The sequence below is a fragment of the Erinaceus europaeus genome, chromosome 9 (assembly GCF_950295315.1).
Source record: "Erinaceus europaeus chromosome 9, mEriEur2.1, whole genome shotgun sequence".
Lineage (NCBI taxonomy): Eukaryota > Metazoa > Chordata > Mammalia > Eulipotyphla > Erinaceidae > Erinaceus > Erinaceus europaeus.
Window position 1 is genome coordinate 33,091,119 of NC_080170.1, and position 963,449 is coordinate 34,054,567.

Below are 963,449 nucleotides of genomic sequence, written 5' to 3' on the forward strand. Positions count from 1 at the left end.
ATACCACTATTCCTGTGGGTGGGCACAGGGCCTTGGGTGTCGATTTGCGTCTCAATGTGTAGACAGTGACACTTTTCTTGACTTTTCCCTGCCTTGCCCCCCTTCAGTGGATCCCTGACATCTCCCAAGGATAATTGCAGATCTGAGCATCTTTATCTCCCCACTGACTTGTCAACCATAGTATAGTATGGCTGAACCTTTCAAAAATTTCACTTTTCTGCTGCTGTGACTCTCGTAGAGAAAAATCCACGTTTCCTTCCTGTTTTGGGCAAAGCCCATGACACATCTGATTTGTACAGAGTACAAGGTAGTACTGTGAGCTTCAGCATTCTACCTTAAATTTCAAAAGGAATTTTTCTTCTCAAAATCCATTTTTCTTAGACTTTTCCAGACAAACCATTTTTATTCATTGAACGTAGATCAGCCATGAATCGCAACTCCAAGTTGAAGTCAGTTGGCTACATTTTCCATATATGGTGAAGTCAAGAAGCCACAATTGAATGTTGAACTAATTTGAAAAATAGTTGAATTACAGATTTCAAGTGCCTTCTGTAATTGTATATAACTGTGATAAGTTTCTTTTTAAAATATTTTATCTATTTATTAATAAGAGGGATAGGAGGAGAGAAAGAACCAGACATCACTCTGGCACATGTGCTGCCGGAGATTGAACTTGGGACCTCATGCTTGAAAGTCCAACACTTTATCCACTGCACCACCTCCTGGACCACGTGTGATAAGTTTCTATTCTGAGAAATAAAGGTAGTTTGTCTAGTTATATGGTGATGCCTATGTATAATGAATATCTGCTTGCAGGACATTTGTTAACCAGTTAGAGGCAAGCAATTTTTTTTCCAAAAAGCCAAATAACTCAGTGATCCTGAATGTATTTGAGAACTAGTCCTAACATGCAAGTACTGTTAATTTTATTTTAAAAAATAATCTGAGACTCACTTGGTTAAGTGCACACATTACTATGTGCCTCAACCTGGGCTGAAGCCCCCAGCCCTCACCTTCAAGGGAGAAGCTTCACGAGCAATGAAACAGTATTGCAGGTGTGTCTCTCCCTCTCTATCTTCTCCTCCCCTCTCAATTCTCTCTGTGCTATCAAATAAAAGAAAGAAATAAGATGGGGCAGAGGAGGAGGAGATTAATATATATTAATGAGAGGAAGAACCAGAGCATCACTTTGACATATGATGCCAGGGATCCAATTCAGGACCTCATTCTTAAGAGTTCACTATGGCTCCTCCTGGACCATATAAGTGCCATGTTTAAGGAAGGAAGAAGGATCTCCCTGGCTTAGCTAGATGGGTGTGGAAAGTTTTCAGAGGAGAGCGAATGGATTGAGTCTTAGATGTAGAAAGATTTGAAAGGACAAGAAGAAAAAGGCATTGTGATCGCCCAGGGCACTGTCATTCCATGAATGGTGTTATCAGAGGTTCTTAACTAGCAGGCCTGTGAGTTAGTTTTCAGCTGCTGGGTGACTCCGTTTCCCTCGGACTGCTGTCAGATCGCCACAGACTTGCAGGTTTGAGAGAACAAATGTGTTCTCTCACAGTTCTGGAGCCTTGAGCCTAGGCCTGAGCGGTTAGCAGGGTGGTGCTCACTTGGAGGGCGTTGTGGAAGCATTCTCTCTGGCTTCTAACTTTTGGTGTCTCCCAGCTGTTGATGAAGTACTATTTTGCTACACTTGGCTTTCTTTCTTTTTCTTTTTTTCTTTCTTTTTTTTTTTTTAGAGGGGAGAGCGCGAACACAGTCCCCCACTACCACAAATTATGCAGTCGAGTTTCCCACATTTGGGGAAATTGCAGGGGTCAGCACATCCGGAGTGCAATGGATAAGCCTCGCCCTGGGAAAACCACCTTCGTGATCATGGTATCTCCCCTGCCAGGTAAGTATTGGCTTGCTTTCTATGTTATATGCAGATAGATTTTCTTTTTGCTCCCTTTCAAGCCAGCTCAGTTATTTCACTCCTAAATGCCTTAGCATGTATCACCAAAGATCTAGGCCATTAGCCTTCCTTAGTCACAATGCAACTGGAAATGTGACATTGATACACAGTGCAAATTCAAACTTCCTGGATTGTTGTAATTACGTCCTTTGTAACTGGGCTGCTTGTCTGGTTAGGATTCCACATTATAGGGTGGAGATCCACTTGGTCAAATGCAAGGACTTGGGTTCAAACCTTGGTCCCCACATGCAGGGGAAAAGCTTCACGAGTGGTGAAGTGATGTTGCTGGTGTCTCTCTGTCTTCCCCCTTCTCTCTTGATTTCTCTCTGTTTCTCTCCAATAAATAAATAAATGTATTTATTTATTTTGATATTATTTTATTTATTCCCTTGTGTTACCCTTGTTTTTTTATTGTTGGTATTATTATTGTTGTTATTGATGTCATCATTGTTAGATAGGACAGAGAGAAATGGAGAGAGGAGGGGAAGACAGGGGGAGAGAAAGACAGATACCTGCAGACCTGCTTCACCGCCTGTGAAGCGACCCCCTGGAGGTGGGGAGCTGGGGGCTCAAACTGAGATCCTTAGGCTGGTCCTTGCACTTTGTACCACCTGTGCTTAACCCGCTGTGCTACCGCCTGCCTCCCATAAGTTTATTTTTTAAAAAAGAATCCACATTAAATAAAAATTGCCACTTTGCATCTGGAGAATTTTGTTTACCAGTCAGAGCATTAGACTCATACCTGAGGTTCCTAGTTTGAACCCTCTCTTTCTTCCTTCCTTTATTTCTCTTTCTCTTTTTCTCTCTCTCTTTCTTTCTTTCCTTCTTTCTTTCTTCCTATATTTATTAATGAGAGGGATAGGAGGAGAGAGAAAAAGAACCAGAAGTCACTCCAGTACATGCTGGGGATTGAACTCAGGACCTCATGCATGAGAGTCCAACACTTTATCCACTGTGCCACCTCCTGGACCATTCCTTCTCTCTCTCTCTCTCTCATCTCTGCCTCATGTGAAACTCGCGTGCAATAAAATAAAACCTACATTATATTTAGTTGAAATACAATGCATATAAATGAAATATAATGAATGTAATTGACCGTCAGTTTAGCAAATAATCAGATTCATGCTCACTGTTGGAAGGTGCCCTGCACAGATGGTGCGCGCCAGCCTCCTGGCATGTCCCTAAGAGGGCACACGCCAATTGATCCCATTACCAGTGATGTTAAGCTGGATTATTTGATACAGATGGCTAGATAAAAGATGTTATATGATATATACTCCACTGAATAGTACTCTGCAATAAAAAAGATGATATGTCCTTTGGGACAAAATGGATGGAACTAGAAGTGATTATGTTTATCAAAATAAGAGATGAAAAATAACTACTGGATGGGTTCACTCATATGTGAAATCTAATCTTAGAGAATTGACATATATGAACTTGAAAAAAAAAATGGGCCAGGTGGTGGCACACCAGGTTGAACTCCAGGAACTGGGTTCGAGCCTCCCGTCCTGCCTGCAGGGGGAGAACTTTGCAAGTGGTGAAGCAGGGTTTCAGGTGTCTCTCTGTCTCTCCCTCTGTCTCTGCCATCCCTCTCGATTTCTGGCTGTCACTATCTAGTAAATAAATAAAGATAATAAAATTAAATAAAAAAAAACGGGGGTTGGGCGGTAGCGCAGCGGGTAAAGCGCACTTGGCGCGAAGTGCAAGGACTGGCATAAGGATCCCGGTTCCAGCCCTGGCTCCGCATCTGAAGGGGAGTCACTTCACAGGCAGTGAAGCAAGTCTGCAGGTGTCTCTTTTCCTTTTCTCCTCTCTGCCTTCTTCTCCTCTCTCCATTTCTCTCTGTCCTATCCAACAATGATGACATCAACAATAACAACAACAATAAAACAAGGGCAACAGGGAGTTGGGCAGTAGCACAGCAGGGTAAGCGCATGTGGCGCAAAGCGCAAGGACCAGCGTAAGGAACCCGGTTGGAGCCCTTGGCTCCCCACCTATGGGGGGGGGGTCACTTTGCAAGCGGTGAAGCAGGTCTGCAGGTGTCTATCTTTCTCTCCCCCTCTGTCTTCCCCTCCTCTCTCCATTTCTCTGTCCTATCCAACAGCGACATCAATAACAACAATAATAATAACTACAGCAATAAAACAAGGGTAACAAAAGGGAATAAAAAAAAAGGGCAGCAGAAAGGGAAAAAAAAAAAAACCCAGAAGGAAACAAACTGTTTCTAAGAATTTGTGAGAACTGTGGTGGTTATTCTTGGAGGTAGAAGGGTGAGGACACAGAACTTAGGTGGAGGGTGTGGTGTGGAGCTGTACGCTGTGATCTTACAATCCTGTAACCCACCATCAATCACAAATCCAAAACAGACAACTTTGATGATTTGATAAGGTGATTTCTGCACCAAAAGTCCCAAGTCCAGGTTCAGTCGCAGGCATTACCAAAGCAAATTTGTGGAGAAAGAAAAAAATATATATATATAGTATGTGTACATGTAAAATGAAATTAGTTTATTGAGCAAGAGAGCAGACCACTGTTCTCTTCCATATATGATTCAAATCCTCATCCTGCCTCCCTGGTGACACTTGACTCTTTCTTGACCATTCTTACCAGTGGTTTAAGCATTCATTCATGGTCATTTTTTTTTTCCTATTTTTTTTTTCATGATTTAAAAATTTTACTTATAGGGCTGAGGAGACAGCATAACAGCTATGCAAAAAGACTTTAGTGCCTGAGGCACCAAAGGGCCTGGGTTCAATCCTTATCACCACCATAAACCAGACATGAGTAGTGCTCTGGTAAAACAAACAAGTGGGAATAAATAAATAAATATAAAATAAAATTAAAAATTAAAAAACATTAAAAAAACAAACAAGTAATTTTATTTATTTATTATTGGATAGAGACAGAGAAATTGAGAGGGCTGGGGGAGATAGAGATGGAGAGAGACAGCTCTACTTCACCACTCATGAAGCTTTCTCCCCGAAGGTGTGGACTAGGGGCTTGAACCCTGGTCCTTGCACACTGTAATGTGCACACTTAACCAGGTGCACCACCCCCTGGCTCCATTCAAAGTCATTTCTTTTTCTTTTCTTTCCTTTTCTCTTTTCTTTTCTTTTCTTTTTCCCTCCAGGGTTATCACTGGGGCTCGGTACCTGCACCAGGAATCCACTGTTCCTGGAGGCCTCTCCCCCCCTTTTGTTGCCCTTGTTGCTGTGGCTGTTATTGTTGTTGTTATTGTTGTTGTTGTTGGATAGGACAGAGAGGAGGGGAAGACAGAGGAGGGAGAAAGACACCTCAGACCTGCTTCACCTCTTGTGAAGCAACATCCCTTCAGGTGGGGAGCCTGGGGCTCAAACTGGGATCCTCATGCCCATTCTTGCGCTTTGCTCCACCTGTACTTAACCCACTGTGCTACTGCCTGACTCCCCTTTTTCCATCTCTTTTATATTTAACTAGATCTATGGATGCACACATCTAAAAGAAGTTTTATGCCCTCTAATTCATTTCTTTTGGTCTAGGACAGTTTCACCTTTTTTTAAAAAAAAAATTAATGATTTAGTAATGATTAACAAGCTTGTAAAATAACAGGGGTACAATTCCATACAATTCCCACCACCAGAGTTCTGTTTCCCTTTCCTTCCATTGGAAGCTTCCCTATTATTTTTTTAATTAAAAATTATTATCTTTATTTATTGGATAGAGACAGCCAGAAATTGAGAGAGAAGAAGGAGATAGAGAGAGAAGGAGAGGGGGCCCGGGCGGTAGCACAGTGGATTAATTAAGTGCACATGGAGCGAAGCTCGGGGACTGGCCTAAGGATCCTGGCTTGAACCCCTGGCTCCCCACAATTGATGAAGCGGGTCTGCAGGTGTCTATCTTTCTTTCCACCTCTCTGTCTTCCACTCCTCTCTCGATTGCTCTCTGTCTTATCCAACAACAACAGCAATAACAACAATAATAACAATGATAAAATGACAAGGGCAACAAAAGGAAAAAGAAATAGCCTTCAGGAAGAGTGGATTTGTACTGCAGGCACTGAGCCCCAGCAATAACCCTGGAGGCAGAGAGAGAGAGAGAGAGAGAGAGACTTGCAGCACTGCTCCACCACTCAAGTTTTCCCTCTACAGGAAGAGGCCTGAATCCAGGTCCTTGCACACTGTAACATATGCGCTTAACCAAGTGTGCCTGGAAGCTTCCCTATTCTTGATCTTTCTGGGAGTATGGACCAAAACTTTATGGGGTGCAGAAGGCGGGAGGTCTGGCTTCTGTAAAATTGCTTCTCCACTGGACATGGGCGTTGGCAGGTCGATCCATATCCCCAGCCTGTTTCTGTCTTTCCCTAGGGGGTTAAGGATCTCAAGAGGTGAGGTTCTGGGCATAGTGAGGTCGTCTGCTAGGACAGCTTCTTGAATGCTCTGTTCTGTTCTGGAGCAACTTGTTCTTATAAAGAGCCTTTTACAATAGTTGGTAGAAGAGGTAGTAATAAATATTTCTGCCACTAGAGGTCACTGTTCGACTACTTGTGAGGGTAGAGCGCCATCTCATCAGCTGAAGGTGATCTTGGTCTGAACACAATGAAAATGTGTGTTTCCAGAGGAACCCTCTGTCCACATATACCCCTAGGCCCTCACCCAGACTCCCACTTTTATTACAACTCTAAATTCATGTGCGCAGTTCTGCATGTGGAAAAATAAAGGCGACAGCATTCCCACGCAGAGAAGCTCTGTGTTCTGGATGCCTGTTTCACATCCAGGAATCCATGAAGATTTAATTTTTTTTTTATTATCTTTATTTATTTATTGGATAGAGACAGTCATAAATTGACTGGGGGCCCTGGGTGCTGGCACACCTGGTTAAGCACACGTTACAATGCTCAAGGACCCAGGTTCAATCAAGCCCCCAGTCCCTACCTGTAGGGGGAAAGCTTCACAGTGGTGAAGCAGGGCTGCAGGTGTCTGTCTCTCTCCCTCTATATCTCCCCTTCCTCTCAATTTCTGGCTGTCTCTATCCAATAAGTAAAGATAATAAAATATATAGAAAAGAACAATAAATTGAGAGGGTAAGGGAGATAGAGAGGGAGACAGGTACCTGCAACACTGCTTTATCTTTTGCAAAGCTCTCCCTCTGTAGGTGGAGATGGGGCAGGGGGCTTGAACCTGGGTCTTTGCACACAATACCTAGTGTGTTCAACCAGGTGTACCATCACACCAGCCCCACCCGTGAACATTCTTTTTTCTTACCAAAATTTTCCCTGGGGCTCAGAGTCTATACCAACACTCCCTGTGGATTTATGTATTTATTATTATTATTACTATTTGCTTTGGTAGAGGTTGAAAGAGAGGGAGAAAGGGAAGAAACATCACACACAGTTCCACCTTGTAAAGTTTCCCCCGTGCAGGCCTTGCCATGTGGTAACAGGGCCTTGAGCATGGCAAAGATCATCCTCACCTTCACATGAACACCTCTCACAAGTCCTGTGGTAGATTTGTAATGGAAAAAAATGGTCTCCAGGAGCAGTGGATTTGTAGTGCAGGCACCGAGCCCCAGTAATACCTCTGGAGGCAAAAAACAAACAAACAAATTAAATTTGTGGGGCCAGGTGGTAGCACACCTGGTTAAGTACACATATTACAGATGCAAGGACCTGGGTTTAAGTCCTCGGTCCCCACCTGCAGAGGGAAATCTTCACAAGTGAAGTAGGGCTGCAGGTATGTCTCTGTCTCTTCCCCTCTCTATCTCCTCCCTTCTCAGCTTTTCTCTGTCTCTATCAAATAAATGAATAAATAAATATTTTAAAAATTATATTTGATAGGACTGAAAGGAACTGAGAGGAAAAGTGAAAAAGAGAGAGAGATACCCACGATGCTGCTTCACCATTCATGCAGCCCTTTAACCCGTTCCGTGTTCCCCCTCTCTCCCTGAAGGTGGGTCAGGGGGCTTGAACCTGGGCCATTGTGTGTGGCAACATGTGTGTTCAACCAGGTATGCCACTGCCCAGCCTTAAAGGCTCAGTCAGTTCTCCCCAGTCACAGAAGCAGAAGCAGACCTTGTGGCCGCGTCCTGGGTTCCTTGCACCTCCCAGCTTGTTCTTGAGCTGTGAAGAGTCTTCACTCTGCTGACAGGTGTCGTCTCTGCCACCCTAATTCTCACCCAGACTCCAGGAAGAGCTGGGAGGGGGCCTGGTATGTCTCTGTACCCCTGGTCTTACTCAGGGTCCCCAACAGACAATGCTCCCCGAGTGACCACTGCAGTCCAGTCATAGTGTTTATGACATTTTACTGGGTGGACCAGGCTTTGAGAGGTTTCTTCAAAGGCCTGAAGCTGGGGCTGGGTGCCGGTTTATCAGATTCACGGCACATAGTATGAAGTGCAAGGATCCTGGTTCGAGCCCCTGGCTCCCGACCTGCAGGGGATTGCTTCACAAATGATGAAGCAGATCTGCAGGTGTTTCTCTCTCCTTGCCTTTCTTTCTTTCTTTCTTTCTTTCTTTCTTTCTTTCTTTCTTTCTTTCTTTCTTTCTTTAAATTTTTTTATTTTATTTTATTCTCTTTTGTGGCCCTTGTTGTTTTATTGTTGTACTTATTATTGATGTTGTCGTTGTTGGATAGAACAGAGAGAAATGGAGAGAGGAGGGGAAGACTAGAGGGGGAGAGAAAGACAGACACCTGCAGACCTGCCTCACCACCTGTGAAGCGACTCCCCTGCAGGTGGGGAGCCGGGGTTCGAACCGGAATTCTTACACTGTTCCTGGCGCTTTGCGCCACGTGCACTTAACCCACTGCGCTACCTCCCAACTCCCTCTCTCTCTCTCCCTCTCTCTCTCTCTCTTTCTTTCTTTCCTTCTCTTTTTTTCTTCCAGGGTTATCACTGGGGCTACGTGCCTACACCATGAACCCACTGTTCCTGGTGACCCCATTTTTTCTTTCTATTTTTGTTGTTGTAGTTGGATAGGACAGACATCAATTGAAAGGGGAGGGGAAGACAGAGAGGGGGAGAGAAAGATAGACACCTGGTTGTGCAGTGACTTCCCTGCAGGTAGGGAGTTAAAGGCTTGCACCAGGACCCTTGCAGTTTATACTATGTGAGCTACTTCCTGGACCCCTCTCTCTCCCTCCCCCTCCTCTCAGTTTCTCTCTATCTTTTATTTTTTAATTTATTTTTTATTTAAGAAAGGATAAATTAACAAAACCATAAGGTAGAAGGGGTACAGCGCCACACAATTCCCACCACCCAATCTCCATATCCCACCCCCTCCGCTGATAGCTTTCCCATTCTCTATCCCACTGGGAGCATGGACCCAGGGTTGTTGTGGGTTGCAGAGGTGGAAGGTCTGGCTTCTGTAATTGCTTCCCCGCTGAACATGGACGTTGACTGGTCGGTCCATACTCCCAGTCTGCCTCTCTCTTTCCCTAGTAGGGTGGGTCTCTGGGGAAGCTGAGCTCCAGGACACATTGGTGGGGTCTTTAGTCCAGGGAAGCCTGGCTGGCATCCTGATGGCATCTGGAACCTGGTGGCTGAAAAGAGAGTTAACATACAAAGCCAAACAAATTGTTGAGCAGTCATGGACCCAAAGGTTGGAATAGTGGAGAGGAAGTGTTGGGGGGGGGGGTATTCACTGCAAACTCTAGTGTACTTCTGCTTTCAGGTATATATTTTGCACTTGTTTATGGATATGTGTGAATATATGCTCTCTCTCACAGAACCTGGTGTATATCTAGGGTTTGGGACTTTGTTAGAAAGTAATCCACCTGGGATGGAATTAGAGAATGCTATGAAAGGAAAGGTCTCACCCGAGTAATGAAGCTGAAGAATTGTCATTCCACACCTGAAGTCTCTGGACACAGTCTGAGCTGAAGCATGTTCAGGTGGCAATCGTTGCATTAATTAGGTTGCGATAGGCTGATGCAATATTATTTGATAAGGATTGGGAGAGGCATGTGGGAAAGTGGGCCCTATCCTAAGGCTCCAGGATTGGGAGAAATATAGGCTCTATAGTGGAGATGTGAGGTTCCTGTCTTAGGGTTCAAAAAGACAATGGATAGTTAATGTTATCATCACATTATTTGGTAATTGGGTTAACTTTGAAAAGTCCTTTTGTTGGGATTTGCTGTATAGTACCCAGTATCTTGTAAATAGCTGTGCCACTGGTTGCCTCTGATCTACTTGGTCTAGGCTTTTGAGAGAGTCCTCATATCAAATACACAACCTATATATTAAGAAGACTCAGTCTGTGTTTTAAAAACTTTGAGACATACAATTAATTTTTCCCCTCTCATTTAATTAACTATTGATTTATATGACTACACTTTACTAGGAGTGTACATAAACACTATTCCCACCACCAAATATCCCATCCACCCACCCCCACCCCCCACTGGCCCAGGAAGCTGCATGTCTACCCCTCACCACAGGGTTTTTACTTTGGTGTCCTACTTTCAATTTGGTCAGGTCCTGCTTTTAGTTTCCCTTTCAGATCTTCTTCCTCAACTTCTGTTGATGAGTGGATCATCCCATACTCATCTTTATCTTTCTGACTTAGCTCACTTAACATAATTCCTTCTAGCTCTGTCCAAGATGGGTCAGAGAAGGTGGGTTCATTGTTCTTGATAGTTGTATAGTAAGTTTCTCTCCATCTTATATAATACAATGGAAAAAATGGCCTCCAGGAGCAGTGGACTCATAGTGCAGTACTGAGCCTCAGCAATGACCCTGGAGGCAAATAAATAAATAAATAAATGGTGATAATAATAATAATAATAGTGAAGAAGAAGAAGAAAAAGAAGAAGAAGAAGAAGAAGAAGAAGAAGAAGAAGAAGCCTAAAGCTGTCTGTGCTCTGAGATCTGGAAGCACCTGGTTCACCTGAGCTAAAACAGGAGACAAAAGCCAAATCCCCACAGCCCAGAGCTAGAGCATCCTGGATGCACATGATAGAAAGGGTTCCTGGGAGGCCGGGGCCATTCCTAGCTCAGCTGTCACATTCCCCAAGGAGATCATCATGCTTTCCTCCCAGAGGGGCGGGGCCAGGAGACAAGAGGTGGCTGGCAGGGACTCAGTTGGTGACATCCCTGTGACTCACCCCGAGTTCAGTGGCTGCATGATCTGGTCTTGGGAGGAGTGCATGAGAGGAGGCCGGGAGAAATAGAAACGAAACCATGTGTTGAATCTGCATGTGGCCACAACCCTGAGTTTAACCCAGGTCTGACCGACTCTGATAAAGAAATCAACCACATGAGTGGATTCCGAAAACCACTTCTGTCTGGAAACACAGGTGATAACTGAAATGCTGTATCTTAGCAAAACACCTGCTCTTTGCCTTGCAGTCGTCACTCCCCCTTCACCCCCACAAAGAGATAAAAGGCTTTCTACTGACTAAGGCACCCCTCCCCCACCCCAGAACCAAGAAATTCTCTCTAGTTCAAAACTGCCCAGCTACTCCCAGACCTTCCAACACTTTCCAGGGGTTGAGGCAGAACCCAATTTTCCTTTGTGAATCTGGACCAGGTAGGCTCCAGTTCTGCCAGTGATGTAGAACAAAAGAGAACAGAGATGGGGGTACACACCCACGCCCCTCTCCAACTCCCAGACCAAGAAGCAAACCTGAGCAGCAGGCAGGGTTTCTAAGTAAGCACTCCCCCAAGTAACCCAGCAGCTGAGGTGCAGGAACTCCACAGTGTGTGTGTGTGGGGGGGTGTTGGGGGGCAGTTACAGGGTGTGACTCAGCCCTGCTGACAAGGCTGTGCCCATAAACACGGCTGAGGTCAGGGTGGGAGGGGTGCTTCCTGGTGGCCCAGCCATGCGGGTTTTGATGTGTCACAGGAGGGACATGCAGAGAGAACATGGGGAAACCAGAGCCCTGGGAGACTGCCCGGTCAAGGTCTGCTTGCTTTGGCCCAGTGCTCCTGGTAAACAGAAATGCAGGCACTGTGACGACCAGGCCATAAACTACCCCATGGCTTGGACACCTGCCACCCAGGGCAGCTCCATTGGCCCTACAGTCTTGTTGGGCTCCCAGAACCGTCTCCACTTGCCCAAGGTGGACTCAGGCCAGAGAGAGCTGACACCCTGTGTCTTTCCTCCCAGCCCCACCCCACTCATCCCCACACAATGACCTCTCAGCTCTTTCAGTGCCCTCTCCCGCCCTCTGGCTTCCCAGGCCTCTCAGTCCCACCCTGCCTCCTGGGGAACAAGGGACCCATGGCATTGATGGCTGGGACCCAAGGGCAGGACCCCAAAATCAGAGTGCACAGTTTTACCCTCTCTCCCCCACACACCTCCCCCCCCCCCCCGGCACTCTCTCTGCCACTCTCCTCACACCCCAGCCCCCACCAGACACCTATCAGGTGGGCACAGCTTTGGAGGCTGTGCCCCCATATCTATGCAGCCAAGGAGACTGGTGGAGTCTTGCTTTGTGGCTCTTGTTTCAGACTCCTGAATTCAGCCTGTCGGCCCAGGCTGGGGGTCAGAGTCTACCTGGGGCCCATCTGGGACCCTAGGCAGGTGGGCTGACCTGCTTGTCCACCACTCTGGGGACAAGAGTGTTCAGTGAGCTAACAGCGTGGCTAGAGCAGCTCCACAGGCTTGTCTGATATATTCACTGCTCTCTGTGAGAGGGAAGGTATTGCTCGGCCAGCTCCTGGATTCTAGTGGGTTCCATGGCCAAAGGTCTCCCTATTTCCATGCTGCCACAGCATCATGAGCACCCCTAGCCCAAATATAGTTTTTTTACTAGAGCACTGCTCAGCTCTGGTTTATAGTGGTGCAGGGGATTGAACCTAAGACTTGGGAGTCTCAGAAATGAGAGCTTCTTTGCATAACCATTATGCTATCCCCCCTTGCCCCTCCCTCCATATAATTCATCCTATCTATCTAGCACTAAGAATCCACTGCTCCTGGAGGCCATTTTCTCCCTTTTGTTGTCCTTGTTGTTTATCCTTGTTGTTATTATTGTTGTTGTTGTTGGATAGGACAGAGAGAAATGGGGAGAGGAGGGGGAGATAGAGAGGGGGAGAGAAAGATACCTGCAGACCTGCTTCACCCCTTGTGAAGCAACCGCCTGCAGGTGGGGAGCCAGGGCCTTGAATTGGGATCCTTAGGCTAGTCCTTGGGCTTCACACCATGTGTGCTTAATCCGCTGCGCTACCGCCCAGCCCCCCCCTGGTGTTATATCTCTGGGGCTCAGTTGCCTGCATGATGAATTCATTGCTCCTGATGGTCATCCCCCCCTTTTAAAAAACTTGGATATGTCAGGGAGAAATTGAGAGGGAAGGAGAGCAGAAGAGAGAGAGAGAGATACTTGCAGCACTGCTTCACGTCTCCTAAAGCGCCCCCTACAGGTGGGAAATAGGGTCTTAGACCTGGGTCCTTGCGTGTGGTAATGTGTGCACTCTAATGGCCTTTTATTTTTATTTTTTTTTTAAGCAAGAGCACTTCTCTCCTCTGACTTAAGGTGGTTCCTCAGTTTGAATCTGGAACCTTGGAGCCTTGAGCATGAGATTCTTTTGCATAATGATCAGACTGTCTACCTGGCCCCACAGTGCCACATTTGGCTCACAATCAGAGCCTAACGAGCGAGGGGAACAAGAAACCACTGAGTCCTGTTTGGACCTCAGCCATTGTGTCTGCAGCAGGGGATGGGGGGTGGGGGGGGCCTGTGGTCTTTGAGTGGGTGGCCCCAACAGAACCAGGTTGGACCCCCAGACTTCTCATTTGGGCCTAACCCAACCCCATGCTGGAATCAGGGTCACATTTCCTGAAAATGTGGCCATGGTTGGAATTACAGCCCAAGTCTGCCTGGCCCCACAACCTGGGCCTTCTCCATCCTGATCCGGGTCAGACCAGCCAGAGGCCACATGGCGGAGAGGGCATAGGAAGCAGGAGCAAAGGGACTTGTCCTGAGTGAGTCACCTGATTATTCTGGGTAGATCTCATTCTGGTCAATCTCATTCTGGGTAGATCCCTCTGTAGAGGGGCTAAGAGTGCCTTCAGGGAGAGCAGCCAGAGAGCAGGGAGCACCTGGTGATGTGATTAATGTCTCTACCTCAGCTGAGTGTAGTTTCGGGTTACAGCAGGTTCTGGACTGTAAGCGGGCCCTGGATCAGTTTCTCCTCTTGGCTTCTCTGAACCCCCCACTGACTAACAGGGTGGGGAGCCCTTGCAGCCTAGGCTTTTTCCAGTGGTTGGGTAGGGTGACTGCAGGCAGGTCAGCCTGCCACATGGTGGTAATGATAGCGATGCCTCCCTCATTGGTGCTGGACCTGGGTGTGATGTCAGAGCAGCACCTAGAGGCAGGGCACCAGCCTCCTGGTTCCTGCTGATGGAGAGGGCTCGTGTCACCCCAAAGAGTTCTGGGTGTCACAGTCCTTTTCAGGATTCAGGGCCTGGAAGCAGCTGCTCTGGTGGGAAACTAACAGTTGCCTTCCTGGCCTGGGGGATGTGTGTGCCCTACTTCTGTGTGACTCACCATGTCAGACCTCACACATTCCTCAGAACTTTGCCCTTTGGTCTAAAGTCAAGGTGACTCTTGACACTGAGTAGACGGCTGGGGAGGGCAAACAGTGTCCGGTAGACGGGCACAGACAGAAGCTTTCCGGAAACCAGCAGTGTTTCTTCCTGGTCACAGTGCCAGGAAGGGCCTTAGAGACCTGGGAGGGGCCTGTCAGGAGTCGAGAGCTTCGAACAGAGGAGAGGGCAGGGAGGGCCTGTATTTCCAGGACTTCCTGGGGACTGGAGGGTGCTAGGGGGTATGTCCTGATCCCCCAGGTGCTGGAGGGCAGGGTGCAGCGTTTTCCTTTCTCTCATATGTGGTCTTTACTCTTTCAGAGGATGGGACATCAACTCCAATTTGCCCCCCCCAACTCCCACTCCACATGCAAGGAAAGGTGTGAGGGGTTTGAAGTCAGGACACCAGCATTCAAACTGTTTCATCTGAAAGTCAGAGCAGCTGCTGCCTGATTGTGGTAAACACCCATGAGAAAGATGGCTGTCTACACAAGTCTTTGCCATTGGTGGGAGGGTCAATGGGGTTTTGATTTTATTTGATAGGACAGAAAGAATTTGAGAGGGAAGGGAGAGATAGATAGATATATAGATAGATAGACATCTATAGCACTGCTTCACCACTTGTGAAGCTTTCCCCCCCTGCAGATGGGGACCAGGGCCTTGAACCCAGATCCTTGCATATTGTGACATGTGCACTCACCTGGACGCACCACTGCCTGGTCCCACTGTGCTGTTTTTTAAAAATTATTATTTAAAAATATTTATTTATTTACTTATTCCCTTTTGTTGCCCTTTTTTTTATTGTTGTAGTTACTATTGTTGTCGTCGGTTGTGTTGGATAGGACAGAAAGAAATGGGGAGAAGAGGGGAAGACAGAGAGGGGGAGAGAAAGACACCTTCAGACCTGCTTCACCGCTTGTGAAGCGACTCCCCTACAGATGGGGAGCTGGGGGACTCGTTATACCGGTCCTGGTCCTTGTGCTTTGCGCCACCTGCACTTAACCCATTGTGCTACCGCCCGACTCCCCACTGTGCTGGCTTTAAAGGCTGAAGAAAAGCAGCCAAGTGTTTTGCTTCCTGTCTGTTCATTCTTTCTCCACATTGCACATTATTGGGGGACTATGTGGTCCTTTTCGCGGGGTGAGGGAAACAAGACTGAGTTAGTGCCTCCTAGCTAGGCTTCTCACAGGGGAGGCAGGAGGGGGGATCAGACAGGTCCTTCTTATAGGGAGGATCACCTTTCTTTGGGACAGACTCTCTCTCCCTGGACCCAGGACCACATTAAGCCCTTTTATCTTCAAGGATCACTTCCTTATCTAAAATTATATTTTCTGACTACATTGATACGAAATGAATATACTATAGGCTTGGCTTATTATTACATATTTATCATGCTTAATGTTTCCAAGTAGTTAAATATTATTAGCTTAGATAGAAATGAATCACAAACAGACTGGCCGCTTGGGGGCAGAATGAATCCACAAGAGACTTCTGGGAAATGGGTGGTGGGTGGAGTGGCTGGGGTCCCACCTGACAGAGTCAGCTCTCCTGTGCCATCCTCTGTGCATTGTATCGGTGACTAACATCATCACCCCAAGAACTAGGAGCAGGGAATTGGGTGGTGGTAGTGGTGGGGAGCTCTTGTCCAAGCTCCTTGGGAAGTATGGGTCAGTGGGTCACCCTGGTGTCCCCCAAATCTTCTGGGCCTTTTTGTTCTCTCCCTAACCCGTAGCCAACCAGACACTCCCAAGAGACAGGGCAGGGCCCTGGTGACAAGCTTGCCCTGGGTGAGGTCACTTAACCCCATGTGCCTCAAACATTGGGGAACAGCCCCTCTCACCTTTGGGCAGAGGGCACCCTAGCCTCCTCAGGGCCAAGCAAGCATATGTTCGCTTGCCCCACTGTGGCGGAAAGACATCCCTTTCTCTGGAGAACAGGTAGTGCCACCAGGGGCACAAGAAAGGCACTCAGGGGTAGCAGGCACAGGAAGAACCACGCTACAGGGCACTGAGCCCCAGGAGCAAAGCAAACCCAAGATGAGCCTCCTTGCTCACGTGGAGGTGCATCTCCTCTCCCAGGGAATACCCAAGGGGAGTGTGTGTCAGTGGAACAAGGAGCTTTCTGTCACTGGTGGGGACATGCCCAGTAGGAAGGGAACCTTCTCAGGGATGCCTGTCTGCTGGGGTTGGAGGGTGGGGAGGACTGATTCAAACATAGACTATCTGTACCATTTCCTCCCGCAAAGGCAGGACGGGTGGGGGCTGGTACAAAACCCTGGAAACAGGAGAGTTTCCTTGCTGGGTAACAGACTTTTTTTTTTTTAATTATGTTTATCTGTTATTGGATAGAGACAGAGAGGAACTGAGAGGGGAAGAGAAAATAGAGCGACAGAGAGACACCTGCAACCCTGCCTCACTACTTGTGAAGCTTTCTCCCCTGCAGTTGGAGACCAGGGACTTGAACCTGGGTTCTTGTACTGTGTAATGTGAGTGCCTAACCAGGGGCACCACTACCTGGATCCAAGACTGTTTGTTTTTAAGGAAAATCCAAAGTGCCAGCTGACCAAGTAGATGTGTGAAGCCGGGGCACTGCATGCTCCCTCAAGGGGTGCCTTTGTGACTCAGTGAGAGCCGGAAGGTTCTGCAACAAGTTATCCTTGTCAGAGGAGGGCCAGGCCTGAGGTGGAGAGGTAGTATCACACAGAAAATCTTCTCCAGGGGCAGAGGCCACATGCATGTATGTCTTTAGCAGTGTCAGGCCCGGGGCTACCAGATTCTTGAGCATTCCCCTCACTCCTCCATCCCCAGATAGCCATGACCACAGCTGGTCTGTGGAGAGAGGCTTATTCTTGGGAAGCAGGAATGACAGGCATGATACACAGATGAAATTAAGTCAGGACCAAGTATTCACAACCCTGACCCCTCCTCAGCCCCGGGCACTGTGAGTAGACGTGACAGTCCAGTCTCGGATAGGAGGAAGGGATTGGAAAAGGGCTCAGGGACGAGGGTGCCCTCATGCTGGCTTTCTGGATACTGAGGGCCTTGGGGAGTCAGATTTGGTGGCAACCAGCCTGGAGTCCTCCACCTGCAGATTTCTCAGTGCTGCTCTGGCGATGGAGCAAATACTGCTGTTTGCAGGAGGACAAGGTTCAGTCTGTACAGCAGTGAGAACAGGACCCAGATTCACAGCCTGGCCAGGGAGAGCTGACCTGCACTGATAGGTGACCCTCACCAAGTGCCAGGCCCAGCCCTGTACTGTGAGCACCCAGGGGCCTGGCAGACAGCGTGGGAGAGATCCAGGTCTCAGTCACTTGCTGTCTTCCTGACATCCGGGAAACTCCTCCCTCCTCCTGTGATCCATTCTCTTCTTCTGGGAAATATGCCCAACAGGGCTGAGGAGAGAGCTCCACTAGCTTGTGTGACTGAGGCCCTGGATTTTCTTTCAAGTACCACTTTAAGTTAGAACTGAGTGGTGTCCTGGTTCTCTCTTTCTCTCTCTCTTTCAATAAGCACAATAAATAAATAAATCTTAAAAGGAAGAAAGGAAGGAAGAAACCCAACACCCACACTAAGCATCTCACCCAGTTAGAGGCAACAAGGATCCTCCAAACAATGAGAATGAAATAGCTCACTTGGACAGCATGCTGCTTTGTCATGTGCGTGGACCCAGGTTCAAGTTGGGTCCCGCTGCACGGAAGGAAATTTTGGTGCTGTGGTCTCTTTCATTGTCTTTCTTCCTCTCTGTATTAAATAGAGAAAAAGAATTAAAGAAGAAAGAAAAGTATAAAGAGAGAAAAAAAGAAAAGTATAAAGAGAGAAAGAAATAAGAAATAAAGAAATAAAGGGGGAAGGAAGGAAGAAGGAAAGAAAAACAGAAAACAAAATATACTGAAAACAGCAACCCTGGTGGATGGGGGTAGATAGCACAATAATACTTATGCAAAAAGACTGTCATGCCCGAGGCTCTGATGTCCCAGGTTCAGTGCCCTGCACCACCATAAAGCAGAACTGAGTAGTGCTCTGGTAAAAACAAACAAACAAACAAACAAAATAGCAACCTTGACTGTCATCCATGAATTCACTCTCCAGATGGGAATTGCACTTGGCCATGGAGGCTTCCTCATTATCCTTCTCCTACAGTGACAATCACTCAGGTCTGTCTTTGCCTCCCATCCCCTAAGAGAAGTATTTGACTTGTGCTTTCTGTTTCTGCTTTGCTATTTACAAGCCCAGTGTGTGGTGAAGCCTCATGGTGAGAGGTGTGATATCAGACATGAGATGCGAGAGGTGAGGATGGAGGGCAGTGGGGCAGAAGGTAGTTCTCATGTGCACACAGACATTCGTACACATGACAGACCCCTCAGAGGAACCAGGCCTGCATCTCCCAGGGAAGGGGCCTCCCATGGGGGACTGCCCATGGGGGTTTGTCGGGGTGAGGAAACATAACCCTACACCTCCACTTCCAGTTTCCTTCAGTGGGCTCCTCCTTCCCTGCAGCCTCTCTAAACTTTAGGGGAGGACCATTCTTTTCTGTTTTGGAAGATTCTTGGGTATGACACACCATGAGGCCACAATTCATAACCATTCTTTGTGGCTGTTTATGAATAAACCCACTTTTCTAGTGAAATAACATGCTATTTGTTTACTGGCTTGAGGTCAGCAGTGTGTACAGAGGCCCAGGACTAGAGAGAAATATCTGCCCAGGTGGGGCCAGTCTCAGAACATCCTTTCTATTCTGGTGTGTGTGTGTGTGTGTGTGTGTGTGTGTGTGTGTGTGTGTGTGTGGACACTGACAACTGGGCAGATGGTGAAAGCACTTCCAAGCATTTTAAACTTGGATTGATATTACATTTCTTTTTAAAAAAATTATATATTTTTTATTTTAATATATTTATTTATTCCCTTTTATTGTCCTTGTTGTTTTATTGTTGTAGTTATTATTGTTGTTGTCGTTGTTGTTGGATAGGACAGAGAGGAATCAAGAGAAGAGGGGAAGACAGAGTGGGGAGAGAAAGATAAGACACCTGCAGACCTGCTTCACTGATTGTGAAGCGACTCCCCTGCAGGTGGGGAGTCGGGGGCTCGAACCGGGATCCTTATGCCGGTCCTTGGGCTTTGCACCATGTGTACTTAACCCGCTGCACCACCATCCGACTCCTGATATTACATTTCTATAGAAATACAGACATAGTTGAGATTCCCCAACTCTTGGTGATTTAACTCTACGTATTTTAATTTATAGGCCAATTCTATGCCATTTCACACTCCATATTTATTTTGTATTCAGCATTATAACTCAGTGCTAATATTTTTCCATATCATTTGAAATCATATCTAGATATATCTTCTGTCATAGCTTTATCTCCATTTCACAGACTGCACCATGTTTAACTAAATCATTTCCCTAACTGTAGCCAGCTGAGTGGCTTTCCACCCATATTTTCCACTTACATAAATAAAACTGTAATGAACATCTTTCTACACAAAGATTTTGTTTAGTTCCCTAGAATAGATTTAAAAATATACTTTATTTATTTATGTCAGAGACAGAGAAATTGAGAAATTGAGAGGTAGAGACAGAGGAAATAGTAGAAGTGACATATCAGCACTGCTTCACTACCAGTGAAGCTTCCCCCTCTGAATATGGGATCTGGGGCCTTGAACCCAGGTCCTTGAGCATTGTAACATGTGTTCTTACTGGGTGGACTACTGCCTGGCCCTTCCTCCACTAGATTTTATAAGTGGTATCCAGATCAAGAATTAATGAACATTTTCAAAAGAATTTTCTGTTGATAAGATATTGAAAGATAGCATTAAAATAGTTATAGAACAAAAAGGATTTCACCATATAATTATGGTTGATAGCTAGAAAGAAAGGTAAAAGAGAAGGAAGGCACAGGGAAAGTTTTTTTTTTTTTTTAGAGCTCTAGGGCTTTGTTTCATGTGTGTATGTATATCATATCATATATATTACTTATTATATACCTATGAGAATCTGTATCTGCTTATTATATAAAGTTTATTGGCATAAACAATTAAGAAACAGTCATCAAGGGGGGCATAGCTCAGGGGTAAAGTATTTCACTGCAGTTCAAGAAACAGTCACCAAAGGGTGGGGGGGTAGATAGCATAATGGTTATGCAACGAGATTCTCAGGCCTGAGGCTCTGAAGCCCCAGATTCATTCCCCTGCACCATCATAAACCGGAGTTGAGCAATGCTCTGGTAAAACAGAAAACAAAATTAAAAAAAAAAAAGAAATAGTCACCAAGAGAAGAGAAGGGTGGACAATAAAAAGGACCCATCTGATTCAAAGGCGAGATGGTAAAGAGAGAGCCAACGCCTCGCCTCTTTGTATCTACTTATTTATATTTCATCAGTGTATAAAACTTAAATTCTTTAGTTCTCAAACAGCTTCACTTAGCGGCTTCATTGAGGTGGAATATTAGGAGACAAGATGCCCAGAGGCCATCCCAAGTGATGACTAGTCACAGGTAATTTACAGCCACTGACCTGGCATTAACATAAACTTTAGAGATGTCCTTGTAACCCTCTGTGGGAGGAGGTGAGGCTCCAAGAACCCAGCAGCGTGGTTCTCAGTTCTGACCACATATCACAGACACCAGGAAGAGAACCAAAAATCTGGGACATAGGGAAGAGGATGCCACACCATAAGTGAAATCCGGGTTTGATTTCTTCCCCCACTGCATTGGAGGATGCTTTGGTGCTATGAACTATTTCCCTCTCACTTTATCTGAAAAAGTCAGTCCAGAGCAATGAAGACATAGCATTATCTCTCTCTCTCTCTCTCACACACACACACACACACACACACACACACACACACACACACACACACACATACACACACACACACTTTAAGAGAACCACCACCCACAGTTAGTCTAGCGACTTTGGTCTGAAATGGACCAGGCATCAGCTTTTTGTAGAAGTTCTGTAGTGACACCAATACCACTCCAGATGGAGAAACTATGGCACAACAGGGACAGTGCAGGCACCAGAGTGACAGACATTTGGCAGTAACCCTATGGTCCCTGGTCATAATGCTGTGGATCTGAACTGATCAGTGACCACTCTCTCCCTTAGAATTATAAGCCTGTCATTCAAGGGTCAGACCAGAGGACATAAAAAGTCTGTTTCAAGCATCTCCATGCACAGCTAGCATCAAAACCTGACAAGTATATGAATCGAAGCTGGTTAATGGCAAAACCATGTCAGCTGGGACCATGTCATGCACACAGTAGGCACTCATTGGGTACTCACTGTGGTCCTTTGGCAGCACAGTCTTTGAGCATGAGCACACAGTTTTACTGGGAAAATTCATATTCCACATCAGAGAGGATTTTAGTCAGAATAATAGACTGTACCGCACAGCAATTTATCTGATTATGAAGCACTGATTTGCATTGCTTTCTGTCTTCAGTTAACAAGGAACTTATTTTTATTCTGATAAAACAGTTATTATGGTTGAACTCCAGCTTGGAAAAATGTTAGACTTTTATGATTACATAAATGTATGAAACTATTTGTGTAACTAGTGCACTAAGCTAAGAACATGTCAATTGAGATGCCCTTTTAAAAAACTGATGAGTGAGAGAGAGAGCAAGAAAGAGAGAGCACAATGGTTTCCACAACAGATTTTCATGCCTGAGTCTTGGACTTCCTGGGATCATCAGTTCCTGGCACCACCATAGGCCAGAACTGTGCAAGGTTTGGGTAAAACAAACAGCAGCCAAAGCAGATGTGAAAACTGTAGACCCCCTCAAGCAATAAAAAGAATTATTTCAATTTCATTGAACTTTTCTGCCTTCATGCAGTTAGACAATAGATGAGAGATGGTGACTGATAGGTAACAGATTGGTAGACAGACAGACAGACAGATAATAGAGCTGAATCTAGTTTCAGGGAACCTGGGATGGAGGCTGTCTCCCTCATTGTGTAGAACCCTTGGGAGATCATTTTTCTTTGCTCCTTTTTGCCTTCCCCTGAGTAGAATGAGGCCCTGCATGGGTTGATCCAACTGTAGAATAGATAGAGTCTGAGTCTAACTCTAGTAGTTATTCAAATAATTATTAAGCCCCTGCTGTGTGCCCACACTCTGACCTTGTAAGAATTACAAAGCCCTGGGTCAGTGGCCCAGGAGGTGAATAAGGCACTGGACCCTTAAGCATGAGTTCTTGAGTTCGATCTCATGTTCAATGTGCCATGTGCGCTTAACCCACTTTGCTACCGCCCAACTCCCTTCATGTTCAATGTGATGCTCTGGTTGTTTCTCCCATAAACCAGCAAACAATTAGTTTTTTAAAAAAGGCCTTAGAGGGACAGGCAGTGGTGTATCTGGTAGAGCACACATGTTACAATGTTCAAGGACCTGGGCTCAAGCTCTCCCCCACCATCCCCACCTGCAGGGAGGAAGCTTCATGAGTGGTGAAGCAATTCTGCAGGTGTCTCTTCTCTCTCCCTATCTCCCCCTTACCAGCTTCTGTCTCTATTAAATCAATCAATCAATCAAGCAAGCAAGCAAGCAAGCTGGGGCCAGGTGGTGGAGCACTTGGTTGAGTGTAGAGGTTACAATCCCCAAGGACCTAGGTTCAAAGTCCGTAGTCCCCACTGCAATGGGAAAGCTTCACAAATGGTGAAGCAGTGCAGCAGGCCTCTCTTTCTCCTTATCTATCTCCCGCTCCCTTCTCAGTTTTTCTCTTCCTCTAGCCAATAAATATAAATAAATATATTACAACTTTAAGATAAAGTAAAAAATTAAATAATAAAAGCTTAAAAAGAAGAAGGAGAAGAAGAAGAAGCCTCAGAGTCTAGCTTGGGGAGATTTCGTCCCTGCTCTGCTCCCCATCCTTTCTTCGGTAGGGATCAGAGTCCACCTAGTTGTTGAGAGAAGTCCAGTCAGGTGGTTCATGCCAGAGACAAGTGGGAAACACTCAAGAGATGACAATCATGGAGAAAGAGCAGGAAGGGAGGTGGCTGCGAGTTAAGCCTTGCCTCCACGTGCCCTATCCTCTCTATCTCTGACTCTGGGTCAGACAGCAATAACCCAAGCGAGACAAGACTGCTGGAGGTGAGACAGAGCCTGGCATTTCTCTAACAGCACCACCCAGCCTGTGTGCATGTTCTGTTCCCCCCACAGCTCTGCCTGGCTTCCAGAAGCCCCCTACTTGCTCAGATGCCTCCCCTAGCCCTGGACAGAGCCCTGCCAGTGAGGAAGCACTGGGGAGGCACAGGGCATGGGTCCTGGCATCTCACAGATGGCTGCGGGGACAAGTCTGTAGCCGGGAGTCACCACCCTTGGCAGGGCAGCAGCTGCCCAGTCAGGAGGGCATCTTAGCCTGACTGCCATGGCCTTCAACTGCCTGTTTGCAATAGGGCCTTCTAGGGGCGACCCCAGACAGACCTCAAAAGAGCAGTGTCTGGATTAGGAAGCCCAAGCAGGAAGCCAGAGAGACACAGGAGAGTGTTGCACAAGGGTTGCCTGTGAGAGAGCTGACTGGAAACCGGGAGCCTGGGGAAGGTTTCCCTTCACCACAGGACAACTGGACACCATTCATTTCTCAGAGGAGAACAGAAATGAGACTCTGCCTAAGCCCTGGGGTATGAACCCCTGCCCCCACCAGGACTCCATGCCTGTTGCTGTGAGAATGACTTTCTGGGATTCAGTTTATGCATCTGAAAAGATAGGTTGATCCAGAGAAATGGGAAGGTTCTTCTTGGCAGGGACACCTTGATCCTAAGCAGCCATCCGGAGGCCGGGAAAATCATGCAGGGAGCTCTGACTGCGTGATGATGACTAAGCAAAGCCAGGGACTCTCTGACTCAGCGGGCCAGGCACCTCTGCTGCTGAGCCAAGCAGGTGCCAGCAAGGCCTCAGGGAAGAGAGAGCTATTTTTGGGACAGGGCTGATCACAGATAAGGTGTCTCCTTTCTTCACAGCCCTTGCTCATCCCAAGTTCTTGGGCATGGAGTTTAACTCTTGATGGATACAAAGGAACCTTTTACCTGCCTCCAGGCGTTCATGGCCCTGGCTCCTCAGTCCAGGTTTCTCAGGTCAGTGCAACTCAGAGAGCAGTCCTCTCTTGCACCTTCTCAGGAATCACAGGATTTTGGAGTGAGCTAAAGGCAACCATCTCCACACTCCCCTTAACAGCCTAAAAAGCCAGAGGTGGGCAGTGGTGTACTTGATAAAGTGCATACATTACCATGCACAAGGACCTGGGTTCCAGCCCCCACTCCCCACCTGCAAGGAGAAAGCTTCATGAGTGCTGAAGCAATGCTGCAGGTGTCTCTCACTTCCTCTCTATCTCCCTCTCCCTTCTTAATTTCTCTCTGTGCTATCAAATATAGGAAGAAGGAAAAGGAAAGAGAAGAAAGAAAGAAAGAAAGAAAGAAAGAAAGAAAGAAAGAAAGAAAGAAAGAGAGGAAAATGGCTACCAGGAGTGGTAGATTCATCATGCAGGTACCCAGCCTCAGTGATTACAAAAGTAAAGAAAAAACATCCAAGAAATCCTTCTACATCTGTTCACTAGGAGGATGGATATGTCACAAGATTCTGGAAAGAAGCATAAGGCAGACAGTTTTGTGTGGAAGAATCTAGAACACAAATGGCATGGAGACTGTGGCAGTTCAGGGATACACCCCATAGGCAGGGACAGGATTTCTGTCGCTTGCCCCTCCCCTCCCCTTTCCTGCAGCTGTACGTCCCCTATGTCCATGCTGTTCTCCTCTGTTGCAGGCACACAAGCTGCAGTTTGAGGTGTGAGCTCAAGGAATTTTGCCCTGTTCCCTGGCCCCCGACTCCTCCCCCAGGACTAGGCCTCTAACCATCACCCTTCCCAGGACAAGGCTGAGTGGTGGTTTGTAACCCCCTACCCCCATATGGGTACAGCCTCCTCCTCTATTCCTTCCAAGCCCTAGATGTGTGCGTGTGCGTGTGCGTGTGCGTGTGCGTGTGTGTGTGAGAGAGAGAGAGAGAGAGAGAACTTCTGGAAGCTCCCAGCTGTGATCCGAAGCCAGAGACTAGGCTTCAGCCGTTGACACATTTAATACGTTAGTGACGCCAGAGTCTGCAAACAAGAGGATAGAGGGAGAGGTCAGCACACAGGGGCCTGCGGAATGAGTTCATCAGCCCCCTCCCCCCACCTCACTCAGGCCCTTCACCCCAGTAGTACTGAGCCCACAGACCTACCAGCACTGAGCTGCCACAGGAACACTGTGTCCTGTTAGTCAGGAGCAGATGTGACCGACGAAGCTGGGGCCAGTCTGAGGAGCCAGGAGCAGGGGGCCATGCCCCCTCTTGGGTTTCCACCATCCCCTCCACTTCTATTTAAGTCACCCTGGCACCCAGTTCTCAGCACGTGAGGCTTTGCTGGCTCTTGTTGCTCCCTGAAGGAAAACACTTCATGAGAAGGCCCTGCTTATGCTGTCTGTTTCTGGAGGGTGGGGGGTGGTGGGGGCAGTTTAAAAAAAATTTTTTTTTTTGTCTTTCACATGAGGTTTCACCGGAACTTTGAATCTGCATGATTCTATTGCTCCCAGTGCCCTTCCCCCTTTCTTTCAGATGGGGGGAGAGAGAGAGAGAGGCAGAGAAAGGAGAGACACCACAGTAACCTTCTACCACTCGTGAGCTTCCTCTGTGAGAGATATTCTCATATGCTTCTAGGGGCTCAAACCCCCAGCTTTCTTCTATCGGGGGAGGGGGGGATATGGAGATGGGGCGGTGGGAATTGTGTGGAGTTGTACCCCTCCTACCCTATGGTTTTGTTCATTAATCCTTTCTTAAATTAAAAAATAAAAATATAAAAAAATTAATTTATTTATTTTAAATTTATTTTTATATATATAGAGAAAGATACAGTGAAAGAAAGACCAGAGCACTGCTCTGCTCTGGCTTACGGTAGAGCTGGGGATTGAACCTGGGACCTCAGAGCTTCAGGCATGAAAATTTTTTGCATAACCACTATGTTGTCTCCCCAGCCCAACTTTCTTCCTTTCTTCCTTTCTTCCTTCCTTCCTTCCTTCCTTCCTTCCTTCCTTCCTTTCTTTCTCACTCTTTTTTTTTTTTTTTTATGGAGACAGAAACAGAGAGAGTGAAAGAGACCATGGCACCAAAGTTTCCTTCAGTGCGGTGGGAGCAGGGTGTGCACTCTCCCAGCTGAGCTGTCTCCTGACCCCTTACCCAGGCCTGTCTCTGTCCCTTATCAGCACTCATACACACACCCTTCCTCCACATTCAGGGTCTTATGATAGTGCTTATAGACCCCGACTGACATGGCTGGTGACCCATGTCAGTCAGTCCCCCAGAGGCCGAGGCCTCCGTAGGCTGGAGGAACAACCCAGGCTCCAGAGTTGGGGATGGGGGTGGGGGGCTGCTGTCCACACCCGATAAGACTGACGCCACTGAGGAGAGGTCAGGGCTGTGAGGAGTGCCAGGCCTGGGGACAGATAACGTGACAGATACTGGCGGGTCTGGGGAAAGGGAAGACCTGACGAGAAAAACAGCAAATTTGGGGGCTGGGAGGATTATGGACACAATACAGCCTTGGGGAGGGTCCCTCACCCACCCCATCCCCAGCCGCAAGCACCTCGGGACCATCCCTGTCACCCTCGTATCTTGGGTGCTTGAGCTCCTCTGCTGCACAGGCCAGAGGATTTGTTTGCTCCCTGTCCAGGCCCTGAGCTCCCAGAAGCTGTGGGTCAGGCTTCCCTTACTCTCCTGGATTCAGACAGATTTATTTTTGTTGTTGTTATTATTATTATGTTGTCACTAAGGTTATCCATGGGGCTTGGTGCCAGCATGACAAATCCCACTGCTCTCAAAGGCTATTTTTTTTTAAAAAAAAATTGATAGAGATTGAGGGCCCAGGTAGTGGCACACCTGGTTAAGCGCACACATTACAATGTGCAAGGACCCAGGTTCAAGCCCCTGGTCCCCACCTGCAGGGGTGAAATGGTGAAACAGGGCTGCAAGTATCTCTCTCCCTCTCTGTCTACTCCTCTCTTCTCAATTTCTCTTAGTCTCTATCCAATAATATAAATGAATAAATAAATAAATAAAAATATTAAAGAGAGAGATTGAGAGACAAGGGTGAGAAAGAGACACTTGCAGACCTGTTCCACCGTTCATGAAGCCACACCCCTCCCCCACACACAGATGGGGACCAGGGACTTGAGCCCTGCTCCTCAGACATGACAATGTGCACTCTATTGGGTGTGTTACCACCCAGCCCCTTCATCTAGATCTTTTTTTTTGGTTAAATATTTTATTTATTTATTTTCCTTTTTTTGTTGCCCTTGTTTTTATCATTGTTGCGGTTATTATTATTGTTGTTATTGATGTCGTTGTTGTTGGATAGGACAGAGAGAAACTGAGAAAGGAGGGGACGACAGAGATGGGGAGAGAAAGATAGACACCTGCAGACCTGCTTCACCACTTGCAAAGCGACTCCCCTGCAGGTGGGGAGCTGGGGGCTTGAACTGGGATCCTTACACCGGTTTTTGTGCCAAGTGCACTTAACCCGCTGTGCCTGACCCCCTTGTCTAGATCTTGAATAATAAACTCTTGCTAGTTTTTGTCCATAGAAGGGCACCTCTCCTTGGATGCACTTTTGTTTGGACAGTAACAGATGGCTGCTATTGCTGGAGAGGTTCCTGTGCCCTGAAATTGCCCCCATGGTACCCCCTTGCAGCGGAGCACAAACCCAGGCTGGAGGGTGCTGTGTGAGCTCAGTGGGGGAGAAGGGAGGAGGCCTTCCTATGGCTGCAGTCTCAGGACCATCTGGATGTGCCAGGGGTGCAGGGAGCAGGCTACCACACAGTGCCATGAATAATAGGGGGCTGGCGGGCATTTGGTTCTGTGCACACCAGCCCCTCGCTGGGCTGAAACCTATGATTCTTCTGGGTTAGTGAGAGGGAGGCACTCATGAGCACAAAACAATGACAAAGGCCGTCATCTGTTGTCTTGTTCACTGCCGTCATGGGTCGTATGCAAACATACACCCAGGCAGGGCCTGTCCTAGTGGGCTCTGCCCTGTGGCTGGCTCCCACCTGCAGGAAGCTAAAGTCTGACTTTGTAAAGAAATAGATCTACAAACAGATGGACAATCTGGCCAGGAAGGATCTGACTCCCTCCCAAATTGGTGTGATCCTGAGAGACTCACAGGGCCTCGCTCAAGTATGTTTTATGCCTTGCAATCACATCTTGAGGCTTTTTAAGTCCAAAGAACTTAGCACCTGATTTTCCCGATACTCTCTACCTTTGGATTAAGAAAGCTGTTGCTGTGAGGAAGCATCTTGAGAGGCACACAAAAAAGTTACAGATTCTAATTTTCATTGATTCTGACTGAAAGCTGCATTTACTCATTGACTCACTGTGATAAGGCCCAAGGAGGCCAGGAGAGATAGCACAATGGTTATGCAAAGAGACTCTCATGCCTGGGGCTCCAAAACCCCGGGTTCAAGCCCTCAACACCATCATAAACTGAAGCTAGGCAGTGCTCCGGTAAACAAAATAAAATAGAACAAAATAAAACAAAACCCGAGGAGTCTTTCCCCTCAAGTGGAAATAGAAGCTATCCACAGCTTCTGTATTGGTTACATAGGTAGGTCTGTATACTCATGCAATAGAAATAATCATTGTTTAACTAGATTGTATTTTTATTTGATAAGACAGAAAGAAATTGAGAGGAGAGGGAGAGAGAAATAGAGACACATGCAGATTTGTTTTACTGCTTGTGAACTATCCTCCCCCCCCCCCATAGAAGGGAATCTGGGGCTCAAACCCTAGTCCTTAATCATATGCACCCATCCCACCCACCACCCACCCCCTCTATGTAATGAATATGTAAATCTTAAAAAAAAGAAGAATAGAGTTAAACATAAGGGCCTGCCCCATAAAGGGCATTAGCCCCTTTTCACTGCAGGGAGATTCACGTTAAGAGGGCCTGTGATTCACTGTGGGACCTTTGGTGGTCTGTGGGCTTGGAACTAAAAACAAAGATCTGCAAATTTGCTGGCTTTGCCCCACCCCTTCCAAGACAGGATGTGCACTCATGCTGCTGTCAAGACAGAAATTGGTGATCATCTTCAAGTCGGTGCAGGGCAAATCCGTGCTGCCCAACTCAGATTTCTTGGAAGCCACTGATGAGAGGCTCCGAATCAGCTGGGTTGCTTACTGAGCCTCAGATATCCACATGTGGCAATGCTGTTGTGGCTGTTTCCATGGTTCTCTTGCCCCTGAGGCGGTGGTGATACTTCTAGTCATACCACTTCAGTTTCTGTCACTGCACGAATCATCTCTGTCTCCAGATGGCCATCGGCTGTGTGTGACACACTTCCTGCCAGCATGCACTGAAGTGCAGTGCTGTAGGGTGATGCCCTTGTCTCCCCAACCCCCAGGCCAGCACTAACACATTACTTTTTTTGGCTCCTGTGTTGGGGTGACTTTGGAACAAGAGAACATCCTTCTGCATCAGGCCTCTCTAAAACCTGTTTATTCCTTTGTTCACCCACCACTTAACTTGTTTATTAAGTTTTGTGGGTGTATTTTTTAAATTTCTTTATTGGGGAATTAATGTTTTACATCAGACAGTAAATACAATTATTTATTTATTTATTTAAAAAGGGAGACATTAACAAAACCATAGGATAGGAGGGGTACAACTCCACACAATTCCCATCACCAGATCTCTATATCCCATCCCCTTCCCTGATAGCTTTCCTATTCTTTATCCCTCTGGGAGTATGGACCCAAGGTCATTGTGGGTAGCAGAAGGTGGAAGGTCTGGCTTCTGTAATTGTTTCCCTGCTGAATATGGGCGTTGACTGGTCGTTCCATACTCCCAGTCTGCCTCTTGATTTCCCTAGTAGGGTGGGTCTCTGGGGAAGCAAATACAATAGTTTCTACATGCATAACATTTGCCAGTTTTCCAGGCTGTGTTTTTTTTAATATGTATATTTATTTATTCCTTTTTGTTGCCCTTACTGTTTTATTGTTGTTGCCATTGTTGGATAGGACAGAGAGAAACGGAGAGAGGAGGGGAAGACAGAGAGGGGGAGAGAAAGATAGACACCTGCAGACCTGTTTCACTACCTGTGAAGTGACTCCCCTGCAGGTGGGGAGCCGGGGGCTTGAACCTGGATTCTTACATCGGTCCTTGCTCTTTGGGCCACGTGCGCTTAACCCACTGCACTACCGCCCGACTCCCTGTTTACTTAAGTTTTATTATTTATCTGAGATTGGGGGAGAGAAAACCAAAGTGTCACTCTGACATATTCGTTGCTGGGCGGGGGGTCATGGGATGTATCAAGCTCAGGACTTTATGCCTGAGAGTACAACGTCTTACATCACCACTTCCCAGGTTACACTACTTATCTAAATCACGCACTTAACACTGAGTACCTGTTAAACTGGGACCTTGAGGTGACTGTGGGGGTGCAGGGAAGAGGGGGGTGCTTCAACTTGGCTTTGAAATGCCAAATGAAGCTGAGACAAAGAAAAGAAAGAAAGAAAGAAAGAAAGAAAGAAAGAAAGAAAGAAAGAAAGAAAGGCCCAAAGGTAAAGGGTCTAAACTCTCCCAAATATACGGAGTGAGGCTCTTGAGCAACAGATTCAAGAGTGGTTTACTTCCTTCTCGGTGGGGGCTTATGGTTCTTACTTTTCCTTCAACAAGTATCTGTCAGTATCTGTGTAATAAGAGTTGTAATAATATCCATGTAATAAGAGTCCTTACCAGGTGGAGAACAGGTGCTAAGTGTTGGATGGAAACCCCAGGGGTAGCGAGCAGAGCAGGGAAGGACTATTTTCATCCAGCCTGATAGGAGAAGGTCATGGCTGAGGCAAACATCTGGGAGATGGCCAGCCTGTGCTTCTCTTGTCTCTCCGAAAATCTCCACTCCCTGACGCCCTTGACTTCATGCCCCTTTGCCTCATTGCCCAGTGGTAATCACCCGCCCCTGCCTGGCATCTGGAAAACTGAGGATGGTAGAAAGTGGCAGTGTCCCTGGATGTGCAAAGAATCTGCACTAGGGACCTGAACTTGTGTGCAGGGCACGGAGGGGTGTGCAGCTGGGTGGGAGCGAGCCCCTGACTCCATTTGCTCTCAAGGCTCAGCTGTGCTTCTCCCTTCCTGTCACATTCAGGAGTTCCTTCCGTGGCCAAGTGCAGGGCAGCCAGGTAACACCGCCTCTGATGCTCTGTGGTTCTCTTTCCTGTCACACATGCACTTAGTCCACTGTGTCTAGGGCTCACTGAAGCAGCATCTAGGCTTTGCCAGCCAGACCCAGCTCTGGTTCCCAGTACTGGGTACCTGAATCCAAAAGTACAGCTCTGGACACTTCCCAAGGCCTCTTCAGGTCTCTGTTTCCTTACTTGTCAAATGGTATTTCTACAGGCAAGAAGCAGATCCACTAGGGGTGCCTGTGGACTTGGTATCCTGTGGCTCTTTTTATTTTTATGTATTTATTTATTTATTTTTTAAGATTTTATTTATTTATTCATGAGAAGATAGGAGGAGAGAGAAAGAACCAGATATCAATCTGGCACATGTTCTGCTGGGGATCGAATTCAGGACCTCATGCTTGAGAGTCCAAAGCCTTATCACTGCGCCACCTCCCGGACCACTATTTATTTTTTTTATTGTTACCAGGGTTAGGGCTGGGGGGGCTCTGTGCCAGAACGATGAATCCACTGCTCTTGGCAGCCAGTTGTTCCTTTTCCACCCACCCCCTTACTGGATAGGAGAAGTTGAGAAGGAAGAGCGTAATAGGGCTAGAGAAAGATAGACACCTGCAGACCTGCTTCATCACTTATGAAGCATCCTCTCTGCAGGTGGGGAGCAGGGGCTCAAACTTGGGTCCTTGTGCATAAAAACACGTTTGCTCAACTGGGTGTACCACCGCCCGGTCCCACCCTGTAGCTCTTTTCCAGCAGTGTGACATCCCCAGTGTTCCACCAGGAAAGAGACTCAGACAAAGGCAGTCGCTTCTCCACAATACCCCCACAACCTCCCCCCCCCCCCGCAGGGCCACCTCAGGCCCCCTCTCCAGAGCATAGGTCACCCCTCTCTGAGCTGTACACCAGGTGCCCAGTTTCTGCATTCAGTGCCCTCCCTCCCCTGCGGTGTGGGTGTGGGTGCTCCTGGCAGGGCTCCGGTGAACTTGCAGGGATGAACTGGCCTCTAGACCATAGGTAGGAAAGACATCTGTCCCCCAGTGAGTCCCAGCACCCTGCCCCCCTCCTGCATATGCTCCTGGTCTATGGCTGCCCTGCTGCTGGAGCAGCAGCCAGGTGGCCAGGAAGGGCTTTCCGGTCCAAACCCACAGTGCTGATTAAAAGAAGGCTTCAGAGGTCGCTGAGGACAACAGCCGGGTAGGGTGGGAGCTGGGAGGCATGGGGCGGCACCCCATAATATCTGCTTCTAGAATAGAAGGCAGGGACACTACAGGGAGGCCCTCCCTTCTGTGCTGCTTTGGCTGAGTCACAGATAAAAACCTGGGCAGATATTTTTAACATGGTAGTATGTGTGCGTGTGTGCGTGTGTGTGTGCGCGTGTATGCGTGTGTGTGTGTGTGTGTGCATGTGTGTGTGTGTGTGTGTGTGTGTATACAGTGCCAGAGGAGTCAAAGAGGACCAGGGCTAGAACATACGTGCATCCTCTTCCCAGCTCATCCCATTCTGTGATCTCATTCCTTTTCCCCTCTACAGAATGGAATTTATTTTAGGCGGTCAGGGAAAGAACAAGGATGTCAAATCCACATGGTGGAAGTGAGATAGCAGCATCTCAACCTGTCCCTGTTGACCACCACCTTCCTCTCTTTGTCTCTCCCCCTCCCCCACATTATTTCCCTAAATAGATACAGAGAAGGAGAGTAGAGAGGGAGGCCACAGCATCAAAGCTCGTTCAATGTGATGGGAGTCAGACTGGAACCTGGTTCTTGCCGGTGGCAGAGCAGCACCCTTTGTGAGTGGGCTGTTTCACTGGCCCGTTTGCCTGGTTTGAACTGTCAGAGCTGGGGGTGTTCTTGACCCAGGAGCCCCCTCACCAAGAGTCAAAAAGAATGTCCTTTTCTAAATGGGCTTTCCAATATATAGTCCATAGCGAGTACTGGGAAGACAGAAAGTTGCCCACAGGTTGTACTGTTACGTGGAAAACTGAGAAATGTTATGCATGTACAAACTATTGTATTTACTGTCGACTGTAAAGTATTAATCCCCCAATAAAAAAATCTAAAAAATTTAAAAAAGAAATTAAAAAAAAGAAAGATGCCCACAAAGAGGGGCTGCTTTGAACCCTCAGCTGCAGGGTCCGAGCCCCACCTGTGTCTTCCTCTGCTGGCATCAGTTCCTACTGGACTGCCCCAGAGGTGATCGGTGAAGGCTGCCTGGGGATTTTTGCTACTACCAATTCATGTTACGGCTTCACTTAGTGCTCATGGAACTTCATTTCATTCTCTTCCCAGCCCCCCACCCCAAGTTGGGAAATTGAGACATTGAAGCTAATTTTGAAAGCTCAACAGGAAACAAAATCACCCCACAATTTTGTCTGAGGTTGGAGAGATTCAACGTTGAGTGTCAACGGCAGTGATCTGTTTGTTAGCAGTTTCCTTTTGAAGCTTACAGAGACAGAAAGGAAACTTCACTTAGAAGCAAGGGTGCCTGGGAAGTTCTTTCTGTAACTTGTCAACTTCTGAGACTCACCAGACTGGAGTCAGGATCTTGGATGGCAGTGTGAAGGGTGTGAGGGGGCCGGAGTGAGCTTCAATGAGTTTCATCTGTGAGGAATGTCTGTGGCAAAGGGAGCGAAGTATCAATAGCTTGACTCTGCAGAGAAAAGCCGGAAGTCCAAGTTGTCCTTCCCATTGGTCCCAGCCCAGCTGGACTCTTAGATGGTTAATCATGTCTTTCTTAGGCATGGAAGTGGCAGTATACTGAGGCAATGACACAACTCAGGGGTTCCTCTCTCTTAGCAGAAAGCCCTCAAATACAGCCTTTTTAATCCAAGTTTGAGAAGTGACCTCCAAATTATCATCGCTACTACTTGGTTTATTCAGGTTTGTTATTTGTCAGTTTTATTTATTTATTTGACCAGAGCATTGCTCAGCTTTGGCTTATGATGGCACTGGGAACTGAATGTGGGACCTTGGAGTATCAAGAATGAGAATCATTTAAAAATATTTTTTATATTATCTTTATTTATTGGATAGAGACAGCCAGAAACCAAGAGGGTGATAGAGAGGGAGAGAGACAGAGAGACACCTGCAGCACTGCTTCACTACTCGTGAAGCTTCCCCCCAAAGGTGGGGACTGGGGGCTTGAACCTGGGTCCTTGTACACTGTAACATGTGCACTCAACCAGGTCCACCACCACCCGGCCCCTACAGATACACCCTTTTTTATCCAAGTTTGAGAAGTGACCTCCAAATTATCGTTGTTACTACTTGGTTTATTCAGGTTTGTTGTTTGTCGGTTTTAATTATTTATTTGACAAGACCACCGCTCAGCTTTGGCTTATGATGGTGCTGGGAACTGAACCTGGGACCTCGGAACCTCAAGAATGAGAGTCTTTTTTTAAAAAAATATTTTTTATATTATCTTTATTGGATAGAGACAACCAGAAACCAAGAGGGTGACAGAGATGGAGGGTGACAGATACGGAGAGAGACAGAGACACCTACAGCACTGCTTCACAGCTCGCAAAGCTTCCCCCCTGCAGGTGGGAACTGGGGGCTCAAACCCGGGTCCTTGTGCATTGTAATACGTGAGCTCAACCAGGTGCACCGCCACCCAGCCCCGGGAGTCTTTTTTCATAACCGTTATGCTGTCTCCCCAGCAACCCCCAACACTCCCTTTTCCCCTTCGTTTTCCTTTTTAAAACTTAGAGGAAGTGCTCTGTCCATAGGAGGCTGACCTGAGGACTTCCAGACCACCAGGAAGTGGGAACTAAGCCACCTTAGTTCCTAAGAGGGGGCCAGATCATGCCAGAGTCTGCTCCTGCGTCCCTACAGGCTGAAAGAGAGAACACACGGGGTTGGGTTTGAACATCTGAAAACTAGGCCCCTAGAGAAGTGAGCTCTCATAAAAGTTTAGTATCAAGGGAGTGGGGTGGTAGCGCAGCCGGTAAGTGCAGGTGGTGTAAAGCACAAGGACTGGCATAAGGATCCCAGTTCAATCCTCCGGCTCCCCACCAGCAGGGGAGTCACTTCACAGGCGGTGAAGCAGGTCTGCAGGTGTCTATCTTTCTCTCCTCCTCTCTGTCTTCCCCTCCTCTCTCCATTTCTCTCTGTCCTATCCAACAACGATGACAACAATAAAACAACAAGGGCAACAAAAGGGAATAAATAAATATTAAAAAAAGTTTAGTATAAGTGATCTACCTTTGTGGTTGTTATTATTACATATAATTAATTAATTTTTAATTAATTTTCTTTTTTTTTTGCCTCTAGAGTTATTGCTGGGACTTAGTGCCTGCACTAGGAATCCACTGCTCCTGGAGGCCATTTTTTCCCTTTTGTTGCTTTTTTTGTTTTATCATTGTTGTTGTTATTGCTGTTACTATTGTAGGGTAGGACAGAGAGAAATCATGAGAGGAGAGAGAGACACCTGCAGACCTACTTCACCACTTGTGAAGGGACCCCCTGCAGGTGGGGAAACAGGGACTCGAGCCAGAATCCTTAACGTTGGCCCTTGCGCTTGGTGCCATGTGCGTTTAACCCACTGCGTTACCGCCCGACCCCAATTTATTTTAATTTAAAATATTTGTTTATTATTGGATAGAGACAGAGAGAAATTGAGAAGGGGCAAGATAGAGTGGGAAAGAGATAGACACCTGTAGTCCTTACTTTACCACTGGTGAAGCTTTCCTCCTGGAGGTGGGGACCAGGGGCTTGAACCCGGGTTTTTGCACAATGTAATGTGTGTGATTAACCAACCAGCTGTGTCGCCGCCTGGCCTCTTCATTAATTAATTATACCGGAGCACTGCTCAGCTCTGGCTGATGGTGGTGCTAGGGACTGAATCTGGGACATGCAGGGCCTCAGGCACGAAACATCTGTTATGGTATCACTGGCACTCATTTCCCAGTCTCTTGCAAACATTCCATCAGATACCACACTGATTAAAAAATGTACTTTATTTTTATTTTATTGATGTATTTATTTTTTGCCTCCAGGGTTATCACTGCGGCTCAGTGCCTGCACTATGAATCCACGGCTCCTGAAGGCCATTTTGTCCATTTTGTTGTTGTTGTTTTATGGTTACTGCTGTTGTTGCAGGGTAGGACAGAGAAATCGAGAGAGGAGGGGAAGACAGAGAAAGATAGACACCTGCAGACCTGCTTCACCTCTTGTGAGGCGACCCCCCTGCGGATGGGGAGTCAGGGGCTGGAACCGGGATCCTTACACTGGTCCTTGCGCTTTGTGCCACCTGCACTTACCCGCTGCGCCACCGCCTGGCTCCCTTAATTTTATTTTTAATAAAAGACCAGAGAACTGCTCCGGCATAGGTCTCCAGCTAGAGATCAAAGCCAGGACCTCGGACATACAGGTCCTCTGCCCTCTACCTGCTGAACTCCCTCCCCAGCTGCTACCACACTGATTTATTTATTTATTTATATTTATTTTTAAGAAGAGAGACAAAAACCAAGCCGTGAGAGCAGGAAACTCATTTTTGGTAGTACAGGGGGAAGGGTTCCGGAAGCGGCAAGCGAATCCATACCCAGCTTCAGCGCGCTAATTGCAGCTTGCAGCAGCTTGAATGAGCAGCGAGGGCCACTCCCCCGGGATGAACGCGGCTCTATTTTCGGCTGCGTGGGAAAGCCCAGGGTGCCGCCAAACTGCGTGGAGCTGGCATCGAGGGTGTGAGCTGTCAACCAGCGTTCTCCGTGCCACTTGGATCCCGTTCTAACGTTCTGCTGGTGTGCGACCTTTTTTCCTTATTCACCCCGGGGTCGTGCTCATTTCCTTTCTCTGCTTCCCTGTCTTCCCACCTGGCTCTACCCACACCATCAGCTTCGGCTCCATCCATCTAATAATAGCTGTAAGTGTGAGTGCCAAGTGAGGTGGAGGAGATCCTTGGGGAGGGCTGGGAAATGGAGCACACTGTTCTTCAGCCTGCGCCCACAGAAAGCAAGGAGTGTGCTGGGAAGTCAGTGGGCTTGCTCGCTGTGTGATTATGCAGAGAAGACAGTACTAAGACTGTGCCTTAAATAGCTCTGATTTACGTGGCATGTGGGCTCTGAAGTAGCCCTTTGGGTCACCACCTGCTGGTGTACACTCTGCTCAGCTCCCCGCAATGGGGGCTGTTCCTGAGGAATTTAACTTAATTTAATTTAATTTAATTTTTAGCCAGAGCACTGCTCAGTTCTGGCTTATGATGGTGCTGGGGACGGAACCTGGGAACTCAAATCCTCAAGTAAGAGAGTCTTTTGCATAACCATTATGCTGTCTCCCCAGCCCTGGGAACTCTCTTTAAACAAACAAACTGCAACTGGGTAGCTCCAGGAGGTGGTTCAGTGGATTCTCAAGCATGAGGTCCTGAGTTCAAGCCCCAACAGCACATGTATCAGACTAATGTCTGGTTCTTTCTCTGTCTCCTCCTATCTTTCTCATTAATAAATAATTTTTTTTTTAGAAATTTACTTCTTTTTATTTTATTTTATTTATTCCCTTTTGTTGCCCTTGTTGTTTTATTGTTGTAGTTATTATTGTTGTTGTCGTGGTTGTTGGATAGGACAGAGAGAAATGGAGAGAGGAGGGGAAGACAGGGAGGAGGAGAGAAAGATAGACACCTGCAGACCTGCTTCACCGCCTGTGAAGTGACTCCCCTGCAGGTGGGGAGCCGGGGCTCGAACCGGGATCCTTATGCCGGTCCTTGTGCTTTGCGCCACCTGCGCTTAACCCGCTGCGCTACAGCCCGACTCCCTAATAAATAATTTTTTAAAAAAGAAAGAAAGAAAAAAAGAAAGAAACTACAACAGACAAGGGAATGTTACACATTTTAGCAGCCCCTCTCCTATCTCCTTTCTTCCCCCCTCCATTTCTCTCTCTTCTCCTCCTTCTTTGTCTTCTTCCCTCTCCTCCTCCTTTCTCCCTTTGCCCTCACTGCACCTCCATGTTGGGACCTGCCCTGTGGTGAGTCCCATGGGGCCAGGAAGCAGTGAAGACCCAGGACCAGCCAGCCAGCTCCCTGAGAGAGAGCCTGGAGAGGGGTCCTTCCTCCATGGCACCTGGTGGGGACCACATCCCGGTGACACCGTGATGGTATTCCCAGTGTGCCTGGACTCCTGGCCCAAAGAACCCGTGAAGGATGCCTGTGTTTGGGGTTAAGCGCTGCACTGTGGGGATCACTTGTCATGCAGCAATAGAGGAAACTAACATTCAGACTAATCTTCCCCTGTCTCTAGTCTCATCTCCTGCTGCAGTCTCCCATTCCCCTACTCCCCTACTCCTCACCCCTCACCCCATCACCAGCACCCCCCCACCCCCGGTATTTGGCCACATCTCACTCTTAGATGCCTTTGTGTCACCATAGGAACATTTCCACCACTGGGAATGGGCAGCCCCTTCTTCTCCAGGTGAATCCTTGCCTTTCTCACAAGACACACCCCCCCCAACACACATGTGGATAGGACTTCCAGAAAAATTCCCAAGCTTGACCACCATGTGGAGTCCCCTGTTGGGGTCTCCATAGCCCCAGGCCTTTGTCCAAGTTGAAGGTCTGATTTTGGGACCAGTGGATGTGGATGGAGAGCAGGAATCTTAGCTCACTATCCTGTTCCCAGCATCTAGTGCAGCTAGGAAACCCTCCTGAGCAGGTCAGTGACTGTCCGGCAGCAGCAAGAGGGACATCTGCTAGCTAGCTCCATCCCTAGACGATAAGAACTCATTTGCTCAGTACCTTCAAAGCCTACAGCAGAGGGGCACCTCAGCACTGGGGGAGCTCCAGGGCTGTCTTCTCTCTCACTCTCTCTCAATGAAGAAGTTAACTGACCCAGGAACAGTGAAATCACATGTGCGCAAGGTCCTGGTACTGAATGCAAATCCAGTTCAATCCGGTCCAATCCAATCCAGTCCAGTCCAGTCCAATCCAATCCAATCCAATCCAACCCAACCCAGTCCAGTCCAGTCCAGTCCAGTCCAGTCCAATCTAATCCAATCTAGTCCAGTCCAGTCCAGTCCTGTCCAGTCCAATCCAGCCTAGTCCAGTCCAATCCAATCCAATCCATTGTAGGGGGTGGAGATTACACATAGAACTTTCCTGAAAACTGGGACTAGAGGAGGTGAGAATGGCCAAGATTCTGGGAAAATGACACAGTTCATGGTGGTGTTCATCCTACAGAGATCCCAGAACACCCTCCACAGAGCCCTGATTCTTAGGAAGTTGTGGGGACAACAGATACCTCTCCTTGGGGAGCCAGCCACACTATCCCCAGACTGTCCACAAGGGGGCAGGCAGAGGCAGGCCAGTGCTCAACACTCACACCAGGCACCAGAGTGAGATCCTAGCACAAAGCAGGGCCTCGCTGCCTGCCATGTTGGCCTCTGTGACATCAGATACCACAGGACCAAGGTACCAGAGTACACGTACTGGCGCTAATAAGCTTTGTGCTTTATTTCTCTCCAGGCTTCCCGTATCCTTGATTAGGCTTGAGTGATCAAGCTAGATCTGAGTCCAGTGACTCTTCTTAAAGGAAAGGATAAATGGGGGAAATATGCCTTGGTTGGTTCCTCTGACTTAGAAAATAGTGACTGGTTTCCTCATGAGTGAATTTCCACGTCTTCCTGATACCTGCCTCATGTGCCTCTGTACCATTTCACAGGAAAGGGCTTTTCTTGTTGATTCCCACACGCCTTGAAAAGTCATTTCCTGTGGTCCGGAAGGTAGCACGGTGGATAAAGCCATTGGATTCTCTACCATGAGGTCCTGAGTTCAGTCCTCAGCAACACATGTACCAAAGTGATGTCTGGTTCTTTCTCTCTCTCTCTCTCCTGTCTTTCTCATAAATAATATTTTTTTTTCCTCCAGGGTTATTGCTGGGACTCGGTGCCAGCACTACATATCCGCTGCTCCTGGAGTCTATTTTTTTCCCTTTTGTTGTCCTTATTATCAGTGTTGTTGTTATTGTTGTTGATATTGCTGTTGTTGTTGGATAGGACAGAGAGAAATGGAGAGAGGACGGGAAGACGGGGAGGGGGGAGAAAGATAGACACCTGCAGACCTGCTTCACCGCCTGTGAAGTGACTCCCCTGCAGGTGGGGAGCTGGGGGCTTGAACTGGGATCCTTATGCTGGTCCTTGTGCTTTGTGCCATGTGCCCCAATAAATTCTTTAAAAAAAGAAAGGAAGGAAGAAAGAAAAGTTATTTCCTCAGGGATGGGTGTTGGTAAACTTAGTTGAGCACACACATCACCATGCGCAAGGATGGGTTTAAGCCCTTGGTCCCCACCTACAGAGGGCAAACTTCACGTGTGGTGAAGCAGTGCTCTGGGTCCTGCCCTATTGATTTCTCTGTTTCTCTCCACTAAACTGTTGGTATGCTTCTAAAAACCCCTTCTGTTTCATTAGTTTAATTCCCCCTGCTTAACACTATTCTATTTACATAACCACTTCATTCTATTTACATAACCTCTGTTAACAAGCACCACCCTCCCTCCAGGGCATTGGTGGTTCAGTGATAGAATTCTTGCCTGCTCCGCCCCCCCTCCTTGTCACACTCTGATTTTCACCAGTCACTTTTCTCTCCACCCTCTCTGCGTCGCATCCTGTTCCCACCCTACTGGGCTAGTATATTTATAAGGACAAGATTGTAGTTTTTAGTTTAGTTTAGCTTAGCTTGGTATAGATTGCGCTGCGTCCTGCATGAATAAAGAGATACTGCGTACAACCCAACCATGAGTCCCTGGTCGTCTGTTACCCACCCGTGAAGCCAGACCGGTGAAAACAACACTAAACAATAAATGAAATATAAAAACAATAATGAAAAGGAAAGCCATTTCCTCTGGCTCACTTGGTTAGTGCACTGCTTTGCCGTGTACATGACTTAAGTTCGAGCCCAGCCACCACCTTATTGAAGGGAAGCTTCAGTGCTGTGGTTTCTTTCATTCTCTCTCTGCCTCTCTGTCTTTGCCTTAAAAAATGAAAAGTCATTTATTCTTAAGAAACTTGGAAGTTACACCAAAGTAAAAGACTCTGGTGTGTGTGTGTGTGTGTGTGTGTGTGTGTAAATACAGGTCCAGGAAGGATGACAGAGGACCTAGTGGGGGTTGTATTGTTATATGGAAAACTGAGAAATGTTCTGTATGTACAAACTACTGTATTTACTGTAGAATGTAAGACATTAATTCCCCAATAAAGAAATTAAAAATTAAAAAAAGAAACTTGGAAGAATGCTCCCTTAATTTTTTTTTTTTTGAGAATTGAATAAAACAACAATGAATACCTTCTAATCCAAATTCTTGCTCCATAAACCCTCGATCGACTGAGCCTACTGGAGCAAGCACCTCACTAGATCAAGTGGCTGAGAAACACTTTGTGTAGAAAGAAGATAACCTCACACAAAACCACTGGGTTTGAAAGTACAGTTCTTCTTGCTCGGGAGAATGCCTTTCTAGAAACCTTATCAACGCTTAATGCCATTACCAGAAAGCTTTATCTTAATGAATTTAAAGACTCTTTAATGAATTGTATGTTTAACTGGAGGTAGAACAAACCAGCCATACTACATAAGCCAGCAGGGATTGAGAAAACCATCCTAAAAGAAATGGTTTACCGGTGGAATTAGAATTCTTGTGCAAACCTTTTTCATGCTATAGACTTTCTGAATGCTATCCCTGATTTCATCCCAATGGTAATCACGGCAAAGAAATGCCTTTGAAAACTACCACGTGGTGTCAAGCCACTCTAGTGGCTTGTAGAATGCTCTCAGAAATACATAAAAATATGCATTTTCTAGGATGCTATAGATTAGTTCTTCTAAAATTATTTGATTTTCAATTAAGAAGATAATCAGGCTAGGATATATTTGGACACAGATGTTGCTGGCATTTCCAGATTTCATTGTTTCAAAGCACCCCATAAATAGGACAAAAAGAGTCCTGAGGAGGCATTCGTCTGATTGGGTATTCAGGCTCACAAAGAATGTAATTACAGGGCCAGAGATGTGTCAGCCCGATTCATCTGAATTCCCTTCCACATATCAACAGAGCTTGACCTTGATTTTTTAGATGCAAGGGAAGGACATTGATGTAATTTGAATCAACCAGTTTTCAAATACCCTGCGGAGTCCAGAACGGCGGGAAATGACAGGCTTGATTGCCACAGGCTGAAAGGAGTAACCAGCTCTGAAGTGACTACAGCGGTTTTCAGAACAGTGTCTCTCAGACACTGCTCATTGGCCCCATTTGTGTGGGCTTTCTCAGAAACACGTGTTTGCTGAGTCCTTTGGGAAATGGCAAGCTCCCCCTAGAGGCAGGCATTGCCCCACCCCCACCATTCTCTCTCGCTGCCCTTTGGATCTGAGTCTACCTGCTGCTCAGGCCCTGGGATCCTCTGTGTTGGCCTGTTTGACCAGCAAAACTCTCGGTCCTCTCGGATGCTCAAGTGACCTCCAGCCCTTCTGGCCTTTCTCTTGAGGGCAGGAGCCTGGCTGCTCTCCTGACAGAGTGCTTTCCGCCTCTTGGGTTTCTCCACGGTGGATTAACCCATATGTGCTGATTCAGGACCCTTCTCTCTGTGCCCGGCAGCTGACCTTGTATGGCTCATGGAGGAGGAGAAAGTGGCTCTTCTGAGGATTTGGCCCTGGAAAATGTTGAGGTCATTGGACTGCAAGAACATCTTTGAAGCACATGATGGACCTGCTGGGTCCTAGGACCCTGTGGGAGGTGGGACCTGAGATCAGGCAACTCAGGGCAGCCTGTGAGTCAGTCGGCTTGTGGCTGGCACCCCTAGAAAGTGGGGGGGGGGGGCTTAGGAAATGTGGAGAGCTGTCTTTCCTTCCTTGTTTCCATTTTCTTTTTATTTGATAAGACAGAGAGAAATTGAGAGAGAAGGGGATGTTAGAGAGGGAGAGAGAAAGAGAGGCACTTGCCACATGGTTTCACCACTCATGAAGCTTCTCCCCTGCAGGTGGAGATTGGGGGTTAGAACCCCTGGTGCATGGTCATGTGTGCACTCAACTAAGTGCACCACTGCCCCCCACTTCTTTCTTCTTGGCAAAGTGCCGGAGAGGCACAGACAATTTTGGACACCCAGGACAACTCTGCCAGGCCTGAATGTCCTTCACAGAGAGTTTGGTCAGCCCGACAGCCACCCTGCTATGGCCCTGGTCTGGAGTCAGAGGTACTCGACCAGTTTGTCTCAACCTTCATTCAGATGTACCCACAGGCACTCAGGCTGGGACATTGCCTGCTGTGTGTTCACTGGCCTGGGGCTTGCCGTGACATCTCTGAGAGGGTCTGAATAGAGGGGGCAAGGCAGGTGACCCTAGCTGTCTCTTCCCTTCCTTCAGTGCCACCTGGCTTGCCTGAGGGACAGTCTTCCAGTCATTTCACAGAACAGGCCCAGCTCCAGGCTTGCACACGGGCATGGCCTTCTCATTGTTTTTTGTGTCACTGTCATCTCCCAGGGGTCTGGAGAGAGAAGACCCTGTCACCTCTCATTGAGAGACCCAGCACACTGAGGGGCTGGACCTGTTCATAACCAGGGAAGTGGGTGTTTGAATGGGTTATACATTCATATCTTCTTCATCTAGGAATCTGTGATGCTCATCACAAATGTCCCCATGCACAGCATGACGGCATCTGGGTGAGCCAGTGAGGTGCCAGTAAGTGTCCTGCACCATCCCCCCCCCCCCCAAGGCCAAACTCTGCACGATGAAGCCTGGGTGGACATGTAGGCCTGGTCAATTCTGACTTGGGGGTGGTGTGTGCCTTGTAGGGTGAGAACTCCATCATCTCTGCCTTACAGGGTGGCACTCCCAGTCCCAGCAAGACAAAAATGTCTCTAAATGTGGCTGAGTATCCTTGTGGGACTGGAGGATTTCTGAGATCCAGGCCTGAGGCAATGAACCTGCGACCTTATTCCTATCTTCTCTCGGTGATCTGTTGTTTTGTCCTCAAAGCAAAACAGCATGGTGTTCTGTCCTCCTGGTTGGGGACAGTCCACTCCATCCTGCCCCCTCCACTCTACCCCACACTTTGCCTTCCCTGTTGGTTGGGCTCTTCTTCCTGTGGCCTTATCCCAGCCCATTTGGGAAGACCCCGTGAGATAACTCTGAGGGGTACACCCTGGGCTTGGACACTCCTCTCCAGGACCCTGGGCCTGAGAATCTGCACCCATCCATTTGGTCTTCCAGGAATTGGACTTTCATTTCTTTCCTGGGAATCCAGGGCCTGCTGGGAACAATCACTCACACCAGCTGAAGGCCTGGGGGCAGCAGGAGTCAGCTCCTGGGCCTCTGATGGGCTTGGATGAAGTGCTGTGGAATGTACCCAAAGGGCAGGAGGGCCAGGCCACAGGCTCTGGCTGTCCTATCCTTCTCGGCTATTCAGGGCCTGTCCCTGTGGACTGCAGGGCTAAGGAAGCTGGGAGTCGGAAGATGAGTATGGTCTGGAGAAATCACTCCCTATTTTTGCTTTTATTGTAATTGCCTGTCCCAAGGCCAGGTACCAGCTCAACTGCTGAGCGGACACCTGTCCAAGTAGCCTCCTTTTATCAGGATGGCTGGGACACTGCAGTTGCTGTGGGCAGTGTGGCACCAGGACAGAGGGAGCTGGGACAGTCTCCTGGGACATTCATTCCCCCTCTGGAAGAGTCTGACAAAATAGTCTTGCTATAGGGGCTGGGTGGTGGCACATCTGGTTAAATGCACAAGGACTGTTAGCTGCACAAGGACCTGGGTTTCCACCTCCCTGCAGGGGAGGAAGCTTCACGAGGGGTAAAACAATGCTGCAGGTATCTCTCTGTCCCTCTCCCTCTCTACCTCTCCTTCCCCTCTCAATTTCTCTGCCTCTATACAAAATAAAATAAAATAAAAATAAATAAAAAATTAGAAATAGCCCTGTTCTCTCAAGATGGGATAGTCACTGCCTCCAACACAGCCACTGGGCCTGAAGGGACCCCCTGGAAACCTCTTGATTTTGGGATTCCTTTGCTCTCTTTCTTCTCTGGCAATACTTGTTTCATTCTGGGCTGATCACGCTGCTTGCTAACCCTTAGTCTCCTGCAGGAGTGACCTTTGGTATTCTGTGTGCTTACTGAGCACAGCATTTATTTATTTATTAGACATATATACAGAAAGACACACACATACATACGAGCACTATTTGTCTCTGGCTTATGGTGGTGCTGGAGATTGAACCTGAGGCCTCAGAACCTCAGGCATGAAAGTCTTTTGCCGAATAATTATTAAGCAAGGCTTCTAGAAGCTGGTGGTGAGCAGGGGTCCCTGAGCAGTTTACCGTGCACTTAACTTTGGGCTGGTCACTTGGTCCTACCTTTGTGTCCTCCCCTTTGGACAGGTGTCTCTTGGGTTGTCATCAAACTTGGACAGACATGTCTATTAATGTGATGCACTTGTCAAGTTCATAGCCCTTCTCCTCCTCCTCCTCCTTATTCACCATTTTTTTTTTTTTTTGGGTGACTGGCAGTGGTTTACATGATTGTAAAATTACACCCACCTCCAAAGTTCTGTGCCCCCCACCCTCCCAGTGATAACCATTATAATTCTCACAAAGTTTTAAGAGATCATTTGTCGGCTTCTAGTACTTACTAATTTATAGAAATGTTTTTATTTACTGTAAGTTTATATGTCTCAGTTCTCTAGATTCCACATATGAGCAAAACCATCTGGCAGTTGTCTTCCATCTTTATTTCCTTAAGCAGAATCACTTCCAGTTCCACCCATTTTGTCACAAAGGACACAATATCATCTTTTTGATTGCAGAGTAGAATTCCATGGTGTATATTTTCCATAATTTTCTCTCCCTCTCTCCCTCCCTCCCCTTCCTCCCTTCCTCCCTTCCTTCCTCCCTTCCTTTCTCCCTTCCTTCCTTCTCCTTTCTTTTCCTGCTGCCAGGGTTATCACTGGGTCTAGGCACCTGTAGGATGAATCCATCACTCCCCAAAGGTTGTTTTTTCCACTTTATTTTATAGAACACAGAGAAATTGAGAGGTGAGAGGGAGATAGAAATGGAAAGAGGGAGAGAGAGAGAGAGAGAGAGAGGAAGAGGTGAGAGAGAGAGATATATATGTAGCATTGCTTCACTATTGTGAGGCTTCCCCACTGCGGGTGGAGAGCAGGGGCTTGAACCCAGGTCCTTGTGCACTGTATTGTGTGTGCTCAGCCAGGTGCACCACCACCTGGATCTTATCCCATAATTTCTTTACCCAGTCACCTGCTTATACTCTGACTATTGTGAATAGTGCAGCTACGAACATAGGGGTGCATCTGTCCCTTCAAATTAATGTTTGTATATCTTTTGGCCTACCACCTCTTTTCTGATGAAAAGGCAGGAAAAGAAGGGACGTTGTGGTCCTTGTGTCCAGTGAAGGGAAGCAGAAAGTTGGTGTCTTTTGAGACCCCTTCTTTGGAGGCCTACCCTGGGTTCAGGGGTCCTCAGGGAGCCATAGTGGATCTCAAGTGTGGAGATGCTACCTGGTCCTGCTCTCCTGCCCAGGCGACATGGAAGCACAAAACCTCTCTCGTCCCTGTTGCTGGGCTTTTGTCAGAGTCTTTTGTCACTTTTGAAACTGTTATTTCTCAGGAACTAGTGGTGAGTGTCGCTGGCTTGCTCTATTCTTCGAAGGCACATTTACCGTAATAGAAAAATACGAACCTGGTCCATGTGCGATGAAGCCATTACCCCCACAACTGTTGTCTTTGTTCCCAAACACCATGATTCTTGTACTTCAAAAGCAGGTTCTCTCAAAGCCTTTGTGCTGGGGAAAAGGCTGAGATCTGCTTGTGGGACTCTGACTTTCTATGGGGAGGAAAGAGAAGAGAAGGAAAGGGACCACCACCCGGTCACACCTTCCCCCCCTCCCATTTTTTTTTTTTTTGCCTTCAGGGTTATCAATGGGCCTTGGTGCTGGCACTATGAATCCACTGCTCCTGGTGACCACTTTTTCCCATTTTATTAGGACAGAGAGAAGTTAAGAAAGGAGAGGGAGATAGAGAGGGAGAGAGAAAGACACCTGCAGACCTGCTTCTGGCTTGTGAAGTTTCCCCACTGCAGATGGAGAGCTAGGAGGTTGAACCCAGATCCTTGCACTTCATACTATGTGTATTTAACAGGGTGGCTACTGCCCAGCCCCCAGTCTCCACATCCATTTTCTAGAAATTTATTATGATTTTTGAGAATATGAGCCCATTCTAGTAAAAAGTATGTTTCATGAAAAAAAAAAAAAGGACTAGAATTCCACACTGTTTGAGACTTTAAAAATATTTTTTAAATTTATCTGATAGAGAAAGAGAGAAACTGAGAGGGAAGGGGAAGATAGGGAGAGAGAGAAAGAGAGACGCCCGCAGCCCTGCTCTACCACTTGCAATGCTTCCTCCCCGCAGATGGGGGCTGGAGGCTTGAACCTGGCTCCTTGTGCATTGTAACAGGTGTGCTCAACCAGGTGTGCCACCACCCAATACCCTTAACCTACTTTTTAAAAAGGTGCATTTATTTACTTTGTGTGAGAGGGAAAGAACCACTTTGGCATATGGGGCGCTGAGGACCAAACCTATAGCCTCATGCTTTCAAGTCCTGTGCTCTGTCCCTTTAGCCACCTCCTAGCTGCTGACATTTGAGTCATTTTTTTTTTGCCTCCAGGGTTGTCACTTGGGCTCAGTGCTGGTACTATGAATCCACTGCTTCTGGAGGCCATCCCCCCCCCCATTTTTTTGGATAGGACAGAAATAAATTGAGGAAGGAAGGAGAGAGAGAGAGATCTGCAAACCTGCTTCACCACTTATGAAGCATCCCCCTGCAGGTGGAGAGCTGTGGCTTGAACCCAAATCCTTTGCACAAGACCATTTGCTTCGTACTATGTGTGCTTAACCACCAGGGCCACCACCTGGCCCCTGACATATGTCTTTTTTTTTTTTTTTTTTGACATTTGAGTCTTTATAGCTAGCCGAAAGCCAAGGCTAGAGGTTACAAACCAGTCCACAAATGTGTTATTTTTCCTGCAGTATGCTAGACAAGTACTTTTTAAAAAATTTATTTATTTATTTATTTATTTATTTATTTATTGGATAGAGATTGAGAGAAACTGAGAGTGGAGGGGGATAGGGAGAAACAAAGAGACACACTGTAGCTCTGCTTTACCACTTGTGAAGTACCCCCTCCCCCCTCCCCCCCCACCTTCCCTGCAGGTGGTGACGGGGCTTGGATCTGGGGCCTCATGCATGGTAACTTTGTACGATGAACTGGGTGTGACACCGGTGACTCGGGCCTCATAGTCGAGGTTTTTCTATGTGTATCTCATACATGTTCCTACCAGTCTGTGCTGGTGAATAAGAAGCTTCAATGTCAGAGGAAGAATCGATTTACCTTAAGTCAGCTTAGGTGCCCCACTGCCCCACCCCAGACATGTTTTGTTTTGAAATTAATTGCCAATCACTTAAAACCAGAAACTTTCCTACTGCAAAACTTAGATTTCTTGGAGGAAATAACCAGAGTGACAGCTTTCCCAGCTCTTGAGGAAACAGGAACAGACTTGCAGGCATTAATAGGTTGGTGTTTCCTTTGTGCCCCACTCTTGGTGATTTGCCAACCCAGGTCAGCACATCACGTGAACCCTCAGTCCTTGCTGCCATGTTCCCACTGGGAGGCCAGAGACAGAAATAGTAACTTCCCTGAAAACTCAGGCCTGTAAAGAGACAGCGAACGCTGGATGGAGGCTCAGGCCTGAGTGAGTCATTCGAAGGACTAAAAGATAAGACTTGCCAGCCAGAATACTCTATCCTGTGAAACTATCCTTCAGGTGTAAAGAAGAAATAAAGATGTTTTCTTTTTATTTTTTAAAATATTTTATTTGTTTATTCATGAAGAATGATAGGCAAAGAGAGAGAAAGAACTAAATACCACTCTCATATATATGCTGCTGGGGATTGAACTCAGGACCTCACACTTGAGAGTCCAATGCTTTATCCACTGTGCTGCCTCCTGGACCACAAAAAGATGTTTTCAAACCCAGAGAAACTAGAGGGATTTGCCACCACCAGAAATGGCCTTGCCCTAGTGGGGGTTGTATTGTTATATGGAAAACTGAGAAATGTTATGCATCTACAAACTATTGTATTTACTGTGGAATGTAAAACATTATTCCCCAATAAAGAAAGAAAAAAAAAAAGAATGGCCTTGCAAGAAGTATTGAAAAGGGTCCCACTCAAGAAATGCAACTAGACCACCACTTAGCACCATACAACAAGATAAGCTAAAAAATGGATCAAAAACATGCGTACTTGGGAGTCAGGTGGTAGCAAGTAGTGCAAAGCATAAGGACCGGCATGAGGATCCCGGCTCAAATCCCCGGCTCCTCACTTGCAGGGGAGTCGCTTCACAGGCGGTGAAGCAGGTCTGCAGGTGTCTGTCTTTCTCTCCCCTTCTCTGTCTTTCCCTCCTCTCTCCATTTCTCTCTGTCCTATCCAATAATGACGACATCAACAATAATAATAACTACAACAACAATAAAAACAAGGGCAACAAAAAGGAAATAAATAGATAAATATTAAAAAAATGTGTACTAGACCTAAAACTATAAAACACATAAAAATATTACTAAAACACACCAGGAACTTAATCCTACAGATATATTTGGAGACACAACCCCATGAGCAAAAAAAAAAAACCCTGAAACACAACTCAATAGATGAGACTATATCAAACTGAAAAGCTTCTACACACCTGGCCTCATGTCCTTGGCTGGGTGTGTCCTGAGCCGCTCTTGGCAGGTGCAGATGAACATGGCCAGGTGCACAGGGCTTCTTTCTTGCCAAGGTGCACAAGATACACTCTGAGATGAAGGAAAATGACATATGTCATCCCCACCATAGGAATCACACTTAGTAGCTGGTAGCTCCGAGCCAGGCTGGCATAGGCCACTCCAGGCATCCAGACATTTTTTCCCATTTAATGTCTGTTTTATCTCCTATCTATCTACCTATCTATCTATCTATCTATCTATCTATCTACCTACCTACCTATCTATCTATCTATCTATCTATCTTTATTTCTTTCTTCTACCTATAGGAGAGAGAGAGAGAGAGAGAGAGAGAGAGAGAGAGAGAGAGAGAGAGAGGGAGAGAGAGAGAGAGAACCATTCTGGCACATGTAATACTGAGAGTCACAGGAGACCTCACACTCATTAAGTCCGTAACTCCAGCCATCTCTCAGGCTGTGCCTCACAGAGATCCTGGGAGCTGCTGTGCAGTTCTGACTGTGGAGAATAATAGTTGAGCACCCCAGGGAATCTGCTGAGAGAGAATGGGGCTCTCAAGACTACAGCTTCTGAGGACAGCAGCCTCTGCAGAAACAGACCCTTAGCAAGACATGGAGGAGTCTTGTGTGATTGGCAAGTCACTTTCGTGTCACCAAAGTGATGTGGAAATGTGACGGCAATGTCTATCTCCATGTTCATGTGGCTGTACTGCCTGCCTACACCTGCTGCAGAGAGGCACGGACCTGCCCAGTGTGTCTGTGGAACCCCAACCCACTTCCTGTAGGACCTGGGTCTGGCTACCTGCAGGGTGGCCTGCCATCCTGGAGGTGGGGCCCACCAGCACCGATCACCTTCTTGGCTTTATCTGGAAGGATCTCTCAGATCTGTAACAGACACACCCAGGAGTCTTTCCCTGGCCCAGCACACCTCCCAAGCTTGTCCTGTAGGAGTGGCCTTTCCCACAAGGCTCTGCTCTGCCCCATGAAAAGGGCCTGGCTTGGGCACACTGGTCTTTATTTATTTCAGTGCTGGTCTTTCATTCAGTGCAGGAAGAAAGAAGGCTGCCCAAGTCACTGCTGATGCCAGGGGCCAGTAGCCTTGGACTGGGAGCTTCCCTGCCCTGTCTCCTCCTCCACCCATGATCCACAAAACAAGTGCAACTGTGTTTGGAAATGTCCCACTTGTTACAAACTGAGGAGGTCCTGAGAAGAGGTCCTGTCTTTCCTGGGTGCCCTCCCTTGAAGGGGGCTCATGTGGCCATGCTTCAGACCCCCTTGGGGATGCAGGAGTGCAAAGGGGCATGTGGCTGAAGGGGAGAAGTGAGAGCAGCTAGCTTCCAGCTGTGGCCAGGGCAGGTGTCTGCACGAGAGGAGGAAGATTCAAGGGAATCTGTCTGCAGGACGTCTAGGCTCATCCTGGAACCTGGCAGCTCTATTGAAAGTCCAAATTTCCTCACTGACTACAGTCTCTGAGGTTCTGTGGATTCTTCCAGACAGGCTGTAGCTCCTGGCTGCCCCATATCTGCTTCTAGCTTACTGGTCCCTCAATCAGCACAGATGAACCAGCAACTCTTGGATGCTACCCTACTACTCCTTAGTCCTGTATCACGGCCTCCGTGCCCCCCACCCCCCGCCCAACATGTGGCCCATCAATCCTGAGTGATGATTACTCTCTCATCTTCCTCCCCCCAAATCTAGAGACCTGAACTCAGCAAATGCAATGACACTCCCCCAGCCCTTCTCAGTTGGGGAGGGGGAGTTTCTACTCAACTAGATGCTACCAGCCAGCATCCCTTCTCCCAAATTGTGACAGACCCCAAATAACTCCAGACATTGTCAACATCCCCTGGGGGCAGAACTGGAGGCTGGGAAGGATGGAAGTGGTTGCAAAAAGACCCTCTCTAGACCTGTCCCACCTCTTGCCCCCTGAAGCCCAAGCACCCACAGACCTGCTTCAAACTGTAAATAGTCACTCACACTTGACCAGCCCATCATGGCGCCTGCTAATAAGTCCAGCTCCAGAAAATTCTGAAGTGGGTGGTGGAAGAGCACTGGGGAAGCTCCCCTACACCCAATGTTCTAGTGCTGAGGAGACAACACAACAGCTGCTGGAGGGCACCTGGGGCCAGGCCAGGAGACCACGGGGCAGAAAGGAACACTCACTACCAGGGCTGGAAAGAAAGGTGTGCTGTTCTTTGCAGGCCATGGGGGACCTTGACTGCTTAATGAAGCCTCCTGCAAACACAGGCAGAGCCTCACCTGCTTGCCACCAGCTCTGAGTGATTTGGAAATTATTGGTGTGTGAGGTGCTTAGCTCTGACCCACTGTTCAGTCCTCTAGGTGATGTGATGATGGGAATCTGCTCAGACGAGACACAGGGAGTTGGATGGCCCTGAATCCTTGTTTCTTTTTTTTAAATTTATTTTTTATTTTATTTATTTATATATATATTTTTTCTTTTTTTAATTTTTAAATTTTTTATTGGGGAATTAATGTTTTACATTCAACAGTAAGTACAATAGTTTGTACATGCATAATATTCCCCAGTTTCCCGTATAACAATACAACCTCCACTAGGTCCTCTGAATCCTTCTTGGACCTGTATTCTCCCCCCCCACTCACCCACCCCAGAGTCTTTTACTTTGGTGCAATACGCCAATTCCATTTCAGGTTCTACATGTGTTTTCTTTTCTGATCTTGTTTTTCAACTTCTGTCTGAGAGTGAGATCATCCCATATTCATCCTTCTGTTTCTGACTTATTTCACTCAACATGATTTTTTCAAGGTCCATCCAAGATCGGCTGAAAACGGTGAAGTCACCATTTTTAATAGCTGAGTAGTATTTCATTGTGTATATATACCACAGCTTGCTCAGCCACTCATCTGTTGTTGGACACCTGGGTTGTTTCCAGGTTTTGGCTATTACAAATTGTGCTGCCAAGAACATATGTGTACACAGATCTTTTTGGATGGATGTGTTGGGTTCCTTAGGATATATCCCCAGGAGAGGAATTGCAGGATCATAGGGTAGGTCCATTTCTAGCCTTCTGAGAGTTCTCCAGACTGTTCTCCACAGAGGGTGGACCAATTTACATTCCCACCAGCAGTGTAGGAGGGTTCCTTTAACCCCACACCCTCTCCAGCATTTGCTGCTGTTACCTTTTCTGATGTATGACATTTTCACAGGAGTGAAGTGGTATCTCGTTGTCTTTATTTGAATTTCTCTGACAATCAGAGACTTGGAGCATTTTTTCATGTGTTTCTCAGCCTTTTGGGTCTCTTGTGTGGTGAATATTCTGTCCATGTCTTCCCCCCATTTTTGGATGGGGTTATTTGTTGTCTTGTTGAGTTTGGCAAGCTCTTTACATATGTTGGTTATTAAACTCTTGTCTGATGTATGGCTTGTAAAGATCTTCTCCCATTCTGTGAGGGGTCTCTTGGTTTGGATAGTGGTTTCTTTTGCTGTAGAATCCTTGTTTCTTTGGAGTTCTTGCACTCTGTTGTGGGGGAAGCTGCGACCCAGTGTTGTCCAAAGGGTTGTCATGGACTCACTTCCGGGTCAGTGGGCTTCAGGCAGTTTCCCACTTAGGCTGCATAGGGGCATGTGTAGGCAGGGTCATGGCAGGCCACCTTAATGCCATGCAGAATGCTCACTTTAGGACAGACACAGGCTGCAGGCCCTTCTAGCACACGGTGCACGTGCCCACGGGAGGCCTGCAGACAGGTGTCCCAGAGTGGAGGCCTGTGGTGTGGTGCAGTACATCTCAGCCTGAGGGACAAGGACTGACATGACGTCCAGACACCACTCCTGCTCCTGCAGGGATGGAGGCTTGTCTGCAAGTGAATGACCCCACTGTCCCCACAGGTGGTCTTTGGTTGAGGGTCATTCTGGGGCCTTGGATGAGGAAATCAGAGATCTCAGGTTATAAGCAGGTTGTTGATGTCTCCTCTGTCACCAAAAGACAAAGTCACTGACACCCTGGCAGTGAAGCAGCTGGGCTTTGTATGGGAGGGCACCACCAGACATCAGATGTCTTTTTTTCCCCCTAAATTCTATTAGTGATAATATTGATTTATAAAATTATAAGATAACAGGGGTATAATTCCACACCTTTCCCGCTACCAAAATTCTGTGTTCTCATTCCCTCCACTGGAAACTGCAGAAGCTCTCCCAAGATCACAGACTCTGGTTAACTCTTACTTCTATAACTATCTATCTGTATATATCTTTTTTTCCTATGGTCTTGTCTTCTCTTCCTTTCTAAGGCACACCTACTACTTCTGTGTTTCTTTTATTCTTCCTCCCCCCACTTCTTCTTTCTCTGGATCCTGATGGAACTGGAGTTCAGAGATCTCTGTCATCTTCCCTAACATTTGCCCCTCTGGGAGTCTGGACCAAAATTCCTTATGGGGAGCAGAAGGATAGAGGTCTGGCTTCTGTGATTGCTACTCAGGTGGACATGGGCTTTGGCAAGTTGATCCATACCCTCAGCCTGTTTCCATCTTTCCCTAGAGGGGTTCAGCTCTGGAGAGGTGAGGTTCTGGGACACATTGGTGGGGTTGTCTGCCCAGGGAGTTCAGGATGAAATCATAGTAGCATCTGCAACTTGGTGGTATAACTTGGTGATTTTCTGAAGAAATCTTGAGTTGTATTTTGTTGAATTTTTGGGTGATCTTTCATTTTTTTTTCCTAGTTTATCAGAAGCATGATCTGAAATGGTTTCTACTCTACAGTCATGCCTCCGGAAGTTCTATACCATTGTTCTGTAGTAGCAAACACTTAACGCATGACCGTGGGTCGGGTAGTGGCAAACCAGCTAAGTGTATACATTGCCATGCATAAGGAACCAAGTTCAAGCTCTCACTTCTCCAGCTGCAAAGGGGGATGCTCTATGAGTGTTGGAACAGGTTTGCCGGTGTCTGTATTTATCTCCCTCTCTACCTACACATCCCCTCTCACTTTTTCTGTCCTATGAAAAGCAAACTAGGAAAAAAAAAAAAAAAAGGAAAAAATGGCCGCCAGTACTGGCACCGGGACTCAGTGATAACTCTGGTGGCAAAAAAAAAAAAAAAGCATAACCTAGGGGAGCCATAGATGTTTCACCTGGTAGAGCCCATGTGTCACCATGCATGAGGACCTGGGCTCAAGTCCTGGCTTATCACATGGAAGTACCTCCAGGGGTGATGTCTTGTTTTGTTTTTTAATTTCTCTATTGGGGGATTGATGTTTTATAGTCAGCAGTAAATACAATAGTTTGTACATGATAACATTTCTCAGTTTTCTACATAACAATACAACCCCCACTAGGTCCTCTGTCATCCTTTTAGGGGGAATGTTTTGTAACCATTGAAGCAGTGCTGTGCAGGTATCTCTCCTTTTCTGTGCATGTCTTTCCTTCTCTGTCTCTATCATCTTTTATCTAGAGGAAAGGGGGGGAAAAACTGGCCCAACAGTATTGTATTTCTTTGAGTGCACAAATCACTATGCTTGAAGACCCAGGTTCTAGCCCCTGGTTCTAGCCATCTACAGAGGTAAGCTTCATGAACAATGAAGCAGTGCTGCAGGTATATATCTCTCTCTCCCTCTCTCCCTCTCCCTTCTCAACTTCTCTCTGTCCTATCAAATGTAAGGAAAAAGAAAAAAAAAAGAAAACAAAAAGGAATAAGGCTGCTGGGAGTGGTAGAGTGGTGCAGGCACTGATCTCCAAGAACAACCCTAGTGGGAGTCGGGCAGCAGCGCAGCAGGTTAAGCGTACGTGGCGCAAAGCAAAAGGACTGGCTAAGGTTCCCGGTTCAAGGCCCCAGCTCCCACCTGCAGGGGGGTTGCTTCACAGGCAGTGAAGCAGGTCTGCAGGTATATAACTTTCTCTCCCCCTCTCTGTCTTCCCCTCCTCTCTCCATTTCTCTCTGTCCTATCCAACAACAATGACATCAATAACAACAAGAATAACAACTACAACAACAATGAAAAGCAACAAAAGGGGAGATAAATAATAACAATAATAATAAAGAACAAACCTAGTAACAAAAACAAAAGAAACCCTCGCTCTAAACAACAACACAACCAACTTAGGTGTCCAGCAACAGTGTAAATAAACAAGGGTCTGTTCCCAGGATACTGGGGATGCACACACTGAAAACTCTTGTTGTCTAGGCTATTTAATACCAAGAGGGAAACTCCCACTGCTTGTGTGCCCAGGCAACAAACAAGAGGAGCAGAGCTGTCTGGGTGAGGTCGTCTCCGTTTGTCTGGTGCAGGCTGGCAGCAGGAGGCCTCCTGGTGGATGAGCACAGTTGGGCCACTAGCAGCTTTGAGCCCTGGAGGGCGGGTGTTAAGTCCTCCTCGCGGGTGGAGCTGCCATCCTTGCCCAGACCCAGACATATAATGAATGGATTTCTTTGGAGTTTTCTTTTAAATAATGACTGTGTATTTCATGTCAATGCAGAACAGATATTTTCGGCACAGCAGTTCCCGGGCCTGAGGTCCTCCGAGACCCCGTGGATTCTTCAACGTGCTTGTTTTCAACCACAGCAACACCCACATGGGGCTCTGTCCCCAGAGAAGTGCTCTGTACCCCTCCACCAAGGACACAGTGCCAAGATGCCACAGGGTTTCTGAGGCCAGGCCACCAAAGGCTGTGGTTTCATCCTGCTTGCTGGCAGAGTTGGCACTGCAGCCCTGGATCTGAGTGGACAGGTCTGGCAACCCCAGGCAGTGGTGCTGAGAGGCCATCTGGGGGCATCAGGTGGGCACCCAGCCAAGCCTGCTTCACCCAGGGCCTGGCTCAGGGCGGGCTGCTTTCAGGAAGTGGCTGCTTCCAGCCCTGCATGCCAACCACTCCAGCCACCAGGCCCAGAGAACAGGGAGCAGAGACAAGCCGTCCTGTGTCCCACTCTGACTCCTGACCCACAAGCTCCCTGGCCCCTGTGAAAAGCGGCTGAGTTTGGAGCAGCCTATCTCAGTCCCCTCTCTGCTTGCAAAACCTGTCTGAGTCCTTCCTCTGCTTTCTACCATCCCAAGCCCCCAACCAAAACAACCCATTCATTTTCTTCTAAGAGTCATTATTATTTTTTTCCTTTCTTTTATTTGACAAAACAGAGAGAAACTGAGAGGGGCAAGGGAGATAGAGAGCCAGAGAAACAGAGAGACACCTACAGACCTGCTTTACCACTTGTGAAGTGTCACCTCTATAGGTGGGGAACGGGGCCTTGAACCCATGGCAACATGTACTCTCAACCAGGTGCACCACTGCCAGGCCTCCTTTAAGAATTAATTTTACTTATTTACTTTAATGATATATATATATATATATATATATATATATATATATATATATATATGTAGAGAGAGAGAGAGAGAGAGAAATGCAGAGAGAGAGTGAGTGAGAGAAAGAGAGAGAGTAAAACACTGCTTAGCTCAGGCTTATGGTGGTGCTAGGGATTAAACCTGGAGCCTCAGGCATAAAAGTCTTTTTGCATAACCATTATGCTGTCTCCTCAGCCCTTAAGAGTTATTTTATTTTATTTTATTTTATTTTATTTTATTTTATTTTATTTTATTTTTTGCCTCTAGAGTTACTGTTGGGGCTTGGTGCCTGCACCATGAATCCACTGCTCCTGGAGGCTATTTACTTTCCCTTTTGTTACCCTTGTTTTTTTTTTATCGTTGTTGTGATTATTATTATTGTTATTGATGTCATTGTTGTTAGATAGGCAGAGAGAAATGGAGAGAGGAGGGGAAGACAGAGAGAGGGAAAGAAGGATAGACATCTGCAGATCTGCTTCACCATACGTGAAGCCACCACCCTGCAGGTGGGGAGCTGGGGGCTCTAACTGGGATCCTTACTCCGGTCCTTGAGCTTTGAGCCATGTGTGCTTAACCTGCTACGCTATTGCCCGACCCCCTAAGAGTTATTTTATTTTATCTGAGATAGAGAAACTTCCATAAGAAAGAAAGAGACCAGAGCACTATTCCAGCACATTTGGCACTGGGGATTGAACTGGGAGGCTGAGGCACGCAAGTCCTGTACTCTGCCAGCTGAGCTACTACTTCCCAAGCCACTCTAAAGCAGCAGTGTCTCCAAAGCCCTTCTCTGCACCTGTGCACACTGGCCCATGTTGTCCTCCAGGAGATGGTGTGTCCCTCCAGAGAAGCCACTCTGTGATTGCCGCTGCTTCTTCAGGCAGCAAGCATGGTGTCCCGTACGTGGTACATACTTCTTCTGTTCCCTTTGCTATGAGCACTGTATCCAAGAAAGAGGGCATAGACAGAGATGCCCAGTTCCAGGTGGAGCTCTGTTTTTTTGTGGGATTCCAGCACTCTTCATATTCTGGGCTGGAATTTGCTATCATGGAATTTTCCTTCTGAACCACCCCAACACCTCCTTGTGCTTGGGCTATGATAACAAAAAGCCACAGTCTGGGCAGCTTAGACAACAGACATGCATCTCCTCATAGTTCTTTTTTTTTTTCTTTTTCTTTTTACTATCTTTATTTATTGGATAGAAACAGCCAGGAATCAAGAGGGAAGGAGATAGACAGAAAGACACCTGCAGCCCTGCTTTATCGCTTGCAAAGCTTTCCCCTTGCAGGTGGGGGCCAGGGACTCGAACCTGGGTCCTTTTGCACTGTAACATTTCACTCAACCAGGTGCGCCACCACCCAGCCCCTCCTCATAGTTCTTGTAAGACTCAGATCTATCTAGCAGGATCTTTCTCTCTCTCTCTCTTCTTTCTCCCCTTCTCCCTTCTCCTCCACTTCTTCCTCCTCCTTTTCTCCCTCCTCCTCCTCTCTCTTTTCTGCCTCTTCCTCCTCCTTCATCTATCTCTATCACTCTAAAATTTAACAAATGATTTAATAAGTTTACAAAGTAACAAGGTTACAGGGTTATAACAGGGATGTAATTCCACACTGCACTCACCACCACAGTTCTGTGCCCCGCCCAGTTCCCCTCTGCCCAGGATAACCAACATAGTGTTTACAAAGTCTAATGGACAGTTTGGCTGCATATTTTTAAAAATAAGTTAGTGTGTTTCATTTCTTTATTTTTAAAAAGATTTTATTTATTAATGAAAAAGGTAAAGATAGGAGGAGAGAACCAGACATCACTGCGGTACATGTGCTGTTGGGGATTGAGCTCAGGACCTCACGCTTGAGAGTTCAATGCTTTATCCATTGTGCCACCACCTGGATCACATTTTTTTTTTTTAACCTCCAGGTTTATCGATGGGGCTTGGTGACAGCACTATGAATCCACTGCTCCTTAAGGCATTTTTTTTTTTTGTTCATTTTCATTGTATAGGACAGAGAGAAATTGAGAGAGGAGAGGGAGACAGAGAGGGAAAGAGACAGAGAGACATTTGCAGACCTACTTCACAGCTTGTGAAGTGCCTCGCCTGCAGGTGTGGAACTGGGGGCTCAAACTGGCGAGATCCTTGTGTGGGTCCTTTCACTTCATACTCTGTGCGCTTAACCTGGTGTGCCATCGCCCGATCCCCAGTTCTTTATATTACACATATAAGTGAAACCATCCAGTAGCTGTCTTTCAGAGAAAGACAGGTCATTTGATAACAGATAGAAAATGTAGTGACCAGAGGGGCCAGTGGTGGCTTACCTGGTTGAGTGCGCGTTATCCTGTGCAAGGACCCAGGTAGGAGGGTACTTAAGGAATTTTCTTCATGATGATCATTACTCACAGCGATGGACATGTCCCCACATACAATGCACTGTTCTCCCACAGCCTACCAGCTTCTTGAAGCTGAATGAAGAGCGTCATTGATCAAGGGGCTTGGGAAAGAAGCTGCCAGAAGCCATCGGAGGATTAGTTAAGGCTAAAGAGGAGGCAGAGCAACTGCTTACTGCTCTTTAGAATTGTTCGTTTCAAAATAATTCTTTGTGATTTCCTTTCTTGTCAGTCTTGGGCCTTATTACTGATCTTATTTTATTTTGCTTATTTTGAATAGAGACAGAGAAGTCTCTGAATTCAATAGAATTGAGAAGGGAGGGAAAGACAAAAAAGGGAGGGAGAGATGGCGAAAGTGGGAGAGACCTTTAGCACCACTTCACTGCTCATGATAGCTAATCCCTTGCTGATGGCGACTGGGACCTTGAACCCAGGTTTTGTGCATAGTAGCACGTGCACTCAACTGGGTACACCATCACATGGCTCCCTTGGCTTAATTGCTTTATATAACATTCTCCAAAAGTATGTGCATGTGTGTGGGGGGGGGGGGAGGAGGGAGAAAGAGGGAGGGAGGGAGAGAGAGCTGTCAACTGAGCTGAATTGAATTTGGCATTTGTGAGCTGTGGTGCCGAATAAGGCTAGGAATCAAGGGCTACACACTCACCCTTTGCAAGTCAAACAAAATTGCTCCCACTGGGAAAATTGGGCAAATTTGGCTTGTCACACCTCTTCATTGGTACCCAGTCCTCCACCTGTTATTTTCACAACTTCAGGAATGAGAAATGACTATATAAAAATAAATTTAAATTTTTTTATCTTTAGTTTTTTGATAGAGCCAGTCAGAAATTGAAAGGGAAGGGAGTGGTAGAGAGGGAGAGAGACAGAGACACCTGCAGCCCTGCTTTACCACTTGTGAAGCTTTCTCCCTGCAGGTGGGGCCTGGGAGCTCGAACTTGGGTCCTTATGCACTGTAACGTGCACTCAACCACGTGTGCCACCACCTGGCCCCCCCAATTTTTTTAGAGATTGATTTATTTCATAAGCAAGAGCGAGTGATCAGAGTACCATTCCAATCTGGGGTTTATGGTGCTGGACTTTAACCTGGGGCCCTGTGCATGCACGTCAGGTACTCTACCCATTGAACCACATTCCTGGCCATAAGAAGACTCCCATGTGCTTCCCAAATCCCCGGGGCCAGCTCCACGGGCCTCGGGCAGCTCTTGTTTTCCCTCTGTGTCGTGTTTGCTCATCAACCCTGCACAGGGTATTAGGTCAGATCTGGCAGTCTCAAGTTCTTAGGTGAAAAGCCATTCTGAAATCTACTTTATCTGCCAGTTGAAGCTGGCAGGAACTTTGTTCTAATCTGTACGAAGGCTTTTTCCTGCTCTCCATCAACAAGCCCCACAGATGCTATCTTTCTTGAGTTGTGTGAAGGTAGGGAGATTTACTGAGTGTCCTTGTTTTTGACACAGAAAGAGCTGCTCCTAGTTCTTTGCTTTCATGAAGCAGTGACTCCTCTCGGCACCACAAATTCCCCAGGTACAGACAGCATGCCTCAGTCTCACACTTCTTGTTAATTTCAGTATGTTCTCTTTTTGTTACTTAGCTTCTTAAAAAGGGTCTGATTATTGCCTCTATGAGTCAGACTTCCAGCACCTGCTGGAAAAGTTAAAATCCTACATCAAAAGACCATTGTTCTTAGGCACTTACTAATGTGCTAGAGTGGTGAAATGGCGGGGTTTAAAAACCAACAGTGATAGTGAAAATTAAAGGGGTTAGGGAAGATAGAATAATAGTTGTGCAAAAGATATTCATGCCTGAGGCTCTGAGGTCACAGGTTCAATACCTGACACCACCAGAAGTCATAGCTGAGCATTAGTTTGGTAAAAAGGAAATTAAAAAATGTAATATATATATATATTAATTAAAGAATATCTGGAAACATCTCCAAATGCCAATATGTCAAGATATTAACCTAAATTTGGTGCAGCCTGATCTTCATTTTTTCTATTCTTTTAAAAATTTATTTATATATTTATTATTTATTGGATAGAGATAGAGAGAAGTTGAGAGAGAAAGGGGAGATAGAGAGGGAGACAGAGATATACCTGAAGCCCTACTTCACCATTTGTGCAACTTCCTCACAGCATGTGGGGACCAGGGTCTTGAACCTGGATTTTTACGTATTGTAACATGTGTGCTCAACCAGGTGTACCATCACCTGGGCCCATTCTTTCTATTTAAAGTATTTTACTTTATTAATCTTGGTTACAGACAGAGAGAAATTGAGAGGGAAGGGGAGATAGAGAAGTAGAGAAAAGGAGAAACACCTGCAGGACTGCTTTACCACTTTACCATTTTACCACTGTATCACTGTATCCCTGAATCCTTGTGTTTGGTGACATGAGCCCTCTACATCATGCACCACCACCCATCCCTTCACTCTTTCTAAATGGTTTGCAGATTAATAAAGGCAGGTGGGTTGGACCTGGTGTCTGAATTAAACCTGGGCAGTCCTTGAGCCTCCCGGGCAGAGCTCAGTGATATGAGCGAGGAAGGAAACTGAGTATGTTAGCACATGTCATTGACAGAGAGAATTGAATGGTTATCAGTGAAACTGACGTCCTGACACAAAACCTATCTGGAAAAAGCATGGATGGAGTGATCAAAAACAAAACAAAACAAAAGAAAACAAAACACTTTACAGTCAGTTTCTTGTCTAAACAATGGATAAAGAGATAAAGGTCAAATACTATTGTTTTGCTTCTTCTTCTTCTAGCGTTTGCCCTTCTTCCGTAGCCAGTCAACAGCGTCAGGTCGAGCCTGATGTAAAGTTTCGAGACCTCCTTTGAATCTGGAGAGGTGGCAGTCGTTGACTATGTGGGTCATAGTCTGTCTGGAGCCGCAGGGGCAGTTCGGGTCGTCTCTGGCTCCCCAGCGATGGAACATAGCTGCGCACTGGCCATGGCCTGTTCGATAGCGATTGAGGAGGGCCCAATCATAACGTGCTAGGTCAAAGCCGGGTTGACGCTTGCAGGGGTCTGTGATGAGGTGTTTGTTCTTTACCTTAGCTGACTGCCAGCTCTGTTTCCAAGAGTCTGGAACAGAGAAGTTCAGTGTAGGCGTAGGGGACCAGATTGGGTGACGAGATGTCAAGCGTTGGACAGGGTGGGCAAAGATATCCGTGTATATTGGCAGGTCCGGTCGAGCGTAGACGTGGGAAATGACCTTAGATGATGCTGCATCCCGACAAATATCTGGCGGGGCGATGTTGCTAAGAACTGGCAGTCATGGAACCGGGGTGGAACGGATGGCTCCAGAAATTATCCTCATGGAGGAATATAATTTGGAATCGACCAAGTGGACATGGGGGCTACGGAACCATACTGGGGCACAGTATTCTGCAGTGGAATAGCATAATGCCAGAGGTGATGATCGTAGTGTGGAAGCGCTCGCGCCCCTGGATGCAGCATGCCAAGCCTGCTGGCAACAACTCACTGAAAGTCTGAACTTCACCCACTCAAGTAGGAAGGCCTGGAAGCTTCTTCACAGACTGGGTGCCGGTAGCCAACCCCCTCCTGTCTCCCATCCTCCCGTATCTCCAAACTCAGTGGCCAGTCACCTAACTCAAGTTGGACGTGCTAAGATCGACCCAGTCTGGAAAAGAGAAATTTCCCATGAGTGGTCATCCCACTTCCGGTTATCTTGTCCATCTCCAAAACTCTCTCCCTTTACACTGTCTGAACTGGAAGACGCTTTGAAGAGGGTTAAACCAGGAACAGCTGCTGGCTATGATAACATCACCCCAGAACCCATTCTTAACCTGGGTCCCGCGGCAAAGAAGTGGCTCGCTTCATTCCTGTCCCACATCTTGGAATCTGAGTCTATGCCCAAAGTTTGGCGTCGTGCGAAGATTATAGCGGTTTTGAAACCAAAGAAAGACCCATTGGCCGCCAGCTATAGACCAATTTCTCTCCTCTCTGTGTGTTACAAACTCCTTGAGAGGCTGCTTCTGTCACGTATTTCTCCTCTTAACAGAGAAATTCCTATCACCCGCCCAAGCTGGTTTCCGCCCAGGAAGATCTACCTGCGAACAAGCCCTGGCCCTCTCAACTTACATTGAAAATGGATTCCAGAAGAATTTAAAGACGGGTGCTGTCTTTGTTGATCTCACAGCAGCAGCCTATGACACGGTCTGGCACCGTGGTCTCCTAGTCAAGATCTCAAGATGCCTGCCTCCATGGGTGGCCAACACTATATCGTTTCTTCTCCAAAACAGAAGATTCTGGGTGCATCTGGGTGACAAGTCTAGCAGATGGAGACTTGTCTCAAGTGGCCTCCCCCAGGGCTCTGTTCTGGCTCCTACGCTATTTAATATTTACATCAATGACCTCCCAGAAACTTCTTCAAGGAAGTTCATCTACGCCGATGACATCTACTGTGCAACTCAGGCATCCAAGTTCGACATCCTTGAGGAAACACTCACGAAAGACATGTCTCTGATATCTGATTACTGTAAAAAATGGCACTAATCCCTAGCACTGCAAAAATGGTATCATCTGTTTTCCATCTACACCATGCCTTGGCCTCGCGTGAGCTTAATGTGCAGCTTGGAGATATGAGAATCCGCATGAAGCCCAGCCAGTCTATCTTGGCGTTACTCTCGATCGCACTCTGTCATTTCACGAACATCTCATAAAAACTGCAGCAAAGGTGGGCGCGAGGAATAACATCATTGCAAGACTGGCCAGCTCCTCATTGTTTTGCTGATGACAGATGACAGCGTTTGATCCTAGTGCCAAACAAAAGCCAGTGCTAGAACTGTCCCTGTGACTTCTAAGAGTGTGTCTGGACAAGAGTCACAGAAATGTACTTTGGATGAGAAGCACCCCCTGCACAGCCACACAGCAGGGTGCATGTGCTGACATGAGCACCAACCCTGTACAGGTGACAGCTCACATTGCCAGGCCTTTGCCATGAGCCAAAGGACAACAGCAGAGAGCAGACTGTGCTTCTCTTGGTGTTGGTGGTTGGTGTGTGTGTGTGTGTGTGTGTGTGTGTGTGTGTGTGTATGTGTGTGTGGTGGTGGTGGTGGTGGTGGTGGTGGTGGTCAGTGACTCACAAGGATGCTTGTAAAGGCAGGGTGGTGGGGGGTGAAAGGGGCGGGCACTGAGACCAGTCTATCCTTAAATTTTATTGCTGGGGCTAGGTGCCTGCACTATAAATCCACTGCTTCTGGAGGCTATGTTTTCCCTTTTGTTGTCCTTGCTGTTTATCCTTGTTGTTATTATTGTCGTTGTTGTTGGATAGGACAGAGAGAAATTGAGAGAGTTGGGAAGACAGAAAGGGAGAGAGAAAGATACACCTGCAGACCTGCTTCATCGCTTGTGAAGTGACCACTCCCTGCAGGTGGGGAACCGGGGGCTCAAATCAGGATCCTTATGCTGGTCTTTGGGCTTTGCACCATGTGTGCTTAATTAACCCTGTGTGCCACCTCCGGCCCCCTATTTTACTTATATTTTATTTACCAGAGTACTGCTTAACTCTCGCTTGTGGTACTGCTGAGAATTGAACCTGGAAGCTTTGCTGCCTCAGGCACACAGACTGGGAACTTTCAGGGTGTTCCTTTTATTATTATTATTTTTAATTTCTTTATTGGGGAATTAATGTTTTACATTCAACAGTAAGTATAATAGTTTGTGCTGGATGTTCCTTCTAATACTAGGCAAGGAACACAGAAACTGCTGGCAGAAGAGGGCAAGTCAAGTCAGGGGCAGCTGGATTTGTGTACCAGGCAAAACCTATAGGGAGCCTCACTTGTGAATTTATTAAAGTGGAGTATTGAAATCCCCCCTCTTGCAAATCATTTAAGTATAAGAAATGTATTATTATTATGTTCTTAATTTTTTTGTATTTATAAAATGGAGGTATTGACAAGACCATAGGATAAGAGAGGTACAATTCCACACAATTCCCACCACCAGAACTTCATATCCCATCCTATCCCTTGATAGCTTTCCTATTCTTTATCCTTCTAGGAGTATGGACCCAGGGTCATTATGAAGTGCAGAAGGTGGAAGGTCTGGCTTCTGTAATTGCTTCCCCACTAAACATAGGTGTTGGCGGGTCAATCCACACTCCCAGCCTGTCTCTCTCTTTCCCTAGAGGGGCAGGGCTCTCGGGAGGTAGGGTTCCAGAACACATTGGTGGGGTCATCTGCCCAGGGAAGTCAGGTTGACATCATGGCAGCATCTGGAACCTGGTGGCTGAAAAAGAGTTAAGATATAAAGCAGAACAAATTGTTGACTAATCATGAACCTAAAGGAAAGAATATTACAGATGAAGATTTGGAGTCTCCATTTTGGAAAAAGCTGGTAGGTCTATTTTAGGTATATTCCAAGGGGCCCATGCCTTTACTTTTGCCTGAGTCTGACAGCTAACATGCAGGTGGATCCAAGGTATTGTCTGGGGAGATGGTATCATAGATTGAAAAAGGACTAGACAGCTGTATCAGGGAAGAGAGTAGCTCCCAAATAAGGGAAAAGTGTATAAATATTGTTAACTGTAAACCTCATTGATTTGAACTGGGGCCCATATTCAGCACAGGAACCTATGTGACCTCTGCATCCCTGTAGGTCTGAGCTTGCATTCTGTGGTCACGGCTAGGAACATTCTAGGATATACTAATTTCAGGACCCATCTTCATGGAGTGGTAGAATATGTTGCCCAATCTCCCTTTGGAGAATGGAACAGTCCCTACCATTGTTGAGGGGTCCACAAAGGGGCCCATTATGTTGTTCCTGATTGAAATGACCAGTGACTGTGGAGACCTGCTAGAGGTCTAGGCCCAGAGGATGATGTTCTTGATATTGATCCCTAGGACACATCATTAGCTGGGAAGAAAAGAAAATTTAAGTAGTCAGAGCAGTGTAGGTTAGTGCCACTTGTTCTCTCAAGTGTAATACTTACATTATACTTAAACATTACTTGTTGCCAGGTGTATGAATTAACATCATGAGGAACCAAAAAACCTGCAAGAGAAGAACTGGAGTTAAGGTGCTCCCAGATGCTAGTGTATTTGGAAGATGGAAAGAACACAAATCCTGCTGGAAGACTCTCTTAACCCAGGTCTTTCAGAATTCTTTCTGCTGAAGTTCTAAGGAGCACACAGAAATCTGTTTCCCTAGGGAGTCAGGCAGTAGTGTAGCAGGTTAAGCACATGTGCTGTGAAGCCCAAGGACCGGCGTATGGATCCAGGTTCGAGCCCCCGGCTCCACCTGCAGGGGAGTCGCTTCACAGGCAGTGAAGCAGGTCTGCAGGTGTCTATCTTTCTCTGCCCCTCCCTGTCTTCCCCTCCTCTCTCCATTTCTCTCTTTCCTATCTAACAAAGATGACATCATCAACAACAACAACAACAATAACTACAACAACAATAAAAAAAAACAAGGGCAACAAAAGGGAAAATACATAAATAAATAAATAAATAAATATAAAAATTTTAAAAAAGAAGTAAGTCCCCCTAGTGAAAACCCAGCTAGAGTACTGGTAGCACAATCAGACTCAGAAGAATAATCAGACACAGAATGCGAGTAGGTCTAATATGTTTAAAGGAAAGTTTGTGAGCAAGAAATGGGATGGACTTAAAAACATAGACAAATGATACATTTGAAAAAAGGAAACAGGCATCAGATACTCTGCTTCCCCAATAGGGTGCTACATGGTTTCCCAGAGATCTCATACAATTCTACAGTAAAGTTTCCTATATGTCTGTTTTTCCTTCATGCTACTTTCTTTCCTTTCTTTTAAATGCTTTCGCCTCCCCCTCCTCCACCTCTTCCTTCTTGCCATCTCATCCTCAGAAGAAGCTAGATCTTTACATCAGGAGACATAGTACAAGGTATCTCTCTAGTTGGCTTTGGGCAGAGGGTCACACCCCTTCTCAAAGACATTACTAGAGAGCACTGTGATCTGTCTCCTCCTCGGTCCACTTCACAGTTAACTTACTAGGCCTATTGGCTGATTCAGGCCTGTGTGATTTTGGGTGAGTAGCTACCTTCTCTGTGCATTCCCTCACTGGTAACAGGAAGCGAATATCTGGACCTCATAGGACTCTTAAGAGCACCAATTGAAATTCTTTTAAGATGCTTAGCACTGTGCATTGCCCATCATGGAAAAACACCAGCTATTACTATGATTGTTTTTATTACTGTCACTACTACTATCATTACTACTGTTACTAGTTAGTTGTTGCTACTTCTGCTGCTGGGTGTTATTAACCATGAAGAGTATACCTGTGAAGTTAGAACCAGGAACATTTAGGATATCAAGAAATAAATTATTGATAAGAGCAGCATTGTAGATTCCACAATTATGTGCTCTCTAATCCATCGTGACCATTTAAGACATGAAAATACAGTTTGCTTTATTACATAAGCAAAGAAAACTCAAATACTGATTGTCATGGATTAGATCTGGGTCATGGATTCCAATGTCAAAAACATGGGAAAATAGCTCTTTTTTATCAAGTAGTGCCATGTCTCCCTGCCTATGTCTTCTATTCAGGGCACACATGGAAAAACAAATATAATTCCCTTTGCCCCAAGTTAATGAGTCATGTGGAGATCAAGAATTTGATGACATGAACACAGATTGAATTGGAGTCCCAAATATGTCAGTTACAAAGCCTTTAAGCCTTCCCTGACCCCAAACCTGATCTTTCTGGCTCACATTCCCCTCCACTGCTACTTCCAGAGCTGGGACAGAAGATCTTTCTTCTTGGGGGTCGATTATCTTCTTCTATAGCCTGGGGAAGTGGGGGGAAGGTCAAAGGATGCATTTGAGGACAGTGTCAGGAAAGCAAGAAAAAGTGACATTAGTAAGAAGTGTAGATTATTGAAATGCTCCCTCTTGCAGTACATTTATTATTATCATGGTTATTATAGTAACTATTATTACTTGGTTATTCTTGATATTTACCCCTAGGACACATCATTAGCTGGAAAGAAAATTTAAACAGTCAAAGCAATGTAGATTAGTGTTATCTATTCTCTTAAGTATAATATTAAAAATAACTTCTTAGACTACTGAAGATTTCCAGCTACACTAGGTTTCCAGTTGGTGATCATTCAATGAAATAGTTAAAACAATTTACCAGACACTTTAAAATTTTATTACAATGCAGTAAGTTCTCATCTTCACTATACATCATTTAATATTTCCTAATTTTTATGAATTGTAAAAAAAAAAAGATCGTAGGGACCAGTGATGGTGTAACACGTTAGTTGAACACAGATATTACTATGCACAAGGACCCAGGTTCAAGCCCCTGGTCCCCATCTGCAGGGCGCAAGCTTCATGAGTGGTAAAGCTGTGCTGCAGGTCTCTCTCTCTCCCTCTTTATTTTCCTTTTCCCTCTTGATTTCTCTCTGTTTGTATCCAACAAATAAATCAATAAATAAAATATAAGAAAATAGTTGCATGTTTAGTTTATTTAGAAAATAAGAACTTGGAGGGTTCAGGTCCTGGAACATGATGGCAGAGGACTGTTGGGGTTTATATTGTTATGTGGAAAACTGGGAAATGTTATGCATGTACAAACTACTGTACTTACTGCTGACTGTAAAACATTAATCCCCTAATAAAGAAAAAAAAAGAACCTATGAATAGGCAAATTATTTTTTACTGCATCTACCTTTTTTTACATTAAATGTAAAAGGACACATTGGATATTGATTCATTTCATCAAGAAATGCATTGTCCAAAATTTACCTTTTATTCTTAATAGTTTACTAAAATTTGCACCATTTTAATGTTGTTTTTAATAGTACATTAATAATAGCTATTAAACAACTCAATCCAGAAAATTTTATAGTTATATATATTCAAATTTTGTAGTACTTTAATGTGATATATTAATGAAAGGTGTACAATCACAAAAATACATTAAGGTAACAATTGAGTACATTAGCAAAAACACTGACTCACAATTTTGGAGAGAAAATGTGGATTAAGTCCTTATCTATCACTGCTATTAAATAGTGTAGAGGATTACTTTCACCCTAACCTTAAGTTTTCTATAACTTGAGTGCTATACTAAGTCTTATGTGTCCATAGGAAAAAGAAAGGTTCTACTTTTGCATTCTTATGAGATCCCAGATTAAATCTCAACCATTTAAAAAAAAAATCTAGTGTCAGAGAAGGGACACCCAGTTGTCTGGGGCTATATGGGAAGAATCTGCTTTAAATCAGTGAAAAGCAGCAGTCACTTCAATCTTGCTAGTAACCTGAATTCCCAAGCAATGCAGGATTCTAGGTAGAAGGTCACAGCTGTAGAACTCATTGGCTGTAAGAAAATCGGTGACGACTCTATATTATATGGAGTTTGACTTTAAATTTTCGACTCTTTCTGGGGGAAAGGTGGTACACCTGGCAATAGTGCACCATATGAAGCCAGATGTTCATTCTTTAAAAGAAAACACGTTTATTTCTGGTGAGATAAGAAAACCTCTAGTAAAAATACTTCATGGTCACACATCCATTTGTGCAGAGGACAAGATTCCCATGCAACTGTTAGAGCTCCGATCAGCAGCTGACTAAGTGAACAGGGGCACAGCCTGTGAAGCCTCCACCTAGACCAAAGAGATAACAGAGAACTTGGTGAGGGCGCCAGTTCCTACCCAATGGAGGCATCTCACTGAAAAGCTCCTCCTCATTTCTTTGTGGGAGCTTCTCTTCTCCTTCCCTTGTAGCTTTTGCCTCTGAGAGAGTTACTCTGCTCCTCATACACTTGCCCTGTAAAACCCAAAATAACAACAACAGAAACCCTCTGATATTCAAAATTATTCTTGTCTAATTCTTGACCTCCCATGGGCTAATATGAGGATTATAAATAGTAATAGCCACAGGTGCTAAATACCACCAGTATGTCAATAAAATGCATCCCAGAACTTCCTAATGGCAAGTGAAACCACTCCCTTTCATTATTTTCTGGATTCAAAAACTTTTGAAAAATATGGCTACCCTCAGGCATAATGAGATGAAATGGCTTAATAATGCTCACAGGCAAGCGAGCAAATGTTTGTGTTAAATTCAAATTTTGAACTTGAAGATCTAAAGCAAATTCTCGTTCCACAGCTGCTAGTTCAACATTAAAAAGAAACTAATCTGGGTACATTGTGAGTTATAGTTTTTATGTTTAACTGATTCAGAGGGAGAGTATTTTGAGGGAGGAATAATGATATTTTAATATTTCTCTTATGATTTAAATACATTACCTGAGGATTCTAAGTCTTTAATTTTTTTTTTTATTTACTTATTATTGGATAGAGACAGAGAGGGGAGGAGGCGATAGAGATGGAGAGAGACACCTGCACCTGCAGCCTTGCTTCACCACTTGTGAAGCTTTCCCTCTGCAGGTGGGGACCAAGGGCTTGAACCTGGGTCCTTGCGCACTATAGTGTGTGCACTTAACCAGGCGTGCCACCTCTTGGCCCTTGGATTCTAAGTCTTATGAAGCTCAAATGACAATCAGTATTACCTGACCTGTTATTTTATTCTGTAAGATGACTCATCTGGACTAGGTCATGTGCCAGGTTTCTTCCAAACTATATCATTTATTTTTCATAAATAATAACCATTATTTTTCATTTTGGCTGCTGTCTTCTTCTATATTTTCTTTTTCGTTTTTTTTTTTTTTTTTCATTTTTTGCCTCCAAGGCTATTGCTGGAACTCAGTGCCTGCACTATGAATCCATTTTATTTTTTAACTGGATAAGACAGAGAGAAATTGAGAGGGAAGGGGGAAATAGAGGGGAGAGAAAGATACATGCAGACCTGCTTCACTGCTTGTGAAGCAGCCACCCTACAGATGAGGAGCTAGGGTCTCGAACCAGTATCCTTGTACGGGTCCTTCTACTTAGGACTATGTGCGCTTAATCTGGTACACCACTGCCCGGGCCCTCTTCCATATTTTCCCTCAGAAGCAGTCAGCAAAACCAGAAAGTTCTATTGCACTGCATTCTTTCTGGAGGTCATCACTGAGCTGTGTTCTTCAAACAAAGAGGACACTTTTTTTTTTTAATGCTATTTCCTCATTATTTTACAGTCATTCTCTCTTGGGTGAAATTTCCTTTTTTTTTTTTTTTTTCATCAATTTAAGCTTTTAAAAGGTGAGTGCATTTAAATAAAGTACTAGATAAATGAAGTATAACTGTCATGATGGAGACTTGGGAAACTGCAGGGAGCACAAAGTGTGGTTATATTGGAGTCAGGTGACAGTGGCTCTGCTTCTAGCTCTGTCACTAACGAGCTGTGCCACCTTTGCCAGGTCAGCCTCTCTTCCCAATTAAGGCCTCAAGTCGTCATTTGTAAAGGGACTACTGAAATGATGACCAAGGGTCAACTGGCATTCCATTCTGTGACTTGTCCAATGCCATCGCCAATAACACCAACTCTGGAGGAGTCAGCAAGCCCTACTTGAACACAGGTGTGCTCACTCACTCTGCCGCGGAAACCTGCTGGTGAGAGGGGGGATTTAACACTGAATGATTGGAGAGGCGCCTGGCTTTTGTTTTAGCAATTTAATTTCTATTTTGCATATGAGAAGGGTGTTACCTTTAGAGTCACTGTTGCCAGGTGCTCAGGGGTACTTCCTTCCTTCTCTTTTTTTTTATCTTTCTTTTTCTTTTCTTCTTCTTCTTTTTAAATGTTTTATTGTCACCAGGGTTATTGTTGGGGCTTGGTGGCAGCACTACAAATCCACTGCTCCTGGTGGCCATTTTTCCTCTTCTTTTCTTTTCTTTTCCTTCTTTTCTTCCTTCTTTCTTTCTTTTCTCTCTCTCTTTCTTCCTTTTATATTATTGGATAGGACAGAGATAAATTGGGGTGGAGGAAGAGAAGGAGAGGGAGAGGAAGACCTGGGGAGCCACCTCACCACTCATGAAGCATCCTACCTGTAGGTGGGGAGCAGGGCCTCCAATTCAGGTCCTTGTGCATGGTCACCTGTGCACTTAACTGGCTGTGCTGCCACCTGGGCCCTGTAGCTAAGGTTTCTCTATGCGCCTCTCATGCCTATCCCTACCTGTCTAAGCTGTGGCTAAGAAGCTTGACTGTCAGAGGAAGAATTGATTTACGTCAAGCCAGCTTCAGAAGAAAAACAAAACCCCAAAAAACCTTTTTATTAGATGGAAGAGAAAAAAAAAAGATGAACACTGACAAGAGGTAAAGAGTTGTACTAAGACAAACAAACAAACAAAAAAACAAAAAAACAAGACAGAAGCAAACAAACTTGTCTCTAAGATGATGAGAACTCTGGTTGTTATCATTGGGAGGGTCAGGCCACAGAACTGTGGTGGTGCAGTATGGAATTATACCCTGTAATCTTACAATCTTGTAACCAACTATCAATCACAAATTAAAAAATAGTTGAAAAAAAAGGAGAGCTGTACTAGAGAAAACAAGAGGAGATTGATACTTTGAGATAGCTTAAAATAATTGCTCTGGTTTCTGGATTTACTTTTGTACTCCCAAAGCAGAAAACGTGCTAACCAGCTGCCTATTTTCGGCACTCATCAGTCATGATCCCTAAATTAATACCGCGTGGCTCTGCTTGGCTATCTTGACTTAGTTCTCCTCCTGATGTTCAAAGAATAGAAGTTCAAAGCTAACCCCACACTGAGCACCAAAAAGGACTCCATGTAGGGTACCTCTCCCAGGAGCATTTTCATGACCAGCCTTTGTCCCCTAAAGCAACCTCAGAAGACATCCAGAAATCACTCCATTCACTGTTGCAGCAAAATCAATAAAGCAACAGCACCAGTGTGAAAGGAAACTACGCTTTCCCTGAGTTGCACGGATGGCCTTCTCTTCTAGGCCCCAGCCTCACAAGGAAAGCGTCTTCCTGCAGTTTCTTCTCCTGCTTCTGATGGAGCCCAGACACATTCAGAGGGAACCACAAGGCCATGAGGTGAAAAGGAAGGGGTGGGGGATGGTGCGTCTGGTTGTGCGCACACAGTACAGTACTCAAGTCCCTGGTCCCCACTTGCAAGGGAGGCCGCTTCAGTAAATGTGAGGCAGGACTTCAGGTGTTTTTCTCCCTCTTCCCTCTTCCCTCTCAAATTCCCTCTGTCTCTTTCTGAACCGAATAAATTAAAATGAGGTGAAAAGGGACAGTTTTTAATGATGGTGGTAAACTCTGTGAATATCTGTGTGAAGCATTTTGGAAGAATGAAGGACAAGAGCATTTTCTCCTCCTATTTGAGCTATTAATAACATTTATTTCACCTGTTCAGCAGAATGAACAAATGGACCAATACCAAAAAGAGAATAGAATCTACTTTTGGTGGACAGTTACCTGTTTGAAATGGTGCAAAAACACGGAAATCCTGTATAGGTGGAAAATTCTACCAATGAACTCCTAGGAGGCATGTTCACGAGCACATAAAAGCATAACTACACATAGGGCTACAGGAAGTGGCTCTCTGGAGTCCACCAATCGTGCCATTGGCTGCAATTCAAATCCGGACAAAATTCAAATCTTGGCAAAGCGATTTCGCGGTCTCCTGACTTTTGAAACTCTGGTTAAAACTGTCCCTAGCCATGTGTTCTTGCTCTTTGCCCTCCTGGGTGGCAGTGACAGCCAGTCCTTGGCACTTGGGGTGGAGCTGTTGGCACGCAGCCCTGTCTTCAGCGCTGGTTCAGCCTGGCCCGCAGAATGGCTGCCAGCCTCTGCCTGGTCTCCAGCACTGAGGTTGTGCGGCCCCGGGGAGGGCGTGGCTGGGGCAGCCCGGGCAGTCTGGAGCTGCCCACTTTGGGGGATACATGTTGGCAGGAGGCTGGGGCTCCTTTGGCAGAGTTCAGACCTATCGGGCCTTTCTCTACCTGACAATGGCTGGGTGTGGCTTCAGGGGATGGCAGGCTGCCTTTGCCCAGGGGGGTTGGTGACAGGTGCAGACTGCCCCCCAGCCTGTGCAGCTCCAGCAGCTGCTCTCGAGCCTGGCTCAGGGCCTCTGTCAGTTCAAAGCGTTCCTCACACTCTCTGCGCACCGTCTCCTGAAGAAGAGAGTTCTGCAAGCAGAAAGAGGCAGAGAGCACCCTAGTTTGAAGATTGAAAAGTAGACACACAATTACAGAAGCCAGACCTCCCACCTTCTGCACCCCATAACGATCCTGGGTCCATACTCCCAGAGAGATAAAGAATGGCAAAAGCTATCAAGGGAGGGGATGGGATACAGAGTTCTGGTGGTGGGAATTGTGTGGAGTTGTACCCCTCTTATCCTATGAACCTGTCTATATTTCCATATTTCTTTTTCTTTTTTTTTTCATTTGCTTCCAGGGTTACTGCTGGGGCTTGGTGCCTGCACTACAAATCCACTGCTCCTGGAGGCTATTTTTTCCCTTTTGTTGCCCTTGTTGTTTATCGTTGTTGTCGTTATTATATTGTTGTTATTGCTGCCGTTGTTGGTGGATAGGACAGAGAGAAATTGAGACAGGAGATGAAGACAGAGAGGGAAAGAGAAAGATAGACACCTGCAGACCTGCTTCACCCCTTGTGAAGCGACTCCCCTGCAGGTGGGGAGCCGGGGCTCGAACCAGGATTCTTAAGCCGGTCCTTGCACGTTGCACCATGTGCACTTAACCCGCTGCGCCACTGCCTGGGCCCCCAGTGTTTCCATTTTATAAATAAAAATTTAAAAGAAAATGAAAAGTAGACACGTCCGAAAATGCACCTGAATAAGCAAATGGAACCCAAATGATTATGCTCTAGGGCTCGTCCAGGCTGTTCTGTGAAAAGCAGCCCAGCTTCCTGAAGATCAAGGCCAGGGAAGGTGACATTTCCCAGATGTGAGGTTCTTCTAACTAGAGTTGGAACCCAATTCCATCCCACACTTCTTGGTCACCAACTAGCAGAATAGGGAGCAAGTCTAGGTGGGTAGTGACACAGTGATTCTTTTTTGTAAAATCCGTTGCATGTCTGATTTTGGTCTTGTATTTACATTCATTTTCAGCACACACATAGTTAATAAATCACATAGTCGCCTTACTCAGGGGAGTTAGTTACTTGCTTTCAGTTACTCTGGGGGAGTGGTGAGTGGGAGGAGAGAGGAGACCAAGGCTGGGAACTGTGTCATCATCACTTGCTTCTCATGAGACACTTGTTGACAAGACAGCAGAGGGGTCAGTTGAGCACACACTTTAACATGTGCAAAGACCCAGGTGCAAATCCCCAACCCCCACCTGCAAGGTGTGAGAGGGGGAAGTTTCATATGCAGTGAAGCGGGTCTGCAGTTGTTTCTCTCCTTCTCTATCCCCCCTGCCCTCTCTCAATTTCTCCATCCTATCACATAAAATAAACACATATATCTTTTTTAAAAGACAGGGAGGATGAGGAGAGGAACAAGGTGCCATACAGGTGCAGCTCACTCTTGCTCTCAACAAGTATACCTGACACCAAAGAAAGATACCGAAGCTCAGACTGGCTATGTCACGGCTGGGAGGGACCTGGTTCTAATGTAACCCCCCCCCCCCCACATACACACACATGTCCCTACCCTCCTTCCTTCAGTCTCCAGAGACCAGCCTCATGCTGCCCCAAACAAGTTCATAATCTAATTAATCATGTCAAGCACACGGGGCCCATTTTGTTCCAGAACACCAAAGGAGGAAGGAAAAAGTTAGACATTTCATCTGGTTCTGCCCAAGTTTTCTAGACTTTCTTTTAAAAGGAAAGGAGAGAGAGAGAGAGAAAGAGAGAGAGAAAGAAAGCTATGCATATGTTTCTCATCTACAAGTAAAGTAGACTAAGTTGGCAAAATGTGTTGAAGTGATTACATTTAGGCTTTCGATAATTTAGTATAGAATGTGCCTTTTTTAGGGAAGCCAGGAGAAAGTTAAGTTTGTTTGACTACATAAAAGAGAAAAATGGATGAGAGTTAGCAACGAGGTCAGCAAACTGTTGGCACGAATAATCAGTGCACCAAGGAGAGGTTAAGAGACTGGGTGATGGGCTGGCAAGAGCTCTCATTAAAAGAAAAACATCATTCAGTCCATTTACTAAAATTAGATCCAAGGCTCAGAGGAACAGGGCTCCACAGAAAACACCCTCAAAGCATATCACTTAAAGCTGTGCCAGTAGCAGTGCTCCACAAAGGGGGGGACTAAAAGGTGTCCCCGCAACAGCATGGCTCCAGCTTTAGGGAAACCCCCCTTGGCCAATAGCGCTTGGGAGTCTTGGGTGAGTCACCCCAATCTGCATGTCCTCTGAAACCATTTCTGCCGTCTGTAGAGTTAGAATTATAACCCAGTTTTGTACAACAGGCAGATCAGATGTGTGTGTGTGTGTTTTAACTTTAATTTTTTTGTTTAAATCTATTTTTGTTTGACAGAGAAAGAGAAAGGGGACTAGAGAGGGAGAGAGATGGAAAGATACTCACAGCACTGCTTCACCACTTGTGAAGTATCCTCCCTGCATGCAGGCGGGGACCAGGGACTTGAACCTAGGTCCCTGCACATGGTAACAACCAGGTGTGCCACCATCCAGCCCCTTTCTTTTTTGTTTTAATTGTCACCAGGGTTCTCACTGAGGCTTTGGTGCCTGTACAATGACTATACTACTCCTGGTACCCCTTTCACTCCCTTCCCTCCCATTTTCTTTTTTTCTCTCTTTCTTAGAGACACAGAGAGAAATAGAGGGAGAGAAAGAGAGAGACACCTGCAACTCTGTTCCACTGCTGGTGAAACTTCTCCATCTGCAGTTGGGGGGACCAGAGGCTTGAACCTGGGTCCCCGTGCATGGTCGGCAACCTGTGTGCTCTAGACTTATTTTTTTAAGTCTCAGGCAAAGAGATGGGGAAGTACATATCCAGTTCAGGGGCTGCTGCTGGAAGATGGAGCGTGTGACAGCTGATTTGTGGCTGTGGCAATCTGGTGGGATGGACACCTGGGTGGGAGACTCCATCCTATGCAGACAAGTAATCCACATGTGGTCAGACAATTTTTAGTTACCTAAACAAAATGTTTTTGTCTGTGGAAGGCTGGGCTATTGTGGATTTTTTTCTTTTTAATTTAACACCAATATCACTTTGCTGATTTTCAAGATTGTTGTTATCACAGGTTACATTTCTTTATTTCATTTTATTTATTTATTTATAAAATGGAAATATTGACAAGACCATAGGATAAGAGGGGTACAATTCCACACAATTCCCACCATCCAGTCTCCATATCCCATCCCCTCCCCTGATAGCTTTCCTATTCTCTATCCCTCTGGGAGTATGGACCCAGGGTCATTATGGGGTGCAGAAGGTGAAAGGTCTGGCTTCTGTAATTGCTTCCCTGCTAAACATGGGTGTCGACAGGTTGATCCATACTCCAGCCTCTCTCTCTCTCTTTCCCTAGTGGGGCAAGGGTCTGAGGAGGTGTGGCTCCAGGACACATTGGTGGGGTTGTCTGCCCAGGGAAGTCAGGTTGGCATCATGTTAGCATCTGGAACCTGGTGGCTGAAAAAAAAGTTAAAGTATAAAGCAGAACAAATTGTTGACTAATCATGAACCTAGAGGCAAGAATATTGCAGATGAAGATTTGGAGTCTCCATTTTGGAAAAAGCTGATAGGTCTATTTTAGGTATATTCCAAGGGGTCTATGCCTTTACTAGTTTTTGCCTGAGCCTGACAGCTAACATGCAAGCGGACCCAAGGTATTGTGTGGGGAGATGGTGTCAGAGTTGCAAAAAGACAGGGTACATTTCTACCCCTCCCCAAAGCATCAGTGCATTTCACCTTCAGCCAAACCATCATTTTGTTCCACCACAGGGACTTAGGTCCCCAACCTCCTCTTCATGATCCTTCCTTCCCCATTCTGAGTTTCTGAATCTTCTGCGACGTATGTATGTCACGGAACTTTAGTATGTACTTTCGGTGAACGTGAGAGAAAGTACGTCAGATGGAATGCATTCAGTGAGACTGAAAACCGAGGGCACACACGAGAATGATGTTGGTACTGGCGGGCCCAGCTTAGGCTTGTGCACCTGACACAAAGCTGAAACCAAACACAGCGCTGCACTGGTGCTTGGAGAGAAGGGGCGAGGTTTATTTAGAACGGGCCAAGGCACTGAAGATTAGAACAAGGTCTCTCAAATCTGGGCTCTTGGGGAGAACAAAACCAAGGTATTTTCTAGAATCAGGAAGTGAGGAGGAAAAGTTTCAAGTCGGAAGAAAGAGAAATCTACACTTGTTTGCTGAATCGGATTTCTTATTTATTTATTTAAATGATTTAAAGATTTATTGACAGGGTCAGGCAGTGACGTACTTGGTTAAACGCACACATTATCATGTGCAAGGACCCAGGCTTGAGCCTCCTGCAGCGGGGAAGCTTCACAAGTGGTGAAGCAGGTCTTCAGGTATATATACCTTTGCATTATCTAACTCCCCCTCCCTTCTCAGTTTCTTTCTGTCCTAGCTAATAAATAATAATAGAAGAAGAAAAAGATTTATTTTACTCATTTATTAGTATGAGAGAGGGGGGGAGAATGAAGCAGAACATGACTTTGGCACATGAAATACCAGAGATCAAACTTAGGACCCCATGACCTGAAACCCAACACTCTAGCCACTATGTGTAGCCACTACCTAATCAGACTTCTTGGTGTCAGCTGGAGCTTGAACTGAGTTTAGGCAGTCTGAGCGGGAAAATTAGTAAAAACTAATCGCTCTGGTTCTATCTAGCTATAAGGAAAGGGCCTATCGGGGCTGGAGGACAGCTTACCTGGTAGATCAAATGCTTTGCCATACACAGGGACCAGAGTTCAGCCCCCCCACCCTCTGAGAAGTTTTATGAGTATCAGAGCTCTGCTGTGGAGTTTCTCTATTGCTCTCTGCCTGCCTTTCTCTCTCTCTTTCTGTATCTGTGTGACAGGAGTGGTGAAATCACAAATGCCTGAGCCACTCTATTGAAAAAAGCAGGGAGTGCGAAAATTTCAAGGACTTGCTAAAAAGCCCCAACATTCTAAACATTTCTGATAAAACAATCTTTGACCTATTTTATGGTGAGGAGTAGCATGACTGGCTGCCATTAAACTGTGAGTCAAAACCCAGAGGATGCTGGGCAGGTGAAGAAGGGGTGGGGACGTTCTCAGGCAGAATGGGGTTGGGGGGTGCACATCTGGGCAGACATCAGGCTTGGTGGGGGATTCACATCTAGGGCTAATAACTGGCTTGGGGATGGTGGTAAGGAGGCAGGACTGAGGCGGGAGCAGCTGACTTTGATAACCTGATAACACTAGAGTCCTGACTTCCCTGAGGGTCAAGTGTGGTCAGTGAAAGGTGTGTTTCAAGCAGGGGACTGGCATGGTCAAGTGTGCATGGAAGGCGGACCCTCGTGTGGAAAATGCTGTGGAAAGTGGGGTGTGATGGGAGGTGGGAGGGGGACAGTAGAGGCTGCATTTACCATGGAAGTGGCCCCTCCCTGAGAGCTGTTTGGGTTGGGTGGTCTGTGACCTTCCGCTGTGAGATGTGGGAGAGCTATGTGTAGGTAACCTCGAGTTTTGTCAGGCGGGCCTCTTGAATGGGCCCTAAATATGGCTTCGTTGCCATCCCACTGGGTATGTAAATGCCAACACAGAAATAGAAATCGGCTCACCATCTGTTTGAAACTTCCAATATTAAAAAAACGGCCAGTTTCCCCCAGTTTTTGCAGTGTAAGAGTGAACTATTTTTATGTTTGTTTTCATTTTTATCCTGAGAGACAGCAGGGTTTCTTTCAGCTCCAAAAACAGTGGGCTGGGGGAACATGGTGGTTCCAAAGGTGAGAGCTTCATCTTCAGTGGCAGTCAGCGGCAGGGGGCATGATGGTGTGTGTGTACGTGTCCATTCTTCAGTAACGTCTTTGCTCATGCTTGAGACCCAGTGAGCTCCGAGCCAGGCATGGGTCTATCCAGTGAACAGCTAGGAGCTGTCTTTGGAATTTAGGGACTGCCGCATTCTATACACTCTTTTCACACAGATGCTCTCCATTTCAGGGCACCCCATAATCTTAAATACTGGATTTCCAGCCCCACAAAACTGTGGTTCTAATGAAAACAAACACCTCTGCTCTATGTTAGCCACAAAAGGCTCTGAGAAGAAAGACTTTTGTAATTCTTCACATCTGGTTTTAAATGATGATGGGACTGATAGGAAGTTACTTCCCATCTCTACTGATCCCACTCGGTGGGTCCACTCCTCAAGGTCACCACATAAATGGGATGTCATGGGATGGGAGGGGCTTCCTGAGACCTCTGAGGGTACATGTGCTGCACTTTCTTTTGTAAATTATTTTTCTTCAGTCAACAATATTTATACACCTTTCCCATATTTGGGAGCTACTCTCTTCCCTGATCCAGCTTTCTGGTCTTTTTTGCAGCCATGACATCTATTCCCCAGACAATAACTTGGGCCCATCTGCATATCAGATGTCAGACTCAGAAAAAAACAAAAAACAAGAAACATGAGTATAGTCATGGGCCCTTTGGAATATAAATAAAATAGGCCTACTAACTATCTACAAAACAGAGACCCCCCAAATCTTCATCTGCATTAATCTAGCCTTTAGGTTCATGATTAGTCAACAATTTGTTTGACTTTATATGTTAACTCTTCTTCCAGCCACCAGGTTCCAGATGCTACCGTGATCCAACCAGACTTCCCAGGGCAGAGGACCCCACCAATTGTTGGTATGCATGAGACCCCTTCTGTTTCATTTGGTTTAAATCCCCCCTGCTTAACACTATTCTATTTACATAACCACTTCATTCTATTTACATAACCACTGTTAACAAGTTCCACCCTCCCTCCAAGGCATTTGTGGTTCAGTGATAGGATTCTCACCTAATCTGCCCCTTCTTTGTCACACCCTGATTTTCACCAGTCACTTTTCTCTCCACCCTCTCTATGTCACATCCTGTTTCCACCCTACTTGGGAAGTATATATAAAGACAGCATTGTGAGTTTTAGAGTACTGTACTGTACTTTGAGTTTAACTTAGCTCGTCTTAGATTGTGCTGCGTCCTGCATGAATAAAGAGATACTGCCTACAGCTCAACCATGAGTCCCTGGTCGTCTGTTACCCGCCCATGAAGCCAGCCCGGCGAAAACAACATAACCCATCGAAAACAACAACCAATGTGTCCTAGAGCCCTGCTTCCTCAGAGCCCTGACTCACTAGGGAGAGAGAGAGAGAGGCTGGGAGTATGGATCGACCTGTCAACACCCATGTTCAGCAGGGAAGCAATTACAAGCCAGACCTTCACCTTCTGCATCCCACAATGATCTTGGGTCCATACTCCCAGAGGGCTAAAGAATAGGAAAGCTATCAGGGGAGAGGATGGGATATGGAGTTCTGGTGGTGGGAATTATGTGGAGTTGTACCCCTCTTATCCTATGGTTTCTGTTAGTGTTTCCTTTTTATAAAAAATATTTTTTATTTGTTATTAATGAGTTAATAGTGATTTATAAGATTATAAGATAATAAGAGTATATAATTCCATACAACTCCCACCACCAAAGTTCTATGCCTCCATTGCCCCCTCCAGTGTCACAGTTCTCCCAAGATGACATATATATATATATATATATATACATATATATATATATATATATATATATATATATTCCATTCACTTCTACAGCCCTGTCTTTACTTCTTTCTAAGCTACATTTATACTTATAACTACATCTGGGTGCCTGTCTTTTTTCCACTTCTGTCTCAGTTAAGAGAAACAGCACCTGACTTCCTGAGGTGTTCTCCAAATTATTTTCCCTCTCAGTGGTGGTATTAAAAAAAAGACTTGGGGGTCAGGCTTTAGCATAGCAGGTTAAGTGCACAAGGCATGAAACTTGAGGACCAGAGTAAGGATCCCGGTTCGAGCCCCTGGCTTCCCACCTGCAGGGAGGTCGCTTCATAAGCGGTGAAGCAGGTCTGCAGGTGTCTATCTCTCTCTCCCCCTTTCTGTCTTCCCCTCCTTTCTCCATTTCTCTCTGTCCTATCTGGCAACACCACCACCAATAACAATAATAATAACCACAACAATGACAAAAACAACAAGGGCAACAAAAAGGAAAATAAATTAAAAAATATTTTTAAAAAAGGCTCCTGGTCACAAACATTCTGGGTCCCAGTGGAACTGAGGTTCAGAAACCTCTGGTCATTATCCCATAACATTTCTTCTCTCTGGAAGTATGGGCCAAAAATTTGGAGGTGGGGGGCAACCATACTAACTTTCTTGTTATTTATTTATTTTCCTCCAGGGTTATCTATGGGGCTCGGTGCCAGCACTACAATTCCACTGCTCCTGGAGGCCATTTTTTTTTCTCCATTTTATTGTATAGGACAGAGAGAAATTGAGAGAGGAGGGGGAGATAGAGAGGGAGAGATACCTACAGACCTGCTTCACTGCTTGTGAAGTGTTCCCATGCAGGTAGTGAGCAGGGGCTTGAACCTGGATCTGGATCCTTGTGCTTTGTACTATGTGTGCTTAATTGCGTGTGCCACCTCCCGGCCCACGCTAACTTTCTAAAATTCAAAATGACTTAACAGGTGTGAGGCTCAGGCTGAAGTCCAGCCCCCATTGCACTGGAGGAAACTTCAGTGCTATGGCATCCTTCTCTCTCTCTCCCTCTGTCTCCCAGTCTCTGTCTCTATCTCCTTCTCTCTAAAAAAGAATCCACATAAAACCAAATGGATCTGTGGGTCTGGGTAAGCTATATGATCCTGTCTGTCTGTCTGTCTGTCTGAATGTACGCATTTCCGTTTGAGAAAGAGACAGAAATACCGACACAGAGACAGAAGCACAGCATCAGCCTGGCATTTATGATGGTGGGAACTGAAGCAGGAGCCTTCTGCATGCAAGGCCTTCACTCCAGGACTGGGCACAGGCTCTCTGCTTTCCATGCTTCCCTCCCTAGAGTCCTTGCCGGCTGTCTTCTCCAACCTCACGGCATGTTCCTTCTCTGCCTCTATAGCTGGGTTATTAACCCCCCCCCCCCAAGCCCCTCACCCTGTTTCCAAGCTTCAACTGTCTGGTCTGCCCCCACCCCACCCCACCCCACTTCTCTCTTATCACATTACCTGAGGCCACAGTCACTTTGGTATCTATATTCTCAAACAGCTTCCTGGAAAAGCCTGCAGGGCTGTATCGTTTCTGAGAACGTTAGTGTCTAAGAGTATCCACGTTGCTTTTCATGCACCAAAACTTGGTAGCTGACTTTTCTACCTAGTCACCAAGTGTCAATCCTTCTCTTGTTGACTTTTCCACTTTCTATTAATTTACTGTCATTCTTTTTTTTTTTTATTTCTTTATTGGGGAATTAATGTTTTACATTCGGCAGTAAATACAATAGTTTGTACATGCATAACATTTCCCAGTTTTCCATATAACAATACAACCCCCCCACTAGGTCCTCTGTCATCCTTTTTGGACCTGTATTCTCCCCACCCACCCACCCCAGAGTCTTTTACTTTGGTGCAATACGCCAATTCCAATTCAGGTTCTACTTGTGTTTTCTCTTCTGATCTTGTTGTTCAACTTCTGCCTGAGAGTGAGATCACCCCATATTCATCCTCCTGTTTCTGAATTTACTGTCATTCTTGTTAGTGGGATGAAGCAGAGATAAACATTAAGTGCTAAAGTTGCTAACAGCATCCCTTTCTATTTCTGAATTCCAGAATAGCCAGTATATGCCTTTAGGAACAGGTAGAAAGATTCCTACACTTATGTTTTCTTATTCATAGTTTTTTTTTTTTTTTATTGGGGAGGGGAATTAATGGTTTACAGCCAACAGTGAATACAGTTGTTGGTACATGTGTAAAATTTCTCAGTTTTCTGCAAAACACTCTTAACCCCCCACCTGGGTCTTCCTCCACCATCATGCACCAGAGCCCCAAAGCTTCTCCCACCCCCACCCCCACCCCCACTCCCCCAGAGTCTTTTACTTTGGTGCAATTCACCAAACCCAATTCAAGTTCTGCTTTGTGTTTTCCCTTCTGTTCTTATTTCTCGACTTCTGTCCATGAGTGAGATTATCCCATATTCATCCTCTTCTTTCTGGCTCATCTCATTTAACATGAGTCCTTCAAGCTCCATCTAAGACACTGTGAAGAAGGTGGACTCACCAGTTTAATAGCTGAGCAGTATATTAAACTCCCAGGACTTGTTTTCCCTGGTGGCTGTTCCTAAACTGTTGTTTTGAATTTGACGTGTCTTCTTTTGGCCCCAAGGCCCATGGCTGGGGCCTTGCTGTCTATATTCACATGGATGGAGAAGGAAGGAGCAAGGTGGTAGGGAACTTGTGCTTGATGATACCTGGGTTTAGATGATCATGTTCTATTATTTTCTTCTTCTTCTTCTTCTTCTTATTTTTAAAATTAATTAATTTTCCCCTTTGTTGCCCTTGTTTGTTTTTTTTTTTGTAGTTATTGTTGTTGCTATTGATGTCATTGTTCTTAGATAGGACAGAGAGAAATGGAGAGAGAAGGGGAAGACAGAGAGGGGGAGAAAAAGACACCTGCAGACCTGCTTCACTTCCTGTGAAGCAACTCCCCTGCAGGTGAGAAATCGGAGGCTCAAACCAGGATCCTTACGCCGGTCCTTGTGCTTTACGCCGTGTGTGCTTAATGGGCTGTGCTACCGCCTGACTCCCTATTATTTATTTATCATTGGATGGAGACAGATGAATTGAGAGGTGAAGGGGAGACAGAGAGGGAAAGAGACTGAGAGACACCTGTAGCTCTACTTCACCACTCTTTCCCCCTGCAGGTGGGGACCAGGAGCTTGAACCTGGGTCCTTGTGCATTGTATTGTGTGCATTTAACATGATGTGCTACCGCCTAGCCCCTCCTAGGCTCTAACACATTTTGTTTGGTTTTTTTTTTTTTTTGGTGACCTTCCTTTTCTTTCCTTTTCTCTTCTTTCTTTTCTTTCATTTCCTCTTCTCTTTGTCCCCTTCCCTTCCCTTCCCTTCCCTTCCCTTCCCTTCCCTTCCCTTCCCTTCCCTTCCCTTCCCTCCCCTTTCCCTTTCCCTTTCCCTTTCTTGTGTTCCATTTTGCATCATCTTTATGAAGAATTTTCAGGGTCCCCTTTCCCATGATTTTGTTCCCCAGTTCTCTTCAGTTAGTTGGCCCTGCTTCTTGTTGCTGTGCTTTCTTACACATGCAGTGTCTGCAGACATTCCCACAATCCCATTCTGTACTTGGAGACCCTGTTTCCCCGAGTCCAGGTTGTGTTTGTCTCCCACCCTTGAGAACTTTACCTCCTACAGTGAAAAACAAAGTCCACCATTCTGTGGCCACTTGAAAGGGAACAAACTTTCCTGCCCTTAATTGGCTTCCTTATTAGACCATTAATTTATCTTCCTTTGAGTGGGAATTTGTTCTCTACTATAAGTGCAACCTTTTTTTTTACTCCAGAACCTTAGAAATTTCAAGAGTTTGGTAGGTATTATCCAAAGACTGGTGCTTTTCATTTTTCAGGCTATGGCCTTTATTCTTTCTGGCTCATAACTCCTACTGCTTTTATTGGCTCATTTCTCATTTTTATAAGAATACTCTGGACCTTGCATGCTTAGCCACAAAAAGTAGCTTTAAGTATTTATCCTAAGAGTTCAACTGAAATTATTAAACTTTTAATTAAAAAGAAAATTCTAGTCCCCCCCTCCACATTTCCCACACCAGCTGCAGGAAGTCTCTCCCAGATATCTATAGGCCCCTCAACTTTTCGGCTCCCCAGTCATGACTCCTGATCATTTACATACTAGTCCAATGTCATGTATCTTCCAAAAGTGCACATTAAAAAAAAAAACCTTCATTATTATATGTCTTCTTCTTTTTTTTTTTCACAGCTAAAGAGCTGCAAACGCAGCGCCTTTTGTCTGAACAAGATCTTTAATTGTTCAGAAGCAATGTTACTCCCAGTATTTTCCTTTCATTCCTTTAAGATCCAAATAAAACCAACAAAGGTTTTCTTTGTCATAAGTGTTCAGAATGTGACTCCGTTTGCTTTTACTAGCTCTACTGTCACATAAAAGAGATCAAATACTCAAGCAGAACATATCCTTGGTGCACAGAGAAGGGGTAACTGCTTTACCATCTTACTCATTTCAGGCTTTGAGGGCAAAATTCTAGACTGGGTGACCAAATAACAAGCACTGACTCTCAGTCTTCTAGAGCCTGGGAGTTTAAGATGAAGGTGGTGGCAGATATGGTGTCTAGTGAGGCCCCTTCATGGTTCACAGATTACTATTCTGTTGCTCTGTTCTGTTTTTATTTCCCCCACCCCTCCAGGGTTATTGCTGGGCTCGGTGCCTGAACCATGAATCCACCGCTCCTGGAGGCCATTTTTTTTCCCTTTTGTTGCCCTTGTTGTAGCTTCGTTGTGGTTATTATTATTGCCCTTGTTGACGCAATTCGTTGTTGGATAGGACAGAGAGAAATGGAGAGAGGAGGGGAAGACAGAGAAGGGGAGAAAGACAGACACCTGCAGACCTGCTTCACCGCCTGTGAAGCGACTCCCCTGTAGGTGGGGAGCCGGGGGCTCAAACCGGGATCCTTATGCTGGTCCCTGCGCTTTGTGCCACATGCGCTCAACCCACTGCGCCACCGCCCGACCCCCTCTGTTGCTCTGTTCTGACATGGAGAAGTGGCTACTGCCCTGCCACTCAAGGAAGACTGGCCCTGAAATGGTTTCAGGTTTCTTTTCAGTCATATATGCTCTAGCTCAACATACTTCCCCTGCACTTCTGAGGTCCCTCTACAGCCAGGGAGTTGGCTCAGTGGGCAGAGTGCAGAACTTGCATGGATAAGGCCGACAGGTTTAGTACCCAGCACAGTACCTGCTGGAGTAGTGCTCAGGACTCTCCTCTTTCTCTCTCTCTCTCTGTCCTTCTCTCTCTCTCTCTCTCTCATACACACAATAAGTAAATACATAAACACACAAATAAATAAAAGGTAAAAAACATTAAAAAATTAAAGGCACTTAGTCCATTCATTTTCTATTATTTTATTATTTTTTTATTTTTTGCCTTCAGGGTTACTGCTGGAGTTCCGTGCCTGCACTATGAATCCACCACTCCTGGAGATTATTTTTCCTTTTTGTTGCCCTTGTTATTTATCATGGCTGTTATTGTTATTGTTGTTGTTGCTGTCATTGGATAGGACAGAGAGAAATGGAGAGAGGAGGGGAAGACAGAGAGGAGGAGAGAAAGATAGATACCTGCAGACCTGCTTCACCACCTGTGAAGGGAACCCCCCTGCAGGTGGGGAGCCTGGAGCTTGAACCGGGATCCTTATGCTGGTCTTTGCACTTTGCACCACGTGTGCTTAACCCACTGTGCTACCATCCAGCCCTTGAACTTAATCCATTTATGAGGGCTCTACTTTCAGGACTGAATTCCTTCCCAAAGGCCCTATCTCCTGAAATCATCACCTGAGGGCTAGTTTTCAACATACAAATCCTGAGGAATACATACTTTCTACAGAGCCATCATCTAGAAACTGCTTAGCACTCAGCAGTAAGATTTTGTTAGGAAAAGAAAAAAGCTTTCAAATCAAAACAAGTCTACTCCATTTTAAATAAAAATATCAGTGAGGTAGGCACGCATATATTTGAGGATCAACATGTATGAATGACCTTACTAGAGAAAGATTAAATCCTGAAGAAAAGTTTCATTTATAATATATCACCCAAAGATAAGCTACAAGTACATGACCAGAGCACTGTTCAACTCTAGGTTAGGATTATGCTGGGGGGACTGAACCTAGGATTTCGGAGCCTCAGGCATGAGAGTATTTTTGCATAACCATTATGCTATCTACCCCCACTACAAGTGCACTGAAAGTTGTTGTTTTTTTTTTTTTGCCTCCAGTGTTATTACTGGGGCTCGGTGCTTGCATTACAAATCCACTGCTCCTGGAGGTAATTTTTTTCCCCTTTGTTGTCCTTGTTGTTTTATTGTTGTTGTGGTTATGATTATTGCTGTCACTGATATCACTGTTGTTGGATAGGACAGAGAGAAATGGAGAGAGGAGGGGAATACAGAAAGGGGGAGAGAAAGACAGACACTTGCAGACCTACTTCACCGCCTGTGAATCGCCCCCCTGCAGGTGGGAAGCTAGGGGCTCGAAAGATATTTTTCTTTTCTTTTTCTTTATTTATTATTGGATATAGACAGAGAAACATTGGGGGGGAGAGACAAAGAGACACCTACAGCCTTGCTCCACCACTCATTTAAACACTCCCCCGTCGGTGGGGACCAGGGCCTTGAACCCAGGTCCTTGTACACTGTAATGTGTGTACTTAACCAGGTGTGTCACTACCTGGCCCCCATCCTAAAAGCTTCTTCAGCAAAGGTTTAACATCAAAACAATAGAACAATATATATAGGTTCCTAGTTCAGAGGTTTTAAATGGTCACTTGCAACTAAGTAAGTGGGTACCACGGACCTTAAAGATGAGTACATTTGCTTCACAGAAAAGGCAACCAGGTTCCGAGAGGTATAGTGACTCCCGGTTAAGGGCAGAGCCAGACTGGGATCCCAGCTGTACCCAGGACTATGTATGACACCAGCTGCCCTCTGTGTTGGTGTTTGTTTTGGAAGAACACACACTAATAGAGATGGTACCATGATGTCCCCTACCTCTTCCCGGTACTAGGGGCCATGGGCTAATAGTCATGGTACCATCACATTTCCTATCTTTGTCTGGGACTGGAGACCATGGACTAATAGTCATGAGACAATTATGTCTCCTATCTTCTCCTTGGACTGCAGACCATGGGCTAGTAGTCACAGTATCCCCACATCTCTTACCTTCTCCAGGAACTGGAGAATATGGGCTAACAGTCCCCATACCAGCATGTCTCCTACCTCTTCCTGGGACTGGTTAAACTGCTGTAGCAGCTGAGTCTGTGCCTGCATCACTCTTTCCAGCTCCTCTGACTTGTGCTTCATTTCCTTCCGCAGGTCCTCTGATACGGAATCATTACCGTCCATTTCCTTCTTTAGGCGAGATTGACATTCTGCAATCACATTCTTCAGACTTTCAATTTCTTTCTCCTTTGACTGGGACCTCTCGGTGTAGTGGATTTGAGATTCCTGGAGTTTTCCCTCAAGAGACGCCACTTGCAGCCGTAGATCTTGAGTAGCCACTGTGATGAGATCGCCTATCTGTAAGACAAACCTAGTGTGTGAGTCTGTTGTTATCTTGGTAACCTCAGAGTTTCAGTGGTTTTCAGGGAGTTCTTCCAAATAATCTGAGCCAATGAAAACAAACCCTGTAGCACAGATCTTCAAAATATATATTTTTTCTCCAAGTAAAAATGAAAACCTATTTTTATCACCTTTAGTGAAATCACATGGTCCACATGAACACTCTTGGGCCTACACACATTTATTTTTATTTATTTATTTATCCCCTTTTATTGCCCTTGTTGTTTCATTGTTGTAGTTATTGTTATTGTTGTTATTGATGTCATCGTTGTTGAATAGGACAAATAATGGAGAGAAAAGGGAAAGACAGAGAGGAGGAGAGAAAGAGACACCTGCAGACCTGTTGCACCACTTGTGAAGCGACTCCCCTGCAGGTGGGGAGACGGGGGCTTTAACTGGGATCCTTATGCCAGTCCTTGCACTTTGCGCCACCTGCACTAACCTGCTACACTACAGCCCGACTCCCAGGCCTACACACATTTCAAAGACTCAAGTCTTAACCAGGTGGCTGTCCGGATCCCCTGCATCATAGCTTTGGAACCTAGCAACAACTCATGTCTCGGGGTACACCAGAGAGGGGTGTAATCTGTTTATACTGTACCAAAAAGATCTCCTTGACATCAGTTTCCCCTGTTCTTGTATGTGATAACAAGAGCTATCCAGGCACCACATCTGAGTTGTTTCAATCAGCAGGACAGACTGACTTTACTTCTCTCTCTCTCTTTCTCCCTCACACCCCCACCCACTTCTCACTTTCTCCTTTCTTTCTCCTTTCTTTCTTTCTTTCTTTCTTTCTTTCTTTCTTTCTTTCTTTCTTTCTTTCTTTTTTCTCAATTGCTATTGGGGTTAGCACTGGGGCTTGGTGCCTATATGCAATTCACCACTCCTAGTGGCCATTTTTCATCATCATTATTATTATTTTCCATAGGACAGAGAGAAATCGAGAGGGGAAGGGGAGATAGACACAGACAGAGAGACACCTACAGACCTGCTTCACCACTTATGAAGCTTCCCCTGTGCAGATGGAAAGTGGGAGCTCAAGCCCAGGTCCTTGCATATGGAAATATGTGCACTTAGCTAGGTGTGCCACCACCCAGTCCCAGGACTTTCCGTGACAGGAACAACAGTTTAGGTTGACCAACACCAACACAGTAGCCACCACCCACATGTGGCTATCTGATAATGGACTCTCATGCACAAAATCAGACTTGTGATTCATTTTGTGGTGTAGACCCTCACACCAGTGCCTATTCCAAGCTACTGTGGAGACATGGCTGAGAACCTGCTCAAGGGGCTCTCACTTGTGGTGCCTGACTCTTGGGAGTGAGAATGAGAATTGAATTTTTACATTTTATTTCATTTTAATGAACTGAATTTTAAGTAGCTGCATGTGGCTACTGTAATTAGCCATATAGTTCTATAGGGTACCAGAATTATCTGGAAACACACCATCTCCAGGCAGTGCTTAAGAAGAATTGCTATGAGAAGAACTGGAGAGGCTTTCCCTCACAGTCACAAAGGTCTTCAGATGGGAAAAGACTGCTTGTTTTTTTTTCTCTCCAACAAACAGATCAAAGAAAACAAACTGGAGAGCAGAGCTGCGTCTGATGAAGCAAATGCCCCCATTATTTATGCTACAGATGTTGCCATGTCATCAATATTACATCAGAAACCAGTCCACTAAGAAACAGGGCACGTTCACAGATCAAAGTTACAAGGATCTGGTGAACTATTATATGAGAGTTATTTATGTGATTTAAATGTGTGTCAAGCACTAAATTGACAGGAAGAATAATGTTTCCAGGAAATCTGTTCATCGTACCTAAGAGTTTTATATGAGTAGGCTTACAGGTCATACAAAACATGTAACAAATATGCCACCCTCTCCAGTTCATCTGGCAGGGGAGAGGTTCCCATTTCACTTCACCCCCAGAGGAAGGTGGACTCTGACCTAAAGCTGTTCTTGGAGAAAGGGTACACAGAGCCACAAACATGTTAAAGAGTCAAAATTTAAAAATCAAGAGAATTCACTTACAAAACCTGGACTTACGACTTCTACAAAACTAGCTCCTCCAAGCTGAAACTACCTTTTGGCATTCCCCATGTGGATGGGACCCGGCCCTGAGGGACTGCAGCAGCCGGCAAGATGGGGAGCAAAATGGGAAAAAGACTATTTGATTTCATTCTCCTTAACAAACAGAATAAAGACAGAAAGCAAGTCTGGAAGAGCAAAGCTGCTTCTGATGAAAAACATGCCCTCATTATTGATGACTTCTCTCATAAACAGATGCCAGGAGGTGGTCTAGGCAGGTGGCACCCAGGGGAGCTGGGCGCCAAGCTCCCAGAAGGACTCACAAAATACAGATGCTGAAAAAAACTTGCTCAGAAGCAAGGCAGCATCGGCAGAGTGCCATATTTGGATCAGGAGGCCCTTCTGATATGGCCTGTGACACCATACCTGGCAGGCACCCATGGCAGCCTGGTCTCGTCACAGAGCTAGAAGAGACTGAGTCACCACTGCTGCACAACAGGATCTCATCTGGTGCTTCATTTACAGATACTGAATATACTCAGTCAAGTATGGTTTTCCTTTGGGTCCTGGTCATGCAACACACACATGAAGACATACATATACAAACTATATACAATATTCAAGTCTTACAACAACAGGGGAGCCTTAACACATTATTTTTTTTCATTTTTTATTTGTGATTAATAGTAGGTTACAACATTGTAAGATTATAGTGTATAGTTCCACATCACATCCACCACCACCAAGGTTGTGTCCCCACAACCCAACTCCCAAAGATAACCACCACAGTTCTCCGAAGTCTTAGGAACAGTTTGAAGCCCGACACTGTTTAGGACATACTGCTTAGGAAATTGGGGAGACCTGATTATATTTAAAAATATTTCGCAGGGCCGGGAGGTAGAGCAGCAGGTTAAGTATACATGGCACGAAGCGCAAGGAATGACATGAGGATCCCAGTTCAAGCCCTTTATTCCCCACCTGCAAGGGGGGAGTCACTTCACAATTGATGAAGAAGGTCTGCAGGTGTCTATTTTTCTCTCCCCCTCTCTGTCTTCCCCATCTCTCTCGATTTCTCTCTGTCCTTTCCAACAACAGCAATAACAACAATAATATCAACAACAATAAACAACAGGGCAACAAAAGGTAAAAATAGCCTCCAGGAGCAGTGGATTTGTAGTGCAGGCTCCAAGCCCTAGCAATAATCTTGGAGGCAAAAAAAAAAAATTCCCTTCATTCAAAAATATTAGAATTAAAAATATTTGCAGCTAAAGGAAATAGGCTCTAGTGGTTGGGAAGAGTTTTAACTATGTGCAAGACTTCATTAGTTTTTTGACTTTGGGTTTTTGAGGTGCTAGGATAGCTAATCATGGTAGCTATTACTTGTATAACTTAACGCTATCTTAAAAATAAGTTGTATAGGAAAAAATTCCATACATAGCTAAATGAGAGGCATGTGCAATTATTTTCATTCTTCACTCTGGGGATGAACCAGGCCTTTTTTTTTTCCTTGTTAACTTTTTTTTATTAGTGATTTAATATTGATTTACAAAATTGTAAGATTTTGGTGGTGGCACACCTGATTGAACACACATGTTACAATGTGAAAGGGCCCAGGTTCAAGCCCCCAGTTCCCTACTGCAGGGGGAAAGCTTTGCAAGTGGTAAAGCAGTGCTGTCTGTCTGTCTGTCTGTCTCCCTCTTCCATCTTGAGTTCTAGCTGCCTCTATCTAAATAAATAAATGAAGATAATAAAAATAATTTAAAAAGCAAAGCAAAACAAAGAAAAAAAAAACCTTTAAAAATTATAAAACAATAGGGATATAATTCCATATAGTTCCCACCACCAGAATTCTGTGTCCCATCCCTTCTACTGGAAACTTCAGTAGTTCTCCTAAGATTTCCGATATGGGCTGATTCTCTCTCTGTGTATATGTATATGTATATGTATATGTATATGTATATGTATATGTATATGTATATGTATATGTATATGTATATGTATATGTATATGTATATGTATATGTATATGTATATGTATATGTATATGTATATGTATATGTATATGTATATTATATATATGTTTCCCCCATTTTAAAATTTTTTCAAATATTAATTTTCCCTTTTGTTGCCCTTGTTTTTTAAATTATTGTTGTAGTTATTATTGTTGTTGTTGGACAGGACAGAGAGAAATGGAGAGAGGAGGGGAAGATGGGGGGAGAGAAAGAAAGACACCTGCAGACCTGCTTCACCGCCTGTGAAGAGACTCCCCTGCAGGTGGGGAGCCGGGGGCTCGAACGGGGATCCTTAAGCCCGTCCTTGTGCTTTGCGCCATGTGTGCTTAATCCCACTGTGCTACCACCCGACTCCTGTTTCCCCCATTTTTTAATGGTCCTGCCTTCACGTCTTTTCTATTTTACCCCTATACCTGTTACTACTTCCAAGTGTCTTTCCTTTTTTCTTCTTCTCTATCAGACAAGTGAAACCATACCTGGCTTCCTCTTGTATTTCCCAGTGAACCAGACCTTTCTACTAAGAGGCTGCACCCAAGCCTGGGAAGAATCACCAACACTCAATAATCATTCAACCCATAACAACACACCTTCCGTTGCAGTTCCTCTTGTTCTTTCTTATACTTCTGGATTATTTCTTGGTGTTTTTCCTTTTCAATATCGAGCTCCAGCTTAGCCTCTTCCTTAAAGAGCAGTGCTTGTTCCTCAAACTCTACTAAATGCCGGGCCCTTTCCTTGCTGAGTTCGGCTTCAATCTAGAAGATAGCATTAAACATACATTGGGAGCCATTTGTCACCAAGTTGGCACACAAAGCTTATTTTCAGGTGCGAATATTTTTAAACTTTCTAATATTCATTAAAAAACAATAAATGGAAAAGTAGGGGGGCAGGCAGTAGCACAGAGGGTTAAGCACACATGGCATGAAGCGCACCAGTATAAGGACCCTGGCTCCAGCCCCCGGTTCTCCACTTGCAGGGGTTTGCTTCACAAGCCGTGAAGCAGGTCTGCAGTTCTCTCTCTCTCTCTCTAAAAAAAACCACATCATTTTATAACATTTCAAAAAAAAAATCGGACTCAGAACTTAGGCCAGAAAAAACTGACCTTGGGCTACATATTTCAAGACATCTAAGAACTTTAAAATGAACAAATGAATCAGGACAATACATTCGTTTTTCCTCGCATTATTTTTAATTAGTGATTTAATAATACAAGATTATAAGAGTATACAGGGGTACAGTTCTTTGTTGCATCCACCACCAACGTACTGTGCCCCTCACCCCACTGATAAATAGAACAATCCATTCTAATCATTTCTAGAAGTCCTAAGAGCTAAGTCTCCTGCATTTATACTGTAAGCCCAGTCCTTGACAGCAACTATGTATGACAGCAGATTTTGACTTCCAGTGGCAGAAACAGAGGAAGTAGCAGGCATACTCATTTGTCCAGCTGTGAAGGTGATAAGAAAAAAACAAGGGGCCAGGTGGTGGTGCAGCTGGTTGAGTGCACATGTTACAATGCGCAAGGGTCCAGGTTTAAGCCCCTGGTCCTCACCTGCAGGGGGAAAGCTTTGTGAGTGGTGAAGCAGAGCTGCGTCTCTCTGTCTCTCTCCCTCTCCCTCTCTGTCTTCCCCTTCCCTCTTGATTTCTGGCACTTAATACCTGGTTGTGTGCACTTAATACCATGTGCAAGTATCCAGGTTCAAGTCCCCGGTCTCCACCTGCAGTGTGGGAAGCTTCACAAACTGCTGCATGCTTCTCTCTCTCTCTGTCCTTCTGTCTCACTGTTCTCTCTTAATTTCTCTCTGTCCTATTAAGTTAAATAAATGATAAAAATAAATAAATAAGAAATGAAAAACATCTGCAAAAGTTTCAATGTCAACTTGAAGCATTAATAGGATAAGATATGGAAGCAACCTAAATACCCCTTGACAGATGACTGGATAACAAAGTTATGGGACATATACTCAATGGAGTATGTGAAACTGAATAGTTTCAGTAGTTTTAAAAGATGCTATTATGTCCATTGGTACAAAATGGATGAAACTGGAGGTGACTGTGCTTAGTGAAGTAAGGAAGGAAGGAAGTAGAGGACAACTACCAGACGATTTCACTCATATCTGGAATATAGAGAATTGAAACATATGAAAAAATTCAGTCCATATCTAGGACCTTGGGAGAACTATGATGGTTGTATTTGGGGGGTAGAAGCCCAGAACTTTGGTTCTGGTAGTGGTGTGGAACTATATCTCTATTATCTTTTCATAAGAGACTAATAAGAAAACCAATAGTTAATAGGCTACTAGATACTTGATAATATTAATTTTTGTGAAGCTTGAGAAAAAAATGTGTTGAGATAGTAAAATACCAATGTTAAAACAAAATCCCTTGTGCAATTAACTGGTAAAGCCAAATAGTCATTTTAGAATAGTAAGGCATATTTAAAAATATGAACTGCTTGCTCAGATTAGGAAAAGAACTGTACAGCAGGCAGGTGGAACAGGTCAAGTTGTAAGCCAGATGACAGAGGATTTAGAAGGACTTAAAAAGGGCAGGGGTTGATAGCATAATGGTTATGCAAAGACTCTCATGTCTGAGGCTCCAGGGTCCCCAGCACCACCATAAACCAGAGCTGAGCAGTGCTCTGGTAAAAAAAAAAAAAAACTTGAGAGAGATTGAGAGAGAGCTCTTTAAATTTATTGTGGAGAAGCAAAGAGCTCCTGCCTCTGGACTATTCCCTGAGAGGTACTGTTGAAAGTAAAGACAGAAAAGGAAGAAAGGACCAGACAGATTTTAGCAAAATAAAAGCATTCTGGATAAAGAGAGAAGAGTATCTGATTGTTCCCAATTTAATTTGTAATTTGCACAGCCTGAGAAAGAAGAGCAATGTGATATGCTTTGCATGGGGTGGATGAACTATGTATGAGTACCTGCCAAGAGTCATGTATGTCAACTGCTGATACCACAGCAGAGAAGGATGACATTAGTGGCTTCTTTATGGTCTGAACAAATTGTGATGAACTCATAAACACAATGATTTAAGCCAGTGTTTTATTTACTATTGAAAAGATGGGTTCATGACAGACTGTCATGTGTATATTGTTTTTTATATGCTGATATGAGCTATTACAGCTTTCTGGTTGACATTATCATTTAAGTACCCATAGAGCCAAACAAAATGTTATGACATAATCAGATTACTTGGTGATCCTTTTAAAACCAAGGAAAATGTTAGATGCCAAAGTGGAACTCAGATCATTTGTTTAGATTTTTTGTGACTGAGGGACTCATTTTTTGAATACATACCTAAAAAAAATAAGTGATTATATTGTGGCCAAATAGATGGCTTAGTGGTAGAACACAGGGCTTGTGTGTATCCTGAGTTCAGTACCCAGCAACCCAATACTGGAATGATGGATGAACTTCTCACTATCTTCACTAAATTCAATTGATATTTCATAAATCACTTTATCCCCATGTTTGTATTTTACAAGTTAGTCTTGGCTATTTCACAAAGAGTACATTAAAGTACAATAGAGACAATTAGGATGTTGGCTCTTCCACCTTGAAGAAGAATTTAAGAACTGCTTTGCCTCCTTCCAATGCTGAAATTGACTATTTGTCCAGTCTGGAGACTCAGCCACAAAGCAAAGGTTTGGAAAGTCGAATACCAGTTTTTAAAAGTATGTTGTACAATTAAACAAGACCTAGGCTCTTTATTTTATAAGAGGTAAAGAGAAAGAGAGAGAGAAAGAGAAGCCAGATCACCACTCCTGTACATGTGGCATCAGGGATTGAACCAGGGACCTCCAGTGTGCAAGTATGAAGCCATCTTGCTGGTCAATCTATATACTAATTTAAATTACATTAATAGTAAAATTTAAAAAGTGTTCCCAAATATAATACTGTGGTAATAATCTAGGAAAATATTTGATTGGTAATTATTTATGGCACTGAGAGTGATAGTCACTTAGTGACTATCACTAACTGGAAGCAGTCTGGCTTTAGGAGGCTTTTCTAACAACACAATTTTAACTGAGTTGTAGTAACACTGTGCATTTGGAGTCAGTTTTATTTTATTTTATTTCATTTTTTTAATTATCTTTATTTATTTATTGGATAGAGACAGCCAGAAACCAAGAGGGAAAGGGGGGATAGAGAGGAAGAGAGACAGAGAGACACCTGCAGCACTGCTTCACTACTCGTGAAGTTTCCCCCGGCAGATGGGGACCGGGGACTCGAACCTGGGTCTTTGCAGATTGTAACATGTGCGCTCAACCAGGTGCGCCACCACCCGACCCCTCAATTTTAGTTTATTTTTATTTTTTATTTATTTTTCTGACCTGTCTACCTAGTATGAACTTTCCATTGATTTATTTAGTCCTCATTTCCTTTTAAAATTTTTTAATTGGGGGAATTAATGTTGTACAGTAATTACAATAGTTTGTACATGCATAGCATTTCCCAGCTTTCCACATAACAATACAACCCCCACTAGGTTCTCCTCTGCCATTGGAGTCAATTTTAAATGTTCAGCATGCACATTAATTTACTTTCTTCGCTTGAAAGCAATACTTGAAATAAACAAAACCCCATGAAAATTAGTAACTGCACAGTTATTTTATTTTGAAATATGCCATGCTTGTTGCATAGCAACTATTGATTCTGTTATGTGCTTTCTATATACTTTAAAATAATTAAGTGCAGGCACAAATTGCTGTCTACTATTTTGAATCTTAAAGCATTAAGTTATGAAGTTTATTCCAATATGTGTGTTACATATTTGTAAAGGGAACGCTTCAGTCCCACGCAAAGGCACAATGACCCAAGAAAGAAATGACAATGTCATATTAGTGATTTTCCTTTCTTGTCAGAGTATATATAAAGAAGTTTTTATTCATAGGCTCAATAGTTAACACAACCAAGATGTAATTATCATTCTTTGGCTCTATTGGTCTGGATATTGACTTACTGTTAAGCTAATTAACAGCATTTATCAACATGTCATGTCCTCTTAATAAAATGAAGTGTCCATTTATATGACAGAAAATTCTACATGCCAAAATACATTTGCAATACAATTAACTTACTACAAAATTATCACGGCCTTAGGGAGAACTTAGAGAATCTTACAGAACTGTTTTCTTTTGTGTGTGTGTGTTTTTTTTAACCACCAACTGGACTTTCTAGCATAAAACAAGAGCCTAATGCTGGATCTGCTTGCATGCAGAGTTAGTCCTTGGGATAGGGAGCTCAGAGCAGCACAGGTGAGGCAGTGGGTTTTGAACAGAGCTGTCTTTAGGGGATTGTCTCAGAAACCTCTGGCGATGATGAGCTTCTACACAAAAGACTGGGAAATTCTCGATCATTCTGAAAGGAGTTCAGGAGTTTGAGGGGTGGGAAGAATCTGTGAATCACTACCCACATAAATTCCATGAGTGAGATTCTGAGTCAACGGTGGGGTGTCTACAATATCCCTTCAAACATTACCACACTTATCTCTGAAAGGCTGCTGTTACAGGCAGTAAGTATGACAGACTATGTCCTCAGATTTTCACAAAGTATGAAAAACACTTTCTCAGTTGGAGGGATATAAAAATAATCTCTCACTATGTTTTATTATGCCTCCAGGGTTATCCTGGGGCTCAGTGCTGGCACTAAGTATCCCCTGCTCCTGGCAGCCATTTTTTTTTTTCCATTTTATTGGCTAGGATAGAGAGAAACTGAGAAGGGAGAGGAGATAGAGGGGAAGAGAGAAAGATGGACACTTTCAGACCTGCTTCACCGCTTATGAAGTGTCCCCCCCACAGATGGGGAACAGAGGCTAGAACCCACATCCTTGTGTGGGAGTCCTTGTGTATTTACCCCCCCCCCAAGATTCATTTATTAACAAGAGACAGAAGAGAACCAGAGCACCACTCAATCAAATGAGGTTCTGCAGGCTGAACATGGGATCCCACTCTTGCAAGTCCCGTGCTGTACTGCTGTGCCACCTCCCTGGCTTCTTTTTGTATTTAATATTTTTAAAGATGAATTAGTAAGAATGAGGGAAGTGATAAGACTAGCCAATTAAGTACAAAAGACGCTAATAAAAATTAGTAATAAGTGAAGAAGTATGGACTTTAGGGAAGGAAAAGAGAAAGTCAGTGCTGAGGGCCAGTTGGTGGTGCACCTGATTGAGCATACATGTTGCTATGTGCAAGGACCCAGGTTCAAACCTCTGATCCCCACCTGTATGAGGAAGCTTCATAAGGGGTGAAGCAGTGCTGCAAGGTGTCTCTTTTTCTCCTTTCCCATCTCCATCTCTATTTTCCCTTTCCTCAATTTCTCCCTGTCTCTATCCAAAATAAGAAAATTTAAAAAGAAAGAAAAAGTTAATGCTGTAAAATTAGATTGAGATACATATATTAATTTAGTCCATATCCTCACATATCGGTGGTTCCCCATTTGGGACTGTTGCCATAGTCACCATTCTCGTTACAGCCTGAACGTGTTTGTCTCTAATGGACAAAGGAAGGGGACTGGTTTCGAGACCAGTCCTGGGTGAAGATAGTCAGTGAACAGAGACTGGAAATGAAAGGGATAGATTTAGAATTGACCTGAGTCATCCTAAAGGGTTTCCAGCCATGGATGATGAGTAGAGTCAGGAGACTCTAAGTAGAGATATTAGTCTGAAGGTGCTTATGGTCACAAGTTCCAGGGGAAGAGTCAAATGATATTAAGCAGTTCGTCAGTAATGGAATCTAGCAACCTCAAAGCCCACTGTCAGAGTCAGCTCCAGTGCTAGATTCAAAGTAAAGAGAGAATGCAGTGAGCCTTAGATACAAACTGAATACAGAAGAAGGAACCCAAGACAGAGACTTGTACTAAGAAGAGGACTAGCTGGGGACAGGAGAGGTTGGAAGGCTCCAGCCCCTGCAGGACAAGGCCAGGAGACAGGGAAGATTGGGAAATTTCTCACAGGGGGATGGCAACTGTCGTTTGAATGACAAGGGCTGGGAATGGCCTTATTTTAAGCTATTCCTTGTAGTCCCTAAAATCATAGAGATAATACATATTCATTGTTGCAATTCTAGAAAATATAGAAAGGTCTGAGAGAAAAGTCAATCCAACTCCCCCCCCCAGCTATTATTTTCTTTGTAAATAACAGCATGCTAGATGCATATTCATTTCACTTTGCTTCAGTGAATATGGCAAAGGCACAGTGTTCTAAAAAGTGGAGAAATTTTAAGAATTAATTAACATTCCCCTGCTTTTAAGAATGCAGTTTAATGCAAACTCTTGTCACTTAATGGGGGGGGGGGGAGTAGATGTTTAAAAAATCTGTGCTTTCGCAGGACAGCTAAGAGCTATCTAAAATTTTACAAGATTTCAAAATGCTGCTACTACTATCTTATCTTCCCATTATATTGTCTAATATTTTGGAAGAGACACACATCATAAAAAAACATTCAGCATAGAAAATTCCAGGAGGAAACAAGTTTGCAGAGAAGCCAAGCAGTTTTCTGGGACGGTCTTCTGGCACATGGGCAGAATTGTTCAAAAGCAAATTAGACACATGCTGAAGAAAGTCACATTATCATTACCTTCTCCCTCCAGTGCTCATCGCTCAGCACCTTCTGTCTAAGGGTTTCCTGCAGCTGCTCAATGCTTTTCTGATGTGAAATTAGCAGCAATTCCCTGAAAATCATAAACCCAACAAATGAGAAAAGTCTCACCCCCAAACTCCTCTCCCTAAACTGCAGTTTCTGGTTTGGAGAATGTTGTGTCGTTACTTAGGCTGCTTAGTCTCTTTAGCAATGTATATGTACACACACACACACACACATACATACACACATGCATACAAACACATATACACACACACCACACACACATACACACACACACACACATATACACACATACACACACCACACATACACACACACACACACACTCACAACACACTCACACACACATACACACAAACACACACATACACACACAAACACAGATACACACACACATACACACACACTCACACATATACACACATACACACACTCACACACACATACACTCACACACACATAAACACAAACACACACACATACACACATACAACACATACACACAAATAAACATACACACATACATACACATACGTACACTCAAACACACGCATACACACAAACACACACACATACACACACACACACATATGTATTTTGCTCTTGGATCCTATTTTAATCCCTAATAGTAATTTATAAACACTGCAGACAAAGTAGCTGTTTTCTTAGGCTGCATTAACAAATAATGCCATTATTTTTGCATGAAATAGTAACAAATAAAACATTATGCATTGTGATTCAAATGTTTGTGACTAAAACCTAACACTAGGCATATTGTGTTTTTTAAACAAGGGAAGTATATTGGGAAATTCTATAAAATTGACATGTTTGTAGTTCCTGCTTGATAGATTCATTTTTTTTAATTCCACTTGTCTCAAATACTGCTAAGAATGAATGGAATTATTTAGAGGGTCATGTTAGGAATATGGTATAATATAAAATACGCTAGAAGATCAAAACACAGGGAGCATTTTAATCCAAGTTAAGTGGATCTTACAGCCTAGCACCCTGGGTAGAAAGAGTGCAGGGGCTTTGAGGAAGGACAAACAGAGGCACTGAGACATGTCTGGGTACCATGTGCTTGCTGATCAGAGCTCCTCTCTTCTCCAACCTATGTGATGCAATTCTTGTCCACTGCTTACTCGTTTCTTTGATCTCTCTGCTCTTCTGCTGTAACCCTCTTTCTTTCAGTTCTTTCCCCTTTTCTCAAACTTGTAACTTCCATTATAACTGCCTGTTGGAAAATTTTACCCTACTGATCATTCCACAATGAAGATCCCGCACATCCAATACTAAATTCATCCTCATCTCCTGCAATCTTGTTTTTTCTGTTCGATTTCATGAACTCTTCAACCTCAGCATCTTTTGTTTGAAATCCCCAAGCTATCTTGAGCTTCTGCTTCTTGTGCTACAAGACATTGAACAATATGTTTTACATATTCCACTTCTTTAATGTACCTCCTTTTCTTCCCTTCTCTGCCCACTAGCAGCAGTCTATTTAAGGTTCTTGAGTTAGCTCCATCTAGAGTATCATAAAGAACTATTCCTCTATGTCTTAACCTCTTTTCTAGGTTGACACGTAATACTATCAAGCTTTTTTCTTTTATTACACTACTGTGTGGGTAATGGTTTATAGTACAGTTGTTGACATATGGATGTAATTTTTCTTCTCCCCATGATAAGTGTCTGCAGAGTATTCTCATTTCCAACTTAGGTAGGTCCTTTTCCACCATCATGGACTCTGATTTTTTTTTTTTTTTTTTTTGCCTCCAAGGTTATTGCTGGGGCTTGGTGCCTGCATCACAAATCCACTGCTCCTGCAGGCTATTATTTCCCCTTTTGTTGCCCTTGTTGTTTTATTGTTGTTGTGGTTATTATTATTGTTGTTATTGATGTCATTGTTGTTGGATAGGACAGAGAGAAATGGAGAGAGGAGGGGAAGACAGAGAGGGGGAGAGAAAGAGAGACATTTGCAGACCTGCTTAACCGCTTGTGAAGTGACTCCCCTGCAGGTGGCGAGCCAGGGTCTCGAACCAGGATCCTTAAACCAGTCCTTGCGCTTTGTACTATGTGCGCTTAACCTGCTGTGCTACTGCCTGACCCCCTTGTTTTTGTTTTTTAACCACAAAATAGTGCAGACATTCCAAGGCCAAAAAATTTTTAGGATCAGAAACATGGTAATTGATTTTTTAACTTTTTTATATTTTTAATTTATTGGATAGAGACAGAGAAAAATCAGGAAGAAAGGGGGATATAGAGGGAGATAGATACCTGCAGCCTTGCTTCACCATTTGTAAAGCTTTCCCCCTGCAGGTGGGAACCAGGGGCTTGAACCCAGGTCCTTGTGTATTATTGCATGTATACTCAGCAAGGTGTGTCACCACCCAGGCCCATATTTGATTTGTTAACCAAGATTAAAATATCACTTGAGTGGGTGGTGGGAATTGTGTGGAATTGTACCCCTCCTACCCTATGGTTTTGTTAATTAATCCTTTCTTAAATAAAAAAAATAAAAATAAAAAATACTAAGCAGAAAAAATAAAATAAAATATCACTTGAGGAAAACTGATGGGGGGGATAATTCTGCAGACTTCCTTTTCAGAGATATGTCTAACTTGACAACTTTCCTACTGAAAATAAGTAAATTACAATGCAAAATGTAATTTGGAGTTTCATCAGTAATTCAGTAAAGAAGTTTATCACCAGGGTTCACAAGGTTAGACTGAACTCCCAGCTCTGGTTTTAGGCAAGTTCACTGTGCCTGAGAGCATACTGGAAGCTTCTGAGTTTGAATTCCCAAGATCAGTGCTTTGGTTGGGATTAAATTCATCCCCCTCCATCCTGCAAATATATATTGAGTCCTGCTATGTATCAGACATAGCGTTATCCTCTAGAGATGCTGTGGTTCTTTCTTTGCCCTCCCTTGAGAACAAGTTAATGCAATTCCTCATGTTCTGTAGAAATGAAGATCTTGAGTGGTAAATGACTAAGGGGCCCTGATTCAGAGGACACACAGCTGACTGGCCCTCCCAGCCCAGGACTTCAGTAACACATGCTAATGCCTGACTCTTTCAGTGGTGACAGAAGCAAGGCCACTGGGAGTAGTTACCCTGCACTTCTTCCACGCTTGATAAATAATGTTTGTGGAGACAGCACCATAAGCAAGTTAGGGTCTACTCACAGTTCAGAGCATTGAACTTAGTGACCCAGAAAGTAGTTAGCTCAGAAGCAGAGTGTAGACATTAGAAGTGTAAGGTTCCAAGTTTGAGTCCTTGTACTAAGCATAAGGACCTGCACAAGGATCCAAGTTCAAGCCCCCACTCCCTACCTGCAGGGGGGTTGCTTCACAAGTGGTGAAGGAGGTCTGCAGGTGTTTATCTTTCTCTCTCCCTCTTCTTTCTCCCCCTCCTCTCTCAGTTTATCTCTGTCCTAGCCAATAAAGTGAGGGAAAAAAAGGCCACCAGCAAAAGTGGATTTGTAGTGCCAATGATAACTCTGGAAGAGAAAAAAATCCAAGTTCTTAGACCAAAAGAAAAATGATAATCTACTGTTTGCCATGAATGCCCCACCCAGTAGATTTTTCTTCATTGTAGTTGAAAACATAACTGCAAACAAATGTCAAGCCATGATGCCAAATGACAGCTTCCAATTCTGTCTCATGCGTTATTCTTTTAGAAATGTCTTCACATGGTCATTCAAGAATGTTTTGGGTTTGCCACAACTCCTGCCTCCTCTAATGGCAGAGAGTCTGTGGAATAAGGAGCTGGCTGCCTCTATTTTGCGATGGACAAGAAGTCATCAGGGAATGAGGGGAGGCTGCATCCTTTCACAGCCCGAACTGTGAAAGCCTAATAGACTGGGGAGTCGAGCAGTAGCACAGCAGGCTAAGTGCAGGTGGTGCAAAGCGCAAGGACCAGCATAAGGATCCCGGTTCGTGCCCCCAGGCTCTCCACCTGCAGGGGGGAGGGGGTCACTTCACAAGTGGTGAAGCAGGTCTGCAGGTGTCTGCCTTTCTCTCCCCCTCTCTGTCTTCCCCTCCTCTCTCCATTTCTCTCTGTCCTATCCAATAACAATGATATCAGTAACAACAACAATAAAACAACAAGGGCAACAAAAGGGAATAAATAAATAAATAAAAAGATAGCAGACTAAAGTTCAAATAATGAACAAAGAAATGACTGTTCAACTAAATTTTCAAAGAATTATGATGTTCCTTATGACATTTCCACAGAGCATAGGTATTTTGAATAAACTGTTAAAGAAAGTAAGAACTTAGGGGATGGGCAGTGGTGCACCCAATTAAGCGCACATAATACCAAACTCAAGGACCGGGGTATGAGCCCTGCTCCCACTCTGCATGGGGTTCACTTCACAAGCAGTGAAGCAGGTCTACAGGTATCTTTCTCTCTTCCTCTCTATCTCTCCTTCCTCTCTCAATTTCTCTCTGTCTTATCTATTAAAAAATTAGAAAGAAAAAAAGGGGGGAATGGTCACCATAAGTGGTGGATTTGTAGTGCTGGCACCAAACCCCAACAATAACCCTGGTGGATATAAACAAAATATATATATATAAAGAGGGCCAGGTATAGCGCACCAGGTTGAGCGCACGTAGTGAGAAGCATTAGGACCTGGGTAAGGGTCCCAGTTCGAACCCTCAGCTCCCCAGGTCTGCAGGTATCTATCTTTCTCTCCCCCTCTCTGTCTTCCCCTCCTCTCCTGACTTCTCTCTATCCTATCCAACAACACTAACAACAATATACAACAACAAGGGCAACAAAAATGGGAGAGGTGGCCTCCAGGAGCAGTGGATTCATAGTGTAGGCACTGAGCCCCAGTGATAAATCTGAAGGCAAAAATATAATTAAATAAAAATAAATTAAAAAGAGAGAAAAAAGTAAGAGTGTGAGTCTTCAGTAATATCTTTGATGCCCATTGTGGCTACAAGTATGAGAAAGATGGATCAGAGAGTTCTTTGGGCTGGGCTCCTGTATTATCATATATGGAAGGTACTATGGCCTGGATTACTTAAACACACACACAGAAAGGCACACACATGAAAAAAAAAAATAAAAGAAGATGAGAAGAGTTTTTATATCTCTGACACCTGGCGAGCCTCACTGCTGAAACTGCTGAGTGTCATTATTTGAGTATTTGTTGTTGTTTGACCAGCAGGCAAGACGGCTTGGCACTGCCTAGTCCTGCTGAGCCAGCTTCTGGGAAACAGAGCAGGGAGTGCTGGTGGTGATGAAGCATCTCTATTGCAAGGGTTTTCAGAGTCCAGCTGCTTTCCTGGAAGGACTTTCACATCCCTAAGTGTGTAGGGACACCCAATGCTGCTCCACGTGAAAGCTGGCGGAGCAGACTTGTTCAGGAAAGAGTGGAGGAAGGAGGTCAGGTTCATGCAGGAAGCCCAAAGACTGTGCGGGCAGTGAACTCAGGAGCCCAGGGTCAGGGACACCTGAGTCTGTTGAAACATCATCTTAGGCAAGTTTGGACAGTGACACCAGTGCTGGGTGATTCTGCAATGAGCTTTTATGTTCCCCCTTTGGCTCAATGAGGAGGAAGCCACTGGTACTTGCAGCTGGGGGTTGGGGGCAGAGGGCTCTCCAGGCCCAAGTTTCTTAGGCTTGACTCTACAAATCCTTTGATTAACACTGAAAAACAGTGAATGACTGAGGTCTCCTACTCTCCCCTCATCCACTGACAGGAGCTGGGACCACCGCCTAAGTGCCACCCCTCTGTCCTCTCACTCCCATGAAATCTCTATTCATCTCACTGAAACAACTCCCAAAGTCAAGGCCTCTGTGGTCTGCTGATCCAGCCCGTCTGCCGCACCCCTCCCTGCCTTCCTGGTACAAGTGGTTCCAGAAGGCCCAAGCCTGGGTTGGGAAGATCCTCCCTGTTCATGTCCAGGAGCCTCACCATTGCCACCATGGGTCATCTCAGAGGTCACTGCTAACACTACTGTCCCTCTAGCCATCTACAGTGCTTCACCTACAGCACAGCCTTAGATTTTCTGGTTCGTTCTCTGCATGTGTTCACTGCCCCTGGGTCCAGGCAGAATATAAACCAGAAAGGGCAGGGAGCTGCAAGCTCACTGCTGACCCCCCCTCCACCCCCCAGAGTTAAGAGACTGTGCTAAGCAAATTACTGTTTTGATGCCATTCATTTCCTCACTCATTCATTCACTGAGGGTCTGACTCTGAGGGTACAGCAGAGGACAAGGCAGACAGGCTCTGAGTGGGGCCCACACACACAGGAGGACATTCCAAGGTAACATGATAACCTATTGGTCTACAAGCACAATTTAGCATTATCATATGAAGACATTAGGGCAGTAAACTAAGTTATAGTAGGCCTGCTCTTGAACTGAAGCATAGAGAACAGAAGGCATGGGGCCAAACAGTGGCAAAATTGGTCAACAGCATATGTGCAAGGACCTGGGTTCAAGCCCCAGGTCCCCACTGCAGAAGGAAAGCTTCACAAGTGGTGAAGCAGCGCTGCAGCTCTTTTTCTCCTTCTCCTTCTCTCCTCCTCTCCCTCCCTCCCTCCTTCTTTCTTTCCCTTTTTCCTTCCTTTCCTCCCTCCCTATCTCTTCCTCCCTTCCTTCTTGATGTCTCTCAGTCTCTATCCAATAAATAATAAATACACAAAAGTTTTTTAAAAGAGAGAACAGAAGGCCAAGGAAAGGAGGAGGAGGAAATGTGGGGGTGCAAAGGGGAGGTGGTTGAGAGAGTTGCAGTTCCCTGAAAGCTTAAACAAATTACCCTTATTCAACACTTAGAATAAATGGTGAGATTAAGATACTGAAGTGTTTTTTTTTTCCAAATGGCAAAACACATACTAAAAGAGTATGTTGTTTCAAAGCAATTTCCCCAAGACAGCTCCATATTTATTATAATAATGTTATTAATCTTCAAAAATATTCACAAAATTGCCATCTTTAAATCATAGCTAGAGATGATGTGCTAAGCAGAAAGGGGGGAGAGAGAGAGAGAGAGAGAGAGAGAGAGAATCTTACTTTGCTTTTAGTCCAGGCTGCTTTCTCATCATTTCACTGGACTTGCTTTCCCTGGACCAATTTGAAATTGTTTTAAAAGTCAAGTTCCTTTCTAAAGGATAAAGATTTGTTATACTGAACAGATTCTAAAATGTGCTCTTAAGCCAGTCCTCAGAGAAGAGTTCTGGAAAGACTGAGAGAGGCTCTTTCCAACAATTCAGTGAAGGATAGTGTGCATTTGGATTTAATCAGCTCCATCTGATTAAGTTGACAGCTTTGGGGATGGGTCCTCCAGGTAACAGAGGAATATAAGGATGGTGCTCAGTCAGTTGGCCAAGTTCTTAACCAAAGACTAACATCTGCATGCACTCATGGTGTCATTTCTCCCGTCTAATTACCAGGCCTGATCCTTTTCAGTTTCTGGGATGAGATTAGATCTGGTATGTTCAGGTGGTATGGCTAGTAGACCCTAATAATTTCTTTTCTTTTTTTAAAATTTATTTTATTTTATTTATCTTTTTATTTTTTGCCTCCAGGGTTATTGCTGGGGCTCAGTGCCTGCACCACGAATCCACTGCTCCTGGAGGCTGTTTTTTTCCCTTTTGTTACCCTTGTTGTTTTATCGCTGCTGTGGTTACTATTATTGTTGTTATTGATTGTTGGTATGCATGAGACCCCTTCTGTTTCATTTGGTTTAAATCCCCCCTGCTTAACACTATTCTGTTTACATAACCACTTCATTCTATTTACATAACCACTGTTAACAAGTTCCACCCTCCCTCCAGGGCATTTGTGGTTCAGTGATAGGATTCTCGCCTAATCTGCCCCCTCTTTGTCACACTCTGATTTTCACCAGTCACTTTTCTCTCCACCCTCTCTATGTCACATCCTGTTTCCACCCTACTTGGGAAGTATATATAAAGACAGCATTGTGAGTTTTAGAGTACTTTGAGTTTTGCTTAGCCCGTCTTAGATTGTGCTGCATCCTGCATGAATAAAGAGATACTGCCTACAGCTCAACCATGAGTCCCTGGTCACCTGTTACCCGCCTGTGAAGCCAGCCCAGCGAAAACAACATAACCCGTCGAAAACAACAATTGATGTCATTGTTGTTGGATAGGACAGAGAGAAATGGAGAGAGGAGGGGAAAACAGAGAGGGGGAGAAAGACAGACACCTGCAGACATGCTTCACTGCTCACGATCCCCCTGCAGGTGGGGAGCCGGGGGCTAGAACCGGGATCCTTATGCTGGTGTTTGTGCTTTGCACCATGTGCACTTAACCCACTGCGTTACTGCCTGACCCCATAGTGTCATTTCTGTGCTGTGTGATTCTGCACTTTTAATATGACCCATGAAGCTGACTGTCATCTTTCTCTATAGGGTCAGTATTATGATCATCAGTGATTACCTATGTTATAAATCAGGGGCTCTTGGGTTACTGGTAGGTGAGGGTTATTTGTTTTGATTGTGAATTGAGCCAGATTACAATGGTTTTCAACTTTTTGTTTGCAGTTATAGTTTCTCTCTTTACTTCATAGTTTTTTTCTCTACAGTCAATGTGTCATTCATTCCTTTTTGTTATTGGGAAGTCTGACCCTTGATATTACTTCCAGTTGATAAACTTGATGCTTCTAGTATAGTGTGGGCTGAGCCACCACAATATTGTGAAATGGCAGCAGCTAGCTAGAGAAGCTAGAGAAGCCAGGAGGTGGCACACTCGGGTTAAGTGCAAATATTACCAAGCATAGGGACCCAAGTTCAAGGCACTGCTCCCTACCTGCAAGGGGTCCACTTCATGAACAGTGAAGTAGGTCTGCAGGTGTCTATTTTTTCCCCTCACTATCTCCCCATCCCCTCTCAATTTCTCTCTGTCCTATCTAATAAAAATTAGAAAAAGGAAAAAAAAATGGCCATGGGGGGTGGGTGGGCGAGCGCAGTGGATTCATAGTGCCACTGAGCTCCAGCTAATAACACTGGTGGCCAAAAAAAAGTCAAGCTAGTAGCAGGCTATTGGTGTGGAAATGGTGGGTGACAGTCAGCTTGGCAGTGTCCATTTTACTCAAAGAGAAGTGTTTACCACTGGCAGGTGGAGACACAGACAAGCTTTGTTTCCCAGTGAACTAGACAGATCTAGTGACTGGGTACAGACAATTCTGACATAGGTTGTATATAACCTAAATTTCATAGTAGTTATATACTTGTAAGATGGATTAAATGAACTAAAAATAAGCTAAAAGAAAAAAGTGACAGAAGAGTGCAAAACAAGTCCATCATTGCCTTCTATACACAGGGAACAAGACAAGACTAACACCCCTGTCCTTTTGGAGCCTGTGCTCTAAACTGATAATCACAACAGTAAATGTAAATGGCACAACTTCTCCTACTGAAGATTCTCGGATTTAATAAAAACTAATCAAACAAACCTGACATGTGTGCTATGAACATACATTTCAAATAAAACGACTGAGAAAAAAAATGAGGAAAGTCATGCCAGGCAAATTGAAAGGAGGCACGCAAACTGGGCTAAGATATGGCAAAGATAAAGACAAATTAACTGAGCAAACTTAGCTGGAAGAGCATGCATCTTATTAGCCTGATATATCTCACTGTCACAGGGACAGAGGGATCTTTGTAATGGGGAACCCTTAGCAAGAGGTGTTGAGCAAATGCCAAACGAGAGAAAACCAGAACCAATCAAAGAAGAAAGGGAAACACTCTCTCTCTCTCTCTCTCTTTCTTCTATTGGAAAGTCATAAAATCCATCATTCACTATCCAAGACCTAGGTGAAAACCTAGTGTTCTAATTCCTTAGTATTTTCCTTCTTAAAAAGAAAAGGGGGGGGGGGTCAGGCGGTAGCGTAGCGTGTGGCGCTAAGCACAAGGACAGGCCTAAGGATCCCAGTTCGAGCCCCCGGCTCCCCACCCGAAGGGGAGTCACTTCACAAGTGGTGAAGCAGGTCTGCAGGTGTCTATCTTTCTCTCCCCCTCTCTGTCTTCCCCTCCTCTCTCCATTTCTCTCTGTCCTATCCAACAACAATGGCATCAATAACAACAATGATAATAGCCACAACAATGATAAAGAAACAACAAGGGCAACAAAAGGAGGGAAAAAAACAGCCTCTATGAGCAATGGATTTGTGGTACAGGTACCCAGCCCCAGCAATAACCCTGGAGACAAAAAAAAAAAAAAAAGAAACCTAGTCTTTTTAATTATTTCCATGAAAATCAAACACCAAACCCAATGTGGGTTCCATCTCTAGCCTTACTAGTGGTTTGAGCATTAAGCAAGTCACCAGTCAGAACTTCAGCTGTGGTCACCTGCAACATGAGGTGAAGGGACACAGGCAATGACCTACCAGGTGAAATATTTATTTGTTTGTTTATTTCCCCTTTTGTTGCCACCCCCTTTTTATTGTTGCTGTTATTGATGTCGTCGTCGTTAGGACAGAGAGAAATGGAGAGAGGAGAGGACACTTCCAGACCTGCTTCACCGCCTGTGAAGCGACTTCCCTACAGGTGGGGAGCAGAGGGCTCGAACCGGCATCCTTACGCTGGTCCTTGCACTTTGTGCCACGTGCACTACCGCCTGACCCCCGAAATATATCTTTGATCCTGAAGACTTACAGTTGCTAGAGGTAGGACATTACTATTTCCAATGAATATATAATACAGGCTTAAACTATTTTTGGAAGGAATTATTCTTAACTGTACCTTTCATTTTTCAAGGTCACAACCTCCTCCTTTGTCTGGTTAAGAAGAGTTCTGCTTATTTCTAGCTCACTCTCTGCAAGGCTCGTTCGTCTTTTTAAGTCTTCTTCTGCCCTATCTTTTGCAGCCAGTTCTTCTTGTAAAGTTTTATATATTTGCTGACAAGTCATTAAGGAGTCTTCTTTTTCTTTAAGCAATCTTGTGTACCTACAATAGAAAAGGAAAACATCACTAACATTCATGAAACACTAGACTATTATGGTGTCAAAAAAAATGAAAATTCCATATGAAACAAAAGATTATAAATTTAACTTTAAAAATTCAGAATGCTAAGGAAATAAATAGTTTGTTCAATGATATTAAGGAAAAGTCAGTGAACAGCCTTAAAGGATTATAAACTTTAGTTACATATGTAAACAATATAAGGAAAGTAAATTTCAGATAAAATGTTTATTTAAATATGGTCTCTCTAACAGATCCCTCTCTCCACTATCACTGGTCACGTCCACCAGGAACAACATAGTAGACCCACTTGTGGGCCTCTATAGGACCTTGCCCTCAGTGTAGAACGAAAGCAGCATAAATTGCCCCACTCTCCAAAGGGAGGCTGGGTCAACATACTCTGTCACTCGAGGAAGACTGATCCTGCAATGAGTGCACCTAGAGTGTTCCTAGCTATGACCATGGAATGCAAGATCAGTCCCGGGCATAGAGGTTACACAGGCTCCTGTGCCAAATATGGGTCCCAGATCAGATGGATGGGGTTTACAATTAACAATATTTATATACGTTTCCCATATTTGGGAGCTATTCTCTTCCCTGATCAAGCTTTCTAGTCATATTCCTAACTCTGACACCATCTCCCCAGACAATACCTTTAGCCCATGTGCATGTTAGCTGTCAGGCTCAGGCAAAAGTTAGTAATGTCATGGGCTTCTTGGAATATACCTAAATTAGACTTCCTAGCTTTCTCCAAAATGGAGAGCCCCAAACCTCATCTGCTCCATTCTTACCTTTAGGTGTTTTATTATTAAACAATTTGTTCTGTTATCTATCTTGGTGCTTTTCAACCACCAAATTGCAAATGCTACCATGACATCAACCTGACTTCCCGGGACAGACAACCTCATTACTGTGTCCTGGAACCCCACCTCTCCAGAGTCCTGCCCCACTAGGGAAAGACAGAAACAGGCTGGGAGTATGGATTGACCGGCCATGTCCAGTGGAGAAGCAATTAAATAAGCCAGACCTCCCACCTTCTGCTCCCCATAATGATCCTGGGTCCATGCTCCCAGAGGGATAAAGAACAGGAGAGCTTCTGATGGAGGGGATGGGATGTGGAACTCTGGTGGTAGGAATTGTATGGAATTGTACTCTTATTTTACGGTATGTCCATTATTATTAAATCAACAAAAAATGAAGGAACAATAAATAAATATGTTTTAAAAAATGGTCTCAAATTTAATGACTAGAAATATTAAGAAATTGTGAGGTATACCGTGAGTCAGAAATAATGGACTCAAACTTCAGTTTCCTAAGTTCTCTTTGACAGTTGTCAGCTTCATTACATTTATTTCTGAAATGATACAAAAGTAGTTCAAATATTTTATTAAAATAAATTAAGATATAAATATTTTACTTTTTTAAAAAGCATATTTTCTTTACTGCTTTTCTTATGTTTATATCCTGTTTGCACTTATGTATAGAAGTACATAGTCAAAGTCATTTTCCTTGCCCTCCTCCTAAAAATCCAATCTGTTACCTAATATATTTTTCTATATCATTTTAATCATCCACAGGAAATCTTAGTATCTTCATATTACTGTATTGAAAAAAACTTTCAGAGGGCTGAGTGGTGACCTATCTGGTAAAAACACCCATATTATAATGTGCAAGGACCAGGGGTCAAGCTCCAATCACTATCTACAGGGGGGAATCTTCAGGAGCAGTGAAACAGTGCAACAGGTCTCTCTCTGTCTCTGTCTCTCTCTCTCTAAATCCTCTACCCCTCCCCTTCTCAATCAATTTCTCCGTTTCTATACCAAAAAAAAAATCTTAAAAAAAAATTCACTTCATCCTTTAATGTTCAAAAATACAAAACAAAACTTTCAAACTAAGTCTAGACTGGGGAAAACATTACCTTTGTATACTGTCAGTCTCCACTTTATTTTTTTATTTTTTTTCCAGGAGTATTTTTTTATTTTATTGATGAACAGGACACACAAAACCAGGCAGAGAAGTCCCCAAGGAAATGGTGATTATATTTCACTGCTGCTTGCCCTTTGGTCCATCATCTTCTAAGCACTTATCACATTCTCTTTTACAGATTTCAGACATTTATTTTGATCATAAATGCAGTTCAAGTGTGAATAAATAAATGTATTATCTTTTAACAGCCCCTCCCCTCGAGTTTCTTTAAAGAGAAAAAAAGTGCTAAATGTCTCTTCATAGCCCATTTGGCCATAGTTGTCACTCCTATGGTTGTAAAAACAAGACTAACTTGATCTTCTGCAATCCCTTCTTCAACTATAGCACATTCTGTTTAAGAAATCCTGGGAAAGAAATCCTATTGATATTGTCGATATTCTCCAATAGGTGATGGTGGCAACTGAGTTGAAGGCAACTGGGAGGGGTCTTCAGTGAACTGAGGACCATTGGGGAATTGTGTTGAGGCAAATCTTGTCAATAAGATACCAGCTCCTTCAATTAAAGCGAGGAGAATGCCGCCCATTGCAGCTGACCCGCGACCACAGCCACCGGTCCATTTCTTGCTGCCAGGATAGCTCCGGTTAAGGCACCACTTGTGATGGAGTTCCAGGGGTCTTCTTTCCCTCTGACTTGAACCATACTGCAGTCAGGCATGGAAAACAACCCCCCCCTCCCCCCCCCCCCCCCCCCCGCCCCGCAAACTGCAAAGCTTCCTCCCAACTGTGGAGCCCTGGTTTTGATAGTTGTCAAACTCCCCTGTAGTCTGTGGTTTACTCCCACTGGGGAATTCCAAAAACCTCTGATTGCTTGAAAGATGCCACCGCCTATCGTACCCATGGTAAAGGCCCCATCGCAGTCATCCACAATCTGCCAGAGGCAAGGCTCTCGCGCGTATTCCTCCATCTTGACTCCGGCGCCCAAAGAGCCAGTCTCCACTTTATTAACAAATGCATGCCAACATTTCCTAGTGATTCATTTGGAGTTCAACCTTAATTTCTCATAAAGGCATGGTCAAGTCACAAACCTAGTTTTAACCTAGGAACATAATAATACATATAAGCCACTGGGAACTTCTTGGTTTGAGCACCCCATGTAGTCTCTTCCTGGAGCTGAAGGTGGGTGGGTGGTACAGGGTTAAGACAGGCAGAGGGACAAAGGTCCCAGGAGTTGCGGTTGTTTAAGCAACTCTCATTTTCTACAGTGGATATTCTGTCAGTTTCCTGATTTTTAAGCAGTTCTTACATGGACAGAAAACCCCACTTTATAAACAAATACCAGACCCTCTGTCAGCATTTCTGCAGCTGTATCCTGATTTCCTCAGGTAGGTAATTCTTTGATGGACTTCAGTAAGTCGGAGTATTTCTCCCTCCAACCTCCAGTCTACTCTGACACTTATCATCTCTTAGCACACCTGCTACAGGTCACATTAAAACAGAATTATCAAATATATTGCACTACGAATCACGTGTTAACATTAAATGGATAGGCTCCTTGTAAATAGAATTCTGGGCAAACTTACTCAGTGAAAACAGATTCATGTCACACCCAATGACTTTTGTTCTTCCTCAACTCCTCCACCCCTGGGCGGGGGAGCTTTCCTGCTATCATATCAAGTCAGGCCCCATTCTCCATACTGATTGACAGTGTGTCCAAGATCCCTTTGCTTTAGCTGGGTGCCCCCTACCCCAAGTTCCCATTCCAAGTCCCTGTCCTCTTCCTTTCTGGAGCTCTAAGCAGACACAGCCACCCAGTGGTTGTGGTTTTCCCAACTGCCCTCCTCATCAGATATATCATAGCATCGAAGCCTTCCCTTGTGGTACTAGACAAGAAAACAAAGAATTTTTTTTTTCCTCCTCCAGGGTTATTGCTGGGCTTGGTGCCTGCACCATGAATCCACCGCTCCTGGAGGCCATTTTTTCCCCCTTTTGTTGCCCTTGTTGTAGCTTCGTTGTGGTTATTATTATTGCCCTTGTTGACGCAATTCGTTGTTGGATAGGACAGAGAGAAATGGAGAGAGGAGGGGAAGACAGAGAAGGGGAGAGAAAGATAGACACCTGCAGACCTGCTTCACCGCCTATGAAGCGACTCCCCTGCAGGTGGGGAGCCGGGGGCTCGAACCGGGATCCTTACGCCGGTCCCTGCGCTTTGTGCCACATGCGCTTAACCCACTGCGCCACCGCCCGACCCCCAGAATTTTTTTTTTCTGGTAATCACCACTTGGGCTTTTTTCATGATTCTTCCCCACCCCCTTATGCCCAGAAAATTATTTCCTGGGCCCACCCAGTAAGTCATCCAGGATCCCCACCTCCACCAATCCCACCCTACCCACCCACCCCTCCCTCCACTCCCTACTGATTTAGCCCCAGTGGTCACACACAGACAGCCAGGCTGTGGGCTTACTCTGGAACCAAGCGTAGTGTTATAGATCAGGGATATTTGGTTTTTCTTGTTTTTAAAATTAAATTACTTCGCTATAAATAATTCAAATGTACATTAGTTTGACAATACTTTTTTTTTCTGGTTCTCCCTTGTGTTGTTAAGAATTTTGTAAAATTGCTCTTCGTGCATGGTGAGCACAACATTTAGTTGCTAAGCATTCTAAATATTTATATTGCTTATGAGTTTCATCCTCCCAAAATATAGAACTGAAAACCAGAGCTACCAGATTAGATACCATGAAGTAAAAGAATCTACTTCCTTTTCAATGATTCTATGAACTCTATTTATGTTATAATTATAGATGTACTATATTTATACCATAAGACAATTTAAGACTTTTCTGAAATGGATTCTTTTTATTTTTGTTTATTTTTTTAAATTCTTTTTTATTTGTTTATATTTATTCCCGTTTGTTGCCCTTGTTGTTTTATTGTTGTAGTTATTATTGTTGTTATTGATGTCATTATTGTTGGATAGGACAGAGAAATGGAGAAAGGAGGGGAAGACGGAGAGGGGAAGAGAAAGATGTGAAGCGCATGTGAAGCGACTCCCCTGCAGGTGGGGACCTGGGGGCTGGAACCGGGGTCCTTCTGCCGGTCTTTGCGCTTTGCGCCATGTGCACTTAACCTGCTGCGCTACCGCCCGACTCCCCATGGATTCATTTTATAACAATGCAATTGACACTTTTTTTAAACAAGGGCATTTTTTTGGTATCATTTGCTATTCAAGTATTTTCTCTTTCATGTTTATATAGCATAAATACTCCAGAATATTTTTTAAAGTCAAAGTGTGTGTGTCTGTGTATCTGTATTAGTGGAGTTGTGATCTTGTTTGTGAAATGTAGCCTCTTAGCTGTTTGAGAGGATGTCACCATTCCCAGGCCTTTTTTTTTCACTTACTCCTTGGGATGGGGGAGGGAGGGGAGAAAGCAGGGGGAGGGGGAGGGGGCACCTTAGTACTGGGTATCCCCACCCCCCACCCTTCATCCCTGCCTCATGGTAGTTCCATATGGTGCTGGGGCTCATACCTGGGCTGCTCAAATGGCAAGACAGCTGCCCTACCAAATGAAATATTTCTCCACCACCTCAAGTCCTCAAACTGGCCATTTTAAGAAGCAGCTCCCATGTTGTTTTTATGAACAGATAATAGAGACAGTGATAAAAGAAACATAACCCAGAGAATATTTCAGATGAAGCCACTACCTTGGGTTGACTTTACTACACGGACATGTAAGTGTCTTATTGAAGGGAACAAACACTTTGCATATTTTAAAATGCTTACAAGGTTCTTCAATACACAATCTAGGCTTGAAAAGCAGGATACTGTCCCACGCACTGGGATCCAGACAAGTGACAGAAACACAGTGTCTTGTTGCTTTGCTCCCCAGCCAGTGACAAATCTACAGGGCACCAAGGCCTCACAGCCCGTTTGAGGTTCATGTCTTACGTGAGCATTTCTTTACAGTTGTCTGTCTCTGCCACTGCCCTTTGAAGCCTTAGTTCAAGCGCCTCTACTTGACACTGTAAATCTGAAACGACAACATGTTCATCTGATTAGTACATTTTAAGGGTCCAGATATTTTCAGCCATCCAAGCAGATGCTTAGCGTTGCAAGACACTGTGTTGCTGTGTCCTCCCCATCCCTGCTCTGCAGCCTCACAGGAGAAACGGCTTTCCACAGACCAAACTTGCTGGCCTCTTTCTGCACTCCCAACATCATACTCATTGTCAACCAGCTAAGAGGCTACACTTCACAAACGGTTTCAAAGGGAGCTGTGTGGCCAGAGCACTTAGCAATTCTGATCACGTAGCTCACTTCTGAAACACAGGCCTCTAGCTCCCGCAGCTGAGAAACAGAGCTGGCCCCCTCTGCAAAGCTGACACACAAAAACCACACTCCTGACCCAGGTGAAAAAAAAAAAAACAGTTGGAAGCACCCAGTAGGCATTTTAATGACCTTCAAGGACAAGAAAATACCAGCAAGAAAATGAGTTCCCTGAAGCTTTGAATTAGAAAATTCAAGCAGAATTTGCTGGATTATTCTAGGAGGTGTCTGACCAATGGGGGCAGAACCAAAACCAAAGAAGGGACTAGTGACCTGAATGTCCCCTGCCCCACCAAGGGCTTGGGGTTTTTTTTTTGGGGGGGAGAGATGTGGTGGGAAACCACACTCACACAGATGGATAGATTGGTTTCTATAGATAAAACAATTTAAAGCTCTGAAATTATTATAAAAGTTCATCTCAGACAGAGGACCTAGTGGAGGTTGTATTATTATATGGGAAATGTTATGTATGTACAAACTATTGTATTTACTGTTGAATATAAAACATTAATTCCCCAATAAAGAAATTTTAAAAAGTTCATCTCAGTTGTTTTAACTATATTCTAGCAGTAAGCTTTAAAATATGCACCATACAAATATGTAGAATTTCCCCCCCAACAAAAAAAATAGATTTTCAGTTTGCCTTCTTAACTTTGAAGAGTCAATTCCTTTAACCAGAAAATAAAGTCACTTTAAATATGTGTTGATAAGAATATACCAGATACTAGCTTAAAGCTTTGTCCAGTACTTCCACAAACACTACTTGGGTTGTTTGTTTGTTTATTTGTTTTGCCTCTAGGGTTACTGCTGGGGCTCGGTGCCTGCACCACGAATCCACTGCTCCTGGAGGCTTATTTTTCCCCTTTTATTGCCCTTGTTATGGTTATTATTATTGTTGTTATTGATTTCACTGTTGTTGGATAGGACAGAGAGAAATGGAGAGAGGAGGGGAAAACAGAGGGTAAGAGAAAGATAGACACCTGCAGACCTGCTTCACCACTCATGAAGTGACCCCCCTGCAGGTGGGGAGCCGGGGACTCAAACTGGGATCCTTGCACCCGTCCTTGCACTTCTTAAAATACCACATAAATGCTAATGGTCCCATCTTCCAGATGAGGAAGAAGGAGAAGGAGAGGGGGAGAGAGAGAGAAAGAGAGAGAGAGAGAGAGACCTGTTTTGTGATTCTCTGCCTGGTATATGTCACTATCAGCAAATGCATCAGCCAATAGTCAAAATGATTGACAAGTTAAAATGGGGTAGAAGTAACGGATTTGAGAGTGGCTCCTTGACATAAGACTCAAAACAGACTTACTGGGTAGATAATTTGTGTCGGTGGGAGGGGTGTGTTGGTATTATTTCCATTTATTAAGAATATATTACATAGAAGAAAAGACGACACAGAGAACTGATTTTATAGTAGCACCCTTTGAGGAAAGCCAAGTGCTTCAGAACAGTACGTTGCTCTGCTTCGTGCTCTGTGTTAGTGAGATGATGTGGGCTTGGGGAAGTTTTCTGGGAGTCAGGGCTAGGTAGTGGCTCATCTGGTTGAGCACACATGGTATAATGCACAAGGACCCAAGTTTGAGCCCTGGTCCCCACCCGTAGGGGGAAAGCTTCACAAGTGGGGAAACAGGGCTGCAGGTGTCTCTCTATCTCCCCCTTCTATCTCCCACTTCTCTCTCAATTTCTGACTGTCTCTATCCAATAAATAAAGATAATTTTTAAAAATTTAAAAAGAAGCTATAAAAAAGTTTTTCAGGAGTCCTCTGAAGGCAGGGAGGAGAGCTGGGGTTCATGGTAGAATTCTCTGCTCCACTACTGTCCTGACTGATTTCTCCTGAGTCATCCCATTAATTTCACACTACCTTGAAATAAATACAAGCTACAAAACAAAAAGACAGTTTATTTTGACCAGTGGAGACAGTGAGGATTCAGAGTTATTAGTTATAAGTGACTCTGTGCTTAGCATTTGAGTTGGCCTTTCACCCAAGTCTTTATCTTTTTAATGCTCTTACACTGGTTCTCAAAACATGAAGTTATTGAGTAACATGATACTTATCTACTAAGTGTCCACGAAAGCTCTAGAACTGTTCATCATAACCCAAAATACATAATGGCAAAATTAAAACCAGGAAAGTACTATCTTACATAAATATGTCATAAATTAGAAGAATTATTGAAAGTAATGGAGTTTAGATTTTAATATATGAAAGTTAGAAATTAATATCATGTTTTGAATAGTAAGAGATAGAGTATTTTTTCCAAGCCATTAAAAAATGTGTTATTTAGTGGCTTACAAGACTTAAAGATTGCAGATGGTAGTTCCACACTGCACCCAGCAATCACGTTCTGTGTCCCCATCCCACCACAGTTCTCACAAAGTTTTAGAGACAATTTGTAAACTTCTGTTTTGGTGTTATTGTTGTATGTTGCAAATTCATGTGTTTCAGTTCTCTAGATTCCATCTATGATTCCATCTAGATTCCATTCTGGTAGATGTCTTTTGCCTCTTTACTTTTGCCACTGAGCATAATCTTCTCCAATTCCATCCATTTTTGTCCCAAAGGACACGGCATCATCTTTGGATAGATGCAGTACTGTTGTGACGATTTCATGAGGCTGACATCAGAGAGTACGTCCCTTGGCACTTTGTCAGAATATAGTCTTTTTTAAAAATTATCTTTATTTATTTATTGGATAGAGACAGCCAGAAATCAAGTGGGATTGGAGAGAGAGAGAGAGAGAAAGAGAGAGAGAGAGAGAGAAACCTGCAACACTGCTTCATCACTCGTAAAGCTTTCTCCCTGCAAGTGGGGACCAGGGGTTCGAACCCAAGCCCTTGCACACAGTTATGTGTGTGCTCAATCAGGTGTGCCACCACCTGGCCCCTCAGAATATAATATTTATCTTATTTTATTTACTTTTAATTAATTGACACCAGAGTTACTGCTGGGACTTGGTGCTAGCACTATGAGTCTACCACTCCCGGCAGCCTTTTTTTTCCTGCCCCCGCTGAATATAATCTCGGCACTCAGAACATGCAATCTCCCCGAATATAATCTTAAAGTAGGTGAAGCAAGGCTCAGAAACCACATGATAAATTGTATGTTGATATTTTAAATGTAGCAGTGTTAAAAGGAAAAAATGATTAGCTTTAAAAATACTCTAAAGAATTGGTACTGAGTATGTGAATTGTAAGCAATTACTACTCAATTACCTGATAGGGTAGTAAGACAGTAGGATATAGGACAGTATAAATGGTGGCTAGTTTTATTGCTTCAGAAAGTATTTTTAGGCTCACATATACATACACATATACTTGTACATCATGGTTCATAAGTTTACTAGGTTTAAAGGAAAATAAACTACACAGGGAAGTCCCAACTTAAGAAAGAAGAAGCGACTATAAGTTCCAGTATCATTTCTCTACATACCCTTTCCCCTGATTTCAAGCAAGCATAAATTACTTGAGCTTTCATTCACAGTAGCCTCTGAACAGAGAAGCCACTCCCTTTAGATTATTGGTTCTGTATTTACAGCATCTTCTAAGTAAAAATGGAAAACAAATGAAGGTTTAGGAAATAAGCACAAACAGGAAATATAAGTAATGGCAGCAAGAAATCCTTTTGTATAAACAGAAAAGATATACATAAAATCAAGATGAGAGAGTTCATCATGAATAATTCCTAATGTATATGTCCCATTGTATAATTAGAAATTGATTAATGTTTTCTTGTGGCTTTTTAACTTTTGATTATATTTCTCTACGAAAGAAGTGTGAGAAGTATTTCTTAAAGCATGGGACATATCTGCACTGCTCTGAATGAGGCATCACATCCTCTTGGTTTATTACTGGTTCTGGTGGACTAGGAGGCTCTTTTGTTTTGGGAAGCAAAGTGCCAGTTCCTGTCCTTAGTAAATAAAGGAACTCAGTTAGGAGAAGCAGCAGAGAGAGAGCAAGCCACCTGCACAAGACAGCTCCTTCAGTTCCAAGCAAGGAGTTCTTAAATAAGTGTATTGTTCTGTGCAGTCCTTTTCTATAGTTAAATCAATTCAACTTCAATTTTCTGTCATTCAGCATGACATTGGATTATAAGGCAATAGGCCCTGAATGCCTACAAAAAGAAAGGAAGCATTGGCTTTAAACACCATGCAGATGGAAGGCGGAACCCATGGAGACAATCCAAAATTCACAACAGCAAATTCAACTAGGATGGGACTGCCTTCTCTGCAGATATTAAATAAGAAGTAAATGATTTCAAATGAACAAGACAAAAAAGAGCTCTTAGGCTCTCTTCATACGAAGCCAGCTGCTTGCTGGATAGCATTACACAGGCAACAGATTTGGGGTAATTAGAGAATCCTGTTATTCTGAAAGGTTTCTAGAAATGACAAATACAAAAGGTATTCATAGTTAGATATTTTATAGAAAGACATAAAACTTCACAGTCCCTCAGAGGGTTTGTATAGTAGTATGTTTGAGAAAAAATAAAACAAGCCTTTACAGTGGACATATAACAAGCTCAAAACTTTCTGGATTAAACACACACACACACACACACACACACACACACACACACACACACTAAAAGTGCTATTGGAGAAACATGATTCAGGAGTCAGGTAGCAGAATGGGAGAACCAGAAGGCTGAAAAATTGGCACCCAAATATCTAGCCTGAGAGAATTTTTTTTAGATTTTTTTTAAATGAAAAAATTGCAGCCTGTTCTTCTGTTTTTATGGTAGAGATCACTGAAGAAAAGGAAAACCAGGAGCTCACTCGTAACATGGGGTGACACAGAGGTGTGGTGTAGGCTCTCAAGTCACAGGATGGCTCTGCTCCTGGCTGGTGGTGTGATTGGGGTCACTTGGGTTTCCTTCTTTGAAAAATGTTACTACAGCATAGTATTTTTCAAAGAGCTAAGTGACTATGTGAAGAGGACAGTGCCAGGTACACAGTCACATTTTAGTACTGCTAGCTGAAATCATAGGTGGTGATAACACCCTTACCATCTGCTCTGAATTTTGTCACTTAACACTTGGGAGACCATGAGACGTGGGTCTCCATTGGTTATCCTTGTACAAGGAAACAGTGAAAATGAGAGTTTAAACTATGCATTTCCTTCTTACTAGCCTACAGAGAAACTATGGCAAAATTCTTATTAAATACAGGTGATAGGTTTACACACATTGGTTACCTTGTTCTCAATATTTCCTCACTTGACATATTCTATAGAAATAGTCCTTAGAAAAGGGCTTGACTTGCACAGGACAAGGTGTTGTAAGATTGAGTGAAATTTCTATTTCATGTGTACGTTAAAAATAAGATTAAATGTTTAAAAATATACCCTTGAGCTTAAAACACACGTGCAGTTGTCTTTGAGAGTGTACCTTGGTAGTAAAGCGCAAATTCCCTTTTTTGCACGCATGTGCATACGTGTGTGTGTGTATTTGCCACCAGGATTATTGTTGGGGCTTGCCTACTTGACTCCACCACTCTTAATGGACTTTTCTCCCGCTTTCTCTAGGGAGACAGAGATATCACAGCACCATCCCACTACCTATAAAGTTTCCCCCCCATAGGTGCTCCCATGTGGTAGTGGCTTGGGACTTGAACTTGGGTCCTTGTGCTTGGTAACTTGTGCACTATACCACGTGAGTCACTTTTTATGAATAAATACATTATTCCCTTTCAATAGACAAATTATCAAGTACTTACACAGTTTGCTGGCAGGTACCATGCCAGCTAGATTCAGTGTACAAGTAGCAAATAAGATATTTTCTCTTGTCCTTAGGGAAATTATAATCATGTGTGTGATTTATGTTCATGAATGACAAATTATGCTTAAGATAACAAATCAATAAACCTTATGTGTGTTTTATTTTCCTTCCGTTTCAATAATTTTTACTTATTTAGATGATTAGGTAATTATGTGGCTGAAACTGGGATTTCTGACCAACTATAGCTGCGGTGAATGTACATAATCAGCCAGTTGCTTTTAGATATTATTTGTACGTAGATATTATGGAGTCACAGTAGGCTGAGTCTAGCCCTTTATAAAAGTTAGACCTCACTTAAGTTTTTGAAATAAGCATTGACAGAGGAAACCTTCACAGATGTAATATAGCAATAACAGAAGAAAGTTCTTTAATGAGTATTCAACTCTATCAATTGCAAATTAACATGTTTTGACTTTAGCAAACATTTTACAAAGCTCAGATGGTGATACAGCCACTTGGAAACTTCATTTCATTTTAGGGTTTGTAATTCAGAGGTTTGATTCGCATCTTTTTTGAAACAAGTATACTTGAAGTAAATTGACATATTTTTTTTGCATTATTCAAGAATGGAGGGAAATAACATTTGGAGAGTTTTATAAATCTGATGTTAGAACAGGTGTGGATATGTGGCTTAAAAGTTGCTATTCAGTCCAGATGTAGTTTTATTAAAAACAGGGATGATATAACTGGGTGTGCTGGGGGGAAGGGGGTGGGGAGGGTACAGGGGTGGTGGTAGTGGTGATTAAATGATTAAATCAGGCTAAGGAGATACCCAGATACGTAAAATTTGGAAATCATTCATATTATAATATAAATATCAAGTCTTTTGCTTCATAATTATTCATGAAAAAATCTTTCTAAGCTCCCACTGTCTATTGTTTTCATTCTGAACACTGAACTGACCAAATATATACACGCAAATAACTACAACTAAGAGGCCCTTAAAAAATATTACACGTTAGCTGGATAAGGCTGGAGGAATATTAAGTTAAATTTTTATCCATGTTAAATCATTTAACCACCTTTTCTCAGCTTGTAAAATAAGAAAGTACTTTGACAGGTTTAGAAATTCTGGATTAATTTAGAACTATACCGTGTTTTCTGACAAATCTAGATAAATGAACCTCTACAAACACATGCATAAATGTGCAAATAAAAATTTCAGACTGGGGAGTCGGGCGGTAGCACAGTGGGTTAGGCGCACGTGGCGCGAAGCGCAAGGACCGACATAAGGACCCCGGTTGGAGCCCCTGGCTCCCCACCTGTAGTGGCGTCGCTTCACAGGAGGTGAAGCAGGTCTGCAGGTATCTATCTTTCTCTCTCCCTTACTTTCTTACCTTCCTCTCTCCATTTCTCTCTGTCTTATCCAACAATAACGACATTAATAACAACAACAAAAATTACAACAATAAAACAAGGGCAACAAAAGGGAATAAATAAAAGTTTTTTAAAAATTAAAAAAAATTTCAGACTGGAACAGTCGAGAGTGAACTAAGCAGGGAGAGATGGGACTTAAACTTTTATTATTACTTTTTAAATTTTATTTATTTTTCCCTTTTGTTGCTCTTGTTGTCTTTTTATTGTTGTTGTAGTTATTATTGTTGTTCTTGATGTTGTCGTTAGATAGGATAGAGAGAAATGGAGAGAGGAGGGGAAGACAGAGAAGGTGAAAGAAAGACACCTGCGGGGGTCGGGCGGTGGCGCAGTGGGTTAAGCGCATGTGGCACAAAGCGCAGGGACCGGCGTAAGGATCCCGGTTCGAGCCCCCGGCTCCCTACCTGCAGAGGAGTCGCTTCACAGGCGGTGAAGCAGGTCTGCAGGTGTCTATCTTTCTCTCCCCTTCTCTGTCTTCCCCTCCTCTCTCCATTTCTCTCTGTCCTATCCAACAACGAATTGCGTCAACAAGGGCAATAATAATAACCACAACGAAGCTACAGCAAGGGCAACAAAAGGGGGAAAAAATGGCCTCCAGGAGCGGTGGATTCATGGTGCAGGCACTGAGCCCAGCAATAACCCTGGAGGAGGAAAAAAAAAAAAAGAAAGAAAGACACCTGCATATCTGCTTCACCACCTGTGAAGCCACTCCCCTGTGGATGGGGAGCCAGGGGCTCAAACCTTGATCCTTACGCTGGTTCTTGCTGCTTTGCGCCACGTGCACTTGACGCGCTGTGCTACCGCCCGACTCTCGGGACTTAAACTTTTAAATTAACGTATTATTAGTATTATATAAATATTATTATTATTAGATTACTAGCTGGAGCATTTATAGGATAAAAAAAGAAAAAGACTTAAGGTTAGTAATAAAGTAAGTTCAGGCAGTGGCACATCTGGTAGAGTGTACATATTACAATGTGCAAGGACCTAGGTTCAAGCCCCCAGTCCCCACCTGCAAGGTGGGAGCTTCATGAGCAGTGAAGCAGGGCTGCAGGTAGCTCTCTTTCTCTTTCTCTCTCTATCCCCCTTTCCCTTTCAGCTTCTCTGTATCTATCAAATAAGTAGATAAACAAATGAACAAATGGAATATCAAGAAGTAGAGACCTAAAAATGTTTTAGATATCTTCAGTCACACAAACACCAAGTCTCTGTAACTGTTTGTCTACAAAGTGTGTTCTTTTTTTTTTTTTTTTCCTGTATGACTTCCTTCTAGTTCTAGCAACTTAGAAAAAGTTGGAGTTGTTTATTACTAGACAAGATCAACTTTCTCAGGCAGAAACAGAGAAGTGGAGGAAGAGGAGGAAATACATCACTGTCTGCTGCTTTCTGCATCCAGGATTGATTCTGTGGACACCATTACAGAAGTGAGTGGTTTTATGCCCAGAGAAGAATGACTCTCCTTTTTACATCTCTTTTCCTTGCTATGCAGGACCAGAGTGAAACAGGAAAACGAAACAATTTCTTAAGAGTGCTTTCATTTAAAAAAAAAAAAAGTCTGGGACAGCAGCTGTAGGCATGCAAATTACATGAAGGAGACTCTATCACACAACTTTAAAATCAAGTGCACCAGAGAGATAACTCAGTGGATAGAGTGCCTGCACTGCCATGCATACAGCCCAGGCTTGAACCTGGCACTGCATGGGAGGTGCTATATTGCCAGAGGAAGCTCTGGTGCTGTGGGAGTTCTCTGCCTTTATCTCTCTTTTTCTGTCTACTTGCTTCTCCATCTGAATAAAAAAAAGCACCCCAGGGTTAGCGAGATAGCATAGTGGTTATGCAAAAAAGATGTTCATGCCAGAGTTCCCAGATCCAATTCCCAGCATAAGCCAGAGCTGAATAGTGCTCTGGTGTAATAAATAAATAAATAAATAGATAGACAGATACACTTTCAAATGAACAGGGTGATGAAATCATGCATGAGTAACGCTCTGGTTCTGAAAAATAAAATAGTGCCAAGCCAAAAAAAAAAAAAACCCAAAAACCAGAAAAGCATATATTTTAATAAATCACAGGCTGAGGAGATCCACAGGCAATACTCCCCACTCACAGATGTGTGAAAAGATCTAGAATGAGGATGCTTAATATAATATCACTGTAAAGGAAAAAATAAGTATGAAAACCATCTCAAAATAGGATACAACTAAATAATGATTCATCACCAAAAAAAATAATCCAGTACTTTTGACATAGAAAGATTTCATAATTGAGGAATGAGGAGGGGGTGATTATAAAACTCAAATTACTCCATTCTAAGGAAATATATATTCTTTCCCAAAAAAAGGAAGTCCAAGAGGACACACATCAGATCATTATAATATCTGCCTATGTGAGCCCTGGAGTTTCCTGATCAATAATGAACAAGGTTTATTGAGATACAGGGCACAAGAATCATACTCGGGTCACTCGCACTGAACTGTGGCACATTCACACCCACACCCGTGCAGCTTGCCCTGTGTGTGTGCCCAGGCCCATGTGTTCTTCACCAGGGTCAGAACCTGAGTTCACTGCCAGTCCTGGAAGTAGCCAGGGTGGCAGCACCCTGAACTGTGACCTAGTGATTCTGACCCTGATGCTCTGACACAGACAACCAATGGAGTTCAGAGGTCAGGGGCTCAAGTTTTTGGCAGCAAGGTGGGCTTGGGATTCAGTTCTGGCAACCAGTAGCTATGGAGCCTTAGGCAAGTCTGTATTCCTCTGGGACTTTGTAGAAATCTTTGTCAACAAGATTGAAAAAAAAGGGGGGTGGGTAGGATGACCAGGTGGTAGTGCATCTGATTGAGCACACATATTACAATGTGCAAGGAGCAGGGTTCAAGTCCCCAGTCCCCAACTAACAGGAAGAAAGCTTCATGAGTGATGAAGCAGTGCTGCAGGTGTTTCTCTGTCTCTATCTCCTCCTTCTTCTTGGTTTCTGGTTGTCCCTATTTAATAAATAAATAAATAAAGATTATATATATATATATATATATATATATATATATATATATATATATATATATATATATTCACCTGCTCACTTGGGGCCAGGGGTGGGAAGTGGCCACCCAAGACTGCACTATGCCCACTATTTAAATTGCAGTCACAGAACTGCAATCTTCTGATATCAGGACTGTGTTCATGGGCTGACTGGAGGGAGACAGAGGCTGGAAAGAGACAGGCGTGACCTGTGGGTGAGTGCCATTTCCTTCTCTGAGCAATGCCACAGACCCACAAGCTGTGTGTGTCATGGACACAGGCAAATCCAGTGTAGACAGGTGACCATCTGTGCACAGAGGCAGGCGATGTGTCTGCGTGGTGTTGGGGACAAGACAGATGAAGCCCCTCTGTTCACTGCTGCCCAGGGATAAGCATGCTAGTGCAGCCGCCAAGTGTGACACAGCAGCCATCATGTGATGCCTACTGCTGAGAGCCCAGATTAGCTGGTTTTCAGAAGCGCTTTGTGACAGAGAAGTTACAGCTGTGGGTGAGCATACACCTAATCTCCTACAGAGCAAATTTACCATCACATTCCTCTTAAATCACAGCTCCTTACACTAAGCATCTACTACAAAACAGGCACATGTGTTCACAGTGTCACTAAATACCACAACAACCCCGGCAAGAAGGCTTGGTTATTCCCACTTTTCAAATTAAGAAGTTGACTCAGAGGTGGAGAACAGGACTTGCAATCCTTGGGCCTACTACTTCCTTCCCTGACACTACACACCAGATTAGTTAGTGACAATTGTCTGACTAGGCAGGAAAGCAGACTACAAGTTTAGAATCAGAGGGACAAGTTCCAAGGGCTGGGTGCAGAGAAAATGGCAGGACTAAGCTCTAGCCTTAAAGGAAATACATTGGAGAGCGGGAAAGAGAGAAAAGCACAGGCTGCAGGGCGTTGGGTTAAGACTAATCAGAAAAGCACAGTTATTTCAAAGCTGAGGAAGGAGTCTCTAAGGAGAGATAGCCATCTCAAGAAGCAAATACCTAAAAGGTCACTAGAAAATGCCTCTAAAACCCAAACATTTGCAAAATGGAGATAAGAGAACCAGAGATTGCCTTTCAGTTGGGAGCAAATGAATAAGGAAACGTAACTAATCTTCATTGTTTTGCTTGTTTTTTTTGGATGGAGGCAAGAAAGAGAGAGAGACCCTATAGCACTAAAGTTTCCGTCAATGCAGCGGGGGGTTGGGTCCAAATCTGGGTTGGCACATGGCAAAGCAGCACACTATCCAAGTTACTTTGACGGTCCAGTATTAATCTTCTAAAACTTGGTGATCAGAGGCCAGGTGGCAGAGGCCCTAGTCAGGGAATCCTTGGATCCCCCCACATATTCAATGGGCCTAGACCTCTAATAGATTCCTCTCTCCACCATCACTGGTCACTTCCATCTAGAATGCCATTGTAAGCCCTCTTGTGGCCTTCTTTAGGACCGTGCCCTCAATATTAACTAGCAGTGGTAGGGACTGCTCCATTCTCCAAAGGGAGGCTGGGTCACTCTACTCTGTCTGCCACTTGAGGAAAACTGGTCTTAAAATGAGAGCAGCCTAGAATGTTCCCAGCTGTAACCATGGACTATGAGCTCAGACTGGCAGAGACTTGGGGGTTATGCAGGCTCCTGTGCTAAATATGAATAGATATGGGCCCCTGGTCAGATTGACATAGTAAATAGTTAATTGGATTTATACATTTTCTTCACATTTGAGAGCTACTCTCTGTCCTGATCCAACTTTCTAGTCAGTCCTATTCTCAACTCTGACACCATCTACCTAGACAATATTTTTAGTCCATCTGCAGGTTAGCTATCAAGCTCCAGCAAAAAATACCAGTCATGAGCCCTTAGGAACATACCTAAAATAGACCTGCTAGCTTCTATCCACCTTAAAGTCCCTAGTCCCATCTGCTCTATTCCTATGTTATGTTTCCTGTTCATTAAAAATTTTGTCCTGCTTTATAGCTTACTGCATTTCAGCCACCAATTTACAGATGTCATTATGATTCCATCTTGAATTCCCTGGGCAGAAGATCTCACCATGTGCTCTAGAACCTCACCTCTCCAGAGCCCTACTCCACAAGGGAAAGATAGAAACAGGCTAAAGGTATGGATTGACCTACCGATGCCCATGTCCAGTGGAGAAGCAATTACAGAAGCCAGACTGTCCACCTTGTACACCCCATAAAGAATTTTGGTCCATACTCCCAGAGGGGTAAGTGTTAAGGAAGGAAGAGAAAGCACAATCATAGAAAAAATGGGCAAATATATACTAAGTATGCATAGGTAGTTATAGAAATAATAGTTAACCTGTATCTGTGATCTTGAGAGAACTAATGCAGTTTCCAATAGAGGGAATAGGGACAGAACTCTTGTGGTGGGAAAAGTATGGAATTATACCCCTATTATCTTGTAATTTTGTAAATCAATATTAAATCACATACAAAGTGGCTTCTGCAGTAAAGTCCTTTATTGGACTCTCCATATGAGCAGTGATGGGATATATGAAAGGACTCCCTGGGATCCAGTTAGGAATATCTGGCTTGCAGCTGTCCACAGGTCCCAGGAAAGCTGTGTATTTCCCATGTCCCCTTGCTCTGGGTCTCGGAGCTGCCTGCAGTGCCCCAACACTAAGAGGGTCTTTTCTCAAGGATATTGAATATTGTATATGTAGGTGTTCCTATACATCTCCTGGGTTTTCTCTTTGTAAAATCAATATCTCTCCCCATTTTACTGGAAGCCAAGGTCACACTATGCTACTGGAATTCCAGGCCTCGGAGGGAATCACAAAGGCTGGGAGAGTCTTTGCAGTGAGCTCCCTGGGAAGATCAAACCTGGCAGGTAAAGTCAGTGCGGAGGGTGGTTCAGAGACCCCCTCCATATGCTGTACAGCCATTGTCTTGAGAATTCATAGCAGCTTCTACAACTCCAACAACCTCTCCTAGGACAGGTGTGGCTGTTAACAATTAAGCATGCAGGCCAGAAGATGCACTGGCACACACAAGCAGATCTTTAGGAAAACAAGCACTGCAGTGTCTAATTTTCCTCTGTGTTAAAGGGAATTTGAAAGCAGATACCAGTCCTTTTATCCTTTATATAATCATTTGACTTAATATTACATCAGGAGACCAACCACTTTATTTTTTATATATTTTATCTTAATGAGAGGGATACAAAGAGAACAGTACAAAGAGAGAAACCAGAGCACTGTTCAGCTCTGGCTTATGGTGTGCTAAGAATTGAACCTGGGGCCTCAGAGTCTCAGGCATGAAAGCCTTTTGCATAACCATTATGCTATCTCCCCAACCCAGAAAAACCACTTTAAAACGCAGCTTAATAGTCTTCGTCTGTATAGTTCTGGTGGGGGGAAGGGAGGTGTACATTTTATTTTGTTAATACTAAACCTCTAAGGGAAGGAAGAAAAACTATCACATTTCCACCTTACCTACAAGACAACTAATTCAACGAAATCAGTAACTTATACAAAAAGAGACATTTGCATTGCCTTGTGCTACGAGCTTGGTTCCTGAGTCATCTCCCTTACTCCCTGAGTAAGTAGCAGCCCAGGCTGGCTCTGGTTGAATTCTCTCCAACCCAGAGAGTACGCGCCCCGGAAGAGGTACCCCCACGATAGCCCGGCACTGGTCCCCAGCTGCAAGGGGAAAACTTTGCAAGTGATGAAGCAGGTCTGCAGGTGTCTCTGTTTCTCTCTCTCCTTATCTCCCCCTACCCTCTCAATTTCTGGCTGTCTCTATCCAATAAATAAAGATAATTAAAAAAAAAAACACTAAAGAAAGGGGGTCGGAAGGTAGTGCAGCGAGTTAAGAGCACACAGTGTGAAGCACAAGGATCAGTGTAAGGATCCCAGTTTGAGCCCCAGGTTCCCCACATGCAAGGGGGTCGGTCACTTCGCAAGCGGTGAAGCAGGTTTACAGGTGTCTATCTTTCTCTCCCCCTCTCTGTCTTCCCCTCCTCTCTCAATTTCTCTAGGTCCTATCCAACAACAACAACAGTAAGAACAACAACAATAGCAACAAAATGGGAAAAACGGCCTCCAGGAACAGTGGATTCTTAGTGCAGGCACCAAGCCCCAGCGATAACCCTGGAGGCAAAAAAAAAAAAAAAAATACAGGGAGAAGGTCATTTACAAACCAAAGACAGAGACCTCAGAAGAAAATAATTCTATTCATCTTATGCTCTTATTTCTAGCCCCCAGAATTGTGAGAAATAAATTTCTGTTGTTTAAGTAAAATAAATAACTTATCCACAAAAAGGCTCCCAAAGGCAGCAAATAGAATTCTTCACTTGTCAGTATTTTGATTCCCCACCCCTCCACTTTTATAAGGAAGCTACTAATTAAGGAATGATACACAGACACACACACGTTATGGCATAGATGAAATTCAGAAACATGCTTAATCAAAAAAGTCAGGCATGAAAGACCATAAACTTGTATTGCTCCATTTATAGGAAACATCCATAACAGGTATCACAGAGACAGAAATAGATTGGTGATTGATAGGTGAGGGGCAGAGCATAAGAAAAATGACTGTCAATGATTGTGAAATTTCTTGGGGGGGGGAGGGTGACAGAAATGCTCTAAAATTAGATCACAGTCATGGTCATGTAGTTCTGTAAAACCACTGTACACTTAAAACTGGCACCGCATTATAACATTTAAATTCTTTCTTAATACATCAGCTTCTCAGAAATCCAACCAGATGTTAGCATATGTACAAAATAATTTAGCTGAAACATTTGTGTACTTTTTATTAGAGCAAAGAACTTACCATAAGGGGGAATAATGCAAAAGGTCTCCGCTTGGAATAAATTTGAAAAGTGGCCAAATACATTTTTGAGAGGACAGTAATGTGCAAGTGATTTATCTGAACTCTGTCTTCCAATATTTGTGGCTGCTCACAAAAAGGAGAGGACACTTTATCCTCCCAGGTGGAAGGAAAATCATTTAAGTGGACTGATTTGCAGGTCGCAGTGACCTCTGAGAAGAGCATCACCAATCGAAGTAAATTGTTTGGCTCTGAAGTGTGAGCTAAACATAAAATTACAAAACTTATGTAAACACATTTTTAAAGGGGAACTAGATCTCTAGGCTTCACAATCTTATTTCATATATTCAACTGGATTTTTCTACGAAAAAGACCACTTGTTGGCATTAAGAATTTAGGATTCCTCTGACAACCTGTGATTTATCCTTCAGTCACTACTAAACCACATGGGCTGTATTCTTACATGTATTTATATCTTCAAGAGCCTATAATTTCAAAAGATCAATACAGAAGAAATATGGGGCAGAGTTAAAGATTTGACTTTTGCCTTTGCTTTTCGTAGCAGAGATGGAATCCAGGGCCTCACTGGTGTGAAGCATGTGCTTTGCTGCTAAGTAGATACTGGCCCCATAGTTAAGAGTTTTGGATCTTTTAAAAATTTTTTATTTATTTATTTATTCCCTTTTGCTGCCCTTGTTGTTTTATTGTTGTAGTTATTACTGTTGTTGTCATTGTTGGATAGGGCAGAGAGAAATGGAGAAAGGAGGGGAAGATAGAGAGGTGGAGAGAAAGATAGCAGACCTGCTTCTCCACCTGTGATGTGAGTCCCCTGCAGGTGGGGAGCCGGGGGCTTGAACGGGGATCCTTATGTTGGTCCTTGCACTTTGCGCCACCTGTGCTTAACCTGCTGCGCTACTACCCGGCTCCCTTAAAAAATATTTTTATCTATTTTGGGTAGAGACAGAGAGAAATTGAGAGGGAAGGCTGAGATAGAGAGAAAAGGGACAGAGAGAGAAAGAGAGAGAGAGAGACATCTGCAGTACTGCTTCACCACTTTTGAAGCTTCCCCTCTGCAAATAGGAGCTGGGCACTAGAGCCTGGGTCTTTGTTCACTGTAATGTGTTCACTCAACCAGGTGCACCACCCCCTGCCCCAGTTAAGCGCTTTTATGTAGCAAAGCAGTGGTCAAAAAGACTACATATTTGAATCAAGATTGAAATTATTCAATGGAGACTTAAAAGAGAGAAGTGTCTAAGTGTTAAATTAAGGGGGAAAAGCATTTTTAAAACTTTAGAAACAAGTAATTGGCATCAGAGTTAGAATTAGAACTATGGTGTGTGACAGATGAAAGAGACTTAAGGTCTTGGACCAATCTACTGGTGCCTGGGTATGGGAGCTGCTCACAGTCATTCCTAAGTGTGGATGCACACTCACAGGGCAAGGGCCTGGACAGTCACCTAGCCAGGTGACTTTATCATCATATGGTCAAGAAGAGCCATCATCTTCTGACCTTTGGTCTATCATGCTTTCTTTCTTTTATTTTTATACATTTATTTATTTACTTACTGGAGCACTGCTCAGCTCTGGCTCACGGTGGTGCAGGGAATTGAACCTGGGACTTTGGAGCCTCAGGCGTGAGAGTCTCTTTGCATAAACATTATGCTGTCTACCCCCCATCCAGTCTATCATGCTTTCAATGAACATCACATTAATGGGGAATGTGAGGAGGTATAAAGACTGAATGCCACAACAGATAGATTTTATATGTGCTTGTGTGTGTGTGTGTGTGTGTGTGTAATAGTTACATGTATATAAGTTTAGTATATATATATATATGTATATGTATATATATATAATGTGGAATACATACATACACACACACACACACATATACATATATATATATATATATATATATATATATATATATATATATATATATATTAACAGTAATAGTCCTAAACAGAGACTAGGTTTATTTAAAAAATGAATTCCAAAAGAAAAGACACAGGAATGCAAAATACCAGGCCAACTTAAAATGAATTTATAAGGAATGGCAATGATTATATAGTTCTTGGCACGGGTTTGAAATTTAGGAGGATAAGGAGATGCATTTCATGTTACTAAAAAAAAAAAATTTTAAGATCAGCTCAGGTATTAAGAGAGAGAACCTGAGAGAGAATACTAAAGGGGAAGGGCTGGCAAGATAGCTTACCTGGACAGTGCACCTGCTTTGCCTTTTACGTGACAGGTTCGAGCCTGGCCCTCACTGCCCTAGAGAAAGCTTTGGTGCTGTGGTGTCTTTCCCTCCCTCCCTCTGTCTCTTTGCCTCTTTCTATCTGAAATAATTTGCCCCCGAGCCAATATTTTCTTTATTTCAGAGACAAAGACAGAAAGAGCAGGGAAGAGAGATACCATAGCACCAAAGACCCCACCCCATGCTGTGGCACTCTCATGTGGCAAGGTACATTCCTTATCAGATGAGCTATCCTTCGACTCCTGCATTTATGATGACTCAGCAACTCACAAAGCTTATATCAAAATGAATTTAAGGGGGCCGGGTGGTCTAGCAGTGGGTTAAGCACACCTGCCACAAAGCGCAAGGACCAGCATGAGGATCCCTGTTGTAGCCCCCACCCGGCTCCCCAGCTGCAGGGGGTTGCTTCACAAGCGGTGAAGCAGATCTTCAGGTGTCTATCTTTCTCTCCCCTTCTCTGTCCTCCTCTCCTCTCTCCATTTCTCTCTGTCCTACCCAACAGCAACGACAACAAGGGCAACAAAAAAATGGGGGAAATGCCTTCCAGGGGCAGTGGATTCACAGTGCAGGCACTGAGACCCAGTAATAGCCCTGGCGGCAAAAAAAAATTTAATACTTTCTATCTTTTGACAAAATACTTATGTTTCTTAAGTCACAGGAGGCTGGGTGGTGGCACACCTGGTTAAGTGCACATATCACTATGCTCAAGGACCCAGGTTTGAGCCTCTAGTCCTTACCTGCAAGGGGGATGCTTAATGAGTGGTGAAGTAGGTCTACAGGTGTCAATCTTTTTCTCTAAATATTTCCCCTCCTCTCTCAATTTCACTCTGTCCCATCAATAAATAAATAAATAAACAAACAAATAAATAATAAAAATGGCTGCCAGGAGTATTGGATTCATAGTGCCAGCACCTACCCACAGCAATAACCCTGGTGGCAATAGAGAGGAAAAAAAAGTGAGAAAAATGTGATATATCAGTTTGTCTTTAAAATAAATTTGTCCAAAGAGAACCTAAAATGTTATACACCCATTATGATATTTGGTGCTTAACTGGGATGTTTAATTTTTCTCAGCTGGTTAACACAATTTCTGAAGATATCAATAAATTGGAAATACTGAAGAAAATGATAAGATAATAAGTCACACAGGTAGAACTGGCCAGCCATAGAAAACATGGTGTGACAGGGCTGGGGAGACAGCACAATGGCTATGCAAAAAGGTCCCAAATTCAATCTCCAGCTCCCCTATAAAATAGAGCTTAGCAGTGCTCCAGTAAAAAGAAGAAAGGGAGAAAAGAAGAAAGAAAGGGAGAAAAGAAGGAAGGGAGGAAGGAAGGAAGGAAGGGAGGGAGGGAGGAGAGAGGAGGGAGGGAGGGAGGAAGGGCAAAGAAATAAGATTGTTGAAGTTCATGAAAAATTGGAAGGCAATGTCAAGAGGTGGAAGAGAAGGCAACAAATTGAGTGACAACAAAACTGGAGATAGATTTATAGAACATTATTAAGGTAGAGGATTTTAAAAAACCTGCAAAAACTGCTAAAGTGAAGACAAATGAGTGATTACCAGAAGGGAAGGAATAAGTAGATGTAAGAAGCATATGGTGATTTTCAGTGATGCACACCTGAAACTTGTGTGATGCCAGGATGCAAAGTTACTTTAACAAATGCAAACAATGGCTAAAGTGCACCCCACTTGTACCCAATGTAAACTAGAAGTCCTTTGAGACTTGCTTACTGAAAGGGGGCCGGGTGGTCTAGCAGTGGGTTAACCTGGAGGAAGTAGCTCTCTAGAAACCAACGATGCCCCATATAGTTACTGAAGGAATGAATTAATTTTAAGACGCACTAGCCCAGGGCCAACAGACGAAACACGTAAGTTATGAAAGGATAGTGGGTCAACATATGGTGGGGGAAGACAGAATCTGATTACCAGTGGAATGGGGAGGACTGAGAGGAGAGGTGTGGTGACAGGCTTGAACCCCTGCAGGTGGGCACACCCGGGAGATGGCTCTATGGGTCCTCCAGGAGAATAAAGTACACCAGCTTGGGGAGATGACACTGCTGAGCTTCCTTTCTACAGCTTTCCTGAACCACTGTTGTCACTTTTGTCAACCAGAAAGAATCAAGTTATTGGTGTGATTAGTCTCTCCCGAAAGGGGATCTGTAGATAAAGCAAGCGCCACAGTAGGGGCATTTTTAGGAATGCTGTGACAATTTCCATACCAAGGCCCTGAGATGGGAATAAGATTGCGGGGGGGGGGGGGGGGGGGAGTGGGGGGAGGAATACAACAAACAAGCAAACAAAGCAAGTCTAGGGTCCTTCAGGATAGGTTCCTAGGGGATGGTATCTTTCATTGCAGCTGAGAATGACTTTAACTATCCTGTTCATTCTGAGTTGCCAGGTTTCAATGGTTTCAACCCAGAGAGATTTAACAGGGCCTTTTGTGACAATTTCTCTATTTCATAGTTGGGTTGTTTATTACCAAGGAGGGAAATTCAGTCAGCCAGCAACAAAAATAAAACCCTAATTTGGTCTTGAAATTATGTGCTATGTTGTTGTACAATCATAGGGCCCTTCAATGACGCTGTATTATCCCCACAAGTACACAACCTCAATATAAACTTCAGAACAGAGCTGTGTCTCAGGCTGCATTTTTAGCTTGAACATAGGCTGCACTTAATAAAGGTGAGTTTTAGTATATAAACTGTGGCTTATGAATTAGCACTACATTGTTTGTTTGGAAGGGTTTCTTTATTATTGAGGTGGTACAACATGTGAAATAGTGAATGATGTGGAAAGCTTTTCTTTTCAAAGAGTTGACCTTTAAGAAGAAAGAAATTTTAAAAGAAAAAAAAATTAGAGAGAAGAAAACATCACTCCATTATATCTTCATCACCCTAAAATTAATTTTCATATCTTCATATTTCTTTCTGGTTTCTGCTCACAGATTTGCCTGTTTTGACAAGTGTATATAATTTCCTGGGTTTTCTAAGTACCATAGAAATGATAAACATTTTCCTGTGCTGATGCCCAATGTTCCCGCTGTCATTTGAAAGTCTGCAAAATGCCCCAAGTGATGGTGTATGCTCAGTTATTACTCATTTATTGATAGCTAGTTTGGGGGACAAATTATTCCTAATCAGTCATTCCTAAAAATGTGGTTTTTGTACATAAAAATGTCCTTCATTTCCTTCATCATAAGCATCTTAATGGGTTAAAATGTGGTTTGTTATTATTTGGTGTTGAGGATCAAACCTAGAACCTCACATGTACAAAGCATGTGAACTATGTCCATAGCTAATTCCTATCAACTGAGGGAAAATTCATCATTAAAATCCCTGTCCTAATTCAGAAAGAGTTAAATGTTTTGGTTATTCGTAATTCAATGCTCTGCTCCTATATGTCCTTTCTTCATTCTATTTCTGCTTTTCAACCATTTGCCTTCCTGGGGTTTGGGTTTTTTTTTTTTTTTCTTTCCACATAGCTGAATAAAACCCTTATGTGTTTTGGAGAGTAATAACACTCTGTATATCATTTAGGATACAAGTACTTTCTACTTTTAGAAATCTAGTAGATTTTAAAGTCAGAAATTTTGTGTTTCTTATAGGCAAAATCCAAGACCTTACTCTGCCATTTTTTAAAAAAAATGAAATGCTCTCTAAGCCTTTGCCATTTTTAAAGTGCTGTTATATCCCTCATAGAATATGGTCTTTATTTTTTCTTTCTTTCTGTTTTTGGCATTAGTTTTTCTTGCTGCATTTTTCTTACTTAATTTATTTTTGGTGTGTATGGTTTTTTTTGTTTGTTTGTTTTAGTTATTCCTATGTCACTTATTTCATCATCTTGTAATTCCCCCATTTGTTAATGATCCTCCTATCAAGCAATCTGATTCTACTTCTGGATCTGCCATTCTGTTCTAAATATACCCATTGCCATTTTTATAGCTGTACTACATGCCCATAATAACATATTCTAAATATGCTTTGGCTAGATGGCCACATGCAGTTCTTACTTCCCAGACTATTTCCAAAACAGATTTTCCTAAGATCTGACCTGAGAACAAACTGACACCCAGAGGGAGAAACAATAGAGTACTCATTCCAGCATTAACCAGTATTTAGGAGCAGAGTCTGGGGTGGGGGTGTTCAGGCTGGGTGTCTACTTCAGGGCAGACAGCAGTTGTGCCTCCTCCAGATGTTGTGGAGCACAGTTTTGACTGTGATGCTGACAGTCTGGCTTCTTGCCTTCCCAGTCATTTTCTAAATCTGATTCTTCCATCTTCTCAGAGAACTTGAGTGCCTACAGAGTATTCTTTCAATAAATTCCTTTGCTGTTTTAGAGTCAGGCTCTGCTGCTGGCAACTAAGAAGCCTCACGGATGTGCTCCTTTTTGAACACGTAAGCTATTTCCATAAAAATAATTTAAAAAACTGTAAACTACCATGTGAACACTTTTTAAAAAAATTTTTTATATTTATTCCCTTTTGTTGTCCTTGTTTTATTGTAGTTATTACTGATGTTGTTGTTGTTGGATAGGACAGAGAGAAATGGAGAGCAGAGGCGAAGACAGAGAGGAGGAGATAAGGATAGACACCTGCAGACCTGCCTCACTGCCTGTGAAGGGACGCCCCTGCAGGTGGGGAGCCGGGGGCTTGAACCGGGATCCTTACCCCCATCCTTGCGTTTTGCGCTACGTGCGCTTAACCCGCTGCGCTACCGCCCGACTCCCTCCATGTGAACATTCTTTTTCCTACTTTGTTATTTTTCAAGCTAGTACAAATTTCTGTTTTTATAAGGATCACCAGAAAACTCAATAAAAACAGAAAGTCTTGCAGAGACACTGACTTAGTCAACCGATGGGCAACAACATGCATTTTCAACAGCCTCTCCCAGCCCTGCTGCCCCCTCCACCCCCAAAATCTCAACAGCCTCAGGTGGGCTGGTTCAGACAACTTTGGCAAACACTACCTGAGCCTAAATTCCTATAAGACTCATTGAGTAAGTGGTATATATATATATATATATATATATATATATATATATATATATATATATATATATATATGTATTTTTTTATGGGGATAAAATCTTCTGTTCCATGGGGGCTGGGCGGTGGCTCACCGATCACAAGAACCAGCCCAAGGATCAGATTTCCAGCCCGTGCTCCTCACCTGCAGCCAGGACCCTCCGAAAAACTTGCAGCAGGTCTGCAGGTGTCTATCTTTTGCTCTCTCTGTCTATCTCCCTCTCTTCTCTCAAATTTTCTCTGTCCTAAAGGAGAAAGAAAAAAAAAAAGGAAAAAAATGGCCGCTGGGAGCAGCGGATTGGTACGTAGTGTAGGCACTAAGCCCCCACGATAATAACCCTAGTGGCAAAACAAACAAACAAACAAACAAAACCCTCTGTTCCTCAAAGAAAAGGAGTTCAACATTTTCATGTACCTTCTGGAACTCCCTGAAATAATTTATAATATAGACTTTGGCCTGAGAATGACCTGCATTTGAATCTGCAGAGGTAATAAGGCTTCCACATTCAGATTATCATGAGGACCAGATAAGAATAAATGGCAAAGCTTAGTGCTCAAAAATGATTGGTGCAAAAAGGGATCCTCCTGGCCAACTGTCTTCTTTTCTCCTGTTTTTATTCCCACAAATCACTTGTTTTTCTCCTCCTTCCTCCTCCTCCTCCTCCTCCCCCCTCCTCCCCCTCCCCCCCCCTCCTCCTCCTCCTCCTTCTTCTTCTTTTGCCTCCAGGGTTATTGCTGGGGCTTGGTGCCTGCACCACAAATCCAGTGCTACTGGAGGCTATTTTTTCCCTTTTGTTGCCCTTGTTATTATTATTGTTGTTGTTGTTGTTCGATAGGATAGAGAGAAATTGAGAGAGGAAGGGAAGATAGAGAGGAGGAGAGAAACATAGACACCTGCAGACCTGCTTCACCACTTTTGAAGTGACCCCCACTGCAGGTAGGGAGCCAGGGGTTCCAACCAGAATCCTGTGCTGGTCCTTGTGTTTTGTGCCATGTGCACTTAACCCATTGTGCTACCGCCCGGCCCTCATGACTTCATTGTTTAAAATTACTATTTTTTATTATTTTTATTGCTACCAGGGTTATCACTGGGGCTTGGTGCCAGTGGCACTACAAATTCACCTTTCCCACTGGCCATTTTTGTTCTTTTATTTTCTTTCTTCCTTTCTTCGTGTTTTATTGGATATGACAGACAGAAATTGAGAGAGAAGGGGGAGATAGAGATAAGAGAAAAAGATAGACAACTGCAGATGTGCTTCACTGCTTGTGAACTGTCTCACCTGCAGATGGAGAGCGGGTGTTTGAATCTAAGTCCTTGCACATGGTACTATGCGTGCTTAACCAGGTCCATCACTGCCTGAACCCCTATCACTTCTTCTTCTTTTCAAATACAGAATGGTTAGTACTTAACCATTCTACTTGTTATGTGCAATATAAGCTATCATATTGTCTACCTAATGTTTTCCTTCAAGAAACTACAAAAGAGCATGAAATAAAAGAGAGATGAGATTTTTTTTTTCCATTTGGGGGAAGAACTATCTTTGGGGGAAAACTTATTATGTAAGAAATCTGTATTTTAGCAAATCAGTGCTAAATTTGTCCTGTGCTCTTAAATCTAAAATAAGCAACATGGCATACACAGGCTTTTATTTATAAATTTACTTGATTTTATAAATAGCTAGTATATTTAAGTAGCTCAATTTTTTAAATTTTAATGTCAACTATATAGTAAAAAGTACCCCCCCCCCTTGAGAAGGCTAGACCAATCCCAGGTTCTAACAGATTGAAGCTGGAGATATCAGTAAGAATTCCTGCTTCTCTCTGCTCCACCTCCAGGAATCTATTATCTATATCTATCTATATCTATATATCTATACCTATATATCTATACATATATTTGCTCTGTCAACTGAGAGATCTAGAATTAACTACATCCTTGTAGCTACAAAAATACTCAACATCCAGATATCATTTCCAATAAAAGGAATCAGAGCTCCTTGGAGAAATGACTAGGACCAGAACAGAAAATATACTAGACAAACCTTTCTTATAATCCCATAAAGTAAGGAAGTGCTAAAAACAAAACAAATCAAAACCAGTACTGATAGGAGCGCATTAAAAGGATGTAAGTCAAATGAAAGAACATCCAAAGATCAAATCTAGAAAAATCTGAATAATAATAACAAGTGAAGTAGTATTGTTATAGCTTTGGTATAAAATAAATATCCAAGAGTTTATACTAATACAAAGAAATGATTGAATAAGTTAGTAAATCAGAGAGAAGAGAAAAATTTCTCATGCAAAAGAATCTTAAATTAAGATTACAGTGGCTCCTCCCTAAGCGAGGGAGAACACTCACCCCACTCCTTAACTATGGGCTGCATAGAGTGAGTTTCTTCAAAGAGCACAGTGTAGCAAAAGAGGAGTAGGGGGCCGGGCGGTGGTGCACCTGTGAGCACACATAGTACTAAGTGAAAGGACCTGTGCAAGAATCCCCCACCTGCAGAGGGGATGTTTCACAAGGAGTGAAGCAGATCTACAAGTGTCTTTTTCTCTCCACCACCCCTCAGTTTCTCTGTGTACTATCCAATAAAATGGAAAACATGGCCGGCTGGAGCATTGCATTTGTAGTACCAGCACTGAACCCCAACTAATAACTCTGGAGGCAAAAAAAAAAAAGGAAGAGGAGGGGAGTAGAAGTATTTTCCAGCAGAGAAACTTGACATACACTGTCTCAGCCAGGTGATCAAGGTCATTGTGGTTAGTCACAACACATGCTGACAACTGGATGCCATGTGATGCTTTGCTTCAGTGATTCTCCTCCCAAACAACTACCACCCCTATCTAATCATGAGGAAAGGTCGGACAGATTCTGCCTGAGCAACATCCTACAACAACTTGGCCAGAACACCTTGAAACTGTCAAAGACACCAAAAACACATTTGAGAAATTGCTAGTCAGGAGTTATTTAAGAAGCCATCATGATTGCTGCTGTGGCTTTTCTTCAATGATAAATAAACTACTTACAGAAAAAGAAAAAAAGAGACACAATGATAAATAGAATATGGTGTCTTTAATGGGCTTCAGGAATCAAAAAAAAAAAAAAAAGGACATTAGTCAAAAACCAAGGAATTCTGAATAAACTGTAGGTTTTTGTTAATAACAATGTGATGGTACTGGTTCATTATTTGCAATCAACATATAACATTAATTTTAAGAACGGGAAGTGTGTGTGTGTGTGTGTGTATGTTTGTGTGTGTTTGTGTGTGTTTGTGTGTATGTGTGTGGTGTAGTAGTTGGAAACTACTACCCTCTGTAAATTTAAAATTGCCCTAAAAAATAGTTTATTTAAAAAGAAGATTCCCCTTTCTTAGCTTTCATTAACCTAACTCTTATTACTCACAAATAGATAAACAGCTATTATTTTTGAAAATCCTACAGTAATGTGCTCATCAAGAGAAGGAAGGTGCCACAGCAGTCAGAGAAGGATCCCAAAATATGGTAGGAGAACTTGTAATGGTAGACTGTCAAACAGCAAAGATAGACGTATGCATCTCTCTCTCTCTCTCTCCCTCTCCCTCTTCCTCTCCCTCTCCCTCTCTCCCTCTCGCAAATTGTACCACAATACCTAACCAATGTCAAGCCTTATTTCTCTCATGTAATAATGTATCAATAGTTTGAATGTCTCTCCACAAAGATCTGTTTTTCTTTCTTTCCTTTTCATACTTGTATAGATTCCACTGTTGGAAGCACACAGTTTATTTAACCAGTTATCTACTATGATCTTGTGAGATGCTTGTGATCTTTCGCTATTACTGTGCTTCAATGAAGTTTGCATACCTGCTATTTCATTTATAAGGAAGAATGTCTATGTGTTAATTTCCAGAAACGGCCCTGCAGGGTCAAAGGAAGGGGTTATTTGTATTTCAGACAAATATTGACAAAACTGTAGTAGCTGCACTCATACTCCCAGCAGCACACGAGACAATCTCACCAATCCTCTTTGCAATTCCGCTTTTGTGTTACTAACCTAATACGTAAAATTAGCATCTCAGTAGTTTTGATTTTATTAATCTTATAAATATACATAATATTCAGCTTTGAGGGGGGAAAAAAAGCCAAAACAAAACTCCAAAACATTTACAAATTCCATGAGGGTCTTTAACTTCCTTAAGAAATGAAAGAATTTAGGGGACGGAGAAGTGGTACACCCAGTTAAGCACACACATTACCAAGCTCAAGGACCTGGATTTGATTCCCTGCTCCCCACCTACAGTGGGGAAACTTCATGAGAGGCTACACAGGTCTGCAGTTCTTTCTCTTCCTTTCTCCCTCTCTATCTACCCCTCCCCTCTCAAATTCTATCTGTCCTATCAAAATTAATGAGTTAATTTAAAAAAAAAATGGCCACCAGAGTGGTGGATTTGTAGTGTAGGCACTGAGCTCCAGAGATAACCCTGATGGCAAAGAAAGAAAAAAAGGAAGAAAGAGAAAGGAAGACAATTTCACATTTATTTAAAATTCCAGCATTTCAGGGGGTTGGGCGGTAGTGCAGTGGGTTAAGCGCAGGTGGCGCAAAGCACAAGGATTGGTTTGGTAAGGATCCTGGTTCCAGCCCCCGGCTCCCCACCTGCAGGGGGTTCCCTTCACAGGTGGTGAAGCAGGTCTGCAGGTGTCTATCTTTCTCTCCCCTTTTCTGTCTTCCCCATCTCTCTCCACTTCTCTCTGTCCTATCCAACAACGATGACATAAATAACAACAATAACTACAATAACAATAAAAAACAAAGGCAACAAAAGGGAAATAAATAATAAATAAATAAAATAAATAAATATAAAATTCCAGTATCTCTTCCCTGACCAACAGAGAATCCAAAATATGAAAATGAAAATTTCAATTTTCTAAGGAATGCAACCGTGAGTCCACAGATAGAGCTTGCCACACAATTCTTGGCTTTCTCTAGTTCACAAAACCAAATTCCACATAGCAAGTTGACATAATTCAGGTCCCAAGTATAGAATTCATTTGAATATAGCTTTTGTAACTCACAACTAGGGAACTGATTTTATTTCTTATACCAGTTGCAAAAGTACTGGAAACATAAAAAAAAATCCTAGAATTTCAGTCTGCTCAGTCAAATTTCCCACTGAATCTAGAGAACCTTCTCCCTGAAAGATGGCCAGGTAAATTCGGTTCTCTTCTTTATACACTGTAAATACGTGTATCTATCCAAAATAAATAAATAAAAGTATTTAAAAAAATAAAGTACAGAACCAACTGATTTCCAGTCCTTTATAAGATATATATATCCTATTAATACATTCACGTCATCTAAGATTTCAAAGTTTTTGATCTGTTATTAACAGCATCTATTATTTTTTACTCTTTATTTGCAGTGATTGGCTTCTTTCCCTTGTGCCTTCTCTCTTCTGATCTTGTCTGCCAGAGGTTTGATTATTTTCTTTGTTAAAAAAACAATTAATGACAGGGCCAGGTGGTGGCACACCTGGTTTAGTGTACACATTACAGTGCTCAAGGACCCAGGTTCAAGCCCCTGGTCCCCACCTGCAGGGGGAAAGCTTCATAAGTGGTGAAGCAGAGCTGCAGGTGTCTCTCTGTTTCTCCTCCTCTCTACTTTCCCCTCTCCTCTCAATTTCCCTCTGTCTCTATCCAATAATAAATAAATTAAATTAAATAAAAAGATTTAATATATATTATCAATGACTTATTTTGTTGACCTTTATTGCATCTGTGTTTTTTTGTTTACTTAATGCTAATATTGTTGTTGCATGCTTTTATTACATTTTCTTAGGTTTATTATTTTTTCTAAAGTATTTAAGGTTAGCACATTTCTCAAAGCACTATTTACCTATACCCCATAATTTTGATTGTGTTTTAGTATCATTTAATTCTAGATATTTTATATTCACTATAATTTCTGATTAAATCCAAAAGATATTTAGCAGTGCATACCTATAAAATTGTGAAAGAAATGAAGAAAGGAAGAAAAGAAGAAAGAAAAACAGAAAGAAAGGAATGAAAAAAGGGATATAGTTACACCATTTGCTGGTTACCAATTTTCAATCTTCAGGTACAAATTCCATAGCTTTCCTGGTAACAGACTCACTTTTTCAACATAGAGAGAGATTTAAAACTCTTGCTCAAGCTGCCCCACCACAACTTATTTTATCTCTTTCATTTGGAAAATGAAAGAATTCCTGGAAATGGGGATCCGCCTTATGTAACAGCATAAGCTGTATTTTTCTCTCAGAATGTAAGCCACCAATCCACTGGGTGTGTGTGTGTGTGGGGGGGGTCCTGACATAAAATAAACACCACTCTTTTATCCCCAAACTTTGTACTTGAAACATTTTTAACCTGCCCACTGAGACCTTTCCTTTCTAAGTGGCTGAGTAGGAAGGGATGATAGCAAACACAGGGACTGATAACAGCTAGTAAGTAGGCAGGCATTGTCTGTAATACCAAATAATTAAAAGATTCTGCTGAGGTACTGAATAGTTCTACACGCTAGTCCTTTAAACAAAGAAATAAAAAATTATTGTGCTGAGGTTATGAGAAATAAAACTGTGCTATTCCTTTATGATGACCAGTTGCTAACAAAGAGCAAAAAGCTATCCTCTTACCTAGTGCTTCCTTTTGCAGGTCATGGCACCTGGCCTGTAGGTTGACTTCCTGCTGCTTAGCGGTCTGGATCTGCTGAGACCTCAGAATGGCCGCATCTGACAGCAGCTTCAGGCTTTTCATCTCTTCTTCTAGGCACACCTTGCTTCTCTGGGACACTGTCAAACTTTTATTTAGTGTGTCTATTTCTGAAAGGGAGACACAAAGTTCACAATTGAGTCATAACATGCTTAAAAAAAGTGAACAATTTGTTTTAGAAAATTAATAGTTGGAAGCCAAAATGGCTTTCCTGAGCGTATAACGACACCTAACTGAAAGGTTAAATTTAAATTCAATAGTTATTCTGGGAAAGAAATGAGAAAAAGGATTGTATTGCTAAATGACGCATGAAACCTTTCAGTAGTTTCTTTTTTAGCCTTTAAATTGTATTAAATGGCAATTTGGCCTACATTTTAAACAGTCACATAAATGAATAGCATAATATCTGTGCAATGTTCTGAGTTTTATTGAAATTAAATTGTTTTCCTAGCAACATGATTCAGAAAAGTTAATTTAAATGTGCTAGCATGAGCTGGTTAGGCAGCACTGCTAGAAGAGGAGCTAGGATACAGGTTACACAAAATACAAATAAAGGTGGAGGGGAAGGTAGGATAAAAGGATGCAGTATCTTACACAAATGAATGTATTTGGCAGGAAATACCAGTTAAAATATCTTAGTGATTCTTATAGTGCTCTGTACCCTCAAACCTAGACTAGAAGTCAGCATAGCAGTCATTTGTCATTCTATGTACTTAGACTGCTTAATAAAGATATGCCCTCTGCCCCCAAAGTCCCAGGTTTAATCCCCTGCACCATCATAAACCAGAGCTGAACAGTGCTCTGGAATAAATATAATAATAATAAATCTTCTTCTAGCGTTTGCCATAATAATAAATAATAATAAAAGATAAAATGTGCCATGACAAATCTACAAACATTCCAAGTAAGTCACAGGTTGCAAGGTAATTATTTTCAACAATTTCACATTAAAAGCTTCCACTATCTTTAGAATGGGAATTATCCAATTGTCACCAGCCTCAACCACAGATATAAAAGACACATATGCAGGTTCAAGCCCCTAGTGCCCACCTGCAGGGGGGAAGCTCCATGAGGGATGAAGCAAGGTTACAGGCATCTCTCTGTCTCTCTCACTTTCTATCTTCCCCCCCTCAGTTTCTCGTGGTCTCTATCCATGAATAAGTAAATAAAAATTTTTTAAAAATAGGGGGCTGGGAGGTGGCTCAGCGCATTAAGCGCACATGGCGCAAAGTGTAAGGACCAGCTCGATGATTCTGGTTGGAGCCCCCAGCTCCCCACCTGCAGGGGAGACGGTCACTTCACAAGCAGTGAAGTAGGTCTGCAGGTATCTATCTTTCTCTCCCCCTCTTTGTTTTCCCCTTCTCTATCCTATCCAACAACAACATCATCATCAAGGGCAACAAAAATGGGAAAAAATGGCCTCCAAGAGCAGTGGATTCATGGTGCAGCACTGAGCCCCAGTGATAACCCTGGAGGGAAAGAAAGAAAGAAAGAAAGAAAGAAAGAAAGAAAGAAAGAAAGAAAGAAAGAAAGAAAGAAAGAAAGAAAGAGAAAGAGAGAAAGAAAAAAGAAAGACATATGCACACAATACTGAGAAGATACTACAAAAGTTATACAGTGACAACTAATCAATGGACAAAGGGGGTTGACATGAAGATACAGATAGTCTGCTTTACAGAAAGCTCACTCAGAATTCCCTTTCTAGGTTAGCTCACGCTGGGTTGTGTGTTGGCTTTAGGTGTGACCAAGGGGTCAGAGGAGGCCTATTTACTAGGTTCGGAACCAGTGAGGTAGAAACAACTGCCTGGGACACTGAGGACTAGGACTGATCACAGACATGACAGTTAGCATGCCAGTGTATGCCGTGCAGTAATAGCTCAGAGCAAAGCACCAGCCCCCAAGGATGCTGATGACTGATGTCAGGAACCAGCGTCAAAGAGAAAAGAGCAAAATTCTTTTCTGTGGGCAGAAGGCGTGTGTGAAAGAAAAAGCAGCAGTTCAGACAAATCTTCACTTTTAGTTCCTGCTCCAAATAGAAAATCTGGAGAAATAAAAAGGATATGAATCCAAAGGCGGGGGTTTCCACAGCCCAATAACGGCTTTCTGTCACAGTCTTTTTCCTAAGAGTGCCTGTATACCTCCACAAATGCGTGGCTACGTGGTCATTTGTATGAGGAAGACACACTTGGACATGAAGTTGTCAAGAGAATAGAGTTAAAAAATAAAAGACAGTTGCATTTTTTTTTCTAGACCTACAAAGTCTTTCTGGGTATGTCAGTAGCTGTCAAAGCAGCTGAATAAACTGTGCTGGACCCTGACCGTGTCTGCCTGTGCTCAAGTCAGAGTGACACTGTGAAGGCGCCCGCACAGTAGCCTAGTCATCATTCCAGAAAGATACTGCCTGGGTTAGCAGGATGACTCTGTGTGTGTGCCGCTATTCTGTCTCTAAATAACTACTTGTGTCAACGTGACTTTGCATCTGACATTAAAAGAATAAGAAATTGCAATATGAATTCGTTTGTGAAATATATTCTAACACATGGAAAAGTACAACCAGATTTTCAAAAGAACAAAACAAACATAAGCTGCAAGCCTTCTAACATGGAATCAGGAGTGAATGCAGTCATCCTCAGCAGTCTGCCATCCTCCATGCCTATGGTGATCCTGGTGTCAGATACCAAGGCATTCTATTACCATTGATGCAGTTTCATTTTTGTCAATCTTATGTCCCAACTCAAGGTTCAGCAATTCTGATCATTCTAGTCCGGATACTGTGCCTCTTCCCCTCCTTGAACCTGCCTTTAATCACTTCACAAAGACATCCTCTTAGCTTCATATGCTAGGCCAACCATAATTCAGAAGCCCTTTCTACCCGGAGATATTTGCTGGTCATTTCTGGAAATAATCTTGGCTTTCCTGGAACTTAACAATTTACACCGTTTCTACTTCCCTGTTAAGATGTATATGTGGAAGGAACAATTGGACACTCCCAAGTTATTTCAGGCTACAGGTGGTATCTTATTCCCATCATGATTTCTACCACAATGTCTCAGAATTATCAGGAGTTGTATAAATGCTACTAAATGAGCATAGAACCTTAGTGGTGGATGTAATGTGGAACTACACTCCTGTAAATCTCATTTAAATTACATTAACTTAAAAACAAATATAGTTACAGTCAGAGTAACTGGGGGGTCAGGACCTCAACATATCAGTCATATAGGGACATAATTCTGTCAATCGCCCAATATTTTAGAATATTTTAAATATTTATTTATTTTTAAATTTTTAATATTTATTTATTTTCCCTTTTGTTGCCCTTGTTGTTTTATTGTTGTTGTAGTTATTATTGTTGTTGTTATTGATGTCGTCATTGTTGGACAGGACAGAGAGAAATGGAGAGAGGAGGGGAAGACAGAGAGGGGGAGAGAAAGATAGACACCTGCAGACCTGCTTCACCCCCTGTGCGGCGACTCCCCTACAGGTAGGGAGCCAGGGGCTCGAACCAGGATCCTTACGTTGGTCCTTGTGCTTTACACCATGTGCACTTAACCCGTTGCGCTACCACCCGGCTCCCTATTTTAGAATATTTGTTGGCAACTGCACAGTGATTATAAATACATATAAATAGATGAGCATATGAAAAACGAGACAAAATAGAGAATGAAAACTTATAATGGCTATATGTGGGGAAGCACTTCTAATATGAGCTACTTATTAATAAAATAAACATTTTCAAAATACAAATTAATACATTTATCAGGAATAACCAGACTTCCGACCAGAGCTCAAGATAAATATATAATACCTTCTTTCAGAGCGGCCTACAGTAAATTTTAGGGTTAGAATAGGTCAGAATGGCCACCTAGCCTGGGAATAGCAAGTTTAAAAGTCCCAATACCATCACATAAAATTATCATTACTTGATTTCTTAAGATGCAACATTTATAACCCCACCCCCCAAAAAAGGATTATGTTCTAAGTATAAGTAACAAACCTTTCAAGGCTGTTTCACTTATGGATTTAATCTGCAGAAAAACTTCTTCTTTCAGTGAAGTCCAGTTTTGAAAATTATCATACACTTCATGTTTAATACTTGTTAGCTCTCTTTTCATAAAAGTAAGCAATGAAAGAGTCTTGTTCCAGAAATATTTGTACTCTGCCAATCTTTGACTGTAAAGTAATGAGGGAAAAATATTATTTTTAAAAATAGCAAGCCTCATAACTAATGTTTCTTTAAAAAAATGGTTTTCTTTGAAAAATTGGTTGAGTTAGCATATAACCTCTAACTAAATGAGGGCAATTAGAAAGTGACAGGGGCTCTATTGTTGTCATGCTGAGATGACAGCTACTAACTGGGATGATCCCAGAAGACTGAACCATATGACTACCCCAATTCATTTCCACTGGATTTGTGATTTAATTATAGTGGGAGATAGTTGGTACTTCCATACACATTTGTCCCAGGAATCTTTTCAAATTAACAGCAAACATTAGTGAAGCAAACTAGGTCAAAAGTGAAGTAGCCACTCAGCCTTATTGGGACTCAGATTTTAGGGTTGGGTGAGTCAAAGAGGAGAGAGATCAGAGCACCACTCAGCTCTGGTTTGGTGGTGCTAGGAGTTAAACCTGGAACATCTGAGGCTTCAGGTAAAAAGAATAATTTATAAAAGAAAACAATGGCATTTTGTATTTCATAAAAGAATGACAACATTGGCTCTTCAAGACACCATCAACAAAATGAACATGTAAGTGACTGGAAGAAAATATTTGCAAATCATACTTTTACTTCAAGTAAAAGGCTAGTACCCAAAACATATAAAACACTTTTACAATCCTATATAAGAAGATGTCATAAAGGCATGTATTTAAATGATTATAGCAACATTATTATCAAGTGCCAATAAGCATCAACCAATGCTTATCAACTGGTGAATGGGTAAATAAAATATACTATAGCTAGCTATATACAAGAATATTGTTTAGCAGTAAAAAGAACAAAATACTAATTTATAAATACTACATGAATGACGCCTTTCTTTTTCTTTTTTCTTTTCTTTCTTTCTTTTTTTTTTTTGCCTCCAGGCTTATTGCAGGGGCTTGATGCTAGCACTACGAATCCACTCCTCCTGGAGGTCTTTTTTTTTTTTCTCCTCTTGGATAGGACAGAAAGAAATTGAGAGAGGAGGAGAAGATAGAAAGAGGGAGAGGGGTCAGGGGTAGTGCAGCAGGTTAAGCGCATATGGCACAAAGCACAAGGAGGCACAAGGATTCCAGTAGGAGCCCCTGGCTCCCCACCTGCAGGTGTGGGGGGGGGGTCACTTCACAGGTGATGAAGCAGGTCCACAGGTGTCTATCTTTCTCTCCCCCTCTCTGTCTCCCCTCCTCTCTCTATTTCTCTGCTTTAGCCAACAACAACAGCAGCAATGACAGCAACAATAATAATGACAACAACAAGGGTAACAAGGACAACAAAAGGGAGGAAAATGGCCTCCAGGAACAGTGGATTCGTAGTGCAGGCACCGAGGCCCAGCAATAACCCTGGAGGCGAAAGAAAAAGAAAAAGTAAAAAAGAGGGAGAGATAGACACCTGCAAGACCTGCTTTACCGCTTGTGGAGCGACCCCCCTGCAGGTGGGGAGCCAGGAGCTTGAACCAGGATCTTTGTGCAGGTGCTTGCGCTTAGTACTTTGTGTGCTTAACCGGATGAGCCACTGCCCAGCCCACATGAATGACTCTCGAAAGCATAACTGGAAGAAACTAAATGTAAAAGCCAACATATAATTCTGAAGTATCTAGAAAAATGAAAATCTATAGAAACATAAAGGTTAATAGTTGCCTCCAATTGGTGGTGAGACCAGAGATTGACTGCAAGTTCTCAAATGTTCTACTAGTGGATATGGCTAAAAAAAAAAAAAAAGAGTTGGGGGAGTCGGGTGGTAGCGCAGTAGGTTAAGCGCACGTGGCATGAAGCACAAGGACCAGCATAAGGATCCTGGTTCAAGCCTCCGGGCTCCCCAGCTGCAGGGGAGTCACTTCACAGGCGGTGAAGCAGGTTTGCAGGTGTCTTGTCTTTCTCTCTTCCTCTCTGTCTTCCCCTCCTCTCTCCATTTCTCTCTGTCCTATCTAACAATGATGTCATCATCAACAACAACAATAATAACTACAATAACAATAAAAAGCAACAAGGGCAACAAAAGGGAAATAAATAAGTAAATATTAAGAAATCAAAAAAAGAGTGGGGCCAGGTGGTAGCACAGCAGGTTAAGTGAACATGGTGCGAAAGGTTTAAGCGCCCAGCTCCCCACCTTCAGGGGGGGTCGCTTTCACAAGCAGTGAAGCAGGTCTGCAGGTGTCTTTCTCTCCCCCTCTGTTTTCCCCTCCTCTCTCCATTTCTCTCCTATCCAGCAACAGTGACAATAACAATAACAACAAAGCAAAAAAAAAAAAGGAAAAAAATAGCCTCCAGGAGCAGTGGGTTCATAGTGGAGGCACTGAGCCCCAGAGATAACCCTGGAAGCCAAAAAAAAAAAATTACTCCAGCTGCCTAATTCTAAATATAATTTTTCACTATATAAAAAAAGTTACACAGTTCAGTAGACTTACTAAAAATATCCATCATTGCATAATGGTTATGCAAAAAGACTCTCATGCCTGAGGATCCAAAGTCTCAGGTTCAATTTCCTGCATCACCATAAACCAGAGCTGAGCAATGCTCTAAATCAATCAATAAATATCCATCATTATGCTGTTCTTTTAAAGTGGGAACATTCCATGGTGTTAGCTGTATCTCAACAAAGTTGTGTTTGAAAAAAAGATACAATAAACTATGGAATGAAGACTAGGAAACAAAGTAAAGTCTGAAAATAGGAAAATCAGAAAGATACTGGAAGCCTTAATGAGGCTGGAAAGTTGAAGTGAAAGAACAGATTAGAGGTTTGGCTTCAAAAAGAGGTTTACAAGTAAGAAAAATAAAAAAATAAATAATTAAATTTTTTTATTATTTTAATTTATTTACTGGGTAGAGATGGTCAGAAATCAAGAGAGAAGGTATAGGTAGAGAGAGAAACAGTGGACCAGGCAGTAGTGCCTGCTTAATCAGGTTAAGCACATCAAGCCCCTAGTTGCCCACCTGTAGGCAGGTCTGCAGGTATCTATCTTTCTCTCCCCCTTGCCATCTTCCCCTCCTCTATTAATTTCTCTATGTCCTGTCCGATTGAAAAAATGGGGGGAAATGGCCTCCAGGAGCAGTAGATTCGTTGTACTAGCACTAAACCCCAGTGATAAGCCTGGAGGCAGCAGGGGGTGAGAGGTAGAGAGAAACAGAGACACCTGCTGCCCTGCTTCACCACTTGCAAAGCTTTCCCCCTACAGATGGACTGGTGGCTTCAAGAACCCAGGTCCCTGAGCTTTGTAACATGCGCTCAACCAGGTGTGCCACCACCTGGCCCCAGATAAGTAATTTTTAAAAAATATTTATTTATTTATTTATTTATTTTATTTTATTTTACCAGAGCACTGCTCAGCTCTGGCTTATGGTGGTGCAAGGGACTGAACCTGGGGCTTTGGAGCCTCAGGTATGAGAGTTTCTTTGCATAACCATTATGCTATCTACCCCTGCCCAATAATTTTTATTTTAAGTAAATTATGAAAGACACTAGAAATTCTTCAAAAGTAAAAACCATTAAAATATTTAAAATAAAAATTGACTTGAAATATTAGATTTACACACAGCTTTATATGAAGCATGTCTACATTCCATACTGATTTTTAGTATATACTTTACAGGTTTTATAAAGTGAATTACCAATTTCTTCTTTTTTCTGATGATTTTATTTTATTTTATCTGCTATTAACATATTTACATCTTAAGACTTCTATATGTTCAGATTTTTTTCTCACTTACCTTTATATAGTGATTTTTTAAATATTTTTATATATTATTGGATAGAGGCAGAGAGAAATTGTGAGAGGAGGGGTAGATAGCAAGGGAGAGAGACAGAGAGACACCTGCTGCCCTGCTTCACCACTTGTGAAGCTTTCCCTCTGCAGCTGGGGACCAGGGGCTTGAACCTGGGTCCTGGCACAGTGTAATGTGAGTGCTTAACCAGGTGTACCACTGCTTGGCTCCAATTTTTGTTAAACTTTTTTTTCTAACTTTTTAAAACTACCTTTATTTATTTATTGGATATAGATAGCTAGAAATCAAGAGGGAAGTGGTGATAGAGAGGAAGAGAGACAGACAGACACCTGCAGTACTGCTTCACCGCTTGCAAAGCTTTCCTCCTTGCAGATGGGGACCAGGGGCTTGAACCTGGGTCCTTATGCTTTGTAACATGTGCACTCAACCAGGTACACCACTACTCAGTCCTGGTAATTTGTAAGCATTTATTATTTTATTATTTATTATTTTAAGTATCATTGTCTTTTCTCCTTTTTTTTCTTTTTAATTGTCATCATGGTTATTACTAGGGTTCAGTGCCTCCATAACTCCACCATTCTTGGCAGCCTTTTTTTTTTTTAGAGAGAGACATCTGCAGTGCTACCCTACTTTTTGTAAGCCTTCCCCCCTGCACCAACCCACCCTGCACCAACCCACCCTGTAAGTGGGGACCAAGGGCTTGAAACTAGATCCTAGTGTGTTAGGTAATCTCTATGGGGTGTCCCTCCCACTTTCTGCCCAACACCCTTAAATTATCATTGATTCATTAGGCAGCAGTCACCTGTAAGACATTTACAAAGGCCATCTAGGTGACCAGTAGATAATCATCAGACAGAACACAAAAAATGGTGGCTAGCCTGGGAATTTTTTTTTTAACAGAACAATAGTTCTGGTAATGAATAAATTGAAGGGGAGGGGGAGAATCTACCATTTAAAACATTGACTTAACCAGCATAAAATTTTAGCTACCCTGGACCTATGTCTATAGTTAGTGAGCTCATTTCATGTCCTAAGAACTGAAAATATTCGATTCAAAAAGGACTTGTTCTGGCTGTTCTGACAGTTCCAATATATCTAAGTCGATCTTTAGAAAAGAAACTATACTTCTTGGTTTCTTTAAAACATTAGGTTTTATGTTTAGGGATTATAACTCCTCCAAACATTACATAAAAGCACAACAAACACCATTCAAATTGGGATATTTAAAAAATATAGGAGACCTATTATTATCATTTAGAAAATCCCCCTGGGAGCGGTTGAACTGTACAGGCAGTGAGCCCCAGGGATAAGCCCGTTGGTAAAATAAAACAAAATGAAAACTAGAGCCTACAGTGACTTCTTTTTTCCATTTCTATTGCATTTAGGTCAGTGTCAAACACTGAAAAATTAATGTTCCACCATGTTCTTAATCTGAAATACACTAAGAAATAGGAATCAAGAAGAAAAGTTACTTCTGCTTTCATTCTAAATCACACTAAAAAAAGAAAAAGGAAAGAAAAAGATGATTGAATAATTTAAATTTTATTAGAAAAACCATTTAGCTGAGGTAATAATAAAGTGAAGTTATTTCCACTTGTTCCACCACATCATATATATGAGCTGGATTACAAAATGTCTGAATGTCTGTACAGTATTACATGGACTCTTTGATCTTAATAACTTCAAATCTTTAAAAATGACCTTACCTGTATATTTGTGATTGTCTACACTTAATTTCTAACTCTTCTTTCAGGTACCCCAATTCTTTCTGAATTGTCTGAAATTCATGTTGTTGATTTTTTAATTGCATGTTTGCATCATGAATTCTGAAAAACACAAACAACATTCATTATAAGGTTAAATGTTTCTCTCATGAGTCCTTTTACAAATCAGAACTTAAATACGTGTGTGTGTGTGTGTGTGTGTGTGTGTAATAAATGTTAAATGAAGGATTCTATTTTAAGAGGGACTTAGGAGGTGACAAAGAAGTGTCATTGTTCTATAAGTCAACTTTCACATAATCTCTCTGTTTCATAACACTCTGTTGAGACCAGAGAGGACATAAACACCATCTGCAGAGTGTGGGGAATGTAACATGTGTCTTGGGGAAGGCAGGGTGGGAGAGAGTTTCTGAAGGCCTCTTTTAAATATTTTAAATGAATTTTGTACTTTCTGTCCCACTCTGTACCTTGGCACTTTTGTTAGCATCATAAGAGAGAAAAAAATCAGTCAAATATTGTTTTCAAAAGTTACATTTTTGAAAATTGATAGAAGTAGGAGAAAAGATGAGGAAAATATATATGAAACAGAGTTTTTGAGAAATGGAAAAAGATGTACATTGATATTAAAGCAAGAGCATTAAGTGGAATAAAGACTCACTCTGATTTTTAAAAGGCTTATTATTCTACAAAGAAAAAAAAAGTTATTACAAACTTTTATATATTCAAAGCAAGATTCAAAATATATAAAGAAAAATGTGTTATAACTCAAATGAGAACAAACTAAAAATCATAATGGAGAATGTTTACACATTTTTTACAGAAATGGAGAGGTCAGAATGACATGAAAAACAGGTAAAAAATATTGAGAATTTGAATAACATAATTAACAAGCTTGGTGGGTGCATATATTTGGAATTACATCCAATAAACATTTTTCTAAACACACAGTATAATCACAAAAATTGACCAGATAATCAGCTACAATTGAAATTTTAATCTATTCTTTTTTTAAAAAGCATACTCACATTCATTGTCCACAATAAAATTGCATAAAAACATAACAAAAAATGACAGTTAAAAATCTGCAGATATGGAAACATAAACGTGCATCTAATAAACCTTAGGCTAAAAAGGAAATAAATCTATAATTAATTAATTAATTAATTAATTAATTAATTAATTATTGCCTCTAGGGTTATCGTTGGGGATTGGTGCCAGCACTATGAATCCACTGATCCTGGCAGCCATTTTCCATGTTATTGGATAAGATGAAGAGAAATCGAGAGAGGAGGGGTAGATAGTGGGGGAGACAGAAAGACACTTGCAGATCTGCTTTGCTCCTTGTAAAGTGTTCCCCCTGCAGGTGGGGAGCAGAGAGCTTGAACCCAGATCCTTGCTTGGGTCCTAACACTTTGCACTGTGTGTGCTTAACTGGGTACAACACTGCCCGGACTCTAAAAGTAAAAATTATAAACTACCTAGAAGATAAATAATAATAGAAACAGTATAAGATGAAAACTCAGAATAAAGTTAAATGCATTATTTTAAAAAATGTGGGAGCTGGGTAGACTGCATAACAGTTATACAAAAAGACTTTTATGGGGTCTGATAGTGAAGAACTTAGTTGAGCACACATGTTATAGTGCACAAGGACCTGGGTTCAAGCCCCCAGTCCCCACCTGTGTTGGGCCTTAAAGCCAGCCCCCCTGCTCTGCTTACATAATCATTGTTTTGTCTGAAAGATCCCCACCACCACACTATCCCCTCAGGGTATTGCTAATTCAGTTAAAACCATTGCAACAGTTGTTAAGGACGCTGCACCTTCCCAACATGCCTTTTGCCTCTCTGCACCCCCTTTCCTAGCCAATCCCGTCCTGACTTGCCACTTCTGGAATTCTCCCATAAATGCCTCTCCTGCTTCTGCTTTCACTCTCTTTGCTCTTTTCTCTTCCGCTAGGAGAAGGGCTGGTGGGCATAGTGGGAGGTAGCCATTTTGCTAGCTCCATGTGGCCTGAACCGCTGTGCTCACACCAAATTCTGGGATGTCCGCATGAATAAAGATTTGCGTTCTGCTGCCACGAGTTCCTGGTCTCTTCTCTCTCCCCTGCGATGCAACCCGACACACCTGCTGGGGAACAGCTTTGCAAGTGGTGGAGCAGGGCTGCAGATGTGTGTGTGTGTCTCTCTTTCCTTCTCTCTCCCTTCCCTCTCAGCTTCTTTCTGTCCCTATCAAACAAATAAAACAATTTCTTTAAAGACTGAGTTTAAAATTTAAAAATTAAAAAGGCTTCCATGTCTGAGGCTCTAAAGTCCTAGACTGAAATCACTAGCACCACCATATGCTAGAACTGAGCAGTGCTCTGGTTAAAAAAAAAAAAAAGGCAAGGGGGTGGGGGAGAGGGGGAGGGAGACCCAGGAGGTGGGGCATGTGATAGAGCACACATGTTACCATGCTCAAGGACCCTGGTTCAAACCACCAGACCCCATCTGCAGGTAGGAAACTTCACAAGTGGTGAAGCAGTGCTGCAGACGGGGTCTCTTTCTCTCCCATTCTCCTTCTTCCTGAAATTCTTTCCATCTCTATCCAAAATAAATAAATTAAATTTAAAATGAAAAAAATTTTAAAACAGGGTAGTCTGAATGTTACGGTAGGTAAAACAATGAATGGTATGGTAAAAAGAAGAAAAAAAAAAAAAACAATGAATGCACAGAAGCAAAACTACCCCAGTGTAGCACCCAATGTCCCAATCTTGGCTTCTCACACCATTCTAACACACCTGTTCGTTTAGTGTTCGGGCAGGGAAACCTTAAAGTAAGCACAAAACAGAAATTGTTGGCAGAAAGTTGGAAGAAGCTCAAAATGTTAATTTCTTAGTTCTCTATACTATATAGCATAGTTAAAGTAAAGTAGTCACATAGAAGAAGCTCTTGATACAATGGGAACTCTATTATTTTAGCAACTTTTTCTAAGTCTAAAATTATTATTTTTTTTAAAGTGAAACCAAAATCACTAGTATATATTCCATCAATAGCTTATACTGTATATCAAATGTGTAATATAAATTATGGTGTAAAGGGGTGAGTGTATTTTAAATTTTTGAAAGTCATTTAACTCATTAATTTATCTATTTATTTTTGGCAGTGTCAGGGCCTCATTTGTGCACACTCAACACTCCTAGATCAATTTCTAATTTTTAAAGAATTTTATTTATTTATTTATTTATTTATTTATTTTGGGTAGAGAGAGAGAAATAGAGAGGGAAGAGGGAAACAGAGAGGGAGGGGGAAACAGAGATACCTGCAGCACTGTTTCACCACGTGTAAAGCTTTCCCCCTGCAAGTGGGGACTGGGGGCTTGAACCCGGGTCCTTTGCACTATAATGTGTGCACTCAACCAGGTATGCCACCATCTGACCCCAACTTGTAATTTTTTTTAATTCAGAGACAGAGAAAGAAAGAAAGAGAAAGAAAGAGAGAAAAAAAGAAAGAAAGAGAAAGACAATCCCAGAGCCTCTCTCCTCCCCCACTTATGCTGTGGAACTCCCATGCTGTGCCAGGATTCAAACCTGGGCTGGGTGTATGTTAAGGTCTATGCCCTACCTGGTAAGCTATTTTCCCTGATGCATTATCTTTAATAGCAAGAATAAAAGAAAACAACCTTTATGGTCAGTATTAGAGGAGTAAACAATTTAATGGTCCTAAATGTCAAAAGAATGAAGAAGATCTCTATGTCCCAGCATAGAAAGAATACCAGAACTTGTAATTTACGCATCAGCAAGAGCTTCTAAATATTCCCTGTGGGCATACAAACTAGCACAACTACAGTAAAACAGTAGGACCTACTAAAACTGATATATATCTGTAACCCAGAATTTCTACACGCAGTACATAACTCAACAGAAACATGCTCACAGGGCAACAAAAGGGGAAAAAGAATAGCCTCTAGGAGCAGTGGATTCATGGTACAGGCACTGAGCCCCAGCAATAACCCTGAAGGCAAAAAAAAAAAAAAAAGAAGCATGCTCACAGGTTTATCAAATGACACACACAAGAACATTCATGGTGGCACTAATTATAATAGCCCCAAACTGGAATCAGCCCAAATGTCTACCCACTATAGTACAGATGATTTCACTGTGGCACATCCATGCCATGGAAACTAGAGAGCAGTAAGAAGGAACAAACAGCCCTATCCTCACAAGTGTGATGCTGAGGGCAGGAAACCTGAGGAACAAATCTGCACCATGTGATTCCATTTCCCCAAAGTTCCCCAAAACAGACCAAGTTCCGTTGGGGAGTCAGGAGCCAAGGTAACAGTTCCCTTCAGTGAGGCAGGAGCTGGGGATGTCAATGATAGGCATCACCACCTGGGCGCAGACTACATGAGACTTTCACTTTGGGAAATTCAGTTTAGCCATGTGCATATTCTTTATACATGTATATTTTAACAACGTTTTATAGAATAAAAGGATAAATTATGTGGTCTGGGAGATGGTGTAGTAGATAAAGCCTTAGACTCTCAAGCAAGAGGCCTCAAATTCAATCCCCATCATCATATATGCCAAAGTGATACTTTGACTCATTCTCTCTCTCTCTCTGTCTCTCTCTCTCCCTTCCTCCCTCCCTCCCTCCTAATAGGTAAATAAATAAACAAACCTTTTAAAAAATGCAAATAAAAATTTTGAAAAGAAGATAAGATAAGCAGGCCAGGTAGCATAGTGCACATGGTGCAAAGTGCAAGGACCAGCAATAAGGATCCCGGTTTGAGCCCCCAGCTCCCCATCTGCAGGGGTGAATGATTTGCAAGTGGTGAAGCAGGTCTGCAGGTGACTATCTTTCTCTCCTACTCTCTGTCTCCCCCTCCTCTCTTGATTTCTCTCTGTCCTAGCCAACAACAACAACATCTATAACAATAATAACAACTACAACAAGGGCAACAAAATGGGAAAACTAGCCTCCAGGAGCAGTGGATCTGTAGTGCTGGCACTGAGCCCCAGTGATAACCCTGGAGGCAAAAAAAAAAAAAGATAAAATAAGAATTAAAAAAAATATAACCAACAGGTAGAGTGTAGGAGTTGCATAAGTAGGAAGTCAGGGATGACCCCCCACCACCACCACACTCACAGGAGAGGTGCTCTGGCTTCTCTGACCCTCTTTTTCTTATGAAATAAGTTATTTAAAAATCATCTAGACAGTGTCATTATGTGTATATAAGCACTTCAAGGTTGGTAAACAGGAGAAAATCCAGACGTAGCAGGAGGAAAGTTAAGTTTACAGATTATATTACCCTAGTTTAAAGGAAAGTTGTATTAAGTATCTTAATAAAAGTCCACTCCAACTATAAGATTCACCCAGAAAAGAACTTGAAAACCTGTATTTTTAGAAAAGTTTCCTTTTTGTATTTTTTTAAATGTGTAATCTAGTATTTTCCAAGGACACTTCTTTTAACACACTCCACAAATGAACGCTACATACAAATAGCATCTCAACCCCTCTAAGGACATTTCCTGAGAAGTTAGGTCACATAGGTGCACATTGTTCTGGCTATGCTGAGTCTATTTTGCTTCGTTCAAATCAAGCTGGGGTGGTTAAAGTGCCTGGAAAGGAACTCTGGTTCACTTTTCCTGTATATATCATGCCACTCTGTGAAGGAAACAATTCACCAAGTAGTGAGATACAGTACGTTCTGTGCAAGCACATGGTTTTCCTTAACAGTCACATCTCTGCACAGAACGTAAAGCTAGCAATGTGAGGACGTGCTGCTGTCTAGTCAGAGGGCGTTCCCAAGAACAGTGCAGCTTACAGCCTGTTCCAGTGGAGAGTTCTGTACTAGGAGTGAGAGAACTTGTGTTCCTTGCCAAAGCAACTACGGGAATACACTTCCTACCTTTAGTTCCCATTTTCTCCCTCGCCAACTTGACTATAATGGATTGTGTGAGAACCACAGAGTTGTAAAACAAATTTAAGGAAGGTACTATAGTCTCTTTTTAATTACTGTATTTTCATTTGGACTTTCTACCTATATTACACATCACAAAAATATTCAAAATGAACACAGATTAAAATTCCTCTTTTAGCTTCCCTCCACTCTATCTATAATCAAACACCTTTTAAAAATACAAGAAAGCTGATCACATCCCGGGGGATTCTACAACCTGAAACATACTTTTTTCTTTTTCTTTTTGGTAAGCTTATAGTTCTAGGGATTTAACCATTTTTGGTTTTTCCTTAAACTGGTTTTGCACCAATCTCAGATGATAGGTGGGCAAGTTCAGAGTCTGATAAGAAACACACTGAGGGATTTCAGGATAACATTTTACTAACATTTAATAAACAAAAGCATCTAAATACCAGGGGAAAGAAGCCAATCAAAACGAAAGCATACTTCAAGTATTCTAGGGAAATGGGTTTCAGAAACTGGCATTCAGTAGTTTCTGTAACTTTGGAACTAACTACTATCTGAATTAAATTACATTTCAGAAAAACAAAATGGGGAAGTATATACATGCATAAATCATGAAAGCGTTGGCAAAGCCGAATGAACTCTTATTTGAAGAAAGGAGTCATAAATACTTTATAAAACCCCAGAGTCAGAAACCAAACTTTTCTATTATCAACAACTTCAAGAATGTCAACAGTCAAAAGCACAGGACCAGAAATGTCACTAACATACCAATACATGAGTGTACAACACAGCAGCAACATTTACAAGATGATTTGAAAATACAAACACTTCAATTCCCCTTGAATGTAATTTCTCACTGAAGATGGGGAAATAGACCAGTGACGGGTGGTTGGGGATGGGAGTGTGAAGGACAAGAGGTACAGAACAAAAGGTACAGATATCGAGGAAGAAGCAGCTGAGAGGGAGCCAGCCGCCCTTTCTCTGACTAGAGAAATCTGATTACACTACAAATGCCTTTGAAAGTAGGGGTGGCTGGTAAGAACAGAAGAGGATGAGGGAAGAAAAGAAAATTTGTTAGATTTTTATTTTCTTCTCAAAATATATTAACTGTCAAAGGAAAAATGTGAGTTACTATGGCTACTTCCAAATAACAGAGTTGTTTTTTGTTTGTTTTTGTTTTAATGAGTTACATTAAAAGTACCACTCAAGCACACCCAGAACAGAACTTGGGCCTCAAGCAAGCAAGTCCTGTGCTCTATCCACTGTGTCAACCCCCCACCCCGTCACACCCACAGGACTTTGCTAATATGGTGGAGACATTTTTAAGTGCCCAACAAGACAGGACACGCTTTTTGTTTTTATTTTTTTATTTTTTTCATTTTTTTTAATATTTATTTTATTTATTTATTCCCTTTTGTTGCCCTTGTTGTTTTATTGTTGTAGTTATTATTGTTGTTGTCGTTGTTGGATAGGACAGAGAGAAATGGAGAGAGGAGGGGAAGACAGACAGGAGGAGAGAAAGATAGACACCTGCAGACCTGCTTCACCGCCTGTGAAGCAACTCCCCTGCAGGTGGGGAACCGGGGTTCGTACCGGGATTCTTATGCCGGTCCTTGTGCTTTGCGCCACCTGCGCTTAACCCGCTGCGCTACAGCCCGACTCCCTATTTTTATTTTTTTAACCATTCACAGCAGAGAGGGAAAAGAAAGTAATAGTACTCATTCAAAATTCAACTTACATCCAAATACTGAGGAAATAGTTATCAAATAATACATATATATGTATATGTATATATATCAAAATAATTTCTGTGATTTAATAGTGGGGATTATTAAATCACAATGGAAATTATTAAATCACCTAAAATGTAATAGTTAAAATACTCTTGTAATCAAGAAATCTAAATTTCTGGTCAGTTTTTTCTGCTATCATTATTTTATTAAATATTTTCTAAACGCTTCCTCTAACCATTGCATTAATGCAGCGCTGCTAGGAAAAGTAATGCGTTTTTTTTTAATACTTATTTATTCCCAATTAGATCAAAGTCAGACTGCACGCAGTGGGCCTGGTGGTCTTCCTGGCAGCTCAGCTCTGTTTCTGATCACCACAAAGCCGCTCACCCAGACCTGGCATGAGGAGGCTCCTAGCCAATCAGAACTGACCTATTTCCTGTGGGCCTTACAAGCATTCGAGTAGACTGTACCTTATTAGATGATTTAAAAAACTGCATTACCGGGAGTCGGGCGGTAGTGCATCGGGTTAAGTAAGCTCAAGTGGTGTAAAGCGCAAGGACGGGGGGCGTAAGGATCCCGGTTGTCTGCAGGTGTCTTTCTCTCCCCCTCTCTGTCTTCCCCTCCTCTCTCCATTTCTCTCTGTCCTAACCGACAACAGTAATAACTACTACAATAAAAAAAAAAAAAAAACAGGGGCAACAAAAGGGAAAAAACAGTAGAAGGGTTTTGTGGTGACCAGAACCAGAGCTGAGCTACCAGGAATGCCACCAGGCCCCACTGTGTGCAGTCTGACCTTGGTCTAATTGAGGAGTCACAATCCAGCCCTGAATATGTTGGGTTTTTTTTTTTAATTTCTTTATGGGGGAATTAATGTTTTATACTTGACAGTAAATACAATATTTTTGTACATGCATAACATTTTCCAGTTTTCCACATAACAATACAACCCCCCACTAGGTCCTCTGTCACCCTTTTCCAGGACCTGTATTCTCCCTCCCACTCACCCCAGTCTTTTACTTTGGTGCAATACACCAATTTCTGAATATGTTTTATCTGACTTGCAGAGTGTTGTTTTAAGTGAGTGTCAATATTTAAACTTTGAGTGACTTTACATAAAGATCTAGACTTCTAACTTTTCTTTTAAAAAATCAAGGGGTGAGGACTACACCCCTAAGCACCACCTACTACTAAAACTCTATGGCTGGTTTGTAGGTCCTTTTATCGATCATTTACAAACCAAGTGATGGAAAAACATTTTCAACATTTTTTTCTAGATTTTTTTCCCCTTAAAAACACCTTTTTTTTCTCTGAAAATTGTAAAGGGTGGCTGCCTTTTACCAAGAAATTCTTTAGGATATATAGATCCCATCTTTACCTTGTGTAATAAAATATACATCCTACATACATATTTGTGTATATAAGCATTTATTATGTCTCCTTGCATAGACATCCTATATCTATACATCTACAATATATAAGGTTGATGTGACGTATACTATACTCACTATACAATCTATGTAATCTATATAATAAATGTATACACAAGAGAGGGGTGAAATCGAGAAGAAAATTCTGAAGACATACTGTCAGCCACCCAGGTACCATGGTTTGGAAGCAAGGAGAAACTGTAACTGTCTTCTCTAAAGGCAGGAGCTCCTAGAGGCTGGGTGCACTAGCTTGAGCACACACATTACTACCTGCAAGGATCTTGGTTCAAGCCCCTGGTCCCTACCTATATAGATGGGAAGCTCCACAAGCAGTGAAGCAGTGCTATAAGGAGTCTTTCTCTGGCAGGCTGGGAGTGTGGATCAAACAGTCAATGCCCATGTTCAGCGGGGAAGCAATTACAGAAGTCAGACCTTCCACCTTCTGCATCCCACAATGACCTTGGGTCCATACTCCCACAGGGGGTGGGATACGGAGATCTGGTGATGGGAATTGTGTGGAGTTATACCCCTCTTATCCTATGGTTTTGTTAATGTCTCCTTTTTTAAGTAAATTTTTAAAAAGGAGTCTCTCTTTCTCTCTCCGTCTATCTTCCCCTTCCCTCTCAGTTTCTCGCTGTTTAATCAATCAATCAATAAATGAATAGAAATAAGGTTGCTGGGAGCAGTGTATCTGTTGTGCAGGCACCAAGACCCAGTGATAACCCTGGTGGTAAATAAATAAATAAATAAATGCAGAGGTTCTTTCCTTGAAGGATCAGCTGATGTCCATCCCACTGATGGCAACTTTTCACACAGCTGTCAATAGGTGAATGTTTTCACAATAGCAGCAACAAGTGAGGAGGCACTGACTATGCAACAGTGCGATATGCCTGACAGGTGCTTTTTCATGAAAACCTTTGAGGACTCCTGGCTGTAGAGTCTCGTTTTCTCTTGGTTGTCACTGAAGGATTTTCAATTGACTTTTTTAGAAGCATCTTCAGACATCTGCTAAAGAGCCCACAGTGTGAACTTCAAGAATCATGGATCAAAGCAATAGCCAAGGAGAGTCTCCATCAAGGTTTCAAAGACAGAAAACTGTATTATTTCTTTAGGTGTTGCCATTCTCCAAAATATAAAACCTGGAAAACCACCCTGACAGCAAAGGCATAATTAGAATTCCATCAGTTACAGAGCTTCTCCTATAGAGTCCAAACTCATAAGGCTCCAAGATCCACAAAGGCCTCTACTGAGAAACAGAAGCCAAACAAGAGCGGCCTATGAAAGTTTTAGGATGGCTCCTTCAGTGCACATAGGAAGCTATCATTAACAAGCTTGAACTAATTCAAACAGGCCATCAAACTGGGCAAGTTCTGAACAATCCTTCCCTACACTCAGTGTCATCTGAACCATGCAGCTAGACATTCATCAAAGAGCTTCAGTCAATGTGGAAGACTGCTTGGTCGGTCAAGCAGCACCCAAGCCAAATACTGTGCCAACAGGCATGCATAGAGTGTTATGTGAGAAGAGGACTCAGCAGAGAAGCTGAATGGATGAGGTAGCATCAATGTAAAGCAGAGGAAGGTAGAACAAGAAATTCCAGAAGGGTATGGGTCAAAACACAAGAGTATGAGAAAAGAGGGTAAAGTCTAAAGCATTGTTGGTTCACACCATGCAGGACATAAACCAAAGCTCACGACAGATGATGAGAGCCATCTTAAAGAATCTGCACTTTCCCTGAAATGTGATGGGGCTTCTGGAGGGATCAAAGTAAGAAGATTTGCATTTTCGGGGGGCAGGCAGTAGTGCACCAGGTTAAGTGCACATAGTGCGAAGTGCCAGGACAGGCACAAGGACCTGATTTGAGTCCCTCCTCCCCACCTGCAGGGGGGCCACTTCACCAGCTGTGAAGAAGGTCTGCAGGTCTCTATCTTTCTCTCTCCTTCTCTATCTCACCCTCACCTCTCAATTTCTTTTTTTTTTTTTAATTTTTTATTTAAGAAAGGATTAATGAACAAAAACATAAGGTAGGAGGGGTACAACTCCACACAATTCCCACCACCCAATCCCCATAACCCCCCCACCCCATGATAGCTTTCCCATTCTCTAGCCCTCTGGGAGCATGGACCCAGGGTCGTTGAGGGTTGCAGAAGGTAGAAGGTCTGGCTTCTGTAATTGCTTCCCCGCTGAACATGGGCGTTGACTGGTCGGTCCATACTCCCAGTCTGCCTCTCTCTTTCCCTAGTAAGGTGTGTCTCTGGGGAAGCTGAGCTCCAGGACACATTGGTGGGGTCTTCAATCCAGGGAAGCCTAGCCAGCATCCTGGTGGCATCTGGAACCTGGTGATTGAAAAGAGAGTTAACATATGAAGCCAAACAATTTGTTGAGCAACCTCTCAATTTCTATCCAACAACAGCTGCAGCAACAACAGCAACAACCATGGGGAAAAATGGCCACCAGGAGCAGTGGATTTGTAGAGCTGGCACTGAGCCCCAGTGATAATCCTGGAGGCAAAAAAAAAAAAAAAAAGATTTGCATTTTAGAAAAGCTATTCTACCAGATATTACTTAAGAGACTTTCACTGAGACATGGGCCCAGAAATATTTAGGTCGCTGAGAGCTTCCCTTCCCACAGTGTCGGCTCCTTCAGAGTTTAATTTGACCCTCTAAAGTGCAACTGAGAGGGAGCATGAATAACTAATTGTTAGGATGGTGACACTTGTTCTCCCTGAAGTGAAGGCTAGATGAGGCCCCCACTCAGTGACTTCCCCTTCTGCACTCTGCTTTCTCCTTCTCACCTCTCTTCCCTGCTGTTGGGGCCAATTTTGACTTTAGGTCTGAGTTCAGCTGCCCCTGTGCAACTCTCTGAACCAATTCACTCTTGTTGCCTTTTTTTTTACCTGCCTTTAATAAACTGGTTTATTGCTAGATTTCCTCTAGTCTTATGTTCTAACGGTAACCTCATCTATGACTGAATACTTAATACTGTCTGTGTAGTCTGGGACCACAATTTTACAATCCAGCTTTTCTGTCACTGATGGACCATACTGTTAAAAATCTCTCAGTTTGGGGACCAGGTGATGGCACACCTGGTTAAGCGCATATGTTACAGTTAAGAATGACCTGGGTTCAAGCCCCCAATCCCCACCTGCAGAGGGAAAGCTTTGCAAGTGGTGAAGCAGTGTTGTAGGTCTTGGGGTCGGTCTCTCTCTCTCTCTCTCTTTCTCTCTCTCTCACTCTCGATTTCTGGCTGTCTCTATCAAATAAATATTTTTTTTAAAGTCAAGAAATTAAAGCCCAAAGGCCTGGGCTTTACACTAGTCATGTGCCTAAATAAATGAAATAATAAATGAATATAAAAAATCTCTGTTTGGGTGCTGGGTGATGGCAAAACTGGTTGAGTGTATATGTTATCATATGCAAGTACCCAGGTTCAAGCCCCCAGTCTTCACTGCAGGGGGCAAGTTTTATGAGCAGTGTTGTGGTGCTGCAGGTCTCTCTCTCCCTTTAATTTCTCTCTGTACTATCAAATATAATAAAAATAAAATAAGCCAAAAAGAAAAGAAAAGAAAAAGACAGGAAGGAAGGAAGGAAGGAAGGAAGGAAGGAAGGAAGGAAGGAAGGAAGGAAGGAAGGGAGGGAGGGAAACCTATTTGCTGGAGGCAAGTTAATAAATAGCTCTTTGCCTTGAACTTGTTGACCACTTACGCAGACGCATCAAACCTTGTGGATGTGTTGGAGTGTCAGGGTGGTTGAGAGAAGACCACACTTATGTAAAGCATGCGGCTGACCTACCTGTTTTAGCAATGGGTGGGTGTAATTCCAAGTCCCAGCCTCTGTTAGTAAGTATAATTGTAATAAGAACTCAAGTCATACCAGGGTGAATTTGGGGAGGTAACAAGCACACCTATGCTGACAGCCTCAGGTGATAACTAGACTCTTCACACTCATGATACTCAGTCTTATGCTGAAAGCCATAAACAATCACCACAGGCTTCCCCCTCACTATTCCTTTAAGCTTTTCTTCACTCTTCCAGTTAAAAAGACCTGTGAACCTTTCCTTCCATGTGTCCACTTTTAGAAACTAGAAAGAGTTAGGGTTGGACCCTGGTATTAATGGTGTATGAAGTATGGAATATTAGCATTCTCAAAGGCAAATGTATATACTTTTTCTCACCCTTGACTAATCTTATATTGTGTTTCTCAAAATTAGAATTCTCCTAGACTATAACTGTGTAAACAAACACAAAGATGTGACTCTAGTTTCCCATGAATACTTCAGTCCCCTTTCTTAAAAAGAAGGCTGAGTTTTAGAAAACAAATGTCCCTGTCCTCATCCCCATTACTGTCAAAGTGATGCCACTAGAGCATTACTTTGGGGTGGGCTGGTCATGTCGACCTCAATTAACAACACAGAGAAGCTTCAGAGCCGCCTGGCAATTGAATGCTACATTACAATATGATTGATTTTCAAATAGACTACAGGGAATTTCTGAGAGCTGGGACAAAAGGCTGGGCTGAAGTTTGTTTACATGAATTATAATGGGAATATTACTAATACCTGCTTCTAAGCTTCAGGAAAATACTCAACATGTACTGTCAGAATATTAAAATTAATTAATTAAAATACTTTAGATGAATATTCATATTTAGAAATAATTAAACATTGTAACAGAAAGTTTGGGGATTTATTAGAGCAAATTCATGAAGCATTAAGTCACATTCAATGTTTTGTTGCCCTGGCTTTGGAAATTATTTGTACTTAAGATGAACTAAAGCTGACCATTTGTTTGGTTTTTTTTTAATGGTCTATGACTTATATCTTTACTAATTTAAAATATTCTTGCTCAGGGGAGTCGGGCGGCAGCGCAGTGGGTTAAGCGCACGTGGTGCAAAAACTGGCATAAGGATCCCAGTTCAAGCTTCACGGAGTCGCTTCAGGTGGTGAAGCAGGTCTTTCTCTCCCCGTTTGTGTCTTCCCCTCCTCTCTTCATTTCTCTCTCTCTTATCCAACAACAATGACATTAGTAACAACAACAATAATAACTACAACAATAAAACTGTAACAAGAGCAACAAAAAGGGAATAAATAAATATTTAAAAAATACTCTTGCTCTTGGCAAACAAGGATTGTGAGGTCAGACAGCATGTTTTGGGTCATTATATTGTAACTTCTCAGATTTTTCTTCATTTTGGTATTGAAATAAATGATTTAGTTTGGCATACTTCTTTTTATGTTGGCATTTATTGAATACATTTCTCAAAACCCTATTTCCCCATAGTTAAGAAAATTTTGATAACAATAACAAGATGGTCAAAAAGAGAGCTCAGAAGGTAGCATGCAGGAGTTAACGCATGAGGTCCTGGGTTCAATCTCTGGCACTGCATATGTTGGAGTGGTGCCTTGGTCCATTTCTTATAAAATGAATAAATAAATCTGTGGGTGGAGGGACAATGGTAGTTGACATGAGCTGTCCTACAAAAATATCAGTGTTTCTATGTGGTGGCACTTCATATGCTTCCAAAGTAAACTGCTTTCATCTGATTTTAGATTTGGGCAGAACAGAGGAAAGTACAGCAGAAAAGAGGTACAGAGGCTGTGGTGATGGTGATGATGATGATGATGATGATGATGATGATGATGATGTGTGTATGTGTGTGTGTGTGTGTGTGTGTGTTTTCTACTGCAATAAAATACATTTTAATTGTGTGAAATCTATTTTAGTAGAATTCATGCTAGGAGCCTTAGAAAAGCTTTGTAGTATGATTTTTTCCCTTCCACAATGTCACAAAGTACCAGACCAAGATTACAGAGTAAAAGTCAGGCTTTAACTGACTGGCTTCTAACTCACTGTCAATTTTGAGTTTGACTTCAAAAGACAGTTTTTCCCCTTTAAATGATAATAGAAAATGGAGAAAAATCATCATAACCTATTCTTCTACATATAAAGATATGAGTGAATAGGATATATAACTAAAGAAAATGAGATTAGTGAACAGGTTTATGAGTATTCATTGATAAGGCAACACACTTTTTTTTTTTTTTTTTTAGGAATGAGCTATAAAATAGGCTTTGCTAATTTGACATTTTCAAGGGCATAACCATAACATAACAGGCCCCACTTTTCAGCTCCTATTCTAATTATTTCTTTCATTAAGTTAAGCAAAGACAGGCTTGTGTTTGGAATGTGGTGCCTGTAAGAAAGACCCAAGAACATGAGACAAAGTCAGACACAGAACAACAATGGGGCAAACATTCCAAGAAAAAGTTGTTCTCTAAAGGCACGACTTAAAAAACAAAGGCAGGATGAAAGAAAACACTTAGCGAAAGGGAAAAAAATCAACTTAAGCAAAAGCAAAAGAGCAGTGGGACAATAACATGTTTAATTAGTGAGCCCTTTCCTGAGATCAGCACCCTCCCCCAAGCTTGCTACACATTCTTGGCAGAGATGGTTAAGCCTTTCACTTTTTATTTTTCCCTTTATACCATACCAAATCCCTGGTTTACTTGTAGAATAAAAGCCACTAATTTCACATCACAAAATTATTTTTCAACAGTTATTAACAAAAGGGTGGGGACCTATATCATGACCTTATGTTGTGAATTCAGTGTTGGTTCTCTTGCTGGGTAATATTCAGCTTCCTGTCTAAGCCTGAATCTGAAATATAGTCTGCTGTTAAGAGAAACCACACATACTATACTAATGTGTCTGGCAACTGTGCTTTGTTTGTTTAACAAAAGTATGGATCAATATTTTGTTACATTTTTGTCCCTTCCCTGTAACTTTTACTTTTTATCTTTTGGTGACATCACATTCCATTACATTTCAGGTGTGCATTGTTGAAAAGTCAATATATGTGAAACTACACAAAGCTTATCACTGAAAGATCAAGCCCATTTTGTCTTCTTGACCATCACTTATACAATCACATTCAACGAAGGCATTTTGTTATACATAATAAAAAGCAACGTGAACAGAGGTCATATACTGGATAGAATTACATAGTCCCTTGATTATGTCACATTTGCTGTTACTACAGTTTTATTTGCACATTTAAGGAAAGAATAACTTGCTTGGGTTTGTCAAAATGAAAACACGATGGCATAAAATACTTTAGATGAATATTTAAATGTTTCTGCAAGATAGACCATCTGTAGAAAGTTAGAAGATGATGTCATTCATGAATAAATGAATGTATTAACTATCCTGAATACTTATTGATGAATTTTTTTCATCTGGGGGGGGGAGGAAAACAGGGAATTGCCCTAGTTCCAGCACCTCTACCTAATAATTATGCCTCATTTAAACTTCTAAAAATTCCCAACAGAATAAAATAAGCAACAGAATTAAAACTTAAATAATTTCTTGTTTTTTGGTTGCTTTTCTGACAGCAACCGCCAAGGTAAGCAATAAACCAATAAAGAAAAATGAATTCATCAATCATTCCAATATTCTCCTGAAGATAATTCATTAAAATTCAAAGTTACCATTCTAAACCCCACACAAAAGACCTTTAAAAGAATCCAAAGCATATGAGCAATGGCTCACCTGGGGGGGTACCTGATTTGCCATATGCCTGGCCCCTAGCCCACTGGGGCGAAGCTTCAATGCTCTTTCCTTCTCACTGTTTCTGTCTCTATCTCTATCTGGAGAAGTTGGCCTAGAGCTTTAAAACCTGGCAATAGGGGGAAATCCACAATATACATGCGCACATTTCTAAATCAGAAGTCTCATTCCCCATTTTTATTTAAAAAAAAAACTATTATATTACAAATACAGAAAGTTGTGGGGAAAAATGTTCTCTTTGAAAATAAAATGATTTTCTTTTACTTTTGTCTCATGTACAACATGTATCTTTTGGACACAAAGGATCCTGAAGAGGAAAAAGCTTTTAAAAATATTTCTTAAGCTCATCTACATAATTATTGACATAACACAAAAATGAACAATTATTACAAAGTGACATTTTATTCCCTTCCTCTCAAGTCTGATTACTAAAAGCTAAAACCATGTTTAAATATGCATTTTCTCCTCCGCTGCTTTCTTACCACACTGCACCCCCACTATCCACTGTTCTGTTTCTCTACTCCCTGTCTGCTTTCAGGTATGAACACTGCACAAGTGCCTGGTGGTGGAGGCAGCTGAGACACAGCCCTTCTCAAGTTTCAGACAATGACACAATCCAGGAGCAAACATATACAGGTGACAAAACTCAACAGAGAAATAAACACTCATCTTCAATAGCAGAAAATTCTATGTAAATTCTGGGGAACTAATACAACCCACTATTTTAAATTAGATCTGAAAGATGCACTTCCCATTGTGTCATTGATAATCATCTGAAACAATGTGGAATCGAAGCAGGAATACCTTTCACAGCTCTCTAAGCATTTATCTGGGTACAAATATTAGAGGATTCAGCATGAGTGAGGTTGCCTGCTGTGAACAGAAAACTGAAATGCCAGAAGGCATATTAAAAGCCAATGTAAATGTTGCAATTCATGGCAGAGAGCTGTCTATTCTCCATGCATTGACTGTTAATAGAAATCAGAGTAGGAGGCAAGAGACATATTGTTCCATGTCTCCTTTCCTGACATGGATATCGTCTATGATAGAGGACAATGCAGAAACCTGAGTACTTTGCAGGAGGCTTGTAAATGTTCCTCTGTTATGTACAGTGGTAAAAAACAAAAACAAAACAAAAAACTAAGTGAAACATCATATGAAAACCTTGACTGTATGAGTCAACTCATGTTTCAATCACTTAGCAAATTAGCAAACACCTACCATGCACCCACTGTGTGTTGAGTCCTGTGGGCGACACAAGGAAAGAAGAAGACAGGTGCTGTGTACAAATACTCTGACATATTAATAAGGCAAGGCTTAGGAATGAACATCAACAACAAGGAAAACAAGACAATGTGTGTTCGACTGCTAAGCGGTTTGTTTACAGAACGACTGCTACTCATCATCAAAAAGAGATCGTTGCAGGCTGGGGTAACTTGGAGATGACATCATACAAAGAAACCTGATGGAAGTCCGACGGTGGCGCAGTAGGTTAAGCGCACATGGCGCAAAGTGCAAGGACTGGCTTAAGGATCCGGGTTCGAGCCTTCGGCTCCCCACCTGCAAGGGAGTTGCTTCACAAGCGGTGAAGCAGATCTGCAGGTGTCTGTCTTTCTCTCCCCGTCTCTGTCTTCCCCTCCTCTCTCTATTTCTCTCTGTCCTATCCAACAACAACAACGACATCAATAACCACAACAATGTTAAACAGCAAGGGCAACAAAAGGGAAAAATAAATAAATATAAAAAAATTTTTAAAAACCCGACGTCAAGATAGTCCAACTACAAAGAAAAAAAAATTGAGATGAGATATTTTGGCTCAAAATTTTTTTTCCTAACACACTAAAATGAAATGGTTTTGGAGAGGGATATACTAGTTCCAGCTATATCTAAATTATAGAGCGATTTTCCTTAATTAGTTCTACAGTAGTTGCAGTTTAAGCTTATTGTTGAAGAATAATATTGTTGTATTGGTAGCTCACAGGACTTTCATGTCAGAGGTCCTAGGTTCAATCCCAGGCACCACCAATAGCCTGAGGGAATGATGCTCTGATAAGGCAAGGAAGGAGGGAAATGGAAGAGGAAGAGGAGGAGGAGGAGAATAGTTGTGCGTATAGAAAACTGAACTGCAATGAGGTTCACCGAAAAACACCTCTGAGTGACAAAAACTCCAGGGTTCTGTTATTGCAGGATCTCCGCAATATTGTGAGATTTACTTTCAGCAACCTGATTATGTGATCATAGTGAATACTGATGAAAAATCCCCCTTGAGATTCCATCAGAGGAAAGAAAAGCTTAATGTATCAGAGCTTTCTGCTCTTTTTAATGAGATCTATCCTCAGGAGAAAATAGTTAACCAAAATCTAACCATAGATACTAACAGAATCTAAATGGCCTGGAAAAGGGAATTATCAAACTATATCCACTCTAGCCATCTTCTCCCACCAAAATATACTTGTGAGGCTCACAGTCCACAGACACAAGCTGACTAAGAGAGTGAAATCTAATCACAGAACCAGATTGCCCCACATGCACCATGCATCCTCGCCACATCAAGATCTAGTGATAGCAGTTCCTTTACCATATACATGAAGCATGGCTAGCAACAAAACTACCAGATGCCACAGACAAAAAAACACAATGTGGAGTCCAGGCAGTGCTGTACCCAGTTGAGCACACACATTAACATGCACAAGGACCCAGGTTCTAATCCCTGGTCCCTCCCTTCAGAAGAAGTGAAGCAATGATGCAGGTGTCTCTCTTTCTCGCCCCCTCTCTATTTTTCCCTCCGCTCTCACTTTCTCTCAGTCCTAACAAATGAAAAAGAAAAGGAAAAGGGGGGAGTCGGGTGGTAGCGCAACAGGTTAAGCGCACGTGGTGCAAAGTGCAAGGACCGGAGTAAGAATTCCAGTTCGAGCCCCCGGCTCCCCTTCTGCAGGGGTGTTGCTTCACAGGCGGTGAAGCAGGTCTGCAGATGTCTATCTTTCTCTCTCCCTCCTCTCTCCATTTCTCTCATCCTATCCAACAATGATGACAACAATAACTACAACAATAAATGAGCAAGGGCAACCAAAAATGGGAATAAATAAATAAATAATTTTTTAAAAAATCTTAAAAAGAAAAGGAAAAATAAAGGAAAAAAATGGCTGTGGGGGTAGATAGCATAATGGTTGTGCAAAGAGACTCTCATGCCTGAGGCTCCGAAGTCCCAGGTTCAATCCCCCCACCACCAGAAGCCAGAGCTGTGCAGTGCTTTGGTGTTTCTCTCTGTGTGTCTCTCTGCATCTCTCTCAAAAATAAAATAAATAAAGTACTTAAAAAAAAAGAAAAGAAAGAAATGGCTGCCAGAAGTGGTGGATTCCTCATGTAGGCACTGGCTCGAGCCCCCAGTGATAACCCGGGTGGCAAATAAGGAAAAAGAAAAAAGGGGGAAGAAAAAAAAAAAGGCAGAGCAAGTGTCAAAACCAGATTCAGATAGGATGAGAGTGTTCGAATTATCAGACCCGGGCCAGGCAGTGGCAAACCTGATTGACTGAACACTTTACAATGTGCAAGGACCCAGGTTCAAGCTCCCACCAGCAAGAGGGAAGCTTCAGGAGTGGTGAAGCAAGTCTTTGGGTTTCTCTCTTTATCTCTTGCTCTCTATCTTCCCCTTTCCTCTTGATTTCTCTCTGCTTCTACTCAATAAATAAAGTGAAATAAGATAAAATGAAATAAAGAATTATTAAACTTTCAATTAACAACAATTATAGTTAATATGTCAAGGATGCTGAGGGATAAAGAAGGCAGCATGCAAGAACAGATGGACAATATAAGCAGAAAAAAAAACACCCTGGAAATCCCAAGAAATGACAAAAAAGAAATAGGAGATATATAAAAAACATTAATAAAAATGAAGAACACCTTTGATGGACTGACTAAACTGAACACAGCCAAAGAAGGAATCTCTCAGCTAGAGAATATGAATATAATTCTTGAAACTTAAAAAAAAAAATCATAGAGAACAAAGAAAAAGAAGAACATGCTATCCAAGTTTTATGGGACAAAAGGTCTAACACACATGTACTGGAAATTTCAGAAGAAGGAGGAGAGAAAGGGACAGGTGGAATCATTCATTAATAACAGAGAGTTTACCCAACCTAATGTCAAATACCAAAGAACAGACTGGGGAAACTCAGAGATCACAGGGTAAAACAAGAATGCAAAAACAAAACAAAAATCCCACTTTGGGGCATATCTTCCCCAAATTACAGAAACTCAAAGATAAATTCATGAAAGAAGTCAGAGGGAAAACAACTTATCTGTAAGAAAACAAAGGTAAGAATTACAGTGGTTACCTGTGAATCAATACTTCCTCAATAAAGTGATAGAGAGAAACAGAGAGAGAGAGATTAACTGAGAATTTCCTGGGAGCCCTGCACACAAGAACAAACAAAATGAAATATTCCAAGTGTTGAGAGGGGATGTGAGAGGAAATCTGACTGTAACATCTGTGTCTCCTCCTGGCCTCCACCCCCAAATCACATGGGGTGATTTCACAGATCTGGCTAGTTAGTCCCTTTCTTCCTCACCACTCCATGTGTGTCACTTAACCAAAGAGTACCTTATGCAAAAAGAACATCATTCTTCATCCAAGGGTATACAAGTAGGGCTGGTCCCCTGCTACAACCTTCAAAAAAACTCTGAAAGTATTGGGAGGGGGGGGATCCAGACTTTTTTTACTTTGTAAAATTATCCTTAAAAAGAGAAGGAGAAATAAAGACATCTTTAAAAACCAAAGTTGAGGATATTTATTACTAGTAGAACTACCTTGGAGAAAGATTAAGAGAAGTTTATGTTAGAAAGAGGAAAATAGTATAAGTCATAAACTACATAACAGCTTATCAGAAGGGGTGGATGGTGGCAGACTCGGTTGAGCACACACGTTATAGTGCATAAGGACCCCAGTTTAAACCCCTGGTCCCCAACTGCAGTGAAGAAGCTTCATGAGTGATTAAGCAGTGCAGGTATCTCTCTCTCTATCTCCCCTTCTCACTCTCTGTCTTTCTGTCTCTCTCTCCCTCCCTCTCTTTCTCTCTCTTTCTATTGGGTAGGACAGAGAGAAACTGAGAGGGGAAGGAGAGATAGAGAAAGAGAGATACCTGCAGACCTGCTTCACCACTTGTGAAGTGTCCCTCATGCAGGTGGGGAGCAGGGACTTGAACACAGGTCCCTGCACATGGTAACTGTACACTTTACAGGGTGTGTCACTGCCTGGCCCCTTTCTCTCCCTCTCTCCTTCCCCCTCCCCTTTCCTCTCTAGCTCTGAAAAAAAAAAAAAGTACCATGGAGCTGCATCCATGGTCCAATTAAAAAAAACAAAGAAACATGTCAGAGAAAAAAAAAAGATGACATTAAAAAAAAAAACATTTTAACAAGGTAAAAAAAAAACAATTTTTGTATTTTTCTTTTTTTTTCCTCTATTGGGGGATTAATGTTTTACATTTACCAGTAAATACAATAGTTTATATGCATAACATTTCTCAGTTTTCCACATAACAATACAACCCCCACTAGGTCCTCTGTCACCCTTTTCCAGGACCTGTATTCTCCCCCCCCCACTCTAGAATTTTTTACTTTGGTGCAATACGCCAACTCCAGTTTTGTATTTTTCATATTCTCAATTGATTAACAAGTGACATTTGAAACAATAACAATATAATATACCATGGGTGTTTATGTATATTATGACTATACATGTGTTGTAATACATATATATTAATGAAATCAATGACAGCAGTGATACAAAGATTATTTTGTTGTTATACTTGCACAACCTATAAAGTGGCACAGTGCTAGCTGAAAGTAAACTTGAATTAGTTTAAATGTGCAGTACCAACTCTCGGGAAATCACTAAAGATTTTTAAGTTAAAAAAAAAGAAGTGTAGGATTTTAAACCCTGTTCACATGTAATTTTGTAAAATAAAAAAAGCAGAGACCCATTAGAAATGAAACAATAAAAAAGCGTAACTGATATTAATAAAAAAGTATCATAAAAATGTTCAAATACACACACACCAAACTCAAAGAGTATAAGATAGAAATAGGAAGTCATAACAAACAGAAAGCAGTATCAATATGGTATATAATTTTTATATCAGTGGTCACCCTGAATGCCAAAGATCTAAAAGCAGTGGTTAAAAAGACAGATTATCGGGAGTCGGGCTGCAGCGCAGCGGGTTAAGCGCAGGTGGCGCAAAGCACAAGGACCGGCATAAGGATCCCGGTTCGAACCCCGGCTCCCCACCTGCAGGGGAGTCGCTTCACAGGCGGTGAAGCAGGTCTGCAGGTGTCTGTCTTTCTCTCCTCCTCTCTGTCTTCCCCTCCTCTCTCCATTTCTCTCTATCCTATCCAACAACGACGACTACAACAATAAAACAACAAGGGCAACAAAAGGGAATAAATAAAATAAATATTAAAAAAAAAGACAGATTATCAGAGTGAACCAAAAAACATGAGCCAATTATGTATGGTCTATAATAAATCTATTAATATACAAAGATATACCAATTAGATAAAAATGGATGGGGGGGCCAGGTGGTACCACATTTAGTTAAGTGTATACATTACAGTGGACAAGGACCCAGGTTCAAGCCCCTGCAGGGGGAAAGCTTCATGGGTGGTGAAGCAAGGCTGCAGGTCTCTCGGTCTCTTTTCATCTCTCGCTCTCTCTCTCCTCCTCCTCTCTCAATTTCTCTCTGTCTCTATCCAAAAATAAATAAGTAATTTTTTAAAGTTATCATATAAAAAGTGGATGAGGGAAAATACACCATGCTGATCAGTTAACGCTAATGAAAAGAAAGCAGTAGTCATATTAATTTCAAATAAAGCAAACTTCACAGCAAGAAAAGTTATCAGGTCCAAGAAAGGGATGACACAAAAACAAAGGCACCATATTTCTAAGATAATACTTCTTAACATGTATGTGACCAGGAGGAAATATACAAGGAAAAGATACAGCCACTAAGAGATTTCAACATCCCTCTATTAGAAATGAACAGATTCCATGGGCAGACAATCATTCAGGAAATAGCAGTAAATCAACAGTACCATCAATCAGCTGACATCTACAGACAACTTCATCCAACAACAGCAAAGTACACAGTCTTCTCTAGCTCACAGGGGACATTAACTAAGTTAGAGCACATTCTGGACTATCAAAGTAATATAAAAGAATATAAATTATACAGTGTCTGCTCTTGGGCTACAATGGAATTACACTAGAAATGAATAACAGAAAGTCAACTGAAAACTCCCCCCAGATGAAGAGTTTAAATAACACGTTTCTAGGTAATACATAGGTCAAAGAATAAAACACAAAAGAAATTAGGAATTTTAGAACAATATGAAAATATGTAAGATTTACATTGTCAAATTTATATGATGCAACAAATGCAGTGCTTAGGAGGAAATTTATAGCATTAAATACATATATTAAAAAAGATACATGGGGAGCCGGGCGGTGGTGCAGCAGGTTAAGCATACATGGGAGAAAACGCAGGACCTGCATAGGATCCCAGTTCAACCCCCCGACTCCCCACCTGCAAGGGAACTGCTTCACAGGCAGTGAAGCAGGTCTACAAGTGTCTATCTTTCTCTCCTTCTCTCTGTCTTCCCCTCCTCTCTTGATTTCTCTCTGTCCTATCCAACAATAATGACAGCAATAAAAACAACGACAATAAACAATAAGGGCAACAAAAAGGAAAAAAAATTTAAAATAAAGTTAAAAAAGACAAATGACCAAAAATCAATATATTTTTAAGTTTCCACCTTTCGAAACTAGGGGCAAAGAGCAAATTGAACTTAATATAAAAGAAGTAACAATCATTTGAGCAGAAATCAATGCAATAAAAAATAATAAATCAATTGAAAAATTTTAACAAAACCAAAAACTGGTTCTTTGAAGATCCTCTCCACAAAAATAAGCCTCTCCACTAAAAGAATAGACACTAGTTACTAATAGCAGAAATGAAAAGAGGATGTATCACTATAGACCACATGCATCTACAGTAAGCAACCTATGGTCACAAATTTGAAAATTTAGATGAAATAGATCAATTCCTATAAAGAATCGTCACATGGGATAGGGCAGTAGGGCAGTGGGTTAAGCACACATGGTGCCAAACACAGTGACTGGCACAAGAATTCCTGTTCGTGCTCCCGGCTCCCCACCTGTAGGGGGGTTGCTTCACAAGCGGTGAAGCAGGTGTGCAGGTGTCTATCTTTCTCTCCCCCTCCTTGTCTTCCCCTCCCCTCTTGATTTCCCATATTTCTCTCTGTCCTACCCAACAACAACAAAAAGGGCAACAAAGTGGGGAAGAGCCCCAGCCATAACCCTGGAGGCAAAAAAAAAATCAACATGCTTTCTACTGCACCACCTCCCAGACCACCATTACACCAATTCTCTACAAGCTCTTTCAGAGGACAGAAGCAGAAATAACACACTATACATATTCCATGAGGCCATCATTGCCTTACAAAGCCTAACAAAAGCATTACAGGAAAACTGTAAAAAAAGATCTGTATCTTTCATATAGGTATCAAAAATCATTAACAAAATACTGATAAGTCAAACCCAAGAAAGTTTGACAAGCTTTATACACTAGGACCAATCAAATGTATCCATGCTTGAAGACTGGATTAATACTTTTTAAAAAATTAATGTGATTGTACAATGTATACACAAATCACCACTATACCAACAAATTCAAAAAGAATAAACCATATAAACAGATGAAGGAACAGATTTTATATGTGATAAAATCTAATGGCAAAAAAAAAAAAAAAAAAAAAAAAATCTAATGGCACGCTTGGGTTTCTTCAGTCCATCAAAACAATGCTCAAGATTTGATATGCCGTGTCCTTTTAACATAGGATGCCAACGACAGTGTCTTCACTCCAAAGGTTGCCACAGACTATTTTTTTTCTAATACAAAAGATTTTATCTTTTTAGAAAAAGAATTTAACTCACTGTGTGTGTGTTGCTATTTAATCTCCTGGTTTGATGAGTCACTTATAAAATGGATGACAAAGGAATTGCTCATCATACTATATTCAATAAGTTAATTCATATTCCTCTAGCTGTTCTCATTTAGAAATATGACAATATCATTCCCCTGCAGCACCATAAGCCAGAGCTGAGCAGTGCTCTGGTTAAATTTTTAAAAAATAAAGAAAGAAAGAAATATGACAATAATACATAACAGATCTGAGAGGATTGGTGTATTGCCCAAAGTAAAGGACTCTGAGCCAGGGGGAGTGTTTGGGTCCTGGAACATGATGTCAGAGGAAGACCTGGGTGGTGGTGGTGGGGGTTGGTTAGTGTCAAGCAGAAAACTGAGAAATGTTACACATGTACCAACTACTGTATTTTACTGTTGACTGTAAACCACTAATCCCAATAAAAAATAAAGAATAATCTGAGAAGAAACAAAATTGTATATTTTTTTGAAGATGCATTAATTCAAACCTGCAACAAATTTTTAAAAAGCTTCTAGTCCCAAGTTAAAAATAACATGATGTAACTTGTTTGTTCAGCCGGATGGTATGAGAAGCAGTCCGAAGGTGGGTAGAGATGAGGAGAGAGAAAGCAAACAGAAAGGAAGGGTCAGGGGCCAAAGGGGCAGTTTGCCTGGTGGGGCATGTGCCTTGCCATACACACAACCCAGAAACCCAGCACCACATGGGAGTGCTGTAGCATCAGGAGCAACTCTGGTACTGTCTGTTTGTCTTTCTCTCTTTCTCTGATAAAAAAGAATGAAGGGGTCAGGTCTGGAGCAGTGAGGCGCCAGCAATTAAAGGAGAAAAGGAAAGAAAGGCAGGTCAGAGCTGTGTTCTTTTAGACTCCTTGCTGCCTCCTCAGTGAAGAGCAGCACTGGAGGGGCGGCCAGCCCTTACCATCAGGACTGGCTGCACACAGGTCCCACAGAGCCTCCCTGCACACTGCACAGGCTACAGCTTGTGGCTTTCTCTCCTTGCTAAACCAGCTTCACCTAAATAAGCAAGCAAAACAAACAGGACTTGCCTCCCTAACCCCAATCTACTCACCCCTGCTCCTACAAAGGCACAGAAAGCCTGAAGCTCCAGGGAAGGATTTGCAGGAAAGTTGTATTTACCTGTTGGCGCTCAGGGTTGGCATATTTGATTTCTAGGTTGTTAGTTTTAGCAGGTCCTTGTAAAATACCTTTGTTTGTTTGTTTTCAGAGAGAAGAGGGTGTAATCTATAAAAGTCATAATTAAGTTCTAAAGTTCTGCTTTCTACAAAAACTTCTATTCCACCGAGCTGAAACCCAGCTGTAGACATAATAAAGTTGGGTGAGGCATCTAAAACCCCAATTAAGGAGGGATCAATGGTGGTGGCGCTGAGATCATGCAGCTTTCTAGATGCAAAAACTTCCCTTGTCTTGTGAGATTAGACAACGGTTAGATACCACAGTGCATGTGATGATATAAAAGCTATGTTATCAACCCTAACCAGCAAATGTGGAAAGGAAAAAAGGAAGGCAAGGAAAGGGAAGTGAAACATGGCTGACTCCTGCCAGGCACAGGGGTGTAGCACTAGTTTCTATGACCACATTACAGATAAAGAAACAAAGGTACAAAAAGACAGCAAGGCCAGGTCAGGGGCCAGCCAATATCAGAGCCTCTGCTGTTCAAACTGTATTGTGCACTGCTTCCTTTCATTTGTTATCCTTCCCTTTAGGATTTAATCCAATCAAAATTGTATTGCATGTTAAGGTGGTTGGTAAATAATTTTTAAGTAAGAGGAAATTCAAGGTGAAAAGATAAATAGAAATAATAATAGAAACAATCACAAATATCTGGGACACTCATTCTGCAGCTGATTTAAAAGCTTATGTTGAGAGTGTGTGTGTGGTGGGTGGGGGGAAGACCTTTTAAAAAGACAAAGCAGGAAAATGTATCTTATTTTGGTAACTGTGTTGCCATAGCAACAACATAATGATACACAGGACTTTCAAAGTTATACTGGTAATAAAAGCTACACATGCATAGATGGGTCTATCAGTGTTGTTGAGTAAATACCAATCTCCATAACCTTGCAGATTGAGTGGCAGGAACACACATGTAAACATTATTTATTCCATTATTTATTCCAATAAAAACACCTGTCAACTACTATTTACTGTTTGCAAGTGCCCACCGAGAGGGGATGAAGGAAAGTGTGCTTTATACCTAAGGACTTCAGCTGAAACCAGATCTGTGCTGGAAGGGGAAGAAATGAAAGGTTTAAGCCATCTGTGGTCCAAATACCAGCATAATAAACTCCTACCTGCATGAAAACCTAGATTAAGAAAAACATGGTATGAACAGGTTTCAACTGTTCAGTATCAACCCTGCTGTTACTGTTGTCTATTGGGGCCAATTTTCAGTGGCCTGAAAAAGAAGGTATCCTTTTTCTCATAGCCTCTCTGCCTGTCCCTAAGAACACTGCACCTGCCATAGTTCCTCTTTCCCTGTGGGCCCCACTTTGCCAGCAAGTGACCACTCAACATCTTAAGAGGCATGGCTCCAGGGGCCCCCATGGAGATCTGAAATAACTCTGCAGGAAGTGGACCCCTCCCCAGAAAAACTTCTTTGTCCTAGGGAGTCCTGGCTAATCAGAAACCCATCGTCCAGAACATCTTTAGCACATTCACTGCCATCATAAACCCAGCAGCTATTGGAAATACAGAAAAAGCAGAGCCTGGACAGAACACAGACTGTGGAAAAGGGAGTTCTTGGCATGTCTTGTTTTATTTTCTTAAGGCAGCACCAGGAAATGAACCTAAGATCTTGGCATGTGTGATATCATCGGGTTGGCCATCTTTTTTTTTTTTTTTTTAAGAGAGAGAGAAGCCACAGCAATGCATCATTATTCATGAAGCCCACACCCTGTGCCATCCATGATGCTCCCATGTAGTACCAGGGCTCAAATCCAGGGCCTTGCACACTCTACTAGGTGAGCTGTCTCCCAAGCCCCTGAAGTGATTATCTTGAGTTATATATGAGCTTTCTTCAAGGAACTAAGCACACATGCTAATTTCTGGTGGAAAATTATGGCCAAGTGAGACGGGGCCCCAGTATCATCTTCCTCACAGCAGAATCTGATATTATTTCCAGAAGTAATGAGCATCCACCCACCCCCCATTCCCAGACTCCCCTACACTTGTGGGAAGTTATCAGGCCTTAAGCCAGCCCCCCCACCCACAGCTCTGCTCCATCCTCCATTGCTGATACTGTGGTCTATTTACACAATCATTGTTTTGCCTGAAAGATCCCCACCTTTGATCTATCTTCTTTCTACCTTGAGACCCGCCCTGCCTGCAGGGTATTAATTAATCACACCGGTTAAAACCTTTGCAACAGTTGCTAAGGAGTTTCTACCTTAGCCGCTCTTTCCTTTTCTCCGTCCCCTTTCCTAGCCATTTCCTTTTCCGACTTGCCACTTCCAGTTCTAACAGATGAAAATGTTGTCTCTGATCAATAAAGACACATTGCTTTCCTGCTCCACTACGAGTTCCTGGTCTCTCTCCCGTGATGCTGAGTAAGCAGCAGCCCAGGTTGGCTCCAGTCGAGTTCTCTCCAACCCAGAGAGTAAGTGCCCAGGAAGAAACACCCTCACACTAGCCCGGCAGGAAGGCTACTGATTTCCCAAGCCAGGTGTTTCCCCAGCTGCTTCTCCTTCCACTTCCCACCTGGAAAGTGCAGAATTCACTCATGAGCTAAGGCCCCACTCATGAGCAAGACAGAGTGTCAGAGAGAAGGGTCTGCTTCTGGTGCCTTGTGGAGCTATTATTTATCCTTTATATAATCCTTCATTCAAGAAACACATAAGAGTAAATAAGGTGGAAAAGGTAGTATAAGACTCCACTACTAAACTAAAACAGGGGGCCAGGCAGTGGTGCGCCCACTTAAGTGCACATAGTACTAAGTGCTAGGACCTGTGCAAGGATCCTGGCTCCCCACCTGCAGAGGGGATGCTTCACAAGCAGCAAAGCATGTCTGCAGGTGTCTATTTTTCTCCCTTTCTCTCTATCTGCCCCTCCTCTCTCAATTTCTCTCTGTCCTCTCCAATTAAAAAAAACAAGAAATGAAAAGTGGGAGTCGGGCTATAGCGCAGCGGGTTAAGCGCAGGTGGCACAAAGCACAAGGACCAGCATAAGGATCCCGGTTCGAACCCCAGCTCCCCACCTGCAGGGGAGTCGCTTCACAGGCGGTGAAGCAGGTCTGCAGGTGTCTATCTTTCTCTCCTCCTCTCTGTCTTCCCCTCCTCTCTCCATTTCTCTCTGTCCTATCCAACAATGACGACAACAACAATAACTACAACAATAAAAAACAACAAGGGCAACAAAAGGGAATAAATAAATAAAATAAATATTTAAAAAAAAGAAAAGAAAAGAAAAAAGGAAAAAAACAGCCCATTGGGAGCAGAGAATTCATAGTGCCAGCACCAAGCCCCAGCAATAACCCTAGAGGCAATAAATAAATAAACCAAAACAATACTATGAATATCTTAAGCTTGATTTTTTCAAGTTGCCTGAATCTAGGTTAGTGGTAGTCAAATTAAATTATTGTTGTTTGTAATCAAGAGAATTTAGTGCAGAACACTGACTACTAGCATTTGACACAGGATATATGTATATATATATATATATATATATTTATTTATTTATTCCATTTTTGTTGCCTTTGTTGTTTTATTGTTGTAGTTATTATCGTTGTTGTTATTGATGTCATCGTTGTTGGATAGGACAGAAAGAAATGGAGAGAGGAGGGGAAGACAGAGAGGGGGAGAGAAAGAAAGACACCTGCGCAGACCTGCTTCACTGCCTGTGAAGCGACTCCCCTTCAGGTGGGGAGCCAGGGGCTCGAACTGGGATCCTTACGCCAGTCTTTGCGCTTTGTACCACGTGTGCTTAACCCATTGTGCTACCATCCGACTCCCTAACATAGGATATTTTAAGACATCAATTCAGGGGAATATATAAGAGTTGAAAAGTCAAGTCATCATGAGACACTCTTAGCAACATGAAAAAGCATGATGTTCACATTATATTTAAAGTTCCCATAGATAAACAAGAACAACCAAGTAACTCGACATGAAACATTATACCTGGTATTAATGCCAGAAAACATTCAGTCTATTTTCTGTGCTTTTCTTTTGGACGAAATAAATGACAGAAAAGAATGAGAAATTCCAACCTTTCTGTTTTGGATTCATTGTCAATTTTGTACTGTTCAAAAGCTTGGCTGAGAGACTGTAGCTTTTCTTGAAGTCTCTTTTCACGCTCCACACTTCCTTGATAAAATTGCATCTCTTTTTCCATAGCTTTCACCTTCTCTTCCATGGATTTAAACTCATGGAGAATTAGATAGCTGACTCCACAATATTTACAAACTTTTTCTTCAGGGGGCATCTAGAAAACAGAACATATATTCACTGCAGTAATATTTTGAAATTCTGAAAATGCAAACTCAGCTGAAGATGACACCGTCCCCATGAGGGTCAAGCGAAGCATTGGTATACAGTGCTTTGCCACAGAGTCACAATCAAGATGCTACCCACATTTGGGTAAACTTTGGAAATCTGACTCATATGGAGTCTAACACAAAATTCTGAAATTAGAAATGGGTCCTCTAGAGTGATTATTCTCCAAGATGTCTCTAAAACTTACTTGAACTATTTCCAACAAAACCGAAAATGATAAAAACATGCTTAAAATTCATTTCCATAAGGTGGAAAGAAGCCATTGGCTTCTCACTGACAACTGTCTAGTGATCCTGGAGATGCCACTTGGACTTTTTAGATCTTATTATCCTCCATTATACAGTTATGACCTATTTTACACATTGAAATAGGTAACAATTATGATGGCTTTGGTATCGTCTTACTCCTCAGGTCCTCAAAAATCACAAGTGAAAAAAAGAAAAAAATCCGGCGGTAGCGCAGCAGGTTAAGCACAGGTGGCGTGAAGTGCAAGGACCAGAATAAGGATCCTGTTCAAGCCCCCGGCTCCCCACCTGAAGGGGAGTCACTTCACAGGCAGTGAAGCAGGTCTGCAGATGTCTATCTTTCTCTCCCCCTCTCTGTCTTCCCCTCCTCTCTCCATTTCTCTCTGTCCTATCCAACAACAACAACATCAATAGCAACAATGATAATAACTACAACAATAAAAAAAATCACCAAGTGTGGCTGAAATCTCTTCTAAAGAACAACGCACAAGCTCAAGGGGCCTGAACCAGTTCAAAGCAGATGGGCATTTTACTACAAACTCTTTTGTTAATTCCTGAGTTCTAGTTCCTTCTCCTTAATGTGGAAATTATATTTCTTATTCTAAGGCACTTTCATCCTTAAATTTTGCTTGTTTACCAAAGTCCTTGTCCTCTTCCTGGTGAAGCACCCTAGCTTTATCCTCAAGAAAACACAGGCTGGTAGAGCTTACTTGCACCAAAACAAAAATTATATGGCTTCATAGGTATGGAAACTCTAATTACTATAGAGGGGCAAAAGTAAAATAAGTGAAGCAATGGATTTTATAAGACAGGTCCCCTAAAACTTTAGTAAAGAAAGTTTGAAGTGACGTTAACTGTAACCTAGGAAATAGGACAATCAAATTATAAAATAAGGGTCCAGGAGATGGCTCAATGGGTAAAGTGCATGCCTTACCATGATGAGACCTTGGGTTCAATCCACAGAACTATTTTGTACCATGAAGAGCACTTAGCAAACTCCATGGATGGTGGAGTGATGCTTTGATGTCTCTCCTCTCTCTCTAAAAATATAGAATAAAAATTGGACCAAAGAGACAAATGAGTAGTAGCACACATGCATATAGTTCTGGGTTTATTCCCCAATAGTAAATTTAAAAAAAATTACAATAGGTCCATTAGAATAGTCTACAGATCTTACCTAGTACAATCTGAATGACTGAAAGAGATCTATGTTAAGTAAGTATAGTACACGACAGTCTTGAATGCTATTAAACTGTAAATAAATTTCTATAAGTAAAACTGCAGTGAAAAAAAATATCAATCTTTTTAAGTCCTTAGTATCTGTATGGGCTAATTATGTAGGGCAGACATTTCTATGAAACTTAAGAGGATATAAAATGCTATAATTATGTTCCTAAATGAAGTAAGAAAAAGTCATCTTTTTTTTTGTAAAATATAATTTTGTTTAATTCTTAGAACTTGGTGTTATATCATCTCGTTTTGTAAGTAAAATAATGACATGCTGTCATTCTCAGCAAAAGCACTATCATTAGCAGGATGTTTTTGCTTTCTACAAGATACACTTTGGAGGAGGCATTAGCAAATGCAGTATATTAAGTGCTGAAGTATATAAAAATAAATTATAAAATACACTTCTCAAATGCAGTGCATTCTGTTAAAATTATAGTTATTTAATGTAAAAATATGCATTTTAAAAAAATGCCAAGTTAGGCTTCATCTCTTTTTCAAAGCTTCTATCTGTGTTCTAACTGGGGAAAAAAAAAAAAAAAAGCACTCAGTATCCTGCACTAGTTGAGGAGTTCTCTGCTCCCCAACCTGCTCTTCCTCTCTTCCCTCACCCAAACCATGCTTTGGTACTTACAGAAGATGAAACAGGTAAGCTCTTCCACAAAGATAAGAGTAATGGAAGTATAAAATGTTAACCCTTTCCAGACATTTGCTTAAAACAGATATCTTTACTCAAAATAATGAGTCTATCTACTTTGTGGTTTTTATTCAGATTAGAAGGTACTTTGAGATAAGGTGGCGGTTTTTAAATTATTTATCACACAGATCATCTAGCCATTTCACAAGGCTATCAGGACTCTCCCTCACTAATAAATCAACTTGCTATACCACAATTTAAAAAACAAATTTTTAGTCACTGATGAAAAGCCCCTACGCGCGTTAAACTTCATGGGGTGCTTCCCTTTCTAAGATCAGAAACAAAGGCAAAGGTGTCCGCTCTCTAGGTCCCTATGCAACAAACAGTGGAAGTACTAGCATTAAGACCAGAAGAAATAAGCAGTAGACATCAGAGAGAAAGAAGCAAAACTGCCCCTATTTAAGATAACATGATTTTCTACATAGACTATCACAATAAAATTCCCAGAACCAATAAATTCAGCAAAGTTTCAGAGTTCAAGATACATACATATACAAAAACCCAATTATATTTCTACAAATTGCTACAGAACACATGGATAGCAACTGAAACATAATAGCAACTGCAATTGCTCAAACATAGGGAAACAGTTATAAACTTTACAAAACACATGTAGGGTTTATATTCTGAAAACTACAAAATGTTAACAAAAGACAGCAAATGAATATCTTAATAAAATGGAGAGAAGATTCAACTTCTGGAGGCGGAGCTATGAGCAGCAGATTGCTTTCTCTCCTCTCCTCTCTTCTCTCCTCTCCTCTCCTCTCCTCTTCTCTCCCGGATCAACTAGGAATACCAAAGGAGACCACCCGGGACCGAAACAAGACAGGACTAGAATGACCACAGGAACCCAGTAAATCACCGGTGAGTACAAACACGTGTGGCTGGTGACAGAGAGGAGAGAGGGGCCTAAGGAGAGATTAAGTGGCTGCTAACAGTTCAGCAGTTTATCAGTTGAGACACCACGTCCAGTCTGCTCCACCAACAAGGGGACAGCTGAAGGGAGGAGAAGACTCCCCAGAGACTCACCAAGTGCAACTCTGAGTCTTCATTGCTACTATCCTCAGAATCTGGAGCAGTGACAGAAAGGGACACCAGGGGACAGAGATCTAACCAGGAAACTCAGAAGACCTATACCTCGGTGGGATAGCTGAGGGGCTGTGAAAGTCTCTTTGCATAACCACTGGATTATCTCTGCCACACCCTGCTTTATCTCCTGGTCAGGAGTCAGTGATTAAGCTAAGAAGCCTATTGACAGTTTAAAAGCCCTCAGGCTTCCATAGCCTACAGGGAAGGAAAAAAACAAAGAAAGAGGCTTTTAAACCACTGAGCTCCAACTCAGGGATTGAAATAACTGTTAACTTCCACCACTGTGAACCCTTTAATTAACTTACTTAGACACAAGTCAATCCAGGCAATAGTGACCAATAATTTGAAAAGTACTGATAAAGGGAACTCATTACATAATATATAAAATGGTTAAAACAACAAGAAAAAATATTGGAGAATCGAACCAGGACAAGAGTCCAGCTAAAAGTCCTCCAGAGGGTGAAGCACAAAATAATGAGTTCAACATCCAAACATTAGCTAAGGAAATAATAACAGGAGTGAGTAAATGGAGAGAAATACTGTGTTTATAGGCTAGAAGACTCAAAATATTAAAGTGATCTCTTTTATTGGAAACTTTGGACTATGTGTTACATTATCTGCAGATAGTGATAGTTTGACTTCTTCCTTTCTAGTTTGCATACCTTTTATATCCTTTCCTTATCTCCTTATCTAATTGTTCTGTCTAGGATGTTCAACTCTATACTAGAAGTAGTGGTGAGAACCGATACCCTTGTCCTATTCCTGATCTAAGAGGAAAAATTTTCCATTTTTGACCAGTGAGTATGATAATGGCTGTGGGTATCTCATATATGGCCTTTATCATGTTGTGATAACTCCTTCTACACCCATTCTAGAAATTATTTTTTAATCATAAGCGGATGTTGAACCTTGTTAAATGCTTTCTCTGTCTACTGATATGATCAGAAGGTTTTGATCCTTTTTTGCTTTTGTTGTTGACATGGTGTATCACAATTATTGATTTTCCTGTATTAAATGGCCCATGCATTCTGATCATACTGTGTGGTTTTAAAATATTGTTAAATCTGGTTTGCTGGGATTTTGCTGAGAATTTTACGCTCACATTTATCAAGATATTCCTCTAAAGTTGCTTGTGATGTCTTTCTCTGGTTTCAGAATTAGGATAATACTGATGTCACAGAACATGTATGAAAGTTGTCCCTCCTTTTCAACATTACAGAAGACTTCGAGAAATATAGGTATTAATTCTCCTTTGAAATATTAGTAAGATTCACTATCGAAGCCACCATCTAGTCCTGGACTTTCATTTGCCAGGTTTTTTTTTTTTTATTTCTTACTGTTGGTTTCTTTTCCTCCTTCCTTTTTTCCTTCCCTTCTTCCTTCTTTCCTTCCTCCCTTCCTTTCTCCCCCTATTTTGTTAATTTATCATCTTTATTTATTGGATAGAGACAGCCAGAACTTGGGAGTAAGGGGGACGACAGAGAGGGAGAGAAACAGAGAGACACCTGCAGCACTGCTTTACCACTCATAAAGATTCACCCTCAGGTGGGGGCTAGGGGTTTGAACCCAGTTCCTTACGCATAGTAACATGTGCGTTCAACCAGGCGTGCCACCATCCAGACCCCCCCCTCTTTTCCAAATCATCTTATTGAACAATGGTTTACATGTTGTCACATGAGTGCAATTTCTCATTTCCTTCATGGAAGATATCAGCACACCACTCTCAGCTTAAGTCCTCCTTCGCTATTGTACACTGGACACCCTATGCCATCTTCGGTTATTATTTCAATTTCACTATTCCTGATAGGTCTGCTCGGATTTTTTGTTACTTTCCAATTCCATCTTGAAATATTGATGTTTCCAAGAATTAGTTCATTTTTTCTAGGCTGCTCAACTTGTTGAGATTCAATTGCTCATATATAGAAGCATATCTGTACAATACTCCAAGCTGATTTTTGGCACAGTGAAAGAAAGTCAATGAAGGAAAGATGGCCTTTTCAACAAATGATGCTTGAACAACTGGAAATCCATCAGAAAATGAAGACCTCAAACCCTATAAAAATGGACTATGCCCCACCTGCAGGGTGAAGCAGGTCTGCAGGTGTCTCCCCCTCTGTCTTCCCCTCCTCTCTCCATTTCTCTTTGTCCTATCCAACAACAACGACATCAATAACAACAACAATAATAATTACAACAATAAAAAACAACAAGGGCAACAAAAAAGAATAAATAAATATTTAAAAAATGGACTATGGACTTAAATGTAAAACATAAAAATATGGTTTTATATGAAAAGAGAATCCATAAGAGGAGGCCAGATGGTAGCACACCTAATTACGTGCACACATTACCATGCACAGGGACCCAGGCTTGAGCCCCACTCCCCATTCCCCACACTGCAGGGGGAAAGGTGTCTCTCTCTATCCCTCCTTCCATCTCAATTTCTCTTTATCCTATCAAATAAAATAGAAAGAAAAAAATGGCTGTCAAGAGCAGTGGCTTTGTTGCAGGCAGAGCTCCAGCAACAACCCTGGTAGCAATAAAAAAAAAAAAAAAAAAGAATCCAGGAGGAAATCTTCAGAATCTAAGCAGTTTATTTATTTATTTATTTCATGTGATACCAAAAGCACAATACACTCTTGGGGGAAACAACAACAACAAACTAATAACCTGGACTTCATCAAAATTAGAAATGTTTACTCCACTAAAGAATACCTCTGAAGTACAGCTACAGATTGGGGGAAATATATGAGAACCACATATATCTGATAGGTACCTATATTCCTTCCTTCCTTCCTTCCTTCTTTCTTTTTTTTTAAAATTTTTTAAATATTTATTTATTCCCTTCTGTTGTCCCTGTTGTTCTACTATTGTTGTTATTGATGTTGCTGTTGTTAGATAGGACAGAGAGAAATGGAGAGAGGAGGAGAAGACAGAGAGGAGGAGAGAAAGAGAGACACCTGCAGACCTGCTTCACCGCCTGTGAAGTGACTCCCCTGCAGGTGGGGAGCCAGGGGCTCAAACTGGAATCCCCCTTTCTTTTCTTTCATCATTCTTCATTTTCGTTTAATACTGTGGTGGACTGAACCTGTGACTTTAGAACCCCAGGCCTGAAAGTCTTTTGCATAAACTACTGTGCTATCTCCCAGGCCCTAGATTAATTAAAAGAAAAAACCAAAACAAAAACCTCTCAAAACTCAATAGTGAAAAAATATATAGTCCTGCTGGGAAAGCAGCATAATGGTTATGCAAAAAGTTTTCAGGCCTGAGGCTCTGAGGCTTCAGGCTCAGTCTCCAGCATCACAATAAACCAGAGCTTAGCTGTGCTCTGGTTTCTCTTTCTCAGTGGTTTTTTTTTTTTGGTCTGTGGGTCTCTTTCATGAAATAAATAAATAAATAAATTTTTTTTTTAAAGTGCCTAGGGGCCAGTTAAACGCACATGCTCAAGGACCAGGTTTCAAGCTCCCACTCCCCACCTGCAAGGTGGAGGGACACTTCACAAGTGGTGAAGCAGGGCTGCAGGTGTCTCTCTCCTCTGTCTCCCCCCTCCTCAATTTCTCTCTGTCCTATCCAATAAAAAAAAATAGAATAAAAAAACTTCCAATAGAAAATGGACAGGAGACATGAAGGGACATTTCAAGTAGGAGGAGATACAGATGACACATAAGCAAATGAGAAAATATTCAATGTCAATAGCCAGTAGGGAGACACAAATTAGAGTGCCCGTGAGCTATCATGTGCACCTATAGGAATGGCTAAAGTCAAAACAAAAGACAGCATCAAATGCTGGTAAGACACAGAGAAACTGGATCCCTTACAAATTGTTGGTGAGGATATAAAATGGGACAGCCACTCTGGAAAACAGTTTGGCAGCATCTTATAAAACCAAGCATGTGACTACTGTTCAACCCAGCAACTGCACTCTGGGCACTTGTCCCGGGAAAATGAAAACATATGTTCACATTAAAAAAAAAAAAACCTATATGTGAATATTTATAACTGCTTTATATGCAATAGTCAAAAGCTGGAAAAAAAAAAAAAAACCCAGATGTTCTTCAACAGATTAAACAAATTGTAGGGAGTCGGGCTGTAGCGCAGCGGGTTAAGCGCAGGTGGCGCAAAGCACAAGGACCGGCACAAGGACCAGCATAAGGATCCCGGTTCGAACCCCGGCTCCCCACCTGCAGGGGAGTCGCTTCACAGGCGGTGAAGCAGGTCTGCAGGTGTCTCTCTTTCTCTCCCCCTCTCTGTCTTCCCCTCCTCTCTCCATGTCTCTCTGTCCTATCCAACAACGACGACAACAACAATAATAACTACAACAATAAAACAACAAGGGCAACAAAAGGGAATAAATAAATAAAATAAAATAATTTTTTAAAAAAATTGTAATACATTCATACCATGAGATACTACTATTCAGCAATAAAAAGAAACTATTGATGCATCAAGCAACAACCTGAAGAGAGATGAGATCTGGGAAATTACATTGAGTGGGGAAAACTTACCCTGCAAAGTGCCATACTGTGTTGCATTTACTTAACATCCCTGGCATGACAAAAAATATTAAGAGACTAAAATAACAGTTGGCGGGGGTCATGAACTGGAGGTAGGGTAGAGCCATGTGCGGCGGGGGGTGCTGAGGTGAATGGAGCTATATCAAAAGGCTACATGAAGAATTCTTGTTGTAATGGAATGCTCTGTATCAGTGACTCAGTGGCTCAATGTCTTTATCACGGTTGTGATACACCGCAGTTTTGCAACAAGTCATCCTTCGGGGGAGGTGGGGAAAGGGGGGGCCCTTTTAGTATGGCTTCTTATAAATGGGTGCAAATCCACAATGTCCTTAAAATAAGGACATTCACTTAAAACTAATAAAACTAAAAATAAGTTAACTGGGGGCTAACTTACCAGAGATAAACCATAAGGATATTTTATTGAGCAATTGCAGGAAATGCTGGCTTCATACTAAATCACGCATGATACATGTGTCTATCCAAATATGCTTCCAAACTAGATTTTCTCCAGCACCTATTTTCCCACTGGAAACATTTTTAAAGATTATTTATGTATTGGAAAATAGAGAAAGAAAAATTGAGGGGAGGGGGAGAGAGAAAAATTAAGAGAGAAAAACCTGCAGCACTGCTTCACCATTTGTGAAGCTCTCTTGCTCTCCTGCAGGTGAGCCAACCCTGGCTGCTCCCTTAGTAAATTTAATGGCTCACTCTGGGTACAAAAGTACTGTGGACTCAGCATAAGGATCCCGGTTCGAGCCCCCGGCTCCCCACCTGCAGGGGTGTCACTTCACAAGCAGTGAAGCAGGTCTGCAGGTGTCTATCTTTCTCTCCTCCTCTCTGTCTTCCCCTCCTCTCTCCATTTCTCTCTGTCCTATCCAACAACAACGAAAACAATAAAACAACAAGGGCAACAAAAGGGAATAAATAATAAATAAATATTTTTAAAAAGTATTGTGGACTACAAATTGACAAGTACAGATTTTTTAAAAATCACAGTTTTTTGCTTTTTGGTTTCCTCACTTTTTTGGGGTCATCATATTAAATGAAAAGTCTCTCCAAAACTGTACTTCTATCATTAGATTTGAAAACTACAATTGCTTGAAAACACAACACACAACGTGTGTGTGTGTGTGTGTGTGTGTGTGTATACACACTTTTCCAGGATATAATATTTCTAAAGCCATTCTCTCTTGCTTTTTCCTCTACTTTAACTTGATACAAAATTTGACCCTAGCCACAGTGGCCCAAAATGACATGGAAAATTAAGTTTGTTTTTTCTGGCAATGACAATCTGTGCTTGGAAATATAAAACTGTTATTCTGAATAAATTTCAAAGTTCCAAAGCACTAGAATTACTTTACTGAAACAGGACAAAATGAGCTGTTACTGTTAGGGAAGGGGATTGTTATCCCCGAAAGAACAGTGTGCTCTCTAGGTCTTGTACTGCCACTTCTATTTTGCAAAATAAACAACTCAGATCTCTTTATTTTACTCTGTGTCCCATGGTAATAAATATCTCCTGAAGCTAAAAAAACCCTTTCACAAGTGTTGGTTTTGTCACCATTACAAAAAAAAAAAAAAAAACAGTTTCACTTTTGCAAAATAACTGATTTTTTCCACTCAGCTTGTTGCAGTTGTGTTGACTTCTGCACATGTCCCTGAGCAAAAATGGTAAAAAGGAAATAGTATTCATTGCTTTTTTTTTTTTTGTCTCTCTCTCTCTAAAAAGGAGTCTTTATGTCTTAAAAATGAATGGCTCTTCAGGGGAGGAAAAGATACAGAGCTATGATTTTATTGATTTTTTTTAAGTGTTGGTTTAGTTTTAAATTATACTAAAGTATCTTACTGTGGCTGAGGAAAGAGTTCACCTGGCAGAGCACTGGACTTGCATGCCTGTTGCATGCACCATCAGTGAAAGGTAAAAAAAAATCTAGAAAGGGGAATTAACAGATTATTCTTTGCTAAGTAAGACCCTCCCCTAAGACTCTCTATGACCCCTGGATAGAGGTGAGACCAGATGACCTGACAGCCTTCACCTCTGACCAGGCAGTAGTTGCTCCAATGACAGCTTACTGTCAGCCTTTATCCTAAGCTTTCCCATCTCTCCAGCACCTTTCATTTTTCTCGAAACTCTTTTCCTACTTCTACTCATTTTGCAATTCATAATACAGTGCATTACAGCCTTTCTCACACTCATAATTAATCATCCCATTTCTCTCTCTCTCTCTCTCTCTCTCTCACACACACACACACACACACACACACACACACACACACACACACACACACACACACACACAAATGTGTAAAGTGAGGGCTGGGGAGGTAGTTAACTACAATGGTAGTTCACATGACATACATCTAAGAGGTCCAGGCAATACCAATAACTAGAGCTGAGCAGTGCTCTGGGAAAAAAAAAAATGTGGAGAATCTTCCTTTGCCTTCCTTCTCAGATTCTACACTAGCCTTCATTGCCCATACACGGAAAATAAAAAGTGAGACTACAGCAAGCAGCAACTTTCTAGAAAGAGAACCCAACATAAAACCAAGGTGAAAAAGTAATAAAATAACTAGAAAAACAAATTTTAAGGCTTTTAAAAGACTTCTTTGTCACTGTATGCTAAGTCTCTTTTTTTAAAAAGATTTTTTATTTATTAATGAGAGACATAGGTGGAGAGAGAAGGAGCCAGACATCACTCTGGTACATGTGTTGCCAGGGATTGAACTCAAGAACTCATGGTTGAGAATCCAATGCTTTATCCACTTGGCCACTTCCCGAATCACTATGCTGAGTCTCTGAGCTGCCTATATCAGGCCCTTTTCTGTCCATTAAATAGTACAGGGGTTGGTGATAACAGTTTATTGACAGATCACATATTTCATTCGTATGAGACCTTGGGTCCCATCTCTGGTACAAACCCTTCCCACTTCACCCCCAAAAGGAAACTGAGCACTATATATATATTTTTAAGATGTCTTTTATATCTTAATAATACAGTGGTGCTTGGGCAGGGAAATATCCCAGAAGCAGAGCACAGGACTTACATGTGTGGGATTCCAGGTTTGATTCCCAGCACTTTATATTCCAGAGGAGTGTTTTTGTCTCTGTCACTCACATATGAAGATAGCTAGGTAGCTAGTTAGAAAAGTAGATGGGGGGGATGGTGGGAGTGGGTGAGAGGGATGGGTCACAGTCTTTTGGTGGTGGGAATGGTGTTTATGTACACTCCTAGTAAAATGTAGTCATATAAATCACTAGTTAATTAATACGAGAGGGGGAAAATTAATTGTATGTCTCGAAGTTTTTCAAAACACAAACTGAATCTTTTAAATATATTGGCTGTGTAATTGATATGCAGACTCTCTCAAAATCCTAGACCAAGTAGATCAGAAGCAACCAATAGCACAGCTATATACAAGATACTGGGTACTGTACAGCAAACGCTAACAAAAGGACTTTTCAAAGTTAACCCAATTACCAAACAATGTGATGATAACATTAACTATCCATTGTCTTTTTGAACCCTAAGACAGCAGGAACCTCACATCTCCACTATAGAGCCTCTACTTCCCCCAGTCCTGGAACCCTTGGATAGGGCCCACTTTCCCGTATGCCTCTGCCAATCCATATCAAATAATATTGCATCTGCCGATCACAACCTAAACAACACAACGATTGCCATCTCAACATGCTTCACTTCAGACTGTGTCCAGAGACTTCACGTGTGGAATGACAACCCTTTAGCTTCATTACTTGGGTGAGACCTTTCTTTTCATAGTATACTCTAATTCCATCTCAGGTGGTTCACTTTCTAACAAAGTCCCAAAACCTAGATATAAACCAGGTTCTGTGAGAGAGAGTATATGTTCACACATATCCGTAAACTACTGCAAAATATATACCTGAAAGTAGAAGTACACTAGAGTTTGCAGTGAGCAACCCCCTAACACTTCCTCTCCACTATTCCAAGCTTTGGGTCCATGATTGCTCAACAATTTGTTTGGCTTTGTATGTTAACTCTCTTTTCAGCCACCAGGTTCCAGATGCCATCAGGATGCCAGCCAGGCTTCCCTGGACTGAAGACCCCACCAATGTGTCCTGGAGCTCCGCCTCCCCAGAGACCCACCCTACTAGGGAAAGAGAGAGGCAGACTGGGAGTATGGACCGACCAGTCAACGCCCATGTTCAGCGGGGAAGCAATTACAGAAGCCAGACCTTCTACCTTCTGCAACCCACAATGACCCTGGGTCCATGCTCCCAGAGGGATAGAGAATGGGAAAGCTATCAGGGGAGGGGGTGGGATATGGAGATTGGGTGGTGGGAATTGTGTGGAATTGTACCCCTTCTACCCTATGGTTTTGTTAAGTAATACTTTCTTAAATAAAAAAAGAAAAATAAAAGCAGACAGGCACATATCTGCAGCTTTTACTACTATGATAACAAGTATTTACTTAGCATGATCCTGGATAGAATGACAGATGAAAGTTGACTAAATAGATATACTGCATGACCACAAGATAATTAAAGAAGTGACATTACAGAGGACCGACTTGACTTAGACACAGGTAAGAAGTCCTGGGAAACAAATCTATGGGAGTTCTTGAAGTGGTAGGATGCATGTACACATTTTGTAGCTTTATAATCAGGCCCCAGCCTAGCCCATAACAGACACTGAATTTATAACAGTACCCAACTTAGGTCTGAGAAGCAGGAAACATGAAAACACCAGCAGGAAGAGGTCACAACCAGCATGCTGGTGAGAACCTCAGGCAGCCCCACTTCTCTGCACTGTATGGACAGCTGCCTGCCTTTCCCACTTGGAGAATAAAGCTGTTGATTAATGAAATACTTGGATTTAGAATTTTTAAAATAATTTACTTAGAAAGTATCTTAAACATGGGATAAAAAAAACATTCTACAACATTTATAAAATGCCTGTCAAAACAAACAATACATATTCTTTCATGTATTCAGCATATTTAAGTTGTTACACATTCTCCAATCTGGCCAGCTTTTTCTCACCAGGAAGCTTCCATCCCCTTGGCCTGAGATGTTTTGCTCCCTGTCTGTCTCTAGACATACTTGGCCTCCCAGGAACAATTCCAGTTCTGTCTCCTGCAGAGCTCATCCCCTGACCATCCCAATACTGAGGGACTATGGTTCCACCTTCTCCATCCTCAGACAATACTCTCTAATAAAATACTGATAGCATGAGCTTGCTGTGTTTTCTAGTTTGGGTTCTTTCTTCCTTTCTTTCTTCCTTTCTTTCTTTCTTTCTTTCCATACCATGACCTGGCCTTCTTCTAACAGAGGACTGGATCTAGGGTAGAGGAGTTGTTTCCCGAAGATCTCATTTGGTTTCATTTCATCTTCAACACTGACATATGGAAGCACTGGAGCACAAGAAAGGTGGAAGGGCATGCCACATGTTCAAAGCCAGAGAAGCACCATTTCCCAAAGCAGCACATTATAGCTGAGCACTCTGTGCTTACGATCTTCACCTCCAGACTGACAAGGGAGACCCAGCTATAGGCAGTGATGAGGTCTTTTCTGGCACCTGGCCTTCCCTTCCAGCTCCTGCTAGGTTATGGCTCACATATGTCTTGATAACATGAGAAAACAGTGAGCAGCAACTTAAATCAATAGCATAATTAGTGCGAACAGCAGCCCAAAGCAACATGCTAGCACGACAGCTAACAGTGGATCTGAGATGCCTGCAATTTGTAAATATAGCCAACCGTGCACTCATGTGAAAACTACTTATAAATCATTATTTCCCTAATAAAATGACTAACAAAAAATAGAATGAGTTAAGTCAACTAAATTAACAATGAAGAACTGACTGAAGAGGCCAGGTGGTGGCATACCTGGTTAAGTGCATGTATTACCAAGCACAAGGATCAGGGTTCAACTCTCCGGTCCCCACCTACAGCTGGAAAGTGTCACAAGTAGTAAAGCAGTGCTGCAAAATATCTCTCTCTCTCTCTCTCTTTTTCTCCTTATCTATCCCTTCCATCTCTGTCTCTATCAAATAAAGTTTAAAAACTTTTTTTTTAAGAATTGGCTGTAGAATTAAAAAAAAAAAGACTGAGTGATTATTGGTAATTATGGCTTGAGGTTTTATTTCAGAATTTGTGAATCAGTTTCAATGAGAATTTTTTAAATTATTTTATTTGTTATTAGAGACAGAAAGAATTTAAGAGGTAAAGGGGAGGTAGAGAGGGAGAGAGAGAGACACACCTGCAGACCTGCTTCACCACTCATGAAGCTCCCCCGCTTCCTGCACCTGCAGGTGGGGGACTCGGGGCCTGAACCCAGATCTTTGTGCATGGTAATATGTGTGCTCAACCCAGGAGCATCACCACCTGGCCCCACAAAGAGAACTTTCTTACCTGATCTTATTAATATGTGCACTGTCAAGCTAAATACGGGAGAAATGTTTTTGTCTGAGGACATTTGAGAACTGACTGGAGAACAGCAGTATAGGAACTATAAATTTGTTGTTAACCAGATTAAGTGAGACCATACAGTTGATAAGGTTACAAACTATGCTTAGTTCACAGTATGAATTAAGGTGCAACTGAAACAGAACCTTGTATTGATTGCCAGGGTCCTCTTTTCATAAATGCTGCATAAGCACCAGGACAAATACTGTGTGGGATTTTAAATCTGCCTTTTCCCAAAGTAACAAACATTCTTTGCACTGAATTCTACCCTTCTTCCCATTATGATTATGACCTCTCCACACCACCAGGTTACTACAGATCCCATAACCAAAATAAATATAAAGCCTGTGAATTTACTCTCTCAGGTTTCCAGACTGTTACAGTCTATCACTAAGCAGTAATAATGCAATATAATATCATACCTTTTTAATTTCTTCAGGTAACTCATGCATAGGAATGTGACGATCCATAATTTCCCAACATATATAGAGCTCTGATGCAAAACAATCTGAAAGTATTGATGGAAAAAATCAGGCTTGAAATTACATGAAGAACATTCAAATGAAAAGGTGTAAGTCTCTGGGAGTGGTTATGGAAGAATGAATGTAACTCTTTTTTCTTTTTGCCTCCAGGGTTATTGCTGGGGCTCAGTGCCTGCACCATGAATCCACTGCTCCTGGAGGCCATTTTTTCCCCTTTTGTTGCCCTTGTTGTTGTAGCCTTGTTGTGGTCATTATTGTTGTTATTGATGTCCTTCGTTGTTGGATAGGACAGAGAGAAATGGAGAGAGGAGAAGACAGAGAGGGGGAAAGAAAGACAAGACACCTGCAGACCTGCTTACCGCCTATAAAGCGACTCCCCTGCAGGTGGGGAGCCGTGGACTGGAACCCGGATTCTTACTGCCAGTCCTTGCGCTTTACACCACGTGCGCTTAACCCGCTGTGTTACCGTCCAACCCCCAAAGGTAACTATTTCAACTGGTGTGCACCTCGTTAATCCAGTAATGAAAACCCCCACTGGGGTTCTCTGGGTTAGCTGTCAGGCTAACTGAACAGAAAAGGTCTGTGGAGACTACTGAATATTTGTTCTCTTTGGAGCTATAGCACACTTGTAATTTCTGTGGTGGTCTACTACCAGTAGTCTGTTTTGCCAATACAGAAAAAAGATTAATTAAACCTTTGAATAGTACCATTTATTTGTCGTGTGTGTGTGTGTGTGTGTGTGTGTGTATAAAACTGCTGGAAAAATATTAAGTATAGTATTTTATTTCAACAGATTAAGAAAAGCAATTGACACAAATGCTACTTTATATGAAAAAGTACATTTAGAGTGAGTCAATGGGATATGTAGACTTTGAACAACGGTCAAAACTCACACAAAAAATCAAGTACCAGTGTTACCTAGAGTGAGTACAGTTTCACTATAGTTTATAACGCTGTTATGCTTTTAACAGATTTTCATTGTCTAATGAAACCATATGATCTCAATTTTGCACATTGCTTTCATATAACCATACGAGTAGAATGGAGGAGCACTTGGGATTTCTTTGCTATAACCTCTCCTGAATGTGGAGAAAAACTATCCATCCATGTTCCTGAGTGAGAAATTTACACTTAACCAGGGAGTGGGGGGCAGGAGAGCAGGATGCCAGCATGGTTTCATAGCCAGGAAGAAGATCAGAAGTTAGAGACCTGAAGCAATCTCTGGGAGTTCAGGGGAGAAAGCCCCACCTTCCTGCTAGAAGTGGGGGAAATAATGAAGGTTTTCTGGCTTATATTTGGCCAGGGCAAGATTTTTAAACCAAGACAGACAGACTGGAGAGCCATGGAACTCCATCACAGACAACAACCCTAGCCCCACAGGGTGGCAAGAAAATTGTAGCTGATAGACATGCTGGTAGTATTTTTGTAAATTGTGCAACTGTGGGTGAAAGAGAGATGCTCCCCCTCCCTCCAATGGGAGCACAAAGCCCCTTGTTTTAATGAGCTACTGTTTCAATCACATAAACATGTCTTCACATATAAACATGACGTGTGTGTATTTGGTAAAACTAACTAGAGTTGACTTTATGGCTAAAGTCAGCTGGCATAGTTAACACAGGCCCGAACAGTCAAGTACATAATAATCTGACGTTTGGCAGACTGTTGCCGAGACATGGCAAGAGCTCATTATTCACAGAAGGCTCATTATTCTCATTTCTGCCATTTTACAATGGAGCTGCAATCAGTAACATGCAATGGCATCATCTTCATTAAACTCTACTGATAGCAGAATTTTTCCTTAAACAAGTGACTAAACCTTTTAGGTTTTCATCCATAATATTTATGAGGGCAGGGATCCGAGTGACAGTACAGACAGGGGAATATAAATTTTTTTTTGGGGGGGGGAAGAGGTAGCACTGTCCTTGTTTGTAAATCTGCTCTGACATTGTGGCCTCAGCATACCAATCTTGGAGGAAGGATTAAATGTTAAATATCCTGCCAACCCAGAAAATCTCTCCATAGTCCCAAAGAACACTTTTATTATAACTTAATAGCATTTAACCAGACTGTGATGCAGCTCACAGCCAATCCACATATGAGATTGCAAAAAAAAAAAACAGAACCAAATCTCCAATTTCTTTATGGGACCAAGTAGATACAATTCATTAGGTACCCGGTCCAAACTGACCTCTACAGAATTTGCTATGTTCTTACAGTTGGTCTTCACTTCACCTGGTAACTGAAGTAGCCTTTGCCATGCTCTAAGGCAAAGCAAGCACTCAGGCTAACCACCAAGTAGGGCTGGGGCTTCAAAGAAAAGGCCTTTGGTCTTTAAAAGATTTGTCTGCAGACTCAAGAAAAACATTCAGAAGCCAGAGGTTTCTCTAGAAAAGGAGGTGAAAGGTCTCTCTTTCTCTTGGCGGCAGGGAAAACTTTTCACTTTTAGCTTCATTTCTTCTTAAAGATGTGTTTATTTATGAGAAAGAGCAGAGCGAGAGAACCAACAACATCACTCCAGCACAGCACATACAATGCTGGGGGCCACTGGAACTGGGGGCCTCAGCCTAGAGACTCGTCCCCCCCCCCTTCTTGCGCCCCTGCCCCTCTCCATCGGCAGCGTGGACGGTCCCCTGGGAGGCTGCACCCAGCCCTTCTGAGTCACCGCACCCCGCAGGTCAGGGGGCAGGTGGGTTCACGCCCCACCTTGCCCGCAGCGGGGTTTTCCCAGGCCAGTGAAGACACAGGGTTTTGAAATCTGTCCCAGTCTGACCTGGAGGTGTGTGTGTGTGGGGGGGGGGGGGGGTCCTCCACATGGGACGCGGAGGGGGCGCGGGAGGCCCTGGGGAGGGTGCAGACCCTTCAGGAGAGCGGGCCAGGGTCACGGAGAGGTCCAGGGTCCTAGGGAGGCGGGGCAGAGACCAGGCTGGGACCCCCGGGCGGAAGTCGGGGTCAGAAGGGCAAAGGTCAGGCCGGAGGAGGGGGTACAGTGGGGGAGGGGGAGGTCGCCGAAGCCGGCGGGGTCGCTGGGCTGCGGGGGGATGGTGACACCGGGCCACGGGACTGGGGGGGCTGGAAGTGACGCAAGAGGACACTAAGCAGGTGCGGGCGAGGCCGCCTGTGAGGATCGCGAGGGTGACGTAGCGCGGGGCTGCGAGGGCGGGCCGGGAGGCGAATGTGAGCGCGCGGCCCAGACTCCGGCGCCCCCTATTTCCGTCTTCGGCGCCCCCTCCCTCCTGCCCCGCTCCGGAACTACGTCCGCGGGGACGGATCTGCGGGGCACAGGAAGCTCCATCGCCTCTCACCTCCACTGGGGCTCTGCAGGGCGCGCCGCGGCTTCCCCGGTCTCCCGGGCGACCGTGCGCACGTCGGCCTGACGTCAGGGCGCGTGACGTCACGGCCTACGCCACCGCCGACGCGGAAGCGAGGAAGAACGGCGGCGGGTGGTGGAGGGGACGGGTGGTCGTGGGGACACCGAGTTGGAAAGGAAGACCAGACCGCCGCTGGATTGGGCTGGGCTGGCAATGACGAAGTGGAGGGGGCGCCCAGCCTGCTAGCTCGGGGAAGACTGCCCGGAGACAGCTATGCACCTGTTCCCAGACCTGACCCGGGTGGGAAACCCCGGGCTACAGTCATGGTTCTCTAGCTAAAAGAAGGTGCTCAGTGTGGCCCGGGGTAAAGGCTTGCAGTGGCCCCCGCCGCAGGGTCACTAGGAAGGCATCGGTAAAATCCCACCTAGTCCAGTAGTCCAGAAGTATCTTTTTTTTTTTTTTTTTTTTGAGAAACTTACTTTACATGTTGAGTGTACCATTTAGGATCCTCACACCAGCAGTGCGTTGGGGATCCATATTCTTCACATCTTCACAACACTTGCTCTTTCATTGAGAATAGCCTAATAGGTGTGAAGTGATCGCTGATCATACTTTTTTGATTTGCATTTTCTGGAGAAATGACATTTTCTTTCTTTCTTTTCTTGCCTCTAGGGTTATTGCTATGACTTGATGCCTGCACCATGAATCCACTGCTCCTGGAGGCTATTTTCCCCCTTTTTGTTGCCCTTGTTGTTTTATTGTTGTGGTGGTTATTGCTATTGATGTCGTTGTTGTTGGATAGAACAGAGAGAAATGGAGAGAGGAGGGGAAGATGGGGAAAGGAAGACACCTGCAGACCTGCTTCACCGCCCTGCAGGTGGGGAGCCGGGGGCTTGAACCGGGATCCTTCTGCCGGTCCTTGCTTTGTGATGTGTGCTTAACCCGCTGCGCTATCACCCGACACCCCAGAAGTGTCTTGAGAACCCCAATCCCAGGGGCCGGATGGTGGTTTACCTGGTTGAGAGCACATGTTAATGTGCGAGGACCAGGGTTCAAGCCCTTCGTGCCCACCTGCAGGGGAAAAGCTTTGCGAATGGTAAAGCAGTGCTACTAGTGTCTGTCTCTCTTCCTCTATCATTGTTCCTTTCTGACTATCTCTATCCAATAAAGATAATTAAAAAAAAAAAAACCTCTAGTCCACAATTTGTTCGTGGAAATAAAGCTGCCTCCTTTTGCAGTCATCAGCGTTTCTTCCTGCGTAAAACGTATTCACTGAGGATAGACTGTCCCCAAGCCTTCGCACCAAGACACTAGCTCTGTGATGACCTAACAGTGATCGCAGGTGACACTTGAAGTGATAGAACATTCCCGGCTGATAAGCAGGGGAAGAGGTTTATTACTGTTAAATGAAGTAAATGCAAAGAAAAGTCTTTAATAAAGTCCGAAAGTTTAGAGAAGCAATCTAGTGGGGCTGTGCTGGAACAGTAGCGAGACCGCTGGTTGATCTTTGTTTATGAAAATGACAGCATGCAGTGCTGAGCACTGGAAAATGCTTAGAGATAACCAAAGCACGAAAAGTCTTTGAATAGATGTGCTCTGTACACTTAAAAGTTAAGCAAATAATTAAGAGGGTTGAAGAAGGGATAAGAGGCACAGAGGCCAGCCAGAGAAATGGTCTAGTACAGCATGCTCTTAAAGAACGCCAAGAACTTGCAGAACTCTTCCCCCTCAGACTGTTTCCTTGAGGGACGGTGAAGTTGAGACTGTTCTTGTTTCTCATTTTGTAACAACAGGGGCATTTAGATGGGGAAGGGGAGAGTGATCTATCTAGATCCATTGAGTTCTTATCAGAAATAGGAATTGTACACCTAAAGCAGTGTCACACTGTTTGGAGACTAATTTGACTAAGCAGTATGATTATTAGGAATGTTTACTGAGGAAACACTGTGGGGATGAAAGATCCAGTTGAAAAGTTATACTGCATTCTGAACTTGATTGTCCCTGTACTTACTCATCCCTGCATTAGCCTTAAGAACATTTTTTTCCTTCTGCTATTAATGTCACTTGCACCCTCACTGTCCAGGAAGATCACCATGTTACCACTGAGTTAAATAGAGATTTTAAAAGTCCACTTCTTTACTGCACGAAGTTCATTGCTAATGCTCAATAATTAGATTTTGCTATCACATAAGACAACACATATGTAGAATGTTTTCACCATGAAACTTCTGATAAACAGTGGTAGGTCCAGTGAGAATTTCAAGAATAAAGAGAATTAGGGTGGGGGGGGACAGCATGATTACACAAAAAACTTTCCATGCCTGAGTCTCCAAGGTCCCAGGTTTAATCCCCTACACCACTATAAATCAAAGCTGAGCAGCGCTCTGGTAAAGGGGGCAGAAGAGGGGAAGAGAATGGAGGAAATGTTGCCAAAAAAGCCTCTTTGTTAAGGGTACCAGAGAAAAGTGTTATTTCTGAAGATTCACAGCACAAGTGAAGGCTGCGGCCTGTTATTAATTATAATGGAGCTGAAGTAAAATTTAAAATATTACCATCATTGGAAGTCTTCAGAAAAAGTTGTGTGTTGTTCTGTTCTGCATTTTCAAATCAGTTTCACTTCGTACTTTAGTGACTTTAGCAAATAATCCAATAATGACGAAAATTAAATTTCTTTTGCCCTCTTCTGTGAGCCTTTACTATTCATCCTACTTACCCTCCTCACCCCTTGCAGGCCTTTTTCCTTGCAAGAGAAAAAAGATGCTGTCTATTTGGGGGAGTTGAATGTGTACAGTGATTAGGAACATACATCATCTATACATGATCTAAGGGCCACTGTATTGTAGTACTCACATTTATGAGAACACAGTGTCCATTCTCTTATTTGTCTTATGAATTCACCTAAAGTATTTATCCAGCTGGGCAGTGTCATACATCCCGTTCATTCTGGTAAAGAGCATCCTGCCATTCCACACTTCCCATGAGAAACATGTGGGAAAGTAAGTGCTTTGTCTGCAAGCCTGATTTAAAATATGTATATATTTCCAAGATTATTAAATTCAAAGTGAAGTTAGAACCATATATGGCAAAATTACAGTCAGCCCAGCTTGATTTTTATCCTGTGACCCAGAACATAGCATGACACTCTCCCCTCAAAAGTTTGAGCCAAGTTGTTGCAGACAACCCTCCCAGATTGGAGGCAGCTACAGTTCTCATTGTTTCTGGGTTCCATCCAATTCAAGTGCTGGGTTTTCAAAAAGCTGACATTCATTGGGTCTTTTCCTTTTTGCCAGACACTTCCTACACAACATCTCATTTACTAAGAACCCCTCCAAACATAACTCAGTTCCACCTTATGGTTTATTTTAAATCCTTGATGCAAGTCTTCCATTCATGATAGAAGAGGCCGACGGCGTGGCCCCACATGCAAAGCCTGAAGTAGACTTGCACATGAAGATAACTTGCCTTTAAGTGGAAGCACTGGGCAGTGTCCCTGACTCAGCCAACCAGCCTGCTGGTTGTTCCACAGGACAGCAGCCTGCTATAGATTAGTAATATATGTAAACACCCAGAAAGTAACTCTGGAAACTGTATCCAAGACAACTTTCTTCATGACTTTTTCTCTACAGCTTCTACCATTCAAAAGAAGAAGGAGGAGGAGGAGGAGGGGGAGGGGAGGCGGGGATGGGGAGGAGGAGGAGGAGAAGAAGAAGAAGAAAAAAAAAAAAAGGTCACAGGGGAGGGGGTAGTATCACACTGGGTTAAGGGCACATAACACAAAGCACAAGGATCCTGGTTTAAGCCCCCCAGCTCCCCACCTGCCGGAGGTGGGGGTGGGGGGTGCTTGGCAAGCAGTGAAGCAGGTCTACAGGTTTGTCTATCTTTCTATCTCCTCTCCCCTTTCAATTTCTGTCTGTCCTATCCAATAACAACAATGGAAAAAATGGCTGCCAGGAGTAGTGGATTCATAGTGCAGGCACCTAGCCCCAGCAATAACCCTGGAGGCCAAAAAAAAAAAAGTGGTCACTACAAATGCTTGGCTATTTGCTTTTTGACACCCTAATCTGTTTCTCCCTATAAGATATGAACTGGAATTTCTAATGTTTTTTAAAGGGCTATCAACACTTGTAGTTTTATACTCCTTTGTGAGCCTGCTTTGCAGATTTTGAATCTGATCTGGAGGTGGTTTTAGCCACAGAATACTACTTGTGGATTTATGCTCTCTATATACTTTCTTTCTCTCTCTTTTTTTCAATTTTTATTAGTGATTGAATTTTGATTTATAAAATTATAAGATAACAGGGGTATAATTCCACACCTTTCCCACCACCAGAGTTCTGTGTCCCCATTCCCTCCATTGGAAATTGCATTAGTTCTTTCATGAGAGAACCTGCAAACCTGCTTTACCACCTGTGAAGTGACTTCCCTGCAGGTGGGGAGTCGGGGCTCAAACCAGGATCCTTATGCCAGTCCTTGCATTTTGTACCACCTGTGCTTAACCCACTATGCTACCGCCCGACCCCCTAAATTTCTAATAAATAAATATTACAAAAAAAGAAATTTTACAACAGTAAAAACAAGGGCAACAAAAGGGAAAATAAATATTAAAAAACAAACTTATCTGCAATGCAAGCCACCCAAATTTCTTTCTATTAAAGGCTTACTATCCAATATATAGGAGATACTTAAACGTTCATGAGTTTAAGAACAGATTAAGAAAAAAAAAAGAACAGATTTTTCATTTAAAAACCATATTTCATAGCATATTCATAGCTTGTTGAGTGAAACTGCTTCTTTATTTCTGAGATTCCCATAGGAATATAATGAAGTATCTAAAAGAGTCCAATTCTTTTTTTTTTTCCCACCAAGGTTATCACTGGAGCTTGGTGTCTGAAAGACAAATTTACCACTCCCATTGGACTGTTTTTATTTGGCTTTGATTTTTTTTCTTTTTTTGATAGGAAAGTAAGTGGAGTGGTGGTAGGGGAGATAGCATAATGGCTATGCACTAAGACTTTAATGCTCAAGGTTCAGAGCTCTCAGGTTCAATCCCCCATAGCACCATAAACCAAAGCCGAGCAGTGATCTGGTAAACAAAAAAAAAAAACAAAAACAACCACACCAGAAGCACTGTATCACTTCTTGTAAAGCTTATCTCATGCAGGTGAGAACCCGGCACTTGTACTCAAGTCCTTGTGCATAGTAACATGTACACTCAACTGAGTGCACTTCTGCCTAGCCCCTGAACTCACATTTGTTTTGATAAGTGATTGGCAGAATGGTTTCATTCTATATTTATACAGATGAAGTTCCTGTTGATACACCTATAATTTTAGGTAGCTGTGAAATTTATAGGAAACAAGTTATTGCAATTTTCTTGTCATTTGTTCTTTTAATATATGAGTTGTTGGAAAAGTCATGACACTTTTTCTATGCATCACGACTTTTCTGACAACCTAATGGAATGTTTTAGTGCCATTAAATAAGGAGTTGTAGGGGTCAAGCATTGGTGTACCTGGTTAAGCACACACATTAAAGTGCGCAAGGACCCACGTTCAATACCCTGCAGGGGGGGAATCTTCACAAGTGGTGAAGTAGGGCTGCAGATGTCTGTCTCTCTTCCTCTCTATCTTCAATACCCTCTCAATTTATCTCTCTCTCTATCCAATAACAAATAAACAAATAAATAATATTTTTTTAAAAGTCCCTGACTCTAGAGAGAGATCAAAAATAAATTGTTTAGGGTAGGGGAGATAGCATAATGGTTTATGCAAAATGGATCTGGGTATGACCCCCCATACCACCCTAAACCAGAGCTCAGCAGTGTTCTGGTTAAAATTAATTAATTAATAACAGTAATGACAATGGGTTATAAGTCACCTTGAAGATATATTTGCATGATAAACTGATAAAGAAAATCACATTATTATCCAATCTGTCAAACAGGAGTAAAAGATTAAAGCTATAGCAGCCTCTGACTTATATGAGTATTGAGCAGAAGTGGGGAACATCCAGGCCCTGTTAAGGTAACCACAGGTGGGATTCAAAAGTCAGCATGCTCATTTTTTAGTTGATGGCTTTGTATTTTTGAGTTGATAATTTTTGTATGGCCTGAGAATGATGTTATAGATAGCCAAACAGTCTGTGTCAGAAAAAAAAAAAAATCCCCAGCCCTAGTATGGAGTAACTAGCATTCTTAGACATTGCTTTTAGAGTCAAACTGATGTTGTAAACACGTTGGAATGTTCACAGCTACTGTAGTGAATCCTGGTGTGTGTGTGTGTGTGTGTGTGTGTGTGTGTGTGTGTGTCTGTCTGTCTTCACATCAATGGAATCTTTGTGGAATTCAATGAATCTTGATCAAACAGTATTATTAGAGATACTCATAAAATACTTTATTAAATCTTATGACACCAAAACTGATTTTTCATGAGCTTTACATAGAGCTATAGTCAACAGCTCACACTCCCATGCTGGCTAGCAATTTATTTAATTAATTTAGTTATTTTACCAGAATACTGGTATGCTCTGGTTTATGGTGGTGTGGGGGCTTGAACTTGGGACTTCTGTGCCTCAGGCATCATGCTATCTCCCCCAACTGTAGTGGATCCTGTGTACCCAATCTTCCCTCCTTTGTTTAAGAATCCAAACCTTTTCACCGTCCCTTCCCTCTATCCCCCAAGTGGCATGCGAATCGGTCCAGTTCCAGGAATGGGGTCAGCTTAGGTCAGTTTGGCTAGCCCCTTCCCTCTCCCTTTCCCAGTCATTGAAGTCAGAAATGGGCCTATGACCCAGTTTTGACCAGGCTCCAAAGAAATTTTTTGGAAGCATTTGGGAAAGTTCAGTCTTATACACACATGTATTTTAGTGTTTATCATAGTCTTCTTTATAATGTTTACAAACTGGAAGTGCCAGGATATAAAGTAAATCGATTTCTCAAACAACAAAACTGTGCAGTTATTAGAATTGAGGAGGATGTCCTTTGATGGCTATCCCCATAGATTGCTCTGGGAAAGGGAGAAAAAAAGCAAGCTAACAATAGTATTACAAAAATATTTTTCAAGTATTTTTCAATACACATCTTGTTAATAATTTCCAAGTGTATATCTTACTAGAATGTCTGAGTCATTCTACAGACAACAGAAATAACCAAATTTAAAAAAAAAAATAGCAAACAAAAGGATTTCTTTAGAATTTCAGATTTGGATTCTGACACTCTAAGAAGTTATCAGGAGTCTCAGCCATTTGGATCTAGCCGATGAGGAAAGCTGTCTCCATCTCTTTCAGTCTCAGCCCCTGGCAGGGCAGTGGTGGCTGGGAGTTCAGTTTTAGTACCAGAGAAAGAAGGGTGGGGCTTCTAGTCTCAACCTCCATTTAGAAAAATGCCAGGATGTGTCTGTTGGACATCTTGATGTAAATACATACCATTCCACCAAAGCCAGGAGGCAGTACATGCCTCCTGACCAACCTCAGGGACCAGGTCAGCAAGGCCACACAGGATGATGACACCTCCCTTTCTAATTACAGGCCTAAAAGAGCAGAGGCAGAACAGAGGCCAAGCAGGAGGGACCTTTCCATCCCCCAGGAGAAAGGGAGGAGTACTCTGCTGACAAAATAAACATTCCTGCAGGCGGGACCGGAAGACTCAACAATCTGGAAGAACACTGAATAATGAATCAATGAGGGCCCAAAAGATTGTTCACCTGGGTTGTGCTCCTGCTCTGTCATCCTCAACACTCAGGCTCATCCCCAGCCCCATGTACTAAAGGAAGCTTCAGTGCTGTAGTGTCCATCTTTCTCTCCCTTTTCTGCCTCTGCATATCTGAAAATAGGCCAGGAGCCATGAAGCCCCTATAACAATGACAGAAAGGAATCAGCAAATCCTGCTCTCTTTCCACAAGTGGCAAAGTGAGAGATGAACATGTATTTTGGAAAAGCTACATGGGTAGTTCTGGTAGATACTGAAACCCCAGGGAATCTCTCGCTTATGGAACTGTGTTAGGGACCAGGTGGTGGCACATCTGGTTAAGTGCATACATTACAGTGCACAAGGACCCAGGTTCAAGCTTCTGGTCCCCACTGTAGACGAACACTTCACTAGTGGGGAAGCAGGGCTGCAGGTGTCTCTGTCTCTTTCCCTATCTCCCCCTCCACTCAATTTCTCTCTATATCCAACAATAAAAAATAATAATAAATAAATCATGTGCTTCAGGTCTATGGGTGATGATAACAGGAAACTAAATAAGAGCATGCAGCCACCACATTAAAGGTTAAAGAAATAGAAATAAACTCATGAGGTTGGGGAAATAGCATAACTGTTATGCAAAAGACTTTCATGCCTGAGGCTCTGAGGCTCAGAGGCCCACAGTTCAGACCTCCCACACCACAGTGAGCCAGAGCTGAGCAATTCTCCAGCCTTTTACTGTCTTTAAAAAAAAAAACACAAAAAAAAACCCTCTCATTAAAATTATATAAATATTAGAAAATATAAAGTAAAATTTAAAAATAAAAAAGATACTCATGTAGAGCTGAGCTGTTAGTTGCTTTCAGTGGTTTTGTGTTAAATTGTCCTGCCCTCAAAATGTCAATTATATGCAAGTTTATAAACAACCTAAAGTATCTAGACATCTAAAAAGAAAAGAACGCTTTGTTTGCATGATCTTGCTTTTTTGTTGAACCAGAGCACTGCTCAGTTCTGGTTTATAGTGGTGCTGGGGATTGAACCTGGGACTGCAGGAGTGAGAGTCTCTTTGCATATTTATTAAGCTGTTCCCCCCCCCCACCCTTTCCACATGATCTTAAACTGCTCTTCATGACGTAGGTGATGAATTCTTAAATTATCACCATTTTAAAAATGTCTTTGGGGGAGTCGGGCGGTACCGCAGCGGGTCAAGCACATGGGGCACAAAGCTCAAGGACCAGCTGAAGGCAGCCTGTTTGAGCCCCCGGCTCCCCACCTGCAGGGGAGTCACTTCACGCGCGGTGAAGCAGGTCTGCAGCTGTCTGTCTTCTCTCCCCCTCTCTGTCTTCCCCTCCTCTATTTCTCTCTGTCCTATCCAACAATGACGACATCAACAACAATAATAATTACAAGGGCAACAAAAGAGAATAAATAAATAAACATAAAAAATGCCTTTGGGGAGTGGCCATTTCAAGAGGTAGGTGTCTGCAGTTAGTATGCACCAGGCACCTATGATTTTTAAGATTTAAGCTCTAGAGGAAGGCTCGGTGGCATGCCAGCATGTATAAAACCATGATAGTGATTAGTCTCTGTGCAGAGTGGCCGCAATGTGGTCCCCAAATCGCGTTCTTGCTCAGGTTCCTTTCCTGTCACAGAAGCCGCACCTGTAATTTAGAGCCTTCTTTGGAAAGTCTCCCGGCACGACAGGGTATTGACTAAGCAGCTCTGGCACTACAGGGTATTGACTAAGCAGCTCTGTTCATTCCATCCTGTCGCAGTGCCTTTGATGACCCAGGGTGACCACGTGCTGATAACGCAGAGAAGTCATGTCCTCCCAGCTGAGCTCACACCCTGTCCCACAAGTATAGCGTGATTGTCCTCCAGGCCATTGGAAAGTGGAAACAAACCCCGGTGTATTTCACCAAAGCAAAGGACTCTGTGGAGGGAAGTGGGGGGAGGAGAGGAAAAAAAAACGTTGGGGGCCTGGTACAAAATGAAATTTTTTTAAACTAATTTATAAAATGGAAACACTGACAAGTATAACTATACGCATATGTCAAGGGCTGCAGTGTAAAGCATTAATTCCTCCCATAATAAACAAACAAACAAAAACAGGCGCACCCCGGAGCACCCGCAGCAAGGCGTGCAAGGGCGATGGGGGGCACCCAGGTCACTGGTGTTAGCATCCACCGAGGACTGGCGTCCCCCACACACGCCCTGGGGCTAGGGGGGTAAGGACCACCCAGGATGCAAAGTGCCCGGGAAGAAGGGACAAGGAGACAGCCACCTGGGACCGACTGCGTGTGACGGAGGAGGAAGAAAGGGCCACCCAGGCACGAAGTGCGTGCCACCACCGGGGAGTGCGTGCGGCCGACCTGGGCTGGGAGCGCCGCCCTCCAGCACCTGCTTCCTCGCCGCACGAAGTGCGTGCAGTCAGGGCAGCAGTGGAACCGGACTCAAACCGCGGGTCACGCATCCCACGGCCCCGCCCTTGCCCCGCCCCCGCCGAGCTTCCAGGCTGCTCGAGCCCGCCCCGCGCCCCCTGGCGACGACCGGGGGGAGGAGGGACCAAATGCCAGCGGGTTTCCAGGTCCCCGAGCCAATGGGAATCTGGCGGCGGGGCTGGAGGGTGGGGCGCTGCGCAGGGATCTGGAAGCTGGGGGGGCCGGGGGTGGTGTGGGGGGAGGTGCGCGCTGTGCCGCCGCTTCCCGGGGATCCAGGGGTTGAGAGTTGGCTGGGGGTGGGGGGCCTTGCACGCCGGGCTGAACCGGGCCGAACCAGGCCAGACCCGGCCATGCCCTGGAGGTCTGGCGCTGTTGACGCTGAGGCCTTGTTTTTGTAAACTGAGAGCTGACTTTTCCACCAGTGAGCTCAGCTTGCTGCAGCGCGGGGCGGGCGCACGGAAATGGGGGCGCTATACGCGGGTAGGGGGGCTCAGCAGGAGACTCTCGGAGTATGTTTGCGGGGACCGAGGTGTTTGCGTCCTGGCTGTACCCCCGGAGTGTGCGCTGAAGCCCGGGGCGGGGAGCTCGGCACCCTGGCCCTTCCCGGGCTGCAGAGAGCAAACGTGCAGCGGCCTTGAGACCAGAGGGAGCTGCTGGCCGGCCGGGACAGCCCGTCGGGGCGGCCTGTGCCAGCGGCCCTGCCCCAGAGACCCGGGAGGGCTACAGGGAAAGAGACTCCTTCCAGAGGGGTAGGGGCGGAGAAGCTGGAGGAGAGTCGTGCGGATTGCAACAGTTAGGGACCTGAGTCCCCGCACAGACCCGTGATCGGGCACACACAAAATCACCCGGGTGTGTCAGTGCCGTGCACACGCTGGAGGCAGCAAGGATTGTCTAAAATACCGCTGTGACGGGCTGGAGAGACAACATAATGGTTATGCAAAAAAGTTTGAGGCCCGATGCTCTGAAGTCCCAGGTTCAGTTCTCAGTATGGTCTTTCTCGTTCTCTCAACCTCTCAATCTCTCTCTCTCGTTAAATGAATAGGAAATAAAAACCACTGTGACGTGGAGCACAACCCTCCTTTCATTGGTCTCTGTGACGTCAGCCTATACTGTTTGCATATGGGCGCATGAAATTTAATTTACACACTCAAGTTCAGAGGCATGGCTTGGCAAGAGGGATTAATTGTGAATTCACTAAAAGTCAGGCTACAAACAGTAAGAGCCCTTGAATGGACAAGCCAACTGAAAAAAAAATCAATGCATGACACGAGGACGCCATTATAGCATCTTTTCACGGTCTTGAACATCTTGTACCAACTTGACTACAATGCGCGGCGGAAATTTCTAATTAGACACAGAAAATACAAGTATTTAGCCGTACCAGCAAACATAAAAAAGAAGACACTACAGCCTGCTATAGACACATGAGTAACATCCATAACATGTAAGAGAATGTACCTTTCGATGTGTGTTCCTCAATTTACATGCCGGCTCCCTGGCGGGCCTGTCACCATGAAGCCATGAGGGCTGATTATCATGTGCAGATGAGTCTCTGCTCTGAATATTAAATCTTGATTATAATAAGTTCTTAATACTGTAATGTTTATAGGATGTGTGTTCAGTAAGGAAACAGGGACTTGAGCCCAAGTGCCCTGCCAATTGTTTGCCTGGATGTTTTGAATAAGGGAAGGAGCTTGCTGTCAGTACTCTTAGATGGGGAGAGCCCTGACCCCTAAGTGCTGGAATGAGAAAGCCACTCCCTCCTCCACATGACCCTGCTCTTCTGAAAATAAGACTGATTAATTAAAGCTTCCTAGTGTGTGTGTGTGTGTGTGTGTGTGTGTGTGTGTGTGTGTGTGTGTGTGTAAGAGACAGAGAGAGGCTTTTCCTCATTCATCAAAGGTGCATATAGATCTGGAATGCACTGCTGTTGACATTCATATATAAAATGGCAGCAGTATAAAAGAACAAACAGGGCAGGGGTAGATTGCATAATGGCTATGCAAAGGGACTTTCATGCCTGGGGCTCCAAAGTCCCCAAAGTTCAGTACCTGGCTCCACCATAAGCCAGAGCTGAGTAGTGTTCTGGTAAAAATAATAATAATTTAATAAATAGACTGGAGAAGCGGCACAGCAGTAGAGTACAGAACTTAGATTCACATGTTGCCAACTTCAACCCTGAGCCCCACTGAAATGAAAAATCTCTAGGCTCCTGGTAGACACCCACTTCTCCATTCTAGCATCTGAGTGGTGGGCTCTGATGGTATAGTTAACCTGCTCTCACCTTTATTGTCAGCACCTTGATGGACATTGTTTCTAACCAATCAGCATGTGCCAAGCCCAGTTTGAAACTGATAAAAGTTGGGTGCTGTGGGACAGGCGTGTGCAGGTCCCATAGGAATGGGCCTATTGCCAGTTAACTTGAAGTATCTCCCTGCCCTCCTCCTGGTCTCGGCCTCAGACTCATCCTTTGGATCTGCTGCACCTTGGAGATATAATACTCAGAGCTGTAAACACTCGGAGCTGTGCCGTGGATATTTCCGTAACACCATGTGTACTGAATGATGCTCTGATGCTCTCACTTAATAAATCAACAAATAGGGAGTTGGGCGGTAGCACAGTAGGTTAAGTGCACGTGGCACAAAGCACATGGACCTGCATCAGGATCCTGGTTCGACCCCCCGGCTTCCCACCTGTAGGGGAGTCACTTCACAGGCGGTGAAGCAGGTCTGCAGGTGTCTTTCTCTACCCCTCTCTGTCTTCCCTTCCTCTCTCCGTTTCTCTCTGTCCTATCCGACAAGGACAACATCAATAACAATAACAATAATAACTACAACAAGGGCAACAAAAGGAAATAAATAATAAATAAATAAATAAATAAAATAAATAAATATGAATGAAATAATGTCTAAATTCAACGGTGCCAGAATTTTTCATTCTTTTTTTTTTAGGATTTTTTTTAAGACTTATTTATTCATTTCCTTTTTGTTGCCCTTGTTTCCATTGTTGTAGTTATTGTTGTTGATGAGGTTGTTGTTCTTGTTGGATAGGACAGAGAGAAATGGAGAGAGGAGGGGAAGACAGAGAGGGGGAGAGAAAGATAGACACCTGCAGACCTGTTTCACTGCCTGTGAAGCGACTCCCCTGCAGGTGGGGAGCCGGGAGCTGGAACCAGGATCCTTATGCTGGTCCTTATGCTTTGCGCCACATGCGCTTAACCCACTGTGCTACCGCCCGGCTCCCCATTCATTTTTTTTTTAAGATTTATTTATTCACTTAGAAGAGAAAGAACCAAAGCACTACCCTGGCACAAGCATTGCCAGGAATAAAACTTGGGATCTCATGCTTTGAGAGTCCAGTACTTTATCTACTGCACCATCTCCCAAATTACACGTTATCGGTTTATTTCATTTGTACTTAGTCTCTTAGGCACTGATGTACATCCTGGGTGGCTATATCCGCACTGTATCTTATGAACGTTTCTTATCAATTGACAAACATTTCATGATATGCAATGGGGGTTGACATATCATATTTGAATAGGATTTGTGGTGACGTGTCTTATAACAGAGCTGAGTCCTCTGGCCTTTGAAGTGCCTAAGAGCAAACTCATTTTGATAACTCCTAATTTGAGCTGTGAGACTGTGAAGGTCTAAGACATTCTTGGTATATCTATCTGCTGCCCAGTGACTAGAAATCTAAGATTTGAGATATATTTATTCAACATATTAAGGAGCCTACTGTGAGCCCAGCTTTGTTCTAGGTGTTGGAGACAGCGAACAGACAAAAGTATAACTCTTTAGTGCTGAAATGGTTCTGGCCTCTATTGAAACGTAGGTCACTTTAGGAATTGTAATGTGTTATGTACAACTGTGTGTACATGTGTAATCTCTTCCTGGCCACATTTTTGAAAAGGCATCCCTTGAGAGGCAAGGGACAAGCCACCACAGGGTAGTAAAAAGTTGTACCTTGAACCAGAGGCAAGTACCAGCCTCAATCAGTCTCTCCTATTTAGTACATCAGAAGATAAAACCACACCATCAGGGAGCTGAGTTAAGCGCACATGGCACAAAGCAAAAGGACCCCGGTTCGAGCCCCCAATTCCCCATTTGCAGGAGGTTGCTTCACAGGCGGTGAAGCAGGTCTCAGGTGTCTATCTTTCTCTCCCCCTCGTCTCTACATTTCTCTCTGTCCTATCCCACCACAATGGTAGCATTAACAGCAACGATAATGACAACAACAATAATGATAAACAACAAGTGCAACAAAAGGGAAAAGAAAAACAACACCATACCATCAGAGTCACTGTCATCTTTCCTAAGGCTCTCAGCCCTCATGTGAAGGCTCCTTGTGCCCTTTTAGCCAGGGTGCCTTGCACGTACGTGTGTGTGTGTGTGTGTGTGTGTGTGTGTGTTGGTGTCCATGGTGGTGGTGGTGGTGTGTTGGCTGCATCCAGGTACCTGGCAGAGGAGCTGGGGAGGCGTCAAATTCTAGCCTCAAGTTTCACTCATCAAGGCCTGTGCTGTTTGCCATCCTGGTGAGGCATCTTTTTCTGAGTTAGCACCAGCGGTTGACATGGGTGTCTGTGTTCTTCATCCCTGACCATTAGCTTGCATCCACCCACTAGTACATTTCTTTCTTTCTATTTCTTAATGTTTAATTTATTGATTGGGTAGAGTCAGAGAGAAATTGAGGAAGAGGGATCTAGGAAGAGAGACACCAGCAGCGCTGCTTCACTACTTTTCTCTCTCTTTATTTTATGGGTAGAGACAAAGAGATATTGAGAGGGAAAGGGGAGATCTAGAGGGAGAGAGAAAGAAAGAGAGAGGGAGAGATCTGCAGCACTCTTTCACTGCTCATGAAGCTTTCTCCCTGCAGGTGGAGTCCCAGAGATTGAATTTAGGTCTTTGCACATTGCAACATGTGCACACTACCAGGTGCCCCCAGCACATCTATGTTGTATTTCATAGCATTGCTCTGTCATGTATCACCGGATAGGGAGCCCTGAAGAAGTGAAGACGGGCAGGGAGCCACATCTCAAAGAACCAGTCCTTGTCACCAGGTAAGGAAGCCATGTTGAAGCACCGGTTGGTCTTTTCCACTTCAGCAATCCGGAAGAACCCTTGACTCACTGCAGGTGGCCTCAGCCTTGCAGATGGAGAACATGACACAGATGGCATGGCTCAGCTTTTGGCTGAGCTCCTTTGTAAGATTTGATATCTGATGATCTGATCAAGGGATCTGTCTTGCTGAAGCCTGGGGCATTGAGGTGTTTTCCTTTGCCATTGCTAACTTCTCTGTGGTCTGTTGACATTGCATCACGCTGCAAACAGTGAGTGGTGAGACTCCAGGTCAGAATGTAGTGACCAGGAGTAATCCTGACTCCTGCAAGGGAGATGTGCAAATAGATGAGCCCCAGCTCGACCTGAACCACCATGTGGTTTGGCAACCCTGGGTGGATGGGCCACGCCCGAAATACACCTGAAAACTGCTGCTTTGAAGGCCTCCTCGTTGCTCAACAATTCCTGGGGCAGCGTTACTGTGATCAGCTTGTGCTCCACGTATAGTAAAATGAGAGTCAGAATGAGCTTGTTAAAATGGGTGCGTGATAGTAATACAAAAGCAGCTCAGAATTAATATATGACTAATGCACCTTGTGATCAGACATGTACCCAGGAGGGAAAGTTGAAGGCTGTTTAAATCCCAAGCATTGCAGTGAGTGGGACCTAAGAATTGGAGGTGCCTATACCTTCATGGAGACTTGCAACCCACCTGTCTTTCTGCCTTTGAAGAAGTCAGTGAAGGGAGCAGCACAGCTTTTTCTCCGTAAGAGATCAGAAGAAGCACTTGCTATCAAGGCCAGGGTGGTAGCTCAGTGCAGCAGCATTGAGTTAACAAGCCTGAAGCCCTAGGATCAAATCCTCTCCATTCCTCTGTGGTTCACACCTGGGGCCTTGCCTGCCAGGAGAATGGAGAGGACAGTTACAAGGTAGGAGAACAAAGAGATTGAGTGAAATATTCATAAACTTTGCCTCCTCCAAGATAAGAGAGCTCAAGTCATTGTGGTGCTTCCTTCATAGAAGACAGTGCGATAGGGTTCACAATTCTAACCTGGTGAAGCTAACTTCCGTCTTTGAGCCAATAAACGTAGCCCATGGATAGATAGTTCCCTGTCCAAAGGCTGAGACTGCTGTCAGCTGGCTTTCCCACTGTTGGCCTCACCCAGTAAACAATGATGGCAGAATGAATCAATCAATGGGTGCGCAGGAGAGAAAAATCCCTCACAACGAACCTCCGCTCTAATCCCTGCCCTTCCCATTCTCTTTTGCTGGGTGTCTCCCAGAATTATTGATGCCTTACATGAGCAGTCAGGAAAGAGGAAGCAATCCAGATGGGAGGCCAGCTGTGGTCAGATACCTCTGAAATGAAAAAAGCAATTGCAGATGTTTCAACAAGTGGAGGGGCTGGGCCGAACAGAGACCACAGGAAGCAACCTCCACACCTCGCCTCCGGCTACTGCCATCAAGGGTTTATCATCACTCAGGGCACAGGGTCCCTGGGGAAACTTGAAAAGGCACCCCAGGCTGGAATGCTGCATGAATCCAGACTTGTCAGGAATGCCTCCACAATCAGAACTCAAGAAACTAAATGTGATTTGTAAATGGAGCGGTTATCACTGGTTATCTGGGAATCCAATCTTTTCATCGCTTTAGACAGAACTAATGAAACCAGAAGAAACCAGCATTGATTCTGAGAGTCTCCCTCTAAATTAGTTGGCCTTTGGCTCTGGGGGAGCAAAGTTCAAATTCCAGTTCCTGTCTGACAGGGAAATAAGTCAGACACAAAGTGGGTGATAGCCTTTGAGACTTGAAACTGCAGCAGCAGGATACCAGGGAGAACAGTCTGGAGGTAGCTTTGTTTTACAGTTGCTGAATATATTCATCAAATCGGTTGATTTTCACTGGGCCTCCGGTGGCTGTTCACTTTAGATTTATGGTATTTTCCTTTATTAGTAAGTATCTTCAAATGTAAATAAGAAAAAAAAATTTCTAGTCTATGTATATGCTTTGTTCTAGAAATGTTCATTGCCCAATTGTTTACCCAGGGCCTAATAAGATAAGTATATAACAATAAATAAAATAAGATAATACATAGATAACAACAAATAGATTAAGATAGTAAAAAGCTGGCAAGTGATGAAAACTAGGCTCAGCCAACTAGCAGTTCTGTGCCCTGGCTATCCCACCATCTGACCTTATTTCCTCCCCTCTGGTAAAGCGACAGTTAAAGAATGGCTTTGTTGTTGACTCAAGAAGAGATTTTGTAAGGCAGCTATCAGAACATTTGGCAACATTAATTTGTCCTAGACTTTTAAAGTGAAAAGAAGTTACAGGAGTATAGCTGGCGTATTTGACTAAGAAAGATGAGCTTTTTAACTTACTGCAAAATGAACGTTCTTTTTATTTATTATTTACTGTCTTTTTTTTTTTTAACCAAAGCATTGCACAGCTCTGATTTATGGTGGTGTGGGGGATTGAACTTGGGACTTCAGAGTCTCAGACATGATAGTCTTTTGCATAATCACTATGCTATCTTCACTCACTCTAAGTCATTATTATTATTATTATTAATGGAAGAAAATTCTGGGAACCATTACTAAAATTGATTGGGATGTTTGGGAGGTAAAGAAAACAATTATTAACTCCACCATTATCAGAGAATTAACATACGTTTACTGGTCTCACTGACTTGGCCTTTCTGAATATTGGAATTCAGTAGACAAAGAATAAATACTAAAGCTGGCAGCAAACCCCTGTGTTTTCTTTTGGAACAAAATGATAATAACAGCCCATAGAAGTATAAGCAAACTTGCTGACTCTCCTTAACTTTTAAGTATGAAATCATCATGAGAGATCATAAGGAAGAAACTTAAATGTCATCAAGTTCAAATACCTCATTTTATGAATCCTGCAGAGAGGATAATAGATCTATTTGAAAACATTTTTTTGCCATGATTGTCGCTACTCTTAATGGTTTTTGCAGTTGCTATTTTAGGGCACCAGTGCCCATTGTGGGGACCCAGAAGTGAACGAGACAATTATGGTCTCTTGCCCTGAACACACAGTCATTGGAGGAGCTAGAACCAGAGATGAATGTAATTTTTTTAAATTAATGAGAGATACAGAAAAAGACACAGAGTGAGAAACCAGATCACTACTCAGCTCAGGCTCATGGTGGTATTGGGGATTGAACCTGGGCCTCCGAGACTCAGAGATGAAAGTCAACTGCATAACCATAATGCTATCTTTCCAGCTCAAGTGTTGATTTCTTGTGGAAAAAAAAAAAAAATCTCGTATGAGTCAAGTATTGGGACAGGGCACTGGTGTAGAGGGTTAAGCTCACATAGCGCAAAGCCCAAGGACCAGAGTACCATCCCGGTCCGAGCCCCTGGCTCCCCCCCACCTGTGGTGAAACAGGTCTGCAGGTGTCTATCTTTCTCTCTCCCTCTCTATCTTCCCCTTGTCTCTCCATTTCTCTCTATCCTGCCCAACAATAACAACAATAATGGAAAGAAATGGCTGCCAGGAGCAATGGATTCTTAGTGCCCCAATGATAATGCTAGAGGCAAAAAAAAATTGTTTTTAACTAAAAATTAAAATTAAAATAAAATTTCTCTCCCTCTCTCTCTCAGTGTGTGTGTGTATAAGAGGGAAGCTTTTCATAAGAACATTAAAACATGCCCCATATACAATGTGGGCAAGGATGGTGCCCTATCATGTAAGCTATCTCCCTGGGCTCCATCCTTGCCATGTGTGAGACCTAGGTTTAAGCCTCAGCACCACATAGGATGGGTTATGACACAGGAGGAAACTTCAGTGTTGTGGTGTCTTCCCCCCCACCTCTGTTTCTCTATCTGAATGAAAAGGCAGCCCAGAACAGTGTATCTGTGCATGTGAAAGACTCTAGCTATGAAGATACATGCATGCATGCACGCACACATATATGTGTATACATACCACATACCTGGGCCCAGGGAGGTGCCCCAGAGGTAGAGCGCCTACCTATCTTGTATGACTGAGGCCCTGGGTTCAATCTCAAACACCCTATGAGAAAGCAATTAAAAAAAAATGAAACTCTGTGGATGGTGCTTTGTGCATTCTCCTTCTGTCTCTGTCCTACCTTGTCATTAAAGAAAAAACTAAAAGTAGGTCAACAAGGTAGGTCAATGGTAGAATGTATGTATGTGAGACCTCTAATTCTTACCCCAGCACTGCACATAGAAATTAAAAAGAAACAGAAAGGAAGGAAGGAAGACATTCAGTGTGTGTGCCATGCCCATCAGCCAAGTCGTTACTAGGGTGCTTACTTGCACCTCATGTCCTACCCCACCCGCCACAGCAGCCAGGGAACATGTCTGCAAATGACATCACAGACGACTGGAATGGCGTGCCTGAGCAGCAGAGTGACTCCCACAGCAACCAGCCTAAACAGGTAACAGATGCCAGGGAAATCATCCAGCTGGCCTTCTAAACAGATTTGATCCAGTCTTTCCCCACCTACCTCCCCCACCCCATTTCTAAACGTATGACAATTAGCTGTTGAATTTTGGGGAGAGGTAAAAACAGAAGATGGGATTTCTAGAATTAGAAGTCCAGTTCTAAACTCACTTTTTCTCTAAACTCAGCCTCTTTCACTGGAAACTTGTCTTTCCTCTTAATAACGTACAAGGCTGTTTGAAGACCAGAGAGGAGAGAGGCTACCAAGTGCTCTGTAAACTGTAAAGAGCTCTAACAAAATTGAACTGTTTTGGGGGTCGGGCGGTGGCGCAGTGGGTTAAGCGCACGTGGCGCAAAGCGCAGGGACCGTCGTAAGGATCCCTGTTCGAGCCCCCGGCTCCCCACCTGCAGGGGAGTCGCTTCACAGGCAGTGAAGCAGGTCTGCAGGTGTCTATCTTTCTCTTCCCCTCCTCTCTCCATTTCTCTCTGTCCTATCCAACAACAAAGCAACATCAACAATGGCAATAATAACCGCAACGAGGCTGCAACAACTAGGGCAACAAAAAGGGGGGAAAATGGCCTCCAGGAGCAGTGGATTCATGGTGCAGGCACCGAGCCCAGCAATAACCCTGGAGGAGGAAAAAAAAAAATTGAACTGCTTTGTAGGCTTAACGGGCAGTCCTTTAAATAACAGTTCTATTGATTTTTTTTTTTTTACAATAGGTTTGAAGTTTGACTTTTTGCCAAGGTAGACTGATAGTAGACTGAATCTGGATTATTATCTAATGACTGAGAACCATTCTACCAGCTAGCCACCAAGTCCACATTACATGAAAAATGAAAAGTTCTCAGGGGCTGAGCAGTAGCGCAGCAGGTTAAGTGCACATGGCGCAAAGCACAAGGACCAGGGTAAGGATCCTGGTTTAAGCCCCCGGCTCCCCACCTGCAGGGGGGTTGCTTCACAAGCGGTGAAGTAGGTCTGCAGGTGTCTTTCTCTCCCCCTCTCTGTCTTCCCCTCCTCTCTCCATTTCTCTCTGTCCTATCCAACAACAATGACAGCAACAACAACAACAACGATGATAAACAACAAAGGCAACAAAAAGGGGAAAAAATGGCCTCCAGGAGCAGAGGATTTGTGGTGCACGCACCAAGCCCCAGCAATAACCCCGAAGGTAAAAAAAAAAACAACAAAAGCATATATATATATTAGACAGTTCTCTTCTACTTGTGCCTACACTTTTTTGCCATTGGTTGTTTGCATTTAGCATTGCCTTGCTCACTGATGTCCCTTGAATTTGGAGCAGATTTGTAAAATATTTTTCCATGAAGCAGCAGCAACCACACACATTACAAGTGAGTAGAGTTGAGGAAGAAGAAAAGAATGAATGAAGGTGGGAGTCTGGTGGTAGCTCAGTGGGTTAAGCACAGGTGGCAAAAAACGCAAGGACCAGCGTAAGGATCCCGGTTTGAGCCCCTAGCTCCCCACCTGCAGGAGAGTCACTTCACAAGTAGTGAACCAGGTCTACAGATGTCTATCTTTCTCTCCCCCTCTCTGTCTTTCCCTCCTCTCTCCATTTCTCTCTGTCCTATCCAATAACAACAACAATAAAACGACAAGGGCAACAAAAGGGAATAAATAAATAAAATTTTTTAAAAATAAAGAATGAAGGCAGGCTGAGGCTCAGGAGAATCTGGACTAAAAGTACCAGTAAAGAAACAGAAAGCTACATAGCATAATGGTTATGCAAAGAGACTCTCATACCTGAGACTCTAAAATTCAATACCCCATACCACCATAAAATAAAAAATAGATAATCAGTGCTCTGGTAAAAAGAAGAGGAAAAAGAAGGAGAAAAAGAAAAAAAGAAGAAGAAAGAGGAGGAGGAGAAGAAGAAGAAAAGAAAGAAACAGCTACCATAAAGCAATGATGGTAGGGATAGCCCCAGTCTCCTGCCCTGCCACTTGAAAAAGACTGGTCCTGAAATGAGTGCAGCCTGCAATGTTCCTCAGATGTGACCTTGAGCTATAAGCTCAGACCAATAGGAACTTAGAGGTTACACAGGCTCTGGTGCTAAATATAAATATGCATTTACATATGGGCCCTGGAGCAGGTGGATGGAGGTAAATAGTTAGTTTTAGGCACAGATTTCTTTTTTATATAAGAATGGGAGCTACTGTGGTCCGGGAGGTGGCACAGTGGATAAAGCATTGGACTCTCAAGCATGAGGTCTTGAGTTCAATCCCCGGCAGCACATGTACCAGAGTGATGTCTGGTTCTTTCTCTCTCTCCTCCTTTCTCATTAATAAATAAAATATTTAAAAAAAAAAGAATGGGAGCTACTGCCTACCCTAATCCAACTTTCTAGCCCTTCACTCTGACACCATTTTCTCAGACAATATTCGTATCCAGTCTCACACTAGCTACAAAACTCAAGCAAAACTACTATAGTTGTATGCCCCCCAGGAACATGCCTAAAATGGTTCTCTTAGCTTTCTTCTACCCTAAAATACCTAATCTCATCTGCTCTGATCCTACTTTCTGGTTCTTGTTCATTAACCATCTTGTCTCAACTTAGGTCATGCCACCTTCCAGACACCAAGTTACAGATACTACCATGACTCCATCCCAACTTCCTTTGGCAGATGCCCTCACCAATGTGTCCTTGATCCTCTCATCTCCACAGCTCTGGTCCACTAGGGGAAGACTGGAAAAGGCTAGGGGTATGGATTGACCTGCCAACGCCCATACTCAGTGGAGAAGCAGCTATAGAAGCCCTAACTCCTACCTTCTGCTCCCCATAAACAACCTTGATCCATAGTCCTGGGGTGGGGGGGGGGGAAGTGATAGGATGAAGATAAGGGGACTCTGCACTCCAGCTCCATCAGCACTCAAGAGAGAGAGAAGGAAAAGGAGAGGGACATATGGAGGTAGCATCATAACATATGATGTTATGAGTGTCTTAGAGAGGAAGAGAGGATTTAATCAGAAAAAGAAGGGGCAGCTATGTATAAATGTGGACAGACAGTTGTAGAGAAGATGGTTGGCCCATGTCTACAACTTCAGGGGAACTGGGGTGGATTGCAGTGGGGAGAGTGAAGATTCAGAACTCTGGTGGTGTGAATGGTGTGGATTCAAACCCCTGTCAATATTTCTGTAATATAAAAGTATAAAAAGAAAAAAAGAAACAGAGGGACCTTGTTTCAAAGGGGCAACTTTGCCACAAATTGTTTCATACTTGCTTCCACTGATCAATCTAATAGATCTCAAGTGAAGTATCAGAAGAAATAGAACCCAGTCCCCTTCCCCCAAGCAGCTATGTGACCTTGGCTCAGTCACCTCTCCTCCCTGAATGACATTTACATTCTCTGCAAAGTGAAAGCTTTGGAGAAATATCCTCTGAAGGCGTTTCCACAACAAACAAACTGAAATTCTAACAAAGAGACCATAAATGCCCTCCTCTTAAATTTTCTCTCTTCCTCCTTACCCCACTCCCCACAAGAGAAAAATTACCTCAGAAATTTCCTAAGAAGGAGAGAGAGAGAGAGAAACTGTGTGTAATGTGTACATCAATGATGAAATTATATTAGATATTCATTATAAAGCAGAAACATTTCATAAACATTTAAAACAAAGAGTAAGCAATCAAAGCTATCGCATTTGGATCTGTTCTCTTTCAAGCAAAGAAGCACCCTAAGAAGTTGTCCCAATTATAGCTGCACTCAAACATGTCCACAGTTCGATTTCAAAAACTGTTGTGTCTTACAAGTCATACTTGAAATATCAAAGCATGCATCTCAGCATTTAAAACAGGCCACCAGCTTAAAAGCTTACAGCCTCCTAGACAATTGCTTTAAGTTAATAGGAGACCAAATAAGTAAAATATGTGCAAGAGTTGTTTAATCCTCAAAGCTATACGTTTTTTCCCCGAGTGTGGAAAATAGACTCTCCATGTTTTTCTGTATGGTGATGTGACTACAGAAGTAGGTTTAAGCCAAAGGAATAACAGAAAGAGGTCAGCTGCATGACCTGGGGCATTAGAAACAGAACGAGGTTAGGCTGGGGATTCACTGATTCTGTATTAATCATTACTGGAGCCCTCAGGAATCAAAGGCATTCTTGTGTCTTTCATGTACTTTAATAAGCTATTAAAAACTGTGGCATCTATTAAATAGAATTCCACTCTGCAAACCAACAAAGAAGGAGTAGTAGTGTCATTTCCTTTTATTTACATAAATGACCTGGCCCAGTTGCTCTTTTCTGTTGAGAATAAATGACTACAGCTTCCAGGATTGAATATTGCAATTACCACTGCAGTCATACAACTAGAGACTGAAGACCAGAAAAAAAAATCCAAGGAGCTTTGGAGGGAATCTAGTCTTTGAATTTGGATTTGGACTCCTGTCCTAGTCCCATTGAGTATAGACACTGAAGCTCTCTGGCTTGATTTTTTTTTTTTTTTTTTAATCTGTAAGACATCTGCCTTGCAGTTGTAAAAATTGATTAAACTACTTGTGAAGCGTCGTCAGGCACTCCATACACAAGCAGATGTTGTTATTATTTATTTTTCCATGCTATCTCAGGGGGTAACTTAACACTTGTTCTCCTTGCTTACAATTTAAATTGATACTCTTTCTAGGTCTTAAATCTCTGAAACATTGCTGTTTCAGAAAAAGTAAATAACATTTTAAGAAACCTGGACAAGAATGGTGATCATTTCAATAGAATCTAATGCTATCTTCTGGTAGTAAGAAAAAGAAGAGGTAGAGGAGAAGGTGGGAGGAAAAGGATTTAAGAAATGTAACAAGTCAAAAAGGAAGAAAGAAACAAAGAAAGAGGAGACCTGGACCTTGGCAGTGGCACACAGTCACAAGAGAGAATCACTTCATTCCTCTGTGTTGTTAAAATTCGGCGGGCTCTGGCTGGACGGGCTAGCTTCACAGGCGGGTAACAGAGACGCGGAGACAACGGCTGGGCAGGGAAGCTGTATTTCTTTATTCAGGAACAACGATTCATAAACTAAGACAAACTAATCACCAAACAGAACTCTGCTGTCTCTTTGCAGCGGCGCAAGCACTCTCTCTTACTTTCGAACTCAGGAACTCTCTCTTACTCTGGAACTCTGGAACTCTCCTACTGGGGAACCCTCTGAAACTCTGGCACTCTCAAACTCAGGAACCCTCTCCCGGCGTTCCTTGGGGCGGGGCCAAGCGGGCTGCGAAATTAACTGGGCTGATCCAATTCTCTTGGCGGGGGAGGGCTAGAACAAACCAATGTAAAGCATACGACACCTCTGAGTGGTTTTCATGAGAATTCCAAGTTATCTTTCTCTTTCTTATCTTACCCAGTTGTTACAGTCCTTTGAATTCAAAGGACCTTCCCCTGTACTTTACCCAGACTGTAAAGTTCTCATTCTTCCAGGATTTTACTGAATCTCTCTAAAGATCAACATCTATAAAGCATTCACTGTGTGTCCTGCATCTTGCTAGGCATTTTCCTTGAGTTATTTCATTCACACAGAAGTAGTCCTAAAGGCAGACAGCATCAATCCTTTGTACACCAAGACAAGAAGGACTCATGCACTTATCCAGGCAAGAAACCAACCAGTCTAGATCTCAGAACTGTAGGATCCCAGGACCCATCCTCGCCTCTCCATCAATATTTGCCTCATCCCATTATCATGACAACTATTTCACTTCATTTTTGTATTTCATTCTTTTCACTCTTTCTTCTGTCAGTTTCTTTTCATTTATCAAACTGCATTGTTGAACCATGGGAATTTACAACCTATACAGAAAATAAGCAAACAAATTTAAGATGTCTGGGGTATATGATAGCTTTTAGGTAGAAGATATTGGGTTGAGTGCACTCGTTACAATGCACAAGGATCCAGGTCACCACCTTCAGGGGGAAAGCTTTGCAAGTGGTGAAACAATGCTACAGGTGTCTCTGTCTCTCTTTCTAGCTCCCCCTTCCCTCTCATTTCTGGCTGTCTCTATCCAATGAAAACCTAAATATAAAAAACAATTTTTAAAAACATTTAAAAATTTTTTTAATTGAAAAAATGTAGCTGACTTGGAGCCTACATGTAATCCAGTAGTTGGCCCATAGACAATACTCAGTATGAAAGACTTTGGCATAAGGATTCCCAGAACTAGCCCCCCAGCCATCCAGTTTCTCTCCCTGGAAGCAATCTTTACTATTCTTATCATATTATGTATATATGAATAAAACCACACACTCACAATCTTCTGCCTCATGGTGTAATCTTGTATACAAACTATAGATGCAATGTATATTCTTCCTTGCTTTTTTTTGCTTGCTGTGTATTGATATATTAATACATTGCTTACTACCACTAAAATTCCCTTTCTACGTTCTTATTTTTATACTTTAGGCATATATATGTGTATATATATATATATATATATATATATTATATGCCTTTTTTTTTTTAACAGTGTACTGCTCAGGTCTGGCTTATGGTAAAGCAGGGGATTGAACCTGGGACCTCATAACTTCACGCAAGAGAGTCTTTTTGCATAACCATATGCTATCTCCCCTGCCTCATATATAATTTATTAATAAACTCCCTAGTGGTCAACATTGAGGATTTTTTTTTTTGGCCAATCTTTTTTAAGTGGAACCCAAATTCACTGAAAATCCCTACATATGTAGTTTTGCAAATATCTAAGTACAACTGGTGGATACATTTACAGACTTGGAATTACTAGATCAGAGAGCGCTCCTCTGTGGTTTTAGCAGACTCAGGCTGGAGAATCCTCTGTGCTGTTTCTCCTCCCTAGCCATTGAGAATTGCTATAGTTTATTGACAAACCCACAAAGGCAAGGTGTGGTCCCTGTCATGAGGGTACAGGCTGGAAGAAAAAAAAAGTGACCCCTGCTCCCCACCCCCAGTCTCCAGTCATAATTTCTGACACTGACCAGACTTATCACACACAGCCTCTTCTGGGTTTACAACTTGAATTAGACAAGTAACAGATGATGAGTCACCTGACACCAGTGACCTGTGATCCTTGGGGGGTGGGGGACTCTCCAGCAGTATCTGTGCGCAGAATAGGGATGGGGTGTGGAGGGGAGGTGCCTGTAGAAAGGGCATTGGGCAGGCAAATACAAAGTTTCAGACATCTACAGGGGGAACAGCCCCAGCGTTCCAGGACAGTCCCAAGTTATAGCTATTGTCTGTCTGACATAATCACTTATAGTGTTCCCTTCCATGTGCAGGCATGTCCCAGTTGGGGTATAACTTACATTGTGTGAAGAGCTTGCTCTTCAGGTTAGGGGATAAGGAGCCCAGGACTGATAAAGTTTTGGGACTGGGACCTTGCGCATAGTACTATATGTACTTAATTGGGTGCACTACTGCCCAGCCCCTTGTACGGAAACTTGATTGATTGATTGATTGATTGAGACAGAATTTGAGAGGGAAAGAAGAGATAAAGAAAGAGACACAACTTTGCTTCACTACTTACGAAGCTTCCCCCCGAGGGTGGGGACCCAGGTCTTTGTGTATGGTAATGTGTGCACTCTACAAGGTGTGCCATAGCTTGCACCCCACCCCTACCCCGACATCTTATTTAAATGAAATCAGGAGGCTGAAATGTGTGCATGCACAAATCAGGCAACTGCAGGACCTAGCAAGTCTGTATCTCCCACTGGAGATCATGCTGTTTCTCCCCTATAGACTGGGGGGGAGGGGCATCTAAAATGATTTATGGGGCTGTTGTCTTTGGGTTCTGCAAAATGCACATGGATCTTTCCATAAACACACTCTCCAGTCAGTTCTCTCTCCTGTTGTTTGCTCCCCAATAAACTCTATTTGTTTTTGGCATAACTGAGAGGAACGGTGTGGTGTCGGTGTCAGTGTGTGGGAAGAATAATTTTCTCGTAGTTCAATCTCTCCTACAATATAATCTTCCCTGTTGGGAAGAGCTGGCAGGGAGGAGGAGGGCCTGTTTTTGCCTCTTACAAACTGATACAAATTGAATTCTAATCCCAATTGTTTTTTTTTTCTGCAGCTTCCCCTTTCCACTGGCTACTCCATCCACATCCTGCTAGCATTCTAGCCCATAAGCAATTTGTTTGGGCTCCACAGAGGTTTGTTTTTAATTAAAAAAAAATTAATGTAGTGTAGGGAAATCATACCCATGACCTCACATGTGCAGGATGTGCATACTACTGCCAACAGATGTTCTCAGCTTTTCCAAAAATCTTAGACCACCTTTGGTTGAGAGAATGAGAAAGGAGAGAAAGTAAAACAGAGAAAAAGAAGTTACAATAAGCACCAGCAGCTTGAGAACTTAAAAGCATGTGGTCCTCAGTTTGCATGTGCTGGAGCGATGATTTGCGTCTCTCTCTCTCTCTTCATCCCTCCCTCCCTTCAATCCTGTTCTCTCATGTTAATAAACAAACTTTTTTTGTACTGACCCAGGAAGGGATGCAGCAAATAGAGCACTAGACATGTACTCATGTTGCATCTAGAGAAATGAACTTGAATTAATAAGCAAGCAATCTGTTTCTAAGACTTGTGAGGGCTATCGTGGTTATCTTTGGGAGGTGGGAAGATGGGGATACAGAACTCTGGTAGTGGGTGTGATGTGGAGCTGTAATCTTAAAACCTTGAAACCTATTATTAATCACAATTTTTTAATTGAAGAAGAAGAACTTTCTGGGTTGGGTGTAAGTAACATAATGGTTATGCAAAAAGAGTCATGTCTGTGGCTCCAAAGTCCCAGGTTCAATCCCCTGTACAACCACAAACCAGAGCAGAGCAGTGCTCTGGTTGGGAAAAAAAAAAAGAATTTTCAAATAAATAAATTTTTTAAAAAAAGAATTTTCATAGGTTTGAACAAAATTGCTCCCAAAGACCAAGTTCATCTATCCTGCTCAGCAGAGATAGTTGACATAAACTGTGTGTGAGACCATTTCCAGTCCCTGCCCATGTTTGCTGTGATGGTGCACAGATTTGGGGGTTGACTTCTTTGGATCCAGAGAGTACCCAGAGGGGATTCAGGGTTGTTGGGTAAGAACACACACAGTTATGATTATGGTTATGAGGGAGTCGGGTGTTAGCGCAGCTGGTTAAGCGCAGGTTGCACTAAGCTCAAGGACCGGCAGGCATAAGGATCCCATTTCAAGCACCCGGCTCCCAACCTGCAGGGGAGTCACTTCACAAGCGGTGAAGCAGGTCTGCAGGTGTCTGTCTTTCTCTCCCCCTCTCTGTCTTCCCTTCCTCTCTCCATTTCTCTCTGTCCTATCCAACAACAACAACAACATCAATAATAACTACAACAATAAAACAACAAGGGCAACAAAAGGAAATAAAGAAAAAATCCAATAAATAAATAAATAAAATGATTATGGTTATGGTCATGGTTATGGTTATGATGGAGACCCGAATGGGGAGAATAGACATTTTTTTTGTTTTTGCTACGAGGGTTATCAGTCAGGGGCTTCCTACTTTCACAACTTCACCATTCCCAGCAGTGTGTTTGGTTTTTATTTTTTATTAAAAAGGATGAGAGACAGAGATATAGAGGGAGGGAGACATAGAGTGCTACAGGAGAGACACCTGTAGCACTGCTCTACCACTCTGAAGCTTCCCCCTGCAGGTGGGGACAGGAGGGGTTGAACCCCGGTCCTCGAGCATTTATTTACCAGGTGTGTGCCATCACCAACCCTGAGCATAGACATGGTAAACCAGGAGAAAATGGGCAGAGTTGCATGTGCTTCTATAAGGAATGAGTGGTTTCACCAAAGGAGATGTTCTGAAGGACAAAGAGAATCAGCAGCAATTGAAAAGCTGGGTCTTTGCCATCAGAAGCAATCAACCTGCAGAGAGCAAAGTGATTAAGGAAATGGAAAGCCCAGCCCATGGAGTTACATGATGGGACTCAACACTGTTCTGCCAGAACAACACTCATTCAGGAGTAGGTCAAGAATCTATTTGAAAGCATACAGGCGAGCTTTGTTTGCAAGAGACCAAGGTTAGGCCTATCTGCAAACCAAGGTCACTCCTACCCCTACCCTGTGCACAGGTGCCAATAAGAGAGCTACCCCAGCTGGGCTCCACTAGCTTTGCAGGGCCTGGAACCCAGAGAACAGCTTGCATGCAGCAGCTGGCTCAGAATGCACACCTTGGCCTTCTGTGGTAACATGTGTTGTTTCTGGCTGCCAAAGTGGCTGAGGTAGATGAGATAGAGAGCCCATTCTCCCCGGCTCCTCTGGCCTCCCTGACAGACGCCTCAGCTCTGCTGACTGCCAAGACTGCCAGATTTATTTATTTGTTCATTTGTTGGAGCCAGGGTCACTGGGCTGCTTTTTTTTTAAATTAGTGATCTAATATTAATTTACAAAATTGTAAGATAATAGGGATATAATTCTATACCTTTCCCACCACCAGACCTGGCTGCTTTTCTATTCACAGGAGATGCTAAGGCAACAAAGGATGCTTCAGTGTGTGCAGGGCAGAAGAAAGCTGCCATAGAATTCACCCTACTCTTCATGATTATCTTCAAGGGTATTTCTGGGCTTCTTGCTCCAAAAAGTCAAGTTCAACCGACACTTGTCACAGGTGATGGCCTCACCTCAAGGACATCAAGTATTTCTGACAAGACCAACAGAAGTCCCCAGAGAACTGCAGGGCAAGAAGGGAACAAGAAAGGATACTAGCAATGACTGAAAAAATGCAGAGACAGAACTACTATAATTACTTTAATTTGAACCTGAAAATGGCCATGGCTGTCAGTGACACTCCTCCTCTTGTTGGAGAAAAAGGTGCTCCAGGGTCATTTTAATGACCACCAGGGTTTCTATTGTGCTTTGAAGCTGACAGATGCTACTTCAAGAACTACTGAACTCAGGCGCAAGATTTGGTGTTCCCTCCTTCTACCTCTGTCTATTCATCCTTTGTTGCCTTAGCATCTCCTGTGTGATGCTGGGCTGGAACCTGGTTTGTGCACATGGCAATACAGGCAACTTAGCTGGTGAAATTCCTCTCATGGCCCAGATCCCTGAGTTTATGGTCTTTGCAAAACAAAGGCCAAGTGCACAGTATCTGCCTAGCTGAGGCCTCTCCTTTCACACCCATGCTGCTCCAGATATATATTAAGCAGTGTCTCTGAACTGAGCTCAGAATGTCATTCTTTTTTTCTTTTGAAGATGTATTTATTTATTTAGTTACTTATTTATTTACTTATTCATTCATTCATTCATTTGAGAGAGAAAAGAGCCAGAGCATTACAGAGCCCAAGGACCCTCTTCCCACCTGCAGTGGGTATGCTTCATAAGTGTTGAAGTAGTTCTACAGGTGTCAGTCTTTTTCTCTCCCTCTCTAACTACCCTCCCCCTCTCAGTTTTTTTTTCTCCTGTCAAATAATATGGGAAAAAAAGAAAGGGAAAAATGAAAATGGCCAGCAGGAGCCATGGATTCATAGTGCCAGCACTGAGTCCCAGCGATAACCCTAGAGGCAATAATAATAATGTGTCTGTACCTTGATGTTCACAGAGATATTAGGTCTGATTTTATGACTTGCTCTAATACAGATGTGAGTAGAAGGGACTTATGACACATTCAGCAGGAAATTGAAAAGCCATAGCCTGGTGCTGCCTTTGCTAGTCTCTCTGCTATTAAAGAATCAGCCTGCCACCAGAAGGGGTGACTCCAAATTCGAAAGTAAAGATGACATGAAACAGAACCGAAACTGACCTGATACTTGCACGAGTGAGAAATTATCATAAATGGGAAGCAACTTTGGTTGCTGTTCACATTACTATATCAGTGTCATTCAGTGCAGCCCAGTCAGTAATTCCGGAAGGTAGAGGAGAACTCCTAAACTCTAAGGGATGTTTGGAAGGAGGGAAATCAAGGAGATGGTGGGATGATAAGTCAAGGAATTTAGGTGCCCATCAGAGCCCAGAAAATCCTTCAAAAGGATAGTAACTTGGGGTCTGATCCAACATCTAGGATCTGAGGAATAAAATAAAATGGATCAAACTATTCAATAAGTTTCCTTCAGGACATTTGGGGGCTGCTCTATTTAACTTCCTTGTGTTTGAACATAGACCCCAGTAAAATCCTTGTCTGGAAACAGTGATCTTGTGCCACTTGCTGTCACCATAGAATCACAAGGTGTACAATAGACACAGCACAGGTGTGGTCTGCATTTAGGCCTATAGCTTGCCTGGGCCCTCTTTCTATAGTCAGAAGCAATCTATGATGGATTCAGGGTCCAGCTGGGGCAGGGAAGGGGGGGAGGAGAAGCAGGCCTGCATCAGTTTGCAGCTCAAAGGGAGGTGCAGCTTAAGTCAGCTTGCTGTTTTTCTAGACCCTTCTTTTTATCTGTGTTTCAATACAACTGATGTGGAGAGCCAGGACTATCATTTTCCCTCTGGCATCTAGAGTGGTTATATCCAGGGATGAAGTTTCTCTATAGGGAGACAGTGTTGTGTCCGTTGCTCACAGGACTGTCAAGAAGGGGACCTCCTACCTGTGCTGAGCAGCCCATGGCGAGAGGCCATGGTCACACACACACACACACACACACACACACACACACACACAGGCACACACACGTACACACACACACACTACCCAGGTCTCTGGCACACACAGGGCAGTGGTTCCTTGAACACCAGCCTCACCTAGAAGCTTTATTAGGGTACACATTCTTGGCCCTCTTCCAACACCTACTAAATCTGAAATTCTGGGAGTGGGGCCCAGTCTCCCCACGCCTTAACAATCCCCCCTCCCCTGGGGATTATGACACTTGCTGGCATGGCATCACAAAGTCTGAATAACAAACATGTGTCTGTCTCTGATGGCAAGTCTTCACAGCCTCAGGCTATGAAAGATTCAGATCAGCAACACACCCTGCCCTGGGCTTATTAACTCTCCCCCACTCCCTCTGCCAGTGGGTGCTATCTTCAGAGAGCATCTCCAGTTGGGGGGGGCAGCACTCCTGCACTGAGTGCCTCAGTACCTTGCAGGTTGGAGCGGCTCCAGTTCTGCCTAGGAATGTTGACAAAGGTCCCTTCACTGCCCATAGCCTCCCTTCCCAGCAGTCTCCCAGGAGACTAATGAGTTCACCAATGAAATCTACCTGTGAGGCCCATATTCTTTCCATTTTACACGCACTGACAGCCCCATATGGGAATTTCAAGAACCTGCCACCATCGCAGAGCTCGTGAGGGATATTAGACACAGAATCTGCTGTGATATCTTTTGGCACATTCCTGGATGCACACTTGGAGAACCCCGTTTTGAAAAAACTACCAAACAAAAATACTACCTGTGGATCTGAACACAAATGTCAAAAGTCTCTCAAGTTGCAACCCACTGCCATCAATCATTTTGCTGAACCAAAGGCTTCTTTTGACACAAATGCAAATAAAGGAAGATGTAAGCCTAATCTCAAAACCGATATATTGTTATTTCCCAAAACTTCCTTAAATTCTAGGGGCATGAGAAGCCGAGCTCCTAAACCCAATCTCTGCTCATCTCCATGGGATATCTATGACATGTCTCTTATCTCTTGGCATGTGTATAAGCAACCTCCCGCCCCCACCTCTGCTTGCTCCTACTGGGCTTCCCTGTCCCAGCAAGGAACCTCCAGCCATCCCACCAAAATCCTGAGAGACATCTTCCCTACTCTCTGCTGGGCTAGCTTCATGGGTGGGAGAGAGACAACCAGGGACACATGGCTGAGCTGGGAACGCAGTTCAATCTTTATTGACGAGCAGGGATGCAGTTCAGCAATCTAATCTCTATTCATTAGAAAATACTATCCTTTATATCTCCTGAGGTGGAAGTGTCAGGAAGAGGAAGTACGTAGGATAGGGGGTGGGGAGAAGGAAAAAGCACGCAAACCAGTGAGGATTAAACCAGTGCGAACAAAACAATGATTATGTAAATAGACCACAGCATTAAGCAATACAAGCGAACCTAATGTGATGATCAAAACAGAAGGTCTTATAAGCAGAATTTAGAAGCATACAAACATTCCCCCCCTTTAACTTTTTAACTAATGGCCATAGTATCAGGAGTGTGGGGTGAACAAAAACCTATATCGTACAGGCATTTTCAAAAGAACTGGCACAAGACCAGGAGGAACAAGTAGGAGAGCAGCAAGAACAAGTGTGATGCAAGGGGAGGCCTGATGGGGCGTTTCCTGCCTCAAAGAGCATTTCCTGCCTCTGTGGGCATCTCTTGCCTCTGGGGGCAGGACCTAGTAAGGAGAGGGGGTTCCTACCTATGGGGCAGAGCCTGCAGGAGAGAGAGCATTGCCTATAGAGTCCCAAGTCAGCTGGCTGCAAAGTCCATGGACTGCTGCGTTCAGTCTTTGAGAAACCCAGCAGCGTAAAGGGAAGCTGCTGTAAAGTTGTGTGAAGTGTCCAAGAGGTGTGCCAGTAAGTCCGACAGAAGTGTCAGTCCAAAGCAGATGACCACAGAAGAAATGCCAGGGGATGAAATGCTGCACGTCTGTCTCGATGGGGAAGGTCAGCCACCAGAATTCCACTTTTCTGTAAAGAGTGAGCTTTGGAGTCTGTGAATCTGTTTCTTCAGGTTGTGCCAGGTCACATCATTGGTTTCGGGGGGGGGGGAATGCTGTAGTTGTGCCATCTTGTGGGCGATGTCAGAGAACAGGTGTCCAAATGGAATTCTGGGGATTTCATTTGAGCAGATGTGTTTTCACGTGAAGACTTGACAGCTGTAATTCACTTACTTGTCAAACAAAACTTGTAGCAGATTAGAAGTTTACTATAATTGATGACTCCATTATAATTGGAAGTCCTTTGTAGTATGATTTTAAGGTTGTTTAAACAGTTTTAACTCAATAAAATGTGGAAAGGTAAACAGAAGAACCATGGTTAGAAGCCTCAGGCATGAGAATCATTAGCATAACCATTGCACTTTCTACCCCACCCATACACATACAGTTTTCAGGATTAAATGTTTCACATTAATACCAAGATGTAAAAAAAAAAAAAATCAAAAGAGGAAAAAGCAATTTTTTGGATTGTTTCTGGATGTCTCTAGAAATCATGGCTCCGTCCAGCATTTTTTTTTTGTAAAGTCAATGTCATACAAAAATTCAGTCATTCAAATCACTCTTTTATGAAACGCAACTGAAAACAGACAGCAAACTTAAGATATTCAGAGAGAACAACGAGGGGAAATCGAGAGAAAAGCGGTAGGCAGTTTTTGCTTCTTTCACCTTGAACCACATTATCCAGATCTCACCATGTAGCATCATGAGTCCCTGGAGGGCGTCCTAGTCCAAAAAGCTTCTCGAAATTCCATTTAGGGTGCTTCTGACGGTTCCTGCTGGATTGCTGCAGGCACCCATTTTTAAAAACATCTTCCCATCAAAGAAAGAATCGAATCAGGAGGGTAGAACTAACCACGTGTCTCCATTCTTGGGGACTGCCAGGGTACTGGAGAATGCTCTTCAAGTTAGGGTAGTCCTTCTCCTCAGGAAACATGGGAGAGGGAGTCCAGAACCAAAGTTCGCAGTCATAAGGAACCAAAGTTCCCGTTCAGGGAACCTAAGTGTGGCCCAGAGCAAAATGTTCCAGAGACAGAGAAACTGTCTCATGAAGAAAGAGTAGAGGCTTTGGGAAACCTCTTCATAAGTAGAAAGGCAGGCCATGACAGATGGGTAGCCAAGCGGCTTTACTTATCTGGTCTTCTTAGGTCTGCTGCTTGTGTGTGGAGCCGAGGTTCATGTCCCACATTGGTGCACCATAAGCCGGTCCCTGTTCAGGTGCCAGATGCTGGGCTAGCTTTGCAGGTGGGAGAGAGACGACCAGGGACTCATGGCTGAGCTGGGAACGCAGTTCAATCTTATTGACGAGCAGGGATGCAGTTCAGCAATCTAATCTCTATTCATTAGAAAATACTATCCTTTATATCTCCTGAGGTGGAAGTGTCAGGAAGAGGAAGTACGTAGGATAGGGGGTGGGGAGAAGGAAAAAGCATGCAAACCAGTGGGGATTAAACCAGTGCAAACAAAACAATGATTATGTAAATAGACCACAGCATTAAGCAATACAAGCAAACCTAATGTGATGATCAAAACAGAAGGTCTTATAAGCAGAATTTAGAAGCATACCAACAACTCTCCTCATGTCTCCCTTACCTAGTTACTTCATCAGTGAGTCTTGGGGTCCCTGCTTCCAAAATGAACATGCTTCATGGCATTGGTGGTTCAGTGGTATAATTCTTGCCTGCCAAAATGAACATGTTTTTTTCCATCTTTTCTAACTTCTCCCTAGCCTATAAACTTTTCCATCTCTGTTACTACCACTCAGTTCCTGCCACCATCCCCTCTCACCTGGGCCTCTGTATTCTCCTCACAGTCAGATTTACCCTCCCAACTCCTAAAAGCCCTTTAACAGGCATATTCTAAGTCAGCTTTTACTTTTTTTAATTTTAATTTTTTTATTATATTTATTTATTTATTGGATAGCTACCACCAAAAATTGAGAGGGAAGGGGAGATAGAGGGACAGAGAGACATCTGCAACCCTGCTTCACCACTTATGAAGCTTTCCCCCTGTAGGTGGAGACCAGAAGCTCAAACCTGGGTCCTTGTGGCCTGTAACATGTGTGCTCAACCAGGTTTGTCACTACCCAGCCCCCTGATTCAGCTTTTACAAAACATACCAGCAGCTGGAAAGATGGCTCAGGGGGAAAAGTGCATACCTTGCATGCATGAAGTACCAAATTCCATCTCTGGTATCACATAAGTTTGAGTGGGCTTCTGCTTTCTCTCTCTCTCTCTCTCTCTCTCTCTCTCTCTCTCTCTCTCGTTCTCATGAAATAAACAAGTCAATCTTTCTAAAAATCACACCAAGTTCCTGGAAGAGAAGGGGGGCAGGAGCAGAGTGAAGAGGTCTAGTGGGCTGTGGTGGGTGGTTATGAGTGCTTTGGTGGTGGGTGTAGTGTGACTGCATACAGTGGAAGAGGTGTGAGGGAGCCTCAACTCCTAAAACACAGACAGTGGTATAAGCCTGTGGTATCTTTAAGAGAAAAATATACCATCATAATTTTGTCACTCTTCTGGTTAAGTTCTTACCACTGGAGTTGGGGGGCTCGAGTTCCCCAACACCAAGCTGAACTGAAAAATACATCTTACAATCCTTATTCTCTACCACTGTCCCCTCTTATCTTCTCCCTAACCACTTTGTCCCAGTTTACAACCCTCATAAGCCCAAATCCCTGTCCTTCATCTACATATGTCTCCACAACTAACTGCCTTTTGTTGAAACAGTGACCAAGCTGCCAAGTCTACCTCTCTGTCATTTCCACCTGTTTCCCATGAACCTTCATGGGTGTAAACATATGCATGCCCAAATAAAGGTACGTGGTTTTCTCCTCCTCAGTAGATGCATCTCAGCTTACTTTGCAGATCTTGTTCTATTTTAACTCCCCAAACACTAAATACAGAAGTGGGGAGGGCATTTGCCAAATTGTCAGGATAATAGTCCTTCAAGAAAACTTGAGCAGTGCAGGCTCCTCAGAGCCTCAACTACCTCACAACAGCCTCCTTAGGGCTCCCTGTGCTGCCTGGCCTTCCTGGGAAAAACTTGGTGGGTGGGGTTTGTGTGCTGCTCCAGGGGTGCAAAATAAATGGGGTTTAGAAAGGACACCCCTAGTCAGAACAGGCCTGTAATAAAAAAGGGCAAAAATTTGAGGGGATTTTCCATTGAATCTTCTCTGGAGCCCCCTTTGCATGTCAGTTGATTGCACTAATGTTATGATCACCAAAGCAGATGAGACACATTTGCTCAACTCAAACAGCCTTGGATTCAAATTCCAGTTCTTACTAGATGGTCTTGCTCATATGTAGGGTATAGATCACTGAAATATGAAGTTGCAAGGTGGGGGAGGGGGGTGAGGAGAAAAAAAGGAAGGAAGATAAGAAGGAAGGAAAGAAACATGAGGAAGAGGTGGAAGAGGAGAACAAGAACAAGAAGAAATAATAAAAAAATAAGTAAATAAATAAATACATAAATAAAACATTTTGGTGGTATGAAGACCCCTAATTTCATCTGCTCTATTCCTACCTTTGGATTCCTGTTTATTAAACAATTTGTCCTACTTTGTATCTTGTCGGGTTGCATTGCGGGGGAGAGAGAAGAGACCAGGAACTCATGGTGGAGCGGGAACGCAAATCTTTATTCACGAGGAAACTCCAGAATTGGATGTGAGCACAGCAGTTTAGGCCACGTGGAGCTAGCAAAATGGCCGCCTCCACTATGCCCACCAGCCCTTCTCCAGGTCGGGTTGTGGAAGAGAAAAGAGATCGAAAGCAGAAGCAGGAGAGGCTTTTATGGGAGAATTCCAGAAGTGGCAAGTCGGTATGGGATTGGCTAGGAAAGGGGGTGGAGAGAGGCAAAAGGCATGTTGGGAAGGTGGAAGCATCTTTAGCAACTGTTGCAATGGTTTTAACTGAGTTAGCAATATCCTGAGGGTATAAGGTGGTGGAGATCTGTAAATAACACTTGCATGGAAATATAGTGGTTTGTGGGCCCTGCCAAGGTCCGACCACTTTTGTACAATTTCCCAACAATATCTTACCTATCCTTTCAGCCACCAAGTTGCAGATGTTACTATGATTCCATCCTGGAATCATAACTTCCCTGGGCAGATGACCTCACCAGTGTGTCCTGTATCCTCACTTCCCCAGAGCCCTACCCCACTAGGGAAAGATAGAAACAGGCTGGGGGTATGGATTCACCTGCCAATGCCCATGTCCATCGGAAAAACAGTTATAGAAGCCAGGCCTTCTACCATCTGCACCCCACAAAGGATTTTGGTCCATACTCCTAGAAGGATAAAGAATAGGGAGTTTTCCAGTGGAGAGGATGAGACACAGAATTCTAGTGAGAACTGTATGGAATTGTACCCCTGTTATGTTACAACCTTGTTAATCATTATTAAATAACTAATAATTTTTTTTTAAAGAACTATGGTGCTATAGGGAGGAGCACAGAACTTTGGTGGTAGGTACAGTGTGGAACTATACTCTTTTACTCCAATGGTCTTGTAAAACATTATTAAATCACTAATAAAGATTATTTTAAATTCAAAAAATTCTAGTGCTACATGAATTACTTCACCTCCTTGTGCCAGTCTTTTCTCATCTATAAAATGAGGACACTGGGATTTTCGTAAGGACTGAATAAGACAATGTACTGGTGCAATGTCATGAGTAATGGAGTCCAGGTGACTAGTGTTCATTAAATTCATCAACTAATATCTCTCTAGTGTCTTTGGTATGGGAGACACTGTTCCTGGTGCCAAGGACAAGCAATTGGGCTGCCTTGTGTGATTTTGCAGGTCGTGCACGGAGCAAATCCATAAGCTGTCATTCACATCCTCACCTGAAGCTCTAAGGGACACAGTCTGGGAACCACATTTTGTTCCTCAATAAAATGAATGAAGTTTCCTCTCTAATGAAAAGAACAGTATTTGTTGTTATGACTTCACACTTCATAAAAAGGCCATCCTTCAACATAAGAATAATTAGTTGGCAAACCAATCAGTACTGTTTCAGCATTTACAACACAGTTAGTACTACTCTCTGAGAATGTGGGCAGCACAGAAGGAGTAGTGAGTCTGCCTTGTGTCTGTAATTAAGCAGCTTGAAATCCAGTTGAGCAGTCAAGATACCCCAAGTGGTACAGAGTGTATTCATGGTGCTAATTTGCACAATGTGATTAGAATGGGCTTGAAAGTGTAGGACTCCCGTGCAAGTGAACTCAATAACAAAGAAGACAAATTATGATTATTCTAAGACTATTAGATTTAATGTGGAAACATGAACAATTCTCTTAAAGCTAGTTGTAAATGTATAGAGAAATGGGACAAAGTAGTAAAAGTTAGCCCTTGGTAAGATAGCACAATCTCAAATATTAATGACACAGGGGTGGGGGGAGTGTGTGAAATATTTTATTCCTCCTCCTCCTCCTTCTTCTATAGGAGAAAGCACAAATACAGTTCCCCACTACCTCCAATTATGCCACTGAGGTGACCACATTTGGGGAAATCTTGGGGTCAGCACATCCAGAGTGCATTGGACAAGCCTCTCACCATGGGAAACCACCTTCAGGATCATGGTATCACTTCTGCCATGTAAGTATGTTTTTTCTTATTTTTTACATATTTTATTTATTCATTCATTCATTTTTGATAGAGACAGAAATTGAGAGGGGGAAGCTAGAGAAGGAGAGAGAGGACCCACACAAGGATCCCAGTTCAGGCCCCTGGCTCCCCACCTGCAGGAGGAGTCACTTCACAAGCAGTGACACAGGTCTGCAGGTCTCTCTCTCCCTCTCTATCTGTCCCTCCCCTCTCAATTTCTCTCTGTCCTATTCAAAAAAATTGGGGGGAAAAAAAGGCCACAGGAGCAGTGAATTCATAGCACAGGCACCAAGCTCCATCCATAAGCCTGGAAGCATAAATAAATAAATAAATAAATTTTTTAAAGAGAGATAGAGGCACCTGTAGACCACTGCTTAAGAAGCTTCCCCCAGGGAGTCGGACGGTATGTGCACGTGTTGCAAAGCACAAGGACCCGCTTAAGGATTCTGGTTCAAGCCCCTCGGCTCCCCACCTTCAGGGAAGTCGCTTCATAAACGGTGAGGCAGGTGTCTGTCTTTTTCTCCCTCTCTCTGTCTTCCCCTCCTCTCTCCATTTCTCTCTGTCCTATCCAACAATGATGACATCAATAACAACAATAATAATAATTACAACAATAAAACAACAAGGGCAACAAAAGGAAATAAATAATTTTTTTAAAGAAGCTTCCCCCACTGCAGATGGGGACCAGAGGCTTGAACCTGGTCCCTAAGCATTTGTAATGTGTGCACTTAACCGTCTAGCCCCTTTCTTCTTACTATAATGTGTCCAGCGAATTTTGAGTAGCTTGTCTTCCCATCATGTAACTTACTATGCACCTTTCTTCTTTTTTAATTAATTAAATTATTTTCCCTTTTGTTGCCCTTGTTGTTTTTTATTGCTGTTGTAATTATTATTGTTGTTGTTATTGATGTCGTCGTTGATAGATAGGACAGAGAGAAATAGAAAGAGGAGGGGAAGACAGAGGGGGAGAGAAAGATAAACACTTGCAGACCTGCTTCACCACCTGTGAAGCGACTCCCGGGCAAGTGGGGAGCTGGGGGCTCGAGGGATCCTTAAGCCAGTCCTTGCACTTTGCACCACGTGAACTTAACCCCCTGTGCTACTGTCCGACTCCCTGGGGGAGTCCCTGTGCTTAATGCGCTGCCCAGTTCCCACTATGCACATTACTATGCTTTGACAAAATTGTTGAATCCTTTTCCAAGTTTGTGTCTGCTTCTAACATCATCTCTTGCATTTTCAATGTCATGCAAAATCACCTAAGCTTTCTTTATTGTGAAGACTTGACCTGGAGTCACTTCCATCCTTTTCATCACAACCACTTTGCTCATGAATGTCCATGAGTCACCTTCAGCACGTGCCTCGGGCTGTACATCTGGAAGGGTTTGCCTCACAGCAGTACCAACTTCACCCTGGCCAGCCAACTGTTTCACCTAGAACTTCATTTGCAGCAGATTTGATTTCACTTCCTTTTTACCGTTTTGTTGCACTTTTTGCCTTCCTTGTTGGTCAATTCACTTTTGATCATTCCTTTTGGGCAGTGTCACAGAGGCTTCTCATTGGGAGACCAGGAGGTGAGACACCACACGCTGTGCTGCTATCTGTGGGTGAGCTCAATAGCAGATGCAAAGTGACTGGGCATAGGCTGGAGGAAGTCATGTGACTGGTCACGGATCGCGGTGCACATCTGTTATTTACATAGTGTTGAAGTGCTGGGAGCAAAGTTTGTACTTCATGCAATTATGCACAGTTAATATGCCATATACCATGCTGACTACGATTCAAACTGTGTTATTGGGGACTGGTGTTTGTGAATTGAAATGTGGTCACTGATTCACACATCTTAGTACCTGTCTTCTATGTTCTTATCTGAGATCAATGAAAAATATGTTCTCAAAAATAGGAGAAAAGACAATTTCATATGTTCTAATTGAATTTGGATTAAACGTGGAAGGTTGAGTAGTCTATCAAAATGAGTTGTTAACACCTTGACATACTGTACCAAAATTAAGCTAATCAGCATAGATCAATATATGGTACATTGCAGAAATTTACATTTAGAATTTTTTCTGAAATTATATTCTGAAAATTACAAGACTGAAAATGCCAGAACTGAGTGGAGCTACAGGTGTCTCAGAGTTCAGTAGTATGGTCCCAGATGCCAAAGTACAGACTTTTAGGGTCTTCTGACATTTTATTGCCTTTTCACTGCCCCTTCCATTGTTTACTGTTTCTTCATACTGAAATTCAGATACAAGTAGCTAGGATGCATTTTACTTAAAATAGTGACACAAAAATATTTTTTTATTGTTGTCACTGGCTGCCACTCGAGGGGGGGGGCAGTGCACCAAAGTTGTGCCTCTTATTCTTTTTTTTCTCTGTGTGTAATTTCACTCATTGTTCACTGAATTTCTGCAGGTGTATGAAGAGTGGAATGTGCTCTGGAAATGGAAAGACATTGTTATTCATCCTCCAAGTGACAATCAAGTGTTCAGCAGCTGGGACTTGCTGAGACACAGCACCAATAGCTACTTTTGTTGCATTCCCACAAAATATTTGGTATGGCTCATAATCACCATATTTAATCAATAAAATTGTGGTAGTTGCAATAATTTCTTAACTTTTTATTTATTTATAAAAAGGAGACATTAACAAAACCATAGGATAAGAGGGGTACAACTCTATACAATTCCCACCACCAGATCTCTGTATCCCATCCCCTCCCCGATAGCTTTCCTATTCTTTATCCCTCTGGGAGTATGGACCCAAGGTCATTGTGGGATGCAAAAGTTGGAAGGTCTGGCATCTGTAAATGCTTCCCACTGAACCTGGGCATTGGTAGCCCATGTTTCCAGCCTGCCTCTCTCTTTCCCTAGTAGGGTGGGGCTCTGGAGAAGCAGAGCTTCAGGACACATTGGTGGGGTCATCTGTCCAGGGAAGTCTGGTCTACATCATGCTAGCATCTGGAACCTGGTGGCTGAAAAAAAGAGTTAACATAAAAAGTCAAACAAACTGTTGACCAATCATGGACCTAAAGGCTGGAATAGTGCAGATGAAGAGTTGGGGGGCGGGGTCTTCCATTTTGTAGATAGCTAGTAGGCATATTTTAGTTATATTCCAATGGGCCTGTAGCTATACTAGTTTTTTTTTCTTTTTTCTTTTTTCTTTTTTCTTTTTTCTTTTTCTTTTTCCTTTTTCCCCTGAGCCTGAAATCTGATATGCAGGTAGATCCAAGTTATGGTCTGGGGAGATGATGTCATGGTTGGAAAAAGGACCAGAAAGCTGGATCAGGGAAGAGAGCAGTAGCTCCCTAATATGGGAAAGGGGTATAAATATTGTTGACTGTAAACCCCATCGATTTGATTTGGTCTGGGTCCCATATTCAGCTTAGGAGCCTATGTGACCTCTGCATCCCTGTAGATCTGAGCTCACATTCTGTGGTCATGAGTAGGGACATTCCAAGCTGCCCCAATATTGACCCATCTTCCTCAGGTGTAGCATAGAGTATGTTGTCCAGCCTCCCTTCAGAGGATGGAACATTCTCTACTGTTGATGATCCAAGTTGAGGGCAAGGTCCTATGGGGGCCCCACAAAGGGGTCTATTTTGTTCTTCCTGATAGAGATGACCGGTAACAATGGAGAGAGGGATTTATTTGAGGTCTAGGCCCATCATGTCTGTTTGAGAATCTCAGGATTCCCAGAACAGGGCCCCAGCTGATGGGGTGGCCTGATAGTGACTACAGAGTTATCATTAAAGTATGCCAGTCTCTTGCTTTTGCAGTTCTTGCTTTGCTAAGGTTAGTTTTGGAGTGAGTGAGAAAACTGTAATAGGAAGTAGGTGAGGAGGGCATCTAAGTCTAATTAGATAATATTTCATTAGAACTTGATACTGACTCACTGCAGACTATTGTATACTTTTGCTTTCAGGTATATATTTTGCCTTAGTTTATGGATACATGTGAACATATGCTCTATCTCACGGGACCTGGTCTATATCTAGGTTTTGGGACTTTGTTAGGAAGTGAACCTCCTGGAATGGAATTAGAGAATCCTATGAAAGGAAAGGTCTCACCCGAGTAATGGGGCTAAAGGGTTGACATTCCATGCCTGACGTCTCTGGGCACAGTCTGAAGTGAAGCATGCTAAGGTGGTACTCTTTGCGTTGATTAGGTTGAGATTGGTGGACGCAATATTATTTGGTAAGAATTGAGAGAAGTATGCAGAAAAGTGCGCCCCACCCTAAGGTTCCAGGACTGGGGAAGTATAGGCTCTATAGAGGAAATGTGAGGTTCCTGCTGTCTTAGGGTTCAAGAAGACAACAGATAGTTATTGTTATAATCACATTATTTGGTAATTAGGTTAACTTTGAAAAAGCCCTTTGTTAGGATTTGCTATATCATACCCAACATCACCATAATTTATGTCCTTTGACATTATTTGTATATAGCTGTGTCACCAGTTGTTTCTGTTCTCCCTGGTCTAGGCTTTTGAGAGAGTCAACATATCAAATCAAAGATGCAGCCTATGTATTAAAAAGACTCAGTTTGTGCTTTAAAAAATTTCAGATATACAATCAATTTTCCCCCCTCATATTAATTAATTTTTGTATATTTATTTTATTTATTTATTCCCTTTTGTTGCCCTTGTTGTTTTATTGTTGTAGTTATTATTGTTGTTGTCGTTGTTGGATAGGACAGAGAGAAATGGAGAGAGGAAGGGAAGACAGAGAGGAGGAGAGAAAGACAGACACCTGCAGACCTGCTTCACCGCCTGTGAAGCGACTCCCCTGCAGGTGGGGAGCCGGGGCTCGAACCGGGATCCTTATGCCGGTCCTTGTGCTTTGCGCCACCTGCACTTAACCTGCTGCGCTACAGCCCGACTGCCCTCCCTCATATTAATTAAATAGTAATTTATATGACTACAAATTAACCCTAAGCCTTAACTTTTAAAATGAACTCCATCTCACTAAAATGTTTTTTATGCATGGGGGTCATTGGTGGTGCATCTGGTAGAGAGTATAAGGACCTGGGTTCAAGATCCTGGTCCCCAACTGCAAGAGAGAAATTTCATGAGTTCTGGAACAGTGCTGTAGGTGTCTCTCCTTCTCTTTCTCCCTCTCTATTTCACTCTGTCTCACCCTCTATCAAAAAGAATAAAGAATTCCATGGATTAACAGCAGTAGCTAAAACATGTCATACCCTAGTTATATCACAAATGTTACTTGAACAGAAATGGGCAAAAGTCACTGGTCTATAAATGAGAGCAGAGTTAGCACCAGTGTTGTGAAAAGCTATCTAGATGGGGAAGATAACATAATGGTATGCAGACTGTTATGGTGAGGCTTCAGGTCCTAGGTTCAATCCCCTGTACTACCATATACCAGAACTGAACAGTGTTCTGGGGGTGTGTGTGGGGGGTTATAGTCTGAACACTTTCTTCTCTATTTTATTATTGTCTAATTTGAAGACTAATCATAAACAGCATAAACACTTCATTTGAGAAAAGATTGAATTTCTCGAAAACTGTCTAGACTGTCAAAGGAGATAGCAGATATAATATTTCATCCATGTTAAATACAGAACAAATATTTAAAATGAAGGTTACATAACAATAATGTTTGAAAAAAATCTTAGAAATTTATATTTATTTAGAACTTTTTTATTGATTTTTTATTTAATACTTTATTTAATTTATTTATTCCTTTTTTGTTGCCTTTGTTGTTTTTTATTGTTATAGTTATTACTGTTGTCTTTGTTGGATAGGACAGAGAGAAATGGAGAGAGGAGGGGAAGACAGAGAAGGGGAGAGAGAGATAGACACCTGCAGACCTGCTTCACCACCTGTGAAGCGACTCCCCTGTAGGTGGGGAGCTAGGGCTGAAAATGCCAAAACCTAGTAGAATTCTGGTCTCATAAAAATAGGGCTTGGCCTGCCAATACCTATGTTCAGTGGAGAAGCAATTACAGAAGCACCCCATAACGATCCAGGTTCCATGCACCTAGAGGGATAAAGAATAGGAAAGCTTCCAATGGAGGAGATGGACTATGGAACTCTGGTGGTAGGAATTGTACCCCTTTTATCCTACAGTCTTGTCGATCATTATTAAATCAATAAAATAAATAAGTAAATAAGGCCTGATTAAGTGCACACACTACACGTATAAGGGCCCAAGTTCAAGCCCCTGGTCTCCACCTTCAGGAGGAAAGCTTCACACGTGGTGGAGTAGAGTTGTAAGTGTCTGTCTGTCTCTCTCCCTCTCTATCTCCCTATCCCCTCTCAATTTCTCTCTGGTTCTATCCAATAAAAAATAAATTTAATTAAATAAAAAAAAATTTTTTAAATAAGGACTGTAAGGTAACAAAGTGGTAATACACCAAATTTTCATATGAAAGGTCCCAGTTTCAACCCCCCAGCCTACCAGTACTGTAGCCAGAGATGAGTGGTACTCTGTTAAAGAAATAATAAATCAAGGGCGGGGGGACGGGGAATACAGGTCCGAAAAGGATGACAGAGGACCTAGTAGGGGTTGTATTTTATATGGAAAACTGAGAAATGTTATACATGTACAAACTATTTATTGTCAAATGTAAAACATTAATTCCCCAATAAAGAAATTAAAAAAAAGAAATAATAAATCAAGTAAAATCTTTTTTTTGGGGGGAGAGAAATTAGTTAAGTGTACTTAAAAATTGATATTAAGTGGAACATACTTTTAGTTTATATTTCAAAATTTTAGTTATTTTTATTATGAAAGAGAGCAGCTAGAACACTCCTTAGCTCTGGCTTGTGGTGGTGTAAAGAATTGAGCCTGGGATCTCTGGGGTCTAGGAATGCCAACACTGTGCTCTGACACACTGAGTTGTCTCCCAGGCCCTAAATTGAATATACTTAATCTCTCTCTTTTTATCACATGTACAGTAACAGAGCTGAAGTACATGTTTGTACTCTCTATGAGAAAATGGAGAGTAAATAAATAGTATAAATATTATTTGCAAGGAAGTACTGGGTTACCAAATGTTACCAATCATGGGTTACCAATAACTGGGTTACTAATGTTTTCGACACTTGAGGTTTTTTTTTAAAAATTTATAAAACACTCTATTGAAAGTGTAGGCAAGACCAGAGTTTCCTACATATGCTAATCATCTTTATCTTTACTAAATCTGGAGCTGAACTTTTCTTTTTCTGATAACTATACATACTTAAAAGGGGGAAAAATATCATTGTCTTTAAACTGACTTTGTATCTGATTAGTAATTTTTTTATATATGTTTTTATATTTGAGGTTGGATCATTTACATCTTCCATTATTGTCTAAATTATTACAAATCACACGGTTTACATATATATATAGATCTAGTTGCACCCAGCAGTGAAAAGTATGGTGGAAGAGAGCTTTCTGGAAGATTGCGTGGGCTTAACCTTGTTAATTTCCTCATTTGTGAAATAAGGATGATAATCATACTTATTTCCTAGAGATGGAGAAATCAGCAGAACTGAGGTACTTGGTCTCTTAGTGAGCAATGCCCACATTGTAGGCTTCATTACTATTCTGCATTACAGAGCCCGTGTAAGGCATTATGCACTTTTTTTCATTATGCACTTTCTAATGGACATTCCATTATCTCATTTTGCAGATGAAGTCACAGGTATTCAGAGAATGAAGGAACTTACAGATGACACATATTAAAGAACTGTCCTATGGACTATTCTGCTTATAAACAGGCAGTGAACAGGGCACTGTTGCCAGAGTCTGGCCCTGGCTCCCAGAGGGGGCCGAAGGGCCAGTTCCCAAGGTTTGGTCTATTCATGAATATAGCTTTAGGAGAATCATCAAAGACTCCATGGAGCAGGCATGCAAACTTTACTTCAAAGATGACGTAGACTGTACGCAGACACAGATTTAGTGAAGAGCAGATAGCTCATGTACAGACACACAAGAGTCACAGAAGAATGACCTCCTCCTTCAATTCTATTTATCCCTAGTTTTAATCCCACTTGGAATCAACTTTTCAATGATCTGTTGAAATTAGCAATTACCTGCCTTCTTTTTTCTTTCTTTTTTTTTTTTTTCCTTTGCATCTGTTTCCTAATGTGGCTGCCTTTCTAAAGCCCATCCTACATCTATCCCATAATAATTACTTCTACTGCTCTCCAATTCCATTCCGCCTCTGTGGGGGAAACAGTGGAACAAAATGGCCCTAGTATCTAGTAGTCCCAGTGGAACTGGGGTTCAGGACATCCTGGTCTTAACTTCCCTCTGATAGTGCTACTCAGTTATAAGCAATCTTAGAAATCAATAATCAAGGGGGGGGAAGGAATACATAACCAGCCCAAGTCCAATGCTGTCTAGGATAATGATTGCAGTCTTGAGTCTGTTTTTCATATATGCTTTGGAGGATGGATCGCACACTATTTTGAGGTTGTACCCTGTGCAGTGAGCATGAGTCATCGCCCCCTCCACTCCTCCACACTCCGAGGCTCTCCGCAATGAATTAATCCTGAGCATTCCTGTCTCATGACTCCCCAAGGGTTTTCAGCCACAGTCATCTCTGACTTGGATTTTCATCCTCCTAGTTAATTGCTTTCTGAGAGTCTTCTATTAGGCGAGCAAACGTCTGCCTCAGCAAATAACTTTGCGTCATGGTGGAGGCGCAAGAAATTGTTTGGCTTGCGGGCTGGTTTATAAATGCTGTACTTTCCAGGCTGTGCCACTCCGTGACCCAGTAACCTGTGGGAGGATGGGGCCCTGAGTGCAGAGGAAATGCTCCATCAAACATTGTTTCCCGAGGTCCTGTCCTCAGCAACCAGAAAGAGGCTTAATGGAAAGAGAAACATGTTGGTGGTGATGGCGGTAAGGGTGATGGTGGTATGGTGGCGATGGTGCTGGCGGTGCTGGGGATGATGAAGAGATTCTGTTCAACCTTGTGGGCACCTGAGTCAGCAAATATTTATATGGGTGTAGGATTTCATTTGACTCTGACACTCTGAACTTATCTTGCCAACGTGCATAACTTATCAGGAGCTTTTGCAGTGAGAACTGAGGGTTCCCACATAAACAATGTCTCTGCTTTTCCTCTGGTAATGTAGATCCCCATATGAGTTAAAGAGTTTTGCCCCTGAAAATTTAAAACATCTATCATTTACCTCAACTAAATGCTTCTAGTTTTAAGCCAAGAATAAAGTAAAACCATGTTCCACAGATTCAGACAACTTCAGGAGACTGCTAGGTGTGATATGGCAGCCAGATGGTAAATTCCCAATGAATTACAGGTGTCTATGGGGAAAGACAAGGCTAGACTTGGCATGCTGAGTCACTGAACAGTGTCAATGAAGAAATGCAGTTCTCAGAGATGCTTTGCATCATGATGCTTCTAGATTGCAAAGGTGCAGGGCTAGGGGAGGAGGTGCAGTAAGTGTATTCAATCTTCTGCCTTGGCAGGAGCTGGCCAGAGAGAAGTTGGGACTGTACCCTGTAGAACAGTCTGGTACAAGACCAGGAGTAAAGATTAGGCAGGGAGCAGAGCACCTCCTGGTCCTTCAGCAGCTTAGTTTGTGTCTGCAGTCTATTACCTTAGGCTCTGCAGTCTCACCTTGTGTCTATTTAAAAAAAAAAGTGGTGGGGGAGAAGAAAAGGAATGCAACCCTGGTTTCTACTCTGCCTCTTTGACCCAAAGGCCAAGGAGACTGACTGAACCGTGCACCATAAAATCGGAGCCTTTGCTCTAGGTGTGGTTAAAAGAACGAAATGATTATAATTATAATTATGAGGTGTGACTTGACTCACTCTGCATCATGGCTTCCCCTGAATGTGCCCCCTGGATCTGCATTTCTATTACCCAGAAGAGCCGGCTGCCCGGAAGAGGCAAGGACTCCTGCTGAAACACGCCATTGCACATTGTGTTCTAGAGCCTGTGTTAATCATCACCTGCCGAGCTGCCATTTGGGCGATGAGAGCTGGTGACCCAACATCACGTGGCAGTATCTTGGGCTGTCAAATTGTCTCTCCCCACATGCCCAGACCTGCCACATTCACCTTATTTTTCTTTTGCCTTTCACTATCACTGTCCCTTCTATTTCAGCTGTCCAGTGCACCAGCGGGGACAGCAGCCACAGGCAAGAATGTCCCCAGAGCAGAAGCCAGATGCAAGTGCGTACATAAAATACACCCAGTGACTCTGATGGAAAAATAAAAGAGAGAGAAAATGAGAGAGAGAGAGTGAGAGAGAGAGAGAGGTTGAGAGAGAGGTTGAGAGAGAGAGAGAGAGAGAGAAAGGAGAATCTAACAGACCTCCTTGACCATTCTTTGTGTTGTTTAGAGATTAAGATGATAATATTTTAGACAAGTCTCGTTTTGCTATTCTTGAGTGTGGCTACTAAGAAAGTGAAAATGACTAAAGTGGGGCCTGGCAGTGGCGCACCCTGTAGAGTGCACATATTACAGTGTGCAAGGACCTGGGTTCAAGCTCCCAGTCTGTCCTCAGCTGCAGGGTGAGAAGTTTCACAAGTGATGAAGCAGTGTTCTAGGTATCTCTCTCTGTCACTCTCTGTCTTCCCTTTCCTTCTCAATTTCTCTCTGTCTCTATCCAAAAAATAAATAAAATATTTTTTAAAAAGAAAATGACAGAAGTGACTTGCATTTTTAGCTCAAGTTCTGTCTCCACTCTGCACAATAATATCTCACGTCCACTCATTTTTTTTTAATATTTTATTTATTTCCTTTTGTTGCCCTTGTTTTATTATTGTAGTTATTATTGTTGTTGTTATTGATGTCGTCGTTGTTGGATAGGTCAGAGAGAAATGGAGAGAGGAGTGTAAGACAGAGAAGGAGAAAGATAGACACCTGCAGACCAGCTTCACCTCCCGTGAAGTGATGCCCCTGCAGGTGGGGAGCCGGGGGCTCAAACCAGTATCCTTACACTGGTCCTTGTACTTTGCACCACCTGTGCTTAACCCACTGTGCTACCGCCCGACTCCCCCAGTCATCCTTTTTAAGAGAAAGAGAGAAGAAAATCCCTCAGGCAATAGCATCTAAATATGTTGAATCTTTGGACATGAGATAGTCAATAGTTGCAGTGAGTTGCCAACTAAATTTTGCATTTTTCACTTCTTCAGAAGAATGAAATTTTGTATGCAAAGCAAAGCCAGTTGGACAGGAAATTCAAATCTATTAAACCACAGCACAGAGTGTAGTAGGACCATACTGTTCATGGCACATATATTTATTATGGGTCTAATGTGTTCAAGATTATACCAGGCTCTGGAAATTCAGCTAGAGAATCTCATGAGTTTTATACTCCCTTTGGAGGGTACAGTGAGGTTGGGGTGGAGGAAACACACACACACACACACACACAAACACACACACACAAATACAAATACACATTTATAGTCACTATAGACTCTTGAGAATCTTCTGACATCCACCCATGAGTCTCGGATGAACAGTTTCTGGGTATGAGAAAAGAACATGAGCTTCAGGGCCAGATAGAATCAGGTTTGAATCTGGTTCCACTAGATATTGGGACAAGCTGGGTTATAATGCCTCAGTTTTCTCATCTGTGAAGTGGGAAAATGAGAAGCACAGAGTGGGATGCAGCAAGCTTAGCATCAAGATATGTAAGGTCTTCTTTGCATGTAGTAGGTTCTTAATAGAAAAGATTACTCATCTCACTATCTGCGAGGAAAGGACTTTTAGGGGTAAATGAGAGGGCAGATTCTTTCTGTCTGTGTTTTCCTTTATGGGTCAAGGTCTTAAATTACATAGTAACTTTAGAGGTGAAACACAGAAGCACAAATAAGAATTTGGTTCTCCAATCAAGTCATCCCAAGAGAAGCTCTGTGTGCAGGTTGAGTCTATGTCTCTGTGGTCTGACAACAGATTTGTATCTGCAGTATTTTCCGATCTGGTTTCTGTTTGGGGGAGGTTCTCTGTTGCTGCTTTGTAGAACTCAGCCCTGCATGTGCCTGACGGTTACAAGCTGTCTGAAGGCAAACGCTTAGCAGCACAAACAAACTTCAGGATGGAAGCAACTGAAGTAGGTTAAGTAGTCAAACCCCAGGCTGCTTCTTCCCTGTCTATCCATTCAGAAGTCAAACTCTGAAATGACCCGTCCTCCAGACCCTTCCATTAAAGGTGGTCACTCACAACAACCAGGAGGTGAGGGTGAGCCAGCCTGTTGATAATACCACAGACTCCTCTTCCCACTCCTGAAGACAAGCTATGTGTGGTATTTATGTGACTTTGTGTGGCTGAGCATTTTCCAAATGCCTTCTTAGAGAATATTAAACAGGAAATTGATGCCACAGGGCAAATATTCCTTCTTCTTATTCTCTCTGAAAAAACAAATACAGATTGGCTGTGGCTAGACTGGCTTCCTGCAGCGAGCTGTTGCTTATTCGATTTTACACCAGGAGGGGAAAAAAAGGCGTTCTCTGTTTCAATTTAGAGCATGCTGAAAATGACTAAAAAGCATAAACAAAAGGCAATAAGCAAAAGGCTCTTTCCTTGCGAGAGCACTGAAGTATACAGACTTCACTGCTTTATGAAATTACAAAATTCAAAGGTTAATGATTGTTTTTCATGCCTATTGATGAAAGTCAATTTGTATCACACTAGATGCATCAAATTCAACTTAAACAGCATGTACTTCCCTCCTCAAATGGAAAACTTTGTTATTAGTCACCATTGGTTTTCACACAAGAACAACAGGTCTTTCTGACCTGTTACAGTGGTCTTTGGTCAGTGGCCTCCTCAGCTGCTTCTGCCCAGGTACTTCCTTCCTAGTCCTCCAAACTGCTTTGGGATTCATGAAGTTCTGAGGACAATCTCTTTTGGGGCTGGGCAGTGGTGTACTTGACTGAGTCCACATATACCATGCACAAGGACCTGGGTTCAAGCCCCTGGCCCCCACTTGGGGGGTGGGGGAAGCTTCACAAGTGGTGGAACAGTGCTGTAGGTGTCTCTTCTTTCTCTTTCTCTCTCTCTCTCTCTCTCTGCCTTCCCTCTCAATTTCTCTCTATATAAAATAATAAAAACAGAATTAAAGAAGAGCAAAACTGGGCAGGGGTAGATAGCATAGGACAGAGGTAAATAGCATAATGGCTATACAAAGACTCTCACGCCTTCCAAAGTCCCAGATTCAATCCCCCATACCACCATAAGCTGAGCAGTGCTCTGGAAAGAAATAAAACTTAATCTTTTTCTATCCCCAGAAGAGAGAATGCAATTCAGGCTAAATGATTCCATGCACCATCTCCCTGACTTCTGAATTTTGGTCAAAGGGGACATATGTGAACTCTGTTCATTTCATCAAAGTGAATCTTGAGGCTTCTTTTTTTTATAATGAAAAGTGATTCTCTCCCCTGGTGGACAAGGAATCGGAAGCAGGTGACAGTCTCAGGATCAGGTTGGGAATAAGTCTAAAACACAGCAAAAACAAAAACAAAAACAAAAAAACTAGAGAGGGCAGAAGAGAAAAAGCTCAGATGTTAACATTTTGCTGCTGGCTTGGGTTTGGCCTAGAGATCTGTCTGGGCCATTGAGTAATAGACTCCATTAAATCCCCTAGATGGTTTCAACTTGCTGGATTCAAGCTTTCAGTGATATGTTGGCAAACCTTTAGAACAGGAAGGGAAGAAGACAAGGATGAAAGCTAATTGGCTACATTTGGGGAGCAGTTTTATAAGTAAATATAGAAGAGGAAGGTCCATAAGGAATAAGGGAACGGGACAAAGAACAGATGTCTCTGAGTGATGGGTAACTGTCACAGTCATGCAGAACAGGGAAAGATGTCAGTTTCTGCACTTCTCCCTGGGCCTGAGCAGAGCATGTGAGTGTGTGTATGTGTGTGGTGAGGAGTACAAGGGGGGAGCAGAAGAAGATCCCAATGTCAAGCAAGGAGAGTGTTTTTTTTTTTGTTTTTTTCTTTTTTTATTTTTATTTTATTTATTTATTCCCTTTTGTTGCCCTTGTTGTTTTATTGTTGTAGTTATTATTGTTGTTGTCGTTGTTGGATAGGACAGAGAGAAATGGAGAGAGTAGGGGAAGACAGAGAGGAGGAGAGAAAGATAGACACCTGCAGACCTGCTTCACCGCCTGTGAAGGGACTCCCCTGCAGGTGGGGAGCCGGGGTTCGAACCGGGATCCTTATGCCGATCCTTGTGCTTTGCGCCACCTGCGCTTAACCCGCTGCGCTACAGCCCGACTCCCAGGAGAGTGTTTTTATCTGTTCTCTGGGCTGGCCTACCAAGAACACGTGCAGTTCACAATGATGAAAGCCATTGATTTGCTTTTCTCTCTCTCTCTCTCTCTTCCTTCCTTCCTTCTTTTTTTCCTTCCTTTCTTTCTTTAATATTTTTTATTATCTTTATTTATTTATTTGGATAGAAACAGCCAGAAATTGAGAGGGAAGGGGGTGAGAGAGAGGGAGAAAGACAAAGAGACTCCTGTAACACTGCTTTACCACTTGCAAAGCTTTCCCCATGTAGGTGGGGACTGGAGGCTCAAACCCAGGCCCTTGCAAATTGTAACATGTGCATTCAACCACCAGGCCAGCCCTGACTTTCTTTTTCTCCATTGGTCTTTTTTTTTACTTTTTTAAAAAAATATTTATGTATTTATTCCCTTATGTTGCCCTTGTTGTTTTATTGACATCGTTGTTATTGGATAGGAAAGAGAGAAATGGAGAGAGGAGGGGAAGACAGAGAGGGGGAGAGAAAGACAGACACCTGCAGACCTGCTTCACCGCTTGTGAAGCGACTCTGCTGCAGGTGGGGAGCCGGGGGCTAGAACCGGGATCCTTGTGCCGGTCCTTGCGCTTTGAGCCACCTGCACTTAACCCGCTGTGCTACAGCCTAACTCTCTTTCCATTGGTCTTTAGCAGCTATTTCTAAAGAACTGAATATGATGGTCCATTTTGTAGATGGGAAAACTGAATCCTGAAGACCCCAAATTATACCTATAGTAAGTAAGCAGCAGAGAAAAGACTCAGAGATCACATACCTACCATCCTGAAACTGTTTTTGGTCCTGCCCTTAGAAACTAGTCTTCACTAGGACAAGGCTGGAGCTATCTGTCATGGCTTCCCTCATCCCTACTGTTTCCTGCTCTTGTCCCTTCTCTCTGAGAGGCCAGTTTCCTCATCCACACAGTCACCTCATTTCCTTTGGCAGGCTCTGTACTCTGGGAGCCCCTCCTCACTACACCCATGACACTATCAAAGCCCTCATTTCCTCAGATCCTGAGGACAGCCAGCCACTAGGCTCAGGAGGATGTGTAATTCGGACAACAACTCTGACCACAAGTACTTTGTAAGTGGGTATTTGGGAATGGTTCCTTTCTTGGAAGAATTTAATCTCTGTGTCTGAAGCCCAGACCATGAGGCAAATTGGAGGCATAAATGTTTGGGACAGGGCCTTCCTGGCAACTTTGCTCCATAAACCACTTCTGCTTGCAAGGCCTCACTCTGCCCCAGCCCACAGCTTTCCAGAGAGCCTTGATCCTTGGCCAGACTACCCTTTGACCAGCATAACATGAACTCAGTCCTTCCCTAAACTCCACACATCACATAGCTTCATCCAGTGAACATGACTGAGCACTGGCTATCCATAATATCCCAACAGCCTAAGTTGTACATGGTCTTTGTTTTTTTCCTTTTAAGGGTGAGTCTCAAGCGTACTAACTTCTTTTCTTTTTAAGTTGTATTTATAACCTTTTTTTGTTTTGTTTTATATTTATTTATTTATTGGATAGACAGCCACAAATTGAGAAGGAAAGGGGTGATAAGGAAAGAGACAGAGGGACACCTGCAACACAGCTTTACCACCTGCAAAGCTTTCTCCCTACAGGAGGGGGCTGGGGGCTCAAAACCAGGTCCTTGCACATTGTAACATATGTGCTCAACCAGGTGCACCACCACCCAGCTCCTAAGTTGTATTTATTAGTGAAAGAGAACCAGGACAGCACTCTGGTATGTGTGGTGCCAGAGTTTAGGCACTCAGGCTTGCTAATCCAATGCTCTACCATTGAGCCACCAACTCATACTTTGAGAGCTCTTTAAAAAGGCATCCTTGGGAGACTTCAGGAGATAAATATTACCAGAAAGGGGGCTTGGTCGAGCCTGCATCTTATAATGACAGGGACTCAGGTTCAAGCTCCCAGTCCCCACCTGCAGGGGGAAATTTTCATGAGTGGTGAAGCAATGCTGCAGGTCTAACTCTGTCTCTCTCCTTCTCTATATAATATTCCCTCTTGATTTCTTTCTGTCTCTATCAAATAAATAAACATAAGCAAAATATCAAAATTTACTAGAAAGATAGATGAGAAGCTGCGGAGGTATAAGAAACACTTCTAGCGAATTGTGTCTTGCAGACAACTAGATGCAGGAAAGGTTTTTGATGCCCTTGGGGTACAGGTCCTGGGTGCCTGGGCATTGCTCCAGGCATGTTTATGTATCTTTGCTCCAGTGAGCCCATTAGTATGGTGACTCTCCAGCATGTTTATGTATCTTTGCTCCAGTGAGCCCATTAGTATGGTGACTCACCACCATCCATCTTCGTTGCTCTTCTCTGCTTCATGACTAACTTTCCCTGCTTCCTGGCTCTTTTCTCCTCATCACTGCTGCTTAAAGCCTTTGAATGACCTTGCCTCTGCACCCCTCTGCCTCTAACCCACTTTTGGTGACTCTATTCAGGGCTTCCAGAGAGAGGGTTTGCTTTAGATTGTTGGTCAGTATCTAGTCCCTACTGGAAGCTAACTGCTATAACCAGGCCCCTGTGAGCTTCCTGCATATCAAGCCCTAAACCTTGGCTTGACCAGTCAAATGGCCCCAGAAATGGCCACCCATGGCAGGTCCCTGGGATTCTGGTATCCTTCTGGGTAATGTCCTGTTTCACCTTCTGCATCCCACAATGACCCTGGGTCCATACTCCCAGAGGGTTAAAGAATAGGAAAGCTATCAAGGGAGGGGATGGGATACGGAGTTCTGGTGGTGGGAATTGTGTGGAGTTGTACCCCTCTTATCCTATGGTTTTGTCATTGTTCCCTTTTTATAAATAAACAATAATAATAATAATGTCCTGTTCCACTCCTGTTAGCAACAGTCCTTTCCCAAAACAAACCAATAAGACTAGCCTAACTAGGGCAGGGTGACAGGTCTCTGTATATTAGTGGCAATTTGAAAGAAAGAAGCAAAACTTCAGAGTTAGGTTATTAAGTACTGAAAACAACAGGTGGCCAATAAGGCAGCAAAAATGACTATTCCTAAGAAGCATGGTCTCTTTTAGTCATTTAGTCTTTTAGACCTGAAGGACTGGTTATAGGCTCTATATGCACCTAGAGGACAAGACCACTGGGAATCACAGTGAGAGTTCACAGACTGCAGAACACAAGAGATGAAAAGGACGATGCAGGTTGCCTCCAGCCCTCTCATTTCATCCTTAGGGAAAACCCACAGAAGTTACTTGGCCAGTTCATTGACTCATACAATTAGTGGTGGAACTTAGATTCTTTAAGCAGTGACTAAGAAACTACCAGCCTAGATTTCTGAGTGAAGAGCAGGCTCCCCTTCCTAAATATGGAGTGATTCATACGCAGCTCAGCCTCTGTTTATCATTCTCAAGAACTGGAACCAGGGCAAATAACCAAGGTGCTAGCTTAGAGTAATCACACCAGATAAAGTATGTTTTCTACAACTGTGGATGGAATGAGATGTAACCGAAAACAAGCAACAAAGTAAGAGTTTGGAATCTTCCCTGTAAGTGTTATCCCTGTTTTTAACTAGCTGTGCTGATTTGAACACTCTGACCATCAGCAACTTCGCCTGTCCAGAAAAATTAAAGCCAAAGGACCATACAGATTCTGTATACCCATGGACCCTCTAACTTTGCCCATTGTGGAAATAATAGTACCTACTCTTTAGTGTTCAATGAGCCCAAGAGTACCAAACCAGGTGATTTCCAGTCACTTGAACTCAAAATGTTATAGAATATTTTCTAAATGGGGGGTTGGGCGGTAGCACAGCAAGTTAAGCGCACATGGCGCAAAGCACAAAGACTGGCGTAAGGATCCCGGTTTGAGGCCCCAGCTCCCCATCTGCAGGGCAGTCGCTTCACAGGTTGTGAAGCAGGTCTGCAGGTGTCTCTCTTTCTCTCCTCCTCTCTGTTTTCCCCTTCTCTCTCTATTTCTCTCTGTCCTATCCAACAACAAACAAGATCAACAACAACAATAATAACCACAACATGGCTACAACAACAAGGGCAACAAAGGGGGGGGGGGAATGGCCTCCAGAAGCAGTGGATTCATGGTGCAGGCACTGAGCCCCAGCAATAACCCTGGAGGCAAAAAAAAAAAAAAAAGAGAATATTCTCTAAATGATCTAAAGGCAAGTGAACTGAAGGAAGAGGATTTGATCTTCCATGAAATTGTGCCTTAGATTTGGTGCCATCTCCAAAAATACCCCAAAATGCATTTAAATCACAACACTTGATGGAATTTTTTTTAGTGTCTCTATAGTCTGTTATATATGGAGACATTTAAGAGTTTTCTTTTTTCTTTTCAGTGAGCTTAAAATGGAAGAGACATGACAACTACCCAGTATATAAAAGGGTAAATTTAATATGCCTTCTCTTTCCTTCCCCCCCCCCCCACCAGGATTATCACTGATGCTCAGAGCCTGCAGGATGAATCCACCACTCCCAGTGGCCAGTTTTTAAACCTTTATCTGATAGGACAGAGAGAAATCGAGGGAGGCTGGGGAAGCAGAGAGGCAGAAAGAGAGACGCCTGAAGCAATGCTTCACACTAGTGAAATGTCCCACCTATAGGCTTAAACTCCAGTCCCTTTAACATGTGTGCTCTACCTGGTACACCACCACCCAGGTCCTAACACACTTTCCTTGGAATAGTTTTTGGTATGTATAAAACTAAAAATGAACTCTGTTGAGGAAAAGGTGTCCTAGATAGGAACTATGCTCTGAGACAGCCGATAAGTCTTGAGATCACTCCCAAGGCCACTGCAGAGGGTTAGACTTTAACCAACTCTAAGAGGTCCCATTCACATGGAGTCTATCTACACTGCCACACAGGTTGTGACATTGGTCCATAGTGTTCCTGCCCAGGCCAATGTTCAAGATAGCCTTCAGCAAACCATGTGGGCTAAGTGGTACTTCAGTAGTCAGCTTATGGTACTAGCTGTTCTCATGATATTTCAGACCATGCAGCTATCCAAAATAGCAAGCCTATGAGAAAATTCTTTCAGTTGGACAGAGAAAATATTTTCATTTGCTTAAGCAGCTTCTCATCACTGCCCATCCAGATGTAGTGAGACTGTCAGCAAGAACTATCCGGATTTGCATCTCAGCGTCAGCATCCGTTATTAACTGGGTGACACTTGGGGATGCCACTGAACTTCATAAAGTGAATTGCTTAAGAACTGCATTCTTTGCAATAAAGTATTATTTAAAGGGGTTGGGCAGTGGCACACATGGTTGAATGCACATGTTACAGTGATCAAGGACCCAGGTTCGAGTCCCCAGTCCCCATCTGCAAGGGGGAGGCTTTGCGTGTGGTGAAACAGTGCTGCAGGTGTCTCTCAGTCTCTCTGTGGATTAATTTCCTCCTGTATAAAGTGAGGACAAAAACGGTACCTAGATTATAAGGTTTCTATAAGAATTTAAGTAATAAGTAATTTATTTAAGTAATAAGTAATTTAAGCAAATTCTATAAGAATTTAAGTAATTCCTATTATAGAATATTTATAGCCGTGTTTGACACTTAGTAAGTACCATGTATTTATTGACTCATGAAAGAAATAAATGAAAAATACAAGTTTGTTTTATTATCTTCCATGGATTATCTCAACACATTCAATTTGTTAAATTAAATATCATATGAGTGGTAGTATAGTTCCATCTATAAATGTCAGGCCACGCAGCAGAGGAGAAATAGAGGAGATCCGGAGCAAAGAGGGAACACAAATCTTTATTCCCACATACACCTCAGAGTTGGGTGAGAGCACAGCAGTTCGGGCCATGTGGAGCTAGCAAAAATGGCCGCCTCCTGCTATGGGCAGCCTCCTTCTCTTGCATCTAGTCACCGAGGTGAATGAAAAGCAGGCAAGAGAGCCAGGGGCAGAAGAAGAAGGACTTTTATGGGAGGCTAGGAAACAAGGCACTCGGGGATAGGATAACGGGAAGGGGGAGGAGTAAACAAAGCACTCCAGGATAGGATAATAGCTCTCCCAGGGATGGGATGGGGGAGAAGTAAACAAAGCACTCCAACTATCTCGGGGAATTGACAATGCCCTGAGGGCACAACATGGAGGAACAGGTGCTCGGAGAATGTCCCAACTCTGGAGGGAGCTAGCAATAGCCTGAGGGGACAACATGGCAGATGTGACTGCATCTGCACAATTTCCCAGCATATAAAGCAAACTAAGGGACTGGGTGGTGGGACACCTAGTTGAGTGCACATGTTACAATGTGCAAGGACCTGGGTTCAAGCCCTCAGTCCCCACCTGCAGGAGGAAAGCTTTGCAAGTGGGGAAGCAGAGTTGCAGGTGTCTCTCTCCCTCTCTACCACCCCCTTCCTCTCAATTTCTGGTAGTCTTTACCCAATAAATAAATAAAGATAACAAAAATGTTTAAAAATAAATAGAGCTGGGCGGTAGTGCAGCGGGTTAAGCACATGTAGCACAAAGCACAAGGACTGGCATAAGGATCCCGGTTCCAGCCCCCGACTCCTTACCTGCAGGGGAGTTGCTTCACAGCTGGTGAAGTAGGTTTGTAGGTGTCTATCTTTCTCTCCTCCTGTCTTCCCCTCCTCTCTCCATTTCTCTCTGTCCTATCCAATAACAATGACAACAATAGTAACTATAACAATAAAACAACAAGGGAAACAAGAAGGAATAAATAAATAAATGAGTAAAGCCAACTAAAATAGTAGTAAGATAATAACAACTAGAGAGAAAAAATACCACATTGAGTATTGTTTAAACTTTTCCTTCTCTAAAGCATGTTAGTCATAAAGTGAATTGCTAAAGAACTGTGTTCTTAGCAATAAAATATTATTTAAAGGGGTTGGGCAGTGGCACACATGGTTGAATGCACATGTTACAGTGATCAAGGACCCATTTTCGAGTCCCTAGTCCCCACCTGCAAGGGGGAAGCTTTGTGTGTGGTGAAACAGTGCTGCAGGTATGTCTCTGTCTCTCTTCCTCTCTAGCACCCCCTTCCCTTTCGACTTCGGGCTGTCTCTATTCAGTAACTAAATAAAGATAACTAAAAAAAAATTAAGTGTTATTTAAAATTTAACAAAGAAATGTGTGAGTTCAGTATTTGGAGCAGAAATTTGATTGTCAAAGTGAAAAGGAACACTCAGATGAACACTTTCTCATAGATTTCACTTGTTTCCAAATCATAAATATCAGCTGTTTTCATAAACTGAACAGGGCCCTTTTCACTATAATATATGAACTCAAAAAGGAGTTCTCTGCCCAGCTGAATTTATTAGAGGCATAGTGTAACAATAAGAGAAGGAAGGAAATGTCGTTAACACTCCACTCCCAAATACCAGTAGTTTTCGTTTTCTTTTGCTCCTTTCTATTCCAAGTCCATTTGCCTGCCCTTTTTAGATTGGTGATTTAAAACACAAGACAAAAAAAAAAAAAATCACTGATGCTCTTATCGGCCTAAGGTGTTTTTGTCACTTCATACACTTCCTTTAGGAGATCATGTATTCATTCAACGTGTATTGAATATTTCCCGTGTATCAAGCAAAAGGCTTGGAGGATATAGCTATGAACAAGTCAGGCCAGGCTCCAGAACTCACAAAACTTAATTCCAGTTGAAAATAAACCCATAAACAATAAATAAACAAATAGTTTTTGATGCCTGGAGGTCAGAGAAGGCTTCTCTGAGAATGTCTGAGCTGATAGAGGAATGATGAAGTAGTAAAAGCCGTGCTGTGAGCCAAAGGCATCAGGAACAGCACAAGCTAATGCCCGGATGTGAGGCAGAACTTTATATATCCGGGGGAGTAAAAGGAGGCCTCTGGGGATGGAATTTGTGAGCAAGGAACTACTAGAGGTGATTAGAGCCTAATAAGTCAGGGTGAGGAGTGTGTGAATTTTATCCTATGTGTAATAACTTTGAAAGATTTTAAAGTAGAAGCAGCATGTGTTCTGTCCTAGTTCTTGGTAGATCTGGTTTGCTTAGAGGAGGGTGAATGATAGAGAAACAAGGATTAAAGGTGAGACATTTACTATTATGTTATGAAGGAAGAGGGAATAGTGGCTTAGGGTGATTATCAGTGGTGGTGGAGTAAAAGAGATTCAGGAGATGATGGATATCCGAGGTATGAACAGCTATTTGGAGGACAGTGAGTATAAACCTCTTGCTGAAGAGATGATGCAGAAGAGAGAAGCAGCTCTAATTATTGTGATTCCAGTTTGGGAGGCTAAGTGAAGGGGTGTGCTTACTTGAACTGGGAGAGAACCACATTTAGGACAGAAGTCGAGAGTTCTTTTTTGCTTACCTTTAGCTTTTTTCCCCCCAATTAAAATTAACTGCAAGTGTTAGGTATGAAATTGAGTACTTGAGTCTGAAGCTCTGATTGTCTATACATCTCAGACTCATCAGTAGTTGTAACATTTTAAAGCCCTGGAACAAGAAGAGAACTAAGTATAGAACTGGAAAGTTGACCCGTGACACCCTGTCTTTCAGATGTCAAGCAAAGATAGAAAAGGTCAATATGATGTTCAAAACCCCAATGAATAAACCGAGACGAAAAGGAGAGCACTGTCACCTGTGTCAAAGGCTTTTAAGAAATCAAGTAAAGTATGAACAAAGGAAAAGCCATTGCATTTGGCAGCATAGAGCTCTTGAGTGATATTGACTAAATCAATGTTAATGGATTCTGAGGGTTGAAGTCATACTGGACTGACTTGAGAGTAAATGGATTTCATCTGATTCCAGTTAAAATCTGAAAAATGGCCAACGGATTCTGAAATGCCTATGAAAACAAAAGGTCAATAATAGTCAAATAAACTATAAAGGACAATTGGGGATTACTTGTATCTGAATCAAAACTTGCTAAAATCTAAATTAGTTATGGAACACTGATATATGGACGTGGATGGAAAATTATTCAATGATAATCTACATGGAAAGAGAAAAATTGGGGAGTTGGGCGGTAGCGTAGCGGGTTAAGCACATGTGGCTCAAAACACAAGTACCTGAGTAGGAATCCAGTTCGAACCCCCGGCTCCCCAACTGCCGGGAAGTCGCTTCACAGGCGGTGAAGCAGGTCTGCAGGTGTCTCTCTTTCTCTCCCCCTCTCTGTCTTCCCCTCCTCTCTCCATTTCTCTCCGTCCTAACAACGACGACAACAATAATAATAACTACAACAATAAAACAACAAGGGCAACAAAAGGGAGTAAATAAAGATTGCATAATTAAGAAAGCCAAAACTTAAAAAAAAAAAAAAGTGGAGACTCAAGCCACAAAATCGAAAATGAGATGCCTCTAAGGACTACAGCCAATAAAATATTAGAATTCAGAATCTCTAAGGATCTACCAATTAACAACAAAGGACAAATGACACAACAATAAAAAAACAAGGACAGTCAGAAACAGAAGGATGAATATGGGATGATCTCACTCTCAGGCAGAAGTTGAAAAACAAGATCAGAAGAGAAAACACAAGTAGAATCTGAACTGGAGTTGGAATATTGCACCAAAGTAAAAGACTCTGGGGTGGGTGGGGGTGGCGGGGAGAATGCAGGTCCAAGAAGGTTGACAGAGGACCTAGTGGGGGTTGTATTGTTATAAGGAAGACTGAGAAATGTTATGCATGTACAAGCTATTGTATTTACTGTCGAATGTAAAACATTAATTCCTCAATAAAGAAATTAAAAAAACAAACAAACAAGGACAACGCACAGATTTCATGGAAGAGAAAAGCTTAATTACAAAGAGATATTAGAAAGAGATTCAAACCCCTCCTACCCTATGGTTTTGTTAATTAATACTTTCTTAAATAAAAAAAAAATTTAAAAAAAACAAGATACTGGGTACTATACAGCAAACCCTAACAAAAGGGTTTTTCAAAGTTAACCCAATTACCAAATAATGTGATGATAACATTAACTATCCATTGTCTTTTTGAACCCTAAGACAGCAGGAACCTCACATCTCCACTACAGAGCCTATATTTCCCCCAGTCCTGGAACCTTAGGATAAGGCCCACTTTCCCACATGCCTCTTCCAATCCATATCAAATAATATTGCATCTGCCGATCGCAACCTAATCAACACAGTGATTGCCACCTCAACATGCTTCAGCTCAGACTGTGTCCAGAGACTTCAGGTGTGGAATGACAACACTTCAGCTTCATTACACAGGTGAGACCTTTCCTTTCATAGTATTCTCTAATTCTATCCCAGGTGGATCACTTTCTAACAAAGTCCCAAAACCTAGATATAAACCAGGTTCTGTGAGAGAGAGCATATGTTCACACATATCCATAAACTAGTGCAAAACATATACCTGAAAGCAGAAGTGCACTAGAGTTTGCAGTGAGTAACCCCTAACACTTCCTCTCCACTATTCCAAGCTTTGGGTCCATGATTGCTCAACAATTTGTTTGGCTTTGTATGTTAACTCTCTTTTCAGCCACCAGGTTCCAGATGCCATCAGGATGCCAGCCAGGCTTCCCTGGACTGAAGACCCCACCAATGTGTCCTGGAGCTCTGCTTCCCCAGAGACCCACCCTACTAGGGAAAGAGAGAGGCAGACTGGGAGTATGGATTGACAAGTCAATTGGGCCCTCCTCAATCGCTATCGAACAGGCCATGGCCGGTGCGCCGCTATGTTCCATCGCTGGGGAGCCAGAGACGACCCGAACTGCCCCTGCGGCTACAGACAGACTATGACCCACATAGTCAACGACTGCCACCTCTCCAGATTCAAAGGAGGTCGCAAAACTTTACATCAGGCTCAACCTGACGCTGTTGACTGGCTACGGAAGAAGGGCAAACGCTAGAAGAAGAAGCGGGGAAGCAATTACAGAAGCCAGACCTTCCACCTTCTGCAACCCACAACAACCCTGGGTCCATGCTCCCAAAGGGATAGAGAATGGGAAAGCTATCAGGGGAGGGGATGGGATATGGAGATTGGGTGGTGGGAATTGTGTGGAGTTGTACCCCTCCTACCTTATGGTTTTGTTAATTTATCCTTTCTTAAATAAAAAATAAATTTAAAAAAATAAAAAAATTAAAAAAAAGAAAGATTCAAAGTTTTTAAGAATAGAAGTTCATGATAAGAGGATAGCATTTTACATGCATTAGACAAAATTCACAAGTCAATTAGGAATACTAGCTATTAGAAAGCAAACAGTTAACAGGAACTAAAATAATGCTGAGTGCATGCCTAAGGGCCATGGGTCAGTCCCTGGATCCATTATGGATTCTTTTGTTTCCTTCTTATTTCATAAACATAAATAGGCAAACCTTTAAGATTAATTTAAACCAATGCTGAGAGTTTAAATTGATGTCACCACCCGGAAAACTATTGGCATTATAAAATTGATCAACCACATGCTTAGTGATCTAAGTAAAGAGATGAAAGGCAACTGCTGGATGGTTTCATTCATGTGTAGAATCTAGAGATTTGATATACGTGAACTTAAAAAAATAAAACAGAAGCAAGCAAACAGTTTCTAAGACTTGTAAAAACTTTGGTGGTTATCATTAAGAGGTGGGAGAGTGGCGAAACAGAACTGTGGTGGTGAGTGTGATGTGGAACTATACATGGTAATCTTATAATCTTGTTACATACTAACAAATAAAAATAATTTAAAAATAAATAAATAAAAGTGATCAGTCTCATGGTCTACCTCAGCCCTTTAACTCCATATTAACTCAATGAAATCTGTGTCAAGATCATAGCTTCATGGAGCTGGGTGGTGGCACACCTGGTTGAGCACACATGTTACAATGAGCAAGGACCCAGGTTTGAGTCCCTGGTCCCCCCACCTGCAGGGGGAAAGCTTCATGAGTGGTGAAGCAGTGCTGCAGGTGTCTCTCTGTTTCTCTTCCTCTTTATCCCCCCCATTCCCTCTTGATTTCTGGCTATCTCTATCCAATAAATAAAGATATTTTTTTTAAAAAATCATAGCTTCACTATTCACAGCAAGACAAATATCCATTGACCAGAAAATGGATTAATTATAGGATATTCACACAGTACATGAATTATATCACAAGAGTATAAATGAATGAGTCACAGCTACAGGAAACATTATGGAAATAAAACCCCATGTATACATGATGGTATCATTTTTGTTAAGCCCCGAAACAAGAAAAAAACACTTATTACATTGTTTGGGAACACACTATCCTAGGTCATGGGAAGGTACCACTATGACCCAATGTCAACACAGGGCTTCTTTGAGAACCTGGCAGTTTGTACAGGCTGCAGCTGGGGAAGAGAGGAATAAACTTTCTGTTCTGGAATGCCTTAGGAAGTACACACACACACACACACACACACACACACACACACACACACACACACACACACACACACACCAGGAATCTGACTTTGCTCTTAGTTCTCCCTCTGTGCTGCTGAAGGCTCTTCCACCACCCCCATGGAACAGGAATGTAGCATTTATCCTCGCCTAGGTATTCATACTCTCCAATTCCACTCAGTCCAACAGACCAAGGTTTCTTGGCTCTTGATAAAGCTTTTAAAGTGATGAGTCAGTCATTTTTGTCTCAAAAAAGCCAGACTTTTGCAAATCAAAACAGTTTGCTCTCAGGGTATTTTGTTTCCCTGGGGACTTCAATATCTATTTTGAAATTCAAAAATCTAAGCAAGGACCTCTTTGTTCTGTACCCAATCAACTAACCCCTCTTTCCTTAAGACAAGAAACCTTAGACTCAAGGTCTCTTCTTTGATGACTATGAGGCTGAATAACACCTGCATTACAGAAAGAGGAAAATACAGGAAGAGATATTCAAAACTATAATCCTGTTCTGTTCTTTAGCATAAGATCCCTGCCCCTCAGGTCACTTGGGGCCTTTCTATCACTCAGATTGCACTTCACATTATGTTCCTAAATGTGTTATGTATTCCAGTTACAACTGATTTCAATCTTTGTAGTTCCCAAGAGCACCAAACACTTGATGGTATTATGCCTTTGACAAGAATTTCTTTCTGCCTGTAATGCCCTCCCTTTAAGCCTGCCCCCTCACTTTAGATGAGGCAGACCTATTTTAAAAAATGTATTTATTTACTTGAGAGAATCAGAGCAATATTCTTGGCTGGGGTTTGAACCTGGGGCTTCCCATATGCAAACCTTCCTCACAACCCACTGAATTACGTTCCTGACCTCAAAAAGACTGAAATTTTTTGAAACCAGAGACTAAGCTATTTCCTGTCAGTTCGACTTTTTTTTTCCTCTGGAGTTGGAATGCTGCAAATCACCTCTTTAGGATTAGGATTAGCAGAATTCCTTTTCTTTTTAAAATAAATTTACTTTTATAAAGATATATTTGATGTTACTGAGAAAGTTTTATCTGACAAAGAGAAACCGGAGCACTACTCCAGTGTAAGCAGTACAACGGATTGAACCAGCAGTGTCAGGCATGAAAGTCCTGCACTCTAACAACTGAGCAATTTCTCTGGACCAAGAATTTCTTTTACATTCTACTCATAGGGGGTAGTATAGAAAGGCCAGAGGCATGAGGAAGTTAAAGGGACTTGTTCCTTTTTATTTGTTTGCTATTTCTGTAATCTCATCCAGGAATGACCCTTCATCCTGACAGCAACTATTGCTCCCAGTCTGGTTCTTCTGGAACCAGCCCCCACTAACCTTCCTTGGTCACCAGCACCAGCCAGACAGTATCTTCTTTGGAGGTTCAGGTCCCATCTCCAGCCTCCTAAACTGCTCACTTAGACTTAGGTAGCAGTTGCTCCCTGAACTTATGATCCCTGGGAAACCTCAGTTTCCTGCTTGCAGGTTCATTCTCCAAGACCTGGTTAACAAATCCTCTACATTAAATTTCTTCTATTAGAACTCATAATGTGTCTTTTGTCCAACTGACCAATGTCCATCCTCTGATACTCAAATGGTGACAGAACATGTCATCCCCAAATATGCCAGTTTAACAGAAGAATTATTTTCATCTGAAGACAATTAAGAAACACTTAACAAGAAAAACTCAGCTTACCTGCATGTTAGCCATCAGGCTCAAGCAAAAATCAACAGTCATAGGCCCCTTGGGATACACCTAAAATAGGCTTCCTAACTTCCTCCAACATGAAGACCCCAAATCTCATCTGCTATATTCTTACTGTTAGGTTCCTAATTACTAACCTATCTGTTCTGCTTTTTATCTAAATGCTTTTCAGCCACCAAGTTGCAGGTGCTACCATGACACCAACCTGACTTCCCTGGGCAGATAACCTCACCCATGAGGCCTGGAGCCTCACCTCCCCAGAGCCCTACCCCACTAAGGGAAGATAGAAACAGGCTGGGGGTATGGATTGACCTGACACCACCCATGTCCAGTGGAGAAGCAGTTATAGAAGCCAGACCTCCCACTTTCTGCACCCCATAAAGATCTTTGGTCCATATTCCCAGAAGGATAAGGAATAGGGAAGCTTCCAGTGGAGGGGATGGGACATGGAACACTAGTGGTGGGAACTGTGTGGAACTGTACCCCGCTTATCCCACAATCTTGTTGATCATTCTTAAGTCACTAATAAAAAATGTTACTAGAGACAAATATTTAGAAAAACAAAGAAAGGTAGGAAGGAAGAAAGAAAAGAAGAGAAAAGAAAAGAAAAGAAAAGAAAAGAAAAGAAGAAAAAAAAGCTTTCTGCTCTTCCCCCCCTACCTGGAAGTAGGACATCCATTTTTTAAGGTACCCACCACCTTTCTGCATCAGGAAGGGCTGAAGTCCTCACCCCATAGAAATCTACATGACCGACTTTTCTAGCTCACCCTTATCTTCCTTTAGTTCCTCATATAGTCCCCTTTTCACAACTGGCTGCCCTAGAAACGCAAAGTCCTTTGCCTTTGTCTTGTCACTTCTCTAAAAATGCATTGTGCTTTTCTTAGGACTCTGTGAAGCCCAAGTTCTAAGCACCACTCTGAGTTACTCATCACTGAGTGTTCTGGCCCATGTGTAATGCCGTGTTCTGCTTTGGTTAGTTTTCTTCTTTGTGAGTTCTGTCTTTTGTCAATCTGATTTGCAGACTCCCTGTTGGTTTTCCCTCTCCCACATGGGAAATGTCTGGATCATTTCATCCACTCCCTCCCCATGGAGACACCTGCTGTATTCTTTGCAGCACCTTGTGGATAGCGCCTCCTCTGAAGTGCTTATCAAAGTGTGTTACACTTATCTTCCTCTATGACATGACCTACCGTGAGTGCAGAGCTTCTCAGAGGTACAGATCTCGTTTATCCGTTCTGCAGCATCTGTGCCTGCTGTCATGAACCCACACTCTACATCTGGCTCTTGAGTAAAGAATCAAAAATCAAATGAATGAATGCATGACTGTAATCACACATGTAATCCTGTTTAAACTTACAATGACATGCCTATTTATGTGAGAATCAGTCCCGAGGTCCTGTCATCTGTCCTGACTGCCTCTTTTCCATTCCTACCTCCTGTATTTAAGAACTTTGGACATCTAGGACATAATTCTAGGCCTTTGTTCTCACTGTTCTTTCTTCCTGAAATCCTTGTTCATAGCTGATTTCTCTACTACAAGCTATTTGGGGTGCATCTTTTTCCCCCGTCCAGGAAATCTCAGAATACAGCAGCTACTCAGTACACATTTACTAAACAAGTTGTAGTTTCTATGATCGTTATATTTGATCCTTGCACAATGTTCTGTTCAGGGTTTATGGTTTACTTAACCAGGACTGTGTTATTGGCTATCAAGATGGTTCGCAATGTTCACTGTAATAGTGCAGTAAAATGCTTTTTGTGGTGCGAATTGTCTTCTCATAAAAGAAGTTATTGTTTCTTTTTCTTGTCATCACTGGGATAGCACTACTCTAGGTCAACTTTTTCAGCCAGAGTGAGACAGAGACAGAGATGGAGAGACACCACAGCATCAGAGATTTCCCCAGTGTGATGGAGACTAGGTCTTCGAACCTTGGCCCACATGCATGGCAAAGCAAGCGTGGTCCCAGGTGACTTATCTCACTGACTCATTATTTCCTTTTCTCAAAAGAAGGGTAGGTAGTGTAGGAGATGGTGCAGTGCATAAAGCATTGGACTCTCAAGAAGGAGGTCTCGAGTTCAATCCTCAGCAGTACATGTACCAAAGTGATATCTGTTTCTTTCTTTCTCTTCTCCTATCTTTCTCATTAATGAATAAAATAAAATCTTAAAAGAGAGAGAGAGAGAGAAGGGTAGAGTATAAGTTACTAAATAACAATGACAACAATAATAATAGTTTCTGTTTCTCTCAATTGGTGTTCATGATGGCAGGCCCAAGGATATTTCTGGGTCATCATATTTTAAGGTCAGTGATTTTAATACTCACAATCATTTGAAATATTTCCCCAATTAGTTGCAAAACAAGACAGGACAACCCAAATACCCCAGGCCCAGTATATCTACATGTTTGAAGTGAGCTTCTTTTGAGTTTATGGAGGCAGAAAGCAAACTGTAGGACTTGAGGGAGGGGTAGTGAAGTTTGAGGAAGAGAATAACTATTATTAACTTGTCATTAGAAATTAAAATTTACTGAAACATCAAGTCACAAAGTTCTTTTTCAACATATATTCATTTGATAACCTCCAAAACAACAACAACAGCAAAAAAACAACCTTGATTACCCAAATCCTTTGTTTCATGGAAGGTAGCTAAGTAGAAATCCCATATATGGAATTTTGTTTTCATCTCATAAACAGATCTATGTTTCCAACTGTAACACTAAAGTACAGTACAGCATCCTTTCTTTTTTTTTATGTATTTATTTTCCCTTTTGTTGCCCTTGTTGTTTTTTATTGTTGTTGTAGTTACTGTTGTTGATGTCATCATTGTTGGATAGGACAGAGAGAAATGGAGATGTGAGGGGAAGACAGTGGGGGGAGAAAGATAGACACCTGCAGACCTGCTTCACCGCTTGTGAAGTGACTCTCCTACGGGTGAGGAGCTGGGGACTCGAACCGGGATCCTTACACCGGTCCTTGCTCTTTGTGCCATGTGCACTTAACCCGCTGCGCTACCGCCCAATTCCCCCCAGCATCCTTTCTAAAGCTGCTACTATTTCATATAGGCTTAGAATTTCTCAGCTAAAGGAGAGAGAGAGAGAGAGAGAGAGAGAGAGAGAGAGGAGAGTCAGAAGCAAATGGTGAGGACCAAAATGGATTTGACTTTCCAGTTTGGGGACAGAAATCTTTCTGAACCAGTGTCCTCAACTGTGAAGCTCCCAAAGCCCTCTTTAATTCAAAATTTCTATGACCTTCTCTGCTTCCTTTAGTCCTGAGCTGTGCAGAAATCTTAATTACATTCAAGTGAGCTGGAGCTTCCTGAGTCTCAGGAATAAGGAGCACAGCCTAACCTCCCCTCCCCACAGGTGGAAGTCATCCTACACCCCACTTTCCAGATTAAAGAAAACAAATAGCCCAAAGGATTGAACTGCTGTAAGTTCTCCTCAGGAAACTCACCTTCAGTCACAATGATTTGTATGTTCCCCCTGCCTCCAAATCTATGTGCAATCTGCCATGAACTCACTTTGCACTCTTCGTTGACATGGAATCCTGAAATAAATCTTACAACCTGCAGAAGACCGCTTTGCCCAAACCTAGCGGGTTCACAGACTCCAGCCAGGAAAGAACAAATGGAAACGAATACCTTCTCATTGCACCTCATCAAGACCAGTCTTGATTTTAAAACTGTGGCTGCTGCTGTTTAACCTAAAGTTCAAGAATAACCACTCAGTTTGGAGGCATCTCTCTGGGTCACACCACCTGCCCTGGACTGAGTTTGAGACTAATAAAGGAAGCCTGCTCCTGCAAGTTCACCCACAGTTTATCAGAAGAAAGGCCATTCAGACAGTCCCATGTTTCATTTTTTTCCCCTCAGCCAGCCAGTTCCTCCAATTTCCTCTCCAAAAGAACATGCAGCTGTTTATAAAATGCCTCTATTTAGAAGTCCTTCTTAGGAGGCAAAAGGAAACCCCAGGCTTCTATCGTGTTTTGGCATTCTGCATCTTTGCTTTCAGACAAGGTTTTTTGAGTGCTGGTGAGCATAAATAATATCTTACTGTTTGGAAGGGCAGTGAGTAGGAGCAAAACGGATGCCATAGCCCTTACCAAGAGGAATCGAGACCTCACTACAGATGCTGCTGGGGGGGGGGGGATTGGGCAGTGTTCTAAGGCAACCAGCCTTGGGCGCTATTGGCTCCTTGGCTGGAAGCCAGGGCTGCCATGATCAGTGGACAGTGAATGGATCAGGAGAGACTGTCCTCAAGAAGAGGTGGAGGGTGTTCGTCAAGGCAGCCCATATTCGACCATCTCAGCATTTTCAAGTGATGTTAGACATGTAGAGTGATGAAACTCAGGCAGGCAGGAATGTTCAGTATGGGCAGCAGGGGGCTATCAGGAAAGAAGCCCCTCCCACTCCTAGGCCTCATTGCAGAATTCAAGCGACCATGATTTTGCAATGCCCAGCTCCCAGCCAGAAGTTCTCATTTTAATTACTTCACTGTTTAAAGTGAGTCCAGGGTTCTTTTTATCACAATTACAACCTCAGGTTAGTGAAGGGGAGCCTTTCAGTTTTTTGTAATTATTACCAAACAGTCGTGAATTCAATAGCACACTTTCAGTTGTTTCTTTTTTTAATGTTTTTTTTTAATCTTTTCAGTCAGAGCAGAGCTGGGGCTTTGTGCCTGCTCTAAAGAGTCATAGTTAAAGTATGCCAATCTCTTGCCCTTATTCAGCTTTTGCAGTCCTTGCTTTGATAAGGTTAGCTTTCGAGTGAGTAAGGGAAGTGTAATAGGAAGTAGGTGAGGAGGGTATCTAAGTCTAAGTAGACACTATTTCATTAGGAACTTGATACTGACTCACTGCAGACTATTGTGTACTTTTGCTTTCAGGTATATATTTTGCCCTAGTTTATGGATACATGTGAACATATGCTCTATCTCACGGGACCTGGTCTATATCTAGGTTTTGGGGCTTTGTTAGGATTGAACCACCTGAAATGGAATTAGAGAATCCTATGAAAAGAAAGGTCTCACCCGAGTAATGAGGCTGACTTCTCTGGACACAGTCTGAAGTGAAGCATGCTGATGTGTACTCATGTTGACTAGGTTGGGATGGGCGATGCAATATCATTTGGTATGAATTGAGAAAAGCAGGCAGGAAAGTGTGCCCCACCCCTAGAGGTTCCAAGTCTGAGGGACATATAAGCTCTATAGAGGAAGCAGGAGGATCCTGCTGTCTTAGAGTTTAAAAAGGCAACAGATAGTTATTGCTATAATCACATTATTTGGCAATTGGACTAACTTTGAAATATCCCTTGGTTAGGATTTGCTCTGAATCTCAATTCCACTGGAAACCGAAGCATTTGTCAATTCAGAGAAGAGAATCTGGAAAAACACCAAAACAGCCAGGCACTATTTCTCTTATGAAAGAGAGAGAGGGAGAGGACATTTAGAAGTAGTAATAGGTCTAGGTATGACTTTGAAAGGAAGTGAGGCAGTACTGGGTAAAAATAGATATAGATATAGAAATAAATATATAGGGAGTTGGGCAGTAGCGCAGCGGGATAAGCACAGGTGGCACAAAGTACAAGGACTGGAGTAAGGATCCCAGTTCGAGTCCCCGGCTCCCCACCTGCAGGGGAGTCGCTTTACAGGCGGTGAAGCAGGTCTGCAAGGTGTCTGTCTTTCTCTCCCCCTCTCTGTCTTCCCCTCCTCTATCCATTTCTCTTTGTCTTATCCAACAACAATGGCAACTATTATATTAATAACTATTATACTATACTGTCCTATTATACTATATATTATACTATACTGTCCTATCCAACAACAACGGCAACAATAATAACTATTAGTTATTATAACAATAATAACTAATAACAATAACTAGCAACAATTAAGAAAGACAAGGGCAAAAAAAGGGAAAATAAATAAAAAATGAAATAATAAAAATTAAAAATAAAAAAGAAAGAAATATATAGTTATAGACATAAAGTCAGCCCCTATCTTGACCTAGGGAGAACTACTGCAGTTTTCAATGGAGGGGAAGAGGACACAGAACTCTGGTGGTGGGAACATTATGGAATTATACCCCTAATATCTTATAATTTTGTAGATCAATATTAAATCACTAAAAAAAAAGAAAATTGAAAAAAAAAAGTTAAACTTTTAGTTCTTATCCTGAGTTGGTGATCTATCCTCTCTGCGAGCTGCTCCTTTTGAGAGATGAGAGAGTCTCAGTAGTGGGGAGACAGCTCTGAACAAGCAAAAGTGATCCCACTCATAAGAGGTGTCCTCAAAACCTTGCCCCTCCTGTTGAGGGCAGAGCAGGCAATGAACAGGTAAATACTTAGGTGAGAAAATGAGTTGAGGGCTGGGTGGTGGCACACCTAGTTAAGCACATGTTACCATACACAAGGACCCGGGTTTCAGCCCCCACTCCCCACCTATGTGGGGTGGGCTCGGAACTTCATAAGAAGTAAAGCAGGTCTGCTGCTGTTTGTCTCTCTTTCTATCTCTCTATCTCCTGCTTCACTTTCAACTTCTCTCTGTCCTATCAAAATTAAAAAAAAAAATGATTTTAGAGAATGCTCAGTGAAGCAAGTAAGGAGATGAAGGACAACTACAGAATGGTTTCACTTATATGGGGAATATAGAGAACTGAACACAAGAAAAAAATAAGTCAACCTATATCTAAGGCTGTGGGAGAATGTAGTAATTATCTATGGGGGTGGGGATGGGGACACAGACCTTTGGTGACGGGACTAGTGAAAAAATAAATAAAAATGAAATATGGGCCAGGTGGTGTGCACCTGGTTAAGCACACAGATTACAGTGCACAAGGACCTGGAAAGCCATCTGCAAGGGAAAAGCTTTAAGAGTGGTGAAACAGGGCTGCAGGTGTCTGTCTCTCTCCCTCTCTATCTCCCCCTTCCCTCTCAATTTCTCTCTCTCTATCCAACAATCAATCAATAAAAAGATTTTAAAAACATAAAAAAGAGACTATGCTATAAACCATTATTATATAAAATTCTAAAGTTTAAAAAAAAATTAAAAAGAGAGTGAATGATAAGAGCCATGAAAAACTAAAATGGGATGTTGTAATAGAGACCAATGGACAAGTCAGGGGAAAACTGCTCTGAGGTTATTGTAGGAAAAGAATTGAGAAGGTAACATGTGAACTTGGACTGGGATAGTAAGGAAGGCCTGTCCTGGAAAATCTGGCGAAAGAACCTGGGGAGAGGGGGCTGGGCATCCAGGGAAGTCTTGTGGATGAGCTCAGGAAATTCTCCAGCAACAGGAAGAAGGGCAAGGTGACCACAGGGCCTTAAAAGCACTACTGACAGGTCAATGAGAGAGGCAGGGATAATATAGTGCAAGTCCCTTTGGTTATAGGCTAGTACTAGAAAACATTGAAAACTTTCACACAAAAGGCCACTACTATTTGTGTTTTCAAATTATTATTCTGGTTGCTCTATGGGAGACAGATGGAAGGAGGAAGACAAGATCAGAGCAGTGAAGGCAAGAGTTTGGTAGCATGGTTTTGGCAGATATGAACAAATAGGGATGAATTGGGGATTTCTTTTTTTTCTTTTTGAGAAAGAAGCTCCAACTGTGCTAAAGATTAGGGGTGAGGGGGAGTCAGGCGGTAGTGCAGTGGGTTAAGCGCAGGTGGCGCAAAGCGCAAGGACCAGCATATGGATCCCAGTTCAAGCCCCCAGCTCCCCACCTGCAGGGGAGTCTCTCCCCTCTCTGTCTTCCCCTCCTTTCTCCATTTCTCTCTGTCCTAACCAACAACAACGACATCAATAACAACAACAATAATTACAACAACTGTAAAAAGACAGCAAGGGTAACAAAAGGGAAAATAAATAAATTAAATTTTAAAAAATTTAAAAAAAAAGATTAGGGGTGAGGGAGAGGTGCTCAGTCAGGAAGACTGAGTTTAGGACAACAGAGTAAATGATGGTATCTTTACTTCAGTGGAAAACTGAACCCAGGGTACCGGTGAGGAACTAGTTTGAGATGAAGCTAAGAAACAAGAATTCTTTGCAGTGCTGTTATTTGGCAGGTTTCTAGCAGACATCTGAATAGAGATGTGAAAGCAGGATAAATAAAAACAAAAGACACTATAGGGGGAAAAAAGGAGGCCAGAGACAGGACCAGGAGACACCGTAACACAGAGTGGGACTTTGTGTTCAGGAAATGGGCACAATACCTCACACACTCTCACGGAAGTCAAACCCCAGGGCATGGATTTGTCCAAGAAGGAGACAGAAGTGACACCAGCTGCCTGAAAACTGCCACATTCTGGAACTCTGAGGTTTCTGCTGTGGTGAAAATGAAGATAAAACCCCTTTCTTCTGAGCTAGCAGATATGATGGAAAAGTAACTGAAGACTTAATTCCATGAGGGTATTTATAACAAGTGGCTGTTTCTCCACCACTCACACCCTCATAAGCAGCTCTTCGGTGGGCTGGGATTTGTCTCAGCATGGGGGTGTTCTGCACCTGGGGCAGGCTCAGAGGCACCTAGAGCACACCTGTGTTTATGTAAGAGTTGGAGCACCCTGCTGGGTAATTCTGAGTCATTTTCACCTAACTTCTAGAAGGAAAGGTGAGGTGAGGATGTGAAGTAGACATGGAGGCTCTGTCAGTCAGATGTGTTTGAATGAGCTCCCCAGGTGGGATGGTCCTACCCAGTCTGGTTCTCTTAGCCAGGCCCCTGGGAGTCTCCACAGTATTGTGCTCAGATGATAGGCGGTGTGGAGCTTGCCGACACCACCCGAAGTAGAGGCCTATAGGCCCATCTGGTTCTAATCCGAGCCCTGCCACTTTCTGCCTGTGTGTCCTGAGACAAGTTACCCAAGTTCTCCACGTCCCAGTTCCTCCTCTCTAAAATGATGACAGCATGTCACAAGCTCGTTGTGAGACTTAACAAGGCACCATGTGCTGAGTGACTAAGCCTGGGCCTCAGGAGAACTCAGGAGGTGCTCAGAGTCCCAGCACTTCTCTCTCCCTTCCTCTCTCTTTCTCTCTCTCTCTCTATCTCTCTATCTCTCTTTTTGTGGTAACATGCTCTTACCCACTAAATTCCCACCACTGGCCCCACTCACTACTCTCAGTGCAAAAAGGAAGATACAGTGTGATACTTTGGGGTCATTTCTGAGTCAATGACCCCCTCTGAGTTGGCTGGGAGGAAACTGCCAGGCAGTGGGTACTGCAATTTCAGCATGAGAAAACTTCTCAGTCCTGTTCACCTTCACATGCCTTGGGTGCTAGTAACTTCCTACTTGATTACTAGAATCTGAACTCTAGTAAGAGCTGAGACACTTCCTATCAGCTGCTTGCCAGACTTCCCTGCCCTCCCCGGTATGATAGCTTGCCACAGAACCCCACTGTTATTTTTCATAAATTGAATGTACGAAATCAGCCAACACAGATGGAGACCCCATTAAATGCCCACCATGGTACAGAAACTCAAGTGACTGAAAGTTAAAGGGACAGTTTCTGAGCTGGCCTACAGACAGGCCAAGATGAACCAGCACAGTCCACTGGCCCAGCAGCAGCTTTCCTCTTCTGCTCCATTCCCAAGGGTTCCTAGACTTAGACAGCAACTTGTTTAAGATTCCTGGAATTGCTCAGAAATATCAGCTAAGGGTTGCTACCATCTTTTCCCAGACAGTGCTCTTCGCTAATTGAGGACTAGGAGCTGATTCCTTTGTGTGTGTTGGCAATTATAAAAATAACACAGGCTTGAAGCAGGTCTGCAGGTAGACACAAAGGCCATCAACAACAACAATAATAATAACCACAACAAGGCTACAACAACAAGGGCAACAAAAGGGGGAAAAAATGGCCTCCTGGAGCAGTGGATTCATGGTGAAGGCACTGAGCCCCATCAATAACCCTGAAAGCAAAAATCAATCAATAAAAATAACACAGGCTTGCTTTTAAATATGGTTATCTCCCCCCTGAAATGGCAAGATTCTCCTCACTAGAGGAGCAACTACTGACTACTAGCTCTGAGAGACTTTACTTCTTTTTTTATTTTTTTTTAATTTTTATTATTTATTCCCTTTGGTTGCCCTTCTTGTTTTATTATTGTAGTTATTATTGATGTCGTTGTTGTTGGGTAGGACAGAGAGAAATGGAGAGAGGAGGGGAAGACAGAGAAGGGGAGAGAAAGACAGACACCTGCAGACCTGCTTCACTGCCTTTGAAGCGACTTCCCTGCAGGTGGGGAGCCGGGGGCTCAAACTGGGATCCTTACGCAGGTCCTTGCACTTTGAGCCACCTGTGCTTAACCTGCTGTGCTACCACCCGACTCCCGAGACTTTACTTCTAGACTTTTTCTCCAAGCAGCTATACATATTCATCTACGCACTTCCCCACACAGTGTTTTGCTGGTTGTGCTTTCACAAAGATAAGATATTTACATAATGTTCTGTGACTGGTTTTTTTTTTTACCAGAGTACTACTCAAATCTGGCTTATAGTGGCACTGGAGACTGAATCTGTAACTTCAAAGTCCCAGGCATGAAAGTATATTGTGTAAACTACTGTGCTGTTTCCCTGACTCCACTTTTCTACAGCTTGTTCATGTCTAATATGCTGGACATGGAAAACTCATGTTAAAATCATGGCATATTATTATTTTTGTAGATTACATGCCTACCTTTTTTCAATGGGCTATGTAATAATCATGGAGTAAATAAATCTTATTTTTTTTTACTACTCTTCTATCATCAGATGTTAGGTTGTTTCCAGTTTATTGTCCTTAGAGAAAATCATTTAACATATTTCCCTATCAATATATGTTCACATCTGTGAGCTTATCAATAGTACAGAATTCTGGAAGTAGGACAACTTGGTCAAGGGGTGGGACCTTTTAAACTTTGATAATGTGAAACTACCCTCAAGAAAGATGATAGCCAGTGAGGTTCCTGTCAATATCATGTGAGAACGATCACTTCCCCCTCTCTCTCTCAAACTGAACATTCTCATTCTCAAATCTGCCAATCTGACAAGGCAGAAAAAAAAAAAAAAGATTTCAGTTTAGTTTTGCAGACTTCTGATTTCCTCTCCTACATTAGCATTCCCCTTTTTGCAACAAGACAAAGCTGGGCCAACTGGAGATCAACTTTTCAGGGGTTCATCAGGAAAATACAGGTTCCAGGAAGACCATACAGTCAAATCTGGGGTGAAAAACTGAAGATTCCAGAAGTTCCCATGAACTTTATTAGTAATTATGACCAAGAGCTGAGGCTGAGTATGTATGTGAGTGAGAAACACTAGGGCCCTAATAACATGACCACCCCCCCACCCGCCAACACACACACACACACACACACACACACACACACACACACACAGAGAGAGAGAGAGAAAGAGTGAGAGAGAGAGAGAGAGAGGTTTTTTTGTTTTGTTTTGTTTTTCCTCCAGGGTTATTGCTGGGGTTCAGTGCCTGCACCATGAATCCACTGCTCCTGGAGACCACCTTTCTTTCCCCTTTTGTTGCCCTTGTTGTTGTAGCCTTGTTGTGGTTATTATTATTGTTGTTGATGATGTCCTTTGTTGTTGGATAGGACAGAGAGAAATGAAATGTAGAGAGGAGGGGAAGACAAAGAGGGGGAGAGAAAGATAGACATCTGCAGACCTGCTTCACCACCTGTGAAGCGACTCCCTGCAGGTGGGGAGCCGGGGATTCGAACCTGGATCCTTATGCCTCCTTGCGCTTAATTTGCTGCACTACCGCCCAACCCCCTACAGAGAATTTTGAGGTGTTGCTGCCCCTCCAGGTTCTCAAAGTGAGGTAAGCTCAGTGTGATTCTCCTGGATCCTTCAGCTAAAAGGTCTCTCAGGAGTAATCCTGCTGGAAACTCATCTTCAAAAACAAAGTCTTTTGGGTAAGGGGGGCTCCAGGACACATTGGTGGGGTCCTCTTCCCAGGGAAGTCCAGTTGGTATCATGTTAGCATCTGGAAGCTGGTGGCTAAAAAGAGTCAGCATATAAAGCCAAACAAATTGTTGACTAATCATGAACTTAAAGGCTGGATATAACTCTTGTGTGATTTTAGTGAGACATTTTCGTGATATTTAGTGAAATGATTTATTTGGTAAATAATCTAAAGCCTCTCCATCTTTTTTGATACTACTGAAATACCATGGGAATTATAGGGACTGGGTGGTGGCGCACCTGGTTGAGTGCACATGTTACAGTGCACAAGGGCCCAGGTTCAAGCCCCCAGTCCCCACCTGCTGGGGGAAAGCTTTGTGAGTGGTGAAGCAGGGCTGCAGGTGTCTCACTCTCTTTCCTTCTCCGTCTCTCCCTAGCCTCTCAATTTCTGGGTGTCTCTGTCCAATAAATAAAGATTTAAAAAATGTATTTAAATAAATAATAATAATATGGGAATTATCTGTATTTTATAGGCTTATTAGAACTTATCAATAAGTCACTCACCCTAGGGACCATTTCACCTGTGATTTTATCTCCCTATGTGCTGCTTCCTGAACTTAAAAGAATCAATGTATATATTGGCCTTAGACTTCACCTTTGGATGTTGCCTCTCAAGAGGATTTTCTTGGTTTCCCATGTGCTCATGTGGTACTCTGGTGAAAGAGCTTGCTTAGGTCTCTTTGTATAGGCTGGCAGTGATTTATGTCTGGTTTTAGCAGGCCCATGTGTCCGGAGTGTTTTCCTAAATTGTGTTATTTTTTTGGCTCTAGGGCACATTTTTATCCAATATAGACACATTAAGAAGGTCCTGTGTTTTTAGTAACTGTATTTCCCATACCAAAAGTTGACATTTAAAAGCTGACAACAGAGTTATTTGAAAAAAACAACAAAAAACTGTGTGTGTGTGTGTGTGTGTGTGTGTATGTGTGTATGTGTGTGTGTGTGTGTGTGTGTTAGAACAGATTACCTGACATGTAAGCTCCAATGTTAGGCCACTGGGGAGGTGGCTTAGCCAGTAGAGTTCATGCTTTGCGTGTGTGAGGTCCCAGGTTTGATCCCCAATGCTACATCTGATCTCTCTGCCTCATAAAATAAATAAATGTAAATCTTTTTTTAACATCTAAATAAGTAAGAAGGAGCTTGGCTTATCTGTTGATCAGGTTCTGTGTAGCCTCACCACTGTGCACTTGGCTAGCTGTTCTTCCCTTAGAACAGAAAACAGCCTGTGCAAGAGTTGATGAATTAATTCAACTCAACAATGAGTAATCCCTTCAGTACTTGTGGGATTGAGAGTAAAAGATATAGAAAACAGCTATAATTTAAGAATAAATCCACCTACAGAAACCAGGCGTGTAATATGGAATTTTTTTTTTTTACTCCAAGATTTACTTTATACTGCAAATTCCTACATGGCCTCATTAAATGGATGTAGATTTATCACAGGGAGACAATATGACTATAAAGACAATGATGACAGCTCCGTCTGATGTGGGGGTGGGTCATGAAAATATGAGTAAGACGAACTCGGTAGGGTCTCACTTGCCAGAAGTCAGCCCTCATGGGTTCAAGGCTACACCTGAGCTATTAGTAACCTGTTTTGACAGCCACCAGCCCTCACACACATCTTCTGATTTTCCTACATGAGAATTTCCAGCAGTGGCTTGTCAGGTCTGGACAGCTACTTGACTTCCCCAAATTGGAGTGATACATAGCTTCCACTCAGCACTGTACTCACAGCAGCAAAGGACCAGGAAGCCTTGGTCTTATTCCCTGGGGGTTAGCGACATCCAGCCAGCTTCAAAACTGATGGTGCAATGAAGTCAAGCTTTCTGTCCTAAAGGAAGTATCCTCTGAGCCTAACTTCTCAAGCTGCATTTTGAACACACCCTCTGCAGAACTGTGACCTATCCCTTCTCCCCAGTATATGAACTTCAAAAATTCCCTACAACCGAATGTGATGGGGAGGGGAGACAAGTGATTCAGCAGTTCCACAGAGTTTTGTAGACAGAGCCATTTTCAAAGGCTACCATGTCTGCAGACTTTCCTCTGCAACCTCACAAGGGAGGACGTGGATCTCTGGAAGTCCCTGCAGTGGGTGACAAAAATGGCAAAGTCTCAAAACAAGCTTCAGATCAATTTTTACTTAGGCTCTAATGCTGTGCCTGCAGCAAACTAGAAAATTCAAGTCTTGTTTTTGTTGTTTGCTTGTTTGTTTAATCTCCAAAATTGTGGGTTTTCTCCCTTTCTTCCTTCCATTCTTTCTTCCTTTCTCATTTTTAATTCCTTTCTTTCCTTCTCCTTCTTTAACTCCCTTTCTTTCTCTCCCTGTCTTCCTTTCTCTTCCTTTCTTCCTTCCTTCCTTCCTTCCTTTCTTTCTTTCTTTCTTTCTTTCTTTCTTTCTTTCTTTCTTTCTTTCTGTCTTCCTTCCTTCCTATTTTCCTTTTTTAACCAAATCATGAAAAACCAATCTATCCCAAATGAATCACAGAAAACCCACAGTTATCAGCATCTATTTTTAGACAAAGCTTGGACTCATATTATAGTCATAGATATCATACATACATGAATCTGAAAATCCAGGCATCAAAAGAGACATGTAGTCTTCTGCCCCGGATCCTCAGGAAACACCGAGGGCTCTTCATTTCTGAAGATCAGCATTATCTGACTGGTAGCCTTTGAGGGTTTTCTTTTACTGGTGAAGACAGTGCTTCATCTTGCCCTCAGGGAAAACAGGACCTGCTTGCTGATTTTCTAAGAGGCTGAGTCAAGGACACCTGTTAGCGAACACTTGTCCTTGTCAGACACTAATTAGTCTGAGGGCACGCTTCTAATCAGATGCCTCCTAAAGAAACTACAAAGTCTGCCCTGAAATTTTCCTTTTGCAAGAATCTATCTCAAACAACATACCTAGTCCTAGGCAGTTGTTCCTCATTGTGTGTGTCCTTCTTAGATTTGTATTTGTGTTGACTTGCAGAGAAATTATCCAGTGAGGGGCCCAGGATCCAAGGCCCCCTCTGGGACCTTTGGTAGTCAGAGGGATCACACAGATGAGGTGTGGTGGGTACACACACACACACACACACACACACACACATACACAAACACACACACACAAACACACACACACACCGGCTCAGACATACGAGCACACAGCACTCTCTCTTTTCAGCCTGGGGATCCGTGGGTTTATTGGGATGATGCCGACACAGAAACTGAAATGAAACATCTGCATGGAACAGCTGCACCGTATTTGGGCTCCTGCACACTGATCTGACATCACGCATTCTGCGTGTGAGTTCCATGAGTGTTCCCCATATGGTGTTAATAGAACAACATGCCTGCAAAGTTCCTGAGGCCGCTGGTATGAAGAATTCCGGGGCAGACGTCACGAAGCCAGGGAACCAAACCGTGTGCTGAACAGAGAAGGCTCAGCTTGTCAGCTGCTCAGGTTCATGGGGCACAAAAGCCCTACTGGGCATGGTTCTGCGTTGAGAACCTCAGTCTCTTTTCCTTTTAAGTTATAGGTAGGAAACAGCTCTCCCAGCACGTGCAAGCAGAAGCCAGCTTACCCACTCCTGGCAGTCAGGAAAAGGCAAGATGAGAGAGAGAGAGAGAACAAAACAGCTCAACAGAAAACCCAAACCCTGGCAGTGGTCTGGGAAGTGGTGCAGTGGATAAAGGATTGGATTATTAACCATGAAGTCCTGAGTTAAAACCCCAGCAACACATGAACTAGAGTGATGTGTTGGTCTTTCTCACTCTCCTCCTATCTTTCCCATTAATAAATAAAATCTTTAAAAAAAAAAAAAAGAAAGAAAAGAAAAGAAAAAGAAAAAGGAGTCCGGCGGTAGCACAGCGGGTTAAACGCAGATGGTGCAAAGCACAAGGACCGGCGTAAGGATCCTGGTTCAAGCCCCTGGCTCCCCACCTGCAGTGAAGTCACTTCACAAGTGTTGAAGCAGGTCTGTAGGTGTCTATCTTTCTCTCCCCCTCTCTGTCATCCCCTCCTCTCTCTATTTCTCTCTGTCCTATCCAACAATAATGACCTCAATAATAACAATAATAACTACAACAATAAAACAACAAGGGCAACAAAAGGGAATAAATAAAAAAATAAAAACTTTTTAAAAATTAAAAAAAAAGAAAAGAAAGAAAGGAAACCCTGACAGGACACAGCAACCCTTAGATGGGAGGCTGGAGTCCAACCCAGAAGAGATATACAGGTGACATTGATCGATAATCCCATGGTAACCACATTTGGACACAAAAACTGCATGTGCTCTCCCATCGGGGAGAGGCAGGCCACTGGTGTGTGGCAAGTATTCTGTGTTATTCTAACAAAACAGGAAGAAAAATCCTGTTCCAATTTATTTTATTTTATTTATTCACTTTGATTTTTTTTTTCTGTTTGTAACAGAAATGAATCCAGGATCTCGAGTATGCATGACACTAGAGCTGAGCAGTCTTCCTGGTCCAGCTTTTTAAAAAATTATTCTTTATTTTGGGGTGGGGAGCAAAGAGAGAGAGACACAAAGAGAGGAGTGACACCACAGCATCACTCCACCACCCATGGAGGTGACTTGTTGCATTCATGGCCCCATGCAGTGCTGGTGTCATGCACAGCAAAGATGCGCTGTTACTGAGTGTGCTAGCTCTGGGCATGATAATTGAATTTTAAAAAATTTTATTAGTGATTTTTTTGAAAAAAATTCATTTATAAAACAGAAATATTGGGGGTCGGGTGGTAGCACAGTGGGCTAAGCGCACATGGTGCAAAGCGCAAGGACCCACATAAGGATCCCAGTTCAAGACCCCGGCTCCCCACCGGCAGGGGAGTCACTCCACAGGCTGTGAAGCAGGTCTGCAGGTCTCTATCTTTCTCTCCTCATCTCTGTCTTCCACTCCTTTCTCCATTTCTCTCTGTCCTATCCAACAAGGAACAACATCAACAACAACAAATAATAACCTCAACAAGGCTACAACAAGGGCAACAAAAGGGGAAAGAAAGCTGGCCTCCAGGAGCAGTGGATTCATGTTACAGGCACTGAACCCCAGCAATAACCCTGGGGGCAAAAAAGAAGAAAAAAAACAGAAATATTGACAGGATAAGAAGAGTATAATTCCACACAATCTCTACCACCAGAACTCCCTATCCCATCTGCCCCCACTTCCCTTGAAAGCTCTCCTTTTTTTTTTTTTTTTTTTTTGCCTCCAGGGTTACTGCAGAGGCTTGGTGCCTGCACTACGAATCCACTGCTCCTAGAGGCCATTTTTTCCATTTTGTTGCCCTTGTTGTTGTTGTTGCCATTGATACTGTTGGATAGGACAAAGAGAAATTGAGAAAGGAGGGGAGACAAAGAAGGGGAGAGAAAGACACCTGCAGACCTGCTTCAGTGCTTATGAAGTGACTCCCCTGGAGGTGGGGAGCCGGGTTCTGAAATTGGGATCCTTACGCCGGTCCCTGTGCTTTGCAGCATGTGCACTTAACCTGCTGTGCTACCGCCCAACCCCCAAGCTCTCCTGCTCTTTATCCCTCTGGGAGACTGGACCTAAGATCATTATGGGGTGCAGAAAATGAAAGGTCCGGCTTCTGTAATAACTACAGCAACAATAAATATTTGAAAAATCAAATATTTATTTATTTATTTATTTCCTTTTTGTTGCCCTGTTTTATTGTTGCTGTAGTTATTATTATTGTTGTTGTCGATGTCATCGTTGTTGGATAGTACAGAGAGAAATGGAGAGAGGAGAGGAAGACAGTGAAGGGGAGAGAAAGATTGACATCTAAGACCTGCTTCACTGCCTATGAAGCAACTGCCCTGCAGATGGGAAGCCAGGGGCTGAAACTGGGATCCTCACGCTGGTCCTTGTGCTTCGCACCACCTGCGCTTAACCCGCTGTGCTACCGCCCAACTCCCAGTAATTTGATTTTTATGAAAGACTCAAAGTTTCTTGCTTCTTTGTTGGCTAACTTGTTGTTAAAATTCGTAGGCTCTAACAGGGTTAGCTTCACGGGCGGGTAACAGAGACGACCAGAGACATACGGCTGGGCAGGGAAGCTGTATTTCTTTATTCAGGAACAACGATTCATAAACTAAACCAAGCTAATCACCAAACAGAACTCTGCTGTCTCTTTGCGGCAGCGCAAGCACTCTCTCTTACTCTGCAACTCTGGAACTCTCTCTTACTCTCGAACTCTGAAACTCTGGCACCCTGGCGGGTTCCTCGCCCGCGAAATTAGCAGGACTGATCCAATTCTCTTGGCGGGGGAGGGCTAGAACAAACCAATGTAAAGCATACAACACTAACTAACCTCAGAGAGGGAGATTTTTGGAAAACACTGAGTGGCAGCTTGGCTTGCCCTGTTTGCTTACCTTAGTGCTGGTTTCTACTATCATCAGTTGCTAGGATGGAAGAATCCGCATATGAGTAACATTACAAACAGCTCATCTGAGACAGTCAAGAACACTGGGCTTACTGGATGCAGCACCTATTTGTACGAGAGACAAAGTCAATGGGCATACTTATCAGGCTGGAAACCCTCACATTTTAAAAGGACCATCTATGACTGAACACTAAACACGCAGCAGAAAAAGCCAACAGTGCTGAGTTGCCTGGGTTGCAAATGTGGAGACCAAAATCGGAAGGGAAAACACTAAGCAGAACTTGGACTGGAGTTGGTGTATTGCATTAAAGTAAAAGACTCTGGGGTGGGATGGAGGGTTCAGGGCCTGGAACATGATGGCAGAGGAGGACCTGGGGGGGGGGGGTTGAATCGTTATGTGGAAAACTGAGAAATGTTACACATGTGCAAGCGATTGTATTTTACTGTTGACTATAATCATCAATCCAAAACATAACAAATAAAATGTATGTATTTTTTAAAATGTGGAGACCAAGGATCTTAGGGCATAAGTGAGGATGTTTGTGGCTTGAAGAAGAGAAGGGAGGAGGGGGAAGAAAACAAAAGAAGGAAAAGCAAGCAGGAACTGGCAGAACCTGAGATCCAGAAAGTAATGAATAGTCTCAAAGTGTTATAGGCATTTCAAAATACAAATGAACAAGATGATGTTTTTCCTCCTATGAAATATACCTTTAATTTTCTTTTAAAAACCATTATCCGGGGCCAGATGGTAGCGCACCTGGTTGGGCGCACATGTTACAGTGTACAAGGACCCCGGTTCGAGCCCCTCATCCCCACCAGCAGGGGGAAAACTTCACAAGTGGTAAGCAGGGCTGCAGGTGTCTCTCTCCTCTATCTCCCCCTTCCCTCTCAATTTCTGGCTGCCTCTATCCAATAAATAAATATAATTTTTTAAAAAATTTTTTTTAAAACATTATCAGGGCCTAGGAAGTAACCCACTGGTAGAGTGCACATCTTGTCTGTGTGAGGTACTGAGTTCACTCTCTCAATATATAAATCAATATTTTAAAATCCACCAGCAGAGCAGAATGAAGTTGAATGTTGTTTCATAAGCAATTTACCTAAAACGTATTCATTTCATAAAACTGAAAACAACCTGATTTATTTTATTTATTTGTTTGTTTATTAAGATTTAGTTGTTTGTGAGAGAATGAGGGAGATAACCAGAACATCACTCAGGGATTGAACTCTGGACCCCATGCTTGAGGGTCCAACACTTTATACACTGAGTCACCTCTTGGGCTGCAAAAACTCTGTTATTGATTTTTAATTACCTTTATTTATTTATTGAATAGAGACAATCAGAAAATGAGAGGGAAGGTTGACATAGAGAGGAAGAGAGAGAGACAACTGCAACACTGCTTCACCACTTGTGAAGCTTTCTCCCTGTGGATAGACTGAGGACTTGAACTTAGGTCCTTGCACACTGTAACATATGTTCAACCTGGTGCACCACCACCTAGTCCCTTGATTTATTTTTTGTTGCTACCAGGGTTATCGCTGGGGCTTGGTGTCTACACAAAAATCAACTACTGTGACCTTCCTTCCTTCCTTCCTTCCTTCCTTCCTTCCTTCCTTCCTTCCTTTTTTTTTTCTTTATTTGATAAGGCAGAAAGAAATTGAGTGGGGCGGGGAATCGGGCAGTAGCGCAGCGGGTTAAGCGCATGTGGCACAAAGCACAAGGACCAGCATAAGGATCTGGGTTCAAGCCCCCGGCTCCCCACCTGTAGGGGAGTCGCCTCACAGACGGTGAAGCAGGTCTGCAGGTGTCTATCTTTCTCTCCCTCTCTCTGTCTTCCCCTCCTCTCTCCATTTCTCTCTGTCCTATCCAACAATGACGACATCAATAACAACAATAATAACTACAACAATAAAAAAGGGCAACAAAAGGGAAAATAAATATATATAAAAAATTTTAAAAGAAGAGAATTGAGAGGGGAAGAGAAAATAGAGAGGGAGAGAAACAGATACCTGTTGTATTTGCTTCACTGCTCACTCGTGATGCTTCCCCCTTAGAGATGGGGAGCGGGCACTTGAACCCAGGACCTTGAGTATGGTAATGTGCTTAACCTGGTGTGCCATCGCCTCTGTCCCCAACAATCAGCCAAAAATACAAGTATAAGCTTACTTAATGGAATCATTGCATTCAGATGTTAAACTAGTTTTTTGTTTTTTAGTTTTTCTCTCTTTTCTTTTATTTTTTTTATTTTTAAATTTTTTTTTTTGCCTCCAGGGTTATTGCTGGGGCTTGGTGCCTACACCCTGAATCCACTGCTCCTGGAGGCTATTTTTTTTCTAAACTAGTTTTTAAATTCTCTTTTGTTCTAATTTTTATATTCTTTTAAACTAGTTTTTAAACTCTCTCTTGTCCTCCATCATATGGAGGACAGAGAGATAACTATCAAAGAGAGGCAAATAGGGTGGCCCCAGAAGTGAGATAGTAAATAACACCTTGGATTCTCAAGCCTGAGGTCACGAGTTTGATTTCAACACTGTATGATCCAGAGTAATGTGTTCTCTCTCTCTCACTCTCTCTCTCCTCCCCTTCTCCCTCATATATACATAAATAATCATTTTAAAAAGAAGATGAAGATCAAATAGCTGTGTGAGAAATTCTAATCTCTTAAGGCTAGAGGGGGTGGCTTGGATCCACCGTGCTGCTGCTGGGAGTCTCCTTGTGCGTTCTATGCAAGTTCTAGAGTCGCCTCTAATTGCCCCAGTTGGAATGAGCAACTCCACAGCGTTAATGAACCATGCCCACGTCTGATCTGCTGGCTGCTGCAGCACTGCTGCACGCTGCTAGGTTACTATGCCCTCATTATCTTTAGGGCTTTCTGCACATTCTTTCCCAAAGCAGGCAGCCCTGCCAACTTGTCAACAGGGCCTTACTCTCTGAAAATGAAGCAACTTCCTCTTAACCTTAGACTGCCCACAATCTCTTTCTCAGAGACTTCGGAATAGAAGCCAGATTGTACCTTTTCAGGCCTCTTTAATTTAACATAGGGGGGGAAAAAACCTCTGTAAGCTAATGTGCAGCTCCATTGGTGATTCCAGTGCTGCAGGCTTCTCTGATTTAAAGCAGAGAATAAGAAACGTCACCTTTTCCAACTGGTAGGGAAGAAAAAAACCACGCAGGTGAATGGTGTGAAATTTATACAGACTTGGGAGATTTGGAATTCTTCACAGTGGAGATGTGTTTGGACAACTCTCTGGCAATTTCCTGTTTGAGTTTGCCCACTTCATGTAAATGCAAGAGGCAACATACTAGAGTTAAAAAAAAAAAAAAAAAAAGGCCAAGTACTTCAGGCCTGTCACTTCCATCCTAGTCAGCCACTATTTTTTCTAATCGTAGTGAAGATTCTCCACTCAGAGAGCTGGCTGGGCAGTGAAATGAAAATATGTAAGAGCTTTGTATGTTGTCTGCTGCTGACCAACTGTGCAGGTTCATTGTTGTGCCTTTGTTCAATGTGTTCATTGTTTCTTCCTTTGTAAAATGGAGCCAAGGGCAGTATCCTCCTTTGAGTGATCTTGAAGACTACATAAGTTGTATGTGTAAAGAGCTTAGAGGAGTGGCACGCATACAACATGCAATTACAAACTTAACTCAGGTGGTGGGTGGAGGGGTGTGGCGGACATGGTTGAGCACACATGTTACAATGCACAAGGAGGGGACCCGGCTGTGGCATAGCAAGTTAAGCGCACATGGCGCGAAGCTCAAGGACCAGCGTATTGATCCAGGTTCGAGCCTCCCTCCACCTTCCCACCTGCGGGGGAGGGGGGCAGGGGAGGGCACTTCGCAGACAGTGAAGCAGGTCTGCAGGTGTCTATCTTTCTCTCCTCCTCTCTGTCTTCTCATCCTCTCTCCATTTCTTTCTGTCCTATCCAACAACAATGACAACAACAATAATAATAACAACAATAAACAAGGGTAACAAAAGGGAAAAAATAGCCTACAGGAGCAGTGGATTCATGGTGCAGTCACGGAGCCCAACAATAACCTGGAAGCAAAACAAAAACAACGTACAAGGAGCCAGGTTTGAGTCTCTGGTCCCCACTCACAGGGGGAAAGCTTCACAAGTAGTAAAAGGTGTCGCTATCCCTCTCTATCTCCCTCTTCCTCTCAATTTCTAGTGGCCTCTAGCCAGTAAATAAAGATAATAAAAGGGAGTTGGGCTGTAGCACAGCGGGTTAAGCGCAGGTGGCGCAAAGCTCAAGGACCGTCATAAGGATCCCGGTTCAAGCCCTGGCTCCCACCTGCAGGAGAGTCAGTCGCTTCACAAGTGGTGAAGCAGGTCTGCAGGTGTCTGTCTTTCTCTCCCCCTCTCTGTTTTCCCCTCCTCTCTCCATTTCTCTCTGTCCTATCCAACAACAACAACAATAATAACTACAACAATAAAAAAACAGCAAGGGCAACAAAAGGGAATAAATAAATAAAATAAATATTTTAAAAAAAGATAAAAAACAATGGAAAAAAAACTTGACTCAGTGTTTTCTGCTATTTCTATTTATCAGGTGTTGTACATATACTATTTACTTTTTCAGATGGGTTTCACTTTATACTTAGTTAAATACAACAGAATCTACAGTTCTGCTATTACTGAATGTTTTGTGCAAAGCACACAGATGGATGCTGTACACAAATATCAAGGGAGGGTGGTTATCTATTTTTGCAAAAGGAAGTGACAAGATGGTGCTTTGAAGCAAGAACTCCCTTTGACTGCCTTTGTTTTCAACACAGCAAGAATATGGAAGCTGAATAATCTATCCTTCTTGGAATGTTTTTTTTAAAAAAACATGTTTTTATTATTCTATGTGTGGTCATAATAGAACATTTTAGAAAACATTGGGAGGCAATGAAAATAACAATGGTGATTGTGATATAAAACTGAAATCATGATATCACCATCATCAAAAGATACCTGTGGAAGGCCACAGAAATAGCACAGAGGTGGTGATGTCTACTATTTTAGTTTACATTCTGTTGGTTGTGTGTATGCATGTGTAGTTACATAGAATTCTAATCACGCTATTTATAAAATTATAATGGCTTACAAACATTTTTCCATGGTACTAAGTATTCTCTCCTTGGCTGTTATTTTTTACTTTTTACCAGAAAGTAAACTTTTACCAGAAAGTTTGGGACTTAGAGAAGAGCTGCAAAAAAAAAAAAAAAAAAAGTGCAAGATAATTGGCAACTATGCAAATGCACTGTTTCTACTTGAATGTTTGCCCACTATTCTTAGCATCTGTTGATGAATCTTGCCTGGAATCTTGCCTGCAGCAAAGATACTTCAGGGTTTTGACAGTGGTTTTCTATCTGCCTCCTGTCTTCTACATGCATTAATTGGTATTCTTTTCTAAGGAGAAATTGTCCCTTCTCTCTCATTTACTTAATCCTATATTTTTATCCATGTGAATTCATGGACATTTATTTTATCCTTTGCTTTATAACAATGTAGTATTAGGTTTTATTATTATTATTATTATTAATATGTTGCCCAAATTGCCCTAGTTTTAATGATCGGAAGTTCTTTCAGATTGATTCTGATTCCTGTGCATTTTTAATGTTTCTTAAAAAAAAAAAGCAATACTAATAATTTTATGTTTAAACACCACAAAATGTTCCAGATTCATCTTTATTCCCACAGCCCTAGCTTCTGGAAGCTTCTAGAATCTGACGGTTCTCCAAGGATCCCTCATTTCTTTACTGGAAGATGATCTGCATAACCCACTACTTCTGGGAGTTGGATGTTCATACCAATGAGGTGTCACCCTTCTTACACCACTCAGTTACCACAGTTAGGATGAGTATGTGTGTGCAGATACACTAACTCATGCATACCAACATTTTTAAAAAAATTTTTTTATTGGGGGGTTAGTGTTTTACAATTGACAGTAAATACAATAGTTTGTACATGCATAACATTTCTCAGTTTTCCACATAACAATACAACCCCCACTAGGTCCTCTGTCATCCTTTTCTGGGCCTGTACTCTCCCTCCATCCCTCACCCCAGAGTCTTTTACTTTGGTGCAATACACTCCTCTGTAAAATCTTTTTTATTTTATTTTTAAATTACAGAATTCATGTCTACAGGGGTTTGAATCCACACCATCCTCACCACCAGAATTCTGAATCTTCACTCTCCCCACTGCAATCCACCAAAGTTCCCCTAAAATTGTAGATAGGGGCTGACCATCTTCTCTACAACTATCTGTTCACATTTATACGAAGTTATCCCTTCTTTTCCTGATTCAATCCTCTCTTTCCCTCTAAACCACTCATGAAATCAAAGCTACCTCCATATGTCCCTCTCCTTTTCCTTCTCTCTCTCTGGGTGCTGATGGAGCTGGAGTGCAGAGTCCTCTTATCTTCTTCCTATCACTTCTCCCCCAATGGGAGTATGGATCAAGGTTGTTTATGGGGAGCAGAAGGTAGGAGCTCTGGCTGCTATAGATGTTTCTCCGCTAAGCATGGGCATTGACAGGTCAAGCCATACCCCAGCCTTTTTCAGTCTTTCCCTAGTGGACCAGAGCACTGGCGATGTGAGGGTCCAGGACACATTGGTGAGATCATCAACCCAGAGGGGTTGGGGTGGAGTCATGGTAGCATCTGTAGCCTGGTATCTGGAAGGTGGCATGACCTAAGTTGAGACGAGATGGTTAATGAACAGGAACCAAAAAGTAGGATCAGAGCAGATGAGATTAGGGATGTTAGGGTAGAAGAAAGCCAGGGAAACCATTTTAGGCATGTTCCTGGGGACATACAACTATAATAGTTTTGCTTGAGTTTGGTAACTAACTTGAAGTTGGATGAGAATGTTGTCTGAGAGAATGGTGTCAGAGTGGAGCACCAGATTTGAAGAGTTGCGAGGCTGACTTCTCAGGCTGGTATCTCAGGTTACAGTCCACAGTAAGATTTCAACAGCAGCATAATGCAGGGGTGGCAGCACCAGTAGTGATTTGGTTAAAGTTGTCAGGGTTGGTACGGCGGTAAAGAACGATAGAAAAGGAATTTCACCCCCACACCTATGGACATCTAATCTTTGACAAAGGGGCTCAGACTATTAAATGGGGAAAGCAGAGTCTCTTCAACAAATGGTGTTGGAAACAATGGGTTGAAACATGCAGAAGAATGAAGCTGAACCACTCTATTTCACCAAATACAACAGTAAATTCCAAGTGGATCAAGGACTTGGATGTTAGACCACAAACTATCAGATACTTAGAAGAAAATATTGGCAGAACTCTTTTCCAAATAAATTTCAAAGACATCTTCAATGAAACGAATCCAATTACAAAGAAGACTAAGGCAAGTATATACCTATGGGACTACATCAAATTAAAAAGCTTCTTCACAGCAAAAGAAACCACTACCCAAACCAAGAGACCCCTCACAGAATGGGAGAAGATCTTTACATGCCATACATCAGACAAGAGGTTAATAACCAACATACATAAAGAGCTTGCCAGACTCAACAACAGGACAACAAATAATCCCATCCAAAAATGGGGGGAGGACATGGACAGAATAGTCACCACAGAAGAGATCCAAAAGGCTGAGAAACACATGAAAAAATGCTCCAAGTCTCTGATTGTCAGAGAAATGCAAATCAAGACAACAACAAGATACCACTTCACTCCTGTGAAAATGTCATACATCAGAAAAGGTAACAGCAGCAAATGCTGGAGAGGGTGTGGGCTCAAAGGAACCCTCCTACACTGCTGGTGGGAATGTCAATTGGTCCACCCTCTGTGGAGAACAGTCTGGAGAACTCTCAGAAGGCTAGAAATGGACCTACCCTATGATCCTGCAATTCCTCTCCTGGGGATATATCCTAAGGAACCCAACATATCCATCCAAAAAGATCTGTGTACACATATGTTCTTGGCAGCACAATTTGTCATAGCCAAAACCTGGAAGCAACCCAGGTGTCCAACAACAGATGAGTGGCTGAGCAAGCTGTGGTATATATACACAATGGAATACTACTCAGTTGTTAAAAATGGTGACTTCACCGTTTTCAGCCGATCTTGGATGGACCTTGAAAAAATCAAGTTGAGTGAAGTAAGTCAGAAACAGAAGGCTGAATATGGGATGATCTCACTCTCAGGCAGAAGTTGAAAAACAAGATCAGAAAGAAAACAGAAGTAGAACCTGAAATGGAATTGGCGTATCGCACCAAAGTAAAAGACTCTGGGGTGGGTGGGTGGGGAGAATACAGGTCCAAGAAGGATTCAGAGGACCTAGTGGGGGTTGTATTGTTATATTGGAAACTGGGGAATGTTATGCATGTACAAACTATTGTATTTACTGTTGAGTGTAAAACATTAATTCCCCAATAATAAAAAAAAAAATTTTAAGGAATTCAAGAAGTATGGGCATATCCTAGAGGTACCAGGACCAGGAGAAATGCAGGTCTTAAAGAGGATGCAAGGAGTTTCTTATAGTCCTAGAGAAAGTTAAAATATCAATAATTAATTATTATAGCCAAGTTAGTTGGGGGGCTAAGTATCTGTGTTATTATACTTAACTTCACTATGATCTGAACACTTCTAGTGGTATCTGAACCTTCTTGTATTTTAAACACTTACAAGGTCAAAAGGTCTTGACCTGTCTGGCCTAAAGCTGTAGTTGATTTAGATGTTCGTAGAGCTTTATTTTCCGATACATTTTTAGAGATCCATAAACAGTTAATCCCCTTATCAGAGTATGATCATTTTGCAAATCCAAGATAAATATTAGCAAGAGCTAGTATTTGTGCTTAGGGCTATAGTCCAGGCAGTTGAGGAACTTGAGATATTAAATCTATCCACCCCTCCCACATATCGTATTGCTATTGATAAGACTAAATAGTGATAAGTCTAGGGTTTCACATCTTCCCAGCCACCAAAAGTCTGCCCCCTTCTCTCTCCTCCCTAGGTAATCACAATAGTTTTCCCATTTTAAATATGGGTTGTGTTGTGTCTGATTATTTAGTTTATGTATGTGTCTTCAGTTCTCTATATTCCACATATGAGTGAGACCATCCTATAGTTTTCCTTTACCTCCTTGTTTATTTCACTAAGCATAATGTTCTCCAGTTTCATCCATTTTATCCCAAAGGATGTAAAATCATTTTTTTTTTATTGCTGAGTAATAGTCCGTTGAGTATATGTCCCATAACTTTTTTAACCAGTCATCTGTGGAGGGACATTTTGGTTGCTTCCAAATTTTTGCTATTATAGATAATGCAGCTATGAACATGGGGGTGCATATATCCCTTCAAATTAGTGATATCTCTTTTGGATAAATGCTTAGGAGTGGAATTGCTGAGTTGTAAGGTATTTCCATCTGTATTTGCTTGAGGATTCTCCATACTCTCCTCCATAATGGTTGTAGCATTTTGTACTCCCACCAGCAGTATATTAGAGTTCCTTTCTTTCCACATCCTTTCCAACATTTATCTTCTCCTGTTTTGTTGATGAAGGCCATTCTTACAGGTGTGATATACCAATATTTCTGTATTGACTTATTAAATATTTTAAAATTTTAACACCTAGAAACTCTGGGGTGGTACATATTGGTAGCTCTGAAGCCAGCTGAGGAGGCAGGAGTCTTTCAGCTGTCTTTGTATTTTTATGTGTAACCTCTTTCTTTGTCAATGAGTAATAGCCTGGCTTTCATTACCTACAATACATGTAGTTATTAGTGTGAGCCAAGTCTTCAAAATAAGTATCCACTGGAGTCCTAGCACATTCCTGGTAGAAACTACTGAAGATGTTATGTTGAGTACTTGAGCTTCATTCTTATCAGTCTCTAAAGTGGCTTTGTTCAGCTCCTTCCCTACCTCCTCCACTCATGGGAGTGCAGATGCAATGGGTCTCTGCTAGGTAAATTGCATTTGCCATAATCTAAATTCTATCCCCTCCCATCACACACACACACACACACACACACACACAGACACACACACACACACACACACACACACACACACACGTTGATTTATTTTAACATGTAGTAAAATTCTCTTTTCTGTAGTATACTATTCTCTCAATTTTGGAAAACGCATAGAATAGCACTAGAAATTCTTATACACAAATTGTCCATTGGGCGGGGGACATAGCATAATGGGTATCAAAAGAAACTCATTCCTGAGACTTCAAAGTTCTGGTTCAATCCCCTGTACCACTATAAGCCAGAGCTGTGCTGCACTCCAGTTTAAAATAATAGTAATAATAATAATAATGTAATAATTAAATAACTCCATCAGCCCCAAGCTCCCCCTGCAAGTCCTTTACACATGACCAACCCCAGCCCAAGCACAAGTACTCACCTGTTTCATCCTCTGTGAGGTGTCAGGGGAGTAGAAACCAACTTCCTCTTCTTTCTTTCCTTCCTTCCTTCCTTCTTCTCTCCCTTCCTCCCTCCCTTCCTTCCTTCTTTTCTGTCCTTTTTTCTTCTTCAAAATGCAGATAGGATTCCTCCAGGTTGGCTCATGAACCAATACCTCTTCCCATTTCACTGCTGTAGATAATGTAGTAGTCTAGTTCTGTGTACTACAACTTGTGGTCCATCTAGATAGTATCCAGTTCTGCAAGCAGTAATGAAAAGTCATGTACATATGTTTTTCATGCAAACATGCTTTCTTTTCTTCTGGATAAACAGCTAGGAGTGGGATTGCCACATAATATGGCACGTATCTGGTTCACATTATCAGAAACCTCCAGGTGCTTCCTGAAGCCACTATGCCATTTCACAAGGACACTGTTTTGCAATTCCCACCACCAAGCTGCAAGAACCCCAGTTGCCCCCTATCCTCACCAGCACTTGGGATTGCCTGGACGTTTCTTTCTTTTTTGTTTTTTAATTTTTTTATTGGGGAATTAATGTTTTACATTCAACAGTAAATACAATAGTTTGTACATGCATAACACTTCCCAGTTTTCCATATAACAATACAACCCCCACTAGGTTCTCTGTCATCCTTCTTGGATCTGTATTCTCCCCACCCACCCCAAAGTCTTTTACTTTGGTGCAATATGCCAATTTGCCTGGATGTTTTTCATTTCAAGTCTTTAAATGGCATCTTGTGAAATCTGTCCCTTTAATCTATAAACACCATGGTTTTCACAAAGTCTGGAGACAGGTCACTTTATTTTTTCTGCAAGTGCATTTACATATTTACTTTGATCATTTATGTTCTACCTTTGAGTAAGGTAGTTGTAGGAAGGATTTATTGTGTATCTCCAGGATGCAGTCAGGACCAGGCATTATCCTGTGGTCATCCTAGTGCTTCACTCTTTTGTACTAAGTGAGCTCAAATCTGTCAATCCCCAAATATGCCTTTGATAAAAGATTGATTTCTGGGTAGAGACCTGGTGGCAGAACAGAGATGACCTTCCAGATAAAGATTCTTCTTGGGAAGACTATGGTCTGTGGAGAGAACACAAGCTGAGTTTTTACTTCCACCTAAGTCTTTCTTTCCTTCTTTCTTCCTTTCATCCTTTCTTTCTCTCTTTCTTTCTTTTTTCTTTTTCTTTACCAGAGTACTGATCTAGTTTATGGTGGTACACGGGATTAAACCTGGGACTTTGTAGCTTCACACATGATAGTCTCTTTGCATAACCATTATGCTAACTACCTCTGCCCCACCTGTGCTTTTTTTAACTGACCCTTCCATTTGTAAGTGGAGGTGAGAGGCTTGGTTCCCTTTCTGTGGGTTTGATGTAAAATTTTCTCTCTTTTTTACATTGCTTCCAGGGTTATTACTAGGGCCTAGGTGCCAGCACCATGAATCCACCAATCCTGGTGGCTATTATTTCCTTTTTTTTCTTTCTAATTTTTTTTTTAATTAGATAGGACAGAGAGAAATTGAGAGAGAGAGATACCTGCAGACCTGCTTCACCACTTGTGAAGCAGGCCCCTGCAGGTGGGGAACTGGGCCTCAAACCTGGGTCCTTGCGCTTGGTAATATGTGTGCTACCACCTGGCCACCTGATGTGAAATTCTCTAAGAAAGAATTACAAGGAAACATGTGTCACATGTATGCAATTTCCAAATCTTCCTTTATTAAGTTATCAGGTAGGGTTCGTGCAGAAGTGAAATTAGAGAGAAAAGTCAAGGACCCTAAAGATGTTCCAAGAAGGCCCCTCTCTGTGGAAACCCTCTTCTTTTAACTCTTACACATGGCACACCTGGGCTAGCCTCCTACTGGTCAGCTGGAAGTGCCAGGTGTGGTTACCTTACCCAAACTCCTCCTATAGTGTGCATCTTTTGTGCTCAAGTTCCCGTTTCCCATGTGCTCATGCAAAACTCTTGTGCCCCAATTTCCATGTCCCATATGTGCAAATTCAGTGCAACAAAGTATCTGTGCTCTCCAGGTTCTCACTGGACCCCTGTGCTGTCCCCCAACACCCTCCTCCTGGGGAAGTCCAAAGGGGCAGAGAAGGCGAAAATTGAGTGGGGAGAAAGGGGGAGCTATACAACAGGCCAAGACTGAAGATGAGAGGTGATGCGCAATGAGGTGTGGAGCCTTGTTTGCCTGTATATATACCTCGTTCATACAGTTCATACACACCTCTACCATCCACAAGCACATGGGGAGGCAGTGTAACTGAACAAGAGATGAAAAATGATTGTCATCTCTTCTTGCTTGGTTACAGCAACATCCAGTCAGAACACAGATGTGTTCCTGCTCCCATCTGAGAAGCAGCAGCACCCAGATTATCTGTGAGGGGCACTGTGGACTGGCTGGGGGCTCCCTGTCCCCTGAAGCCCTGTGTTGTGTTCATGCAGCCCCCACCCCACCCCCAGGCTGTATTTGGGTGGACTGGAAGATGCGTTCCAGCTGCCCTCCTTCTTGGGGAACCCAACCTGACCTGCTGGTGGGAGAGTCTGTCTTGAATCAGCAATGGTTTAACCGAATCACCACAGGAAACAGCTCTAGTTACAGGGGCTGCTTGCTGCAGACCCCTCAGGGCTGGACAGACCCTGGCCAGGCCTCCTGCCATGAAGGGGGGGTGTGGGGGGCTAGCAAGTCATTGCCCCCCCCCCATCCCCAGCCCAGGAACCCAGATAAAGGTGCTGGACATGTTTGGGATTTCAGGTCTCAGAACAGTTAAGAGATTACCAAAGGAAGAGGCAGGCTCAGGGACTCTGTCTCTGGCTGTAGTCAATTTCTATTTAATTGGCCAGTAAAGACATTTAAAACAAACACTAGTTAGTAATCAAAACCAGGCGGCTAAAGGATGAGCAGTTGTGTAAGCAGGGGAGAGTTACCAGGCCAAAACAAAGTTGGGGGAAAGTGAGAGGAGGCAGCTTGGAAGCAAACATGGTCAGGGACCAGCAGCTGTGGCCTCCCGGAGCTCATAAATATTTCTATCAGCCTTGACTGAGCCCTCACAACAACGGATGCTAATCACTAGCTGCTCGCGCTGTGGAGCATCTATTCCTGGATTAAATCAAAAGGAACAGCACCTGTAAAGGGCGATTCTAGACCCTGACAAATGGAGCAGTACACATCCTGGTAGGTCCTGGGCCATAGAGGCACCAACTTGCCCGGTTTTCCAGGAAGCCCTTCACCCCCCAGGGCTCTCCCCCCCACCCCCCCACCCCCGCTTCCCAGATTTTAAATCCTGATAGGTCTGTGATCTCTGCCTTTCTATCCCTCCCCAGGTGTCCTCACTAAAATGCTTTGTGAAGGCTAAATCCTTCCTCAAGGAGAGAGCCACGGGGATGAGGGGAGGGGAAGGGGGAGGAGAGAGAAGACAGAAGAAGATCTTGAGCAGGGAGCCCCCAGCTGTGAGTCAGCCACAAACTGGTTTTCCTTTAGGGCCTTTTGTTTCTAATTGAATTTTCAACCCAAAGGCATCTCCCACCTCTCTCCCATGTGACAGGGAGGTGTGCCTCTCTCCTGGTTCCCAGGCACTTAAGTCTTCTTGTAACATCATGGAATCGATCTCCCGCTAGCCTGGAAACAGACATCTGATTGATTCCCTTGGAAGGCACTGTATTTGCATGAGAGGGAGTGGAAAACCCAGGGGAGTGAGTTCAGAGAGAAGGCCCCCCCTCAGGTCACCCGAGCAGCACCTCCCACCTGACCTGCTGCCCGGATGTGAAAGTCTCTTTCAAATGGGTGCTAATAAGGCCACTGGGCATTTGCTCTTTTCAAAGGGCCATGACTAAATTCATCCTGGCACTCCTAGCTCAGCCCCCCCTCCCAGTTAGTCAAATAGACTCCTGATATTTGGAGAGCAATCTCCACTCCACAGAGGGGGGGTGGTGACATCCCCCCCAGAGCCAAGATTAAAACTCCACTCCCTTCCGGTCATCAAAGACCAGCTTGTTTGCATCCTGCTAGGCCTTGGGAGTGCAGCCCTGGGGCAGCCACAGACCTGGGGTGGGGGAAGGGCTGCCCTGAGGAGGGCCTCTGAGGAGGAGACTGTGGGAGGCCGGCTACTGGGAACTGGGTGGTTGAAGTTTTGTTCACTTAGGGCTGCAAGTGGTCAGGCCCAGTTCTGAGACCCACACCCAGCCCGGGCCTCCCCAGGAGGGCCACCCACAGGTTGGCAGGGCCCCTGTGCACACACACGGAGGCCACTTGCCTCCACATGAGCTGTGACAGAGGCTCCGCTGGCGAGCAGGCCTGTAGTTCCCCTAGAAGCCAGTGCTTTGAGTCAGAGTTGCAGATAAATGTTTGTTTTCTTTTTTTTTTTTTTTCAAGGTGATTACACAGGCTTCCATGGTGTCCCTGAGGGAAGAAGCTGGGGGAGTCTTTGGAGAGAAGGCCCCAGATGGACTGTGTCTTTGAAGGAGCCATTCTCATGGGGGTTCTCTGAGGAAAAACCAGGGAATCCCAGAAAGTTTCCTGGAAGACAGTTTTCCTTCTGAAAAGAAAACTGTGATTCACCTCTTATGTGTTGGGCAAGGAATTATTTGAAAAACAGGACACAGTCAAAATAGTGTCAGGGCCAAACTGGATGGACCCTTGTGGGACTGTGTTCCCAGGAGCCCTCTGGGCTGTGGGATTTGCATGCATGTTCAATCCTGGTGCCCAGTGTCACCACAGAAAAGACTTGTTCCATCCCCCTAGGGAGACATTTTATTCACTAGAAACATTTTATTCACTAGAGACTGGAGGATGGGAGGTTGAGCTGGTTTTGTTTTGTTTCATTTTGTTTTTGTGTGTGGTGTTTATATTTCATACATAGAATCATTTTTAATATTTTAAAATATACCACTTTAGAATGATTCTACATCTTGAAATTACAGCAATTATAAAAGTCTCATAGCAATGCTGAAACAGTTTAAAGATGATTTCAGGTAACCTGGTGGGTACTAGGAAGAAAATAGAACTTGCGTGTGTGAGGCTCTGAGTTTGACCCTGGCATATAGGATTCCCCCCCCAAAATGATAACATTTTTAAAAGAGTGGCCAAAGAGTGCTACCACCACCAAAGAGGTGGCTCAGCAGTAGAGTGCAGAGTTGGTATGCATGAGGTCTCAGGTTTGATCCCCAGGACCTCATATGCCAAAACCAAGCAGTGCTCTAGTCTCTCTCATCAAATAAATTTTTCCTAAGAATATGATTTCAGGAACTTTAATGGTGACACATGAGTGGAACAGGGATAATTTTAAAAAAATATTTATTTATTTATTCATTCCCTTTTGTTGCACTTGTTTTACTGTTGTAGTTGTTGTTGGAAAGGACAGAGAGAAATGGAGAGAGGAAGAGAAGACAGAGAGGGGGAGAGAAAGACTCCTGTAGACCTGCTTCACTGCCTGTGAAGGGATTCCCCTGCAGGTGGGGAGTCAGGGGATCCTTAGGCCTGTCCTTGTGCTTTGTGGCACCTGCACTTAACCCGCTGTGCTACTGCCGGACATCCTGAACAGGGACAATTTTAAGAAACTCTAAACATTCTAGCAGCTGAGCCCACAGATGAAAACCAAGAGTGGAGTGAGCCCCCACACCTATGGACATCTAATCTTTGACAAAGGGGCTCAGACTATTAAATGGGGAAAGCAGAGTCTCTTCAACAAATGGTGTTGGAAACAATGGGTTGAAACATGCAGAAGAATGAAACTGAACCACTGTATTTCACCAAATACAAAAGTAAATTCCAAGTGGATCAAGGACTTGGATGTTAGACCACAAACTATCAGATACTTAAAAGAAAATATTGGCAGAACTCTTTTCCGCATAAATTTCAAAGACATCTTCAATGAAATGAATCCAATTACAAAGAAGACTAAGGCAAGTATATACCTATGGGACTACATCAAATTAAAAAGCTCTTCACAGCAAAAGAAACCACTACCCAAACCAAGAGACTGCTCACAGAATGGGAGAAGATCTTTACATGCCATACATCAGACAAGAGGTTAATAACCAACATACATAAAGAGCTTGCCAGACTCAACAACAGGACAACAAATAATCCCATCCAAAAATGGGGGGAGGACATGGACAGAATAGTCACCACAGAAGAGATCCAAAAGGCTGAGAAACACATGAAAAAATGCTCCAAGTCTCTGATTGTCAGAGAAATGCAAATCAAGACAACAACAAGATACCACTTCACTCCTGTGAAAATGTCATACATCAGAAAAGGTAACAGCAGCAAATGCTGGAGAGGGTGTGGGCTCAAAGGAACCCTCCTACACTGCTGGTGGGAATGTCAATTGGTCCACCCTCTGTGGAGAACAGTCTGGAGAACTCTCAGAAGGCTAGAAATGGACCTACCCTATGATCCTGCAATTCCTCTCCTGGGGATATATCCTAAGGAACCCAACATATCCATCCAAAAAGATCTGTGTACACATATGTTCTTGGCAGCACAATTTGTCATAGCCAAAACCTGGAAGCAACCCAGGTGTCCAACAACAGATGAGTGGCTGAGCAAGCTGTGGTATATATACACAATGGAATACTACTCAGTTGTTAAAAATGGTGACTTCACCGTTTTCAGCCGATCTTGGATGGACCTTGAAAAAATCAAGTTGAGTGAAGTAAGTCAGAAACAGAAGGCTGAATATGGGATGATCTCACTCTCAGGCAGAAGTTGAAAAACAAGATCAGAAAGAAAACAGAAGTAGAACCTGAAATGGAATTGGCGTATCGCACCAAAGTAAAAGACTCTGGGGTGGGTGGGTGGGGAGAATACAGGTCCAAGAAGGATTCAGAGGACCTAGTGGGGGTTGTATTGTTATATTGGAAACTGGGGAATGTTATGCATGTACAAACCATTGTACTTATTGTTGAATGTAAAACATTAATTCCCCAATAAAAAAAAAAAGTAAAAAAAAAAAAGAAGAAGAAGAAAACCAAGAGTGGATATCCCAGAACGACATTGTACAGCACTTAGAAGAGTCCCCTGCTGGCCTACACCATGTGGGGAGTTCTCTTCTTCTTCTTCTTCTTCTTCTTCTTCTTCTTCTTCTTCTTCTTCTTCTTCTCCTTCTCCTTCTCCTTCTCCTTCTCCTTCTCCTTCTCCTTCTCCTTCTCCTTCTCCTTCTCCTTCTTCTCCTTCTTCTCCTTCTTCTCCTTCTTCTCCTTCTTCTTCTCCTCCTTCTCCTTCTTCCCTTCTTCCCTTCTCCTCCTCCTCCTCCTCCTCCTCTCCTTCTCCTCCTCCTCTTCCTTCTTCTTCTTCGTCTTCTTATTTTTGCCTCCAGGGTAATTGCTGGGGCTCAGTGCCTGCACCATGAATCCACTGCTCCTGGAGGCCATTTTTTTTTCCCCTTTTGTTGCCCTTGTTATTGTAGCCTTGTTGTGGTTATTATTGTTGTTATTGATGTTGTTCATTGTTGGATAGGGCAGAGAAAAATGGAGAGAAGAGGGGAAGACAGAGAGGGGAAGAGAAAGACAGACACCTGCAGACCTGCTTCACCTCTTGTGAAGTGACTCCCCTGCAACTGGGGATCCTGGGGCTCAAACCTGGGGGATCCTTAAGGCGGTCCTTGCGCTTTGCGCCATGTGAGTTTAACCCGCTATGCCACCGCCCAACCCCCAGTTCTTTTCTTCTTATCAAGCAAAAAGTACACCCAAGCTCCTGAGTAGATGTTCAGTTTGTATTAGATAGGAGGTGCTGTGATGCGTTGTCAGTGGCACATACACACTCTGCAGCTCCCCTCAGGTCCAGGCTGAGGGGGTGCCCTCTGTCCAGCTGAGCTGGGATGGATTTTCAAAGAGGCAGCAGGGAACAAAGGGCAGCTTCATCTGCCTGCACACCACGGTGTGCAGGGGAGCTTCAGTCCAGTGCCCTGTCACGTGGTCTCTGTGGCAGACAATCTCTTTCATCATTCTGATTTTTTAATGTCTTTTTTTTAAAAAAAAAAAGAAAATAATTTTATTTTAATGAGAAAGAGATGCAGAAGAAAAGACAAAAGCACTGCTCAGCTCTGGTTTATGGTAGTAGTAAGGATTGAACCTGGTATCCCAGAGCCTGAGGCATGAGAGTCTTTTGCATAGCCATTATGCTGTCTCCCCAACCCTCTTCCTTCTGACTTTGAATATCAAATTGAATGAAAAGTGTATTGAGGGGTATGTTCTATGCAAACAGGTTGGGCAGGCACTCGCCTAGGAGGCTGGCTCTACCACCACCTTCATTTGTGCTTCTGCCATCCTCCACCCTCTACCCCAAAGTTGGGTTTGTTGACGGCGGTTGTGACCACAGTATCAGGATATTTTTCAAAGCCCTCTTGGTGTTTCTACTCACAAGCTAGAGGTCAACTTGTAGTAGGGTTTACTGTTGCACTCAAGGCTTCTAGAATCCAGCCCAGCCAAATCTGACTTCTTTGTCCTCCACCCCCATTTCAGCTCTCACCCTAGTGTATGCCGTATGTCCCTATTTCTATCCTTTTTTTTTTTAACCGGAGCACTGCTCATCTATGGTGTTTGGTGATGCTGGGGGTTATACCTGGAAGCTCAAAGCCTCAGGCATGAGAGTCTTTTGTATAACCATTAAACTATCTCCCCAGGCCCCTTCCTTTTAAAATAATATTTGTTTATTAATGAGAGAGAGAGAGAGTCAAAGTATCACTGGCACGTGTATTGCTGGGGGCCAAACCCAGGACCTCCAGGACTTGAGAGTTCAACACTTTTCTCACTGCACCACCTCCTGGGTCATATTTCCACACTTAAAATTTTTTTTTAATTTATTTTTATTTTATGTATTTATTTATTTTACCAGAACACTGCTCAGCTCTATCTTATGGCAGAGTGGGGGATTGAACCTGGAACTTTGGAGCCTCTGGCATGAAAGTCTCTTTGCATAACCACTATGTTATCTACCCCCCATGCTAAACTTTATTTTATTTGATAGGACAGAGAAATTTAGAGGGAAGGGGGAGGTAGGGAGGGAGACACCTGCAGACCTGCTTCACCACTTGTGAAGCTTTCACTCTGCAAGTGGGGACAGGGTGGGGCTTCAACCTAGGTCTTTCTGCAATGTAATATGTGAGCATAACCAGGTGTGCCACCACCCAGCCCCTATGTCCACACTTTTTTTTAATTGATTTAATATAGTGATTGACAAGATTGTAGGATAAGAGGGGTACAATTCCATATAATTCCCATCATCAGAATTTCATACCCCATTCCTTCCATTGGAAGCTTCCATATTCTTTATCCCTCTGGGAGTATGAACCAAAGATCTTTATAGGGTACAGAAAGTGGGAGGTCTGGCTTCTATAATTGTTTCTCCACTGGACATGAGTGGTGACAGGTTGATTCATACCCCCAGCCTATTTCTATTTTTCCCTAGTGGGATATGGCTCTGTGAAGGTGGAGTTTCAGGCCTCATCAGTGAGGTTTTCTGCCCAGGGAAGTCCGGTTGGTATCGCGGTAGCATCTGCAACTTGGAGCTGGAGGGTTGACATCCCGGGCCTGGCGTCTCTAGACAGTCTGTAGTAAAACATTATTGAGGTGGCACTGGGTACACTGATTTGGTTGAGCTCAGCAGATGCAGTATCAAATGGTGTGGATGGAAAATGGGCAAAGCCCCAGAGGTTACAGGACTGGGAGAAATACGGGATTTATAAAGAATGAGGAAGGTTCCTTGTTTTTTTTGTTTTTTTTTTTAGTTAACTTTCTTTTTTTTTAAAAAAAAAAAATTATTTATTTCCTTTTGTTGTCCTTGTTTTATTGTTGTAGTTATTATTGTTGTTGTTACTGATGCATTGTTAGGACAGAGAGAAATGGAGAGAGGAGGGGAAGACAGAGAGGGTGAGAGAAAGACAGACACCTGCAGACCTGCTTCACCGCTTGTGAAGCGACTCCTCTGCAGGTTGGGAGCCAGGAGCTCGAACGGGATCCTTACTCTGGTCCTTGCGCTTTTCACCACGTGCGCTTAACCCGCTGTGCTACCGCCAGACTCCCCAGTTCCTGTTTTCTTATAGAGTTTAAGAAGGCAATAGATAATTATTATTATGACCAAGTTATTTGGGAACTTTGTTTACTTTGAAAATCCCATGGTTAGGATTTACTGTACCTTACCATGATTTATATCATTTAATGCTATTTACAAATAATGATATCTTATATACTGACAAGACTCGTTGCTTCTGGTCTCCTGGTCTAAGTATATCCACACTTTCATCTGCATGCATTGTTTCCCTGGGCTGTCACCTCCGTCCTCCCCCCCCCACACACACACCTCCCACCACCCATTTCCTCAGTCCCTGCATTCTAGAACTCTGACCAATCTTTTTACAGCCTCTTTCACTGGATCAAAGATACCACCAGCATGTGAGCTCCTTTGCTCACTCCCCTCCCTAACAGCAAGTGACTGAAGTTTCAGCACTAAGCACAAGATTGCTTAGTGAATGAATGAAGAATAAATGAATGGATGAAAGAAAAAAATGAAAGAATGAATACAGGCATGCCATCTCTGGACAGAGTTAACATGAAATCTCAGTTCTCAGACCAATGTCACTTGGGAGAGTCTGAGTCAGTCATTTGGGGGAGGGAAAGTTAGGGGAGCTCCAAGCCTTTGTTACTCTGTGTGGGGGTCATGGACCAGCAGTGGTGACATTGTCTGAAGGCTGAGTGAGGGTCAGAAATGTAGAATTTGCATTCTTACAAGATGGAGGCAGTTCATAGGCATGGGGCAATTTGAGCAATCTTTTTCAACAAGCTCCCACACATAAGATTCCTGGGTAGCTGATCTGCCCACTGGCATTTGGGACCCACTGTTCTCCATACCATTTGCTGAATGCAGTGGGCCCTGTGTAATGCCTACAGGTTCCTCCTCTTCTTCTTTCCCCCTTCCTGACAAAGGCCTGATTTTATTGAGGGTTGAACCTTTCACACTCACACCCCTAAACCTGTGCCCCCCCCCACCTCCAGCTGCAGATGAGGGCCTTTTAGGTTAAAAAGGACATCCTATACTCTTGTCCAGGGACTGACTCAGGAATGGCTTGTGACCAAATTCAGTCATGAAATGTGAGTATCGGTCTGCTGGGGACAAACAAGAAAATGTTTCCTCTTGAAAGCCACAAGACAAAGTCCTAAAAGTGTCCTGGATATGCTGCCTTAGACTGTAGATTCTAAAGTCAATGGGGGCAAAGTGGGGTTATTTATCCTGAGTTAAGGACAGGAATAGGGGCTTGGGCCTGAAAGGGGAGAGGGGGGCCATGACTGGCCCAGGAGAGGATGACTCACATGGCCAGAGCCAGAATCTCTGTAGTTGTAAACATCTGTCCTATCATAGAGATAGGTCTCTCTAGCAGAAAGATTTCTGGTAAAAATCTGAAACAGCTATTTTCATTCTCCTAGGTGCAGCCAGTGATAGACACACACTCACTGCAGACCTGCAGCCCACTGCCCTGCCTCCCCATCCCACTCAAAAGGCTACTTCCTTTCATTTAACTCAGCAATATAGTGCTTAGCCAGATCAGATTGCTGTTTATAACTCTCCAAATACTCCTATTAAGTGGCAGCTTTTTTTTTTTCCTGGAATAAATATTCTTTGCTACTGGTTGACTGTTAGACAAGGCAAGTCTGTCCTGGTGGGGCATATCTACCACTCTTGCTTAAGCACTGTCTCCCCTCTCTTACTAGAAGCCAGTGTCCTGGCAACACTGCTCTGGGGGGTCTCTCAGGGAGCCAGATCAGGTTTCCAGGGAAGAAAATGCATGTCCTTGAGCCAGAAGGAATGCTCCCAGGACAGGGAGTTTCCTTTCTCTTGCTGGAGAGGGGAGAGTGACAATGGTTCTCTTGAATCTCTGTGGTGGGAAAACCCATCCAGAGAGCCTAGCCTGCTCTCCACTCCTTACCAGAGGTACTGTCCCTTGGCCCAGGGACACTGTAGAAGTGTATCTGGCACCTTCAGAAAGGCTCAAGAGGACCCTGAGGGCTGTCAAAATAGCTCACTTGGATAGTGTGTTGGTTTGCCATGTGTATAACCAGGTTTGAGCCTGGCCCCCACTGAATTAAAGGAAGCTCAGGTGTTGTGGTCTCTCTCTCTCTCTCTCTCTCTCTCTCTGTCTCTCTCTCTTCCTCACTATCTTAAAGAAAGGCAGAGATTCATTATTACAGTGATGTTTAGGGAGGAGACCCATTGTGTGGCTAAGCCTTGAAGGAATTTCTCAGAAGTGCTGACAACCTAGACCTTCAGTTGTTCTGCAGAAAGGCAGTTTCTGCTGGCTATAGTCCTGCTGTGAGGAGATAAATCTCTCTGGGGCAAGGGAGATAGTATAATGGTTATGCAAAGAGACTCATGCCTGAGACTTCAAAGTCTCAATCCCCTGCACCACTATAAACCAGAGCTGAGCTCTGAAGATACATATCTGAAGATGGTGAAAGGGGAAGATGCCCAGACCATGAGAGGAATGAATGGCAGGTCTTTGCTCACTGAGGACATAAAAGAGTCTGTCATCCCAAACTTTCCAGCCCTATTGGGTTTCCGTATACACAGAAAGCAGCTACACCCCACTTTTGTCCACTTTGAGTCCTACTAGGTGCTCAGGAGCTTGGGCTATAAGGCCTTACAGTAACTCAGCCTCACTCCCTTCCAGGCAGTGAACAGTCTAACCTTAGAAGGGAGGGAGGAGGAAGCAGGATTATAAACACACTCCAGATCTGGATCCAGTGGGCCTTTTCTGTGTGACAAGACCAACCTCTGCGTGCTTTGCAGTTTGCACATGAACTTCCCCTTGGCCATGAGGAAGCCTAGCAGGCAGCCCTCTGCCACGCACCTCCCCAGCCCCTTCCACTTACACATGGTGCTTGTGCGTTCTGCTTCTCCAGCTCTCAGTATGGCCTTGGCAGAATCTCCTCCAGGAAGTGTTGACGTTCTGCTGTGTTGTTGGAGCTGGCAAAGTCATCTCGTCCTTCGAATATAAGCAGGGCAGTGAGAGAGCTGAATTTCACTGCTTCCTAAACCTGGAGACCAGAAATACAGCTTCTACAAGATGTTCCAACATCTTCCATGAGGCATTTGAGGACCTTGGTATCCTCCGGAATGTAGTGAGACATGCTTGGGAACTTTGGCACTCCATGGAGTTTTAGATCCTTTTCTCTCCTACCCTTGACTTTCTCACTTATTCCAAATGCCACATCCCCCACCTCCTATTAGCTTGCACTTAACCTGCCAAGGTGGCTGCATCTTTTTTTTTGGCGGGGGGGGTGGGGGGGGGTTAGTCTTGCAACCCAGTCCTGTAGGTGATGTGGCTTCCTCCCTGTAACCAACACTGACCCAGTAGGTCACTGATCCAGGTGTGTGAGGACCTGGCTGTGGGGAAGAGACACACTGCATGGAGGGATCACCCTGCTGCTGTAATGGCTAAAGTCAAAAATGTGGTTTTCTGCCATTAGGGATCTGGGCAGCAGTGCACCCAGTAGAGCTCACATGTTACAGGAAGCAGGGACTAGGGTTCAAGGCCCTGATGGCGAAACAATGCTGAAGTTCTCTCTCTCTCTCTCTCTCTCTCCCTACCTTCTCTCTCTATTTTTAAATATTTACTTATTATTTTGGATAGAGACAGAAAAATTGAGAGGGTGGGAAGAAATAGAGAGGGAGAGAGAGAGATCCCTATAGCACTGCTTTGCCTCTCATGAAGCTTCCCCTCTGCAGATGGGGACTGGGGACTTGAACCTGGGTCCTTCTTCCTTCTCTCCCAATGTCTCTCTGTCTCTACCCAAAATAAATAAATACATAAACAAGTATAACTTTTTTTAAAAAAAAATAAAAGTTAAGAGTGGCTTCCTGAATACCACAATCATGTTAAAAGATGAAAGAAAAGGAAAAGGAAGAATAAAATAATAAACAAGAGAAGAAGGAGACAGTAGATTCTTTCCTGCAGTCTATGCACCTGTAGAAACGAAGGGAAAAGTTGGATAGTTTTAGAGAAAATGAGAATAAACTAGGAAAAGAATTTGAGCACACACCATGTGTTAACAATAGACATGAGAGGACAGCATGAAAGAGGGTTTGTTTACATAAAAATAAATATTGCAAAGGGGATTGTATGTGGCAAGTAGCTTAAAATAATATCCCTGCCTGTTTACTCTCAAATCAAAGTGAGTGGGGCATTTTTTTAAGTGGGGTCTTTCCTTTAAAACAGAAACATTAGAATTATAGTTTGCCAGTAAGATGAGTGACAAAACAATATATTAAAAACTGAGACAAAATTCTGACCACATTTTACTTATATACTTCCTTAAGCCATTACAAAAAGCAATGGAGACATTTCTAGTTAACATGCTTAGCACTCTAAGTTCGCCACAAGAGAACATAAAATAAAATAATATAAGCTAAGCAGTTGGCTTTAATCACTCAGGATTACTATCTCACCTAAACAGAAAGTCAAGAGTGAGCCAACTGTTGGATATTTGAGGGCAATGTAAAGGTTATAATTTTAAACCAGTCACTTAGTCATGCAACCTGGAGAAATTGTCCTAAATGTCATGCCTCAAGGTTTGCATGTGTAAGATGCAACAAGACTGTTTCATGGCTCTGTGACTAGACAATGAACCCTCAAAAGTACCATGAAGGAGTCGGGTGGTAGAGCAGTGGGTTAAGCACAGGTGGTGCAAAGCGCAAGGACCAGCCTAAGGATCCCAGTTCGAGCCCCCGGCTCCCCACCTGCAGGGGAGGTCGCTTCACAGGCGGTGAAGCAGGTCTGCAGGTGTCTGTCTTTCTCTCCCCTTCTCTGTCTTCCCCTCCTCTCTCCATTTCTCTCTGTCCTATCCAACAACAATGACATCAGCAACAATAATAACTACAACAATTTTAAAAAGGGCAACAAAAGAGAAAATAAATAAAGAAAAGAAAAAAAAGTACCGTGATTCTAATTAAAGTGTAACCTTGAACACAATGAGTGAAACCTACTTATCTTTAAGAACAAGTAGAGTCTTTAAAAAAAAAAAAGAAAGAAAGAAAGAAACAAGGAAATGAAAGGAAAAGGGGGGTTGGGTGCTCTGGTTGATCACACACATTACAGTGTGCCAGGACCCAGGATCAAGCCCCTGTTCCCCATCTGCAGAGGGGAAGCCTCACAAGAGCACTTAAGCAGGGCTGCAGCTTCCTCTCTCTCTCTTCTCCTCCCCCTAACCCCCTCCATTTCCCTCTTAATTTCTATTTCTATCCAAAATAAATAAATAAAAAGAATCAATTCTTAAAAAAAAAAAAAAAGAAAGAATATAGCAAAATAAAGAAAAAAAGAAAGAAGAAAAAGAAGACCTTTTGAAAGTAAGCTAAACTGCAAGGTGAAAGAAATTCATTAACAAGGAAGAAACAGCTGACCCAGCTTTGAGCTCCATAGTGTTTATTTATTTTTTTATTTGTTTTTTAAAAAGGTGTTTTTTTAATTATCTTTATTTATTGGATAGAGACAGCCAGAAATCAAGAGGGTGATAGGGTGATAGAGAGTGATCAAGAGGGAGAGAGACAGAGAGACACCTGCAGCACTACTTCACCACTCGCAAAGCTTTCCTCCTGCAGGTGGGGACCGGGGACTTGAACCTGGGTCCTTGCACATTGTAATACATGCGCTCAACCAGGTGTGCCACCACCCGGCCCCGATAGCGTTTATTTATCTATTTATTTTCTGTTTCTGACATATGTAATTTAATTTTTTTGTTGCTGTCATTGCTGGGGCTTCTCCTCTCCAGACCAAATTTTTCAGATAGAGACAAGGAGAGAGAAAAAACACCACAGCATCAAAGCCTCCTCCAGTGGAGTGTGGGCCGCCTCAGAGTTGGACTGTGCAGTTAGCAAAGTGGGCTCATTCTCCAGGTCAGCCATCTTGACAGACCTGTATCTTCTTTTTAGTAAAAAGACAAGATATGGGGACAGGCGGTGGTGCACTTGGTTGAGCTCACATGTCACCGTGTGCCCTCAAAGATTCAAGTCCTAAATCCCCACCTGTAGGGGGAAGCTTCATGAGCCCTGAAGCAGGTGTCTCTCTTTCTCCCTCTCTATTTCCCCTTCCCCTATCAAGTTCTCTCTGTCTCTATACAATAAATAAATTATCATTTTAATGACAATCATTTTATGTCTTTCACTAAGATTCATTTGAGACAATTTCCCTGTATATCACACACTATCTCTAGGATCCAGAAAGTTTAAAGAGCCCACATTTCCTTCCCGGGGCATGTTACTGATAGAAGTCATTCCTACTACCTAGCCAAAGGCCACTTGGCTGATTGAAAGGTGGCAGGTGTGTGGGAACAGATGGCACGGAGGTCAGGACGCATCCAGGCTGCAGAGAGGCCGCCAGCAGCTGGCCAGGCAGCTGCTTAGGAATGGTGGTGCTTCCCTCTCCCTGAAGTGTGTAGGAGTGTCAGGGACTCTGCCAGTCACAGCCTAGAGATTTAGTGTCTCTTTTCTTCCTTCTTCGGTACTTAGTAAGAGAAGTGCCAGACACTTTTAAACACAGGCTGGCTCAGAAAGCCAGTTTGGAATTAGTGCAGCAGGTCCCTTGACGACAGTAGACATGGACTGAAATGTCCCTGAGATCCTGGGTTTATCGATGGAGTTATGGGGTGGGGGCATGGGGGTGGGGGATGGAAGATAGCATAAGGGTTATGCAAAGAGACTCTCATGCCTAAGGTTCCAAAGTCCCCAGTTCAGTCCCCAGCACTAGGGGGGTTAGGGGAATAGGGCAGGAGAGGAAGAAGAAGAGAAAGAGGAGGAGAAGGTGGCAAGAAGAAGTTATAGGGCAGGGGAGATGTCTCAGCATGTCAGAACACAGAACTTGCATGCCTGGGGCCCCAGAGGTCCTAGGTTCAGTCTCTGGCACCACTATATACCAGAGTTAAACAGTGCCTTAGTTTCTCTCTCATACATTAAAAAAATTTTTTTAATAACATTTCAATAAAGAGGGAAGGGTGGAAAGGAGGGTGAAGACTGTTTCCTCCAGATGGATGATGGCTGGTTGGTTCATGGGTGGCCAGGGATGTGATTTGGGTGGTGAGAGTATAGATGGGCCTGAGTTCCCTCCACTGTCTCCCAATTTCTTGGCCCCCAAAAGTGTGTGTGTGTGTGTGTGTGTGTGTGTGTGTGTGTGTCCCCTAAGGCACAAACAGTACCGAATGGCCATGGCTTGGCGTTGAGCCTGAGAAGGTACAGGCTGCTGTGGAGCCTCATCCTCCACCCCAAATATTGTGAACCCCCAGTGCCTAGTTCCCATGGTTGGGACCCAGGAAGGAACACCTCCAGCTCAGCCTCTACCCCTTACAGGGCTTCCTTCAACAGGAAATTCAACTACTGCCAATCTTTGAGCTGCCCTGTGCTCACCAACAGCACTCTGATATCCAAAGGTGTGATCATGCTGGCTAGAAAACCCCCCGACACGCACTACAAGGCCAAAAGAACTTGACCTTGGCTTGAGCTGGTAGCGGTTGTAGGGGCTCTGCCCATACATGGAGGGTCAGTCACTGACCACCTTAAGGTGCCAGAGTAGGTGTGACATTACCTGATGGGCCCAGGAGCTGCTGCTTGGTACTGGGGTCACCATCTGCCATCAGCTGCCATCTGCCATCTGCCATCCCACTGCCCCCCTCAAGATGTCACCAAGCAGTGCCTAGTCTTCAGTGGAGCAGAGCCACACTCCTGCACAGCGACCCAAACCCAGGCACACAGTATTCAGGAAGAGCATGAGGGTCAAGGTTGAGAACTAGCACCTGGGGCCTCAGCAGAAAAGAAGTACAATGTCACCTTGTGGAAGGACATGTGTTCAAATCAGTTGGGGGGAAGCTTCATGAGTGATGAAGCAGTGCTGCAGGTATCTATCTGTCTTTTCCCCTGTCTTCTTCTTCCCTCTTGATTTCCCTCAGTCTCCATGAAAGAAAGAAAGAAAGAAAGAAAGAAAGAAAGAAAGAAAGAAAGAAGGAAAGAAAGGAAGAAAGAAAAAGAGAGAGAAAGAAAGAATTAAAGGAAGGAAGAAAGAAAGGAAGGAAGAGAAAGGGGGGTCGGGCAGTAGTGTAGCGGGTTGAGCACACATGGTGTGAAGTGCAAGGACGGTGTAAAGATCCCTGTTCCAGCCCCTGGCTCTCCACCTGCAGGGTGGTTGAAGCAGGTCTGCAGGTGTCTATCTTTCTCTCCCCATCTCTGTTTCCCCCCTCTATTTCTTTCTGTCCTATCCAACAACAACAACAGCTATAACAACAATAACAACTACAAGGGCAACAAAAATGGTGGAAAAATAGCCTCCAGGAGTAGTGGATTTGTGGTGGTGCAGGCCCCGAGCCCCAGGACAACCCTGGAGGCAAAAAAAAAAAAAAGAAAGAAAGGAAGAAAGGAAGCAAGGAAGGAAGGAAGAGAGAGAGAGAGAGAGAGAGAGAGAGAGAAAGAAAGAAAGAAAGAAAGAAATGAAGGAAGAATGAAGTGCAAGCCCCTTGCATTCTGAGAGAGTATTTATGCAGCGTCTGTTTACCCAACCACAGTACTATACACCTGAAGCAATACCATATTACAAGGCAATGATGTTGCAGTTAAAACCAAGCCTGAGGCAGCAGGCAGTAGTGCACCTGGTGGTGTGCACAGGCTACAATGTGCAAGGACCTGAGTTCAAGCCCCCAGCCCCTACCTGAGGTTGGGGATAGGGGAATCTTCACAAGTGGTCAAATAGTGTTGCAGGTGTCTCTCTCTCCCTCTTCCCTCCCAGTTTTTCTCTGTTTCTATCTTAAATAATCAACAGCAAAATAACAAAAAACAAGGATGTGGTGGGAGGGTGACTTAGTGGCAGAGCACAAGTCTTGTGGCCATGAGGCCCTGGGTTTGATCCCTGGCACCATATGCAAACCAAAATAAGACAACAACAAATAGAACACCAAGAAAATAAATAAAACAATACTAAATACAAAAAGAACATTATTAGAAGCCAGAGCAGAGGCCAGATAAGCCTTCCAGGAGGTTTTCCAAGCAGTCACAGATTAGGCTCCCAGAATTCAGTTGACAACCCCTATTCCCCCAGCACCTCACTTCTCCTTTCACACAGGAAGAATGAGAAGGAGTCATCTAAGGCAGCAGTCTCTTGGGCAGAGGGAACAGTGAGAAGGGATTTCTCCTTGCACCCCTCTGTGCCCTTCCAACCCCCATATAGATGAACTGGTGGGGAGAGGAGCCCAACCTAGGTGGGCATCTGTAGACTAGGCACAGACAGGCCTCTCCCTCTGCCAACTACAATCAGAAATAGCTAGTATTGAGTTGTCTTGCTGAACGTCTTAGGGCTGCTTCCAGCTATGAGACCCATCAGAGTCCACCCTCCCAACCCCCCTGACACACACACACACACACACACATACACACACACACACACACACACACAGGAACCACACACACACACACACACACACACACACACACACACAGGAACCCCATAGTACTGGGCTGTGTGCTATCCAGGGACAGGCCTGGGAGGGGTGGAGGCCTCAGAGAGTTGCATTTCCTCATGAGGGAAGGACTCCTGGTGTGTGACCCCTTCTTCCTATTCCACCAGTCCCACAGCCTCACTCCAGAGAAGGAAGCTTTTTTTTTTTTGCCTTCAAGTTTACCGCTGGGGGTCGTGCCACCACTAAGAATCCACTGCTCCTGGCAGTCATCCTTTTTCCATTGTTGTCATTGCTATTATTGTTATTGCTGTTGCTGCTGTTGTTGTTGGATAGGACAAAAAAGAAATTGAGAGAGGAGAGGAAGATAGAGAGGGGGAGAGAAAGACAGTCACCTGCAGACCTACTTCACTGCTTGTGAAGCAACCCCCTAGCAGGTGGGGAGCCAGGGGCTCGAACCAGAATCCTTATGTGGGTCCTTGCTCTTCATATTATGTGCACTTAACCCCAGCCCCCAGAAGCTGGTTTTGAATTCAAATCAGATAAAAGGAGTCTTTTCATGGGACTGAAATCACCAAGAGCGAAATGGCGATATCTCTAAAGGCAAAGATGTTTTCTTTTCTGTTTGTTTTGTTTGGAGCAAATCAGAATTTTTTAAAAAATTTTTTATTTATAAAATAGAAATATTGACAAGACTATAGGATGAGAGGAGTACAGTTCCACACAATTCCCACCACCAGAACTCCGTATCCCCTCCCCTCCCCTGATAGTTTCCATATTCTTTATCCCTCCAGGACTATGGACCCAAAGTCATTATGGGGTGCAGAAGATGAAAGGTCTGGCTTCTGTAATTGCTTCTCTGTTGAACACGGGCATTGGCAGGTCAATCCACACTCCCACCCTGTCTCTCTTTCCCTAGTGGGGCAAGGGTCTGGAAAGGCAGGGCTCCAGGACATATAGGTGGGGCCATCTGCCCAAGGAAGTCAGGTTGGCAACATGGTAGCATCTGGAACCTAGTGGCTGAAAAAAAAGTTAAGATATAAAGCCAAGAAAATTGTTGATTAATCATGAACCTAAAGGCAGGTATATTACAGATGAAGATTTGGGACCTCCATTTTGGAAAAAGCTAGTAGGTCTATTTTAGGCATATTCCAAGGGGCCCATGACTTTACTAGTTTTTGCCTGAGCCTGACATCTAATATGCAGGTGGACCCAGGTTATTGTCTGGGGAGATGGTGTCATAGTTGGAAAAAGGACTAGAAAGCTGGATCAGGGAAGAGAGTAGCTCCCAAATATGGTAAAATTATATAAATATTGTTAACTGTAAACCCCATCGATTTTATCTGGATCCCATATTCAGCACAGGAGCCTGTATAACCTCTGCATCCCTGTAGATCTGAGCTCTCATTCTGTGATCATGGCTAGGAGCATTCCAGGCTGCATTAATTTCAGGACCCATCTTCCTTGAGTGGTAGAGTATATTACCCCACCTCCCTTCGGAGAATGAAACATTCCCTACCATTGTTGATCTACATTGAGAACAAGGTGCTGCAGGAGCTCAAAAAGGGGTCCATTGTGTTGTTCCTAATATTCCTTTTCTGTTTGTTTTGTTTGGAGCAAGTCAGATTTTTTAAAAAAAATTTAATATCTATTTACTCCCTTTTGTTGCCCTTGTTCTTTTTTTATTATTGTCGTTATTATTGTTGTTGTTATTGAAGTCGTTGCTATTGGATAGAACAGAGAGAAATGGAGAGAGAAGGGGAAGATAAAGAAGGGGAGAGAAAGATAGACACCTGCAGACCTACTTCTCCGCTTTCGAAGTGACCCCCCTGCAGGTGGGGAGCTGGGGGCTTGAACCAGGATCCTTAAACTGGTCCTTGTGCTTTGGCCAGGTGCACTTAACCCACTGCGCTACCACCCGACTCCCAATCAGAATTTTTAAAAATTATTTCTCTATTTATTGGGTAGAGATAGAAAGTGAAAGGGGTGGAGGAGATAGATAGAGACATTTGCAACACTGTTTCACTTCTCCCCTGGAGATGGGGGGGGGGGGCTTGAGCCCAGGTCATTGCACTTTGGAACGTGAGCGCTCAACCAGGTGCATCACTGCCCAGCCTGAAAATCATATTCAAAGTTCATGCAGGGAAGAATTCAAACCATCCCCTGTGCACACCCCACTGACAGGGACTGCTTAACCAATCGTCCTGTACACCTAAGAAGCAAAGGGTCTATGGAAGCTTCCAGATCCTTTCCTACCCGAGCTGCAGGCTCTGATTGTAGCAGAGCATCTGTTTGAGAGAGGGCCGCACCCATGCAGGATGGGGTTGTGTGTGGGCACGTCTTGGAGGAGGGGGTTGGAATTAGTCAGTCCTGGGCTTCTGTCTGAGTCCTGGCGGGAAGGTGAGGGGCAGTGCTAAGAGTCACTTCCACTAGAATTAGCCAAGACATGTGTAAACATCATTTTCTGGTCACATGTATCTCAGCACAAACTCTGCCCAGGATAAGAAGGGTTTGCAGCAACTAAGACAGTGCAGCCTGAAGCAAAGCCATCTCCTTTGTGACTGTTCAAGCATGTTTACTTCACACTAGCTCCATGACTATTGGTGATACTAGGGAGGGAACATGAGACTTCTAGCATGCAAGACCCAAGTATGAGCTATCTCCTGGACCTCTAGTTTGTTTTCCTCTTGTTTATTTTAGATTTAATTTGCTATTCTTTTCCTAGTATGATAACTAATTCATACCATCCATCTAATGTATAAATTGAATGCTATTGATATTAAATATTTCTCAGCATTGCTTTATCTCAATCTCTCTCTCATTATTGTTTTGGAGACATACAGATAGACACACACACACACACACAAAGACCATAACAGTGAAGCTTCCTTCAGTGCAGTGGGGCCAGGCTCAAAGCTGAGAAGTGAGCTATTTCACCAGCCCTGAGCTGTTTTGCCAGCCCCACTGCTCTCTCAACATCCATCAGTTCTGATAAGTCGTGTTTTCATATTGTTGGAAAATGTTTTTATTTCTATTGTGTATTCTTGCTTGACCTATTTGTAATTCAGAAATGGGTCATCTCATCTCTGTGAGCTTCGGGATAATCCATTTGTCTTTCTGGTATTGCTTTTTATTTTAACTTGTTAATTACTTTTTAGTGATTTGCCACTGGTTTATAGTGCTTGATCATTCTCATCATTTGGAACAAATTGCGGGGGGAGGGAAAGAGTCACCTAATGGAATTTTTTGCAGAGATGGAAACATTCTAGTGTTCAGTACTCAATGCTGTAGTACCAGCTCCTGTGAATGTGGAGCTTGTTAGCTTTGCCCTCGAGCAAGTGACCTCTTTACAATGATTACTTCTTTTCTCTCACAGTTGTTCACAACAGCTTAGACATTTGGGATCAGATTGGGAGTGTGGTTCTGCTGCTGGTCTGTCCTAAAGTTCCCATCAAGGTGTCAGCTGGACTTATGCTCACCGGAAGACCTGAGGGGGCTGGAGAGTCTACTCCCCTCACAAGCCTGGCGGATTGTTTTAGTCAGAGGCCTTTGTGAGCTCCAGACTTCATGAATGTTCTCACGTCTCTCTGGTGTTCCACAGAATGCAAAGTTCAAGTGGTGAAAACAGAAGCTCAGTGTAACTTGGACTTGGCTTCTGAAGTCACACACCATTCTCCAGCTGCATGCTCTAATGACCCAGCCCAGCCCCAACCAGTATAGCAGTGTCCAAGGATGTGAACCCGAGAGGTAAAGGGTGTTAGGGGCCACAGTGGAGGCTGATTCCTAGGAGGTCACACAGCCAGGAACTGCATATTGTTGGAAGTATGCTCAGAAAGACATCATTTGTAATTCATCAAAGCCCAACTTAGTCATCTCAATATTTCTTATTTCATTTTAGTGAGAGGGGGATACACCCTTGAGCACTCCTCAGCTCTGGTTTATGGTGGAGCTAGGAACAGAACCTGGGACCTCAGAGCCTCATATATAAAAGTCTTTTGCATCACCATTATGCTATCTTCCCAGCCCTCAAGTAATTGTCTCAAGAGAAAAAAACAAAAACAATGTATCGAGTCTCACACAGAAGGAAGAAATCTTATTTATTTATTTATTGGGTGGAGACAGTCAGAAATCCAGAGGGTAGGAGAGAGAGGGAGAGAGGAGAGAGGAGGAGAGACAACTGCAGCATTGCTTCACGACTTGCAAAGCTTTCCCCCTGCAGGTGGGGACTGGGCATTCAAACCCGGGTCCTTGAACATTGTAACATGTAACCAGGTGCACCACGACCCAGCCCTGAAGGAAGAAATCTTAACACGGTTGGAAAAGTGCCTCGAGACCAGATCACCCTTCCTCTTGTGGAAGCACGATAGTTCAGGGCCTTCAGGTTTGCGTCTCAGACTCTTCCTGTTAGCAACAACCCCATTCCATCCACACTTTTTAAAAACGTTTATTTATTTATTTATTTATTTATTTATTTATTTATTCTCTTTTTGTTGCCCTTGTTTTTTTATTGTTGTAGTTATTATTGTTGTTGTTCTTATTGATGTCGTTGTTGGATAGGACAGAGAGAAATGGAGAGAGGAGGGGAAGACAGGAGGAAAGAAAGATAAACACCTGCAGATCTGCTTCACCGCCTGTGAAGCGACTACCCTGTAGGTGGGGAGCCGGGGACTTGAACCGCGATGTTTACGCTGGTTCTTGTGCTTTGCGCCACTTGCGCTTAACCTGCTGCACTACTGCCCAACTCCCGCCATCCACACTTTCATTGGTTACATTATTTACCCCTGAACCAATCCCCGTGGGCCTTTCAGATCTGGTGCCCTGATTGGCCAGGCTCAAGTCATGTCCTTACTACTGGGTTGCTTTTAGCAAAAACGCATGCAGCTGAAGCTGGCCCACAGCACGCTGGCTCACTACAAAGGCATATGGTGACTGTCTGGTTTCATGCAGACACTTACATCATCATACACTCATCTCATTATGACAAAGTCTGGCAATGCCAAACCTCTAGCACATCATCATTTTCCATCACCCTCTTTTGACAGACCCAGAGGTGGACATGCTTCCTGGGAGACTTGCTTTGTGCTACCCAAACTGGACCTTTGGGCGGAGGGAGGTGTTGAAGAGCATTACTTGTGTCTAAATCTGCCTGGATGGTCTTCCCAGGACCCCTGCTTGGGCTTCTATTGGCTGCAGTCCATCATTTCCAGAGTCTCTGATGTGTCTCTTTAGCCAATCGAGACCTTTTCAAAAGTGTGATTGAAATTACTGTATTAAAGGGAAGTATAACCTGTGTGTGGGTGGGGAGGGGATAAGAAATACAATAACTGCTCTCTCCTTTGGACCTTGGAAGGCTGATTTATGACATAATCAGCCGTTTAAAACAGTCTGTCCTCAGGTGGGGGGAAGTTTCTACGGATGAGGTAAAGTTCTCATGCAGCGATATGTGTAACCACTCACTGGAAGATTTATTGATTCCAGTTGAGTATATCAGCATAAGGTTCTGGATGTGTTTGATTTTTCTCGTTCCCAGCCCGTGGTAGATAAGAAATGAGGAACTGAACAGGTATGGTGAGGAGAGCTGGAGACAGCCCCAGCATTGCTGTTAAAGGAGACTGCTTGGCTGGAGGTGCTAAGACTCAGGTACTGTCCTGGTTCTTGCTGCTGTTTATTTCCATGGGCTCGGATTTTGTGAGAACCTTACAAGCTGAGTCTCAACCAGCTCTACCGTGACCTTCTGCCGAGGCTACTGTTGTCCCCAATAATGAGGTAGAAAAACTGAAGCCAGGGAGTCGGGCTGTAGCGCAGCGGGTTAAGCGCAGGTGGCGCAAAGCACAAGGACCGGCATAAGGATCCTGGTTCGAACCCCGGCTCCCCACCTGCAGGGGAGTCGCTTCACAGGCGGTGAAGCAGGTCTGCAGGTGTCTATCTTTCTCTCCTCCTCTCTGTCTTCCCCTCCTCTCTCCATTTCTCTCTGTCCTATCCAACAACGACAACAACAATAATAACTACAACAATAAAAAAACAAGGGCAACAAAAGGGAATAAATAAATAAAATTATTTTAAAAAAAAAAAGAAAAAAAAAAGAAAAGAAAAACTGAAGCCAAAGGGTGAACACAAGTCATAAAGAGAGTTCGAAGTTTGCTAACAAAGCAGGCTAGCAGAGAGCGCTGTGTAGAAATGTTTCCTACAGAGTGGTTTACCAGAGGCTCCTTAGGACATAAAGGGCTAGGTCAGAAGTGCACATATAGGGCCTGTCTTAGCCCATGACCATGAACTGTGACCAGAACTTTGTAAACAGCTCTGGAAGCCCTACCTGACTAGGGAAGGATAGAAACAGGCTGGGGGTAGGGATCAGCCTGCTAATGCCCGTGTCTAGCTGAAAAGCAATTACAGAAGCCAGAACACCCACCTTCTGCACCCCAAAAAGAATTTTGATCTATACTCCCAGCAGGAGAGAAATGATAAGGGGAAGATGAACAGAGAGCTCTGAATTCCAACTCCATCAAGACCCAGAGAGAGAATAGGATAAAAGGAAGGACATTCAGAAATAGTCATAGGGGAGTTGGGCAGTAGCAAAGTAGGTTTAAGCCCCCCAACTCCCCACTTGCAGGGGAGTCGTTTCACAGGCGGTGAAGCAAGTCTGCAGGTGTTTATTTTTCTCTCCCCCTCTGTTTTCCCTTCCTCTCTCAATTTCTCTCTGTCCTATCCAATGACAATATCAACAACAACAACAATAACTATAATAAAACAACAAGGGCAACAAAAGGGAAAATAAATAAATATTTTTTAAAAGAAGTAGTAATAGCTGTAGGTGTGACTTAGAAAGGAATAGAAGATGGGACTATGGGGAAAAATGGGCAAATATATATAAATATAGACAGATAGCTAAAGAAATAATAGTCAACCTATATCTGTGACTGTGGGAGAACTAGGAAGGAATAAGAATATAGAACTCTGGTGGTGAAAATGGTGTAGGATTATACCCTTGTTATCTTATAATTTTGTAAATCAATATTAAGTCACTAATAAAACAAAAAAGTAAAAAGTAAAATGTCTCTAGGAAGGTTGAAGCATAGTACTGACTGCCCCTGTGCCAGTCTCTGTCACCCTGACATGCCAGCTGGGGGGACATAGGCTCCATCTCTACACAAGACACATCCTGAAGCATTAGCTGTCCTTTACCTCTGACTCCAGATTCCATGACATGTTCAGAGAATTCCTTCTTTGAGAAAACCATCATTGGGTGGAGCACCGGGTTGAGCACACATGTTACAACGTGCAAGGAGCTGGGTTCGAGCCTCCCTCCCCACCCACAGAGAGGAAAGCTTTGCAAGTGGTGAAGCAGTGCTACAGGTGTCTCTCTGTCTCTCTATCTCCCCCTACCCTCCTGATTTCTGGCTGTCTCTATCCAATAAATAAATAAAGATAATAAAGAGCATTGACTTCTAAAAGAGAGAGAGAGAGAAAAAAAAAAGAAAATCATCGTCTGTGGACTTGAGTTCAGATGCAGAATTTCTGAGGTTCCCACCCTCTTTAGCTCCCCTGCCCGTGGCTAGGCTGGTTGGTGGAGAAAAGTCATTGGCTTGAATGTTTTCTTAACCTTGACAAGCAAACAAATGGAAAAGCCAGTGTGTTTTCCTCTCTCCCAGTGGTGGATTAGAAGGCCCTTTCTAGATCCTTCTCAGTGGGGGTCGATATGAGATCCGGAAGGATGTTTGTTAGGACTGTCTGGAGTCTCAGAGTGTATGTGGATTTCATCAATAAGGTGTGTGTGTGTGTGTGTGTGTGTGTGTGTGTGTGTGTGTGTGTGTGTGTGTGTGAATGTGTGTGTATTTGAATGAGCATATTTATCAGAGTATATGACTGTGAGTAAGTGTGTATTTATGAGCCTATGTGGATGGACATGTGAGTTTGTTCTAATAGGTTTTCATAAGCCAGCTTGGATTCCCTCCCTAACCCTGCCCCTAGACTGAAATGGGCTCTGTGGAATCCCTGGTTTCCTGGAGGGGGGTTGCATTTCTGCCCTGGGTGATTTCCCCCCGTTTTTTGTCCTGTAACTGACCCTTTGTCCATCTAGCATACACTGCTAGGCAAGGAAAAAGCATTGGGAAAGAAACATCCAGGTATCAAAGTGACCTTAGAAGAGTTGAATTGAGTGACTAAGGCGGTGACAAGACAGATAAACATTAAGACTCTCAAGTATGAGGTCCTGCAGTTATTTATCTCCTCTTTGCGATGTCCCTGTCCCTGTCTGTCCTATTTCCCAAAGGCTTAGAGATAAATTTCTTGTGTGAGCACAGGGGACCAGAAATCCACAATAGGCAGGGAAATACACTGCTGGCAGAGCACAGGACTTGCATTTCAGAGGCTCCCAGGTTGACCCCTGGAACCTCAGGTACCAGCACAGTGTTCGGACTTCTCCCTCACTCCCCAACAGCTCATGAAACTCTTCCTATCTCATGTGAACTTTTATTTATTTATTTTTATTAAATATATCTTTACAATTTTATTAGCTTTTATTTATTGGATAAAGACAGTCAGAAATCAAGAGGGAGGGAGTGATAGAGAGGGAGAGAGACAGAGAGATACCTGCAGCACTGCTTCACCACTGGCAAAGCTTTCCTCCTGTAGGTGGGGACTGGGGGCTCAAACCTGGGCCCTTGTGCATTGTAACATGTGCACTCAACCAAGTGCACCACCACTCGGCCCCCAACATTTATTTATTTATTTATTTGTTATTTTAAAGATAGAGACAGAGAGAGGCAAAAGGAGAGAATGAAAACTTCCTTCAATGTGGTAGTAGCTGGGCTTGAATCTGGGTCATGCACATGGCAAAGCAGCACATTATTTAGGTGAGTTATTTCTCTAGTCCTAGTATAAACTTTTTTATTTTTTTATTTTATTTTTATTTTTATTGCCACCAGGGTTTCTGCTCGGGATCAGTGACTGCACTGCAAATTCACCACTCCCAGTGGCCATTTTTTCCCGTTTAAAAATATTTTATTTTTTAAAATTTTATTTATTTATTTATTTATAGAAATGCTGACACAGAGAGAAACACCAGAGCACTGCTCAGCTCTGGCTTATGGTGAAGTGGGGGATTGAACCTGTGGGACTTTGGAGCCTCAGACTTGAGAGTCTGTTTATATAATTAGTCTATCTCCCCCACCCTCATTTTTTCCTAATTTATTTGACAGGACAGAGAGAAATTGAGATGTGTGGGGAGACAGAGAAGGAGAGAGAAAGAGAGACACTTGCAGACCTGCTTCACCCCTCATGAAGTGTCCTTTCTGAAGGTGGGGAGCAGGGGCTTGAACCCAGATCCTTAAGCATGGTAATGTGTGCATTGGACCAGGTGCACCACTGCCCATCCCCATCCCCAACATATAAACTTTTAAGAATGTTAGAGAGGAGAACTTGGGTACAGCTACCCTTCAACCACCCCAAACCACAGGGAGGGTAGATGAGCAGTTAGGCTGCTGCCAGGTGGGTGGGGAAGGACAGGCAGAAATCTGATGGCCCATGGGACTGTGGAGGGAGACCCACGGTCCTTGTCATTACTGTCAAGGTTCCTTTTCCTTAGAACATCATTGCATGCTCTTATCACCCCAGTGAGAGTTCCCAGCTCTGGTGTTTATTGCTTTATAAGCTCCCGTCATGAATGGGAAACAAGAGTTGCCTGAGGAAGATGGCTCCTGGCCAACAAACTCAATAGGAATAGCAAGAAACCAACCAGGGCAGGCTGCTCCAGAGGAGTCCTCAGCTCAGCAATGCCTGGTTCTGCTCCAGGGGCCTAGGGGAGGTACTGTCTGAAGTCTTGGGGAGTCCAGGTTAACATAGCTGCCTGGTTCTTGCCTTGCTCACCTTAGGTGTCCAAGACACTGGAGGAAATGTCACCTGCAGGGTTGGATGGGGCCCCTGGAAGGCCACAGAACTCTGGTCCCAGAGGGACGGCTTCCTCATGGTGAGCCCACCCCCATCCATGCCTTAGGCCCCCACCCTACTGGTCACAGCCTGTGACTGCTAGCTAACTCCCTAGATCGCGATAAGCTCCAAGCACATGGTGACCCAAAGGGTTGGCACTAAGTTCTGGATCAGACCAAGACCCTATCTTGTTGCTGTTTTGTCTCACAGAGCAGAAAGGTGCAAATTGCCACACTGCACTTAAAAGATCACTGATAATAACAAGTCAGAGGGCTCAGGTTCGATCTCCTGCACTGTTCATTATCTGCCACAGCTGACAGTGCTCAGGCCTCTCTTTTTCTTTCTCTTTTTAAAAATTTGTATTTATTTATTAATTTTTTGTATGACACCTGCAGACCTGATTCACCGACTGCAAAGCGAATCACCTGTAGGTGGGGAGCCAGACGGTTGAACCTGGATTCTCCAGATGGATGCTACCATGATGCCAACCGGACTTCCCTGGACAGATGAACCCACCAATGTGTCCTGGAGCTCCACTTCCTCAGAGTCCTGCCCCACTAGGGAAACAGAGAGAAAGGCTGGGAGTATGGATTGTCTTGCCAACTCCCATGTTCAGCAGGGAAGCAATTACAGAAGCCAGACCTTCTACCTTCCGCATCCCACAATGACCTTGGGTCCATATTCTCAGAGGGTTAAAGAATAGGAAAGCTATCAGGGGAGGGGATGGGATATGGAACACTGGTGGTGGGAATTGTACCCCTCTTATCCTATGGTCTTGTCGGTGTTTCCATTTTATAAATAAATACATTAAAATAAAAAAGAAAAGAAACAAATTACTGTACATATTACTGTACATGAGGTCCAGGGTTTGAGCTCCAATCCCCACTCGCAGGCGGAACACTTCATGAGCAGTGGAGCAGGTCTACATGTGTCTCTGTCTCTCCTTCTCTATCTCCCCTTCCTCTCTTAATTTCTCTTCTACCCAATAAAAATAGAAAAAGGGGTAGATAGCATAATGGTTAGGCAAAGACACTCCTGTGCTTGAGTCTCCAAAGTCCCAGGTTCAATCTCCTGCACCACTATAAACTAGAGCCGAGCAGTGCTCTGGTAGAAATAAAAATAAATAGATAAATAAAAGTAGTAGTTTTTTATCTTTATTTATTTATTAGAAGAGACAGCCAGAAATTGAGAGGGAGGAGGGGAGATGGAAAGAGGGAGAGACAGAGAGACACCTGCAGCCCTACTCCACCACTCGTGAAGCTTTCCCCTTGCAGGCGGGGACCAGGGGCTTGAACCCGGGTCCTTGTGCACTGTAACGTGTGCACTCAACCAGGTGCGCCACTGCCTGGCCCCAATAAATAGTTTTTTAAAAGAGGTAAAAATAGAAAAAGAAGAAGAGGAGGAGGAAGAAGAAGAAAATAAAAAAATAGCTGATGGGAGATGTGGATTCATAATGCAGGCACCAAGTCCCACGTATAAATCTGGCTGCAAATAAAAACAAACAAACAACAACAACAATGGAAGCGCACAACCTGGTTGAGCGCACACATCACAGTGCACCAGAATCTGAGTGCAGGTCCCCAGCCCCCACCTGAAGGAGGGAAACTTCAGGAGTCATCAAGCAAATGTCTCTGTCTCACTCTGTCTTCCTCTTCCTTCATGATTTCTCTCTGTCTCTATCCAAAGCAAATAAATAAAATCTTTCAAAAGCCTTATTATTATTTTCAACCAGAGCACTGCTCAGCTCTGGCTTATGGTGGTGGTCCTTTGGATTGAACCTAGGAACCTTGGTACCTCAGACATGAAAGGCTATTTTGCATAACCACTACACTATCTCCTCAGCCCACAAACAAATCTTAAGAAAGCAGGGGAGGGGGTGGAAAGAGGGGAGGAAGAGGGCCTTTGACTACTAGTCACAATTCATACGTGTTGAATCCTAAGGTGTCTCCTCCTTTGCTGGAATATGTGCCTGCCTGGAATGGGCTTTTATTACCTCTGAGGTGAGGCAGGCAGCAAGTTAGCTAAAGCAGAGCTCTCCAGGCAACTGTGGAGACATGGGAGAATGACTCCCATAGCTGTCATAACTGCAGGCTGAGCTGACCTGTGCATTATTACCACAACCAGACTCTCTCTCCCCGTGCCTTGCTCCCTATAAAAGCCTCGTTGAGGTGTCTGTTATTTTGCCACTGGAAGGAAAACAGTGGGCGAAGGGGAAGGATAGTTAGCCACCCATTATACTAAGTGAGACAAGCCAAAAAAAAGGACAAAGACTCGATGATCTCACTTATAGGTGAAACTTAAGAAGCAAGGACAGAAAGAGAAAACACAAAGTGAAACTTGGACTGAATGGACTCTATTGCACTAAAGCAAAGGACTCTGGGGAAGAAAGGGAAGTGGGGGGTGGGGGTGGGCCTTGGAGTCTTGGTGCATGGCAGTGGAAAAGGACCGAAGCTGGGAGTGAAAGTATTCTGCAGTCCTGTACTTATGTGTCCACAACTGTATTGTAAGCCATTAACTCTCCCCCAAATAAAATGAAAAAAAAAGAAAAGAAAGAAAAATAGAGTTGTGTATATTTATGCTTTGAAAATATTAGCAAATTGCCTCTCTAACTGTTGAATTCGTATATTCATAAAAAACGTATATGCTGCTATTACCAAAAATGAAATAAGAAAAGGAAAGGAAAGGAGAGGAGAGGGGAGGGGAGGGGAGGGGAGTGAAGAGAGGAGAGGAGGGGAGGGGAGGGGAGAGAAGAGGGAAGGGAGGGGAGGGGAGGGGAGGGGAGGGGAGGGGAGGGAAGGGAAGGGAAGGGAAGGGAAGGGAAGGGAAGGGAAGGGAAGGGAAGGGAAGGGAAGGGAAGGGAAGGGAAGGGAAGGGAAGGGAAGGGAAGGGAAGGGAAGGGAAGGGAAGGGAAGGGAAGGGACGGGACGGGACGGGAAGGGAAGGGAAGGGAAGGGAAGGGAAGGGAAGGGAAGGGAAGGGGGCTGGATGGTGGCACACCTAAATAAGCACACCTAGTACTGAGTGTGAGGACCCGCTTAAGGATTTGGATTCAAGCCCCCGGCTTCCCACCCTGCAGGGTGGACACTTCAAATGCAGCGAAGTAGGTCTGCAGTTGTCTATATTTCTCTCTTCCTCTCTCCCTCCCCCTCCTCTCTCAATTTCTTTCTGTTCTTTTTTTTTTTAATTTTTTTATTTCTATTTGTTATATTTATTTTCTGACTTTTGTTGCCCTTGTTTAATTTCTTTCTGTTCTATCCAATAAAATAGAAAAAAATGGCTGCCAGGAGGAGTGGATTCATAGTGCGGGCACCAAGCCCCAGCAATAACCCTAGAGGCAAAAAAGAAAAAAGAAGAAGAGAAAAGGAAAGAAGAGAAAGTTAGTCACTGAGCCCCACCCTCCTACACCTCTGGCAGCACCCCGTCCCCCACAAAAGCCTCACCTCTTCCAGGTCTGCTTATCACAGGGGCGTCACCGGATCAAGGAATTGGCTGGTAACAGCAGCTTCACCTGAGCCATCTGGACAAGTGCCCACTGCCACTGACTGCCCTTGGCTTCTCCAAGAAATTATGCCTCTCAGGGCCACTTTTTGTTCTCTCCTGTGTGAAAGGCTCATAAGGCTCATTCTGAAAACTGTTTGGCCATGTTCAGAAGGTCATTCCTCCTGTAGGAGTCAGAGACAAGAGTTCCTTCTCCCTCAAGCCTGCCAAGGAGCCTCTGCTCCTACCCGCAGACCCCACCCCCATGTGTGGCAGCTCAGAAGTAGTTTTCTGGAGTGATTTGCAGGACTCCTTTCATTTACTTGTTCCTCTGAGTAGCCCCCAAACACCGATGAGGTGACTTATCTTTCCCCAAGGAGACAGGTACACAGAGCAGAGGTGGGCAGAGGTAGGAGTGGACTATAGCAAACGGGGTCAAACAGCACCCCTGGGCTGCGCCCCCTCCCACCTCCCCCAACATTTTCAGAAAGAGCCTTTCCCAGGGCAGCTGCCTCCATTAGAGGAAATTCAGTTTTAGAAGCCGATCTCTGTGGGTCACACGCACAGGGGAGAATCCTTAGTTCCTGGACAGACAGGTGGCTGTTTGCTTGATGGCCTAGGAGGATGGGAACTAAATGGGGCAGATTTCTAGCATTACTGCTTTTCAAAGTTCTGTGCAATTATTTCTTAAAATATTTTATTTTGGGGAGTCGGGCGGTGGTGCACTGGGTTAAGCTTATGTGGCGCAAAGCGCAGGGACCAGCGTAAGGATCCCGGTTCCAGCCCCGGGCTCCCCATCTGCAGGGGAGTTGCTTCACAGGCGGTGAAGCAGGTCTGCAGGTGTCTGTCTTTCTCTCCCCATCTCTGTCTTCCCCTCCTCTCTCCATTTCTCTCTGTCCTATCCAACAATGAACAACATCAACAATGGCAATAATAATAATAACCACAACGAGGCTACAACACCAAGGGAAACAAAAGGAGAAAAAATGGCTTCCAGGAGTGGTAGATTCATGGTGCAGGCACCGAGCCCAGAAATAACCCTGGAGGAAAAAATATATATATATTTTATTTTTACTTTACTTATTTTGGATAAAGACAGAACAAAATTTAGAGGGAAGGGGGAGATAAAGAGGGAGACTGAGAGAAACCTGCAGTACTGACCACCTGTGCAGCTTCCACCTTGCAAGTGAGGGCTAGGGGCTTGAACCGGGGTTCTTGTGTGCTGTAATATGTGTACTTAACCACCGCCCAGTCCCTACAATTCTTAAACACCAAAGCAACTCCTTTTTCTCTGAAATATGTATATATATGTTATATAATATAAATTATAATTATTTAATGTATGAAAAGTCTAGGCAATGTGTATTGTGAAAACAAGAGCCAGCTTGAGGCCACTTGTGGTCCTGGCATCTTAGAAATCATGTTCTTCTAGCACATTGATGCCTCTAGAGGCAAATGCTAGAAGAAGAAGATGCCTCTAGCCAACCCAATCTACCCCCTCTCCCCCTCCCCCTATCCAGCCACTGGTCTCCTCCCAGCATGGAGAGGGTCCTGATCAGATGCTGTTCAGGGTGTCTGGTTCTGCACAGCCCTGGAGGGAAGGCTGTGTGTGTCCAGTAGGCTTCTTGGCTGAGTGTTAACCAGTTCAAGGTTTCTACCTATAGAACCTGGGCCTGAGAAATTGACCAACTCTGAGGAGCTGCTGCGTCTGGTGCCACTGGTTCTCCCTGCCTGGCCCACCCGGCCTGCTGCATTCTTCCTCTAAGTCACAAGTTCATGGGTGTCCAGGCCACTGGGATGGGGCACCAGGAATAAGATCCCTGGAGGCCGTGCATCTGGAGGGAGGATCAGAGAGTGAACAAGGAGCTGGTTGTGTCATCACACCCCCGGACTTCCAACCGTGCTTCCTCTTTTGTCCCCAGCTCTGGAGGCCATGGCCCTGCTGACGTGGGGATAGCTCTGTGGTGTGCCCCCTTCCACAGACAGGCTCCATGAAAGAGAGTGTGTGTGTGTGTGTGGGGGGGGGGGTTTAAACTTGAGGAAACATTGTTGTTTTGTTTTGTTTTGTTTTTATTGCTACCAGAGTTATCACTAGGGCTTGGTGCCTGTACGATAGCTGTGCCCCCCCACAGCTGGGGGGGGGAGTGTATGTATTTCCCCTCTTATTTGATAGAGGCAGAGAGAAATTGAGAGGGGAGGAGATGAAGGAGAGACCAGCAGAAACACCTGTAAGCAGTGCTTCAGTACTCATGACACTTCCCCTCTGCCAGGCCGGGATCAGGGGCTTGGTAATATGTGACCAAGTGGGTGAGCTACAGTCTATGCCCTCACCCCCTTACTGTCCATTTATAGACTTGGATAAAGTGACCCTAAGGGGCATGAAGGTGGTTCAACAAGCCCCCCCCCCCCTCCGCAAATGACCCCCATGAGTGACACAGCACATACAATCCTAGATGCAACTGATGTGTAAGAAACTGAGCAGCATACTTTTCTAACTCAAGGAACACAGTTAAGAGGAAACTTTCTCATGCATTTCATTATTGAGACTGAGGAATTGTCTCCAGGGGGAAGCTCACACAGTGCCTTCTCTATCTCCCAGGCTACATAACGTCTAGAAAGCTCAAGTGACATTGGCTTGTTTTCCCGGTGCCAAGCCAATGTGAATGGGCAGCAAGAGCTGTTTACACCAACAGTTATTACTCAAGTTTCCCACATGGTTGGGCCTAATTAATTAGGCCTAGTCAAACCTGCAGCCACGCCCGCCCAGGAGCCAGCCCAGTAACCTTGTGAGGTTTTAGAAACACCCCTTCAACAAACACTCATTCATCACTAGCTGTCCCCGGTGAATCACCTCTAAGGCAGATACTGCCTGACAGAACTTCCTCAAAACCCTCAGTGCCATAGATACCATGGCAAAGACCTCAGCTCTATTTTCCATTAATACCATTTCTCCCCCTACCCCTCACCTTAGGAGGCATTGTCATGGTGCTGTAACACTCTTCAAAATGCTTGACTACTATTACTTTAGAAATATTAATTCCAAAAACAAACAAGGGCAACAAAAGGGAAAATAAATAAATAAAAATTAAAAATAATTTAAAAAGAAATATTAATTCCAGGGAAGGGTAGTGGTGTATAAGGTTGAGTGCTTGTGTTATAATGTGCAAGGATCTGGGTTGACATTTTTACTTAGACAGACAGAAAGGAAGGAAAGAAAGGAGAGACACCACAGAAGTAAAGCTTCCCTTGCTGGTGCCAGGATCTGAACCTGGTAGCGCACATTGCATGGCTTGTGCCCTGCTTAGATAGCTATCTCTCCAGCCCACACCTGTTTTGTTTTTCTGCTTTAATTGTTGTCCTCACTGGGGTTTCACTGCTCTCAGCTGACAGTTTTAGAGAGAGAGCAAGAGAGATGGATAAACACCTCCCACTGTGGTAGAGGCCCGCCTCAAACTTGAATCAGGCAAATGTCAAAGTCAGTACCCTCCCAGGTGAGCTTATCTTGTTGACCCTACGTTAGATTTTTTAAAAATATTTTTATTTATTTATTTTCTCTTTTGTTGCCCGTTTTTTTATTGTTGTAGTTATTATTGCTGTTGTTGTCATCGTTGTTGGATAGGAGAGAAATGGAGAGAGGAGGGGAAGACAGAGAGGGGGAGAGAAAGACAGACACCTGCAGACCTGCTTCACCACCTGTGAAGCGACTACCCTGCAGGTGGGGAGCCAGAAGCTCAAACCGAGATCCTTCCGTGGGTCCTTGCTCTTTGCGCTGTGTGCGCTTAACCCGCTGCGCTACCGCCCGACTCCCTAATTTTTTTTTAAATTAACAAATAAATGGATATTGACTTCGGCAAAGCTCATTTTAGTAAAGACTAGAGCAACCCAGAAGTTTCTCACTAGATAAGCTAGAGAGCATCTACATGAGAGTACGCTTTGCAGTCATCAAAAAGATTGAGCTTGAGCTGCAAGAGAGATTTTAAGTGAAAAAAAGCAAAGGGCAAGGATGGTGTACAACGTTCTTTCATCTTTGAAACTATGCATAAACATACATATTAGCTTTGAAAGGGCATAGAAGCAACTAGTAATTTTTCTCTAGTACAGGTCAGAATTAGGGAAATTATGGATTCTTTTGTAACCTTTGTTCTTTTTATCTTGTGCATTAACAGATTAAAATATACCTTGAAACCCTGTAGGGTAGTGCTGCAGTCTTAGTAATTATATGTGTAATTTTCACACAAAATGTCTTTGCTGGATAACAGAGAATCTAGTGGGATTTTGTATTGTTATATGGAAAGCTGGGAAATGTTATGCATGTACAAACTATTGCATTTACTGTCGAATGTAAAATATTAATTCCCCAATAAAGAAATTAAAATAAATAAATAAATAAATAAATAAATAAATAAATCCTTTGCTATGTACACCACAGTTTCAGCTAGGATGAATCTTAAATGTTAGTGGAGGTCCAACAAAATAGTTCACTTGAGTAGCGTGCTGCTTCACCACATGTACATACAGTCCACGTTCAAGTCCAGTTCTCACTGCATGGAGAAAAGCTTTGGTGCTGTTTTTTTTCGGTTTGTTTTGGTTTTTGTTTTCTTTCTTTTTTCCTCACACTCTTCCTCTCTTTGTGTCTGTTTTACTATACCTGGAAAAAAATGTTAGTGGAAAGCTTCTAAAATCAGTAGTTATATTCTTGGCTGACTCAACTCATGGGTGTTTTAGCCTAGGTCTGAGTGTGATCTCTGAGTGAGTTGAAGAAACTTTTCAGGAAAGGCATTTTTCTCTTAGGGTAGACATCCTTTCGGGAAGATAGAATACTCACTTGTAATCCATTCAAAGATTTGTAGAACTAGCCTAACCAATGTTCAGGTAAAGACCTGAAAAAGAGATGAGTTTCCTGGTAAGAAATTTTCCAGTATTGATGATACTGTTCTTTTTTCCCCTTATTAAGTTAGAACATGCCATGTTTTTTTTAAGAATGAGTTTGTCCCAGCTGAAATATTTGTTTCAGTTCTCACCACTATTTCTTGTTTTGTTCCATTTATGATTATGGTCTGATAAGAGTCCTCAGCTATCAGTAAAATTGCAAGAGATTTTATGGCACTCAAATGCTTTCAGATGTTTGTATTCTGAACACAATATTACAATATCTTTTTTTTAATTTTTATTATCTTTATTTATTTATTGGGTAGAGACAGTCAGAAATTGAGCGGGAAAGGTAAGACAGAGAAGAAGAGAGACAGAGACCTGCAACATGGCTTCACCACTCACAAAGCTTTCCCCCTGCAGGTGGGATCTGGGAGCTCGAATTGGGTCCTTGTGCATTGTAACATGTACATTCAACCAGGTGCACCACCACCTGGCCCATGATCTTGCAGTTTCTTATGGTACCATACCAGCAGAGGACAGCTGAAAATACTCACAACCTCCATCCCTTGAGGGAAGAAAATCTGCCTCGATGCTAGTCATGTATATACAGAAAAGTTTTATTTAAAAGTATCTCTCCCTTAAAAAAAAAAAAAAGTTTCAGAAATGATATTTAGGACCTATTTTGAAAATCAGTGCATTAAATATATATCCAGTGGAATCATGAGGAATGAACTTGCTTATAATGCAAATTTTCTATCAGCTACAAAGAACATTTTTGTGGGGGTAGAGCCTGGGACAGCCAGAGGGGGAAAAGTGTCTGGGGGTTGAATCAGAATGCCACCCAAGGGTCTCCAGGGACAAGAAGTTTCCAGGAAGCACATAGACTCAGCTTTGCATGTGCCATCAAAAATGGATGCCACTGGGGAGTTGGGTGGTAACGCAGCGGGTTAAGTGCACTTGGTGCCAAGTGCAAGGACCAGCATAAGGATCCCAGTTTGAGCCCCTGGCTCCCCACCTGCAGGGGAAATCGCTTCACAAGTGGTGAAGCAGGTCTGCAGGTGTCTATCTTTCTCTCCCCCTCTCTGCCTTCCCCTCCTCTCTCCATTTCTTCCTGTCCTATCCAACAACGATGACATCAATAACAACAATAATAACTACAACAATAAAAACAAGGGCAACAAAATAAAATAAATAAATAAATAAATGGATGCCATCAATCCATCTGCAAAGTTCCTGTGTAAAGTTGGGCACAGAAGCACCTATGTGCTCACAGGTATGTCTTGTCTTGACCAGAGGCCAGGGGACAAAGCCAGTCCGTGTCACAGATGTCTATGCCAGGAGGTAAGCCCCAGAATCTCACCCGGGAGGAAACTGTTCAAAACTGGAGACTTGTAACTGACTCAGGATCAGGATCCCTTGCCCTGCACAGTAAGTAGAGCAAACCTAACATAATTTAAGCTTCAGATTGTATTTATTAATTAATTAATAGAGACAGAGACACAGAGAGGGAGAGAGATAGTGAGATGTATATATATATATAGAGAGAGAGAGAGAACAAGCAACTATAACACCAAAGCTTCCTTCAATGCAGTGGAGGCCAGGCTCAAACTTTGGTCATGCACATGGCAAAGCAGCGCACTATTCAAGTGAGCTATTTCATGGGCCTTGTTTCTTAATTTGTTATAGACTCACAGAGTTGAAAAGGACAGTCCAGATGGTTCAAATCATATTACAGAGGAATAAACTGAGGGCTGGCTGGGTGATTTGATTAGGTAAAGCTATCAGAAAATCTGGGGCTAGAATTTAGATTTTTTTCTTGCTGTGAGCAGAGTTCTTTTGTTCCTTGAAATGTAATATTAATTTTCTACTTTCACATTCTAGTCACACTTCTATTCACTTAGTTCCAAGTTGTGTGGTCTGTTTCCCTATCCCAAGAGAGCAGAATTGTTGAGTTAGCAGAAATTTCCAGAGAGGAAAAGAGAGGGAAGGGGCAGGGGGAGGAGTGAGGGCGAGAGACAGAATGTAAGTCTTTATTATATGAAAAGGCCTACAGAACTTAATGTGACCAAAGGAATCTTAAATACTGTCCAGATGCAGCAACACTTGACACATATAACTGACATGAGCTTTAACATGAGCTATGAAAGCCAGACTCATGCCTTCAGAGGATACACACCTGCTTAAGGACAGAACGTCATCAGCTGGCCGAGGTCTCGACACGGTCTGAGTTTCTGCCCTTAATCACTGCAGGTAGTATTCATGCAGTGCCAAGTGGAACGGGACTTGGCATTTTCCAGCTCAGTACTTCTAAACAAACCACATAATTTGACATTAAGTGGATTTGTTTTACTAGAATTTTCCAGTCTGGCAACTTGTATTGATCAAAGCTACTAAATGACAGCCATTCTGACTGTCTGGGAAGAACACAAAGAAGAGTTTGGTGCCTGGCCTTCACCTCCTGGAGAAACAGGTATGTTCAGGTGGTGATGAAATACGTCACAACCAGCTGCTTAGGACTTTTATTGATGACACAGGGTTCCTACTAGTATAATCTGGAATAACCCTTCTATCTCAAGACACTTAATTATATCTGCAAAGTTTTTTTTTTTTTGCCATGCAAATTAACATCCACAGTGTTCCTAGGATTGGAATTCCTGACATCTTTGGGGGTATTAGACAGCCTCCCAAACAATTAGTAATGCCACTGGCAAATTTTGTTTATGTACCACAAGACTGGTACTGTGATACTATTTAGAGTCTGAGAGATAGTACCACTAGTAATGCAACAGCCTGAGGCACTGAAGGTCCCAGGTTCAGTCCCCAGTACTACCATAAACCACAACTGAGCAGTGCTCTGGTAAAATAAATTTGTGTGATGTGTGTGTGTGTGTGTGTGTGTGTGTGTGTGTGTATGTGTGTGTGTGTGTGTAACATTGGGTGAGTTATGCTAGTTTGTGTTTTCCTTTTGCCTCCATGGTTATCTCTGGAGCTTGGTACTGGCACTATGAATCCACTGCTCGAGGCCACTTTTAGCATTTTTTTAAAAAATAGGATAGGACAGAGAGAAATTGAGAGAGAAGGGGAGGCTAGAGAGGGGGAGAGAAAGATAGACACCTGCACACCTGCTTCACCACTTGTGAAGCGGCCCCCCTGCAGGTGGGGAGCCAGAGGCTCGAACCTGGATCCTTGTGCAGGTCCTTGTGCTTTGTACTATGTGAGCTTAATATGGTGCACTACTGCCTGGCCCACATATGTGTGTATCTTAACACAAAAGATAGCAAGAACCAGAGAATCACTCTGGGGAGTGAACTCAGAACATCAGACATGCAAGTCTGGTATTCTACCCACTGCAGACTTCCCAGACAACTGTATTACATAACCTTTATCTCCATTCACAAGCCACATATTGTCTGTGTAATTTTCTCAGACTTGGAACCAAACCATGACTTACTATACCTGACAATAACTCATCACAAAAATTGAGTAACAATTCACAAGTCTCCATTTGTATTTGTTTTTTGCCACCAGGATTACCGATGGGACTCAGTGCCTTTTGGTGGTCAGCCCTTCCTTCCTCATCTCTCCCACCTTCCTTCCTTCCTTCCTCATCTCTCCCACCTTCCTTCCTTATCTCTCCCTTCCTTCCTTCCTCATCTCTCCCACCTTCCTTCCTTATCTCTCCCTTCCTTCCTTCCTCATCTCTCCCTTCCTTCCTTCCTCATCTCTCCCACCTTCCTTCCTCATCTCTCCCACCTTCCTTCCTTCCTTCCTCATCTCTCCCACCTTCCTTCCTCATCTCTCCCACCTTCCTTCCTTCCTCATCTCTCCCTTCCTTCCTTCCTTCTTTCTTTTCCTTTCTTCTACCTGATAGAGGATGAGAGTGAAGGGGAGACTCCTGTAGCACTGCTCCACTGCTCATGAAGCTCCCCCCTGCCAGTGGAGCCCAGAGGCTCGAAGCCGAGTTCTCATCATGGCAAAGCATGTGCTGTACTAGGCGCACCTCTGCCTGCCCCCACCCCCCCGCCGTATCCTTACTCCAAGCTGTCATTCAACTATGTACAACTCCAAGTTAGATGACTGCAAACTTGTACTTTCAGAAACATGTAGTCAGAAATATAGTCATATGGGCGGAGGTTTGTGTTTAGAAAAAAATTCAGTTAACGTTTATGGTGGTTTGGACTAAAATTTCATTTCTGGATTTGGTTAGCTCCAGTGATGGAGACCAGTGCTTGTCAGATACATGTTGTTACTCCTTACACTCATCTTAGAATGTGACCTAAACCTCCCTGAACATGCCCAATCTCATCTGATCTCGGAAGCTAAGCAGGGTCAGGCCTGGTTAGTACTTGGATGGGAGAATGTGACCTAAACCTGTTGACCAAGCCACTATGAAAAGGTAAAAGCAAGTGGGGCCTTCGTCAGAAAAAGTGTGGTTAATGTCCCAAATCTGTCACTGCTACTCAAAAACCAAGTCACATACTGATGGCTGCACAAAATGCCACATTAACTTCAAGCACTTCACATTGTCGCGTGGCAGGGTAGCTTGTTTCGGGTACTACTGCACTCAAGGCTGCTGAATGTAGTCCTTACTGTACCGAGAAGCACTTTGAAGTGCAGCCCAAGTATCTAAACAGAAGGCCCACCAAATGACACTTTGGCACCTAAAACTTGCTAAGTATTACAAAGGTTAAAAACACTTTGGTGCCAAATGGTGGCATGCCTAGTTAAGCACACACATTGCCATACAGAAGGACACAGGTTCAAGCTCCTGCTCCCCACCTGCAGGGGGGAACTTCCTAAGTAGTGAAGCAAGTATTACAGGTTATCTGTCCCTCTCCCTCTTTATCTCCCTCTCCCCTCTCAAATTCTCTGCCCTATTAAATAAAGGGGGGGGGGAATGAGTATTTTGGTAGGAAGCATAGCATAGTGGTTAAATGTCTTTCATGGATGAGGCTCTGAATTCTCAGATTCAATCCCTGGTACCACTCACCATAAACCAGAGGTGAGCAGTGCTTTGGTTAAAAAGTCACAGATAAATATTTTAACACCAGGTTGTTTCTTGGCTTTCTTATTTAAGATCTGGTATTTAGGGAGTTGGGTGGTAGTGCAGCAGGTGGTGCAAAGCGCAAAGATCAGCCTAAGGATGCTGGTTCGAGCCCACCGCCCACAGGCGGAGAAGCAGGTCTGCAGGTGTCTTATCTTTCTCTCCCCCACTCTGTCTTCCCCTCCTCTCTCCATTTCTCTCTGTCCTATCCAACGATGACATCATAACAATAACTGCAACAATAAAACAAGGGCAACAAAAGGGAATATATTTTTTAAAATATTTGATATTTAAAGTTGAATGTTTTGGTTAGTGATTTTTACAACTAGTATAATAATTCTTTTTCTCAAGATTAGTAGTTCAGGCAGCTGGGGATTCAGTGATGGAGCATAGGACTCGGGTCATGAAGCTCCAGGTTCAGCCCCTGGCAACACATATGTCCAAGTAATGCTCTGGTTTTGTTCTCGTTCATTAAAAAAAAAAAAAAAAAAATCAGTAATTAATTCTAGTCCTAATGATTATTTTATTACTCTAGATAGGAAAAGGAACTCGAGAGGGAAGGAGGAGCTAGCTAGTGGGGGTGGGGGGGTGCACTTGCAGCTCGCGAGCTTCTCCCTGCATATAGGAACCAGGGGTGAGTCCAGGTCCCTGAGCACTGTCGTGTGTGCACTCAAGATGTGCCACCTGATTACTTTTCTACTTTAAGAATCATCCACTGAAAGAAAAAAAAAAGTGGGTTTGTAACAAAAGCCAGAGTTAGGCACTAAAACTTAAAATTGCAAAGAATTCATAAACTTTGACATACACACAAACCTTCCATCTACTGGACTATGTGGCACTGAGCTATTGAGGAACTTGCAGGTTTTCCCTGGAAGTCTGAACCCTAATTTAAACTAAGAATTATTTCATATTTCAGAAATGGTACAGAATTAAAGTCATTTGGTGTGTTCCTTTAATCTACACACAGTGCCATTATAAAATTTTGACAGTCTCCATAGTCACTGCCTAGTTAAAGCAGTATGTAAAGCAGTACAGGAGTTTTAAAACGATTCTATGGGGAAGAGGTATATATCTGTGTTTATAATCAGATGACTTTTAGAAATCCACTGTGCTACAGAGCCTCAGACTACTTTCAGTTAGTAGAGTCTGAAATCTGAGAGATGTCTCCGTTTTATGTTTCTGTGAGCATTAGTCGAAGGAGCTACCTACTCAGATTTGTCACTAGTTTGCTGATATCAAACTTGTCCCTTTCCTCCAAATACTTAACTACAAAATAAAGTATTTACTCTTCTCTCGTGACTTGAAGTCGACTGCTAAGCAAGAAGTTTTCTGCTGATTTCAGAAAACAAGAGTTTAAGCCAAAGGTCTGGTTTGGTTTGTTCAGTCAGTCATTCAATCACACATTCACTCATTCATTCAACCAGTCAATCAACACATGCATATTGAACCAAAACAACAAAACACTGTAAAGAATTACCAGAATTTTTATTTTTGCTTAGTTTTATTAAAAAAATAAATATGTCATAAAGCTTTTTTTTCCTCTAGGGAGAAAAAAAGAACAGGTTTCATAAAATCCAATAAGTAATGGTAAGGTGTCAACTTGAAAAAGATTGGGAATCACTGGTTTACAAGTTATAATTGGATCAAAGAACAGCGGTAGCAGCCACAGCTGGCTGTTTCATGCCAATGGCAGAGACAAGATGAACTAGGGCAAAATAAATAACTGTGGAAGCCCTGATAAGTGCTTGGATAGACTGATTCACCAAGACATCAGTATAGATATATTTTGCTTTAAACAACACAGAAATTCCTGAAAAGGTTTTGTAAATGAAATAACCACAAACATATGCGAGGTTGGTACTCAAGGAATTCTACGGTGAATTCTTTTTCAACCACCACTTCTACCTTTACAAATCTAGGTCTTTGCTTTACTTAAGTAAAGAATACCTAGCTTTACTTAACTCTCTGATCTCAGGCATGAGCATAGTCACCTAACATGGCTCCAGCGGGGCCAGTGGCACAATTTCCAGGTTTGTGTTTCTATTAAGTAGTGTAAAATACAGAGTCAGCCAGGAAACCCAGCTGCATCTGGCAAAGCAGGCATAGGGATGGGATTACCACCTTTAACAATATTCCCAAGTCAACACACACTTTTGAGGGTCTACTTTGTGCGAAGCATGGTAGTAAACCTTACAATTCAGTTCCAAATAAATGTACTTCCTTCCTCTAAATCCTTCAATTAGGGCCTAAGTCTGAAACCCCAAAATAAAGTAGTACTTCAAATCCTCAAGACTGGTTTTAATAAAACTAACTAGCTACCTAACTCCTTCAAGTTGGGATAGACAGTAGTGGAAAAGATGGAGTTTTCCAAGGCTGAAGCTTAACAATATGGGAATCACATTTCATAAAATTAGTCAGTGAATGCTGGTGACATTTTTTTCCCCTCTCTAAATAGTTCCTTAATGTCCTCTAAACAAAACTGAATTCTCAGGCAAACTGCAGAACAGCTAAGTCATGGATACTTTCTGGCTAGGTGGTATAGTTTCTTCTCAAATACCAGAATTTCATATGCTTTGGACAGGTAATAAGTATGGTAGTACTAGTTCCAGTCAGTTTGATTATTGTAAATAAATAGAATGTTCAGTTTGCTTACTTACAGTCCCCATTTCATTTGGCCAACTGTCTACCAGGGTCAAGTCACATTTAGTTAGGCTATTCAGTCTCAAAATGCGTCTAATAACACTGCTGCCTGCATGTAGGAATGTGAATGAAAAGAGTATGTCCCTTGTAGTCTCTTTTCGCGCTGAGTACACTAACAACAATTAGTAGATTATTAAATAAGTGGTCATATTTTAAAACTTTCTTTTCTTCAAAAATTTTTTTTTCACTTTAGAGAGCTTTAAAAAAACTGGGTATTTAAAAGTGCCCTATTAATATCCAATGCTATCTCCCACTTTGCCCCACCCATCCAAAACCTGCTTACAAATGCTGGATTGAGTTCATATCACACAGTACCAAGAATTTTCAAATGGAAACAGTGTTACTAACTTCTTCATACTGGATAACAAAATAAGGGTAGCTCTGATCATCATTAAAAATAACAAAAATCTGAGGCTCAAAGAAATTATCTACACAGGAGTCATACAGGTCACTGGTGACACTTCCAGGATTGACAGGTGGGGGCCTTCTCATGCCGTGACTACCCATCGTGTATCTGCCAGTTAGCACTTTAGCCAGAAACATGAAATGGACTCCTTTGGAGGACTTCTTAGAGAAGTTATGAGAGTAGCTTGCCTTCTTGGCAAAATAACTGCCTTGTCCAAACATGGTAGCATGCTTTCCACAGACTCGAGGGTCAAAGTTGTGCTTGCAGATTCCGTCTACCACATCCTGGGATGTTCCATGAAATAAGTGTCTCTCATTCATAATCCTATCACGGCCAAACATTTTCCTGTTCATATATTCTTTTTTCCTAATGCAAAGAGTGGACAGGGAATTCAAAAGGTACCGGTCAATTTAATAGGCACGATGTACTTGTACACTCTATGGTTTCAATGAAGAGAAGAGGTTAAAATTAAAGCTACCAAAGGCAAAACATCTTTAGAGATTTTACTAAGAGTTGAAGCGTATCTGTCCATGGAAGCAAGGGAAGCTCTTCTCCTTTTTGCTCTACCCGCTACTTGTTTTCCACTTCAAATCCTCACATTTTACCTTTGCAGACAGCTTTTTAAAAATCTAATTCTACCAACTTGAATATTGCTTCATTTTAAGATTTATTAAATCTACACATAATCCTTTCGTACTAATTTGCTGACTGAGAGGAAAACAATGAAGTGAAGAGAAAGGCTCCCAGTGCTAGAAACTTCCTTCAGTGCAGTGGATGTTGGATTCAAATGTGAGGGATGCACATGACAAAGCAGTGCACTACCCGAGTGAGTTGTTTTGCCAGTCCTCTGTGTAGTCTTTATAGCCTTCATTTGTCACTAGTAACATAAGAGGTTTTAATTTATTTAATTATTGTGTTATCCACAGAGATGCTCACTGGGTGGTAGGGCCCATGTTGTGCCTAGGTTTGAGCTCCACATGGGAGCTGCTATGGTATTTGTCTATCTCTCTCTCTCTGTCTGAATGAAAAAGCAGCCTGAGACAGTGAAATCATATGTGAATGAGACCCCAGTTCCACATTTAATTGAGCAATAAACTGGCTATAATTTTATGACTTCATTATAAAATGAATCCTGATAGTAATATATAGCATGGCAATGAGATTTAGTAAAGTTCAAAATTATAACCAGGTATAATGATGAGTTGGCTAAACTTATTGTAATCATTTCACTATATAAAAAAAGTACTGAATCATTATGCTGTATACCTGAAACTAATTATGTTGTGTAAACTATACTTTAATAAGAAAAGGAAAAGTTTCCTTGAACTTCTCAAAATAGTAAACTCACCTTTTATATTTCTCCCAAAGAAACTGATTTTGAACTCGTAATATTTGCAATATTCTGTATTTAAACTCAGGCACAGTCTTATGAAAAAGATTATAAATGATTCGATAACTCTTGTCCTCTGCAGAAACAGGCACTTGGATGAAGTCCTGAGATGGATGCATGTAAACCCAAGTTTCAGGGTAAAAGTTTGCTGAGGTGACCCCATCTGGGCAGATTATCTGTGATGATGAGGTTGCTTCAAGAGGTGGTGGGGCCTGTGTGGGAACACCACCAAGTGTCCTAGAAGGGTAAGAAAGGAACACCTGTGTGAAACCCTCAGATGTAAGCACATCTCACATGGTAGTTCTCTGTAGCAGTAATGAATGCTGTAATTTGTGTAGCTTCGATGCTTGCTTAAAACACTTTTAGAGAAAAGGAAATCTTAAGAGTGAATACTGCCTGTATATACAGATAACTTATTAGCTTCCTCCTGGCCTGCTCCCTGCAGAGAAAACTCTGGAATGTACTACTGCAAAGCAAACGAGGAAATCCAATGTAAAAAAAAAAAAAAAAAAATCTTGCCTTCTGAATCTCACCCCAAATGCTCTTTTGCCTGCACAGTTAAAGAAACTTTGTCTTCAGGGAACAATTAGTTTATATGCATTTCTTTTTCTTCTTCTTTTTTTTTTACCAGAGCACTGCTCAACTCTGGTTTATGGCATGTGGGGTATTGAACCTGGGACTTGAAAGCCTCAGGCATGAAAGTCTATTTGCATAACCATTATGCTAAACCCCCACCCAATTTATATACATTTCTTAAGTTTTGTTTTACTAAGCAGAAAATGTCATGGTCATATGGGGTGGGGGACTGAGGAGAAGATTAAGTGAGGCAGGTGGAAAAGAGGGAGTTGACAGGGAGACCAATTTATTTTTTTAAATATTTGTTTTTATATTTATTTTTATTTATTTATTCCCTTTTGTTGCCCTTGTTGTTTTATTGTTGTAGTTATTATTGTTGTCATTGTTGTTGGATAGGACAGAGAGAAATGGAGAGGGGAGGGGGAATACAGAGAGAGGGAGAGAAAGATAGACACCTGCAGACCTGCTTCACTGCTTGTGAAGCGACTGCCCTGCAGGTGGGGAGCCAGGGCTTGAACCAGGATCCTTATGCGGGTCCTTGTGCTTAGCGCCACCTGCGCTTAACCCGCTGCGCTACAGCCCGACTCCCCCAAATATTTTTTAATACATACATGTACACACATCTATCTATCTATCTATATGCATATATATCCACGTATATCTTGATCTTTGTATAAAATGAACAAAAATAGTTTAGACACTGAAAGTTATTTTGCATTGTTTAAACAAAGCCATCAATATACTATTTACATTTTATAGACTGAAATATGTTTAAGATGAAACTAATTCCATTAAGTTCTAGGCACTAGAATACACTTCCTTAAACTTTTAAATAAGGAATAGCTTTAATCAAATTCCTGCCTGATAAAATGCTTACATTTAAATAATATGCTTTGGACTTTTTCAAAGTAAAGCAAAAGAAAAGAAGCAGAGAGAAAGAAAGTCACAATTCTGGGCTACAGATTCAGGCCTGGGGTACTCCAACACTCATCAGTATATGGTGGTCACAAGGAAACAGTATATCTGCCGAATGTATTAAGAAATGGTTTCAAAAGTGCTTTGTGACAGAGAGGTTACAGCAGTGGGTGAGCATGCACCTAATCTCCTACAGAGCAAACTTACCATCACATTCCTCATAATCACAGCCGCCTTACACTAAGCATCTACTACAAAACAGGCACATGTATTCACAATGTCACTAACTCTCACAACCCTGGCAAGAAGATTTGGTTATTCTCCGCCCATGTTCAGCAGGGAAGCAATTACAGAAGCCAGACCTTCTACCTTCTGCAACCCACAATGACCCTGGGTCCATGCTCCCAGAGGGATAGAGAATGGGAAAGCTATCAGGGGAGGGGGTGGGAAATGGAGATTGGGTGGTGAGAATTGTGTGGAATTGTACCCCTCCTACCCTATGGTTTTGTTAATTAATCCTTTCTTAAATTAAAAAATTAAATTAAATTTAAAAAAATAAAATAAAATAAATAAAAAAAGAAAAAAAAAAAAGAAGAAGAAGATTTGGTTATTCTCACTTTTCAAATAAACTACCTGCATAGCAGGAGAAGCTGACTCAGAGGCACAGAGCAGGACTTGGAATTTTTGGGGCCACTACCATCAATACTTGGCACTGTGTATGCTGGAGTGGTGCTCTGGTTCTCCTTCTTAGAAATAAAGGAATTGCTTATGTAGCTAGCAAAGAGCAGATACAGGATTTGAATATAGAGCAATCTAGGTAATTACTAAGCTCACATACTCTTTATTTCCATATATTTCAGTACACACACACACACACACACACACACACACACACACACACACACACACACACACACACGCTGTGTGTGCCTGATTCAGTTTTGAGTTCAAGAAATGGCTTTGTAAGAACCTAAAAACAAGAGGCATGACTTTTTTCTTCTAAACATCTATCTTCTTCAAGTAACTATTTCTGAGATTTATCTTCTTTCAAAGCCCTTTTGTGAGACAAGAATGGAGTTCTGGGTAATCTAGGACACATACAAACTTCTCCAGGTGCACTCTAAGTTCAGGGTCTCATTCCTGACAAACTTCATGACAGGCAAACAATTCTTGTCCTCTGGAGGAACTTCACAGAACTCTGACAGATTTCTCCAGAACTTGCAATCAATGGCACATTTTTCTGAAGAGCAGCCCCACTCCTTTAATCAGATTCTAAAAAGGTCTGTAACTCCTAAAAAAGTCATTGCTATTCTGGAGGGATAGCAGGAAACACAGAGGATAATCCCCTTTTTATAGCTGTTCCCTTTATCCCTGTTCTGCAGAGGTTAAGTCCCACCCCACCAGGTTTTCTAGTATTATCAGGGGGTGGAGTTACTAACAGAGGCTTCTGGGTGGAGGGAGGGGGGTAATAATTCTTCTAAGTACTATGCCCCCAATAGATTTTAGGCTGTCATAGTCAAACTGAAAACCTGGCACCAGCAGCAGAGGACAATCTGCTGCCTTCTTTCTGATTTCATATTTGCCTAAAGTCCAATTCCATTAAATGAAAGCTTCAAATGTATCCTTTCCTATAGAGCAGAGGAAATATGCATCTATATTTACTCTTTTTTTTTTTTTTTTTGCCTCCAGTTATTCCTGAGCCTCAGTGCCTGCAAATAAATCCACTGCTCCTATGGTCATTTATTTATTTATTTTTTGATAGGACAGAGAGAAACTGAGAGGAATAGGGAAGATAGAGAGGGAGAAAAAGAGACACTGGCAGACCTGCTTTATCACTTGTGAAGCAATTCCCCTACAGGTAGGGAGCCAGGGGGCTCAAACTGGGATCCTTGCATGGGTCCTTACACTATGTACTATGTGTGCTTAACCTGGTATGTCATCTCTTGCCCCTAACCTCCCACATATGCTTGTACATGAACCTGTGTAAATAAGTTTTACCCAATCTATAATATTTAGATTTTACATGTATGATTAGCATCCATGCCTAACTGTATATGCTCACCTTTTGACAAGCCAACATTTTAATTGAGATTAGAACATAAAGTTGTTTGTCTGTTTGATAGAACTTCTACAATCTAGTCTCTCTCTCCATATATACATTCCAACCACAGTTACAAATGTGTCTTTATTTAATATGGAATCTGTATTCTGCTTTGGGGTATTCTAACACAGTGCTATACCAGCCTTCTTTAGAGAAACATATAGACAAAGGGTATAGAACATTAAGTCAAGAACCTCTGAAAAATGAATTTCCAGAATCAAAGGTAAAATTCTCTTACTTCCCTTTCCTTGCCATTTTAGAAGACACTTCCTAGCCCAACTTCAGTTATAAAAAGTGGAAATATTAATTGTATCCTTTTTTTTAGGGGGAAGGGATATAAGTTAAAGAAACTGAATCAGGGGTGTCGGGTGGTAGTGCAGCGGGTTAAGAGCACATGGCACAAAGCTCAAGGACCGGTGTAAGGATCCTGGTTCAAACCCCCGGCTCCCCACTTGCAGGGGAGTCGCTTCACAGGTGGTGAAGCAGGTCTGCAGGTGTCTGTCTTTCTCTTCCCCCTCTCTGTCTTCCCCTCCTCTCTCCATTTCTCTGTCCTATCCAACAACTACATCAACAATAACTACAACAATAAAAAACAATAAGGGCAACAAAAAAGGGAATAAACAAACAAACAAACAAACAGAAACTGAATCAGAGCTTCTTATAATCATGAAGTAAAAGTATGTGACTCACGCCCTTTCATCCAAAATGAATCCTCAACCTCTAAACATCTGAGATTTGTATCCTTATACAGTCTCAGCATAAGTATTCTAAGAATATTAAGGAATAAACTTTTAAAAAAAAATCTATCACATTAAAAAGTAGCCAGCACAAGTGTAGTAAGAGGTGGTGAAGGACAACTAATGGGTAGAGTATCAATAACAAACAAATGAAGTTGTGGGGGAAAGTAACCAAAATGTCTATCTCAGACTTGGTGAGAACTATGATAGTTAAGGGGGGTCAGAAAGCAGGTGGGGTGGTGCCTAGGACTTTACTGGTGGGTGCGGTAACTTCCACACACCATATATGGGTGTGAAACTATGCCCTGAAACCTTATATACTTTGTGTTTTTTTTTTTTTTTTTAACTAGAGGACTGTTAAGCTCTGGTTTACGATGGTGTTGGAGAAGAGCCTGCGACCTCAGAACTTCATGAAAGTCTTTTTGTACAACCACTATGCTATCTCCCCAGCCCTGAAATCTTACTTTTGTGAACCAGTATTAAGTCACTAGTAATAATTTTCTAAAAGAACAAAACTTTTAAGATTATTATTATTATTTTAAACCAGAGCACTGCTCAGCTCTGGCTTATGGTGGTGCAGGTGATTGAACTGGGGACTTCAGAACCTCAGGCATGAGAGTCTCCGAGTAACCATTATGCTATCCACCCCCACCCTTAAAAGATTTTTTTTTAATGTAGCATCTCAAGAAAAAAAAAAAAAATCTGCAGCTATATTGAGTAACAGATCTTAACTAAAGTTACAGTGGGGCTAATTTTAAAATATACATGCACTGTGGCACTGGGAGGTGGTGCAGTGGATAGGGCTTCAGACTCTTAAGCATGAGGTCCCGAGTTCAATCCCCAGCAGCACATGTACCAGAGTGATGTCTGGTTCTTTCTCTCTCTCCTATCATTTCTCATGAATAAATAAATAAAATCTTTAAAAAAATAATAAAATAAAATAAAATATACATGCATGATAAGTCATTATGCTGTACCTCTTAAGCTTAACAGTGTTGTATGTCAGTTGTATCTGAACAAAACTAAGTGGAGAAAGGCAGTAAAAAAAAAAAAGCCTCATTTAAGGGGCCGGGTGGTGGCGCACCTGGTTGAGTGCATGTATTACAATGCACAAGGACATGGGTTTGAGCCCCCGGTCCCCACCTGCAGGGGAGAAGCTTTGCAAGTGGTGAAGCAGGGCTGCAGGTGTCTCTCTCCCTCTCTAGCACCCCCATCCCTCTTGATTTTTGGCTGTTCTTATCCAATAAATAAAGATTTTTTTTTTAAATAAAAAAAAAACACCTCATTTAAAAAGAGCTGAAGATAACATACTGGTTATGCAAAAAAAAAAAAAAAAATTGTCACGCCTAAGGATCTGAGGTCAAAAACAAACAGTGAGTATGAAGAAAATTCATTTGCAGGAAGTTAACCCTGCACTGACCGTACCACCCCTGTAGTATTTATTCTCCATTCTTAGACACCTCTGATCCCCTAGTAATTGTGGTCTTTTTAACACCTGTTTTTCTATGACACTTTACATTTACTAACACCTAAAATTTCTCCCCATTTGCTTCCTCAAAATTAAATCTTTCTTCTAAGATTATGGTCTTTCTGGAGGCCACGCTCTTCTGAAATCTGCTTTTTGAAACTAATCCTCTCTTCTCTTTCTTCCTACTGGTCAGACTGAGAGCCTTAGCACCAGACTCGAAGAGCTGATGGGCTGCATTTACCCATTCCACCTCAGGCATGAGAGTTCTTATTATTTCCACAGAAATAAATGTGTTTTGTTTATTTGCTTTGTCTTGTTTACTATTTTTTTTATAAAGTCTGCATTTCTATAACTTGTTAAATTGTAGTTTATATCTAATTATATCATTGGCCTAGACAACAAGCTCAAGACATGAAATTTTAAAAAGAAAAAAAAATGAGATAAACAGTGACTTTCTTTGTTCTCTTTTAAAACAACTATATGAAGAAACATCAGGATCACATTTGTGGCATTAATTCTACCACTGCTAATTATTTTTATATTTCATACTTTTATAAAAACAAGTCTAAGGTTTTTTTTAAGGGGAGAGGAGTATTCCACACTTATGTCTCAGGACAAACAAGTTTTCACCATTCTATGAAATCCCAGTACCCAAATACATATTTTTATTCTCACACAGAAGCTGTCTCCTTGATTGGCTCAGCATGCCAAGTTGCTGGTCTGACTAATGAGTTCTACCATCTTGCCAGGAGGACAGTATGTTCCCAACTCCTAGACACAGACACTATTTCCAGCTGTGTTAGTGAAATCACAGAAATGATACAATTCTTAATTTATGATATTAAGAATAGGTGAAAATTTCAGACTAGGACATACAAGTCAATACTGATTTCTAAAACTGGCCTTACTGAAAATTGCTTTTAGACACTAAGTACTTGGGGTAATGGTGATGGTATTTACCTGTATTTTTTTTTAATGTTCCCCTTACATTCTAAAAATTAGAAGTATTAAGATCCAAACACACTGATCTGGGGGAAAAATACAATTTGGTCTTTAAATAAATAATTAGTGAAAATATAAAGAGCATCTTTATCTCCAGAAGAAGGGCAAACGCTAGAAGAAGAACCAGAAGAGACTACCCAATGTGGCCACAACCTCCCCAAGTTCATAGAGACAAACAACCTGTATCATTGTAAATATAAAGCTGTAAATATGGTGTATTTGACTAGCATATGTAATGATTTCCTAATTTGCAAAGAAGCCCATGCTTATTTGGCATTTATGGGGAAGTGGCAGTGGGCTATCTAGAGGTAACAAGGAAATGACATTTGGAAAACTGGAACAAAAGTTCACACACAATTCAGAAAGCAGACTGTTCAGTCTCTACCAAAAGGTATGGTAAGCAATTTTAATGCATATTATAGGAATGCATATGAGTTTTACCTAGCAGATGAGAATGCAAATTCTTTTAAAAGTTGAGCTCTTCTCATTCAAATTTTCTTAAGAAGTAAGAATGGAGAACACACAACCATGAAGAACTCCTCCTTAATGTCTAGGCAATTGACATGGGCTGGGGAAGGTAGTTCTTGTGCTTCGCACTACCTTTGCTAAACCTGGTGCGCTACCACCCAGCCCTCTATGGCCAGGGAAGTAGTGACTAACAACAACGACAAAAAAAAAACAAGGGGCCAGGTGATGGCACACTGGTTAAGCGCACATGTTACAGTACACAAGGACCCAGGTTCGAGCCTCTGGTTCCCACCCGCAGGGGGAAAGCTTTGCAAGTGGTGAAGCAGGGCTGCAGGTGTCTCTCTATCTCTCCCTACCTTCTTGATTTCTGACTGTCTCTATCCAATAAATAAAGATAATTTAAAAAATCTAAAACAAACAAAAAAAAAAAAAACCAAAAACAGTCTTTCATGAAGGCAAATTCACTCTAGATATAATTACTTTGGGTAGTAAAAGAATATTAACTCTGCTTTTTGACTAAAATAAAAAAATCAATAAGATACAAGTGTCTTTTAATACTGATTTAATTGAAGTTTATCTAGACTATTTTTTGAAGAGTTAAATACAATAACTCAGAATGTCACATTTTAAAATAATATCCTAGAGGCAATTACCTCTAACATAGTAATATATATATATATAAAGATTTAGTAAAATAGTTTTCTCTTAAGTGTTTAGTCATACATCTACATCCAACTGAGTAGAGATGAAGCTATCTGCTGGTCACTTACTGCAAATATGGAAGCAATATAAAACAAGAGCGGAAGAGAGGTCTCCTTTTAATTTCTCTCCTGAAGAATGAGTTGTGAAGGATGTAGTGGTTGTTCCACATCATAAACCGGACCTCTTTCAGACCCCGAGAATTAGCTTCTTCAATAAGTCGAATAACAGACTGGGGGAGAATACAGAAGTAAAGGGAAAAACATTAATAAACTATTAGTATAAGATATTAAAAATGCTTTACCGATTTATTAATTTCATGAGAGATGGGCCATAGCTCTGTGAGGTGTTGAGGCCTGACACTGGGGCCTCATGAATGCAAGTCCTATATTTTAACTGATGAAGACACCTCCCTCGGCACATAAAATAGAAAAAAAAAATATATATATATATAACTGAAGACAAAGTCATTAACCTTGTAAACATCAAAAGAATTTTAGGGGAGTGGGGCTGTAGCGCAGCAGGTTAAGCACAGGTGGCACAAACCGCAAGGACCGGCATAAGGATCCAGGTTTGAGCCCCTGGCTCCCCACCTGCAGGGCCGTCGCTTCATTGGCGGTCTGCAGGTTTCTTTCTTTCCTCTTTCTGTCTTTCCCTCCTCTCTCCATTTCTCTCTGTCCTATACAACAACAATGACATTAATAACAACAACAACAACAACTACAACTACAACAACAAAACAAGGGCAACATAATGGAATAAATATTAAAAAAAAAAAAAAAAGACCCAACAAGAAAATGAATTATTTTAAAATTAGAGATAAATAAAGTGTGCGTGGTTTTGTATGTACAGTAGTTGCTGGACTATATTGTGTACACATTTCAGTTAAAGATTAACCGAATCACTTCTGTCTGTAAAACTTGTATTTTAGAAATGAATCCTTGACAGTTTAGCAGATATTCAAATAAATGTAGGACTGGTTATTTCTCATAAAAAAAAAAAGAATTTTAGTAAAACACAGAGAAACAAATTACTTCCCACAGGTGGTTTTTTTTTTTGTTGTTGTTGTTGTTTTTGGGCAAAGATGAAGAATAAAAAGATGTTCCCTGTTCAGAAGAACATAGATTTCTATCTTATGAAACATGAGGCTCAGGAACTATATTCTATTTTAAGACTCTAATAACGTCCTAGATTTTTCTTTTTGCTTGTATCTCTGGAAAAAAAAATTCTGAAGATACAATTTAAATGCCTTTTACCCTCTTTGAAAGATGATACTAGTGATTACTTTTAAAGAGTCAGAAACTTTAATTCAATATTGCGTTTTATAGCAATTAAACACATTGCTGCTTTCCTTCACTGCTGCCATAAAGAAAACCTAAGGTAAGGTAGGTTTTTCCTCTTTTGGAGATGCACTAAGGAATGTAAAATTTAAAATCATTCCAGGATGTTTACGCCACTCAGGAGTCTCACTTGGAGACAAAGTCAGCCATGGTTTTAAAAGCTTAGTTACAACTGATGATTTACTTTTACCATCTCAGACTAAGAATGCAAATGCACATGACAGACTTTTAAATGACTGGTTTACCTGACCCTAGCACAAGAAACATTTTCAATTACTTCTTACAGAGGTTTAAGAGTGATTAGTTCCATTATACTCCTGAAACATTAAGAGTAACAAACGATTTAGTCACCAGGAGCCAAATTAGCAAAAAGTTACACCGGTGCTCATCTCATTAAAATTACTCCAAAGGTAACAGAGTCTGAGTATTTAACACTGCAGACGCTTGGTTTCCATAGTAAAAGATTCTAGAGAAATAATTGTATAATTGCATTTTACTTATGATTGCAGGAGATTAACAGTAAAAATACATTTTCAGTAAAATCACAAGAAAGGTATAAGTCAACAAGATTCAGTTTTAAATCCCTAAGAACTTTGATTTTTAATTCTTTCTAGTCATTATTTGAAAGAGAAAATAAAAATAATAAAAGGCAAATTTACATTCACGGGGGGGGGGGGGGGGATCCTGTACATACCTCAGGATACTCTCTCCATCCAAAGTGGTCCCTGCAGAAGAATTTCCAAATTGTGTGGTAAACAGAGTTGACATTGCTAGAGGGTGGTGTGGAGAGCCTTCGTAGTTGGTCAAATTCAGTTGTCTCATACACAGTCTTGGCATTCAAATCTGCCCAAAATTCGTGTCCTCTGAAAGGACCCAAGAAGAAACAGTTAATATATTTACAAAATGGATCTAAACGGATCATTAGACATTAAAAACATCTAGTTCACATACCCAACCATTCCCATCACACTGGAGTGAATCTCAGCCAATCACAGTCAACTTTAGGATGAAGTTGACAGAAGAAATAAAGAAGCAAAGAAATAAAATTACTTCTCTTGAAGTCTGTTCTCTCTCTGAGGCATCAGTTTACCTGAATCAATGCAGTAAAACACAACACTGTCAAATGAAAGGGGTAGGTGGTAAAGGCAAAGAAAAAGGTAAAACTAAACAACCTCAGATAAGGCCAGTATTGCTAATGTATTTATTTTTACTTATCTATTTTTTTTTTTTGCCTCCAGGGTTACTGCTAGGGCTCCTGCCTGAACTATGATTTCACTGCTCCTGGCAGCCATTTTTCTCTTTTTGTTGCCTTGTTGTTCTTGTTATTGTGGTTATTGCTATTGTTGTTGTTTGATAGGACAGAAATTGAGAGGAGGGGAAAACAGAGGAGGAGAGAAAGATAAGACACCTGCAGACCTGCTTCACCATTTATGAAGCGACCCCCCTGTAGGTGGGGACCTGGGGGCTCCAACCAGGATCCTTAAGCTGCTCCTTGAGCTTTGCGCTATATGCGCTTAACCACTGCGCTACTGCCCGACCCTCCCCTCGTAATGCTAATTTATCCAACACCTTTTTTTAAGATCTTATTTATTTATTTATTCCCTTTTGTTGTCCTTGTTTTGTTGTCGTAGTTATTATTGTTATTGACATTATGGTTGCTGGATAGGACAGAGAGAAACTGAGAGAAGAGGGGAAGACAGAGAGGGGAAGAGAAAGACACCTGTACACATGCTTCACCACCTGTGAAGTGACTCCCCTGCAGGTGGGGAGCCAGAGGCTCGAACTGGGATCCTTATGCCAGTCCTTGTGCTTTGCGCCACCTGCACTTAACCCGCTGCGCTACCGCTCGACACTCTTTTATCCTGGGGGGGGAGGGGGACTGGCAAACAATGAAGAAAAAAATAGTTTAAGATTATTTTTTTAATATTTACTTATTTCCTTTTGTTGCCCTTGCAACAAAATCGTTATAGTTATTATTGTTGTTGTTGTTGTTGTTGGACAGGACAGAGAGAAATGGAGGAGGGGAAGATAGAGAGGGGTAGAGAAAGTTAAGACACCTGCAGACCTGCTTCACCACTTGTGAAGTGACACCCCTACAGGTGGGGAGCCCGGGGCTTGAACCGGGATCCTTACGCCAGTCCTTGAGCTTTGTGCCATGTGCGCCTAACCCGCTGCACTACCGAGTTTAAGATTATAATGAAGTTTAACTATAAGAGTATTTTTGTCATTTTAGTATTTGGCCTGTTGATATTGAATTAGCACTTTAAAAACCTCTAAATACTGTTGGAGGATTATTCATCATAAGAATCAGCTTTAAGAAATTAATTTATAAAAAATTAATTTATAGAGTGGTTTAATTAAAAATAATTGTGTTTCTGGTGTACTGCACCAAAGTAAAAGACTCTGGGGTGAGGAGAGGGTTCAGGTTCTGGAACATCATCGCAGAGTTGGACCTGCTGAGGGTTAGACTGTTATGTGGAAAACTGACAAATGTTACACATGTACAAACTACTATATTTTGCTGTCGACTGTAAACCATTAATCCCCCCCAATAAAGGAAAAAAAACAGTTGTTTCTTTAATGGAAACTTCATCTAGAGCTTGAAACATGTGAGTAATTATTTTAATTGACGCTGTGCCTTTCTCTCTTTTCATGTATGCTCCAAATTTTTCCCAAGGGGGGGGTATAGATAACTACAAGATGTGTTAACTCTTTGTAATTGTATTCCTTCATAGTCTTTTCTATTTCCACCGGATTTTTAAATGAATGTTTACAATACAGAGGATAATACAGCTTGTGGCACTCAGAACTGGCTCATATGAATCCAGATGTTTGAGCAGATGTGCCCAATAATTACTAAAGGAATTCTGAAAAAAGGTATTTTGATCTATGAGTTTTGTTGGTTAGCACACAGAGCTAAATAATTTACTATTGCAGCTACTCTATGGCATTGCTCTCCTTTATCCTGTGAATAGCTATTTACATCCCTCCATAAACATGCAAGGTAAACGTAAAGGGAAGAAAATTAATTTCCCATCCTACAGCCAAGTCAGAAGTTGGAAATAAGAAAAATGCTGTTTAAAATCACACACACACAGGAAATGCTTTAAAAGGTTGGGGTGAGGGGAAGCTGAAGTAGCTCCCTAGGTAGGGTATGCACCCTGCCATTCTCAAGGCCTAGATTGGAGCCCCAGTACCACATGGTGGGTGTTCTGGTATCTCTCCCTCCCTCTGAGTGAAAAAGTGGTGGGTTAGTGAAACTCTGGGTGCTGCTTGAAGCCCCAGCAACTCCAAACGAAGTAAATAAGAATCAAAGACACTGTACACACAATGAAAACAGAGATTTCTACACTTGAATCAAACTTTGTTATCAATTGGTTTTATGCAATTGTCAGTTAATTTTTAGAATAATTTAGTATTATTCCAGAGCAGAGAAACTCTCTCTCTCTCTTTCTTGAGATTATTTTTTGTTTCTAAACAGATTTTCCTCTTTTAAATTTCCTAGTAACTGTTTCCAATGATGAGTTAACACATCCTTACTATTTTCTTTAAGGAGTTATTAGAACAGCAGCCATATGTTGGCTAACCTGCTTTATAGGAAAAAGTCAGTGCTTTTTTGTGTTATTAAAGTGTCAAATTTTATTCTGGATACTACACTACTCTGGCAATTTCCTGTTTAAGCCTGCACTGCTGAGACTTCAGATAATGATTTGCATGAGAAAGGCATCAAAAACTGTGGCTTCTGCTACATAGTGCTTTGGGCATTATGAAATTTCTATGACAATTCTTAATTTACCATAATCATCTGTTCTTTGGATTGATATACCAAAGTACTGTTTTAACTCTATTTGATTTTCAATATGCTCTTCTAGACTTGACAGAGACAAAACAACAAATCTGAAAAACATTGAATTATCTTTTTTATAAGATTAATTCTACCACCTGCTCTCCCTTAAATAGAAAATGCTTAAAAATCCCAAAGCCAAGAATATTTTCCATTCTCAATCTGCATCAATATAAATGCATGCAGTGCAGATGCCAAGCCTTCAGCATCCACACTCATGTTTATCGAAAGCAGTCATGAGTCATCTATGTATAGTAATGGTGATGGTGGGCTGTATTAGACAATCACCCAAAGAATTAAACAGATGTCCTTCCTGGCTTCCAACGGCTTCAAGAGATAAATAACTAGCAAAATGTAAAACCAAAGAAGCAGTCCACTTGCCTAGCTAAACTCATGGGTATTGGGAACAGTCTAGAATGAGAGAGGAAAGACTGCAACATTGTGGGAGAGGAGGCAGTTATTGGCAATCTAGAACAGATAAAAGGTCAGGAAAAGTAAGAGCCTTTATTATATCAACCCAAGATAACTTTCTGTAAGAGAAAGAATTTGAGGAGTAATTTAAATTATGGAGCAATATTATCAGGAAAGGATTAAGTGTCAGAAGAATTCTTCAAATACCTTGAGTTCTTAGAATTAGGGTGGGGACAAGATGAGACAGAAGCAATAAGGGAGAAGTGGAAAAAAAAATTTCTAGTTAAGGGCTCTTAAAAGAGGATGAAATGTGAACCAGGATATTATAAGCAAAATGAGAGATGGTAGGCCATAAACTGAAGAAGTAAATCCGAGATCTCAGAACCCTAAGTATGGGTAGTAATTGTAAATACTGAGCAATTCATAACAAAGGACCAAAGTAGTAATCATAGGACTATGGAAATTGAGCACTAGTCACAGTGCTAGAGAAGGCAAAGCTTTACAAAAGCAGAGGGCCATAATCTTGGTACATACAAACTGTGTTGACCACCAAAAAAAAAAAAAAAATCAGGCTAGGGGTATCACATACTGGTTAACCAAAGCTTTTTATGCCTGTGGCTCTAAAGACCCAGGTTCAATCCTCAATCTCACCATAAACCAGAGTTGAGGAGTGCTCTGGGTGTGATGTGTTTGTACATCTTTCTCATTAAAATAATAAAAAATATTTTAAATAGATTATGGGAACCACTGTGCAGTAGTATAATTGTGCTAAATACATCACATCAGTCAGTAAGTATCAGTATTTATTTACCTGAGTAATAAAAATCAATACCATCAGTATTGATTTACTCAAGATACAGCCCTATCAGGAAAAAAAAAATCTTACGAAGAGATAGCTCATTTTTCTGCAGTGAAGTAATGAATTAATAAAAAATATTGCTTGCACATGTTTTATGAACAAACATGCCAACAGAGATAACAACATAAGAGTCCATATGGCTAATTTAAAATTCTGAAAAGGATATCCATTCTCATAATTTAGATGCTTTATAACAATGGTTCTCCTCCTACTCAACAAATATCTTTTTTTTTTAGATTTTTTTATTAAGTATTTATTTATTTATTTATTTTCCTTTTTGTTGCCCTTGTTGTTTAACATTGTTGTGGTTATTAATGTCGTTGTTGTTGGATAGGACAGAGAGAAATGGAGAGAGGAGGGGAAGACAGAGAGGAGAGAAAGACAGACACCTGCAGACCTGCTTCACCGCTTGTGAAGCGACTCCCCTGCAGGTGGGAAGCCGGGGGCTTGAACTGGGATCCTTACTCAGGTCCTGGCGATTTGCGCCACATGCGCTTAACCCGCTGCGCCACCGCCCGACTCCCCTCAACAAATATCTTGACACACCAAATTAAGTCAACATTTTCCAACATGTTATCATTGTTTAAAACACCAACACCCACACTAAGTCAGAAAATAATCCCTACACACCATAATTTATTCTACGTATATTTCAGATACTAAAGAGAAAGTTTAAAGGGTCTACACTATAAATGGCAAATGGTGCTGGGATGGAAACTAAAACTATTTAGTTGCTAGATGAAAATTGAAGAATAAAATCTGTCAGATAAATAAGTGCTTGGAATTATTCATTTGAGAGTTCAACAAATAACATAATAATCATTTTAGGTGATTTCCTGTTATTGCTAGAAATCAAGAAAGAAATGTGACAAATGAAACAAAACAAACAAAAAACCCAGTAAAAAAAAAAACTTTAAATAAACACACTGATTAGGCACAGTCATATGAGCTGGGGATAAGAGGATGGAAAAGTCAAAATGCCATTCCATGGGAAAAGACAGAGACCAACAAATGGTGGTACAGAGTGAAACGTGGAACAAAGGAGGTCTGGAGATACTTGAGACACAGAGCCCATTTCTGTTAGGAAAAGGGTCAAGAAAGGTGTTCAACAGAGGCACCCTGGAAGAAATGAGAGCCACATTTGGCCAGGAAGTCAGCAGACAATGAGGCAGAATGCCAGAGTGGCTGACATGTACTGAAACTAACCAAGCAGGGCATAAGAGACCTGAGTGTGTAGCACATGCACTTCATGTGGGAGGTCAGTGTGTCTGCATGTGAGGGGATGATAAGATACAACGCTGGGCTACATGGATTGACAGAAGCAGATAATGAAGAGTTTTACTTATTGGGTCAAGAGGTCAAGACTTGATTCTGCAGACAGTGGATCGACCTTCTCGTGGTGCATCCCGTGAGTACCCATTCATTGGGGAAACTGATGATTCTTCCTAGCCGACTGAATCCACATGGATCCCAGTCACTTTCAAAGCCAGCAACAAGCAGCTCCTGACAGCTTTCAAGCTGTTGGTCCTGCTACGCTGTTAACTGGCTACAGAAGAAGGGCAAACGCTAGAAGAAGAAGGAGGAATACTGGTGGGTTAACAACAAGGTTCAGGCTTGCCTTTTATGAAGTTCACTTCAACAATAGTGGTACAGAGGATTGATTGGGGGGGGCAGTTGGAAGGAAATAGATACTTGCTTTCTATATAACAGCATATTTATTAATATTTTATGCTTAACTGTGTAGCTATTAGAATGGCACATAAGACAAATGCTAAACTAGGGAGGTAACAGTAGAGATGGTTTGAGCAGTATTAAAGAATTAAAATCTAACTGCACAGAGGATGACTACACATGGGGCTGGAGGGTGTAGAAAAAGTTCTGGCTGGGCAGGGGTACACAGCGTAATGGTTATATAAAGAGACTCTCATGCCTGAGGCTGCAAAGTCTCAAGTTCAATCACCACCACGAGCCAGAGCTGAGCAGTGCTCTTTCCAGTAGAAAAGGAAAAAAAAAAAAAGAGAAAAAAACTCTGGCTGCATCCCCCATTTCTCATTTGTGTGAGTAGATAATAGTGCCATCAACTGAGACAAAACTGTAGGAAATGTAGCACCTTTAAGAGGGAGATGATGTAAATAAAAGATATAATTCAGGCTGTAGCAAAGGTCAATCAAGCATAAAGCTTTCTGAATGCTACTCTGTGTAGTTTTAACCCTGGGTTAGACTTCGAACCTTGGCTTCCTACCTTTAAGAGGTAACAGTTTTTACTAGGATAAACCTGTGACCTCAAACAAATTAACACCCACACTAACCAACTAGGCAGACACAATTAATAAGATCCTCATATTTTATTACTGTAATGTAAAAAAGGAAATGATTCCAAAAATTGAAGGTCATAATCATAGGGATAAAGATCATATAGTCTGGACAGGATTTAGACTGTTATTAGGCTTGAGACAGACATGACAGATGGGGTATGTTTGCTGCCACTAGAAATATTTCACAGGCACACAAAACATAGATGGTTTTTGATACCTGGCTTTGATGTCTCCAGGAACTCATTTAGCATTACTGTAATATCTGGCAGCCTAAATATCCCTTCAAATGTGTTACAAGGAGAAGAGAATCAAAGCCATGGTATATACAATTATCAACACATTTTTGTGAAAGCAGTGCAGCTATTACATTTCAAAGAACTATGTTCCCCAACTTTCTCCCTTAGAACACAGTAACTCAGTGCCACAAGGATCCTTGTTCGAGCCCCCGGTTCCCCACCTTCAGGGGGGTCGCTTCAAAAGTGATCGCTCTGCAAGCAAGTCTTCAGATGTCTATCTTCCTCACTACCTTCCTCTCTCAATTTCTCTCTGTCCTATCTAACAACAGCAGCAGCAATAACCGCAACAACAACAATGGAAAAAAAGATGGTCTCCAGACAGCGGATTTGTAGAGCAGGCACAGAGCCCCAGCAATAACTCTGGAGGCAAAAAACAAACAACACAGTAACTTATTAATTTTGTTAACACAAATTCAAATAAGCAGCACAGATCTACTGGGGGGAGCAATAAAACGGGCCTATACAAGAAAAAAAAGATAGTTATAGAAATAATAGTCAACCCATATCTATGACTTTGGGAGAACCATTACAGTTTCCAATGAAGGGAATGGGGACACAGAACTCCACTTGTGGGTAGTGTGTAGAATTGTATCTGTTATTCTGTAAATCACTAAACACCAAGACAAACAAACAGGCCTATAAACGCTTACATAAAAAGTAGCATCTTTCAACATGTACCAAATGTTAAAAGCCTATGCTCATAAATACATACACACACACAAAGACTTTGAATGTTGGCTGCAACTGGGATTTTCCCTGTTATCCAGATGTAGCTATAGACAGAAATATAGCATAGTTACAAATAAAAACTGGGAGTGTATATTATTATTATGTATTTACAACCCTTAGGAGTTATGAGGAGGGTTGAGAATCAAATGAACCAAATACTGTCAAATCTGTCCAGTTTTAAGGTGACCCTATATCTTAGTATATAGCTAGAGCTGAAGACTTAAATCACTCTGGCAAACAATGAATAAGCTCAGGTCACAAATTTATCTTATGATTCTTTAAATATCTCAAAAAATTTCTGGGACCTATGTCTAATTCATTGATTGTCAGATATTAATTTGTGACCTTAAAAGTGATTCTAGAGTGAACACAATGAAACAAAAAAAGAGATAGGAGGAAAGAAGCAGGCAGGTTTCCTAAATGAAACACTAACCGCACGAAGTGCAAGGACCGGAGTAAGGATCCAGGTTCGAGCCACCGGCTCCCCACCTGCAGGGGAGTCGCTTCACAGGCGGTGAAGCAGGTCTGCAGGTGTCTCTCTTTCTCTTCCCCTGTCTTCCCCTCCCTCTCCATTTCTCTCTGTCCTATCCAACAACAACGACATCAATAACAACAATAATAACTACAACATTAAAACAACAAGGGCAACAAAAGGGAATAAACATTTAAAAAGAAAGAAACACGAACCCATTTTTAAGCTTTTGTAATTTTATGTCCTCCAAAAGCATGTGGGAAAACCGAACTAAATAAATACATAACATTAACAGCTTATTCTCAGCAAACTGTGCCAAGACATGGTCATTTGAGTATGTTGAAATGTTTCCTAATCCCCTAAGAAATAATATCATACACTGAAGGCTGCTCCACCCCCATGAAGCCATAAAAAACAAATTATAACATACACTTGTGGGGAGGGAGGAGCTACTAAAATGCTGAAATTTTACGTTTTTTTAAAGATTATTTATTTGAAATAAGAGTAGGATAAGGAGAAAGAGGACCAAAGCACTGCTTAGTTGTGGCACATAGTGATGCTGGGGACTGAACCTTGGCCTCAGGCATGCAAGCTGGTATCACAGGTTGAGCTATCTCCCTAGCCTAAAATACTGTTGACTTTCTTTTTCCTTTTACCAGGCTTCATGGCTCTGGACAAACTTTTACAGAAAGGCAAGCAGACATACCCTACAGCACTGAAGCTCCCCCCAGTGCAGTGGGGCTGGACTCAAACCTGGGTTACAAGCATGACTGGTGCCTTCCTGGTCCTGGACTTTCATTTTTATTACTCTATCAAAGCAAAGAATGCAAAAGAATTTTCTAAGATGATGTAGCTAAGCCTAGAATATTCCATAGATAAAAGTTTTACTAATGTAGAACCTAGGAGATGGCTCAGCAAGTAAACATATATGCCTGAGTGATGCTCTGGTTCTCCCTCTCCTTGCTATTTTGTGCTAATAAATAGCAAATGTTTTTTTTTTTTTTAAAGTTAATTTATGAGACCAGGTTTCACTATTTATATATGAAGAAGATATGGGTTTAAATTCTGAACCTTGAAGATACCAGGAATGTTATACATTATAGTTTTAAATTTTATCCAAATTTAGTCACATATCCTGAAACACCTAGAGGGTAACTTAAGTGAGACATACCCATTAACTGTGGCCAAAGAGGAAGTGAAACTTAATGTCTACAAGAATAGCTGGGGTGGCCAGGTGGTGACTCAGCAGTTGAAAGCAGGCTTGTTTATATGCAAGAGACTCAATCAAGAGTTCAATCCTGGCTCTGCATACTTTTATCTCTTAGACTAAATAAATTTTTTATAAAGCAGCTAGATACAATACAAGCAACAGTTTTTAAATGCATTTTGCCTTTTGCTCCATGAAACCATACAAATACCACTTGTTTTTTATTTTTTTTCACTGGTAGTATTAAGGGACTGAACCTGGGACCTCTACATACAAGACCTATGTGCTGCCACAAGCTATCACACCAGTCTGCAGTTACTTTGTTACGAAGATAACAAAATATCCCTTTGTTAAGGGAAATATTTTCAAGTATTTTACCTCAAAGGAGACAATAAAAAATGTCTGTCATGTATTCATGGCACAAAAACTGATTTCAACTTTAAGGATATAGAATTTAAGGGCAGAGGTAGAGAGCCTAATGGTTATGCAAAGAGACTCTCAGCCTGAGGCTCCAAAAATGTCAGGTTCAATGCCCTGCACCACCATAAAGCAGAGCTGAGCAGTGCTCTGGTTATTAATTAAAAAAGATTGAATTTACAATCTTTAAAGAGATGAAATGTTTATAGAAAATTTCCATATAGATATTGCAAGAGTAATACCACATGTAAATACTACACTGTTTAAAAGTTGAGGTGCTCAGTGGGGAGGGCTAGATCTAGTGATCTATGGTGGAGGAGGACAGACTGGTGGAGACCTATGTACAGACACCTATCTTGGGAAGATGTAGAACTGTATCACTGTGACAATAATTTGTCAATCAACATTTCCTCAATAAATAAAAAAAAATCATACTGAAAAAAAAAAAACCCACCTATCTTCCAATAACCCCTATAAAGAATAGGACCTATTAGCTTAATTTATTTCAAGACTGCCTTTCTAAATTATAAATGACTCCTTTCAAAAGATTTTTATTCAGAATTTTCTCCATTTAGCTTTTTCTATTTAGTGCAGATAAACTTATCAATAAATGAACAAGTGAAAAACATTCCCATACAGTTGCTTACTATAAGAATCCCAAGATGAGTAAGCTCTCAACACTAGAGATTGGAATTTGTAAAGAATATTTAAAGAAGAGGGCCAGGTGGTGGTGCACCTGGTTGAGCACACACAATATAGTGTACAAGGACCTGGGTTCAAGCCCCGGTTCCCACACCTGCAGAGGGAAAGTCTCACAAGTGGTGGAGCAGGGCTGCAGGTGTCTGTCTCCCCCCTACTCCTCTCAATGTCTGGTGGTCTCTATCCAAAAAATAAAGATAATAATTTTTTTTTTAATTTTAAAAAAAGAATATTTAGAGAATTCATCATTTGATGACTTCTTTTTTCACAGGAGAAAAAGACTCTATAGAATATACTAAATATTAATATCTAAGTTTTGTAAACTACACTACAAAACCTTTCAATGACTCTATATCAATAACTTTTCCTAAAGAGTTTCTCTACTAGATTTAATTTTGTCAATTAGTTAAGACACCTATTTTAGTAACTGTAAAACACTTTACATTTGGATAAATCAAGTGTCAGAAAGCAAGCAAATTTCCTTCAGTTTCAAAACCTTAGAAGGCAAACCTAGTATTTCTCTCATTTTTATTCTCTCCAATGCCTGGAAATGAAAGAGCAAAGCCAGGTGACAGAAACCAAAGATCAACCACAGCAGGAAATTATTTAGAGTATTTTGTGCCATTTGCCCTCTCATTGCCCTCATCAGCTGCAGGAACTGTGAAGATCACAGGGTGCAGGCAAGATTCTGAGAGCATGTGTACTACAAGCAAGCAAAGTTCACCCCTGAACCTCTAAGCCCTACCATTTGTTCACTGACTACTTAGTACTGCAAAAATTTATAACAAAAGTTTGCTTCCTAAGTGACCCAAACTCTCTGCATTTATTTTCAAATAAGTATGGAAATTTAAAAAGTGTCTTAAGTGGAAAAGAAGAGAAATTCTGTGTGGTCTTAAAAAAAATTCTAATAATTCTGAGAAATGCTATCTTTCAACTTAAAATTATTAAAAGTCCTTAGGCTCTGAATCAGTAGCATAACAAAAGACATCTTCTGCATGAATACAAATTTCCTCAACTCTTTTTCTAACAACTTGACCAAGTAATGGAGCAGGACTTTAATCCACTCCTTATACATTCTATGGTATAAATAATCAGAACCCACTTGTTTCTGTAGACTTGGAAAGGGAAGACACACACTAGCATTTTACTCTTTTATGAATATACTCTTTTACTGCAATGACCATGCAAAGGCTCCTCTTCACTGGTAAAATAAGTGTAGCCAGTAAGTAAACTGGGTAGAGCTGAAAAGATCAAGGAAACACACATTTTGTTGTGTAGATAATACAAACAGGAATGCTTAGTTAACTCCCTTCTATGCTTGTTTTAGCAACAGTAACTGGCTAGGTCAGAAATGAAAATCAGAAGTTTCACAATTAGAAGCTTATTAATATCGATGACGTCCAAAAGTGTTTCTGATTACAGAATTGATTATATTTTGAGGAAAGCTGCTGATGAACAAGATAGCTCACTCAGGAGGCTGTCTGTTTTGCTGTAAATTATAGCCCAGGTTAGAGTCCGGTCCTACCACACTGGGAGAAATTTCAATATTATGGTATCTTTCTCTCTCCATCTCTTTTGATTTGAAAAGTTGGAACTACAGTGAAGTTTGTGTTGTATGCCTATATGTGTAAACATACATACATACATCACACACACACACGAATGCAATACTGTCTTCTACACAGATGAAATACATAATCTTCACAAATTACACAGATTTTATTTTATAAAGAATTCTTTATTTGCAAAAATCTCAAAGTATTATTTCAGAAACCACCCCTCACAGTTTCAAATTCCCCTATCAACTAGAAATTAATATATATTAGAAATTTGATGCTTTTAGTTAATGTGTCAGAGATTGAGCTGGATTAATTTTAATACTTGCAGAACTAATTTTAAATGGAAGCTGTCTGTGCAGCCCTGAGGTCAATGAAGGGTTTGAGGCTGAGGGGTTACAGTCAGAAGGGGTCCAATGAACTTGCTTTAGTGGGGAGGTCATAATGGGATAGCATATTTTGAGGAGGCGAGTAACTACTTCTGAAAGAGTTACAGGACTGTAAACCAAGGTTACCTCAAGAAAAAAATCATTATTTAAAAAAGATATTGTCACAAATGACTTTTATAGACATTATATATGGATTTTTCTTAAAGACATGTCTTTATTTTAGTCTAATGAGAGAGATACAGACCAGAGCACTGCTCAATTCTGGCTTATGGTGGGAGTTGAACCTGGGAATTCAGAGCCTCGGACATAAAAGTCTTTTGCGTAACTACTATGCTGTCTCCCCAACCCGAAAGATTTATCTTACACATTGTCTGCTACTAGAAGTGCTACACGCTGGCAGGCACACAAATGCTACACAATGAGCTTTTGAAGTATTTTATTTCTTTGTATACAGTTTGTGTTTATGATTCTGCTAAGTATGGTTCAAAATGGCTCAATCCTAGGCACTCCAGAACAAAATATTAGTGATACAAAGTCACTACTAATCACTTTAGTTTAAGAATCTCAGATATTTATTTACTTAATTATTTATTCAAATACAGCATCAAGAAGGGACTCAGGAATTCATGCATGGAAGACATGCACTGTACCCCTGGCCCATATCATGACCCTCCCATCCATTTACTCTAAAGGGGAAGCTCCATAATTCTATCATATGTTTACAAACTGAGTTTCTTGCAAAACCTGCCAGTGTCCAATTTATAGAAAGTTGTAAAACAGTAACAATCACCTTGTGAGGCTGTAGAGCTACAGTGGTGTAGCACCTATCTTCACTTTTTGAGACTCTGGGCTAGATCCCCTACACCCCAAGCTCTCAGGATGGTAGAATGGTGGCTTTGCACTAGCAGTCATATACACTCAAAACAAAAACAAACAAAAAAAACCCGAAAAGTTGAGCAAGTGGTTCAGCATAAACATGTGCATGAGAACCTGGGTTCCATCTCTGATTTAAAAAAAGAAAACTGATCATCTTGTGATTAAAAATATGCTTGTCTTGTCACTGGGGCTTCAAGTACTCTAGGTTGACTTTTTCAGATAGCAAGGTAGAGACAGTCCCCACAGCACAGAAGCTTTCTTTCACAACAAGGGAGGATTGGCTGGATTGGTCATATGACAAAGCAAGAACACTAAGTGACCTATCTTGCCTACCCCATATACTCGGTTTTTTCAAACTCAGTGGTATACACACATAGAGGTTTCTTCTGGTACCCAAAAGCAGAACTGCTCTATTTGGTAAGTTATTTGGGGGATCTGTAATGCTCAAATTTTTATGAATTTACCTTTGCTTTATGATAGAACAGCAATGTGAACATCTAGAAATTTGAGTGTAAAAAGAAATAGGAAGGTTGAATGCACATGTCACAATATGCAAGGACTCAAGTTCAAGTCCACCTGCAGGGGGAAGTTTTGTGAGAGGTGAAACAATGCTGCAGGTGTCTTCTTTTTCCCTCTCTCTATATCCCCCCATCCCTCTCAATTTCTCTTATCCAATAAATAAATAAATAAAAAGAGAAGTAGGGTTCAGGCAGTAGCTTACTAGGTAGAGAGCACATGTTACTATGCTCAAGAACCAGGGTTCAAGCTCCTGAGGAAGGAAGCTTTTTGAATGTTAAAGCAGTGCTGTAGATAACACTCTCCCTATTTCCCCTTACTATTTCTCTGACTCTCAAAAAAACAAATAAATAAGACTTTTAAAAAGGAAATAGATTTATAGGGACACAGTAGAAGCAATCTGTCAAAAGTAGCAATTTTTTGCCCATATGTGTAAAATAACCTTTTAAATTACCTTTTAAAACTACTTTATTTCCCTGTTTATGATAAAAAAGTAAAACCTTTAGTCAACTCAATAAGAAAATGCATTATGTATCATGTGATTGCTTTTAGGGGTTGCCAAAAACCTTATAAGCAATTTCCTCCAACAGTCTGATTTAAAAACTATATATCTCTGCTTTTTGCAAGGTACATTTTCATTACAATAAATATATCAGGAACAGACTGACCTCAACCTACAGACAGCTGCTTCAAAGTCTAACCTACTTATTGGAAGAAAAAAAAAAAAAGAAATGATTGCTTTTGAGTCTCACACAGACCCAGTAACTTCTCTGGGATTAGTTCAGACAAAAGCCAATTAGTTTTATTTCATATGTAAATATCAGCACAAATAAGCACAAAAAATAACTCAGAGGACTGCTCTATCTTAACAGCACAAGACACATCTTGAAAGTCACTTCACAGTTCTTGCTTATGGAGCTCTCTTTCTCCTAGGCAGGAATTTTAAAAATAAATTCAAACTCATCCAGCTGTGTATATTCAAGAAATACCAAAAAGTCACAAGGCATAGTAACTTTCAGCTCTTCTCTCCAGTATTATCAATAATACATAATGAGTTAGTTCATTCATCATCATCATCATCATCACAGCTGCACAGGCCAGAGTTAACTTGGCTAACTCTTTCCGTAGAGTTCAGTCAGAAGCCTGTTCTAATAGTTTAGGTAATCAGCTTTGCAAATCATAGAGAATAACAGAATAAACTCTTTATCATCACTAATACAGATTTCTCCCTGTCTTCTTTCAGAGTTTCTATTATCTGGACAAGTTAAAAAAAAAAAAAAAACAACCTCAAAACAATTAAAAGTCAAATTCACTCAAAACTAAAGCCAACACTCTAAGCTTAAGACAAGCAATAAAATTCCCTCTTGTAACAATAAACTTTAATTCCTACAAAGAAAGGGGGGAGGGGCAACACTGTCCTCTCCACTCTCACTCTAGAAATTCAAAATTAGAAAACACACACACACACACACACACACAATCCCATTTTGCACCTGAAGGTTAGCTCCAAAGCAAAATTTGCTTCTTTATGAGTGATAATAACAGAAGATAAGTGGTCTAAGATAAAGCACTGGGCTCTCAAGCATGAAGTCCCAAGTTTAATCCCTGGCAGGACATGAGTGGTGTCTGGTTCTTTCTCTCTCTCTCTCCTATCTTTCCCATTAATAAATAAATAAAATATTTATTTAAAGAATAAGTAGAAGATAGGACTGGGTGGTGGTGGTGGTGCACCTGCTTACACAATACAGTGCACAAAGACCTGTGTTCAGGCCCCCGATCCCCACCTGGCAGGGGAAAACTTCCTGAGTGGTGAAAGAGTGCTGCAGGTGTCTTGTTCTCTTTCCCCTTCTACCTCCCATTTCCCTCTCAATTTGTCTATTATAAAATGGTAAGAAAAAAAAAACAGAAAACTATTGTGGCACACTTTAAAATAAATGTAGGGAGTCGCGCGGTAGCACAGCGGGATAAGTGCACGTGGCGCAAAGAGCAAGGACGAGTAAAGATCCGGGTTTGAGCCCTCAGCTCCCCACCTGCAGGGGAGTCCCTTCACAGGCGGTGAAGCAGGTCTGCCGGTGTCTCTCTCCCCTCTGTCTTCCCCTCCTCTCTCCATTTCTCTCTGTCCTATCTAATAACGATGACATCAGTACAATAATAACTACTACAACAACAAAAAGACAACAAGGAAAAAAAAAAGACAAGGGCAACAAAAGGGAAAATAAATAAATAGATTTAAATAAATAAGTAAATAAATAAATGTAATTTGAAAACCAGTGGTGACCTTAAGTCACTATATAGGGATATTATTCGACAATTTCATCTACAATAGTACTCCATAAAGTTAGTGAGACTCTTTAAAAACTCATCATTTTCTACTAAAGATGAGTACCTGTCAGAGAATTTTTTTTTAATTGAAAGATAACCACTGATGTTACTTTTTAGAATTTGGAAATCCCCAAAGTTCATATTCCTGTATGGAAGGGGAAAAAAAAGCCATGGTATTTAATAGGTGTAATTTGTACATAAAACTAGTTTTCAGCTAATGTTGGCAATAAATATTTGCAGATGTATAAAAAGCAAGGTAAGGGAGTTAGGCGGTAGCACAGCGGGCTAAGCACAGGTGGCGCAAAGCCCAAGGACCCCTGTAAGGATCCCGGTTCCAGCCCCCCCCAGCTCACCACCTGCAGGAGAATTGCTTCACAAGCCGTTCCTCCTCTGTCTTCCCCTCCCCTCTCCATTTCTCTGTCCTATCCAACAACGACCACATCAATAACAATAATAATAACTATAACAATAAAACAAGGGCAACAAAAGAGAATAAATTTTTTAAAAATTTAAAGAAAATATTTTTAAAAAAAAAGCAAAGTAAGAGAGCAATACAAACTTTTTTTTTGCCACCAGGGTGATCGCTGACGTTCAGTGCCTATGCAACTCCACCTCTCCTGGTGACCTTTTATTCCCCCATGATAGAGTCAGAGAAATAGAGAGGCAACAGAGAGAAAGAGACACCTGCAGAACTGCTCCACTGCTTGTGAAGCCTCCTCCCCTTGAAACGTGAACCTAAGTCCTCCTGTTGGTAACAAATGTACCATTACTCCACCCCTGGAAAATAATTTTAAATTTTCATTGTAATGAACCAAATAAAAACAATAATGAAATTCTATTAAAAGTGTGTTCTACCCTCAATGACCCTGGGTCCATGCTCCCAGAGGGATAGAGAATGGGAAAGCTATCGGGGGAGGGGGTGGGATATGGAGATTGGGTGGTGGGAATTGTGTGGAGTTGTACCCCTCCTACCCTATGGTTTTGTTAATTAATCCTTTCTTAAATAAAAAAAAAAAAATCATTGAGCCTCCAAAAAAAAAAAAGTGTGTTCTAGGGGGCACAAGGCAGTGGTGCACCTGTTTAAGCACACACATTACAATGTACAAGGAGCCAGGTTCAAGCCCCTGGTCCCCACCTTTAGGGTGGAAGCTTCATGAGTGGTGAAGCAAAGCTGCAGGTGTCTCTCTACATCTCTATCTCCCCCCCTCAATTTCTCTATTTCTATCCAATAATATATTTTTTAAAAACTTTTAAAAAATGTGTTTTAAGGGAGTCGGGCGGTAGTGCAGCGGGTTAAGCGCAAGTGGTGCAAAGCACAAGGACAGGCTAAGGATCCCGGTTCAGTTGGGGATCCCCGGCTCCCCAACTGCAGGGGAATCGTTTCACAGGCGGTGAAGCAGGTCTGCAGGTGTCTGTCTTTCTCTCCTCCTCTCTGTCTTTCCTTCCTTTCTATCCTATCCAACAACGACGACATCAACAACAATAATAACTACAACAATAAAACAACAAGGGCAACAAAAGGAAATGAATAAATAAATATTTTTAAAAATGTGTTTTAATTGGGTGCACCATCACTAGGACCCTATTTAAAAAAAAAAAAAGTGTGGGAGTTGGGCGGTACCGCACAGGCGGGTTAAGCTCAGGTGGCGCAAAGCGCAAGGACCGGCCTAAGGATCCCCGATTTGAGCCCCCGCTCCCCACATGCTATGGAGTCACTTCACAAGCAGTGAAGCAGGTCTGCAGATGTGTCTCTTTCTCTCCCCTCTCTGTCTTCCCCTCCTCTCTCCATTTCTCTCTGTCCTATCCAACAACGACGATGACATCAACAACAACAAGAAAACACAATGGCAATAAAAGGGAATAAATAAATTTTTTTAAAAAAAATTTAAAAAATGTTTTAGTATTTAGGCATCTTGACTAATAAGTTGTGTTGGATGGAGCCAGCAAAACAGCTCACTTGGGATATAGTACACCGCTTTATGTGACCCAGGCTCAAATCTGGCCTAGTATCAGAGGAAGCTTCATTGTTGGGGTATCTCCACACCCTCCCTGTCTCCATACCTCTGCCTGTTTCTTTCTCTTTCTAGCTAAAGAGAGATGACCTGGAACAGTCAAACTGAGTCAGAAGGGACCTGTGAATTTATACAGCTGAACTTGCTTTCAAATTCATTTTCTTTTACCACCAGGGTTATCACTAGGGCTTACTGCCTGTGTGGTGGTACCTCTTACTGCTAATGGTTCCCCCCCCCTTCCTTTTCTGATAGAAATAGAAAAGGGGAGAGAAGAGAAGAAACACCTGCACCACTGCACACTGCTCATGAAGCTTCTTCCCTCCAAGTGGGGACTAGGGGCTTGAACCAAGGTTCTCATGCATGGCAGTACGTGCACTCTATTGGATCTACCATTGCCCAGCCCCCCTCAAATTTCACTCTTAGTAAAAAAAAAAAAAATTATAAAAAGATGAGCAGAGCCTACTGGAACTGGGAATGGCTTTTGTTTTTTAACATTTATTTTATAGAAACTAGTTTCACATGAGAAAGATGAAAAGAAAAAAAAATCAAAAGCACTACTCTAGCCCGTGTCGTGCTGGGGACTGACTTAGGAACTTCAAGCATGTGAGTTCTACACTCTACCAGCTTTGCCATCTTACCACCGCTATTCAGTATTTTTGAGAAAGAGAGACCAAAGCAACTCTTAATTCTGACATATACACACCTTGGGATTGAGCCTGTGACCTCAGGCACATAAATCCTATGTTCTACCACTGAATTAGCTCCCCAGCACTCATTTCACTTTGAGAATAATCTCAACATTCAGTGCATATTATCTAAATTGGAGATAGTTGTAAATCCAGTATATATGCAAAACAGAATTTTCACCGCACAGTTCTAAACTGTGAACTCTTATCTCTACAAGAGTACCAGTATTAGACACTTTCTCCAAGCTGGACACAATGAAGTATTATGGCTACAGCATATAATGATTTACCAAGTCATATAACTGGTGAAAACAAGTGGAACAGACAACTGCCATTCATTATTATCCTTGAGTCCAAAGACTGCAGGGCCTGACTTGGACATATACACAGCTGAACACACACTTCCTGGTTATGTGTAATCTGCACAGATAGACCAGCTTTACGGGCCTGACCACAGAGATTAATAGCTTTAGCCAAATAATGTGGTAACCATGTGAACCTGGGCTACTCCAGCTTGTTTGTGAATCTCTCAGCAAGGCTCAACATGCCGTTATCTGCATCTTGTTGCCAGGAAACACAACATCGCTTTGGAATACAAGGAAAATCAGATTGCAATGACCACAGATCAACTTCCCAAAAGTCTAATTTTTGACACTTAGCTAGCTACAGTCTTGTAACAATTCTTTCTGTAGTCCATGGAGTATTTCACCTTACTAGTAATTAGCTATTAATACTTTTGGCTATTTTTATAAAATAGGACCACTTACTATCATTGACATTATAGTAGCAATAGTAATTGTAACACCTCAGTCATACCTCTTAGTTAATAGTTTACTTCTTTAAAACTGACTTGGAGGGGCCAGGTGGTGGCGCACCTGGTTGAGCGCACATGTTACAGTGCACAAGGACCCAGGTTCGAGTCCCCGGTCCCCACCTGCAGGGTGAGAGCTTCACTAGTGGTGAAGCAGGGCTGCAGGTGTCTCTCTCCCTCTCTATCACCCCCTTCCCTCTCAATTTCTGACTGTCTCTATCCAACAAATAATAATAAAAAAAAAAGATAAAAGAAAAAAAAAACTGACTTAGAGATCAAGTAACCTGTAACAAACTATGACTTATCCAACAGTGAAATGTCTATGGATGTTTATTCAGCATAATAATCTTAGCAAAGGATAAAAAGCCCAATACTGCTGCTGACCTGCAAGTATCTGGATTTTCTGGAATCAAAATGCTTGTCTTGCCTAACTCATGGTAACAAACAGAATGTAATGGGTTGAACAATAATCCTGCTAGTTTCTTCCTGACCAATTCAGACAGAAACTCAATGTACCAAGATGCTGAAGTACTCAGCAGACTGGAAATTTGCCTCATAAGAGTGAAGTGGGAGGGAGGTCACTTTTGTGCAGTTTTGCAATCTGGAGATGGAAGGATTAGCATGGCTTTGAAAGTATATAAAATTAATTACCCTTGACATGCCAATTAGAATCGCAAGCTCACAAGCAACAGAGACTTTGGACTACAGCTTTATATTAAAAAGACTTTTAAGATAAAATAGGAAACTTTCTCTCTTTTCCAGTGCTGAATAAAAAAAAAGTTGTAAGTTCTTAGCGTTTTACAGAATCTATTAAAGTTGCCACCCAAGCAAGAAAAAAAAAAAACCTAATTGTGTTATATGTTTTTTTTTTAAGATTTTATTTATTTATTAATGAGAAACATAGGAGGAGAGAAAAAGAGCCAGACATCACTCTGGTACATGTGCTGCTGGGGATTGAACTCAGAACCTCATGCTTGAGAGTCCGATGCTTTATCCACTGTGCCACCTCCCAGACCACCTAATTGTGTTATATTATCAAGATGATTTTTTTTAAAGCCAGTGAAATAGCTCGCTTGAACAGTGTACAGCTTTGTCATGTGCAGACACAGGTTTAAGCCCAACTCCCACCACACTGAAGAAACTTTGATGCTATGATCGCTCGTTCATTTGCTCTTTCTCAAAAAGATTTATTTATTCTGTGTGTGAAAATGAGGAGAAGAAGGGAGGAAGGCAGGCAGAGAGACTAGAGCACCACTCAGACATCTGTACTGCCAACGACTGAACTCGGGACCACGAGACCCTGCATGCACAGTACCTGGGAAGCTCTACAGTGGTGCAATACTATCCCGCCTCTCTCTCTCTAAAGAAACAAAAAATGAGCAGGGGCAGATAGCATAATGGTTATGCTAAGAGACTCTAATGCCTGAGGCTCCAAAGTCCCCAGGCTCAATCTTCTGCACCACCATAAGCCAGAGCTGAAAGTGCTCTGGCAAACAAAAAAAAGAAGGAAAAAGAAGGAAGGGAGGAAGGGAAAGAAGAAAAAGTGAAAAAGTTGGCTTAGGAGTGCAAGACACAGTTACCACAAAGAAAGAGTTATAACTACGTTCTTGATACTACCTTGCTTTTATCCTATATACACCTGTACACTAGGACCTTATATTATTCCCTTATCCTGTTTCAAACTTCCCTCTGAAAAACAAGATACACATTTCTATTCTCATGATAATTAAGTCACACACACACAAACACAGATCCCTGTGATATATAGTTACAATACGAAGATAAATATCACTTATCTAGTGCTAAATAGGAACAAGTTAAAAAAATATTCTACAATGCCAATAATTTTTGGCACTGTCAGAACACAGAAGGCTGACATCAAGACTAACAGAATTAAGTAACTTGGAAATGGTTTGCTGTCACCATTTACTTGCAGACTCTGCAGTCACTTGCGAAGTGTAACCCAAGTTATCCCTGAACAAAGATGACTCTCAAGGAAGTTTTTCTCCTGAATATCTGGGTTAGGCTATTCAGCATATTTTTCCTCCGTATAGTTATGCCTCTTAGCACTACATCTATGAACTTGGAAGAATGTCATCTTAGTGCCCCAAGTAGGGCAACATGTGCAGAGGTCACAGATGTCCTCTTCCCTTCCCATCTATTAATCTGTACTCTTAGTCTTACACAAATAACTATTACTACCACACACTTTAACTTCCTCTACATTACCGGAGAAACAACGTAGAAGTATAAATTTAGTACATATTATGCTTACTCACAACTTTTTTTTTTTTAAACTGGCAATTGTAATTTTCTTTCTTTTCCTGTTCTTTTTTACCAGATGACTGCTCAGCTCTGGTTTATGGTGGTGGCTGGGGATTGAACCAGGAACTTTGGAGCCTCAGGCATGAGTTTCTTTGCATAACCATTATGCTATCTCCCCCACCCACAGCTATTATTTTCTTCCTTAAAGTCCAATTAAAGAAGAATTCAAATGTGGAAGTATCAGTTCCCTATCAGTGAACATTGCTTAGATGTACAAACTAAAAACACATCTCTTGCATATAAAAACCTGAGTAGAGCTGATTTTTATATAAATGATAAAGCATAACCCTTTAACATAAATCTTCCCCTCACTCATTAACAAACTCAGATAAAAACAAAACAAAGCAAACGAACTGAGCTATATAGTACTTATTTTATATAGAAGATTAAACAGATTAAATTAACACAGATCAGAAAAGGAACTTCTCACAGAAAGATTAATACCATTTGAAATGAAAATAGACCCACAAAAATCTCCAAAAACGGTGATTACTTTAAAGTACAAAACTTTAGAATGTATTCATTTGTCTTAAGATTCAACAAAGCTTGCCCCCCCCCCCCAAAAAAAAAGTGCTCCTGTGTAAGTACCACAGGTTAACCAATTGCGCCACTGGAGCTCCAACAAGTGCTCCTATGTGGTAAATACTTGATCCATCCACAACACTTAATGCATATGCAATTTCTCAGTCACACGCATTGCAAGGTGACATCTGAATTGCTCAAATCATAAAACCTTCCTTGTCTAGTTAGGTAAATAGCCTGCATTCAATCACCATGAAAAATCAGGATAGCACACAATCAACAGAACAGTGGGAAGAAGAAAAAAAAAAAAGACTAAAACCTGTTAGGTTACTACTGAAGAGAAACCAGCTTACTAAGCTTTTCAGCTCTTTTCCCTCCTCTGAAGGATTTAAAAACAGCTTTCAAGTAGTTATAAATACATACCCATACTTCATTCTCATTCTATCATTTTCTGGGTTACAGTAAAATCTTTCCAAGTGTTCCTGGGAATCATTGGATATACTCTGCCACTTCTGAGAAGTTGCCTTCTTAATCTGCCAATGATAAGGCAAGATAGTGTGGTGCTTCAAACAATCCCTGCCGTAAATACAAGTGCCTTGCAAAAAGTCCATGCAAATTTCAATTCCATTCTCTTGGTGCGTGTGGTACTGTAACTGGTTCACCAGCTCAAACACAAGGTCAAGGGAAGCCTCCTCACTTTTGTTCTGAAAGAGCTCAGTACTCAGTTTATCACTGGTGTCCAAAATGTACTGGATTGTAAAACTGTTATCTTGGAAAACCCCTGGAACATAATCCATGACTTTGTCTATGCAGTCAGGACTAGAAGGAACATCACTTGAAACTGTGTGCAAAAGGTCAGCTTGGAAGTGCCCCGCTGCAGAATCTGCCACTGTCCCATTGATAGTTTCTGGAGAAAAGCTGTGATCCTGGATTGGAACCACCTGTTCTGGAGCATCAGTGGAAGGATGGGCTTCTGCTATTTGTCCTCCGACATTTGTTTCATCAGATATCAAGACAGGCATGTTGTTTTCTGCCGTTGGACACGACGGATTGATTTCCAAGGTTTTTTTCACCATAGGTTCATGTAAGCTGCTATCATCTGTACTCTGGTTTCTAGATCTAAAAACCCCATCAAGTGAACCGGATTCTAACAAAGTGTTTAATATTGGCCTCAAGGACCTTAGGGTTTCTGTTCCCAACCTCTTCTGATCCTTTTTCTTAAAACAAGTTTTCAAGGGAGTGATCTTCTCTGAGAGTCTCATCGGGCATGAAAAGTCATCAGGAGGAGAGGGAGGCTGCACTACACAGTCTGGCTCAGGTTCAGTGGTTTCCATTTCCATGATGTGGATCAGTCCCAATTACTCTTCAGGTCTAAAATCCTACCAGAGGAAAGGAAAGAAGATCACTTACAAGCTGACAACAACTGCATCCCATTCATTCATCAAAATGTTGTCTGTGACTAAGTCCCTAAAATCACAAGAGTACTATCATTCTTAAGATCAATTTAAAATTTTATTGAGAAATGAAGACAAGGCAAGGAGTATCTTCCAATAGATGAGAACATTTATGTGTGGACTTAACACACACAAAAACCTAATTCTGCTGGGTTTAAAATCGTTACTATGAGTATATGATGGCATATACTAAGTGTAGAAAGAAAAGGTAGAAAAAAGTACAAACTAGCACTGTTAGGGAAACCTTTGCCTGGAAGATTAGGGAAACCTTTGCCTGGAAGATTAGGGATAAAAAGTGTATCTAACTGAAGATAGTGGGGGAAACCACCTGTCCACTGCTCTGTGGCTCTGCTCAGTTATGTATCATTACTTATCTTACAAGATAATAAAAACTGTTTCTCTGCATACAGATTCATCAGATGAAGGGTAAAGTTCAAAGTTAAACTGCGGTGTGAGGGGGGGGTTAGCATATGGGGCTCTCAATTGAAATGTTATGAGAGAAAGTTAGGAGACGGTTAAAGCATTTCTTTAGAAAAAAATCCACCACACTGCACAAGGATATCAAAGGTCTACTTAGGCAAGCCCCAAAATATTACCATTACTTAAAGAATGCCAGTCGCTGTTTAGCAACAGAAGCTAACATCAGCAACAAGCACTGTGCATTTCACTGGAAATCAAATACAACTCAAATGTAGAAAGGATCTCCCTTATCTTTACAAGTCATGTCTTTGGGGGAGGGGCAGAAAAGTTACATAATGAGTTTTTAGTAGGCAAATAAGGGCATTTTATAGAAAAACAACATAATAAACCCAGTTTGGGATTCCTGACGAGTGACTGAAAGACACTAAAACTGGGCTTTCTTCAAAGAATCAAGCCCCGGTGTGGAGAGGGGAGAAGGAGGGCGGCTAGAACTTAAGTACAAAGCAAAGAAAACTTTGCAAACTGAAAAAAAAAATAGTGTCCCCCGTCCACCACCCCCCCTACACACATCTAGGACTCGCTGACTGATTATTGCCAGGTGGAAAGTTAATCCTCTTCTCTCCTGTCCAATAAACTGAAAGAGAGCTTCAGGACCAGAGCCCATGATTTCATCAAATTGGGTATGTTATTCCGGAGGAGCCCACTGAAGTGTCTAGCACAATGCAAAAGAAAGAGTTCTCTCTCTTTTGTCTGAATCACTGAAAAAAACGCACCTACTAAAGGCCATTCTTTACAGATCAGCAATAAATAACAACAAAGTAAAGCCAGTCTTCTGAGAAATAAATATGCAAGATCTAATTGGAGAGATGTATGAAGCTACTGATAGGGGTGGGGGAAAAAAAACAAAACAGCGAGCCTATACGAGGCGCTGGTGCACACCGTAAGTGCAAAGAAAGAAAGGGTAGAAGGAAGGGGGGGGAAAGTGAGCTGGCATTGTTAGGAAAAAGCTTCGCGCAGAGAGAGACTTGACATAGGACATAAATCAACTGGAGAGCAGCCAAGCCAGGCGTTATTATTCATCATGCTGCGCTCTTGCCTCCAGGCACAATTGGCAGGGCTGAGGTATTCCCTGTCCGCACCCGCGGGACTGGCAGCCGCGGGTCTCTACGTGAGTGAGGACACTCGGCAACTTCGGGGCAGCCGCCCGGGCCGCGGACGCGGGGAGGTCGCGGGGAGCCACTCGGCGATCACCAGAGCAAAGCGCGGATAACAGGGCGCCCGCCCGCCGCACCCCTCACCTCCAGATGCCCCCCCCCCACTCCCTCCACCCCCGGGTTCGGGGTGTCTCCGCACCGCACCCCCCGATTTGGCCTCTGAGCCCGGGTCCGAGAGGCGCCTCCTGCCAGCGCCGGGTGGTAGGCGGCTGTATCCCCGGCCCACCCAGGGGGTCCGGCATCCCGCCTCTCACCCCTCCCGGGAAGCCCCCCCCAATAAATAACAAAAAAGGCTCCACCCGCCCTCTCCCGGCGGTCCCGGAGCCCCCGCGGCGCCGTCCACAGCTGACTTCCACTGCGGCCCCTCGGCAGCCCCCGCGAGCCGCTTCCGGGGGGGGGATAGGCAGCTCGGAGCCCCCCGCCCCCCGCACACACACAGCACCGGGGAGCCCGGAGCCGCCGGGCAGCGCGGCGGTGGGGGCGCCCGACTTGTGGGAAGAGCCCGCAAACTTCTGGCCGCCGCGAGCGCAGCCGGCCGCCCCCCGCCCCCCGGCGCGCCTCACTGCAGGGCCGCCCGGCCGCGGCCACCCGCCTCCCGCGCGCCCCGGAGCCCCCCGGCCCGGCAGGTGTCGGCGGGGCCGGGGCGGGGGGCTCCGGGGCAGCCCAACGTCCCCAGCTTGAGGGAACCGGCGATCCGGCAGACCCCGCGGTCTACACCGCCACCCCCCGCCCGCGAGACGGCCCTCCATGCCCCCCCCACGGCCCCCGAGCCCCCGCCCCGGAGCCCCTACCCGGGCGGCAGCCTGAGAGAACGGACCGCCGCGCCGCGCCGCGCCAGCGGGCAGCTCCGCACAGGGTCTGAGCACAGCAGGCGCGGGCTCCTAGGGCTCGCAGGGCTCGCAGGCAGGCGCGGCGGCGAGCGGCTCACGGGTCATCCGGCGGCGGCCAGCACAGACGGGACTCGCCGCAGCTGCGCTCCGACCCGGCTCTCCGCCTGTCACCGCGAGCTCTGCTGTTCAGCGGCTTCCGGTCGCCTTCCCTCAGCAGCCGGGTGGAGGCGGGGCCAGCGCGCTGGGCGGGGCGAGCGGGAGCGGGGCCGCGAGGGAGGCCCCGCCCAGCACCTGCGCCTGCGCGCTGGCGGGAGTGTCGCGGGTGTGCGTGCTCCCGCGAGGGGGCGTGTCCCTCCGCGTGCCCGCAGGAGGGAAGAAGGGGGTAGAGCTGGGGGGGTAGTGCTGGGGGGGTGGGGGCGGGGAGCGCGCGGATGTGCCGGAGGGAGGCACCCAGGGGGTCCAGGAAGTGCCGGAGGGGGTGTGGCTGCGCCGTGCAGGGGGGCATTTGCGCGCGGTGGGGGTCCCTCTGCGGGGCTGCTAGCCGGCGGGTCACCGGGCCGCCGGGGCAAGGCGGGAGATGAAGGCGCGGTGTCTGCGCGGTCGGCTTTGTTGCCTTCTCACAGGCGGCTTCCCGCCCCGGACGCCCGACCCCGGCGGCAAATTGCTGCAACGCCGCCGCGGCCGGACGGGGGCGCTCGCCTCGCGCCGCCGGGGACTGGCCGCGGTCAGCCGGCCGCCGGAGACGGGGCGGCTCTGTTGGGAAGCGGGAGGCGAGCGGGGCCGCCGGCTCGGGGACGTTTGGGTTTCTCCGGAAGCGCGCGAAGATCGCGGAAAGGAAACTTGGCTTCTCGGGTTTTGCTGAGAAGCGCTGGGATCCGTGAGTCTCGGAAGCCCACAAGCCCCGAGCGCGACGCCCTTTGTGCGGCGCCTATTGCGTGTCCGCCGGGTCCTCACCTCGGACACTCGGAGACGCGCCCCCCGGAGTCGCTTCTGTTCTGTGGGGCTGCAGCATGGCTTGGCTGGCAAAGCCGCATATGGAAGAACTTTTCGGCGGCGGAGGAAGAAACAGCAAGTTAAAACCACATAATCACTGCCTGTGGTGGGGGAATTCTGGCCCCCGGTCAAAAAGCAAAAAAAAAAAAAAAAAAAAAAAAAAAGATTTAACATTAATGATGGCTGTGCCCCCAGAGCTGGCGGAGAGAGAATGGAACACGGCTTGCAAAGAGATAGCCTCAGCTGTGGCCTGAATTTTGTCACCGGGAGTCTTTCTGGGTGAAAAAAAAAGTCAACTCTAACATTACCATACAGGAAAACCTGTAAAAATAAGGGCGAAGAGGTAGGGACCAAGTCTTCCTTAAGAGCTCTTCCAAACAAATGAACAACAGACCAAAGGATAAATAATGTAAGGAGAGCACCTTCCCAGCAGATCTTTATTTCAGGCTGTGTCAGGGTTGGACCATTAAGTTAAGGTGGGGATTAAGCAGAATTCAGAAGATAAAGAGCAGAAAACCAAACAAACAAAAGACAAATCAAGAACTTGGCCTACTCTTCTTGACATGGAATTGCATAGAAGCGACTATCAGATTTGAAATTGCCCGCTTTCTATTTCTAATGTCTCCTTTGGGATTTTTTTTTTTTAAGTCTAGCTTCTCCCAACAATTGGGTTGTTTAACTATTCTTTTTATTACTGTTTCAGCGATTTATTGCTGTGCACAAAACAACCCCCAAGCATAAGACTTTAAACAACACTTACACTTGAATGCTGATTCTCTCTGGTTCAGGAAGCCGGTCAGGGTGTATTGCAGGTGTATTGCAAGGTGTATTTGCAGGTTGTATTTATTGCAGTTGGCTCATCCCTATCCGGTGGTACCTGGGACCTCAATTGTGGTCGTTCAAATGACTGGGATCTGTCTTTATTAGGTCAAGATACAATATATCTTGGACCTCTGCTCTGGCAGTTGGCTAGATTACCTGTGTTGTCCACCTGGCTTTTCCACATGGCTAAGTTGGGTTTCTTCAGCATAGTGATCTGAAGGTCACAAGAGGGAGGATTCTAAGAAGACAAACCTCACTATTTGCTTGCCTGTTACTAGTGTCATTAGCCAAAAGCAAGTCTATGTGGAAAGGTACTGCACTGAGAAATAATACTGGCAGTTTCTTGAGGATTCTTAGAGCAGATCACCCTAAACCAATCAGTAAAAGTTACTTTAAAGCTGTAACCCTTTAGAATTCCAATTTAAAATTCCCTTGGGCTCTGAACTCAAAAATTTCACTCCCTATACCCTACCTCCTCCTTGATGCAGTTGAGAATTCTAACTGGTTCCCAATTTCTGTGCTGCTACTTTCAGAATGTCAGTTGCCTCTAAGGGGAAAATGACATTAAATTCTAGACTCACCATTCTTGAATCTAAGCTTCACAAACAGCTCAAGTTTTACTAATAGAGAAGTATCCTCCACAATGTCCAGGTGATATGTAACCCGTAGAAGAATACCAACTAGGAAGATCAATCTGCCTACAGACAGAACCAGGAACTGACCGACTAAGTGTAGGGCATGAGATTCCTTGCTGTAGTTATCTAACAGCTTTGAGCTCTTCTGTGGACCAGTGACCACTTGTGTCTTTGCCATGTTCTCCTTGTTGGTCACTTCTCCACTATTTCCAATTAGCAATATTGAGGCAGATTATTTTCCTTTAGAAATAGGTTGTTAAAGCTTGATAATGATCCACACTTTGATGGGGAAGATCCTGCATCATTGGGCTTTCTGAATGCTGATCTTTGATTAGCATCTAAGTTTGATGTTGATCAAACTCATTTGTTCTTTCGTCCCATCTAAGTAACTCAATAGGACCTGAAGTAGGGTGGTCCGGGAGGTGCCGCAATGGATAAGGCATTGGACTCTCAAGCATGAGGTCCTGAGTTCAATCCCCGGCAGCACATGTACCAGAGTGATATCTGGTTCTCTCCTATCATTTCTCATGAATCAATAAATAAAATTAAAAAAAAAGACCTGAAGTAGGGAGTTGGGCAGTAGTGCAACGGGTTAAGCGCACGTGGGGCGAAGCGCAAGGACCAACATAAAGATCCCAGTTCAGCTCCCCACCTGCAAGGGAGTTGCTTCACAAGCAGTGAAGCAGGTCTGCAGGTGTCTATCTTTCTCTCCCCATCTCTTGTCTTCTCCTCCTCCATTTCTCTCTGTCCTATCCAACAACAATGACATTAATAACAACAACAACAATAACTATAACAATAAAACAACAAGGGCAACAAAAGGGAATAAATAAATAAATATTTTTTTAAAGACCTGAAATAGATTCTCCTTGGGAGGAGACTAGTGCACTTATTGTATGAGAAGGACAGACTAGCTTAGACACCACAATTCTTATTAGAATTATTAGTAGAAACATCTGATGCTTTTTTTTTTCTTTTGAGGAGAATGCCAAGCTTAACATAGCCAGTGTGCCTACCCAAAAAAGATAATTTGCCTAGATCCACTATAGTTATGGGTGAACTTGGGGTAGATAGCTCTAGACATATAGTAATGATTTTTAGAAGAATATTTTTTAATTATTTATAAAAAGAAAACATTGACAAAACTATAGGATAAGAGGGGTACAACTCCACACAATTCCCACCACCAGAACTCTGCATCCCATCCCTTCCCTGATAGCCTTCCTATTCTTTAACCCTCTGGGACTGTGGACCCAAGGTCACTGTGGGATGCAGAAGGTGGAAGGTCTGGCTTCTATAATTGCTGCTCCGCTGAACATGGGTGTTGGCAGGTTTATCCATACTTCCAGCCTGCCTCTCTCTTTCCCTAGTAGGGTGGGACTCTAGGGAGGCAGAGCTCCAGGACATATTGGTGGGGTGAGCATTTCTTTTCTCCCATCCAAGTACTAACCAGACCCGACCCTGCTTAGCTCCCAAGATCAGACGAGATCGGGCGTGTTCAGGGTGGTATGGCCGTAGACGAGTATTTCTTTTCTAACATAGCAGCACATAGTTCCATTTCTATATACCCCCTTTTCTCCTCCTCCTCCTAGAATGCTAATGTGACGATGGAGACTAAGTCCTATGACAAAAATTAAGGTAAACATGATATGGAAAATATGGGAGTTCACAATCTGAGGATGCAAAACAAAGGTAAATGGAGTCTGGGTCAGTCATGACATCTTGAAGCTGCTCTAGCAGTCCTAGAGAGACGACCCTGGGCTTATTGTTATGTCTGGAAAATAAATTCTCATTTGGCTTAACTGTTTTTGTGTGGTTAAATATATTCTTAACTAATACAAAAGTTACCAAGTTATTTTCTAACTAGGACACTTTAAAACCCTGCTAGTTAGATAACAATATGATCTAGCGTATCAGAAATTGAGTTGTCACAGAGTAAAATGTCAACTCCCATAGCATTTCCTGGCAAGCCCACAAATATACCAAATTGTGTGATTAAGAAGCATGTTTATTGGAACTGAGGAGCTAGCTTAATTGTTATGCAAAAAACTTTCATGGCTGATATACCAAAGGTGCCTGGTTCAATTCCTAGCACAATTCCTAAGCCAGAGGGCTGACTCTGGTAAAAATAAACAAACAAACAAAAACAGACAAAAAGCAAGAAGCATGTTTATTAAAGAAAAAACAAAAAGGCAAAAAAAGACATAACTATGTCCAAGTGAACCTACGTTCTGTCTTACTAAAAGATCTTTTCTGTTACTACTGAATATATTTTGCCTAGCATTATCACATACAAATTTTCATACTAACGGTCTTTAAAACAAATATCTATCTAAAATTTAAATAATGATAGCGTGTTTCACTTAACTAATTCCTTGTCATTAACTTAAGTCACATTAAAAAATCATGTGATCGGGGATCGGGCGATAGCACAGCGGGTTAAGCGCATGTGGCGCAAAGTGCAAGGACCTGCATAAAGATCCTGGTTTGAGCCCCGGCTCTTCACCTGCAGGGGAGTCGCTTCACTGGTGGTGAAGCAGGTCTGAGGTATCCACCTTTCTCTCCCCATCTCTGTCTTCCCCTCCCCTCTCCATTTCTCTGTCTTATCCAACAACGACAACAATAACTACAACAATAAGACAATAAGGGCAACAAAAGGGAAAATAAATATTTTTTTGTTTTTTAATTATGTGATCACTGAGTACATTTAAGTCACTGGATTAAACACTTAACTACACAGAGAGGAATAAGAAGCTTCTTACTGAACACTCTTCAAAGCTACAAAAGACTTAAATGTAGCACATGTGGCATTAAGTATATGTATACATTCAAATACATGATGTAAGTCATTTGATCATTTTAAAATATGTATGGGGCTGGAAAGGACAGCATAATGGTTATACAAAAACAAGTCTTTCATGTAGAAGTTGGAAGATCCCAGATTCAATCCCAGCACTACCATATGCCAGAGCTAAGCAATATAGTACTCTGGTCTCAAAACAAAACAGTTCAAAGCAAACAAAAATATATGCTTGTAGGATTAAAAAGTTTTGATTTCCTTTTCACATGTTTCTCTTATTGCTAATTTGTTAATCTGGTCTGCTGGAATTGCCTTAGTATGACTGATTTGTTCCAGAAAGTTTATCCAGTAAACAATGCATTAGTGTTAAAGCCAGCACTACTTGACATTTCAAGTGACCCAAGCAAGATTTTCAGTTTTCAATTTCATTAACAGAGTACATGCTATAAAGTAGAAATATCAATATATGTTGCTTTCTGTTTTCGCAACTATTAGTACTACCTAATTCCCCAACATCCTTCTGGTGAAAAGATCATCATTTCTGGTTACCACATCAAGAAGGAAACAGTGACTAATATGGCTCAGAGAGTACAGTGAAAGACCTGAGATTTGAAAACAAGCCTTGGCTCATAGCATTACTGGACTGAGATTATACAAAGAACACAGGCAACTTGCATAGATGGCAGGCTGACAATTCCTTATCTGTGAGTGCTAAGTCCAGGCTATAATGGTTTCTGATTATGTATGTAAGAACAGTTTGTTCTTTAATTTAGAAGTTCCTATATGTCTGTATATAATAGCTTTCTAGTGAAAAAGAAATGTGCTATCTAGACAACTGAATTATGTTTTCACTTTTTCTTTTTCTTTTTTTTTATTAACACGAGAGCAAACAGCATCACTCTGGCATATGTAGTGCCAGGGATCAAATTCTGAGCTTTATGTCTACCAGTCCTGTGGTCTACCTCTGTGTATCTTTCAGGGCAGAATTACTATTGTTTTTCAACATGTATAACTTACTTTTGAGAATTCTGGCTTGTTGGTATTACTAGTGGGCCAACTCCCAGGATTTATCTGAAGGACACTTTCCTGTTTCTCTGGATGAGTTCTGCACTGTAAAACAAGATTTGACAGAAATGTATTTACCTCAATTGGAGTAATATCAACAAAGTGTTGATAGAAAATTGAAAAATACTAGTAGGGAATATATCAGAGTAGCTAAAGGAACCAAGGGTAGGGAATTTAATCAGCATGAATTAAAATGAATTAATCTAGACATAGGATTAGGTTGTTTATAGTCTGATGAAAATGCTTTGAATATATATAAATATGAGTGGGGTTTTTTTTGTTTGTTTTTTAGCAGATCACTGCTTAGTTCTGGCTGATAATGGTGCAGGGAAGCCTCAGACATGAGAGTCTGTTTGCATAACCATTAAACTATATCCTTCCAAAGATTTTCATAGAGTGATGAACTATTTACTTTGCCAGTCACTCCAAAGTTTTAAAAATATTTCTCAAAGTTTCTTTCTTGAAATCCATTTCTTCATCTCTTGTGAGGCAATAGGGTATGTGTGTGGAGTGAGGAAGGAAGGTTTTGCAAAGCGAAATGATAGATAAAATATGAATAGGGTCAGTTCTAAAATGCCTATGCCAAGGCACAAACTACTTTGCTGATCTAAGATTTATTTATCTTCATAAATGGCCTGACCAGTTGCTGGACTGATCATACCTTCGCAGGATTCATGACAACCAAGCATGCTCTCCAAGCTCCATCTCATTTGGATTGGTTGAGTACTTCCTGCACAAAGTTTTGTCTGATCTAACTGGCTGGGGATGGGGGGTGGGGTAGGGTGGGCGGGTGGAGTCATTATGATATGATTCTTCCCAATCCCCAGACATTTGCTGAAACACTCATTCCATCAATTCAATGCATACTTATTGGGTAGATGTGTGCCAGGCCCTAGTTATGCCATCACTAAGATTGGCCCTACTCTGTCAGTTTCTTATAGACAAGTCTATGTAATGACAACCTAGATCACCTGGAAAAGCAGGCTCCAAATTCCCAAACCCCACCTAGGCTTACTGAGTCAAAATCTGAGTACAAGAATTCTGCATTTGGAGGAATTTCCCTAGGTATGACTGATTTAGTCTTTTTTTTTTTTTTTTTTAATCTTTGAATTTGGCATGTATATTACTCTTGTGAACTATCTCAGTCCCAAATGTTAAATTCTTATTTTGTTAGTGATTTAATATTGATTTATAGAATTATTAGATAACAGGGATGTAATACCACACCATTCCCACCACCAGAGTTCTGTGCCTTACTCCCTCCACTGGAAACTACAGGGTTCTCCTAAGGTCACAGATATAGGTTGACCATTATTTCTATAACTATTTACATTCTTCTTCTAGCGTTTGCCAAAAGAAGAAGAATGTAAATAGTTATATTACTTCTATAACTATTTACATTTATACATATATTTGTCTATTTTTTAAAATATTTATTTATTTTCCCTTTTTGTTGCCCTTGTTGTTTTTCATTGTTGTTGTAGTTATTATTGTTGTTGTATTTGTCTATTTTTTATAATTTATTTCTTTATTGGGGAATTAATGTTTTACATTCAACAGTAAATACAATAGTTTGTACATGCATAACATTCCCCAGATTTAGTCTTTAAAACACTTCAAGGAGCGAAGGAGGACTATGAGGGTGTAGCCAAATAGGAAATTGGGGGGGGGGGAGGTATATAGCATAATGGTTATGCAAAGAGACTCTCAAGCCTGAGGCTCTGAAGTCCCAGGTTCAATCCCCTGTACCAGAACTAAGCAGTGCTATAATAATAATAATAATAAATAAATAATGTGGTGAATGCTATAATGGAGGTAAATGCAAAGACTTATGTATATGTTGTCAGAGGGAGAATTACCAACAAGTTTATTTATTTCTTAAAATACCTAGAATTAATATCTCTTAAAATGTTAACTTCAGGGCTGGGTAGACAGCATAATGGTTATGCAAAAGCTTAAAGCTCTGAGGTCCCAGGTTCAGTCCCCAGCCCCACCATAAGCCAGAACTGAGCAGTGTTCTGGTATTTCTCTCTCTCTCTCTCTCTCTCTCTGTATCTTTCCCTCTGTATCTACACTTCCTCATTAAAATAATAAACTAAATAAAATATTTTTTAAAAGAATGTTAATTTCATTGTTTCTATCTGTAATATATTTAAACTTAAATGAAAAAAATCCTATATTATAAAAAGTAAATTTCCAGTTAAAGATTTTGGAAATCATGTACAGAGGTCAACTAAGTTAACTACATTTCTACTCAGGTGACTTTATCCTGGGGATATAGTAAGGGCTACATGCACATTGCTGTCGCCTGCAGCAAGTAAATTGTGTTCAAGTGCTGATTTTCCATCAAGTCCCAGACCTAGTTGTCCCTGGAGCAACTTCCCTGTCCCCACTTCTTATCCTGTCATGAAACATTCTGGGTCATAAATAGTTCCCATTTTTTTGCCATGTAGGTTCTGCAAAACCAGTACTCTATTACTAAGGTAAAGATTTTCTGTGACAAAAAAAATAGAATTTAGGAGTTGAATTAATCAGTAGCCCCTGACATTCATCCTGGGTGGGCACATGTACGTAAGTTTTCATATGTCAAAACTTTAGAAGAGTGATTTGGACAGAGTGGTCATGCTTGCCATGCACTTCTTCTAGCGTTTGCCCTTCTTCCGTAGCCAGGCAACAGTGTCTGATGTAAAGTTTCAAGACCTCCTTTGAATCTGGAGAGGTGGCAGTCGTTGACTATGTGGGTCATAGTCTGTCTGGAGCCGCAGGGGCAGTTCGGGTCGTCTCTGGCTCCCCAGCGATGGAACATAGCGGCGCACCGGCCATGGCCTGTTCGATAGCGATTGAGGAGGGCCCAATCATAATGTGCTAGGTCAAAGCCGGGTTGACGCTTGCAGGGGTCTGTGATGAGGTGTTTGTTCTTTACCTCAGCTGACTGCCAACTCTGTTTCCAAGAGTCTGGAACAGAGAAGTTCAGTGTAGGCGTAGGGGACCAGATTGGGTGACGAGACGTCAAGCGTTGGACAGGGTGGGCGAAGATATCCGCGTATATTGGCAGGTCCGGTCGAGCGTAGACGTGGGAAATGAACTTAGATGATGCCGCATCCCGACGAATATCTGGCGGGGCGATGTTGCTAAGAACTGGCAGCCATGGAACCGGGGTGGAACGGATGGTTCCAGAAATTATCCTCATGGAGGAATATAATTTGGAATCGACCAAGTGGACATGGGGGCCATGCACTAAGGAGAGACTATTCTGACACCCACCTGCCTTTCACCTCTGACTCCTCCACTTCTTCTAGCGTTTGCCCTTCTTCCGTATCCAGTCAACAGCGTCAGGTTGAAAGCTGTCAGGAGCTGCTTGTTTCTAGCTTTGAAAGTGACTGGGATCCATGTGGATTCAGTCGGCTAGGAAGGATCGTCAGTTTCCCCAATGAATGGGTACTCAAGGGATGCACCACGAGAAGGTCGATCCAATGCATCCCACTAGGGACATGTTTCTCAGACTAGAGGTTTATACTTGGTTTACACATGAGACTGACTCACTTGAGTCACTTTAAAGAAGAGTTTGTTTCTGGTCCAAACCAATCAGATGTTCTCAGGTGGGACTCAGGCATTGATTAAGAGCTGTGTATTATGTATCCCTTTCTCCCTGATTCTCAGGAGAGTACTTGACATTGTCAGGTAGTTAATTTCATTCATTCATTCATTCATTCATTCCATTTAGCATGTATTACTGACTTTTTGTATTCTATATACTTTTGAGTGCTAAGATTACAGCTGAGTCTCCCCTCTTCCCTTCCCCCAATAAATTTCTCCCCCCACACCCCCACACAAAGACTGCAAATAAAACAAATGGTCAACTCTTGCGGAGAAACAGGTGATAGCAGGTTGTGAGGAAAGCTGTAAAAAAGAAAGCATGATAAAGGAAGGGTTTATCAAACAAGGATAGCTTAGTATTTACTATTTGTGATCATATCAAGACAATGCCAGGACCATCCTAGATACACTGAGGTAGACTCGCTTTAAATAAGGTATTAAAGTGTGCTATGGGAACAGGCAAGAAACTTCTTTTTAAGGGAGTCAGGGAGGTAACTCAGCACATCAGAACACAGGACTTGTACATCTGAGGGCCCAGGAATGTCATATCCTAAATTAAGTAGTGCACTGGCTTCTCTCACCTGTAAATAAATAAATATATTTTTAAAAAACCCTAAAAAGATGTGTTCAGTGAAGGCAGTGCCTAAAATGCCATTTTTTTCAAGAAGATAAAGGAGTTAGCCAGAAGGATATTAAGCAAAGAACATGCCAGGTAGATGAAATAGTAGATGCAAAAGATCTAAGATAGGGGACCATCACAGAAGCCAGTTTGGAGTGGGATGAGCAAAGAACAGGGGGGTCACTGAAAAGGCAGAAGGTGTGACCAGAAGCCAGGTTTCATATCTTTATGGTTAGGATTTTGGTTTCTAAAGACAGAAATCTCTGTAATTTACATTTTAAAAAGATCATTCTGCCTTCTGTTCAAAGTTCTTAGGGTAGCAAGAGTGAATATGGGGGGGGGGAGGCACAGAGGTAGCTACCACAATGGTTTTGCAAAGATGATTGTTGTTGCAAAAAGGCCATGAGCTTATTAAAAATTATAGGACCGTGGTCTGGGAGGTGTCACAGTGGATAAAGCGTTAGACTCTCAAGTGTGAGGTCCCAAGTTCGATCCCTGGCAGCATGTGTACCAGAAAGATATCTGGTTCTTTCTCTCTCCTCCTCTCACAATAAATTAAAATGTTTTTTTTAAAAAAAGAAGTATAGGACCTACTGTGAGCAGGAGAAGTAAAACAAGCTAGGGTCCCCCAACTAAGGGTAGACAGGTAAGGAAGGGGGAATGTATCCATTGGTATGAAGAGGTGGGATCATATCTCAAGTCTAAGGGAAGCAGTCAGTGGATGTGATGTCGAGGGGAAGAGCCATTTGTCTTTGGGGGTAGTAAAGGATGTCCGTGGCATGGATGATGTTATAAAGGGAAACAACTTTAAATTGTTGGCTGACAAAGGCATGGCTTATGGTGGCAAGACAAGATACCCCAGTTAAGTTTACAAGAATATGTGAATGTTGTTAATTCACATAGGTTGGATATGGAGGAACTTCTTACAGTTTAATACCTTACCATATGAACAGATGATTCTTCATATGAAGGCTTGATAGCTGTAATCACTTACTTGTGAAAAAAAAAATAAAACTTGTTACAAGTTAGAGGTTTACTATAATTGATACCTCGATGATTATAATTGGTTTAAATATTTTGATTTTTTTAAACCATTTTTACTTTGGACTATAAACAGACTCAGCCTCTCCAATCTCATTACAGCCTCCCTGGACCACTTAGAGAGTGGTTACTTAGAGAGTTAACGCATGTTAGTGACAATGGTTTTAACATTTAGAGTACTCTGAGCAGATGGGTCATACAAAAATTTTTGGTCATTCAACACACTCACTCACAAAACACAACTGGCGAGTCATAACATAAAACATTCAGGGGAGGGGTAGGAGAGAGGGCTCTGTGAGCCAACTTTTGTAGGTTCTGCCATGTCATATTATGGATCCTGGGATGTATCCTGCGGCTAGTCTCTTGTATTTCTTATTCTTCAGGGATAACAGTGCCATCAGATGATCTCATGCCTGAGGTTCCAAAGTCCCATGTTCAATCCCCTGCACCACCATAAGACAGAGCTGAGCAGTGTTCTTGGTAAGGGGGTGGGGGGAGACAGAGAGAGAGAATAGAAGGATCAGTCTAGGCAGGTATTAATAGTGACTTGGACTAGCACAGTGACTGGCAGTGGGAGGAAGGAGTGAAGGAGACTGTGTAGTTAGATTTATGCAAAAGAATGGTGGGGTTGTTTTTTGGCATGTTGTGGAAGGAGCAGAACTTGGGGAGCAAGGAGAAATGAGACTGTAGTTAAGAGTCAGATGTGATCTGGGAGATGGTTCAGTGGATAAAGCACTGAACCCTCAAGCATGAGGTCCTGAGTTCAAGCCCCAGCAGCACATATACCAGGGTGATATCTAGTTCTTTCTCTCTCCTCCTATCTTTCTCATTAATAAACACAGTCTTTAAAAAAAATTTAAAAAAAAAGACTCACATATTTTGAGACTAGGGAGGTGGCTCAATGGGTAGAGTGCAGGACTTGCATGGATGAGGTCCTAGGTTCCCTTTCTGATGCTATGCCAACTGAGTGGTGGTCTGGTTTTGGTCACTCTCATTAAAAAAAATAAAATAAATAAATCTTTCTTTTAAAAAACTGAGATGCATTAGATTTTTCAAGTGGAAATGATTAGCAGGCAGATGAATAATGAAGACAAGAGGCTGTGGGAGAAGTTAGCACTGCATTGCTACCATATCTAGGAATGCTATTCCCCACCCCCTTCCCTTTTTTTTTTTTTTTTTTTTTTACCAGAGCACTGCACAGCTCTGGTTTATGGTTTGAACCTGGGACCTGAAAGCCTAAGGCATTAGAATCTGTTTACATAACAATTATACTATCTCCCCCACCCCTGGCCCCATTTCTTAACCTACATAGCAAACACATTGGTCCCTCCATTTGACTTGCAGGCTAATTAAGTGGACTTAAATGTGTGTCTTTTACAAAGAGGTGTAAGGCCTAGGAAGATAGCGTAATGGTTATGCAAAAACACTTCCAAATCTGAGGCTCTGATGTCACAGGTTCAATCTTCATAAACCAGAGTTGAACAGTGCTCTAGTTAAATTAATAAAATACTTAAAAAAAAAAAAAAGTAGAGAACTAGGAGCTACCATGTATTCTAGGAGATAGAATACATGTCTGGCCTTATGTGAGACCCAGCACCACAAGGGAGTTCTGTGCACATCACTGGAGAGCTCCACAGATGGTGGAATAGTGCTAAGGTATCTTTCCCCTCTGTCTTTTTCTCCCTCTTTGCTCTCCCTATAATAAAGAAACAAATAAATACATAAGTGGAAGAAAAACAGGTCTGGGGTGATCACTCAGCAGTATCATATATGCACTGAATTTATTCCCCACACATTTAAAAAATAATAATAGTAAATAGATTAAAAAAAAAAAAAAGAATAGTAGGCTGTATTCTACATTTGCTGGGATATCTTTTCACAAAGTCTGGGACTGAGGTGCTGCCCAGTGGCTAGTCTACTCTTTTCACATTTCTTCAGCTGTAATCCTTATAAACCTGAGTACATATAGAGCTCCTGTAACCCAACTTTGTTTAAACCCAACTAAGTTTAAACTATTCTACTAGCTGACTGTTGAATGTTTTATGTACTTAGAGATGAAAAAATAGCTACCATTACCCCCATCTTCCAAGTCAAGAGTATTAAAATATGGCACTAACTTTCTAGTAATAGAAGCTTGACTCTGGCTTTGAGAGAGAGAGAGAAAAAAAACTTAGTGTCAAGTAGAGTTCCCCTTTTTTTTATTGACTCCTTGCCTACGACGAACTTTAAAGAAGCAGCTGTCTCTCCTTTTCAAATGCAAAACACATGGAAATTTACCCTCCCAGAGAAATCTATATTAAGCAAAGAAAAAAATATTTGCAACTTTATTTGCTGTATGCATTATTTTTACTTCTTCACAGACCTGAGTTTCTGACTTTCATCTTTCACTTCCTGAAGAGTTAGGGAGGTTGGAAATCAAGGCTTTTTTTTTCTTCAAGGTTCCTTTGCTTACACTGAAACCAAGGTAAATCTTGGTTTCAACATTTTGCAAAGTCACAGGGAAAAAAAATGCTTCTTTGATTTAGAAAAAAAAAATACCGCGCTATTGACATGAAATCAATGTGACCATAACAGAAATGGAAACTGAAACTGGTTTTGTTTTTATTCTAATTTGGACTTCAAAGTTAGAAGCCAGGAAACTAGCTGAAGCTACAAACCCCCAGGTGCAGATCTACTGGTGGAAATAATGGGTGAGTTGCATAGGCAAGTGACCCAGAAAAAGGACTTGTTGATTGACCACCATTTAAAAAAAATATTTATTTATTTATTTTCCCATTTGTTGCCCTTGTTTTTCATTGTTCTTGTTGTTATTGATGTCATCATTGTATAGGAAAGAGAGAAATGGGGAGAGGAGGGGAGGACAGAGAGGGGGAGAGAAAGATAGACACCTGCAGACCTGCTTCACTGCCTGTGAAATGACTCCCCTGCAGGTGGGGAGGGGGGGTGTTGAACCAGGATCTTTAAGCCGGTCCTTGCGCTTTGTGCCACATGCGCTTATCCCGCTGCACTACAGCCCTACTCCCTATTGGCCATCCTTTTTATCCATCCCTCAATTTTACTGAATGTCTGGTACAAGTGGCTAGTGGGGATGAGTGGTGAGCAAAAGAGATCTGATCAGTGGATAGCAGATGACAGATGTCACTCAAGTAATTACTCAAATCAACATTTAATTGTAAATGCCAGTAAATGTTTCAAAGATCAGTGTAAGAGGACTGAGACCTGACATGAGTCAGGAGCTGGGGAAACTTCCCTGGTATAAAAAGATTTGGCTCAGCCAGAGTTACATCCCCAGTCTAAGTAAACTTTAACTGGATCAGAGGGAGACGGGTGGGGACAGTTAAGATGGTCAGGAGATGGAAACCACAAGTGCAAAGGCAGCTCTGTGAAGGTGTGGCCTGCAAAAGAGAACCAGGGGTCCAGCCAAGTAGAGAGTGAGAGGGAGTGGCTGGGGAGGGTGTGGGGACTTGGATCTTCGGGCCTAATTCAGATCTGAAGCATGGTTGCTAGGAAAATGACCTGGCCGCATTTTTTTTTTTTTAAACTCAACTCTGAGATGTAAGGGGAACTTTCACTCACTTCCAGTAATGGATTAGGTAATTCAGGCGAACACTCTTAACCAGAAAACCCGCAAAAGTTGGACAAAACATTTTGAAAATCACTAGGAATCCTAATGTGTGTATGTGGGGCGTGGGGGGGTGGGTAGGTAGTCTCAGATTCAATCCCCCACATCACTATAAACCAGAACTGAACAGTGCTCTGGTAAAAATAATAATAAAAATAAAAACCCTAATGTGACAGTGAATTAGGGACTCAGAGAGGTGAACAGAAACATTTGGAGCATTTAGAATTACCCCCCACCCCAGATGAGTGGGAAGCTGAACAGAATTTTTCATAGGTGGAGTATAAAACTCAGTGTTCCAGGAAGGTCATAGGGAATGAGGTACTACTTTGAGCTGAAACTCAAAGGACTACTTCCCAGTTGTAAACCCTTGGAGATCCTCCAGTTAGACTGCAACATGTACATACATTGTCTTTGCAAAAAGATATCATTATTCTAGGCCTTAAATAATTTTTATAGTGACCCAACTGCAATGTCTGGCACTCAGAAAAACACACACACACACACACACACACACACACACACACACACACACACACACACAAACTGGTTAATGGCCCAGGAGGCGGCTTAGTGGCTATAGCACTGGATCTGTGAGGTGAATATGACAATCTCCACTATGGAAACCAGATAGAGCACTGGATTTGTAAGCATGAAGTCCTGAGTTTGATCCTCAGGATTACATATGTTAGAGTGATGATCTAGTTTTCCCTCTCATCAATAAGTAAATAAATAATTTTTAGAGGAAATAAGTGGTTATACACTCACAAACTGATGGATATGTCCAAGGACACAGAAAGATGAAAGGTCCTATTGGCCAAAATAGGGCACTTTGGGTCAAAATGATGGCAATTCATTCTGTTCAATGTGAAAGAATTGTGAGACAGTAAAATCACTCAGAAACAGGGAGAGAGTGCAAGAGAGGAGGAAAAGCTCTTTTTTGAAAACAATTATTAATTATTATCAATTATTAATGAGAGAACTAGAGTATCACTCTGACAAATGTGAAACCAAGGCTCAAGATCTACATGTCCAGTGATCTCATCACTGAACCACCTCCCAGGCCACAGGAAATCTCTTCTATACAGAAGAAAGCCAACTGATAAAGGTCAATAGAATCTGAAAATCACTAGTTGGAAACCACTAGGAAGAAAAGGCTTATCAGTGGATGTTAACACCAGTAAATGAAAGGTTGTAAACAGACTACCATCCACCTAGTTCCTAAATATCTCCATATATGGTGCTCACAAAAGGAGAGAGGTAACCTGAGAATAGGCAAATTTGTGACACACACACACACCACCTTCACCTAATTATCAATCTTAAAATGAACACTATTAAGCATTATTTACCACCTGATATGATGAACAAGGACAGGTATCATCTATGTAATAATCTTGTAAAAAAAAATTTTTTTTAACTCAGCAAGTATCTACTGAACTTTGTTACATGTAGGAAGAAGACCTTAGGGTAGCATAACCATGTCCTCTCTGAGTTCAAATATGTGAACTGATTAGTGAAAGAAACCAGCCCTGAAAAGTTACATTCTTAGAGTTATTCAGCTTGCCAAGACTAAAACAAGATTTCTTCTTTTTTTTTTTTTTTTAATTTTATAATTTTATTTTTTTGAAAGGGATGCAGAGAGAGCGAGACAGAGAGAGAAACATCAGAGCACTGCTCAGCTCTGGTTTATGGTGGTGCGGGGGATTGAACCTGGGATTTAGGAGCCTCAGGCATGAGAATCTGTTAGCATAACCATTATGCTGTCTCCCTTGCCCTCCCTTTTTTTAAAAGTGTGTTTTATTACGCTTTTTTAAAAGTGTTTGAAGTACGTGAAAGTTTAATCAGTATTATATAGCCTCTCACTATTTTTTAAATCTTTATTTATTGGATAGAGACAGCCAGAAATCTAGAGGGAAGGGGGAGATAGAGAGGGAGAGAGACAGAGAGAAAACTGCTTCACCATTTGTGAAGTTTTCCTCCTGCAAGTGGGGACCAGGAGCTTGAACCCTGGTCCTTGTGCACTATAACATGTGTGCTCAACCAGGATTTCTTCCTTCTTTTAAAATCAAATGGCATGTTCAGACCTGCATTATTATTATTATTTTACCAGAGCACTGCTCAGTACTGGCTTCTGGTATGGGGAATTGAACTTGGGTCTTTTTTTTTTTTTTAATCTTTATTTATTAGAGACATCCATAAATTTCTTTATTATCTTTATTTATTTATTGGCTAGATACAGCCAGAAATTGAGAGGAGGAGGGAAGACAGAGAGGGAGAGAGACAGAGAGACACCTGTAGACCTGCTTCACCACTAGCAAAGCTTTCCCCCTGCAAGTGGGGACAGAGATAGCCATAAATTGAGAGAGTAGGAGAGATAGAGAGGAAGAGAGAAAAAGAGACACCTGCAGCATTGCCTCACCACTTGTGAAGCTTTCTCCCTGCAGGTGGGGACTGGGGGCCTGAGCTTGGGTCCTTGTGTATTGTAACATGTGCGTTCAACCAGGTGTGCCACCATCTGGCTCCTGAACTTGAGCCTCGAATATGTAAATCTTTTGTATTAACTATCATGCTATTGCCCCCTGCCCTAAGACAATATTTCAATCAAAGATTTTTCTGGTTAGCCAAAATTCTGGCACTCTCCTATTTGAATTGTCAAGATGGCTACCACCCTAGAAGCAATAATTTCATGAGAGCAGTTGGATTTGGAGTTCTACCTTAACCCTCTGAGTTATACGTCAATTCAGGTCAACATAAAGCTACAGAGTCTGTTATGCCCTCATAACAGAACCTTGCTGGAAGGTGTATCTTTGTAAGCTGCTGGCAGTTACTTCATTGTCAGTGTTCAGGTTTTCAGTCTTTCCTTAAGAGTAGATGTTGTCTGAGATAGAGAACACCTAAGGGCAGAGAGAGGGGCTCCTTTGAATCAATGGTATTTATATCTCAGCAAGACAGCTCACCTGGATGTATCCCTGGTCTGTCATGCACACTACCTAGGTTTGAGTCCAGCCGCTGCACTTCAAAGCTGTGGCCTCTTTCCTTCTCTCCCACCGCCCCTCTGTCTCTGTTTCTACCTGAAAAGGTTGGTTTGGTGAAGTTTTGGAGATGAGAGAGAGAGAGAGAGAGAGAGAGAGAATATGATGGCATTTCAGTCATTAAAAGTGTGTGAGAGGGTTGAAAAAATAACTCTAGTCATAGAGTTGCTTGGTTTTGATCTTTGGACAGAAGAGTTATTTAGTTATTTGCTGTTTGGTGCTTCCAGGATTTCAAAAGTGAAAGCTTACATTCCTAGCATTAAGAGTAGCCACAGCTGAGAGGAGAGAGAGGGAGAGAAAGAGGGAGAGGGAGAGGGAGAGGGAGAGGGAGAGGGAGAGGGAGAGGGAGAGGGAGAGGGAGAGGGAGAGGGAGAGGGAGAGGAAGAGATTATAAAATTGTCATTATACCTTGTCATATAGTTACCTGGGCCCTAGTTGAGGTTGAAAAGTTGAGACCTCTGGTCTCTATCTTTCTCATAAATATATAAATAAATCTTTATATCTGGAACCAGAAAAGACTTAGAATTGCCAAAACAGTCTTGAGAAAAAAGAACAGAACCAGAGGCATCATACTTCCAGATCTCAAATTGTATTATAGGGTCATTGTCATCAAAACTGCTTGGTACTGGAACATGAATAGATATACTGACCAATGGAATAGAATTTAGAGCCCAGAAGTAAGCCCCCACACCTATGGACATCTAATCTTTGACAAAGGTGCTCAGACTATTAAATGGGGAAAGCAGTGTCTTTTCAACAAATGGTGTTGGAAACAGTGGGTTGAAACATGCAGAAGAATGAAACTGAACCACTGTATTTCACCAAATACAAAAGTAAATTCCAAGTGGATCAAGGATTTGGATGTTAGACCAGAAACTATCAGATACTTAGAGGAAAATATTGGCAGAACTCTTTTCCGCATAAATTTTAAAGACATCTTCAATGAAATGAATCCAATTACAAAGAAGACTAAGACAAGCATAAATCTATGGGACTACATAAAATTAAAAAGCTTCTGCACAGCAAAGGAAACTACTACCCAAACCAAGAGACCTCTCACAAACCAAGAGACCTCTCACAAACCAAGAGACCTCTCACAAACCAAGAGACCTCTCACAAAATTTACATGGCATACATCAGACAAGAGGCTAATAACCAGAATATATAAAGAGCTTGCCAAACTCAACAACAAGACAACAAATAACCCCATCCAAAAATGGGGGGAGGACATGGACAGAATATTCACCACAGAAGAGATCCAAAAGGCTGAGAAACACATGAAAAAATGCTCCAAGTCTCTGATTGTCAGAGAAATGAAAATAAAGACAACAACAAGATACCACTTCACTCCTGTGAGAATGTCATACATCAAAAAAGGTAACAGCAGCAAATGCTGGAGAGGGTGTGGGCTCAAAGGAACCCTCCTACACTGCTGGTAGGAATGTCAATTGGTCCACCTTCTGTGGAGAACAGTCTGGAGCACTCTCAGAAGGCTAGAAATGGACCTACCCTATGATCCTGCAATTCCTCTCCTGGGGATATATCCTAAGGAAGCCAACACACCCATCCAAAAAGATCTGTGTAAACATATGTTCTTGGCAGCACAGTTTGTAATAGCCAAAACCTGGAAGCAACCCAGGTGTCCAACAACAGATGAGTGGCTGAGCAAGTTGTGGTATATATATACAATGGAATACTACTCAACTATAAAAAATGATGACTTCACTGTTTTCAGCCCATCTTGGATGAACCTTGAAAAATTCATGTTAAGTGAAATAAGTCAGAAAAAGAAGGATGAATATGGGATGATCTCACTCTCAGGCAGAAGTTGAAAAACAAATTCAGAAGAGAAAACACAACTAGAACCTGAACTGGAATTGGTGTATTGCACCAAAGTAAAAGACTCTGGGGTGGGTGGGTAGGGAGAATACAGATCCAAGAAGGTTGACAGAGGACCTAGTGGGGGTTGTATTGTTATATGGGAAATTGGGAAATGTTATGCATGTACAAACTATTGTATTTACTGTTGAATGTAAAATATTAATTCCCCAATAAAGAAATTAAATAAATAAATAAATCTTTAACAGATAAAATAAAACAGCACATGAGTTTGTCATTAGGAGACAAGGAGGCAATATAATTGCTGCTGCCTTAGCCATGTAGCAGTTGTACAGTGATCAATTGCCATCAGCAACTGAAGGTGTCTTGACTGACTGTCATCACTGATCATGATGGACATTCACTAGGTGTGTTCACTTGCAGACTGAAGCTCTGACAGTGAAGTTTGTACGTGACGCAGTTACAAGTGAGTATACCATGGTAACTGAAATCGACTTATGTTACCATTTAATCACCTCTGTCTGTATGTACATCAATGTGTGTTTGTACCTAAATATAGGGATATATTATACTATTTCTGCAGATTTTTTGCAAATTTTAAATTTAGTGTAAAATGCGGGGGGGGGGGGGAGCAATTCATGAGGAGCCAAGATAATGCAATAAAAACAATACAGATAAACACATAAGCAATTTTTCATAGTAACCAGGAAGCAGAGAATAGAAATGGCCATAGGACCAGACTACCTGGATGTGAATCCCTCTTTACTTACCAGCTGAGTGATGTTATGTGCCAATTTATAATCTGAGTCTATTTCTCTCTTAAAAATAGGGAGGAAAATTGCTTGTGCAAAGGCTTGTTTTTGTTGTTGGTGGTGGTTAAAAAAAACACTCTGTTCGGGCCAGGTGGTGGTGCACCTAGTTGAGTACACATGTCACAATGCACAAGGACCTGGGTTCTAGCCTCCAGTCCCCACCTGCAGGGGAAAAGCTTTGCACGTGGTGAAGCAGGGGTCTCTCTGTCTCTCTCCCTTCTCTACCACCCCCTTCCCTCTCAATTTCTGGCTGTTTCTATCCAATAAATAAACAAAGATAATAAAATTTTTTTAAAAGCCACTATGGACATGTTGTTCCTGATAGAGATGACCGGCAACAATGGAGAGAGGGATTTATTTGAGGTCTAGGCCCATCATGTCTGTTTGGTTAATTTATTTTTTAACCAGAGCACTGCTCAGCTCTGGCTTATGGTGGTGTAGGGGATTGAACCTGGGACTTTGGTGCCTCAGGGATGAAAGTCTGTTTGCATAAACATTATGCTATCTACCCCCATCCTTTTTTTTTTTTTTTTTTTTTAAAGATTTCACTTATTTATTAATGAGAAAGATAGGAGAGAGGGAGAGAAAGAACCAGACATCACTCTGGTACATGTGCTGCCAGGGATTGAACTCAGGACCTCATGCTTGAGAGTCTAGTGCCTTAGTCACCTGCTCCACCTCCCAGACCATAACTTCCATATTTTCTAAGAAAAAAAAAAGGATAGGGTACTTTCTGAGAATAACAACAAAGTGAGAGACTAGAGGTGGAGGAGAGTGGAGAATACTTTAAGAGAGCCACTTGGCCAAAGAAGTTTAACAGGGTTGTGGGTCCAGAGTCATAATCCTGTGAGCTTGCCCTTTTTTGTTTCTCATTGTGTGTGACAGCCTGGGTGAAGGTGTGCAGAATGTAGGCTCTCGAGTTAAATTAGGATGAAGATTTCTCTAGACAGACGTAAGGAAAAGACCAAGGAATTTATGGTATTGACAAGATGATTACTGAAAGTATGGAAACTAAAAATCTAACCTGGGAGGGAGAGGAAGGGACTGTTAATGGGGAAGCGTCCCCTTGAGGTCAGTAATAGTCTTAGTGAAGAACTGTTTAACTAGAAATCTACCCACTTCCTAAATTAGTGGGCAGTATGCTGTGTCAACAGGATGTCAACTGGGCTTCTTTCTGTTTGAGTTTTGGCTGAGGTGCTGAAAAGGAAACAATAGGTGCTACAGTGAAGGGCTGTGTCACCTATGTAGTCCTATGTAGGCAAAGAAGATTCAACTGGCCTTGCTTGTCCCACCTAGCATGTGTACAAGCATTGGAGTTGAAAAAAATTGAGAGACAAGAATCCTTTGGGGGAAGTTGTTGGAGTGCCTTGGCTTCTTTCTTCTAGGTGAAAGTCATAGTATCCCTCTCTCCTTAAACCAAAGAGGGATATTTTAAGGAACTATGTTAGGAACTTCAGATGTGCCTCCTTAAGTCTGAAGAATGTAGGATTGGCAAGAGGAGCTCTGATCAAATCAGTAATGGAAGTAGGGGTGGGGCAAAGGCATATTAGGAAGATGGGGTAGGGTGGTGACTAGTCTCTTGGGTCAATGTGGGCCTGTGGGAGAAGCCAGTCTGGAGCTATCCCAGGTCCCAGGAGGAATCTGGCTGGAGGGAATGAATACCAGATGCCCAAGGGCTGAAGAAAAAATTATAGGAAGTCAGCAGGAGGCTAGATTGCCTCCATCATGGAAACTTACCTGAGTGTTCCAAGGGGGAATATCTCCCCCCCACATTCCCCAAATCACCCAACAGAAGTAAAGAGTGAGCAATAACCTCTGTAGCCTCAGAGACAGCCACATTGGGTTGTGTCTGCATCAACAACTGAGTGGGACTTTGACAACCTCTCCTCTTTCTTCTATATCAATCCTGGAGGAGACAGAAGGAGCAGAATGGGAATGGGAAGAGAGAAGCAGCCATCTATATGCTTTCCCTCCACAGTGTCCCAGCCAATAGCAGTAGCGATGGGGAGGAACGTCCACTTCCAATGTGATTCAAATTCTACTGAACATTTTAACTCTTGGACTGAGACCATTCTTGTGACTGAGAGTTTCCTAGAGAATGTCTATGGCCTGAATGTAGACTGAAAAGTTGATGGCCTACTCTAGGGCTAAAGGGGAAAAAGAAATTGCTTATAGGGGGAGTTGAAAGGATAATTGAGAGAGGAAAATAGTGAACGTGCTTTATCATTCTGCCCCGACCAAATGCGACTAATCTACTGGAATAGGGGTCACCTCAGATTAGAGAGATGATGATGACAAGGTCTAGCGCAGCTGTAGGAGCAGCTGGCTCTGATGGAGGGGGAGACACTGAGGGTGAAGAGGCTAGGACATGTGTAAAGTCTGGTGCTGACTGAGTCTGATGAAGTCTTCCAATGCTGAAAAAGGTTGGGACAGAAATACAAGCCCGGTGCTCAAGGTTACTGATTCACAAACTATGCTATCAGTATGATAAATAATTTTACAAGCCAGTCAAAGAGACAGAGACAAGGGGGCTGGGCAGTAGCGTAGCGGGTTAAGCACCCATGGTGCGAAGTGCACAGACCAATGTAAGGATCCTGGTTCGAGCCCCTCCACACCGGCTCCCCACCTGCAAGGGGTCACCTCACAAGCCATGAAGCAGGTCTGCAGGTGTCTATCTTTCTCTCCCCTTCTCTCCTCTCTCGATTTCTCTCTGTTCTATCCAACAACAACAACAATAACAACAATAATAACGGCAACAAGGGCAACAATGGATTTGTAGTGCAGGCATCGAGCCCCAGCAATAACCCTGGTGGCAAAGAAAAAAAAAATGAGACAGATTATTTATTTATTCCCTTTTGTTGCACTTGTTGTTTTATTATTGTAGTTGTTGTTGGATAGGACAAAGAGAAATGGAGAGAGGAGGGGAAGACAGAGAGGTAGAGAGAAAGATAGACACCTGCAAATCTGCTTCACCACCTGTGAAGCAACTCCCCTGCAGGTGGGGAGCTGGGGAGGGGGGGCTTGAACAGGGATCCTTAAGGCTGGTCCTTGTACTTTGCGCCTCTGCGCTTAATCAACTGCACTACCGCCCGACTCCCACAGAGACAGGTTTTTAGAGTAGGATACAGTGGTGTGTGTGTGTGTGCGTTGCCAAGTTCCTATGTGATCTGGAATAAACAACATTTGGGGCTGTCAGAAAACTCACAACTATTTGCATAAGAAAGCATAGAAAAGGAGGGCCATGGGAGTCGGGCAGTAGTGCAGTGGGTTAAGCACACATGGCACAGAAAAGGAGGGCCAGGTGGTGGTACACCAGGTTGAGCACACATGAGCACAAGTCCCTGGTTCCCACCTACAGGGTAAAACTTCACAAGTGGTGAAGCAGTGCTGCAGGTCTCTCTCTCTCTCTCTTCCCCTTTCCTTCTCAATTTCTAACTATCTCTATTAAATAAATCAAGGAGATTTTAAAAAATTTAGAAAAGCATAGAAAAAAAAAAACCACATCATGACTTTTCTGACAACCCAGTAGTTTAGGAGCCATTGTCCAATATTTAGTAGAGGAAGAGAGATAAAAAACCAACTAATATACAGTAATACTTTCCTGAAAAAAGGGAGGTAGGACAATTTAGCCAAATAGCAGGAGTTCCTAGTAGCCTGCCTGCCTGCCTTCCTTCCTGCCTTCCTTCCTTCCTCTCTCTTTTTCTTTCTTTCTTTGTCTCTTTCTTTCTTTCTTTTCTTTTCTCTTCCTTTCTCTCTTTCTCTTTTTTCTTTGTTGCTGTGCTGCAAGTGAATAGGAAAGTAGTGATCCAGAAACAGTAATAGGGACAACTAATCTTCCAATCCATTACTCATTAATTAATTTCTTCCTTCCTTACTCTCTGCTCTACCTTCCTCCTGTTTTTTCATGAAAATGAGTGTTATGGGGGTGGAGGGTAGATAGCATAATGGTTGTGCAAACAGACTCACATGCCTGAGGCTCCAAAGTCCCAGGTTCAAGCCCCCACACCACCATAAGCCAGAGCTAAACAGTGCTCTGGTAAAAAAAAGGAAGAAAGAAAAGGAAATGAGTGTCATGGATGAATTGTGTCTCTGCAAAAAATATTTTGGAGACAGTTCAATGGTAGATTACAAGACTGGCCAGGTCCCATGCTTGATTCCCAGCACTATCATATGGCAAAACTTAGCAATGCTCTGGTTTCTCATTCTCTCTCATAAAAATTATTGAATCCTTAGAGAAAAAAAAAAAAAAAAAGAGTTACACTGAAGTCCTAATTGGAATTAGGGTTACAAAAACAAAAATGTAGGGGAGATAACATAATAGTTATGCAAAGAGACTCTCTTGCCTGAGGCTCCAAGGTCTTTGGTTTAATCCCCTACACTACCATAAGCCAGAGCTGAGCAGTGCTCTGGTAAAATTAAAAAAAAATTAAATTAAATTAAAGGGGCCAGGTGGTGGCACACTTGGTTAAGTGCACCTATTATTATGCATAAGGACCTCAGTTAAATCCCGTGGTCCCCACCTGCAGGGGGAAAGCTTCACAAGTGGTGAAGCAGTGCTGCAGGTGTCTCTCGGTCTCTTCCTCTCTATCCCTTCCCTCCCTCTCAATTTAATAAAGTTAAAAATATTTTTTAAAGAGCGTGGGTCCATACTCCCAGAGGGATAAAGAATAGGGAAGTTTCCAATGGAGGGGATGGGATACAGAACTCTTGTGGTGGAAATTGTATGGAATTGTACCACTCTTATCCCACAATCCTGTCGATCATTATTAAATCACCACTAATAAAATAAAATTAAAAAAGAGAGGAAGAAACAAAGAAAGAAATTAGTTAAGATGATATCATACTGGTGTGGGGTAGATCCTTAATCAAATATAATTGGTATCTTTATAAGAAGACAAGTGCAAGTGTAGAAAACATTATGTGAGGAAGGCAGAGGAGAGTTATAGAGATGTAAACCAAGGAACAGCAAAGCTTGCTGAGTAACCACTGACAAAGGATTCCCCTATTATTGGTTTCAGAAAAAGCATGGCTCTTCTGTCATATTGACACTGGGGACTGAACCAGGGAGCTGAGAGCTTCAGACATAAAAGTCATTTGTATAATCATTAATGCCTACTCCCTGGGGAGTGCTGTTTCTGTTTTTCTTTTTTAAACTTAAAAAAAAAGTTTTTATATTTATTTTCCCTTTTGTTGCCCTTGTTGTTTTATTGTTGTAGTTATTATTGTTGTTATTGATGTCGTAGTTGGATAGGACAGAGAGAAATGGAGAGAGGAGGGGGAGAGAAAGATAGACACCTGCAGAGCTGCTTCACGGCTTGTGAAGCGACTCCCCTGCAGGTGGGGAGCGGGGGGGGGGGGGGGGGGCCTCGAACAGGCATCCTTATGCAGGTCCTTGTGCTTTGCACCACATGCGCTTAAGCTGCTGCGCTACCCTCCCACTCCCTGTTTGTTTTTTTATTTTACTCTGATTTTTTTTTATTGGGGAATTAATGTTTTGCATTCAACAGTAAGTACAATAGTTTGTACATGCATAACATTCCCCAGTTTCCCATATAACAATACAACCCACTAGGTCCTCTGAATCCTTCTTGGACCTGTATTCTCCCCACCCACCCCAGAGTCTTTTACTTTGGTGTGATACACCAATTCCAGTTCAGGTTCTACTTGTGTTTTCTCTTCTGAACTTGTTTTTCAACTTCTGCCTGAGAGTGAGATCATCCCATATTCATCCTTCTGTTTCTGACTTATTTCACTTAACATGAATTTTTCAAGGTTCATCCAAGATGGGCTGAAAACGGTGAAGTCACCATTTTTTACAGCTGAGTAGTAGTTCATTGTGTATATATACCACAACTTGCTCAGCCACTCATCTGTTGTTGGACACCTGGGTTGCTTCCAGGTTTTGGCTATTACAAATTGTGCTTCCAAGAACATATGTGTACACAGATCTTTTTGGATGGATATGCTGGGTTCCTTAGGATATATCCCCAGGAGAGGAATTGCAGGATCATAGGGTAGGTCCATTTCTAGCCTTCTGAGAGAGCTCCAGACTGTTCTCCACAGAAGGTGGACCAATTGACATTCCTATCAACAGTGTAGGAGGGTTCCTTTGAGCCCACACCCTCTCCAGCACTTGCTGTTGTTACCTTTTTTGATGTATGACATTCTCACAGGAGTGAAGTGGTATCTTGTTGTTGTCTTTATTTTCATTTCTCTGACAATCAGAGACTTGGAGCATTTTTTCATGTGTTTCTCAGCCTTTTGGATCTCTTCTGTGGTGAATATTCTGTCCATGTCCTCCCCCCATTTTTGGATGGGGTTATTTGTTGTCTTGTTGTTGAGTTTGGCAAGCTCTTTATATATTCTGGTTATTAGCCTCTTGTCTGATGTATGCCATGTAAAGATCTTCTCCCATTCTGAGGGGTCTCTTGGTTTGGGTAGTGGTTTCTTTAGCTGTGCAGAAGCTTTTTAACATGATGTAGTCCCATAGGTTTATATTTGCCTTAGTCTTCTTTGTAACTGGATTCGTTTCATTGAAGATGTCTTTAAAATTTATGCGGAAAAGAGTTCTGCCAATATTTTCCTCTAAATATCTGATAGTTTCTGGTCTAACATCCAAATCCTTGATCCACTTGGAATTTACTTTTGTATTTGGTGAAATACAGTGGTTCAGTTTCATTCTTCTGCATGTTTCAACCTGTTGTTTCCAACACCATTTGTTGAAGAGACTCTGCTTTCCCCATTTAATAGTCTGGGCACCTTTGTCAAAGATTAGATGTCCATAGGTGTGGGGGTGTTTCTGTTGTTTTAAGGCCCCTAGTTTGAGGCATATTGTTAAGGGAGCAGCCACCCCCTCCCCAAATATAATGAAATACTGTTTTCTTGCCTGACAAGCAATTATCATTTCTCCTTTGCCCATGTAGCCTCTGTTCCTTTTTGCACTAGACTTTCAGTAGCTCTCAGGACACAGAGGAACAATATGCAAACTAAGGACTGCCATCAGAACAAAAGAATGTTTGTGCTGCTTGAGACATTTCAACTAAAACATAGCATAGTACACACTCCACATGGAGACACACAGTGGCTTCTGCACTTAGTTCAAAACAGGAACAGTAGCTGCACTGAGTAGGTGTATGCTCAAGGTATTTTAAAAAAAGAGATGGAAGCCTGTAAAATTTACCTGCTCACTAACTCTGGTAAGAAAGCACTCCCAGGATGAATCTGAAGGCAGTCTTCTTCAGAGAAAATTCTTTGGTGATTACACAGAATGTTACTTATAGGGCCCACTTCCAGAAGTCCTCCTGCCCCCTTGGATTTTCATAGCTATTTTCTTTCTAATATTGAAGAAAAATCTTGGACCACAGAATGGCCCAAGGAACCACACTGAAGATAGACTGGAAAGGAAGTTCCTGATTTTCCTCTGAAAGGCAACAGCAACTAGGCCAGAGAAAGATTCCCTTCAGAGTCAGAACACAGATACGGGGTTTCTCCTATAACTTTCTCTTACCTCTGTTGTTCCTGATAGGGAACTTCTTGATTCTGGCATGCTGGATGAAGAAGATATACCTGTGGCTTAGGAATGTTACTTCAGAGATAGAGGTGGTCAGAAGCTAACACAGGTCTTGTAGCAGACCTCCCTTGCCATGCATGAGACCTGGGTTCGAGCTCCAACACCTCACGGGAGTATCATCACAACATCAGGGAAGCTCTGGTACTATGATTTCTCTCTCTCTCTTCCTCCCTCCCTCAATATATATTGAAAATAATGAAAGCTCTAGCCTAGAAGTGATGAAAATCAAGCATACATGAGGCCCTGGTGGCACAAAAAGAAAAAAAATAGAGAGAAAAGGGAAGAACAAAGAAAGTAAGAAAGAGAGGCAGAGGGAGTCGGGCTGTAGCTCAGTGGGTTAAGCGCAGATGGCACAAAGCACAAGGACTGGCTTAAGGATCCTGGTTCGCACCCCCGGCTCCCCACGTGCAGGGGAGTCGCTTCACAGGCGGTGAAGCAGGTCCGCAGGTGTCTATTTTTCTCTCCCCTTCTCTGTCTCCCCCTCCTCTCTCCATTTCTGTCTCTGTCCTATCCAACATCAACGACATCGATAACTACAACAATAAAACAACAAGGGCAACAAAAGGGAATAAATAAATAAATATTTAAAAAAAAAAGAAGAAAGAGAGGCAGAGAGAGAAAGAAAGAAAGGAAAGAAAAGAGAAAGAAAGAAAGAAAGGAGAAAGGATGGAAGAAAGTGTGGAAGGGAGGAAAGAAAGCAAGAAAAATAGAGGTTACAGAGAAAAGGCAGAGGCACAGATTCTAGAGAGGATGAACTCAGGGCCACTAGCTGAGCCGAACAGAGCAGGACCAGATCTATGACAGGGGCTAGGTAGGGAATCTTTGACATCAGCATCTTGAATATGGGCACTAAGAGGAAGCAGGGAACATTAAAAGGGCTCTTGTCCCAAATTTGACTGCACATCGATGGCTCTGGTTCTCTCTTTAGTCAGCTCTAGTGCCGGGATAGCCTGAGGGTACTTCTTCCCGAGCTTTAATCAGAAGAGCAGCTGTTTTTATACTCTCCAAGTAGGGTGGAAACAGGATGTGATATAGAGAGGGTGGAGAGAAAAGTGACTGGTGAAAATCAGAGTGTGACAAAGAAGGGATCAGTGTGTGACAAGGAGGGGGTGGAGCAGGAGAGAATCCTATCATAGAACCACCAATGCCCTGGAGTGCTTTATGTAAAAGTGATTTATGTAAATAGACCAAAGCTTTGGATCAGTAAAATCCCTATATAGGCATATGGTTAAGCAGAAGCCAGGGGGAGATGGCAACTACCCAACATCTCCCCCTTTCTTTTTAACTTTTTGCCATAGTATCAGGAGTGCGGGGCACTTTGTGAGGCAGGGAGACTGATAAGAGGCACACCTTTTTTGGGGTTCTACTGTCCCTCCTTGCTCAACCTCTCCGTGGAGAGAGAGACTAACAGGATTGACACACCCCTCAGGCTCAAGCCCTTCCAAGCTCAACCATATCCTCACAATTCCCCAACATCTTCCTCTTACTTAATGGCCATATATAACTGGGTCAATGTCTGTAAAAGGCTTCATCTCTGTCAGGGTAATAGCAGTGTAGGGGTGAACGGAAACCTGTTGGGAAGAAAGCAGAATGATAGTGTGTAAGTGTCTTCAAAAATAACTAGCACAAGACAGGGAGGGATAAGTAAGAGTAGCAAGAGACAGAGTGAGCCTGATGGGTGGAGGAGTGGGGGCCTGATAAGCCGAGGGGCTAGAGGGGTGATCTGGCATTGCAAAATCCCGAGTCAGCTGGCGGTAAGTTCTATGAACTGCTACAGTCATTCTTCAAGAAGTCCAGCGGTATAAAAGGAGTGTCCAGCAAGTTCTATAGAAGCATCAGTCCAATGTCAACGGCCAGGAAATAAATCCCACATGTCTATCTTGATGGAGGAGGATGGCCACCGGAACTTTTCTTCTCTGTAGAGAGTGACCTGGAACCGCCAAAACATGATGGGCGAAACAGAAGCAGGAAGAGCAGACACCGATGGTTGAGAGAAAGGCAGTAGGAAAGTCTTGTCCTTCGGAGTCTGTGAATCAGGTTCTCCAGATCGTGTCAGGTCACATCATGGGTTTCTGGGGATGGCTGTAATTGTGGGTGATGTCAGAGGTCAGGGGTCCAAGATGGATTTCTGGGGATTCTATATGAGCAGATGCTTCTTTATGCGAAGGCTTGTCATAGCTGTAGTCAATTACTTATGAAAAAACTTTGTAACAAATTAGAAGTTTACTACAATTGATAACTCAATGATTATAACTGGTTTAGGTATCTTTATAATTTTGTGTAAAGGTCATCTTACGTGACCTCATGTAGCAGTCTTTATATAGCAAAGTTTTCATACCGAGTTTAAGTTACATATATTGATTCTTGACTATTTTTACATTGGGTTTTTAAGCAAACTCAGGTTACTAGAGTTAACACATTTTAGTGACAATTTTTTTTTTTGGTACATTTACAATATCAGATTGATGCCAAATTTGTTGTGGATTAATTTCCACAAGATAGCTTACAGGACATGTTTGGGGGCCCTCCAAAAATGTCCTGTATAGAGAATCTGTATTTTAACTTAGGAGATGATGAATTGTCACATTGAATATTTAGAGTTTTACCTTAAACACTCAGTTACTTAAATGAATTGATTTTACCTCTTCTCGTAAAAATGTAACTTCGAAGTTACAATTTAACTGTTAAGTTAATGTTTACCAAACTTGAAACACGCATATTAAACATATAGTTTATAACACACAGGAGGAGAAAAACTTGTAAATAAGATATATCATTTCAAATGTGAATTTAGAACTACTGTCATAGTTGAACCATCTTTACTCACACAGTTTAAGACTAAACATTTCATATTGGCATCAAGACTTAAAAAAGAAATCAAAAGGGGGAATGAACAATTTTTGGACTGTTTCTGGACGTCTCCAGAAACCATGGCTGCGTCTAGCCGTTTGATATAAAGTCAGTTAACTTTCAGAGTACTCTGAGCACAATGGGTCATACAAAAATTTTGGTCACTCAGTTTTTTTTTTTTCACTCACTCACTCACTCACTCACTCACAAAACACAACTGGCCAGTCATAGCATAAGACATTCATTCGGGGGGGGGGGGAGTTCTGTGAATCAGATTTTTTTTTTTGATTCTGCCATGTTGTATTATGGATCCTGGGGTGCATCCTGTAGCCAGTCCTCTTGCAGCCAGTCTTCTTTCAGTGTTTCTTGTTCTTCAGGGATATCAGCGCCATCATGTGGGTATTGCCGGACATGGCGGGCAGGAACCCAAACAGGCTTGGAGTAATTTTGTGGAAAAATACATGCGAAACCCCTCCCCATAGTCAACAGGGGGTCAGGTCCTTTCCAAATTTTATCAAGTGGGTCTTTCCATTTGACTTTAATAGCTGGGAGGGTGGGTGGTGTTTGCCAATGAAGAATTATAGGAGATTGGTCGGAGTTTTTGTAAATATTAAAGAGATTTAATGTAGTTAAGGCTTTTGCCAGCTGGATATTGGGGGGTACATTTCCCCTTTTTCTTTATTTAATTGAGCCTTAAGAGTTTTATGGGCCCTCTCAACAATGCCTTGTCCCTGTGGATTATACGGAATGCCTGTAGTATGAGTAATGTTCCAGAGGGAACAAAAATCTTTAAATTGTTTGCTGGTAAAAGCAGGTCAATTATCCGTTTTAAGTTGAAGAGGTAAGCCCATTACAACAAAAGAGGAGAGCATATGGCTTATAAGCTTTTTTGAGTTTTCTCCAGTCTGAGCTGTAGCCCACATAAACTTAGAGAAGGTATCAATTGAGACGAACACATATTTTTGTTTGCCAAAGTTAGGTATGTGGGTAACATCAATTTGCCAAAGAGCGTTGGCTTTTAAACCTCGAGGATTAACCCCCAGAGTCTGAATAGCAGGTGTTTTGATTAGACCTGCACAGGAGGAACATGTAGCAAGAATACGTTTTAACTGTGGCAGAGGAATATCAGGAAATTGAGCTCGAAGACCTTTAAGATTAACATGGGTTAGGGAATGAAAGTCAGCAGGATTAGAGACAGAGGCTAGGAGAATTCCTGTGGAGGCAAGGCGGTCAGCTGCAGCATTCCCTTCGGACAGGGGACCAGGAAGAGGGCTGTGGGAACGTAGGTGCTGAACATACAGTGGATGGGTTCGAGAACAGAGCATAGAGGCAATTTGAATTAAAAGAGGAGAAAGTGGGTTGTCATCAATTCTTACATAAGATCGAGCAAGCCATGGAAGTAAGTTAACAGTATACACACTGTCAGAAAAAAGGTTGAAGGATTCTGGTACAGCTTTTAATGCAAGGAAAACAGCATAAAGTTCTTTGTACTGAGGGGAATTATCAGGAAGTTCAGTAAAGAGAGGTTTGGGGTATTGCTGGTCTGGATAATATATAAGGGCAGCAGCTCCCTTTTTTCCACCATAAGTGAACACTGTAGGAGCAGAGGGGATGGGATCTCGAGAGAAAAGTTTAGGTACTAGTAGAGGCAACAGAGGTAAAGAAGCTATCAAATTATTAGAGGGAAAATGATTATCTAATTGTCCTGGAAAACCCATTAAACTTATGGCAAAATGAGAATGGTGGCGTATGAGCCATTCTGTATCAGTGAGAGAAAAGGGAAGAATGATTGAATCTGGTTCCCTTCCTAAGACCTGAACCGATCTGTTTCTTCCTTGGCGAACCATAAATGCTAAGGCATCAATCTCGGTAAGGTGTCTTGGAGCTCCGCCTACTGGCGTATGAAGCCATTCGAGAACGCCATGTTTCTGCCACAATGCCCCCACTACCGTGGGGGTGGAGTTAAAGATTAGAAGATTTACTGGAGAGGAGGGGGAGAATCGAACGAGGTGCATGTCCTGGAGAGCCTGGTTAACTTTTTCCAGAGCCAAGGATGCTTCGGGGGTTAACATACGCTTTGAGGAGGGCTGTTTGTTTCCTTTTAACAGATCGAACAGTGGTTGCAGGCAGCTCGTAGGCAGATAAAGATACTGCCTAAGCCAATTCAAATTTCCAAGAAAACTTTGTAAAGAAGCAAGAGTGAGATTAGAAGGAAAAGTAACACAAGGTTTTAAAGGACGAATCTGCGTTAGGGAAATCTCTGAGCCTAAGAAAGATATTGGAGGGATTAGCTGTATCTTCTCAGGAGCTACATTAAGTCCACTTCTCTTTAAGGCAGGGATTAGAAAATCACGTAGGGCGGAGAGACCTGTATCTAATTCTCCCCATATTAACACGTCATCCATATAATGAAAAACCTTAAGGCCCTTATGAATATATGGGAAAAGGGCAGATTTAACAACCTCTTGACAAATAGTAGGACTATTAGCCATGCCCTGGGGCAGTACCACCCATTCAAATCTATCGGCAGGGCTGGCATTATTAATAGAAGGAACAGAGAAAGCAAAACGTTTACAATCTTGTGGGTGTAAGGGAATAGAGAAAAAACAATCCTGTATATCAATAGCTATGATTGGAATTCCTGTGGGAATTGCGGAAGCAAGAGGCAAACCCCTTTGGGGGGAGCCCCAAACCTGCATGGTTTTATTAACTGCACGAAGATCTTGGAGGAGGCGCCATTTTCCTGAGCGCTTTTTAATTACAAAGACTGGAGTATTCCATGGGCTCCGAGAATGACGAATGTGTCCCAAAGATAACTGCTCTTGGACGAGTTTTTTAAAAATTTCTAGCTTCTCCCTAGGCAAAGGCCACTGTTCCACCCAGACAGGCTCATTAGAAAGCCAATCTAAGCGGGGAGTTCTGTTACGAACAGTGGCAGTTAGTATTGGGGGTGCTGGTTGGGTCTAGCAGTCTCACAGGAGTGAGTGTGGTGTCCTGCAGAGGTGTCTGAGGATATCACTACATCTAAAGATTCCAGCAAGTCTCTTCCCAATAAATTGGTGCTTATATCAGCTATTAAAGGCTGAAAGCGTCCGGTAGTCCCTTCTGGATCTTCCCACACAAGGGAATCTCGTGTGCGGAATGCCTGAGTCAATCCTCCAACACCATGTAAGCGTGGTCCTGGGAGGAGTTCCCAACTCTGGGGAACCTCTGCTTGTCTTAATATTGTCTTATCTGCTCCCGTGTCAATCAAACATTTAAAAGGAATATTACCAATCTTTACTGTCATAGTTGGGTGACCCCTTTCTAAAACAGGGGTGGTCCATAAAATCTCAGGCTCTGAATTTGAGCTGTTCTCTTGCTCCAGCCGGTTATTTCTATGCTGGAAGTTCCCACATACCGCGCGCGGGTTCCTCCTTCTGCTCACCCTCTGTTATTGTTACTTGGCGTGGTGGGTGTAGTGATGGATTGGGTCCCAAGCTGGGCTTCTGTTTGTGGAAGAAGGGCACAGCACCAAGCGGGCGACCTGCTTCCTTCCCTCTTGGGGGCAGGGCTAAGGGAAGCCCCATACCTAGTTTAAATCCCTGTTTACATTTGGCAGAGGCGTGCCGTTCCTATGGAACCTTGACCAACAATCTCTCCTCCAGTGAAATCCTTTCTGGCATCTGGGACAAGGCATTCGTGGTCTCTGATTCCCTGTCTGGAGGCGGGGTTGCCCTGATTGGAGGTGGGGTGGCCCTGACTGGAGGAGGGGTCGCGGTCTATTTTCTGGACATTGGTTACGCCAATGCCCTTGGCGACCGCACTGAAAGCAAGCTCCTTTTTGCTTATGTAAGGTAGCTGCATAGGCCTGTAACATAGGTCCTTGAAAAGAGCTTGATCTGAGATCCTGTGTAGCTAGAATCCAAGTATCTGGGTGTTCGTTTTTAAGAGTGATACAGGCCTGTCGAAAATGCGGAAGCATTCCATCCCAGACTATGGATCGCAGAAGGAGAAAACGAGCGTCAGGATTATAAATCTTCCTTTCCAAACTCGACTGGACCCTGGCAATGAATTTAGCGAGGGATTCATCAGGTTCTTGTTGCAGGGAGAGAATGGGGGCTGAGGCTGCTCCCATGGGTGGTGTTAATCGCTCCCATGCTTTTAACGCACACAGGCGTACTTGATCAAAATACCCCGCTGGAAACTTGGCTTCCGCCTGTTGAATCCCTGTTTCTAATTGGCCTGTTCCAAACAATGCATCAAAATTACCCTCTGGCTGATTTTGAATATTTTTCCGCGATTGTTGTAAACATTCGTCACGAAAGAATGCCTCCCATTGCAGGAAGAGGGGGCCTGGGAGCGTAGCACGAGTCACATCTCTCCAATCTTGAGGGGTATTAAGGTTCTGAAGCAGGCCTTGTAAAATGGACCTGGTCCATGGGGCATGAACATCGTCATCTTTGATAGCCTGGCGTAGTTCCTTCAGGTCTGTGGTGGAATATGGATACCAGGCCTGAGGTTTTTGTCTATTGGGGGCAACATTGACCGGAAATGTGTGGACTTGCTCTGATAAGTGTGTAGCGGTAGGAGGAGTCATCGAAGTGGAAGCTTCTGGACAAGTGGCCGAAGAAGAAGAAGTGGTTTTGGAGGCTACAGGAGAATTCGGACATGTGTCTATCAAAACAGGGTGGGGTGAAGAAGCAGCCATGGAGGCAGCAGGAGGTTCCGGACACGTTTCTGCCAAAATGGGGGTAGCCGAAGAAGTGGCTGTGGAGTCCAAAGGAGAATTCGGACACGTGTCTGCCAAAATAGGGGCCTCAGGGCAAGATGCCAAAATAGGGGCCTCAGGGCAAGATGCAGAGGAATTAGGGTGGGTCAAGATCACGACAGGCCTTTGCTTTTTCTTGTTTTTAAGGTGCTGGTTAAGTTCTATGATTACTTCCTTTATCTCTTTGACCTCAGCCTCTAGGTCCTTAAGCCTTTTGAGAGGTTGACCTATATATCCCTTAAAAGCTGCTATGATGATCAACAGGATATAAGGTGAAGCCCCGAGAAAAATGTCCCAGATATATAAAAATTGTATACTGGAAAAAGAATGCAGGATTTGGAAAAGATTTTCCATGGTGGAAAGATCTCCGGAAAACAATAAGAAAGAAAAAAAATCACAGTGCCTTAACACAATATTGCAGATACCCAAATGGTGTGTACTTATCTAAGATGTCTTCTTGTAAATCTGCTGCTTACAGGTCCCTGTTCCGGGCACCAGATGCCGGGATAGCCTGAGGGTACTTCTTCCCGAGCTAGTGCTCTCTGGGTTGGAGAGAACTCAACTGGAGCTGATCTAGGCTGCTGTGTGGGAGAGGGATCAGGAACTCGTGCTGCACCAACTTCCGCAGGAGATACACTCTAGAACTCTCGGAGCCGGAAAGCAATTTCCAAGTGTCTTTAATCAGAAGAGCAGCTGTTTTTATACTCTCCAAGTAGGGTGGAAACAGGATGTGATATAGAGAGGGTGGAGAGAAAAGTGACTGGTGAAAATCAGAGTGTGACAAAGAAGGGATCAGTGTGTGACAAGGAGGGGGTGGAGCAGGAGAGAATCCTATCATAGAACCACCAATGCCCTGGAGTGCTTTATGTAAAAGTGATTTATGTAAATAGACCAAAGCTTTGGATCAGTAAAATCCCTATATAGGCATATGGTTAAGCAGAAGCCAGGGGGAGATGGCAACTACCCAACACTCTAGATTTTTTTTTTTTTAGCCTCCAGGGTTCTCACTGGAGGTTGGTGCTGACACTACAAATCCACTGCTCCTGGCAGCCATTTTACACATTTTATTGGCTAGGGCAGAGAGAAATTGAGAAAGGGGAAGGAGACAGAGAGATACCTATAGACGTGTTTCACCGCTTGTGCAGTGACCCTCGCCCTCCCCCTTCAGGTGTGGAGCCTTGGACTTGGTATTACATGTGCTTAACTCAGTGTGCTAGCACCAGGGCCCCCTGGCTCTAGCCTTCAGTGTGGTCTATTTCTTTGGATGCCCTGGAGCCACAGGAAGCTTGTGTCAGCTACAAACTGAGTTAATGTCAACCCCTTCCAACACCCAAGTTCATCCTCTCTGGAATTTCCTTTTTTTTCTCTCTCTCTCTCTTTTTAAAAATTATATTAGTGATTTAATATTGATTAACAAAGTTAAATGTCAACAGGGGTATAATTCCACACTGTTCCCACCACCAGAGTTCTGAATGCCCAGTCTTACCACTACAAGCCACTGCAGTTCTCAGGTTGTAGACATGGGCCAACCATCATTTCTATAACTATATGCCTATATTTGTATATAATTGCCCCCCCTTTCCTTCCAGGTTTAGTCCTATTTCCCCTCCAAGCCACTCATGATGACTACATACAAATGTCCTCCTTTTTCTCCTTTCTCTCCAGGTGCTGATGGAGCTGTAGTTCAAAGCACTCTTCCTCCTATCACTTCCTCTTCCTCCTATCATTTCTCCCCCCCTGGGAGTATGGATCAAAGTTGTTTTGGGGATGTGGAAGGTAGGATTTATGGCTTCTGTACTTGCTTCTCTATTGGACATGGGAGTTGGCAGGTGGATTCATACCTCAGCCTGTTTCTATATTCCCCTAGTGGGCCAGAGCTCTGCAGAGATGAAGTTCCAAGGCACACTGGTGAGGTTGTCTGCCCAGAGAAGTCAGGCTGAAATCATGGTAACATCTGCAACTTGGTGTCTGGAAGGTGGCAGGGAATTTCCTTTTTATAAACTTGCCTATGTCTCTTCCCAAAGAACTATCAGCTTTTGCTCTCAAATTGTTCACCTCTCCCCTGCCCTCCAGTGGGCTGCCAGCAGCCTGCTGGTCAGTCCCTCAGGGCCTGACTCAGGCCTCCAGGCCCCTAGTGGTGTCTAGTCTAATCATCACTTCACTCTTGGCCATAATTCAAGCTGCTCTGCATTGCATACTGCTGACTGTCCTCTCCTGACTTCTGGTACATTACATGACCTGGTTTCCTTCTTTCTTCCCTTCCCCCATTTCTTGCCTACCTCCTTTCATTCCCTTTTTTGCATCTGAGACAATCTCTGACATGTCTTGAAACCTATGTTGGCAGAGCATATACCCAGTCAACTCGGCTAGCCACATCGTCTGACTTTGGACATGCCATTGATAATGATTTTTCGCTCTCCACAGCGCTCAGGAATCTCAAACATCGCAGAACTCCAAGCAAACTCTCAATTCCTTTCAAAGCCTTCTAGCCCAATCTGTCCTTCTCCACTCTTCCCAGCTCATTCACTGGTATTCCAGGCTTGCAATTGCTCAAAGCGGGAAACTCCCTGTCCCCACTCTCCCATTTTTGTCTATCTTCACCACAACAGTAAATTCCACCTGGATTTCTCTTGATTCCTCTTCTACTCTTTTGCTGTAAGCCCACACCAAGTAGCAATTTTACTTCTCAGATCTGATACACCTCTTACCACTTGCAGCCCAGTCCCTTTCTCTTTACCCACAATAATCTGAGAGTTAAATTTTAAGAATATCTTACACTGGCCTACAAGGCTATGCATGATTTGACTTTTGCTGTTCTCGCCAAGCTTATGTCATTCTGTTCTGGCCTTCGCCCCCTGAAAATAACTGAAAGCTATTATCCTTTGAGTTCCCGGGACCAACCCAGCTCCTTCCTACCCCAGGGCTTTTGCATAAATTGTTCCCTTTTACTTGTATGGTCTCTGCCCACATCTCCTAAGTGTATTCCATTTGCTTAATTGCACTTGACATTAGGTACAAAGACTGACACATAGTAGACTCTAGTAAATACAGAAGGTCTTCCATTATGTATTCAAAGTCATTTCTTCATAATGTTGATGAGACAAAAGCAACACATACCTGGGTAGGAATGTGGAGTTGGCCCATCTCCTCTTGTCTGTTTGAGCTTTCCCCTGTAACTGGTTTCCTCCCACACCCCAAAGATATGTACAACAGTAGGCTCATTGTTTTGTCTCAGTTGTCTCAGTCAGAGTGACTGTGTGATGTGCCCTATAGTGGAAGAATGTGGATGAGTAAAAGTCTGTCACACTCCAAATCATGCCTTTGCTGAAAGATGTATTTCATGGGAGGGGCTCTGTAGTCTAGGTGAAAGATAACCTTGGCAAAAAAAAAACAAAAAAAAAACCACCAACATGTACAAAGAAAGAGCATCCTGTTAGCATAGCTCCCCCATTGTAGGGAAAGTCCTTATTCCCTTTATTGCTTTTTAAAAACATATTTATTTATTTATTCATTCCCTTTTGTTGCCCTTGTTTTTTATTGTTGTAGTTATTATTGTTGTTGGATAGGACAGAGAGAAATGGAGAGAGAAGGGAAGACAGAGGGGGAGAGAAAGACAGACACCTGCAAACCTGCTTCACCTGCAGTTGGGGAGCCAGGGGCTCGAACTGGGATCCTTCCACTGGTCCTTGTGCTTTGTGCCACAAGTGCTTAACCCGCTGTGCTACCACCCATTCCACCCCCCCTTATTACTTTTAATGGGAGAACTTAAGCTGCATGTCTTAGTTTTACTAAACCTTTCTTGGCAACCACTCTAACTGATGTTCCCATCAGTTGCTTGGAGAAGCTACTTAAAGACCATATGGTAAGTCCTAGCTTTGCTAGGTCTTTTCCACATGTACAAGAGATATAGACATTGTTGATAAATTTCTCTTTACTTTTTCTCTTATCGCTTTATCTGGTCTATGTTTCATTATTTTCCCAGTCTCTGAAGAACCCAGAGAGGTACAGGATAACTTCCTTCCCTGCCTAGCAAGGGTCCTGCCTTGACCCTGAGCTATTGGGATAGACTCTGGTCACCTGAGACCTTTAAATAGAACAAGTGCGTTAGGAAATGAATGCATGCATGCAAAAATTCTTAACATTAGAAGTATCTGGGATTTAAAAATTAAAAAATATATATTTATTTATTCCCTTTTGTTGCCCTTGTTTTATTGTTCTAGTTATTACTGTTGTTGTTACTGATGTCGTCGTTGTTGGATAGAACAGAGAGAAATGGAGAGAGGAAGGGAAGACAGAGAGGGGGAGAGAAAGACAGCTGCAGACCTGCTTCACCACCTGTGAAGCGACCCTCCCTGCAGGTGGGGAGCCGGGGGCTCGAACCAGGATCCTTATGCATGTCCTTGCGCTTTGCACTACGTGTGCTCAACCCGCTGCGCTACTGCCCTACTCTCTGGGATATTTTTTTTGACCAGAAAATTGACTTAGAAACTTAACTCATGGGAGGTGGTGCAGAGGGTTAATCGCACGTGGCGCAAAGCGCAAGGACCATGGGAAGGTTCCCGGTTCAAGCCCCTGGCTCCCCACCTGCAGGGGAGTCACTTCACAAGCGGTGAAGCAGGTCTGCAGGTGTCTGTCTTTCTCTCCCCTCTCTGTCTTCCCCTCCTCTCTCCATTTCTCTCTGTCCTATCCAACAACAATGACATCAATAACCACAACAATGTTAAACAACAAGCGCAACAAAAGGGAAAATAAATAAATAATTTTTTTTTTTTTTAAAAGAAACAACTCATTTATAGCAATTAATCCGTGGTGAAACTGGCTTCATTTTATGTTGTCTTACTTCAAGTTACAGTTACCAAGAACCTCTTGACAGCGTTAAGTGAGGACTTAATGTATTTGTTGAATAATCCTACCAGAAAATTCTACCAACAACCTATCCTTGGAGGAGGACAGAGAGAGAAACCACTCATTCTGTGCTAGAAAATGCTTGTTAGAAAAAGAAACACAGGGGTCTGGGTGGTGGCATACTGGTGGTGCAATGGATTAAGCACACATAGTACCAAACTAAGGAACCGAACCGCTGAAGGATCCTGGTTGAAGCCCTCAGCTCCCCACCTGTAGGGCAGTGGATTGGTGGGGGTGGATTGTGGTGTTGTTTCACAAGTGGTAAAGCAGGGCTGCAGATGTCTATCTTTCTATCTCCCCCCCCCTCTTAATTTCTCTCTGTTCTATCCAAACAATTGGAAAAAATGGCCACAGGGGCAGTGGATTCCTAGGGCAGACACCCACCTCCCATGGAGCCCTAGCAATAAAAGGAAAAAAGAAACACAGGATGAAGGAGTTGGCTTAATGGTTATGCAAAGAGACTTTCCATGCCTGAGGCTCCAACGTTCCAGGCTCACAATCCCCACCCCCACAAGCCAGAGCTGTGAAGTGCTCTGGTTAAAAAAAAATAAAAAATAAAAATAAATAAATAAATAAATAGAATTGAATTCACATGATTATCTAAGACAGGTGCTCCTTTTTCTTTCTTTCTTTCTTTTTTTTTTTTTTTTGCCACCAGGGTTATTGCTGGGACTCAGTGCCTACACCAGGAATCCACTGCTCCTGGAGGCTATTTTTTCCCTTTTGTTGCCCTTGTTGTTTTAGCCTTGCTGTGGTTATTATTGTTGTTGTTGATGTTGTTGGATAGGACAGAAAGAAATGGAGAGAGCTGGGAAAGACAGAGAGGAGGAGAGGAAGATAGACACCTGCAGACCTGCTTCACCGCCTGTGAAGTGACCCCCCTGAAGGGAGGGAGCTGGAGTCTCGAACTGGGATACTTACGCTAGGTCCTTGTGCTTTGCACCAGGTGTGCTTAACCTGCCATGCTACCGCCTGGCCCCCAAGTACTCCTTTTTCTTAAGAATTCTATAAACTCACCCGCCTGAAAGGGGCAGGGGGATGCAGTGGTGCAGTGCTACTGGTGCCTCTACCTTTCTCTGTCCTCACTTTGTATTTAAAAAAAAAAATTGGGGGCTGGGTGGCGGCTTACTTAATTGAGTGAAGACATTACAGTGCACTGGACCTGGGGTTCCAGCCTGCAGTGCTCACTTGCAGAGAGGAAGCTTCACAATCGGTGAAGCAGTGCTGCAGGTATGTATGTGTTTATGGCTCCTTCTCTGACTCCCTCTCCACCTCTCCCTTCCTTCTCAATTTCACTCTGTCTGAATCCCAAATAAAATAAAAATTTAAAAAGATTAAAAAAAATGTCTGCCAGCTGGGTAGGGGAGATAGCATAATGGTTATGCAAAAAAGACTTTCATACCTGAGGATCCAAAGTCCCAGGTTTAATCCCTCTGTTAGTGCCCTGGTTAAAAAAAAGAAAGAAAGAAATGTCTGCCAGGAATGATGGTGGAGTTGTGTAAGCACTGAGCCCCAGGGATAACCCTGGGGGAAATGAAAAAAATTCCATTTTTTTAACGATTTATTTATTTATTTGCAACATTGGAAGAGAGAGAGAGAAAGAACCAGACATCACTCTGGTACATGCGCTGCCAGGGATTAAACCTGGGGCCTCCTGCTTGAGAGTCCAATGCTTTACCCACTGCGCCATCTCCCGGACCATGAAAAAAAAAAATTCTACAAACCGCATTGGACAGATGAGAAAATAGCTAAAATGTTGAAAGAACATTATTCAGCTTATGTGAGACACCCTAAATGCTTAAACAAACAAACAAAAAGATCAGGTATAAATCATGACTAAATAGTAAATAGAATACCTTTCTGATAGCAGCATCATGAAAAAAAGATGACTAAGTACCAAATGAGTAGTATAGACTCATAGTTTCCAGCACTGTCACCATCCAAGTTCATTAGAACTGTGTATTTGGAAAAAGATTTGTCTACTAAACTGCATTTACCATGCAATGATTTACTTTTCCAATTTTTTGTCACATATGATCCCTACTTAGACATGTATAACCTTATTTAGTCAGCATGCTAAAAAAAAATGTGAGTAGACAGAGAAGATAGATAATGGCTGTGCAAAATGATTTTATTATCTCGTGCTTTCTTGTCTGAAACTCTGAGGTTCCAGTTTCAATCTCTAGCACCACCATAAACCAGAGTGCTCTGGGACAAACAAACAAACAAACAAATGTCACACAAATAGAGCCTGGGAGATTTATTTTAATAAGACTTTTCACTGGGCTGCTTAAAACACTTAAAATATCTTGCAAACTTCTACTTCATATTCCATTTACAATTCTAGAGTGTGTAGTTTTGCAAAGAAAATACACATTAGTTTATCTTTCTAAGTCATAAAGATCTGAGATTCTTTGTTGATAATAAGATACAGATTTTGGGCTGGGTGGTGGCGCACCTGGTTGAGCGTGTGTGTTACAATGTGCAAGGACCCAGGTTCGAGCCCCCAGACTCCACCTGCATGGGGAAAGCTTTGCAAGTGGTGAAGCAATGTTGCAGGTGTCTGTCTCCTTCCCTATCTTCCCCTTTCCCTCTCGATTTCTGCCTGTCTCTATCCAATAAATAAGAAGATTAAAAAAAAATTTTTTTTAAAAGATACAGATTCCCAGAGGGAGAAAAACTCTTAATCATGATGGCATTTTGCTAATAAGATATCACTGGTTTTGATAGGCACCCAGAATCAAAATACATATCAGAAGTCAGGGAAAGGCATTGCTCAATTTCATGGCAGATGCCACTTTGAACCTAACACACCTCTTTTCTCTGATGGTTGCTATGTAGCTGTAGAGAAAGAAGTGGAGAGGAAAGATGAATATAATCTTCCTCCCTCCTTTTTTTTTTTTAAACTTGAATATAATCTTTCAACTACCAGGTATTGTTTTTCTATTGCCTTTATTTTAGGAAAAAACACCACAGACTAGTAAGAACTTAAACACACTCATTTTCCCCCCTCTATATTTGGTATGCAAATTATATGATTAGCTTAAACAATTTTTTTTTTTTAACTAGAATACTGCTCATCTCTGGTTGTTGCTGGTGCTGGGGATCAGATCTGAGACCTCACACATGCCAGTCCTGTGCATTACCTCTGTACATCTCCCTGCCGGATATTATCATTATTGTTGTTATTATTATTAATAGCAGGATCAGAGCACTGCTCAGCTCTAACTTATGCTGGTGTGAGGGGTTGAACCTGGGACTCCTGGCTCCTGAAGCCTAAAAGCTCTGGTCTACCACTCTTGGTACTACCTCCTCGATCCTTCCTGACCAGAGTTTAATCATTTTTGCCACACTAAGCCTTTAATTTTCAAAAATTTTTTATTAGTGATTTAATATAGATTTACAAAATTATAATATAACAGGGCTATAATTCCACACCTTTCCCACCATCAGAGTTCTGTGTCCCCACTCCCTTCATTGGAAGCTACAGTAGTTCTCCCAAGGCTACAAATATGGGCTGACTCTTACTATCTCTATCTATATTTATATATATTTGTCCATTTTTTTCTGTTGTCCTACCTTCTTTTCCTCTTCTTTCTCCAGGTCCTAATGGAACTGGAGTTCAGAGCCCTCTGGTCATCTTCCTCTAACATTTACCCCTCTAGGAATATGTATCAAAATTCTTTATGGGGTGCAGAAGGTGAAAGGTCTGGCTTCTGTAATTGCTTCTCTGTTGTAATAGGAGTTGGCAGGTGAATCCATACCCCCGGCCTGTTTTTATCTTTCCCTACTGAACCTTAAGCCTTTAAGATGTTTCCATCAAGAGAAGAAAGAACATGTAAGTATTTTAAATCCATAAAATGAACACTCACTTCTGTGCCTTAAAAAGGGTCTGAATGAAATTAATAACACTTTTCAAAGTTGCCCCTTTAAGAACTTTTCTGAAAAACTGACTATGACCAACAGAATTGGTGTTTCTACAAAAGCATTCAAGACATGCATGCAACTTGTGTTACATAAGGTTTCAAGAAGAAGAATGTTAATCATATAGTTATTGAGCAACTTCACACCAGAACCCAAGATACTTTAATTCATAATTTTCCTAACAGTTGCTGAATCTTTTATATTTTTATAGCTCTTGTGTGGGAAGCTGCAGTTTAGTGAGTAGAAATTTCATCTTACTGGAAAAATGCTGGATAATTTTTTTTCCTCTTCCAGTTCTTGTGCCCCATGATAGATCTGATTTTTTTTTCCCACTGTCATGATGTTCATGAACACCCCCATCTTTCAATCCTTGAAAGACTTTACAAATGAACACTTCCTTCCACATTTTAGCTACAGAGAAAAGCACTGTAGTGACTGTCTGAGTTCTATATAGTCTCTGCAAAATTGGAATTCAAAGTTATGGGGCATATATATAATTTCTTAAGTGTTATTGTGGTAAAAAAATATATATATATACACGGGAGTCGGGCTGTAGCGCAGCGGGTTAAGCGCAGGTGGCGCAAAGCACAAGGACCGGCATAAGGATCCCGGTTCGAACCCCGGCTCCCCACCTGCAGGGGAGTTGCTTCACAAGCGGTGAAGCAGGTCTGCAGGTGTCTATCTTTCTCTCCCCCTCTCTGTCTTCCCCTCCTCTCTCCATTTCTCTCTGTCCTATCCAACAACAACGACATCATTCATAACTACAATAATAAAACAACAAGGGCAACAAAAGGGAATAAATAAATAAAATAAATATTTTATTTTTATTTTTTTTTATATTACATATATATACATATATATTATTCATACATATATTAATATATTTGGAAATAATCACAATAACAGCAGATGGTAATGAAATGATGGGTCCTTGAAAGAATAAAGAAACAGATTTGGGAGTTGAGTGGTAGCACAGCTGACTAAGCACACATGGCACAAAGTGCAAGGATCTTGGTTCAAGCCCCTGGCTTCCCACTTGCAGGAGAGTCACTTCACAGGTGGTGAAGCAGGTCTGCAGTTGTCTATCTTTCTCTCCCCCTCTTTGTCTTCCCCTTCTTTTTCCATTTCTCTCTGTCCTATCTAACAACAACAATAACTACAACAACAATAAAAAGCAACAAGGGCAACAAAATGGAATAAATAAATAAAATAAATATTTTAAAAAAATGTACACATAAACTATTCTAGCCATATAATTCCATGACTGAGATATCCATTTACAATATTGTTCAACCACCATTTGCAAAATTTTTCTGTCACCCCAAACAGAAATGTTGTGTCCCTAAACATGTTTATGCAACAGATTTTCTGGTTGTTTTTTTTTTTTAACATTTAATTTATTTCTTAATGAGAAAGCTAGGAGGAGAGAAAGAAAGAACTATACATCAGAGATTGAACTCTAGACCTCATGCTTGAGAATCCAGTGCTTTATCCACTGCACCACCTCCTGGACCACACTTTCTGTTTCTTTTTAAAATCAGTGTTGGCTATTTATATCATTTAAGGAATTTTCTCATTTAAGTTGTCAAATTTACTGAGAAAGATGTTCATAGTACTTTATTGTGATAATTATTCTGTATTATTCTTAGAATATTTAAACAAATTTAAATTATTTTTATTTGTTTTTTGTATAGAGACAGCCAGAAATCAAGTGGGAAGGGGGAGGGAGGGAAGGAGAGAGAGAGAGAGAGAGAGAGAGAGAGAGACACCTGCAGCTCTGCTTCACCACTCACAAAGCTTTCCCCCTGCAGGTGGGGAGTGGGGGCTCGAACCTGGGTCCTTGTGCATTGTGACAAGTGTGCTCAACCAGGTGCGCCACTACCCAGTCCCCTCTTAGAATCTTTATTAATTTTCTTCCTATGGTTTCTAATATCAGTGTCTTCTTGTTAATAAATTTTACTTATCTTTTCACACACACAACTTTTGCTTTCATTAGTTGTTCTTTTTTGTCTGTGTTCTATTTTGTTGATTTTTGTTCTTGTCATAATTTTCCCCTTATACCTACTTAAATTCTTTTTTTTTCACTAACTGTGTGATTCAATAACTGGAAAATGATCAGAATTCATTGATGATTTAATTGTTTGAGGTTTTTAAAAATATTTTATTTATTTATTAATGAGAAAGTTAGGAGAGAGAGAAAGAACCAGACATCACTCTGGTACATGTGGGCCAGGGATTGAACTCAGGATCTCATGTTTGAGAGTCCAATGCCTTATCCACTGTGCCACCTCTTGGACCACTGTTTGAGGTTTTGATTCCTTATTTTGGACACTTTTTTCTAACATAAGCTCTTAAAGGTATGGCTCTCTCTCTAAATACTGCTTTTGCTGCATCCCACAAATTTTGATACACTGTGCTTTCGTTTCCATTTTGTTCAAGATGTTTTCTAATTTTCCTGTGTTTCTTCTTTGAAGCATGAGTTTGGACATCTACAGTGTCTTTTTCATACAGTTTGCTGTTTTAATTAATTTTTATCAAAACATTGCTCAACTCAGGCTTATGGTGGTGATGAGGGGGGATTGAACCTGGGACTTTGGAACATCAGGCATGAGAGTATCTTTGCATAACCATTATGCTATCTACTCACATTTTCCGTTTCTACAATCACAGTGCACTGTTTAATTTACATTTAATTTCACTGTGGTAGGGCTGGGGAGATAGCATAATGGTTATACAAGAATCTTTCTTACCTGGAACTCTGAGGTCCAGGGTTCAATTCCTAGCTCTACTATAAACCAAAGTTGAGATGTGCTTTAGTCTATTTCTTCCTCTTCTCTTTCTCTCTCTCTCTCTCTTTCTACACACACACACTTCTATCTCTTTCATCAAATAAATAAAATATTTTAAAAGTTCACTGTGATAAGAAAATAAATTCTGCATCATTTCCATTAAGATTTGTTTAACAGCTTGGAATATGATTATGTTGATGATTGCCCTATGAATGCTCATAAGAATGCATATTCTGCTAGAGCTGGGTGGAATAGTTTACAAATGTTAGATCAAACTGTTGTTAAGTATTCTATGTCCTTACTGTTTTTTTGTTCATTTGTTGGAACAGAAGCCTTAAAATATCTAACTAAAACTGTAAAGTAGTCTATTTTTCTTTGCAGTTCCACTGGTTTCTGTTCCTGTATTTTGAATCAATTAGTAGACTATTAGTAGACAAGGACAATCTATTCTGGCCAGAATTTAAATGTTTTCCAGGCTTATATGAGCATTGGAAATTGATTTATCTCCCTCCTCCCCTCTCAATATCTCTCTATCCTATTGAATAAAATAGAAAAAAAAGAAAAAGAAAAAATGGCTGCCAGGAATAGTGGATTCATAGTGCAGGCACTGAACTCCAGCAATAACCCTGGAGGCAAAAACAAACAAACACCACCAAAAGACTGTGACCCATCCCTCCCACCCACTCCCACCCCCCACTGGCCCAGGAAGCTGCATGTCTACCCCTCACCACAGGGTTTTTACTTTGGTGCCCTACTTACAATTTGGTCAGGTCCTGCTTTGGTGGTGGGAATGGTGTTTATGTACACTCCTAGTAAAATGTAGTCATATAAATCACTAGTTAATTAATATGAGAGGAGGAAAATTAATTGTATGTCTCAAAGTTTTTCAAAACACAAACTGAATCTTTTTAATATATAGGCTGTGTAATTGATATGCAGACTCTCTCAAAAACCTAGACCAAGTAGATCAGAAGCAACCAATAGCACAGCTATATACAAGATACTGGGTACTGTACAGCAAACCCTAACAAAAGGACTTTTCAAAGTTAACCCAATTACCAATTAATGTGATGATAACATTAACTATCGATTATCTTTTGAACCCTAAGACAGCAGGAACCTCACATCTCCACTATAGAGCCTCTACTTCCCCCAGTCCTGGAACCCTTGGACAGGGCCCACTTTCCTGTATGCCTCTCCCAATTCATATCAAATAATATTGTGTCTACCGATCACAACCTAACCAATACAACGATTGCCACCTCAACATGCTTCACTTCAGACTGTGTCCAGAGACTTCACGTGTGGAATGACAACCCTTCAGCTTCATTACTCAGGTGAGACCTTTCCTTTCATAGTATACTCTAATTTCATCTCAGGTGGTTCACTTTCTAACAAAGTCCCAAAACCTAGATATACACCAGTTTCTGTGAGAGAGAGCATATGTTCACACGTATCCGTAAACTACTGCAAAATATATAACTCAAAGTAGAAGTACACTAGAGTTTGTAGTGAGTATCCCCCTAACACTTCCTCTCCACTATTCCAAGCTTTGGGTCCATGATTGCTCAACAATTTGTTTGGCCTTGTATGTTAACTCTCTTTTCAGTCATTAGGTTCCAGATGTCATCAGGATGCCGGCCAGGCTTCCCTGCACTGAAGACCCCACCAATGTGTCCTGGAGCTCAGCTTCCCCAGAGACACACCTTACTAGGGAAAGAGAGAGGCAGACTGGGGGTATGGACCGACCAGTCAACGCCCATGTTCAGCGGGGAAGCAATTACAGAAGCCAGACCTTCTACCTTCTGCAACCCTCAACGACCCTGGGTCCATGCTCCCAGAGGGCTAGAGAATGGGAAAGCTACCATGGGAGGGGGTGGGTTATGGGGATTGGGTGGTGGGAATTGTGTGGAGTTGTACCCCTCCTACCTTATGTTTTTGTTCACTAATCCTTTCTTAAATAAAAAATTAAAAAAAAAAAATCATCCCAAGAAAGCCTAGCTTGTCTCTTCACATCCCTTAGACCTTAACCCCATCACTTATACTGAGTTTCCTCAAGTCTTATTGTTTTAATTGATCATTCTGTTTATACTGTGCAAAAAAAAAAAATTACTTACAACAGCGTTGAGCAAAGGTATTCATCATTTATGCCTGGCATATTACAAAAATCCCAGCACTCAACAATCCTGTACTGTTGTCTCTAGAAACGTGTATGTTAGTGATTAACATCTGGCCTTTGGATCAAATCCAACATTCAAAGCTTTGTGATAGATATTATTTACTAACACGGTTTAGAATTCTATTACGAAGGAAAAGCAAACCAAAAGTTATTAGCATATATAAAGACTCCATACTAAAATATTAGAACCTTAAGTTCTAAATGAGCTGGAAAAAAGAAATAGACACTTCTTTCAAGAGGAAATGACTAGCAAACAAATCCATGGAAATGAGTTCAGTTTCACCAAGGGTAAAATAAATTCAAATCAAAACAAAGAGGTCCGTTTTACACTTACTAAAGGGTATATAATTCTTTAAACGCCACTTCTTGGTCATGGACATTTTCTCCTTTTTTCAGTGAAACTATTATTTTCTTAAAGTGCTGGGTGCTACTCCTTATGAGAACCATGTGATGCCTACATCTAACACACTCATGAGGATAAAATAAAAGGTCATACTATGTAAGCTTGTATTTCCTGAAATGGACTTGGAACCCACTCCAGTCTTCTAGTTGGGGGTGCGAGCGGGGACTAGGGGTGGGAAGAGGACAGTAGCAGCCACATGGTAAATCCTGATGGAGAGTTATTTGTTGAAATGGTGCCAGGTTGCAGGTAGGACACAAAAATGACCTATCTCCTCTCCTGGCATCTTATAGTCCTTCTTGGATTATATACCTTATAATACCTAAGGAAGAAAAGCTAAACAGACTAGCTGCAGCATTATTATATATATGATTACAAAGTGAAATGTCCAACATCTGGGGAATAATTAAAAATGAAGCACAGGGCTAGAAGGTGGTGCATTCAGTTACGTGCACACGTTACAATGCACAAGGACCAGGCCTCATCTATAGGAAGAAGGCTTAATGAGTGGCTAAACAGTGCTGCATCTCTCTCTCTCTCTCCCTCCCTCCCTCCCTCTCTCCCCTCTCATTTCTGTTTCTATCCAATAAATAAAATAAAATAAAATAATTTTAAAAAATGAAGTATAACTCCTAAAACTTAAGTAATGAAGATTATTCTGCACCAGTTGGCAATGGTAGGAAACATTCATGGCAGTTTTCCACAAGGGTCAGAAAGGAGCTGGGTTAAAGGAAAAGTTTGCTCTGCTGAGGTGACAAGATTGTGAGCAAAAGTCCTCCCTCTTATTTAGATTTCTTGAGAAATAATATTTATACAACAAGAATTCTATTTCTAGAAGAAACAAGAAATAGGACATGATGACCCCTTTCAGTCCCCTTCTTGCTGGAGTGTTCAGGATTTCATTACAATGCAGAATCCCAAAGTCTTCCTCATTTTTGGTGCACTCTGTCTGACGTGGTATAAGCTCACTCTGAATTTGAGTGGACTTTTCTTGTGGGAATGTTTCTGTGTGAGTTGGTATCTCTGATATTAACCCAGTTAGCTTAGAAAACTGAACCAGAGGATGTTCACCAATCACGAGGCCCATTTTGTGACATTTCTTAGAAAAGAACTGAGCATTATGTAGGATGTTCAAAAAGTTAGAAGGGTGATGAGAAGCTACCGTTTTCAAAGACTGGTACGTGTGTGTTTAAAAGTGGCTCATGTGTTTTTGTTTACAACTACGTTTCAAGGAAAGGATCTTTCCATTAAAAATAGTGGACTTGGGAGTCGGGTGGTAGCACAGTGAGTTAAGCGCACAAGTGCAAGGAATGGCTTAAGGATCTTGGTTTGAGCCCTAGCTCCCCACCTGCAGGGGAGTCACTTTAGTGGCAGTGAAGCAGGTCTGCAGGTGTCTATCTTTCTCTCCCCTCTCTGTGTTCCCTTCTTCTCTCCACTTCTCTCTGTCCTAACAACAACATCAATAACAATAATAATAACTACAACAACAATAAAAAAACAACAAGGGCAACAAAAGGGAAAATAAATAAATACTAAAAAAATTGTTTAAAAATAGTGGACCTGAGAGCTAAGGAGACAGCTCAGCACATTAGAATATGTGTATTCCCTGTCTGAGGGACAGGTCTGATTTTAGGCACCACCAGATTTGAGCTGTGCTGATTTTTCTCTCTAATAAAAATAAACACAGTGAGTTTAATTGTTGAACTGAAAAAAAGTACAACAAGCATACAGATTGTGTTTCTAGACTTCTGTACACTCTTGCAGGGTTTGTGCTATACACTCTGCAGAGTAGTAATTGGACTAACTACACGCCTTTTTTGTTGTTGTTGTTATCTTTTGCTTTTGGATAAGGACAGAGAGAAACTAAGAAGGAAGGGGGAGACAGAGGAGAAGAGAGAAAGAGACACCTGCAGCCCTGTTTCACTGCTCATCGAGCAAGTGGGAACCAGGGGATTGAATCCAGATCCTTGCACACTGTAACATGCATAGGCTACCAGGTGTGCCACCACCCGGCCCTCTGCATAGCATTTAGAGACTCTTTACTTGAATTGGGATTTGAGGGTTGAAGTCTCCTAGTCAAGATCTCAAGATGCCTGCCTCCATGGGTGGCCAACACTATATCGTTTCTTCTCCAAAACAGAAGATTCCGGGTGCATCTGGGTGACAAGTCTAGCAGATGGAGACTTGTCTCAAGTGGTCTCCCCCAGGGCTCTGTTCTGGCTCCTACCCTATTTAATATTTACATCAATGACCTTCCAGAAACTCCTTCAAGGAAGTGCATCTACGCTGATGACATCTGCTGTGCAACTCAGGCATCCAAGTTCGACATCCTCGAGGAAACACTCACGAAAGACATGTCTCTGATATCTGATTACTGTAAAAAATGGCGACTAATCCCTAGCACTGCAAAAATGGTATCATCTGTCTTCCATCTACACCATGCCTTGGCCTCGCGTGAGCTTAATGTGCAGCTTGACGATACGAGAATCCGGCATGAAGCCCAGCCAGTCTATCTTGGCGTTACTCTCGATCGCACCTGTCATTTCACGAACATCTCATAAAAACTGCAGCAAAGGTGGGCACGAGGAATCACATCATTGCAAGACTGGCCAGCTCCTCATGGGGTGCGAGCGCTTCCACACTATGCTCATCATCTCTGGCATTATGCTATTCCACTGCAGAATACTGTGCCCCAGTATGGTTCCGTAGCCCCCATGTCCACTTGGTCGATTCCAAATTATATTCCTCCATGAGGATAATTTCTGGAACCATCCGTTCCACCCCGGTTCCATGGCTGCCAGTTCTTAGCAACATCGCCCCGCCAGATATTTGTCGGGATGCAGCATCATCTAAGTTCATTTCCCACATCTACGCTCGATTCGACCTGCCAATATACGCAGATATCTTCGCCCACCCTGCCCAACGCTTGACGTCTCGTCATCCAATCTGGTCTCCTACGCCTACACTGAACTTCTCTGTTCCAGACTCTTGGAAACAGAGTTGGCAGTCAGCTGAGGTAAAGAACAAACACCTCATCACAGACCCCTGCAAGCGTCAACCCGGCTTTGACCTAGCACGTTATGATTGGGCCCTCCTCAATCGCTATCGAACAGGCCATGGCCGGTGCGCCGCTATGTTCCATCGCTGGGGAGCCAGAGACGACCCGAACTGCCCTTGCGGCTACAGACAGACTATGACCCACATAGTCAACGACTGTCACCTCTCCAGATTCAAAGGAGGTCTCGAAACTTTACATCAGGCTCAACCTGACGCTGTTGACTGGCTACGGAAGGAAGGCAAACGCTAGAAGAAGAAGGGTTGAAGGAAAACAGCAAACTGTTTGGAAATGACACTCAAGTGCTGCTTATAAACAGTTCCATGCTATGTATCCTGACTTTTCTGAGTATTCTGTGGCGTCTTACATTGTATCTATTGTATGTACACCACTGCAAAGACAGCAAAGTCAGACAAGAAAGTCCCCAAACTAGGGGGAGAAGGGAGCAACAGAGAAGGAGGAAGAAGCAGAGAGTGAAAAGGAGTTGGGAGAGGAGCTGGTAGTTTTTGTGACTGTCACTGAGACTAAGGAAAAAAATTTGGCTTGACCAGGAGCCTTGAAATGAGTTAGGGGCTCCCCAATTTGTGGGAATGAAACAGGGGTGGGGCCCACTCAGGGGAGGGAACATGTCAGTGTGCCCTCCAGTACTTGTGGGAACAACTTTTGTTAGTATTCTTGCATTGAGATTGCATAACTCTCCTAGTCCTCAGGTAACCATGGTGAGTGTGAGAGGATGTGCGTAGTGAAGGGGTGTGTGTGAGAGAGAGTGTGGGCAGCAGAGGTGGTAAAAGTTGAGGAAAATCTGAGAAGATAATGAGGCCAGGAGTGTGGAGCCCAGAGCAGAAATTCTCTGCTGTTTGAGAGAACAGGAAGGCGTATGTACCCATGACTATGCTTCCCTTTTTAGATTCTTTCATTCAGGAGACATCTCCCTGGAGACAGGGAGAAAGTAGGAGTCCCCTGGGGGTGCTGTCAGCTGCACTTGTGAATTTGTTGAGAGATAGTGAAATACTGGGTTATGGAAAGGCCTCCAGCTTGGGGGAGGTGGATGGTGGCAGAACTGGGTAAGAAGGGGCGAGAGTTGAGGGGATGCCTGGCCCCAGCCAGTTGGGCAAGATTCCTGAAAGGCTGCTTTCCACCATTTCAACCTCACTGCCCCATCATCCTTCTGTGAAAAGGTGTGGTACTGTCCTGTGGTCACAGTCCCACAGCAATCCTGTTTTCTACTGGTTTCATTCCCTTAAAGTGTTCCTGGGACTGTACTCAAGCCCTGTGGCCAGAGGATCAATGTTTTCCCTCTGGGACTCCATAAGACACCCCTGAGACTCCCTTCCTCCCTTCAGTCCAAGTTCTTTCCAAAGGCCTGCCTGGGGAGGTGAGGGTAGGGGCGGGTGGGGGGCTGCTACATGGGAGTTACTGGGCAGAGGATGCTCTGGGGTTAAAAGTAAAAGGCCACAGGGTACATTTGTAATAGCCTTCTTTTCAATGTAAATGTCAAGTAATCTATCTGCAGTGTTGCCTTTGTTCCTATTTGTACAGGTATTGTCTCCTTTTTCATTATTACCTTTATTTATTTATTAGATAGAGCCAGAAATTTAGAGGGGAGGGTGTGATACAGAGGGAGAGAGACAGAGAGACACCTGCAGCCCTGTTTCACCACTTGTGAAGCTTTCCCCCCTGCAGGCGGGGACCAGGGGCTTGAACCCGGGTCCTTGTGCACTATAACACGTGCACTCAATTGGATGTGCCAACACCTGGCTACAGATATTGTTTCTAAGGAGAGTGAACTCTACACTGGACAAGCAAAAATCTTGCTAAGCAAACATTTGAGATGCTAATTCTTCAGAGAGTACTGTCTTCATGGTCCTGAAAAGGCCCCTAGTTGGCCCAACAAGCATTTCCGGTGCACATCATGCTGGGTTGAGAAACGCTGACTTTTGTGAGCCTTTGCACAGGGACATGGCTTCTGGTGCAAGGGTTGGCTTCAGGTTGTATGGTGACAACTGCCACTGGCTCAGAGAGAAGTCTATAACACCAAGGGTCTCAGGCTGCAGCTAGTAGATGTGGCACTCTGTTCTAACTCTTGCTTATTACTGTGACTTTACTTTGTGACTTAACATTCTATAGGCTGAGAGCTCTAGGCAGGTTTCTGGCTAGAACTGAGGTTTTTTGTTTTTTTTCTTTCTCCTCTTCTTCTTCTTCTCCTTCTTCTCCTTCTCCTTCTCCTTCTCCTTCTTCTTCTTCATTGCATCAATTTCTACAATTAACTTGTATTCCGGGCCAGTGATATGGGTTTTCCCTTTCTTTCATTCTTCCTTTTTTGCCTCCAGGGTTATCACTAGGATTTGTGCCTGCAGTACAAATCCACTGCTCCTGGAGGCCATTTTTCCCATTTTTGCTGCCCTTTTTGTTGTTATTATTGTTGTTGCTGTTGTTGTTGGGTAGGACAGACAGAAATCAAGAGAGGAGGGGAAGACAGAGAGGGGGAGAGAAAGATAGACCTGCTTCACCACTTTTGAAGAGACCCCCACAGTTGGGGAGCCAGGGACTGGAACCAGGATCCTTAAGCAGGTCCTTACGCTTTGCGTGTGCACTTAGTCCGCTGTGCTACCGCCCAGCCCCCTTGGTTTTCCCTTTCTGTTGTGGTCATGTATATAACAACAACAACAAAAAGAATATGAAGTCAGAAATTTAGAGACTATTTAAAAAAGTAATAGTATTGTACAAACATGGCAAAACAAAAAGGTGTGGAGCCAGGTCATAGAGGGAAGACGTTGGTTAAGCAAAGTACTCAAAAGCATTCAGCTAGTTTATGTACTGCCTCGATCTGTGGAGAACAACCCAATATGTTTTTCTTTCTTTTCTTTTTTTTAAAATGTTTAATTAACTTTTTCCAGGAGCTGGAGAAATAGTTTAACTAGTACAGCATTAGATTTGCATGTCCAAGGTTCCCATTCAATCCCTGTCCCCTCCTTCACTTAGACTGGTGTTTTGGCTTCTCTTCCTCTCTCTTTTAAAAATATTTTATTTATTTATTAATGAGAGGGATAGCAAGAGAGATAAAGAACTAGACATCACTCTGGTATATGTGCTGTCAGGGATCAAACTCAGGACCTCATGCTTGAGAGTCCAAAGCTTTATCCACTGCGCCATCTCCCAGACTACTTCTCTTTCTCTGGCTATGTTTCATGTGAAAATCCCTCTAAATAAAATTAATATTATTTTTTCTCCTGAGGATATATCCCAAGGAACCAAACACAATCATCCAAACATATCTATGTATACCCACGTTCATAGCACCACAATTTCTTTTTTTTTTTTTTCCCAAATTCTTTTTTTTTCTTTATTGGGGAATTAATGTTTTACATTCAACAGTAAATACAATAGTTTGTACATGCATAACATTCCCCAGTTTCCCATTTAACAATACAACACCCACTATGTCATTTATCATCCTTCATGGACCTGTATTCTCCCCACCCACCCACCCCAGAGTCTTTTACTTGGGTGCAATATGCCAATTCCATTTCAGGTTCGACTTGTGTTTTCTTTTCTGATCTTGTTTTTCATCTTCTGCCTGAGAGTGAGATCATCCCATATTCATCCTTCTGTTTCTGACTTATTTCACTTAACATGAATTTTTCAAGGTCCATCCAAGATTGGCTGAAAACGGTGAAGTCACCATTTTTTACAGCTGAGTAGTATTCCATTGTGTATATATACCACAACTTGCTCAGCCACTCATCTGTTGTTGGACACCTGGGTTGCTTCCAGATTTTGGCTCTTACAAATTTGAGCACCACAATTTCTAATAGCCAAAATCTAGAAGCAGCACAGGTGACCAACAGATGAGTGGTTGAGTAAATTATGGTATATATACATGATAGAATACTATTCAGCTATTAAAACTGGTGACTTCACCTTCTTCACCTCATCTTTTTAAAATATTTATTTATTCCCTTTTGTTTTATTGTTGTAGTTATTATTATTGTTGTTATTGATGTTGTCATTGTTAGGACAGAGAGAAATGGAGAGAGGAGGGCAGACAGAGAAGGGTAGAGAAAGATAGACACCTACAGACCTGCTTCACCGCCTGTGAAGTGACTCCCCTGCAGATGGGGAGCTGGGGGCTCGAACCGAGATCCTTATGCTAGTCCTTGTGCTTCGCGCCACGTGCGCTACTGCCTGACTCCCCTTCACCTCATCTTGGATGGAGCTTGAAGGAATAATGTTAAGTGAGATCAGCCAGAAAGAGAAGGAAGAATATAGGATGATGTCACTCATAGGCAGAAGTTGAGAAAAAAGAGCAGTGGGAAAACACTAAGCAGAACTTGGACTGGATTTGGTATGTTGCACCAAAGTAAAAGACTCTGGGGGTGGGGAGGATGGTTCAGGTCCAGAAACATGTTGGCAGAGCCAGAAAGAGGGTGAAGGGGTAGATTGTTATGTGGAAAACTGAGAAAGGGTACACCTGTACAAATTACTGTATTTTACTGTTGACTGTAAACCATTAATCTTCCCAATAAAGGCAACTTTTTTTCCCCAGTTCATTGCAGACCATTTACTTTTGTAGAATACTAAAAAGACAGTTATAGGCTTGGCTTGAGGGTAATGTCAAGTTAATTGTTTAATAAAACAAATGTTTCTAAATGCTTACTTTGGTATTTTATTTCATTTTATTTTTTTCACTCACCTGGTCACAGACCCTCACTCTGTCAGAGAGCTCAGAGCACCTCTGCATTTGGAGGCAGGAGGGGAGTTATGCTCAGCAAAATCAAGTGGGTTAGCCTGAGGCAGTTTGCAGGGGAAGGAGCTAGCCTCCCCAGGCAGAGCACCCTGACTGAAACTCCAAGTCCTCCACAGTGACTCTAACTGCAGTGTCACCTGATGTTCTCTCATGTTGTCACAGATAGCACCTGCCAAGTACAAGATGGTACACCAAGCCCCAGAAAAAAAGTGGGTACAGAGGAGAGTTGCTATAAAGACAACAAGAGATGGACAACCAAACAGATAAATTAAATCAAGAAAAATTGCAACACAGAAGGCAGGGCATATTGATATATCACAAAGACATCACTGGTTAGTAATGATCAGAATTCCTGATAGCAGTGGAGACCTCCCTGTTCTCCCCTCCCCACTCCTATGCTCTCAAAGGCTGCAGAAAGACATTCACTGTCCACAGGTCAAGCAACAGGAAGCTCTTCACTAGTCAGCAATGCAGAGGATCCTTTGAGAGGCCTTTGGTGTTCATTGTGGTAGTCAAAGAAAGCATCTAGGAAGTTCAGTTTTGTGATTTTTCACTAGGCCACTATAAACTGACAAACAAGAACATTTTGAACATGTCAGTTATATTTACAAGAGTAGAGATTAAAAGGCCTGCATCTCCACAATTCTCTGTGGCCGCGTTGTCTCTAACTGCACCTGTGTTTTCAGGAAGGGTTCTGCCCCTATCCAACCACGGGGAAAACAGCCTTTAATAGTACTCTTGGAGGAGGAGACCAGAGTCAGCCTTAGAACCAGGCCTCCCAGCGTTGACTGTGTGGGGTGACCCAGCCTAAGTACAGAGAATGTCTCTGGACCTTTCAAACAGCTGGAGAAGAATGAAATTCTGTACAGTTTCCAACTTTAAAAGAACTTACTGTGTTTGACAGGAGGTATTATTTTAATTATGGAGCAAAAGTAGACAAGACAAAATTTTACCTGTCAGGATCTTAGATTTTAATAAAAGGTATCTGAGCAGCCTCACAGAAAGTTAATAAAACCTGAGTGAAATACACCAAAAAGTACACAGAGATGATGAGGTCAATCATCAAATGCATTTTTGTGTCTCAAACAATATTTGAGTGACTAATATATATCCAAATGTTATCCAGATGTTACAGATCAGTAAAATAAAAAAAAAATCCCTGATTATATGGAGCTAATATTCTCGTGGGGGGAAATACACAAAACCAAACTAATTAAATATAGCCCGTTATCTGTTGATAGCTGGAATGGATTTGATACCATGTAATGATAGAAAGGGGGGGGGGACTGGGAGAGGGAGAGGGAGAGGGAGCATGAGGGGTAAAGGGAAGTTTCTATTTTAATGGAGCCCCTGAAAGCCTCACTGAGAATCAGGTCCAGTTTAAGACAGGACCATAAATGATCGAGGTTACTGTAAGCCTTGTGGATAACTGGGGGAAAAACATTCTGGCCCCTGAGGCATGAGCATACTAGAGGTGAGCAGAAACAATAAACACGCAGAATGATGGGAGCTGGATAAATGAGGGAGTGTGTGTGGGAAATGAGGTCAAAGAGGTCACCAGGTGTCAGCAAAGTGAGAAAGCCGCTGTAGGCCATCACAGTGACTTTGGCTTTGTTTAGAACAGAGGAGCAAGCAGCAAACTGACAATGCTCTGACATGTCATTCCATTATCTGTGTTTTAAGATTCAGATTTCAATATTCATTGATGGTTTAATGACCTCAGAGAAGTTGTTAAAAGATTTATGTATTTAGTTTTATTGGAGATAGAGAAAAGAACCTAGGGGCCTCGGGCATGCAAGTCCTGTGCTCAAAAGTGGAGCTATCTCCCCACCTCCTACTTTACACTTTATATCACAGTTGGCTACTCAGTGGAGAATGGGCTTTAGCGACAATATATTTGATCCTTAGTGTTCCATATGCTGGAGTAAAGTTATGTTTTTTGTTGTTGTTTGTTTTAAAGAATCAGATTATGAGATAACATTGCCAAGAGTTAATGCAAGCAGAAAGAAGGATTGAGACTTGAGACGTGCTGACATTTCAAGAAAGAGCCAGTGGGGCTGAGGATGGGACTAAGAGATAGCACACCTGGTAGAGGTATGCCTTTTATGCAGGTGGCCCTGGGTTCAAGTTCTGTCACAACATAAGGGGAATCTCCATGAACGATGGAGTGGTGCTATGATGTTTGCCTTCTCTATCTGCACTCCACCCTGCTCCCCCTGCCCCTTCAAGGAAATGAAGAATGAAAAAGTTGAACCAGGGAGGCTACTCAGCGGTGTTATCATGCATGAATATGAGGTTCTGAGTTCATTCCTTGGCCAACATAAAAGGAAAGAAAGGATCCCGTGCATACCTGGAGGGTTGTCTTTGCCAGCTTCCTCCATAGCAATAAACAAGGAGATAGTTTGTATATGCACGTTGATGCGTGGGAGAGTGCGGCAGGACCTTGTAGAAGTCCTCTCTGGTTGCTTCCATTTTCTGAGGGGAAAAAAGAAACAAAGCTATCAGCACACCTGGATTTGGAGATTTAAAGCAAGAAGGGAAGGCATGGGACTGTCATCCAGAAGAACACAGGTCTGATGAAAGTATGCATACTAGACAAAAGGACACGCCTGAAGTTGATGAATTTCAAGGAATCTAGGTGTTTATTTCACAATTTGTGGAACATTGTGTTGCTTTATCTGAGATCTACCCCAGAGAAAGAAAGGCAGGGTAGGCATTATTGGCTCCCAATTTACAGATGAAAACAGCGATGTTCCAAGATGCCATGACCTGCTAATGTTACCTAACTGGTTAGTGGAGAGCAGTGTGACCTAGCTCCTTTCACACAGACTGAGGTCACTTCACACCCTGTGCTGGCTGGCAGCCACGGGCATGAGCACAGAGATAAAAGACTACACAGGGTCAGAGTGCCCAGAGAAGCCTCTGGAAAGTCAGTATTTTCACCTGAACCACAGGGAAGCCACGCCAAGTTGGACAGGAGGGGTGAGAAATGAGGGTTGGGCAAACAGTGAATGCACTGTTCATTCAGAGAACAGATCCCAAAGTTGTAGTCTCTGAGGCTGGACTCAGTGCACAGAACAAATTGATTTGCACCTCATTACATATTGAGATATATATTTCAGTTTGTTTTAGGGAATTTTCAAAAACTCAGAAAAATTTGCCTAAGAATACAGATTACTAGCATCTGTTGAATAATCATAATGTTTGGCAGTCCTAGACCCAGATCTCTTCATAACAACCATCATTCTTGTAGAAATAGAACCAGTGACTTCTAGTTTGCCACCATGTCTTCTGTCATTCCCTGTGTTACCCGGGAGTCACATTGTCACTTCTATTACCTTCCTGACTCCTCAGAGCTTTTTAAAAAATTTTATTTTATATAATTAAAAAAATATTTATTTATTTATTCATTCCCTTTTGTTGCCTTTGTTGTTTTATTGTTATAGTTATTATTGTTGTTATTATTTATGTCGTCATTATCGGATAGGACAGAGAGAAATTCAGAAAGGAGGGGAAGACAGAGGGGGGAGAGAAAGATAGACACCTGCAGACCTGCTTCACTGCCGCCTGTGAAGCGACTCCTCTACAGGTGGGGAGCCGGGGGCTCAAACTGGGATCCTTCTGCTGGTCCTTGCGCTTCGCGCCACCTGCACTTAACCCACTGCACTACCGCCCGAATCCCTTTTTTTAAAAAAAAATTTTATTGGGAGTCAGGCGGTGGCGCAGCAGGTTAAGCGCACGTGACGCAAATCGCCAGGACCTGCGTAAGGACCCCAGTTCGAGCCCCGGGCTCCCCACCTGCAGGGGAGTCGCTTCACAAGCGGTGAAGCAGGTCTGCAGGTGTCTTTCTCTCCTCCTCTCTGTCTTCCCTTCCTCTCTCCATTTCTCTCTGTCCTATCCAACAACAACGACATTAATAACCACAACAATGTTAAACAAGGGCAACAAAAAGGAAAATAAATAAATAAAAACTTAATTAAAAAATTCTTTTCCCTATGTGGTGCTAGGAATATCACAGCTCTGGGCAAGCTTTTTCAAATAGAAAGACAGAGATAGAAACAGGAGGAGAGAAGGCAAGTTACAACACTAACATTTCTCCCAGTGCAGTGGAGGCCAGGCTCAAACCTGAGTCATGAACATGGTACAGCAGGCACACTATTCAGGTGAGCTATCTTACTGACCACAGACTGATTCTTATTTATGAAAATGTTCAACTGTATGAAATTGGAAAAGATAGGATAGTAAATCCCTATCCTTCCAACATCATCCAAATTCACCAGTGATCTTGAGTTTGCCACATTTGCTCTCAGCGGCCCCTTTTAATTATTTTCCCTTATTCTTTGTCAATGTTTAAATATTTTAAAAATATTTATTTAATTATTTGTACAAGAGACAGACAGACCAATCCCGTGGCTCAGTCCAATGTGTTGTGTGTGTGTGTGTGTGTGTGTGTGCGCGCGCACGTAATTGAATTTGGAACCTCACTCATGCAAAGCATGAGTAGGTCTTCTACCTACTAAGTTTTTTGAAAATATTTATTTATTTATTTATTTCCTTTTGTTGCCCTTGTTGTTTTATTATTGTAGTTATTGTTGTTGCTATTGATGTCGTTGTTGTTGGATAGGACAGAGAGGAATGGAGAGAGCAGGGGAAGACAGAGAGGGGGAGAGAAAGATAGACACCTGCAGACCTGCTTCACCGCTTGTGAAGCGACTCCCCTGCAGATGGGGAGCCGGGGGCTCGAACTGGGATCCTGAGGCTGGTCCTTGTGCTTTGTGCCATGTGCACTTAACCCGCTGCGCTACCGCCTGACACATAGATAATTTTAAAGGCAACCCCCAGGTATTACATCCTTCCTTTCTATTCATATTTCAGGATCTAGCACGGAAAAGACTTGACTTCTGCGCTGTGAATCGGATTTTGCGCGTCAGGCCAGTGGGATTCCCCCACCCCTGGGAAGCACACTGTCACCTGATGTGCTTTTCAATCATCGCTGTGAGCCAACACATCTTGGTTGCCCTCCGGACTCTGACACATTTAGCTGTTGATTTAAGCCATTCTCCACTTGCTACCCACATCCCCACCCCAACCCCATTCTTACCTATATAACGATGGTGAGGGAGTTAGAGAGCAGTGCTTATGTCCCAGTTTCCAAGAAGGACAAGTCTTCTGCAGTAAGACACAGGACAGCCCTGTGTCTATAGAGTGGGATACATCACAGGCTGAGAGGAATCTGCTGGTGGACCTAACACACAGCAAGCAGGAAAGGGTGGGCATCAGGTCTAATAATAACTCCTTGTTTAACATTTGCCTGATCAAGGCCCAATAAATCCAGCCACACTAAAATGAGAGATGCCCTGATGCTTCTTCTGCTGCAAGATGAAGGCTGTAATAAGAATGCCTCTTGATAGCTCACTTAGTTGGAGTTGTTCCTATCAAGATCATAAACCAGAATGGTGAAACATGTTTGTGTCAGCTTTTGCTCTGGTCTTTGGCACTTGTCAACTGAAAGCCATGTGCCAATTCCCCATAGTCAGCCTGGCTGGCACAGCTACCTCCTCATTCGTCCTCATCTGGGCATTCTAGGCAGGCTCCAGAACGCCATCCCTCTGACATGCTTCACCACTCATTCTGCTGATGCACCAGCCAACACAGGCTGAGCACAGGAACCACAGCTTTGGGTTGAGTTACCCACACGTCTATTTCTGGGAGAACATGGTTTATACTTTTCCTAAAATGTTTTGGGGGAATAGGAATAGCCACACTCAACACATTTTTATAAACAACTATGTGTTTCCACTTTAAATCCCAGGAGTCAACACTCAGCAGGTACCTGAGGACCTCAGCCCTTGTTTCTGCTGCCACCTGACACTTACCTACTTCCCTAATCACAGTCTTCTGTCACAGGACCACATTCCTGGTCTCATGCTACACAGGAACCAGGATGGTCTAGGCTGTACTTCTGTGACTCAGAAGGAAACCGGTATCATTTAACACTGAGATTGCCTACTCTAGTTGAAATTCAACTGCCTCATTTATGGAGTGATGTCATTTTGATGCTGGACCCACCCCAGGGAAAAAATAAATGTGGTTAATTTGGCTGGCTAGTGTAGATGAAGAATTGTTTGATTAGGATTTTGTTAGGATTTTCTCTAAAAGAACAGGCACCACCTATTAAAACTGCCTTAAGTGAGTTAGCTTGATCAGTGCCACACTAAGAAAAGAAGTTCCTGTCGTGCTGCAACGCGGAGGAGAGAGAGAGGAGATCCGGAGCGGAGAGGGAACACAATTCTTTATTCACTCGGGCACCTCAGAGTTGGGTGAGAGCGCAGTGGTTCGGGCCACGTGGAGCTAGCCAAAATGGCCACCTCGTGCAGCAACCTTCCCTGCATCTAATCACCCAAGTAAAAAGCAGGCAAGAGAGAGAGGGGCAGAAGAAGAAGGGCTTTATAGGGCAAAAACCAGGAGTGATGATCCGGGACAGGATTGGTTGGGAAGGGCACTTCGAGAATATCATATTAACTCTCGCGGGAACTGGCACTAGCCTGAGGGGACAACATGGTGGAACAAGCACTCCGAGAATGTCCCAACTCTCGTGGGAACTGGCACTAACCTGAGGGGACATGTGCACAGCAAGTCCCCTTGTGGCTAGAACTCTGAATTTACTGACTGATCCCTGAATGTGCCAAAGTGATGATCTAGTTCTCTCTCTTTTTAAACTAAATTATTGGGGGTGGGTGGTGGTGCACCTGGTTGAGTGCTCATGCTACAATATGCAAGGACCTGGGTCCCTGGTTCCCACCTGCAAGGGGAAAGCTTTTTGAGTGGTGAAGCAGTGTTTCAGGTGTCTTTCTCCCTCTCTCCCCCTACCCTCTCAGTTTATGTCTGTTTCCATCCAATAAATAAAGATAATAAAAGTTAAACTAAATTATTAAGATAAACAAAAAAGAAGTGTTCTAATGTCAGGAGAACGTTAGAGAAAGACTGAGAGTTGAGGGTGAGGTAAAAGGATGTCTGGGCCACAATTTAAAGGAACACTAATAGGGAAGAAGGATGAGGGGACATAGGACCCTTCCCTTGTATAACCCTGAGAATGGGCCTGTCCTCACATTTTACACCCAGGGCTGTTTGTGGATTTGGTCCCATCTCAGCCAGCAGTAAGTACATAATCATGACTTTGCTAAATTACCGAGTCTCCAGTCCAAATCTGGGTAAGTCTACACCAGCATATCTTGGAGGAGGCCCAAGAATCCTTTTAAATGAACTCCCTTGGGTGACTGTATGTAGTTAGGTTTGGGATCTACTCTGCAGTATATTAGAAGACCACATTAGAAGGAGATTTTCCCTTACATTTAGAATGATTAGCTTCAAGCACTGGATTCCATCTGGCGTTTTCTCCAAACAAAAAAGCAGTAGGAGAGAGTGATTTTGTATGCTCTGGTGTTCAGCTGTAAGTAGCAATGCTCACATAGCATGGGCTTATCTGGAGTCAGACCCTGCTGCCTCTGGGTAACACCTCTGCAATGTTCTTGGGCTTTCCTAGGGTCTGTTGGCTTCAAGCTTTCCCGTCCTGTCCTTCCCCTCCATGGTAGCTATGGTTCTGCACTGCTAGTGGGGAAGTTCCTTGTCTTTACACAGTACAATCTTCCCAGAATCCCTCTGTCTCCAGACCTCTGTTGCTATCATTGGCCAGACATGGTCACATGGCTTCCTGTTGTCAAAAGGGAAGCTGGGAAATAAATAAATCAGTTCCACTTGATGACTTCCGCTAGAGCTTCTTGGGTTGTAGGTTGCACTGGAATCACCTGCAGGGGTATGCAGATTGCTAGGTATTAAGTGTTCAAGGATTTGTATACTTAAAGCGCTCGATTGTGTTTACCTGAAGAAACAAAAACATGAATTGGAAGAGATATATGCACCCCTCCCATGTTGCTATTTATATTAGCAACAAACTGCATCCCAGATGAACAAAGATGTGGTATATACATTGTATTTTTCTTGCCACTTACAGTAACATGCATAGACCAAGATATGGTTATGCTTAGAGAAATAAGCCAGATGGAAAGATAAACACATTATGGTTTCACTCATATGTGGTGTATAAATAAAACTAATACATGAAACAAAACAAAAGCATAAGAGTAAATTAATAGTTACTGGAGAGGACGGAGAAGGAAGGTGGTTAAACTAGGAGAAAAAGGATCAAGTGTGTGGTGAAGGGTGGACATTAGGCTTCTGGTGGTCATAATGTGGCATATGCAGGTATCCATCTCAAATGCTGCCCACCAGGTATACAGTCTAGATAATGCTATAAGCCAAGGCTGTTTCAATAGAAAAATATTTTTAAGAGTTCCCAGTTGCTGCTGATGTTACTGTCTTAGGAAAACATTTTGAGGGTGGGGTAGATAGTATAATGGTTATGCAAAGAGACTCTCATGTCTGAGGATCCAAAGTCCCAGGTTCAGTCCCCTGTACCACCATAGACCAGAGCTGAGCAGTGTTCTGGTAAAAATAAATAAATAAATAAACAAAGGAAGAAAAAGAAAGACAGAAAGAAAAAAAAGATTTTGAGAACCAGTGACTTCCATCAACGGCTCCCAATCCTGGAGGTGAATTTAAAATATCTGGAGAGGGGCTGGGGGGGCTGGGGGCTGAGTGGTGCACCTGGTGGAGCTCACATGTTATCATAAGCAGGCATCCAGGTTCAAGCCCCGGGTCTCTAACCCAGAGGAAAGTTTCATAATTGGTGAGGCAGTGCTGCAGGTGTCTGTCTCTCCCTCCTTCTCTACCTCCCCCTCCCTTCTCAATTTCTCTCTGTCTCTATCCAATAAATAAGAATAGACCTGAAGCAGATTCAGATGCTGCTTTCCAACCTCACCTGCAATTTTGAACCAGTTGTGAATTATTAAAAAAAAAAAAAAAACAACTATAAAGTCATGGCGCTGAAGGCGATGCAGTAGCTAAAGCTCTGAACTTATAATTGTGGGTCCTAAGTCCTGTCTCTCTTTTTAAAAATACATTTATTTATTTATTTATTATTGGTTAGAGACAGAGAGAAATTAGGAGGGGAGGGGGAAATATAGAGGGTGAGAGACAGATACCTGCAGACTTACTTCACCACTTGAGAAGCTTTCCCCCTATAGGTGGGAACCAGGGGCTTGAACCTGCATACCTACATATATCTTTTCTAACTGTGGTTTAGGCTGGTGAGAATTGGATAGTTCTCATTCTGAATATAGTGGAAGCTCTTCTCATGAGATTATTGAAAATAATTACCTTGCAATCTGTGACTTATTTGGATTGTTATATAGGTCTGTGAAGGAACAGTTTTATCTTTATTTTATTTATTTTTTCTTTTCTTTTTCCAGAGCACTGTTCAGCTCTGGTTTATGGTGCTTCAGGGGGTTGAACCTGGGATTTTGGGGGCAGGAGGGCATTTTTTATTAAGCAATCTAAGTAGATAGAATGACAAATGACTATTGTGCTGACTTGAACCCAGGTCCTTGAGCACTGTAACATGAGTGCTTAACCAGGTGCACCACCACCTGCCCCCCCCCCCAAGTCCTATCTCCAGCAGTGTATGTGTCACAGTGATGTACTGGTACGTTCTTTTTCTCATAAGTAAAAAAGAAAAATATATATATATATATATATTTAAAATTCCAAAGTCCAGAAGATATCCATTGTCCAAATGAATCACAGCCTTTGGTGGTAGGACATGAGCATTAATTTTTGAAGCTCCCCAGGTGGTTCACATATGTGTACAAATGTGGACCCTTACAGTTAAGACACACTTGCCATGAAGATGATTGCACTGGGAAACAATGTAAGAGGGAGGTAAGCAGGGCGGCGACTCAAATTGGAAAAAGGGACACTTGACGATTTCTTTAATTATAGCTTCCAAGTGAGTGAGAACATTTCACAAAGAAGCTGTTGTCCATGTGAACTGAAGCCCAGCAAGGAGGAGATGGGATTAACCTGGTCAGAGCCCTTGGGTTTGATGCAAACAGAAAGTTTCTAGTTGCAAATTGTTATAGAGCAATGTGGCACAGTGAGAGTGGGGTTGTGCAACCCAGCTATTTCAGAGCTATAAAAATAGTATAGATTCTCATCTGTTTAGAATGTTTTCAGGTCATTCTTCCTGAAGGTGAAGAGGTGGATGAGGTGACCTATCTAGATTTCTCCTTTGAATATTTTCTATTTTATTCCTCTCTTCTCAGTTCACATTGCAATTTTAAAAAGACAAACCTGCACATTAATAGTTCAAAGCAAACATAACCTTTGTCTGCCTATCAGCTTGAGTGGGTAAATCACTGACAGCTAGTAATAGTGTGAAATGCCACCAGCTCAAACTGCTTAGACCTCTGGACAGCTATTTTGGGCTTCTGGATGACAAGCATTCTGCCAAACAGAGAGGGCCATTGAATTTGATTTGAATAGGGTCTAGCATCAAAACGTAAATGTTGTGTGGAAGGGTGATTCACCATCATGTCTGAGCCCAATGTCACACACACGCACACAACCAGAATAGCTATTCTCATGCTACACAGAAATAATGCACGTGTTAAATATAGCTACAAGTAAAATGTGTTCTTCTCTGGATCTGAAAACGTCACTGGCTGTTGTGGGCAGGACATGACTCTAAGTTGTCCTTCGCAGGGCTGATTGTGGATGCATTTTAATTATACCTGACCTCATTACCAGTGCAATCGCTGGGGTTTCTATTGCTAAGAAAAACACAGGAAGCCACTGAGGGTGCAAATCCACACTGTGTGGCTCTTAAACTGAGAGCACAAAGATTTAGGAGTGCCCCACCACCCCATACACCCGTACCCCTTTATTTAGTTCAGTGACTCACAAAACTTTGCTACACATGAAAATTACCTTGGGAGTCCTTAAATAACCTGATGTCAAGGTCCCTTTCCATACTGATAAAATCAGAATGACTGAATGTGGAAGTCACTGTCAGTTGCTTTTAAGACACCCACCCCTCAGGTGATCAATTGCACTGTGCAGCAAAGTTTGAGGATCACTGATCCATCACCTTCATTACAATATCACAAATCTCATGCAGACAAAATTTTCTCAGGTCAGTCGTCGAAAAGTGAGAGTAGCAACTGAGTTAAATTCTCCACCTTGCTGCTTATGACAGAGACTTAATTGTTTCAAATATTTGCCCTTGTAATGCTGACCTCATCAAAAATAGTTAGTTGTCTACATGGCCACTAGGAAGAAAGACTCCTTTCCCTAGCCTCAATTCTGTTATGCCCAGAAATTCGAGTCCTGATCTCATGCAAAGAAGACCAGAATCACATGCAATAGCAAGAGCCTTTATTGGGAAGCTTAAGCTTCGGCTGCCGACACCCTTCCAAGCAAAGGGAGAGTCTTCGAACCTCGATCACTTCTCGTCCCACCTTTTAATAGTTATCACAGGTGGAAATATCCACACAAAACAAGGAACAATTGGCCTTGGGCCAACAGCTGCTCTCAATATTTGCCCCTCCCCAACCCCACACTGACCAGTGTGATGAAGCAGGCATAGTAAATACATGCATCTTCTTTGACAATCCTTAACGAGAAGGTGTGTGTTCTCCCCATCTCCCTTTGTGTTAGCTGCAGTGCAGGCATAGCAAACAAAAGCTCCTACAGCTGACTGGACACCGTGAGATAAACTTGGGGCTGGTGGGAAACACACAAAGCAATGAAACAGAGTGATGTCTGGTTCTTTCTCTCCTATCTTTCTCATTAATAAATAAACAAAATCTTTAAAAAGAAAGAAAGGAAGAAAGAAAGAAGGAAAAGAAGAAAGAAAGAAGGGAGGAAGGATGGAAAATAAGAGCAGTGGTAGATAGCATAGTGATTATGCAAAGATATTCTCATGCCTGAAGCACCAAAGTCCCAGGTTCAATCCCTTGCATCACCATAGGACAGAGCTGAGCAGTGCATGGTAAAAAAAAAAAAAAAAAGGAAAGAAAGAAAGAAGAAAAGGAAAGAAAAATTGACCTAGGGAGGCCACTTAACAATGATATCATATGTACTGTGTTCATTCCCTGGTATTGAATAGAACAAATAAAGAAAAACTAATTTTGCAAGAAAATAGGGAAAATCTGTAATTTTTTATAAAGATTTTATTTATTTATTAATGAGAAAGATAGGAGGAGAGAACCAGACATCTTCCTGGTACATGTGCTGCCTGGGATTGAACTCAGGACCTCATGCTTAAGAGTCACTGTGGCCAGCTCCCAGACCACAAAATCTGTAATTTATCAAGGAAATATCATCCAATGGAAAGAACAGGGGTCAGAGTTAAGACATAGCTTCCAAGCCCATAGTTACTACTTACTAACAGTAAAGTCTAGGTCATATCTCAGCTTCTAGCTTCAACCTCCTCATTTACTAGAGGACGAGGATTCTATTTGTAATATCCACTAGCTGTGGTGTCTTTCCTGTTGACCTGATTGGGGCAGCAGTTGCATCAGATTCTCACTGGACTTCATGATCCACCCATCTTAAAAGCTGCTGCTTTTGCTTTTTTTTTCTTTTCTTTTCTTTTCTTTTCTTTTTTCCCCTTTTGTTGCCCTTGTTGTTTATCGGTGTTGCTGTTACTATTATTGCTGTTACTATTATTGCTGTCATTGTTGTTGGATAGGACAGAGAGAAATGGAGAGAGGAGGGTAAGACAAGAGAGGGGGAGAGAAAGACAGACACTTGCAGACCTGCTTTACTGCCTGTGAAGTGACTCCCCTGCAGGTGGGGAGCTGGGGTTCGAACCAGGATCCTTAGGCCAGTCTTTGTGCTTTGGGCCACCTGCGCTTAACCCGCTGCGCTACCACCCAACTTCCTGCTGCTTCTGCTTTAACTCTACTCTCTTTACTGGTGAGTAGCTGATGAAATACCTGCACGAGAGCCCCAAGGTTGTCAAGTAAATGAAACATCCTTTCTATGGCAGGCACTGCAGAGTCTCTGAGGAATTCTGCAAAGAGAGGGTGCCATATTCCAATTGAGTTTTTTTAATTCAGTTAGTTAATTAATTAATTTTGTATTGAGGGGATTAATGTTGTACAGTGCAATCACTGATACATGAGTACGATTTCATTATTCATCAGGACTCCACTATTCCCTCCCTCCCTCCTTATTTATTTACTTTTATTGTCACCAGGGCTATTGTTGGGGTTCAATGTGGGCACTATGAATCCACTGCTTCCAGCAGCCACTTTTTTCTTCTTTTTTTCCTTTCCTTTCTTTCTTATTTGATAGGATAGAGAAAAATTGAGAGGGGAGGCAGAGATAGAGAGGGAGAGAGAAAGAGAGACACCCGCTGACGTGTTTCACTTGTGAAGTTTCCCCTCTATAAATGAGGAGTGGGGGCATTTGGTTAGGACTCTGTATTTACCTTGCTGACCAAGAGTGACGTGAGGAAGAGAAATAGTGTACTCAAGTCTCCTCTGCTTGAAATGATCTTCCTGACACTGTGCCAGGAACAAAACAGATAAAGACTGGGGTGAAAGCATATCAGTTTATAGATCAAACTTTAATGCCTGAGCTTCAGTCCTTGGCACTACTGTAAGCTAAAGCTGAATAGTAGTACTCTGGAGAAAAGAAAAAAAGCTGAAGGATACAGCATAGTAGTTATGCATAAGATTTGCATACCTAAAGCTCAAAGGTCCCAGGTTCAATCCCCAGACCTGCCATAAGCCAGACCTGAGCAGTGCTCTGGTCTTTTTCTCTGTGCCTTTCTCTCACATTCTCATTAAAGTAAAATAAATAAAACATGTTTTGAAAAATTTTAAGCAAATAAGAAAATATTATCAAAACAAGAACTCTGACCCTTTATAGACTCACCTCAAAAAGAATAACGTAGATGTGAGAGGGCTTGAATGACTTGTTCACTGTCCCATTATGTGAGAACAGGAAAGAATAGGAACTAGATCCCTTTTTTTTTTTTTTTTTTTTTTTTGCAGCTTCCCTTTCTGATGCCCTTTTCTCTGATCTGCTATGTTACATCTTCTTGGTTGAATTTCAGAGTGGGGGAGTAAGGATGCTGCCTCAGACTCACCAGTTTCATTTCATGCATTTAATCAGTCAGGACAATGAAATTGCAAGTGGATGTTGAAGGAACTAAAGCTCAGTCTTTCTCTGAGATATTTACTTCAATGAAACATGCAGCGAGTGAGCATTTCAATGAACTTGGTTGTTGAAAAGTCAGTATGTGGGAGCCAAGCGGTGGCACACCGGACTAAATGCATATAATGTGAAGTTCAAGGATCGCACAAGGATCCCAGTTCCAGCCACCAGCTCTCCACCTGCGGGGGTGTGTGTGTGTGTGTGTGTGTGTGTCACTTCACAAGTGGTGAGGCAGATCTGCAGGTGTCTATCTCTTTCTCTCCCTCTCTCTTTCCCCTTTCCTTCTCAATTTCTGTCCTATCCAATAAAATGGAAAAAAATGGCCTCCAGGAGCAGTGGATTCATAGTGTTGGCACTGAGCCCCAGTGATAACCCTGGAGGGGGAAAAACGTATGCTTCCTGTCTCAGAACTTGGTTATCTGTTCTTTTTTTAGACTCACTTTGTTAATGACCTTCATATGGTCTCACTAGCTTATATACTCCTCTCTCTCTCTCTTCTTCACAACTCCCACTTAATCCATCAGAAATCATGTTGGCTTCATGTTCAAAACATATGAGAACTCAACCTTTTTTTTTTTTTTTTTTTTTTTTTTACCAGAGCACTGCTCAGCTCTGGCTAATGGTGGTGCAGGGGATTGAACCTGGGACCTCACAGCCTCAGGCAAAACCCAACCACTCTTCATTAATTTTGCCACCCTACTGGGCCAAGTCACTATCATGCCCCCTCCTCTAGCACTAACTCCCAGATTCCTGCCATGACTTCCCAAGATGCCCTCATTTCTGCCCAACACACCAGGTCAAACAATGCATTAGGAAATATGAAGCAGACTATGCTTCATTTAAAGCAAAACTGCTTTAAATCCTTAATAGTGGAGGCTGGAAGGTTGTTCATCAGATGGTAGAACACACATGTGGCCATGAGTGAGGACCTTGGTTCAAGTCTGCAGTCACCATATGGGAGCTACAGGGAAGTCTTATGAGTGGTGGAGTAATGCTGCAGTGTCTCTCCTTCTCTGTTTGTCTCTCACTTTGTTTAGACGGAAGAAAACCCTGAGCACTGGGGTTGGTGGGGCTGTGCAGGTACAGAGCAACAATAATAACCCTGGTAGGGAAAAATAAATAAATAAAAGGTTCCCTTACAAAAACCTCTAAGATACTCGGCATGATCTACATCCACTCAATCATCTTCTGCTCATTCTGTTCCTGCTCAGTGGTCTCCTTGCTCTTCCTAGAGCAAATAATCAGGGTAACTCACTGCAGAACCATTGCTTGACTGGTTCTACTGCTGAACATATTCTGGTTTTTTTTTAAGTTATTTTATTTATTTATTCCCTTTTGTTGCCCTTGTTGTTTTATTGTTGTAGTTATTATTGTTGATGTCGTTGTTGGATACAACAGAGAGAAATGGAGAGAGGAGGGGAAGACAGAGAGGAGGAGAGAAAGATAGACACTTGCAGACCTGCTTCACCACCTGTGAAGCGACTCCCCTGCAGGTGGGGAGCCGGGGTTCGAACTGGGATCCTTATGCCGGTCCTTGTGCTTTGCGCCACCTGCGCTTAACCCGCTGTGCTACAGCCCGACTCCCTGCTGAACATATTCTTTCAGTGGGGCAAGTAGTGGAGACAGGGAGATGTATAGTGGCTCTGTATAGAGGGTAAACTAGAAAGTGCCTGTAGGCTTGTGACTCTTCACTCAGAAATCACCAATACAGGGATCAGGTGGTGGTACAAGTGATCGAACACATAAATTACCAAGTGTAAATACCTAGGTTTAAGTACTTGATCCCCATCTGCAGGAGGGAAGCTTCACAAGTGGTAGAACATTGCTATAGGTGTTTCTCTCCTCCTCTCCCCCCCTCTTTTATTTAAAAAAAATCTTTTATTATCTTTATTTATTGGATAGAGACAGCAAGAAACTGAAAGGCAGGGGGAGATAGAGAGGAAGAGAGATAGAGAGACACCTGCAGCCTTGCTTCACCACTTATAAGTTTTCCCCCTGCAGGTGGGGACCAGGGGCTTGAACTGGGGTCCTTGCACATTGTAATGTGTGTGCTCAACTAGGTGTACCATCACTTGGCCCCTTCTTTTTTTTATTAACAAAGCACTGCTCAGCTCTTGTTTATGGTGGTGCAGGGGATTGAACATGGGACTTAGAAGCCTCAGGAATAGGAGTCTCTTTTGCATAGCCATTATGCTATCTCCCCTGCACCTCCTTGCTCTATTTCTCTTTATCTTAAATAAGAGAAGAGAAAAAATAAGGCTTCCAGGAATAATGATATTGACATGAAGGCACTGAACCCCAGAAATAACCATGGTGATAAAAAGAAAATAATAAAGCCACAAATACAAATTAGAAATAAATCAATGAAGGTATTCTTGCAAATTGGGGAATTTGAAATTTAAGTCTCACTAGCTTCATAGCGAGTATATTCTTCTCTTGGTTGTCTTCTTCACTCCTTCCCTCCTTCAAAACTGTTTTATTTTCTTCTCTCAGTGACATCTGCTGCAGTCTCTCCGTATGGTGCTATGGCTTGCTCTTCTGTGACTTGACTCTCACCCCCTCCAGCACTACTTACTATCTTTTCATGGACTGGATGATAAACATATATTATGTTTACTGATCCTGCCCCCACCCCCAAACATACACACACTGTCTTCTAGAATGTAAGTCTCAGCATCCCCAGAGCCCATACCAGTCTTGACACAGGGTAGGTCTTCAATACACATTTGTAGAAGAATTGGATGTCAATTTCTTTGAGGTCATTCAAAAAGCAACTAGAACTCTTAGGCCTGGAATGTGCTAGAAGCTTGGTGGTTTCCATCATCTTTAAGATTAAGTCAATTGAATCTGGAAGTTGTAATAGTTGTGGGTGTGGCTTAGAAAAAAAAGTGAAGGCAGGGCCTTCAGAATGGAATAAAAATGGGCATCAGCTTCACATGGAGTCAATCATCTTTGCCCAAATGACCCATAAGCTTCCCTGGTGCATGATTTTTCATTTTCCTGATTAAAAGTTTAAAGTGGGAGTCGGGCTGTAGCACAGTGGGTTAAGCGCAGGTGGCGCAAAGCACAAGGACTGGCATAAGGATCCCGGTTCGAGCCCCGGCTCCCCACCTGCAGGGGAGTTGCTTCACAGGCGGTGAAGCAGGTCTGCAGGTGTCTATCTTTCTCTCCTCTTCTCTGTCTTCCCCTCCTCTCTCCATTTCTCTCTGTCCTATCCAACAATGACAACAACAATAATAACTACAACAATAAAACAACAAGGACAACAAAGGGAAAAAATAAATAAAATAAATATTAAAAAAAATTTTTTAAAAAGTTTAAAGTATGAGGAATACTTAGAGTTAGAGGGGAAAAGAGCCTTCGGCAATAGATAAAAATCACTAATTTGACTCTTATAAGTACCAAAAAAAGTCATGGGACATATACTCTGTGGAGTACTACTCTGCAGTTAAAAAGACTATAATCTGTCCTTTGGGACCAAGTGGATGGGACTGGCAGTGATTATGATTAGTGAAATAAGGAAGGAAGGAAGGAAAGAACAACTATGGGATGATTTTCTTCATAAGTGGAATATAGAGAATTGAAACACATGAACTTGAAAAAAGAATGTATATATATATATATATATATATATATATATATATATATATAGCCTTGGGAGAACAATGGTGGTCACCACTGGGGGGGGCACATAACTTTGGTGATGGGGGTGGTGTGGAATTATACCCCTGTTATCTTATAATCATGTAAACCCCTAATAAAAATGAAAAAGTAAAGATGAAGTCAATTACAAAATGTCTCATAGCTATTATCCTTCTCACATCTAACATGTGCCAAATGCCTAGATAATCCTACCAGGTAGGGATGATTGCTCCCATTTTTCAGGTGAGAGGACCAAGTTTAACTATATTGTCACATAGCTAAGAGATAACCAATGGAATTAAACCCACATCTGTCTTATCCCCAAACCTGTGTTCTTTCCACTTTGCAGGTAGCAAAACCACACTAATACCCCCAAGTTTCTTTTTGGCATAGTTGAGGAGGCAGTAAGGAAAAAAAAAAGTCTGAACTTGAGATTTATGCCCCACTCCCATCAATATTAGCTTTGGAACAATGGGTTTCATTTTTCTCATCTATAAAATGGCCTTCAGGGACTCTACTTGAAGGGTAGGGACAGATGGGAAAGAGTGTTGAACATGGAGGCTTTAAGGTAAGTATTTAGTAAGCATCCCTCCAGAGGACCTGAAAGGCTTTATAATTAAACACACACATTCATAAATAGAATTCAGAGGCAGTACAAGCCAGTTGCCATGGAAAAGTCAGCGGCAGGGTACTCTGGAGCCAGCAGCAGAGCCTGGGCACAAGAGAACAATGTAGGAGTGGGGCAGAGCCCAGGGTGCGAGCCACAAGGGAATGAGAGAGACATTCGTCCCAAGTTACATTGTGTCCTTGCCTCCCACAAGTTGGCTTACTCACATCTTTCTGAAAGACCCTGGAGTAGGCCTTTTATCAACACTTCAGAGAACAAGAGTTACAGGATACCTGAAGTTTCCCGGAATTGAGTCATCTTTGTACAATTTTAAATATTTGAAGTTCTAAGTAAAAGGGGAGAGAGAGAGAGAGAGAGAGAGAGAGAGCCAGAACTCTAAACTCCTTGTGATATTTCTGCCAAGCTTCTCTGGGAATAGTAGATAAAGAAAGCCTATCTGGCTATGCTAGATATGGGGGCTGTGGAGACAAAGGCTAGGAGGTCCTTTGTTGAGGAAAGACAGGCTGGTGCCAGCACAACTCCAGGAAACTCAGGGGAGTTTCATGCTTGCCTCACACACCCCACGGGCCCACCACTCACCCAGAGCCCAGCAGAGCGTAGGCAGTGTGGACTGAATTCTTTTGTATTTCTTAATGCTATATAGGGATATTGTGCAGCATCGTGAAATAATCAACCTCACAGAAGAGGAATTCAGTCTATAAAATCTTGCAAAAGAAGAACATGAAATGCTCATAACCTATACCCCCCATGCGGCAATAACTAAAAGTAGGTATTGCAGACACCATATTTGTGAGTCTAATGTATGTGGTTCCTAACTTGTAACACAGGCTTCAAATATTGAGACAGATGGGGCAATAATCTATTATCAGAAATGTGCCTGGGTTAAGTCTCACTGTGACTAATAAAGCCCTGAAAAATAACAGGTTAGACAAGATGGAGCACTGCCCTCTTATGCTCCATCATTCGCCTTCATCATGGCCTCCCTTCTGTGTCAACAGACCCAGCTTGTTCCCATCACATAGCCTTTGCAGTTGGGGGTGGCTCTGGATGCCTCTTTTCAACAGCCTTATTAGACGCAGATCTCCAACAGCTCTTCCTCAGAGAGGCTCAGCTCACCAACTGTACCCCACATCACACTGGGTCAACATAGCAGGGTCCTTGTCTTTCTTTACTTTCCTACTTAGCATTTCTCCACACCCAAGAGAGTATACACTGATAAATCTCTACAACCATTATGTCTCCTTTGACTAGAAGGTAGACTCCAAGAAGCTAAGGACTTTAGTTTTAGTTCAGCATTGGTCTCCCAGAACCTAGATAACACTTGCTTTAATAGGTAATCATCAAGTGGATGTGGTAGTGGGTGCGGTGTGCAGTTACCCTGTAATCTTGTAAACCGTTATTAAATCACTAATAAAATTTTATTTTTAATTATTAAGTGGGTGGATAGATAAATGGAGCAGACAGATTTCCTAAGAGTAGAGTCCATTATTTACTAAGAAAGGCTTCATAGAGAAGGGAGTTGAAGGGATCTGTCAATAAAACTCGTGGGAAAAGATGACTAGTCTTAAAAAAGTGAGAACTTTTGTCATTGTTTCTTTTTTTTTTAAAAAAAACTATTTCCTTTTGTTGCTCTTGTTTTTATTGTTGTAGTTATTGATGTTGTTGTTGGATAGGACAGAGAGACATGGAGAGAGGAGGGGAAGACAGAGAGGGGGAGAGAAAGACAGACACCTGCAGACCTGCTTCACCACCTGTGAAGCGACTCCCCTGCAGATAGGGAGCCGGGGGCTTGAACTGGGATCCTTACCACGGTCCTTGCATTTGCGCCACCTGCGCTTAACCCGCTGCGCCACCGCCCAACTTCCCAATGTTTCCTTTTTAAAATAAAATAAAAAATATTTATTCAAAAACATTGAAAAAAAGTGGGTATACAGAATAGTTAAAGAGTGTAAGCAGCCTGAATGCCCATCAGCAAATGCCTGACTAAAGAAGTTACGGGAAGGGCCAGGCGATGGCACACTGGGTTCAGCGCACATAATAGCAAGTGTAAGGACCCGAGAAAGAATCCTGGTTCGAGCTCCTGAATCCCCACCTGCAGGGGCAGGGGGTGTCACTTCACACGCAGTGATTCAGGTCTGCAGGTGTCTTGTCTTTCTCTCTCCCTCTCTGTATAAGTACTGCGTGCCACTGGAGCTCCCCTCTCTCCCTTTCTATCTTCCCCTCCCCTTTCAATTTCTCTCTGTCCTATCCAATAAAATGGGGGAAATGCCATAACCCTGGAGGCAAAAAAACAAAAAGGAAGAAGGAGAAGAAGGAGAAGGAGAAGGAGGAGAAGGAGAAGAAGAAGAAGAAGAAGGAGAAAAAGAAGTTATGGGCTATGTATTCTATGACATATTACTCTGCAATCAAAAAACAATGATAATGTACACTTTTGGAACAAAATGGATTAAACTGGAGGTGACTATGTTTAGCAAAGTGAGCAAAGAGATGAAAGACAACTACCAGACGGTTTCGCTCACTCATATGTGGAATCTAGAGATCTTATTTACAAGGACTTGCTGGAAAAAAAAAAACCTGTTTGTAAAACTTATGAGAACTACGGTTTATCTTTGGAAGGGTGAGGATACAGGACTTTGATGGTGGGTGTGGTGTGAAAACTATACACTGTCATCTTACAACCTTGTAATATACTATTAATAACAAATAAAAAATTACTTTAAAAGGTGAATATAGGTACTAACTACCATTATTTGTCTTGAATCGATGCCCAGATGAATTTAAAATCATCACAGCATAATTAAGAGCAAATCCTTAAATGTAACCTAAAATACAACTGAATTTTATTTTGACTTCTCACTGGGGAAGACTTTTTCAGACAGTGGAAAGATGATAAATAAAAAGAGGAATGCATTTGAGGCCTGAGAGGTAGTCTATCTGGGAGGGTGCCAGCTTTGCCATATGTGTGACACAGACAGGTCTGAGCCCTTGGTTCCCACAGTATTGCAAGAACTTGCAGTGCTGTCTTGTTTCTTCTTCTCTCTGTCTCTCTTTCAGTCTGAAAAAGCCTGGAGCAGTGAAGTCCTGAAGACAACAACAACGAAATACTCCGTAAATTTGAATTCATGAACTGTTAATTTCTTTAGTATATTTATTGTATTTTTGTATATTTATTTTTGCATTTCTCAGGGAAATATAAGTTAAAATTACAGTGAAATACCACTCCACATCTATTACAACAGTTACAGGAAAAAACTCAACAACCAAGAAACAAAATCAACAAAATCATCAAAAAGAAAAAACAAAACAAAGACAGATAATTCTGAAGGCAGGTAAAAATATGAAGCAATGAAAAATTTTATACAATCTTGGTAGGGACACAAAACAGAAGAACCAATTTGGAATATAGCTTAGCAATTTCTTATGAATTCAAATATTATAGTCACTGATCTCATTTCGAGGTGTTTACTCAAGAGAAATAAAAATTCATGTTCAAACACTTGCATATGAGCACTTGTTTTTTATTATTTTTATTTTTATTATTTTTTATTTTTATATTTATTTATTTTCCCTTTTTTCTTGCCCTTTTTTATATTGTTGTAGTTATTATTGTTGTTGATGTTGTCGTTGCTGGATAGGATAGAGAGAAATGGAGAGAGGAAGGGAAGACAGACACCTGCAAACCTGCTTCACGGCTTGTGAAGAGACTCCCCTGCAGGTGGAGAGTGGGGGCTCAAACCGAGATCCTTAAGCCGGTCCTTGCGCTTGGCGCCACGTGTGCTTAATTAACCTGCTGAGCTACCGCCTGACTCCTGTTTTTTTTTTTTTTAATTATTTTTTATTATAAGGAGAGAGTCAACTGCCCCTCCTTAACTTTTCTCTCTCCCCCCCACCCCTGCAGGTGGGGAGCGGGGGCTTGAACCTGGGTCCTTGAGCTTGGTAATATGTATGATTAACCGGGTGTGCCACCCCCAGGCCCCCTTTATATATGAGTATTTGTTGTATATATGAGTATTTATTTGGGATGCATTGGATTGACCTTCCCGTGATGCATCCCGTGAGTACCCATTCATTGGGGAAACTGACGATCCTTCCTAGCCGACTGAATCCACATGATCCCAGTCACTTTCAAAGCTAGCAACAAGCAGCTCCTGACAGCTTTCAAGCTGTTGGTCCTTCTCTTCGAGTCCTCCAACTTAATGTTGAGGGGCTGTCCTTTGCCAAACGTGTTCTTATTGGTCAATTGGCGATACAGCACCAGGCAGATGTTATTTGCCTACAAGAAACACATATAGCAGTCGATGAAGCTGCTCGATTCACCATCAGTGGATTTGATTTAATATGCAAGAATCTCCATCCTAAACACGGCCGAGCCATCTACGCTAAATCGTATCTAAATCGGACCTTTACCATACGTCCTCTTCGACCTTCTACGACTCCATTACTATTGGAACTATTCAGCTCATCAACGTATATAAGCCTCCCAGTGCCTCATGGGATAATGAGGTCCTGCCTAGCCCGAATCACCCAGCCGTTTATGTTGGAGACTTTAATAGTCATCACCAAGACTGGGGATATTCCTCCACTCGTGCTGACGGCTCTATCTTAGCCGACTGGGCTTCAGCGAATAACCTCTCCCTATTATACGATCCCAAACAGCCAGGCTCTTTTCACAGTGCTAGATGGAATAAAGACTCGTCACCCGACCTGTGCTGGATTAGCACAGTCAACAGCCAAGCCTTTCCTGCTACGAGACAAGTTCTCAAGATCTTCCCGCATAGTCATCACGCCCAGCTATCATCCACATTGGTCTCCAGCTCCCACTGATTCTGTGCTCGGAGAAACTAAGATGGAACTTTTGGAAAGCAAACTGGCGTCTGTTCAGTGATCTTACCAACAAATCTATTCCTGCAATTCCAATTAACTCTATCCCTCTGAAGATTCCTACAGGCGCTTCCGCCAAGCCATCTTCAAAGCAGCTTCCCAAGCCATTCCTCCTGGGAGACGTGCTAACTATACGCCTTGTCTTGATGCTGAATGAGAGCAACTACTAGAGCAGTATGATGAGTAGGGCGACCCAGATGTGGCCGACCATCTCATTGCCTCCCTGGATGCAGCACACCAAGCCCGCTGGCAACAACTCACGGAAAGTCTGAACTTCACCCACTCAAGTGAAGGCCTGGAAGCTTCTTCATAGTCTGGGTGCCGGTAGCCAACCCTCTCCCATCTCCCATCCTCCCGTATCTCCAAACTCAGTGGCCAGTCACCTAACTCAAGTTGGACGTGCTAAGATCGACCCAGTCTGGAAAAGAGAAATTTCCCATGAATGGTCATCCCACTTCCGGTTATCTTGTCCATCTCCAAAAATCTCTCCCTTTACACTGTCTGAACTAGAAGACGCTTTGAAGAGGGTTAAACCGGGAACAGCTGCTGGCTATGATAACATCACCCCAGAACTCATTCTTAAAACCTGGGTCTCGCGGCAAAGAAGTGGCTCGCTTCATTCCTGTCCCACATCTTGGAATCTGAGTCTATGCCCAAAATTTGGCGTTGTGCGAAGATAATAGCAGTTTTGAAACCAAAGAAAGACCCAACACTGGCCGCCAGCTATAGACCAATTTCTCTCCTCTCCGTGTGTTACAAACTCCTTGAGAGGCTGCTTCTGTCACGTATTTCTCCTCTTACAGAGAAATTCCTATCACCCGCCCAAGCTGGTTTCTGCCCAGGAAGATCTACCTGCGAACAAGTCCTGGCCCTCTCAACTTACATTGAAAATGGATTCTAGAAGAATTTAAAGATGGGTGCTGTCTTTGTTGATCTCACAGCAGCCTATGACACGGTCTGGCACCGTGGTCTCCTAGTCAAGATCTCAAGATGCCTGCCTCCATGGGTGGCCAACACTATATCGTTTCTTCTCCAAAACAGAAGATTCCGGGTGCATCTGGGTGACAAGTCTAGCAGATGGAGACTTGTCTCAAGTGGTCTCCCCCAGGGCTCTGTTCTGGCTCCTACCCTATTTAATATTTACATCAATGACCTTCCAGAAACTCCTTCAAGGAAGTTCATCTACGCTGATGACATCTGCTGTGCAACTCAGGCATCCAAGTTCGACATCCTCGAGGAAACACTCACGAAAGACATGTCTCTGATATCTGATTACTGTAAAAAATGGTGACTAATCCCTAGCACTGCAAAAATGGTATCATCTGTTTTCCATCTACACCATGCCTTGGCCTCGTGTGAGCTTAATGTGCAGATTGACTATATGAGAATCCGGCATGAAGCCCAGCCAGTCTATCTTGGCGTTACTCTCGTTCGCACCCTGTCATTTCACAGTCATCTCAAAAAAACTGCAGCAAAGGTGGGTGCGAGGAATCACATCATTGCAAGACTGGCCAGCTCCTCATGGGGTGCGAGCGCTTCCACACTACAATCATCATCTCTGGCATTATGCTATTCCACTGCAGAATACTGTGCCCCAGTATGGTTCCGTAGCCCCCATGTCCACTTGGTCTATTCCAAATTATATTCCTCCATGAGGATAATTTCTGGAACCATCCGTTCCACCCCGGTTCCATGGCTGCCAGTTCTTAGCAACATCGCCCCGCCAGATATTCGTCGGGATGCGGCATCATGTAAGTTCATTTCCCACATCTACGTTGGACTCGACCTGCCAATATACGCAGATATCTTTGCCCACCCTGTCCAACGCTTGACGTCTCGTCATCCAATCTGGTCTCCTACGCCTACACTGAACTTCTCTGTTCCAGACTCTTGGAAACAGAGTTGGCAGTCAGCTGAGGTAAAGAACAAACACCTCATCACAGACCCCTGCAAGCGTCAACCCGGCTTTGACCTAGCACGTTATGATTGGGCCCTCCTCAATCGCTATCGAACAGGCCATGGCCGGTGCGCCGCTATGTTCCATCGCTGGGGAGCCAGAGACGACCCGAACTGCCCTTGCGGCTACAGACAGACTATGACCCACATAGTCAACGACTGTCACCTCTCCAGATTCAAAGGAGGTCTCGAAACTTTACATCAGGCTCAACCTGACGCTGTTGACTGGCTATGGAAGAAGGGCAAACGCTAGAAGAAGAAGAAGAAGAAGAAGAAGAAGTATTTATTCACTGCAACTGGAACTGGGAATAACCTATATGTCTTTCAGCTCATGTAGCAATAAACAGGAAGTTGGGTGCCACACTGTGCATCTATGGCCATACCACCCGGAACATGACTGAGAGCTTCTGATTCTGGGAGCTGAGCAGAGTAGAGCCTGCTTAGTACCGGAGTGGGAGAATATAACTTGGGTACATCTCTCAAATGCTTTATGTTCATTGAAAAGAGCTAGATTCAAATGGCCTTTTTCTGTATTATTCCATCTATTTGACATTTTGGAGAAGGCGAAACTATGGAAATGGATAACAGACAAATGGTGTCAGGATTGGGAGGTGATGGAAAGATTGACTGCAAAAGGACTTGGGGATGTATTTTGGAAGTGATGAAAACTAGTCTCCGTTTTATTGTGATTCTAATTAACGAACTGTGTGTTTGTGGAAATTCACAGAACTTTATACTAAAAAGGGTGACTTTTACTATATGTAAAATAGACCACAATAAACCAGACTTCAAGAAAAAAAAAGATACAATTGCAGTTAGGGAAGCGGTTCTACAGGTAGAACACAGAACTGGGCCCCAGATTGGATCCCCAGCACCACATGTACTCTGGTGGTTCTTTCCCTCTTGATGTCTAGCTCATAAAATAACTTTCCCTGTAGGAGGATAGAATATAAAATAAACAAATTGGAAAAGGTTTCAAACAAATATGGGAAGTATTTATACTACTACTATGTAAACAGTATATGCAAAAGGTGAGAAAAACACTACCTGCTAAAACAATCCCCAAAGTTTTATTCAGACTAATAATCAGCTAATAGAAATTAAAGCCCCCAGTGAAACCACTTCTCTCTCCTTGTTTCTCAGTTTCTTTTATTTTTTTAAAAAATTTTTATTTATAAAAAGGAAACACTGGGGATTCGACTTCCGGAGGCGGAGCTACGAGCAGCAGATCGCTTTCTCTCCTCTCCTCTCCTCTCCCGGATCAACTAGGAATACCAAAGGAGACCACCCGGACCGAAACAAGACAGGACTAGAATGACCACAGAAACCCAGTAAATCACCCGTGAGTACAAACACGCGTGGCTGGTGACAGAGAGGAGAGAGGGGCCTAAGGAGAGATTAAGTGACTACTAACAGTTCGACAGTTTGTCAGTGGAGACACCACCTCCAGTCTGCTCCACCAACAAGGGGACAGCTGAAGGGAGGAAAGGACTCCCCAGAGACTCACCAAGTACAACTCTGAGTCTCCATTGCTACTACCCTCAGAATCTGGAGCAGCAACAGGGAGGGACACCAGGGCACAGAGCTCTAACCGGGAAACTCAGGAGAAGACCTATACCTCGGTGGCATAGCTGAAGGGCTGTGAAAGTCTCTTTGCATAACCACTGGATTATCTCTGCCACACCCTGCTTTATCTCTTGGTCAGGAGTCATTGATTAAGCCAAGAAGCCTATTGATAGTTTAAAAGCCCTCAGGCTCCCATAGCCTACAGGGGGAAAAAAAAAAGGCTTTTACACCACTGAACTCCAACTCAGGGATTGAAAAAACTGTTAACTTATATAAAATGGTTAAAACAACAAGAAAAAATAATGGAGACTCGAACCAGGACAAGAGTCCAGCTAAAAGTCCTCCAGAGGGCGAAGCACAAAACAACGAGTTCAACATCCAAACATTAGCTAAGGAAATAATAACAGGAGTGAGTAAAGAATTTGAAAAAATTGTAATCAGAACTGCAGGAACAACAAATGAGAATATGGAAGAAAATTCTAATAATCGCATGGTTATTAGAGAGCTGAAAGCTGAAATTGCTGAGCTAAGAAGGCAACTAGCTGAACAAGCTAAAACAGTATCAGAGCAGGGCAACAAAATAGATGAACTCCAGAAAGCAGTAGAGGGCAGAGAGAATAGAATCAATGAGGCTGAAGACAGAATTAGCAAGATTGAGGATGAATTAGAGACAACTAAAAAAGAAGTAAGAGATCTCAAAAAGAGATTAAGAGATGCTGAAAACAACAACAGAGTCCTATGGGATGACTTCAAAAGAAACAATATACGCATTATTGGCTTACCAGAGGAAGAAAGAGAAGGGGAGGAAGAAAGCGTTCTCCAGGCCATAATAGCTGAAAATTTCTCTAGTCTAGACAACACCAAAGACATAAAGATTCAAGAAGCCCAGAGGGTCCCAAACAGAATTAACCCAGACCTAAAGACACCAAGACATGTCATACTTAGATTGGAAAGGAATAAGGATAAAGAAAGGATCCTCAAGGCTGCAAGAGAAAAACAAAGAGTCACCTACAAAGGAAAACCCATAAGATTAGCAGCAGACTTCTCCATACAAACACTACAGGCCAGAAGAGAATGGCAAGATATCTATCGAGTGCTCAATGAGAAAGGCTTTCAGCCAAGAATACTATATCCTGCTAGATTGTCATTCAGAATAGATGGAAGCATCAAAACCTTCTCAGACAAGCAACAGTTGAAGGAAGCAACCATCACCAAGCCTGCCTTGAAAGAAGTTCTGAAAGGTTTCCTATAAACAACCAGACCACCACAAATAGAACATATATCAAAACACTCTAAAACTCTACAAGAATGGCATTAAAATATCTTCAATCTTTGATATCAATAAATGTGAATGGCCTGAATTCACCTATTAAAAGACACAGAGTAGGAAGATGGATCAGAAAACACAACCCAACAATATGTTGTCTACAGGAAACTCACCTAACGCAACAAGACAAACACAGACTTAAAGTGAAAGGATGGAAAACTATCATTCAAGCCAATGGCCCACAAAAAAGGGCAGGAACAGCTATTCTCATAGCTGACATGATAGACTTTAAAATAGATAAGATTAAAAAAGATAGGAATGGACACTACTTAATGCTCAGAGGATCAGTCAATCAAGAGGACTTAACAATTATTAATATCTATGCACCCAATGAGAAGCCATCTAAATACATCAAACTTCTACTGAAAGAGCTACAGCAATATATTAACAGTAACACAATCATAGTAGGGGACTTCAACACCCCACTATCTCAACTTGACAGATCATCCAGGAAGAAAATCAGTAAAGACATAAGGGAGCTAAATGAAGAGATAGATAAACTAGAACTATTGGACATTTTCAGAGTCATTCATCCCAAGAAACTGGAATACACATTTTACTCAAATCCACAGGGATCATTCTCAAGGATAGACCATATGTTAGGCCACAAAGACAGCATCAGCCTATTCAAGAGCATTGAAATCATCCCAAGCATGTTCTCAGACCACAGTGGAATTAAACTAACACTTAACAATCAACAAAAGATTAGTAACAGTCCCAAAATGTGGAAGCTCAACAGTACACTTCTTAACAACTTCTGGGTCAAAGAGGAAATCAAGGAAGAAATCAAAATGTTTCGAGAGTTCAATGAAAATGAAGACACAAGCTATCAAAATATTTGGGACACAGCTAAAGCAGTCCTAAGAGGGAAGTTCATAGCTATACAAGCACACATTAGGAAACAAGAAAAGGCACAAATAAACAGCCTGATTGCACATCTTAAAGACCTAGAAGAAGAACAACAAAGGAACCCTAAAGCAACCAGAAGGACAGAAATTACTAAAGTTAGGGCAGAAATAAATAACATTGAGAATAGGAAAACCATACAAAAGATCAATGAAAGTAAATGTTGGTTCTTCGAAAGAGTAAACAAAATCGACAAACCTTTAGCCAGACTCACAAAACAAAAAAGGGAGAAGACCCAAATAAATCGGATAGTAAATGAAAGAGGAGATATCACAACAGACACTGCAGAAATTCAACATATCATGCGAGGCTTCTATGAACAACTATATGCCACCAAGTTAAAGAACCTGGAAGAAATGAATGATTTCCTAGATACCTACCAACTTCCAAAACTAAGTAAAGAGGAAGTGGACAACATGAACAGGCCCATCACAGCTAATGAAATTGAAACAGTTATCAAAAATCTTCCCAAAAATAAAAGTCCTGGACCAGATGGTTTCACAAATGAATTCTACAAAACTTTCAAAGAAGAACTAATACCTCTACTTTTAAAAGTCTTCCAGAAGATTGAAGACACTGGAATACTCCCTGCCAGCTTCTATGAAGCCAACATCACCCTGATACCAAAAGCAGACAGGGACACAACCAAAAAAGAAAACTACAGACCAATATCTCTGATGAACATAGATGCGAAAATATTGAACAAAATTCTAGCCAACCGGATACAGCAGTATATCAAAAAGATTGTTCATCATGACCAAGTGGGGTTTATCCCAGGCATGCAAGGTTGGTTTAATATACGTAAATCAATCAATGTGATCCACCACATCAACAAAAGTAAGACCAAAAACCACATGGTCATATCAATAGATGCAGAGAAAGCCTTTGACAAAATACAACATCCCTTTATGATCAAAACACTACAAAAAATAGGAATAGATGGAAAATTCCTGAAGATAGTGGAGTCTATATATAGCAAACCTACAGCCAACATCATACTCAATGGTGAAAAACTGGAAGCATTCCCCCTCAGATCAGGTACTAGACAGGGCTGCCCACTATCACCATTACTATTCAACATAGTGTTGGAAGTTCTTGCCATAGCAATCAGGCAGGAGCAAGGAATTAAAGGAATACAGATTGGAAGAGAAGAAGTCAAACTCTCCTTATTTGCAGATGACATGATAGTATACATGGAAAAACCTAAGGAATCTAGCAAGAAGCTTTTGGAAATCATCAGGCAATACAGTAATGTGTCAGGCTATAAAATTAACATTCAAAAGTCAGTGGCATTCCTCTATGCAAACACTAAGTTAGAAGAAATTGAAATCCAGAAATCAGTTCCTTTTTCTATAGCAACAAAAACAATAAAATATCTAGGAATAAACCTAACCAAAGAAGTGAAAGACTTGTATACTGAAAATTATGAGTCACTACTCAAAGAAATTGAAAAAGACACAAAGAAGTGGAAAGATATTCCATGCTCATGGGTTGGAAGAATTAACATCATCAAAATGAATATATTACCCAGAGCCATCTACAAATTTAATGCTATCCCCATCAAGATCCCAAGCACATTTTTTAGGAGAATAAAACAAATGCTACAAATGTTTATCTGGAACCAGAAAAGACCTAGAATTGCCAAAACAATCTTGAGAAAAAAGAACAGAACCGGAGGCATCACACTGCCAGATCTCAAACTGTATTATAGGGCCATTGTCATCAAAACTGCTTGGTACTGGAACATGAACAGACATACTGACCAGTGGAATAGAATTGAGACCCCAGAAATGAGGCCCCACACCTATGGACATCTAATCTTTGACAAAGGGGCCCAGACTATTACATGGGGAAAGCAGAGTCTCTTCAACAAATGGTGTTGGAAACAATGGGTTGAAACATGCAGAAGAATGAAGCTGAATCACTGTATTTCACCAAATACAAAAGTAAATTCCAAGTGGATCAAGGACTTGGATGTTAGACCAGAAACTATCAGATACTTAGAGGAAAATATTGGAAGAACTTTTTTCCGCATAAATTTTAAAGACATTTTCAATGAAACGAATCCAATTACAAGGAAGACTAAGGCAAGTATAAACCTATGGGACTACATCAAATTAAAAAGCTTCTTCACAGCAAAAGAAACCACTACCCAAATCAAGAGACCCCTCACAGAATGGGAGAAGATCTTTACATGCCATACATCAGATAAGAGTTTAATAACCAACATATATAAGGAGCTTACCAGACTCAACAACAAGACAACAAATAACCCCATCCAAAAATGGGGGGAGGAATTGGACAGAATATTCACCACAGAAGAGATCCAAAAGGCCGAGAAACACATGAAAAAATGCTCCAAGTCTCTGATTGTCAGAGAAATGCAAATCAAGACAACAATGAGATATCACTTCACTCCTGTGAGAATGTCACACATCAGAAAAGGTAACAGCAGCAAATGCTGGAGAGGGTGTGGGGTCAAAGGAACCCTCCTGCACTGCTGGTGGGAATGTCAATTGGTCCAACCTCTGTGGAGAACAGTCTGGAGAACTCTCAGAAGGCTACCCTATGACCCTGCAATTCCCCTCCTGGGGATATATCCTAAGGAACCCAACACATCCATCCAAAAAGATCTGTGTACACATATGTTCTTGGCAGCACAATTTGTAATAGCCAAAACCTGGAAGCAACCCAGGTGTCCAACAACAGATGAGTGGCTGAGCAAGTTGCGGTATATATACACAATGGAATACTACTCAGCTGTAAAAAATGGTGACTTCACCGTTTTCAGCCGATCTTGGATGGACCTTGAAAAAATCATGTTGAGTGAAATAAGTCAGAAACAGAAGGATGAATATGGGATGATCTCACTCTCAGGCCGAAGTTGAAAAACAAGATTAGAAAAGAAAACACAAGTCGAACCTGAAATGGAATTGGAGTATTACACCAAAGTAAAAGACTCTGGGGTGGGTGGGTGGGTGGGGAGAATACAGGTCCATGAAAAATGATGAATGAAATAGTGGGGGTTGTATTGCTAAATGGGAATCTGGGAAATGTTATGCATGTAAAAAAAAAAAAAAGAAGTAGAAACGCAAAGCAGAAATTGACTGAGTTTGGAGTATGGCACCAAAGTAAGAAAGCAGAAGTATACTAGAGTTTGCAGTGAGTACCTCCCTAATACTACCTTTCCACTTTTCCAAGCTTTGGGTCCATGATTGCTCAACAATTTGTTTGGCTTTGTATGTTAACTCTCTTTTCAGTCACCAGGTTCCAGGTGTCATCAGGATGCCGGCCAGACTTCCCTGGATTGAAGACACCACCAATGTGTCCTGGAGCTCAGCTTCCCCAGAGACCCATCCTACTAGGGAAAGAGAGAGGCAGACTGGGAGTATGGACCGACCAGTCAACGCCCATGTTCAGCGAGGAAGCAATTACAGAAGCCAGACCTTCTACCTTCTGCAACCCTCAATGACCCTGGGTCCATGCTCCCAGAGGGATAGAGAATGGGAAAGCTGTCGGGGGAGGGGGTGGGATATGGAGATTGGGCGGTGGGAAAAAAAAAAAAAAAAAAAAAAAGTGAAAGACTTGTATACTGAAAATTATGAGTCACTACTCAAAGAAATTGAAAAAGACACAAAGAAGTGGAAAAATATTCCATGCTCATGGGTTGGAAGAATTAACATCATCAAAATGAATATATTACCCAGAGCCATCTACAAATTTAATGCTATCCCCATCAAGATCCCAAGCACATTTTTTAGGAGAATAGAACAAATGCTACAAGTGTTTATCTGGAACCAGAAAAGATCTAGAATTGCCAAAACAATCTTGAGAAAAAAGAACAGAACCGGAGGCAGCACACTGCCAGATCTCAAACTATATTATAGGGCCATTGTCATCAAAACTGCTTGGTACTGGAACATGAACAGACATACTGACCAGTGGAATAGAATTGAGACCCCAGAAATGAGGCCCCACACCTATGGACATCTAATCTTTGACAAAGGGGCCCAGACTATTACATGGGGAAAGCAGAGTCTCTTCAACAAATGGTGTTGTGAACAATGGGTTGAAACATGCAGAAGAATGAAGCTGAATCACTGTATTTCACCAAATACAAAAGTAAATTCCAAGTGGATCAAGGACTTGGATGTTAGACCAGAAACTATCAGATATTTAGAGGAAAATATTGGAAGAACTTTTTTCCGCATAAATTTTAAAGACATTTTCAATGAAACGAATCCAATTACAAGGAAGACTAAGGCATGTATAAACCTATGGGACTACATCAAATTAAAAAGCTTCTTCACAGCAAAAGAAACCACTACCCAAATCAAGAGACCCCTCACAGAATGGGAGAAGATCTTTACATGCCATACATCAGATAAGAGTTTAATAACCAACATATATAAGGAGCTTACCAGACTCAACAACAAGACAACAAATAACCCCATCCAAAAATGGGGGGAGGAATTGGACAGAATATTCACCACAGAAGAGATCCAAAAGGCCGAGAAACACATGAAAAAATGCTCCAAGTCTCTGATTGTCAGAGAAATGCAAATCAAGACAACAATGAGATATCACTTCACTCCTGTGAGAATGTCACACATCAGAAAAGGTAACAGCAGCAAATGCTGGAGAGGGTGTGGGGTCAAAGGAACCCTCCTGCACTGCTGGTGGGAATGTCAATTGGTCCAACCTCTGTGGAGAACAGTCTGGAGAACTCTCAGAAGGCTACCCTATGACCCTGCAATTCCCCTCCTGGGGATATATCCTAAGGAACCCAACACATCCATCCAAAAAGATCTGTGTACACATATGTTCTTGGCAGCACAATTTGTAATAGCCAAAACCTGGAAGCAACCCAGGTGTCCAACAACAGATGAGTGGCTGAGCAAGTTGCGGTATATATACACAATGGAATACTACTCAGCTGTAAAAAATGGTGACTTCACCGTTTTCAGCCGATCTTGGATGGACCTTGAAAAAATCATGTTGAGTGAAATAAGTCAGAAACAGAAGGATGAATATGGGATGATCTCACTCTCAGGCCGAAGTTGAAAAACAAGATTAGAAAAGAAAACACAAGTCGAACCTGAAATGGAATTGGAGTATTACACCAAAGTAAAAGACTCTGGGGTGGGTGGGTGGGTGGGGAGAATACAGGTCCATGAAAAATGATGAATGAAATAGTGGGGGTTGTATTGCTAAATGGGAATCTGGGAAATGTTATGCATGTAAAAAAAAAAAAAAGTAGAAACACAAAGCAGAAATTGACTGAGTTTGGAGTATGGCACCAAAGTAAGAAAGCAGAAGTATACTAGAGTTTGCAGTGAGTACCTCCCTAATACTTCTCTCCACTTTTCCAAGCTTTGGGTCCATGATTGCTCAACAATTTGTTTGGCTTTGTATGTTAACTCTCTTTTCAGTCACCAGGTTCCAGGTGTCATCAGGATGCCGGCCAGACTTCCCTGGATTGAAGACACCACCAATGTGTCCTGGAGCTCAGCTTCCCCAGAGACCCATCCTACTAGGGAAAGAGAGAGGCAGACTGGGAGTATGGACCGACCAGTCAACGCCCATGTTCAGCGAGGAAGCAATTACAGAAGCCAGACCTTCTACCTTCTGCAACCCTCAATGACCCTGGGTCCATGCTCCCAGAAGGATGGAGAATGGGAAAGCTATCGGGGGAGGGGGTGGGATATGGAGATTGGGCGGTGGGAATTGTGTGGAGTTGTACCCCTCCTACCCTATGGTTTTGTTAATTAATCCTTTCTTAAATAAAAAATAAAAATAAAAAAAAAAAAAGGAAACACTGACAAAAACCATAGGATAAGAGGAGGACAACTTCACACAATTCCCACCACCAGAACTCCATATCCCATCCCCTCCCCTGATAGCTTTCCTACTCTTTATCCCTCTGGGAGCATAGACCCACGGTCATTATGGGATGCAGAAGGTGGAAGGTCTGGCTTCTGTAATTGCTTTTCCGCTGAATATGGGTGTTGGCAAGTCCATCCATACTCCCAACCTGTCTCTCTCTTTCCCTAGTGGGGAAGGGCTCTGGGGAAGCAGGACTCCAGAACACATTGGGGCCCATATTCAGCTTAGGAGCCTCTGTGACCTCTGCATCCCTGTAGATCTGAGCTCACATTCTGTGGTCATGAGTAGGAACATTCCAAGCTTCCCCAATATCAGGAACCATCTTCCTCAGGTGTAACATAGAGTATGCTGTCCATCCTCCCTTTGGAGGATGGAACATTCTCTACCGTTGTTGATCCATGTTGAGGGCAAGGCCCTATGGGGGCCCACAAAGGATCTGCTGATTACAATAATCCCTTTGTGATTATTTTTCCTGATAGAGGTGACTGGTAACAATGTAGAGAGAGAGAGAGGGATTTATTCGAGGTCTAAGTCCATCATGTCTGTTTGGGGATCTCAGGACTCCCTGACTAGGGCCCAGCTGATAGGGTGACCTGATAGTGATTAAAGAGTCATCGTTAAAGTATGCCAGTCTCTTGCCCTTATTCAGCTTTTGCAGTCCTTACTTTGATATGGTTAGCTTTGGAGTGAGTGAGGGAAGTATAATATGAAGTAGGTGAGGAGGTTATCTACTTCTAAGTAGACACTATTTAAAAAAAATATTTATTTATTCCCCTTTGTTGTCCTTGTTGTTTTATTGTTGTAGTTATTGTTGTTGATGTCACTGTTGTTGGATAGGACAGAGAGAAATTCAGAAAGGAGGGGAAGACAGAGAGGGGGAAAGATAGACACCTGCAGACCTGCTTCACCGCTGCCTGTCAAGTGTCTCCTCTACAGGTAGGGAGCCAGGGGCTTGAACCAGGATCCTTAGTCAGTCCTTGTACTTAGAGCCACCTGCGCTTAACCCGCTGCACTACTGCCTGACTCCTGACACTATTTCATTAGGAACTTTATGGTGTCTTTTTAGGTCTTTCTACTTGCTTGCTGTATATACTGACTCACTGCAGACTATTGTGCACTGGTGCTTTCAGGTATATATTTTGCCCTAATTTATGGGTACATGTGAACATATGCGCTATCTCATGGGACTTGGTCTATATCTAGATTTTGGGACTTTGTTAGGTAGTGAGCCACCTGAAATGGAATTAGAGAATACTATGAAAGGAAAGGTCTCACCCAAGTAATGAGGCTGAAGGGTTGACATTCCACGCCTGATGTCTCTGAACACAGTCTGAATTGAAGCATGCTGAGGTGGTACTTGTTCGTTGATTAGGTTGGGATCAGCAGATGCAATATCATTTGGTATGAATTGAGAGAAGCATGCAGGAAAGAGGGCCCCACCATAGAGATTCCAGGACTGGGGAAATATAGGCTCTATAGAGGAGGTGGGAGGTTCCTGCTGTCTTAGGGTTTAAGAAGCCAATAGATAGTTATTGCAGTAATCAGATTATTTGGCAATTGAGTTAATTTTGAAAATCCCTCTGTTAGGATTTGCTGTATCATACATAACATCATCATAATTTATGTCCTTTGACATTATTTGTATGTAGCTGTGTCTTATAGAGTAATGCCACCAGTTAGTTGCTTCTGTTCTCTCTGGTCTAAGCTTTTAAGAGAGTCAACATCTCAGTCTCTTTTAAAGGTTAATACAGTGTGTGTGGGTAGCGTGGAGAGACGTATGTGTTCACACAACTTGGCCAAGATTGTAAATTGATTCAGTCTTTCCTGGGAGTCAGACTGGCATGTTTATGTCAAGAAATTAACAAAAGTTTCATGTTTTATTCCTCCAGTAATTTTACCTCTGAGAATCTTTCCTGAGGAAATAACCTGAATCGTGATAATAGTTATATATATATATATATATATATGTGTGTGTGGCCCACACAAGTTGTTTACATTAGTGAAAAGCTTATAAGAATTTAAGCTTTAAGAAGCTTCATATATATTGTTTCAGATTTTTCCGACCGAGTGAATGTTGAGATTCCATGTGGTAAATGTAGGCTACATGGAGGGTATGGTCAAAAGAACTATGGTTCATTCATATGAGGAAATACCACAAGGTAGCCACTGAGAATGAAGTGTTTGAAGAGCTTTTAGTAATGGGGAAAGTGCTAATGAAATGTTAATAACACAGACTTTCATAGTGAAGATAATCTCAACTGTGTGAAAGTCCTCACAGATAAGGAGGTTCAATATAATGGTTTGTTAGAATGCTTGTTATATTTATTGGTGGTAATTGATTTTATTTATTTTAGCTTTTTAATTTTTTTTTTAATACTGCCCTATACTGCCCCACTTTTGGAAGGGAGGCTGAGTCATCCTACTCTTACATTTATTTATTTATTTATTTATTCACCTCTCCCTTATGAGAGGGAGAATGAGAGAGCCTGGAGCACTGCTCAGCTCTGCATATCTGGGACCTCATGCATGCAACGTATGTGATCTACTGCTGAACTATCTAAAAATATCACTGTGAAAGAACATTCTAAGGTTAAAGAGACTGCAGATATCTGATCTTGAGTCTTAGACTAAGGGTGTCACTGTCCCATAGAAACTTACTATCTCAATAATCTGGTTTATTCATGAGATTCCTTATTATTTGGAAACAAGATGTAGGGCCACAATGCATAAGATACAACAGAGGTGTTCCGTTTTGTTTTTAAAGTTTCTGTTTATGCTTTGGTAGTTAAAGTTCACATGTTTCAAATTTGAGATTCCAGACTCTGAAACTCACTGTCCAGCACGGTAGCATGACCACATGTGACTGCTATGCACTTGAATTTGGGCCCATTCTAACTGGGAGGTGCTGCAAGTATAAAACACACCAGTCTCACTGGAAGTCTTCCAATGAGAAAGAAAAGAAGCTTCATATATATTGTTTCAGATTTTTCCGACCGAGTGAATGTTGAGATTCCATGTGGTAAATGTAGGCTACATCAAATACACTGACATTAAGGTTCCCTGCTTCCTGTTATTTTTTCAAGGTGGTTACATGTTAAGCTCCATATATATATGGCTCGCATTACATTTTTGTTGGGCAAAGCTGCTTTGAAATCTGTTTTTCATCCAGCCTGAAGTCTCATTTCCTACGTTATGTTTGCACATGAATAAACAACATAAACTGTTGCCTTATTTCCATGCTAAGATAAAATGTGTGTGTGTGTGTGTTAACTATACTTTGTAGCCGTTATTTCCTGTGGAAAATCCCATCTCATGAGTAGGACACTCCACTTTGATTTGTGCTACAATCCTAGTCATCCAAAAGCCCACCAGAAACACTGCCCAGCCATGCATCTTTCTGCATTAATGAGGGACCCTACTCAGCTGTGTGCAATAGAAGCCCCATTGGAGATTCCATCAGATACTGTTTCTCTGTCTCCTGGGCCCAGAGATGATATCTGGGCCTGGCACAGCCACTCCCTGGCATCCCCGCCTCCCTCTGCCTTTTCTGCTTCACATCCTTGGTGTGGACTGTTTTCAAGTCACGTTTGATTTACAAAAGGACCAAGGCATCTGCCTCCAGGTGAGGGAGAGGAAGGCAAAAGCATGAGAAGGAAGGGCCCCATGTAAATATAACAGGAAAGGTAGACTTTCCCAGAGTTCCTCATCAAGTGGCCGTTCGACTCTCCTTGGCCTGGATTATGTAAGGCAGATTCTCCAGTTGGTAAGAGGGAAGGCAAAATATGGTGCTTTTGTTCTCACTCTCATGGATGCTTCAGACTGTTGATTAGTGATGTTAGTTTTGTTTTGGTGGACCCCAATGCTTGAAGTACATATTAGTGAGGAATGGGGGGTTCTGGTGGGGCCTGACCATTTTGCAGGTCAAACTTTATTTCCCCTGATAGAGCTAGATTCACACTGAAGAAAAGTTTAGTATTTTTTCTTCCTAACTTCCTTGCCTTCAGAGGGACATTGTTTCTCCTGTAAACACAGTTCTTCAGGCAGAGAACACAATCATTGATCACATTTTAGATTTTTTTTTTAATTACCATTACATTCCAGTCTTGCCTCTGGGGCATTTTCATTCATGTGCACAAAGTTTAGAAAGCTTGAGAGTTGGTGTGGGAAGCCTGGTAAAAAACAAGTATTGGCACAAATTCTAAAGGCACAAATGAAGCCCGTTATACTGAAAACCATTAGAAATTGAGGTGTCTATTAAATACCTAGTTACATTCAATGCATGGTTAAATTTAGTTTCATGCTATGTTTGAAATCTTTTTGTGAATTATGGGATTGCTTGTCTGAGAATGTGTAATGATAATACAGAATTACAGCCAACCAGGAGTTAAGTGATTTACTCCTTAGCTTTTGTGGATGGTCCAGTTGCCTCCCATCCCCAACACCCACCACACACTTATCCTTCCCAACAGACCTTGGTTCCAAGTCTAGACCTGTAATTCTAAGTGACTGAGTTGGGAATGGAGGAGAGGTCACAATCATTGGCCAAGGAAATATGGGTAGGACATGTCTTGACCTTTTTTCATCCCTTAGAAAGAAGAATGTTGCCCTTATTGCTGGGGAGAAGTCACCTACCTCATGGTCATAAGGAAACCCAAGCTTAGGACAAAGATCACATTGGTGATACTCAGAGCAAAGAGACAGAATCTAGTTTAGACTCAGAAAACATGGTGACCATGAGGTCAGCAATCCTGAAGTCTGATGCCCTCTGGCTTCCAGCTCTCTGTACAGGGAGGCACCATGTTCTCTGGGAAGCCAACCACACTACAAGCATTTTCAAGGGTTAAGAGCCTTGCAGCTCTTGTAATCTCACCTCCCAGCTTATTTAAAGAAACTATGTTTACAGAGTCAAGTGATTTACTTGGTCTGCTAAGACTGCAAGAACAAACCACCACAGGCCATTGTGGCTCAAACAAAAACATATTTTCTCACAGATCTGGAAGCTGGATGGCCAAAATCAGAGTGGACTGGTTTGGCTTCAGTTTCTCCTGAGACGCCTCTCCTTCACTCAGAGATGAGCATCTTTCTGCTGTGTCCTCTCATTGTCATGCCTCTGTGTGCACACCACTAGCGTCCACATTACCTCTCCTCAGGAGAACACACTAGATTGGATTAGCACCCACTATGACTTCCTCGGTGAACTTAATTACCTCTTTAAAGGTCCTATCCCCAGTACAATTATACTGAGGTCTTAGGGGTTAGGCTTCAACATAGAAATTTGGAAAATGGAGAGGAATACATCTCCATTCCCCAAAGCTATACTGTGCTTTTTACCGGAAAACTAGAGGTCAAAGCAGAGGCCACATGTCTTGACACTCAGCTGTGGCTTCTTAACTTAGTGAAAGAAGTATTAGATTTTTTTTTTTTTGGTGTGATTTCTGTATGGGTAATAGTGAAAACTTTTAGAAGGAACCAAAGTGGTATTTAGAAGGAGGTGGTGCTTTTGACAGTCATCAAAAGCAAAACAAGAAGGGAATAGATAAACTCCAAAAATCCTGTCTGAGCTTTTCAGCTCCAAAACCTAGTGATGTACAGAAAGCATTTTTATTTTATGACTCAGAAAAATTGAACACATCAACATTATGCAGTAACAAAGGCTTGGAAGGTAAACTATGGCATAGGGCTCCACTTAGAATATTTATAAAGTCCTCACAATTATAAAGTAGATACATACTTGTTAACTGGGGAAAGAGACACATCATAAAGTTTTAAAATCGTGTATTTATTGGATAGAAATAGAGAGAAATTGAGAGTGAAATGGGAGATAAAGACTCCTGTAGCATTGCTTCATTGCTTGTGAAGCTTTTCCCCCTTGCAGGTAGGCTCTAGGGGCTTGAACCTGGGTCCTTGTGCATTGTAGTATATGTGCTCAACTAGATGCACTACCACCTGTCCCCTATAAACTTTTTAAAAAGTACATCACACAGCTTTATGCTATGCTCTCATTTTAGAATATATGTAATTATTGTCAATGTACACATGGAACTACTATACTGGATGCTTGGATTATGGGAAATTTTATCCAAATAACTGTAAATAAATCTAGAAAGCTTGTGAGCTGAATACTGAGAAAGGTCTCCATAGTTAGAGGTCAAATGTAGAGACTTTTTCTCTCCCTCCCTCCCTCCCTTCCTTCCTCCCTTCTTTCCTTCCTTCCTTCCTTCCTTCCTTCCTTCCTTCTTTCCTTTCTTTTAGTTAATGAAGCCAGCAATGATCAATAGCAAAGTAGACTAACCTTGGGCACAAGACCTGAAAGAACCATACATAGCTGACCTGGGGGCTGTCCCTTTATTCAACACAGATATCTTACTGCTTTTCCACTGGGACCTGCCCTCCTTTTTGCCCCCTCTACCCCAATAGCATTGAGCACAGTGTCAGTCAAGTTCTATTTGTATGGTTTGGGGATTAGTGGTAGCGGAATCAACACAGGGGCATCTACATGCTTAAAACAACTGAGCAGCCTCCCTGGGTCAATTTCTCATTCCTTTTCATTGAGAGAGAAACACACACACACACACACACACACACACACACCCAGAGAGAGAGAAAGAGACAGAGACACAGAGAGAGAGAGAGAGAGAGAGAGAAACATTCTACCATCCATGGTGTTCCCATGATGTCATCTAAAGTACATGTAGTGCTGGGGTTCAAACCCAGGCCTCATGCACAGCAAAGCATGTACTATATAACAAGAGAGTTATCTCCTTGCGCCCAGGCAAGCTCCTTTTTTCTACTTGGAGGGGAAAAAAAAGCAAAGCAAAGTCTATCCTCCTGCTGTCCATTTGGAATAAATAAATGAAATAGGGAATAATACTTATTATTATTTAGTATTTTGTATGTGCCATATTCCATTTTTTATAATAAACATTTATTTACATGAGATTTATGACTTATATTTGAAATAAAGCATGCAAAGGCCATCAGTTTCACGAGCATGGAACACCCAGCTATGAACTTGACCCTAAGTCATGTGCAGCCTTGGCCTCGGAGCACAAGCAGGCCTGGCCCCACCAGCTGGTTCTGACCTGAGAAAGGGATAATTCCCAGGACAGCCATGCATTGTTGGGAGAGAGCTCTTTCCCTTGACTGTTCCCCATACTCAGCCACAGATTACACTCAAGTAGTTATACTCAAGTGATTACACTCAAGTAATCAGCATAGCACAGAGCACCTCATGTTTCACCCCCATCCTCTCTCCTGGAGAAGGAGCAGTAGAGAGGTTGGGAGCAGTCCAACTTCAGGCATCATGGAAGCTCAGGATTCTGCCTTGGCTTCTGGTCTGAAGCTTTCTGGGACTGTTTTAATGATCATTTCCTGTTGGCATCAACCTCCTGGAATTCTCCTCCAGGGTGCTGAGGCAGGCAAGTCAACCATAATGTTCTGCTGTAGCAGGGATTTTGTGGGCAGAAACCCACAGAGGACTGAGAGGGAGTCAGAGGTTGAACCCACTGCTTGATGATATGCAGGAGTTCTCCACAAGAAAAGTGTGATTCCCCTCCCTGCCTTGGGCTTTGGGAAACCTCATGATAAAACAGCATCGTGATACCAAAGAAACCCTCTGGCCACTCCTCAGTGAAGCTCCTTGTAACTTCCAGAAGGTGCTGTTTGATTTACAGGACCATCAGCGTTGCCATTTTTGCTTACAAAGAAGTGAGATCAATAGAGACAATGAAAACAATTATTTTTGTGTTGGGAAAAGTCTAGGCTCTTCTGTGCTGTCTGCTATTTTTGTGTCTTTATTATACCCCATATTGACTGGTACTAATGGGCAAGGTCACAATTAAAATATAGACAGCCAGAAATCAAGAGGGAAGTCATGAGTTAGAGAGGAAGAGAGACAGAGACACCTGCAGCACTGCTTCACCACTTGCAAAGCTTTCTCTCTGCAGGTGGGAACTGGGGTCTTGAACCTGGGTCCTTGTGCATTCTAACATGTGGGCTACCACCGGCTCCAGTCAGAAGTTCTTTTAGCAGTAAATAAGTTATGATGTAACTTGTCTCATCAGTAGTAATGAAATGAAGTGCAAATTTGCCTTGAGGCAATTAAGTCTAGTTTGGTGGGTAGTAGAGAAGAGACTGGTTAAAACAGAAATATATGAATGGAAGTCATTGCTTTGTGACTCAAATAATTTTCTTTTTTAAACTTTATTAGTGACTTAGTATTGATTTACAAAATTATAAGATAACAGGGGTATCTGGGGCCTGATGGTAGTGCATCAGGTTAAGTGCACATAGTCATAAGCACAAGGACCCATGCAAGGATCCTGGCTCCCCACCTGCAGGGGGGGGGTCCCTTCCCAAGCGGGAAAGCAGGCCATCAGGTGTCTATCTTTCTCTCCCCCTCTCTATCTTCCCTTCCTCTCTCAATTTCTCTCTGTCCTACCCAAAAACAACAATAACAGCAACAAAAACAGCTAACAATAATAATGGAAAAAAGATGGCTGCCCAGAGCAGTGGATTCGTAGCGCAGGCAGCGAACCCCAGTAATAACTCTGGAGGGGAAAAAAAAATAACAGGGATATAATTCCACACCCTTTCTACCCACAAGATTTCTGTATCCCCAGTCTGTCCACTGGAACCTACAGTAGTTCTCCCAAAGTTGCAGATATGGGTTGACTATTATTTCTATAACTATCTAAAATATATTTACATATATTTCCTTTTTTTTTTTCCTATGGCCCTGCCTTCTCTCTCTCTCTTTTTCAGTTTTCTCCAACATTTTAATGAAAAAAAAAGACACACAGAAAAGTTGTAATAATAATACAATGATAGCTGTATACATTATACCCAGATTTGACAATTTACTTTTTTACTTTCTTCTTTCTCACTCACTCTATGTTCCTGCCTTCTCTTCCTTTTTTCTCCCCCCCTCTTCCTTTTTAAGTCATACCTACTATTACTACTTCCAAGTCCTTTCTTTTTTTCTCTTCTCTCATTGGGTTCTGATGGAGTTGGAGTTTAGAGTCCTATGGACATCTTCCCTTATCATTGCTCTGCTTCTGGGAGTATAGACCAAAATTCTTTTTGGGGTGCAGAAGGTGGGACTTCTGGCTTCTGTATTTTTCACCACTGGACATGGGCATTGGCAGGTTGATTAATACCCCTAGCCTGTTTCTATCTTTCTTTAGTGGGGTAGGGCTCTGGAAAGGTGATGTTCCAGAACACATTGGTGAGGTCATCTGCCCAGGGAAGACAGGATGGAATCATGGTAGCATTTGTAACTTGGTGGCTTAAAGGTGGTAAGATATAAAGCAGTGGTGGTCAGGCAGTAGAGCAGTGGGTTAAGCACACATGGTGCAAAGTGCAAGGACCAGCTCATGAATCCTGGTTCGAGCCTCCACTCCCCTCCTGCAGGGAGGGTGTTTCATAAGCGGTGAATCAGGTCTGCAGGTGTCTCTTTCTCTCCCCCTTTCTGTCTTCCCTTCCTTTCTCAATTTCTCTCCTCCAGATGCAGTGGATTTGAATGTGGGCAAAAAATAAAATAAAATAAAATAAAGCAAGACAAAATGTTTAATAAACAGGAATGATAAAGTAGGAATAGAGTAGGTGAGAATAGGGATTTTAGGGTGCTAAGAAGTTAGGAAGTCTGTTTTAATATGTTCTTATGGGCCTCTGACTTTCGCAGTTTTTGCTTGAGTTTGATAGTTAACGTAGAGGTGGACAAAAATATTGTCTGGGAAGATGGTGTCAGAGTTGAAAATAGGGCTATAAAGTTAGATTAGGGCAGATCATAGCTCCCAAACTTGAAAAAAATCTATGAATATGGAGGACCTAGTGGGGGTTGGATTGTTATGTGGAAAACTGGGAAATGTTATGCATGTACAAACTATGGTATTTTACTGTCAAGTATAAACCATTAATCTGGGCTGCAGGTGTCTCTCTGTATCTCACCCTCTCTATCTCCCCCTTCTCTCTTGATTTCTGGCTGTCTCTATCCAATAAATAAATAAATAAAGATAATAATAAAAATTAAATTAAAAAATTAACTTTTTACCCCATCAACCTGACTCAAGGCCCATATATATATTTATCATAGGAGCCTGTGTAACCTCGAAACCCTGTCAGTCTGAGCAGGAATTGTGGAACTGCACCCCTCTTATCCTATGGTCTTGTCAGTGTTTCCATTTTATAAATAAAAACTTTAAAAAAAAGAAGTCTAGGCTTATTGTATCTGTGTGGGACCCCAAGGATTCCTTGACTAGGGTCCCAGATGATGGGGTGGTCTGGTATTGAAAAGGCCATCATTAAATGAGCCAGTCTCACAAGGCTCAAAGGTGTTAAGGAACACCTAAAATTTTAGGCTTTACAATGTCAGTATATAAAAAAAAAGTGTAAGACAGCTGAAAGCTTGAATATTCTGGGCTAAGGTGGGGTAGAAGTCTAGGAGTCTCCATTCTTTCTAAATGGTTCTGACTATAAGCACAGGAGCACTGCTGAGCCTACAGAGAAATTGGGACATACTTGATTTAAACACACACACACACACACACACACACACACACACACACACACACACACACACACACACACATATACCCCATGGTGCTTGGATAAAACTTCACAGGTGGGTAGGATGCACGGTGAGGGGGAGTCAGGTAGGGTAGCATTGTGTAAGAGGAATGAGGTAAGGAGATCATTACATATGTTTAAAGAACACCCAGTTCATTTACTCAGTGTGTACTTATTGAGAGAGTCCTCAGAGCACAGGCCGTCCAGGACGAGGGATGGGAAAGAACCACTGGATCTTTCCCACTTGGCTGTTAGGTCCAAGGTGGGGGTGAACAAAGCCACCCAGAAGGCACTAGACTAGGACCTATCATTCCCTGAAGGACTCAAATGTGAGTCTGGTCTCCAGTGAAGTAAAACAACCACAGAAATACCTCCACAGGGCTAAAAAGATGTTCCATCTGTGATTTTAATCACTGTAAGCACATACAACATACCACGGTTTTAACACTTCTCTCAGCATTGGGGTTTATTTTCCTAAAAGTTTTAATTAATTAGTATCATGAGAATGAAGGGGGGAGGGAGAAAGAGAGAGAGAGAGAGGGAGAGGGAGAGGGAGAGGGAGAGAGAGAGAGAGAGAGAGAGAGAGAGAGAGGTGAGAGAGAAAAGTACTGCGTAGCTCTGGCATATGGTGATGCCTGGGATAGAACCTGGGACCTTTGGGGCTTCAGGCATGGAAATTAGGTAGTCTTGTGTTGAGCTATTTCCATGACCCAGCATTTAGTTTTGAACACAGCAGTACCCTTGAAGAAAAAAAAGTCATTGTTGTATCTTACAAGCCAGCCTGTTCTGTATAATGCCCCTCCTACCATGATCTGGGTTTCCCTGCAGGGTCACTGCGGTTCCCCCCTCTCATACCCCCCACCCTCCAAGTGTTCCCATCTCAGCACCCCATGGATCCCTGGGCACCTTCTCTCCTGTGGAACAGTTGGTACTTAATGCCTCAGCCAACGAAGTTGCCCAGTGTGTACAGACAGCACAGAACAAGAAGATTGGAAATTACTGGGGGAGCGCAGTGTTCTTTCCAGTACAGGGCAGGCGTTTTCGGGTTGTCCAGTACAAGCGTGTACCCACCTCAGATATTCATCAGAGACTCATTTCACCTCTTGTACTTGGCAACCGAAGCACATCGATGCATACCAACATGTCCTTGCATTTGTCCTCATTTCATATCCCAAATACCCTCTGAGAGAAGAGATAAAGAAAGGGGAGTTCTCCAATTCCAGAAAAAATTCATGAGGACTGAACTTTCTCTTCCTTAATGAAGGGATATGGGCTATGTATTATTTACGTGCTTTGCCACATTATTCAGTTGGTAAAAAGATAGACAAAGAGACCTCATCATATCTTCAGGAGTCAACGGCAACAACAGGAATGGGGTGTGGGGGTGAGGGGGGGGTGACGAGAGCAAAGAAAGAAAAAAAAACCTTTCAAGGATGCAATTATCCCAGTTGGCAGCCGCAAAGTCCAAACGCTATGATGGAAGTAGCCAAAATTCTCACTGCAAGCAATGAACTTGTCCTAGAATCAATGCTTGGACAGATGAGCCCAAAAAGTTCTAGTAAAACTAAATTAAGTTTGGTTTGGAGGTTGGGGGGCAGATCCACAAAAATATAATATTAGTTGTTAGGAAAACAGTTTGCCAGTTTTTCAATTCTTTATTTGTATTTTTTTGTGGTAGCTGGGGCTCCACTGATTTGGACTGTTTTTTTCTTTCTTTCTTTTTTTCCAAAGACAGAGACAGTGGGGAAGATACTCATAGTACCATGTTTTCCCCCAGTGCTGTGGGGGCCAAGCCTGACCCTGGGTCATGCATGTATATACTTGCAGATTTTAAAGACAACCATGGCTGCCTCCACAGTGATCCCATGGGCAGTGATGTTGCTAGATCTGGACATCAGTAAATCTTTGAGAATGTACTAGATCAGCTAACAGGAAGCCACACTGACCCTAAATATGATTATGAGTTCAGTTGACACCCTAGGAGGAAGACAAAATATCCAAGGTCTGTTAATGACTCACTAAGGCATGTAATGTCCTGGAACAGGGAACTACTGTACTGTCCATTCTTGGCAGAGGGTGTGACATTTTAGATGCATTCTTTCAGATCGGACAGTATTTGAGAAAGGAGTTTATAAAAATCAGAAGGTGGAAACCAGTCACTACTTACATGCTGCAGAAATTCTGGCTCCATCTTTGGACTCAGGTTTACTGACCTGGGCCGGTTCATCCCTCCTTAGGCAATCTGGTGCCCCCCCCCCCCCCCCCCCGCTCTCGGGAGGTCACCATATTGATACGGAACTTAGTGTGGACACCCGATTGGCATAGCGCACTACAGCCCAGAACTCCTGGGCTCAAGCGATCCTCCAGCCTCAGCCTCCTGGGTCGCTGGGACTACAGGCACGTGCCACCACACCCTGCTGGATTCTGCTTTTCTTTAGCACCCTGATGCTTGTGTCTTGCAGCTCAATTTCCAATAGGGATGTGTGTGTTTTTCACACAGCAGGATTTTTGAGAATTCAACTCAACTCTGATACCATGTATTTGGGGATCCTGTCAGATTTTACAGTGTAAAGGTTCAGCCTCCTAAACCCCATACTCTCCCTAATGCCTGGGCTTCTGCTCAACTGGCTCCAGATTTCTGAAAGCCAAATGACCCTCTCCTCAGAATTCAGGTGTCTGTTGCAAGCCCAGATTAATATCAATTGGATACACAGCAGAGGTTCGCAGAGCACCCTCTCCTGGTTCCATTAATCTGACAATGGTACACAGAACTCAGGACACCTGTTCATTTCCTAGCTCACTGGAGGGGGGAGGATTAACATCAGCAATTCTAGGGCAGGGAATGGGGGAAAGGGACAGAGATTCCATGGCCCCTGTGGACTCACCATAGTATCTCCCTTCCTGTCACCAAGTTTTATGACACTTGGGGAGCTACAAACCCCAGAATAGGACAAAAATGCGAGATTAGAGAAGGCCAGGCACAGAAGTCAGGTAGGAACTGCTAAAACACTCAGTTCAGGTCGGGATCTGCTAGCATTGTTGTTTTTGTACCAGCTAGAGGAGCTGTAGATCAAGAAGGGCCAGTCTCTGATGCAAGAAGTATTTTGTTTCTACCTTCTCTTGCTTTCTGAAACCCCCAGGAGTCACCTGAGAGAGCAAATGCTCTCCTTTTGTTTTCCATTATTATTGTGCATTGCTGTATTTTGTCTTAAACTCAAGTTGCCTCCCTCTCAGCCGAGCTAAGAATAGATTTTAAGGAGATGCAAATAACTCAGCAGCTGAGCTATGTGATACTTCAGTGCAGTAGTGTTTGCTTGTTATTTGTGTAGTACCTGGAACCTTACGCTTGCAAGGTCTGCACTGTACTCTTTTTTTTTTTTTTTAAATAGGGCTTTTCTGTTTTATATATATATATATATATATATATATATATATATATATATATATATTTATTCTCTTTTGTTGCCCTTGTTGTTTCATTGTTGTAGTTCTTATTGTTGTTGTTACTGATGTTGTTGGATAGGACAGAGAGAAATGGAGAGAGGAGGGGAAGACAGAGAGGGGGAGAGAAAGATAGACACCTGCAGACCTGCTTCACCGCCTGTGAAGCGACTCCCCTATAGGTGGGGAGCCGGGGTCTTGAACCGGGATCCTTCCACTTGTCCTTGTGCTTTGTGCCATGTGCGCTTAACCTGCTGTGCCACCGCCAGACTCCCTGCACTGTACTCTTAAGCCATCTCCCTGATCCATTTTTTTTTAATTCTGTTTTCTACCTTTCTTTCTTTCTCACTAAGATTATTGCTGGGGTTGGGTGTCACCCTTAGTGACTTTTTGTTTTCATTTTCTTTTTGATAGAGACAGAGAGAAGTTGAGAGGGGAGAAGATGTGAGAGAAAGAGAGCGAGAGAGAGCGAGAGAGAGAGAGCAAGCTGCAGTACTGTTTCACCATTCATTAAGCTTCTCCCCTGTTGGTGGGAACTGGGGGATTGAACTAGGGTCCTTAGGTGTGGTAACTCGTGCTCTCTATCGGGTATGCCACTGCCCAGCCCCTATTCTATTTTCTTAAAAGAGAGACCAAGGCACCACTCCACCATCCGGGAAGTGTTTTTATCTTTGCTGCTCTCTCATGTGGTGCCAAGGACTTAGCTCCTGTTTGTAGGCACAAACTCTGTCACTGCCACCTACCTCACTGACCAAGAGTGTGGGTAAACAAATAAACTCAAACGATGGCTTAGAGACAAGCTGCCTATTTTTGTACATCACCTTTGATTGGAACCAGGGTGAGGACTAGGCCACATGAATGAGACAGGTCACATGGGTGCAGCATCAGATATTGTCTGCAGTTAAATCTCTATAGCTTGCCCACTGTGGACATTTTGACACTAATTTTGGTTTTTAAATATAGCCTATATATTAAATTGCCTTCTAACCTCCCTCTCCTTGAATCCCATTAGCCTTGAATGTGACTGATTCCTTCTAGAGTAACTGAGTTCTTCCTTCCTAGGAGTGCACAAACTTTCACCTTATCCCCGTGGTCCAACCTTTCCCAGGTCATAGTTGGGTTAATCCCATCCTTTTCTCCTCTTCCTCTCCTGCCCTCTCCTCGTCCTCCTCCTCTTTCTTCTTCTCCTCGCTTTCTCCCTCCCTCCCTTCCTCCCCTCTTTCTCCCAGAGTACTGGTCAGTTATGGCTTATTTTGGTGCTGGGGACTGAACCTGGGACCTTTGGTGTCTCAGGTATGAAAGCTTTTTTTTTTTGCATAATCATTATGCTATTTCTCCTGCCCCCCCAATATTTTTCTTATATTCAAAGAAGTATTTTTGTTTCAATGTCATTTTCTTCTTCTCTTAAAATATCAGGCAGGTGGTTTTATTTAGGAAATCTATATTCAGCCCAGAAAGTTGCATAGTGGGTAAATGGGTAGAGGGCTAGACTTGCAAGCATGAGGTCTCGAGTTCAATCCCTGGTATTGCATATGCCAGAGTAATACACTGGTTCTCTCCCTCTGCCTCCTTCTATCTATCTATATCTTGCACAATAAATATTTTAAAATGGCATAAAACTAAGTGTATTTTTATGAACTCATTTGCAAGTGAACAAAAGCACAGTAAGGAAGCTATGCCAATGGTGGCACTAAACAAGCTCCTTAGCTTGACGGAGTTGGCTCTCTCCATTTGTAGAGTAGGTGGACTTTGTTAACTGAGTTTTAATTTTCTTACTGGCTATACACTCACCTGTGTGCAACATGCAAACAGTTTGTTCTTGAAATTATAGTACTACGTTTTTGGCATATGTTAAGTCCAAATGTCATAATTCATTAATTTTTTTAAAAAGAGTAACTAATAAATGAACGAGAAAACTACAGAGTGCGAGAACCAGAATATCACTGTAGCATATGCAATGGCAGGGACCAGGACCTCCAACACTTTACCCATTGTACCATCTGACAGGCTGTCATAGTGACTTAATAGCCTGTGAGGGCTTCTTTTGTGTGTCTGTTTTCCAAAGCAGATTTGAAGGCGCTTATATCAAAAGATTGTAGATTGCGTCACATAGGCTCCTAAGCTGAATATGGGCCCCAGATCACATCAGTTTGATGGGTTTTTCAGTCAACAATATTTATACACCTTTCCCATACTCTCTTCCCAGATCCAGCTTTCTGCTCCTTTTTCCAGCCATGACATCATCTCCCCAGACAATAACTTGGATCCACCTGCATTATCAGATTTCAGGCTGGAAGGGGTGGGGGACTAGGATAGCCACAGGCCCTTTGGAATATAACTAAAATATGCCTACTAGCTATCTACAAAATGGGGGACCCCTCAACTCTCCATTTGCATTATTCCAGCCTTTAGGTTCATGATTGTTCAACAATTTGTTTGGCTTTGTATGTTAACTCTCTTTTCAGCCACCAGGTTCCAGATGCCAGCATGATGCCAACCAGACTTTCCTGGACAGACAATCCCACCAATGTGTCCTGGAGCTCTGATTTCCCAGAACCCTTCCCCACTATGGAAAGAGAAAGACAGACTGGTAGTATGGATGGATCTGTCAACGCCCATGTTCAGCAGGGAAGCAATTACAGAAGCCAGACCTTCCACCTTCTACATCCCATAATGACCTTGGGTCCATACTCCCAGAGGGTTAAATAATAAGAAAGCTATCAGGGGAAGGGATGGGATACAGAGTTCTGGTGGTGGGAATTGTGTGGAGTTATACCCCTCTATCCTATGATTTTTGTCAGTGTTTACTTTTTATAAATAAAAAAAAGATTGTAGATTGCAGATATGGCATGTGTGTGTGCATGTGTACACATAGTCCAGGTACATAAATAGATTAACGCTTTAAGCGGTTTTGTATGAAAAATGTTTATTGACCTACCAAGGTGGTGGCCCAACAGGTAGAGCACAGGAATTGCATGAGGCAGGTTCCAGGTTTATTCCCTATTCCCTGCACTGTATATGCTGGCTTTTCTTTCCTGCTCTCTTTTTTTCATGAAATAAATGAAAATATCTCCATTTTAATGTTTACTGAAAAAGTAAAGACAGCTCAAAACTAATTTAAAACAATTACAGAACCTGCATCTGGAGTTCAGGTACATTTCACATCATCTGTTGATAACAATCAGTTTAGTCTCTGAAAATGCTTCTGCCCCAAGTCAGCACAATTTAATTTCAATGTGGAAAACGCCTTGCATTTCAACAGCATGCCTAAGCAAAGATGTGCGAATTATACCCAGACTCCATGGACATTACCTTGTGGCCCCTGCATTGTATTTAGGTCATTGTTGCCAGCCATGATCACTGCTCCCTCTCCTTGCCTGTGGCTGAGTAAGCAGGAGCAGGGGTGGAGGTCTTCAAGGCTGTGGAGGACAGTGCCCAAGACTTGTGCCGAAGTAGCCTGGTCACTCGTGAATTTGCAACTGTCAGCTAGGCTCACCTGGCTGTGGGGTTATGGTCAGTTACCTCCTATCTATCTGTCTGTCTATCTATCTATCTATCTATCTATCTATCTATCTATCTATCTATCTATCTGTCTATCTACTTATCTATCTATCTATCTATCTATTATTGAATAGAGACAGAGAGAAATTGAGAAGGGAGGAGGAGATAGATAAGGAGAGAGACAGACACCTGCAGCCCTGCTTTATCACTCATGAAACTTTCCCCCAGCAGGCTTGAACCTGAATCTTTGCACATTGTAACCTGTGAGCTTAACCAGGTGTGCCACAGCCTGGGCACTGAACCTCCTCCTTCTCAACCTCATGGCTGAACATTTGTGTTTACAGAAAGTATGCCCATCCTGGGTCACAGAAATAGATCAGTATATCTCTTAAAGAATGGTGGTGTTGACAATCTCCTATTTCAGTCCCCTCTGGATGGAATGATGCTTACTAGTGAACAGTGGCCTGGTTCTCTCTGAATCTTGGGCAAAGCCCTGAGTTTGACCTCCAAGCATAGCCTTCACCAATTGTTGATTGGTCAACAATCTTCTAGTGCATGATTTCAGTTTCATTAAAATATTTTTATTTATTTATTTATTATTGGAGAGAGAGAGAGAAATTAAGAGGGGAGGAGGAGTTAGAGAGGGAGAGAGACAGAGAGACACCTGCAGCCCTACTTCACCACTAGTGACGCTTTCCTCCTGCAGGTGGGGACCAGGGGGTTGAACCTGGATCCTTGCGCACTGAAATGTGTGCACTTAACCAGGTGTGTCACTGCCTGGCCCTTCAGTACCATTTTCTTAAAAAGAGAGAGGTGGGGGGAGAGAGAGAGGGAGGGATTTTATTTTTTGTTGTTGTTGTTATAGTTATTATTGCTGTTGTTATTGATGTCATTGTTGTTGGACAGGACAGAGAGAAATGAAGAGAGGAGGGGAAGACAGAGAGGGGGAGAGAAAAATAGACACCTGCAGACCTGCTTCACTACCCTGTGAAGCGAATCCCCTACAGGTGGGGAGCCGGGGGCTCGAACCAGGATCCTTAGGCCGGTCCTTGCGCTTTGCGCCACACGCACTTAACCCACTGCGCTACACCCGACTCCCAGGGAGGGATTTTATATATGTATTACCAGAGAGAAAAGAGAATCACAGCATCATTCTGGTTTAAGTGATACCAAGGATCAAGCTGATACCCTGTGCTTGAGAGTTCATGTTCTAGCTATTGTGCCACCTCCCTAGTCATTCCTTTCCTTTCCCTTCCCTTCCCTTCCCTTCCCTTCCCTTCCCTTCCCTTCCCTTCCCTTTTCTCTCTCTTTCTTTCTCTCTTTCTTCTTTTAATTGCAGTACTATGTAACATGCATAAAGTGTTAATCACATATGTGCACTATATTTCTTTTTTCTAAATCGCTTATTGAGGAAATGTTGATTTACAGGACAATTGTTGTCACTGGGTTACCTTTCTTCACCTCCCAAAGACAGGTGTCAGCAAACCTCATTCTCCACCAAATCATCATCTCCTTCCACCACAAGGCACTGGGCTTCCACCCCTTCTTGCCCTCTCCCTGTTGAAATGGACCACAGTTTATTCATGTTTCACCCTGTATTTTTCCTCACTTTTAATACATATTTATACTACATGGAACATAGCCAGATCAAATATAAAACTTTCCCTCAGCACAGAGCCCCCTGTACCCTTTCTCATTCTATGCACTCCCCACCCGCCAGCCCAAGTTGGCTCATTCCTCAATTTTATATAAATAAAGCTAAATTGTATTGTTATTTTCTGTGTCTGCTTTCCACAGAAATGCAATCATTCAGGTTGCACATATATTTCATTCACTATTTTTTGCAAAGTGGTGCTCAGCTGTCGGGATTATATCACTATTTATTTATCCAATCTCATGCTTCTTCAAATTCCTCTCACAGCACTTAGTACTGTATGAGGTTTGCATGAAAAAAAAAAAACTGGAGGAGGCCTAGACAATATATGGGAGGTACCTTCCTGAAGTACGGGGGCTTACACTGGGGTAGTCTGCCCTACCAGGGTAGTTTGGGGAGCTCACCCTAGAATAGTCTGGGGGGCTCCCACCAAGATAGTTTGGGGATCATATGGGTGTTGTCTGACCTGGGGTTTGCAACCTCATTTGCCTGCACTGTGAAATGTGCAGAGGAACCTCAGCTACCATATCCTCAGTCAGCTCCCATCCGTTCATGTGCAGTAAGAAATATCGCCATCTTATATCCAGGTGAATACACTTCATATATTTTTTAAATGGCTCTGTAATATTTATGTAGCTTTTCTCTCAAAGAACAATGAATACATTTAAATAATGAGCTGCAGCAACGTCCTGGTAAATTGACTACTGGAATTTACAAGGGAAAGAGTTGAGGCCAAAGAGAAACAAGATGAATGCAGTTGCACTGTGAATGGGTTACAGCACAACCCTTCAGCATTTTCACTGGACCCGTACTTTGTTTTCCTCAAGAGCAGGACACAGAATAGTCACTGGGCAAGGCCTGGGCTTTGAGGCAGTGGTCGCAAGTTCAAATATGTGTATTGTCCCTAGTCTGTGACTCTGTGACACTCCAGGCCTCAGCTATGCCAGTGGGAGAAATGATCTGAAGCAGAATACTATGAAGGAAGCTGGTGTGCAGCATGGGATTAAAAATGCTAAGACTGTGGTCCAGGAGATGGCGCAGTAGATAAAGCATCAGACTCTCAAGCATGAGGTCCTGAGTTCAATCCCCGGCAGCACATGTACCAGAGTGATGTCTGGCTCTTTCTTTCTCCTCCTGTGTTTCTCATTAATAAATAAATAAAATATAAAAAAAAAGAAAGAAAGACAAAGAAAAAGCCATAAATAAAAAAAGGGGGGGCCGGGTGGTGGTGCACCTGGTTGAGCGCATGTATTACAATGTGCAAGGACCCGGGTTCAAGCCCCTGGTCCCCACCTGCAGGCTTCATGAGGGGTGCAGTAGGGCTGCAGGTGTCTCTCTGTCTCTCTCCCTCTCTATCAACCCCTTTCCTCTTGATTTCTGGCTGTCTCTATCCAATAAATAAAGATAATAAAAAAAAAAAAGCCTAGAATTCATTTTAAAAAATGCTAAAACTAGAAGGAGTTGGGCGGTTAGTGCATTGGGTTAAGCACACGTGGCACAAAGCACAAGGACCGGGGTAAGGATCCCGGTTCGAGCTCCGGCTCTTCACCTGCAGGGGAGTCGCTTCACAGGCGGTGAAGCAGGTCTGCAGGTGTCTATCTTTCTCTCCCCCTCTCTGTCTTCCCCTCCTTTCTCCATTTCTCTTTGTCCTATCTAAAAAAAAATGCTAAAACTGCCAGATGCTGTTGTTGTTGCCTGTGTTCCACTCGTTGCCTCCTTCCTCATCCTTAGAAAGCTAGATCACATTTTGGCATGGTGGCCTCCTCAGGCTCCAGCTTGAGTTCAAGATGAAACAATGACTGCGATTCCTGAGGGAGCACAGGTAGTTCTAAAGAACTGGCCCTGGCAATGTGCAGTCCCTTATCCTTTCATGGTACATGGAAGGATATCAGGAAGAAACCATTCAGATATTACTCAAAGTATCCTGAGGTGATTCCAAGGTTATAAATACATAAAGAAATAAATAGCCCAAGGGGGTTAAACCATTTTAAATAAAGATATTGTGTTAGCACCACAGTATCTGGTGTGTGCATCTGTTTTGTTTTTACTTTTTTAGAACACAATTCTAGCAAAAAGAAAAGAGAAAAAGAAAAGAAATAAAAAGAATGGAAGGAAGGAAGAAAGTACAACCGGAAGCATTCTTCCAATGTGGCCTCTTCTGGGATGTTGCTAAGGACATTCACAATCCAGGGCTGCTAATTAACATGAATTCTGCTCAGTGTGCTTACATTAGGTTCTGATGAGGTCTCCTGCATTAGAGAATGAAAATATCTTGCTTGAATAAAAACAAACCAGGGAGCCCTCACACCCTCAGCTCTATCTTATTTCTCTTCAGCTGCAGTCAGACACAAAGAAAGCAGCTCTGAGGACAGGGAGAAAGAAAATCCAAACAAAATCTTTCATGTAATTAGCTTACGAAATCAGGGCAGGGTCACTAGAGCACCGGAGAATGTGAGAGAATGAAGTCTTTGTGGGCATTGAAAGATAAGTCACGTGTGTGTGTGTGTGTGTGTGTGTGTGTGTGTGTGTGTGTGTGTGTGTTTTCTCAAGAACAGCTCAGAAGTAAAGACAAGAGCTCAGGAAAAGATTTTGATTCCAAGTCAGAACAACCTGAATATGAAAATTTTAAGGATAACTGTCAGACAACATAATTATTTTTCAGTTTTCAAATTTACTCGTGAAATTGCATCAACAAGTATGCTCAAGTTCCACTGTTAATGCAAATAATTATGCTTAGGCAGACAGTGAGAGTTACAAGGAGAGATGCAGGGAGCCCATTTCCATGAAGTTGCTGCCACTATGACTTCCTGGAAAAGCCACAGTCCATTTGCCAGTTCTTGGTAAGATTCTGCATTAAACCCCTGAGGCGTGGTGACACTGGGTCTCCTGGAACCCAAGGTCAATGTCTGGGCACTGAAATCTGCCTGCAGACTCATTTTGATGTCCTACACTGGGTTTTAAAAATACTTTCAAATATCAGGTCTCAAGATTGAAGCTAGCAGGTGCAAAACCCCCAAGTTCTGGTTTTTCTCACTGACTTTGATGTTCTGGCCACATGTACCATGACACTGTTGACAACAGCTGGCAAATCCCGGAAGTAACCCCTCCCTACAGTGAACAGCTCCAGCTTGGCCACCCACCGGTCTGTCACCCACTGATCCCTGAGGCTTTGGAGGTTTTGCCCTTCCTGTGCATGTTCTTGCTCTAAGTGTTTGAGGGGTGTGGAATGATAAGATCTTTGGAAAGCCTTTTTATTCTTTTCAAGGTAAAATATATCTGTGTGTCTGGGGCTGGGCGGTGGCGCACATGTTGCAATGCGCAAGGACCCGGGTTTGAGCCCCTGGTCCCCACCTGCATGGGGAAAGCTTTGCGAGTGGTGAAGCAGGGCTGCAGGTGTCTCTCTGTCTCTCCTTCTCTATTACCCCCTTCCCTCTCAATTTCTTCCTGTCTCTATCCAATAAATAAAGATTAATAATAAATAAATACATATATATATCTGTGTCATGTGCTCCCTTGCTTTTTCAGAAACACTCAACCTGCATCTGTCTGATAACATCTGGTAGGCCATTCTGGGCACCCTAGTAGTCAGGTCTGTGCTTGGTTTGCAAGAGGAACAGCAATATTTGGCTAACTACCTGCAGACATCTCAGAGCAAGAGGCCGAGGCTCTTCCTCCATGCATCTCCTATTTAGTCCAAGTTGGAGTGAATATTTTATGCATTGGTCATACTGTGTCTTTTGGAACAAAATGGATGAAACTAGAGGTGATTATGCTTAGCAAAGTTAGTAAAGAGATAAAAGACAACTGCTGGATGGTTTCACTCATGTGGAATCTAGAGAATAGGTACATATGAACTTGCAGACAAACAAACACAGAATCAAACTGTCTTAAGATTTTATGAAAACTATGGTGGTTATTGTTGGAAGGGTGGGAACACAGAAGAGTTTGGTGGTGGGTGCAGTGTGGGAACTATACTCTGTAATTTTATAATCCTGCAAATCACTTCAAAAATTAAAAATTGAAAAAAAAAGAAAAAAGAGAGAGTGAAAGAAAGGAAGGAAGGAAGAAAGAAAGGAGGGAAGGAGGAAAGGAAAGCAAATGCATTGGCCAGATGACAACAATGTTCTTTAGTTTCTAAACAGAGCATGAGGAAGTATTTGCCATTTATTTATTTATTTTATTTTTATTTTTTTATATTTATTTTATTTATTTATTCCCTTTGTTGCCCTTGTTGTTTTATTGTTGTAGTTATTATTGTTGTTGTTGTTGGATAGGACAGAGAGAAATGGAGAGAGGAGGGGAAGACAGAGAGGGGGAGAGAAAGATAGACACCTGCAGACCTGCTTCACCACCTGTGAAGTGACTCCCCTGCAGGTGGGGAGCCGGGTTCGAACCGGGATCCTTATGCCGGTCCTTGTGCTTTGCGCCACCTGCGCTTAACCCACTGCGCTACAGCCCGACTCCCTTATTTATTTATTTTTAATGATTTTTTTCAGAGCACTGCTCAACTTCACTTATGGTAGTATTGGGGATTGAACCTGGCACTTTGGAGTCGCAGGTATGACATTCTCTTTGTATAACTACCATGCTATCTCCCCGCTCAAATATTTGCTTTTTATGAAAAGACTGATTCAGCTCTCTGCATATCCTCTTATCCCTACCATAGAGAAACCTTCCATCCCTTTTCTTCATGCCATGAATCTTAAGCTGTCCACTGCCTATGAACCAGCAAACTATCGGGAAAATCACCAGGCACCTCTACATGACCCCCAACTCCCGCTTTTCCAACAAAGAGTAAGAGTGTGCCCACTGACAAGCAGCTGTGCCAACACGGAAACACGGAGGTTATTTGAATATTTGAGCAACAGAAAGGATTCAGATCAGGGTAACCAGCTTCCACAAACCTAGTAATTCTTGGGTGACCCAGCTGTCCTGACTTTACTCAGAGGAAACTGGTTTTCAGTGATCCAATGTTCTTGGCTGATTTCCCCCAAGAAAAAGATGAACAAATGGTGGCTGTGAATGAACCTTGTTTATAAACTGGGGGGTCCAGATGCTGACGCAGACAGGGCCTAGCCCACCCTGGGAAGGCTCGGCCAAGGTCACAGCCACTCCATGCAGGAATCTGGGCCAACCAACTTTCCTCATTTTCCCCAAATTTGATAACAACAGGCTGGACTCAGAACCAACCCCTCAGGCTTTTGAAATGTGCTGTCTAGCCAGGTTGAGGATAAAGTTCCCTGGTGTGATGATGTTTAGAGAAGGCAGTTAAGGAAACTCAGTGACCTGCGACCTGGCAGGGCTCCCCTTCCCACAGTCTCGAGGGCCCAAGGACAGACCCTCTGACTTCAAACCTTGGTTTCGACTTATTCTTAATCAGGCACTTTAGAATTTTTACCTAACTTTAAAACACACACACACACACACACACACACACACACACACACACAAAGAGTTTACTCACAGGGTACCCACTGGAAATGAATTCATAATCTTTTTTAAAAAGTATTTATTTATTTATTCCCTTTTGCTGCCCTTATTATTTTATTGTTGTAGTTATTGACGTCGTTGTTGTTGGATAGGACTGAAAGAAATGGAGAGAGGGCGGGAAGACAGAGAGGGAGAGAGAAAGACAGACACCTGCAGACCTGCTTCACTGCTTGTGAAGTGACTCCCCTGCAGGTAGGGAGCCGGGGGCTCAAACCCGGATCCTTATGCCCGTCCCTGCGCTTTGCACCATGTACGCTTAACTGCTGCGCTACCGCCTGACTCCAGAATTCATAGTCTTAACTCAGATAACATAACTTCCCTGTAGGAAAATAATGTGAGTCACATGTGTATATATGCATGTGTATATGCATATGGGAATGTGTATGGATATGTGGTCTGCATGTATATACAAGGATATATATATATATATATATATGTATGTATGTATGTATATTTATGACACACTACCTGATATATTTTTTTCCCTTTTGTTGCCCTTGTTATCGTCATTGTTGTTATTATTGTTGTTGTCGTCATTATTGTTGGATAGGACAGAGAGAAATCGAGAGAGGAGGGGAAGACAGAGAAGAGGAGAGAAAGACAGACACCTGCAGACCTGCTTCACCGCCTATGAAGTGAACCCCCTGCAGGTGGGGAGCCTGGAGCTAGAACTGGGATCCATATGCCAGTTCTTGCACTTTGCACCATGTGCGCTTAACCCGCTGCGCTACCGCTTGGCTCCCACCAACATTTGTTTTAAGAATACTTTTGGGGGGGAGCCCGGCTGTAGTGCAGAGGGTTAAGCACATGTGGCACAAAGTACAAGGACCGGCATAAGTATCCCGGTTCAAGCCCCCAGCTCTTCACCTGCAGGGGGTTCGCTTCACAGATGGGTGAAGCAGGTCTCCAGGTGTCTATCTTTCTCTCCCCTTCTCTATCTTCCCCTCCTCTCTCTATTTCTCCCTGTCCTATCTAACAATGACAACATCAACAACAACAATAATGAAAAACAACAAGGACAACAAAAGGGAAAATAAATAAAAATTAAAAAAAATAAATAAAAAGAATACTTTTGGGGTCCAGGCAGTGGTGCACCCAACAGAGTGCACATGTTAACATGCACAAAGGCCTGGATTCAAGTCCCTGGTCCCTACTTGCAGGGATGAGGGAACATCATGAGTAGTGAAAAACTCCTATAGATATATGTCTCTTTTCCTCTCTCCCTATCTCCTCTTCCCCTCTCAATTATTCTGTCTCTATCAAAAATACATTAATAAAAAAAAGAGTACTTTTCATTTCAAACTGGGCCTTCACCTCCCTGACCCACCCCATCAACAAACTATGGGAAAGAAATGGCTTTCCTGTACAGAGCTGTCTTATTCTGAATGTGGGGAAGGAAGGTGTGCAATCAGGATGTTTATTTGTGCTTTTCTTGTTTCCTAATGTGTGCTTGTATGGCTATGAACTTCCCTTTCAGTACTGCCTTAGCTGTGTCCCAAATATTTTAATAGCTTGTGTCTTCATTTTCATTGAACTCTTGAAACATTTTGATTTCTTCCTTTATTTCCTCTTTGATCCAGTAGTTGTTAAGGAGTATACTCTTGAGCTTCCACATTTTGGGACTATTACTAATCTTTTGTTAATTGTTAAGTGTTAGTTTAATTCCACCGTGGTCTGAGAAGATGCTTGGGATGATTTCAATGCTCTTGAATTTGCTGATGCTATCTTTGTGGCCTAACATATGGTCTATTCTTGAGAATGACCCATGTGGACTTGAGTAAAATGTGTATTCCAGTTTCTTGGGATGAATGACTCTGAAAATATCCAATAGTTCTAGTTTATCAATCTCCTCATTTAGCTTCCTCATGTCTTTATTGATTTTCTGCCTGGATGATCTGTCAAGTTGAGAGAGTGGGTGAAGTCCCCTATTATGACTGTGTTTCTCTTAGTATACTGCTGTAGCTCTTTCAGTAGATGTTTGATGCATAGATGTTAATAACTGTTAAGTCCTCTTGATTGACTGATCCTCTGAGCATTAAGTAATGTCCAGCCCTATCTTTTTAAATTTTATTGATTTTAAAGTCTATCATATCAGATATGTGAATAGCTGTTCCTGCCCTTTTTTGTGGGCCATTGGCATGTATGATAGTTTTCCATCCTTTCACTTTGAGTCTGTGTTTGTCTTGTTGAGTTAGGTGGGTTTCCTGTAGACAGCATATTGTTGGGTTATGCTTTCTGATCCATTTCCCTACTCTGTGTCTTTTAATAGGTGAATTCAGGTCATTGACATTTATGGATATCAAAGATTGAAGATATTTTAATGCCATTCTTGTAGATTTTTAGAGTGTTCTGACATATGGCCTATTTATGGTGGTCTGACTGTTTATAGGAGACCTCCAGAACTTCTTTCAGGGCAGGCTTGGTGATAGTTGATTCTTTCAACTGTTGTGTCTGAGAAGGTTTTTATGCCTCCATCTAGTCTAAATGACAGTCTAGCAGGATACAGTAGTCTTGGTTGAAAGCCTTTCTCTTTGAGCACTCCATAGATATCTTGGCATTTTCTTCTGGCTTATAGTGTTTGTGTGGAGAAATCTGCTGCTAATCTGCAGGTGGGGAGTCAGGGGCTTGAACTGGGATCACTACACTGGTCCTTGGCACTTTGCACTATGTGCGCTTAACCTGATGCACTACTGCCCGGCCCCTGCTTGGTGGGATTTTTGTAAACACTGGCACACTAAACCTCTGGAGAAACTACAAAAGCATAAGGCTAGCGAAGGCTGCAGCCAGGTGGTGGTGCACCTGGTTGAGCACACATGTTACAACGTTCAAGGACCCAGGCTTGAGCGCCTGGTCCTCACCTGCAGGAGGAAAGCTTTGCAAGTGGTGAGACAGTGCTGCAGGTGTCTCTCTGTCTCTCTTCCTCTCTATCAACCCCTTCCCTTCTCTATCTAATAAATGTATAAAATATAATAAAAAGAAATTAAAAGAGAGGGAGAGAGAGAAGACCCGAAGAGGTAGCAGGCAGCACTATGGTCTTTGTTTTCTACTCTTGTCCATGCTTTGCACCCCCATCGCCCCAGTGCTCCATGGGTGCCAGTGTCTGTACCTTCTGGGTGAGCATTTCTAGGTGTCATTAGAAATGCAGGACCTCAGACGCCTCTTTGAACCTACTGGCTTAGACATTCAGGTTGCTATAACAAATGACAGCAGGCTGAGTGACTCCTTACAGGAAGTTCTGGATCATGGTGCCCACAGGGCTAGGGAGTCACTTCCTGGTCAGTCTACCTGTTGTGTCTTTCCCTGACAACACTCACTTCCTATAAAGACACTAATCCCATCACAAGGACTCCATGTCAATGACTAAAACAACTCCTGGACACCCCACCTCTACATCTCATTATATGAGGGATTAGCCTTAATATTCAACATTACTGGGGAGAGAGACACTCAGCTTTAACTTCTGCCTGAGTCAAAACTCACAATTCAGTGGCTAGGGAGGTTGTTCTGTGTGGCTGGACAGGATTTGCCTGCCTGAGGTCCCGAGTTTGATCTTCAGAGCATCTGGTTTTCCTTCTTCCTTTCAATAAATAAATAAATGGACAAATCATTTTTAAAAGATCTCTTTTAAATAACTGAGGGGTCAGGTGGTGGCACACCTGGCTGAGTGCATACACTGAGTGTGCAAGGACCAAGGTTCGAGTCCCAGGTCCTCACCTGCAGGGGGGAAGCTTCACGAGTGGTGAAACAGGGCTGCAGGTGTTTCTCTGTCTCTGTCTCTCTCTCTAGTTTCCCTTCCCCTCTCAATTTCTCTGTCTCTATCCAATAATAAATAAATAAATAATATTCTTAAAGTTCTCCTTTAAAAAAAATTCCACACCTTAAAAGGTTCCCAGGTGATTTGTGTGCCAGACAAGCACACTTGTTTTGTAACACATAGTTTACACTTCAACATTTTTATAACTGAAATGCATAAATTCTTATCTTGAAACTTGAATTCTTCTGTGTCCTCGATGCAGCATTTGCCATCTCTCTGTTCCATTTGCACCATTGTTTGATTGATAGATTTTTTTTTTTTGTCTCCAGGGTTATTGCTGGTGCCTACACTATAAATCCACTGCTCCTGGAGGCCATTTTCCCCATTTTTGTTGCCCCTGTTGTTGTTATTTTTATTGTTGTCACTGCTGTTGTTGTTGCAGGACAAGACAGAGAAAAATCGAAAGAGTTGGGGAAAGACAGAGAGTGGGGAGAGAAAGACACCTGCAGACCTGTGAAGTGACCCCCCTGCAGGTGGGGATACTCCGGTCCTTGCACTTCGTGCCATGTGCACTTAACCCACTGCACTACCGCCTGGCTCAGATACACATTTTTTAAAACAGCCATTTATATTCTTTTTAACAATTATTTATTATTTATTTGCTAGAAACAGAGAAATTGAGGGGTGAAGACTGAGAGAGAGAGAGAGAGAGAGAGAGAGACCAACAGCAGTGCTTCAGCATTTGTGAAGCTTCTCCCCCTACAGGTGAGGACTGGGGGTTTGGGCCTGCGTCCTTGCCTACAGTAACCTGTGTGCTCAACCATGTAGCCCCACCATCCGGGCCCTTAATATATGTTTTTTTTTTTTTATTTTTGCCTCCAGGGTTATTGCTGGGGCTCAGTGCCTGCACCATGAATCCACTGCTCGTGGAAACCATTTTTCCCCCTTTGCCCTTGTTGTAGTTATTATTGTTATTGTTGATGTCGTTCATTGTTGGATAGGACAGAGAGAAGTGGAGAGAAGAGGGGAAGACAAAGAGGGGGACAGAAAGACAGACACCTGCAGACTTGCTTTGCTGCCTGTGAAGCAACTCCACTACCGGTGGGGAGCAGGGGGCTTCAACTGGGATCCTTACTCTGGTCATTACGCTTTATGCCATGTACACTTAACCCGCTGCGCCATCGCCTGACCCCCATGGTTTTAATAGTTTTAATTTACAGGAAAAAAGGTCCACTCCACTGCTATATTTTACTTTTATTTATTCAGAGCTGAGGAAACAGTATAGTGGTTATGTTAAAAGACTTATGCCCCAAGCACCAAAGGTCCAAGTTTCACTTCCCAGCAACTAAGCAGTATTCTGATATATCGTATATATATGTATATATATGTATATATATACATATATATTAATTATAATTATTTTAAATACTTTGAAGTAGATAATTGATAATTAAGCAATATTCTTCATAGGTCACTAAAAGCACCCAGTGTCCCTGCAGCACACATATCTTTCAGACAACACTCTTCCAGGGGATTCCCTGTTTATAAGATGGCTGTGCTAATGCTAATTTAATAAAGACTCAAACTAACAGGCTAGCTCATCTGGATAGTGCACCTGCGTTGCCATACACTCCACCTAGGTTCGAGCCTGGCCCTCACCACACTGGAGGAAGTGCTGTGGTATCTTCCCTCCATCCTTCAGCTTCTTTGTCTATTTATCTAAATCCCAGCAAGGATACAATATTTTTTAAATAGAGTGAAGTCATTTTTTTCCCCTCTCTCTCTCTTTTCTGGTCTGAATACTCTCACTCTCAGATTTTTCCACTTAGCCAAATCCAACTGAGTCTAGATGATATGACAGAGATTTTTATCAGCCTCACAGACCATTTTATAGCATGTATCTGGGACTGTCTCTTCCTTTTTTTTTTTTTTCTTTTAGATTTTTGGGTGCTGAGTGGTGGTGCACCAGGACCACATAAGAGCACATAGTACGTTCACGTCTGCAGATGTTTTCTCTCTTCCTATCCCCCCGCCCCCCATTTCCCTCTGTACTATCCAGAAAATGGCCTCTAGGAGCAGTGGGTTCATAGTGCAGGCACCAAGCCCCAGTGACAACCCTGAGGCAAAAAAAAAAAATCTCTTTTATTTATTTCTTATTTTTTACATTTTTATTGCCATCAGGTTTATCACTGGGTCTTAGTGCCTGCATGACAAATCTAGCTCTTCTGGTGACCATTTTTCTTTCTTTCTTTTTTTTTTTAAATTATCTTTATTTACTTGGATAGAGACAGACAGAAATAGAGAGTGAAGGGGGTGATAGAGAGAGAGAGAGACAGAGAGACACCTGTAGCCCTGCTTCACCACTCGTGAAGCTTTCCCCCTGCAGGTATGGGGCCGGGGGCTCAAACCCGGGTCCTTCCACACTGTAACGTGCCCTCAACCAGGTGTGCACCACCTGGCCCTCGTGACCGTTTTTCTTTCTTCCTTGCTTTCTTTCTTTTTTCCTTTCTTTCTTTCTTTGATAAGACAGAGGGAAATTGAGAGGGGAAGGGCATGATAAAAAGGGAGAAAGGCAGAGAGCCTTGCTTTGTCACCCATGAAACTTCCCCCTCTGCAGGTGGGGAGCTTGGGCTTGAACTGGGCTCTTTGTGCATGGCAATGTGTGTACTTAACCAGGTGCACTACTGCCTGGCTCCCCTCTTTTAGTCTTTTTATCATGTGATTTATTTTTATTTTTATTTTTTTACCAGAGCATTGCTCAGCTCTGGTTTATGGTGGTGCGGGGGATTGAACCTGGGATTTCGGTGCCTCAGGCATGAGAGTCTCTTTGCATAACCACTATGCTATTTACCTCTGCCTGATTTTTTAAATTTTTGTATTGTGGTAGCATTGCCTTATGTTTTGGGGATATATTTTAGACCTCTTCAAAATATGACTACCAAAATGCCAGTCTCTCTCCATCACAGACCTTTGCTTCCTCCCATCCCCACCCTTGGGTAATTCAGACCTGCAGTCATATAAATTTGTTTAACTTTCTCTGTTCCCTTGCTTTGTTTCTTTAGGTTTCACATGTGAGATCATCTGCTTTTTGTCTGTCTCCTTCTAACTTATTTCACTTAGCATGACTCTCTCTGTCTCTGTTTATGTTGCAACAATAGGCGAGACTCCATCTTTTCCTAAAGCTGAGTAGTATTTCACTGTGTATCTAGACCACAGCTTCCTTGTCCACTCATCTGTCACTGGGGACTTTTTCCAAGCCTGTCTATTGTAAGTAATGCTGCCGCCAACACGGGTGTGCATATATCTTTTTAGGTAAGTGCTTTTGTGTTTTTCTGTCAGATACTTAGGATTAGAATTGCTTTATCATATGGCAGGTCTATTTTTAAGAGTTTGAGACACTCCCATACTGTTTTCCATGGGGGTTACACTGATTTATATTGCCACTAACAATGTATGTGTAAGCATTCCCTTTTCTCAACACCCTCACTAGCATTTATTGGTTTGGGTCATTGTGTGGGCCATTCTCACAGAAATAAAGTGATAGCTTGTGTTGTCTTAATTTGCAAACCCTGAGAGTAACTGAGGCTGAGCAATTTCCATATGCCTGATGGTCTTCGGTGGTGAGCTGTCTGGTCACCTCCTTTGTTGTTGTTGTTGTTGTTCTTCTTCTTCTTTTTTAAAGATATATTTATTTATTTGAAAGAGATGAGAGCATTGCTTAACTCTGGCATATAGTAATGCTAGGGATTGAGCCTGGAATTTCTAGGGCCTTAGTCATGAAGTCTAGTATACAACTGTTTTTATCCCTGACTCCTTTTTTTTTTTTTTTTTAAATAAAGATAGAGAAAGAGACCAAAGCACTGAAGCTCCCTTCAGTGTGGTGGGAACTGGACTTGAATCTGGGTTTCCAAAGTGGCAAAGAAGAATTTCATTGACCCCCCCCCCCCTTCTTTCTTAATATCTATCAACATCTCCTTAGCACTAACTGCCTATAAGGTAAATGGAGCTGAGGAAAACTCCACTCTCTGAGGGCCTCACTGGGTGTTGAGTTGGTAACAGTGTGGTAGAATGTGCTGCAGGGGTGGAGAGACACAGGGCAGAGCAGCTGGGATCCAAGTGAAGCTTCCAATAAGAGGTAGAGTCTGAGCCCAAACCCAAAGGCCTGGCCCAGAGCAGAGAGAGGGAGGCATTCCAGGAAAAGGACTGAACACGGCAAAGCTGCAGACTGAGAGGCAGAAGCAAACCTTCCAGAGTGCTGATGTCTTTATTTGTGATATGAAAGGCACTTTGGTTGCTTCTCTGGGTCACTTAGAACAAAATATGAGGCATGATCTACCTGTGAGAATCCAACCTGTGTGTTCAAAGCTAGATACAAAGTGAGAGGCAGCAGGAAAGAAAGCTAGCCCACTTGTATTTCTCTACCTAAGAGAAATGAAAAACACATGTCTGCATAAACATATGTACAGTTGGGTGGGGACAGATAGCATAATGGTTATACAAAGAGACTCTCAGGCTGAGGCTCCAAAGCCCAAGGTTCAATCTCCTGCACCACCATAAGCTAGAACTGAACAGTGCTCTGGGAAAACAACAACAACAAAAAGAATGTGTATAGTTACTAGGGAGGTGCGTCAGTGGGTAATGTACAACACTTGCATGCATGAGGCCCTGGGTTCAATCCTCAGCACTTCATATGCTAGAGAGGTGTTCTGGCATTTCTCTTAAAAAAAAAAGTGCATTTAAAAAATCATATATACAGTGTTCATAGCATTGCTATTCATAAAGCAAAAAAGCAGAAACAGCTTTAATGCTTGTTCAGTTGACAAAGGCATAAATGAATCAGCATATTGATGCAAGGCAATAAAAATAAATGAAGTAATGGGGGCCAGGTGGTAGCACTCTGGGCAGGCAGGTTAAGCACTCGATTCGAAGTGCAATGAGAGGAACAAGGTTTGAGCCCCTGGCTTTTCACCTGCGGGGGGGTCACTTCTCAAGTGGTGAAGCAGATCTGTAGGTAGCTATCTTTATCGCCCTTCCTCTCTCAGTTTCTCTTTGTTCTATCCAACAGCAGCAGCAGCAGCAGCAGCAAAAACAATAACAGCAACAACAATGGAAAAAAGATGGCTGCCAAGGGAGTCGGGCGGTAGCACAGCAGGTTAAGTGCAGATGGCGCAAAGTGCAAGGACCAGCTTAAGGATCCCCACCTGCAGGGGAGCCCCTTCACAGGTGGTGAAGCAGGTCTATAGGTGTCTTTCTCTCCTCCTCTCTCCATTTCACTCTGTCCTGTCCAACAACAATAATAACTACAACAATAAAAAACAAAGGCAACAAAAGGGAATAAATAAAAAAAAAAAAATTAAATGATTTTAAAAAAAAGATGGCTGCCAGGAGCAGTGGATTCGTAACACAGGCACAAGCCCCATCACAACCCTGGAGGCAAACAAAAGAAGTAATGATGCATGCTACAACATGCATGAACCCTGCCTGACACATCTTGCTGCTCGAGAGAAGCCTCAAAGCATCACACACTATTAGATTCCATGTATATGAAATATTCAGCACATTGCTTATGTAATATGCTTCCTTTTTTTTTTTTTTTTTATGGGGACAATATAGTTGACTACTAACTGCCTAGGGATGAAGGTGACATGAGGTATCAAGTGACTGCTTCTAGGTATTGGATTCCCGGGGAGGTGATGATGAAATGCCCTATAGCTGATTGTAGTGTCTGTACAGCTCTCTTAGTATATACTACACTACTGAATTTATGCTTTACTTGTTTGAATTGTGTGGCTGGAGAGGGGGTAGCACAGTGGTGGAGTACAGACTTGCATGTATGAGGTTTGAAGTGTGAACCTTGGCACTGCATATGCCAGAGTGATGTTCTGGTTCTTTCTCTATCTCAAATAAAGAAATATATATACATATATATATATATATATATATATATATCTTTTATAATTTTTCAAATTACATGGTATGTGAATTATAGTCTAAAAAGCTTAAAGTAATAGTAAACCTTCTCACAGCATACCTAGACACAGGTACTATCAATAAAAGTTCTAGAACACTAAGTGCTATATAATGATACTGCAGTAGTTACTTTTTTTTTTTTTAATTGCCACCAAGGTTATTGCTGGGGCTCGATGCTGGCACTATGAATACCTACTCCTGGTGGCCTTTTTTTCCTCCTTGTCCTCCCTTTCTATTTTTATTAGATAGGATAGAGAAAAACTGAGAGGGAAGGGGGAGATAGAGAAGGAGAGAGAAAGATACCTGTATAGTTGCCTCACTGCTCATGAAGTGTCCCCCCTGCAAGTGGGGAGCAGAGGCTCAAACCCTGGTCTTTGTGCACGGTAACGTGTATGCCCAACTGGGTACACCACCATTCAGCTCCCTACTAGCTAATGAATTCCTACAGTCTTTAGTGAGACAGATCCATGATGGCCTCTAGTGGAAAGAGGTCAGGGTCACACAGCCAGTGAGCTGTGGGGGGCTGTGATGTGAATCCAGAAAGCCGACTCTGGCACAAATACACTTCTTGTCTTCTCCACGCTGTTCCAGTTTGGGAACCACTGAAACTATCTTTTTAGATTCCCTCTAGATAAACCTGGGCTATGATTTTGGTCCTGTTACTTCCTGGCAAGTGACAGAAGTGGGTTTTCTCATACATTCAGCAGAGATAATAACAGGGCATGCCTCATAAGACTGCAGTCCGTGCGTTACTATCTATAGTTAGCCGTCATTAAGTCTGAGGTCACTTTGATGCTGTTCTGTCACTAGCTGGAGAGCTGAAAATCTTCCCACAGGCATTGGGCAGCCTGACACAGTGGAGACATGAGGCGTCAGCTCATTATTCCCACAAGTGCGGACTTCTACTCATGGAAACGGCCTGGTCAAGCCACTGTCTGGAATCTGCATTTTTTACATAATATCACTTACCACACAGGGTTTAACAAAGGCTGAAAACCCCAGCCACGTGCCCTAAGCCTCTGAGATGTGGAGGATTTGCTCTGTGTGTTGCATGAACAGCAGCAGGAGGTGTGGGGTGAGGGAAGGAATGTGTCACTTCCCTACCACAGGGCCTATGAGGGCAGCGTGACCTCACATAGGAGAACAACGCCTGGTCATTTCCAAACTAATCTAATTTTACATTTCAGGATTCCCCCCCCTTCATCTTGTGGAGACATACTTATTCTTGGGAGGAAAAAAAAAAAGCCCAAGAACATTAATGATAAATGGAATTATGCAAGTGTTGCTGGCAGGCTGGTTGTGCGCTTAGCCAGAGAGCTTATTTGCAAGGCAGGGAGATAAATCCAAACCCACAACAGCCCCTCTGTGCCCACAGTGTTTCTTTGAGCTCAGTTTGTGACCAGAATATATATATTCTGGTCACAAACTGAATATATATATATACTGAATATATATATTCTTCTTTGGGGAGCAGCACAGCTTGCTGTGGTATGACTCAGTCTCTTCTTTCATCTCCTCTGATATTTCTACGAACGCTCCAGGAGCCACTGCCCCAGATTCTCACACTCTGGGTAAAGTACCAGCACTAGATCATGCCTGACTCCTCCTCTTCCTCCCTTCAACCCAGTCTCTGGGCACATGGGCAGGCCCCCCTCCAGATATATCTTGAGTTGCCTGACTACTCTCACACTCTTTTGCCACCACTAAGCTGGGCTGCTGAAACAACTGCCTAGATGAATGAGCTGGTCTTTGACAAGCTCCCTCTGCCTCCACAGTGTTCCCTCCCTCCAGTTTGTTCTCTACCAGGCAACCAGAGGGTTCATTGATTCTTTGACCATTAATCCACATATCTTTTAACCCTCGTGTCTTGAGTACTAATCAGGTCCTGCTCCTGCTGAAAACTCAGCAATAGTACAAACCTAAATAATTGGATATATACAACATTAATCACCAGCACAGGTGAAATGAAACTAACTATGAGATCCTACTATCTATCTGCCAGAAGGGCTAAGCTAGTAACAATTACAAAGAGTTGGCAAGACCAAATATTGCCGAGGCTGAAGAGGAGCAAGAAAAGTTAACTGACTGGAATTTGCAGAAGGAAAAGCTGAGCTAAAAGATAGTTGACCAGGGTCAGGTGGCAGTTCACCTGGACCTGATTAGAAAAGGGGAAAAATGTAATAGAATGTAAAATTTAATATTCAGAAAACAAAAGCATTAAAATAATCATCACAAGGAAACATCCATGCATTCACCCCTTCCTTATGTATATTTGGCTTTGCATTGTATTTATTTTGGGTTCTTTATTTGGGGTAGTGTTGGTATCTTCTAATTCTGCTTTAAAAAACCCCTTCTGTTTCATTTGGTTTAAATCCCCCGTTTAACACTGCATTCTATTTACATAACCACTGTATTCTATTTACATAACCACTGCCGTCTATTTACATAAATCACTTTTACATTTACATAAAGCACCACCTTCCCTCCAGGGCATTGGTGGTTTAGTGGTAGAATTCTCACCTGCTCCACCCCCTCTCTCCTTGTCACACCCTGATTTTCACCAGTCACTTTTCTCTCCACCCTCTCTGCGTCACATCCTGTTCACACCCTACTTGGGAAGTATATATAAAGACAACATTGTTTGTTTTAGTTAGTTGTTAGTTTAGTCTAGCTTGGTATAGATTGCGCTGCGTCCTGCATGAATAAAGAGATACTGCATACAGCTCAACCATGAGTCCCTGGTCGTCTGTCTCCCGTCAGTGAAGCTCAGCCCGACAGGGTAGTGTGTGGGGGGGCAAGTGACATTCATCTGATGCTCCATTTTGATAAGGATCTCTAAGGGGTTCACTCCAGTACTAGGAGCTAGGACAATACCTAAACCTGATCCCAGAGTCTATGCTTGGGACCAAGGCTATTAGGGACCCAGCCCAGGAAGCAACTTAGCAAAGTCAATCTATTGTCTCAAAAATATCCATATGCCTTCATCTTTTTAATTAAATACTATGAAAAATTATAAAAGCTGAGAGGGGAAAAGTGTATTACAGACAGAGCTTTTAAATAAGAGTGTTAAATTAGAAATTAATACAAACGTTTAACCATTGGGGCCTAGTGAACTAAATTGTGTAATCTAATATCTCAGATAATCTTGATGAAATCTTTATAATGAAGTGGGAAACTGAATGCATTATCCCTTACCAAGCTGGGAAAGGGAGGGGATCAATATGTAAAACTATTTGTAAAGAATAGTCGGTGGGGGGGGGGCGGTGGAGGGTAGATAGCATAATGGTTATATAAACAGACTGTCATGCCTGAAGCTCCAAAGTCCCAGGTTCAAGCCCCCGTACAACTATAAGCCAGAATTGAACAATGTTCTGGTAAAAAAAAAGAAAAGAAAAAGAAACAAAGAAAGAAAGAAAAGAAAAGAAAGCGTAGGGGACTAGGAGATGGCATAGTGGTAACATGTGAGAGCATGCATGCATGAGGCCTTGGGTTCAATCCCTGGATAGGTATAACACCAGGGCTGGGCTGAGCTGTACTCTGCTCATTCTATTGTAAAATTGTGTGTGTGTGTGTGTGTGTGTGTGTATTTTCAAGAACTGTATGACAAAGCACATCAACCACTTCTCGTTCCTCTTGCCCTCCTCAGAGGTTACTCTTAACACTTAGGACAATTCTTTTTCAATAGCACAAGCTCACTGAGGGGGTGTCATGACCCCCATCTCCTGCCCACATTGTGCTTGCCCAGTTGGTAGCCAGTCACTTCAGCTCAGTAAAGAATTTCAAGTGGCAACGCTGCACAAGCCACAATGATCTGTTTCCTTGGTTGCTATAAGGGTAAAACCCTCAAAAGTGACCACAATTTTGTCCTCTTGCTCTAGCTGAGACCTGAGCTATCAGTCATGAGCCCCAAATACAATTGCTTTGTAGGTGGAGCTCAGGGTCAAACCCAATCAGGGGCCAGGGCAGGTTATTTGGTTCCTTATCAATCTTTCTCATAAACTTGAACTTATACGTACACACTTTGTGAAAAACAAACAAACTAACCAAAAAAGACCTGAATTCAAAATCCCATTGCAAAGGCTCCCCAGCATTTTCTCCTAATGTTTTCAATCTTCTTCCTCTGTTCATCTGCACTCTCTACCCCCCCCCCCCCCTTTTTCCATCTAGCAGTCTCCTCCAGCACGGACATGACTTAAATTTATATAAACTATTCCATTCACTAGACAATCGGCTCACCATGGCACTAAGTAAAAAAGATGGAGACATCCCCCAGATCATAACCAGTCCACTGTTACTTGTTCCCTCTTTCATAGCAAATTCAAGAGTTTGATGATCACTACTAATCTTCATTACCACCGACTACTGATGCTGGTTTTTAGTCTTTAGTCATTTTTTCCCTTTTTTTTTTTCTTTTCTCCAAGTTGCAAAGGGGAGCTGACATCATTGTTCATCATTAAAAGTTACCAGACATGTTTCTTCATGGATTTCATACTTTGTACTGTATGAAAGCCCCTCAGACATTGCCAAGGCACAGAGCCAGGGTCATCCGTCAGACAGAGGTTCCAGGAGCAAAGGTGACACCACTAGAGCTGGCCCCCCCCCCCAATTCTCATTCTAGCAGCACAATCTGCAGCTGGACCTCTTCCAAGCACTCACTGCCTCCCTGAGGACTTGTTTGGGCCCGCTGTCAGAAAGTACACTCATTCTATATGCACAGGCTGGGTCTGAAGTGCACCAGCAGCTCACATGCATGCCAAATGTACAGACAAGCAGTGGGAAATGATGCCAGAGGTTTGGCCCTAAGACAAACTGTTAACTCTGGGAATTCTTAAAAGCCAGGCGGGAAGGGCGAGAGGGGTGTGTGTATGTAAAAAACCTTTTTTGGGAAAATAGATTAAAAGTCTCAAACTTTTTGATGCGTAGACCCCAGTTCTGAGTATATATTCCTTCAATCTAAGCACTAAGGTTTCAAACTGGTAACCTGATTGAATTTTAACAGGAGGCTTAAATTGTTAATACATTTCTATAAATGACAATTTATTTGAAATATTATATCACCTATAATCTTAGAACAGGGAGACCAAAAGCAACTGGTTGTGTCACTATATAAGATCCAGCTATATGGGGAGTCGGGTGGTAGTGCAGCAGCTTAAGTGCACGTGGCGCAAAGCACAAGGACCGGTGTAAGGATCCTGGTTCGAGCTCCCAGCTTCCCACCTGCAGAGGAGTTGCTTCACAAGCGGTGAAACAGGTCTGCAGGTGTCTATCTTTCCCTCCCCCTCTCAGTCTTCCCCTCCTCTCTCCATTTTTCTCTGTCCTATCCAACAACGGTGACATCAGTAATAACTACAATAATACAACAACAAGGGCAACAAAAGGGAATAAATATTAAAAAATAAAATAAAATGATGCAGCTATATATAAATAGTTCTAAATGGCATAAATCATGGTGAGGTCTTGTATGATACAGTAGATCCTAAACATGGGCTTTTCAAAGTAAACCAAATTTCCAAGTAACTTGGTTATAATAATAACTATCTACTGCCTTCTTCAACTCTAAGATAGCAGGAACCTTCCCCATTCTCTATAATACTCACATTTCTCTCAGTCCTGGAACCTCTGGGGTGTGGCTTGTTTTCCTGCATACTTCTCTCTATCCATACTGCATCTGCTGAGCTCAACCAAATCAATGCAACCAGTACCACCTTGACATTTTTCACTTTGGATTGTATCCTTGGGATGTCAACCCATCAGCTCCAGTACTCTGCTACCAAGTTGCAGATGATACCACAATGCCAACCTGACTTCATTGGGCAGATGATATTACCAATGTACCCTGGAACCCCACCTCTCTAGAGCCTTGCCCCATTAGGGAAAGAGAGGTACAGGCTGGGAGCATGGATCGACCTGTCAACGCCCATGTTCTGCGGGGAAGCAATTACAGAAGCCAGACCTTCCACCTTCCGCACCCCATAATGATCCTGGGTCCATGCTCCCCGAGGGATAAAGAACAGGAAAGCTTTCAAGGGAGGGGAGGGGATACAGAACTCTGGTGGTGGGAATTGTGTGGAACTGTAGCCCTCTTATCCTATGGTCTTGTCAATCATTATTAAATTAAAAAAAAAACAGCTTTTTTGGAACTGGTAACTGAAACTTATGCAGAAACTGGAGTTTAATGCAAGTAAGTGTGTGTCTGTGTGTGTCTCTGTGTGTTGTGTGTCTGTAGGGGACTGTTTTCAGAACTTCAGTTGTCTTGTTTTATTGCTTTTGTTTCTTTTGCAAACAGACATCTGAAAGCTTGCAGAATTTCAGCCAACAGAACTACCACAAATTGAGTTTTTTCTGCAACCCCGAATCCCTTCCCTCCACATACACACATATGGTCACCATCCTTAGATTAAACAGTGCAAGAGAACCAAAGAGCAGGCTTCCTTAAGTGGACTAACAGCCATGTGATTCTTTTAAGGAAGTTTCAGAAAGTGAAGAGAATGGAGGATGAGGGTGAGGGTGAGGGAAACTATACACACTATTTAATAAATTCAAATATATTTTCAAAAGTTTAATATGCCCAGAGTATGTGTAAATGTGCAATGTCTGACAATATGTTTACCAGAACTTTCCATTCAGATTATTTAATCTAGTTTCTAGAATAAAAATGCTTAGACTCTCAGAACATATTTAGGTCTAAGGGTTTCAAGAATTGAAAGTGACCTTTCTTCCCTTTTCTTCTCTTTCTTTTCCTTTTATTGAGAAATAGTTGACAGAATAGTTAGTCTTAGGTATACAACACAATGACCACATATATATATATATATATATATATGTGTATATATATAAATATTATATATAACAAAATTGTATTTTAACTTTAGTTAGTATTCATTACCATAGAGTTTACAAGTTTTTCTTTCTTTTAATGAGAACCTCTTAAGAGATTTATGTATAGATAAAAAGAAGGGCAAAAACATCTCTGACAGCTGCCAGACAAATTATTAACCATAGGAATTTCTAAAAATTCACATCACTTTGGTGTATGCAGTGCTAGGTATTGAACTCAGAACCACATATTCAAGTCCTGTGCTCTACCACTAAAGCACTTTCCCAGCAACTTAATGAGAGAGTTTTCAAAATCTATTCTCTTAGTAACTCTCAAATCTGCCAATGACTATTATTGAAGGCCAGAGGCAAGCAGACTTACTTCCTTCCTTCCTTCCTTCCTTCCTTCCTTCCTTCCTTCCTTCCTTCCTTCCTTCCTTCTTTCCTTCCTCCCTCCTTCCTTCCTTTTTTCTTTTTTACTGCCACCAGGATTATCGTGGGGGCACAACAAATCCACCACACCTGGAGTTTCATTTCCTTCCTTCCTTCCCTCCCTCCCACTCCCTTTCTTTCTTTCTTTCTTTCTTTCTTTCTTTCTTTCTTTCTTTCTTTCTTTCTCTCTCTCTCTCTTTCTTTCTCTCTCTTTCTTTCTCTCTCTCTTTCTTTCTTTCCTCCTTTCTTTCTTTCTTTCTTTCTAATTTGATAGGAGAGAGAGAAATTGAGAGAGGAAAGAGGAGGTAGAGAAGGAGATAGAAAGAGACACCTGCAGGCCTGTTTCACCACTTCTGAAACTCCCCCTATAGGAGAGGACCGGGGATCTGAACCCTGGTTCTTGCACATGATAACAGATGTGTTTAACCAATTGCAGCACTGCCCAGCTCCATAGGATGTAGCCTGCTTATTCTAATTTTTCTCCCCTAAATACTTTACAGTTTTGAGAGGGACTGCACAATGACAGGGGGGCATCCACACTTCTTGTCTGCTCTCATCAACTAACCTCTCACAGAACGTGGAGAGCCTCACATACACCAGTGAACTTTTCCTATGTTGATTGCAACAATTATCATGCTCTTGTGGCCCCGAGATCCTGAGGCGTGAGGACTACGTCGACACACAGACCTTGACCTCTGTGCACAGGGGAAGCGCAGCCTTGAGGGTCACACTAGGCAACTGGGAGAGCTAATCTGGAAGCAGATCGCAGGGCCCTAAACCCAGTGCAGGGATGAGGATGGCCTCCTAGAGGGACAATATCTCTGAGGATTAATCAGGCAATGTTAGTTGGATTAAATAGGAGACAGGATGACTTGAACTTGATTGACCAGGCAGGAGGTTTATGAGAGCTAGTCCAGGGTCATGTCCACATTCCTTGGGTAGTGGACTGAAATCAAAATAGGAAACAATGAAGAAAGGACACGTTCAGGAATGCAGGGTGTGAGAAAGAAAGAGTTCACTCAGTGCTAGCATAGGGTTTGAGGTTGCCGGCCTCTGGTCCTTTTTTTTTTTCTTTTTTAACTTTGTTATTAGGGGGATTAAGGGTCTACAGTAAATACAGTTTTAGATACATGTGTTAGACTTCTCAATTTTCTACAAAATTATAGTAAATACAGGTTTTGATACATGTGTTAAATTTCTCAATTTTCTGCAAAACACTTTCAACCCCAGCCTTGTTCCTCCTTCACCATCATTTTATTTATTTTTAAATTTTTAAATTATTTAATTATTTTTAAAAAATTATTTTTATTTATTTATTGGATAGAGATAGTCAGAAATCGAGAGGAAGGGAGAGACAGATAGGGAAAGAGACAGAATGACACCTACAACTCTGATTTACCATTCACAAAGCTTTCCTCCTGCAGCTGGGGACGGGGGCCCGGACCTGGGTCCTCGCACATTGCAAACATAAGCACTCAACCAGGTGTGCCACCACCCGCCCCCTATTTTATTTTATTTTTAAAGATAATCACAGAGAAGACAGAGAGACCCAGAGAGAGTTGAAAGAGACCACAGAAATCAAAACGAACACCAAGCAATCCATAATAAAATACCACAGATTTCAATAGAGGCAATGGCTCCAGGGCCATTGTAGCAAAGTACCATGAACTGGGTGTTTAGAGGAGAGAAAGATTTCAGTTCTCCGTTTTGGGGAACACTGGCTCCAGGGAGAATTCCCGCCCCCCCCCCCCCCTTTCTGGTTACTCCTGGCCTACAGCTGCCCCACTCCTGCCTCTGCTTCCATCTTCTTGTGGTGTTCCCTCTCTGTGTCTCTCCTCTTCTGGTTTTTGTTTTGTTTTGTCATGATTGGCACTTTAGTGTTTGAAGTCCATGTTTTTCAGATAGAAAAAGACAGAGGGAGAGAGGGAAAGACACCACAGCACTGAAGCTTCTGTCAAAGCAGTGGGGGCCAGGCTGGAATGTGGGTCACATACATGGCAAAGCAATGCCTGTTGAACAAGTGAGCCATTTCACTGGTCTGAGGGTGCCTAAGTGAGTGGAGGAAGTTCACAGAATGGACCACAGGAAGGAGAGGAGAACCGGAAAGAGGCAGGCAGGGGAGAATGAGGAGAAAGGCAGATGATGGGGGAGTGCTGTGAAGGGGGTAATCAGCAGGGTCCAATTGACTCATAACTGCAAAAGGGAACTTGTCCTGAGAAGTCCTTCAGTGACCTGGCCTTGCTGAAGGGCTGTGGTGGTGGGGGCTCAGCAAACAGGCTTCACAGGGCCGGGCCGTGCAACAAGTCCTATACTCTACTTACTGAGCCATATCTCTGGTGAATCTTAAAAACAAAACACAACAAAACAGAACCTTTAGGGGCCCGGTGGGGTACACTTGGTTGAGGCATGTGTTACAATGTACAAGGATCTAGATTCAAGCCCCTAGTCCCCACCTTTATCAGGAAAGCTTCAAGAGTTGTGAGGCAGTGCTTCCAGTGTTTCTCTCTCTCCCTCTCTAACTCCCCCCTTCCCTCTTGATTTCTCCGTCTCTATGCAAAAAGTAAATAAATAAAGTGTAAAAGAACCTGTCCCCCACCCAGAGCTCTTTGGGTGGGGGAGACAGCACAATGGTTATGCAAAAGACTTTCAAGCTGAGGCTCTGAGGTCCCAGGTTCAGTCCACCACACTATCATAAGTCAGAGATATGAAGTGTTCTGGTCAACAAACAAACAAACAAAAACCTGCTGGTTCTTTGAGAGGCTGTTTCTACCTCTCTTACTTAGCTCAGAAACATTCTCCCCACCCCTCAACCCCAGTCTTGTGACTGCTTCTAACTCCTTCTTTCCCAGGACACACATCTTTCTTCACTCCTCCTCAGATAAGATAAACTAAGCTGAATACATACCCTAATTACTAGGCTAAAGCTCTGGTTGGTTAAAGAATTTTAAACATCTCAGTACAGAAAGGGCACTCTGCTCCTGTCGTGAACAGGGCCTGACCTCTCCTGCCCTTTGACCGCAGAAGCCCAGAAGCCCAGTCTTTCTTTTATCAGAAGAACTGTTTCTTCATCCCACCATGTGCTTTGCTTGAAGCCAATTTTTAAATGATCTACACACACGAAAAGCCATATCCTCCAGGGAGAAAAGCAAAGCAGTCTTTTCTGGAGAAATCAGGGTTTTCTCTGTATTAAATCTTCAACCCCTACCTTTGCCGATTTAAAGTGAAGACAAAGCAGATTTTCTGTAACAACTGGTGACTTTCTCCTTGCTGTTGCCCTCATGGCCTAGGCTCTGATTTGACAAAGATGCATATTGCCACAGGGGTTGGGGGTGGGGGGGTATGGGGGAGGGTAGCTCTGCATCAAGTTGGGGGTGGGGGGGTATGGTGGAGGGTAGCTCTGCATTAGGCTGCGGAACACAACCATTACTGGATAAAAGGACCCTCCCTCGCCACATGAAGCCCTGATCAATTAGGAGAACAGCATTACACATTTGGTGGAGGATCAGCCTGGGAAAAAGTGGGTAAATAAATGTCATAGCTCCTGTGTAAAACAAGGAGTAGCAAGTGGGGGAGCTTGCAGTTGGGGGATATATGGGGAACATGGGCGGGGGGGGGGTAGAAAACTGTATAATGGTTATGTAATAAGATTTTCATGCCTGAGACTTTCAAGTCTTAGGTTTATCCCCTATACCACCATAAGCCAGAGCTGAGCAGTGCTCTGGTCACTGTCTGTCTCTTTCTCTATCTCTCTCTCTTATGTAACACACACACACACACACACACACACACACACACACACACACTTTCCCCCCTTTATTAGAGGATTAATATTTTACATTCGACAGTAAATACAATAGTTTTTACATATATAACATTTCTCAATTTTTCACATAACATCACAACCCCCACTAGGTCCTCTGCCATCCTGTTCCAGGACCTGTACTCTTCCCTCACCCACCCAAGAGTCTTTCCCTTTGGTGTAATACACCAACTCCAGTCCAGGTTCTGCTTACTGTTTTCTCTTCTGATCTTGTTGTTCAACTTCTGCTTGTGAATGACAGCAGCTCATATTCATCCTTCTGTTTCTGTCTTGTTTCACTTAACATGATTTTTTTCAAGCTCCATCCAAGATGGGCTGAAAATGGTGAAATCACCATTTTCAATAGCGGAATAGTATTCCATCAAAAATCAAAAACTGGGGGGTAGAACTCTTTTTTAAAAAATTTATTTTCCCTTTTGTTGCTCTTGTTGTCTTTCACTGTTGTTGTATTATTATTGTTGTTATTGATGTTGTCATTGTTAGATAGGACAGAGAGAAATTGAGAGAGGAGGGGAGTACAGAGAGGAGGAGAGAAAGACAGACACCTGCAGACCTGCTTCACCAATTGTGAAGTGACTTCCCTTTATGTGGGGAGCCGGGGGCTCGAACCTGGATCCTTTCGCGTGTCCTTGTGCTTTGCGCCACGTGTGCTTAACCCTCTGTGCTACCACCCAACTCCAGGGTAGAAATCTTTCCAACGAGAATCGGGTGGTTTAGATTGTGGTTGCTTTTGAAAGTTTTCTGTAGGTCTCCTGTGATCTAGTCTCTGTATAAAGTTCCATTCAGAAGACAGTTTGAATCTGTCTCTGAAAGTCTTAGAGAGTGTGCACATCCTTGCTGGTAGTGTTTTTGAAGTCAGATACCCAGCACCTCTTAGAAAGCTTCGCTGTGTGGTCCATGTTGGAGAGAAAGATGTCAACACAGACACAGGAAGATGAAAAATGACAAGAAAGTCCCAAAGGCTTTGAGTGTCTGAATTCAGAAGATGGACCTTCTTTTTCTTTTCCTTAGTTAGTAAATTAAGTAAAAAAGAAAAAAATTCCCTCCTCCCTCCTCTTCACCTCTTATCTCTGTTTACCTTTCTTTTTCTTTTTCTTAAGCTTGTTTGAGAAAGGGTCCCCTGAGTTGGAATAGAAGGTGCTACACATTCTTGGATTTGAAGAGCAACCACTTTGGCTTTTGGTTGTCAAGTGGATCTGACCTCTGCTTCTAAAAAACATCTTAACTGAGAGGCCATTAATGTATACAGCCCTCTTCTGTTCCTTCTGGATATTTTTTGTCTTCATGAGCTAGAAATTTCTTTTCTCCCAGCAACAGAGTTAGATCAGATATATATCATTTAATGTTACAGGCTCTTAAAATTGTTTTGAAAGCACTAACAATGACATGAGGAAATATTTGTAATATACTACCTCAATTATTTTAAGTGTATAATAGTCACAGAAACATAATATAGGGAAATATATCAAAATATTAGCAATGGTTATATCTCAATAAGATTAAAGGGGATTTATATATTACATTTTCTAATGTTATAAATGGACAGTCAATTATCATGTGATTAGAAAGCAAGTTATTAAAATAAATATGTAAATTATAGTTCATTTATCCAAAGGACAATTTTGCAGTCACTAGAAAGAATGCTTTAAAAACCTTTTAGTGACATTGAAAAATGCTCATAACAGAATAATTGGAAAGGCAAATAAAACTATATATAACACAGATCTCAGCTATGCTAATTACAGATGTGCAAATATTTGTAATAATGTATAGGAAAGAATACATAGGAGATGAGTAAAGAAATTGCCTCAAGGGCTGAGGAGACAGCATAATGATTATGCTAGACTTTCATATTTGAGGCTCAAAAGTCTTAGGTTCAATCCCCAGCACCACCATAATCCAGAAGTGAGCAGTGCTCTGGCCTTTCTCTCTTGTCTCTGTGTTTCATGATGTATTGCTTTCTCTCTCTGTGTCTCATTTAAACAAAATGAATAAAAAGTATATATAAAAAAGAAATTGGGGCAGGGGCAGATAGCATAATGGTTATGCAAAGAGAATCTTGTGCCTGAGGCTCCATGATCTGAGGTTCAATGCCACATACCACCATAAACCAGAGCTGAGCAGTAAAAAATAAAAATAAAAATAATTTAAAAAATAAAGAAATTGCCTCAAAATATTAGTAGAAGTTATCTGACTTGTGAGATCACAGTGGATTTTTCTTTTTTTTATTTCTTTATTAGGGGATTAATGGCTTACAACTAACAGTAAAATACAATAGCTTGTACATGCATAACATTTCCAAGTTTTCCACATAACATTCCACCCCCACTAGGTCCTCTTCTGCCATTATGTTTCAGGATCTGAACTCTTCCCACCACCCCAGAGTCTTTTACTTTGGTGCAATAAACCAACTTCAGCCCAAGTTCTGCTTACTGTTTTCCCTTCTGATCTTGTTTTTCAACTTCTGCCTATAAGTGACATCATTCCATATTCATCACTCTGTTTCTGTCTTGTTTCACTTAATATGATTTCTTCAAGCTCCATCCAAGATGGGCTGAAATCACCATTTTAAATAGCGGAGTAGTATTCCATTGTATATATATACCACAACTTTCTCAGCCACTCATCTGTTGTTGGACACCTGGGTTGTTTCCAGGTTATGGCTATTACAAACTGTGCTGCTATGAACATAGGTGTACACAGATCTTTTTGGATGGGTATGTTTGGTTCCTTGGGATATATCCCCAGGAGAGGAATCGCAGGGTCATAGGGTAGGTCCACTTTTAACCTTCTGAGAGTTCTCCAGACTACTCTCCACAGGAGCTAGACCAACTTTTACATTCCCACCAGCAGTGCAGGAGGGTTCCTTTGTCCCCACAATCTCTCCAACATTTGTTGCTGCTACCTTTTCTGATGTGTGACATTCTCACAGGAGTGAAGTGGTATTGCATTGTGGTCTTTATTTGTATTTCTCTGACAATCAATGACTTGGAGCATTTTTTCATGTTTGTTGGCCTTTTGGACTTCTTGTATGCAAAATATTCTGTTCATATTCTCTTGCCAATTTTGGACGGGGTTGTTTGCTTTCTTGTTGCTGAGTTTGGTGAGCTCTTTATATACTTTGGTTATTGAACACTTGTCTATGTATGGCATGTAAAGATCTTCTCGCTTCTGTGGGAATTCTCTTTGTTTGAGTGGTGGTTTCTTTTGCTATGCAGAAGGTTTTTAATTTGATATAGTCCCACTGGTTTATTTTTGATTTAGTCTTCTTCGTAATTAGATTTGTATCATTGAAGATGTCTTTAAAATTTAAATGGAAAAAGAGTTCTGCCAATATTTTCCTCTAAGTATATGATAGTTTCCAGTCTAACATCCAAATCCTTGATCCACTAGTAGTAATTTACTTTTGTGTTTGGTAAAATACAGTGGTTGAGTTTCATTCTTCTGTATGTTTCAACTCATTTTTTCCAACACCATTTGTTGAAGAGACACAGTGAATTTTTCTTTTCTTCATTACATGTGCTTGTGTTTGTGAGCTCTCAGTATCATTTTTTTCTTTTTTCAAGTTGTAATAAAATAGTTAACTGTCTTTCTGGGAGAGGAGGGTTGAGAAGGCAGTCCTTCCTCACTCCCACCCTTTTGACTGAGGACACCCAGAGCCTTTCATCCACTATCCAGGTCAAGAGTTTATCTTTCCGAAGTAGTGGATAGGGTTGAATTGTTGAATTCAATTCTGGGCAGAGACTGAAATCTTTTCAGTCTTCATTGGGAGTGACTCCCCATCTCCTTACAGCCTAGTCCTTTGCTTATATGGTGATTTATCTGCATACTATGCGTGAGCGTGTGTGCACACATACCCACCTACATTTGTTTATTTGCAAGCAATTCAAGCAGGATTTCTCAGAGTGTAGAGCTAGATTTGGGAATTTAACAAAGGAAAATATTTACATATCATTCTGTTTATTTCTGTGTGAAATATTAGGGAATGAAGCCAGGGCTTTGCACATGTATATTACAGCTGAGTGTCCTCCCTGGAGCAATCTTCTAGTCAGTGTTGGATTTTTTTTTTTTTTTTTTTACTGTTTTATTGTTTGTTTTTAGAGAGAAAGATAGGAAGAGACATAGAGAGGAGAGATACCACAGCACTGCTCCAGCAGCCACGGAGTAAGTGTTCATAGTGCTCTCATCCATGAGATGCTGGGGCTCAAGTTTAGGGCCTCATACACAGCAGGTGTGTGCTACACCGGGTGAGTTACCCCCCTACCCCACTCCACCCCCACGCCATATCTAACACATCTTTAATGCAAATCATGTGTCCTGCTTTATTTGAAGGATTTTTTACATAATTTCCCTCTTTTAACCTTTTCAAAATGCATAGGGAAAAGCTGTCATCATCTCCCCTGACTCAAAGAGCAGCCCAGTTGAATCAGGGCTAGGGGAGACAATTCCCCAACTTCAGCCAGTAAACAGTAGATGTGGAATCTGAACAGCCAGTTCTGTTCACCAATGTCTGTATGGGAGACTTACAATTCATGCTGGGATTTGGCCCTCCCTGAGCTCCAGAGCTGTCTTAATGGAAAATTGGTCAGTCAGAAATGGAAAAGCTGATTCCTTCTCTTTGGTTTTAATCTGGCTTCTAGACATTTTTTTTTTTTTTGATGTTCATCTGTACGACATTTATAACTGATGCAATAACATTTACATCTTTGGATGATGTAACCTTTCCTTTAAATAATGAAATCTTTGAGACAAGGATTTAAAAAAAAAATTGCAGAAAAATATCCTGCCATAGCAATCAGGCAGGAGCAAGGAATTAAAGGGATACAGATTGGAAAAGAAGAAGTCAAACCCTCCTTATTTGCAGATGACATGATAGTATACATAGAAAAACCTAAGGAATCCAGCAAGAAGCTTTTGGAAATCATCAGGAAATACAGTAAGGTGTCAGGCTACAAAATTAACATTCAAAAGTCAGTGGCATTCCTCTATGCAAACACTAAGTTAGAAGAAACTGAAATCCAGAAATCAATTCCTTTTACTATAGCAACTAAAACAATAAAATATCTAGGAGTAAACCTAACCAAAGCAGTGAAAGACTTGTATGCTGAAAATTATGAGTCACTACTCAAGGAAATTAGAAAACACACAAAGAAGTGGAAAGATATTCCACGTTCATGGGTCAGTAGAATTAACATCATCAAAATGAATATACTACCCAGAGTCATATACAAATTTAATGCTATCTCCATCAAGATCCTAAGCACATTTTTTAGGAAAACAGAACAAATGCTACAAATGTTTACCTGAAACCAGAAAAGACCTAGAATTGCCAAAACAATCTTGAGAAAAAAGAACAGAATTGGAGGCATCACACTCCCAGATCTCAAATTGTATTATAGGGCCATTGTCATCAAAACTGCTTGGTACTGGAACATGAATAGACACATTGACCAGTGGAATAGAATTGAGAGCCCAGAAGTGAGCCCCCACACCTATGGACATCTCATCTTTGACAAAGGGGCCCAGACTATTACATGGGGAAAGCAGAGTCTCTTCAACAGATGATGTTGGAAACAATGGGTTGAAACATGCAGAAGAATGAAACTGAACCACTGTATTTCACCAAATACAAAAGTAAATTCCAAGTGGATCAAGGACTTGGATGTTAGACCACAAACTATCAGATACTTAGAGGAAAATATTGGCAGAACTCTTTTCCGCATAAATTTCAAAGACATCTTCAATGAAACGAATCCAAACGAATCCAATTACAAAGAAGCCTAAGGCAAATATAAACCCATGGGACTACATCAAATTAAAAAGCTTCTTCACAGCAAAAGAAACCACTACCCAAACCAAGAGACCCCTCACAGAATGGGAGAAGATCTTTACATGCCATGCATCAGACAAGAGGTTAATAACCAACATATATAAAGAGCTTGCCAAACTCAACAACAAGACAACAAATAACCCCATCCAAAAATGGGGGGAGGACATGGACAGAACATTCACCACAGAAGAGATCCAAAAGGCCAAGAAACACATGAAAAAATGCTCCAAGTCTCTGATTGTCAGAGAAATGCCAATAAAGACAACAACGAGATACTACTTCACTCCTGTGAGAATGTCATACATCAGAAAAGGTAACAGCAGCAAATGCTGGAAAGGGTGTGGGGTCAAAGGAACCCTTCTGCACTGCTGGTGGGAATGTCAATTGGTCCAACCTCTGTGGAGAACAGTCTGGAGAACTCTCAGAAGGCTAGAAATGGACCTACCCTATGATCCTGCAATTCCTCTCCTGGGGATATATCCTAAGGAACCCAGCATATCCATCCAAAAAGATCTGTGTACACATATGTTCTTGGCAGCATAATTTGTAATAGCCAAAACCTGGAAGCAACCCAGGTGTCCAACAACAGATGAGTGGCTGAGCAAGTTGTGGTGTATATATACAATGGAATACTACTCAGCTGTTAAAAATGGTGATTTCACCGTTTTCAGCCGATCTTGGATGGACCTTGAAAAATTCATGTTGAGTGAAATAAGTCAGAAACAGAAGGATGAATATGGGATGATGTCACTTATAGGCAGAAGATGAAAAACAAGATCAGAAAAGAAAACAGAAGTAGAACCTGAAATGGAATTGGCGTATTGCACCAAAGTAAAAGACTCTGGGGTGGGTGGATGGGGAGAATACAGGTCCAAGAAGAATTCAGAGGACCTAGTGGGGGTTGTATTGTTATATGGCACACTGGGGAATGTTATGTACTTACAAAATATTGTACTCACTGTTGAATGTAAAACATTAATTCCCCAATAAGAAAAAAATCAGAGTAAAAAAAAAAAGAAAAATATCCAACTTACTGATTGTTGGACCTTATATACACAGTGTTCAGCATACAGGCACTTAGTTTTGGCTCTTTCTTTTTCTTTCTTTCTTTCTTTCTTTTCTTCTTTTTTTTTTTTTTTACCAGAACATTGTTCAGTTCTGTCCTATGGTGGTATGGGGGATTGAATCTGGGACATTGGAGTCTCAGGCATAAGAGTCTGTTTGCATAACCATTATGCTATCTACCCTTCGCCCAGTTTTGGCTCTTTCTGTTCCTACTTGCTAGTGTACAGACTCACCTGGAAAAAGAAGATTCAGATAATCTCTCTGGAGACATTTCCCAGTTTGCCCTCACTTTGTTCTCTGTTGCTGGGGTGGGGAGCAGTTCAAAGACCATCTCAGTTTTTGTTGGTTCTGAATCAACAATAAACTTAAAGATTTTTCTGGAAAAAAAAAGTACCTATTTTATTAACATTGTTGCTTGAGGGACCTGACAATAGGACCCAGGGTTTTACCTCTTGAATTGTTCTGTCTCTCAACCCTCACCCAGGAGGCAGAGCAGGCAGAGAAGGGCCATGAGAGAAGAGGGAGGAAGTCAGGCATCCTCCAGCTGGCTGGAGGCCAGAAAAGAGAAATTGTGGAAGTAAGAGGCTGGGCAGTTAAGTGTACATGTTACCATGCTCAAGAATCCAGGTTCTAGCCCCTAGTCCCCACTTGCAGGCAGGAAGCTTTATGAATGATGAAGCAGTATTGCAGGCATCTTTCTCCTTTCCCCTCTAAATAAATTTCTCTCTATTCTACCTGACAATAAAAGAAAGGGGAGGAGGTGAAGGTACAAAAGGAAAAAAAAAAGAAAGAAGAAATAAAGGAATAAACTATGGGAGCTGAAAAAAAATCCTTTGGGCTCTCTAGAGACCAGAGTTATCCTCAAATGAACAGCAAGAGGCAGTGTGAAAAGAGAAAAATAAAGAGAAATGGATGGATAGCATGATGAATAACAGGAATAAGTGTCTGCACACATGGGAGAGTTGCAGAGATTTTGAGTAATTCACTTCATGGCTCTAGATATAACAGTTTAGTTAATGCAAAGAGCTGTGGGAAGCAGACAGGGATCTGCTATCTAGCAAAGGCACAGGAAGGTCAAAGCACACAGCCCCATGTTTTGCCTTCTCTACTGCTTACCTTGTACACCTGGGGCACCTCTATCTCAAAGGTGGTCTTCATTCTGCCTTGAGAATCCCTCCTGTAAAATAACCTTTTGCAAAGGAATAGTTTGGGTGTGGCAATTTTTCCCCCCTTTCCCTTATAAGTCCTTGCAGAGCTTGAGGCCTTGGATGGCGCTAACTGCTATAGACAAGCACAGTGGAGAAATGATGGGAAAAGGTTGGACTTGGTGATTTAGGAAGATGTTCCTGGAACAGACGCAGAAGGCAGGAGGGAGGAGAATCTAGGCTGCATGGTCACAAAGGAAGAGAGGAAAATGTTGGCTAAGTTCAAGTGTGTGAGTGTATAAGTGTGTGTGTGTGTGTGTGTGTGTGTGTGTGTGTGTGTACACGGAGAAGGCTGAGCAGGCTGATAAAATGAGTAGGAGGCAACACACTTGGAAAGAAGAAGGAGCCTCAGTGCCAGGCACAGGGTGGGGGACTTCCCAGTATTCGTTTCATTCACTGCACAGCAATCTTGGGAGGAAAGTGAGGCTCAGTGAATGTGAGTCACTCCTCAAGATCTCACAGAATCTTTCCTGGCAGATTACACAGACAGACCTCCAAACTCTAAAACTCAGTGAGCCAGGCTGGCAAAACAGTTCATCTGGAGAGTGCACCTGCTTTGTCCTGTGGGAGACCCAGGTTTCAGCTGAGCCCCTGTAGCACTGAAGGAAGCTTTGGTGCAGTGTTGTCTTCCCTCTTCTCTCTGTCTTGATTCCTCTCTATCATCTGCCCAGAGCAGTGAAGTCTGATCAATAAGAACAACAACAACAATTCCAATAACCCTTAAGCATGGAGGAGAGGAGAGGATGTTGGGTACTAAAAGGTCTTAGAGGATGTATTTGGAGTTAGAATAAGAAAGATGTATTAGTAAGACAGAGATCTATATATCCCCTAAAGATAACAGAAGATGGAATCAGAATGTATGGTAAAAAGGACTAGTACTTATAATTTCATTAAATTTCCTAGATAAAAATAGCTTCTGTATTTGGTATCGGTGTCCAGCTATTTCCTGGAAGATCATTGATGACTCCATTGACCTGACATGGCAAAACTATACTCTCCTCTTTTCTATCCCCTTATAGTATCTGGCTTTGATCACCTGCAAAATAGTCTCAAATCACAAGCCTTAGCCTGCCTGTGTACTTGTAAATGCTGCTCCGTGGACCTGGGATTCCTCTGCTCTCCAGTCTGTGAATACAAAGGCAGACACGACTAGTTAACTGGCAGCCTAAATGGAATAAATCCCATTCAGTAAATTGGTTTTAGAATTTTTATTATCTACTACAATGCTATTACATTGACTGGGATGTGTGAAATTAAGCAAAGTCCCTTTTAGAAGGTGAGCAACATTTTAGAGCTGAGATTTTGTATCACCCAAGCCATTCCAGTTGAGATTTGTGACCTACTTTAGCCTACATTCTCCTGCCACAGTGCTTAGGTTAAAGGTGTATCTAAAGAGAATTGATTTCCGGTGAAAATCTTATTTCCCTTGTGCCCTGCAGTGTTACATGGATGATGCTCATGTGTGATAAATCTCACATTTAGAAGTTTCCAGAGGGAGCTCTGAGAATTAGTCTTATAGCCTCTATCAGTGGTTATTAAGATAATCTATTTTCTGTAGATGTGTATTATTTGCTTAAAAAAGGAATTGAATTTATGAAAGCCCTTAGGCACAAAGGAAGCAGTTTCCTGTTTCAGAAGCGATTTCCAATTTACATGGGTAACATAAGTAATTCTTAAAAAGGAAAACCATATTTATTTTGGAAAGTATAAGCTTCAGGCTCAAAGACAAATGCTTCTGTCTCAAATGTATTAAGGTCCCATTTGGTTGAAAAATCAATTCAGCAGTAACGTGCCCATGTGGACTTCTCAAGACCTGATGTTTATTTAAAGGGGGGAGGAAACCAAGATGCTGGCCAACATCTGCTGTCAGTAGCAGGGTTTTGTGGGTGGGGGGAGGGGCTGAGCAAGAGCCTGACCAAGTGACCCTAAGGGCTAAGGTCGCCCAGCTTTCTCTACAAAAGGGCACTTGCCTTTCTGTGTGAAAGGGCTTTATTATTATTATTATTATTGATATTATATGATGCTACTGAATTTATAATAACAAATGTGTGGTGGTGGGGGGGCCAGCAGTGGCACACCTGGTAGAGTGCACACATTGCCAAGTTCAAGGACCCAGATTCTACCCCCTGTGGCTACTTAAAAAGGGGAAGCTTCACAAGCAGTAAACCAGTGTTACAGGTGTCTCTCTTTTTCTCTCCCTCTCTCTCTTGTATTTATTTATTTATTTTCCCTTTTTGTTGCCCTTGTTGTCTTTTTTTTATTGTTGTTGTTATTGATGTCACCGTTGTTGGATAGGAAAAAAATGGAGAGAGGAGGGGAAGACAGAGAGAGGGAGAGAAAGATAGACACCTGCAGACCTGCTTCACCGCCTGTGAAGTGACTCCCTTGCAGGTGGGGAGCCGGAGGCTAGAACCGGGATCCTTCTGCTGGTCCTTGCGCTTTGCGCCATGTGAGCTTAACCTGCTTCACTACCACCCAATTCCCTTCCTTTCTTTTTTAAAATTTATTTTTATTATTTTTTTATTTACTGGATAAAGACAGCCAGAAATTGAGGAAAGGGGATGTGATAGAGAGGGAGAGAGACAGAGAGACAACCTGCAATACTACTTCACCACCTGCAAAGCTTCCTCTTTGCCTCCCTGTAGGTGGGGACCAGGGGCTTGAACCCTGGTCCTTGCACATTGTAACATTTGTGCTCAACAAGTACACCACCAGCTGGCCCCTTCTCTCCTTATCTCCCTGTCCATTCCTTCTCAATTTCTCTGTCTCTACCCAAAAAAAAAAAAAAAAAAAAAAAGGCAAAAAGTGGTTGCCAGCATGCAGGTACTGAGTTCCAACGATTACCTTGGTGGCAGCTGGAAGAAAGAAACAGAAAGAGAGAGAAAGGCAGGCAGGTGATGTTGAGGAGATGACTCAATGATAAAACACAGGACTTGCATGCATAAAGTTCAAAGTTTGATTTCAAGAGGCACCTCTAATGTCACAGTGATGCTTTGATTCTCTCTCTGGTGCATGTGAGTGTGTTCAATAAGTCAATAAATACATTTATGTTTTTGCACACTGTTCCTGCAAATACAACTCCTAAAGCCCTAGTAACTTCCTTAGTCTGGGACTTAATCAAGATCTCTTTTGTTATGTTAATGAGGCAACGTGGAGAATCCCCTGTAACCTAAGGATGGGGGCGGGTTGCCAGGGAAACTATCCTGACCTGAAGGTTAAACTTTCATTCCCACCCATAACCTCTGGGGTAGGGAAAGGTTGAATCAATGACAAGTGGCCAACAATTTAAAGATTCATGCCTAAATGATAAAGCCTCCACATAGCCCCCAAAGGATGGGTCTGGAGGGTTTTCACTTTGTTGGATCAAGCTATACCCAGGTGTAAGACCCCAAAGTCCATGGGGATAGGAGCTCCTTCATTGGGGACCTCTAACTTACCCTCTAACTGTTCATATGTATATACCCTTTAAGATAAGTCTTTGCAATAAATCAGTGATCTTCTGGTAGTAACTCAACAAGTTTCCTAAGTTCTGAGAATTGCTCTATTATTGGAACCTGAGAAGAGGGGCATGGGAGCTGCCGGTTCATAGCCAGGTTGTGCAGAAGCACAGGTGACAATGAGGTCTTGCAATTGTTATGATGTTGGGGTCTCTATGCTAAACCTGTGGAATTGGATACCGCCTTTCCTGACAGATGGAGGTAAACTTCCAAGACCCCTCAGTCAGTGTTTCAGAAGAACTGAATGAATTGCTTGGTATTGGGGGGGGGGTTCCCTATGCCTACACTGAATTTCTCTGTTCCAGTCTCTTGGAAACAGAGTTGGCAGTCAGCTGAGGTAAAGAACAAACACCTCATCACAGACCCCTGCAAGCGTCAACCCGGCTTTGACCTAGCACGTTATGATTGGGCCCTCCTCAATCGCTATCTAACAGGCCATGGCCGGTGCGCCACTATGTTCCATCGCTGGGGAGCCAGAGACGACCCGAACTGCCCCTGCGGACTATGACCCACATAGTCAACGACTGCCACCTCTCCAGATTCAAAGGAGGTCTTGAAACTTTACATCAGGCTCAACCTGACGCTGTTGACTGGCTATGGAAGAAGGGCAAACGCTAGAAGAAGAAGGGGGGGGGGGGGGAACGGACACACAATCATAGCACCTCAAAGATTTTTTTCTTTTCTATATTACATGCATAAATGTCTCCTTAAATCTGGGAGTTTACAGTTTTACCTGTTTACAATTTTTGCTGTTGATTCTACCTGCCTGTTTATTGCATCTATTTTGGTTTGACTAACTTTCCAATTATGTTGACCTGTACTTGGCGCAAGATACTCGGGCTGGGGTGAATGTGAAGGACAAGACTGCCCCACAAACAAACAAACAAACAAACAAACAAATCAAAGACTCCCAAAAATGTTTCGAACAGGTCTTTCCCAAGATGTGTCACTTTGGTATGTGGATTATTTAGGCCTGAGGTCAATCCAGGCAAACTCACAAACTTTTGCCACTCTTAACTCTTGAGAAGAATGAAAATTGGCAGTATTGCTCAGAATTAGGAGATTTATCACAAAAAATCTTCCTATCACAGAAACCTATCTAAATACAGGACAAAAACATTTACTGACAGAGCATCTTATCTTCATCATGAGTCACCCCCTCCTCATCATGTGGGACCCCTTTTCTCTTTCTGAAGCCCTAGTACCCTACAGCATCATGTAGTTCAGAATACAGATCCTTGTTTGCCCTATTAACTTTAGAATTCATGTGTATTCTTTATACATTTGCAGTTATGTTTGTTCTTGTTCTTTATTCTTATTAATATGTCTGATATTAACTTTTATTTCATTACAGCTTTTCACCACACCAGGCTGGCCCCCACCCCACCCCACCCCCCAAATAAAGGGAGAGACAAAGATATTGAGATAGAAAAGAGGGAGAGAAAACTCAGCACCAAATCTTCCCCCAGAGGTTTGGGGATCAGGAGCTCAAACCTGGGTTACACTCACGGTAACGCAGGTGCATGCATGCCTATGTAAACTATCTTGCCATCCCTCTGATGCTAATTTGATTGCTTGATTAGCTGGGAAAAAACCCCAAAGCGGGAGGGGGGGGGCGCAATTTTCTCTCTATCCTTGAAGGTATGGTGGGTGGAGAATCCTTCTATTATGCTCTCAGCACTTATCATCCATGTGCAGATTTTCTTACAATTCAGGTTATTACTTAGCATACAATTCAGTCAGGAGCAACCAAATGACATAGACACATAGGGCAAGTTATATGGGAGGGGTAAAACTTTCAGTCGTTCTCTGTACGAATGAATGAATGAATGAATGTGTAAAACTCGGATTTATAATAATAGTTGCTGTGAAGTGCAGTGTCAATAAAGTTTTCTTCATAAAAAAAGTACCTATTAAACAAATCCCTACCTCTTTACGGAAGCCGACGTGTCAGGGAGCGTGCGGGAATCCGGAAGTCTGGCGCGCTCGCCCAATCTTACCGGATTCACGACAGCGCCATGTCGACCAATCCCTGGAAGCCTCTCTCGTATTAGTCCCACCTCCTCGCAGCGCTGATTGGGTGCGGCGGCCGTGGGGGCGGTCCAGAGGTGTCCGGAGTTGGCGCCGGCTCTGCTCCTGGCCTGTGCGCTTCCCGGCTCCGCCATGGCTCCTAAAGGCGGCTTTAAACAGCAATCGGAGGAAGATCTGCTCTTGCAGGATTTTAGCCGCAACCTCTCGGCTAAGTCGTCCGCACTCTTCTTTGGGAACGCCTTCATCGTGTCGGCCATCCCTATCTGTGAGCGCGGGGAGGCGGGCGGGGCGGGGACGTGGCTCGGGGAGGCCGCGGGTCCCGGCGCGGCGTGTGGATCCCGCTCTCCCTCCCACGCCGGCTGCTTAGCCTTGGGGGCGACCTCCCGAGCAGAAGCCTGCGGGATCGTGAGCCTATGCCCGTGCCCGATTTGGAGAGACCGAATGAATTAGGCGATTAGCAGGCTTCACGCCGCACGCAGAGGTGTAATAGTGATTCGCCTCGCACCGCTGAGCTGCTTCCCCCCGATTTTATGGGAGAAGTGTGTCGTCTGCCCAGAGCCCTCGATCTCCCTCGTATAAACCGGAATCGCGCGATGGGAGCGCGTCTAGAACTCTCCCCTGTATGCAAAGTCTTCGCAGACGCGCCCAAGGTTGCTTTTAAAGCTTGGGGTTCCCAGGTCTGCTCCCACTCTTGTCTCACTGCTGCACTTCTGGACAGTCCGACTCAGGCTTGCTGTCTGTGCAGAGCAAACCCCAGTGCAGTCGCTGGGGTGTGGACCCCCTGCCCCTGGCCGCCTGGAAGTTTCCTTACCGCCACGTCAGCGCAGAACTCAGACCTGGGAGCGCAAGTGGTTGTGGGATCGCCCACATTGCACGTTATTTGGTACCTTTATGAGTGATATTTGAAGCTAGAATTTCTGATTTTAGTTGAGCTAGAGTTTATCCTCGTTTTAGAAGAAGTTCTGTTTTTATCTTGACTAATAATGGAATTGCAAACGTCCTGAACAGAAAGCTTGAGACTTTATGCCGGTGATTCCACCTCTGGAAGTCCTCTTGTATTGGGTGCCTTAACATGATCTGTATGTATAGTCGTAGTTGTATAATTAACTAAGAGTTTTGTAAGTGGTTGGTAATAATGTCTCCTCCCCCTCCATCTTTTATTTATTTATTTACCTTTATCTTAATTCAGGGCTCTATTGGCGAATATGGCATATGGACCTAATTCAGTCTGCTGTTCTGTACAGTGTGATGACCCTTGTCAGCACATACTTGGTAGCCTTTGCATACAAAAATGTGAAATTTGTTCTCAAGCACAAGTAAGTATATCTCACAAGTGGAAGTGTGTATTGAATGTTGCATTCTTGCACAGTGGGGTATCTTCATTTGGTATGCTTATGTTTTGGGAGGAAAGCTCATGAATGCTTTGAGGGATTGTTACCTAACTGAAGCAGAGGCAGGGCTGTTACTGCTGTAGAAGTAAACTTTGCCAGTGAAATTAGAACAGTTATACTAGCTTTAATCATGGAGTTTAGAGGAAGACAAAATGCACATTTCAGAAGCCAACTGGAATTCTTTCAAAAAAGAAACACATACTGTTTGGATGGGTACGAACTGTTTTCTTTTTCATAATTATGCTGACTTAAAAAAATTTTTAATCTGATAGGATGGAGAAATTAAGAGAAGAATAGAGAGAGAGAGAGAGACACCTGTAGCACTGCTTCACTACTCATGGAGCTTCCCTGTTGCAAGCCGGGAGTGGGAGCTTGAACCTGGCTCCTTGTGCATGGTAAAGAGTGTAATCAATCAGGTGCGCCACCATCTAGCCCCCCAAACTGATATTTGTAATGCTCTTTTTTTCTTAGTAGTGTATGAAAATGTAAAAGATTGTTGTTTCCTTTTATTTTTTCATTTTTTTTAAATCACACTATCAACTATTATTTCACCAACACATTTTGGAAGAGAAAACCTAAGCCGTGTCACAGTAAATGTACATACTCCCCATAAACAGTTATGTACTTAGGTTTCATGAAGGGTAAAATGTGGGAGAATAATTTAGACTGAGGGAAGGATGGTAGTAGTTTTTGTTGTTTGGGAGTGAGATGGTCTTGGGAAGCAGGTAGGAATGGATGTTTAATTGCACTTTGAGGTTGTTTTATACATACTTTGGTACTTAGGAGAGTAGAATATTCAGCTTCTCGAAGCCCTCTTAGTGCTGCATTTCTTTGAAAGTTCTTTCTTTTTAAAGATTGATTTACTTATGAGTGAGAGAAAGAGAACAACAACATGAACCATAGCATCACTCCTGCATATGTTGTGCCAGGGATCCAATTTAGAACTCAGACATAGAGGCCCTGTACTACCACTGTGCCATCTTCCTGCCCACTGGAGACTCTCTTAAAGGCAGTTGGAATTTTACTGAGATTCAAAGTACTAGTGTACTTTATGCACGTAATCTTATTCTTTTCAAAAATTTCACTTTACTTTGGACCCTTTTGGCTGGGTTATACAAATCTCCATTCAGTCTTTTAAACACATAGTCTAGGTCCTTCCCTGTCATGCGCTGTATAAAAGCATGTTGTTCTGTGGAATCTACACCGTGTGTGAGGAGCAGGTTTTAGGAGATAAAGAACACCTATTCCTCAGGCAGGGATAGAGAGCAAAGAGACTCAGGCCTGCCACTTCAAAGTCCCAAGTTCAGTTCCCTGCACTTCCATAAGCTAGAGCTAAGCTGTGCTCTGATTTAAAAAAAAAAAAAGAGCATGTATTCTTCCTCATCTGTTACCATCTTATGCTGCTTTCTTGCCTAACAATTCATCATGGCCTATGTTTTCTAAACATAGTAAGACAAAATTTTCAGGCCCCTGGAATAAAGTCTCCTGCCTTCTACTCTTCTGCTATTCCTAGCTTTGTCTTTCTAGATCAGACACTCGTTTTTCTAAAAGCCTTAATGATACCCTTTGAACATGACTTACTCATTTATGAATGTCCATCTTCCTCTCTTTTTACATGTCTGCTACATCAAGACATGTAAATGGGAATCTTTGCTGGAGAGGTCCTTTTTATCTTTGTTGTCTTTGTGTTAGTTCTTTCTGGTGATAAGGGACAGAAGCATGTGGATGTGATCTCAGTTAATGGGAGTTTATTCTAAGGTGTCCAGAGATGATCCCTGTGGTTTATCCACTGTCTCTGAACCCAGTAGAAACTTAGGTTGCATGTGTCTATTCTAGACTAGCACAGTGTTAAGGTCCTCTTTGTCTCTTTCTGATAGGCAGCCCTCTCCACTCCAGGGGATTCAGCCCTTGACCTCTGCTCTTCTGAGCTGTCTTGAGTGACCTGACCATCTGTGAGTGGTGAAGCCTTCAGAAGTGAGCTTCCTGCAGGACAGGAATTAGTCCTATTATGACTTGGTATTTTTCTTTCTAAATTTTTTATTTATAAAAAGGAAACATTGACTAAACCATAGGATAAGAGGGGTACAACTCCATATAGTTCCCACCACCAGAACTCCCTATCCTATCCCCTCCCCTGATAGTTTTCTTTTCTTTATCCCTCTGGGAGTATGGACCCAAGGTCATTGTGGGATGCAGAAGGTGGAAGTTCTGGCTTCTGTAATTGCTTTCCCACTGAATATGGGTGTTGACAGGTCGATCCATACTCTTGGCCTGTCTCTTTCTTTTCCTAGTGGGGAAGGGCTCTGGGGTAAGCAGAGCTCCAGGACACATTGGTGGGGTTGTCTGTCCAGGGAAGTCTGGATGGCATCATGCTAGCATCTAGAACCTGGTGGTTGAAAAGAGAGTTAACATACAAAACCAGATAAATTGTTGACCAATCATGGGCCTAAAGGCTGGAATAGTGCAGATGAGGAGTTGGGGGGAGGGGTGTCTTCCATTATATAGATAGGTAGTAGGCATATTTTAGTTAAATTCCAAAGGGCCTGTGGTTATACAAGTGGTTTTTTGTTTGTTTGTTTTTGTTTTTTTTTTTCCCCCCTTAGCCTGAAGTCTGATATGCAGGTAGATCCAAGCTATTGTCTGGGGAGATGATATCATGGCTGGAAAAAGGACCAGAAAGCTGGATCAGGGAAGAGAGTAGCTCCCTAATATGGGAAAGGGGTATAAATATTGCGGACTGTAAACCCCATCAATTTGATCTGATCTGGGGCCCATATTCAGTTTAGGAGCCTTTGTGACCTCTGCCTCCCTGTAGATCTCAGTTCACATTTTGTGGTCATGAGTAGGAACGTTCCAAGCTGCCCCAATTTCAAAACCCATTTTCCTCGGGTGGAGCATAGAGTATGTTGTCCATCCTCCCTTCAGAGGATGGAACATTCTCTACCATTGTTGATCCAAGTTGAGGGCAAGGTCCTATGGGGGCTCACAAAGGGGTCTGTTGTGTTGTTCCTGATAGAAATGACTGGTATCAATGGAGAGAGGGATTTATTCGAGGTCTAGGCCCATCATGTCTGTTTGGGAATCTCAGGACTCCCCGATTAGGGCCCCAGCTGATGGGGTGGCCTGATAGTGACTAAAGAGTCATCATGAAAGTATGCCAGTCTCTTGCCCTTATTCAGCTTTTGCAGTCCTTGCTTTGATGAGGTTACCTTTGGAGTCAGTGAGAGAACTGTAATAGGAAGTAGGTGAGGGGGGAGGTATCTAAGTCTAAGTAGACACTATTTCATTATGAACTTTATGCTGACTCACTGCAGACTATTGTGTATTTTTGCTTTCAGGTATATATTTTGCCCTAATTTATGGATACATGTGAACATATGCTCTATCTCACGGGCCCTGGTCTATATCTAGGTTTTGGGACTTTGTTAGGAAGTGAGCCATCTGAAATGGAGTTAGAGAATACTATGAAAGGAAAATTCTCACCTGAGTAATGGGGTTGAAGGGTTGGCATTCCATGCCTTTCGTCTCTGGACACAGTCTGAAGTGAAGCATGCTGAGGTGGTACTCGTTATGTTGAGTAGGTTGGGACCGGCGGATGCAATATTATTTGGTCTGTGGGACCGGCGGATGCAATATTATTTGGTATGAATTGAGAGATGCATGCAGGAAAGTGAGTCCCACCCTAGAGGTTCCAGGACTGGGGAAATATAGGCTCTATAGAGGAAGCGGGAGGTTCCTGCTGTCTTAGGGTTTAAGAAGACAATAGATAGTTATTGCTATAATCACATTATTTAGCAATTGGGTTAACTTTGAAATATCCCTTTGTTAGGATTTGCTGTATCATACACAACATCACCATAATTTATGTCCTTTGACATTATTTGTATATAGCTGTGCCACGGGTTGCTTCTGTTCTCCCTGGTCTAAGCTTTTAAGAGAGTCAACATCAGACTTAGCCTATGTATTAAAAAGATTCAGTCTGCTTTAAAAAGTATGAGACATTCAATTAATTTTTTCCCTCATTAATTAGTGATTTATGACTACAAATTAATAGGAGTGTATATAAACACCATTCCCACCACCAAAAGACTGTGTCCCATTCCATCCATATCCATCCTCCCCCTTCCCCCATCATGAAGTTGAACATCCACCGTCACCCTCAACCCAGGGTTTTTACTTTGGTGCCCCCACTCAATTCTTTTCTTTCCTCCCCTCCTCTCCCCCTCCCCTCCCCTTTTTTTTGCATCTAGAGTTATCGGTGGGGCTCGTTGCCTTCACTATGAGTCTATTGCTCCTGGTGGCCATCTTTTGGTTGTTGCTGTTATTGTCATTGTTGGATAGGACAAAGAGAAATTGAGAGAGGAGAAGACAGAGGGAGTGAGAAAGATGGACATCTGCAGACATGCTTCACCACTTGTGAAGTGACCCCACTGTAGGGGCTCAAACTGGGATCCTTATACTGGTACCTGAGCTTCACACTATGTGTGTTTATCCCGTTGTGCTACCACCTGGCCCCCAAGTTGGTATTTTTTACTCATTCTGCATATCATTTTTTTATTTACCCTTTGGAGTCAGAAGTCATGTTCATGTATTTATTTATTTTTTAAATTAAGACTTCTGAGGGCAATTGCTGGGTCTTGTTTTACGTGGCTTGTAACAATTGATGGTACATTTGCTTTAGTACAGTGTCAGTGACTTACTAAAGTAATAATCATGGATGGGGGTAGATAGCATAATGGTTACACAAAGAGAGTCTCATCCTGGGTTCAGTCCCCTGCACCACCAAAAGTTAGAGCTGATCAGTGCTCTGGTAAAAAACAAAAACAAATAAACAAAAAAACACCACACACATACACACCACTAAAGTAATAATCATCAGAATGGGATTTCTGTTTAATTATAGTTGTGGTTTAAAGTAAAATATTGTCACTAATCTCAAAACACCTACAGATTTGCAAGGTGGTTGAGGTTCCAAGACCCAAAGAGAGGCTGAATCTGAGTAGGTATTGTTAGTAGAACGAAAGGGGTTTTCAGAGTTGAAAGTCTGGCTTTCAGTTCCTGCTCCTCTGACATGAACAGCATTGGGCAGACATGCTCTTTCTCTGGACTTCAGTTCCTGAGCTGTGAAGCAGGGATGTTCATGTGCCCGCTAGGATGCTGAGGAGTAAATACATGACCCGAGTAATACACTGGGGCATACTGTCTGGGACGTACTAACATATGCACAGTGCTGAAGAGGCTGCTTGAGAGTGTTTAAGAATTTTTACTTAAAGGTCACATAACTTAAAAAATTATTTCAGAGATGTCTTAAAAAATATGCACTACTTAATTTTTATTCTGGAAAACTACACTTACTGATGTAAAAAATACTTGAAAACTGGTTTAGTGTGGACTCTCAGCTAACTCACTGCTGTATCTTAGGATGTTCAGCATCTGTTTGTTTTAAAAACCCTGAGGTGAGGGAGAATAGGGCAACTTCTTGAGTTATAATAACTTATCAGCTGTTAAGCCTCTCGTTAGATGAGGATAGAGTTTTAAAGGATTCGACAGGTTATTGACTTAAGTATCCGTAAGATACTTTAGAAATCACCAGCTTTTGTGAGATCTGGCTGGGCTAGTGGCTCTTTCTGTGGACTAAGAGACAGACAGACAGTTTTCAGGTTCAAAACCTATACTTCCCAGAAGATGGTCATTCACTTCGGTAAAAAAAAAAAAAAAAAAAAAAAAAAAAAAAAAAGAAATCACCAGCTTTTAGGAGAATGGTTTATTCCTTATGTTTCAGCATCACAACAATTTGTATATGTCTGCCCTCATTTTAGCCAGAAAAGATTTTTTGCTATAAACTTTATTAATTTCTACTCACTTGGCTTTTGTTAGAAAAAAAGCAGTCTTGAGGTGAAATTCAAGCATCACCTGTTGAGTGCTTGGCATACTAGAGAGTCAAAGAGATAAGCTTCTGCCCTTTGGAGCAGAACTTTTATATAGTGAAATGAGTCAGGTAAAGTGTTGGGCTTTTGGAAGAAAGAGGACATTAAGGCATCCTAAAATATTTCCTAAGAAGATTGCTGTCTGTTCCTTAATGAACTTTTTCTTTAGGTTACAGAACTTATTATTATTCATCTTTTTCTTAGACAAATCAGTTTTCCTCCTCCCAGTTACCAGTTTGTTAGAAGAAAAAAATTAGCTGACACTGACTAAAGGTTTTCCTTTTAGCAGTGTCTTTTTTTTTTTTTTTTTTTTTTAATGTTTTCTAAGAGCTAGAGATGGAGGCATGGGGAAAAGCAGAGTCTGTGCTTTACTTTGTGCCCCAGGAGTTCTTTTTTTTTATTTTTATTTTTATTTTTTTATTTTTTTTATTAAAGAAAGGATTAATTAACAAAACCATAGGGTAGGAGGGGTACAACTCCACACAATTCCCACCGCCCAATCTCCATATCCCACCCCCTCCCCTGATAGCTTTCCCATTCTCTATCCCTCTGGGAGCATGGACCCAGGGTCATTGAGGGTTGCAGAAGGTAGAGGGTCTGGCTTCTGTAATTGCTTCCTCGCTGAACATGGGCATTGACTGGTCGGTCCATACTCCCAGTCTGCCTCTCTTTCCCTAGTAGGATGGGTCTCTGGGGAAGCTGAGCTCCAGGACACATTGGTGGTGTCTTCAATCCAGGGAAGTCTGGCCGGCATCCTGATGACACCTGGAACCTGGTGACTGAAAAGAGAGTTAACATACAAAGCCAAACAGATTGTTGAGCAATCATGGACCCAAAGCTTGGAAAAGTGGAGAGGAAGTATTAGGGAGGTACTCACTGCAAACTCTAGTATACTTCTGCTTTCTTACTTTGGTGCCATACTCCAAACTCAGTCAATTTCTGCTTTGCGTTTCTACTTCTTTTTTTTTTTTTACATGCATAACATTCCCCAGATTCCCATTTAGCAATACAACCCCCACTATTTCATTCATCATTTTTCATGGACCTGTATTCTCCCCACCCACCCACCCACCCCAGAGTCTTTTACTTTGGTGTAATACTCCAATTCCATTTCAGGTTCGACTTGTGTTTTCTTTTCTAATCTTGTTTTTCAACTTCGGCCTGAGAGTGAGATCATCCCATATTCATCCTTCTGTTTCTGACTTATTTCACTCAACATGATTTTTTCAAGGTCCATCCAAGATCGGCTGAAAACGGTGAAGTCACCATTTTTTACAGCTGAGTAGTATTCCATTGTGTATATATACCACAACTTGCTCAGCCACTCATCTGTTGTTGGACACCTGGGTTGCTTCCAGGTTTTGGCTATTACAAATTATGCTGCCAAGAACATATGTGTACACAGATCTTTTTGGATGGATGTGTTGGGTTCCTTAGGATATATCCCCAGGAGGGGAATTGCAGGGTCATAGGGTAGGTCCATTTCTAGCCTTCTGAGAGTTCTCCAGACTGTTCTCCACAGAGGTTGGACCAATTGACATTCCCACCAGCAGTGCAGGAGGGTTCCTTTGACCCCACACCCTCTCCAGCATTTGCTGCTGTTACCTTTTCTGATGTGTGACATTCTCACAGGAGTGAAGTGATATCTCATTGTTGTCTTGATTTGCATTTCTCTGACAATCAGAGACTTGGAGCATTTTTTCATGTGTTTCTCAGCCTTTTGGATCTCTTCTGTGGTGAATATTCTGTCCAATTCCTCCCCCCATTTTTGGATGGGGTTATTTGTTGTCTTGTTGTTGAGTCTGGTAAGCTCTTTATATATGTTGGTTATTAAACTCTTATCTGATGTATGGCATGTAAAGATCTTCTCCCATTCTGTGAGGGGTCTCTTGATTTGGGTAGTGGTTTCTTTTGCTGTGAAGAAGCTTTTTAATTTGATGTAGTCCCATAGGTTTATACTTGCCTTAGTCTTCCTTGTAATTGGATTCGTTTCATTGAAAATGTCTTTAAAATTTATGCGGAAAAAAGTTCTTCCAATATTTTCCTCTAAGTATCTGATAGTTTCTGGTCTAACATCCAAGTCCTTGATCCACTTGGAATTTACTTTTGTATTTGGTGAAATACAGTGATTCAGCTTCATTCTTCTGCATGTTTCAACCCATTGTTTCCAACACCATTTGTTGAAGAGACTCTGCTTCCCCCATATAATAGTCTGGGCCCCTTTGTCAAAGATTAGATGTCCATAGGTGTGGGGCCTCATTTCTGGGCTCTCAATTCTATTCCACTGGTCAGTGTGTCTGTTCATGTTCCAGTACCAAGCAGTTTTGATGACAATGGCCCTATAATATAGTTTGAGATCTGGCAGTGTGATGCCTCCGGTTCTGTTCTTTTTTCTCAAGATTGTTTTGGCAATTCTAGGTCTTTTCTGGTTCCAGATAAACATTTGTAGCATTTGTTCTATTCTCCTAAAAAATGTGCTTGGGATCTTGATGGGGATAGCATTAAATTTGTAGATGGCTCTGGGTAATATATTCATTTTGATGATGTTAATTCTTCCAACCCATGAGCATGGAATATCTTTCCACTTCTTTGTGTCTTTTTCAATTTCTTTGAGTAGTGACTCATAATTTTCAGTATACAAGTCTTTCACTTCTTTGGTTAGGTTTATTCCTAGATATTTTATTGTTTTTGTTGCTATAGAAAAAGGAACTGATTTCTGGATTTCAATTTCTTCTAACTTAGTGTTTGCATAGAGGAATGCCACTGACTTTTGAATGTTAATTTTATAGCCTGACACATTACTGTATTGCCTGATGATTTCCAAAAGCTTCTTGCTAGATTCCTTAGGTTTTTCCATGTATACTATCATGTCATCTGCAAATAAGGGGAGTTTGACTTCTTCTCTTCCAATCTGTATTCCTTTAATTCCTTGCTCCTGCCTGATTGCTATGGCAAGAACTTCCAACACTATGTTGAATAGTAATGGTGATAGTGGGCAGCCCTGTCTAGTACCTGATCTGAGGGGAAATGCTTCCAGTTTTTCACCATTGAGTATGATGTTGGCTGTAGGTTTGCTATCTATAGACTCCACTATCTTCAGGAATTTTCCATCTATTCCTATTTTTTGTAGTGTTTTGATCATAAAGGGATGTTGTATTTTGTCAAAGGCTTTCTCTGCATCTATTGATATGACCATGTGGTTTTTGGTCTTGCTTTTGTTGATGTGGTGGATCACATTGACTGATTTACGTATATTAAACCAACCTTGCATGCCTGGGATAAACCCCACTTGGTCATGATGAACAATCTTTTTGATATACTGCTGTATCCGGTTGGCTAGAATTTTGTTCAATATTTTCGCATCTATGTTCATCAGAGATATTGGTCTGTAGTTTTCTTTTTTGGTTGTGTCCCTGTCTGCTTTTGGTATCAGGGTGATGTTGGCTTCATAGAAGCTGGCAGGGAGTATTCCAGTGTCTTCAATCTTCTGGAAGACTTTTAAAAGTAGAGGTATTAGTTCTTCTTTGAAAGTTTTGTAGAATTCATTTGTAAAACCATCTGGTCCAGGACTTTTATTTTTGGGAAGATTTTTGATAACTGTTTCAATTTCATTAGCTGTGATGGGCCTGTTCATGTTATCCACTTCCTCTTTACTTAGTTTTGGAAGTTGGTAGGTATCTAGGAAATCATTCATTTCTTCCAGGTTCTCTAACTTTGTGGCATATAGTTGTTCATAGAAGCCTCGCATGATATGTTGAATTTCTGCAGTGTCTGTTGTGTGATATCTCCTCTTTCATTTACTATCCGATTTATTTGGGTCTTCTCCCTTTTTTGTTTTGTGAGTCTGGCTAAAGGTTTGTCGATTTTGTTTACTCTTTCGAAGAACCAACATTTACTTTCATTGATCTTTTGTATGGTTTTCCTATTCTCAATGTTATTTATTTCTGCCCTAACTTTAGTGATTTCTGTCCTTCTGGTTGCTTTAGGGTTCCTTTGTTGTTCTTCTTCTAGGTCTTTAAGATGTGCAATCAGGCTGTTTATTTGTGCCTTTTCTTGTTTCCTAATGTGTGCTTGTATAGCTATGAACTTCCCTCTTAGGACTGCTTTAGCTGTGTCCCAAATATTTTGATAGCTTGTGTCTTCATTTTCATTGAACTCTCGAAACATTTTGATTTCTTCCTTGATTTCCTCTTTGACCCAGAAGTTGTTAAGAAGTGTACTGTTGAGCTTCCACATTTTGGGACTGTTACTAATCTTTTGTTGACTGTTAAGTGTTAGTTTAATTCCACTGTGGTCTGAGAAGATGCTTGGGATGATTTCAGTGCTCTTGAATAGGCTGATGCTGTCTTTGTGGCCTAACATATGGTCTATCCTTGAGAATGATCCCTGTGGATTTGAGTAAAATGTGTATTCCAGTTTCTTGGGATGAATGACTCTGAAAATGTCCAATAGTTCTAGTTTATCTATCTCTTTATTTAGCTCCCTTATGTCTTTACTGATTTTCTTCCTTGATGATCTGTCAAGTTGAGAGAGTGGGGTGTTGAAGTCCCCTACTATGATTGTGTTACTGTTAATATATTGCTGTAGCTCTTTCAGTAGAAGTTTGATGTATTTAGATGGTTTCTCATTGGGTGCACCCAGGAGTTCTTGTGGTTAAAGTTAAGGTTGCAAACTGTTACACTGGCTGATCACTGATAGGATCTATCCAGATGTCATTCTGTTTACCTTGGTATACTGACCAGAACGAAATGGAACACAGAAATGAACAGATTTTGATCTCCACCTCTATCCTGTTTTATTATTTCTAATATATCTCACTATTGTGTTGAATGTTTTTATGCTGAAGCTCTGTAGGTAATGTCTATAATTTACTTATAATCATGTACTACTTTTTCTTTTTTAAATTTTTAAAAAAATTTTTTAAAAATATATATATTTTCTCTTTGGTTGCCCTTGTTTTTTATTTTTGTTGTAGTTGTTGTTGTTATTGATGTCATCGTTGTTGGATAGGACAGAGAGAAATGGAGAGAGGAGGGGAAGACAGAGAGGGGGAGAGAAAGATAGACACCTGCAGACCTGCTTCACTGCCTATGAAGCGACTCCCTTGCAGCTGGGGAGTTGGGGGCTCCATCCGGGATCCTCAAGCAGGTCCTTGTTCTTGTGCACTTAACCCACTGCGCTACTGCCGGACTTCTAATTTTTTATTTTTTTGCCTCAAGGGTTATTGCTGGGACTCTGCCTGCATTATCAATCCAGTGCTCATGGAGGCCGTTTTTTCCCTTTTGTTGCCCATGTTGTTTATTGTCGTCGTTGTTGTTATTGTTGTTGTTGGGTAGGACAGAGAGGAATCGAGAGTGGACAGGAAGAGAAATACAGACACCTGCAGACCTGCTTGTGAAGCGACCCCCCTGAAGGTGGGGCGTCGGGAACTCGAACCAGTATCCTTAGATCCTTGCGCTTCACGCCATGTGTGCTTAACCCGCTGTGCTACCACCCACCCCCCTACTTTTTCTTTATTACTTATGAGTCCTTCCTATATAAAGAGGCAATTGCCATGCTGGATCTAAGTGATCTTTGGGAAGCTTTGCATTTTGTCACTTCCAATTTAACCCTTTCACTAGCAGCCTCACTATCAGATTCACTCATTACTGTCTTTTTTTTATCTGACTCCGCACTGAAGTGTCTGATCTTAACTCTTGAATAATGTCTCCATTTTTTTTTTTTTTCCTTTTCTGGCTAGTTCCATATTACATTTTTTTTTTCCTTTTCTGGCTAGTTCGACATTACAACTCTCAAACCACCGTCAGTTTACTTACGTAAAAGTGGTGTCAGTCCCTGACCATATGGTATTACTTCTCTCTGGTGAAATTGTTCTTCATAGTACAATTAAAAACCTTACTTTAAGAGATTACAGCTGCTAATTCCTCTAAGCCTACTTTTCTCTCATATTGTTTACTGGAATTAAAGTAATTTATCACTTGTTAACATCTTATTACATTCATTTGTTGAACAGTGTAATTATAGGTTAAAACAAAATGGAGTTCTAGTGATTTTATATAATATAAATTATGCTAGTCATATTTGACTTTTATTTCCATATTAAACTTTGGAAAATTCTTCCATTTAAGCAGAAATCAAAGCACATAACAAACCACATGCTGGAAGTTTCTTGGATGCCCTCTCTTTTGGCTTGCACAGTGTAATAAACTTGGAACTTGCTGTCCAGCTTATTTTCTTGAAATGTAAAGTATCATACAGCTGCCAATACAAAATATGAGTACAGAGTGTTTCTCAGAGCGTAGCTTCCCTGCTGAAGCATGTGGAAACTTTTTTTATTCTTTTTCTTCCAGAGTGGCACAAAAGAGGGAGGATGCTGTTTCCAAAGAAGTGACTCGAAAACTCTCTGAAGCCGATAACAGAAAGATGTCTCGGAAGGAAAAGGATGAAAGGTTTGACTCCACATATAAAATGTGCTACTCGCAATCGGGGCATTTGGCAGAAGGTCTGCTTGGAGGATGTGGCAATTGGAACTGTTCTGAATTACACACGGGTATTGCAGAAGATGTAGTAAAAGGAAGACTAATAATTGGCATTGAGGTTTCATTACTCCTAGTTACTTTTCACTAGTTACTGATCACTTGACACAGAAAACGGGTATAGAAGTATGGTCTGACTCAAGGCTAGAGATTATTGTGTGGTGTGTCCATGACAGGAAGATAGCCAGCTGTGGTGAGCCTTTGAGCTTGACTTGCAACTGGGAAGCTGCAGAACTTGGGAGCGGGCTCTGTCATAGGACGGTGATGAGACTCTCAGCCAGTCACCTTCCCACTCTGGCTCTGCAGTGTTTACTTTTTACGGCAGGCCAGCATTTCAGATGGTGGTATTTCTCTTTCTGATTGAAGAACATCCAGTTCTGACGAAGAGAAATGAATTGGATTTGTCTCTTGGCACCCAAGTGTGTGCCACATTTGTCAGCCTCACCCAGTCTGCTTTTCCTGCTGACTGCCCTGGGAAGGCCTAATAAAGAGTCTAACATCTGAGTAGCAGAAGTCTGAATGATTGAGTGTGTGCTTAAGAGTTGCCAGATGGTTTATTTTATTGTTTTTAAAGACTTTTTTCCCCCATTGTTGAGACTTCACTGCTCCAGGTAGACCTTTTCAGATACATGTCTTTGTCTTTATCTCTGTGTAGCTAGATAGCACTTCTTCTTCTAGCGTTTGCCCTTCTTCTGTAGCCAGTCGACAGCGTCAGGTTGAGCCTGATAGCACTAGAATTAGGTAGCTAGCTGGGCAGTGCTAAAGCATCCCCTTGTGTGGTGGGCTCAGGACTAGTGGGTCAGGCGCATGGCAGACCTGGTACCTTCCCAGGTGAATTATCTTGCCAGCCTTTTTTATTCTTTGTAATCATGAGAGAGAGGACAGAGTACTGTTCTAGCCCATGGCCAGTCTTGAACCAGGACATGTAAGTCCTGTCCTCTACCAGCTGAGTTATTTCCCCAGCTACTCATAGGATGTTTAATAGAGTCAGCACTCAGGTAGTTTCACAGATCCTTTTTTAGTTTGTACTAGGTACTTTGTGGAATGAAACTTTTAATCCTATCCTGCTCCAAAAAAGCTGTGTAATTTAAAATTTACTTAAACAACTGTAAGAGACCAGAACCCGCTTAAGAGAAAGGGGAGATGAACAAGCACCTCAGAGTTAGTTTTAGCAGTTGAGCTTTGAAGTGTCAGGGAAGTCATCTGAGGTCACCGTTTTCATTGTCTGAGGAGAAGTAGTGTGCAAGTCCTTCTGAAAAGAAACATTTTCCTGGCACAAGATCTTGGAAGGAGTTTATCTAGTAGATCCTTCTATAAGGGACACTGAGTAACTTAATGCACAAGTCTACAGTGGTTTTGGGAGTGCACCAAGACATTGAAATGATTGTCTTCTTAGCATCATTACAAAACTAACTGCACAGTTTTAAAATTATAACTGAAATCTTTCTGTCAGGAAGCAGTTTATATTAGGTCTGGTTACATAACTTTCAGGTGACTTTCCCCACCACCACCACAGGAATAGAGGTTAGGGAGTTCACAACACTATAAGAAAGTCTTTTTTCTGGTCAGTTGTATATTCTTTAGTGCAGCAGTCCTCAAACTAGAACATAACATCATAGACACCTAGTTTGAAGATGTTTGCTGTGAGGTAGACTGGAGTTGGAATCAGTAATGCAACTTCTTTGCTACTGGCTAGACATTTCATAGTATGGAGTGGAGATTTTTAGAGTTGCAGCCACAAGAGTGAAAGTTTGTTTTGTCAGTAGAAAGAAATTCATGCTAGTTGTATTTGTCTGATGAAGCTACAGTGAAAACATTTGCGCTCAGATCTATTCTCGTGATCAACCTTTAATCACTAGGACCGAGATCTAGTTCTGTTCTCCCTCAGAGGATAAGCTGCCTCAAAGAAATTTAAGAGAAGGCTTGTCAGCACCTCTCTGCCCAGATTTGTTTCTCTCATGGTTCCATCTGCAATCATTTGAAATAGCTTTGCTATGAAGCTGCTTTATCATCCATTCTGGGATGAACACGAATCATGGAGAACTGGTGATTTATTTATTAACACTTGCCCCAAGATGTAAGTGAGACTCTTCCTTGACTTAGCCTGTCTTTTAGCATTAATCCATTTTAACAGTAGATGAGTATGGTCTTAACTTTTCTCTTGGTGGGGGTGGGCGGGGGATAAGATTCCTTGGCAATTGCCCTCCCAAACCAGATTTCCTGCCATTGATGCTTGTTAGAACCAAAGCTGGTGAGAGCCATTGGGGATTGAGGATTTGTGGATAAGCAAGCTGTGGACACGTGGGCTCTGCAGCCCATGGTATAGGAGTGATCACATGGGGTTGGGCTGCTGCTTTCAGAGCTGCTTTGGAGATGGTTCTCATCGTCAGGGCATGGCAGAAAGGGAGTTGGGGAGAGGCACTGTGTTGGAGGGTGGGGCCACCTCTGTATAAAAGCCTGCTTAGTCTACTAAAGGAACCAGTCTTCCTTGGGTCTTGTGCCAGAGTTCTAAGAATAGAGGCAGCTGTGTGGAGTGTTTCATAGCATTAAATCCTGTTAGGATTCTGCATCTTTGTGAGCTGGAGTTTTCTTTAATCAGTTTTATAGTTTGGTGGTTATGTGTTTCCTCCAACTTAAAGAATCAAGGCTTTAAGGCTGTGTGTTTAGAGACTTGTGGTGTGAACATGGTGCTGAGACCTCTCATTTACAGCCAGCCTGGTTGACCTTGGATTAGAACATCTGTGAATGAACTGTGTCAGTTCCCAATGACGTTCACTGTAATGCTGTCCTTAGCATCTGACTCCAGAGTAGTGTAGCGTTTTATGGCATGAAATTGCAGTGGCTCTTAACCTTTTAAAATAACGACTCACAATAAAAACAAAACTATCTTGACCAGATATACTCACAGACTCTTGTAAATGTTTCACAAAAACAGTAATTACTGTACTGTGTATGGTGTACTTTTGATATTTTTCTTTGTCTCTCTTTCATTTTATTATTTAAAAAAAATGCTGGCCTCACCCCTCTCAGTTATTATCTCTGTGCATTTATTCACTCAATTGATTTCATTTCCTACGGATGGCTCACAATCTACCCTCTTAAAGACCGCATCTCAAGGTTAATTAGCCAAGAGGAATGAAAGCTCCCTTAATCGCAGGCATCTTGGAACTTCCTGTTGCTGCCTGCAGAAAGGAGTGCAGAAAAAGGTTGATCCAGTCCTAGTAAATGAGCAAGATTGAATACCAGGCGAAGAAAAAGAAGTTACCTCCTCCTAATAACCTGGCAGATACTTGTTTAAACTATTTAAAACTGGGAGTAATAGACGAGATTATTTCCAGGAGACCACAGCTAGTTTCTGTCTCTGGATTGTGTTCTGAAGCTGTCAGGCTGCAGATCACTGAATTTGGTGGAGGTGAGACTGGAGAAAGATGGCTGCCTCAGCCACTGTGGAAATTAAGCCAGCGGCCATTAACTCAGGCTTCTCTGGAGCCCTGACTGCCTGGAAGAGGAACATCTACAGCTACTGCTCTCCTAGTGTCAGCAGAGTGATTTTTTTCTCTCTCTGCTGAAAGAGGGGATGACTTTATTATTTTGGATAGTGAGAGAAGTGGAGAGGGAAGGGGAAGAGAGGAAGAAAGACACCTGCAATACTGTTTCACCACTTATGGAACTTGGCGTCCCTACAGGTTGGGACTAGGGGGCTTGAGCCTGGGTCCTTGACAAAACTTTTAAAAAAATTAATATTTTTGAAGTACTTATCTTACAATGGACAGGTGGCTCCCCCTTTTTTTTTTTTTTTTTTTTAAAGATTTTAATTTATTTATTAATGAGAAAAAAGGAAGAGAAAGAACCAGCCATGAGTCTGGTACGTGTACTGCCGGGGATTAAACTCTGGACCTCAGGCTTGAGAGTTCAGTGCTTTATCCACTGAACCACCTCCTGGACCACAAGGTGGTCTTTACATTTTTAAACTGTTTTCACTTGGTTATTTATGGGATAGAGACAAAAATTGAGAGGTGAAGGGGAGGAAGAGAGACGCCTGCAGCCCTGCTTCACCACTTGTAAAGCTTCTTCCCCAGGGGCTTGAACCTGGGTCCTTGCACTTGGTAATGTGGGCGCTTAATGGGATGTGCCACTGCCTAGCCGCAGTCTTTACATTCTGTATATACCATTTATCAACCTGAGTGACCTGTGTCTGCCTACAGGATCTTGTGGAAGAAGAATGAAGTTGCTGATTATGAAGCAACTACATTTTCCATCTTCTATAACAACACTCTCTTCCTGGTCCTGGTCATCGTTGCTTCCTTCTTTATATTGAAGAACTTCAACCCTACAGTGTATCCTTGTAAAAGTTGACTCTGTTTTCTGGAAGTCTAGAAACACTAGTTCATTTGGGTTTTGATTTGAATGCTTTAGTGGAAAGAAAAAATGCACAGGCCGTCCATTAAGCGGCTGTATGACCTTTGGCAAGTTTCTGCACATTTATAATTAGGGCTTTTGGCTTGAGATTTAATTTCTATAGGGTGCCGGAACTTGACACCTATATGAGAGCATCATTCAGCAGCTGTTCCCAGGCCAGTTTCTATTCTGTTTTTAAAAGAGGTGAGAGACACCACAGCACCGCTCCATTATTCCTAAGTGGCACCAGTACTGGAACCAAGATCTCGCATATGATAAGCTGTATCTGACCAGATAGGCTCTCTCTCAGTTCCCAGGACATTTAGTTTAATTAATAGTTGTTCTAATATGACAAAGATCTTACTTCATAAATAACAAAGTCCTTCATAGATGATTATGTTAATGTACCTACCTATTTAATGAAAAGTGCCAACGAGCAAAAGAAAACTTGCCTTCTTTGATAACTCCTGGCTTAGGATCTTGGTATCTGCTGATATTTTGGGGCTTGGGAGCTGGGTGGAAAGCCAGTACAGTAAAAATGATACATTTCATACTATCTTTAATAGGGTTGCAAATTGCTTTTAAATTGAACTATTAGGCAAGAATCGGCCTTGTTAAGGTAGTTTATTGTAGGTGTTATCCAGGAATGTGCAGCCAGATTTTTAACAGTTGGCAATTATGATGTAATAAAATGCCAAGCCTCTCCAGCTGAATTTTCTGGGAAACCTGGCGTGGTTTGCCCCAAACAATCCAGTCCTGCAAACGAAATAAACTTTCCAAACCTTGGTGCTTTTATAAAACAACTGTGGCCAAAACACAAAGGGACATGGGAGATGTGATTTTTCTTAGAAGGGGCAAGAGTTTTCCTCCTTGTGCTTAGGCCTTTAAATTTTTTATTTATTTAAAATTATATTTATTTAAAATTTAAAACAACTGTGGCCAAAACACAAAGGGACATGGGAGATGTGATTTTTCTTAGAAGGGGCAAGAGTAAAGGCTCTTTTCCTCCTTGTGCTTGGGCCTTTAAATTTTTTATTTATTTAAAATTATATTTATTTAAAATTTAAAACAACTGTGGCCAAAACACAAAGGGACATGGGAGATGTGATTTTTCTTAGAAGGGGCAAGAGTAAAGGCTCTTTTCCTCCTTGTGCTCTTTGATTAGGCCTTTAAATTTTTTATTTATTTAAAATTATATTTATTTAAAATTTTTATTTATTCCCTTTTGTTGCCCTTGCTCTTTTATTATTGTAGCTATTATTGTTGTTATTGATATTGTTGTTGGATAGGGCAGAGAGAAATGGAGAGAGGAGGGGAAGACAAGAGAAGGGGAGAGAAAGAGACACCTGCAGACCTGCTTCACTGCTTGTGAAGTGACTCCCCTGCAGGTGGGGAGCCGGGGCTTGAACCAGATTCCTTGCATCTGTCATTGCACTTCACGCCATATGCGCTTAACCTGCTGCGCTACCGCAGCAATTAGAATTTAGATGTGTCCTTTAAAGTGATTATTGTCTTCTAGGCTTCTTTCTCTCGTGCTTTCTTTTTAAAAATTGGAACACATTTTCCTGTGCATGTTTTTCATTCTTTCTGGTCTTCTGTCTTGTCAGTTGTGATTGTGGCAGTGGTAGGTATAGCATTGTCAGAGTGTGTGTGTGTGTGTGTGTGTGTGTGTGTGTGTGTCTGTCTTGGTATTTCTATAGAGACTGACTTTTGTTTGGTTAGTTTTTTTCTTGCAAAACTAATTTGGGGTTCTTGTTTTTTTTTTTTTTTCTTAACGTCTGCTTCTTACAGGAATTACATTTTGTCTATAAGTGCTTCATCAGGCCTCATCGCCCTCCTGTCCACTGGTTCCAAGTAGGCCGTGGTGGCCTCGACTCCCCACCACCCCCCGCCCCGGCCCTGTGTCTCTGGCTGTGATACAGGAAGGAGGGCGGGGTGGGAGACACAGAAGATGTTTCGAAGTCTGCAGTTGGAAGGTTTTGAAAAACCCCAGCAAAATGTAATTCAATATTTGTTTGTTGGCTTTTTTTGACAGGGTGTTGAAATTAAATGAATCAGATGGGAAACTCAAAGTACCAGGACATTTATTAAAAGGCAGAGTGTCTCATAATGTGCTAGAGTCACAAGGGGGAGAAAATAACTTGTTTCCTTGATCTGTCAGAGGTCACAGTAACCTGGACTGAGCTGTCGTTATTTATTGTGGTAGCAAAAGTTAATAACTGGTTCTCTGTGTTCCAAGTACAACACTACAAAATTTTTTTGAACTCTTAAGCATCAAGCTGGACTGAACTCATTTTGAGTTCTCTTCCCCACAGAAGATTGAACAGAAGCCACATGCTTACAAAGTTGCTGAACTTGTGATTTGAAATAATTATAAAAACATGGTTCCATCAACTTGGGAAAGAGAAACGTGTGTGTGTGTGTGTGTGTGTGTGTGTGTGTGTGTGTGTATTTTCTTTTCTTATTTTTTTTTTTTTCAGGAAGGCAGCCAAAACAGTGACCTAAAAATAGTCCCATGGCGTATGACAGTTGTCCTGTGAGGTTCAAACACACACACTTGCTCAGCTGTATAGCTTTGGCTCCTGGTGAGCGCAGAGGTCAGCCTGACCCCACTTTGTTGGTGTGACCTGTTAGACTAATCTGGTCTCTTTTTCTCCCTTGACCAGGATCTCATGCTACTGGCAATACTGGGTAAGAAGAGAACCTTTTCCATGATTATTGACATGTAAAAGACCAAAAGTCAATATCATGACTGATGTTAGTTCTAGAATTCTTAGAACTCTCTAAGGAATTAGAGTGGTGTTAGTGCTTATCAGCATGTTTCCATCGGGACTTTCCTGAATTGGAGCTTTTAGTCCATAGATTCCCATTGATTGATTAACTGGTGTCTTGCCTGTGAGGGGGGTTTAGCCAAGATAGCAGTTCTTCTCTTCCCCCCTTCCCCTTCTTTTGCAGCACAGGGGCTTTGTGTATATTGAGTTCCACAGGTCCTGGGCTGACTTGCAGTCATTTTAATATATATACATACATATATATATATATATATGGAGAGAAACCATAGCACTACTCCATAACTTGCTGGACTTCCTCTGGTGCTGTGGTGCTCCCAGGTTTATTGGGACTTGGGCATGGCAAGGCTTCTGCTCTCTCTGGTGATCTATCTCCTGGTTCTCTCAATTTTTTAATGAGTATGTGTGTAGATATCATTTGTATTATCAGTTGAAAAGCTTTTATAAGCTTTTACTTGCATCACCTGAAAAGCAGTATCTTAACTGAAAGCTTAATTTTTTTTTTTTTCCTCCAGAGTTATCACAGACTCAGCACTGGCACTATGAATCCACTACTCCTGGCTGACATTTTTTCCATTTTATTGGATAGGACAGAGAGAAATTGATAGAGGAGGGGGAGATAGAGAGGGAAAGAGATAGACAGACCTGCTGCACTGCTTGAGAAGCGCCCCCCTTGATGGTGGGGCTTGAATCTGGTTCCTGTGCTTCCTACTATGTGCATTTAACCGGGTGTGCCACCACCCGCCCCCAATCTTTAGTTTTCACTTCTAAAATGTTCCCTTTTTTTTTTTTTATTCATAACTATAGAAAGGACTTCTCAGACTTTTGTCTTTTGCACATTGTTGGAAACTTTGGTAGGACGGAGTTGGAGGGTAGGCAAGAGTACCTTTGTATAATAGCCAGATGATCTTTTTTTAAGGGAGGACTCATGCGTGCTTCTAGAAATTTGCAGAACCCTTGTTAGTCCGTATGCTTTTCATGGATGACAGGAGGGGCAGATAGTGAGTAAGATTCACTGTATAGTTAGTGTAATACAGGGAGTCGGGCGGTAGCACAGCGGGTTAAGTGCACGTGGTACAAATTGCAAGGTCTGGCATAAGGATCCTGGTTTGAGCGCCTGGTTCCCCACCTGCAGGGCGGTTGCTTCACAAGCGGTGAAGTAGGTCTGCAGGTGTCTGTCTTTCTCTCCTCCTCTTCATTTTCCCCTCCCCTCTCCATTTCTCTCTGTCCTGTCCAACAACAACAACATCATAACAATAATAACTACTACAACAATAAACAAGCGCAACAAAAGGGAAAATAAACATAAAAAAAGTAAGTGTAACACATGAGAGGTGTGTCTTTGTTAATATATTTTAACTTCCTTTTCTGTTGATAAATAACTGGTCAGTAGTTTTTGACTTGTGGCACTGTAGAGTTTGTGTACCAGGTAATTGCTTAATTGACAAAATGACTACCCCTGGCCAGTGTCCAGTGTCCGCTTCTACCCTGGGCCAGGTCTCTTTAAATTGCAGGTAAATAATTGCCACTAGATGGCAGTCCTTGGCTAGATGGGAGGGCATATCCACTTAGAAATCCTTATAAACGTGTTGGAGATGGGCTGTGAAACAGGGACATTAGTTTAAGACTCCTTTTTTGTTTGTTTTTAAGTCTACTGAGCCCCTCCTGGTGTTCCTGTGCCCAGTATGTTAAGTCTAGCTGTCTGAAGCTTGAGAAAGTTTCTTGAATTAAATACTTTATACAAGATGGGTAAGCAAAATTTAGTTTGGGTCCTGAAGTTTTCCTCCGTACTTTCGTGTTTATAATCCTGAAGTGGGTTCTAACTTTTTTGAATGTTCGGTAGGTTTCTGTGCATAACCACAGCGGGCACGTACCAATAGCCCCAGTTGTGGTACATGGAATTACAGAATCTGGTTTAGTTAACAGCAACCTGCTGTAGAATTTTTATCTCAAAGAGACCGCATGTCAAACGCAATAAAAGAAAAGGGATTCTGTAACAGCAATTGAAAGTGATAGAGTTTTAATGTGATGCAATATTTTACACTTCTCTATTTTTCCTCATTTATAATGTGTAATAAAAATCTTGGGTAGGCATTATGCTTCGCTAGTAAGATTTTACTAGTTGCCCTATTTGGAATATGATTCTAACTTGGAAAGAGTAATTTCTACAAAGTTTCAAGTTAACTGAAATAGGGGAATTGGATCCATACCCAATTTGTGTGACAGTCTTGCTCTTGAAGTATCATTAAACTTTGCCTTTTTAAATTTTGTACTTTCTCTTGACTTATTTCTAAAAACCATATGAATAAAACACATCATGTTTATTATCTTACTTTGTCAAGAGTTTAGTTTCCCCATACATGTAAATGCATCTTTGAGCTTGCTGAGTCATGTTCATGTGGTAGCAAGCAGCTGGCAGTGTGACTGCGTCTCATGTGCCTGTGGTGCTGTCCTGCCCACCCTGTTGGGGGTTTTGAGAGTGCTAGTCTCGGGCTGCTTCAGGAGCTGGGAGGAGGACTCCAGAGAGACAGAGACACAGCCTGCTGACACATGGATTCTACTTTCTTAGATTCCCCTGTGGGAGGGAATTGAGGCTTACGAGGATTTGTGCTTTCAGAGGGTTTTTTGAGTGGTTGGTTTAGATTTTCACAAAGGTGGTTAGAAAGAAACTAACTTTTCATTGCATCTCTCTTCTGAACTGCACCTCTTCTTAAAAAAAAAAAAAAACACTATTTATTAGAGACAGAAATTGAGAGGGAAGGGGTAGATAGAGAGGGAGAGAGACCTATAGCACTGCTTCACCACTCAAAGTTTCCCCCCTGCAGTTGGGGACTGGAGGCTCAAACCCAGGTCCTTGTGCGCCACCACCCGGCCTCTAATACTTTTTAAAATACTTATTAATAAACAGCCCTGAATTTGCACTCTTATCCAAGTTTTTCTTTTAAAGGTTAAACATTCACACAGACACTTTATAAAGGTACAAGGCTTAATAAAGATAAAAAAAATAACTAAAAAACCCAGACCCTGACCCCTTATTCATAAGAGATCACTGAAATAGACCACAGAATACATGGGTCTAGACTTGGTTCTGCCATCCGTGGGCTCAGTCAGGCCCTTTGTCCCTCTAGGCTTGATTACTTCCTGTGTCAAGGAAGGGGTGCTCTCAGAGATGGCTATGGTCCCTGAAGCTCTGACATCTGTTTGATGACCCCCCTGGTGCACTAGAGGAAGAGGAAGTGACAGTTCTCAGAATGGGGAGTGCAGCTTTTGTGCTTTGCATTTTCCTTGGCCGAGGTTTCAATGTGTAGATAACTTTTCCCAGGTTACCCCTTGAGAACAGTATGTTCTCTGCCAGGGAATTCTTGCCAGAAAAGAGCAGAGTACATGGAAATTTTTCTTAAGGATGTAACTGAAAGGTATTTCTTATCTAGTATATTTTCCTTGGCAGATGACTTGTATATAAAAACTAGCTGTTCCCACAGCTAAGCAATAACATTAGTATTTGGTTTTAAATTTGCAGGTTCTTGGAGTTTGAGGAGCTTTAACCTTCATAGGGAGTTAATTCTAAAACCTAATGGAAAATACCTTTAGAATCTGATTATTTTCTCCATTAAGAAGGGAAAAAAAATGTTTGGATTGCAGCCTAATGTTTTGATTACTATTTCTGTTGGGCATCACTCAGTGCAGCTTTCCTGCTCACAGTTTTTCTGTAGATGCTTCTTACTGCCTGTTTTATGGAGAAAGATATACACCCCACACTCAAAATGAAAGACTAGATAAAAACCTCAGGTTAAATGCACCGAAAGCTTTTATTACACTAAGCAAAGAACTTACATGAGAGTTCCATTTACACAACCTCAGCTCATTTATACACACATAGTTCACTGGATTGATTGAGTACATAATGAACAAACCCAAAAATGTTCCATTTCCATTACTAGTAATACTCTTGGGCAAAAGCCCAAACTTCACTATTAGGATACAGGTAATAGTAATCGAAAAGAAAACTGATATTTCACACTAACACTTGAAGACTTTGTAAGAATGTAAGTAACCATGAAATAACACATCTAGAAGTAATGTCTGAAAATTTTAAGCGGGTAGTGTATTTCTTGTAAGTCACAAAGTGATTTCTGAATGTGGACCTACTGACCAGAAAATAAGAATTCTGTAAATTAGAATCTTGTTAGAGCAGAGATGGAGGGCCACCTGTCTCCTTCCTCCTACATATTATCTCCACCCTACCAAAAAGGGGGAAAAAAAATGTGTGTGCCTTCTTACAGGAAGAATAGCGTCACAGTTTTTTCAAGTGGAGTTAGTGGTAGATTTGTGGGCTTGATACCCGGCTGTGGCAGGGCTAGCTAGACCTTCGCTTCTGAGTGTGTAAAGGACAGGCCCAGGGTATCCATGCAGTGAGCTCTCATGCATACAGTTTAGTGCACAGAATAGGGTTATAGAGTCTGGTGATTCTGTAGCATTTGTTTTTCCTCGGGCAAGTTAATTCACCCAGCCTATGCTGAATAGTTACAGCAGTTTTCACCAAGCTTATGATTCCTTCCCTTTCATGTTGATGATTCCTCAGAAATATCAGGCGCGGTACTGGAAAACCCTAGAGCTAATTAAACAACAGACATTTGCCTTTCTGGGTGTGGTACAGGCCTTACTTACAAAACTGAGTGCATGTATATTTAGTTTTAAAGCTCAAATATTTAAACTTAAGAAGTTGTGCCTACAAGCAGTTGAAAGTACAGAGCAGGTTTGAATGTAGTAAAAAAAAAAAAAAAAAAAAAAAGAACCTTTTCTCGAAGATAGAGCACATTTCCACAGCAGTGTGACCCTCCCGCTCATCATTTAGCCAGTCTCTCCAGTTCAGACTGGGGCGCTCATCCTCACGTGCCCTCTTCATGTGAGCCGACGCAGCAGTGCTAGAATCCTAACAGATAGCCTGGGTAAGTTCTACAGGGCCTGCGATAAGCTACAGTGACTATTCAAAAGGCAATGAAAGCAAACATCTAGGAACTACAGTTTTGTTAAATAACAAGTGGGACAACTCTTGCTAACATGAATGAGAAAGTAGAAAAAAAATGTGTTTGCACTTGTTCTCTAAGCAAAGACTTCTCAGTGAAGATACCGTGCTCTCTGGTATGACCTACAGTGTCACCTGTGGAATTTATTCATTTGGAAAAAAAAATAGATCTATACAGCCCTCTTTTAAGTTTTAAAATGCCTGACGGTACTGCATCTTCACCCCCACGTACCCTTCGTCGTGCAAGCATGAGGTGTACAGTGATGCAAGAACAGCCGGCTCCTGTCCAAGGTAAGGAGATAGAATGGATTGTCCTGGCTGTGAGTTTCCAGATGTGCTTGTCCGTCAGGTGCACAGTGGTAGCAACAGCAGACGCCTCAGAATCCGGGGATGCTAGAGCTTGAGCAGTTGGCTGCTAAGTGACTCAAAAGGACTGGCTGGCTAGCGACACCGTTCTGTGCCGGTACAGACCGCTGTGTTAACCATGCAGCTCCAGCAGGATTCATGCACCGCCTTAGGATCTGTAGTCCTTTTTGCTGTAGGGCTTGTTGCGCAGGATATTATCAATCTCGCTCACCACGTGGGCCGTCATCTTGGGGAGAACCTGAGAATGCAAGGTGCGCAGGGATGTGGTCAGCGGATCACTCTGTCTCACTAGGAAGCACAGTCCTGTACACGTGGATGCATTCAGAATCTAGTGGATCTAGCTCTCCACTAGTCTACAAGTCCACAGTGGGTGTCCAGTTACGGGCTAGCTGAATAAGCGAAGTGTGAAAGGAAGCTCGTGGAAATAAAGACCACCTAGGCGCAGTTCTGTCTAGGGACGTGAGCCACCTCGGCAACTAGATTTTCTAATGGCTCCATTTATAAGCAAAGTGAAAATAAATGCATCAGCGCCTGTTTTACTCCAATTATACCCAAAGACCAATATCTAGTCAACAGAGAAAATGATTGGGGATACTTTACTTTTTGTAAAAATATCTTTAAGAATTTTTAAATATGTACTTCATTTGGATAATTACTGAAATGGAGAGGGAAGGGGGAGGGAGGGAGGGAGGAAGAGAGAGAAAGAGAGAGAGACCGACCACAGCCCTGCTTCACTGCTTCTTGTGAAGTTTCCTCCTTGTAGGTAGGGATCAGGCTTGAATCCAGGTCCTATGCACTATAATGTGTGTGCTCAAGCAGGTGTGGCATCACCAACCTGCCCTTTCCATTTGTCCATCCATCTATTCATTCATCCATCCATCCATCCGTCCGTCCTTTGCTTCCTGTTTTATTTTCTTTCTCTTTTTTTTAATATGTATTGGATAGAGATGGTCAGAAATTGAGAGGGAAGGGGGTGATAGAGGAAGAGAGAGAGACACCTGCAACACTCCTTCACCACTTGCAAAGCTTTTCCCCTACAGGTGTGGGCTGGGGGCTTGAACCCAGGTCCTTGTGCATTGTAATGTGCGCTCAACCAGGTGTGCCACCACCCAGCCCCCCTTCTTTTTCTGTTTTCACTTATATTTGATAGGACAGAGGGATTGAGGAGGGTGGGGAAGTTGGATAGGGAGGGCAAAAAAAGAGACACACCTGCAGACCATCACCATTCATGAAGCTTCCCCCCTGCAGGTGGGGGCTGGGGCCTGCTTGAACCTGGATCCTTTTACACAGAATTGTGGGCTTGGCCAGTGCACCACCTTCCGGCCCTTCCTCCTCTTTAATTTTTTTTTTTTATTATTATTAAGCCTTTCTAGTCTATAACATGTACACTTAGCATGTGCCCATTTGGACTAGCTGCAATGCATAGGCCCAGTGACCACATGTCACGGAGGTGATGTCAGTGGACAGCATGGGGCCAGAGACTTAGGGGATTATGACCTGTGGTCAGAACCCTAGTAAAGGGTGGCCAGGGGCTAACAAGTATCCCTGGGGGACAGTCCAGGCAGTGGAATGGTACCGTGTTGAGTGGGCAGTGGAGGTGTACGGGTGGCAAGAAGTGGAGAAAGGGAAGTGGGTAGATAGCCAGGGAGGTCTCGGATGCCACTGAATAAAGCTGGGGTTTCATTCTGTGGGAGTTAGAGAACCCTTAGGGCTTCTCATCTTGTGGTGGTGGTGGTGGGGAGGCCGTTGGAGGGACGCTGAAAGTGGACTCAGGTGTTAGAAATAGGCCTCAGCTCCTGCCAGAGTTGTCAAGAGCCCTAACCAGGAGGGTGGTGGTGCAGCAGAAAAGGTCTTGAGGCATTCTGAGAATGGTTTCCAGGCTATTGGTGGAGATGACTGTGTTAGAAACCACAGATAAGGCTTGGAGGATGAGTTCAGAATGAGATGTCCTCGTAGGAATGCCCTGGGGGCAGTGGGTGGGCTGATTGGCTTAGTTGGGTGGGAGTTCAATGAGCTTCTTGGCCTGGCTGCTCTACTGGGAAAGGGTGAGATCACCCGGGACAAGCACTTCCTGTGAGAAGCAGGCCAGGGGCTCACGCACCCAGAGGCTGGATGCAGGCAGAGGCTCTGGCAGGAATAGACTGACCCTGTGTGGGACGTGTGAAGTGCAGCCATGATGACATAGTTCTGAGGTTTTGGCCTCACCCTTCCTCTGCTGCAGTCCCACTGGCCAGGGTGACCTTGCCTCGGCTAGAAGCCTGGGAAGCTCACTCTGGTTCATGTTCTGCTCTGAGGCTAAAAGTGGAGTTGGCTTCTCACCTACCAGCTCTGGAGCCATGGAGGATTTAAAACTAGAGTAATCTTCAAAAATGAAACTGCAGGGTGAGCCCCCAAACCAGACAGAACATGGAGAATCGGTTGGGTCCTAAAATATAGTGGGTTAGGGAGTCAGGCGGTAGCGCAGCAGGTTAATAAGCACACATGGTGCAAAGCGCGAGGACCGGCCTAAGGATTCTGGTTCGAGCCCCCAGCTCCCCACCTGCAGGGGAGTTGCTTCACAAGCAGTGAAGCAGGTCTGCAGGTGTCTTTCTCTCCCTCTCTGTCTTCCCCTCCTCTCACAATTTCTCTCTGTCCTATCCAACAACGACGACATCAATAACAAAAATAACTACAACAATAAAAAAACAAAAAACAAGGGCAAAAAAAGGGAATAAACAAATATACAGTGGGTTAGGTTAGCATGAGAAGCTTCCAAAGTCATCACACCAAAATTAGAAGACATACAAGCACATGAATAAAGCATGGAAAATGTATATATTTAGCCTTCCAAGACCTAAATTTTTTTAGAGAAGCTATATACTTCAAAACTGGACATAAAATTGTCTCATATTTTGATGCTGGCAACTGTTTCAAGATATTTTTACCTTCTATAGGCTAAACATCCTGCTCACTTCTGGGGACCTGAGGGCCCCCTGCTGGTTGGAGATGAGGTTCAGGGGGGAGTGTTGAGGGTGAGACACTTTTCTCCACTTTGTGGGCTAAAGTGGGCCCAGGCAGAGATGGGGGGCTGCCTGCAGTGTGGCTTCTTCCTCTAGCCTCTCATTCTGGTGCATGGGTCCTTGGGGGTACACTCAGCAATCAGGGCAGGATGTGCCCTTGGGGTGTGTGTGTGTGTCAAGAGGGGTAGGGATCCACAACAGCCACTACCCCACTGAGAACTCCCAGGAACAGCTGTGCCTGTGAGGCAGGAAATCCAGCTCCCTCAGCACCTTGGGTAGGAGAGGGAGTGAGAACAGGTGTCTGGCATTTGCTGTTTGGAGGCCTTGGTTCTAGAAGCTGGATTTTGAGCCCATTTCTCTTAAAAAGCAGCAAACATTCAACAGGTGTCTTCCTTGGGGGAGCTGTGATGGGTACGAGGAGGCAGACGGTTTTGTGGGGAGCAGAGGTCCTGCACACACTGGCCATGTGGCTTCATCTTCCCAGGTCTTTAAGCAAATTTTCCTGACTGGACCCAGAGCCTGCCCTGGGTTGTGACCTTATGTCTTGTAACATGTTGTGCTCAGGACAAGACACCCCTAGAGGAATGTCTAGAGAAACTCAGAGGAGGGTGCCCCCATATTCCTGGTGGACAAGCAGGGATGCCCCTCGCCCACATCCCAGTGCAGCTCACCCCCACTAAGAACAGGGAGCCTGTGTTCTGTTGTAGCAGAAGCTATGGCAGGAAGGACAGGGCAGGAGAGACGGGGTCCCTTTCCTGCTAGGTGCTCTCTGGGTGTGTGGGGAAGGGTGGGCACTTGCCTGGATGGCACCGAGGTTTTCAATGAGCTGTTCAGGAGTAGAGGATCCCAGGAGCACGGAGCTCACCCCTTCATTCCTCAGGCACCAGGCTGGGGAGAGAGAAAGCAGCATGTCTGTGGGCCCAGGCCCTGAGAAATACTGAAACCACCCACAATCACACCCAAACGTATCAAGAGAGCAACAGAGACAAAATAAATGGAGCTCTGTGGCTGGTCCCTCTCACACTCTTTCATGGGGGTCAGAGGGTGGCTCTGTGGTAGACTACAGGCCTCATGTAGATGAGGCCCTGGATTTGATTCTCAGTAAAAAAAAAACAAAACATAAAAAGTAAGTGTCTTAGGGGCCAGGCGGTGGTGCACCTGGTCAAGCACACACATTTCAGTGCACAAGGACCTGGGTTCAAGCCCCTGGTTCCCACTAGCATGCAAAAAGCCTCATGAGTGTTAAAACAGGGCTGCAGGTGTCTCTCTGTCTCTCCTCTATCACCCCTTCCCCTCTCAATTTCTGTCTCTCTCCAGTAATAAATATATATGTAATATATAGTAAATATATTTAAAAAGTTTTATGTCAATAATTAAGATCCTCCATGGGAATCTGTTCTTTTCATTGCTTCCTGAACCCCAGGAAACGACTCATCTACTTTGTGTCCCTAGAGATGTACTGTTTCTGTTGCCAGGCAGTGGTGCAGCTGGCTGGGTGCACACATTACAGTGCACAAGGACCCCGTTTCAAGCCCTGGGTCCCCACTTGCAGTGGGGAAGCTTCACAGTGAAGCAGTGTTTCGGGTGTCTCTGTCTCTTCCCCTCCCCTTCTTCCCTTTCTCTCAGATAGGACAGAGAGAAATTGAGAGAGAACATGGAGATAGAAGGAGAGAAAGAGAGACACCCATAGACCTGCTTCAGCGCTCTTGAAGCGGACCCCCTGCAGGTGGTGAGCAGGGGCTTGAACCCAGATCCTTTTGCTTGGTAATATGTGTGCTTAATCAGGTGCACTACCACCTGGCCCCCTCTCTTCTTCCTTATATCCCCTTTCCCTCTCAGTTTCTCTGTCTATCCAAAAATAAATAAATAAATAAATAAATAATAAAAATATTTTTTAAAAGACTCCTTTAAAAAGGGAGAGAGATGTATTTCTGGACATGTCATCTAAATGGGACCATGACTAGTTTGTGGGGTTCATCCATTGTTGGGCACCTGGCTATCAAGTCTGTCGCGTTCTGTTACTGTTAGGGTGTCCATCCTGTGGGTGTGGGTACAGCCTGTTGGGGGTCACTGCTCTGCTTTTGCTGCCCCACTGCCTTTGTACGGGCCACCTCCTGCACAACTAACGTCCTGTCCCTTGTGTGCACTGTCACTTGTCCCCATCCCCTTAGAACTGCCCCCTAGCAGTGCTTTTTCTAGAAACATAGCCTCGGCCCGTTTGCCTGGCAAGTTCAGTGTGTACCTGCAGTCACTGTCCTTAGCCAGCACACCTGCCGTCCAGCCTGCCGCTCGGCCACCCACCTTGCCCGGAAAATCCTCTCCACCCCCTGACATCACGCCACGCTGCCTCTCCTTCAGCCCTTGTTTCAGGCTGTCCCCTTGACCAGGGGTGTCCCTCTGGCTCTTCCCTTTTTTTTTTTTTTTTTTTTGCTAGTTATTGTTGTCGTTGTTGTTGAATAGGACAGAGAGAAATGGAATGAGGAGGGGAAGACAGAGAGGGGGAGAGAAAGATAGACACCTGCTTCACCGCCTGTGAAGCGACTCCCCTGCAGGTGGGGAGCAGGGGGCTCAAACCAGGATCCTTACGCCGGTCCTTGCGCTTTGCGCATGTGCGCTTAACCTGCTGTGCTACAGCCCAACACCCTGCCTCTTCCCTTTCTTCTTTCCCTGCTTTCTTCTTCATTTGAGTCTCCCAGGGGCTTTTCTTGACCTCCCCGCCCACCCCCTCCAGGTTACACCAGACCCCCCTGTGCCTTCTGTTATTTTATTACCCGCTGTATGAAAGTGATGACTTCTTTGCCCACCAGGCTATAAGATGCAGTTGGGACGCTCAAGACACAGGCCCAGAATGTGCACATAGTAGGTGCTTAGTCCAGGTCTGCCGAATGAATGTGGGTGTGGGTGACTGGCAGCTGTCCCCAGCCGCCTTTTCTGTCCTACTAGCTGGAGCCACTGCTGCCAAGTGATACTTACAGACAGTGTCCCTGCTCCAGCTGTTTCACATGTGAGCATGATGCTTTATAAAGGCACTGAGCTAAGTTGACTCAGGTGTTTTTTGTTTTGTTTGGGGCGTTTTTGGTTGCGTTATCTATTTTGTACTGAGAACTGGTTTTGGCCCCTGTGGAAGTTCTGTGAGTGCAAAGTTGGGAAGTGATTGCTGGTGCATTATTATCTGGGGCTGCAGGGCTGTTGGGCTGCTGGTGCCAGGGAGACATTATGCAAGTGACTTGAGCCAGTCAGCTTCTAACCAAGTGTCACCACCAGCATGTGGGGCATCCTAGCAGGTGTGTGAGGAGGGAGGCAGCCCACCTGGGGACTCCCTACACCCCATACTCCAGCTGCTGCACACTTCACCCTTCTTGCAGGTCAAAGGAAATTCACTTGCATATTATCTCCCTCTTGGTTTGAGATTTCTGTGGTTTTTAAAAACAAAAATACCTTGTTTATAAAGAAAGAAACTAAAATGACAGGCAACAAAGCCATCTGGGGTTAGAGAAGGAGGAAAGAGAAAGTGTGTTTGAACCATCCACGGGGAGGCAGAGTACTGGGAGGAGCTTCCTCTGTTAAACACTCACCAACACCCACCTGCACCTCCTGAACTCTAAGGAACTGTGTCAACAGTGTTTCTCTTTGTGCTGCGGATCCTCAGCACACCAAGGTGTGAACAAAGCTTTTTGGTGGTGGTGGGGAGGGAGTCGTTTATGTCTCAAACACACCACCATCCATAACGTCCCACCACTTAAATAAGCATCTGCTCTCTGCTTTGTATGCACAATCTTCCTTTACTCAAATGAAGAAACCAGAGATAAACATACCGCAATGGGGAATTATGAGAAAAAGAGGAAGATAATTGCAGATTCTAGAAAAAAAAAAACCCAGGGTTAAGAAATAGTAAACACTAGGATTAGTCAGATACAGTAACCTGAGAGGAAAAAATTATGAGAAAGAAGTGACTTTAGTAGTGGGTGCTGGGCAGTGGCACACCTGGTTAAGTACACATAGTACTATGTGCACAGACCCAGGTTCGAGCCCCCACTCTTCACCTGCAATGGGGATGCTTCACAAGTGGGAAAGTAGGTCTGCAAGTGTCTTTCTCTCTCCCTCTGAATAACCCCCCTCCCCTCAATTCCTCTCTGTTCTATCCAATGAAATATTAGGGAGGGAAAAAATGGCCTCCAGGAGCAGTGCTATTTGTAGTGCCTGAACTGGCCCCCAGTGATAACCGTGGAGGAAAAAAAAAAGATTTAATAGTTTATTTGACTAGGTGCTGGCACCTCTGATCTGAGTGTGAAGGCAGGTAAGTGGTAGTTGCAGTTAACAGAAAAAAGGTGGAAATGGGGCACCATTTACTGACCTATCTCACTGTTGCTCTAATTCTTTCACAAACCAAAGGGAAAAAAAAAAATCAAAGTATTTACTTAATGTGATTAACTGGGGGCTGTATAGCTTTAATGAGCACAGTAAAGACTGAGCATCAGTAAGCCATTTAGCCTGCTAACAATTTTCTGTCTAAAATACTCAATAGGTACCATAGTGTTCTTTTGTTTGTCATCTCTGGGGCTTCACTGCTCCTTGCTAACTTTTTCAGATAGAAAGAGTGAGATGGAGACAGATAGATAGAAACCTTCCTCCAGTGCAGCGGGGGCAGGGTTCATACCTGCACCAAACACATGGTGTTTAATAAAACACACGGCAAAATATAATAGTGAGGTATGACATTTTGCCAGCTCCAAAATATGGGTACAGTAGGATGCATCTTTTCTTCCTTTGGAAAGTGGAGGTAACAGCAGCGAACACCCTTCTCACGCTCGAGGGAGAGACCAGTGAGAATGCACATCTCAGAGTTGCGTTGCTCATTCAGGAGCCAAGGCACAGAGAGCTCACCGTGCGGTCCAGTCAGTGCCCCAGTAGAAGACCTGAATCTGTCCATACATGTGTCTGCCCATTTCCAGCTACTAGCAGTCACAGGTGGCTGTCAAACAACTGAGCTGTGTTTAGTCTGATTCTGAACTGTGAAGGCCCACAGTGACAAAAAGACTATAAATAGCTCAGAAACTTCATGTTTCTTATACATTGACATGCTGATATTTGGGCTATACTGGGATAGGTAGAAAGCTAGAGTTAACCTTAACTTCATCTTCCTGTTTACTTTTTTAAATAGGGCCATGGGAAAAATGAAACAATAGGGGCTGGGGAGGCAGCATTAGGTTATGCAAAAGACTTTCATGCCTGAGGCCCCAAGTTCAATCCTCTGCACCACTCACTCAGCTAGCGCACAGCAAGTGCTCTGATTAAAAAGAAAAAAATAAATAAACCTGTGTTTTACATCCTATGTCTACTAGCCAGTGCAGGCAGGTACATGAGGTTTTCTCTTGTTAGAGGTGGCCACTACTTGTCATGCACCCCACCCCCCCCCAAACCCTTAGCTTTGGCAGCCATGTGTGACTACTAATAGCTGGAAATGAGCTCTGGAGAACAGAGCCAGAGATAGCTGGCATCATACACATCAAGGATCATGCACCCAGACCCTGTGAAGATGTGTGGTTTCCCCAGATGTGTTTCTTCTTCCTCTTCCTCCTCCTCCTCCTCCTCCTCTTTCTTCTTCTCCATCTCTTTCTCCTTCTCCTTCTCCTTCACCTCCTCCTCCTCTTCCTCCTCCTCTTTCTCCTCCTTCTCTTCCTTCTCCTCCTTCTCCTCCTCATTCTCTCTCTCTTTTTTTTTTTTTTTTATGCTACCAGGGTTATTTCTGGGACTCAGTGTCTGCATTACAAGTCCACCATTTCCAGTGGCCATCTTTCTTTCTTCCTTTTTTTTTTTCCTTTCTTTTTTTCTTTTTTTAACTTGATGGGACAGACAGAAATCAGGGGAAGGGGAAATAGAGAGGGAGAGAGAAAGAGAGACACCTGCAGATCTGCTTCACCGCTCATGAAGCTTCCCTCCCTGCCGGTGGGGAGTAGGGGTTCAAACTCCGGTTCTCACACATGGTGATGTGTGTGCTTCACCGGGTGTGCCATTGCCTGGCCCCCCCAAAGATGTGTTCTTATTAAGAGTGTGTTATAAAGGAGAGGGGAAGGAAGTGAGAAAAATGATTAGCATGCAGGACATCCCAGGGAACTCTGGGAAGCTTGTATTCGATGGCATGGACTAGGAAGTCAATGCTTTTGAGGGCGTACCAGCACATCTAGTCCGCATTCTCTATTCCATTCTGTTCTATCCTTTTCCACTGGGTCCCATTCTACTCCATCCCTTTGGCTCTTTCTCAGGGGATGTGGATTAATGGTAGAACATTCTCTTTTCCTGGCGGGGGTAGATAGCATAATGGTTATACCAAGAGACTCTCATGCCCAAGGCTCCAAAGTCCCTAGTTCAATCTCCCACACCACCATCAGCCAGAAATGAGCAGTGCTCTAGTACAGGAAAAAAAAAAAAAAAAATCTACCTTGTCCTGTCTGATCAAGCTCTTCCACCTCATCATTAAAAAAATATATATTTTATTTGTTTACTGGATATAGATAGAAATTAAGAGGGAAAGGAAGAGAGAGGGAGAAAAACAGATACCAGCAGCACTGCTCCACCACCCATAAAGCTCCCCCCTGCAGGTGGGGGCCAGGGGTTTGAACCTAGGTCTTTCCCCACCATAACGTGTGCTCAACCAAGTGCGCCACCACCCGGCCCCTACCTCACTTCACATTCTCTTACCCACGGCCAGCTGAGGCAGGGTGCATCCCAGCCGCTCTGCAATGGGGGAAAGGTCTTTGAGCTTGTTTTGCTGTTTTCTTCCTTCTTCACTTACAATTCGCTCCTTCAACCACTGGTAACACTAGGGATGAAAAGAACATTTACATGGTGAAGTCAAGCAAGGGACTGGTGCCAACACCAGCAAACTCTAAGAACCTCATGGAAGGCATTCCTGAGCCTTTGCCTCCGACCTTTCTGTTTTATGATGATAAGGAAGCCTGATTGTGGCAAGACCGCGGTGACCATCATGACCTCATGCTCAGAAACATTCCTCAGTCATTGCTTCAGTGCTAATGGATTTTGACTTCACAACAGCCACTCAAATCTGTCATGTGCAAAACTTAAAGCAAATCTTTTTAATAATATATTATTGTATACAGACAGAAATCCAGAGTTAAGAGTGAGATAGAGAAGGAGAGAGAAAGAAAGACACCTGCAACATTGCTTCACCACTTGTGAAGGTTTCTCCTTGCAGATGGAGACGGGAGGCTTGAACCCGGATCTTTGAGCATGATAATATGTATGCTTTACCTGGTGCACCACTCACTGCATAGCTTCAGAACTTGCTAAAATCTTGACATAGAATCATTTATAGTTTGTTTCTTCAGTGGAAGAAATGATGCTTATTGTTGTGATAACCCAATTTTAGAATTTACTCCCCCCCCAAAAAAAAGTGTTTACAATGCACAAGGTCAATTGTGTTTCCTTCTTGTCAAGAGAATAGGGTGCCAAACTCTACGCTAAAAAAAAAATTAAAAAGAAAGCCATTATCTTACATTCTTGTCAGGACAATTTTCATCTTGAATTCACTCCATCTCATGTTTTTATAATGTGCTTTTATTGCATGTATTCTTAGCTCAAGTAAAGCAGAGTCAGTGTAACTAATAGGTACCAAGAACATTATTTTTATTGCTACTAGGGTTATCCCTGGGGTCCGTGTCAGCATGATCTCACTGCTTCTGGCGACCCCTTCTCCCCCTTTTTAAAAGGGGGTGAAAGGGAATGAGGGGGAGATAGCAACAGGCAGAAGAAGGGGAGGGATGTGCAGCACTGCTCCACCACACAGGAAGCTTCCCCTTTGCAGGTAGTGACTGGAAATTTGAACCCAGGTGTGCACATTCTACCAGGTGCTCCACTGCCTAGCTCCCATTAAAATTTGTGTCTAATCATCTCCCCAGACAGTAACTAGGATTCACCTGCATATCAGATTTCAGGCTCAGGCAAACAAACAAACAGATAAACAAAAACACTAGTATAGCTACAGGCCCTTTGAAATATAAAATATGCCTACTAGCTATCTACAAAATGGAGGAACCCCCCACCCCCCGCAATGCTTCATCTGCACTATTCCAGCCTTTAGGTCTATAATTGTCCAACACTTTGTTTGGCTTTGTATGTTAACTCTCTTTTCAAGGTTCCAGATGTGCTGGGAAATTATGCCGATGCAGTCACATCTGCCATGTTGTCCCCTCAGGCTACTGCTAGTTCCCGCGAGAGTTGGGACATTCTCGGAGTGCCTGTTCAGCCATGTTGTGCCCTCAGGGCATTGTCTATATCCCGCGATATCCGGAGTGCTTTGGTCACTTCTCCCCCCTCCCATTCTCACGAGAGTTATTATCCTATCCTGGAGTGCTATGGTTACTCCTCCCCCTTCCCATTCTCGCGAAAGCTACTCCTATAAAAACCCTTCGTTTTCCGCACCTCGTTCTCTTGCCAGCGCTTCACTCCGGTGTTCAGACGCAGGAAAGGTTACTGCGTGAGGCGGCCATTTTCACTACCTCCACGTGGCCCAACCTGCTTTTCTAGCACCCAACTCTGAGGTGCCAGCGCAAATAAAGATTTGTGTTTCCTCTTCGCTCCGGACCCCCTCTCTCTTCTCCACGGCCCATGCTCAAAAACTCAGATGCTGGCAGGATGCAACCAGACTTCCCTGGACAGACAACCCCACCAATGTGCCTTGGAGCTCCGCTTCCCTAGAGCCCTTCCCCACTAGGGAAAGAGAGAGACAGGATGGGAGTATGGATCAACCTGTCAACGCCCATATTCAGTGGGGAACCAATTATAGAAGCCACACCTTCAACCTTCTGCATCCCACAATGATCTTGGGTCCATACTCCCAGAGAGTTAAAGAGTCGGAAAGCTATCAGGGGAGGGGTTGGTATATGGAGGTCAGGTGGTGGGAACTATGTGGAGTTGTACCCCTCTAATCCTATGGTTTTGTCAATGTTTCATTTTTATAAATAAAAAATAAAAAAGAAATTAAAAATAAATAAATAAGTAAAAAAAATACAAAAAAATAAAATTTGTGTCTAGGGGCTTGTGTGGTGGTACACCAGGTCGAGCACATGTGTTAAGTGCACAAGGACCTGGTTCAAGCAGTACTGCAGGTGTTGCTCCCTCTCTCTATTGGGTTTTCAGAAAGTCATGACATTTTTCTATGGAAAAAATATATCATGTTGGGGGCCGGGCAGTAGCGCAGTGGGTTAAGCGCAGGTGGCACAAAGCGCAAGGACTGGCGTTAGGATCCTGGTTCGAGCCCCCGGCTCCCCACCTGCAGGGGAGTCGCTTCACAGGCGGTGAAGCAGGTCTGCAGGTGTCTTTCTCTCTCCTTCTCTGTCTTCTCTTCCTCTTGATTTCTCTCTGTCCTATCCAGCAACAACATCAATAACAACAACAATAACAACAACAACGGTAAACAACAAGAACAACAAAAGGGAAAAGGTGGTCTCCAGGAGCAGTGAATTTGTAGTGCTGGCACTGAGCCCCAGAAATAACCCTGGAGGATATATATATATATATACATATATATATATATATATATATCATGTTAAAGTATTGTACTCTTACTCATGAGGTCCTGAGTTCAGTCCCCAGTAGGTTATGTACCAGTGATGCCTGGTTCTTTCTCCTCCTATCTTTCTCATTAATAAATAAAGAAAATATTATACATATATATATATATTTATATATATATATACATATATATGATGACTTTTTAGACAACCTATATCTCCCCTCCCCTCTCAATTGGTCTCTGTCCAAACATAAAAAAAATAAGTGAATAAAAACTTTCCCAGATGTTTATAACCTTTTGTCTAAAGACTGAATGAATAGGTAGTGACATTAATAATGATAACTATTATTTAAAACCTATGAGAAGAGTCTGGCCTGCAGATTATGAAATGAGACTGATTTCTTCACTAGAAACCTGGTAGAGGTTCTCGCTGCCCTACTTTCCAGAGAAGCTTCTGCTCTTACTACGAAACAGGAAACAACTGTCTCTTTTGTACAAAGCTGAAACTAAGCAGCAGTACCCAAAGGTCAAGAACATTTGTGAGATCCTGTTAGTCTTGTTTCAGTGAGAATAATAAAGGCCACCTGACTGTGTGGCAATGTGGACTTGCTCCACTGCATGTACTCATGACAGTATTGCCTCCAAAGATCTCTCCCTCCCAAGGCCACAGAAAGCTCCGTGATCATCAGCCAGTCCACTCATGGGATCTCAATAGGCTTCTGGGTTTTGCTTTGTAAGTACTTAGTTACAGTGGTGTGTGTGTGTGTGTGTGTGTGGGGGGTGTGTCTGTGTCTGTGTGTATGTCTGCCTGCACGTACACTAAATGCACAATGGAATGAAGGCTACTGGACAGGAAGAAGGTGGGAGTGGAAATAAGTTATGGGGATAAAAGAAAATGTGGTAGGTTTTGTCAATGCTGATCTGGCATGAAAAAAAAAGACAGGGGTCAGGAGATACAGGGCACACAACTATCAGAGTAAGCCCCAGTGCCAGAGGGAAGCACCACAGCACCTTGGGGAGGTTCCTGGGATGGTGGAGAAGTGCTGTGGCATCTCACCCTCTCACTGTCTATCTCTGAAATAAAAAAGTGAGCCTGGGAGTAGTGGAACCATGCACGAGTGAGGCTCTGGTGCTACAAAATAAGAAAGTAAAAATAAATACAGAAAATAACTTTTTTGGTTCAAGCCCCCAGCTCCCCACCTACAGGGGAGTCGCTTCACAAGTGGTGAAGCAGGTCTGCAGGTGTCTGTCTTTCTCTCCCCCTCTCTGTCTTCCGTTCCTCTCTCCATTTCTCTCTGTCCTATCCAACAACGACAACAACAATAATAACTACAACAATAAAACAACAAGGGGAACAAAAAGGGAATAAATAAATAAAATTAAAAAAAGAGAAAAGAACTTTTCACACTGGGCTATCTGATCTTTTAAATACAGTTCAATATTTGCAAGGGACATATAATATTCACATTATTATCTCACTGATATGATAACAGCCAATGTGGAACACTCACCTTTTGTTCCATTTGGGGGAATGTGAAAGTTGCCATGTGCTGGTGTGTCTGTGTGCAGTGACAAGTCAGCTTGTGGGCTAGGGGCAGTGACCCAGGAACCGAAAGGTTTAAGTTCCTCTTCTACACCAGCACTCCTCTGAGGCCCCAGGAAAGCAGTCCTTTAATCCCTGTCTGTCTTTCTAAGGAAGCAGGGGGAAGGCAGCGGGGTAGGGGTGGCTTCTTGTTGATCTCAGCGTCTCCTGTCCTGAGCCAGTGACTGGCAGAGAAGCCAGTATGGAGGTGTGTGGAAGATTTCTGAACAACTGAGGAACAACCAGATTGGACCCCGCCCCATCAAATTACATTTTGCTGGGGTGGGGGATATGCCATTTTACAGTGCTGTGGGTCCCTCAGTCTTTCATAACTCACCCCTGTGTGTGTCTGTCTCACTCACACCCCTCTGAGTTACCACTTGAAATCTCAGCACAGTACCCACGAGACACTCAGGAGTGTGTCAGGAGGCACAACGTAGCTTTTCTCCACAGATCAGTAGGATGTTGCTTTTCCACATAAGCTATGAAGTTCTCTATTTTTTAAAAGTCTGTTTCTTGGCCACCACTCAATGCAATGAGTGTTATCTCTGTGCCCCCTCTGTGACCAGTGCTGATACTTGGATGGAAAGACTGTTAATCTTGGACTGGGGACTCCTAGCCACAGCTATAAAGTCATGGACAGAATGAGTCGTGTTCTATCTCTTGATGTTGTCTAGGATAATTTAGCTTTCAAGATTCTTTCTGTTTCAGCATCAAAGTCTCTGACTCCAGAAAGCAGCAAAGTCTTGCCTATTGAGACCAAAATCAATAGGTTACAATGCAAGAACCAGACAATGCCCTTCTGAAAAGAACCCTTGCGGGCACCATCCTTAGCTTCTCAGTGACAGCAACTCGGGAAGGTGGCCCCAGCCCTTCCTTGACCTACTTTGTATGTTTCCTTTGACAGATGGGCACATACTTTCATGATTTTTTTCTATATAAGACATTTTTTATATTTATTTATTTTGCATGTTCCATTTCTACTTAAAGTCTCTATTTAAAAGCTACACGCTTGATTTCTTGATTGAACTTTGGTGATCTTCTGTTAGGGCTCCCGGCACTCCCTCATCCACTTATTGACTATCTGTTCTATGCGTGACTTGGTGATGAGCCAAGTGAATTAGTTCAGTTTCTGTTCTAGAGTCATCCACATAGCATTTCCTAGTAACCTGAGAAAAATGGTTTTAGAGGGGGTGCCCCTCGGTGATTTTTCTCAGAAGCCAAGTTTGTAATCTTCCTTATGGAAAACACCGCACTGTGTGATATGAGCTGTTCACAATCCCGTGTCCAGTAGGCCACCATCAGGGGTCCAGTGGGCAGGTGTTTGGCCCATTTTCTCTGGACTGATGATGGTAGAGGACTTTCTTTCTGGGTTGCAGACTTTTAAGAATGGATATCCGCAACCACCAGTTTTCCTGTTTCAGGCACCAGAAAGAGCCATTTGTAGTAGAACAAACTGACTTGTGTGTGTGCAGCAAGCAAAGAGATCAAGGCGTGAGAGTGCAGGACTGTGGAGAGTCACCCTGGGTATCTCCAACTGGGAATCAATCCTAAGACTGTAAGAAGTGTTTATAGAACAATAGAAGATGTTCACATAACTCAGCTTCACAAAGTTAGGACAGACTCCTCAGAGGTGGAAACCATTAAACTCTGCTCTTGCGGATGAAGAGGGCTTCCACAAGATGATTAAAAGAAGCGTATTTTGGGGAGACAAGTGAAAGTCTGAGGCACTTAGGTGAAAAGTGAAAAAGGACATGGGGCGAGACAAGAACAGAAAATTGTGCTCAGTTTACTTAGCTCCCAAGATGATTTCTTCAAATATTTTCTGCAGGTTTTTTTTTTCTTTTATGTTTTCTTTTTTGTTTTTTTCTTTGTCACTGGACCCTACACTGTTTCTGCTGACTTTTTCAAACAGAGAGAGACATAGACAGAGGGAATGAGGGAAAGACACCACAGCATGGGATTTTTCTGCAGCGTAGTTAGAACTAGGCTGGATTTTGGGTCACATGTATGTGTGAAGAGAAGAGAATGGGAGGGGAGGGAGAACATTAATCTTCCTTCAGTGCAGTGGAGGCCAGATTTGGGTACAAGGGTGATGCAAATGGCAAAGCTCAAGTGAGCTATTTTGCCAGACCTTTTTTATCTTAAAAAAAAAATGTTTACCATCCTTCTCAAAGGTGCCTGGATATTTTCCTTTTTTCTATTCTCTCTTTCCTTCCTTTCTTTCTTGTTATTCCTCCTTCCTCCTTCCCATCCCTCCTTTCCTCCCTTCCCCCTTCCTTCCTCTCTTCCCTTTATTCTTCTCTAAGATCTTTCCCAAGTGCGCCTGCGTCAGATCAGAAAAACCCAGTCTGCTACTCAGATGGCCCAAGTCTGCAGCTCTGTGATCAGCCCCTTTCGTAAGTCGAGAGCCCTTTTGCTTACTGTTAAGGATCTTTTCAGAGATGCTGAGTAGACTTTACAACAGTCAACAACAGAAGTATTTGCGGAGTTGATTCTGAACTTAGCCACCTTGCTAGCACATCTGGGAAAGTTCTTCCCACTACTTGAGCCCAGCCACTCAAAACCTCTAAACCTAGTGTGGTTGTTCCTGCCTCTACAAACCTAGTTTGGAGGGAAACCTAACTCTTTTTGTCAGATTTCTCTATTAAGAGATCGTGGTCCTGGGTTGCTAGCTGGCCTCTTTGTGCTCAGTTCTCTGTCTGGAAAGGTCTGCCCTCTTCTAGGGATAGTCAGAGCACAGGACCTGGAAGTGCTCTGAGCTTTCCACAAAGCCTCGGAAGGATGTAAGGCAACAGGCTTAGCTACAACTGACCAGAACCATCTCTACCCACTTCTCATTGTGAGGAGGAAAGGAGATGACAAGAATACTTAGTCCAGAGCTTAGCACATAATAGGTGATCAGTAGTAAAATCACCATTTTTCTTCTTCTCCTTCATCTTCCTCATCTTCATCTTCTTCCTCTTCCCCCATCCCTCCCCCACCCTATTCCTTTTGCACTCTTAAGCATTTATTTATTTGGCCATTAATGCCTTGTGCACGTGCACTTTCACCATTCCTGGGCACACTTTGTTTCATTCTTTTAGCTTCAGTAAGAGACAGAGAGGCTGGAAACAGAACATCACCAGAACACTGACACCCCCCCCCCCATGTGCTATTGGGGGGGAGGGTCCAACCTGGGCTGGGTGCATGATGAGGCAAGCATCCTTCCAGGAGGACTATCCTCTGGGGCCCAGGTACCATTTTCAGTTCTTCCTTTCTCCATTCTCTCCTTCACTCTGATCTTGCCTTCCTCCTCCTCTGCCTCTTCCTCATCCTCTCCCTTCTTCCCTAAGATGCTTTTAGCTTTTTATTATTATTATTTGTTGACTTATTTAGACTTGGTCCAGAAAAAAAAAATCAACTTACAAGGCCATCTCACACTCACCCTTTGTGCCGAGTGAGATAAGAGGCCAGGTCAGACTTATGCCCTTGGGTTTGACTTAAATTTCAAAATGCCTATTTTTCTCTCTCCTTTGACATAATATGCAATTTGTGATTGAAATGCTATTATACACATTCTCTCTTCCTCTCTCTTTCTCTTTAACTAACAGACATGTTATTTATAAGAAGAGGTGTTTGATTAATACTCCGCAAGTTCTGTATAGAGGCAACTTTATGCCAAAGGTCCTGAACCCCTTCACGCTTCAAAGAATGGAAGCTGTAGGACTTAGCGGCCAGTGCTGTCTTTGCAAACATCTGCGTGGAGTCCTTTGAGACTTGGCTCTATGTGCTTCCTAAATGCTCCTCCCTAGCCCAGCTCCTGACTATAGCAGTGGGGGGAAAAAAAAGTCAACCAGACTTAAAAGAAAACAAACAAAAACAGCTATGATCAATTTGTGCCATTGGGATTACATTGCTGTGGCTTAAAATCGTGATTTTGGCCAAGAAAAGCAAAATAAGGTCTTCTCATTTAGAAAACAGATTTTACATTTCATTAGTTTCAAAGGGGGTATAAAATGTTTCTTTCACATAACATGAATAGCTGAGGGAAGATGGAGCCAAATCTTTCCGGGTCATTGGGTACCCCCAGTGCCCAGAGGAGAGGGGTTATCTGTGGGGTAGAATAGGAAAGGCAGACCGTGCCTTGTGGGCAGGAGCAGACTTCACCCAGGGCTCAGAGGACCCCAGCCAGGCCAAGGTCAAGACCACCTTTTGGTTGAGTCAGATGACCCAGGCTGTTCCATCTCCCTCCCTGGCTCCCATCCCTAAAGGAGAAGGAAAATACCTTCAGTGAAGCTCTGGAACTCTCAGGCACCCCGCTTCCATATTTTCCTGAGATGATTCCACAAGCAAGTGGAGACCATGTCATCGCTCCAACTCCTACAGAAAAACAAAACACTTGGACAATTGCTTGTGCACACCGGGATCTAAAGAGGAGGCGTTTCAGCAGGACTGGGCTCCTTACAGGACAAAGCTGCCTAGATAACCCAGACACTGACAGCTCATACCTTCCCATTAAGGTCGAGGCATTATAAACCATGATTCCCTTTTATAACCTAGAGAAACATGCCCTGTCAGCTATAGTGAGCTGGCCACGTAAACAAGCCTGAAAGCATGGTTTAGCTCTAACATCAGGATGTCCAAATTTCATGTCTCTTTTTGCATTCAGGGATAAAGGCTTTTCCTTGTGCAGAAGTCCATCACTTTGCTTGTCCTCAGTGCTTGAATGGTGCCTGGAACAGCAGGAACACACTAGAAGGGACAGACAGCAGTAATAACTGCTGCTGTGGCTGTTGGGTTATTTTTCCTTTTTCCTGGATGCACCTTCCCCTGTCATGTGGATCTCCCTTAGGCAGAATCGTATCACTGGAAATTACGTTTAAAAAAATTCTTTAAAGATTTACTTATTTACCTACTTATGAGGAAGAACCAGAGCACCACTGGCATACCTAGTGCAGGGGATTTAATGCAGGACCTCAAATTCAATACAGTCCTGTGCGGTATCACTGAGCTACCTCTCCCCAGCCATTGGACACTGCTGAGGTGAATACGTCCAGAAATGTGACTGATGCTTTCCTGGTATCCACAATTTTTGTTTATATGCTGTGTGTATATTTCCTCTGTGTCTTTGAAATCATTAGGTCTCCCTACACCTGGCTTGTTCTTCAACTTCCTATCTCTTAACTCAGTTCTAGGCACAGGAAAGACGATACAGACTATATAGCACAGTCATAGCTATTTGGTGACCATAGCTGTTGGGAAAGGCAGTCCCAGCCCACTCCAAAATGCATGCTTTGGCTGCAGCACACTCCCTCTGAACAATGAGTTTATTCATTGCTCTTGCTTGCCTTCATTCTGTATGCAATTTTGAAACTCCTACTGAGCACAGTTTGTCAGTTCAGCTACAAGTTACAGCTCAGCCTGTCTTCCTCCTGGAGACCACATGTGTGATTCTCCTCCTCTCTGGAGGGCCCACAATCCCATGCTAACTGGGCACTTCTCAGTGACTCTTCTGGATCACGGATTCTCCTATTGTTAAAAAGTAATCAGGAGCTTCGATTTGCAAGATTACCTATTTTATGGTAGAGCTCTGGTAGCTGAACCTCCACTTTCTCTCTCTGAAAAAGATGGTACTCAGCTTGCTCACACACTGGGGGGATCATGTTGAACTGTCTTGCCACAGAATAGGCTTCCTGGGGAGAAAGAAGATTGCAACTGAATTAGTACTGTTGAGGAAGAAGGCTTCCCTGTGACGGGCACACGTGAGGAAATTTCATTTTAGTGTAGTCAATACAAACTAGGAGACATGTCAGATGCTAAGCAATGAACAAAGTTATGACCAGCAATTTCACTAAGAGTAGGAAATCACTATTATTCTTTGGGAGGACTTGGACTGAGTAAAGTCCAGGGCAAATCAGTCAAAATGTGAATTATCAACTCTTATAAAGAAAGTATAACTGGACCATTCATAGGTTCCCAGAGAAATAAAACAGACTAACATATACAAAATATCTGTAGCTAGCAACTATTAACAGTGTGATTGTTAAATAGCCTCTTCAGTGAACACCAGGACATATCTGTTCTTATATTGGTCAGGAGATTCAGTTAACCCTCTTGCCACCAAAGAACATGCTGTAACATGATTCCTATTAAAGACAGGAGGGAGCCTTTTCTTGTACTCCAAAATGGATGGGATCCAGTTTCCATGTCCATCTCTATCATGATGGAATTAATCATAGAGCTTTTGTGCCACCAGGATGAGCAGGAAAGCTTGCCATGGATTTTGCAGATTACACGTGGCATCTGCAAAAATAATGCAGGCGCTCGGTGGTCACTTAGAAACATCATGAGATTACCATGATCTCCATGGCGCTCCACCGAGAGGTTCCCCAGTACATGGCCATGCCCTGGTTGATCACATGCGTCATGGCACGAACAATTTCTGTGGAAGGAAAGGCAGAATTTCCTGAGTTTCTCTATTTTTAAAGTTGTGTGGCGTGTCTGATTGAGCGCACATATTACCAAGCACAAGACCCATCCCCTCCCACTTGCAGGGGGATGGATGCCTCACCAGCAGTGAAGCAGGTCTCTCTCTCTCTCTCTCTTCTGTCTATCTCCTCATCCCCTCTCAATTTCTCTTTGTTCTATCAAAAATAAAATTAGTAAGAAATCTAAAAAAAATATTAAGAATTAAAAAGGCAGAAAATGGCCATCAGGAGTGGTGGATTTATTTCTTTATTTTTAATTTTTATTATATTTATTTATTTATTGGACAAATAAATAAATAAATAAAGACAGCCAGAAGTCAAGAGGAAAGGGGAGACAGAGAGACACCTGCAGCCCTTGCATAGCTTTCCCCCTGCAGGTGGGGGCCGGGGGCTTGAACCTGGGTCCTTGAGCATTGTAACATGTTTGCTCAACCAGGTGTGTCACCACTCAGCCCCAGGAGTGGTGGATTGTGTGGTGCTGTCACTGAGCCCCAGTGATATACCCTGAAGGAATTAAAAAAAAAGTATAACAACTTGGACATGACTGCCAGTGCAATGGTCTAGTACTGATGGTTTGGAGGTCGACAGTACTTTTGTCTGAACTGACTTCCTGTTTTTGGTTTGCAGCCACAAGCCTAAATTAATTGTAAAAACCTAACAGACACTTTGCTTTGGTTTGTTTTTGTTTGTGTTCCTTACATTTCTGGTTTTATGTTTCCTGGGCTGAAACAAGAATACCTAAATGACCTTTTTCAGGATCTGGCATCTCGCCCCCTGCAGTGAGGAGGAAGACAGAGCTCTTGTTTCACCTTTGTGGACAGTGAGATCAGTGGAAGAGAGGGTTCGTGTGTTACAGGATTTGCAGAGCTGGACGCAGGGTGGCCTCTCGACAGAGATGACTCAACCGCAATTTGTTGAGCAGAAAGACAAACATTATTAAATGCTGAACCAACAGCTGAAGCCAGTATGGCTCCAAGCCCACAACAGCACACAGCTGTCCTTGACCACGGTAACCAAGACACCATGTGACCGTCTCAGGGTGGCTTGGGGCCCCACCCAGTTGTGTTCTCAGCCTCTTTCTTCCTGCTTAGCATCACATTCTCTAAACGGGAGACAGAATCCTTCCCCAGGGAAGGGAGCGGCTGATCACCTTGGCACTAGCCGAATGTGATGCCAAGTGGAGAGTTAGTTGCAAGTGCTACTAAGGTTCAGGCAGGCCTGGATTTCTTCCACGAGGTAAGTCAACCGGATGCCCACAACCATTTGACATTTTTCAGGGGGCTACAGACTGTGTTCCAATTAATTCCTGTAGGTGACATGTCTTTATGAAGAGTCAGATCCTCTTTCAAAGCTGAGTGGAGGTTGATGTGTTATGTTTTTCTTCTCAAGAGCAAGCATTATCTAGAGTGATAGGGACAGGGTTAGGGATCAGACATTCCAGCTCAGGGACTTAGTTTTCTTGCTTATCTGGCATTTTTCTTCTACTGTTTAGGTTTTAAAATATTTTATTTATTTTATTTTAATGAGAGATACAGAGGGGAAGGTGTAGGGGAATAGAGCCCAGAGTACTACTCAGCTCTGGCTTATGGTGGTGATAGGGACTGAACCTAGGAACTTTGAGCCTCGGCTGTGAAAGTATTTTTGTGTGACCAGTATCTGTCCTCTAGCCTTTCTTTTACTTTTTTTCAAAAGACTATCCCCCATCTCCCTTTTCTTTTTAAAGACTTACTTAAGTATTTTAATAAAAGGGAGAGTCCAGCGCACTGCTCAACTCTGGCTTATGGTGGTGGCCAGGACTGAACCTGGCACCTGGTGATCCTTAAGCATGTAAGTCTGGGATGCTGCTGCTGCACTATCTTCACAGCCCTTATCTGATTTATTTTAAAACAACTTTTATTTCTTTGTTTAGGAGATGGACATGCTTCCACTCACCAGTGTTTAACCAACAGAAGGGGGATTTGGCTTTCTAAACAAAATGTTTTTTGAGGCCCAGTAGGTGGCAGAGTGGGTGAAGTGCTGGACTTGTGTACGTGAGGTCCCGAGTTCAGGCCCCAGCACTGCATATACCAGAGAGATACTCTGGTATGTATTTTTCTCTCTCTCATTCTCTCTGTCTCTCTCATACACACTCACACACACAAATAAAGAAAATGAGATATAGGAAAGTTACATGAAATGCCTTTCTTGATTATACAAGTGGAAATGAGCCTGTGGAAGCTGAAGCCATTATTCAAGTCTCTGCCCCGGAAGCACTCTGACCCCTGGATCACTTCCACCCTGCACCAGCTCCCTTTCCTTTCACATACAGGTTCATTCAAAGCCGAGGGTTCTGTTTCACTGATGACATCTGTTGCGTGTCTGCTGTACTGGGTGCTGGGATACTGTCATGAATCCAACACTGGAAGTTTAAGAGAACAGAAGGAACCTGAGATGCCATGAGATGAGCACAGAACTCTGATCAGTGGCATGGCTTTGTGTAAGTCATCGAGGCTGTGATAAGAGCACTGGAGACCATGACTACCCTTTGCTCTCTCATTTCACACACATGTGGTCAAGGCCTCACCTGTGCCAGGCACCGTGCAGATGCTTTGTTGATCTGTGAGCAAATGGGCCCAGAGCTCCAGGACTCAGGGTGAGAACTGAGTAAGGAAGATGGAGACATGATTATGGACAATGATGTGTAAGGAAGAAAACAAATGGGGCTTCCAGAAGGAATGAGAGGGAAGACCTAGTGAGTTAGACCAAGCAATAATGTTTAGGCACAAAAACTAAAGGCTAGTCAGGCTAGGCAGATGGAATAGCATGTGCAAGGCCCTGGGGCAAGACAGAGGACAATGATGTCCAGCAACCAGAAGTCTAATAAGGAAGGAGGATGGAAACAAGTTGAAGGTGGAAAACTGTGTTATCCATGTTATTCACAGTTCCGTGGGAAGCCAGATGTGGGGAGGGTGCCCTTCACATTTCAGGCCATCTTCTCTAACTGCTGTGGAGATCACTTAAGAGGGAAGACCTGAGAAAGAGGACGGTCTTTAGGCAGCAATTACAGAATTCCAGACAGGAATGGGGGGGCACCTGGATAGGATGGTGGCAGAAAATAGACAGATATGGATGGATTCCAAGTACATTTTGGAGGTAGGGTCCATAGGACTTACAAATGGACCCAGTGCAGCAAGTATGAGAGGGAGGACTGAGGTAGCTTCCCGAGTACCTGGGAGGCAGGCTTCTAGGGGGTGGGGTGATCAAGGACTTGTTTTTAGACACATAATAAATGGAGAGGCCTGGGGCTGGATGGTGGTACACCGGGTTGAGTGCACATGTACCATGCACAAGGACCCAAGTTCAAGCCCCCTTGTCCCAGCTGCAGAGGGGACACTTCACAAATGGTGAAGCAGGTCTATAGGGGGTCTACCTTCCTCTCATGCTTTCTATCTTCCCTATCCCTCTTAATTTCTTTCTGTCCTATAAAATAGAAAGAAAGGAAAAAAAGAAGACACAGGAAAAAATGGCTGCCGGGAGTGGTGGATTTGTGGTGGTAGCATAAAAAACAAAAACAGAGAGGCTGGGAGACACTGAAAGGGGAGATGCTCGGAAGAGGATGTTAGTGAATGGCACCAAAGGCGCTCATCCTGGGTGGGAGTGAGACACTGATCTATTAACAGTCTGCAAGCTGCACTCAAAGCCAAGGAATGGGCAGGACTCTAGAAGGGAAGTCTGTAGAGAAAAAAGAGAATGTTCTAAGAGCCTAGAGGGTAGGGGGAGATGACAGCACCCACAAGGGCAGGAAAGAAGCCAGAGGCAGGGAAGTTTCAGAGTCCAGAGAAGACACTTTGTGAGAAGGATCAGGGACTCCATGAGCAGTGAAGTGGGAAAGGGATAGAAAAGTGCCCACAGGCCACATGTGGCCCCAGAGAGGAAGAGAGAGGGGCCAGCTTCAGAGAGATCAGGACTAGGCTTGAGCAGATGAGAAGAGGGGCTGGCAGGTAAGGACTCAATTCTGTTGGTAGGTGAAGGCCAGAGGACTCCAGTGGCAGCTGAAGGGCATTTAGGCTCAAGAAGAAAACTATACTGTAAAGAAGATGGAAGAATAAGATTGTAAACCACATAGAGGTGATCTAAAAAGAGGCAGCTATAGTGATGTCAGCTAGGGAAAAGGGGGATCTGATAAGGAGATGAGGAGGGGGACTTCTTCCTGGGAAACGGGCTTGTTGATCACACCCCAGAAATTCACAGGGGCTCCTTCATGATGAATTCTATTCTCAACAAAGAGGGTAAGAAATGTGGACACTCCAGAACCCAGAGGCTTCAGTGGTCAGTAGTTTCTCTCTAACTGATTTGTTGGGTTTCTGACTCTGCGAGAGACGTGCTTAGTGGATGGGGTCGGGGAGTGGGGTAGGGCAGGATTCCAGTTCTTGTGAAAGTGATAACAGGGAAAAATTGTGGAGAGCTGACAAAAGTCCCCTGCATTGTTCACTTCTTCTTCTAGCGTTTGCCATTGTTCACTACTGAAGTGGAAATCGCGGTCCTGATGCCTGATGGTACGCAATACCATCCAAGAGCACTAGAGGGCAGCATCGTTGAGAGAAAGGCTCAGGCAGGTTTGTGCACAGTTATGTGTCTCCTGGGCAAGTTCCCGCGTCATTCCAGGGGAAAGGACGTCAGGAGGGCCCTTGAGTGCATTGCATGCACCTGCCTCTGGGAAAGGACACGCAAGCACATTGATGAAAGCGGACATTTCTGGGCTGAAAATGACCTCTCTGCCGGATTTGCCAGCCTTTTCCAGGAAGCTGTGACATCAGCGTTCTCAGCCCTGACTGCACATTCAGTAAATAGCTGGAGAGCTTCAAGACCACACGGGACTCCATAAGATTCCATTATGTGAGAATGGGTCCTTGGGGGTGAGGAGTGCCGCCAATATTGAAAAACCTCCCAGCCCACCTGCGGGGGCGGGGGGTTGTTTCACAAGCAGTGAAGCAGGTCTACAAGTGTCTTTCTCTTCCTGTCTTCCCCACCTCTCAATTTCTCTCTGTCCTATGCAACAGCAACAACAATAATAATAACAGCAACAACAATGAAAAAAAGATGGCCACCAGGAGCAGTGGATTTGTAAGCACTGAGCTCCAGCGATAACCCTGGAGGCAAAAACAAAAACAAACAAACAAAAAACCCTCCCAGATAAAGTGTGAGAACCACAGTACCCCAAACACCAATGACCACACAGCTTGGTCCCTAGACCAGCAGTAGTACGTGGGGTCTTGCCAGAAACACAGAATCCAGGACCACCTCCCTACCCTTGCCCTTCAAACTAGCTGCTTATACAAATTTGGTGGTTGCAGTCCCAGGTGGTGGCTCACTTGGTTGAGCGCACATGTTACAACTCATAAGGACCTGGGTTCAAGCTCCCAGCCCTCACCTGCGGGGGAAAGCTTCACACGTGGTAAAGCAGTGCTACAGGTATCTCTCTTCTCTATCCCTCTCTATTTCCTCACGATTTCTCTGTCTCTACCCAAATAAGTAAATAAAATAGAAATTTTGTGGTTGCCAGGGAACACACAAGCAGTGTGTTTTAGCCAGTCCTAGTAAATTTGGTGCAGGCTAAAGTTTGAGATCCCACTACACCCTATATCCTATCTACCTTTCCTCCTTTTCTCCCCTCCCTCCTGTCCTCCCCATCCCCTTCCAGTTCCCTCCCCTTCCCTCCCTCCACAGGAGACAGAGAAACTAGCCCAAGACAGAACCCAGGGTCTCATTTGCAAGTCCTGTGCCCTACTGCTGAGTACTAAGCCACATCCCTGGCCTCACTGAGCCACTGCATCCCACCATTCCTAAGTCAGCTGCTCAGTGAACGCCACTCACATCCTCTCACACTGTTTCTACTCCCTCCTTTGAATCTAAGCACTGCATGCTATAATCTTGCCTTTCACTGAGTTGTTTGCTTCAGGGCACATGCAAATAGCACTATGTCACGCACGACATCACACACCCGTGTGCAGGCACACACTTCGCTATGAACTAGAATCACCTGCAGAAGCTTTAATCCGTTTGGAACTTTGTACTTGTGAGCTCTCAGATCTCAAAAGAGAAACATTATCTGAACACTAGTGACAGACTTGGTTAAATCTCTCCTGTGGGTTAAACCTCTCCAGGCTGAGACCATCATTGTTCTTTAGCCCGCAGCTCCTGGGTAACTGGCTCTCCTGCCCTGGGTCCCTGGTGCTTTGCAGACACTGCAAGTCTGTTGGTCTTTGAGTTTTTCCACTTCCCCAGTGGTAATGAGAGTAATGGGATCCTTTCACAGCTGATCACCATTGTGTGTGTGTGTGTGTGTGTGTGTGTGTGTGTACTAACTCTGAATGCAAAGAGCAGCACACCGTGGTGAGGGATGAAAATGAGCCTCTGGCTTTCTTCTGCACTGGGGATAGATCCAAACATCTCAATGACCAAAAAACAAAACTCTGACATTTTCTTTCCAATCATATAGGTGTATATGTTTTATGGGCAAGGACTTCATAAAACTTTTTTTCATTAATTTGAACAAAAAAACTTGATGATGGGTATGCTTATTTTTAAAAATTATCCCTCAAGGGGGCCGGGCAGTAGCACAGTGGGTTAAGCGTACGTGGCGCGAAGTACAAGGACTTGAGTAAGGATCCTGGTTCGAGCCCCCAGCTCCCCACCTGCAGGGGGGTCACTTTGCAAGCAGCGAAGCATGTCTGCAGGTGTCTATCTTTCTCTCCTCTTCTCTGTTTTCCCCTACTCTCTCTCTGTCCTATCCAAGAATGACAGCAATAGCAACAATAATATCATCAACAACAACAACGATAAATAAGGGCAACAAAAGGGTAAAAAAATAGCCTCCAGTTTCATAGGTCAGGCACCAAACCCCAGCAAGAACCCTGGAGGCCAAAAAAAAAAAATTAGTTCTCATGCACACACAATAAATAAATAAAAACAGTGCCCTTTTCTCATGGGCTAGATTCCCTAAAACTTTGAATGCAGGAACAATAAACTATCTTAGGGATAAAGACAGAAATAGAAATTGTGCTCTGATGAGCTAAGTGTTCATTCAGCTCGGATCAAACTAACACTAAACTCAGATTAGTCTGGCTATAGAGATGCCAAGTGGTAAAAGCAAAAATATTCCCGAGGTGATCGAGTGCAGTGTAGAAGAGGAAAGGGGCGAGGCAGTCGTTATTTTCAGGCATAATGAAAAGTCTGAGTGGCTGGGGAGGCGATTCAGCAGGGAAAGCACCTCAGGCCTTCCCTTGGCAACATGCTGGTTTTTGTTATATATGTTTCTGTTCACCCCACACCCTTGATACTATAGTCATTTAGTTAAAAAGAAAAGGGGGAATTGTCGTATGCTTTACATTGGTTTGTTCTAGCCCTCCCCCCGCCAAGAGAATTGGATCAGGCCTGCTAATTTCGCGGGCCCGCTTGGCCCCACCCCAAAGGAACCCCGAGGGAGGGTTCCTGAGTTTGAGAGTGCCAGAGTTGGAGAGTTCCTGGGTTCCTGAGTTCGAGAGTGCCAGAGTTGGAGAGTTCCTGAGTTCCTGAGTTCGGAGAGTTTCAGAGTTTCAGAGTAAGAGAGAGTGCCAGAGAGACAGAGTTCCTGGGTTCCTGAGTTCGGAGAGTTCTAGAGTTGGAGAGTTCCTGAATTCAAGAGTAAGAGGGAGTGCTTGTGCCGCCGCAAAGAGACAGCAGAGTTCTGTTTGGTGATTAGTTTGTCTTAGTTTATGAATCGTTGTTCCTGAATAAAGAAATACAGCTTCCCTGCCAAGCCGTTGTCTCCACGTCTCTGTTACCTGCCCGTGAAGCTAGCTGGCCCGGCAAGAGCCGAAAATTTTAACAACAAATGGCGCCCACGTGGACCTGACCTGCGCATCTCTCAGATAAGTAAAGACAATTTGGCTACCTATGCACTATGGCCTTCTCTTCTGCTTGTGAAGAGATCTCCAAAGGCCTCTGCTCTTTCTTCACGAGACTGTTTTGCTGTTTCTGGAACATTTATCTCTGGACCACCCTGTGGTTTCCACTCGCTTGGGCGAACTCAGAACAGCCAGCGGGAAGAGCCAGCGGGCGGGAGGCGAGGCGCGGAGCTGCCGTTTCCACCTGGTTAAACAGCCAGCCAGCTGGCTGCGCCCAGACAACCCCGCGCACCGCGCCCACAGCCCCACAGCCCCGCAGCCTGCAGGAGGCCTACGCCAGCACGCAGGAGCCCGATGCCACCACACAGGAGCCCAATGCCACCACACAGGAGCCCGATGCCAGCATGCTGGAGCCCGAAGCCAACACGCTAGAGCCCGAAGCCAACACGCTGGAGCCCGATGCCAACACACAGGAGCCCAATGCCACCATGCAGGAGCCCAATGCCAGCACGCAGGCCAGCCCACAGGAGCCGGCTCTCCACCGCGTGGCGCAGGGCACTGGATGCGTGATCCCTTCACGCTGCTCGGCCACTGCGAACAGGGCAGCAGACATGGCACGGCCATGGGGCAGGGCCGTGGCGGCCTATCATGGCCGCCACCCCTGGGCACCTAGGCCCACGCCTTCTACAAAACTGGCCTGCCTGCCCTCTTTCTATGAATTCTGGAACCATCCCGGGCCTCCCGGAACCCCGGGCTCCCTGCCGAAACTGGGCACACGAGATCTCCAGCCGCCGGTCCGGTCTGAAGGCAGACAAGCTGGAGTACGCAGAGACTTGTGCAGAGATCGCAACCTGCAATTCCTAAAAATGGAGCTGCGTGGGAAGCCACCTCTGAATGATGACCCCCCCCCCCCAACCACTAAGACAGTACAGATTTAAATTCGTGTTTAAAATGACATGTCTTCGTAACAAAGGTTTCTCTCCTTGTGTATTAATGACCATGTTTATGTGTATGTTTAAAGTTTGGTAAACAGTAGCTTTAAGGCTAAATTCTTACTAGTCAAAGTTAAATGAAAAAGGTTTTCAACGTAATTCTCATAAAGATAAAAATTAACTTACATTTAAAGTCTGAGGTAAAATTTAGTTAACAATCAATATATTTTAACTAAGTTGGTCTAAACAAAAGGTTAAATAGACTTGTTGATATGTAAAACACTACCTTCTCTATTAGAAATGGTAGATCGCACAATGGCTATGCTAATTATTCTCATGCCTGAGGTTTCCTCTCCGACCCACACCTAGGGTGTGTCTCCATCTTGAATGGGTGTAACAAAAGGTTAAAAGACGTTGTTGATATGTAAAAGTCTCAAATTCCTTCTCTATTAGAAACGTTGGATCCTGCAGTAGATATGCTAATAACAAGTTTTGTTTCATAGTAAGTAAGTTGCAGCCAGCTGCCTGTGGGACTCTAGGCCATTCCCCGCCCCCATGCAATTGCCCTTGGAGGCAAGTAGCCCCCCAGAGGCAAGAAATGTTTTTTTTTTCAGATATGGCCCCCTCAGGCCTTCCCTTGGCAACATGCTGGTTTTTGTTATATATGTTTCTGTTCACCCCACACCCTTGATACTATAGTCATTTAGTTAAAAAGAAAAGGGGGAATTGTCGTATGCTTTACATTGGTTTGTTCTAGCCCTCCCCTGCCAAGAGAATTGGATGAGTCCTGTTAATTTCGCGGGCCTGCTTGGCCCCGCCCCAAGGAACCCCGGGAGAGGGTTCCTGAGTTCGAGAGTGACAGAGTTCCTGAGTTCCTGAGTTCGAGAGTGCGAGAGTTTCTGAGTTCGAGAGTAAGGGAGAGGGTTCCTGAGTTCGAGAGTACCAGAGTTTTCAGAGGGTTCCCCAGTAGGAGAGTTCCAGAGTTCCAGAGTTGGAGAGTTCCTGAGTTCAAGAGTAAGAGAGAGTGCTTGCGCCGCCGCAAAGAGACAGCAGAGTTCTGTTTGGTGATTAGTTTGTCTTAGTTTGTGAATCGTTGTTCCTGAATAAAGAAATACAGCTTCCCTGCCCAGCCGTTGTCTCCGTGTCTCTGTTACCCGCCAGTGAAGCTAGACCGGCCGGCAAGAGCCTCTGAATTTTAACAACAGCCTTGCAAGCCAGAGGGCCTGGGTTTGAGCCCCGGCACTGCCTCTCCTGGAGTGGAGCTCTGGTCTTTGTGTCTCAGAAAGGAAGATTATTTAAACACTTGAATATGGCAATCAATGATACATGTACATATGTGCTTGTAAAATGCTGAGAGAGGACACACAGTATTCATTCAGTAATGACTGTACTCTACAGCAGACTTCTATGTAATTTTGCTCTGTATCTTCCGAGTTTCCTGTAACTGTGTCGTCAGACTTTTACAAAGTAAAAATAAGATTCCTAGCATGCCGTGGTATTTATTTTAAAGCACATACATGCTACAGGTAGGTTCACACATATTAGCTTTAATCTAATACAACTGTCTTTTTTTTTTCTTACCTCCAGGATTATTGCTGGCACTTGGTATCTGTACTACGAATCCACTGCTCATGGTGGCCATTTTTCATTTTTATTGGTAGGACAGAGAAAAATTGAGAGGGGAGGAGAAGATAGAGAGGGAGAGAGGAAGCTAGATAGCTGTAGACCTGCTTCACCACTTGTGAAGCGACCCTCCTGCAGGTAGGGAGCTGGGGGCTTAAACCGGGGTCACTTGCTTGGGTCTTTGCACTTCCTACTATGTGCGCTTAACCCAGTGTTTAACCCACCTGACCCCCCCCCCCCCAAAATGTCCTTTTTCATGGTCAAAACAAACTGGACATTGATGGTGTCACATGGTCCAACTGAACTATCAGACCCTCTTTTTTTGTTGTTATTGCTGGGGTTTCACCACTCTAACTTAAAAAATTACTTATTTTATTATTATTTTAAAAATTTATTTTCCACGAAGGAGCTGTCCTATCCAACAGAAAGATAGAGCTATATAGAGAACACTACTCAGCTTGGGCTTGTGGTGGTGCTAGGGATTGAACCTGGGACCTCAGATTCTCAGGCAAGAGAGTCTTTTATAAAGCCATTATGCTGTCTTCCTAGTCCAAACTTTTAATTTTCATTTTATTTTTGTCAGGTAGAAAAGAAATGGGATGGGGGGGTGGCTGGGTGGTAGCGCAGAGGGCTAAGTGCACATAACGCAAAGCGCAAGGACAGGTGTTAGGATCCCGGTTCAAGCCTCTGGCTCCCCACCTGCAGGGGCGTCATTTCACAAGTGATGAAGCGGGTCTGCAGGTGTCTATCTTCTCCTCCTTCTCTTGATTTCTCTCTGTCCTATCCAACAACAACAGCAATGACAGTGATAACAAGGGCAAGAAAATGGGAAAAATGGCCTCCAGGAGCAGTGGATTCATAGTGTAGGTATCGAGCCCCAGTGACAACCCTGGAGGCAAAAAAAAAAAAAGGAAGAAAGAAAGAAAAAAGAAAAGAAAAGATAAGAGAGAGAGGGAGAGAGGGAAAGATGCTATAACTCTGAAGCATCCTCCAGTGATGTGGGGGCTAGACCTGGGTTATATAGTTGGCAAGCTATCTCATTGGCCCTTTCCTTTCCTTTCCTTTCCTTTCCTTCTCTCTCTCTCTCTGTTTTTTTTTTTTTTACTAGAGCACTGCTCATCTCTGGTGGTGCCAGGGGTTGAACCTGGGTACCTCAGAGCCTCAGGCATGAGAGTTTGTTTGCATAACCATTATAATGTCTCCCCTGCCCAACCTTCTGTTTTTCTTTTAGATGCTGGGAGTGGAAGAAAGTACCCTATACATACGAGACATTCAATCTACTACTGAACTACAACCCAGCCCTAGGCCCTTTCTTCCTAAAGAGAAGACTGTGGTGGGAATGGGCATGTGGGCAGGATTTGGAGACTTGGATTCCTCAGAGCCATTGTTGTTTGTAAACACTAATAAACTTAGATCAAGACCTGAGCACAACTTTACTTCAATCCAGCTGTTTGTTATTTAGTGAATTAACAGCTGTTTGTGTATGTAAACACTGGCCTTTGCTATTGACTAACATCAGAAGGAGCAGTGGCTTGTCTCTTTGTAGCCCATAGGTCTCCTCCTAGGTCTCTGTTGGCCCTTTATTGATCAGTGGTGGCAAAGCCATGCTCAGTGCTCAGCTGAGCATCTCAAGACAGGGGACTTCTAGTCTCAGAAACAGAAATGCCTACCCACGTATGGAATGGTGCAGCACTCGGTCTGGGAGATGAGCTAACTGTCTGGGGGAAAACTCAGCATAGTCTGCCTTGGATAACCCCACTCTGGTTTGAAGGTGCTGTTCTTTGTCCTGCCACTGCCACTAACTTGACACATCCTTCAGCTTGTCTGACTGACCTCACTTTCTTCAAGGCAAATGAGCATGATAACTGCTGGGGGGGGGGGGGGGGGGCTTCAGTCTTCATTTTCTTGATGAAGTATGTTAGAGTCAGTGGATAGTCTACAAGCCCTGTGGCTGGTCACCTGGGAGACTTTGGAACAGTTCATTGTGGGAGAAGGGAGCTGGGGACATTTACAGTAACAGAACATTTAATTAGCTGGTATCATGGTGTATTTGTGGCCATGGGTACCTTGCTTGTGGTTAGAGCCAATGCTTGGCACTTAATATGCTGGCAGCTGGAACTCAAGGTGGGTTGAAGGACTTCTGAAGTGAGAATTATCTTTTTGCTCCAAAGACCACAAATCTGATCATTATTTGAGAAAAAATAAAGTGTGTGTGTGTGTGTGCACAAGAAGAGCTTGTGCCTACATGTGGCCCAATAATTAAGATCTAAATCTAGAAGGACCTTCACAAGATAGGTACAGAGTTACCCTTTTTGGGCCAGAACATTGGCCAAAATAATTCTGGATTTGCTTAGACAAGATTCAAGGGACCAGAAGGGATATTGGCACTAAGGGCTGGCAATAGTTCTTCCACAGGAAAGACAGAGCCACATTTAGACCTCAGCTCAAGGGGCCCGATGGTGGCACACTTGGTTGAGTGCACATTATAGTGCGCAAGGACTTGGGTTTGAGCCCCTGATCCCCACCTGCAGGGGGAAAGCTTCACGAGTGGTGAAGCAGGACTGCAGGTGTCTCTCTCTCCCTCTCTATCTTCCCCTTCCCTCTAGATTTCTGGTGGTCTCTATCCCATAAATAAAAGATAACTTCAAAAAATAAAAGAGAAAAGAAACCAGCTCACTGGAGAGTTCCACATATACTCACCCCCCCACCCCAAACACACACACACACGCGCACACACACACACACACACACACACACACACACACACACACACACATTATCCTGAGCGACCCACTAGGAAAAGAATATATCCTCAATTCCATCCCATCCCATTGGTATTCTGCCCAGCTGAAGGATTCTTTGAGGAGAGAGAGCCTTTGCACTTGGCCAGATGTAATTTCCAGAGCTCATCCTTAAATGTGAACCAGGCCACTGGAATGAGACACTTGTGTTTTGATTTTAGGTCAGATCCAGTCCTGAACAAAAACAAAACATAGTTGGCAAACCGCCCTCTATTCCAATGGGAGGTCCTGGACACAATACAGCACAAAGGTCTGACCATCTGTAACCCATCCTGCCTTTGATGAACACCCCCCTGGAAGGTTGGGGTGTGTGCTCAGACTTGAGTTCTGTGCTACTTCCCTTCTTCCCCTTCCATCTTTCACCTTACCTCATACTGCATAAAGTCCAGAAACTAAAAATCCTATTTGCAGAATTGCAAATTAGAACAGCTCCCTGTAGTTTAGAGCTGAAATGGTTGTGACTTCTGAGGACTACACACAGCTGTTCTGTGGGCTCTGCCCCCTCCTCGGTCATCTCCCCCTGAGAGGTATCTTTTAAGGCTGTTTCTCCCTCTACCAGATGTAAGTGCTTTAATCCCTGCAAGAGTGCCTGTACTTCCTTCTACATTTAGATAAGAATGGGCGGGACTTGCCTGAGGCAAAGATTCAGTTTTCTTATCTCTCAATTCAGCTCCTTCCTCATTATTTCTCTGTAAATCCTTTTACCACTATGCCCAGTCATTCCAGCTTCTCACATCACTGCCTGCAAACTCCAGAAATCCTGCCTTTGGACAGAAAAGCCCATCTTTTCCTTGCACGGCCACTGTCACCCTTTTCCTATGAAAGCCTGGTGTTCCCAAACTTTGAATCTATAATGGTAATATTTGGGTCATGCTAAGTGAAAGTCATTAAAGAGAGGATTCTGGTCTCATGAAAGGGCTAGCCTCAGAGGTGGTAAGGGTGAAATGCAGAGTTACTCTAGCATATATCAACAGTGGACAATGGAATGAGTTCCAATTCACTTGAAAACATTCAAAATAAGAGTAAACAAATCTACTGCCTGAAGAAAGACAATTTTTTTTGCCTCCAGTGTTATTTCTGGGGCTCAGTGCCAGCACTAAGAAGGAAACCACTGCTCCTGGAGGCCTCTTTTTTTTTTTTACTATTTGTGTTGTCATTGTTGTTGTTATTATTATTATTGTTGCCATTGTTGTTGGATAGAACAGGGAGAAATTGAGAGAGATGGGGAAGACAGAGAGGAGGAGAGAAAGAGACACCTGCAGACCTGCTTCACCACTTGTGAAGTGACCCTCTTGCAGGTGGGGAGCTGGGGCTGGAACCAGGATTCTTGTGCCGGTCCTTGCACTTCACACCATGTGTGTTTATCCCACGGCGCTACTGCCTGACCCCCAAGAGAGACAATGTCTAAAGAAGCACATTGAAGTGATCTGGAACTCCAGGGTTGAACATGTCTTCTAGTTAACTTGACTCCTAACTTTCTTGGAGCTGAATGTTATATTATCACTGTGAGAAAACAGTCCTCTCAGTCAGTATCCTGGGGTTCCTGTGGCAATGTTACTGGAGAAAACAAAAAAGTCTAATGTAATAGAAATATTTTGAAAATGTTCTTCTGGTGTGAGAGGTATTTCTCTGACATAAATAGTGAAAATAAAACAAGATAGATATTTGAAAAAGGATTCTCCTTCCTTTCAGTTAAAAAAAAAAAAATCAAGGTCTCACTTGCTCTTCTCAATCTTACCGATTTTATCCTGGAGCCTGTCTTAGTTCTTTCTGGCTGCTGTAACAAAGATGCCATAGAGGTATAGCTAAAACACAGAGATACCCTAAGTGGCTTAGGCAACACTGATTTCTCACAGTCTGAGGTTGGGAAGTCTCAGGCCAAGGACTGGCACTGGCTCTTAGGCACTGTCTTCCTAGACTGTCTTCGTTGCAGTGGGGAAGGGAGCTCTGTGGACTCTTTAATAAGGGCGCTGATCTTAGTCATGAGGGCATCCACTCACAGTCTAATTGTTAGTGAACTGCCTAGGGAGAGACCCCTGGAGGGTGCCATAAGGACATAACTCCTGTCCCCTGCAGGTAGCCAGGAAGAGGGGCCAGACCCCAAGATGTCTGCATCCTGTACCATTAACACCCTCCCCCCACACACACAGCTAAGGTCACAAAATGCAGATGGACGCAGATGGGCAGCACCTGGAGACGATGGCTGGCTAAAGTTCATTCCTTCAGGATCTGCCCCAGCATCCCTAGAATCCACAGTAAGAACTGGAGGATGAGAGGTGGGTAGCAGTACTGTGGGTTGAGTACACACCTTACCATGCACAAGACCTAGGTTCAGTCTCCTGCTCTCAACCCACAGAGGGGAAGCTTCACAAGCAGTGAAGCAAGTATTGTGAGTGTTTCTCTTTCTCTCTCCCTCTCAATTTCCCTCTGTCCTATCGAATAAAGAAAGGAAAACAGTCAGAGGACTGGGAAATTTGGGGCTCTCTCACCCTTGAGGGTCTATCTTCCTCTCTCTTTTTCTTTTTGTTTTCTTTCTTTTTTTCTTCTATGCTATGAATTTAGGCTAGAAACACATAAGCACCCAATCTATAGCAATGACCAAGATCATTTCCACCTAGAATTTCTCAAAGCAGGAGTTGCCTTTGTTTTCATTGCAGAGATGAAATCCCCAAGAACAACTGATTTTAAATAACCTGTTCCCCCCACCCCATGAAAGCACTAGGCTGAATGCTCTATAAAATGTCCACAGAAATAAAAAGGAAAGAGAGAAAGAAAGAAAGAAAGAAAGAGAAAGAAAGAAAGAAAGAAAGGAAGAAAGAAGGAAGCTGACCTGTGGTGTAGGTGTATTTGAAAGACCTGACTTATTCTGCTTTGGTAACAGCAAAATGTAAGGATCATCAACCCACAGGAAAATCTGGGTACCCAAAAAGGAGGGGTGACCACTGAGCAGACAACTGACCAGCTTTTCTCTGTGCTCTGAGCAGGTCTTGTGGACATTCCAATACTCGAGGACTAGGGAGGAACTGACTCCACAGAAAAGATACTGTGTGCTGGCTCCAGGCTGGACTGTGTTGTACTGTGCTGACCCAATACGATCATATTATTATTATTTTTTTTACAGCCTCATGTGGGGATGTAGTGAAATCAATCCCTAAAAGGACTGGGTTGGAACTGTTGGGGATGACCCCGAGGAAGGGATGGATAGTCAGGGAGAGAGGAAACGCTATGGGCTACCTGTAGTTCTAGAATCATTCCTAGTGAATTGGCTGCTTTTTGTACTTGGGAGCATCCGTCAGTGCGTTGCAGAGATCTGAGGCAAGTTTTGGATTTCTGATCTTTAAAACTGTATGACTCACCCTCACTGGTCAGACAGACAGAAGTAGAATCTTGGCATGTTGCTTCTTCTTCTAGTATCCTATCAGAAACTTTTTATTTATACAACTGTCAGTGTATCAGCTTCTTCGGATAGACTTTTAGCTTTATTTTAAAAAAGAATTCTGTCTTGTGGATGAAGGAATAAGGCAGGCAATTTGGCAGAAGATTGATAAGACTAAAAAAAAAAAAACAACCATATTTCTCTTAATGAGATTTCCTTCTGGAAAATCCAGTTTCACACTGTAACGGGAAGCAATCCTTACTCTTTGAAAGTAGACAGCAGGCTCTCTCAGTTCTACTGTGATGTGTGTATATAGTTATGGGGGTGGATATGTGGAGGGAGATGGAGTCTTAATCTGAAGGAGATTCAGACCTCTAGCCCATCCATTTTGGCCCAGAGTACTTTTTTGTCAATATCTGGTAATTAATAAAAAAGCATGTTGCCATGGGTGGAATGATTTTTCTCAGCTTTCCAACAATAAACTACCTGCTAAAGGGGGGAAATTTTATAAGTTTGAAGTTTCTTTTTTTAAACTTTATTTATTTATTGGTTAGAGACAGAGAGAAACTGAGAGGGGAGGAGGAGGTAGAGAGGGAAAGAGATAGAAAGGAGCAGAGGCTTGAACCTGGGTCCTTGTGCACTGTAAGGTGTATGTTTAACCAGGTGCGCCACTGCCTGGCCCCAGAATTCTGTAGGTTTATAAACAAAGCATTTGCTACTAGGCCAGGTGGTGGTGCACCTGGGGGGCGGACGGTGGCGCACCTGGTTGAGCATGTCTATTATAATGCGTGAAGACCCGGGTTCGAGCCACCAGTCCCCACCTGCAGAGGGAAAGCTTTACAAGTGGTGAAGCAGGGCTGCAGGTGTCTCTCTGTCTCTCTCTCTTTCTATCACCCCCTCCCTCAGATTTCTGGCTGTCTCTATCCAATAAATAAAGATAATAAATAAAAAATAAAAAAAATTACAAAGCACTTGCTACTTTATATGGTGAGATGTAAGGCTGCCAGGGATGAGACTCATGCCCTCTTGTGTGCAAGCCCTGTATCCCAACACTCAGCCGCCTCCATGGTGGCCATCATCTGACTCTTTTGACCCTTCAACGTCTCCCACCCAAAGACAGCTGTTTCCCCGTATTTTCTCTATTAGCCCCTCTCCCCCCTCTTTTTTTTTGCAAAGGAAGGACTGAGCAAGACTTAAAAACTTATTTTGTTATTTTTATGAGTGAGAGAAAACCCAGAGCACTGCTCAGCTTCTCTCAATGTGTGATGTCTCCTGGAGGAGAGCTTCTCAACTAACTTCCCCATTAACAGGGGCAGGCACGACCCTGCTGCAGACCCAGTCACCGTTTTCACAGCCTACTACTACTACTCTTAGGTACAATGACCCTGCCTTTACTTCCTCCCTCACCCTGTTTTCTGTAACATTGGTGCATTAAGCAGCCTGGCCATTCTGAAGTTGTGCAGTGAAATGAACTTGCTTCTCACCTGCAGTCTCATGAAATAAGTAATGTCTTTTTAGAAAGACATTACTTATTTCATGAGACATATAAAGAGGCAGAGAGAGAGAAAGAGAGAGAGAGAGAGAGAGAGAGAGCCAGAGCACCACTCTGGTACATATACAGTTGATTGAACCTGGAGCCTCAGGCACAGAAGTCCTGCACTCTACCTGCTGAGCAATTTCCTGTGATCATTTTTTCTTGTTGCTATTTCACATTAATGTTCTTTATTTATAAAAAGGAAACACTGACAAAACCATAGGCTAATTTTTAATGACTCTTTCCTCAGTTATGCTGATTCAATTATAATTCCTCCAGTCCACTGCTGCTTTCAACTGTATTGATCCAGGCTTCCAATTTCTACTACTTTCATCACAAAGGAAGTTCTTATTCCACTCCTTTGTGTGTATATTGCTTATTGAGTGATTTACTTCTTAAGAGAACAGGCCAGGGCTATTTCACTTTGTCACCCTGAGTAAAGAGGTTTTCATACTGTTGTCCAAGTGACAGAGTGACACTCAGAGATTAAGTAATTTATACTATACATCGGACCAAATATACAAAGAGATTATATAACTAATAAAAACAAAACAAAGCAACCCCATGAAAAAAATGGGTGGAGGATATCTGAATAAATATTTCACCAAGAAAGACTACCTCTATAGAAACCTCCAGACCACTCCTTGGAATTCCCCATCTAAAAATAGCTAATCTCGAATAAGGGCAAGAGACCAGCATACTTTGATGATGACTCTTTAGTCACTATCAGGCCACCCCATCATCTGGGGCCCTAGTCGGGGAGTCTTGAGATTCCACAGACATGAAGGGCCTAGACCTTGAATAGATCCCTCTCTCCATTGTCAGTGGTCATCTCCATCAGGAACAACCCCTTTGTGGGCCCCCACAGGACCTTGCCTTCAAAGTGGATGAACAAAGGTAGAGAATGTTCTATCCTCCTAAGGGAGGCTGGATAACATACTCTACCTTCCACCTAAGGAAGATGGGTCCTGAAACTGGGGCAGCTTGGAACATTCCTACTCATGACCACAGAATGCAAGCTCAGACCTACAGGGATGCAGATGTTACGTAGGCTCCCAAGCTGAATATGGGCCACAGATCAAATCGATGGGGTTTATAGTCAACAACATTTATACACCTTTCCCATATTTGGAAGCTACTTTCTTCCCTGACCCAGCTTTCTAGCCCCTTTTCCATCCATGACATCATCTGCCTAGACAATAACTTGGATCCACCTGCATATCAGAGGCCAGGCTCAGGAAAAAACTAGTATAGTCATGGGCCCTTTGCAATATAACTAAAATAGGTCTACTAGCTATCTTCAAAACGGAGACCCCCAACTCTTCATCTGCACTATTCCAGCCTTTAGGTTCATGATTAGTCAACAATTTGTTTGGCTTTATATCTTAACTCTTTTTTTAGCCACCAGGTTCCAGATGGTACCATGTTGGCAACTGGACTTCCCTGGGCAGATGACCCCACCAATGTGTCCTGGAGCCCCACTTCCCCAGACCTTTGCCCCACTAGGGAAAGAGAGAGACAGGCTGGGAGTATGGATCGACCTGCCAACACCCATGCTCAACAGGGAAGCAATTACAGAAGCCAGACCTTCCACCTTCTGCATCCCATAATGACCCTGGGGCCATACTCCCAGACAGATAAAGAACAGGAAAGCTATTAGGGGAGGGAATGGGATACAGAGTTCTGGTGGTGGGAACTGTGTGGAGTTGTACCCCTCTTATCCTATGGTTTTGTCAGTGTTTCCTTTTTATAAATAAAAATAAAAATAAATAAAAATAGCCAATCTCGATTCTGTCCCTTGAGTTCACTCCAACCCCTGCCCAGATTTAGACTATGAATATGTATTGGTGTACAGAATCTGGGCCTTGGGTTCCCAGTGTGAACTGGCATCTGGGCCTGGCCAAAATGAGCTCCTTTCATCTTCACCCACCTGCAGCTCCAGTCTCTTCCATATTTTGCAGAGTACCACCAGATCAGAGAAGATTCCTTATTAACCTAAATAAATAATCATCAAAGGAAGACTGGATAAAAGGTGTGGCATATATACAATGTAATACTACACAGTCACCAAAATAATTATAATAAATAAAATAAAATAAAAAAAAGAGAAATCTTATCATTTGCGACAACATGCATGAAACTGGAGAGTATTAAGCTAAATGAAATAAGTCAGATGGAAAGAGATAAGAAGGGCATATTTTCACTCCTAGGTGAAATAAAGACTTGAGCTGATCTGCCATTGGCCACCTAAATAAATAATTTCTTTCCTTTTTTTTTCTTTTTCTTTTTCAACCAGAGCACTGCTCATCTCTAGCTTATGGTGGTTCTGAGGATTGAACCTGGGGCCTTAGAGCCTCAGGCATGGAAGGCTCTTTGCATAACCATTAGGCTATGTCCCCAGTCCTAGAATAAAGAAACAAAACAAAAGAACAAATAAACAAAAACTCTTGGGTACAGAGAGCAGACTGTTGGTTAGCAGGGGGTGGGGGGAAAGCTTCAGGGTGGGGGAGATGTGAGTAAGGGGGTCAATCTTACGGTGAAGGATGGAAACTAAACTTTTGGTGGTGCTCATAATATGGTATAGACAGACATGGATCTGTAGTGCTGTGCATCTGAAAACTATTTAAAGTTATGTACCAATGACACCTCAGTCAACATTTTTTTTTTCAGAGGACGAACATTTATTTATTATTTTTATTATTGATTTAATATTCATTTACAAAATTATAAGATAACAGGGGGTACAACTCCACACCATTCCTACCACCAGAGTTCTGAATTCCCAATTCGGTCCCTCCATTATAAGCTATGTGAGTTAACTATTATTTCTACAACTATTTGTCTATATTTGCCTATTTCTTTCTATGGTCCCATCTTCTCTACCTTTCCAAGTGACACATACACCTTTTACTCCATATAAATGTCCTTCCCTTTTACCTCTTCTCTCTCCGGGTCCTGATGGAGTTAGAGTTTAGAGCCTTCTGGTGATCTGTCCTCTATTACTTGTCTCCCATGGGAGTATGGATCAAAAGTGTTTTTGGTAAAGTCATGGGCCCCTGGAATATACCTAAAATAGACCTACTAGTTTTTTCCAAAACTGAGACCCCAAATCTTCATCTGCAATATTCTTGCCTTTAGGTTCATGATTAGCCAACAATTTGCTCTGCTTTATATCTTAACTCTTTTTCAGCCTAAAATAGACCTACTAGTTTTTTCCAAAACTGAGACCCCAAATCTTCATCTGCAATATTCTTGCCTTTAGGTTCATGATTAGCCAACAATTTGCTCTGCTTTATATCTTAACTCTTTTTCAGCCACCAGGTTCCAGATGCTACCATGATGCCAACCTGACTTCCTTGGGCAGACAACCCCATCATGTGTCCTGGACCCCCACCTCCCCAGGCCCCTACCCCACTAGGGAGAGAAAGAAAGAGACAAGCTGGGAGTATGGATCAACCTGCCAATGCCCAGGTTCAGCGGAGAAGCAATTACAGAAGCCAGATCTTCCACCTTCTGCACCCCACAATGATCTTGGGTCCATACTCCCAGAGAGATAAAGAATACAGAAGCTGTCAAGGGAGGGGATTTGATATGGTGCTCTGGGGGTGGGCACTGTGTGGAAATGTACCCCTCATCCTATAGTCTTGTCAATATTTCCATTTTATAGATAAAATAAAACATACACACAAAGAAAAAACCAAAAGTGTTTTGGGGGTTCAGAAGGTGGGAGGTTCTGGTATCTGTTTTTGCCTTACTGTATCCATCAGTAGCCCTGGCTTTGTTGATCAATGTGCTTGCTTTCTCTAATGACTCCATGGGCACTACCCTTATTGCTGGAACACTCTGGGTCAGTTCTTGTAGTTGATGTGAGCATGTGAGTGAGCAGGTTTAGAATTTGAGTATTTTAACTACATCCCATCTTCTCCAGTCACTCTGAGTCTCCTATGAGGATGTTTGAAAAGAAGTATTTTTTTGAGAAGTATCTTATGGTGTTGGCCTGTGTTGGGAAGGAGAAAGGGAGGGGCAGTGGATGGGAGACACAAAATTTCACCTATTTTTCCTTCACCAAATTTCCTTTTTGGTTTCCATGTATCCTCTTTTTTGATCTTTACTAAGTTTTATGTGGAGACTTATGTCAGTTTGTTTTTCTTGTCTCATTAAAGGAATTCATTTCTAGATGGTAACTGGGTTTGTTCCATGACCAAATATACTTCCAGTTTCCATGCCAATGATATGGTATTTTTTTCTCCAAGTAAAGGAGAATATTGATAAAACTAAACCTCCTCTCCCTTTGGCTGTTTCTCTGTACCTATTCCTTCCATCTGATGGCTCTTAAAAATAACACAATCTTCTTATATAAGTTAAACTGTGGGCTGACTATACTAGGCACTCAAAAAATTAAGTTTTAAAGTATCTTATTTAGTTGTCATTCATTTTGTGTGATTGGATTCATTGAAGGTAGTCACAACGCAAGCTCACCTTTCAGAATTTAAAAAGAAAAACCCAAAACTTAGCAAAGGGGTATATAGTCAGAAAGGATGGAAAAATTCCACATTGCAGAGGTAAAAGTTTGCATCTTCTAATCTTTTCCAGCATTTGAACACTGTCAACTATTCCCCCACCAGAGAAATGACACTTGCAAAAGCTTTCAGATTTCTGGGGAGGGCTTGTGGGTGGGCTAGGGGTATGGGTCACAAGGGAAGCCTATGCATGGCATACACATTTTATACAGGTGGCTAACTATCTCATTTTCTAATTTGTGGAGACCTAGAGATATTAAGCACACAATATATATATATATATTTTCTGAACTTCCAATTATGTGGGACTTAACAGCGCTTTCTAATAAAATAAACATACTTTCTGAAATGAGAGTCTAATTTTCATGTGTAATTTACATGAGATTGGTTTAAGATCAGGTTTTTGAACACATCTAGCATGTGGAGTAAGCGTGATAATATACAGCATAATACAACTGTATATTTTAACCTCTCACCAGCCTCTTACATTGGTGGGAAGACATATCCCTTAGCTCCGATGGAAACTCAAGCAGGCCCCACAGCCTTTCTGGCTACTTGGGGGTGGGGGTGGTGGCAAACAGAGAGTCCTGACATGAGTTTGGATCATAGATACACACCTCCACGGATCCCAGTCAGAATTCTGTGCACACGTTCTTTTCCTTCTCCTGTCTGTGCCTGCTGAGATTAGAAGTTGGGGTTGGGGCAGTGGGATGGGGTTTCGTTGGTTTCTGCATTCCTCTCTTCCTTGCTCTAGCCCCCACATGCTCTCGCCACTGTTTGAGAATCTGAGAAGGTGATGTGATGTCCTGCCTCCATTCCCATAGAGACTGAAGTAAGAAATAGCCCTCTCTCTCACCAGGTGAAAAGGAGCCATGGTACAGTTCTCTCCTGCTAGGTCCTTCTCATGGCCCTCTCCCCTCACCCTCAGGGCTCCTGAAGCAAGTGAGGGCTCTGGTCATGGAGCCAGGAATGGGGGTGGGGTGAAGAAAGGCTGCACCTGCTTGTAATGAACACATAGCAGGTACATACTGGAGTGAGCTGTCCACACAGCTGCAGTGACTCCTGTCAAGGCTCTTTATTTATTACTGGCTCAAAGAGGAGAAAGTCACAGTACCCTAACCCAACACAACCCACTTGGGGACACCCTGGCCTCCTAGGCCCTCTGGGGGACACAAGAGAAGGCCCCAACACCACCTGTGTCATCTCCAAGACCAAATGATTTATCTTAATCTAATCAGAGGAAACAACTAGAGGGATCTAGACTGATAGACATGCTCCAAAATGACCGGCTGGGAGTTTTAAGTGTGTGTGTGTGTGTGTGTGTGTGTGTGTGTGTGTGATGCATTGGATCGACCTTCTTGTGGTGCATCCCGTGAGTACCCATTCATTGGGGAAACTGACGATCCTTCCTAGCCGACTGAATCCACAGGGATCCCAGTCACTTTCAAAGCCAGCAACAAGCAGCTCCTGACAGCTTTCAACCTGACCTGTTGACTGGCTACGGAAGAAGGGCAAACGCTAGAAGAAGTGTGTGGCGAGGGGTGGGGGTGGGGGGTGGAAATCAGTGTCGACAGTAGTGGAATAGTTGTGGAAAATGGAAAAACCAAGATAACTAAATGTTAAGCAACATTTTATAAAATCATGGACCCACCTCCTTCTTAAAAAAAATCTTGATATAAAAAGCCCCGCCTCAGACTTCCGGAGGCGGGGCTACGGAACAGCAGCAGCAGTTGTTTTTCTCCTCTCCTCTGCAGGGTAAACTAGGGATACCAAAGGAGACCACCTGGGACCACAACAAGGCAGGACTAGAACGACTTCAGGAACCCACCAAATCACTGGTGAGTGCAAATACGTGTGCTCATGGACAAAGAGGACCCCAGGGAGAGATTAAGTGGCTGGTAACAGTCCAGCAGTTTACTAGTTGAGACACAACGTCCACTGTTTCACCAACAAAAAGATGGCTGAAGGGAGGAGAGGACTCCTTTAAGACTCACCAAATGCAACTGTGAGTCTCCATTGCTACTGCCCTCAGAGGCTGGAGCAGCACCTGGGAGGCTCTGTGCTGACATCTGAGAACAGAGAACTGACCAGGAAACTCAGGAGAAGAGCTACACCTCGGTGGCCTAGCAGTGGTGCTGTATGGTGGGAGCCTTTCCACATTGTTCTCCTGATTAGAACATGGTGAATAACTGTCTCAGAACCTACAGATTATAAACAGGACTTGTTTAGAAACTCACAAGGGTCAGCAGTGCTGCATGGCTTGGTAGAGAAGCTGAATTTAGCCTGGAGCTTCGGATCCTTGGGGTGTGAGAGTCTCTTTGCATAACCACTGTGCTATCTCTCCCCTACACGGTTTTATCTTTTGGTCTGGAGTGAGTGACTAAGCTATAAAGCCTACTTATAGTTTAAAAACCCTCAAGTTCCCATAGCCTAAAGGGAAGAAAAAGAACAAAAGAGGCGTTTAGTAGCCTCTGTGCTCCAACTCAGGGATTGAAATAACATTGAAACTGTTAATTTCCATAATTGTGAACTCTTTAAGTACCTTACTTAGACATAAGTCAATCCAGGCAAGAGTCATCAGTAATTTGAAAAGTACTGAGAGAGGGAACCCATAACATGCTATATAAAATGGTTAAACCAGCAAGAAAAAATATTGGAGAAATGAACCAGGACAAGAGTCCAGTTAAAACCCCCCAAAGGTTGCAGCATAAAATAATAAGGTCAACATCCAAGTGCTTGTTAAGGAAATAATCACAGGAGTGAGTAAATAGTTTGAAAGAATTGTCATCAGAAATGCAGAAACAACAAACAAGAAGAAAAAAATAATTATCTCAAGGTTATTAGAGAACTGAAAGCTGAAATAGCTGAGCTAAGAACACAACTAGTTGAACAAGCTAAAACAGTATCAGAACAGGGTAACAAAATAGTTGAACTCCAGAAAACAGTAGAGGGGAGAGAGGATAGAAGACAGGCTGAAGACAGAATTAGCAAGATCGAGGACAAATTAGAGACAACTAAAAAAGAAGTAAGAGATCTCCAAAAGAGATTAAGAGATACTGAAAACAACAACAGAGACCTATGGGATGACTTCAAAATAAATAATAGGTTAACAAAGGAAAAAAAAAAAGAAATAACATATGCATTATTGGCAAGACCAAAAACCACATGGTCATATCAATAGATGTGGAGAAAGCCTTTGATAAAGAGATTTAAAAAAATCTTACAACAGCTAGGAGGTAGTTCAGTATGTAGAACAGAGGACTTAAATGTCTGAGGCCCCTGATTCAAACCCTGCACAGTGCTCTGACCTCTCTCCCTCTTATAAAATAAGTGCATCTTCAAATAATTCCTCCAAGGGAGCCGGGGGGTGGCATAACCCATTTAAGTACACATAGTACTAAGCACAAATACCCTCATAAAATAAAATACCCAGATAAATCTTACAAAAGATATTTGAAAGCATCTGGTTATGACTTTTTTTTTTTTTAAAGTTGTATTTATTAATTGGTGAGAAAGATAGGAGAGAGAAAGAGCCAGACATCTCTCTGGTACATGTGCTGCTAGGGATTGACTCAAGACTTCATGCTTGAGAGTCTAATGCTTTATCCACTGTGCCACCTCCTGAACCACATGACTTGTATATTAAGTGGTGGTACATGAACATAGAGTTCTTGGGTGTCATGATTGCATGTAGTTTAGAGCCATCTTGCTCTCAAGATGGGAGATAGTATTTACAGGAAATTGTCACAATGAGAAAGAACAGGAGAGGGTAGAATAAAGCCCAATTCAGCATAGTGTAGAAAATGCAGGTGAAAATATTAGAAGTTTATTTTTTTCAACTTTCTGGAAGCTTTTAAATTTCTTAAGAGACTCTGATGTTGGGGAACTGTGGAAACAGTTTCTGCCCATCTCCTTTGTGAGATGACAAACTGAGCCTCAGCACCTCTCTTTGAATTCCTTTCAGCTGTATCTTGTGCCTGGCTGCAACTTCAGTTAGTCTATCTTACTACATATGTGTAGATATTGGTAAAAGTGCAAACAGCTGTGACAACAATAACAACCTCAAAACTTTCCTACAGGGCATTACAATTTACAAAACACCTCTATTTTGTTTTCTCATGTCATTCTCACAATAGTCATGGGAGTAGCTAGGCAAGGTAAGAGCTTTGGTTTTCCTGCTTCCCAAGTGGAAAACCAAGTTAGCCAAGTCCCCACCCCTGAGGCCAGCAGGAGCCTTTGGTTACAGACCCATGGGTGAGAGTGAGGATGAGGGAGACAGCATCATGGTTGTAGAAAAAGACTCCCATTCCTGAGGCTCCAAAGTCCCAGTTTCAATCCTTCACACTACCAGAAGCCAGAGCTGAGCAGTGCTCTGGAAAGACAAAACAAACATACAAAAACAAAACAAACAAACAAACAAAATCCCATAGGTGAGATACCCAGGAAAGGCCTAACAAAATCATTTGCTCTCTCCTTGCTTCATTTTGTTTGGAATGTGAGAGAAACCCTGGGTGATATTTGTTTATCCTCACTGCCTGAAAATTCCAGATTAGCAATGACACGGTGGCTGTATCACCCCACTGACTCAGCAGTGAGTAAATCCCACAGTCTCTGACTGGGACAGAGAGTGGCCAAGCCTGTTGCTCCATGCCTGCTGCGTCACTGCAGACCAGCTGCAGCTCACTGAAGAGCACACGGAGATGGATCCCCCAGAGACTGAGCTGACATCCACTCAGAACACAGAGGTAAATCTTGTCACAACTCCAGCTACCTTTCAGGGAGATGACAACTCATGCAGAAGGAAGTTTGCATGAGTCACAGACCCATAGCCCAGAATACTAAGCAGCTCAGTCTCCACCTGACAGCTGGCTGAGTGGAAGCCATCGCCATCCTCTCTCTCTTTTCTTCTTGCCAAAAACACCTCACCGAAAAGAAGAAAACAACCTCCCCCAAGTCACCCTTTCTGAACTTGATGAAGCCCTCAAGTTCATGGTGAGGAGGTTTGATAGACTCCAGATCCATGTTCACCTCTCCAACTTCTTGCATCTGACTAATGACAGGCGTTGACTCGCTTCTACCTCTGCTGTGGGTTGAAGGTATGAAAAGGAAAAAAAGGGGAGAGAGACTGGAGGAAGGAGTTAAATCACACAGATTATCAGTGCATTCTTGTCTAGGACCCTCTTTTCCAACTGGGACTTTATAGAATGAGGCTGGCAATCTCTGACTTCCAAAGAAAGCATAGAACACCCTAGTGGATGATTCCATGTTGCCATTGGAATATACTAATATACTTGTCTTTACAGCCAACTTGTCACCTGTTTTCTACAGCATGGGCCATCTAAGCTTTTCAGTACCCTCCAGATGAACTGAGTTTTCTTTCTTCTTCTTCTTTTTTTTTTTTTGAACTGAGTTTTCTTAAAGCCCCTATTTCCCTCTATGAGACCCAGCTGGAAAATATCTGTATTCTGAACGTTATTTTATTTTATTTTATTTTATTTTACCAGAACACTGATTAGTTCTGACTTATGTTGGTGTAGGGGACTGAACCTGGGACTTGGGAGCCTTACGCTTGAGAGTCTCTTTGCATAACCATTATGCTGTCTACCCCCACTCACCGGAAAATATGTCAACGGGGTCTCTATTTCTAATGGATGCACAGAAAAGGGAGCCACATTTAGAAATTTTTGGGGAGATTCTGTTTCTTTTGGAGAATTTTATAATGACACTGAGAAACAGGCAAGTTAGACAGTGCACTGATGACTAGAAGCCATGTGCTCTGCAACGGATCGTAGTTGTTCTTTAATGTTGCTCAGATCTGCTCAAGAAAATAAGAGCAGCAAGCAAACAAGGAGAACAAAGGAAACCAGACTGGAAAGACAAGTAAGCAGCAGCTGAGAGAGGGGCAAAATCACATCAGAGTATGGCCAGATCAAGGGCGTCAGTAACCTCTGAGTCACTGTCGCCAGGAACAAAGTAGTTTGTTCTGAACATACAGAGGGAAAGATAAGAGTATTTCCAGCCATCCATATGCAAAATGCACCAAACACTGGAGACACACTAAATGCGCAGGATATATATGGAGGGTCAAATGAGGTTTTAAATTGGTCAGTCTGTGGTGATCTCATCTTGACCTCAAGAAATCCTTTATATGAACAATGCAGAAGGCTGTAGCTATATGTTAGCCAACTTGGGGAGCCAATGGCTAATGGTCAAGTAGATTTGCTCCTGGCTCAGGCCTTTCCAATAGGGCAGGTGGAACAGTGACCCAGGCACCTGTCTACCCACCTTGCCTGCCCAGTCCTCACCTCTACCCATGACACCCCCATCATACAGGTTATGCCAGTGAACAGAGATAGAACAGGTCAGTGGAACACAGAACCCGCAAACTCAGGTAGTTACCTGGGTTCTTTTTGCCCACTTTCATTTCATTCCAGTTGTTTAATTGGCACCATCTTAGCCCATTCCTCTCAATATTCTTTTAAAAAATATTATTTATTTATTATTGGATAGAGACAGAGAGAAATTGAGAGGGGAGGAGGCGATAGAGAGGGAGAGAGACACCTGCAGCTGTGCATCACCACTCGTGAAGCTTTTCTCCTGCAGGTGGGGACCAGGGTCTTGAACTTGGATCCTTGCACACTGTAATGTGTGCACTCAACCAGATGTGCCACTGCCTGGCCCCTCAATGTTCTTTTTTCACTTGATTCAACAATGCCGTTTGGCTCATGCATTTGGTGTGTAAGCTTTGCTGCTTGGGGACCCTAGGATAGTGGGCTTGGAGGTACTTTCCTACCAATATATAGCAGTGCCATCAAGCAAGGGCATATTGTTTTCCTTCATATTACTGTCACCACCAAATTTAACCTGCTTATTCTGAGTTTCCCACAAGAATGTAATCTCTACAGTAGCAGGGTGTGATCCAATTAGCTGCTACTTCTCCCTGTGCCTGAGAAAGTGTGCAGAATACAGTGGATTCTATGAATATCGATTGAATATATGAGGGAATCCTATTGTTGAGTTGTTTTCATAGAGATTTGTTTACTTATGAGAAAGAGAGGGAGAGAGGCACCACTCGGCTCTGGGGGTAGATTCAGGGGACGCAGGCACACGAGTCCTGGGTGTATTGCTGTATTGCTGAGTGATTTTCTTGATTTGAGTTTTTTTTTCTTTTTCTTTTCTAGATACTGCAACAGTCAACATAAAGTCACAGGCACATGACTATCCTTTGAATGAATATATTAACTCTGGAAAAAAATCTAGAATCACATTAGTTTAAAAGAGCATAAAGGATTTTAGATAAAATATCAAGGAAAAGGGCCAGGAGATTATTTCACCTGATAGAGCCCCCAGTCTCCACATGAGAGGACGCACAGGGGAAGAAGCTTCACTGGTGGTGGAAGAGTATGGTATCTCTCCTTCTCTCTCTGGCTTTATCTCTCTCTCCCTGTCCCTTTCTGTCTCTTATTCTCTAAAAGAATCACTCAAGTTGCCCCTGTGGCTACAGACAGACTATGACCCACATAGTCAATGACTGCCACCTCTCCAGATTCAAAGGAGGTCTCGAAACTTTACATCAGGCTCAGCCTGACGCTGTTGACTGGCTACGGAAGAAGGGCAAACGCTAGAAGAAGAAGAACTCAATCCAAGAAGAAAATTGGCTAGAAACAAATTCCCTTGCCAGTTTTGGGCCTTGATTGTTTCCTGGGCTCTCCACAAAGCTTGGTTGGCTCTGAAGCCCAGCCACTTCCACTGGAGTCTCACACACCCTTAGTTCAATCTACACAAATATTGTCCCAAAGAGGAGTTTCACCATGAATAGCAACATAAGATCTTCTTCTTTTTTTAAAAAATAATTTATTTATTTATTCATGAGAAAGATAGGAGGAGAGAAAGAACCAGACATCACTCTGATACATGTGCTGCTGGGGATTGAACTCAGGACCTCATGGTTGAGAATCCAGTGTTTTATCCACTGCACCACCTCCCAGACCACCAACATAAGATCTTCTAAAGAGATATACAAAAAGGGTGGGGGTGAATAATGGTCATGCCTGAGGCTCCAAAGTTCCAGGATCAATTCCCCGCACCACCAAAAGCCAGAGATGTACCAAAAATTCCAAGAAACCAAAAGGAATCCATCATCCCTTCACTCTTTCCTAGAATGAATACAATGAATTTCCCCCTCTCTATTGATATGACTTATTAAACTATATATTTGTTTATTATTGGACAGAGAGAAAAGGGGGGATAGGGAGAGAGACAGAAAGACACCCGCATCCCTGCTTCACAACTTGTGAAGCTTTCCCCCTACAGGTGGGGACCAGGGACTTGGACCTGGATCCTTGTGCACTGTAATATGTGCGCTTAACCAGCTGCACCACCTAGCCCAATATGACTTCTTAAAGGATACAACATCAAGTTAATAGGTTTAAAGTTGCAGTAACATTGTGTGTGTGTGCGCGCACATGAGAATTCACAGTTAAGACAGAAATAATACTGATGTAGTAAAACTAGAGGATTTTTTTTTTTTTTTTTTTTGTCTTTGCCACAGGCTTGGCTCACAGGGCTTGGCTCATCTTTTTTTTTTTGGATATGAAAACCATTTCCTCCAAATTAATTTCTTAAAAACTCAGCTGCCCTAGTCTTTCAAGCCAGGAGGTTAAATTGTCTGAGGGACACCAGAGACCTAGGGGAGCTTCCTAGCCAAGTTCATAGATGAAATGTGTTAGATAATTTTAATTTGATATACTAATCCCCAGGGGCAATAGCCCAGCCAAAAAAAAATTACTCCTCCATTCATTTCTGCTCATTTAGGCCTCTATTAGATTCTGGAAAGATGGGCATCTGGATGCCCAGATGAGGAGAAACAGAATGCAAAAGTGTTCCAGAGCTGCCTGCCAGCAACCTGGCCTTCACATCACCTTGAAATATGTCAAACTGCATCAGATACTAGATGTTGACAGATGCTAGAAAACCAAAAGAGGTTTCTAAACACATAGAGAAAAAATGAAAGTGGATCTATTTCATTTTAGGACTGCATTTATCTAAATACTCACTTTTTAGTCATTCATCTAATTACCCACCCATCCAATAATTTTATTTATATATTTTTTTCTTTTTTTAAATCGTTTTTTGTTTTTATTTATTTATGTATTTATTCCCTTTTGCTGCTCTGGTTTTTTTATTGTTATAGTTATTGATGTCATTGTTGTTGGATAGGACAGAGAGAAATGGAGAGAGGAGGGGAAGACAGAGAGGGGGAGAGAAAGACAGACACCTGCAGACCTGCTTCACCGCCTATGAAGCGACTCCCCTGCAGGTGGGGAGCCGGGGGCTCGAACCAGGATCCTTAAGCCAGTCCTTGCACTTGCTTGGCGCCACCTGCGATGTCCGGCTGCAACACGCAGGAGAGAGAGGGGATCCAGAGCAGAGAGGGAACACAAATCTTCATTCATGCGGTAATGTCAGAGTTGGGTGAGAGCGCGGTTAGGCCCCAAAGAGCTAGCAAAATGGCCGCCTCCCGCTACGTGCAACACTTCCCTGCGTCAGGTCACCAAGGTGAAAAGCAGGCAAAGAGAGAGAGAGGCTGAAGCAGGAGGGCTTTATAGGGCAAAAACCGGAAGTGACTAGTCGGGACAGGATTGGCTAGGAAACAAGGCACTCCGGAAATAGGGTTTCTCTCCTGGGAATTGACAATACCCTGAGGGGACAACATGGTGGATGTGACTGCAGCTGCACAATTTCCCCAACATGCGCTTAACCCGCTGCACTACCACCTGACTCTCTTATTTATATTTTTAAATTTATTTTTTGCCACCAGAGTTATTGCTAGGGATTCGGTGCCTACACAATGAACAATATGTCACACCTAGTGGCCATTTTCCTTTTTTCTCCACTAGAGATGACAAGTAGAAATTGAGAGGGGAAAGGGAGGTAGAGAGGGAGAGAGACTCTTGCAGACCTGCTTTGCTGCTGATGAAGCTTCCTACCTACAGGTGAGGAGTGGGAGATCTATAAACCAGGTCCTTGGGCATGGTGACATATATGCTCAACTGGGTGTGGTACTGCCTGACCCCATACAATAAATATTTTTGAAAATATTATGAGAAAGATACCATAATATGACTCAGCTCTAGCACAGGTAATACAGGGATTGAACCTGTGGCTTCTGAGCTCCTGGTATAAAAGTTCTATTTATAACAGGGTGAGCTATTCTCCAACCCAACATAAGTATTTCTTAAACAGCTGCTATGAGCTTGATGCTCTTAAAATAGAATTTAATAGACCTATGTGGCCAAATGCAGTAACCACTAGTCACATGTGGCTATTTAACACTTGAAATGTGACTGGCCCAAATTAAGATGTGCTTTATGTTTGAAATATATAACAGATCTCTAAGACTCAGTATGAAAAAAACTGAATGTCTCAATAATTGTTATATAGATTATATGTTGAAACAATATTGTCTGTATTTAGTTAAACAATATTTTTACAATAAAGATCACCTGTTTTCTTCACTTTTTAATGTACCAAACAGAACTTTTAAAACACATATGTGGTTTATGCCATGCTTCAACAGGATAGTATCATTACAGATTATCTTCATAGTATTTTTTTTTTGCTGGTTTATAGTTTATGTATCTTTACCTTTATTTAAAATGCCAAATTATTTTCAAAAGTGATATCAGCTTACATTCTCACAAGCAATATATAAGGAGTATCTACTGATCCATATTTTTTAAAAAATAATTTTTATTTATAAAAAGGAAACACTGACAAAAACCATAGGATAAAAGGGGTACAACTCCACACAATACCCACCACAATACCAGAACTCCATATCCCATCCCCTCTCCTGCTAGCTTTCCTATTCTACTACATCTTTCAGGAAGATAGAGCTATCTTTCAAGAGAAATGATAAGATATAAGGGCATAAGGAGTAATCCACTTTGATATTTTCAGATTTTTTTTTGATAAGAGAAAAATCCCCCAATATTTCAGACTTTTGGTCATTCAGCTCTTCTAAAAGCTGTCCTTTGGACACTAAAATTTAAGTTGGTTCTGAAATCTACAGTATGTGGAATTTGCAGTGTTTGGTGGTATTTCCCAAGTTGCCAGTTGTCTATTTTTGATTCCTGAGTCTTTACAAATCCCTGCTAAAATTCCTTACTAAACAAAATCGCTGAGAAAGAAACAGATTCTCATGGACTTGGTTGCTTGGTATGATTACATTATGGAAATTAAGTGAGGCTAACTTTGATCTTTTTTTTTTTTTTTAACTTTGATCTCTTATCTCTTATTTGAAATGAAAACATCTGTGTTGTTTTATGTTCTGCTGGCAGGGGAAGACAAATAACTTGAACTGCAATTATAGTGGAAATAATACCTAGTGACTCAGATTCTGTCTGATAAGCTCATTGGGTAAAAAGTTCTGCATGAAAAGAAAGCTTAGTTCTAAGGGTCTTTCATGTTAACTTTAATTTAACTAAAATTAAATGACTGGGTTTTCACCTTTCAGCTAAAAAAAAAAAAAAAAAAAGCAAGACTTTGCCACTTTGCCAACTACAGTGGGTCGTCTTTCTGCTATTCAGAGGTGGTGCGTGGTCTGCTGCCTCCTTTCCTGACCACGGTCATGCTCTGCCTCTCTGGAGTGGTGGGAAGAGTAGAGATGGAGAAATCAGCCTGGCATTTGAGAATAACAGCAAACCAAACCAAACAGCTCCCAGCACAAAGCCTCAGCTACACGAACACCACGTCTAGCTCAGTTCAGCATGACTCATATAGGGATGAACTTTCATGTGATGCATTCAAGAAGAGATTTTTAAAGCAACTGCTGGGATATCAGCAAATGGAAGAATGAAGACAAGACCCAGAGACCAAGGAATTGTCAGTGACTCTATTGGAAGGAAGACAGCCTCAAAAGAAAGAAGAAACAGAGTCTGGAGCTGACCCCCCCCAAACACACACAACGGAATTGGAAAGCATGACATTGATGCCAGATATTATAGCAGAGACAGATGGCATAGCAGATGCTGTGAAGGAAAAATGACTTACAACCAGGTGAACCAGAAAAAATAAACAAGTAGGACAGGGGATAAATCACACACGTTCCTCTCTGTCATCAGGAACATCTTCTTGCCGCCCTAAAATGTCTGCTTGTGTTCCATGGGGGTATAGACTGTAGAGAGAGTCTCACTTGGAATCTAGCCATTCTCTCGAGAGGACTCACTTTTTGTCTGCTGATTTTCTCAGGGAGGAAGGAAGGCAACAACTAATTGGATATATGATGACAATATGCTCTGAAGGAGTTGCTGCTAATCTTTTTTTCTGGCTCAGAGGGTTGCTATATGATATGTAGAAGCCTCATGAAACTCATCTTGGTTTATTTTAGAAATGTTCCCAATTAGAATTCCTTCGTGGTACAAATCAAGTGAATGGGGTTGTCACTTCAATAGCTTCAGCTCAAAGTTGTTTCAAATGTATTTACAAGCTAAAGGGACTGAGAGGTAGCTCAGCCAGCAGACAGCACACTTGGCTATGAGTGAGGAGACTGGTCTGAATCTCTGGCCACACCATGGGGGAACCTACATAGGGAACAGTTCATGAACAGTGGGGCAGTGCTGTGGTGTCTCTCCTCTATCTCTCTTCTCTCACCCTATCAAAAAAAAAAAAGGTGGGGAAAAGTCCATTGGGAGCAGTGGAATTGCATTAATATCCTTAACCCCCATCCCCCACAGTGGTAACTCTGACAGCAAAACTGATAAACAAACAAACAAATAAATAAATAGTTGAGCTGGGCTCCTCAGATTCCCAGAGTTTAAAATAGGTGACTTGGAGAAATTATGAATTAATGTGCCTTGTGACTCCATGACGTTGATAGGGAGTGGTTGAAACCAAGAAAACAGATCTACATATGTTAAATTCTACTATAACATACCAGGCACATACATATAGCACAGAACCAATGTAGACAGATCTAGTGCATGAAAAACCAGCACTATGTATTTGGCAGCCATGGATTTATCACTTATATTGACACTTGTAGTGCATCACTTACACTGCAATTGAGCCGTGAGTCTGAAGCTGCCACTGTGATTTGCAAAAATTAGAAAGTCTGTGAATATTCAAGGTTTCTCAGTCATTACAAAAAAAATTAAATAAATGAAGGAACGACTGGGTGCTTCTATGTGGTAATGATTCTGTCACTTTATTTGAAGAAGAAACTAAATAATCAACTAATGGCTATAGGGTAACGTTGACTGACAAAACTTACTGTAGGATTTTCAAGCATCATTTTGATGGCTCATAACATTTAAACTGATGTTTAAAACACTAACAGCTGTCCTAAGGTAGACTCTGTTGTACATGAACAACTATCCCTCCCAAAACACATGGTTTACAAAATAATTGCAACAGTTAATTCCTCTTAATAGCAATACACAGTCTAGATACAGTTGTTGAGATACTTTTTCCCCCCCCAGTTGTTGAGGAGCAAAAGCACCTGAGGCTTTGTGGCAACCCCAGTCTTTTTATTTCCTTTCTTCTCTCTACTGCCCAGATCAATATTTCCCTCTGGTACAGTAAAGGAGAACAGACTGTGGATAGAGACCATCTATCTGAGTTTCCAGAGACTACTAACAAGCTGGAATTTCCATTGGGCCCACCTTGGAACAAATGAGTATGCTAAGCTTGAAGCTCAGGAGGAACACACAGGGAAACTTTTATTCTGGAATGAGTCTGGCATGAAGTATTGCTTGTGATGCTGTGCCCTGCAGAGGAAGAAGGCTAGAGCCAGATGGAGCAGCTAGGGGTGGGTCTGCCCATGAGAAGGTAGGATGCGGTGCGGTGGAGAGAACTGGCTACTTTCCAGTGTGAGATATTTGATTGTCACCCAGCTCCAAAACACCACGTTCCCTGACCTAATCAACACATGGCAAATCTCCACTGTTGATACCTTTCATTAGATTTCTACACTTGGACAATCACTCACAGCAAATGGCTTCCTGTTCTGCCGGTAAGAAACTCAGGGGAAATGTGAGTTTTCTCTGATTCTAGCAGGGTTGGACAATGCTACAGTTACAAATCCCATCAGCAGTGATCTATTTTATTATTTATTAATTTTTTATTATCCTTATTTATTTATTGGATAGAGGCAGCCAGAAACTGAGAGGCAGGGGGATACAGAGAGGGAGAGAGACAGAGAGACACCTGCAGCCCTGCTTTACCACTTGTGAAGCTTTCCCCCTGCAGGTGTGGACAAGGGGGTTGAACCTGGGTCCTTGTGCATTGTAACATGTACATTCAACCGGGTGCATTACCACCTGGCCCCCAATCTCTTTTATTTCTTAAGAACACTTGTAAGCTCTCTTCTAAATAAATTCCAGCACATAGTCAATGTCTGCAGGGCAGACCTCATTATCTTATCACTGTCACACAATTTAGTTCCTAATTGAGAATATTCTTCTATATTGCAAATCATAATGTTTCCTGATTCAGACTCCTACATCATCTCTCTACAATCAAAGATAGGTAGGATGGGCAAAAAGGACAAAAAATATTAAAAGGATTAAAAATCCCCAGATGTTCTTTTATTTTGTATTTGGTGTAATTTTAAGAACATGTTTCCACAGAGAAAGGTGGTCACTAGGCACTTAAATGAGGAACAATTTCAGTCTTTCACAGTCCCAACGAATGGTATTTAATTGGACACTTTTGCTTCATAGACCTGTTCATGCTGTTCTCACATGTCATTGAGAGTATTGATATTATCCTCGAAATGAGCACTTCTGCAAAATGTTTATGATTTGCCTTATAAAATAGCTATATTTTGCTCTGATATAATATGTATTTTCATGTCATCTCCACAGACAATTTTTATTATGAATTTATAACACTGATACTGTGTAACAAAAAACTCCCAATTTACTCAGACTCAAGAAGGCAACAGCTTTTAGGGGAAAAAAAAACCCCTCAGATATGTAAGTAAATGTTTATAATATTTTTCTGTGGCTAAAAAAAGAGTGTGTGTTGTGTTCTGGAGCCCTGCTTCACCAGAGCCCCGCCCTACTCGGGAGAGAGGGTGGCAGGCTGGGAGTATGGATCAACCTGCCAACACCCATGTTCAGCGGAGAAACAACTACAGAAGCCAGACCTTCCACCTTCTGCACCCCATTAGGACCCTGGGACCATACTCCCAGAGGGATAAAGAATAGGGAAGCTATCAGGGGAGGGGATGGGGTACAGATACCCCTTTTATCCTATGGTTTTTGTCAGTGTTTCCTTTTTATAAATAAATTAAAAAAAAAAAAGAGTGTGTGGTGGTCCAGGAGGTGGCACAGTAGATAAAGCATTGAACTCTCTAGTGTGAGGTCCTGAGTTCAATCCCTGGCAGCACATGCACCAGAGAGATATCTGGTACATTCTTTCTCTCCAATATTTCAAATAAATAAATAAATAAGCAAAGCAAAACAAAACAAAACAAAATAAAAAGTGTGTGTGTGTGTATGCATGTATTGCAGAATAAAATGCCCAAGGCTCCAAGGTCCCAGGTTAAATCCCCTGCACCATCATAAACCAGAGCTGAGCAATGGTAAGAGTAATGATGAGTAAGGAATAATGGTAAGAAAAATTTTCATGATTTCTCTTGTGAAATGCAAGCCTTAGAAAAAAATTTTGCCTTTCTTAAAAAAAAATTATTATTGTACAGAGAGGAAGAATTGAGGGGGGGAGATAGAGAAGGAAAGACACAGAGAGATACCTGCAACCCTGCTTCACCACTTGTGAAGCTTTCCCTCTGCAGGTGGGGACCAGGAGTTTGAACCTGGGTCCTTGCACACTGTAATGTGTGCACTTAAGCAGGTGCATCTTCACTTGACCCCAAACTTTTTTTTTTTTTTTTGCCTCCAGGATTATTGCTGGGGTTCAGTGCCTGCACCATGAATCCACTGCTCCAGGAGGCCTGTTTCCCCCCCTTTTGTTGCCCTTGTTGTTGTAGCCTTGTTGTGGTTATTGTTGTTATTGATGTTGTCGTTATTGAACAGGACAGAGAGAAATGGAGAGAGGAGGGGAAGACAGAGAGGGGTAGAGAAAGATAGACACCTGCAGATCCGCTCCACCGCCCATGAAGCGACTCCCCTGCAGGTGGGGAGCTGGGTGCTCAAACCTGGATCCTTACGCTGGTCCTTGCGCTTGGTGCCATGTGCGCTTAACGTGCTGTGCTACCGCCTGACTCCCCCCCTTTTTAAATCATGTATAGCCTGGTAGAAATAATGAACCTTAGTATAAATTGGATTTATTACAAAATTGAACTATCTTCTGAACTTTCAAAGGTACTTACCTTTAATGTAGTTTTGCTTCTATTAGTATTCTAATTCTTTGAAAACTTTTAAATCCATGTACTATTATGCATCTCAAACAGCTAGAACATTCCTTTCCCCCAAATATCTTACTGCTCATTTATCTCAACTAAGTAGGAAACAATGATTGAAAATTTCAACAGGATTTTTTTTTTAAGTTTTTCCTCCCACGCCGTCTCCTTTCTTAAGCATCTCTAGTAGGTGTTATAGATACATATAAATTGGAGATAAGCTGTCTTTGAAGAAAAGTTCTGAGAGCTTCCAAAGGAGAGATGCTTAAAGCTACTGTCTTCAAACAATTATAATGGAAAGGAGAATAAAATCTTGCAGGTCCTTGGAAATCAACAATCAAATTGCAAATGTCTCTGATTTTAAAGTAGTGACTCTTGTATCATCGCCTCTGTGCATGTCCCACTCGGGGCCTGTCACCACAGATTGGTAACTAATCAGACTTAGAGTCATTATAAAAGAGGGAGACCCTCAGAGAACTTGCTTCCAAATAATGATGGCTGGGTTATAAACTCCCCTTCCAATTAACTGAATTGTTTTAGCTGATGAAATCACAAAAATGAAATGAACCTGGAGAATGTGAGCCTGGTGCCTGACAGGAGACAGCCTCACAATGCTCTGTCTACTAACAGTTAAAGCACTGACTCTGAGGGCACATGTTGAGACCAAAAGACATCAACCAGAAAGTTTAAAATTATGTCTGTATCTCTCTATATATCCAATCAAATCTGTCTGAATCCGTTTCCTTTCTTACTGTGAATGGAGTAAGCTTTAGCACTAGAATCAATCACATATGTGGTATCTTCACTCACCTTCCATGGGAGTGTTGCTGTCTGGTCGGTTTGCAAACACCACATCCACATACTCCAGCTGCAGCCTCTGGAGGGAGCCTTTCAGTCCTGTGGGCAGAGAAGGAATAAAAAAAAATCCAAATATGAGAACTATTAGAAAAAAGCTACATTCAGTTTTCTTCAATAATTATTATTACTTTGTTAAAACACTGAACTGGTTTCAAAGACACTGCAAAATTGAATATATTTGGACCTCTTGACAACATACCAAAGGCTGACTTCAGTCCTACTATGGTTTTAGGACTTTCTCCAAGATTTTTGCCCTCCTATCCCACTGGAAAATGGATGTTCAGTAATGATCTTGTATAGTCAGGCATGTGTGGCAGGATTTAGAAGCCAAGCTGAGAACAAAAATCAGCTTAAGAGTCTGACTTCTTTCTTCTTGAAAAATGCAAATCAGTGTTATGTTCTGAGTCACTGAGCAGATTCATAGTGGGTCAGAGATAATATCACATGTCAAAAACATTGAAATGGCATAAATAAGAAATACGTGACTGCCAACCCTATCTGAATGTACACATAAGTATTAACAGGAACAAAGGGCTCGGAAATGAAAACTTTACTCAACATTTTACTTAATGGAACAAAGTTTGAAGAACCTTAAATACTGTGTAGTTCTACCATTTCTATTCTTTCCCATTCTTTGGAGGTTGGAGAGAGAGAAAGAAAAACACTAGAAGCTACAAAGACTTAAGGAATGATATAGAGGAGAGGATGAGAGCTTAAAAAAAAAAATCGGGAACCAATCTATTGTTTCAGTCTTAACCATGTGGCTACATTCCCATGAGTACTCAGAAGAAATTATTTAATTTTGGTAAAATTAATAGTTGTCTGAAATAGAACGCATTGTATATAATATTATGTAACCAAAGGATGACAGTGCTCAAGAATTATTTTTATCTCATTTCCATGAGACCCAGCGTTTCCTTATCAGCCTATTTAATTTCCCCAGGAAGGTCGGAGGTTTTTCTCTTTTTATTATGGCATAAAATTAATTGCATGTTAAATGAAGCTCTTATAAATTTAAATTTGGCTCATTTAAATTTGATTTTCAAACTGGTTTATCGACCAGCCGCAATTACTTTTCTGACAGGAAAATGGAGTGCTTAAATATAGTTCCGGAAATATTTCTCAGTTTCGAAGAAAGGCTTATCTATGATGGTGCCTTGTTAAAAGAAAAATCAATGAAAAGATTAGGGGAGATAGGTGTTATAAGGTCTAATGTCTGTTCTGAAAAACCATGGCAACTTTCAGGCCTGGGGTACTACCAGTTATTTCAAGGGGGTAGCCAGAAATTAAATTAGCCATTAAAAAAAGGTTGTGCATCATTTTTGGGAAGCAACTCTAGGTATGCAACAGGCAAAGGAAGGCCAGGATACTCCAGCAAACAAGGTTGCAAAGGCTGGATGTCAGTACCCCGGCATTCTGTGTGATCATATGTGGCTTATGCGGCCTTCTTTTGTGACTCAGTTCTCTAATCTTTAGTGGACTGACAAAACTTAAACTACCTTCAGATCCAGTGCCCCAGAGATCAGAGGAAAGCTTGTTGACATGTCCAACATGTTGCGAGGGCAACAGTCCATAGAAATAGGGTGATTGCCGATCACAACCTAACCAACGCAATGATTGCCGCCTCAACATGCTTCACTTCAGACTGTGTCCAGAGACTTCACGTGTGGAATGACAACCCTTCAGCTTCATTACTCGGGTGAGACCTTTCCTTTCATAGTATACTCTAATTTCATCTCAGGTGGTTCACTTTCTAACAAAGTCCCAAAACCTAGATATATACCAGTTTCTGTGAGAGAGAGCATATGTTCACACGTATCCATAAACTACTGCAAAATATATACCTGAAAGCAGAAGTACACTAGAATTTGCAGTGAGTACCTCCCTAACACTTCCTCTCCACTATTCCACACTTTGGGTCCATGATTGCTCAACAATTTGTTTGGCTTCGTATGTTAACTCTCTTTTCAGTCATCAGGTTCCAGATGCCATGAGGACGCTGGTCAGGCTTCCCTGGATTGAAGACCCCACCAATATGTCCTGGAGCTCAGCTTCTCCAGAGACACACCCTACTAGGGAAAGAGAGAGGCAGACTGGGAGTATGGACTGACCAGTCAACGCCCATGTTCAGCGGGGAAGCAATTACAGAAGCCAGACCTTCTACCTTCTGCAACCCACAATGACCCTGGGTCCATGCTCCCAGAGGGATAGAGAATGGGAAAGCTATCAGGGGAGGGGGTGGGATATGGAGATTGGGTGGTGGGAATTGTGTGGAGTTGTACCCCTCTTACCCTATGGTTTTGTTAATTAATCCTTTATTAAATAAAAAAAAAAGAAATAGGGTGATTATCACAGCGGTGTTCATATTTGGGAGAAATTCGGAATGAGAGGTGCTAGAGATGAAATATCAAGGATTTTCATGGACTCTGCTGGTCCTGGAGATAGGCAGTTAGGGACAATTCTGGCTTGTGTCTACCATTGGAAACAAGTGTCTTAATGATATACTCTTCCAAACAATTCTGTGTGAGTTGAGGGTAACTAGAAGATCTACAAATACTCATCCCTGTGTGATTTAGGAAGTCAGTCATGACTCAAGTCACATCTCCCAGGTAAGCATGTGCTAAGCCCCCATTTCATCCTAAAATGGTACTGGGCTGAGGGAGAAAGAAAGACTCATGGGAATAGTATTCATCTCCAGGGAGTTAACAGAGCCCACTGGGAGCATCAGCAGCATCAGCATAGGTTCATTTTCAAGGAGATTATGTCTGTCCATAAATAACCAGATGGACCTGATAATAAATGCCAGACTCATTGTATTCAGTCATTTCTCATCTCTTCATTCTTGCTCTGAGGGTATCATTCTATCTGTGTATTGAAACAGAGGTTAGTTACAGTGTTTCCATGTGAGAATGAGAGGAAGCGCCTTATCACCCAGTGAGCCACCTGGGCCTTACTCTGCACTGGAGCAAAAGGCTGATGACCCCACACATAAGTGTTGTAATTTCTGGTGTGAATGTTGGATTTTACTCTACACGTGAAGGGAAAACATTGGTGGGTGGATGGGAGGTGAGGAGAAGGGGGTTTCAGTGGGGCAAATAATAATTTATCATTTACCCCACTCAGATTTCACTTTTGAACTGGCCAGTCTGCTGACAATGACCTTGGGGCTAGTGGCAGCAGGAGGGAGGCCAGAGCTGAGGTTATTCCGTTTGATTCATTTTGGACCAAGCTGATGAACAGTGCTTATACTGGGGGCAAGCTGTGTAAGCAGGATCACGAGGGTTTATGGATCTGCTGGGCACAGGGGGTTGAAGGCAAAGGATCAAGGTTGACTCCTTGATTTTGGCCCAAGATGTGAATGGCTGTTAGTGAGTACGAAGGTCAGGGGGAAGGCAGGTTGGTGGAGCGGAGCCACAGAAAGTCCAGACTGCACAACAGTCAGCCACAGGGTGCTCTTGGTAGCTGGATGAACCAAACTCCCATTCCAAGGGGACGTCTATGTGAAGGAGACATAGGGTTTGAGATCCAGGGTTAGCACAGGCCTGGATGGTCTTGTCCATGTCTCCTAGCAACTCTGGTCCATACTTTTCTCATCCGTCCAAAGACAAAATGGAACAAAGTGATCTGATTGCAATCCAGAGGAGGTGGACCTGCCAGTTCCTCTTTGGATACTTTCATCTGGTGGAAATAGCTAAATCATAGCAACTCAGAGACATAAAGAGTCATGCATGGGTTGTCCCCAATAAACAATGCTCATGTCCTATTTCCCATTAGCAAATGTTTACTGAAAACTGGTCTGGGGGCAGGCACTGTCAAGCAGACAGCCAAGCATGCATTAACCTGGGCTCCCAGGGGCAGCTTATCATAAGCTGAGGAGGGGAAGTGCCTCCCACTGTGCATTAGCTGAGAGCACTGTTGACTCAGTGGGGCCCTGAGCACCAGCCAGCATGGGAAGGAATGCTGGGGGGACAGGGGAGAAGAGGCTCACTGCCTTTAAGGAGATAGCCAGAAGTGAGCTGGCAATGTTTCAAAAAGCTTGCAGGCTAGTTATTTTATTTATTTATTTTTATTTTTGCTTATTATTTTATTTTATTTATTTATTGGATAGAGAAAGCCAGAAATCAAGAAGGAAGGGGGAGATAGAGTGGGAGAGAGACAGAGAGATACCTGCAGCCTTGCTTCACCACTCTCAAAGCTTTCCTCCTGCAGGTGGGGACCAGGGGTTTGAACCCGGGGCCTTGTGCACTGTAACATGTGCGCTCAACCAGGTGCTCTAGCACCCAGCCCCCAGGCTAGTTATTTTATATACTTTTTTTTTATTGGGGGGATTAATGGCTTACAGGTGTCTTCCTCTCTCCCTCTCTTTCTCCCCTTTCCTCTCAATTTCTCTGTCCTGTCTAATAAAAATAAAGTAGAAATATTTAAAAAAAAATTTTTAAGGAAGAAATAGCCACCCAAGACAGTGATTTTTAGTGCCAACACTGAGCCCCAGAGATAACCCTGGAGGCAAAAGAAGAAAGGAAGAGAGAAAGAAAGAAAGAAAGGAAGAAAGAAAGAAAAGGGGAAGGAAAGAAAGATCTTAATTAATTAAATGAATAGGGTTGGCAAGATAGTTCACAAAAAAATTTTTTTTAATGTAAACTCTGGCTTATGTTAGTGTGGGGTGATTGTACCTGGAGCCAAGTGTGTAGCCTCAGGCATGAGAGTCTATTTGTATAACCATTATGCTATCGCCTCCCACCCATTGATATGTGATTTAATATATAAGACCACCTTCATTATTTTAGGAATAGCAGAAAAAAAACAATAAAACCACATTTTGGTTTAATTTTTGCAATGAGTAACAATTGTCGAAACCTTATGTGCACTTAACCCGCTGAGCTACCACCCAGCCCCAAATTAATGTCCATCTTAAAAACAGTACAGTTTCTGTCAAGCTTCAGAACCTAAAGGAAAAACTATAAACTTTGATTTCTTTTCACTGTAGTCACTTGAAAAGCTATATGTAATATATTTATGTACTTATATAAGAAAGTATATAAAATTTAAAAAATGGCAAATTCCCCTTCTTCACTTCATCTTGGATCAAACTTGAAGGAACCATGTTGAGTGAGAGAAGCCAGAAAGATAAGGATGAATACGGGATGCTCTCACTCATGAACAAAAATTAAGAGAGAAGATCAGAAGTGAAAATACAAAGTAGAACTTGGACTGGAGTTGGTGTATTGCACCAAAGTAAAGGACTCTGGTGGTCTGGGAGGTGGTGCAGAGGATAGGGCTTTGGACTCTCAAGCTTGAAGTCCCAAGTTCAATCCCCAGCAGCACATGTACCAGAGTGATGTCTGGTTCTTTCTCTCTCTCCTTCTCCTATCATTTCTCATGAATAAATAAATAGAATCTTTTTTTTTTTTTTTTTTTTAAAAAGGACTCTGGCATTTTCTCCCCTTGTGAACTAGATTCAAGTTGGGGCCTTTGCGCTCATTGAAAAGGTATTACATATGAATTTTCCCACAACTACATTATGCACAAGTCGAGCTCATTTTACACTCTAAACTAATTCAGGTGGGCCAGTCACTCAGCACACATGCACTTGACTTCTGTCTTCTCTAAAAGGCCTTTGAACCTCCAATTTGAATGAAATCACCTTCATCACAAAACAAGTACCCCTCACCTCCCTGTAAGATGGAAAATTCGTTACCCTTTCCCCCAGAAAAACAGAACCTAATCAGTAAGCCACTAGTTGTTTACCAAGACCCCTCACACAGGCAAGGCTTATCAGGACCTTTGCACAAGGAAACTGTTTACCAGAAGTTTGCAACTGATGGCGGGAGGATGTGGTGACCCTACCTGGCTAGGTTCTATTGGTTGTGTGGTTTTGCAATGTTTGAAATTAGCTTTGAGTGGATCATGCATTTTGCTAGGTTTGAAATGATTGGATTCCATGTTTTCTATAGCATGTTATTGGATATAGATTGATAAGGTGATGTGTTCTCCCTCCCTGAGTGTATTCAAAAATCCTATAAATTGTGTGGTTTGGGCCTTGTTCGAGGTCGAGCTGGTGGACTGCTGTCAGTCACCACTTGACCCGGATTCGAATTCGTGAATAAACATCTTTGCTTCCTTGCAGTGGATGGTGGCTTGATTTTTGCTCGCTAACACTCCCTCCCCAAAAGGCCAAAGATAAAATTATTTATAAACCTCTTCAAAGTTTTCGGAGGATCTAGAAACTCATGATTCCTCTTTTCTGCAAAAATCTGTTCATTCGCCTAATTTCAGCCTGTCGACAGAATCACACTTGGATTCTGACATTGAGCTAACTCTCTTGCCCTCTTGAGCACTTGTCTTTGGATGAAACTATGAGCTACAAAATAACACCAATGATAACAACACGATAATAATTGGTCTCAATTCATCGGCAATCTCTGAAGTGTGAATTTTTTGTATTACAGTTTGAATTTGGGTCATCCTGAAGATCAACTAAACTGGTTTATCCACCCTGAGAGATTAGTTCCTAGGAGAATTTCTAACTCATTAAAAGGCAGAATTTAAGTTATTTCTATTAGTCATACAAATCTGGAAGGAAACTCATTTAAAAAAGAGGGAGAATTCCAAAATTATGTGTACATATTGGCTAATATTAACAATGGCGAATTTTACAATGGGGAGAACATGGTAGCAAATCTTTTTAATTCTATTTCTCTTCAATTTTATATGTCCTTATTGATTGCCAGTATAAACCACTTCTGAATTTCTTATGCCAATCAATATATTTGAAAAGAAAGGAAAAATCAAGGAGCCAGGCAGCGGTGCACCCGGTTGAGCACACTTATCACTTATCCAAGGACCCAGGTTCGAGAGTCTGTTCTTCATCTGTAGGGGAGATAGTTAATGAGTAGTGAAGCAGGTCTGCAGGTGTCTCTCTTTCTCTTTCCCTTCCTATCTCTCCCCCCAATATCTCTCTGTCCTATCAAATAAAATAGAAAGGAAAAAAAAAAGGAAAAATTTGCCACTTGGAGTGGTGGATTCATCATACAGGCACCAAGCCCCAGCAATAACCTGGTGGCAATAACATAAATGAATAAAAAGAAAAAAAATAATCTTTTTTTTGTTTTGTTACCAGAGCACTGTTCAGCTCTGGTTTGTGGTGGTGTGGAGGATTGAACCTGGGACTTCAGAGCCTCAGGCATGAGAGGCCATTTGAATAACCATTATGCTACCTACCCTCCACCAATCACTAACTTTCTGACAACACATGATTGCCCTGATTGTTGAGCTTGGAACTCAAGTCAACTTGATTATTTGTTCCTGACAAACTCCATGGTAGAGGAAAGACACAGGACAGGGGCAAATGCTAAAACAGAAATAGCAATGGTCTTAAGTGCCTGTTTTAGTCTGACTTTACAATGTCAAACTGTACACCAGCACCTGAGGAGGGATTTCATTTGTGTAAGTGATATAGAAGATAAGCACATTTTTCTGGTACTGGGTTATCACTATTTGTTGTGACCCCAATAGGAGTTTGGGACTATTAGCATACAAATGGCTTCACCTTGAGGAAGTGCTTCAGAGAAGGGGGTAGGGAGGTTGGGCAGTAGCAAGTTAAGGGCAGTGGGTTAAGCACCTGTGGCACGAAAATCAAGGACCAGCATAAAGATCCCGGTTCGACCCCCTGGCTCCTCACCTGCAAGGGAGTCGCTTCACAGGCGGTGAAGCAGGTCTGCAGGTGTCTGTCTTTCCCCTTCTCTGTCTTCTCCTCTCTCCATTTCTCTCTGTCCTATCCAACAATGAACTACATCAACAACAACAATAACCATGACAAGGCTACAACAAGGGCAACAAAAGGGGGGAAAATGACCTCCAGGAGCAGTGGATTCATGGTGCAGGCACCGAGCCCAGCAATAACTCTGGAGGCAAAAAAAAAAAAAGTTCTATGGGAATATTAGCATGGTTAGAAAGGAGAAGTGTTTTAGAAAATCTGGCTGTTTTCTGTTGAGGTTCCATTCTTCCCTCTGTAGCACTGTACCTGCCACCACCACCCTCATTTCCCCAGGAAGAAACTTGGTTGATTACGGTTCTTTTTATAGAGAATTTCCTCCCCTTCCCAATGTGCTCTGAACCAGTTTGGTTGATACCTTTCTTGAATCAGCAGCCCACAGAGGAAAATCAAATGGAAACAACAGTACTCACCTTCAATAATATGTTTTCTTGACAACCCTCTTTCCGTTTCAGCTCTAGCAGAAAAAAAGAAGCAAAAGACTTTGAATGGGGGTGTGCTATTTTTTTTTTTTAAATCACTGTTTCAAAAGTACAAGAGAATAATTACTCTTAACATGAAACGAATTGCTAATTTTCTAAGCTGTTCTTGGCTAACTATGCACCACCGGGGACTGAAGAGAGAGGACTGCAGGGCAGCACACTGAACCCCTTTTCTCTGGAGACTCCAGGAGAGGAGTTAGCCATGGCTGTCATATTATCATGGTAGTGGTAACCCAGTCACAGATACCCTGTCCACATGCAAGGTGATGTATGACTCAACCTTCCAACCCTCTTCCTCCTCCTCCCTTCTCCTTCTCCCCTCCCCCCTCTTACTCCCTCTCTCCCTGTCCTTCCCCCTCTACTTCTCTTCTTCCTCCTCCTTCTCTTTCTCTGCCACCAAGGTTACTGCTAGGGTTTAGTGCCAGCACTACCAATCCACTGCTCCTGGAAGCCATTTTTTTTCCTTCCTTCCTTCCTTCCTTCCTTCCTTCCTTCCTTCCTTCCTTCCTTCCTTTTTCCTTCTTTCTTTTTCCTTCTTTTTATTTTATTGGTTAGGACAGACAGAAATTGAGAGGGTAGGGGAAAAGGAGATACAGAAAGAAAAAGAAAGATACCTGCAGACCAATTTCACAACTTGTGAAGTGTCCCTCTTGCAGGTGGGGAGCAGGAGCTTGAACCCAGGACCTTGCACATGGTAATGTGTGTGCTTAACCTGGTGGACCACCACCTGGCCTCACCAACCCTGTTCTTTACAAGCCCCAAGGAAAGAAAACAAACAAACAAAAAACATGGCCTGACATAAGTTTGTTAGACAGCCAAGCTGCTGATATCATTAGCTTCTCTGAGTAAAGAAGCAAATTTAAAAGTGCTTTTTGATGGTCAAAGGAAATTTTAACAACTGCTATCTTTTTAAAATGTGAAACTGTCTTTTGATGGTGGGAATGGTGTTTATGTAGACTCCTATTATAACTTGTAGTCATATAAATCACTATTTAATTATTATGAGAAGGGAAAAACTGATTGAATGTCTCAAACTTTTTAATGTACAGACCATAGACTGAATCTTTGAAATGTTGACTCTCTTAAAAGAGATTTGGTGGTGGGAATTATGTGGAGTTGTACCCCTCCTATCCTATGGTTTTGTTAATGTCTCCTTTTTTAAATAAATTAATTAATTAAAAAAAAAAGCTTAGGCCAGGGAGAACAGAAGCAACTGGTGGTATTACTTTATAAGACACAGCTATATACAAATAACATCAAAGGACATAAATTATGGTGATGTTGTGTATGATACAGAAAATCCTAACAGAGGGATTTTCAAAGTTAACCCAACTGCCAAATAATTTGATTACACCAATAACTATCGATTGCCTTCTTAAACCCTGAGACAGCAGGAACCTCCTGCTTCCTATATAGGCTTCTATAGAGCCTATATTTCCCCAGTCCTAGAACCTCTAGGGTGGGGTTTACTTTCCTGCATGCTTCTCTCAACTCATACCAAATGAAAATGCATTTGCTGATCCCAACCTAATCAAAACAATGAGTACCACCTCGGCATGCTTCACTTCAGAGTGTGTCCAGAGACGTCAGGTGTGAAATGTCAACCCTTAAGCCTTATTACTGGGTCACCAGGTTCCAGACACTACCATAATGCCAACCAGACTTCCCTGGGCAGACAGCCCCACCAGTGTGTCTTGGAGTCCCACTACCCCAGAACCCTACCCCACTAGGGAAAGAGAGAGGCAGGCTGGGAGTATGGATTGACCTGCGAACGCCCATGTTCAGTGGGGAAGCAATTACAGAAGCCAGACCTTCCATCTTCTGCATCCCATAATGACCCTGGGTCCATACTCCCAGGGGGTTAAAGAAAAGGAAAGCTATCAGGAGAGGGGAGGGATACAGAGTTCTGGTGGTGGGAATTGTGTGGAGTTGGACCCCTCTTATCCTATGGTTTTTGTCAATGTTTCCTTTTTATAAATAAAATAAATAAATAAAATATCTAGTAAAAAATAAATAAAATGTGATAAACCCAAGCCTTCCATAAGTTAGTCTCCTAACAAGCCAAATCTTCAATCAGGACTTTTACCTGTCCAAATCATTCTCAAGCTCTAGCCACTTTGAAAGAGATATGGCTCTACAATGTTAAAGTGTTGATAGTTATTTCTTGCACATTAATACCTTTAGCAGTCTATTTTCACAGCATTTCACAGTCTATTTCACAGTTCATCATGCACCTTGGTGATTTTTATTTTAATTGCTACTGGGGCTTGGTGCCTACACTATGAATCCAGTGTACCCAGTGGCCACCCCCCCTTTCTTTTGCTGACAGATACAGAGACAAATTGAGAGAAAAAGGGGGAAATAGGAAGAGAGGAGAGACATCTGCAGACTTATTCCACTGCCTGTGAAGCTTCCTCCTTGCAGGTGGCAACTGAGGGCTTGAATCAGATCCTTGTAGCTGGCAGCATGTGCATTCTACCAGACATGCCACTGCCTTGTCCCCCTTGGGTTTTATAAGTATAGGGGATAATATTGTATGGACTACTCTAATATATGATGGACTGCCTTCTTTCCTGTTTATTTCTAAATTATAGATACGATCTCTTAATTATTTATTTTATTGTCACCAGGGTTATTGCTCAGGCTTGACACCTACATGATTAATCTATTGCTCCTGATGACCTTGCCCCCCCCATTCCCTCCACCCCTTTATTTGATAGGACAGGAAGAAATTGAAACAGGAAAGGGAAATACATAGCGAGAGATAGACATCTGTACTACTTGCTGCACCACATATGAAGCTTCTCCCCTGCATGTGAGGAGCAGGTGCTCCAACCCAGCTCCTTAGGAATAGTAAGTAATGTGTGTACTTATCAGGTCACCATCTGACTCCCTAGAAGAGGCTTTGTGTACCACTGCAATGGCACAATGAGAGCACAATGTAAATCTGTATTTTTTACAGGCACTATGTTGCTTTTATTCCTTTTAAAAAAGATTATTAGCATACTATTCATCACAAATAAATAATTTAAAGAAAGAAAGAACACCTAAAGAGAGAAAGGACATGTTAATCCTAAAGTCTGGAAGAAGGAAATGATGAAAATTAGAGAAAAAATAGACAAAATAGAAATAAAAAGAAAATACAGCAAAAAGAAATGAGTAGGATGGAGCCTCAGTGATAACCCTGTTGGAAAAACAAGAGTGAAATGAATAACTGCTTCTTTGAAACTATAAACACAATGGACAAACCCTTAATTCAGATCACTAAGGGAAAAAAAGAAAAAAGAGAAATTCCTAATAGGATCAGAAATGAAACAGGAAAAAGTCCCAACAGATCTCACAGAAACTGACAAGGTAAAAGACTATTATGAACCCTGACCCATTAGGGAAAGAGAGAGACAGGCTGGGAGTATGGATCGACCTGTCAACGTCCATGTTCAGTGGGGAAGCAATTACAGAAGCCAGACCTTCAACCTTCTGCATCCCACAACGACCCTGGTTCCATACTCCCAGACGGATAAAGAACAGGAAAGCTATCAGGGGATGGGATGGGATACAGAGATCTGGTGGTGGGAATTTTGTGGAGTTGTACCCTTCTTATCCTATGGTTTTTGTCAGTGTTTCATATATATATTACTATTACGAAGGGCAGGGTGGTCCCACACCTATGACAGAATACACAGATCACATTGTGCAAAGGCCAGGATTCAATCCCCTGGTTCCCTCCTGCAGGGGTAAGATTATACTCAACCCTAATATAAACTAAATAGCAAAATCTTGAGCTGAGAAACATCATCTTTTTGTCTTTACAGAGAAATTGAGTCCACCCCCTCAAAACTCTTGTTCCCCCCCCCCCCTCAATGGCCATGTTCCTTAACACAGAGTGTAAAGCTTGTCCCCATTTTACTATATAATTCACAGCCATGCAAATGGTCTGTATTCATGCTATTAAATGCTGACTTTTTCTTGTACTAGAAAAGAGCAAATAGCTAATAATCCACAAAAAGGAGGACAAAATGGATTACAAATAAATAAGTAAATATTTATTTATTAACATGAGAGAGAGAGACTCAGAGCATCGTTCTGGCACATGTGATGCTGAGAATCCAGTTCAGGACTTTATGCTTGAGAGTTCAATGCTCTTGCCACTGTGCTACCCAGACTACCATGTTGCTTTATTTCTATATAGATGACAACAGGAATAAGCCTAAATTTCACCTTTTTTGCCTTCATATTTACCTTAAACAGGCTCAAATGTGTATGTTTGTGTACACATATGTATAGATTTGAAGAGTCTTAAAAAGAAACTCCAATTTTGCTTTTATTATTCCCTATCAATTATAAAGAGGTAAATAAGCTTTTATTTATTTTTTAAAATATTTTATTTATTTTATTTTAATGAGAGAGAGATACAGAGAGAAAGACCAGAGCACTACTCAGCTTTGGTTTATGGTAGTGTTGGAGATTGAACCTGGGACCTCAGAGCTTCAGGCATGAAAATCTTCTGCACAACCACTATGCTGTCTCTCCAGCCCAATAAGCTTTTATTTTCCTCTTTGTTGTTACAGCTTCTAGCAAGCTGAGATTTTCATAAAAAATGTATCTGGAAGAGCTCTCTATTTCACCCCTTTAAAAATTTTTTTTTATTATCTTTATATATTAGAGACAGTGAGAAATCAAGGTAGGGACTGGGGGCTTGAACCTGGGTCCTTGTGCATTGTAACATGTGCTCTCAACCAGGTGCGCCACCACCCAGTCCCCGAGCTCTCTATTTTCCTACACATTTTCCAAAAAGGCCAGACTTCTAAGTCATAATGAATAATGTAAATACCCGTTCAAACACCAACAGGCCTATCAGAAACCCATTCATCCTGTGAAATTTGTCTTCATCCCACCACAGAGAAAGGACTCCTCTTTCACTGGTCTGACAGCAATGCAGGATGCTTCCTGTTATTTTCTAGCGAGGGAGCCCTTTTGATCAGTACTTTCAGAGCCCTCTGCAGAATGATCAGAGACTTACAAAGTATTTTTATCTCTACAGTCTATAGAAGTCTCTTAAGTTTTGGCAGATTTGAGTAGCTTTTCCTCTGTGATGCTATGTGCTTACTTTCTTTTCTCAAAAGTGGAACTCTATTTTGGAAATGGATCTAAGTATAAGCTTGGTATTTGAAAAATCTCCATGATTCACATGGTAACAAGTGACCACATGTTTCGCACCAAATTTCTTTGGGGTCATCTTGCTAAAATTGACTCCTGAGAGAATTGCTCTTTCCTTTGAGAGAAAATAATCTCTCTGAATCTATTCATTTTAGTGTGTTAGATGTAAAATGATGGTCTAAGAGATCCAAAGCACAAACTGCTAGTTGTCTCTTGTTGTGGTAGAGAAAATAAAAATGAAACTTACTTTCCACCCCAGTAGAGTTTGGTTGTTATGACCAGACTGGACCTCCTGGATGGCAAACAAACACAAAGAAATAGTAAATACATGATACGTTATTGTCCCAGCTTATGTTATTATCATTAGAGCACCAGAAACAACTGTACTTCGTTAAAAAAAAATCTTACAGAAATAGTTGCTACCCATGTCTCTGAAGTGTCAGAACAAGCAGAAGATAAGAGTGGAGGTTTGAATTCAGATTCTGGATAGGACACTGGAGGAAAAAGATCTTACCTGGGGGAGCCAGAAGGGAGTGGTTGTGGAGACTGAAAGTGGGTGTCTGGACAGTAATAAAGCCAAGGTGAATGGTATGGATGGAGGCTTAGAGATGGTCAGTGAGAAGGAATGTGAAAGAATTTCAAGGATGGAATGTTTTGGCAGCTCAAATAAATACCACTAGCAAACTTACCACCACCACCAAAACACTTTCATAATGTCTAACATAATGTCGATTGAATGTAGATGTTTCTGGGGGTAAATCATACTCTTTTGCAAGGACCATGAACCCCAGTGCCTCTGAGTGAGAATTTTTTTTTTTTTTTTGCCTCCAGGGTTATTGCTGGGGCTTGGTGCCTGTACTACGAATCTACTGCTCCTGAAGGCTATTTTTTCCCATTTGTTGCCCTTGTTTATCATTGTTGTTGTTGTTATTGCTGTCATTGTTGTTGGATAGGACAGAGAGAAATCGAGAGAGGTGGGGAAGACAGAGTGGGGAAGAGAAAGACACCTGCAGGCCTATTTCACCACTTGTGAAGCAACCCCCCTGCAGGTGGGAGGCTTGGGGCTTGAACCTGGATCCTTGCACAGGTGCTTGTGCTTCGCTTGACCGGCTTCACTACCACTGAGTGAGGACTTTTTAATCATTTCACATCCCAGGAAGGAATGGATGGATACATGAAAGGAAGAATGATGATGTAAGTTGTAATAGTCAAGAAATGTTGAGAATAACATTTGTTATAGAAACAAAATACCTCTGAGTATCTTATTACATGGAAATACAACTTTAAGAAGTCCAAAATCCTTTTGCGTAAAGAGTTTATACTATGAATGAAATGTCCACCTTTTCAAAACTGTACTCAAGGGCAGGAAATGCAATTGCATTGTTACGATTATATAAAAAAAGCATGTCTGGAGAATGGTAGTATTATAATTTAAAATATGGAGGCAGATCTCAGTGTCATTTAGTTCCACCAGATATGAAATTCAATTGAGTCAGTTTAGAAGGATAAAAAAAAAAATCACCAGAGATTCAAAGGTTAAGATAAAACTTTGGGAGTACTTGAAATAAGGCATTTATGATTCTGTGAGCTGGAGAGCTGATGCCTGGGGCCTCAGGTATGAAAGCCTAGCTAGCATGATTAACAACAACCAATGGGGAGCTATGGTGACAGGTTTGACAACTTGGCTGCAAGAAGAAAAATCTGTAGAAAACGTCAGCAACCCTACCCCACTGAAGTCAATGCCCTGAAAAGCAATTTGAATCCCCATAGTGGCAGGACAACAGATTTATATATGCACCTGGAGATCGTGCACCCACAAGGGTTGATGCTCCTTCCTGGCTAATCCATCCATCACCTTCCTGAGATATATTATTAGAGCAATCTGCCACCGGGGAGCTGGTCTCCTTTAGCAAACATTCTCAGAGCCCCAACAAAAGGCTGGCTGGAATAGTATAACAAATGAAAGCAGCCCTTCTGATTACTCAGGGCAGTAGGCCTGCCAAAGCTGCACACTCTATCCAAATACTGTCAGGGACTTACTGCTTCCCAACTTCCCAACTCTGTGCAATGTGTGGCCTCTCTGGGTGGGCATACTAACATGGCTGCTTAAACAGCAAGATTAGAGAGCAGCCTGTCGAATTATCCCCGAGTCCTGCAGAGGCCTTTAGAACAACTCCGCTGGGTAGGCATAGAATAGTAAGAAGAGCATTTGACTTGTGCAGAATACAACCTTCAAATTGCTTTCGAACCCTTTAGCTCGCTCTACCATCAGCATGCCCCTCGGTAAACAGATACACTGCCCACTTTACAGTAGGTGGGGCAGTGGAGGCTTGGAGAAACACTGACCTGTCCTGGGCAACACTGCAGGCAAGTGGGTGTTGGCACAGGAACCAGAAGCCCAATGTGCTGGGTGAATCTGTCATGCCATGATGCTGTGGTTTAACTATCTAGGGGAGGCGGTTGTCAGTTATGGCTTGATCACCGCTTGAGCTTTTTCATGTATTTATCATTTTTTAAATAGAGATAGAGAAATTGAGAGAGAAGAGGGGTCATCTCTTGTGCAGTTTTCCCCCTGCAGGTGGAGACTGGGTCTAGAACCTGGGTCCTTGTGCAAGGTAATATGTGCACTCAACCAGGTGTGCCACTGCCTAGCTCCTCCTAGCTTGAGATTTTGCTTGCAAAATTGAAAGGTGGTTTATGAACAATACATGATAACCTGCTTCCTATAAGAGGCATTAAAAAGGCCCTGCTAGCAATGGAGAGTAGAGATTTACTGTTTTAGGGTGTGGCTCTGGTACAGGTGTATCTCACAGCCTACCCTGTACTGCAGATGTCACTGGACCACTGATGGACTTGCCTCCAAATCCACAGCATTGAGCTGTGTCTACCCCCACACTCAAATATGCAGAAGTCCTAACTCCCTGTATCTCAGTTTATTTGGAACTTAGGCCGCTACAGGTATGGTTAGGTGAATTTAAATGAAGTCACAGGGGCCAGGCAGTGGCATGCCCAGTTGAGCATACACATTACTATTTGCAAGGATCTGGGTTCAAGCCCCAGCTCCCACCTGCAGGGCAAAGCTTCACAAGCAGTGAAACTGTGCTGCATATGTCTCTTTCTCATTACCTCTTTATCTCCCCTCTCCCTCTCAACTTCTTTCTATCCTATTAAATAAATAAATAAATAAATAAATAAATAAATAGAAAAAAATGAGGTCAGACTCCAGGGTGAGCCCTTAATCCAACAGGACTATTGTCCTAAGAAGACACACAGACACAGGAGGGGAGGAGATCATGCGTAAAGGGTTTAGAGGTCTAAGTGTTGTAGCTGAGAGCAAAGGAATGACAGAGTGGCCAGCCAGCCCCAGAGGCAGGACTCTTCCTGGAAGGGTTCTGACTCAGGGTGTCAGAAAGAGCATGGCCTTATGAATATTGAGTTTGCACTTCTGGCTTCTAGCATGGGAGGAAATGAACTTCTGTCATTGTAAGCCACTCATGTTGTGGCACTTTGTTAGAGAAGCCTCAGGGAAAGGACAACTACCCTCTATGGGGACAGCAACTATGGCAAGGTAGTGGGCTGGGTGGGCATGAATAGTTTTTCACATTTAAGATTGAATAGTTTTCTCTTCGCACTACCTGGAGTAAAGAAGGAGGACAAAGTAGGTCACCAAACTTTACTTGTTCATCTCACCATAAATCTCTTCTTTTCCATTTCTGCAACTTCCTCTATATCTACCAAACATTCCTCCAGGAACGAGGACTAGGCAGCCCAAGAAGATATGGATCTCTGATTCTTCTTCTAGTGTCCCTGCTGGACGGAGCTGGAATAATGTGTGCAGAGGCCTAACTGGACCAGACTTAAGTCTATTTTTCCTAAATTCAATTTTACATTTGCTACATGTATATGAGTATCAACCTCTCTACATAGCTATCTCACAGATATTATAGAATTTTTATTTATTTGGCCAGTAGCAAATATCACATCAGAGCAGAAGGGGAATCCCAAATGTTCCCAGCAGTCTTTGCCAGGCTTTGCATAGCTGCGTTCTTGCTGGGGAAGAAAGGGCTGCTGGGGTTGACAGGCAGAATACCTTCACACCACGCAGATGTGTTAAAGACAATGTACAGAGACCTGCACCCATGGGCCAGTAAAAGTTCACCATATTCATTGCAAATAAGAAGCTGAGAGGCAAAATACAGCTGGTTCCATGAAGAGGCTGTTACCCAAACCTCCTAGCTCTCTGTGAGAGAGCAGGGGTACAATATGCTGAACATGGATATTCATCAACTATCAAACCAGGCAGAAGAGAAACTGTCCTATGACAGCCTAGCTCCCCATTCTTCAAAGAATGGGACAAGGGAATGAGATACAGGAAAAGAAACAACCCTGTTCATTTACTTCAATGCAGAGATGACAATGAGAGTGAGCTGGAAGACTTTCTGGAAGACTTGTCTGACCATGTTGTCAGTTCCCAAGATAGTGGCTGATACCTCCTCTCACCTATTACACCAAGTACAAACTCTCCACACTAGGGTCTAAGCTTTGGAGAGGGTCTCTTAAAGCACCCTGAGGGTTATTCCTGGGCTTGTGTCATCTGAGCTTGAGTTCTCAGATTTTTTAACAAACTCACCTAAAATCTAAGCTTGTGTGTTCTCAGTTAATAGATGTAGTGGTGCCCCTCATTACTGCAGGTTCAGGCTACAAACAGTGGTGGGCTGGGCTGGGACGCCTCTCAGACAGTAGGGAAACACCACCACAAAAGTCCAGAGCCAGTCACAGAAGTGACATTGTCTGGCTGTGTCCAGGGTAGAGAGTTTTGAGGGTATTTAACCCAGGGATCCCTAGCTTCATTATTTCCTTGTATCCAGAATTGTCTCAAAGAAGAGAAGAAGAATCTGTATATATAATCCGCTTCCTGTCAGCTGACTCTATTCACTAAATTCACCACGAACGGCAGTCAGAATTCCCTGAAAAATGTCACTTTCCTTGATACACAAATAACCCAGGGACACTCCCTCTGCTCAATCCCATGGTGACTTACTGTCATCAACAACTAGTTGATATTTTTTTGAAGCCCATGTAAAGAACTTAAGATATTTATTTTCTTTTTCTCCCTCCCTCCCTTCTTTTCTTTTTCCTCTTTTTTCTTTCTCTCTTTCTTTCTTTCTCTCTCTCCTCTGTCCCCCTTCCTTCCTTCCTTTCTTTCTTTCTTTCTTTCTTTCTTTCTTTCTTTCTTTCTTTCTTTCTTTCTTTCTTCCTTCCTTTTTTGATTGTTATTTTCAAACCACCAAGAATTGACTCTTTTTGTCAATCTTTTGGTCGGTTGTTAAACATTTATTCCTCTTCTTTAGTACCACATAGTAAGTCTTTTTAAAGGCAAATAAATGATCTGGATGAATGCATTACCTCCAGCCTTTCTTCTTGATGATGCTTCCCAGAATCACTTCAGCCCTGGTGGGAGAAAGAGGTCATATGTGAGGACACAGTGACCTGCTAACGCAGAGGTCACCCATCATGCTGGAATTACCCCTGGTTTGAACTTTTGGTGTCCACACATCCTGAAATAGAAGTCGCTCTTGACCAGAAGCAGTTTCTGCTAGTGCCTGCAGAATCCTGCTCCGGAGCATTTCAGAAGCACCTGCCAAATCCTGACAGGCTGGCAGAGACCACCTGCCGTCCTGAGACTAAGAAACAGCACAGTCATTTGGCAGTTTGGTATTTTGGAGCCACTGATACCATATATAAATGTTCTGCCTGACAACATCCAACTGGAGCCAAGGTTTTCCTCCTAATTGCAGTGGTCTCCAACAGTGGCCCAGGAGGGCCACGAGACCTTACACTGCTTCAATAGGCATCTTGGCTCTCAGGCCATCTTGCATGACAAAATAACCCAGGTGGAGGCTGGAGCATTCCAAGGGCCAAGGCTACAGGTGGGATGGCCCACAGAGAGAACAACTTGTGTTCTGGGTCATGTCCTTACTGCCCCGAGGCTGGGATGTGGATGTGGAGAGGCATGCTTACCACACCCCACTGTCCACTCCCCACCACCAGCTGAGACCCAAGCTTGAGGAGACTCAAACTTTCCCTTAGGCCTCTTCCAGGAAGACAATACTGGGAGGATCAGCCAGGCCCAGCAACTTTGTGACAGGGACCTGTGTGTCACTTGTCTGTTGGGGTCCTGCAGGTAGGAGTTGCTGCTTCTCAGAACCTGTCTTAACTGAAGGAGCCCTGTCTTTGCTGGAGTGTACAGCTTAGTTCTGGAACATGTTCCCATGGGACAAGCATGCTTGTTTCACATTTCACAATCAACAATTAATAATCAATCAACAATTAATCAGAACTGATTCACCTCCACTATAGAAATACAAACAGGCTGGTTCATCTAAATCCTGCCTCGTCCCCCCCACTTTCTTTAACCTCATCACCCTCTTATATTAAGAGAGGATGGGGTACAGGCAGGACCAAGCCTTAGTAATTTTATTTCCTCTCATTGGATTCAAAGGAAAAACATTAGGATGTGGGCTCTGACCCTCCCAAATGATCCTTAAACTTCAGGTCTTGACAAGGAAGAATTCCAGACAGGAAAACCCATGGATGGGGGTGCTGGCCCGACTCAGTGTAGGAAGAGTGACTGGCCTGTCCCAGGAGGGAGGTGACTGTGCGGGATGCTTACCCTCTGTCGGGCTCTGTCATTCCTCCCAGTTTGGGAAGCTGTGTCCCTGTTACCAAGGGAGACCAGCATGTTCAATGCTGTGTGAAATGCACCTGCTTGAGGGCAGGACCTGGGCTCAGGCCCAGGGTTCAAGTCCTGTACCAGAGGGTTCACCGGGAAGGGTATAAACCTTGCCATGCCCCTGGTCCAGTTTTGGTCCCCAACATTACACAGAAGATGCTGTGGCACCAGGGGAAGCTCCAATATCCAATACTGCCCCCCCCCCATCATGTCCCTCTATCTGAATGAGAAAGTCAGCCCAAGAGAATCTGTAAACTCACTCAATGAAGAGGCTCAACTCCAGCTCCGGGGGTGGCGGTGGGGGGATTGAGGGGTGAGGAATTCCTGTCCTGGAGCTCTAAAGCCACTCTTGGGTTCATGGAAGGCTATAACAGGATGCAGCAAGATCCCCATGCAGTCTTTCTATCCTCAAGGGCCTCTGGAATGTTCTCTTATAATTTGTTTGGCTTTGTATGTTAATTCTCTTTTCAGCCACCAGGTTCCAGATGCTAGCAGGATGCCAACCAGACTTCCCTGGACAGACAACCCCACCAATGTGCCTTGGAGCTCCACTTCCCAAGTGCCCTTCCCCACTAGGGAAAGAGAGAGGAATGCTGAGAGTATGGATCGACCTCTCAATGCCCATATTCAGCGGGAAAGCAATTATAGAAGCCAGACCTTCCACTTTCTGCACCCCGTAATGACCTTGGGTCCATACTCCCAGAGGGTTAAAGAATAGGAAAGTTATCAGGGGAGGGGATGGGATACGGAGGTCTGGTGGTGGGAACTGTGTGAAATTGTACCCCTCTTATCCTATGGTTTTGTCAATGTTTCCTTTTTACAAATAAAAAATTTAAAAAAAAAGGTGCCAGAGGATCCTCTCTGGAGCTCCTCCTCTAAATCTCATGCATCTGTGATGCCAAGTGAAGCACACAAGAGGCCCCTGCTGCCACACTGAGAGGAGGGGACCCCCTATTTATTGTCCACAAATATACCCACCTCCCTGCCTTCCCGACTTTGGAAAGAAACCAGACTTTGTACAATCCAGCAGGAATGTCACTAGTACATTCAACACACACACACACTTCTTTGTTGTCTTTCTGACAAGAGCACTGTTGCCACTCTGGCATATGGTGGTATCAGGGAAACCTGGGACCTCTTGTCTTTCTGACAAGAGCACTGTTGCCACTCTGGCATATGGTGGTATCAGGGAAACCTGGGACCTCTCATGTGCAGGTCCTGTGCACCATTGTTGTGCATTTGCCTGGCCAACTCACACTTTTTTAACCCTGTAGTCCCTCTCGGGCCATGGCCACCCCTGCCTCTCACATAGTCAGTGGTAGACCCTTCCTCAATCAGGGACTACAGGTGGAGGTTTGAGGGACTACAGATGGGAGATGACTTACTTCCCAGCAGCGTAGACCTCAGCGGTGTCAAAGAGGTTGACTCCACTTTCGTAGGCAATGGTCATCAGCCGCTCAGCTACCTGTAGGTGAAGTCAAGGTCAGTGAGGAAAGTTATGTGCTTTCCAACCCAGGACTCAATACAAATCCTCTGGACCTCCTTACAATGCTGTAATATCACCATCCACTCATTTTACCCAGATGTACTGCAGAGAGGAAGGGAAAAAGAACAAAATTCAACCTGCAGAGCAGGGATAAAAATACCCTGCCCTTGACACTGGGTAAAGCAGCCACAAGAAAGGGGAGGGATTTCTGTTTCTCCTCTCTTTGGAAGACTGGCTTTGACAACATTCTTAGTGGCATGAGAATCTCCCTGACAAAAGAGTGTCATTTGTATCACTGGTGTCTCCATTTCTTGTCTCTTTCCTCCAAGCCAATAGATTTTGGCAGCTAGGTGACTCCTGATTTAAAAGCCTGTGGCTTTTCCCTTGGAGGCCTCACAGGCTGCAGGTGAACCACAGGGTAGGGGATCATGACTGTCACCAGACTCTTGTCAGTCACAAAACCTCAGTCTTGTCATACAGCCACCAGTCAGTCACATGGACTGACTAGGAAGGGAAGACACAAATACAGCAGGGACCTTGGCTCTTCCAGAGACTACTGCAAACATTTCAGAACTCCAAGACTGCCCCACTTGTGTGCCGCTGAAGCAAGTGAGAACCAGCAAAGCTGTGCCTTACAGCGTGGGGGCTGGCTATCAAGGGAATTGATTAAAGTGGGGGGGGGCATTTTTCATTTTCTTGATAGATTTATTCATCAATTGAAAAATTACCCACCTCTCAAATAATTACAATTGATTTTACCATTATCTTTTGGATGGTAGGCAAAAGTTGCTTCATCAGCATTTTCAGGCTAAGCCATCCTTCTGTTATTTTAAAACGTGGCCCACCAGAACTGTTAGGCCAGCAAAATGGAGTCTATGCCAAGCTTTTAGAATAATAGCTGCAAAAAACAAACAAACAAACAAAAAACCCACACTACCCCTGTCTTTAATTTTCTGTCATTATGATATTCATTTTAAGTAGAGATTGAATGTAAACAAAGATCATTTTCCTCACTACAATCATCAGTGTTATAGAAATCCCAGTGCTTACACTGTATACTGGACTCATGTTATATCACCTGCCCTTGAGCTTTATCACAGATTTGTGCTATGTCACATTCCTCTATGTTATATCATTTTTATGTCATGTGTTCTTGTTATGTCACTCCATCACACGACACTGGTGAATAATTATTGAGAAATGTATATGATAAATCTCATGTAGGGAGAAGTGTTTATATAAGGCAGGGACTTGCAGACAGATAGCTGATCTAAAGATTGCTAAGATGATGTCCAGCCATGAGACTTAAAGACAGGAATGCTGAATATAGAAGAGAAAAAAACTCAAAGAAACCAGGTGATGACTTCTGACCCGTAATATACCACATAGCAGATCATCTACTGGGTTGAGTCATTTGGCATGTCTGTATTTTGGTTTCTTCATCTGCACATGAAGCTAATTCTACCCAGGTCCTTCCATTGTTCCCCAGGCCACTGGGAAGTTGATCTTTCCACTTTTCCAGCAGGGCCTAGTGAGTCTAAGAAAGGCCTAGAACCCTGTGGAGTCAATGAGATTCAAGGAGAGGTTAATTGAGGACTTCTGCAAACACGTTCTTTAGAGCAATTGTTCTAATTGAGCCCTAGAACTGGAGCTGCTATTTCTTTCTGAGCAGAACTTCAATATCAGAGACATGGGGCAAAAAAAAAAAAAAAAGAAATCACAGGAGAGGTGGGAGAAACTGACAATTAAAAGAGTTTTCCAGTAAATATAATTACTACACATTCCACTTGCTGTTTGTTCTCTATTAGTCAGAGGGCTTCCCAAATACCTGAGGTATATAACATGGTTATCCGTTCAACAGGCTTTCAAGGTGGCTATTATCATCCCATTTGACAAAGCAGAAACTGATGCAGAGAGGAACTGATTCTTTCACCTACATCAAGGGTCCTAGTTTGCCTGGGTCTGAGAGATTCCATGCTAAAATGGGAACATCTGTGCAAACTGGGGCCAGCTGATCACCCAGGGTGGAGTTCAGACAAATAACTAGAAGCTTATAGCAGTAATTAACTATTTCCACAAAGTGGCTGAATATTAATTTCAAATTGGTTTGCTCTCTCACTACTGAGCCTGCACACATAATAGATTGACAGCCTTAGGGCCTATTAGTAGTCTATGTGAGAAAAAACACAAGAAGCAAGAGAAAACTGCAAACAACCTCCATTCAATATTAGCCATTTCCTGCAGTTAGAACATTAGCCCTGTGAAAGGCCAGGGCCCCAGGATGAAGACGCTCTCTCCCTCCGTAGTGCTGCGTACTTTTGACTTGGCTTACTGGAGGCCCAAAGTCACTTACCTCATCTGAAATTTGACCTCCAAATGTCACCCATGTTCCTAGGAAAGAATAAACATTTCCATGTCATTTACAGTCCTTTTTCTAATACGGTGTATTATGTGACAAAACGGTTCTTCTAATACGGTGTATTATGTGATAAAACGGTTCTTCTTTTTTCTTTCTTTCTTTTTTTTTTTTTTTAAAGATTTAATTTATTTATTAATGAGAAAGATACTAGGAGAGAGAAAGAACCAAACATCACTCTGGTACATGTGCTGCCAGGGATTGAACTCAAGACCTCATGCTTGGAGAGTCCAGTACTTTATCCACTGCACCATCTCCCAGACCATCAAATGGTTTTTCTTAGATGAGGGTTACTTCAGTCAGTTGTTACCCAAGGTATCCAGGTAACGGTATTAGGGGACCAGAGTCCAGTGGCCATTTCCTCTCACTACATACCCATTGGGGTCTATAGCCCTCTGGAGGAAGGGGTACCCTACCTTCATGCAAAGGCACCATTCTCTTTGCTGCTAGTTTTCTCCTTATTAAGAGAATAATAAACTTGTATATCTACTAGCAAACAGAGTTAATTATTTCAAGAAAAAGCAGGACTACACTTTTTTTTTTTTTTTTTTTTTGGCTGGATGGGAAGAATGTACAAAAGGAAAACGTTTGTGCAGAAAAAAAAAAGATCATTTAAGGCACCATAAGATAAAACCAGCCATGACTAGTATACAGAAAGATGAGCATTGAGAAACTTAATGGGCTAGAGAAAGCGCAGCGTCTGTTTTTATGTAAGAATAAAATAAGTGGTCTGCTGTGAAATGCAGTTCTCTGTTAAGTGAAGAAATTGCCTGGGCATCAAGACCTTTTTACAGATGATTTGATGAAATAGTCTGTTTGAATGCAGCCGAAATTGTGTGTCTGGAGCATAAATACACATTTGCAATGGCTCCTATAACCAGAAACATTGTGGTTCTTTGTGTTAAAAAAAATACTGCCTACCAGGATAAGTTAAATTATTGGTGACATTTTCTCTCTTAGTAAATGCAGACACAGATGTGAATAACAGCACACTATGGCTGCATTATTTGTGATGTTTGAGAAGCGTGGATGGGGCTAAAGAACTTTTGGACAATGGGTCCCAGAAAGAGACTTGGGACAATGAGCATTTTGTGATGAGAAAGGTCTCAGGCCTTTGGAAGTAGCTCTGCTCTTCTAATTACTAAGTGCTATTACAGACCTGTCAAGAGACAGATAGGAGGCAGCAGCATTTGGTAGGTCACTGCATCTAAGTCCATTAATTTCCTCATTCATCAGGAATTGCTTTGGGTTAAATGCTAAAATGGGACAAGCCATAGATTCAGTAATGAATACCACGGATCAGCTATTCTTCTATATCTTGCAGCAAAAAGCAGGTCAGCATTTGCTTGATGGATTTGTTGGCTTACTTGTGCTGTGATGCTGAAGAGATGTGTTTACTTATTATTTATTTATTTTATTGCCACCAGTGTTTTCACTGGGGCTCGGTGTTAGCACTATGAATCCACTGTTCTTAGTGGCCATCTTCCTTCCTTCCTTCCTTCCTTCCTTCCTTCCTTCCTTCCTTCCTTCTTTCTTTCTTTCTTTCTTTCTTTCTTTCTTCCTTTCTTTCTATTTGATAGGAAATAGAGAAATTGGGAAGGGGATGGAGAGATAGGGAAGGACAAAGATAAACAACCACAGACCTGTTTCCATGCTTGAGAAGCATTTACCCTGCAGGTGGCCATCAGGAGCTTGAACCTGGGTCCTTGTGCACGGTAATGTGCACACTCAACCAGGTACACCGCTGCCTGCCCCCCTACTTATATATTTTTATGAGAGAAGGGAGGGGGAGGGGAGAAGAATGAGGAGGAGGAGAAAGAGGAGAAGAAGGAGAAGGAGAAGGAGAAGGAGAAGGAGCAGGAGCAGGAGCAGGAGCAGGAGCAGGAGCAGGAGCAGGAGCAGGAGCAGGAGCAGGAGAAGAGAACCCCCAATAAGAGTACCTCTCTGGAATATGGTAGTGCTAGGGATTGAACCTAGGACCTTTCACAAGAGAGTCCTTTTCTCTACTAATGCACTATGTCCCATGTACCTTAGTGCTGAAGAGATCTGTTTTTATACAAAACACAATAGGATATCACTTATGTTGACATGAATCTTTTTAAATTAGTGATTTAATATTGATTTACAAAGTTACAAGATAACAGGGGTATAACTCTGCACCATTCCCACCACCAGAATTCTAAATCCCTATTCCTTCCATTGTAAACTACAGCAGTTCTCCCAAGATTACAGATATGGGTCAACTATTATTTCTACAACCATCTGTCTATAGTTGCATGCATCTGGCCTTTTTTTTTGGGGGGTCCCATCTCTTCTTTTCCAAATCACACATATTCTGTTCCTCTGCATTGCTTGACGCTGTGGTCTAGTTACATAATCATTGTTTTGCCTGAGACCCACCTTGCCTGCAGGGGAACAGAAGCAGAATTAGCCAAAGGAGAAATGATGACCAACAACATATACCTACTATTACATCCAAATGTCCTTCCCTTTATCCTCCTCTCTCTCTGGTTCTGATGGAGTTAGGGTTCAGAGCCCTCTGATCATCTTTCCCCTGTCATAGGCTAACTCTCTAGTCCTCCAGTCTTGGATACTTCCTTGTTTTCCAGTTATTTGTCTATACACTTTCTATGACTAGGGAGTAAGTTATCTGAGGTGTAGGGTCTGATTTCCTTTGTCTTGTTGGCTCTACACCTCAGAACAGAAGGGACTCCTTAGATGCTGACTGGCATTGAAATGAATTGAATTACTTTTCTGATTGTCATTCATCTATGGAACACTCTGGTAACTGCTCAACAAATAAGTATGTGTATTTCAATTTATAATTAAGCTCCATTAAAAGCCTTCTTTCCATTGTATGGTCAGTCCTTAAATAAATACGGAAGTACATTATGATCCAGCAATACCACTCTCAGGCATTTATCCAGTGGACACTCAAGCACTAATTTGAAGGGACATATTGCCCCAGTGTTCATAGATACATTATTCACAATAGCCAAAGAGTAGAAACAGCCTAAATGCCCATCATTAGGACTGGCTAAGATGTTATAGGATGTATATTCCATGGAACACTACTCTGCAATCAAAATAGATGATATTGGAACCTCTTGGGTGGGGCTCAATTTTCTGCATGCTTCTCTCAATTCATACCAAATGATATTGCATCCATCAATCCCAACCTAATCAATGCAACGAGTACCACCTCAGCATGCTTCACTTCAGGCTGTGTCCAGAGACATCAGACATGGAATGTCAACCCTTCACCTTCATTACTCAGGTGAGACCTTTCCTTTCATAGTATTCTCTAATTCCGTTCCAGGAAGTTCACTTCCTGACAAAGTCCCAAAACGTAGATATAGACCAGGTCCCGTAAGATAGAGCATATATTCACACATATCCATAAATTAGGGCAAAATATATATCTGAAAGCAAAAATACACAATAGTCTGCAGTGAGTTAGCATAAAGTTCATAATGAAATAGTGTCTACATAGACTTAGACACCCTTCTCACCTACTTCCTATTACAGTTCTCTCACTGACTCCAAAGGTAACCTCATCAAAGCAAGGACTGCAAAAGCTGAATAAGGGCAAGAGACTGGCATACTTTCATGATGACTCTTTAGTCACTATCAGGCCACCCCATCGTCTGGGGCCCTAACTGGGGAGTCCTGAGATTCCCAAACAGACATGATAGGCCTAGACCTCAAATAAATTCCTCTCTCCATTGTTATAGGTCATTCCTATCAGGAACAACACAATAGACCCTTTTGTGGGCCCCCATAGGACCTTGCCTTCAACTTAGATCAACAATGGTAGAGAATGTTCCATCCTCCGAAGGGAGGATGGACAATATTCTCTATGCTACACCTAAGGAAGATGGGTCCTGATATTGGGGCTGCTTAGAATGTTCCTACTCATGACCACAGAATGTGAGCTCAGATCTACAGGGATGCAGAGGTCACATAGGCTCCTAAGCTGATTATGGGCCCCAGATCACATCAAATCAATGGGGTTTACGGTCAACAATATGTATACCTCTTTCCCATATTAGGGAGCTACTCTCTTCCCTGATCCAGCTTTCTGGTCCTTTTTCCAACCATGACATCATCTCCCCAGACAATAATAAGGATTCACCTGCATATCAGATTTCAGGCTCAGGGAAAAACAAAAACAAAAACAAAAACAAAAACAAAAACACTAGTATAGCCACAGGCCCTTTGGAATTTAACTAAAATATTCCTACTAACTATCTACAAAACGGAGGACCCCCCCCCCCCCCGCCCCAATCTTCATCTGCAGTATTCCATCCTTTAGGTTCATGATTGGTCAACAATTTTTGGCTTGTATGCTAACACTCTTTTCAACCACCAGGTTCAAGATGCTAGCATGATGCCAACCAGACTTCCCTGGACAGACAACCCCACCAGTGTGTCCTGGAGCTCTGTTTCTCCAGAGCCCTTCCCCACTAGGGAAAGGGAAAGACAGGCTGGGAGTATGGATAGACTTGTCAATGCCTATATTCAGTGGGGAAGCAATTACAGAAGCCAGACCTTCCACCTTCTGCATCCCACAATGACCTTGGGTCCACACTCCCAGAGAGTTAAAGAATAGGAAAGCTATCAGGGGAGGGGATGGTATACAGAGTTCTGGTGGTGGGAATTGTGTAGCGTTGGACCCCTCTTATCCTATGGTTTAGTCAATGTTTCTTTTTTATAAATAAAAAATTTAAATAAATAAATAAATAGATGGTAATACCTTTTAAAAAAAAGATGATATTGTGTCCTTTGGGATAAAATGCTTGGAACTGGAGGTGATTATGCTTAGCAAAATAAAAGATTAAAGAGAACTACCAGAGGTTTCACTCATATATGGAATCTAGAGATCTGATCTCCATGAACTTGGCAAAAAAAAAAAATCCAAATGAAACAGAAGAAAACAAACTGTAAGACTTAATGAGAACTATGGTGGTTATCTTTGGGAAGTGGGAGGGTGGGAATACAGAACTTAGATGGTGGATGTAGTATGGAGCTATGTATGGTGATTTTATAGTCTTGTAACAAACTATTAATAACAAATAAAAAAAACCTTTCTCCTAGTCCACAGGTGATTGATAAGCCTCTCCCCACTTCTTATTCCTCCTAGCCATGCCTTCTGCAGGGAAGGGTGAGTTTAGTCAAGTCTGGCAGTGAGAGAACCACTTGAGGAGGAGTAACTATTTAAAAGTAATCTGTCAAGGAGGAGGAGTTACTATTTAAAAGAATCCCATCCTTCCTGATGGAGAGGGATGAAGTAACAGCCTTTCAAACTGGGAATTCTGCCTGTGTGGTTTTATTCACTATTTCTACTCTCCATAAGTTTATTACTCAGTATGATTTTTAAAACCCCTGTATGACAATTTTCTTGACTATTTTTTCTGTCTCTAATGGGAACATGACTTTTTGAGATCTAGGATGCTGTCTGATTACTTCATTGTGAAATCTCAGATTAGTGGCATGTTACCTAGAAGAAGTTTTGCTACAGAGGCTTGATATATCTAAGCTTTCAAAAGCAGCAGGAATACAAAGAAAACTTTGAACTGATCATGGGTTTTCTGATGGTACTCCTTCATGCACTGAAGAATTCATGTTTTTAAAACTTGTTTGTGGGCTGACAAAATAGTTCTCCTGGATAGTGCACACTCAACCAGGTACACCGCTGCCTGCCCCCCTACTTATATATTTTTATGAGAGAAGGGAGGGGGAGGGGAGAAGGAGGAGGAGGAGAAAGAGGAGAAGAAGGAGAAGGAGAAGGAGAAGGAGAAGGAGCAGGAGCAGGAGCAGGAGCAGGAGCAGAAGCAGGAGCAGGAGCAGGAGCAGGAGCAGGAGAAGAGAACCCCCAATAAGAGTACCTCTCTGGAATATGGTAGTGCTAGGGATTGAACCTAGGACCTTTCACAAGAGAGTCCTTTTCTCTACTAATGCACTATGTCCCATGTACCTTAGTGCTGAAGAGATCTGTGGGCTGACAAAATAGCTCTCCTGGATAGTGTGCCTACTTTGCCATGTGTGCCACCTAGCCTTAGGCCTGGGCCCTGAGGTACTGGAAGACTCATCAGTGCTGTGGTGTCTTTCTTGCACTCTCTCTCTCTCTCTCTCTCCCCTTCCCTCCCTCCCTCCTTCCCTTCCTCCCACCCTCTTTCTTTGTGAGTGTGTGTGTGGGGGAGTCACCCTGAAGTGGTGAAGTCCTAGCAATGAAAAGAGAAAGGAAGAAAGGAAGGAAGGACAGAAAGAAAGGACAGAAAGAAAGGAAAAAAGGTTGGTGAAATACAAATTGCTCTCATACATACATACGCACACACCCATATACCTATTTTGCTCACATAGTTATGTTATTAATGGCTTACAGGGTAATTGTATCTAGGTTATTCACTCAGGAAATAAGCCTCTTTATTTGAGAATAAGCCTCTTGAGATCTCCTTTTTTTGAGAAATAAGGCCCTCTTGCTTAAGAATGTAGAGGTCTTCAGATTTTAGATGCAATACTGTTATAATCTTACATCATTATAATGCATTGACCAAAACCAGGAAATTATCATTAGTTCCCATGTCAACAGTTCCAAGTCACCAAACCATAGATCTTTGCTGAACTTCACTGTCCCCTTCCTCCTCTCCCCCCATGCCAGATCTAAGACTGCACCTTCGTGTTCCTGTCTCCTCAGCCTCCTCTGAACTGGGACAATTCCTCCTTCTACCTAGTGTTTTGTGATATCAATAACTTTTTTTTTTGTCTCCAGAGTTATTGTGGGGGCTCAGTGCCTGCATTAAAAATCTACTGCTCCTGGTGGCGGGCCATCTTTTCCACGTTATTGGATAGGACATAGAGAAATTGAGAGAAGAGGGGAAGATAGAGAGGAAGAAAGAAAGATAGACACACCTGCAGACCTGCTGCACCACTTGTGAAGTAACCCCCTTGCAGGTGGGGAGTTAAGGGCTCGAACCAGGATCCTTGTGCAGGTCCTTGCAGTCCTTGCACTTCTATACCATGGGCATTTATGCTGGTGCACTACCACCCGACTCCCTGATCTCAATAACTTTGATTTTAGAATGTTCCCTAATTTGAGTTTGAATTAGTTTAAAGTGTTTGACTTAGTGATTTCCATTTCCATATTGTATTCTAACTTATTTATGGCTTGGATATATATATATATATATATATATATATATATATATATATATATATATGCATATATATGTAGATGTGAATACATAAATGTAATCATACTATTTATCATGGCATACTTAACATTCCCTCACTTTTTCATTCAGCAAGTATTTATATCCTCTACCATGAACTAGACATTGTACTGAAATTATCAGGGTAGAGTAGTGAGCAAAACTAGTAATCGTTTCTCTCCCGATGGAATGGACTTATGGGGAAAAAGAAATTAATAAGAAAAATAAGCTAAGCCTGTAGTGTTTGCTTGTAAATACTGATTTCATAAACAAAAGAAATATGAAATACACAAAATATTTATTGAAGAATGTTAGAGTGTGGTTGTTATAAAGCAGGACTAGTATTGGGTTGTCAGAAAAGTCATGGGTGCTGAGTCTTTAGATGGGATAATCAGATAAGTTTTACAAAGAAGGTGGCTTTTAAGAAAATGCCCACACTATCTGTGGGAGGAGAGTTGGGACAGTGGGAGAAGGGGAGAAGTAGGAAGGAGAATTCAGTGAAGCTCAGTGGAGGATTAGTAGTGTCTGCCATAGTTGCACATTGATTCTCAGTCTCAGATCAATGGTCCAATGGACCAGGGTGCTTAGAATCCTCCAGGAGTCCCACTTGTAGCTTCTAATTCTGCAGTTCTGAGGCTGAAACAGGGAATCTGTAGTTAAAGAGCACTTCAGATGGTTTGAGGCAGTGCTCCCAATGACCCTGCTGGGTCTACCAACAAACGGGGATGCAGATTCCACTGGGAGCTCTGGACACAGCTCCAGGCTTTGCCTTTATCAAATGGCAGATGAAACGTTCTTCCTTGTTCTGGCTTGCATCTGTTGATGCTTTCCACAGAGTCTGGCCCTTATTTTTGGATCCAAGCTGGAGCCTGGTCTTTCATTTTTGGCTTCTAGTGTATTGCTAATGAGCATCTGGCCTGAGTTAACAAATGGGATAACCACCTAGCCTTTTTCTTTCTTACTTTGATTACCTTTTCTTGCAAAAACCAGTAATGCTATTCTAGCTGGGGAGGGAGGGAGGGTTGGCTGGGTTCATTTCCACCTTCACCTTACAGAAGAGCTGGAAATAGTGAGAAAACCAAGCGAGGGTATGGTAATGGCCAGATCTCAGGCAGGTTAAGGATTATTTCCTCTGAAGGATCTGAACTTTTCACATAGCATGCAGATAATAATGGAGATCGGGACAGAAGTGGCTTTCCACACTTGTTTAGTGATGGGGTCTCCAAGGCTATGGTCTCACTCAGTGCCATGCTGTATACTTTTGCTCCAGCCAAAATGGCACAGCTAGTGTTTGCTCTAAATACTTAGAACAACATGCTGCCTTCATGAACCTTCCTGGATTCTTCTCCCACCTACTGCCTCCCCTACTGACGCTTCCTCATGTGAAACTTTTTTTTTTTTTACTTTATATTTTTATTAGTGATTTAATAATGATTTGCAAGATGGTAAGATAATAGGGGTGTGATTCTCAGTGCCTCCCACCCCTTCTCCAGTGAAAACCACCACAGTTCTCCCAACGTCCTAGATACAGGTAAACTATTCCCCCCCTCCCCCCAATCCCTCATGAGAAGCTTTACACCTAGGTCTTCCCCTGCTCTTCCTCACCTGTGGATGAAGATAGTAGACAGTGACTATAGTTCTAAGAGCTTCCTGACCCCAAATTCACAGCTGAGGATGGGTGTTAGCTCTGAGATGTTCTGACATTGCTTCTAGGCAGGGTCCCCCAGTGGGTAAGGTACAGCAAATGGGGGCCAGTAAATGTGGTGAGAAGAACTGCCACACTCCCTTTCTTCTAATGTCTGTGCACAGACTTGCCAGCTGGAGTGTTAAAGGTCTGGGATCCACACGGCATTTTTCATGATCCTTATAGAGAATGTACAAATATTTGATCTTTTCTTTCTTTCTTCCTTTGACTTCAAGTTTGATGCATTTAAGTGCCAAGGGATACTGCTAGTTCCATTTTGTTTTAAGATTTATTTCAGGGCAAATCTGCCTGAACCCATTTTGCTCTGTTCCTCCATTAATCTGATCAGTAAAGTTTAGAGACAAGAAGGTAATGATGGAAGGAGGATGAACAGCCAGGGAAAGAAGTTTAGAAGAGGCAATTTTGTGTCATAAAGTAGGATTCTGAAGGCTGGCATTTCTTTACTGGGGTTTCTATGAACAGAATGTACAATGACATCTGAGTGCCCTAAGTCTGTCTCCCCAAAATGACATGACCCACTCCCCACATTGAGATGTCAGAATTGATGCTACTTAGTAATAGAAACCCATGGGTTAAGCTCCTTAGATTTCTGGATATATCCTGAATTCCTGAATCAATTGACTTCATACCTTGAGATTATCATAACATTTTTAAACAAAATAAGTTCATAAATGAAATTTTGTTCTCAGAAAACATTTTCTTTTTTGCTTACATTATGGAAATGGATGCTATTATTATTTATAATCACAAGCAAAAGTTTTTTTTTTTTTTTTTTTAAGGAATCCTTAATTACTTCACTGAGAAAAATCCACTCATAAGCAAGGGTTTTATAAAATTATATCACTCTATATTTCCTGAGAAGAGGCAAATTTTATATTTTGTTAGTACATTGTTCTCAGTTTATTGGCCAAAAACGCATTATATTTTTTGTACTAACATTTGCATATTGAAAATCATTTCTTTCAAAGTTTTCAGGCATTTACAACCAATAGCATTCATTAATGTGCCTCACTCAACTATGTTCTTTGGAAAACTCCTGTGATAATTGTACCCAACAGTTTAATATAGGTGCAATAACAGTGTTGGAATGGAATCAAACACCTACCATAAAACACTATCATTAAGTGATAATTATGTTTTTTAAAATAAATTTCAATGTCCTAAATATTTTTTTCTAAAATGAAGTCACTACTTGGGTTGCAAGTCTTTTTTTTTTTTTTTTTTTTATGAATTCCTATCAAAGAACTTAAATCATAGCATGTACACAATGTAATTTCCCTCTCTCTCTCTCTCATTTATCCTTTACCCTTCCACTGTAAGTTGCTGTGAATATAAACTTTATGGTGGGGGTAGATAACATAATGGTTATGCAAATAGACTCTCATGCCTGAGGCCCCTAAGCCTCAGGTTCGATTCCCCTGTACCACCATAAACCACCACTGATCAGTGCTCTAGTTAAAATAAAATAAAATAAAATAAAATAAAATAAAATAAAATAAAATAGAACTTTCTGGGAAAACATAGTTGTCAAGAACTTTGAAAGTCAGGATGTGAGGGCGATCTGGCTGTGACAATCTGTCACCCCATTGATTGCCAGGGTTGATGCGGCTGATCTGGCTGGCTAGGTGGGTGTCCCCTTCCTCCCTCACTGCTCCATGTGCGTCCCTCCCAAAGCTGCTCGCTTGGTGGAAGAGGAAGGCCTTCCCGGAATAGAGATGGGACCAGTCTTCCATGGAGGTTATAGGAGTAGCTGCGCTCCCCTGCTAGAACCTCCAAACAAGCTCTCAAGAACTTTGAAAGTCAATGTGACCACCTTGATTCTTATCTTGGGAAAGTTCACATCAACTTTTTGTCTTTGTACAGGAATATATTTTTCAGATGGTTCAGTGACTTCTCCTTTCTCAAACAGTAATAATTTTTAATGATTCTATAATATTTCTATATAAAAAAACATGGTATATGCTCCTAGGACTACCAAGATAAGCTAGGAAATGCATTTAAATTCCATAGTGAGGCAAAGTAACGTTCCTTGTAAGAACAAGATGAGGATAAAACACTGTGGAAAAGAATGAAAACTGTTTTACAACAGTCCTATGTGAACTTTGTGATGCCTACAATATTAATGAAAACTCATTGGGGGATACAAATTGTCCACATATAATTTTTTAATTTTTAATTCTTAGCAAAAGAAGTTGTTGAAATGTGGAGAAATTAAAACTTATGCAAAACCTTAAAAAAAAAAAAGACTAGCAAGAATCTAGATAGTAAAAAATGTTCCCAAATTTCCCATTACACTCAAACCATTTCCTATGTTTCTCTATAGATTTTTGGATTATATATAAAGGTTAGTTTCTTTCATCTGTTAGTGATTTCAAATATATATATATATATATATACATCCCTTTCTTGATGGACATTTCATAAGTGTATCAAGGAGATATTTTTTCATCCCTTGCAAAACTATGAAATCATTTTTATGCACTATTTACAACTAAGTGACAGATATCATCCCTTTTCAATAATTATATATAGAAATTTACTGTCCAAGAAGAAAATTAAGCAATTCCAAAATCAGAGCCATGTTGATACACCTTTGATCTTAGGAAATTCTATCTGATCCCAACTCCTTTGAAATGATATCTCCTTTGAAATGATTATCTTATGCCACAGTGGAAAATTGACAACAGAATGGGGCATTCATAACAGCTGCTGTAGCCTAATCTGGATCTGGGCGTTTCTAGCTAGTTTCGGGACCAAACTCATAGTCAAGGTATAAACACCTTACAGGGATAGGAAGAAATTTCCAAACACACTACTACGGAAAGTCATATGGGAATTTAGATGACCAGAGGTATCACAGAATAGGAAAGTTATATTTCTAAATCAACAATATTTTGATGTGTTCTCAAACATATAAAACAAGCCTACTTTGGACATTTTCAAAGCAATTAACATCTTGGGATAATTTGTGTAACCCTACAGACTATATAAAGCCTGGCATAAAGGAAGTGCTGATTGAGTGGTGCTTCTCCCTCCATGTATCTTCTGTAGTGTAGTGATAGTGTTTCTCAAGAAATTATCTGGCCCATTTAATAAATCACACTGAATTTTACATAATATCCTTCCAATTTTACATAATATCCTTCCAAATGTGTGTTATATTTTGGGATATAATTGAGCTATAATACTACATCAGTCCAAAGTGTACAAGATAATTATTTTGATATCTGCTTACATTGAAAAATGATTACCTCAAGTTTCATTATCATCCATCACCTCTATTGCTGATGCTGTGTATTTTTTTTTTCTGTGACGAGTACTTTCGAGATCTATTTTCCTAGCAACTCACATATTCAACACAGTATTGCTAATCATGGTCAACGTGCTGTACATTAGTTCCCCAGGTCTTATTTAGCTTCTAGCTTGTAAGTTTGTACCTTTTAATCCTCCTCACTCATTATTTTGTGGATTAATGAACTGAAGAACAGCAGGGAAGAAATGATTAGCATCAAAGCCATGTTCAATAAACTCTTTTATTGACTGCTGGTCTTTTTTTATATGAATTCATTACTTGGAAGTGAGTTAATCTGAGTGAGTCCATCTGTGGTCTTTTTATGAGTTAGCAAGTTGGGCATCCACCAGCCGCCACACTTCTATCTCCAATGAGGGCACATTCTGGAGGGTGGCTGGCAGAGCAGCACTTGCATTTACTATCTTAAAGCACAAAATGCATCTATTTCTTGTGCTAGCACTCAGTGCCCTGGTTTTTAGAAAATAAGGACCCATGAGTGTTCTCCATCTTTGATCATTTGGTGATTGGTCAAGAGGCTTAGAGACCATTATGAGGGATCGGGACTTTCTGTTAACTAGAAAAGAGCACAGAGCTGGGCAAATGTGCCAGCAGCAGCATCAGTATGTACAGTTCTTCCTGTTCCTGAAGGGTGGGCTGAGATCTAAGTCACCACCCACCAGGACAGGAACTCTTATTCCGTTCATTGTCACCCCCACCTCCCCACCCCATACCTTGCAGAGCTCAGTTCTGCAGGTCCAATATATCCCAGGTCCTAGACAAAGCATTTGGAGAGTCTCTCTTATTTTTCAGCAGCCCGAAGGATAAGTGTTTTTGTTTTCTGTTCAGTACACTTGAGATGGGGAATGTCTGTGGATAATCAGATTCACTCTGAATCCAGCCATCATTCATTCTCTCTCCCTCTCCCTCTCCCTCTCCCTCTCCCTCTCCCTCTCCCTCTCCCTCTCCCTCTCCCTCTCCCTCTCCCTCTCCCTCTCCCTTTTCCTCTCTTTTACCAGAGCACTGCTCAGTTCTGGCTTATAGTTGACACAGAGGATTGAACCTGACTGAGACTTTGGAGCCTCATGCATGAGAGTTAGAGGACAATGCTGCCTACACTGGTGCTGTGTGAAAGCTATAGGAGATGGTGCCACAATCTACGTTGCTCTGCACAGTTACACACTTTCTAGACATGAATTCATCTAAAGTGGAGCACTGCCCTGTGATGTGGGTATATTTGTGGGAGTGGCTGAGGCCCAAGTAGTTTCAATAGTTCATGTCCAGTGTCTAGAAAAGTACTCAGCAGGCACTCACTAAGCACTGCTTTTCTTCCAAAAAGACAGTACTTAAAGCAGCAGATGTTCCATAAGAAGAAAAAAAAGCTTTTCCAGAAGCCTTGGTGAAGGCCAAAGTCAGCATTAAAAAGGCATCAAGGCTAATATCAGGGCCATTTTACCAAGGCACAGGACAATTGATCATCTGTATGGATTATTCTGAAGTGACTCGTGGAGAGTGAAAAGTAGAGGAAATGTTCACAGATGCTCCAAATTCTCAACTATAATTGGGGCCAAAGTTAAAGATAACCACCCCCACTGGACAAATGGCTCACTTCTGTCCCTGTGGCAGGTTGTCCCCCTGCCCCTTCCTAGCCCTCCCATGCAGTCTGCAGAGTGCCTCTCTTAGGACACTCGTGTGGTGGCTTCTCCATCAAAGGTCAGCAAATCAGGGAGGATAAGCTATCCCCCAGTTGCACAGGAAGTGGAGCTTGCAGTTCCTGCTGTGTCTGTTACTGGATGGCCTTGCCCCACCTGAGATGGCTGATCTGGGGAAGGGCCAACGGCAGGCAGTCTTTAAAGCCTTGGTGGGAGGGTAGTAGCAGACAGTGAGGGATAGGCCTCTCCAAGGTGTTCCACTTTGAAAAGTGGGTTAATTATTATTTTTAAAAAATTTTGCCTCCAGGTTTATCACTGGGGCTCTGTACCTGCACTACAAATCCACTGCTCCTGGAGGCCATTTTTGTTTTTGTCGTTATTGTTGTTGTTGTTATTGCTGTTGTTGTTGTTCGATAGAACAGAGAGAAATCAAGAGATAAGGGGACGACAGAGAGGAGGAGAGATAGATAGACACTTGCAGACCTGCTTCACTGCTTATGCAGCAACTTATCTGCAGGTGGGGAGCCGGTGGCTCGAACTGGGATCCTTACGCAGGCCCTTGTCTTTCGAACCATGTGTGCTTAACCTGGTGAGCTACCACCTACCCCCTGGAATGTGGATTATTTCTAACTGAAATTAACTGAACCCTGAAGGTTCATGAGAAACTTTTAATATTGCCTTAACTACCTAGAAGAATACAGATTGGAGGCATTATCTAGATTTAGGGTTACCTTGAGAAATAATCTTTTGGCAGAGAAATCTATTTATATGGCAGGGCAAATGTCAACTGGTTGTTTGATCTAGAACTTCCTTCCTCTCTCCTTAAAGTCCTAGGCCTCTCTCTCATCCCTTAGCTCAGGATATATATATATCAGACTCTGGTAGATCAATAGAGGGAGACACAACAGCCACCACTGCATCTGGAGAAATGTCAAGACTTCTTAAAGTGATGTTGGTAAATAAAATTACAGGCATTTAGTACAACCAGCATACTGAGAACTCCCAAGGATAAACTTCTGTTTGAAAAATACAGACAAGGGGCTGGAGAGATAGTTCATCTGATAGGGCACCTGCCTTGTCATGTGTGTGACCAGGGGTTGAGCCCTGGCATCACACGGGAGTACCACTGGTATAGGGAGAAATTCTGTGCTGTGGTGTCTCTTCTTTATCTCTGTCTCTCTACCTGAGTGCAAGAGCATCCTGGGAGCAGTGAACTCACACATGTGCAAGGCCCTCAAGCCCACACACAGAAGTAAATAAATAAAAATACATGCAAGACAAACAATGGATATTAGGTGAACAGAAAGGGTGGGAACAGAGGGCCACAAAGGCACCATGAAAAACAGAACTGAACTTAGACTCAGGAGATCTTGGGTGGAGGTGGTCTCATTTGTGTCCCAAGTTCTGGTCTCTAGCTCTGTTCTGCTGTACTCTCCTTATGTAGAGTGTGTGCAATAATTATCTTATCCACACACTGTCCTCCAACTCATTAACTTCTTCCGGTCTCTTGCTTCTACATTCACTTCCTTCTCTCATCAGGAAGGTTGAAGGCTGGTAATGTGGATTGCCATCTAGAGAGCATTTCTCCGTTGTTCCCTATGCCTTAACTACACTCGTCTAGTAAAGATCCACAGCTGATGACTCTCACTCACCACTCCTCACTAAGAATCAGGTGTTCAGGAGGAAGTCAAGCCACAGCTACGTGCTGTGGATTCTTGGTTTACAGTAACTGTGTACAGAGGCCTCAAAATACTCTTTTTAAAAAAATTAATTAATTAATTTACATAGAGACAGAGAAATTGAGAGCAGAGTGGGGAGATAGAGGAGAGAGAGAGAGAAAGAGAGAGAGAGAGAGAGAGAGAGAGAGAGAGAACTGCTTAATCACTTGCAAAGCTTTTCCCCTGCAGGTGGAGGATCAAGGCTTGAACCCAGGTTCAAGCTTTCGCCCTGCAGGTGGGGCGTGATGGCTTGAACCCAGGTCCTTATATATTGTAATGTGCGTTCAACCAGGTGCACCACCACCCAGCCTCTCAATACTCTTTTCTAATAATTTTTCTCCAGTGATTGGATTTCAAATCTGCTCTCCTTTTCTCAAACTCCTCCACCACCGCACCCGTGTCCTCACCTGCTGGGAAGCAGGTCTGTAGATGTCTCTCCCCTCTCAATTTCTCTCTGTCCTATCAAATAAAATAGAACAAAAAAAAAAAATAGAAGAAATGGCTGCTAGGAATAGTGGATCTGTAGTGTGGGTACCAAGCCCCAGCAATAGCCCTGGTGGCAATTAAAAACAACAACAAACAAAACAAAACAAACAAACAAACAAAACCCCTTGAGTTCCATCTCCTCTCCTCAATACCATCCTCCCTGCTCCCCAAGGAGCATGAAGCTGATAATGACCCCACCATTTCCTGCTACTGAATCTGCTCACCTTGGAGTAGACACCAGTGAGGTTCTGCCTGTTTCCTCAACTCCTGGCAAGCAGACACCCACCTTCCTTTCCCTCAGGGGTTTGCACACCAACTCTGACTCCTGAAATGCAGTGGACACCGTTTCTTCTCTCTTCCTATCACAGGGATAGGGTCCCTTCTTCCATCCCCCCGAGACTCCTCTTGTTCCTTCTTGGTAAATGAAGCCCATCAATCATCTTTCTTTTGCCGAATTCTACTTACTGTGGTTACTGATGGTTAATTTTATAATACTGGTCTCTTTATGTTAGTTCATACATATGTGGTTTTTATTTCTTTAAAATATCTTTTAATTTATTTTTTGGATAGAGACAACCAGAAATTGAAAGAAGGGGGAGACAGAGAGCGACAGAGACAGAAAGACACCTGCAGCACTGCTTCACCACTTGTGAAGCTTTCCTCCTGCAGGTGGGGACCAGGGGCTTGAACCTGGGTCCTTGCACATTGTAACATGTGCACTCAACCAGGTGCACCACCACCTGGTCCCTCTGTGTGGTTTTTATTTGCCCATTTCTTCCCCCCTCCCATTTATCTATGTCCTTTTCTTTAAAGCAAAGATCTAGGAACTAGCTTGTCCCCCCTGTCCCCCGCCCCAACCCATGTAACTGCAATTGACTACACTGGCCACTGTATTAGGTTTTCCCTGTTATTTTATCTTGTGTTTTTAAAGACACTCCTTTTTGCATTTCCTTACCTGTCTTATTGTTTGGGTCATGCCTCATTACCTCCTAGGGTCCATGTACACTCCCACTTCCCTTCCCCTACCTCTGTGGATGCTCACAGAAGGATGAATTGGGCTCACAGTTAGTGGGCAATTAGCTGATTGCTATGTTTAATCTTCTGTAAAAGTGAGAATATTTGAGTCATATTTAGCTCGTCTGCTTGCCTTTATTCACAGCCCTCTAAAATTGGTTCATGCTGGGACCACTCTAACCAAAGAGATTCTTAAAGTGCATCTGGAGAATCACAAAACAGAAGAGTGCCCCATCTCTGAGGCTTAGCTTCTCCTAGTCACCTCTCCTGCTTCTTTCCCATATATCTTTCTCTCCAGGCCATGCTAGGGTAGACTTCCAATATTCTCTTTCTGAAATTTATTTATCGCTTCATATAGACAATATTTACTGAGCCCCATTCATTTCTCTAGAGCTGTGGCAGGTTAGAGGAAAGGGGAGTAACAAAATGGCAAGTGTCCCAGTCCAGGAAGAAGACATATATCATCACAGTACAGGATCCAAAGGAATGGTGATAGGGACAGATCAAAGTCTCTGGCCTCTACTTAATGATGAGACAGAAACACACTTCCATCTGAGTAATGGCTGAATAGCAAGTTCAACAAAAGAACTGCTTGAAGCTTTCTCTTTCAACCTGATTCCTAGAATCCTTCACAGTCCTTGTCTCATAATACTCCCTGACTTCAAACTATACTACAGAGCAATAGTTATTAAAACAGTTAGGTACTAGAACAAAAACAGACATTTGTTTCTGGAATACTGAGTCCAGAAACAAATCCACACATATATGAACATCTAATTTATGAAAAAGGAGCTAGCACCATACAAAAGAGAAAAGAAAACCTCTCTAATAAATGATGTTGAAAAAGCTGGTCACATGTAAAAAAAAAAAAGAAAGAAACAAACTAGATTGTTAACTAACACCACATGCAAAAGTGAGCTAGAAATGGACTGAAGACCTAGACCCCCAAGTACAAAATACTCAGAGGAAAACATTGGTGGTACACTCTGGGACTTTGACGTCAGAGGGATATCTAGAAGATCCATTCCACTGGTAAGGGAAACAAAAGCAAGACTAAGACTAAACAAATGGTGTGTTTTCCTGGTTAAATGCTAAAAGGGGGGGGGGTGACAATCTGCTTTTTTCCTGGACCTTGGAAAGGTAACAAAGTCAAAGGGCCACTTCCAGACTGTGTCTAGGATCAGGCCTGCCTCTCCCCAGCTGGCAGCCGCTGATGTCTGACTAGAAGTGGGCTGCTGTTCCTGCTGAATCAGGGCCAGGAGAGGGGAGTATGAGCAGCGGGACAAATGTGGGTGAAGAGAGTAAGAGACTAGGCTTCCAGCCACCTCTGCAGTCTAGAGAAACCTCACCCCCATGGGTAGACTGTCAGTTCCAATTAGCTCCTGCACCTGCCCTCCCCCTTAATTTCTGTAATTGTGTGTTGGGCATCTCTCTCCCTTTCAATCTGTTATCAGGCATGGACTGAGCGTTACCCACGGTTCTGCTTTGCTCACCTGCAGGTCTCCCTGCACACATTTTCATCATCCAGGTGTCAGGATAAAGCTTTTATTTGTAAATTAGCCTTCAGTCTCACTGATCCTTCAAGATTACAGGGAAAATGTGAAGGAGAGCATGTGTTACAAAGGCAATGCCCCATATTTACCCTGCGGGGGAAAATGTTGACAAGGCAAAACTAAAAACTAAGGAGGCAGGAGTAAGAACAGCTGCCTGCCCCCACCCCCTTTCCCAAACTCAAGCATCCCTTGGGTGCACTAAAGGCTGAGGGAGAAATACAATTTTTTTTTTTGCCTCCAGGGTTATTGCTGGGGCTCTGTGTACTATGAATTTACTGCTCCTGGCAGCCACTTTTTTCCTTTTTTTTTTTTTATTGGGTAGGATAGAGAGAAATTGAGAGAGGAAGGGGAGATAAAGAGGGAGAGAGGAAGACAGATACCTGCCACTTGTGACTTGTGACCACTTGCAGACCTTTCTCTCTCCCTCTTTATCTCCCCGCTCCTGCAGGTGGGGAGCGGGGAAAAAATATTATTTTATGGCCATCAGGGTTATCACTGGGGCTCGGTGCCTACACTACAAATCTGCTACTCCTGCGGGCTCTTTTCTCCTTCTTTAAATTTTATTTTTTAAAGTTTATTTGACAAAAGAGAGAAAATTTGAGAGGGGAGGGGGAAATAGGGAGAGAAAAAGATAGACACCTGCAGACCTGCCTCACTGCTCATCAAGCAACCCCCTCTGCAGGTGGAGAGCAGGGGCTCAAACCTGGGTCCCTGCATATGGTAATGTGTACGCTCAACCTGGTGAACCACTGCTCAGCCTTGGGAGAATTTTTATTTTCAACCTTGCCTACCAATGACACAGAAGAGGCTCAGAGAAGCCAAAACCGGGAGGAAGGGTTTTCAAGATCCAGGGGCATCTTTTCTGAATTCCTCAGGGTGCTCTATTACTCCCCTCCACCTTGGGCTTCTCAAGGTGACATCAGGTTCTAGTCTCTCCTATGTCACACATCCTAACCTACTCTTGCTAGTAAAGGTACAGACAAGTCATCAGCTGCCACTACAAGTCAGAGGCACCCAAGCTGGTGGCATTCTTTTTTAAAAAATTTTTATTAATGATTTAATGTTGATTTACAAAATTATAACTGGGTATAATTCCATACTCCTCTCCCCTCACCAGAGTTCTGTGTACCCATTCCTTCCATTGGAAGCTGCATTAGTTCTCCCAAGGTCACAGATATGGGTTGACTATTATTTCTGTATATATATATTTGCCCATTTCTTCTACGGTCCTGCCTTCTCTTCCTTTCTAAGTCACATCTACTACTTCTGAGTGTCCTCCCATCCTTTTCTCCCCCCCCCTTTTTTCTCTTGGATCCTGATGGTATTGGAGTTCAGAGCCCTCTGGTCATCTTCTCTCTGGGAGTATGGACCAAAATTCTTTTTGGGGTGCAAAAGGTGGAAGGTCTGGCTTCTGTAATTGGTTCTGTACTGTACATGGGCATTGGCAGGTCAATCCATACCACTGGTGGCATTCTTAAGATGGAATTTATTCATAAAAGTAGGAAACTAGGAAGAAATGTCTTTAAATAAATTAAAAATATGAGTGACCATTTGTTTCCTTTGAACTTCAACCATATATATGTATACTTTTAAATTAAAGATTTATTCACTTTTTTTTTTTCACTTCCAGAGTTACTGCTGGGGCTCGGTGCCTGCATTATGAATCCACTGCTCCTAGAGGCCATTTTTCTCCTTTTGTTGCTCTTGTTGTCTATTGTTGTTGTGGTTATTACTGCTGTTGTTATTGTCGTTGTTGGATAGGACAGAGAGAAATGGAGAGAGGAGGGGAAGACAGAGAGAGGGGAGAGAAAGACACCTGCAGACCTGCTTCACCGCTTGTGAAGTTATCCCCCTGCAGGTGGGGAGCCGGGGGCTCTAACTGGGATCCCTACGCCAGTCCTTGAGCTTTGCACCATGTGCGCTTAACCTGCTGCGCTACCACCTGGCCCCTATTCACTTATTTTTATGAGAGTGAGAGACCAGAGTACTGTTCAATTCTGGCATACATTTTGGGGATAAAGCCTGGGCTCTAAAGCATGAAAGACCTGGGCTCTAACACAGTGAGCTATCCCCATGGTCTGCCTACTCATTTTTAATGCTAAACACCAGGGCATTTAATCAAGTTGGACTCCAGGAAAAGTGACAAACCTGAAATGCTCCTGTTGCATGCTTAATATTAATGGACCATTTAATTCTTTGGGTATTTTCATCTTAAGACGGTTCAGAAAAATTGATGAACTCTGAGGAAAGAAATCAAACTTTCTAAAGCGTTTCTCCAGTGTCTCCAAGGCACCTTACAAATACTTATGGTCGTTGCTGTTCTGTTGTTAAAACAGTGGGTGAGGTGGCTCATTTATGTTGTCTTTGGCAACAAGAATGAGAACCATGAAGGATGTCACAAAAACAATGGCATCCCTGTTAAAATATTTAATGTCATGTTTTCTCAGTGCCAAAATATTTAGTGCAGTGAGCATGTCTCCAGGACAGAGGGGGGACAGGCCAAAGTCCACTGCAGGAAGGCAATGCCTTCAAGAGGAACCCACATAGTTTATGCTTGAGATGCCTCTGCTCTAGAAGGTTCTCACACCTAGGATAGGGCAAACTGCAGAGGCAGGAACTATGTGGCAGGGGAGGCTCAGGGAGTGAGCAGCCCTGAGTGGGACCTTCTCCCACTGAGTTTCAGTTCATGAGATCATTTGGGTCAGACCAGGGTGGGGTCTGGGGGAGGGATGCTGTGCAGATGAGACAACGGTTTGCACAGTCTCCCTCTTCCTCCGTCTACTTAGTTCCAACTCTGCCAGAGTCTCAGATCCCCAGCACAGGCATTAAAGTTCTTTCTTCACTGGAGCTGCCTGGGGGCTTCTCTCTCTGAAAGGATGGATGGAGAGAGGCTTGTGCTTTTTGAAGGCCCCAGAGGTAACTCTCTGTCAGGAGTAGGGAAGCAGGTCTCCGAGGTGCTAAACTCTGAGCCTTGTGACTCCTTATTTGGCGCCCCAAGTGGGAAAGGGCTGCAAAAAGAGCACTGGGGCATTTATGGAGGGGTGTTTGCACTGCCGAGGTATGGGTGTTCTTTCTCCTTTTCCATAATTCTGGGAAAATCCCGTCTATGCATGCCCTCCGGTCAGGGAGCGGCCCTGGATGCTAGACATCAACTGGTGCTCAGCTGCAAACGGGCAAGAAACCACACGTGCTTTCAGTGGGGCTCCTGTCTCCTAGACTTGCTTCACTCCCTAGCAACACCCAACTAAAGACTACACTTTCAGGGATCATTTCTCTCGTTCGTTCGTTCGTTCGTTACCAGGAACACCTGGCTTGCTGCACACACCTGTGTGATGCCTGGAGTAAAACACCAGCAACATGTGTGGCTGGGCAGGGAGCTCAGAGGGTGAGCAGGCAAGTTCTGCATGGGGCGGGGGGGGGGGGGGGGGGGGGGGCAGGTTAGGCAGCCAGCACTGCAAATGCTGGAGTGGAGTGTTGGTCTCCTCCTCACTCTCCTCCCCTCTCAGTAAATAAATGAGCAGCTGTAGCTGCTTTGCAGCCAGGGAGGTGGCTCAGCCAGTGTCGGAGCATTGCTCTCATGCTTGTTTCAAGCTCTTTCTTTCATAGAAATAAAATCTCAGAATCAAACAAACAAACAAGATGCTTTTATCATCCAGGATTCTCCAGACGCTTAAAACTCTTTTTATATGCCCTTCAAAATCAGTCAATCAATTAATATTAATAAGAGAGGTACAAAGAGAGAGACACACAGAGGGAGAGGCCAGAGCACTGCTCATCTATTGCTTGTGGTGGTGCTGTGCATTGAACATAGGGCCTTTGGAGGCTTATGCATTAAAGTCTTTATGCATAACCATTATGCTGTCTCCCCAGCTCCCTTTTACAAGCCCTTATGATAAATCTCTTTATGTAAAAACTTATATATTTTGCATTGACATATATATTACATTGTATCTACTTTCTACATGTTATAACATGCCCCCCATCTATATTATAATACACATAGATATGTTTTATGTAGATATCTATTTACAAATATGTATGATGTGATACATTAAAAATTTTTTTATTATCTTTATTTTTTTATAGAAACAGCCAAAAACTGAGAAGGAAGGGGGAGAAAGAGAGAGGGAGAGAGACAGAGAGACACCTGCAGCACTGCTGCATCATTTGTGAAGCTTTCTCCCTGCAGGTGGGGACTAAGGGCTTGAACCTGGGTTCTTGTGCACTGTAACGTGTGCACTCAACCAGGTGTGCCACCACCTGGCCCGATATGATACATTTTTAATGGAGAGAAATACATTTTAGTGTATACCTATATAATTAAAATACTTACATGTATAACTAAAGAGGTTTATTCTAAGGAATTGTGGGAGGTTGAGGATTTCCAAGATGACATCTGAGAGGTGCTATGTGGGTTCGGTGTAAGTCTAACCATCTAAGGTCCAGAAGAGCTTTAGTTAGTTAGCCTTGCTATTGGTTCCAGTTCAAAAAGCCAACAGGCTCAAGACCCAAGAAATAATGGTGTTTCAGTTCTGATCCGAATGCTGGAGAAGACTGTCAGGCAGAGGAGTCCCTCTCACTAGGGGGTAATGAAGTCAATGCTCACAGGTGTTTTTTTTTTTTGCTGGTAGAATTGAGCAGACAGAAATCAAGGTCCCTGAAGTGGGGGAAGGTGCAGAGGGATGTCAGCTCACTGTACTGTGTCACCTCCCTCTGGGTCTATCAGATGGACCTCCTGCACCTGCAATGGACCTTCTGGAAGCAATTCAGAGTGATCAGGTGTTATTTCCAAGTGTGGAGGTGAGAACCAAATGGAGGGAGACAGTTCTGAACCCAGACGGGTCTGGACTCCACACCACTGTGTGTGCAGCAGACTCCCTGGGCTTTGACCTGCTTTGGGGACCATCCTTCATGCTGGGCCCTTCTCTACCTCCTCTGCCATAGGCCACCTGCACTTGGCTTGGCCCCTGTCTGCATGGATGAGCTGCTGGAGAATGCTAATGAATTTGACTAGCTAGATTCCATGATCCATCCCCCTGGGAGTGATGGATCCCTCCAGTCATTCATTCAGTAAATACCCCGAGCACTTCCTCCTCACCAGGCAGCAGTCTGTGAAGGTTTAGCAGGTGTGGAGGAGACACAGAGGCAGCCTGCTTCCAGGCACTTTCCACTCAGGCCCACTCCACAGGGGGGTGTCATGACCTGTCCATGGGCCCCACTCCTCTGTACTTGCAAGTGACCTCAGTACAATCTGGGGCTCACTGCCATTGCAAGTGTCTGGGTTTTTCTTCCAGTTCAGCACTTCTGCACACTCCTTGTGCACCTCTGGCATAGGGAAGCCAGCTCTGGGTGCACCTTCTCCCCACGTTTCATTTCTGAGATTTAGTTTCTCAGCCACAAACCACTCCAGGAGCTCAGTGTCCTCCTTTGCCCTGGGCAACTTAATCCATCTCACTGTTCAGGCAAAAACCTTTGATGCTTCTCTCTTTTAAATTTATTTATTTTGAATAGAGACAGAATGAAATTGAGAGGGAATGGGGGGGAGGGAGAGAGAGAGAGAGAGAGAGAGAGACCTACAGCACTGTTTCACTGCTCGTGAAGCTTCCCTCTTGCAGGTGGGGACCGACAGCCTGAACCTGGGTCCTTGCACACTGTAATGTGTGTGTTTAACCAGGTGTGTCACCACCCAGCCTCATTCTCTTTTCTCTTTATCCTATAAAAGAGCCAACAGAGAGGCTGGGTGATGATGCACTTGGTTGAGTGCACATAATACAGTGTGTAAGGACCCAGGTGCAAGTCCCTGGTCCCCTGTTGCAGTGAGGAAGCTTCACAAGCAGTGAATCTATCTATCTATCTATCTATCTATCTATCTATCTATCTATCTATCTATCTATCTATCTATCCATCCATCCATCCATCCATCCATCCATCCATCCATCCATCCATCTATCTATCTATCTATCTATCTATCTATCTATCTATCTATCTATCTATCTATCTATCCATCCATCCATCCATCCATCCATCCATCCATCCATCCATCCATCTATCTATCTATCTATCTATCTATCTATCTATCTATCTATCTATCTATCTATCTATCTATCTCCTTTCCCTCTAAAGTTTTTGTCTCTATCTAAAAGTAAATCAATAAATAAAGTATTAAACAAACAAACAAACAAAAAGAAAAGCCAACAGAAAATGTGCCAGGTGCTACTTTAGAACAGTCATAATCTGAGTACCTCTCTTTACCTTCTCAGCCCCATCTTTCTATATACTCTCTTAGGTAGGAAGAACATTCCTCATGGTGAATGACTCTTACACCTAGGATGCCTTTTCCAGAAGGTCTCTGGGGGTAATATTTGGAAGCTTTAGGCCTCACCCCAAGGCTCATCCTCAAGTTTTATTTTATACTCATCCACTCACACCATTAAATAGAATTACCATCACTTAGTCTCTTAACTATTCACCTTTCTGAGAGAAATACCTGTCTGTCTGTCTGTCTTACCTGCCCCCAAAATATTTAAGGGAGATTATAAAGTTATGTAAATAGCTCAACATTATTAGAGAACTAGTAAGGAAAACAGGCAAAGGAAAAATGACAGGTGACAGGGAGTGACAGGTGAGGCAAACATACAATGTGTGAGATCTCTTAAATTTGTCAAACATGAGTAACATGTGAGCCCCTCATCTAAGGTGTTTTAATATCAGATTTATTTCTGCTTCAGGTTTCCCACAAGGCTTTATGGACACAGTGATTCCTTGGGTTTAGAAGGGATGATGATATAGTGAAGAAAAGCTTAGGAGCAGTGGGGGAATGTGGGTTTGGAAGTCCTTCAAAACAGTTGTAATCTGATCACTTCTTTTTGTTCCCTCTCCCATCAGCCTTGACTAGACTCTTAGGTGACTGGAATAGTTACCATGCCAAATGGCCTCTACACTGAGGCTAGCATTGGGACCCTAGTCACCCACTGTACCATCCTCTCACCCCCTTCCCTTCCCTCCTCTCACACATACCACCCTATTCCACACAATGCTCTGAGTACTTACCAAGACCCAAGCAAGAAACTCTGAGTCCTGATTTTCCAAGATTCCTGGAATAAAAACAAAAGGACACATGGTAATCATTTCCTCAGACGGAACATACACATTAACAGTGAATGCTATCTGTCACTTCTGATGGCATTGCTCTTGACCAGAGCACTGTAGAGGCAAAGGCACAGACATGGTTTGTGGTCTTAGGAGAGGACTCTTCCTCCTCCACTTGAATGTGTAGAGGAAGCTCTACATATGCTCAGATTCAGTATAAGGACGTGGTGCCCTCCAAATACAGCATCTCACTCAAGATTATCTTCTTTCTTGATCTGTCTACAAATATACTAATGTCTTCTAGAATGTGAGTTCCTTGAGGACAAGGTCACTGTCTTATTCACCAGCAAGTCATTCATTATTCATTCATCCAATAACCTGGTACACGAGGGAGACTTCCCCAATATTTGTTAGCTGAGTAACTGACAAAATGAATTTGAAGACTAAATATTGTTATTAATGGATGGAGATTATTCACAGAACCAACACAAAACAATCCTTTGTTTAAACTAAATTCTACTTTTAAAAGAGCTACATAAAATTGCTACAAGAGGATCTGAGAGCTCTTCAATTTTTCTTATCTCATCAGCACCTTTGCTTTCTTAAAACTTTACCTTTTATTTACTTATTAGGCAGAGACACCCAGAAACCGAGAGGTAAAGGGGTAATAGAGAGGGAGAGAGACAGAGAGACACCTGCAGCACTGCTTCACCACTTGCAAAGCTTTTGTCCTGCAGGTGGGGACCAGGGGTTTGAACCTGGGTCCTTAAGCACTGTAATATGTGCTCTCAACTAGATGTGCCACTACCTGGCCCCCACCTTTGCTTTTTCTCCTCAAAATTTTACCAGGGAAAAGGAATAAATTTTTACTCTCTGCATAGGGAAGGAGAGGTTCTCTAGTCTTCATTGCAAGGCATTTGTCCATGGAGACTTAGACTCAACCTATTTAAAAAATTATGTATGTATTTATTTATTAGAAACAGAGAGAAATTTAGAGGGGAAGGGTAGACAGAGAGACACCTACAGCTCTGCTTCACTGTTTGTGAAGTTTACCCCTGCAGGTGGGGACCAGGGGCTCAAACCTAGGACCTTGCACTCTGTAATGTGTGTGTTTAACCAAGTGCTCCACCACCTGGCCCCTTTCTGTATTTCCCTTTCTATTTAAAGCAAAGTCATCCAGAGTGGTGAAGTGATGGCATATGACAAAATAATTAAGAGTTGAAAGGTCCAGGTTTTAGTCCTCATAAAATTTGGGGGAATTGCTTTCTTGGAAGCAGGTTGGGATACTAATATTCTTGTCTTCCTCTTATGTCATTGTGTGGAGATGTATTTCAAAGTGTCCCAAAGCCAACAGAAGCAAGTCATATGCATTGGTGACTTTTGCGGACTCACTATACAGTGCTAAGTTTTCCCAGAAATTGAAAATGTCCACCTAAAGGTCTATGCGAAATGGAATTGAACTACATAGTAGGAGCAAAATGACTGGATGTCTCTCATGGAAACAGTTTGCATAATAAATCATTCTTTTAGTGGTTTCTCAGAAAATCCACGGGGTATGCAATCACAGGATTTTTTTTTTCTTTGAGTCTAAAAGTCTACTGATTTTAAAGGCTAGTAATCATGAGCACAAGTTACATAGTGGGAAGGATTTTTTTTTTTTAACTACCCCGCAAACAAAATCAGAAATGAAAAAAAAAGTATGTGAATAACAATCTCGCAGGCAAAGAGACTCAGTATTACAGTATCAATGAATCAGCAAGGATTTATTGAGAGGTCACCATGTCCCAGGCAAGGTGCAACGTCAAGGAGACACAGAAAGAACAAGGCACAGCTCTCTGTTCTCTGAGTTTTCTAAGGGGCAGAAAGCAACTGTGTAATCTAAGTGCAGCAGGCTGTGTCCTAGGGGAAGCTGTGGGAGCACATGGGCAAGGGATTATTTCTAGTTTGTATTTGCATAACTCTGTGGGTGTCATGGAGAAGAAGATCCAGGTAAGGATTTGCATGTAATTTTAATATCTTCCAGTGATTCTGAGAACACAAAACTTTGAAGCTTTATATATATATTTTTAATTGCCACTAGAGTTATTGCTGGGGCTTGGTGCCAGCACTATGAATCCACCATTCCTGGAAGTCATTTTTTTTTCCTTTAAAGAATTTATTTATTTATTCATGAGAAAGAAAGGAGGAGAGAGAAATAACCAGACATCACTCTAGTATATGTGCTGCTGGGGATTGAACTTGAGACCTCATGGTTGAGAATCCAGTAATTTATCCACTGTGCCACTTCCCGGACCACTCTTCCCCCCCCCCCCTTCTAGTCTTTTTTATTAGATAGGACAGAGAGAAATTGAGAGTACAGGGAGACAGAGAGAGATAGGGAGAGAGAGAGAGAAAGAGAAAGAGAGAGAGAGAGAGAGAAAGAGAGAGAGAAAGATACACACCTGCAGACTTGCTTCAGCACATGTGAAGTGTCCCCACTGCAGGTGAAGATCAAGGGATAGGACCCTGGACCTTACACTTGGTAATAAGTGTACTTAGTTGGGTGTGCCACCACACAGACCCCATACACAAAACTTTGCAGAGCAAGATATTTTTCTCAAACTATTTTTTAATTTTATTTTAATGAGAGTAACAGAGAGAAGTAGAGGGGTGGAGAGAGAAAGTGAAAGATTACTGCTTCGAAATCTGGGGACTGAACCTGGAACCTCAGAGCCTCAGGTATGAAGGTAATTTGCATAACCATTATGCAATCTCCCAGGCTCCAAGAGAATATATATACATATATATATATACATATATATATATATATTTTTTTTTTTTTTTCTTACTGGAAGACTACTCAGCTCTGGCTAACAGTGGTGTCGGGGACTGAACTTGAAACTTCAGAAGGCTAGGCATGAAAGTCTTCTGTATAACCATTATTCTATCTCCCACAAGTACTTTTTTTCCTTCTAACACACTCAAATAGAGCAAGATTATGTAGGGAGCAACATCAGTTCACCCACAGTGGGAGATTTGCCCTGTTTCCCTTGGGGTAGTGACTGAGGAAGTCACTAGTCTGCTATGAGTTTAGAAAATCAAACTTGAGAAACTTTGAGAATTGTCAGCAAAAACAAACTGTAAAGAAGCAAGTCGTAAATGTATTTCATTTTCTTGCCACCACTAATCAAACACTCAGGCCAACTGTTCTGGAACAAAAGCTTTTTAAGAGTTTATACTGGAAGAGAATTCGGTTACACATACTGACACAGGGATTGGTCCACTTTAAGTTTCTATTTTTTAATTTCCTTTAACTCTTTCGCTAAATATCTCCACCCTCTAGAGGAAAAGGTTACCAAATTCAGGTGGTAGTGATTAAAGTGAGAAGCATTTTCTCTGCACAGACAATACCTAGTCCCTAAGTGCCTTGAACATATGTGGTCCTGGGCTGAACCTCTTTGTGAGACTCCAACCATGGAAAATGTCTCAGCACCTGATGCTATCATTACCCTTGCAGATGGAGAAGGTCAGAGGGAATCAGTTCCCTCCAATTCAGGGTGTGGAATTCCAATATAACTCATATGGGGCACCTGTACCCTCCTGCTTACATTATCCATCTGCATATCATAGTGGAAACATGGCCAATGTCCAGCACCTTCGATCCAATATTTGACACTTCCGATCTAGTAAGTTCAAAACACATCCTCTGAAGGCTTGTTTGTATGGCGCTCCCAAATCATGGACAAGATTACATGACAGATGCCTGGAACCTTCTTTATTCCATAGAGGTAGGATTTTCACAAAAACACCATGAGCTATTGTGCAACAAAACAGCTTGATAGAAATACATATTCCTCTTTATGAGCACAGGTGAGGCTGCATGAAAATTCTGTAAGCACCTCAAATTCCCAGTTAGATTGAATTCCTTTCCTATTTGGTTTAAAATAGTTTCATTGCACAGGTTTACCTACTTTATCTGTGTCAGATACTCCAGGTGGAAGTCTCACTGCATTCATTTTTAGTATCTGCTCCTGTTCAACTCAAAAATAAAGCTCTCTGTTCTTGGTAAGCCTGAGCTGCTCGACCGCTAATATTAGAAATGAATGACATCAGTACAGGGAGGAGGCAGGGACACTTAAACCTGTCACTCAAATCTTGGAGATCCTATATCTTAAGTCAGAGTTTGAGTAGAGTTGCAGAAGGAACAGAAGTTCTTGAGAACCTCAAGGTCATATTTCCTTTTTTTGAAAGCAGGGCTCTCAGTTTAGACTACAGGGTTGAACTGATTTCAGGACCATGGCTAGTTCCATGACAAGGACATTAAGTTTAATAATGGTGTGCCATTTTTTGTGGGGCATCCATCAGGCTCTTTTTGCTTCCAAGGTGATCATGGAGTGAGCTGAAATCAAGCACCACTTGGAGGCTTGTAGTCTCTTTATAAATCAAAGTTGTTAAGAGCAGAAGATTAGCAGGCCTGATGTGTTATCTTAAATTGCCTTCCTCTGAATACATGTATCTCAGAATGCATTCACAGCTGTAAACTGTTAGAGAGAGAAATAGCTAACTAAAATATACCTTGTACTGGACCAAGAAAGAACAGATAGCCTGGGACACAATCCCTGAGCTAAAGGTCATCATCTTAGTAGAGATGAGCTGGAAGTGCATGGGAGGGGCTCAGTGACAGACGAAGTTTGATCTGACCTGGTTTTCCAGAGCTCAGATCTATACATCTGCTGTGTCCCTCTCTTGAACATCTTTCTGACTCCCAGTCACACTCTGCTGCATGTGGTGCCTCAAACCAGAGGTCTCTGATGAAAACAAACAAACAAACAAACAAATAAATTAATAAAATCCCAAGCAGAAGGCATGTGCATTTGTCAGCACCTATTTTTTTTTTAATTTCTTTATTGGGGAATTAATGTTTTACATTCAACAGTAAATACAATAGTTTGTACATGCATAACATTTCTCAGTTTTCCATATAACAATACAACCCCCACTAGGTCCTCTGTCATCCTTCTTGGACCTGTATTCTCCCCCACCACCCACCCCAGAGTCTTTTACTTTGGTGCAATATGCTAATTCCAGTTCAGGTTCTACTTGTGTGTTCTCTTCTGATCTTGTTTTTCAACTTCTGCCTGAGACTGAGATCATCCCATATTCATCCTTCTGTTTCTGAATTATTTCACTTAACATGGATTTTTCAAGGTCCACCCAGACTCAGGCCCACTGCCTCTGTAATCACTATGGGGATATATATCCTTGACCATGAGGTCTCTCATTAAGGGGCATCTCTGAGGCCTCACCACCCTTCTTCAGAAGCGGTGCTGCCTTATTTACCCTCCAGGGCAGAGGACAGAGAATCATCTGCCTTGATGCTTTGGGATGAGGAGGGAAGGGGTCCCCTAGTAAGAAGTAAGTGGCTTGCCTCATGAATAGTCCTCCTTGTGCTAGGGGCAGCCAGGCCACTGGCCTGCAGGGTGGGGCAGGGTGTGCGGGGGGCCCAAGGGGTCACAGCACAGCCTGCCCCCGCACCCTGTGCATAGTCCTTCTTATACAACAATTCAGTCTAAATAGAATTCAGTCATTTAGCTATCCCATATTATATTTGTATTTGCTTTAGTTAAAATGATGTTTCCATCCTAAAATCTTTGGGCAGATTTGTTTTAGAGATTCACCAAGCTAACCCCTGGAATTTTCCAGGAATTCTCTGACTCTACCTGCACCAGCCTGAGATGCCCAGTTAGTAACTATGACTGGTCAGTTACACCTGGGTGTGTGATTGGGACCTTTTTCAGGTTTCAGTTTGGAGGGATTAGAAGAAGACATGGAGAGATGTGATACTACACCTGCAAGAGAGATAGGAGGAGGAAAAAGGGGGAAGGATGTAGGGACTCCCAAAGAAAAGACTATACTCCCTTCAGATTTTGTCCATCTCTCAAGGCAATGCTCACACTTTACCCAAGTATATACACACTCGGCATTTTCAAAGTGAAAGTAAAGCCTTCTCTGGCACCGCCTTTGCAATGAGAAGCACAAATACTTTCCACTGTAATGAGCTATGCATTTTTCAAAGGCAAGACAAAAGAAACACACACTGGAGGTAGGTGTTCCATGCTCCACATCCTTCCAATTCCATTTCCTGTGGGGGAATGTCTTGCCTTTTCTATACAAAGCAAAATCAGCCATGCCATGGTGCTTGACTGAAGGGCATGGCAATAATAAAAAACAAACACTTCAGCATTCATTTGCCTTTCCCTTTGTTTGACAGGGAGACCAAAATCCCAAGCCTTTTCATAGTCGTGTGCCTCCACATCTGCCCTCAGGGCATCAGTTATTTCAGTGAGTGGACATGAGCCCTAGACATTAAACAAGAACAGAACAGAACAGAACAGAACAAAACAGAACTGAGGACCCTGTGAAACCAACAATATTTAATTTCATTTTATCTATAAACATCCTCATGGTTCCAGAACATTGGCCTTTGTTTGTTTGCTCTGCTGCTTTTCCCATGTGCCAGCAACAAGTGTTTACTTAGTATCTACTATGTTATATCACCAGCCAATTCCTGACTTAGAGGTTAATGAATGCTCTTTCTCTCCACAATAAAACGCAGACCTGGCTGCTAGGGGCAAAGTGAATGATGTTGTCCAGTAACTCTAATAGCCCCACACAGGGCCTGTTCATCATAAATGGTGAATGACCAAGTCAGCATTCTTGTTTCACTTCATCTTCATTTTCCAGCCTCTAACTTGGTCTTTTAATTTTTCTGGACATCTTAGTTTTGTTATAATTCAGCACTGTGGGCATTATATCTGATTCTGGGCAAACAGTGGCGATTTGGAGGTCCGAGTAGAATGCTGGGCACAGTTGCCTTCTCATGGTGATCACATTCACAGCTCAAGAATTGCTTTATAAGAAGTAGCAGTTCCTCCGTGTGTTGAAGTTACTCTTGCTTTTGCTTGATACAAAGGGAAATCCCTTTCCTATAGACCCAAGAAAGGGAGGAAAGGAGAAAAGACTATCTTCTTGTGAAATTACAGGGCATCAGAAGAATATGTTTTTTTATGATCTCAAGACAAAGTTTACTGAAATTCTTTTGAAAATAAAGTCAATGCTGCATCTGCTTGTGTGGACTTTTAATAATGCAAATAATTCTTTAAGACTGACTTCAGGTATTTTCAAGTTATCACCTCATTCATAGAATGATCACTATGACAGAATCTGGTTTTTAAGCTTTTGTAAATTGATTGATCCAGGGTGCCCAGAAGAGTGTCAGTCTTGGAGGAATTAAAAGAGGGAGAGAGAAAAAGAGAGAGGGATGGAGAGAGAGAGAGAGAGAGAGAGAGAGAGAGAGAGAGATCCGGGAGCAGTGGATTTGTTATACAGGCACTGAGTCCCAGAAATATCCCTGGTCACAATTAAAAAAAAAAATCAGAGGAGACAAAATTCATTTAAATGGGATATTTAAAGTATTCTCATGTGTGATTTTATTTTTCTCTGAACTTTTAATTCAGAGAAAAATAAAATCACATTTAGGAAACACAGCACATGTAAGTAATAGTAGTAGGGGTGAAACCTATCCCATTTGCATTTACATCCTCTGAACTTATAAAATGCCAGGGGCAAGAGAAACCTACAACATATATTTGTAGAATGGGAATTCTAGCTTCAAATCACCACATAAGGGCAATGCCCCCCAGACTATTCTAGTACAACCCAGCAGGAGTATCTAAAAGCTTCCTGAAATAGTACTCATGCCTACAGTTATCATAACATGCAGGGGAGACACCAACAAAGTAATTTAGAGAATCGTCTTTGTCAACTATTGATCCCATGTCTCCCATAGGATCATATTCGAAGCCAGTCTCAAACACTACAAAAATTTAACCTTCCTTTATGGCCTTTTTTATGGGTTACTGCCAGAGATAGGCTAACAAATGATGCTCCCTCTTGATGTTACTTGAATAAGGGAGTCCCAGTGCCCCAACCTCTATCAGTTGAACACAACGCATTTTGAGTAACTACTTATCACTTCACCACTCCATCTGTTCCCCAAAGGGGAAAAACATATACTCTATCATTAAAATAGCAGGTGTTGAAAGAGTACGTATTCAGTAATAGAGGGTCTTATTTATTTAACTCTGTGTAGTTTGATGATAATTACATTAAAATTCCCTAAAATCAATATTTTCCCTTAAAACATGGATTGATCAAGAGTATATGTTTATAAAGAGCACTTGTAGAAAATTTGGGAAAAGGCCTATTTTCTCTTTGTGAGCAACCAAAATACTCCTTAGATTAACCTGTAAGTATACCATGCCTATATTTAGAAATATTAGGTCTTGGTAGTAGCTAATATTGTTCCCAGGGATTATGAAACACTATGATTACTGCATTTCTTAATATGTGCCCACCCACAATGTTTTTTCTTTCTTTTATAAAGTCAAACCATGATTTGTTTTTCCAAACACTGTTCTAACTAGAATAAAAAAAAAAGTTGAAAGTCTTTGGGGAGATTTTGCCCTTTTCTCTTAATAGTGGCTTGCCAAGCAGCCTTTTTTCTTTTAAATAAATGTAGACAGAAACACTTTCTGGAAAGGGCTTTAAATTTAATTTAGCTAATTTTGGAGTGAATACTTTGAGAAATTGGCTCTATGCCTTTGTTGCTGTTCTGCAAAAAACCCAAAAAAACCAAAACAAACAAACAAACAAAAAAAACCTTGCCGATTCTATTGAATGGGTAGGGCTTGGCGTGGAGACTCCTGAGCTGGAAGGAACATGGGTTGTAATTATGAGACAAAGAGGAAGAAATCTCTATTCAGACCCTTCTAGGGGTGGGGGCTTGTCTGTGTATTGAATAGAAGGTCTTGGACACAGATGAGTCAAAACAACCCCTTTTCAACACCAAGATGCCTTCACCCATTAAGCACCTCTAACTTGGATTTCCATAGCCTTCCCAAAAGTAAGACCCAATTCAGTGACTCAAGTACATATACCATATCTAGACTAGACAAATCATTGAATACCAGATGCAGAGCCTCTGGTGAAACCCACCTTGCAGCTGGATGCCCCAGGGTATGTGTGGTCTGGACACACACTTGTGTGTAAGAAGTACTCACATAAAAGAGTGACCAAGATCTGTGATAAGGAGAAAGAGTAAAACTAAGTAAAGTTTCTATTTCATTCTATTTCAGCTTCAGGCATTCTTTTTATTTGCAGAAAATTTCTATAATTTGATTAAAGGTATTTATGAAAAGTTGTGCTCATCACATCAGCAGTAACAACAACAAACAAATAACAACAAATGACACCACCCGAAAATGGGGAGAGGATCTGAACAGAATATTCACCACAGAAGAGATTCAAAAGGCCAACAGACATGTGAAAAAATTTTCTAAATCACCGATTGTCAGATAAATGCAAATAAAAACAATAATGAGATACCACTTCACTCCTATGAGAATGTCACATATCAAAAACGCCAGCAACAACAAATGCTGGAGAGGCTGTGAAGTCAAAGGAACCCTCCTGTACAGCTGGTGGGAATGTCAATTGGTCCAACCCCTGTGGAGAGCAGTCTGGAGAACTCTCAGAAGGCTAGAAGTGGACCTAACCTATGATCCTGCAATTCCTTTCCTGGGGATGTATCCTAAGGAACCCAGCACACCTATCCAAAAAGATTTGTGTATATCTATGTTCATATAGCAGCACAATTTGTAATAGTCAAAACCTAAAAGCAACCCAGGTATCCAACAACAGATGAGTGGCTGAGTAGCTTGTGGAATGGAATACTAGTCAGCTATTAACAGTGGTGAATTAACCTTCTTCACCTCATTGTGGATGAAGCATAGCATCATGCTATGTTTGGTAAGCCAGGAAGAGAAGGATGAATATGGGGTGATCTCACTTATGGACAGAAGTTGAGAATAAGTACAGAAGGGAAAACACAAAGCATAACTTGGACCGGGTTTGGTATATTGTACTAAAGCAAATGACTCAGGAGTGGGGAGGGTTCAGGTCTTGGAGCATGAAAAAGTGGAAGCATGAAAGTGGAAGACTTATCCAGGGGGTTAGAGTGTTATGCAGAAAACTGAGAAATTTTACACATGTACCAACTACTGTATTTACCATCAGCTGTGAAGCATTTTTTTTGTTTTTTTATTTCTTTATTGGGGAATTAATGTTTTACATTCAACAGTAAATACAATAGTTTGTACATGTATAACATTCCCCAGTTTCCCATATAACAATACAACCTCCACTAGGTGAACCATTTTTTAATTAAATTTTTTATTTATTGGATAGAGACAGCCAGAAATCAAGAGGGAAGGGGGTGATCGAGAGGGAGAGAAGCAGAGAGACACCTGCAACACTGCTTCACCATTCGCAAAGCTTTCCCCCTACAGGTGGGAACCAGGGGTTCAAACCTGGGTCCTTGCGCATTGTAATACATGCACTCAACCAGTACATACACCACCACCCGGCACCTCGACTATAAACTATCAATCCCCACAACTAAAAAAAAAAAATTGTGACTGTATCTCAGGTCTACCACATCCATTCACAAATAAGAATTCTCTTAACTCCTTGGGGAAGATTTCCTTGCCAGGGAATCTTACGGAGCCCCAAGTTCCTTCTGTGCAATCATTCATGAAGAAGTAAAACAAAAAGTCATTTATTGAAGTAATGGTGCAGTCACTACAAGTTTCAGTTGTGCATCATTGCAAACCAACTGCATTCAGCTCACTAAAAGACCATCTCTACCCTTTGCCATACCTGATCTATTCACCCTCTTCCCCCTTCCAGTCTGGTAACCATGAATTTGTTTTTGTAGTTTGAATGTTTATTTTTATTTTATTTAGCTCATTCGTTTGTTTTCTCTCTAGATCACATATGGGTAAAAATATGCAGTCTTTGTATTTCTCTGCATGACTTAATTCACCATCCTCTAGGCACACCCATATTGTTGTGGCTGTCAGTTCAACATGGAGGATTCACCCAGCAGCGTTTGTGCCAGGTACTGGAGACTGGAGGTAAGGAGGCCTGTAACTAGACAGCAATCAATCTCTGGGAAAGACGAGTACCCAACAGAGCTGAGGAGGAGGTGGGTGGGCTGAGAAGTGGGTGGGGAACCTTGCGTAGTGGTGCTCAAAAGAGCTTCCCAGTTGGCAGGATCTGTACTAGAACCTGAAGAGGAAGAGGAAGTGGAGGAGGTATCACCATGTGAATCGGGGAGGAGAGGTGTCCCAGGCAGAGAAACTAGCTGAGTAGAGATACACCTAACCATGGAGGTTCATGGTATGTCGACAGATGGACAGAGGGCAGCACAAAGCTGGGGGGTGCTGGGAGAGAGCCAGAAAGGTCCAAAGGGCTGGAGATGATGTCATGTGCCATTAGCATGAAATGTAATCTGGGGTTGAGGCAGAGCTGTCAGGGCATTTCAGGAAAGATAAAATACCACCCAACTTTCATTTCAAAAACTTACTGAGAGCTGTGTGGAGGATGGGTTGAGGAGGCTGTAAGTAAAGAGAAAGAATTCATTCGGAAAGGATTTCAGTCACTTAAAGAAGGAAGTGTAGAGGCTTTATAGTGGAGATGTGAGGTTCCTGCTGTCTTAGGGTTCAAAAAGACAATCGATAGTTAATGTTATCATCACAATATTTGGTAATTGGGTTAACTTTGAAAAGTCCCTTCGTTAGGGTTTGCTGTACAATACCTAGTATCTTGTACCTAATATCTGTGCTATTGGTTGCTTCTGATCTACTTGGTCTAGGCTTTTGAGAGAGTCTGCATATCAATTACACAGCCTATATATTGAAAAGATTCAGTTTGTGTCTTGAAAAACTTTGAGACATACAATCAATTTTCCCCCTCTCGTATTAATTAACTAGTGATTTATATGACTACATTTTACTAGGAGTGCACATAAACACCATTCCCACCACCAAAAGACTGTGACCCATCCCTCCCACCCACTCCCACCCCCCACTGGCCCAGGAAGCTGCATGTCCAAGCCTCTACTTCCCCCAGTTCTGGAACCATTGGATAGGGCCCACTTTCCCGTATGCCTCTCCCAATCCATATCAAATAATATTGCATCTGTCGATCACAACCTAACCAACACAATTGCCACCTCAACATGCTTCACTTCAGACTGTGTCCAGAGACTTCACGTGTGGAATGACAACCCTTCAGCTTCATTACTCAGGTGAGACCTTTCCTTTCATAGTATACTCTAATTCCATCTCAGGTGGTTCATTTTCTAACAAAGTCCCAAAACCTAGATATACACCAGTTTCTGTGAGAGAGAGCATATGTTCACACGTATCCGTAAACTACTGCAAAATATATACCTGAAAGTAGAAGTACACTAGAGTTTGCAGTGAGTATCCCCCTAACACTTCCTCTCCACTATTCCAAGCTTTGGGTCCATGATTGCTCAACAACTTGTTTGGCTTCATATGTTAACTCTCTTTTCAGTCACCAGGTTCCAGATGTCATCAGGATGCCGGCCAGGCTTCCCTGGACTGAAGACCCCACCAATGTGTGGAGCTTAGCTTCCCCAGAGACCCACCCTACCAGGGAAAGAGAGAGGCCGACTGGGAGTATGGACTGACCAGTCAACGCCCATGTTCAGCGGGGAAGCAATTACAGAAGCCAGACCTTCTACCTTCTGCAACCCACAATGACCCTGGGTCCATGCTCCCAGAGGGATAGAGAATGGGATAGCTATCAGGGGAGGGGGTTGGATATGGAGAATGGGTGGTGGGAATTGTGTGGAATTGTACCCCTCCTACCCTATGGTTTTGTTAATTAATACTTTCTTAAATAAAAAAAAAAATAAAGAAGGAAGTGTAGAGGGCTGGGGAGAAAGCTCAATGCCAAAGGGCAGAACATGCTTGCCTATGGCCCAGAGGCCCCAGGTCCTTGGCACCACCATATGCCCAGGACTGAGTGGTGCTCTGGATTTTTTTTTCTCATAAAAGCCAAAAAACTTTATTATTATATTATATTATATTATATATATTATATTATATATAATTTTAAAGGGAAGTATGGGAGTCTGAACAAAAGCAGTTACCTTGAGAGACAGACCTGGAAGGGATCCTGGCAGATTTCACAGGCTTTCAAAACACCTGAGAGAGTTTGGAAAAGTAAGGAAACCAAGCTGGGGCACAGCCTCAGGAAATACAGACAATTTTTTTTTTAGCACTAACACCAAATCTCTATAATATTTTCTCCTCTCCTATGTCATTGATGGAGGACTTATTTTTTCTCTCCTCGGGACAAATGAGAGCAAAGGAAAATTTCACATTTGGGGATGGAGTGAAGTATTCACCAAGGATCTTGGTGAAAGCCTTCTACACACCTGGACATGAATGCCCAGCAGTGCAGTGTCACCCCTGTAGGGTGTAGACAATGATAACAGTTTGGTGGCTGGGCTGAATAGTGGAAGTCTGGCTCCTGAAAAGAGAGTCATGGCTAAGAAGTTGGTGCAGTGACAGGGCCCAGCTTCTGAAGTAGGCAATTGCAGACAGTTTCACAGCTGGATGAGTTTTATTTTTCTGCTTTCAGTGATGGAAAAGTCTCAAGTGATCAAACCTGCTTCTCTCTTCAATCTTACTTGTGCTCAGTTGACCCTTTGCATGGCTCTAGTCTAGGGCAGGGCCTCAACACACGCTTGGTGAGAAGTTAAGGTGTGGACTCCCACAAGAAGGTCCAGATTCTACAGTCTTACACTGCAGCCCTTCCCACCTTCTCTTTGTTATGCCCCTATTTGCATCCTGATTGTGTCTAAAGAGAACTTCCCAGGCCATCTCCCCACCCCTTGGTTCTCTATGCAGTACTGAAATAGCAGGCCCACTAGAGATGCTGCCAAGCGGTCTTTGGGGGCTTCTTGTGTTTATTGGCAGAGGGGATTCAGGTGGTAGTGTCCTTCTTACACCTAGCAAAACAGTCAAAGAAAGCATGAGTGTAAGCTAAGTAAGAAGTTAGTCACCCCAATGTTCCCCCAGCTCCTTGCACAGTTATGTGCTGGGGAATTTGGTGGTAAAGAGAGAGAGAACACTGAGAGGGAGGGGGGCAAGGGCAGAGAGAGAAGTAGGTAGAAAGCTGGTCAAAGAGCAAGGTAACCCTAACATGCACTGGGGGTGGGGTGCTCAGTGGTCAGTGTAGACTCTAAGCATAAGACAAATCAGCCTTTTCTAGCTACGTTGTAACTGCCCGCCTCCACTCCCACCCCAGTTAAGCTAAGCAGACAGCTACTGTGATGGGGTATGAAAAATGAGGAGTGCACATATTTGCATTTTATTCCCTCCTCTGTAAAGTTTTTATTTCTGCACATTTCATAATTATTAGCATTTTATTTTAAAAACACGTTTTAAGAATAAAAGCTTATTCTCATAGCAAGTGCCTGGGTTTCCTGACTAAGGCACATGCCAAAAGCAGTTTGGAGATATCTTCTTTTTTAAATTAATTTATTTATAAAATAATGGAGATATCTTCTAAGGTGCATTCATTAAAGGTTTTGTGCTCAAGGGCTTATAATCTATTGGGGGGGGGGTGAGGTTACCTGTACACAAACATACATCCAGTCTGTTTTTCCCCCAGTGGACACAAGAAAGAACTGGGGAATGTTCTCAAAGCTGGCACAGAGATAGAGGAGAGAGTGGCAGAAAGAAAGGAAATGATGGAAAACAAAGTGTCCCTTTCCTGCAGGAGGATGGAAGTCTGTGGACTGAGGTGGTCATTCTTGTGCAGATGGGATGCTTAACACACCAAAGAAGTGGTGTTTTAATGTTCCTCTGAAAGGAAGTAGGGAAGAAACCCAGTTTCTGAGCCAAGCCAGCTAACTCCACAAGGGGTGGGGGTGGGAGGACACCTGGTGACAGAGCAGAAAGCAAAGGCACAGAAAGAATCTGCACAAAAGGCAGCTTTGACTTCCCATGTGAATCACACCTGACATCTTCAAGTTAGTGCGAACTGAAGGCAGGGGTGGGTCAGATGTGTGCAGAGTAAAGACATTCAGATCTGCACAACAGGTGAACCTGTCACTCTGAGCAATGTCTTCTCTACTGAGAACTTATGCCCATAAGTAGTGTGCACCTCACCCGTGTCACAGAGGGGTCAACTATGCTGGGTCTCTTAGCCAGAGAGCATTGAAATCAGGGAATATGACACCTCTGTTATGTTGTTCATTTTTTTCTTAACAAAGTTGATTTTTGTTTTTTCTATTCCGGGTCTTTGGTAGTTTCAAATAAGCTTGGGAGTGTTTGTTCGATTTCATTGGAGAATGGTCACTAGAGTTTTCAGAGATTGCATTGTATCTCTATATTATTTTAGGTAGTCATGAGCATGCAATATTTTCCCATCTTCTTGTCCCTTCTACTTCCTTCAAATAGCTCTTTATTATCCAGTTCTCAGAATAAGTCTTTCAATTCTTAGATTAAGTTCATTCTAAGGTAATAAATTCTTTTTGATTAGAATGTTAATAGGGTTATTTTCTTGATCTCTCATTCTACTAGTTTATTATTTTATATAGAAGCACAATGAATTTTTGTGTATTAATTTATTAGCCTGTCTACTAAACCTTATTGCATTCACTTATTGTTTCTAACAGCCTTTTTTTTTTTTTTTACTGGACTCATTGGAACTTTCTATGTATAATATCATGTCATCTGAAAATAATGACAACTTTACTACTTCCTTTCCAATTTGGTTACCTTTTAAGTTCTTTTCTTGTATAATTGCTCTTGGCTGATGAGCACTAGAGTGACAATTCCACCCACCTCAGCCTGGCTCTTCCCAGTCTCTTGGCTCTCAAGTATTTTGCGAAGGGATGCCTGGTCTACTCTGTGTAGCTTCTGATAACCACAAAGTATTACTTCACTGCTTCAAGACATAGTGTCAATTTCTATTCCTTAGTCCAATATTTTCACATGCACACGTCAATATACTCTAGTAAATACCACCAGTTCAGAGTCAGCAGTCATCCCAAATGTTTTATAATTCCACCATATGTGCTTGATTGTGCCATTATGCTGCCTGTCCTAATTAAGATGGAATGAATCTGAATTGAAATTATTGTTTCTCAGGCTGAGGATATGGGTCAACCTGCCAATGTCCATGTCCAGTGGAGAAGCAATTACAGAAAACAGTATTCCCACCTTCTGCACCCCAAAAGGAATTTTGGTCTGTACTCCTAGAGGGGGAGAAATGTTAGGGGAAAATGACCAGAGGGCTCTGTACTCCAATTCCATCAAGACCCAGAGAGAGAATAGAAAAAGGAAGGACATTCAGAAGTAGTAATAGGTATAGGAGATGTGACTTAAAAAGGTAGAGAAGACAGGACTATAGAAAAGAAAAGATAATATATGTAAATATAGATAGACAATTATAGAAATAATAGCTAAGCCATATCTGTAACCTTGGGAGAGCTACTGCAGTTTCCATTGGAGGGGATGGGGACACAGAACAGTATAGAAATACAACCTGTTACCTCATAGTTTTGTGAAGCAATATTGTCACTAATTAAAAAAAAAGAAATTAGTGTTTGTGTGAGTGCCATGGTCTCTAAAATTGAGTTTCTCATGAACTGCAGGTTTCCAATCCCAATATTCTTAGGTGGAACTTCCTGAGAGACTGATTACATTATTTGCAGTCCACCTTCTCTTCTAAAATAATTGACAACCACTAAAAATGATGAAAACTGAGTATTTCTTCAAGTATATGTCCAGGCAAATAGATTTACCTACAGAACTTGGGTGATAGAATTCATGCCTTGTTATGTTAGCTGTTTCCCAGAAAGATTTTAGGCTACTCTTCAAAGCTCTTTTGGTTTTAGTAATAGCTGGCAGATTTTAGAGCCTTGGGAGGGAGTGAGATACATGGAGAAACTTTGAACACAGTACCTGGCTGATGGATTATGATGTGTTGTAACTGTGATCTTTGGGGAATGAGGCCATAGACAGATGATGCTTGGCAAGATATGTTAGCCTCACTCTAGTGGAAAGATGATTTTAAGTATAAGAGAATGGGAGCAGCGGCTTTGTTGGGTAGTTACATTTTGAATTTTCATTTTATCATTTGGTGGGTTTTGTTTTTTTTTTTTTTACAAAATTAAGCAAAAGGCTTTACAGCTTTTTCCGTTTTCTTTTCCTTGAATAGGTATAAGCCTGCATAGTGAAATAAAGCCATCTGAGTTGGTTCTACCTGCCTGCAAGCAGTAAGATTTGTGTTAGCTATGCGTGAAAAATCACATCAGGTCAAGAGATTCATTAGGGTGATTAGAGCTGACTTTAGAGAAGAGAAACAAACAAACAAACAAACAAAAACCCCATCCAAGTAGGAGTGTTTTTAGGCTTTTCAAAGTCATCAAGACAGATGGTTTCACCAGAACTCCTGGGCTCATCACGTTGCTCCACCTTCTCATTACTTGTCACCAGCACGTCGGTCCATGTTAGTCCTTTTGAAGTAGTAATAATGTTAACTTGCTTGGACTAGCCTTTAAAAATGTCAAATCTGGACAGTCCTGAGAGGGGATTTTCCCCACAAGGTTAGAGGAAGAGGAGAGAGAGGTTGCATTTCCTGTGCCTCTTCATAGTCCTAAGTCTGTCTCTGCCTGTCTGCCCTAGTGACCTCAGTGTACTCCCACTCTACCCAAAGACAGAATTTTCCCCCAACAAAACATTCTGCTGTGAGAATAGTTACCTTAAGCCCCAAATCTATTGTTTTCCTGGGAGAAAAACAAAACAATAAAAATCAGCAACCTCAGTTTCCTTTTGAAAACATTTAATTGGAGTGAATGAACCTCACATATCAAAATGCCTGGGTTTGAGGCTGCAGACTTATAATGTGCCTGAAAATTTATCGATTAAGCACACAAAGAAATAAACAAGGTGTTTGATAAATGAAACTAGGCTGAGTATTAAGAATATTTGTATCTGGAGAGACTATTCACCATACTCTTAGGATTGCAGACAGCAAGCTCATAACTTCAACATTTTGAGCAAACCAGCTTAAGGAAACCAGTGTAGGCAAGTCCTGATTTCTACCTGAATGCTACTGATACAGGAAACAGAATGGCTGAATACTGACAAGAGTTTGCATGTAAAACACACAGAAATCACCATCTTTGGTTATTTAAGAACATTCCAATGCTTGCAGTGAGCAACTTTCAATAAGACCAGATGATTGACATGTAATTATTATGTTCATTTATATCCTGGGCCATTTCCAAGTTTCACTGAACACTGAAGGGGAACTCCTACTGCATTCTTTCCTGGACTTGAAGAGAACAGAATAAAGCTGGTAACCAAAAATATTCAAAATCAGGAAATTAATTAGTAGTTACAAGGATCAGCATGGTGACTGTTCTTGGGGTGTTATGCTTTGGGGATGGCATGAAGCCTGAATGGTTCAGCAGCTTTTTACAAGAGGCAAACATGTCCAACTCCTTTTTTGTGATTTGGTCTCAAATATACTCCCCCCAATTTTTCTTTCTAGCCTCACAGGCTTGTCTCTCTTACTCAGTAAAGGAAAAAAGGTAACAAATGGCTATAGCTGTTGTAGAGAGACTCTCCCCTTCATTTCTCTTTTACCCACAATCAACAGAGCATGATGTCGTTGAGGGCCAAATCCCAAGCTTTGCGATGCTGTCTTCCCAACTTCCCTGCCACTTTCTGTTCCTGTCTTTGAAAATAGACTTCATTTGTGTGCTCGATGTTAGGATATGAGAGAGGCAACATTTGTCTCAATCTTGCTGCCTCACTACTGCTGAGCTCCACTTCAGAAAATTCTAGGAGAAATGGTGAAGCTAATAAAATCAAGTGTCTCTTCCTGGCTTTTCTCTTTTCTTTTCTTTTCTTTCCTTCTTTTTCTTTCTTTCTTTAGTAATTTCTTTTCTTTTTTAATTTGATTTTTTAAATTTAATTTTTTATTTATAAAAAGGAAACATTGACTAAACCATAGGACAAGAGGGGTACAACTTCACACAATTTCCTAGAACTCTGTATCCCATCCCCTCCCCTGATAGCTTTCCTATTATTTAAACCTCTGGGAGTATGGACCCAAGATCATTGTGGGATGCAGAAGGTGGAATGTCTGGCTTCTGTAATTGCTTCCCTGCTGAACATGGGCATTGATAGGTCGATCCATACTCCCAGACTGTCTTTCTCTTTCCCTAGTGGGGAAGGGCTCTGGGGAAACAGAGCTCCAGGACACATTGGTGGGGTTGTCTGCTAGCATCTGGAACCTGGTGGTTGAAAAGAGAGTTAACATACAAAGCCAAACAAACTGTTGACCAATCATGGACCTAAAGGCTGGAATAGTGCAGGTGAAGAGTTGGGGGGCCCCTCCATTTTGTAGATAGCTAGTAGGCATATTTTAGTTATATTCTGAAGAGTCTGTGGCTATACTAGTGTTTTTTTGCTTGTTTGTTTGTATGAGCCTGAAATCTGATATGCAGGTGGATCCTAATTATTGTGTGGGGAGGTGATGTCATGGTTGGAAAAAGGACCAGAAAGCTGGATCAGGGAAGAGAGTAGCTCCCAAATATAGGAAGGGTATATAAAGCATATGTTCACATGTATCCATAAATTAGGGCAAAATATATGCCTGAAAGCAAAAATACACAATAGTCTGTAGTGAGCCAGTATAAAGTTCATAATGAAATAGTGAATATCTACTTAGACTTAGATACCTTCCTCACCTACTTCCTATTACAGTTCTCTCTCATTCCAAAGCTAACCTCATCAAAGCAAGGACTGCAAAAGCTGAGTAAGGGCAAGAGACTGGCATACTTTAACAATGACTCTTTAGTCACTATCAGGCCACCCCATCAGCTGGGGCCCTAATCGGGGAGTCCTGAGATTCCCAAATGGACATGATGGGCCTAGACCTTGAATAAATCCCTCTCTCCATTGTTACCGGTCATCTCTATCAGGAACAACACAATAGACCCCTTTGTGGGCCACCATAGGATCTTGCCCTCAACTTGGATCAACAAAGGTAGAGAATATTCCATCCTCCAAAGGAAGGCTGGACAATATTCTCTATACTACACCTAAGGAAGATGGGTCCTGATATTGGGGCTGCTTAGAATGTTCCTACTCATGACCACAGAATGTGAGCTCAGATCTACAGGGATGCAGAGGTCACATAGGCTCCTAAGCTGAATATGGGCCCCAGATCACATCAAATCCGTGGGGTTTACAGTCAACAATAATTATACACCTTTCTTCCTGGTTTTTCTTTTCCATCACTGCCTCTTTAAAAACAACTGCATTTGTATCATGCAGGGTAGGCAATGCTCCTGTGCCAAAATCTCTAGAGTGAACTGAATCTGCTGACAAGAAATAGAGGGCTGGATCTGGCTTCACACTCCAGCCATCCAGTTCTGGGGCTTGCATTAGCTCCCTAAATCCCATTGTGACTCTCAGCTTGTGAGGAAAATGTATTATCAATGAGGGGCGGGGTGCGAGGGACAATCTTTTATCTTTAGTATCTTCTTCCTAGTGCTGCTGTGGTAACCACTTTCAGCTTGGCAATTTAAGTCAGGTTCCAATTTGTGCAGATGAATAGATTAATCACATATTTCTTAACTAGATCAAGCGACATTCTGTCTTCACCCTTTCCTAAAACGAGGAAGTGAAGAGAGGTTTAAGACCTCACCGCACACTATGTCATATGTTGATTGCTATTATTTAATTCCTGAGCTTCTGCTGAGAATGGGCAGCATGTTCCCTGCTGGACCATGCATGGGTGGGTGCCTTGTCCTTGCACAGAAACAGGCTGTATCTGGAGGTTGACAGACACGGATAATGATTTGGAATGCTTCCTGGGAAAGCTGGAGTGAGTGTGGCTTCAGGGCAATGAGGGAGGTGGTGGAGGCTGGGTTGGAGGATGTGGGAGAGGTGGCACCTGGCAGAGACATGCCCACAAAGTTCTAAGAGGTATGGAGTGGAAATGAAGTGTGAGCATGTCTCTGAGCAATGGAACATGTCTAAGGGGTAAATACGCTGAAAGAATCATAAATAAATGTCTTTTCTAAAACAAAACCAACTAATTTTTTTTTTTCATCAGGGTTATCATTATTTCACTGTTACCAGCAGCCATTTTCTGATTGAGGGTGACAGAGATAGAGAGAAGGAGAAACATGTAACATGGAAGCTTTACTGGGTGAGCCACCACCCACCCAGCCTCTAACTCAAGTAAGCTTTGCCAGATGGATTACTCTGAGCTAACTGTGGAGCTCCTGAGAGAACTGCCACTAAGAACAGTGCAGCTAGCCCAGACTAGTTTCATTGGGGGCAAAATATCAGAATGTTGCCTACAGCATGTGATGGGTGACATAAGCATATGCTTTAGCCAGCATTCTAGTATGAGAGTGAAGCAACAGCATAGACTTAAGTAGGTTAATTGGAAAACAGACCCAATACATAGGTTTCTTCAAGACTTGCACTATTCAATGTGGAAGGTTTTATTTTAAAACTAAATATATATATATATATATATATATATTCATCTTTGTCTATTTAAATGAGTGTGACCTCCTTCAGTTCTTTCTCTTTGTGCCTATTTTCTCTCTCCACTTACTGTTCCCTCTACCAGAGAATCACGTTTTCTTTTCTTCTCTTTTTTAAATTTTTTTTGTGCCTCCAGGGTTATTACTGGGGTTCGGTGCCTGCACTCCAAATTCACCGCTCCTGGAGGCCATTTTTCCCATTTTTATTGCCCTTGTTGTTGTTATTGTTGTTGGATAGGATAGAAAGAAATCTAGGGGGGGGAGAGAAAGACACCTACAAATCTGCATCATCACCTGTGAAACAACCCCCCAGCAGGTGGGGAGTGGGGGGCTCAACCGAGATACTTATGCTAGTCCTTGTGCTTTGTGCCATGTGCACTTAACCCACTGAGCTACTGCCCGGGCCCCTCTTCTTTTTTTTTCTGTTAAGCTTCTACTCCTCTGTTAGAGCTGGGACTAATGTCTAACCAGTTAATGAGCACTTTTAGGCAGAGCCACTTTGTCAAATACGTTGGTTCTCATCTCTGAAATTGAACTTAACACGTGGAAGTAACTTTTCTGTCAAGATGTCCATCTCCACAGTAGATTGTGACTCTTGTGTTAATCAGTTCTGGATTCCTAGCACCTTACCAGTGGGAACTCCATAACACTTTCTAAATCAGCATGAATGAGAAAGAACAGATCTAATCTGGCCCTGAAGAAATGCCAAGGAGGAGATCCAAAGCTTCTTGGTGACGACAGCACAATTGGCGTAAGTATGTGGACGCCCACAAGCGACTACTTCAGAAGGCTTCACTTGGGTTTACAAGTTCTACTTTGCTTTTTTTGTTTGAGGCAGAAAAACTAAATCACTTCTTAATGGATGAGTTAGTTCAGAAAAGCTACCCAACAGAAGAGAATGCAAAACTCGATAGAATAGAGGTACTTCTGTTTGATGGCCTCTGGAAGGTAGCATATCAGAGGAGAAATCACCAAACCAGATCTGAGAAAAGCTGGGAGGCCTGAATTTGATGGCTGTCCTACCCCCGGAGGGCTTCTGCTGACTTTCAAAGGAAAAGGGTGATGGGGTAAAGGGCACTTTGGACATCTTCCTGGAATGAGGGACAAAATGGAAGGGTTGGGGAATATCAAGGAGCTTGGCAAACTCCCTACACTCTGATTTGGGGCCCTCAAATGCTGAACCCCAGAAGTAAGGGTAAACTGCAAGTGGGCTGGTTTGAAGGGATTACAACCCACTTTGAATCCTTTCAAGCCCTAAAATTGGATTTATATGATTTGTTGTTTCCCTGACACCTCAGCACCTTAAAACTCCATGAAAATTCCAGGTCTAGAGGACTTCCTCACTGAATCCTACCAGTTACTGGAGGGAGAAATAACAAACTTCCAGAAGGCAGGGAAAAGAATAAACATCTCTACTATGTCTTTCTGAATTTAACATACCCTTGACAGTAATACAAAACACGTACATTGCAAGAAAGAAAAGGCACTGGATGATCTCACTTATGAATATAAATGATATCACAGACAAGATACTACGAAGTTTAAAAAAAATTATTATTATTTTTGTCTCCCAGTCCTGGAACCTCTGGGGCATGGTTCGCTTTCTTTTCTACTTTTTTTCTTTCTTTTTTTTTTTAACCAGAGCACTGCTCAGCTCTGACTTATGGTGGTGTGGGGGATTGAACCTCAGACTTTGTAGCCTCAGGCACGCAAGTCTCTTTGCATAACCATTATGCTATTTACCCCCACCCATGGCTCACTTTTTGCATGCTTCTCTCAGTCCATACCATTTGATACTGCATCTGCTGATCTCAACCAAATCAATGCTGTAGGGAAATTGTGGTGATGTGGTGGAGCTTGGCAGGGCTTGACCTGAGAGGTGCATCCATCCTGTTAGTCTCTCTCTCTCTCTACGGAGAGGTTGAGCAAGGGGGGACACAGGAACCTTAAAAGGTTACCCGCCATATCAGACTTCCCTGCCTCACAAAACACCCTGCATTTTTCTGCCTCCAGGAGCCCAGCATTCCTTAAAACATTAAACCTGCTCCACCTTGCATTCTTTGATACTAGAGCCTGTCCTTTTATTATCTACATATCAATCTTCTGCTTTGTCTTACAAATGACTAAAGGTCTCCTTCCTAATTCCCCGCAGGGTATTGCTAATCCTACCAGTTGAACCCCTAGCAACAGTTGCTGGGGAGGTCCATACCATTCCCCGCCCCCTTTGCCTTTATCTGCCCCTTTCCTAACCGTGTATGGAATTGTCAAGCCACTTCGTTTCTGTCTTGTCTCTTCCATGTTCCGACCTGGAGGAGCTTGCGTGTGTGGACCTGGAGGCCATTTCAGTTTGTGCCACGTGCCTTAACCAGATGTGCTACTGCCTGACTCTGGGGTGTTGGAATGAATAAAGATTTGAATTGCCTTGCCGCCATGAGCTTGGTTCCTGAGTCATCTCTCTCTCACGTGTCGCTAGCCCGACACAATGCAACCAGTACCACCTTGACATGTTTCACTTTGGATTGTGTACAGAGATGCCAGGTGTGGAATGTCAACCCTTCGATTCCATTACTCTGCCACCAAGAGTTGCAGATGCTACCATGACACCAACTTGACTTCACCGGACAACCTCGCCAGTGTGTCCTGGAACCCCACTTCTCCAGAGCTCTGCCTTCCTAGGGAAAGATAGAGACAAGCTGGGAGGATGGATTGATCTGCCAATACCCATGTCCAGCAGAGAAGGAATTACAGAAGCCAGACCTTCCACCTTCTGCACCCCATAATGATCTTGGGACCATGTTCCCAGAGGGATAAAGAACAGGAAAGCTTCCAATGGAGGAAATGGGGTACAGAGTTCTGGTAGTGGGAATTGTGTGGAATTGAACCTCTCGCATCCTATGGTCTTATCAATCATTATTAAATGAATAAAAAAAATTGATCCATAGTGATCCAGTTGAAGTCACATTAACAATATAAGGATATTTTAACCTTTAATAGTACAAACTGGGTAGTGGCACACCTGGTAGAGCACACATGTTATAAAGTGCAAGGACCTGGGTTTAAGCCCCCAGTCCCCACCTGCAGGGGGAAACCTTCATAAGTGGTGAAAAAGGTCTGCAGGTGTCTCTCTGACTCTCTTCCTTTCTTTCTCCCCCTTCCCTCTTGATATCTGGCTGTCTCTATCAAATAAAGATAATAAAAAGTTTAAAAATAATAATAATACAAGTTGAAAATCCCATGTTCAGTCCAATAGGTGAAGAAAAATTTGTCTATATTATTTTTATTATCTTCATGCATTTTGTTTCTCTTTTGTAGAACAGTGGCTTCACACATTCGTGATTACATGATATCTTTGTTCAGATAGTGAAACACACACGTACAAACACACAAACACACACACACACACACACACACACACACACACACACACACAACATAAAGAGAGAAAGTGAGAGAGAAACTGCCATAACACCACTTCCCATGTGGTATCATGGTTTGAACTTGGACATGTACCAAATAAGCTCTATTTGTAAACTATCTCTCTAGTACATGACTTTCAATTGAGCAGACTAGGAATGGAAGAGAATGTCAATAACAACAACAACAATAGTAATCATACAGAAAATATGACACTTATTGTTGAAATACTAAAAGTTTTCCTTTTGAGACTAAGGATAAGAAAAAGATGCCAGGAGTTGGGTGGTAGCACAGTGGGTTAAGAGCACTTGGTGTGAAGTGCAAGGACCAGCATAAGGATCCCGGTTCGAGCCCCCCAGCTCCCCACCTGCAGGGTAGCTTCACAAGCGGTGAAGCAGGTCTGCAGGTGTCTATCTTTCTCTCCCCCTCTCTGTCTTCTCCTCCTCTCTCCATTTCTCTCTGTCCTAACAACGATGACATCAATAACAACAACAATAACTACAACAATAAAAAAAACAAGGGCAACAAAAGGGAAAATAAACAAATATAAAAAAATTAAAAGAAAAAGACATCCATTAATCTATACATATTTTATTGACTGAGCCAGTATAGTATTGCTAGAAATAAAAGGCATGAGAACCAAAACTAAGTGAATAAATAAAAACATCTTTTCAAAACAAAAAATTACGATTACTGAACCACATTGGCTTTAAGTCTCTCTTTAAAATGGGATACAAATCCCAACTTTTTTTTTTCAGTTGTTTTGGGAGGGAAGTCGTTCCTTCATCAAATACTTGCTGAGTATCTGTCACAGGTTGCTCAAATCCCTAAGCATACAGCAATGAATAACATAAAGCTCCTTTCATTCTGGTTGGGGAGACTGACTGTAAACAAAAAAGCAGATAAATATGCCAGATCACTTCACGTCCTGCTCAGTAAGATGGCTAGGGGGAGGAGAGTGGCTGGAGGGAGACAGCACTTTAGATGGGTGGGTAGGAAGTTTTCTCAGAACATGAACCTGATGAGACTTGTGCTGAATAGCAAGAACACTTCAAAATGTTACTCCAAACAAGAGATTCTTTGAGAACTATGGGCATAGTCTTTACTAACCAAACAGCTATTGACAAAGTTTTTTTTTATTTTTGGAGACCACAAAGATTCTTCTTGTTGTAATCCATATGTTATGAGGTGTCTGTAAATCAGAGGCTGAGATAACCATTTAAAAAAAATATTTATTTGGGAGTCCAGCAGTAGTGCAGCGGGGGTTAAGCACACATGGCACAAAGCACAAGGATCCTGTTTGGAGCCCCCGGCTCCCCACCTGCAGGGGAGTCGCTTCACAGGCGATGAAGCAGGTCTGCAGCTGTCTCTCTTTCTCTCCTCCCCTCTATCTTCCCCTCCTTTCTCCATTTACTCTGTCCTATCCGACAACAACAACATCAAGAACTACAACAATAAAACAAGGGCAACAAAAGGGAATAAATAAATAAATAATATTATTAAATATTAAATAAATATATTTAAATAATAAATATATAAATAAATAAGTATTATTTATTTATTCCCTTTTGTTGCCCTTGTTTTATTGTTGTTGTAGTTACTATTGGTGTTGTTATTGATGCCATCATTGTTGGATAAGACAGAGAGAAATGGAGAGATAACAATTTTTAAAGATTTGTTTACTTATAAAAAGGAGAGAGAGAGAGAGGGAAAGAGAGAGGGAGAGGGAGAGGGTGAGGGACAGGGAGAGAGAAAGAGAGAAACTAAATGAACAAGAGTATCATATGGAAATAAGCAGGGTCAAGGATCAAACTCAGAAGCCCGTGCATGCAAGTCCTGAGCTCTACCATTGAGCCACCTCACTGCTCACACAAGCTAATTAGTATCAGCTTGTAACTATTAATGTAGGAACACTGTTGCTGAGGACTTATTCTGATGCAGTCTCCGCCCCCAGGTTTTTCTATGCCCCGCTAAATCCTAGAGTGCCCCCTTTCAACCAATCCTGGCCCTACACGTCACCCCTGGTTGTCGCCCAATAAAAAGCCCCCTCACCCCTCCCTTCTCTCTCTCTGGGCTCTCGGCTCTCCCTCTCTGAGGTCTCGCTCCCTGCTCTCCCCCCGTGGTCGGCCATTGCTGGCTGGCTCCACGTGGTCTGAACCAAACCTCCCCCCCCATCCTATAATAAAGATCTGTGTACCCCTTTGCTCTGGACGTCCGCTCTCTTCTCCGCGGTGCAGCCCGACACCAGACCACCTCAACAACATCTGGCGCCCATCGTGTTCCGTACCCACACCACGCCCGGCCTGAGGTCTCCGAAATCGCCCAGACACATTATATCAAGTTTAAGTTCATCATAGTTTAACTTTTTAAATATTTATTTTTTATCTCATGGTACAGAGAGAAATTGATAGAGAAGAGGGAGACTGGGAGGGAAAGAGAAAGAGAGATACCTGCAGTACTGATGATCATCTGCAGGTGGGGAGCAGGGGCTTGAACCCAGGTCCTTATGCATGATAATGTGTGTGCTCAACCAGATGTGACACCACCTGGCCCCAAAGTTCATCTTTGATATATATGTGATTTTCTTCATTTTGAAGATAAGGGGACAGGATCAGAGAAATTAAGGCTAAGGTAAGTGCCCAAAGTCACATCAGTACAGAATTATAGGAAAGATATTGCCACGTGGGTACTCATATTTCAGCCAAATCCTACTGCTTATTTCTTGCCACTCTATTAGACTGCCTTCTTGACTTCCAGAGACTGCTTTTTCTATGTGGTTATTCCTATTTTCAACATTTCTGAAGAAAAGTTGAAAACATTCTGTTTTCAAGACAGAAAGCCCTTCCTCTGTTGTGACTACCAGAGATTGGTCCCATGCCTGACTAGAGGTCTGACTAGATGACAATCTCCAGCTTTAGATATTTACAGATTGTTCTTGGTCTGGAAAAGCCTTCTACTGGGACATGTGGGAAAGCATTTTCAATCACTGTTGAGAGAGCCAGTGAGGAAAAAATGAGCTCCCTAGAGCTGAAAGAGTTCAGAGATTCCCATTTTAAGGGTTCAAACTAGACCAACATGCTTTAGTATAAGCTCTTTCACTTTATAGACACTTTGGTCTGAAAGAGTCAGGAGCAGGCTGCTTAAACATCTGCAGTTGGGCTGGGGAGATAGCTTAGTGGTAGAGTACAAGCTTTCAGGTTCAAGCAGAACTTCCCAGATTTGAAACCTGAAACTGCCATATCACAGAGCTAAGTGGTACTCTGGGATCTCATTCTCTCTCTCTCTCTCTCTCTCTCTCTCTCTCAACATTTTGATTTCTTCCTTGATTTTCTCTTTGACCCAGAGGTTATTAAGAAGTGTACTGTTGAGCTTCCTCATTTTGGGACTATTACTAATCTTTTGTTGATTGTTAAGTGTTAGTTTAGTTCCACTGTGGTCTGAGAAGATACTTGGGATGATTTCAATACTCTTGAATTTGCTGATGCTGTCTTTGTTGCCTAACATATGATCTACCCTTGAGAATGACCCATGTGGATTTGAGTAAAATGTGTATTCCAGTTTCTTGGGGTGAATGACTCTGAAAATGTCCAATAATTCTAGTTTATCTATCTCTTTATTTAGCTCCCTTATGTCTTTATTGATTTTCTGCCTGGATGATCTGTCAAGTTGAGAGAGTGGGGTGTTGAAGTCCCCTACTATGACTGTGTTGCTGTTAATATATCTGTCAGTAGACATTTGATGTATTTAGATGGCTTCTCATTGGGTGCATAGATATTAATAATTGTTAAGTCCTCTTGATTGACTGATCCTCTGAGCATGAAGTAGTGTCCATTCCTACCTTTTTAAATCTTATCTATTTTAAAGTCTATAGTGCCAGATATGAGAATAGTTGTTCCTGACCTTTTTTGTGGGCCATTGGCTTGTATGATAGTTTTCCATCCTTTCACATTAAGTCTGTGTTTGTCTTGTTGAGTTAGGTGGGTTTCCTGTAGACAGCATATTGTTGGGTTGTATTTTCTGATCCATCTTATTACTCTGTGTCCTTTAATAGATGAATTCAGGCCATTGACATTTATTGATATCAAAGATTGAAGATATTTTAACGCCATTCTTGTAGAGTTTTAGAGTGTTCTGATATATGTCCTATTTATGATGGTCTGACTGTTTATAGAAGACCTTTCAGAACTTTTTTCAAGGCAGGCTTGGTGATAGTTGATTCCTTCCACTGTTGCTTGTCTGAGAAGGTTTTGATGCCTCCATCTAGTCTGAATGACAGTCTAGCAGGATACAGTAGTCTTGGTTGAAAGCCGTTCTCTTTGAGCACTTGATAGATATCTTGCCATTCTCTTCTGGCCTATAGTGTTTGTGTGGAGAAGTCTGCTGCTAATCTTATGGGTTTTCCTCTGTAGGTGACACTTTGTTTTTCTCTTGCAGCCTTCAGGATCCTTTCTTTATCCTTATTCCTTTCCATTCTAAGTATGATGTGTCTTGGTGTCTTTAAGTCTGGGTTAATTCTGTTTGGGACCCTCTGGGCTTCTTGAATCTTTATGTCTTTGATGTTGTCTAGACTAGAGAAGTTTTCAGCTATTATGGCCTGAAGAATGCTTTCTTCCCCTCCCTCTCTTTCTTCCTCTGGTAAGCCAATAATGCATATATTGTTTCTTTTGAAGGCATCCCACAGGTCTCTGTTGTTGTTTTCAGCATCTATTAATCTCTTTTTGAGATCTCTTACTTCTTTTTTTAGTTGTCTCTAATTCATCCTAGATCTTGCTAATTGTGGCTTCAGCCTCATTGATTCTATTCTCTCTGCCCTCTACTGTTTTCTGGAGTTCATCTATTTTGTTACCCTGTTCTGATACTGTTTTAGCTTGTTCAGCTAGTTGTGTTCTTACCTCAGCTATTTCAGCTTCCCAAGCCATTCCTCGTGGGAGACGTGCTAACTATACGCCTTGTCTTGATGCTGAATGAGAGCAACTACTAGAGCAGTATGATGAGTCGGGCGACCCAGATGTGGCTGACCATCTCATTGCCTCCCTGGATGCAGCGCGCCAAGCCTGCTGGCAACAACTCACTGAAAGTCTGAACTTCACCCACTCAATTAGGAAGGCCTGGAAGCTTCTTCACAGACTGGGTGCCAGTAGCCAACCCCCTCCCGTCTCCCATCCTCCCGTATCTCCAAACTCAGTGGACAGTCACCTAACTCAAGTTGGACGTGCTAAGATCGACCCAGTCTGGAAAAGAGAAATTTCCCATGAGTGGTCATCCCACTTCCGGTTATCTTGTCCATCTACAAAACTCTCTCCCTTTACACTGTCAGAACTGGAAGAAGCTTTGAAGAGGGCTAAACCGGGAACAGCTGCTGGCTATGATAACATCACCCCAGAACTCATTCTTAACCTGGGTCCCGCGGCAAAGAAGTGGCTCACTTCATTCCTGTCCCACATCTTGGAATCTGAGTCTATGCCCAAAGTTTGGTGTCGTGCAAAGATAATAGCGGTTTTGAAACCAAAGAAAGACCCAACACTGGCCGCCAGCTTTAGACCAATTTCTCTCCTCTCCGTGTGTTACAAACTCCTTGAGAGGCTGCTTCTGTCACGTATTTCTCATCTTAAAGAGAAATTCCTATCACCCGCCCAAGCTGGTTTCCGCCCAGGAAGATCTACCTGCGAACAAGCCCTGGCCCTCTCAACTTACATTGAAAATGGATTCCAGAAGAATTTAAAGATGGGTGCTGTCTTTGTTGATCTCACAGCAGCCTATGACATGGTCTGGCACTGTGGTCTCCTAGTCAAGATCTCAAGATGCCTGCCTCCATGGGTGGCCAACACTATATCGTTTCTTCTCCAAAACAGAAGATTCCGGGTGCATCTGGGTGACAAGTCTAGCAGATGGAGACTTGTCTCAAGTGGTCTCCCCCAGGGCTGTGTTCTGGCTCCTACGCTATTTAATATTTACATCAATGACCTCCCAGAAACTTCTTCAAGGAAGTTCATCTATGCCGATGACATCTGCTGTGCAACTCAGGCATCCAATTTTGACATCCTCGAGGAAACACTCACGAAAGACATGTCTCTGATATCTGATTACTGTAAAAAATGGTGACTAATCCCTAGCACTGCAAAAACGGTATCATCTGTTTTCCATCTACACCATGCCTCGGCCTCGCGTGAGCTTAATGTGCAGCTTGACTATATGAGAATCCAGCATGAAGCCCAGCCAGTCTATCTTGGTGTTACTCTCGATCGCACTCTGTCATTTCATGAACATCTCATAAAAACTGCAGCAAAGGTGGGCGCGAGGAATAACATCATTGCAAGACTGGCCAGCTCCTCATGGGGCGTGAGCGCTTCCACACTATGATCGTCATCTCTGGCATTATGTTATTCCACTGCAGAATACTGTGCCCCAGTATGGTTCCGTAGCCCCCATGTCCACTTGGTCGATTCCAAATTATATTCCTCCATGAGGATAATTTCTGGAACCATCCGTCCCACCCCGGTTCCATGGCTGCCAGTTCTTAGCAACATTGCCCCGCCAGATATTCCTAGGGATGCAGCATCATCTAAGTTCATTTCCCACGTCTTCGCTCGACCGGACCTGCCAATATATGTGGATATCTTCGCCCACCCTGTCCAACGCTTGACGTCTCGTCACCCAATCTGGTCCCCTATGCCTACACTGAACTTCTCTGTTCCAGACTCTTGGAAACAGAGTTGGCAGTCAGCTGAGGTAAAGAACAAACACCTCCTCACAGACCCCTGCAAGCGTCAACCCGGCTTTGACCTAACACGTTATGATTGGGCCCTCCTCAATCGCTATTGAACAGGCCATGGCCGGTGCGCCGCTATGTTCCATCGCTGGGGAGCCAGAGACGACCCGAACTACCCCTGCGGCTACAGACAGACTATGACCCACATAGTCAATGACTGCTACCTCTCCAGATTCAAAGGAGGTCTCGAAACTTTACATCAGGCTCAACCTGACGCTGTTGTCTGGCTACGGAAGAAGGGCAAACGCTAGAAGAAGAAGCTATTTCAGCTTTCAGCTCTCTAATAACCTTGAGATAGTTAGTGTTTTCTTCCAGAGTCTCATTTTTTGTTCCTGTATTTCTGATTATAATTCTTTCAAACACTTTACTCACTCTTGTGATTATTTCCTTAGCTAATGTTTGGATGTTGAACTCGTTATTTTGTGCTTCACCCTTTGGGGGGCTTTTAGCTGGACTGTTGTCCTGGTTAGTTTCTCCAATATTTCTTCTTGTTGGTTTACCCATTTTATATATTATGTTGTGAGTTCCCTCTCTTAGTACTTTTCAAATTACTGATCACTATTTCCTGGATTGACTTGTTTCTAAGTAAGGTAATTAAAGGGTTCACAGTGGTGGAAGTTAACAGTTGTTTCAATAGTATTTTAATCCCTGAGTTGGGGCTCAGTGATTTAAAAGCCTTTTTTTTTTTTTTCTCTCTCTGTAGGCTATGGGAGCCTGAGGGCTTCTAAACTATAAGTAGACTTCTTAGCTTAATCATTGACTCCTGACCAAGAGATAAGGCAGGGTGTGGCAGAGATAGTCCAGTGGTTATGCAAAGAGACTTTCACAGCCCCACAGCTATGCCACTGAGGTATAGGTCTTCTCCTTCTTCTTCTAGCATTTGCCCTTCTTCTGTAGCCAGTCAACAGCGTCAGGTTGAGCCTGATGTAAAGTTTCGAGACCTCCTTTGAATCTGGAGAGGTGGCAGTCGTTGACTATGTGGGTCATAATCTGTCTGTAGCCGCAGGGGCAGTTTGGGTCGTCTCTGGCTCCCCAGCGATGGAACATAGTGGTGCACCGGCCATGGCCTGTTCAATAGCGATTGAGGAGGGCCCAATCATAACGTGTTAGGTCAAAGCCGGGTTGACGCTTGCAGGGGTCTGTGAGGAGGTGTTTGTTCTTTACCTCAGCTGACTGCCAACTCTGTTTCCAAGAGTCTGGAACAGAGAAGTTCAGTGTAGGCATAGGGGACCAGATTGGGTGACGAGACGTCAAGCGTTGGACAGGGTGGGCGAAGATATCCGCATATATTGGCAGGTCCGGTCGAGCGAAGACGTGGGAAATGAACTTAGATGATGCCGCATCCCTAGGAATATCTGGCGGGGCGATGTTGCTAAGAACTGGCAGCCATGGAACCGGGGTGGGACGGATGGTTCCAGAAATTATCCTCATGGAGGAATATAATTTGGAATCGACCAAGTGGACATGGGGGCTATGGAACCATACTGGGGCACAGTATTCTGCAATGGAATAGCATAATGCCAGAGATGATGATCGTAGTGTGGAAGCGCTCGCACCCCATGAGGAGCTGGCCAGTCTTGCAATGATGTTATTCCTCGCACCCACCTTTGCTGCAGTTTTTATGAGATGTTCGTGAAATGACAGAGTACGATCGAGTGTAACGCCAAGATAGACTGGCTGGGCTTCATGCCGGATTCTCATATCGCCAAGCTGTACATTAAGCTCACGCGAGGCCGAGGCATGGTGTAGATGGAAAACAGATGATACCGTTTTTGCAGTGCTAGGGATTAGTTGCCATTTTTTACAGTAATCAGATATCAGAGACATGTCTTTCGTGAGTGTTTCCTCAAGGAAACTCAGGAGAAGACCTGAGTTAGATCTCTGTCCCCTGGTGTCCCTCCCTGCCGCTGCTCTATATTCTGAGGGCAGTAGCAATGGAGACTCAGAGTTACACTTCGTGAGTCTCCGGGGAGTCCTCTCCTCCCCTCAGCTGTCCCCTTCTTGGTGGAACAGATTCGAGGTGGTGTCTCAGCTGATAAACCGCCTTACTGTTACCAGCCCTAGTCTCTGCCTAGTCTCTCCCTAGGCTCCTCTCTGTCACCAGCAATGTGTGTTTGCACTCATTGGTGATTTGGTGGGTTCCTGTAGTCATTCCAGTCCTGTCTTGTTGTGGTCCCAGGTGGACTCCTTTGGTATTCCTAGTTGATCCCGGAAAGGAGAGGAGAGGAGAGATAAAGATCTGCTGCTGCTGGTAGCCCTGCCTCTGGAAGTCTCCCCTGGCAGCGTACTTCTTAACAAAACCTCAAAACCTACATTGACTCTGCCCCAAGAGATAGGGCATATGTATATGTATCCATAAGTTAGGGGAAAATATATACCTTAAGGCAAAAGTGCACAATAATATGCAGTGAATCAATAAATGAAGTAAGCAAGTAAAAAGACCTAAAAAGATACCTTAAAGTACCTAATCAGGTAGTTTCTACTTAGACCTAGATACCCTCCTCACCTACCTCCTATTACATGTCCTTCAATCACTCCAAAGCTAACCTTGTCAGACAAAGTAAGGACTACAAAAGCTGAATAAGGGCAAGAGACTGGCAGACTTTAATGATGACTCTTTAGTCACTACCAGGCCACCCTGTCACCTGCAGCCATAGTCAGGGAGTCCTGGGATTCCCACACAGACATGATGGGCAGATCCCTCTGTCCATTGTCACTTGTCATCTCTATCAGGAACACCATAATGGACCCCTTTGTAGGCCCGTACAGAACTTTGCCCTCAATGTGGATCAACAATGATAGGGACTGTTCCATTCTCTGAAGGGAGGTTGGATAACATACTCTACCTACCACCCAGGGAAGATGGGTCCTGAAATTAGTGCAGCCTGGAATGTTTCTAGCTGTGACCACAGAATGTGAACTCAGACCTATAGGGATGCAGAAGTTACATAGGCTCCTAAGCTGAATATGGGCCCAAGATAAAATTTATGAGGTTTACAGTTAACAGTATTTGTATACTTTTACCATATTTCGGAGCTACTCTCTTCCCCGATCCAGCTTTCTAGGCCTTTTTCCAACTATGACCCCATCTCCCCAGACAACTTGGGTCCACCTGCACATTAGATGTCAGGCTCAGGCAAAAACTAATAAAGTCATGGGCCCCTTGAAATATACCTAAAATAGACCTTCTAGCTTTTTCCAAAACGGAGACCCCCCCAGTCTTCATCTGCAATATTCTTGCCTTTAGGTTTATGATTAGTCAACAATTTGTTCTCCTTTCTATCTTAACTCTTTTTCAGCCACTAGGTTCTAGATGATACCATGATGCCAACCTGTCTTCCCTGGGCAGACAACTCCACCATTTTGTCCCAAAACCCCTCCTCCCCAGAGCCACTAGGGAAAGAGAGAGCCAGACTGGGAGTATGAATCAACCTGCCAATGCCCAAGTTCATCAGAGAAGCAATTACAGAAGCCAGACCTTCCACCTTCTGCACCTTATAATGATCCTGGGTCCATACTCCCAGAAGGATAAAGAATAGGAAAGCTTTTAAGGGAGGAGATGGGATACAGTGTTCTGGTGGTAAGAACTATGTGGAATTGTACCTCTCTTATCCTATGGTCTTGTTAATATTTACATTTTATAAATAAGAATTTAAAAAGTAGGTCGATATTGTTAATTGCAAAACAAACAAAAACAGCCCAAACCATATTTTATTCTTTTAGTTATTTGCTCCACACATGTACAGTAATCTTTCTTTTTACTTAAAATACATTAAAAGAGAAAAATCAGTCTTAAAAATTGCTGTAGCCTAACAGAAAAGAAATGATTAAGGATCTTATTTTATCTTAGATGATGGGATAAATACAGCCACCCAAAGTTTTCTGAAACATGAAATGATGTAAATACACCATACCCTGAGTTAGAAGGCAAGGGTCCAATTGTCAGCTGAGAATACAGAGTCATTGCCAAGAATCCCTGACTTGACCTTAAATAATTTCTATAGCACCACTACCTACATATCTATGTTTTCTTGCATCAGGACCCAACCAACCCCAACCTCCTTTGGAGCCCTGGCCCTCAGCCCTGAGCTATCACCTATCCATCAGCACCTGGACCACATTAGCCTCTTTGCTCTGTTTCTAGTTAATCTCAAAGCGTATGTAGAACCTTTACATTTCAAGAAGAATTTTCAGTTTTATGGAAACAGAAGAATAACGTTTGGGCCCTCTTTTTTTCTTTCTCTCTTTCTTTCTTTTATTTTTATTATTTATTTATTTTATTTTTATTTTTTAAATTTTATTTATTTATTATTTTTTGTTGCCCTTGGTTTTTTTGTTGTAGTTATTATCATTATTGATGATGTGGTTGTTGTTGTTGGATAGAACAGAGAGAAATGGAGAGAGGAGGGGAAGACAACGAGGGGGAGAGAAAGACAGACACCTGCAGATCTACTTCACCACCTGTGAAGCGACTCCCCTGCAGGTGGTGAGCCAGGCTCGAATCGGGATCCTTATGCCAGTCCTTGTGCTTTGTGCCATGTGCGCTTAACCTACTGTGCTACCACCCAACTCCCTATCTATCTATCTATTTATCTATCTATCTATCTATCTATCTATCTATCTATGTATTGCCTCCATGGTTATCCCTGGGGCTCGGTGCCTGCACTATGAATCCACTGCTCCTGGAGGCCTTTTTTTTTTTTTTTTTTTAGTTTTGTTACCCTTGTTGTTATTGCTGTTGTTGTTGGATAAGATAGAGAGAAATTGAGAGAGGAGGGGAAGACAGAGAGGGGGAGAGAAAGATAGACACCTGCAGACCTGCTTCACCGTTTGTGAAGAGATCCCCCTGCAGGTGGGGAGCCAGGAGCTGAAACTGGGATCTTTAAGCAAGTCCTTGCACTTTGTGCCATGTGTGCTTAACCTACTACACTACCTCCTGGCCCCCCTTTTTGTATTTATCTATTTTATTTGATAGGATACAGAAATATTGTGGGGGGGGAGGGAGATATAGAGGAGAGAGGGCCCAGGTGGTGTTGCACCTGGTTGAGTGCACATATTATAATTCACAAGGACCCAGGTTCAACCCCCGAGTCCCCACCTGCAAGGGGAAAGCTTTGCAAGTGGTGGAGCAGGGCTGCAGGTATCTCTCTGTCTTTCTGTATCTTCCCTCTCTATCACCCCCTTCCCTCATTATTTTAGCCTTTGCTATCTAATAATAAATAAAAATAGTTTAAAAATGAAGAGGGAGAGAGAGAGAGAAAGGAGAGAGAGAGAGAGAGAGAGAGAGAGAGAGAGACCAACAACACTGCTTCACCATTTGTGAATCTTTTCCTGCTACAGGTGAGGACTGGGAGCTTGAACTTGGTTCCTTGTGCATGGTAATGTATGCCTTCCCCTTGCTCCCTTTTCTTTTCTTTTCTTTTCTTTTCTTTTTTCTATCTTTTTTCTTCTTTCTTTTCTTTTTGCCATCAGCCTTATTTCTGGGGCTCAGTGACTGCCTGCATTCTTTTCATTTTTCTTTTTTTCTTATAGAAAATGAAAGACAGAAATGTAGAGAGAAGGACAAAGAAGGAGAGAAAGAGTAACACTTGCAGCATTGTTCTAACACTTGTGAAACTTCTTTCTGCCAGTGAGGACAGAGGGCTTAAACTCAGGTCCTTGTTCATGATAATGTGTGCATTTACCAAGTGACTACCACCCAGTCTATTGGGTTCTCTTTTAAGAAAGACATTAAGCTTGGACCCTCCCCACCAGCCAAGGTTAGCACAAAGAGTTGGAATGAAGGCAAGTTTGTCTCATAGCCCTAAGTCAAACACTCAAAAAATCAACCTACCTTTGACCTCCCTCATTTGCTCTAAGAATGATAACAGCCACCATTAGTCAGAAGACTTAAAGGATCTAGGTAGGTTGAGTTTCCTAAAAGGACGAACTTGATAGATGTCCCTGCAGAGGAGGGGAGACTGTAACCACTGTTCTGTGTCTAATGAGCAAATTAGATCCAATTTGACACTGATATTGGCAATGATGTTAAATCAACTGAATTGCCTATGTTGGGAAGCTCAGAAACAGTCAAAGGGGCTCTATCACCCATCCCTTTCCTTCTAGGGAAGAGACCCAAAGAGGTAATACAGTCATTACAACTAAACAAGTTACTTAAAAAAAACTCAAACTTAACCTGCAAAAGAAAACAAAATAGAAAGTGCTCACTTTAATTAGTAGGTATACTTCATTGGCAAGTGATTGCAGAGAAATCATTGCTTAAGAGAATGAACAAGTTGAATCTGGCATTCTGGAAAATAAATATTAAGGAATTTGAGTGCACTTCCTTTTCTTCCTTGCCACTCACTGCATTTGACATCTCATTTGCTCATGTCTCCTCAATTCAGTCTCTCAGCAGCTATCTCCTGGGATTTCCTTTGATTATTGTTGGGGGTGGAGGTACTGTTTCTAATCACCTTTGTTCTGGGACCCCTTACCTGACCTCTTCTCACACCCCTTTCTTTTCTGCTGAGCTGCAGAATAAGATGTTCATGCAAATAGTTCACTCCAGAATTTAACTACTCTCCTCCTCCAGTGTTGCACTGCCAGAGGTATAGCAAATGCTGAGCTCCAATCAGGGGTTCAGTCATCTCCTAACAAACTTCCTTCCAGTACTTCATCATCATCTTCAGCCAAAGGCAAGCACACAGACTCAGTGCAGACTGAAAAGAGGTCTAACCATGTGACAAACTCTCTGTAGACTCCTCAAGCAAGATACAAGTCTTCAACATTTCATATTTTCTGAAGCAGATCCACTCTAGGGCTCACCTATCTTGAAAACAAACCATCCAATACTAAACACCTTTCAAAAGACATCTTGTCTCGTTGTCAGAACAGGAGAACCCTGAGCGACTGGATGGTGACAGACAGTGGCGTCCCTGCCAGCATCTGGAAACCTGGGTGGCGTCAAGTGGCAGAGCCGAGGTTCCCAAGTAGCTCAGGGCAACACACTCGGCTGGAAGTCGCCCATCTCTGCTGTTGTCTATTGAGCTGGCACAAGAATCAAGCTGAGAACTTCCCCCCCCCCCTTTTTGGCTGGCATATTAAATTCTGTGAGCCTGCTTTTGGAGAACAGAAGCTATGGAGGATTCCTTTCTTCCTGATAAAGTTAGAGCACATGGCAGGAGCTTGGAGTCTGACTTGGCCAACTGTCAGAGCCAGTTGGGTGGGGGTGGGAGATCACATATTCACAGTGATGTGATTGGGAGAAAGCCAAGGCGGGTGACCAGCTGTCCCAGTCTGCCTGGGAATGAGGAACTGCCCAGATGTGGGACTCTCAATGCCAAAACTAAGAGTTTCTGGAAAGCCAGGAGGGTTGTTCACCTTCAAAGTGGGTGGAGCTAAACCGTAACTCAGGTGCTTAAGAGTTGAGGTCTCTCTCACCTGAAGTTTTTAGGTAGTTTTAAGGAACCAACTTTACCTGTGATGAGGCTTCCTTCCACCACCTCCATGTAGGCTATCCTTCCATTCACAAAAATATTCTAGTGCTAGAAGTATTGGGGCTGGGTGGTGGTGCATATGGTTGAGCACACATGTTACAATGCTCAAGGACCCAGGTTCAAGACCCTGGTCCCCACCTGCAGGAAGAAAGCTGCACATGTGGTGAAGCTGTGCTACAGGTGTCTATCTCTCTCCCTTTCCATTACTCCCTTCCTCTTGATTTCTGGCTGTCTCCATTTAATAAATAAATATAATTAAAAATATTTTTATTTTTTAATTTTAATTAAAAAAATTTAATTTCTTTATTAAAAATATTTTAAAATGTTGAAATGATCCAGGGAAGAATTCCAGGTGCCGAGGCAGCCCTGGGTTTGATGGTGACATGTGTCTGAAGACTGTGTCTTCCCTTCCTTCCCTACATGGGCTTATGATGGGAGTGAGTTCAAACTACTTGGAAGGGCTGAGAGGAAGGAGACAAGCTGAGAGGGCAGAGGGGTTTTCTGGGGGAAAAAAACCCAAAGATCTATAGTTTTATAGAGGGCCATATCCTGAGGTAGTTGAGGGCATCCATCCCCATCCAGGTTCCCCATTCTCTGTGAACTCTCCTGAGGGGAAGCTCCTTGGATAATGGCTCCCACTCCCCACCACCTCTGGTCTGTAGGCCCAAACTCATACATCTCTCTGGACCTTCAGATTTGAAAGAGCTTCAGCCTTAACTTCTTCAGTGTCTTATTGTTTGTTTTTGCTTCCCTACCCCCTGTATTTATGAACGCATTGTGAAGAAAAACTCTCTTGATTTCTACATGTACCAGAGTCAGACTGTTCAGAAAATCAGTTGGGCTTCCTCTCCACACATCTCATCCCTTCTACACAACCACGGACCCCACAGTCTCTCTCTGAGCATCACTAACCTAGCTGAAGAAGGGTTGAGGCAAGGTATAAAAATAGAGAGACACAACGAGAATAAATCAGCTCTCCTCAGCACTTTCCATGAGCTGAGCTTGCTCTCCTGGAATCCTTACTAGGTCTTTCTTTTCGTAAGCAGTGACCTCAGAAAGCTCTTTCCTCAAGGGTGCAGCGTGGTGAGGGAAGCTTTCTCAGCAGCCATGCCAAGACTAGGGAGGGCTTCCAAAGTATCCTCAGATCCTAGAGAAAATTGGTAGAGGACATCTGGCTTGTTTTGGTGGCCTTGCTCCCCAATTTTCATCTATCAGCACCTCAGTTTGCTCAAGAACTAATCTGCTCCAGTTCATCTACCTTAGAAGTAGTACCTGTCCACCCCTACTTTTCACTCATGAAACAGGCAGATGACTCCACCTAGGTCAATCAGTGGTTCTTCTTCTCTAACTGGATTCATTGGTCATGATATGATGGACAAGTGAGTCAATTTGACCCAGAAGTGTTCTTCCTGAGAATTTTACTTAAACAGGAAGAGATTGCCTTCTGAGAATCTCTGTACTTCCATGTGAAACCAAGCAGAAATGCAAAGCTAAGACATGGAGGGAGGTTATGTCCTAATCCCCTGACCCAGCTACTCTTATAAGTGGTCTACCTTAGACTTTTTGATTACCAAGCTAATTCCCTTTCTTTGCTGAAGCTGGTTTTGCTTGTCTGCAAGCCAGGTTGTTTTTTTGTTTGTTTGTTTATTTTTTGTTTTTTGTTTTTCTCTTTGCAGCAAAACAAGAGGGTTGCTCCCAAGAAAACATGTCCTGCCTTCTACCCACCAACATGTTTGGTCTCAGCAGATCTTATCTCCTAGGGCCTTTGTCCTGTTATTCCCTTTTCTTGCATCTTCAGTGCCTGCCTCTTCCACATCACTTAACATTCAAAAGCACTTCCTCTGCTGAACCCTCAGTACTGTCTGCCTGGGCCACTCCTTGCTATCAACTAAGTCTCCTTACTGGTGTTCTAGCTAGAAAACAGGTTTTGACAAACACTTCAAATACACAAACTGTCATGAACAAATACCCAGGTTAATAAGATCAAGGGGCACAGGGCCTCCTGGACAGAATTAATGAGGAGACAAAAGCCGATCTTTGGCCTTTCTGATCCCTTTCTCTTCCTACTTTAAGGCAGCATATTCAAAGCTGAGTCACAGAATCCCAGAATCTAAAAACCATGGTTTACAGAGATAAATTCACCTACTCCTCTCATTTTTTGAGAAATGGTGGTACAGAGGGATCGCACGAGTTTCCAAAGGCCATGCACGCTCCTGGTGAACTAACGCAACTGATGCTCACAGAATTCCATATGGAAGGTAACCATTATCACCCTCCACTTTCCTGAGCTAAAAAGTGAGGTGCAAGGAGATTAGTAGTGAAGACAGAGCCAAGGGTCTATCTCAGTATCTTTGTCTTGTCTTATAGGTTCCCTTCCACAGCTTCCATAACCTGCTTTGTTTCCACACCGGACAGACTCAGAAGCTAGTCCTTGGCTGACCTGGACTCCTGGCCATAGTAAACAGAGGCCCTTCAGACCCTCCCCCACCACACACACTGCTCAGTGTGTGGAGTTGGGTTAAACTTGTCCTGCTCCAAAAGGATGACAGAGGACCTAGTAGGGGTTGTATTGTTATGTGGAAAGCTGAGAAATGTTATGGAAAAATTATTGTATTTACTGTTGAATGTAAAACATTAACCCCCAATAAAGAAATTTAAAAAAAACTGGTCCTGCTCACCAAGTTTATCACACTGGGGTCTAGAAAGGACATCTGGCCCTGGGCTGCTGCCATGAAGGGCATCGTATTTAGACCTTGAAGTCTCACCAAGGCAGTGAATACAGTACCAGAGGCACTAACTCACTTCCACCACACAACCCAATGACTCTGCATATCTTACATAAGGATTTTTTAAAAACCATATGTTTTCTTGTTGATCCAGGACTGACAATTATTTCACACTTATGGGATGCAAACACGAAAGCATTTTGACTTTTATAGTCTGTGTTCCGGTGTCTTCATTTTCGTCTGCACAGTGAGATCTCCCTTGAACTACAGGAGGCTTTGGTTCTCATTTCCTGAACCCTCCCCAAATTGTTCTTTACAGAAAATAAAAATGAGATTAAGCTCTCCATTTAAGGATCGGCTGCAACAAGAGCGATTATGTCTGTCCAGATTTCATCCCCTGGCTCTCAGGAAATTTCCAAGGCCTTTGTGGTACTCTTCACCCGCCCAGCTGTAATTGTTTTTCAGTAGATAAAATTGCTTTGTGGATTTTCCCTGTTCTGTGGGGATGAAATAAGAAAGGAGACAGTTTCAGATGCTCAGCTGCCTTAAAATCTCATGTTTGGCCTAAGCGGCTCAAGGCTGAGGGCTTTTTCCAAGCTGGGAAGTTGCTAGCTGGCCAGCTGCTACCCTGTGCAATCAACACAGACTCAGAGAGAATGAAGAGAAGTCGCCAAGCAGGAAAATACTGTGATTACAATTGTGACAAGCACAAATAGTATCCGCGCCAGTGCTGGAAAGGGGGCACAAAGCGGGGAGTTGTGTTGGGAAGGGAGGAAGGAGAGAGAATTAAAAATGCCTTCATAGCACTGGCTAAGGTTATTGCAGACCTGAAAGAAGTTGAGTCAATTATCACTTTCCTTGTGTTGAGAGGGAGCTGAGCCTCATTGACTCTTGTCACCGATGCACCTCTGTACAGAGAATAGAAACCCACAGTTACTGACATCATCTGGGTACCAGGTATGTTCCACAAAGCCCCTCAAGCATCCCAATCATCATATGAGGTAAATAGCACTGTTACCATCATCTCCATTCTTCCCAATTTATAAATGGGAATCAAGTCATTCAATAAACGACAGGGTCACACAGTAAGTACTTGGTAGAACCAGGATTCAAATCCAGGCTATGTAAATCCATAGTCCTGCTCTCGACTCTTCTTTCTATCCAGCCTGAATTTGGAGCAAGTTTTCTGTCTGTGGAATAGTCTACACTAGAAAATGCCAGAACCTCATCTTTCTATTTCCACTTTGGATCTAAATCCCTTGTAAGTTTCATTCCCTTTCTGGAAAACCCACTTGGGCACCAGTTGGTTGTGTCTGATTTTCCTCTTTGATTCTACCTCTTTCACAGACATTACTCCTCAGACAAGTTCTTACACACCCCTTCTTTAACAGTGAATATAAAGGGGCTTTTGATGAAACATTTCTGATCACTGTATTCTCATTCAGAGGCAGTCTGTTTGCTTCACAGCTGCAAGCACTACAGTACAGAGGCACTGTGTTTCTTTGCTGAGGAGCACCTGCTCTGTGTTAGTTCCTAAATGGTGTTGCAGTGAGCTGATGATTATTTGCTATTTATCAAAGGACTTGCATTCACTCTCAGTTGACATAAAACAGGGACCTGGTATCACCAAAACTGAACCTTTTATCCTGTGTTCAAACACATCTACTTAGCACATCCATCTCAGTTGCTCAGAGAGGGTCAAGTTTTGGACTGTAAATTGTATAATTCTGCACAAAGCCAGAGGTTAATAGCCTTGGATCTTTCATTTGGACCTATAATTTTCTCCCTCTTTGCAAAGTCACCCAGGTTTCTCTCTTGGAATCACAAGTATTGAGCAGTATGGGCCAAGAAGTTTTGAGAGTGTGCTAAGCATTATGGGGAAAGGAGAGAAAATAAGAACTGATTAAACATCAAACATATGAGCAACGTGGACCAAGCCACCATCCTGAATTAGCAGCTGCTCACTTCTGTTTAGCTGCTGACATGAAAATGGAGTTTTGCCTTGGCACATCCTAGCATTCAGAACATGGACTGATGGCGAGATTCTATATCATCTTATGCAGCTGCTTTGTAACCATCCTTCACCGTGACAAATACAAATGGTGAAGTAGAAAATTCACAGACGACTTCACACTTACTCCTGCACTGAGCAATATGCTTGAACAGATTTAATTAGATTATTAGTAAAGGGGGTATGTATGATTATATTCTAAGTGAAAACATTTTTCAATTAACATTGTAGTTGGTTTTGACTGGGCAGAATGAGGAACAGGAATGAGTGAATAAATAAGTAGCTACTCTTAGTACTAAAACCTCCTGTTCCTTGTCACAGTACACCTTTGCGTTTCTTTTTTTTGTTAAATAGTTACATATATTTATATCAACATATCAACAGTAGTATGGTTTAGTGCTAAATTTGCTCTCCCCTCCCCCACCAGGCAGTGTAGTGGTGTCTGTAGGTTGTGAAGCTAGTTTCATATCAGCACAGGAGAGCCACTTACATAAATCCAGCATCACTGTGCTTCCCATGGCAGTTCAGTTGCCACTATCATGACTCCTTCCTCCCAGGACCCTTCAAACTAACTTCTAGTATGTGGTCTGTGGCAGTCCTAAGAAACTAGTCTACTCAGATGGGTGGTTCCTCATTTCAAAATTGTTCTTTAATTCCTAGTGAATTTTCCAACAGAAGAGCGTCTGATCAGTCAATTATTGTGTTTGAGTAAAATTCTAGATCTTGATCATCCAAGATGCTAGTAGATGAGTCATGAAATGTAATGGGACTTCTTCCTCCTATTTATTATTTTTTTAATTTCTTTATGGGGAATTAATGTTTTACATTCAACAATAAATGCAATAGTTTGTACATGCATAACATTTCTCAGTTTTCCATATATCAATAAACCCCCACTAGGTCCTCTGTCATCCTTCTTGGACCTGTATCCCCCCCACCCCACCCCAGAGTCTTTTACTTTGGTGTAATACACCAATTCCAGTTCAGGTTCTACTTATGTTTTCTCTTCTGATCGTGTTTTTCAACTTCTGCCTGAGACTGAGATCATCCCATATTCATCCTTCTGTTTCTGACTTATTTCACTTAACATGAATATTTCAAGGTCATTCCAAGATCTGCTGAAAATGGTGAAGTCAGCCTTCTTAATAGGAGTAGTATTCCATTGTGTATATATACCACAACTTGCTCAGCCACTCATCTATTGTTGGACACCTGGGTTGCTTCCAGGTTTTGGCTATGACAAATTGTGCTGCTAAGAACATATGTGTACACAAATCTTTTTGGATGGGTATGTTGGGTTCCTTAGGATATACTCCCAAGAGAGGAATTGCAGGATTATAGGGTAGGTCCATTTCTAGCCTTCTGAGAGTGCTCCAGACTGTTCTCCACAGAGGTTGGACCAATTGACATTCCCACCAGCAGTGCAGAAGGGTTCCTTTGACCCCACACCCTCTCCAGCATTTGCTGCTGTGACCTTTTCTGATGTATGACATTCTCACAGGAGTGAAGTGGTATCTCATTGTTGTCTTGATTTGCATTTCTCTGACAATCAAAGACTTGGAGCATTTTTTCATGTGTTTCTCAGCTTTTTGGATTTCTTTTATGGTGGATATTCTGTCCATGTCCTCCCCTCATTTTTGGATGGGGTTATTTGTTTTACAAGCTCTGTATATATTCTGGTTATTAGCCTCTTGTCTAATATATGGCATCTAAAGATCTTTTCCCATTCTGTGAGCAGTCTCTTGGTTTGGGTAGTGGTTTCTTTTGCTGTGAAGAAGCTTTTTAATTTGATGTAGTCCCATAGGTTTATACTTGCCTTAGTCTTCTTTGTAATTGGATTCGTTTCATTGAAGATGTCTTTGAAATTTATGCGGAAAAGAGTTCTGCCAATATTTTCTTCTAAGTATCTGATAGTTTGTGGTCTAACATCCAAGTCCTTGATCCACTTGAAATTTACTTTTGTATTTGGTGAAATATAGTGGTTCAGTTTCATTCTTCTGCATGTTTCAACCCATTTTATCCAGCACCATTTGTTGAAGAGACTCCTCAACCCCATATAATAGTCTGGGTACCTTTGTCAAAGATTAGATGTCCATAGGTGTGCAGGCTTACTTCTGGGCTCTCAATTCTATTCCACTGGTCAATGTGTCTATTGATGTTTCAGTACCAAGCAGTTTTGATGACAATAGCCCTATAATACAATTTGAGATCTGGGGGTGTGAGGCCTCTAGTTCTGTTCTTTCTTCTCAAAATTGTTTTGGCAATTTTAGGTCTTTCTGGTTCTAGATAAACATTTGTAGCATTTTTTTTATTCTCCTAAAATGTGGTTGGGATCTTGATTGGGCTAGCATTAAATTTTTATATAGCCCTGAGTATTATATTCATTTTAATGATGTTAATCCTTCCAACCCATGAACATGGAATGTATTTCCACTTCTTTGTATCTTTTTCAATTTCCTTTAGTAGTGACTCATAATTTTCAGTAAACAGGTCTTTCACTTCTTTAATTTTTATTTATTTTGTTGTTTCTGTTGCTATAGTAAAAGGAATTGATTTTTGGATTTCATCTTCTTCTAAGTGTTTGCATAGAGGAACGCCACTGACTTTTGAATGTTAATTTTGTAGCCTGATACTTTACTGTATTGCCTGATGATTTCCAGAAGCTTCTTTCTGGATTCCTTAGGTTTTTCTATGTATACTATCATGTAATCTGCAAATAGGGAGAGTCTGACTTCTTCTCTTCCAATCTGTATGCCTTTAGTTCCTTGCTCCTGCCTGATTGCTATGGCAAGAACATCTAACACTATGTTGAATAGTAATGGTAATAGTGGGCAGCCCTGTGTAGTACCTGATCTAAGGGCAAATGCTATCAGTTTTTCACCATTGAGTATGATGTTGGCTGTATGTTGGCTATATACAGACTCCATGTCTTCAGGAATTTTCCATCTATTTCAATTTTGTAGTGTTTGGATCATAAAGGGATGTTGTATTTTATCAAAGGCTTTCTCTGCATCTATTGATATGACTATGTGGTTTTTGGTTTTATTGATGTGGCAGATAACATTGATTGATTTACATATATTAAACCAACCTTGCATGCCTGGGATAAACCCCACTTGATCATGATGAACAATCTTTTTAATATACTGCTGTATCAGGTTGGTTAGAATTTTGTTCAATATTTTTGTATCTATGTTCATCAGAGATATTGGTCTATAGTTTTCTCTTTTGGTTTTGTCCCTGTCTGCTTTTGGTATCAAAGTGACGTTGGCTTCATAGAAGCTGGAAGGGAGTATTCCAGTTTCTTCAATCTTCTGGAAGACTTTAAAAAGTAGAGGTATTAGTTCTTCTTTGAAGGTTTTGTAGAATTCATTTGTAAAACCATCTGGTCTAGGACTTCTATTCTTGGGAAGGTTTTTGATAACTGTTTCAATTTCATTAGCTGTGATGGGCCTGTTCATGTTATCTACTTCCTCTTTACTTAGTTTTTGGAAGTTTGTAGGTATCTAGGAAATCATCCATTTCTTCCAGATTCTCTAGCTTGGTGGCATATAGTTGTTCATAGAAGCTTTGCATGGTATGTTGAATTTCTGCAGTGTCTGTTGTGATATCTCCTCTTTCATTTACAATCTGATTTATTTGGGTCTTCTCCCTTTTTTGTTTTGTGAGTCTGGCTAAAGGTTTGTCAATTTTGTTCACCTTTCAAAGAACTAACATTTACTTTCGTTGATCTTTTGTATGGTTTTATTATTCTCAATGTTATTTATTTCTGCCCTAACTTTAGTGATTTCTGTCCTCCTGGTTGCTTTAGAGTTCCTTTGTTCTTCTTCTTCTAGGTCTTTAAGATGTGCAATCAGGTTGTTTATTTGTGCTTTTTCTTGTTTCCTAATGTGTGCGTGTATGGCTATTAATGTCCCTCTCAGTACTGCCTCAAATGTGTCCCAAATATTTTGATAGCTTTTGTCTTCATTTTCATTGAACTCTTGAAACATTTTGATTTCTTCCTTGCTTTCTTCTTTGACCCAGTAGTTGTTAAATAGTGTACTGTTGAGCTTCCTCATTTTGGGACTATTACTAATCTTTTGTTAAATGTTAAGTGCTAATTTAATTCCACTGTGGTCTGAGAAGATGCTTGGGATGATATCAATGCTCTTGAATTTGCTGATGCTGTCTTTGTTGCCTAGTATATGGTCTATGCTTGAGAATGACCCATGTGAACTTGAGTAGAATGTGTATTCCAGTTTCTTGGGGTGAATGACTCTGAAAATGTCAATAGTTCTAGTTCATCTAACTCCTCATTTAGCTCCCTCATGTCTTTATTAATTTTCTGCCTGGATGATCAGTCATTTTGAGAGAGTGGGGTGTTGCAGTCCCCTATGATGACTGTGTTGCTGTTAATATATTGCTGTAGCTCTTTCAGTAGATGTTTGATGTATTTAGATGGCTTCTCATTGGGTGAATAGATGCTAATAATTGTTAAGCCCTCTTGATTGACTGATCCACTGAGCAATAAGTAGTGTCCATCCCTATCTTTTTTAATTTTATTGATTTGAAAGTATGTCATGTCGTGTCAGATATGAAAATAGCTGTTCCTGCCCTTTTTTTGTGGGCCATTGGCTGTATGATAGTTTTCCATCCTTTCACTTTGAATTTGTGTTTGTCTTCTTGAGTTAGGTGGGTTTCCTGTAGACAGCATATTGTTGGGTTGTGTTTTCTGATCCATCTTCCTACTCTGTGCCTTTTAATAGATGAATTCAGGCCATTGATATTTATTAATATCAGAGATTGAAGATATTTTAATGCCATTCTTGTAGAGTTTTAAAGTGTTCTGATATATGGCATCTTTATGGTGGTCTGACTTTTTATAGGAATCCTTTCAGAACTTCTTTCAGGGCAGGCTTGGTGATAATTGATTCTTTCAACTGCTCTTTGTCTGAGAAAGTTTTCATGCCTCAATCTAGTCTGAATGACAGTCTAGCAGGATACAGTAGTCTTGGTTGAAAGAAATCCTTTCTCATTGAGCACTCAATAGATATCTTGCCATTCTCTTCTGGCCTGTAGTGTTTGTGTGGAGAAGTCTGCTGCTAATCTTATGGGTTTTCCTCTGTAGGTGAGTCTTCGTTTTTCTCTTGCAGCCTTCAGGATCCTTTCCCTATCCTTATTCCTTTCCATTCTAAATATGATGTGTCTTGGTGTCTTTAAGTCTGGGTTAATTTTGTTTGGGACCCTCTGGGCTTTTTGAACCTTTAAGTCTTTTATGTTGTCTAGACTAGAGAAGTTCTCAGCTACTATATCCTAAAGAATGCTTTCTTCCCCTCCCTCTCCTTCTTCCTCTGGTAAGCCAATAATGCATACATTCTTTCTTTTGAAGTCATCCCATAGGTCTCTGTTGTTGTTTTCAGTATCTCTTAATCTCTTTTGGAGATCATTTACTTCATTTTTAGTTGTCTCTAATTTGTCCTCAATCTTGCTAATTGTGTCTTCAGCCTCATTGATTCTATTCTCTCTGCCCTCTACTGTTTTCTGGAGTTCATCTATTTGTTACCCTATTCTTATATACTGTTTTAGCTTTTTCAGCTAGTTGTGTTCTTAGCTCAGCTATTTCAGCTTTTAGCTCTCTAGTAACCTTGAGATAATTAGTGTTTTTTTCCAGAATCTCATTTGTTGTTTCTGCATTTTTGATGACAATTCTTTCAAACTCTTTATTCATTCCTGTGATTATTTCCTTAAGTAGTGTTTGGATGTTGACATCATTATTTTGTGCTTCAACTTTTGGGGGGTTTTAGCTTGATTCTTATCCTGGTTCATTTCTCCAATATTTCTTCTTGCTGGTCTAATCATTCTATATAGTATGTTATGAGGTCCCTCTCTTCGTACTTTTCAAATTACTGATCACTCTTATCTGAATTGACTTGTGTCTAAGTAAGGTAGTTAAAGGGTTCACAGTTGTGGAAATTTACAGTTGTTTTAATATTATTTTAACCCTTGAGTTGGAGTCCAGTGGCTTAAAAGCCCCTTTTGTTCTTTTTCTTCCCTGTAGGCTATGGGAGCCTGAGGGCTTCTAAACTATAAGTAGGCTTCTTAGCTTAATCCCTGACTCCTGACCAAGAGATAAAGCAGGGTGGGACAGAGATAATCCAGTGGTTATGCAAAGAGACTCTCACAGCCCCACAGCTAGGCCACGGAGGTATAGATCTTCTCTTGAGTTTCCTGGTTAGTTCTCTGTCCCCTGGTGTCAGCACAGGGCCTCCCTGTAGCTGCTACAGATTCTGAGGGAAGTAGCAAAGGAGATTCACAGTTGCATTTTGTGAGTCTCAGGGGAGTCGTCTCCTCCCTTCAGCTGTCCCCTTCTTGGTGAAACAGACTGGAATTGGTTCCTCAACTGGTAAGCTGTGGGACTGTTACCAGCCACTTAATCTCTCCCTTGGCTCCTCTCTGTCCAGGATCCACACGTGTTTGCACTCACCGGTGATTTGGTGGGTTCCTGAAGTCATTCTAGTCCTGTCTTGCGGTTCCAGGTGGTCTCCTTTGGTATTCCTAATTGTCCCAGGAGAGGAGAGGAGAGGAGAGAAGAGGAGAGGAGAGGAGAGGAGAGGAGAGGAGAGGAGAGGAGAGGAGAGGAGAGGAGAGGAGAGAAATACAGCTGCTGCTGCTCTGTAACCCTGCCTCCGGAAGGTTTCCTCTTCCTCCTATTTCATTCACTGCTAACAAAATGTAACTAGACATCCCAGAAAACCAGAGTACACTAGCCAGGGATTGTTGGTTCTGTCTCCTGTTGTGTTGTCATGGCAGATGGTATAGGATCCCAAAGACTGACTCAGAGAGATTTTAAGTTATGTGGTCTAAGAGAGGCCTGAGTGTGTCTGTGCTGAATGTGAACCCTCAAGGGAGGGGGAACACACAATGGAACACCTCCTTTAGAGCCAAGCCCTATTTTTATTAGAGGGTTTTTACAATACATCATGAATTAAAGGTTATAAAGGAGTTGATTCAAGAGGAAGCAGGACAAACAGTGTGGTACATGTGAGTCAAAGGCTTAATGAAGGGCCAGGCAGTGGTACACCTGGTTAAACACTCACATTGAAGTGTGCAAGGATGCAGGTTCAAGCCTCTTGTCCCCACCTGTGTGTGTGTGGAAGCTTCATGAATGGTGAAGCAGGGCTGCAGGTTTCTCTCTCCCTCTTTAACTCTCCCTCCCCTTTCAATTTCTCTGTCTCTATTCAATTAAAAATTTTTTTCCCCAAAGCTTTAGGATACAGGAAGCAGGAACTGGCTCTTATGCATTCTAGGTCTCACCTCAGTATCTTTGTGCTTACTGTGTGGCAAGCTACTCCTTTTCCTTCACATATCAGAGATTACAGATTAACCCAAGTGCTGTTGTTTCCTGAGAGCTGCAGCTCTTTTAACCCCATCCATGCCAGAAGAACAAAGCAAACAGTTCACTAGTTCCAAAGTCCTAGGGGCACTAAGTTCTATATTAAATATACATCAAGTCTGAACTCATCAAACATCTAGTTGGGATGTGCTGTTACAGTCTCCTGTCCAATTTGAAGTATTCTGCACTTACAAACTCTCAATATTCTCATCAACCTATGAAGTAATGACTAATATAACTTCCAATTTTCAGATGAGGAAACTGAGTTTCAGAGAGCTTAAGGCTATGCGCTTTGTAAGAATTAAAACTCAGAAATCTGTTCTTAGATCTTCTGCTACACTGCCTTAATAATGCAGGACTATAAAAGTTTTCTATTTAACCACATGCTTGACCAGGTTCATTCCAGTACAGGAGAAATAGCAAAATTTTTTGGTATTTAATTGTTCCTTCACTTCTCTTTCTATCAACATAGATGTTTCTGATTACAATAAGAATCACACATCAATTTAGAAGTTTTAGCAAGTGTGGTAGAATACAAATACAGAAAACCACCTGTAATCTCATCACTATAACTTTCCAGACTTTGATAGGCAGATTAATATATAGGTACCTGTAAGTATAGATAGATGCATATATACACACACATACACACAGACATGGAGAGATAAATACATAGAGTCAGATAAGTAGACAGAAAGGGATATAAATAAGGCTGTGTAAATAGTATCATTGCCTATTTTATCTACTGATCCTAGAGCAATGTTTGGCATAGGGTGGAGATTTGATAACAGTGGTTGAACATCGATAAATAATTCTCTTGTTTATTCAAAACATTTTTATGAAAACCTTTTCTGTGTCAGGCACTATTCTAGGCAGTGGACTACAACAATGACACACAGAGCCCCCTACACTTACAGAGTTTATATGCTGGTGAGAAGCAAATAAAGTCTGAAATGCAAGTATAAGAGGTCAGTTGACCAGTGCCTGTAAAAGTCCAGTGTCTTCAAGAAAAATTAGAGCTGGATATAATGATGTAACTATATAATAACAAAATGTAGATTGCTTTATGAATAATATGTTATCTGTGGCTTCCGCTTAACAATATATCATGAATATTTCTTTCACATGGTTAAAATTCTACCTACGTCTTTAAAAAGCACATCAGATAATTAAAGTTAAGAATAGCCTTACAAGACCACGTTTGTGATCTTGCTGAGTCCTCACACAAACAGGACAGTGCTGTCTTTTTGTTGCTCAGTTAAAGTGGAGGAAACGACTCTTGGCCAAGATCACCTGCAGCATGTAGGATGTCAGAATCTTGGGAATCTAAGACAACTTTCCGGTTTCATTTTTCTGGAGCTATGACAAACTTTCTTTAAAAAGTTTATTGCTGCTAAATATCTGTTAAGTATATCAGGATGTTGTTCAAAAATAGACTCTATAATGAGACTCTTCCTGTATTGCGTAACACGATGATGTGTGTCTCTATCTGATCTGATCCCCACAGATGGCATCAATCCACAGAAAGAGAGCACCCCACCCCCACCCCACCCCCACCCCTGGTGATTATCTCTGTGGGATTATATAAGCAAATCACTTATTTCTTTCCTGTTGGCCTGGCTCATTTTTGTCTTGTTAACTCCTGGTTGAAATGAAGGTCACTGACCTTTCCAATCACTAGGCACCAAGAGCCCACTGGTTTGAGCTGATAAACTGGAAGAAAGTCACTGAGTGTTCTCAGGGCTTCAATTTTTTAAAATCTGCTACAAAGGCCTTGTCAGTGGGTTATGGCAGAGGATGGACAGTGAATAAGATCATTATAAATTATTTTAGAGTAATGGAAGCTGGGCTGGAGATGGCTTTCTGAGCATCAGCCTGAGGCTAGTGATGCCACAGGGTGTTGGTAGGAGATGAGGGGAGCAGAGGCCAGTCAGAACAAGAAGTCAGAGTCCATAAAGAAAAACAGATAAGTGGCCCTTGGCAGAATTCATAATTGTGTTTCTGTAACATGGGGCCACATTCACCTTTTATTTGCATCAACAAAATGAGTCAAATAATCCCATTTGAGATTTTCTTCAGGGAAAAGAGAAAGGGTGCAGCGGGCACATTCAGGTGAAATAAGCTCACATCTGTTTCTGTTAAAGAAACTACTCAAGGCATTTTCTCTTTTGAGTGCAGTCAGATATGATAACCTTGAAGGACCTGTGTGTGATGCATTGTGGTTATAGAGTTTTGTGGATAAACTTTGTGCACTCATAGTCTAAGCAATAACAGGTTCTACCATTTTCTGAGGACATTTCATTTGAGAGACGTGTTGAAACCTAATCCAGACTGTCTTTATGAAAGCCTTGCTTAATTGCAAGGGGAACTGAAGAATGTCTTTACATCATAGGCCACACAGGTGGGCAGAGGGGAAACTGGAAATTTGACCCAATGGTTAGTTAAATCTTTCTCTTTGAAAACTGGGGGATGAGGTGGCTCTATAAAGGATAACTGATTGCGATAATTTCCACAGGTGCATCAGCTACTGCTAACATGTGAAAATCTCTAGCCTTTCCCAAAGGGACTCCCAAGGCAACTGCAATCCCAGCTGGCAAAAACTGGTTGGAAGTGAGTGGGTCATCATAGGTGAGAGGGCTGGAAGGCATGGCAGGAGGATGAGTGTAGAGGGCTAAGAATTCATGAGTGGGTGTCCCTCTGTCCTCTCAGTATAAGCCAGGCCCAAGGAACTGATCCATCAACTTTTTTTTTTTTTTTTTTTTTTTTTTGCCTCTAGGGTTATCACTGGGAGCGTGCCTGTACTATGAATCCACTGTTTCTGGTGGCTATTTTTTTTTATTTTTATTGGATAGGACAGAGAGAAATTGAAAGGAGAGAGAGAGGGAGAAACAGAGAAACACCTGTAGACCTGCTTCACCACTTGTGAAGTGACCTCCCTTCAGGTGGGGAGGTGGGGGCTTGAACTGGGATACTTATAGGGTCCTTGCACTTAGTATTATGTGCCTTTAACCCATGAACTACTGACTTATTGAAGGACGAGAATATTCTTTTTTTTAAAAAATATTTTATTTATTTATTAATGAGAAACATAGGAGGAGAGAGAAAGAACCAGGCATCACTCTGGTACATGTGCCACCAGGGACTGAACTCAGGACCTCATGCTTGAGGTCCAGTGCTCCATCCATTGTGCCATCTCCTGGACCACGAGAATATTCTTAATGTCTAAGGTAGTTTTTGTCTTCCTGCCTCGTCCCCTTCCTTCTTTCCATTCTTCTTTTTTTTTAATTAATTAATTCCCTTTTGTTGCCCTTGTTTTTTTATTGTTGTAGTTATTATTGTTGTCGTCGTTGTTGGATAGGACAGAGAGAAATGGAGAGAGGAGGGGAAGACAGAGAGGAGGAGAGAAAGATAGACACCTGCAGACCTGCTTCACCGCCTGTGAAGCGACTCCCCTGCAGGTGGGGAGCCGGGGCTCTAGCCGGGATCCTTATGCCGGTCCTTGTGCTTTGCGCCACCTGTGCTTAACCCGCTGCGCTACAGCCCGACTCCTCTTTCTTTCCATTCTTCTTTCCTCCCTTTCTTCTCACTTCCCTTCCTTTTTTTTTTTTTTTTTTTGATATGCTTGGTTTAAATTAAAAGATGGGATGCATTGGATCGACCTTCTCGTGGTGCATCCCGTGAGTACCCATTTATTAGGGAAACTGACGATCCTTCCTAGCCAACTGAATCCACAAGGATCCCAGTCACTTTCAAAGCCAGCAACAAGCAGACATCAGGCTCAACCTGACGCTGTTGACTGGCTACGGAAGAAGGGCAAACGCTAGAAGAAGAAGTTAAAGGATGGTATGCAATCAAGAAAAATTCTCAGGCCTCCCTTTGCCAAAAGTCCTAACTCTTCTAAATAAATCCATGTTCATGCAGAGTCATGGTGGCTCAAAGGACAAGGAAATTCACTGTTATAAGTTTGTTTACTTGAGTAGCTTCTGGTCATTATAGGACAGTGCTTGTACATTCTGGAGTCTTCAGGAGAAATCAGAGCTGGGTTTAATGATGGAAATATATAATTACAAAGTGTAGATTATTTGGTGGATAATACAGTACCCACTACTTTCATTTAACAACATATCATAAACATTTTTCATGTGATTAAATAAAATTCCATATCTATATTTAAAAGAGATATCAAGTAATCGATATTGTGGGTATTTTTCACTTGAAAAGAAACTAGTGTGACTAAGACACTGAAACTTTATGTTCTTTAGTTTTAAATTATGTAGATTCAAAAAGTGTTGCTCAATTCAGTTTCTTAATGTATGTAAGGAACAACCTGGAAATGTAAATCAACTTTTTCAACTGTAAAGTTTTTGAAAGTTAAATACAAATAAAGCATTTCTAATGAAAATTGAACAGTCAAACTGAATATGGTTTAACTTTAAAATGCTTACTATTCCAGCCTTTAGGTTCATGATTAGTCAACAATTTGTTCTGCTTTATATGTTAAAGCCACCAGGTTCCAGATGCTAATATGATGCCAATCAGACTTCCCTGGGCAGATGACTTCACCAATGTGTCCTGGAGCCCTGCTTCCCCAGAGCCCTTCCCCACTAGGGAAAGAAAGCGACAGACTGGGAGTATGGATCAACCTGTCAACACCCATGTTCAGTGGGGAAGCAATTACAGAAGCCAGACCTTTCACCTTCTTCTGCACACCACAGTGACCTTGGGTCCATACTCCCAGAGGGATAAAGAATAGGAAAGCTATCAGGGGAGGGGATGCGATAAGGAGTTCTGGTGGTGGGAAAGGTGTGGAGTTGTAACCCCCCTTATCCTATGTCATTTGTCAGTGTTTCCTTTTTATAAATAAAAATTAGAAAATGCTTATCAGATTCTGAAAGTATGTTATTTAAAAAATAATGTAAATATCCATCCATAATTTTATATTCACTACATATCAAAGTGGCAATATCGTGGATAGGGTAAATTAAATAAAATGTATTACTGAAATTAATTTCACATGCTTCTTTAGCATTTTTAGTATGATACTAGAAAATTCTAAGTTACATGTGTCACTTCATCATATATTCTATTGGAACTATTATTCCACTACTTCTGATAATTAACCAAAAAGCAACAAAAAGGATTGCAAGTATAAGAAAGGCTTCATAGCACTGGGGAGATAGCATAATGGTTCTGCAAAAGACTTTCATGTCTGAGGCTCTGAGGTCTCAGGTTCAATTCTCATAACCACCATAAACTAGAGCTGTGTAGTGCTCTGGTCTTGAAGTCTCTCTCTCTCTCCCTCTTTCTCTCTAATACAAAAATAAAACATTTATAAACAGATAGATTTGGTAATATTTGAAGAAATGAAATTGCATAGAAGGAAAAACAATAAAACTCTCATGCTACACACAGTGCAGTCACTAGGCTTTTATGAATATTTGTGGAATATATAGTCATAGAAAAAAGCAAAAAAAAGTCATAAAGATAATATCTGAGGGGGCCAAGGTAGTGTACCAGGTTAAGCGCACATGGTATGAAGCTCAAGGACCAGGGTAAAGATCCCAGTTCGAGTCCCCAGCTCCCCACTTGCAGGGTGGTCACTTCACAAGCAGTTAAGTAACTCTGCAGGTGTCTTTTTCTCCCCTTGTCTGTCTTCCCCTCCTCTCTTGAGCCTATCCAACAACAATAATAGCAATAACAACAACAAAGTGGAAAAATGGCCACCAGCAGTGGATTTGTAGTGCAGGCACCAAACCCCAGCAATAACCCTGGAGGGGGCAAAAAAAATATATATCTGGAGAGAAAGGAAGAGGAACAGGAAAATGGGGGTGGTGAGAGAGAAGAGAATGTGTATGTAAAAGAAGAGAGAGTGGAGAGAGAGACTGTGAGAGAAAGGAGAGGAAGGCCAGTATGTGCTCATCCATGCATTTATATTTCAAAACTTTGGCCATGAAAACGCTGTTTCTTTTTTCTATTCACCATTTCCAATAAAACACCCACCACATGACAACACACCTAGGCCATCTGCCAATTGAGTGGGCAGTTCAAGCAACTCTAGTTGCTATAACTAAGGAAGCCAGAGTCACCAGGATGGAAGAGTTCCCTTGGGGGCAACTTCTAACACCACTCTGACCCCTCTCCCATCGCCTGGGCCTGCCTCTGTAGGGTTTCATCAGTGCCGGAAAATCCAGAGAAATGTTGGATCCTAGGCCTTTGTCTTATAAGCTGACAAAATATTTCTGCAGAAATGCATGCAGCCAGGAAGGAAAATTTTCTCATAACTTTTATGTGTACTTTGTGGGGCCAATGATTAATCCCCCAGTTAACTGCAGATTTGACATGTGTTATACATTCTGTGTTGCATTGTGTGTGTGAAAAAACCCAGAGAAAGGCAGCTCAGAGAATTGCTTAATTTCTGAATGTGAAAAATAAGAGCCTCGTGAATTCATAAAAAGCAGTGAGTGAAAATCAAAGAGCTTTGGTTTACTTAGTGCCTGGTTGTGAATGCCACCTCTGAGATTCCCTGCCCCCAAAACAACTCTTGTGTGACTCCCTTGACCTCTGTGTGGTCAAAGGGGAAGTGGAAACAACACGAATGAACCCTTGAAGGAAGTGCCAACTTTTACAGTTAAAGGCAGAATTTAATTTTTTGTGCACACAGGGTCACCACCGTTATGTCTGATGTATTTTTTCTGGAAACTGGTTTTACAGAGCAAAAGTTATTATGCCCTCATGGCCTCTCTGTAAGTGATTTTTGTCAAGTCCTATTTCTACGTTTTTTTCCCCCCTCAGTGATCTCCAATATGGGGTCATATCTTCCGTATGATGAAATTCCAAGCCTGTTAGAATAATGAAATCTCTTATATCTGAATATCTGAGGACTGACATTCTAAATTTCCAAATATGACTGTCAAATTATATGTGAATATCAAAACACATGTGCTCTATATGTAACACTCTAAAAAGGAATTTAGGTAGTAGGTACAAGCCTACTTCTAAGTAATAAATTTTGGAATTGTAAAATAAATACAATCTTATTTTATGTGTAAATAATTACCACCATCACCCCCCCCATGCACATATACACCAACCTATGGACTTGTTGCAAGGGTAAGTAGGTCTCATATTCAGGGCTGTTTTTGGAAAAATGTAAGTCGTACATAGATATTGACTATGAAAGAGCTAGCTGGTCAGGATGTAGAAACTTCTTTTTAAAAAGTTATTTACTTATTATTGGATGGAAAGAAATTGAAAGGGGAAGGGAGATAAGAGGGAAAGAGACAGAGATACCTGCAGCCCTGCTTCACCACACGTGAAGCTTTCCCCCTGCAGGTGAGGACTAGGGGCTTAAACCTGGGCACTTGCACATTGTAACATGTGCACTCAACTAGGTGCACCACCACCTGGCACCAGTGCAGAAACTTCTTTATCTCTGATGATCTCTGATTACCTTTCAAGAGCACATTACTGCTTGAAAGACCGAGATAGAGTCTAAGGGCATAGGTCTTATTTCAATTTCAGCATCTTGTGCAAATTAAAATTACAGAATCTTTGCTGATGCATCATGCATCCCATATAAAATACTTTGATATGCTCAATCTACATTTATCTTTAAAAATTATGACACAATGTGAGCTCAGATCTATAGGGATGCAGAGGTCACATAGGCTCCTAAGCTGATTATGGGTCCCAGATCACATCAAATTGACGGAGTTTACAGTCAATAATATTTATACCCATTTCTCATATTAGGAAGCTACTCTCTTCCCTGATCCAGCTTTCTGGTCCTTTTTCCAACCATGACATCATCTCCCCAGACAGTAACTTGGATCCAACTGCATATCAAATTTCAAGCTCAGGGGAAAAAAGAAAAAAAAAAAACTAGTATAACCACAGGCCCTTTGGAATATAACTGAAATATGCCTACTAACTATCTACAAATTGGAGGGCCCCCTGCCCCCAACTCTTCATCTGCACTACTCCAGCTTTTAGGTCCATGATTGCTCAACAATTTGTTTGGCTTTGTATGTCAACCCTATTTTCAACCACCAGGTTCCAGATGCTAGCATGATGCTGACCAGACTTCCCTGGACAGACAACCCCACCAATGTGTCCTGGAGCTCTGCTTCCCCAGAGCCCTTCTCCAGTAGGGAAAGAGAGAGATAGGCTGGGAGTATGGATCAACCTGTCAACACCCATGTTCGGCAAGGAAGCAATTACAGAAGCCAGACCTTCCACCTTCTTCTGCACCCCACAGTGACCTTGGGTCCATCCTCCCAGAGGGTTAAAGAATGGAAAGCTATCAGGGGAGGGAATGGGATACAGAATTCTGGTGGTGGGAATTGTGTGAAGTTGTACCCCTCTTATCCTGTGGTTTAGTCAATGTTTCCTTTTTATAAATTGAAAATTAAAAAAATTATGACACAAGTGTGAATACACTCTTGAAAATCTTAAACAAATTGCACTGCCTGATGCGTTTGTATTATACATTATTAATCTCTTAGTATGAAACCCAAGGCCCTATTAATTAGGCTGAACAGAAACTAAAATATCAATCAGCTTCATTTCAAATGTGTTATCCCAAGGCAGTCAATTAGGAATGCCTTCATTCTTCCTCTCATTTGACACTATAAATGAATAATAACAGAACTTGCAAGCTTGACTCTTAAGTGAAAAACTTTCCCTTGGATCCTGTGAGTAAGCTAGTATTCTTTCTAAGGTGACAAGTTTTATTAGCTTGAAATATGCATACAAAACATTGATTTAAGATAGTTGCACCTCAAGTTATAGTACTATAGCTTTTCTGGAAGTAGAAAGGGGTAAATATCAAATTCAATATTGGTTATTCAGCTGAATCATCTCTACTGGTCTCTGGCCTTGGTTTTTCAGGCGAGAGTGGAAGGAATGTGCTTTTGTTAAACAGGACTGGTGAGGCCACCTCCGTTACCTATCTGAGACAGAAACTGTCATGTGACTTAACTTCTGATACTTCTTATGTACAATTGCTTTATAACATTCTATAAATTCCTCAGATAACTGAATCATCTGGAATTTCCTTTTCTTTCTCTTTTTTTTTTTTTTGAGCAATCTTCACACTGCCTTTAATAATGGCTGTAATGTAATTTCCAACAATAGTGTATAAAGAACCTTCTCTCCAGATCCTCATTTTTTTTTCTTCCCACATTAACCTATTGGGCTTTATTTTTCCCAAACAGGATAAATATAGTCTCATGGAAATATAGGAGCAATGGGCATTCATTGTAAATACAATCCTCTGAACAAGCGAGGCTGCAGGCTCAGCTTCCTCTAGCATCCAGTGAGTTTCAGCAGACACTGATAAGCAACTCAGATTCTTTACTAGCAAAGTTTAAAGGTCTGAAAGACATTAGGTAGCTTCTAACTTCCAGATCTTCACACGCTGGTAAGGTTGCCTTTCACACAGAGAAGGTAAGGGATGCAGCTTCTAAGAGTAATTACAACCCCCCCCCCCCGCCCCGTCCTGCCCAGCCCCGCCCCAGCGCTGGGGTCAGGCGGTGGCACAACGGGTTAAGAGCACGTGGCGCAAAGCGCAGAGGAAGGATCCTGGTTCAAGCCCCCGGTTCCCCACCTGCAGGGGAGTCGCTTCACAGGCTATGAAGCAGGTCTGCAGGTGACTATCTTTCTCTACCCCTCTCTGTCTTCCCCTCCTCTCTCCATTTCTCTGTCCTATCCAACAACAATGACATCATCAACAACAATAATAACTACAACAATAAAAAACAAGGGCAATAAAAGGGAAAATAAATAACGAAAAGACAAAAAGTGTTTCAACCCCTCCCCCCAGCTCTAGCCCCTCATCCCCTCCAGTCCAAAGAAAGCCACCTCCACAGAATGGACAGAAGGAAGCTGTGTGCCTCACTTTTCTGGGTGAGTCTGAAAGTGGGTGGTCCCAATGGGTGGGCTGAAGGTGCTATTTTGTTGGTGCTGCCTGCACTGCACAATGACAGAGGCCCCAGGACCCAGTCATATACATCAGGATTCTTGAGTCCAGAATCTGTCAGCTGACAAATGCGGTCTCAGGCTGACATATTTCAGAGTAATATATATATTATTTATAAAAAGGAAATACAAATTGAACCATAGGATAGGAGTAATTTCTTATAAACTCCAGCCTTTTTTCGTGACAACAGAACCCCTTGTCTGTGAGCGAGGCATGACTCCCAGCAGACACTCATGGATGTGAGGTGAAGGGGAAAAGGAAGAGAGACAAGGACAGGCAGGGGAGAGGAAGGGAAAGGGCAGGCATCTATAAAAGACTGGAAACTAGAATGGTCAGGGAACTGGGAATTGACAGTTAACTGCCTGAATGGTCACCACATTGGCAGATTTTTGTCTCCACTTCTAATTAATTTGATAGTCAGGGAATGCTTAACAATTACTCCTAGCAGCAGACTCCGTGTGTGTGTGTGTGTGTGTGTGTGTGTGTGTGTGTGTGTGTGTGTGTGTGCTGGAATCCTCTCAGGAGCTTTGATCAAACAAGCAGGTAGGCCACCGCCTCAAGGAGTCCATCCCAGGTGCAGACAGGCCCTCACTGTGGGAGCTGGTCCTATTTCCTGGCCTGGGGGCCTCTGGGGAGTCCCTGAGGTGAGAGAGCCAGCCAGACAGCAGAAGGCATGGGGTTTCTGTGGGCCTTAGTCTTGCTTTGCCTTTTCCCTGTGGCTGGGAGTTTGGCTCCTTCTTAGCTGCTCACTCACCTGGGAACATGGAGTAGGCCCACTGAGGGTAACTTCCGTGCAGGCTGCCTGGGGTGTGGCTGGAAGACTAAGAGGAGACCACCAGAGATGATGGAAGACTAAGAGGAGACCACCAGAGATGGAGGCCTTGCTCCAGGGCTCAGAGAAGCTGTGGGACTCAAGTGTCAGTTAACTTGGTTTCAAATTCATGAGGACATGGGAGGATGATCTCTGGATGCTTTTCAACTCTGTGAACTCTGCATGTGGGCTGGATCTATTGACACATTCACTGAAGCAACTGCCCTTCCCTTCCCTGACACTGCAGCTTCAACCATGCTTCATACTACTGAATAAGCTGGAGCTGCAGATTACTGTCTCTGCATGAGGGTAACACCACAGAAATGGAGACATGTACCTTCAGAGGAGAATGGAAGGAACGACTCTGGGCATAGGTAACAACTTTCATGGGTCCAGTGAGCAGGTGCAAAGGCGCTCCCAGCACCGTAGACAATGATCCTTGAGTGGGAAAGAAGGGCCTTAGCGACAACAGATTCCTGAGAGGAACCTTCCTGAGAGGCTATCATTGGCAACTACCCCAGATAGATGCGGGGAGGGGGGGGGGAGGAGAATCTGAGACCTCCCCCACCAGTGCCTACAACCTCTGCACCCTTAATTTCATAGGGGGACTTGAGCTGAAATGGCAGCTGGAAGCTGTGCAGGTGAGGGAGCTGGGGCTGCACATTGGCCTGGTCCTGGGGCACCAGCTGAGACAGAGAACCAATCTCAGAAGTAGCAGAGAGGAACCCTGACAGTTGCTACCACACACCCACTGGGGCAAGGGGCAAGGGGCAAGAGAGAGCAAATTCAACTCAGTCAGAGAGAAGTGAAGGATGTCACAAGTCTCCTAGCTTTGCTGAGAGACAAGGCACTCTCGTTCACATGGAAGACAGACTGAAGGATTTATGTGGTGATAACTCACCCTCCAGACCCCTTCACTCCAAACAGGCAGTAATAATCCTCTGTGTGAGTCCACAGGTTGTTAAACCTCAGTGCAGATTACAAAGTACTAGGGGTCCAGGAGGCAGTGCACAAGGGGAGAGGATGTGTTGTAAGAATGGGAGATTAAATCAAGTTGACATCAAGAGGAAGCTGAGAGGCTGCTGCCTCTTCCTCAGGAATCCACCCACTCTGTGATTTTCTCCATTTCTCTCTTTTTATTTTTTTAAAAATATCTTTATTTATTTACCGGATAGAGATAGCCAGAAATTGAGAGGAAGGGAAAGATAACAGAGAGGGAGAGATCGAGAGACACCTGCAACACTACTTCACCTCTCTTGAAACTTCCCTCTTTCAGGTGGGGACTGGGGGCTTGAACCACGGTCACTGTGCACTGTAACATGTGAGCTCAACCAGGTGCACCACCAGCCAACCCCTTTTTAAAGAGGAAGCATTCATGGTCCAGGAGGTGACACAGTGGATAAAACATCGGACTGTCAATGAGGTCCTGAGTTCAATCTCTGGCAGCACATGTACCAGAGTGATGTCTGGTTCTTTCTCTCTCTCCTCCTATCTTTCTCATTAATAAAGAGGAAGCATTCCATTTCTATCCCTTTTTATTTTTTTCTTTTGGGAGGGGGACTTTCTTTTTCCTTTGTTCTCACAGAACTGATCACAGATCCCAGGCTCTTTTGCTCACTGTTCCCACTCAGCCCACACAGATATTTGCCACCTGCAAGAACAAAAGCATTCTTGTGTGTCTGTGCCAAGGTTTCTTGAAAAAAAAAAAACAACTCCTGAAACTTTTCTTTTTAGAGCTTCTAGGCAAAGTCAGGTTTTCATTTCCTCTCTGTGCTAGATGATTAAAAAAATAAGAAGTGGTCACTGTGCATTTGTAGGGAGTCACATTCCCTCGCAAAAATTCAATAACAATCCTGAACATGTATTGATATCTCCTCAAGTTATCTCCTAGATCAGAACATTCCTCTGAGCCTTGGACATATATATAGATGACAGTTCCACATTTCTCAAAGGCACATTTCTCAAACCTTCCAGGTCCAAAATGGAATTCAAATATCCACCAGAAACTCCTCCATTCGGTCAACAAAACCAGAGCATTCTTCTAACTAAGCCAGGATGTAGGGAAGAGTTTTAGTTCTCAGTCTCTGATACCCAATCCACAAGCCAGAAATCTCAGTTTCATCTTCAACCTATCTCCACTCTGACCATTGTCTTTATTTATTTATTTATTTATTTATTTATTTATTTATTTATTTATATAACCTGACCAATGCTCAGCTCTGGCTTGTAATGGTACCAGAGATTGAAACTGAGACTTTAGAGACTTTGGAGACTTGCATCAAAGTCTTTTGCATAATAAGCACTGTGCTGTTTCCCCAGCCCTTAACCACTGCCCTGAATCTCCACCACCGTCAGCCTAGCCTGGTCACTGGATGGCGGCAGTAGTTCCTTGTCTGGTGAGCTGCTTCTCCAGCTCCATCCCCACCAGTCCCCCAGCCATGTCCTTTCCCAGCTCAAGGCCTTTCACATGCTGTTTCCACTGTCAGAAAGCTCCTCAACCCTCTCCTGACTATCAGCCCCTTTTATGAACTTGGTTTAGATGTCACAGCTCCAAAGAGCCCACCGTGACCGTTCTATCTCAAACAGAACCCAGGACATGACTTTAAGGCTCTTTAAGGCTCAAAGCCTCATATGATTTTCTAAACTTGCTATTCTGCTACAGCTCTTCTTGTTCCTTATATTATTTTTTTAAAAAATAAATAAGTAAATAAAAGTTTTTTTTTAACTTATTGAGAGAGGGAGGGGGGAGCGCATCAGGAGCTGGGTGGTGGTGCACCTGGTTAAGCACATGTATTATCAAGTGCAAGGACCCAGGTTCAAGCCCCTGCTCCCCACCTGCAGGGGAGGATGCTTCACAAATAGTGAAGGAGGGCTTCAGGTGTCTATCATTCTCTCTCCCTCTTTATCTCCCCTCCTCTCAATTTCTCCCTGTCCTATCCAATAAAACACAGAAAGAAAAGGGGCCAGGTGGTGGCACACCTGGTTGAGCTCACATGTTACAATGTGCAAAGATCCAGGTTCAAGACCTCGGTCCCCATCTGTAGGGGGAAAGCTCTGTGAGTGGTGAAGCAGTATTGCAGGTGTCTCTCTATCACCTTCTCTTCTCTTGATTTCTCGCTGTCTCTATCCAATAAATAAAAACAAATATAATAAAAAATAGGAAAAAACAAAAGGGAAAAGTGGACACTGGGAGTGGTGGGTTTTAGTATTGGCACCAAGCCCCCAGAGATAACACTAGAGGCAATTAAATGGAGGAGAAGGAGGAGGAGAAGCAGTAGTAGCATAGCATTGCTCTGATACATGCATTGCCAGGAATTGAACCTGGAGCCTTGGGCATGCAGGTCCAACACTCAAGCAGCTGAGTTATTTCCTCAGCTTCCTTATATTCTTCTATGAGTGTGTCTTTGTTTTGGCTTGCTCATGCACGGATGACAGGTCCTGTGTATTTATTGGTCTCTCCAGGGTCTAGACTAGGGCTGCAGAATGTGTGGCCCAGGAAATTATTACAGTTTGGCCTTTCCAAGGTAAGACTGCAGGAAGACAGAATTAAATAAATCTAGGACCTAGGAGTCTTTCTTTTTTTCTGAGATGAAGAGACACCACAGTACTGATCCACCATCCACGGAGCTTCCCCCAGTATCATGGTTTTCCCATGTGGAGTCTGAATGCAAATCTAGGGCTTTGGGGGTGGTAAGGTACACACATCACTGAGTGAGCTATCTCTGGATCCAGTATTTATTTGCATAATAAAAACTGAATGAAAAGGGGACTGGGTGGTGGTATATCCGGGTAAGTGCACATATTACCAAGTGCAAGATAAGTCCCCACTCCCTACCTGCAAAGCAGGTCTACAGGTGTCTGTCTTTCTACCCCTCTCTATCTCCTTGTCCTTTCTCAATTTTTCTCTGTCCTATCTAATACAAATGAGAGAGAGAGACAGACAGACAGACAGACAGAGAGAGAGAGAGAAGGATAAAATGGCCACTGGGAGCAGTGGATTCATAGTTCTGGCATGGACCCCCTGCAACAACCCTGGTAACAATATATATATATATATAAAATGGGTTGGAACCACCCCCATCCTGTTTCTGGTTTCATTAATGATGTCTCATCAGGTTTAGGCTGCACAGGCTTTGAAAATTCACTATGGGGGGGGTGGGATTGGGAGGTGGTACAGTGGTTAGAATGTTGAACTCTCAAGCATGAAAATTCTCACAGAAGCACTATGTTAATTCAAAGTCTGCAAAGACAAGTGGATTGTGAGAATATTTAAAGGTCACAACTTTAAAGAGATGGAAGATAATGTTTGAAAGAAAAATACCACTTAGAAATGATGGACAGACTTTCTCAATTAGCCATTATGTGAGTCTAGGGGGTAGGATGAAGGTTGGAAGCTTCTAGATTCTCTAAGTGCTGTTTTGTCTAAACTAATCTCATAAAGCAAAGGGGATATCATAATGGATGCATTGCTACAAACAGCTTGCTAACCTGTTCATAAGTCATTAATTTGTTATTATTTATTCATTTATTGGGTAGAGGTAGAGAGAAACTGAGGTGGAAGGGGGAGATAGAGAGATACAGAAAAAGAAAAACTCTTGCAGCACTGCTCCACTGCTCATAAAGCTTCCCATCACAAGTGGAGAACAGGGGCTTGAACCCAGATCCTTGTACATGGTAACGTGTGTACTCAACCAAATGTGCCACCGCCCAGCCCTGAGTTCTTAATTAAAAACAAACAAACAAAAAACAAAACTGATTTGTTTGTATGAGAGAAAGAGAGAGACCAAAGCACTGCTCATCTCTGGTATGCAATGGTTCTGGGAAGCAAACTTGGGCCCTTAAGCTTGCAAACCCTGCATTTTAATGTGCTAAGCTCTCTCCTCGGGCTAGGCATGAGCTTGAGGTCTTTACAGTGTGCAATCAAGCCTCAATCCTATGGCTTCTCTACTTCCTTCTAATGAACCAGGTTCTCATCATGATAAATCCACAAACGACAGATGTTTTCTGAAGTCTTCAGACGTCTGCAGGGGGCTCAAGCTCAGAAGGTAACCTTTTTTTTCAAACAGCAAGCAGCAACAAAGACCCCCACCTCTTCTGACAGAAACTGAATTTTCTGCTAACTTAGATATAATCAGTGACCTCATTTCTCTTGGGATTATTTCAAGGGCAGGTGCTCCATTATTCCCCCCTCCTTTAAAAAAAATAGAGACAAAATTTGAGAAGGAAGGGGGAGATGGATAGATAGATAGATAGATAGATAGATAGATAGATAGATAGATAGGCAGATCCTGCCTATAGATAGATAGGCAGATACCTGCAGCACTACTCACCACTCACTACTCACCACTCATGAAACTTCCCCCCACAGGTAAGGACTTGGGGCTTGAGCCTCAGTCCTTTCACACTGTAATGTGTATACTCTACTGAGTGCAGGACCACCCAGCCCCCAGTGCCCTGTTGACTCTAAGTTTTCCTTTGTTACATTCCTTTGTCATGTTGCTTGGTCATCATTGAAGCCTACCTTTCATCTGGCATTGAGACTAGGCTTTTAATTAATATTAAACTTACTAATATTTTACTACTCTTTTAACATTTACAGTTAAAACATTAACATATTTCAGGAGTTTTGTTTCAACTTTACATATTTATACCCCACAGACTTGGGATACCTTAGAAGAGAGGTACTCTGGGCCAGGTGGTAGCGTATCTGGTTGAGAGCACATGTTATAATGCTCAAGGACCCAGGTTCGAGCTCCTGTTCTCACCTGCAGGTGGAAAGCTTTGCAAGTGGTGAAGCAGTGCTGCAGGTATCTGTCTCTTTCACTCTGTGTCTCCCCCTTCCTCTAGACTTCTGGCTGTCTCTATCCAATAAATAAATAAAGATAATAAAAAATTAAAAAAGAAGAGAGATACTCTGGTAGGAAAAGAGAACACTATCATCAAGTTGCTTCTGCCTCCTTCCAACACTCCCCTTCTTTCTCTCTCTTCCTCACCCTTTATCTTTCTCCTGTCCTCTTCTACCCCTTCCTGACACTCCCATAAGAGACCTTGGTTATGACTCTAGTCCTTCATATGCTTTAAGACTCCCTGACAAGAGAACTAGGTAGAAAAGGTGTGAAAAACATCTGCTGAAGAGTCATCTACTGAATTAACACAAGGGCTATGTCTGACAAGGCATATGTTTTCATAACATTAATCAAGTTTCACATGTTCCCTAGACTCCTTCATTCCAAACTACTTAATTCCTGATGATTATTAGAGCTAGCACAGGCTGATCACTTATTATGAATCCAGTCACACATATCATTTCTTTTAATTCCTGCATCAAGCCTGCAACTTGTTATATCTGCTTTTTTAGGGGAGAAAACTGATACTTAATAAGATTTGTCCCAACTATAAAAATATCTGAGAGACAGTGTAATGACTTAAACGGATTTCTCAGTCAACGACAATTGCTCTGCTTTTTCTGGCTGTGCACCTTTCTCTCTAGTGAAGTGGAGCTGGTCCTTGCTTGGTGGGAGAGATAATGTATCTACTAGTTTATCTCTTCATGGACTTTTGTGTGACCATAATTTGTCATGGACCACGTACACATCAGTCCTTCATACTCCACAAATTTCATTATCTTCTCTGAACTTCTGTTCTACCAATTCAAATATAATGAAATATAGCGCTTTCTCCTTAGGTTTGTGCTGTCAGGATTGGATTTATTTATGTATTTTTTCCCCTAGAAACTACTCCAGACCATATCATTAATTATTTGAACATGGAAATATATGTATTAGAACATGACAGGCACAAATGCATTGCTGTGATCTCAGGTGAGGTAACTACTTAGAGCTCTTTTAACTTAAGCTTCAAAACAATGATATGGTTCCCCAAACTAGGCTTAGCCAAATTTCCTCTGTTTGAATTGAGTTCTCTGAGATGAGATGCTATTCACAGCTCAAGACATGGTCACTGATTTCTTGGCGTTTTCTTCTTTCAAGTAGAGGCTGAAACTGATCATTGTTCTGTTTCAGCTTCCAATTAGGATTGGAAAAGAATATCCAGCACTGTCCTTTTGAATTAATGGGTAAAGAGTTTCTGCCTCGGGCTTTCTCAGAAGCTGATCAAGGTAGTCATGGTGACTACCAGTCCCTCTCTCTGTCCCCTACCTAGCACCAAATGACTGAAGTCCTGCTCCAACACAAGGGCCTACTGGGCAACTTGGTTCCCAGAACAGCATGAGGCAGGAAAATGCAGTGCTACAACTAGCTTTTCCCATCTCTGTTACCTTAAATATAGGAATAGCAAAAGAAACATGACTGCATGATTACATTTTTGTTCTATAAACAATATGATAATGTGTTAACAATGGAGACAGAAACTCAGGTGGACAAATAAAACAAATATAGAGGACAGACAAAAGGTCATCAGGTGGAGGAGGGGCTGGAAGGACAGGTGAAATGGGTTAAGTTAGGTCAACCGTGTGGTAATGACTAAAAGCAAGATTTTCAGTGGTGGTCACGATATATGCAGGCATCATGTTATGATGCTGTAGAATGGAAACCTACAGTCTTGTGGCCTGGGAGGTGACGCAGTGAATAAAGTGTTGGACTTTCAAGCATGAGGTCCTGAGTTCAGCCCCCGGCGGCACATGTGCCAGAGTGATGTCTGGTTCTTTCTCTCTCTCCTCCTATCTTTCTCATCAATCAATAAATAAACTATTAAAAAAAAAAAGAAACCTACAGTCTTATAAACCAAGGTTATTTTAATAAATTTTTTTTAAAAAATGGAGATACTAAACCCCAAATCCATATATTTGCTTTCAACTCAAATTTCATAATTTAAATTTTTAGGCTATCAAGGTTCAGCAAACTGGAGTTTTCCCTTCTATTAGGATTACACTGGAGCAAGGATAGGGTATTATTTTTTTGCTTTATTGTTATTATTATTGTTTTTTTTGTACCAGAGCATTGCTCAACTCTGGCTTATGGTGGTTCAGGAAATTGAACCTGTGTTCTTATAGACTCAAGCATAAGAATCTGTTTGCATAACCATTATGCTATTGTCCCTGCCCATCTTTAAAATTTTTTTTGACTGTATGATAGAATTAGAGATTAAGGGGCCATAATAAAAAAGCCATAATTGCACGTATTTCTAAAACACCAGTCCATTCTCTAGCTCCCAAGCAACATTATTAATATTATTGTTCGTTTTTCTCTCTCTGTCACTAGGAGACAGAGACTGGCAAAGTCTTCTCCATATCTGATCTGCTGCTTACTGAACACAGCAAGCAATTCAGACACAAATGAATTAAACAGGGGGCTGGGTGCTGGTGCACCTAGCTAAGTGTACACATTATCATGTGCCTGGTCCTGGGTTCAAGTCCCAGATCTGCACTTGCAGTACTTGTTTCACTGCTCATGCTAAGAGGAAGCTTAGTGAACAGTGAAGCAAATAGTGTTGGAGTCCGACTCTCTCCTTCTCTATCTCCCCCTTCCCTCTCAATTTTTTCTTTCCTATCAAATAAAGAGAGGGGGATGGGGGGAGCGGTGCCTAGGAACAGTAAATTCATCATGCAGACACTGAGTCCCAGTGATAACCCTGGTGGCAAAAAAGGAATTAAACAAGTTATGCTGATGATTTGTTTACACTTCTCATGCTAGAGAAACTTTTAGGCAGCTTACTGTTTACTCTGGGGGAAAATGCCTAGAAAGGACTTCAGTTTAGTGTCTCCAGCCAGTTTAAGTATACAAGTCCTGTGCTCTACCTGCTTACCACCTCTCCAGCTACTGTCCAAGGGCAGGGGCCATATTGCTGGGGTTCTGTGTTTATACTGGTGGGTGCCCAGGAAGTTGATTTTTCCCTTCTCACCATGGAGGATAAAGAGTAATATGAGGTGGTCAGCAAAATAGGGTGAGGGGGAAGGACAACCCAGACCAGAAACATTTGATATATAATATTCAAGAGCAGTATAAACTGATAAAGTTGGCTTATCCCTTAATGACCCATGGTATATACCAGCATTACGAGAACATTTGTTTATAAGTCTCTTGTTTCTTTCTTAAACAGATAATGGATCTATTGTGTTAGATTCAGATATGGCTGTCCTCTGACAAATGGGGCAAGGGCATAATTCTTCTGGCAGGAGTGAGAACTTCTGAAAGAGTGGAAGGTTTTATTATCTAACATCAAAGAAAAAGATCAGACCTCAGGACTTGGACAGTTGGCCCTGGACAGCAGGGCTTAGGAACACTCTCAGTTTCTGGGTCTTCCTGGGTGTAGGCCTAGAGTGGTGAAGCATTCAGGTCTAAGAAAGAACATGATGTACTCTCAGAGCCACAGAGTAGATCTACAACCTGACTCGGCCACGTTGTATGTTATTCTCTCAGTTTACTTATCATTTTTACTTTGACTCTCTTAGTATTTCTCAAAGTGGAAACCATGAGCCAGACCAGAACCACCCAGAATCAGCCCAGATGTAGTGAAACAGAACTCCCGGTATTGGGATCTTTTTACTTTATTTTATTTATTTTTATTTGACTGGCTGATTTATTATAAAAGTATAGAACTCAAGAGTGACTAGATGGAAGAGATGCACAGGTTAAAGTATGGAGGAAATGGAGATTAACCGTGTGCTCACTAACTCCACACTATGCTTCTGTGCTGTCACGAAAGCCATAGGTATATGTATGTGAATATGTTTATGTATGTATAGTTTTACTAGTGATTTAATAGGAGTATAATTTCCCACTACGTAAGTTCTGTGGCCCCCATTCTCTTCCAGTGGTAACCACCATAGTTCTATATTAGGACTTTATTTTTAGCTAATATGAAATGAGACAAGGTCTCCAGTTTGAGATTCCCTGCCATGAACTTCTGAACAGGCTTGTTTAAATAGTCCCACATCTCAGCCTGCTGCTCAGTAGTCTGTAGGTACTCTTCCTGCTTAAACACCTGGTGAGGGCCCAGCACCAGGGTCAAGGGCATCCAGGGATAGATCCCAGGTAGAGAAAGTGGCTCTCGGTACAAGAAGGGAGGACAGATTTGAGAAGAATCAGGGCTGGGAAGCTGAGCACTTCTTTTATGTGGGGTGGATTTCCTTTCATTTCTAAACTTGGACAAGAAATCAGTTTGATTTACTCATGGAAATAGATTTTTTTTTTTTACAGCCTGAGTATTATTTGTGGTTTAAATAAATGACACCTTTACAAATTAACCAGGAAGAGCTAAATTCAAGTGAAGATAATATAGAACTTACTAATAGTTATTTTTTATTGCTTCCAGGGTTATCGCTGGGGTTCAGTGCTGGCACTGTGAATCTATGGCACCTGGTGGCCACTTTTTTTCCTTTTTTGTCTTCTATTTTATTTGATAAAACAGAGAAAAACTGAAATGGGGGAGGAGATAGAGACAGAGAGAGGAAGACAGACACCTGTAGACCTGCTTCACCACTTGTGGAGTTTCCCTCCTCGAGGTAGGAAATAGGGGTTCAAACCCAGGTCCTTGCACATAATAATGTGTGCACTCAAATATGCACACTATTTCCTGCTCACCCACCCCCAAATAAAATTAAGTTTTGGGTAAGTTTCTCTGGCCAAGACAAGCTCCTCTGAATGTACCCAGGAGGGAAAGGAGTATGTCCAAAGGGTGGCTCTCCAATAATGGCAGGGATAACCCCAGTCTCTGAAGGGAGGCTGGGGGTATCCTGCCCTGCCACTTGAAAAAGACTGGTCCTGAAATGAGTGCAGCCTGCAATGTTCCTCAGATGTGACCACGAGCTATAAGCTCAGACCAACAGGGACTTAAAGGTTACACAGGCTCTGGCACTAAATATAAATATGCATTTACATATGAACCCTGGAGCCGGTGGATGGAAGTAAATAGTTAATTTTAACCACAAATTTCTTTTTATAAGAATGGGAGCTACTCCCTTCCCTAATCCAACTTTCTAGCCCTTTTCTCCACTCTAAAACTATTCTCTCAGACAATATTTTCATGCAACTTCAGGCTAGCTACCAAACTCAAGCAAAACTACTATAGTTGCATGCCCCCAGGAACATGCCTAAAATGGTTCTCCTAGCTTTCTTCTATGCTAAAAATCCCTAATCTCATCTGCTCTGATCCTACTTTCTGGTTCCTGTTCATTAACCATCTTGTCTCAACTTAGGTCATGCCACCTTCCAGACACCAAGCTGCAGATGCTACCATGACCCCATCCTGATTTCTCTGGGCAGATGACCTCACCAGTGTGTCCTGGACTCTCGCATCTCCAGTGCTTTGGTCCACTAGGGAAAGATAGAAAGAGGCTGGGGGTATGGATCGACCTGTCAACACCCATGCTCAGTGGAGAAGCAGATACAGCAGCCAGAACTCCTACTTTCTGTTCCCCATAAACAACCTTGATCCATACTCCCAGCAGGGGAGAAGTGATAGGATGATATAAAGGTAGTTATGATGTCATGAGTGACTTAGAAGGGGCACCTATGTATAAATGTGGACAGACAGTTGTAGAGAAGATGGTTGGCCCATGTCTACAACTTTAGGGGAACTGTGGTGGATTGCAGTGGGGAGAGTGAAGATTCAGAACTCTGGTGGTGGGAATGGTGTGGATTCAAACCCCTGTTGACATGTTAATTCTGTAATGTAAAAATATAAAAACATTAAAAATTAAAAAAGAGTTAAGTGAAACTCACATTATATGAGGAAATAGGCCACATATTATAACTGATAGGAGGGAAGAGTCATAACCACACAAATATATATAAGGAAAAGGAATGTTGAAATCTCTTGTAGATAGAGATAAAACTGGATGTTCCGCAGAAAGGGAGGACGTTAATAAAGAGTGAAAAAAAAGTAGCACCAGCAAGAGCAAAAGTCACATAATTATTAAAGTATGCAAAGCATTGCCAAATAGTGAGACAGGGCTCCATTCTTAGAAACCAAAAAAGATATGCTTTAGAGGGCCTGCAATTTTCCTTTGAAACACAAATATCCTACAATAAATACACAAAGTTTTATTATAGCTATATCTTGCTATTATTCATAAAAATGAATAAAGATATACCACCATTAAAAAAAATAGTGGCTTTCTTGGGAGCCAGGCAGTGGTGCACCTTGTAGAGCACAAACATTACCAGGAGCTGAGTTCAAGACCCCAGCCTTTATCTATGGGAGGGGAGTGGGAAGGTACACAAGCAGTGAAGCAGTGCTTCAGACATCTTTCTTTTTGTGTGCACCCCCCCCCACCTTGGTCTCTATAAAAAAAAAAAAAAAAAGGAAAGGAAAAAAGGCCACTAGAGATAGTGGAGTTATTGTGCAGGAACTGAGCACCAGCAATAACCCTGGTAGAAAAAAAAAAGGGCGGGAAGCTTTTCCAGGTCAATCTAGGAAGAAGATTGTGTATGACCAACCACCAATCATAAGATGAGTGGATTTAAGATACTTCACTGTGAGCAAACTATCGAGTAGGAGAGTAAAATGCAGTATCTCAGCCGGGGCTTTCACTGTTTAAACATGGAGAAGCTAAATGTGTCAAAGCAGACCACATGCACTAGTAAGAAGTGGCAGGACACATTTTTCCACTTAGAACTTCTTTGTTTTCTTTGATTTCTTGGTATTTCTTGATTTGTATATTTAAGTAAATTATCTATTATTGTGGTGCTATAAATAAAAAGTATTTTATACAGAGTCACTTGTGATTGTTCCATGGGCTTATTAAACTCTCCTGGCCTCAAGATGCTGGGCCTAATCCATGGAGCTTGGGAGGCCATATGAATAAGCATGGAAATCATGATGTCAGTGGGGGAGCCATGGAGAAATGGTTTCAGCTGTAGCACGAGTCCTCTGGGGCCTTAGCTGCAGACTGAGGGCATGAAAACGGCCAAATTCTTGAAAAACCAATATGTTATGGTCAAGAAAGTTGGCTGCAGACAATACTGGGCCCCAGGAATTGTGGGTCCTCATAAACCCCACAGGACTTAGAATGGGCTGGTGGACATCAAGGAGGACCCCCCCCCCCAAGCCAGAAGTGAGGAACCTTCTAAGATTGGTAACCAAGTGAACCCTTAGCCTCAGTTTGAACTGTCAGAACATGCTCACAGGGTCTAGAAGGTGGTGGAACTGGCATTCAGGATACACAGGACCAGCCTCCATCATGGCAAAGACTCAGATACAGCATATGGGCAAGGTGAGAGCTGAACACACTGCTTTTCCTTGGTACCACCCCAATGTGGAAATGCAGGACAGCAGGTTTACATGTCTAAAAAGGACTTTACTGTCTAGATTTGGGTTTTATTTATTTTTTAAAAATATTTACTTATTCCCTTTTGTTGCCCTTGTTTTTTTATTGTTGTTGTAGTTATTATTATTGTTGTTATTGATGTCATCATTGTTGGATAGGAATGGAGAGAGGAGGGGAAGACAGAGAGAGGGGAGAGAAAGATAGACACCTGCAGACCTGCTTCATCACCTGTGAAGCGACTCCCCTGCAGGTGGGGAGCCGGGGGCTCGAACCAGGATCCTTATGCCAGTCCTTGCGCTTTGCGCTACGTGCGCTTAACCCGCTGCACTACCGTTTGACTCCCGGGTTTTATTTTTTTTAATAGGTATCTCATTTGAGTATTGGCAACTTTATACCAATTTTCAATTCTTGTGAATTATTTTTGAACGTTGGTATGTTCCCCAAAGAGAAGATCATGTGCATATCTATAATATCTACACACAGTGACTTCACAAAGGGATGTCTGGTATGCCTTGTACTGTTACAGTCCTTGAACCTGTAAGTGCATTTTAAATGCTTGAACTTGTCATAAAGATATGCTTAAATATAAAAGTAGGCTGTCTTTTCCAGCACAGTATATTATATAGAGGGAAAAGGGTCTCTTTGCACTGATACCCATTTAATAAAACCTCAATCTCTGTAATTAACTTCATTTGAGTAGTGGGAGGTGTTAGCAGAGTCTACTGCTTTCAGTGAGAAACGCCAATAACAAGAGTGAAATATCCTGCTATTACAGGTTGGGAAGACGCGACAGCTATCTTGGCAACAGAGACATCTCAAAGAAATAGCAATACAAGCCTGGGCAGGCACCCAAGTCACAAAACGTACTTCCTCCCTCACTCTCGATGACTTGGCCCATCAGTTGAGATGATCCAGGACGATTGGGATGCAGGTGGTGAGTCACCTGCAAAGTCCCTGCATTGCTATGGGTGTCCCCTAGCCTTGTCCCAGGTGGCAGGAAGGACATGTGCACTGGAAATGGAAAGAGCCACCTGGAGGTCCCAGGAAGAGGCTGACCTCTGAGCTGGTGGGCTGTGGTAGCTTGGAAGGCCCTTTCCCATTCCAAAAGAGACATCTCCAGGGTATCCAACAGAACAGTCTTTGTCCTTTGCAGACGGAAGCCTGAGTCACTGCTCAACACATCAGAGATGTTTAATTCTTCACTTGATCCAGAGTCCGTTTCCAGTGGATTTTTCCTTTTACTGGAGTTGAATGCTAGTCAAGATGGACTTTTCCACTGGACTCAGGGAAGGACACTGCAAAGTTGCCCTGATAAACGGGCAAAAAGAGCTGTCTGGTTCTTTTGTGAATCTCTTAGAAATGTCTCAGTTTATAATATTGAGGAACTATGCCTCCTCAATTTCCCTTTGATATAAATAATGGGACCATACAGCATTTCCCCCTTGGAAATGGGCTTTAAAAAATACCCATAGTCATGTTGGGTATTACTAATCATCTGGAGAGAAGCACTAAATAGATACTATGATGTAATGTCACAAATGTGAGAAGAGATCAAGCAACACTGGAGAGGTTTCCCTTGTTGAGCCAGGGAACTGAAATGACAAGAGAGGAATCAGACTCTTTTGTCTTCCAGTGCCACCTCTTTCTGGGACCCTACACAGAACAAGAACAAGTGTCATGGAACCAGACAAGGGCTCTAGGCTTTGGTGGCCTAAGATCTCCTCACCTCTACAAAGCGACCTGGAGGTAGCAGGGATGCAAAGGCAGGAACTACCCCTCCCCCTGCCCCCACTTCCCAGGGTTTAGTTCACAACAATGACTGGGATTCTGGCAGTAATGCCTTGCTAGTGCATGAGGGAGCCATCAGTGGATTGTGGACACAGGGGTAATTATAACAAACTGGTTGGATTCAAGTCAGCTAAGTTGTGGGCAAAACTGCAATAATATAGGCACAAGAACAGCAGATCTCATGTTCACATCAAAGCTATGCTATTGACTTTTTATAAAGCTCTAAGATTTTCAGTTCTCTGAGTCTCAACTTTTCTTCTGTAAAATGCAGTAACAGTCACATTGCAGAACTCTTTAAATTATCACAAATTTGCCGAGTTGGCAGTTAAATAATTGAAGGGATGATCTTATTGCTCTTATCTTGGGTCGCAAATGCAGCATCTTGTTCCCACTTAGAAGTAACTAAGGCAGTTCTCATGTTCCAGGATGAGAACTAAGTGAGCAATTAATAACATGCTATCTTGACTGTGACTTGGGAACTGATGTGCAGGGGCCAGACAAGGAGTGAGAGCCAAAGGGCCTGTTTCCTCTTCCTTAAGCTTAAACCTGGAATGGGCCACACCATGAAGACATAGTGACGTGAAAGGAAGTGGAAATGACAATAAAAGTGCAAGAGTAGTTTCAAGTGAGGTGCATAGCTTTGACACAGAGATGCTGCCCACTTGTAAAGCTGCAGACTTGACCTAGTTAATTCACTTGCTCTGGAAGTGACCGACTGATTTGTGACTCTACCCTGAGGGCAGATAGGAGGAAGAGGGAAGGGTATATAAACTCACAGTAGAAGGCGAAAAAGCTGTTCAGCATCCTTTGGAGTCTTTGAGTAGAGGCAGACTTTATTTTTTCCTTTTTATTTTTATTCATTTATTATTGGATAGAGACAGAGAGAATTTGAGAGGAAAAGGGGGAGATAGAAAAGGAAAGAGATAGAGACATCTGCAGCCCTGCTTCACCGCTTGTGAGGCTTTCTCCTTGCAGGTGAGGACAAGGAGCTTGGACCTGGATCCTTGTATGTTGTAATGAGTGCACTTAACCAGGTGTGCCCCTGGTTCCCCACCTGCAGGGAGGACACTTCACAAGTGGCAAGCAGGTCTGCATGTGACTATCTTTGTCTCTCCCTATCTTACCTTCTCTCTTAATTTCTCTCTGTCCTGTATAACAAAATGAAAAAAGTGGTCGCCAGGAGCAGTAGATTTTAGTGCAGGCAATGAGCCCCTGCAATAATCCTGGAGGCAAAAAAAAAAAAAAGTTGAGAGAAAAGATGCTGATTTAAACTTCACTGAAGTACTACTTTTGACCTACAAAGAAGCAAAGATCATGTATTTGTATTATTATTGATTATTAGGGTATGGTGGCAGATTTTTCTAGTAGAAAGAAGACAAGGGGGAAATGCCTTCTGTGATGAAGGAACCACAAAGGTGAAGCCATAGAAGTAGAAGAGAACCTATATGTTCAGAGGACTTAAGAGTACATGTGGAGAAGGCCCATGATGCCATAGGAAATCACACAATGACCCCAGTCTGTTGTACAGTCATGTCCTTCAAAGCAGACAGGTGGGAGACCAGATCAGTGTTGTTTCTGGATGAGGACTGAGCAGCAGTCTCCGTGAAAACTTGGAGGAGGTGGCGGTCAGGTTGAGTCAGGGTAATCGTCAAAAGTGAAGTGTTGGTCTCAGCACTGAGACAGAATGTCTGCAGGCTGGCAGGAGCCAGAGGGGACTCCAGGTTTAGACTGAGGACTTCAAGACCCCTGATCCACAGTGATTGCTGGCATCCACCCTCCAAGACGACTACCTCCCAGTCCACTGCTGCCACCTTTGCAATGTTCTTTTCTTTTAAAGAACATTCTCTGCCAAAATAAGTTCCAAATGGATCAAGGACACATGAGATTGAATATAAAAGGGTTAGGAGACAACAGAGATTATGGTGGTGGGGGGGTAGAAGTAGGAGCCAGCACGCTGGTAGAGTGCACACTTTGCCATGTGTGAGGGCCTGGGTTCAAGCCCTGGTCACCATATGGGAGGAGCACTACACAAAAGGGGAACTTTCACAAGTGGTGGAGCAGTATTGTGATGTCTCTCCTTTTCTCTCTGTTTCTCATCCTCTATCCATGGAGGGAGGGAGAGAGGGAGGGAGGAAAGAGAGAGAGAGAGAAAGAAAGAGAGAGAGAGGGAGAGAGAGAGAGATTGAAAGGAGTCTGCCAAGTGCAAAACTTGGCAAAGAAGCTCTGGCAGCAAAAAAGAAAACTTGAAGTTTTGAAATAATGACCTTCCAAGTCCAACATAAATTCTAAAGCCTGATGTAGTCAACTACATACAAACTAAATGTTTCTGAAAAGAAAAAAAAGTAATTTGCCTCCCACTTGATCTACAAAAAATGAACTTTTAAAAAATTTAATTTTTTAATTAATTTATTTTCCCTTTTGTTGCCCTTGTTGTTTTTTATTGTTGTTATAGTTATTATTGTTGTTGTTATTGATGTCTTTGTTGTTAGATAGGACAGAGAGAAATGGAGAGAGGAGGGGAAGACAAAGATGGGGAGAGAAAGATAGACACCTGCAGACCTGCTTCACCACCCGTGAAGCAACTTTCCTGCAGGTGGGGAGTGGGGGCTTGAACCAGGATCCTTAAGCCAGCCCTTGCGCTTCATGCCACGTGTGCTTAACCTACTGCACTATTGCCAGACTCCCAGAATGAATCTTTTTAATAAACAGTAAAGAAACCTAACGTTTGAATGAATATGACAAGAAAACCCAACTGAAAAAACGTTCAAGAAAAACCCACTCAAGAAAATTGGGGTGTGTGTGTGGCAGGCGGTGGCACAACTAATTAAGTGCACATAGTACTAAGCACAAGGACCCATGCAGTGACCTGGGTTCGAGCCTTTGGTTCTCCACCTGCAGGGAGGACACTTCACAAGATAGACACCTGCAAAGCAGGTCTGCAGGTGTCTATCTTTGTCTCTCTTTGTCTTAACTTCTCTCTTAATTTATCTCTGTCCTGTATAACAAAATGAAAAAAGTGGTCGCCAGGAGCAGTAGATTTTACTGCAGGCATTGAGCTCCTGTGATAATCCTGGAGGCAAAAAAAAAAAAAGTTGAGAGGAAAAGATGCTGATTTAAACTGCACTGAAGTACTACTTTTGACCTACAAAGAAGCAAAGATCATGTATTTGTATTATTATTGATTATTAGGGTATGGAAAATAGACACAAACATTAGCAGTATTTTGAAGCTATCTTATGACAGAGTGATTTGACAACACACATTTTATTTTATTTCTATTTTTTATTACATTTCTATTTTTTGTTATCTTTATTTATTGGATAGAGACAGCCAGAAGTTGAGAGGGAAGGGGGTGATAAAGAGGGAAAGTCAGAGAGACACCCGCAACACTGCTTCACCACTTGTGAAGCTTTCCCCCTGCAGGTGGGGACCAGGAGCTCGAACCTGTATCTTTGTGCATTGTAGTAAGTGCACTCAACCAGGTGCACCACCACTCAGCCCCCAATTTTCTTTCTTTAATCTTAAAAACTGATTCTATTTAACTTTTTTTTAATTCCCTTTTGTTGCCCTTGTTGTTTTATTGTTGTAGTTATTATTGTTGTTGTCGTTGTTGGATAGGACAGAGAGAAATGGAGAGAGGAGGGGAAGACAGAGAGGAGGAGAGAAAGCTAGACACCTGCAGACCTGCTTCACCGCTTGTGAAGCGACTCCCCTGCAGGTGGGGTTCGAACCGGGATCCTTATGCCGGTCCTTGTGCTTTGCACCACCTGCGCTTAACCTGCTGCACTACAGCCCGACTCCCTCTATTTAACTTTTAAGAGAGTGAGAACTATGAAGTGCTTGCATATGGTGTTGGGAATAGAACCTGGACCCAAAAGTATGCAGGACCTGTGCTTGAATTCACTGAGCTATCTGCCTAGTTCTATTTTCTAATTTGAAAATGGTTTATTATTATTTTTCTTGAAAGAGAGAAACAGAGAGAGAATGACCAGACATGACTGTACTATTTTATGTTGTGAAACCTAGGGTCCCATTTATGCAAGGCACTGAGCCACCTTCCCAGTCCCAGACATGGGATTTTTTTTCTTACATTTGATAGGATAGAGAAATTGAGAGAGGAGGGGTAAATAGAGAAGGAAAGAGAAAGAGGCACCTGCAGCACTGATCTACTGCTTGTGAAGCTTCCCCCCTACAGGTGGGGACAGGGAGGGGGGTCTTAAACCTTGGTCCTTATGGATGGTAACATGTGCACATGGAATTTTTAAGTGGATATTCCATCAGATTGCCCAGTCATATTTCTAGACATTTTTCCTATGAATATGCTTATAACTGTACATAAAAGTGCATGTGTCATGATGTTCAATGCAGCATGTAGGAGGGTGCAGAAAAGAACTGGGAACAATGTAAATAATTCATTCATCAGGAGCCACTAAGTCAATTATAGCCTAATACTAAGAGACTATTCTACAAAATGAAGTAGGCAGATAGCTACTATTGTGTTCTTATTCCCAAGATATGTATGTTAAGAAAACAAGCAGAATGTGTGTGCAAAGTATCACCTCAGTAGAGACAAGTATGCACATGTCTAAAAGTATGCATGTGTATCAGGCATCGTAAATACAGACTTCATGTGTTATATGACTAGTAGGGTAGTGTTGGGCCTTAAAGCCAGCCTCCCCCTGCTCTGCTCCATTGCTGACACTATGGTCTATTTACATAATCATTGTTTTGCCTGAAAGATCCCCACCACGTTATCCACTCAGGGTATTGCTAATTCAGTTAAAACCATGGCAACAGTTGCTAAGGATGTTTTCACCTTCCCAACATGCCTTTTGACTCTCTCCACCCCCTTTCCTAGCCATTTCTGGTTCCAATTTGCCACTTCCGGTTTTTACCCTACAAAACCCGCTGCTATTCCAGTTTTGCTCTCTTTTCTCTTCTGCATCCCACAAAGAGAAGGGCTGGCTTGTATAGCGGGAGGCGGTCATTTGTGGCCTAAACCCGCAGTGCCCCACTCAATGCCCTCATGAATAAAGATTTGCATTCCCGCTCCGCCACGAGTTCTTGGGTCTCATCTCTCTCCTGTGACGTGCAACCTGACAGGGTAGGGCAGTAAAGGCAGGAAAAAGAGAAAGATTGATTTGTCTCCATTTCCTTCTTTTAAAAAATATTTTATTTTAATGAGGGAGAGAGAGAAACAGAGAAAAAGATATATATATATATATATATAGAGAGAGAGAGAGAGAGAGACTGAGACTAGAGCACTGCACAACACTGTTTTATGGTGGTGCTGGGGACTGAGGCTGGGGCCTTAGAGCCTCAGGCATAAGAGTCTTTTGCAGAACCATTATGCTGTGTCCCCAGCCCTTTACACCCTTCTTTACTGATTGAAAATGTTTTCACTATATGCTTTCAATTTCCTCTTTCAAAATAAAATGAGTAGGGTACATCCTCTCCAAAAAATAAATAAATAAATAAATAAACAAACAAACAAACAAATAAAAGGAATAGGGTAAAGAAGGCAAAGCATGTGAGAAGTGAGCCACAAAATAGGAGAGGAGAGCAGGAGCACCAAGCAGACAGATCTGAATTTTGTTCTCCTTTAATCTTAGGGAGGTTTCAAGGCTCCTTGAGGCTGTAGACTATGAGGCCAACCAACCCACTGCAGGTAGACTAAGGGACCCAGAAAAAAAAAAGAAGGAATTGTCTTACAGTTGGACTTCTGACCAAATTTAGGTATGGAAATTTAGAAATGAACAACTAGCTATAAAATTCAGGGGCTTAGCTGGTCTCCTCAGAGGAAATCACAGATCATACATCAGACTATGCCATCATTTTTCCTCAATCTAAAATAGTTTTCGTAAGTCAAAAATTATTACAATAAATGTCATCAAGTGGGCTTATATCACAATGGCCACATTTTCTGAGAGGAAAACCAAACTCCTGCTCTAAGTACTAGATAGAAATTCCATTTCCAGAGAGGGCAGATGTTTCCCAGCTATGGAGGGAAGGTGCAGACATCCTTCTCTGCTGATGCCAAGACATTCTCTGGGGAAGCTGTACTTGTGTAAGAAGGAACCACAATAAATACTGGTTGAAACTAACTCATACCCACAGGGCACACACTCCCATCACAGGCAAACATGTTGTGTGAGCATGTAAGCAAATATGACACAACAGAGACACTTAAAGGATATAAAGTATTAAAGGCATAATGAAAAGAAACTGGGTTGAAACTTGCTTGAAAACGGTTTCCTGAAGGAATAAGATCTTTCTGTGAAAGCAAGAAAACTGACATCTTCTGTCTGACCTTTTTTACTCACACACTACATAAAGTTTTATTAGTGTTTCCTCTTCTAAAAGACACCATTCAAATAAAGAAATGTCTACAATCTCTAATTAAGAATCTAAATAAAGATCCAGGGAAGAGTTTGTCTAGAAATGAACTAACCTTTAAACACACACACACACACACACACACACACACACACACACACACACACACACACACAATTCATTTTTAATTTAAAAGCTCATATACTTGGTAGCACATTTCTCCTGGTAGCACAAGCTGACCCATTAGGAGTTTCCAGAAGTCTAGATTTTTTTTCTTCCTCCAGGGTTATTGCTGGGGCTTGGTGCCTGTACTATGAATCCACTGCTCCTGGAGGCCATTTTTGCCATTTTGTTACCCTGGTTGTTACCTTTGTTGTAGTTGTTGTTATTGTTGTTGTTATAGCTGTTATTGTCGTTGGATAGGACAGAGAGAAATCGAGAGAGGAGGAGAAGACAGAGGAAGAGAGACACCTGCAGACCTGCTTCACTGCCTGGGAATCGACTCCCCTGCAGGTGAGGAGCTAGGGGCTCGAACCAGGATCCTCACGCTGGTCCTTGCGTTTTGCGCCACGTGTGCTTAACCTGCTGCTCTACCGCCCAACCCCTAGAAGTCTAGATTTTAAGTCCAAGTACATATCTAAAATAATTTGGGGAATGGGCTCAAAGTTGCTTACTTGCATTCTGCCATGTTAGGACACTGGTAAATATGCAAACAAGATGTCTACTATTTCTGCTGTACATGTAGAATACATATAAAAAAGTCTTCTAAAATCACAAAGAAAGGTACTTGGAATTTTACCTTTTAAACTCCTTTTAAATAATGTGCAATATCTCATTTAGATAAAGGCAAAAAATTGTTTGTAGATGAGAGCAATCACTTTCAGACTTCTGGGAGCATGAAATCTGTTCTTGTTCCTAGTTGTGAGCAGACCAGGAGCCCCTCTTTAGCTGTGCCCCAAGGCTGAAATCACTTGTCTGCAGTAAGAAGCTACTGCTGGGGCAGGTGACAGCGAATCTGTAGCCAAGATGAGAAGGAGGTTCAGTCGCTCTGCCTTCTCTTTAAAAACAGCTTTAATAACAGATAAAGGGCACACGCTAAAAGAGGAACACTAAAATAGTAACCAGCAGCAGAAATGCCAAGGGGGCTGCCATGAAGTCTAAAAGTCCTGGAAGCTTCTAGAAAGTCTTCAAGGAGCCCAGGGGGAAATAGAAGTAAGTGCACTGACTAGCTAACAAATGCTCAAGGACCAACACAAAGGCTCAGGACCCACAAAAGGCTCAGGCCACTGGGATGGGGCTCTCTTGCATTGGGAATAATCTGTGGCAACCAATGGAAATGGTCACCCCTTGGGGGAGATGATGGAGTGAGAGGAGGGGAATGCCAGCTTAAGGCTCACAGTTCCCCCCCGCTTTTTAAAAATTTTATTTATAAAAAGGAAACACTGACAAAAAGCACAGAATAAGAGGGGTACAACTCCACACAATTCCCATCACCAGAGCTCTGTATCCCTTCCCCTCCCCTGATAGCTTTCCTATTCTTTATCCCTCTGAGAGTATGGATCTAGGGACATTATGGGGTGCAGAAGGTGGAAGGTCTGGCTTCTGTAATTGCTTCCCTGCTGAATATGGGCATTGGCAGGTTGATCCATACTCTCAGTCTGTCTCTCTTGTTCCTTAGTGGGGCAGGGTTCTGGGGAAGCTGGGCTCCAGGACACATGGTGGGGTCGTCTGCCCAGGGAAGTCCGGTTGGCATCATCGTAGCATCTGGAACCTGGTGGCTGAAAAAGAGTTAACATATAGAGCCAAAAATACTGTTGACTAATCATGAACCTAAAGGCTGGAAAAGTTCATATGAAGAGTTGGGGGGGGGGTCTCCGTTTTGTAGATAGCTAGTAATCATATTTTAGTTATATTCTGTTGTGGTGGTGGTCTGGTGTCGGGCTGCACCGCGGAGAAGAGAGTGGACGTCCAGAGCAAAGGGGTACACAAATCTTTATTATAGGATGGGGGGGGGGTTGGTTCAGACCACGTGGAGCCAGCCGGCAATGGCTGTCCCCACTACCTGACCACGGGGGGGTGGGGGTGGGGGGTGGGGGGGAAGAGCAGGGAGCGAAATCTCAGAGAGGGAGAGCTGAGAGCCCAGGGGGAGGGGGTGAGGGGGCTTTTTATTGGGCGACAACCAGGGGTGACATGTAGGGCCAGGACTGGTTGAAAGGGGCACTGCTAGGATTTCGCAGGCGTAGTAAAACCTGGGGGCGGAGACTGCATCAGAATAACTCCTCAGCAACAATATTCCAAAGAGCCCATGACGATACTAGTTTTCTTTCTTTCTTTTTTTTTTTTTTCCTGAGCCTGACATCTGATATGCAGGTGGATCCAAGTTATTGTCTGGGGAGATAATGTCATGGCTGGAAAAAGGGCTAGAAAGCTGGATCAGGGAAGAGAGTAGCTCACAAATATGGGAAAAGTGTATAAATATTATTGACTGTAAACCCCATCAATTTGATCTGTTCTTGGGTCCATATTCAGCAGCTTAGAAGCCTATGTTTTTAAGTCTATCTTTCTCTCTTAAGAATGCTGAAAATGTCTGGAGAGATGGTTCAAAGTGGAATTGAGGCCCAGCACTGGGGGATGGAATAAAGCAACCCATATGATTGTATTTACAGGCTCTCCTTAGGAGGCTGTTGGGAGGCATCAATCAGTTCAGACACCCAGACTCAAGAACCAGGCAAGGGTCTGGGAGAAGCTATGGTGATCAAAGAGCCTGAACGGCAGAGATGGGCAAACACTGTCCTGAGTTTTTCAAATGGAAAAAAACTAGGCTCTAGAAATTTCACATGAAAGATGTGGTGCTGATTACTGAGCCAGTGATGTCCATCAACAAAGAAAGAGGGGAGATTTCATACTTAGGACCAGGGAAAAAGCACAGCAATAGAACAACAAACTCTCATGCCTCAGGTGCCAGAGGTCCAGTTTCAGTCTCCAGCATCACCACATGTCAGAGGTGAGCAGCCCAATGGCCTAAATAAACACATTTTGAAAGGAGTTACAATAATCATAAAACTAAGAAACTTACACTGAGCCACAGCATGGCTGAACACCACAGAGCCAGTCCTAGCTGTCACTTTTTAATGTTTTACTATGAAAAGCACGACAGGTGGAATAGTTTGCAAGATAGCAAGTTTTAAGTTTTCCCTGTAATGATCTTGGGTGTCTCGTTTTTCTGAAATTTTCATTTCATTATATTTGGGGAAAGTCAATGAAGTTGCATTGTTTCATTTAGCAGTGAAAGCCTGCTTCACTGCTTGTGAAGTTTTTCCCCTGCGGGTGGGGACCAGGGGGACCAGGGGTCCTTGCGTACTGTAACAGGTATGCTCCACCAGGTGTGCCACTGCCCAGCCCCTCCTTCAGGATTCTTTTCTCATTTGGCCTCCTCTCCTGTGGTTTTTTTTTTTTTTTTTTTAAGAATTTATTTATTTATTCACAAGAAAGACAGGAGAAGAGAAAGAACCAGCCATCACTCTGGCACATGTGCTGCAGGGGACCAAACCCAGGACCTCATGCTTGAAAGTCCAGTTCCTAAGCCACTGCGCCACCTCCCGGACCACAGCCTCCTCTCCTGTGCGGTTGATGAGCAACTCTGGGGTTGTGCAAATAGCCATAGTGAAGGAGGGGAGGTGTGTATTCTTGACATCTTACTCTGACTACTTTTGGGAATGCAGAATTGACTGAGGATAACACAGGTGGTTGCTGGTCTACCTACATCTGCCAGAGTCTCTGGTTTTGTCCTTCCCCTGTCTTCCATGGGATGATACATACTTCTCTCTTGTGTGGAGCTCTTGCTTTGCAGAGATGGCCTCATCCCCACTTTATTTGGGATGCTAAGAGGGTTTGGGCTCCTTTAGAGTCACTCTGTCCAAGCAACCCCACCCAGTTCTCCCTCTCTCTTTTTCATTTACTTTTGGGTAGAGACAGAGAGAAATTGAGAAGGGGAGGGGAGATAAAGAGAGAGAGAAACAGAAAGACACCTTCAGCCCTGCTTCACCACTCATGAATTTTTCCCCTGCAGATGGAGACTGGGGACTTGAACCTGAGTTCTTGTGCACTGTAATGTGTGTGCTTAACCAGGTGTGCCACCGCCTGGCCCCTCATCCCTCTCTATCTACCATCCACTTGTCTTCATTTCCTTCTCTGGTGCAGTAAGTCCATTTATAAGGCATTTCTTCCCAACAGCCCACATGAGTAGCAGATTCTGGGGTCCTTCTACATTTGGATCCTCAAACGTAGAGTTCAGTGACCTCCATCCTTTTCTTAGAGAACTTTATTTTTAAATACTTATTCATTTTGAGAGAGAGGGAGGGAGGGGAAGGGAGATAAAGAGAGAGAGAGGTTAGAAGACCAGACTGGAGTCTCACACATGCAGGTCCTGTGCTCCACCCACTGAATATGCCTCCCTGGAGACTCCATCCTATTCTTTTAAAATATATTTTATCTATTCATTCATTTATTGGACAGGGGCAGAGAGAAACCCAGATAAAAGGGGGAGAAAGAGAGAAAGAGAGGATAGAGGCTATCTCTATTTGATCTTGGGGTATTTACAATCCTTTAAAATTTTTTAAATTTATTTTATTATTATTTATATTGGATAGAGACAGAAATTGAGGGGGAGGGAGAGGTAGAGAGGAAAAGGGACAGAGAGACACCTGCAGCCCTGCTTCACCACTCGTAAAGCGTTCCCCCTGCAGAGAGGGACTAGGGACTTGAACCCAGGTCCTTGCATACTTTGAAGTGTACACTTAACCAGGTGTGCCACCCTCCAGCCCCCTTTAAAATCCTTATTTACCTATCTTTTGTAGGCTTATCTTTTATGAGTTTCAATTTTTCTTCCTTTTTTCACTCCTCTGTCGGATATGGAAGAACTCAAGGGGATGGGTTAAAGCAAAACAGTCACCATCAAATATAAAGCATGTCAAAAGTTCCTTTGTTTAAAGTTCACCACAACTTCCCACTTGGAAAAAACAATATACTAGAGAGAACAGGAGTATAAGTATGAATGTGTCCATTCTACTAAAAAGACTGACTAACTATACTGTGGACTCCATAGTTCTATAGCTGACTGAGTCACCTATTCCAGGCTTATTGAATTACAGATCACTCTCAAGTTGGAAGAAGATTCTTACTGCCGTGGAAAGGTTCTCTACTGTACTATTCTCTGTTCCACAACTCCATCAGTAACTCTGCTGAGGATAGAGGATTATGGAATTTACAGATGACCCATAGGAACAAAGTGGTTGCAGTAATGGACAGAGACACTTGATAAATTTAATTCAATGGTAATGGGTATTGCAATAAAATTTAATGTGGCAATTTCATAACTTCAGCAAATAGGCAGCCCAGTGAAATAATAAAGGAGCACCAAATTCACATCCTAAAGAGTTAGCCACATGAGTCAAGAATGATCCGGCTAGGAACATTCCAGGCTGCACCAATTTCAGGACCCATCATCCTTGGGTGCTAGGTAAAGTATGCTATCCAACTTCCCTTCAGAGAATGGAACATTCCCTACCATTGTTGATCCGCATTGAGGGTCAGGTCCAGTAGGGGCCCACAGAGGGGTCCATTATGTTGTTCCTGATGGAGAGGACCAGTGACAGTGGTGAGAGGGATCTGTTAGAGGTCTAGACCAATCTTGTCTGTGTGGGAATCCCAGGACTCCTTGATTAGGGCCTCAGGTGATGAGGTGACCTGGTAGTGACTAAAGAGTCATCATTAAAGTATGCCAGTCTCTTGCCCTTATTCAGCTTTTGTAGTCCTTACTTTGTCTGACAAGGTTAGCTTTGGAGCGATTGAGGGATATGTAATAGAAGGTTGGTGAGGAGGTATCTAGGTCTAAGTAGAAACTACCTGATTAGGTACTTTATGATGTCTTTTTAGGTCTTTCTGCTTGCTTGCTACATCTATTAACTCACTGCATGGAATATAAGCTCAGACCTACAGGGATGCAGAGGTTACACAGGCTCCTGTGCTGAATATGAGCCCCAGATCAAATCGATGGGGTTTACAGTTAACAATATTTATATATTTTTTTCCCCATATTTGGGAGCTACTCACTTTCCTGATCCAGCCTTCTTGTCTTTTTTCCAACTATGACACCATCCCTCCAGACAATAACTTAGGTCACCTGCATATACCTAAAATAGACCTACTAGCCTTTTCCGAAACAGAAACCCCAAATCTTCATCTGCAATATTGCAGCCTTTAGGTTCATGATTAGTCAACAATTTGTTCTGCTTCCTATCTTAAGGTTTTATTTCAGCCACTAGGTTCCAGATGCCACCATGATGCCAACCAGACTTCCCAGGGCAGACGACCTCACCAATGTGTCCTAGAGCCCTGCTTCCCCAGAGCTCTGCCCCACTAGGAAAAAAGAGAGACAGGATGGGAATATGGATCGACCTGTCAATGCCATGTTCAATGGGGAAGCAATTACAGAAGCCAGACCTTCCACCTTCTGTACCCCATAATGACTCTGGGTCCATGCTCCCAGAGGGTTAAAGAATAGGAAATAATAAAAACTATCAGGGGATGGGATGGGATATAGAGTTCTAGGGGTGGGAATTGTGTGGAATTGTACCCCTCTTATCCTATGGTCTTGTCAGTGTTTCCATTTTATAAATAAAAATTTAAAAAAAGAATGAGTTGACATAGTTAGGAAATCCAGTGGAGTTGAGACTGTGGTAGTGAATCAGAACCTATGGGAAATTTTTATCTTGGCGGCTAGGTGGTGGTACACCTGGTTGAGTGCACACAATAGCATGTGCAAGGATGTAGGCTCAAGTGCCCAGTCCCCACCTGCAGTCCCCACTTCATGAGCAGGGCTGCAAGCAGCTTTCTCCCTTCCTCCTCTCCATCTCCCCAGCCCCTGCCAATTTCTCTCAGCCCTATAAAATAAAAGGAAAAGCTATGGCCACTAGTAGCAGTCCATTTGTAGTGCAGGCACCAAACCCCAGTGACAACACTGGTGGCAATAATAAAATAAAATAAGATAAAATAAAATGAAGTTTTCATCTTAGTATATTTATTTCCCTAGAAACCACACTTTCTTTCAACCCACTCTCTCCAAGTATTATAGCTGGTCCTCAAAAGCATCCACAACTCTTCACAACCTCCAAAGCAAAGCTCAAACTCTCTTTTCTTTTCTTTTCTTTTCTTTTCTTTTCTTTTCTTTTCTTTTCTTTTCTTTTCTTTCTTTTCTTTCTTTCTTTCTTTCTTTTTTTTTGTCTCCAGGGTTATTGCTAGGGCTCAGTGCTGGCACTATGAATCTGCTGCTCCTGGAGGCCATTTTTCCCCATTTTCTTGGATAGGGCAGAGAGAAATTGAGAGGTGAGGGAGAGATAGAAACGGAGAGAGATAGACACTTGCAGACCCACTTCACCACTTGTGAAGTGACCCTTCAGCAGGTGGGGAACCAGGGACTCCAAATAGGATCCTTGTGTGGACCTTTGCTCTTTGCACTATGTCTGCTTAACCCGGTGTGCCCCCGCCAGGCCCCCTCAACCTCTGTTTAATTGTACCATGTCCTTCATGATCTACTTCAGAGTTCCAACTCATTTCCCGTTCTTCTGGTTTCCTACTTGCCATCCCATTTCAAGCCATAAGCAACAATTGCAGAAGCCATGTTTTGGTGTCATTATCTGATTGTCCTCATCTAGAATCACACTTCTGTCATGAGGTATGGACAGTGTGGGTGGGAAGAGATGCCAGCTGCTGGGCAAGACTTTCAGGGTAGTGGCAAGAGCAGGGAAGGGATCTCTATGGAGTCAAGAGTAGACAGCATGACAGTATGCATGAAAGTAATGGGCAAAGACAAGAATTATACAGAATTTGAAAGAGAAAAACTCCAAACTAAATGTGGTGGTGCCTAAGGGAGGCATCTATGATAGTGTCAAGAATTGGAAGCAAAAGAGAGAAGAAAAATGAAAGCAACTTTCTAGTAAATAAGCCTGCATCTTATGTTAACTTAATTAACTGCAAAAAAACCTTTTTTAATTTTTATGTTCCCAGTTCTCCTGATTCCAAGGTATAGTTGGCCAATGTCTTCCCTGTAACAACTCTGTACTCTTAGATCTCACAGGCTCCAGACTGTCAATTATGGTTTACATTTCCAATTTTCATACTAGGATGAAATGCTTGATAATGGGGCTAGACTTACCTATGTCATCCCCCAAACTAGCCCTGACACTGCATATGTATCAGCACCAGACTGCAAACATCATTTCCCTAGACAATAACTTGGGTCCACCTGCGTATCAGATATCAGGCTCAGAAAGAAAGAAAGAAAACACACTAATATAGTCATGGGTTCTTTGGAATATAATTAAAATAAGCCTACTAGCCAACTACAAAATGGAGATCCCCAACTCTTCATCTGCACTATTCCAGCCTTTAGGTTCATGATTGGTCAACAATTTGTTTGGTTTTATACATTAACTTTCTTTTCAACCACCAGGCTCCAGATGCTAAGATGATGCCAACCAGACTTCCCTGGACAGACAACCACACCAATGCGTCCTGGAGCTCCAATTCCCCAGAGCCCTGCCCCACTAGCGCAAGAGAGAGGCAGGCTGGGAGTATGGATCGACCTGTCAATGCCCATATTCAGCGGGAAAGCAATTACAGAAGACCTTCCACCTTCTGCACCCACAGTTACAGAAGCCAGACCTTCCACCTTCTGCACCCCATAATGTCCCTTGGTCCATGCTCCCAGAGGGATAAAAAATAGGAAAGCTATCAGGGGAGGGGAGGGGATACGGAGTTCTGGGGGTGGGAATTGTGTGGTATTGTTCCCTTCTTATCTTATGGTTTTTTGTCAGTGTTTCCTTTTTATAAATAAAAATCATATACATATACATATACATATACATATATAATGAGTGAAGGGAGGGAAGGTTATGTCAATCACAAGATGAGCGTTTCCACATATAGTTACATCAGTGCAAAGCCTGTGGCTTGCAAGGCTTGGCACCTGTGGCCTGACTCAGGATGGCATTGGGAAGAGGACGGAAGGAAGAAGCTGGCAATGTCACTAGAGGTCAGCTCTTGTTATCAGGGTAGAGCTTTGAATTTTATTCTCACTGTGATGGGAAATCCTTGGAGTTTCCAGTAGCCTGAGACATGATGCAATTTGTACTTTAAAAGGGTCACTGGCTGCTAAGGGAGAGAGCACAGTGTAGAGCCTGAAGCTTATAGATAGTGAGGCATGCAGTTGGACTGAGAACCGAACACAGTGCTTCTTTTCTTTGCTTGTTGGTGGTAGAAAGAGCTTATGGGGGGGGGGAGAGGAGAAGGCAGTGACACATGGTTAGGTTACATGGTTAGGTATTAAGCACAAGGACCTGTATAAGGATTTAGGTTGGAGGCCTTGGCTCCCCACCTACAGGGGGTATGCTTCACAAGTGGCAAAGGTCTGTAGGTGTCTATCTTTTCTTCTCTCTCAGATATCTGTACCTCCTCTCTCAATGTATCTCTATCCTATCCAATAAAATGGGGGGGGAAATGCCCCTCCAGGAGCAGTGGATTTGTACTGCTGGCACCAAGCTTACTGGAACCTACTGGACAACAGGTCTGCAGACTCAGTGTCTTCTCTCTGTGAAAAGTGCTCTGTGAGCAGCCTCAGGGGGACCATAGTCCCACCTTCTGGAGGCAAACCCCTTGTCCTTTCAACCTCAGTGTACCCATCTGGGCTTCTTTCTGAGGCCAGCACTTTTTTTCATGTGTATCGGTATGAGTCGGTGATATAAAAGCCCCTATTTATCAGAATTTTCTGCTTGTAAACTTTATAAGAAGCTTTACTGCCTGACATTTCCCTTCCCAGGAGTCCTTCTTGTTAAACCCAAACCCATGATGAGGGCTATCCAAGCTATTAATTGACTACATTGAGAGAAAAGTCCTTTCCATGACCTGACCACATCCAGGTTATGTCTGAACTGGATTCCCCCCGGCCCTCAACCCACACAGAAACACATACTGACTATGAGATTAGGGTCTCCTCCCCACAGGGCACAATGCACTCTGGTCATAGGTCAGTGCCTGATGACGGTCTGATGGACAACCACTCACACTGTGGTTATACCATGGAAGTGGTCAACCCCACGCCAAGGCTCAAGAATGAGCCTCATAAAGATCACTATGAACTCTGCACAAAACAGAAAAAAACACTGTGCGGCAACCAAAAGAAGGTATGTTCTGGAATACTGAGAGACCATCTACCATAGGCCTGAGCACCTTGCATGTCCTTTCTGGGTTATCCCACAAATAGTGATGCAATTATTCATAACTTAGGCCACCACTAAGCATCAACTCTGTAGTGAGAAATTAGAAATCTTACAGTCCTTCCACCTTAAAGGATAAGAGGGCAGAAGGAACTGGGCAGTGTTGCACTTGATTGAGTATACTTCTTACTATGTGCAAGGACCTGGGTTTGAGCAAGGGTAAAGCTTCATGAGAGGTGAAGCAGTACTTTAGGTATCTTCACTCCCTCTCTATCTCTCCCTTTGCCTTCTCAATTTATCTCTGTCCTATCTCATGAAAAAGAAAGAAGAATAAAATGGCCACTGGGAGTTGTAGACTTGTCATGCAGGCACTAAGCCCCTGTTACAATTCTGGTGGCAATAAAAGGGGGGGGGGGGTAGGAGGGCGGAGCTTGGGACAACTACAATCAATGAAGTGAGAGGGAAATTGTAGAAATGAGATAGTTAGAGGGAGGAACTATAAATTCTGTGGATTAAGTCTGCCCAAATATTCAGTTAATTTCCAAGCCATGCATTGGCAAGGCAGATTTCAAACGGTTCAGAGAAGCTAGAGTTTCAGAGACGAGACTGCCAGTTGCTGCTAAGAGAGTTTGTACTCTGAATTCAACTAAATTACCTGTCTGAACAAACAACAATGCCAAATCTCTGAAGAAATATAATAGCGTTGAGTCTCTACAACACAATATGTACAATGTCAGGAATTAATTCAAAATTTCTCAACATAGAAAATAATGGTAACTATGACCCCAAAGTCAAACAGGTAAGGAAATTAATTGTACTCCCTAGAGCAGTGCTAAACGGTATTGCTAGAAAGACAATATAGGCTTCTTGGGGGAATTTTCCCAGGCCCTCGACCCCTACCCCCAAGCTATCTCTTCTCTGTAACTTCGCTTCTGCACTATATCTAGGTCAAAACTTAATAAAAGAAGATTGGGAACTGAAAAAAAAAGACAATATATAAATCATAATGCCACTTTTTAATATTGAAAGTAGACAGTAAGGGAATAAAAAGTATTAAAAAATAAGAGACAAATGGAAAACATAGACCAAAATATAAAGCTAACATCACCAACAACTTCATTAAATGTTAACAGGCTAACTACTACAACTAAAAGGCAGAGAATGTTAGAATGTTAACAATTTAATAACATTTTAAATATTTATTTTATAATATTAACAATATAAAATAATTTTTATAATATTAATATTATAAATAAATACTAATGATAATTTGCTATACAATGTATAATATCCTACATTAGACACTATATTAAATAATAACTATTAAAAACTAATAATTTAGTGTGGCTTAATAAATTATTAATTTATAAGCATAATTACACTTTAATGTTTATTTAATATAGGACAACTAATTTTTAAAAAGCAAGATCTAAATACATGTTGTCTTCAAGATATGTACTTTATAGATAAAAGCAGGTTGAAAGCAAATGGGATGAAAACATTACACATTGCCCACAGTAAGCAGAAGACTGGAGTGGCTGTGTTAATACCGGAGAGAGGAAACTCTAAGACAAACAAGTATTACCAGAAATAAAGTAGTATGCTGTACAATAACAGAAAGGTTAGTGAGGAAGGCAGAACAATCACAAATATAAACATCATCGTTTATCTTGAAGACCACCAATTGCAAAATCCAAGCTGTACAATGATCAATAACAATAATCAGGGGCATCTTTAGAAGTTTTCATATGGAAATAAGAGTCTAGACAAACTAGACATATTGTGTTGGTGGCAACCACACCTCTAGTTCTCTCTCATGGAAAGCATCCCACTGCTACTTTGCATAACAAACCTTGAGGAAGTCACAGTTCTAACATTGGAATCCCATTCATCACCTTGGTGCACTGAGAGCTGTTGGGATGTGAACAGAACCACCGTGCAGACACTGAGGTGTCTGTACAGCTTCCAGTGCCCCATGATGTAGGCTGAGAGGACTTAGCTTCAAAAAAGATAGTGGTCATGAGCTACACCTCTCTGCTGCTCCCACAGAAATGTTAGCAAAGAGATACTGAGAAAAAGAGGTTGTTAGCAGGGAATGCCAGAGCTGAAAAGATGTATAAAAATGTCATGACAACAAGTTATGTGTTATGAATAAGCAACCCAATGATGGGTGAAAAATGCAGGGAGGGATGAATAAGCAAGTGGGAGGTGTAGGTGAGGGGGGCAGATGGCAGGGTGTAGCTGAGTGTGAAAGGTAGATGGTGTACAACCCCTGCTTCTGGGACTGCGTGGTACCCTCCCCAGGAGAGAGCTGGTTCCTCCGAGCTTATCGTCTCACCAAGTCCCAGAGAAAGCTGTCCTTCATGGTCCATCACATTTTGATATCTTTGCAGCAAGACTCCTGTCAACTGACGCAAAGTCAGGAGGTCTTTGTTTTGTGCGATTAAAATACCTAATCAGTTCAAAGCCATTTGTAAAATTGAGTTTTGCTCAATGCTTGCCAAATTCTATAGTTGGCATTACTGTTTTAATTTGGTAACGATGTTAATTTATAGAAGGTGAGAAAACTCCAAACATGAGAGACAAAGAAAGCCACTATCAGGCATATTATGGCCAAACTGTTAATATATATATATATATTATATCATATATACATTGTATGTATATATGAACTTTCATGTTATATTGAAATCTCAAATTTACTAATGTAAGAACTACTATCAATTAATAAAATTACATGTCCTAATATATGGAAGTTACATTTAAAAAAGGAACAAATACTTAAAGAAAATGTTCTTTCTTGATTTAATTTCCAAATATTTTTCAATACATTAAATAATAGTATCCTCTTGTTCTTCCTAGGACTGAGTTAGATTCATTTTGAAAAATGCTTGTGAAAAACATTTATTTCTCAACCAGGTAGACCAATGAACACAGAGGTCTATATTTCCCGTTCATTCATGAGAGTGGACACTAAAAGCTGGTTAAATGAGTGAATGAGATTGCAATTGAAACAAAAAGCAGTTGCAAATGGCTACAAGTGGGAGGGACTGGGAAGAAGGCCCAAAGTTATCAAAGTCACCCGGAATAGAATATCAATTTCTGTTTAGTCCTAGCTCTGAACCGAGAACCCTTTCAGTCAGATAAGGATACAAAGCAGATGCTCAATACTATTTCCTGAATGAATGTATCCATGAATAAATGAGAAATCATTCTCCACATCACTAAAATGTCACCAATTCATGAGAAGTATACATGGGCAACACTCTCCCGGTGATGAGTAGAAATTACAGAGTAAGGCCTTTTAAAAGTCACTTTGTGCAAGGATGATAAATGACATAGTGGGGGTTGTATTGTTAAATGGGAAACTGGGGAATGTTATGCATGTATTGTATTTACTGTATTTACTGTTTAATGTAAAACATTAATTCCCCAATAAAGAAATGAATTTAAAAAAAGGTCACTTTGTACTGATCCACTTTGTTTCCTAATTAAAGTGCACTGCAATATAGACCAATTTAGAAAATACAGCTTGGTCTACCAAAGATTTGAGAGCCAGACTGTGTGTTGCCAAGGACAGGATGAACTTGAATTATTTAAATGAAAAAGCTCCTCTATCCATTCAGCTCAGAGAGAGGTTGGGATAGCAGCATCTAGCTCATGGTTTCTACTTTTCTATGAATCATGACTCATACTTCTAGTCAGGCTCTGAAAGCACATTCAATTCTTTATATATTTTCATGGAACATACATGTTGTCCTGAAGAAGTGATAGCAAGTAAATAAAAAAGTTCCCTTCTTAATAACCGTTCTATGTGATGTGACAGTCCTGGTTTTAAGAAGCAAGTAATGATGCCTAAGTGAAGGGTTTAAAAAGAAAGTGTCCTCTGTGTCTGGAATGCTGGTAAAAATCACGAGAACTTTGTTTCTCTGGAACACCTGATGCAAGGCCGTTTCCATAATGACTCTCTTTCAGGTTATTCTAAAAGCAGCATGAGGTAGAAAAGAGGCAGCCTTGGCCTAGAAATGTAAATTTTGGTTCTTATAAATGTAAGGAAGCATTGCTTGGGTCCAAGAGCAAACAAGTTCTGCCCAGGTTACAATAACAGGAGCCTGATACGGAGTTGCCACATGCAATGTTCCTGGTGCACCTCTCCCAGCATTACACAATAAGCCATCTCCATGGTAACCGAACCTCCAACCACACAAAAGAAGCACCTCAAACCCTGCCTTCAGAACAACACACAGGATCAAGGATTTGTTCAAAGAATATTTCTCTAATGCTATTTTTACTGACTGGAGGATGGATTTAGGGCATGTGGGTCAATGAAAATGAACCAAGTAAATGACTGTTACGTTGTTGTTTTTTGTTGTTGTCACTGGGACTTGACCACATCAGAGCTGACTTTTTCATACAGAAAGAGACAGAGACAGGAGAGAGGGAATGACATCATAGAACTGAAACTTCCCCTGGTGCAGCAGGGGCCAACCCAAGGCTGGGTCCCATGCGTGGCCAAGCTGAGGCCTTCCCAGGTGAGCTCTCCTCATTTTCTCAGTTTTAAGGGCTTGGAGTTCTACAGTTAGGATGTGAACAAACACAAATCTGTGTAGACTGATTAGAGGGGAAGTTTAATAAATGTAATGTTGAATCAATATAAATGTCGCAGCTTTGATTTGTTGTACATGTGAACATGTACTGGTGAACCAGGTTCATATCCGGCCCCCACCACATGAAAGAAGCTGTTGGTGCTTTTGCTCTCTCCCTCGACCTCTCTTTCTATTTGAAAAAGCTGGCCTGAAGCAATGAAGCCCCAGTGAGGACAAAAAAGAGGAGGAAGTGTTGCAGCTTTATGTGGCTTTGAAAGGCTTTGACCACCTCCTGTAACTGGTCCTTAATAGCTACCATCTTACTCAGAGTCTTCCCAACTATGAATTCAATGTAAGAGGAATATTAAAAAGAATTCAGTTCCTATTTCATTGGATCATAAAAAAATCTGAGAAGAACTTAAGGAGTCATTAGATTCACAGACCAGTTGAACAGGACACCAAGGAGGCTGGTAAATAGCAACCCCAGTTGGTGCAGACTCCCCTCTTGTGGAAAAATAATTTAAAAAATCTGGGCATCCCATGAACAACTTAGTGTCACCTTTCAGTGAAAGGAAGGTTTATAGCCCCATAATCTAAGCAACTTTTTCTAGAGCATGAAGTCTCCTCAGGTCGGTTGAAATAAACACCTGAGACCTGACACAAGCTGAGAGGAAGCTGGGGGAGCTGGGGTGCATATGAAGTTATCCCATGACTCCTCTGTTCCTGGATGCTGTGTTTCTGACTGTGAACAGGACTGATATCAATATGGTCCACAGAGGTGAGGAAAGTATGAGAATGAGGAGGCTTGCGTAATGCTTTGAGAATTTTCTGAAGGAAGGCTGGGTGGTGGTGCATTTGGTTGAACACACATTATAGTGAGCAAGGACCCGGATTCAAGTCCCCACCTGAAGGGGGAAAGCTTTGCAAATGCTGAAGCAGTGTTGCGGGTGTCTCTCTGTCTCTCTCTCTCCCTCTCTCTCTATCACTCTCTTCCCTTTCAATTTCTGGCTATCTCTATCCCATAAATAAAGATAATACCAATAGGGAGAGAGAGAAAGAGAGAGTGTGAGAATCTTCTGAAGGCCTGGCATTTTTAGGTCCTGCCTTATTACTTACAAATTTCAAGTACAGTCCACCAAATGTTCAGTGAACACATTCAAATTCAATGGAAGATACAGGGTCAGAAAAAAATGCAAAGAGGAAAAGTAACAGAAGCTGTTTATTGGATTTTCTTCATCATGAACTATTCTGAGAATCAGAAAAGTAACTCACTTGGGTAGAGTGTCATTTTGCCATGTGTGTAAGACAGGTTTCAGTCCAGCCCCCAATACATTGAGGGAAGGTTCAGTGCTGTGGTTCCCTCCCTCTTTCTGCCTCTGTCTTGCAATTTCTATTTGAAAAAGCCAACCTGAAGTAGTGAAGCCCATGAGATTTCCTTCCACCCTAAAAAGAACTTTCAGTGTCAGGATGTGGCTTAGTGGGTAGAGTACATGGGTTACCATACCTCAGGCTCCAGGTTTGATCCCCAGCACCACGAAACTCTAGAGATGGTAGAACAGTGCTTTGGTGTCTCTCTCTTTCTCTTTTTTCTCTTAAAAAATAAACGATTCTAGGGGGTCGGGTGGTAGTGCAGTGGGTTAAGTGCACATGGCACAAAGTGTAAGGAGCAGCGTAAGGATCCCGGTTCGAGCCCCTGGCTCCCTACCTGCAAGGAGCTGCTTCACAGGCAGTGAAGCAGGTCTTCAGGTGTCTATCTTTCTCTCCCTCTCTCTGTCTTCCCCTCCTCTCTCCATTTCTCTCTGTCCTATTCAACAATGATGACAGCAATAACAACAATAATAACCACCACCACCACCACAACAACAACAATAAAAAACAAGGGCAACAAAAGGGTGGGGGGGAAAGCAAATTAAAAAAAAACAACAAATGATTCTGGAAATTTAGGAAGAGGGAGAAGGCCTTCCTCTATGGGGTCCTCACACTTGACAGAGTGAGCAAATCATAGAACTTAAGGATCCTGAAGTTCATAACCCCAAAACACAAGCTAACCTCTGGTGCAGCCTTCCTAGTGGACTGCCAAGTGGGAATCTTGAACACATCTCGTCTGAGTAGTGACTTTGCAAAGTCCCTAGCAAGTAAGGTGCAGCTTCCTTGACTATAATTCTAGGATATACGTCAGAAATCCTTGACTTTCTGGCTTCTTTAAAATGAGATTCCTCACTACCTGGAATTTAAAATGAAATTCATAAACTATCCAGCTTATAAATAGAAGAAGGCTCAAAAGTTTCTTTGCAAGCTGGCTGTTTGGAACTCAAAATGAATGCATTTTGCTATAAAAACAATATTAGAAATGATGCAAAAGGTATGTGGGTTCCCAGAATAGCTCACAGAGATCATTGTTCAAATGCATTCATTTGCAAAAGAAAAATAGAAGAAAAGGGGGAAAGAGAGCTACAGAGAAGGAAGTATTGGGGACCTGGTAATGGTACTCCTAGTGTTGTACTCCTAGTGTACTCCAATGTGTTCCAATGTGCAAGGACCTGGTTTCAAGCCCCCAGTCCCCACCTACAGGGAGAAAGCTTCACAAGTGCTGAAGCAGTGCCTCTCTCTCTGTCTTTCCCTATCTCCCACTTCCTCTCAATTTCTTGCTGTCTCTATCCTTAAATAATTAAATAAATAAAATTTAAATATATAATATAAGAGAGAGAGAGAAATATTGCACAATGACAGTCCTGACTGGGATAGTCTGACTTAAGACCATCCAACTTGATGGTGGTACAAAAGCAATGAGCATTCAAAGGAATTCCGAATTCAGATCTTTTCCTGGGAGAGTATTAAGCCATAGGATCCTTTCTCAGATGGTGGGCAAGGGGAGATACCAGTCAACCAAGTGATCACAAAAGGAAACAACTGCTAGTCTATAGTGGACTCTGCCCAATTACACATGACTTGCAAGACTGTTTCACAGCTCAGGCTTTGTAGGAGATGACTGTGGGTTAGAAGACTCACCATTTTTCAGGTAGGTCAGGCTTAGCTATGATGTTCTGAAGGGTAGGTGTATCAAACACATTTTCTAAATGATATCTTCAGTAGATGACGGATTTACAGGGATGCGATCCCAAGCTAAGTGGAGGGAGAGCACAGTGGCTTAAAACCCTAGGACAAGGCTGTCTGGCTTCAGATACCATTTCCCAGCAGCCTCTGGCCATCACCAACTATGTCTCCCTCCATCTCAGTCTGCTCAACTATGCAATGGGGCTAATGGAGCTCTCTCTTGGAGGTGTGTGCAGGTATATAATAATAATCAGCCAGTGTCTTACACTGGAAGAATTGTGTTTGTCCTACATTGCTTCTCTGGAGGTGAGCTTCTATGAATACCCCTGAATTTCTACTGTGGATCTCTAAACACTATTCTTGAGAGGGGCCAGCAATACTAGCTTCACAGTGCCAGGAAGATATATTTGCTGCAATGAATCTTTAACTCCATCTAAAAGGAAGAATAGGAGAGAGGTGCCATAACTTTGGGGAGGGAGTCTGGAAAGTCAATGCTATCAGGCTCCTAGGCCTCTTCTCTCCTTGGACTATCTCTTGTGCAGACCCCATTTTGATCTCCTCCAGTGAAAGGCAGACCCAGAAGTGATAGGCAAGGAAGAGACTACCCTGCAGGTTCCTGGAGTTCACAGACAAACCCCATGGAGGCATTGCTTAGAGTAGCCCCCCAAGGAACAAGGACAGAGGGGCATGAGGGACAGTGCTCCCCACAGTCCTGCCTCCTCCATCCTTGTTCACTCATAGACTTATTGGGTGGTCTCCTACCTTGCCTTCTAGATCTTCATCCTTAACCCAAGGTTACACAGGGGACACTGGTACACTCCCTACAGATGGGGAGCTGGAGGCTGAAACCAGGATCCTTACGCAGGTCCTTGTGCTTTGTGCCACTTGCGCTTAACTGATTGTGCTACCGCCCGACTCCAAGTGTATTTCTTTTGTTTCTTAGATTTACTTATATACATATTTTAATATTTATTTATTTATTCCCTTTTGTTGCCCTTGTTTTATTGTTGTAGTTATTATTGTTGTTTTTATTAATGTCATTGTTGTTGGATAGGACAGAGAGAAATGGAAAGAGGAGGGTAAGACAGAGGAGGGAGAGAAAGACACCTGCAGACCTGCTTCACCGCTTGTGAAGCGACTCCCCTGCAGGTGGGGAGCCAGAGGCTCCAACCGGGATCCCTACACTGGTCCTTTCGCTCTGCACCACCTGTGCTTAACCCGCTGCGCTACTGCCCGACTCCCTACTTATATAATTTTTATGAGTGAGAGTATACTGTACTGGGTTTTAAAACTGGGTCCTAAGGTATGCAAGTCCTATGCTCTAATGTAGTGAGATACCTTCCCTGGCCCTGAAATGCACCTTTCTAAATAACCCCATTGCCCACTTGCAACTTTATTTATTTATTTATTTATTATTTATTTATTTATGTATTTATTTATTTTGGGTAGAGTTAGAGAGAAATTTAGAGGAAAAAGGGAGATAGGGAGGTAGAAAGAAGCTTCACTCAATTCATACCAAATGGTATTGCATCCGCCGATCCCAACCTAATGAACGCAACAAGTGCCACCTCAGCATGCTTCACTTGAGACTGAGACGTCAGGCATGGAATGTCAACCCTTCACCCTCACTACTCGGGTGAGACCTTTCCTTTCATAGGATTCTCTAATTCCATTCCAAGAGGTTAACTTCCTGACAAAGTGCCAAAACCTAGATATAGACCAGTTCCCATAAGATAGAGCATATGTTCACATGTACCCATAAATTAAGGCAAAGTATATACCTAAAATAAAAAATACACAATAGTCTGTAGTGAGTCAGTATCAAGTTCATAATGAAATAGTATCCACTTAGTCTTAGATACCCTCCTCACCTACTTCTATTACAGTTCTCTCACTCACTCCAAAGCTAACTTTATCAAAGCAAGGACTGCAGAAGCTGAATAAGGGCAAGAGACTGGCATACTTTAATGATGACTCTTTAGTCACTATCAGGCCACCCTATCAGCTGGGGCCCTAGTCGGGGAGTCCTGAAATTCCCAAACAGACATGATGGACCTAGAACTCGAATAAATCCCCCCCCCCGATTGTTACCAGTCATTTTTATCAGGAACAACACAATAGACCCCTTTGTGGGCCCCCATAGGACCTTGCCCTCAATTGGGATCAACAATGGTAGAGAATGTTCCATCCTCCAAAGGAAGGATGGACAACATACTCTATGTTACACCTGAGGAAGATAGGTCAATATTGGGGCAGCCTGGAATGTTCCTACTCATGATCACAGATTGAGAGCTCAGATCTAGAGAAATGCAAAGGTCACATAGTCTCCTAAGATGATTATGGGCCCCAGATCACATCAAATCGATGGGGTTTACAGTCCACAATATTTATACCCCTTTCCCATATTAGCGAGCTACTATCTTCCCTGATCCAGCTTTCTGATCCTTTTTCCAACCATGACTTCATCTCCCCAGACAATAACTTGGATCCACCTGCATATCAGATTTCAGGCTCAGGAGAAAAAAGAAAAAGACAAAGAAAAGGAAAAAAACTAGTATAACCACAGGCCCTTTGGAATTTAACTAAAATATGCCTACTAGCTATCTACAGAATGGAGGACCCCCCCCCCAACTTTTCATCTGCACTATTGCTTTAGGTTCGTGATTAGTCAACAATTTGTTTGGCTTTATATGTTAACTCCTCTTTCAGCCACCAGGTTCTAGATGCTAGCATGATGCCAACCAGACTTCCCTGGACAGACAACCCCACCAATGTGTCCTGGAGCTCCACTTCCCCAGAACCCCTCCCCACTAGGGCAAAAGAGAGACAGGCTGGGAGTATGGATTGACCTGTCAATGCCCATGTTCAGTGGGGAAGCAATTACAGAAGCCAGACCTCCCATCTTTTGCATCCCACAATGACCGTGGGTCCATACTCCCAGAGGGTTAAAGAATAGGAAAGCAATCAGGAAAGGGGATGGGTTGGGATACAGAGTTCTGGTGGTGGGAATTGTGTGAAGTTGTACCTCTCTTATCCTATGGTTTAGTCAACATTTCCTTCTTATAAATAAAAAATTTTTAAAAAGAAGAAGAAATAAAGATGCATGCAACCAAAAAGAAAGATGCCTGCTTCATCACTAATGAAGCTTCCCCCTACAGGTGGGGACTAGGGGCTTAAGTCCAGGTCCTTGCACACTATAATATGTATGCTCAACCAGGTGTGCCACCACCCAGACCCAAAACGTATCTTTTTTTATTATTAGTGATTTAATGGGCAAACGCTAGAAGAAGAAGAAGTGATTTAATAAATTATGAGATAACACAGGTATAATTCCATACCGTTCCCACCACCAGAGTTCTGTGTCCCCATTTCCTCCCCTGGAAACTGAAGTAGTTCTCCCAAGGTCACAGATGTGGGTTGACTATTCTATAACTATCTATATTTATATATATTTGCACATTTTTTCCTATGGTTCTGTCATCTCTTCCTTTCTAAGTCACACCTCCACCTATTGCTACTTCCAAATGTCCTTCCTTTTTTCCTCTTCTGTTTTTGGGTCTTGATGGAATTGGAGTTCAGAGACCTCTTCCCCCAACATTTCTCCCCCTCTGGAGGTAGAGACCAAGTTTATTTATGAGGTGCAGAAGGTGGGAGTCTGGCTTCTGAAGTTGCTTCTCCACTGGGCATGGGCATTGGCAGGTTGATCGATACCCACAGCCGCAGCCTCACAACTTACCTTTTTTTTTTTAAAAACCATATATAATTTCTTTATTGGGGAATTAATGTTTACATTCAACAGTACATACAATAGTTTGTACATGCATAACATTTCCCAGTTTCCTTATCAACTTATATTTTAATTGAAAGCTTTTGGCTATCCTTTGACCACTTATAAGAGAATATAACTGTGTATTGGGTTGTCGGTAAAGTTATGAAGTAAATATTTATTGATCTCTTGCTGTTGTTTCTGTATTGATTTTTTTTCTCTTTTTAAAAATGTTTATTTATTTTATTTGATAGGCCTAAGAGAAATTGAGAGAGGGTTGGGAAATAGAAAGAGACACCTACAGCATCACTGTACCTATTGTGCAGCTTCCCCCTGGTATGTGGGAACTAGAGGCTTAAACTTGGTCCTTGAGCATGGAATCATATGCACATAACCAGGTGCACCACCTCCTGGCTCCCTCTGTTGATTTTTGAAGCAGTAGCAAGGTATGAATGACCAGGAACAATGGAAAGGGAATCAAGAAAAAGTGGGAGGTCATTATTATATCGTTAACCATCTATGTTACATCTCAACAAAGCATGAATCTCTAGGCCTCGGTTTCCTTGTCTCCAGCATGAGGAGTTCGGATTAGACACAAATGGAGAAGCAGTATTCTGTACTCAGCCCAGAGATAGGTTTTGTTCAGTACATATTGGGGGTGACCTCTCACCCACTTATTTGAACCATGACAAAGCAAAATCTATTTGTCTACATTACAATCCAAAATAACTCACATAAAAACCCATCTTGCTGGAGAGGTGTGGGGACAAAGGAATTCCCCTGCACTGCTGGTATGAATGCAAATTAGTCCACCCCGTGTGGAGAGCAGTCTGGAGAACTCTTAGAAGGCTAGAAATGGACCTACCCTATGACCTGGCAATTCTGCTCCTGGGGATATATCCTAAGGAACCAATCACACCCCTCCAAAAATATCTGTGTATACCTATGTTCATAGCAGCACAATTTATAATAGGCAAAACCTGGAAGCAACCCAGGTGTCCAACAATAGATGAGTGGCTGAGCAAGTTATGGTATATATACACAATGGAATACTACTCAGCTATTAAAAATGGTTATTTCTCTGTTTTCAGTCTATCTTAGATGGATTTGGAAGAAATCATGTTAACTGAAATAAGTCAGAAACAGAAGGATGAATATGGGATGATCACATTCACACGCAGAAGTTGAAAAACAAGATCAGAAGAGAAAACACTAAGCAGAACTTGGACCGGAGTTGGTGTATTGCACCAAAGTAAAAGACTTTGGGGTGAGTAGGGAGGAAGGTTCAGGCCCTGGCACAGGATGGCAGAGCAGAGAACCTTGTGGGGGTTGTATTGTTATGAGGAAAACTGGGAACTGTTATGCATGTACAAACTATTATATTTACTGCTGATTATAAAACATTAATCCTCCAATAAATATATTTAATTAAAAAAACCCAGCTTGTTTGTTTTCTATTCTACATACATTCATTCAACAAATGAAAATGTGTGCTCATTTACTGTGTGCTCTTATCCTGCTAAGTCCCTGGGTAACATTTCTCAACAAAACAAGAATGAAGTTGAGCGGTGGTGCACTTAGAAGAGTGCACATATTTCAGTGCACAAGAAGCCAGGTTCAGGCTTCCAGTCTGCAACTATAGGGGCAAAGTTTCATACATGGTGAAGCAGTGCTGCAGGTATATCTCTCTTTCTCTTGCCCTCCCTATCTCCCCCCTCTATCTCAATTTCTCTGTCTCTATCCAGTAAATAAATATTTTGTAAAAGGAAGAGAAGCAAAATCCCACTTCCCTTCCAGAGTTGGGATCCTAAAGGATTCTCAACTTCTGTGAAAAAGTCTGAAAGATGAGACCTGAACACGGACCTTTGCTTCAACCTGAGACGCTGAGGATCACTGCTACCACTGGGGTGGGCACTGGGTCGTTTCCTTCAGGCTGGGTGAAGGCCCACCAGACCCTCACTTCCTTGAGAGGTTGGAGCACCCACCTCCACGACACCTAGAATAAGTGACCTCACTAAGCCCCCTCACTACTAAAGTACATAAAACTTAAAATTAAAATGCAGTATTCTACAGTGTGCTACAGAAATCAAGAGCCAATGTCTGTCTAAAAGGACCTGACTCTGCCCTCTCCCTTCTTTGATCCCATATTTTTGATTAGACTGGAGCCTTCCAGAAAGAAAGAAGTAGCCCCGAAACCTCCCTGCCCTGTGGCTTCCACTCTGCCTACCTCTGCTGCCACTCCCCTGCTCCCTTCTGGAGATGTGGAACCACTTGGTAAATAATCAGAGGTACACAAAGCTTAGGTATCTTAAGTATTTAACCATTTGTCTAAAGCTGTAGCTCAGCATTTGGATAGAAATCAGCACATTCCTATAGTGAGATGCTAGAAAATCCCATGTTTTCTGTTACGTTACTTACTAAGACCATTGTGTCTTCCTGCCCAGAAGGTGGAAGACTAGTATCCATGGGTACAGGGTGAAGCTGTGTGTTTCAGCTCCTTCTTCTTCTTTTCTTTTCTTTTTCTTTTTTTTTTTTTTTTTTTTTTGCCTCTAGGATTATCACTGGGGCTCATTGCTGACACTACAAATCTACTGCTCCTGGTGACCATTTTCCATTTTATTTAGATAGCACAGAGATAAAATGAGAGAGGAGGGGGGATAGAGAGGGAGACAGTTTGACACCTGAAGACCTGCTTCACCGCTTGTGAAACATCCCCCACTGCAGGTGGAGAGTGGGGGCTTCAACCCGTATCCTTGTGTGCGTCCTTGCACTTAGTAGTATGTGCACTTAACTAGCTTCACCACTGCCTGGCCCCTGTGTTTCAGCTCCTCATGGATGGGTGTCATGAATCAAGTTTCTAGAAATAGTTTCCAGAGGTTGAAAAAAAAAAAAAGAAGACTTCAAACATTAATTGGAGTAAGAATAGAAATAATCTCAACAATGGGCATATTTTGAGAACTTGCTATGTCCTGGGTCCCATGCTCAGGGCTTTCCTATGACCACCATATGTGGTTTTTCTGTCAGTTCCCATGTCCCTGTGATGTAATGTGGACTGAAAGACACTAAAAACTATTGGCAAGGTTACTGTAAGTCATCTGTCCAATAGCCATTCCTTATACTTCTGTCTTTGCTTGTTCTTTCGCTCTTTCTTCCCTCTGCCTTAGATGGAATTGTAGAAGAGTCACCTTTTGAGTCATTTCTTTACTAAGTAGCATGGTTAATGGTCTCGAGATACGGAAGAAGAAAGACAGAACACCAGAGCTATTACCACACATACAAATGGGGAGATGCTCACATACTCACACCCACGGCACACACACATGTTCCACTACTCGACACAAAGACAATTAAAGGTTGTTTAAAAATATTTTTTTTTCATCTGAAACAGCTGAGGCCTAGTAAGTCAAGACTTCACTGGAACAAGATTTGTCAACTACGTTATAAAAGCTTGAAAATCTTAAGACACAATAGAAACTCTGACTTTATCTTAACTGCACCATCATCAAACTCACTGTTACACTGAACATAGAAATGCCCCCTTTAAAACCAGTGACTCTGTCCTATAGATGTGTCTGGCTTTATATTTCTGGTGTTCCTACCCTGCCTCTGTACAGAGTGATTATTCTAACTTCCAAATCAAAGTAGTTTCTGCACAATCAAGTTTCTAGAAATAGTTTCCTGAGATTGAAAGAAATGACACCAAACATTAACTGGAGTAAGAATAGAAATAGTCTCAACAATAAGCATATTTTCTAGTCACTATGCTAAGGGTTTACTTATGATCACCAATATGTGGTCTTTCTGTCAGTTCCTGTACCCCTGTGGTGTCTAGCCTCCTGTTGGACCTTCATGGGGGAGGGCAAAGTTCTGAGTACTGGTCTTTCTTCTGTCTTTTGGTGGGTACATCTCCTTGCCTCCCACAAGGCCTCTTTCAAGGCCACCACACTCTCAGCTTCTCGCAACTGCCTCCTGTCCTCATCTTTGCCATCTTTGTTGAGTGCCCTTCATGCTACACTCTGACTTATTCTGATATTGGGAATATAATTTATTTGATGATTCAATTTTCCTACCAACAAAGTCTGTCCCAGCTTCTTGCTTCTTGCTTACAAAATCCCTGGTGATATTTTAGAGACCCAAGAAAACATTGCCAGAAAAATGAAAGATAATAAATTCTCTATATCTTGAACTGCAGGCATCTGTGCACTTAGCACAAGGCTGAAACTATGACCAGCTTTGAATCAGAGAGCAAACTTTCAGTATTGGGTGTCTTTGATGTAGTGAGATTCTACATTGGGATGGGAGGGGGCACTCATGCTTGGAGACCTTGCTCCCACTGTCTTCAGGCTGAGCAGGGGAGCTGGACATTAAAGCTGAGTGGTTATGAAGCTGAACTCTGGAGTTCATTGGTGACTAGATAGGTTTCTTCTCTGGCCACAGTTTACTGCCTATAAACTCACAGGGATCTGCGGAGTTTTTTGTTGCCTGTTGGTTTGTTTATTTTCCACTGCTCAAAGTCAACTATTTTAGACAGAGACATACACACAGAGAAATATAACAAAGCACCAAATCTCCCCTCAGTGGGGTAAGGCCCAGGCTTGAACTTGGGCCATGTACATGGCAAAGCAGGTGAATATTATCTGTCTATAAACAGAATAAATGTTGGCACTTTGCAGCATGTCTCTACATAGTAAAAACTCAATGAATGCAAACCACACACATTTCTGACATAGCACTTACATCATAGAAATGTTCTTGCATTTCTGCCTCTTTAGCCCCACTTCCCACTCTGCCTCCCAGTGCTCCAAACTACACCTGCTACAGAGCAGGTGCTCAACAAGAATTGGATGAAAGAGTCAAGGCCAAGTATAAGATGCGGCTCCTGTCCTCCAGTTCATTGCCAAATCAATAAAGAATGCATTTGCCCACTAGGTGGCCAGTAAAGATGCCTCCAGATAAGAAGCTGGCACATGTGGCCAGAAAGAGTGGGTCCTGAAAGCAGACAGAAAAGACGACTCAGAGTAGGAAGGGGCTTGGCCTGAGCCATTGTCCCAGCCAGTGCTCAAAAGAACTGTCTCTGCACTCTCTGGTCTCTCATATACTGATGAGATCTCTCTCTCTCTCTCATTTTCTTGTCCTATTTTGTTTCTCAAAAAACTACCACCTAGGCAGTGACTTCACACATCACAAACTTTCCCTCTTTTGACCTAGAAGGCCTGCCAAGATAAAGACAGGACTGGATCCTTCTGGAAGGTCTCAGAGAGACTCCATCTCCTTGCTCTGTTCCATCTTCTACCTCGTCCTCATTCCTGCCTCCGTCCTCCACCACCTAAGCCAGCACAGTCATATCTTCAACTCTCTCACTGCTGCTGTCATCACACTGCTTTCAACTGAGTTGTCTCCAGCCAGATCTGCCATGTTGCCCTCTTGTAAGGAGGCTGGTAATAACATTTAAGACCCACTAGGATAATCCAGAATGATCTCCCCATCTCAAGATCCTTAGCTGCAAGGTTCTGTTTGCCACATAGGGTCACAGCCACTGATGCCAGGAATTCAGACCTGATGTCTTTGGAGCCATTGTTCAAAAGACAGCAGTAGCCAGTCCAAAAGGGAGAGAGGAAGTGCCTTATAAGTGTTTAAATTTTTCAAACCCATCTTAATATTGAGTCTAGTTACTATGTCTGTGAATGAATAAATACAGACCCTTTATGTGTATGCCTACCAAGAGTCAGAGATTGCTTAAACCTTCCATCTGATTTCATGGGAATGTATAGATTTGAGCTAATGTTGTTGACTACCAATTCTATGGGAGTGTGAGACTGGATGTTTCCTAAGAAATAGAAATGGGAAGCAAAAAGATGCAGCTGTCAGAGATTCTGGGTGGGGAGAGCAGTTAAAGGAGAGGAGGGCAGAAAGAGACACCTCAGTCAGCAAAGTTATTCCGATCTGTTGGAGGCAGGGTTGTGGCCATCTATATAGGAAAGATAGCTGCTGACACTCCTGCCACTGGAAGAAACTTCCACAGGCAATGGGACGGGGGCCAAAACAGCAATCATGCTGACCCCACCCCTGAACTCACAATAATTACTCTGTTTCTTCATCATCCACACTGGGCCATTCAAATTCAAACAGAGGGCAAGAGAGATAGTTCATCTGTGGGCCGTGTGCTCTGCCATGCAAGTGGCCTAGGTTTGAGCCCTGGCACTTCATGGGAGGTGCTATGGTGCTGAAGGAAGCTCCATTGCTTCGATGTCTCTCCCTCTTTGTCAATAATTGAATGAAAAAGCACCCTGGTGGGGGCCAGGAGGTGGCACACTCAGTTAAGCACATATATTACCAAGTGTGAGGACCTAGGCTTGAGCCCCAACTCCCTATCTGCAGTGAGGAAGCTTCAAGAATGGTGAAGCAGGTCTGCAAGTGTGTGTGTGTGTGTGTGTGTGTGTGTGTGTGTGTGTGTGTCTGCCTTCCTCTCTATCTCCCCTCCGTATCAATTTCTTTCTGTCCATCTGCAGAAGGGAAGCTTCAAGAATGGTGAAGCAGGTGTGTGTGTGTGTGTGTGTGTGTGTGTGTGTGTGTGTGTCTTCCTCTCTATCTCCTCTCCCCCTCAATTTCTATCTGTCCTATCAAGAAAAAAAAAAGGAAGGAAAATAAAAAAGGTCACCAGGAGTGGTGCATTTATCATGTAGAGACCAAGCTGTAGCAATAACCCTGGTGGCAAAGAGAAAAAGAGAGATGATCAGGAGTGGTGAAATCAGACATGACCAAAGCCCTGACTCAGTTAATAAAATAACAAAAAGTTAAAAAACAAATACACAGAGGGGGCCAAGTGGTGGTGCACTTGGTTAAGCACACACACTACAGTGAACAAGGACTTGGGGTTCAAGCCCCTGCTCCCTACCTGCAGGGGGAAAGCTTCACGAGTGCTGAAGCAGGACTGCAAGTGTCTCTCTCCCTCTCTATCTCCCCTACCCTACTCAATTCTCTATCCAGTAAAAAATAAAAATAAACTGAGACCTATGCTTTTTATTGTGAACTATTTGACATGTCCACAACTGTTTCTGTATATTATATTTAGAGAGCAGGTGATTGGTTTTAGTACATGAAAAATCTCTTTTCTGAAACGTTTGGTAGCCTGCTGCTTGTGCTTTGAAATATCTTTGGGATCTAGTCGTCTTCTTCTTAAAAACAAAAATGTATAGTCACTGGGGCTTGGTGCCTGCATGATTTATAAATCCTCAGCTTTTGGCAGTCATTGCATACCCTTGCCCCCTTTATTTTGACAAGACAGAAAGAAATTGAGAAAGGAGAGGAAGAGAGGACGAGAGACATCTACAGCACTGCTTCACTGCTCATGAAGCTTCCTCCCACCCCTCACCCCCCTGCTTGTGGGAGACTGGAGGCTCAAATGTGGGTCCCTGTGCATTGTAACATGTGTGCTCAATTGGGTGTATCACTGCCTGACCCCAAACTAGTCTTCTTCAAGGGAGAAATACAGTCCTCTCTCCCATTTTAGGTTTATGATCCAATCTCCTCCTGGAGGTCATGTTCCACACAACAGGGTCACAGGACCTGCACCAGCTTTCCTCAGATGGTGTACACCCTGCCAGCTGTCACAGAAACCACCTTCACACTGTAACTGTGCGTCACTTACCTTTGCCCATTATTGGCATCATGTTCCCATAGCTACTAATGCACTGCAAGGGGGGGGAAGCACAGAGTGGTTTAAAATAACAGAGAGCAAGCAAAAGGTAAGCGGCATAAATAAAATGTGTGATGGAGGGAGGGCTCCACAGTTGAGAGGTGCTTGGGGAGTGGACGCAGAGTCTTGGCTTTTGATTGGTAATTTGACCTCCATGAAGTGAGCATTGTTGGTGCACTTTCTGGCACAAAAAAAAAAAGTACTGGGGTCTGGGAGATAGTGTAGTGGCTGCATGCCAAAATGGCATACCTGAGGCCCCAGAGGTTGCAGTTCAATGCCTGGCACCACCATAAACTAGAGCTGAGTAGCATCCTGGTTTCTCTCTTCTTCTATGTCTCCCCCTATCCTTCCTTCCCCCCTCTCTCCTCTTCCCTTTCCTCCTCCTGTGTTTCACTCATGAAAATAAATAAAAACCTTTTTAAAAATTAAGAAAGGGTTAGAAATTACAGCAGGGCTTCTTACAAGTACAAATACTGAAGGATCAGGTGGCTGTATCAAAAAAAAAATTTATTTATTTATTTATTCCATTTTGTTGCCCTTGTTGTTTTATTGTTGTAGTTATTATTGTTGTCCTTGTAGGACAGGACAGAGAGAAATGGAGAGAGGGGGAGAGAAAGATAGACACCTGCAGACCTCCTTCACCACTTGTGAAGCGACTCCCCTGCAGGTGGGGAACTGGGGGTCGAATAGGGATTCTTGCCAGTCCTCTCACTTTGCGCCACGTGCGCTTAACCCACTGCGCTACCACCTGACTCCCGTATTATTATTTTTTTTAACCAGAGCACTAATCAGCTCTGGCTTATGGTGTGTGGAAGATTGAACCTGGGACTTCAGAGCCTCAGGCAGGCACAAGAGTCTTTTTGCATAACCATTATGCTCTCTACTCCTGGCCAGTCAGGTGGTTTCTTAAGGAATACATGTCCGTGCTTCTTTCCCATACCACCACAGGCCCGAGCACCTTCCCATCACATTCTTCAGTGTTGGATGGGGCTACAGGGCTTGGCCCTCTTCCTGGCTAAACCCCAGTGACGCAAGTACTCCTGTGTCTATTCTCTGGCCAGGTTCCCCTCCCCACTGCCCTAATGCCCATCCTTCAGTGGGAGGACACATCCCATGTTCTCCTTGATGCCTCCCCAAAACTCTAGTTACAAATGTTTCTCTTCCCTTTTTTCCCTCCTACAATACTGTTTCTGCCTCAGCTCATTGGGTCCAAACTGCCCATTATTTTTCTTCGTTAGAGTTCCTACTGCTTTTAACACTACTCCTTGAACTCTTCCTGAACTCAAGCTCCCTCTTCCTGCTGGGGGGAGGGTTCAACCAGGCCACTCTAAACTTCAAGAGTTGGGATACTGCTCAGTATTAGAACGTATGTTTCCCTCATGCAAGATCCTGGATTTAATACCATGCTTTCTCCCCTCTACCTAGCACCCCACCCCCACCTCACCCCCACTAAAGGTAAACCTTTTCAGTCACTTTTTTTCCCCCAAATTTTATTTCATGAGGTAAAGTGAGAGTCTCACATGATAGAGAAAGAGAGAAAAAGAGTGCCACTCAGGCCCACATAATGCTGGGGATGGATCCAACCAAGAGGGAGTAAATGCAATGGTGGGAAAATACAAGGTAAAACATTAATAAGCTACAGTTTATTCCAGCATATCCAAGGACTCAAAGGGGGGAGGAGAATAAAGGATGTTGGGGCCCCGTTGCCCTACTATGGAAGAAGATGACAATTTGGTGGTGGGTGAGAGGTGACAGTTAAAGTTCAACTTATAGTGTAACTTACAGTTATAGGTGCCAGAAGCAGTGAGATTTCACATTTTGCTGATAGACATCATGAGACTTGGAGGCAGATATAGTTTTTGAGCCATGGGCAATTTCATTAGAGTTGGATCTTTTTAATTTTTTTATTGTATTTATTTATTTTTTGGATAGAGATAGCCAAAAATTGAGAGGGAAAGGGGAGACAGAGGGAGAGAGAAATAGAGGGAGAGAGAGGGAGGGAGGGAGAAATAGAGGGAGAGAGACGGAGGGAGAAGGAGAGAGAGAGAGAGACCTACAGCACTGCTTCAGTTGTGAAGCTTTCCCCCTGCAGGTGGGGGACTGGGGGCGTGAAACTGGGTCCTTGTGCACTGTAACTTGTGCGCTCAACCAGGTGCACCACCACCCAGCCCCCTTAGAGTTGGATGTTTATGACCACCTTTAACTCCCATTCATGTCCTCCTCCAGATTTCCTAATGCAATCTAAGTCTTAGAAGCTTTTACACGCAAACAGAAAATAGAAAGGAAGGAAGGAAGGAGGGAGGGAAGAAAGGGAAGAAGGAAGGAAGGAAGGAAGGAAGGAAGGGAGGAAGGAAAGAAGGGAGGGGTGAAGGGAAGAAGGGAAGGAAGGAGGGAATAATTTTCAAGGCCAAGGTTACACACTGGAACCATACACTGTAAATCAGACATTCTGGTTCAAAACCTCAGCTATAGTCTTAGCCCTGAAAAAAATCCTCTGACATGCATCTTCAATCGTCTCATTATTTCTTTGTCTGTCTTACCTGAGTGAATCTTAGATGCAGAGACAGCGATGAGGACACAGTGCATGCTGCTTAGGGGGTTCTTTTCATTCTCCTGTCTCTAGAGTAACACAGTGACATGATAAAAGGGGTGAAAGATGTCCATGGCCTAATACCCAAAAAAAACCCCTGAAAATAACATCTTCTTATATAGTGGGGGTGGGTGGGTGAGTGGGATTCTGCAGATGTAATTCAGTAAAAGATGGTGAGATGGGAAGATTATCCCAGGTGGACTGAATGGCCCCAATAAGTAGTCCATAGAGGAGGGAAAGTAAAAAGAAGATCTGAAGGCAGAGGCAGAAGCTGCACACTGAGCAGGGAGAAAGGAGTCAGGAGCTACGAAACACAGTGGCCTAGAGAAGCAGGAAAAGACAAGGAGATGAATTTCTACCCTGCTGCCTCCTAGAGGATCAGCACCCTGATGACACATTGCTTTTAGACTGGAGACTTCCAGAGCTAGGAGAAAACAACTGTGCATTGAGGCAAGGCACTGACTTTGTCATAGTTGGCTGCAACAGCAATCAGGAACTAACAGAGCACTGGATGTCCAGCTGTGCGTCCTAAGGATACCTGCTGTCTCCCTGTCAAATTCTCTTCATGAGTTGAGCCAGAATTACAGAAGGTCCACCGAAGCCCTCAGAATTTCACATGCGGGGGTGTGGAATCTGGAGAGTTCTCTGGCAAACATTCACTTGTGTCTCTGATTAAGGAATGATCTGTGCTTTCAGGCAAAGAGATCTACCTGCCTCACGATTCCCCAGAGACTGCTTTTAGAGAAGCTGCATTGAAGTAAAGCTGAAACCTTAAAATGTCTTCCATCAAGATGAAAACTGAGTCGTTACTGAGCGAGAGGTTGTACATTAGGCCATGAATATCCCATAACACTTCCTAGTTGAGTCTCTTTGCTGGTGTTTCTTTTCTCTGTAACAAAAGGGAATATGTTTTCCAACCAGATGAAAACCATCTGGAAGTAGACTAAAACTTTTTTTTAAAGCATTCCCGTTTTTTTCTATTGATGCAAAAAATTACAGAAATGTTTGTGCCTAAGAGGCTGTAAATGGAATACAGTCAAAATGTTGTTTGCATCAAATGACCTAGAAGAATTCTTTGCTGATTCTAGAGCTGAGAAAGAAGTAGCACTCATGGGGCCAGGTGGTGGTGTACCTGGTTAAGTGCACACTTTACAGTGTGCCTAAGGACCTAGGTTCAAGTCCCTGGTCCCCACCAGCAGGGGGACCATTTCATGACTGGTGGAGCAGAGCTGCAGGTGTGTGTCTCTTACTCTTTCCCTATTTCTATCCATCCTCCCCTTTCAGTTGCCCTCTGTCTCTACTCAATAATAACTAAATAGAAAGATTTAAAAACAAAGAGAAGTAGGATTCATTAAAGTCAACTTATTTACACAGTTGATTTTTAAAAGGAGCTCGTTGCTGTGGTCTCAGGTCAAATGCACTTACAAAAACCTAAGAACCAAGTTTAAAGTGGAAACTCATTTCAAAAAAAAAAATAGAAAAGAGGGCCCTTTATTAGCATATGTTCTTCAGGAGAAAAGCTTGCTTTCACTTATATAAGAGCTTTGCTAAGCCAGATGGCCCTTCCAAGAGACACGAACTCATCATGGCGAACACTGTGATTTGAATTTCCTGCATCTGAGGCCCTTCAGGGGCTCTGTTCAAAGATGGCAATTTCTATAAATAAAATGTTAAAAAAATAATAAAAATTAAAAATAATAATAAAATAAAATATGGAAATTACTGATACAGAGAATTTTTCCTGTTAATACTATAGGTACTATTTTCTTTATATTTAATCCTGTTTGATGTAAAAATAAAAATTATATATAAGACTAGGCAAGGATAAATATATCATCTGTCAAACTGTTTGTTAGTTTTTCTAGCAAATAAGTCAACTATGAGTTGCGATTCATATATCAAATTTGACCCTTTCCTCCTTCTGCAACTCGAGAGATTTCAAGTGTCATTGCTATAACCTTAAGCTGGTAATCTCACAATGGTTGTTTCATATCAACGCAGTCATCTCAATCCTGCCAATGAACAAGTTAGAATTTTTTAAGGACTTTACAGCAAGTTTTTGAAAGATTTCCTTGAAACATTGAGAATTACTTTTTTTTTCCCCCTCCTAAAACAGTAAGGATGACTATGAAATGCAGAGTATGTTTCTGCTGTCAGGTGACCTTGCTTTTCTGCAGTGAAAGGTTTACTCTTTCCTGGGACTTATGTCCAGATCTGATGACTTAAAGGAGATGTAACTATTTTATGAAACATTTTAATGAGAGTCATCATTGCAGTTGGGAATCAGAAAATGAAATCTAGGCAGAAGGGACTGGAGCCACCCTGAAATTACATGTCCAGCCATGGTAGTGATTATCAAATATGAGAAGCCTAGGAGGCAGGAAGTGACAGCTAGATCATTTTCTTTGCAACTGGGGATAGGCCAAGAAGCTTCCAGTGAAATATGAAAGGGGCTGAGTCTATCACACAGAGATCTTGTTATGATAATCTATGATAATCTGTTGTTGTTGTTTAATATTTATTTATTTCCTTTTGTTGCCCTTGTTTTATTGTTGTAGTTACTATTGTTGTTGTTATTGATGTTATTGGATAGGACAGAAAGAAATGGAGAGAGGAGGAGAAGACAGAGAGGGGGAGAGAAAGATAGACACCGGCAGACCTGCTTCACTGCCTGTGAAGTGACTCCCATGCAGATGGGGTGCTGGGGGCTCGAACCGGGATCCTTACACTGGTCCTTGCACTTTGTACCATGTGCGCTTAACCTGCTACGCTACCGCCAACTCCCTGTTGTTGTTGTTGTTGTTTGAAACTCCTGGATGGTTTAGCATCCAGGTTTAGGCTGGGGGAGCTGGTGTTTAGTGAGACAGAATCCACTTCCTAATGTCCATAGGAAGTTGGGACCCTCTAGCCTGCCTCACACCCCTTCATCTCACTACTGTGTCACATCTTTGTTGTTACTTATTTTTTGGTCTTTAATTAATTAATTAATTTATTTATTTTGCCTCCAGTTGCTGGGGCTTGGTGCTGGCACTACAAATCCACTACTCCTAGCAGTCATTTTGCCTTTTCTTTTCTTTTCCTTTCTTTTTCCCTAGTTTTTTTATTAGGTAGGACAGAGAAAAATTGAGAGAGGATGGGCAGATAGAGATGAGAAGAGAAAGAGAGACACATGCAGACCTGCTTCACCACCCCTGCAGGTGGAGAGTAGAGGCTTAAAACCCGGTCCTAGTGCTTGGTGATATGTGTGCTTAACCGGGCGGGTGCTCTACTACCTGGCCTCCTACTATCATTATTTAATTATTGAATAGACAGCCAGAAATCAAGAGTAAAGGGGGAGATAGAGAAGAAGAGAGACAGAGACACCTACAGACCTGCCTCACCATTCATGAAACTTCCCCTTTGCAGGTAGAGACTGGGGGTTTGAACCTGGATCCTTGTGCACTATAACGCATGTGCTCAACTAGGTATGCCACCACCCAGCACTCTTGCCTCTTAATCTTCTGCCTTCATTTTCCAGCCTAAATGGTTGTTAGGATCTTGACACTAGACAAGAATTCTAAAGGGCAGAGGTAGCATAATGGTTATGCAAAGAGATTTATGCCCTAGGCTCCAAAGTCCCAGATTCAGTCCCCTACACTAGCATAAACCAGAGCTGAGAAGTGCTCTGGGGAAAAAAAGAATCCTAAACCCTCACCTTATTGCTTCCTCTGAGGATTTTGGGGCTTAATGAATGATTCTAATTCTTAGAAAGAAAAGCCAATTTTTTTTTTCATGACTTCCGTGAAAGATTACACAATATTTCTTCAGGGGGCTGTGCAAATAGTTTCTGCAGAGTACACACTGGAAAAGCAGGACAGATTTCTCATGAGGGCTGGACCAGATGGCCCATGCCAGAGCTCTCAGTCCTCCCTGTTGTTGATTCCAAGAAAAAATCATGGCTGGGCTTCTGTTGTGGTTTCCAATCTGAGGCACTTAAACAACCTGCAGTGAGACTTTTTAATGTGCTGAATTTTTATTCTGATGCTCAGAAGTAAGCTTTCAAAGGGATTTCTACAGGCACAAAGGGGAAAGAAAAAGCCCCAATGGTCATCTCACATCCAGGTTTGGAATGCAGCACTGTCTCACCACCCATGACAGAGGTTAAGCAAAGATATTTGCCTCTTTAGACACTAGGATGCTGACCACGCCATTAGCAGAAAAGCCAGACACCAGGGTTCTTACATAGCAGGGCCTTGGTCTGAGAGATGAGTGTGAACTGCAGACTGTGGTATGTGTAGAAGGAAATTGCATGTTTCAATCACCTCAGCTCTTCACTGTGACAGTATCACTAGGAATCTGCAACCCAGAAGCTACACAGGAGCCTCAGGGATCCTGCTTTGTCTAACCATAGCCCTCTCCTGACTCCCAGAGTAAACCTAATCAAGGAGCCCTGGCAACATGGCGTCTAATGCTCCCTCCCTCCTTGTCAACATCCACTAACTCACTCATTCCTAGTGATCATCCAGGGTGAATAATTCTCAATGATGACATGTAAGGATTTAAGACTTCCGTCTTAAATTCCTCAGTCTGTTTGTCAGTCCTCTAATTCTGGAAATATTGACAAACTGGACCCAGAGATTTTCTTAAGCCTCTAACAAGATTCATTTGCAACATTGTGTCTTTTTAAAAATAATATCTAATGGCTAGTTACCTGAATGGCTTTGAAATTTTTGTAGGAAAAAGTATGAATCAACCCTTCTGAATTCAACTCTTCTCATAAAAGGGTTTTCTCTCCTTAAAGGAAAATATGCAAAGAAGCCAAGAGTTCTATATTTAGGGCAGAATCATTGAGCCCAAACCCCATACTGGTCATGAATTAACACACTAAGGATAGGCCATAAATTTTTTTAAAAAGTCAAATGTATGAATCTGAATTTTATTTTGAAAATAATGTGTTTATTTTTCTCCTCTCTCAGAGCACTTCTCAAATTACCCAAAGTTTTTGAGAAAACATAAAGATTTGTTCTGAGGCATGTTTGCAGAAAAATTAAAGATTTTCTAGAAAATAAAATAACTTCTAAAGAGGTTCACAGAGTGGATGGATACAGGGTTAAGGTCTTGTCCACAGCAATACAAGTAAGACTGCAGTTACTGCATGCGTTGCTTCTAGAAAAACTCTGGACTTATTCCTTAACTTGCAGGTATACATGTACATAACACACACACACACACACACACACACACATTGTACATGTACATACAGGTCACACATACACAGACAGATCATGTAAACACCCTCTGCTAAAACCATGGAACTAGAACAAGGTCTAGTGACAACCTCTGGGAAATTCCCATCCTCCTCCATTTCTCACCAGCCCATGGATGCCAGACTCCTGACTGGTGTTTGCAGAGGTGGGATAAACTCTTTCAGAGTGAATCAGTGACTAATTTTTAGGACGGTCCTCCACCTCCCTAGCCTCCCCAATTTTCTTTGAGGGAGAGAGGAAAACCCACAATCATGGGTGTCAGTGGAAGTGACAATAATATTCTTTACAGAAAAAAAAAAAACTTGGCACTTTAAATAAGCAAGCTGCTCTCTTCTCTGGACTAAAATCAAATATTTCTATTTGAAACACATCCACAGAGTTGGCTCTTCTCTTCCTCCTCTCCAGCCACCAATTTCCTCCCACTTTACCCCTACAGGTGCTTACATGCACATGCACACACACACACGCACACGCACACGCACATGCACACACAGAGAGTGCCTTTTACATAATCAGCTGACAAGACTGATCTTTCACTTCAATTGCTTTGATTTAAATCTGCCCACCCTTTGTGGGAGGTAGAAAGCGGTGCATGAGATATGAGCTTTAATAACAAGGCTGAGAAGGGAATGGCCTGGAAAGGCATCTAGCTTAAGATTTTCCAAGCAGTCTTGGTTCTGTATACAAAAATAGCGAGTGCTATGGAATTCAGCATAAATTCTCTTATTTCAAATTTACAACTCTCACATTTAGGTGGGGGAACAACTGCCAGAAGAATCCTTTCTTTGACACCCTGTTCAAAATTCCATAATGAATCCTTGACTGCTGACGTTCGTCTTGCATCTACATGACTCCCACTGACACAAAGGTGCCATGTTCCAGCCCTTCTGTACTTCCCCCAAGATGCTCTCCCACCATTTCCTGGTCAAAACCCTCTGGCTAATTCTATTTCTCATCACTCTATGCAATCTTGGGGTCACACTGGTGCTCCACTGCAGTCTGCTGCCCTCTTCACCTATGGTCATTTTAATGTTTCTCTTACATTTTAATGTTTCTCCGTTGAACATTCACAGGTCATTTCCCAACTCTAACAACCCCTGGTGAATAACTTCAAACTAAATGACAGTTACTGACTGTTTCCATTAAGATAGACAGTCTGTTGTATAATCGCTAGTTCCACTACATTATGAATACTTGGAGACAACACTCTTTGAATCTCAGCACTTATTAGAGTCATTCATTTCCAAGCATTTACTGCACAGCTATTGTGTGCCAGGTCTCCCAAGTTACACACCGAAGTTACAAAGACCACTAGCTATTCACAGATCAATTTGAAAGACACAGAAGCAATAGATAATAGCATCACTATGCACTCAATCACTCCTATTACAGAAGTCAGAAGCAGATGCAGTCAGCACACTAAAGAGCAAGAACTTAATGCTAGATGGGGTGGAGCCAGGGAGGGGTTCACAGAGAAGGGCAAGCTAGAGATGGGTTTGGAGGTAAACATAGGAATCTGTCAGCCTTATAGATTAAGAAGGGCAGAATGCCAGGGAAGAAGGACTAGTTTGGGAAATTATACAGAGACACTAATATGCAAGAAAAATTAGGACTCTTTCAACTAGGTACTTCTGGCAAAGCTCGAGGCATGGAGGTAGATAAGAAAAAAGTGATGAATAGAAAGGATGATTGAAGCTGGACCATGGAAGAGATTAGGAGTCATGGTAGATAGCTGAGACTTTGTCCCCCAAAGATATAGAATGGCACTAAAAGAGTCTGAGAACGTTATCATCTGAAGGTATCTAATACCTGCTATCAATCATGTTGACAATAACCTCATTGACCAGCAAAAGATCTCCAAATTCTGTAAAACATCCATGCCATGGGATACTATTCCATAATAAGTGAAAGTAAACTATTGATAAATCAATTTGAATAGATCTTTAGAAAGCTATGCTTAGTGGGGGGGGGGGAATCAATCCCCAAAGATTATAAACTGCTCTTGAAACAACAAGATTATAGATATGGATCACAGATCAGTGACTGCTAAGGGTTGGAGATTGGGGAGGAAGAAGGAGGTGCAATTACCAGAAACTTCTGGAGGCGAGGCTAGGCAGCAGCAGCAGCTGCATTTTAATCTCCCAGACCAACTAGGAAAAGCAACAAGCATCACCTGAGAACTCAACAAGATAACACCACGATCTCTTCAAAAGCCCACCAAGTCATAGGTGAGTGGAAATGTGTGGCTCATGGGCAGGGAGGGACTGAGAGAGAGATTCCTGGGGCTAAAAGGCCATACTTATTCAGGAGCAGCTAGTGCCAGTCCGGGAGTTTGCCAGCTGACACACCACTTCCAGTCTGAGTTTTAACAGCAAAAAGTGTACTGAAGGGAGGAAAAACAAAATCACCTGAAACTCACCAATTTACAACTGTGAGTTTCCATTGCTATTGTCACCTCAGAGGCTGGAATAGCAGCAGGAAAACACTACACTGACATGGGGGCGCAGAACTGGCCAGGTGATTCAGGATCAAATCTACCCTTCCAGTGGTCAGGAGGTGTGGCTATGGAGTTCTCCTGATAAAGTAGGAAAAACAGTAGAGAATTTCCTCAAAACTCACCAAATACAATCAGGATTTATTCAGAAATTCACTGGGTCACAGAATGCTGCTGGCTCTGGCTCTGGCTGGGTGTAGAGTGGGGCATAGAGCCTGGGACTTTGGACCCTTGGGTGTGAAAGTCTCTTTACATAACCATTGTGCTATCTATCTTCCACTGTATTTTATCTCTTGATCACTAGTGAGTGATTAAGCTAAAAAAAAAATCTACTTTTAGTTAAAAAGTTCCCAGGTTCCCATAACCTGCAGGAAAAATAGCACACAAATCACTGAAAATATAACAAGGGTTTAATAGTACTTCACCTCAGGGATTGAGATAAAACAAAAACAACTGTGAAGATTTGCATTTGTGAACTCTTAAAGTACATTACTTAGACACAAACCAATTTAGGAGGTATAGTTACAAAAGGATACTATTAAAAGTTTTGTGGTGATCAAACAGTTTTATCCCTCACTGTGTTGCATATGTGATGAAGTTGCACGTGTATATGCGTGGAGACATACACGCATGAAGACAGATGTTACTGGTAAAATCTGAACAAACTCTGTGGATTCTGCCAATGTGGATTAACCAGTTTGATGTTGTGATGTAGCTGTGCAGGATGTTAGCGTTGGGGAAAATTGAATTAAGAGTAAAAGAAATTCCCTGTACTGGATTTTTAAAATTTATTTTCCCTTTTGTTGCCCTTGTTGTTTTATTGTTGTTGTAGTTATTAATATTGTTGTTGATGTCGTCATTGTTGGATTGGACAGAGAGAAATGGAAAGAGGAGGGGAAGACAGAGACGGGGAGAGAAAGAGACTGCAGACCTGCTTCACTGCTTGTGAAGCGACTCCCCTGCAGGTGGCGGAGCCAGGCCTCAAATTGGGATCCTTACTGCTTGTCCTTGTGCTTTGCGCCACGTGGGCTTGACCTGTTGCGCTACTGCCTGACCCCCGGATTTTTTCTTTTTACACAAACCCTAACACAGTGTGATGAACTCTAAGATGAATATATATATATATATATATATACAAAACTAAGATAAAGGAAAATTCATGTATTCACAGAAGATAACTAAAAACTACAGGAATGGAATAGTCCTGGTTGATTGACATACAAGGTAACCCAGAAGAAAAAAAATTAGGTGGCACCTTATTCTATTGGGCTGACAGTAGCCATTTAGTCTCAGACTGTCTTTATCATCAGCCTTGAAAAAACAACAGCTAAATTTATGAAAGAGTCTTTTACAATGGTGATATGATTCTACTAGTGGTGACTTTGAATATTTTATTCTTTTTAAAAAAATTTTATTTATAAAATGGAAACATCAACAAGACCAAAGGGGTACAATTCCACACAATTCCCACCACCAGAACTCTGTATCCCATCCCCTCCCTTGAAAGCTTCCCTATTCTTTATCCCTCTGGGAGTATGGACCCAGGATCATTATGGGGTGCAGAAGGTGGAGTATTTTATTCTTACAGAATTCAGATGCTTCCCACAACTATACATTATTTCTAAATTCATGAGTTCTGGATTACTGGAGTCATGGGTTATGAGTTGGGCTTGAAAAATCATAAGGTATCGTTATATAGGTAGAAGTCACTCTACTAGTCTACTAATTAGTTGGTCCTAAACTGTCAGGTGGTTGTTAGAGCAGTGTTGTAATCTAAAAGAAGTCCCTAGGATGGCAAAAAGGTGATAGATGTGCGATAGGTGATAGACTTTTACCCAAGAGACAACCATTAATCCTGGAACAGAAACAGAGAAGAGGGCTTCAAAATAGACAAAATAAAATTGGTCAGGGTGTTCCAACCCCTAAAACATTACTTTCATAAGAATCTCTTACAATAAATAATTATTGCCTTTTTTCCCCCTCTTATCTGTACTATTTCCCCAACCTAAATTTAAATTCTAGCCCTTCTCTGGATTCTGTACCTCAGTGTTCCCATTGTGTGCTTGTTTTTGACAATTTTCAAGTGGTGGGATTTTTTTCCCCAAATCTGATGAAAACTATTAATGTGCTGCTCAGAGAAATGCACAAGAACAGTGGGGGAGATAGCACAATAGTTACGCACCAGATCTTCATCAAAAAAAAAAAAAAAGAAGTCCCAAGTTTAATCCCTGGCACCACCATTAACCAGAGTTGATGTAGCTAGTATTCTGGCGACTCTTTCTCATTAAAATAAATATTAGAGGGCTAAGTGGTGGTGTACCTGGTTGAGAAAATATATTATAATGTGCAAGGACACAGGTTCAAGCCCCTGTCCCCACCTGTAGGGGGAAGCTTCGTGAGTGGTGAAACAGTACTGCAAGTATCTCTCTCTCTTGCCTTCCCCTTCCCTCTCAACTTCTGTCTGTCTCTACCCAATAAGTAATAAAACATTTTAAATAAAGTAAATAATTTTTTAAATTTTTGTTTATTAGAGACAGAGATATAGAAAGGGAAAATTTTATTTATTAGAGACAGAGAGACATCTATAGCACTACTCTACCACTCGTGAAGCTACCCCCTACACACTGGGACCAGGGGCTTGAACCTGGTTCTTGTGCACTGTAATGTGTGTACTTAAACAGGTGTACCACCACCTGGCCCCATAAATAAACATTTTAAGAAAAAAATTCACAAAAGTCCATTTTTAATCCTCTTTGGAGTCCATCGACCCCAGACTATGTAGGTTTATAGAAATAATTTTCAAGGATGAGACTATCATTATAAAAACATTAGCCACTAACTTTGTATCCTTGTTCCTTGAGTTATCTCTTAATAATTTACCCAAGACAAACAACCCCCCCTATCCTTTTTGCATTATTTTTGTTAGCTATTATCATTAGCAAATAGACCACACCTGTATACTATGTGTCAAAGAAAAGAACAGTTTGGCTAATAAAAATACATCATGTTTGATCTCTTTCTCCCTCCCACTACTGTCTATCTCTCTCCAACCATAAAACATCACAGTGTAGATTGGGTGCAGCCTCAAGTCTTTCATATGGGCCATCTGAAATAGAAATTGGAAAGAAAGAGGGATTAGGTTACCCCAAACATGCACACAGTCACCAGCCTGGCACAAACAGAATGGTTCAGTGGCTATAAACAACGAAGAACCCAGAGCACACCAAACGCCACAGATGGCTAACTTCTGTCATAGGCTAACTTCCTCTCCTAAGTTGCCAGGAGAGAAAGCTGTCTGAGTGAAACCTATTCACACACTTGAGCTTCTGGCAAAGAGGGACTGTTACCATCCCATCTGAGCTGAGCTGCATTACCAGAAGCATCTTAATGGAAATGCCTTCTGCAAACTCTCCTAAAACCACACTCTGCTGATACCATAGTGCAACTATGAGCCCCTGCCACAAGAAATGTGGGAGGCAGTCCTGTCTACTTTGACTGGTTTACGAAGAAAAGGGTCAACGTGTTACTCCAGTGCTGGAGAGCACAATCCAAACCACCTCTGTGATCTTCCTTCACCTTGAGGGTCATCTATATCCTGGTCCCTACTCCAAGGCAGATGACAGCCAGTTCCATGCTACCACTGTGGGTACATGCCACAGCAGCAGCAGTAGCAGCAAATGCCAGTGCGCAGGGGGCTCTGCAGGTTAGTTAGTGACCTACCTCCATGGGTTAGCTTTCCACTGCCCATCATAGGCATATTGGGAAAGCAGGGCTACATGCACAGCTGACACTACAAGATGTGGCCTAGGGTCTAGCAACTGCTGATGCACTGCCATGGAGCTATACAGGGATCTTAGTGGTGTAAACACACACACACACACACACACACACACACACACTTAGGGCTTGTTTTCCTAACGACTCAAAAATGAGGCTTGGTGGGTTTTTTTTGCAGCAGGCTTTCTTGTAACTGCACAGAAACTTTTTCATAGACAGCTTTTACAGAAATTGGTTTAAATGCTTATTTCAGAAGGCCCACATGGGGCTTTTGCTTTTTTGTTGTTGTTTGTTTGTTAGATGTATAGTCTTTTAACTGTGTTAAGTTCTCCCTACCCTAAAACCCAGTTCCTAACAAAGCTCTATGCTAGTAAGGCACAATCATGCTTGCAAGGAAGAGTGAACAAAGCCTTTGGATGCTGCACCATCAGCTTTCCTACTTTGCATTCGCAAGCTCTCTTGGAGGGTAGGAGAAGCGTCATGTTGAGGAAACAGAGTCAGGAAGGTCAGAAAATAAGCAGCAGTAACAATAAGGCAAGGTGCACATAACTGAATAATATTTTCTGTTTATCAAATTTAAGTCCTTCCCTATAATATTAGGAAGATATTGTCAAATATTATCAAGAAGACATCCAATGATGTAAAGGAACATTAAGAAAGTTGGAGTTAGGGATCTTATAAGGAAACTGCAGAGAAGATAGCATAATGGTTATGCAAAAAGACTTTTATGTCTGGGGATCCAAAGTCCCAGGTTGAATCTCCTGCACAACCACTAGCCAAAACTGAGCAGTGCTCTAGGCTCCCTCTCTCTCTCTCTCTCTTTCCCTTTCTCTCTCCCCCGTCTCTCTGTCACTCATTAAAGAAAAAAAGATCTTATGAGGAAACTAAATAAATGGCAATCAACTCTTTTCCCCAATCTGTATCAAGGCACAATCTGCATCTAATTCAAGAAGAGACTTAGATTTAACTGATTCAGTGTCCCATCCAATTTATGGCGATGGGTGTTTCTTCTTAGAACAAAACTTCCTTAAAAGAAAGCCGTGCATAGTGTTGCTGGCCTTGATCTTTGAGAAGATAAAGAAGTGTGCAGTACTAGCTGCAAAACTATTTCTTACCAGTACAGAAGCTACAGTCTGTACCATGAGCTAGGAAGAACCTATTTGCTGTGGAAAGGCTATCCTGGGCTCAGTTCAATGTACAGACTGGCGCTGTGTTATTCGCTGCAGCCTAGAATTCATACAGATGCTAAGGTGTCTATGACACTTCCAAAGACACACTATGGGCCACATTTTTGAACCCCGGACACAAAACCACACAGCCACTCTTGCTGCTCCCCATTCTGAGAAGCTGTCAGAGACACCTGAGCAATCTAAATTAAGCAACCTGCCCCAGGGTAAATCGCTTTCCCTAAGGGCTGCACCTCCTGGGGACCCCTGGACAGAGCATGGGCAGCCGGAATGTGACGCGCATACCTATATTTCATGCCAGTCTGCTTCGCAGTAGACTCCTTGAGAGAAATGTGGTGCTGGGGGGTGAAGGTGCCCAGGCTGCGGGCGATGATCGCTACCGTACGGAATTTGGCCCGGGCTGCGTTCACCACATTGGGGGCGGTGGAGCTCTGCTTGCTCAGAAGTCGGTCCTCGCCATTCCTACTCTTCAGATTGTGCTCTGTGCAGGCTATGGAGACTTGCATTGCTTCCCCCGGCGCGCACGGTCCCTCTCAGAACCCCAAGACACAGGCGGTCACACAGGGTAGCAGTTGAGGTGTGTGGGGGGGGCTGTCTGCTCGGCTTTTAACCTCTCCTGCCCTTCCCCCCCCTTCCTGGGGGTGCAGTCAGAGCTCAAGTCAAGCAAGTGACAGGCGTGGCTGCGGTGCAAGGCGGACTGCGTCCCGGGCACCCCGAGAAGTCCACGGCCAGTCTTGAAGTTGTCCCAGCAGCTGGAGCGCGCGGCGCCTGGCAGAGGTTCCCGGGCGGCAACCCCGCTGGATCAAGAAGCCAGATCCCTGCAGTCGGGAGGCTGGAGCGGAAGGCTAGGGCTGCGCATCCGTGCGGGCAGCGCACAGCTCCGCAGGGAGCTGGTGCGCTAGGCGTGGATGCGGGCGCGCTGGGGGCGCGGGCTGCTACGGGCGCTCGCAGACCGCAGGGCGCGCCCCGGCTCGCTCCGGAGTGCAGGCGGAGTGCTCGCCGCGCGCGCCCCGCATCCCCCGCGCAGCTTTCCACGTGCCGGGCCTGGGGCCGCGTCCCTGTGCACTCAGGCCCCGCTCCCTCTCGGCCCGGCTCCGGCAGGACCTGGGGCTCTCAGGACCCCTCCCCACTCATGCTCCAGCTGCCCCCAGAAGGAAGCCCAGCCTGTAGCCGAACCCGCACCCGCGCGCCTCTGCGTCTGCTGGGAGGGGCAGGCTTTAAGGGACTCCTGGCTTTGTGAGCGGCAGGGAAGGAATCTTGCAGGATGGAAGGGAACCCGCCCAGCCAGGAGGGCTGTTGAGAAACGGGGCCCTGCTCCGGTTGGGTTCAGCCCAAATCCTGCTGCAGCACCACTGTGGGAGCTGGGGGTGGGGGTGGGGGGAGAGCTGCACCCCACACGTCAGTGATTTAGCACGCGGCCCTGTCTGTGACTGGCTTTTGCTCCAACAGTTTGGTAACCCTCGTGATTCGCTTTGCCAGGGTTCATTTTTCCCCTCAGCACATTTTTTAAAAAGCAGATAAGCCCGAAGTTTCCTGAAAAGTCACCGTGTACTTTTCTGAGGCAAGTCTGTTAACTTGCTGCAAAATCCAAGCTGCCTCTCAGAGGAGGGAGAGGTGGGGGAGGATGGTGGAGAGGTGACTGAGGTGGCTGGCATAGTTCCCCGTGGGTGGCTGGCATAGTTCCCCGTGGGGCAGTTCAGGTCACATGGCTGGGACCGCATACACTGCATCTGGTCACTTATAGCCAGCTGGTGAGGACAAGTGCTACCCCAGGCCAGGGGTGGACAGTAAGACACCTGATTGTCAACTCTGATTGCAAAGGAGGTGGTGCAGTGTCCCTTCAAAGTCAGGGGCAAAGCAATCACTACATACATGCACCTGGACCACACCAAGTACTGCTCTCTCTATGCAAAGCATGGGAGCCAGGCTTCTCTTAGAGATGTATGACAATGATATTGTGGCTTTCGCAAAATCCCAACAAACTCTGCTGCTATCAAGCAAAAACAAGACGTCAGGAAACAAACAGCAAGAAAACTAGGCTTCTATCAGCAATATCTGTGAGCATGATTTCTGTTCTAGGCAACAGGGGGAGATTGGGGGCGGGATGGAATTGCACTGTTCCTCTCCTCAAGAAGATGGCAAGTTGGGCAAGAGGACAAAGCAGTCTTAGAGGCACTAATGAGCCACATTGGGGCACATTACCTATCCACATGACTGGTGCAGATGCAGTGCACTGGAGTTTAGCAAGATGGTGACCAAAGGGGGCTGAAGAAAGCCTTTGTTTTGATGGGCTCCCCATACTTGTACTGAGTCCCTATTAGGCACCCCAGATTTCTTGTTACTGGGGTATAAGGTGGGATTAGACAAAGGCTGACTTCCAGAAGCTCTCTGGTACCCAGGAGCCCACACAGAGGCTTTGCTGACTTGTGAATCTGATGAGCAGAAGAAAAGGGAGGCTGTTTTAGCTGTTTTATCAGGTGTGGAGAGGATAGACACCCTAGCTGTGTGCATGTGACTGAAGAAGAAGAAGAAGGAGAAGAAGGAGAAAAAAAAGAGAGAGTAGCAGCTCTGATCACTTCTTCCCAGCCACACCAAGCTGCAGGAATGAAAATTTCAGCTAGTATTATATACCAGTTTTGAATTCTATTCCAGACAAGAATCTCAGCCTTCTATAAGCTGCAGATAAGACTTAAACCACTCAAGTCATGGAGATAGCATAATGGTTATACAAAAGGCTCTCATGCCTGAGGCTCCCATGTCCCAGGTTCAGTTGCCAACACCACCACAGGCCAGAACTGAGCAGTGTTCTGATAAAAAACAAACACAGGGGGTCAGGCAGTAACGCAGTGGGTTAAGCACACGTGATGCAAAGTGCAAGGACCGGAGGAAGGATCCCGGTTCGAGCCCCCAGCTCCCCACCTGCAGGGGAGTCACTTCACAGGCGGTGAAGCAGATCTGCAGGTGTCTATCTTTCTCTCCCCCTCTATGTCTTCCCCTCCTCTCTCCATTTCTCTCTATGCTATCCAACAACAACGACATCAATAACAATGATAATAATAACCACAACAATGATAAAACAACCAGGGTAACAAAAAGGGAAAAAATGGCCTCCAGGAGCAGTGGATTCATGGTGCAGACACTGAGCAATAACCCTGGAGGCAAAACACACACACACACACATACATACACACACACACACACACACACACACTCCCTTGCCCTCCAAACTCTGTCCATAAATTAAAGGGTAAATCTGCTGTGTGATGTGCAGTCCTGGGGAAGTCATTTCAGCATGGGTCTAGGGTGGTAGAAATGGGCAAACAAGTAAGGATGCCTCCCTCCTCCCCTCAACTCCTGAGAAGATATTCCTGAAGCAAATCTTTGTTCCCTGGAATGAATAACAGTGGGTAGGGAGGAAGTAAATCATGAGAGCCTTTATTTTTTTATATTAAGCTGGCTCACAGCTGATCAATGTGAACCAGGAAAGCAGTCAAACTGAGAAGAAGAAGTGGGAGGAATCAGAAAGAACAGCTTATTGGGAAGGAAAAAATAAAAAAGGAAAACAAAGCATACTGAGAGGCAAGAGGAAGCTTGATGATGGCTGCATGGCCGGAGGCTAGGGCCCTAATGGCAGGGCAGAGAGCATGAGAAGGAATGAGAGGAAGCATGAGAATGGCTAACCCTGGAGGGTGGAAGGGAGCATTGAGGTCAGCGGACACCTACATAGCTCAAGCAGCTTTCAGGTTTACCATGAGTGAACACAGTGATGCTTAAATGCAAAAGCAGAAGCAGAACTGGGCACAGGTTAGAACAAGACAGCATATGAGGCAGAGCAACTCGGAGACATCTTCTCATCTCATACAGGTCCTAGCAGAGTGCCGTGTGCATTGCAGCCTTGGCTCTATAAATAATTCAAAGCAGAATAAGGAAGCAGAGGAAGGAAAAAGGAAGGAAGGTATGTGGGAAGATGCCAAATTCTTGGATCAACTTTGTTCCTTCAAAAAAGGGAAAGAATGAAAGTCCTGAATGCTCTAGTTTCATGTGCAAACAATTGCCCCACATTCATGTCTGCACCTCTGGTGTTTCCACAAGTGTCCAGCATCCACACCAGCCTCACAAGAATCAGAGATGAGGAGAGGATGATCCCAGGGAAGATTCATCTATTGCCTGCAGTGTGTTGTAATTTAACTTAAAAAGGGTTTGGTGGTGTTGGGGGCTGCTGCGGCACATAAAAGGATTCACAGTGGGGAGCTGGGAACTCGTTTAAACAATACAAGGTTTATTAGGGTGAAACAGGTAAAAGGCAAAATAAGCACTTATCATCAAGGGTTAAAAGTACGCTTGGTCCATAAAGTCTGAGTATAGTTATCGAAAGTTTAGTCCCATAAGATTAACAATTATCAGCTCTGGTAAAGGTTGCTCATGGCTGTAGAGGAGTCTAAAAGTTTACCAGGTAGCAGAGTCACACGTGTTCAATTCCCAGGAGAAGTAGCCATGGTGGATGGATGCCTGGAGCACCTCCACTGAGATGCATCTGACCAGGAGAAGAAGCAGCAACCAAACAACCAGACCTGCTCAAAGTCCCAAGCTTTTATACATTCCCTTCTCTGAAGTACCTCCTCAGGGTGGTGTCATTTGTATGCTAATAGTCCCAAACTCCTGCTGGGGTCACAATTCCCCACTTCTGATTACAGACATAGACAAGATGTGTCATCTGTATGAGCATAGGAGAAATAAGCAAATCTTGAGTGATTCTAGGGTTACCCCTGCAAGCTCTGCCTTCACCCCCCCCCCCCCAGAGTGCAGGCACAATAACTGGGTATCAGATAAGGCCCTGATAGCCTGAAGATCTGTGGTCTAGTATCTGTTTCTAACCCAGAAACAGTCCATCACTCAGGGAAACTCAGAACAGAAACTTATAGAGGTGTCCCCAAGTTCAAGTGGCTCCTGGGTGGCAATTGTGGCATATGCAGGGACTGCTGCAATTCATGCTTCAGCTTGTGTTTTTGTGAGGAGTTCGCAGATGAGAGGGGCTTAACTGCTCACCGTGGATCCAAAAAGGACCTGTGAATGAGAAACTTGAACAAACATACCCTATGCCTTAAGTTAGTAATTTTATTTCAGTCACAAAGGCTAGAGAAATCACGAGGCATCTGCAGGAGAAGGAATAGCTCTGTGGAGAAAAGTAACACTTAGCAGGTATCTGATCAGAATTATGCAGCACAAAATTTAAAATATATAAAGCTCCTTGCATTCTGTTCATGTCTGAGAAATAGCCCTTTCAGGGTACATACGGTGTTGCACAGTTACTCATGTAGCAGGGTAGTAAGTCATGCGAAATGCATGTTTAGAAGAAGTAAGCCTTAATCATAAACATATTTAGGGTCATAGTCAGTCTAATAAGGAATACCTCAGCAGCAAAGGCCAAGAAAGTGTTCACAAACATGGGTTGCTTTCTCTGCAATAGGTGGCATATAAAGCCTGTAACAGTGTCCACAGAGATAGGAATACATTTCAACTTAGCAAACCGAGGGATGTGTGAAACATCCATTTTTCAAAATCAACATTAAAAAGGTATACTGAGATAAACACCATAAAGGGAGGAGTCACACCAGTCTAGGCATACAAAAAAAAATGGCTCATGCTATACCAGAGAAATATCCAATCATTTAACTAGAGCTTAGTACTTAGGTAAGAGAAGGACTGGGAATTAATAGCTGGTCAGTATATGTTCTGCATGGTCAGTACCAATAATTCTAGAATGTGCTTGAACTAGAGAGGTTAACTAGAGCACAGTAGCAAAACATCTGTAAAAGCTATGGGGAGAGGACACAAAACACTGGTGGATACAGTTTCTATTCTTTCACTTTTGGTTAAAAGACAAAAAAAGATCGTGTATATCACGATCAACAATGGCTTTAGGATAAACTTGAGTCAATACATACATACCTCATATTCAAATAAATCACTTCTCCATAGAGAGACCAGAAGGTTAAAGACATAACTTATAGTTAAGCAATCTGTTAAGATTCATGCCTGTAGTAAGTGACTATCCTTCAGAGTCATCCAATAGTCCTCATAGAGCCAGGGCCCCGCTTATCATTATCTGGCAGAGAATTATCTCCTGCATAAATTCTGGATGGACAGTGGATTGCCCAGTGAAAGCCTCTTTTACAGAGTGGGCATTTGGTTAAGGGAGGTTTTAAATATCTGTCATCTCCAGATATCTTATAATAAAACTGTTTGAGATTCACTTTGCAATTCTTTTGTAAATGGGCCTCGCTATTACATTTAAAACAAACCTTGTTTTGCATGGGCTGTACTGAGCCCACCACATACGTGGCCTGATTAAATGTAGCCATAACATGTACTTTATGGATTTGAGTCTGTACCTCAGTACATGCTTTGATCCTCTGAGAAATACTTAAATCTAGGTCCTTAAGTGGCCCAAGAATTCCTTTACAATCTTGGTTTGCATTTCCATAGGCTAGTCGCTTAATTAAAATTCTGGCTGCTTCTTTATTCTCTACTTGTCTACTTATAGCTTCTTGTAACCTATCCACAAATTCTCTGTAGGGTTCTGTGGCTTCCTGAATAACAGAGATGAAAGACTCTACATGAGTGCTAGGTAACTTATCACTTATTCTGACTGCTAATTGCACAGCAAGGTACCTGACATTTTTTTCTAATGTTCTTATGTTCACTAGAAGAAGTAACGGCACTCTCACCCACTAACTGACTGGGTGAAATATCTCTGGGAACCTGATCTGGCCAAACTTCATATTCCATCTCAGTTCTTTCTCCTGTAGGGAGCATGGGGAAAACATCAAATTTAAGGCTTTTGGTCAATAGGAATTTTTCTGTTTTTATCACTGGTAGCAGGCAAATCTGAGTCTATTGTGGGTGAAGGCAAAGGAGGATGAGGAGTTAGGAAGGACTTTAGTGAGTCACGTGGCACAGTAGCAAAACATCTGTAAAAGCTATGGGGAGAAGACACCAAACACTAGTGGATACAGTTTCTATTCTTTCACTTTTGGTTGTCATTTGTATGCTAATAGTCCCAAATTCCTGTTGGGGTCACAACAGCAGTGGCGCTTCTAGCTCTTTCCCATGACTGACCACAGCCATGCTCACATGCCTGGAAGAACAGAACAATGTGTCTCGAGAGTCTGGAATTAGATAACAGTTGCCTGTAAGGATGTTCACTCCTATTAAGTCTGTGCTAACAGACCACACACTAATTAAACTGGGGAAATTATATTTGGACTAGGTATCCCGTTTATCTCATACAACTGGATCTGCAGGGGTTCTCACTGCTATTATTTCAGATTCAAATAAGACCCATAAACATCAACGTAGAAGTAGATAAAAATGTAGCTGTAACTGTAAGTGCAGATACAGATATTGCTAAAGGGCTAAATTCCCATGTTGAAGACCTGACCCTCAGTAAGTTGTCAGAATGGGACTGTTGCAGCAAGGGCCAATAAAGAGGCTACTGAGGCACAAGGAGGGCACTGAGATGATGAACCCTGGTCATATGAGGCAATCAGGACATAGACAGGCTCAGAGGGAAGTTTATATGAAGATACAGGGAGAAGATGTGTCCTACAAGCCACGGAGAGAAGCTTTGTAAGAAACCGCCCTTGCCAGCACCTTGATTTTGGATATCTGGCCTCCAGAACTGTGAGAAAATAAAGTTCTTTTGTTTAATCTGTCAGCCTGTGGTATCTTTTGCTATAGCAGCCTGGACAGACTAATATAGGTAGAGATATACCTTCTTTTTCTTTTTCTTTCTTTTTAATTATTTTATTTATTTATTAATGAGAAAGATAGGAGGGGAGAGAAAAAGAATCAGATATCACTCTGGTATATATGATGCCAGGGATTGAATTCAGGACTTCATACTTGAGAGTCCAATGCTTTATGCTCTGTGCCACCTCCCAGACCACAGCCTTTTTTTTTTTTTTTTTAATTGCTACAAGTGTTATCCCTGGGACTCAGTGCCTGCATTACAAATCTACCCCTCCTAGTGGCCATTTTGCTCTTTTTTTTTTAAATTTCCATTTTATTTTATTTTATTTGAGAAGACAGAGAAATTGAGAAGGGAGAGGGAAGTAGAAAGGGAAAGAAAAAGAGACATCTGGGAGTCGGGCGGTAGCGCAGCGGGTTAAGCACAGGTGGCGCTAAGCACAAGGACCAGCGGAAGGATCCCGGTTCGAGTCCCCAGCTCCCCACCTGCAGGGGAGTCATTTCACAGGCGGTGAAGCAGGTCTGCAGGTGTCTGTCTTTCTCTCCCCCTCTCTGTCTTCCCCTCCTCTCTCCATTTCTCTCTGTCCTATCCAACAACAATGACATCAATAATAACTACAACAACAAAACAACAAGGGCAACAAAAGGAATAAATAAATAAAAATAAATTTAAAAAAAAAAGAAAAAGAGACATATGCAGACCTGTTTCACTGCTCCTGAATTGTTCCCTCTGCAGGTGGGGAGCTGGGGCTTGAACCTAGGTCCTTGTGCATGGTAATATGTGACCTCAACCTGGTATGCCCCAAGAGATACACTTTTACTTTATGTTAATTAATTTCGTTGTCAATCTAGAGCACCCAGTGGAGTCTTCTAAATAAGAACCTTCTGAAAGTCACTATTGGAGTACAATAAGATTACCATATCACTTAATACATCCTAATACAATATTATAAACGGCCTTAAAGAGCAGGTCCAAATACTGTTCACTGGTTTTTTATTTTTCAATCTTTTAATTTAATTTATTTGTTATTGGACAGAGACAGAGAGAAATTGAGAGGTGAGGGAGATAAAGAGGGAATGAGACAGAGAGACACCTGCAGCCTTGCTTCACCACTAGTGAAGCTTTCCCCCTACAGGTGGAACCACGGGCTTGAACCCAGGTCCTTGTGCACTATATAATGTGTGTGCTCAACCAGGTCTGCCACCACCTGCTCCCAGCACTGGTTTCTTTCTTTCTTTTATTGTTGTAGTGATTATTGTTGTCATCATTGTTGGATAGGACAGAGAGAAATGGAGAGAGGAGGGGAAGACAGAGGGGAAGAGAAAGACAGACACCTGAAGACCTGCTTCACTGCTTATGAAGCGACTCCCCTGAAGATGGGAAGCTGGGGGTTCAAACCAGGATCCTTACACGGGCTCTTGCACTTTGTGCCAGCTGCACTTAACCTGCTGTGCTGCCTGACTTCCAGTTTCTTTCTTTCTACAAAGTCATGAAGTAGCTACTTGGAGACTCTTGATACAAAAAGTGATGATTTTTGAGGTACTTTTAGTACTTCTCAGTTGCTTTCACTGATGAGTGTTGCCCTGGTGAGGGCTTGCTTCCTATTGGATGCCCTGGAGCCAGCAACCTCAGGGGCATGGTCAATGGGTGGATAAAGCTCTGCACAAGCAGCCAAGTTCCAACCCAGCACTGTCACCTCACCCAAGACTCTAGGTGAGTTACTGCTGGCCTCTGTGTCTCTTTTCTCTCACTTAGATAGGGAGACATCAGCACTTCCAAGATCCTTATAGATCCCATGAGCTGCTTTTTCAGACAAAGGCTTAAACATTAGGCAGAGCTGGATGATTACTGACTCTGTGGTTTCACTCAGGTCTCAGCTGATGTCTACCCATGCTCTCATATTTGGGATTCTTGGGCATTTATCTTTGTTGAATTTGGTCACAGTGACAGAACTGAGTAAGAGCAGACCACAGCTTCCTTATCTTAGACCTTTCTCCTCCTCACCATCTTGGTATTCTTCATGGGGACATGGAACACAGCACATGTGGGGTTGGCTGGCTGAGTGTAGATTCCACCTCTCCCCCTTCCCACAAGCTGCCTTGTCCTCATAAAAAAAAATGGTGCAGGAACACACATCTCTGGATGGATGTGGGGATTCCAGTGCTTAGTCCACAGCAGGGACATGGGAGATGCAAAGTAGCATCTCATTTGTGAAAAACAAGACACTATGCAAAATGATTCTGGTTCCAGCCCCTACTCCCCACCTGTAGGGAGGATGGTGCACAAGTTATGAAGCAGGTCTACAGGTGTCTATCTTTCTCTCTCCCTATGTCCTTTTCCCTCTCAATTTCTCTCTGTCTTGTCAAGTAAAAATAAAATATAAAGAAAAAAAAAGGAAAAAATGCCTTCAGAAGCCACAGATTCATAGTACTAGCACCGAGCCCCAGTGGTAACCTGGTGGCAAAAAAAAAAAAAAAAAAAAAAAAAAACTTAAAATAAAAGGAAAAATAAAATTAGGACTATTAGGAAGTCACTCATCTCTCCCTGAATAAGGCCACCCTTATTAGTGGCAAAGTACTAGTGGCAAAGTATTAGTCTTAGTGGCAAAGTCATTAGTGGCAAAGTCACTCACACAGCACATCCTGTATCTTAGCAACTCTCAGGAACACTTGACAGGTCTCAACTCATAGCATCCTCACACAACTCTGTATGAGGTGCTATGCAACCACGGGCCACAGGCAGGGTAAGAACTTGCAGAGCTGAGGTTTATCTGGGGAAGCACCTTCCTCCAGGGACTCTGTCCTTAATCACTATGGACCTCACTCCTCCTACTAGAACTTTGTGCGTGAGAGCTTTCTTAATAGTGCCATTTTAGGAATTTCATGGAAAAGAAGCCCTATTCTTATCACGAATAAGGAAAAGAAATATGATCTTAAAAGTTGAAACATTTCAAAATGTTTAAATCATTTGTGCTTGGAAGCTTTTAAGTCTACCTCTTATCAACCTTTTCAAATACTTCACAATCCTTTATTCCTATTGCTCAAGAGAAAAAAGTTCCCAGTTACCTGGCAAATTTTGGACTGGTTCAATTTCTGCCAAATAAAGACAGAATCAAATGCTTTTTGTTGAGGTATTTGGAACTTATGGTTTGTATTCCACTAGAAACCACAGCCACAGAGGCCAGAAAATATTTTATTATACAGCCAGGAAAAACCAGATTCATTCAACATTGAGTAGAATCTGCTAATATCTGAAGAATTTTAAGCGTGCAAGTCTACAGATGGCAAGCCTCTTTATGTGTTATTATTTGTGATTAAAAGAGAAATTATGAGGATGAGAGTGTGCTGTTTATCAGAAATTCTTAACACATGGGTTTGGAGAACAATTCATTATATTCTGACAAATTGAACTAGCCATGAAAATTAGCATGGGCCCATATTTGGAATAACAGAGAAAGTAAAATTAAGATCAAATTGGAAATACTCGGTGCTTTGCAGAATAGAAGAAAATTCCAGATGTCTGCCCTTCTGCTTCCCTGGAAGAAAAGTTTCCCTATGGGAACCCACCAGGAATTCTGAGGCCAAATTCAAAGCATATATATTTACCAGAGCACGGATCAGCTCTGGCTTATGTTGGTGTAGGAGATTGAACCTGGGACTTCAGAGCCTTAGGAACAAGAGTCTCTTTGCATAACCATTATGCTATCTACCCCCCTGCCTTTTCTTTTCTTTTTTTGCCACCAGGGTTATCAATGGGGTTCCGTGCCAGCACTATAAATCTACAGCTCTTGGCCTTTCCCTGCCCCCCCATTTTCTTTCTATTTTATTTGACAGAACAGAGAAAAATTTAGAGGAGAAGAGAAATAGAAAGGGAGAGACAAAGATAGATACCTGTAGACCTGTTTCACTGCTTGTGAAGCATCTCCCCTGCAGGTGAGGAGTGGGGGCTCTAATCCAGATCCTTGAGCACGGTGATAGTGCACTTAACCCGGTGTGCCGCTGCCCGGCCTCTCAATACATATATTCTTACACCTTCATTCACATGCCCAAATCCAGAACAGAATTAGAGCGTAATTAAGATTTTTAATTAACACTTAACCTACCCATATCCACTAAAAAATATTTCCTGGATTTGAAACAGCGAATACACTGGATATATAAGCGAAGTCTCCAAGATTTACTTGCTACTTTATACAGTCAAGGTGAAGTACCACCATACAACAGAAGCAGATGTGGAAGGAAATTTACAATTCAGATGATTTTGTTCAGGGCGCTTTGTGGTAGCTTATTGGGAACTCAGACACAGAGCTGGAAGGAAACAGGAGCACATGGTCTGCTTATGTTTCTTTATAACCATCATAGATTTCCCTAAATTGTTTATCATTAGTATAATTTCTAGTCTTGCCCTATATTAGAATAAGATGGTCAGACATACTTGTGCTTTTAGACCAAAGATTTTCCTCCAAAGCAAAGAACTCTCAGGAAGAAGGGAAAGTGAGCAGGTGGAGAGGATTCTGGGTCCTGATACCTGATGGTGGAAAAGGACTTAAATTGTGAGTTAGACACCTCTCATGGGGAGACGAGACAGTGTACCTGTGTGTCAACTGTTCTATAAACCATTAAGCCCTCAATAAAATTATTATTTTTAAACTTTCCTAAAGAACTTACTTAACAGAAAAATTGTTTTCAAAGATAACTGGAATTACTACACTTCACCCAATTTAAGATATCATTAACCATATGACACACCATTACTTTTTTTTTTTTTTTTTTTTGCCTCCAAGGTTATTATTGTGACTCAGTGCCTGCATTACAAATCCACTGCTCCTGAAGGATATTTTTTTCCATTTTATTGGCTAGGACAGATAGAAATTAAAATATAAGGGGGAGAAAGAGAGGGAGAGAGAAAGGGAGACACCTATAGACCTGCTTTGCTGCTTGTGAAGCGTCCCCCCATGCAGTTGGGGAGCTGGGGGCTTGAACCCAGATCCGTATGTAGGTCCTTGCATTGAGTACTATGCACTTAACTGAGTATACCACTGCCTGGGTGCTGCCATTACTTTGTAAGTCACATAAGTTAAAACAATACCCACCTAATTATAACCTGATGATTTCTTATCCCTTAAACTTTTTATTTTGAATGACTTAGGAAGTTATCCTCTACACCCCAATTTTTTTCTTTTTTTATTGTCACTAGGTTTTTCACTTGGGGCTTAGTGTCTACATGATTCTACCATTCTCCAAGGCCATTTTTATAGAGGGATACAGAGGAGACACTTGTGGCTTCCTCGTGGCCCCCCACATGGGGACTTAGAGCTTGAACCTGCATCCTTGTTATTAGTAATGTGTGTACTCTACCAAGTAAGCCACCACCTGACCCCTGATTCCATTGTTTTTATTAGTGGTTTAGTAATGATTCACAAGAATGTAGGATAAGAGGGGTACAATTCCATGCTATTCCTACCACTGGAGTTCCATCTGATTTCATTCTTGTACATACAAAATGTAAGAGAAATAATTTAGCTAAAGCATTGCCAAAATGTGCTCACATTTAGAAATCTATTTCTGTATTTCACTCCAATGTATCAATGTTCACATGTTACCACACATCATCCTTTATATTGATGATGTAATATTAAAAATTATTTTTCTAGCAGAGGAATACTATAAAATTTAAAGAACTGATGAGCTATGAAGATTTCTAAGATTGTAAGATTGTACATTGTAAACTCTTGAGCCATAGAAATTTAAATCTAAAATACTGAGGAAAGATTGAAGTAAGTGGTGGGGTGGGAAGGGAAGCAGCCTTTATTAATCATTTTAAGGGTCTGGACTCTCAAGTAATCATTCTTAAAATTTTTTTAAATTTATTTATTTATTCCCTTTTGTTGCCCTTGTTGTTTTATTGTTGTAGGTATTATTGTTGTTGTTACTGATGTCATCATCATTGGATACAACAGACAGAAATGGAGAGAGGAGGGGAAGACAGAGAGGGGGAGAGAAAGATAGACTCCTGCAGACCTGCTTCACTGCTCGTGAAGCAACTCCCCTGCAGGTGGGGAGCCGGGGGCTTGAACCAGGATCCTTATGCCGGTTCGTGCACCAAGTGTTCATTCTATAGGTGGAGTTACATAAGCATTCATCTTCACACTTGCAAACTGAGAAGTGAATCAGACTCTGGAAGAACTTTCCACATGAAGTCACTTTGTTTGATGGGGCTGGGAAAAATAACCAACCTGAAGATCTTTCCTGAGATAAGTTAATGGGACAAAATTCACTCATTTCAGTTCCCAATATGATGGTCTTGTCAGAATGAGAAAAGCCATAATTACATATGCCACTCTATCTTGTCATAATGAACATACAGTATTTTTATAAAATGCAAATTCTCTCACTTCATCATCCTATTCACTTTTAAAAAGGAAGTGTTGCAGAAAAGCAGATCTAAGATCCTGTGACACTCCTTCTCATTTGAGGCCTTCCTTGAGGCAGATCACAGAGAACTCACACAGAAGGCCCTCAGAATCATTTCTTCATTTAAAAAGGAGCTTATTGGGGGAATATAAGCACCAAACTTTCACCTGTAATTCTATCAACTGTGATTCTATCAAGTCTATTGTCTGAAGTTTTTATAATGCACATAACTCAGTTTTGCTGACCTGTAAATAAAGTTCAAGTTTGTTTCTTTGTTTTTTTTTTTTTGTTTGTTTGTTTTGGTTTGGTTTTTATCTTTTCCTTCCACCAGGGTTATTTCCATGGCGTGTGCACGAGGATTCTACCAGTCCGGTTGGACTTTTTTTCCTTTTCTCCTTTTTTTTTCTCCCTATTTTATTGGATAGGACAGAGAGCAATTGAGAATGGAGGGGAGATACAGAGGGAGAGAGATGGAGAGACAGCTTGTGATGCTTTCCCCCTATGAAGTTCAGATCCCTGAGCATATTAATATATGCACTTAACCAGTTATACCACCACCCAGCCTCAAGTTTTCTTTATCCATTATAAAGTTTTTGCAAACTTAATACAGGTGATTCCTCAATCTAACACAGAAGATCTAGGGATACTGATAGGGAGAGGTAGGATTACTAAAGGGAGATTGGGGACATAAGTCCCTGTGGTAGAACAAGATGATGATTTGGTTGAGGATAAAATGTACAGATATCTACCTTGAGAGAAATGTGGAAATGTACCCTTGTGACCACAATCCTGTAAATCATTTCCTCAATAAGACAATACTGCAGTTTGGGGGAAAAACAAAGAAAATATCACCAACTCATAATGGACAAATATAGACAGCATAGTAATTTCTCCTGATACATATGGAACCTAGCTACAGAGCTGAGAGGAAATAGCATTAAAAAGGGAGAAGTCACATGAATGAAAGCAAACTTCCCATTTGAAACAATTTATCAATATATTATAACATTAGTGTTTTAATTTATTATTATCATACATGGTTTTGTGGTTGTGGTGACTAATATTATTCTTGCTGTTTTCTATTTGAGTCTTTCTCAAAGTATATATCATGCCTTCACTTTGTATCTGTTCATTTGTCTTTTCACTGCTCTACATGATCTCTCCTTGAGTCAATTATCTGTCATCACCCTCATCAATATGCATTGTTTTAATTTTTCTCAGTGACAAGTTCTACACCCTAATGAGGGAAAGATGGACAACTCTTGCCCTGGCTAGAGCATGTACTCACATTTGTGGATAACTTCTTCTTCATCGTGTCAGAAGTAGTACATTCTCTAACGGAAGAGATTGAGACCAGTTAGAGAAACAATGGGATCAGAAAAGATCTGGACATTGGGATAAGAAGAACCCAGGCAAGGGAAAAGGACAGGAAAGGAGGCTGCACTAGCAGAGGAAGGAGCTTTAGTTGAGTTGGGGAGAAGTAGGTGGTTATTGGGGAATAATGAGCAAATCAAGTTTGAAACTTTATTTGAAAGAGTGATTTATTTAGAAATGTTGCAAACAGGTATGTATAAATCCAGTGGGGTTTCCTGGAGGTGGTGGGCTGGAAAAAAAATCTGGGTGAGGATTCCCTTCTTATACATTTGAGGAAGGTTGAACGAAAGGTTCTGGTCTCTTTGATTCTGGAAGATCTACACAGGGCATCCTGAAGGTCTTAGTGCAGGAAGAGACTGGGAAGATGACAGGAATCAGATGACCCTGAGTTAAGACCCACTGATGGAGCAAGCCTGGTGCTTCCTAGAGAGATGACAGGGATGCCCACAAGAAGTAGTTCACAAATAACATGGACATATGAGTGTATTTTTGACAGAAGCAAGGTATCTTTCCCTACAGAGTAACAAAGGATACGCACTACATGCAAACAGATTTAGTAAATTGGGTATCTGATATACCCAAATATTATGCATAGTTACCTCTGGGTGGTAGAGCTCTGAGTCATTTTTTATTGCCTTTATTTTGATGGTATACAATTTTCTGCTGTGAGGACATATTACTTTTATGAAAGGGAGATCACTGACTTTCCTCAGTTTTGGTTCACTATAGATAAATGCCACTCACCCACTCATTCTCTCTCTCTCCCTCTCTCTCTGCTTTGAATTATGGTGGTGCAGGGAATTGAACCTGGCATAAGAGTCTCTTCACATAACCATTATGCTAACTACCCCACCCTTCTTTTTAACAAATGAGTGTCCAGGAACAAGTTAACCAGGATGTGACCATCAAGGCTGATGTAGAGAAGAGTTTGGCAAATCAAATCACTGTTTCTTTAGGATCTAGCATGAATTCCTGCCAGGGAGGCAGGAAAGGAGTGGTCCAACCCACAACCTCCCATCTATGAAGAAAGTAACAATTAAACATGGACAATTAAAGTTATGTTTAATAAAAGTGATTATGAATTCTACCAGCCTAGACCTAGATGGACTCCTTAGATTTGACCACACTTAAAGGGAAAAGAAGCCATTTAGCCATAGTTACCCAAAGTAATGTAAGTTAGTAGGAAACAGAAAAACAAGATAAATTAAATCAAATGATGCTTATTTGACAAAGTTATCACACTTTTAGCTAGACTTACCAAAATTTAATAGTGAAAATCAGTAATAAAAGGAGAGAAATCAGTAATAATACTACAGAATTAAAAGAAGCACAAGAAACTATGAATGCTTGATGAAAAAAAAAAAGGAATTAGATGAAATGGACAAATTCCTAAAACAACACAAATACCAACACTGATTCAAGAAGCCGAAGAAAAGAAATAGACCTTTTAAAAAAAGGTTCACAATTGTGGCCAGTAATTGTGGCCAGTACTGTTCACAATTGTGAACAGTAGTTCACAATTAGGGCCAGAAAGAGAGATCTCACCAGGGTGGATGTGTGCCTTGCTGTGTATCAGGTTTGAACTTCACACCTCATGGGAGGTGCTCTGGCACTAGAGGAAGCTCCAGTACTGTGGTGTCTTTTTAAAATTTTGTTTCTTTTTCTTATCTTCTTCTCCTTCTTCTTGTTCTTCTTCTTCTTGTTCTTCTTGTTCTTGTTCTTCTTGTTCTTGTTCTTGTTCTTCTTGTTCTTGTTCTTCTTCTTCTTGTTCTTCTTCTTCTCCTTCTTCTTCTTCTTCTTCTTCTTCTTCTTCTTCTTCTTCTTCTTCTTCTTCTTCTTCTTCTTCTCCTTCTCCTCCTTCTTCTCCTTCTCCTTCTTTTCTTTCTTTCTTTCTTTTTTTATGAGAGCATTGCTCAGCTCTGGCTTATACTGGTCATGGGGGATTGAACCTGGGATGTTAGAGCTTCAAGCATGAGAGTCTCTTTTCACAACCATTATGCTATATACCCCTGACTCCTGTGGTGTCTTTTTCTTTCTAAATGAAGAAGTCATTCAAGGAGTGGTAAGACTGCATGTGTGAGCTATCTCTCTGGCCCCAGCTCTGACACTCTGACTCAAGTTTCTCATGAGGCAAAACCTGATTGCATCAAAAGTCATTATCATGGGCTATAGCCCAGAAAACCAAGGCTGTCATACAGAAGGCTGTCTTAGTGACAAGCCCTGCTAATAGGCTGAGTGTATGTTGCCCTCAAGTTATCATATGTGGAAGCCCTAATCTCTACTACACTAGTGTCGGAAGTGGGATCTTAGGGAGGCTTATATAATGTCACAAGGATGGGTCCCCATGATGGAATTAATATCCCCATAAGAGGAGGAAGACACCAAGACTTCAAACTTCTTTTTATATGATATTGTAAAAACTGACTTAGAGGGGCACGGGCAGTGGCACACCTGGTAAGCACTAACATTACAGTATACAAGGACCCAGGTTCAAGCCCTGGGTCCCCACCTGCAGGGGAAAAGTTTCATTAGTGGTGAAGGAAGGTTGCAGCGATCTCTCTGTCTTTCTACTTAAAGACAGTATCTTAGTTACTCAGTGTTTCCCATATGTGCAGGAGGTACATGCCATTAATAAATTTCTCTTTATTTTTCTCCTATCAATCTGCCTTGTGTTTCTCTGATTATTTGTTCAGCCTCTGAAGAACCCAGAAGCATACAGGGTGATTTCCTTACATGCCCACAGTGTCATGACATAAGAAATACTCCATTGGGAGTTGGGCGGTAGCACAGTGGTTAAGCGCAGGTGGCGCGAAGCACAAGGACCGGCATAAGGATCCCAGTTCAAGCCCCCGGCTCCCCACAGAGAAATTGCAGGGAAATGGCTTCACAGGCGGTGAGGCAGGTTTGCAGGTGTCTATCTTTATCTCCCATTCTCTGTATCCCCCTCCTCTCTCCATTTCTCTCTGTCCTATGCAACAACAAAGACATCAATAACAACAACAATAATAAGTACAACAATAAAACAGCAAGGGCAACAAAAAGAGAAAATGAATAAATAAATATTTTTAAAAAAGAAATACTCCATTAAGGCACCAGGAGGTGGTGCACCAGGTTAAGCACACATAGTATAAAACCCAGGGACACGTGCAAGGATCCCAGTTTGAGCCTCCAGTTCCCCACCTGCAGTGTGTGTGGGGGGTCACTTCACAAGCAGTGAAGCAGGTCTGCAGGTGTCAGTCTTCCTCTCTTCCTCTCTATCTCCCACTCTCCTTTCAATTTATCTGTCCTATACAATAAAATAAAATAAAATAAATGGCTGCAGGAGCAGTGGGCTCATAGTGCAGGCATAAATCCAGCGATGACCCTGGAGGCAAAAATAAAAGAAAAAAGAAAGAAAAGAAAAACCCCATTAAATACATGTGACCCTGGAAAACAGCATAGTCTTTAGTGGGTTGTTTTAAATGGCAACATCTGGAAATGTTTTAAATGGCAACATCCTTTGAGATGTTTGTATAAAGTACTACCAAGATTTCATATACTTAATTTTAATCAAAATGTGGAGAAATGTTTTGTTTAAAAAAGTAGGAAGTGGAACTTCCAGAGGCGGGGCTATAGAGCAGCAGCAGCTGTGTGTCTCTCCTCTCCTGGGTCAACTAGGAATACCAAAGGAGATCATCTGGGACCGAAACAAGACAGGACTACAGCAACTTCAGGAACTCACCAAATCACCGGTGAGTACAAATATGTGTGGCTCCTGGACAGAGAGGAACCTAGGGAGAGATTAAATTGCTGGTAACAGACTGGGTGTTTGCTAGTTGAGACATCACCTCCAGTCTGTTTCACCAACAAAAACACAGCTGAAGGAAGGAGAGGACTGCCCTAAGACTCACCAAATGCAACTATGAGTCTCTATTGCTAGTGCCCTCAGAAGCTGGAGCAGTGGGGGACGGGGAGAGGCCCTGTGCTGACACCAGGTGACAGAGAACTAACCAGGAAACTCAGGAGAAGATCAATAACTTGGTGGCCTACCTGTGGGGCTGTGAGAGTCTCTTTGTATAACCACTGGATTATCTCTGTCCCACCCTGCTTTATCTCTTGGTCAGGAGTGAGGGATTAAGCTAAGAAGCCTACTTATAGTTTAAAAGCCCTCAGGCTCCCATAGCCTACAGTGAAGAAAAAGCACCAAAAAGACTTTTAAGCCACTGTTCTCCAATTTACGGATGTAAACAATATTGAAACAACAGTCAATTTCCACAATAGTGAACCCTTTAATTACCTTACTTAGACACAAGTTAATCCAGGCAAGTGTGATCAGTAATTTGAAAAGTACTGAGAGAGCGAGCGACATCATAACATACTATATAAAATGGTTAAACTAACAAGCAGAAATACTGGAGAAATGAACCAGGACAAAAGTCCAGCTAAAAACCCCCAAAGGTTGCAGCACAAAATAATAAGGTCAACATCCAAATACTTCTTAAGAAAATAATCACAGGAGTGAATAAAGAGTTTTAAAGTATTGTCATCAGAAATGCAGAAACAACAAATGAGACTCTGGAAGAAAAAACTAATTATATCAAGGTTCTTAGAGAGCTGAAAGCTCAAATAGCTGAGCTAAGAACACAACTAGATGAACAAGCTAAAAGCGTATCAAAACAGGGTAACAAAATAGATGAACTCCAGAAAACAGTAGAGGGGAGAGAGAATAGAATAAATAAGGCTGAAGACAGAATTAGCAAGATTGAGGATGAATTAGAGACAATTAAAAAAGAAGTAAGAGATCTCAAAAAGAGATTAAGAGATACTGAAAACAACAACATAGACCTATGCGATGACTTCAAAAGAAATAATATGTTAACAAAGGAAAAAATATATATGCATTATTGGCTTACCACAGGAAGAGAGAGAGGAAGAAAGCATTCTTCAGGACATAATAGCTGAGAACTTCTCTAGTCAAGACAACATCAAAGACATAAAGGTTCAAGAAGCCCAGAGGGTCCCAAACAGAATTAACCCAGACTTAAAGACACCAAGACACATCCTATTTAGAATGGAAAGGAATAAAGATAAAGAAAGGATCCTTAAGGCTGCACGAGAAAAACAAATACTCACCTACAGAGAAAAACCCATAAAATTAGCAGCAGACTTCTCCACACAAACACTACAGGCCAGAAGAGAATGGCAAGATACCTATCTAGGGCTCAATGAGAAAGTCTTTCAACCAAGACTACTGTATCCTGCTAGACTATCATTCAGACTAGATGGAGGCATCAAAACCTTCTCAGACAAGCAACAGTTGAAAGAATCAATTATCACCAAGCCTGCCCTGAAAGAAGTTCTGAAAGGTTTCCTATAAACAGTCAGGCCACCATAAATGTGTCATAGATCAGAATGCTCTAAAACTCTATAAGAATGTCGTTAAAATATCTTCAATCTTTGATATCAATAAATGTTAGTGGCTTGAATTCATCCATTAAAAGGCACAGAGTAGGAAGATGGATCAGAAAACACAACCCAACAATATGCTGTCTATAGGAAACCCACCTAACTCAACAAGACAAACACAGACTCAAAGGGAAAGGATGGAAAACTATCACACAAGCCAATGGCCCACAAAAAAAGGACAGGAACAGCTATTCTCATGTCTGACATGATAGACTTTAAAATAAATAAAATTTAAAAAGATAGGGATGGACACTACTTAGTGCTCAGAGGATCAGTCAATCAAGAAGATTTAACAATTATTAAGATCTATGTACCCAATGAGAAGCATCTACATACATCAAAAATCTACTGAAAGAGCTACAGCAATATATTAAGAACAACACAGTCATAAAAGGGGACTTCAACACCCCACTCTCTCAATTTGACAGATCATCCAGGCAGAAAATCAATAAAGACATGAGATAAACTAGAACTATTGGACATTTTCAGAGTCATTCACCCCAAGAAACTGGAATACACATTCTACTCAAGTTCACATGGGTCATTCTCAAGGATAGACCATATACTAGGCCACAAAGACAACATCAGCAAATTCAAGAGCATTGAAATCATCCCAAGCATCTTCTCAGACCACAGTGGAATTAAATTAACACTTAACAATCAACAAAAGATTAGTAATAGTCCCAAAATGTGGAAGTTCAACAGTACACTACTTAAGAACTACTGGATCAAAGAGGAAATCAAGGTAGAAATCAAAATGTTTTGAGAGTTCAACCAAAATAAAGACACAAGCTATCAAAATATTTGGGACACATTTAAGGCAGTACTGAGAGGGACGTTCATAGCCATACAAGCACACATTAGGAAACAAGAAAAAGCACAAATAAACAGCCTGATGGCACATCTTAAAGACCTAGAAGAAGCAACCAGAAGGACAAATCACTAAAGACTAAAGTTAGGGCAGAAATCAATAACATTGAAAATAAGAAAACCATACAAAAGATCAACAAAAGTAAATGTTGGTTCTTCGAAAGAGTGAAAAAAATAGAAAAACCTTTAGCCAGACTCACAAAACAAAAAAGGGAGAAGACCCAAATAAATCAGATTGTAAATGAAAGAGGAGATATCACAGAAGACACTGCAGAACTTCAACATATTATGCGAGGCTTCTATGAACAACTATATGCCACCAAGTCAGAGAACCTGGAAGAAATGGACAATTTCCTAGGTATCTACAAACTTCCAAAATTAAATAAAGAGGAACTAGATAATATGAACAGGCCCATCACAGCTAATGAAATTGAAACAGTTATCAAAAACCTTCCCAAGAATAAAAGTCCTGTGCCAGATGGTTTTACAAATGAATTCTACAAAACCTTCAAAGAAGAACTAATACCTCTACTTTTAAAAGTCTTCCAGAATATTGAAGACACTAGAATATTCCCTTCCAGCTTCTATGAAGCCAACATCACTTTGATACCAAAAGCACACAGGGACACAACCAAAAAAGAAAACTACAGACCAATATCTCTGATGAACATAGATGCAAAAATATTGAACAAAATTCTAGCCAACTGGATACAGAAGTCTATTAAAAAGATCACTCATCATGACCAAGTGGGGTTTATCCCATTGATGCAAGGTTGGTTTAATACACGTAAATCAATCAATGTGATCCACCACATCAGCAAAAGCAAGACTAAAACCACATGGTCATACCAATAGATACTGAGAAAGCCTTTGACAGAGGAACTAGTGGGGGTTGTATTATTTTATGGAAAACTGGGAAATGTTATGTATGTACAAACTATTGTATTTACTGTTGAATAAAAAATATAAAAAAGTAGGAAATGAAAATTATCATAGAGAAGAAAGGTCAGGTTTCTGGGAGCCTTGCCTTGCATTTAAGATTAGAAAAGGAATATAACTGATGCTTAAAACATAATGCAATTCAGTGTGTAATTTAAAAATTAATCCACTTAAGCCCCAAAATACAAATAGTTTCACTGAAATTATTAAAACTCAACAGTCCAACTAAGGTTGCTTGCCCTCTTCCTCCCCCCACCCCCAACTTTTCTAGGGAGACTCTAATAATAGGAGAGAAATCACATTAATGTCCCTTTATTAAATAAATATTTACCAAACATTTACCACAGACCAAGCACTGGTAGAGGTACTGAGAATGGAATATTCCAAGAAAACTGAGATCTATCTTTTGTTTGGTCATTGTAAAGTCTAATGTGACAGACTGATTTAAAAAAAAAAAAAAGCTAACCACAACACAGAGCAGGATGAAAAATATTCAAAAGGAAATTGACAGAGTTTGGGGGAAAGACATGACAAACAGAGATTCACTAGGACACTGGAGAAATCAGAGAAGAGATGCTTATTAATTGTTGGCCTTTGGAAAACAGGCAGATTATTTGTAGAGGGCACAGGAAGGATCCCAGTGTTTGATTAGACTAGGACTTCGCGGCTGCTGCATCCACACCTAATATGCCACACTAAATTACATCCAGCCAATGATACTAATGGCCTCAAACTGTAAATTAGGTCTGGCTCCCACATGGAGTCCTCACAGATAATGGAAATAGTTCAACATGAACCAGACCAGGGCGAGAGAATGAGTGTTTTGTTGGAACAAAGTAGCCTATAAATAGTTTTCGCAGGTCAGAAAGGTCACATGGCTAAAAGGTCCTCCAGCTAATCAGCTGAGTGTTGTGTCAGTCATACAGAATACAGAGATGGGGTCTTCCTGTCACCTACGTGGCCATGATGGCAGTGAAGGAGAGGGAGAGGGACTTCCAGTTAATCTTCACATATGACCATAGTAATGCAACTGAAGGCTCCTGTCTCCCAGGGCCATTGGTATCCAAAATGGAAAGTCAATCTTTTTTCTTTGTAGACCAGATTACCCCAGATGCAAAGGCCAAATTAGGAAATAGATATTTTTAATTTGGATACTGAAGAGGACTGGAGGCTGGGAAGCAGAGTGGACAAAGTCAGAAGGTCCTTTGCAAAGTTACTCTCGAGATGGACGGGAAATCATAGTCCCAGGGCCAGCGCTCATCCAGGAGCCTGTCGTTGGCTAGGGGCTCAGTTCAGAAAATAGAGCCTCAGGAAAGGTCACTGTGTCAACATTCAGTCTTTGTAACTAAATATCAAATATTGGGTTCTCCCTATACAGGGTACAAGCGGCGATCTCACTGGAACCTGGTTCCAGTGCAAATAATCCTTGGAGGGAGGCTAATCCCTGTACACACTGCTCCTGTAGCCACCAAGTACAGCTCCCCGGGGAGCCTCATTGTTGGCATGGGCGAGTTTAGTGCCACTCCACACAGCCATCCCAGTAAATGCTCCCTGAATGATAGCATGCGGGTCTGTAGAAAGTGGGTGGCCAGCTGCTATGTCCAGTGCCAGCTGACGGACGGGTGGCCATCCGAAGGACAGGCAGTGGAATATGATCTCCCTGGTCAGAATATTCCAAATATTTACTTCTTCTTCTCCTTCCTCCTCCCCTCCCCTCCCCCTCTTCTTCTTCTTCCTATTCTTCTTCTTCTTCCTCCTCCTCCTCCTCCTCCTCCTCTTCCTCTTCTTCTTCTTCTTCTTCTTCTTCTTCTTCTTCTTCTTCTTCTTCTTCTTCTTCTTCTTCTTCTTCTTCTTTTGCCTCCAGGATTATTGCTGGAGCTTGGTGCTAGCATTATGAATATACTGTTCTTTGAGGCCTATCTTTCTTTTCTTTTTATTGGATAGGAGAGAGAGAAGTAGAGAGGGGAGGGGAAGACAGAGAGGGAGAGAGAAAGACAGGCACCTACTTTGCTGCTTGTGAAGCTCCCTCCCCTCCCTGCAGGTGGCGTATAGGGGCTTAAACCCAGATCATTGCTCAGGTCCTTGCACTTAGTACTATGTGGTCTTAACCAGGTGCACCACCACACTCAGCCCCCCAAATACATTCTTTTTTCTTTTTAAAGATTTTATTTATTTATGAGAAAGATAGGAGGAGAGAGAACCAGACATCACTCTGGCACATTGTGCTGCCAGGTTCAAACTTGGGACCTCATGATTGACGGTCCAAAGCTTTATCACTGCACCACCTCCCGGACCACCCCAGATACATTCTTCACATAAGTTACTTCTTCCCCCACCTAACATTTTATATTATCTTGTTACACTAGAATAACTTTGCTCTCTGCAGGGTATTGTATCAATACACAGCAAAGTCAAGAGGTAGGGAAATGGGGTACACCAGACCTCTGTGTCTCTTTATTTTACTTTATATTATTTTATTATTGGATAGAGACAGAGAGAAATTGAGAGGGGAGGGAGAATGGAGAGAGACAGACACCTGCAACCCTGTTTCACCACTCGTGAAGATTACCCCCCCTGCAGGTGAGGACCAGGGAGGGGCTTGAACCCAGGTCCTTGCACACTATATTATGAGCACTTAACAAGGTGTGCCACCACCTGGCACCCCTGTCTCTTTTTCAAGGGCCTCAGTTTCCCTTCCCATCTCCCTGCTGGAAAAGTACCACATGCCCACACTAAACTGATCACAAGCCTGAGGCACAAGCCTTCATGTCTGGCTTAAGCCTATGGTGCTCAACCTTGAGCCTTAAAATGACCTGCAAGACTTATTCAGAAGTTGCTGTTCTCCTCAGAATGTATAGAGCAGGAGGTCTGGAGTAGGGCCTAAGAGTTTGCACATCAGTCTCCCAGGCTGCTGCAGGTCCAAGCAGAACTCATGGCTTAAACAAAGTCTAGTCAGCCCCTAGGAATGAGGGAGATGATGATCTTCCCTTTAAACACGAGGCTGCTCAGAAGAGATCAGGCTCCTTCAGCAAGGAACAGAGTGGCTTTGTGGCTGCTGAATGATAACTTTCAGTCTTTGGGTTGGAGACTGCTGAGACCTGAATTTCTCCACCATCTTGTGGCCTATGTTGATTCTGGCTTCCTGATCACCTGGTTAACTCTCTGTGGCTCCCAGGAATCCCAGTGTTATAACTGGGCAGAATTGATGCTGGAGAGGCCAATGGTCCCTCAACCTAGGAGGGAACACCGCCACCCAAGACCTATGGAAGGACAAAGTTATCCATAAACACAGCAAAAACACACACTATACATTTTCTCCCAGTTCAGCATCTTAATAAAAGTACTTTCATTTTCTGAAACTTTGTGATGAAAACAACACAAATGACATGATGACCTGGAACTGTTCCTTTTGACAAGCCAAAGCAAACATGAGCCTGACAACAATGTGGCTTTGGTGTGTCTTCTGTTTCTGCAAGAACCTCAATGGTTAAATCACAGCTATACTATGAGCCAAAGATGATTGCTCCTTCTTGCTCTGGGAGAACCCAAGACATCAATGGTCTGCTACTTGGGTCTGTTCTTGGTTGCCCCTCACATGATATGCTTAGCTCCCACATGATTTTGGTTCTTGTGTGCTTCTGATTTAGTCTGAGCTGAGAAAGAATGCCAGGTTCCTTGCACAGAAAGTCAATGTGAAATGTCAGACAGAGAAACCTTCTTGTGCAGATAACCCCATAGGCAGGAAAGGTAAGCTTTTAGCTCCATGTGTGTTGGGAAAGTATAGAGTCTCTTTTGCTTTTACTAAGTTTTCTTTTATTTTCTTTTTAATTATCTTTATTTATTGGATAGAGACAGTCAGAAATCAAGAGGGTAGGGGTAGACAGACAGACAGAGAGAGAGAGAGAGAGAGAGAGAGACACCTGCAGCCCTGCTTCACCACTCACAAAGCTTTTCCCCTGCAGGTGGGGACTGGGGACTCAAGCCCTGGTCTTGTACATTGAAAGCATGTGCACTCAGCCAGATGCGCCACCAGCCAGAACCAAAGTTTTCATTAGTTACCGAACTAAGATGGGGGCCTTTCTGAGTACTGCGGGGTCCAGACGGGGAGCACTGCAGTAATTCAGCTTGAGCTGCAGCTCTACAGCCACCTTATCACCAGGGTCTTGGATATTTTTCCTAGTTCTCTGAAGTGAGCTATGAGGCACTTTTAATCTCTACTGGCATAGAAAACAGTGACTTTGAAGGCAGCCTCAAAATCCTACATATTAAAGGCAGAGAAAATATATCACATACCATACTAATACTATCTTTCAACCAAAGGATATCAGTGACTTGAAATAGAGTGCTGTCCAAGACAAATCCATTAGGTCTGTCTTTCTCCTGTGGATTTAGGCAGAATGTGAAATACCAAAAGAAGTCAACAACAAAAGAATAAAGGAGTTGCCCTATCAGCTATACACAGTATTGTTCTACTTTCTATCCAGCAGGGAAATAGGGAAAAGAAAAGGCACCACTGTAGTCCAGTGATTCAGATCTGATACTAATAAAACACTGAGCCCTGAGTCAGGGAGGAGAGCCCTGCAAGAGCTAGCCAGTACTGCATGTCTGCTTCCTGTGTAGAAGGTGATGAAGCTATGTTCCCAGCCCATATCTTTGGCTGATGGCTCAATCAGTGGTGCTTCTCACCTTTCTACTTCCTGGAGTTTCACCATAGCCAGGGGAAAGGCCCAGTCACCAACAAGGGGAAGCAAGGACTGTCACAGTGTGAGCCACAAAGATATGAGACCATGGGTCACAGTTTTCTTATTAGAGCAACATGAAATCGACCAGCTCTTGGTTTCAAACACAGCTTTGACTAATGAAGATTTTGACAGGCAGAGTGGAGTTTTACCCACAGTAAAATGTGATCTGGTAAACTCTGTAAGTCTTAAAACAGATTTAAAATATAGCTTGCACCCTACGGTTCTATTTCACAGAGTAACTCATCTTGAGATTTGGTGCCCTATAGTTTTGGTTCTACATTTGGATTTTAGAACATATAAATAGATACTTTCTGTCTATATAAATCTACCCACTGCTACACTTTCTGAGGTCACCTATTCATAGGAGAGGACACCCCTCTCAGGTCCAGACTCAGAAAGATGGTCAGATGAGCAAAAGCTATGAGCTCTCCTACAGATATTGACAGTTCTTTATCCAGAGCCTAATGTTTCTGTGCATGTGCCAGTATTAAAATATATGCCCTAAACTCACCACAATCAATGTACCCCAAACACTCTGTCTACCTGCTCATTCTCTTCTAAAACACATAGGGTGTGTCTTGGAACAGTGTCACCCTAACTTATGACATGTCAAGCCACAAAAAATGCACATTTAAGTGCTTGCCACCACTGACCCAGTCTGAGCTTTGTCATTTTACAGCCCACAAAGTTTACCGCTTAGAAGACAGCATAAACAAATATCATCGAATGAAATACCAGAAAATACATCAGAGCGCATCAAAAATAGTTTATTCAAATGCATCTGTAAAGAAAAGATGGAATAATATTTATTTCAGATGACTCCACTTTAGAATAGCAAATTTTCCCTTGTGTACGGCTGTCTATATTGGGGTGTGCACTATAGGGCAACACAATGTTTGAAGGGAAAATCCAGCCTCAACTTTAAAAGAAGCCTGCCTGAGGCCTGGAGGAATGAGAACAAAGTAGCAACAAGTCAAAAGAGGGCCGAGAATCAAGCAGGGAGAGACAAGACAGGGTCCATCTTAGGTCCCAGGCCTAGACGGAAGATCTGTCCTCTGCCCTACCCCAAGATATGGCTAGTGCCAAAGAAGTTCTACCCTTGAAGAGCTTTCAAGCCTCTAACTTATGAATGAGTTGCAATTTCTGGACATTAAGTCTTAGAATGAATCATGCTTCTCACTTTCCTGTGGTTACTAAGAAGCTCAGAGCTTAATTTGTGCCCAGTTGCAAGCACAGGGAGCTGTGTACCACACATTTCTTTGAGCTAACATTAGCCCTGGGGTGACTCTCTCCTGTCATTATCCTGCCACCCCAGAATCCTTTTATAGTTCTGTTAATTACCCTAAACATTAGCAATAAGGACAATTAGGCAATTAAGCATACTTATTTTCAAGTGGCTTAGACTCCAGAACTTTGATTTAAAACCATTGTTTGGAATTCAGGACATATTTACCATAGAAACTGCCTAAAATGAGTGTTTTGCATAAGCCTATTTAAAAATACATCATAAGCACACTCCAGCCTTCTCTTCACTGGCTATGTTTCCCTGTATCAGGTTTTTCTTGGTGCCTGGTAAGTTATTCATCAGTAACCCAAACTCTTCGATGAGCTGAGTATCTAATTTGAGTTTCTATTTTCATAAAGAGGCTGCTTAGGGTACCTTCATACTTTTTAGTGATGCATCAAAGAATGAAGTGAAATAGACTCAGGGAAAATCTGTACAGATAGAAGAAGATATTAGAATGAACAGCTCTCCCTTGAATCTTCACAAAGTTACTTCTAGCAAGTCAACTTCTAGCAAGAAAAGTAGTCATTAAAGGAATATTCTAGCAGAATGACACAAAAGGGTTAAGCTGAAGGTGATGTCGAGAGACATCTGTCACCCATTTGTCTCCAGGTGCTTGGGATCGCCTATTCCTAAGGGAGTAGAAATCCTCTTCTGACAACTGTTGTATGCTTTACATTGGGTTGTTATAGCTCTCCCTCTGCCAAGAAAATTGGTTCAGACCTGCTAGTTTTGCGGGCCCGCTTGTCCCCACCCCAAGGAACCCTGAGAGAGTTCCAGAGTTCCAGAGTTGGAGAGTGCTTGGCGCCGCTGCGGGGGAAAGAGGCAACAGAGTTCTGTTTGGTGATTAGTTTGGGTTAGTTTATGAATCATTGTTCCTGAATAAAGAAATACAGCTTCCCTGCCCAGCCGTATGTCTCTGGTCGTCTCTGTTACCCGCCCGTGAAGCTAGCCCGGCCAGCTAGAGCCTCCGAATTTTAACAACAAATGGCGCCCAACGTGGGGCTGACCTGCACATCTCTCAGATAAGTGAAGACAATTTGGCTACCTATGTACTATGGCCTTCTCTTCTGCTTGTGACGAGATCTCCAAAGGCCTCTTCTCTTTCTTCACGAGACTGTTTTGCTGTTTCTGGAACATTTATCTCTGGACCACTCTGTGGTTTTCACTTACTCGGGCGCACTCAGAACAGCCAGCGGAGTTGGGAAGAGCCAGCAGGCAAGAGGCGAGGCGCGGCGCTGCCTTTTCCACCTGGTGGAGCAGCCAGCCAGCCAGCTGCGCCCAGACAACCCCGCGCACCGTGCCCGCAGCCCCACAGCCCCGCAGCCCACAGGAGGCCGATGCCAGCACACAGGAGCCCGACGCCACCACACAGGAGCCCGATACCAACACGCTGGAGCCTGATGCCAACACGCAGGAGCCCGAGGCTAGCCCACAAGAGCCGGCTTTCCACCGCGTGGCGCAGGGCACTGGACGCGTGATCCCTCCACGCTGCTCAGCCACTGCGAGCAGGACAGCAGACATGGCAGGGCCATGGGGCAGGGCCGCGGCGGCCTATCATGGTCACCACCCCAGGGCACCTTGGCCCGCGCCTTCTACAAGGCTGGCCTGCCCGCCCTCGTGCTATGAATTCTGGAATGATCCCGGACCTCCCGGACGCCCGGGCTCCCTCCCGAAACTGGGCACACTGGCCGAGATTCTCAGCTCTGGTCTGAAGGCAGACAAGCTGGAATACGCAGAGATTCATGCAGAGATCGCAACCTGCAATTCCTTGAAGTGGAGCTGCGCGGGAGGCCACCTCTGGATGGTGACCCCCCCAACAACTAAGACAGTACAGATTTAAATTCGTGTTTAAAATGACATGTCTTCATAACAAAGGTTTCTCTCCTTGTGTATTAATGACCATGTTTATGTGTGTGTTTAAAGTTTGGTAAACAGTAACTTTAAGGCTAAATTCTTACTAGGCAAAGTTAAATTAAAAAGGTTTTCAACGTAATTCTCATAAAGATAAAATTAACTTACATTTAAAGTCTGAGGTAAAATTAGTTAACAATCAATATATTTTAACTAAGTTGGTCTAAACAAAAGGTTAAATAGACTTGTTGATATGTAAAACTCTCGATTACCTTCTCTATTAGAAATGGTAGATCGCACAATGGCTATGCTAATTATTCTCATGCCTGAGGTTTTCTTTCCTGTGCACACCTAGGGTGTGTCTCCATCTTGAATGGGTGTAACAAAAGGTTAAAAAGACATTGTTGATATGTAAAAGTCTCAAATTTCTTCTCTATTAGAAATGTTAGATTGCGCTATGATTATGCAAATAACAAGTTTTGTTTCATAGTAAGTAAATTGCAGCCAGCTGCCTTTGGGACTCTAGGCCATTCCCCACCCCCATGCAAATGCCTGTTGAGGCAAGTACGCCCCCCAGAGGCAAGAAGTGTTTTTTTTGAGCTGGTAAAGTTTTGCCCACAGAGGCAAAAAAAACATGGCCCCTTTAGGCCTTCCCTTGGCAGCACACTGGTTCTTGTTACTTGCTTACATGTTTCTCCATGTTTGTGCCAGTTTCTTTTTAAAAAATGCCTGTATGATAGAGGTTTCTGTTCACCCCACACCCCTGATACTGTGGTCATTTAGTTAAAAAGAAAAGGGGAAATTGTTGTATGCTTTACATTGGGTTGTTCTAGCTCTCCCCCTGCCAAGAAAATTGGTTCAGTCCTGCTGGTTTTCGCGGCCCACTTGTCCCCATCCCAAGGAACCCCGAGAGAGTTCCAGAGTTCCAGAGTTGGAGAGTGCTTGGTGCTGCTGCGGGGGAAAGAGGCAATAGAGTTCTGTTTGGTGATTAGTTTGGGTTAGTTTATGAATCGTTGTTCTCGAATAAAGAAATACAGCTTCCCTGCCCAGCCATATGTCTCTGGTCGTCTCTGTTACCCGCCCGTGAAGCTAGCCCGGCCAGCTAGAGCCTCCGAATTTTAACAACAGACAACATCCCCTGAAGCCACCCACTCATGGGAGAGGAAACTCCTCAAAAGTCCAGACCCAGAAATGCTTACAGATAGTTATGCTGCAGGTGCTCTTGAGTCTTGACAGCTGCCTCTCACGGCTAGTACATGCCTGCCTCCAGACCACACCACGCACTCAGGGGCATCACCTGCTACAGAGTGGGTACCAAAGAAGCCTACTGAATGAATAAATGGCATTTTCCAGAACTATGGGATCTAGGAGCAAAGGACCATATGGCTCACAATAGGAGGAGGAGGAAGAGAAGGAGGAATCCATTTTTTTTTCCTAAACACAAGCTGGCTTTGAGTAAACTTGTAAAATGGGCTTTGAGATGGAATGATCCAGATCCTGATTTGACCACTCACAATCTCTTTGACCTTGTTTTCCTCCTTATTGAAGAGAAAATCTAACAATGTTGTATTCCAGGGCCAGATGGTTTCCTATATACGATACAGATTCCTTCTGCACCTTCCTTCTCAAACTTGTTGATCTTTTAGAAACAGGTTAGGGGGTGTGGACTGACCTGCCAATGTCCATGTCCAGAAAAGAAGCAATTACAGAAGCCAGGGCTCCAGAAGTCTCTGAACTCCAACCCCATCAGGACCCAGAGAGAAAAGAGGAAAAAGGGAGGGACATTCAGAAGTAGTAATAGGTGTAGGTGTGACTTGGAAAGGAAGAGAAGATGGGACCATGGTAAAAAAAAAAAGGTCAAATACATATAAATACAGACAGACAGCTGTAGAGGTAATAGTGAATTCATATCTGCAACCTTAGTAGAACTGCTGTAGCTTACAATGGAGGGAGTGGGGATCCAGGATTCTGGTGGTGGGAATGGTGCAGAATTATACCCTTGCTATCTTGTAATTTTGTAAATCAATATTAAACCACTAATAATTAAAAAAAATTGTTGATCTTGTATCTCTCTTACACTGATAGTTTCTTCCTCTAAACTAGATAATTCCTGGTCACATCAAAGATGCTACAGCACTGCTAATTTGGGTGTTTGTTTTTTTTAAAGATAATTTATTTCTATGAAAGACACAGGTCCTGAGGACAGCTTAACTGGCAAACGGTGTTGCCAGGGACTGAACATGGGATTTGTGGGGCCTCAGGCATGCCAGCCTGGAATCACTAATTGTAAAACCATCTTCTTCCTAGACCTCAAGTATTTCCAGTCCAAACTTTCCCCTACTTCCACTCAAACAGCTCTAGTAAAGGTCCACAGACCTTCACCTTACTTTAAAAAATTTTTTTTTCTTTATTGAGAACGTACTGTTTTCATATAAGCTGATCTCCACAGGTCTGTGCTCCCCATTTGTAGCCTGGGTTTAGTCTGAGAGATGCCTCTACTCTCAAGATTACACTTCTCAAAAAACTCTTACAAGTCCCACAGCCACGTGTTGCCTTCCTTGGGACAAGTTCTTGCCAGTGAGGATGGACCAGGTTGTAGAAGGAGGCTGGAATACTCTAAGATTAACAGGGAATCAGTGGGTCATTTTCAGCAGGACCACCTTTCTTCCTGAGCCTGCGAAGTCCTGTACATTTCCTCTTTCTCCTCGTTCCCCACATATCTGCAGAGGCAGCTATAAGAACATCTTTCTAGGTTTCTGGTCAGACATTTATCTCCACTGTGATGTCTAACCTCCCCAGTCAAATAGCACGCTCCTATCATTTCTTTCTCATTTCCCAGTAATAAATAGCATTTATTACTGCTTGACATTATACTCACTCATTCTCATATCTTAACATAGCTCAGGATCACCTGGGCACTTGTTAAACATTTCTATCACAAATCTCCAGGAATTTAGTAGATTTGGGAAGGTGCCCGACAATCTGCATTTAACCAGCTGGCTGTGGTGCACTGATAGGCAGCTATGACAAATGTATGGTCTCCACCCCCATGGTGGTGCTGCCCTCCACACTTGCCTGCACAAGCAAATGATTCCTTTTCATGGGGGCGGGGGGCTATTAGTGGAGGGCTTTTATCCAATGGGGTTTTATTGAGGGACAGGAGGTACTGGGGAGGGTACCGCCCCGGAAATGGGTGTGGTGATAGGTGTGGCTTGGAAAGGTGGAGGCGGGGCTTGAGTGTTAATGAGCTAGACCTGCCCACGTGGCCTCTCTCTCTCCCTCTTTCCCTCTCTCTCTGCCTAACATGTGAATGTTCTCAGTTTTCCTGAATAAAGTTTAAAATTCCTAAAAATCATGCTCTCTCCTCAATTCATTGTTGAGATAAAGTGTGCCAGACTTTTTAAAAATTGTACTTATTTATTTATTTTGGATAGAAACAATCAGAAATTAAGAAGGAAGGAGGGGAGAGACAGAGAGACACCTGCAGCCCTGCTTCACCACTCACAAATCTTTCCCCTGCAGGTGGAGAAAACCCAGCTTGAAACCAGATCCTTGGCAACTGAAACATGTGCGCTCAACCAGGTATGCCACCCCCTGGCCCCGTGATGGATTTGTTAAATGTTAGGGAAACAAGCGCCGGTCCCTCTTCTCCCAATACAGTTTCACCTGGCCTAATGAGAAAAAAAACAAAAACAAAAACTCATCAGTTTGTTTCTCTAGAATATTTCTGAGTTAGCCAAATAGTACAAATCTTTTTTCCAAAGCCCTAAAGTCACTGTGTGACTGTGACTATAACACAGCACCTCTGTGGGCTTCTCGTCTCTTCTGTAAAATAAGGTTATATTGAACTAGATGTTATCTCTGATCCCTCTCAGCCCAGGGAGTCCTAGCCACAGGTACTATTTCCACACCTCTTATACCCTCAAGCAGTACTATGTGATAGAAGGCAAATGCTGAGAAACAGTGGGTTTGTTACAAAAGGAGAATGTCATTATAGACCCCCAGAACCATGTAGCAACTTCCCATGGCAGCAAATTGCCAGTTAAAGGGAAAAACTTTCAGGAGATGAGTCTTACCCCACTGCCAGGGAGTTCTGAGCATTTGACCGTAATAGTTCTGTGCTTATGTCTGCTAAGAATGTGGGCACTTAAAACTGCATCACACAAAAATTATATAGATTAAAAGAGCCACTGCAAGGTCAGGGAGATAGTACCACAGTTTACACAACAGACTTTTATGCCTGAGACTTGTAGGTCCCAACCTCCAGCCCTGTCGTAATCCAGAGATCAGTAGTACTGTGAGGTGGGGGAGCCAACCTAACAGAAGAATGAAAGTAGAAAGGCTGCATTGCAATTAGCAAACCCCACAGATGTTCAAAACTCTAGCTGTAAAATGTAGAGGAAGAGGTGATTATTGTTTCATTGATGAAAACTTGTCAACTAGTACAATTTTTGTGAAGGCACTTAGAGAGAGGGATTAATATGTGGGGAAAGTGATGATAGTGTCAAAGTGGGCAGGGAAATAAAATACCTGAGAAATGGGCATGACTTCCTATTCAGAAAATATTCACTGGGTCAAGTACGGTGGAGGGATAAAGATATAAAGATGATTAGAAAGTAATTCCTATAATTCAGCTGGAAGCTGTAGAAAGACACCCCCCACACAGGAAGGGATCACATAGAGCAGTTTGGGGCCAGGCAGGTGTCCCACAGAAGCTGACTCCTAAACTAGTACTTGGTGGAACTTATCTATTGACAAGTTATCAGTGGATAACTGAGAGTCTCTTTTGACTTCAGTTTACAATTTATTTCTACAATGCTAAGAGGAGGTGGAGCGGAGGCTCAGTGGTAGAGCACACACCTTGCATGCATGAGGCCCAGATTCAATCTCTCACACCTCATGAAAAACTAAGACAAAAACACAGCATCCTAAGTAGCAAAAAGAGTCCTCCCTGGTGGTCTAGTGGTAAGGCACTCTCACCTAAGTGGCAAAAAGAAAACAAACGTTGTTAAGCAAAAAGAATGAGTTGAGTTCTAACTTAATGTGGTAATCTGCCCTTACAAAGTTCCTGTGTTTTTTTTAAAGTTTTATTTGAGTCCTTCCATAATGCAGCTTCATACCCTAAATTAGTGTTAGAATAGACCAAAGCAAAAGAATAATAATTTTTAAAAACCCTGCAGAGTAAAAACAAAATGTTTCCTTGTTATTGCTTCCATTTGTCAATGCCCACCATGATTATCAACTCCTGCTATTTCAGATCAAACACAGCAAATGAAATGATAGTTATTTCACAAAGGCAACCTCCTGGAAGAACCCAATAGGAAAACAACTAACAAAACAACAGTCCTTTCTTCTCACCTGAATGCTTTCTGTAATAAAGTACAATATGCATAAAGTATATATAGCACAGACTTCTGGGTGTCTTTTATTGCTTATGTTGACATTTATAATAGTTTGAATGCTGCCTGGTTTTGTTGGTCTCAGACAGCCTCTGATTCTACTGAAATTTTCCATGATGGCATCAAATTGAGTCCAAGTGGTACACTGAGAATATTTAATCATCTCAGTGACAAACTACTAAGAGTAGTATTTTTTTTATAGGGGATTTAGGTCCAGTCACAAATGCAAAGATCATCACTTGTATTTTTACTTATGAATCTTAAAGGATCATTAATGCTTTCTTCCTGCAGAGATCAGAGAATGTAATTTCCTCTTCGGCAAGAGAATGTGAGCTCTTTGAGTACACTGTCTTTTCTCGAGCAATCATTATTAATATAATTCATCAGTTATAATTTACAAGGAGGATGTGACAGCATGATCCTTTAAAAAATCATTCAGTTTTGTGTTATAAAATGCCTTTCTCTGAGGTGAAGGGAAAAGGCAGGGAAAGAAACAAAATATTTACAAGGCAATGAAGTAAAAACAAAGAGCCTGTGGTGCTGACCTGTCAGTGTTGGGCAACACTGTAAAACAGATAAAATCTGGCCATGCTCTCTTCTTGCTCATAAATTCAAGATACTCTTAGTAGTGTTTCCTGTCAGTCAAGTTGAAGATAAAGATGGCACCTGGAAGCAACATCTAATTTTGCTCCTTCTACAGATAGCTCCATATATGACAGGGAAGGGACATTTTTCCCTTAAAAGAATAAAGACACATTTATAAATATGCATAGGACCAAATAAATATATACAGAATTATGGCTATAGGGAGAAATATGATGATTGTGAGATAATTCACTTGGTAGAGTGCCTGTATTGTCATGGGAGAGATCCTGGATGGAACCCCAAGCACCAGACAAGAGCACCATGGCACTGGGGGAAGATCCAAGGATAGTGGAGCCGTACTGTGGTGTTTCTCTCTCTGTTTCTCTTCCTCTCTCTAAGGCAAAATGAGGGGGAAATGTTGTCCAGGAGGACAGTAGAACTATGAGTGCATAAGATCCGGGTGGATCTTTAAAACATTCAAACAAATCAGCTCAGTTAATACAATTGAGTTTATTCAGATTTTTACATACACATACACACACACACACACACACACATATGCATGCATGTGTGTGTACATTTCTGATTCTTAACTACATTTATACAAGGCAATTACTGGGGGAAACACACTAAAGAATACATAGGGTTTCTCTGAACTATTTCTTTTTTTTTTTTAACTATTTCTTATAATTTACATGAATCTAGAATTATTTCAATATAGTAAATTTTTTTGTTGCTATCAGGTCTATCACTGGCACTATGAATCCACCATTCCCAGTGGCCTTTTCCCCCCTTTTTTCTTTACTTTTTCTTTCTATTTTTCTGGAGAGAAACTGAGAAGGCAAGGGGAGATAGAGATGGAGAGAGGCAGAGAGACACCTGCAAACCTGCTTCACCATTCATGAAGTGTCCCTCCTACAGGTGGGGAGTGGGGGGCTCAAACCTGGGTCTTTGCACATGGTAACATGCACACTCATCTGGGTGCACCACCACCTGACCTATAAAAATAGTAATTTGTAACTGAAAATATAAATCTTCTAAAACATGGTTATAAAAGATTGCAGAACATCAATAAAATTTGGGGAGCAGTCAATGAGATGAGTATAAAATAACTGTCCTGGCTGACTCTCCAAGACAAATATTAAAATAACAGCAACTTTGTTTATCCACAGAATCTCCAGCCACTACTACCTTCAACCCATGTGAAGATGGTGAGGGTTCATGCAAGAAGCAACTGATAAAAGGTGCACTGGGAGATGAGTGACTAATTGTACTTATGTGTCTATACTTGTACTGTAAACCATTAATCCCCCAATAAGAAAAAAAAGGGGGGACATAGCAAGCCCATAGAAGTCAAGGTATCTGGAAACCAAGGTCAAGCACTTGAATATGACTTGTGGCCACTCTTTAGTCAGCAGAGTCAGAATTGGGAAGAAAGACTAGAGTCACAGGGCACCCCTCCATCTGCAGACCATTTGTGCATTAGAGAAAAATGATTCCTACTTCCTTGCTTTACAAATCATGCACAAATTTCCATCATAGTCCATATAATAACACAGTAAAGGAAGATTTGGGAAAGCAATTTCTAGTCTTAAGTAGGAACAGTCATACCAACAAAATATGCCCAAGCTTTATGGAGTTCCCCACAAAGAGCTCAGATGCTCACTCTTTAAAAGTTCTAAATAAGTCAGTTCCAATCATGTGTCTAGAGCTTCCTACTAAGGTTTTAGTTTATTACTCTTAAAAGTAAACAGAAAATCAAGGAATACTAAATATCTGGGGAAAGTTTTGAACTGAAAAATAAATGTGTCAAGGCACATAAATCAATACCTAAACAAAAAATAAAAAAATAAGACAAACAAAAAACATGAAAACAAATAGATACTATGCAGAGAAGAAAATATAACACTAAAAAAACACGAATACAAATAGATACTATGCACAGAGAAGGAAATACAACACAACAATAACAACTAAAACCACTAGATTATTTAAAGGGGGCATATTGCAACTATGAAATACTACTAGTATGATACTTTGTAAAATGAATCTTCGAGAGATGAAAAGATCTCTTGGGAGGGACTTTTGGAGGCAAGGCTACAGAGTAGCAGCAGCTGCATCTTTCCCCTCTCCCCCTACAACTAAGAATAACAAAGAAGATCACTTGAGAAAGCAACAAGACTCCAAATACTTGGGGACCCCCCAAGTCATGGGTGAGTGCAAACATGTATGGCTCATGGGCAAGAGGGGCCTAAGAAGAGATTCCTGAAACTGAAAACCAGTATCTTCTCGGAAGCAACTGGTAACAAGTTCAGTGTTTTGCCAGTTGAGGTGCCACCTCCAGTCTGTTTTACCAACAGAAAGACTGCTGATGGGAGCAAAAGATCCCCTAAGGCTCACCAAATGCAACTGTGATTCTCCATTGCTACTGTCCCTTGAAGGCTAGAGCACCAGCAGGGAGGCTTTGTGCTGACATCAGAGACCTGACTGGGCAACTCAGAAGAAGACATACACTCTTGGTGGTCTGGAAGTGAGTCTGTATACTGGGGGCCTTTCCACATTGTTCTCCCCATGAATTCAAAAACACATTGATGGTGTGAAGCGTAAGAACTGGCGTCAGGATCCTGGTTCAAGCTCTGTCTCCCCACCTGCAGGGGAGTTGCTTCACAGACAGTGAAGCAGGTCTGCAGGTGTCTATCTTTCTCTCTCCCTCTTTTCTCTCCATTTCTCTCTGTCCTATCTAACAATAATAACTACAACAACAATAAAAAACAAGGGCAACAAAAGGGGAAATAAATAAATAAATTAATAAATAAATAAGAACTTTAAAAAAAAACAAAGATGAATTGAATAATTGCCTCAGAACCCACAGGACCAAGGAATGCTGCCTGACTTAGTTCTTGCTGCTGTTAAAAAAGTTGATTGGGCCTGGGGCTTTGGCTCCTCGGGGGTGTGGGAGTGTCTTTGCATAACCACTGTGCAATCTCTCCCCCACTCTGTTTGATCTCTAGGTTAGAAGTGAGTAATTGGGAGTTGGGCGGTTGTGCAATGGGTTAAGCACAGATGGTGCAAAGCACAAGGACCAGTGTAAGGATCCCAGTTCAAGCCCTCAGCTTCCCACCTGCAGGGGAGTCACTTCACAAGTGGTGAAGCAGATCTGCAGGTGTCTATCTTTCTCTCCCCCTCTCTGTCTTCTCCTCCTCTCTCCATTTCTCTCTGTCTTATCCAACAATGGTGACATCAATAACAACAATAATAACTACAACAACAATAAAACCACAGGCGCAACAAGAGGGAATAAATAGACAAATATTTTAAAAAGAAGAGAGTAATTAATCTAAAAAATCTAAAAATCTATTTATAGTTAAAAAGCCCTCAGGCTACCATATCCTATAAGGAAGATAAAGAACAAATAAATGTTTAACAGCCACTGTGCTTCACCTTAAGGACTGAGACAACATTGAAACAAGTGTTAATTTCCATAACTATGAACTCTTTAAGTACTTTACTTACACAAATCAACCCAGGCAAGTGTAACTAGTGGATTGAATAGTACTGAGAGAGGGACTCCATAATACACCATATACAATGGTTAAACCAAGAAGAAACATTGGAGAAATGAACCAGGATAAAAGCCCAGATAAAACCTCCCTAACGGTAGAAGCAAATAAGAATGAGGACAAGATCCAAACACTGAGGCATTAGTCACAGGAGTGAGAAAAGAGTTTGAAATACATATAATCAGAAAAGGGGAAATAGCAAATTCTTTCAAGAAAACACTATCTAGAGGTAATTAGAGAGCTGAAAGCTGAAATAGCTAAGCTAAGAGCAAAACTAGCTAAGCAAGCTAATACACTTTCAGAACAGAGTAACAAAATAGCTGAGCTACAGGAAATAACAGAGGTAAGAGAGAATAGAACAAATGAGGCATAAAACAGAATTAGCAAGACTAAGGATGAACTGAATAAAACTAAGAAAGAAGTAAGAGACCTCAAAAGAGATAAAGAGATACTGAAAACAACAGTGATGTATGGGATGACTTCAAAATAAGTAATATACATGTTATCAGCTTGCCCAGCTTGCCAGAGGAAGGAAGAGAAGGAGGGGAAGAAAGCATTCTACAGGACATAATAGCTGATAACTTTCCTACTCAAGACAAGATAAAATGCATAAAGGTTCAAGAAGCTCAGAGGGTCCCAAACAGAATTAACCCAGATTTAAAGACACCAAGACACATCTATTTAGAATGAAAAGGAATAAGGATAGGAAAAGGATCTTGAATGCTCCAAGAGAAAAACAGTCACCTACAGAAGAAAACCCATAAGATTAGTAGCTGATTTCTCCATACAAATGCTGAAGGCTGGGTCAGGTGGTGGGACACCTGGTTGAGTACATTTATTACAAATACTAAAGGCCAGAAAAGAATGGCAAGATATATATCGAGCACTCAATGAAGAAGGCTTTCAACCAAGACTACTGTATCCTGCTAAACTGTCATTCAAACTAGATGGAGGCATAAAAACCTTCTCAGACAAGCAACAGTTGAAGGAATCAACTATCACCAAGTCTGCCTTGCAAGAAGCTCTGAAAGTTCTCTTGTAAACAATCACATCATGATAAGCATACCATATATCAGAACACTCTAAAATTTTAGAATAATGGCATTAATAATATATCTTCAATTTATAATATCAGTAAATGTCAATGACCTTAATTCACCTATTAAAAGGCACAGAGTAGGAAGATGGATCAGAAAACACAGCCCAATCATATGTTGTCTTCAGGAATCCCACCTAACTCAACAAGACAAACACAGACTCAAAGTGAAAGGATGGAAAACTACAAGACAAACCAATGGACTACAAAAAGGAGGCAGGAACAGCTATTCTCAATCTGACATAATAGACCTTAAAATAAATAAAATTTAAAAAGATAGGGATGGACATTACTTAATGCTCAGAGGATCAGTCAATCAAGAGGTCTTAATGATTATTAACATCTATGCACCCAATAAGAGGCCATCCAAATACATAAAACATCTATTGAAAGGGCTACAGCAATATATTAACAGCAACACAGTAATAGTAGGGGATTTCAACACCCCTTGGATGTTAGACCAGAAACTACCAAATACTTAAAGAAAAATATTGGCAGAACTCTTTTCCATCTAAATTTTAAAGGCATCTTCAATGAAACAAATCCAATTACAAAGAAAAAAAAGTTGAACAATAAACACAAAGCAGAACTTGAACTGGGTCTGGTGTATTGCACCAAAGTAAAGGACTCTGGGGTAAGGGGAGACAGGGTTCAGGTCCTGGAACATGATGGCAGAGGACAATCTAGAGGAGAGTTGAACTGTTACGAGAAAATCTGAGAAATATGAACAGGGGTAGATGCCATTATGATTATGCAAAGAGACTCTTATTCCTGAGGCTTCAAGGTCTAAGGTTCATGGTGAATTCACCTATCTTGGATGGAGCTTGAAGATATCATGTTAAGTAAGATAAATCAGAAACAGAAGGATGAATATGGGATGATCTGATTCATAGAAAAGAGGTTGAAAAACAATATCAGAAGGAAAAACTCTAAGCAGAACCTGGACTGGAGTCGGTGTATTTCACCAAAGTAAAAGACTCTGGGGTGAGGGGGAGGGTTCAGGTCCTGAAACATGATGGCAGAGGAGGACCTAGTGGGACTTGTATTATTATGTGGAAATGTCATGCATGTATAAATTACTGTATTTTACTGTTGACTGTAAACCATTAATCACCAAATAAAGAAATCTAAAAATATATCTCTTGGAAATTAAAAATATGATATTTGAAACAAAATAGTCAGTGGAATAATAAAAGGATAAAGTCAAGGAAGTTTTTCAGAAAGAAGAAATTAATTTCAGAACAGCCCCAAAACCAGGGGCCCAAGTTTCCAGATTCAGCAGACCTGGCCTACAGAACACACATGTAATAAATTTTTAAAGAATCTCATATCAAGTGACTTCATTACAAAGCATCAAGTTCTTAAAGACCAAGAAGAGACTATAGAAGCATCCAGACTTAAAAATCAAAATCAACCACAGACCAAATAGAAGGGTCTATACACCAGAATTTTTTCATAGTTCATGGCAATTTTGGGAGGTAGAAGACTACAGATAAATATAGTATACTCTTGAGGGTGGATTATTTCTAACATATAATTCATCAATTGAGTATAAAAAAATACATTCTCCCCAAACACTCAAGGTTTAAAACATTAACTTCTCAGACACCTTTTCTATAACAGTCAAACATTTATTTCATCAACATGAGGAAATAATCCAAGTGAAAATAATCACAGAATAGAAAAAGAAATATGAGGAGTACCAACACAATAGTGTGTTACAGGAACTCTCCCAGATAATACCAGAATGGCTGCAACCCCACCAGCCTGACAAGCAGTGAGACACAGGTAACAGACACTCTCCCCCAAACTGTCTTCCAATACAAATATGTTCTGAACCATAAGCTCCACTAAGTAGAGAATAAGCAAGAGAAATCAACCAGCAAACAACCAGTAAAATCCAACCCAGGCAGTAAAGGCTATAATTGTGGTGACTACACAAACAGCCCAAGGATGCAACCTATGCAGAAGAACTAAAAACAAGCAGTTCACAGGGGAATACAGACCTCCATGGAAGTCTCTGAAGACAACATGGGATCTGACGGATCACCTGATATAGTTAACTAGGTAAAATATTGTGATGAGACACTACTGTAAGCTTGAGGAAGAATCGAGAAAGAACTAAACAAATTTTAAAAGCCAAGTATTAGTTTCAGATGTAAGTCTGAAAACACAATCAGAATCTGCTATAAAGTTTCTGCTGTTGGCCAACTCCCAAGCACCATCATTTGCTCAAAGTGGACTGAGAGTGCTGAGGAAATAGCTTCCTTAGGCTCCATGCCCAGGAAGGATGACCCCAAAAGGGCACTCTGGGAAATTTCCCACCATTTCCATTGTCAGGGTAATTAGAGCTTAATCCAGTGAGTGGCACTCTGGGAAACGGTGGGAGCCACTCACTGGATTAAGCTCTAATTACCCTGACAATGCACCCTTTATTACTTCTTCCTTTCCTTTTCCTGATTAGTTCCCTACTTTTTTATTGGTGCTCCTTGCCCTACCCCAGATAAATAACCTATTTCTTTTGAGCCTCAGGCATGAGAGTCTGTTTGCATAACCATTATGCTATCAATCCCTGCCCTTAAAAAAAAATATTTTATTTATTTACTAGTGGGAGAAATAGGAAAGAGATCCAGAGCATTACTCTGGTACATGTGTTGCAGGGGTTAAACTCTGAACCTTATGTATGAGAGTTCAATGCTTTCTACACTGCATCATCTCCTAGACCATAAACTACCGACTTCTTATTATTTTTTTGTATTTATTTATTTTTGCCAGAGCATTGTTCAACTCTGGCTTATGGTGGTTCTGGGAATTGAGCCTGGGACTTTGGAGCCTCAGACATGAGAGTCTCTTTGCATACCCACGATGTTCTCTCCCCTCCCCAACTACCTATTTCTAAATTCATGTCTTAGGGGCTGCTCCTGGGGAACTCAGATACCAGAAATTTTAGGAAATGCATTTGCATAGGCATCATAACATTAGTTATATACTTAGACAAAATGTGTTGTAAAGTTCTATGAAGAGAACAAAAGAGAACACGTAGAAGAGATGATGATATGAGAGTTGTCTTCATCTATTATATTAGAAACTCAGTTCATTATGTCTCAAATTGATGAATCAAAGAAGAGTAGTATTCTTATGTTGTTTTAAAGCATGAATATGTAGAAATGCCAGAAGGAATACCTCAGAGGGTCAAAAGTGATTATTTCAGGGAGGAAGAGATCTGGAAAATGGAAGGATGGGGTGCACCCAGTTAAACACATATAGTACTAAGCAGAAGGACCCACACAAAGATACAGGTTCAAAGCCCCATGCACCCTACCTGCAGGAGGGATGCTAGACAAATGGCAAAGCAGGTCTGCACGTGTCTATCTTTCTCTCCCCCTCTATGTCTCCCCCTTCTCTCTCAATTTCTCTCTGTCTTATCCAATTAAAAAAAATGGAAAGAGAATGGAAGGAGTAAAACAAGCAATTGCCTTATTTTGGTACATTAAACTTCTTAATAGCAGGACTTTTTCATAATACTACCGTTTTTAATAACATTGCTACTAAGTGTGTGCTATTTAGATATAATTTAATTGAGGAATAAAGAGAAAAAAGAATGAAAGAGATGATGGAAAGAGAGAGAACTGGAGAAGAATATTTTTTAAAAGGAAAAAGATAAAGGAGGCTAGTTCTCTTAGAGGTGTCAAAATGTTTTACGACTGGAGCCGCTTTTCCTCAGCTGGACTGTAACTCCTTAACCCCAGTCATGTGTTAAATCCAAATCTAGGTAAATATATTTTAGAGTCATGGAGTCATAAACATGTCTATTGTAGGAAATATTTTCAGACAGTGAAATGCATCTATTACTCACTTAAGTTATAAATGATCTCATTAGTGTGTGTTTCTCATTTTCTATCCCTTTCACCCCCTCAACACCATATTTTTTCTTGCAGCTACTGGAGTTTTTAATAAAATATTGCTTCTGACTCAAGAGGAAACATAAGGAGCAGACAAAACCTCTCCTAGGCTTGGAGTGTAGAGGACACAAAAATTAAAGACGATGACATCTTTGCTTTTAATGAAACCTACATCTGTGGAAGAGACTGAGAATCAATGAACAATGGAAAAAAGAAAGATAGATAGAAATATTTCTAGTATGGTAAATGACCATGAAAGAAATCAATGGTTGGGGTGGGAGAAGAACAAGAGCAGAAAGGACCACTAAGGGTTTCAAATGAGGCTCCTGTGAGGCCACAGTCACATGGAGGAAAGGTGAGAGAAGGAGGCCAGCAGCTGAGGGAGAAAGGAGGGAACAAGTTAAAATCACTTTATGGTCTGGCTCAGGACAGACTGCTACTGAGAGCTAGGAAGTCCCCTTTACACCAACACTGAAATGGGCTTCCTTAATAGTCCCTCAGAAGTTCAAACTCCTACCACCTTTAAGCCCATCCTTTTACCTTTACATTAAGCTTGGAGGAAAGGGCAATAAAAATAATAATGTCCTTGGGGGTCAGGCAGTAGCACAGCAGATTAAGTGCACGTGGTGCAAAGCACAAGGACCAACGAGCCCCCGGCTCCCCACCTGCAGGGGAGTCGCTCCACAGGCGGTGAAGTCGGTCTGCAGGTGTCTATCTTTCTCTCTCCCTCTTTGTCTTCCCCTCCTCTCTCCATTTCTCTCTGTCCTATCCAACAATGAATGACATCAGTAATAGCAATAATAACCACAACAAGGCTACAACAACAATGGCAACAAAAGGGGGGGGGAATGGCCTCCAGGAGCAGTGGATTCATGATGCAGGCACTGAGCCCCAGATATAATCCTGGAGGCAAATAATAAAAATAATAGTAATAATAATAATGCCCTCAAGAGCCACCAAATAGGAAAGGAGGTGCATGGTGACATCATTTAGATACAAATCAACTACTTATTTCATATGCAATGTAGTGTGGACTTCTGCTAGAGATCATCCAAATCTATTGAATTACTGCAACCAACATCTGATCAGAACACCTGTTTCTCAAGCGCCTTATCTCTGAAGTGAGAGTAGAAATTTTCTTCCTATTATTCCTGACATGATAAAATTTAAGGAATCTTTACTTTCCTACTTGCCTCAAGCCCAGATATTGTGTGCAATATAAGCAAAGCAATCTTGTAGACATTTTTCACAACAAATCCATTGTCAGTTATCTAGTTTTTGGCCTGAACATGCATGCATAATATCATGTCAGCTTAACATTCATCTGTCATAACTTATCTCACAGGCAAGGAAACACCAGTAGCACATGTACACGCACACACACACACACACACACACACACACATATGCATGAACATACACAGATAGCACTTGAGAAACACCCCATGTTCTTCAAGAGTCACCTATTAGAAACTGATGAGAAACCATACATTTTCAGTCTAACCAATTTATCTGAAAGAGGCAAAACTGACTGAAAACAAAGAAGTATAGAATTTAGTGACTCCAAGGCAATTTCAAAATCATCTAAATTCTAACCCTAAATCAGAGTCTGACACTTAAATTTTTTTCCCCAAGCTTTATTATTTACCATTTGTTGGGAGCTGAGTGGTGGGTGCCTTTAAGACCCCTCTGCACCTAGTACATGACGCCCACTGTGTTCGGAACTGCCTCCAAAAGACCCTGTTTTCTTTGTCCTACTTCTGCTTCAACTGACCTTCTTCCTTGAGCATCTGGCTTCCACCCTTCCTGGCTGACCAACCATGTCCTTTATATACTCACTCAGTCATTTCTTTGCTTTTGTACAAATAGCTGTTAACCCCTTATTTTGAGCTAAGCATTCTCTTAGGAAATGAGGACACAGCGTATAGGAAGAAGGGGCCTTGTGTGACATCACTCAACTGGGGGAGACAGGCAAGAAATAAGAAGAAACATCAGAGGAATGGCTGCCACTCTGGAATGAGAAGGTGGGGAGACCTCTGAGGAGCTGATGTTTAACCTGAGATATTAAATGAAACGGGAAAAAATGAAACCACACAACACATATATTGAAAGACAATATTGTGTGTGATATTTAACTGTTAACTACCAAATAGTTTTCCCAGGGTTATGCTTCTTACTACTACTGTTCTGAAGATTATTTTGCAGGTGACCAAAAGACCCTTTTCCTGTTTATCCAGGGACCATCATCGTGACTTGACCTTCCAGGCATTCAGATGAAAGATGACTTTAAGTCCCAACCCCTGTGCTGATCAGGATGGTTAAACCAAACTTGATGGGGTCAAGTCAAAGCCCCTACATAACTCACCTCTTTCCTCACCCCTTTCTTTCTTCTAATTAAAAAAAATACACACAAAACAAAGGAATGGGGAGAGAGAGAGAGCTGAGAAACTGCTCCCCCCCCCCCGCCCCCCAACCAGTCCGGCATTAAGACCTACACTTTCTTGTAAAGCTCATTTGTTTTTGTGTGTGCCAGGGAGATAGACTCCTGGTCCGGTAACAACAGCCACTTGGAGGGTAGGAAAAGCATGGCAGGTAGATCCAGATGCAAAAGATTTCCAATCCCCAAATTCCTTATTGTTACTAGTAACAGAACAACATGGGCTGTTGGATTATAGTTCCCACCAGACACAGCAGCAGTGCTATGCCCAGGGACCAATCACAAAGCAGTAGAGGCAGGCCCAAAGGACAAATGAGAGCTCTGGGAGCTGAGCTGAGGAAAGAGTGAATAGTCTCCACATAACATGATTCAGGTGAAAGGCAAAGCACCAGGTGGGGTGTGACCAGGAGATGAGCAGTTCAAGGGCACAACTGAATAGGAGTAACCCAACAGTCCCTGCAGGGCAGTTGCAGCACGTGCTTTTTGCAAGGTCAGGGGTTGCTGTGGCCCTGAACTTTCCTCATCCTCACAGACATCCAGGCTGTTTCTTAAAAGACAGAGATTTCTGGACTTCCCTTCCAGACACCAGGATTTCTAGGTCTGGAATGGAGCTTTAGAATCTGTACCCTTCCATAGAACAGTACTGGTAGTACTGGAGTACCTGCTCCACTCTCTGAAGGAAGGTTGGGTCAACCTACTCTGCCACTCAAGGAAGACTGGTCCTGAAATGATCTACAATCTAGAATACTCCTAGCTGTGACCATGGACTTCGAGCTCAGACTGACAGGGACTCAGGTTACACAGGCTCCTGTGCTAAATATGAATAAAAATATGGGCCTTAAGTCAGACAGATTGGATAAGCAGTTAATGGCATTTGTATACTTTCCTCATGTTTGGGAGTTATTCTCTCCCCTAATCAGCTTTCTAGTCTTATTCTCAACTCTGATACCATCTTCCCAGACAATACTCTTAGTCTACTTGCATGCTAGCTATCAGGCTCAGGCAAAAATTACTAAAGTCATGGTCCCCTGGAACATACCTAAAATAGACTTCTTAGCTTTTTTCCAGATGAAGACCCCTAATTTCATCTTCTCTATTCCTACCTTTGGGTTCCTGTTTATTAAACAATTTGTCCTGCTTGATGCCTTTCAGCCACCAAGTTGCAGATGCTACCATGACATCATCCTGGTTCATGGTGGCCTCACCAATATGTACCAGAAGCTCATCTCTCCAGAGCCTGATCCCACTAAGGAAAGACAGAAACAGGTTGAGGGTATAGATCAATCTGTCAACACATATATCTAGCAGAGAAGCAATTACAGAAGTCAGACCTTCCACCATCCGTACCCCAAAAAGAATTTTGGTCCATACTCCCAGAGGGATAAAGAATAAGGAACCCTATGGAATTGTATCCCTGTTATTTTATGATCTTGTTAATCATTATTAAACCACTTTAAAAAAAAAGAATCTGTATTCTTTCACATCCCTGCAGGAGCTCCAGTCAGCTTTGGGGGTGGGGAGGCTGAGCTTTTCAGGAGCAAATCAAAGGGCAGGTCCACTTTATCAATGCATGTCAGGGGCAAACTTTCTGGGAGCTGAGGATCAGTCTGCACTGAAAGTTGCCAATCTCTTGGTAAGAGAGAAACGTTTAGTGCCCAAAGATTTTTTTCAGATGCGCTGGAAAAAGCTGGCATGGGTACACTTGACATTTCCAACTTCACCAATCTTCAGACTTGCTTGGGAAGTGCTGTTGGTTTTGTTCTTACTGTTGTTATTTTAAGCCAGTGTCCCAGACTCCACTCCAAAGAGTTTAATTCACTGGCTCGGGGAAGAATACAAGAATTAAATTTTTTTTTTGACATATAAGTTAAGCGATTATTTTGCCAAGAATCCAAAGATTGTGCCGCATTTCCAAATCTTTGATCCTGATCTCTAGCCTCATTACCCTGAACACCCACTGTCTCATCTGATCTCTGGAAGCTGAGCAGGGTCTGGCTTGGTTAGTACTTAGGTGGGAGCAACGCTGATCCTGAACCACCCATCTTATCTCCTCTAACTGTGCCATCAAGCTCTTGTTATTTGTTCCTGCAGGAATCTTTCATTCCTAAGTGGAGCAGTCTGAAACTTCACATCAGTATTTGCTTAGTACATGCCACATGGAGTGGCTGCTTTTCACAGGCCCAGGTTGACCTCTCAAAAATGCCGAGTACATGTGTTGGGCATTAAGCCAGCTCCCCCTGCTCCACCCTGCATTCCTGTTACTATGGCCTATTTACATAATCACTGTTTTGCCTAAAAGATCCCCACCCATTCCATTCCTTTGATCTATCTTCTTTCTACCTTGAGAGCCTCCCCACCTGCAGGGTAACATTAATCCCATCAGTTAAAACCCTCGCAACAGTTGCTAAGGAAGTTTCTACCTTCCCAGTTCATTTTTGCCTTTCTCCACCCCTTTTCCTAGCCGTTACTGTTTCCGACTTGCCACTTCCAGTTCTATCCTATAAAAGCGTTGTCTCTCTGATCAATACAGACATTGCATTACCACTCCGCCACGAGTTCAAGACTTTCTCTCCTGCATTGCTGAGTGAGTAGCAGCCCAAGCTGGCTCCGGTTGAGTTCTCTCCAACCCAGAGAGCACGCGCCCAGGAAGAGGCACCCCCACAGTAGCAGGATCGATGCCCACATTCTCCACCCCACACACACTAGCTCGGCATACATGGGCCAGTCCCAGGGGTCCTGACCTCAGACTTGACCTGCACTGGTAAGACAGCCAACCTGGGGTGGGCTAGGTGAGAAGAGAAAGAACAATTCACAACAGGAAAGAGAGGTCAAGGTTACCCACTGCTTATTAGAACACAAGAATACTCACAGGAAGTGATGGGTAAGAGGTGGTTTTGAGGGCAGGGAAATGGAAGGCACCACATCAAAGCTGGGTGAGGAGTCCTAGAGAGGAGACAAACAGGGACAGGGTGCTGGTGTATGTTAAGTCAGCAGCTGGCTTTACAGCAACAAAGGGGATTCTCCAAGTCAGGATGAGGAACTGCACTGAACAGAGGAGGCTGGAGGGTCAGAAGGAATCCCCCTCACCTGTGAGTGGACACATCAGAACATGAGCCTGCTGACCACACTGCTGCCATGAGCAACATTCCCATGAAGAAATTTAACTGTAGAAAATCAGCCCATACAGTGTTTCCCTCAAGTCAGGAAGGATGGTTTTGGATTTCACGACACCTTGAATTAGCTCTTACATTCCAGCCTATGTCTTACTGTGGAATCCAGCTCACCTGGGGAAAACAGTCAAGAGGAACGTTTACTTAGAGTAGCATCTGGCAGTATGCCAACACCACATTCTGCCCTTTTACTCCTCTATACTTAAGCTCCTGGAACCTCTCATTGTGAAAACAAAAGTCCAGGAGATAAAGCTGCATAAGATGGTGTTTTCTCACTGCCCACATAGTCTTTGGAGCCCAAATCCATAAAGGCATTTCTGTCATGAAATGACTGAATGTTTGGCTCTAATTATATGGAAGGGTTTTTTTCTCTCAGCTTCCTCTATCTTGGTAAACAGCACTGCCATGCACTCAGTTATTCAAGCAGAAATGGTAACACTCACAGTATCTATTCCTCTCTCTGTTTCTCTTCACATTCAGCTCACAGTGAGTAAAATATACAGATGCAACTTGGAGCAATGGATTTCTGTTTACTTCTCTTCTCCCTTTCTGGCCTCATCTCTATCATTCAGTACAAACATCAGCAAGTGTCCTCACCTCACCACCCCTATGCTTCTCTATCCCTGTCCTCACACAGCAGAAAATGATCACTTAATAAATCAGCTCATGCCACATCCATGCCTTCAGGTGGGGAAACATGGGTAAAGACAGAAAATAAGATGTACATTGAATCTTATTTCCCCCTGAAGTCTCACTAAATCTATAGTAAAGTAGTTTTTCAAAATGACATAAACCCACAAGGACAGGGAGAAAAGGAAAAGGAAACTACAATGAAAATTGGCAAAAAAAAAAAAAAAAAAATTCCCGATGTGTTGTCAGGAGTGGAACAGTGGATAAAAACAAAGAATACAGTCATCCAAGTGACCAGAAGTCATCCCATAGTATCCTCAGTGAAATACGTCGGATGGAAAAAGACAAGCACCTAAATATGAATAGACACAGGTCCCGCCTGGGTCAGAGAGCTGTGGCAGTTAAATGTATTTATATATTTTTCTCAGGTTCAGGAATCTACTCTGCCCTAACCTGTTGGTATGCTTCTAAATTCTGCTTATAAGACCTTCTGTTGATCATCACATTAGGTTCGTTTGTATTGCTTAACTTTGTGGTCTATTTACATAATCATTGTTTTCATTGGTTTAATCCCCACTGGTTCAAGCTTCTTCCTTCTCCCCACCCCCTATCCTACATACATCCTCTTCCTGACACTTCTGCCTCAGGAGATATATATAGGACAGAATTGTGATTAGAGATAGCTAGCTTGCACTGCATTCCTCATCAATAAAGATTGAACTGCGTTCCCAGCTCAGCCATGAGTCCCTGGTCATCTCTCTCCTACCCACACGAAGCTAGCCCAGCATCTGGCATCCCAAACTGGGACCGGCACTAAGCCAGCTCTCAAGTTATATTCTCTACTCTGTCACTATCCTCCCAGGCAATATTTCTAGTCTACTTCCATCTTAGATATCAAGCTCAAGCAAAGATTACTAAAAACATTTAGGAACATACCTAAAATAAACATCCTAGCTTCTTTCCACTCTAGGGTCCCTATTCTCATTCATCCTATTCCTACTTTTTGGTTCCTATTTATTAAACATTTTCTCCCGCTTTATATCTTACTGCCTTTCAGCCACCAAGTTGCAGATGCTACTATGATTCCATCTTGATCTCCCTGGACAGACGACCTTACCAATGTGTCCTGAACCTCACCTCTCCAGTGCCCTACCCCACTAGTGAAAGATAGAAGCAGACTGGGAGTATGGACTGGCCAACATCTATGTCCAGCAGAGAAGCAATGACAGAAGCTAGACCTTCCACTTTCTGCATCCCATAAAGAATTTTGGTCTATATTCCCAGAGCAGGAAAATGTTAGCAGAAAATGACCAGAGGGCTCTAAGACCATGAGACCAGAAATGTTTGTCACCAGGAATCTTTGTTTTTATACCATCATTGAATTGGAAGAAAATCTGGAGAACACCAGAGGAAGTCAGGTGTTATTTCTCTTACCTGAGAGGGAAGAGGAAAAAGGAAGGACATTTGGAAGTAATAATAGGTATAGATGTGACTTAGAAAGGAAATGAAGGCAGGACAATAGAAGTGAATAAAACTAGTCAAAACAAGCATACAGAGAGAGAGAGAGAGAGAGAGAGAGAGAGAGAGAGAATCCATAGCCATAACCTTGGAAGGGGATGGGGGCACAGAACTTTGGTGGTGGTGTGAAATTATACCACTATTTTATTATAATTTTGTAAATCATTGATAAAAAAACAAAATAAAATAAGCAGAGAGAGAAAGAGAGAGAGTTAAGTACCAAAATGACTCCACATTGTGGAAGATAAAGAAACAGAACTAATGAACAAACAAAATGAAAGCAAACTCTTAAGACTACAAGAACAAAGCAGTGTTTACCAGAAAAAGAAGAGAGTAAAAGACACTTGTGTCATAAATGATGGAATTGGATTTTTCAGTGGTGAAATTAGTATGTGCACATCAGTTTATAATGTCACATATCTGAAACTTCTATACTGGAAATACTGCAATGTTAATTTTAAAAATGTGTAAAGAAATTTTTTTTTTAAATCCCTCTCATCTTCAGTGACTCTTCTGTACACTCAGTTCCAGAAGGAGGCCAGAGGCACTTGGGCTTAGGACAAGGGCACAGTAAAGGGACAGGAAAAGGGTTGATTGCAGGAAAGTAAAGTACTCTGGCCTGGGGTGGGGTGAGGGGAGTGCTCAGGTCCTGGAACATGATGGCAGAGTGAGACCTAGGTGGGTGTTAGATTGTTATGTGGACTAATGAGAAATGTTACAAATGTACCAACTACTGTATTTTACTGTTGACTATAAACCATTGGTCCCCCCAATAAAGGAAAAAAAGAAAAGAGAAAAAGACCTGAGCACATAAAGCTTACACATAGTCCTAGCTTTCTTGCCCAGAAAAAGACTGGAAAATCTTACTGCAGGAAGTGATCAGTCAAGAAGAAAGATTTAGTTCTGGCAAGAAAACTCATCTGGATAGTGTGACTGCTTTGTCATGTGTGTGACCAGGGCTTGAGGCCCCTAGACACAGGCTCATTGTTTCAAATCAGCTTCTAGGTCATCTCCCCTTAAATTCAAGCAGGTATCAAGAGCTCACCACCTACTTGAATAAAGACTCTAATAAGAAAGAGATAATTTTTAAGCAAGAGTGGGATGGGGAAGAGACTATTTAGAAGAAACAAATATACATAGAGAAAACAAAGCTTCAAAAGCATAGCTCTAGAGACAAAGGAAAAAATGAAAGCAAAGAATATGACACTAATTAAAAACAGAGAAAAAAAAGAACTTTAGAAATTAAAACCAGAAAAAAAAAAGAAATTAAAACCAGAATGGGAGAAAATAAAAACTTGATAAAAAAAGAAAACCAAGGGGCCAGGTGGTGGCTTACCTGGTTGAGTGCACACGTTACAACATACCCAGTTCGAGCCCTCAGTACCCACCTGCAGGGGAAATGCTTTGCAAGTGGTGAAGCAGTGTTGGAAGTGTCTCTTTGTCTCACCCTCTCTATCACCCCCTTCCCTCTAGATTTCTGGCTGTCTTTATCCAATAAATAAAATAAAGATAATAAAAAATTAAAGAAAAAAAAGATAATATTGAAGGCTTGTACCCAATAGAAAAATCAATATTAAATGTGAGCTAAAGCAATTATAATAGTAAGGAAGATTTTTAGGAGTTCTCACATTTCAATTATTGAGCGTTCAAAGAGAGTAAAGAGAAAACAAATGCAAAAGGAAGAAATCAATAGTGAACTTACTGAAGAAAACCTTCCAGGAAAGAGGACAGGGAACTCAGATTGTAAGGACCACAGCATGGTAAATACAACATAAGAAAACAGACTCTCATCAGGACACAGCTGATAGAAATGGGTAGAGTTAAATGCTTCCAGAGAGGAAATGAAAGGCAAGATTTATATTCACGTATATATAAAAAATAGAGTCAAAACAGCTCTGACAGTCTTACAAGAGGTAGACACAATGAGACAATACCTTCAAAATTCTGATTGCAAATGATTTCTGACCTGAAATATATCCAGGAAAATTATGAAATATGAAAATGGAGTAGCAGTATATTTGGACAGGTAGAATATTAATTTTATCTCCCATAAGCCTAACTCAGGAAACTGCTGGAAGATCTGCCCTAGCAAAGCCAGACATTAAATCAACAAAGAGAAAGACTTGGGATGGGGGGGGGGGCAAATACAAGTCCAAGAAAGATGCAAGGAAGAAGAGGAGGAGGAGAAATAGAAGGACCAGCCATATGCAGGCAGGGAAGCCTGCAGGGGACAGATGAGACAATATCAGGAAAACCTTCCTCACAAACGCAAAACTGATAGCAGGCTTGATGTGATAGGACATTTCAAAATATTATTTCAACAACTGGGGGACTGCCAGAAGCTGAATAAGGGGGGAGATTCGGGCAGTGGCGCAGTGGGTTAAGTGCACATGGCGCAAAGCACAAGGACCGGTGTAAGGATCGGGGTTCCAGCCCCTGGCTCACTACCTGCAGAGGAGTCGCTTCACAAGTGGTGAAGCTGGTCTGCTGGTGTCTATCTTTCTCTCCCCCTCTCTGTCTTCCCCTCCTCTCTCCATTTCTCTCTGTCCTATCCAACAATGAACAACATCAACAACAACAATAACAACCACAACAAGGGCAACAAAAGGGGGGGGAGAAGTTGAATAAGGGATACACACATGGAGAAATATGCTTAGCTCAAAAACAGGATAATTATTAATTCCAGGAAAAGTAAAAGGTTGTTCAGGAAAAGAAAGTAATCATAGGTGATTAGGAGTAATCTCAGCTCAGCTGTCATAGTCATGTGAGTGCTGAACATTCCTCTAATCAAACTGAAGAGAAATCTCTGTGGTAGGGAGGCACAGCTGTGCCCAGGGTAGAGGGGAAAGAAAACTCTAATACCCAACTGTAAACAGAGGAGGTGCCCACAAATTCCCATGAGAGCGGAAAGCAGCTCCCCAAAGTAAAAAGTTAAATATGTAAATAGTAAATTGATACATTTTACTGATATACAACAGCCAGATGCAGCCAGATGAAAGATAGCATAGTCCCATATCATTTTCATACACTAATACACCCAACTAAGGTGAGGACTCTCCCAATTTCCTTTGGGGAAGGACCACTCCCACAAGTATTCTCACCTCACAGGGTTTACTTCAAAAGACAGCTGTGCAGATGTGCTTACATGGAGAATGATGTATTCATTCACTGTCTATTCTCCTGTGTGTGTTTTTTAAGTTTTATTTTTTCTTTATTGGGAGGACTAATGATTTATAGTTTTCAGTAAAATACAGTAGTTAGTATATATGTAACATTTATCAGTTTTCCCCATAACACTCTAACCCACAGTTAGGTCCTCCTCCACCATCATCATGTTCCAGGACCACCCCAGAGTGTCTTACTTTGGTGCAATACACAAATCCAGTCCAAATTATACTTTGTGTTTCACCTTCTGTTCTTATTTTTCAACTTCTATCTATAAGTGAGATCATCCCATATTCTTCCTTCTCTTTCTGACTTATCTCACTTAACATGATTCCTTCAAGCTCTATCCAAGATGGGATGAAGAAGGTGAAATCACCATTTTTAATAGCTGAGTGGTATTCCATTGTGTGTATATCCCACAACTTTTTCAACCACGCATCTATTGTTGGACATCTAGGTTGCTTCCAGGTTTTAGCTATTAGAAATTATGCTGTTATGAACATAGGTATATGCAGATCTCTTTGGATGGGTGTGTTTGGTTCCTTAAAACACACCCCTACTTCCCCTAGGAGAGGAATTGCAGGGTCTTAGGGTAGGTCCACTTCTAGCCTTCTGAGAGTTCTCCAGACTGCTCTCCACAGGGATTGGACCAATTGACACTCCCACCAGCAGTGCAGGATGGTTCCTTTGACCCCACAACCTCTCCAACATTTGTTGCTGCTACCTGTTTTTATGTCTGACATTCTTACAGAAGTATAGCAGTATCTCATTGTTATCTTTTTTGCATTTCTCTGATAATCAATTACTTGGAGTATTTTTTTCATATGTCTACAGATGGCCTTTTGGATATGTTCTCTGTTGAACTTCTCTTTTAATTTTTCAATTATATACACCTTATATTGAGTATAACATACCCATCACCACCATGCATTACACATAGTGCCCGCTCAATATATTTTGTGAAGAAGCAAACTCTAGGCCTGTATAAGTATGACTACGTGGCAGGACCACAGAAAAATCTTAACACTGGAAGGGACCTTGGTTAGCCTGTGCCTAGTTTATTGTAGATAAGGAAGCAGAAGAATGAATATTGTGCATGACTTGCACATCCCATGGAGACCAAGTAGGAGCCAGACTTGGGCCCCTCAATGGCAGGTCAAAGCACTCCCACAGCACAGTCAACCCCAAGAGTGCCTGCTAGAGCTCGTGAAATAGTTCACCTGGAGGACACCTGCTTTTCCACAATCTACCCAGGTTCAAACCAGTTTGCCACACGGGAGTGCTATGCTATGTTGCTTGGGGATGCATCAGTGCTGTGGTGTTTCTTACCCTCTTTCTATCTAAAAAAGTCAGCTGGGAGCAATGGAACCTGGCAACAGAGAGACAGACTGACACCTAATATTACAACATACCACAGGTCTCACATTTGAAAACAAAATGCCACACTCAAATTTTCATAAATTGCAAACTAACCTCCAGCCCCCCCACCACACACACACACACACACACACACACACACATAACCAAGTTCAGTTTCCTGTGCCCACCAGTACAAACTGTTACTCATTCCAAAGAATGCTGGTGTTTTTAAAGAAATTTTCTTCCTTCCTTCCTTTCTTTCTTTCTTTTTTTCTTTTTTTTTTTTTTTTTGGCTAATGCTCCCTAGGTGTCAGGCTTGTGTCATGAGAAACAAGTCTGCGATATTATCTTTACAATTTGGCTGCTCAGTACAATGTTGGAAACATAAATTAAATCCTACAATAAATACCATTAACTGTTGAATGAATAAAACACTTTCCTTGACTATACCACCTTTCAGATTTTTAGACACCAAACACCTCCTATATAAGGAGGTAATCTGTGCTTTCTTTTATTTGTTACTCACTTTTTAGATTATAAATTGAATGGAGGTGGTAGTATCTGTCACCCCAAACAAGCATCTCTGAGCACAGATAGCACTTGCCAACTTGACTCAAGATAGACCTAAGTATTACCTGGGTCAAATGTTTAAGAATTCTGTACACCTGGCATTCACCCTCTTATATCATCTCTACATGCCCCATTATTCCACTGCTTTCTTGCTTTCCTCTCTCCATCTTCCTAAAAGCCCATCATTTTGTTCCTTTGATGCCTTCCCATTAACATAGTCACATGATGATGCTGTCTTCTCTCACTGTCTATCAGAGGAAAAAAGCTCTTGTTCCTTGAGCAGAATCTCTAGCCTCTCCTGCAGAGCCTGTGTTCAGGGTTCAGGGGCGCCTCCTCCCCACAGTGAAGCAGGAGAGTGTTTGTGGGGTTCAGTGAGGTGCCCTTTCCTGGAGCTCCCTGCTAGCATAGTGCCTTGTCAATGTGAGCTGACTGCCCACTGCAGCTCAGGTACTCGGGGGGTGGGGTGGTGGTGGAGAGAGGGAATAGATGGAGAGCTGGCTGGGGCTGGCTGATGATGCACCTGGTTGAGCTCAGTGTGTAAGGACCTGGGCTCAAGCCCCCAGTCCCCATCTGCAGGAGAGAAATTTCACAAGTGGTGAGGCAGTATTGCAGGTCTCTCCCTCTCTCTGTCTCTCTCTTTCTCTCTCTCTCTCTCCCTCCCACTCTCTGTCCCTTCCCTCTCAATTTCTTTCCCTCTCTATCCAAAATAAATAACAATAAAATATGTTCAAAATTTTAAAGAAAAGAGAAAGAACTAGTCCAAGTGGATGGAGAGACAGTTGTCAGAAGTGGGGGCACACAGTAGCTGTCGCTGGAATTTTCACTGGTCTGTTCCACACTGACTCAGGCCTGCACCTGAGAAAGAAAAGGCTGTACTTCATGGAGTCATTTAACTACACACTTTGTAAGTCATTGACAACCCCCGCAACACCACCACCTACTATGTCTCCAGTGAGAGGAGAGGCAAGGAGAGAAGGTTCTTCCTACCACCCATCTCTGACTTAGCACATCCTCTCTGAGGTATGGGGAGCAGGGATGACAGGACCCACAGAAGAGGTGAGGCAGGGTGAAGAGGAAGCAGCAGCAGACACTGTGCCTGTACAACCATAGCAGACACATTCTCCCAGAAATGCTTGAGGAGGCACTGACCCCTTCTCAAGCACTTCTGCTGAAGGGGTCAGAAGAGGGTGGATCTTCCTTGGCCTGCTGGTGGCGTCCTGCTGGGTTACACAGAGAGAAGAATACTTGGGTTCAGCAACCTGAGTTAATGAGCAAGCTTTTCTATGTACCAGCTGTACCCAGGAAATAGTCTCCTTATTTCTCTGGGTTCCCTGTTTCTCCTTTCCCAAAGTGGGATGATAATATCACATCACCAACTGTCCAATCAGACAAGAACCATAGTTCAGTGACATGTTAAATTTGAATATAAAGCTCCATTCCAAGCTGAAAGTATCATAAGAAAATTGTTGCAATTGTTAAAGAAATGAGAAACTTTTTTTTTCAGGTTCTCAGAAATGTCACACATTATTGCATCATGGGTGTAAATATATTTTAGGTAATTTTTTTAGCCCCTTTAAGTTAAACTTTTAAGGCCTATCAATACCTTTGAGAGCAATGTCCTTTGCCAGTTTCCCTGAAATGAGTCATAGTCTTGAAAATGATCAATTATTTCAGCACTAAATCAAAACTGGTTCATATTGTAAAAAGAATACAAAAGAACTTTTTTTTTCTTACATTAGTCACTGGTCGGTGAATTTATGGCCTCCACTTACTAAATGGAAATATGTTTTTAACAACACTGTAGTCAAGTAATATTCAGTCTCTGGAAAACATTAAAAAATCATACAGTAGAATAACCCCAAAGTACTTGATCATCTTTGTTGCTTTTATTTATTTTTTATACTTGGAATTCATTGTTCTTGTACTTTTTATTTCTATGCAATCCCTGCCAGATCCAGGCTCTAGATTTGTCTTTTTGTATGAGTGTTTATCCTTCATGTCTGTTTCACAGAGTCCACTTTGCTTTGATTTGCCCCAAAGTCCAAACACTCTCTTGATCATTGTGTGCAGAATTAATCAGGATCGACAGGACTATTAACGGTGCTTGTCGCTTACCCAAAAGAGAGGAGTAATGGGCATCAGAGCATGGCTGAAGGACATTTTCTGAATCTGGGATGAAAGCACCACTCCCACAGTCAGAACACAGGAGGTTGTTCACAGACTTTTGGAAATAAAATTTGGCAGCAAAATCCCTGACCGGGGGGTGGGGGAAGTGGAGGGTGACTGTGTCAGTATCCAGGGCTATGTGTCTCTATCCAACTCAGATCTGACAGGATATGTGACTAGAGTCTTTCAGAGCTGGAATCACAGAGATTTCATCACCTCTGGAGGGAAGAGTGGTCGCATTAGATGCTGAGCTCCCCGCCCTTTTTTTTTTTTTTTTTTATCAGTAATCACCAAAGGAGCTCTAGGACTCATGCATTTTTAAAATGATAGGAAGAAAATCAGTCTTGGTCTCCCTACACCCCTGACACCCAGTTATGGAAAAAGTTGTTGGTTCATAAGTAGACTATGGTGGTAATTCAATGATTTTTCTAAAGGAACAAACCTTTGGATTGGCCACATAACTCACTTGAGTAGTATGCTGCTTTGCCATGTGCACAACACAGATTTGACCCTGGTCCCCACTGAAGGAAGTTTCAGTGTTGAGGTCTCTTTCATTCTCTGTTTTTATCAGGAAAAAAAAAACCTTTTCAAGATGGATGGACTCATTGAGATACTGAGATACTATTTTTTTTTTACCTGAGTCTGCAAAAAGTCATCTTCAAAATTAAGAAAATGGGGGCTGTCAAGATAGCTCACCTGGGAAGGGGTCTGCTGGGACATGCACATGACCCAAATTCAAGTTTGGCCCCTTCACACTGAGGGACCTTTAGTGCTGTGGTGTTTCTTTCTTTCTTTCTCTCTCTCTCTGTCTCTCTTTCACTAGCTGAAAAAATCAACATGAACCCAAAGCTTGGAATAGTGGAGAGGAAGTGTTAGGGGGGTACTCACTGCAAACTCTAGTGCACTTCTACTTTCAGGTATATATTTTGCAGTAATTTATGGATACGTGTGAGCATATGCTCTCTCTCACAGAAACTGGTCTATATCTAGGTTTTGGGACTTTGTTAGAAAGTGAACCACCTGGGATGGAATTAGAGTGTACTATGAAAGGAAAGGTCTCACCCGAGTAATGAAGGTGAAGGGTTGTCATTCCACACGTGAAGTCTCTGGACACAGTCTGAAGTGAAGAATGTTGAGGTGGCAATCGTTGTGTTGATTAGGTTGTGATCGGCAGATGCAATATTATTTGATATGGAATGAGAGAGGCATACGGGAAAGAGAGAGGCAGACTGAGAGTATGGACCGACCAGTCAACGCCCATGTTCAGCGGGGAAGCAATTACAGAAGCCAGACCTTCTACCTTCTGCAACCCACAATGACCCTTGGTCCATGCTCCCAGAGGGATAGAGAAAGCTATCAGGGGAGGGGGTGGGATATGGAAATTGGGTGGTGGGAATTGTGTGGAGTTGTACCCCTCCTACCCTATGGTTTTGTTAATTTATCCTTTCTTAAATAAATAAAAGTCAACACGAAGTGATAAAGCCCTAGTGATGGCAATAATAATAATTGCCATCATCATCATCATTATTATTATCAAAGTTAGAACATATCTGTACTTTACTGATTTTTCCTGTTGTATTTCTCCTTTTTAAATTTCATTTATTTATTTTTCTTTCTTTTTAATTTTTATTATCTTTATTTATTGGATAGAAACAGGCAGAAATTGAGAGAGAAAGAGAAGATAGAGAGGGAGAAAGACAGAAACATCTGCAGCCCTGCTTCACCACTTGTAAAGCTTCCCCCCTACAGGTGGGGACCAGGGGCCAGAACCCAGCCCCTTTTATTTATTTTTCCTGTTGTATTTCTCTAAACACAATGTGACCTGAAGCTTTAAACCACACAGACTTGTTGCAATTGTCTTTAACATACTTAGGATAGTGAAAGTGTGCCAGTTATCACCAGGTAAATATGCGATTTCAGTGTTGCACCCTCAACACCAAATTCTCCTGTGCTTGCTGGCTCTAAGCAATACCTTTGCATTTTCTTTTAATGTTGCAGTCCTGTGGGATCTGTTATTGGGAATACTGGGATGCAGCTACAATGTTACCTTGGACTGGAAATGCTGGTTTTTTTTTGGACAGCTGTCAGCCACAGGGCCTTGACACTAATTCTATCTCTACAGCTTGTCTTGCCATTATCAACAAATGGCTATGATCACACCACTGTGGTTTCATTCTGACTGAAAAGTAAATAAGTGCTTGGACAAATAAGCATTTGATCCTCTGGGTCTGTTATACAAAATCCAGCATGGCAGCTTTGTGGTAGGGATGCAGATGGAAAAGGCTTAGTTCCCAAGACAAACATTTGGGTTTAACCCCAGCTCCTCCTCCTTCCTGCTTTGTGACCCTCAGTAACTCTCTTGGCTTCTCCAAAACTCGATCTCTTCATCTTCTTAGGAAGAAATAAAGATACCTCATTTGCTCAGAAAGGCTGAAGATTAAAAGATGACCGGTATTTACTAATAGCACCATGGAGGCCCGCATCAAATATTACTCTCTCTACCCACCTCTCTCCACACAGATGTCATGCCAACATTCATGAGCAGGTTGGCACTAGATTCTCATTCTGAAGGGTAGTTTAATCAAAGTTATTCATTCTAGTTTTACTCCCAAATCCATGGTACACAAATATATCTGATTTAAATCCAACAGCATCCCCAGTGCCTAGACCTGTTCATAAAACCATCAGACTTGGAAAACATTTGATGAATGAAGAAATGTGAGCACAGCCCCCAGTTACTTGGAAGCATGGTGAGCTGTGTTCCTAATGACTCTTGGTAACAGCAAACATCACCTCCCTCCCTCCCATCAGGATTTTCTTTAGTCTTTTCCACTTACCCTCTTAACAGATATGAGACATTTCTCCTTTCATCACAACAAATCAGAGCTTCTGGGCTCTGTCAAGAAGACGGAGTTACCTTCTTCAGATCATCAAGGTCCAGTCTAAAATAAATGAAACTTCTTTGCATTGCCATATTGGCTAATGTAAAAACATTCAAAATAATCAAGCCTTCTTCAACAGTACATCTAAGTACCTCCAAAGGCTTCAAGATCCCAAATTTAGAAACACATACGTTATGCAAAGTTGGGCATTTAGGTTCCATAATTTGGCTACTGTGAGTACTGTAGCTCTGCACAGGAGTGTGTTTTCTAAGGGTGGGATGGAAGGTGTGACTCCTTCCCCTACGTCTACATGACAGGACAGGACAAATCACACCCAGAATCTACCAGAAGATGTTGATTCTCCAGAACACATAGAACACATATGGCTGGAGGGTTATGAGGTTTCCTCACAAAGGCTCCTCCCACCCAGAAAACAGCCCCGAAATTACTACTACATCCCTGGTACTGGGGGAGGGGGCAGGCAGAAGGAGGGAGACAGCTTTCTGTGCAGCTACTTTCATCAGCATCCCTCCTTCCCTCCCCACCCCCCCGCACCTCTCCTCGGGCTTCCATCCCTCCTAGGAGCTTCTTCCTGTGAGCCACTCTAACTGAGCTACACCATCGCTGCGAAATACCCTGGGCAGTCTGCCATGTACTTGGACACCATCTGGGACTGTCACAGATACAAACGTGTCCCCTAGTTTCCTGGACTCACTCGTTTCCTTTGATTAGTTGCCAAGATATTGTGAGAAGCACAAAGGTAAGCAACTCTCTTGGCCATGGGTAAACTAAGTTGTTTTTCTATGACTGCATCATTTTTTGTTGGCCGATTGGTTGGTTTTAGCCAGGACACTACTCAGCTCTGGTTACTGGTGTTGCTGGGCCTCAAACATGGGACCTCTTCCATGTAGGATCCGTGCACTACTACTGTGCATTTCTCCGGTGCTGCATCATCTATTTTGATCCTTATAGGGCCACACCATGATAGCGAAAAGCAAACTGCCCGGATGTTCTTTCAAGACGGCCTAGACATTGCCACCCACCACCCTGCACATGCGCACTAGCACAGGACCCGGGGTTAGGAAGCTGAGGGCGATTATATTATACCAGGCCACTGAGGCAGCTGCTCTTTCTGATGGAATCCAGAAGAATTAACTGTTGATGATGCAGAAATCTACCTATGATGCATTGATCATGTGTCTGTAAATAATGGCTGTCTGTATACTGCAAATATTAATCACTGCAGATAATTACTCCACAATGTGGAGAGGGAACGTTTTCTAGAAGGCAACCCGCCTTAAGCACACCTTGAAGACAATTTCTAATCAGTAATCCATTTTGTGACTCTCTTCTTCACCTGCAGTCTCAGAACCACGTATTAACAAGTACAGCGTGAGTTGCTATGATTTGATCCTTGTGCCTGACTGATAGTAATGAGTTATTGTCCTCGGCACAGAGTGGTGCACCCCTATTTTGCCCCCTTCCCTCACTGTGCCCCCTCACACTGAGTATGGCTTGTTTAATATAAACACAGTTCTTACTCAGATTCCCTTATTGCTCACAAAGAATTGTTTTTCTTTTCGTCTTTGAACTCTCCATTTTTCATATGTTTAACCCTACTTCCTAGACAAAATTTAGTGAAAAAATCATTCTCTAATGTATCCACCCATTTATTTGTCCTCTTTGAGCAGGTAAAAATGTAAGGGGAACATGAAAATGAAGGGAAAATTTTCAGAAGGGCAACTTACTTACAGCTGAGAGATACTGGAGAGCAGGTCCAACTGCAGGTGCATACACAAGGACCCCACAGCCTACCCACAGGGGTCTGACAAGAGGACAAAAGTCTTGGGGTCTGAGCCACAAGCCCTTGCCTCAGTCTCAGTACTGCCGCATAATACTGTGATCTTAAGATGCTCTTTGGACTCAGTGTCATAATGGATGGAGCCCATTTTGCTCCACAAATATTGCGTGGCACTCAGAGCGATCGATAACAGTGTTTTCTGATGAGTGGATAAATAAATGATGTGAGTGTTTTGTAAATGTTAAGCATTATAGCCTCCTATTCTCACTGTGGAGTCAGGGGAATAGCAGCCTCCATCTCCCCTTGTCCTCTGGCCTCCAGGAAGCACAGAGAGAACCTGAGGGATCAGCCACATTTGGGGTTAACACGCACGCAGCTGTGCTCACCACACGGAAAAAGGATGGGAGAGAAGGAAGGTTGTAATCCATGACTCGGAAAACTAAAGATGGAGTCTGCACATATCCACATTTAGCCTCAATTCTGTTCTTGGTCCAACGCTCTAGAAAAAGACAAAATGTTCACAGAGTCAAACAGAGAGACAGCTGGCTTGTGAGAGCAGGACCAAGTTCTCTAGCACAGCAAGAAAAAGCTGAGGTAGTCCTGGCCAGCAAACTCCCTCCTGGGCAGCATCCCCGAGCTAACTGCTCAGTTCAGGCTTGCTGCCTTCCAAGTCAATAACCCAATGCAACTTGACAGTTGCTTCTCGAGCATCAGTGCTGAGTCCAGCCATTGCTGATGTCCCACAGGGGGGAGGGGAAGTTGGCACAGGCTAAGGATGATTTAGTTCTTTTAAAGACATAATGCAGCGAGGTGACATTTCCAAAGAGCTTTCTTCCAGATACGCTCCCCAGTGTAGAATACAGAGTTCACTCCTGTGAGGTGAGCTTATTTGGTTTCCAGAGCCTACTCTAAGCTCTAATTTCTCTTTTAAAAATATCTTATTTATTAATTAGTGAGAAAGATAGAAGGTGAGAGAGAAAGAACCAGACATCACTCTGGTTCATGTGCTGCCAGGGATCGAATTCAAGACCTCATGCTTGAGAGTCCAATGCTTTAACAACTCTGTGCCACCTCCTGGACCACTAAGCTCTAATTTCTCTATCTTCCAGCCTATACAAAGAATGGCAGGACTATTGCCAAGGATGTTGTAGGAGGTATTTAACCTTGATAGAGAATCAATGCTCTCATGGGGATTGATCAGGCTTGCTGACACATTTATAAACAAGTGCAGTTTTCAGTTCTCCCACACAACATGCCTCCTTAAGACTCTGTGCTCTGATGAAATTTTCCAGACAGTCTGTGTTCTGTTCCATGCATGTAACCTAGTATAGAATGTTTATATCCCAATTTCCAGAAAGCATCTGTCAGCATGAATGAGAATAAATGGCTGTAGTTTATATTGTGTCTAAAATATCAAAATAATATCTATCATTGATATTTAGGAAATAGTTATACAATATTTTATCTTCCAGTGCTCTTAGACTAAAGATGATTGAAATGGATGTTGGCTGGTTAATTGGTATAAGCACAGACAAATGCATAGTTCCTCTCCCCAAAGGTGAATATTCTCCACCAATCAGAATAAATGCCAAAGATAATACCTAAGACTATGGCCCTGCCACAGTACCTTTGCATGTGCTATTTACTCTTCCTAGAAGTCCCATTTCAACCCAACTCTAATTGAATCATCACTTTCCTTCCAGAAGCCATCCTCAGTTCTCATCATTCTTTCCACAAAGCTAAATCACACTTCTTTGTACCCTTCATTCCATACATACTCTGATTATAATATTCATTACCTCTAAATGCAATTGTATGAAACTTTACTTCTCTACATGACAGTGACTTTTAAAAAATGTTTAGAAGACATAGAAATGGGGCCAGGAGGAGGTTCACCTGGAACAGCACACACTTCACTATGTGGGAGGCCCCAGCTTGAACTCTGGTACCACATGGGAATACCATGGTACCAGGGAAAGCTCTAAATATGGTAGAACAGTGCTACAGTGTCTCTCCCACTCTATTTATCTCTCTCTGAAAAGAAGGGTCAGCCCAGGAACAATGGAATCATGCTTGCATGAGGCTCCACTGCTAGTAGAGAAATTGCTTTTAAAGACACAGAAACGACTCCTCTTTTGTCACTGAATACGTGCACAGCAGTGGGTGGTCTCCATGCAAGCAGTGCTGGATACATACCTTCCCATTCCAGACTTTTGTCACTGTGTTTTCCTGAAAACAATAAGCTTGAAATAAGTATTCCAGAGCTGAGCTGCCCTGTGGAATCTCATGTGTCATCCAGTGGGGATGAATGGGTGAGTGTCACTAGAGCACCACTGGCTTGCCCTATGTGTGTGTAGCATGTTCGTAAACAGAGAGAGAATGCTGGCTACCGGGTGTCAATATGGGAACAGGGCAGGTGGTCAGGATGCAGGCTTCTCCCACAGGTGATGGACCCAGAATTAGCATTTTGTGCTGTTTGCTCCCAGCATGAAATTCAGCTCATCCATCATGGCGCACGCAAGTATTTCTTCCCTCCTCATTAGCATAAACACTCATAACACACTTGGAGTACAACACAGAAACACCTCTCTCCCTCGCTGAGCTGTCAGAGATGTCCTTAGCCAAGCGTGTTAATGACTCAGAAGGGGCATTAGAGAATGTAAAAGCTCTTAATGAACCTGCTTTCAGCTTTCCACCCTTTCCCCCTCCTAGTCTCTCAAGACAGGGTAGTTTTAACTCCCAGGACTATGGCTACACATCAGAGAAAACTGGGCTGAGACTGAGGCACAGCCCTGTCTCAAGAGAAGCAGGTCGTGCACCAGGGTGGTAAATAAAGCACACCCAAAAGAGCCAGAAATGGCATAGAGAGAGGAGGTCCAAACATTGTTCAGAGAACTGCTGCAATGGTCAAGTGGGACCAGAAGCAGTCCTCAGGAAACAGAAATGCCAAAGATTGACCCATTTCCAAAATGGGGGGTCCAAGAGGGGCCACTCCTAGTCCTGCCCACAGATCCAGACAAGAATTCAGTATGTCAGCTCTAAGAAAATGGAATTTCACCAGGTGATATTTAAAAGTCTAGATCCCACTACATATTCAGCCTGAACCAAAGCCCAGAGCTCCAAAGCCAACCTAACCATATCTTCTTCCTTTGATGTACAACTCTTGGTCTGGGTTATTTGAGATCTCTGAACTAAAGGGGCGAACTCTAAGACCCAAAAAAGATATTTAATTTTCTCTTTGTAGTGCTTCTTGGTACCAGTTTTAACCTCATTTCACACAAACCACTAGATTTGCTCTCTTTTTCTTCTGACTAAGCAGAAATGATTGTGGGCATGAAGCTTTCTTAAAGTCAACCTGAATCATCCTGCAAAATGCACCCTTGTGACTGTGAAATGAGAAGACTTGAACAAAACCAAGAAAGCTGTTCCCTCCTCTGGTTTGTCCTTGTAGACCTTAGCCCATGAGACAGTTAATATGCACTCCGTTCTTCCACTGGTCTTAAAAGATAGTGTGTTCAGTAGCAGCACAAAAGTGCCTTTAGTTTGTATTGTTCATGTTTCGAATTTTTATGATTTCTGAGATAACCGTGAATCATCTGAGGTCCCATGAGAAGACAAAATGGCAGTCAAGTTAGTTGACTCAAGCCAGGCTTCTTTGTACATATGCAGAAGCATGATAAAGGACTGAAGTAACGCAGATGAGCATCAGTGGAGAGGAGGATTGTCAGAGTCGGGTTAAAGAGAGGCATGCAGAGAATGCTGTTAGGAGTTGCCTGTCAAGGACTTACAGTTGCTAGTATTGGAAGGATAGGTTCTACCTAACTAAGATCAATGCTCAAACTCACTTTCTTCCCTGAATGGGAGCAGAGGAAAGTGGATGTTTTGACCCCCATGTTGGCCACATAGGTTGGCCTTCTAAAGCAGAAACAAGGTGAAGAAGTGGAGAAAGAGGAGCTAGAGAACCAGGCACAAGAGAAAAGTAGAACAAAAAAGAAGCTTGATTTTTAAAAAATATTTATTTATTCACTTTTGTTGCCTTTGTTGTAGTTATTATTGTTGTTGTTACTGATGTTGTCGTTGTTGGATTGGACAGAGAGAAATGGAGAGAGGAGGGGAAGACAGAGATGGGGAGAGACACCTGCAGACCTGCTTCACCGCTTGTGAAGCGACTCCCCTGTAGGTAGGGAACCAGGGGCTTGAACCAGGATCCTTATGCCGGTCATTGTACTTTGCTCCACCTGCGCTTAACCCACTGTGCTACCACCCAACTCCCAAGAAACTTGATTATATATATGTCAATGAAATAAGGTTGAGGAGCTAGCATAGTTGTTATGCAGAAAGATTTTCATACCTGTAGCACCAAAGGTTCCAGGCTCAATCCCCAGTACCACCAGGAGCCAGAGTTTAGCAAAGCTCCAGCAAAAAAGGACAATAATAATAATAATAATAAATTACAACAAGTAGCACATTTAGTGGGAAAACCAAAAGCTTTTCCTCTAAGATCAGTAATAAGCCACAGATGCCCAATTTCACGGCTGTTATTAAAACAGTATTGCAACTAAGCAAGAAAAGCATAAATAAATATTGACATAAATAAATAAAAAATCTAAATTTTAAATGAAGTAAAACTATCACTTTGCAGACAGCATGGCAATAGACATGAAAAATCCTAAAAACGCCACACAAAATTAAGAGCAATAAATAAGCATAGTAAAATGGGAGATGTTACTAAATCAATACACAAAAAGTTGCAAATATTTCTAGTCACAAACAACTGAAGAGCATGTGTGAGTAGGTTCTAATCCTATAATACTTAATGTACTCATAAGAAGAAGAAATTAGAACCGAGAGTAAGGAACAGTCAGGTGTGAACAAAGAACAAAGGAAGAAAGTAACTGGCTATTAGAAAATTAAAAAGAGAGACCTCAGAAGAAATCAGACCTGCCAACAACTTGATCTTGAACTTCTGGAACCCAGGGAAGTAATACAATTAATTAATTTCTTTCCTTTTTTTAAGCATGATTTTTACCATCTTTACATTGGGTAGAGACAGCCAGAAATTGAGAGGACAAGGAGAAAGAGAGACACCTGCAGCACGGTTTTCACCACTCGCAAAGCTTTTCCCTTGAAAGTGGGGAGCGGGGGCTTGAACTTGGGTCCGTAACACATGTGCTGAACTAGGTGTGCCATCACTCAGCCCTTTAAAATTAATTTCTGTTGATCAAGCAAGTTCGCCTGGCCAATAGCTATCCCAAACTAATATACTATTAACCTTTAAGGTCCATGTGTGTTTCCAGATTCTCCATGTGACATTTTCTCTTCTTCCTCCTTAGGAACCTTCCTCACACTCTCTTATTGCTTATACACGCAAATGTCCTTCTGTACACTGTTGAAGATGCTGCCCTGTCCATTGAGATAGAATGGGTTTTAAATGCTATAGTCACTGTCGTTCTTAAGAGCTTCACCAATGGCAAATGTTCAAAAGATATTTATTGAAATGTGTTAACATGAATTTTTTTGGACAGTAAATATCTTTTGTAAATTTTTTGTTTTGTTTTAATCAGAGCACTGCTCAGCTCCGGCTTATGGTGGTGCAGGGAACTGAACCTGGGACTTTGGAGCCTCAGGCTTGAGAGTCTGTTTGCATAACTATTATGCTATCTACCCCAGCCTTTCTTTTTTTAATTTTTAATGTTTATTTATTTATTATTATATAGAGACAGAGAGAAATTGAGAGAAGATAGAGAGACAGAGAGACACCTGCAGCTCTGCTTCACCACTTTCCCCCTGCAGGTGGGGACCAGGGGCTTGAACCTGGATCCTTGTGCACTGTAATGTATGCGCTTAACCAAGTACACCACCGCCTGGCCCTGGAGAGTAAATCTCTTAAGTGTTACTGTACTCACAAAATAAGATGGATGGATGTAAATAGCATTAAAAAATCCTTTCTTTTTTCTAGAAATTCTGCAGGTGTCAAGCATTTTCCTTGAGCTCTGAATGTACAAGGAATTATATTATTGGCTAAGTAAAAAATATATACATATATATATCTTATTATAAAGGTTTATACAAATAAGTAATTCCATTTTGTTCTTTTCTTTTTTTTTCCTCCAGGGTTATCACTGGGGTTCAGTGCTGGCACTATGAATCCACTGCTGCCAATTCTGGCAGCCAATTTTTCCCCTGTTTTATTGAATAGGACAAAGAAAATTTGAGAGGGGAGGCAGAGACAGAGAAGGAGAAAGAAAGAGAGACAGACACTCGCAGATCTGCTTCACTGCTCATGGAATATCCTCCCTACAGGTGGAGAGCTGGGGGCTTGAACCAGAATCCTTGAATGGGTCCTTGAGCTTCGCGCTGTGTGCACTTACCCAGGTGCACCGCTGCCCAAGCCTAGGAGATCCCTTTTGTATTGTCACATGCTAGGGACCATGGCCCATCAGTGTGGCCCAGGAACATAAACATTGGTTTGTAAATTAGATCATCTGGTTCCATATCTGGCCCCAACAGTCTGTGTAAAGAGAGGTTCCTTTTACTGTGACTCCTCAGAGAGATTCTCTTTCACCATGGTGGCTTCCTTCTCTGTAAAATGAAATTCTCCATAAGTACTTAAAGGATTCCTGTGAGACCTAAATTAGAAATAAAATTAGAGAACCTGGGTTGGAGTCCTAGCTTTTTACCACTTCCGGCTGAATGATCTCTGACAACTTACTTAATTGCACTACATTTTCACAACTATGAAAGGAAGATAATGATAACAGTTACAAACTAATAAGGCTGATCACTTGAGTCCCTAAGGAGAAAATGTTTGATGTATGTTGAGTTATGTGAAGTGTCTAGTACAGAGCCTACCACATACAGAATATCCAGAGAGTAGTATTCTATTATTATTACTCATACCAGGAGGATTTACATAATAAATTTAAGTGCTATCTTGAATTAAAAGTGGTCTTTCATTACTCAGACTCCATTATAAATTTCCTAATGGATGACTTCAGTTTTTGAAGCAATTTCGTCTTTTCCTAAATGAAAATGCTTTTGAATGAGAGCACTGGCAGAGCAATACGTTAACTTCATCACTTTAAATCTATTCTGGTCATATCTTTAGTGTTACTGTCACCACCTCTCAAAAAATAATATTCTGAAGAGTTATTTCATGCAATGGAAGACAGAGAAATAAATATTTTGGTGAAACTGGCTCAGTTTTATGGCATTAACCTACTGAAGGATCCAAAATAGGCTGCTCCTTCTACCTATAGCACATGAAGAAGTTGGACCCTTCAGCCATCAGTCAGATCAAGGGCTGGGGGCCAAGGCCAGGGAATGATAAAGGGTTATAAAATTGACTTGCCTGGGGATGGGTGGTTGAGCACCCATGTTACAGTGCGCAAGGACCCAGGTTTAAGCCCCCAGCCCCTACCTGCAGGGGGGAAGCTTTGCGAGTGGTGAAGCAATACTACAGATGTCTCTCTATTTCTCTTCCTTTCTATTTCCCCTTCCCTCTCAATTTCTAAGTCTATCCAATAAATAAAGATAGTTAAAAAATTAATAAAAAGAGCAACCTGCCTTTTGTAGGATTATCAGGAAAGTTATGACGCATCTTTGCACAGAAGAATATAGAAAAATATGTTCCATTTTACGGGCAATATTTTGAAATGCCAAGCAAGTAATAAAAGCTTGGTAAACAGTCCTTAAATTTAAATTCTTCAATACCAACTATAAAGACTCCAATAAAATAAAACCTTAGGCTATATTGGTGATTCACAATGAAAGTGGAACTCATCACATTATCTGATTTAATAAGTTACTCACAAGAAATCTATGTAGGGGACCAAGCAGTAGCATAGTGGGTTAAGTGTACATGGTGTGAAGAGCAAGGACCAGAGAAAGAATTCCAGTTCGAGCCCCCAGCTCCCCACCTGCAAGAGGGTTGCTTCACAAGCAGTGAAGCAGGTCTGCAGGTGTCTATCGTTCTCTCCCCCTCTCTGTCTTCCCCTCCCCTCTCCATTTCTCCCTGTCCTATCCAACAACAATGACAGCAATAACAATAATAATAATAACAACCATTATAAACAACAAGGGCAACTAAAGGGAGAGGGAGGGAGGGAGGGAGGGAGAGAGAGATAGAGAGAGAGGAAGGGAGGAAGGATGGAAGAAAGGAAGGAAGGAAGGAAAGAAGGAAGGAAGGAAAAGGGGTTAAGCAGTGGTGCACTGGGTTAAGCACATCTAGTACAAAGCGTAAGGATCCTGGTTTTAGCCCCCAGCTTCCCACCTACAGGGGGGCCACTTCACAAGCAGTGAAGCAGGTCTACAGGCGTCTATCTTTCTCTCTCCTTCTCTGTCTCCCCCTCCCCTCTCATTTTTTTCTGTCCTAGCCAATAAAAAAAGAAAAAAGTTGGCCAGGAGCAGTGGATTCATAGTGCTGGCACCGAGCCCCAGCAATAATTCTGGACAGATAGACACACACACACACACACACACACACACAAACACACACGGAAAGAAGGGAGCAAGGGAGGAAGGAAGGTAGAGGGAGGGAGGAGGGAAGTTATGGGAGACCAGGTCATGAGAGAAATGATGGAAAACCTCTTAAAACAGCATTCTGAGACAAACCTCAGAGTAGAACGCTATGAATTAGAGGAAGACCTCCATGGAATATGTGCTGTTGAAACATCTCTCGGAGAAAAATCTCATTATGTACATGCTGTGGACACCACCCACTAGCTGCTCCTGACATTCTCCCAGATGAGATTAGGGCAAGAGTCTGTTTCAAACCAAAAAGACAAATAATTGCATAATTGGGGGAAGGATCCAAATTCATGGGGAAGTTTGCCAAAAATTTATGTATAAATATGCCCCATAAATGTTCTATTCTGTTCTTCTCCATGCCCTGAACAGTTCCAAGCTTCCTTGCCTAAGTGTCTCGTTCCCCTCCCCCTCAACGAACCCTTGCAGAGCTGGATTCCCCCCAGAAAGGGGGAGAAAAGAAGTTGAGATGAGCTCAAGGGCTTAATTTTTTCTTTTCTTTTTACTTAGGAAAAGATGGGGAAAGGGAGGAACACTAGCTGCCATAGCACTGTTCCACCTAAATGCAGTGTGCTGCTTTGCCATGTATGCAGCCCTGGTTTGAGCCCAGTCCCCACCATACTGAAGGAGGTTTCAGTGTTGTGGTCCTCTTCACTCTCTCCCTGACTGTCTGTCTATATCTAAAAACTAATCTGTACAGAATTTAGATAATTTAACTGGGGATAATTTAGATAATTTAACTGGGGAGGGGGCTTATTATTCTCTCTTTTTTAATCTTTATTTATTTATTGGATAGAGACAGCCAGAAATTGAGAGAGAAGGTGGTGATAGGAAGGGAGAGAGACAGAGAGACACCTGCAGCCCTGCTTCACCACTCACAAAGCTTTCCCCTTGCAGGTGGGGACGAGAGGCTCGATCCCAGGTCTTTGCGCACTATAACATGTGCGCTCAGCCAGGTGTGCACTACCACCCAGCCCCAGGGCTCATGATTCTCAACAGATTTTCAGAAGTATCAATATCCAAAATTTTAAGAGGCACAAGTTCAATCCTGTATTGGCTATTTCCTAGCACCTGGCAAGTACTTCCTCACATTTCTGGAGTAGAATATCTGAAACAAAACCTCAGTCATATAATACTAGAGCCAATTTCCTAGGCAAGTCCATGAATTATCTAAGTAGACTGGTCGTGTATGGTGGGAAGCTATTTGAAGAATGTAGTGTGACCCTCCACCTCACCCACTCCAGTGTAATCCCAGACTTCTGCCTAAAACTTCTGTGCAATGAATAGATATGCTCTTTTCAAATCCAGATGCCTGTGGAGAAATATTAAGTCACCATCACACAAAGAAGATAGAGTCACCATATTGCTCCCATAGAGGAAAGTTGCAAGAAGATTTGAAGGATGGGGAGGAGGCAAGAGGACCACAGAGACTCACTCCCCCTGCACTGAAGAAGGAGGATATCTCTGCATCGTAAGTGACATCAAAAGAAGTAGGTTAGCTTAAAAAATCCAAAGCGCTCATTTTCCTTTGATGATAGTCCTGAAGGGTTTATACCAAACTCACTACAACAGAGCCCTCATTAGCAAGTTGATCATTCGGTTGAGACCACTCTAAGCCCTATGGCATTCTCCACCAAACACACAGGAACATAATAAATAAATCATATGACAGACTGTGTTGTCCAGAGGAGTCCACTTACAGGTCGGAGGGTTGGAGAACTAGCATTTAACTAAGTTAACCTGAATCTGTCAAGTCTTCAAGAAAGAACAGTCTACTGACGGATGCTATTCCTGGGCAGCCCACATCATGTAACATCCCACAGCTTCCTCCACCCTGCACTGGGGGCTCCACGCCTTCTGTTCATGTCATGTTGCTGTGAAACAAAGGTGGCTAGTGGAGATAGCCATGTCCACTAGATATCAGCTCCTAACCTTTCTGGGCCTCACCCACATCTGACATTTCAAGAACAGACCCAAGGAAGGTTCTAGTCTGTATGTGGGTTCCAGATTTCTTGTCGACAGTGTGACCATGTTCTAATACTTTGCGTTAGTCATGTATGTTGATGCTTTAAGCACATGCCAAAGCAACTGGGCTGTCAGGGAAGGCTCAGCCCATCTCTTACTAGGTAAAGAAGTAGGCCATTCTCTGCTGGGAGGAGTTTAGTTTGTTGAGTGCTGTAGATCCTGCTGACAAGTCATCCTTCTGAAAGCTGTTCAAATAGCTAACAGGCTCTTTATGCTGAATTCTCACCAGGGAGCCAGCTGCATGAAGCAGATCCTCCTGTAAACCCAGCAGGTACAAAGGGCCAGCCATATAATGCTCTTAATTCCTATCTTGGAACAAGCCACTAAAACCAATTACTACTTGATGTGATACTAGAAAATACCAGGCATTTCATTCCTAAAACTTTACTTAGTGAAACTGGACACAAGGAAGCAAGACTTGAACACTATCTTTATCCTCAAAAGGGCAATATGTTATTTGGGATTTTTCCCGAGAATGGAACCAATAGGAAAAAGATTTTTCATATCAGCTAGGAGGAAAGAAAAAGAAAAGTGGAGAAAGGAGAGAGAGAAAAGCAAGTTATTCCCACAATGGAGAGCACACCCACTCACCTATCAATGGGAAAGCTAATTTTGGTCAACCTGGAGAGGAGGGAAAACAGATAAGAGCAAATAATAATAATAATAATAATAATTAAATTTTTTAAAACCCTAACAATCAGTCTTCAGATTAAACCACTCCAGATTGGCTGCACACAGCCTTGCCCCCTTCCTAAACAAAGCAAAAACAATTACAATAAGCAACTATCAAACAAACTCAAGAGGTAGAGGGAAGAAAAACAGGCAATCTAACCCAGGCAAGACCGAGGTCCTGACTAGTTGGTCAGGTATTCTGCCACTCAAATAGAGCTCCTGCCCCCTTCAAAAAGAAAAGAAAAAAAAAAAGCCTTTGCTGGGGAAATATGCCCCCTCCTTTGGATGATTCCCCCCTGATCCTGGAATCTTGATAAAGAAATTAATTCCATCTGAGGAGCAGCTGGCTCCCTCACCCCTCTGGTGTGGAGGTTGCTCTTGTAGGGGAGGGAGTGCAGAGAGAAATAGCAAAACCAAACCTCCCCCCACTGGCCAAATCCGTGTTTCCTTTGTCCTTTTCAGCCTCCATTTACCAGCCTAGGAGTGGGTTATAGGTCTCTTCCTTGGTTCCACCTTGATTCCCCCCCTCCCCCCAATTCTCCCTCACCACTGGCCTGGAAATCCTACCCTCACCTGAAATTCCAGGTTTAAACCAGCCTCCTTGCAGAGCTCATGCCAGGTGTTGTCTCCAAGCCGCCATATTGGCTTTGCCTCCTGGTCTCAGTGCTCATGCCAAATCGTGTACTAGTTTGGTATAATCCACCCACAGTAGAGGGGAGGGCAGTCTACTTTTCTCAGTACTTGAACACACATGCTCTTCTTGAGAAACTCTCACAGACACACCCAGAAGCACTTTTAGCCAAGTATCAGAGTACCCCTGACCCAGTCAAGACGACACATAAAATTAAGCATCATATACAATTTTGTTCCATGTTTTCCAGCTACATGGAGTATGAATGCTGGACAGGGCCTTAGAAGTAATGCTTTTATTTATAAAGGAAATGGATGCCTATCACAGGAAGATAAGAAGCTGTACACATGTGACAACTCTCTTGTAAACATTACTCACCCCTACCCCCCACCCCATTAAAGGGATTTGTGGGGAGAAAATAGAGAAATTAAGGTCTCCAAAGTGGTTAAAGGACTTGAGCTGGGTTTCACAGATCACTGATGGTAAGACTGTAAGGCAAACTCAGTTGGGTCAGGTAATTGTGTCTTCCCAATCATTTGGGTGGTAACTTTTCTTATTACCCAAATTATTCATCACCTATTTAATGTTTTTGAATAAAGGATTAAAATTAGAAGGACTTTCATCTCCAGAGAACAGATTCTTTTTCTTTTCTCCTCTTCTTCTCATTGCCTTACTAGATCCTCTGTCATTCTTTCATCTTAGAGATACTTAAGTCTATTCATCAACCAGCCTGCTGAGATCTATTCTGTTTACCCCACAGTGAAAAAAGAGCCAGGAGACCCATTGCTTTCCAAGTGCTAAGTGCATTTCAGACATATTTCATGCAGGCTCTTGGAGCCAGGTCCTCAGACCCTCTAAGAAATTGAGAGCAGTGAGTTGAGGCATCTGACATTCAGATCTCCTTTCAGGTTTTTATTTTTTTCCAGAGAAGTCTTTGATAGGAAACATTCATCAGACTTTAGGCGATGTCTCTGTGTCCTTCTTCAGTAACAGAGTGTCTAAGGCCCATCTGTGAATGAAAGACTCAAGTCAGTTTCTGGAAGAATCAGCCTATAACAACTGCAAGGACCTTTATATTCAGATGTGCTGGTGAAGGAGTGTGGGGCTAGGAAGAGAGTCTGGGACTGTTCTGTCTTGAAAGGCATCAGATGCACCCAAGTCTTCCCAAAGCAAGAGAAATACAAGCTCAGAATGTCTCTCCAGCCTCTGATATGGTCTTTTTTTCTTCTTCTTTTTACTCATGTATTACTGGATAGAGACAGAGACAGAGACAGAGGGAAGAGGTAGAGAGAGGGAAAGAGACAGTGAGACATCTGCAGCTCTGCTTCACCACTCATGAAGCTTTCCCCCTGCCAGTGGGGACCACAGGCTTGAACCCATGCCTCTGAACACTGTAATCCATGTGCTTAACCAGGTGTGTCACCACCTGGCACCCCTGATATGGTCTTACGGATTTCCTACCAACCTTCCTCAGTCCTTTGGCCTGGGATTCTTAATCCCCATCTCTTCTTCTAACGCACTTTAGACTTCACAGTAGCTGCCTCCTCTTCCTTTCCCAGTGATCTTTGTCTTCTTTTCATGACCACTTTCCACTGGCCATTGATATATATGCCAACCACATCACTGCCTTTGAGCCCCTTTTTAAAATTCCATCTGAAATATGTAATAGGCAATGCTGACAAATTCTGTTAAGAAACTCCACGGTCCCAATGCTTGTCTCACCCAAGCAGAGGGAATTAAGAGTGTTTGCTCACAGTATCTGCTTTAATAACAGCTTCTGATGGATTCAGATACCAAGAAAATTGCCAGGTTTATATGTGACTCCACTGGGCATCAAATGCTCATTTTGCTCCTCATTCAAGGGTCTGTCTCAAAATTTCTCTAAATCTTGTCTATGTATTTTTGAAATTATATGTACTGGGCATATTGCCAAGAAATGCAGAACCCAGTCTACTGTGTCCAGGTTGCGTTGAAATGCATTTAAACGGTGTTCGTGAGAAGATTTCTTATTAAAAAATCTCCTTGCCCATATACACTCCCATTCTCAAATACCTTTTCCTTCCTGAAGCGCCTACAACCTGGTGAGATTGAATAAATGTAAAGATCCCACAGCAGTGTGGTTTGTGAGGGAAGTTTACAAAATACAGTCCCCCAATATGTTGGTTATTTTTGCTGTTGAGTTCATATGAAATTCACAGAAAGAAGACAGTTGGCTCTGTGTTTTTTTTTTAAAGAATTTATTTATTTATTTATTCATGAGAAAGATGGGAGAAGAGAAAGAACCAGCCATCACTCTGGTACATGTGTTGCCGGGGATCGAACTCAGGAGCTCATGCTTGAGAGTCCAGTGCCTTAGCCACTGCACCACTTCCCGGACCACGGCTCTGTGCTTTTAAAATGTGTCCTCTGTGGTATCTTGGCTCTCCAGAGAGTGTAGGAAAAACAGAGAGCCTTTGAAATGAATGCTCAGAGCACTAGAGAACATTCAAGTTGGACTCTTCAAAGAAGAAAATGTAATGCAAACATGAAGCACTGTCTTCAGGAAGAACATAGTTCACATTTGTTTCACATTTTTGTCCTTCAGTGGCCCTAGTAACACAAAACTGTACAGAATGCGTACTGCCACTAAATGAGAAGTATATATCTCCTCATGTCCTATCCCATTTCCCTCAGGAGGGATTCTTTCAAGCACTCTGCTTCATAGTCTCTGCTAATTTCTCCATAGTATAAAATCACTGGGGAGAAAAATTATATTAAAATGTAGTCACGTGGAATAGGATTCTTGTAGAAAGTTGCTATTCAACATTTTCAAGAGAGAGAAACCAATATATATCATTCTTACAAGGATGTTCCTGGAAAGGGTACCACAGGTAAAAATTATGTAAGTGGGAAACTTGTGTGTGTGTGTGTGTGTGTGTGTGTGTGTGTGTAGGTGATGTGGTATGTGTGATTTGTGTATGGTGTGTGTGGTGCCTGTATGGTGTATGTGATGCATATGGGGTTTGCAATGCATGGAATATAGAGAGGGGTATGTATATGTGGTGTAACATGTCTTGTGTGTGGAGATTCATTTACTGTGCCTATAAACCAGGTGCAGAGGTGCACCTGGCTGAGCGAGCCTATGGTATCAATTATACAGAGTGGACTGAAGCATTTTCCGTCCCTCTTTCCCTCCCTCCCTTCTGTCCTGTCTCTTCCTCTTTCCTTCTCTCTCTCTCTCTCTCCTGGGATTTCACTGCTTCAGGCTGACATTTCCAAACAGAAAATATGAGATAGAAATCAGGTGGGTGGTGGTGAAACCAAGTTAAACATGCATACGATGCAGAAGGACCTGGTTTCGAGCCTAAGCTCCCCACCTACAAGAAATATGGTTCAAGTGTCTACCTTTCTCCTTCTCTATCCTCCTCTTCCCCCTCAATTTCTCTCTGTCCTGTCAAATAAAATAGAAAGAAAAAAAAAAAAAAGAAAGAAAAGGCCACTGGGAGCTGTGAATTTGTAATGCTGGCACTGAGCCCCAGCAATAACCCTAGTGGGGGTGTGTGTGTGTGTGTGTGTGTGTGTGTGTGTGTGTGTGTGTGTGTGTGGTGTGTAAACAAAGAAAGATGCCACCATACCAAGTTCTGACTGCCCCCAGGGCAGTGGGGACTATGCTTGAATCTGGGTAGTATGTATGGTGAGGCAGGCACCTTCCCAGGTAAGCTATCTTTCCAGCTCTTTAAGCATTTTAAACTAATTGTTTGCCATTATCCTGAGGTCTCAGCACAACCCCAGTAGATTAAAATTTCGGGACAGAATGAACCTTCTTTGACACTTGTCTGGTGTACTCAAGACTCTGCCCCTGAGAATCCAGGGTAGCACCCACAAAATGTCACAAGCGTTTGCACAGGTGTAAGGTGGGGTCTCGTTGTGCCCTTGCTTTGCATTTCCCTGATTGTCGTGATGTGAACACCTTTGCATGTATCTGTTGGCTACCTGTATGTCCTCTTTGGGAAATGTCTCTTCCACGCCAAATTTTGGTGGGACCATTAATTCAATACATGAAACACAAGTCCTTCTGACTGTGGAGGTTGTCTCCTTCTCCATCCTCCTCTCTTCTGCTCTTCCAAGCTCTGTACCTCCCTGCTCCTGAGTGGTCGGGCTGAGCACAGACCCAGACCACAGAGTATGGACCACATCTAGTAGTTCCTCCTGTATCCATCGGGACCAGAAAATTCACCATTCTGTCTGGCTCAAACTCCCATTTCCAATCTCATGTTATCATATATTTGCTGCTTCAGAGCTTCCTTTCACATCAAAGGTTTAGGCATCATCCCCTGAGAACAGGAGAATAAACAGTAACAATGCTTTTCAGTTCTTCGTGCCCAAGCCTTTGTAATGTATTGTTATTTCAAATGCAAGCAAAAACCATTTTCCTTTCTGCTGAATAGCTACTGAGAGATGGAATGTTAAGATACTCAGTGGTATAAAATGAATATGAAGTTTTCATGAGGAATGAGTTCCAGATCTGCCACCACTTCCAGTTCTAAGGAACCCAGAGCAAGCTAATAAACATCCTGCTAATCTTGGGAAGACAAACACCCAACAGCATAACAGTATTCTCCCTTTAAAAAACCATCTCCTTTTCAGCTCTCTTCACCTGCATTCACCTTTCATCTTCTGGGAAAATGAATAGCCCACATCCTAGGCATCCTGCTCGATGCCAGGAAAATAAGATGATTAAGAAGACACTCCCACTTTCCTGCATGCTTCTCTCAATTCATACCAAATAATATTGCATCTGTTGATCCCAACCTAATCAACGCAATGAGTACCACCTGAGCATGCTTCACTTCAGACTGTGTCCAGAGATGTCAGGTGTAGAATGTCAACCCTTCAGCTTCACTACTCGGGTGAGACCTTTCCTTTCATAGTATTCTCTAATTCCATTCCAGGAGGTTCACTTTCTAACAAAGTCCCAAAAGCTAGATATAGACCAGGTTCCGTGAGATAGAGCATATGTTCACACGTATCCATAAATTAGGGCAAAATATATACCTGAAAGCACAAGTGCACAATAGTCTGCAATGAGCAGCCCCCAACGGGAGGACATGGACAGAATACTCACCACAGAAGAGATCCAAAAGGCTGAGAAACACATGAAAAAAATGTTCCAAGTCTTTGATTGTCAGAGAAATGCAAATAAAGACAACAATGAGATACCACTTCACTCCTGTGAGGATGCCATACATCAGAAAAGGTAGCAGCAGCAAATGCTGGAGAGGTTGTGGGGTCAAAGGAACCCTCCTGCACTGCTGGTGGGAATGTAAATTGGTCCAACTACTGTGGAGAACAGTCTGGAGAACTCTCAGAAGGCAAGAAATGGACCTACCCTATGATCCTGCAATTCCTCTCCTGGGGATATATTCTAAGGAACCCAATACACCCATCCAGAAAGATCTGTGTACACATATGTTCTTGGCAGCACAATTTGTAATAGCCAAAACCTGGAAGCAACCCAGGTGTCCAACAACAGATGAGTGGCTGAGCAAGTTGTGGTATATATACACAATGGAATACTAATCAGCTATAAAAAAAATGGTGACTTCACCGTTTTCAGCAGATCTTGGATGGAACTTGAAAAAATCATGTTGAGTGAAATAAGTCAGAAACAGAAGGATGAATATGGGATGATCTCAGTCTCAGGCAGAAGTTGAAAAACAAGATCAGAAGAGAAAACACAAGTAGAACCTGAACTGAAATTGTAGTATTGCACCGAAGTAAAAGACTCTGGTGTGTGTGTGTGTGTGTGTGTGTGTGTGTGTGTGTGTGTGTGTGTGTGTGTGTGTGTGTGTGAGAGGGGGGAGAATACAGGTCCAAGAAGGATGACAGAGGACCTAGTGGGGGTTGTAATGTTATATGGAAAACTGGGAAATGTTATGCATGTGCAAACTATTGTATTTATTGTAGAATGTAAAACATTAATTCCTCAATAAAGAAATTTTTTAAAAATTAGTACCCTCCCAACACTTCATCTGCACTATTCCAGCCTTTAGGTCCATGATTGCTCAACAATTTGTTTGGCTTTGTATGTTAACTCACTTTTCAACCACCAGGTTCCAGATGCTAGCATGATGCTGACCAGACTTCCCTGGACAGATGACCCCACCAATATGTCCTGGAGCTCTACTTCCCCAGAGCCCCACCCTACTAGGGAAAGAGAGAGACAGGCTGGGAGTATGAATCGACCTGTCAATGCCCATGTTCAGCGGAGAAGCAAAGAGAAGCCAGATCTTCCACCTTCTGCATCCCACAATGACCTTGGGTCCATGCTCCCAGAGGGTTAAAAAATAGGAAAGCAATCAGGGGATGGGATATGGAGATCTGGTGATAGGAATTGTGTGGAGTTGTATCCCTCTTATCCTATGGTTTTGTTAATGTCTCCTTTTTTAAATAAATTTTAAAAAAATTTAAAAAAGAAGAGGCTCCCTCCCTCCAGGTGCCTTCAGTCTAGTTAGGCACTGTTGTGTGTACAGTTAGGAAAGGTACATGGGTCAGAATAAAGCCAGGTAGGAATGAGCTGCACACTGATGACAGCTTCACCTGCCATGTTCACATGTAGTATGTTGTCAGGACCGAATGGGGAATTAAGGGTAAAGGTGTCCTCTCTGCTGAGTTGCTAATCTTGTGTTACCTGTCTCTTTAATCTGGTCACATTGAAATGGCCTATTGGGGCCACTCCATCATCTGGGACCCTAATTGGGGAGTCCTGGGATTCCCACACAGACATGATGAGCCTAGACCTCAGATAGATCCCTCTCTCCATTGTCACTGATCATCTCCATCAGGAACAACATAATGGACCCCTATGGGGACCCCCTATAGGACCTTGCCCTCAATGTGTATCAACAATGGTAGAGAATTTTCGATCCTCCGAAGGGGGGTTGGATGACATACTCTATCTACCACCTGAGGAAGATGGGCCCTGAAATTGGAGCAGCTTAGAACGTTCCTACCCATGACCACAGGATGTGAGCTCAGACCTACAGGGATACAGAGGTTACATAGGCTCCTAAGCTGAATATGGGACCCAGATCAAATTGATGGGGTTTACAGTCAACAACATTTATACCCCTTTCCCATATTTGGGAGCTCCTCTCTTCCCTGATCCAGCTTTCTAGCCCTTTTGTCAGGCATGACATCATCTCTTCAGACAATAACTTCGGTCCACCTGAATATCAGATGTCAGGCTCAGGAAAAACTAGCATAGTCATGGGCCTTTTGGAATATACACAAAATATACCTACTAGCTGGTGGTATTTCTGGTGGTGGGAATTGTGTGGAGTTGTATCCCTCTTCTTCTATTGTCTTCTCAGTGTTTCCATTTTATAAATAAAAATTAAAGAAGAGGGAGTTGGGCAGTAGCGTAGCGGCTTAAGCACACGTGGCGCCAAGCGCAAGGACTGGCTTAAGGATCCCGGTTCGAGCCCCCAGCTCCCTACCTGCAGGGGAGTCGCTTCACAGGCGGTGAAGCAGGTCTGCAGGTGTCTATCTTTCTCTCTCCTTCTCTGTCTTCCCCTCCTCTCTCCATTCCTCTCTGTCCTATCTAACAACAATGACATCAATAACAACAACAATAATAACTACAATAAAAAGCAAAAGGGCAACAAAAGGGAAAATAAATAAATATTAAACAAAATTAAGAAAAAAAAGAAATGCTAACTTAAAAAAAATAAAAAGAAAGAGAAAAATATAATAACAAACCACCACAACCTTAAAAAAAAAAAAAAAGAAAGAAAGAAAATGGCCTGTTGGGCAAAGCACCAGCAGTTCAACAGGAGGGAAGACAGGCTATATATACTTCATGGCTTGCCACTTTCCCAGATTAATTTGCAGCACTTAGGTAATTGATTCTGAAAGTCAACCCTCACTGGAGCCAAAGAACTGAGAGTAGTATTTGAGAAGGATGACAGGCAAGGCTTTGCAGACTTGATACCTAGCATGCACTTCCAAACCTTAAAATACTCAGCATTCAACTTCTGGGCATCTGAGACAGGGTCACAAGCAATGAATCACCCTGGAAAATATATGGGTATAGGCACAGTAAGTGAATCTTTTTACTATGGCATCCATGCAACACTTGGCCTTGATTTATAATTCTGCACAAGTTTGCCACTGCTGCAAGACAGTAATAGAATTACAAACCAAAGCTGAATTAGAAGTGCTTCTTCATCGAAATGTCTATGCCAGTAAAGCTTCATGGCTAGATTTGGAGGAAGACGAGATTAATGTGTCTGTTGCCCTCATCATAGGGTTCAGCTGGGCCTAGGAATCAACTCATTGTGGTAATTTAATCACCCGGGCCAAGTAATGTTTCTCACAGACTTGGAAATTAACTGCACACTTAGAAGGGCATATATCAAAATGATTTGGGGGGAGGCATATCCTGACATTCTCTCTGTAACACAGTTTTTTGTTTGCAAGAAACTAAATCAACCCAAATGCTAGACAATAACTTGATATTAAGTGATCATTATTTCTATACTTCCATCATAAAGTTGATGTTCTGGTAAACCAGAACTCATACTATAACACTATACACCTCAAGGTAGAGAGCACTATATATAAGTCTTTTTTAGTCACAGACTCATTTTCAGGTCTGAAGGCAACAATCCATAAAATCAAAGGTAACCTGTAGGATGCTGAGTTTAAAACCCTTGCCTTTCTCCTGTGCTAAATATGAATAGATATGGACCCTATGTCAGATCAATGGGGTTTACAGTTAATGATATTCATATATACTTTTCTCATATTTGGGGGCTGTTGCTGAGGAGTTATTCTGATGCAGTCTCCGCCCCCAGGTTTTACTACGCCGTGCGAAACCCTAGCATTGCCTCCTTCAACCAAAATCATAGGATGGGGTACAACACCACACAATTCCCGCCACCCAATCTCCACATCCCATCCCCTCCCCAATAGCTTTCCCATTCTCTATCCCTCTGGGAGTATGGACCTAGGGTCCTTGTGGGTTGCAGAAGGTGGGAGGTCTGGCTTCTGTAATTGCTTCCCCGCTGAACATGGGCGTTGACTGGTCGATCCATACTCCCAGTCTGCCTCTCTCTTTCCCTAGTAAGGTGAGCCTCTAGGGAAACTGAGTTCCAGGACGCATTGGTGGGGTCTTCAGTCCATGGAAGCCTGGCCAGCACCCTGATGGCATCTGGAACCTGGTGGCTGAAAAGAGAGTTAACATACAAAGCCAAACAAATTGTTGAAGAATCATGGACCCAAAGGTTGGAATAGTGGAGATGAAGTGTTGGGGGGTACTCACTGCAAACTCTAGTGTACTACTGCTTTCAGGTATATATTTGCCCTAGTTTATGGATACCTGTGAACATATGCTCTATCTCCTGGAACCCGTTCTATATCTAGGTTTTGGGACTTTGTTAGGAAGTGAACCACCTGGGATGGAATCAGAGAATACTATGAAAGGAAAGGTCTCACCTGAGTGATAAAGCTGAATGGGTTGTCGTTCCACACCTGAAGTCTCTGGACACAGTCTGAAGTGAAGCATGCTGGGGTGGCACTCGTTGCGTTGATTAGGTTGGGATCAACAGATGCAATGTTATTTGGTATGAATTGAGAGAAGCATACGGGAAAGTGGGCCCTACCGTAGGGTCCCAGAACTGGGGGAAGTTTAGGCTCTATAGTGGAAATGTGAGGTTCCTGCTGTCTTAGGGTTCGAGAAGACAATGGATAGTTACTGTTATCATCACATTATTTGGTAATTGGGTTAGCTTTGACAAGTCCCTTTGTTAGACATATAATCAATTTTCCCCCTCTCATATTAAATAGTGATTTATATGACTACAATTTAATAGATGTGTACATAAACACCATTCCCATCACCAAAAGATAGACTGAGTCTTTTTAAGACATAGGCTGAGTCTTTGATATGTTGACTCTCTTAAAAACTTAGTCCAGGGAGAACAAAAACAACCAGTGGCACAGCTATATGCAAATAATGTCAAAGGACGTAAAATATAGTGATGGTGTGTATGATACAGCAAATCCTAACAAAGGGATTTTTCAAAGTTAACCCAATTGCCAAACAATGTGATTATTGAAATAATTATCTATTGCCTTCTTAAGCCCTAAGACAACAGGAATCTCCCACTTCCACTATAGAGCCTATGTTTCTTCCTATCCTGGAACCTCTGGGATGGGGCTCACTTCCCTGCATGCTTCTCTCAAGTCATACCAAATGATATTGTATCCACCGATTCCAACCTAATCAATGCAGCGAGTACCATGTCAGGATGCTTCACCTCAGACTGTCTACAGCGACATCAGACATGGAATGCCAACCCTTCACCCTCATCACTCAGGTGAGACCTTTCCTTTCATGGTAGTCTCTAATTCCATTCCAGGAGGTTCACTTCCTAACAAAGTCCCAAAACCTAGATATAGACCAGGTTCCATGAGATAGACCATATGGTCACATGTATCCATAATTTAGGGCAAAATATTTACCTGAAAGCAAAAATACACAGTAGTATGTAGTGAGTATCGGTATCAAGTTCATAATAAAATAGAGTCCACTTAGACCTAGATACCCTCCTCACCTACTTCCTATTACAGTGCTCTCACTCACTCTAAAGCTAACTTTATCAAAGCAAGGACTGCAAAAGCTGAATAAGGGCAAGAGACTGACATACTTTAACAATGACTCTTTAGTCACTATCAGGCCATTCCATGAGCGGGGGCCATAATCGGGGAGTCCTGAGATTCCCAAACAGACATGATGGGCCTAGAACTCGAATAAATCCCTCTCTCCATTGTTACTGGTCATTTCTATCAGGAACAACACAATAGACCCCTTTGTGGGCCCCCATAGGACCTTGCCCTCAACTTGGATCAACAATGATAGAGAATGTTCCTTCCTCCAAAGGGAGGATGGACAACATACTCTATGCTACACCTAAGGAAGATGGGTTGATACTGGGGCAGCCTGGAATGTTCCTACTCATGACCACAGAATGCAAGCTCAGATCTACAGGGATGCAGAGGTCACACAGGCTCCTAAGCCAATTATGGGCCCCAGATCACATCAAATCAATGGAGTTTACAGTCAACAATATTTATACCTCTTCCCCATATTAGGGTGCTACTCTCTTCCCTGATCCAGCTTTCTGGTCCTTTGCCCAACTATGACATCATCTCCCCAGACAACAACTTGGGTCCACCTGCATATCAGATTTCAGGCTCAGGCAAAAAAACAAAAACAAAACAAACAAGCAAACAAACAAAAACACTAGTATAGCTAGAGGCCCTTTGAAATATAACTAAAACATGCCTATAGCTATCTACAAAATGGAGGACCTCCTAACATTTCATCTGCTCTATTCCAGCCTTTAGGTCCATGATTGTTCAACAATTTGTTTGGCTTTATATGTTAACTCTCTTTTCAGCCACCAGGTTCCAGATGCTAGCATGATGCCAACCTGACTTCCCTGGACAGACAACCCCACCAATGTGCCTTAGAGCTCAGCTTCCCCAGAGCCCTTCCCCACTAGGGCAAGAGAGAGACGGGCTGGGAGTATGGATCGATCTGTCAATGTCCATGTTCAGCAGGGAAGCAATTACAGAAGCCAGACCTTCAAGCTTCTGCATCCCACAATGACCTTGAGTCCATACTCCCAGAGGATTAAAGAATAGGAAAGCTATCAGGGGAGGGGATGGGATACGGAGATCTGGTGGTGGGAACTGTGCAAAGTTGCACCCCTGTTATCCTATGGTTTAGTCATTGTTTCCCTTTTATAAATAAAAAATAAAAAAAAATTACTAAAGTCATGGGCCCCTTAGAATATACCTAAAATAGACTACCTAGCTACTTCCCCATACCAAAGAGCCTCATTTCCATCTGCTCTATTCTTACCTTTAGGTTCCTGATTATTAAGCAATCTGTTCTGCTTTCTGTCTTAATGCTTTTCAGCCACCCAGTTACAAATGTTACCATGATGCCATCCTGACTTGCCTGGCAGATGAAATCTCCAATGTGTCCTCAAACTCCACCTACCCAGAACCTTACCCACTAGGAAAAGATATAAACAGGCTGGGGATATGGATCAACCTGCCAACATACATGTTCAGTGGAGAAACAATTATAGATGCCAGGCCTTCCACCTTCTGCACTTCATAAAGAAGGTTGGTCCATATCCCCAGAGGGATTAAAAAATAGGGAAGCTTCCTGTGGAGGAGATGGGATATGAAACTCTTGTGGTGGGAGTTATGTGGAATTGTACCCTACTTAGCCTATAATCTTGCTAGTCATTACTAAATCACTAATAAAAAATAATTAATTAATTTAAAAAGGAAAATCCTTGCCTTGAACTGAAATTTGAACTCAGGGATATTATACAGGATGGAAGAGATATTCTACAGCTCCAGTGTCTAGTAGAGAAGCCACTACCTTATGGAAATAGTGGACACTTGAAATGTGGCTAACGCCACTGAGAAACTGAGTTTTAATTAGATTTAATGTCACTTACGTAGCCACATGTGGGCAGGAGAAGCCACTAGGAAAGCACAGTATGTGTCCTGTTTTCAAATACTAGCTAACGAACCACGTCTATACTTCCATATTAAAAGCAGCTTTCTAAACTTCCTAAACAAATTATTCTGCAATAAGCTGCTAAATTTAGAGCACGTGTGCTTTGTGAATTCCATAACTTCTTCTTCTAGCGTTTGCCAATTCCATAACTGACTCTTTAGAGTGGTTTTCCTTGTTGTTCTCATTAGACTTCTAGCTTCAGGTGTTCATAGGGATTGGAGCATCCTTTGGACTAATTTTGAAGCAGCTAATCAAATGAACGAGGTGAAGAGTTGCTTTTATTTAGTTTGTAGCCAAAAGAGAGGGCAGACCCTGAGGGAAGTCTAAGGTCAAGCTCTTTGATGTTGTTTTATTTCCCCTAACCCAAGGATAATAGTTCTTGAAGATGTCACAAAGCAGCTGGCAAAGGAGTAATCCAAAGAAATTCCACAGCCACTAGGTGTCTGTCAGAGATGTTGGGGATCACCTTATCTCTTTATGTAAGAGAGCCCATGTCTTAATAATACCTGATTTTCTCCACTTCTGTCTGGACTGCTGATATCCAGCTGAACAAACACTGAAAACAAGATAACCATTTTTTTTTTCCCAAAACTGTCCAGAAGGTTGTGACTGAAGGTAAGTAGCAGGATATTTGTTTTGAGAGCTACTTCACCTAGTTTCTAGCATAATATTTTACATGTGTCAGGCGGCCAAAATTATTAGTTGACTGATGGCAAGACTGACAGGATGAAAATCAGAAATAGCCGATTCATACAGTGCATAAAAATAAGATCCATTACTATGACTACTATTTACTCGTGTTTGTTTGTTTTGCCTCCCGGGGGCTCAGTGCCTGCACCATAAATCCACTGCTCCTGGAGGCTCTTTTTCCCTTTTGTTGCCCTTGTTGTTTATCATTGTTGTTGGATAGGACAGAGAGAAGACAACAGAGATGGGGAAGACAGAGATAGGGAAAGATAGACAGCTGCAGACCTGCTTCACTGCTTGTGAAGTGACCCCCGCCCCTTAGGTGAGGAGCTGGGGGCTCAAACCGGGATCCTTATGCCAGTCCTCGTGCTTCACACCATGTGCACTTAACCCACTGCACTACTACCCGCCCCCCTTCCTTGTTTAAAAACATCCAATATACATATATTCTAAATACTCAAATCCATTCAACTTAGCCTCAAGCGATGTTTAGAAAGCCACTTGATTTCAAGTGGTAGACCTCCTCAAATGTTTTTCAAAGGCTTCTTTTATGCATCCAACATTCAACTTTTATGCTCATAAACAGGTATCCCAAGCACAGTATTCTACATGTTGTTCTGAGTTTTTGTGAGCTCATAGAGTGCTTTCAAATATCTACATTTTTAAAAACTCAAAATGGTATTTTATCTAAGAGATATATGAGTAGCTTTTTTGATAGGCAGTAAAAGTACAGTTATTTATACAGATAAAAGTAGATATGTACCTTGCCAGTCATTCTGCATTCACTTTCCTTTGGTATCACATACTGTAGACAGACAGTTTGCAGATAATTATGTCAAAGACCAGTCACTTTATGAGAAGTGTGAAGCCAGGAGGCTTTGGTCCTGTGTACTAGCTGGAGGAAGCTTCAGTGTTGTGCTGCACCCTTCCCACCCCTCTCCCACCCCCCCATCTCTACCTACCTATCTGAAGTTAAGAAATAAATAAGTAAATATAAAAAGCCACCCTAGGAGCAATGAAATTGCACACACGTGTAGCCCCGGTTATTATTCAAAAAGAAAATACGAATGAAAGTGAAACACCTGTTAGATCTAAAACCTGTCTGAAATGGCATTATGGGGATAGGTGGCCCTCTCTGGTGGAGCCCAGTACACCCTAAGGGTGAAATCAGCTCACAATACTTATGATGTTCTATTTGTTTTTACCTTTCTTGTGGTGCTACCAGGAATCCAACCCAGACTACAGTTATCATTCTTCTTCTTGATGTCAGAGGTGTGTGTGTGTGTGTGTGTGTGTGTGTGTGTGTGTGTGTGTGTGTGTGTAAATTAACCTTTCAGTATGGTCATCAACAAAATAAAATGAGAAATGACAGACATACAAGTGCCAAAAGTCACCAGAACCATACAGGAATATAACAAGTAAGCTGCTCCAAGCCTGGGAGCCACCCATCCAGGCTAGGCCAGTCTGTACCCACTAAGCCCTTCTATGGCTGTGGGAGAAGATATAGGCCAGTCTCAAAGGGAAGTCTTTAGCTGCTTAAAAAGAACATATTTGTGGTTACTTTGAGTTAATCAATTGTAGGAAGAGATAATTGCCTCAGGAAGGAGCTGCTTTGAAGTCAGACAAGGGACAGAAAATGTGCTCGAGCAGTGGCTGTCTCTGAGGTTTCCTTTGCAGGAATGAGAATGTGATGGTGTAAGTGGTTCCAGGGAAGCACTTTAGAGACACTAGAGAAAGCTGAGGGCGAGGCACCTACGGCAGATACTGCCAGAGCCTTCTTCCAAGTGCGGGAGGGCCAGGCTGGGGCCTGATTAGATGAGGGAGCCCTAATCACCTCCCAGGTTTGTGTGGAAGTGAAAACCAGGATACAGAGAACCAAGCTGTGCCAGAATCTATCCTGCGTGACATTGTCAGTCCATTCCAACCACGCTCTTCCCTTAGCTTTGAATACAGCATTCAGGGATCCAAACCCTCTCCCCTGAACTGTCAGGAGAGCTTTCTACACACTCCCTATGCTAGTTCTTCTGAAAATACCTTTTTTTATTGCCACTAGGATTACCGATGGAAACTGATGCCCTCACTACAGACCCACTGCTCCTGGCATCCTTCCCCCCCCTTTTTTTTTTTCCATTTTTCTTCTTTGATAGGACAGAGAAAAATTGAGAAGGGGAAAAGAGAGAGAGACTTAAAGACTTGCTTCACAGCTCATGATACTTCCTCCCTGCAGGTAGTGGGTAGGGCTCAAACCCAGATCATTGCACATGCTAATGTGTGAGCTTACCTGGTGTGCCACCACCGGGCCCCCTGCTAATAGCTTTCCAGGATGTACATTTCATCCTGTTCCTTCTTACCTAGGCATCTTCACTAATTCATGGCCAGCTCCTCCCATCTACTCTTTCCTGCCCCTCACCTCTCAGTAGCCCCTCACCAACAACAGTTGGGGCCTGAGAGGAAGTGGGAACAAGGAGAAGTGGAAGTGGAGACGGGAGATGGGAAAGAGCAGTTACTGGCTACCAAGTTCTTAGTACGTGCTATGCTTTACATTGCATTGGTATTTTATCTTCTCCATTCCACTATGGACTAGGTGTTGTTAATTCCATTTTACTGATAAAAACAAGCAAGTGTACAGAAGAATTAATATGATAAGTTGTGTGAGCCACCTACTTAGTAAGACCTAGAATTAGCATTCAACAAAGCTTTGTCCCTAAAATATGTTTTGTTTTGTTCTTTTTCTGTTTTTTTTTAATTACACTAGGATTATTGCTGGATCTCAATGCCTGCTTTTGGTTGCCATTTTTTTCTTTTATTTGATAGAGACAGAGATAATTTGAGAAAGTAGTGGAAGAGAGGAAGAGAAAGACCTGCAGTACTGCTTCACCACTCCTGAAGCTTCCCACGCCCCCCCAAAGGTGGGAACTGGTGGCTCAAACCCTGGTCCTTACACATGATAACATGTGTGCTCAACCTGGTGGTGCATCACCACCCAGCCCCCTCCAAAATTTTGATAGTCATAGTTTCGGGCCTTCAAGCATACTATTTCCTCTGCATCAAAGGTTCTGCACATTTGGGACCAATTGTGGGACTCTTATTCATCCTTCAAAACCCTGCTTAGGCTGCCAGAATAGCTCACTTAAATAGTGTGCTGCTTTGTCATGTGCATGACACAAGTTCAAACTACAGCTTCTTTCAATATTGTAGTTGGTTGGTCACTCAGTTGACCTCCCTCTTCCCACCCCTCCCTCTCCCCCCTCACCTCTGTCTCTATCTAAAATAAATAAATAAATAAGTAAAAAACCTGCTCATGAACTGCCAACTTTTCAAACCATCTGTCACACTCAAGAGAGCATCCATCAATTGTATCACATGATGACATGTTTTAGATGCCAATATTATATGTATCATGAGATTCTAATTTTATGATTTTTTGGTATTGTCTTTATTTGTTCAGTGAATAGAGACAGCCAGAACTTGAGAGGGAAGAGGGAGATAGAGAGTGATAGAGACAGCTGCAACACTGCTTCACCACTTGCAAAGCTTTTCCCCTGCAGGGGGGGACTGGGAGATTGAACCTGGGTCCTTACACACTGTAACATGTGCACTCAACCAGGTGCACCACCACTCCGCCCCTCAGATTCTAATTACTGATTGATATGGCTCTCTCTACTGATGGGCTTCTCTTGGAGTTCCTTAAAGACATAAAACATGTTTTTCCTTGCTGTGAGCTCAGTGCTTGGCACACTGCCCAGGGCACAGCCAACCCCCAAGTACTCTGTATTAATTTGAACAACTCTACTGTAAAAAGAGTAACCAGTAGGCCAAAGTCTATGATAGCAAATTATGTATGTGACTGTTAGTAGATTGTTTATTTAGTGCTCAGAAAAAAATTATTTATATAATTACTGGGAGTGGTGAACATAAAAATTTATCCTTGGGGGGTCGGGCGGTAGCGCACCAGGTTAAGTGCATGTGGCGCCAAGTCCAAGGACCAGTGCAAGGATCCTGGTTCAAGCCCCTGTCTCCCCACCTGCAGGGGAGTCGCCTCACAGGTGGTGAAGCAGGTCTGCAGGTGTCTGTCTTTCTCTCCCCCTCTCTGTCTTCCCTCCTCTCTCCATTTCTCCCTGTCCTATCCAACAACGAACTACATCACAATAACAATAATGACCACAACAAGGCTACAACAACAAGGGCAACAAAAGGAGGAAAAAATGACCTCGAGGAGCAGTGGATTCATGGTGCAGGCACTGAGCCCCAGCAATAACCCTGAGGGCAAAAAAAAAAATTATCCTTAACATGTCTCCAGATTCTAAAATTCTGTGCGCTTATCTTTGCATGCAGAGTATATGCAGAGAATGAAAGGCAGAATGAAGCATGGCTTTTGTATAGTGTGTAGCCACACTTACTGAACAGTTAATGGAAATTAACTTTTTTGGGGAAGCTGGGGAGGTCAAGTTTAACATTTTTGTAAATAAACCATTTAATAAGTTTTTAATGTGTTTCTTATTAAAAATGCACTACTTTCCATGCTAAATTAAATAGCATTTAAAGCTGATGTTTTTCTTCTTACGTTTAGTTAAATGAGCTCAAAATTCTGTTTATTTCAGTCACCTGATTGCATCACACAGGGATTTGGGATGCTGACTAATAAAGGAAAATATCTTCTTACACATATTCAGAGAATGAGGAGAACTAAAAAATAGACTCAAATTCCAAAATCTGGACATGACACCATTTGTTAATATGGAGTCTCATCCTAGTCTCCAGAGGACATACCAGCTGGAACCTTCATCATCATGAGTTCACTGCCATGTTAGTTTGTCATACATCTGTTCCCCCCAGATTTGCTCAGGAGAGAGTGTGGTTGTTACCAGAGCCCCCAGCACTGCTGAGATCAAACACAGCAACACCAGAGCTTAGGAGGGAGACGCAGGACTTTTTTAGAACTGGTCAGAGTGAGAAAGGAGGAGAAAAGTCTTTTGACTCCATACTGTTGGGGACAACAAAGGCAAGGTGTTTTATAGGGCCAAGGAAATGAAGATGAGGACTTTCAAAGATGAAGAAAGATACCTTTTGGAATCAGATTTCTTGCTTTCAGCTGCAACTGAGCATGGCTTGCATTATTAATTAATAATAACCATAAGTTAGTTGATAAAATAAAACCTAATAACTCACTATATCTATCTGAAGAGAAAGGGTGTGCACCTTTGTTCATGACAGCACTATTTCTTTTTTTTATTTTCTCTTTTGTTGCCCGTTTTTTATTGTTGTTGTAGTTATTATTGTTGTTGTTATTGATGTCATTGTTGTTAGATAGGACAGAGAGGAAAGGAAGACAGAGAGGGGGAAAGAAAGACACCTGCAGATCTGCTTAACCACCTGTGAATCGACTCCCCTGCAAGTGGGGAGCCGGGGTCTTGAACTGGGATCCTTACTCCAGTCCTTGTGCTTCGTGCCACGTGCACTTAACCCACTGTGTCCAACTCCCCTAACAGCACTATTTCTAATAACCCAAATGTGAAAGCAGCCCAGGTGTCCAATGACGGGTGAGTGACTAAGAATTCTGTGGTATATGCACACAATGGACAACTACTCGGCTGTTACAAAGGATGAAGTCATCTTCTTCACCACCTCTTAGACAACATTGAAGGAATCATGTTAAATGAGATAAGTCATAAATAAAAGGATGAATGCCAGATGATCTCAGCCATAGGTAGAACTTGGGAAACAAGGACAGAAAGGGGAAAAACAAGGAAAAATTTTGAGTGGCTTTGGTGTATTGCACTAAAGTAAGTGATTCTGGGGAGGAAGTGCAGAGAGGAATGTGATGGGGGTAGTTTTTGGAGTCCTGGTACATGATGGTGGAGGGAGAACTAAGTTGGAGGTGACAGTGTATTTTGTGTATATGTGTGTGAATTTATTTTTATTGTGATTAGGGAGAAGGGTTGGGGGGTACTGTTCATTTTAATCTTCTTGAAACATTTTTTTTAATGGGGTTGAGAGTGTTTTACAGACACCTATACAGGGAGATGAGAAATTGTACCCTTTCCTCCAGATTTTCTAGCTTGGTAGCATATAGTTCTTCATAGAAGTTTTACATGATTTTCTGGATTTCTGTGGTGTCAGTTGTGATATCTCCTCTATCATTTATAATTCTATTAATTTGAGTCTTCTCCCCCCCCCCTTTTTTTAGTGAGTCTGGCTGGGGGGTTGTCAATCTTAATTAATTTTTCAAAGAACCAACATTGATCTTTTGTATGGTTCTCTTATTTTTGATGTTGTTTATTTCTGCTCTAATTTTAGTGATTTCTGTCCCTCTGGTTGTTTTGGGGTTCCTTTGTTACTCTTCCTCTAAGTCCTTAAGGTGTGCAGTAAGGTCGTTTATTTGAGCTTTTTCTTGTTCTTTAATATGTGATTGTATGGCTATGAATTTCCCTCTCAATACTACTTTAGCTGTGTCCCAAATATTTTGATAGGTTGTGTCTTCATTTTCATTTGTTTCCAGGAACATTTGAATTTCTTGCTTGAGTGTCTCTCTGACCAAGTGGTTCTTAAGCAGTATGTTGTTTAGTTTCTAAATTCTGTGTCTTTTAGTAATTTTCTCTTTGTTGTTAAATGTTAGCTTTACTCCACTGTGGTCTGAGAAGATACTTGGGATGATTTCAATGCTCTTGAATTTGTTGATGCTGTCTTTGTGGCCTAACATGTGGTCTATTCTTGAGTATGTGTTGTGTGGATTTGAAAAGCATTTGTATTCCAATTTATTGGGGTGAAGAACTCTGAAAATATCCAGGAGGTCTAGTCTGTCTGTCTCTTCATTTAATTCTCTTGTTCCTTTGTTGATTCTCTGCTTTGTTGATCTAAGTGTGAGAGTGGGATGTTAAGGTCTCCCAGACTTTCCAGAAAATCTGGAAGAAATGGAAGAATTCATAGAAACATATGCCCTTTCAAAACTGAACCAAGAAGAACTACAAAACCTACATACACCAATCGCAGACAAAGAAATCGAAACAGTTATTAAGACTCTCCCCAACAACAAAAGTCTTGGACCAGATGGCTTCACAAATAAATTCTACAAAACCTTCAGGAAACAGTTAATACCCATACTTCTAAAGTATTCCATAAGATTGAAGAAACAGGGACACTCCCTTCCACCTTCTATGAAGCAAACATCACCCTGATACCAAAAGCTGATATGGACACAGCAAAAAAGGAAAATTACAGACCAATATCTCTGATGAACATAGATGCCAAATATTAAGCAAGATATTGGCCAACTGGATACAACAGTATATCAAAAAGACTGTTTATCACAACCAAGTGCGATTTATCCCAAGAATGCAAGGCTGATTCAACATACATAAGTAAATCAGTGTCACTCACCACATCAATAAAAGCAAAGCCAAAAACCAAGTGATTATCTCAATAGATGCAGAGAAAGCCTTTTACAAAATCCAACACCCATTCATGCTCAAAACTCTACAAAAAAATGGGAATAGACAGGAAATTCCTCAAGATAGTGGAATCCATATATAGCAAACTTACAGCCATCATCATACTCAATGGACAGAAGCTGAAAGCATTCCCCTTCAGATCAGGGACTAGACAGGGCTGTTCACTATCACCACCATTACTCTTCAACATAGTATTGGAAGTTCTTGCCATAGCAATCAGGCAAGAGAAAAAAATCAAAGGAATTCAGATTAGAAGGGAAGAAGTCAAGCTCTCACTATTTGCAGATGATATGATAGTATACATAGAAAAACCTAAAGAATCCAGCAGAAAACTGCTGGAAGTTATTAGGAAATATATCAAGGTGTCAGTCTACAAAGTCAATATACAAAAATCAGAGGCATTTCTTTATGCAAACACTAAATCTGAAGAAAGACATCCAGAATTCACTCCGATTCACTGTTGCAGAAAAATCAATAAAATACCTAGGAGTAAAGCTGACCAAAGAAGTGAAAGACTTGTATACTGAAAACTGAGTCACTATCTAAGGAAAAAGAAAATGATACCAAGAAAATGGAAAGACATCCCATCCTCATGGATTGGAAGAATAAATATCATCAAAATGAATATTCTCCCCAGAGCCATATACAAATTTAATGCAATACCCATCAAAGTTCCACCAAGCTTCTTTAAGAGAATAGAACAAACACTACAATCATTTATCTGGAACCTGAAAACACCTAGAATTGCTAAAACCATTTTGAGGAAAAGAAACAGAAATGGAGGCATCACACTCCCAGATCTCAAACTATATTATAAAGACATCATCATCAAAACAGCCTGGTACTGGAACAAAAATAGGCACACAGACCAGTGGAACAGAACTGAAAGCCCAGAACTAAACCCCCACACCTATGGACATCTAATCTTTGATAAGGGGGCCCAAAGTATTAAATGGAAAAAGGAGTCTCTCTTTAATAAATGGTGCTTGGGAAACTGAGTTGAAACATGCAGAAGAATGAAATTGAAGCACCTTATCTCACCAGAAACAAAAATCAATTCCGAATGGATCAAGGACCTGGATGTTAGATCAGAAGCTATCAAATATTTAGATGAAAACATTGGTGGAATACTTTCCCACTTAAACCTCAAGGACGTCTTTGATGAAATAAACCCAACTGCAAGGAAGACTAAAGCAGAAAACCAGTGGGACTACAGCAAATTGAAAAGCTTCTGCAAAGCCAAAGAAACTATCACACAAACAAAGAGACCCCTCACAGAATGGGAGAAGATCTCCATATGCCATACATCAGGCAAGAGACTAATCACTAAAATACACAAAGAGCTCAGCAAAGTTAGCAACAAAAAAGCAAATGACCCCATCCAAAAATAGGCAGAGGATATGAACACAAAATTCACTACAGAAGAGATCCAAAAGGCCAACTAACACATGAAAAATTTCTCCAGGTCACTGATTGTCAGAGAAATGCAAATAAAGAAAACACCGAGATACCTTCTCACCCCTGTAAGAATGGCATAATCAAAAAGGACAGCAGCAACAAATGCTGGAGAGGCTGTGGGGACAAAAAAAAAAAAAGCCCTTCTGTAATGCTGGTGGGAATGTAAATTGGTCCAATCTCTGTGGAGAGCAGTCTGGAGAACTCTCACAAGGCTAGATTTGGACCTTCCATATGACCCAGTAGTTCCTCTCCTGGGGATATACCCCAAGGATTCCATAATGCCCAACCGAAAAGATATGTGTACACCTATGTTAATAGCAGCATAATTCATAATAGCTAAAACCTGGAAGCAACCCAGGTACCCAACAACAGATGAGTGGCTGAGAAAGCTGTGGTATATATACACAATGGAATACTATGCAGCTATTAAGAACAATGAATCCACCTTCTCTGACCCATCTTGAATGGAGCTAGAAGAAATTATGTTAAGTGAGCTAAGTCAGAAAGATAAAGAGGAGTATGGGATGATCCCACTCATAAATAGAAGTTGAGAAAAAAGAACAAAAAGGGAAACTAAAAGCAGGATCTGACTAAATCTGGAGTAGGGCACCAAAGTAAAAACCCTGGGGTGGGGGTCAGGGTGGATATTTGGCTTCCCGGGGCAACAGGGGGTGGGTGGATGGGATGGGACACAGTTTTTTGGTGGTGGGATTGGTGTTTATGTACACTCCTATTAATTTGTAGTCATACAAATCACTATTTAATTAATATGAAAGGGGAAAAACTGATTGTATGCCTCAAACTTTTTAAAACACAGACTGAGTCTTTTTAATACTTAGGCTGAGTCTTTGATATATTGGCTCTCTCAAAAGCCTAGACCAGGGAGATCAGCAGCAACTGGTGGCACAGCTATATACAAATAATGTCAAAGGAAATACATTATGGTGGTGATGGGTATGATACAGCAAATTCTAACAAAGGGATTTTTCAAAGTTAACCCAATTACCAAATAATGTGATTATAACAATAAATATCTATTGTTTTCTTGAACCCTAAGAAAGCAGGAACCTAACATTTCCTCTATAGAGCCTATATTTCCCCCAGTCCTGGAACCTCTAGGGTGAGGCTCACTTTCCTCCATGCTTCTCTCAATTCACAAAAAATAATATTGCATCTGCCAATCCCAACCTAATCAACACGAAGAGTACCACCTCAGCATGCTTCACTTCAGACTATGTCCAGAGACTTCAGGTGTGGAATGTTAACTCTTCAGCTTCATTACTTCATTATGAGACCTTTCCTTTCATAGGATTCTCTAATTCCATTCCAGGAGGTTCACTTCCTAACAAACTTCCAAAACCTAGATATAGACCAGTTCCCATAAGATAGAGCATATGTTCACATGTATCCATAAACTAGGGCAAAATACATACCTGAAAGCAAAAGTACACAATAGTCTGCAGTGAGTCAGCATAAAGTTCCTAATGAAATAGTGTCTACTTAGACTTAGATACCCTCCTCACCTATTACAGTTTTCTCACTCACTCCAAAGCTAACCTTAGCAAAGCAAGGACTGCAAAAGCTGAATAAGGGCAAGAGACTAGCAAGATACTTTAATGATGACTCTTTAGTCACTATCAGGCCGCCCCATCATCTGAGGCCCAAGTTGGAGTCCTAAGATTCCCAAACAGCCATGATGGGCCTAGAACTCGAATAAATCCCTCTCTCCATTGTTACTGGTCATTTCTATCAGGAACACAATAGACCTCTTTGTGGGCCCCCATAGGACCTTGCCCTCAACTTGGATCAACAATGGTAGAGAATGTTCCCTCCTCTGAAGGGAGGATGGACAACATACTCTATGCTATACCTGAGGAAGATGGGTCAATATTGGGGAAGCTTGGAATGTTCCTACTCATGACCACAGAATGTGAGCTCAGATCTACAGGAATGCAGAGGTCACATAGGCTCCTAAGCTGATTATGGGTCCCAAACCAAATCAAATCGATGGGGTTTACAGTCAACAATATTTATACCCCTTTCCCATATTAGGGAGCTACTCTACTCTCTTCCCTGATGCAGCTTTCTGGTCCTTTTTACAGCCATGACATTATCTCCCCAGACAATAACTTAGATCCACCTACATATCAGATTTCAGGCTCAGGGGAAAAAAAAAACTAGTATAGCTATAGGCCCTTTGAAATTTAACTAAAATATGCCTATAGCTATCTACAAAATGGAGGACCCCCCAACTCTTCATTTGCACTATTCCAGCCTTTAGGTCCATGATTGGTCAACAATTTGTTTGGCTTTGTATGTTAACTCTCTTTTCAACAACGAGGTTTCAGATGCTAGTATGATACCGACCAGACTTCCCTGGACAGACAACCCCACCAATGTGTCCTGGAGCTCCACTTCCCCAGAGCCCCAACCTACTAGTGAAAGAGAGAGGTAGGCTGGGAGTATGCATCAACCAGTCAACACCCATGTTCAGTGGGGAAGAAATTACAGAAGCCAGATCTTCTACCTTCTGCATCCCACAGTGACCTTGGGCCCACACTCCCTTTCTGCTCAATACCTTTCCAGAGTCTCCCATCTCAGTCAGACTAGAATCAAATGTTTCATTTCTATATATTGGGAGATAAAAAGCGTAATACTTTCTATCCAATTATCTCCCCTCGTTTGTGTTTCAATGTGCCCCAAAGTTTAATAAGCAGAACAGGGAAGCTGTCCTGAACTGAACTTGACACTTAGAAAGCCGACATCTTTTAAATGACCATTTAATTGACTTATTACCTACCTCATTCCAACTTGAAGAGTGTAGTGGGGGACTCAGTTTGTTTTGTCCCTGGCCATACCCCATAATACCTGCAATAGTGTAACACAGACAACCACTAGGAGCAGCAACCCTCTTGAGTGAAACAACAGATCTGTGGGTGATAGGGGTTAGGGAGGAAGCAGAACTCAAGATTAAACAGACACTGTACCCAAGAACTGGGTGTGGCAAGACTGATTCACAACCATATGAAAGAACTTAAAAAACAGAGTGCCGTCAATGAATTATAAAACATAGATGAGTGGATTTGGCTGCCTGAACCTGACGTTCCATCTTCTAAGAGGATGTGTTCTGAATCACCCACCCAGCAAGTGAAAAGAGGCAGTCATGAGACATGAAAGGGGAGATCACTCCCACAAGACATTCAGAACCAAAGAACAGGTGAGCGTAGAGATAGAAATGGAAAGTCCCTGAAGAGAAACTGGTTCTGAGGAAGGAGCAGAAAGCACATAGTAGGACTCCACCCACTAACACTGGATCTCAGCATAGTATCTTTCATAATTAAACCCCAGAGTAGAAAAGTATACTTCTACTGCTACCTCCACCCAATCTCACTCACACTGAGTCCAACAGGTCAGACTCCTGCCGAGGAGTTTGGGTGGGATCAGAGTTTGCATGTGAAATGATCTAATCATGCCACAAAGTGCCAACATACAACAGCTACTCACCATCTGAGAGTTTCTGTGCAATGGCCGTATCTACGCAAAGAGCAGGAAGACCCAGCTGGACTCCTGATCACTCACAATTATTGAGAAGAGAACTGATAGGGCATCTAGAATAGAGGGTTCACCCAGAAGTCCCACAGAAGGTGTCCTCCAGGCTGCCCCTCCCATCTTTAGGAAGCTGACATCCAGAATCATAATGATATGGATACCCCTTCTTGTAAAGAGAAAGAACTGGGATGGGGGGAAATTAGGAATGAATGCAAGAATGAAGAGAAAGGGAAGGAGAGAATTCTAGTATGTGAGCAACACAGAAGAGGAGAAATCACGACAGTGCACAGAGCAAAAATCATAGGTGGGGGGCTGGGTGGTGACACACTGGGTTAAGCACACATAGTACAAAGCATAAGGACCCACACAAGAATCCTGGTTCAAGCCCCCACTTCCCACCTGCAGGGGGTGGAGTGGTGGAAGGTGGAGGGTGAGAGTGGGCATCGCTTCACAAGCAGTGAAGCAGGTCTGCAGATGTCTTTTCCTCCCTTCTCAATTTCTCTCTGTCCTATCCAATAAAATGAAAATAATGGCCAGCAGGAGCCACTATTCATCCTGCTAGCACTGAGCCCCAGAGCTAACCCTGGAGGCAATAATAAATGTTAAATAAATAAATAAACAAACCATGGGTGGCTCATTCTGGGAACTAGAACCCAGAACCCCACACTGGACAGGGTTGAAAAGAGACACACAGAGAATTTGCTGGGAGAAAAGTGAAAGCTCCATGAATGAAGTAAAGCAGACGAGTGAATGAAACATGCAACAAGATGGCTGAATGAGGAGAAGCAGAAACAGCAAGCTGGAGGCTCAGGAGAGGCAACTTGGAAGGATCTAACAATCCAAGACCTCGGGACCTATTGGCTATGAGAAGAATGTTGTCTTCAGGCACCATGACTGCAAAGGAGAACACTATGGATGCTTTTAGCTAAGAGATAAAAGGAGGGAGGAAAGGGCAGGTGTGGAGGGTCTGTGGAAGGACACAGTGGACAGCCTTGCAGTGAGCAATGGAGGTTTGTTTGTTAGACTCCTGCTTGCTAATGTATTTATGCAGTAGAGATTTATTGAGTCCCGCACTCAATACCAGATCCTGGGGAGGCAGCAATTAATCACACAGATAAAAATTCTAGTCCTTCTGCATTTTACACTCTGGTATGAGACAAAAAAAAAATGGAGAAATAAACAAATTAGTATGCTAAGCTTGAAATGGGGAAAAGAGAGAAATGCTAGTTGAATAAAGAGTTATGATGAGGGTTAATCTTTAGGGAAATTGTGCAGAGATGCCATCTCCACGTGTAGTCATCTCAGGAAGCAGTCACAGCTCCTCTTCAAAGTAGAACCAGCTTCTGTGTGTGTGTGTGTGCACGCTGTTGCTGTGATGAGCTAAAGTCTGCCACAAAGTTTCAGAATCAGGCTGAACAGTGACCTGCTACAGACCCTTCAAATGTGAAAGCCCGAGTTTGGCTGCTTAATGAGCTGTACATGCTACACCCAGATTCCACAATTGTCAGAGCTTCTAGCTTCTTCTGCCTTAACAAATTAAAAAGGATATCATAGAGGGCAAAGAAGACTAAAGGCAACTGGGTCAAAACTCCCTTGTCTAAAAATATTCCAGCTGTCCCACTGAGAACCTGTCTTCCAGGCTGCTCCAGTACCTCAGCCCCCACCTCTTAGAAGAGGACAACACCCACTGTCTGTGGCACCACAGTCTGCCCCCAGTCTGTGTGCAACCCACCTGCCACTCTGCCATAGAAAGCCTGACCTAGTTCCCAGGGACTCTGGATGGCTCCCCCAAAGCAGCCCCCCACCATCAGCAGAGGTACAAGTAGACACAGTGATGGAACTCACATGGGTCACTGAGTCAGTAAGTCTTTGAGACCCACCACAGCTTTGACCTGAGTTTAAAATGAAAGTGTGGGGGTGCCTGCTGGGTCACTGTCTTTGACAAAGAGTTGACAGCAGTAACCAGGAGACCATGGGACAAGTGCAGAACTGTGTGTCGCCACAGCGCCACCTCCCAACCCAAGTGGGACATTACAATTACCCACAGCCCTCTGCTCTGATGAAATTAATTCCAGAAAATATTTGCACAACTTACATCTAGCAGGATGTTGATGCCCAATACATACGAAGAACTCATAAAACTCAACTACAAAAGCTAAGCAACCTACTTAAAGACAGGCAAAGGATCTGAAAAGATCTAAAGAAGACATTCAAATAGCCAACAGGCATGTGTAAAGATGTTTAACTCTTATTATCAGGGAAAATCAAATCAAAACAACAAAAAGATATAAACTCTGTCAGGCTCATGAAAAAACTAGTAAAGTCATGGGCCCTTTGGAATATACCTAAAATAGACCTATTAGCTATTTACAAAATGCAGACCCCCAAATCTTCATCTGTAGTATTCCAGCCTTTTGGTTCATGATTAGTCAACATTTTTTTAGCTTTATATATTAACTCTTTTTTCAGCCAACAGGTTCCAGATGCTACCATGATGCCAATTGGACTTCCCTGGATAGACAACCCCACCAATGTGTCCTGGAGCCCCACTTCCCCAGAGCCCTCCCCCACTAGGGAAAGAGAGAGGCAGACTGGGAGTATGGGTCGACCTGTCAACACCCATGTTCAGCGGAGAAACAATTACAGAAGCCAGACCTTCCACCTTCTGCACTCCATAATGACCCTGGGTCCATGCTCCCAGAGGATTAAAGAATAGGAAAGCTATAACAACAAGGGCAACAAAAGGAAAAAAAATGGCAAAAAAAAAAAAAATAGGAAAGTTATCAGGGAAGGGGATGGGATACAGAGTTCTGGGGGTGGGAATTGTGTGGAATTGTACCCATCTTATCCTATGGTCTTGTCAGTGTTTCCATTTTATAAATAAAAAAAATTTTAATTAAGATATTAACTTATGAGAATGGCTATTATTCCAGAGATAAGAAATAACAACTGTTGAAGAGGATATGAAGAAGAGGAAGCTTTAGTGCTATGTTGGTGGGAATGTAAACTGCCATTATGGTGAGTAGCATAAAACAAAACTAGAAATCCCCAAAGTCCCTAAGATCCAGTTATTCCCCTTCTGAGCATTTACCAAAGAATACAGAAACCCCGTTGTGAAGAGAATGCCGCACATGTTCTCTCGTGGCTACCACCACATTATTTACAACAGCTAACAGTCAGAAACAACTTACCTGCCCATCACCTAACAAATGAATAAGAAAGATGTAAGGGATATACACAATGGACTACAACTCAGCTATACAAAAATGAAATCCTGCCATCCAAAACCATCTGGATGGACACAGAGTAGATTGTACTCAAGGAAATAAACCAGAGAAAGGCAAATGTATTATGGTTTCACTCATATGTGATTCACAGAGAAAGCAAAACACTGGGCTAAATAAAAGAAAGATATACTTTGAGATGATAAGACCAACTAGCAGTTCAGGAATGGGGAAGGGGAGAGAGGTAGGCACAGTGAGTAAAGGAAGATGAGTTATGTCTTGACACATGAAGACTGTAGGGTCGGCTTGTGCTCGATCTTGTGGACCAAGGTGAAGGCAAATGGAACAAACCATCAACATTGTGAAAAGGACAAATGTCTATCAACAGATGTTTTTCTGTAATAATTGCAATTTCCCATATTCTTGCTTATTTTTTTATTTTTAATCAGTTTTTGCCACCAGCATTACTTCTGGGGTTTGGTGCATATACAAGTCCCCCACTCCTGGTAGGCCCCCCACCACGTCCTTTTTTATATCGACAGGGAGAAACTCAGAGGGGCAAGGGGAGATAGAAAGGGAGAACTAGAGGCACCTGCAGCAATGCTTCACCACTTGTGAAGTTTCCTCTGTGCGGGTGGGGACCAGAGGCTTGAACCCAAATCCTTGCACGTGGCAATGTGTGCGTTCTATTAAGTATGCCACCACCCGGCCCCAATCGTCTGGCTTAAGAACTAGATAACTTGGGGGTTGGCGGTAGCGCAAGTTAAGCGCCTGTGGCGCATGTGGCGCACAGCGCATGGATCGGCTTAAGGATTCCAGTTTGAGCCCCGCTCCCCACCTGTAGGGGAGTCGCTTCACAGGCAGTGAAACAGGTCTGCAGGTGTCTACCTTTCTCTCCCCCTCTCTGTCTTCCCCTCCTCTCTCCATTTCTCTCTGTCTTATCTAACAACGAAAGACATCAACAACAACAATAATAACCACAACAAGGGCAACAAAAGGGGGCGGGGGAAATGGCCTCCAGGAGCAGTGGATTTATGGTGCAGGAGGCACTGAGCCCCAGCAATAACCCTGGAGGCAAAAAAATAATAAAATAAAATAAAAAGTAATAGATAACTTGTCTAAAGAGAGCCCTTCCATTACCAAGACTCCCACCATTTGAGGTTCACTTCTTTGGATGCAACATATTTTGAAGGCATTCTCAGATCCCCAGCTTCACTTGGGACAGCTTTGCTTTCACCCCTTTGAAGTCATAACATTCTGAGAAGGCAAGTTAAGGGACAGGAGTAGGGGGAAGTGGATGTCTGCTTTTTTTTCACCAACCTTCTCTTCCACTCTTCACAGAGGTCTGCTGTGTGGTGAACAAGACCCGGGCTCAGAAACCTCCGACATAGGCAAAGTGTCTCTCCGACATCTATTTGGTTTGAGCTATTTATTTGGGTAGACACAAGTCTACCCAAAGCTCCTCAATAACTTTTTAGTTCTTTATCACAACATAGAAAAAAAATTCATTGTGATACCAGAGATGCTTCTGAATTTTCACAATCAAGGAAGTACCCTAATTCTAATTTTCAGCTGTGATCTAGGACAGTATTCAGTCAAGATTTCCACCACCTGTGGATCGGGGACCAATTGTTTCCTTTATGAAATAGCACAGCCTAGTGGCACTGATAGGCACTGCGGGTAAATATAGGGGGAGAGCTTTTTTTCACTCCAGGAAAACATTTCCTTATTCAGAAACTCTGGTCTCAAAAAAGACTTATCTTTTCATATGAAGACACTACCAACAATTTCTATATGAGAAAATGAAGGTTCATACAACCCTGGCTTTCCAATGTTTTCATTACTTTACATAATACACTAAGCAACTTTTCTCCCCCAAAAACCACAAGTGTAAATTTGAAACAAGATAAAAACTGATATTTAAAATCTAAGTGGAAACATGATGACAGAGGGGGACTAGTGGGGGCTGTTATGTGGAAAACTTGGAAATGTATGTACATACAAACTATTGTATTTTACTGTCGACTGCAAACCATTAATCCCCAATAAAGTAATTAATTTTTTTAATCTAGTTGGCTCTGAAGTCTCACTCATGCTTGAATTTTTAATTATTTTCTGTCTAAACTGACACTTTTAAAACATGCATCTTCTACAACTTTCTGTTCCACTGCACGGAAACTTAATATACGGCCTTGTTCTGAGGCCCTTTCAGCAAGCCTTCTGGACCTTTTGCAAGCAGCCTCTTCCAGTAACTGGTCAAGTAACCTGACCAGTTCTGAGCCCGATGCCCCCACTGTCAACAGCACTGTTCCAGAACCTTGGGGCTAGAGAGGCCCAGTCAGAGGGCTCAGGGCACTAACATAAATCACAAAGGCAACTTCTCAGTGTAGAAAGCATAAGCCCACACAGGTAGCATTTTTTTCCCCCCTAAGCTTTTGATGTTCCTCAATATGGCCACAGATTCTTTGAAGCAGATCTGAGTATGAGAAGCATTCCACAAAAAAAGTAGGTCACGGATATGCAACACCAAAAAATTGGAATCACAGGGGAACTGGAAGAGATGTCAGCGATTTCAGTTTAGGGCCAAAGATAAGTTCAACCTCCATGTTACATCAAGTCCTGTGATGTATCTGATGAAAAGCACAAGGGATGATCTCCCCTGAGAGATTACTATCTGTCCTCCATCTGCACAAACAGTACTCATTGTTCTGTGAGGAAGGGCTTTTGCTTCACTTTATAGACCAGGAAGTGGAAGACCAGAACAAGGGGGAGGCCAGTATTCAAATTCTCCAGCCAGGTCAGCATTTGCACTCTGACAGAACCTGGAAAAGGTTTCTGGAGTGAAAGGTAGTTTCAACTGTCTCTAGAATCTTCATTTAGAAATCAACAAATGGGCTGGTGCAGTGATGCACCTGGTTGAGCACACGTTACAGTGTGCAAAGACCTAGGTTCGGGCCCCTGGTCTCCACCTGCAGGGGGAAAGCTTTGCAAGTGGTGAAGAAGTGCTGCAGGTGTCTCTCTGTCTCCCACCTCTCAATCTCCATTACCCTCTCAATTTCCGTCTCTATCCAATGAATAAATAAAGATAATAAAAAATAGAAATCCACAAATGTTATCAGTTATCAAGTGCAGATGTAGGGAGACAGCATGTTTATGCAAAAGACTTCCATGCTGAGACTCTGAGGTTCCAAGTTCAATTCCCAGCACCACAAGCCAAAACTGAGCAGTGCCCTGGTTGCTCTATCTCTCTCTCTCTCTCTCTGATTAAAATAAAACAAATAAAATATCTAATTTTGAAAAATGAAAGGTGACAAGTGCATCCCTGAGTGAACGAGGTTTCTCTCCAGCTTCCTGCCCCTTCTCTTCACATCCTTCATCCTGGGACCCCACACAGTCTGTCATAACACTTTGTTGTACTGTAACTCCCAAACTTGCCCCTTGATCTAGTAGAGAAATTTCCACCCCCTATTCACTGTTTTCAGGTTGGGCCTTTTCTATATCCTGTCTCCTCATTTGCCACCTATTATCTTGGATTAATGTGGCTCCTGCAGCAAACACACCGTGATTTCAGTGGGGACCTGGACCCAATGCCTCAGGTTTAAATTTTCTCAGGTACTGAGAAAAGAAAAAAGCTGATAGAAAAGAAACAGGCGAGGAATATGGCTTGAACTGCCAGTGCCCATGTTTAGTGTAGAAGCAATTACAGAAGCCAGACCTTCCACCTTCTGCACCCCATGATCCTGGGTCCACGCTCCCAGAGGGATAAAGAATAGGGAAGCTGACTTCTGGGAGGCGTGGCCATGGAATAACTGGGACAAAATCACCTCTCCTCCCAAGACAACAAATAAATGTAACAAGAGACCCAACTGAAGTCATGATCTACAACTGAAAGTTCTGCAGCCTCAGCTGGGTGCTCGCGTTCCATAAGAGCAAAAAGTGTCGTGAGTGCAAACTGAAGAACAGCAAAGTCAAATCAGAGCTCTGGGTGGCGCAGACACTGAGTTGTGCCATTTTGGCAATTTGACTTTAAGCGCAGCAAGCAAGTAACATTGTTCCTAGTGCTAGAAAGAAAAAGACAGGGGCCTAAAACCTCTCAGTCTTTGACTCAGGGAGGCTTTAGCCTTCTGAATTTAAGGCAAGGACACAACATAATGACCACAAGACAGCCCAAAGCAACCATGCCCTCTCAACCCCATCCCAGCCGCCTCAGATCATACAAATGAGAAACCTAGAGATCACAATAGCACCACCTGCTGGCCATCAATAACCAACACACAAAAAAATGTGCAAGCAGATTAACAAAACTAAACAGCCAACTATGCTGTATCAGCCAGACAGAAATGAAACAGAGGAAATCCAAGGAATTCAAGATTCAGAGAGAGTCTCAGAGACAGACTACACAGAGCTCATTATGAGGACTCTCCAAGAATTTAAGCAAGAATTAAAAGAGCATGTTACTATGGAATTAAAACACATGAGAGAGGAATTTATAACAGAGATCACTAAGAATCTTCAAATCTTGAAAAACGAACTTCAGTCAGAACCCCAAGGAGTGAAAGACACTCTAACTGCAATCCATGCCCAGGTAGAAGGCTTAGGAAGTAGATCCACACATTCAGAAGAAATAATCTCCAATCTAGAAGATATGGCAGCCCACTCTTTCAATTCAAAGATGAGAGAGAGGAATGGTTCAGAAAGACTGAAGCAACTCTCTGTGAAATTGCAGACTCCATCAAAAGATCGAATATAAGAGTGATGGGTCTATCTGAAGAGGAGGACAAGGCCAAAGTTCCAGAGTCCATTTTCAGAGCAATTTTAGCTGAGAACTTCCCTCACTTAGGAAACCATCAGAACATTCTCATTCAAGAGGCCGAACAATCACCCAGATTTATAAATACAAAAAGGCCAATGCCAAGGCACATTACTATAAAACTATCAAAAGTCAACAACAAGGGAAAAAATTGCTGGCTGCTAGGGAAAGGAAATAAGTTACATACAAAGGCAGAGCTATGAGACTTTCATCAGATTTCTCTTCACAAACTCTAGAGGAAAGGAGAGAGTGGAATGACATATTCCAAGTTCTAAAGGAGAGGGAATTCCAATCAAGAATATTGTATCCTGCAAAATTATCCTTCAAATATGAGGGAGAAATAAAGGTTTTCTTAAATATTCAGTAACTAAAGGAATTTGCCACAATCAACCCCACCTTAAAAGAACTACTGAACTGAGTCCCACAAGAAAGGAGGAAGCAAAGGAATACACATTCCAAACACCAAATTGCAAATGCTACCATGACCTCAACCTGACTTGCCCAGACAGGCAACCTCACCAATGTACCTCTCCAGAGCCCTGCCCCAGTACGGAAAGATGGAGACAGACTGGGAGTATGGATCAACCTGTTAATGCCCATGTCCATCAGAGAAGCAACTACAGAAACCAGACCTCCCACCTTCTGCACCCCATAATGACCCTGGGTCCATGCTCTCAGAGAGATAAAAGAATAGGAAAGCTTCCAATGGAGGCGATGGGATATGGAACTCTGGTTGTGGGAAATGTGTGGAATTTTACCCCTCTTATCCTATGGTTTTGTTGATATTTTCTATTTTTAATTTTATAAATAAATTAGAAAGGGGGTAAGAATTGTTAGCCCTTTTTTATTTCACCCTGTCTCCCATATTTTCTGTATGTTAGGCACTGGAAATACAAAGCTTGATAAGCAGTATCTTCCTATTGTACCACATGGACAATCTATTCCAATGATTCATGGGGCTGCTGTGATGAAATCAGGAGGTGACAAGAAAGACAGTAGTCCCTGAGTCTGGGCCACAGAAGAAACTCAGGGAACACAGCACTACCAGTGGGGGAAGGGAGCACCTACCTGATCTTTAGTGACTTTCTGTTCTTTAGTCCCTCGCTGATGTACCTTGGCCAAGCCTGGGTTGATTACAAGATATATTAAGCTCTAGTCCTCATCCTTAAGTGTCAAAGACATTAACTTTGAGAAACACACGCACACACACACACACATGCACACACACACACACACACACACACACACACACACACACACACACACCCTAAAGAAAAGTCCTGCAGGGAGTCAAGCCATGCTGTGAAGAGAAGAGAGTATAGGCTGCACAGGAGAGAACATTCTAGGTGGGGAGCAGTGATGTAGAGACTCAGTGGTCTGAGCAGGGGCAGTGGCCAGTGTGCAGAGCAACAGGAGGAGGTTGGGGGAGCAAAGCAGAGTAGGGGGGGTTGGTGTTCCCATGTGGTGGCAGGGGGCTCCAACCTGGGTCCTTATGCCTTATAAAAAATGTGCCAATACCTGGGTAAGTGCATGTATCACGGTGCTTAAGGTCCTAGGTTCAAGCCCCTGGTCCCCATCTGTGGGAGGGAAGTTTCACAAGTGGTAAAGCAGTGCTGTGGTGTCTCTCTTTCTCTCTCCCTCTCTACCACCCCCTCCCTTCTCAATTTCTCTCTGTCTCTATCCAATAATAAATGAATTAATAAATGAATTAATAAATTAAATCTCCAGCCCTTCCCTCCTTCATGTTATTTTCTATGCATTTGGACACTCTAACTACCTTGAGGAAAAAGAAGGTTTGAATCTAGGCAAGCACAAATAAATTGTCCATGTGGGAGCCAGGCAGTGGCACACCTGGTTAGGTGCACATAGTACTTCACGTAAGGATACATGCAAGGACCTGGGTTTGAGGCCCGGTTTCCCACCTGCAGGGGGGATGCTTCACAAGTGGTGAGGCAGGTTTTCAGGTATCTATCATTCTCTCTCTCTCTCTCTATCTCCCCTCCCTCTTGATTTCTCTCTCTTCTATAGAAATGGAGAAAGAAAGAAAGAAAGAAAGAAAGAGAGAGAGAGAGAAAGAAAGAGAGAAAGAGAGAGAGGAAGGAAGGAAGGAAGGAAGGAAGGAAGGAAGGAAGGAAGGAAGGAAGGAAGGAAGGAAGGAAAGAAATGGCGACCAGCAGCAATGGATTTGTAGTAGCGGCACTGAACCCCAGCGACTAGAGGAAAATAAATAAATAAATAAATAAATAAATAAGAATCCACGCAACTGAAAAATTTGTTTCTTAGGTCTAGGAGGTCCAGCCTGCTGACTAAAGTCAGCCTGCCACTTGTTTCTGTGTGGTCTCTGAGCTAGGGTTGGCTTTTACTTTGTGTAATGGCTAAGAGGATGCAAGGAAGGTTTCTGACATGTGAAAATAACACAAAACTCACGCTTCAGTTTGCATAAATGGTTTTAGTGGGACACATCGCACCACTCTTTTGCTTATTGCTACAGCTGCATTCACTGAGCAGAGGAGAGTCCTTGTAATAGGGGTGCATGTGGCTGGGGAGTCTGAAGTATTTACTGTCTGGTCGGGTTTTGTGTGTGTGTGTGTGTGTGTGTGTGTGTGTGTGTGTGTGTGTGTGCCTCCAGGGTTATTCCTGGGGCTCAGTGCCTGCTCCTGGAGGCCAATTTTTCCCTTTTTGCCACCCTTGTTGTTATTATTGTTATTTTGTTGTTGTTGTTGTTGTTGTTGTTGTTGTTGGATAGGACAGAGAGAAATCAAGAGAGGAGGGGAAGATATATGGGGTAGAGAAAGATAGACACCTCCAAACCTGCTTCACTGTGAAGTGACCCCCCTGCAGGTGGGGAGTCAGAGCTCAAACTGGCATCCTTACACTTGTCCTTGCGCTTTGTGCCACGTGCACTTATCCCACTGCGTTACCGCCCAGAGTATATAGATTCCATATATTAAATCATTCTATATAGAGAATATATAAAATTCAAAGAATTATATAATATATAGAATACAAATCTAAATGTTTGCTTTATTCAGCTGAATAAAACCATCTCTCCATCAGCCTTAACCTTGACCCAAGCTAGGATTTACTGGCTGACTCAAAGTCCCATGCTATGTAACAGACAAAATGACTTTCAGCCTCTTAGAAGTGACTGAGGATCCACTTGACTGACTCTTTTACAATCCCTGATAAGGCAAATGCACAAATTTCTATATTTGCTAAAAATTCTGAACCAACAGAAGGGCCTACACAGTAACTTGACAATTTTCACACCACATTCACACAATTTCCTGTGATTTCTTCTCAGTTGATACATGTGTTTGTTTACATATTTACTGCCTCTCCTGCCCTTGGTCACCCTTAGTGAGAAAAAAAAAAGTTGTCTCTATGGGAACACAACATAATGCTTTCTCTCCAGAGAGAGGGGCCCAAGCAGTTGGCATTGGGCTGGTGGCTGCGATGACATCTGACCAAATTAGGAAGAAAAACCAGCTTCCTGGCTCTTCAGCTCTAAGAACTAGAAAGCTCAGCATGAAAATCTACACGGAATGCGGATTGCAGCAGAGCTGTTATTCTTTTTTTTTTTTTTTTTTCTCTCCTGAGAACAGTCTATTTATTTGTATGTTTCAGCTAAAGGGACTTTCTCCCTGCTTCTAGACTCTGGTAGATGTTATACAACAAGTGAGAAGGGAACCCACATTTAGTGAGCACCTAGTGTGTGCTGAGTACTTCCGCATCACAGCCGGTCCCGTGGCACACAGTCTGCAAAGATGTGCTGAGGCTGGGATTGGATTGGAGTCTAACTCCCAAGCCCATTCTCTTTCCACCACACATGAAATAATACCTTTCAAAAAGACAAGGAAGACAGGGTGAGCAAGGCCATTTCACATTGCCGGGATCTTGGGGGAAGATGGAAGATGGAAATCCAGACAAGGAAGTAAGAATATGAAATCCCCTTCCCACTTCCCCCCATGAGTGTTTATAAGAGCCAAGTTGTTGGGGAAGAACCAAGAGAAGCTTCTTCTCTAAAAAGCCAAAATTCCCCCCAGCCCCTCAATCTAGAAGAAGACGTTTTAAATAATTCACACAGTAAGTGCCTTGTAAGGGATGGTACGGAGAAGAGTTGGGGTCCTGGTAGAAAAGGACACTGTTATAATACTCAAATACCCAAGTTCAATCCCCAGTTCCTACCTGTAGGGGGAAGCTTTGCAAATGGTGAAGGGTGTTTTGCAGACGCCTAGCACAGGGAGATGAGAAGTTGTACTCATGTGCCAACAGCTGTACTATAAACCACTGACCACCTCCCCCCATAAAGTTTTTTTGTTTGTTTGTTTTTTTAACCACAGCACTACTCAAGTCTGGCTTATGGTGGTGGTAGTAGGGGCAGAGTAGGAGTGGGGAATTGAACCTGGGACTTCATAGCCTCAAGCATGAGAATCTCTCTGCATGACTATTATCCTATCTACCCCCATAAAGTTTTGTTTAAAAAAAAAAGGCAGGAGGGACCATGTGGTAGCGCACCTGGTTGAGCACACATGTTACAATGTGCAAGGATCCGGGGGTTCAAGCCGCTGATCTCCACCTGCAGGGGAAAGCTTTGTGAGTGGTGAAGCAGGGCTGCATGGGTCTCTCTGTCTCTCTCCTTCTCTCTCCTCTCTCCCTCTCTCTCCTTTCTCCTTCTCTCTCCTCTACCTTCTCAATTTCTAGCTGTCTCTATCCAATAAATAAAGATTAAAAAAAAAAACTATGGTCTTGTCAGTATTTACGTTTTATAAATAAACTAAAAACTAAATAAAAGGCGAGGGGTCAGGTGGTGGTGCACCTGGTTGGGTGCACATGTTAAATGCTAAAGGACCCAGGTTCCAGCCCCCAGTTCCCTGCAGGGGAAAAGCTTTGTGAAATGAATGGTAAATCAGTGTTGCAGGTGTTTCTCTGTCTCTCTCCTCTATCACCCCCTTCTCTCTGGATTTCTGACTGGTTCTATCCAATAAAGAAATAAAGATAATAAAAAATAATTTAAAAAAGAATAGACAAAATATTATGGGAATTTGGGGGAAGGAACCCAGCTCCCTGTAAAAAGAAGGGCCATGGGAGTCGGGCTGTAGCGCAGCGGGTTAAGCGCAGGTGGCGCTAAGCTCAAGGACCGGCATAAGGATCCCGGTTCGAACCCCGGCTCCCCACCTGCAGGGGAGTTGCTTCACAGGCGGTGAAGCAGGTCTGCAGGTGTCTGTCTTTCTCTCCCCCTCTCTGTCTTCCCCCTCCTCTCTCCATTTCTCTCTGTCCTATCCCACAACAACAATATCAATAATAACTACAACAATAAAGCAACAAGGGCAACAAAAGGGAATAAATAAAACAAAAATAAAATTAAATTAAAAAAAATTAAAAAAAAAAAAAGAAGTCCATGAAGGAGGGTGTTAGAACTAGCAGAGCAAATTCATCACAGTTCAGTTTAAGCTGTTTCCTGGGGTCAGTGATGAATTTAACTTTTTTCTCTCCTCAAATTCTTGACTTGAGAGCAACTTGCAGCTAAATCCATTTCTTACTAGAATGTGATTAGCAAAACACGTGTCCAAGGGCAGCCTCTAGAACAGGACTCCTCAGATCACAGATCCCTGCTCTCCAGAGCACCTTAGAACTGTGCTTTCAGTTGTGGAGAGAGAATGGGCCTGGGGGAGCAGACTGGGAGTAACAGTTCCAACCCTAATTCTTCATTAGTACAGTCTTGCTTCTCTGTTTGGAGACAGTGTTCCTTTGCTGCCCTGGGTAATATATATATGTATATGTATGTAATATATATATGTAATATATATATATATATATATATATATATATATATATATGATGGCCACAGCACTAGAGAAGCCATTTCCAGGACACACACATCCCTTTCTCTCTCCCTCCCTTCTTCCTCTCTCTCTCAGTCTCTCAGAATGCAAGAGCAGCAAAACAGTGGTAAAAATCACACATGCACGAGGCTCAAGCCTGAAAAAATAATAGAATTAAATTTTAAAAACTAGCCCAGGGGCCAGGTGATGACAAACTAGTTGAGTGCATACACTATGTGCAAGGACCCAGGCTCAAGCTGGCAGGGGAGACACTTCATAAGTAGTGAAGTAGGTCTGTAGGTCTTTCGCTCTCTTTCTCTCTATATACTCCCCCCACCACCACTCTCTCGGTTCTATCAAATAAAGAAGAAAAAAAAAAAGCAAAATGGCCACTGAGAGCAGTGGACTCATTGTTCAGGCACCAAACCCCAGCAATAATCCTGGTGGAAATAATAAAAATAAATCAACAAGGGGTCAGGTGGTAGCACAGCAGGTTAAGTGCACATGGCGCAAAGCACAAGGACAGGCATAAGGATCCCGGTTAGAGTACCGGCTCCCCACCTGCAGGGGGTCGCTTGACAGTGGTGAAGCAGGTCTGCAGGAGTCTATCTTTCTCTCCCCCTCTCTGTCTCCCCTCCTCTCTCGATTTCTCTCTGTCCTATTCAATAATAACAACAACAATACTAATAACAACAACAATGATAAACAAGGACAACAAAAGGGAAAAAATTTAAATAAATTCAACAAAATCCATTAAATTACTCCATCATCTGCTGACCTAGATTCACACTTGACCACCACAGGGTGAAGGTCAGCATGGAGACAGCTGAAGAGAGTGAAGAGAAGGTGGGGAGCTGTAGAGGCTGAGGAAGCTCAGTCTCCCTGCCTGCCCCTATGTCTGGGGCTCCAGCTCTCCTGGGAGGCTGTCAGCCTCTTCTCAGGAGCCAATTCAGAAGCATCATGATGGATTGGTTCTCTCCTCTTCTGCACGAGTTCTTTACCTTACAGCCTGTATGAAATACTTTACCCTTCAGAGAGGACAGTTTCGCTATAAATTGCCTCCTTAATCAAATTAGCTGAGAAACTAGAGCAGGGACTGCTATACCAAAATAGACCTTTTGATTATAGAGAAAGAGCCACTGGGGACATCCTGTTCATGCAAACTCCGGGAAACACAAGCTCTGACTTGAGCTAGGACACCTGTTCTCTACAAAGTCTAAGCCGATTGGTTTGTTTCAACATGGAGCACCCTGACCTTCTGACCTGCTCCAGTTCTACTACCCAGATGTTGAAAAGCAGCAGGTGTTTGCAGAGACACTTCTCATCTCAGAGCAGTTTCACTCAACCCCAAACCAGGATCAACTCCCTTTCATGAATCTTTCACAGTGTATAAGTGAAAGGCTGGAGAATAATAGCCAGTGATTTACCTCGGGCTGTGTGGATAAAAAGTGCTGTCATTTCAAGCATTTGCTCAGTTTCATGAACTATTAGCCATTGGTACAGACCATGTGATTCAGACTTAGAAATAAATAACAGCCTGGAAACCCAGCCAGTGGTTTTTTGGTTTTTTTAAATCCTACTCTTTCTTGATTTATACATTTCCTTAATAAGCATAGTCTCCATTTTTTTCATTATGATGCACTAAATCACATACACACTCCAAAATAAGGCTATTTCTACAAGCACCATGTGGTTAGAAGGGTCTACAGTTGGGCCTATTATTTATGAAAGCTTCTGAACATAGAAAAAGTAGACAATTTAAAGCTCAAAAAGAAGGCAGCCCAAGAAGGGGACTCACCACACCCAACATCTTCCCTTTTTCTGGACAGTGTTTGTTTTGCTATTTCAGCCCTCTGTAACAACAACCCTTGACCGCAGGGCACTGCCCTGGCTAGATGGCGCTGCAGCCAGCAAGTACCTGTAAGTCATGCCGGTCTCTGTCCTGATTTCCTGCCATGACAGTCCATGGGTGTGGAGAAACTTCTCGAGGTATTTCCGTTCTGTTGCTGTGCTGGGTCTGACGGGCCAGCAGGCTGCCTGGGGTGGAGGCTTGGTCACTGCATTATTTCGTCTACACTTCAGAGTGGAGTCAGTGGATTTGGGCAAACCCAGCTTGGGGGTAGGGATGTCTGCGCAGGCAGGCTTATACAGATGCATGCTTTAACCATCCAAAGAAGCAAGGCCAATTTCACAGTGCTGAGCTCCAAGACTAAATGTACCCTGCTGTGACTGGCTGGTTATATGGCTCTGGTGTGTCCCTAAAAGGGATCAGCTGGTGTTCGTTGGATGTCCCTTTTTGGTTTTTATATCCAAGCAACTCCCGAGTCCCTGGGGAAGCTGCTGGTTTATATGTCTCTGCAGAAGAAGACTGTGCAAAAACAAAATCCTGACAAACAACAATCACTTTTCTCATCCCTGGAAAGTTCATGAAGTCAAACTTAAGCAAATATGTGTTGGTCCCAGAAAAGAAATATGGGCACTCTTTCCCATATCTTTCTCTTTAGGCAAAAGTGATATTTTGGTGGGATGTGGGCCAAATAGTCTGTTCTCAAAAGGACCGTAAGGATTTAGGGGTGATTCATCAGTGTATAAGGAGCCCTCTTCAAGTTATCAAATATTTCAAAACCAATTAAGTTATTATACTAGACCCATGATTCATTTGGGTTCAAGGACTATTAACCTTGTGCTTTTTTAGGCTTTGTTGTCAAATGATAAGAAGTATCAATGCAATCATTGCAAGCAAAAGACCCACACAAATATGCCCAGCTGATATTTTGGCAAATACGCAAAAACAATTTGATAGAAAGAGAGGCATTTCAACAGATAGTATTAGAGGAATTTGGCATCTACTGACACAAGGAAAAACGAACAGAATCCTTGACTTAAGCTTTATTTATAAAATCCTAAATCAAAGCAGATTATGCACCTAAAGGTAAAATGAAAAGCTAAAAGGTTTATGAGAAAATATGGAAGAGAACCTTTAGGCTCAAGAGCTAAGTATATGTTTTTAGACTTGACATCAACACATACTCCACAAAAGGAAAAGTAAATAAGCTGAATCTCTCTGGCATTAAAAACTTGTGCTCTGCAAAAGCTCCTGTTCAGATTATTTTTAAAAATTACAGATGGGAAGAAGTATTTGCCAGCCAAGCACCTAACAAAGGATTTATGGCTTGTGCCTATAAACCCTCAAAACCCACCAATAAAATCATAAACAATTAAACATCTATTTATGAAAAGACATGAATACTTATCTTACTGAAAAGGATATAAAATGGTGAATACACTCAACACCATTAATCATTGGGGAAATACAAACTAAATCCACAATGAGATATTATGACACATCTATCAAAATAGCTAAGGTGACAATAATATGAGATACAAATAAGGATTCAGAGAAACTGACTCACTTATAAAATGAGAGCAGAGTGAAATAGTGTCTTTTAGTCACACAACATAATACAGAAATGTGGCCCTCGTCGTGCAGAGTTCACAGCAGAGGGAAGAGAGACAGACAGGTACAGCCTGCAGAGTGGTGAACTATGAGCCACGAAGGAGGCAAGCAGGAGGAATACAACCCAATCTTCGCCATGGGTAGAGCAGAGGAGGTTAGTACAGAAGAAGGACATGCAAGAAATGCTTTCAGTAGTTTGCAGTCCTGCAAGAAGTCTAACCTTGAAATGCTCTCTGCTTACCATTTCTGAGCCCTTTTTCTGGAAAAACCTGTCACCCTTGTTTAGACCAAACTTCTCTCTAAATATAGCATAACAATCCTGCTGGAATAAAAGAAAGAAAGAGGTCAAGGGTTCTGCCTCTTCAGCATACAAGTGCATCAACCACAGACATTCTTTGTGTCCAATTTCTTGCTCTGCAAAATACAGCTCATGTTACCTGGAAAGGCCAATAAAGGGTAGTTATTGGTACAACCCCCACTGCCTCCCACAGCACCTACTGACACCAGCACTGTGTCTGTGTGGAGGGTGCCCCCTGCTGGTTTGCTGGAAGGATGCATGAGGCCGACCAGGGCAGAAGGTGTAGCAGCAGTCTTCCGGGAACATCAGTGCTGTGTGGGCTGAAGATGGACTGAACAAGACTTTATCCTTCCTACAGAGATGTGAAGGGCCATTTGGACAAATAGATTTCTTTCTTTTAATTTATTCATAAATTTAAAAATATCAACAAGACCATAGGATAAGAAGGATACCTAAAAGAGACCTACTAGTTTTTTCCAAAATGGAGACCCCAAATCTCATCTCCTATACTTCTGCCTTTTGGCTCCCATTATTAAGCAATTTGTTCTGATTTATATTTTAATTCTTTTTCAGCCACCAAGTTGCAGATGTTACTATGATGCCAATCTGACTTCACTGCGCAGAGGACCTCACCAATGTGTCCTGTAACCCCACCTCCCCAGAGCCCTGCCCCATTAGGGAAAGACAAGGACAGGCCGGGAATATGAATCAACCTGCTAATGCCCATGTTCAGTGGAGAAGCAATTACAGAAGCCAGATCTTCCACCTTCTGCACCCCATAGTGATCATAGGTCCATGCTCCCAGAGGGATAAAGAACAGGAAAGCTTTCAAGGGAGAGGATGGGATACAGAACTCTGGTAATAGGAATTGTGTTATAAAGTTGATTTCTTATTCTAGCAAGAAATCCCTCCCTCTCAGTGTCTACTCCAAAAACAAGTTTTGAAACTGCAAAGAACCCTCTACATTCACAGTCACTGATCCATAGGCACCACTCCAAGGTCACCGTGCCACATGTTCAGCCACTATCCACACAGCATTTGTCCTTAGGGGGAGGACACACTGTAGCATCATGCAAAGTTTCAGTGGCACGAGCAAAATCTAAAGCATTACAATTTTAGCCTGTGACAAGGTGCTCTGCAGAGCCACTGGCTCTGCCCCACCAGGTCCACCTACCTCTTCCTTGTTCTCTTCCAGGCACTTATGGTTTATCTAAAAAAAAAAAAAAAAAAAAACTGGGAATTGGACCAGAGCTGGAAGAAATCTTAGAAATCAACTGATTTCATTCTCTTGATTCACAAGTAAGACAAGAAACATCCAGGCAAATGGGCACCATTAAGTCAGTTATTACAAGGACAGTGGTTAAAAGAAAGCCCCCAGGAGCGTGCACTCAGAGGTCAGAAGGACATGGTGACATCCTTGCCTGAAAGCTATTTGTGTGATGTGAATACTCTTGAGTATTGAGTATCTTCCTCAGCAAAATGGGAGACTATAATTATTGCCAAAGGCGTAAATCAACAAAATTAGTTTTATTTTTAAAAAATATGCAAATATATACTACAGTGCCTCTTGAAAGTCCTTTCCCTGTATGCTAGGTTCCAAGGCAATATGGTAAAAAGACAGCCTGCTAAAAGCTCTCAGTGCATTTCTGCTGATGATGACACGTGAACAGCTTGACTTTGCTCACTTTATTTGTAGTAGAATGTTCTTTTTAACTGAGACATTTTTAAATCTAAAGTACAAGTGCCCTATCAGTACTTTGGAAAAATTATGTTCTACATGGTTTGCTTTTCTAAAATGTCTAAAGATTATTCCTAGAAAGATGTCAATTTGAAGGCTAGAGGATAGGATAGCAATTTGCCCAACAGACTTTTCATGTCTGCGACTCTGAGGTCCCAGGCTCAATCCCCAGCATCACCAGAAGCTAAGCCAAGCAGTGTGATCAGGGGGAGAGGAGGGAAAGAAAAGTTCAACATGAAGCAACTTCCTACTTTGGTCTTCTCAAAATAGAGACAAGATTCAACTCTTAACTCACATAAAGTAAGAACTGATTTTTAGGTTTTTAGGTTCTTTTCAGTATCCTTGCTAGCTAGAATACAATCAAGAATCAACAGATGAACAAATAAATATCACAAAGTTCATGTTCTAGTCTAACTGGGAGACGTCCTCAGTTTACAAATCATTTATTCTCTCTTGATCATCATTCAAGCCAGATGGATTTTCTCATTTCCATTCCTCAAGAGAGTATAGATAGCAAGCTAGATGAAAGAGGTTATCAGAGGTAGGCATACTGATAGCAGTCAGGAAAAAATGTACAGAAAATGATGGGGCAAGAAAATAAGCAGAAACAAAAATTTGAAAAAATAACAAAACAACTCTAATTTTCAAGGCAAATGGTTCTACATGCCTTAACAGTCCCTGAGGAGCTTGTAGTAGAGTACAATGGTTAGCATTTATTAAAAAAAAAAAAAGGGGGTCAGTCGGTAGTGCAGCAGGTTAAGCGCACGTGGCGCAAATCGCAAGGACTGGAGTAAGGATCCCGGTTTGAGTCCCCGAATCTACACCTACAGAGGGGTCACTTTACAGGTGGTGAAGCAGGTCTGCAGGTGTCTATCTTTCTCTCCCCCTCTCTGTCTTCCCCTTCTCTCTCCATTTGTCTCTGTCCTATCCAACAACAAATGACATCAACGGCAACAATAATAATGACAACAACACTACAGCAAGGGCAACAAAAGGGAAAATGGTCTCCAGGAGCAATGGATTCATGGTGCAGGCACTGAGCCCCAGCAATAAGCCTGGAGGCAAAAAAAAAAAAAAAGAAAAGAAAAGAAAGAAAAACCAGAGCTGTCAAGTTGCTTCTTCAATCTTGATACCTAGATAAGAAAGTTTCAGACATTAGAGAAAAATCACTTGAGCAAAAGTTATCATTTTATGACAGTGTCAGATGAATGAGGCATAACAATGAATATTTTTCTGCCCTTAGAAATACTATCTTATTGGTCAGATTGATGACATTTATAGCTAGTGGTATTTATATACTTCCCTCATATTTGGGGGTCACTTTCTGCCCTCACCCAGCTTTCTAGTCCTATTCTCAACTCTGACACCATCTTCCCAGACAAAACTCCTAGTTCATCTAAATGTTAGTTATCAGGCTCAGGCAAAAATTACTAAAGTAATTGGGCCCCTTGGAACATACCTAAAATAGACTTCCTAGCTTTTTCCCACATGAAGACCTCTAATTTCATCTGCTCTATTCCTACCTTTGGGTTCCTGTTTATTAAACAATTTTTCCTGTTTTATATCTTATTACCAAATCTATATCAGCCACCAAGTTGCTACCATGACACCACTCTGACCTCTCTGGACAGACAGTCACCAATTTGTCCTGGCACCTCCCCTCCCAGAGTCCTACCCCAGTAGGGAAAGATAGAAACAGGCTTGGGGTTATGGATTGACCTGCAAGCACCCATTCCCAACAGAGAAGCAATTACAGAAGCCAGACCTTCCACCCTCAGCACCCTAGACAGAATTTTGGTTTATACTTCCAGAGGGATAAAGAATAGGAAAGCTTCTTTTGGAGGGGAGGGGATGCACGACTCTGGTGGTGGAAACTGTGTGGAATTGTACCCCTGTTATCTTACAATCTTGTTGATCATTATTAAACCACTACTAAAAATTTTTTTGAAGAAGAGAAATACTATCTTGCCCAGTCTCACAGACTCATTATTAGGAACTGGGTGGTTTCACTGAGTCCTAGCCCAGAAAAGATGAACTTGCCCTTAGCTACATGATACACATCTTTCCTCTGTCAACTTCCTACAGACCTCACCAAAGTACAGCTGAAATGGTGAATCTGTATGTTTTTCTGTCACTCTCATCCTTGTCTCCCCTTTTACCTCTGTCTTATCCATTCTCATGTTTCGAATGAATTTCTAGTTTGGTTGAGATTCCTTTCTTTCCCTTTATTAGGGGATTAATGTTTTACAGTCAACAGTAAATGCAACAGTTTGTGCATGCATAACATTTCCCAGTTTTCCACATAAAAATACAGCCCCCACTAGGTCCTCTGCCATCATGCTCCAGGACCTGTAATCTCCCCCCACCCCCACCCCAGAGTCTTTTACTTTATTGCAATACACCAAGTCCCGTCCAGGTTCTGCTTAGTGTTTTCTCTTCTAATATTGTTTTTCAACTTCTGCCTGTGAGATCATCCCAAATTCACAGACATTGTTTTTTTTATATATATTGCATAAATGGTAAGAAAAATATTACTTGATGTAAGCACACTTCTCCCCTTTTAAACTAATTCTGAGAGTATTAATTTCATGGGAAATTCATTTAACAGAAAATACTTCAGAAACACATTTGAACTTAAGGTTGCTTTGCCATTTCTCTTGGATAAATGACCATCTGGAAACAAGAATATTGGAAACAGATTTAAGCAGTTAATATTTTGTTCAACAAGCAACTGGTGTTTGGACAGTCATGTCATTCAAATGATTAAACTTGGAAACAGAAAAGGCTGATTTCTACTGAATCCCACATGTGAAACTGTTTATGCTGACTACCACCTCCTTGGTCCCAGAGGTAATTAAATAACTCAACAGCCCTTTTGAGCAGCTTGTTTCATACTTCATGTTCATTGCTGTAATCAAGTTGAATGTGAAGATTAAGCAACAAAATGCCCTTAGGGCTTTGAATTTTGAGCCAAAAAAAAAATTCAAATAGGATTTATCATGAAAAATGTCTCTTGGATCTAAAGGCAAATATTCTTACTTTCCCCCAACCTAATTCCTCACCATTACACATGGAACCGGCTGTTTCCAAGAGGAGGCAACCAGTTATGATGCAGACTTCAGGTAGAAGTCCTGCATTGAAGGGAGACTCTTGGTTTTCACGGCAAGAGAAGCCCCAAGATTTACAGGGAGAACTAGGGAGGGGTAAAGAAGACTGATCCCCACATCTCTTCCATGCCAACATCACATCACTAGTAGGAGGCTCTAAAGAGTCATCAGTCTTCTCAGTGAAAAGGGAAAGTGAATTTCAAGTTTAGAAGCCAAAAGAGACTGTCCTCTCCTGCCTGCTAGGCCCTTAGTGGCTCAGCCTCAAGGTGGCTTTTAGTGAGGACAGTACCCTTAAAGGTACTGAACTTGTGCAGGGCCAAATGTGAGGGACCCCATCCTGGCAGGGAGGATTAACTCCCTCCCCTCTTGTCCAGAATAAGAAGCCCTGTACTGCAGAATGAGAAAAGGGAGGTTACTAACGTGTCATCTCAGTAATCTAGAATCAACACACAACTCTGAAAAGGGGGTGTTCTGTGGGACTGGAAGTGATATCCAAATTCAAGTACTGGTTCTGTGATTTTCTGACCTTGGGCAGATCTTTTCTAAGCCTCCATTTCCTAGCTATGAGGTGGAAATAATCTAAACAGTCATGGGTTACTGAGAAGGATTAAAATTAAATAATTTAGGGAAAGTGCAAGCTATATAATTAGTATTCAGTTACTGGTATTAGAAAAAAAGAGGGCAGAGATCAGGACCTTTGTTAATGCACCCAGGAAACCTTGTCCAGAGCTTGGGAGTCAAGCATAACCATACCAGCTCCTAGAAAACCAGATTAGTGGAAACCATACTCTCAAGTCATGTTCTAGACAGAATTAGAGCCAAGGTCCCAAGACAGGAGTTGATAACAATAATAGAAAAGCAAATATTTAGACCATGGTTTGGAATATACTGAGTATACAAAGGCTATCGGATCTCATATCTAGAATTCTAGAAGATGAACACGCATATGTTTTTATTTCCACTGAACGGCTGATAGACATGACTTGCTGACATCCACACCATAAGCCAGTAACAGAGCTCAAATTTAAAGCTCGACTTGGGTTAGCAGTTTCCCCCAGGTCTAGGGGCTCATAGAAGGAAACCAACAAAAGAAGAGGGAAGGCGACCCAGGTCTAGGGGCTTATAGAAGTAATCTAGCAAAAGAAGAGGGATGCAAAAAGGTAAAGAGAAAGCAGGGCCATGTAGTGGCACACCTGGATGAGTGTACATGTTACAGTGTGCAAGGACCTGGGTTCAAGCACCCACTCCCTACCTGCAGGAGGAAAGTTTTGCAAGTGGTAAAACAATGCTGCAGGTGTCTCTCTCTCATTCTCTCTCTCTCTCTCTTTCTCTCTCTCTACCTATCTCCCCCTTCTCTCTCAATCTTTCTCTATCCAATAAATAAGTAAATAAATAAAATATTTTATAAATAAATAGAAAGATGAGGGCACATCAACAGTTACAAAGTAATAACAGTATCTGCTGAGAGCACTTGCTAATCACTCTGCTACAACTCCTCTTGTGTAACATTGTTATACCATGTCACCACTAAGGGGGCTATTGCCCAATGTCCCAAGGTTAGTGAGTAGAGGAACCAAGATCCAGACCTAGGTGAGACACGCATCAGGGTCTATATTACCTAGGGACTCCTGTTAAGATTTTTCAGTTCAGAAGCAGAGTGGGGTTACAGTGATAGCTCTGCCATTCTCACCGAGCACCACTGCCACCACATGAGAGGCTGTCCCTGGAAGTAGAGACCCTAAGGGGAAGATGAACCCCATAAGCTCGAGACATGAATCATGACAAGACCTTGTGCACAAGGCAGAGACCCTATTAAGACACAGACACTGCCTCCAGATACTCAAAGTCCTTCAGAAGACATGACACAACTATCCAGAACAGAAAGCTGGAAAAAACTGCCTCCGTTTTCTCAGAGTAACCCACAAGCCAGCCACAGGTATACAGAAACAAGCCCTGTGTCCCTGGCTAGCGCTTTGGCATGGGGGTGCCTGCCCAGGGATGTCTCCACCCAGCTCTGCATCCTAGGGCACAGTCAACAAGGCAATGATGGCTGCATGGTCCTGAAACCTGTTCCCCTTGACTTGAAAGGTTAATACTGACAGTATTTAATAACCCTTTACAATCTACCCCAAGTTACTTTTTCCTTGAGCACAGTGAGGATATAAATCCCTTAGAAGTCCCTATAAGAACAGAGAAATAGTAACTGAGCACAACAGTACCCTCAGTACAGGAGGAGAAGCCAGTGTAGGGAAACACACATTTTTTGCCAGATATTTTGGCCCATCCCACCTTTAACTATCTTTGTCAGCCTGAAATATACTCTGCCGAATGTGAAATCATATCACACTGCTTATTTGGGAGCATCTGAAAACAGAGCACTCTTCAAATTACTTGCTCATGATCTCAGTTAACTTTTATGACTATCTGCTCCAGCATCCTCTTTTGTAGAAAGCTGGTTAGTCTACAGCCACACCACCATGAATCTTCCCGACCTCTTTTGATATCTGTGGCTAAGCAAGGCCAAGCCTGCTTAGTACTTGGATGGGAGAAAGTTAATTAACCTACCCAACAATGTGTTTAGATATCAATCGAAGACTCAATGCTATAGACTCTGCATAAACACTATGTAGTATAAAGAAAGCACTCTCAAATATGGCCAGTGACCAAGATGACATTTCCAGAAATCAACCACATTGGGAATATATATTTCACATCTAGAAATAGGATCTAAAAAATGACCTGAGAGATGTTTTTTCAAACAACTACAAAAATGCTATTATATTATTTATAATAATGATAATTAAGGATGGCTAAACAATATATGGTCATACAATGTCGTCCTCGGAAATTCTAAATTTTTTAAGATAATAAAATAAACCAACATAGTGTTAAGTAAAAGAAAGCAAAAAACAAACTCATATTGATAGTATGATTCCAATTCAAATGGTCGGGGCAAAGCACACCCAAATGTTAGTAGTAGTTGTCTTTCTTCTTTATATGTTTCTGTTTTCAATTCTTCCCATACTGTTCAAATGCTATTTTTACAATCTTAGGGGAAATGTTATTCAAAACCAACAAATATAATTCCCAGCATATGTGTATGTCAGAGGTGAGCCATGTTCTGGTCTCGGTCTCTCTCTCTTTCTCACATAAATAAAAAATCTTTTAAAATCATTAAACAAAGTCAACAAAAAAAATTTCATCATATTATCATATCAATTACACAGAAACTGGGAAGTAAAACCTGCCCTTTGTCTCCAGCTCCGGGAACTCCAGCCCCTGCCCCACCTTTCATGCTGTGCAGAGTAAAGAGCCATCATGTAGCACTCATGCCAGAGTTATCAGACACGCGTGGAAAAAGCCAATCAACCTGTTTAAAGCAAATCATACTAGATCGCTTCATATTTGCTCCCAAAGGGGGGTCAGAACCACTTTCCACAAGACTGAAGTGCATGCTGTGCCCTGCTTCTGCCATTTTCTTTCTTAAATGTGCCAGGACTGCTAGACCTCTCTCTATTGCTAATGCTTTCTTCCAATCATTTAATAATATCCTGTTTCAAATGTAGGTTATCACAGAATCTTGACATAAGACAATTCCCAGATCTCTCATGAACTAGAATTAACCTGCTGTAAAATATTTTCATTCCCTCTTCCCAGAAAGGAAACAGTGCTTATAGACCTTGAACAACTCCAGGAGGATTCCACTAGCCAACCATCCAGAGAATTCTTGACCACAGCAAGCATGCAACGTATTCAAGGGATCTTCAATACATTTAACATTCTACTGTGTAATGTTTCACAGATTGATACACTTATCCATAGTCTATGTTTACCCTATTTATCTGCTACATACACATCTGTAATGGAGATAATCACTCTTGGTTTATGTGTAACACCTATAAATGAAGGGGGGGAGTAGAACAATGGCTTGCAGGCCCACACACACAGCTGGTCCCATACAATTCATGGGACTGCGTCATTGGTCACTGTCCCAGCAAACCTGAAGACTCACTGAGGTCAGAAGCTTCAACACTGGGGTGCAAAAAAGGAAAGGAGCTGGAGGTGAGCCAAGTGACCTCTTTCTGAGGTATGTACACAGTCAGATTCTGCAGTGAGTTTAACATGGGCTTAGTTGCAACTACACACACTTAGCTTTCTCTTAAAAATGGTCACATTGCAAAGATAAAATTTTCATCGTGGGGGAAAGAAGTCATTGCCAGGCTTTTCTTTATCACTCTTTATCACTCTTCTTCCAGAAGTTCTTCAATACTAACTTTAACTATAGATGAGAGGTACAGTACCTCTTCATTTGACAATTCATTTGACAGAGCCCATTATCCTGAGGTCTTTCCTCCAAGTACCTCAGTGCAGGCATGACAGCTTACCAGAGCTCCGTCGGACAAGCCACTCTCACCATAAAAACTAACTGTATGCCATAAAACATTTCCAGAAACTTGACTTTGTCCTACTTTTTCTATGATGATTTCTAAACAGTGACTTAGATGTGGGAATATTTATTTTATTACTGCTTTGAAAGGGAGGGAATAGGGACCAGTGACATAGTTCAGCAGTAGAGCATAAACACTGCATTTGTGAGGTTCAGTCCCCAGGGTCACATATGAAGGAACAGTAGACTGATGTAAATAAGTAAATAAATAAATAAAAATTCTTAATGAGTGGATGCACTTCATCCCTGTTAGGGGAAACAAAAAGGATAAAGAGGAAGCAGATATTCGGCCATTTGGAAGTCTATAATCTATATGCATCAGTTAATTCCACTACTGAGTAACTGGTGGTAACACTGTGGTACCTTTTTGGAATTAGAAATACAAAAGTGTGGGGAAGCTCAGAGCACACAGAAACACTAAAAAGCAGCATATTCTACAATATCTATGCTACCACACACTCTAAAAAAAAATGTTATTTGTTCCTTGACCATTTCATTGGAGCCACTTTCATTACTAAGCTTCTATTACCACTTAATGAAAACAGTAATTTTAAGTGTGATTTTCACAAAACTTTCCCTGTCAAAAGTCTCTTTAATTCCTGAGAGGTTCTCTATAGCAATTACAGGAAATGAGCATTTCAAAATTTCAGAACGCAACATCTTTGCTCAGAACATTTTGGCTTTTAAGATTAGGATTTGTGGAATTATTCCTCCTCTGCATCATAGGAAGCCGAGGTTGAGAAAAGAGCAGAAAAGCTCTATGAAAAATTATCTTACACTTACTTCCTTTTTTTAAAGTACCTTTGTCTCTTCACATTGTGTCCAACTTAGACATGGGGCTCAGAACCCCAGAGGAGAGGCAGCCATACCTGCATCCCTCCTTCCATTCCAGAAATTCAGAACACTGAATGGCTCACTTGCCAAACAGAGAAAACACACTCAACCTCTATTTCTCAGTAGAGGAAGCAGGGAGGAATCAAAAAGTCCTTTCTGTTGTTTACAAAGGGGGACCTTTCGTGCAACCTTTGGACTTCCTCCAGATTGTTACTTAAGGCAAATCCCAATGCCATTCTTCTGTCTGCTCTGGTGTCACCAGCATTTTGTGAATAGCAATCCAGGGTCATCATTTGTCAATCTCACCTGTTTTCTGCATTTTGTGATCTCTGCAGTCTACAGCATCAATCAGTCATCTGTGAGGCAATTTAGAGCTGCTAAGATTGCCTGCGGCAGGAGACACAAGTCAGAGCATCCCCCTGGATGTGGCTTACCTGTGCGGCATGCCGGTGGTGTAGGCAGTCGTGTGCTCATTGGACAGGTCACAGAGCTTCAGGTACCAGTTCATCTCTACCTCCCGCACGAGGGCCAGCTGCCGGGCCCTGATCTGGGTTTGTCCCAAAGGGCTGAGGCTGCTGTCTTTTCCATTTTCAGAGACTTTCTTGGGTGATCTGTCTTTGCTCCCCACAGAGAAACCAGGCTGCTTCCTTAGCTTGGGGTTCTCTTCCGGAATCTGACCCCCCGCTGCCCCTGTCCGGGCTGCCAGCATCCTGGAGGTCCACACCTGTCTGTCAGAGAAGACTCCAGGTCACTGTGATCAGAGGAATATGTAGGGATGTTACTGCTCCTCCATCCTCCCCCATCCCCTTAACCTTATCCTGCCACGGGCTGTAATTGAGCCGGCCTGTGCTGGAGATGAAAGGGTAACTCTAACTTTCCTGAGGAAGAACTAAGTCTCCTGTGATATCTCAGAACATGGAAATTTTACAGACCACCCCAACCACCGTCTAATGCTGAAGGATGGCAGTGCTGTTTCCTCTGCAAAGTGCATATTTCTTCTTTGAACAGTAAAATCTCTGAACCTTAGGCTCTGACAAGGCATTTAATCATTATATTAAAGTTCTTTAAAAAGACATCAAGAAACTTGTTTGTCATTCTTTAATTAAAACCTCTTTAGAGCTTTAGAAGTTTTAATGTGAATTTCCTCAGTAAGTTGAACAGTATCAAGGTGAGAGGAGGGTTATTCCTCAAAGGTGAGGCTTAGCAAAACATCCTCAGTTTACTGCACCATCCTTTGGGAGAAGGAAGCTTGCTGAAAGTTGGAGAACCATGTGACCATGTCAAGCCTTTTTTTAATCCTAATGGAAGCACTCACTGTAGGACCACCATAACTGACTGACCATTTCAGTGCTTCTGATAGTGGACGTATATCCGTCATAGTCCAGTTGAGGAGACTGGGGGCTGAGGTTGAAGAAAACAGCAGAGTAAGAGGAGATAGTGTGGGCCTATGTATGTGCCGGTGTAGATGGGAGACAGGTGGGGGTGTGTGCAGGTATGGGAAAACTGATTTTAAAGATAGAAATCCAGGTAAGTGATGGTCTTTGGGGTTAAGATGCAGGGTACTGGGGCTGGTGGATGCCACACCCAGTAGAGCACACCTGTCACCTCGTGCAAGGACCCTGTTTCAAGTCTGGCCCCCATCTGCAGGAGGACATTTCACAAGCCTTGAAGCAGTGTTGCTTGTCTCTCTCTTCTCTCTTCCCTATTCTCTTCTCTTCTCTCTCTCTCTCTCTCTCCCCTACCTTCTTCCCTCACAATTTCTTTCTGTTTTTTTTTTTTATAAAAAAGAAGGAGAAGAAGAAGGAGAAGGAGGAGGAGGAGGAGAAGGGGAAGGGGAAGGGGAAAGAGAAGGAGGAGGAGGAGGAGGGGAAGGGGAAGGGGAAGGGGAAGGGGAAGGGGAAGGGGAAGGAGAAGGAGAAGGAGAAGGAGAAGGAGAAGGAGAAGGAGAAGAAGAAGAAGAAGAAGAAGAAGAAGAAGAAGAAGAAGAAGAAGAAGAAGAAGAAGAAAAGGCACAGTACTGAGATTTAGGGGACAGTAATGGCAGTGCCACAGTGGTGTTACAGAGTTGTCTCGAGGCCCACCAAGTCCCATACATCCTCTTATCAACCTAGTTGCTCCCGTATCAATCACCCAAGTGTCAGCTGCATATGAAGGATGCAGGAAGGCCTGTGAAGGCCTCTGCCCAAACAAAATCACACACTAAATTTTTAAATCAGGGAGGTATGGCAGGCCTTCTACCTCTGAGCATGGCAGGATGAAGAAAGAGGAGGCTCCTATAAGGAGCTAGCTCATCTAGAAAGCACACTGCGGGGCCAGGTGGTGTTGCACCCTGTTAAGCACACATAATACCAAGTGCAAGGATCCGGGTTCAAGTCCCACCTCCCTCTCCACCTGCTGCAGGGATGCATCACAAGTGGCAAAGCAGGTCTCTTTCTCCCTCTCTGTCTCCCCCTCCTCTCCCAATTTCTCGCTATCTCTCTATTTAATTTTTACAAAATGGAAAAAATGGCCTCCAGGAGCAGTGGATTCATACTGCCGGCACTGAGCCCCTGTGATAATGCTGGAGGAAAAAAAATACTGGTGTCTTTGAGGATCCTAGTGGCAGTAAACCAGTCAAAGCCAAGACATTCCGAGAAAATATTCACATATTAGTATTCACACACAGGGCAATCTAGGATGAGACCTACAAGAAAGCAGCTACTGCTAAGTGCCAAGCTCAGTCCCTCAGGCTGTGGAAGGAAGGGAGGACACACCCTCTCCAGGGCTGCTGGAGAGGGGTGCCTCCAGTTCCTTTCTAAGTGCCCTCTATCCCAAGAGTCAGGAGAGTGCTGACTCTTGAGAAAGGATGAGGAATACACAGTTGTGCTGACTCTGACAACTGTCCCCTCCATTTGATATAGTCAGGAAGGCATTAATTGAGGCTCAGCCGTGGAACTGGAAAGGGGGCTCTGTGCCCACTCAGTCAAGTGGGTGGAGGACCCACAACTCCCCGGGCTTGCCTTCTCAGGAGTTTGAATCCTGACCTCTCCTGTCCTCTCTGTCACCTCGGACACATTTACTCCATCCCACTGGGTTTTCATTCCCTCAACTACAAAAACCATTATTGCTTTCTTATAGCAGTTTGAAAACATGGCTCTCAGAAAGCTTAACCAGGAGGATACTTGCTCTGTCCTGAGTACCACCCAGGTTAGAGCCTACCCCCGATCATAGCAGGGCCACTTCAGTGTTGTGGTGTCTTTCCTTCTCTCTCTATCTGAAAGAGTTGTCCTGCAGTGACAAGGCCCCACCAACAACAAAAAATAGAGTTAGAGAACAAAGCATTTGTTCCTCACTTCTTTTACTCTACTTGCTTTGAGAAGTGGGATTTCCTTACCTTCCCCTGCACCTGGGGGCTTCTCACTGCCTTAGGCTATAAAATATGGTGACAGAGAAGATATGTAACTTCCTCAGACCATGAAGTTTCAACCCACTGCTCTTGGACATTCATTCTGGGAGGAGTCATTTCATACCAGGAATACCATGTGAGGAATCCCACTACAGCGGTGGTAGAGAATGCTGCTGTGGGGTGAAAAGGAAATCATCCCCCATCCCTCTGGGTAGGTAGAGAAATAATCTCAGAGAGTGAAGAAATCATCACACAAGTCCCCACCTTCAGGGACAATGCTTCATAAGCAGTGAAACAGTGCTGTAAGAATCTCTCTCTCTCTCTCTCTGTCTCTGTCTCTGTCTCTCTCTCTCTCCCTTTCTCTCTCTCTCTCTCTCTGCCTTCCTACTTGATTTCTCTTTGCCTCTAGCCAAAATAAAGGTTCTAGCCAAAATAAAGGTGTCTGGGCAGTGGTGCACCTGGTTAAGCACACATAGTACTAATTGTGCAAGAACCCACACAAAGACCCAGGTTCGAGGCCCCACTCCCCACAAACGGTGAAGCAGATCTGCAGGTGTCTTTCTTCCTTTCTCTCTTTCTTTTTTTAGGTGTCTTCCTTTCTATCTCCCTCTCTATCTCCCCCTCCTCTCTCAATTTCTTTCTGTCTTATCCAATAAGGTGAAAAAAATTAAAAGGAAAAAATGGCTGCCAGGAGCAGTAAATTCATAGTGTAGGCACTGAGCCCCATCAATGACCCTGGAATAAAAAAATAAATATAATTTAAAAATAAAGAAGTAGGGAGTTGGGCAGTAGTGCAGCGAGTTAAGCACAGGTGTCTCAAAGCACAAGGACCGGTGTAAGGATCCCGGTTGGAGCCCCCAGCACCCCACTGGCAGGGAAGTCACTTCAAAAGCGGTGAAGCAGGTCTGCAGGTGTCTATCTTTCTCTCCCCCTCTCTGTCTTCCCCTCCTCTCTCCATTTCTCTCTGTCCTATCCAACAACAATGACATCAATCACAACAATAACCATAACAATAAAAAACAAGGGCACAAAAGGGAATAAATAAATAAATATTCTAAAAAATAAAGAAATAAAAATTAAAAGGAAGGACAAATCAAACAAGCATCAGGCAGATGGACAAGAAAAATTAAGAAGCTATTTGTCAACATATATGCCTTCTGTGTACATGGGAGAGACCCAGCAAAGCTGAGTGAGTCACCCACATGGCTTCAGACCTTCACTTAAACGCTAATTCAAAGGCTGTAGAGAGAGAAAAAAAGAGGTCAATTTAAGGAGGTTTCCAGGGAAAAGGCACAGAAAATAAAGATATGCATACTTAACTCAGCTCCTCCATTGAAAAGAAATAAGGAGATTAAGTCTTCCAGGAAGATGCTGTTAAGGGAAGGGGTTGCGTGTAGAGATTTTTTTCAGAGGCAACCTCTATAAAATTTTTATAATAAACTTTTTTTATAAAAAAACTTTTATAATAAAACTTTTGCCAAAGACATATTTTGGGGATGGCAGATATGACCACCTGACCAGTGGCCCCAGCTGAGCTCCACCAGTTCTGTGAGAAGCTGGTGAGTTAGAGGGTGCAGATAGCCCCAACCCACATGTGCCCACAACCCATGAGACATCCCACATTAGTACCAAATACCCCAAATACCAAACTCCCAACCTGTGACTGACATTAAAGGGTTGCTTTACTACTGTCTTTAATAAGATATTCTGCAGTAACAGTAGCCAGAACTTCCCTCAGACCCTTATTATAAACACTTAACAGAATCTGTGTGGGATACTTAGAACAGGATCCAGCATAAATTAACATTTAATAAGTACTGATATTTGCTCTCCAAGTCAGATACTGTTGCAGTGCTAGAATTTAAACTTTCTGCTTATGTTTTCTCTTAAGTTTTTGAGGGACTAACAAGTTCAGCATTTTAAAATATGTCAGTGTTTATCATCGTAAATATAAATAGCTGTGTGGCCAGCAAATTGTACCTATTGTTGTTTTGAAATAAAATCATTACATCATTACCTTAAATGTATCACTGGAATTTAAGTCCCATAGACACCTGATATCTATCATCATCCACTTAAAATATTCATGCACATGCTCTCCCTTAGCAGTCAGAAATTTCTGCCTAGACTTATTTTCCCAATTTATTTCCCATCCAGGATTCAATTCTGACACAAAATATCTGTATGGCTGAAAATCTGTCCTTATCAAATAATTCTCTGCATCAAAAATATGAATATAAATTAATTTTTCATTTTCAATTGCCATGAGACTCTTAAGTGATATAAAATATCTTAGAGATTAAGTTATCATGACAATTACTACTGAATATAGCTCATAAAAACTAGTTTTTCTAGAGCTGGGGAGATAACACAATGGTTATGCATAAGGCTTTAGTGCCTGAGGTTCTGACATTTCAAGTTCAATCCCCAGCACCACCATAAAAAAGAATTTAGCAATTTTTCTGGAAGGAGAAAACACAGAATCTACATTTTATTATTAGACAATAACAAAAAAGTGAAGTTTTCCAAAACAGACACACAGATAAGTGGAACAGAATTGAAAGCTTAGAAATAAGCCCCATGCACTTACAGACTAGTTTTTGACAAGGGGACCCAAATATTAAATAGTAACTCTTCAACAAATGGTCTTGGAAAAAAATGGGTTAAAATGTCCTACTCATGACCACAGAATGTGAACTCAAATCTACAGGGATGCAGAGGTCACATAGGCTCCTAAGCTGAATATGGGCCCCAGATCACATCAAATCGATGGGGTTTACAGTCAACAATTTTTATACACCTTTCCCGTATCTGGGAGCTACTCTCTTCCCTGATACAGCTTTCTGGTCCTTTTTCCAGCCATGACATCATCTCCCCAAACAATAACTTGGGTCCACATGCATATCAGAGGTCAGGCTCAGGAAAGAACTAGTATAGTCATGGGCCCTTTGGATTATAACTAAAATAGGTATACTAGCTATCTACACAACAGAGTCCCCCAAATCTTCATCTGCAATATTCCAGCCTTTAGGTTCATGATTAGTCAACAATTTGTTTGGCTTTATATGTTAACGATTTTTTCAGCCACCAGGTTCCAAATGCTACCATGATGCCAACCGGACTTCCCTGGACAGATAATCCCACCAATGTGTCCTGGAGCTCCGCTTCTTCAGAGCCCTGCCCCACTAGGGAAAGAGAATTACAGAAGCCAGACCTTCCACCTTCTGCATCCCACAATGACCTTGGGTCCATACTCCCAGAGGGTTAAAGAATAGGAAAGCTATCAGGGAGGGGAGGGGATACTGAGTTCTGGTGGTAGGAATTGTGTGGAGTTGGACCCCTCTTATCTTTTGGTTTTTGTCATTGTTTCCTTTTTATAAATAAAATTTTTAAGGGAAAAAGAAAAAGAATAATAATAAAAATGTGCAGATGAATGAAACTGGACCACATGAAACCATGCACAAAAGTGAGCTCCAAGTAAATTAAAGACATGAACATTAGATCAGAAGCTATTAAATACCCAGAAGAAAACACTGTCAAAATATTTCATGTTTTATGCTTCAGTAAAGTCTTCAAAGGCTCAAGTACAACAGCAAGGGAAATGAAAACAAACCAATGGAACTATATCAAACTAAAATCTTCTGCTCAGCAAAGGGCACCAGCACCAAAGGAGAGACTCTACAGAATGATATATGATGTTTACATACATCAGATAAAGGGCTTATAGCCAAAAATATAAAAAGCTAAACAAAAACTCAGCAATAAAAAACAATTCTATTAAAAATGAAGAGAGGGCATAGATAGAATAATCTTCACCAAAGAAGAGATTTAGAGGGTCAACAGACTTTTCAGACTTTTTTATTTTTTTTTTAGAAAACTGCTCAAACTCAGTCACTGTCAGAAAAAAAGCAAATAAAGACAACAATGAGAGGGGGAGGAGCAGTAGTGCAGCGGGTTAAGGGCATGTAGTGTCAAGCACAAGAACTGGAGCAAGAATCCTGGTTCCAGCCCTGGGCTGCCCACCTATAAGGGAGGTCACTTCATAAGTAGTGAAGGAAGCAGGTCTGCAGGTGTCTGTCTTTCTCTCCCCCTCTTTGTCTTCCCCTCCTCTCTCGATTTTTCTCTGTCCTATCCAACAACAAGGGCAACAAAATGGGGGAAATCACCTCCAGGATCAGTGGATTGGTAGTGTAGACACTGAGCCTGAGCCCCAGCAATAACCCTGGAAGCAAAAAAAAAAAAAAAGGATAACACTGAGATACCACTTTACAGCTGTGAGAATGCTATACATTAGAAAGGCCAGTAACAACAAATGTTGGGGGGAAGGAACCTTTCTATACTGCTGGTAGAAATACAAACTGATCCAACCCTTGTGGAAAACAGTCTGGAGACTTGTCAAAACACTGGAAATGAACCTATGACCCAGAAATTTCTCTCCTTGGGATTTACCCAAAGGGAGGGACACCTATCCAAAGAGAACTATGTACACTTATGTTCATCTCAGTACAACTTATCATAATCCAAACCTGGAAGCAACCCAGATGCCTAGCTGCTTAGACATATGAGTGTCTAAGACAGTTGTGGTATAAATACACAATGAAATGTTACTCAGCTATTAAAAGTGAAGACAGCTCTTTTGCCTTGGAAGGAACTTGATAGAATCATATTAAATGATATTAGACAAAAAGTGAAGGGTGAATACAGGATGAGCTCACCTATAGTTGGGACTTAAGAAACAAGAACGTACCTGGAGCTCCCCTCCCCCAGAGCCCCACCCTACTAGGGAAAGAGAGAGGCAGACTGGAAGTATGGATCAACTTGTCAATGCCCATCTTCAGCCGGGAAGCAATTACAGAAGCCAGACCTTCCACTTTCTGCATCATAACCTTGGGTCCATACTCCCAGAGGGATAAAGCTATCAGGGGAGGGGATGGGATACTGAGATCTGGTGGTGGGAATTGTGTGGAGTTGTACCCCTCTTATCCTATAGTTTTGTCAATGTTTCCTTTTTATAAATAAATAAATAAACATTTTTTTAAAATAAAGAAAGAAGGACGTAAAGGGAAAACATAAAGTGAAACTTGGACTGTGGTTATTGAACCAAAGCAAAGGACTCTTGGGAGTAAAGGGGAGGGAAGGGGTGAGATGGATAAGTTGAGGTCCTGGTGCATCATGGTAGAAAAGAACCTAAGTTAAGGGTGAGAGTGTTCTGCAGACACCTATCAAGGGGAGGGGAGAAATTGTACCCACGTAGAAACAGCTATATTGTAAACCATTATATAAATCCGCCAAATAAAATGATATTTTAAAATGACGTTTCACTGAAAAATCATCACAATGACATGACAGGATTGGAAATTTTCTTTCTGGATTATGTTTTATCTCTGTAAGGAAATATAATCTATGGCTTGAATGTGACAAGATTCAGCAACAACTGGAAAACTGGAATTCTCTCTCTCTCCCTCTCTCTCCCTCTCTCTCTCTCTCCCTCCTTTTCTTTTATATTTTCTGACTGGAGGAGACAAGTTGGCTTCAAATATCCCTAGTGCCTCCCCACCTCAACAAGATCCAGCAACAGCTGAGCCCCCCTGATAGCAAGTCCCCTTCTGTGGCTCAGGATTTCAGGACTGCTTGTTCTTGGAGCCTCACTCTTCCTGGAAATATGAAGTTCAAATTGTTGAGTCCCCTTCATTTTACAGATTAAGCAGGTACCAAGAAGGCCTTAAAACATGCCTGTGACATCCAATTATAAAGTGGTGGGTAAGCAAGGAAAGGACCCAGTGCTGACTGAAATGTGGAGTTTCTACCATGCATCACACTCTGAGCTTCACACACATTTCTCATCCTCCAAACAATCGTGTCTTGGGATCCTGCCCTGTGTTTCCCTACAGAGGCACACCGAGCACTACAGGGTTACAGTCATTCAGCAGGGAGAAATGGCGGGGCTGGAATCCATCTTTTGGTCCCCCTGCCTCAAGTCCCCCATTTCTACCCTCCAGCCCCCATTTGCACATTTGGAAGTCTGAAGAAATGTACCAATGTCACTGTCATCTGAAAGCTTCACAGATTGATCCTGGGTGGGATGTACAGGAAGCAGGACTTTCTCACGATCTCTTCATCATAAAGTATTTCTAGCTGTGACCTTTGGGGGAAACTGTGAGCACACTAATGTGGCCTCCAGCTGTGAAATGTGTTACAAAAACTCGAGGTTTCCAGAGAACTTCATCCCTCAAGGGGATGGGAAGAAAAAACAGAAGATTCTCACTGTCAAAATAATATGCAGTTGACTGATACCAAAGCAGTTGTTCCTGGAATGTCTAATTATTCAATCAAAGGCTGTTATCCAAAAATTAAGTTTTCCATTCTCTTCATTCCAGCCAGAAGTCCTTTGGAAGCTCAATTCAGAGACAGAGGGGGAAAAAGGATTAAAAAAAAAAAAAGTGCGGACTGTGAAGTGTGGATTTATTTCAAAGAAAATCGTGTCACCTCCTTGACAAGAGCTGAACAGCATGTGAAACTAATAAAATGGGTACTCTGAGGACCCTGACTTCTTCATGGGGTTGGTCTCCAAGCCCTTTCCTACATGGGGGCCTGCCCCAGCTCAGCTTATGGGGTGTACAGGGATAGAGCACAGATCAAAGAGTGGCTCTGACTCCACAACCCCAGCATTTTTCCCCCACCAGCATCATATATATATATAATTATTATTTACTATTACAGTAATGTTATAACATTGTGTATTGTGTAAGAATTATAGACCAACATCTGTATATACTCCATTCTGACCACCACCAAAAGTCTAGTTTCTATATTTCACCTGCTTTCCCCATCTTTCTGGTAAACACAGGTTGGTTCTTGCAGTCTTAAGAATTTGCTTTTGCTTTGATTTTATTTACTTTGCACATGACTGAAATCATACACTTATTTTTCTTTGACTTATTTTCCCTAGATCTTAAATGGCTATGTTTCTGTTATTATTATTTATAGTTACCAGTTTCTATTTAGAGTTACCATTCATAAGTACTAACCACATACCCTGCATGCATCAAGCAAAGTATTTAACAAGCAGTCAGTGAAATGCCGCAACTATTCTATAAAGTGGATGCCTGATTATTACCATTTCATAAATAACTAAAGTGGGGGTTGAAAGGGTTTGAGAGAGAATCTCCAGTGTCTCCCGGTGAACCAGAGTGGAGCCTTGGACACCTGTGGGAAGAAGAGAATGACACGCGAGGAAGCTTTTCAGCATTGATTATATGACAACCAGCCCTAGGCTAGACACTTCGTCTTTGTCACGCCCTTCCACAAGCCCCATTTCTAGAAGACAATCCTATTCTCTGTAAGAGTTAACTTGGGGTCAGAATGAGTTAGTGACTAGATCTCAACTAATAGGTGGCTGAGGGATGACTGGACACACAGACCCCCTGTTCTAACAATTCCTTGCAATATATTCTGCATGTGCTTAGTGATTTCACTCCTGCCTCTGCTATAGGCTACATAATCATGGAGAATCCCTGACCCCTGGTTTCCTCATTTTAAAAAGAGGAATAGGGGATCAGGTGGTGGCGCAGTGGGTTAAGCGCACGTGGCGCAAAGTGCAAGGACCGGCGTAAGGATCCGGGTTTGAGCCCCCGGCTCCCCACCTGCAGGGGAGTCGCTTCAAAGGCGGTGAAGCAGGTCTGCAGCTGTCTATCTTTCTCTCCCCCTCTCTGTCTTCCCCTCCTCTTTCCATTTCTCTCTGTCCTATCCAACAACGAACAACGTCAACAATGGTAATAATAATAACCACAACGAGGCTACAACAACAAGGGCAACAAAAGGGGGGAAAATGGCCTCCAGGAGTGGTGGATTCATGGTGCAGGCACAGAGCCCAGCAATAACCCTGGAGGGAAAAAAAAAAAAAAAGAGGAATAATAATCCCTCCTAAATTAAACTGAAGGTCAGTCACCTAAGAGAATGTATGGGATCCACATTGTACCCTGAGGCACACTCCTCTCTCCTCTGGTTTCTGTAGCATCTGGCTCGCCCTCTTGGCACAGTCCTTAGTGAATGGCAGAGGTGGGCTTCATGTGAAGCCAGAGGGTTTGGGAGAGAACTTCACATTCTGCAGAAGCCATTTCTTGAGGCAGGTCTGCTACCTGTTACTCAGTAAGCACTGACTGTTGAGGACCTCCTGCTGTTTTCAATCATGGAGACTACAAACTACAAACGTCATTGCAAAGTCCTGAGTTCTTTAACTAACAGATAACTTTCCACCTGCTGCTTACTTCCCACTTCTTTGCCACAAATGCAGCCTCCACTTTTTCAATTTAAAGTCCCAAATATGTTATATTTTTTTCTTCAAAGAGTTTCCTGAATAAAACATAGGTTTGAATGTGGGGTTATTTTTTGTTTTTATTTATTTATGTATTTATTTTTATTAGACATTTAATATTGATTTACAAAATTGTATGGTAATAGGGATATAATTCTACACCTTTCCCACCACCAGACCTCTGTATCCCATCACCTCCATTGGAAACTGCAGTAGTTCTCCCAAGGTTACCAATGTGGGCTGATTCTATAACTCTCTCTATATATCTATGTACATTTATCCCTCACCCTCCACAGTTTTTTAATAGTCCTGCCTTCACTTCCTTTCTAGTTCACCTCTACACTTATTCCTACTTCCAAGTGTCTTTCCTTTTTTCCTCTTCTTTCACAGATTAGCAAATTTGTGCCTGGCTTCTTGTAACATCATAGAATTTTCTCCAGTGTGGTAACCCATCACAATGAAGAGCCTACAGTGTGGCATACTGAACCCAAATCTTACTCCTGCTACTCTGTCACCCTAGAAGACAGTTTATTAAAGAACTTAAGTCTGTGGTCCTATTTTCCATAGAACAGGATTCATTCAGAAGTCACAAAAGTCAAACAGTCTAGAGTGAAAAGACATACTCTTCCTCCTGGCCACCTGCCCAGTTGCCCGACAATGGACACATTGAATCCAAAAGCATCCTATGCTAGCAGTCTTTCATGAATCTTCCAGAGTTGTTGTATTGTATAGTTAAGTCCGCCCCTCAGTTATTGAATCACTAAGCACAGTATAGTATGACTGTATTCTTCACATTCATTTTTAGAATTTAATAATAGTGGAATTATCAGTATGGAGAGCCCCCTTATTTTATAGAGCTGCATATTAATTCAAAAAGTATATCTATGATGGCTTATTTTTTTATATTTATTTATTTATTTTCTCTTTTGTTGCCCTAGTTGTTTTATTGTTGTAGTTATCGTTGTTGTTATTAATGTCGTCATTGTTGGATAGGACAGAGAGAAATGGAGAGAGAAAGGGAAGACAGAGAGAGGGAGAGAAATATAGACAGTTGCAGACCTGCTTCACCGCCTGTGAAGCGACTCCCCTGCAGGTGGGGAGCTGGGGGCTCGAACCAGGATCCTTATGCCAGTCCTTGTGCTTGGCACCACGTGCACGTAACCTGCTGTGCTACCGCCAGGCTCCCCTATGATGGCTTATTTTAAAGACATGTTAATATGTTATTTGTTTTGGATACAGACAGAGAGAAATTGAGAGGGAAGAGAGACTTTCAGCACTAATCCATCACACAGTTTAAATGTTTTTGAAATCTCATTTTCACCAAAATTTTGTGAATAATATATATATAGAGGCACACACCCCCACTCTCCTGCGACAGTCAGCTCCAAATAACTGTGTGACATCAGAGATGTGGACAAGCCAGGTAGGCAGGACCCATCTGCAGGCATGCAGATCACACAGGTGGAACCCCAAGCCTGATATGCAGTGAGCACCAAGATGGGCCAGGCAAGCAAAGTGTCGCTGAGGACACTTTACAACAGCATTCTGTGTCTAGTCTTCATGTGAGGAAATTTGAACTTGCCTTATTCCCAAGAAGAGAGTTTTTAATTACCAAGACTATAGGGTGTAAGAGCCAAAATAAACACAATATGGTCCATTCACAGGACATGGGGTCACATCAACTCAGTGGTTCTCAAAGTGCGACCCCTCGATCAGAAGCATTTACACCACCTGGAAACATATCAGAACTTCATATTTTAGTCTCAAAACCAACATGTCAGCACCATCTGGCAGCATATCACATGCTTTCCTACGAGAGAAATATCATAGCAACCAAAAGGAGCTGCCTGCTGACCAGGATGTCCATCTAATGCCTAAGCCCAGCCACCGAATGCTAAAACAAACCTGTAGTCCTGAAGCCTGTGGACATGTGGTCACCACATGCACAGAGCAGTTAGAGAGCACCCTGTCAAGGAGAAAGAAAGACCACAGCCTGCACCAGGCCATTATAAGCTCACAGAACCCTGTACCAAGGGGACCTCCAGCCCTTCATGGAACAAAGCACTGGAGAGGTACTTAGTCAAGTTCAAGGAAGATATTCCAAGCCATCAGAGTCCTAGAATCTAGGAACCACCAGATCCAGTGGCAGGAGTCCTACTCATCCAAATCTAAGGACAATGACACTGGAGGGCCTGTCAGCATAGACTGCCCCTACTTCCTGATCAAAACCAGGCTCAACTGCTCCTAGGTCAGTATTCATAGGTATTCATAGCTTCCACAAAATCCAGTGTGACATTTTCCTTGTAAAAAAAAAAAAAAGTTCAATAGGGGTTGATCAGTGGTTAGCATATGTGACAACTTGACAGAACAATGCTGCAGGCATCTCTCCTCTCTGCTTCTCTCTTCCTATCTCTCTCTGTCTCATTCTCTATCAAAAAGGAGAGACATGTTATGTTAGGAATTGTATGCCTGTTATCTTACAATCTTGTTCATCATTAAATCACTAATTAGGGGGGTCGGGTGGTAGCGCAGCGGGTTAAGCATCCATGGTGCAAAGCGCAAGGACCGGCATAAGGATCCTGGTTTGAGTCCCCAGCTCCCCACAAAAAAACAAAAAAAATCACTAATTAAAAAAAAAAGAGGGTCTAGCTGGGTTTCCCAGACACTCCCTCCCCTGAAAAAAAAAAAAAAAAAAAAAAAAGGAGAGACATGGCTGCTGGGAGCAGTGAAGTTGTCGTGCAGGCAATGAGTCTCAGCCCAATAACAGTGACTTAAAAAAAAAAACTCAGTAAAGTTATTACCCCTTAGATCTTCTAATTGTTTTTAACAAAAGGGGGAAACAACTGTTATATGCTTTGTTTTTTTTCTTTTTTTTCTTTTGTTCTGCATCCAGGATTATTACTAAGGGTTGTTACCAACACTACAAATCCACTGCTCCTGGTGGCCATTTTTCCCATTTTATTGGGTAGGACAGAGAGAAATTGAGAAAGGAGGGGGAGATAGAGAGGGAGAGAGGTAAGAGAGACACCTGTAGACCTGCTTTGACACTTGTGAAGCGTCTCCCCTGCAGGTGGGGAGCTGGGGGCTCAAATTCAAATCCTCATGTAGGTCCTTGTGCTTAGTACTATGTGTGCCTAACCAGGTGCAGCATTGCGTGGCCCCCAAAACTATTATTTGTGACCTAATCAGTCATTACTGTGGGTGGCTTGTCTGAACTACAGGTAATCACAGCATCACAGTAGCTCACCTGAGATCAGACTGCCATTCAGGCCCTTCTGTACCACATTGCCTGCTCTTCCCACCACATGGTGATGCTCTGGAATCATTGGAAGTTATGAAGAGTTCAAATTGGGAAGGCTGAGTTAAAGGGAACTCAAATAGGGAATAGGAACAAGTCAAAAGATCTCTGGTGAAAATGCCTGAAATTACTAGTAAGGACTGCCCCACTCTCTGAAGGGAGGCTGGGTCACCCAACTGCCACTTGAGGAACACTGCTCCTGAAATGAGTGCTAAAATACTGAACAAAATTCTAGCCAACCGGGTACAGCAGTATATTCAAAAGACTGTTCATCATGGCCAAGTGGGGTTTATCCCAGGCATGCAAGGTTGGTTTAATATATGTAAATCAATCAACGTGATCCACCACATCAACAACTGTAAAAAATGGTGACTAATCCCTAGCACTGCAAAAACAGTATCATCTGTTTTCTATCTACACCATGCCTCGGCCTCGCGTGAGCTTAATGTGCAGCTTGGCGGTACGAGAATCCGGCATGAAGCCCAGCCAGTCTATCTTGGTGTTACTCTCGATCGCACTCTGTCATTTCACAAACATCTCATAAAAACTGCAGCAAAGGTGGGTGCAAGGGATAACATCATTGCAAGACTGGCCAGCTCCTCATGGGGCACGAGCGCTTCCACACTACGATCATCATCTCTGGCATTATGCTATTCCACTGCAGAATACTGTGCCCCAGTATGGTTCCGTAGCCCCCATGTCCACTTGGTCGATTCCAAATTATATTCCTCCATGAGGATCATTTCTGGAACCATCCATTCCACCCCGGTTCCATGGCTGCCAGTTCTTAGCAACATCGCCCCACCAGATATTCGTCGGGATGCGGCATCATCTAAGTTCATTTCCCACGTCTACACTTGACCGGACCTGCCAATATACGCAGATATCTTCGCCCACCCTGTCCAACGCTTGACGTCTCGTCACCCAATCTGGTCCCCTATGCCTACACTGAACTTCTCTGTTCCAGTCTCTTGGAAACAGAGTTGGCAGTCAGCTGAGGTAAAGAACAAACACCTCATCACAGACCCCTGCAAGCGTCAACCCGGCTTTGACCTAGCACGTTATGATTGGGCCCTCCTCAATCGCTATGGAACAGGCCATGGCCGGTGTGCCGCTATGTTCCATCGCTGGGGAGCCAGAGACGACCTGAACTGCCCCTGCGGCTACAGACAATGACCCACATAGTCAATGACTGCCACCTCTCCAGATTCAAAGGAGGTCTCTAAACTTTACATCAGGCTCAACCTGACGCTGTTGACTGGCTACGGAAGAAGGGCAAACGCTAGAAGAAGAAGAACAAAAGCAAGAGCAAAAACCACATAGTCATATCAATAGATGCAGAGAAAGCCTTTGATAAAATACAACATCCCTTTATGATCAAAACACTACAAAATTGGAATAGATAGAAAATTCCTGAAGATAGTGGATTCTATATATAGCAAACCTACAGCCAACATCACACTCAATGGTGAAAAACTGGATGTATTTCCCCTCAGATCAGGTACTAGACAGGGCTGCCCACTATCACCATTACTATTCAACATAGTGTTGGAAGTTCTTGCCGTAGCAATCAGGCAAGAACAAGAAATTAAAGGTATACAGATTGGAAGAGAAGAAGTCAAACTCTCGCTATTTGCAGATGACATGATAGTATACATAGAAAAACCTAAGGAATCCAGCAAAAAGCTTTTGGATATTATCAGGCAATACAGTAAAGTGTCAGGCTACAAAATTAACATTCAAAAGTCAGTGGCATTCCTCTATGCAAACACTAAGTTAGAAGAAGTTGAAATCCAGAAATAAATTCCTTTTACTATTGCAACAAAAACAATAAAACATCTAGGAATAAACCTAACCAAAGAAGTGAAAGACTTATATACTGAAAATTATGAGTCACTACTCAAGGAAATTGAAAAAGACACAAAGAAGTGGAAAGATATTCCACGTTCATGGGTTGGAAGAATTAACATCATCAAAATGAATATACTACCCAGAGCCATCTACAAATAGAATGCTATCCCTATCAAGATCCCAACCACATTTTTATGAGAAAGAACAAATGCTACAAATGTTTATCTGGAACCAGAAAAGACCTAGAATTGCCAAAACAATCTTGAGAAGAAAGAACAGAACTGGAGGCATGACACTCCCAGATCTCAAATTGTATTATATGGCCATTGTCATCAAAACTGCTTGGTACTGGAACATGAATAGACCTTAGAGTCCAGAAGTAAGCCCCCACACCTGTGGACATCTAATCTTTGACAAAGGTGCCCAGACTATTAAAGTGGGAAAGCAGAGTTCTTGGAAACAATGGGTTGAAACATGCAGAAGAATGAAACTGAACCACTATATTTCACCAAATACAAAAGTAAATTCCAAGTGGATCAAGGACTTGGATGTTAGACCACAAACTATCAGATACTTAGAGGAAAATATTGGCAGAACTCTTTTCTGCATAAATTTTAAAGACATCTTCAATGAAAAAAATCCAATTACAAAGAAGACTAAAGGAAGCATAAACCTTTCGGACTACATCAAACTAAAAATCACAGCAAAAGAAACCACTACCCAAAACAAGAGACCCCTCACAGAATGGGAGAAGATCTTTACATGCCATACATCAGACAAGAGTTTAATAACCAGAATATATAAAGAGCTTGCCAAACTCAACAACAAGAAAACAAATAACCCCATCCAAAAATGGGGAGAAGACATGGACAGAATATTCACCACAGAAGAGATCCAAAAGGCTGAGAAACACGTGAAAAAAATGCTCCAAGTCTTTGATTGTCAGAGAAATGCAAATAAAGACAACAATGAGATACCACTTCACTCCTGTGAGAATGCCATACATCAGAAAAGGTAACAGCAGCAAATGCTGGAAAGGGTGTTGGGGTCAAAGGAACCCTCCTGCACTGCTGGTGGGAATGTAAATTGGTCCAACCTCTGTGGAGAACAGTCTGGAGAACTCTCAGAAAGCTACAAATGGACCTACCCTATGATCCTGCAATTCCTCTCCTGGGGATATATCCTAAGAAACACACCCATCCAAAAAGATCTGTGTACACATATGTTCTTAGCAGCACAATTTGTAATAGCCAAAACCTGGAAGCAACCCAGGTGTCCAACAACAGATGAGTGGCTGAGCAAGTTGTGGTACATATACACAATGGAATACTACTCAGCTATTAAAAATGGTGACTTCACTGTTTTCAGCTGATCTTGGATGAACCTTGAAAATTTCATGTTAAGTGAAATAAGTCAGAAACAGAAGGATGAATATGGGATGATCTCAGTCTCAGACAGAAGTTGAAAAACAAGATCACAAGTAGAACCTGAACTGGAATTGGCATATTGCACCAAAGTAAAAGACTCTGGGCTGGTAGGGGGAGAATACAGGTCCAAGAAGGATGACAAAGGACCTAGTGGGGGTTGTACTGTTATATGGAAAACTGAGAAATGTTATGCATGTACAAACTACTGTATTCACTGTTTAATTTAAAACATTAATTCCCCAATAAAGAAATTTTTTTTTAAAAAAAGGTCTATATATCAAACTATGGTTATAGTAGGAGGGCTCTTCTCCACTACCCTACCCTATTCCTCATCTATACTGCAGTGTTTTGTGTTAAGACTGATTTCTTTCTGAAAGCGGCAGAGTTCTCTCAAAACCAGATCCAGTCATATGTGATGGCAGGAATTAAACCCAGGGTCTCACTTAAGCATAACACCACTGAACTACCTCCCTGCCCAAGGTTACATGGCTTTACCACAAATTACCAGATGTTCCTCCCCAGGAGCTGAAGTCTAATTCCCCTCTGTTGAATATGGGCTGGCCTTCATTACTCTAATAAAGTAAATGTGGCAGTAGAGATACCAGCTATACTCACTCATTTGAGAGTCACGTCTTGAGAGCCCTTGGCCAACATAAAAAAGGCATCTGGTGGGTGAGGGTGATAGCATAATGGTCTTCTTCTAGCGTTTGCCCTTCTTCTGTAGCCAGTCAACAGCGTCAGGTTGAGCCTGATGTAAAGTTTCGAGACCTCCTTTGAATCTGGAGAGGTGGCAGTCGTTGACTATGTGGGTCATAGTCTGTCTGTAGCCGCAGGGGCAGTTCGGGTCGTCTCTGGCTCCCCAGCGATGGAACATAGCGGCGCACCGGCCATGGCCTGTTCCATAGCGATTGAGGAGGGCCCAATCATAACGTGCTAGGTCAAAGCCGGGTTGACGCTTGCAGGGGTCTGTGATGAGGTGTTTGTTCTTTACCTCAGCTGACTGCCAACTCTGTTTCCAAGAGACTGGAACAGAGAAGTTCAGTGTAGGCACAGGGGACCAGATTGGGTGACGAGACGTCAAGCGTTGGACAGGGTGGGTGAAGATATCCGCGTATATTGGCAGGACCGGTCAAGCGTAGACGTGGGAAATGAACTTAGATGATGCCACATCCCGACGAATATCTGGTGGGGCGATATTGCTAAGAACTGGCAGCCATGGAACCGGGGTGGAATGGATGGTTCCAGAAATGATCCTCATGGAGGAATATAATTTGGAATCGACCAAGTGGACATGGGGGCTACGGAACCATACTGGGGCACAGTATTCTGCAGTGGAATAGCATAATGCCAGAGATGATGATCGTAGTGTGGAAGCGCTCGCGCCCCATGAGGAGCTGGCCAGTCTTGCAATGATGTTATTCCTCGCACCCACCTTTGCTGCAGTTTTTATGAGATGTTTGTGAAATGACAGAGTGCGATCGAGAGTAACGCCAAGATAGACTGGCTGGGCTTCATGCCGGATTCTCGTATCGTCAAGCTGCACATTAAGCTCACGCGAGGCCGAGGCATGGTGTAGTTGGAAAACAGATGATACCATTTTTGCAGTGCTAGGGATTAGTCGCCATTTTTTACAGTAATCAGATATCAGAGACATGTCTTTCGTGAGTGTTTCCTCGAGGGTGTCGAACTTGGATGCCTGAGTTGCACAGCAGAAGTCATTGGCGTAGATGAACTTCCTTGAAGAAGTTTCTGGGAGGTCATTGATGTAAATATTAAACAGCATAGGAGCCAGAATAGAGCCCTGGGGGAGGCCACTTGAGACAAGTCTCCATCTGCTAGACTTGTCACCCAGATGCACCCGGAATCTTCTGTTTTGGAGAAGAAACGATATAGTGTTGGCCACCCATGGAGGCAGGCATCTTGCGATCTTGACTAGGAGACCATGGTGCCAGACCATGTCATAGGCTGCTGTGAGATCAACAAAGACAGCACCCATCTTTAAATTCTTCTGGAATCCATTTTCAATGTAAGTTGAGAGGGCCAGGGCTTGTTTGCAGGTAGATCTTCCTGGGCGGAAACCAGCTTGGGTGGGTGATAGGAATTTCTCTGTAAGAGGAGAAATATGTGACAGAAGCAGCCTCTCAAGGAGTCTGTAACACACGGAGAGGAGAGAAATTGGTCTAAAGCTGGCGGCCAGTGTTGGGTCTTTCTTTGGTTTCAAAACTGCTATTATCTTCGCACGATGCCAAATTTTGGGCATAGATTCAGATTCCAAGATGTGGGACAGGAATGAAGTGAGCCACTTCTTTGCCGTGGGGCCCAAGTTAAGAATGAGTTCTGGGGTGATGTTATCATAGCCAGCAGCTGTTCCCGGTTTAACCCTCTTCAGAGTTTCTTCCAGTTCAGACAGTGTAAAGGGAGAGAGTTTTGGAGATGGACAAGATAAACAGAAGCGGATGACCACTCATGGGAAATTTCTCTTTTCCAGACTGGGTCGATCTTAGCATGTCCAACTTGAGTTAGGTGCCTGGCCACTGAGTTTGGAGATACGGGAGGATGGGAGACGGGAGGGGGTTGGCTACCGGCACCCAGACTATGAAGAAGCTTCCAGGCCTTCCTACTTGAGTGGGTGAAGTTCAGACTTTCTGTGAGTTGTTGCCAGCGGGCTTGGCGTGCTGCATCCAGGGAGACAATGAGATGGTCAGCCACATCTGGGTCGCCCGCCTCATCATACTGCTTTAGTAGTTGCTCACATTCAGCATCAAGACAAGGCGCATAGTTAGCACGTCTCGCACGAGGAATGGCTTGGGAAGCTGCTTTGAAGATGGCTTGGCGGAAGCGCCTGTAGGAATCTTCAGAGGGGATAGAGTTAATTGGAATTGCAGGAATAGATTTGTTGGTAAGATCACTGAACAGACGCCAGTTTGCTTTCCGAAAGTTCCATCTTAGTTTCTCCGAGCACAGAATCAGTGGGAGCTGGAGACCAATGTGGATGATAGCTGGGTGGTGATGACTGTGCGGGAAGATCTTGAGAACGTGTCTCGTAGCGGGAAAGGCTTGGCCGTTGACTGTGCTAATCCAGCACAGGTCGGGTGACAAGTCTTTATTCCATCTAGCACTGTGAAAAGAGCCTGGCTGTTTGGGATCGTATAATAGGGAGAGGTCATTCGCTGAAGCCAAGCATAATGGTTATGAAAAGAGACTCTCATGCCTTAGGCTTTATAGTCCCAGATTCAATCTCCTGCACCACCATTAACCAGGGCTGATAGGGCTCTGGTAAAGAAAAAGAAATGAAAGTAATATTACACACACACACACACACACACACACACACACGCACGCACGCACGCACGCACGCGCACACACACACACACACACACACATATATAGTTATACAGAAGCCCTCAAATTAAAGAGATCACATAGAAACAGAGAGAGATGGCTAGGAAGCCCTATTACTCCAGACCCAGCTGCCCGAGTCTCTGGCATCAAGTACCAAATGTGTGGAGAGCAGTCACACTGCTCCAGCTTCTGCCTTCAATCCACCAACACTGACACTGAAAGAATAAGAGAAGCTGCCCCATCCAAGCTCTGACATTGTTACAAGTTCATAAGCAAACTGTTGTTATTTGAAGTCACTAAGTTGTGACATGGTTTGTTTATACAACATTACATAACTAGAGCACAGTCCAAACCAAAGGAAGCAACTAATACCTGCAGGAAAGTAGAGGGAAACTGGCAATGATTAGTATGTAATAGGATTATTTTAGCATCTGTCAATGACATATTTTGCCTACTTACCCTAATAATGGATAGTTTACAAGTTTACAAAAGTCCTTTCTGTGGGTGGGGGTAGATAGCATAATGATTATGCAAAAAGACTCTCCTGCCTGAGGCTCCAAAGTCCCAGGTTCAATCCTCCCGTACCACCATAAACCAGAGCTGAACAGTGCTCTGGTTAAAAAAAAAAATCCCCTCTGGCAGGAATACAAAGGAGTTAGTAAAATATGTGCAGTCTTGAGTGACTATGAAAGTTACCCCATGGAATCTGAATATTCTACTTAAACGAGATTTAAACATTTATATAAAAATTAGTATGAAATCAGTTCAGCATTTCTTTTTCTTTTTTTTATTTTTTTTGCCTCCAGGGTTATTGCTGGGGCTCAGTGCCTGCACCATGAATCTACTGCTCCTGGAAGCTATTTTTCCCCCTTTTACTGCTTTGTCCTTTTATTGTTGTTGTGGTTATTATTGTTGTTGTCATTGTTGTTGGATAGGACAGAGAGAAATGGAGAGAGAAAGGGAAGACAGAGAGGGGGAGAGAAAGATAGACTCCTGCAGACCTGCTTCACCGCTTGTGAAGCAACTCCCCTGCAAGTGGGGAGTTGGGGCTCGAACCAGGATCCTTACGCTGGTCCTTGCGCTTTGCGCAACCTGCACTTAACCCATTGCACTACCGCCCAACTCCCCAACATTTATTTTTCTTGAGGAATTCTTGCCTTTCTTTACAAATTTTCACAGTGGAGAAACTTGTGGGTTCTTTGTGGGTCTTTCTGTTGGTGTTGTTTGCTTATTCTACTTGTAAAACTCATCAATTCAACATACTAGGATCTTTCCATTGCATTCCCAGGGCCTAACCTGTCATATGACACTTGGCTTCTACCCTCTACTCTACCTTGCCCTGCTGAAACCTCTTTCAGAATGTCCAACTCCCAATTCTGGTTACCTTTAAATTCTTTTGAATCATTTAACTGCTCTGCCCTGCTCATTACAAATCCTGTCCCAGTGTTGCCCTCACTCAAGCCTCACAGATCCTTGCACTTTAAAGAGTCTTTGAAGTCCCTGAGCATCCCTCCTTTCCCATCATCACTCTCTCTATCCCAACCCCCTTCATATTTCTCTCATGGGTGGTTATAATTATATATGTCTGGTCCTGTTACCAATTACTTCCATCTGAAAGCCAGGCATCATGCTGTTATCTGATTGCATCTTCTAAAATAACAGTCTCGTCAAAGCCACCCCTTGCCTCCACAGTCAAGTCCAAGCACCCTGACACTGTATCCCTTCCCCTCCCTTGATAGCTTTTTTTTTTTTTTTTAAGATTTTGTTTATTTATTGATGAGAAAGATAGGAGGAGAGAAAGAACCAGACATCACTCTGGTACATGTGCTGCTGGGGCTTGAACTCAGGACCTCACGGTTGAGAGTCAAATGCTTTATCCACTGTGCCACCTCCCGGACCACCTGATAGCTTTTTCTATTCCTATTCCTCTGGGAGTATGGACCCAAGGTCATTGTGGGATGCAGAAAGTTGAAGGTCTGGCTTCTGTAGTTGCAGTCAACAATATTTATACCCCTTTCCCATATTAGGGAGCTACTCTTTTCCCTGATTCAGCTTTCTGGTCCTTTTTCCAGCCATGACATCATCTCCCGAGACAATAACTTGGATCTACCTGGATATCAGATTTCAGGCTCAGGGGAAAAATAAAAACTAGTATAGCCACAGGACCTTTGGAATATAACTAAAATATGCCTACTAGCTATCTACAAAATGGAGACCCTCCAACTCTTCATCTGCAGTATTCCAGCCTTTAGGTCCATGATTAGTCGACAATTTGTCTTTGTATGTTAACTCTCTTTTCTACCACCAGGTTCCAGATGCTAGCATAATGTCGACCAGACTTCCCTGGACAGATGACCCCACAAATGTGTCCTGGAGCTTTGCTTACCCAGAGCCCTTCCCCACTAGGGAAAGAAAGAGACAGGCTGGGAGTATGGATTAACCTGTCAACACCCATCTCCAGAGGGGAAGCAATTACAGAAGCTAGACCTTCTACCTTCTGCATCCCACAATGACCTTGGGCCCATACTCCCAGAGGGATAAAGAATAGGAAAGCTATCAGGGGAGGGGATGGGATACAGAGTTCTGGTGGTGTGACATATGTGGAGTTATACCCCTCTTATCCTATGGTATAGTCAATGTTTCCTTTTTATAAATAAAAAATTAAAAAAAAAGAAAATGACACTTCATAAAATCACTGAAAAGTTTACCAAAAGGAACTATAACTACCTGTCCTTCTCCTAAAAATACTTTTTCTTTGATTAATAAGACAAAATGTGATTATTTTGAAGGGCTAAAAACAAACAATAATAACCACTACCATGCCACCCTCTTAGGATAATCACTATAAGCACATTTCATCTATTCTTTTCTTTATCTACTCTACTACAAATTGCTGGCATAGTGCCATATATCCAACTCTATCTAGTTTCTTTTCTGTATCACACAGCGAAGTCATTTTAAATAAAAGTACAAATATAGAGTATGGCACCAAAGTAAAAATATCTGGGTTGAGGGTGAGGGTAGATGTTCAGCTTCACTGGTGGGGGGGGGTGGGATGGGACACAATCTTTTGGTGGTGGGAATGGTGTTTATGTACACTCCTATTAACTTGTAGTCATATAAATCACTATTTAATTAAAATGAGAGGGGAGAAATTGATGGAATGTCTCAAACTTTTTAATGCACAGATCATAGGCTGAGCTTTTGAAATGTTGACTCTCTTAAAAGTTAGACCAGGGAGAACAGAAGCAACCAGTGGCATTACTCTATAAGACACAGCTATATACAAATAATGAAAAGCAAAAAATTATGGTGATGTAATGTATGATACAGCAAATCTAACAAAAGGATATTCAAAGTTAACCCAATCACCAAATAATTTGATTACAGCATTAACTATGTATTGCCTTCTTAAAGCCTAAGACAGCAAGAACCTCACCTTTCCTCTATAGAGCTTATATTTCCCCCAGTCATAGAACCTCGAGGGCGGAGCTCACTTTCCTGCATGCTTCTCTTAATTCTTACCAAATGATATTGCTTATGCTAATCCCAACTTAATCAACACAACGAGTACCACCTCAGCATACTACACTGCAGACTGTGTTCAGAGACATCAGTGGAATGTCAACCCTTCAGCCTCATTACTCGGGTGAGACCTCTCCTTTCATAGTATTCTATAATTCCATTCCAGGTGGTTCACTTCCTAACAAAGTCCCAAAACCTCCCCACACCTATGGACATCTAATCTTTGATAAGGGGGCCCAAAGCATTAAATGGAAGAAGGAGGCTCTCTTCAATAAATGGTGCTGGGAAAACTGGATTGTAACATGGAGAAGAATGAAATTGAACCACTTTATCTCACCAGAAACAAAAATCAACTCCAAATGGATCAAAGGCCTGAATGTTAGAAAATAAACAATCAAATACTTAGAGGAAAACATTGGTAAAACACTTTCCCACCTACACCTCAAGGACATCGTTGATGAATCAAACCCAATTGCAAGGAAGACTAAAGCAGAAACAAACCAATGGGACTACATCAAATTGAAAAGCTTCTGCACAGCCAAAGAAACTGTCACACAAACAAACAGACCCCTCACAGAATGGGAGAAGATCTTCATATGCCATACATCAGACAAGAAACTAATCACCAAAATATACAAAGAGCTCAGCAAACTTAGCACCAAAAAAGCAAATGACCCCATCCAAAAATGGGCAGGGGATATGAACAAAACATTCACCTCAGAGGAGATCCAAAAGGCTAACAAACACATGAAAAATTTCTCCAGGTCACTGATTGTCAGAGAAATGTAAATTAAGACAACATTGAAATACCACCTCACTCCTGTAAGAATGACATACATCAAAAAGGACAGCAGCAACAAATGCTGGAGAGGCTGTGGGGGACAGAGGAACCCTTTTGCATTGCTGGTAGGAATGTAAATTAGTCCAGCCTCTGTGGAGAGCAGTGTGGAAAACTCACAAGGCTAGACATGTACTTTCCATATGATCCAGTAATTCCTCTCCTGGGGTTATACCCCAAGGACTCCATAACACCCAACCAAAGAGGTGTGTGCTCCTATGGTCATAGCAGCACAATTCACAATAGCTAAAACCTGGAAGCAACCCAGGTGCCCAACAACAGATGAGTGGCTGAGAAAGCTGTGGTATATATACACAATGGAATACTATGCAGCTATCAAGAACAATGAACCCACCTTCTCTGACCCATCTTGGACAGAGCTAGAAGGAATTATGTTAAGTGAGCTAAGTCAGAAAGATAAAGATGAGTATGGAATGATCCCACTCATCAACAGAAGTTGAGTAAGAAGATCTGAAAGGGAAACTAAAAGCAGGATCTGACTAAATTGAAAGTAGGGCACAAAAGTAAAAACCCTGTGGTGAGGGGTAGACATGCAGATTCCTGGGCCTGAGGTTGGTGGGTGGGTGGGTGGGATGGGTCACAGTCTTTTGGTGGTGGGAATGGTGCTTATGTACACTCCTAGTAAAGTGTAGTCATATAAATCACTAGTTCATTAATATGAGAGGGAGAAAATTAATTGTATGTCTCAAAGTTTTTAAAACACAGACTGAGTCTTTTTAATATATAGGCTGTGTATTTGATATGCAGACTCTCTCAAAAGCCTAGACCAAGTAGATCAGAAGCAACCAATGGCACAGCTACTTACAAGATACTGGGTACTATACAGCAAACCCTAACAAAAGGACTTTTCAAAGTTAACCCAATTACCAAATAACGTGATGATAACATTAACTATCCATTGTCTTTTGGAACCTAAGACAGCAGGAACCTCACATCTCCACTATAGAGACTATATTTCCCCCAGTCCTGGAACCTTAGGATAGGGCCTACTTTCCTGCATGCCTCTCCCAATCCATATCAAATAATATTGCATCAGCTGATCGCAACTAATCAACGCAACGATTGCCACCTCAACATGCTTCAGCTCAGACTGTGTCTCAGAGACTTCAGGTGTGGAATGACAACACTTCAGCTTCATTACACGGGTGAGACCTTTCCTTTCATAGTATTCTCTAATTCCATCCAGGTGGATCACTTTCTAACAAAGTCCCAAACCTAGATATAGACCAGGTTCTGTGGAGAGAGCATATATTCACACGTATCCATAAACTGGTGCAAAATATATACCTGATAGCAGAAGTACACTAGAGTTTGCAGTGAGTACCCCCCAACACTTCCTTCTCCACTATTCCAAGCTTTGGCCTATGATTGCTCAACAATTTGTTTGGCTTGTACGTTAACTCTCTTTTCAGCCACCAGGTTCCAGATGCCATCAGGATGCCGGCCAGGCTTCCCTGGACTGAAGACCTCACCAATGTGTCGTGGGGCTCCGCTTCCCAGAGACCACCCTACTATGGCAAAGAGAGAGGCAGACTGGGAGTATGGACCGACCAGTCAACGTCCATGTTGTTCATCGGAGAAGCAATTACAGAGCCAGACCTTCCACACTCTGCAACCCACAATGACCTTGGGTCCATGCTCCCAGAGGGATAGAGAATGGGAAAGCTATTGGGAAGGGATGGGATATGGAGATTGGGTGGTGGGAATCGTGTTGAGTTGTACCCCTCCTACCCTATGGTTTTTTCAATTTATCCTTTCTTAAATAAAAAATTTTTAAAAGACACAGGCAAAAAAAAAAAAAAAGACCAAGTCCCAAAACCAAGATATAGACCAGAGACCTATGAGATAGGGTATTGTGGTATATATATATATATATATATATATATTTATATATATATTTTATATTTTTATATTTTTATATATGTATATATACATATCTGAATGCAAAAGTACACAATAGTTTGCAATGAGTCAATAAATGAAGCAAGCAAGTAGAAAGACCTAAAAAAAAACACATAAAGTTTCTAATGAAATAGTATCTACTTAGACTTAGACTTAGATACCCTCCTCATCTACTTCCTATTATACTACCCCTCACTCACTCCAAACCTAACTTTATCAAAGTAAGGACTGAAAAAGCTGAATAAGGGCAAGAGACTGTTAGACTTTAACAATGACTCTTTAGTCACTATCAGGCAACCCATCAGCTGGAGCCCTAGTTGGGGTCCTGAGATTCCCAAACAGACACAATGGCCTAGACCTCGAATAAATCCCTCTCCCCAATATTGCCAGTCATCTTTCTCAGGAACAAGACAACAGACCCCTTTGTGGGCCCCCATAGGACTTTGCCCTAAATGTGTATCAACAACCTAATCAACTTGAAGTGTACCACCTGAGCATGCTTCACTTCAGACTGTGTCCAGAGAATTCAGGTGTGGAATGACAACCCTTTAACTTCATTACTCAGGTGAGACCTTTCCTTTCATAGGATTCTCTAATTCCATTCCAGGCGGTTCACTTCCTACCAAAGTCCCCAAACCAAGATATAGACCAGGTCCTGTGAGATAGAGCATATGTTCACACGCAAAAGCACACAGTAGCCTGCAGTGAGTCGTTAAAGTTCCTAATGAAATAGTATCTAATTAGACTTAGATACCCTCCTCACCTACTTCCTAATACAGTTCTCTCACTCACTCCAAAGTTAACCTTAGCAAAGCAAGGACTTCAAAAGCTGAATAAGGGCAAGAGACTGGCAGGATACTTTAATGATGACTCTTTAGTCACTTTAAGGCTATCCCATCAGCTGGAGCCTTATTTGGTGAATCCTGAGATTCCCAAACAGACATTATGATCCTAGACCTGAATAAATCCCTCTCTCCGTTGTTACAGGTCATCTCTATCAGGAACAACAAAATAGACCCTTTGTGGGTCCCCCATAGGACCTTGCCCTCAACTTGGATCAACAATGGTAGAGAATGTTCCATCCTCCGAATGGAGGATGGACAACATAATCTATGCTACACCTGAGGAAGATGGGTTGATATTGGGGCAGCTTGGAATGTTCCTACTC

General features: G+C 42.5%; 5 protein-coding genes, 3 long non-coding RNA genes, 3 other non-coding genes and 1 pseudogene across 21 annotated transcripts; 3 read left to right on the forward strand and 9 right to left on the reverse strand.

Moving 5' to 3' along the window:
- Positions 1-1,738: 1,738 nt before the first annotated feature.
- On the reverse strand, positions 1,739-1,902 carry LOC132540662 (U1 spliceosomal RNA). The gene has a single exon (XR_009551849.1). It is a non-coding gene; the product is annotated as a U1 spliceosomal RNA (small nuclear RNA).
- A 72,421-nt stretch (positions 1,903-74,323) lies between these two features.
- Positions 74,324-206,933, reverse strand: LEKR1 (leucine, glutamate and lysine rich 1). Its single transcript, XM_060197604.1, has 13 exons — positions 206,911-206,933; positions 203,549-203,634; positions 188,622-188,836; positions 157,740-157,859; positions 152,111-152,286; positions 148,038-148,223; positions 118,764-118,845; positions 114,169-114,246; positions 112,674-112,877; positions 101,935-102,028; positions 94,942-95,106; positions 89,970-90,269; positions 74,324-75,147 (listed from the first exon to the last, which is right to left on the reverse strand). The coding sequence occupies exons 2-13, from the start codon at positions 203,594-203,596 to the stop codon at positions 74,767-74,769; spliced, it is 2,049 nt and encodes a 682-aa protein (XP_060053587.1). The 5' UTR covers positions 203,597-203,634; positions 206,911-206,933; the 3' UTR covers positions 74,324-74,766.
- LOC103111737 (mitochondrial import inner membrane translocase subunit Tim17-A-like) lies at positions 114,911-115,799 on the reverse strand (annotated as a pseudogene).
- A 39,604-nt stretch (positions 206,934-246,537) lies between the features above and the next one.
- Positions 246,538-246,701, reverse strand: LOC132540520 (U1 spliceosomal RNA). Its single transcript, XR_009551729.1, has one exon. It is a non-coding gene; the product is annotated as a U1 spliceosomal RNA (small nuclear RNA).
- Positions 246,612-249,263, forward strand: LOC132540179 (uncharacterized). Its single transcript, XR_009551401.1, has 3 exons — positions 246,612-246,693; positions 248,241-248,306; positions 249,118-249,263. It is a non-coding gene; the product is annotated as an uncharacterized LOC132540179 (long non-coding RNA).
- A 98,581-nt stretch (positions 249,264-347,844) lies between these two features.
- TIPARP (TCDD inducible poly(ADP-ribose) polymerase) lies at positions 347,845-387,574 on the reverse strand. Of its 2 annotated transcripts, none has more exons than XM_060197607.1 (6): positions 387,355-387,574; positions 383,873-384,820; positions 360,880-361,048; positions 358,917-359,077; positions 350,838-351,116; positions 347,845-349,855 (listed from the first exon to the last, which is right to left on the reverse strand). In XM_060197607.1, exons 2-6 carry the CDS (start codon positions 384,787-384,789, stop codon positions 349,408-349,410), a joined length of 1,974 nt encoding a protein of 657 aa, XP_060053590.1. In that variant the 5' UTR covers positions 384,790-384,820; positions 387,355-387,574; the 3' UTR covers positions 347,845-349,407. The 2 variants fall into 2 exon arrangements, with proteins under 2 accessions (XP_060053590.1, XP_007521133.1); XM_007521071.3 differs by having other exon boundaries at positions 387,329-387,572.
- LOC132540378 (uncharacterized) lies at positions 365,598-368,400 on the reverse strand. The gene is made up of 2 exons (XR_009551558.1): positions 366,888-368,400; positions 365,598-366,689 (listed from the first exon to the last, which is right to left on the reverse strand). It is a non-coding gene; the product is annotated as an uncharacterized LOC132540378 (long non-coding RNA).
- A 59,790-nt stretch (positions 387,575-447,364) lies between the features above and the next one.
- Positions 447,365-539,535, reverse strand: LOC132540379 (uncharacterized). 7 transcript variants are annotated; one of them, XR_009551560.1, is made up of 5 exons: positions 539,300-539,397; positions 532,902-533,045; positions 453,085-453,218; positions 450,515-450,658; positions 447,365-447,888 (listed from the first exon to the last, which is right to left on the reverse strand). XR_009551560.1 is itself a non-coding variant. In XM_060197609.1 (4 exons), exons 1-4 carry the CDS (start codon positions 539,533-539,535, stop codon positions 447,537-447,539), a joined length of 876 nt encoding a protein of 291 aa, XP_060053592.1. In that variant the 3' UTR covers positions 447,365-447,536. The 7 variants fall into 7 exon arrangements, 5 of the variants coding, with proteins under 5 accessions (XP_060053592.1, XP_060053593.1, XP_060053594.1 ...); XR_009551561.1 differs by lacking the exon at positions 532,902-533,045 and having other exon boundaries at positions 539,300-539,415; XM_060197609.1 differs by lacking the exon at positions 453,085-453,218 and having other exon boundaries at positions 539,300-539,535.
- On the forward strand, positions 539,534-562,707 carry SSR3 (signal sequence receptor subunit 3). The gene is made up of 5 exons (XM_060197614.1): positions 539,534-539,666; positions 540,591-540,717; positions 553,070-553,168; positions 557,461-557,592; positions 559,445-562,707. Exons 1-5 carry the CDS (start codon positions 539,534-539,536, stop codon positions 559,509-559,511), a joined length of 558 nt encoding a protein of 185 aa, XP_060053597.1. The 3' UTR covers positions 559,512-562,707.
- Positions 562,708-564,227: 1,520 nt separating this feature from the next.
- On the reverse strand, positions 564,228-935,148 carry KCNAB1 (potassium voltage-gated channel subfamily A regulatory beta subunit 1). Of its 4 annotated transcripts, none has more exons than XM_007521072.3 (14): positions 934,813-935,148; positions 676,019-676,062; positions 650,278-650,315; positions 647,824-647,903; positions 645,112-645,156; positions 639,953-639,997; positions 634,480-634,523; positions 626,245-626,331; positions 586,286-586,371; positions 585,502-585,622; positions 584,215-584,309; positions 575,533-575,653; positions 569,633-569,721; positions 564,228-566,072 (listed from the first exon to the last, which is right to left on the reverse strand). In XM_007521072.3, exons 1-14 carry the CDS (start codon positions 935,085-935,087, stop codon positions 565,983-565,985), a joined length of 1,260 nt encoding a protein of 419 aa, XP_007521134.1. In that variant the 5' UTR covers positions 935,088-935,148; the 3' UTR covers positions 564,228-565,982. The 4 variants fall into 4 exon arrangements, 3 of the variants coding, with proteins under 3 accessions (XP_007521134.1, XP_007521136.1, XP_007521137.1); XM_007521074.3 differs by lacking the exon at positions 934,813-935,148 and adding an exon at positions 922,416-922,738; XM_007521075.3 differs by lacking the exon at positions 934,813-935,148 and adding an exon at positions 804,430-805,427.
- On the forward strand, positions 587,470-598,262 carry LOC132540380 (uncharacterized). Its single transcript, XR_009551562.1, has 4 exons — positions 587,470-587,653; positions 588,726-588,893; positions 591,188-591,292; positions 598,069-598,262. It is a non-coding gene; the product is annotated as an uncharacterized LOC132540380 (long non-coding RNA).
- LOC132540624 (small nucleolar RNA SNORA36 family) lies at positions 905,715-905,846 on the reverse strand. The gene has a single exon (XR_009551815.1). It is a non-coding gene; the product is annotated as a small nucleolar RNA SNORA36 family (small nucleolar RNA).
- Positions 935,149-963,449: the final 28,301 nt, after the last annotated feature.

Coding starts and splice junctions, on each gene's coding strand:
- TIPARP (XM_060197607.1), bottom strand. CDS start 384,789: ATGGAAATGGAAACCACTGAACCTGAGCCAGACTGTGTAGTGCAGCCT. Junction 359,078..360,879: donor GATGGAGAGAGTATCCTGAG/GTATGTACAGGA, acceptor ATTCTCCCCCAG/TCTGTTATTCGACTTATTGA. Junction 351,117..358,916: donor ATATTGCTTCCATATTTGCA/GTAAGTGACCAG, acceptor TTACCCTTCTAG/GACACTTGGTGGTGTTCCCA.
- LOC132540379 (XM_060197609.1), bottom strand. CDS start 539,535: ATGGCGGAGCCGGGAAGCGCACAGGCCAGGAGCAGAGCCGGCGCCAAC. Junction 450,659..532,901: donor TCTGAATCTTCTTTTTCCAG/GTGAGTCTGTAC, acceptor GCTGTGTGTTAG/GTCCACCAGCAGATTCCTCT. Junction 447,889..450,514: donor CCCTCACCATCGTTATATAG/GTAAGAATGGGG, acceptor TTTTCCCCTCAG/AAAATGGAAGCAACCAGAGA.
- SSR3 (XM_060197614.1), top strand. CDS start 539,534: ATGGCTCCTAAAGGCGGCTTTAAACAGCAATCGGAGGAAGATCTGCTC. Junction 540,718..553,069: donor AAATTTGTTCTCAAGCACAA/GTAAGTATATCT, acceptor TTTTTCTTCCAG/AGTGGCACAAAAGAGGGAGG. Junction 557,593..559,444: donor AAGAACTTCAACCCTACAGT/GTATCCTTGTAA, acceptor TGCTTCTTACAG/GAATTACATTTTGTCTATAA.
- KCNAB1 (XM_007521072.3), bottom strand. CDS start 935,087: ATGCTGGCAGCCCGGACAGGGGCAGCGGGGGGTCAGATTCCGGAAGAG. Junction 647,904..650,277: donor GAGGTCAAATTTCAGATGAG/GTAAGTGACTTT, acceptor CTTCACCTACAG/GTAGCTGAGCGGCTGATGAC. Junction 575,654..584,214: donor GTTCCAGAGCTTCACTGAAG/GTATTTTCCTTC, acceptor TTTCATCCCTAG/TGTTACCAGTGGTTGAAGGA.
- LEKR1 (XM_060197604.1), bottom strand. CDS start 203,596: ATGGATCGTCACATTCCTATGCATGAGTTACCTGAAGAAATTAAAAAG. Junction 95,107..101,934: donor ATGAGCACTGGAGGGAGAAG/GTAATGATAATG, acceptor GCTATCTTCTAG/ATTGAAGCCGAACTCAGCAA. Junction 75,148..89,969: donor TTAACCAGTCCCAGGAAGAG/GTAGGAGACATG, acceptor TTCTGCTTGCAG/AACTCTCTTCTTCAGGAGAC.